General features: G+C 44.9%; 3 protein-coding genes and 1 long non-coding RNA gene across 9 annotated transcripts; all 4 read left to right on the plus strand.

The window, feature by feature from the left end:
• Positions 1 to 8,301: 8,301 nt before the first annotated feature.
• On the plus strand, positions 8,302 to 94,861 carry LOC141165837 (uncharacterized). Of its 5 annotated transcripts, none has more exons than XR_012251212.1 (4): positions 8,302 to 8,453; positions 65,342 to 65,459; positions 94,128 to 94,205; positions 94,566 to 94,861. It is a non-coding gene; the product is annotated as an uncharacterized lncRNA (long non-coding RNA). The 5 variants fall into 5 exon arrangements; XR_012251211.1 differs by having other exon boundaries at positions 8,375 to 8,528; XR_012251215.1 differs by lacking the exon at positions 8,302 to 8,453 and adding an exon at positions 46,687 to 46,710.
• A 37,089-nt stretch (positions 94,862 to 131,950) lies between these two features.
• RAB21 (RAB21, member RAS oncogene family) lies at positions 131,951 to 149,986 on the plus strand. Its single transcript, XM_073651794.1, has 7 exons — positions 131,951 to 132,289; positions 140,889 to 140,948; positions 142,802 to 142,909; positions 146,051 to 146,114; positions 147,711 to 147,765; positions 147,853 to 147,941; positions 148,717 to 149,986. The coding sequence occupies exons 1-7, from the start codon at positions 132,137 to 132,139 to the stop codon at positions 148,851 to 148,853; spliced, it is 666 nt and encodes a 221-aa protein (XP_073507895.1). The 5' UTR covers positions 131,951 to 132,136; the 3' UTR covers positions 148,854 to 149,986.
• A 5,311-nt stretch (positions 149,987 to 155,297) lies between these two features.
• Positions 155,298 to 271,681, plus strand: TBC1D15 (TBC1 domain family member 15). 2 transcript variants are annotated; one of them, XM_073651795.1, is made up of 17 exons: positions 155,298 to 155,453; positions 174,412 to 174,510; positions 176,663 to 176,737; positions 180,833 to 180,971; positions 188,057 to 188,267; positions 207,512 to 207,614; positions 214,254 to 214,451; positions 227,024 to 227,152; positions 231,514 to 231,617; positions 252,311 to 252,405; positions 255,790 to 255,906; positions 262,760 to 262,860; positions 263,661 to 263,760; positions 264,340 to 264,437; positions 264,745 to 264,861; positions 265,335 to 265,421; positions 269,737 to 271,681. In XM_073651795.1, the coding sequence occupies exons 1-17, from the start codon at positions 155,430 to 155,432 to the stop codon at positions 269,950 to 269,952; spliced, it is 2,013 nt and encodes a 670-aa protein (XP_073507896.1). In that variant the 5' UTR covers positions 155,298 to 155,429; the 3' UTR covers positions 269,953 to 271,681. The 2 variants fall into 2 exon arrangements, with proteins under 2 accessions (XP_073507896.1, XP_073507897.1); XM_073651796.1 differs by lacking the exons at positions 155,298 to 155,453; positions 174,412 to 174,510 and adding an exon at positions 176,429 to 176,494.
• A 38,474-nt stretch (positions 271,682 to 310,155) lies between these two features.
• On the plus strand, positions 310,156 to 862,642 carry TPH2 (tryptophan hydroxylase 2). Its single transcript, XM_073651797.1, has 11 exons — positions 310,156 to 310,537; positions 328,352 to 328,492; positions 368,541 to 368,724; positions 388,929 to 389,029; positions 395,436 to 395,503; positions 414,012 to 414,208; positions 417,199 to 417,334; positions 463,313 to 463,439; positions 804,632 to 804,727; positions 857,939 to 858,072; positions 858,184 to 862,642. Exons 1-11 carry the CDS (start codon positions 310,439 to 310,441, stop codon positions 858,356 to 858,358), a joined length of 1,458 nt encoding a protein of 485 aa, XP_073507898.1. The 5' UTR covers positions 310,156 to 310,438; the 3' UTR covers positions 858,359 to 862,642.
• Positions 862,643 to 1,153,433: the final 290,791 nt, after the last annotated feature.

Below are 1,153,433 nucleotides of genomic sequence, written 5' to 3' on the forward strand. Positions count from 1 at the left end.
GAATTTATCTACTGGTGTGGTGTGCACCTTGAACCCACAGTGCTATACAGAATTTTATTTTTCCCACAAAAAAATTGTTTTAGCCACAAATTTTTCATTTTCACAAGGGTAACAGGAGAAAATGGAAGTCATAATGTGTTGAGCAATTTCTACTGCGTACAGTGATACCCCATATGTGCTCAGAAACTCTTGTTTGGGCGTATGGCAGAGCTCGGAAAGGAAGGAGCGCTATCTGATTTTTGGAGTTCAACGTTTTCTGGAATAGCTTACAGATGCCATGTCACATTTGAAGAGCTGGTTCCAAAAGAGCAGAAACCCCCACAAGTGGACCCCACCTCTCAAAGAATTCCTCTAGGGGTGTATTGAGCATGTTAAACCCACAGGTATTTCACAGAATTGTATAGCATTGGGCTGTAAAAAAGAAAAATTACACCTTTTAATGAAATTATTTAGCAATGCGGTGAGCATATTGACACCACATGTGTTTCATAAAATTTTATACCATTGAGCAAAAAATGAAAAAATAATTACATTTTTACCACTTAACTGTTTTAACCCCAGATTTCACATTTTCACAAGGGGAAATAGGTTAAAATGACTGCATAATTTGTTGCACAATTTCTTTTGAACTTGCCAATACCCCATATGTGGCTGTTCAGTACGGTTTAGTCACACGGTGAGACTCGGGAGGAGAAGAGCTCTATTTGTCTTTTGGAGCGCAGATATTTCTAGAATAGTTTGCAGACTCCATTTGCAGAGCCACCAAGTGCCAAAAGAAACCTCCCTAAATTGACCCCAATTTGAAAATTACACCCCTCTGGGAATTCATCTACGGGTGTAGTAATGATTTTGACTCCATGGGTGTTTTCCAGAAACAAGTAGCAATGGACATTGCAGAGTGAAAATGCAAATATTCAATTGTAGTGCCAGTACATTGTCGTGCCCAATACATTGTACTGCCCGTATATTGTCCCCAGCTCGTGTTTCTGGAGCCACGCATCTCGTAAATTAAGTGGGTTCTTCTCGCTACAGTAATGCCAAACATGTGGAGGATAACCGGTTTAGGCACACTGTGGGGCTCAGGAGGAGGGGGCATTTGGATTTGGGAGTGCAGATTTCACTGGATTTCTTTTGGTGTGAGCCATGTCACTTTTCTAGATCCTGTGTGCTATCAGTAGTATGGACACCCCCTATATTTCTGTTAACAAATGATGGACCTACACTGTGGTAAGACAACTCACTCGGCCGCTTTCGGAAGTAGACTCAGGAACCGAGTTTTCTCTGCATGCTTTATTGTATGGCATAAAGCCCCGCCGCTCCAGCAAAAATAAACACGGCCTTACTGGCAAAACGACAAAACAAAAGATAAACAGCACAGTCCATAGGAGTGTGGGGTTTGCCCACACAGGTTGTAGCCCAGCCTTCAGCTCCTTCCTGAGCTATGGCTTCCCCAGTCTGGAGACCTTGCCTCTCCAAACACAACAACAAAAAAAAATAGTGACTGAGCATTTAAGCTTGCTCAGCCACACCCTGAGGGGAGGTATGGTGAATGACTTCCCAGCCAATCTCTATGTCATTCACACAAAACTACACCCTTCAAAATGGTGATTACACCCGCAACACATAACATGCTAGGGAAAAAGTTCTAGGTTCAGTTCACACAGGCTAACAGCCGTAGTGACACATACCTCCCCTCACATACAACACCAATGACTCTGTCACGCCACATACAAAGAATGGAAGGATCTGTAATTTTTATCGTAGGTACACTTCAACTGTCAGAGACAGAATCTAAAAAAAATCCTGAAAATCACATTGTATGATTTTTACATAATTAATTTGCATTTTACTGCATGAAATAAGTATTTGACACATTAGAAAAACAAAACTTAATATTTTGTACAGAAACCTTTATTTCAATTAGAGGTCAGACGTTTCCTGTAGTTCTTGACCAAGTTTGCAGACACTGAAGCAGGGATTTTGACCCAATCCTCCATACAGATATTCTCCAGATCTTTCAGGTTTCGGGGCTGTCACTGGGCAACATTGAGTTTTAGCCCCCTCCAAAGATTTTCTATTGTGTTCAGGTCTGGAGACTGGCTAGGCCACTCCAGGACCTTGAACTGCTTCTTACGGAGCCACTTCTTAGTTGCCCTGGCTGTGTGTTTTGGACCACTGTCATGCTGGAAAACCCAGCCACGACCCATCTTCAATGCTCTTACTGAGGGAAGGAGGTTGTTGGCCAAAATCTCGCGATACAGGACCTCATCCATCCTCCTTTCAATACTGTGCAGTCGTCCTATCCCCTTTGCAGAAAAGCATCCCCAAAGTTGGAACCAAAAAGTTCTATTTTGGTCTCATCTGACCACAAGACCTTCTCCCATGCCTCCTCTGGATCATCCAGATGGTCATTGGTGAACTTCACACAGGCCTGGACATGTGCTGGCGTGAGCAGGGGGACCTGGTGTGCCCTGCAAGATTTTAATCCATGATGGCGTAGTGTGTTACTAACGGTAATGTTTGAGACTGTGGTCCCAGCTCTCTTCAGGTCATTGATCAGGTCCTCCCGTGTAATTCTGGGCTGATTCCTGACCTTTCACAGAATTATCCTTACCCCACGAAGCAAGATCCTGCATGGAGCCCCAGACCGAGGAAGATTGACAGTCATCTTGTGTTTCTTTCATTTTCTAATAATTGTGCCAACATTTGTTGCCTTCTCAACAAGCTGCTTGCCTATTATTCTGTAGTCCATCCCAGCCTTGTGCTGGTCTACACTTGTGTCCCTGGTGTCCTTAGACAGCTTTTTGGTCTTGGCCATGGTGGAGAAGTTGGAGTGGGATTGATTGAGTGTGTGGACAGGTGTCTTTTAGCCAGGTAACGAGTTCAAACAGGTGCAATTAATACAGGTAATGAGTGCAGAGTAGGAGGGCTTCTTAAAGGAAAACTAACAGGTCTGTGAAAGCCAGAATTCTTTCTGGTTGGTAGGTGATCAAATACTTATTTCATGCAATAAAATGCAATTTAATTATGTAAAAATCATACAATGTGATTTTCTGTTTTTTATTTTTTAGATTCTGTCTCTCACAGTTGAAGTGTACCTACGATAAAAATTACAGACCTCTCCATTCTTTGTAGGTGGGAAAACTTTCAAAATCAGCAGTGTATCAAATACTTATTTTCCCCTCTGTAAGTGGACACTTGTTTTTTTGTGGGTTGAGTAGAATTTTTTATTGGTGGCATTTTGGGGTACAGAACATTTTGGGTCTCATTTATCCTGTGCTCTACGCTGACCACTTACAACGGGGTTTCCATCTAAATCTACAAAATACGTCATTTGGATGAAAACTCCGAGGGATCCATTCACTAGTGAGGTAGCAGAAATACTTTGGACTCTGTGTGGCTTCTGTTCGGCGCTATCTGGCTTTTAAGAAGTGCACAAAACTGTGGTCTGACCGCGCCCTTATGCATGCCTAAAATGACGGCCACGGCCAGACCATAGGCCAGACGGCGTCCACAGTGTCTCATTCTGCCTTATTTCAGGGAATCTTCCCCCGGGGGTTCTGTCTGAATCACAGATTTTAGAGATTTACATGTCTCTATGTGATACTCACTATTATTTTTTTGCTTTTGTAGTACACCGATGAAGGTCTATTGTGACCGAAACGTCTGTTTGTTGTTTACTACATTACTTTATTAAAAATTACTTAAAGAACCCATGAGTCTTCTGAGTGCCAGGTTGTTTTTCTATATCTATACGGGCTTGTAACCCTACCTGGGCACCACCACCACTCCAGGAGTGCGGTAGTTTTTATTTTATATAGATGATACATGCTGTCCGATCCACAGGCACTGGCTGTACGATCTCACCCAGGTATGTTTGACTCTGAAATGCTGTGATGTTTTAGAGAAAAACATGGTTTAAAAGCTGCCGGGGACCAAGCCGCACAGGTGACTAGTCGGACAGGCGGGTCCCCATCGTCTTCTGCCAATGACTGACAGATCTCTCCTTATACATGAAATTATGGAACCAGTGTCTGATACATTGAGCGCATACACTCGTCATTTCCGGTCATGTGACCGGTTTTCTCCTTACAGGACCTGAATAGCGTCATTTAACACTACTTCCGATTTTCAGGCCCCATTCCAGAACCTAGTCACACGCGTTTCCACACTACTACCACCAATGATTGGCTCCAATTATAACCTTTCACCCGCCTACCCCTTATTTAAAAGACCCCTGGTGCCTTATCCTGCCACATGCTCCTGGACAAACGGTGGATACCGCGTCCTGCGTCCTTTCAAATTCAGGTATTCTTCCTACACTGGTCTCCATACTCTTAATACTTATAGGGGCTCCATTTAATGTGCTATTTTATTCATTCCCACAGCATACAACACCTACCGGGCTACTGCCTCTGGTTATCTACTTTCATCTACGGGTATGTTTTTCTCCTTCTAGCTCCTACTATACTTAGTGCCCCTATATCCCTTATATTAATTACTCCATTTTCTCTATAGCTTGCGGCTCCGACCAGGCCATTGCCTTTAAGTACCTACCGCAAACGACGGGTACGTTTTTAATCCCCTGCCCTCACACACTATGTGCTCCTCCTTTTTTCCTCAACCCACAGCACCTACCGGGGTATTTCCTACCTCATTGTCATCACACATCCTATATTGTTCTGGACCACATCCATGATATTCTTTTATGTGTTCCCTTAGTTTACAAATTTATACATACTACGGCCCAAATGCATCACGCCTTTTTTAAAAAAACCGGTATGTCACTTTATATTTTTCCTTTCTCTCCTTACCTGATCCTCCTTCCCATCCCCTCTCCCCTGATCTTCTATTTTTTTCCCGATGTTGTATTTTCTTTATGCACATTACCCATGACCAATTGATTTTCAATCTCATTATGTCAAATCTATGTTATATGAATTGCATGTCTCTATGTGATACTCACTATCATTTTTTTGCTTTTGTAGTACACCGATGAAGGTCTATTGTGACCGAAACGTCTGTTTGTTGTTTACTACATTACTTTATTAAAAATTACTTAAAGAACCCATGAGTCTTCTGAGTGCCAGGTTGTTTTTCTATAGCATGTATCATCTGTCAGGTTCCCTTTAAACCCTTCCCGACACGGCCAATTTCCGTTTTTGAGTTTCTGCTTTTTCATCATCTTCTTCAAATACCCATAGGTTTTTTATTTTTCTGTCCACATAGACATATGAGGGCTTGTTTTTAACGGGACGAGCTGCACCTTTGAATAAAAACATTAATTTTGCCATATAATATTCTGGAAAATGGGAAAACAAATTACAAGTGTGGTGAAATTAAATAAACAAAACACAATTCTGACATTGTGGGGTAAAAATGACCAGGCAATAAAATTCTACTCATTAGTACGATTAGGGAAATACCAAACGTGTGCAGTTTTTATTCTTTTAGTAGTGCAAAAAAACAAAACAGAAATTTGTAAAATAAATAAATGAATAAATAATTTTCTTGATTGTGTCACCATTTTCTGTGACCCACAGCGCTTTCATTTTTCGGTTGATAGAGTTGTGTGAGGACTTTTTGCAGGGCAAGATGACGTTTTTATTGACATTGTTTTGAGACAGATATGATATTTTGATTGCTTCTTGCAGCATTTTATGCGGTATTGTGCCATAAAAAAACCCCACAATTTTGGCCCTTGAAATTTTTTTTGTGTTTACGGTGTTTACTGATCAGGTTAATTATTTTTATATTTTGCTAGATTTGACTTTTACATACTTTGATGATGCCACAGATATACAGTACAATTGTTTTATTTTTAGAATATCTTTATTTTTAATGGGGGCAAAAAGGGAAGATTTGAACTTATGGTTTTTGTTGATTTTTTTCATATTTTTTTTTTACTTTTTTTTTTAGAGTATTTGTTAGTCTCCTTAGGGGGACTGGAACCTGTTATCATCTCATTGCTTGTGCTATATACAGAATTACCAAAGTATTGCTGCATATAGTAAAAATCAATCTCCCCTGAAATCTGGCCACTGGCTGGGTTTCAAAGGAGCTCTGTGATGATAGGCACGGAAGTCTTCATCAGGAGCACCGATGGGCACATAGAATGAAGCACCCCCATGCTGTTAATGCTGCTGTGAGAGTTTCACTGTGGCATTTAACAGGTTAACAGTCATGGGCTGTTAGAGGCAGGTCTTGGCTGTGTGTCACAGCCATTATCTGCCAACTATGGGTCGGGCTCACCTTGTATCCATCTACAAAATAATATAAATGCGTGAATTACTGTATGGTGAACTATGTAAAAATAACATTTCAGAAACAGATTTAATTTTTATTTTTTTTTCATGCTTCCATATGAAAATTAAATAAGTGATCAAAAAGTTGTGTGTACCCAAAAATGGTACCAGTAAAAAGGACAGCTTGTCCCACAAAAAAATAGCATAGCACGACGATTATACCGAACAGTGATTGGTGTTTAAGAAAAAAAAAATGGAATTGCAGTTTGTTATTTTTGCTTCTTAAAGGGTTAATGAAAAATGATCAAGAAGTTTCACATACCAAAAAATGTCACCACTGAAAACTACAGCTTGTGACACGTTCCGGGTGACTCCCCCGGTTGTGGATCCAGAAGAATGGTCCAAAAGGCCAGTGAGAGGTGTAAGAAGCTTATTGATGGTTATAGGAAGTGATTGATTCCAGTTATTTATTCCTTAGGCTCCGTACCCACTATGCGTTTTTCAAGCGTTTTTGCTGCGGAATTTCCGCAGCAAAAACGCTTAAAAAACGCTTGGTAATACGTGCCCCATGGTCCCCAATGATAATCCGCATGTGCTGTGCGGAAAAATACGCAGCATGTCCATTAATTTTGCGGACACACAGCGTAATTGCCGCCATTGACTTGCATTGAATCGCTTAATATCCGCATGACTGCATGAGCACATGCGGATATTAAGCGATTCAATGTGCGGATGGTACCCGGGTCTGGAGAAGAGGAGACTCTCTTCCAGACCCAGGTACCATGGTACCTGTTGAAAAAAAGAATTTAAAATAAAAAATATACATTATACTCACCTTCCGATGTCCCCCTGTCTCCTCTATGGTGTGTCCGGTTTCCCCGATGTCTCGCTATGGTCTAAAAGGACCTTCCATGGCGTCACTTAGTAATATGACAGGTCACGTGACTGCTGTGCCTTTTACACCACCGCGAGCCGCCCAAGACACCGGATGCATCGGAGAGAAGACCGGGGGGCCATCAGAAGTGGAGTATAATGTTTTTTTTTTTTTTTTTTACCATTTTTATTCTTTTTTTTTTTAAACTATTACTTGGTCACACTATATAAATCCATGCTGTTTGCATGGATTTATATAGTGTGACCACGTTGTCAAGCACTTTCCAAGTGATGCTAAAATCGCCTGGAAAGCGCTTGATAACCCGCATGCGGAAACGCATGATCAAAATGCTTGACAAACGCTTCTACCTAGCTGGAAAAACTCATGTAAAATCGCACGCGTGTTTTCTGCCAGGGAGATGCAGAAAAAATCTGCAGCATTTCAGCATCGTGGACACTTAGCCTAAGGGTGTGCAACCAAATATTAAGTTGAGGGTACCAACAATTTTGTCTGGCCCGTTTTTGGGGTTTAGTGTGAAATTATGTCCAATTTGCCTTTTTCTCTCTTTTTTTTTTGTGTTCCAATACACACAAAGGAAATAAATGTGTATAACAAAACGTGTAGAATTGCAATAGTTTTCTGGGAGAAATAGCAATTTCATGGGTGCCAGCACTTTCCGCCATGACTGCATATAGAGTATATAATAAAATACTGCATATAACTAAGCCCTCCTGCAGCTCTGGTGATGGAAAACAGTGAAACCTATAGCTCTCAGAATATAACAACCCTAAAAACAAATAATTATTTTTAAAAAGTGCATTAATTCTATAAAAATACTAAGAAAATAAATACAGCTATAAACATTTGCTTTTGCAATAGTTTTACTGACCTACAGAGTAATGTAACGCTTTATGCAGCCCGATAACGAGCTGAACATTTAAAGGGAACGGGGTGACGGACGGATCACTGACTGACGGACGGATCACTGACTGACGGACGGATCACTGACTGACGGACGGATCACTGACGGGCGCCCTGTGGCCATCACAGCCGCACTCACATGATACAGGACGCAGCTGATTTCAAACATTCAAAGCAACACAAGCTCCTGTGGGCGGAGCCACCGTCACGGCTCTTTTTGAACTGTCTGCGGCCTCCATTTTGTCGAAGTCTTTTCCCTGCTGGATACGTGTAATGTAAGAAGGGAAGGTAGTGTGTGCCGAGGACACAGGAGCAACGTACAGTACTGATTCAGTGCAAAACCACAACATCACGTGATGAGAACCGCGGCGGTTTCTATGGAGACAGCCAATTAACGCGAAGCCGTTTGACAGGTGCGCGCTGAATTCAAAAAATTGCATAAACAGGAGCCGAATAGAAGAAAGGTGTACAGTGCGGAGCAGACACGGGTGAGAGCGGAGGGTAATGCGGGTATATACTAGGAGGACACGGGTGAGCGGAGGGCAATGCGGGTGTATACTAGGAGGACACGGGTGAGCGGAGGGCAATGCGGGTATATACTAGGAGGACACGGGTGAGCGGAGGCCAATGCGGGTGTACAGTGCGGAGCAGACACGGGTGAGCGGAGGGCAATGCGGGTGTATACTAGGAGGACACGGGTGAGCGGAGGGCAATGCGGGTGTATACTAGGAGGACACGGGTGAGAGCGGAGGGTAATGCGGGTGTATACTAGGAGGACACGGGTGAGCGGAGGCCAATGCGGGTGTACAGTGCGGAGCAGACACGGGTGAGCGGAGGGCAATGCGGGTGTATACTAGGAGGACACGGGTGAGAGCGGAGGGTAATGCGGGTGTATACTAGGAGGACACGGGTGAGCGGAGGGCAATGCGGGTGTACAGTGCGGAGCAGACACGGGTGAGCGGAGGGCAATGCGGGTGTATACTAGGAGGACACGGGTGAGAGCGGAGGGTAATGCGGGTGTATACTAGGAGGACACGGGTGAGAGCGGAGGGCAATGCGGGTATATACTAGGAGGACACGGGTGAGAGCGGAGGGCAATGCGGGTATATACTAGGAGGACACGGGTGAGCGGAGGCCAATGCGGGTGTATACTAGGAGGACACGGGTGAGAGCGGAGGGCAATGCGGGTATATACTAGGAGGACACGGGTGAGAGCGGAGGGTAATGCGGGTGTATACTAGGAGGACACGGGTGAGCGGAGGGCAATGCGGGTGTACAGTGCGGAGCAGACACGGGTGAGAGCGGAGGGCAATGCGGGTGTATACTAGGAGGACACGGGTGAGAGCGGAGGGTAATGCGGGTATATACTAGGAGGACACGGGTGAGCGGAGGGCAATGCGGGTGTACAGTGCGGAGCAGACACGGGTGAGCGGAGGCCAATGCGGGTGTATACTAGGAGGACACGGGTGAGAGCGGAGGGCAATGCGGGTATATACTAGGAGGACACGGGTGAGCGGAGGCCAATGCGGGTGTATACTAGGAGGACACGGGTGAGAGCGGAGGGCAATGCGGGTATATACTAGGAGGACACGGGTGAGCGGAGGCCAATGCGGGTGTATACTAGGAGGACACGGGTGAGCGGAGGCCAATGCGGGTGTACAGTGCGGAGCAGACACGGGTGAGCGGAGGGCAATGCGGGTATATACTAGGAGGACACGGGTGAGCGGAGGGCAATGCGGGTATATACTAGGAGGACACGGGTGAGCGGAGGGCAATGCGGGTATATACTAGGAGGACACGGGTGAGCGGAGGGCAATGCGGGTGTACAGTGCGGAGCAGACACGGGTGAGAGCGGAGGGTAATGCGGGTGTATACTAGGAGGACACGGGTGAGCGGAGGGCAATGCGGGTGTACAGTGCGGAGCAGACACGGGTGAGAGCGGAGGGCAATGCGGGTATATACTAGGAGGACACGGGTGAGAGCGGAGGGTAATGCGGGTGTATACTTGGAGGACACGGGTGAGCGGAGGGCAATGCGGGTATATACTAGGAGGACACGGGTGAGAGCGGAGGGTAATGCGGGTGTATACTAGGAGGACATGGGTGAGAGCGGAGGGCAATGCGGGTGTATACTAGGAGGGCAATGCGGGTGTATACTAGGAGGACACGGGTGAGAGCGGAGGGTAATGCGGGTGTATACTAGGAGGACACGGGAGAGAGCGGAGAGCAATGCGGGTATATACTAGGAGGACACGGGTGAGAGCGGAGGGCAATGCGGGTATATACTAGGAGGACACGGGTGAGAGCGGAGGGCAATGCGGGTATATACTAGGAGGACACGGGTGAGAGCGGAGGGCAATGCGGGTGTATACTAGGAGGACACGGGTGAGAGCGGAGGGCAATGCGGGTATATACTAGGAGGACACGGGTGAGAGCGGAGGGTAATGCGGGTGTATACTAGGAGGACACGGGTGAGAGCGGAGGGTAATGCGGGTGTATACTAGGAGGACACGGGTGAGAGCGGAGGGCAATGCGGGTATATACTAGGAGGACACGGGTGAGAGCGGAGGGTAATGCGGGTGTATACTAGGAGGACACGGGTGAGAGCGGAGGGTAATGCGGGTGTATACTAGGAGGACACGGGTGAGAGCGGAGGGCAATGCGGGTATATACTAGGAGGACACGGGTGAGAGCGGAGGGTAATGCGGGTATATACTAGGAGGACACGGGTGAGAGCGGAGGGCAATGCGGGTATATACTAGGAGGACACGGGTGAGAGCGGAGGGCAATGCGGGTGTATACTAGGAGGACACGGGTGAGAGCGGAGGGCAATGCGGGTATATACTAGGAGGACACGGGTGAGAGCGGAGGGTAATGCGGGTGTATACTAGGAGGACACGGGTGAGAGCGGAGGGCAATGCGGGTGTATACTAGGAGGACACGGGTGAGAGCGGACGGCAATGCGGGTGTATGCTAGGAGGACACGGGTGAGAGCGGAGGGTAATGCGGGGGTATACTAGGAGGACACAGGTGAGAGCGGAGGGTAATGCGGGTGTATACTAGGAGGACACGGGTGAGCGGAGGGCAATGCGGGTGTACAGTGCGGAGCAGACACGGGTGAGAGTGGAGGGCAATGCGGGTGTATACTAGGAGGGCAATGCGGGTGTATACTAGGAGGACACGGGTGAGAGCGGAGGGTAATGCGGGTGTATACTAGGAGGACACAGGTGAGAGCGGAGGGTAATGCGGGTGTATACTAGGAGGACTCGGGTGAGAGCGGAGGGCAATGCGGGTGTATACTAGGAGGACTCGGGTGAGCGGAGGGCAATGCGGGTGTATACTAGGAGGACACAGGTGAGAGCGGAGGGTAATGCGGGTGTATACTAGGAGGACACGGGTGAGAGCGGAGGATAATGCGGGTGTATACTAGGAGGACACGGGTGAGAGCGGAGGGCAATGCGGGTGTATACTAGGAGGACTCGGGTGAGCGGAGGGCAATGCGGGTGTATACTAGGAGGACACAGGTGAGAGCGGAGGGTAATGCGGGTGTATACTAGGAGGACACGGGTGAGAGCGGAGGGTAATGCGGGTGTATACTAGGAGGACACTGGTGAGAGCGGAGGGCAATGCGGGTGTATACTAGGAGGACACGGGTGAGAGCGGAGGGTAATGCGGGTGTATACTAGGAGGACACGGGTGAGAGAGGAGGGTAATGCGGGTGTATACTAGGAGGACACGGGTGAGAGCGGAGGGTAATGCGGGTGTATACTAGGAGGACACGGGTGAGAGAGGAGGGTAATGCGGGTGTATACTAGGAGGACACGGGTGAGAGAGGAGGGTAATGCGGGTGTATACTAGGAGAACACGGGTGAGCGGAGGGCAATGCGGGTGTATACTAGGAGGACACTGGTGAGAGCGGAGGGCAATGCGGGTGTATACTAGGAGGACACGGGTGAGAGCGGAGGGTAATGCGGGTGTATACTAGGAGGACTCGGGTGAGAGCGGAGGGTAATGCGGGTGTATACTAGGAGGACACGGGTGAGAGCGGAGGGCAATGCGGGTGTACAGTGCGGAGCAGACACGGGTGAGAGCGGAGGGTAATGAGGGTGTATACTAGGAGGACTCGGGTGAGAGCGGAGGGTAATGCGGGTGTATACTAGGAGGACACAGGTGAGAGCGGAGGGCAATGCGGGTGTATACTAGGAGGACACGGGTGAGAGCGGAGGGCAATGCGGGTGTATACTAGGAGAACACAGGTGAGAGCGGAGGGCAATGCGGGTGTATACTAGGAGGACACGGGTGAGAGCGGAGGGCAATGCGGGTGTATACTAGGAGGACACGGGTGAGAGCGGAGGGTAATGCGGGTGTATACTAGGAGGACACGGGTGAGAGCGGAGGGTAATGCGGGTGTATACTAGGAGGAGACGGGTGAGAGCGGAGGGCAATGCGGGTGTATACTAGGAGGAGACGGGTGAGAGCGGAGGGCAATGCGGGTGTATACTAGGAGGACACGGGTGAGAGCGGAGGGCAATGCGGGTGTATACTAGGAGGACACGGGTGAGAGCGGAGGGCAATGCGGGTGTATACTAGGAGGACACGGGTGAGAGCGGAGGGCAATGCTGGTGTACAGTGCGGAGCAGACACGGGTGAGAGCGGAGGGTAATGCGGGTTTATACTAGGAGGACACGGGTGAGAGCGGAGGGTAATGCGGGTGTATACTAGGAGGACACTGGTGAGAGCGGAGGGTAATGCGGGTGTATACTAGGAGGACACGGGTGAGAGCGGAGGGTAATGCGGGTGTACAGTGCGGAGCAGACACGGGTGAGAGCGGAGGGCAATGCGGGTGCATACTAGGAGGACTCGGGTGAGAGCGGAGGGTAATGCGGGTGTATACTAGGAGGACACGGGTGAGAGCGGAGGGTAATGCGGGTGTACAATGCGGAGCAGACACGGGTGAGAGCGGAGGGTAATGCGGGTGTATACTAGGAGGACACGGGTGAGAGCGGAGGGTAATGCGGGTGTATACTAGGAGGACACGGGTGAGAGCGGAGGGTAATGCGGGTGTACAGTGCGGAGCAGACACGGGTGAGAGCGGAGGGCAATGCGGGTGCATACTAGGAGGACTCGGGTGAGAGCGGAGGGCAATGCGGGTGTATACTAGGAGGACACGGGTGAGAGCGGAGGGTAATGCGGGTGTATACTAGGAGGACACGGGTGAGAGAGGAGGGTAATGCGGGTGTATACTAGGAGGACACGGGTGAGAGAGGAGGGTAATGCGGGTGTATACTAGGAGGACACGGGTGAGAGCGGAGGGCAATGCGGGTGTATACTAGGAGGACACAGGTGAGAGCGGAGGGTAATGCGGGTGTATACTAGGAGGACACGGGTGAGAGCGGAGGGCAATGCGGGTGTATACTAGGAGGACACGGGTGAGAGCGGAGGGTAATGCGGGTGTATACTAGGAGGACACGGGTGAGAGAGGAGGGTAATGCGGGTGTATACTAGGAGGACACGGGTGAGAGAGGAGGGTAATGCGGGTGTATACTAGGAGAACACGGGTGAGCGGAGGGCAATGCGGGTGTATACTAGGAGGACACTGGTGAGAGCAGAGGGCAATGCGGGTGTATACTAGGAGGACACGGGTGAGAGCGGAGGGTAATGCGGGTATATACTAGGAGGACACGGGTGAGAGCGGAGGGTAATGCGGGTGTATACTAGGAGGACACGGGTGAGAGCGGAGGGTAATGCGGGTGTATACTAGGAGGACACGGGTGAGAGCGGAGGGTAATGCGGGTGTATACTAGGAGGACACGGGTGAGAGCGGAGGGTAATGCGGGTGTATACTAGGAGGACACGGGTGAGGGCGGAGGGCAATGCGGGTATATACTAGGAGGACACGGGTGAGAGCGGAGGGTAATGCGGGTGTATACTAGGAGGACACGGGTGAGAGCGGAGGGCAATGCGGGTGTACAGTGCGGAGCAGACACGGGTGAGAGCGGAGGGTAATGAGGGTTTATACTAGGAGGACACGGGTGAGAGCGGAGGGTAATGCGGGTGTATACTAGGAGGACACGGGTGAGAGCGGAGGGTAATGCGGGTGTATACTAGGAGGACATGGGTGAGAGCGGAGGGCAATGCGGGTGTATACTAGGAGGACACGGGTGAGCGGAGGGTAATGCGGGTGTATACTAGGAGGACACGGGTGAGAGCGGAGGGTAATGCGGGTGTATACTAGGAGGACACGGGTGAGAGCGGAGGGTAATGCGGGTGTACAGTGCGGAGCAGACACGGGTGAGAGCGGAGGGCAATGCGGGTGCATACTAGGAGGACTCGGGTGAGAGCGGAGGGTAATGCGGGTGTATACTAGGAGGACACGGGTGAGAGCGGAGGGTAATGCGGGTGTACAATGCGGAGCAGACACGGGTGAGAGCGGAGGGTAATGCGGGTGTATACTAGGAGGACACGGGTGAGAGCGGAGGGTAATGCGGGTGTATACTAGGAGGACTCGGGTGAGAGCGGAGGGTAATGCGGGTGTATACTAGGAGGACACGGGTGAGAGCGGAGGGTAATGCGGGTGTACAGTGCGGAGCAGACACGGGTGAGAGCGGAGGGCAATGCGGGTGAATACTAGGAGGACTCGGGTGAGAGCGGAGGGCAATGCGGGTGTATACTAGGAGGACACGGGTGAGAGCGGAGGGTAATGCGGGTGTATACTAGGAGGACACGGGTGAGAGAGGAGGGTAATGCGGGTGTATACTAGGAGGACACGGGTGAGAGAGGAGGGTAATGCGGGTGTATACTAGGAGGACACGGGTGAGAGCGGAGGGCAATGCGGGTGTATACTAGGAGGACACAGGTGAGAGCGGAGGGTAATGCGGGTGTATACTAGGAGGACACGGGTGAGAGCGGAGGGCAATGCGGGTGTATACTAGGAGGACACGGGTGAGAGCGGAGGGTAATGCGGGTGTATACTAGGAGGACACGGGTGAGAGAGGAGGGTAATGCGGGTGTATACTAGGAGGACACGGCTGAGAGAGGAGGGTAATGCGGGTGTATACTAGGAGAACACGGGTGAGCGGAGGGCAATGCGGGTGTATACTAGGAGGACACTGGTGAGAGCGGAGGGCAATGCGGGTGTATACTAGGAGGACACGGGTGAGAGCGGAGGGTAATGCGGGTATATACTAGGAGGACACGGGTGAGAGCGGAGGGTAATGCGGGTGTATACTAGGAGGACACGGGTGAGAGCGGAGGGTAATGCGGGTGTATACTAGGAGGACACGGGTGAGAGCGGAGGGCAATGCGGGTATATACTAGGAGGACACGGGTGAGAGCGGAGGGTAATGCGGGTGTATACTAGGAGGACACGGGTGAGCGGAGGGCAATGCGGGTGTACAGTGCGGAGCAGACACGGGTGAGAGCGGAGGGCAATGCGGGTGTATACTAGGAGGACACGGGTGAGAGCGGACGGCAATGCGGGTGTATGCTAGGAGGACACGGGTGAGAGCGGAGGGTAATGCGGGGGTATACTAGGAGGACACAGGTGAGAGCGGAGGGTAATGCGGGTGTATACTAGGAGGACACGGGTGAGCGGAGGGCAATGCGGGTGTACAGTGCGGAGCAGACACGGGTGAGAGTGGATGGCAATGCGGGTGTATACTAGGAGGGCAATGCGGGTGTATACTAGGAGGACACGGGTGAGAGCGGAGGGTAATGCGGGTGTATACTAGGAGGACACAGGTGAGAGCGGAGGGTAATGCGGGTGTATACTAGGAGGACTCGGGTGAGAGCGGAGGGCAATGCGGGTGTATACTAGGAGGACTCGGGTGAGCGGAGGGCAATGCGGGTGTATACTAGGAGGACACAGGTGAGAGCGGAGGGTAATGCGGGTGTATACTAGGAGGACACGGGTGAGAGCGGAGGATAATGCGGGTGTATACTAGGAGGAACGGGTGAGAGCGGAGGGCAATGCGGGTGTATACTAGGAGGACTCGGGTGAGCGGAGGGCAATGCGGGTGTATACTAGGAGGACACAGGTGAGAGCGGAGGGTAATGCGGGTGTATACTAGGAGGACACGGGTGAGAGCGGAGGGTAATGCGGGTGTATACTAGGAGGACACGGGTGAGAGCGGAGGGCAATGCGGGTGTATACTAGGAGGACACGGGTGAGAGCGGAGGGTAATGCGGGTGTATACTAGGAGGACACGGGTGAGAGAGGAGGGTAATGCGGGTGTATACTAGGAGGACACTGGTGAGAGCGGAGGGTAATGCGGGTGTATACTAGGAGGACACGGGTGAGAGCGGAGGGTAATGCGGGTGTATACTAGGAGGACACGGGTGAGAGAGGAGGGTAATGCGGGTGTATACTAGGAGGACACGGGTGAGAGAGGAGGGTAATGCGGGTGTATACTAGGAGAACACGGGTGAGCGGAGGGCAATGCGGGTGTATACTAGGAGGACACTGGTGAGAGCGGAGGGCAATGCGGGTGTATACTAGGAGGACACGGGTGAGAGCGGAGGGTAATGCGAGTGTATACTAGGAGGACTCGGGTGAGAGCGGAGGGTAATGCGGGTGTATACTAGGAGGACACGGGTGAGAGCGGAGGGCAATGCGGGTGTACAGTGCGGAGCAGACACGGGTGAGAGCGGAGGGTAATGAGGGTGTATACTAGGAGGACTCGGGTGAGAGCGGAGGGTAATGCGGGTGTATACTAGGAGGACACAGGTGAGAGCGGAGGGCAATGCGGGTGTATACTAGGAGGACACTGGTGAGAGCGGAGGGCAATGCGGGTGTATACTAGGAGGACACGGGTGAGAGCGGAGGGTAATGCGGGTATATACTAGGAGGACACGGGTGAGAGCGGAGGGTAATGCGGGTGTATACTAGGAGGACACGGGTGAGAGCGGAGGGTAATGCGGGTGTATACTAGGAGGACACGGGTGAGAGCGGAGGGCAATGCGGGTATATACTAGGAGGACACGGGTGAGAGCGGAGGGTAATGCGGGTGTATACTAGGAGGACACGGGTGAGCGGAGGGCAATGCGGGTGTACAGTGCGGAGCAGACACGGGTGAGAGCGGAGGGCAATGCGGGTGTATACTAGGAGGACACGGGTGAGAGCGGACGGCAATGCGGGTGTATGCTAGGAGGACACGGGTGAGAGCGGAGGGTAATGCGGGGGTATACTAGGAGGACACAGGTGAGAGCGGAGGGTAATGCGGGTGTATACTAGGAGGACACGGGTGAGCTGAGGGCAATGCGGGTGTACAGTGCGGAGCAGACACGGGTGAGAGTGGAGGGCAATGCGGGTGTATACTAGGAGGGCAATGCGGGTGTATACTAGGAGGACACGGGTGAGAGCGGAGGGTAATGCGGGTGTATACTAGGAGGACACAGGTGAGAGCGGAGGGTAATGCGGGTGTATACTAGGAGGACTCGGGTGAGAGCGGAGGGCAATGCGGGTGTATACTAGGAGGACTCGGGTGAGCGGAGGGCAATGCGGGTGTATACTAGGAGGACACAGGTGAGAGCGGAGGGTAATGCGGGTGTATACTAGGAGGACACGGGTGAGAGCGGAGGATAATGCGGGTGTATACTAGGAGGACACGGGTGAGAGCGGAGGGCAATGCGGGTGTATACTAGGAGGACTCGGGTGAGCGGAGGGCAATGCGGGTGTATACTAGGAGGACACAGGTGAGAGCGGAGGGTAATGCGGGTGTATACTAGGAGGACACGGGTGAGAGCGGAGGGTAATGCGGGTGTATACTAGGAGGACACGGGTGAGAGCGGAGGGCAATGCGGGTGTATACTAGGAGGACACGGGTGAGAGCGGAGGGTAATGCGGGTGTATACTAGGAGGACACGGGTGAGAGAGGAGGGTAATGCGGGTGTATACTAGGAGGACACTGGTGAGAGCGGAGGGTAATGCGGGTGTATACTAGGAGGACACGGGTGAGAGCGGAGGGTAATGCGGGTGTATACTAGGAGGACACGGGTGAGAGAGGAGGGTAATGCGGGTGTATACTAGGAGGACACGGGTGAGAGAGGAGGGTAATGCGGGTGTATACTAGGAGAACACGGGTGAGCGGAGGGCAATGCGGGTGTATACTAGGAGGACACGGGTGAGAGCGGAGGGTAATGCGGGTGTACAGTGCGGAGCAGACACGGGTGAGAGCGGAGGGTAATGAGGGTGTATACTAGGAGGACTCGGGTGAGAGCGGAGGGTAATGCGGGTGTATACTAGGAGGACACAGGTGAGAGCGGAGGGCAATGCGGGTGTATACTAGGAGGACACGGGTGAGAGGGGAGGGCAATGCGGGTGTATACTAGGAGAACACGGGTGAGAGCGGAGGGCAATGCGGGTGTATACTAGGAGGACACGGGTGAGAGCGGAGGGCAATGCGGGTGTATACTAGGAGGACACGGGTGAGAGCGGAGGGTAATGCGGGTGTATACTAGGAGGACACGGGTGAGAGCGGAGGGTAATGCGGGTGTATACTAGGAGGAGACGGGTGAGAGCGGAGGGCAATGCGGGTGTATACTAGGAGGAGACGGGTGAGAGCGGAGGGCAATGCGGGTGTATACTAGGAGGACACGGGTGAGAGCGGAGGGCAATGCGGGTGTATACTAGGAGGACACGGGTGAGAGCGGAGGGCAATGCGGGTGTATACTAGGAGGACACGGGTGAGAGCGGAGGGCAATGCGGGTGTATACTAGGAGGACACGGGTGAGAGCGGAGGGCAATGCGGGTGTACAGTGCGGAGCAGACACGGGTGAGAGCGGAGGGTAATGCGGGTGTATACTAGGAGGACACGGGTGAGAGCGGAGGGTAATGCGGGTGTATACTAGGAGGACATGGGTGAGAGCGGAGGGCAATGCGGGTGTATACTAGGAGGACACGGGTGAGAGCGGAGGGTAATGCGGGTGTATACTAGGAGGACACGGGTGAGAGCGGAGGGTAATGCGGGTGTATACTAGGAGGACACGGGTGAGAGCGGAGGGTAATGCGGGTGTACAGTGCGGAGCAGACACGGGTGAGAGCGGAGGGCAATGCGGGTGCATACTAGGAGGACTCGGGTGAGAGCGGAGGGTAATGCGGGTGTATACTAGGAGGACACGGGTGAGAGCGGAGGGTAATGCGGGTGTACAATGCGGAGCAGACACGGGTGAGAGCGGAGGGTAATGCGGGTGTATACTAGGAGGACACGGGTGAGAGCGGAGGGTAATGCGGGTGTATACTAGGAGGACTCGGGTGAGAGCGGAGGGTAATGCGGGTGTATACTAGGAGGACACGGGTGAGAGCGGAGGGTAATGCGGGTGTACAGTGCGGAGCAGACACGGGTGAGAGCGGAGGGCAATGCGGGTGCATACTAGGAGGACTCGGGTGAGAGCGGAGGGCAATGCGGGTGTATACTAGGAGGACACGGGTGAGAGCGGAGGGTAATGCGGGTGTATACTAGGAGGACACGGGTGAGAGAGGAGGGTAATGCGGGTGTATACTAGGAGGACACGGGTGAGAGAGGAGGGTAATGCGGGTGTATACTAGGAGGACACGGGTGAGAGCGGAGGGCAATGCGGGTGTATAGTAGGAGGACACAGGTGAGAGCGGAGGGTAATGCGGGTGTATACTAGGAGGACACGGGTGAGAGCGGAGGGCAATGCGGGTGTATACTAGGAGGACACGGGTGAGAGCGGAGGGTAATGCGGGTGTATACTAGGAGGACACGGGTGAGAGAGGAGGGTAATGCGGGTGTATACTAGGAGGACACGGGTGAGAGAGGAGGGTAATGCGGGTGTATACTAGGAGAACACGGGTGAGCGGAGGGCAATGCGGGTGTATACTAGGAGGACACTGGTGAGAGCGGAGGGCAATGCGGGTGTATACTAGGAGGACACGGGTGAGAGCGGAGGGTAATGCGGGTGTATACTAGGAGGACTCGGGTGAGAGCGGAGGGTAATGCGGGTGTATACTAGGAGGACACGGGTGAGAGCGGAGGGCAATGCGGGTGTACAGTGCGGAGCAGACACGGGTGAGAGCGGAGGGTAATGAGGGTGTATACTAGGAGGACTCGGGTGAGAGCGGAGGGTAATGCGGGTGTATACTAGGAGGACACAGGTGAGAGCGGAGGGCAATGCGGGTGTATACTAGGAGGACACGGGTGAGAGCGGAGGGCAATGCGGGTGTATACTAGGAGAACACAGGTGAGAGCGGAGGGCAATGCGGGTGTATACTAGGAGGACACGGGTGAGAGCGGAGGGCAATGCGGGTGTATACTAGGAGGACACGGGTGAGAGCGGAGGGTAATGCGGGTGTATACTAGGAGGACACGGGTGAGAGCGGAGGGTAATGCGGGTGTATACTAGGAGGAGACGGGTGAGAGCGGAGGGCAATGCGGGTGTATACTAGGAGGAGACGGGTGAGAGCGGAGGGCAATGCGGGTGTATACTAGGAGGACACGGGTGAGAGCGGAGGGCAATGCGGGTGTATACTAGGAGGACACGGGTGAGAGCGGAGGGCAATGCGGGTGTATACTAGGAGGACACGGGTGAGAGCGGAGGGCAATGCTGGTGTACAGTGCGGAGCAGACACGGGTGAGAGCGGAGGGTAATGCGGGTTTATACTAGGAGGACACGGGTGAGAGCGGAGGGTAATGCGTGTGTATACTAGGAGGACACGGGTGAGAGCGGAGGGTAATGCGGGTGTATACTAGGAGGACATGGGTGAGAGCGGAGGGCAATGCGGGTGTATACTAGGAGGACACGGGTGAGCGGAGGGTAATGCGGGTGTATACTAGGAGGACACGGGTGAGAGCGGAGGGTAATGCGGGTGTATACTAGGAGGACACGGGTGAGAGCGGAGGGTAATGCGGGTGTACAGTGCGGAGCAGACACGGGTGAGAGCGGAGGGCAATGCGGGTGCATACTAGGAGGACTCGGGTGAGAGCGGAGGGTAATGCGGGTGTATACTCGGAGGACACGGGTGAGAGCGGAGGGTAATGCGGGTGTACAATGCGGAGCAGACACGGGTGAGAGCGGAGGGTAATGCGGGTGTATACTAGGAGGACACGGGTGAGAGCGGAGGGTAATGCGGGTGTATACTAGGAGGACTCGGGTGAGAGCGGAGGGTAATGCGGGTGTATACTAGGAGGACACGGGTGAGAGCGGAGGGTAATGCGGGTGTACAGTGCGGAGCAGACACGGGTGAGAGCGGAGGGCAATGCGGGTTCATACTAGGAGGACTCGGGTGAGAGCGGAGGGCAATGCGGGTGTATACTAGGAGGACACGGGTGAGAGCGGAGGGTAATGCGGGTGTATACTAGGAGGACACGGGTGAGAGAGGAGGGTAATGCGGGTGTATACTAGGAGGACACGGGTGAGAGAGGAGGGTAATGCGGGTGTATACTAGGAGGACACGGGTGAGAGCGGAGGGCAATGCGGGTGTATACTAGGAGGACACAGGTGAGAGCGGAGGGTAATGCGGGTGTATACTAGGAGGACACGGGTGAGAGCGGAGGGCAATGCGGGTGTATACTAGGAGGACACGGGTGAGAGCGGAGGGTAATGCGGGTGTATACTAGGAGGACACGGGTGAGAGAGGAGGGTAATGCGGGTGTATACTAGGAGGACACGGGTGAGAGAGGAGGGTAATGCGGGTGTATACTAGGAGAACACGGGTGAGCGGAGGGCAATGCGGGTGTATACTAGGAGGACACTGGTGAGAGCGGAGGGCAATGCGGGTGTATACTAGGAGGACACGGGTGAGAGCGGAGGGTAATGCGGGTATATACTAGGAGGACACGGGTGAGAGCGGAGGGTAATGCGGGTGTATACTAGGAGGACACGGGTGAGAGCGGAGGGTAATGCGGGTGTATACTAGGAGGACACGGGTGAGAGCGGAGGGTAATGCGGGTGTATACTAGGAGGACACGGGTGAGGGCGGAGGGCAATGCGGGTATATACTAGGAGGACACGGGTGAGAGCGGAGGGTAATGCGGGTGTATACTAGGAGGACACGGGTGAGAGCGGAGGGCAATGCGGGTGTACAGTGCGGAGCAGACACGGGTGAGAGCGGAGGGTAATGAGGGTGTATACTAGGAGGACTCGGGTGAGAGCGGAGGGTAATGCGGGTGTATACTAGGAGGACACAGGTGAGAGCGGAGGGCAATGCGGGTGTATACTAGGAGGACACGGGTGAGAGCGGAGGGCAATGCGGGTGTATACTAGGAGAACACAGGTGAGAGCGGAGGGCAATGCGGGTGTATACTAGGAGGACACGGGTGAGAGCGGAGGGCAATGCGGGTGTATACTAGGAGGACACGGGTGAGAGCGGAGGGTAATGCGGGTGTATACTAGGAGGAGACGGGTGAGAGCGGAGGGTAATGCGGGTGTATACTAGGAGGAGACGGGTGAGAGCGGAGGGCAATGCGGGTGTATACTAGGAGGAGACGGGTGAGAGCGGAGGGCAATGCGGGTGTATACTAGGAGGACACGGGTGAGAGCGGAGGGCAATGCGGGTGTATACTAGGAGGACACGGGTGAGAGCGGAGGGCAATGCGGGTGTATACTAGGAGGACACGGGTGAGAGCGGAGGGCAATGCTGGTGTACAGTGCGGAGCAGACACGGGTGAGAGCGGAGGGTAATGCGGGTTTATACTAGGAGGACACGGGTGAGAGCGGAGGGTAATGCGGGTGTATACTAGGAGGACACGGGTGAGAGCGGAGGGTAATGCGGGTGTATACTAGGAGGACATGGGTGAGAGCGGAGGGCAATGCGGGTGCATACTAGGAGGACTCGGGTGAGAGCGGAGGGTAATGCGGGTGTATACTAGGAGGACACGGGTGAGAGCGGAGGGTAATGCGGGTGTACAATGCGGAGCAGACACGGGTGAGAGCGGAGGGTAATGCGGGTGTATACTAGGAGGACACGGGTGAGAGCGGAGGGTAATGCGGGTGTATACTAGGAGGACTCGGGTGAGAGCGGAGGGTAATGCGGGTGTATACTAGGAGGACACGGGTGAGAGCGGAGGGTAATGCGGGTGTACAGTGCGGAGCAGACACGGGTGAGAGCGGAGGGCAATGCGGGTGAATACTAGGAGGACTCGGGTGAGAGCGGAGGGCAATGCGGGTGTATACTAGGAGGACACGGGTGAGAGCGGAGGGTAATGCGGGTGTATACTAGGAGGACACGGGTGAGAGAGGAGGGTAATGCGGGTGTATACTAGGAGGACACGGGTGAGAGAGGAGGGTAATGCGGGTGTATACTAGGAGGACACGGGTGAGAGCGGAGGGCAATGCGGGTGTATACTAGGAGGACACAGGTGAGAGCGGAGGGTAATGCGGGTGTATACTAGGAGGACACGGGTGAGAGCGGAGGGCAATGCGGGTGTATACTAGGAGGACACGGGTGAGAGCGGAGGGTAATGCGGGTGTATACTAGGAGGACACGGGTGAGAGAGGAGGGTAATGCGGGTGTATACTAGGAGGACACGGCTGAGAGAGGAGGGTAATGCGGGTGTATACTAGGAGAACACGGGTGAGCGGAGGGCAATGCGGGTGTATACTAGGAGGACACTGGTGAGAGCGGAGGGCAATGCGGGTGTATACTAGGAGGACACGGGTGAGAGCGGAGGGTAATGCGGGTATATACTAGGAGGACACGGGTGAGAGCGGAGGGTAATGCGGGTGTATACTAGGAGGACACGGGTGAGAGCGGAGGGTAATGCGGGTGTATACTAGGAGGACACGGGTGAGAGCGGAGGGCAATGCGGGTATATACTAGGAGGACACGGGTGAGAGCGGAGGGTAATGCGGGTGTATACTAGGAGGACACGGGTGAGCGGAGGGCAATGCGGGTGTACAGTGCGGAGCAGACACGGGTGAGAGCGGAGGGTAATGCGGGTGTATACTAGGAGGACACGGGTGAGAGCGGAGGGTAATGCGGGTGTATACTAGGAGGACATGGGTGAGAGCGGAGGGCAATGCGGGTGTATACTAGGAGGACACGGGTGAGAGCGGAGGGTAATGCGGGTGTATACTAGGAGGACACGGGTGAGAGCGGAGGGTAATGCGGGTGTATACTAGGAGGACACGGGTGAGAGCGGAGGGTAATGCGGGTGTACAGTGCGGAGCAGACACGGGTGAGAGCGGAGGGCAATGCGGGTGCATACTAGGAGGACTCGGGTGAGAGCGGAGGGTAATGCGGGTGTATACTAGGAGGACACGGGTGAGAGCGGAGGGTAATGCGGGTGTACAATGCGGAGCAGACACGGGTGAGAGCGGAGGGTAATGCGGGTGTATACTAGGAGGACACGGGTGAGAGCGGAGGGTAATGCGGGTGTATACTAGGAGGACTCGGGTGAGAGCGGAGGGTAATGCGGGTGTATACTAGGAGGACACGGGTGAGAGCGGAGGGTAATGCGGGTGTACAGTGCGGAGCAGACACGGGTGAGAGCGGAGGGCAATGCGGGTGCATACTAGGAGGACTCGGGTGAGAGCGGAGGGCAATGCGGGTGTATACTAGGAGGACACGGGTGAGAGCGGAGGGTAATGCGGGTGTATACTAGGAGGACACGGGTGAGAGAGGAGGGTAATGCGGGTGTATACTAGGAGGACACGGGTGAGAGAGGAGGGTAATGCGGGTGTATACTAGGAGGACACGGGTGAGAGCGGAGGGCAATGCGGGTGTATAGTAGGAGGACACAGGTGAGAGCGGAGGGTAATGCGGGTGTATACTAGGAGGACACGGGTGAGAGCGGAGGGCAATGCGGGTGTATACTAGGAGGACACGGGTGAGAGCGGAGGGTAATGCGGGTGTATACTAGGAGGACACGGGTGAGAGAGGAGGGTAATGCGGGTGTATACTAGGAGGACACGGGTGAGAGAGGAGGGTAATGCGGGTGTATACTAGGAGAACACGGGTGAGCGGAGGGCAATGCGGGTGTATACTAGGAGGACACTGGTGAGAGCGGAGGGCAATGCGGGTGTATACTAGGAGGACACGGGTGAGAGCGGAGGGTAATGCGGGTGTATACTAGGAGGACTCGGGTGAGAGCGGAGGGTAATGCGGGTGTATACTAGGAGGACACGGGTGAGAGCGGAGGGCAATGCGGGTGTACAGTGCGGAGCAGACACGGGTGAGAGCGGAGGGTAATGAGGGTGTATACTAGGAGGACTCGGGTGAGAGCGGAGGGTAATGCGGGTGTATACTAGGAGGACACAGGTGAGAGCGGAGGGCAATGCGGGTGTATACTAGGAGGACACGGGTGAGAGCGGAGGGCAATGCGGGTGTATACTAGGAGAACACAGGTGAGAGCGGAGGGCAATGCGGGTGTATACTAGGAGGACACGGGTGAGAGCGGAGGGCAATGCGGGTGTATACTAGGAGGACACGGGTGAGAGCGGAGGGTAATGCGGGTGTATACTAGGAGGACACGGGTGAGAGCGGAGGGTAATGCGGGTGTATACTAGGAGGAGACGGGTGAGAGCGGAGGGCAATGCGGGTGTATACTAGGAGGAGACGGGTGAGAGCGGAGGGCAATGCGGGTGTATACTAGGAGGACACGGGTGAGAGCGGAGGGCAATGCGGGTGTATACTAGGAGGACACGGGTGAGAGCGGAGGGCAATGCGGGTGTATACTAGGAGGACACGGGTGAGAGCGGAGGGCAATGCTGGTGTACAGTGCGGAGCAGACACGGGTGAGAGCGGAGGGTAATGCGGGTTTATACTAGGAGGACACGGGTGAGAGCGGAGGGTAATGCGTGTGTATACTAGGAGGACACGGGTGAGAGCGGAGGGTAATGCGGGTGTATACTAGGAGGACATGGGTGAGAGCGGAGGGCAATGCGGGTGTATACTAGGAGGACACGGGTGAGCGGAGGGTAATGCGGGTGTATACTAGGAGGACACGGGTGAGAGCGGAGGGTAATGCGGGTGTATACTAGGAGGACACGGGTGAGAGCGGAGGGTAATGCGGGTGTACAGTGCGGAGCAGACACGGGTGAGAGCGGAGGGCAATGCGGGTGCATACTAGGAGGACTCGGGTGAGAGCGGAGGGTAATGCGGGTGTATACTCGGAGGACACGGGTGAGAGCGGAGGGTAATGCGGGTGTACAATGCGGAGCAGACACGGGTGAGAGCGGAGGGTAATGCGGGTGTATACTAGGAGGACACGGGTGAGAGCGGAGGGTAATGCGGGTGTATACTAGGAGGACTCGGGTGAGAGCGGAGGGTAATGCGGGTGTATACTAGGAGGACACGGGTGAGAGCGGAGGGTAATGCGGGTGTACAGTGCGGAGCAGACACGGGTGAGAGCGGAGGGCAATGCGGGTGCATACTAGGAGGACTCGGGTGAGAGCGGAGGGCAATGCGGGTGTATACTAGGAGGACACGGGTGAGAGCGGAGGGTAATGCGGGTGTATACTAGGAGGACACGGGTGAGAGAGGAGGGTAATGCGGGTGTATACTAGGAGGACACGGGTGAGAGAGGAGGGTAATGCGGGTGTATACTAGGAGGACACGGGTGAGAGCGGAGGGCAATGCGGGTGTATACTAGGAGGACACAGGTGAGAGCGGAGGGTAATGCGGGTGTATACTAGGAGGACACGGGTGAGAGCGGAGGGCAATGCGGGTGTATACTAGGAGGACACGGGTGAGAGCGGAGGGTAATGCGGGTGTATACTAGGAGGACACGGGTGAGAGAGGAGGGTAATGCGGGTGTATACTAGGAGGACACGGGTGAGAGAGGAGGGTAATGCGGGTGTATACTAGGAGAACACGGGTGAGCGGAGGGCAATGCGGGTGTATACTAGGAGGACACTGGTGAGAGCGGAGGGCAATGCGGGTGTATACTAGGAGGACACGGGTGAGAGCGGAGGGTAATGCGGGTATATACTAGGAGGACACGGGTGAGAGCGGAGGGTAATGCGGGTGTATACTAGGAGGACACGGGTGAGAGCGGAGGGTAATGCGGGTGTATACTAGGAGGACACGGGTGAGAGCGGAGGGTAATGCGGGTGTATACTAGGAGGACACGGGTGAGGGCGGAGGGCAATGCGGGTATATACTAGGAGGACACGGGTGAGAGCGGAGGGTAATGCGGGTGTATACTAGGAGGACACGGGTGAGAGCGGAGGGCAATGCGGGTGTACAGTGCGGAGCAGACACGGGTGAGAGCGGAGGGTAATGAGGGTGTATACTAGGAGGACTCGGGTGAGAGCGGAGGGTAATGCGGGTGTATACTAGGAGGACACAGGTGAGAGCGGAGGGCAATGCGGGTGTATACTAGGAGGACACGGGTGAGAGCGGAGGGCAATGCGGGTGTATACTAGGAGAACACAGGTGAGAGCGGAGGGCAATGCGGGTGTATACTAGGAGGACACGGGTGAGAGCGGAGGGCAATGCGGGTGTATACTAGGAGGACACGGGTGAGAGCGGAGGGTAATGCGGGTGTATACTAGGAGGACACGGGTGAGAGCGGAGGGTAATGCGGGTGTATACTAGGAGGAGACGGGTGAGAGCGGAGGGCAATGCGGGTGTATACTAGGAGGAGACGGGTGAGAGCGGAGGGCAATGCGGGTGTATACTAGGAGGACACGGGTGAGAGCGGAGGGCAATGCGGGTGTATACTAGGAGGACACGGGTGAGAGCGGAGGGCAATGCGGGTGTATACTAGGAGGACACGGGTGAGAGCGGAGGGCAATGCTGGTGTACAGTGCGGAGCAGACACGGGTGAGAGCGGAGGGTAATGCGGGTTTATACTAGGAGGACACGGGTGAGAGCGGAGGGTAATGCGGGTGTATACTAGGAGGACACGGGTGAGAGCGGAGGGTAATGCGGGTGTATACTAGGAGGACATGGGTGAGAGCGGAGGGCAATGCGGGTGCATACTAGGAGGACTCGGGTGAGAGCGGAGGGTAATGCGGGTGTATACTAGGAGGACACGGGTGAGAGCGGAGGGTAATGCGGGTGTACAATGCGGAGCAGACACGGGTGAGAGCGGAGGGTAATGCGGGTGTATACTAGGAGGACACGGGTGAGAGCGGAGGGTAATGCGGGTGTATACTAGGAGGACTCGGGTGAGAGCGGAGGGTAATGCGGGTGTATACTAGGAGGACACGGGTGAGAGCGGAGGGTAATGCGGGTGTACAGTGCGGAGCAGACACGGGTGAGAGCGGAGGGCAATGCGGGTGAATACTAGGAGGACTCGGGTGAGAGCGGAGGGCAATGCGGGTGTATACTAGGAGGACACGGGTGAGAGCGGAGGGTAATGCGGGTGTATACTAGGAGGACACGGGTGAGAGAGGAGGGTAATGCGGGTGTATACTAGGAGGACACGGGTGAGAGAGGAGGGTAATGCGGGTGTATACTAGGAGGACACGGGTGAGAGCGGGGGGCAATGCGGGTGTATACTAGGAGGACACAGGTGAGAGCGGAGGGTAATGCGGGTGTATACTAGGAGGACACGGGTGAGAGCGGAGGGCAATGCGGGTGTATACTAGGAGGACACGGGTGAGAGCGGAGGGTAATGCGGGTGTATACTAGGAGGACACGGGTGAGAGAGGAGGGTAATGCGGGTGTATACTAGGAGGACACGGCTGAGAGAGGAGGGTAATGCGGGTGTATACTAGGAGAACACGGGTGAGCGGAGGGCAATGCGGGTGTATACTAGGAGGACACTGGTGAGAGCGGAGGGCAATGCGGGTGTATACTAGGAGGACACGGGTGAGAGCGGAGGGTAATGCGGGTATATACTAGGAGGACACGGGTGAGAGCGGAGGGTAATGCGGGTGTATACTAGGAGGACACGGGTGAGAGCGGAGGGTAATGCGGGTGTATACTAGGAGGACACGGGTGAGAGCGGAGGGCAATGCGGGTATATACTAGGAGGACACGGGTGAGAGCGGAGGGTAATGCGGGTGTATACTAGGAGGACACGGGTGAGAGCGGAGGGCAATGCGGGTGTACAGTGCGGAGCAGACACGGGTGAGAGCGGAGGGTAATGAGGGTGTATACTAGGAGGACTCGGGTGAGAGCGGAGGGTAATGCGGGTGTATACTAGGAGGACACAGGTGAGAGCGGAGGGCAATGCGGGTGTATACTAGGAGGACACTGGTGAGAGCGGAGGGCAATGCGGGTGTATACTAGGAGGACACGGGTGAGAGCGGAGGGTAATGCGGGTATATACTAGGAGGACACGGGTGAGAGCGGAGGGTAATGCGGGTGTATACTAGGAGGACACGGGTGAGAGCGGAGGGTAATGCGGGTGTATACTAGGAGGACACGGGTGAGAGCGGAGGGTAATGCGGGTGTATACTAGGAGGACACGGGTGAGAGCGGAGGGCAATGCGGGTATATACTAGGAGGACACGGGTGAGAGCGGAGGGTAATGCGGGTGTATACTAGGAGGACACGGGTGAGCGGAGGGCAATGCGGGTGTACAGTGCGGAGCAGACACGGGTGAGAGCGGAGGGCAATGCGGGTGTATACTAGGAGGACACGGGTGAGAGCGGACGGCAATGCGGGTGTATGCTAGGAGGACACGGGTGAGAGCGGAGGGTAATGCGGGGGTATACTAGGAGGACACAGGTGAGAGCGGAGGGTAATGCGGGTGTATACTAGGAGGACACGGGTGAGCTGAGGGCAATGCGGGTGTACAGTGCGGAGCAGACACGGGTGAGAGTGGAGGGCAATGCGGGTGTATACTAGGAGGGCAATGCGGGTGTATACTAGGAGGACACGGGTGAGAGCGGAGGGTAATGCGGGTGTATACTAGGAGGACACAGGTGAGAGCGGAGGGTAATGCGGGTGTATACTAGGAGGACTCGGGTGAGAGCGGAGGGCAATGCGGGTGTATACTAGGAGGACTCGGGTGAGCGGAGGGCAATGCGGGTGTATACTAGGAGGACACAGGTGAGAGCGGAGGGTAATGCGGGTGTATACTAGGAGGACACGGGTGAGAGCGGAGGATAATGCGGGTGTATACTAGGAGGACACGGGTGAGAGCGGAGGGCAATGCGGGTGTATACTAGGAGGACTCGGGTGAGCGGAGGGCAATGCGGGTGTATACTAGGAGGACACAGGTGAGAGCGGAGGGTAATGCGGGTGTATACTAGGAGGACACGGGTGAGAGCGGAGGGTAATGCGGGTGTATACTAGGAGGACACGGGTGAGAGCGGAGGGCAATGCGGGTGTATACTAGGAGGACACGGGTGAGAGCGGAGGGTAATGCGGGTGTATACTAGGAGGACACGGGTGAGAGAGGAGGGTAATGCGGGTGTATACTAGGAGGACACTGGTGAGAGCGGAGGGTAATGCGGGTGTATACTAGGAGGACACGGGTGAGAGCGGAGGGTAATGCGGGTGTATACTAGGAGGACACGGGTGAGAGAGGAGGGTAATGCGGGTGTATACTAGGAGGACACGGGTGAGAGAGGAGGGTAATGCGGGTGTATACTAGGAGAACACGGGTGAGCGGAGGGCAATGCGGGTGTATACTAGGAGGACACGGGTGAGAGCGGAGGGTAATGCGGGTGTACAGTGCGGAGCAGACACGGGTGAGAGCGGAGGGTAATGAGGGTGTATACTAGGAGGACTCGGGTGAGAGCGGAGGGTAATGCGGGTGTATACTAGGAGGACACAGGTGAGAGCGGAGGGCAATGCGGGTGTATACTAGGAGGACACGGGTGAGAGGGGAGGGCAATGCGGGTGTATACTAGGAGAACACGGGTGAGAGCGGAGGGCAATGCGGGTGTATACTAGGAGGACACGGGTGAGAGCGGAGGGCAATGCGGGTGTATACTAGGAGGACACGGGTGAGAGCGGAGGGTAATGCGGGTGTATACTAGGAGGACACGGGTGAGAGCGGAGGGTAATGCGGGTGTATACTAGGAGGAGACGGGTGAGAGCGGAGGGCAATGCGGGTGTATACTAGGAGGAGACGGGTGAGAGCGGAGGGCAATGCGGGTGTATACTAGGAGGACACGGGTGAGAGCGGAGGGCAATGCGGGTGTATACTAGGAGGACACGGGTGAGAGCGGAGGGCAATGCGGGTGTATACTAGGAGGACACGGGTGAGAGCGGAGGGCAATGCGGGTGTATACTAGGAGGACACGGGTGAGAGCGGAGGGCAATGCGGGTGTATACTAGGAGGACACGGGTGAGAGCGGAGGGCAATGCGGGTGTACAGTGCGGAGCAGACACGGGTGAGAGCGGAGGGTAATGCGGGTGTATACTAGGAGGACACGGGTGAGAGCGGAGGGTAATGCGGGTGTATACTAGGAGGACATGGGTGAGAGCGGAGGGCAATGCGGGTGTATACTAGGAGGACACGGGTGAGAGCGGAGGGTAATGCGGGTGTATACTAGGAGGACACGGGTGAGAGCGGAGGGTAATGCGGGTGTATACTAGGAGGACACGGGTGAGAGCGGAGGGTAATGCGGGTGTACAGTGCGGAGCAGACACGGGTGAGAGCGGAGGGCAATGCGGGTGCATACTAGGAGGACTCGGGTGAGAGCGGAGGGTAATGCGGGTGTATACTAGGAGGACACGGGTGAGAGCGGAGGGTAATGCGGGTGTACAATGCGGAGCAGACACGGGTGAGAGCGGAGGGTAATGCGGGTGTATACTAGGAGGACACGGGTGAGAGCGGAGGGTAATGCGGGTGTATACTAGGAGGACTCGGGTGAGAGCGGAGGGTAATGCGGGTGTATACTAGGAGGACACGGGTGAGCGCGGAGGGTAATGCGGGTGTACAGTGCGGAGCAGACACGGGTGAGAGCGGAGGGCAATGCGGGTGCATACTAGGAGGACTCGGGTGAGAGCGGAGGGCAATGCGGGTGTATACTAGGAGGACACGGGTGAGAGCGGAGGGTAATGCGGGTGTATACTAGGAGGACACGGGTGAGAGAGGAGGGTAATGCGGGTGTATACTAGGAGGACACGGGTGAGAGAGGAGGGTAATGCGGGTGTATACTAGGAGGACACGGGTGAGAGCGGAGGGCAATGCGGGTGTATACTAGGAGGACACGGGTGAGAGCGGAGGGTAATGCGGGTGTATACTAGGAGGACACGGGTGAGAGCGGAGGGCAATGCGGGTGTATACTAGGAGGACACGGGTGAGAGCGGAGGGTAATGCGGGTGTATACTAGGAGGACACGGGTGAGAGAGGAGGGTAATGCGGGTGTATACTAGGAGGACACGGGTGAGAGAGGAGGGTAATGCGGGTGTATACTAGGAGAACACGGGTGAGCGGAGGGCAATGCGGGTGTATACTAGGAGGACACGGGTGAGAGCGGAGGGTAATGCGGGTGTACAGTGCGGAGCAGACACGGGTGAGAGCGGAGGGTAATGAGGGTGTATACTAGGAGGACTCGGGTGAGAGCGGAGGGTAATGCGGGTGTATACTAGGAGGACACAGGTGAGAGCGGAGGGCAATGCGGGTGTATACTAGGAGGACACGGGTGAGAGGGGAGGGCAATGCGGGTGTATACTAGGAGAACACGGGTGAGAGCGGAGGGCAATGCGGGTGTATACTAGGAGGACACGGGTGAGAGCGGAGGGCAATGCGGGTGTATACTAGGAGGACACGGGTGAGAGCGGAGGGTAATGCGGGTGTATACTAGGAGGACACGGGTGAGAGCGGAGGGTAATGCGGGTGTATACTAGGAGGAGACGGGTGAGAGCGGAGGGCAATGCGGGTGTATACTAGGAGGAGACGGGTGAGAGCGGAGGGCAATGCGGGTGTATACTAGGAGGACACGGGTGAGAGCGGAGGGCAATGCGGGTGTATACTAGGAGGACACGGGTGAGAGCGGAGGGCAATGCGGGTGTATACTAGGAGGACACGGGTGAGAGCGGAGGGCAATGCGGGTGTATACTAGGAGGACACGGGTGAGAGCGGAGGGCAATGCGGGTGTATACTAGGAGGACACGGGTGAGAGCGGAGGGCAATGCGGGTGTACAGTGCGGAGCAGACACGGGTGAGAGCGGAGGGTAATGCGGGTGTATACTAGGAGGACACGGGTGAGAGCGGAGGGTAATGCGGGTGTATACTAGGAGGACATGGGTGAGAGCGGAGGGCAATGCGGGTGTATACTAGGAGGACACGGGTGAGAGCGGAGGGTAATGCGGGTGTATACTAGGAGGACACGGGTGAGAGCGGAGGGTAATGCGGGTGTATACTAGGAGGACACGGGTGAGAGCGGAGGGTAATGCGGGTGTACAGTGCGGAGCAGACACGGGTGAGAGCGGAGGGCAATGCGGGTGCATACTAGGAGGACTCGGGTGAGAGCGGAGGGTAATGCGGGTGTATACTAGGAGGACACGGGTGAGAGCGGAGGGTAATGCGGGTGTACAATGCGGAGCAGACACGGGTGAGAGCGGAGGGTAATGCGGGTGTATACTAGGAGGACACGGGTGAGAGCGGAGGGTAATGCGGGTGTATACTAGGAGGACTCGGGTGAGAGCGGAGGGTAATGCGGGTGTATACTAGGAGGACACGGGTGAGCGCGGAGGGTAATGCGGGTGTACAGTGCGGAGCAGACACGGGTGAGAGCGGAGGGCAATGCGGGTGCATACTAGGAGGACTCGGGTGAGAGCGGAGGGCAATGCGGGTGTATACTAGGAGGACACGGGTGAGAGCGGAGGGTAATGCGGGTGTATACTAGGAGGACACGGGTGAGAGAGGAGGGTAATGCGGGTGTATACTAGGAGGACACGGGTGAGAGAGGAGGGTAATGCGGGTGTATACTAGGAGGACACGGGTGAGAGCGGAGGGCAATGCGGGTGTATACTAGGAGGACACGGGTGAGAGCGGAGGGTAATGCGGGTGTATACTAGGAGGACACGGGTGAGAGCGGAGGGCAATGCGGGTGTATACTAGGAGGACACGGGTGAGAGCGGAGGGTAATGCGGGTGTATACTAGGAGGACACGGGTGAGAGAGGAGGGTAATGCGGGTGTATACTAGGAGGACACGGGTGAGAGAGGAGGGTAATGCGGGTGTATACTAGGAGAACACGGGTGAGCGGAGGGCAATGCGGGTGTATACTAGGAGGACACTGGTGAGAGCGGAGGGCAATGCGGGTGTATACTAGGAGGACACGGGTGAGAGCGGAGGGTAATGCGGGTGTATACTAGGAGGACTCGGGTGAGAGCGGAGGGTAATGCGGGTGTATACTAGGAGGACACGGGTGAGAGCGGAGGGCAATGCGGGTGTACAGTGGGGAGCAGACACGGGTGAGAGCGGAGGGTAATGAGGGTGTATACTAGGAGGACTCGGGTGAGAGCGGAGGGTAATGCGGGTGTATACTAGGAGGACACAGGTGAGAGCGGAGGGCAATGCGGGTGTATACTAGGAGGACACGGGTGAGAGCAGAGGGCAATGCGGGTGTATACTAGGAGAACACGGGTGAGAGCGGAGGGCAATGCGGGTGTATACTAGGAGGACACGGGTGAGAGCGGAGGGCAATGCGGGTGTATACTAGGAGGACACGGGTGAGAGCGGAGGGTAATGCGGGTGTATACTAGGAGGACACGGGTGAGAGCGGAGGGTAATGCGGGTGTATACTAGGAGGAGACGGGTGAGAGCGGAGGGCAATGCGGGTGTATACTAGGAGGAGACGGGTGAGAGCGGAGGGCAATGCGGGTGTATACTAGGAGGAGACGGGTGAGAGCGGAGGGCAATGCGGGTGTATACTAGGAGGACACGGGTGAGAGCGGAGGGCAATGCGGGTGTATACTAGGAGGACACGGGTGAGAGCGGAGGGCAATGCGGGTGTATACTAGGAGGACACGGGTGAGAGCGGAGGGCAATGCTGGTGTACAGTGCGGAGCAGACACGGGTGAGAGCGGAGGGCAATGCGGGTGCATACTAGGAGGACTCGGGTGAGAGCGGAGGGTAATGCGGGTGTATACTAGGAGGACACGGGTGAGAGCGGAGGGTAATGCGGGTGTACAATGCGGAGCAGACACGGGTGAGAGCGGAGGGTAATGCGGGTGTATACTAGGAGGACACGGGTGAGAGCGGAGGGCAATGCGGGTGTATACTAGGAGGACACGGGTGAGAGCGGAGGGTAATGCGGGTGTATACTAGGAGGACACGGGTGAGAGCGGAGGGCAATGCGGGTGTATACTAGGAGGACACGGGTGAGAGCGGAGGGTAATGCGGGTGTATACTAGGAGGACACGGGTGAGAGAGGAGGGTAATGCGGGTGTATACTAGGAGGACACGGGTGAGAGAGGAGGGTAATGCGGGTGTATACTAGGAGAACACGGGTGAGCGGAGGGCAATGCGGGTGTATACTAGGAGGACACTGGTGAGAGCGGAGGGCAATGCGGGTGTATACTAGGAGGACACGGGTGAGAGCGGAGGGTAATGCGGGTGTATACTAGGAGGACTCGGGTGAGAGCGGAGGGTAATGCGGGTGTATACTAGGAGGACACGGGTGAGAGCGGAGGGCAATGCGGGTGTACAGTGCGGAGCAGACACGGGTGAGAGCGGAGCGTAATGAGGGTGTATACTAGGAGGACTCGGGTGAGAGCGGAGGGTAATGCGGATGTATACTAGGAGGACACAGGTGAGAGCGGAGGGCAATGCGGGTGTATACTAGGAGAACACGGGTGAGAGCGGAGGGCAATGCGGGTGTATACTAGGAGGACACGGGTGAGAGCGGAGGGCAATGCGGGTGTATACTAGGAGGACACGGGTGAGAGCGGAGGGTAATGCGGGTGTATACTAGGAGGACGCGGGTGTATACTAGGAGGAGACGGGTGAGAGCGGAGGGCAATGCGGGTGTATACTAGGAGGAGACGGGTGAGAGCGGAGGGCAATGCGGGTGTATACTAGGAGGAGACGGGTGAGAGCGGAGGGCAATGCGGGTGTATACTAGGAGGACACGGGTGAGAGCGGAGGGCAATGCGGGTGTATACTAGGAGGACACGGGTGAGAGCGGAGGGCAATGCGGGTGTATACTAGGAGGACTCGGGTGAGAGCGGAGGGCAATGCTGGTGTACAGTGCGGAGCAGACACGGGTGAGAGCGGAGGGTAATGAGGGTGTATACTAGGAGGACTCGGGTGAGAGCGGAGGGTAATGCGGGTGTATACTAGGAGGACTCGGGTGAGAGCGGAGGGCAATGCGGGTGTATACTAGGAGGACACGGGTGAGAGCGGAGGGCAATGCGGGTGTATACTAGGAGAACACGGGTGAGAGCGGAGGGCAATGCGGGTGTATACTAGGAGGACACGGGTGAGAGCGGAGGGCAATGCGGGTGTATACTAGGAGGACACGGGTGAGAGCGGAGGGTAATGCGCGTGTATACTAGGAGGACACGGGTGAGAGCGGAGGGTAATGCGGGTGTATACTAGGAGGAGACGGGTGAGAGCGGAGGGCAATGCGGGTGTATACTAGGAGGAGACGGGTGAGAGCGGAGGGCAATGCGGGTGTATACTAGGAGGACACGGGTGAGAGCGGAGGGCAATGCGGGTGTATACTAGGAGGACACGGGTGAGAACGGAGGGCAATGCGGGTGTATACTAGGAGGACACGGGTGAGAGCGGAGGGCAATGCTGGTGTACAGTGCGGAGCAGACACGGGTGAGAGCGGAGGGTAATGCGGGTTTATACTAGGAGGACACGGGTGAGAGCGGAGGGTAATGCGTGTGTATACTAGGAGGACACGGGTGAGAGCGGAGGGTAATGCGGGTGTATACTAGGAGGACATGGGTGAGAGCGGAGGGCAATGCGGGTGTATACTAGGAGGACACGGGTGAGCGGAGGGTAATGCGGGTGTATACTAGGAGGACACGGGTGAGAGCGGAGGGTAATGCGGGTGTATACTAGGAGGACACGGGTGAGAGCGGAGGGTAATGCGGGTGTACAGTGCGGAGCAGACACGGGTGAGAGCGGAGGGCAATGCGGGTGCATACTAGGAGGACTCGGGTGAGAGCGGAGGGTAATGCGGGTGTATACTAGGAGGACACGGGTGAGAGCGGAGGGTAATGCGGGTGTACAATGCGGAGCAGACACGGGTGAGAGCGGAGGGTAATGCGGGTGTATACTAGGAGGACACGGGTGAGAGCGGAGGGTAATGCGGGTGTATACTAGGAGGACACGGGTGAGAGCGGAGGGTAATGCGGGTGTATACTAGGAGGACACGGGTGAGAGCGGAGGGTAATGCGGGTGTACAGTGCGGAGCAGACACGGGTGAGAGCGGAGGGCAATGCGGGTGTATACTAGGAGGACACGGGTGAGAGCGGAGGGTAATGCGGGTGTATACTAGGAGGACACGGGTGAGAGAGGAGGGTAATGCGGGTGTATACTAGGAGGACACGGGTGAGAGAGGAGGGTAATGCGGGTGTATACTAGGAGGACACGGGTGAGAGCGGAGGGCAATGCGGGTGTATACTAGGAGGACACAGGTGAGAGCGGAGGGTAATGCGGGTGTATACTAGGAGGACACGGGTGAGAGCGGAGGGCAATGCGGGTGTATACTAGGAGGACACGGGTGAGAGCGGAGGGTAATGCGGGTGTATACTAGGAGGACACGGGTGAGAGAGGAGGGTAATGCGGGTGTATACTAGGAGGACACGGGTGAGAGAGGAGGGTAATGCGGGTGTATACTAGGAGAACACGGGTGAGCGGAGGGCAATGCGGGTGTATACTAGGAGGACACTGGTGAGAGCGGAGGGCAATGCGGGTGTATACTAGGAGGACACGGGTGAGAGCGGAGGGTAATGCGGGTATATACTAGGAGGACACGGGTGAGAGCGGAGGGTAATGCGGGTGTATACTAGGAGGACACGGGTGAGAGCGGAGGGTAATGCGGGTGTATACTAGGAGGACACGGGTGAGAGCGGAGGGCAATGCGGGTATATACTAGGAGGACACGGGTGAGAGCGGAGGGTAATGCGGGTGTATACTAGGAGGACACGGGTGAGAGCGGAGGGCAATGCGGGTGTACAGTGCGGAGCAGACACGGGTGAGAGCGGAGGGTAATGAGGGTGTATACTAGGAGGACTCGGGTGAGAGCGGAGGGTAATGCGGGTGTATACTAGGAGGACACAGGTGAGAGCGGAGGGCAATGCGGGTGTATACTAGGAGGACACGGGTGAGAGCGGAGGGCAATGCGGGTGTATACTAGGAGAACACAGGTGAGAGCGGAGGGCAATGCGGGTGTATACTAGGAGGACACGGGTGAGAGCGGAGGGCAATGCGGGTGTATACTAGGAGGACACGGGTGAGAGCGGAGGGTAATGCGGGTGTATACTAGGAGGACACGGGTGAGAGCAGAGGGTAATGCGGGTGTATACTAGGAGGAGACGGGTGAGAGCGGAGGGCAATGCGGGTGTATACTAGGAGAACACGGGTGAGAGCGGAGGGCAATGCGGGTGTATACTAGGAGGACACGGGTGAGAGCGGAGGGCAATGCGGGTGTATACTAGGAGGACACGGGTGAGAGCGGAGGGTAATGCGGGTGTATACTAGGAGGACACGGGTGAGAGCGGAGGGTAATGCGGGTGTATACTAGGAGGAGACGGGTGAGAGCGGAGGGCAATGCGGGTGTATACTAGGAGGAGACGGGTGAGAGCGGAGGGCAATGCGGGTGTATACTAGGAGGAGACGGGTGAGAGCGGAGGGCAATGCGGGTGTATACTAGGAGGAGACGGGTGAGAGCGGAGGGCAATGCGGGTGTATACTAGGAGGAGACGGGTGAGAGCGGAGGGCAATGCGGGTGTATACTAGGAGGACACGGGTGAGAGCGGAGGGCAATGCGGGTGTATACTAGGAGGACACGGGTGAGAGCGGAGGGCAATGCGGGTGTATACTAGGAGGACACGGGTGAGAGCGGAGGGCAATGCTGGTGTACAGTGCGGAGCAGACACGGGTGAGAGCGGAGGGTAATGCGGGTGTATACTAGGAGGACTCGGGTGAGAGCGGAGGGTAATGCGGGTGTATACTAGGAGGACACGGGTGAGAGCGGAGGGCAATGCGGGTGTACAGTGCGGAGCAGACACGGGTGAGAGCGGAGGGTAATGAGGGTGTATACTAGGAGGACTCGGGTGAGAGCGGAGGGTAATGCGGGTGTATACTAGGAGGACACAGGTGAGAGCGGAGGGCAATGCGGGTGTATACTAGGAGGACACGGGTGAGAGCGGAGGGCAATGCGGGTGTATACTAGGAGAACACAGGTGAGAGCGGAGGGCAATGCGGGTGTATACTAGGAGGACACGGGTGAGAGCGGAGGGCAATGCGGGTGTATACTAGGAGGACACGGGTGAGAGCGGAGGGTAATGCGGGTGTATACTAGGAGGACACGGGTGAGAGCGGAGGGTAATGCGGGTGTATACTAGGAGGAGACGGGTGAGAGCGGAGGGCAATGCGGGTGTATACTAGGAGGAGACGGGTGAGAGCGGAGGGCAATGCGGGTGTATACTAGGAGGACACGGGTGAGAGCGGAGGGCAATGCGGGTGTATACTAGGAGGACACGGGTGAGAGCGGAGGGCAATGCGGGTGTATACTAGGAGGACACGGGTGAGAGCGGAGGGCAATGCTGGTGTACAGTGCGGAGCAGACACGGGTGAGAGCGGAGGGTAATGCGGGTTTATACTAGGAGGACACGGGTGAGAGCGGAGGGTAATGCGTGTGTATACTAGGAGGACACGGGTGAGAGCGGAGGGTAATGAGGGTGTATACTAGGAGGACATGGGTGAGAGCGGAGGGCAATGCGGGTGTATACTAGGAGGACACGGGTGAGCGGAGGGTAATGCGGGTGTATACTAGGAGGACACGGGTGAGAGCGGAGGGTAATGCGGGTGTATACTAGGAGGACACGGGTGAGAGCGGAGGGTAATGCGGGTGTACAATGCGGAGCAGACACGGGTGAGAGCGGAGGGTAATGCGGGTGTATACTAGGAGGACACGGGTGAGAGCGGAGGGTAATGCGGGTGTATACTAGGAGGACTCGGGTGAGAGCGGAGGGTAATGCGGGTGTATACTAGGAGGACACGGGTGAGAGCGGAGGGCAATGCGGGTGTACAGTGCGGAGCAGACACGGGTGAGAGCGGAGGGTAATGAGGGTGTATACTAGGAGGACTCGGGTGAGAGCGGAGGGTAATGCGGGTGTATACTAGGAGGACACAGGTGAGAGCGGAGGGCAATGCGGGTGTATACTAGGAGGACACGGGTGAGAGCGGAGGGCAATGCGGGTGTATACTAGGAGAACACAGGTGAGAGCGGAGGGCAATGCGGGTGTATACTAGGAGGACACGGGTGAGAGCGGAGGGCAATGCGGGTGTATACTAGGAGGACACGGGTGAGAGCGGAGGGTAATGCGGGTGTATACTAGGAGGACACGGGTGAGAGCGGAGGGTAATGCGGGTGTATACTAGGAGGAGACGGGTGAGAGCGGAGGGCAATGCGGGTGTATACTAGGAGGAGACGGGTGAGAGCGGAGGGCAATGCGGGTGTATACTAGGAGGACACGGGTGAGAGCGGAGGGCAATGCGGGTGTATACTAGGAGGACACGGGTGAGAGCGGAGGGCAATGTGGGTGTATACTAGGAGGACACGGGTGAGAGCGGAGGGCAATGCTGGTGTACAGTGCGGAGCAGACACGGGTGAGAGCGGAGGGTAATGCGGGTTTATACTAGGAGGACACGGGTGAGAGCGGAGGGTAATGCGTGTGTATACTAGGAGGACACGGGTGAGAGCGGAGGGTAATGCGGGTGTATACTAGGAGGACATGGGTGAGAGCGGAGGGCAATGCGGGTGTATACTAGGAGGACACGGGTGAGCGGAGTGTAATGCGGGTGTATACTAGGAGGACACGGGTGAGAGCGGAGGGTAATGCGGGTGTATACTAGGAGGACACGGGTGAGAGCGGAGGGTAATGCGGGTGTACAATGCGGAGCAGACACGGGTGAGAGCGGAGGGTAATGCGGGTGTATACTAGGAGGACACGGGTGAGAGCGGAGGGTAATGCGGGTGTATACTAGGAGGACTCGGGTGAGAGCGGAGGGTAATGCGGGTGTATACTAGGAGGACACGGGTGAGAGCAGAGGGTAATGCGGGTGTACAGTGCGGAGCAGACACGGGTGAGAGCGGAGGGCAATGCGGGTGCATACTAGGAGGACTCGGGTGAGAGCGGAGGGCAATGCGGGTGTATACTAGGAGGACACGGGTGAGAGCGGAGGGTAATGCGGGTGTATACTAGGAGGACACGGGTGAGAGAGGAGGGTAATGCGGGTGTATACTAGGAGGACACGGGTGAGAGAGGAGGGTAATGCGGGTGTATACTAGGAGGACACGGGTGAGAGAGGAGGGTAATGCGGGTGTATACTAGGAGGACACGGGTGAGAGCGGAGGGCAATGCGGGTGTATACTAGGAGGACACGGGTGAGAGCGGAGGGTAATGCGGGTGTATACTAGGAGGACACGGGTGAGAGCGGAGGGCAATGCGGGTGTATACTAGGAGGACACGGGTGAGAGCGGAGGGTAATGCGGGTGTATACTAGGAGGACACGGGTGAGAGAGGAGGGTAATGCGGGTGTATACTAGGAGGACACGGGTGAGAGAGGAGGGTAATGCGGGTGTATACTAGGAGAACACGGGTGAGCGGAGGGCAATGCGGGTGTATACTAGGAGGACACTGGTGAGAGCGGAGGGCAATGCGGGTGTATACTAGGAGGACACGGGTGAGAGCGGAGGGTAATGCGGGTATATACTAGGAGGACACGGGTGAGAGCGGAGGGTAATGCGGGTGTATACTAGGAGGACACGGGTGAGAGCGGAGGGTAATGCGGGTGTATACTAGGAGGACACGGGTGAGAGCGGAGGGCAATGCGGGTATATACTAGGAGGACACGGGTGAGAGCGGAGGGTAATGCGGGTGTATACTAAGAGGACACGGGTGAGAGCGGAGGGCAATGCGGGTGTACAGTGCGGAGCAGACACGGGTGAGAGCGGAGGGTAATGAGGGTGTATACTAGGAGGACTCGGGTGAGAGCGGAGGGTAATGAGGGTGTATACTAGGAGGACTCGGGTGAGAGCGGAGGGTAATGCGGGTGTATACTAGGAGGACACAGGTGAGAGCGGAGGGCAATGCGGGTGTATACTAGGAGGACACGGGTGAGAGCGGAGGGCAATGCGGGTGTATACTAGGAGAACACGGGTGAGAGCGGAGGGCAATGCGGGTGTATACTAGGAGGACACGGGTGAGAGCGGAGGGCAATGCGGGTGTATACTAGGAGGACACGGGTGAGAGCGGAGGGTAATGCGGGTGTATACTAGGAGGACACGGGTGAGAGCGGAGGGTAATGCGGGTGTATACTAGGAGGAGACGGGTGAGAGCGGAGGGCAATGCTGGTGTATACTAGGAGGAGACGGGTGAGAGCGGAGGGCAATGCGGGTGTATACTAGGAGGACACGGGTGAGAGCGGAGGGCAATGCGGTGTATACTAGGAGGACACGGGTGAGAGCGGAGGGCAATGCGGGTGTATACTAGGAGGACACGGGTGAGAGCGGAGGGCAATGCTGGTGTACAGTGCGGAGCAGACACGGGTGAGAGCGGAGGGTAATGCGGGTTTATACTAGGAGGACACGGGTGAGAGCGGAGGGTAATGCGGGTGTATACTAGGAGGACACGGGTGAGAGCGGAGGGTAATGCGGGTGTATACTAGGAGGACATGGGTGAGAGCGGAGGGCAATGCGGGTGTATACTAGGAGGACACGGGTGAGCGGAGGGTAATGCGGGTGTATACTAGGAGGACACTGGTGAGAGCGGAGGGTAATGCGGGTGTATACTAGGAGGACACGGGTGAGAGCGGAGGGTAATGCGGGTGTACAGTGCGGAGCAGACACGGGTGAGAGCGGAGGGCAATGCGGGTGCATACTAGGAGGACTCGGGTGAGAGCGGAGGGTAATGCGGGTGTATACTAGGAGGACACGGGTGAGAGCGGAGGGTAATGCGGGTGTACAATGCGGAGCAGACACGGGTGAGAGCGGAGGGTAATGCGGGTGTATACTAGGAGGACACGGGTGAGAGCGGAGGGTAATGCGGGTGTATACTAGGAGGACTCGGGTGAGAGCGGAGGGTAATGCGGGTGTATACTAGGAGGACACGGGTGAGAGCGGAGGGTAATGCGGGTGTACAGTGCGGAGCAGACACGGGTGAGAGCGGAGGGCAATGCGGGTGCATACTAGGAGGACTCGGGTGAGAGCGGAGGGCAATGCGGGTGTATACTAGGAGGACACGGGTGAGAGCGGAGGGTAATGCGGGTGTATACTAGGAGGACACGGGTGAGAGAGGAGGGTAATGCGGGTGTATACTAGGAGGACACGGGTGAGAGAGGAGGGTAATGCGGGTGTATACTAGGAGGACACGGGTGAGAGCGGAGGGCAATGCGGGTGTATACTAGGAGGACACAGGTGAGAGCGGAGGGTAATGCGGGTGTATACTAGGAGGACACGGGTGAGAGCGGAGGGCAATGCGGGTGTATACTAGGAGGACACGGGTGAGAGCGGAGGGTAATGCGGGTGTATACTAGGAGGACACGGGTGAGAGAGGAGGGTAATGCGGGTGTATACTAGGAGGACACGGGTGAGAGAGGAGGGTAATGCGGGTGTATACTAGGAGAACACGGGTGAGCGGAGGGCAATGCGGGTGTATACTAGGAGGACACTGGTGAGAGCGGAGGGCAATGCGGGTGTATACTAGGAGGACACGGGTGAGAGCGGAGGGTAATGCGGGTATATACTAGGAGGACACGGGTGAGAGCGGAGGGTAATGCGGGTGTATACTAGGAGGACACGGGTGAGAGCGGAGGGCAATGCGGGTATATACTAGGAGGACACGGGTGAGAGCGGAGGGTAATGCGGGTGTATACTAGGAGGACACGGGTGAGCGGAGGGCAATGCGGGTGTACAGTGCGGAGCAGACACGGGTGAGAACGGAGGGCAATGCGGGTGTATACTAGGAGGACACGGGTGAGAGCGGACGGCAATGCGGGTGTATGCTAGGAGGACACGGGTGAGAGCGGAGGGTAATGCGGGGGTATACTAGGAGGACACAGGTGAGAGCGGAGGGTAATGCGGGTGTATACTAGGAGGACACGGGTGAGCGGAGGGCAATGCGGGTGTACAGTGCGGAGCAGACACGGGTGAGAGTGGAGGGCAATGCGGGTGTATACTAGGAGGGCAATGCGGGTGTATACTAGGAGGACACGGGTGAGAGCGGAGGGTAATGCGGGTGTATACTAGGAGGACACAGGTGAGAGCGGAGGGTAATGCGGGTGTATACTAGGAGGACTCGGGTGAGAGCGGAGGGCAATGCGGGTGTATACTAGGAGGACTCGGGTGAGCGGAGGGCAATGCGGGTGTATACTAGGAGGACACAGGTGAGAGCGGAGGGTAATGCGGGTGTATACTAGGAGGACACGGGTGAGAGCGGAGGATAATGCGGGTGTATACTAGGAGGACACGGGTGAGAGCGGAGGGCAATGCGGGTGTATACTAGGAGGACTCGGGTGAGCGGAGGGCAATGCGGGTGTATACTAGGAGGACACAGGTGAGAGCGGAGGGTAATGCGGGTGTATACTAGGAGGACACGGGTGAGAGCGGAGGGTAATGCGGGTGTATACTAGGAGGACACGGGTGAGAGCGGAGGGCAATGCGGGTGTATACTAGGAGGACACGGGTGAGAGCGGAGGGTAATGCGGGTGCATACTAGGAGGACACGGGTGAGAGAGGAGGGTAATGCGGGTGTATACTAGGAGGACACTGGTGAGAGCGGAGGGCAATGCGGGTGTATACTAGGAGGACACGGGTGAGCGGAGGGTAATGCGGGTGTATACTAGGAGGACACTGGTGAGAGCGGAGGGTAATGCGGGTGTATACTAGGAGGACACGGGTGAGAGCGGAGGGTAATGCGGGTGTACAGTGCGGAGCAGACACGGGTGAGAGCGGAGGGCAATGCGGGTGCATACTAGGAGGACTCGGGTGAGAGCGGAGGGTAATGCGGGTGTATACTAGGAGGACACGGGTGAGAGCGGAGGGTAATGCGGGTGTACAATGCGGAGCAGACACGGGTGAGAGCGGAGGGTAATGCGGGTGTATACTAGGAGGACACGGGTGAGAGCGGAGGGTAATGCGGGTGTATACTAGGAGGACTCGGGTGAGAGCGGAGGGTAATGCGGGTGTATACTAGGAGGACACGGGTGAGAGCGGAGGGTAATGCGGGTGTACAGTGCGGAGCAGACACGGGTGAGAGCGGAGGGCAATGCGGGTGCATACTAGGAGGACTCGGGTGAGAGCGGAGGGCAATGCGGGTGTATACTAGGAGGACACGGGTGAGAGCGGAGGGTAATGCGGGTGTATACTAGGAGGACACGGGTGAGAGAGGAGGGTAATGCGGGTGTATACTAGGAGGACACGGGTGAGAGAGGAGGGTAATGCGGGTGTATACTAGGAGGACACGGGTGAGAGAGGAGGGTAATGCGGGTGTATACTAGGAGGACACGGGTGAGAGCGGAGGGCAATGCGGGTGTATACTAGGAGGACACGGGTGAGAGCGGAGGGTAATGCGGGTGTATACTAGGAGGACACGGGTGAGAGAGGAGGGTAATGCGGGTGTATACTAGGAGGACACGGGTGAGAGAGGAGGGTAATGCGGGTGTATACTAGGAGAACACGGGTGAGCGGAGGGCAATGCGGGTGTATACTAGGAGGACACTGGTGAGAGCGGAGGGCAATGCGGGTGTATACTAGGAGGACACGGGTGAGAGCGGAGGGTAATGCGGGTATATACTAGGAGGACACGGGTGAGAGCGGAGGGTAATGCGGGTGTATACTAGGAGGACACGGGTGAGAGCGGAGGGTAATGCGGGTGTATACTAGGAGGACACGGGTGAGAGCGGAGGGTAATGCGGGGGTATACTAGGAGGACTCGGGTGAGAGCGGAGGGTAATGCGGGTGTATACTAGGAGGACACGGGTGAGAGCGGAGGGTAATGCGGGTGTACAGTGCGGAGCAGACACGGGTGAGAGCGGAGGGCAATGCGGGTGCATACTAGGAGGACTCGGGTGAGAGCGGAGGGCAATGCGGGTGTATACTAGGAGGACACGGGTGAGAGCGGAGGGTAATGCGGGTGTATACTAGGAGGACACGGGTGAGAGAGGAGGGTAATGCGGGTGTATACTAGGAGGACACGGGTGAGAGAGGAGGGTAATGCGGGTGTATACTAGGAGGACACGGGTGAGAGAGGAGGGTAATGCGGGTGTATACTAGGAGGACACGGGTGAGAGCGGAGGGCAATGCGGGTGTATACTAGGAGGACACAGGTGAGAGCGGAGGGTAATGCGGGTGTATACTAGGAGGACACGGGTGAGAGCGGAGGGCAATGCGGGTGTATACTAGGAGGACACGGGTGAGAGCGGAGGGTAATGCGGGTGTATACTAGGAGGACACGGGTGAGAGAGGAGGGTAATGCGGGTGTATACTAGGAGGACACGGGTGAGAGAGGAGGGTAATGCGGGTGTATACTAGGAGAACACGGGTGAGCGGAGGGCAATGCGGGTGTATACTAGGAGGACACTGGTGAGAGCGGAGGGCAATGCGGGTGTATACTAGGAGGACACGGGTGAGAGCGGAGGGTAATGCGGGTATATACTAGGAGGACACGGGTGAGAGCGGAGGGTAATGCGGGTGTATACTAGGAGGACACGGGTGAGAGCGGAGGGTAATGCGGGTGTATGCTAGGAGGACACGGGTGAGAGCGGAGGGTAATGCGGGGGTATACTAGGAGGACACAGGTGAGAGCGGAGGGTAATGCGGGTGTATACTAGGAGGACACGGGTGAGCGGAGGGCAATGCGGGTGTACAGTGCGGAGCAGACACGGGTGAGAGTGGAGGGCAATGCGGGTGTATACTAGGAGGGCAATGCGGGTGTATACTAGGAGGACACGGGTGAGAGCGGAGGGTAATGCGGGTGTATACTAGGAGGACACAGGTGAGAGCGGAGGGTAATGCGGGTGTATACTAGGAGGACTCGGTTGAGAGCGGAGGGCAATGCGGGTGTATACTAGGAGGACTCGGGTGAGCGGAGGGCAATGCGGGTGTATACTAGGAGGACACAGGTGAGAGCGGAGGGTAATGCGGGTGTATACTAGGAGGACACGGGTGAGAGCGGAGGATAATGCGGGTGTATACTAGGAGGACACGGGTGAGAGCGGAGGGCAATGCGGGTGTATACTAGGAGGACTCGGGTGAGCGGAGGGCAATGCGGGTGTATACTAGGAGGACACAGGTGAGAGCGGAGGGTAATGCGGGTGTATACTAGGAGGACACGGGTGAGAGCGGAGGGTAATGCGGGTGTATACTAGGAGGACACGGGTGAGAGCGGAGGGCAATGCGGGTGTATACTAGGAGGACACGGGTGAGAGCGGAGGGTAATGCGGGTGCATACTAGGAGGACACGGGTGAGAGAGGAGGGTAATGCGGGTGTATACTAGGAGGACACTGGTGAGAGCGGAGGGTAATGCGGGTGTATACTAGGAGGACACGGGTGAGAGCGGAGGGTAATGCGGGTGTATACTAGGAGGACACGGGTGAGAGAGGAGGGTAATGCGGGTGTATACTAGGAGGACACGGGTGAGAGAGGAGGGTAATGCGGGTGTATACTAGGAGAACACGGGTGAGCGGAGGGCAATGCGGGTGTATACTAGGAGGACACTGGTGAGAGCGGAGGGCAATGCGGGTGTATACTAGGAGGACACGGGTGAGAGCGGAGGGTAATGCGGGTGTATACTAGGAGGACTCTGGTGAGAGCGGAGGGTAATGCGGGTGTATACTAGGAGGACACGGGTGAGAGCGGAGGGCAATGCGGGTGTACAGTGCGGAGCAGACACGGGTGAGAGCGGAGGGTAATGAGGGTGTATACTAGGAGGACTCGGGTGAGAGCGGAGGGTAATGCGGGTGTATACTAGGAGGACACAGGTGAGAGCGGAGGGCAATGCGGGTGTATACTAGGAGGACACGGGTGAGAGCGGAGGGCAATGCGGGTGTATACTAGGAGAACACGGGTGAGAGCGGAGGGCAATGCGGGTGTATACTAGGAGGACACGGGTGAGAGCGGAGGGCAATGCGGGTGTATACTAGGAGGACACGGGTGAGAGCGGAGGGTAATGCGGGTGTATACTAGGAGGACACGGGTGAGAGCGGAGGGTAATGCGGGTGTATACTAGGAGGAGACGGGTGAGAGCGGAGGGCAATGCGGGTGTATACTAGGAGGAGACGGGTGAGAGCGGAGGGCAATGCGGGTGTATACTAGGAGGACACGGGTGAGAGCGGAGGGCAATGCGGGTGTATACTAGGAGGACACGGGTGAGAGCGGAGGGCAATGCGGGTGTATACTAGGAGGACACGGGTGAGAGCGGAGGGCAATGCTGGTGTACAGTGCGGAGCAGACACGGGTGAGAGCGGAGGGTAATGCGGGTGTATACTAGGAGGACACGGGTGAGAGCGGAGGGTAATGCGGGTGTATACTAGGAGGACATGGGTGAGAGCGGAGGGCAATGCGGGTGTATACTAGGAGGACACGGGTGAGCGGAGGGTAATGCGGGTGTATACTAGGAGGACACGGGTGAGAGCGGAGGGTAATGCGGGTGTATACTAGGAGGACACGGGTGAGAGCGGAGGGTAATGCGGGTGTACAGTGCGGAGCAGACACGGGTGAGAGCGGAGGGCAATGCGGGTGCATACTAGGAGGACTCGGGTGAGAGCGGAGGGTAATGCGGGTGTATACTAGGAGGACACGGGTGAGAGCGGAGGGTAATGCGGGTGTACAATGCGGAGCAGACACGGGTGAGAGCGGAGGGTAATGCGGGTGTATACTAGGAGGACACGGGTGAGAGCGGAGGGTAATGCGGGTGTATACTAGGAGGACTCGGGTGAGAGCGGAGGGTAATGCGGGTGTATACTAGGAGGACACGGGTGAGAGCGGAGGGTAATGCGGGTGTACAGTGCGGAGCAGACACGGGTGAGAGCGGAGGGCAATGCGGGTGCATACTAGGAGGACTCGGGTGAGAGCGGAGGGCAATGCGGGTGTATACTAGGAGGACACGGGTGAGAGCGGGGGGTAATGCGGGTGTATACTAGGAGGACACGGGTGAGAGAGGAGGGTAATGCGGGTGTATACTAGGAGGACACGGGTGAGAGAGGAGGGTAATGCGGGTGTATACTAGGAGGACACGGGTGAGAGCGGAGGGCAATGCGGGTGTATACTAGGAGGACACAGGTGAGAGCGGAGGGTAATGCGGGTGTATACTAGGAGGACACGGGTGAGAGCGGAGGGCAATGCGGGTGTATACTAGGAGGACACGGGTGAGAGCGGAGGGTAATGCGGGTGTATACTAGGAGGACACGGGTGAGAGAGGAGGGTAATGCGGGTGTATACTAGGAGGACACGGGTGAGAGAGGAGGGTAATGCGGGTGTATACTAGGAGAACACGGGTGAGCGGAGGGCAATGCGGGTGTATACTAGGAGGACACTGGTGAGAGCGGAGGGCAATGCGGGTGTATACTAGGAGGACACGGGTGAGAGCGGAGGGTAATGCGGGTGTATACTAGGAGGACTCGGGTGAGAGCGGAGGGTAATGCGGGTGTATACTAGGAGGACACGGGTGAGAGCGGAGGGCAATGCGGGTGTACAGTGCGGAGCAGACACGGGTGAGAGCGGAGGGTAATGAGGGTGTATACTAGGAGGACTCGGGTGAGAGCGGAGGGTAATGCGGGTGTATACTAGGAGGACACAGGTGAGAGCGGAGGGCAATGCGGGTGTATACTAGGAGGACACGGGTGAGAGCGGAGGGCAATGCGGGTGTATACTAGGAGAACACGGGTGAGAGCGGAGGGCAATGCGGGTGTATACTAGGAGGACACGGGTGAGAGCGGAGGGCAATGCGGGTGTATACTAGGAGGACACGGGTGAGAGCGGAGGGTAATGCGGGTGTATACTAGGAGGAGACGGGTGAGAGCGGAGGGCAATGCGGGTGTATACTAGGAGGAGACGGGTGAGAGCGGAGGGCAATGCGGGTGTATACTAGGAGGAGACGGGTGAGAGCGGAGGGCAATGCGGGTGTATACTAGGAGGACACGGGTGAGAGCGGAGGGCAATGCGGGTGTATACTAGGAGGACACGGGTGAGAGCGGAGGGCAATGCGGGTGTATACTAGGAGGACACGGGTGAGAGCGGAGGGCAATGCGGGTGTACAGTGCGGAGCAGACACGGGTGAGAGCGGAGGGTAATGCGGGTGTATACTAGGAGGACACGGGTGAGAGCGGAGGGTAATGCGGGTGTATACTAGGAGGACATGGGTGAGAGCGGAGGGCAATGCGGGTGTATACTAGGAGGACACGGGTGAGCGGAGGGTAATGCGGGTGTATACTAGGAGGACACGGGTGAGAGCGGAGGGTAATGCGGGTGTATACTAGGAGGACACGGGTGAGAGCGGAGGGTAATGCGGGTGTACAGTGCGGAGCAGACACGGGTGAGAGCGGAGGGCAATGCGGGTGCATACTAGGAGGACTCGGGTGAGAGCGGAGGGTAATGCGGGTGTATACTAGGAGGACACGGGTGAGAGCGGAGGGTAATGCGGGTGTACAATGCGGAGCAGACACGGGTGAGAGCGGAGGGTAATGCGGGTGTATACTAGGAGGACACGGGTGAGAGCGGAGGGTAATGCGGGTGTATACTAGGAGGACTCGGGTGAGAGCGGAGGGTAATGCGGGTGTATACTAGGAGGACACGGGTGAGAGCGGAGGGTAATGCGGGTGTACAGTGCGGAGCAGACACGGGTGAGAGCGGAGGGCAATGCGGGTGCATACTAGGAGGACTCGGGTGAGAGCGGAGGGCAATGCGGGTGTATACTAGGAGGACACGGGTGAGAGCGGAGGGTAATGCGGGTGTATACTAGGAGGACACGGGTGAGAGAGGAGGGTAATGCGGGTGTATACTAGGAGGACACGGGTGAGAGAGGAGGGTAATGCGGGTGTATACTAGGAGGACACGGGTGAGAGCGGAGGGCAATGCGGGTGTATACTAGGAGGACACAGGTGAGAGCGGAGGGTAATGCGGGTGTATACTAGGAGGACACGGGTGAGAGCGGAGGGCAATGCGGGTGTATACTAGGAGGACACGGGTGAGAGCGGAGGGTAATGCGGGTGTATACTAGGAGGACACGGGTGAGAGAGGAGGGTAATGCGGGTGTATACTAGGAGGACACGGGTGAGAGAGGAGGGTAATGCGGGTGTATACTAGGAGAACACGGGTGAGCGGAGGGCAATGCGGGTGTATACTAGGAGGACACTGGTGAGAGCGGAGGGCAATGCGGGTGTATACTAGGAGGACACGGGTGAGAGCGGAGGGTAATGCGGGTGTATACTAGGAGGACTCGGGTGAGAGCGGAGGGTAATGCGGGTGTATACTAGGAGGACACGGGTGAGAGCGGAGGGCAATGCGGGTGTACAGTGCGGAGCAGACACGGGTGAGAGCGGAGGGTAATGAGGGTGTATACTAGGAGGACTCGGGTGAGAGCGGAGGGTAATGCGGGTGTATACTAGGAGGACACAGGTGAGAGCGGAGGGCAATGCGGGTGTATACTAGGAGGACACGGGTGAGAGCGGAGGGCAATGCGGGTGTATACTAGGAGAACACGGGTGAGAGCGGAGGGCAATGCGGGTGTATACTAGGAGGACACGGGTGAGAGCGGAGGGCAATGCGGGTGTATACTAGGAGGACACGGGTGAGAGCGGAGGGTAATGCGGGTGTATACTAGGAGGAGACGGGTGAGAGCGGAGGGCAATGCGGGTGTATACTAGGAGGAGACGGGTGAGAGCGGAGGGCAATGCGGGTGTATACTAGGAGGAGACGGGTGAGAGCGGAGGGCAATGCGGGTGTATACTAGGAGGACACGGGTGAGAGCGGAGGGCAATGCGGGTGTATACTAGGAGGACACGGGTGAGAGCGGAGGGCAATGCGGGTGTATACTAGGAGGACACGGGTGAGAGCGGAGGGCAATGCTGGTGTACAGTGCGGAGCAGACACGGGTGAGAGCGGAGGGTAATGCGGGTTTATACTAGGAGGACACGGGTGAGAGCGGAGGGTAATGCGGGTGTATACTAGGAGGACACTGGTGAGAGCGGAGGGTAATGCGGGTGTATACTAGGAGGACATGGGTGAGAGCGGAGGGCAATGCGGGTGTATACTAGGAGGACACGGGTGAGCGGAGGGTAATGCGGGTGTATACTAGGAGGACACGGGTGAGAGCGGAGGTTAATGCGGGTGTATACTAGGAGGACACGGGTGAGAGCGGAGGGTAATGCTTGTGTATACTAGGAGGACACGGGTGAGAGCGGAGGGTAATGCGGGTGTATACTAGGAGGACTCGGGTGAGAGCGGAGGGTAATGCTTGTGTATACTAGGAGGACACGGGTGAGAGCGGAGGGTAATGCGGGTGTATACTAGGAGGACTCAGGTGACAGCGGAGGGTAATGCGGGTGTATACTAGGAGGACACGGGTGAGAGCGGAGGGCAATGCGGGTGTATACTAGGAGGACATGGGTGAGAGCGGAGGGCAATGTGGGTGTACAATGCGGAGCAGACGCAGGTGAGAGAGGAGGGCAATGCGGGTGTATACTAGGAGGACACGGGTGTAGACTAGGAGGGCAATGCGGGTGTATACTAGGAGGACACGGGTGAGAGCGGAGGGCAATGCGGGTGTATACTAGGAGGACATGGGTGAGAGCGGAGGGCAATGCGGGTGTATACTAGGAGGACTCGGGTGAGCGGAGGGCAATGCGGGTGTATACTAGGAGGACACAGGTGAGAGCGGAGGGTAATGCGGGTGTATACTAGGAGGACACGGGTGAGAGCGGAGGGTAATGCGGGTGTATACTAGGAGGACACGGGTGAGAGCGGAGGGCAATGCGGGTGTATACTAGGAGGACACGGGTGAGAGCGGAGGGTAATGCGGGTGCATACTAGGAGGACACGGGTGAGAGAGGAGGGTAATGCGGGTGTATACTAGGAGGACACTGGTGAGAGCGGAGGGTAATGCGGGTGTATACTAGGAGGACACGGGTGAGAGCGGAGGGTAATGCGGGTGTATACTAGGAGGACACGGGTGAGAGAGGAGGGTAATGCGGGTGTATACTAGGAGGACACGGGTGAGAGAGGAGGGTAATGCGGGTGTATACTAGGAGAACACGGGTGAGCGGAGGGCAATGCGGGTGTATACTAGGAGGACACTGGTGAGAGCGGAGGGCAATGCGGGTGTATACTAGGAGGACACGGGTGAGAGCGGAGGGTAATGCGGGTGTATACTAGGAGGACTCTGGTGAGAGCGGAGGGTAATGCGGGTGTATACTAGGAGGACACGGGTGAGAGCGGAGGGCAATGCGGGTGTACAGTGCGGAGCAGACACGGGTGAGAGCGGAGGGTAATGAGGGTGTATACTAGGAGGACTCGGGTGAGAGCGGAGGGTAATGCGGGTGTATACTAGGAGGACACAGGTGAGAGCGGAGGGCAATGCGGGTGTATACTAGGAGGACACGGGTGAGAGCGGAGGGCAATGCGGGTGTATACTAGGAGAACACGGGTGAGAGCGGAGGGCAATGCGGGTGTATACTAGGAGGACACGGGTGAGAGCGGAGGGCAATGCGGGTGTATACTAGGAGGACACGGGTGAGAGCGGAGGGTAATGCGGGTGTATACTAGGAGGACACGGGTGAGAGCGGAGGGTAATGCGGGTGTATACTAGGAGGAGACGGGTGAGAGCGGAGGGCAATGCGGGTGTATACTAGGAGGAGACGGGTGAGAGCGGAGGGCAATGCGGGTGTATACTAGGAGGACACGGGTGAGAGCGGAGGGCAATGCGGGTGTATACTAGGAGGACACGGGTGAGAGCGGAGGGCAATGCGGGTGTATACTAGGAGGACACGGGTGAGAGCGGAGGGCAATGCTGGTGTACAGTGCGGAGCAGACACGGGTGAGAGCGGAGGGTAATGCGGGTGTATACTAGGAGGACACGGGTGAGAGCGGAGGGTAATGCGGGTGTATACTAGGAGGACATGGGTGAGAGCGGAGGGCAATGCGGGTGTATACTAGGAGGACACGGGTGAGCGGAGGGTAATGCGGGTGTATACTAGGAGGACACGGGTGAGAGCGGAGGGTAATGCGGGTGTATACTAGGAGGACACGGGTGAGAGCGGAGGGTAATGCGGGTGTACAGTGCGGAGCAGACACGGGTGAGAGCGGAGGGCAATGCGGGTGCATACTAGGAGGACTCGGGTGAGAGCGGAGGGTAATGCGGGTGTATACTAGGAGGACACGGGTGAGAGCGGAGGGTAATGCGGGTGTACAATGCGGAGCAGACACGGGTGAGAGCGGAGGGTAATGCGGGTGTATACTAGGAGGACACGGGTGAGAGCGGAGGGTAATGCGGGTGTATACTAGGAGGACTCGGGTGAGAGCGGAGGGTAATGCGGGTGTATACTAGGAGGACACGGGTGAGAGCGGAGGGTAATGCGGGTGTACAGTGCGGAGCAGACACGGGTGAGAGCGGAGGGCAATGCGGGTGCATACTAGGAGGACTCGGGTGAGAGCGGAGGGCAATGCGGGTGTATACTAGGAGGACACGGGTGAGAGCGGAGGGTAATGCGGGTGTATACTAGGAGGACACGGGTGAGAGAGGAGGGTAATGCGGGTGTATACTAGGAGGACACGGGTGAGAGAGGAGGGTAATGCGGGTGTATACTAGGAGGACACGGGTGAGAGCGGAGGGCAATGCGGGTGTATACTAGGAGGACACAGGTGAGAGCGGAGGGTAATGCGGGTGTATACTAGGAGGACACGGGTGAGAGCGGAGGGCAATGCGGGTGTATACTAGGAGGACACGGGTGAGAGCGGAGGGTAATGCGGGTGTATACTAGGAGGACACGGGTGAGAGAGGAGGGTAATGCGGGTGTATACTAGGAGGACACGGGTGAGAGAGGAGGGTAATGCGGGTGTATACTAGGAGAACACGGGTGAGCGGAGGGCAATGCGGGTGTATACTAGGAGGACACTGGTGAGAGCGGAGGGCAATGCGGGTGTATACTAGGAGGACACGGGTGAGAGCGGAGGGTAATGCGGGTGTATACTAGGAGGACTCGGGTGAGAGCGGAGGGTAATGCGGGTGTATACTAGGAGGACACGGGTGAGAGCGGAGGGCAATGCGGGTGTACAGTGCGGAGCAGACACGGGTGAGAGCGGAGGGTAATGAGGGTGTATACTAGGAGGACTCGGGTGAGAGCGGAGGGTAATGCGGGTGTATACTAGGAGGACACAGGTGAGAGCGGAGGGCAATGCGGGTGTATACTAGGAGGACACGGGTGAGAGCGGAGGGCAATGCGGGTGTATACTAGGAGAACACGGGTGAGAGCGGAGGGCAATGCGGGTGTATACTAGGAGGACACGGGTGAGAGCGGAGGGCAATGCGGGTGTATACTAGGAGGACACGGGTGAGAGCGGAGGGTAATGCGGGTGTATACTAGGAGGAGACGGGTGAGAGCGGAGGGCAATGCGGGTGTATACTAGGAGGAGACGGGTGAGAGCGGAGGGCAATGCGGGTGTATACTAGGAGGAGACGGGTGAGAGCGGAGGGCAATGCGGGTGTATACTAGGAGGACACGGGTGAGAGCGGAGGGCAATGCGGGTGTATACTAGGAGGACACGGGTGAGAGCGGAGGGCAATGCGGGTGTATACTAGGAGGACACGGGTGAGAGCGGAGGGCAATGCGGGTGTACAGTGCGGAGCAGACACGGGTGAGAGCGGAGGGTAATGCGGGTGTATACTAGGAGGACACGGGTGAGAGCGGAGGGTAATGCGGGTGTATACTAGGAGGACATGGGTGAGAGCGGAGGGCAATGCGGGTGTATACTAGGAGGACACGGGTGAGCGGAGGGTAATGCGGGTGTATACTAGGAGGACACGGGTGAGAGCGGAGGGTAATGCGGGTGTATACTAGGAGGACACGGGTGAGAGCGGAGGGTAATGCGGGTGTACAGTGCGGAGCAGACACGGGTGAGAGCGGAGGGCAATGCGGGTGCATACTAGGAGGACTCGGGTGAGAGCGGAGGGTAATGCGGGTGTATACTAGGAGGACACGGGTGAGAGCGGAGGGTAATGCGGGTGTACAATGCGGAGCAGACACGGGTGAGAGCGGAGGGTAATGCGGGTGTATACTAGGAGGACACGGGTGAGAGCGGAGGGTAATGCGGGTGTATACTAGGAGGACTCGGGTGAGAGCGGAGGGTAATGCGGGTGTATACTAGGAGGACACGGGTGAGAGCGGAGGGTAATGCGGGTGTACAGTGCGGAGCAGACACGGGTGAGAGCGGAGGGCAATGCGGGTGCATACTAGGAGGACTCGGGTGAGAGCGGAGGGCAATGCGGGTGTATACTAGGAGGACACGGGTGAGAGCGGAGGGTAATGCGGGTGTATACTAGGAGGACACGGGTGAGAGAGGAGGGTAATGCGGGTGTATACTAGGAGGACACGGGTGAGAGAGGAGGGTAATGCGGGTGTATACTAGGAGGACACGGGTGAGAGCGGAGGGCAATGCGGGTGTATACTAGGAGGACACAGGTGAGAGCGGAGGGTAATGCGGGTGTATACTAGGAGGACACGGGTGAGAGCGGAGGGCAATGCGGGTGTATACTAGGAGGACACGGGTGAGAGCGGAGGGTAATGCGGGTGTATACTAGGAGGACACGGGTGAGAGAGGAGGGTAATGCGGGTGTATACTAGGAGGACACGGGTGAGAGAGGAGGGTAATGCGGGTGTATACTAGGAGAACACGGGTGAGCGGAGGGCAATGCGGGTGTATACTAGGAGGACACTGGTGAGAGCGGAGGGCAATGCGGGTGTATACTAGGAGGACACGGGTGAGAGCGGAGGGTAATGCGGGTGTATACTAGGAGGACTCGGGTGAGAGCGGAGGGTAATGCGGGTGTATACTAGGAGGACACGGGTGAGAGCGGAGGGCAATGCGGGTGTACAGTGCGGAGCAGACACGGGTGAGAGCGGAGGGTAATGAGGGTGTATACTAGGAGGACTCGGGTGAGAGCGGAGGGTAATGCGGGTGTATACTAGGAGGACACAGGTGAGAGCGGAGGGCAATGCGGGTGTATACTAGGAGGACACGGGTGAGAGCGGAGGGCAATGCGGGTGTATACTAGGAGAACACGGGTGAGAGCGGAGGGCAATGCGGGTGTATACTAGGAGGACACGGGTGAGAGCGGAGGGCAATGCGGGTGTATACTAGGAGGACACGGGTGAGAGCGGAGGGTAATGCGGGTGTATACTAGGAGGAGACGGGTGAGAGCGGAGGGCAATGCGGGTGTATACTAGGAGGAGACGGGTGAGAGCGGAGGGCAATGCGGGTGTATACTAGGAGGAGACGGGTGAGAGCGGAGGGCAATGCGGGTGTATACTAGGAGGACACGGGTGAGAGCGGAGGGCAATGCGGGTGTATACTAGGAGGACACGGGTGAGAGCGGAGGGCAATGCGGGTGTATACTAGGAGGACACGGGTGAGAGCGGAGGGCAATGCGGGTGTACAGTGCGGAGCAGACACGGGTGAGAGCGGAGGGTAATGCGGGTGTATACTAGGAGGACACGGGTGAGAGCGGAGGGTAATGCGGGTGTATACTAGGAGGACATGGGTGAGAGCGGAGGGCAATGCGGGTGTATACTAGGAGGACACGGGTGAGCGGAGGGTAATGCGGGTGTATACTAGGAGGACACGGGTGAGAGCGGAGGGTAATGCGGGTGTATACTAGGAGGACACGGGTGAGAGCGGAGGGTAATGCGGGTGTACAGTGCGGAGCAGACACGGGTGAGAGCGGAGGGCAATGCGGGTGCATACTAGGAGGACTCGGGTGAGAGCGGAGGGTAATGCGGGTGTATACTAGGAGGACACGGGTGAGAGCGGAGGGTAATGCGGGTGTACAATGCGGAGCAGACACGGGTGAGAGCGGAGGGTAATGCGGGTGTATACTAGGAGGACACGGGTGAGAGCGGAGGGTAATGCGGGTGTATACTAGGAGGACTCGGGTGAGAGCGGAGGGTAATGCGGGTGTATACTAGGAGGACACGGGTGAGAGCGGAGGGTAATGCGGGTGTACAGTGCGGAGCAGACACGGGTGAGAGCGGAGGGCAATGCGGGTGCATACTAGGAGGACTCGGGTGAGAGCGGAGGGCAATGCGGGTGTATACTAGGAGGACACGGGTGAGAGCGGAGGGTAATGCGGGTGTATACTAGGAGGACACGGGTGAGAGAGGAGGGTAATGCGGGTGTATACTAGGAGGACACGGGTGAGAGAGGAGGGTAATGCGGGTGTATACTAGGAGGACACGGGTGAGAGCGGAGGGCAATGCGGGTGTATACTAGGAGGACACAGGTGAGAGCGGAGGGTAATGCGGGTGTATACTAGGAGGACACGGGTGAGAGCGGAGGGCAATGCGGGTGTATACTAGGAGGACACGGGTGAGAGCGGAGGGTAATGCGGGTGTATACTAGGAGGACACGGGTGAGAGAGGAGGGTAATGCGGGTGTATACTAGGAGGACACGGGTGAGAGAGGAGGGTAATGCGGGTGTATACTAGGAGAACACGGGTGAGCGGAGGGCAATGCGGGTGTATACTAGGAGGACACTGGTGAGAGCGGAGGGCAATGCGGGTGTATACTAGGAGGACACGGGTGAGAGCGGAGGGTAATGCGGGTGTACAGTGCGGAGCAGACACGGGTGAGAGCGGAGGGCAATGCGGGTGCATACTAGGAGGACTCGGGTGAGAGCGGAGGGCAATGCGGGTGTATACTAGGAGGACACGGGTGAGAGCGGAGGGTAATGCGGGTGTATACTAGGAGGACACGGGTGAGAGAGGAGGGTAATGCGGGTGTATACTAGGAGGACACGGGTGAGAGAGGAGGGTAATGCGGGTGTATACTAGGAGGACACGGGTGAGAGCGGAGGGCAATGCGGGTGTATACTAGGAGGACACAGGTGAGAGCGGAGGGTAATGCGGGTGTATACTAGGAGGACACGGGTGAGAGCGGAGGGCAATGCGGGTGTATACTAGGAGGACACGGGTGAGAGCGGAGGGTAATGCGGGTGTATACTAGGAGGACACGGGTGAGAGAGGAGGGTAATGCGGGTGTATACTAGGAGGACACGGGTGAGAGAGGAGGGTAATGCGGGTGTATACTAGGAGAACACGGGTGAGCGGAGGGCAATGCGGGTGTATACTAGGAGGACACTGGTGAGAGCGGAGGGCAATGCGGGTGTATACTAGGAGGACACGGGTGAGAGCGGAGGGTAATGCGGGTGTATACTAGGAGGACTCGGGTGAGAGCGGAGGGTAATGCGGGTGTATACTAGGAGGACACGGGTGAGAGCGGAGGGCAATGCGGGTGTACAGTGCGGAGCAGACACGGGTGAGAGCGGAGGGTAATGAGGGTGTATACTAGGAGGACTCGGGTGAGAGCGGAGGGTAATGCGGGTGTATACTAGGAGGACACAGGTGAGAGCGGAGGGCAATGCGGGTGTATACTAGGAGGACACGGGTGAGAGCGGAGGGCAATGCGGGTGTATACTAGGAGAACACGGGTGAGAGCGGAGGGCAATGCGGGTGTATACTAGGAGGACACGGGTGAGAGCGGAGGGCAATGCGGGTGTATACTAGGAGGACACGGGTGAGAGCGGAGGGTAATGCGGGTGTATACTAGGAGGAGACGGGTGAGAGCGGAGGGCAATGCGGGTGTATACTAGGAGGAGACGGGTGAGAGCGGAGGGCAATGCGGGTGTATACTAGGAGGAGACGGGTGAGAGCGGAGGGCAATGCGGGTGTATACTAGGAGGACACGGGTGAGAGCGGAGGGCAATGCGGGTGTATACTAGGAGGACACGGGTGAGAGCGGAGGGCAATGCGGGTGTATACTAGGAGGACACGGGTGAGAGCGGAGGGCAATGCGGGTGTACAGTGCGGAGCAGACACGGGTGAGAGCGGAGGGTAATGCGGGTGTATACTAGGAGGACACGGGTGAGAGCGGAGGGTAATGCGGGTGTATACTAGGAGGACATGGGTGAGAGCGGAGGGCAATGCGGGTGTATACTAGGAGGACACGGGTGAGCGGAGGGTAATGCGGGTGTATACTAGGAGGACACGGGTGAGAGCGGAGGGTAATGCGGGTGTATACTAGGAGGACACGGGTGAGAGCGGAGGGTAATGCGGGTGTACAGTGCGGAGCAGACACGGGTGAGAGCGGAGGGCAATGCGGGTGCATACTAGGAGGACTCGGGTGAGAGCGGAGGGTAATGCGGGTGTATACTAGGAGGACACGGGTGAGAGCGGAGGGTAATGCGGGTGTACAATGCGGAGCAGACACGGGTGAGAGCGGAGGGTAATGCGGGTGTATACTAGGAGGACACGGGTGAGAGCGGAGGGTAATGCGGGTGTATACTAGGAGGACTCGGGTGAGAGCGGAGGGTAATGCGCGTGTATACTAGGAGGACACGGGTGAGAGCGGAGGGTAATGCGGGTGTACAGTGCGGAGCAGACACGGGTGAGAGCGGAGGGTAATGCGGGTGTATACTAGGAGGACTCGGGTGAGAGCGGAGGGCAATGCGGGTGTATACTAGGAGGACACGGGTGAGAGCGGAGGGTAATGCGGGTGTATACTAGGAGGACACGGGTGAGAGAGGAGGGTAATGCGGGTGTATACTAGGAGGACACGGGTGAGAGAGGAGGGTAATGCGGGTGTATACTAGGAGGACACGGGTGAGAGCGGAGGGCAATGCGGGTGTATACTAGGAGGACACAGGTGAGAGCGGAGGGTAATGCGGGTGTATACTAGGAGGACACGGGTGAGAGCGGAGGGCAATGCGGGTGTATACTAGGAGGACACGGGTGAGAGCGGAGGGTAATGCGGGTGTATACTAGGAGGACACGGGTGAGAGAGGAGGGTAATGCGGGTGTATACTAGGAGGACACGGGTGAGAGAGGAGGGTAATGCGGGTGTATACTAGGAGAACACGGGTGAGCGGAGGGCAATGCGGGTGTATACTAGGAGGACACTGGTGAGAGCGGAGGGCAATGCGGGTGTATACTAGGAGGACACGGGTGAGAGCGGAGGGTAATGCGGGTGTATACTAGGAGGACTCGGGTGAGAGCGGAGGGTAATGCGGGTGTATACTAGGAGGACACGGGTGAGAGCGGAGGGCAATGCGGGTGTACAGTGCGGAGCAGACACGGGTGAGAGCGGAGGGTAATGAGGGTGTATACTAGGAGGACTCGGGTGAGAGCGGAGGGTAATGCGGGTGTATACTAGGAGGACACAGGTGAGAGCGGAGGGCAATGCGGGTGTATACTAGGAGGACACGGGTGAGAGCGGAGGGCAATGCGGGTGTATACTAGGAGAACACGGGTGAGAGCGGAGGGCAATGCGGGTGTATACTAGGAGGACACGGGTGAGAGCGGAGGGCAATGCGGGTGTATACTAGGAGGACACGGGTGAGAGCGGAGGGTAATGCGGGTGTATACTAGGAGGAGACGGGTGAGAGCGGAGGGCAATGCGGGTGTATACTAGGAGGAGACGGGTGAGAGCGGAGGGCAATGCGGGTGTATACTAGGAGGAGACGGGTGAGAGCGGAGGGCAATGCGGGTGTATACTAGGAGGACACGGGTGAGAGCGGAGGGCAATGCGGGTGTATACTAGGAGGACACGGGTGAGAGCGGAGGGCAATGCGGGTGTATACTAGGAGGACACGGGTGAGAGCGGAGGGCAATGCTGGTGTACAGTGCGGAGCAGACACGGGTGAGAGCGGAGGGTAATGCGGGTTTATACTAGGAGGACACGGGTGAGAGCGGAGGGTAATGCGGGTGTATACTAGGAGGACACTGGTGAGAGCGGAGGGTAATGCGGGTGTATACTAGGAGGACATGGGTGAGAGCGGAGGGCAATGCGGGTGTATACTAGGAGGACACGGGTGAGCGGAGGGTAATGCGGGTGTATACTAGGAGGACACGGGTGAGAGCGGAGGTTAATGCGGGTGTATACTAGGAGGACACGGGTGAGAGCGGAGGGTAATGCTTGTGTATACTAGGAGGACACGGGTGAGAGCGGAGGGTAATGCGGGTGTATACTAGGAGGACTCGGGTGAGAGCGGAGGGTAATGCTTGTGTATACTAGGAGGACACGGGTGAGAGCGGAGGGTAATGCGGGTGTATACTAGGAGGACTCAGGTGACAGCGGAGGGTAATGCGGGTGTATACTAGGAGGACACGGGTGAGAGCGGAGGGCAATGCGGGTGTATACTAGGAGGACATGGGTGAGAGCGGAGGGCAATGTGGGTGTACAATGCGGAGCAGACGCAGGTGAGAGAGGAGGGCAATGCGGGTGTATACTAGGAGGACACGGGTGTAGACTAGGAGGGCAATGCGGGTGTATACTAGGAGGACACGGGTGAGAGCGGAGGGCAATGCGGGTGTATACTAGGAGGACATGGGTGAGAGCGGAGGGCAATGTGGGTGTACAGTGCGGAGCAGACGCAGGTGAGAGAGGAGGGGAATGCGGGTGTATACTAGGAGGACACAGGAGAGAGCAGAGTGCAATGCGGGTGTATACCAGGAGGACACAGGAGAGAGTGGAGGGCAATGCAGGTGTATACTAGGAGGACACAGGAGAGCGGGTGCATACGAGGGGGGCTATGCGGGTGTATACGAGGAGGACGTGTGCTGTCAATGGACTCGTTAGTTCTAGACAGTTATAGGGGACGCATGTTGTCGCTCCTAAACGGGAATATCTCCTAAGGGTATGTGCACACGATCCGGACAGGCAGCGCTTTGGTCGCAGAATACTTTATGCTGTGTCTAAAGCGCTGGTTATATGAACGCAGGTGAATGTGTTATTGAACCATGCGGATTCACCGCATTGAATACATTGTACTGATCAGATTTCTCTTGCGGAGACTAGCGACTCCATAAGAGAAATTGACATGCTGCTGTCTGGAAAGATGCACCGAATGTCCGTGTCTGCTGCTGATCTGCAGAAGCACGGAGCCTCATAGTGGACATGGGATTTCTACAAATCCATCCTCTAGCCGCTGCGGGTTGGAAGCTGCATAAGCACACAGCATCAAACCCACAGCAGCTCCTGATCATGTGCACACACCCTAATACATCCCCAGATGGCGGGGGATCAGGGGCCTCAGTGTTTCTTGCAGGGTTTTGTCCCATTAGTAGTGTAGGTGGCAGCACAGTAACATGGTGTCTGCTCTACTGATATCTCAGGGATAATTTCAGCTGTAGGTTTGGCCACGACTGCGGCATAATGTTACCTGTGAATTTTACCTTACTGATAGAAAGCGTTTCATAGTGGGAAATCTACTGCAAAAATAAGTGATGGGATGTACAACCCCTGGCAAAAATTATGGAATCACCGGGCTCGGAGGATGTTCATTTAGTTGTTTAATGCTTCAGTTGTTTCCCTCTGCTTGGTCTGAAAAAAATTACCCTTAATGAGTACCACATTTGTAATCTTGATTTCTTTTGGTGTTTCTTAAAGCCCTAAAGTTGCCATTTGAAATGACTTTAGTTTTGTGCCATGTCTGTGATCTGCTTTTCTTCAACAACATTAAACAACTGAAAGAACATCGTCCGAGCCCGGTGATTCCATAATTTGTGCCAGTGGTTGTAGAAATCTGCAGTGTGCTCTTATATTTGAGGATTTTTCTCCTTCCTATGAATATGGTTTTTACACCTTGTTCGTATGTGTGGGATTGTAAACTGGTGTGGATTTGTCGTGTGGATGCATCGCAATGCCTGAACATGAACATGGCTGTACTGTTTGGCTTATATTAAAGTGAACTTGTCAGCATGGTTTTATGTAATGACCGGTCTGTAATGGCAGTAATACTGATCACATTGATGCCTTCGGTGAAGAAATCCGCTTTGTGGTTGTTCTTTAATACCTGTCACCAGGACTCGGGGCATTGCAGGAGTCACTGTAGGAATGTTTTGTAAAACGGAGTCCTAAGGCCTGGAGTCATCATAAGTGACTTTCTTTTGTCTTGTTATATTTGTTTCCATTTGTGTGCCAAGTTTTTACAGAATAGTGCACCCAGTTGATAATGTTTTTATCGTAACAGAATTTCTGAACAGCACAAAAATAAATCCATGTTCACATTGGGTTTTACTCTTTTCAGTGACTTTGTCTTAGCTTACGTCCAAAATGGGATTCTGGCATACAATGACTATAATGATGCAGACTGAGTCGGTGTGTTCTGTTGTGCATCACTTTCGGACTTGGAAGCCTAGCCAAGGCGGACAGCAAGACATGGTTTAGTACGTCTTGTTGCCTGCCTCCCAGAAGTGTATACCGTCGAAAATGATGTATGACAGAGCACCCTGATTCCTCATGTGTTATTAATCAATTGCCCAGCCGGCGCCTTTGCCCGAATCACGTTTTGTGGGGCCGCGACAGAGCCACTGAATGTAGAGTCAACGCTATTTGAACAAACCTTAAGATAGATTTTGTACTCCACAAGGATCCTAGAGTACAATCACATAGAAATTTTGCGACATTTCAATAAGTCACAAATTTATAAATTAGGCTAAAACATTGGGTTAAAGAAAACAAAAACCAAAAAAAAACCACCCAAAACCTAGTAAAGTTACCTCAGTGGTTAGCACTGAAGCCTTGCAGCGCTGGGGTCCTTGGTTCACATTCCACCAAGGACAACATCTATAAGGAGTTTGTATGTTCTCCCCGTGTTTGCGTGGGTTTCCTTCGGGTTCTCCGGTTTCCTCCCACACTCCAAAGACGGATGGGAAATCTAGATTGTGAGCCCCAATGGGGACAGTGATGATGATGATTGTAAAGTGCCGTTTAATATGATGGTGCTATATAAGCAAAGAACAACAAATAAAATAAAGGGAACCGGTCAGCTGCCCTGTCTCCCCTAAACTGCACCATGTCTATTGCGGATGGTGATTGCTGAATAAATGTAAAATCAATTGTAAACCCTGCACTCGCACTGTGTAAACCAGGGGGTGACTATAAATGAAATAGTGAAAAAGGCATGATCCAAAAAAGCAAAATTGGGACCGTTTCACTCTTGAAATAAAGGCACTAAGACCATGATAATCATGGCCCTTATTGTAACTTGTGCTTGAGTACTATTGTGATTATCAGTAATCTTGTGTATGTCATAGGTCTTCAATACAGTGTGTGAAAAATGAGTTGCAACAAAGGATTACAGGCGAAGTCTCACCCCAACCAACAGCTGCCAGTCACTCCCAGCCTAGCCAAGCGGAAACAGGTTCAGCAAAGGTACGTACAGCACACTCCGCTATGAAGTCAATCGTTAAATACAATTTTTTTGGACTCAAATTTTGCCTGGACCCTCGCATCTTTCTGCTCTCTTCCTTCATCTGCCTCCTCTTCCTTTTATTTAGCTTAGAGTCTTGATTTTGGCTGAGAGGGAACTTGTCCCTCTCCAAAAAAAACTACCTGCTGATATAGGGTTAATATGCTGGTGAAACGTTTTTAAGCCATGTCTGGCAGGGTTACTGGAGTGGCGGCTACAGGGAGAAAATGTTCTATTCTCCATGGAGCTGCTCCTTCTTATCATTGGGGCAGTGCTGGGAGTTATCAGTCACTGCTCCCTACAGTGACTGCACTGTAATCACTCACACATTGACTGCGTGCGTGCAGAGAAAGGCTGCCAAAGCAAAGGGGAATGTTTAACATGCGGTGACTAATGGCTCCATGACTTCCAATGCCTGGAAGTGAGCAGCGGCAGGGAGAATGGAACTTCATTCTTTTTTTTCCAATTAGGCTGACAGGTATGATTGGATTATTGGAAGATATTTACCTGCAGACTACCATGATAGCTGCAGGTACGTAGGTTGTTTTTTTTAAACACACAGGTATCCTTTAAGAAGTAAGGTGACGACAAAAAAGTGTGTGTGTGTGTGTGTGTGTGTGTGTGTATATATATATATATATCTCTCTGTGATGCACCAACTTTAGGGTGCATCTCCACTTTAGATGAGGGGGGGGGTTAAGGGGTTAATCATTTTAAAAACTGTAGTGGTGGTCTAAGGAAGTAGATGGGCTAATTAGCCTAACTTCAGTGGTCTTGGGTAGGAGGGGAGCATTCATATTTTAATACGTCTATACTACAGGAGAACAGTAGCAAGATGGTGAAGAGTCTTCAGTTTTTGTTGCTGGGGTATAACTAGATATGAAGGATAAAAAGCAAAATCTGACAAGGGGATGGGCATGATGTATGTGAATTACTGTAGGCTGTAATTGCTCAAGCATTGCTATATAATCCCTGTAATCCAGTGGTGTTGGGCTTCTTCCTCCATTACTTGGTCATCTAGCCCTATAAATTGTGCCTAGTGGTGGTCAAACATGTGCACTGCTGCTGAATTCACACCATTTTAAGTTTAGTGGGGTCTCTAGTCAGATCCTGTAGGCTGGTGTTCTATGTATTTAATTGGAAAGCCCCTAGAAGAGGCTGCTCCTCCATCTGGTGTGATGTTAATATGAGGGAGTGATAATGTTTTATTTACAGCAAGAATACGTGATAAAAATTGATATCCGTGTTTTATACAGTAAAGCACAGGAGTGGGGTATTGCAGAGATTGTGGTCTTGGTAAGTGTGTATTCCTGACCTATAGACCGCAGCAATACTCTGGTGCTGAGTTTCTGCTACATACAGGAACACTGGGCAGATAAAAGTCCCACAGTGACAGTAAATCAATGTGGTGTAGAAAGGTTAAATGGAGGATCGTGGCAATGTTCCTTCTAATTGGACATGTGGGCGTTGATTGCTGGGTATGCACGCTAGCAGACAGTATGTGAATAAGATGGAGATAAACTTCAGCACTCAAGTTGTATATGAGGAACATAATTTTATTCAATGAAACTGACCCATAGGCTGACAGATTAAGCCCAATGTTTTGGCCGTATAAGGCCTTTTTCAAGCTATATCTGTGCCAAAGAACAGAAAATATAATGGTGTTTTTTATAATGAAATGTATACCAAATTATTCACAAGAAATAATACATAATGAACAAAAGCAAAAACGCATAAAGATATACTGCAGTGTATGTTCATTACTTCATAATGAAGAGGATGAGGATAAAGGGAAATTTCAGCCTGATATAACCTTGTATTATGTGGATCATCCATTTAATGAAACTGTTCCAAACACCAGGCATATCTCTAGAGGACCTGTACAGGGCTGTGGAGTCGGTAAGCCAAACCACCGACGACTCCTCAATTTCCCTGACTCCGACTCCATGACAGTCTCCACAGTGCTACCTCACTACTAAGCATGTACATAAAGTGCAGCACAGATTCATCTCAACTAAAAGCCCAGATCCTTAGATCAGGAACAGAACAGACATTTATAGGACACTTCATAACTCTCCCAAATTCTAATGAAAACATTTACAGGACATACTGCATTGGACTACTGTACCCAATTTATTATATATTTCTCCAATACCCCCCCCCCCCCACGACAGCACCAAAGGAGGATGTCACCCCACCCTAATAGGGACAGGAGACACAAAGAGGTCAAATAGCCCCTCCCTCCAGTGTTTTTCCTGTCCCTATTGGGATGAAGAGGTCATCCAGGGTGCTAGGTGCCAGGCCAGACATCTACCCATACCTTCAAGTTGGGCAGCTGGGACCGAGAGGTCTTCTCCTCCTCCCTGTAAGCTGCTCCCGTCTCCTCCGGGACTCGGGACCCCCATCCCCACCGTGTCCGCACTTGCGGGTAAGGTCCGGTGGTTGTCGTGCTGGAGGCCTACTCGAGCTATCCAGCTCTTCACCCCTCTCAGGCGGCCTTCGGAGCGGCTCAGACCATCTCCATAGCGGAGGAGATGCGTGCCGGATCCTGGAAGTGACACGGACCGCTGGATCAGGTCACTTCCGGTCTGCGTTCCACCCAGGAACGCAAGAGCCTAGGAACGGCTGGAAAGTGACATGGGATGCCGGAACAGGGTCCCTGAGGTTACTTCCGGTCCGTTTAGGTCGCGCGCACACAAGGGAAAAAAAAAGGGGAGAAAACTGCAAGTGATCGCAGGTGCTCCAGCTTCCCAAGGGGGAGGAGCTTCCCCACCCCCCTCCCCAGGGGAAGGAGGGAGAGCACTGAGTCCAGTTGCCTATATAAGAGCCCTGGACAGAAGACATCTTAAGGTAGGACCTAATCCGTTTTTGTATATTATACACTGGATGGTCGAATCTATCTTCTCCATGTCTGCAGAGCCCAGCGCGATTCCAGTCCCAGTAAGTTCTGGCACTCGGGGTCCTTTCCTAGGTGCAGGTTAAAATTGATACAATTAATTACCCTTCTCCCTCTTTTTTAGGGGGACAAGGATCCTGCACCAGGAAATAAGTCTAGCCAGAAGTGTGCTATATGTGCAAAAAAGCTATCTTCAAACAAAAATTATCTATGACAAAAATGTACGGAAAAAATTATTAGGGAAGAGCAGCCGTCTTATAGACGAAATCAAGGGGATAGTCTGTCAAGAGGTTCAATCTTCATTGGCCTCCTTCTCCCGATCCACTTCTGATTCCAAAGGCTAAGAAGAGGAAGATTAACCTGGAAGAAAAAAGACTCGGACTCCCAGAACGAGAGATCCCTTCCAGAAGACCTCATAGAGGAGGGTGAACTTAGCCCAACAGAGGAAGGTCTGGGAAAATAAGAAATAATAATTTTCTGTCACCCATGACGGCACAACGAGAGAGGGGATCCGCCCTTCAAGGACAGGAAACCTTCAAGATAAAAAGGGCGGCGCCTCTCTCCGCCTCACTGGTTTCCTGTCCTTGATGGGGGACCTTCCTTCTCGTCGGCGGCGACAGCAGCAGGATCATCTTACTGGGGCCGTTCGGTTGTGGCAGGGCACAGTCTCTGCTGCGGCCGGACCCGCGGGCTCCGGAAGCGCCGCGCCGGGCGCCGACATCTGGTCTCCTCGCGTGCGGGCGTTCGCGGCACCTACACTACACCCCGCATCCCGGATGTGACGTCACGTCCTCTGACCCCCGGTGTAATTTTTTGGGGGGGGGGGTACCGGAAGCTGCGGGAACGCCGGCCGGTGATCTCCCTGGTGCAATGAGGGTACTTAAGGGTAGATCACCGGCTACGCAGGGGCGCAGTGCACCATAATGGCCTCACAGCAGCCCTTCCCACCGCATCAGCAACACGAGCAGCTGACCATGCTGCAGCTGCAGCAGCCCGAGGAGATGGAGCAGCAGCCTCAGTGCCAGAAGCGCACCCAGAAGCAGCGTCCACTGCAGAGCAGGAGCAGTGGGCATTCTGGGACACGCAGCACTCAGGATTCAAGATCCGGCCGGCATAGCTCATGTAGGATCGATGATTCCGTGGTCTCCCAAGGATAAGTGTTGGCTACCGTCCTGCCTCCCGTTCCGGTACCCTGTTTTTATCTACTGGGTGGTGAGTGAGCTACGTGAAAGTCGACATATTAATGTAGACTTTTTTTCTGTTTTGTCTCTCTCTCTCTCCCTCTCCTTCCTCCTTTATATGGTCAGGATGTCCCTAAGAATGTACGAGGAAGTCCAAGTACAGAGTATGTTCCCTGTGTGAACGGGGTCTGACTAAAGACTGGTCCAAAAAGTTATGCCAGCCATGTATTGAGGAAACAATTTCAAAGGGAACCCCAGATTTTGCTTCAAATTTAAAAACCCTTATTAGGTCTGAGGTTGAAAAATCGCTAAAATCGTTTTCCCAGGCAAAAGAAGCGTCCCAGACCCATAGAGCAAAAACCCTACCCACCTTTTCAGACTCTGAATCTGACTAAGGAATGCTGGATGACTCCACTGACTCTTCCTCTTCGGATAGCGAGGCAGGCACAGGTCATTGTTTTCCCCTAGAAAGTGTTGATAGCTTGGTAAAAGCCTTCAGGTCCACAATGGGGTTAGTTGACCAGAAGGCAAAAAAATCGGTACAGGATAGTATGTTCGGTACCTTGGATCGGAAGAAACAGAGTTTTTCCGATAAACGATAAGGTGCAGGGACTTATCAAGAAGGAGTGGGATAGGCCGGAGAAAAGGTCTTTTTCTATCCTCCTTCAAAAGGAAATATCCCTTTGATGAGGAAGATACCGCTTCCTGGCATAAAGCCCCGAAGCTGGATGTTGTGGTGTCCAAAGCTTCTAAAAAATTCTTCACTCCCTTTTTGAAGACACAGGGATGCTGAAAGATCCACTGGACCGGAAGGTAGATACCTTCCTTAAGGGTACTTGGGAGTCATCAGCGGGGGCATTGAAACCAGCCATAGCAGCAACCAGTACGGCAAGATCCCCGTTGGTTTGGTTAGACAGGTTAGAAGACCAGGTTAAGAACGAGTCACAGGACTCCATTCTATCCTCTCTACCAGTATTGAAGGAAGCTGCGGCCTTCTTATCTGACACCTCTGCGGATTCTGCCAGATTTGCGGCCCTGTCTAATGCTGGCCGTAGAGCGGTCTGGCTAAAATGTTACCCAGGGGATATACAGACAAAAGGAAAGCTATGTTCTCTTTCGTGTGAAGGAGATTTTCTTTTCGGTACCTCTCTTGTCACATGCTTTCTCAAGAATTGTGTCAACAAAAAAGGATTTCCTAAATCTTCCTTCTAGGCTTTTAAGTAGTGTTGAGCCACCCCCGTAGTGTTCGAGTTCGGTTGTCGAACACCCGTGTGTTCGTCGAACACCTTCGAACACCGTTAAAACCAATGGCAGGCAAACAAAAACACATAGAAACACATAGAAAACACCTTCAAAGGTGTCCAATAGCTGACAAACTGCTCAGAAGACACAACTAACACATGGAAAAGTGACAAGTACATATAGTCATGCGAAAAGAAAAGAGGTGGAGGAGTAAAAGGAGGGGGAGACACAGATATAGGCATGTCATGCCCTTCTAAAATCCAAAAAGTGAGAAGCCGACACGTTCAGTCCGCTCCTGCCCGTGCCACCTCCGCGTCGCCGGGTTTGTGCCAGAGCCGCGGTGAACCCTGACGGCCAGCCCCCCTCTCCCAATACTGGTGCCTGTCCGCTGGTGGGTCGAGCGAGCCCCCCTGTGGTGGAGGCAGCTCTAAGCTTTTTAATTTAAATTGTCTCTCTAATTTGAATGAATACACTTTAAATCCATTTACAAGGATCTATTGGAGGGCAAGTCTCATGCCAGCAGCCGCGTAATTCCAGCTCCAGTAGCGTCCACTAAAGCTGCTGCAGTTAAAAAGCTTTTATAAGGATCGAGCTCGGCTGTCCACCGCAAGGCATCCTACTGCCAGTCCCAGCCCCTATGCCTTGGGGTGCCTCCTGATGCTCTTCACTGAGTATCCCGTGGTCCCGAAGCATTTCCTTTGAAAAAATGAAGTGTCCAAACTACAGGTGGTGTAGCTTGCTTAACAGCCGGGATAATCCGCTGACTAGCAGACACTGCTACTAGGCACAAAGTATTTCCTGGGCTAGATGCAGTTAAAAATTTGTAATTAGATACTCTCGTTGGATGCTGAGAAAGCATTCCATAGAGTCTCCTGGCACGCCATATGATTCTCTTAAAAAGCTTGGGGTAGGGGTCTAGGGGACCCGTTTATAGCCAAAATCACGGCCCTGTATCGCAATACGTCACCTAGGCTGAAGATAAATGGAACTGTAGCACCCTGAGGGCTCGGTTGCTACAGAGGTATTGCACCTCACCCAGAGGTGTGATATCTCACTCTCAGGTAAGGATGGAGTGTGGATCAGGACCCCGACACCTGCATGCATTACACCACATTGCCGTGGGGCAGGGCAACCAATATGCCTCTGAGATGGGCACGACAGTCCCTGTCCCTGGCTGGAGTGGGGGGAGGGAACACTGAGGAAGGGGAACCCTGTAGTGCAGGAGCAGGGAGGAAGCAGTTCCTGGGTGCATTGAGAAGGGAGTATAAAAGGTGGGCACCATCTTAGTTCAGTGCAGAGAAGTCTGACCAGAAGTGGCAGGGAGCAGGGGCTCTGCATGAGCTCTGCTCCGGAGGCGGGCCTAGTAACAGAGGCCCAGGCCTGGAAGAGGGAGAAGGAAGGAAGAGGAGCGGAGAAGGCTCCAGGAACGAGGAATGAAGGGATCCCAGGGGTGCGGACGGGCGAGTTGCCACCGCACGCCCGAATCCACCTGCGTGGAGGGGTCAGGCCAAAGGGGGAGACCGGTCCCCGAAACTAGTGGAGGCAGGAAACGACCCTCAGCTAGAAACCGGAGGCAGTGACATTTTATGTGGCGCAGCCCCTCGCTACACCCGCTAGGAAGGCACCACATAGGGTCAGGGAAACTGGCGCCAAGTTTACCAAGAGTAGGCCCGAGGCAGCCGGACAGAAGGGTTGGTAAGAAAGGCCAGACAAAGGACACACAAAGGGGGTCCTGTGAAGCGCTCCAAAATTATCTGGGAGTTGTCTGAGCCCCTCACCTGGTGAGCACAGTACGACGTGGGCAGCCGTTACCTGCAGACGTGGTCTGGATAATAAGAACTGTGAGTAAAGGCCCTGAACTGCATCACTGACTCCGTGTCGTTACTGCTGCTGCCCTGCACCATCACCCCCATCCTCCGCATACACTGCCCTGAGGCTATACTCCTCCCGTGGGGAGTTATGCTACGCTCTGCTGCACCCACAACACCAGCCTCAGTGGTCTGCCCTGCAGCGGCGGTTCACTCTGACCGCAATCCACGGGTGGCGTAGTCGGACATTTAAACATCAAAACCACATAAATAGTTCCGCCACTGGTTTGACCACCCTGAGCCACGGAACCGGGTCGCCGCCACGAAGACTACAACCACCAGCATCCACCAAAAAGGGTCCGGCTCCGGGTGTCCCAAGGCCCAGGGGGTGCATCAGAACATTTTCATCACCTTTCACAATCACCAATGGGACAAGGCAGGGATGTCCTCTGTCCCCTCTCTTATACATCCTAGTGACGGAGCACCTGCTCTCATCAATTAGCCATAACCCCAATATTAGGTGGATTGAGGTGGGAGGCACCGAGTACAAGTGCTCTCTATTTGCTGATGATGTCCTAGTATATATCACTCAATCACATATATCCATCCATGCTGTTATGGCTGAAATAGATCACTTTGTTACATGGTCAAATTTTAAAATCAATGCAGCGAAGTCTGAGGCCCTCGATGTCTCCCTCCCCAAATCCATATAGGATTCCATCCAGTCCAACCTTCCCTTTGCCTGGCCCTCACAGGGTATCAAATACTTAGGAATTCCTATTCATAGAGACCTCTCCCATCTATGTTATCTTAATTTTGGGCCCTTTATTGAACAACTCCATACAGACCACGGTTGGCAAGTTAGAACTGTAAGATTCACTACGTGAACCACTGGTGTTTTGTGGAAAAGCACATGTACACTGTGTTCCAAATTATTCTGCAAAAAGTGTTTAGGAGTGATAAGGGAAGAATTTGTTTGTTTGTCAGTTAAACTCATTGATGGTGATGTGTGTCAGGGCTCTTTATATCACTGTAAGCAATTGCAGACACCTGTGCTAATTAGTTTGGCAGGTGTGTCCAATGAAAGGCAAGACTAATTAAGAAGGCTGTCTCACATTATTAAGCAGCCTACATTTTCTGCCAAAATGGGAAAGAAAAAGGATGTGTCGGCTGCTGAGAAGCAACAAATTGTGGAGTGTTTAGGTCAAGGCATGACTACAATCAACATTGTGCGATGATCAGGATGAAGTGTCTTGGTGATCAAGAAGTATGTAGCTGATTCACAGTACACACGTGTGCGTGCTGATAAGGGCAAATTGAGGACTCTTTCCTACAGGCAATTACGTCAGGTTAAAAGAGCAGCGGCAAAAAAGCCTTGTCATAGCAGCAGACAAGTTTTTGAAGCTGCTGGTGCCTCCAACGTCCCCCGAACAACAAGATGCAGGGTCCTTCAGAGGTTTGCAGCTGTGCATACGCCATCCTGTCGACCTCCTCTATCCACTTCACACAAGCAGAAACGGCTCCAGTGGGCTAAACATTACATGAAGACTGATTTCAAAACTGTTTTGTTCACGGATGAGTGCCGTACAGCGCTCGATGGTCCAGATGGATGGAGTGGAGGATGGCTGGTTGATGGACACCCCACGCAAACACGGCTAAAGCGCCAACAAGGAGGAGGTGGAGTAATGTTTTGGGCTGGAATCATGGGGAGAGAGATTGTTGGCCCCTTTAGGATCCCTGAAGGCGCTAAAGATGAACTCCATAATGTATTTGGATTTTCTCAAACAGCACTTCCTGCCATGGTTCAAGAAGAAGAACCGTGTATTTCACAGCAAGATCATTTTTTTGCATGATAATGCACCATCTCATGCTGTACATAAAACATCTGCATCTCTGGCTGATATGGGCATAAAAGGGGACAAACTTATGGTGTGACCCCCATGCTCCTCTGACCTCTACCCCATTCAGAACCTCTGGAGCATCATCAAAAGGAGTGTCTATGATGGCGGGAGGCAGTTCACATCTAAGCAACAGCTCTGGGAGGGTATTCTGTCCTCATGCAAAACAATTGAAGCAGAAACCATCCAAAACCTGACAAATTCAATGGACGAGAGAGTTCAGAAGCTCCTTTCGAACAAGGGGTCCTATGTGAAAATGTAACATCACCTAGAATAAAGTTTTGAGTTGAAAACTGTTTGATTTCAGTTTCTAATAACCTGCTAATGCTTATAATTTCAAAAATGACCATTTTTTTGGTCTTTATTAAAATGAAAAGGTTGATCGAAAAGTTTGGGGGATCTAAGAGTGTGGCAACCCAGTAGTCATGATTACTTCGAATTCTGACAATATGAGGGTCATGTTGCAGGTAGTGCAGCAAGAAGGCACTTATGTGTCTTGCGCATCTCGGAGCCCCAAAATTATTTTCCGGGCTAGATGCAGCTAAAAATTATTATTAATTTTAAATCTGGTGGAGCTTAGTATAGATGGCCTAATAGGATCAGTGCTGCACACTGCTACAAAGCCCAAATTATTTTCCAGCCAAGATACAGATAAACATGATTAGTAATTTGAAAGCTTAAAACAGTTGGTAGGGTGATTTTAACCAATCATCAAGCTTTTACTCTCCCCAGGATGACACAGGGGTAGAAAAGTCGTTTCGGATCCATGATTTGTTCATCTTTATGAACGGGAGTCTGTCTACATTATCAGTGGAAAGCCGCGTGCGCTTTTCTGTCAGCACACCACCAGCAGCGCTGAACACACGTTCAGACAGAACGCTGGCTGCGGGGCATGACAAGATCTCCAAGGCGTAAGTGGCTAGCTCCGGCCATTTATCCAGATTGGAAGCCCAAAAAAAGCAAGGGTCCAGTGACACAGTCATGGCTTCAATGTTTACTTGGAGATACTCCTGTACCATCGTCTCTAGGCGTTGACTATGTGTCAGACTTCTTGTCTCCTGTGGCCTTGCAAAGGATGGGCTAAAAAAGTGGAGAAATGATTCCGCAAAATTGATGTTACCAGCAGATACTGTGGTTCTGTTACGGTTTGAGTGCTGAACACTTGACGGTCCCACGGTTGGCAAGTTGGAACTGTGAGATTCACTACGTGCACCACTGGTGTTTTGTGGATAAGCACATGTAAGATTCTGCAACAGTCTCTGCTGATACTCCTGCATGCGTGCATCCCTTTCTATGGCAGGAATAATTTCGGCAAATTTACTTTTGTACCGGGGATCTAACAGTGTGGCAACCCAGTAGTCAGGATTATTTCTAATTCTCACAATTCGAGGGTCATGTTGCAGTTAGTGCAGCAAGAAGGCACTCATGTGTGTTGCGCATCCAGGAGCACCAAGTCCCTGTTGTGTTGGTGGCGAGGTAACAATCATGCTTCCTTCCTCTGTCCTCTCCCCCCAACCTCGCACAACAGAAATGTGATCAAGGTCTCCCTCATCTGATGAGTCTTCCATCAGTTCGTCCTCCACTTCTTCCTGGGCTCCTGCACCTTCCTCACTAGTTTGGCTGCTACCATGCGCCCTGGTAAAACCATCTCCCCCACCCTCACATGCCTGCCGCCTTGGTGCTGCCGACCGTCTGGACCTTGCAGATGTTAGCCCTTCCGCATACAACTCCTCCTCCTCTACTTCCTCCACCTCCTCTTGTGCCACCACCTGACTCCGAATTCTGTTTAACATGTGCTCCAGCATGTAAATCACCGGAATAGTCATGCTGATAATGGCATCGTCAGCACTAAACATCTTCGTCGCCATTTCAAAACTGTGCAGAAGGGTGCATAGGTCCCTGATCTGAGACCACTCCTCCAGCGTGATTTGCCCCACCTCTGGATCTCGTTGGCCCAGGCTATACGTCAGAACGTATTGCACCAGGGCTTGTCGGTGCTGCCACAGTCGCTGCAACATGTGCAGAGTTGAATTCCACCGGGTAGGCACATCGCATTTTAGCCGGTGAAGTGGCAGGCCCAACGACTTCTGTAGAGATGTAAGTCGCTGAGCTGTGGGATGCGAACGGCGGAAGTGAGCACACAGCGACCGTGCCCTCTGCAGAAGGCCATCTAGTCTGGGATAGTGGGCTAAAAATTGCTGGACAACCAGGTTCAACACGTGAGCCATACAAGGCACGTGTGTGACATTGCCCCGGCGAAGGGCCGCACCCAGGTTTGCAGCATTGTCGCACACGGCCTTCCCTGGTTTCAGGTCCAGTGGAGCAACCATTCATGAAATTGGTTCTCCAGAGCTGACCACAACTCCTCAGCTGTGTGACTCACATTTCCCAGACATTTCAATGTAAAAACCGCCTGATGACGTTGAGCCCTACTGCCAGCATAGTAAGGAGGTGTGCAGGATCCCTTCTGCGCAGTTAGAAAGCTTGTGGCATGACCAGACAGGCTTTGGGTGCAGGTGGAAGACCGAGAGGAGGTTGAGGAGGCAGAAGCAGTGGAGGAACTTTGACATAAAGAGGATTGACACACAACTCGTGGGGACGGCAAGACTTGGACAGCAACCCCTTGTCCTGCTGTCACCATAGTTACCCAGTGCCCAGTCAGCGACATGTAACGCCCCTGTCCATGCCTACTCGTCCAAGTGTCTGTGGTGAAATGCACCCTGTCACACACAGAGTTTCTCAAAGAAGCGGTGATGTTGTGTGCGACATGCTGGTGGAGCGCAGGCACACCTTTCTTTGAGAAGTAGTGCCGACTGGGCATCTGGTACTGGGGCACTGTGACGGACATAAGGTCTCGAAAATCCTCTGTGTCCACCAGGCGGAAAGGCAGCATTTCTGTAGCCAAGAGCTTGCAGATGGTGAAATTCAACCTCTTAGCTTTCTCATGGCTAGGAGGAAATGGTCTTTTACTTGTCCACATCTGAGGGACCGAGGGCTGGCTATTGTGCTTAGACGGGGTTGATAAGGGTGTCCCCGGCAAACTGCCGGTCTGTGAGGAAGATGCAGGCGGACATGTTAGGTTGCCTTGATCCAAAGGTGGTGCTATCGATGTCGGACAGCGCTCAACACCAGCTGGTGTTACCACCTCCAAAGAAAATGATGACCTGCCAATCACGCTGGCTGTTGCGGGTAAAGAGGTGGCAGGTCTGTGCCCCAAAACAGGTGTGACTGCTGTCCCCCCAGTCACAGAGGATGAAGAGGCCGCGGATGCACAAGATATGGCAGACGGTTGGCCTGGCCGGCTAGGCCGCATTGTAGCACACTGAGCTTCCCACTGCAACTTATGCTTCATGTCCATGTGCCGGTTCATGCATGAAGTACTCAAACTATGTATTTTTTCGCCTCTACTTAGCTTTTGCTGACAAATGTTACAGATAACACGAGTTGGGTCATCTTTATCGATCTGAAAAAATGCCCAGGCTATGCAAGGCTTAGCACCCATGCGACCTGAAGAGCCACCACGACTTGTGGTGAGAGGCAGAGTTGTGTTTGAGGATGCAGTTGTTGACGTGCTTCCAGTACTACGTCTCTGTCCAGGAAGGCGCAACCTGACCTCGTCGTCACTAGCATCTTCCTCCACCTCCTCTGCTGACCTCATCTCTTGGCTGACTGTGGGTTGACAGTAAGTGGGATCTCCAACCTCATCATCATCACCCTGTGCGTTATCACACCCGTCGTCCTCAGAGCCAACCTGTTCCTGTCCTGACAAAAAACTAAAGTTGTCGCTCCAATCAGGTATTTGAGTCTCATCATCGTCTTCCTCATTGTCTCCACCAACAGGAGTTACAGTTTGGGAATGAGGGTCTACATTATGGTCAGAACCTTCTGCGTCTGGTCCTGGATCCGACTCATAAAGATTCTGGGCATCAGTGCAGATCATTTCCTCGTCTGGATTCACAGAAGCGCTGGAGTCGACCTCTGATTCCCAGGCTATAGTATGAGTAAACAGCTCTGCAGACTCAACCATCTGTTCTACCTCATACTCAGACGGGCAGCTGGAGATTTGGGAGCTGTGAGGAAGCAAGTGCGATTGGGGTGACACCTTTGAGGACTGGAGTATTTGTGATGTGGAGGAGAGCCCACTTAAAGGAGCACTTGATATCCGTTGAAGCACCTGCTGTTTTTGTGCCTCATCTGGAATTTGTAGCGATTGGCGTGGCCATAAGAAAGGGATCTTATCACATTGTCCGCTAAAAGAAGTAGACATTTTAGTTTGGCTGGAAGATGGTTTTTCTTCTGCAGATGTTACTGTTGCTTTAACACCTACCCCACGGACACGACCTTTTTTCCCCTTCCCAACACGCCTATTCCCCTTTCCACCAGCAGCAGGCCTTTTTCCACTCATTTTGGTGGTTAACTAATTCACAACTCTGGAGTTGTTTGCACAAAAAAACAATGGATGGGAACCGAGCAGAGCTGAGTGGCCAAACTGTGGTATTAGGCCAAAACTATTGGCTGGGTTAGATGCAGAAAAAAATTATATTCAGTTTGCAACCTGATGGAGGTCAGTATAGATGGACTAATAGAGAAAGTCCCACACACTGCTAGAAGGCCAAATATTTTTTCAGAGCTAGATGCAGATAAAAATTATATTCAGTTTGCAACCTGATGGAGGTCAGTATAGACGGACTAATAGAATGATGCTATGCCCAAAAGATTTTACTTCACTAGGTGCAGTAAAAAAATTGGTATTCTATACACAGGTGGTATATCTTGCAACACAGATAGGCTACTCCACTGACTAACACACTCTGCAATAGGCCAAAAAGGATTAGCTTTGCTAGATTCAGCCAAATGCTGTGAAAAAAACTTGCACAGCACTGGCACAGACCTGCTTGGCAAAAACTGATAGGAACTGATGTAACCTAGTCCTGAAAAGGACTGCAATTACAATTAGTCTTTACTCCCACAATCTATCTATTTAAGAGCACAGACCTGCCTGATAAAAGTCGTAGGAAATGCTGTAACCTAGTCCTTAAAAGGACTGCAATCACAACTATTCCCTACTCCCAAGCTATCTGTAGATTTGTGCGAAAATTGGCTTGAAATTAACAAGGTATAGCGCACACAGCAACAGCGGTGCCGTCTAACACGCAGCTGCAGCAGTGAGAAAATGGTGGCGACGGGGAAAATGGCTTGGTCTTATAGGGCAAGGACATGTGACATACACTGCCAATGACACATGCCCTTGCTTGTGTGAAAAAAAGCACTTTGCTCCGTGTGTGCGCTGCTGATAGGCTGACAGATTGCACCTCCCCACTGTAAATGCGGGAAAGAGAAAAAAAAATGGAGATCTTCATTATTCCTGCAGAGATCCATCCACTGCCCCTCCCCCCACCCCGCTGTACACTCAAACTGCGTATTAACATTAATTTTCATCATTACTGAGAAAAAATCCAGTTATGATTTTGGTGCACGAGCAGTTATCGAACATCTCCTCGAACAGCCGAATTTTTCTCAAATCGTTCGTGTTCGCCGAACGGCTCGAACACCGCCCAAAACAGCTCGAATTTGAGATTGGCGAACAGTTCGAGTCGAACAACGCTCATCTCTACTTTTAAGCAGTCCTTTCGGAGGAAGAAATTTGGCCGCAGAAGGACATCCACAGAACAGTCTAGATGGGAGGATCGTTCCAGAAAAGGGGAAAGGGTTTTTATTCGGCGGACCCTCCCAGGATAGTCGCAAACCCCCAAAATGACACACTAGCCCAAGTGGGAGGGAGGCTCTCTTTCTTCCAGCCTGGGAAAGGATCTCTTCCAACAGGTGGATCCTCAAATTAATAAAATCAGCATTAAAACTGGAATTTCTGAGGAACCTGCCAGAGAGATTTATTCTGACTGCCTAAAGATCCTCTCTACCAGAACAGCGGGCACTGGAGGAAGAGATTTCAGGTCTCCTGCAAAAGAACGTCTTACTGGAGGTATCGCCACAAGAGGAAAGAAGAGGGTTCTATTCCCCCTTATTCCTTGTAAAGAAACCGGACAATTCATACAGAGTAATCATCGACTTGAAAGGCCTGAACAAATTCCTGAACATTCCATCATTCAAGATGGAAACAATAAAATCAATGATAAGCCTTCTATTTCCCGGCTGCTACATGGCAGTGTTGGACCTAAAAGATGCGTATTACCATGTGCCAATCCATCACAACCTTCAAAGATACCTCAGAGTGGCCGTAACTGTACAGGGAGTCGTCAAGCACTTCCAGTACAGAGCTCTTCCCTTTGGCCTAGCAGTAGCGCCCCTCATATTCACAAAACTTATACAGGAGGTTACGGCTCATCTCAGGGAGGAAAACAGATTTATAATCCTGTACTTGGACGACTTCCTAATAGTGGGAAAAACTCACGATCACTGCCTGGCCCAAGTGGATCAGGTGTGCACCATCTTAAAAAACTTAGGATGGTGTTTAAACCTAGAAAAATCAAAACTGATCCCGCAAACAACTCAGATCTTTTTAGGCCTTAGGCTGTGTGCCCACAATGCTTTTTTAATGCGTTTCTGCAGCGTTTTTGTAGCTGCGGAAACGCTGCAGAAACGCATTAAAAACGCATGGTAGAAGGGCAGCAATGTTCCCCAATGATAATCCGCATGTGCTGTGCACATGCTGCGGAAATTTCCGCTGCAGATTATCATTGCGGAAAAAAACGCAGCACTACCAATTATTTTGCGGAAGTGCTGCGTCTTCGCCACCATTGACTTTCATTAGATCGCATGGATTACGCATCACTGTATATGTAGATGCGTAATCCAAGCGTTCTAATGTGCGGATGGTACCCGGGTGGAGAGGAGAGTCTCATCCACACCCAGGTACCATTAAAAAATCTGTAAAAAAAGAATAAAATAAAAAATAAATGTATATTTACCTTCCGGCGGCCCGCGCAGCTCTCCTCCTCCTTGCTTCCCGGCACTTTGCAGTGGATTGAAGGACCTGCGCTGACGTCAGAGTCATGTGACGGGTCACGCGACGCTGACGTCGGCAGGTCTTTCAATCCACTGCTGCCGGCAGCTGGGACCGAGCGAAACAAGCCAGTGCGGGCCATCAGAAGGTAAGTATATATTTATTTTTTTATTTTTAACCACTCTCTCGGGTCACACTATATAAATCCATGCAGTTTGCATGGATTTATATAGTGTGACCTAGTTGTCACAAGCACTTTCCAAGTGATGCTAATCGCTTGGAAAGCGCTTGTCAATCCGCATGCGGAAATGTCAGTGAATAACGCTCCATTTCCGCATGTCCCTGGCAGGAAAACGCATGTACAATCCGCATGCGTTTTTTCTGCCAGGGAGATGCAGAAACGCTCAGGAAAAAATCCTGAGCATTTCTGCATCGTGGGCACATAGCCTTACTCTGGTTTCAGTTCGACAGGAATGCTGCCTACCCGAGCAGAAAAAAATAAAAAATAAAAAATTTAGTTTCAGCAGCCATAACAAACCCAGTAATGACTCTCGGGGAGCCATGTCTCTGCTGGGGTCTTTCACTTCCTGCATTCCAGTGGTATGCTGGGCCCAATTTCATTCAAAGGAATTACAATGGGATGTCCTAAAGAACGAAATCATCCTCCGGGGGCATCTGGAGGGCAGATTAACACTCCCTCACAATGTAATTCAGTCACTGCATTGCTTAATGACTAACACGTTCTGGACAGGCGTCCCCTGGGTTCCCCTTATTACCAGAGTAATTACTACGGATGCCAGCCCCAGGTGGTGGGGGGCGCACCTAGACTACCACCCGATACAGAGGACTTGGTCAGAGGAGGAGAGTCTGGAGTCTTCCAACATGTGGGAACTACGAGCAGTAGAGAAGGCAATCAGCTTCTTACTCCTTCTACGAGGACATCACATAAAAGTTCTGTCCGACAACCAGGTCACTGTGGCATATGTGAACCACCAGGGGGGAACTCGCTCAAAATCACTAATGCCAGTTGCGGGGAGGATATTTTCTCTAGTGGAAGGGAAAGTTCTCTTTAAAGGCCCTTCATATCAGAGGAGAGGACAACAAGAAGGCAGACTTTCTAAGTCGCAGGCCACTATTGCAGGGAGAATGGACTCTAAATCATTCAGTCTTCCGCCAGCTAGTGGCCATGTGGGGGTCTCCAGAGGTCAACCTATTTACAACTCGTCAGAACAGCAAATTAAAAAAGTTCTGCTCACTGAATCCCACGGAAAATCCTCTAGCAGTAGACGCCTTCCAGTGCAGAAGGGATTTCAGTATGGCCTATGCCTTTCCCCTAACGTGCCTAATTCCAGCAGTATTGAGGAAGATCCAGGAGGATCAGGCTCGAGTGGTCCTCATAGCCCCCTTCTGGCCCAAGAGACCATGGTTCTTTTGGCTGAAGAGCATGTCTATCACGAACCCCTGGATTCTTCCAGAGATATCCGACTTTCTTGCTCAAGGTCCTATATTCCATCCTCAGGTGAAAGGATTGCACTTAGCGGCCTGGAACTTGAGAGGTCGTTGCTAGAGCGTCAGGGTTTCTCATCGACTCTAGTTACTACTCTTCTAGGTAGTAGGAAACCAATCACTACTAAAATTTACAGTAGAATCTGGAAGAAATTCTTGTTATCTCAGGGATTCTCCCTGGGTGGGGGGCGGTTCCCGTAAAGGCCATCTTGGAATTTCTTCAAAAAGGGCTGGAAAAAGCACCCTAACCAAATCTCTGCCTTAGGGGCCTTGTATAATTATAATCTGGCTGGTAACAAATAGATTTCCAGGTTCGTGAGGGCATGCAGTAGAGCCAAACCAGCCCCTATAATAAGGGTCCCTTCTTGGGATTTAAACTTAGTGCTGAACGCGTTAACAAGTTCTCCCTTTGAGCCCCTTAGCTCAGGGTCCATAAAATTACCTAGCCTAAAAACAATACTTCTTGTGGCCTTAACATCAGCACGGAGGGTTAGTGCGTTACAGGCTTTATCTGCAGATCCACCTTTTACCTTAATTCTAGACGATAGGGTGGTTTTGAGACCAGACCCTGCTTTCCTACCTAAGATTGTATCTAAGTTTCATATGTCTCAGGAGATAGCCCTACCATCCTTCTGTCCTGAACCAAAAAATAGCAAGGAGGAAAGATTTCATACCTTGGATGTCAGGAGATGCCTTATGCATTATTTGGCATCCACAAGCTCATGGAGGAAGGATAGGGCTCTATTTGTCTCCTTTCAGGGCTCCTGAAAGGGATCAAAGGTCTCAAAAGGCACTCTATCAAGGTGGATCCCAGAAGCCATCACGATGGCCTATACGGGATCAGGCAGAGATCCTCTTAACAATCCGAAGGCCCACTCTACACGGGGCATGACTGCTTCCTGGGCAGAAAGAGCGGACGTGCCCATTGAGCAAATATGTAAGGCGGCCACATGGTCATCTCCGTCCACTTTCTATAATCGCTATAGACTTGACCTTTCTGCCTCCTCTGATCTCACATTTGGGAGAAGGGTTCTGCAGGCTGTGGTCCCTCCCTTACATACCTAGTTCTCTGTAATTCTCTCGTTGTCCTGTCATGAGTAACACTTATATTACTTACTGGTAATGTGTTTTTTTTTCGGAACCCATGACGGCACCTTTACATTCCCTCCCTATCACTATGGTGATCACCTTCCGGCTGGTGGGTATTGAAGTATTCACATGGGTGAAATTTGTTTATGGTTAATAAAATTATGTGCTCTAACCGGAGAGTCCTCTCATGCTCTGTAATCCACTGAGGCGGAGAGAGGCGCCGCCCTTTTTATCTTGAAGGTTTCCTGTCCTTGAAGGACGGATCCCCTCTCTCGTTGTGCCGTCATAGGTTCCGAAAAAAACACATTACCGGTAAGTAATATACGTGTTTCTCAGTGGAATTTATGGAAGACCTCCTCACAACGGTAAGAAGAACGATGGAGGTGGAAGAAGAGAGGCCCACTAGATCGGTCCAGGAAGAGATCTTCAGTGGTCTCCGTTCAAAGAAAAAGATGGTGTTCCCAATACATAAAAACATTCAGGACTTAATCCTGGACGAATGGGATTATTCGGAAACACGACTGAATATACCAACAGAATTAAAAGATCGGTTTCCGGTAGATGAAGAAACCTCAAAATGCTGGACCGAGATACCTAAAGTCGATATTCAGATGGCAAGAGCTAAAAAGACAACATTGCCATTCCAAGATTTGTCACAACTGAAGGATCCTCTGGACTGCAAGATGGACAGCCTGCTCAGGAAATCCTGGGAAACATCAGCAGCCCTTCTGAACACAAACGTAGTCTCCATGTGTATTGCACAATCCATGTCAAGATGGCTCAACCAACTTGATGAGCATCTGGCTATGGGCACATCCAGAGAAGAGATACAAGATTCCATACTTTTACTGCAGAAGGCCACTGACTTTCTGGCAGATGCTTCAGCGGAATCTGTGAGTAACCGCTAGGGCAGCAGTCCTATCAAACTCCACAATGCGAGCACTATGGCAAAAATCGTGGAATGGTGATGTGGCCTCCAAAATAAAACTCTGTTCTATTCCCTTCTGTGAGAATATATGTTTGGCTAGGCCCCTGACGACCTCCTGGAGAAGGCGGCTGATGAAGAGAAATCCTTGCCAGAACTCAGACACTACAAGAAGACCCACTTTCGCCCCCCCCCCCCATCCCCCCTGCCTTGGGAGCAGAATCTTCAGTACAAGGGGAAAGGGAAGTCCAATCGATGGAGCTACCCCAAAGGGGGGAAAGATAGAAATATTTTTTTTTTCTCTAAAGGACAGTGACAATAAAAGCGGTGACGCCAGAGCAGTAGGGGGACAAATCGCAAAATACCTTCCCCAATGGCGAAAGATTTGCTCCAGTCAATGGGTCTTGAAAGCAATTCAAGAAGGGGTGAAGATCGAATTTTCCTCATATCCGCCAAGGAAAGTAAGAATAACTCGTCTAACCTCCCCGAGATTAAAAACCACCCTGATGTCTGGCCTAAGAAACCTGCTATCCTTGGGAGCTATTTCACCGGTCCCAAAAACAAAGACACACAGGCCACTATTCACGCCTGTTTATGATAAAAAAAAAACCCCCAAAACAAACGGCACTTGCAGAATAATAATAAATCAATACATCATCTACCGAAGATTCAAGATGGAGTCCATCAAATCAGCAGTTCCCTTGATAGGACAAGAATATGTGATGGAAACCATCGACTTACGGGATGCATACTACCACCTCCCTATACATCCAACATACCGAAAATTTCTAAGATTTGCGGTGGTTCAAGGGGATCAGACGCTACATTTCCAATTCAACGTATTGCCGTTCGGAATATCCTCAGCACCAAGAATTTTTACCAAAATTATGTCAGAGGTAGTGGCTTCTATCAGGAAGGAGAAAATCTGCATCATTCCCTACCTCAACGACTTCTTACTAGTAGGTCCCTCGGTGGTATCACTCCAGGAAGATCGGCAAAGGACGATCCAAATCCTGACCACCCTAGGGTGGTTGATAAATCATCAAAAATCAGACCTGGTCCCTGCCACAGAAAAAACGTTCCTAGGTGTTCTATTAGACTCCGCCAGACAAACCTCCTTCCTACTAAAGGACAAGCAGATAGTTTTGAGGTCCAAGATAACAAATCTGAAGACGCGGAACAAGGTGTCCCTAAGATTTGCCATGTCAGCCCTTGGCTCCATGACAGCCTGCATCAAATCCATAGCCTGGGCTCAAGCTCACACCAGGGTGTTGCAAACCTATATTCTCGCACAGTGGGATGGATCCCCAGACTCCCTAAACAGGAAGATCATGATCCCTCATTATGTGAAGACCTCACTGTCATGGTGGCTCAGCCCAAGAAACCTAAGAACAGGGGTTCCATGGACTCAGTTCCCTCTGATAACAGTCACGGTAAACGCCAGTAAGACTGGATGGGGAGCCGTCGTCGCCCAGACCCCCTTACAAGGTACAAGAACCTAAAGTATCTCAACAAGAATATTCTTCTGGGCAGAAAGACCTCTTCGTTCCTTATCAGGTCTGCACATAAAAGGCTCAGACAACATCCAGGCCGATTTTCTGACCAGAAGGAATATCCGTCTGGGAAAATGGGAACTGAACTAAGACATTTTCCACATGCTGATCAGACGATTGGGTCGTCCGGAGGTGGACCTTTTTGCAAGACTCCAAAATACCAAGGCAGGAAAATACTTCTCCCTAGATCCAGGCGACGTATGCTTGGGGATAGATACATTTGCTCACCCGTAGCGTTTCCATCTAGCTTATGCCTTTCCCCCAATTCCATTGCTACCCAAGACCTTACAGAAAATAAGGACCGAGGAGGTCAAGATAATCTTGATAGCTCCACTTTGGCCAAAAAGGAGCTGGTTCTGTGCACTAAACAGTCTAAGCATAGAAGGACCCCTCATTCTGCCAGCAATCAAAAACCTTCTCCATCAGGGTCCAATACTCCATCCAGATCCAGAGAACCTCCATCTAGCGGCCTGACTTCTGAGTTCACAATCCTGAAAGCCAAAGGACTCAGACCGAGTAATTCATACCCTACAAAGAAGTAGGAAACAAATAACAAACTCCATATACAGCAAAATATGGACCTTCCTAACATGGTATAAACCAAATATGCCAGGTCTTTGGCATCCTGACATGACCCAGATCTTGAATTTCCTACAAGAGGGGCTGGAAAAAGGCCTTAAACCCAGCACCCTCAAGGTACAGATCGCAGCACTAAGTGCCTATTTTGACCAAAGCCTGACCGAACATCGATGGGTAAAAAGGTTCATGACAGCAGCTACTCATCTGCGTCCCAGAATAATCAGCCACGTTCCCTCCTGGGATCTTAATATCGTCCTTAAGGTCTGACACTACCACCGTTTGAACCTTTTGGCCTCAATAGAGCTGGAGAAGTTGGCTTGGAAATCAACTTTTTTTAGTAGCGATTACCACGGCCAGGAGAGTGGGAGAAATCCAGGTTTTCTCAGTGAATGACCCGTATTTGAGAATTCTGGATGATGGGATTATTCTACAACTGGACCCATCTTTCTTACCAAAAGTGGTCTCAGACTTTCACAGATCACAGGAGATAATTCTGCCCTCCTTATGTCAGAACTCAAAAAATAAAAGAGAAGAAGAATTCCATTCTTTGGACGTAAGGCGGGTCGTTCTTCACTACCTCCAAAAAACAGAGGCCTGGAGGAATGGATCAGAACCTCTTTATTCAGCCACCTGGTCAGAACAGAGGAAAGAGTCTCAACGAGTACCATTGCTAGTTGGATCAAGAAAGCAATTGTAGAATCGTATCAGATCCAAAATCTCTCACCGCCAGAGAAGCAGAAAGCGCACTCTACTAGAGCATGTCTGTCTCCTGGGCAGAGAAGGCTAACGCTTCCCTCGAGCAGATATGTAGAGCAGCTACCTGGTCCTCGGTCCATACTTTCACCAAGCATTACAAAATGAATTTTAATATCCATTAAAGACTTGGCCTTTGGGCGGAAAGTGCTTCAGGCCGTTGACCCTCCCTAAACATGAGTCTTTGGTACTCCTCCTTTGGTGCTGTCATGGGGGGGTTATTGGAGAAAATAGAATTAGACTTACCGGTAATTCGGTTTCTAATAACCCTCCCCGATAGCACAGATAATTCCCTCCCTGGCTTGGTTAGCCAAAAAATCATTTGACTTGAATAAGTATAAATATAATTTGAAGCATTCATACTTGTGTGGTCCTTTATAAAAAAAAAAACACTGGAGGGAGGGGCTATTTGACCTCTTTGTGTTTCCTGTCCCTATTAGGGTGGGGTGACATCCTCCTTTGGTGCTGTCGTGGAGGGTTATTAGAAACCGAATTACTGGTAAGGCTAATTCTATTTTTAGGAGTTGGTCCATCTTATACTGACTCCGATTCCACCAAAATGGACTCTGACTCCATGACTCCCACTCCATAGCCCTGCCTGTGTATTGCACCATAACTAAAAAAATATATAATAGGGAAAGATCCAATCTATATTGAGCATACATGTTAAACTCCTGGCCCGTAGGCTGAGTCTGGCCCGCAGGGTGATTATATTTGGCCCGCGACACCAGAACCATCACCCCTATGTGGAGCTCATTATACTGTATACTGGTTGGCCTATGACTTTATCCAAGTTTTTCATTTTGGCCCTCTGTGTGTTTGAGTTTGACATCCCTGATTAGAGGAAGCCTCTGGGATAGAGTCTCCTAAGTACTTCAAGAAAGATAGTAGCCGTAGAACAATTGTTGGACCAGGGAAGATGAGGACAGACCAGAAATAAAGTATACAGAGTATACATGCTTCCTAAATCACATGACAGCGCCAGCTTTGGCTTATGTATATGTTTGAAGACTACATCTTTTGAGCACCTACTCCACGATACAGTAGAGCGAACCTATTTGTAATGTGAGTAAGATGTTTCATACAGCTGTAGCAGAGGCGAGAGAGCCTTTAAGAGAACTCTGATATGATGCTTCAAAGATGGAGAGAGACTGCCATCTGCTGGCCAGACACAGTCAAGCGGAACAAAGATATACAGGAGAAGTTGAAGAGAGAGCAGATTTAGATGCTGGACCTGATCAGGTGACTTCCAGGAAGGAGTTCCTGGAGATAAGAGGCCAGCGCGCCAAGCCTGAGGAGTTTTTGGCGCCAAGCAGCAGAGAGGAGGAGACATGTTCTCTGCGTGCTGAGAAGCCCTGCGTGGCAGGCCTAAGCCAGAGGCCTGTGAGGTGCCACAGCCAGGCGCTGGTGGAAGAGCTCCAGATCCCTCACAGATGTGACCCGAATGCTGTGCCTGCTGAGGAGACTCGGAGCCTGCTTGCGGTGCTGAGTGAGTTCGCGGAACCTGACGTCGCCCGCCGACAGACTAGGTCTGGACCACCCTACCCAAGGCTTGAGAGATTGCCTCCAACAGCAAAGAGAGGAGTTGAGAGACGGTTGTCCCAGGAAAGTCACGCCAGTGAAAGCGGAGGAGCTGCATACGTGAACAGGGCCGTCACTTCTACTGTTCACTCACGGTACTGGGGCCAATTGGGTTTAGGTACACGGGTTGGGAGGGGAACGGTTGGGGTTAAAGAAGCTCAACGTGATCTAATTGAATTTGTCCGGAAAAGACTTTCGGCCTAGCGGGAATAACCGGTGACTCCCGCTAGGGCCATATGCAGACTTAAAGAACTCACGTGGTGTCCCACATGACTGAGGGCACCACATTACTTTGAGAGACTTCGTATTTTGCTAATATTTAAAATTACTGTTCATTACCCTTGTTGCCAATCCCTTGTTCAGAATACCTGAGATAGAGAGAGAGAGAGAGAGAGAGATATATATATATATATATATATATATATATATATATAATCTGTTTATATTCATCTCTGACTGTTCTCGCCTTGTGTCTCTGTGCGTTGCATTCCGGCACCTGCATTACACAGCCTTAAAGCCTTGCTCCAGGGGTCTGCAGGTGGAAGACGTAAGAATTTCACTGTGATGTCGAGACAGCGGACAGGATGTTAAGCTGAAAGATCTGACCCTGAAGTTGATTTGGGCTTCTCATAGCCTGGCTCTTCTCTCCTGACTGAACAACGACCTTACTAAAAAAAAATTGTCTTGTAGTCCAAAAAATACCGTCTTCTGTGTGTTATTTTTTGTAATAACAACTACCAGCAGAAGACAAGTTAGTAGTGGTTCAACAAGGTGTGTTCAATGGAAAAATATTTTCTGTACACTTTGAACCTATTAGACGAGTCCAGAAGAGTTTTTCTGTAACCAGCTCTGTTTATCCAATATGTTAAAGGGAACCTGTCATGTCGTTTTAGGCTATGTTCACACACATGTTTTTTTCTGCTGCGAATATAACTTTCCTCTAGCAGGAAAACAGCTGTTTAAAAAAAAAAAACAACGCGTATCTTTGACCACTCATTACTTCCTATGGGTGAAAATACGCAGCAAATACGCTCGTTTCTGCTGCAGAAACGCTGAAAGTGACATGCTCTAATTTCCAAATATGCAAGCAAACAAAAAGCAACATGTGTGAACAGAGAATTCTGGTTTCTCATACACTTTGCTGGTACTGCAAGACGCAGCTGAAAATGTTGTATAAAAATCTGCTGCAAAACACAACGTGTGTGAACATAGCCTTAAACTGCCCCCATTGTTGTCGGAAAGAAAATCTTCGCGTAACTGTGTAATAAACCAGGGCTGTGGAGTCGGTATAAAATTGACCAACTCCGACTCCTAAAACATATAATAAATTGGGTACAGTAGTTCAATGCAGTTTGTGGGGAATATTTTTTTCATAAGAATTTGGGTCTAGACTTTTAGCTGAGATGAATCTTAAACATGAGCCATGTATGAGGGAGTCGTGGAGTCTGTGTCATGGAAATTGAGGAATCTGATTCGGAGGTTTGGCTTACCGACTCCACAGCCTTGTAATAAACACTTAAGGTCTGTGATGCAATCTACTAATGATATTTAGTTTGTCAGGGTGACACTTTTTACTAGGTCAGTGATGGTGCTGTTCAAAACTATTCACGCTCACCGCATTCTGATTGCCGTGACTGGCCTGACGTAATGGCCTCGGCAATATCGCGCTTGCGCACTGCCCATCAGCTCCCCAGCATGCGCACTGAATCTGGGTGTACATCCCCAGCTTGTTTTCATGTGCGCATTATCTGGAGTTGCTGTGAGCCAGTGGCCACATGGTTTGTGAGCGTGCACGCTATGTGCACCACTGTCTTCCCGCTCGCTGCTGTGGAGCATGCGCACATGTGAAAACAAGCTGGAGACGTACACCCAGATTCAGTGCGCATGCCGGGGACCTGATGGACAGTGCGCAAGCATGGGATTTCTGAAGCCGGTGCTGTGATGTCAGGCCAGTCACAACAATCAATCACAATGCAGTGGGTATGAGTAATTTTGAACCGGACCATGACTAACTGAAGTGGTAAAAAGTGCCACCTGTATGACTGAAACTAAAGGTATGTGATGCAATCTACTAATGATATAAAGTGTTTTTACACATACACACGTGGTCAAAATTGTTGGTACCCCTCGTTTAATGAAAGAAAAACCCACAATGGTCACAGAAATAACTTGAATCTGACAAAAGTAATAATAAATTAAAAATCTATGAAAATGAACAAATGAAAGTCAGACATTGCTTTTCAACCCTGCTTCCTCAGAATTTAAAAAAAAAGTTAAACTCATGAAATAGGCCTGGACAGAAATGATGGTACCCTTAACTTAATATTTTGTTGAACAACCTTTTGAGGCAATCAATGCAATCAAACGATTCATGAAACTGTCAATGAGACTTCTGCACCTCTCGACAGGTATTTTGGCCCACTCCTCATGAGCAAACTGCTCCAGTTGTCTCGTGTTTGAAGGTTGCCTTTTCCAGACGGCATGTTTCAGCTCTTTCCAAAGATGCGCAATAGGTTTTAGGTCTGAGCTCATAGAAGGCCACTTCAGAATAGTCCAATGTTTTCCTCTTAGCCATTCTTGGGTGTTTTTAGCTGTGTGTTTTGGGTCATTATCCTGTTGCAAGACCCATGACCTGCGACTGAGACCAAGCTTTGACACTGGGTAGCACATTTCTATAGAATCCCTTGATAGTTGTGAGATTTCATTGTACCCTGCACAGATTCAACACGCCCTGTGCCAGATGCAGTAAAGCAGGCCCAGAACATAACAGAGCCTCCTCCATGTTTCACAGTAGGGACAGTGTTCTTTTCTTGATATGCTTAATTTTTCCATCTGTGAACATAGAGCTGATGTGCCTTGCCAAAACTTCCATTTTGTCTCCTCTGTCCATAGGACAATTTCCCAAAAGCTTTGTGGCTTGTCAACATGTAGTTTGGCAAATTCCAGTCTGGCTTTTTTATGATTTTTTTTAAACAATGGTGTTCTCCTTAGTCATCTCCCATGAAGTCTACTTTGGATTAAACGACGGATGGTACGATCTGACACTGATGTTCCTTGAGCTTGAAGTTCACCTTTAATCTCTTTAGAAGTTTTCCTGGGCTCTTTTGTTACCATTCGTATGATCTGTCTCTTTGATTTGTCATCAATTTTCCTCTTGCGACAACATCCAGGGAGGTTAGCTACAGTCCCATGAATCTTAAATTTCTGAATAATATGTGCAACTGTAGTCACAGGAACATCAAGCTGCTTGAAGATGGTCTTATAACCTTTACCTTTAACATGCTTGTCTATAATTTTCTTTCTAATTTCCTGAGACAACTCTTTCTTTGCTTTCTCTGGTCCATGTTGAGTGTGGTACACACCATGTCACCAAACAGCACAGTGAGTATCTGTAGCCCTATATACAGGCCCACTGACTGATTACAAGATTGTAGACACCTGTGATGCTAATTAGTGGACACAACTTGATTTAACATGTCCCTTTTGTCACATTATTTTCAGGGGTACCATCATTTCTGTCCAGGCCTATTTCATGAGTTTAATTTTTTTTTTAATTCTGTGGAAGCAGGGTTGAAAAGCAATGTCTGACTTTCATTTGTTCATTTTCATAGATTTTTAACTTATTATTACTTTTGTCAGATTCAAGTTATTTCTGTGACCATTGTGGGTTTTTCTTTCATTAAACGAGGGGTACCAACAATTTTGACCACGTGTGTGTATATACTGGGAGCTTTTCTTTCAGAAAACAATGCACATTGCATCACTAACACTGGGGACAGTTTAAAACACAAAGGACATCACGGGTTCCCTTTAAGAATTGGCCATCTGTCTCCTGGGATTTCTCGAGCCCTGTGTCCACCTCTAGATGTATACTGCAACATTAATTTGCTGGTGAATAGCAGTAAAACAGCTGTTGTACAACTTAAAAGGAAGAATTTAGCGAAGTTGCCAGAAAACTTGAGACACTTGCAAAAATCCTGTCATTTTAGCGCAGGATTGTCCCACTATTCAGACTTCTACTTGATGCAATACGTAACTCTGCTGTCAAGTTGTAGATGCAGTTCGATCTGTGGACAGTGTGGTATAGAGAAGCTGAGCAGGATGACATAAAAGATTATTGTAAAAACTTCAGTAACTTGCATTTTATTGAAATCTCAGGTGTGTGTGTGTGTGTGTGTGTGTGTGTGTGTGTGTGTGTGTGTGTATATATGCATAGGAGTCTAGTGGGCATCCTACTAGTGATTGACAGCTGTCACTGCATGCAGTCATACAGGGAAGACTGTAAATCACTGACTTAGACCGCCTACTGGATTTATGCAAAAAAGCACCAGGGATTTCAATGAATAAAATAAAGTTTTACTGAATTTCCCACAAAGATGTTTAGCCATCTGATCATCTTCTGCTCCAGAATGTCTTGCAGATCAGATATTGGTTTCAACATGACCGGTTCCTTTTGAAGTTGTATCAGGAACGGTGTGGAATCTCTCAAACTTGCTTTTAAATAAGTAGTTCTATGTTGAAAGCACTTGTATGTATTGCACTGCACACTGAGGGGTGTATTTTGTAGTCCATTCATCTGGATGGCCATTTTCAGATGCGAATACATGCTGTTGGAAGATGCCAAGGTCTAGCCTATAACTTGTCCTCCTTTCCTTCTAGTAATGCATTTAGAAGTCCAACAGACAGTTTAATATCTCCTTGTTCGATGCGGATATTGAAGAGCAAGAAATATGTTGGGTAAGTAACCTTTAACCCATTGAGTCCATTAGATCAGTTACCTCCAAGTGTAATGTTGCCTCATGGCTATAGGATATAGTGCAGGAATGGTCTGAGAAACTTGTATAGAATTGTTAGCAGAAATGTTGGACCATGTTTGTCCTCTTCTGCCATAAATCCCTTTTATGCAAGAGCCCATTGCTCTCCATTGAACGTTGTGGAGCATGTGAAGGCTGAGAACCTGTAAGTTCAGGATAAGTATCACCAGATCCTTGTTTGTCTCAGATGTGGGAACATGCATCTCTTAAGCATTTGGCGTGGCTTTGCCAAGTGATTAATTTAATTTACAGACCATACTAATGGACTTTTATTATTTTCTAGTGATTGTGGAATTGACACAAAACAGCAATTTCCGAAGTCTGACATAGATGGTAAAGAAAATGAAGGGTCCTGAAGATCTTGCCTGTTTTCCGCTGCTTATTGCTGTTTTGTCATGTTGTATGTTATTTGTGTATATGGCTGTCTAAGGTTAAAGTGCAGAGATTCTGCAATGCTCTCTACAGGACTGCTACATAAAAATGTGTTTATATGTTCTAGTAGTGGAAGATAAGGGACTACTTTTATTGTACAACCTTGTAAATCATTAGTCATTAAAAAATTACAAAATCTGACTTGTATATTTTTTTCTCATTGCTTATATACAGATTAGTCTCGCAGTTAGTTTCTGGTCTTGTTGGGATTACGATCTCATTTTGTTTCTTGTACCCTTGGTAAGCTTTGCAATGACCGTATCTTGTTGTTCCTGCTCATACACCTCTTTAGAAGTGTCACCAAGAGGCACAAGTTGTGGAATTATGAAAACTGCCTTCATGTTAATGATATTCAAAAATGTAAATAAGATGTTCAAAAGATATTGATTTTAGTATCACTGGTGGTGGGTGCTACACGCAGAAATGCATGCATTTACACGCTCTGGCATACTATCAAAGAAGAGATTATTAATGGTTGTATCAGGAATGTTCTAGCACGCTGAATGCTCTTGTCTGAACTATCTGTTCACAGTAATGCAAGCAACATTTGGCCTGGCTCTGTCATATGGGAAAACTGCTCCTCAGACACTTTTAATGCCCTTGGGAAAGCCTCTTCACGGTATTGCCCATGTGGTCTCCAGACTGATCTCTGGCTATCAAAGCCAAGTGGATCTTATTGCTGAAGAGGATAGATCTCTATTATAGCATCCAGTGCTGTCTTGCTTTGCACAATAATAGGCTTTGAGAAAGGTGGCATGTGATCAATGAAACGCCTGAAGCTGGACGTCTGGCTCATAGCCCAATGTTGTGCAGATGCCTTCTGATGGTTTGTGTAGACACTGACTCCTTCTGCTTGGATGTGACGTCTAATTTCACTTGCAGTACATAATGGATTAGTACGCGCATTTCTTAGAATCTGCAAAGCGTACATGGGTACTGCTATAAAGAGGCCTTCAAAAAAAGAACCTCTCTGCTCCTACTGCTACTGATTATGGTGTGGGGGTAGTGTAATGTATGTTAGGTGGGACCCCTCTGTTCTTCATTCCAGGTACACGAACAGCTTAGTGTTACATTGATTTGGTTAAGGAACCAGTGTCTTAAGAGCTGTTTTTCAACACAACACTAAGCCTCATGTTGCTTGTACTGAGCAGACAGCTCGACCTTAACTTGCTAGCATGGCCTTCAGCCTCACTCGCTCATAATTTGCATATCGTTAACATGTCTGTCGTTCTTGTGAACTCTATTTCACTTTTTTTTTTTTTTCCCCTTTTTTTGGTATTGCAATTTCAATGCAGTTTTCACATGTACCAAAGACACTTACACATGCACACCTATTATAATATGAGGCTGCGCACATGTCTGCGTAGTCACACAACCTTCCGGAAACACTGATGTCAGTACGTACCGCACACGGATGACATAAGGTATGTCTTCCCTATGCTGTCCGTGTGACACATACCGTGCATGTGTAGCTTACTGTATTAATAAATAAATTTAAAAAAAAATGATGTGGGGTCCCCACTACTCTTATGAAACCAGCAAAGGAAAACCGAGAGCTGATATTATCAGGCTCTGTCAATGGAGGCAACAACCTGGGGACGCACAAGCTGATTCATAGGAAGCTGAAGCTGACGAACCAGTCAGGATAGATGAGTTTGGTAATTGATCCAAAGTTTAAATGGGCTGCCGCAGAGAGACTTCATTCTCCAAGCCATGGTGACTTGAGTTAAAAGTTTTGGAGAGCTAACTTTCCCATCCAGGGTCATCTCTGATGGTCCCAAGGTGCTGGAGGCCTCCAGGCCTCATTGGGCACTTCCGAACATAATGTCCTTCCCTTCCACAGTAAATGCACACATTGTCACGATACCTTCGCTGTTGATCTTGTACAGAGAGTTTGGCTGGCGGGCAAATATAATGCTGGTAGATGTTGACCCATTGCTCAACGGGCCGTGCTTACCCTGGAGGGGCGTGACTAGATGCCTACCGGGTCTTCACTAGAGCCTCTGGTGGTGAGGATAGGATGGGCTGCTGGTAGATACCAGGTGCCACGCCAGGGCAATCTCCGAGACTACAGCAGCTGACCGGAGGATCAGAGGCGCGGGTATGCAGTACAGGAGGGAAAAGACAACGACTTTGTCAGGCAGTCCGAAGTCGGGGCTGGCAGCACAGGTTCAGACTACGTAGCCAAGGTCAGGAGCAGAGAGGTCAGGCAGTACGGGTACACGAGCCAAAAACAGAAGGAGCAAACACACAGCGCACAAACTGGACACTAGCTGAACAAACAGGCTAGGAACCAAGATTCGGGAAAAGTGTGGTGGGTGGAGCTGCCTGATATAAAGCCTGCTTACCCGGGATAGGGTGGGGACCCTAACCTCTGCAGGACACAGCAGGGTTAAATTCCTGCATAGACTGGCCATGCCCCCTAAGTTACACACCTACAGATGTAGCATTGCTGCAATAGGCAAAACTCAGCGAGCCTGGTTGACGTGAGTAGAAGCCACATGGTGATCATGACTAGTAGGGCGGCGCTGAGGAGGGATGCGAGATACCGCCGTGACAAAGTATATAGAGTTTCTGACTCGCCACTTTCTTCCATGGTATAAAAAGAACCGTGCCAGCTGTAGCAGAATCCTCTTCATGCATGACAATGCCACATCTCATGCTGCAAAGAATACTTCTGAGTCATCGGCTGCCTTTGGCATAAAATAGTATAGAAACTCTTGATGTGGCCACCATTCTCCCCTGACCTCAACCCTACTGAGAACCCATGGAGTTTCTTAAGGTAAAAGATCTATGTGGAAGGGAGGCAGTTCACATCAAAACAGCAGCTCTGGGAGGCTATTCTGATATCCTGCAAAGAAATTCAAGCAGAAACTATCCAAAAACTCACAAGTTCAATGGATACAAGAATTGTTAAGGTGATATAAAAAGGGGTCTTATGTTAACCTGTAGCTTGGCCTGTTAATGCTGCAAATTCACCAAATGTCCATTTTTAGTTCTTTACAACTTATAAAATGTTTGGAAACTCTGTTGTGCATAATTATTTGGAACAGAATATTCTGAGTTTTTTTATTTTTGAAAAAAATTCTATAATCATAGAGAGGTTTGTCCTATAAACTGTGATTTACACTCTAACGGTTGGTGATTTGAACATTATACTGATTCATTCTCATCGACCATTTAGGAAAATCAGAGAAAAATAACATTTTCATAATTTGGAACACGGTGTATTGATAAATATGCACCAATGTGTCCAAGCAATCACAAGACGAAGGAGTGAATCAGCCACTTATCACATGTCTGTTCTCACTACACAATTACATGTGATAGTTATTTTGTGATTTCATGCAATTTTGCATGCATAAAATCCTAAGATAAATTTATTAAAAAAAAGCATAAAACTCATCTAACTAACCCCTTCAGGCACTGTACTATACTTGTCTGTATATCACAGGCAACATTTGTTTAGTCGTTGTGCTGTACGTTAAAGAGAATTTCCGGTTTTTGAAAACCTCTGTCCCCTGGCTGCAGTTTGTTTTGCTCACAGTGCCCTGCCTGAGCCTCTGCTGCTGCTCCCTGCAATACTGAAGTCACGTTGACAGCCGATAAGCTCAGCGGTTCGGTCCAATTTGACAACACGAGCCGCTCAGAGTCACTGAGCTCAGTTATTGGCTGTCGATGTAACATCAGCATTGCAGACAATAACAGATCCTGCGAACTGCGAAGTAGACTCATCGCCGGACCCGTGGAGGATGGATATAGCAGAGATTGTTTTCTTTAATAACTCCCCACGACAGCACACATGAGGATGTAACCCCACCCTAATAGGGACAGGAAATACGAAGAGGTTTAAATAGCCCCTCCCACATCCTCCCTGCAGTGTTATTTCCTGTCCCTATGAGGGAAGAAGAGGTCATCCCCGGTGTGCTGGGCCGGTGACAGGCACTGGGGGAAAGCTACTAGTCGGGCAACGGAGGATCAAGCGGTCTTTACCTCTCCTCCTCAGGGCGCTGCTCCCGTCTCCTCCGGATTCGGGACCCCCTCCTGCAGTCCGCGCTCTCGGGCAAGGTCTGCAGGATCTTCTGACCGGAGCCCTCTCTGAGCTCTCCGGTCCATCTCCTCCTCCTCTCCCCCTCTGGATGCGCGGGCGATGCCGGCTCCCGGATGTGGAGCGCACGCTGCGGCGCTGGAAGTGACGCCGGGCGGTGGGTGATGTCACTTCCGGCAGTTTGCGTTTCACTGTGAACCCCATCAATAAACTATGGGGGAAGAAGAGCGGAATGCCGCCGGTGATCCGAAATCTTCACCTGGACACCGGGGGAGGAGCCCTCTAAACAGAGGGAGGCACTGGTTTGGTCGCCCGTAAAAGGAGCCCTGGACATGAAGACATCTACAGGTAGTACAAAACCATGTCTGTTGAAGCTTCTCGCTCTGCATCTGTAGAGCCCAACGCCAGTTTGGTCCCAGTAAGTATGGCACTGGTAGTCCATCTCCCAGATGCAGGAAATAGTGATTATAGCTCTTCTCCCCTCTCTTGTAGGGGGACAAGGAACCTGCATCTGGAGAAAAAGTTAAACCGTCACGCAGATGTCCCATCTGTACAAAAAAACTATTGTCCTCCCATAGAAAGCCCCTATGCAAGGACTGTACGGAGAAGATTATCAGGCAGGACCAACGTTCCTTAATGGAGGAGATAAAGGGGATTGTACATCAGGAGATCAAATCCTCCTTAGCTTTGGTCACTCTCCCTACGCCCTTACCTAGTCAGGGTTCTACATCTACTCCCTCAGCAGCCAAAAAGAGGAGGATTAGCCCGCCAGAGGGAGGGGAGGAAGACTCTCAAGAGGAGATATATATCTCGTAAGATCTTCCAGAGGAAAGTGAACTAAGTCTAACCCCTGATAACTCCCAACGAGAGAGATATTACTCCGCATGGCAGTAAGGAGAACTATAGAGGTTGAGGAAGAAAAAGTGCCCCAAACAGTACAGGATCAGATGTTTGGGGGGCTACGGTCCTGGAAAAAAATGGTGTTCCCTATATACCAGAGTATTAGGGACTTAGTCTTAGAGGAGTGGGAATCTCCAGAAAAGAGATTAACACTAGGACTACTGGACTCGTGACCCCGCCTAGAACTACTGAAAGGAGTCATTTTGACTCCTTGCTTGTTTTCGTTTATTTTTAGAGTTTCATTTGTGGTTATTTATTAATAATTATATTTTTTGTAATGTACTATTATTGTGAGATCCAAAAGTAATGCTTTTGATTGTTTTTTTTCTGCTTTTCTTATTTTTCTACAGAAAATAACAATAATTATAATAGACGTTTTTCAAACATTTTTTTTTATTCAAGTGCACACATATAAACAACAACTGAAGAACAAAAAGCAGAGAAAATGTAGGTGGAGGAGCATAAAAATGAAAATATGGCGCAGAATTCACCTTCTAAACATTTGGTGTTTCACATTTTAGGCATTGCCTTTGATTTATGGCAGTACATTGCCCACACAAAGACTTACCACAAGTCTTACAATTGCCGACAGATCTATTTTTCTTGCACTTTTCTTTGATCTGGCAAAATTTTGTTTGAACCATCACTTCTGAGCATGTAGAAACTTGGGACGTGGAACCCTTTTCCCTATCTGTGACATAAGGACCACTCAACTCTCTCACAAGCGTTTGCAAAAATGCCTTGCGTGACATTTTTTGGTGGGTAATCTCCTTGAATATTATCCATGCATTTATACCCGCAAAGTCTAAGGCATTTTCAAATGCATGAACAGGCCATCTCCTTGTGCATGTTCGTGTGGTATATTTTCGTGCCATCGGATCCACTACATCTACTCCATATTTTGTTTCATTGTAAAACTTTACCGTTTCTGGAGTTTTTTTAGCGGAATCAGACGCAACAACAACATCTGGATGGACGGAACTCAATATGACATTTTTGTTGGGCTTTCCTTGATATACTGTAAGTGTAAAATTGTCTTCATTTCTAAACACTTTAGTGTTGTACAATTCCTCTTTCATGGATTTTATTTCTTTAGGCACTTCTCGCCTTATCTTGTTCAGTGTTCCCACGATGGTTGTTCCTTTGCTTTTTAGCTGTTTAGCTAATTTTACTGAAGTAAAATAATTATCGGTTGTAACATTGCGACCTTTTTTCAAAAACGGGTCCAATAACTTCATTACCACATGGTCAGCTAAACGGTCCTCAGCACGGCGTGTGTCATCTTTGCCTAGATAAGGGAAGCCATTTGCCAGATATTTGCTCTCCTTATCAACAGCTAGCCAATATTTGTGGCCATATTTATCTGGTTTGGAAGTCATGTACTGCGTGAATGGACACCTAGTTTTGCTTGGGAAAAGTTGCTCATGCACCGTTATGTATGGGCCAGGTTTGTAACACGCAATACAATTTTCAATAAACCTGTCCCACACAGAAGAAAATAGAGCAAACTTGTCCGTTTGCAGTCTCTCCGATCGAGTAGATTTCTCATCAAATCTGAGAAACCTCATAATTTCAACAAAGCGGTCCCTAGACATTGTCGCTTTGCAAAACGGTATTCCCCAGTCATTACACCAAATACTGCTAATCGAGTGACGGTTCGTGCCAGATATTCCACGAGCATAGAATATCGCAATGAATGCATCTAGCTCCTCATCAGATAGAGTAAACTGTAAATTATTGTTCCTGCATGCTTCTGCAAGCGTACAGTTCTTTATATGTGTCAATATATATGAATCAAAAAATAAACGCCATGCGCTCAAAGGACTATCGATAATGATATTTCTTCTGGCGTATCCTGTAGGGCCAGGTGCTTCTCGAAGAATATTTTGGCTGTCACGCCTACCAGGCAAGTGTTCTCCAATTTCAACAGGTTTCCATTGAATACCATCCGCTGAAACTAGTATTCCTTCAGATTCGCCTTCTCTGGTGTTTGTTGTTGCATTACCTTCGCCGCCATCGTTATCTGTTGTTCTTTCATTTCTGGGACGTTTTGCTGATTTTTTCTGTCCACGACTAGGAGGATGGTCACGAGGTAACATAACTGCATGAGCCCGATCCCCAGTTGATGTGCTTGGAATATCTGGAAAAAAGTTGATGAATATTTAGAATTTTTGTTTTGTAAGGGTCCGTGCACACTGGCTGGATTAGCGGCGGAATATCCGACCGGATATTCTCACCACAATCCGGCCCGTACCTGCCCGCTCAGGTACAGAGCGGAGTTTCATACCTGAAGCTCCGCTCCGAACCCCGGGCTGGAGCCGCTGTCTGGGACGGAGCCGTGCTCGCGCGTAAGCAAGCGCTGCTCTGTCCCTGACAGCGGCTCCAGCCCGGGGTTCGGAGCGGAGCTTCAGGCATGAGCGGGCAGGTACGGCCTGTATTGTGGCAAGAATATCCAGATGGCTATTCAGCCAGAATTCTGCTAGTGTGCACAGGCCCTAACTCAGTGTGTGGAAGAACAAATAAATACACATAACTACTTACCTTCTGGATTTGTTCCTTCTGAGTCTTCATATTCACTTGATATGTTCTGAGGAATGAAATCTTCATCACTGTCAGAATCAAATACATGTTCCTGCAATTCGGATTCCGATTCATCCTCCGGTATGGATTGCAAAGTAGCCAGAATATCCTGAGGCTTTATCAAACGTCTTCTCTCCATATTCCTCACAAATTCCATAATTCTATATAGTTCCCTGCTGAAAAATATAAATGAAATGAAAACTAAAAGAAATATTAACTGTTCTGCCACCTTCAAAAGTAGGTGGGCTGAATCAGTTGACAGACAGCTAAACTATTTCATAACAATTCATACCTGTATGAGTCTTCAGAGCTCGTATGTCTGCGTCTGTTCTCTTTGTCTCTTCAGCTGAACTGAAAGTAAAGTTACTATCCAGAATACTGTCTCCTGCTAGGACCTTAGAAAAACACCACCCTTCATTAGCATAAGATAAGAGCCTAGAGTAAACAAGCTATTTTGTTCAGCATTACACAGTAATACAAGCAGGTAAAACACAAGGAAAATGTGAAAAGTTGACATGTAAATTGAACTACATCTATATGAACATCAGGGTAAATAAGACAGAGTGAAAAAATTATGCACAAAACTTTATAGCAACATTTAGTGACAAAAGGACCTCAAAATATAGTAGGGAGTCAAAATGACTCCCTTCAGTAGTTTTTGGTAAATTTTGAAAAAAACGCGCAAATTTTTCACCAAAATTATTTATTCTCACAAAATCTTTTTTCACATCATATTTGAGGAAAAGTCACCGAGTTTCAAGCCGGAATTCTGAAAAATGTAGTCACAGAAGAGAAATAAAAAACGAAAGGAGTCAAAATGACTCCATCAGTAGTTCTAGTGTTAAATACCCCTACAGAGTTAAGGGATAGATTTCCTGTAGACAATGAGACGGCAGAATGCTGGTCTGAAGTCCCAAGAGTGGATATCCAAATTGCACGAGTAGCAAAGAAAACCACACTGCCCTTTGAAAATTCCTCTCAATTAAAAGACCCCTTGGAACGCAAAAATGGAGGGACTACTCAGAAAATCCTGGGAGACCTCGGCAACACTATTAAGCACCAACGCAGTCTCTACGGGCTGTGACAGTGTCACTGGTTTTATATGTGAGGGGAGGTATGTGTCACTCAGGATGCTCTCCTGTGTGAACTAAGACCTACTTTATTTTTCTGCCAGCGTGTTATATGCTGGTAGATTTACTCTGTTAAAGGGTGTGCGGTTTTATGTGAATGGCAAAGAGGGCGGGACGCCATTCCCCCTACCTCCCCTTAGGGTGTGGCTGAGCAATGTGTTAAAGCTCAGTCCTGTTTTTTTTTCTCTGGAGTGTGGTCTGGAAAGGGAAGTTTCCAGACCGTATTGTGGAAGCTGCAGAGCTTGTTACTTGGACTGTGCAGTTTATGCTACCGAGAGCGGGCGGAATCCGCTCATCTATGGACTGAGCTAGACTTTGTTTATTGTTTTCTTTTCTCCTGCGAAACCCTGCTGGTTTTATGCCAGATAATAAACCAGCAGGAACATAACCTGAGAACGTGTGTCCTGAGTCTGCCTCCGGGAGAGCCGAGCGAGTCGTCTTGCCACAGTTGGTGTGAGAGTGCGTGCAGGATTCCAGGAACACGTGTACCTGCCACAAAGACCGGTGGATGTCCTGGGTGAAGGCTGCCAGCCTGCCAGAGAAGTCCAGCAGCATGGAGGAGCTCGTTAAGCACCTGGTCCAGGCCCAGCAGAGCATGCAGCAGCAACACCTACAGGCCCAGCAGAGCATGCAGCAGGCCCAGCAGAGCATATAGCAGCAGCACCAGGAGACGACCAAATTGTTGCTTCAGCAAATCCAGTTGCAGCAAAAGTCGCAGCAGCAGCACCAGCAGGAGGCGCAACAGCAGATACAGCTTTTGGCGGACGCCATCCAGAGCAGGGCAGCCGCCCCACCCCCAGGACCGACTGATGATTATCACGTCAGGAAGGCGGTAAGGCGGGCCATGCAGAAGATGACCCCTGGGGATGATGTAGAAGCATTTCTGACTGTTTTTGAGATGGTGGCTGATCGGGAGAGACTTCCACCAGCACAGTGGGCAGAGGTTCTGGCGCCATATTTATCGGGTGAACCCCAGAAGGCGTATTTTGACTTGGCGCTGCAAGATGCTAAGGAGTATCCCAAACTAAAGACAGAGATCTTATCAGGTCTGGGAGTAAATATGGCGGTGAGAGCCCAACAAGTTCATCACTGGGCGTATGCTAGCGACAAACCCCCTCGCTCGCAGATGTTTGACCTACTGCATCTGGTTCAGAAGTGGCTACAACCGGAGTCCTCCACTCCGGCCCAGATGGTTGAGCGGGTGGTGATTGACAGATTCATGCATTCCCTTCCCAAGCCAGTACAGACCTGGGTTGCCCAGGGTGATCCCCAGAACGCAGATGACTTCATCGGCCTGGTAGAGAGGTACCAGGTAGTCGAGAGATCTCTGGGGAAACCGGATGCAGTCACTTCTCCCTACTGGGATACCCAAAGGGGGGCGGGTTCACAACGGAAGGGGTCTAGAGCCACCACTGGGGGGCGTCCCACTCCCACTGAAGGTGCCGTTAGAACAGTTGGTAAAGATATAGTTTGCTGGCGGTGTCACAACCCTGGACATGTAGCCGCCAGGTGTCAAATATCCCCTGAGCCCATGGACTGCAGCCTAGGCAGACGGGTCTCCTATTATGCCTATCCAGCCTGTAGCGTGGACTGTCGACCCGGTGAGGGGCCGCAGGCGTGTGCAGTGTCCATTAATGGAGTAAAAGTGCTTGGGCTGTTGGATTCCGGGAGTCTGGTGACCTTGATCAGAGCATCCCTTCCCCACCAGTTGATCCCTTCCAAAACCCTGGGCGTTCGGTGCATCCATGGTGACGCCAAGGACTATCCCGTGGCCACAGTAACAGTGGGGACAGACTGTGGTGCTCAGTCCCATGAAGTCGGGGTAGTAAAGGACCTGATACATCCCGTCATATTGGGCCGTGATTTTTCCTTATTCAGGGACTTGTGGGGGAAGGGAACTGGACTAAGTAGCATGGGGAAAAGCCAGGTCCTTGAAGAAGAACCCCCGACGAAGTCGCAGATGGAGGAGTTCCCACTGTGCGTCCTTGTCGGTGATGAGGGTGAGACAGTGACCGAGGAGGCCGACCTCCCTGCGTTAGATATGTCCAGAGAGAACTTTGGGACTGCTCAAGTTCGAGACCTGACCTTAAAAGGGGCGTTCGACCAGGTTACTGTATGTAATGGGGTTGCCCAAGAGCCGGGGGCCGACACCAGATTCCCCCACTTTGCAGTGCAGGGGGAGTTGCTATATCGGGTGGCCAAACTGAGGGGCGGTGAGATAGTGGAACAGCTGTTAGTGCCGGGGCCATACAGACGGTGGGTGCTAGATATGGCCCATTCACATGTTCTGGGGGGACACCTAGGGGTCGAGAAAACTCAGGAGAGGATATTGAGAAGGTTTTATTGGCCAGGGTGTTATCGAGAAGTTCAAAACTATTGTAGGTCCTGCCCCACCTGCCAAATAACCGCTCCCTCCTCCCACTTCCGTAGCCCCTTAGTCCCACTCCCTGTGATAGAGGTTCCCTTTGAGAGGATTGCCATAGACCTCGTGGGCCCCTTAGTTAAATCAGCTCGGGGCCACCAATATATCCTGGTCGTCATGGACTACGCAACTCGGTATCCGGAAGCGGTTCCCCTAAGGAACATGTCTAGTAAAAGTATAGCCCGATAGCTGGTCCATATTTTCGCTCGGACAGGTCTACCAAAAGAGATTCTGACAGACCAAGGAACCCTCTTCATGAGCAAGGTGATGAAGGAGCTTTGCAGAGTCCTTCAGATAACTCAGCTTCGGACCTCGGTTTATCATCCACAGATGGACGGCCTAGTAGAACGCTTCAACAAGACCTTAAAGGCGATGCTCAAGAAGGTCGTTGAAAAGGATGGGCGAGACTGGGACTACCTGCTCCCATTTCTGCTTTTCTCGGTCAGAGAAGTTCCTCAAGCCTCCACTGGCTTCTCTCCATTTGAGCTCCTATATGGGCGGCATCCAAGAGGTCTCCTAGACATCGCCAAGGAAACTTGGGAGGCTGAAGTTACGCCACACCGGAGTATCATCGAACATGTCGCCCAGTTAGAGGAGAGAATGTCAAAGGTGATGCTCATCGTGAAGGAACATCTCCTCCAGGCGCAGGAAGCCCAGGCGAGGGTCTATAACCGGTCGGCGAGACTAAGACAGTTGCAGCCCGGGGACCGTGTTTTGGTGCTGATCCCTACCATCGAGAGCAAGTTCCTTGCCAAATGGCAAGGTCCATACGAGGTGGTGGAGAAAGTCAGCGAGGTTAATTATAAAGTCCACCAGCCTGGCCGAAGAAAGCCGCATCAAATATATCATATAAATTTGCTCAAGCCGTGGCGTGACCGTGAACCTGTGGAAACTCCTTGCCTGGGAGCCGCACCAGAAGGCAAGGTGGAGGAGGTCACTATTGCAGAGACTCTGTCACCGGCCCAGAAGCAACAGTGTCGAGAATTACTACAGCGGAATCGGGAGCTGTTCTCAGAGTTGCCGGGGCATACCCAGGTGGTAGAGCATGATGTGCTGACAGAGCCGCACGTACGAGTGAATCTGAAGCCGTATCGGATTCCGGAAGCACGCCGGGAGGTGATCTCGGCCGAGGTGAAGAGGATGTTAGACCTCGGAGTAATAGAGGAGTCAAAGAGTGGGTGGTCGAGCCCAATCGTCCTCGTGCCGAAACCCAATGGAGAATGGAGGTTTTGTAATGACTACCGCCGGCTGAATGAGGTATCCAAGTGTGACGCGTACCCGATGCCCCGCGTCGACGAACTCATCTAGAGGCTTGGACCGGTGAGGTACATCACCACTCTCGATCTGACGAAAGGCTACTGGCAGATCCCCATGTCCCAGATGGCTAAGGAGAAGGCGGCTTTCTCAACACCTGATGGGTGTTTTCAATACACGCGGATGCCGTTCGGACTACAGGGGGCCCCAGCCACTTTCCAGAGGGCTATGGATCGGATCCTAGCCCCACATAAGAAGTATGCTGCAGCCTACCTCGACGACATTGTGGTCTTTAGCCCAGACTGGGCTAGTCGCCTACCTAAACTACAGGCCGTTCTGGACGCGCTAAGGAAGGCAGGATTTACCATAAATCCGAGAAAGTGTGCCATCGGAAAAGAGGAGGCCAAGTACCTGGGCTATGTTGTTGGGAGTGGCGAAATAAAGCCGGAAATCAAGAAAGTGGAGGCAATTCAAACCTGGCCGCAACCACTCTCGAAGAAGCAGGTGAGAGCATTCCTGGGAATGGTGGGATACTACCGGCGGTTTATCCCGAATTTCGCCATGATTGCCGCGCCACTAACGGATCTTCTAAAAGGCACCAAATCAACCATGGTGAAATGGACGGAAGAAACAGAGACCGCGTTTCAACAGTTGAAGTTAACACTGTGCAAGCAGCCGGTCCTGGTCGCACCAGACTTCAAGAAAGAATTTGTGGTCCAGACGGACGCTTCAGAGGTTGGTCTAGGGGCTGTACATCCCATTCTCTATCTAAGCCGAAAGCTGTCCTCCTGCGAGAAGAACTACACCATAGTAGAGAAAGAGTGTTTAGCCATAAAATGGGCGGTGGATACACTGAAATATTACCTACTAGGCCGGAAGTTTAGATTAGTATCAGACCATGCCCCGTTGAGATGGTTGAGGGAGAAGAGGGGTAAAAATGCCAGGGTAACTAGATGGTTCCTAGGGCTTCAAGAGTTTAACTTTCACGTGGAGCATAGGCCCGGGAAGTTACATGGGAATGCAGATGCCCTCTCTAGGATTCCCTGCCTGGTGTCAGAAGGTGCCCAAACCCCCGGCTTTGGGCAGAGGGGGGGAATATGTGACAGTGTCAATGGTTTTATATGTGAGGGGAAGTATGTGTCACTCAGGATGCTCTCCTGTGTGAACTAAGACCTACTTTATTTTTCTGCCAGCGTGTTATATGCTGGTAGATTTACTCTGTTAAAGGGTGTGCGGTTTTATGGGAATGGCAAAGAGGGCGGGACGCCATTCCCCCTACCTCCCCTTAGGGTGTGGCTGAGCAATGTGTAAAAGCTCAGTCCTGTTTTTTTTTCTCTGGAGTGTGGTCTGGAAAGGGAAGTCTCCAGACCGTATTGGGGAAGCTGCAGAGCTTGTTACTTGGACTGTGCAGTTTATGCTACCGAGATCGGGCGGAACCCGCTCATCTATGGACTGAGCTAGACTTTGTTTATTGTTTTTTTTTTCTCCTGCGAAACCCTGCTGGTTTTATGCCAGATAATAAACCAGCAGGAACGTAACCTGAGAACGTGTGTCCTGAGTCTGCCTCCGGGAGAGCCGAGCGAGTCGTCTTGCCACAGGGCGTAGCTCGATCAATGGCTCGTTGGCTAGATCAACTGGAGGAACACCTTGTTTCAGACACTCCCAGAGAAGACATCTTGGCATCCCTAACGCTTCTACAGAAGGCTACAGGGTTTTTAGCAGATGCCTCTGCAGAATCCGTGAGAGCGGCGGCAAGAGCATCTGGGCTATCAAACTCTGTAAGTAGGGCCCTATGGTTGAAATCCTGGAAGGGCAACGTGGCATCAAAAATGAAGTTGTGTTCCATCCCCTTTAAGGGGAAATACATGTTCGGGCCAGCCCTAGATGATCTTCTACAGAAGGCCTCAGACAAGAAGAAGGCCCTCCCGGAACCTAGGAATGTGAGGAAGAGGCCTTTTCGTCCCTCCCAAGAGCAGACCCCTCAATATAGGGGTAAAGGCAAAACAGGACGATGGAGGTACCCAAAATGTAGAGGAGGCAAAAATCTTTTTCTCTCCCAAAACCAACGTCAGAACAGACCATGACGTCAGGACAGTCGGGGGCCGCATCTTGAATTTTCTCCCTCAGTGGAAAGAAATCTGCTCAGACCCATGGGTCCTGAGGGTTGTCGAGTGCGGAGTAAAAATAAATTTCTCCTCCTATCCTCCAGAGAGGATAAGGTTAACACCGCTCTCCTCTCAGAGTCATCAGGCCACCCTGATATCCGGTCTTACAGACCTATTGTCCTCAGGGGTGATATCCCTGGTTCCTACAAGAGAGATATGCACAGGACATTATTCCAGACTCTCCCTAATAAAAAAAAACAAATGGCTCACACCGTGTTATAATCAATCTAAGGCCACTGAATCAGTGTATCCACTACCAACGATTCAAGATGGAATCCATCAGGTCGACGGTCCCCCTGATAGGACAGGACCATGTCATGGCCCCAATCGACCTCCAGGATGCATATTACCACATCCCCATACATCCACTTCACAGGAGGTTCCTAAGATTCGCAGTGGCTCAGGGGGATCAAATAGTCCACTATAAATTCAATATTCTCCCATTTGGAATTTCATCAGCCCCGCAAATCTTTACAAAAGTCATGGCAGAAGTCATGGCTTATATCAGGGGTCAGAACATTTCAATTCAATAGTACCATACCTCGACGACCTGTTATTAATCGGGTCCGCAGTACCAGTACTCCGAGAACATCTACAGTTGACCACTCAGATCCTATCGTCTCTGGGCTGGTTAGTGAACCAGAAAAAATCAGAGATGGTTCCCTCAATGACAAAAACATTTCTAGGAGTACTATTGGATTCCCACAGCCAGATGTCATTCCTGCCCAAACAAAAACAGGGCATGAGAAAAGCAATAATCAATGTCCTAAGGAGCAGAAGATCAGTATCATTAAGAGACGCCATGTCGGTCCTCTGGTCTATGACATCCTGTATTCAGATGGTGGCCTGGGCTCAGGCGCATAACCAAACATTACAGACCTACATCCTTACGAATTGGGACAGATCCCCACGGTCTCTAAACAGGAGAATCCCTATACCACCACGAGTAAGGACTTCTCTATTCTGGTGGCTGAACGGAAAAAATCTGAACAGAGGAGTACCATGGATCCAGAATCTGCTGGTAACCATAAAGGTGGATGCTAGCGAAAAGGGATGGGGAGCCATGGTCTCCCAAGAGCTATTCCAGGGTATATGGACCAAAGAGGTGAGCCAACGCTCATCAAATTTCAGAGAACTAAAGGCCGTAGAGGAAGTCCTCAGAGCAGCAGAGCCTCTGGTCCAGAAATCTCACATTCAGATATTTTCAGACAATATCACCACGGTAGCCCACCTTCGTCATCAAGGGGGCACAAGATACGAAAGCTTAAAAGCAATCTCAGCAAGAATATTCTCCTGGGCCGAAGAACATCTTCTATCCTTGTCAGCTCTTCATATCAAAGGTTCAGTCAATATCCAGGCCGACTTCTTAAGCAGAACAAAGATTCATCCAGGAGAGTGGAGCCTAAACCCAGACGTCTTCCAGATGTTAGTCGAGAGATGGGGCTATCCAGAGGTAGATCTCTTCGCCGGACACCAAAACGCGAAAGTACCTCAATATTTCTCCCTGGATCCAAACGGCCCTTGCCTGGGCGTGGACGCATTTGCTTACAAATGGGAGTTCAAACTAGTGTATGCCTTTCCCCCACTACCTATCCTTTTAAAAACCTTACAGAAGATAAGGACTGAAGGGACCGGTGTAATCCTAGTGGCCCCTCGCTGGCCAAAAAGAAGTTGGTTCGGAACGTTAACCAGTCTAAGTGTGGAGGGCCCTCTAATCCTTCCTCCCATCAAGGATCTCCTTCTCCAGGGACCAATTCACCATCCGGATCCCGAGAGACTACACCTAACTGCCTGGCTTCTGAATTCCTGATATTAAAGACAAGAGGCCTCTCAGAGAAAGTCATCAAAACTCTCCAGAAGAGCAGGAAACCTGTAACGAACATCATTTACCATAAGATCTGGAAAACCTTCTTAAGGTGGTGTGCACCCACTCGCCCAGACCCTCATAGGGCTGATGTGGCTCAGATTCTAGACTTTTTACAAGAAGGTCTGGACAAAGATCTCAGACCTAGTACTCTTAAGGTCCAGGTAGCGGCGTTAAGTTCATACTTCGATCAAAGACTAGAGGAACATCAGTGGGTGAGAAGATTTATGACAGCAGCCACCCGCATCTACCCTAGAGTAACAGACCTGGTTCCCCCCTGTGACCTTAACATTGTTCTGAAAAGGTTAACCCTTCCACCCTTTGAGCCCTTATCAACCATAAGACTGGACAGGCTAACCTGGAAAACGGCTTTCCTGGTGGCAATAACTACTGCCAGAAGAGTGTGTGAACTACAGGCCCTTTTGGTCAACGAACCCTACCTGAGAATCCTGGAAGATCGTCTAATTTTCCAACTTGACCCTTCATTTCTACCTAAGGTGGTCTCAAATTTCCACAGATCTCAGGAGATAATCCTTCCATCTTTTTGTGACAACCCAAAAGACAAAAAAGAGATGGAATTCCACACTCTGGACGTTCGGAGAATAGTACTGCACTATCTTCAGGAAACAGAAGAAGGAAGGACAAGAACCTATTTGTCCATACACAAGGTCCAAACAGAGGAAAGAAAGCAGCAAAATCCACAATAGCCAACTGGATTAAGAGGGCGATTACGGAGGCTTACCAGATCCAGGATCTACCTCCTCCAGCAAAGCTCAAGGCCCATTCTACAAGGGCGATATCTGTCTCCTGGGCTGAAAAAGCCAGCACATCCATCAAACAGATTTGCAGAGCTGCCACATGGTCCTGCCACAAAAAAAAAAAAAAAGTTTCTCCTCCTTTGTAGCGCCGGCGTCCCTGCCCTCTGCTAGGCAGGGACGCTGTTCCCCTCACCTCCCTGCTCCGTGCCCGGCGTCCTCCTCCCGCTCTGCTGGCAGCGCGCGCTCCTTCCCGTCCACTGTGCTTAGGGCGCGCTCGCGCTCTCCCTCCCTCTTAAAGGGGCCGCGCGCGCCGTCCTAAGGAGTCCCCGGCCAATGGCCGGAGGACTTCACCATATATAAGGCACCTCCTCCAAAATGGAGGTGCCCGAGCAATGTTGTTGCACTGTTTACTACTCTGCTTCAGCCCTCAGGTCCCGTTGCCAGTTACCTGCCAGTTACCTGCCAGATTCCTGCCTGATTATCTGCTACCTGCCTGCTAGTCTGAGGTCCGACGGTCTGCCTTACTACTCCTGTCAGTCTGTCTAAGGACCAGTCTGCCCGCTCACCTGGGAGCGCACATCAGCCACCTGCCTGCTTGCCCGAGGTCCGACGGTCTGCCTTCCAACTCCTGTCAGTCTGTCTATGGACCAGCTTGCCCGCTCACCTGGGAGCACACACCTGCTACCTGCCTGCTAGTCTACCTGGAGGCTCCGCCGTCACGTGCTGTGACCACCTGCCTGCCCAGTGACTCCTGCTCGCTCACCTGGGAGCGCTCATCTGCTGCCTGTCTGCTAGCCTACCTGGAGGCTCTGCCGTCACGTGCTGTGACCACCCGCCTGTCCTGAGTCTTCTGCCCGCTCACCTGGGAGCGCTCATCTGCCGCCTGTCTGTTGGTCTTCCTGGAGGCTCCGCCGTCACATGCTGTGACCACCCGTTCATCCAGAGACTCTCGCCTGCTCACCTGGGAGCTCACGTCTATCATCAGCCGCCACAGGTCGTACCAACCCTTTACCTAGAGACTGCCCCGGTCACTTGCCGTGACCATCTGCCCGTTCATCCAGAGACTGCCCCGGTCACTTGCCGTGACCATCTGCCCGTTCATCCAGAGACTGCCCCGGTCACTTGCCGTGACCATCTGCCCGTTCATTCAGAGACTGCCCCGGTCACTTGCCGTGACCTCCAGCCCGTTCACTCAGAGACTGTCCCGGTCACCTGCTGTGACCTCCTGCCCGTCTTCCCTGGTCGCCACTCGCTCCCTTACAAGGACTGCCCCCTTGTATAGTAGCTCAGAGGTTCCGCCTCCCAGACCCGTTACAGTTTGCTCGGGCCATGGAACCCGGTGGCACCCAAGTTCCCTCGCTCTCGGACCTGTGTCATGAACTGTCGCGTCAAAGGTCCCAACAGGAGTCCATCCTGGGTCACCTGCGGAATGTCAATACTCGCCTGGACACTCTGACTGCTCCACCAGCAACCTCCGCCAGTGCCATGTCTCGCAATCCGGCAGCTCCGCTGCCCACTAATACCATGGTATCCTACCCCGGACCCCGGCTTTCTGCACCTCCTCGCTTCGGAGGCGACTCCGCCCAGGCTCGGGGCTTCATAAATCAGTGCACCCTGCACTTTGAACTATTGTCCCACCAGTTTAACTCCGACCGGGCCAAAATTGCATTCATCATGTCCCATCTCACCGGGGAGGCCCTGGCCTGGCTAAATCCTCTATGGGAGAGAGGAGACCCCCTGGTGTCCAACTTGCCTGCTTTTCTCACGGCTTTCCGGAAAGTCTTCGACGAACCCGGACGGAAGACCTCATCCGCATCATCACTGCTACGCCTCCGTCAGGGAAGTCTCACCGTGGGCCAATATGCCATACGGTTCCGTACCCTTGCCTCGGAGCTGGCCTGGGATAACGACGCTCTGGTATCCGTCTTCTGGGAGGGTCTGTCCGGCCGTATTAAAGATGAACTTGCCGGTCGGGACATTCCTACCACTCTCGATGACCTAATAACTCTTGCCACCCGGATTGACCTACGGTTCCAGGAGCGTGCCAAAGAGGTCACCCGTGAGAGGAGGTTACCATGTCTAGCTCCTACTTTTCAGAAACCCGTCACTCCCTCCGTCTCTACCCAGGTACACTCTCCTGAGTCTATGCAGGTTGACCAGACCAAGATGGTCAAAACCCATCAGGACTTACGCCGTGCCGAAGGGAGCTGCTTCTATTGTGGCAGTAAGGAGCACCGGATCCGTGCCTGCCCGGAGAGGTCGGGAAACGCCTGTGTCTAGGTTCGCTCAGAGAGGTCAACCTAGACAAGAATAAATCCTCTCCATCTCTGCTGCTGTCAGTCTCAATCGTCTGCGGGGAGAACCGTTATTTCGAACTAGCCCAACTTGACTCTGGAGCAGCCGGGAATCTTATTTCACAGTCCCTGGTAGAGAAATACCTTATCCCCACCAAACCTCTGGCTGTACCCTTGTCTGTTGCTGCCGTGGATGGGGGCCTCTTACCACGCCCCATCCAACTCATCACCGAATCCATTACTCTGCAGGTGGGAATGCTGCATTCTGAGAGTATCTCCTTTCATGTTCTGCCTGGACTCTCTCACGCCCTCTTGCTAGGCCTACCTTGGCTCCAGAGACATGCACCCGTGCTTGACTGGCAGACCGGAGAAGTCCTTCGCTGGGGACAGGACTGCCATAAGACCTGTCTGGTTCCCGTCCATCCCGTCCGTCCTTCTCCTACCCCAGCTAATCTACCTGGACTTCCGATTCCTTATTGGTCTTATGCTGATGTCTTTAATAAAAAGGAGGCAGAGACACTACCCCCTCATAGACCATACGACTGCCCTATCGACCTGTTACCTGGTACTACTCCTCCCCGTGGGCGTATTTATCCTTTATCCGCTGCTGAGACCCGGTCGATGTCCGAATATATTGAGGAGAATCTGGCCAGGGGATTCATCCGGAAATCTACCTCCCCGGCGGGAGCAGGCTTCTTTTTCGTCAAAAAGAAGGACGGCTCTCTCCGTCCCTGTATAGACTATAGAGGCCTTAACCAGATCACGGTGAAGAATAAGTACCCCCTTCCGCTCATTCCGGAGTTATTTGATCGTCTGAGGGGGGCTAGAATCTTCACCAAACTGGACCTCCGTGGGGCGTACAACCTGGTTCGTATCCGTCAGGGGGATGAATGGAAGACGGCATTCAACACCCGGGACGGCCACTATGAATATCTGGTAATGCCTTTTGGTCTCTGTATGGCTCCTGCCGTCTTTCAAGAGTTGGTCAATGACATCTTCCGGGACCTTCTCTACTCCTGCGTAGTGGTGTACCTGGACGACATCTTGGTCTTCTCTCCGGATCTCCAGACTCACCGGAGGGACGTTCGTCAGGTCCTGCTCAGGCTCAGGCAGAATCACCTCTTCGCTAAATACGAGAAGTGCCTCTTTGAGCAGACCTCGCTTCCGTTTTTGGGCTACATTATTTCTCAGACCGGCCTACGAATGGATCCAGAGAAACTGTCTGCCATCGAGAAATGGCCTCGACCGGAGGGGTTGAAGGCCATTCAGCGATTCCTGGGCTTCGCCAACTACTACCGCCTCTTCATACCACACTTCTCTTCCCGGACTGCCCCAATTTCCGCGCTCACCCGTAAGGGTACTAATCCCAAAGAGTGGCCGCCCGAAGCAGAGGAGGCCTTTCTTTCCCTAAAACAGGCCTTCTCTTCCGCCCCGGTGCTGCATCGCCCGGACGGCAACAAGCATTTCTTCCTGGAAGTTGACGCCTCCTCCTCTGGAGCCGGAGCGGTACTTACTCAAAAATCATCTTCCGGGAGAATGGTAACTTGTGGCTTCTTCTCCAAACTCTTCTCCTCTTCTGAGCGCAACTATTCCATAGGAGACCGAGAGTTATTGGCCATCAAACTGGCATTGGAGGAGTGGCGTTACCTACTCGAGGGGGCTCTTCACCCGGTAATAATTTACACTGACCACAAGAACTTGGCTTACCTCCAGCATGCCCAGAGACTTAACCCGCGCCAAGCCCGGTGGTCCTTGTTTTTTGCTCGCTTTGATTTTGTTCTTCATTTTCGCCCGGCTGACAAAAACGTCAAAGCAGATGCCTTGTCCCGATCCTTTCTGGTGTCCGATCTCGAGGAAGAACCTAAACATATCATCGATCCCGCCAGAGTAATGCAGGTGGCTCCCGTGAGCCTAAATCGTCTCCCTCCCGGTAAGACGTTCGTATCAGTACCTGATCGGGAGAAGATCCTACACTGGGGTCACTCGTCTAAACTAGCTGGCCATGCCGGTCAGAAAAAGACCCTCCAGCTTATTGCCCGGCACTACTGGTGGCCTACTCTGCACAAGGACGTAATAGACTTTGTTTCTGCCTGTGTGTCCTGCGCCCGCAACAAAGTCCCGAGACACCTGCCAGCCGGTCGCCTTCTTCCGCTTCCTGTGCCTGCTGCCCCCTGGCAGCATATTGCTATGGACTTCATAACTGATCTCCCCGTCTCTGCCGGTTGTACGGTCATTTGGGTGGTCGCTGACCGCTTTTCCAAGATGGCTCACTTTATTCCCCTGCCTGGTCTCCCGTCTGCACCCGAGCTGGCTAAAGACTTTATCCGCCACATCTTCCGTCTTCATGGCCTGCCCCTCCACATCGTGTCGGATCGTGGGGTACAGTTCACCTCACGTTTCTGGAGAGCCACTTGTAAACTGCTAGACGTCACCCTGGACTTCTCTTCCGCTTACCACCCACAGTCTAATGGTCAAGTGGAGCGGATCAATCAGAACCTGACCAGTTACCTCCGGCACTTCGTTAATGCCCATCATTCTGACTGGGTGGATCTCCTACCATGGGCCGAGTTCTCCTATAACAATCACGAGAGCGAATCCTCCTCCAAATCCCCGTTTTTTGTAGTCTTCGGTCAGCATCCTCGGATTCCTTTTCCTGTCTCCACCTCTGTGGACAACCCGGCTGCGGAATCTCTCGTTAGCAAATTTTCCTCCATTTGGGAGAGTACCCGATCCGCACTCCTCCAGTCGTCCGAACGGATGAAAAGACACGCTGACAAAAAACGCCTGGATCCTCCACAATTTCGTCCTGGAGATAAAGTCTGGCTCTCGTCTAAATATGTCCGACTCAAGATACCTTCTTACAAGTTAGGGCCTCGGTTCATCGGCCCTCTGGAGGTCATCAGTCAGATCAACCCGGTGGCCTATAAATTAAAACTCCCGGCCAACTTACGGATCCCTAACTCCTTCCATGTATCTCTCCTCAAACCTGTGGTACTTAACTCTTTTTCCAAGTCTACAGGTACGCCTCCTGCTCCGGTTTCTGCTGAGGACGAGTTTGAGGTAGAGAACATTCTTGCCACCAAAAGGGTAAGAGGAAAGACCTTTTTTCTAGTAGATTGGAGGGGGTTTGGTCCTGAGGAGAGAACGTGGGAGCCCCGGGAGAACATCCATGCCCCTCTTATCCTAGCTAAATTTCTGTCTGGCCTAAAAAAGGGGGGGCCTAAAGGGGGGGGTACTGTAGCGCCGGCGTCCCTGCCCTCTGCTAGGCAGGGACGCTGTTCCCCTCACCTCCCTGCTCCGTGCCCGGCGTCCTCCTCCCGCTCTGCTGGCAGCGCGCGCTCCTTCCCGTCCACTGTGCTTAGGGCGCGCGCGCTCTCCCTCCCTCTTAAAGGGGCCGCGCGCGCCGTCCTAAGGAGTCCCCGGCCAATGGCCGGAGGACTTCACCATATATAAGGCACCTCCTCCAAAATGGAGGTGCCCGAGCAATGTTGTTGCACTGTTTACTACTCTGCTTCAGCCCTCAGGTCCCGTTGCCAGTTACCTGCCAGTTACCTGCCAGATTCCTGCCTGATTATCTGCTACCTGCCTGCTAGTCTGAGGTCCGACGGTCTGCCTTACTACTCCTGTCAGTCTGTCTAAGGACCAGTCTGCCCGCTCACCTGGGAGCGCACATCAGCCACCTGCCTGCTTGCCCGAGGTCCGACGGTCTGCCTTCCAACTCCTGTCAGTCTGTCTATGGACCAGCTTGCCCGCTCACCTGGGAGCACACACCTGCTACCTGCCTGCTAGTCTACCTGGAGGCTCCGCCGTCACGTGCTGTGACCACCTGCCTGCCCAGTGACTCCTGCTCGCTCACCTGGGAGCGCTCATCTGCTGCCTGTCTGCTAGCCTACCTGGAGGCTCTGCCGTCACGTGCTGTGACCACCCGCCTGTCCTGAGTCTTCTGCCCGCTCACCTGGGAACGCTCATCTGCCGCCTGTCTGTTGGTCTTCCTGGAGGCTCCGCCGTCACATGCTGTGACCACCCGTTCATCCAGAGACTCTCGCCTGCTCACCTGGGAGCTCACGTCTATCATCAGCCGCCACAGGTCGTACCAACCCTTTACCTAGAGACTGCCCCGGTCACTTGCCGTGACCATCTGCCCGTTCATCCAGAGACTGCCCCGGTCACTTGCCGTGACCATCTGCCCGTTCATCCAGAGACTGCCCCGGTCACTTGCCGTGACCATCTGCCCGTTCATTCAGAGACTGCCCCGGTCACTTGCCGTGACCTCCAGCCCGTTCACTCAGAGACTGTCCCGGTCACCTGCTGTGACCTCCTGCCCGTCTTCCCTGGTCGCCACCCGCTCCCTTACAAGGACTGCCCCCTTGTATAGTAGCTCAGAGGTTCCGCCTCCCAGACCCGTTACATCCTTCTTCATTCTGTCAGTCTGTGAAAATCGGACTGTACCCGGATGTCAGAGTGCAGTCCGCTTTTTTTCACAGACCCATTGACTTGCATTACCGATTTTGATCTGACACTCAGATCAAATTCGGAATGTCTCTGATTTTTTTCCACAAACCACTTGGTCCGAGGAATAAATCGGACATGTGAAAACCAAGGATAGCACTCGTCCGAGATAATTATTGGTCATTTTCGCAAGGCTATACAGTAAAGCTGTAGCAATATACAAGATTTACTTGATTCACTTCCTAAAGAAATATTCTTAGAAAGCTCTTTGGTCTTGCCCATGTTGTAGAGGTTAGAGTCTGACTGATTAATTGAGTCTGTGGACAGGAGTCTTTTATACAGGTGACTATGTAAGACAGCTGTCTTTAATGCAGGTAACGAGTTGATTAGGAGCATCTAACTGGTCTGTAGGAGCCAGAACTCATAATGGTTTGTAGGGGATCAAATACTTATTTCTCACTGCAAAATGCAAATATATTTATCTAATTTATACAATGTGATTTTCTTGATTTTTTGGGGGGGATATTCTATCTCTCCATGTTAAAATTAACCTACCCTTAAAATTATAGACTGTTCATGTCTTTGTCAGTGGGCAAACTTACAAAAACAGCAAGAGATCAAATAATTATTTCCCCCCACTGTATATATATAGTTACACAATACACACACAAACTTAAGTGTATGTTATTGGGATTTTATGTGATATACCAGCACAAAGTAACAAGTATTTGTCAAGTGTAAAGGAAATGATAAAATGATACCTGCTTTTCTAAATTTTTAAAAAATATAAATCTGAAAATTGTGATGTTCATTTGTATTCAGCCCCCCTGAGTAAATACTTTGTAGGATCATCTTTCCCCTGCAATTACTACTGCAAGTCTTTTGGGGTATCTCTCTAACAGATTTGCACATCTAAAGGCTGAAATTTTTGCCCATTCTTCTTTGCAAACAAGCTCTCACTCAATGAGATTAGATGGTCAGTGTCTGTGAACAGTAATTTTCAAGTCTTGCCACAGATTCTCAATGGGATTTATGCCTGGACTTTGACTGGGTCATTCAAACACATGAATATGATTTGATCTAAGCTATCCATTTGTAGATTGTGAGCCCTCGCGGGCAGGGTCCTTGCTCCTCCTGTACCAGTCGCTGTCACATTGTGTTCAAGATTATTGTAATTGTTCTCGTATTATACCCCTTTTTCACATGTAAAGCGCCATGGAATAAATGGCGCTATAATAATAAATAATAATAATAATAATCCATTGTAGCTCAGGCAGTATGTTTAGGGTCGTCCTGTTGGAAGGTGAAGCTACCTCCCAGTCTCCAGTCTTTTGCAGCCTCTAACCGGTTCTCCTCCAGGGTTGCCCTTTATTTAGCTCTATCCATCTTCTCATCAACTCTGACCAGCTTCTGTCGCGTAGTGTCAAGGGACTGTGGGCACCTACCAGATCCCACGAGCTAGGGGTGCCCTAGTCTATCCCTGTCCCCCGGATTACTACTGAAGGTGGAGATGCTGGGTTCCTATCTATGCTCCTAACTTAACCCTTATTTGATCCCTCCCCCACGCAGAGCGGTGAGAGGCTAAAGTGTATAAGAAAACACTAACCAGGGTTAACAGGGATAAAAGAAAAGTACAATCATACAAATACACTCACAAAACAATACAGTGGGAAACAGAGGAGGTATAAGAAAGGGAAACCAAATGTGAGAGTGTCATAGAAAATACTAAAAATCTCTCTCTCCCTCCAAATCCCTCTCACTCATCCCCCCTCCCCTATATTACTCGCAAGGAACAAGAGCTCACACTCTAGCCAGTTGTGTCTATGCAAATAGCCGTGTACAAAAGAAGTGGTGAACTGAATTCTCCAGGCTAATTACCATAAAAAATGTAGCTCTTAGTAGCAGAGACCTGTGATAAATAGACACCTGAACAAATGGGCCAGAGATTGAAAGAAAGAGGAAACTGCTCATTAAGCCTCAAAGGAAATCTACCTCACCCCACACATCCCCATTTGCACATGTGTTCAATCTGCAGTCTCGCAGGCACCGACATAACATATGGAATATCGGAAGTACTATAATTCCAATTGTGATAGGACACATACTTTTAGCGGCGGGGTTAGCTAAGGAACAATACTCATATTTTTCCGTATCTGTACGCCCCGCCGGTGAGCTATAACGCAAAAGTACAAAATAATGGACAGCAGCCATGTCATGTCTGGTCTCTACAGAAAGGTAAATTCGCAATAAAAAATATGGTTTCACTTGCAAACTTCTGCGATCAACCAGCAAGAAGTTATCGCAGAAATTAGAGATTTTAATAAAACCATGAAGGTCGGAGACCAGCCCACGTGAGGTCATCACAGGGGAGTGTGGGGGCCCTTTGGCATAAAAGATCCAGCTGAAGATGGGTCCATACTCATGCCGGGAGATACATATTTTGTAAGCACGGGTCCCGTTCGATAACGGTTCATTGGAGCGCCTCCCCTCCAGCCAAACTGAATCGTCTCTGCGATCTGTCTAGTAAAGTTCTTCTGTTAATCCCTTTTTATTTTGTGTAACTGTATATTCTGTATTGTATTGTCCTCCTTTGTAAAACCTTTTGTATATTTTTTCATAAGCGCTGCCCCCCTTTGGATTAAATATAAAATTTAATAGTTTAATTGTTTCTTCTATACTGTAATCGTTCCTCCTCCGAAGCCATACGCTACCCATAAGGCGTCCAATCGGCCTGAACTGATTGATGGTGGCAGCGAATAATCTTAATTGTGTTATCATGAAGCTGGCAGTGATTGTACGGGGGCGTATACACATATTCCATGTGTTGGAATTTGGAGGTGTGTACGCCATACGGTCACTGCTCGCTTGCCAATATCTAGGTAGTGAGTAATCGGGATCGTGCGTGTGCAAAAATCCCTGACAAATTGACGGCAGCGGTGGGATATTGTATGATACCACCGGTGTTGTCTCTGACAGAGAGGATAAGGAAGAACACACAAACCAATTCCATGCAGCAATCTCCAGAAAAAACTCTCCAATTTCCAACTCCAAACATTGAACTTTCTCCCTTACCACCAAACCAGGAAGTAGTACTATCACTGGCAACTCCCAAGTGCCAGTGGCCAGCATATATACCAGAGGGAAGTGGCCAACACAGAACAGCTGAGACAATTTAGGATGGAGAGCTCCAAGAGATCAACTGAACTGATTACCCCTTGCCATGACAGCAAGGAAACCTGCACTGTGTAGTAGGATGGTGAAGCAGTTCTAATAAGTGCAGAAGTTCGTGTAACCAGATGCTGTGATCTTCTGGCCCCTCTCTGTAGCGGTATCCCCAATGTCAGCTTCCCTGTCCCTACTGACAAAAAGCATTTCCACAGTATGATGATGCTGCTGCCATCAAGTGTAATGGCGAGGATAGTGTTTTCAGGATGATGTGCAGTGTTTTCTGCCTCACATAGCTTTTTGCATTTAGCCCAAAAAGTTTTACTTTGGTCTCATCTGACCAGAACACCTTCTTCCACATACTAGCGGTGTCCCCTACATGGCTTTTTCAAACTGCAAATAGGACTTCTTATTGCTTGCTTACAAAAATGTCTTTCTTCTTTCCATTCTTCCATAAAGTCCAGATTTGTGGAGTATACGACTAAGGCCACGGCCCCACTATCAGTATTCGGTCAGTATTTTTTTTCAGGAGTGGGAATCAAAACCAGGAGTGGGTGATAAATGCAGAATTGGTGACTTGTTTCTATTACACTTTTCTTTGATTGTTCCTCACCTGGTTTTGCCTTAGGCCACAGCCCCTCTATCAGTATATTTTCTCAGGAGTAGGAGCCGAAACCATGTGAGGAACAATCAGAGAAAAGGTATAATAGAAACAAATGCACCGATTCTGCATTTATCACCCACTCCTGGATTTGTCTTCCACTTCTGAGAAAAAATACTGACCGAATACTGACCAAATACTGATAGTGGGGCCGTGGCCTAAGGCCACGTTCCCACCTTCAGTATTTGGTCAATATTTTACATCAGTATTTGTAAGCCAAAACCAGGAGTGGGTGATAAATACAGAAGTGGTGACGTGTTTTTATTATACTTTTCATCTGATTGTTCCACTCCTGGTTTTGCGTTACAAATACTGATGTCAAATACTGACCAAATACTGAAGGTGGGAACGTGGCCTAATAGTTGTCTTGCAGACAGATTCTTCCACCTGAACTGTGGATTTCCGCAGCTCCTCCAGAGTGACTATTGGCCTTTTGCTGCTTCTCTAATTAGTGCTCTCCTTGCTTGGGATGTCCGTTTAGGTGGACGACTAAGTCTTGGTAAGTTTGAAGTTGTGCCACACTCCTTCCATTTTTGGATGATGAATTGAACAGTGCTCTGAGATGTTCAGAGCTTAGGCTATTTTTTATGACCTAATCCTGCTTTAGTCATCTCCACAACTTGATCCCTCACCTGTCTGGTGTGTTTCTTGGTTTCCATGATGCTGTTTGATCCCTAATGTTCTCAAACAAACCTCTGGTTCCTTCACAGAGCAGCTGTAGTTATACTGAGAACAAATTACACACAGGATTTTATTTCGGGGTATCAGACTACAGGGGGCTGAATACAAATGCATGTCACAATTTTCAGTATTAGATTTTTAAACTATTTAGAAAACAATTGTAACGGGTCTGGGAGGCGGAACCTCTGAGCTACTATACAAGGGGGCGGTCCTTGTAAGGGAGCGGGTGGCGACCAGGGAAGACGGGCAGGCAGTCACAGCAGGTGACCGGGACAGTCTCTGAGTGAACGGGCTGGAGGTCACGGCAAGTGACCGGGGCAGTCTCTGGATGAACGGGCAGGAGGTCACGGCAAGTGACCGGGGCAGTCTCTGGATGAACGGGCAGGAGGTCACGGCAAGTGACCGGGGCAGTCTCTGGGTAAAGGGTAGGTACGACCTGTGATGGCAGAGCCTCCAGGTAGGCTAGCAGGCAGATGGTTGATGTGTGCTCCCAGGTGAGCAAGCGAGAGTCTCTGGAATGGTAGGTGGTCATAGCACGTGACGGCGGAGCCTCCAGGTAGGCTAGCAGGCAGGTAACAGGTGTGTGCACCCAGGTGAGCGGGCAGGAGTCTCTGGAATGGCAGGTGGTCACAGCACGTGACGGCGGAGCCTCCAGGTAGGCTAGCAGGCAGGTAACAGGTGTGCGCTCCCAGGTGAGCGGGCAAGCTCGTCCATAGACAGACTGACAGGAGTTGGAGGGCAGACCGTCGGACCTCAGGCTAGCAGGCAGGTAGCAGAGGAGCGCTCCCAGGTGAGCGGGCAAGCTGGTCCTTAGACAGACTGACAGGAGTCGGTAGGCAGACCGTCGGACCTCAGGCTAGCAGGCAGGTAAGTAGAATATCTGGCAGGAATCAGACAGCAAACTGGCAGGAATCTGGCAGGTAACTGGCAACGGGACCTGAGGGCTGAAGCAGAGTAGTGAACAGTGCAACAACATTGCTCGGGCACCTCCATTTTGGAGGAGGTGCCTTATATATGGTGAAGTCCTCCGGCCATTGGCCGGGGACTCCTTAGGACGGCGCGCGCGGCCCCTTTAAGAGGGAGGGAGCGCGCGCGCGCGCGCCCTAAGCACAGTGGCCGGGAAGGAGCGCGCGCTGCCAGCAGAGCGGGAGGAGGACGCCGGGCTAGGAGCAGAGAGGTGAGGGGAACAGCGTCCCTGCCTAGCAGAGGGCAGGGACGCCGGCGCTACAACAATGTATCAATTACTTTACACTTCACAAATGCTTTCTACTTTGTGTTGGTAAATGCCATAAAATAACACATAAAATACCAATGATGGGGCTGATGGAGCTGGGGAGAGCAGTGATGGGGCTGAGGAGAGCAATGATGGGGATGGTGAGGCTGGGGAGAGCAATGGTAGGGATGGGGAGAGCAGTGAAGGGGCTGGGGAGAGCAGTGGTGGGGTTGGGGAGAGCAATGGTGGGGCTGGAGACAGCAGTGATGGGGCTGGGGAGAGCAGTGATGGGGCTGGGGAGAGCAGTGATGGCGATGGTGGGGCTGGGGAGAGCAATGATGAGGATGGGGAGAGCAATGACGGGGATGATGGGGATGGGAAGAGCAATGACGGGTTGCTGGGAGAGAGAAATGATGGAGGTGCTGGGAGAGAAATGATGGAGGTCATCTCCACAACTTGATCCCTCACCTGTCTGGTGTGTTTCTTGGTTTCCATGATGCTGTTTGATCCCTAATGTTCTCAAACAAACCTCTGGTTCCTTCACAGAGCAGCTGTAGTTATACTGAGAACAAATTACACACAGGATTTTATTTCGGGGTATCAGACTACAGGGGGCTGAATACAAATGCATGTCACAATTTTCAGTATTAGATTTTTAAACTATTTAGAAAACAATGTATCAATTACTTTACACTTCACAAATGCTTTTTACTTTGTGTTGGTAAATGCCATAAAATAACACATAAAATACCAATGATGGGGCTGATGGAGCTGGGGAGAGCAGTGATGGGGCTGAGGAGAGCAATGATGGGGATGGTGAGGCTGGGGAGAGCAATGGTAGGGATGGGGAGAGCAGTGAAGGGGCTGGGGAGAGCAGTGGTGGGGTTGGGGAGAGCAATGGTGGGGCTGGAGACAGCAGTGATGGGGCTGGGGAGAGCAGTGATGGGGCTGGGGAGAGCAGTGATGGCGATGGTGGGGCTGGGGAGAGCAATGATGAGGATGGGGAGAGCAATGACGGGGATGATGGGGATGGGAAGAGCAATGACGGGTTGCTGGGAGAGAACAATGATGGGGGTGCTGGGAGAGAGAAATGATGGAGGTGCTGGGAGAGAAATGATGGAGGTGCTCAGAGAGAACAATGACGGGGGTGCTTGGAGAGAGCAATGATGGGGGTGCTGGGAGAGAACAATGACCGGGGTGCTGGGAGAGAGCAATGATGGAGGTGCTGGGAGAGAGCAATGATGGAGGTGCTGGGAGAGAGCAATGATGGGGGTGCTGGGACAGAGCAATGATGGTGATTCTGGGAGAAAGCAATGATGGGGGTGCTGGGACAGAGCGATGATGGAGGTGCTGGGACAGGGCAATGATGGGGGTGCTGGAAGAGAGCAATGATGGAGATGCTGGGAGAAAGCAATGATGGGGGTGCTGAGACAGAGCGATGATGGAGGTGCTGGGACAGAGCAATGATAGAGGTGCTGGGACAGCAATGATGGGGGTGCTGCGAGAGAGCAATGACGGGGGTGCTGGGAGAGAGCAATGATGGGTGAGCTGGGAGAGAGCAATGACGGGGGTGCTGGGAGAGAGCAATGATGGGGGTGCTGAGAGAGAGCAATGATGGGGTGCTGGGAGAGAGCAATGATGGGGGTGCTGCGAGAGAGCAATGATGGGGGTGCTGGGAGAGAGCAATGATGGGGTGCTGGGAGAGAGCAATGATGGGGTGCTGGGAGAGAGCAATGATGGGGGTGCTGGGAGAGAGCAATGATGGAAGTGCTGCGAGAGAGCAATGACGGGGGTGCTGGGAGAGAGCAATGATGGAGGTGCTGGGAGAGAGCAATGATGGGGTGCTGGGAGAGAGCAATGATGGGGGTGCTGGGAGAGAGCAATGATGGGGGTGCTGGGAGAGAGCAATGACGTGGGTGCTGGGAGAGAGCAATGATGGGGGTGCTGGGACAGAGCAATGATGGGGGTGCTGGGGCAAAGCAATGACGGGAGGTGCTGGGACAGAGCAATGATGGAGGTGCTGGGACAGAGCAATGATGGGGGTGCTGGGAGAGAGCAATGATGGGGGTGCTGGGAGAGAGCAATGATGGGGTGCTGTGAGAGAGCAATAATGGGGTGATGAGAGAGCAATGACGGGGGTGCTGGGAGAGAGCAATGATGGGGTGCTGGGAGAGAGCAATGATGGGGGTGCTGGGAGAGCGCAATGATGGGGGTGCTGGGAGAGAGCAATGATGGGGGTGCTGAGAGAGAGCAATGATGGAGGTGGTGGGAGAGAGCAATGATGGGGTGCTGGGACAGAGCAATGATGGAGGTGCTGGGACACAGCAATGATGGGGGTGCTGGGAGAGAGCAATGATGAGGGTGCTGTGAGAGAGCAATGATGGGGCGCTGGGAGAGAGCAATGATGGGGTGCTGGGAGAGAGCAATGATGGAGGTGCTGTGAGAGAGCAATGATGGGGCGCTGGGAGAGAGCAATGATGGGGTGCTGGGAGAGAGCAATGACAGGGGTGCTGGGAGAGAGCAATGACAGGGGTGCTGGGAGAGAGCAATGATGGGGGTGCTGGGAGAGAGCAATGATGGGGGTTTCACTTTGCTGGTACTGTAAAGCCTTGTATATTTTCCGTGTGCACATAGCCTTACAGTTAATTGGAGAGAGTCACAGAGACTGAATACTTTATATTATTGGGCGGCAGAGATTATAGTTAATGGGGGGCACAGTGCTGCTTATCACTTTATATTTTGATTACTAAGTGGCAAATAGTATATTAATGGTGGGGAACATATCTTTTGTCAGAGGCGCAGTGCGGGGGAGACACATGTATATATACAATATATGTGACCTTGTTATTTTCTAGGCTGGAGATCATCGTGACAAGACGAGAAGTGGATGGGAGATGTGGACATGAAGGTCTGACCAGATGGAGAAGAAGCAGCAGAAACAGAGTCTGATCATATGAGACATCAGCGGTAAGTGCCTGGATGTAAATATTATCCTGTATCTGCACTGTGTGACTTGGAGTGATAATGTTGTCTGTAAAATCCCTTAGGCTGCATTCTCACATTTGTGTGAAATGTCCGTGTGCTGCCAAATTTTTTTATCGGATGGTCCACGAATTCGTAGAGTTTTATAGATCCATTCACACATCCATGAAAATCACGGATCTGAGAATGAGATCTGTGAGGGTCAGAGAATGTCCTGTTCTGATCCGATTTTGTGGATCAGAATAGGACATGCTCAATGCGTCTGTAAAACAGGGAGCACACCGACACTGCACACAGATGCAGGAATGTAGTCGTATTATGTATAGCATACTCCCTTAGTATATAGTGTACTCACTTATGTATAGCATACTCCCTTAGTATATAGTGTATTCACTTATTATGTATAGCATACTCCCTTAGTATATAGTGTACTCACTTATTATGTATAGCGCCATCCTTAGTTATATAGTTTCATCTTTTATTATGTATAACACCCTCCCTTATTACCTACCATCCTCTCTAGCGCTAGAGGGTCACAGTTGGGGGATTATACTGTGCTGGTGTCAGCATACTTTGCCCTGGGAGTTGAGGTGGGGTACAGTAGGGTCATTATACTGCGCATGTGGAGGAATTCACCATGGGGGTATCATACTGTATTTGGGGAGGGCAGGGCCGGCTCCAGGTTTTTCTGGGCCCCGGGCGAAAGAGTCTCACTGGGCCCCTTTAACACATACCATGATTCATGATGCAGAGATACGGCGGAGAAATATATATATATAACAATGCAAAGATTTCACTTCTTACATTACATGAGTGATATCTATTGTAAATTCCACAATAGCTCAGAAACCGGTGAATCGCTCCACACAGAATACTGTCCCCCATATAACGCTCCATACAGAATACTGGCCCCCATATAAGGCCCCATACGGAATACTGGCCCCCATATAAGGCCCCATACGGAATACTGGCCCCCATATAAGGCCCCATATGGAATACTGGCCCCCATATAAGGCCCCATAAGGAATACTGGCCCCCATATAAGGCCCCATACGGAATACTGGCCCCCATATAAGGCCCCATACGGAATACTGGCCCCCATATAAGGCTCCATGCAGAATACTGGCCCCCATATAAGGCTCCATGCGGAATACTGGCCCCCATATAAGGCTCCATGCGGAATACTGGCCCCCATATAAGGCTCCATGCAGAATACTGGCCCCCATATAAGGCTCCATGCGGAATACTGGCCCCCATATAAGGCTCCATACGGAATAGTGGCCCCCATATAAGGCTCCATACGGAATACTGGCCCCCATATAAGGCTCCGTACAGAATACTGGCCCCCATATAACGCTCCATACAGGATACTGGTCCCCTTATAAAGCTCCATACAGGATACTGGCCCCCATATAACGCTCCATACAGGATATTGGTCCCCTTATAAAACTCCATACAGGATACTGGCCCCCATATAACGCTCCATACAGGATACCGGTCCCCATATAACGCTCCATACAGGATACTGATCCCCTTATAAAACTCCATACAGGATACTGGCCCCCATATAACGCTCCATACAGGATACCGGTCCCCTTATAACGCTCCATACAGGATACCGGTCCCCTTTTAACGCTCCATACAGGATACTGGTCCCCATATAATGCTGCATGCAGGCTGTTACCCCCCACATAATGCCCCATACAGGCTGTCCCCCCCTTATAATGCTCCATGCAGGCTGTTACCCCCCCCCTTATAATGCACTATGTAGGCTGTTCCCCACCTTATAATGCCCCATACAGGCTGTCCCCCCCTCTTTATAATGCCCCATGCAGGATGTCACCCCCCCTCTTTATAATGCCTCATGCAGGATGTCACCCCCCCTCTTTATAATGCCTCATGCAGGATGTCACCCCCCCTCTTTATAATGCCTCATGCAGGATGCCCCCCCCCCTTTCTTTATAATGCTCCATGGAGGATGCCACCCCCTCCCCCCCTTTCTCTTTATACTGCCCCATGCCTCCATACATTAAAAAAAAAAAAATCAAATACTCACCTCCCTTCTCCTCACCTGCTACCTGCTGCCCGCTGCCCGCTGCTCGGGTCCGAACTCCAGCGTTGTCAGCGTCTTCCCGCTCAGCACTCCCTGTGACGGCTCAGGGGAGGGCGCGGTGTAAAGACGTCACCGCGTCCTCTGACCTTAGACGTCACAGGGAGCGCAGAGCAGGAAGACAGCTGATCTGCGGAGGCACGGGGAGAGGTAAGTATCCAGCTGCCGGGGCCCTGAGCAAGCGGCGGAGAAGGGCGGGCGCTGACACCGCTCTCCTCCGCCCATAGCCCAGCAGGGTGCGCGACCACCAGTGGGCCCCTCTGCCTGCTCAGGGCCCCGGCATTTGCCCGGGTGCGCCGGGTGCTGACGCCGGCCCTGGGGGAGGGGGCACTTTTATTGGCATCACACTTTATGGGGCAATGAAAGAGGGATCTAAGACTTCAGCAGGAGGAAAATTACTATGTAAAGGCTGGAAAGTTGTGAGATCTGCTCTTCTGTGACCCTGACAATTATTCACATTTTTTTTGGGTGGTTGGAGGCGGGGCAACTAGAACTTCTTCTATGGGGCCCCATGATTCCTATGTACGCCCCTGTGTGAGAGGTATTATTGTAAAGTGGAAGTGATCAGGAGCTGCAGCAACTCATCCATGAAGTGTAGACCATGTAACGTTACAGAGCAGGTTGCTGAATGTTGAGGCGCATAGTGTATAAAAGTCACCAACGCTCTGCTGACTCAATAACTGCAGAGTCCAAACCTCCTCTGGCATTAACAGCAGCACAAAGCTGTTAGCTGGGAGCTTCATGACATCTGATGGACGAGCCTGGGTTTGGCGAGAGCCAGGAGGATGTTATCTGTCTGGCTACATTGGTGGTAGAGGAGGGATAATGCTATAGGGTTATTTTTCAGGGTTTGGCCTAGGCCCTTTAGTTCCAGCGAAAAGAAATCTGAATGCTTCAGCATACAAGACATTTTGGACAATGATATGCATTCAACTTTGTGAGTACAGTTTGGGGAAGGCCCCTTTTCTGTTCCAGCATGACTGCAATGTTCACAAACCCCTGGTAGACTGCGTTTAGTGTGGAAGAGCTTGACCGCACAGAGCCCTATCTCGAGTTCCAAGCTCCTGCAGGTGTAATGTACAGGTATCCCAAAAGCCACATTGAGCCCGATTCATCAAAGCTTTTATGCTAGCATTCTGGAGTAAAAAGGTTTGAAAAGACGCATAATTTTGGTGCAACTTGAGGCTGTGCTAAAATGTTGCAATTTTTGGCGTTCTCCGCCATTTTAATTCAGTTCAGACAGAATAGGCGGAACTGGGCTGGGACGGGGGCATTGCGACCCCCGCTCGCCAAACTCATGTCGAGTGGCGGCACTTGCTATTCCACAAATCTTATGCCAGTTGGGACCTGAGTAGGGTTTGTGGCGAGGCGCACACAGAGGTGCACGTCACTTGTCCAACGTTCCGGATTCATGAAGAGGCGTACACATCTGACTCCAGCACACCCCTGCATCAAGACTGATGTGAACAATGCTGGTCTTGATGAATCGGGCCCAAAGTGTATGTCACTTATTTTATTGCTTGCTATGGTTTTAATGATGCAAAGCCACAAGTAGATGATCTTCAGGGACATAATAGCCTCATGATCCGGGGCCTGCACAGGGTGTAGTGCGGGTAACACCTACCTGTCATGTTTCGTGTCTTCTTATAACACAGACACTACCCTCTCCACTTTCCTGGAGGGTCTGTATGTATTAGTATAGGGACTTATTGGGTCTGTGGGGGCAGTATTTGTTTACTGGCCTGGCTGGGATCAGTATTTAGGTCATTCTGGATTGTGGGAAGCCTGTCACATGTACTCTGTGATTTTAATGCCAATTTGTGGTCAGTCCTACATAAATGAGGACACACACACACATATCCCCTGAAGTTTAAAGGGGTTGTCCGGTGACGCAAGTTATCACCTTCTCTCAGGATTGGAGATAACCTAGATCATGGAGGTCTGATCCCGTTGGATTGGAGTGGCAGTGCGCATGGTCGATCGCTGCTCTATTCATTCTCTATAGGGTCGCGCTCGTATTTTTAGCAATCCCATAAGGAATAGAGCAGTGATTTATCACATCCTGCAGCTCCATTGTAACAAAAGTCCCCCGTTCTGCTGAGCGATCCCATTGATCGGACCCCAAGATCTATGCGTCATCGCTGATCGTTTTATGAGAATCTCTGGTTTTCATGTGGTAGCCCTACATACACACTGCGGGCGATGGGAACACTTTTGTATTGTGTTTCTACATTGCTGTGTGATTGGTTGCTGTCTCCATTTGACATCATGATTTTAAAGCAATGACTAGTAGTAAGCATCCTGCTGAATGAGGAGGCAGATGGAGTCTTTTTACACGTCAGGACTTTCCTACGGGGTTTTCTCATTTTCACAAGTTTCGATTCCTCTGTGCCGTGTGACAGCACGACAAGGAAAGCAGCATTCAGGAAGCTGACACCGCGCATGCGCAAAGCTTCAGCGGCAGAAATCAGACTCCCCAGTAAACAGCCTACAGAGCCACGCCCCTCCCTTGGCCCCGCCTCTGGACGACGCGGACACACCCCCACATAGCCACCTCTGGTAGCGGCGCCCCGGCACCACGTGATGAGAGCAGTGACGTAAGAGGAAGAAGTCGCCATTAGAGGGAGGCGGATAGAAGAGCCAGGAGTCGTTGGCCTGTCAGAGCCGTGTCGCTGGTCAGTGCCGCTTTCCGGGGCTGCGCTTGGCCTTCGGTATAGGCTCCTAGGTGCCCGCTTCAGTGGAGTCCATGGCGGCTGGAGGAGCAGGAGGCGGAGCTGGGGGCAGCAAGACGTACTCCTTCAAGGTGGTGCTGCTCGGAGAGGGCTGTGTGGGGAAGACGTCGCTCGTGCTGCGCTACTGCGAGAACAAGTTCAACGACAAACACATCACCACCCTGCAGGTGCGACACTGCCGTCATGGCCGCCGCCGGCTCACGCTGTGGTGACCCCGGAGGTCACCGGGTCTCTGCGCGCTGTGACGGCCCCCAGCACAGCCCGGCCTCACACGTGGGCGCGGAGGAGTCGCCGGGCAGTGGGTACTGAGTGACTTAGAGGGGTTCTCCACTACTGGACAGCTCATGACTAATCCTGGCAGGGCCTATAGACAATAACCATGGCGTCTGTCCAGTCATGTGGGCACTGCTGTCCCCCTGTCATTGTAGTGTCATGTGATCACTGCAGTCAGGGGCGGTCATGTCACCTGTAGGGGACAGCAGTGCTGACCTCATTGGCTGCAGGAGGTGAGGAGCCATTGTGCTTATATTCAGGGTGCTGAATGAAGCTGGGACTGGCCAGTGACTTGTTACTGTGATCAGATTGAGGGGGATATCAACTTTACTTTATTGGAAAAATAAACACTCAACCCCCCCCCCCCGACACACACACACACACACACACACACACACACACACACACACACACACACACACACACACACACCCCCCCCCTCCACAAAAGTAGTATGTAACAACCCAAGCTATAAAGCTAGCGTGTCACTAAGTTCTCCCAGTAAAATCTGCATTTAAAAAATATATCTAAACAAAACCCAGAAATAGTCACTTTCGCTTGAAAAAAAAAAACTTAAATGATCAAAGTCACAAAAAAGATGGAATCAAGTTATATTTCAGCCTGCAAAAAATTTTTTCATAAACTCCGTCAGCAAGAAAAACAAAAACGTTTTGAATGTAATTTAGTGAGAAGGTAAAGTATAAATAATACGTGTTTGGCATCACAGTATCCATAATGACCCAGTCCCACAAGGAGGATTTGGTGAGGGGTGTGTGGTTTTTTTTTTTTTTTTTTTTTTTTTTTTTTTTTACCCCCTTGTTACAGATTTCTGGATTTGTTAGGTTACTTGCATTTTTTTGCTATTTTGGTTTTGACTACTTTATTGCGTATTAGACCACATGCACATGTTGAGTATTTGTTCAGTATTTCACATCAGTATTTGTAAGCCAAAACCAGGAGTGGGTGATAAATACAGAAGTGATGACGTGTTTCTATTATACTTTTCCTCTGATTGTTCCACTCCTGATTATGGCTTACAAATAATGTGTGAATGTGGCTGTTTCTGCATCTACTGCAAGACTATGGGGAAATCTGATAAGATCTCCTGAAAATAAACCCCATCTTTTTGATCAAAAATACAAGACCCTGTCTTATTTTTGGAAAAACACTGTATATAAACCTTGGCATCTCATTAATCATACTGACCCACAGCATAAAGTTAATAATTACCTTGTAGCTCCCAGGCAATGACGTGAGTGTATATCTCCCCTTCTTTGTATTTTTATTTCTTAGAAGACATTTGTGGTAAAACTAGTTATGTTTTACCACAAATGCATTGAGGGGTATGGTTTCTAAAAAATGGGGATTTCCCCTGCAGCAATACTTCATGAGCTTTGCAAATACAGTTTGGCAACAGGACCATTCTGGCAGTTTCTTGAATTACTGCTAAAAATGCTAAGCTGTCTCATGGATGTGTATAGAAATGTCAACTAACATATTCTGTGTGGGGTCTGATATAACAGTATTGAAAGTTTGAAAAGTCCTCCTTTTTTTTTTTTTTTTTTTTTTTTTTATATATTCTATAACTTTTCGGCCTAAATTTGCATTAATAGTAAAATACAGTGCCACGGAAAGTGTCAGTCTTTAAGTTTTAAGCGTAAAAACCAGAATTTTGGTCTTTCTAGTTCTGATGGTTTTATCAAGATATCTAAAATGTACACACAAACTGGGTGGTATGTATGGACTCTGCAGTGTTACACCACAGCTTCCTAAGATTAAATGGTTGTCTGGTCTAAATGGGTAAGTCTGCAGTCATTGTGTGCGACTTTTATGAATCCCCCCTTGCCCCCATGTGTATGGGAGTGCTGAGTGTCATGTTGACAATGTGCCAGCCGTCTTCGAGAGAATCTAGAATTAGGCTATGTTCACACGTCGCGTTTTTGATGCTTTTTTTTTTCCGCAGGCAAAACCTGCTCTTTGGCAGTAAAGAATCAACTTCAAAAAAGCAGGTTTTGCTGAATTTTTGTCCGTGTACATATGTCTTTTGTCCATGCTGATAAAGTTTAGTGTATAAAAAAAAAAAAAAAAAAAAAAAAAAAAAAAAAAGATGATCTAATTCATCTTCCTCATGTTTCGTTACCAAAAATGCAGCAAAACCTGATACCTGCGTTTTTTGCACTACCCATTGCTTTCTATGCGTGAAAAAAAACGCTGAAAGTGGCATTTTGCAAAAAACACAGCTCTTAGACAAAACATGAAAGAAAAAACAAGCTGTGTGAGATTTCTGAAGTCTCATAGACTTTGTTGGTGCTTTAAAACGCAGCTGACAATTTGCATAAAAAGCTGCAAAAAACGCAATGTGTGAACATGGCCTTATTTGTTAAAATCAGTTTACATTCAGGCTTAATTTGTAAATGAAAACAAGCCACAAGTAAACTGATAGTCAATGAGGCAGTGAGTAATTAAAAAAAAAAAAAAAAAAAGAATAAAATAACATTTTTATTTTTATAGTATAAAAACTGAGGGAGGAAAAGGGCACCAATCACATAAAATTGACAAGTGTCAGACGTAAGACAGGAGGCATGCTACTTAAGCAATAGCAAGGATGCATGAACACCATGAAACCAAGATGAAGTATGTGAATGTATATAAATACACACTGTAAATATAGCCAGCTGTGCAAATGTTATAACCATTATCACTGGCATAATTGTGCTGGTTAACACCAGGATAGCAGCAGGACCTCCCAACGGATGCGCCCACCCTGACGCGTGTCAGATACTACTGATTTAGGGAATGTTCACATCACGTTTAACTCTATATTCAGTGGCTGCGTCGGGCCTGACTTCTGAATCCTCACAAAATGGTATTCGGGTGTATGCGCTGATGAGGTCATTGACTATAATGACGGCGTCAGTGTATTCTGTCATACATATTCAGAGGCTATCTACGCCTAGTTGAGACGGGCAGACATGCATCTTGCTGCCCACCTCCTAATATGCACATTCGGCCACAAATGATGCATGACAGGGCCGACTGTGACTCCGTCTGCATCATTATTGTCACTGGCCCCATCAGTGCACACACCCAAATCCTGTTTTCTGGGGTTTCAGACACAAGTCCCGATGAAGCCACTGAACGTAGGGTAAAACCTGATGGAAATGTAGCCTTGGGGACTTTTTTCTGCCAGGTTATGTATGAATGTAAAAAACAAAAATTGCAACATATTCAATCGGACACCATATTACAAAGGTATTTGCCTCCTTGATGTGGGGGCTATACATGCCCTCTGCCACAGAAATCTTAATCAGAGCATATCCCCTTGAAAAAGCAGCAATAGCGAAACGTGTCAGTGTGCATGGAGTGGATCCCACATTATACACAGCATGGGTAAGCAGTAACTAGATCCTTGCCAGATCTTTGGCTATAATTATCTACCTCCTTAGTTGCACTAGCTCTTCATTGTTATCTGTATACGATGGCATTTGGCTGTAATACAAGGGAGCAATATAGTGTATTGGCACATATAGGCCTAGTGGACTATAGCATCTATTGCCAATTGACTTTAATATAAGTAGTCAGTTTATTGTGTGTATGTGATGGGGTCCAGATTCCTTTCTCATGTTCCTCTTTGAATGCCTCATTCACTTATTTTAATGTCTGGTTGAAATTTAGATTTTGCTGTGTAGGTTGTTTGTGAGCACCTTAGGCACTCATTTGTAGGTTGCATTATTAGTTAATCTATTTCACATGGAAATTTATGGGGGGACCTATAACCGGTCCCCAGCTGAAAGATATATACACTGCTCAAAAAAATAAAGGGAACATTCAAATAACACATCCTAGATCTGAATGAATGAAATATTCTCATTGAATACTTTGTTCTGTACAAAGTTGAATGTGCTGACAACAAAATCACACAAAAATCATCCATGGAAATCAAATTTATTAACCAATGGAGGCCTGGATTTGGCGTTACCCCCAAAATTAAAGTGGAAAAACACCCTACAGGCTGATCCAACTTTGATGTAATGTCCTTAAAACAAGTCAAAATGAGGCTCAGTATTGTGTGTGGCCTCCACGTGCCTGTATGACCTCCCTACAATGCCTGGGCATGCTCCTGATGAGGTTGCGGAGGATCTCCTCCCACAAACCTTGCCACAGCTCGCATTGATGTGCCATCCTGGATGAGCTGCACTACCTGAGCATCTTCTGTGGGTTGTAGAAGCCTCACGCTCATGGTAGCATGAGACGGACATGTGCCCACGATGCAGAAATGCTCAGGATTTTTTCGTGAGCATTTCTGCATCTCCCTGGCAGAAAATAAAACGCATGCGGATTGTACATGTGTTTTTCCTGCCAGGGACTTGCGGAAGTGAAGCGTTCTTCACTTGCATTTCCACATGCTGGTTGACAAGTGCTTTCCAAGCAATTTTAGCATCACTTGGAAAGTGCTTGTCAACTTAGTCACACTATATAAATCCATGCAAACGGCATGGATTTATATACTGTGACCCGACAGAATGTCAAAAAATAAATGTACAGTTACTCTCCGATGGCCCCCGGTGTCTTGATTCCCGGCAGCGGTAGAGTGAAGGACCTGCCGACGTCAGCGTCGCGTGACCCGTCACATGACTGACGTCAGCGCAGGTCCTTAATTCCATCACGAACTGCTGCCAAGCAAGGAGGAGCGCACCGCGGGCCGCCAGAAGGTAAGTATTTATTTATTTTTTATTTTATTCTTCTTTTTTTTTTTTTTTTTTTTACTGTTTTCAGTGGTACTCAGGTCCGGAGGAGAGTCTCCTGTCCTCCACACCTGGGTACCATCTGCACATTTGAACGCGTGGAATGCGCATCTACATATACAGTGATGCGGAATCCATGCGTTCTAATGCAAGTCAATAGCGGGGAAAACCCAGCCACGTCCGCAAAATACGAGGGGCGATCCAAAAGTAATGATAATACTAAACACAATATAGTCAAAAAATTTTTTAGTTTTCTACATAGTCTAAGAAGTCTATACATTTAGTCCATCTCTTTTCTAAACTTAGAATTCCCTTCGAAAAAAATTCTTGATCTTGACCCTCAAAAAAATCCCCAACAGCTGTTATCACGTCGCTATTGTCGTCAAATTTCTTGCCCCGGAGGTGTTCCTTGAGCCAAGGAAAGAGAAAGAAATCACTGGGGGGTTGTTCCACCTGTTCAAAGCCCGCTTCTTGAATGGTAGCCATGGCAACTGCAGCTTTGTGAGCCGGCGCGTTATCTTGGTGAAACAGCACTCCAGCCCGCAGTTTGCCGCGCCTTTTCTCCTTGATAGCCTCCCGCAATCTTCTTATTTGTTCTGTGTAGTAGGAGCCCGTAATAGTGGCTCCCTTCTCCAAATAGTCCACCATAATAATTCCTTCAGCGTCCCAAAAAACGGATGCCATAACCTTCCCTGCTGAGCTTGACACTTTGAATTTCTTCGGCGTCGGTTCGTTGGCTCGTTTCCATGTCATCGATTGTTGTTTTGGGATCAAAGTGGTGGATCCAGGTTTCGTCCATGGTCAAAAAACGTGACAAAAAATTCTCCTTGTCTGCTTGGAACTTTTCGAGATTTGCTATTGAAATGTCAACTCGTTTCTTCTTTTGCTCGTCGGTTAACATTTTTGGCACCCAACGCGCCGAGACCTTTCTCATATGTAATTCTTTTGCAAGGATTCTTTGAATACTGCCATATGAGATCCCCGTGACCTCAGCTACATGCCTGATAGTCACTCTTCGATCAGCCAATACAACTTCTTCAACTTTTTTCACGTTTTCTTCATTGAAGGACGTGGATGGGCGTCCTTCACGATGTTCATCTTCCGTCGATGTTCTTCCCAGCTTAAATTCCTTGGCCCAGCGTGCAACTGTGGAATATGGAGGAGAAGAGTCCCCAATGTTTCCACCAAGTCGCTGTGTATGTCTTTGGTAGTCATTTTTTTCAAGCAGAGGTATTTGACAGCTCTGAGCTCGTTTTTTTTCTAGTTTGATGTTCACTCCTCGGCAGTTCCTATTCAAATGAATGTAGCTCCCGGGAATCGTGGCCTATTTAAGTGATTTTTTTTTTTTTTTTTCCCCTGGACTAGTGGGTACCTAAGAGAGAAGAAAACATTTTTATTTTAATTTCTGTGTGCAATAGAAATAACAGATTATCATTACTTTTGGATCGCCCCTCGTAATTGGTAGTGCTGTGGTTTTTTCCGCAGTGATAATCCGCAGCGGAAATTTCTGCAGCATGTGCACAGCACATGTGGATTATCATTGGGGAACATGGCAGACCTTCTACCAAGCATTTTTTAAGCGTTTCTGCAGTGTTTTTGCCGCTGCAGAAACTCTTAAATGCATCGTGGGCGCACAGCCTAACATTCAAAAGTGACCAAAACATCAGCCAGAAAGCACTGGTACTGAGATGTGGTCTGTGGTCCCCACCTGCAGAACCACTCCTTAATTGAGGGTGTCTTGATAATTTCCATCTATTGTCTATTCCATTTGCACAACAGCATGTGAAATTGATTGTCAATCGGTGTTGCTTCCTAAGTGGACAGTTTGATTTCACAGAAGTTTGATTTACTTGGAGTTATATTCTGTTTAAGTGTTCCCTTTATTTTTTTGAGCAGTATGTGTGTATGTATAATATATCTATATCTCATTCTGCAATCAGAAATCCACTGGAGAATTCCCTCACCACATGTTTTGCTCGCCGGTCACAATGCTCTTCTGCTAATAGGCATGTTAGGTTGTGGCGTTGGCTGGTCAGCAGGATGCGCAGTACATGCTATGCTAGGAGGGGTAGTCATAAGGCATTAACAAGATGTTCTGTTTGCGGCAGATATGCTTGTAATGTCATTATAGACTTGTTGGATTTCTTGATTGCTGAATTATTCGCCTGATTTGCTGCCATTTCTGCTATATTATATATATTTTTTTTTTATTGCAAAGCGGGTGGGTGCAGTGACAAGATGGTAAACACCAAGTAATAGGAATGAACTCTGAGGCTCTCAGGAACATGTGAATATCTATATCTATCACCATTTCATATTACTAGTCGGTGCCAAGCCTCCATACAGTCTGTCCAAACTGCTGCATATCAATAGAAAAAATATAAAGAGGCAGCACTCCCAAGAAATTTTTGAAAAAAAAAAAAAAAAAAAAAATGGACTTTAATGAGCCCAAAGGCGACGTTTCGGTTCACAGAACCTTTCTCAAGCAGAGTTCAAGTGCATATAGTGCAATATATATATAGTTACAAACAGTGATGCCATAATTAGAATCAATTCATACAAAAACATGATTATATAAAAAAGTGCAATAGTGCATTTCTCAAAATATCATCCAGTTACATACATAGTAAAAAAATCTTTTACAAACATATTATCATCAGTTACAGTATCCATAACTCTCATAAAGTGATAAGTGCTTTAATTGATATCACTTTATGAGAGTTATGGATACTGTAACTGATAATGTTTGTAAAAGATTTTTTTACTATGTATGTAACTGGATGATATTTTGAGAAATGCACTATTGCACTTTTTTATATAATCATGTTTTTGTATGAATTGATTCTAATTATGGCATCACTGTTTGTAACTATATATATATTGCACTATATGCACTTGAACTCTGCTTGAGAAAGGTTCTGTGAACCGAAACGTCGCCTTTGGGCTCATTAAAGTCCATTTTTTTTTTTTTTTTTTTTTTTTTTTTTATAAATTTCTTGGAGTGCTGCCTCTTTATATTTTTATATATATCTATATCTAATTCATCAATGGTCACCTGTGTATGCCTGACTATTTTTGCTACGTATTATTGGAACATGTGATTGATTGATTAATTTTTTTGAGAAGCTTCACACTTTTAATGTCAATTGGCATTAATGCTCTTATGACTGACATAACATTGTCACTATTATAGCCTGGGTCTAATTTCAGAAAATATATTGGTTGTGGTGTGATGTCTGTTTTATTCCCTAATTAAGGGTTGACCTGTCTTTGTTGAAAGTGTGAAAATTCTGTCCACAAAAAGGTTAAAGGGAGTCCGTCATCTCCAAAATTCACTTTGATTGGGCTTTTATACAGTGTTGCAGGGAAACTGGCACCTATAAGATGCATACTAACACTAGAAGTGATGCAACAAAGAGGCATAACATTGTACCAAACTTTTGGCCACACCATGGGTGCATTGAAGCCTCCTCATTTACATATGAATGAAGTTACTTTCTCAGGTACTGGTCCAGTAACCGGTACAGTGTTCCCTACAATGCTTTAGAACCCATTTAAAATGCATTTTTTGGGGGGAGGGGGGGGGGGGGGGGATGCACTCCCTTCTAGTGCCTACTGAGCTCCCAAAATGCACTGCTCCTCAGTGATCAGAAACTGACAACTTTTGGACTGAAGATGTTGATGATGTGAAAAATGCTGTTTTCTGTTGTGCATGGATTTAGGCTCAATGTTTCCCTTTTATTTCCAGGCATCCTTTCTTACAAAGAAATTAAACATTGGCGGCAAGAGGGTAAACCTTGCTATTTGGGTATGTTCCTTTTTTTTTTCTCTCCTTGTTTTCTGCAATGCACGACCTCTAAATGATGATTAGACTTGTGATCCTAGAGGGTGGGGATTTGAAACAAACTTACATGCTGGACTGCATAACTGGGAAAACATGTATTATACACAGCACCAATGAAAAAGAGGACTTGGACATAATGTGACTCTTAAACTTATTTATCCCAAAACTCCTCCTTTATTGAAATATAAATAATGCTATACAGAAATATGAAAAAAAAAAAAAAAAAAAAAAAAAACATTTGAAAGGTCACAACAGACTGGCCCTGACATGGGTAATGTCCTACCACTGGAATCTCCTCTAATCCTGTCAACTGGGTTCCAAAAGTCAGAAATGGTGGTTTAGTATGCACTCCAGTCAGTCAGAAGTGATTGGAGTGGCAGTGAAGCATGTTCATTACTGCTTCATTTTATACAAGGAATTCTGGCCCCTTTCTTGGCATCAGGCATTGTCCCTGCATACCTCAGCAATCATACATGCTGTGCATAGTTCTTATACTCCTCGCTCCCCCTCACTAAATACCTTTTTTAAAAGGCAACCAGTCATCAGAAAAATGACTATTAACTTGCAGGTGTGGGGTTAATCTGCAGGTTAATAGCATTATTATGCTGTCCGGCGCCTGCACTTAGGCGAATGCTGCAGGGAGAAAATTTCCTTTTATTCCGGTTTCAGTCACGGGGGTGCCAGTGCTGGTTCAGTCACCGCTCTGAGTATAGATAGCGGTGGCTGTAACCGTGGCCCTGACTGACTGCTGCCATTAATGCTGAGCCAGTGTCAGTCAGGGCCAGGAGCGCAGTTAGTCTGTATACTCAGAGCAGTGACTGAAACTGGAATGCTGCCGGGGAGAATAAAGTCCATTTTCTCCCAGCAGTGTTAAGCTAAGTGCAGGTGCTGGGCAGGTTAGTAAGGCTATTAAGCTGCAGATTAACCCCATATCTTCTGGTTGTCTTTTTTTTTCTGTTGACAGGTTCCTTTAACACGTTTTTAAACTGAATCTGTCAGTAGGTTTTTGCTGTGTAATCTGAGAGCACCATGATGTAGCGGCTGAGAGCCTGATTAATGATGTCACTTACTATGCTGTGTTTTATTAGCAGGAGATTATCACTACAGGACGAGCTGTATAGTGCCTCTATAGTCTATCCTACAAAACATCGGATCGCACTCGGGCCAATGTTAGTCTATGGGTGCCTCATGCCATGTGTGTTTTGCTTTTTTTTTTTTTGGAAAAATTGCAGCATGTCTGAGTTTTAGCTGATATTTGGATTGCACTCAGCCATGCAAATCACTGAGTGCGTGGAAATCATCGGACCGCGCTCGGTTGACTTTGTAGTGCAGTCTGATTTCCGTGCACTGACACAATTGAGAACTTGTTCTCCCGCTTCTTATAGTGTGCACTGATTCTCGAGTTATCCGATTCTCTCAGATGAGTTTAAGTATAGAGTATCCTTTGCGTGTTCGGCCCAGTTCTCTCGGATGAGAGAATCTATGCCCGTCTGACCCCAGCCGTAGTGATGCCTTGCTGGAATCGGGGTCTCTGTCCCTACCTCATGCTGCTGTGATTGCCTTTAATGAGCAGTTCTTCTGTATTACATGGTCCACTTCTCCTCGGTCTCCGAGTGATACAAGGTAATATAAAATGGCTTGAATTGCTCCAATACTGTGGAATGAATTATTTCTATTTCTCTCTGACAAAAGAATTGCTAACACTGGTACTTTTAACCATTGATACTGATAAGAGTACTTGGCAATAGGAAGACTGTTACTTTGTTTGTGTTGTAGCACCATCAGTGTTAATCTTGTATGTTTTTCTATTTGTGTAGGACACCGCTGGTCAAGAGCGATTCCATGCACTTGGCCCCATCTACTACAGAGACTCTAATGGAGCCATATTAGTCTATGATATTACAGACGAGGACTCCTTCCAGAAGGTATCGCCTGGCCTGTGATGGTTAAATGGGCTGTTGCACATGTACTGTACATTGCATATACTATAACTAAACTTGTCCTTTTGCCCAGGTTAGAGTATAGGATGCTTGTGCTGATTCAGCTTATACAAATGATCAGCGGCGAATGATTCACTACTTTTAATACAACACTAGTTTCTGCTTCTTAAAGGGCTTGTCCAGGCTTGGGACAAAAGTCTGCTGAATCTGACACAATTCCCTGTGTTAGTTGAAAGTCGCATATAAAGCATGCATATTTGCAGACCTGCACAGACTAGACTTGATCGGCTTCTCTCAATAGAAAGGAATTGAGAGAAGCCAGGTAAGTCTGGTAAGCATGTAAGCATGTAACTGCAAATATGTAATTTGTATACATGGGGGGAATCATGAAGTGCGTGCATTGCGTATTGTCATGATTTTGCAATCACTTAGTAACTGCAGACTTTTGTCCCAAGCCTAGACAACCCCTTTAAAGTGCCCATACACATTAAATTTGATTAAAATGTATGGTTTTGATCATTAACCCTTTCACAACGTATGGATGCGTCATAGGGCTTGTCCCGTCATTTGATGGTGCTGAGTAGTGATGAGCGAATATGAATTGTTAACCCTTTCGGCAAGCACGCTCGGGTGCTCGCCGAGTATTTACGGCATGCTCAGCATCAATGAAAGTGTCGCCGCGGCTGCATGTGTCACATCTGTTAAGACAGCTTTGACACATGCAGAGATGCCTAACAATCAGGTAATCCCTGCATTTGTCAAAGCTGTCTTAACAGATGTGACATGCAGCCGCGGCGACACTTTAATCGATGGCGAGCACCCGAGCGTGCTCTCCAAAAGGGTTAACAATTCATACTCTCTCATCACTAGTGCCGAGACCTCATCTTTTCAGGTATATGAAAGCTGATTTGATCAGTGGTCATGTGTCCCTAACAGCCGCTGGTCAAATCACTGTCCACCCAACATGTTAACAGCTTTAACCCCTTTCCAACCCTTGCCGTATTAGTACGCACATTCTTACAGCTGGCATGTGCCCGCAACAACCGCGGGTGGAATCGCGATCCACCCGCGGCTGTTAACATGTTAAATGCCGCTGTCAATCTCCGACAGCAGCATTTAACGCGCGCTTCAGGGTTGCGTGCCATAAGCCCCACCCATCGGCGACCCCATCACGTGATCGCGGGTCACCGATGGGTGGGCATGACAACCCAGGGTTTGCAGCAGACAACTGTGGTTGTTATGATCTGGTCGCTATGAGCGCCACCTAGTGGTCGGCGCTCATAGCACAGGACCATTTCTGCTGCATGCTGGGGATCTGCTCGTCCCCTGTATGTAGCAGAGGCGATCAGACAACTGCTGCTTCTAGTCTCCTATGGAGACTATTGAAGCATGCAGTAAGTGAAAAGAAAATGTTTTTAAAAATATAAAAAAAATTAAAATATAAAAGTTTAAATCACCCCCCCTTTCGCCACATTCAAAATAAAATCTAAAAAAAAAAAACCCCACATACACATTTGGTATCGCCGCGTTCAGAATCGCCCGATCAATATAAAAAAAGAATTAATCCGATCGGTGTAACGAGAAAAAAATTCTAAACGCCAGAATTATGTTTTTTGGTCGCCATAAAATGCAATAACGGGCGATCAAAACATCGGATCTACCCCAAAATGTTATCAATAAAAACGTCAGCCCGGTGCGCAAAAAATAAGCCCTCACCTAGCCCCGGATCACGAAAAATGGAGACGCTACATGTCTCGGAAAATGGCGCTATTTTTTTTTTGTTTTAACTAAATTTTGGAATTTTTTTCACCACTTAAATATAAAATAACCTATACATGTTTGGTGTCTATGAACTCGTAATGACCTGGAGAATAAGAATGGCAGGTCAGTTTTAGCATTCAGTGAACGTGGTAAAAAAAATAAACTGTGGTATTGCACTTTTTTTCAATTTTACCGCACTTGGAATTTTTTTCCTGTACACGATATGGTAAAACTAGTAATGGCGTTGAAAAGTACAACTTGTCCCGCAAAAAATAAGCCCTCACATGGCCATATTGTCCAAAAAATAAAATCGCTATGGCTCTGGGAACAAGGGGAGCAAAAAACGAAAAAGCAAAAACGACAAAACCCAAGGTTGCGAAGGGGTTAAATTCCGCTGTGAATCTGACAGCGGCATTTAACTCTCACCAGAAGCACATCACAAACTATGCCCATCTGTGCCTTTTCACGATTGCGGGGCGCCGATGGGTTGGCATGACCCAGAGCAGAGTTGTCAGTCTCTGCTGTATTATACTGTCCGGCCATAACATTGTCTGAATGCACAAGACAAGTGACTGAGCCCACCCTGCTGCCTGTCTCATTAGCATAGCATGCAATTCTGTGCATCACCTATCACTGTATACTGGATAACAACGCTCTGTGAAGATTGCTGCTGGGAGTCCATGTCTGAGCTCCGCCTGCGATGGTTAACCTGTTCAATGCCGCTGTCACCCTTTTGACAGCAGCATTTAACACCGCATGGGGCCGTGTCATTCCATGTGTCCATGTTGTGATTGCAGGTCACTGATAGTTGGCTACGACAATCAGGGATCTGCTGAAGACTTTCTGAAAATGGTATCAATAAAAATGTCTTGTCCTGCAAAAAATAAGCTCAATTAAAAACAAACAAAAAAAAAAAAACACGTTATGGATCTCTGAAAATAGCGACACAACCCAATTTTTTTTTTTTTTCTTAACCACTAAAATAAGAATAATAAAACCTGAACATGTTTTGGTATTGCTATAATTGTACTGATGAGCGGGATCTTATTGCAAGATCAGTTTTACCACAAAATGTACACTGTAAAAACAATTCCGCAAAGGGGGGGGGGGGGGGGTGTTGTGTGTCAGGATTTCTCCCTTGGAATTTTTTGCCAGAACACTGAGTGGTCAAATCAATGATGTCATTCAAAATTACAACTCATCCCACAAAAAAAAACAAGCCCTCATGTCTGTGGACATAAAAATAAGAGTTGAAGCTCAGGGAAGAAAAAAACAAAAATGCCAATTGGACCTGTCGTGAAGGGGTTAATAGCACACTCGTCAACTTTTCTTAGTTTGCTTTATTCTGATTCTTTTATTTCCTAGGTAAAAAATTGGGTGAAAGAACTGCGGAAAATGCTGGGAAATGAAATCTGTTTATGTATAGTAGGTAGGTCTCATTTTTGTACGACTATTCTTGAATCTGTGGCCTTGAGCTCATGTCCCTAATCGGGATCCACATTGCACAGACTCGGATTCCTGCCCGCAGAATCCTACTAGCCTGTGATAGTTACCACTATGGTATCCAGAATAGGATGGTGGATTGGGGTATATACAGTTGTGCTCAAAAGTTTACATACCCCGGCAGAATTTTTCCTTTCTTGGCCTTGTTTCAGAGACTATGAATGATAACAAAAAAAACTTTTTCTCCACTCATGGTTATTGGTTGGTTGAAGCCATTTATTGTCAAATTTCTGTGTTTTCTCTTTTTAAATTTTAATGACCACTAAAAACATCCAAATGACCCTGATCAAAAGTTCACATACCCTGGTGATTTTGTCCTGATAACATGCACATAATTTGACACAAATGGGTTTAAATGGCTACTAAAGGTAACATCCTCACTTGTGACCTATTTGCTTGTAATCAGTGTGTGTGCATAAAAGCTGAGTGAGTTTCTGGGATCCAGACAGCCTCTTGCATCTTTCATCCAGGCACTGACATTTCTGGATTGTGAGTCATGGGGAAAGCATAAGAATAGTCAACGGATCTACGGGAAAATGTAGGTGAACTGTATAACACAGGAAAGGGATACAAAAAAATATCCAAGGAATTGATAATGCCAGTCAGCAGCGTTCAAACTGTGATTAACAAATGGAAAATCAGGGGCTCTGTAAAAACCAAACCACGGTCAGGTAGACCAACAAAAATTTCAGCCACAACTGCCAGGAAAATTGTTCGGGATGCAAAGAAAACCCCACAAATAACATCAGCTGAAATTCAGGACTCTCTGAAAACTAGCGGTGTGGCTGTTTCAAGATGCACAATAAGGAGGCACTTGAAGAAAAATGGGCTGCATGGTCGAGTCACTAGAAAGCCATTACTGCACAAATGCCACAAAGGATCTCGCCTACAATACGCCAAACAGCACAGAGACCAGCCTCAAAACTTCTGGTACAAGGTAATTTGGAGTGATAAGACCAAAATTGAACTTTTTGGTCACAACCATAAACATTACATTTGGAGAGAGGTCAACAAGGCCTATGATGAAAGGAACACCATTCCTACAGTAAAGCACGGAGGTGGATCGCTGATGCTTTGGGGATGTGTGAGCTACAAAGGCACAGAAAATTTGGTTAAAGTTGAAGGTAAGAATGCAGCATGTTATCGGCAAATACCGGAGGCAAATTTGCACTCATCAGGCCAGAAGCTGCGCATGGGACTTACTTGGACGTTCCAACGTGACAATGATCCAAAACACAAGGCCAAGTCGACCTGTCATTGGCTACAGCAGCAAAGTGAAGGTTCTGGAGGAACGTTTTTAAGCTTGTGCCCTTGGAACCTGTGAACAGGTTATGGTAGTAGTTTGGCTATGGATTGTAGCTTAGACCCCGGCATGCCAACCTGTAGCCTGGTGACAGTCTTCATGTTCCCCCTGTCCTCTGCAGGTTCTTCCAGCTTATAATTGAGTTTAGTTACTGATTACTATATATCCACCATGCCTTGCCTTTGCAAACTTGTCATTTTTTTTTTTCTCTTGTAACAGGAAACAAATTAGATTTGGAAAAAGAAAGACACGTCTCTGTTCAAGAAGCAGAAGCGTATGGTTAATTTATTACAAGTAATCAAATACTTTGTTTTTAAATTTTTCTTTTTTTTTAAATTGCTTTTGTACTTTTTGCTTTCAGGTATGCAGAATCCGTGGGTGCAAAGCACTATCATACTTCAGCCAAGCAAAATAAGGGAATTGAAGAGTTATTCCTTGATCTCTGTAAAAGTAGGTATTCGGAGTGATTCTCCCAATAGAAGTTCTAATTTGACGACAATTGGTTGCCCCCGTCAGAAACAAGCTGCTCGTGACGGGTCGGCTAGGTAGCACTACATAGAGCCCATTCAAATAAACGCCTAAAACCTTCAGTTTGAGATGTCTTTGTGGACATTCTCTCTGCTTAATGTTGGGCCTTCCTGTTATGGAGAACAGGTCGTATTTCAATTTTAAAGCTTTGGTAAGGTTTAGTGCAAGTTGACTTGCAGGACGCTGTTCATTGGCCAGGTCAGTAATCGGTGGCCGCTAGACGTGAGCCCTGACAACCCGTATGTCCTGGCATCTGCAGCTCTTATTAGCACAATGATGACATATATAACTGTACCAAGAACCCCCACCCCACCAATCGGCAATTACCACCTTGGGTAGCAGCTTTGTACACTATTTAGTGGCCAGTGCCAAGAACTGCTGCTCTTCCCGTCTCACAGTTGGACAGGTCACCAATTTGCTCATAGGCCTGGCTCAATTGTAGCACGGGCATGTAAATCCATCCTTAGTAATAAGTCAGATACAAGGGAATCTGATAGTAACTCACATTGTAGCCACCTCTTCCCCCAACCCAAGTCTGAAAACTTTACTTTTTCTTTGCTCCTAATCGATACAAAAGATATATTTTTTTTGGAGCCAAGACTCATGGAACCATTCACCAATCCATGCTTTTTTTTTTTCTTTTTCTGTTAACCTATTTTAAAGGCTAACTATAATTTTTCCTTTTTCACTTCTATAGGAATGATAGAAACGGCACAAGTAGATGAAAGAGCCAAAGGCAACGGGCCAAGCCAATCGGGAACTGCAAGGAGAGGAGTACAGATTGTAGATGATGAACCACAGGCACAGAGTGCGGGCGGATGTTGTTCTGGATAACGTGTGAACTGAGCAGATACTTGTCCGATCAGGAAGATTGCCATATTCCAAGTCACTTATTCTTTTACCATTGGAATAACAGAATTTAACAGTGTTTAAATGAAGAAAAAATAAAATAAAAAAAGTAACAAAATCCATCAGGAAGCGGTAAACTAGCGGAGTGCGTGACCAGAGAATTGGCATTTTCTACAGCTGATAACCGAGCAATTACCAATGGCCTTTTTACATATGTTTTTCTTTAATGAAGAATAATATGCATGTAGAAGAGACCTACTTAAAGCTTCATTTATATTCTTTTTAAACCTGTTCTTTATTTAATAACTTATGTACATTGTTAGGATGGTATGCACTTTGCTGCCCTTTGTATTTTGTGGAAAACTAATTGTATTCTAAAAAGCATTCCCCAGCCCCCACGGCAAATACCAGTCAGATTTTTGCAGGGTTTGCACATGTACTAACTGTTAATTTTGGTTATACTTAATTCTGTAAAAAGATTTGGTCAATGTGCACTGTGCATTACATATTAAATATTTTATCAGCTTTTTCCTGTACAAAATATGTACTAGAGCGTTGTATGACATTGAAGCTATCAGGTTGTCTTAATACTGTTCTGCAAGTGACCTTTGTCCTGTCCTGACTACTTTACTAACTGCAGAGATTGCATACACATTGGAATATAATCCCGCTAATCAGAAAGGACCCAGAGTATAATATTACACCGGAAAACATCCATCTTGTGGAGGAGTACATAGAACCAGCACTTATTTGCTACTTATCGGTCCTCCTCCCATGTAATTGCTATTATTCGTTGTAGAATAAATCGTTTGCCTAACAATTTTTTTTTTTTTACAATAACTTAGAATTTCTTTTTTTTTTTCTTCCCCACTTTTCCAGTCACTTAACTCTCACACTGACATGTTCGAAGCTTTACAATCGGTTAAGTAGATCTAAGTGTCATGGTATTAACCTTGTGGTTCCTTGGAAAATGTCTGTTCACTTGTATGATGGCTTTCCTGCACTATATTTGTAGATAAATACAGGGGGATTGTGGGGAATAGGGGGCTACAAGTAATGTTTGACATCAATTTGTTTTAATTCACAAAGAAACAGTAAAGGTAATAGTGAAAGATCTGGATAGGAATCACTTGACTTATTTTTCGTCGTCTTGTGCCTAAGTAGAAGTGGGAAACTATCAGATGAGTCCTTTAAATATTCAGCTATCCAGAAACAAAGTTGTTTGTTCCAGTTAATATCTTCCCTATTTTCTGACATTTAGTGGGGGCACAACAAAGGGGGTGTACTATTGTGGCTCTTGACCATCTTATATTTACTAAAGGATTAGGCCAGATGACTCTTATATTTTGTACAGTGTATACATTTTTTTTATTTTCCTTCACAGAAAAGAAAGTACTGTTCATTATCTCCCCCTCTCCCCCACCCCAAAAAGCAAAACAACCAAACCTGTCCTTTCATTATTGATCTGATTTTGCAAATCAAACTTGCCATTTTGTTCCTCATTCATAGAACCATTCACTTGAATGAGCATCTGAATGCCTTTAGTTTGTGTTATCAGTCAATTTTTTTTATTTTTTTTTTTCACCTCTTAATATGAACAAAACTGATGGTGAAGAAAAACAAACAGTCACCTAGCATGGATGAAAATTGGATCCAAGACTGATTAAAATCATGAATAATTACAAAACTGGTGACTGAAGGGTGGGCCTTAGGCCATAGTCACACGAGCTTATAACATGGCCTAGTGCTCTGCGATAATACATCACATAGCACTCGGACCAGTGTTATTCTATGGGGCAGTTCCGATCTGGGATTTTCTCATGCCGATTTGGCATGAGAGAACAATCTGAGCATGCTGCGTATGCATCCGAGATTCGGATTGCACGCGCCCATACAAGTCTATGGGTGCGTGTGAAACATCAGACTGCGATGTCATCCAAGTGCAGTGCGATAACCTCGGATGCCGGTAATGGAGGATATGAAGAAATAACTTCCTTTGCCGTCGCACCTGTACTGTGATTCTCTTATGTGAGAGGATCAGAGCACTGACACTTTGCTCACGATCTCAGCAGAGAAGAAGCAGAGTGTCATTAGCATATCACATCCAATGCTAATGTGATCCTGGCCTTAGGGCAAAAAATCTTGACTTTCCTTTGTGGATATGCAGGTGTCTCAGCTTCGAGGGATTAGACCAGTTTAATAGTGCAATCTGCCGGGGTCGTCCCCCGCTCTCTCATGCGTGCAGTTGTGTGGAATCCATAAGTAGCTTACTATTCTTGATAGGTTTCAACCAATATTTTGAGGCAGGAATGCTGTTATGTGTGAAATTTCTTAAGTGTGATTGGACAGTTAAGGGTCTTTGTACATGTTTCTTGTGTTTTTTCTCTGTGCAGATTTGTCACAAAACCTGAAGGATATCCCAGTCCTAGCAAGGGCTGTGGAATCTGAGTCGGTATACAAAGGACCAACTCCTAAAATACATAATAGCCTGGGTTCGTTAGTGCAATGCAGTTTGTGCTGAATATTTTTTTGAAAGAATTTGTGAAAGTTATGAAGTGTCCTATAAATGTCTGTTCTGTTCCTGATCTAAGGATCTGGGCTTTTAGCTGAGATGAATCTGTGCTGCGCTTTATGTACATGCTGAGTAGTGAGGCCGGGCTGTGGTGTCGGAGTTATGGATAATGAGGAGTCTGAAGTTTACCTTCCTGCTTCCACAGCCCTGCTAGCCACGTGAATAAGATCCTGAAATCTCGGGCACACGTTGGCTTTTTTTTTTTTGCAGGTTTAAATCTGCAGCATGTCCATTCTTTCTGCATTTTTGCAGTAGATTTCACCTATACTAAAGAGGAAAACACATCTATCTTATGCTGCGGTTTTCCTGCCAACACATCAGTATTCACAGCAGCAGAGCCTGAACATGTGCTAAGCCTTGTGGAGGGAAATTGCCAGCTCACATGTATGGGTAGTGGAACCTCAGGGACCCCGTGTGCAGACAAGGTCAGAAAAACATGAGCTGCAGTGGATTAACTCTGTATTTAAGTTATACTAATGTGGTTCCCATTAAAACGTTTAATATGTAACCTTAAGGTGTATTTACACAATATAAAAATCTACGCGCTCTACAACCATAATTCAGCAGCAACATGTGTTAGTATTTGCTGCAGACTTTTACATAGCATTGACATCGTTGATCAAATTTCCTATCCAAAAAATCTGCAACACTTAGAAAATGCTGTAAAAGGAATAATAATGTTTCTTCTACACGAGAAGTCACTCTTGGCACAACGGAGTGAGTGTATACATTGCTGCTAGGATAGGCCGATATCTTGAGGTTGTAAAGAATTCAGAATTTGTCCCACAAGTTAGAAGAGCAAATACAATGGTAACCAGTTTCCAACCAATACTCTGAAGTGTCCCTGCTTCTAGGTACACACTGTCAGTCCTATGTAAAATGAGGATGAAAGTGCGGAGGACCACCATCTGCACAACAGTGCTCCTGTTTACTGCCTATGCAGTGCATTCACCCAGGACTTTGGCTTTGATAACCTCTCACTTGTCCTTTATTTTAGGATTTCTTTGCTGTACTGGCTCCAAATGTAGCAGCTCATCGGGGTAAGGTCTAAGGCCTCTTCAGACAGTCGCATGTCTAGGCCCATCTGCTGCTTTAAAGTTTGCCATACACATTAGATGGCTATTGGCTGAGCATTAGTTTGTTTCCCCCCAAATCTTTATACACATGACCACTTGCCTTGGTCAATTCTTCATGTGTTTTCAAAAGGAAGAGCGGAGAAAACGGCTACTAGACTCTTCTGGCCGTGGTTTCTGGCCTGAAAACAGGGCCGGATCGAAATTCTAATCTCCCAATCCTTCTCTCAATCAACATCATCTGTGGAAAGAGTCAAGAGGACCCCCTTACCCCTCACATGATTGGCTGACCTATCTGCCTTATATGGGGGTCTTTAATGATCCGTATTAAAGCGCACCTGTCAGCAAGATTGTGCTTAGTAAACCACATACACAGGCAGGTGGGCGCCGTTACTCGATAACTTTGTTGATGAAATCCGTCCAGAGGTTCTTTTATAATCTTTATTTTCAGTTCTGCCATAATGATATGCCCGTGCTTTGGGGCGGGTCTTAGGGAGGGGCTGTAACTGGTCCTCTCATCATGTATGCCTATCCCTGGCCTCTCGCAGGTCACTGCTTTCGGTGACCTGCCTACTATTTTAAATATTGCCTCTGTAATTTCTCAGCCAATTTGAAATTTACATGTCCCAAGATGGCTGCATGTGCAGTAGCATTTCTCGATTGCTGAGAGATGCTACTGCGCACGGGCGGGCACCAATTTGCTTTTGGAAAAAGAATTTGGGTGCAGCAATACAAGAAATGGTACTGTGCAAGTGCGGGCGGCAGGTGCCATATTGCTGCAGACAAGTTACTTTTTCCTGTAGCAAGATGGCGCCCGCGCTGTAGTATCTCCCGGCAACCGAAAGATGCTACTGCGCATGTGCTGGCCGTGGCCATTTTGGGACATGTAAACTTCAAATGGGCAGAGAAATTACAAAGGCAATATTTAAAATAGTAGGCAGGTCACCGAAAGCACAGTGACCTGTCAAACACCAGAGATAGAAATACATGAATACATAATGAGAGCAACAGAGCACAGACAGATCATTATATCAGAACTGAAAGTAATGATTACACAAGAACCACAGGACAGATTTCATCAACCAAGGTATCATATTAATCAGTGTAAATTGCTGGAGAGAGAAAAAAAGAGGCTAATCCTGGAGCTGGAGATCATTCGGCTTTTGTGTTACGTCAGAAAATAGATTAACAAATGACTAATTTTTGTGCAACGAGTTCAGCAAAAGTTTTGCAACTTTCTTTTCCAGCTCTGCCAACATTCTGAAACGGGGCAGAGTTTTGAGGTCGTGGTGGTATCTGAGCAATGCCCAACAGGTTTCCTAGGATTTAGGCCACAAAATGTCATCGGAGTCTGGCACATGGGCGCCAAATGATGCTCTGCCTCCTACTGGTTACATCAGACCCTTCGCCGAGCCAGGCCAGTAATGAGGAATTCCCTCTGTCCAAGGCTATGTGCCCACGTTGCATTTATGAAGCAGAAAATTTCTGCTGCATAAATGCAAGTCCTCTCCCGGAAAAACGCATGCGGAATTCCGCACGCGTTTATCGCGCATTTTTCGCGTGTTTATCACGCGTTTTCCACATGCGGAATTGCCTTGCGTTTTTTATGCATTGGACAAAGGCAATTCCGCTTGCGGAAACGCAAAATTAAATGACATGCTGCGGATTTTTGAATGCGGCATAAACGCTGCGGAAAAATCCGCAGCATGTGCATAGAACTTGCGGAATCCCATTGGGGACCATGGGGTGCGGATATACATGCGTTTTTCAAGCGTTTACGCTGCGGAAATTCCGCAGCATATACGCTTGAAAAATGCTACGTGGGCACACAGCCATAAGGTCTGTGCCGAGGCCAGGCCGTTCTCACATCCATGATTTATACCGGTACGGGTAAGTAGCCACTGGCTGGGGCCTGTCATATCCCAAACACCAGCCACCTGGGGGTCTAAAGACCCCACTACCAGATTTCGGCTTTTTGAGTTCAAATACCACAAGTTCTCTGAGCAGAAACCTCCTTGGTGCAGTTTTTCTTATCCTTATTTTTTAGTTTCTTCCTGAATGTTTTTTTTTTTTGCAGTCTTTAGATTGGACAGTGCCCAGGTTGGACTTTATTTTGTCGCCGAGGAGTTTTTAAAAATACGTTCAAGGAAAAAGGTTAAAAATCTCTTCATATGAACGGCAAAATGGAAGGAAGAGTTTTCAAAATGTTGTTAGGGGGGGGGGGGGGGATTTTGCTAAAAAAAAAAAACAACCCCAAAAAACAAAAACCCTCTGTGTGCATGCGGCCTAAGAGTGTGTTGGAACAGCAACTCATGATTTTTGGAGACTTTCTGTTCTGAAAACTCTAAAAAGACCCCTGCAGTATGAACATAACTTGTAGGGATGTCCGCCCCGGTCAGATGGGGCCGTTGGACTCACAGCTGGGCCAGGATTTGGGGGATGGGACTGTGCTTTGCACCGTACACCAGGTGTGAGGGCGCAGAACGCTGAAGAAGTCTTGAAATAGTTGGCTTAAATGGAACTTTCTGGACCACAGAACCGGCCAGTCGCTCTTGGCTGGAAACAAACGGCTACTCATGGCCACTAATGTCGGCCAGTGTTCAAACCTGCCGGATTTCAGTGTGACCACAGTCACCATCATTAGTTGCGAGCTTGGGTTGCTTGGCAACAAGTGGCTATGTTGCCTTCCATGACTGCATTCCTCCAGGCGCCACAGACAGACCGCGCGCCCCGTCCCGCCCTTCGCAATGCCCTTCTCCAGCATCACGTCAGCTGACACGCGGCCGCATCCCGTGACACATCACGTGCCCGCATGCTGACGCTGAAAGACAGCACTGCGCGTGCGCAGCTGTCTGCCGGACGTGTGTTACTGGACACGTGAGGAGCGCGACGTCATCGTAAACACTCGTAGGCAAGATGGCGGCGCCTGCCACCGGAAAGGTAACGGAAAAAGGAAGTTTAGTTGTGTCCGTGATCCCGGAAGCGCCTGCAAGCCGCACTTGTAGTGTGCATACGGAGTAATAACGGACAGATACGGGCTCTGATCCAGCTGCTTAGTAACGTGTAATACTGACTGTCCGCTTTCTACTGAGCTGTCTGTGCTGGTAGCTGTGCCATGGTGCCCGCTCTGCCAGTGTGCCCTGTAACGTGATACCGGGGTCTGTGGTGGTCTTTGTACACACTCCTGTCCTGGTAGTCTTATGTTGTGCAGTGGGAGCCAGTGCCTGACGACTGTAACATTGCTGCAGCGCCCGGCTCCATCTGTATCTCTCACCTGACGACTGTAACATTGCTGCAGCGCCCGGCTCCGTCTGTATCTCTCACCTGACTGTAACATTGCTGTAGCGCCCGGCTCCGTCTGTATCTCTCACCTGACTGTAACATTGCTGCAGCGCCCGGCTCCGTCTGTATCTCTCACCTGACTGTAACATTGCTGCAGCCCCCGGCTCCGTCTGTATCTCTCACCTGACTGCAACATTGCTGCAGCGCCCGGCTCCGTCTGTATCTCTCACCTGACTGTAACATTGCTGCAGCGCCCGGCTCCGTCTGTATCTCTCACCTGACTGTAACATTGCTGCAGCGCCTGGCTCCGTCTGTATCTCTCACCTGACTGTAACATTGCTGCAGCCCCCGGCTCCGTCTGTATCTCTCACCTGACTGTAACATTGCTGCAGCCCCCGGCTCCATCTGTATCTCTCACCTGACTGTAACATTGCTGCAGCGCCCGGCTCCGTCTGTATCTCTCACCTGACTGTAACATTGCTGCAGCCCCCGGCTCCGTCTGTATCTCTCACCTGACTGCAACATTGCTGCAGCGCCCGGCTCCGTCTGTATCTCTCACCTGACTGTAACATTGCTGCAGCGCCCGGCTCCGTCTGTATCTCTCACCTGACTGTAACATTGCTGCAGCGCCTGGCTCCGTCTGTATCTCTCACCTGACTGTAACATTGCTGCAGCCCCCGGCTCCGTCTGTATCTCTCACCTGACTGTAACATTGCTGCAGCCCCCGGCTCCATCTGTATCTCTCACCTGACTGTAACATTGCTGCAGCACCCGGCTCCGTCTGTATCTCTCACCTGACGACTGTAACATTGCTGCGGCGCCCGGCTCCGTCTGTATCTCTCACCTGACGACTGTAACATTGCTGCGGCGCCCGGCTCCGTCTGTATCTCTCACCTGACGACTGTAACATTGCTGCGGCGCCCGGCTCTGTCTGTATCTCTCACCTGACTGTAACATTGCTGCAGCGCCCGGCTCTGTCTGTATCTCTCACCTGACGACTGTAACATTGCTTCGGCGCCCGACTCTGTCTGTATCTCTCACCTGACGACTGTAACATTGCTGCAGCGCCCGGCTCCGTCTGTATCTCTCACCTGACGACTGTAACATTACTGCAGCGCCCGGCTCTGTCTGTATCTCTCACCTGACGACTGTAACATTGCTGCAGCGCCCGGCTCTGTTTGTATCTCTCACCTGACTGTAACATTGCTGCAGCGCCCCGCTCTGTCTGTATCTCTCACCTGACGACTGTAACATTGCTGCAGCTCCCGGCTCTGTCTGTATCTCTCACCTGACGACTGTGACATTGCTGCAGCGCCCGGCTCTGTCTGTATCTCTCACCTGACGACTGTGACATTGCTGCAGCGCCCGGCTCTGTCTGTATCTCTCACCTGACGACTGTAACATTGCTGCAGCGCCCGGCTCTGTCTGTATCTCTCACCTGACGACTGTAACATTGCTGCAGCGCGCGGCTCTGTCTGTATCTCTCACCTGACGACTGTAACATTGCTGCAGCGCCCGGCTCTGTCTGTATCTCTCACCTGACGACTGTAACATTGCTGCAGCGCCCGGCTCTGTCTGTATCTCTCACCTGACGACTGTAACATTGCTGCAGCGCCCGGCTCTGTCTGTATCTCTCACCTGACGACTGTAACATTGCTGCAGCGCCCGGCTCCATCTGTTTCTCTCACCTGAGAGATACAGGATTTTTTTTTAACAAGCACATTTACCACTTTAGTGTAATGAGGATGAATAGCAGAGAATACCCCTGCTATAAAATGTATATACACAGGGGTCTGTGATATCCCCTATTAACAGGCAATGTGAGTACAGTGTACTGCATACTCTCCACAAATACATACTTCTCCTGATACTGTGCTATAACTCTAAGGAAAGTTGGGGGAGCGTCAGGAGACCTCCGTACACATTAGATCTGCGGGCTCGGCTGCTTTCAATCATTCTGTCAGATGTGAGGCTGAGATCTGCACAGCGTCTTTTGATATTGATGCAGAAACGCAGCATAAAAAGGCTAGTCATAATGCATGACTGTACACGTCAAAGCTGTCAAAGAAAAACAGACCGACTGTCATCAGGCCGACCAGCCGAGCAGTTAAGACGTTCGGAGCCAGTTTACCACTTCAGGCGCTAACTTGATTATTGACTAACAGGTTTTAGGCTCCTCACCTCTCTCTGTATACTTTCCTGGCAGGCGTGCCTGGTGATAATGTTGTAAGGTGGTTGGAGAGCTGGATACTGAATGTGTAGAACTTCTTACTTAGTTTTATGGTTGATCTAGGAGTTTGCTTTTCCAAGCTTGATTGTGTATCAGTCTTCCCTTTCCTCTCTCTGTCAATTCCCTGAATATACTCCCCTTGTGGATTAGGAGCTTTAGTGCAACAGATTTTATTTTTATTGTTTGTCATTTTGATCCTTTTATATTTGTTAACAACAATAAAAATTTATTTCTATAGCGCCAACATATTCCACAGCACTTTACATTACTGAGGGGACTCGTACAGACAATATCAGACACAGTAAGGCTATGTTCACACACGTTGTGTGTTTTTATGCAGCTAAATCTGCTGACAACTTTTCTCTGGCAGGAAAATAGCTTTGTCAAAAAAGCAGTTTTTCCTGCGTTTTGCGTTTTTTTCACTGTCGTTCTGTCTCTATTTAGACATATATAAAGTTCTGTGGAAAAAGAAAATCCCATTCTATTGTGCCATCAAAAACTCTGCAAATACGCAGCAAAAAATGCAGGTGTGTTTTTTGCTGAGTATTTGCAGTTTTTTTTTCACCACCCAATACTTCCTATGGGTGAAAAAACGCTGAAAGAAGTGACATGCTCTATTTTCCAAATACGCAAGGCACAAAATACCCTGCAAACAAAAAGCAACATGTGTGAACAGAGAATTCTGGTTTCTCATACACTTTGCTGGTAATGCTAGACGCAGCTGAAAATTTGCATAAAAATATGCAGCAAAACACAACGTGTGTGGACATAGCCTTACACATAATTCTACAGATACCAAGAGGAGTGAGGGCCCTGCTCAGGAGCTTACAATCTATAAGGAAGTAGGAGTGCTACAAAAGGTAGAAAGAGCTTGTAGTATATGGTCCAGGGTACTCTGAACCTTTACCGACATTCAGGTGCTTCTCACAAAATTAGAATATCAGCAAAAAGTTAATTTATTTCAGTTCTTCAATACAAAAAGTGAAACTCGCATATTATATCGAGTCATTACAAACAGAGTGATCTATTACAAGTGTTTATTCCTGTTAATGATGATTATGGCTTACAGCCAATGAAAACACAAAAGTCATTATCTCAGTAAATTTAAAATAATTAACAAAAAACACCTGCAAAGACTTTTTAAGCCTTTAAAAAGGTCCCTTAGTCTGTTTCAGTAGGCTCCACAATCATGGGGAAGACTGCTGACTTGACAGATGTCCAGAAGGCAGTCATTGACACACTCCACAAAAAGGTCATTGCTAAAGAAGCTGGCTGTATCCAAGCACATTAACCCCTTTACCCCCAAGGGTGGTCTGCACGTTAATGACCAGGCAAATTTTTACAATACATATTATACTTCATGATACTGGTAAAATTTCTTCAATATGACTTTCGTTTATTTGTGAAAAAATCGGAAATTTGGCACAAATTTTGAAAATGTCAAAATTTTCAAACTTTTAATTTCTATGCCCTTAAATCAGAGAGATATGTCACACAAAATAGTTAATAAAAAAACATTTCCCACATGTCTACTTTACATCAGCACAATTTTGTAACAAAAAATGTTTTTGGGTTAGGAAGTTATAAGTTTAAAAGTTGACCAGCGATTTCTCATTTTTCCAACAAAATTTACAAAACCATTTTTTTAGGGACCACATCACATATGAAGTGACTTTGAGGGGCCTTTATGACTGAAAATACCCAAAATTGACACCATTCTAAAAACTGCACCCCTCAAGGTGCTCAAAACCACATTCAAGAAGTTTATTAACCCTTCAGGTGCTTCACAGCAATCTTTGGAATGTGGAAGAAAAAAATTAACATTTAACTTTTTTCACTGAAATGTTATTTAGACCCCAATTTTTTTTATTTTTGTAAGGGTAACTGGAAAATATGGACCCCAAAATTTGTTGTGCAATTTCTCCTTAGCACACCAATTACCCATATGTGGGGGAAAACCACTGTTTGGGCGCATGGTAGGGTCCGGAAGGGAAGGAGCGCCATTAGACTTTTTGAATGGAAAATTTGCTTACATAATTAGCGGACGCCATGTTGCATTTGGAGAGCCCCTGATGTGCTTACACAATGGAAACCCCCCCCACAAGCGACACCATTTTGGAAACTAGACCCCTCAGGGAACTTATCTAGATGTGTGGTGAGCATCCCGAATCCCCAGGTGCTTCTCAGAAGTTTATAACATGGAGCCGTGAAAATAAAAAAAATCTTACTTTGTCCACAAAAATAATGTTTAAGTCCCATATTTTTTATTTTCACAACGATAAGAGGAGAAAATGGACCCCAAAAACTATTGTGCAATTTCTCCTGAGTACGCCGATACCCCATATGTGGGGAAAATACACTGTTTGGGTGCTCTGCAGGGTTCAGAAGGGGAGGAGCACTGTGTGACTTTTTGAATGCAAAATTGTGTGGAATCAAGAGCGGACGCCATGTCGCATTTGGAGAGCCCCTGATGCGCTTAAATAGTGGAAACCCCCCACAAGTTACCCCATTTTGGAAACTAGACCCCTCAAGGATTTTATCTTGGGGTATAGTGAACATTTTGAACCCAGAGGTATGACACAAAAATGGATAACATTAGGTCATCATATTGAATAAGTTGTTATTAGTCTTGAGCACAAGTGCTCGCCACTTGTGTTTGCATCGGTTGCTCCGGTATGCACCATGTATCGCGAGTGCTCGAGTGACATGATCAAGTCCCCACCCCGCATGTTTCACGGTTGTTAGACACCCAAAAAAACATACGTGGATCGCTCATGCATGGCAGGCAATCCCCATGAGGTTTTTTTGGGCCGCAAAGCATATGGGGCGGAGACTCAAGCATGTCACTCGAGCACCCGCGATACTCGGTGCATACCCGAGCACCCGATGCAAGCTCAAGTAGTGAACACTTGCACTCAACACTAGTCGCCATATCGTAACTTTTTTTTCTTTTACTTTTGAAAAATCCCAACACTAACCCTAGCACAACCCTATCACAACCGTAACCCTAGCTTTTATTTTCCCATTCCCCACAACAACACCCATGGAGAGAGGGATCCGCCCCAAGGACAGGAAACCCTACAGGTTTAATATGCCGAGCCCTCTGCTATGCCTCAGTGGTTTCCTGTGCTTGAGGAAGCCCTACAGCTCCCCAGGCGCTGCCGGGGGAGTGAAGATTACCTTGAGCATTGCGGCTTTCTTGGGGGTCCGAGTGTCCGGATCCTTCTCTGGGAGATGCGCGATGCTGCTCCGGATGCCTGACGTCAGTTCCGGAGGCACGGCCTATCGTGGCAGAGTGCTTCCCCGGAACCCCTGCTGGCGTCTTGCGGGACATCGCTGGGAGCCGGACAGGGGGGGCGTCATCTGGGGGCATAGCCCGAGGGGCAGAGTGCTTCCCCAGCGAAGACCAATGGGGTTCCTGGGGGGGGTAAGGAAAAGGAAGAGGATAAAAGCCCCCCCCCCCCCCTCCTCCATTCACTGCTACAGGGTTTCAAGAATGGAGGACACAGCTCAGCCCGGAGAACCCATAGAAGCAGCCCCTCCGACCTCTGTAGTCTTGAGTCAGGTGGTGTAAGTCAGGGGTGAAACCCTGGAAAAACCTTGTTAAATGTGTCCACATTCTTTTACGCTTTGCCCTTAGGGAAGGCCTAGAAAAACTCAAGCAAAATTTAAGCACAAGGAATGTGCACTATGCAAAAGTAGATTAGATGCCACATACACTAAAAAGCTATGCAAAGATTGTATTGAGAGAACCTTTTCAGAAGAGTCCACCTCGTTGATGGATAACATGCGGTCCATGATTAGAAGCAAAATTTTAAAAGTCATTTAAAGGGTTAAAGGCAGGCGCGGCGTCAAAAGAGGCTAGCAACAACTCTAGTTCAGAAGACGTCGGGGAGGAAGGCCAGCTAGGGAGATTTGATACAAACTCCACAGCATCGTCATCCTCTTCAGATAGCGATGAAGACCCCTCTTGTTTTCCGCTTGATGAAATTAGTAGGCTGGTGAAAGCAGTTAGGGCTACCATGAAAGTGGAAGACACAAAGGAGCCCAGATCCTACAAGATCAAATGTTTGGAGGTCTAGAAAGTAGGAAAAATGTGTTTTCCACTTCACAAAACCATTTCCCAGCTGATTTAAAAAGGAATGGGGAAAACCGGACAGAAAGGCTTACATCCCCAAACTGATGAAAAGAAAATACCCTTTCTGGGCAGAGGACTCTGAAGTTTGGGATAAGGCACCCAAGATAGATGTGGCAGTCTGCAAAGTCTCCAGAAGTTACTCCCTCCCATTTGATGATGCGGGGCTCCTGAAGGACCCTCTTGATAGGAAAGTAGAGAATTTTCTAAAAAGAGCATGGGAAACAGGAGCCACAGCATTCAAGCCGAATATAGCAACAATATGCGCGGCGAGATCTTTAAGTGTGTGGCTGGCTCAGTTGCAAGACCAGATCCGGAAACAAATGCCCTAGGGACGAGCTGCTAGCATGCCTGCCAAATATAATTAAAGCAGCAGACTTTCTTGCTGATGCCGTTTGTCTGACAGCCCGAACCTGTGCCCTGTCAAATTCAGCCAGAAGAGCCCTCTGGTTAAAAAACTGGAGAAGAGACTTCAATTCAAAGCCCAGGCTTTGCGGTATTCCCTTCGAAGGAAATTACCTCTTCGGGCCCACTCTCGAGGCGATCCTGGATAATGCGGGAGACTCAAAAAAAGGGAAGAGGGGGCTGAAGCCAAAAAACTCAAAGTGGAAGGAACCAAGAAGCAAGGAGAAAACTTCCTAGGGGCATCGTTTTTTTTCCCAAAAAAATCAGGAAGACAGTGACGCCAGGTCCCAGGTAGGTGGAAGATTGACGCACTTCCTCCCTGCCTGGGAAAATATTTCCCAGAGCCCCTGGGTTATAGACACAGTATGGGAGGGGCTGAAACTGGAATTCCTTTCCACTCCTCCAGATACGTCACCAGTAGTGTTGAGCGAGTATTTTCTGTTAACCCTTTCGGCAAGTATGCTCGGGCCGAGCTCCGAGTATTTGCAGCTGCTCGGTGATATGTTTGAATCGCTCCCGTGTGCATGATTTGCGATTGTTTGACAGTTTTTTAATACATGGGAGGAATGTCTATTTCTTACACATTCCTCACATGTAATAAAGCTGTCAAACAGTTGCAAATCATGCACACGGGAGCGATTCAAACATATCACCGAGCAGCTGTAAATACTCGGAGCTCGGCCCGAGCATACTCGGAACAGAACATACTCTCTCAACACTAGTCACCAGAGACCAACCTTCTGGGTTGGTTCAATATTCCCTAGAGCTAGAGGTTATGTTCCTAATCCAAAAGGGAGCACTGGCCTATGTCCCAGAAGGGGTAGAGCGGAAGGAGTTTTATAGCCCCTTATTCCTAAGAAAAAAAACGGATCAATCCTACAGAACTCTCATAAGCCTAAAAAACCTCAACAAGTTTCTGGCACTAAAACGGTTCAAGATGGAAAACATCTATTCAGTAATAAAACTCGTGTTCCCAAAATGTCTCATGGCCACTATAGATCTCAAAGATGCCTATTACCATGTCCCCATCTTTCAAGGTCATCGAAGATTCCTAAGAGTGGCGGTCTACCTCAAAGTCCTCCTCTTTGGACTGTCCATGGCCCCAAGGGTCTTTACAAAAATAGTGGCAGAAATGTCAGCACACGTAAGGGAATCAGACAGAATTTTTATCCCTTATGTGGACGACTTTCTTGTTGTAAGAAAATCGAAGTCCGAATGCAATCAAGCGGTATCAAAAGTCTCAAAAATCTTAGCCTCCTAAGGGTGACTAATAAACTTAAAGTCCAAGTTAGACCCAAGACAAAAACAAACTTTTTTGGGAATCTGGTTGGATTCAGGGAAGCAAATGTCCTTTCTTCCGGAAGAAAAAAGGGGAAAATAAAGGCCCTAGGTTCAAAACTGATAAACAACCCATTAACTATATTAAGAAGAGCCATGTCCATCCTGGGGTCTCTAACCGCATGTATCCCAGCAGTGACTTGGTCGAGGTTCCAATTGAGATCTCTCCAGTGGGACATTCTGAGAGTAGAAGAAAGATTAAGGGGAAACTTAAGGCCCCGTCACACTTGTCGGGATCGTTGCAGCGTCGCTAACTATATGACCTGTCAGGGATCGTTGCTGCGTCGCTATGTGGTCGCTGGTGAGCTGTCAAACAGGCAGGCTCACCAACGATCAGGGGAGCAGCGACATCGTGGAAAGAATCTTTCCACGATGTCCTGCTCCTGGTTACCAGCCTGCTGCTGAAGCAGGAGCAGGCTGGTAACCATGGTAAACATCGGGTTACTAGGGGCACACGCGCACCTAGTAACCCGTTGTTTATCATGGTTACCACTCTGCTACAGTGAGCGGGAGGTTACCGCTCACTTTAGCAGGCTGGTAACCATGGTAAACAGCGGGTTACTAGAGGCACACGCGCACCTAGTAACCCGTTGTTTATCATGGTTACCACTCTGCTACAGTGAGTGGGAGGTTACCACTCACTTTAGCAGGCTTGTAACCATGATAAACAACGGGTTACTAGGTGCGCGTGTGCCCCTAGTAACCCGATGTTTATCATGGTTACCAGCCTGATCGCTGCTCCCGCTGGTCACACACTGCGATGTGTGCTGACCAGCGAGAGGGCAACGACCAAAAAATGGTCCAGGACACTTTGCAGCGATCAGCGACCTCACAGCAGGGGCCTGATCGCTTCAAAGTGTCACACATAGCGACATCGCTGGTGAGGTCGCTGTTGCGTCACCAAAACCGTGACACAGCAGCGATCTCGCTATGTGAGACGGGGGCTTTAGACCTAAAGATAGTGGTATCAAGGGATACTCTTTAACATGGTGGACAAACGAGGTAAATCTATCCCAGGGGGGGTTCAATGGGAAGTGAAAGACCCCGTAATACTCACCTCGGACGCAAGCCCCTGGGGGTGGGGGGCCCACGTAGACGGAAGTGTTCTGCAGGGGAGATGGCCACAAGACCTAATAAAGGCTTCTTCCATCAGGAAAGAATTAGCATCCGTAGGATTGGCCTTACGAAAAATCCTGCCAGTTGGCAAAAATCGACACCTAAAAATTCTCTCCGACAACAAAACAGCACTTATATAAACAAGCAGGGATGAACAAGGTCAGAAGGGCTGATGGCCGAGGCACAAAAAATTATGATGCTAGCAGAAGGGAATCTAACTTCCGTCTCGGCAGGCTATTTGAAAGGGTCAGAAAATGTAAAAGCAGATTTCCTGAGCCGTCACAGGGTAGACCTGGACGAATGGTCTTTAAACGCAGAAGTCTTCCAGAAAATAGTAGATCTCTGGGGATTTCCAAAAATAGACCTTTTTGCAAACAGATCGAACAGGAAGGTCCAGAAATTCTTTTCAATAAATCCAAAAGACCTCCCCGGGGGAGTAGACGTTCTTCTCCACGAATGGCCAGTAGGTCTTCTTTATGCTTTTCCCCCTCTAATTCCTGCGGTTCTCAGGAAAATACGCACAGAAAGGGTCGAGATAATTCTAGTGGCCCCGTTCTGGCTCAGAAGGACGTGGTTCACCTGGCTACGTCGCCTTTCAGTAGCAACTCCGTGGGTACTTCCAAGAGATTCAAACCTATCCCAGCGCCCCATTCATCACCCCGACATAAATGAAGTTACTTTAACGGCTTGGCGCTTGAGCGGCAGTTTCTGAGAAATAAGAGGTGTTCGGAAAATGTAATATCCACCCTTATTAAGTTGAGGAAAAAAACATCTATTATATATTACAGGATATGGAGTAAATTCCTGTTTTTTTTTCAGGAATAAATCCCTTAAAGAATCAGAGGGTCCCATATGTGGAGATTCTGGTATTCCTACAAAAGGGTTGGGAATTGGGGTTAAAAAAGAGCACCCTTTAAGGTACACTCTGCAGCCTTGGGGGCACTCTTCGGAGGGAACGTCGCATCCCACCCCTTGATAGTAAAATTTTACAGAGCAGTCAGTCGGTCAGAATCTGCCCCTTGTCAGAGAGCCGCTTCTTGGGACTTAAACTTGGTCCTCAGAGCCCTTACGAAGCCTCCCTTTGAGCCTTTATCAGATTGTTCTCTAAAAAATGTAACCCTTAAAATGGCCCTCCTGGTAGCCCTTACATAGAGCCAGAATCTCCCCCACCCGTCTGGCCAATCTATAATTCAGACCTTTACGCAATTCCTGACGGACAGAGTTATTCTTTCCCCAGACCCTGCCTTTCTTCCGAAAGTAGTATCCACCTTCCATAGGGCACAGGATATAGTATTACCTTCATTCTGTGAGAACCCTAAAAATGAAGGGGAAAGGGAGTACCATACCCTAGATGTCAGGAGATGTTTATTACAATATTTGGAGTCAACCAAGGGTATTAGGAAAACCACCTCCTTGTTTGTTCTCTTTAAGGGTCCCAAGAAGGGCCAGGCAGCGTCCAAGGGGTCCATAGCAAGATGGGTCAGGACAGGGATTGCGCTGGCTTACACCTCAAGGGGTTCTCCCCTCCTGATAAAATTAAAGCACATTCCACGAGGGCTGTCTCTATTTCTTGGGCAGAAAGGGCAAATGCTTCTCTGGAGCTGATTTGTAGGGCAGCCACGTGGTCTTCACCCTCCACCTTCTTCAAGCACTAAAGGGTGGATCTAGGTGTTGGTGATCTATCCTTCGGTAGGAAAGTTTTACAAGCAGTGGTCCCTCCCTAAGGGGATTCCTTTGTAATCTCTCCATGGGTGCTGTCGTGGGGAATGGGAAAAATGCTGATTACTTACCAGTAATCGGATTTTACAGAACCCACGACAGCACCCTCACTTATTCCCTCCCTTCTCACCCGCTTTATGGTGGAGGATGCACGCATAAATCACGGGGTGTCGCAAAAAAAAGGGGCATACATATGAAATGAATATACAGAAATATATGTATACCTTCTCTTATGTATTTGCCATATTTTGGCAATATTCTGCACTGAATTCTTAAGTGTGGAAGATTCCATCTATGTATGTATGTATTGTCTAAACTAACCAACGGGGTTCCTCTGATGCTCTGCATAGCAGAGGGTTCCGCCTCTTTAAACCTGTAGGGTTTCCTGTCCTTGCAGCCGATCCTTTTCTCCATCGGTGCTGTCGTGGGTTCTGGAATATCCGATTACCGGTAAGTAATCATCATTTTTTTACGCCTTTCTTCGTGCGGTATAAGTGATTAGACGACTTTATTCTTCGGGTTGGTGCAATTACAGTGATACCAGAATCATATTGGGTTTTTATGATTGACAGCTGTCACACACTAAAAGACGCTTTTTTTTTTTTTGCAAAGACTGGTTTTTGCAACTCCATATTCTGAGAGCTATAATTTTTCCATATTTCGGCTGACAGTCATGTAAGGGATTGTTTTTTGCAGGACGAGTTGACGTTATTATTGGTACCATTTTCAGGCATGTGACATTTTTTGATCGCTTTCTATTCCGATTTTTGGGAGGCAGAATAAACAAAAACCAACAATTCAGGAATCGTTTTGTTTTTTTTATGCCGGTCTGCCTGTGTTAAGATTGATAAGACAGCTTTATTCTTCGGGTCAGTATGTTTAAAGCGGTATCACATTTTTATCTTTTTTTTTTTATGTTTTGGCGCTTTTACACAATAAATGCTATTTTATAGAGAAAAAAAAATTTTTTGCATTGCTTTATTCTGAGAGCTATAACTTTTTTATTTTTCGGCTTATAGAGCTGTATGGCGGCTTGTTTTTTGTGGGACAAGATGACGTTTTCAGGGGTACCTTTTTATTCACATTTGTCGTTTTGATTGTGTTTTATTCCATTTTTTGTTTGGCGGTATGATGATAAAGTATCATTTTTTTTGCTTCGTTTTTTTTTTTATATGTACAATGATCACTAAAGGGGTGAACTAGTGGGACAGTTTTATAGGTCAGGTCGTTCTGGATGCGGCGATACCATATATCTGTACTTTTTATTTATTTACTTTTTCTGAATATTTATTCATGGGTACAATATATTTTTATTTTTTTAGGATTATTTTTTTCCATTATATATAGATATATAATATATTTTATTTATTTACAATTTTGTTTTTAATTTTTTTTTTCAATTTCTGATACTTTTTTAACTTTTACACTTTGTCCCACTATGGCACTTTAATTTTTTTCACCCAGACCGCTTGCATAGCATATAAAATGCTGCAGCAGCGTCTCTATGCTATGCAGGCTGCAGCCCTGCACACACAAGTTAGTTAGACCGCGCACTGAACGACATCGGGTCACCACGACAACCACCAGGACCCCGCACAGAAAGCGCGGGACGCCGGAGAGGCGGAAAGTATCGGCGCTTACCTCCCCTTGCCGGCTGAATGCTGCAGTCGACTTCGATCGCAGCATTTCGGGGGTTAATGTGCTGGGGTAATGTTAATGTTCTGATTGTCACAGCTGACACCCGGCACACAGCTTGTGTGCGGGCGCGATCACATTCTGCGTAATAGTACGTCCCTGGCCCAATAGACCCAGGGCACAAGGATGTACTATTACCACAAATGTCAGAAAGGGGTTAATGGAAAGTTGAGTGGAAGGAAAAAGTGTGGTAGAAAAAGGTGCACAAGCAACCGGGATAACCGCAGCCTTGAAAGGATTGTTAAGAAAAGGCCATTCAAAAATTTGGGGGAGATTCACAAGGAGTGGACTGCTGCTGGAGTCATTACTTCAAGAGCCACCACACACAGATGTGTCCAGGACATGGGCTACAAGTGTCACATCCCTTGTGTCAAGGCACTCATGACCAATAGACAACGCTAGAAGCGTCTTACCTGGGCCAAGGAGAAAAAGCCCTGGACTGTTGCTCAGTGGTCCACGGTGTTGTTTTCAGATGAAAGTAAATTTAGCATTTCATTTGGAAATCCAGGTCCCAGAGTCTGGAGGAAGAGTGGAGAGGCCACAATCCAAGCTGCTTGAGGTCTAGTGTGAAGTTTCCACAATCAGTGATGGTTTGGGGAGCCATGTCATCTGCTGGTGTAGGTCCACTGTGCTTTATCAAGACCAAAGTCAGCGCAGCAGTCTACCAGGAAATGTTAGAGCACTTGATGCTTCCCTCTGCCGACAAGCTTTTTGGAGATGGACATTTCATTCTCCAGCAGGACTTTGCACCTGTCCACACTGCCAAAAGTACCAATACCTGGTTTACAAACAACAGTATCACTGTGCTTGATTGGCCAGCAAACTCGCCTGACCTTAACCCCATAGAGAATCTATGGGGTATTGTCAAGAGGAAGATGAGACACCAGACCCAACAATGCAGACGAGCTGAAGGCTGCTATCAAAGCAACCTGGGCTTCCATAACACCTCACAGTGCTACAGGTTGATCGCCTCCATGCCACGCCACATTGATGCAGTAATTGATGCAGGAAGAAAGTACAACTTGTTCTGCAAAAAACTAACCTTCATACGGCTATGTGGACGGAAAAGTAAGAAAGTTATGGCTCTTGGAAGAAGGGGAGAAAAAAATTAAAGTGCAAAAACGGATGATCGCCCCTTCATGAAGGGGTTAAAATTATGGACATTTGTAGTTAACCAGATTGTCTGAGGTTGTAAATTCCAGGGAATTGGCACAGCATAAGAAAAGTCTTGACGACGTGGGTGGGAGATTCAGATTATGGAGGATGTTAGTTTTGGGTCATTAGGAGAACTGAGAGCCCAGATAGGGAGGAGATGTAAGGCGGTGATGAACTATGGAAAGATTAAATAAAATATAACCCAGAGGCAGCGGGCATATTAAAATAACAGGTATAGGTACTTTTAGTTATGGAGAGATTCAGTTTTAGATGGAGGGATGACATGATGTTGGAGACAGCGAACAGACAATCCCTTGTATTTTGTATTAATGTGGGGGTGATTTCAGGAGACTATGTGTATAATTGGTTTGTGTGTACAAATGGTTTGTCCACTAGGGGCAGTGTTTAGCGTAAAGAGCAGGGGGCCTAGGACTGAGTCTTGAGGAACTCTGACAGTAAGGCTTTGTGCCCACAATGCAGAAATGCTCCGGATTTTTCCTGAGCGTTTCTGCATCTCCCTGGCAGAAAAAACGCATGCGGATTATACATGTGGATTGTACATGCGGATTGTACATGCATTTTTCCTGCCAGGGACATGCGGATGTGAAGCGTTCTTCACATGCATTTCTGCATGCGGGTTGACAAGCACTTTCCAAGCGATTTTAGCTCCACTTGGAAAGTGTTTAACAACTTGGTCACATTATATAAATCCATGCAAGCGGCATGGATTTATATAGTGTGACCGAAAGAATGTTTAAAAACAAAAAATAAATCTATACTTACCTTCTGATGGCCCCCGCAGTCTTACTTCGCTCTGTCCTGGCTGCCGGTAGATCACGGTACACTGAAGGACCTGCCGATGTCAGCGTCGCGTGACCCGTCACATGACTATGACGTCAGCGCAGGTCCTCCAGTCCATTGTGATCTGCCGGCAAGAGAGGACGAGCGCAGCAGGGGCCGTCAGAAGGTAAATATAACATTTATTTTTTATTTTATTCTTTTTTTTTTTTTTTTTTTTTTTTACAGTTTCTATGGTACCCGGGTCCGGAGGAGAGTCTCCTGTCCTCCACACCTGGGTACCATCCGCACATTGGAACGCATGGAATGCGCATCTACATATACAGTGATGCGTAATCCATGCGGTCTAATGCAAGTCAATGGCCGCGAAAACGCAGCACTTCCGCAAAATAATTGGTAGTGCTGCGTTTTTTTCCGCAAAGATAATCCGCAGCGGAAATTTCCGCAGCATGTGCACAGCACATGTGGATTATGATTGGGGACCATGGCAGGCCTTCTACCATGCGTTTTTAAGCGTTTCTGTAGCGTTTTTGCCGCTGCAGAAACGCTTAAAAAACGCATCGTGGGCACACAGCCTAAGGCGAAGAAGAGACTGAAAATGATACAGTGAAGGAGTGGTCGGAGAGATAGGAGAGCGGTATCTTTGAGCCCGATAGAGCGGAGCATAGTGAGAAGGAGCCGGTGATCAACAAGTGTTGGTTGCTGCAGAGAGATCCAGGAGAATCAGCAGGAAGTAGTGACCATTACATGTACAAGCTATTATTACGAGCTCGTAGCTATTAGTAGATCATTAGAGACTTTATTAACGGCAGTTTCTGTGGAATGCAGAGTCTAGACACCAGATTGTAAAGGGTTAAGACGAGTTATCAGAGACCTAACATAATAGAGAAAGTAATCCAAGAGTTTCCAGGTGTTCAGCAGTAAATGGAAGATTAGAGTCCGTTTGTAGTTAGTAGAGTAGTTCTGGTAAAAGGTTCTTTTTTAGTATTGGGTTATGACAGCATGTTTGAAGGAGGAGGAAAAGATGAAAGACAGAGGTTACTTGTCTTAGTTAGGTGGGTAGTGACAGCCGAGGAGAGGGACTGGGGGTCACGGGTGCAGGTTGTAGGAACAAAAGGAGTGAGGAGCCTGGTAATGTCTGTGATCAGTTCAAAGGCGGAAAGTAAATGACATAAAGTGCGGGAGGCAATGGGATCCATGTGTATTAGGGAATCGGGAGATCATTCCCTATTGGATATTGTCAATTTAAATAAGTGGCCAGGTCTGAGGTTGGTGATGGGGCTTGCACTTTAGGACTGAGAAGGGAGTGAAAAGTGTCAGTCATTTTGGATTATTGGATAGTGAGGTGAGTAGTGAAGGGCAGGGTTATAGCTACAAGCAAAAATTTATAGTGGATGAAGTCTTCTGCCAAAGGTGATTCCCTCCCACCCCCACTCCCCTTAAGCATTTGGACACCCGAGAGCACAACTGGTCGAAACATGTTTGTGCCAGGGTTGCCATAGTTTGTGTCGGTGTGTTCTGCAAATATTCTGACACTAAGTGAAATACATTTCATTATTGCATATTTTGTAAATATATTCAGGATCTATGAGGGTATGTGCTCACTACGAGGAGCCGCTGCGGCCCTGACAATACAGAACAGCCACACGGCTTCTGCACTCATTATGCAAATGAGCGCCCGCAATTTTTTTTTTTTCACATGCGGACTTTCCTCATAGAGGTTAGTCTATGGGGAAAGTCCACATATGGACCCGCAAGAGAAATTGACATGCTGCGGGTCTGAAAGACGTGCCCCATGTCAGTTTCCACAGGAGCACAAAGACGCATAGTGGACATGGATTTCTAGAAATCCATCCACTATGCTGCAACATCTGAACGCTGCGGGTTTGACGCTGCATAAACACACAGCTTCATACCTGCAGCGGCTCCTGACCGTGGGCACTTACTCTTAGGTCCTTGTATAAAATGTTTAATTCAATTCTGACCGCTCTGTATAACTCGAGACCAGAAATGTGAGTGCTAAAAATTCCTCCACGACTCCTGAACTACAATCCCACCTGCACCAGGCTGGCTGTAGAAATGGCCATATGAGCTGTCTGGCTGGTAGCCGTGTGACAAGAACCGCATGCAGTTTCCCACAGGCAGCAGTGCTTTTGTAATGGTCTGTTATAGGCTTGGCCGTAGGTTTAGTGCTGTGCATGGAGCTGAAGTTGGCCCTTTTCTGTTACCTCTGTAAGGCTCTGTGCCCACGATGCAGAAATGCTCCGGATTTTTCCTGAGCATTTCTGCATCTCCCTGGCAGAAAAAATGCATGCGGATTTTAAATGCATTTTTCCTGCCAGGGAGATGTGGAAGTGAAGCGTTTTGATCATGCGATTTCGCATGTGGGTTGTCAAGCGCTTTCCAAGCGATTTTAGCATCACTTGGAAAGTGCTTGACAACTTGGTCACACTATATAAATCCATGCAACCGGCATGGATTTCATATAGTGTGACCAAGCTAGTTAAAAAAAATAATAAAAATGGTAAAAAACAACATATACTCACCTACCGATGGCCCCCGGTCTCCTTATCCGATGCGTCCGGTGTTCCCGGTGTCTCGTGATGGTCTAAAAGGACCTTCCATGACGTCATTTAGTCATGTGTCAAGACATATGCATAACAGCACTTGCGTTAATATCAAGCATTGATATACAGTGTCACAATGCACCTACACAGGCAGTCACTCCACCTTCCACATACAGGTGCATCTCACTAAATTAGAATATCATCAAAAAATTAACTTATTTCAGTTCTTCAATACAAAAAGTGAAACTCATAGATTATATAGTCATTACGAACAGTGATCTATTTCAAGTGTTTATTTCTCTTAATGTTGATGATTATGGCTTACAGCCAATGAAAACACAAGTCATTATTTCAGTAAATTACAATAATTAACAAAAAACACCTGCAAAGGCTTCCTAAGAGTTTAAAAAGGTCCCTTAGTCTGTTCCAGTAGGCTCCACAATCATGGGGAAGACTGCTGACTTGACAGATGTCCAGAAGGCAGTCATTGACACACTCCACAAGGTCCCAGAGTTCCAATTTTCATTTGGAAATCAAGGTCCCAGAGTCTGGAGGAAGAACGGAGAGGCACACAATCCAAGCTGCTTGAGGTCTAGTGTGAAGTTTCCACAATCAGTGATGGTTTGGGGAGCCATGTCTTCTGCTGGTGTAGGTCCACTGTGTTCATCAAGACTAAAGTCAGCTCAGTCGTCTACCAGGAAATTTTAGAGCACTTCATGCTTCCCTCTGACGACAAGCTCTTTGGAGATGTAAATTTCATTCTCCAGCAGGACTTGGCACCTGTCCACACTGCCAAAAGTACCAATACCTGTACAGTGTCACTGTGCTTGATTGGCCAGCAAACTCGCCTGACCTAGAATAGAATCTATGGGGTATTGTCAAGAGGAAGATGAGACACCAGACCCAACAAGGCAGACGAGCTGAAGGCTGCTATCAAAGCAACCTGGGCTTCCATAACACCTCAGCAGTGCCACAGGCTGTTCGCCTCCATGCCACGCCGCATTGATGCAGTAATTGATGCAAAAGGAGCCCCGACCAAGTATTGAGTGCATTTACTGAACATACATTTCAGTAGGCCAACATTTCAGGTTTTAAAAACATTTTTCAAGCTGTTATAAAGTATTCTAATTTACTGAGATAATGACTTGTGTTTTCATTGGTTGTAAGCCATAATCATCGTTAACAGAAATAAACACTTGAAATAGATCACTCTGTTTGTAATGACTCTATATAGTATGAGTTTCACTTTATGTAGTGAAGAACTGAAATAAATTAACTTTTTGATGATATTCTAATTTAGTGAGATGCACCTGTTACCATTATAGCCCCCGAGCATTCATACATGATATCCTTGTGACTAACCAATCGTCCAGCTTTACTGATCCAATAAACATGTCTTCAGAGGTAAAGCCGATTTATTTTTTACTAGGAAGTGAAACCTTTTATTTTACTTTGCAGGTGGTCTATGATCAGGAAGGCGTCTTTATACATTCATCATGTGGGAAATTAGAAGATCAAGACAGCCTTATTCCAGGAACCCTGCATGTTATAGAGAAGGTATTATTTTCTCAATCTGAAGTATGTAAATGGTTATTTGTGGTGGAAAGTGGTGCGTAACGTCATTGGTTTTAATGTACCGGTGTAGAACTGGAATTGCTCCAAGTGAATAATGGACTTTACTTCAGATGTGTTACTGGCTGAACATGCAAGATGGCTGCAGCCACCTTATTGACGTGCGTCGGCATAAGTGGTTTTATAAGGACGTAATGTATTTGCATTGTACATTTGCTGGAGATAAGTGCACTCATACGTGTATAATGTGTCTGATGCGGTGTGGAAGGATAAGTGTACTCATTAGTGCATAGTACATTTCTAAGGGGAACTGTCCCTCAGATTTATTATATCTGACCCCAGCCAAACTGTGTATGTATGTGCAAAATGGCCTGTAATAGGACACGGAGCAGCAGAGAGCAACATTCTTCAAGAAATAGTTTCCTACATACAGAGGGGAAAGTAAGTATTTAAGTATGCACTGTTGATTTTGCAAGTTTTCCCACCTACAAAGAATGTAGAGGTCTGTATTTTTTATCGTAGGTACACTTCACCTGTGAGAGACAGAATCATAAAAAAAAAATATATATATCACATTTATGATCTTTAAAAAATCAAATTGCATTTTATTTCATGATATGTGATCACCTACCAACCAGCGAGAATTCTGGCTCTCACAGACCTGTTAGTTTTTCTTTTAGAAGCCCTCCTACTCTGCACTCATTACCTGTATTAATTGCACCTGTTTGAACTTTTTACCTGTATAAAAGACACATGTCCAGTGTCCACACACTCAATCCGTCACACTCCAACCTCTTAACCATTACCAAGACCAAAGAGCTGTCTGAGGAAACCAGGGACAAAATTGTAGACCTGCACAAGGCTGGGATGGGCTACAGCACAATAGGCAAGCAGCTGGGTGAGAAGGCAACATCTGTTGGCGCAATTATTACTGTCAATCTTCCTCGGTCTGGGGCTCCATGCAAGATCTTACCTTGTGGGGTAAGGATGATTCTGTGAAAGGTCAGGAATCAGCCCAGAACTACAAGGGAGGACCTGGTCAATGACCTGAAGAGAGCTGGGACCACTGTCTCAAACATTACCATTAGCAATACACTGCTCCATCATGGATTAAAATCTTGCAGGGCACACCAGGTCCCCCTGCTCACGCCAGCACATGTCCAGGCCTGTGTGAAGTTCACCAATGACCATCTGGATGATCCAGAGGAGGCATGGGAGAAGGTCATGTGGTCAGATGAGACCAAAATAGAACTTTTTGGTATCAACTCCACTCACTGTGTTTGGAGGAAGAAGAATGAGTACAACCCCAAGAACACCTTCCCAACAGTGAGTCATAGTGGGGGGAAACTTCATACTTTGGTGTGCTTCTCTGCAAAGGGGACAGGGTGACTACACCATGTTGAAGGGAGGATGGATGGGGTCATGTATCGTGACATTTTGCCCAACAACCTCCTACCCTCAGTAAGAGCAATGAAGATTGGTCATGGCTGGGTCTTCCAGCATGACAATGACTCCAAACACACAGTCAGGGAAACTAAGGAGTGGCTCTGTAAGAAGCATTTCAAGGTCCTGGAGTGGCCCAGTCAGTCTCCAGGCCTGAACCCAATAGAAAATCTTTGGAGGGAGCTGAAACTCAATGTTGGCCAGTGACCGCCCCGAAACCTGAAATATCTGGAGAAGATCTGTATGAAGGAGTCGGCCAAAATCCCTGCTGCAGCGAGTGCAAACCTGGTCAAGAACTACAGGAAACGTCTGACCTCTGTAATTACAAACAAAGGTTTCTATACAAAATATGAAGTTGTTTTTCTATTGTATTAAATACTTATTTCATGCAATAAAATGCTAATTAATTATGTAAAAATCATACAATGTGATTTTCTGATTTTTTTTTTTTTTTTTTTAGATTTTTGTCTCTCACCGTTGAAGTGTACCTACGATAAAAATATTCAGACCTCTTCATTCTTTGTAGGTGGGAAAACTTGCATAATCTGCAGCATATCAAATACTAATTTTCCCCACTTTATATAGCATGTAACTTACTGACCCCCTTTAATCTATGACCTAATTGTGCACTTTGCTCATTTTAACTTCTTTGAATGTAACCTCCTACTTTTGTGGTCTTTTATTTATTTTAAAGGATATGGAAGTCATTGTAGATTGGAGACCCCTTGAAGAAACGTTGGACTCGTCTAATATACTTTGTGCTGTAAAGGTATGTTACCCTTCCAGGGAGGATCAATTCAAAAATTCGCACCTGAAGCACCGAGCTGCCAATTTTAGGCCACGGTCCCACAGAGAGGTAGCTTGGCAGATGTAGCTGTGATGTTGGCATAGCTTTCAAATTGATTAGCAAACTTTTGTTCATTGATTGCTAAGAATTGCCCGCCACTGACAATCCGTTTGAAAATTATTAACTTGTTTTCAGGCGCATTTCGGCTGCCACTCTCTTGGACCACACATTACACCGAGCGCCCAATCATGGCAGGACACTCATACTTATGCTTCCATGGGTGATGTTGTATACAGGAAAAATCCATATTTGTATTACTTGTATCTCCTAATCCATGATTTAACTGTATAACAGATCTTGACCTACGAAACCAGAAGATAGTTCAGATTTTGACGTGTATGTCAGTGTAATCCGTGTGGGCACAAAGGTGTATTCATGTGATCGCCAGCACCCAGGTAGCTGTAATTGACAAGACTGCGGCAGTTATTACACTTTTCACATACTCAAATATACCTGATTAAAAAATAAAATATTATCCTTTCCATACCCATTTTCTGAAAATAGAACCTAGCACTTCTCTGTCGACAAATTGTGTGATTAGACACACCTACTCGCCTCTAGCCCTCTACTGTACCACTATGCCATCTACCTGAGTGTGGGAGGAAGTACTGTATACCGTATATTCTTTCACCTCTCATCTTATCAGGAAAGTTGTTTAAGGAGAGAGAAAACAGGCTGTGGTCTCTTTATTTCATGCCATTACTTGCAGCCTTCCACATAACACAAAAATGGGAAGAAAAATATTTAATTCCGTTCACCAATATCAAATGAGAGCTGCGCCATGAAGGGTGCACTGATATCTGTGTGCTTGGAATTATTCGACAGGTAAAATTCTAGACTTTTCATTAGATTCCAACTAGCAACAAAAAATGTTGAAAATAAACATATAACCTGCTGTAAGTAATAGCAATAGTGCATATAAATACTGATTAGAAGTACTAAGAGGACTCCTTTTGTTACCCATTGGCCCCCCCTCATGATGCACTAGTGGTTAGCTATGGCAGCTGGGACCCTAACAATGACCCCCAATACTGCCATCTTAGGCTATGTTCCCACACGTTGTGTTTTGCAGCTTTTTTTGCTGCAGATTTTTATGCAACTTTTCAGCTGCGTTATGCAGTACCAGCAAAGTCTATGAGAAACCAGAATTCTCTTTCTCTGATCACACATCTTGTGTTTTTTTTTTTGCTTCATATTTTGTGCTTTGGTTGAGTTTTTTGGAAAATAGAGCATGTCATTTTTTTCACAGTTTTTTCACCCATAGGAAGTAATGGGTGGTGAAAAAAAGCTGAAAAAACTTAGGTACCGTATTTTTCGGGCTATAAGACGCACTTTTTTCCTCCAAAATTTTGGAGGAAAATGGGGGGTGCGTCTTATAGTCTGAATGTTGGGGGTGTGTGTATATTTGTGTGGTGTGGGGGAAGCGGTATCGGTGGAGGAGCGGGGCACAGGAGGCAGCAGCTGCCCGCTGCAGCCTACACTGTCCCCGCTGCTAAAGAAAATGAATATTCATGGGGCGTGGGGAGCACTGAATATTCATGCTCCTTAATAGCGGTATACAGTGTAGCCGCGCTGCGGCACCTGCTGCTGCCGGCTATCTCCTGTGCCCGCTGTTAAAGGGCATGAATATTCAACCTCTCTCCATGCCCATGGGCGTGGGCAGGGGGTGAATATTCATGCCCTTTAATGAGCTGGCACACGAGATAGCCCGGCAGCAGAAGCTGTGTGCCGGCTATGAAGGAGAGTGAAGTCACTGCTCCCTGCGCACACAGTCCCGGCGTGGGGAGCAGTGACTTCCGGCAGCTGATCTCTCCTTGTGAGTTGCACATGGCAATGACATCATGCGTGGCTCACATGGAGAGATCAGTGCAGGCAGACCGGACGCAGCGCTGGAGGAGAGAAGAGAGGTGAGTAGGGGTGTTTATTTTTTTTTAATGTGCAGCATGATGGGGATTAGGGGGGCCATGCATACTAGGACAGGGATTAGGGGTGCCATGCATACCAGGACAGGGATTAGGGGTGCCATGCATACCAGGACAGGGATTAGGGCTGCCATGCATACCAGGACAGGGATGAGGGGTGCCATGCATGCCAGGACAGGGATGAGGGGTGCCATGCATGCCAGGACAGGGATGAGGGGTGCCATGCATGCCAGGACAGGGATGAGGGGTGCCATGCATGCCAGGACAGGGATGAGGGGTGCCATGCATGCCAGGACAGGGATGAGGGGTGCCATGCATGCCAGGACAGGGATGAGGGGTGCCATGCATGCCAGGACAGGGATGAGGGGTGCCATGCATACCAGGACAGGGATGAGGAGTGCCAGGCATACCAGGATGGGGATGGGGACCACGTATAAAAGGAAGGGGGGGCGGGATATATACCAGGATGGGGGATATTGTCAGAATTGGGGGACATTACCCCTATACGAGTGTCAGCAGAAGACCCCCCCCCCCCCCCCCTTAAAAGTGCATCATGACCACATTTTTTGCTTAAATTTTTATTTTTTTATTTTCCTCCTCTAAAACGTAGGTGCGTCTTATGGTCCGGTGCGTCTTATAGTCCGAAAAATACGTTAAATTTTTTTGTGTTTTTGATGGTAAAATAGAATGGGGTTCCTTTTTTTCACAGAACTTTATGTACATGCATAAATAGAGACAGAAGGGCGTGAAAAAAACGCATCAAAACCTGCAGATTTGACGCATCTGATTTCCTGCCAGGGATCAGTTTTGTTGCAAATTTCTGACTGAAAAAAACCCACAACATGTGGGAACATAGCCTTACTATTCCTATTGCACTTAACTAAAGGCATGGTCTTAAAAAATACATTTCCTCGTTTTGCTGACTGGCATAATACACTGCACACAAGTATTCCAGTGTGTTATATTAGCGAATGAGCTGAATACATTTCAAGTTTCCTAGAGAGACAAAAATAAAAAGTAAAAAAAAAAAAAGTTTACAAATATATAAAAAATAAAGTAAAAAAAAAACAGAACGTTTTTCTATTTAATCCATATGGTTATTAAAAAAATATTTGATTAATTATATAAAACAATATATTAGAAACTATATTATAAGATTGTCAGCTAATTCTCCCCACTGGTAGCATTACAATGTTAGGTAACAGCACCATTGTGAAGAAGACATACTGTAGATGCCATAGGTAGATATATATGTAGTAAAAGAAAGATGCTAAATAAGCACCGTCACTCCAGTAGAATGCAGCATCAGCCCAGAGGTAAAACCTGCTATTTTATTCATACAGTGTGTTAGAAGATTACATGTTTCGGGCATCTGTTACCCTTAATCAGACCCTAGCATGGCATCCATGAAGTGCTGTGCACATATTCCCTGGTCTCAGAAATTGATCGCATATCTAAGTGATAAGGAATAAATGTCTCCTAGACATGGTTCCCAATGTCTGAGATAAGAAATCCATTCATTGCCTCTCAGAAGGAAACATGAAGTAATGTAGGTGCACTAAATGCTTACAGCATTGGAGGTGATGTATTGTTTTACCATTAGGGCTAAGCAAATAATCAGTTTAAGTCAATAAATTTGCCATTTCAAAAACATTTTAGTATTTTTATCAGAATAATGAAGTTGATGTTAGCTTCTGCCTTTTAAGTGATGCTCATATTGGGCCAAATGTGAGGCAACAGTAGTGTACGCAGTAAGATGTGGTTGGGGTCAGGGGGGTTCTTGAAGCAGTGGAAGTACAGGGACAAACATTATTAATACTCCCAGGGTGTGTCATAAATAATAAATCAATACTTACCTCCAGGACTGGCGCAGTTCCTCCAACCTCAGCGTGGTGGCCACTTTCTAGTGTAGATTATTGGGAGTCTTTTGGGCCATGGTAGACCATGCACTAAGCCAGAACAGCCTGTAAGAAATCTACTTTAAATCCAGATTTAAAATTGAAAATGGTTCTTATGGTTGAAAAAAGAAAAATCACCCATCCCATTTAATTCTTGTATAATTTCTAACCTTTTATATTGAATTTTTTTTTCCAAGGACTCGAGCTCAGTTGTACAGTGGAATCAGTCTCCAAAAGAGCGAAATATTGGAGGTGTTGAACATCAGAACAGCTACGAAGCAGATTGGGATATGATTAACACCGTGTCTTTTAAGAAGAAGCAATTTACGAACGGAGGTCTGTATGTAGATTCACATTGCATACATTAAAGGGGCAGTCCTGTTTCCTCAAATTAAATTTATACTTTTTATATTGCAAAGAAATGTGATGTTCTAAACTATATTTTGTTCCCTTGCAGGTTTTTTAATTTCTATCTCTAGTCATTGAGAGAGAAGCGGTCAGTTGGAATGAGTCATCATCATATGTTCAGGGCTGATTCTTATCCTGTGGATACCGAGAGTGACTCTTCCAATTTAATGTCAGCAGAGAACTTTTAAAGGGTTATTCTCATCTTATTAGGGCCCCGTCACACTAAGCGATGCAGCAGCGATCCGACAACGATACGACCTGTCAGGGATCGCTGCTGCATCGCTAATACATCGCTGGTGAGCTGTCAAACAGGCAGGCTCACCAGCGATCAGGGGAGCAGCGATATCGTGGAAAGAATCGTTCCACGATGTCCTGCTCCCGTTACCAGCCTGCTGCAAGCAGGAGCAGACTGGTAACTATGGTAAACATCGGGTTACTAAGTGCGCGTGTGCCCCTAGTAACCCGCTGTTTACCATGGATACCACTCTGCTACGGTGCGCGGGAGCCTCCGCGCACCGTAGCAGAGTGGTATCCATGGTAAACAGCGGGTTACTAAGTGTGCGCGTGCCCCTAGTAACCCGATATTTACCATAGTTACCAGCCAGATCGTTGGTCCCGCTGGTCACACACAGCGATGTGTGCTGGCCAGCGGGAGGCCAACGACCAAAAAATGGTCCAGGACACTTTGCAACGATCAGCGACCTCACAGCAGGGGCCTGATCGTTGCAAAGTGTCACACACAGCGACATCGCTGGTGAGGTCGCTGGTGAGTCACCAAAACCGTGACACAGCAGCGATATCGCTAGCGATATCGCTATGTGAGACGGGACCATAACACAGATAAAATTGCAAAGTACTTGTAAAAACTTGCAACTTTACAATTTACCACTTAAGAAAAATCCTTTCTGTTCTCAAGAATAGAGAGATTTTAGATTCTATTGTCTACTACTTGTTGTCAAGGTTACCCGCCACCTCTGCAATCTATCAGAGTTTGCTGGCTTCCTATATAAGGAAGCTGTATAAAGCTTTCCAGATCACTGGATCCATCCAGCTTCAGAGCGCTGGTGCTACATAGGCAAAGTTGCCTCCAAATAGAAATCACAGTAAGACTCAAATTACAGTACTTGGTACCAACAATAGACAAGAGAGCTCACAAATTTGGTATCCTATACTTGCTAATAAAATGTAACCTTTAATATATATCTTAAAATTGGACACCGTTAGATACCATAAAAACAACAAACCACATTATCAGTGCACATGAAGAAAAGAAGGGGAGTGCCTTTCCCTATTATGGCACTATCTTACCCTACCTTGCTGCGGAGGTTGGCACCCTGTATCCTGCATAATGGCGCCCCTGCTCACCGACTGCTCACCCTGCTTTCCCTATATCACCCTATAGTGATCAAAAGTTAAAGTGCAAGGTGCAAACAATAGAATTATTTCTGAACCATTAGCAAATGGTAGGGTAAAAATATATACATAAGCTGCTCTGATCAGTCCAATTTAGCAGCAGAAAAAAAGGAGACTGAAGAAATCTATGTTGGTAATGCTTTGTATCCCCAGTATATAACCAATGACAATTTCTTGTTATAGTATGAAGTACAGATTCTCTGAAGAATGATATAAGAAATATGATCATCTAGACCAATAATAGGCAAATGCATAACAGAAATTTAAATGCCAACATATTCCTTGTTAGAATGTTAAATATCAACTCTTCATAGAAAAATGCAATACTTCTTAGGGTAATGATAATCTGTACAGTGTCATAACAGGTTTGGTTAATCAAAACATGATCAGTGTAGCCTAGTCTATACAAGTACAGGCTCAGTGTCATAACAGATCTGGTTAATCAAAACATGTAGCCTAATCAATACAAATGCCAACTCGACGCGTTTCTCCTTTAATTACTACTTGAGTTATACTGTAAAAATTGCAAGGTTTTTATTTCACAGCTAAATAAGTTTTGTCTGGCTCTTATGACAGCTCACTGTGCCTTCACTGACCTGCCTCCTATTTTACCTAGCCCAGCACTATTAGATTCATAATATAAAATAGGAAGCAGGTCAGTGAGGACACAGTGAGCTGTCATAAGAGCATACAGATGAATATGTAAGCAGAGCACCAGATAGAGCGCCCCCCACAGGCCGCCCCGAGCACGAGCATATCATTATCTCCAAACTGAAATTAAAGATTACACAAGAACCACAGGACGGATTTCATCAACCAAGGTATCATATTAATCAGTGTAATGTCCCCACCTGACAGTGTATGTGGTTTACGGAGCACAATCCTGCTGACAGGTGCACTTTAATCTCATAAGTTAAGGTATTACTGTACTGCCACCTTGTACTCCATAGTAGCTCTCCTAAAACCAGTTATTGCCAGTGACTCCTGGTAATGATTGCCAGGGGTTCAATTGCAAATACAAAAAAACAGGAGAAAAGGGATCACGCATCTCTTCCTAAAGAGAATGAATTAGAGAGACAACCATTAACTAATACTCTGGCTGTGGGGTTAAGATATAATAATTGTATCCAAGATATAAATTGTGAACCTAAACCAAATGTATGAAGCACATCCCAAAGATATTGCCATTCTATACTGCCAAAAGCTTTTGCAGCATCTACTGAACAAATGGCTTCCTTCCTAAGTTTCAGAACCCATCGACATATATTTGTGTGCGTAGTGCATCTTGCAGGCATAAAGCCTGATTAATCGGTTTGTATTATGGACAGGATTACACTGGCGTATGTTAATATCAGGGGATCTTTTCCTGGTTTTAGTATGGCCTTTACAATAGCTTCTTGCATATAATTAGGTCATGTATGGAACTTAGTTGATGCCTGGAATTGCTCTAAAAGCCTCAGTTGGAGAATATTCCCAGATTTTTTTATACAATTTCACTGGTATTCTTTCTGAACCCGATTTATTGTTTGCCGTGGGAGTCCATGCCTCTAAGGCTGTGTGCCCACTATGCGTTTTTTAAGCGTTTCTGCTGCGGCAATTCCGCTGCAGAAACTCTTAAAACACGCATGGTAGAAGGTCTGCCATGTTCCCCAATGATAATCCACATGTGCTGTGCACATGCTGCGGAAATTTCCGCTGCGGATTATCATTGCGGAATAATCCGCAGCACTACCAATTAATTTTGCGGAAGCATGGCGTTTTCGCCTTCATTGACTTGCATTGGAACGCATGGAATCCGCATCACTGAATCTGTACATGCGGAATCCATGCGTTTAAATGTGCTTATGGTACCTGGGTTTGGAGAAGAGGAGACTCTCCTCCAGACCCGGGTATCATAGTGCCTGTAAAAAAAAGAATAAAGTAAAAAATAAAATACTTACCTTCTGATGGCCCCCGGTGTCCTTGTCTCGGCTTGCCGGCAGCTCGCGGTAGACTAAAGGACCTGCGCTGACGTCATTTAGTCATGTGATGGGTCACGCGACCGCTGATGTCGGCAGGTCCTTTAGTGTACCACGAGCTGCTGACAAGCAGAGACAAGGACACCGGGGGCCATCAGAAGGTAAGTATAGATTTATTTTTTACCATTCTTTCGGTCACACTATATAAATCCACGCCGGTTGCATGGATTTATATAGTGTGACCAAGTTGTCAAGCACTTTCCAAGTGATACTAAAATCGCTTGGAAAGTGCTTGACAACCCGCATGCGGAAATGCAAGTGAAGAACGCTTCACATCCGCATGTCCCTGGCAGGAAAAACGCATGTACAATCCGCATGTACAATCCGCATGCGTTTTTTCTGCCAGGGAGATGCAGAAATGCTCAGGAAAAATCCGGAGCATTTCTGCATCGTGGGCACAAAGCCTTATAGTTCCTCCTGCTATATAGGAGAGTCTTTATTTGTCTCCGGTAGAGGAGGATACACCAGATAGGCTACCCCTGCCTCATGACACAGTTTAATATGGTATAGGTGTGAATATACACTGCAATTTAATATGTATTCTTGGAAAAATCATAATAAAGCTAGTTTTAACATCTATTTCAATCTATTTTAGAGGTCAGACTCTCAAATAGTAGAGATCTATACAAGTACACTACCTCCTAGCATAATTAGAACAGACTAAGGGCCCCGTCACACTAAGCGATGCAGCAGCGATCCCGACAACGATACGACCTGTCAGGGATCGTTGCTGCATCGCTAATACATCGCTGGTGAGCTGTCAAACAGGCAGGCTCACCAGCGATCAGGGGAGCAGCGATATCGTGGAAAGAATCGTTCCACGATGTCCTGCTCCCGTTACCAGCCTGCTGCAAGCAGGAGCAGGCTGGTAACTATGGTAAACATCGGGTTACTAAGTGCGCGTGTGCCCCTAGTAACCCGCTGTTTACCATGGATACCACTCTGCTACGGTGCGCGGGAGCCTCCGTGCACCGTAGCAGAGTGGTATCCATGGTAAACAGCGGGTTACTAAGTGCGCGCGTGCCCCTAGTAACCCGATGTTTACCATAGTTACCAGCCAGATCGTTGGTCCCGCTGGTCACACACAGCGATGTGTGCTGGCCAGCGGGAGGCCAACGACCAAAAAATGGTCCAGGACACTTTGCAACGATCAGCGACCTCACAGCAGGGGCCTGATCGTTGCAAAGTGTCACACACAGCGACATCGCTGGTGAGGTCGCTGGTGAGTCACCAAAACCGTGACTCAGCAGCGATATCGCTAGCGATATCGCTATGTGAGACAGGGGCTTAAGTGGAAATAATGCCCAATCCATGGTCTCTTGAGGTTATTTGTTCTATCCCTATCTGTGTGTCTCCAGAAGACAAGTGATCAAGGGTGCTTTTCACCTTGGTTCATTACTGCAAAGCCCTTATCTGAGTCCCCAAGACCTCTAACATTCCAGCTCATAAGTGTGATTGTATTTGTTTGCTGATACTTAGGTGTCGTTGCTCTCACATATTCTATGTCACAAATATGTATAGTAAAAAGAAATCCAAAGTTGCAGCAATCTTTAGAACATGACATAAGTACCAGTATTAATCTCTGAAAATTCATTGTACATATCAGTTTCACAAAATGCAAAGTAAACCTAGAAAATTTAAAGAAGAAAAAAAACATTAAGAACACATTAGACAACCAAGTTACTTGCTTGCAACCCCATAGCAAGTGGGGGGCACAAGTCCTCCTTCAAGTAGGGCAAGACCAACACGAATAGTTCTCAAGTAGGTCTGTGAGAAAAGGTCTTTCGAAAACACCACAGAGGAGATGGTGGCTTAGTTTGTCGCAAAGTGCTGCTGCTTCTATTAGTGCCTCCCACTCTGCAAGATCGTGGTTTCTAGTAACCGGTCAGGGGCTCATTCGAGTGGTCCGACACCTCTAAAACAACACAACCAGTCCACTATACCCACAAACCCTCTGAGAGCGGGATCAGTGCATAACGTCTATCCACAGAAAGAGCAGCCTGATATGCTGGCCTATATCTGTGCCAGTCCGTACTCACTGCTGCACCTGAGCATCCTCGCCATGGTCTTACTAGCCACAAACTTTTGAGGTTGGCTTTTGTCTGTAATAGGCTGCAGAGCTCCCCTATGTGCACAATCCCGGAGGGCTTAGAGGTCCCTGTAGAGCAAGATTTGGGGGTTATTAGTCCCTAGAGCAGGATTTTTGCAGTAGCGAGTCCGTGCTGCTGCCCACTTGTCTTACTAGGCCACACCTCAAGTTTTTATATATTAACACCTGTCTGCAATGTCCCCATTTGTTACTGTGTCAGTGGGACAAATGGGGTTTAAAAATCTTATAAACAATGAATGCTGTAATAGTCTGCATGACCACAGCTTCATTCAAGCAGGGAAAGCATGATGGTTTTGGAGGAGGACAAAGCTGGTTTTACTGTGATTAACTGCCAATATTTCCCCCAGCTGTATATGTAATTAAAAGATGCATCTTAATTTCTATCCATAATAACTAATTGAGTAGAGAGAAACAGAAATAAATTAGGTAACAAACAATAGCCTTTACCTGTTGGTTAGTCTGTTAGTGTCCTCAAACTTTCTATCACATAGAAACCATTTCCTTCTTTTCTTATTCCTTTCCTGACTAGAGACCAGATCTAGCTTGTCTGTTCTCCCATTGCAGTAGAAGATTGCTGCAGCAGCAAGCGACCTCTCAGCCTGTTTCCTTATGCAGCGTTCAGATGTTACAGCATAGTGGATGGGATTTGTAGAAAACCCATGCCAACTATGCGTCTCTGTGCACCTGCGGATCACCCGTGGACATCCCATGCCCACTATGCGTCTCTGTGCACCTGCGGATCACCCGTGGACATCCCATGCCCACTATGCGTCTCTGTGCACCTGCGGATCACCGTGGACATCCCATGCCCACTATGCGTCTCTGTGCACCTGCGGATCACCCGTGGACATCCCATGCCCACTATGCGTCTCTGTGCACCTGCGGATCACCCGCGGACATCCCATGCCCACTATGCGTCTCTGTGCACCTGTGGATCACCCGTGGACATCCCATGCCCACTATGCGTCTCTGTGCACCTGCGGATCACCCGCGGACATCCCATGCCCACTATGCGTCTCTGTGCACCTGCGGATCACCCGTGGACATGCCATGCCCACTATGCGTCTCTGTGCACCCGCGGACACTGACATGTGGCGCGTCTCTCCAGACCGCAGCATGTCAATTTCTCTTATGGAGTCGCTTGTCTCTGCAAGAGAAATCTGATCAGTACAATGTATTCAATGCGGTGAATCCGCATGGTTCAATAACACATTCACCTGCGTTCATATAACGCAGCGCTTTGGACACACACAGTATACTGGGTCCAAAATGCTGCCTGTCCGGATCGTGTGCACATACCCTTTCTCTGCTTAGTGATGATAAAAAAACTAAAAAGAATGCAAAATAATAATTGTATTGTTTGATTATATTTACTGTATTTGGACATTATTTTGGCCTACTGACCTTCCACCTGACATATTACTTCATTTTTTACAAAATTCTTTGTTTTGTTTCTTCAAACTTTTTCTTAGGTGTTCAAAGTCCGATAAATATCCAGAGCAAATGGTCATTCCTCTTCTGCCTGACCGACCTCAAGTCAATTAAACAGAACAAAGAAGGCATGGGCTGGTCTTATTTTGTTTTCTGCTTGAAGGATGATGTTATCCTTCCAGCTCTCCACTTCCATCAAGGAGGAAGTGAGCTTCTGCTTGAGTGCCTTGAAAAATATGTGGTGCTGTGTGAGTAAGTATCTCATTCTGCTTCAGGTCTTTTCCTATTCTCTTTGAAACGCAAACTATATAACTATTAATAGAGCAATGACTATCAGCACAAAGTTTTCTTCTGTACTTCAAAGGTTCTCAACTTTTGATACATAAGGGCACATCTGAGTACATTAAAAAATCAACATTTAGAAGTCACGCGGGGATAATCTAATTGTGTCTGGTAAATCATTCATCAGTTCTTGCAACTTGTATGGTGTCTCCACTGCATTACTGAACAGTAAATCTGCCCAAAATGCAACCCTCTCTTCAGTTTTTCCAACCTTAAATTCCTTTGCCTAACTTTTAGCAAGGTTCGAGGATATTGAATAGTTGGTAAGAGCGGACTGGTATGCACCACTTCTGTTTTCTGTCTCGCACTTTCTTTTTTTTATATACCTAGTACCGTGGCTGTGATTACATTGTTAATACTTCTTTGTGTCGGCTGAACTAGCAGCTTCTACTCCCCATAATCTATCATTGCTCATCTAAAATATCTATTAATGCTTTGACTGAGTATGTCAGTGATTCTTTTTTTGGGTAATGGTGGTAGAAAAAAAAAAATATATATATTTTTAAGGCTTTGTACCAAGAACAGTATTAATCTCCTATCTACCGGATAGGTGATAGGTGTATAATCACTGGGGTCCCCCCACTGCTTTAATGAAGCTGCGGCCCCTCCGCATTACCAACTCCATTCATTGTCTTAGAAGATGTATGGGGCTGACAGAGTTTGTGGCACTTGGCTATTTTGGTCCATCTATAGATTTTGATTGAAGCAGTTGTGTATGTGCTCAATCACTCCATTCAACCAAGACACACAGAAACTAGTGATGAGTGAGCATGCTCGTTACTCGAGATTTATGAGCATGCTAATGTGTTTTCCGAGTATCTTCAGCGTGCTCGAATATCATGTTGGAGTCCTTCCGTATGCATGATTTGCGACTATTTGACAGCTATAATACATGTGAGGAATGCCTTTTTCTTAGGCATTCCTCACATGTATTAAAGCTGTCAAACAGTTGCAAATCATGCACACACAGTACTCAAACATAACATTCAAGCATGCCGCAAATACTCGGCGAGCACCTGAGCATGCTTGCGAAAGGGTTAACAGAAAAAGCTTGTTCATCACTAATAGAAACCTGCCAGCTTCCCCAGGTCCCCTAAACTGCCCTCATATCTTTATTCAACCCTTAATACACTTTTAAGCAAGCCCCTTTTGGTGGCTCATTGCTTTGTCTGCCACCATAAAAGCATTTTATATATCTTGTTGTGTGACGTGCTAATTAGTGGGTGACTAGTCATGGGGGTGTTTCTCTCCCCAGACTAGTCATCCCACTAATCATGTTATAGTGCCCCTCTAGACGTGAAAGACTTGACTTGCAAGAGCAGCATCACCCCCCTCTTTGCACATTTCTGCCCCCTGCGCACTGAAGCCCAGTATAAGCACACCGGGTTCATCAGCTGTTACCGCTGTCTGTCTGCTAGAGGCTCTCTCATAGAGGACCTGTGTTTGGGAGAGACAGCCAAGATAGAGGATTGCTGAACCATCACTTGGCTGACAACGATCTAATGTGTATGGTGGGTTTTAGAGTGGGACCCCCAATGATGATGATGCATTTATCATCCCCTCTTCATGATAGGTGATTTATGTTGTCACCGGCACCCACCCAAATTTATCAGTCACTTAGTGCTCTGAGAAACACTAGTGTCATATCCATAGCATCTACACATGCTGCTGCTGCCTGCTATCTAACAGGGGTCTCAAACGGCCCAGCTATACATAGCATGTGTATATATGATGTAATGATACTCCATGTCATTGATGTTTTATTCAGTAGATGTGGAAAGGACTACAGGAATGATCAGTGATATATTGATACAGCACGTTTGTAAATCAGATTGTGACTGGTGAAATAAAGCGCCTTTTCTTCCTTTTGTGCAGTGTATCATATATTGTGTTGTACTAATTCCTTTAATTGTTACTGACATTGATGTGTGTGCCCCCTACTGGGCTCTTCATGCTCATTTCTTGTATCTTCGGTACCTGTTGTTTGTTGTTCTCTCTGAATTTTCTGACATATAACGTTCCTTTTATGTTCGGTCCTTAGTAATAATTTATATTCTGTTGAAATCGGGATCAAAGTGTTGTTGTGAATGAAGTAATTCTGACAATATCAAGCAGCCGTGTCCTTACAAAACACAGACATCTGCAGGCTTTGTAGAACATCCACAATGTGACGTCGGCCGTCAGTCTTTCTTGATTGTGCTGCTCAAGGAGAGAGAATTTGAATAATCTTCAACTTCTTCCCAAATGTGTGGTGTCTCCTGGTAGAGGGATGAAGCTTGGCTTATTTCATGAGGATTAGTTGTGCGTAGAGAAGAGTTATCTTCTGTCTGTAGCGAGATGACTAAAGCCTCAATCAGACGTCTGTGAAACATGGTCGGAGTACAGACTGCAATGCACGGGCCAACTGCTGGTTTCCTTATCCAAAATTCACAGCCTCATAGACAAATATGGGAATGTCAAGTTGGGGCTTGGACACTCGCAGTCAGTCTGTGCATCACTGTCCTTACGCACTGTGAGTGAGGCTTAATCTGTTGCCCCCCTACTAATTAATCTGTCTTTAAAGGGCAGGCCTTTCCTAAAAATCTCACTTGAAGGTCATGTAAATTAAAGCTTGGGTTTATTAATTTCCAAAAAAAAAATTTTTTGTCTGTGTCGTGTGTGTCTGTGTCGTGTGTGTCTGTGTCGTGTGTGTCTGTGTCGTGTGTGTCTGTGTCGTGTGTGTCTGTGTCGTGTGTGTCTGTGTCGTGTGTGTGTCTGTGTCGTGTGTGTGTCTGTGTCGTGTGTGTGTCTGTGTCGTGTGTGTGTCTGTGTCGTGTGTGTCTATGTGTCGTGTGTGTCTATGTGTCGTGTGTGTGTGTCCCTAGCAGTGTATGTACAGACTATGGATACTCACCTACCCGATGGATGAGAGACGCGTCTGCTCCGGTCCCGCGCTTGCAGCATCTGCCGTGAAGCGATCAGCAGACTGTCAGCTGACCGGCTTGTAATCAGCTGACCGGAAGCCGGTTACAAGCCGGTTAGCTAACAGCTGATCGGCTCACCGGCAGATGCTGGAAGCGCAGGATTGGACCGGACCGGACCGGACGCCTCTCCCCTGACATCGGGTAGGTGAGTATCCATCCTGCGCCTCCGTAAAAAAGCGATGGAATTACGCAGTGTGTGAACACCGCTGCGTAATTCCATCGCTTATAATGGGCACACTAGAGAGAAAGCGCAGGACGCAGCTGCGTAAAGAATTGACATGCCAATTCTTTACGCAGCTGCGTTTTCCCGCTGCGTAAAATGACACCGTGTCTGAACGGCAAAGTGAATTTCCCATTCACTTTCCTGGCAGACACAAAGCACATTGCGTATTTTCAAAAAGCACGCGCAAAAAAGCGCGCTAAAATACGCAATGTGTGAACACAGCCTTAAAGGGGTTTTCCACTACTTTTATATTTGAAGACCTATCTTCAATATAAGATCAGTGGTGGTTCAACACCAGGAATCCCACTAATCTGCTGTTATCACCCTCGGTGGCAGGCAGCTGTAAACAGTGTGCATTGTGGAACACAACAGCCCTATTCCCTGATAATTAGCCGCTGACGAGTAATGCGGATAAGCTTTTGTTTTTTTCAGTAGTAGCTTATCTACAATACTCATCAGCCAGTAAGTGTATGGAGCTTCCATCTACCACTCTGTACACTGTTTAAATCCGGCCTGTGCAGGAAGTGATAACTGATTACGGGGGTAACGGCTGTACGAGGAAAATGGATGACACCTAGTTGGTAAAAATGACTGTGGACCAAAAACTGATGAAAACTAGACCATCATACGGCTAAAAAAAAAAAAAAAGGTCCTTTCTGCAGACACAAAAAAAATCACTGATGTGACAATGAGCCCCAAGACTGGCCAAAATCCAGGCCATATCCTGCTGTTTTCTGTATTCTGTATCCACCTGTCATCCTCCGCCTCTGAACTTCGTCTTATTTTTTTCTTAATCTTTAGTAGTCCAGTGACTTTCTATTCCTTTCTGAAGTTCCCCAGGAGGTCCGCGGCCTTTGTCTATGTCATTGAGTAGAAATATGTTTGGAAGGTCTTTGCGGCAGAAAGTTGTGCGGTGACGCCTTGCTCTTTGCATGGAAATCTTGTGTTTGATTTCCTCTCACCTCATAATGCTACCCCATGCTCCTGTTGTGTTGAAAATGAAGAGATAAAACTTATTAAAGATCCTATCTCGCACTTTAATAACACTCAAGGTAGTCCCAGAACAAGTGAAATAAGAAAATTCATTCCTTGCCCCTAGCAGAACAATTGCTGATTATATCAGTATGATTGCATTTAGTTCAAGAGAGTAATATGTGAGTGTTGGAATAGAGCTGTGCACCAGAATAAACATATTGTTTTATGCAGGCAGTCTACTGAGGCATCCTCCGCCTCTCTTATCTATCATGTCTTTGCTTTTTCTGGGGCCAGTAATATTATTAATGTTCTCTTTTCTAGCCTCCCAAAAGCTGTGATGTGCACTGTAGATTGTACGAAGGACAGGAAAACTTATAAGTTAGACCTTGTAGTTCTGGCACTGCTTTTTTAATTTATTTATTTTTTTGGACCCATCACATTAGAAATCAGAATAAAACATTTGTTTAATTGTAGAAACATAAAGAAAATTTAATATTTCTAGGATTACAGTAAGTGTTGACTGATCAGCTGTAAATACTCGGAGCTCGGCCCGAGCATACTCGGACAGAACATACTCGCTCAACCTTGGTGCCTACTTTAAAGTGAATCCGAAAATGACCTGCGCTTTAAATGTATTTTTTGTGCTATATTTATTTTTACAAATGATGGTAATTTTTCACATTAATCAATGTTTTATTAAAAGAAAAAAAAAACTTAAATTTTGCGTTTTTTTTTTTTTTTTTGGAATCTTGTTGCAAAATAGTTTTTTTTTTTTTTTTTGGAAGTTTTGGAAGAAATCTGTTTATTGCAGCCATGTATATTTTACTATGACATGCTGCGGTATTTCAGAGAAAACCTACCGTGAAAATCCGGCCAGGGTGTATGGGTTTTGCATAACTAGTATAAGGCGCCTTTCACACATCCATGTTTCCAGTACGTGTGGTGACCGTTTCCACACGTACCAGAGACACCGACACACGTACACCCATTCAAATGAATGCTATCGCCCTGCGGGGGTCCAAATGGGCTTACTAAGCGATCAATCTCCCTCTGTCAAATTCATCACATGACGCTGTTGCTACTGAAAGCGATATGAGGAGTTACAGTGCTGAGACCCGCACCATGTTCAGTGTAGGTTTTACTCTAAACAAGAGAAAACAATTTGTAAAGTAGACAGGCACCTTTGATAATGAGTCCCAAGGCAGGTCCCTGGCTCCCCCCTTCCATGGTCTCCTAGACTTACAGTTCTGTCCTTGTGTGTGATCATAGTTAGAAACCTGCCAATCAAATAGATCAGGCTAGGGGGAACCGCCGGAACCTGCCTAAGGCCTTTTTCACACGTCCGGATATTTCCGGTACTGGAAAAACCAGTACCGGAGATGTCCATGTGTGTGATACGTGTGCACAACCGTGTGCCGCATCAGTATCGCACGTACCGGAGCTTGGGAATCAGTGTACAGTTAGCGCTGTTCCCAAGCGCCAGGGGGAATGATGGTTGCTTGGCAACAGGGAGGCCTGAGAAAGACCTCCTTGTCTGCTATGTCCCTTAGCCAATCGGATCCTCTAGGGGCTGTTCCTGATTGTCTAAGTGTCAAAGTCTGACAGGGAAGATAATGCACTGACATTTTTTAGGTGTGTGGGTTTTTTTTTTTTTTTTTTTTTTTTTTTTAAAAAAAAAACAAAATCACATTTTTCATATTAAAGAAATGGTATATCTGTAAAAAAAAAAAAAAAAACACCAGAAAAAATGTCAGATATTTGGCATTGGCGCATTCGTAACGGCCCATTTTGGAAACTGTATCCGTTTTCTCCTTCCCACATGACGGCACCACGGAGAGAGGCGATCCGCCCTTCAAGGACAGGAAACCTACAGATAAAAGGGCGGTGCGTCTCTCCCGCATCAGTTGGTTTCCTGTCCTTGACGGGATCCTACAGTCCGGAGGAGGCATACCTGCGGGGTGCCAGAAGATGGACGTCGTGGGATGCCAGGCCCGGCCAGTCCGATCCAGGCAGCGGGAGTCCCCCTGCCTCGGCTGGTGCGGTGTCCTGCGGTGTTTTTTTTTTTCTACTTCCGGGTCTGCCACGTGTGCGCAAGCACGCCGGGTGCCCCCGGATGACGCGGCGCCGCAAGGCATGACTGGGTAGCCAGTCTGCACGGGCGTCCTCCCGCAGATGCGGGGGAGGAGGGGGCGTCGGGTCACTACAGGCACTGTGGGAGGGACTCCCAGTGCCTTAAAAGGCAGCAGAGGATGCCAGTAGCTGCTCATCAGAGCTCTGGCATGCTGTAAACCCCCCCCCCCCCCCCCGATGAGTGACCGAGAGCTGCCTGAGGGTCAAGAGCTGCAGCTGCAGTCGCCACCACCACCGACCCAACGATAAAAGAAGCCGGAAGAAACGGGGCACCAGGACCGTAACAGTGGAAGCGGGCGCTCCGGCAGGTCGTCGCAGCTCAGCAAGGATTCCACTTCAGCATCTTCCAGGAGGACTCCGTCTACAAAGATGGCTCCACCTCCTGAACCGGTACCCGCTCTTCCGTCTGGTTGGTAAGTGCGGTTCGTGAAAGTCCAATTTGTAACTAGGGGCCCTTGCTCTCTCTCTTTTTGTCTCCTATAGGGGAAAAAGAGTACAGGGAAAACAAAAAATAGGACTTGTGCACTATGCACTGAAGCCTTGCCCACTACTTGGGATAAGAGACTCTGCAGCTCCTGCATTGAGCAGACTATATGCAAGGGAACCCCGAGATTTGCCTCTGAGCTTAGAGACCTAATTAAATCACAGGTTGAAATCTTTTCAGGGGGGGCAAAAGGTTAAGGAAAACTAAAAACATATCCCCCGAGTCCAAATCTAGCAGTTCTGATGATGGCGGAGATTCGGACACTTCCATTTCTTCCTCCTCCTCTTCCTCCTCTATTGAGGAAACGGCCTCATCAAGGCAGTCAGGTCTACTATGGGATTAGCTGATCCCCGGCCCAAAAAATCCATCCAAGACGTAATGTTCAGCGGTCTAGAGCAAAAAAAGAGGAGATCTTTTCCACTCAACGAACATGTTCACTGTCTGATTAAGAGAGTGGAAAAGACCGGAGAGGAGGGGCTTCCTTTCCCCTAAACGAAAATACACGTTTGAAGACCCTGCATGTTCCTTTTGGGAAAAAGCACCAAAACTGGATGTTGCTATAGCCAAAGCCTCAAAGAAATACTCCCTTCCATTTGAGGACATGAATGTCTTAAAAGACCCCATGGATAAAAAGGCAGACACCTTCCTAAAGGGTTCCTGGGAAGCCGCTGGGAGGTGGTTAAAACCTGCGGCAGCTGCCACATGTACGGCCAGGTCTTTAATGGTCTGGCTCGATCAGCTTGAATCTCAACTGAGGCAGAAAACATCTAGAGGCACAATCCTTGAAGCTATCCCGGTAATGAAAGGGGCAGCGTCCTTCCTTGCTGACGCCTCTGCGGACTCCGTCAGGTTAGGTGCTAGATCGGCAGGGCTTGCTAACGCGGTTAGACGAGCCCTCTGGCTCAAATGTTGGCCCGGGGATCTACAGACCAAATCTAGATTGTGCTCCATCCCCTGTGAGGGCGAGTTTCTATTTGGGGCCGCCCTTGATGACATCTTGGATAAGGCAGGGGACAATAAGAAGCGATTCCCTATCCAATCTAACACGGCCTACAGGAAACCTTTTCGGAGTAGAAGGTTTATCCGTAGGAAACCCCCTAAAGAGCAGGATAGGTGGGAAGACAGGAGAAGGAAGACCAAAGGGTTCCTATTTAACAAACCCTCTAATGATAACAGAAAGCCCCCCCCCCACCCAATGAAGATTTGCCCCAGGTGGGGGGAAGGCTATCAAGCTTTCTCCCGGCCTGGGAGCTAATATCCAACAGCTCATGGGTTCTGAGCCTAATACAATCGGGCCTGAAACTCAATCGGGCCCAATTCCTCAAAATCCCTCAGCAAAACTTTGTTATAACCCCTGAAAGGTCTTCAAACGAGGAGCAGCAGGCCTTGGACCAGGAAATACGGGGACTGGTAAAGAAGACAGTCCTTCAGGAAGTTCCGGGGGAGGAGAAAGGCATGGGCTTCTATTCTCCATTATTTCTGAGGAAAAAAACAGATGGGACGTACAGGACAATTGTGAATCTAAAAAAGCTGGACAAACTGTTGAAGGTGGAGGCCTTCAAAATGGAAACAATAAAATCTTCAGTAAAAATGCTGTTTCCTGGTTGTTTCATTGCCGTTCTGGATTTAAAAGACGCTTATTATCACTTCCCAATACACAAAGACTACCAGATGTTCCTTAGAGTAGCAGTTCCTATGAGAGGACTGGTCAAACACTATCAATATACGGCCCTCCCATTCGGCATCGCCGTAGCCCCAAGGCTTTTCACCAAAGTTCACCTTCTTTAATCACTACCGGCTAGACTTAACCTCTTCTTCGGACCTTACTTTCGGGAGAAGGGTTCTGGAAGCTGTGGTCCCCCCTAATGAGTCACTTCTCTGTAATTCTCTCCGTGGTGCCGTCATGGGGGAAGGAGAAATACGTAGTTACTTACCGGTAACGGGATTTCTCAGAGCCCATGACGGCACCCATACATTCCCTCCCTTCACGTGTGGGTGTGCACACTTATTAGTTACTTGTAGCCACGTGGTGTGTCTGACGAGGTCTTGGATTGAAAAATTTTGTGTTACTAACCTGGTGGTCCTCTCATGCTCTGTAAACAACTGATGCGGGAGAGAGGTACCGCCCTTTTATCTGTAGGTTTCCTGTCCTTGAAGGGTGGATCCGCTCTCTCCGTGGTGCCGTCATGGGCTCTGAGAAATCCCATTACCGGTAAGTAACTACGTCTTTTATCCCCATGCAGTGAATGCTGAAAATTCATGCCATAATTGCCATTTTTGTTAATTTTGGCTCAAAAAAGTTTATATAAGAACTGATCAAGAAGTCTTATCTATTCCAAAATAGTACCAATGGAAACTACAGCTCATTATGCAAAAGACAAGTCCTAATACAGTTCTATGAACAGAAAAATGAAAGTTGGGGCTCTTCCAATATGACAACCACAGAAAATATACTATTTCCACAAAAAACAAAAAACAGAAAGTTTTCAATGTAATCGTATCAACCCTCAATTTAACATTAACATGTCAATTATCATGCACAGTGAAATCGACAGAAAATAACATTAAAGCATTTCCATATTTAAACTACTACAAAAAAATATAAATCTTTTCAAATAACCAGTGTTCAAAAAGTAGTATGTACTGATTGTACTGTAGTATCAATAAAAGCTACAGCTTGTCCTGCAAAAAAAGAGCCCTCATACCGCTCTATCTATGGAAAATAAACAGCATATGGCTGTCAGAATATGGTGTCCCAAAAAAAAAAATATATATAAATATATATATATATATTATATTATATTTTAAGTCATTTCCTGTGCAAAAGTACCAAAACCTCCCCTCCCATATATAAATTCGGTATTGCTGTGATTGTATCAAACCATAGAATAAAGATAACATGGCAATTATACTGAACGGTGATTGGCTTTCTGAAAAAAAAAAAATTAAAAATATAATAAATAAATATATATATATATTTTTTTGCCTCCCAAAAAGATAATAAAAAGCTATCAAAAAGTCACGTCTATCAAAAAAAAAAAAAAAAAAAATGGCACCACTGAAAACTACTGCTTGTCCTGCAAAACAAATAGGCCCTTATACCTCTCCTATATCGGAATTTGTGAAACGTATGGCTCTCAGAATATGGCGACCTGAAAAAAAATGATTGATTTTTTTTCTTCCAAAGACCATTAATTGTACAAAAATAATAAAGGATACATTAAAAGATAAATTTGGTATTTGCATACTCTTATTGACGCACAGAATACAGTTAACACTTTATTTATGCAGCACGGCAAATAGCATAAAAATATATAATGCAAAAAAAAAAAAAAGTTGCAAAACTTATAGTTACATAGTTACATAGTTTATAAGGCCGAAAAAAGACAAGCGTCCATCCAGTTCAGCCTATTTCTTGTGCACTGCAGCTATTCCGCAGCGTTGATCCAGGGGAAGGCAACAAAAAACCATGCGGTATAGGCCAATTTACATCATTGAGGAAAAATTCACTTCCCGACACCAATCTGGCAGTTAGATTAAATCCCTGGATTAATTAACTATCACTAAGCATAAGATGTAATTTTATTGTTCTCAAGAAAGGCGTCCAGGCCTCTCTTGAACTCTTTAAGTGAGTTGGACATCACCACTTCCTCTCCCAGAGAGTTCCAGAGTCTCACGGCTCTGACCGTAAAGAATCCCCTTCTATGCTGGTGCAGGAACCTCCTTTCCTCCAGACGCATAGTGTGCCCCCTCGTCTTTGTCACCATCCTTGGTATAAACAGGTCATGGGAGAGATCTCTGTACTGCCCCCTGATGTATTTATACATGTTTATGAGGTCTCCCCTAAGCCTTCTCTTTTCCAACGTAAATAGGCCTAATTTTGACAACCTCTCTGGGTATTCTAGTCCCTCCATTCCCTTTATTACCTTAGTCGCCCTCCTTTGTACCCTCTCTAGCTCCAATATGTCTTTCCTGAGCACCGGAGCCCAGAGCTGTGCACAATATTCTAAGTGTGGCCTTACCAGCGCTTTATACAGAGGAAGAACAATGTTCTCATCATATGCCCCTATTCCTCTTCTGATGCATGCCATGACTCTATTTGCCTTCGCAGCTGCTGCCTGACACTGGGCACTCCAATTTAATTTGCTATTAACCAAGACGCCCAGGTCCTTCTCCATGTCAGATTTCCCCAGTGGTTTCCCATTTAATATGTATGGGTGACTGTTGTTTTTCTTTCCCATGTGCATGACCTTACATTTATCGGCATTGAACCCCATTTGCCATTTTTTGGCCCAACTCCCCAATTTATCTAAATCCTCCTGAAGCTGTGCCCTATCCTCATCTGTATTAACTACTTTACAAAGTTTAGTATCATCTGCAAATATTGCTATTTTACTATGCAACCCTTCCACTAGATCATTAATAAATATATTAAATAATATAGGGCCCAAGACAGACCCTTGAGGCACCCCGCTAGTAACCCTGACACACCCTGAGCTTACCCCATTGATAACCACCCTCTGCTTTCGATCACTCAGCCAGCTATTTACCCACTTGCACACATTATCCCCCAGACCAAGCATTCTCATTTTATATACCAACCTTTTGTGTGGCACGGTATCAAACGCTTTGGAGAAGTCAAGGTATACAACATCCACTGACTCTCCCTGGTCCAGCTGTGAGCTCACCTCCTCGTAGAAGGCGATCAGGTTTGTTTGGCAGGAGCGATCCCTCATGAATCCATGTTGATATGGAGTTAGACAGTTATTATCATTAAGATATTCTACAATAGCATCTCTAAGAAATCCTTCAAACAATTTACCCACAACAGACGTTAAGCTGACTGGTCTATAGTTCCCAGGGTCACTTTTAGACCCCTTTTTGAATATTGGTACCACATTTGCTTGGCGCCAGTCTAGTGGGACAGTCCCTGTCCATAAAGAGTGCTTGAATATAAGATACAGCGGCCTGTCTATCACATTACTTAATTCTTTTAGTACCCGGGGGTGTATGTCATCTGGGCCTGGTGATTTGTCTATTTTGATATTATTTAGGCGTTTCTGAACTTCCTCCTGGGTTAGGTGGGTGATATTTAGCGGAGGGTTTACTTTATCACTCTGCATTTCCTCCGATAAATTGTTTTCTTTTGTGAAAACAGTGGAGAAGAAGCTATTGAGTAGGTTTGCTTTACCCTCATCGCCCTCTATGATTTTACCCAGGTTATTTTTCAATGGGCGAACTCCATCAGTTTTAATCCTTTTACTGTTTATATAGTTAAAGAACAGTTTGGGATTCGTTTTACTTTCCTTGGCAATTAGTCTCTCTGTCTCCTCTTTTGCTATTCTTATTTGTTTCTTACAGATTTTGTTTTTTTCCCTATAAGATATTAGCGCTTCCTCGCTGCCTTCTTGTTTAAGTTTACCGAAAGCCCTTTTTTTGTTTTTCATTGCCCTCTTGACTTCCTTATTTAGCCACATTGGCTTCCTCCTATTCCTAGCCCTTTTATTCCCATAAGGTATGTACCTTCTACAGTGACTATGTAGGACTGTTTTGAAAATTTCCCATTTTCTATCCGTGCTCCTATTACTAAAGATACTATCCCAGTCTATAAGGTGAAGGGCATCTCTTAGCTGATCAAACTTTGCCCTCCTGAAGTTCAGGGTTTTTGTGACTCCCTTGCTGGGCACCCTACTGAAGCACATGTGGAATTGTATAATGTTGTGGTCACTATTTCCCAGGTGCCCCCCGACCTGCACCTCAGTTATTCTGTCTGGCCTGTTAGTTAATATTAAGTCTAAAAGGGCCGTCCCTCTAGTTGGTTCCTGCACAAGTTGTGACAAATAATTGTCTTTGATAATTGACAGAAACCTGTTTCCTTTCTGAGATCTACAGCTTTCGGTTTCCCAGTCTGTATCGGGGTAGTTGAAGTCCCCCATAATAATCACCTCTTTATTTTTTGCTACTTCGTCTATTTGTCTCATTAATAGACTTTCCGTGGCTTCTGCTATATTTGGTGGTTTATAACAGACTCCTATGATAATTTTATTATTGTTTTTTGCCCCATGTATCTCCACCCATAAGGAATCGACCTCCTCATTTCCCTCCCATACATCCTCCCATACATCCTTCTGTTTTTGTTTATATTTTTTCCCATAAAGAGTTAAAAAAGTTTGTCAATTGCACCTCAAAATGGTGCCACTAAGAAATACAGATCCTTCGAAAAATTAATCAAACCCTTATGACTGTCGCCCCCCAAAAAATAAAGAAGTTATGGTTCATGAAACACGACCATGGAAAAGTGGAGGGGGGGGAAAAAAAAAAAAAAAAAAAAAAAAGTAAGGCAAAAACTGATGCCAAAGGGTTAAAGTTGAATTGTTTAAATACATCTATATATATAATCGTCTGTCTGTCTGAAATCCCGCGTCGTTCATTGGTCCGGCAGCGACCAATCAGCGATATGGGCCGCAAATTTAAACGCCGCTCTGCTGATTGGTCGAGGCCGCCGCCTGCGACCAGCGATTTGGGCACCAAATTTAAACTAACACGGTTCGCTGACTGGTCGCACCCAGCCGGCCACGATCAATCAGCGACTGCCGCAGCACATCCACAAATTGGCGCCGAATTTTAAACACTCAAGCCACCGTCGGGAGATCAGCGGCGACGCAGCCGACAGATGAGCGGTGCCAGCCGCTCATCTCCTGGCTGCACGCAGCACAAGTACCCTGACCGGCGGCCTCGCTCCCCGGTCCTCCCTTCACACTTGCCGTCGGGAGATCAATGCCGCTGATCTCCCGACGGTAGCCGCATGGAAGTCAGCGGCGAAGCAGCCGGGAGATGACCGGCGCTAGCCGATCATCTCCCGGCTACTCACACCGAAAGTACCCGCACATCAACGCCACTCCCCGTTCTCAGTAACACCGGTCGCTGATTGGTCGCGGGCGGCGGCTTTGGCCAATCAGCGATATGGGCGGCAAATTTAAACGCCGCTCTGCTGATTGGTCGCGACCAATCAGCAGTATTGGCGCCAAATTTAAACCCCGCTCTGCTGATTGATCGCGGTTGCTGGCCACGGCTAATCAGCATTATTGCCGCCAAATTTAAACTCGCGCTCTGCTGATTGGTCACGGCCAGCGAACGTGACCAATCAGCAGAGCAGTGTTTAAATTTGGCGCCAAAATCGCTGATTGGTCGCGGCCGGCAACCGCGACCAATCAGCAAAGCGGTGTTTAAATTTGGCGGCAATATCGGTGATTGGTCGCAGGCGGCGGCCATGACCAATCAGCAAGCCATGTTAGTGAGGACAGGAGAGCGTATAAATTTGGCGCCAAAATCGCTGATTGGTCGCGGCCAGCGAACGTGACCAATCAGCGATTTTGGCGCCAAATTTAAACACTGCTCTGCTGATTGCGCCCGGTCTGCCACATACATATTCTAGAATACCCGATGCGTTAGAATCGGGCCATCATCTAGTTTCTCTATAACGCAGGTTTTGTCTCGGAGCTTTTAGGATAGGGATATTTGGCTAATGTATAAGAGAGGACTGCTGCTTGTTGTACTGTCATGCTCATGGTGTAAATCAGCATTCCTAATGCATGCAGTGTGTAAAGTCAGTTCCTTCTCCATAGGGGTTGGCAGTCTTTATTACAAATGACACTGATGCTTCATTCATTATTCTCCTGACAATACCACAAGCAGAGTGATTAAAGATGCAAACAATTAATCCTGGCTTGTGTTCATGTCCTAATGGGGCTACCTGACACACAGCAATATGGAAGTGACAATAAATCCCTTTATATATAATTTTTTTGTAGTATTTTCGCTCAGTATTATGTGGTATCACTTCCAGATTACATCTATAAATGGAGCTTGTGTGCACCCTCCAGCAGACATGTTTATAGGAGGATATATAAGATACTGCTGACATGTACCATTGCCTAGAACACTTATTGATATAGGAACATCCACTTGGTGCCTCAATGTAACACCATGTATCTGAACACAGAGCTTATTCACAAGAAACCTTTGTAATGGATGTTTTTTGTCAGTTTTGTGTAGAATTTTCTTAGGGTATTGGGGAAGAGGAAGGGGATCCAGTCGATCAACTGTCGGTGTCAGGCTGGATAAACTTGCTCTTTTAGGTCAGACTGGATCATACATTATGTTTGTACTGTAGGGTTTCTACTCACTTGGGTGTGTCGGGAGGCAAACGAGAAACATTTTAATTTACGTGTCTGTCGGTTTATTACCTCAAAACGTTCATAAGAAAAAGAAATAAAAAACAGCCTTTAGTGCAGGCAAAACGGAAAAAAAAAAACGTCCTTTAGGCAAAGTCTCTGGTTAGCCAGTCCTGTGGGCACACAGGCTGGATATCGTCCAGTACACTGGCTCAGTCTGGAGACAACAACACACAGGAGGCCTTCTCCCTCCAAACACAGACCATGTGTCAAAGGACTCCCATTTTAATCTCTTAACCACACCCAGAGATGAGGTATGTGGGCAGTCAGGCCCGCCCATCTCTCATAGCTGACCTTAACCTGGTCCCCGATGCCCCAAGCAATACTCTTAGTGCTATGTGCACTAGAGCAACACTCCAGGATTACATCACAGAAGACAACCATCTCTGTGATACATGGCTCTCATCGACTGTGTCCTTGAGCTATCTTACAGTACCTACCCCTCTACTTTCTCATTTTCCATCCCTCTAGTGATCTTAATTGACAACTGTCTTTTTTTTAACAATTCTTTGTGAGTTTGTAATTTTAGTAGATGGAATTGGAAATGCCTTCATACATTGGTTAAAGGGAATCTGTCAGCAGGATTTCATCCCCCAAACTATTTATAGGAAAATGTAGCTCTTTCAAAGACCAGTCCATCAATACCTTTATATGGCCAGTCTGTTCCTCCGTTAATGAGAAATCTACGTTTGTATTAATATGCAAATGAGGCTGAAAAAATGACTATAAATCTGAAGGCTCTGTCACCTCAGCTCTATTCCCTGCCCAGTGGTACCGCCTCCTGCTTGACTGACAGCCTCTGTTCTGTGTGACTTCAGGCAAAGGAGCAGTTCATCAAGCAGGATGAGGCAGCACTGAGCTGGGAATAGAGCTGGAGTGACAGTCTTCTGATGTACGAATAGTTCTTCAGCTTAATTTGCCTATTAGTGCAAATGCTGATTTCTCAGAGGGAGCGAACTGACCATGTAAAGGTATTGAAAGAGCTACACGCACACTTAAATAGTTTTTTTTTTTTTGTTTGTTTCTTTTTGGCTGGTGGGGGATCCTGTTGACAGATTTAATTTTAATACTGCTGTCAATTGCTGGCTCCCATCGGCCCAATGCATCGCAGGGAACCATTTGGGATATTATGGCTGCTGGGGGAGGGAGGAATGGGTCTCCTGTGAAACACAGCCGCTCCCAGCAATCGCTTCAAAAATGCTGTATTGAGTACTGAGCTCCTGAAAAAATTGTGTGCAAAGCAGTGTATGGACTATTGAGCTCATATAGTGCTTTGCTCACTCATATAGGAGCTAGGTGCTTCTGCCTGCTAAGCAGCATGATCTAGAACATTTTTTTTGTGGTTCATTGAACGCTGAGATCTCTGGCCCCAGACCCCCACCAATCTGCAGAACATGTAAGTTTGGGAAAAGATATTTAAAAAGGATTTTTCACCAGGTCTAAATTGACCAGTTTTTCCTATTTTATTTCTCCTGCTAATCTGGGGGCATGTTTTAAAGGCTGCTCTCCATTATTACCCTTGGAGCAATTCCCCCTTTGGTAAAGACCGTAAAATTAGCACTCAATAAAAAGGCCAAAATCTCTGGAACCGTTTGATTAAATTTAAAAAAACAAAAATGATACAAAACTGAATACTCAGGGAATTAACAAAAACTGGGCACTTTTGACCAGGAGACATGTCCTCTCTTTTTATTTACAACTGTAGCTGTGCTTTAGGGCTCTTACACACATCCGGGGAGCTGGAGAGAATGACTCGTTGCAGCGAGTTGGCCCCTGCTCTGTGGTGAGCTCACTGAGTGACAGGATACCACTCGCTGCAGTGCGTCATCCTCCCCGGCTCTTTGGCATGAGCTGTCATATGGATTACAGCAAGGGACACTTAGGACAGGTGAGTATAAGGATTTTTTTTATTTTATTCTTATTTTTACATGTTTTGGACACAGCGGGAGCAGAATACTACTCTAAACATTGTCCCCTGTTGGTGCTGATCGCAGCATCGGCAGGGGACATTGATGACAGATGCCTGCAGCACCCAGCGATGGTGAAAAGCACTAGCTGTACTGCTGATTACCAGGTGCCGGTATGTGTCACATGGATGACACACGGATGTCTTCTGTGTGTCATCAGTGTGCACGTGTGTGGGACGTTTTGCGGTCCGTGCTGCGGATAAAAAACACATGTCAGCGTGTTTTGCCCACAGACACACGGTCCGTGAAAACACACTGACATGTGCACAGACCCATTCATTTGAATGGGTCTATGTGTGTCAGTGTCTCCAGTACGTGTGGAAACGGACACCACACCAGACACATGGATGTCTGAAAGACCCGCTAAGCTGTGCTGTCTAAGCCAGAGATCGAGAGGGTGGCCAATTTCACACTAGGGAGTCAAGCTTGCCCAATTTTGCCCAGAAACTTCATATAGTGTAATACTGATCTTCCACATGGTGGCACTGAGTACTTAGCATATTTAGAAATTAAATCTTTACAACAGATCTTCTGTTTTTCGTCCAGTTTTCTATCTTTTTTTTTTTTTTTTAAAGCTCTGCAAAGATTTTATTAACTACCTGACAGTGAATTTTATAAATGTGCACAGATCTCTCCTGCTAGTTCTATATGGGAAGATGGGAAGGTTTATTGCGTATACAATTATGCCTTCTGAGAGTTGTTGACTTGTTTGTTTTTGGCACATAAGAGACACTTTCAGGTTCTTACTATTCTGTGCAAACATACTTATGGCCCTAAAGTGCACTGATTTCCCTACTATCATGGAATAGATTAAACTTTTGTAGACTTGTACATGCCGTTCAATAAAATTCTATTCAAAAATGTCCCACACAATATGATTTGCATGTTTAAGAAACTGCGACTCTGTGGGTAGGACAGGTAAGTGTGTGTCTGTGTCTATACAAAAGTACATGGAGGAGCCATTGGATTCGATCTTCAACTTTAATAAAGTGCCATTGTAACTATCCATTTATCCAAGTGAATGCTGTGTATAGTTTCCACCTAATGTATAAATGTACCTATGGCTCCCAATGGCTCCTTTGACTGACTGTTTTCTGTCTTGTGATTGTTCCAGTTTGCACAAAACGAAAACCAATGTGGTGTCCTCCATGCTTTGCTAAAGCTTGTTTCAGACATCTGTGTTATTGCAGTCTGTTCGTTCTGGTTAGGAGATCTGTGGTCGGTCTGGGAATTGCGGTGTGTACACGGATGTGTAAATCTATCGTAGCCTTTTTTCCCTAAAGAATTGTACAATTGGTTGGAGGTGAAGAAACGAATTGACCACCCATACAGAGTGGGGGGAATAGGAGCAGGGAAAGTACCATACATTCCTAAGATATTAGCACTGAAAAGAGTGAGTATGACAGTCTTCTGCCATCAGTCAGGGCCAAAGTAGAGGCCTGGGATATTGTTTGCTGAAGAGAGCCTGAGCACTTAAACGGCACTGTCAAGCTTATTTTCTTGTTAATTAGACCCCTCACAATGGCCACCACAGTATGTTTCCACATCTGTTTCAGCCCACTACCCAGCTCTGTTATTGGTTTATTGGGAAAAAGTATATGACAGACTCTCTCTTAAGTGGAATCAGTCACCAAGACTTCAGCCACCAAACTACTGCACATGTGGCTCTTTTAAAGAAAAGTCCAACAATGTTTTTACATATTCCTTTATTACTGAAAAATCAGTATTTTACTTGATATGCAAATAAGGCTGTAGATCTGATGCCTTTGTCACTCCAGCTCTATTCCCCGCCCAGCTCTACCTCCTTCTATGCTGTATGACTTCAGGCAAAGGAGCAGTCAGTCAAGCAGGAGGAGGTGGCACTGGGCGGGGAGTAGAGCTGGAGTGACAGAGGCTTCAGATCTACAGCATCATTTTCATATCAATTCAAACAATGATGGCTCAGTAATGGAGAAATGGACTAGCCATGTAAAGGTATTTCTGGACTTCTTTGTAATAGAGCTGCATGTGCATATAAATAGTTTAGGGGGGTGAAATCCTGCTGCCTGATTCCGTTTTAAAGCAAGTAGCAGGTATGAATTATTTTTAGTATGTACGATTGATAAAGTAGTTTCTCAATGCTTCAGATAATTTTTGTTATGATTATCTCCGGCTAAATCTTTCTATTATTTATCATAGGTCAGAACAGGATAGCAGAATTCTTCTTGTGGACTGCCAGAACCGGAGTCTGTCCCAGTCTTTTGAAAACCTTCATGAGGAACCTACGGACACTTTACTACAGGCTAGTACACACATCTCAAATCACATATTATTATATTGTGTTTCATATGAATGTAGTCCAACTGTAAGATCTGCAATCCAAAGAATTGATATCTTGCAGTTATTAGGTTTGATTTTTCTGGGCAGAACCACGAGAGATGATTAATGGAACGCTTAAGCCGAAAATTACTGTAAGTCTGCACGAGCAAGTAAGTAGTTGTGAGGTTTTTCTATATCTTACTTTAAAAGGTTTACTGGGCATAATAAAAAGATGCGATATCCTTAGAACAGCTCATCAATATCAGGTTGGTCAGCCGTATGTAGTGGCCATTCTTGGGTACTGCAGATCAGCCGCTATTCACTTTAATAGCTAAGCTGCAGTACCCATAAATGGCCACTACATAGTGTACAAAGTTGTGCTGTTCTGCTCTTTTTTACAGTTTACTCTCATCTGGAGCAGAAAGTAGCTGATCAATGAGAGGTGACCCTTCGGATATTTAACACCTAGCCTAAGGATAGGTCAACAGTATTTTGCGCTTGGTACACCTCTTTAAGGGGACCATTGTACGGCTGTGTGCCTTTTTCTGTTGGACACTCTAAAGCAGGGATGTCAAACTCCAATACACAGAGGGCAAAATTAAAAGCTTGGACAAAGTCACAGGCCAACCTTGATGGTTATTAAAAAAAATGTCTACAATTGAGGATGTTTTTCCTTATCAAATATAACGATTAACTTTTTCATATGGAAACAAACTTAAAGGGCGTATTCCATGAACAAAGTACATTTTAGTTAATAGATTTTAGAATAAAATATTGGAATTATATGTTATGTAAGAGCAATAAAAAGCATATGGCCCAATGGTCTAATTTAAATATGTAATAACAAAGGATAAAAAACCTTGAATAATAAAGTATGATGCCAACAAAAGTGCCTCCAAACACAGTATAATACCAGGACAGTGAATTCCTCCACAGTACCCTCGACACGCACAGTATAATGACCCTAGTGTACCCCCACCTCCCTCAACACACTTGGTAAAGTATGGTGACCCCATCCCAGTATGATTCTCCCAACTGTGATCCCCACACAGCCTCCATATAGTATAATGGCCACAAAAACTGCTTCTTACAGTGTAATGGGCCCAACATAGTGCTCCATACGGCATAATGGGCCCAACATAGTGCTCCATACGGCATAATGGGCCCAACATAGTGCTCCATACGGCATAATGGGCCCAACATAGTGCTCCATACGGCATAATGGGCTCAACATAGTGCTCCATACGGCATAATGGGCTCAACAAAGTGCTCCATACGGCATATCGGGGCCTCACATTAAAAAAAATTATCACCTCTGCCCGTCCCCCCATTGCTCCAATCTCTTATTGGTGTCTTCAGATCCTCTGAACACATCAGTACAGCGGGCGCGTTGTAATGACGTCTCAGCGCAGAGGCCATGATGATGTCAGACGCAGAGGGGGAAATGATGGAAGAGGGAGCATCAGCTGGCTCCTTCCTCCATCATTGCTTTCAAGTGTAGCAGCATCTTGGATGCTGATACAATTGCAAATGTGATGCCGGGTAGGGGACCAAATATACTCTGGGGACCCGCCCTGCGTTACGGGCCAAATATACTCACCCTGCAGGCGAGCATATGACATATGTGCTCTAAAGTAAGAAAACAATAGAAAAGGGCACTAAATTGGGATACTACCAATAGGTACAGTGCCTTGAAAATACATGGAGAGCCATAATACGAGTGGTATACTTTTGGAGCTCTTGCCTCTTTATGGACATCCTAGTGGCCTAATATGTTGCCAGGCTTGTATCCTAGATGAGAGAACACATAAGAGAGTTGTTCACGTGGCATACTAACGTTATCTCATGCCACTAGCTGCTCTGGTCTTCAGATCGTAGGTGGAAAATCACAGTTACATTACGGCTGAATAAGGGGACAGTTTATGGAGCCCCAACATGATTTACCTGTTGGCAATAACTGCTTTTACTTCTCATTACTTGGAAAACACATGCGTATCAAATGTAGATTATTTCAGGAGCTGATTTTCAGCAGCATCAGACTATCTCCATGCCAGTCACATTTGGGGAATATGTGTGTTACCCGGGCTTCTGTGGCTGAAAACTTTTGATTCTCCCTCATTCTGTAATTTAATGCATACTTCAGTCATTTTTATGGATTTTTGAATATTTAAATTTTATGGACAGTTCTGTAGCCCAATCTAATGTCTAATCAGTCGAGGTCGCATGTAATATAACCAGTGCCGACAAAGAAAACTTATAAAACTAAAGCAAATAGCTTACAACCCCCACCTGAAATATAACAGACTATCAAAAAAATCTCCTTTTATTTCTTATCGTGGAGAAGAGCTGCGTAATAACAATAAATGTTCCTCCGGGGCACACTCCGCATGCTGTAGGCTACACATGGACTACTCACACTACCATGAGGGTTTCCCTGGGACTATACAATAAGTGATCAGACGACGTCAAGCATTTTACCTACAGCATGCTTTAGATACATTCACATACGGGGACCTCTGCCATGAGGTTCTTTGTAGATTTTCCTTGTCTCCGGGTGCATGTAGCCAGCCTCCTCAAAATCTGCTTTTCAAGAACTACATTTCTGCGTAAAATATATTGCAGAATCCAAGCCCACGGTTAAGATTTATTTTTTCCATAGCTGCCATTTAGTGTGCATGACTGTGACGATCTACTGTAACACCTTAAGAATTAGATAGATTCACCCCCTCCCCCTTCTTTTTGACATTGCCAAGTTGTAGATTTTTTATTACACCATTTATTTTACCATACAATGCACTGAAAAATGGTGAAACAATGCTTAAACTGTAGGATAGTTTTTCTGATTCGCTATGTCTCTTTCCTCATGTGCAGGCATTGCAGGACCTTATGTCTCCATGGTTACAACCACTGATATAGTGACAGTTGGTTAGCTAGTTTCTAGTGATTGTAACCATTGGTACCCAAGGTCCTGCAATGCCTGCACATGAGGAAAGAGACATAGCGAATCAGAAAAACTATCCTACATTTCTAATTGGCGGTATTTGCTAATATTATTATTATTATACCTACTACATATTGGGATAATATCTTGGAAATGGGAAGACCCCTTTAAATTAATCTAATCTTTTAATATATAATAATCTCAACCCAAAACACCAAGCATCTCAGTAAAACCTCATTCTACGCAGATACAGTAAGATGAAGCCACATGTGTGCGTTATTTTTCTTCTTTCGATGGGCTCCTATAGGTGACATGTGCCAGTGTACTTGCATACAGTGGCTTGCATTGGAGTCTTCTGAGCTGAGGGCTCCAGCGCTATGCGTTGTATAGATGAAAAAAAGATCTCTTTCTACCTGAAAGAATATTAAATGGGTTCTTACTCTTGATGTTTTACTCTTAGGATAGGTTGTCAATATCCGATAAGTGGAGGTCCGACACCCGGCACTCCCATTGATGAGCTGTTTTCAGCTCTGGCGATCTGATATTGATGACCTATCCTTAAGCCTAATACTCCATGACCGCATAAAAGACAGAAAGTTTCGAGAAAGTACTTACAACACCTAAATTGTTCAAACCTTTTTCAGATTTTTTTTTTAAATTTTTTTGAAGTGGTGAAATATTAAAAGCTGCAAATTTTGGTAAATCTGTGCCACCATGAATCCCTGCTATGATGCTATAGAATAGTTGAACAGTTATTGCTGTAGATATAGGTATGGGTCGTGCTCATGGGTATTAATGGTCGCTAATGATGAGCTCCTGGAGAGTTTGCACTGCAGCAGTATAAACCATTTTTAGATGGAAAAAGTCCTGTGTGCACGAGTGTGTTTTCCACTAGGCACCTGAGGCACGGGGCCTAGGGCGGCGGGTTACGGAGAACAGCACTTGCTTGCCAAATGTGTTAAAAAACAAAAAACAACTTTAAACTTCCCCCTCCTCCAACAAGTGAGCAGGAAGGCAGCGTTGGAATTTTTTGCATTCATTTGTATGTGCACGCCAATACAACTGAATACCAGAGTGCTGATACTTCTGGGATTACTTCCCGGCCTGATGTGTGCAGCGTGATGAGGTCATCTCACCACGCTGCACACATCACTCCACAGCGCCACAGAGGATGAGAGGGCCCGGGTGCGACAGCTGGGAGATGGAAAGCGCTCCCTGGAAACGGGGCTCATTATAGACACAGGGAGGTTCTTAGTATGAAGAGGGGCCATCATATGGTGGGGGCTCTGTTTGGAGCAGTGTAGTGGGGCTCAGAATGGAGAAGTGACAGTATAGGGGGCAGTCTGTTTGAAGATAGGTTAGTTTAGGGGGGCTCAGAATAGAGCGAGTTCAGTATAGGGGGCCCTGTTTAGAGATGGTTCAGTATGAGGGTGCTGTGTTTGGATCTGGGACATTATGGAGAGGACTCTGGAGAAGAGGCAGATGAGGATTGGGTAGTATGGGGGGTTCTTTTTGAATATGGGGCAGAATTTTGCAGTTCATATGGAGAAGTGGCAATATAGAGGGTGCACTTAATGGGGGGAGATGGGGCAGTATGGGGGGGCTTTGAATGGAGATGATATAGTATGGGGGGCTGCCTATGGCGATGGGACAGTGTAGGGGGGCTCTGTATGGAGATGGGGCAGTATGGAGGGGCTTTGTATGGAGATGATATACTATGGGGGGCTCTCTATGCAGATGGGGCAGTTTTGGGGGTGCTCTCTATGGATCTAGGGCAATATGGGGGGCTCCATATGGAGATGCAGCAGTAGGGGGCTGTCGGGTTCTCTCAAGTAAGCTTAAAAATAATTTCAATGCCTGAGCAAACAAATGTTTTGCTCATGCATCGGGTGATTGATAGCCTGTTTAGATAAGCCCATATTTGGTTTCTGATTATTGGTTAGTGTAATGCACCTTAAAGAGTACTAAACTTTTGGTATTTTTTTATTTTTAGGTCCATTAGTTCTGAGCAGATTTGTGGTGGTCTCAAGATTGGATGCCCCACCGATCTTCTCAGAATTAAAGGGCCTAAAACATAAAAATTCTCTCGAAAGCTTCGTACTCTAAGGTGCATTAACACTGCAACTGATATCACTCAAAATACCTGTTAGAAGAGTGCAGCTCAGGAGAGCTCAGAGCTGATCCAGTAGAAAATCCTAGTCCGGTCTCCTGAGCTGCGCTCTTATAAGAGATCTTTTAAGTGATTGGTGCGGGTCTGGGTCCTGAAAACCCCACCAATCTGCTAAGAATTAATGGGCCTAAAACATAGAAGACATCTTTCAAATGATACTCTTTAAATGTTTGAGTGCTACCCCTAGCGTCTTATCAGTACTGTGGTTCCCATCTCCTTACCATTGTTAAGGAAATACTGGGAGTAGTGGTTTCATATGATACAATTGTATTTTCTGGGAGCTAACTTGACATTGCAGTTGATTGCCATACTAAGCTTGTTGCTGTAGTCATATACTGATGAAGGTTCTGTTAATGTATTCATATACAGATGATGGTTTTGTTGATATATTTATACACTGATGGTGGTTTTGGTGATGATGTCGTGTACTAACATTGGTTCTGGTGATTTTAGTCATGTACTGATGGTGGTTCTAGTGATGGATTTCTCTCCTGTTGGTGGTTCTGGTGATGTATTTGTTTACTGTTGGTGGTTCTGGTGATGTATTTGTGTAATGGCAGTGGTTCTGGTGAAGTAGTCGTGAGCTGACAGTGGTTTAGGTGATGTAGTTGTGTACTGATGTTGGTTCTGCTGATGTAGTCATATACGGACGATGGTTCATGAACCAACAGTAATTCTGGTGATGTATTCATGTACCAACACTAATAACGGTGATGTATTCATGGAGATGTAGTAATCTTTAATTTATTAGACATGATAATGGATCATTAAAGGGGTAGTGTGTTTTGACCAAAAATACAGCCATCTGAATGAGGCCATACATGTCAGCCGAACAAGTATTTGACAGAAGTCCCCGTACGCTTTAGACAGCTGTCTGATCATTCTGCTGGTGACTTCCTTCCATATGCAGGAGCGCTCACTCTGCTGAGTGTTCTGTATGAGAGAGCCTCTGCTAGACATCTTATCACTTAGAGAACAAAAGGTTGTAAAGTTTGAAATTGGACACGTCGGATCCTTATTTTCCTAAACAATTCAGTCAGGGGCTCCCATACACATTAGACTGTTGATTTTGGCAGGTCCGACCAATTTTAATTGAGTGAATAAATTTTCTTTTAACTGCTTTGGAAACCTGAAGCTGTTAAAAGAAGCTCAAAAGGCTGAACATTGTAAGGTCATGTTTACACTGCAGTGCATGAGTTCATTTATTTTGTGCTTTTTCAGTGGGTTACGGAGTGGGACTGCCTGAAATCCATTTTGTATGCATATACCCTTTTGTCTGACTTACCAGTAGGGGGAGTAACCGCTTAAAGTGCCTAGGGCAACATGAGCGCCAAATACAGCACTGCCTGTGTGGATGTGGCGGATTTTCTGAGCACCAGAGTGTGACATAGCCAGCTGCAGAAAAATTGTAATAGAGCTTTGTATCGTAGGTGGCCTTGTATTCTATGCTGTAATAATAAAGTAACATTACCTTTAGCCTTATGTGCTTCATATTTCTCCCTTATATACAGAAATTCAAGAAGGACCCATACACTGCCACTATGGTTAACTTTTCCAAAGTCACAAATTTTCTGGTTGACACCATACGAGGCACCGATCCTTCCATCCACCGGAGACCACCTCAGGAAATAGCGGACTTCCTTAGTGATGCCATCCCTGATTTAAAAATAAATCAGCAAGAAGAGTCTGGGTTTGAAGTCATAACTCGTGTAAGTATTGATGTGTTTAATTTTTCCATAGTCCAGAAAATCCAGGAGGATGACTGTAATGCTGCCCCGAGACATGAACATAACTCCCATTCTAGAGCTGAGCATGATATTTCAGGACAATGAACTGTCGGAAAACATTCTTCATCTCTGATTTTGAGTTATTTAGCCCAGTCTCTTGCCAGGAGGCTTTACTGAGTATTGACAGCCAATTTATCTCCAGCTTCTTTGGCAATAAAACAGTCTCTTCTCTTTCCTCAACGTCTTTTCTTTTTTTTTTAACCAGCTGCAAGTTTCAGTTATTTAACTTGAGACAAATGTGTTGCATTTTTTTTACTTGATTATTTTTTCCAGATTTATGTACTTTCTAAAGAACAGAGTCGCTCGTAATATATTTATACCACGGAGGAGAAGCACTCGGTGAATTACTTTTTCTCTGTGTTTTTTTTTTCCTGTGACTTTTCTCCAATGTATTTAGTACGCTTCTGGGTTTATTTCTTCGGAAAGTAACTTCTTTATCAACAATTATAGCTCCTTCTCAATTAATGAAATAGCTAGTCTACATGGTAAATGATGAGACACTTTCTTTTTCAAGGCTCTGCGGCTGCCAGCTTTGTATTTAGTGAAGGGGATGAGGTAATTTGGGATTTGATGCCGTGAATACCTATTGTAAATAGAGTCCTAAATAGCAAGGAACTGTTCCAGGTTGTCAAGTGAGATAGTATATGTCTTTAATATCTCATCTGTTGGAGGAGGCAGTAACACTCTTCATGTTGACTGATTGCCTTGCTCTGCTGTAAATCAGATGTTAGTTTTCACTTTTGTTAAGCCTCGTCTTCTGTGTAATCTACCATTTAATAGTATCAATAAACAGAATATACAGGCATCCCGCAAAGTGATTCTGAAGGGTCTGTATAATAGGAACATTAACTGTTTATCCCTCGTTGTGCTCCACAAATTTATTGATGTCATTTTCACAAGTGATGGTTGAGCTGAATTATAAAATGATGACAACCGGGCAGAATGAAGCAACTTTCACTTTACGTATTATTCAAGTATGTCCTATCTGACCTCCTAATGTAATGGCACCAAATAATGTAATGTGCCCAAACTTAAAGCAGCTTACTTTTTTGCCTATATATAGTTAAAAATGGCGGCTACTAAAGGGAATCTGTCAGCAGGTTTTTCTATGTAATAAGAGAGCAGCACAACATACGAGCCAAGAGCCTGATTCCAGTAATGTATCACTTAATGTGTTGCAGTTTCTTTAAAATCAGTGTTTTATCAGCAAGAGATGATCAATACATTACTAGGTGTCTTGTACTTCTTAGTCATCTGCTTTGTATAATCCCGCCCCCACAAATGATTAGCAGTTTACTGTCAATGTACAGTGTACACAGAAAGCTGCCAATCAGTGGTGTGGGGGGTCATACACAGCTAAGCATTGAGCACAGCTAGATCTGCAGCAGACAAAACAGTGATTGTACAAAATGACAACATGCAGGCCAACAAGTGACACTTACAGAAATCAGGGTCTCGGCCCATACATGGCATAGTCCCCTCACATTGCACTTGTTTTGTTCTCACTTCTATTTAAGGCCGTCAGTGATAGATCCTAAATGATGCATCTTCATCTATCTTCCTTGTCTCCTGCTTGTGATGGGTTTCTCCCTGCCTGATTTTAAAAGCTGCATGCAAGGTAGATAGCCTGAAGCTGCATCAGATTTACTGGAGACTCTACATATGCCACTCACAGATAGATATTGTAAATCAGTGGAGTATTATACTTCTGCAGCTAATCATTGTATGGACTCTACTACAATATCACTGCTCCCTTATAAGAAAATACGGAAATGATATCTTCAGATGCATGGGGGGCATGAAGAGGGACAAGAGTGAAGCTGATTGCTGCCAAGGGGGATTTTTTTAAATGTTTAAGTTATCCTCAAGAGACAAACAGGTGATCATATGTTGGACTAGTGGTCAGACTGGGAAGCTGGCATGAAACAAATGACCCTGCTAGAATATTGCTGTTGGCATTATCTGGACTGGTTTTGCATAAGCATTGTGCTAGAATGCATTGGCCGCCTATACTAACCTAGTTCTCTGAGTTTTGGACTGGTGTTAGTAAATTTTTACATTATATTTCAGAATGCTAATATAGTTCAATTCACAGTCAATGGGAAAAAATAGAAACGTGAAGATTGTATTGCAAACTGCATCAGAAGGAAATGTCGGAATTTGTCGACATAAAAATTGGGGTACAAGGCTTTAGAAGATATATTAGTTTGCAATGCAGAGAAATTATTATTTCTAAAACATAATTGTACACTATAGAGTTGAATCCCGTTTCTCCGTAATGAGAATGAATTTAGAATTGTTAATGGTAACACATATGTCACTGCTACACTAGTTTCATTTAATCAAAGCAAAAAACTGTGGCACCAATTAAACAGAACACATAATTATTTACGGTGCTTCCCTTCTGTGAGCTTATATGGCAACTGCTAGGAATCACAGTGGTGCTTTGCTGAAATATATATCATGCAGTCTTTTCAAGAAAAAGCAGCCTCACCATTCCTTTAAAATAGACAGTCCTTTTATTCCAATTCTACTGGGACATCTATGTGGTAAGCAGGGGGATGCAGGGAGAGTTGTGGACTACGGCCATTTTGCGCTTGTCTGGCGCTTCAATGGGTTCACCTAAAACAATATGTCATAGGTTTGTGCTTCGTAGTCTGAAGCCTTAAAGGGGTTTTCCCACAAACTAAAGTACGTTTTAATCAGTAGATCTTGGAATAATAATAAGATCCACAATTGGATATACAGTCTTGCTCATCGTCATTGGCACCCATGAAGTTTAAGTACATAATGTGGAATATCTCCTGAAAAAGATGAATCAAGTGAAACAGTTTTTTTGTAAACTCATGTTATATACAAAAGAGCAAATGATAAACAATTTTAAAACCAAAAACAATGGGAGGGAAAAATAGAAGAACATAAACCTTGCTGTGTTACTGGTATTGGCACCCTGTACATTAATTTAGTATGGAAACACATTTTTACTCGCCTGTGGTAAATCACAAAATAGATTCTCCTGTGATTAATTGTTGGTGCCCATGTGACCTGAATTAGCCAATGAATGATGACTTCAGTGTTTTAAAAGCCACACGGTAGGCCCTGTTCCTTTGTCACAATGGTGAAGACAAAGGAGCTGTCTGAGGACATCAGAACTGCTATTATTAGCAAACACAAGACTTCCAAAGGGTATAAGGCCATCTCCAAAGACCTTGGTATCCCCCTTTCAAAGGTGCACAATGTTATTAAGAAGTTTGCCAAGCATGGAACCGTCAGGAACATCCCTGGACGTGGGGGAAAGAGAAAAATTGACAAGAGATGTCTTCAAAGGTTGGTGGGAAAAAACACCACATCAAACATCCAAAGACCTGAAGGCCAACCTTGAAGGCCTACCTGGAACAGTTTGGGGTCATGGTTTCAACAAGTACGATGCGCTGCACACTAAACCAAGCAGAACTATATGAGCGAAGGCCAAAGAAGAAACTATTGCTGAAAAAAAGACATAAAAAGGAACGACTGATGTTTGCCAAAGAGTACCTCTACAAACCACAATCCTTCTGCGAAAATATTCTGTGGACAGATGAAACAAAAATAGAGCTTTTTGGCAATACAAAGCAACAGTTTGTTTACAGACAACGCAATAAAGCTTACAAGGAAAAGAACACCTTACCAACAGTTAAGCATAGTGGAGGATCCATAATGTTGTGAGGTTGCTTTGCTGCATCTGGTACAGGAGGCCTTGACCGTATCACAGGAATTATGAAATAAGAGAATTATCAAGAGGTTTTGGAGCGAAATGTCCTACCCAGTGTAAGAAAACTTTGATTCGAAGATCATGGGTCCTCCAGCAAGACAGTGACCCAAAGCACACATCCAAAAGTTCACAAGAATGGTTGAAAAAATGGACTGTTTTAAAATTGCCAGCAATGAGTCCTGACCTCAATCCCATTGAGAGTCTTTGGGGTGGGCTGAAATCAGCCATTGGGAAAAAGAACCCTGCAAACATTAACCCCTTAATAACATCTGACGTACTAATACGCGTCTGTGCCCTGGGACTTAAGAGCCAGACCCGTATTAGTACGTCATGGCGATCGCGCGCGCACACAGGCTGTGCGGGCGCGATCGCCGCCGGGTGTCAGCTGATTGTCACAGCTGACACCCGGTACTATGTGCAGGGAGCGGTCACGCACCGCTCCCAGCACATTAACCCCCGCGATGCTGCGATCGAAGTCGATCGAAGTCGATCGCGGCATTGCGGGGGCAAGGGGAGGTGATCGCCGATACTCACCTCCTCTTCCGGCTTCCAGCGCAGTCTGCAAAGGCTTCCCGGGTGTTGCCATGACGACCCGATGTCGTCATGACAACATCCGGGTCACCAGAGAGCAGGAAGATTGCTTGGACATGCGCAGTGCATCTCCAAGCAATCTTCACACTGTGCACTTCTGACAGCCTTCATGGCATAGGGATGGTGCTCCATTCCTGTGCCATGCAGGCGATCAGAAAAAAAAAAGTGAAAGTCCCAGAGTGGGACAAAGTAATAAAGTGTATAAACTGTGTGAAAGTGGAAAAAAAAAAAAAAAAAAAATGTGCAAAAATATTATAAAAAAATAAAAAAAATAATACACCAAAAATAAAAATATAATGTACCCATCAATAAATATTATTATAAAAAAAATAAAAAAAAAACAATAAAAGTACACATATTTGGTATCGCCGCGTCCGGAACAACCTGACCTATAAAACTGTCCCACTAGTTAACCCCTTCAGTGAACACGGTAAAAAAAAAAAAAAAAAAAACAAGCAAAAAACAATGCTTTATCACCATACCGCCAAACAAAAAGTGGAATAACACGCGATCAAAAAGACGCATATAAATAAAAATGATACCGCTGAAAACGTCATCTCGTCCCGCAAAAAACAAGCCGCCATATAGCTCCATCAGCCGAAAAATAAAAAAGTTATAGCTCTCAGAATAAAGCGATACTAAAAAATATTTTTTTCTATAAAATAGCTTTTATTGTGTATAAGCGCCAAAACATAGAAAAATTATACAAATGTGGTACCGCTGTAAACGTACTGACCCGAAGAGTAAAGCTGCCTCATCAATTTTACCACACGCGGAACAGAATAAAAAAAAAAAAAAAAAAACAATTCCTGAATTGTTGGTTTTTGTTTATTCTGCCTCCCAAAAATCGGAATAGAAAGCGATCAAAAAATGTCACGTGCCTGAAAATGGCACCAATAACAACGTCAAGTCATCCCGCAAAAAACGAGCCGTCACATGACTGTCTGCCAAAATTTGGAAAAATTATAGCTCTCAAAATATGGCGATGCAAAAACTAGATTTTACAAAAAATGCGTCTTTTAGTGTGTGACAGCTGTCAGTCATAAAAACCCCATATGATTCTGGCATTGCTGTAATCACACCGACCCGAAGAATAAAGTCGTCTAATCACTTATACCGCACAAGGAACGGCGTCAAAAATAAACTCTTGAGTTAGGATTGGGCTAGGGTTAGGGCTGGGTTTGGGGCTAGGGTTGTGCTGGGGCTAGGGTTGTGCTGGGGCTAGGGTTGTGCTAGGGTTAGGGTTGTGCTAGGGTTAGGGCTGGGGTTGGGATTTTTTTCAAAAGTAAGAAAAAAAGATGACGATATGGCGACTAGTGTTGAGAGCAAGTGCTCGCTACTTGAGTTTGCATCGGGTGCTCTGGTATGCATTTAGTATCGTGGGTATTTGAGTGACATGCTCGAGTCTCTGCCCCATATGCTTCGCGGCCAAAAAACTTTACGGGGAATGCCTGCCATGCACGAGCGATCCCCGCATGTTTTTTTTTGGGTGTCTAATAACCGTGAAACATGCGGAGCAGGGACTCGAGCATGTCACTCGAGCACACGCTGTACATGGTGCATACCTGAGTACCCGATGCAAACTCAAGTAGCGAGCACTTGCGCTCAAGAATAATGAAAACTTATTCAATATGATGACCTAATGTAAACAAATAATGTGCCGTACCTCTGGGTTCAAAATGTTCACTATACACCTTAATAAAATCTTTGAGGGGTATAGTTTCCAAAATGGGGACACTTGTGGGGGAGCTCCACTGTTTAGGCACATCACGGGCTCTCCAAACGCGACATGGTGTCCGCTAACAAATTGAATGGAAAATCGGCTCAAATTGTTAGCGGACGCCATGTTGCGTTTGGAGAGCCCCTGTGTGTCCAAACATTGGAGCTCCCCCACAAGTGACCCCATTTTGGAAACTAGACCCCCCAAGGCACCTATCTAGATGCATAGTGAGCACTTAGAACCCCCAGGTGCTTCACAAATTGATTCGTAAAAATGAAAAAGTGAAAATAAAACACTTTTTCATTTTTATGAATCAATTTGTGAAGCACCTGGGGTTCCAAGTGCTCACTATGAATCTAGATAGGTGCCTTGGGGGGTCTAGTTTCCAAAATGGGGTCACTTGTGGGGGAGCTCCAATGTTTGGGCACACAGGGACTCTCTAAATGCAACATGGTATCCGCTAACAAATTGAATGGAAAATCGGCTCAAATTGTTAGCGGACACCACATTGCGTTTGGAGAGCCCCTCTGTGCCCAAACTTTGGAGCTCCCCCACAAGTGACCCCATTTTGGAAACTAGACCCCCCAAGGCACCTTTCTAGATGCATAGTGAGCACTTGGAACCCCCAGGTGCTTCACAAATTGATTCGTAAAAATGAAAAAGTGAAAAAAAAAACACTTTTTCATTTTTATGAATCAATTTGTGAAGCACCTGGGGTTCCAAGTGCTCACTATGAATCTAGATAGGTGCCTTGGGGGGTCTAGTTTCCAAAATGGGGTCACTTGTGGGGGAGCTCCAATGTTTGAGCACACAGGGACTCTCCAAATGCAACATGATATCCGCTAACAAATTGTCGGCTCAAATTGTTAGCGGATATCATGTTGCATTTGGAGAGTCCCTGTGTGCCCAAACATTGGAGCTCCTCCACAAGTGACCCCATTTTGGAAACTAGACCCCCCAAGGCACCTATCTAGATGCATAGTGAGCACTTGGAACCCCTAGGTGCTTCACAAATTAATTCGTAAAAATGAAAAAGTGTTTTTTTTTTCACTTTTTCATTATTACGAATCAATTTGTGAAGCACCTGGGGGTTCCAAGTGCTCACTATGCATCTAGAAAGGTGCCTTGGGGGGTCTAGTTTCCAAAATGGGGTCACTTGTGGGGGAGCTCCAAAGTTTGGGCACAGAGGGGCTCTCCAAACGCAATGTGGCGTCCGCTAACAATTTGAGCCGATTTTCCATTCAATTTGTTAGCGGATACCATGTTGCATTTAGAGAGTCCCTGTGTGCCCAAACATTGGAGCTCCCCCACAAGTGACCCCATTTTGGAAACTAGACCCCCCAAGGCACCTATCTAGATGCATAGTGAGCACTTGGAACCCCTAGGTGCTTCACAAATTGATTCGTAAAAATGAAAAAGTGTTTTTTTTTTCACTTTTTCATTATTACGAATCAATTTGTGAAGCACCTGGGGGTTCCAAGTGCTCACTATGCATCTAGAAAGGTGCCTTGGGGGGTCTAGTTTCCAAAATGGGGTCACTTGTGGGGGAGCTCCAAAGTTTGGGCACAGAGAAGCTCTCCAAACGCAATGTGGTGTCCGCTAACAATTTGAGCCGATTTTCCATTCAATTTGTTAGCGGATACCATGTTGCATTTAGAGAGTCCCTGTGTGCCCAAACATTGGAGCTCTCCCACAAGTGACCCCATTTTGGAAACTAGACCCCCCAAGGCACCTATCTAGATGCATAGTGAGCAGTTGGAACCCCCAGGTGCTTCACAAATTGATTCATAAAAATGAAAAAGTGTTTTTTTTTTCACTTTTTCATTGTTACGAATCAATTTGTGAAGCACCTGGGGGTTCCAAGTGCTCACTATGCATCTAGATAGGTGCCTTGGGGGGTCTAGTTTCCAAAATGGGGTCACTTGTGGGGGAGCTCCAATGTTTGGGCACACAGCAGCTCTCCAAACGCAACATGGTGTCGCTAACAATTTGAGCCAATTTTGCGTTAAATTTGTTAGCGGACACCATGTTGCATTTAGAGAGCCGCTGTGTGCCCAAATATTGGAGCTCCCCCACAAGTGACCCCATTTTGGAAACTAGACCACCCAAGGCACCTATCTAGATGCATACTGAGCACTTGGAACCCTCAGGTGCTTCACAAATTGATTCATACAAATGAAAAAGTGTTTTTTTTTTCACTTTTTCATTGTTACGAATCAATTTGTGAAGCACCTGGGGGTTCCAAGTGCTCACTATGCATCTAGATAGGTGCCTTGGGGGGTCTAGTTTCCAAAATGGGGTCACTTGTGGGGGAGCTCCAATGTTTGGGCACACAGGGACTCTCTAAATGCAACATGGTGTCCTCTAACAAATTTAACGGAAAATCGGCTCAAATTGTTAGCGACACCATGTTGCGTTTGGAGAGCCGCTGTGTGCCCAAACATTGGAGCTCCCCCACAAGTTACCCCATTTTGGAAACTAGACCCCCCAAGGCACCTATCTAGATGCATTGTGAGCACTTGGAACACTCAGGTGCTTCACAAATTGATTCATAAAAATGAAAAAGTGTTTTTTTTTTTCACTTTTTCATTGTTACGAATCAATTTGTGAAGCACCTGGGGGTTCCAAGTGCTCACTATGCATCTAGAAAGGTGCCTTGGGGGGTCTAGTTTCCAAAATGGGGTCACTTGTGGGGGAGCTCCAAAGTTTGGGCACACATGGGCTCTCCAAACACAACATGGCGTCCGCTAATTATTCAAGCAAATTTTACAATCAAAAAGTCAAATAGCGCTCCTTCCCTTCCGAGCCCTGCCGTGCGCCCAAACAGTATTTTTTCCCCAAATATTGGGTATCTGCGTGCCCAGGGGAAATTGCACAACAAATTTTGGGGTCCATTTTTTCTTGTTACCCCTGTGAAAATAAAAAAAATTGGGTCTAAATTAACATTTTTGTGAAAAAAGTTAAATGTTCATTTTTTTCTTCCACATTCAAAAAATTCCTGTGAAGCACCTGAAGGGTTAATAAAGTTCTTGAATGTGGTTTTGAGCACCTTGAGGGGTGCAGTTTTTAGAATGGTGTCACTTTTGGGTATTTTCTGTCATAAAGACCTCTCAAAGTGACTTCAAATGTGATGTGGTCCCTAAAAAAATGGTTTTGTAAATTTTGTTGGAAAAATGAGAAATCGCTGGTCAACTTTTAACCCTTATAGCTCCCTAACAAAAAAAAATTTTGGTTCCAAAATTGTGCTGATGTAAAGTAGACATGTGGGAAATGTTATTTATTAACTCTTTTGTGTGACATATCGCTCTGATTTCAGGGCTTAAAAATTCAAATTTTGAAAATTGCAAAATTTTCAAAATTTTCGCCAAATTTCCGTTTTTTTCACAAATAAACGCAAGTGATATCGAAGAAATTTTTCCACAATCATGAAGTACAATATGTCACGAAAAAACAATCTCAGAATCAGGGGGATCCGTTGAAGCGTTCGAGAGTAATTACCTCATAAAGTGACAGTGGTCAGAATTGTAAAAATTGGCCCGGTCATTAACGTGCAAACCACCCGCGGGGCTTAAGGGGTTAAAGAGCTTGAACAAACTGCAAAGGAAAAGTGAGAGAAAATTCCAGCTGAGAAGTGCAAGAAGCTTCTAGATGGCTACAAGAAACCTTTGAAGGCTGTCATCGATGCTAAAGGGTGTGCAACCAAGTATTAATTAGGGGTGCCTTTACTGCTGCACATGCTGTTTATTCTATTTCTTCTTTGAAATTGCAACATTTAAAGAAGTTGTCCAGTACTTTATTCCACCCCCCCCCCCTCAATGTATCCCCCCGGGGCACCTAAGACTTATTGTAAAAACGTCTGTTGCTGATAATGCCTGTGAGTGGCGCTATTGGTGGCCGCTCACAGGCATCACGTGACCCTGTGCTGACGTCACGACAAGTGACGTGTGACTCGGCGCTGGGGTCCCCGCGGTGGCTGCTGGGTTGTGGGCTGGGTTATCCCCGCGTCACACCCAGCATCCACCGCGCGCTTTCCCAATGAATGGGGAGAGGCAGAACGCGCAGTGGATGCCGGGTGTGACGCGGGGGGGGTAACCCCGCCCACAGCCTGGCATCCACCGTGGAACAAGGAAGATCGTGACCCCCGGCTGCTGCCAGCACTTGACATGACGTCAGCGGATGTCAGAGCCGGCTGCAGCCGGGGGTCACGTGATGCCTGTGAGTCGCCAGTGATAGCTCCGCTCACAGGCATTATCAGCAACAGAAGGTATTTACAAGAAGTCTTAGGGACCCCAGGGGGATACATGGTGGGGGGGGGATATAAAGTAGTGAACAACCCCTTTAAGTTGAACAAAAAATGTTTTGTTTTACTTTGGACCACTAATTAAAAAATCATGAGGATATAATTTTTGGTACATTTTCATTTGTTTCTGAAGATATTGTAAAATAAAAAATGAAGGGGTGCCAATAATGGTGAGCAGCACTGTATGTTACCCCTTAGTGACCACCGATACTTCTTTTTACTGACCTGCGATTGTAAGAGAGTAGCATCCCCCAGCAGGTGACAATCTTGTAGCTGTCACTTGTACACTATAGCTGACTACTTGCCCCATCAGCTATGATCAATGTTGGCACTGACCATGGTCGTTTAACTCCTTAGATGCTGCTTTCAATAGTGATTACGCAATCTAAATAGTTAGCAGAGTGTGGGGGCTCCCTCTTTAACCTCATTGGCACCCTGAGATCTTGATTGTGTGGTCCTGATGTTTGCCATGGCAGGTAACAGCCAAATAACGGCCTTAGAGTCTGCCGGCTATAGCGGCCTGTTCAGAAGTTATCAAAATTTAGGTGGTAAAAATAAACTTTTTCATTCCTGTCATGCCACTTTCCATTACTTCCTGAAAAGAACCAGAAGGGTTAATGAACTACCTGAAAGCAGTTTTGAATACGTTGACTGGTGCTTTTTTTAAAATGGTATCACTTTTGGGTGGTTTCCAACATATAGGACCCCCAAAGTCACTTCAAATCTGAACAGGTCCCTAGAAAAATAAGTTTTGTAAATTTTCTTGAAAAAATGAAAAATTACTGCTACATTTTTAAACCTTATAAAATGCTAATAAAATAAAACAACACTTTACAGATGTGCTGATGTAAGGCAGACACGAGGGAAGTGTGTATTAATGTTTTTGTGTGGTATAACTATGGTTTGAAAATTGCAATTTTTTTCAAATTTTTGTCAAATTTCTGATATTTTTATAAATGAACACAAAACAGATGAACCTGATTTTTACCATTATCATAAAGTATAATATGTCTCAAAAAATCCAATCTCAATATGACTTGGCTATGTTGAAGCATTCCAGAGTTATTACTACCTAAATTGACACTGATCAGATTTCAAAAAATTGGTCCTGTCACTAAGGGGTTAAATAAAATGTTCCTATATTGAGATAATCTTATAAATGTGCCCTTGCTGTGTACTGTGTAATGGCTGTGTCAGGAACATGGTCTGATCATACCACAGCACCTGGGCGAGGGGGTGGGAGGGGGGAGAAAAAGAATATACAGATATAATAGCCGGGGGTCGCAAATGATTCCTTCTTTGAAGTAAAAGCTCACAAAAAGAATCAGCTGTGATCCCATGCTCTAATGTCTGTATACTCTTTTGCTTCCTCTCCTGCCCAGGAGATGTGGTATGATCAGACCATGTTCCTGTACGGTCAGACACAGCCATTACACAGTACACAGCAGGGGCACATGTATAAGATTATCTCAGCACAGGAACATTTTATTTAAAAATGGTAAGTTGGTTGGTAAGTTGAAACCATGCCCCCAGACTGTTCCAGGTCGGCCTTCAGGTCTTGCCGCTGCAGAAACGCTTAAAAAATGCATAGTGGGCACACAGCCTTAGATTAAAGCAAAACTAAGTACTGTGTGAAATCTAAAAAAGAAAAAAAAAAGTTATCAATCCCCCCCCCCTCTTCATGTAAATGTTATGTTGTTTTTACATTTGTAATTGGTAAATATATCAATTACAATTTTTAATTGGAGTCTTCACGTTTTATTGGTTTTGGAACCCTTGAAGTCTGTCACGTGAAACCAGTCATACACAATTCAAATAAATGGGAAACTGAATACATTCCAATTTTGGTACAGAAAAAAAAAATCTGAATTTATGTACAATTTCTTCCTTACAAACTTACCCTTAAAGATTAGGAGGTTTATGGAGTATGCCCCTTAGGTTTGACTATTACATTTGCTGTAGGGATTAGGGCGAAATGATGGCTAATGTTAGTAGGTTTTCCAGGATTTCCAAGGAAGCCAAACTACTGGTAAGCCATAATGTGTTATATGTATGTGTGTTGTGTAGCGCACATTTCCACTGTAGTACTTTTAATTGTTGTGTAACTTTATTTTGTTACCTTTTTGCTTTAGATTGATGTTGGTACAAGGCCAGAAGTTCACAGGAGAGATCCAGTTTCAACTGCTGAATGGGACAACCATATGGATTCAGGAGGAAGAATTCATAACGTGGACCACTTAAAGCACATGATTTTCAAAGGGGTACATTTATTTTTCATCTCGCTCTTCTAAAATGAATTATTTATTTCTCTGACTGGCTAACAGGAGAGTGCATACATAGACGGCGCTTCCCTTTGAGGAGAATGACTGACAGAAGTAGGGGAAGAATCTGTAATGCATGTATTGATTGCAAACGTAACGCAAACTGGGAAGCCTTTTCTTTTTTCAAGGCACGGTGATGTTATAACTGATAAGCGCTATGAAAGGGAAATGCTTCCCGATACGTGTTAATTTTGTGATCATTGTATGGATCAAATTTTCATCTCCTTCTTTTTCGCCCTGTTCAGGTATTTTTCTTCTCTTTTCTTCAAAACTACCTTTACGCTGTAGTATTTTCTGCCAACACCATAGGGCTTTTCCCTGGAGATTGCAGTACGCATCCTTTTTAAAGTTGTTTTGGCTTTGCAATAACCCAGTAATGTGAGAGGCCAAGCAGTATTCTAGTGTTTCTCATCCATACATAATCTTAGATTTAAATTCACACCAGGCTATTATTTAGATGACTTATCGGGTCCGACCAGGATGAAACGTTTTACTTACTGGTTCTGTATGTAAAGGAGGGATGGTAGAGGAAGGGATGCAAGTGTCACAAAAAAAAATAGAGCCTTTTACAATACAGCCTTCAGTGATCCCAGAGGGCAGAAACATTAGCATTGGTATGTTATCAACCCCTCTTTTTAATCAGGGTACATGCTGTCTTATTTGGGTGCGTTGTTCCACTACATTAGATGTGCAACTGCTCATATGCTCAATCACCCCTTGGTCATAATCCTCATATAATCATTGTCTCGGTGACTGAAATGTTTAATTGAAATTGCAACAACAAAGAGCCGTAATGATGGCATATTTTTCACATTGATTAGGAAATTATTGTTAATTGATAGTAATTGCCGTAATTTCTTAGCAATCCGTTTTGAAAATTGTGAGCACGTCTGGAACATCATAGGTCGGCAACTGCAAAGGGAGCTGCCAGCAGCTGATCTTGATGATTTGTGTGCCCAAGTGCATTGTGTGGCAAAACTTTTCTGAGACAACCAATAATAACCTCATTGATTGCAGCCAAGGTGTGTAAGTTCGTGTGTTTCCAAGCATGACGCTCATACTCGATAATAATTCAAGCAAGATGTCTCGAAAAAATTGTTTTTGTCATTTGCATTCTGGGATTTCCATAAATCCATGACTATTCATTTTTGTTGTTGCATTTTAACCCCTAAGAAGTGTAGTTATAGTGAAGATTTGTGCATGTGGACATAGACCTAATTGAAATTACACTATGAGCTCCTCACAGTTCAGACACTTAGCCACAAACTCAAATTTTGATGCATATTAAAGGAAACCTGTCATCAGGGCTTTATACCCCAAGCTAAGGCCAGCTAGATAAAGACTCTGTAATACTTTTTACATCCATACCTTAACTTTAGAAATCGGAGTTTACGTTTTACAGAAAGTTATTGTCAAATTGTTATGCAAATTAGCTGCAAGTGAATTGGGCAGGCACTGCACTTCCATCTCTGCTGCCTCTCTTCCCTATTCCTTGCCCACTGCCTGTCGGTGATTGACAGGACACTCTAATCTAGTGACCTTCCTGCCCCACCCAAGAGCTAATGCATGTGCCGTTACTCACTAGGCTGGTGAATGCGCAATAAGGCCCTGATGAAGAAGACTGTTGGTTTCTTGCTCAATCTGCATAGTTCTCAGATCCCATCAGACACCCACTGTCTTCTTAACTCCTGCTCTTGTTCTCACACTGGTCGTCCAAGTGAAGAAGACGTTTAGTATCTAGCGCAATTTGCAAACTATAGAGATCGCGCCAGACACTAACATGCGCCTTCATCATAGAAGGTCGGGTGAGAGAATGAGGTTACTGAAAGAGGAGTGATATATAAATAACTGGCAAGAGACTGGTGGAGGAGGAAGATAGAGAAGGGCAACAGAGCTGTCAGATTTTCACATTACTGAGATAGGAGACAGCAGGTGCTGCTGGTAAGATTCTATGTAGGTGGGAGTTGCTGAATACTGTGCTCCGCCCACTCCCCACCTTTCGCCTACATAGAATCTTATCAGTAGTAACTGCCGTCTCCTATCTCGGTAATGTAACAATCTGTCTTCACTTAATACACTTTTTGCCTGTAAATTAAGACTTTTGAGAATGAATGATCCTGGCAGAGAAAGAAGCCGATTTCCCTGATAAGATAAATGGCAAAGTTTCATATTTTCAATTGCACTATTGAATTATGAAATAAAAATTAAAACGACGGTTACGCTATAAGGTTGATGTGCATTTGGAAAAAATGAATTGCATATTTTATTTTTTTCTTCCTTTATAGTCATTGGATTGGTTTTTAATCTTTTTAAATCTTAGTAGGTGATTTTATTTTTGTGGGAATGACAAGTTTTACATAGGGAAATGTATTGTTCGCTATGTGAATTAAATCACTGGTATTGCTTGGTATGCTGATCAGGGATTTATCTATTGACTCTGTTGTTCTTTTTTTGCAAGTCTGTTGTACCACTCTGCATGTCTATTTTTCTGACCTTAGGTCCTCGTCTACATTTAATTTCTCTGCTGCCTGTTACATTGCTGCTTACTGGGAATAGTTGCCTTTGTATCTGACAACCGCTCGTTGATTTTATATCCGATAGTGATAAAGAAATCCTAATCACTCGAGTTGGTAAATGTGTTTTTCCAAAAATCCATCTGTTCCTTTTTTCAAATACAGAATGATGTGCTTTTATTCCATCCAAAATGTCAATCGTAAACTGAGAATCCTCTTCTCATTGACCTCCTTTTATCACAAAGCACTCCTTGTAATCTCTTTACGACATGAGCTCCCTCCAATGTTGCGCTTCAGCCTTTGGATCCAAGGCAGTAATCTCTCCAAAATGCCAGCTACATCGTATTTTAGTTAAAAAGGGAATAAACATACACTTATGAAATGTGTTCTGTACTTAATAGTGTAGATTTTCATGGATTACATTGCTGAAAGATGTGTAATCATAACTGCTGTTCACTATATTTGGGATTTTGCACTATATGCCAGCAGTGGTCATATTTATCGAATTAACTGCATCAGAATTCTGGCATCATTGGCACCAAATTACTGTCTTTCATGACTTCTACCATATTTATGTGTTTTAGACACTTTTTTAACGACTTGTCCAACTAGATGACATGGTCTCACTGAAAAGAGGTGTGAATAATTGGAAATGGGACAGGGCCTAGTGTACGACATCATTTGTCAAAAGGAGAGCGCCAATATGTGGCCCACAAAGTAAGCCAGCTAATAGGAGGTGTAAAATTAGGCTAGACCACCTTAGACCTAATTCAAAAATCCGTGTGACTGTACTCTGGTCACAAATCACGGACTGGCTGCGGGTCTTATGTCCCAAACTTGACAGCCTTATATAGCATAGTGAGGAGACTTATGGACAGTCTGTGCATTGCAGTCCATACCTTAAAGGGGTACAACACTATGGGAAACTCCTTCTCAATCTGTGTATTTGCCCCACGTAAAATAATATAACTTATACTTGCCTCCGGTCTCTGCACTGTCTCTCCTGGGGCTTGCGTGACATTGTTACGTCACACAAGCCCTGCGGCCATGCAGCACAGTCTTCAGAAAAATCACTTACATCCGGAGGAAGTGAACGCTGTTGCTTTCTTGCTTCCTCTGGATGTGTGTGATAAGTTTGTTATGGAGAGATTGAAGCGGCTGCTGATTGGCCCCAGGGCTCTTGTAAAATAACAATGTCATGTGAGTCCTGGGTGAGACAGCGCCGACACTGCTGGAATGGCAACGGAGGGGAGTATAAGTGTTGTAATTTTACTTGGTGCAAACTTACGGATTGAGAAGGGGTTGTTCTAATAGTGGATAACCCCTTTAACACAGGTGTGTGAATTTGGTTTTAAAAACTATTGTCCGGTCTGAATTCATAAGTTTGCAGTCACTCTGTGTGACTGCAGACTTATGAATCCACTGTGTGCTGCGGGGATCCACCGGTTTCTGACCCGGGACCGGAGGGTATGTATGCGTTATACACACTCCCAGCCACTATGGAGCAAGGCGGTGCCCTGTCTAGGGACGCGGCCTTCCAGTGGGCAAGGCCAACTAGTCTACAGTCACACAGAGTGACTGCAAACTTATCGGTTTGGACCTGACAACCCCTTTAAAAATTTAAGAGATTTATCAAAGGACAAGAAGCATTGTGATGAGTCTGGTGCATTTTAAAACTCTAGTCTAAGTTTGCAGTGTCTAAGAATTAGACAGTAGTGATAAATGTGCCCCCGTATTTTTATAGCTGGAAGAATAATGTCTTACTGGAAATAATTCTGTTTCCTGCAGGGTCTCTGCAATGCTTTGAGAAAGGAGGCGTGGAAATATTTGCTGGGTTATTTTCCTTGGGATAGCACTAGAGAAGAACGAGCTCTGCTGCAAAAAAGAAGAGCGTAAGTAACCATACATGGGGGAAGTTTCTCATAGTAAATATACAGATTTCCATATTAAATAAATCATTCAGTGTTGCTTTTTTTTTTTTTATTTGCTTAAAAACATAATGGCTGTGATTTACTAAGCTAATGCTTCAGAATTGTGGCTTTATTTGCACCAGACAACTTGGCGTACACTACATTTTACTTGGTGTTTTAGATTTACTCTTCTGACTCGCTGGACAAGGGGCTTGGTTTGGTAGGAAGTGGTTTTGGTCTAAAATGTGACACTGCATCAAAATTTACACAAATTACAGGGGTAAAGCCAGCTAGTGAGTGATGTAAAGGTAGACAAAAGTGTCAAGTATGCACTATTTTTAATCCACCATGAGCTGCTGTTATGAGCACCATGCATTTTACTGCTGTATGTTTAAAAAGTACTTGTCAAAAAAATGTAATTAAACACTTTGTAAGGCTAAGTGCACACGATGCGTATTTGAAGCGGAAATTTCCGCTTCATTTCCGCATGTCCTTTTTCCTGGAAAACGCATGCGGAATTTGGCATGCGTTTTTCGCGCGTAATTCGCGCGTTTTGCACATGCGGAATTGCCTTGCGTTTTCTACTGCATTGTAGATGGCAATTCCGCATGCGTAAACGCACAAAGAATTGACATGCTGCGGAATTTTCCGCACAACAAAACGCTGCGGAAAATTCCGCATCGTGGGCATTACAATTGCGGAATGCCATAGGGGACCATGGCAGAAGGCTAACATGCGTAATTCATGCGTTTACGCTGCGGAATTTTCCGCACAAAATACGCATGAAATACGCATCGTGTGCACATAGCCTAAGACTCGCTGAGCTCCCTGATTCTGCTGCTCTTTTCGGTTTTTGCTCTGTCATTCCATTGAGGGGATATTCACATTTGTTGCTTTGAGAGCGCAGCATGTGAAATCTCTGCTTGGAGTCCAATTTGACATTTCTTCAGACTCTTCCCTTGGGATGTGCGCTTTCACCCCTCCCTCCCAGACACTGCCAGTCAGAGTTTGAAAGTCTATCAGTCATAGATGCTGCTGAGCGCATGCCTCGCAGAAGAGCGTCTGATGAAACACCCAGTTGGTCTGCTAGCAGAGATTTCCTGTGTGGTTGGCAGTTCGGACCAGCGGCATGGTTGCACTGCTTGCCTGAACTATACGCACTCTGCTGCGGCTGTATGTGATGGCTTTGCTTCAGCAGCATCAGTAATGCAGTTGCACTTATCTGGCTGGTTTGGGAGCGATTAGGCTAGCTTCATTGCCGTGCATACAATGTCTATGGGAAAAAGCTTGTAAGCACTGCACATGTCCAGCCATCACTGATAGACCTGTGCACTTCCCAATATTACCCATAACAAACATTAGAATATCTCTTTAAACAATGGTTTCTCAGAATAATGTGCATTTCTGTCCAGACTAAGGCTGCCGGGCTGAACGCACATCCATATGCACAGAGCGATCGTTAATACGATTGGTCTGCAAATATATTATCATTGTTCTTGGCAGGACATGACGAGTTTACACTTTATGGTATACTGCCGAGAACAATTATTTTTAAGCAAGATTACACTGCACAAGTTTTGGGAAACAATCGTTCCTAGGAATGCCATTTCCGGATTATCGGCCAGTGTAGATGGACACTAAGATTTTTTCATCTCTCTGCATCACCATGACTGGTGTACTGTACATTAAAGGGAACATGTCTCCATGTTTTTTTTTCTCATATCTGAGAGTAGCATGATGAAGGGACAGAGACCCTGATTCCAGCGATGTATCACTTGCTGGGACACTTGCTATCATTAAAATCACTGTTTTATCTGCTGCAGATCTACCAGTTATCTGATTGTAGATCTGTATAACCCCACCCCCACCACTGATTGCCAGTTTTCTGCCCATGTACAGTATGCACAGACACCTGCCAATCCTTGGTGGTAGTGGGATTATACAGAGTTCATGAATATGGAGGATTACCTGGCAGCAGTTTACTAGTCATCTAGTGATAATCTCCTGCTGATGATAAAACAGTGATTTTATTAAAAGTACCTTAAGTGACCCATTAAGTGACACATCACTGGAATCAGGGTCTCTGCCCATTATTTATACTGCTCTCAGATTAGGTGGCAAGATCCTGGTGACATTAATGTAGTCTGAAGTTGGACAGAATGCATACAGGCATTTCTTTATCCCACCATTGGGTGCTACATGAGGCCGGTCACACTTGCCGACCCCGTTCAAGGAGCTCCACTGTCTGTTCCTGGTTTTTATAACCTCTCTTTTCTTAGCTAGTCCATGCTGTATTATGGGATGGAAAGTAGTTGAGCCTGAGACGTGTCTGTACCATGTACACTTAGTGATGTGACTTCGGAGCAGTGTGACATGGGGAGGTGGGAGCTTCTGCGTCGCCGTCCTGTTCACCTTGCGCTCCGTTACCCCGCTTGATGTACATGCATTCTGCACTTGCTTCGGGGCTGTAAGCTGCCTTCTTGCTTACTGTGTTGCTCACTCTCCATTAAGCTCGTCTCTTCTGCTTATCACATCCGATTAAGCAGCCTTTACTGACTTGAAAAGATTGAGATTCTTTTCTAAATATTTTTTTCTTACATAGACAGAAAATAGCTTGAGATTAACATTAGCGGTGCTTTGGAAGTGATGGCCATTGTAAAGATGAAGCAGACAAATGCAATACTTTTCAGTGCTTTACTGTGTTTTTCCACCATTTAAAGTTGTTTTATTGGAGCGATGATGGCTGGAATAGAAAATTACATATCTGCTATCTTTCAGCCTTTTTTCTCTTGTTCTCCTGCTTCACCTGTTTATGTACCAGACTTCACATCATTCCTTACCAGACGCATTCAAATATAAAAGGTAGTTTTGTAAGGAAGGATCGAATGGCTGTCAGCAAGACTGCTCCTGAAATGACCCTGGTCATAGCAGTGTAAATAGGGGAGCAGTTCAGAGACTGGTCTTAAGGGACAAAGACCTGAAAGAGCGCCTGGTTCTAGATTTTCCATCATCACACTAGTGATTGCCATTCTTTTTTCTTAATCTTCTCTGTAAAGTTCCCCATACACATTAGACTGGGGGTCTGTGAACTTGGGCTCTGCCGACAATCTGTGTGTGGGGGGCGCCGACCAACTGATTGTTGCTGGAGAGGTCATTCCTGCATGTCTGATTTCGGACTGCCGATCGCATTGTCCTCTCGGAGATAAGCGGCCGGCTGAGGTCATAGAGAACACAGGAGCACTCGGCTGAATGTGCTGGCCTATGTATGGGAGAGCTGGATATTGGCTGAACGATTGGCCGAAGCATTATTCGTTCAGCAGCCATCTAATGTGTATTGGGGTTTTAAAAGGCTCGTCTAGGACTTTAACATTGATTGCCTATCCTAAGGACAGGTAATCAATGTCTGATCGATGGGGGTGCTACACTAGGCACCCTCATCGATCACGTGTTCCCGTTGTTGTGGGAGGCTGGAAGTGCACAGTTGAGGAGCTGCACAGCTCCATCAATACAATAGTGGCCACAACAGGGTACTGCACATCCACCCCTTTTGATTTGAATAGGTGACGGGTGTTTAGTACCCTGCCACGCGTGCGACCACTATACAGTCGACAGCTGTGCTGTGCAGCTCCTCAACTCAGCAGTTGCTACTGATATTGGGAACAGCTGATCGGCGGGGATGTCACACCCCCACTTATCAGACATTGATGACCTATCTTGAGGATAGGTCATCAATGTTAAAGTCCGTGACAACCCCTTTAAGGGCAAGTTCAGACATGGCAGGTTTGCAGTGCAGATTCTTTTGATAAATCTACAGCAGTTGTATAATACAAGCTGACAGGTTTTTTATTTGGTGGAAAGTATCTGCAGGAAAATCAGCTTGTTGTCCACCTGTAAGGCACCGACACCTCTCCATATTTCCATATACTTTACAATGAATCCTGTGTCAGTTTGGAAGACTGTAGATGGCAATACTTGGGGCATTTTTTTTCCCACCTCCACTGGCTGCTTATATTGGTAGACTTATTCCATGATCCAGTCTATATACAGTACAGACCAAAAGTTTGGACACACCTTCTCATTTAAAGATTTTTCTGTATTTTCATGGCTATGAAAATTGTACATTCTCACTGAAGGCATCAAAACTATGAATTAACACATGTGGAATTATATACTTAACAAAAAAGTGTGAAACAACTGAAAATATGTCTTATATTCTAGGTTCTTCAAAGTAGCCACCTTTTGCTTTGATGACTGCTTTGCACACTCTTGGCATTCTCTTGATGAGCTTCAAGAGGTCGTCACCGGAAATGGTTTTCACTTCACAGGTGTGCCCTGTCAGGTTTAATAAGTGGAATTTCTTGCCTTATAAATGGGGTTGGGACCATCAGTTGTGTTGTGCCGAAATCTGGTGGATAAACAGCTGATAGTCCTACTGAATAAACTGTTAGCTGCTTTTTTCTTGCTATAATACAAATTCTAAGTAAAGAAAAACGAGTGGCCATCATTACTTTAAGAAATGAAGGTCAGTCAGTGCGAAAAATTGGGCAAACTTTGAAAGTGTCCCCAAGTGCAGTTGCAAAAACCATCAAGCGATACAAAGAAACTGGCTCACATGAGGACCGCCGCAGGAAAGGAAGACCAAGAGTCACCTCTGCTTCTGAGGATAAGTTTATCCGAGTCACCAGCCTCAGAAATCGCAGGTTAACAGCAGCTCAGATTAGAGACCAGGTCAATGCCACACAGAGTTCTAGCAGCAGACACCTCTCTACAACAACTGTTAAGGGGAGACTTTGTGCAGCAGGCCTTCATGGTAAAATAGCTGCTAGGAAACCACTGCTAAGGACAGGCAACAAGCAGAAGAGACTTGTTTGGGCTAAAGAACACAAGGAATGGACATTAGACCAGTGGAAATCTGTGCTTTGGTCTGATGAGTCCAAATTTGAGATCTTTGGTTCCAACCACCGTGTCTTTGTGCGATGAAGAAAAGGTGAACGGATGGACTCTACATGCCTGGTTCCCACCGTGAAGCATGGAGGAGGAGGTGTGATGGTGCTTTGCTGGTGACACTGTTGGGGATTTATTCAAAATTGAAGGCATACTGAACCAGCATGGCTACCACAGCATCTTGCAGCGGCATGCTATTCCATCCGGTTTGCATTTAGTTGGACTGTGATGAAAGCCGGCCGGTGGGTGCAGCTCTCTGGCGCCCCCTTACCTCTCAGGTCAGTCAAGGTACTGCACCTAGAGAAAGTAGTGCCAGGAAGCTGCAACCAGCGCAGGGAACACGGTAGTGTGTTATCCCTTCAACGTCACTAAACCGTAACGTCACTACACAGCACAACTCGCTAGCGCCCTCTTAGCCTCAGGTCAGTCAAGGAACTGCACCTAGGATAAGCGGTCGCCAGGGAGACTGTCCTGTAACCTACTGGGTATCGGGGCCCTCTGTAGTGAGGGCGGTATATATATCTTCCTTGGCCGCGCCAGGAATATATATATCTGAACCTCCGACCGTCACTACCAGCCTTCCCCAATCCCCAGTTGGTATGCTGCCACCAGTCCCTATTTTAGATATACGCCCAGTCCGTGAATGGGCCTATATCGGGTCAGGAACCAACCCTGGGTAGCGTTTTTGGCTTGAGCCGAGCTCACACGGACGTGCGTTCGTTATGCAGAATAAAAGGCAGGCCCACAATTACTTGAGGTAATTGATTATAATAATACACTAGATACACGATATACAACTAAATATACACAGGTATAAGGTCAGGCTAAACTATACAACAATGGAATACAACACACAGAATCACCACAGCATATCAGTTACCGGTTTCTTGATTTTCTTGTGACGCAGGGAGAGGATTCTGCGGTCGCAGGCACGGTTCTTTGTTACAGGCTGAGGCCTACCACCGCATGGTCAAACTGCTCCTCCCCTTGGTGGCCTCAGCTGGTGCTCAGATGTTCAGCACACCACTCTTGGGTCAAAAACTGACTTGTCTCTTGTCTGTCCTGCTATCTTACCTGCCCCGTCCCGCCCACTGCTGGTGAGGTCAGCTGGCTCAGTCTCCACCCTCAGGTCTAACTTCGATCAGAAGCCCAAATTCTATGGAACCCAATAACTTCTTCTGGGATGGTCTCATGATACCCCCAGGGGTTCCCATGGATTCGGGCCGCCGTAACCGACCTTTTGATATCAATTATGATACCATACGGTCCTCAGGAATGGCTCCGCGCTATATCTTGGCTTCCAGAGCACGTACAAACGTCTACCGCGGAGGCTTGTGTGCGCAATGGCTCCGGGACGCCGTGATATTTTTTTATTGGCCCATCCCACGCAACATGCGTGTACTATTCATGTTTCTATATCTTATGCCTCCATGCTTGTGACAGACAAAGAAACTAGTCCTATGGGACAAATGGTCAGGTACAGATAGACGAAGCACCCCCCCCTGCTGGCTGTGTTTCCTCTCGAAGTCTTTGAAGCTCCTAGCATTCAAGTGTTAAGTAGGCTTCTTATCTTACAGGAGCCTGGATGGGGGGAAACTATCTAGTTGACGTTTTAACAGAAGGTCCCAAGGGTGGGGGCTGCTGAAGTGTGGCCATCCCTGGATATGATTTATCATTACCAAGATGGCGGCTACAGGTTCATCACACCTCCCCCTATACGAGGGCGCGAGGGGGTAGCACATTCCTGTGTTCCCCCGTGCGTCCTTCTGCACCCTCCCCTTGCCGGGATAACCCGTCAGCGTTACCGTGGTCACGGCCTCTTCTGTGGCGAATGGAGAAGTGGTACTGCTGGAGAGCGAGGCTCCAGCGTAGCAACCTGCCATTCGACCCAGAGACCGTGTGTAACCAGCTGAGGGGGTTGTGGTCCGTCTCCACGGTGAAATGGCTCCCGTACAAGTAGGGCTGCAGACGCTGCAGGGCCCATACAATTGCCAGGCATTCTTTTTCCACCGTGGAGTAAGCCACCTCCCGGGGCAGTAGCTTCCTGCTCAGGTACAAGACAGGATGTTCCTGGCCTGTCGTGTTGACCTGACTTAGCACAGCACCGAGGCCAAAGTCACTGGCGTCGGTCTGTACCACAAACGGCCGGTCGAAGTCGGCAGCTTGCAGTACAGGGGAGCTACTTAGGGCGGCCTTGAGTGCCCCGAAAGCTGTCTCGCAGGCGACTGTCCAGTCGACTGCGACGGGCAGCTTCTTCTTGGTGAGGTCCGTCAGGGGCTTGGCCAGGGTGCTATAGTGTGGGACGAACCTCCTATAGTACCCGGCGGTCCCCAAGAAGGACATCACCTGCTTTTTGGTCCTAGGAGTGGGCCAGGATGCGATGGCATCCACTTTCCCCGGTTCTGGCTTCAGAACCCCCCCGCCTACCCGGTGACCCAGGTAGAGGACCTCACTCATGCCCAGCTGGCACTTTTCCGGCTTGATGGTCAAGCCTGCCCGGTGGATCCGACCGAGCACCTGCCGCAGGTGCTCTAGGTGATCCTCCCAAGTGGGACTGAAGACTGCAATATCGTCCAAGTACGCAGCCGCGTACCCTTCAAGTCCCTCAAGCAGCGTATTGACCATCCGCTGAAAAGTGGCAGGGGCATTCTTCATGCCGAATGGCATCACTGTGGACTCGTACAGTCCAAAAGGGGTGATAAAGGCAGAGCGTTCCCTTGCCGCGGGGGTCAGAGGAATCTGCCAGTACCCCCGGCTCAGATCCATGATGGTCAGGTACTTAGCCCCGGCCATCCGATCGAGCAGGTCATCGATGCGTGGTATGGGGAACGCATCGGTGGCCGTTACAGCGTTGAGCCCCCGGTAGTCCACGCAGAACCGTGTAGTTCGGTCCTTCTTTGGTACGAGGACTACAGGCGAGGCCCACGCGCTGCTGGATGCCTGGATCACCCCCAGCTTCAGCATCTCGTCTATCTCTTGGCGCATGTTTCCCTGCACCTCGAAAGAGACCCGATATGCTGAACGCCGGATCGGCGGGTGATCGCCAGTGTCCACGTCGTGGACAGCCATCTCAGTCCTTCCGGGCAGGCTGCTGAACAGCCCCCGGAAGGGGTGCAGGGTGGTCCCCAGCTGGGACCGTTGGTCCTCCGTGAGCTGGTGGCCAACCCCCACATCCTCGATGGACCCACCCGCCTTGGCTTGGGTGAGCAGATCCAGGAGGGTTTCTACCTCTCCTTCCTCGGGAAGGTTGCACACTGGGTGGGCAGTCGCTTCCCGCTCATGATGAGCCTTCATCATGTTCACGTGGAAGGCCTTCCTCCTTCCACGGGCGTGATCCAGGGTGACCAGATAGGTGACGGCATTGAGTTTCTGGTGCACGAAGTAGGGACCTTCCCAGGCTGCCTGAAGCTTGTTCTGTGGTACGGGGACCAGTACCCACACCTTTTGACCCACCTGGTAGGTCCTCTCACAAGCATTCTGGTCGTACCACCGCTTCTGGTCGGCCTGGGCCTGGGCCATATTGTCCTGCACCAGCTTTGCCAAGGCCATCATCCTGTCCCGGTGGCGCACGACATACTCGATGACCGACACCTCGGGGGTGGCCAAATCCCCTTCCCATGCTTCCTTCACCAGAGCCAGGGGGCCCCGTACCCGTCGCCCGTACAGGAGCTCAAAGGGGGAGAACCCCGTTGAGGCCTGCGGAACCTCCCGGTAAGCAAATAGGAGGTGTGGGAGGTAACGCTCCCAGTCTCTCCCGTGGGAGTCGACCAACATCTTAAGCATCTGCTTTAAGGTGCCATTGAACCGCTCACACAGGCCATTAGTCTGTGGGTGATACGGGCTGGCCACCAGATGTTGCACCTGCATTTGCTTACAGAGGGACTCCATCAGCCGCGACATGAACTGGGTCCCTCGGTCGGTGAGCATTTCTTGGGGGAAACCCACTCTGGAGAAGATCTCCAGTAAGGCGGTAGCCACCTTGTCGGCCCGAATGGACGACAAAGCTACCGCTTCCGGGTACCGGGTGGCATAGTCCACTACCGTGAGTATGAAGCATTTCCCGGAGTGGCTGGGAGTGGACAGAGGTCCAATAAGATCCACAGCAACCCTCGAGAAAGGCTCTTCGATGATTGGCAGAGTTACCAGTGGGGCTTTGGGGCGCGGCCCCGCCTTCCCCACCCTCTGACAGGTGTCACACGAACGGCAGTAGGCACCCACCGCGGCTCCCATCCCAGGCCAGTAGAAATGCTGAGCTATCCTGGCCTTGGTTTTAGCGATCCCTAGGTGTCCGGCCATCGGAATCTCGTGTGCGATCCGCAACAATTCCGCCCTGAACGGATAGGGTACCACTAACTGTCGGTCCCTGGGCCACGCCTCCGGTGAACCCTGCTGGACCGTTACCCGGTACAGCCGTCCCTGGTCCCAGACCACCCGCTCGCAGTCTGACTCCATGGGAGGCTGTGCCGCCTGTTCCTTGAGAGCTTTCAGGCTGTCGTCTGCTTCCAACGCAGCCTGAAATTCCTGACTTGATGTGGCCAGAATCGACGAAACTGCCACATCCTCTGTCAGCCCCTCCGGGCATGTCACCTGGCCGCTGTCTGACCCGGCAGACACTTGGTCAGAAGTGGGGAAGCCGTCGGACCTCTGCAAGGCTCCTTGGGCTCCGGCGCTCCCACTCCTGGTGACAGCGGCTATGACCGCTGTGACCGTGGGTAGTGCCTGCTTCCCCTCTGTTTCTGACCAAGCCGCCCGATCAGGCAGGCTTCCTAGGCCTTTGGACATCTCGGATGTGGGGAACTCCTGCCCTGGGGTCTTACCTGGCGGCTCCTCTCTTGGGACACCCCCACCTCCCATGGCCTGTTCCTCCCCCTGCAGTGGGCCTATACTCAGCAGCCTGGATACCCCTGGGAGCCCTACACTGCCGGTAGCTGCCCCCCTCTCCATCCCTGAGCTTCCCTCTACAGAATCCTGCCCGCCCCCTCCCTCACCGGAGGACAAGAGGTCACGGCACGCCGGCTGAGCACCTCTGCGGGCATCCCCACACTCCCCACCTGCTTTCACTAACCCTGTTTGTGTTGTGTCTGTGCAGGTGTTACCCTCAGGTTTCACTCCCTCCTCCTCAGCAGGACACACACTACATACAACATGGTTGGCATTAGCAGCAGACAAATCAATACACTCTTGGGGGGCCGAACTTGGGGGTTCAGAGGGTACATACTGCGATACTAGACGCCCCAAGTCGGTCCCTAATAAAACATTTGCGGGAATATTTGGCGTTACTCCCACCTCCCGCATCCCCCTTCCGGCACCCCAGTCCAAATACACCATGGCAACGGGAAGTGCCGGCTCCACGCCTCCAACCCCGGAGACGGAAAGAGTCTTTCCTGGTACCAAGTCCTGGGGGGACACCACCTCAGGCCGTACCAGTGTTCGTTCAGCGCCCGTGTCCCGCAGTCCCATGACCGCAGAACGGCCTATGGTGACGGGTTGGATGTTGTCCAGGGACCTACCACCACCCCCTCCCACACACAAAACATTGGGCGCTCTCTGGGACTGGGATGGGGTCTTTTGGCGCTGGGGACACTCAGCCCTAAAGTGTCCTGGTTTGTTGCATAGATGACAACGTCTTACGTCTGGTCCTTGCCTGGAGAGGGCAACAGGGGGATACACCCCTTGTGTTCTAGGGGCCGGGGAAACAGGGGCATGACTGGGCTTACCCCCTCTCCAGGTGCTGCTGGCAGACTTCTTCAGCTCAGGCGCCCTGTTATTGGCATACTCGTCTGCCAGGGCGGCTGTAGCAGAAGCCCCTGTTGGTTTTCGGTCACGGAGGAACTGTCGGAGGTCCTCTGGGCAGTTCCACAAGAACTGCTCCGTGACGAACAGTTCCTGGACCTCCTGGCGGGTAGTAAGCGCTAGACCCGAGGTCCAGTGCTCTGCGGCTCTCAACAGCGCCCGCATATGATCGGTCCAGGTGTCCTTGGGGCCACGCAGCAGGCTCCGGAACTTCTGGCGGTACGACTCGGGAGTGAGGTTGTACTGCCGGATCAGGGCCCGCTTGATGCAGTCGTAGTTCTGTACCTCCCCGGCAGGTAAGTCCCCCAAGGCATCCAGGGACTTACCCCTCAAACGGGGGGTCAGGTATCTGGCCCACTGATCCCGGGCCAGATGGTGCTGAAGACAGGTCCGTTCAAATGCCACCAGAAAGGAGTCCAGGTCCCCATCCTTCTCCAGTAGAGGGAAGTCCTCAGCTCGGACTTTGGACGACTTGGTCTCCTGATGGGTTGGTTGCTCTAGCGGAAGCCCCCGCTGGGCCAGGTCCAGTTGGTGCTGGCGCTCCGCAGCTCGCTCTGCACGCTCCGCAGCCTCCCGGCGCTCTGCAGCTTCACGCTCCGCAGCCTCCCGGCGCTCCGCAGCTTCGCGCTCCTCCTCCGCTGCCTTCTCTGATGCTGCCAGGAGGGTTTTGTAGACGGCATCGCCATGAGACTGGAGACTTGCCATAGCCGCTTGTAAAAGGGCTTGTGATCTGGACAGGCTGGGCTGGGTAGGTGGTGGGCAGCCCACTGCGGGACCGTATACTGGGGACTGGCTCCCTGAGGTGCCCGGGCTGGACTCCTCCTCGCCATGAGTAACAATGTCCTCCCCTCCTGCCACACGGACCGTAGCATTAGCCTCCTGCAGGGTCTTGCTCCTGGTGCCGTCTGCCATCTTGGTAACCGACACCGCTGCAACCCTGAGTTTGCACACACCTTGTTATACTTTTAGCCTGACCGTCTAACGTTGGGCTGACCTTAAGACTCCAGCAGTGGAAGTTACCACTGGCAGTCTTTAGTGCCTGGGAGTAGGGGTCCCACAACACTATTATTCTGCAATCCCACCGCTCTGCCACCAATGTGATGAAAGCCGGCCGGTGGGTGCAGCTCTCTGGCGCCCCCTTACCTCTCAGGTCAGTCAAGGTACTGCACCTAGAGAAAGTAGTGCCAGGAAGCTGCAACCAGCGCAGGGAACACGGTAGTGTGTTATCCCTTCAACGTCACTAAACCGTAACGTCACTACACAGCACAACTCGCTAGCGCCCTCTTAGCCTCAGGTCAGTCAAGGAACTGCACCTAGGATAAGCGGTCGCCAGGGAGACTGTCCTGTAACCTACTGGGTATCGGGGCCCTCTGTAGTGAGGGCGGTATATATATCTTCCTTGGCCGCGCCAGGAATATATATATCTGAACCTCCGACCGTCACTACCAGCCTTCCCCAATCCCCAGTTGGTATGCTGCCACCAGTCCCTATTTTAGATATACGCCCAGTCCGTGAATGGGCCTATATCGGGTCAGGAACCAACCCTGGGTAGCGTTTTTGGCTTGAGCCGAGCTCACACGGACGTGCGTTCGTTATGCAGAATAAAAGGCAGGCCCACAATTACTTGAGGTAATTGATTATAATAATACACTAGATACACGATATACAACTAAATATACACAGGTATAAGGTCAGGCTAAACTATACAACAATGGAATACAACACACAGAATCACCACAGCATATCAGTTACCGGTTTCTTGATTTTCTTGTGACGCAGGGAGAGGATTCTGCGGTCGCAGGCACGGTTCTTTGTTACAGGCTGAGGCCTACCACCGCATGGTCAAACTGCTCCTCCCCTTGGTGGCCTCAGCTGGTGCTCAGATGTTCAGCACACCACTCTTGGGTCAAAAACTGACTTGTCTCTTGTCTGTCCTGCTATCTTACCTGCCCCGTCCCGCCCACTGCTGGTGAGGTCAGCTGGCTCAGTCTCCACCCTCAGGTCTAACTTCGATCAGAAGCCCAAATTCTATGGAACCCAATAACTTCTTCTGGGATGGTCTCATGATACCCCCAGGGGTTCCCATGGATTCGGGCCGCCGTAACCGACCTTTTGATATCAATTATGATACCATACGGTCCTCAGGAATGGCTCCGCGCTATATCTTGGCTTCCAGAGCACGTACAAACGTCTACCGCGGAGGCTTGTGTGCGCAATGGCTCCGGGACGCCGTGATATTTTTTTATTGGCCCATCCCACGCAACATGCGTGTACTATTCATGTTTCTATATCTTATGCCTCCATGCTTGTGACAGACAAAGAAACTAGTCCTATGGGACAAATGGTCAGGTACAGATAGACGAAGCACCCCCCCCTGCTGGCTGTGTTTCCTCTCGAAGTCTTTGAAGCTCCTAGCATTCAAGTGTTAAGTAGGCTTCTTATCTTACAGGAGCCTGGATGGGGGGAAACTATCTAGTTGACGTTTTAACAGAAGGTCCCAAGGGTGGGGGCTGCTGAAGTGTGGCCATCCCTGGATATGATTTATCATTACCAAGATGGCGGCTACAGGTTCATCACATGGACCATCATTTATTTTTCAACAGGACAATGACCCCAAACACACCTCCAGGCTGTGTAAGGGCTATTTGACCAAGAGGGAGAGTGATGGGGTGCTACACCAGATGACCTGGCCTCCACATTCTCCAGACCTGAACCCAATCGAGATGGTTTGAGGTGAGCTGGACCGCAGAGTGAAGGCAAAAGGGCCAACAAGTGCTAAGCATCTCTGGGAACTCCTTCAAGATTGTTGGAAGACCATTTCCGGTGACTACCTCTTGAAGCTCATCAAGAGAATGCCAAGAGTGTGCAAAGCAGTCATCAAAGCAAAAGGTGGCTACTTTGAAGAACCTAGAATATAAGACATATTTTCAGTTGTTTCACACTTTTTTGTTAAGTATATAATTTCACATGTGTTAATTCATAGTTTTGATGCCTTCAGTGTGAATGTACAATTTTCATAGTCATGAAAATACAGAAAAATCTTTAAATGTGGTGTGGCCAAACTTTTGGTGTGTACTGTATATGTATGTATGTATGTATATATGTGTATGTATGTGTATATATATATATATATATATATATATATATATATATATATATATATATATATATATATATATATATATATATATATATATATATATATAATCAAAAAAACAAACCTCTGTGCTTGAAACTTCTTTTAGAACTAGAAAGGAGTTACAGTAGTAAAAGTGGCGCTGGTAGGCTAGTCACTATGACCTGCTGTGAATTTGAGACAGTTACAATAAATTGTCGGAGGGTAAATAAACCAATAAAAGGATAAAAATTTGCGCTGGTATAGTGGACAAACTGGAGATGGACAAGTTAAAGGTTTTAACTTGTCCATCTCCAGTTTTGTCCACTATACCAGCGCAAATTTTTATCCTTTTATTGGGTTATTTAGCCTTAACTGGGATTCCCATGGAGGATCTTTTTTACCTAGGTCTCCACTATGGAAATAGGTTGTCAGGTTTCCACTGAGGAGAATTGTTGTTGTACAACAGCTGCTGAGTCTTTTGGCAACAGTCTGAATCAGGTTGAGCTTCTTTAGGCTGACCAGAGGGATCTTTTTAGGACCTACCCTCAATTGATATGGAATATTTATATGTCTTGTTTTAATTTCTTCATAGAGTTTGTTGTTAATTTGCAGGCGGGAAATATCAATAAGATGTAGTAAGTTATTCAAGAAATAGAATTCTTAATTTCTAATCTAAACCAAATATCAAAATAAGGTAAGACCTCTCCAAAGAAGATGAATCAAAACCACATTAGTGCCTGGACATTTAGGACAGTGTGAGATTGCTTCTTCCTCCAGATACTCTGAAGTGTGGGAAGAAACCATAGACATACTGATGGGGAATTTAGATTGTCATCACTGTCCCCATTAGGACTCACAATGTCTGTAAAGCACTGCGAAATATGATGGCGCTGTATAAGTAAAATAAATAAATTCACAGGAGGTTCTTTCTTCCTGTGTCAAAGCATGTATCAGAAAAGGTGGACACCAATACCAATAACTACATAATATAAGGTAGAAACCATTTACCGGTATATCTCTGTAATCCTATAGCCCCATAAATGCATATATAATGATAATATTTTCTTATTATGTAACATGAAACTCAGAAATACCATGACTGGTTCATATATTTGGAAGATACAAAATTGTGTAAATTTTCTATATGTATGGACCAATCATGATATTTCTGAGTTTTATATTATATAATTGTTTTATTGGGTCTATAGGGTCTATAGGATTTCAGCCCTTATTCCTTATACTATGTATTTCTTTATATTAGTGTCCACCTTTCCTGATATATGCTTTTTATTGTTACTGCGGTATGTCTGAGAGGACCAAAACATTGTTTTGTTTAGATTGATGTGCAATCTAAAGTGCTGTGGTTTAGGGCTCACTAGAACTTTTCACAGGTAAAACACATACCCATTATGCACTGCTCAAAATAATAAAGGGAACACTTAAACAACAGAATATAATTCCAAGTAAATCAAACTTCTGTGAAATCAAACTGTCCACTTAGGAAGCAACACTGATTGACAATCAATTTCACTTGCTGTTGTGCAAATGGAATAGACAATAGATGGAAATTATTGGCAATTATCAAGACACACTCAATTAAGGAGTGGTTCTGCAGGTGGGGACCACAGACCACATCTCAGTACCAATGCCTTCTGGCTGATGTTTTGGTCACTTTTGAATGTTGGTTGTGCTTTCACACTCATGGTAGCATGAGACGGACTCTACAACCCACAGAAGTTGCACAGTTGCTGTGTCTGTCAGAGGCTGGAGGCACTACCAGGAGACAGGCCAGTACACCAAGAGACATGGAGGGGCCGTAGGAGGGCAACAACCCAGCAGCAGGACCGCTACCTCCGCCTTTTTGCAAGAATGAACAGGAGGAGCACTGCCAGAGCCCTGCAAAATGACCTCCAGCAAGCCACAAATGTGCATGTGTCTGCACAAACGATTAGAAACCGACTCCATGAGGGTGGTAGGACAGCCCAACGTCCACAGATGGGGGTTGTTCTCACAGCCCAACACCGTGCAGGACGCTTGGCATTTGCCACAGAACACCAGGATTGGCAAAGTCGCCACTGGCGCCCTGTGCTCTTCACAGATGAAAGCAGGTTCACACTGAGTACATGTGACAGAGTCTGGAGACACCGTGGAGAGCGATCTTCTGCCTGCAATATCCTTCAGCATGACCGGTTTGGCAGTGGGTCAGCAATGGTGTAGGGTGGCATTTCTTTGGAGGGCTACACCGCCCTCCATGTGCTCGCTAGAGGTAGCCTGACTGCCATTAGGTACCGAGATGAGATCCCCAGACCCCTTGTGAGACCATATGCTTGTGCGGTTGGCCCTGGGTTCCTCCTAATGCAGGACAATGCCAGACCTCATGTGGCTGGAGTGTGTCAGCAGTTCCTGCAAGATGAAGGCATTGAAGCTATGGACTGGCCTGCCCATTCCCCCGACCTGAATCCGATTGAGCACATCTGGGACATCATGTCTCGCTCCATCCACCAACGTCACGTTGTACCACAGACTGTCCAGGAGTTGGCGGATGCTTTAGTCCAGGTCTGCGAGGAGATCCCACAGGAGACCATTCGCAACCTCATCAGGAGCATGCCCAGGAGTTGTAGGGAGGTCATACAGGCACGTGGAGGCCACACACCATACTGACCCTCGTTTTGACTTGTTTTAAGAACATTACATCAAAGTTGGATCAGCCTTTAGTGTGTTTTTCCACTTAAATTTTGGGGGTGACTCCAAATCCAGGCCTCCATTGATTAATAATTTTGATTTCCATTGATGATTTTTGTGTGATTTTTTGTTGTCAGCACATTCAACTTTGTACAGAACAAAATATTCAATGAGAATATTTCATTCTTTCTGATCTGGGATGTGTTATTGGAGTGTTCCCTTTATTTTTTTGAGCAGTGTAGTCTATGGGGCTGTTCACATGACCATGTATTTTAACGGACTAAGTGCTCTGCACAAAACACGGAGACTTATCCAATTTTAATCAGAGTTAAGGATCAAACTCGCCAATGCAAGTCTATCAGTCTGTTAAAAAATTGGATAGCACTCAGATGCCATACATTTGCAGTTTGTTTCTTACTGACTGATAACAGAAGGTTGAGAAACCTCTGGGGGTTTTTTTTTGCTTCATGCGAGAAAAATGATGGCAAATTCTGACACTTGCCAGCCACTGATGAATATCTGATCAGAAACACTGATGAAACTTGGATCATTTGTTAATGTATGATAAAATCACTGACATCTGAATGAGCCCTTAACTGTGACTGTGTTGTTTGGGAAGGATTCCCTCAGAGTGTTAAATATAAGCAATGAAATCTAAAATTTGTCCATCAATGAAGTCTAGAAAACTATAAAATATATTATTTACATTTGCAAACCTTTCAAGATTTTTTTTTCTAATGAGACAACCTCTTTAAAGAAGTTGTCCAATACTACAACCCCTGGCATAAATTATGGAATCACCGGGCTCGGAGGATCTTCATTCAGTTGTTTAATGTTGTTGAAAAAAAGCAGATCACAGACATGGCACAAAACTAAAGTCATTTCAAATGGCAACTTTAGGGCTTTAAGAAACACTAAAAGAAATCAAGATTAAAAATGTTGTACTCAGTAAGGGTAATTTTTTTCAGACCAAGCGGAGGGAAAAAATTATGCAATCACTCGATTCTGAGGAAAAAATTATGAAATCATGAAAGACAAACACACAAAAGAACACTCCAATACATCACTAGTATTTTGTTGCACTACCTCTGGCTTTAATAACAGCTTGCAGTCTCTGAGGCATGGACTTATTGAGTGACAAACAGTACTCTTCATCAATCTGGCTCCAACTTTCTCTGATTGCTGTTGCCTGATCAGCTTTGCAGGTTGGAGCCTTGTCATGGACCATTTTCTTCAACTTCCACCAAAGATTTTCAATTGGATTGAGATCCAGACTATTTGCAGGCTATGACATTGACCTTATGTGTCTTCTTTCAAGGAATGTTTTCACAGTTTTTGCTCTATGGCAGGATGCATTATCATCTTGAAAAATTATGTTGTCATACCCAAACATCCTTTTAATTGATGGGATAAGAAAACTGTCCAAATATCAATGTAAACTTGGGCATTTATTGAAGATGTGATGACTGCCATCTCCCCAGTGCCTTTACCTGACATGTTGCCCCATATCATCAATGACTGTGGAAATTTGCATGTTCTCTTCATGCAGTCATCTTTATAAATCTCATTGGAACGGCACCAAACAAAAGTTCCAGCATAATCATCTTGCCCAATGCAGATTCGCGAGTCATCACTGAATATGACTTTCATCCAGTCATCCACAGTCCACGATTGCTTTTCCTTAGCCCATTGTAACCTTGTTTTTTTCTGTTTAGGTGTTAATGATGGCTTATGTTTAACTTTTCTGTATGTAAATCCCATTTCCTTTAGGCAGTTTCTTACAGTTCGGTCACAGACATTGACTCCTGTTTCCTCCCATTCATTTTGTTGTGCATTTTCTGTTTTGGAGACATATTGCTTTAAGTTTCCGGTCTTGATGCTATGATGTCTTCCTTGGTCTATCAGTATGTTTGCCTTTAACAACCTTCCCATGTTTGTATTTGGTCCCGATTTTAGACACAGCTGACTGTGAACAACCATCATCATTTGCAACATTGAGTGATCATTTCTCTTCTTTTAAGAGTTTGATAATCCTCTCCTTTGTTTCAATTGACATCTCTCGTGTTGGAGCCTTGAGTCATGTCAGTCCACTTGGTGCAACAGCTCTCCAAGGTGTGGTCACTCCCTTTTAGATGCAGACTAACGAGCAGATCTAATTTGATGCAGGTGTTAGTTTTGGAAATGAAAATGTACAGGGTGATTGCGTAATTTTTTCCCTCTGCTTGGTCTGAAAAAAATTACCCTTAATGAGTACCACATTTTTTTATCTTGATTTCTTTTAATGTTTCTTAAAGCCATAAAGTTGCCATTTGAAATGACTTTAGTTTTGTGCCATGTCTGTGATCTGCTTTTTTTCAACAACATTAAACAACTGAATGAAGATCCTCGGAGCCCGGTGATTCCATAATTTTTGCCAGTGGTTGTATATAAAGTGCCCCCAATGTATTTAAACTGTGGAGAGAAGGGTTTTTGTAAATACATTGCTTGTTCTTTACTGCCTGTGAGCAGTGCTATTACTGACCGCTCACAGGCATCACGTGACACCCGGCTGAAGTCTGCTCTGACATCCGATGATGACACGTCAAGTTCCGGCTACAACCAGGCGTGACCCAGTGACACGCTCCCCGCTGATTGATGGGCTGTGGGTGCGGTTTCCCCGCGCATCACAGACCAGCACCCACCACGCGCTTTCTCTCTCCTGCATTCATTGGGAAAGCGCGTGGTAGATGCTGGGTGTGACTCGCGGAGAAACCCTGCCCACAGCCCGTCACTCACCAGGGAGCGCGTCACTGGGTCACGCCTGGCTGCAGCCGGAACTTGACGTGACATAAGCGGATGTCAGAGCCGGCTGCAGCCGGGGGTCACGTGATGCCTGTGAGCGGCCAGTGATAGCGCCGCTCACAGGCAATAAAGAACAAGCAAGGTATTTTACAAAAACACTTCCATCCACAGTTTAAATACATTGGGGCATTTTATATAGTAGTGGACAACCTCTTTAAGGCTAAGCTCCTCATATCTTTCCAATAGCGATGTGGGGTCCAAAACCCAAATGTTGTCAAGTTTTCAGATCCAATTTCTTAATCAACATCCATAAAAAAAATCGTTCTGTGTTGATTTGAGAGTGCATTTACACTGACTGACTATCATGAACGTGCTTTCTTAATAACGCTCGTTTCACAATTTATCTTATCGTGTAAATAGGTTGCAAATCGCCTGATTAACAAGCAAATCGATGTCTTGCGCAGCTCAAAAAATGATCATTCTCTGCAGCGTATCGTCCTGTGCAAACAGGATTCACACTATCGAGAACAATGGCAGTCTGTGTGCACTGAGCAATCTAATTCAGATCTCTAATTGCACATAGTTTACTTTAACAGTGTGTTTACACAGGCCGACCGAACGTCTGCAAGTCGCTAAAGCTTTGCTGATCAATGGTCGTTTAGTTCTGGTGCTGTCGGTGCACTAAAACAAACCCCGAGACTTATTTAGATACCATCTAACCAGGGAATTGATCTCCATAGCATTTGCTGCCTTTTTTTTTTAAACATTGATTCATTCTGCGTCACATCTTTCTCTACATTGGCAGGTGTTGGTTTATCAGTTGTAGTTTATGAATATAAAGGGTTACTCGGGCATTGCATTCACATCGTAAGTGCATGTTCTTCAGATTGTGGGTAGACGGTCCTACTCTGCATTTATGGCTCATTACATTAAATAGTTTTATTCAGCATTGGATAGAGTGATCAGATAGGGAAGAGGAGAAAGTCATTTGAAGTCAAATAAAACCCCCACTTTCTCACTTAATTCCATTAACCTTTTTTTCTCGTCATTGGTGCTGTATAACAAGGATGGGGAGTAATCTTTTTCACTTGACATTTTTATTAGGCCTGACTTCCACATTGTAATTAAAGTGCCATTTCATGGCATTGTCTATTGTTTTATTTTCAGTATCTTCAAGGAGAGAACAGTGTAAACTGATAATATGCTCTATCTTCCATAAATGTATTGAGGCCTAATGTGGTATTCTTTAGTTGAGCAACGTGTTTTGGAAATGTTATTGTTAGATATAGTCTTCAATGGCATTTCTGCAGTAATTAATTTAATTGGCGTTTCTGCAATTTTTTTTTTTCTTTTTCAGAGATGAATATTTTCGAATGAAACTCCAGTGGAAATCTGTTAGTGAGGAGCAAGAAAAGCGCAATTCAAGGCTCCGAGATTACAGAAGTTTAATAGGTATTTTCTGACATTTGACATAACAGAAATATTGTCTTTAAGACGATTGGTATGTTCATATTTTGAGTTCAATTTTACAGATTACATTTAAAGTTGAGTAACTTTCTGGATACATTAAATTACTTATTTTCCCTGAGATGCTGCCAGTATCATGAAATACTACCTGTATTATAGTCCAGAGCTGAATTTATAGTTCTGCTCCTATAAAGGAGTTGTCCGGTCTAAAATGAAAGAGTGACTGCGGACTTTTGAATCCCGCTGCTCAAGCACTGTGCGCTGCGCATATTCACTTATTTTTGTAAGCCGCGAACGGCCTCTCCCACTAGATTGTTTTTGTACGGGAGTATGTAAATTGCATACATCACCGCCATTCCTGGCTCAGAAACCGGCAAATCCACACAGTGCATGTGCTGGGGGGATTCCGTGACTGCAGTGAAAAGTCTGCAGTGTGACTGCCGTGGAAAGTCTGCAGTGTGACTGCCGTGGAAAGTCTGCAGTGTGACTGCCGTGGAAAGTCTGCAGTGTGACTGCCGTGGAAAGTCTGCAGTGTGACTGCAGATTTTCATTTTAGAAGGCACAACCCCTTTTACCGCAGCAAACATGTTTTCACACAGCCGTAAGGCATTATTGGTATACATTAGCCAATTTGCGGCATTAGATGACCGCTGACTGCTAAATCTTTTCCAATTGGCGGTCATTTAATTGCCTTTTTAGACAGCCTGGGCTTTGTGGTGCACATAGATCTGCAATGGATCGTTCAATGCACATAAGCATTGTTTTCGGCAGCACAAGTCCTGCTTACTCTTGTTGTGCAGCAGAAAAGAATATTCATCTAGCCTGTTTACATTGCAAGATAATCGTGAACCCGCTTGTCCTTGATAACCTTTCAGTGTAAATGCACCTCTTATGATAACTTTCTAGTCTGTTTTTGCCTGACTGCTTTGTTCCCTCTGTTCCTGGAATGTGGCGCTGGAACGCTCCATGGGAATGGAGTTGTGCCCATGCATTCGTCGTCTCTTAGGCTGCGTTCACACATTGCGTATTTCCCTGCGTTTTTTTACGCGCGCGTATTTTCCTGCTTTTTTTTACGCAGGTAAAAAAAGCACCTCCATTCACACACTGCGTTTTTTCCTGCGTTTTTTTACGGAGGTGCAGGAGAAAATGAAGTGTGAGGAGCATGGACACCTGTATGTAATGTAATGTAATGTATGTTTCTGTGTCGTGTGTGTGTCCCCCTAGCAGTGTATGTACAGACAGCTTCTGGCTGCAGTACATACACTGCTTTAAAAGAAAAAAACTATGGATACTCACCTATCCGATGGATGGGAGAGGTGTCCGGTCCGGTCCCGCGCTTCCAGCATCTGCCGTGAAGCGATCAGCTGACTGTCAGCTGACCGGCCGGGTACAAGCCGGTTAGCTTACAGCTGATCGCTTCACCGGCAGATGCTGGAAGCGGCGGGACCGGACCGGTCAGCTTTCCCATCCATCGGATAGGTGAGTATCCATAGTTTCTCCTGCGCCTCCATAAAAAGGCGCTGGAATTATACAGTGTGTGAACACCGCTGCGTTATTCCATCGCTTATAATGGGCACACTAGAGAGAAAGCGCAGGACGCAGCTGCGTAAAGAATTGACATGCCAATTCTTTACGCAGCTGCGCTTTCGCGCTGCGTAAATTCACACAGTGTCTGAACGGCAAAGTGAATTTCCCATTCACTTTGCTGGCAGACACAAGGCACATTGCGTATTGTGAAAAAGCGCGCGCAAAAAAGTGCGCAAAAATACGCAATGTGTGAACGCAGCCTTAGACTGCTGTAGAATGCCTAGCACCGAACTCTGAGAAAAAAATTGAAAGGGACAAAAAGCGCAATAGGGTCTTATCTGGAAAGATGGTTTGGAAAAGAATATGCACTATCGTGCTCACCTGATCTGGTAATCTCTTTTCACCATCATTCAACTGCAGCGCAGTTTAACCCATATTGTTTCCAGTGCCTATAGCACTGTTCTTTGGTATCTCCAACAGAGCTTAGACAATAATAAATTGAGCAGTGGCACTCAACAGCTAATTATCACCTATCCTAAGGATACATGATAACTTTCAATGTTAGGAGTAACTCATTAACAGCTTAGAAACACTAGAGTTTGCTAAAATGATTTGCAGGACCCTAGTGCATTGGTAAACTGTGGCCTCTAGATGTGAGCCCTGCGAACATCCTCTTACCTGCCAGTATTTCTAGCACTTTTTCTGATTAAGAAGGCCCAACATGACAGCATGCATCGCAAGGATGACGACACGGCAGGCCCACAAAGCAGAAGAGGCACCCGGGATACTGGGGGGTAGGAGACGCTTTGCAGGGCTCTGGCCCAGCAGCCATGGACAACCACTGTAGCCGCTAGATCATGGTTCTGCAAATCTTTTTGATCAACTCTACTAAACAGCCATTATACAGTCGGCAAAGTAACCTAATTATTTAAGTTTACTGTACAGCTTCTGATGTAAAAACCTACAGGCTAAGTGATAAATGCATCATTGGATTCCCCATAATCACAAGAATGTAGGTCCAGTGCCCCAGACTGAATGGAGCAGTGGTCATGCATGTGCACTACCCCTCCAATCTATGTCTGCGACTCGCTGAGAAGACTGAGTACTTACCCGTACAGCTGGATATCTACATGTAGGTGCTTCCTTCTTCCAATCATTTACCTTAAAAGCTATGGCTACCTTTGCAACAATTTTTTTTCCTTTTTGTCTCGGTGCATCTAAAATAACAAATGAAGCAACTTTAAAGATTAATGTTCTATGTGCAGATCTTAGACTCAGACACAGATCGGCATATTTTCATTTTTTTGTTATTCTAAATTGAGACCGTAGAGCTAAAAATTGTTGTGGACAGGGACGATCATAGTAGATCTTGATTCCAGGTGGGTTAACTGTTTTCTAGACCCTCATTGTTTGGATAAGATCATAATATTCATTCCAAAACCGCATCCGTGAAAACTTTGCCTTTTTTATGGTAATAAAATTCACAATTTCGACAGCCTTTTAAATATTCATATTATCCCTTTTACATTTCGCATATTGGTGCAGCTCTCCTGATTATTCAAATGTAACTCTTACACATTAAAGTGGCTTAGATCACAGAATATTTGATCAGCATTATCTGAGTATTATAAAAATACACTTATCTAGTGGACTTGAAGTAGCAGTGCCCTCGGAATGATGTGCCCTGTAATGTATTTTCCTCTATTCATCAGACGGAGCTGTCATTCCAAGCTCTCAGAAATAAGTGTGCCAATACTCTGCATTTGGAAGATATGGGTTTGCTGTAAATGAGCAGTTCATCGCTCAAATATTTAATGTCATTTCCTTTATCCGTCATGTTAGAAAAAGATGTGAACCGCACAGACAGAACAAACAAATTTTACGAAGGCCAAGATAATCCTGGATTAATTCTACTCCATGACATTTTGATGACATATTGTATGTACGATTTTGATCTTGGTAAGTGGATGTTCATTACTCTAGATAAAAATGTCTTTACTTTTAATTAACTAATATAACTTTCTCTCTGCCAGTCTGGTCTGTGTGTATTTAAAGGGCGTCTGTATCTTCCATTAGTTTTCTCTATTTATATGGTTTGTAACGTCATTTTGTGGATGTAAGAAGCAAGCTCATTTCTCATGATAGTGACTGGCACGTCTGTGACAAATGGCAGGCTTTGTCCAAACTCTGTAATCTATCACTAGTCAACAGCAAATGTGTTATTTCTATGGCTCTGAGGACAGGAGACAGAATGTTTATTTCTCACTATAGTGACAGACAACAAATGCCATCGCCAGAGAACAAAATATGATCAGAAATGATCACGCTTGTATTGACGAGTGTGAAAACTAGTATTCTTCTGGAATTGAAACCAGTTTTCTGCATTTAGCCATATAAAAAGAACATTGCTTCCATCTAATAATAGTAACGCCCCATGATAATGAATACCCAATGCCAGAATTTCTCTTTATCTTCTAAAATGTAGCTGACCGGCTACGCTGTGTAGTTTTGTGTGTGGCTTGACAAGTTCTATTCAGCCTAGATGTAATCTTCCTTTCTCAAGTGCCGCTCTTTTAGGAGTTGATCAGCCTTGTTTACAGACGGGACAATCAGACAGATAACTGTAAAATACTTTAGGCAAATGAATAAAAGTCAAGGTAATGAAAGTGTATAAAGCTTCTTGCATGCATAATTGTAGTCTAAAGCCGGCCTTACGCATGAGATCGGTGTCGAATGAACGATGCTGCGGCTGATTGTTCAGCCATCAGCCATCTTAACCTCCTCTCACATACACCGGAGCGCTCATTCGGTCGAGTGCTCCAGTCTTCTCTGTAATAGAGCTGTCTGGTGGTATCTCTCGAGATAAGCTGTCTGGGGGCTTATCTCGAGAGAATAAAAGGATCCGCAATCCAAAATCTGACATGCCAGATCCTTAACCCCCCCCCCCCCAACAACCAGTTGTCTGAGGCCCCAAATACTCATTCAACAGTTGTCTGGGCCTGGCCAATATCGGCAGGATCAGCTGACATTGATGTAATGTGTATGGAGTGCTTAAGAGTTTTTGACTTTTTGCTATATGCACAAATTCGTTCATGTGAACGTTGGGCTCTATACACTTTTTTATGATGGATGCATACCTCAATATTCGAGTTGGTGCAAATCGCCTGACAGGATCAAGTCCAGCGGTCAGATAAGTAATTTCTGGCCTCTTAACGAGAGCCCTGTGAATCACCTCCTGCTCCACGTCATGTGTTCATACACACCATCCCTACTGAGGGACCAACGTATGCAGCAACAGATATCCTTGATAAAGGCCGAAATGTTGGAAAATAATTGTATTTATACATTGGTCAGTTCAAAAATAAAATAAAACACACACACTTTCGAGAATTCTTTATTCTGCGCCGAAGGTTTTCTTTACTGGATTTTGGATATTTTTCTTTCAGAACACTACAACATATTTTTGGTTGTGTGAACCTCCTTACCTTTCTCTCTCCCTTTTGATTAGCTGGCCTGACGAAACAACATTGTTGTAGATTAAGAGCCACGCATCCTGGGATGTAGAAGATGGTTCTTTGGGCTTCCATCCAACAGCCAGAGATTACTAACCCGGCCACTTGGATTGTGTCCTGCCAATCAAATTGCACCTATTCGGCAGTGTTCCTTGGCGTACATCACTGTGTCACCAATATACAGCGTAGCATACTTTTTATGTTGTGGCCTAGTCTATTGCTCTTCAATATGGTAGCAAGAGCACTATTTGGGCTTTTGCCACTTATAATGGGACCCATGGCTATGATTCGTGTATGAATTGGGAATGTCCTGACACATAGAGCGAACTCATTGGCATAAGGAGATCTGATTAGAGTGAGGGTGGTCAATGAGTGGAACATGCTGCCACCAGAGGTGGTGAGTTCTCCTTCAATAGATGTCTGTCCAGGTTCTGTTTGAAGACTACCGTATGGCTTAGTTTAATGAATCCTGCTTTGAGCAGGGGGTTGGACACGATGACCCTGGAGGTCCCTTCCAACTCTAACATTCTATGATTCTATGAATAAAGCAAAGCTACTTTATCAGACATAACCCAACGAATTGATTGGTGCTATTATGGTACCCTCATTTGTAAACCTGTACATCCCTTTAAGATCAGCCCTAGTGTTATTAGGACCAGTTTACTCCTGTGGCATAGACGTAAAGGACTAGTGCACGAGACGTGTTCTTTACTTAGTTGTTACACTTAATTAGTGCCTAGTATAAAGCTTTAGAAGATGGAGTAGAGTAAATGTTATTCATGTTTCCTTTGATCCAATTTCCATCTGTTAATCCTTTAGGTGCTGGAGGGGGCTTATTGGCTAATTAATTTTAGGTTGTCCTGGTGAGTGTCTCAGGCCTTTCAGCAGTGGAAGTGTTAAACACCATGCTGGGATGATTTATCCAGATGCTTGTGCTGTAATGAGAAATTGATTGTTGAGATATTATCAGGATGACATTCAAATCCTCCTCTTTGTAACAAAGTGCTCGGCTGTGACGGTAATGTCTTGTATCTACTTTCTCTCTTGTTTTTTCCTCTGTTGTAGCAGAAAACATGGGTGCCAGCCCAAACAAATATAATTTACTTTCATTTGAAAGTCAGAAAAATGTAAATAAAATAATTAATCCATTTATTGCTATTATTCAGTTTGATTTTTTTCATTAATATTTTTCAGTTTGTACATAACAAATACTCAATACAATAGCTAATTATTGTCACATATAGATCCCATCTAAGATATTGTAATGATAATTGACTAACAAGAAGGAACACTAGATAGTGGACAACAGCAGAAAGGCATAACGGGAAGAATTTTTTTGACTCTTGTAATAGCTGGGTCTTTGTTAAAGGGGTTGTCCACTACTAGGACAATCCCTTCTTAAACTAAATGTTGGGCACAGGGCACCACGTGCCATTCCTCCGCATCACAGCCCCGGGATTGCGAGTGCCAGCACCGCTGGAACGGAGCCGGTCCGGGAGGTGAGTATAGGCTTTATTATTTTCTCAGGACCGAACATTTAGTTTAAGAAGGGGTAGTCCTAGTAGTGGACAACCCCTTTAAGATAAAACTTTACAAATGGAAAACCAGTTCAATTAGTAAAAAAAATATTTTTCTTGTAGATATTTTGGAATGCATTTGCAACAGCGTAATTGATGCATCACTGGATTCTGGGTCTCTTCAGCTTTCAGATTACATAGCAAAACCTGCTGACAGATTCCCTTTTAATTGCTCGGATTGTAAGGATAGAGCATCAATATTAAAGTCTCAGAAAACCTTTTTAATGGTTGTAATTCTGGATAAAATTGGAATGCGTGACCTAGAGCTTTAACCGCTTCCAAACATGTGACTTACATGTACATATGTCCCCCTCCCCTTGCTGATTTAATACATGCAGTTGGTGCCAGATGTTATTAGGCAGTGACAGAATTGTCATAATTTAGCCTCTGCATATCAGTAAAATGAATCTGTAAAAAAAAAAAACATCAAAATTATTGAAGTGTACACTTTCAGCTTGAGGGTTTTACAAAAAACATTGCTGTAACTGTTTAAGAATGACAATCATTTTTTTCAAAACGCCTCCATTTTTGCAGGCTCAAAATAATAGGACAGTTGACTAATATGCCAATTCATGGTCCTTGTGGTCCGACGTGACCTGTATCTCATTATTTCATGTCCAAATAACGGGCCTGGAGGTGATTCTAAGTCTTTCCTTTCTATCTTACCAGAAAGGTAGCCAAAGAATCTTTAAGTGGCGAAACCAATTTTTCACATTCTTAAAAAGGAAGAATGCGTAGACAAGCTCAGTGACCCCAGAAGTTCTGAGAAACCAGGGCTGTAGAGTCTGTAAACCAAACCTCCAACTCTTCAATTTTCCTGTACAACTCAGACACCACAGCCCGGCCTCACTACTGAGCGTGTACATAAAGTGCAGCACAGATTCATCTCAGCTAAAAGCCCAGATCCTTAGATCAGGAACAGAACAGACATTTATAGGACATTTCATAACTTTCCCAAATTCTTATGAAAAAATATTCCCCACAAACTGCATTGTACTAACGAACCCAATTTATTGTATTTTAGGAGTCGGTGTCGCTCCATTTTATACTGACTCTGACTCCAGTAAAATGGACACAGACTCCAAGACACCGACTCCACAGCTCTGTGAGAAACTACAGAAATCAAATAGAGGTGGAATGCAGAAAACTCTTCTTAGTTAGATGTTATAAAGGTTTTGTTTTTTTTTTTTACAAGTTCATGAAAACTCAATATCATTGTCAAAGTGGTGCTTTCATTATTCTAAATCCGGAGGTTTTACCTTTTAAAAGGAATGTCAGCAGTTTTTTTCTATGTAATCTGAAGACAGCAAGACTTTAAAGGCTGAAACACAGAATTCAGGGATGTGCTACTTGTCAAAGTGCGTGCTGTTGTTTACTAACTGTGAAGGATTTATCACTAAGAGATTAACATTGCCTGCACCTCACTGTCTATGGCCTTTTTTACACAGAGAGCCTGGTGAGGGCGGGGTTAGGTTTCTCAGCTCTGCTTCATTCTAAATCTAAAAGCTCTGATTGTGTTAGAACAGCTGCACCCAGTAATCTAAGTGATACATTGTTGGATACAGCTTCCCTTTACCTACATCATGCTGCCCTCAGATGAGGTAGCAGAATCCCGCTGACAGATTCCCATTTAAGGTTCAAATCAATGGTAACTTTCAAGAACAGAAACACTAGATTGGACATTACTAGAAAACAGGAGAGAAGCCGGGTTAAGGGCGCTGGTAAGTACACTCAGTAACACTTGCAGCGAGTAGCAAGGGGCACCATATACCCCATAGGTAGAAGAATTGAAAGTGAAATAGAATGACTACCGCGCCAGTGTACCAAGGCCAGGAGAAACCAGATGATTGGATAGTGAATAAAATAAATAAATAGTTTTTTTATAAACGGTTAAAAGACAAACACATACAGTACAGGAGTATAAATACGGGAGTCTTGATTGTTAAGGATATGGGGTAAGGATGTTATGAAGGCCCTGGTTGTAGGTTACCTACAAGTCACCTAAAGTAGTAAACTAAAAAATTCTATACATCCCTTATAGGTACCTACACACTCTGGATCCCTCAGAAGGCCTCCCCTCTATATCACACAAAAAAGTGAACCCGGGCCTTCACAACATACTTACCCTGTATCCTTAACAATCAAGACTCCCGTATTTATACTCCTGTACTGTATGTGTTTGTCTTTTAACCGTTTATAAAAAAACTATTTATTTATTTTATTCACTATCCAATCATCTTGTTTCTCCTGGCCTCGGTACACTGGCGCGGTAGTCATTTATTTCACTTTCATTACTAGAAAACAGAGTTCTGGAACAAGTTCTATGGGCAGATAAAACGAAGATTAACATATACTAGAAAGATGGGAATAGAAGTGTATGGAAAAGTGAAGGAAGGGCTCATGATCCAAAGCATAACCTCCTCTTGTGAAGGTTGTGTTATGGAAAAGGCAAATATGGCTGCCAATGGAACTGGGACCCTGATGTGACTGCAGATAGAAATAGCAGGATGAACTTTACACCTACTGTTCAAAGTTAGTAAAAGGCTTCAAAACTGATACGACAGTGTTTTGCAGTTCAGAAGGATAACCACCAAAACATTCCACAAATGCATCTTAATAGCCTCTTAACCCCTTATCGACCACTGATGCGCATTAAGGGCCTTATTCCCTCTTTGCTGTTTTAAACCTGCGATCAGGAATAAGGCTGTAGCAACCCCAGAGTCGGAAAATCTCCGGGGTAGCTGAGACCCAGGAGAACATGATCAGGACCAGATTTTCCGGTTCTCAATTAGGTGATCGCCGTTATTCACTGAATAACGGCGATCGCGGGAAAAAAAAAAACCTGTGCCCGCCATTAAATACATTTCTTTCTCTTCTGACGTGATACACATGTTAGAGGAGAGAGAAATGATGTCCCTCGATCCTCCGCCATCTCCTGGTCTTTCCTGCTCCATCCCCCAGCCCTTTTCATCCTCTTAATGAAAAAAAATGGTGGGCTCATACACAGTGCGCCCTCTGAAATCTGGTGGCTGGTACCCGGCAACAATAGGGTTCCTTTTGATCACTGTGATAGGGTCTATCACAGTGATCAAAACCAAAAAAATAGTATATCAAATCCCCCTTAGTTAGATAAAAATTATAAAATAAACAAAAAAAATGAAGGTTTTCCATTCTTTGGGGTTAGGGTTAGAGTTAGGATTGGGGTTTTTTCAAAAGTAAAAAAAAAAAAAAAAAGGACGACTAGTGTTGAGTGCAAGTGCTCGTTACTCGAGTTTGCATCGGGTGCTTGTGTCATGGCTGATAATGCTCCAGTGTGTAGGCATCTTTACTGTGGGCAAACCGAAGGCAGAAAGGCCCATAAACAGCAAAGATGACTACAGTGAAGGCCTGGCAAAGGATCTCAAGGTAACAAACTCAATATTTGGAGGTGCCCATGCGATCCAGGCTTCAAAAATATCAGTAATTCCTAAACAGATAATGCAAATTTTTCTCACTCACCTTGAATTAAAGCTGAATGTCTACACTTTATTCACATCTTGGTGTCTGTTACAAATCTATTATACTGGTGTAAAGAGGCAAATTGTTACTGTCCACATACTTGTGGACCCAACTGTATATGCTTGACCAATGGGTATGGTGGCGTTCACCTAATAATCTTATGACTCTCTTTATATTTACCTTATGTTACTATTAACATCCTTTTATGTTCTGTGCCCATCTTAGGATATGTTCAGGGGATGAGCGATTTGCTCTCACCAGTTTTGTACGTCATGGAGAATGAAGTTGATGCCTTTTGGTGCTTTGTATCGTACATGGAACAAATGGTAAATGTACAGCTAATGGTACATTTTAAAGCTTCTACATTTTTTTTTTATTTTTTAGAGGAGTTCATTTGTGTTTAATTATTAGAGTGTACCCCTTGAAAAACAGTCCATTTTTCTTCTTATTATAACCTTTAGTGCTATGTGATTTTACAAAAATAACAAACTCAGCTGGTATTCGCTCTCCCTTGGTCCAGCACTGCTCCAGTGATTGTGTATGGCCTGTACCGGTGACTTCACGTCTACAGTGCTGCAGCCCATTACTGAGCTCTGCCAATGTAGACTGAGCTCAGTGATGGACAGCAGCGCTGTAGACATGACAGCACCACTGGGAAAACTCCTTGTAAAGCCCTCAAGAAAAACTCCCCCTTGTTCTCCTGATGGCTCTTAATTTGCTGTGGGTTCACAGTATGGTGCAGGTTTAGTAGTGTTCACCTGTCAATTGATTCCCTCTATACGGGTATATAATCAAGTTTATATAGGGGCTTGGTTTAGACTTGTTGCAAATCGATTCGCAGGACTCTGTTCAGAGGTCAAGTATGTAATTTCTGGCTGCTGGACAGTAGCACTGTGAACCACCTCCTGGCATCTGAAGTCCTTATTCTGATTAACCATCCTGGCACAACATCATAAGTGCGTAATCCCACAACGATGACGTTGCGCTATGCTGGCCAATCAATAGAAGAACCATGAATGCCGGGATGTTGTAGAGCCCCTGTCCTACTGCCAAAGATTGCTGACCTGGCTACTGGGTTTGGTTTTGTGACAAACTAAAATTGCAAACTAAACTTTTTTTTTCTCAGCATCAGAATTTTGAAGAACAAATGCAGGGAATGAAGACACAGTTGGTCCAGTTGAGTACTTTGCTGCGGCTTCTGGACAGTGGCTTTTGTAGTTATCTAGGTATGTATATATCAGTGTTACTTTGTTTTGGGTTATTGGGAACCATAGAACAGTTGTGCTAAATTGGTTCTATGCCGCTATGTACACAATGACTTGAAACATATGTAGAGCTGGTGTTTTTGGTGTAGTAACACCATTCCAACAGATCTTAGATAAGATTTAGATTATGTAGATTTAATTTTCCATCTTTGAAACAGCTCAGATGCCTCATTTGGCTCATTTTACTCCTATGCACTTTGTAAGGTAAAGTCTTGGTAAATCTTCCTCTTTGAATACATCTATCCAATATTTGTAAGAGCCAATTATATTCTGATGACCCATAAAATTGCTGATATGATGTGTGGATGAGGGTGGCTGAAAATGCTTTTCCTCTTATGATTTGGATGACGCGGCTTACGTACAGAACATATGACCTCTAGGATTCCAGCAGGCAGATAAATGCTGCACCATCTATAGATCAGCGCTAACCTCTAGGGACATTTCCATTTCACCCGAATCTTAGGTTGGCTATGATTTGATCTCTAATATGCCAGCAACCTATTTTGTAAGTGATTCTGAAATAGCTTTTTTTATGTCTAGAATCTCAGGACTCTGGTTATCTATATTTCTGTTTCCGGTGGCTTCTGATACGATTTAAAAGGGAATTCAGTTTCCATGATATTCTCCGAGTGTGGGAGGTAAGCTCCGGTGGATTTGCACAGAGTATATGTAGCATGCATCAGAAAACAAACAAGTTTTATCCAAAATACGACCCTGAATTGAGTCTGTGTATGGCAAACTCAGGCTTCCCAAATGGTTAAGCGATGTGGAACTAATCATAAGCCGCTTCATTTTGTGCAAAACGCAACAGATGAAAAGGTGGAGGACCAATGATTTGCTCTCTGTCTGAGCTGCTCATTTGTATTCATAGATTTTGAATGTAAATGACTCCAGGATTCTCATCATCAAGTGAAAGGTTGTAAACTGTTTTCAACAATTTTCTAGGTAATGTGGACAGACTTGCCGTGTCAGAATTTCCATCTGCTCATTTGCTGCGCTATACTGGAGTCTGAGAAAAAGAAAATAATGGATGGGAGCTTTGGCTTCAATGAGATTCTGAAGGTATGTCAATGTTGTAATAACACGGTGTACAGTATTAAATGGAATTACAGTTTATGAATCATACCTGGGTTAAACTGCTCTAACGTCCTCTTAGTAATGTCTTTACACTGTGCTGACTCCCATTCACTGCCTCCTAATGTATGACTAACAGCACTCAGCCATCCGTCTCACTTTGCAGCTTGATACTGTATGGAGACATCTCACAAGTCATCCTAACCTTCTGCCTTGTACCCATTGCACAATTCTATTTTACAGATCTCGTTTATCTTTTTTTTTTTTTCTTCTATACTATATATCTATATTGGCGTTTTTCAATAGCTGATACCCTCCTCTGTGTTTGACTCCATTGCACCATAAATAAGGTTGTCGGTGATTCCTCTGACCCTAGTTCCGCTATGTTACATACTTGTTACACCAGGCACATAGAAGGGATTCATCTGAAAGCCACCATTAACTCTCATTTTGTTTTTTAGCACATCAATGAACTTTCCATGAAGCTCGACGTAAATGATGTTCTCTGTAAAGCGGAAGCAATCTCCTTGCAGATGATGAAATGCAAGGTATTACAATGTAGTCTGTGACCTTTACAGTTTTAACAGTGTTACAATCTCATTCTGCAGAAAGAAGGAAACTTTAACTCTCTGGAGCCACAGGGCAATTCTGTTAGTTGTTCAGTAAAGGTTAATATTATGGTTATGTGACGGTGTATCTGAACTGATGGATCAGTAGAAAATGACCTGTCGGTAATTAATTACAAAAATGACAGACTCGTGCACGAAGCATACAGATGGCAAGTATTGTACACTTGTGTCTGCTGGTGCTTATGGATAAAGATACCAACTAGAAGGTTTGGCTAGCTCTGGTATGATATGTCCGGCCTTATGCTACAAGTCTGCTGTCCCTCTGTGTCACTGCAGACTTGTCAGTTCTGACATCTCGCACACTGTGAGGTTTCTTCAGCATCATATGACCGCAAGTTTTCAATTTGCATACTTCCAGCCACATTCCGACTAGACTTGTCCATCCTCGCTCAATACACTTGCATTGAACGAGGCTGTGACAATTTAGTCAGCACGTGACTGCACATATGCAAATCACACACTTGCGCTCATGAGTATGCGCTTACAGCACCCACCGGCGAATCCATACAATATGCTTGATGTGAGGATTCACAAGTCTGCAGTCATATAGAGTGACTGCAGACTTGTACCCTAAGGCTGGACAACCCCTTTAAGTAGTCGCCTGTGTCAAGTATGTGGTTCTTCAGGGCGCTGTCAGACCTGTGTGTGGGGGATATGTTGTGCAGAAGACTACCTAGATAGTTATGTAATCCGGAAAAGGCGAAGGATTTGTTATATTTGTATCCCACAAGACTGTTCTCTACTACAGATAGTTACAGACTTTTACTGTCTTGAAACTATACTTTAAAATTACGTAATTGACTGCTCTAAGAAAGGAAAGTGCTTTTATTTAAAGCCTATAGGGAAGTTTTAATATACTTTTATTTTTTATTGAAGGGGTTTTGTTTTGGTTATATACATAAAGTCACAAAAAGGGGAGGGTGTGTTTGATGACATGATCCTTTTTGTTTTCATGCATCCACTATATAACATGATGCAAATGTGGCAGATGTATGTTCAAAAATATATGGCATCTCCTAGAATAGAGTTTTCTAGCAGACCTTTCCAGCAAATTTCCAGTGTTAAAGCACAGCTTCAAAAAATCAGGAATAACATTCAGAAGCAATGCACAAATGAGAGCCAGTAGGCCGTGCCCTCCCTTGCATGTTCCATAAAGTCATTCCTGAACTTTGAGCCATCTAATCTAATGTGTAGGGGGTGTCCTAACTTAACCCTAATGGCAGATGTGTGGGAGATAGAATCGGCCACATTGAAGTCCAAGATGACTACACTCCCTGACAGAAGTTATGTCGCTTATCCATGTTATATAAATAAAAGCTTATAACCTGACGTTAAATTCATCCATTGGTTTTATAAATTACTCTTTTGAAAGCTGAAACCCTCCCAAATTTGGTTTAGGTTAAGAAAATAAATTGGCATCAATGCTGAAATATTGATCATTTAATGAACACAGAATGGTCAGATTTTGGCAAGACAAAAGTTTTGTCGCCCACAGAAAGTAATGTGATATTCAAACAAATAATTATCTTAAAATACAAATATATGTTGCATAACATTGGTGAATGAAGTTGTGGTGCTATTATAATCATATTTAATATTTTGGGTGACTTCCATGAGCCTGGAGGACTGCATCCATGCGGTTCAACAATGATTCATACAATTTATTAATGAAGTCATCAGGAATAGCAAAGAATGCAGTCTTACATGCCTCCCAGAGTTCATCTAGATTCTTTGGTTTTGTCTTCCAAGCTTCCTCTTTCAGCCTACCCCAAGCATGCTCAATGATGTTCATGTCTGGTGACTGAGCTGGCCAGTCCTTGAGCACCTTGATCTTTTTTGCCTGGAGGAACTTTGCTGTAGAGATGGATGTATGAGATGGAGCACCATCCTGCTGCAGAATTTGACCCCTGTTATGATTTGGAATGTAAGAGGTAGCTAATACTTCTTGATATTTTAGGCTATTGATATTGTCTTCCACCTTGCAAATGTTTCGCACACCCCCATACTGAATGTAACCCCAGACCATGAATTTCCACCACCAAATGTAACTGTTTTCTGGGTGTATTTTGGATCCATACAGGCTCCAGTAGGTCTCCTGCAGTATCTGTGGCGGCTGTGGTGTAATTCTACTGAAGATTCATCAGAGAATTCCACCTTCTGACACTTTTCCAGCGTCCATCTGTTTAGCAGGCTGTGGGACTTTGCAAATGCCACACGGTTTTTTATTTGTCTTTTGTTTAGTGCTGGCTTCTGGGCACTAATTCGACCATGGAGGCCATTTTGAGACAGAATCCTACAAACTGTTCTAGTTGACACAGGGACTTGAGGTGACCAGGCCTGTTGGAGCTCTGCTGCAGTGGAAGAGGGGTTTGCTTTGGATTTTCTAACCAACAAACGTTCCTCCTGAGCAGTTGTCTTGCGGGGTCTGCCGGACCTGGGCTTGTCAAACATATCTATAGTCTCTTCAAATCTTTTTTTAATTCTTTGTACTTGACGCTGAGACACATTAAAGGTGCCAGCCACCTCTGCAGTGGATCTGGTCTAAAGCCTCTTGATAATCAAGGCTTTGTTCGCAGGGTGGATTTTTGGCATGTTGTCAGAGCTCAAGTTGCAGTTCAAGTGAAGTTCTGGGGTGCTGGGTTTCTTTTTATACACCCACTAATTAACCGATCATTTACTGATCACTGGTGAGGATGTAAACTAGGATTGGGTGCATTATATGACCAGGCGACAAAACTTTTGTCTTGCCAAAATCTGACCATTCTGTGTTCATTAAATGATCAATATTTCAGCATTGATGCCAATTTATTTTCTTAAACTAAACAAAATTTGGGAGGGTTTCAGCTTTCAAAAGAGTAATTTATAAAACTAATGGATGAATGTAACGTCAGGTTATAAGCTTTTATTTATATAACATGGATAAGCGACATAACTTCTGTCAGGGAGTGTGTCCTTCCTTGTTCTCAAAGGAGATAAGCCACCACCTGAGGTGTCTGACAGAAGCCTATTCCCCTCTCGGTTGAGACCCATTGTTCAGCTGATGGCTCTGTAAAGCCACCTTATCGTCAGCATTACTGCCCTGAGTTGGAGGGATCTGCTCTATTATGTTGACTAATCTGTGGCCTTTCTCCATTTCCGATCAAGTCACCTGACAATGTCGTTTCCTAACACACTACTGCAAATAACGACTCCTGTAATAATTTGCCTATCTATATCCTAAATATAAACTCAAGGATCATTTAATGTTAGGGGGGAATTACAACTTGCACATGGCAGATTTAGGGAGAGATGAGGTTGGAACTGATGGATCCCTTCTTAGGGAGATGACCTTAGAGGAGTCTGGCAGAACGCATGCACATTTAGAAAATGGGTGAAAACACCTTGATGGAACCATCCCTGTTTTTAAAACACCCCGAGCTCTGGTAGAGGCGCACGGCGCCTTTTAAAGGATTTGGTGTTTTTTTATTTCAGCTATGGCTTCATTAAGACACTGCAAAGTTCCAGTCTTAATAAATTAGGCACTTAGGGTTCATTTACACTCGTCAATTGTGCTGTTAAACGGCTAACACAAAAGCCGAATGGAAGTCCTTTAATAGCCTGTTTAGATAGAACGTTAATACAATCGTTCTGTGCGCATAGTGTCCTTGTTCTCAGCAGCCCATGTCCTTCTTAGGCAAGCTTAAAGATCATTTCACCCTACGAACAAATGTTTAGTTTGGTCAGTTTTGTGATTAGCCTACACTGCCGGATTATCAGATTCCTGAGCATTTTCCAGTGTGCATGCAACCTTAGTACAGCATTCATGTGCTTGTGGGTAGGGGACAGGAGAGATTGCAGTCTGCCGAACAAGTGTTTATTAAAGTGTATGGCCAATCACTGCAAAGTGTAAATGACTTGTGTTACTGACCCAGCCATATAGGAAAAAATGACTACATACCGCTTCCCATAGAAGAAGAATTACTCCTAAGATGTCCACTGACACTAGTCATCCTACAGAAAGGAAAGGAGCATATAGTCACCTGCCCTGGACACTCCATTAAGCCAAGCAGATGGATTTGACCTGTTTCTAAGCTGTCACATTTCCAGTTCTGTGGGTCTAGTGTCAGAACTAAGCAGGATGAAGAGATTTCAGCCCAGTTACAATCACCTGCTGTTCTTGAAAGTATTTGAGTATTTTGTTAAGCAAAGCATGAACGCATATACATTAATATACAGTTTGCTGTCTCTCATCTAGGATTTGCCTCCAGCAGTTTGTGAGGTGCTCGGACTTAAAGAAAGTACGTTGCCACCAGCTTTGGACCCAGCTGAAGATTGTGTTCTCAGAAAACATTACCAAAACTCCTCATCTCCGAATTGCTTAGTGCCTGCACTTCCTCCAAACGGGACTAGAAGTAACTCATGCCTGAAACGTCTGCCAAACAGTGTTCACACACCGACCTCTGCCTGGTGAAGCTGCTCTTGTCGAGAGGCTCACAGACAAAGACACTTGATTTAATACGTGATTCCGCTGTTAATTTTGGAGATTTTGGAAAACTCCGATATTTTGTCTTTGCATTAAAGCTTTTAAGAAAAGATCTAGCCCTAATGATTTGTAATTATTTTTGTAGTCAACGCTGAACCCAAATAGCTTGTCATAATCATTCCACTATATTTAAGCAAGGAATTAGAAATAATTTGGATATGGGACATGTTTATTATTTTTCAACTAGCTAACATGTCAGCTAATGCGTTGAGTAGCTTTAAATATACTAATTAATAAAATCCATTCTGAATGGACTAACGATTATTAGAGCTGCATACTTTTGTGCACAATTACTCATTGCTTCGCTCTGCATATTGGCAGAATGGAGACGTGCAAGATTTACTGTGTAGCTAGTTTATTTTTCTGCCACAAAGAGGCCTTTTTTGTTTTCTTATTAGAATTAACAGCCATCAAACAGCATCGATAACCATGGCCACATTGCAATTTCTCTTTTCCCACTATATTTATCAAATTCTGCATTATCCTGTACAAAGGGTTATCATTTATAGATAACCTAACAGCAAATAGTTATCAGACGGTCCATTATTCACAAAATCCTACAAATCTCCGTTCCGATAACTCAACTGTTCACATGATTTAAAGGGATACTCTGGACGGAACATATAGAGTCTTTGAGACAATTACTTAAGTATGGATCCTAAAGAAGTGAAAAAATGTTCATAGGATGTAAGAGAATTACAAATCTGTGGCCGTTTATTGGGGGTTAGTGCATGACACAGATTTTATAAAACCCTAAATAGATTCCCTGTGGCATTCCCCAAAACGCTTAAAAAGAAGTAATTGTGTCTTTATGGTTTTTTCCAGAGTGTCCACCAAGAAAATTAAGTGAATCGTTAAGTAAATATAACTTCATTTACCGTAATTCTTAAGGTAGAGTTAGACCCTGTGATTGGAAACCTATTAACCTGTGCCATACAGCAAGCATCCCTCTACTGAATATGGCATTTTTTAAGGCACTACAGCAGCAGGAACGACAGCCATTTCATCATCGGGGCACAGAAAGTTAATGAAATAAGGCTTAAGTAAATAAGCTGTCGGATTTCAAACTTTAGGAAAGGAAGCAATTTAATACTCGTTCTTATAATCTTGTCTGTGGTCATATCAGTTTAGTTATATCTTGAATTATTCACATAACCCCATATATTATTACTTCTGTGTGTATATATTATTTATAAAATTGTGTCGCAGAAATGAATTTCTTTAAAATATTAAGCAGAAAATAATTCTAAAACTTGATCTCAAAACCTTTTGATTGATGCTACTTTTCTGATGACTGCGGTGCATTTTGTACGGTGCTCATTTTGTGAAAGTTGATGCCCGTTCTCAGTTCCTGCTTATCCATATAACATGCAATTATTCACTAAAGGTAATCTGCTTTGATTGGAGGTTTTCCAATGCTGTGACTAAATTTCATCTTATACAGTCATTTGAATACATCATGCCTTTTGTCATGGTCAGCCTTCCGATGCATATGTCATGCTGCATGATTATTAGTTGTGTCGTACATAACTAAATCCATGTATGTATTGTATAGTGGAAATTGTAAATATCAAATCTCAAGTGTAATTATTTCAACTGTAACTTTTACAAGCAGTTTGGTACTTTGCAATAAAGTTTTTTCTTGAAAGTGTTTACAGCAAGGATTTAAGAGTGTTTTTTCCATGTGTGGCATTATCTGTTCAGAAATTGTTCTGTATGAAACCATCTTGATTATTGGAACTGAGACCTATAAAACATTGTCTCATGGAGCCTATAAAATACATGTAAATCATATTTCCAGCTTTGGTATAAATATTATGTGTGATCATTTAGAGAATTGCATGTTCTTGCACACTAACCTTTCTAATCTACTTGACACTTTTTCCATACCTGTTGTTTAAAGACTATGAACACTTAAAGACCACCTGTCACGATTTTTTTACATTATAAACAATGCCCATCACCTTTAACCTTCACGACCTATGACGTATAGGTATGTTATAGGTAGTTTCCCGGCATTTGATGCGGGCTTCAGCACATGGCACCTGATCTGATCAGCTGTCATGTGCCTCTAACTGCCGTGGGTGAAATCGCGATGCACCCGCAGCTGTTAACATGTTAAATACTGCTGTCAATCTCTGACAGCAGCATTTAACCTCATCACACCAGAAGCGCGTCACAAAACACCACCCCTCAGCGACCCTGTCACAAGATCCTGGGACGCTGATGGGTTGGCATGACAACCGGGGTCTGCAGAAGACCCCCATGCTTGTCATTTCTGATATAATATGAACGTCGGCACATGGCTGGCATTCATAGAAGATGATTATTTTTGCTACAGCACAAGCGATTAGATGATCGCAGCTTCAAGTCTCCTATGGAAACTATTGAAGCAAGTAAAAAGTAGAAAAAAAATGTTAAAATATAAAATTTCAAATCACCCCCCTTTTGCCCCATTCAAAATAATAAAAAAAAAAATCTACACATTTGGTAGCAGTGCTTTCAGAAATGTCCAATCTATGAAAATATAAAAACAATCCAATCAGTAAACGGCGTAACGAGAAAAAAAAATGAAAACGCCAGAATTACTTTTTTTTGGCCCCTCCAACGTTGCATCAAAACATCGTATCTACCCCAAAATTGTATCAATAAAAACCTCCGTTCTGTGCGCAAAAAAAAAGCCCTCACCCAGCCCCAGATCCCGAAAAATAAAGGTTCTCAGGTTCTTGGGAAAATGGCGCCATTTTTATTTTTGTTTACAAACTTTGGATTTTTTTTTCACACCTTAAATAAAAAAAGAACCTATACATGTTTGGTGTCTACAAATTCGTAATGACCTGGAGAATCATAATGGCAGTTTTAACATTGAGTGAACATTGTAAAAAAAAAATAAAAAAAATTGTGGAATTGCACTTTTTTTTTGCAATGTCACCTCACTTGGAATTTTTTTCCCGTTTTCCAGTACACAATATGGTAAAATCAATGGTGTTGTTGAAAAGTACAACTCGTCATGCAAAAAACAAGTCATCCCATGGCCATATTGACAGAAAAATAAAAAATTTATGGTTCTGGGAAGAAGGGGAGCAAACAAAAAAAAAAATGCAAATGCTCCTAAAGTCGTGAAGGGGTAAAAAACATGTAAATGGGGTTCCAAACACTCTTTATACCCTAATCGGTGACCCTACATACCTCCGAGAAAGTGTTTTATTCATGTCCTGCTCTGCATGCAAACTACGCGGTCTGGTCCGATAGGCGAATCCAGATTGCGCTCAGCACTTCCCTGTCCCTTCAGACACCGTGCCTTCTATCTTGATTTTATGTGGATCACGTCTCCTAGGTCATCAAATCAGTGCTCAAAGCCTCACACCTGCCCTGTGGAATCAGAGACCGGCAGAGCAATTCTACGTCACCGGCTCCCTGGATGTTCAGTAAGTTAATGTGAGGCGTTACCTGCGTAGGTCTCTGATTCCATGGTGTATGCGCGAGACATCGAGCACTGTGTGGATGACTTCTCCTAAGTCATCCACTTCCATCAAGAGGGGGCGCTTGAAGGGACTTGAATGGCTCTGAAGCGCGATCTGGATTCGCTCATTGGAACGGACAACACAATTTGCATGTAGCGCTGATTTCTCATTGCAAAATGCAAAAAAAAAAAATCTAATTTATACAATGTGATTTTCTTGTTTTTTGTTATTTTGAATATTCTATCTCTCAATGTTAAAATTAACCTACCCTTAAAATTATAGACTGTTCATGTCTTTGTCAGTGGGCAAACTTACAAAAACCGCAAGGGATCAAATACTTATTTCCTTCACTGTAGGTCAAATGTGGTGCCAGATTCCCTTTAAGATCTACGGGGCAGACAATCTGCTTACAGAGCTTATTTTGAATGAACAGGGGCATTACCAGTGTGAGACATGTAGATCAGGAGAACAGTCAGTCATTACATGTCTCACACTGGTAATGCCCCTTATCATTTAAAAAAAGCTCTGGAGGCTGATTCTAGGGAAGATCTGTGTCCCACCCATAGATCTTAACTGCTTGTTTTAATATTAAGAAACCTAGATTTCTCCGGAATAAAACATTGGAGCTCTGATATCAGGGCATCATTTTATTCAGCTTCCTATGACCTACATGCCCATGTAGATGGCTTAGGAGGATTGATCCTACTGACAAATTCCCTTTTATACATTTTTTTTTTATTTTTATTCATTCGCTTCCTAAATTCAAAGTTAAAGATGCACATAGCCTATACATAATACCAAAAAATATAATGCTTTGTTATACATTTACAATCACGAAAAAAAACAAACCTGCAAGAAAAGAAACGTCTTTGTCAGTATTTATATTACATACAGCTGTAGAGAGTGTCTGTTTGGAGGGGTCTTCCTACACACGCACTCATCACTCTACTAGTGATTATTAAACTATGACACACAAGAGTCTGAGCAAAGCATGGCTTGGTCTTTTAAGAGGAAAATTATCATTTTCTTGAACATGCCTTTGCTGTCTACGAACAAAGGGGGTCTGCGTGCAGACTGCCAGCACTAATGACCAATCTTGGTACTGAGACTGAGAAACTCACTTGGGACACTTAAGAAACACAGAACTAGGGGCTACGATCAATGGTAAATAACAAACTTATTCTGACAATGTAGTTGTGCCGCAGTGACATCAGACACAATGATTGAAAGTGCGTATTGACATAGGAAACTCTGATTTTTAACCAACGTGCTCCTTTGAATCTCCATGTTTATAAGATGGATTGAACTATAATTCTACTTCCTTGAGCAAGACAAAAATAATACATTATGGGGCCGTTTAATTAACTCCTTCATGCCGCTGCCAATTTCCATTTTTGCATTTCTGTTTTTTCCTTCCCTTTCTTCTCAGAGGCATAACTCTTATTTTTCTGTCCACATAGACTTGTGTTTCGTGGGACGATTTGCACTTTTGAAGGGCACCATTCATTTTACTACATAGTGTACTGGATGGAAAATGGGGAAAAAAATTCCAAGTGCGGTTAAATTGCAAAAAGAAAACGCAACACAATTCTGACATTTCCCCAAAAACATTGTTTTTACAGTATACATTTGGTGTTAAAAATGACCTTGCAGTATGAGTCTCCTCATTAATATGATGACGGCGATACCCAACATGTCCAATTTTTTAAAATTATTTTACTGATGGGGAAAAAAACTGATAAAAAAAAAAAAAAAAAATCACACGTTTGCCAAAACATTTTTTGGGGTTGTGTCGCCATTTTCCAAGACCCGTAACATTTTTATATATTTTACTCGCTTATATAGCGCCATTAATTCCGCAGCGCTTTACAGACATTATCCTCCCTGTCCCCATTGGGACTCACAATCTACATTCCCTATCAGTATGTCTTTGGGAGGAAACCGGAGAACCCGGAGGACACCCACACAAACACGGGGAGAACATACAAACTCCTTGCAGATGTTGTCCTTAGTGGGATTTGAACCCAGGACCCCAGTGCTGCAAGGCTGCAGTGGTAAACACTGAACCACCGTGCTGCCATGCACTTGTTACTGCCTTTTTATGTGGAATTGCAGCGACCCATGACAACCCATCGGTGACCTGCGATCACATTACGGGTGCGCCGATGGTTGGAGAAAATGATGCTGTTGGCGTGTGTTTAACAGGTTAATCGTGAGCTGATCACCGCTCCACCCGTGATTGTTAGCAGCAGGCCCTGCCTGTAATATATAGCCTTGACCTGCCAGGTATAGGATGGGCTCGCTGCGTGAGCCCGCTCCATACGCCCGCTTCTGACATGCACCGTGCATCTATGACGGATATCGTGAAGATGTTAAAGGAGTTACATAGGTTGAATAAAGACCTAGGTCCATCAATTTCAACCTTTCTCCACCAATTGTACATTTTTGTCACTAATTTAACTGTAACCCACAAATGTTATGTGTAGTGAGGAAATCATCCAGCCCTTTTTTTGAAAGCTGTTGTAGTGTCTGCCATCACTACCTCTTGTGGTAGAGCATTCCACAGTCTGACTGCTCTAACTGTAAAGAACCCTTTCCTGTTTAGCTGCCGGAATTGCCTTTCCTGCACCCATAATGAGTGCCCCCTGGCCCTTAGTTTGGTCTTTGGAAGGAATCAGTCATGTGCCCGTCCTTTGTACTGACCACACATGTATTTATACATATAAATGAGATCTCCTCTGAGGCGTCTTTTTTTTCTAAGCTAAACAAGGCCAACTTTTCCAACCTTTCATCATATGAGAGGCCTTCCATCCCTTGTAATAATCTAGTTTCCGCCTTTGAACTTACTTGAACTTCTGAATATCCTTTTCAAAATGTGGAGCCCAAAACTAGATCCCATATTCCAGATGTGGCCTCACCAATGATTTATAAAGGGGTAACAATACTTTGGGATCGCGGGATTTTATTTCTCTTTTTATGCATCCTAAAATCTTGTTTGCTTTTACGGCTGCTGCTTGACATTGAGTACTGCTGCTCAGCTTACTTGTAACCAGAATACCCAATATCGTAATGTCAAGATCAGATTTTAATATCCTACATAGTTTGTCAGCAAAGACTGACACTTTACTCTCAATCCCATCCACAATGTCATTAATAAAGAGGTTAAAGAGAATCAGTCCTAGCACAGATCCTGCAGCACCCCACTGCTGATATATCCCATTTAGAGAACGTACTATTTATGACGACTTTGTTTCCTGTCATTTAGCCAATTCCTTACCCCTCTGCATATAGTCGTCTCCCTTCCCCTGGGAACCCTGGGCTACAAGTCTGCAGTCACTCTATATTACTGCAGTCTTGTAAATGCACACTGTAAGGATTCTCCAGTGCCTGCAGTGGGCACAAAACTGCAAGTATGTGATTTGCATACAAGCGGGCACATGCTGACTAGACGTGCGTGACCTTTCTCAATGTAAGTGTATTGAGCAACGCTGGTCGGAATGTGGCTGGAAGTATGCATATTGCATGACCGCCTGCTCCGTGCATCGGAGAATCACTTAGTGATATCAGACTGTAGTGTAAGGACAAACCTTTTAAGGTGTTTACGTTTACATCAGAATTCTGACGACGATCACCTTAAAGGAGTGGTCTGATACCTAAAATGTCCTTTCTAACTATTTTTACAATCTAACCACGTTTGTAATTAGCTTTATTACACAATACCCTACACCTCGCCCTATGTAACTAATCCCTAAGGCTGTTTGCCCACGATGCAGCACTACCAATTATTTTGCGGAAGCGCTGCGTTTTTGCCGCCATTGACTTGCATTGGAACGCTTGTAATCCGCATCACTGGATCGGTAGATGCGCATTCCATGCGTTCCAATGTGCGGATGGTACCTGGGTCTGGAGAAGAGGAGACTCTACTCTGGACCCGGGTACCATAGAAACTGTAAAAAAAAAGAATAAAATAAAAAAGAAATATTATATTTACCTTCTGATGGCCCCCAGTGTGCTTGTCTTCCCTTGCCGGCAGTTCACGGTAGACGAAAAGGACCTGCGCTGACGTCATTTAGTCATGTGACGACAGGTCCTTCAGTGTACCGCGAGCTGCCGGCAAGCCGAGAGGCATCGAATAAAGACACCGGGGGCCATCAGATGGTAAGTATGATATTTATTTTTTATTTTTTTAACATTCTTTTATGGTCACACTATATAAATCCATGCCATTTGCATGGATTTATATAGTGTGACCAAGTTGTCAAGCACTTTTCAAGTGATGCTAAAATCGCTTGGAAATCGCTTAACAACCCGCATGTGGAAATGCATGTGAAGAACGCTTCACTTCCGCATGTCCCTGGCAGGAAAAACGCATGTACAATCCGCATGTGGAAATGCATGTGAAGAACGCTTCACTTCCGCTTGTCCCTGGCAGGAAAACGCATGAACAATCCGCATGAACAATCCGCATGTACAATCCGCATGTACAATCCGCATGCGTTTTTTCTGCCAGGGAGATGCAGAAACGCTCAGGAAAAATCCGGAGCATTTCTGCATCATGGGCACATAGCCTAAATATGTTTTTTTCTCTTCACTTCCTGTGACATTTTGTTTGTGAGGACTCTCAAATGGGACATCACAGGAGGCTGGGGCTGCACTCACTTCTCTGCAGCATCTATCGCCCCACCTGGAACAGGACATCATCAGGGGCCAGTGCTGCAGTTACTAAGGTTACTCACATCGCTGCACTCTGAAGATATCCTGGTTCCAAGACGCCGAAGGTGTGGGAGAGTTGAGTGCAGCTCCGGCTTTTGTTCCTGCCATGACAGCATCTAGCTGAAAGAAGACATTGTCAGAGGACGGAAATGGAAGCAGTGAGTGACACCAAGTGCTGCTCCACAGTTTCTACCACCGCTTTCAAACGAATCGTCATTAAGGGGTGGCACTAGTCCCTCACACAGCTTTTATAACTGACCCCCTATATTGTTAAATTGTAACAAATGGAATATGTAGAACGGAGGAATTAATCATGATAAAAATTACTCCACTAAACATGATTTAGTCTTCCTGTCTTCTATTAATTTTTCCAAGAAAGTTCTGAGCAGGCCTGTACCATACACTACTAGTGTAGCATATATAGTTGAATGCTTCGTTAATTTTTGGAAACAATGAGAAAAAAATATTTTCAGGATATTTTTGTTTTATTCAAGAGAGATGGTTATCAACCACATGTACAAAGAATGCTATGAAACTTTTTATTTTATTTATGTTTACCTTTTTGAAGGGAATCTATTAGCAGTTTCTTGCTATGTAATCTGAAAGCACCATGATGTGGAGGCAGAGACCCTGATTACAGTGATGTGTCACTTACTGAGCTGTGTGTTGTTGTTTCAATACAATCAGAGTTTTATCAGCAGAAGATTATCACTAGAGGGCTAGGTATCCAACTACACCCCAGCACTGATTAGCAGCTCTCGCTAACTATAAGGCTGTGTGCCCACGATGCGTTTTTTAAGCGTTTCCGCAGCGGCAAAAACGCTGCAGAAACGCTTAAAATACGCATGGTAGAAGGCCTGCCATGTTCCCCAATGATAATCCGCATGTGCTGTGCACATGCTGCGGAAATTTCTGCTGCGGATTATCATTGCGAAAAAAAACGCAGCACTACCAATTATTTTGCAGAAGTCCTGCGTTTTCGCCGCCATTGACTTGCATTGGAACGCATGGATTACGCATCACTGAATCTGTACATGCGGAATCCATGCGTTCCAATGTGCGGATGGTACCCGGGTGTGGAGGAGAGGAGACTCTCCTCCGGACCTGGGTACCATAGAACCTGTAAAAAAAGAATAAAATAAAAAATAAATGTTATATTTACCTTCTGGCGGCCCCCTGATGTCCTTGTCTCTGCTTGCCGGCAGATCGCGATGGACTGAAGGACCTGCGCTGACGTCATAGTCATGTGACGGGTCACGCGATGCTGACGTCGGCAGGTCCTTCAGTGTACTGTGATCTGCCTTGCAGCCGGGACGGTGAAGCAGGACTGCGGGGGCCATCAGAAGGTAAGTATAGATTTATTTTTTATTTTTTGACATTCTTTCGGTCACACTATAATATATGCCTTTTGCATGGATTTATATAGCGTGACCAAGCTGTCAAGCACTTTCCAAGTGATGCTAAAATCGCTTGGAAAGCGCTTGTCAACCCGCATGCGGAAATGCATGTGAAGAACGCTTCACATCCGCTTGTCCCTGGCAGGAAAAACGCATGTACTATCCGCGTGTACAATCCGCATGTACAATCCGCATATGTTTTTTTTGCCAGGGGAGATGTAGTAAAGTGTACACAGAAAGCTGTGTGTGAGCGGGTTATGCACAGCTCAACATCTGAGCTCTGCTAGATCTGTGGCTGAGAAAAATGATTCTATCACAAGCTCACCCAGTAAATTAAGTGATGCTTTACTGGATTCAGGGTCTCTGTCCCTACATCATGCTACTGTCAGATTCCTTATAAAATAGTCATTAGGCCATAAAGGTTTATGTTTGCAGGATATTTTTAAGATGTCCACACTGTATAAATTTGTTACAATTCTGTATATTTGACCTAACCCATGGATAGCAGACCACTTACATGGAACAGAATTATCTCTGGTGAGCAAATGATGTGGAGATGTCATCATATGTTACTAGCTATTGAACCCGTTCTATGCCCGGGTGGCGAGCATTTTTATTGGTATATGGTCTCCCATGCTGGTATGTGCTGCCCCCCTCCTGGTATTTGCGCTGCCCCATCCTGTCTCCACCATCCTATCTTGGTATGCACCCCTCACCCCCAATCTTGGAATGCGTGGCACCCCTCATCCCCAATCCTGGTATGCGTGGCACCCCTCATCCCCAATCCTGGTATGCGTGGCACCCCTCATCCCCAATCCTGGTATGCGTGGCACTCCTCATCCCCAATCCTGGTATGCGTGGTACTCCTCATCCCTATCCTGGTATGCGTGGTACCGCTCACCCCCAATCCCAGTATGCATGACACCCCTCACCCCCAATCCCGGTATGCATGGCACCCCTCACCCCCAATCCCGGTATGCATGGCACCCCTCACCCCCAATCCCGGTATGCATGGCACCCCCTACCCCCAATCCCAGTATGCATGGCACCCCTCATCCCCAATCCTGGTATGCGTGGCACTCCTCATCCCCAATCCTGGTATGCGTGGTACTCCTCATCCCTATCCTGGTATGCGTGGTACCGCTCACCCCCAATCCCGGTATGCATGGCACCCCTCACCCCCAATCCCGGTATACATGGCACCCCCTACCCCCAATCCCAGTATGCATGGCACCACTCATCCTTATCCTGGTATGCATGGTACCCCTCATCCTGTTATGCATGATGCCCCGCATTCCTATCCTGGTATGTATGGTACCCCGCATTCCTATCCTGGTATGTATGGTACCCCTCATCCCTATTCTGGTATGCATGGTCCCCTCACCCCCCAATCCTGGTATGCATGGTACCTCTCATCCTGGTATGCATGGTCCCCTCACCCCAAATCCTGGTATGTGTGGTACCCCTCACCCCCCAATACTGGTATGCATGGTCCCCTCACCCCCCCAAACCTGGTATGTGAGGCCCCCTCATCCCTTTCACGCTGCACACATACAAAAAAATAAACACTTATACTCACCTTTCTTCCCTGTGCTCCAGCGCTGCTGTGTCCTGTTCTGCCGGAGGCCGGGGGAGGAGTGCGGCGCCGGAGCACCGCGCTGTCCGGCGCCATTTTGCTGAAGACACACTGCAAATGTGTCTTCTGTAAAATGGCGCCGGATAGCGCTATGTGCATGCACCGATCCGACGCCTCACTCCTGCCCCGGTCTCCGGCGAAGAGAGGTGCTGCAGCAACGCTCTTCCCGGTCAGGTAAGTATGTGAGTATGGCGCCGGAGATCGCGGTATGCGTTCAGTGTCTACACATACCGCGATCTCCGGCGCCATACACTCCTCTTACCTGTAATGGCTGGATGCGGGTCTTCTGTCTGGAGCCAGACTGCGCGTCACGCATGCGCAGTCTATAAAGGCTTCGGACAGAGACACGCATCCCCGGTTTTATTATAGATGTTTCCCACTGATTGATCACCCTTAAGTATCATCATTATTATGCTATAGCAATAAACAGCTGACTGAGGTATAATTTCTCTAGGCAGCTAGAAAGGAGTGAGCTATAGGTCAACGTATCAAACCTGGAGCTGTAGAGAGAAGTTTTATTCCAACCAGGAGGAAGCACGGGGTGTTGCACCGTAGTGGAGGATAGTGTCAGTGGGAGGTTAGAATCTAGGAAACTTTTGGAAGAAATACTCTGTCACTCAGGAACTGTTCCTAAACATTGTTATTCCGTTTGCTATGAAACTAAAGTATGAGCCTCTGCTTTATGCAGAAGAAATGCATGCCGTTTATCAAATGTAGAAGATCTAGAATTCAAGTAAAGACTTTTTAACTTTTCAAAACAGTTGTCGGACTCCGTGATTCGTCACATGAGATTAAGGTCCTCATACCATCAACCCATTTGTGGCCTAAGAAGGGGTGAGCAGTAAACCCCCACAAAGCACACACACACACTCAGGGGTAGTGTTCCAGGGTGTTATGGACACAGAAATAACCATTGGCCAGTCTTGTCCCTTACAAATATACAACAGAGTCCTAAGTATCTCTAACAAAGTGTTCTAAGCTTTAGGGTATGCCCACATTGTTGTACACGACAGAAAAGTTTCAAGCTTTTTTTGGTCTTAAATCTAATGCAGGAATTTGAGTTTCCGCCAAGGATATTCAGCATGAATTGCAATGTGTTCTATGCAGGTTAGCCCCAATCAAAAAGGCAAATTTGTGTGCCAATATCCGTTGCAGTTTTTAGATAGCATCTGCTACATTAAGAGACAGGTCACTTATAGGAGTTTTGGAAACTGCTGTAAAAAAATCAAATCTAAGACAGCAATATAGTTTTCCAATTACAAACAATGGAACATTTTTCCTAGGATTTTTCCACATGTATTCTAATTCTGGAGCCAACAAGCATAAGCAGCAAGCATTTTGGCACCCAGGCCTTCCTCAATATGAATTAGTACTTCACTGCTCTAATGTTATCTTATGTTATACATGAGTGACGCAATGCAGAAAGAATAAAATTTGTTACCTGAAATTTTTGTTGCCTGGAGTCCAAAGGCAACACAATATGGGGTTAAAGAGACTCTGTCAGCAAAGAACAACTGTTCAAACCAAGTACAGGCACTCGGTGCATTATGGTGTGGCCAAACGTTTAACTACACCTTCCCACCTGCTTGTTTTCCGTCTATCTCCACCCTTCTCTGCATCTATCAAGCCAGAGCTGGCAATCAAAAAAGAGGGGGGAGGAGATAGAGGGAAAACAAGCAAATGGGAAAGGTGTATATAAATGATTGGCCACAGCTTTGTGCACCGAGTGTCGGTACTTAATTTGAACATTCTCTGCTGACAGCGTCCCTTTAAGGTTACTTCCCTGACACAACAGAATAGACAATGATTTAGCAGCAAGAATGACTACCACTATAAAAGGTCATGTGAATAGACTAGTCCTAAGTTAGTATGCATCAATAAAATGAATGGTGGAGGAATCCTGTGTTGGCTACGGACTGTTACCAGCAAACAAAAATTTCTGGTAACAAATTTTATTCTTTCCTGGACGTCCTATGGCAGCACAGTATGGGATTTAATAAGCAATAAAGGAGGGATGGTAACTAAGGAGCAGCTTTTTCTAACACTCTTTTGCCAAATGATGGATTTGACCACATTGCAGGTTTGTATATTTGATCCAGAGGAATATAATAATAGGAGATTGAAGGCCTTTATGCTTTTAGGAAAGAATGATAGAATTCTTCAACCAACTGGAGAGAGAAATTTTTCTGGCTTTTTGGCCCTTATTTTTCTCTTGTATCTGAAGAAAAAGATGCTTGTCCACTTTGAATTCTGAAGAATGGCGAACGTACCGTAGGTTTGAACTACCTTTTTAACATCCAACAGGTCTCACTGACCCTTCTTGCTGATAAGATGGCTAATCAAAACAAAGTTTCCCAGGATAAAAATTTTAAACTGATTTCTGATAGAGGTTCAAACGAGGGATTTGCCAGCGATAGATGATATCGGTGAAGATATTCTTCACTGTCTTGAAAAAAACATTTGCCCAAAGGATGGTGGGAAAAACAGCCATGCAATTTTGCATTTATTGCGGAAAACTGAACCTTAAGGGTATTAAGTTTGAGACCTCTCTCTATACCTTGTTGAAGAAATTGCAGAACGGAAGAAAGGGAAACCGGGACCACTAGAGTTTTTATAATTTTTCTGAGAATCCTTATTTTAGAAGAGGAGCTAGTTTATCCTTAAAGCAGACAGGTGAAGACATTCTAAGTTGAGTGACACCACTCTCCCTGGGATAGAAGTCTTTCACAATGGGCAGCTTCCAATATCTGTTTCTCAAAAAGAAGCACCATGAGCGAGAACTAGGCCCTGTGGGACCAAAAGAGATCTTGTCGTCTCTGGTCTTCCTCAAGTTCTAGGAATCATCGGAATTGGAGGAAATACGTAAACAAAAATGTTCTTCAATGACACTGACAGACCATCGAAGAGAATCCTGAGGAATCTCTTGTGTGTTGGGAGGATTGGAATATGAATGTATGCATCGGAAAGGTCTGTGTACAGTATAAAGTCGCTTTTATGGAGAAGAGCCTTGACTGAAATACTTATTTCCATTTTCAAATGAGTACTGGCTAGAAACTTGTTTAGAAACATGAGATCTATTACAAGTTTCCATTTGTTTTCTGGTTTGTTGACTTAAAAGATTCTGGAATAAATTCCCTGACAACTTTAATCCTACGGGGCCACTTCTAAGGCTCCTTTGGAGAAAATTCTAGGACCATGACCCAAACCTGCCGGTTGTGGGGCATAGTGAGATGAAATTGGTCTACAGGAGGTGAGATGAACTCTAGAGAACCCTACAGGATGATCGTGCGAACCCGCACATTATTGAAAGTTTCTAGCCAAACGGCGGCAGATCCTGCAGACTGGCCTCATAAATCTCATTTCTTTTCAAGGTAAAATTTCTTTCAAGAAAAGTTGATAGATGCAGGCTCACGTTGAGTTCTGACGTTTCTGAGCCTGTAAGATGGTCTGAAACCTCTACGACCTTTAGATAAGTTTCTTGTTTGATGAAAACTCCTGAAGCTTGACCTCCTTCAAGAGGGAAAAAAATACAAAACCTTTCTTTTCATTTAGGTTTTTTAAAATTTTAGTCACCTGTGGTGAAAACAAAAATTACAAAAATTATCTTTTGAAGGAATGTCACCAGACCTCTGTTAAATCCAGATTTCCAGTCTGAGCACATTCAAAGGAGCATCACATAAGAACTCATTAGCAGATTTCATGATAGGAATTTTAGATAATATTTCTTCCCTATCTAACCCATTTTGCAGATCACTAGTCAGATGGCTCAACCAAATGCAGATGGGCCTTTCCACAGCTTTTGAAATGGATGTGGCAGCCAAATAGGATTCCCTTCCCTTCACGACCCTTGACGTATAGGTACGTCATAAGTCGCCTCCCTCCTTTTGTTGCGGGTTCTGGTGCTGATGGCATATCTTTTCAGGCACATGACAGCTGGTTTGATCAGCTGTCATGTGCCCCTAACAGCCGCAGGTGGAATTGCAATCCACTTATGGCTGTTAACATGTTAAATGCCGCTGCCAATCTCTGACAGCGGCATTTAGCATGAGCGAGCTGGAAACGCGTCACTAACTCCACCCATCGGCGCACCTGTCATATGATCATGATGGTTGGTATCACAATCGGGGTTCTTCAGGAAACCCCCGTGCTTGTCATAGTAGATCTGCTATGAGCGCTGCCCCGTGGCTTGCGTTCATAGCAGAACATCATTTCTGCTACATATAGCAGGGCTGAAGCCCTGTAAGTGTAGCACAACGAATCAGAAGATCGCAGCTTCAAGGCTCCTATGGAGACTATTGAGGCAGGTAAAACGTGTAAAAAATGTTTTTAAAGATATTAAAAAATATAAAAGTTCAAATCACCCCCCCCCTTTGCCCCTTTCACAATAAAACAATAAAAAATATCAACCCCCCCTTTTTGCCCCTTTCACAATAAAACAATAAAAAATACACATATTTGGTATCGCTGCATTCAGAACCTCCCGATCTATGAAAATCAAAAGAATTAATCTGATCGGTAATCGGCGTAATGAAAAAAAAAATCAAAACAGCAGAATTACGTTTTTTTTGGTCGCCGCAACATTACAATAACAGGCAATCAAAACATGGTAAAAAAAATGGTAACAATAAAAACGTCAGCTCGGCACACAAAAAATAAACCCTCACCCAGCCCCAGATCCAGAAAAACGGAGATGCTATGGGTCTCGGAAAATGGTGCCATTTTTTTTTTTATACAAACATTAAAAAAAAATTTCACCACTTAAATTAAAAAAACTCGTAATGACATGGAAAATCATAATGGCAGATCAGTTTAGTGAACGTGGTAAAAAAAAAGAAAAAACACAATTGTGGAATTGCACTTTTTTGCAATTTCAAAGCACTTTGAATTTTTTTCCCGTTTTCCAATACAATATATGGTGAAATCAATGGTGTCGTTCAAAGGTACAACTTGTCCCGCAAAAAACAAGCCCTCAAATGGCCATATTGATGGAAAAATAAAAAAGTTATAGCTCTGGGGAGAAGGGGAACAAAAAATGAAATCGCAAAAATGGAAAATTCCAAGGTGGCGAAGGGGATAAAGAGTAATAGTTATTTAAATTTTTATTTCCTAAATCAATAGTATGTGTAAAAATACGCAACTTTGTAATGTATCTTATCAGAGAAATCTGCTTCTTTTTACGTCAGGACTGATCATTTTCAAAATTCTCAATTTACGGGTGAAATCTGTATTCAGTGAAGACAGACTTTCCCATTACAGAGATAGCAGATGGCAGCTGCTACTGATACCATTCTGTGTAGAGGGAGTTTGGCAGGAGAAGGGAGGAGCTAGAGGTAGAAATCCTACCTCTTCCTCCACCTCCTTTATAAACAGAATGTTATCAGTCGTAACTGGTGTCCCCTATCTCAGTAATGTAACAATCTGTCTTCATTGAAAACAGATTTTACCCGTAAATTGAGGAAGAGGACTAGAACTCTAGTGCCACCTATAGGAAGTATCAATCCTAAAAGTCAATGTTGACTCTCTACCGAGCTTTGTCACATGACTTAGGATAAAAGCCAGAACCAGAATCTCAAAGTCATGTGACAAGGCTCGTTAGAGAGTCGATATTGACTTTTAGGATTGCTACTTCCTATAGGTGGCATTAGAGTTCTAGTCCTCTTTCTCTTTGAAGAAACAATTTGCATATTTACCAGAGGAGAATTGCGGCTTAAAAGTCTCCTCACCTTGAAATGCTTAACATGTCGCTCTCCGCAATGAGTTACCCCTTGGAACCCATAAATTGAGAATTTTGAAACTGTATGATCAGTCCGGACGTAGAAAAAAGTAGATTACTCTGATAAGATGTGTTATAAAGTTGCTTGTTTTTACATGTATTATTGATTTATGGAATAAAAATTAAACTGACGGTTACTCTTTATCTAATGAGTCTGCTTTCTTGTCCATAGGATCTTTCAAAAGGGAAGAGTTATTAGAGGGAAAAATAGACTTCTTAGTCAATTTGGCCACTGCTAAGTCCACCTTTGAGGGAGCTTTCCAGTGTTCAACAAAAGAGGTATCTAATCTGTAGACAGATTTAAATCTAGCAGCAGGGTCAGATTTTTTATCTGATTTGTTACAATCCATTTCAAACCGTGGTTTCAACGAGGATTGAACTAGAACAGATCTATTTTCAGATTTAGGAAAATAATATAAGGCCTAACTTTTTGGTTTTCCCCTGATATCTTTACCTGATTCTAGTGTAGACTTGACCGACTTTAACAATTTATGTATATCCTCTTTGTGAAGCAAATAATAGTCCTCCAGAATTCCTAAGTCGGAGTCGTCAGAAGAGTCAGAATTTGAAAGATGTATGACCGAAGAAGGGACTGTGGACAGAGCATTATTTCCTGATTTATATTTCATTCCTTTGTCAGCCTTGGCCTCATTCAACATACCAAGTATTGGGAACGAAACCAGGAAAAAAACTGCTTAGCTTCAGACTGAAAGTCATCTTCTCTGTTTAAGAATATGCAACCAGAGCAGAATTCTTCTGCGCAGTCATCAGGGAGTGGTTGTTGGCAAGACGGACAAGCTCTACGTTTAGACTTTGTTTTTCTCTGCAGGGATGGGAAAACGAGATATCTGAAGCAAATAAAAGCTTTAAGTATTGGCCTTTAGAACATATAAACGCTATATATCAAAGCTTATTCTCATTACTGCTAGGAAGCTAAACCAGTCAAGGCATATGAATATGACTTAGCCCCGACTTGGATATTCTGATGCAAACAATATCCCCAACAACAGCGCCTGGTGACAAACATGGAGATTGTCATGTCCTCACATTGGCAGCCTGGCAGAGCGGAAGTGGCGTAAGCTATTCATAAACTCGCACAGGCGCAGATGAGAGTTCTGGATGCCGAAACCCTGTGCTGATTGACCCGCCCAGAGGTACACGTCACTGCGAATCTTGGGCATGCATCGTCAGCCTGTCAAGTACAGGTATTACATTCTGTTAAGGTAGATGACAGTGGATGCACTAAAATGTTGCATAGTTCAAAAATAGGGAAAGCACTCCTTGTGTAAATCTGTGGATTTAGTTTCAATCCCAGATGGTGCACTGGTCACCTGAGGAGATTGTGCACTGCAGGTGTAGCACCCTGAGGATTCGGCTGCTACAGGGGTATTGCACCTCAGCCAGAGGTGTGATATTCCACTCCCGGGTAAGGATGGAGTGTGGAACTGAGCTCAGTTAGCTGCATGCACTACACACATCCCATTTCCGGGGAACAGACCGATGGTACTCCCACTAGAGAAATGTGCAGGTACGACAGTGTCTGTTCCTGGCTGGAGTGGGAGGTGGGTGGAACATCCCAGTAGTGTAGGGGCAGATAGGGGGAGCAGCCTGGGTAAAGCTAGGAGCTCATTGGGTGCTGGTCACCTGAGCTCACACATAGAGGGAGTATATAAGGTGGGCACCATCTTAGATCAGGGTCAGTCAGTCAGTCAGCCACAGTCAGTCAGTCAGACAGTCTGTCTGAGAGCCTGAGAAGCAGAGCAGAGGAGAAGGAAGAGGGACCCAGAGGCGCAGGAAGAGGGGACCCCAAGAGCCCATAAGAGAGCTAATAGGGTGAAGGGTCGGCAACAGGGTACCGGATCCCAAGCTGGTGGAGGCCACAGCACTAATCCTCAGCCAGAGACCGGAGGTCGTGGGCAGGATCTGCCACGACCACCCACTAAATCCACCCGGAAGGCAGACCAAGAATAGGGTCAGGGAACCCAGAGACAAGGGTTTACCAACAAGAGGCCCGAGGGAGCCGGACTGAGGTGGATCCCTGGTGGGAACGGCCAGAAGAAGGGAGAGTCAGAAAGGAGCTCAGGACCACACTCCGGAGTTGCCTGGGAGTTGACCGAGTCCAGGACCTGGTGGACGCAGCACGGCTCGGGTGGTCACTGGTGTACACAGTGACCCGAGCAACACCAGTAAGTAAAACCCTGGAACTGCATTTTATGCCTCTGAGTCTCTTTGCTGCACCTTCACAACCACCATCCTCCACGGCTAACCCCCTGAGGCTATACCCCTCCCGTTGGGGGTTATACTACCCAAAGCTGCACACACACCACCAGCCTCAGCGGACCCTGCTGCAGCGGCGGCCGTAGTGACCGCAAATCAACGGGTGGCGTAGTCGACATAAAAGAACATCTAGTAACATCTATAAGGACTGCCACACACTGAGTTTGACACCCTGGGCACGGACCGGGTCACAGCCACTCGGAGACTACAACCCCCATCTGATCCGGCTCCGGGTATCCCTAACAGCACTGGCCCAGGGGGCGCGTCAACTTTGGCGTAGTCGGCAGGATAACGTGCCCGCAACAACCGGGTACTGCGTGCCTGAAGAAAAGTTCATCGTTACCTTGGGAAGAAGTCTCCCGCCGGTTCCGGAGGGTCCCCGCCAACGGACCCCATCACAGGTCGTTTCCCGCCGGTTGTCCGTCATTTGCAGCTTTTTCCCGCCATCCATGGAGTTTCCCGCCACTGGGAGACGATTCCCGCCATTTCCAAAGATTTCCCGCCTTGGAAGAGCGGACGCCATTATGGGCGTGCCAGAGGGTGGCAAAAGGCCACCTCCCATCGTGGGCCAGGTCGAAGAATGGCGCCAAAAGCGGAAACCGCGCCCACCAACAGAGACTGTGATGCTGGAAGTGTCCATCAGCGTAAGAGAACTGCCCCTGGAACTGACAATCACAAAGTTGCCCCGGGACCACCCTCGATGTGGGCGGGGACAGAACAAGAGAACAAAGATGGGTGTCGCCTGGAGCAGTCTGGAGAGAGCGCACCCGGAGACAAGAAGTCTGGAGGAGAGTCCAGAGAGAACACACCCGGAGATGGAGGGAGAGGCAGGCAGCACCGACCCAGTGGTCAGGAGCCTGTTGCAGGTCGCCACTCCAGAAGGCCTGCTGGAGATCCTGGCGCAGCTCCCCAGAGATCGGGAGCGTGCACAGACCGCGCTGGAGGGCCTAGCACGGAGGATGGCCCGGGTGCAGCAGGAAACACTGGCGGAGTGGACTCGAGAGATGGCCCAGCAAGCCGGAGCCCGCCAGCGAAGCATGCCACCCACAGTGGGGAGCAAGTCCACCTCTGAGGACGGCGAAGGAGGGACGACGGCCGGAGACGGCGCCGCGGAGGGAGCCGAAGAGATGAAGGCAGGTAATGGGGACGACAGCATCCCGTGCCCAGAAGCCGTAAACCTGCCCCAGCTCCCCGTCGCAGAGCCCGAAGCCCCACTCACCATTCCCGTAGCCGCTGCGTCATCGCTCCAAGCTAGGCCTCAAGCGGCCGGAGCCGCGGCCACGCCCCCTGCTATGTCACGTGCCTCAATCCAGAGCGCGGCCAAGCAGGAGAAGCCACCGGCCTGGTCGCAAGGCCGAGTGCCCCCGGGCGCCGCAGTACCAACAGCGCCCTCCACCTCTGCCGAGCCGCCGGCCTGGTCGAAAGGCCAGGAACACCCGGGCGCCGCCGTCTTCACGGTGCCCTTCACATTCAGGGTGCCCCAAGCCTGGTCGCAAGGCCTGGTAAACCTGGGCGCCGCTACCACCACAGCGCCCTCAACCTCTAGAGCGCCGCACCTGGGTGAAGACCTGTTCGCCCAGCATACGTGCCCGGATGGGCAGCCCTTTGTGTGGCCTCCGGAGTTCGTCAATCCCCGACTCCGGAGGGAACGGCCTCTGGATGAGCCCCTGATACCGCCTCCGGCGCCTGTCAAGATGACCCCGCTCCCGCTGGAAGAAGCGCAGTTCGAGTGGGACCCCATCGGAGGAGACCTCATGGGGTTCACTCAGGAAACAAGGGCAGCCGCAGCTGAGCGTGCGGAGTGCTGCCGCCAGCAGTTGGAAGTCTTTGACAGGGAAAGGAGAGAGAGGCGGGTCCGTGAGCAGCGGCTGCAAATACAGAGCGCTGAACAGAAGAGCCGGACCCGGAGGAACCCCCGTGCAGCTCATGGTCCCCGCACCATCGGGACTGTGATTAAGTTCAACCTGCAGCATGGGTGGGGCTTCATTAGAGACCATCATACCCCCGGCGACGTCTTTGTGACCCGCAGAGACGTAGAAAGCCATCTGCCGGAGGGACACAGAGGTCGTGACCTGTATCTAGGGGACGAGGTCACCTTCACCCGGCACAAGTGTGCCAAAGGACCCTACGCCCTCCATGTGCATCGCCTGACGGAGGAGGAGCTGCGGTGTGAGGAGGAGCAAGAGGACCCGGACGGGTCTGAAACAGAAACTGAATCCAAAGAAAGAGCAGGAGGACGCCGTCGTTGAGTACGGTAGAGAAGAGACTGTATATAGTTGCCCGTAGGGGTACCAAAAAAAACTGTTGCTGCTTAAAATATGTTCCCCGTTGGGACAAAAGAGTGAACTGTAACCGTGTGTCCCCATCCCTTAACAGGCTGAGGACTGTGAACAGCCGTCCTTAATCCCACTGGTCGAGGACTGAGAGCGGCCATATCCCTTGTATATAGTTGCGTTTTTTAAGGCGCCCCCTACTGGTTTTATAGGAAAGCCGAGTTTTTTTCAAGAAAAGACTGTCGCACTTTACCCGGTCACAAGTTGCACCGTGGCCGGAGGAACAAGAATGTTTCTAATGAGGAGTTTTATATGAAAAGTTTTATGATATATATATATTGTTTTATATGTTTATGATGTTTATGAAAAAAAAAAAAAAAATGTATGTTTTTGGATGTTTTGTTATTTTACAGCCCGAGGACGTGCTGTGATTTACCAGGGGGGAATGTAGCACCCTGAGGATTCGGCTGCTACAGGGGTATTGCACCTCAGCCAGAGGTGTGATATTCCACTCCCGGGTAAGGATGGAGTGTGGAACTGAGCTCAGTTAGCTGCATGCACTACACACATCCCATTTCCGGGGAACAGACCGATGGTACTCCCACTAGAGAAATGTGCAGGTACGACAGTGTCTGTTCCTGGCTGGAGTGGGAGGGGGGTGGAACATCCCAGTAGTGTAGGGGCAGATAGGGGGAGCAGCCTGGGTAAAGCTAGGAGCTCATTGGGTGCTGGTCACCTGAGCTCACACATAGAGGGAGTATATAAGGTGGGCACCATCAGGGTCAGTCAGTCAGTCAGCCACAGTCAGTCAGTCAGACAGTCTGTCTGAGAGCCTGAGAAGCAGAGCAGAGGAGAAGGAAGAGGGACCCAGAGGCACAGGAAGAGGGGACCCCAAGAGCCCATAAGAGAGCTAATAGGGTGAAGGGTCGGCAACAGGGTACCGGATCCCAAGCTGGTGGAGGCCACAGCACTAATCCTCAGCCAGAGACCGGAGGTCGTGGGCAGGATCTGCCACGACCACCCACTAAATCCACCCGGAAGGCAGACCAAGAATAGGGTCAGGGAACCCAGAGACAAGGGTTTACCAACAAGAGGCCCGAGGGAGCCGGACTTAGGTGGATCCCTGGTGGGAACGGCCAGAAGAAGGGAGAGTCAGAAAGGAGCTCAGGACCACACTCCGGAGTTGCCTGGGAGTTGACCGAGTCCAGGACCTGGTGGACGCAGCACGGCTCGGGTGGTCACTGCTGTACACAGTGACCCGAGCAACACCAGTAAGTAAAACCCTGGAACTGCATTTTATGCCTCTGAGTCTCTTTGCTGCACCTTCACAACCACCATCCTCCACGGCTGACCCCCTGAGGCTATACCCCTCCCGTTGGGGGTTATACTACCCAAAGCTGCACACACACCACCAGCCTCAGCGGACACTGCTGCAGCGGCGGCCGTAGTGACCGCAAATCAACGGGTGGCATAGTCGACATAAAAGAACATCTAGTAACATCTATAAGGACTGCCACACACTGAGTTTGACACCCTGGGCACGGACCGGGTCACAGCCACTCGGAGACTACAACCCCCATCTGATCCGGCTCCGGGTATCCCTAATAGCACTGGCCCAGGGGGCGCGTCACAGGCACAACACTGGAGAGGGCATGTGAGTCTACTGTAGGCAGCTGCAGCTCGGACTGCTGGTTCCTAGGCGTGTACTGCTGGAACTGGAATGAATTTTAAGAATCAGAAAAAAACTTGCGGGATATTCCGCATGCTGCCAGTGGATGTAGAATGTCCAAGGTCAGGTAGATGAAATTTTTTTTTTATTGCATTACGCGTTTCGGAGTTGTTCCAACTCCTTATAGGAACAGCTAAAAAACAGAAAAGTATTTTGTAGCAAGTTGGAAGATTTCAGAAGAAAGGTCAGACAATAGCCTTGTGCAGAGACTGCCAGCGATCAACATAATAAGTTCTCATGTCAATGCATAGTGGAAAAAAAGCCTGACCAGGGTGCCATGAAAAGCTGTAAGAACAACCCAAAACAGGCATTAGAGGGTATTCTTAGAATTCAAAGTTATCCCCTATCAATATGATAGGAGATAACGTCTTGATTGCTGGAATCCTCAGCAATCTTTAGAATGAGGCTTTTAAGGGCTGTGTGCATGCTCAATTTCCATTATATTCATAGTCTGTGGGACTGCCAGCGAAAATTGCAGTCCCATTGATTGGCACTAATCTGCTCTGCTGGATCTTGAGATCCAGTACCCAGTTCTTGGGATCACTGTGGGTTCCAGCGATCAGACCCCAGCTATGAGTAAGTTATCCCCTATTCCACAGATTGGAGAATTCTGGGAATACTGCTTTAAAATGAAATGTTATTAGATGTAGTCATAGCATACAGAGAGCGGCAGAGGACCATGGGAATGCTAATGGTGGGGAGTATTGAATTTTTTTTTTTGCTTTGGACAATTAGGTGCTTTCATTTTAGTAAAGATTCCCCACTGGATTATAGGAAAACTAATAAAATAGAGGAACAGATTTACCAATACTGTTGCAGGGTGCAGTGCAACAGGTGACTTCCACAGTGAAAATCTGCAGCATAAATGAACACATTGCACATTTGTAATCCGCACCATAGGTCAATTTTCAACGCAGCGTGGAAAAGATTTTGATATTATAGGACATACTGCATTTTCACTGTCTCTATTACACCTTAAAGGGAATCTGTCAGTAGGATCAACCCTCCTAGTTCATCTATATGGGCATGTAAGTCATAGGAAGTTGAATAAAATGATACCTTGATATCTGTCATCCAATGTTTTATTCCAGAATAATCCACATTTTTCTTAATATGTAAATTAGCTGTTAAGATTTATGGGTACGACATAGATCTCCCTGAGAATCTGCCTCCAGAGCTTATTTTAAATGTAAGGGTGCTTTATCACTGTCAATACTTTGAAGATCCGGCCTTCTCCAAGCACCTCTGCAGGTGATTGACAGGTCTCTTCTTCACATGTACATAGTGATGGATCACCTGCAACAGTGCTGGGAAGAGCATCAAAGTATATATCCTCTCCAACGCCAGAGGGTTTCAGAGAGTGATAAACCTGGCTGCAATCTATGCTCCTCGCGGTTTGTGCAGCATGAATCACCCGACAGGTTCCCTTTCTTATGAAAAAAGCAAAAAATCTACTCTTATGCCCCATTTAAAGTGAATCACTCACTACCTTTTATCATCATGCTATTAGGTGCAATTTTTTAAATTAAAGTTTTCAAATATACTGTAAGATAATAGTCAAAGAAAAATATTACTATGTTTTTCCGTTCTTTCCCATTTCTATCCTTCCATTTAACTTCCAAACCTGGACCCCACCTACCACAACTTTCCACCCAGGCTCAGTGGAGAGCATCATTTTTAAGAGTACATGAAGAGTCAGAAAAGGAATAAAAGCACAAAAAATAACTAAAGATGATATCATTTCTGGATTAGGTTTAACTTCTTTTTTCCCTTAATTTCTTAAAGGGCTCGTCCACTACAGCAATATTGATGGCCTATACATTGGATCAATATCAGATCAGTGAGGGTCCGACACCCGGCACCCTCACTGATCATCTGTTATCAGATCCAACAGTGGCTGGATGAAAACACTGAGCAGAGCTGAACCGCATAGCTCTGTACACTGTTTAGTGACCTTGTACAAGATCTGCAGAAAATACCCTACTCATATGGACAGCTGATTGATGGCGATGACAGGTATTTGTCCTAGGGCTGTAACGATCACGGTCACAAAAGGTGCCACTGGGCTTGTGCAGGAGTGGGGCCCATCAATGCCAGCCCCGTTTTTAGCTGAATGCCACTCATGCTACACAATACTTGGTACTGGTTTGCCTTTTTGGAAGCCCACCCCAAATCCTGGACCTTTCTAATTTTGAAAGCATTTACCACAACAGACACATCTGATGAATGGTACTTGCCGAAACGTTACACCTTTGCTATAGAGACTTTGGAGCAATCTATGAATATGAGATATTCTGAATGAAGCCTAATTAAGAATCTAAGCTTGCCTTTTGGTGTGCAGTTCCTTCCTTCCATTCATATAGAAAGGATAAGTCATTAATATCTAAGCAATGGACAACCCCTTTAATATTTAATAACTAGCTACTTATCACTGATGTAGACATTGATTTAAGGCACATCAGTCTGGCTGCCTGCAGACTCTAGTTTACTAAATCTATGTCTACACCTAAACTTTTTGTAGTTTTTTTTATAGAGGAAAATCTACAGCCCTTGGACTTACCCTAAAGACTATTTAGGAAATGAATTGCCACCAAATTTATAACCTATATAAATTAAAATAAGGGTCAATACAACCTAAAATATGATAGTGTCTGCTGACTATTTGACAAAAAAAAAAAAAGCATGAAAATACATGTTATCTTTCTGAATGCCAACTGATATCATTTGCACATTGTGCTGGGTTCTGATATACCAGCATCTAATATCCAGTCCTAGAGGTAGGCTAATGAAATCTTAATGAAAGAGTAGTGAATCGTCTCTGTGTCAATGTTATCACCCATCTTTTAATATATTGGGATATTTAGGCAGCAGGAATAGATAAAGACCTGTCCTCTCTTACACATCTCATTTCCGGGACTTCAGGATATTAGTTTACAACATGCTGATATTCGTCAGTACACTGGAGCGGTCATAGCTCAGGCCTGTGTTCAGCATGATATTACTATCATCATGGCGACTTTACTGGCTACATTAGTGTATATATTGCATTAAGAAATAAGGTTATTATGATTAGCATCTCCAAATTCGTTCTTCTTACTGAGATTCAATAACAACTCACTTCTTACCCTTGATGTCACTAAATACTCTATTGTGGTGTATATAGAATATGTGGGTTCAGGGTAGAATCTGACCTGCCAATGGACATTGGAAGCTTCTACCTCCCACTGGAAGCATGCACCTACGCCATATGGACAAAAGTATTGGGGGACATCTCTTCATCATTGAATTCAGGTTTTTCATTTCTGACCCATTGCCACTTTTTGGAACTAGTCCCTAGCCATGCAGTCTGCTTTTACCACCATTTGTGAAAATATGGGTCATGCCAAAGCGTTCGCTCAATTCGAGTGTCATAGTGTAATAGGATGCCACAGTTGTAATAAGTCAGTTAAACAAATTTCTTCTCTCTTAAATATTTCATTATCTGTGAGTGGTACTATTGAAAAGTGGAAGCGTTTAGGCAGGGCCGGCGTCAGCACCCGGCGCACCCGGGCAAATGCCGGGGCCCTGAGCAGGCAGAGGGGCCCACTGGCGGTCGCGCACCCCGCTGGGCTATGGGCGGAGGAGAGCGGTGTCAGCGCCCGCCCTTCTCCGCCGCTTGCTCAGGGCCCCGGCAGCTGGATACTTACCTCTCCCCGTGCCTCCGCAGATCAGCTGTCTTCCTGCTCTGCGCTCCCTGTGACGTGTCAGGTCAGAGGGCGCGGTGACGTCTTTACACCGCGCCCTCTCCTGAGCCGTCACAGGCAGCGCTGAGCGGGAAGATGCCGACAACGCTGGAGTTCGGACCCGAGCAGCGGGCAGCGGGCAGCAGGCAGCAGGTGAGGAGAAGGGAGGTGAGTATTTGATTTTTTTTTTTAATGTATGGAGGCATGGGGCAGTATAAAGAGAAAGGGGGGGTGGCATCCTCCATGGAGCATTATACAGAGGGGGGTGCATCCTGCATGGGGCATTATAAAGAGGAGGGTGACATCCTGCATGGGGCATTATAAGGAGAGGGGGGGACATCCTCCATGGAGCATTATAAAGAGAGGGGGGGGCATCCTGCATGGGGCATTATAAAGAGAGGGGGGGGGGACATCCTGCATGGGGCATTATAAAGAGGGGGGGTGATATCCTGCATGGGGCATTATAAGGTGGGGAACAGCCTGCATGGGGCATTATAAAGGGGGGGGGCAGACTGCATAGTGCATTATGTGCGGGGGAACAGCCTGCATGGAGCATTATAAGGGGGGGGCAGCCTGTATGGGGCATTATGTGGGGGGTAACAGCCTGCATGGAGCATTAAAAGGGGGGGGGCTGTATGGGGCATTATGTGGGGGGTAACAGCCTGCATGGAGCATTATATGGGGGCCAGTATCCTGTATGGAGCGTTATAAGGGGACCAGTATCCTGTATGGAGCGTTATATGGGGGCCAGTATCCTGTATGGAGCTTTATATGGGGGCCAGTATTCCGTATGGAGCCTTATATGGGGGCCAGTATTCTGTATGGAGCCTTATATAGGGGCCAGTATTCCGTATGGGGCCTTATATGGGGGCCAGTATTCCTTATATGGGGGCCAGTATTCCGTATGGGGCCTTATATGGGGGCCAGTATTCCGTATGAAGCGTTATATGGGGGCCAGTATTCCGTATGGAGCCTTATATGGGGGCCAGTATTCTGTGTGGAGCAATTCACTGGTTTCTGAGCTATTGTGGAATTTACAATAGATATTACTCATGTAATGTAAGAAGTGAAATCTTTGCATTGTACTATATATATATATATATATATATATATATATATATATATATATATATATATATATATATAGTACAATATATATATATATTTATTTCTCCGCCGTATCTCTGCATCATGAATCGTGGTATGTGTTAAAGGGGCCACTGAGACTCTTTCGCCCGGGGCCCAGAAAAACCTGGAGCCGGCCCTGCGTTTAGGATCCACAGCCACCCAGCCACAATTTGGTAGACTACATTAAAAACAGGGTTGCCGTTTGCTGGGGCTCATCATAGTGTATAAAAGTCGTCAATGCTCTGCTGACTCAGTAACTGCAGAGCCGAAACCTCCTCTGGTAATAAAGCACCACCACCACTCCAGCGTTTTTTTTATTGCAGCGCTGGAGTGGTGCTACTATTCTAAGTTTCCTGAATCTAGTCTTATACGTACCAGCCGCTGTAGTCATCTGTTCCCACGGCCACTTTAGTCAGTCTCCAGCAGTTTGTGACCTGCTGGATCGCTCTAGTGTTTGAAGGAGTGACTCTGAAGTCACAATTCCATGTAAGTCTATGAGAAGCAGAAGAAGGCTCTCATATACTTACTGTTATGCACACGCCCGGACTGACTGGCGTGTGCATGTTTAGTGATCCCACTGGACCATGAACCGGAGAGTGTCTGGAGGGGCGTAACTAAGTATCTACCCGATCCGACCAAGGTCGCACGACGGCTAACGACGTCTGTGCACCAGGGAGGAACCGAGCAGAGGGACCAGGTGCTACTCCAGGTCAGACCCCGGACACGGCTGTTGACCCACACCGGAGAATACAGGAACAGGCAGGTTAGGCTGGCACACTGACTGGTGAGTATAGGCATGCACGGCAGGTATGCAGACAGGCGGCACTGGTAAGCACGACTGGTATGCAGGAAGGGGGTACTGGCAAGCACGGCTGGAGTGCCGACAGGGAGGCACTAGTAGATTGGAGCACAGATTGGATAAGGTCCAGTACAGACTGGGACTCAGGAACAGAACCGCAGATGCGGTAGACCAGCAGAGCAGGGCGAGACCGCCGAAGCGGTGAGCAAGAGCAGAGCAGGGCGAGGCCGCTGAAGCGGTGAACAAGAGCAGAGGAACAGAACCACAGATGCGGTAGACAAGCAGAGCAGAGCGAGACCGCTGGAGCGATGAACAAGAGCAGAGCAGGGCGAGGCCGCCGAAGCGGTGAACAAGAGCAGGACGAGGCCGCCGGAGCGGTGAGCAAGAGCAGAGCAGGGCGAGACCGCCGGAGCGGTGAGCAAGAGCAGAGCAGAGCGAGACCGCTTGGAGCGGTGAGCGAAGGCAGAGCAGAGCGAGACCGCCGGAGCGGTGAGCAAGAGCAGAGCGAGACCGCTTTGAGCGGTGAGCGAAGGTAGAGCAGAGCGAGACTGCCAGAGCGGTGAGCAAGAGCAGAGCAGAGCAAGACTGCCTGGAACGGTGAGCAAAGGCAGGGCAGAGCGAGACCGCTTGGAGTGGTGAGAAAAGGCATCGCAGAGCGAGACCACCTGGAGCGGTGAGCAAAGGCAGGGCAGAGCGAGGCCGCCAGGAGCGGTGAGCAAAGGCAGAGCAGAGCGAGACCGCCTTGAGTGGTGAGCAAAGGCAGAGCAGAGCGAGACCACCTGGAGCGCTGAGCAAAGGCAGGGCAGAGCAAGACCGCCTGGAGCGGTGAGCAAAAGCAGGGCAGAGCGAGACCGCCTGGAGCGGTGAGCAAAGGCAGGGCAGAGCGAGACCGCCTGGAGCGGTGAGCAAAGGCAGGGCAGAGAAGACAGGGCTCTGTTCACACGGAACAGACTAGAAGGGAAAGGCAGAACCAGAAACCCACAAGGTACTTGCAATGAAGTAGCGAGTGGACTCTAAACTCACAAACGGGAGTACAGGGACAACGAGTAGGAGTTAGGTACGGGTTCAGACTCTGCAGAAAAAGGGAAGGTACGGACATAGAGAAAAACAGGTAACAGGCTAGGAGAGTATACAGACAAGAACAGACACAGCAGCAAGATACAGGAGCGGGTCTAGGTATGCGGCCCCTAGAAGGTGGAACGAACAGGCTAAGAGCGTGTTCAGACAGGAACAGGCAAGATACAGGAGCGGGTCTAGGTATGTGGCCCCTAGAAGGCGGAAAGAACAGGCTAGGAGCGTGTTCACACTGGCCTGGAAATACAGCCTCCAGGAAGGCGGACAGACAGCAGGCTAGGAGATAGTTCAGACAGGACCTGGCACATTCAGAGTAAAAGAGCACACTGAATCATAGAGTTGCTCAGGCACCAGCTTGTAAGAGAAGTGTTATGATCTGCTACAAGCACTAAGGAAAGACAGGAGATCTGTCCCTACAATTGAACTAAACTGGATCCCTACGATGTAACGGGGAACCTGATCCTGCGATCAGACCCGCTAAAGTCCTCGGCTAGTCTGTACGGAGACCTATAGATGCAAGGGAGGGATCCCTACAAGAACTAGGGACTGGGATAAAGTTGGACACCTCCTAGCAGAAATTGTAGCAGTAAAAGACAAACACACAACATAGAACATAGAGGTCAGAAGACCTAGCAAAACTAACAGAGAAAGGTAACAGAGTACCAAGCTAGCTCAAGAGTAGAAAATACAATGAAGTCCAGCAAGGCCAGGAGGGCGGAGCCGGATTAAATAGACAAAAATGGTCATGTGACCAGCAAACTAGAAAAAACCTAACAGGAGAGTTCTAACAGTACCCCCTCTTCTAAGAGGATCCTCCGGATCCCCTAGGACCGGGCTTATCAGGAAACCTCCTGTGAAACGCTCTGACAAGTCTGGAAGCAGAAACATCATCCGCCCTCACCCATGAGTTATCCTCGGGTCCGAAACCCTTCCAAGCAACGAGATACTGCAAATTCCCTCTATACCATCTAGAATTTAGGATGCGGGAAATTTCATATTCCCCGTCCTCCACCACCGGAGGAACAGTGGCAGAGGCGTCACCAACCGACACATCAGCTTTTTTCAACAGAGAAACATGAAACACCGGGTTAATCTTCCAGGACGTAGGAACCTCCAACCTAACAGCAGATTGGTTAACTATCTGAAGCACCTTAAAGGGCCCTACGAACTTGGGACCCAATTTTTTAGAAGGAATCCTCAATCGCAGATTCTTAGAGGACAACCAAACCATGTCACCAACAGCAAACAAAACCTCTTGCCGTTTCCTATCAAAGTACCTCTTAGATTTTTTGTTAGCCTCCTGAAGATTACCACGCACATCCGTCCAAACTCTCTCCAAATCACCGGAAAAACTCTCCTCCTCAGGCACAGCCGAAACCAATTTGGAGAATGACCCAAAAGACGGATGTCTCCCAGAACAACAAAAAAAAGGCGAACACCCAGCAGAAGAAGATGTATGGTTGTTAAGAGCAAATTCAGCAAGTGGCAGAAACTCAGACCACCCCTCTTGATTGTCTGCCACAAAACAACGCAAGAACTGCTCAACATCCTGGTTCTTCCTTTCTGTTTGGCCATTAGTCTCAGGATGATATCCGGATGAAAACGACAAATGAACTCCCAACCTGTCACAAAAGGCACGCCAAAAACGAGCCACGAACTGAGGTCCCCTATCAGAAACAATGTCAGTAGGAACACCATGTAGTCTGACAATTTCCTTGACAAAGGCCTTAGCGAGTGTCTTAGTGCAAGGCAGTTTGATGAAGGGAACCAAGTGACACATCTTGCTAAAACGGTCCACGACCACCCAGATGACCGTGAAACCTTCAGAGGGGGGAAGGTCAGTAATAAAGTCCATAGCCAGATGTGTCCAAGGTGCACTAGGAACCTCCAGAGGGCAAAGCAACCCCGCAGCAGGAGCATGCGAAGACTTGGATCTAGCACACACAGTACATTGGCGCACCCACTTAATGACTTCCTTCTGCCATCCAGGCCACCAAAAACTGCGACCCACAAGTCTCTTGGTCTCAGAAATTCCTGGATGACCTGCCAACCGAGACTCATGACACTCAACAAACAAATCTCTCCTAAAGGTCCTAGGCACAAACAACCTCCCATGGGGAGTGTTAGATGGGGCATTCTCCTGAGCTTTAAGAATCTCATCCTCCAAAACGGAGTCCAAAGCAGCAATCACAACACCTTCTTGTAAAATGCTCTCCTCTTCCTCCTCAACACCGACCATGGGAGAAAAGCTGCGAGACAAAGCATCCGCTTTAACATTCTTGGTACCCGGGATGTAAGTAACGGAAAAATTAAACCGCGAGAAAAAAAGTGCCCACCTAGCCTGACGGGCATTCAAGAGCTTGGCAGCATCAAGATAGATCAGATTTTTATGATCAGTGAAAACCTGAATGGGAAATTCAGCACCTTCCAAGAGGTGACGCCAGTGTTCAAATGCGAGTTTAATCGCCAGCAATTCCCGATTACCAATATCGTAATTAAGTTCAGTCTCAGAAAATTTTTTTGAAAAAAAGGCACAGGGATGTACTCCATCCTTGTTTTCCTGAGACAACACCGCACCGACCCCCACCGAAGAAGCATCAACCTCAACCAAAAACGGCTTAGTCACATCAGGCTGCATAAGGATGGGAGCAGAGGTGAACCTCTCCTTTAGAAACACAAAAGCTTCAATGGCCTCAGAAGTCCACTGAACCGCATTAGCACCTTTCCTGGTGAGATCGGTCAGCGGTTTGACAATAATAGAAATTTTTTTTATGAATTTTCTGCAATAATTGGCGAAACCCAAAAACCTCTGTATCGATTTCAAACCAATAGGCCTAGGCCATTCCTGCACAGCTTGAACTTTAACTGGGTCCATCTCAAAACCTTCACTGGAGATAATGTAGCCCAAAAAAACTAATTCTCTGTACAGCGAACTCACATTTCTCCAGCTTAGCAAAAAGCGAATTGTCCATTAATAACTGTAATACCTCACGTACGCTCCGCCAATGAGACTCCAGATCAGGCGAATAAATCAGAATGTCATCCAAATACACAACCACATTTTTACCGATTAAAGGTCTAAGGATGTCATTAATAAGATTCTGAAAAAATGCTGGAGCATTGGTAAGACCAAAAGGCATCACCAGATTCTCAAAATGACCCACAGGAGTGTTAAAAGCAGTCTTCCATTCATCACCCTCCTTCATGCGCAACAAATTGTATGCCCCCCGGAGATCAATTTTAGAGAACCACTTGTTCCCCACTAACTGGTTAAATAAATCAGGAATCAATGGCAGTGGGTAAGGATTGCGTACAGTAATTTTATTAATCTCACGAAAGTCCAGACAAGAACGTAAACCGCCATCTTTTTTTTTTACAAAAAAAAATCCAACAGCCACAGGAGACTTGGAAGGCCTAATGTGACCGGCGGCCAAGCTTGTCTGTATGTATTCCTCCAAAGCCTTTCTCTCAGGAATAGTAAGATTAAATAAACGACTTTTAGGAAGAGTCGCTCCAGGGACAAATTCAATGGTACAATCATAGTCTCTATGGGGAGGCAAAATTTGTGACTCCTCCTCAGAAAAAACTCTCCAAAAATCCTGAATAGGTACAGGTAATTCCCCTTTTTCCACCGCAGCAATACGTCCATTACAACACTTGTCATAACACTTAGGGCTCCAGGACTTAATTTCATTGGTAGACCAATCCAGTACAGGATTGTGCAATTTTAACCAGGGCAACCCCAATATTACTGGAGAAGGCAAATTATCCAATACCACCAAATCCAAATTCTCTTGATGAATACCATTAATAGTGAGGGGAAAATCACAGACCTTATGAGTAACACTCTTCAAGGGAGAGCCATCGACAGAAACCACAGCAATAGGGGATGACAAAGTTTTAGGTTCTAATCTAAGTTTTTCCAAGAATCCCCCATCAATCACATTCAGAGTAGAACTACAATCCACAAATACCCGAAATTAAATTAATTCATCCTGAGCAGCAGTAGTGGCAGATAGGAATACTCCCTTAGAATTTAAACAGGCAATACGTGCATGACTGACCATTTTTTTTTTTTTCATACGAAGCACACAGTTCTTAATAAAATGACCAGAATTTCCGCAATAGAAGCACAAGCCTTCAGAAAGCCTGCGGTCTTTTTCCTGAGAGCGGAGTGCCATCGCCCCAATCTCCATCGGCTCTCCATTGTCAGCACAGACCCTCTCAGGACTCGGAGCTGACATAGCAGAGGATTTGCTCTCATTAACCCTAGCACGCAGTCTCCTGTCCACCCGTATAGCTAATTGCATTGCCTCCTGCAAGTTTCCAGGTGTGGGATAAGCAATCAGTAAATCCTTAACCCTTTCACCTAGCCCTGCAAGAAACAAGCTTTTCAAAGCTGAATCGTTCCACCCCACCTGGGCAGACCACCTACGGAAGTGAGAACAATATTTTTCCACATTACCTGATCCCTGCCTCAAACGTCTCAATTCAGACTCAGCAGATGAGACACGATCAGGATCATCATACAACAAACCCAAAGCAGAAAAAAAACTATCCATTGATCTAAAGCACGGATCACTAGGTTGGAGAGAAAAAGCCCATCCCTGAGGATCCTTGCGCAAAAGTGACATTATGAACCCTATGCGCTGTGATTCATCACCAGAGGATCCGGGTCTTAAACGAAAATACAATAAACAAGCATTTTTAAAAGAAAAAAAATCTTGTTGTTCACCAAAAAATAGATCAGGCAGACGTACCTTTGGCTCCACAAAATGTGCTCCAGAACAGCTACTCACGTGTTGTTGGAGCTCGGCCACCTCCAGAGAGAGTCCCTGCAAGCGTTGAGCCAAATCTTGAACCGAGACCATGATGGAAACTGGGGGTCTTTCCTTAGAGAAATTTTTTAGGCTGTACTTACTGTTATGATCTGCTACAAGCACTAAGGAAAGACAGGAGATCTGTCCCTACAATAGAACTAAACTGGATCCCTACGATGTAACGGGGAACCTGATCCTGCGATCAGACCCGCTAAAGTCCTCGGCTAGTCTGTACGGAGACCTATAGATGCAAGGGAGGGATCCCTACAAGAACTAGGGACTGGGATAAAGTTGGACACCTCCTAGCAGAAATTGTAGCAGTAAAAGACAAACAAACAACATAGAACATAGCAAAGCTAACAGAGAAAGGTAACAGAGTACCAAGCTAGCTCAAGAGTAGAAAATACAATGAAGTCCAGCAAGGCCAGGAGGGCGGAGCCGGATTAAATAGACAAAAATGGTCATGTGACCAGCAAACTAGAAAAAACCTAACAGGAGAGTTCTAACAAGAAGCTTGTTTAAATATCCAATGACTGACAGCAATAGACTGAGGACGCATTAGGGGTGTGCCCACAGCAGCTACAAGAAACAGGAAGTGACCGGGTCGCCGCCCTAAGTAGCCAGAACAGAGGCAAGCAGACAGCATGGAAAGAAGCCAGGCTAGCAGACTGGACTGATGATCAAGTTTGCGATCTTGCATAGTGGGAGATGGTGCCCTATGCAAGAACGCCGCCAGGTATGTTACACTTACATTGAGAGCTTGTGACCGTTACTTCTAACTTTCGGTCAGTCAGAAGTTGTGGTCGGAAGACTGCGACGTGGGACCGGAGCGGCGCCGGGAAGAGCTGGAGATGGTGGCTGGTAAGTATAAGACTAGATGCAGGGAACTTACACTAGTGGCACCACTCCAGCGCTGAAATAAAAAAACAACAGTTAGAGTGGTGCTTTAACATTAGCCTAAAAATTGCAGGCTTCATCAGCAAGCACAATGCCAAGCGCCAGATGGAGTGGCGTAAAGCATGTCTTCACTGGACTCTGGAGTATTGGAAACGTGTTCTGTGGAGTGACATATCACGCTTTTTATCTGTCAGTCTAATGGACGAGTCTTTGTTTGGTGAATTCCAAGAGAACATTACCTGTTTGACTACATTGTACCAACTGTAAACTTTGGTGAGTGGTGGGTTAATACCTTGTTTCATTTTTCAGGGAATGGCCTAGGCCCTTTAGGAAATCTTAATGCTTCAGCATACAAGACATTTTAGATAATTGTATGTGTCCAACTTTGTGAGAACAGTTGGGGGAAAGCCCTTTTGTGATCCAGAATGACTGTGTCCCAGTACCTAACGCAAGGTCCATAAAGGTATGGGTAAGAGATTTTGGTGTGGAAGAACTTGACCCTCCCACCCTGACCTCAACCCAATCAAACACTGTTGGGATGAGCTAGAAAGGCGATTGCAAGCCAAATCCTCTTATTAAACATCAGTGTTTGACCTCATAAATGCTCTGCTGGATGAATGAGTGAACATTTCCGGAGACACACTCAAAATCTTGTAAAAAGCCTTCCCAGGGGATTGGAAACTGTTATAGCTGCAAAGAGCTGACCAACTGCATATTAACGCCTATGGATTTAGAATGGGATGTCATGAAAGCTAGAGTGAGTAGGTATCTCCTATTGATGGGGATAACTTTTTGTTTTTTTGGGGGGGCGGGAATAATCCTTTAAAAATCCAGACCATTGTCGTCAATCTCAAAAACCCTTTTAGGCCACGTGCACACGTTGAGTATTTGGTCATTTTTTTACCTTAATATTTGTAAGCAGAAACCAGGAGTGGGTGATAAATGCAGAAGGAATGACGTGTTCCTATTATACTTTTCCTCTGATTGCTCCACTCCTGGTTTTGGCTTACAAATACTGAGGAAAAATACTGACCAAATACTGAATGTCTGAACATGGCCTTAATCTAGATTAATAAATGGCAAATACATGGCATTTTTCTTAAAAATACCACATTTTTACAAAGGCAATTTTAGCAATCTATAATGAAATAGACAAGGCATTACATACAATGCATTTTGGTTGGTGTCAATTTTGTGACTTTTTTTTGGGTCAATGGCATTTTTTCAAAATGATGCATCTTCTGAGTACACAGTTTTACTGATGTTTTTTTTGTTTTTTTCCCATAGACTTCTTTGCAGAACTGAAAACCCGGCAAATAAAAACATGATTAGATGATATATGTTTCAGACACATACACTGCATTATGCAAATGCTATTTTTCTCAGATTTTTCTAAATGGTCGATGTAAATGAGTCAGTATAATGTTCAAATCACCAACCCTTAGAGTATAAATCACATTTTATTGGACAAATCTCCAAATGATAACATATTTTTCAAAAATAAAAAAACTCGAAATGCACTGTTCCAAATTATTATGCACAACAGAATTTCCAAACATTTTATAGGTTGTAAAGAACTCAAAATGGTCATTTGTTGAATTTGCAACATTAAGAGGCCACATTTACAGAAATCAAAAGCTTTTTCAATCCAAAACACCTTAGCAGGCCAAGTTACATGTTGACATAGGACTTCTTCTTTGATATCACCTTCACAATTCTTGCATCCATTGAACTTGTGAGTTTTTGGATAGTTTCTGCTTGAATTTCTTTGCAGGATGTCAGAATAGCCTCCCAGAGCTGCTGTTTTGATGTGAACTGTCTCCCTCCCTCATAGATCTTTTGCTTGATACTCCAAATGTTCTCAATAGGGTTGAGGTTTAGTTCAGAATGGTGGCCACATCATGAGATTCTCTCCTTTTATGCCCAAGGCAGCCAATAACTCAGAAGTATTCTTTGTAGCATGACACTGTGCATTGTCATACATGAAGATGATTTTGCCACAGATGGTGCGGTTATTCTTTTTGAACCATGGAAGAAAGTGGTCAGTCAGAAACTCTATATACTTTGCCGAGGTCATTTTCACGCCTTCATGGACTCTAAAGGGGCCTATCAACACTCTCCTAATGATTACGGTCTAAAGCAAGTCTCCACCACCTCCTTGCTGACATCGCAGCTTTGTTAGGACATGGTCGGCATCCACCAACTATCCACTACTGCATTCATCTGGACCATCCAGGGTTGCATGACATTCTATAGTAAACCAGATTGTTTTAAAATTAGTCTTCATGTTTGCCTGGGCCCACTGTAACCGTTTTTGCTTGTGAGAAATGTTTAGGTGTGACTGAATAATAGGTTTATGCACAACTGCAAGCCTTTGGAGGATCCTACACCTTGAGATTTATGGGACTCCAGAGGCACCAGCAGCTTCAAATACATGTTTGCTACTTTATAATGGTATTTTAGCAGCTGCTATCTTAATCTGATAAATTTGTCTGGCTGAAACCTTCTTCATTATGCCTTTATCTGCACGAACCTTTCTTTGCTCTGTATCAGCCACAAATCTCTTCACAGTACGATGATCACATTTAAGTTTTCATGAAATATCTAATGTTTTCATACCTTGTCCAAGGCATTGCACCATTTGATGCTTTTCAGCAGCAGAGAGATTCTATTTCTTTCCCATATTGCTTGAGACCTGTGGCCTGCGTAATAATGTGGAACGTCCTTAAGTAGTTTTCCTTTAATTGGGTTCACCTGGCAAAGTAATTATCACAGGTGTAAGATATTGATTTCAGTGATCTAAAGAGCCCTGAGACACAATACCATCCATGACTTCATTTGAAAAACAAAAAATTACATCTTTATGACACTAAATTCCGATTTGCATAATAATTTGGAACGCAGTGTATAACAAGCATCTGTGCCAATATAAACAATATTATGCTTGCAGGAGTCTTAATTTGTAGACCCCCTTCCACCCTCCCCACTGATCAGTTATTATTAGTCTGTACTAAACATAATCCAGCTGTGTTTTTCACAGATAGCACTCGTACCTGTGATAGTCTATGGGGTCATTCACATGTCTGTGTCTCTCGGTCTGCGGAAACTCACGGAGACATGTCCAATTTTGATCTGAGGGTCGGATGGGTCCATGAAAAAATCAGACCGCACTCGGATGACATCCGAGTGTGGTCCGATTTTCACGGACTGTCAGAATGGAGAAGGTAGAGAAACTCTGTTGTTTTATTTCTCCACATACGAGAAAAATGGATGAAACTCGGACCACACTCTGATCATAGTCCCTTTTTATTGTTTGTGGAAAAATCGGATGTGAGAATGAGCCCTTAAAGGGAACCTTTTAGCTGAATTATACTGCCCGAACCACGGCAGCTTGAATCAGATACCGGCTTTATTATTGCAGCCATTTATGTTTTGTACTGAAGACATACTTAAAATGGCAGCCGCTGACATTAAGTCTAGGATGACGAGTCCAAAAAGTAGGTTTCCAGCGGTTTCTTCTTGCCCTTTGCCCCTAACTGACAGGTGAAAAAAGAACACAGCAGCACTCTGTAAGGGCCAAGATATTTGCAAACACTCAGTGCATGAGAAATAAACTGCATCCTTGCTAAATAGAATATACTTACAAAAATGAAGGTTCTTAGCACATAAATTGGTCAATTCATGTATGACCATCAACCACGGCAAGGTTACCTTTCTCTGATGGGTCCCTATCCTATAGGTATTAGTATAGGTACCCATCAGAGGGAGGTCACTTTGTCGTGGTTGATGGGCATACATGAATTGACCAATTTATGGGATAAGAACCTTCATTTTTGTAAGTACATTCTATTTAGCAGTTTAGCTCTCATGCACTCAGTGTTTGCATATATATCTTGGCCCTTACAGAGTGCTGCTGTGTTCCTTTTTTTGTATGTTTTGCAGCCATTGCAGCTTGCACCTGTTCATGCTATATAGAGGTGCTGGTCAGGTTTTTTATTTTTGTTTCTTGCCTAACTGACAAGTATCTCCATATACACACACAAAGCTAACAGGCTCCCTTTAATGTCCAGTAGAACTATATGTGCATGGTGTCAGATACTCAATGGAATAAAAACTGCATGGACATTAGACATTTGATCCTAGGAAAGTTTCATAAATATCACTCAGTATTTGTATATACATCCATAATGTGTAGTATATTGGTTCTTATTACATTTAATGGGACTTGTCTGTCAGAATGTGAAAGTTTTGTACGTACAATATTAGTGGATAGATAACATCATACGCTTTATATCATCTCAAACATTGGTAGAAGGGGTTGTTGTGTAGCAGAGTGGCTATCCCCTGCATGCAGTGACCTAGTATTTTCCAGGCCAGGGCCCATCCTAATTCTTGAAGAAACCCCTGTCTTCTTCATCATGCTCCTAGCATGTGCAGCTGAAGCCAGCGTGTAAGATGTGTTCTCCTGGGAGAAAGCTGAGCTCTGTATGAATATAATGAGAAGGAGGTTTTCCACAAAAAATGCTTGGGGACGAAAGAACAATAATAGCTGCAATCTTGTGCGTCGATCAATCAGCTGATTTGCTGAGGTTCTCATATAAATATAAAGAGCAGAGTTACAGAAGAAGCTGAAGAAGTCTGTACAAGACCCAAAGAAGCCAAGTCTAACCACTGCGCCCTCTGCTGGACACTAGGACTAACTGCAAGTCAAAATGCAACCTGCAATGATGATGTTCTCCTCCAAATATTGGGCCAGGAGGGGAATGTCTCTGGATTCTGCTATGTCCACTGATTTCTTAAGCAACTCAGTAGTAAGTACAAACTAAATCATTTTAATGTGTAATTTTCTACTTGAATTACATTTTCACATTAGATTTGATTTTACAGTTACATTGTATTTTTTCCCCATAGAACATGGCTAAGAATTTTGCTCATTCTTAAATGGCTACTTATTTCTGACTTTGCACCCGAGTCTGTCCTGTCCACTCACCGAGGTATTTATCAACAGCAATATCCCATTAGTTCTAAATAGGAGCCCAAAGCTAGACTCATTGTGCAGCGGAACAAAAGTACTGCAAAACTTTGATGAATGACTTTTCCCTTTGCCACCACTTGTAGTTTCAGAGATGTATTGCTGTGTTCACTTGGGTCTGCTAGGTGCTGAGTCTACACATCAATCTTGATAATGAATACACCAGCACAACATGCCCTTCCATGAATGAAGCCTGCTGTTCTTTCAGCCAATAAAACAATATTTCTCTTCCCACCGTTTGTATTAGGACGCTTGATTTAGCATTAGTGTACAAATATCAAATTCTGCATTAATGTGAAATTCCAGGGCTGTGATTACTTTTATTGACAGGAAATGTGATTAATGCAGAATCAGCTTCATTCTTTCATTGTTAGCGTCATTTGCATTCGTTCTCCATTATCTATCGATCCGTCTGTCTACACATGATTCATTTTTCAAGTAGTCCTGAAGATATGTAAATGCAAGAACATTCAGATATATTAGTAGGGGGTTTATTTATTGCACTTTATACACTAAATTGACACTTTTGTGGGGTTGTGCACATAGATTCTGGCCCCTGACATCCCTATCATTTATTATCAGGACACTCGGTGCATCTGGCCGTTTTAAAAGAAACAGATTGAGGAAATATTTATTGATGATGTTCTTTTCAATCCAACTGCTGATACATCTAATGATACTAGTAAGGGAAGGTTTATACCTTGTTTGGCATGTACTGCCAGCTAACTAACCCATAGACGGGCATTATTTAGATATATGCCAAAACAGTGCCCTCTTAGCATGAGTTTGGGCATTAGTGTTTTTATATCTTTAGCTTATTGCTTATACGGTTTATATTGTTTAATACAAATTTGTAAAAAATAACATATACTGTCCATTATAATTTTACAGCAGATGTATGCAACTGTTTAGTTATACAGATCGATGGTGGGTGGAATGTTTTAAATCAAACATGAAGTCCAACTATAATATAGGCAGACTAAGGTCACGTTCACACGTTCAGTATTTGGTCAGTATTTTACATCAGTATTTGTAAGACAAAATCAGGAGTGGGTGATAAATACAGAAGTGATGACGTGTTTCTATTATACTTTTCCTCTGATTGTTCCACGCCTGTTTTTTTGGCTTACAAATACTGATGTAAAGAAACTCACCAAATACTGATAGTGTGACCGTGGCCTAACAGTGATCAGCTCCAGATCTGGGTCATTTGCCCATTTTATCCATTTACGCTCTGTTTAACTATTAGCTTTTGTTTGATAATAAACATAAAGTCAAAGAGAGGATTTGATATGAACACTCACCACACCCATAGTCCATCTAGTGTTTCCTGGCTTAGTGTGTATGGGTGCCAATGCTCTAGCACACCGTCCACAAATATAAAGAAAAAGAGCGGCACAGCCAAGGAATGAAATATCAAAATCTTCTTTATTGCATAACAAATAGATAAAAAACTTTTGCAATGGAAAAGGTTCTCATGATATCTGTGAAAGATCGACGCGTTTCTGGCTGAACAATAATGCCCTTACTCATAGACTCAATAGCAATATACAGACACTGGACAAACTATCCTCTTCAGAGTCCACCCCATGGTGCTTAAAATAATATGTCCTATCTCTTCATAACACAAACTTAACTACCTATGGGCAGCACGGTGGTTCAGTGGTTAGCACTGTAGCTTTGCAGCGCTGGGGTCCTGGGTTCAAATCCCACCAAGGACAACATCTGCAAGGAGTTTGTATGTTCTCCCCGTGTTTGTGTGGGTTTCCTCCGGGTTCTCCGGTTTCCTCCCACACACCAAAAACATACTGATAGGGAATGTAGATTGTGAGCCCCAATGGGGACAGTGCCTATAATGTCCGTAAAGCGCTGTGTAATTAATGGTGTTATATATAAGTGACAAAATAAATATGAAGGATGTTTTATTTTGAGGCAGAAAAATGAAAAAAATAGGAGAACATACAATCTCCATGTTGATATTGCCCCAGGCATATCAAGGCAACAGTGTTAAGTAGTAAACCATAATTTCATCCAACATCAGAGAAGTTTATTGTAAATGTAGGTATGGCACAAATGCTATATAGATAACCGCCGTAACAGAAGATAAAAAGCAGCCTAGCGTGTGCAGGATAACTTAAAGGGTTGTTCCACTGCAATATTATTAATGAGCTACCCTTTTTACAGATCTTCAATATCAGATTGTTGTGGGTTTGTCACCTAGTCAGCTGTATTCATCTCCAGCATCAGCCAGATATAAGCAGTTATGGAGTTGAACAGAACAGCTCCATCAAGTGGCGGCTGCCAGATACTGCAGATACGCTCTTAATCAGATGAATAGATATAGGAGCTGATCTGCAGTATCTGGCAACTGCCGCTAAACAGGTGACAGTGCTGTGCAGTTCAGCTCCACAAGTGCTTAAATCTGGCTGACACTGGAAGGCTATGTGCCCACCATGCAGAAATGCTGCTGATTTTTTCTGCATCTTCCTGTCAGGAAAAACGCATGTGGATTGTACATGTGGATTGTACATGTGGATTGTACATGTGGATTGTACATGTGGATTGTACATGTGGATTGTACATGTGGATTGTTCATGTGGATTGTACATGTGGATTGTTCATGTGGATTGTACATGTGGATTGTTCATGTGGATTGTTCATGTGGATTGTTCATGTGGATTGTTCATGTGGATTGTTCATGTGGATTGTTCATGTGGATTGTACATGTACATTGTTCATGTGGATTGTACATGTGGATTGTTCATGTGGATTGTACATGTGGATTGTTCATGTGGATTGTTCATGTGGATTGTTCATGTGGATTGTTCATGTGGATTGTACATGTGGATTGTACATGTGGATTGTTCATGTGGATTGTTCATGTGGATTGTACATGCGGATTGTACATGTGGATTGTTCATGTGGATTGTTCATGTGGATTGTTCATGTGGATTGTTCATGTGGATTGTTCATGTGGATTGTACATGTGGATTGTTCATGTGGATTGTTCATGTGGATTGTTCATGTGGATTGTTCATGTGGATTGTTCATGTGGATTGTTCATGTGGATTGTACATGTACATTGTTCATGTGGATTGTACATGTGGATTGTTCATGTGGATTGTACATGTGGATTGTTCATGTGGATTGTTCATGTGGATTGTTCATGTGGATTGTTCATGTGGATTGTACATGTGGATTGTACATGTGGATTGTTCATGTGGATTGTTCATGTGGATTGTACATGCGGATTGTACATGTGGATTGTTCATGTGGATTGTTCATGTGGATTGTACATGTGGATTGTTCATGTGGATTGTTCATGTGGATTGTTCATGTGGATTGTTCATGTGGATTGTTCATGTGGATTGTACATGTGGATTGTTCATGTGGATTGTTCATGTGGATTGTTCATGTGGATTGTACATGCGGATTGTACATGCGTTTTTCCTGCCAGGTAGAAGCGTTTGTCAAGCGTTCTTCACTTGCATTTCCGCATGCGGGTTGACAAGCGATTTTAGCATCACTTGGAAAAGTGCTTGACAACTTGGTGACACTATATAAATCCATGCAACCGGGATATATAGTGTGACCAAGTAATAGTTAAAAAAAATAATAAAAATGGTAAAAAAAACAACATTATACTCACCTTCTGATGGCCCGCGGTCTTCACTCTGGTGCGTCCGGTCTCTTGTACGGCTCGCGGTGGTGTAAAAGGACCTTCCATGACGTCATTTAGTCATGTGACAGGTCACGCGACCTGTCACATGACTAAATGACGCCATGGCAGGTCCTTTTACACCATCGCGAGCCACCAGGGAGCCAGGACGCATCGTACAGGAGACCAGGGGACATCAGAAGGTAAGTATAATGTATATTTTTTATTTTAATTCTTTTTTTTACAGGTACTATGGTACCCGGGTCCGGAGGAGAGTCTCCTCTTCTCCAGACCCGGGTACCATCCGCACATTGAATCGCTTAATATCCGCATGTGCACATGTAGTCATGTGGATATTAAGCGTTTCAATGCAAGTCAATGGCGGCAATTACGCTGCGTGTCCGCAAAATTAATGGACATGCTGGGTATTTTTCTGCAATGATAATCCACAGCGGAAATTTCCACAGCATATGCACAGCACATGTGGATTATCATTGGGGACCATGGGGCATGTATTACCAAGCGTTTTTTAAGCGTTTTCGCTGCGGAAATTGCGCGTCAAAAACGCTTGAAAAACGCATAGTGGACACACAGCCGAACTGTGAACAGCTGATCAGTGGGTAAGCCGGGTGTCATGCCCTCACTGATCTGATTTTGATGGCCTATCCTTGGAATAGGTCATTGAAGGGAATCTGTCTGTCAGCTGCATTCTGCTATGTAATCTGACAGCAACATGAAGTAGAGACAGCAACCCTGATTCTAGTCATACATTCTAGTGATGTATCAGTTTACTGGGTGCAGCAGTTGTGATAGAGTTTTCTCTACTGCAGATCTAGCATGGCTGTGTATAACCCGCTCACACACAGCTTTCTGTACATTGTATAGTGATAGAGAGTTGCTAGTCGGTACTGGAGGCCGGGTTGGACTAGACAGCACAAGGCCAGTTGTCCTGTAGTAATAATCTCCTGCTGATAAAACACTAATTGTATTGAAGCAGCAAAACACAGCTCAGTAAGTGACCCATCACTGTAATCGGGGTCTCTGCTTCTACAATATATAGCAAAAAACTGCTGACGGATTCCCCTTAATAATGATTGTAGTAAAACAACCTTTTACTAAATAAAACAAATGGAAAAAATGTCTGCCTGAGGTTTGACAAAGAGTTAAAAGCCCTTCATCCTGCAAATATTTGTAATGTGGAAGCCTGAACACATAGATGATATGTGCAGGGATTTATTACATCAGGAAGGACCGGCTGTATTAATAACTGTGCACTGACATTTAGTTGAAAGTTCAATGATCATCTCTGGAGTCAATTAATCATTGGAAGCAGATTCCTAATGAGCATTTAAAGGAAAGGTTTTTCTTATCATTGCTATTAAATCCTTAAGATGCTGGCAAACAACGATTTGTGCGAGGACTAACCTTTGGTATAATCATTTTACATCAGGGAATTTTACACAAATATTTGCGCACATTACTTGCAGATTTTGAAACTTTTCCTATTTTCGTTGACTTCTTTATAGCTGAATAATTGTTTCTCCCACAGATAATAATAAAAGTGAAGTATATCTGGTCTATGGAAATAGCTTGTGATGGGGTACGATGTTATAGGACATAATGGTAATTATTAGGAGGAGAGTATCAGTTTTATAGCATGTAATGACTAGAATAATAATGCATAGGAATGACATTGATTATTTGGCATTAAGCACATGTAAAATGGCTTTATACAAGGTGTACAGTTAATACAGCAGGGGCTCGTTTAAGTTAATGGATAGCTCAGAAGGAGGCAATCTGAAGAATGCTCATCTCATGACCTATTATGCTATTCATATGAGCAGAATCTATAGGAAACCTTGTTGATAATCATTATAAATTACAGGAATCCATATTAATCCTTGTAAAAATAAATAGGTCCAGGTCTCCAACTTCATGAGCCGCCGCACATAGATCAGGGGACACCCACTTCCTTTCAACCCACATACTTTTACTCTATAGTTCAAGTGCAGCAGATTGTAACAGATAGTAGTATTAGGCACAGGACCCTGCCTTTCTTGTTTCCTTAGTACAGTACATTTCCAGCATTTATAGCATTTATATCTGTTCTTCTTTGACTATCCCTACATTCACTGATCCTGTCAGCCCCAGCAATTCCCTGTCCAGTTCTGTAGTACACCCGAGATCTGTTACCTTTCCCACACATGGTTCCATATCCCTCTTCCTCTGCTCTACAAGGAAGGGGTTGAAGTGTTCGCCGATGTCATAGTACTTGTATCGAGCATTAAGCTACTGACGTTGCAGAAATGTCTGCAGGGAATTTTGTAAGGATAACTCATACTCTATCCAGGAAGCACAGTCCTGTCCCTATCACTAAGCCTTCCCCCTGTGGGCTAGTCAAACCACTTAACTATATCTGTCCTTGCAGCCTTTGCTGGGCAGATCTCCCTTACAAACACTATGCATCTTATAACAGTATGCACTAAGCATAGTACACTTAGAATGCCTATCAAACTCTATTTTGCCATATTGTCACTATCTTATCATAAACCCTAAACTATGTGCAGAAAGAGTTAATATTTCAGCTCACCTGTTTTACTGCACGGTCCATAAGCCAACATAAGTAAGTCCAAAAAAATCGACCAGCAGAAGGGCTTGCAGTAAAATCCATAGATTTATTGTTGAATTCTTTGTACAAGAGTAAAAACCACCAAGCAGTGTGCACATAAAATCACATAGGAAAGAAACACAGGTTACGCATTTCTGGCCCTTAGTCTCTGCCTGAATACAAAACATATTGCATGTACTTTTATAGGGAAATACCTAAACCACAAACAGATACCTCCCCACATAGGGTGGAGCTCTAATACTACAGGTGAACAAATCATAAAAAAAAATAAAATAAAATAAATAAAAAACAAAAAAAAACAAAACGCAAAACAAAACAATATATACACTGCTCAAAAAAATAAAGGGAACACTTAAACAACAGAATATAATTCCAAGTACATCAAACTTCTGTGAAATCTACCTGTCCACTTAGGAAGCAACACTGATTGACAATCAATTTCACTTGCTGTTGTGCAAATGGAATAGACAATAGATGGAAATTATTGGCAATTATCAAGACACCCTCAATAAAGGAGTGTTTCAGCAGGTGGGGACCACAGACCACATCTCAGTACCAATGCTTTCTGGCTGATGTTTTGGTCACTTTTGAATGTTGGTTGTGCTTTCACACTCATGGTAGCATGAGATCGACTCTACAACCCACAGAAGTTGCTCAGGTAGTGAGGAAAATGGCATCTCAACAACCATACAGAAGTAATCACACTTTTAAAAAAATTGCAAAACTTTTGGTCGCCACTGTATTATGGAGAGGGGCTGTGTGAGAAAACTTCTTCTGCATCCTCACCATAAAAATTCAGCATTAGAAGTATGCAAAAGAACATCTAAAGAAGCCTTGATGTAAACATAACACCATCTGTAAAAAAGCTGAGGTTGAAAAGAGGATGGCTTCTACAAATGGATAATGATCCTTAACGCACTTCAAAATCCACAATACACTACCTCAAAAGGCGTAAGGTGAAGGTTTTACAATGGCCCTCACAGTCCCCTGATCTGAACATCATTAAAAATCTGTGGCTAGACCTCAAAATAGCAGTGCATGCAAGACAACCCAGGAATCTCACAGAACTGGAAGAATTTTCCAAGGAAGAATGGATGAAAATCCCTCAAACAGGAATTGAAAGACTCTTGGCTGGCTACAACAAGCATTTACAAGCTATGATACCTTCAAAAATTGGGCGCTACTAGGTCCTAACCATGCAGGCTGCTCAAGCTTTTGCATTATCCCATTTTATTTTTTGGAATTTTTAAAATGTAAAATATGAAAAAATATATATATTTTGCCTAAAATACAAAAGAACTGTGTCATCTTTCACTTTAGGTCTTTTAGAGATAATTTCATCTTCAACTTACTTAACTGTTCACAATAACAGTAATTTTTACCAGGGTTGCCCAAACTTTTACATGCCACTGAACATTGTAAAAGCCACTTCCAGGTCACGTAGAGTGCAGCATGACCCAGAGGATTTGCAAAGCGATAATGTCACTGAGAAGAGAAGTACGGCGCTCGACACCGGTGACAGCAGCGGTAGATGAGTATATTAATACACTCACACTACATTCCATACATATACACACATTTAATGAATAAAAAACTTAGTGGGAGTCCTTCATTAATGATACATGTGACTACACAAAGCACTTTAGCTCCCTCTAGTGGTAACTGCAGCCAGCTATAATTTGAACATTTTGCCCTTTTCCTATGCAGGGGATTTAGAATTCTGTATCATAAGACAGAGTTCTGAGTTCTAGAAAATGATATAGAATGATCAAATGGTGTTCAAGAAAGCACACTGACTTAAAGCCTTGATCCTGAACAGGGGGAAGAGATTTATGAGAATATGTTTATTTATAGTGCTTGGCTTTATACTGGTTGATCTAAAAATTGTATGCTGCAATGGTTATAGTTACAGTTTCTGCTTGACTTAAAAGATTAGTGCCAATGGGTTCCTGTATCTTGTTTTACTTTGTTTAGCAGATAAAGAGAACAATGTAGAGATTGTACAGACAGAGAAATATTACTAGAAATATTTATACTGGAGTTCTGTTTCTGAGAGATAACTGCTGTGAATGGACCAGCTGCGTTTTCAACTAAAACATTATGTTTTAATGAACTTTTTTTACTGGCATTAACTGTGTGGTTACCACCTGTAAAATCAAGAATGGTTTTTAATTTATTCTGTTGTATATCTTCATTGTGTGTATTTTCTGTTGCTACTTGGAAATGGTTAACAAGCAGGTCACTTGCTGACAGATCATAGCTAATAAATCTTTATTATTTTCCAATCATAGCTTGTAAGAAATATATAAGCTAGTCTTTATTATTAACAAATGATTATCAAATGAATAAGGTCATCAGCAGCACCATGCTGGCTGTTTCCAAATGCACAGAAAAGTAACCACATAGCAAATGTCCATCAAAGGCGATGCAACAGTTTCACCAACCCTTGCAGGCAATTGCAATGTCAGTTCTAGGGGACGCTATTAATAAAATGGGGCATCGCAGTATCACATTAGTATGCATGAAACAGCAAGCTTTTACTTTGATTGGTTGCCATTATGGGAGAGTGGAGTATTAAAGGTCTAGATTTTGCATATCAAGCACAGCCAGGCAGGAACAATGTTATGATGTATAGATTATATGAAGGATCCCTCCATAGAGCAGATACAGTTAGGTCCAGAAATATTTGGACAGTGACACAAGTTTTGGCATTTTAGCTGTTTACCAAAACAAATTTAAGATACAGTTATATAATCAATATCGGCTTAAAGTGCAGACTCTCAGCTTTAATTTGAGGGTATTCACATCCTAATTAGGGTAAGGGTTTAGGAATTACAGCTTTTTAATATGTAGCTGCCTCTTTTTAAAGGGACAAAAAGTAATTGAACAATTATCTTAAAAGCTCTTCTATGGGCTGCAAGAGCTATTCCCTTGGTAATCCATCATCAATTAAGTAAGAAAAAGGTCTGGAGCTGATTCCAGCTGTGGCATTTGCATTTGGAAACTGTTGCTGTGAACCTACAACATACATTCAAAGGAGCTCTCAATGGATGAGAAACAGACCATCATTAGGCTCAAAAAATAAATCCATCAGGTCGATAATACAAATGTTAGGAGTGGCCAAATCAACAGTTTAGTACATTCTGCAAAAAAAGAGTGCACTGGTGAACTTGGGAACTCAAAAAGTTCTGGACTGTCAACAGTTGTAGATGACCACAGAATTCTTTCCGTGGTGGAAAAAAACGCCTTCACAGCATCCACCCAAGCAGAGAACACTCTCCTGGAAGTAGGTGTTTCAGTATCTAAGTCTACCATAAAGAGAAGACTTCATGAGAGTAAATACAGAGAGTTCACCACAAGGTGCAAATCATTAACCCGCCTTAAAAATAGAAAGGCCAGATTAGATTTTATGAAAAAATATAAAAAGAAGCCAGCCCAGTTCTGGAAAAGCATTCTTTGGGTAGATGAAACTAAGATTAACCTCTATCAGAATGATAGGAAGAAGAAAGTATGGAGAAGGTTTGGGATGGCCCATAATTCAAAGAACACCACATCCTCTATAAAACATGATGGAGGCAGTGTCATTGCATGGGTATGCATGGCTTCCAATGACACTGGGTCAGTAGTGTTTATTGATGATGTGACTGAAGACAGAAGCAGCTGGATGAATTCAAAAGTGTACAGGGCTATACCTTCTGCACAGATTCAACCAAATGCAGCAAGGTAGATTGGACGGCTCTTCACATTACAGATGGATAATGAACCAAAACATACTAAGAAAGCCACCCAGGAGTTTTTTTTAAAGAAAATACAGTGGAGGAAATAATTATTTGATCCCTTGCTGTTTTCGTAAGTTTGCCCACTGACAAAGACATGAACAGTCTATAATTTTAAGGGTAGGTTAATTTTAACATTGAGAGATAGAATATCCCCCAAAAAATCAGGAAAATCACATTGTATAAATTAGATACAATTTTTTGCATTTTGCAGTGAGAAATAAGTGTTTGATCCCTCTGGCAAACAACAATTAATACTTGGTGGCAAAACTCTTGTTGGCAAGCAGAGCAGTCAGACTTTTTTGTAGTTGATGATGAGGTTTGCGCACATGTCGGGAGGAATTTTGGTCCACTCCTCTTTGCAGATCATCTCTAAATCATTAAAATTTTGAGGCTGTCGCTTGGCAACTCGGAGCTTCAACTCACTCCATAAGTTTTCTATGGGATTAAGGTCTGGAGACTGGCTAGGCCACTCCATGACCTTACCGTGCTTGTTTTTGAGCCACTCTTTTGTTACCTTGGCTGTATGTTTTGGGTCATTGTCTTGCTGGAAGACCCAGTCACAATCCATCTTCAATGCTCTTACTGAACTTACTGAGGGAAGTAGGTTGTTGGCCAAAATCTCATGATACATGATCCCATCCATCTTCCCTTCAGTACGGTGCAGTTGACGCGCCCCCTGGGCCATGGGGTACTCGGTAGTCGGGCCGGACCTTTTCTATTGGGGTTGTCACGGTGGCAGTGACCTGGTCTGTGGCCCAGGGCGGTCAATAAAATGAAGTGAAGAGTCAATTGGGGCTATAAAGATTTGGGGATAATGTTTGTGACACCACCCGTGGTATGCGGCTATAGGGGGCCGCCGCTGCGGTGCAGATCCACTGGGGCTGATGATGTCGCAGCAGAGATAGTGCAGCTCTCCACTGGCAGAGCTAAGCCTCAGGGCAGTATATAGGACTTGATGAGGTAGATGTTGTTGGCAGGGACAGTGTAGTGCAGGGCAGATGACGCAGCAATAAATCAAGGACACAGTGGGGTGCAGTCTTTAGGCTTTACTCACAGTTCTAAGGCAGTTCCAGGTTATCACTGCAGCTGGTTATAACCAGGCACGTCGTCCTGTGTTCTCCAAGGAAGAGATCCAGCCAACTCCCAGGCAGTTCAGGTACACTTAGTCGGGATCCCCTTCTTATGTGCCTCTCTGGCCGTCTCCCTGCGCTGGCTCTCGCCCTCCTGCCCTGCGCCTCACAATCAATGTCCCAAGCCAGTGGCCTCTGGCCTTGTCGGGCGACTTACTCTCAGTCCCCTGGACCGTATGTGGCCACCTTTCCGGCGATGTAATTGTGTATTTCGGCTGCAACAGCTTGAAAATGCTGCGGCTTCCGGTTGGCTAGCTGAGCCTGGTTGTTCTCCACTAGTCTGGGGCCGGTCCCCTTCTGCGACCTGGTCCCTCCACTCGACGGCGGTCAGGTGGTTGCGGGTCCCATAGAGAGCATCCACGCTCCCATGCCCCTGAGACCCCCTCTGTCTCTTCTTCCTTCTTCTGGGCCCCTTGCTCTGGACCCCCTCCTGTCTGGACCTGTCACAAGCAGGACCTCCCTCCTGGGCTTACAGCCCTGACTGAACCCCTTCTAGAAGGTTCCCCTTCTTCTTATACCCTCTGCTAGGGTGCTCCTCTTTGCTGCTTCCTCCACCCACACCCACTACATGGTTCCCTCTCCTTTGGTCCCCCCCTCCTCCAGCCAGGGAAAGAGCTCAGCCATGACTAAGTGCATCTTGCCCCGTCTGCTAGTCTGGAGTGGTGTAGTGCTGGATGCAGGTGTGTGGGTCCCGGGTAGTGTTCCTTCCTTACCTGGGAGTGGGGTACCACACCTCTGGGTGAGGTGCAGTACCTCCGTGGCAACTGGACCCGCAGGAGCGCCACACAGTCGTCATGTCCCCTTTGCAGAAAATCACCCCCAAAGTATAATGTTTCCCACACCATGCTTCATGGTTGGGACTTAGGGTTGTATTCATCCTTCTTCTTCTTCCAAACACGGTGAGTGGAGTTAATGCCAAAGAGCTAAATTTTTGTCTCATCTGACTACAGCACCTTCTCCCAATAACTCACAGAATCATCCAGGTGCTCATTGGCAAACTTTAGACGGGCCTGCACATGTGCCTTCTTGAGCAGGGGAAAAAACAAAGGGGTGGGGTGGAGAAGCGCTGTGCTTGTGTGAACCTGTTTAATTGATAGGATACATATGCAGATACCAAATGGCTGCTCACCTTAATGGGTTGTGCAGACCGCACAACCCGGGTTTAGAGGCCTCTGGTGTTTAAAGTGTTACCGCCGCGTCCACTGTGTCTCCTCTTAAACCGCTGCCGGAGCTCCCGATCACGTGGTTCCGAGTGTAGATCACACGCGCGGTGACATCATCGCAGGTCCTAGTTGCTGAAAGTGCATCCAGTTCCCTGCAGCTCCGAGCTACAATTCCCAGTGGGAAAGATAAGACAATGTGCAAAGTATTGTGGTCAATTCGGACACTGAATTAAGCACCTGGGACAGATTACTTAAAAGAAACGAACCACTTTATTTAGACACTCTTATGCCCACGACGCGTTTCTGCAGTGGTCTGCTGCCTTCATCAGGTGGAATTCCATTGTTATTTGCTTGAGCAGGGGGACCTTGCGGGCACTGCAGGATTTTAAATCTTTAAGGCGTAATATGTTACCAATGTTTTTTTTGGTGACTGTGGTCCCAGCTGCCTTGAGATCATTAACAAGTTCCCCCCCATGTAGTTTTAGGCTGATCTCTAACCTTCCTCATGATCAAGGATACCCCACGAGGTGAGATTTTGCATGGTGCCCCAGATCGATGTCAATTGACAGTCATTTTGTATTTCTTCCATTTTTTTACTATTGCACCAACAGTTGTCTCCTTCTCACCAAGCGCCTTTCATATGGTTTTGTAGCCCATTCCAGCATTGTGCAGGTCTATAATCTTGTCCCTGACATCCTTAGAAAGCTCTTTGGTCTTGCCCATGTTGTAGAGGTTAGAGTCTGACTGATTAATTGAGTCTGTGGACAGGAGTCTTTTATACAGGTGACTATGTAAGATAGCTGTCTTTAATGCATTGATTAGGAGCATCTAACTGTTCTGTAGGAGGCAGAACTCATAATGGTTTGTAGGGGATCAAATACTTATTTCTCACTGCAAAATGCAAAAAAAATTATCTAATTTATACAATGTGATTTTCTTGATTTTTTTTTGGGATATTCTATCTCTCAATGTTAAAATTAACCTACCCTTAAAATTATAGACTGTTCATGTCTTTGTCAGTGGGCAAACTTACAAAAACAGCAAGGGATCAAATACTTATTTCCCCCACTGTAAGTTGAATATTCTGCAATGGCTGATTAAATCACCAGATCACAACCCCATCGAGCATGCATTTCACATGCTTAAGACAAAACTTAAGGCAGAAAGACTCACAAACAAGCAACAACTGAAGTCTGCTGCAGTAAAGGCCTGGCAAAGCATCACAAAGGAGGGACCCAGCATTTGGTGCCATCCATGGCTTCCAGACTTCACGCAGTCATTGCTTGCACAGGATTCTCTACAAAGTATTAAAACTGAACATTTTATTTATGATAAAGTTAATTTGTCCAATTACTTTTGAGATCCTAAAATGAGGAGTCTTTGTAGAAAAATGGTTGCAATTCCTAAATGTTTCACAGGATATTTTTGTTCAATCCCTTTAATTAAACCTGAAAGTCTACACTTCATTTGTATCTCAGTTGTTTCATTTTAAGTAAAAAATAGTGGCATGCTAACAAGCTTGGACTGGCCCACAGGAGAACAGGAGAATCCTCCAGTGGGCCCCCGTGCAAGAGTGGGCTACCACCCTCTTATACGAGCAGTACTTGGCACTATATACTTGAATCACTATGTACAGACAAAGGCAGCATCTTATTAATTTAACAATCTACCCAGTCCATTGTTATATAAGTGTGTGATTGAGGATAATGTAACATTTGCATGTAGCTGAAAAGTGGGGCCCTAGAGTTGGTTACTGGTGGGCCCATGGCGTTCCAGTCTGACACTACATGCAAAGCCCAAATCAGAAAGATTCGGTCACTGTCTGAATATTTATAATATATATTAATAATACTAATACTAATATAATAGTATATATATTTGTGTATATTATTAGGGGTCCTTCACAATCCATAATATATTAGTGAATATCCATAATGTATTCATGAAGTAGCATTCAGCAACCATATTTGTTCACTGTTTCTCTAGCATACATAGAGAAGGACTCTCTTAGGGCTTGTCCACACTTGTTTTGTGCTGCAGAAAAATCACAGCAATTACAGTACCAGCAAAGTGAATGAGATTTCTGAAATCTCATGCACATGCTGCCTATTTTTTCCTTACATATTTGAACCCTAATAGGAATGCACAGTGGAACTTGTGTAGACGAATGTTGCCATTTACTGGTCAGACACAAAAGACATGGGAACTAACGGAATAATGTAGGAACTAAAATAAGAAGATTGATTACACAGGGGGAGGAAAGAGACCAGATGCACAGGGACATATGATCTACTGTGATGCAGTTAGAAAATATAAAAACCCGTGAGGCCAAGGCAGAGAGCAAATAATCGTCCAGACTTGTATCAAGTCGGATGTGCAGTGTCAACTGATTTGGCTTATAATCGTATCTTAGATGAGGGAGAGCAGCAGGGCGAGGTCCTTAGCCCATATCAGAAGGCCTAATTGACAGAACGGAGTATTGCTGGGGAGAACAGCAGGACCAGGTCCTTAGCCTGATTGACGGAACAGAGTATTGCTCAAGAGAGCAGCAGGAAGAGGTCTTTAGCCCAAGCCAGGAGGCCTAATTGATGAAATGGAGTATTGCCCAGGAGAGCAGAAGGACAACGTTAAAGGGGTGGTCGATCAAGTGAGCTGAAGGCCAGGAAGCCTAGTTAAAGGGACAGTTAATCGAGTGAGCTGAAGGCCCGGAGGCCTAGTTAAATGGGCAGCAGATCGAGTGAGCTAAAGGCCAGGAGGCCTAGCTAAAGGGACACCGATCAAGTGAACTGAAGGTTAGAAGGCTTAGATAACGGTACGGAATGGACTTGAGCTGCGCTTTACGAGATAGAGGCTGCGGGAATAGGTCGTCAGTGCAAGGAGTTGCCTGCAGGCTACAGCGCAAGACTTGCGTCATAATGGGGAAACAGCTGACTTTTGTTAGGACCTGTTGTGTTGACCACTAAGGACAGTCTGAGAGGCTAGGTAAAGATACCTATAGTTACGACATGGACTTTGACGGATTACGGACCAATGTTTCCTTTCTAAATATCGTTTGTTGTATTATTTCGCTAACTTTGTGATTTAGTTTGTATTTAACGATTTGTGAATTGTCATTTGCCAGACATTGCATTTTTGGTTACTCGAATTGTAAATAGTTAATAATTAACAAACTTGTTCACTGTACCACTGAGTCTGCATATTCTGTGCCGAAGAATCCTTGTACCTGTTTACAGCCATTCTTGGGAGTCCTCTTCACTAAAAACATTTGTAATGAAATTGCAAGCTGCAATCATCTTTAAAGGTATTTTTTTCAATGTAGCAAGTGATGGCAATTTCTAGGATCACTTGTGTTAGCTATATCTTGGGGACGATAGTATTTCCTTGTGGAGACCTACATGAGAAGCAAGGCATTATGTATAAAGGTATGCAAAACTGGCTCTCATCCAGAATACGAAAAACTGTCTCTTTAAAGCCACCTGCAGGTAGGCACACTGTGTAAGTAAATGTCAAATCCTTGAATCTTGATGACATTGAATGATTCAAAAAGATCCCCTTTAGAGGTATGCAGGGCTGAATTTAGACAAAGTGGGGCCTGGGAAAAAGTTTAAAGTGGGGCCCAAAATGCTGACGTATTGAACCATCTCACAGAAACATTTCGGTTGTATTTACAGGCGCTGAGTTGAGGCCATTAAACAAGCGTGATCGACAATATTAAAGTCATTCGACTCTTGTTTCCCTGCCTCTTTACACCGGCTGAGGAAGAATGATGTAGACGGAACAATCACTAATAGATCATACAGTATAATATAATCAGCAGCATATCTGCAGTTTTCACCCGGCGATGTGCTGCTGAGAACAATAATTGTTGTTCTGGCATAAACAATCCAATAACTAGATGAATAAGCAGCATTTTTCTCGTTTAGTACAACAGTTTTGTAGAATAATGAAAAAGTGGCACTCACCACAAACTGCATTTTAACAGTCCTTTAATTCAGTATACATATCTGGAGGAGCGGTTGGCGGGGGGTGTGCGAGAGTGAGGAGAGACGGACTATGGCCGTTTTGCTCTACAACCAGAGCTTCAACGACTGTAGGTTGGACCCGTAGAGCGCTAGTTGTAGTGTGAAACGGCCATCGTCCGTCTCTCCTCACTCCCACATCCCCCCGCCTACAGCTCCTTTGGATATGTATGCTGGATTAAAGGACAGCTTGCGGTGAGTGCCACTTTTTCATTATTCTACAAAACTGTTGTGCTGATACTTTGTGTGAAGCACCATTGAAGACAGCTGCGGCTGACTGGTTTGTTCAATAGAAGGAAAGATACTTTAGATGCGATATAGGACTGGTGCCCATGCAGCTTCGCTTTCAGTTTAATTTTTTTGCTTGTTTAATATAATGTGCCCCATAGTCCTCCACATAGTATAATGCCACCCCATAGAGTATAATGCAGCTCCATAGAGTACATATAATATAATGCAGCCCCATAGTCCTCCAGTACTATGGCCACCACGTACTCACTGATTTTAAAAAATAAATAAATACAATACTCACCTCGCTCCCCCGCTGCTCTGGTCTCTGCAACGTGTCTCAGCAGCTCCACTGCCCGTCACAGTCCGCTACGTCAGACTTCAGACTAAGAGGGGGAATGATGGGAGAGGGAGCTTCATTGCTTCCAACTGTATCGGAAACTATGATGCTGATACAGTTAAATGCGTGATGTGGTAGGAGGGCTGGAGCCGGCACTGGGCCCCCCTGATTCACAGGCCCCATAGTGGCCACTGGCTGGGGTCCCTGAGGGAGTGGGGGCACTAGGCAAATGCCTAGTTTTCCTGCCCTAACACCGGCCATGGAGGTAAGTTCACATGTCTTTTTTTATGTGGATTTTGATGCAGAATCTGCTCCAAAAGCCAAGTCAAAGCATGCTTCAAATCCACACATAATAAGCTTCCTATTCATTTAAAAAATGCTCCATGTACAAAAACTGCTTTAAAGATGTTCACACATTTTTTTATTCAGCCTGAAAAACCCAAGTTAAACATGTGAACATACCCTAATAATGCCTTCCACCCAGCTGAACGTAATATACTACTGACTGACCGGCCGACCGGCCACCACGAAATAATGTGAACACTTTAGTGTTATGAAGATTATGGATCTGTCTTCTTGTTATTTAATATGTGCTTGTCACTGTTCAATCAGCTTATTATAATTGTTATTATTGTTCTTTTTTCCAGCGTGACAAATTGAATGCTGTGAAAATTGATGAGAACAAATGTAGCAAAACCGAACCAGCTGCTGAAATAGAAAAAACAGCGGTTGTCCTCACGTTGAAAAATGAAGTTGGAGGCTTACTACAAAGTTTAAAAATCTTTAAGGTGGGTTTCCGTCTACTGCATACTAAAGAGAAAGAAAACAATTTTCAGCTCACTGCTCACAATTAGCAATTATTATTAAATTGAGATTACAGCTAAACTATTTTAGTTTGGTACATAGCTAAAAAAGGGTTTTATTTTTTATTATTTTAGTTTTATTTCATAGCCGAATAAACTGTTACCTTAGCAATTTTGCTTTATTGCTCAAATGAACCTAAAATGAAAAATGAAGAAATATTTTGGCAAGTAAATTGATTAAAACTATCTATTTTATGTCTACAGCTGCTATGCAGACCTATGCATCTCCATGGTAACATAGTTAAAAAAACACTGTGATCTATGAACCTGTAGGCATACTCCCTCCCATCTGCCATTAAATTCATTGCAATATACTATAAATTCCCTGCCTAATAGGTTAGTATATAAAGATATTATTAAATTAAGTCCCCGTTCACACATTCAGCATTTGGTGAGTTTTATCAATTACAAACATTTTGAAAAGATGGTCAATTTTTGTGTAACTCAGTGTTGTGCAAAAATATTGCAACTTCTGGCATTTTTATGCCAGTTTCGGCCACATTTACCAAAATGGGCTGTGCTGGGAAGGAGCCAGAACGAGGCGTGGCTAAAATCGCAAGTCAATAGAGCCGGTGTCTCTTACACAGTTCTGGCGGGGCATATAGAGGCACACGCCACTGATAAGATGCGCTGAATTCATTAAGTGGTGTGCTCCTCCTAATGAATTCAGCGCATCTTATTCCTGCATGCACCTCATTAAAACTGGCGTACAATAAGCCAGTTTTAATGGATCGGGGCCTAATTGCAAAGCTCTTGGATTAGTCCTGTTAATTATAATATGTGGCATTACAATATTCAGAAGCTGGCCTTATGATTATGCTGGAATTTTTATCTAAACATTGGAGTCACTAAAAATCACTGTTAAAGGGAACCAAAGTTTGAAACCAGAAGTTTACATACACTATAAAAAGACACATATGGATGTTTTTCTCAATATTTGACATGAAATCAGAATAAACCTTTCCCGTTTAAGGTAAATTAGGATTACCATAATTTTAATATTTGCCAAATGCCAGAATAATGAGAATTTTTAAGTCATTTTTATTACTTACTGCAAAGTCAGAAGTTTACATACACCAAGATTACTATGCCTTTAAACAATTATGGACTACCCATATGATGATGTCATGTGTTTTGAAGCTTCTGATAGGTTTTTTGACAACATCTGAGTTAATTAGAGACACACCTGTGGATGTATTTTAATGCACACCTGAAACACACTTCTTCTTTGTGTAGCATTATGGGAAAGTCTAAAGAAATCAGCCAAGGAAAAGATTTGTGGACATGCACAAGTCTGGCTCATCCTTGGGTACAATTTCAAGATACCTGAAGGTGCCTCATTCATCTTTACAAACAATTATATGCAAGTACAAACAAGATGGGTATGTCCATCCATCATACCGCTCAGGAAGGAGACAGGTTCTGTATCCCAGAGATGAACGTGCTTTGGTCCAACATGTGCATATCAACGCAAAGACAAAAACAAAAGACCTTGTGAAGATGATGACGGAAGCTGGTAAGATTGTGTCAATATCCACAGTGAAACGAGTACTGTATCAACATGGGCTGAAAGACCACTCTGCCAGGAAGAAGACATTACTCCAAAAGAAACATAAAAAAGCCAGATTAATGTTTGAAAATGCACACAGGAACAAAGACCTTAATTTTTTGAGACATGTCCTGTGTAGTGTTGAGCCACCCCCGTAGTGTTCGAGTTCGGTTCAGTTCGTCGAACACCCGTGTGTTCGCCGAACTGTTCGTCGAACTGTTCGTCGAACACCTTCGAACACCGTTAAAACCAATGGCAGGCAAACAAAAACACATAGAAACACATAGAAAACACCTTCAAAGGTGTCCAAAAGCTGACAAACTGCTCAGAAGACACAACTAACACATGGAAAAGTGACAAGTACATATAGTCATGCGAAAAGAAAAGAGGTGGAGGAGTAAAAGGAGGGGGAGACACAGATATAGGCATGTCATGCCCTTCTAAAATCCAAAAAGTGAGAAGCCGACACGTTCAGTCCGCTCCTGCCCGTGCCACCTCCGTGTCGCCGGGTTTGTGCCAGAGCCGCGGTGAACCCTGACGGCCAGCCCCCCTCTCCCAATACTGGTGCCTGTCCGCTGGTGGGTCGAGCGAGCCCCCCTGTGGTGGAGGCAGCTCTAAGCTTTTTAATTTAAATTGTCTCTCTAATTTGAATGAATACACTTTAAATCCATTTACAAGGATCTATTGGAGGGCAAGTCTCATGCCAGCAGCCGCGTAATTCCAGCTCCAGTAGCGTCCACTAAAGCTGCTGCAGTTAAAAAGCTTTTATAAGGATCGAGCTCGGCTGTCCACCGCAAGGCATCCTACTGCCAGTCCCAGCCCCTATGCCTTGGGGTGCCTCCTGATGCTCTTCACTGAGTATCCCGTGGTCCCGAAGCATTTCCTTTGAAAAAATTAAGTGTCCAAACTACAGGTGGTGTAGCTTGCTTAACAACCGGGATAATCCGCTGACTAGCAGACACTGCTACTAGGCACAAAGTATTTCCTGGGCTAGATGCAGTTAAAAATTTGTAATTAGATACTCTCGTTGGATGCTGAGAAAGCATTCCATAGAGTCTCCTGGCACGCCATATATGATTCTCTTAAAAAGCTTGGGGTAGGGGTCTAGGGGACCCTTTTATAGCCAAAATCACGGCCCTGTATCACAATATGTCACCTAGGCTGAAGATAAATGGAACTGTAGCACCCTGAGGGCTCGGTTGCTACAGAGGTATTGCACTTCACCCAGAGGTGTGATATCTCACTCTCAGGTAAGGATGGAGTGTGGATCAGGACCCCGACACCTGCATGCATTACACCACATTGCCGTGGGGCAGGGCGACCAATATGCCCCTGAGATGGGCATGACAGTCACTGACCCTGGCGGGAGTGGGGGGAGGGAACACTGAGGAAGGGGAACCCTGTAGTGCAGGAGCAGGGAGGAAGCAGTTCCTGGGTGCATTGATAAGGGAGTATAAAAGGTGGGCACCATATTAGTTCAGTGCAGAGAAGTCTGAGCAGAAGTGACAGGGAGCAGGGGCTCTGCATGAGCTCTGCTCCGGAGGCGGGCCTAGTAACACAGGCCCAGGCCTGGAAGAGGGAGAAGGAAGGAAGAGGAGCGGAGAAGGCTCCAGGAACGAGGAACGAAGGGATCCCAGGGTTGCGGACGGGCGAGTCGCCACCGCACGCCCGAATCCACCTGTGTAGAGGGGTCAGGCCAAAGGGGGAGACCGGTCCCTGAAACTAGTGGAGGCGGGAAACGACCCTCAGCTAGAAACCGGAGGCTGTGACATTTTATGTGGCGCAGCCCCTCGCTACACCCGCTAGGAAGGCACCACATAGGGTCAGGGAAACTGGTGCCAAGTTTACCAAGAGGAGGCCCGAGGCAGCCGGACAGAAGCGTTGCAATATACTATAAATTCCCTGCCTAATAGGTTAGTATATAAAGATATTATTAAATTAAGTCCCCGTTCACACATTCAGCATTTGGTGAGTTTTATCAATTACAAACATTTTGAAAAGATGGTCAATTTTTGTGTAACTCAGTGTTGTGCAAAAATATTGCAACTTCTGGCATTTTTATGCCAGTTTCGGCCACATTTACCAAAATGGGCTGTGCTGGGAAGGAGCCAGAACGAGGCGTGGCTAAAATCGCAAGTCAATAGAGCCGGTGTCTCTTACACAGTTCTGGCGGGGCATATAGAGGCACACGCCACTGATAAGATGCGCTGAATTCATTAAGTGGTGTGCTCCTCCTAATGAATTCAGCGCATCTTATTCCTGCATGCACCTCATTAAAACTGGCGTACAATAAGCCAGTTTTAATGGATCGGGGCCTAATTGCAAAGCTCTTGGATTAGTCCTGTTAATTATAATATGTGGCATTACAATATTCAGAAGCTGGCCTTATGATTATGCTGGAATTTTTATCTAAACATTGGAGTCACTAAAAATCACTGTTAAAGGGAACCAAAGTTTGAAACCAGAAGTTTACATACACTATAAAAAGACACATATGGATGTTTTTCTCAATATTTGACATGAAATCAGAATAAACCTTTCCCGTTTAAGGTAAATTAGGATTACCATAATTTTAATATTTGCCAAATGCCAGAATAATGAGAATTTTTAAGTCATTTTTATTACTTACTGCAAAGTCAGAAGTTTACATACACCAAGATTACTATGCCTTTAAACAATTATGGACTACCCATATGATGATGTCATGTGTTTTGAAGCTTCTGATAGGTTTTTTGACAACATCTGAGTTAATTAGAGACACACCTGTGGATGTATTTTAATGCACACCTGAAACACACTTCTTCTTTGTGTAGCATTATGGGAAAGTCTAAAGAAATCAGCCAAGGAAAAGATTTGTGGACATGCACAAGTCTGGCTCATCCTTGGGTACAATTTCAAGATACCTGAAGGTGCCTCATTCATCTTTACAAACAATTATATGCAAGTACAAACAAGATGGGTATGTCCATCCATCATACCGCTCAGGAAGGAGACAGGTTCTGTATCCCAGAGATGAACGTGCTTTGGTCCAACATGTGCATATCAACGCAAAGACAAAAACAAAAGACCTTGTGAAGATGATGACGGAAGCTGGTAAGATTGTGTCAATATCCACAGTGAAACGAGTACTGTATCAACATGGGCTGAAAGACCACTCTGCCAGGAAGAAGACATTACTCCAAAAGAAACATAAAAAAGCCAGATTAATGTTTGAAAATGCACACAGGAACAAAGACCTTAATTTTTTGAGACATGTCCTGTGTAGTGTTGAGCCACCCCCGTAGTGTTCGAGTTCGGTTCAGTTCGTCGAACACCCGTGTGTTCGCCGAACTGTTCGTCGAACTGTTCGTCGAACACCTTCGAACACCGTTAAAACCAATGGCAGGCAAACAAAAACACATAGAAACACATAGAAAACACCTTCAAAGGTGTCCAAAAGCTGACAAACTGCTCAGAAGACACAACTAACACATGGAAAAGTGACAAGTACATATAGTCATGCGAAAAGAAAAGAGGTGGAGGAGTAAAAGGAGGGGGAGACACAGATATAGGCATGTCATGCCCTTCTAAAATCCAAAAAGTGAGAAGCCGACACGTTCAGTCCGCTCCTGCCCGTGCCACCTCCGTGTCGCCGGGTTTGTGCCAGAGCCGCGGTGAACCCTGACGGCCAGCCCCCCTCTCCCAATACTGGTGCCTGTCCGCTGGTGGGTCGAGCGAGCCCCCCTGTGGTGGAGGCAGCTCTAAGCTTTTTAATTTAAATTGTCTCTCTAATTTGAATGAATACACTTTAAATCCATTTACAAGGATCTATTGGAGGGCAAGTCTCATGCCAGCAGCCGCGTAATTCCAGCTCCAGTAGCGTCCACTAAAGCTGCTGCAGTTAAAAAGCTTTTATAAGGATCGAGCTCGGCTGTCCACCGCAAGGCATCCTACTGCCAGTCCCAGCCCCTATGCCTTGGGGTGCCTCCTGATGCTCTTCACTGAGTATCCCGTGGTCCCGAAGCATTTCCTTTGAAAAAATTAAGTGTCCAAACTACAGGTGGTGTAGCTTGCTTAACAACCGGGATAATCCGCTGACTAGCAGACACTGCTACTAGGCACAAAGTATTTCCTGGGCTAGATGCAGTTAAAAATTTGTAATTAGATACTCTCGTTGGATGCTGAGAAAGCATTCCATAGAGTCTCCTGGCACGCCATATATGATTCTCTTAAAAAGCTTGGGGTAGGGGTCTAGGGGACCCTTTTATAGCCAAAATCACGGCCCTGTATCACAATATGTCACCTAGGCTGAAGATAAATGGAACTGTAGCACCCTGAGGGCTCGGTTGCTACAGAGGTATTGCACTTCACCCAGAGGTGTGATATCTCACTCTCAGGTAAGGATGGAGTGTGGATCAGGACCCCGACACCTGCATGCATTACACCACATTGCCGTGGGGCAGGGCGACCAATATGCCCCTGAGATGGGCATGACAGTCACTGACCCTGGCGGGAGTGGGGGGAGGGAACACTGAGGAAGGGGAACCCTGTAGTGCAGGAGCAGGGAGGAAGCAGTTCCTGGGTGCATTGATAAGGGAGTATAAAAGGTGGGCACCATATTAGTTCAGTGCAGAGAAGTCTGAGCAGAAGTGACAGGGAGCAGGGGCTCTGCATGAGCTCTGCTCCGGAGGCGGGCCTAGTAACACAGGCCCAGGCCTGGAAGAGGGAGAAGGAAGGAAGAGGAGCGGAGAAGGCTCCAGGAACGAGGAACGAAGGGATCCCAGGGTTGCGGACGGGCGAGTCGCCACCGCACGCCCGAATCCACCTGCGTAGAGGGGTCAGGCCAAAGGGGGAGACCGGTCCCTGAAACTAGTGGAGGCGGGAAACGACCCTCAGCTAGAAACCGGAGGCTGTGACATTTTATGTGGCGCAGCCCCTCGCTACACCCGCTAGGAAGGCACCACATAGGGTCAGGGAAACTGGTGCCAAGTTTACCAAGAGGAGGCCCGAGGCAGCCGGACAGAAGCGTTGGTAAGAAAGGCCAGACAAAGGACACACAAAGGGGGTCCTGTGAAGTGCTCCAAAGTTATCTGGGAGTTGTCTGAGCCCCTCACCTGGTGAGCACAGTACGACGTGGGCAGCCGTTACCTGCAGACGTGGTCTGGATAATAAGAACTGTGAGTAAAGGCCCTGGACTGCATCACTGACTCCGTGTCGTTACTGCTGCTGCCCTGCACCATCACCCCCATCCTCCGCATACACTGCCCTGAGGCTATACTCCTCCCGTGGGGAGTTATGCTACGCTCTGCTGCACCCACAACACCAGCCTCAGCGGTCTGCCCTGCAGCGGCGGTTCACTCTGACCGCAATCCACGGGTGGCGTAGTCGGACATTTAAACATCAAAACCACATAAATAGTTCCGCCACTGGTTTGACCACCCTGAGACACGGAACCGGGTCGCCGCCACGAAGACTACAACCACCAGCATCCACCAAAAAGGGTCCGGCTCCGGGTGTCCCAAGGCCCAGGGGGTGCGTCAGAACATTTTCATCACCTTTCACAATCACCAATGGGACAAGGCAGGGATGTCCTCTGTCCCCTCTCTTATACATCCTAGTGACGGAGCACCTGCTCTCATCAATTCGCCATAACCCAAATATTAGGTGGATTGAGGTGGGAGGCACCGAGTACAAGTGCTCTCTATTTGCTGATGATGTCCTAGTATATATCACTCAATCACATATATCCATCCATGCTGTTATGGCTGAAATAGATCACTTTGTTACATGGTCAAATTTTAAAATCAATGCAGCGAAGTCTGAGGCCCTCGATGTCTCCCTCCCCAAATCCATATAGGATTCCATCCAGTCCAACTTTCCCTTTGCCTGGCCCTCACAGGGTATCAAATACTTAGGAATTCCTATTCATAGAGACCTCTCCCATCTATGTTATCTTAATTTTGGGCCCTTTATTGAACAACTCCATACAGACCACGGTTGGCAAGTTAGAACTGTAAGATTCACTACGTGAACCACTGGTGTTTTGTGGAAAAGCACATGTACACTGTGTTCCAAATTATTATGCAAAAAGTGTTTAGGAGTGATAAGGGAAGAATTTGTTTGTTTGTCAGTTAAACTCATTGATGGTGATGTGTGTCAGGGCTCTTTATATCACTGTAAGCAATTGCAGACACCTGTGCTAATTAGTTTGGCAGGTGTGTCCAATGAAAGGCAAGACTACTTAAGAAGGCTGTCTCACATTATTAAGCAGCCTACATTTTCTGCCAAAATGGGAAAGAAAAAGGATGTGTCGGCTGCTGAGAAGCAACAAATTGTGGAGTGTTTAGGTCAAGGCATGACTACAATCAACATTGTGCGATGATCAGGATGAAGTGTCTTGGCAATCAAGAAGTATGTAGTTGATTCACAGTACACACGTGTGCGTGCTGATAAGGGCAAATTGAGGACTCTTTCTTACAGGCAATTACGTCAGGTTAAAAGAGCAGCGGCAAAAAAGCCTTGTCATAGCAGCAGACAAGTTTTTGAAGCTGCTGGTGCCTCCAACGTCCCCCGAACAACAAGATGCAGGGTCCTTCAGAGGTTTGCAGCTGTGCATACGCCATCCTGTCGACCTCCTCTATCCACTTCACACAAGCAGAAACGGCTCCAGTGGGCCAAACATTACATGAAGACTGATTTCAAAACTGTTTTGTTCACGGATGAGTGCCGTGCAGCGCTCGATGGTCCAGATGGATGGAGTGGAGGATGGCTGGTTGATGGACACCCCACGCAAACACGGCTACAGCGCCAACAAGGAGGAGGTGGAGTAATGTTTTGGGCTGGAATCATGGGGAGAGAGATTGTCGGCCTCTTTAGGATCCCTGAAGGCGCTAAAGATGAACTCCATAATGTATGTGGATTTTCTCAAACAGCACTTCTTGCCATGGTTCAAGAAGAAGAACCGTGTATTTCACAGCAAGATCATTTTTTTGCATGATAATGCACCATCTCATGCTGCACATAAAACATCTGCATCTCTGGCTGATATGGGCATAAAAGGGGACAAACTTATGGTGTGACCCCCATGCTCCCCTGACCTCTACCCCATTCAGAACCTCTGGAGCATCATCAAAAGGAGTGTCTATGATGGCGGGAGGCAGTTCACATCTAAGCAACAGCTCTGGGAGGGTATTCTGTCCTCATGCAAAACAATTGAAGCAGAAACCATCCAAAACCTGACAAATTCAATGAACGAGAGAGTTCAGGAGCTCCTTTCGAACAAGGGGTCCTATGTGAAAATGTAACATCACCTAGAATAAAGTTTTGAGTTGAAAACTGTTTGATTTCAGTTTCTAATAACCTGCTAATGCTTATAATTTCAAAAATGACCATTTTTTTGGTCTTTATTAAAATGAAAAGGTTGATCGAAAAGTTTGGGGGATCTAAGAGTGTGGCAACCCAGTAGTCATGATTACTTCGAATTCTGACAGGTAGTGCAGCAAGAAGGCACTTATGTGTCTTGCGCATCTCGGAGCCCCAAAATTATTTTCCGGGCTAGATGCAGCTAAAAATTATTATTAATTTTAAATCTGGTGGAGCTTAGTATAGATGGCCTAATAGGATCAGTGCTGCACACTGCTACAAAGCCCAAATTATTTTCCAGTCAAGATACAGATAAACATGATTAGTAATTTTAAATCTGGTGGAGCTTATTATAGATGGCCTAATAGAATCAGTGCTGCACACTGCTACAAAGCCCAAATTATTTTCCAGCCAAGATACAGATAAACATGATTAGTAATTTGAAAGCTTAAAACGGTTGGTAGGGTGATTTTAACCAATCATCAAGCTTTTACTCTCCCCAGGATGACACAGGGGTAGAAAAGTCGTTTCGGATCCATGATTTTTTCATCTTTATGAACGTGAGTCTGTCTACATTATCAGTGGAGAGCCGCGTGCGCTTATCTGTCAGCACACCACCAGCAGCGCTGAACACACGTTCAGACAGAACGCTGGCTGCGGGGCATGACAAGATCTCCAAGGCGTAAGTGGCTAGCTCCGGCCATTTATCCAGATTGGAAGCCCAAAAAGAGCAAGGGTCCAGTGACACAGTCATGGCTTCAATGTTTACTTGGAGATACTCCTGTACCATCGTCTCTAGGCGTTGACTATGTGTCAGACTTCTTGTCTCCTGTGGCCTTGCAAAGGATGGGCTAAAAAAGTGGTGAAATGACTCCGCAAAATTGATGTTACCAGCAGATACTGTGGTTCTGTTACGGTTTGAGTGCTGAACACTTGCCGGTCCCACGGTTGGCAAGTTGGAACTGTGAGATTCACTACGTGCACCACTGGTGTTTTGTGGAAAAGCACATGTAAGATTCTGCAACAGTCTCTGCTGATACTCCTGCATGCGTGCATCCCTTTCTATGGCAGGAATAATTTCTGCAAATTTACTTTTGTACCGGGGATCTAACAGTGTGGCAACCCAGTAGTCAGGATTATTTCTAATTCTCACAATTCGAGGGTCATGTTGCAGGTAGTGCAGCAAGAAGGCACTCATGTGTGTTGCGCATCCAGGAGCACCAAGTCCCTGTTGTGTTGGTGGCGAGGTAACAATCATGCTTCCTTCCTCTGTCCTCTCCCCCAAACCTCGCACAACAGAAATGTGATCAAGGTCTCCCTCATCTGATGAGTCTTCCATCAGTTCGTCCTCCACTTCTTCCTGGGCTCCTGCACCTTCCTCACTAGTTTGGCTGCTACCATGCGCCCTGGTAAAACCATCTCCCCCACCCTCACATGCCTGCCGCCTTGGTGCTGCCGACCGTCTGGACCTTGCAGATGTTAGCCCTTCCGCATACAACTCCTCCTCCTCTACTTCCTCCACCTCCTCTTGTGCCACCACCTGACTCCGAATTCTGTTTAACATGTGCTCCAGCATGTAAATCACCGGAATAGTCATGCTGATAATGGCATCGTCAGCACTAAACATCTTCGTCGCCATTTCAAAACTGTGCAGAAGGGTGCATAGGTCCCTGATCTGAGACCACTCCTCCAGCGTGATTTGCCCCACCTCTGGATCTCGTTGGCCCAGGCTATACGTCAGAACGTATTGCACCAGGGCTTGTCGGTGCTGCCACAGTCGCTGCAACATGTGCAGAGTTGAATTCCACCGGGTAGGCACATCGCATTTTAGCCGGTGAAGTGGCAGGCCCAACGACTTCTGTAGAGATGTAAGTCGCTGAGCTGCGGGATGCGAACGGCGGAATTGAGCACACAGCGACCGTGCCCTCTGCAGAAGGCCATCTAGTCTGGGATAGTGGGCTAAAAATTGCTGGACAACCAGGTTCAACACGTGAGCCATACAAGGCACGTGTGTGACATTGCCCCGGCGAAGGGCCGCACCCAGGTTTGCAGCATTGTCGCACACGCCTTCCCTGGTTTCAGGTCCAGTGGAGACAACCATTCATGAAATTGGTTCTCCAGAGCTGACCACAGCTCCTCAGCTGTGTGACTCACATTTCCCAGACATTTCAAAGTAAAAACCGCCTGATGACGTTGAGCCCTACTGCCAGCATAGTAAGGAGGTGTGCAGGATCCCTTCTGCGCAGTTAGAAAGCTTGTGGCATGACCAGACAGGCTTTGGGTGCAGGTGGAAGACCGAGAGGAGGTTGAGGAGGCAGAAGCAGTGGAGGAACTTTGACATAAAGAGGATTGACGCACAACTCGTGGGGACGGCAAGACTTGGACAGCAGCCCCTTGTCCTGCTGTCACCATAGTTACCCAGTGCCCAGTCAGCGACATGTAACGCCCCTGTCCATGCCTACTCGTCCAAGTGTCTGTGGTGAAATGCACCCTGTCACACACAGAGTTTCTCAAAGAAGCGGTGATGTTGTGTGCGACATGCTGGTGGAGCGCAGGCACACCTTTCTTTGAGAAGTAGTGCCGACTGGGCATCTGGTACTGGGGCACTGCGACGGACATAAGGTCTCGAAAATCCTCTGTGTCCACCAGGCGGAAAGGCAGCATTTCTGTAGCCAAGAGCTTGCAGATGGTGCAATTCAACCTCTTAGCTTGCTCATGGCTAGGAGGAAATGGTCTTTTACTTGTCCACATCTGAGGGACCGAGGGCTGGCTATTGTGCTTAGACGGGGTTGATAAGGGTGTCCCCGGCAAACTGCCGGTCTGTGAGGAAGATGCAGGCGGACATGTTAGGTTGCCTTGATCCAAAGGTGGTGCTATCGATGTCGGACAGCGCTCAACACCAGCTGGTGTTACCACCTCCAAAGAAAATGATGACCTGTCAATCACGCTGGCTGTTGCGGGTAAAGAGGTGGCAGGTCTGCGCCCCAAAACAGGTGTGACTGCTGTCCCCCCAGTCACAGAGGATGAAGAGGCCGCGGATGCACAAGATATGGCAGACGGTGGTTGGCCCGGCTGGCTAGGCCGCATTGTAGCACACTGAGCTTCCCACTGCAGCTTATGCTTCATGTCCATGTGCCGGTTCATGCATGAAGTACTCAAACTATGTATTTTTTGGCCTCTACTTAGCTTTTGCTGACAAATGTTACAGATAACACGAGTTGGGTTATCTTTATCGATCTGAAAAAATGCCCAGGCTATGCAAGGCTTAGCACCCATGCGACCTGAAGAGCCACCATGACTTGTGGTGAGAGGCAGAGTTGTGTTTGAGGATTCAGTTGTTGACGTGCTTCCAGTACTACGTCTCTGTCCAGGAAGGCGCAACCTGACCTCGTCGTCACTAGCATCTTCCTCCACCTCCTCTGCTGACCTCATCTCTTGGCTGACTGTGGGTTGACAGTAAGTGGGATCTCCAACCTCATCATCATCACCCTGTGCGTTATCACACCCGTCGTCCTCAGAGCCAACCTGTTCCTGCCCTGACAAAAAACTAAAGTTGTCGCTCCAATCAGGTATTTGAGTCTCATCATCGTCTTCCTCATTGTCTCCACCAACAGGAGTTACAGTTTGGGAATGAGAGTCTACATTATGGTCAGAACCTTCTGCGTCTGGTCCTGGATCCGACTCATAAAGATTCTGGGCATCAGTGCAGATGATTTCCTCGTCTGGATTCACAGAAGCGCTGGAGTCGACCTCTGATTCCCAGGCTATAGTATGAGTAAACAGCTCTGCAGACTCAACCATCTGTTCTACCTCATACTCAGACGGGCAGCTGGAGATTTGGGAGCTGTGAGGAAGCAAGTGCGATTGGGGTGACACCTTTGAGGACTGGAGTATTTGTGATGTTGAAGTTGATGTGGAGGAGAGCCCACTTAAAGGAGCACTTGATATCCGTTGAAGCACCTGCTGTTTTTGTGCCTCATCTGGAATTTGTAGCGATTGGCGTGGCCGTAAGAAAGGGACCTTATCACATTGTCCGCTAAAAGAAGTAGACATTTTAGTTTGGCTGGAAGATGGTCTTTCTTCTGCAGATGTTACTGTTGCTTTAACACCTACCCCACGGACACAACCTTTTTTCCCCTTCCCAACACGCCTATTCCCCTTTCCACCAGCAGCAGGCCTTTTTCCACTCATTTTGGTGGTTAACTAATTCACAACTCTGGAGTTGTTTGCACAAAAAAACAATGGATGGGAACCGAGCAGAGCTGAGTGGCCAAACTGTGGTATTAGGCCAAAACTATTGGCTGGGTTAGATGCAGAAAAAAATTATATTCAATTTGCAACCTGATGGAGGTCAGTATAGATGGAGTAATAGAACAAGTCCCACACACAGCTAGAAGCCCAAATATTTTTTCAGAGGTAGATGCAGAAAAAAATTGTATTCAGTTTGCAACCTGATGGAGGTCAGCATAGATGGACTAATAGAACAAGTCCTACACACAGCTAGAAGCCCAAATATTTTTTCAGAGGTAGATGCAGAAAAAATATATATTCAGTTTGCAACCTGATGGAGGTCAGTATAGATGGACTAATAGAGAAAGTCCCACACACTGCTAGAAGGCCAAATATTTTTTCAGAGCTAGATGCAGATATAAATTATTTTTAGTTTGCAACCTGATGGAGGTCAGTATAGATGGACTAATAGAGAAAGTCCCACACACTGCTAGAAGGCCAAATATTTTTTCAGAGCTAGATGCAGAAAAAAATTATATTCAGTTTGCAACCTGATGGAGGTCAGTATAGATGGACTAATAGAACAAGTCCCACACACAGCTAGAAGGCCAAATATTTTTTCAGAGGTAGATGCAGATAAAAATTATTTTTAATTTGCAGCCTGATGGAGGTCAGTATAGATGGACTAATAGAGAAAGTCCCACACACTGCTAGAAGGCCAAATATTTTTTCAGAGCTAGATGCAGACAAAAAAATATTTTGAATTTGCAACCTGATGGAGGTCAGTATAGATGGACTAATAGAGAAAGTCCCACACACTGCTAGAAGGCCAAATATTTTTTCAGAGCTAGATGCAGATAAAAATTATTTTTAATTTGCAACCTGATGGAGGTCAGTATAGATGGACTAATAGAGAAAGTCCCACACACTGCTAGAAGGCCAAATATTTTTTCAGAGTTAGATGCAGAAAAAAATTATATTCAGTTTGCAACCTGATGGAGGTCAGTATAGATGGACTAATAGAACAAGTCCCACACACAGCTAGAAGCCCAAATATTTTTTCAGAGGTAGATGCAGAAAAAAATTATATTCAGTTTGCAACCTGATGGAGGTCTGTATAGATGGATTAATAGAACAAGTCCCACACACAGCTAGAAGCCCAAATATTTTTTCAGAGGTAGATGCAGAAAAAAATTATATTCAGTTTGCAACCTGATGGAGGTCTGTATAGATGGATTAATAGAACAATTCCCACACACAGCTAGAAGCCCAATATTTTTTCAGAGGTAGATGCAGAAAAAAAATATATTCAGTTTGCAACCTGATGGAGGTCAGTATAGATGGACTAATAGAGAAAGTCCCACACACTGCTAGAAGGCCAAATATTTTTTCAGAGCTAGATGCAGATAAAAATTATTTTGAATTTGCAACCTGATGGAGGTCAGTATAGATGGACTAATAGAGAAAGTCCCACACACTGCTAGAAGGCCAAATATTTTTTCAGAGTTAGATGCAGAAAAAAATTATATTCAGTTTGCAACCTGATGGAGGTCAGTATAGATGGACTAATAGAACAAGTCCCACACACAGCTAGAAGCCCAAATATTTTTTCAGAGGTAGATGCAGAAAAAAATTATATTCAGTTTGCAACCTGATGGAGGTCTGTATAGATGGATTAATAGAACAAGTCCCACACACAGCTAGAAGCCCAAATATTTTTTCAGAGGTAGATGCAGAAAAAAATTATATTCAGTTTGCAACCTGATGGAGGTCTGTATAGATGGATTAATAGAACAAGTCCCACACACAGCTAGAAGCCCAATATTTTTTCAGAGGTAGATGCAGAAAAAAAATATATTCAGTTTGCAACCTGATGGAGGTCAGTATAGATGGACTAATAGAGAAAGTGCCACACACTGCTAGAAGGCCAAATATTTTTTCAGAGCTAGATGCAGACAAAAAATTATTTTGAATTTGCAACCTGATGGAGGTCAGTATAGATGGACTAATAGAGAAAGTCCCACACACTGCTAGAAGGCCAAATATTTTTTCAGAGCTAGATGCAGATATAAATTATTTTTAATTTACAACCTGATGGAGGTCAGTATAGATGGACTAATAGAGAAAGTCCCACACACTGCTAGAAGGCCAAATATTTTTTCAGAGCTAGATGCAGACAAAAAATTATTTTTAATTTGCAACCTGATGGAGGTCAGTATAGATGGACTAATAGAGAAAGTCCCACACACTGCTAGAAGGCCAAATATTTTTTCAGAGCTAGATGCAGATATAAATTATTTTTAATTTGCAACCTGATGGAGGTCAGTATAGATGGACTAATAGAGAAAGTCTCACACACTGCTAGAAGGCCAAATATTTTTTCAGAGCTAGATGCAGAAAAAAATTATATTCAGTTTGCAACCTGATGGAGGTCAGTATAGATGGACTAATAGAACAAGTCCCACACACAGCTAGAAGCCCAAATATTTTTTCAGAGGTAGATGCAGAAAAAAATTATATTCAGTTTGCAACCTGATGGAGGTCTGTATAGATGGATTAATAGAACAAGTCCCACACACAGCTAGAAGCCCAATATTTTTTCAGAGGTAGATGCAGAAAAAAAATATATTCAGTTTGCAACCTGATGGAGGTCAGTATAGATGGACTAATAGAGAAAGTCCCACACACTGCTAGAAGGCCAAATATTTTTTCAGAGCTAGATGCAGACAAAAAATTATTTTGAATTTGCAACCTGATGGAGGTCAGTATAGATGGACTAATAGAGAAAGTCCCACACACTGCTAGAAGGCCAAATATTTTTTCAGAGCTAGATGCAGATATAAATTATTTTTAATTTACAACCTGATGGAGGTCAGTATAGATGGACTAATAGAGAAAGTCCCACACACTGCTAGAAGGCCAAATATTTTTTCAGAGCTAGATGCAGACAAAAAATTATTTTTAATTTGCAACCTGATGGAGGTCAGTATAGATGGACTAATAGAGAAAGTCCCACACACTGCTAGAAGGCCAAATATTTTTTCAGAGCTAGATGCAGATATAAATTATTTTTAATTTGCAACCTGATGGAGGTCAGTATAGATGGACTAATAGAGAAAGTCCCACACACTGCTAGAAGGCCAAATATTTTTTCAGAGCTAGATGCAGATATAAATTATTTTTAATTTGCAACCTGATGGAGGTCAGTATAGATGGACTAATAGAGAAAGTCTCACACACTGCTAGAAGGCCAAATATTTTTTCAGAGCTAGATGCAGAAAAAAATTATATTCAGTTTGCAACCTGATGGAGGTCAGTATAGATGGACTAATAGAACAAGTCCCACACACAGCTAGAAGCCCAAATATTTTTTCAGAGGTAGATGCAGAAAAAAATTATATTCAGTTTGCAACCTGATGGAGGTCTGTATAGATGGATTAATAGAACAAGTCCCACACACAGCTAGAAGCCCAATATTTTTTCAGAGGTAGATGCAGAAAAAAAATATATTCAGTTTGCAACCTGATGGAGGTCAGTATAGATGGACTAATAGAGAAAGTCCCACACACTGCTAGAAGGCCAAATATTTTTTCAGAGCTAGATGCAGACAAAAAATTATTTTGAATTTGCAACCTGATGGAGGTCAGTATAGATGGACTAATAGAGAAAGTCCCACACACTGCTAGAAGGCCAAATATTTTTTCAGAGCTAGATGCAGATATAAATTATTTTTAATTTACAACCTGATGGAGGTCAGTATAGATGGACTAATAGAGAAAGTCCCACACACTGCTAGAAGGCCAAATATTTTTTCAGAGCTAGATGCAGACAAAAAATTATTTTTAATTTGCAACCTGATGGAGGTCAGTATAGATGGACTAATAGAGAAAGTCCCACACACTGCTAGAAGGCCAAATATTTTTTCAGAGCTAGATGCAGATATAAATTATTTTTAATTTGCAACCTGATGGAGGTCAGTATAGATGGACTAATAGAGAAAGTCTCACACACTGCTAGAAGGCCAAATATTTTTTCAGAGCTAGATGCAGAAAAAAATTATATTCAGTTTGCAACCTGATGGAGGTCAGTATAGATGGACTAATAGAACAAGTCCCACACACAGCTAGAAGGCCAAATATTTTTTCAGAGGTAGATGCAGATAAAAATTATTTTTAATTTGCAGCCTGATGGAGGTCAGTATAGATGGACTAATAGAGAAAGTCCCACACACTGCTAGAAGGCCAAATATTTTTTCAGAGCTAGATGCAGACAAAAAATTATTTTTAATTTGCAACCTGATGGAGGTCAGTATAGATGGACTAATAGAGAAAGTCCCACACACTGCTAGAAGGCCAAATATTTTTTCAGAACTAGATGCAGAAAAAAATTATATTCAATTTGCAACCTGATGGAGGTCAGTATAGATGGACTAATAGAATGATGCTATGCCCAAAAGATTTTACTTCACTATGTGCAGTAAAAAAATTGGTATTCTATACACAGGTGGTATATCTTGCAACACAGATAGGCTACTCCACTGACTAACACACTCTGCAATAGGCCAAAAAGGATTAGCTTTGCTAGATTCAGCCAAATGCTGTGAAAAAAACTTGCACAGCACTGGCACAGACCTGCCTGGCAAAAACTGATAGGAACTCATGTAACCTAGTCCTGAAAAGGACTGCAATTACAATTAGTCTTTACTCCCACAATCTATCTATTTAAGAGCACAGACCTGCCTGATAAAAGTCGTAGGAAATGCTGTAACCTAGTCCTTAAAAGGACTGCAATCACAACTATTCCCTACTCCCAAGCTATCTGTAAATTTGTGCGAAAATTGGCTTGAAATTAACAAGGTATAGCGCACACAGCAACAGCAATGCTGTCTAACATGCAGCTGCAGCAGTGAGAAAATGGTGGCGACGGGGAAAATGGCTTGGTCTTATAGGGCAAGGACATGTGACATACACTGCCAATGACACATGCCCTTGCTTGTGTGAAAAAAAGCACTTCGCTCCGTTTGTGCGCTGCTGATAGGCTGACAGATTGCACCTCCCCACTGTAAATGCGGGAAAGAGAAAAAAAAATGGAGATCTTCATTGTTCCTGCAGAGATCCATCCCCTGCCCCTCCCCCCACCCCGCTGTACACTCAAACTGCGTATTAACATTAATTTTCATCATTACTGAGAAAAAATCCAGTTATGATTTTGGTGCACGATCTTTTATCGAACATAACCTCGAACAGCCGAATTTTTCTCAAATCGTTCGTGTTCGCCGAACGGCTCGAACACCGCCCAAAACAGCTCGAATTTGAGATTGGCGAACAGTTGGAGTCGAACAACGCTCATCTCTAGTCCTGTGGTCTGATGAAACTAAAATTGAACTTTTTGGGCATAATGATCATCGTTATGTTTGGAGGGAAAAGGGAGAAGCTTGAAAGCCTAAGAACACTATCCTATCCGTGAAACACAGGGGTGGCAGCATTATGTTGTGGGGTTGTTTTGCTGCAGGAGGGACTGATGCACTTCACAAAATAGATGGCATCATTAGAAAAGAAGATTATGTGGCAAAACTGAAGCAACATTTCAAGACATCAGCCAGGAAATTAAAGCTTGGGGGGAAAAGGGTCTTCCAAATGGACAATGACCCGAAGCATACTGCCAAAATGGTAACAAAGTGGCTTAAGGATAACAAAGTCAATGTTTTGGAGTGGCCATCACAAAGCCCTGATCTCAGTCCTATTGAAAATTTATGGGCAAAGCTGAAAAGGCAGGTGCAAGAAGGCGGCCTACAAAGCTGGATCAGTTACACCAGTTTTGTCAGGAGGAATGGGCCCAAATTCTGACCAACTATTGTGAGAATCTTGTGTAAGGATATCCCAAATGTTTAACCCAAGTCACTTAGTTTAAGGGCAATGGTGCTAAATACTAATGAAATGCATGTAAACTTTTGACTTTGCCGTAAGTAATAAAAATGCCTTAAAACATTCTCTCCCTCATTATTCTGGCATTTGGAAAATATTAAAAATTATGGTAATCCTAATTGACCTAAAATGGGAAAGGTTAATTCTGGAATGCAGTAAAAACGTCCCCAATCTAGTCAGCAGATCCATAAAAGACCTTTTATGATGGCGATTGCAACAAAAGTGGAGGCGCCGCATCGAGACCAGAGACACCCATCGGACCGGACCGCAACATCAGTAAGTATAATAAAAGGTATTTTTTAGGAACTGCAGCCTGGATTGGGGACTTTTTTTTACAGCATTCCAGAAAGCTATAAAAAAAGTCCCTAATGGTGGTGTCTGTATTTTGTATGGGAAAAACCTGATCACTGTTATGATCTGCAACATGTACTAAGGAAAGAAGGGGAAAGCTGTCCCTACAGTAAGACTAAGCTGAATCCCTACGATGTAGCGGGCTGCCTGTTCCTTGCGAACGGACCCACCTTAGTCCTCGGCTAGTCTGAACGAAGACCTATAGAGTAAAGGAAGAGCTAAGGACTGGAACAAAATTGGGACACCACCTGAACAGAGAAAGTTGTTGCAGAACACTAAAAGATAAACTGACAAAAATGTACTAGAGGTCCCAGAAAGACCAAGCGAACTGACAGAGATAGGCACCGAAGCACCTGGCTAGCAAAACAGTCAAACAACACTGAAGTCCAGCACAGCCAAAAGGGCAGAGCTGGAATATAAAGGCAGATGGTCACGTGACCGCAAAACACAAGATGGATAAAACAAACAGGAGGGTTCTAACAGTACCCCCTCTTTTATGAGGATCCTCCGGATCCTCCAGGCCCAGGCCTATCTGGAAACCTCTTGTGGAAAGCTCTAACAAGCCTACAACCAGAAACATCATCCACCCTTACCCAGAAGTTATCTTTGGGATTGAAACCCTTCCAGGAGACAAGATACTGTAATCTCCCTCTATGCCATCTAGAATTCAACATACGAGAAATTTCATATTCGCCGTCTTCCACCACAGGAGGAACTGTGACAGTGGCATCCCTATCTGAAACATCAGCCTTTTTCAATAAGGAAACATGAAACACAGGATTAATCTTCCAGGAAGTAGTGACATCCAACCTAATCGCAGACAGGTTAACAACCTGAAGCACTTTATATGGACCCACAAACTTAGGACCCAGTTTTTTAGAGGGAATCCTCAACCGCAGGTTCTTTGAGGACAACCAAACCATGTCACCCACAGTAAACAAAACCTCCTACGTTTCCTGTTAAAATACTTCTTGGACTTCTTGTTACCCTATTGAAGGTTGCAACGTACATTAGTCCAAACTCTCTCCAAATCTCCGGAAAAATTCTCCTCCTCCGGCACCGCCGACCCCAATTTAGAGAACGAGCCAAAAGATGGATGTCTCCCAGTACAACAAAAAAAAGGAGAACACCAAGCAGAGGAGGATGTATGATTGTTAAGTGCAAATTCTGCGAGAGGCAGAAACTCAGACTACACCTCCTGATTGTCCGCCACAAAACAACGCAAAAAATGTTCTACATCCTGGTACTTTCTTTCAGTCTGTCCATTAGACTCAGGATGATACCCAGACGAAAATGACAAATGGACTCCCAACCTGTCACAAAAAGCATGCCAAAAGCGAGCCACAAACTGAAGTCCTCTATCAGAAACAATATCCGTGGGAGCGCCATGAAGCTTGACAATCTCCTTAACAAACGCCTTAGCGAGTGTCTTGGCGCAGGGCAACTTAATGAATGGAACCAAATGACACATCTTACTAAAACGGTCCACGACCACCCAGAAGACAGTAAAACCCTCGGACACAGGCAAATCAGTAATAAAATCCATTGTAAGATGCGTCCAAGGCGCACTAGAAACCTCCAGAGGGCAAAGCAACCCCGCAGCAGGAGTATGTGAAGCCTTTGACCTAGCACACATCGTACATTGATGCACCCACTTGAAGACTTCTTTCTGCCATCCAGGCCACCAAAAACTGCGACTGATAAGTCTCTTAGTCTCAGAAATTCCTGGATGACCTGCCAACCGAGACTCATGACACTCCACAAACAAATCTCTCCTAAAGGTTCTAGGCATGAACAACCTCCCATGGGGAGTGTTAGATGGAGCATCAACTTGAGCTTTCAGAATCCCATTCTCCAAAACGGAGTCCAATGCCGCCACCACAACTCCTTTCTGTAAAATGCTCTCCTCCTCCTCGACACCGACCGCAGGAGAGAAATTGCGAGATAAAGCATCGGCTTTAACATTCTTAGTACCAGGGATATAGGTAACAGAAAAATGAAACTGAGAAAAAAAAAGTGCTCACCTAGCTTGACAGGCATTCAAGCGCTTGGCAGCATCCAGATAGATCAAATTCTTATGATCTGTGAAAACCTGAATAGGAAATCTAGCGCCTTCCAAAAAATGACGCCAATGTTCAAACGCGAGTTTAATAGCCAGCAACTCTCGATTTCCAACATCATAATTCAGTTCGGTTTCTGAAATTTTTTCGAAAAGAAGGCACAAGGATGTACTCCATCCCTGTTCTCCTGAGACAAAACTGCTCTGACCCCCACTGATGAAGCATCGACCTCGACCAAAAAAGGCTTGGCCTCATCAGGCTGCATAAGGATAGGGACAGAACTGAACCTCTCTTTGAGATACTTAAACGCTTCAATGGCCTCAGTAGTCCACTGGACAGTATTCGCTCCTTTCCTGGTGAGATCGGTTAGAGGCTTAACAATTAGAGAAAAATTCGTAATGAATTTCCTGTAATAACTGGCAAAACCCCAAAATCTCTGTATAGATTTCAAACCAATAGGCCACTCCTGCACAGCCTGAACTTTTACCAGGTCCACCTCAAAGCCCTCGCTGGAGACAATGTAGCCCAAAAAACTAATTTTCTGCACAGCGAACTCACATTTCTCCAGCTTAGCAAAGAGTGAATTATCACTCAATAACTGCAAAACTTCACGTACCCTCTGCCAATGGGACTCTAGATCTGGCGAATAAATCAAAATGTCATCCAAAGACACAACGACATTCTTACAGTACCAATCAAAGGTCTCAGGATGTCATTAATAAGGTTCTGAAAAAATGCAGGTGCATTGGTAAGACCAAAAGGCATCACCAGATTCTCAAAATGACCTACCAGAGTGTTAAAAGCAGTTTTCCATTCATCACCCTCCTTCGCTCGTAACAAATTGTATGCCCCCCGGAGATCAATTTTAGAGAACCACTTGGCCCCCACTAACTGGTTAAACAAGTCAGGAATTAACGGCAATGGGTAAGAATTGCGTACGGTAATCTTATTAATTTCACGAAAATCCAGACATGGACGTAAACCCCCGTCCTTTTTTTTAACAAAGAAAAATCCAACTGCCACAGGCGATTTAGAAGGTCTAATGTGACCAGCAGCCAGGCTAGTCTGTATGTGCTCCTCCAAGGCCTTTCTTTCAGGGATAGTCAGATTAAACAAGCGACTCTTGGGAAGAGTAGCTTCCGGAACAAACTCAGTGGCGCAATCATAATCCCTATGACGAGGTAAAACTTGCGACTCCTCCTCCAAAAAAACCCTCCAAAAATCTTGAATAGGTACAGGTAATTCCCCATTTTCCACAGCCGCAATGCGACCATTACAACATTTATCATAGCACTTCGGACTCCAAGACTTAATCACATTAGTAGACCAGTCCTGTAAAGGATTGTGCAGTTTTAACCAAGGCAAACCTAGAACGACCGGAGAGGGTAAATTATTTAGTACAACCAAGTCCAAAATTTCTTGGTGAAGTCCATTGATAGTGAGGGGAAATGGAGCAACCTTGTGGGTAATGCATTTCAAGGGAGTGTTATTAATTGCAATCACAGAAATAGGTGATGACAAAGGTTTGGATTTCAATTTAAGTATTTCCAAAAACCCTTTATCAATCACATTAAGTGTTGAACCACAATCCACAAATACCTGAAATTCAATCAAATTTTCCTGCAAAGTAGTACTCCCTGAAAGAAATACTCCTGCAGAGCGTAAACAAGCAATACGGGCGTACCTGACCTTTTTTTTTTTTTCTTTACTTAAACGAAGCTCACAATACTTAATCAAATGGTCAGCTTTACCACAATAAAGACACAATCCCTCAGCGAACCTCCGGTCTCTTTCCTGAGAGCGGAGTGACATCGCCCCAACCTCCATCGGTTCTTCGCCGTCTGAGCAGATTTTCTGGGGACTAGGACCTGGCATTACAGGAGTCTTTACCTCATTCTGCCTGGCCCTCAGCCTGCTATCCACAGGAACAGCTAATTGCATGGCATCCTGCAGAGTCTAAGGTGCGGGAAAAGCAATTAGCAAATCCTTAACCCTTTCACTCAGACCAGCAAAAAATAGACATTTCAGAGCAGTATCATTCTATTTAACTTCAGAAGCCCATCTTCTAAAGTGTGTGCAATAATTTTCAACATTACCTGACCCCTGATTCAAATGCCTGAGTTCTGCCTTAGCAGATGAGATTCGACCAGGATTGTCATATAATAGACCCATAGCAGAAAAAAATTCTTCTACCGACCTTAAGCATGAATCATTAGGTTGGAGAGAAAAGGCCCACCCTTGTGGTTCATTGCGCAAAAGTGACATAATAAAACCAATGCGCTGTGATTCATTTCCAGAGGACCTTCGTCTCAAACAAAAATATAACAAACAAGCATTTTTAAAGGAAAAAAAAATCTTGCTGTTTACCATAAAAAAATCAGGCAGTCCTACCTTGGGTTCCACAAAATGCGCTCCAGAACAGCTACTCACGTGTTGCTGTAGCTCGGCCACCTCCAGAGACAATCCTTGCAAGCGTTGAGCCTAATCCAGGACGGAAACCATACTGATCCCAAATTTCTTTCCTTTTAGTTTTTTGGGCTGGACTTACTGTTATGATCTGCAACATGTACTAAGGAAAGAAGGGGAAATCTGTCTCTACAGTAAGACTAAGCTCAATCCCTACGATGTAGCGACCTGCCTTAGTCCTCGGCTAGTCTGAACGAAGACCTATAGAGTAAAGGAAGGAGTCCCTAAAAGAACTAAGGACTGGAACAAAAATGGGACACCTCCTGAACAGAGAAAGTTGTTGCCGAACACAAAAAGATAAACTGACAAAAAGGTACTAGAGGTCCCAGGAGGACCAAGCGAACTGACAGAGATAGGCACCGAAGCACCTGGCTAGCAAAACAGTCAAACCACACTGAAATCCAGCACAGCCAAAAGGGCGTGCAGCCCCCTCGGTATCAATGAATCACTTTCTTTTTCTTGTTTCATTGATGAGTAAGTGCTTCTTGGATGTCTGTGGTCCCTAATATAAAACTCTGCTTGATATTCTTCATAAACACTATATAGTAGAGTACCATATCGAACCAGTGTCCAATGAACCCAAATCCCACTCTCATTATATATGATCCCATTCCCTAGTTAATCCTTTTAGTCAGAGAACCATAGAAAGATGCATTTTATTTTTAAGATTGTTTACAAATAACTAAGAATCAATAAAAATGATTGTTAATGTATTATTTCTATATGACTTGGTTGGCCATTGAGTCAGTTTTGGTATTTATTTATTTAGTTATAAAATGTATTACTCTATATGTTATCATTTCACTTTTTATTATCTGATAGGGAGAACAATAGAGTATATCATATCATATAGACAAGATATATTTGTCATTCGATTTGTGTGTAATGCATCAGCACTAAATATTATTAGTTGGTGAAGTGAAAAAATATAGGCATAAATTACATTTATGGGATCAAATAACTTAAAATTGGCATGTGCATATGTATTCGCCCATTTTGCTATGAATTCCCTAAAAAAATCTGGTGCAAGCAATTACCTATCAAAAGTCACATGATTAGTGAAAGGAAATCCACCTGTGTGCAATCTAAGTGTCACATGGTCTGTCAGTATATGCACACCTTTTCTGAAAGGCCACAGAGGCTGCAACACCATTAAGCAAGAGGCTCCACTAACCAAACAAAACCATGAAGACCAAGGAGATCTCCAAACAAGTCGGGGACAAACTTGTTGAGAAGTACAAGTCAGGGTTGGGTTATAAAAAAATATCCCAATCTTTGATGATCCCCCGGAGCACTATCAAATCCATTATTATCAAATGGAAAGAACATGGTACCACAACAAACCTGCCAAGAGCGGGCCGCCCACCAAAACTCTCAGCCCAGGTAACCCTGAAGGAGCTGCAGAGTTTCCAAGCAGAGATTGGAATATCTATACATATCAACACAATAAGCCGTACATGCCATAGAGGTGGCCTTTATGGAGGAGTTTGCAGAAAAAAAGCCTCTACTTACACACAAAAATTGTAAGGGTCTTTGAGTTTGCCAAAAGACATATGGGAGAATCCTTAAATGTATGGAGGAAGGTGCTGTGGTCAGATGAGACCAAAATTTAACTTTTTGGCCACCAGTGTAAACGCTATGTATGGTGACAAACCAATACAGCTCATCACTCTAAAAACACCGTCCCCACAGTGAGACATGGTGGTGACAGCAGCATGCTGTGGGGATGTTTTTCGGCAGCATGGACAGGGAAAATGGTCCAAGTCGAGGGAAAGATGGATAGTGCAAAATACATATTAGATATACATATTCTTGAGCAAAACCTGCTAAACAAACCTAATGCAAACCCTCAAAAAAACAGTGAAATTCCATGTTGTGAGTTAGCAAAACATGAAAAATGTCAAGAGGAAGTGAAAGATAGAGATGTCTGATGCTTTAAATTTCTATATTCTTAAAAGAGTAAAACTAGCAATACCTTAACCTAATATAAACTGCTTATCACAATAGCAGGTACTGTATATTAAAATACTGAATATACTATTCAGCGAGGGTTTGAGCTAGGATAACATTTCAGAATAAAGCATCTCATCTCATGAATACAGGGCTAAAATACCTAACTTACCATTTAAAAACTTGAGTGCAGTGAGATTTCTAAATGTTTTATATTTCATATAAAAATCTATCAAAACATTTTTTCTGTATAATTCTGGACTTTTTAAAATATCAATACAAGTTATTTTTTAAAATTACTCCAATTGGAATAGAAAGTGAAATAATTTAAGAATTTTGATTGGAGACACTCATAAAATTACTTATTCAGTGAAGACATGCAGGTCATGGAAAGTTTAATAAAATGATACCTTGATATCTGCGATGCGATGTGTTAATCCAGAGAATTCCACGTTTTTCTTATATGCAAGTGAGCTGTTCAGGAGTATGGGCCTGACACTGATCTCCCCGATAATCTGCTTCTAGAGCTTGTTTTAAATGAAAGGGGGTGTTACAAGTGTGAGACATGTAATAACTGACAATCTGCTCTCCTGCCCTACATGTCTCATATTGGTACTGCCCCTTTCATATGAAATTAAAATAAGCTCTGGAGGCAGATTCTACTGCAGATCAGTGTCCGGCCCATAGATGTTAATAGTTTTCATTTTTATTATTTAGAAACCCGTGGATTTCTCTGGAATAAGACATTGGATTGCAGATATCAATATATCACTTTATTCAGATTTCTATGACCTGCATGACCATATTGACGGCTTAGAAGGGTTAATCCTTCTGACAGATGCCTTTAAGGATTCTAAGCCTGAAACAGTCCATTTTGAATTTAAAGAGATCCTATTAACTGTTGCCCAAAATGATATCCGACGTCCAATAGGAAAGCTAAGGATGGTGAGTCATATGACAGTTACTTGTGGTAAGACTCCAAAGAAACAAAGAAGTATGTGTCTATGGAGATTGTATTACATATGTTTGGGGCACTCATTACTAGTGTTGAGCCACCCCCGTAGTGTTCGAGTTCGGTTCGGTTCGTCGAACACCCGTGTGTTCGCCGAACTGTTCGTCGAACTGTTCGTCGAACACCTTCGAACACCGTTAAAACCAATGGCAGGCAAACAAAAACACACCTTCAAAGGTGTCCAAAAGCTGACAAACTGCTCAGAAGACACAACTAACACATGGAAAAGTGACAAGTACATATAGTCATGCGAAAATAAAAGAGGTGGAGGAGTAAAAGGAGGGGGAGACACAGATATAGGCATGTCATGCCCTTCTAAAATCCAAAAAGTGAGAAGCCGACACGGCCAGTCCGCTCCTGCCCATGCCACCTCCGTGTCGCCGGGTTTGTGCCAGAGCCGCGGTGAACCCTGATGGCCAGCCCCCCTCTCCCAATACTGGTGCCTGTCCGCTGGTGGGTCGAGCGAGCCCCCCTGTGGTGGAGGCAGCTCTAAGCTTTAAAATTTAAATTGTCTCTCTAATTTGAATGAATACACTTTAAATCCATTTACAAGGATCTATTGGAGGGCAAGTCTCATGCCAGCAGCCGCGTAATTCCAGCTCCAGTAGCGTCCACTAAAGCTGCTGCAGTTAAAAAGCTTTTATAAGGATCGAGCTCGGCTGTCCACCGCAAGGCATCCTACTGCCAGTCCCAGCCCCTATGCCTTGGGGTGCCTCCTGATGCTCTTCACTGAGTATCCCATGGTCCCGAAGCATTTCCTTTGAAAAAATTAAGTGTCTAAACTACAGGTGGTGTAGCTTGCTTAACAGCCGGGATAATCCGCTGACTAGCAGACACTGCTACTAGGCACAAAGTACTTCCTGGGCTAGATGCAGTTAAAAATTTGTAATTAGATACTCTCGTTGGATGCTGAGAAAGCATTCCATAGAGTCTCCTGGCACGCCATATATGATTCTCTTAAAAAGCTTGGGGTAGGGATCTAGGGGACCCTTTTATAGCCAAAATCACGGCCCTGTATCGCAATACGTCACCTAGGCTGAAGATAAATGGAACTGTAGCACCCTGAGGGCTCGGTTGCTACAGACGTATTGCACCTCACCCAGAGGTGTGATATCTCACTCTCAGGTAAGGATGGAGTGTGGATCAGGACCCGACACCTGCATGCATTACACCACATTGCCGTGGGGCAGGGCGACCAATATGCCCCTGAGATGGGCACGACAGTCCCTGTCCCTGGCTGGAGTGGGGGGAGGGAACACTGAGGAAGGGGAACCCTGTAGTGCAGGAGCAGGGAGGAAGCAGTTCCTGGGTGCATTGAGAAGGGAGTATAAAAGGTGGGCACCATCTTAGTTCAGTGCAGAGAAGTCTGAGCAGAAGTGGCAGGGAGCAGGGGCTCTGCATGAGCTCTGCTCCGGAGGCGGGCCTAGTAACAGAGGCCCAGGCCTGGAAGAGGGAGAAGGAAGGAAGAGGAGCGGAGAAGGCTCCAGGAACGAGAAATGAAGGGATCCCAGGGGTGCGGACGGGCGAGTCGCCACCGCACGCCCGAATCCACCTGCGTGGAGGGGTCAGGCCAAAGGGGGAGACCGGTCCCCGAACTAGTGGAGGCAGGAAACGACCCTCAGCTAGAAACCGGAGGCTCTGACATTTTATGTGGCGCAGCCCCTCGCTACACCCGCTAGGAAGGCACCACATAGGGTCAGGGAAACTGGCGCCAAGTTTACCAAGAGGAGGCCTGAGGCAGCCGGACAGAAGTGTTGGTAAGAAAGGCCAGACAAAGGACACACAAAGGGGGTCCTGTGAAGTGCTCCAAAGTTATCTGGGACTTGTCTGAGCCCCTCACCTGGTGAGCACAGTACGACGTGGGCAGCCGTTACCTGCAGACGTGGTCTGGATAATAAGAACTGTGAGTAAAGGCCCTGGACTGCATCACTGACTCCGTGTCGTTACTGCTGCTGCCCTGCACCATCACCCCCATCCTCCGCATACACTGCCCTGAGGCTATACTCCTCCCGTGGGGAGTTATGCTACGCTCTGCTGCACCCACAACACCAGCCTCAGCGGTCTGCCCTGTAGCGGCGGTTCACTCTGACCGCAATCCACGGGTGGCGTAGTCGGACATTTAAACATCAAAACCACATAAATAGTTCCGCCACTGGTTTGACCGCCCTGAGCCACGGAACCGGGTCGCCGCCACGAAGACTACAACCACCAGCATCCACCAAAAAGGGTCCGGCTCCGGGTGTCCCAAGGCCCAGGGGGTGCGTCAGAACATTTTCATCACCTTTCACAATCACCAATGGGACAAGGCAGGGATGTCCTCTGTCCCCTCTCTTATACATCCTAGTAACGGAGCACCTGCTCTCATCAATTCGCCATAACCCCAATATTAGGTGGATTGAGGTGGGAGGCACCGAGTACAAGTGCTCTCTATTTGCTGATGATGTCCTAGTATATATCACTCAATCACATATATCCATCCATGCTGTTATGGCTGAAATAGATCACTTTGTTACATGGTAAAATTTTAAAATCAATGCAGCGAAGTCTGAGGCCCTCGATGTCTCCCTCCCCAAATCCATATAGGATTCCATCCAGTCCAACTTTCCCTTTGCCTGGCCCTCACAGGGTATCAAATACTTAGGAATTCCTATTCATAGAGACCTCTCCCATCTATGTTATCTTAATTTTGGGCCCTTTATTGAACAATTCCATACAGACCACGGTTGGCAAGTTAGAACTGTAAGATTCACTACGTGAACCGCTGGTGTTTTGTGGAAAAGCACATGTACACCGCGTTCCAAATTATTATGCAAAAAGTGTTTAGGAGTGATAAGGGAAGAATTTGTTTGTTTGTCAGTTAAACTCATTGATGGTGATGTGTGTCAGGGCTCTTTATATCACTGTAAGCAATTGCAGACACCTGTGCTAATTAGTTTGGCAGGTGTGTCCAATGAAAGGCAAGACTACTTAAGAAGGCTCTCTCACATTATTAAGCAGCCTATATTTTCTGCCAAAATGGGAAAGAAAAAGGATGTGTCGGCTGCTGAGAAGCAACAAATTGTGGAGTGTTTAGGTCAAGGCATGACTACAATCAACATTGTGCGATGATCAGGATGAAGTGTCTTGGCAATCAAGAAGTATGTAGCTGATTCACAGTACACACATGTGCGTGCTGATAAGGGCAAATTGAGGACTCTTTCCTACAGGCAATTACGTCAGGTTGAAAGAGCAGCGGCAAAAAAGCCTTGTCATAGCAGCAGACAAGTTTTTGAAGCTGCTTGTGCCTCCAACGTCCCCCGAACAACAAGATGCAGGGTCCTTCAGAGGTTTGCAGCTGTGCATACGCCATCCTGTCGACCTCCTCTATCCACTTCACACAAGCAGAAACGGCTCCAGTGGGCCAAACATTACATGAAGACTGATTTCAAAACTGTTTTGTTCACGGATGAGTGCCGTGCAGCGCTCGATGGTCCAGATGGATGGAGTGGAGGATGGCTGGTTGATGGACACCCCACGCAAACACGGCTACAGCGCCAACAAGGAGGAGGTGGAGTAATGTTTTGGGCTGGAATCATGGGGAGAGAGATTGTCGGCCCCTTTAGGATCCCTGAAGGCGCTAAAGATGAACTCCATAATGTATGTGGATTTTCTCAAACAGCACTTCCTGCCATGGTTCAAGAAGAAGAACCGTGTATTTCACAGCAAGATCATTTTTCTGCATGATAATGCACCATCTCATGCTGCACATAAAACATCTGCATCTCTGGCTGATATGGGCATAAAAGGGGACAAACTTATGGTGTGACCCCCATGCTCCCCTGACCTCTACCCCATTCAGAACCTTTGGAGCATCATTAAAAGGAGTGTCTATGATGGCGGGAGGCAGTTCACATCTAAGCAACAGCTCTGGGAGGGTATTCTGTCCTCATGCAAAACAATTGAAGCAGAAACCATCCAAAACCTGACAAATTCAATGGACGAGAGAGTTCAGAAGCTCCTTTCGAACAAGGGGTCCTATGTGAAAATGTAACATCACCTAGAATAAAGTTTTGAGTTGAAAACTGTTTGATTTCAGTTTCTAACAACCTGCTAATGCTTATAATTTCAAAAATGACCATTTTTTTGGTCTTTATTAAAATGAAAAGGTTGATCGAAAAGTTTGGGGGATCTAAGAGTGTGGCAACCCAGTAGTCATGATTACTTCGAATTCTGACAATATGAGGGTCATGCTGCAGGTAGTGCAGCAAGAAGGCACTTATGTGTCTTGCGCATCTCGGAGCCCCAAAATTATTTTCCGGGCTAGATGTAGCTAAAAATTATTTTTAATTTTAAATCTGGTGGAGCTTATTATAGATGGCCTAATAGGATCAGTGCTGCACACTGCTACAAAGCCCAAATTATTTTCCAGTCAAGATACAGATAAACATGATTAGTAATTTGAAAGCTTAAAACGTTTCTTAGGGTGATTTTAACCAATCATCAAGCTTTTACTCTCCCCAGGATGACACAGGGGTAGAAAAGTCGTTTCGGATCCATGATTTGTTCATCTTTATGAACGTGAGTCTGTCTACATTATCAGTGGAGAGCCGCGTGCGCTTATCTGTCAGCACACCACCAGCAGCGCTGAACACACGTTCAGACAGAACGCTGGCTGCGGGGCATGACAAGATCTCCAAGGCGTAAGTGGCTAGCTCTGGCCATTTATCCAGATTGGAAGCCCAAAAAGAGCAAGGGTCCAGTGACACAGTCGTGGCTTCAATGTTTACTTGGAGATACTCCTGTACCATCGTCTCTAGGCGTTGACTATGTGTCAGACTTCTTGTCTCCTGTGGCCTTGCAAAGGATGGGCTAAAAAAGTGGTGAAATGATTCCGCAAAATTGATGTTACCAGCAGATACTGTGGTTCTGTTACGGTTTGAGTGCTGAACACTTGACGGTCCCACGGTTGGCAAGTTGGAACTGTGAGATTCACTACGTGCACCACTGGTATTTTGTGGAAAAGCACATGTAAGATTCTGCAACAGTCTCTGCTGATACTCCTGCATGCGTGCATCCCTTTCTATGGCAGGAATAATTTCTGCAAATTTACTTTTGTACCGGGGATCTAACAGTGTGGCAACCCAGTAGTCAGGATTATTTCTAATTCTCACAATTCGAGGGTCATGTTGCAGGTAGTGCAGCAAGAAGGCACTCATGTGTGTTGCGCATCCAGGAGCACCAAGTCCCTGTTGTGTTGGTGGCGAGGTAACAATCATGCTTCCTTCCTCTGTCCTCTCCCCCCAACCTCGCACAACAGAAATGTGATCAAGGTCTCCCTCATCTGATGAGTCTTCCATCAGTTCGTCCTCCACTTCTTCCTGGGCTCCTGCACCTTCCTCACTAGTTTGGCTGCTACCATGCGCCCTGGTAAAACCATCTCCCCCACCCTCACATGCCTGCCGCCTTGGTGCTGCCGACCTTCTGGACCTTGCAGATGTTAGCCCTTCCGCATACAACTCCTCCTCCTCTACTTCCTCCACCTCCTCTTGTGCCACCACCTGACTCCGAATTCTGTTTAACATGTGCTCCAGCATGTAAATCACCGGAATAGTCATGCTGATAATGGCATCGTCAGCACTAAACATCTTCGTCGCCATTTCAAAACTGTGCAGAAGGGTGCATAGGTCCCTGATCTGAGACCACTCCTCCAGCGTAATTTGCCCCACCTCTGAATCTCGTTGGCCCAGGCTATACGTCAGAACGTATTGCACCAGGGCTTGTCGGTGCTGCCACAGTCGCTGCAACATGTGCAGAGTTGAATTCCACCGGGTAGGCACATCGCATTTTAGCCGGTGAAGTGGCAGGCCCAACGACTTCTGTAGAGATGTAAGTCGCTGAGCTGCGGGATGCGAACGGCGGAAGTGAGCACACAGCGACCGTGCCCTCTGCAGAAGGCCATCTAGTCTGGGATAGTGGGCTAAAAATTGCTGGACAACCAGGTTCAACACGTGAGCCATACAAGGCACGTGTGTGACATTGCCCCGGCGAAGGGCCACACCCAGGTTTGCAGCATTGTCGCACACGGCCTTCCCTGGTTTCAGGTCCAGTGGAGACAACCATTCATGAAATTGGTTCTCCAGAGCTGACCACAACTCCTCAGCTGTGTGACTCACATTTCCCAGACATTTCAATGTAAAAACCGCCTGATGACGTTGAGCCCTACTGCCAGCATAGTAAGGAGGTGTGCAGGATCCCTTCTGCGCAGTTAGAAAGCTTGTGGCATGACCAGACAGGCTTTGGGTGCAGGTGGAAGACCGAGAGGAGGTTGAGGAGGCAGAAGCAGTGGAGGAACTTTGACATAAAGAGGATTGACGCACAACTCGTGGGGACGGCAAGACTTGGACAGCAGCCCCTTGTCCTGCTGTCACCATAGTTACCCAGTGCCCAGTCAGCGACATGTAACGCCCCTGTCCATGCCTACTCGTCCAAGTGTCTGTGGTGAAATGCACCCTGTCACACACAGAGTTTCTCAAAGAAGCGGTGATGTTGTGTGCGACATGCTGGTGGAGCGCAGGCACACCTTTCTTTGAGAAGTAGTGCCGACTGGGCATCTGGTACTGGGGCACTGCGACGGACATAAGGTCTCGAAAATCCTCTGTGTCCACCAGGCGGAAAGGCAGCATTTCTGTAGCCAAGAGCTTGCAGATGGTGAAATTCAACCTCTTAGGTTTCTCATGGCTAGGAGGAAATGGTCTTTTACTTGTCCACATCTGAGGGACCGAGGGCTGGCTATTGTGCTTAGATGGGGTTGATAAGGGTGTCCCCGGCAAACTGCCGGTCTGTGAGGAAGATGCAGGCGGACATGTTAGGTTGCCTTCATCCAAAGGTGGTGCTATCGATGTCGGACAGCGCTCAACACCAGCTGGTGTTACCACCTCCAAAGAAAATGATGACCTGCCAATCACGCTGGCTGTTGCGGGTAAAGAGGTGGCAGGTCTGCGCCCCAAAACAGGTGTGACTGCTGTCCCCCCAGTCACAGAGGATGAAGAGGCCGCGGATGCACAAGATATGGCAGACGGTGGTTGGCCCGGCCGGCTAGGCCGCATTGTAGCACACTGAGCTTCCCACTGCAACTTATGCTTCATGTCCATGTGCCGGTTCATGCATGAAGTACTCAAACTATGTATTTTTTGGCCTCTACTTAGCTTTTGCTGACAAATGTTACAGATAACACGAGTTGGGTCATCTTTATCGATCTGAAAAAATGCCCAGGCTATGCAAGGCTTAGCACCCATGCGACCTGAAGAGCCACCACGACTTGTGGTGAGAGGCAGAGTTGTGTTTGAGGATGCAGTTGTTGACGTGCTTCCAGTACTACGTCTCTGTCCAGGAAGGCGCAACCTGACCTCGTCGTCACTAGCATCTTCCTCCACCTCCTCTGCTGACCTCATCTCTTGGCTGACTGTGGGTTGACAGTAAGTGGGATCTCCGACCTCATCATCATCACCCTGTGCGTTATCACACCCGTCGTCCTCAGAGCCAACCTGTTCCTGCCCTGACAAAAAACTAAAGTTGTCGCTCCAATCAGGTATTTGAGTCTTATCATCGTCTTCCTCATTGTCTCCACCAACAGGAGTTACAGTTTGGGAATGAGGGTCTACATTATGGTCAGAACCTTCTGCGTCTGGTCCTGGATCCGACTCATAAAGATTCTGGGCATCAGTGCAGATCATTTCCTCGTCTGGATTCACAGAAGCGCTGGAGTCGACCTCTGATTCCCAGGCTATAGTATGAGTAAACAGCTCTGCAGACTCAACCATCTGTTCTACCTCATACTCAGACGGGCAGCTGGAGATTTGGGAGCTGTGAGGAAGCAAGTGCGATTTGGGTGACACCTTTGAGGACTGGAGTATTTGTGATGTTGAAGTTGATATGGAGGAGAGCCCACTTAAAGGAGCACTTGATATCCGTTGAAGCACCTGCTGTTTTTGTGCCTCATCTGGAATTTGTAGCGATTGGCGTGGCCGTAAGAAAGGGATCTTATCACATTGTCCGCTAAAAGAAGTAGACATTTTAGTTTGGCTGGAACATGGTCTTTCTTCTGCAGATGTTACTGTTGCTTTAACACCTACCCCACGGACACAACCTTTTTTCCCCTTCCCAACACGCCTATTCCCCTTTCCACCAGCAGCAGGCCTTTTTCCACTCATTTTGGTGGTTAACTAATTCACAACTCTGGAGTTGTTTGCACAAAAAAACAATGGATGGTAACCGAGCAGAGCTGAGTGGCCAAACTGTGGTATTAGGCCAAAACTATTGGCTGGGTTAGATGCAGAAAAAAATTATTTTGAATTTGCAACCTGATGGAGGTCAGTATAGATGGACTAATAGAGAAAGTCCGACACACTACTAGAAGGCCAAATATTTTTTCAGAGGTAGATGCAGAAAAAAATATATTCAGTTTGCAACCTGATGGAGGTCAGTATAGATGGATTAATAGAACAAGACCCACACACAGCTAGAAGCCCAATATTTTTTCAGAGGTAGATGCAGAAAAAACTACATTCAGTTTGCAACCTGATGGAGGTCAGTATAGATGGACTAATAGAACAAGTCCCACACACTGCTAGAAGCCCAAATATTTTTTCAGAGGTACTGTAGATGCAGATAAAAATTAGTTTTAATTTGCAACCTGATGGAGGTCAGTATAGATGGACTAATAGAGAAAGTCCGACACACTACTAGAAGGCCAAATATTTTTTCAGAGGTAGATGCAGAAAAAAATATATTCAGTTTGCAACCTGATGGAGGTCAGTATAGATGGATTAATAGAACAAGACCCACACACAGCTAGAAGCCCAATATTTTTTCAGAGGTAGATGCAGAAAAAAATATATTCAGTTTGCAACCTGATGGAGGTCAGTATAGATGGACTAATAGAACAAGTCCCACACACTGCTAGAAGCCCAAATATTTTTTCAGAGGTACTGTAGATGCAGATAAAAATTAGTTTTAATTTGCAACCTGATGGAGGTCAGTATAGATGGACTAATAGACCAAGTCCCACACACTGCTAGAAGGCCAAATATTTTTTCAGAGGTAGATGCAGAAAAAAATATATTCAGTTTGCAACCTGATGGAGGTCAGTATAGATGGACTAATACAACAAGTCCCGCACACAGCTAGAAGCCCAAATATTTTTTCAGAGGTACTGTAGATGCAGATAAAAATTATTTTTAATTTGCAACCTGATGGAGGTCAGTATAGATGGACTAATAGAGAAAGTCCGACACACTACTAGAAGGCCAAATATTTTTTCAGAGCTAGATGCAGAAAAAAATTATATTCAGTTTGCAACCTGATGGAGGTCAGTATAGATGGATTAATAGAACAAGACCCACACACAGCTAGAAGCCCAATATTTTTTCAGAGGTAGATGCAGAAAAAAATATATTCAGTTTGCAACCTGATGGAGGTCAGTATAGATGGACTAATAGAACAAGTCCCACACACTGCTAGAAGCCCAAATATTTTTTCAGAGGTACTGTAGATGCAGATAAAAATTAGTTTTAATTTGCAACCTGATGGAGGTCAGTATAGATGGACTAATAGAATGATGCTATGCCCAAAAGATTTTACTTCACTAGGTGCAGTAAAAAAATTGGTATTCTATACACAGGTGGTATATCTTGCAACACAGATAGGCTACTCCACTGACTAACACACTCTGCAATAGGCCAAAAAGGATTAGCTTTGCTAGATTCAGCCAAATGCTGTGAAAAAAACTTGCACAGACCTGCCTGGCAAAAACTGATAGGAACTGATGTAACCTAGTCCTGAAAAGGACTGCAATTACAATTAGTCTGTACTCCCACAACCGATCTATTTAAGAGCACAGACCTCCCTGATAAAAGTCGTAGGAAATGCTGTAACCTAGTCCTTAAAAGGACTGCAATCACAATTATTCCCTACTCCCAAGCTATCTGTATATTTGTGCGAAAATTGGCTTGAAATTAACAAGGTATAGCGCACACAGCAACAGCGGTGCCGTCTAACACGCAGCTGCAGCAGTGAGAAAATAGTGGCGACGGGGAAAATGGCTTGGTCTTATAGGGCAAGGACATGTGACATACACTGCCAATGACACATGCCCTTGATTGTGTGAAAAAAAGCACTTCGCTCCGTGTGTGCGCTGCTGATAGGCTGACAGATTGCACCTCCCCACTGTAAATGCGGGAAAGAGAAAAAAAAATGGAGATCTTCATTATTCCTGCAGAGATCCATCCCCTGCCCCTCCCCCCGCCCCGCTGTACACTCAAACTGCGTATTAACATTAATTTTCATCATTACTGAGAAAAAATCCAGTTATGATTTTGGTGCACGAACAGTTATCGAACATAACCTCGAACAGCTGAATTTTTCTCAAATTGTTCGTGTTCGCCGAACGGCTCGAACACCGCCCAAAACAGCTCGAATTTGAGATTGGCGAAGAGTTCGAGTAGAACAACGCTCATCTCTACTCATTACTTCTGGCTACCCTAGTTGACACTTTTGAGGATACAATTTGTTTTTGGCTATCTGTTTCTATGATTATCTATGGTCATAAATGTATGGCTCTAATGCTCTGATGTGTGGGATCTTCTCTTAGTGATTCAGGCAGTACAGTTATTAATTTGACAGTTAAATATAGTTTCAGGATGTATTGAATAATCCATGTCTGTATTTCTATGCATGTGGAGAATTACAGAAAAAGACCTTCTTGTTTAGGCAATAGCCTGAATTTCTAATAAGTTTCAGTAGTCCTGTTGCCTGAGGCTTGTCATTTAGTAGATTGATAGCTCTGCACTTTTCCAGTAGAGCAGGTGTATAGATGAATATGGCCCCAAATGTTAGATGAGCTGAATTTGTACCTGTCTAATTAAACAAATCACCTCGATATGACCCTTCTCTTCAGTGTCTTCGATTCACGAAGCCCAATTACATCTTAATGTGGACTTTATGGTTGTAACTAACATTTAGGTTTTTTTTAATTAAAAACCAATGCAGAATTTTGTGAACATTTTGAACAGATTTTATTTCTTAACAAGCAGATAAATTTCAGTTCTAGAAAAATGTACAAATTGAACATGTCACTTTTTTAACTCTTCCTTTCATAAGAACAAATTCAAGTGATCAAAGGTTCAAGGCTCAGTTTTGCTGAGAGGGCTAAAAAATAAAGTAAAGAAATGGGCAAGAAAAGTTTTGACAAAAAAAAAAAAAAAAAAGAAAAAAAAAAAAAGAAAAAAAAGAAAATATATATATATATATATATATATATATATATACACACACACACACACACAGTACAGACCAAAAGTTTGGACACACCTCATTTAAAGATTTTTCTGTATTTTCATGACTATATAAAAATTCAAATCACCTCTATTTCCCCCCATTAAAAATAAATAAATTTAAAACATTGTAAAAATGAATTTATTTGGTATCATTACATTCTTAAAAGTCCGTTTTATCAAAATATAAAATGTATTAACCCGTATGGTAAATGCTGTAAAAGGAAAAAAAAAATCAAAATGCCAGAATTGTAGTTTTTCAGTCAGCGCGTCTTGCTAAAAAAGATGCAATAAAAATAGATTCAAATATTGTTTGTGCCCCAAATTGGTAATAAAAATGTCAACTAACCATACATAAAAACAAGCTGTCACACAGCAACATGGATGATTAAATAAAAACATCATGGATCTCTGAAAATGACGACACAAATACAATATATATATATTTTTTCTTTTTTTACAAACTTCTGATTTTTTTTTCACCATTTAAAAAAAAGAGAGAATCGGTCTGATTATATAAATCACACTCTGATCACACTCTCTTAACAGAGTTTATCATAATGTGATCCGATTCTCTTGGATGAAGAGAAGATGGAGAAAAAAATTCTCCATCTTCTCCATTCTGTCAGTCAGTGGAAATTGGACTGCACTCGGATGTCAACTGTGTGCAGGTGCATGTTATCCATGGACTCATTGAATTGCATTGACGAGAGCGATCCGAATATTGTGTCAAACTCATGCATGTTGCGATTTTTTTCCTTGGACCAGCTTGGTCTGAGGAAAAAAATCGGACATGTACATAGCCCCGTAGAATAACATTAGTCTGAGTGAAATCCAATGTTTTGTTGGAACACAGTCAGACCGAATCATACTGACCTAGAGAATCATTGGTCATTTTACCATACAATGAACACAGGGTTGATTGTTTCCACCATTTCAATTTTTTCCCTTTTTTTTCAGTACATTGTATGGTAAAATGGATGGTATCATTCAAAACTACCACTCATCCTATAAAAAAAATAAGTCCTCATACTGCTATGTTGACGAAAAATAGGTATGACTTTTGGAAGAAGGGGAGCGAAAAATGCAAACAAAAAAAAATTAACTGCGGAGGCCAGAGGTTAAAGAAATAGGACATGTAAAAGTAAATGCAAAATAGCAGTGTCTCTAAACTCTAATGGATAGGCTTCAATTGGCATTCTTTTCTTCATTTGTTTTCAGTCTCCTCATATGTATTTGCAACTTTATCCTAATTTTAAACTTTTTTTTGCATGTGAGGCTAGTTCCCAGGTGTCAATATGGCTTCACTTTCAAGTGATTTTCATGTTCTACAGCTCATAAAACATCATATCCATTCCTCTCGATCTGCAGCCGGTATGATCTGCCCTCCATAATAACTTAAATGCTTTCCTTTCTTTCTCACTTTGATCTTCATTGTGCATGATGAATCCCTTCCCTCTCTGCTATCTCAAGTAATGAGAGAAAGAAGGGGTAGAGCAGGAACAGCCAGCAGCTGGCAAAGCTCTATTGAATTTATGCCTTATTTTGCAGAACAACTGGATAGGTGAAATGGAAGGAAATGGAACAAAAATTAGTATTTAATAGATTTGTGTCAGGACATATGCAAACCAGTTAATACAAGACAAGCGCCATTAAAGAACAAAATTGCAGTTTTATGCTTCCAGTATTCATCATCGCAAGGGAAATGGCATTCATAATAAAGCAACAGGGGTGGTTATTTGTTCTCTCATATGCTCTGTCTTTTATATTTGTTTCCTCAGGAAAAATACGTGAACATTATTCACATAGAATCAAGAAAGTCCAAAAATGGCAGCTCTGAGGCAGAGGTTTACGCAGAATTTGAATGCACGAAGAAAAAAGCCCTGGAATTAAGTCATCTGTTAAAGCTTCAGCCAAATGTTATTTCCTTGAATCCTGCAGAAGTAAAATGGCGAGAAGATGAAGGCAAGGCCTCTGCTTATGCAATCACATGTTTGAGAATGATAAGGTTTTACGGATTACTTTTAATCTGAATTATTAGTAATTATTTTTTTACTTTAGCCATTAGTAGAAGGACAAACTGAACTGACATTTAGAATCAATAGACACAATGCTTTTCGATACGTTTTCCCCCCCTCAGATTTTTTTTGCAGTACCAGCAAATTGACCTGCAGATTTTAAAGAAAATGTGGCATCAGAAAGTGACCTATTATTTAAATCAGTTTTTTATGCTGAATGTATTTTTTAATACATTTAACACATTTTAAAAATTGGGATCTTTTTAGAAATTTTCTGTAATGTACCAATTTTCACATTGGCCACTAAGCTTCATATTTCCTTTTCTGTATTGAAGACTTTTCAGCAGTCTCATTATCATGCCAGACAGTATTATAATAAAAGATAGCACCTCTATATAAAGTAAATAACAGGGGTTCCTCAGAAAAAATATGTGGTTCACAATAAGTGATGGTCACAATTCACCCCCTTTGCTACCTCTTAGGCCCCCTTCACACGTCCATATTTCTGGTACATGGGGCATCCGCTTTCACACGTACTGGAGACACCTACACACGCACACCGATTATAATCTATGGGGCTGCTCACATGTCAGTGTTTTCACACAGACCGTGTGTCCTTGTGGCCCACATGTAGACATGTCCATTTTTTATCCAGCAGCACGGATGACAATACGTACCGCACACGCGCACATGGATGACATGAAGTATGACATCCGTGTGCCATCTGTGTGACACGTACCGGAATAGAATGCAGAATAGAAGTTAAAGATTTTTATGTGCTAAACATGTGCAAAGATAGAGAGATAGTTAGGTATGAAATAAATAGATTATAGCAAGAGAAATAAATAAATAGATAGATAGATAGATAGATAGATAATAGATAAAGAGATATCCATGAAATATATAATAATCCTTGCATGTGTGTGTAGCACTGAGAAGCAGGGCAGAGGAGAAGGAAGAGAGACCCAGAGGCGCAGAGGGGACCCCAAGATCCCAGAATAAGGACAAAAGGGTGAAGGGTCGGCAAAAGGGTACCAGATCCCAAGCTGGCAGAGGCTACAGCACACCTTAGCCAGGAACCGGAGGTCGTGGGCAGGATCTGCCACGACCACCCACTAAATCCACCCGGAAGGCAAACCAAGAATAGGGTCAGGGAACCCAGAGACAAGGGTTTACCAACAGGAGGCCCGAGGGAGCCGGACTTAGGTGGATCCCTGGTGGGGAAGGCCGGAGAGGAGGACAAGTCAGAAAGGGAGCTCAGGACCACACTCCGGAGTTGCCTGGGAGTTGACCGAGTCCAGGACCTGGTGGACGCAGCACGGCTTGGGTGGTCACTGCTGTACACAGTGACCCGAGCAACACCAGTAAGTAAAACCCTGGAACTGCATTTTATGCCTCTGAGTCTCCTTGCTGCACCTTCACAATCACCATCCTCCACGGCTGACCCCCTGAGGCTATACCCCTCCCGTTGGGGGTTATACTACCAAAGCTGCACACATACCAACAGCCTCAGCGGACCCTGCTGCAGCGGCGGCCTTTTGACCGCAAATCAATGGGTGGCGTAGTCGACACTAAGAACTAATAACATCTGTAGGACTGCCACACACTGAGCTTGACACCCTGGGCACGGACCGGGTCACAGCCACTCGGAGACTACAACCCCCATCTGATCCGGCTCCGGGTATCCCTAACAACATGGCCCAGGGGGCGCGTCAACTTTGGCGTAGTCGGCAGGATTACGTGCCCGCAACAACTGGGTACTGCGTGCCTGAAGAAAAGTTCACCGTTACCTTAACAAGAAGTCTCCCGCCGGTTCTGGAGGGTCCCCGCCAACGGACCCCATCACAGGTCGTTTCCCGCCGGTTGTCCGCCATTTGCAGTTTTTTCCCGCCATTTCCAAAGATTTCCCGTCTTGGAAGAGCGGACGCCATTATGGGCGTGCCAGAGGGTGGCAAAAGGCCACCTCCCATCGTGGGCCAGGTCGAAGAATGGCGCCAAAAGCGGAAACCGCGCCCACCAACAGAGACTGTGATGCTGGAAGTGTCCATCAGCGTAAGAGAACTGCCCCTGGAACTGACAATCACCAAGTTGCCCCGGGACCACCCTCAATGTGGGCGGAGACAGAACAAGAGAGCAAAGATGGGTGTCGCCTGGAGCAGTCTGGAGAGAGCGCACCCGGAGACAAGACGTCTGGAAGAGAGTCCAGAGAGAGCCTACCCGGAGATGGAGGGAGAGTCAGGCAGCACCGACCCAGTGGTCAGGAGCCTGTTGCAGGTCGCCACTCCAGAAGGCCTGCTGGAGATCCTAACACAGCTCCCCCGAGACCAGGAGTGTGCACAGACTGCGTTGGAGGGCCTCGCACGGAGGATGGCCCGGGTGCAGCGAGAGACGTTGGCGGAGTGGAGCTGAGAGATGGCCCAGCAGACCGGCACCCGTCAGCGGAGCACGCCACCTGAGACGAGGAGACAGACCGCCTCTGAGGATGGCGCAGGAGGAATGAAGGCAGGAGACGGCGCCGAGAAGGGAGCTGAACGGACGGAGGCAGGTAAAGGGGACGTCTCTACCCCGAGCCGGGAAACCGCGTGCCTGCCCCAGCTCCCCGTCGCAGAGCCCGAAATTCCCCCTGCCGTGCCCGTCGCTGCATCGTCACCGCCGCCGACTAGGCCTCAACCGGAAACCGCGGCCGCGACCCCTGTGACGTCACACGCCTCGACCTCGAGCGTGGCCAAGCAGGAAATACCACCGGCCTGGTCGCAAGGCCTAGTACCCCCGGGAGCCGCTATTCCAACAGCGCCCCCACCGGCCTGGCCGCAGGGCCGAGTAACCACGGGCGCCGCCGTTCTTACGGTGCCCTTTTCCTTTAGCGTGCCCCAAGCCTGGTCGCAAGGCCTGGTCAACCCGGGCGCCGCTACCACCACAGCGCCCATAGCACCTAAAGTACCGCACCTGGGTGAGGACCTGTTCACCCAGCATACGTGCCCGGATGGGCAGCCCTTCATATGGCCACCGGAGTTTCACCATCCCCGACTCCGGAAAGAGAGACCCCTAGATGAACCCCTGATTCCGGTTCCGAAGCCCGCAAGGAGGACCTCGCCCCCGCTGGAGGAGGCACAGTTCGAGTGGGACCCCACTGGAGAAGACCTCATGGGGTTCACTCAGGAGACTCGGGCGGCCGCAGCGGAGCGTGCAGAGTGCTGCCGGCAGCAGCTCGAGGTCTTCGAGAGGGAGCGGAGAGAGAGGCGGGTCCGGGAACAGCAAGCGCAGATAAGGAGCGCGGAGCAGAAGAGCCGGACCAGGAGGAATCCCCGTGCAGCTCATGGTCCCCCTTCCACCGGGACTGTGATAAAATTCAACATGCAGCATGGGTGGGGCTTCATTAGAGACCATCATACCCCCGGCGACGTCTTTGTGACCCGCAGAGACGTAGAAAGCCATCTGCCGGAGGGACACAGAGGTCGTGACCTGTATGTAGGGGACGAGGTCACCTTCACCCGGCACAAGTGTGCCAAAGGACCCTACGCCCTCCATGTGCATCGCCTGACGGAGGAGGAGCTGCGGTGTGAGGAGGAGCAAGAGGACCCGGACGGGTCTGAAGAATCTAAAGAAGGAGCAGGAGGACGCCGTCGTTAAAGTACGGTAAAGAGACTGTACATAGTTACCCGTCAGGGTATAAGAACTGTTCTAGTTAAAATATAGTCCCCGTTGGGACCAGCAGATTGAACTGAAACCCGTGTGTCCCTATTCCCACTGACCGAGGACTGAGAGCGGTCATTCCTCCCTAATACCTGGCCGAGGACTGAGAGCGGCCATATTTCCCTTGTATATAGTTGCGCTTCTTAAGGCGCCCCCTACTGGTTTTATAGGAAACTGTTTTCTTCCAAGAGAGACTGTCGCACTTTACCCGGTCACAAGTTGCACCGTGACCGGAGGAACCAGAAACAAGAATGTTATTTATATGAAAAGTTTATTGCTGATATATATATATGATGTTTTCTATGTTTATGTTTATGAAAAAAAAAATTGTATGTTTTGGATGTTTATATCTTACAGCCCGAGGACGTGCTGTGATTTACCAGGGGGGAATGTAGCACCCTGAGGATTCGGCTGCTACAGGGGTATTGCACCTCAACCCAGAGGTGTGATATTCCACTCCCGGGTAAGGATGGAGTGTGGAACTGAGCTCAGTTAGCTGCATGCACTACACACATCCCATTTCCGGGGAACAGACCGATGGTACTCCCACTAGAGAAATGTGCAGGTACGACAGTGTCTGTTCCTGGCTGGAGTGGGAGGGGGGTGGAACATCCCAGTAGTGTAGGGGCAGATAGGGGGAGCAGCCTGGGTAAAGCTAGGAGCTCATTGGGTGCTGGTCACCTGAGCTCACACATAGAGGGAGTATATAAGGTGGGCACCATCTTAGATCAGGGTCAGTCTGTGAGACGTCAGTCGGTTGTCAGTCAGCCAGTCAGACAGTCTGTCTGAGAGCCTGAGAAGCAGAGCAGAGGAGAAGGAAGAGAGACCCAGAGGCGCAGAGGGGACCCCAAGATCCCAGAATAAGGACAAAAGGGTGAAGGGTCGGCAAAAGGGTACCGGATCCCAAGCTGGCAGAGGCTACAGCACACCTTAGCCAGGAACCGGAGGTCGTGGGCAGGATCTGCCACGACCACCCACTAAATCCACCCGGAAGGCAAACCAAGAATAGGGTCAGGGAACCCAGAGACAAGGGTTTACCAACAGGAGGCCCGAGGGAGCCGGACTTAGGTGGATCCCTGGTGGGGAAGGCCGGAGAGGAGGACAAGTCAGAAAGGGAGCTCAGGACCACACTCCGGAGTTGCCTGGGAGTTGACCGAGTCCAGGACCTGGTGGACGCAGCACGGCTTGGGTGGTCACTGCTGTACACAGTGACCCGAGCAACACCAGTAAGTAAAACCCTGGAACTGCATTTTATGCCTCTGAGTCTCCTTGCTGCACCTTCACAATCACCATCCTCCACGGCTGACCCCCTGAGGCTATACCCCTCCCGCTGGGGGTTATACTACCAAAGCTGCACACATACCAACAGCCTCAGCGGACCCTGCTGCAGCGGCGGCCTTTTGACCGCAAATCAACGGGTGGCGTAGTCGACACTAAGAACTAATAACATCTGTAGGACTGCCACACACTGAGCTTGACACCCTGGGCACGGACCGGGTCACAGCCACTCGGAGACTACAACCCCCATCTGATCCGGCTCTGGGTATCCCTAACAACATGGCCCAGGGGGCGCGTCATGTGCCTTACTGAAGTGGGGTCCTTCCATTTTTGGTAGCTAGCAAAGGTACAGCAGACAGCTGTGAGCTGATATTATCAGGCTGGGAAGGTACATGGTTATTGGGCCCTTCCCAGCCTAACAATACCAGCCCACAACAGCCCCAGAAGTGGAGCTTCACATGAGATGCGTCAATTCTGGCACTTCACCTTCGCTCTTCTTGTCAGCTGTGAATTGTCTAAAACTACAGCTGACATCAAGCCCTGGTGTTAGTAATGGAGAGGTGTCTATCAGACACCCCCATTATTAACCCAGTGCTAAAAAGAAAAACTCACACACAAAAGTACTTTACTTAAAAAAACACTCCCCGACTCTCTTCCTAGTTCACCAATTTGTTAAAAAAAGAAAAAAGTCCCACACAGGTCTGAAGTAGTCTAGGGAATCCGACGTAGTCTACAAATGGAAATCTGAAAAACACAATAAAAAAAGGAACAAAAACAAGACACTGTCCCTCGTTCACCAATTTATTACATGAAAAAAAGTTCCCACGCAGGTCCGACGTATACAGTGTTCCCACGAAGTTCCCCGAATCTGCCATCCAGAGCCTATGGAACCTCGTTTTGAGGCTAAGTAGGCTTTAGCAGCTGCCACTCCCCGCTCACGCTGCGCTCCGTGAGACTCAGCGAGACCCGGCGATTGTGATGAGCAGTAATGTTAATGATTTCACCATGCCTGCGCTTCTCAGTGTCTGCCGCATGGCAAGCTGGATGGCAGCGTTCTGCTGCGGTCCAGCCTGTCATGTGAATGTAGCAGAGCTGAAGCCGTCCTGGAAACCATGGAAAGGTAAGGATGATGTTGCTTTATTATTTTTCTTTTATTGCAGGAGATCGTTGGCTTCAGCTGGAATGGGCGTGATGGTAAGTATGGTTTAATTTAGAACAATTAAGAATTATGTCTTTATTTCAATTAAAGGACTTTATTCTGGGTGTTTGTGTTTTTTTGTAACTTTGACTATGGGGTTAGTAATGGGGGTGTCTTATAGACGCCTCTCCATTACTAACCTGGGCTTGATGTCAGCTGGCATTATAAGCTGACATCAACCCCAACCCTATTACCCCACTGTCACTGCTACAGGGCAGTGGGAAGAGCGAGCCTAAGTGCCAGAATTGGCGCATCCTATGGATGTGCCATTTCTGGGGCGGCTGACGGCTGGTGTTTCTATCCTGGGAGGGGGCCAATATTCATGGCACCCTTCCTGGGCTATTAATATCAGCCCCCAGCTGTCTGCCTAGCCTTTGCTAGCTATTAAAATAGGGGGGACCCTACATCATTTTTTTGGGGGTCCCCAATTTTAATAGCTAGTAAAGGCTAGGTATTCAGCTGGGGGCTGATATTAGTAGCCTGGGAAGCTCTGTGGGTATTACCCCCTTCCCAGGCTTCAAACATCTGCTCCAGCCGTCTGCTTAACCTCCGCTAGAGACTAAAATTACGGGGAACCCCACGCCAATTTTATTTTAAATAAATCCTTTATTTTAACACTAAATGACAAGTACAGTAATCAACACTATCACTGTACTTCTTATAAATGTGACTCACATGTTTCTATCTATCTAATCTATCTGTGATGCTCTATTCTATAAATTGGTACCGATGCTGAATTGCCGGCCGGCTTTTTTAAAGAGACGGTGCATGAAAAGACTAATATTTTATTTTAATAAATCCTTTAGCACTAAATGACAAGTACAGTAACCAACACTGTCACTGTACTTCTTATATATGTGACTGACATGTCTCTATCTATCTAATCTATGTGTGATGCTCTATTCCTTCTTGTCTAAATTGTCGGGTACCGGTGTATGCCGCTGCTGAATTGCCGGCCGGCTTTTTTAAAGAGAGTGTCTTCTGAGCAGTGTGTCAGCTTTTGGACACCTTTGAAGGTGTTTTCTATGTGTTTCTATGTGTTCTTTTTGCCTGCCTTTAGTTTTAACGGTGTTCGACGGTGTTCGACGGCGTTCTAAGGTGTTCGATGAACAGTTCCTCGAACATCCCAGTGTTCGACGAACCGAACCGAACCCGAACACTACAGGGGTAGCTCAACACTACTAAGCAGCACCCCAATAACTTGAGGAGAATGTTTGCCACCAGTTATTGACATTGCTAGATTTTTCTTTTATTAAGGAGATGGCAGAATAACTCATTATGTTTGTGCAGACGACCATATTTTGGGTCTGAGTGTGATCCAACAAAACATCGGATCGCACTCAGACTAATGTTATAAAGTGATAAAGTAAACCCTCCGCTAAATATCACCCACCTAACCCAGGAGGAAGTTCAGAAACGCCTAAATAATATCAAAATAGACAAGTCACCAGGCCCAGATGACATACACCCCTGGGTAATAAAAGAATTAAGTAATGTGATAGACAGGCCGCTGTATCTTATATTCAAGCACTCTTTATGGACAGGGACTGTCCCACTAGACTGGCGCCAAGCAAATGCGGTACCAATATTCAAAAAGGGGTCTAAAAGTGACCCTGGGAACTATAGACCAGTCAGCTTAACGTCTGTTGTGGGTAAATTGTTTGAAGGATTTCTTAGAGATGCTATTGTAGAATATCTTAATGATAATAACTGTATAACTCCATATCAACATGGATTCATGAGGGATCGCTCCTGCCAAACAAACCTGATCGCCTTCTACGAGGAGGTGAGCTCACAGCTGGACCGGGGAGAGTCAGTGGATGTTGTATACCTTGACTTCTCCAAAGCGTTTGATACCGTGCCACACAAAAAGTTGGTATATAAAATGAGAATGCTTGGTCTGGGGGATAATGTGTGCAAGTGGGTAAATAGCTGGCTGAGTGATAGAAAGCAGAGGGTGGTTATCAATGGAGTAAGCTCAGGGTGTGTCAGGGTTACTAGCGGGGTGCCTCAAGGGTCTGTCTTGGGCCCTATATTATTTAATATATTTATTAATGATCTAGTGGAAGGGTTGCATAGTAAAATAGCAATATTTGCAGATGATACCAAACTTTGTAAAGTAGTTAATACAGATGAGGATAAGGCACAGCTACAGGAGGATTTAGATAAATTGGGGAGTTAGGCCAAAAAATGGCAAATGGGGTTCAATGCCGATAAATATAAGGTCATGCACATGGGAAAGAAAAACAGCAGTCACCCATACATATTAAATGGGAAACCGTTGGGGAAATCTGACATGGAGAAGGACCTGGGCGTCTTGGTTAATAGCAAATTAAATTGGAGTGCCCAGTGTCAGGCAGCTGCGAAGGCAAATAGAGTCATGGCATGCATCAGAAGAGGAATAGGGGCATATGATGAGAACATTGTTCTTCCTCTGTATAAAGCGCTGGTAAGGCCGCACTTAGAATATTGTGCACAGCTCTGGGCTCCGGTGCTCAGGAAAGACATATTGGAGCTAGAGAGGGTACAAAGGAGGGCGACTAAGGTAATAAAGGGAATGGAGGGACTAGAATACCCAGAGAGGTTATCAAAATTAGGCCTATTTACGTTGGAAAAGAGAAGGCTTAGGGGAGACCTCATAAACATGTATAAATACATCAGGGGGCAGTACAGAGATCTCTCCCATGACCTGTTTATACCAAGGATGGTGACAAAGACGAGGGGGCACACTATGCGTCTGGAGGAAAGGAGGTTCCTGCACCAGCATAGAAGGGGATTCTTTACGGTCAGAGCCGTGAGACTCTGGAACTCTCTGGGAGAGGAAGTGGTGATGTCCAACTCACTTAAAGAGTTCAAGAGAGGCCTGGACGCCTTTCTTGAGAACAATAAAATTACATCTTATGCTTAGTGATAGCTAATTAATCCAGGGATTTAATCTGACTGCCAGATTGGTGTCAGGAAGTGAATTTTTCCTCAATGATGTAAATTGGCCTATACCGCATGTTTTTTTGTTGCCTTCCCCTGGATCAACGCTGCGGAATAGCTGCAGTGCACAAGAAATAGGCTAAACTGGATGGACGCTTGTCTTTTTTCGACCTTATAAACTATGTAACTATGTAACTATGTGGCTGAGCCTCCAGGCTTCTGTAGGCCAGGAGACCTGCAATCTCCTGCCTTGCGGTATCTGCTGCTGGATATACAATCCCCACAGCCTCGGACTCCGGTGTTCGGTCCTCTGTATACACTGGCCAGGACGAGCTCTGCTCAGCTCAAGTCCCTGGCTTCTTGCTCCTTAGTGTCCTCAACTCCTGACACTGAACTAGACTTAGACTAGACTGGCTAACCCCACCTCCAGATCCAGTTATATAGGACAGGATCCTCCCCTTTTCTGGTCTGAAGCAGGAGGTGTTGCATGTAGTGTGTTCCTGACCAGGAAACCCCTGTTTTGCTCCCAGACATGGTATTACTACCACTGTGGCAACCAGACCCCCTGGGGTGCCACACTACTAGTAATGAGCGAGCATGCTCGCTACTGCTCGGTGCTCGCCCGAGCATCTCACCGCTCGAGATGCTCGGCGCTCACCGAGTATTTCCGGGGTTGCTCGGCGGGAGCTCGGGTCTCCTCCCTGTATGTTCGGCGCTCTTTACAGAGCCAATGAACATGAAGAGATGCCTGCCACTCACTGTAATGCCGTAGCCATGCTGGTTGTGGCATTACAGTGATTGGCTGGCCGCACAGCGTCATCAGGTCTATATCAGAACTGGCGCCGCCATGCTCGTTACAGTCTACTTTGGAATCAGGCAGAGTAGGGTGAGGTGCTGCTGAGCTAGGGAGAGATTTGCTTGTGTATTAGGTAGTGTAGGGAGAACAGTAGTTTTTTTGACACATATCCATGTCAACAAACAGTCCTTCTGAGGACTAATCCATCAGCAGAGATATAAGGCAGGCAGTGTATATAGGCAAACAGGCAGGGTATACGACACGCCCCCTGGGGCCGTGGGGTACTCGGTAGCCGGTCCGGTCCTGTATCGGGGTTGTCACAGTGGCAGTGACCCGGTCCGTGGCCCAGGGCGGTCAAATAAAGAACAGTCAATTGGGGAAATAAAGATTTGGGGATAATGTTCGTGACGCCACCCGTGGTATGCAGCTATATGGGGCCGCCGCTGCGGTGCAGATCCACTGGGGCTGATGGTGACGCAGCAAAGATGGTTCAGCTCTCCACGGGCAGAGCTAAGCTCCAGGGCAGTAAATGGAGATTTGAAAAGGTAGATGTTGTCGGCAGGGACAGTGTAGTGCAGGGCAGGTGACGCAGCAATTAAGTCAAGGACACAGCGGGGTGCAGTCTTCAGGTTTTACTCACAGTTGCTAAGTTCTCCAGGTTACAGTTACCGGTTTGTAACCACCCACGTCGTCCTGTGTCCTCCGGGGAAGTGATCCTGCCAACTCTCTGATATCTTAGGAGCAATTGAATGGGACCCCTTTCGTGTCCCTCTCCAGGTCGTCTCACTGCGCTGGCTCTCGCCCTCCTGCCCTGCGCCTCGCACACAGTGCCGAGCCAGTGGCCGCGGGCCTTGTTGGGCGATGTCCGATGTCCGGTCTGTCCCCTTGGTCCTATATGGCCACCTTTTCAGCGAATGTGTGTGGATTTTGGCTACGGCACATAAAGATACCGCAACCTCCGGTTTGCTTGCTGAGCCTTAAAGTACTCCACTAGTCTGGGGCTGGTCCCCTCCTCCGGCCTTGATCCCTCCACGGTCAGCGTGAATTCGGGCGTACAGGTGGCTTCCCGCACTTGCCGTGCCCCTAGGATCCCTTCTGTCTCTGGAGCCTTTCCCACTGCTCCTTTCTTCTCTCCTAACTCTCCTCCTGCTGGGCCCCACTCCTCACTCACCACTGAACTCCTGCTCCTGTTAGAACCTTGCTCTTAGTTTTTTTTCCTTTGCTGGTCACATGACCTTGTTGGCCTATTTAATCCTGCTCCGCCCTTCTGGCTTTGCTGGACTTCATTGTATATCTACTTTCTAGCTAGCCTGTGCTCTGTGTCTTGCTCAGCTTAGTTTGCTTGGTCTACTGACCTCTATGTTCTATATATTTTGTTTGTTCGTCTGTCTGCTACTATTTCTGTTAGGAGGTGTCCCATATTCCTCCCAGTCCTTAGTACTTGTAGGGATTCCCTCCCCACATCTATAGGTCTCCGTACAGACTAGCTTAGGACTTTAGCAGGTCTGATCGCAGGATCAGGTTCCCTGTTACATCGTAGGGATTAAGCTGAGTTCTATCGTAGGGACAGATCTCCTCTCTTTCCTTAGCTCTGGTAGCAGAACATAACAGTAAGTCCAGCCAGCAAATTCTCTAAGGAAAGATTTTTCTGTTCCATCATGGTGTCGGTTCAGGATTTGGTTCATCGCCTGCAGGGACTCTCTCTGGAGGTGGCCGAGCTCCGTCAGCACGTGAGTAACTGTCCTGGAGCACATTTCTTGGAGCCTAAGGTATGTTTGCCGGATTTATTTTTTGGTGAACACCGAGAATTTTTTTCATTCAAAAATGCTTGCTTATTGTATTTTCGTTTGAGACCTAAGTCCTCTGGGGATGAATCCCAGCGCGTAGGGTTCATAATGTCACTTTTGCGCAAAGAGCCTCAGGAGTGGGCCTTTTCTTTGCAACCTAGTGATACATGCTTCAGATCAGTGGATAGTTTTTTTTCTGCTTTGGGACTATTATATGATGATCCTGACCGTGTCGCATCAGCTGAGACTGAGTTGAGACGTTTAAAACAAGGATCAGGTAATGTGGAAAAATATTGTACTCATTTCCGTCGTTGGTCTACTCAAACAGGGTGGAACGATTCTGCTCTGAAAAGTGTATTTCTTGCTGGGCTCAGTGAAAGGGTTAAAGACCTGCTAATTGCTTATCCTACACCTGAAGATTTGCAACAGGCTATGCAATTAGCTATACGGGTGGATAGAAGACTGCGTGCAAGGGTTAATGAGAGCAAATCCTCTGCTATGTCAGTTTCTGGTTATGAGAATGTATGTACTAACAGTGGTGAACCGATGGAGATTGGATCGGTGGCACCTCGCTCTCAAGAAAAAGACCGTCGATTTTTTGAAGGCTTGTGTTTCTATTGCGGAAAATCTGGTCATTTGATTAAAGGCTGTGAGCTTCGTATGAAGAAAGAAAAAAAAATGGTCAGTCATGCCCGTATTGCCTGTTTAAATTCCAAGGGTGTATTTTTAGCTGCTTCCAGGATTGCTCAGGAAAAACTAATGGAATTTCGGGTGTTTGTCGATTGTGGGTCTACTCTGAATGTTATTGATGGGGGATTCGTGGAAAGACTCAATTTAAAACCTGAACCTTTATCATCCCCCATTGCTGTGGTTTCTGTGGATGGTTCCCCTTTGAAGAATATTACTCTCAAGGTCTGTGAATTTCCTCTCACTATTAATGGTGTTCACCATGAGAAATTGGATTTGGTAGTTTTGAATAACTTGCCTTCTCCAGTAATATTGGGATTGCCCTGGTTAAAATTTCACAATTCTGTACTGGATTGGTCTACCAGTGAAATTAAATCCTGGAGCCATAAATGTTATGACAAGTGTTGTAATGGGCGTATTGCAGCTTTGGATAGGGGAGAATTGCCTGTTCCTATTCAGGATTTTTGGAGAGTTTTTTCTGAGAAGGAATCGCAGGTTTTGCCTCCCCATAGAGACTATGATTGTTCTATTGAATTTGTCCCTGGAGCGACTCTTCCTAAAAGTCGTTTATTTAACCTTACTATTCCTGAGAGGAAGGCTTTGGAGGAATACATACAGACAAGTTTGGCCGCCGGTCACATTAGGCCCTCTAAGTCTCCTGTGGCGGTTGGATTTTTTTTTGTAAAAAAAAAGGACGGCGATTTACGTCCTTGTCTGGATTTTCGTGAGATTAACAAAATTACTGTACGCAATCCTTACCCACTGCCATTGATTCCTGATCTGTTTAACCAGTTAATGGGGGCCAAGTGGTTCTCTAAAATTGACCTTAAGGGGGCATACAATCTGTTGCGCATGAAGGAGGGTGACGAATGGAAGACTGCTTTTAACACTCCTGTGGGTCATTTTGAGAATCGGGTTATGCCTTTTGGTCTTACTAATGCTCCTGCATTTTTTCAGAATCTGATTAATGACATCCTTAGACCTTTGATCGGTAAAAATGTGGTTGTGTATTTGGATGACATTTTGATTTATTCGCCGGATCTGGAGTCTCATTGGCGGAGCGTGCGTGAGGTATTACAGTTATTAATGGACAATTCGCTTTTTGCTAAGCTGGAGAAATGTGAGTTCGCTGTACAGAGAATTAGTTTTTTGGGCTACATTATCTCCAGCAAAGGTTTTGAGATGGATCTGGTTAAGGTTCAGGCTGTGCAGGAATGGCCTAGGCCTATTGGTTTGAAATCGATACAGAGGTTTTTGGGTTTCGCCAATTACTATAGAAAATTCATAAAAAATTTTTCTAGTATTGTCAAACCTCTGACTGATCTCACCAGGAAAGGTGCTGATGCGGTTCAGTGGTCTTCTGAGGCCATTGAAGCTTTTGTGTATCTCAAGGAGAGGTTCACCTCTGCTCCCATCCTTATGCAGCCTGATGTTACTAGGCCGTTTTTGGTTGAGGTTGATGCTTCCTCTGTGGGGGTTGGCGCAGTATTGTCTCAGGATAACGGGGATGGATTACATCCCTGTGCCTTTTTTTCAAAAAAATTTTCGGAGACTGAACTGAATTACGATATTGGTAATCGGGAATTATTGGCTATTAAACTCGCATTTGAACACTGGCGCCACTTCTTGGAAGGTGCGGAATTTCCCGTTCAGGTTCTTACGGATCATAAAAATCTGATATATCTTGATGCTGCCAAGCGCCTGAATGCCCGTCAGGCTAGGTGGGCACTGTTTTTCTCGCGGTTTAATTTCTCCGTTACTTACATCCCTGGTACTAAGAATGTTAAGGCGGATGCCTTGTCTCGCAGTTTTTCTCCCATAGTCGGTGCTGAGAAAGAGGAGAACATTTTACAAGAAGGTGTTGTGATAGCTGCTTTGGACTCCGTTTTGGAAAATGAGATTCTTAAAGCACAGGAGAATGCCCCTTCTAACACTCCTCATGGGAGGTTGTTTGTGCCTGGGACCTTTAGGAGAGATTTGTTTGTTGAGTGTCACAAATCTCGGTTGGCAGGTCATCCCGGAATCTCTGAGACCAAGAGACTGGTGGGTCGCAGTTTTTGGTGGCCTGGATGGCAGAAGGAAGTCATTAAGTGGGTGCGTCAATGTACTATATGTGCTAGATCTAAGTCCTCACATACTCCTGCTGCGGGGTTGCTTTGTCCTTTGGAGGTTCCCAGTGCTCCTTGGACACATTTGGCTATGGACTTTATAACTGACCTTCCCCCCTCTGAGGGTTTTACTGTCATCTGGGTGGTCGTGGACCGTTTTAGCAAGATGTGTCACTTGGTTCCTTTCGTCAAACTGCCCTGCGCTAAAACTCTCGCTAAGGCCTTTGTCAAGGAAATTGTCAGACTTCATGGCGTTCCTACTGACATTGTTTCTGATAGGGGACCTCAGTTCGTGGCTCGTTTTTGGCGTGCCTTTTGTTATAGGTTGGGAGTTCATTTGTCGTTCTCGTCCGGATATCATCCTGAATCTAATGGCCAGACAGAAAGGAAAATCCAGGATGTTGAGCAGTTCTTGCGTTGTTTTGTGGCAGACAATCAAGAGGGGTGGTCTGAGTTTCTGCCACTTGCTGAATTTGCTCTGAACAATCATACATCTTCTTCTGCTGGTTGTTCGCCTTTTTTTTGTTGTTCTGGGAGACATCCGTCGTTTGGGTCGTTCTCCAAGTTGGGATCTGCCGTGCCTGAGGAGGAGAATTTTTCCGGTGATTTGGAGAGAGTTTGGACGGATGTGCGTGGTAATCTTCAGGAGGCCAACAGAAAATCTAAAGACTACTTTGATAGGAAACGACAGGAGGTTTTGTTCGCTGTTGGTGACATGGTTTGGTTGTCCTCTAGGAATCTGCGGTTGAGGATTCCTTCAAAGAAATTGGGTCCCAAGTTTGTAGGGCCCTTTAAGGTGCTTCAGGTTGTCAACCAATCTGCTGTTAGGTTGGAGGTTCCTACCTCCTGGAGAATTAATCCGGTATTTCATGTCTCTCTGTTGAAAAAAGCTGTTGTATCGGATTGTGACGCCTCTGCCTCTGTTCCTCCGGTGGTGGAGGACGGGGAATATGAAATTTCTCGCATCCTTAACTCTAGACGGTATAGAGGTAGTTTGCAGTATCTTGTGGCCTGGAAAGGTTTCGGTCCCGAGGATAACTCTTGGGTGAGGTCGGATGATGTTTCCGCGTCCAGACTTATCAGAGCGTTTCACAGGAGATTTCCTGATAAGCCTGGTCCTAGGGGATCCGGAGGATCCTCTTAGAAGGGGGGGTACTGTTAGAACCCTGCTCTTAGTTTTTTTTTCCTTTGCTGGTCACATGACCTTGTTAGCCTATTTAATCCTGCTCCGCCCTTCTGGCTTTGCTGGACTTCATTGTATATCTACTTTCTAGCTAGCCTGTGCTCTGTGTCTTGCTCAGCTTAGTTTGCTTGGTCTACTGACCTCTATGTTCTATATATTTTGTTTGTTCGTCTGTCTGCTACTATTTCTGTTAGGAGGTGTCCAATATTCCTCCCAGTCCTTAGTACTTGTAGGGATTCCCTCCCCACATCTATAGGTCTCCGTACAGACTAGCTTAGGACTTTAGCAGGTCTGATCGCAGGATCAGGTTCCCTGTTACATCGTAGGGATTAAGCTGAGTTCTATCGTAGGGACAGATCTCCTCTCTTTCCTTAGCTCTGGTAGCAGAACATAACAGCTCCAAGCACTGGAGTCAGGAAAATGGACCCTTCTAGATGTTTCTACCTGTCTTTTATACTCTTCCTGTCTATGCTCCCCTAAACTTCTTCCTCCACCCACCTCCTCCACTTAGTTCCACCCTCCTGACAGGGACAGGGACTGTGCTCTCCCTCAGGAGAAATCAAGTGCTCCCTCCTTACCTGAGAGTGGGGTACCACATATCTGGGTGAGATGCAGTACCTCTGTGGCAACTGGACCTGCAGGGGCGCCACATTATCCCCCCCATTAAACACAGCACATCCGCGGGCTGGAACAGAGCAAAAAAATAATTTTAAGACACAAAATTTTCAGAATGCATTCACATAGAAGAACAGCAAATAACTTTTCTTCCCTTTATGGGAGGCACTTTTCCTTGAACGTTACATATCACTATCAATATATAAAACAATATAAAACCACTTTAAGTAACATTTTGTCAAACAGAAAACATTCTATCGTTTTTTTTTCAAGTAAGTTCACCAAACTGTAGTGAGATTCTTAACAGGGTGTCCATCTCACTGATGTAAGTGCAATATGAGGGACCCGTCTGAAAACCCCCAACGTAGGCCCTGGGCGTGGCTGCAGGGCATAATTGATCCATACGTTGGACCATGTCTTCGGCCACGCCAAACGGGTTTTTGTTCAATGGTCTCATAAAATCAACAAGAAGCACCTTAAGAAGTGCTAACTTTGTACAGTAAAAGTTCTGGCTGTTCACTGTTCACAACCTATAATGTCCTTGTACCTTAACCGGGTACACAAAACAAGCAAAACTTTTTTAAACACCCAAGATTATATCAATACCCTTCCGGGTAACTATATGCAGTTTTTCAACTTTAACTAGTTTAGTTCAGTTCAGTAGTGGTGCTCCCTCTGGGGGAACATGGGTCCACCACTAGATGGCCCATCCGGGTCATCAGCCTTCGATGGCAGGGGTGCGCTCTCCTCCTCCACCACTCTATGCACATGTAGGGTGTACCACCCCCGTTCTCCGTGGTGATGGGTGTAGGTGACCCTGTCTCCAGGGTATAGATCCCGTCCTGGGTGTCCCTGCTGTAGGTGGGACTCCACATTGCGAGGATTCACGAAGAGGTCCGTGGCCACTTGAGGCTCCCGGATGAAGCCTCATCCTCCTTCCAGGTCAAACTTGACCACGGTTCCCTCGGCGCGGGGACTGGGTTTGGCAGGCTTGACTTTGCAGGCATCGGTCTTAGCCTGCATGTTGCAAGCCTCCATCGCCTCCCACCGCACTTGACGCTCCCCCCGCTCCGCTGCCAGTTTTTGGAGTTCCTGCTGGCAATACTCCTCCCTCCTAATGGCCTCTGTTTGGGTCTCCCACGGGAATCCCATTACGTCGCCTTCCGTGTTGTCCCACCTGAACTCCTCTCCTCCTTCGCAGGCAACCAGGGGTACGGGCATGGGCAATAAACAGGATCCTTGCTGGTCCTCAATCTTTGTGGACCAGTCTCAATCGGCGTGCCCGTACACCCAGCCGGGTATAGGGGCAGGTGGTTCCTCCAGGGGGACTAGGAGGGTGTCAGTGTTGTCGGCGCCCGGGGCAGCAGTGCTGTTGTTACCTTCTCTCTCGGCTGCTCCGGTACTGCGCGGTGCCTCCAGGTTCAGGACAGGCTCCTTTGGAGCAGTGGTCCTGGTGGTAGGGCTGAGCGTGGACCGCTGCCGGGCAAGCTTTACCAGCAGCTCGTCGTTCCACTGCGCGACGGCGGCCTGCTGAGCTTCCTCCATTCGCTGGCCCAGCTCCTGTACCTCGGCACGCAGGATCCCCATATCTTCCAGAGGTAGCTTGCCCAGGACCCCCTGCAGGTTAAGGGGTGAATCTTCTGGCTGCAGGCCACGGGCAGGAGTCTGGTTATTGCCTCCATCCATGGCGTCTGCCGAATGTATTCTGCCTCCACTGCCTGTGGACCCGCCCTGTCTCCAAGGTTTTTCTTTTTCCACTGCAACTTGCTGTCGGCCACACCAGGGGGCTACTCCCCCAGTTTGATGGACAAGTCTAGGTATAAGGCCGCAGGTGCATCGGACGGGCTCCGTTTTTGGCGCCATTCCGGAACCCGGCCCACTATGGGAGGTTTCTTTTCGTCCTTTATCACATACAGTACAGACCAAAAGTTTGGACACACCTTCTCATTTAAAGATTTTTCTGTATTTTCATGACTTTGAAAATTGTACATTCACACTGAAGGCATCAAAACTATGAATTAACACAAAAAAGTGTGAAACAACTGAAAATATGTCTTATATTCTAGGTTCTTAAAAGTAGCCACCTTTTGCTTTGATGACTGCTTTGCACACTCTTGGTATTCTCTTGATGAGCTTCAAGAGGTAGTCACCTGAAATTGCCTTCCAATAATTTTGAAGGAGTTCCCAGAGATGCTTAGGACTTGTTGGCCCTTTTGCCTTCACTCTGCGGTCCAGCTCACCCCAAACCATCTCGATTGGGTTCAGGTTAGGTGACTGTGGAGGCCAGGTCATCTGGCGTAGCACCCCATCACTCTCCTTCTTGGTCAAATAGCCCTTACACAGCCTGGAGGTGTGTTTGGGGTCATTGTCCTGTTGAAAAATAAATGATGGTCCAACTAAACGCAAACCGGATGGAATATCATGCCGCTGCAAGATGCTGTGGTAGCCATGCTGGTTCAGTATGCCTTCAATTTTGAATAAATACCCAACAGTATCACCAGCAAAGCACCCCCACACCATCACACCTCCTCCTCCATGCTTCATGGTGGGAACCAGGCATGTAGAGTCCATCCATTCACCTTTTCTGCGTCGCACAAAGACACGGTGGTTGGAACCAAAGATCTCAAATTTGGACTCATCAGACCAAAGCACAGATTTCCACTGGTCTAATGTCCATTCCTTGTGTTCTTTAGCCCAAACAAGTCTATTCTGCTTGTTGCCTGTTCTTAGCAGTGGTTTCCTAGCAGCTATTTTACCATGAAGGCCTGCTGCACAAAGTTTCCTCTTAACAGTTGTTGTAGATATGTGTCTGCTGCTAGAACTCTGTGTGGCATTGACCTGGTCTCTAATCTGAGCTGCTGTTAACCTGCGATTTCTGAGGCTGGTGACTCAGATAAACTTATCCTTAGAAGCAGAGGTGACTCTTGGTCTTCCTTTCCTGGGGCGGTCGTCATGTGAGCCAGTTTCTTTGTAGCGCTTGATGGTTTTTTGCAACTGCACTTGGGGACAGTTTCAAAGTTTGCCCCATTTTTCGGACTGACTGACCTTCATTTCTTAAAGTAATGATGGCCACTCGTTTTTCTTTACTTAGCTGCTTTTTTTCTTGCCATAATACAAATTCTAACAGTCTATTCAGTAGGACTATCAGCTGTGTATCCACCTGACTTCTGCACAACACAACTGATGGTCCCAACCCCATTTATAAGGCAAGAAATCCCACTTATTAAACCTGACAGGGCATACCTGTGAAGTGAAAACCATTTCCGGTGACTATATCTTGAAGCTCATCAAGAGAATGCCAAGAGTGCGCAAAGCAGTCATCAAAGCAAAAGGTAGCTACTTTGAAGAACCTAGAATATAAGACATATTTTCAGTTGTTTCACACTTTTTTGTTAAGTATATAATTCCACATGTGTTAATTCATAGTTTTGATGCCTTCGGTGTGAATGTACAATTTTCAAAGTCATGAAAATACAGAAAAATCTTTAAATGAGAAGGTGTGTCCAAACTTTTTGTTTGTACCGTATATATACAGTACATATATATATATATATATATATATATATATATATATATGTATAGATGACATATGGACTGCATACAGATGACAGTACAGATGAAAATGTATCCGTTTTTCCTGCATGAAAATCGGATGATTTTTTTATATGCCCGTGTGAACTTAGCCTGATACACAGTACCTGCCTTCTGCATTTTACAGAGGAGGATCTGTGGTTCCCAGCACTGGAGCTTGGGTAATTTTTGTTTGTAATTGAGTGGTTTTCATAGAAGAAGAGGAGGAGAATGACAGTGGAAATAATTGTCTGTGCTGGAGCTCTTCTTTTATTTCTAAACTTCATACTCTTGTTTTTTCTTTCCAGTAGAACTTGATGGAGTCCCTTGGTTTCCAAGAAAGATCTCAGAACTTGATAAATGTTCCCACCGGGTGCTTATGTACGGTACAGAATTGGATGCTGACCACCCTGTAAGTATGATATATGTGGTACATGATGATAGATGATATCATAAATACTTATAATGAACAAACAAGTCTGCAACTTAGTTTTTATTGCTTGGAGTATATGTGACTGGCAGGAGAAATACACTCAGGGCTAAATGACTCACATTATGGGCTACATATTAACTGTCATTTGAAGGAAACAGCTTTCTATTTAGGGGAGTTCTGCATATTTTTAGTTAGTTATATTCTGAGCCTAACCTGCAAACTGCACTTTTCTCATTTCTGGTTCAGCTTTTGGTAGTGCAGTTTTTATAGGTGAAACACGCATAACATATACTTGACAAAAAAAAACTACACTGCTAAATCCTGTTAATTTGTTAAAAAATTCTTCTGGTTGTGCCACATAGTTTTTGATTACATTATCGTATCATACACCCCTAGAAATCACATAATTATAATTAGTCAAGAATAAATCACTTGCATGGTATTCAAGCTGTTTCTAGTGAGTGTGGCATACTTATTATATGTCTGCAATCACAGTAGAAACATAACTTTTTTTGCCACAATGTTGGTAAATCACAGCAAAGCAACACATGCTTATTGCAAATGTGGCCATAGGGTTTATCACAGTGATCAAAAGGAACCAATAGGGAAAATTCCCTATTGTTGCTGGGTACCGGCGAGCAGACCGCGGCGGGTACACTGCGCATGTGCCTACCATTTTTTATTTTACCGGAAGATGCGATAAAAATGCATGTAAAAAAATGAAATGCAAATAACTTAATTTACATAATAGGGGCTGAAAAGCTGCATAAAATCTTGAACATCAAAAACTCGTAAGAATGGAGCCTTAAAGGGAATCTGTCATTAGGATCATTCCTCCTAAACCATCTATATGGACACATAGATTATAGAAAGAGAAATGTACTGATACATTGATATCCATGATCCGTTGACTTATTCCAGAGAAAATGCATGTTTTTATCAGTATGCCAATGAGACGTTAAGTGCTCTGGGTGTGACAGAGCACTTCCTGAGAGCCACTACCCATAAAAGGGTAGAACACTGTGCAGAAGCGAAGAGAGTGGCGATCTGCACTCTTGCGATATTTCATGAACGGAGCCTGATGACATACATACAGTGAGGGATTCATTTACATACAGAGGCATCGATAAGCTTGGAAACAAGCTAAGGAGGCAGTCTCTCTGGAAGCACTCTGTCACATTCAGACCACTTAAAGCCTCATTTGCATATTAATAAAACATGGATTTCTCTGGAATAGTATCAATTAATATATCTTTCTATGACCTATGTAGCCATATAGATTGTTTCAGAGGTTTGATTTTAATGATGAGTTAACTTTAAAGAAGTCAAGTAGACAGTGCCAGCCACACAGTGCCCCTTACAACAGTGTCAACCATGCACAGCTCTATTAGTAAATGCCTAACTCTGTTCCCATGTGGCACACCGCTCCTGCTTCTCTCAGGTATGGAATATCCATGCGAGAAGTCACTAAATTTTTAGACTGGTATCTACGACCAATACGAGAAAGGCAGCACTCTGTTTTCTGCATCAGAAGTACACTATCATTCAAAGGTTTGGGGTCACCCAGCCAATTTTGTGTTTTCCATGAAAACTCATACTTTTATTTATCAATTGAGTTGCAAAATGATTAGAAAATATAGTCCAGACATTGACAAGGTTAGAAATAATGATTTTTATTTGAAAGAATAATTTTCTCCTTCAAACTTTGCTTTCGTCAATGCTCCCTTTGCAGCAATTACAGCATTGCAGACCTTTGGCATTCTAGCTGTTAATTTGCTGAGGTAATCTTGAGAAATTTCACCCCATGCTTCCTGAAGCCCCTCCCACAAGTTGGATTGGCTTGATGGGCACTTTTTGCGTACCATACGGTCAAGCTGCTCCCACAACAGCTCAATGGGGTTGAGATCTGGTGACTGCGCTGGCCACTCCATTACAGATAGAATACCAGCTGCCTGCTTCTTCCCTAAATAGTTCATGCATAATTTGGAGGTGTGCTTTGGGTCATTGTCCTGTTGTAGGATGAAATTGGCTCCAATCAAGCGCTGTCCACAGGGTATGGCATGGCATTGCAAAATGGAGTGATAGCCTTCCTTATTCAAAATCCCATTTACCTTGTACAAATCTCCCACTTTACCAGCACCAAAGCAACCCCAGACCATCACATTACCTCCACCATGCTTGAGAGATGGTGTCACTCTTCCAGCATCTTTTCAGTTGTTCTGCGTCTCACAAATGTTTTTCTGTGTGATCCAAACACCTCAAACTTTGATTTGTCTGTCCATAAAACTTTTTTCGAATCTTCCTCTGTCCAATGTCTGTGTTCTTTTGCCCATATTAATCTTTTCCTTTTATTAGCCAGTCTCAGATATGGCTTTTTCTTTGCCACTTTGCCCTGAAGGCCAGCATCCTGGAGTCGCCTCTTCACTGTAGACGTTGACACTGGCGTTTTGCGTGTACTATTTAATGAAACTGCCAGTTGAGGAGCTGTGAGGCGTCGATATCTCAAACTTGAGACTCTAATGTACTTGTCTTGTTGCTCAGTTGTGCAGCGGGGCCTCCCAATTCTCTTTCTACTCTGGTTAGAGCCTGTTTGTGCTCTCCTCTGAAGGGAGTAGTACACACCGTTGTAGGAAATCTTCAGTTTCTTGGCAATTTCTCGTATGGAATAGCCTTCATTTCTAAGAACAAGAATACACTGTCAGGTTTCACATGAAAGTTCTCTTTTTCTGGCCATTTTGAGAGTTTCATAGAACAAACAAATGTAATGCTTCCGATTCTCAACTAGCTCAAAGGAAGGTCAATTTTATAGCTTCTCAAATCAGCCAAACCGTTTTCAGCTGGGCTAACATACTTGTGCAAGGGTTTCCTAAACATCCATTAGCCTTCTTACACAGTTAGCAAACACAATGTACCATTAAAACACTGGAGTGCTGGTTGTTGGAAATGGGCCTCTATATAAACCTATGTAGATAGTTAAAAAAAAAAACAAGACAATTGCAGCTAGAATAGTCATTTACCACATTAACAATGTATAGAGTGTATTTCTGATTCATTTAATGTTAGCTTCATTGAAAAAAGTGTGCTTTTCTTTCAAAAATAATGAAATTTCTAAATGACCCCAAACTTTTTAACGGTAGTGTATGTGCTTGAACTTTGAATCATTGGCATTCTGCATAAAACGTCCTCCATAAAATGGCAACATGGGGTGCGTAAGAAGAGAACCCCTGTCTTTATTAATCTTTAGTCAGTTAGTAGGATCATACTAAATAAGCCAAAGGACAAGCCTTGTGGTCAATGGGCAATAGAGTAATAGTGTGGATGTCATATTGTCATACCAGGGGGCTATCGGATTCTCTTTTATATCTTGTATACATGCCTTGTATACTTAGCTGTTAGATATAATCCTTGTGTGAATTAGTAATGAGACCATGTCAGACATGCAGAACATGTGATAGAAGAAACCCTGACGCACATCAAGGCTGTCGGGCATTTGACTGTTCTCTATATCTAAACAAAAGCCCAATCCTCTTCTAGTTCATGGTAATACTTGCCTTTTCCATAAATATCACATACACCAGCTTTACCGTCATCACATTTTCACCTGATCCTTCGGTCTCTAAGCATGGCTTATTATAACCCATGGCTGTGTAACACCGCAAACAATGAGCTTTGAAGGAAATGCCAGCTGTGATTTCATCCAGCTCTGCTCTGACAGGATTAGCATGAGTTAGGGCATGACATAGGTGTACAGACAATAAACCGAGAAAGTTTGTAATTCACCCGTAGAATATTGGAGCAGGAGGAAAAAAATAGAAAAGAGAAGGTGCTTTATAAATTATAGCTGTAAATGCTCAGCTCTTAAACAGCGCAGCTGGGCTCTTTACCTCATAAACCACCATAAACACCACCGAATATTTCTACCTCAGCTGACAACAAGAGTCCAGAAATTTCTTTCACAACTATTAAGATTGGCTTTCTGATGAATTATCGTCCGTCAATTGGATTGCAAAGTGCAGATTAATCAAAGAGTCATATAAATATTACTTTATAGCCCTCCGTAATTAGTATTGGGATTGCTATGATAAGCTCCACTATTTAGCTGTCTGCCATCTTTATAGATCATGGTGGATTAATGAAAGTCCAGATAAACAGTCCAACCTGTCAGCGCAGATTCTGTTTAATCAAGAATTACTTCGGACTGGTTAGACCCCTCAGGATAATACCACCAATCATTTAAACCAACATTTATTCCCTTCCCTGCTCTGCGTGGAAGATACTGGGAAACTGTATATTTACTGTCCAATTCCATTAGGCCGCTTTACAGCGGTACTTAAAAGAGCAGAATGGTTTTCTTCAATAATATACAAAGCGGAGAGATGCGTTCCCGGTGTTCAGCTTCAAACATGTCAGCACTTTGAAGTGGACTGGCTTATCGGAATTTAATTTCAGCCTCAGAGTAGCAATTTCCTTTTCATCGGCTATTTTTTTGCTGCCTGCAACATCTGGAAAATAAAAGGGGTGCAAATTAAGATTGATATCTTCCATCTTTTGTCGAATAATGAAAAGCTCATTTGTATTCGGCAAAGAACAAGAAATGTATGCAGAGCGCTGACATTTACAACGTCTCTACTTATTGTGCGTGTGTTTTATAGCACATTTTAAGCCCCTGTATGTGTTTCTTTTACAGCTCTGAAAAATGGCACCGTGTATGTGCAATACCCTTAAATAACAAAAACAGACTTTTCTCAAATTTGCTGTGATATTTCATAGTTTATAATGCAGTTAAATCACTTGACATCCTAATCTGAGGAGGCATAAAAATGTAAAGGATTCACTGGAACTGTTTTTACTTAAAGTTCTGCTTACAGAGAAATTTCCATGCCGTGTAGAAATAAAGCTTGTATTATTGTAATACCGTTGATGTTTTATAGCCCATTTACAACGATTTCTCACACTACGGGTAAGTTTACTTTAGTGTGATTTAACACAGAGATTATCAACCCTTTCCTCAAGTACATCTAAAGGACTTTCTAAGTTTGCTTAGGCATAAGTGTATTTTAACCAACGCAGACTGACTAAATAGAAAAATATCACTGACACACAAGGAATGTTGAGCTATAGAATTGAGGTAAATTGAACCATTATTTTGCATCAAAATTTTGTAAGTACTGCAAAGAAAAATCAATATGATGTAAGAAAACAAACACATTGAAGGTTCTTGTGAATTGTCCAAGGGCTATGAATCTGTCAGCAGAATGCAGACTGCTGTTTATGGATACGGTTTTAGAAGGTTTCAATAATTTCAGCAACTCTTCTGAATTGTAATATTGCTCCTCCTTGTTAACGGAATGATTCTGAGTATGTTTTTAGGCCTCATTCAGACAACTGTATATCCTGGTCTGCACAAAGACCATGATGCAAGGACTGCCTGCTGGTCTCCTGAACCAAACTTAACAGTCTTATATATTAACAACCTAAAAAGGAGACACATCAACTGTATGTGAAGGATAAAATATTCAATTTATTTCACAAATATCATAAAAACTAGGTAAAGGGAAATATGGTAGAGTGTTCAACAATAGGGGAACATAGGGGGTACAGATAAATCAAAGATATAAATATTGCACACTCCTCGAATTCCAATAGAAAAAAAATGCTAGAAAGTACAGGTAATCACCATATCAATAATAACAGTAATATGCATAAATATGTAGCCAATAGTGTAGTATAAGTAGTAAAGTGCACAGTTCTAGAAGATATATTCAATGCTATAGACTACTAAATCAAGATAATAAGATAGGTGGATAGATCAGAATGTGCAAAACCTGCAATGTAAGAATGTAAAGGGAAGAGGAGAGGTATTGACCCCTGTGCTGCCACCACTCATCCAACGCGCCTTTCGCCGATGCTTTGACGAGGAAAAACATTGTCAGACAATCCATGCAAACATGTTGAGAACATGTAAACTACATACAATTGCTTTCATTGGTCACATTTGTACATGGGACATTAAAACTGCAAGGCAACCGTCACTGGTCACACAAATACTGTGGAATTGCAATATTTTTCTATAGTTTATATACAGTATATACAAGCGTAGGTTACACACCAAATATAGTTAAAATCATAATGATTGATATCACCATGAATAATATTATTTATTATCAAAACACCATTACAACCATAGATATTATAGATTATCATGGAGTTTGCTTACAATCTTGTGTTAGTTAAGACCGTTCAACCACATTGCTCCAGTGATCTGTGATAATTTCATGGCCATTCATGCATATAGTGTATAGATAGATTTCTTTGTATATTTTCTTCCTGTAATGATTCCTTTTGTCTATTGTACTGTATTCAGCTTGGCTATTTTTCTTTAAAGGGATTTAAAGACAACGTATATCGACAAAGAAGGAAATACTTTGTGGATGTGGCCATGAGTTATAAATGGTAAGTTCCCGCCACAGTTTCCTTACATCTCTTTGATTTGTATGTACATTTATATACTCATGCTATAAATCAGTTCTTCCATATTTTTACCCAATAGTTATACAGTATATACACTCTTCAGCATTGAAATTGTAACACCAAGAAGGGAAAGTCGTTGAATTCTGAAAATCACATGATTAATAGACATGTTAATGATATGCAATTATTAAAAAATGGAAACAACATTCTCAAAAGATCTCTATTTTCTACTATCAATTATGAGCACCACGCAAATAAATACACACAGTTGCATGCTATCAATGAGGTTATTAATGGGTGTCTGAGGAATATTCTGCCATGCTGAATGAACATTGGCACGCAAATCATAAAGATCCTCTGCTGGCAGCTACCTATAGAATTACCAACCATTGACGTCCCTGATGTGCTTGATGGGAGACAAGTCTGGAGATATTTAGCATATTTAAGCCATGCTGCTCACAGTAGCATGAGCAACATGCATCCTGGCATTGTCATGTTGCAAAATGGCTCACGAGACACTTTCACATTCCTTTGTAAACGCCTCTTCATGGCTTTACCCACATCGTCTCCAGACCAATCTCCTGCTATCATTAGCTCCAAGACAAAAGCGTAGTTCATCACTGAAAAAGATAGACCTCATTTCTAGCCTCCATTGCTGTCTTGCTCTATATCAAAGGCATGAGATCAGTGGAACACCTGTAGCTGGATGTCTGTCTCATTGCCCAATGTCATGCAAACGTCTTCTTATGGATTTTGTAGACACTGTTTGACACCTTAGGCTTAGTATGCAACAGCTAATTTCAAGTATGCAACAGCTAATTTCACTTGCAGTGCACAATGGATCACTGTATGCTATTCTTTAAATCTGACAAGACCACGTTGGCAACGCCATGAAGAGGCCTTCACGAGGGAACATCATGCCGGTCCTACTCCTGGCATTTTGTTGTGGGGTAGCATAATGTACGATAGCCAGACCTCTGTAGTCTTCATCCCAGGTTACACTAACAACTCGGCGTTCCATTGATCCATAGAATTATTATTGGTCATAGAATTATTATTGGTCATAGAATTAGTGGTAAAGCCATTTCTCCAAAGTGCCCAGGAGCTGTTTTTTTAACACAGCAGCGACAGGCCACATATTGCTCTTGCTACCGTGAGCAGCCTATGGCCTGAATGTTCTATCATGGCATACAGAGTCTTCAGGCTTGTCTCCCATCAATAACATCTGGGACTTCATTGGTCTCAAATTGCAAATGGAACTGCCAGCAGTGGATTTTGATGATATGTGTGCCCAAGTGCATTCAACATGGCAGAACATTCCTCATGCAAACATGAATAACCTCATTGATGACATGCCAAGGCATGTAAGTACATGTATTTCTGCACATGGTGCTCATACTTGATACTAAATAGATCAAGATGTTTTGAAAATTTTGTTTCCATTTTTATCTTTCATATATCACCGACATCAATCCTGTTACTTTTATAATTTCGCTACTTTTATTTTTTTGGTGTATTAATTTCAATGTTGAGGAGTGTATTTATAAATTTATACAGTACTGGTCAAAAGTTTGGAATGGTTTTCATGTCATTATTGGAACTTGTACATTGTAAATTCAGACTGAAGCCAGCAAAACCACTAAGAAACACATATGACAACAAGGAGTAAAGAAACGTGTGAAACAAAGCAGAATGTGTGTTAAATCTTAGATTCCTCAAAGTACCCCCCTTTTACTATGATAATAGCTTCATTTCCCTTGGGCATGCCCTCAAGCAGCTTAATCCAGTAGTCACCTGGAGTGTTTTCCAGTGAACAGGTATGTCTTTTCAAGAGTACATTTATGTAATCACCAGGTTTCAGAAAGTGTTTGTAACCCTCAGGTAGTATTGCAGAGGCAGTGTTGGTGCAAAATTCTATACAGTGTTGAGCCCTATTCCACAACTGTTTTAAGCCAGAATATGGTAAAAAACACTCAACCTAGAAAAAAAAGAAAAGACAGTGCATTATTACTTTCATGAAGATCAGTCATTCTGGAAGGAAAATTGCTAGAACCTTAAAGGTATCCTTAAAGAAATTGTCCACTACTTTATATGAACACCCCAATGTATTTCCCCAGGGCCCAGAAGTGTTTTTGTAAATACCTTGCAGTACCTTTTCTGCCTCTGAGCGGCGCCATCGCTGGCTGCTCAGAGGCATCACATGACCCGTCACTGATGTCACGTCAAGTGAGGTGTGACGTGCTCCCGCGGTAGACTCTGGGCGGGGTTACCCCGTGCATCACACCCAGTATCCACCGCGCGTTTTCCCAGTGAATGAGGAGAGGGAGAGCGTGTGGTGGATGCCAGGTGTGACGCGTGGGGTAACCCCGCCCACAACACAGCAGCCACCGGTGGAACGCAGAAGAGGGACCCTCGGCTGCAGCCTGGACTTGTCGTGACGTCAGCGGATGTCAAAACCGGCTGCAGCCAGGGGTCACGTTATGCCTGTGAGCGGCCAGTGATAGCGCTGCTCACAGGCGGAAACGGCACCACAAGGTATTTAGAGTAACCCTTATGAGCCCTGGGGGAATGCATTTTGGGATCATATAAAGTAGTGGACAACCCCTTTAAACACAGTCATTAAAATCATACATCACAATGATGAAACTAACTATCATGAGGACCACAACAGAATATCAGCACCAAGAATTGTCTCTACTGCAGAGGATAAGTTCATTAGAGTTACCAGCCTTAGAAACTACAAATTGAAAGCACCTCAGAAGTGATACTCAGACATAAAGTAGCAGACACATCTCAACATCAACTTTCCAGAGGACACTGTGAGAAGAAGGTCTTTATAGTCGAATTGCTGCATAGACCCCAATACTGATGAGCACAATCAAGAAGAATAGACTTTTTTGATTTAAGCAACAAAAGGACCAGGCATTAAATCAGTGAAAATCTGTACTGTGTTCTGATGAGTAAACATTTAAGATTTTTGGTACCAAACACCATGTCTTTGTGAGACACAGAAAAGGTGAGTGAATGGTTTTTACATGTGTGGTGCACATCTTGAAGAATAGAGGGCGAAGTGTCATGGTATGGGGATGCTTTGCTGGTGACACATTTGATGAGATATTCCAAATTCAAGGCACACTTATACAGCATGGCTACCATAGCATTCTTCAACAACATTCTATCCCATGTGCTGCGCTAGATGACATGGCCTCCACAATCACATTTGTGATGGTTTGGGAAAAGTAGGACCACAGAGTGAAGGCAAAGCAGCCAACAAGTGCTCAGCACCTTTGGGAAATCCTTCAAGACTGTTGGAAAGTCATTCCAGGTGACCACCAAATTAATATGCTTGAGAAAATGCCAAAGGAATATAAAGCTGTCATCAGGGTAAAAGGGGGATACTTTGAGGAAGCAAAGGTTTAATACATATAGTGCTTTGTTTCATACATTTGTATTTACTCCTTGTTTCCATACATGTTCCTTAGTTGTTTTTCTGCTTTCAGTCTGAATTACAATGTGCAAATTCCAGTGAAAGGAAGGATGAAGTATTGCATGATCATGTTTGCACAAACTTTTGACCGGTACTCATATATATACAGTCATGGCCGAAACACCTGAAACCAGATAAAAAGGGGATAAGTTGACTCAATCTTTGCATTGTGTGTCTGTGTGTGCCACACTAAGCATTGAGAACAGAAAAAGGAGAAGAGAAATGTCTGAGGACTTGAGAACCAAAATTATTGAAAAATATCAACAATCTCAAGTTCATCTGCGGAGATCTTTATGATGCTTTGTCCACAGTGAGCAACATAATAAGGAACTTTACAACCCATGGCACTGTAGTTAAACTCCCTGGACATGGACGGCAGAGAAAAATTGATGAAAGGTCGTAACATAGGATTATATGGATGGTTGATAAGCAGCCCCAATCAAGTTCCAAAGAAATTCAAGCTGTCCTGCAGGGTCAGGGTGCATCAGTGTTAGCGTGAACGATCCGTCGACATTTCAGTTAAATTAAACGCTATTTCAGGAGATCCAGGAGGACCCCACTGCTGACACAGAGACATAAAAAAGCTATACTTCAGTTTGCCAAAATGCACGTAAGTCAAATCCTTATGGGAAAGCATCTTGTGGACAGATGAGACCAAGATAGAGCTTTTTGGTAAAGCACCTCATTCTACTGTTTACCAAAAATGAATGAGGCCTACAAAGACAAGAATACAGTACCTACAGTCAAATGGTGGAGGTTCAAATATGTTTGGGGGTTGTTTTTCTGTCTCTGCCACTGGGTGCCTTGATAGTGTGCAAGGCATCATGACATTTGAAGATTGCCAAACATTTTGGGTTGCAATGTAGTGTTCAGTGTCAGAAAGCTAGGTCATGGGTCTTCCAGCAGAACAATGACCCCAAACATACTTCAAGAAGCACGCAGAAATAGATGGAAACAAAAGCGCTGGAGAGTTCTGAAGTGTCCAGCAATGAGTCCAGATCTAAATCCCATTGAATACCTGTGGAGAAAATCTTAAAACTGCTGTTGGGAAAATGCATCCTATAAATATGAGAGGCCTGGAGCAATTTGCAGAAGAAGAGTGGTCCATGACTATATATATATTTGTATAATGCTTATTGTTTACAATTACCTATAAAAAGATTTGGCAAAATTTTTTTTTTTTAGGTGAATAGCACCATCTATTTACTGTAGCATACAATGACTTCATTGGAATTGATGGATTCCTAATCATTTAGAAAAAATCATGAAGAACTTGCAAATTTCCCCTAAATACAGTTATAGATACATATACAACATAGGTTGGAAGTTTTTCCAATTTTTTACATTTTAAATAGACATTTTATCTCCATATCAAATCAGGTGCTGAATATATTTACATCAGTATTTTTAACCATAAGAAAATGTACGCTTGTAAAGGCTAAGGACACCTATGATATGGATAAAATTATTTTTACATACTGTATGTTAGTGATTACCTTTAGTTAATAAAATTGCAGTATGCAATCTTCATTCCTACACTGATTTTCACACCACCTGTTATGTAGTTTAAAGCCTGTTCCAAGTTTCAGATTTTGGCAGTATCTATCCCAGTAATACATTTTGGTTGTGAGGTCTGTCTATATCTTGGGTGATGCTTCTGACATTATTAGCACATACAATACCTTGAAAAGTATTCATACCCCATAAACTTTTCCACATTTTTTCAAGTTACACCCACAAACTTAAATGTATTTTATTGTGATTTTATATAATATACTAACACAAAGTAGCAAGAATTTGTGAAGTATAAAGGAAATGATACATAGTTTTCTAATTATTTGAAAAATATAAATCTGAGAATTTTGATGTGCATTTGTTTCAGCCCCCTGTAGTCTATGTGTAGTCAGTGACCAATTGCTTCCAGGAGTCACATAATTAGTAAACTGAGTTCACCTGTGTGAAATTTATTCTCAGTATAACTACAACTATTCTGTGAAGGCCTCAGAGAATTGTTTGAGAACATTAGGGATCAAAATGCATCATGAGAACCAAGGAACACACCAGATGGGTTAGGGATAAAGTTGTGGAGAAGAGTAAAGCAGGGTTAGGTTATTAAAAATAGCCCAAGCTCTGAACATCTCACATAGCACTGTTCAATCCATCAGCCAAAAATGGAAGAAGTATGGCACAACAGCAAACCTGCAGAGGCATGGCCGTCCACCTACACTGACAACCCAAACAAGGAGAGCACTAATTAGAGAGGCAGCCAAAGGCCCATGGTCATTCTGGAGGAGCTGCAGAAGTTCACAGCTCAGTTGGAAGAATCTGTCCACAGGATAGTCATTTACTCTACAAATCTGGCCTTTATAGAAGAGTGGCAAGAATATTGCTATTTTTTAAAGAAAGCCATAAGAAGTCCCATTTGCAGTTTGCAAAAATCTATGTAGGGGACACAGCTAGAATGTGGGAGAAGGTGCTCTGGTGAGATGAGACCAAAGTAGAACTTTTGGGGCTAAATGCAAAATGCTATGTGTGGCGGAAAACTAACACTGCACATCACCCTGAAAACACCATCCCCATCGTCAAACATGGTTGTGGCAGCATCATGATGAGGTGATGCTTTTCTTCAGCAGGGACAGGGAGCTGGTCAAAGTTGATGGGAAATGGATAGAGTGAAATACGGGGCAATCCTGGAAAAAAACCTTTTAGAGGCTACAATTTTCCCGAGGGGCCATATAAGAGACCGTGACTTGTGGAGGGCTGAACCAATAGGCTGAAATTAGTTATGCTCAACATTAATATTAACATATTAATGACAATTCTAATTATTTTATATTTACATTATCAAGTAATATTGAGTCTAATTAAGTACGCTGATTTGCCCTTATATACAGCATGAGCCCCCACACAGCCTTCCTCTCTACAATGAAAAGATAGATAGTAATAGATTCATCAGGTACATTATTAACAATATCAACAGTATCCACAGGTGTTCAGTATTTATATACAGTGCCTACAAGTAGTATTCAACCCCCTGCAGATTTATCTGATTTACACATGCGGAATTAACTTGGCATTGTGACATTTGTACTGTAGATCAGCCTGGAAGTGGGAAATGCACTGCAGCAACGTTTTTTTTTTTTTTAAAACGTTAAAAGTTAATTCAGAGTGTCATTTATTATTCAACCCCTCAAACCACAAGAATTCTGTTTGGTCCCCCTAAAGTATTAAGAAGTAGTTCAGGCACCAAGAATAATGAGCTTCACATGTGTGGATTAAAGATCTCTTTTGCCAGCCTTTTCTGACTATTTAAGACCCTCCCCAAACTTGTGAACAGCACTCAGACATGGTCAACATGGGAAAGACAAAGGAGCATTCCAAGGCCATCAGAGACAAGATCGTGGAGGGTCACAAGGCTGGCAAGGGGTACAAAACCCTTTCCAAGGAGTTGGGCCTACCTGTCTCCACTGTTGGGAGCATCATCCGTAAGTGGAAGGCTTATGGAACTACTGTTAGCCTTCCACGGCCTGGACAGCCTTTGAAAGTGTCCTCCCGTGCCGAGGCCAGGCTTGTCCGAAGAGTCAAGGCTAACCCAAGGACAACAAGGAAGGAGCTCCGGGAAGATCTCATGGCAGTGGGGACATTGGTTTCAGTCAATACCATAAGTAACGTACTCCACCGCAATGGTCTCCATTCCAGACGAGCCCGTAAGGTACCTTTACTTTCAAAGCGTCATGTCAAGGCTCGTCTACAGTTTGCTCATGATCACTTGGAGGACTCTGAGACAGACTGGTTCAAGGTTCTATGGTCTGATGAGACCAAGATCGAGATCTTTGGTGCCAACCACACACGTGACGTTTGGAGACTGGATGGCACTGCATACGACCCCAAGAATACCATCCCTACAGTCAAGCATGGTGGTGGCAGCATCATGCTGTGGGGCTGTTTCTCTGCCAAGGGGCCTGGCAATCTGGTCCGCATCCATGGGAAGATGGATAGCACGGCCTACCTGGAGATTTTGGCCAAGAACCTCCGCTCCTCCATCAAGGATCTTAAGATGGGTCGTAATTTCATCTTCCAACAAGACAACGACCCAAAGCACACGCCAAGAAAACCAAGGCCTGGTTCAAGAGGGAAAAAGTCAAGGTGTTGGAGTGGCCTAGTCAGTCTCCTGACCTTAACCCAATTGAAAACTTGTGGAAGGAGCTCAAGAATAAAGTCCACATGAGACACCCAAAGAACCTAGATAACTTGGAGAAGATCTGCATGGAGGAGTGGGCCAAGATAACTCCACAGACCTGTGCTGGCCTGATCAGGTCTTATAAAAGACGATTATTAGCTGTAATTGCAAACAAGGGTTATTCCACAAAATCTTAAACATAGGGGTTGTATAATAATTGACCCACACTTTTATGTTTAAAATTTAATAAAATTCAACTGAGCAACATAACTTTTTGGTTTGTAAGATTTATGCTTCTGTTCATAAAACCTACTCTCGTTTGCAGTTTGAAGGCTCTAACTTATTTGCATCTTATCAAACCAGCTAAATCTGCAGGGGGTTGAATACTACTTGTAGGCACTGTATATATGGATGTCGATACAAGTTGTCATTCCAAGAGCAATAGATTACACAATTAGAAACAGGGAGCTTTATGAAAAAAAGCTATTATGGGTAAGGGTGCTTTCACATTGCGTTCTGTGTCGGGGCATACTTCCTAAAATTCCCCGCAAAACGGGGTCCGGACGTATGCTGTGTCGGGGGCCATAGTCCGCAATGGTGTTATGCTTGAGCGAACATTCTCTCTGCCGTCACCATTGCGGTCTATGGCCCCCGTCACAGCATACGTCCGGACCCCGTTTTGTGGGGAATTTTAGGACGTATGCCCCGACGGGGACACAACGCAATGTGAAAGCACCTTAAGGGTGCAATATTTAAATTCATTATATAGCTATGCACAATCACTTTGGACATAACTGTTAACAAATGGGTCTATTATGGCAATCACTGGGGTAGTTTTTTAGTTACCAGAGACCTGTGCTACAGTGGGGAAAAAAGTATTTAGTCAGCCACCAATTGTGCAAGTTCTCCCACTTAAAAAGATGAGAGAGGCATGTAATTTACATCATAGGTAGACCTCAACTATGAGAGACAAAATAAGAAATCAAATCCTGAAAATCACATTGGTAAAGAATTTGATTTGTAAAGAAATTTTTTTCAAATTTTGGTGGAAAATAAGTATTTGGTCAATTACAAACAAGCAAGATTTCTGGCTCTCACAGACCTGTAACTTCTTCTTTAAGAGGCTCCTCTGTCCTCCACTCATTACCCGTAGTACTGGCACCTGTTTGAGCTTGTTATCCCCACTGTATGTCTATGCTCCACTCAGCATCCCTGTCCGTTTGGGGTAGGACACATATTTCATACTCGCTGTATTGCTGGTTACTTGATCACGTGTCGCCACAGTTCTTAGTGCTTTGTCATCCTGTCTTTTGCTTTGTTATTGGTGTATTGTTTTATGATATTTCTCTTCAATAAAATATATTCATTTTTTTGTCATAAAGCTCCATGTTTCAAATTGTGTTATATAGCTTTCCTATATGCAGCATAAGTCCTCACACAGCCTCCGATATGCAGCATGAGCGCCCACACAACCTTCCAAAATACAGTGGTATGTAAAAGTTTGGGCACCCCTGGTCAAAATTACTGTTATTGTGAACAGTTAATCAAGTTGATCTCTAAAAGCCCTAAAGTTAAAGATGACACATTTCCTTTGTATTTTAGTAAAAAAAAAAAATATTGTCATTTTTTTTCATATTAAAAATTACAAAAAGGAAATGGGCAGACCCAAGAGTTTGGGCATCCTGCATGGTTAGTACCTAGTAGCACCCCCTTTTGAAAGTATCACAGCTTGTAAGCACTTTTTGTAGCTAGACAAGAGATTTTAAATTCTTGTTTGAGGGATTTCCATCAACTTGGAAAAGTTCTGTGAGATTCCTGGGTCGTCTTGCATGAACTGCTATTTTGAGGTCTAGCCACAGATTTTCAATGATGTTCAGATCAGGGGACGGTGAGGGCCATTGTAAAACCTTGAGCTTGCGCCTTTTGAGGTAGTCTATTGTGGATTTAGACGTGTGTTTAGGATCATTATCCATTTGTAGAAGCCATCCTCTTTTCAACTTCAGATTTTTTACAGATGGTGTTATGTTTGTACCAAGAGTTTGTTGAAATTTTATTGAAAACATTCTAACCTCTAGAGATCATTTCATCTTAAACTTGCTTAACTGTTCAAAATAACAATAATTTTGACCAGGGGTGCTCAATCTTTTACATGCCACTGTACAGAATGAGTTCCCACATAACCCCCTATATACAGCATGAACCTTCACACAGACCTACTATATATAGTATGAGCCCCCCCACAGCCCCCTATATACAGGATGAGACCCCACCCAGCCCCCTATATACAGGATGAACCACCACACAGACCCACTATATATAGTATGAGCCCTCACACAGCCCCTATATACAGTATGAGCCCTAACATAGCTTCCTATATTCAGTATGAGCCCCAAAATAGCCTCCAATATACAGCATGAGTGCACAAACAGCTCACTATATTTAGCATGGTCTCCCACACAGACCCTATATACAGTATGAGCCCTACATAGCCTCCAATATACAGCATGAGCCCCCAAATAGCCTCCAATACACAGTATGAGCCCAAACAAAGCCTTCTATATACAGTGTGAGCCCCACATAGCCTCCTATATAAATGTAAACATCCCAAACCCATATGTGTGTGCATTGAGTCTCAGCAGCAGTGCAATGAAATGACTTCATTGCATTTGCTGGCTCACACACTGATTGATGGAAGATGAAGCCGGCAGCTCCTCCTCCACCAATGTGTTCGCCAATGTCTGCATCGGAAGCAGATAGAGGTGACAACGGACGGCGATGGACGTGTGGAAGAGGGCTTGTTGTGTTGTGTGGGCCACTGTGTTCAGCCCCTCAGATGTCTCTGTCTGCAGGCTGGACTGAAACAGCCAGAGGCCTGGATGTGGCCCGTGGGTCGCACTTTGCCCAAGTGTGGTTTAGATAAAAGCATATTCATGCATTTGAATGGCCCAAAGTCCAGACCTAAATTCCATTGAAATCTGTGGCAGGACTTGAGAATTGTTGTTTCACAGACGCTTTCCAACCAATCTCACTGAGCTAGAGCTAATTTACAAAAATGCTCAGGGGGCAAATGCAAATACAAATGCCCATCAACATTTTGATATAGGGAAAATATATATTCTTGTACCGTGTTAGACAGTAGATAGAAAAATATTTATGTAAAAAAAGAACTGACCAGCACATCCCAAATGTGAACAGGTGCAAGCTGCAGAACTGCATAAGATATATAAAAAGAAAGCGCAGCAGCACTCCATTATGGCCAAGATACACAAAGACAATAAAAACATTTGATATAAACTAAATAGAAAAATATTTAGATTTGAGAGTCCTCAGTGGTTGCTGCCTTTTAATGGCTAAGTGAAAAGATGGTAACAAATTGCAAGCTTTCGAGACTACTCAGGCCTCTTCATCAGGCTAGTATACCACAAAATCTGAAGCGTCACATATTTATACACAATAAGACACAGAAATAATGCAATAGGTAAGACAGGTGATGGAAAGCAGAGTTACTATGGGAGAGATAAACAGTTCTATTCTTTTTTCTTTTATTGTGTGGCGATGATGATTCATCCTTGTCCTAAGTTTTTGCCCTGTCTCCCCTACATAAAGACCCCCAGCTGGACATTTGGTACATATAATTAAGTACACTATGTTAGATGTGATACAGCTGAACGTACCTGGGATCTTATAGTCCTGGTGTGAATTGGGCATCTTTATTTTGTCTGTGGTCGTTATAAAAGGACAGGTTTTACATTTTTTCTGGTTGCAAGGAAAGGTACCTGTAGCTGGAGGAGATGACAGGGGGCTTCTGACAATGATGCTACTTAGATTTGGGGGCTGCCTGAAACGCAGAAGTGGGGGGTCTGGAAATATGGATTGTAATCGGGCATCTTTTTGTAGTAAGGGTTGTAGTTTCCATGCAGCTCTCCTTAGCGCCTCCAGATTTGGATTGTAGGTGACTACTAGAGGCACCTGGTTGTTTTCTTGTTTGGTTTTGTAATGTAGGAGATGATTCCTTGATATTCTGGTGGCTCTTGTACTCTGGTTCTCAATTGTTCTTGGATGGTAGCCCTGTTTCAAAAAGGTCTTTCTGAGGCCATCAAGGTGTTTGTCTCTATCCATAGGGTTGGAACATATCCGATTGTATCTGATGGCTTGGCTGTAAACAACAGAGTTTTTTATGTGTTTTGGATGGAAACTGTCCCATTTAAGGTTTGTAGGACGGTCGATTGGTTTCCGGTACAAGGATGTCTCTATTTCATTGTTCTGTAGCTTGATGATGGTGTCCAAAAAGTTAATTTCAGTAAAGGAGTAGTTGAGTGTTAGGTTGATGGTGGGATGAAATCGATTAAAGTGTTCATGGAACGTCTTCAGCTGTTGCTCAGACCCCGTCCAGTTGATTAAAATATCGTCAATGAAACGATAGTAGGCCAGAGGCCTGATGGGACATGAGGACAAAAAGTCACTTTCAACCTTGGCCATGAAAAGATTTGCGTACTGTGGAGCCATTTTACTTCCCATCGCTGTACCAGTTTCCTGTAGATATATGTTGTTATCAAGTTCAAAGTAATTGTGGGTGAGGATGAATTCTGTAAGTTTGACCACAGAATCAGCAACAATTCCTGTATTTTCTATGAAGACATGAAATTACTGGTATTAACCCCATATCACTCAATGACGGACACTGCACGGCATGAGCGGGTGTAAGTTACTGCTCCTTGCCGTGTAGTGTCCGTCATAGCTTTGAACTGGCTCAGCGTGTAAACACGCTGTGCCAGTTCAGTGCCGACAGCTGTCTGTGACAGCTGAGTGGCACGAGAAGGGTTGCAGGGACCCATGCCATTGGTCCCTGCACCCAGATCTCTGCGATCAGTCAGTCAATCTGACTGACCGATCACAGCATGATGAAGCAGGAGACGCTGAAATTTCAGCATCTGCTGCTCTATCAGTGCCGGAGGTCAGCGCTGCCAGTGGCTGAGCTGCGGCACTAAACAGCCAGGAGCGGTGTCAGCGCCGCCCCTGGCTGTTAACCCCTTGAATTCTGCGATCGAGCACGATCGCAGCGTTCAGGAGACAGGCAGAGGGCTGGGAGCTCCCTCTGACTTCTGATCAGCGCCCCCGTGACGTCATCGCGGGGGCCCGACCGTTGCCATGGTGACCAGGGGTCGTCATGACGACCCCCAGGTCACCAAGCTATGGAAAGCTCCTGAGACCAATGCACAGCACGGTCTCAGGAGCTTTCAATATAGGTATAATGTATTGCAATGCTAGTGCATTGCAACACATTATATCTGTGAAAAAAGTGAAAAAAAAGAAAGTCCCATAGTGTGACTAAGTAAAAAAGTAAAAAAAAAAAAAAAAAAATTGTAAAAATCTAAAAAAAAATGGAAAAAAATATATATATATTAAACTAATAAATACAGATTTTTAGGTAAAAAAAACAAAAAAACCCCCAAAAAGTACACATATTTGGTATTGCCGCATCCGGAATGACCCGATCTATAAACATGTCACACTAGTTAACCCTTTCAGTGAACAGCGTAAAAAAAAAAAAAAACACACGAGAAACTGAATTTTCATCATACCACTGGAAGAAAGTGAAATAAAACGCGACAAAAAAGACGGATGAAAATAAAAATGGTACCGCTAAAAACGTCATCTTGTCCCGCAAAAAACAAGCTGTCACATGACTGTTGGCCGAAATATGGAAAAATTATAGCTCTCTAAATATGGCGATGCAAAAGTTAGTTTTTGCAAAAAAAAAAGCGTCTTTTAGTGAGTGACAGCTGTCAATCATAAAAACCCAATATGAATCTGGCATCGCTGTAATCGCACTGACCCGAAGAATAAAGTCGCCTAATCATTTTTATACTGTACGAGGAATGGCGTAAAAGATAAATAAAACCAATTCTTCACCTGCTGCAGATTTGTTTATTCTGCCTCCCAAAGATTCAGTAAGGCTCGGCTCACATTTATCCTGCGCTCTGCGCTGAGCCCTTACACCTTTCCGTGTAAATCTCTGAAATATCTGTTACCCTTGTGAAAATAAAAAAAAGTTGGTCTAAATGTAATATTTTGTGAAAAAAAGTTAAATGTTAATTTTTTTCTTCTTCATTGCTTCAGTTCCTGTGAAGCACTTTAAGGGTTAATAAACTTCTTGGATGTGGTTTTGAGTTCCTTGAGGGGTGCAGTTTTAGAGTGGTGTCACTTTTGGGTATTTTCTGTCATATAGACACTTCAAAGTCACTACAAATGTGATGTGGTCCCTAAAAAAAATGGTTTTGTATATTTTGTTGGAAAAATGAGAAATCGCTGGTCAACTTTTAACCCTTATAGCTCCCTAACAAAAAAAAAATTTGGTTCCAAAATTGTGCTGATGTAAAGTAGACATGTGGGAAATGTTATTTATTAACTATTTTGTGTGTTATATCTCTCTGATTTCAGGGCATAGCAATTCAAATTTTGAAAATTGCTAAATTTTCAACATTTTTGCCAAATTTTCATTTTTTTCACAAATAAACGCAATAGTTATCGAAGAAATTTTACCACTATCATGAAGTACAATATATCACGAAAAAACAGTCTCAGAATCAGGAAGTGACAGTGGTCAGAATTGAAAAAATTGGCCTGGTCATTAACCTACAAAGTGGCTCGGTCCTTAAGGGGTTAAAAGGTAACTTCAAATCTCAAAGAGAAAGAAGAATCTCAGAATATAAACTGATGGTGACCTTTAACACTTTCAGAGCAGGAATGAATGTGTCGCATGGATTTATGTCATTCTACATCTACTAAGGAATGTGCCCCTCACACTTGTGAGGCCATCATAACACTGGACCTAGTCACAGGTCAATAAAACCTTCACACTCCTTATCTATTAACTGCTAAAATATTTATAGCCAGAACTGTTTTCTCTTACATAATAACTCTGCTTTCCATCACCTGTCTTACCTATTGCATTTTTGTGTGTCTTATTGTGTATGAATATGTGACTCTTCAGATTTTGTGGTATACTAGCCTGATGAAGAGACCTGAGTAGTCTCGAAAGCTTGCAATTTGTTACCATCTTTTCAGTTAGCCATTAAAAGGTATCAACCACTGAGGACTCTCAAATCTAAATATTTTTCCATCAACATTTTCAAATTTATATTGTTTAAAAACTTGGAAAACCATGTATCATTTACTTTATACTTCACAAATACTTGCTACTTTGTGTTGGTATATCACAGAAAATCCCATTAAAAAACATTTAAGTTTGTTGGTGTAATATGAAAAAATGGGAAAAAAGTTCACAGGGTATGAATACTTTTTTAAGGCACTGTATATAAACATAATTTAATGTGCTTTCCTCCTTATTTATAGTATGAATTCTCTGCCATCCCTGAGACTACACACTTTCCACTGTCCTTATTGTGAATATCTTTGCACACGCAGCTCCACTCCTTGCTGTTATCTCTAAGGGCTCTTTCACATGTCTGTCTTTCGAGTACATGTGGTATCCGTTTCCACACGTACTGGAGACACTGACACATGAAAGGGTCTGTGCACATGTCAATGTGTTTTCACGGACCGTGTGTCCGTGGGCAAAACACACTGACATGTCCGTTTTTTCATGGGCCGCAAAATGTCCGTGTGTCATCCGTGTGACACGTACTGGCGCCTGGGAATCAGCGGCCCTGTTCATGTTATTCCCAGGCGCTGGTTGCTGCTGGTATCTGTTATCATTGTCCCCTGCTATTGCTACGATCGGCACCAGCAGGGGACAATGTTGACAGTTGTATTCTGCCCCACTGTGTACAGCAAGTGTATAATAAGAATAAAATAAAAAACATTATTCTCATCTATACACCTAATTCCCTGAAGCCATTGTCTCTTGTAAAAAAATAAAATAAAAACAACAATAATACTCACCTGTCCAACATATTCTCCTACGCTGTAATCCATGTGGCCGACAATTCTGCATCAACGTCTGCTGAGGCTTGAGACATTCTCCTCTGCTTCTCAGGGTGTGCGGTCAGATGGATTACAGCATGGGACACTTATTTAATCTTCAGACAGGTGAGTATCAGGATTTTTTTTATTTTATTCTTATTTTTACACTAGGAGACAGTGGGATCAGGATACTCCTCTTAACATTGTCCTCTGCTGGCGCTGATCGCAGCACTGGCAGGGGACAATGATGAGGGCAGCGTTCAGCACCCGGTGCTTGGGAACAGCACTAACTGTACCGCTGATTCCCAGGCGCCGGTACGTGTAATACTGATGCGGCACATGGGTGGCTCATGGTTGCTACATGTATCATACACACGGACATGGATATCTCTGGTACTGGTATTTCCACTGCCGGAAATACCCAGACGTGTGAAAGAGCCCTAACACTGAGAGAACAGAGAGGTTGAGCTGAGAACTGTTAGAACCAGGAACAGGAACTGACGAATTTATACATTTTGCAGAACACTGAGCAAGATAAAGGACTTAGGCTATGTACACACATTGCTTTTTTGCTGTATTTTTTTCTGCAGTCAAAACCTGATCTCTTGACAGTAGAAAAGCAGCAGCCAAAATGCAGGTTTTGCTGCCTTTTTTTACTGTTTTTCTTTCTGTGTTTTTTGCTGCCTTTTTCAGCTTTGCTCCCACTTGCAAACATAAACTATACAAGGTGTTAGGCCACCAATACAAGATATACTCTATGTGAAACCATAAAACATTTTTGGAAAAAAGAGAAAAAAAAAAGAAGATTTTTGTATCTAAAAAAATAGTGACTATTCTGAGCAAAAACAGCTGGATTATAAGCAATTGCAAATGTAAAAACAGAGGGGAAGGTTGAATTTGTAGGGCATTGTTTACTTTCACACATTGGTAGGGTATTTAATTGGTCAGGCATTGTTTACTTTAACACATATCACTAATGTAATTATTACTAATTTCATTAAATTATACTTAGAGTAAGTAAAAACAAAAGGATTGCTGTAAAAAAATAAAACATTAAAAAAGAAAAATACTAACATCCATGCTCCTGTGAGGATGGTTTATACTTGGGAAAATCACAAAAATAAATGTGTTATACATCCTGCTGTACCTGCGTTTTTTTCACCAAAAATGCTGCAAAAACTGATAGCACTTTTTTTGCTACATTTTGTTGCACTAAATCATTGCTTTCTATGGATGAAAAAACGCTGCAAAAATGTTAAAATAATTGACATGCTGCAGTTTTCAAAAATGCAGCAGTTTTCCGATTGAGTCGGGAAAACAAAACAATCATGTGCCCGAGATTTCTGAAAACTCATAGCTTTTGCTGCTTTTAATTTTCATGAAATATGCAGCAAAAACACAATGTGTGAACATAGCCTTGCAGACAGTCTGCAGCAATAAAGTGGTACAATATTTGTATTGAAGACTCTTTAGAAAGTTGCTTAACTTTGGACTTAGGAAGAAAATGAAAAAAAAAAAAAACATGCAAAAGTGAATTTAGCCTTTAAGAATTATATCTGTAAAAAAGGCAAATTTGTACCAGATTTCTTTTTTGTAACATAACAATAACTAAGGCTTGGAAGTAATATAATAGGATGTTTGTATTGTCCCTGTAATAGTCATGGCCCAGTGAATGTGCTATACCACTTTACGCACCGACAACTACTGACGTCTGGATTAATAGCATTATCCAAGGAAGAATAGGATAACACTTAAGAAAAATGAAAGATAAATGTGTCTTTTTTAATTTAGTGCTCATTAATCTTATGTGCATCAGTGTGTTGAAAGAGCAAAACCTAACAGGTTGAGAAGATATGCCTAACACAATTTTGGTACAGAATTTATAACTGGGAAGGTGACATTGTATTTTTGCACTTGCGCTGGAACATCACTTTTTATATCAAATAGCCGTGCAACTTCATTGCCTGTGACAACCAGCATAGTTCTATCTATTATTGTGCAAGAAAATGTTAGAAACTATTTGTCTACCATGGACAACAAAAAAGTTTTACATACAGTGCTCAGAATAAATGAGAACATCACCCTTGAAAAGTAAGATTTTAATCAATATCTCACTGAACACAATAACAATTTCCAAGATTTTTACAAGACTGAGTTTCATAGAACATTTTTTAACCCATAACATAAGGTTAACATAACTTTTACTACAAAATCTTCTGTTTTACTCAAATTAGCATAACTTTTACGTTACTCATTTAAAGAGAACCAGACACCTGAAACATGCGGCCCAAACTGCAGGCAGCATGTATCAGGCGCCTGCTGTATGATCTCAGCCAGGTATGTTTGACTCTGAAACACTGTGGAGAGAAAAACATACTTTAAAAGCCACTGGAGACCACTATAGACTTGTCAGACAGGCGGGTCCCCGGTGGACTCTCCAATCAAGCTTCCCTGAATTGACAGGTGTCTGCCTATGTGCAGATATAGTGCGGTCTTGGTCCCAAGTGGCTATTAAAGAATGTTTTTCTTTGAAACACCGTAGCGTTTGAGAGTTAAGCTTACCTGGATGAGATCATACAGCCAGTGTACGATACATGCTGTCTATGGATTGAGCAGCATGCATCAGGTGTCAGGTTCACTTTAAATCCCTTTTTGTGTTGAGCTTAGCAATGAAGAGGTTGGTCCTAATCAGTGACTGGCAGCTATCTCTGTATGCATGCTTACTCACAGAAGGCTGTCAATCAATGATTAGGACCACCCCATTGACAGTTTTTCCCTCCATAGTAATATATCAGGTTACTTTTAATACTATGTTTATAAAAGTTTTGGATTTCTATAGTAAAATGATGTAATGGTTTGTAGTTTGTTGTAATTCATATTTTATTATGTAAATTTAGTGGACATCCTATTCCAAGGGTGGAGTATACAGATGAAGAAATAAAGACATGGAGCACAGTGTTCAAAGAACTCACAAAACTCTACCCCACTCATGCCTGCAGAGAATATTTGAAGAACTTGCCTTTGTTAACAAAATACTGTGGCTACAGAGATGATAATGTACCACAACTGGAAGATGTTGCACATTTTTTGAAAGGTCAGCTTTAAAGCTTACTTGTACTTATTTGGAAAGATGTTCAGATCGATCCACAGAGGATCAAATTCGAGTAGAATTTTCTGAAATTCTTTTTGCGTCCTCTCCTTTCTATAGTGTGTAAGATTTTATTGTCAGCATGGTTCTCTCTCTTCCTCTCCTGTAGAGAGTTAGCTCTTATGGCCAGCAAGGTACTCTCTCTGTATAAGGTGTAAGAATTAATCACAGTGATTGAGGCAGAGAGAAGTGACCGCTGCGCCGCAGTGTCCATCACCACAGCTACACTTCTTCTATAGCACCACCTTGCAGCTTCTGTGCGCACTACCACACACCTTTGTCCCCACCATCTCTTTCACGGAATCCAGACATTATAAGGGGCGGAGATAGAAGCAGGGTGAGTGACAACAGCGCAGCCCCACAGCCTCTGTCATTAACCTGAAATGAATTGTCATCCAGTGGCAGTGCTGCTGTCACCACCACCCCCTGATCATGATTTGTTTCAGGTCAGTGACAGAAGCTGTTTGGCAGCGCTGTTGTCACTCACCTTCCTACTATCACCGCCCCCTGATGACGTCTCAATTCAGAGGTGAATGGATGAAAGCTCTGGAGTGGTGGTGACAGAAGAAGTGTGGTATGCAGTGATAGAAGCTGCGTAATTGTGGTAATTTCTCTCTGAATCCATCACCACAATTGATTGTGTGTGTCATCAAGGGACACTGTTGAAAGAAACTGTGGTAAGTGACAGCAACGCCGGCCCCTGATGACATCCTATTTCAGGAGGTGTGATAAAAGCTGCGCGGAAGTAAATACAGGTCTATCCTCCTTATGAATCCTGTTTGAGACTCCCATCAAACAAAACATCAAGGAAAGTAAAGTAAAAAAAAACAAAAAACAAATATATAAGGAGAATGGAATGAAATTGTCAAATAAAGCAAGCTACAAAAGTAGTAAGGGCTTAAAAATAGATATTTTTACAGGGCATTATGTATGACAACCCCTTTAAGTGCATCTGTTGTTATATTTGTAAAATCATTAGTACACGTGGATACATGACCCTTTGATGTCAGAAGACAGTGACCTGACCCCTTCCCACTGGTGGACACAGACAGAAAAGGAGCCCTGTGCAAGATCAATATATGGGCCCTTTGCAGCTCATCAAAATGCACAATTCTACCTGTTTTGGAGGTGGTTGTAGACCCTTACCTTTAGGGCTCCTGTCTGGCTGCACCGGTTGCACCAATTATATGTCCGCCCCTGCCCCTTCCTCATCTTTTAGCAGTCTGTAGTTTTTTGTACAGGCTTTGAATGAATGTAAAAATTCAGAAATCTCACAATTACTCCAGCCACATCCCAAATTCTGTCTAGATTAAAATAGTAGGGAAGGGACGTAGAGACTCTGCACCTTCCCTTATGCGCTCTGTCTTTGTGTGGCTGCATTCTGTAAAAGGAGTGGAGGGGAAAGAAGTGTAATAAGCACATACCTTTGGTGAAACCTGGGGAACGGCACAGGGCCATCTCCAAAGCAGATGCTATTGTGCATTATGATGCGCTATTGGACTGCAAAGGTCCCATAAACTGTTCTTACACAGGGGCCCTCTCCTGATGGTGTCCGCTCCTGGACACAATAGTATCATAGCAGGAAGTGTTTGCCCACTCGGCAATTGGAGGAGATTTGCACCTCCAAAAGGCATGCATTGCAGGGGTGAAAAGACCATAATTACAGCCGGTGTAGCCATACAGTAGCCCACTAACTGTAGTGTCTCACAGCCTTTTGGTAAGAAGCAGGGAGGGTGGTAGGGCACAAATTTGAACTCCACTAATTCACATCCACAACGTATCTCTTTGAAAAGTTTCAGCCAATGGAAAATGATTTTCTCAAAGTTTATTTGCTTACTGACTCCCTCATCCAGCTCGATGCCTATGATCCGTGTGCTTAGTGCTGTCATCTCCCAGGTTCATTCATATCTGATGTGGAATTATAATGAATGTAGCTTCTATCACGAAAATGTCACTGTTATGCTTTTATTTAACGAAACAAATGTTAAAGGACTTTCAACGTACAAATAAATGTCATTTCTAATCAGCTCCTCATTACAAAAGATTGTGCTGAAGCCTGCATTCGATCTCACAGCAGGTGGCACTGTTGCCTTGATATCTATGAGAAGAATGGACACCTTCTATCTGGCTACTAGCGGTACTGCAGGGGACAAGTCACTTTCTAGTAAATGAATGTCTGGTCCATTCATCCCATATATATGTTGTAATCAACAGAAAATGTTCAGTCCACAGTATATTACAGAACATAATCACATCCATAAAAGTGGATACTTACAGGAAAGTCAATAGGTAATGGATTGAAAAAATTGATTGAAAAATGGATGCATTTTGTACCATTTATATCCATTAATCCTCATAAAAAAAAGCTCTAGCGAGTAGACAGTTACTGATAAAACAACACAGCAATATCACATATTCTACGACAAATGAATCATTTTGTCACTTTATCTAAAAGTTTCCAGTCCCAGAAAATGGGGGCTATAGTATCAGTATCTCTTTAATTATTATTTTATTTGCCATATATCATGACAGAATGCGGTCTCTCATATTTATGTTCAGTGTGTCCTCTGTTTTTCCTTTCTTCTCTATCTTAAGATGATTTTAACTAGTGTATAGGAAATGCATGTGACCACCTATGATTTTGAGCCCAGGGGAAGGGTTTTGATATATACATTACTATTCACCACAACTTTAGGTGGCAGACATACTAAAGGGCCTCATGCTAATGGAAAAGCATAAAAGACCGGAGGGCTTTCCAGCACCGCTGGATACAAATGCATTCTACTTTTATATGCAGATGCACTGGTTGCAGGAGAACCATTTCTCAGTCCTAATCGAATAATTAAAGTGTATTAAATTCCCTGCTTTCGTATTAAATGTCTGGAATCTATTTTTCCACAACATTTCCCTTGATAAATGCTTGTCTTTTTCTATAGAAAGATCTGGATTCACAGTGCGACCTGTGGCTGGATACCTCTCCCCAAGAGACTTCTTAGCTGGGCTAGCCTATAGAGTGTTTCACTGCACTCAGTACATCAGACATGGATCAGATCCGCTCTATACACCTGAGCCGTAAGTATTTTGTGCTTCTAATTTGTAGCTCTGAAGTCAGGCTGTGAAGATTAATATGCGGCAGAGGATGCAGCACTTAAATTATAGCACATCCAATTATGCTAGGGTTCCTCTGTGCACAATACGACTAATGAACAGCATCTGTCATTTTCTATCCAAGAAAATCAATAAAGGTTGGGTTCACTTGATTATAGGAAAATACATGTTTCACATTGCTTTTCTGCATGCAGTTATTTCTTTGCACCCAAGGCAGGGCCTGTACGTCTTTACTTAGACTTGATTCTTCTCGCCAAATTATACCTAAAAGCAATTAGAAAAGAACACTCCAGTCTAGAGAGAGCCTTCGGGATTTAACATAGGTACGATTCCAAATTTAGTCTGAAATCTCATCGACTGCCACAAAGATAATGATTTGGATAAACTATCTATACGCAGTCAGCTGGAATATTTATATACATTTTGGATTATTTCCAAACCAAAAAATATTTCATTCATATAAAAATTTGAGCTGAGAAAATGCCGCCCATGACATCGACCGGAGTGATAATGCCAGTAATGGAACATCTCACAATAGATCATTAGTAGTGCTTGAGTATTAGGGCTCTGGACTCAAGGAAATAGCAGAAGACATCCCGACTTAATAAGACCATTTCATTGGAGACCTATAGCACCAGCAAACTTTCACACCCTTCTGCTTTGTCATTAGTATGGTGTAATGGTTGCCAGTAATTGTTGTTAATTAAAGCTGTTTTCTGTAAAGAGGACCTATCACCAGCGCATGGTGGCTCAGTGGTTAGCATGCTCACTTGTAGTACTTGGGTCCTGGGTTCAAATCCCACCAAGGACAACATTTGTGAGGAGTTTGTATGTTCTCCCCATGTTTGTATTGGTTTCCTCCCATACTGATAGGGAATTTAGATTGTGAGCCCCCATTGTGGACAGTGATTAAGTGCTGGGCAGTATAAGCAAATAATGATAAACAGGTCCAATGTGCACAGTTTTTGCTCCTATTTTATTCCCGCTGCTCCCCTGAGTATTCTGCTTTTTGTATTTTTTTAATCCACCTTATGTTTCCAGAGATATGAGCCTTTTATTTACTGATAATTTTCAGGGTCTATACAAGGGGACATTGCTCAGTGGGTAATAATACAGAGCAGCCTAAAGACACATTCCTAAAGAATTCTGTGAGCAACGCCCCCTTAGTAAAGACCATAAAATGTAGCACTAAATTAAAAAACTCATATATCTGGAAACATATAGCGGATTTAAAAAAAAATAAAAAAATCGGATTACTCAGCCTGATAGGAACGTGCTCTAATATAACTCAGAAACATGTGTCCCAAGAACTGTTCTTCCATCAACATGTCCCTATACATGCCTAGGGTGGGTTGCAGCCTGAAATATGTAAGGGTAGCAAATTTGGACAACGTCTCGGAGAAACTCTTTAAGTCACCATGTGGCCCCATCATCTGCAGCCTTGTGATCTGCATGTTCCTGTATGTGCAGTAAATCCTCTGTCAATAATTCTTGACATATGGGAACTACAGTGAAAACAGTGCTATAGATTACAATGATTACGCAAACATATTGTTTCTTTTAAACAGATGGGAATATTTTAGGAATTCTAACTAGAAATTAGGTGATTACCAACATGTACATTGAAGGAGACATGTTTTTTTTTCTATAAATCCTTATGGAACTGTAACTGAAGATCAAGCCATTAAATTCGTTGATCAGTTAACCAGAGATAAAGTTACATGCATGTTTTTATTAGTGATGAGTGAATATGTTCAAAATCCGATCTCCAAACTTAAGTTCGACATGAATGTGGCACATTCGGATTCGTAATCGGAAAGTTGAGCAAAATTTCTTAAATTCGGGAAAAATCTAATTTGCACGGGAACGTGATTGCGGGGCAACTACAGCGTTTTTAAAAGTTTTGCTAGCATAGTGCTTGTATATGATGAGCGGGGGGACGTCATAGATGAGTGGGGGCTGGTGATAGCTCAGAACAGGTCAGATCAGCGGTGCACTTTTTTTTTCCTATAGGCGGTAACTTTAAGTCAGGAAAGCGCGGCTAGCCAATCAGAGCGCAGGAAGCATCCACAGTGTCCAGACACAAGGGCTTCTGCAATTGGCTGCTGAAATCACATGTCCTCTCTATAAAAAAAGCGACCATGTTCCCTCAGAGCCATTAGATCCATGTTACTGCCGGTGATAGACGCTGCTATGTGTGCGCCTGTGTACTGACAGATATTAGCTAGATCGATGGGTGCTTGTGTGGAAGTCAGATAGTGTAGAAAATTCCTGTGCTGTGTACCTGTTCAATCGACCTTGTAGCACTTTTTTTTTCTTGTGCAATTACTGAGTTTCTGACAGAAAGAGCAGGGCCCATGCCGTAGAACAGTGCTGTGCACCGGCTGTATTGTGCTCCATGCAGGAGTGTACCTTCAATCTATTTTTGCACTTGCTTATGTGATAAAGCAAGCAAGCAAGCCCTTTTAGGCCACTTTTTGATTTTGTGGGGTTGAAATTCAGCTATCTGCAGAGCTTGTCAGTGCAGAGCTTCTGAGTGCAGAGCACAAAAACCTTTTTTTTTCATTTGCTGATGTGATAGTTGTCACCCAGACAATTTTGTGTTTTCCATGAAAACTCATACTTTTATTTATCAAATGAGTTGGAAAATGAATAGAAAATATAGTTCAGACATTGACAAGGTTAGAAATAATGATTTTTATTTGAAAGAATAATTTTCTCCTTCAAACTTTGCTTTCGTCAAAGAATGCTCCCTTTGCAGCAATTACAGCATTGCAGACCTTTGGCATTCTAGCTGTTAATTTGCTGAGGTAATCTTGAGAAATTTCCCCCCATGCTTCCTGAAGCCCCTCCCACAAGTTGGATTGGCTTGATGGGCACTTTTTGCTTACCATACGGTCAAGCTGCTCCCACAACAGCTCAATGGGGTTGAGATCTGGTGACTGCGCTGGCCACTCCATTACAGATAGGATACCAGCTGCCTGCTTCTTCCCTAAATAGTTCATGCATAATTTGGAGGTGTGCTTTGGGTCATTGTCCTGTTGTAGGATGAAATTGGCTCCAATCAAGCGCTGTCCACAGGGTATGACATGGCATTGTAAAATGGAGTGTTAGCCTTCCTTATTCAAAATCCCATTTACCTTGTACAAATCTCCCACTTTACCAGCACCAAAGCAACCCCAGACCATCACATTACCTCCACCATGCTTGACAGATGGCTTCAGGCACTCTTCCAGCATCTTTTCAGTTGTTCTGCGTCTCACAAATGCTCTTCTGTGTGATCCAAACACCTCAAACTTTGATTTGTCTGTCCATAAAACTTTTTTCGAATCTTCCTCTGTCCAATGTCTGTGTTCTTTTGCCCATATTAATCTTTTCCTTTTATTAGCCCGTCTCAGATATGGCTTTTTCTTTGCCACTTTGCCCTGAAGGCCAGCATCCCGGAGTCGCCTCTTCACTGTAGACGTTAACACTGGCGTTTTGAGTGTACTATTTAATGAAGCTGCCAGTTGAGGAGCTGTGAGGCGTCGATTTCTCAAACTAGAAACTCTAATGTACTTGTCTTGTTGCTCAGTTGTGCAGCGGGGCCTCCCACTTCTCTTTCTACTCTGGTTAGAGCCTGTTTGTGCTCTCCTCTGAAGGGAGTAGTACACACCGCTGTAGGAAATCTTCAGTTTCTTGGCAATTTCTCGCATGGAATAGCTTTCATTCCTAAGAACAAGACAAGACTGTCGAGTTTCGCATGAAAGTTCTCTTTTTCTGGCCATTTTGAGAGTTTCATAGAACAAACAAATGTAATGCTCCAGATTCTCAACTAGCTCAAAGGAAGGTCAATTTTATAGCTTCTCAAATCAGCCAAACCGTTTTCAACTGGGCTAACATACTTGTGCAAGGGTTTTCTAGGGTTTTCTACACATCCATTAGTGTTCTTACACAGTTAGCAAACACAATTTACCATTAAAACATTGGAGTGGTGGTTATTGGAATTGGGCCTCTATACACCTATGTAGATATTGCAATAAAAACAAGACGTTTGCAGCTAGAATAGTCATTTACCACATTAACAATGTATATCGTGTATTTCTGATTCATTTAATGTTAGCTTCATTGAAAAAAAATGTGCTTTTCTTTCAAAAATGACCCCAAACTTTTGAACAGTAAAACAAATATATATTTTTTCTGTTGGCAGGCAGAGTCCACCAAAGATTTTTTTGTGTGCTAAACGTGATACACTCTGCTAAAAGTCAACTACTATCTTAGTGCCAGTGAACCTTAACTGTTTTCAGAGTAAAAAAAAATACACGGTGCTATATGTCAGCTACTACGTTAGTGGCGGTGAACTTCAGCTGTTTTCAGAGTAAAAAAATATATTTTTTCTGTTGCTAGCCACAGTCCACCAGAGATTTTTTGTGTGGCAAACGTGATACACTCTGCTAAAAGCCACCTTCTATGTTAGTGGCGGTGAACCTCAGCTGTTTTCAGAGTCTAAAAAAATATTTTTTCTGTTGCTAGGCAGAGTCCAAAAAATATTTTTTTCTGTCGCAAACGTGTTACACTCTGCTATAAGCCACCTAGTCCTTTTAGTGGTGGTGATATTCAGCTATATTCAGAGTTTGTGCAGAGTAAAAATCTATTTTTTGCTGTTCCTAACATGATACAGCAGACTAGATCTGAGTTTGAAATAGTTTGGAGAATATCTCCTATGTTATACAGGCGTCATCCACAGTAAAAAAAAAATTTTTTTTTCGGTTCCTAATGTTATACAGCAGGGACATCTCAGTTTGAAATAGCTTGGAGAATATCTCTTATGTTATACAGGCTTCATCCACACTAAAAAAAATACTTACCGTAGTTAGTTTCGTAACGTTATACAGCAGGGACATCTGAGTTTGAAATAGTTTGGAGAATATCTTGTATGTTATACAGGCCTCATCCACACTTAAAAAATATTTTCTTCTGTTCCTAACGTTATACAGCAGGGTCTTAGGCCCTATTTTTTTTTAAATGTGAACAGTACTGATTGTGTCTCCATCTACTGGGTTGGCTGTACTGGAAGAGGTGTCGGTCATAATTACACTATTTCTACAGTAGTGAAATTGATGCCACTTTGCTGGTGTCTGCCACTAATTTTGGAAATGTGGAGAATCCTGATTGAGTCTCCATCTATTAGGTTGGCTGTAGTGGAAGAGATGTCGTTCCTAATTCTATAATTTCTACTGTACTGAAATTGATGCCACTTTTGGTGGTTTTAGGCCCTAATTTTTTGAAATGGGGAGAATCCTGATTGGGTCTCCATCTATTGGGTTGGCTGTAGTGGAAGAGTTGTCGGTCACCATTACATTAGTTCTACTCTAGTGAAATTAACTCTTTGGTGCATATATTTTTGTCACAGGGGTACACAAGATATAATCGAAATTGGTTTTCTTAGTACCATGGTATATAAAGCAGGCTATATTTCAGCTTTTAATTTTTCGGTGCTGATATTGTTCTCCATACAGGGGTACACATTAATAATGAGAGAGCAGTAAATGTGCTCAACCTAGTTGTTCGGCGGTTTCTCAAAACCTACCTAAATCTGCCAGAGCTGCTTGTGAAAGTACAACACATGTGTGCCCATTTCAGAAAGTCAGCTATAGCTTCCGTCACCCTGGCAGTGCTTCAGCAGCTTTTGCAGCTTCCAGCTCACTGACTGTTGTGCGATGTCACCACATGTTGGAAATCAACGCTGCAGATGTTGGGAAAGATTTGTGAGCAGCAGAGGGCAGTTGTAGAGTACCAGCTTCAACACGCCCATCGGCATTCAGGTCAGCCTCCGCACATAAGAGCTGATGAGTGGGCATTTGAGGACTCCACCAAGATGGTGAGCGGCGATGACGCCATAATTAACGTCACCATCCCGCTTCTCTGTCTACTGAAACGCTCAGTGCTCACAGTTAACAAGGAGGCATTGCAGGCGAAGCAAGGAACTATGCAGCCCAGCCTCATCTCAGTGCGGATTAGGTGATAATGAGGAGGAGGAGGAAGAGTACATGGACAGTCACCCTCTTGGGGAGGACAGGGATGTCTTGGCTGTCTTGGAAGTCTTGATACCCCTCTTTCAGTCTGTGGGAAAGCTGTATGAGTTTCGCTTAATGACCTTCAGTGACCTAAATCATGGCTTTGCTTATGCACGTTATTTCTCAAAACGCATTGCAGATCAGGCCATTGTCCAACTCTGTAGTGATTAAATTCAAGGCATAAAGAAAGATCTTTGTCTGTGACTAAGCATTACCGAGAAGTGTGAGCTGATGTCGGACGGACTGCCATTGCTTATGCAACAAGCTGCATTAGAGTACTTCCAGGGAGAAATGAAAGCCGGAGTAGATTCCCTCTATGCCAGTCATTTCACCGAGTTAAAGAATATGACTGTGGTGTAATACAACTCTCACCGAGGAGCAGTGTCAGACTGAAGAACATTGGGCCCACCAGAGGATTTGAATCTGCGGGATCACCTTTTTCCCCTGTTAAAGAGTCTCATAGCAGCTGCAAGGTTTGCGCTATGAACTCTCCTGAAGGAGAAGCCAGAGGACACTGGAGGAGTCTCCGGTTCTCTGGTGGACCTGTCCAACCCTGCCGAGAAGCAGCCCTGGCTAAAAAAAAGTCTGTGGGAAGGTTCCCGGACACTTTATGGCTGATGTTTTACTGTGGACTGGCTCTAGTGAGATGTACCGTACCTGGCCACATTCACTTGTCCACGTGTTTGGGGTTAGGCGGTTCTTCCCACTAAGTGCACTGGGGAGGGCACGGGTAATGTTCTGGGACCCGTGCTTGTGGAAGGTGGGTACGACACCGGGAGAAATAGTGGCGGCTGGGGACCGAGTATGGAGACCCGGCCGCTGCCATGAGGTTGTAAAAAGCTTCTGCCTCCACGAGCCTAAAAGGCAACATTTCAAGTGCAAGTAGTTGTCCAGAAATGTAGCAGTTTAGTATTGTGGCCTGTGGGTGGGTGGCTGACTGCATACTTGCGCTTGCATTGCAAGTAACAGAAAACTAAGGAGATGGATGACCTCTTCATCATCACATTCTGCAAGGTTTGAACTATGAACTCTCCTGATGGAGAAGCCAGGGCCCACCGGAGGATTATATGGGTTTTTGGTGGGCCCATCCAACCCTGCCGAGAAGCAGCCCTGGCTAAGAAAAGTCTATGTGAAGGTTCCCGGACACTCTATGGCAGCTTTTTTACTGTGGACTGGCTCCAGCAATCCATATGATTGCAATCTATCTATTGCTCCCAATTGCCCAGTGTATCCAGTTCAACTTACACTGACGTACAAAGCCATCCATAACCTTTCTTCTCCATACATCTCTGAACTAATCTCCCGATATATTCCCTTACGTAATCTCCGGTCCTCCCAAGACCTCCTTCTCTCCACACTTATTTGTTCCTCACCCAATCGCCTCCAATACTTCTACCAAATATTCCCCATCCTTTGGAATTCTGTGCCTCAACACGTCCAATCAGCCACCACATTCGGATCCTTCAGACACTACCTGAAAACCCATTTCTTCAAGACAGCCTACAGCCTGCCATTGTTCTCCCTCTGATATCTAACAATAACAAACAGGTCATGCTGGAGAAACTTGCACCTACTGCCACTCAGTATCTTCAGCTCCTTTGTGAGAAGTTGATGTTTGCTCAGCCAGTCTACCAAATAAAATTCCTAAGGTACGGAAATTGTGGATGGCTTTGCTCCTGTACTGGGTGCTAATACGAAACCATGGCGTGCCATTCACTGGATATTCCTGGCTGGTTGGAGACAAGCTCATTCCCACAGAAAAGTACCAGCAAGCTAAGGAGATGGTGGCCTCTATCATCATGAAGAAGTTTGCTCGTTGTCAAGTAGTCTGGCTTTTATACTAAAGATCCTGTTCATTTTTATAGTTTTAAGTGAGCACGCAGAGACCGTGGTTTCTGCAGCAGCACATCCAGGCTGGGATAGTAGTGGAGAAATTGCTGTACCATCAGTTTGAGGATGCGAGCCATGCAAGGCACGTGTATGAGGTTGTCCCGGCGTAGGGCCACCACCGGGTTCACACCGTTAACGTACACGGCCTTCACCTGCTCCAAGTTCAGTGGAGACAGCCATTGCTCAAACTCGGTCTGGACAGCTGTTCACAACTCTTCAGTAGTGTTGAGCGAGCATGCTCGACACTGCTCGGTACTCGCCCGAGCATCTCACTACTCGGGATGTTCGGCGAGCAGCGAGCATTTCCGGGTTACTCGGGCGGGAGCTCGGGTCTCCGCCCTGCACGTTTGGCACTCTTTACAGAGCCAATGAACATGCAGGGATTGCCAGCCAGTCACTGTAATGCCGCAGCCATGTTGTTTGTGTGCATTACAGTGATTGGCTGGCCGCACAGCGTCACCTCGAGTATTTAAAACCGGGCGCCGCCATCTTGGACACAGCCGCTCCGGATCAGACAGTGTAGGGTCAGTGCTGCAGAGCTAGGGAGAGATTTATACTGCAAAATAGTTAGTGTAGGGTCTCTAAAGGCTGCCAAATAAAACAAACAGTCCTTCTCAGGACTAATATCCATCCCAGATATCAGGCAGGCAGGCTGTATAGGAGACGCAGTGGTTATACCAACAAACACTGCATTACAGTCCTGTGTGCTCCTGCTGGTCAAATTTCTAGACTTAGCCCCAGGTCTCAGGGGCCAGGAAAAATCCTTTTTTTTTCATCTAAATCTTGTTTTTTTTTTTCCCTCAGTCAGACTGTACAAATACCCGTCTTATTAACCTTTTGTTATTCCCCCCCCCAAAAAAAAAATTGAGTGTGTCTGTGAGTGTTCAGACACAAATATATCTGTTTAAAAGAGTCTGGTTTTGGCCAGAGAACTAGAACTGTGTTTTTCCTCTTCCACGGTTCAAACCTGGGTGTTATCAACCTGCTTGCCTTTTTTCCGTAAAAAAAAAAACAGTTTGAGTGTGTCGCTGACTGTTCAGACACCAATATATCTATTTTAACAAGTCTGGTATAGTCCAGGAAATTATAACTGTGGTTTTGCAGTTCCACGGTTCAAATCTCTGTATTATCCACTTTTTTGTCTTTTTTGCATAAAAAAAAACATTTTCAGTGTCTCGCTGACTGTTCAGACACCAATATATCTGTTTAAAAGAGTCTGGTGTAGGCCAGAGAACTAGAACTGCATTTTTCCTCTTCCACGGTTCAAATCTGGGTGTTATCAACCTGCTTGCCTTTTTTCCATAAAAAAAAACAGTTTGAGTGTGTCGCTGACTGTTCAGACACAAATATATCTATTTTAACAAGTTTGGTATATACCAGGAAATTATAACTGTGGTTTTGCAGTTCCACGGTTAAAATCTCTGTTTTATCCACTTTTTTGTCTTTTTTACATAAAAAAAAACATTTTCAGTGTCTCGCTGACTGTTCAGACACCAATATATCTGTTTAAAAGAGTCTGGTGTAGGCCATAGAACTAGAACTGTGTTTTTCCTCTTCGACGGTTCAAATCTGGGTGTTATCAACCTGCTTGCCTTTTTTCCATAAAAAAAAACAGTTTGAGTGTGTCGCTGACTGTTCAGACACCAATATATCTATTTTAACAAGTCTGGTATACACCAGGAAATTATAACGGTGGTTTTGCAGTTCCACGGTTCAAATCTCCTTTTTATTACCCCTTTGCCATTGATAGTGCGCGTGTAAGCTATTTTACTTCATTTACAATGGGCAAGGCGCGTGGCAAGGACGTGGAACTGGACGTTCTGGTGATGGTGCGTGCAGAGGATGGGGCCGTGGCCAAGGTGAAAATGTGCCACAACCAACAGCCACATCTTCTCGCTCCCAGTTCTTGACCGAATTACTAGGGAAGCACACAACAGCACCACTATTGCGAACTGATCAGTGTGAACAGGTTATTAATTGGATAGCAGATAATATTTCCAATCACCTGGGCACCACCACCTCCGGTCTGTCTTCCACACGGTCAAGTGTTAGTAGCCGTGAGTCTCGACTGCATACTCCTCCTCACCCTGATGCTCCTTCCTCCCACTATGCCGAGTGTCGTCAGACAGCAACTGATCCCACAGTTGGACACTCTGAAGAGCTGTTCACTGGTTCATTTACATATTTGTGCCCCTCGCCTGCTCTGCTTGAAGTGGTGGAAGAGGAGATCCCATGTAGCGATGGCCAAATATTTGAACAGCCACGGCCACAGGAAGGCGACGCTGGCAATTTGTCACAAGAGGTGGACGATGACGAGACACAATAGCCAGGAAGTGAGGAGGAGGACCGTGGTGCGGAAGTGGAATAGGAGGAGATGGTGGATGATCTAGTAACTGACCCAACGTGGCAGGAGGACACGCAGAGCGAGGCCAGCAGCACACAGGGGGAGGGAGGCAGAGTACTCCAACAGCCAGGAAGAAGCAGTGTGGTGGCCGCAGACAGAAGGCGGGCAACCGTTCCCCGTAACACCAACACGAGGGACGTTGCCAGTACAACCGGTAGGTCTTCCAGAGTCTGGAATTTTTTTAAAGACTCTGCTGATAACCCCAAAAAGGCCATTTGTACCACCTGCCATGCCAGCATCAGCAGGGGTGACAAAACTACCAGCCTGACCACCACCAGCATGATCAGGCACATGTCAGCAAAGCACCCCACTTTGTGGGGCGAACCTCAGGGTCCACGACCAGTGTCAGCGGGTGTCACCACTGCTTCTTCAGCTGTTGTGCGTGTAAGAGAACCCCCTGTTGTGCGTGCAAGTCAATCCCCTGTCCATACTGCATGCAAAGATGCCCCCTCCTCTCAGTCTTTACTTGTTATGGCAGTTTCTCAAGAAACAGCATCAACGTCCACGTCCCACCGCAGCGTTCAATTGTCCATATCCCAGACGTTTGAACGAAAGCGCAAATTCGCAGCCAACACCCCACAGGCCACAGTCCTAAATTTGCACATTTCCCGACTGCTTGCGTTGGAAATGCTGCCTTTTAGGCTGGTGGAGACGGAATCCTTCCGCAACCTTATGTCAGTGGCCGTCCCTCGGTACTCGGTCCCCAGCCGACACTATTTTGCCCGGTGTGCAATCCCCGCACTACACAAGCACGTGTCCCAAAACATCTGCCGTGCCCTCAACAAACGCAGTTACTGGGAGAGTCCACCTGACAACGGACACGTGGACAAGTGCTTGTGGCCAGGGATGGTACATCTCCCTGATGGCACACTGGGTAAACATAGTGGAAGCCGGGACCCAGTCGGACCTTGGGGCGGAACACATCCTCCCCTCACCGAGGATTGCGGGCCCTATGTCAGTCAGAGTCAACCCCACAGTGTACAGCTCCTGCGCATCATCCTCCTCCTACTCCTCCTCATGTTCAGCCTCCATCTCAGATATCACCACATCAGTTGCAAGCTGGAAGCACTGCAGTACTGCCTCAGCCAAGTGGCAACAGGCTGTGCTGAAACTCATAAGCTTAGGTGATAAACCTCACACTGCTTGTGAGTTGTGGACAGCTGTGAAAGAGCAGGCTGATCTGTGGCTGAGACCGCTGAACCTACATCCCGGCATGGTCGTGTGTGACAATGGCCATAACCTGCTATTCCACCCGGTTTGCGTTTAGTTGGACCATCATTTATTTTTCAACAGGACAATGACCCCAAACACACCTCCAGGCTGTGTAAGGGCTATTTGACCAAGAAGGAGAGTGATGGGGTGCTACGCCAGATGACCTGGCCTCCACAGTCACCAGTCCTGAACCCAATCGAGATGGTTTGGGGTGAGCTGGACCGCAGAGTGAAGGCAAAAGGGCCAACAAGTGCTAAGCATCTCTGGGAACTCCTTCAAGATTGTTGGAAGACCATTTCCGGTGACTACCTCTTGAAGCTCATCAAGAGAATGCCAAGAGTGTACAAAGCAGTCATCAAAGCAAAAGGTGGCTACTTTGAAGAACCTAGAATATAAGACATATTTTCAGTTGTTTCACACTTTTTTGTTAAGTATATAATTCCACATGTATTAATTCATAGTTTTGATGCCTTCAGTGTGAATGTACAATTTTCATAGTCATGAAAATACAGAAAAATCTTTAAATGACAAGGTGTGTCCAAACTTTTGGTCTGTACTGTACATGCGCTTGCATTCCAAGGAACAGAAAACTAAGGATATGGATGGCCTCATGATCATGAATAATTTACTCGTTGTGTAGGAGGCCGACCACTGCTGCTGTCTGCCTTCTGAACTTTGTGTTGAAGCCTGATTGACCCAGGACCCGCAATCCTCTATGTCTGGAGGGCGTGTTGCATCCCAGTGTCCAACTGTGTCCCGGCTTCCACAATATTAACCCAGTGTGAAGGCATCAGTGAGATGGACCATCCCTGGCCACATTCACTTGTCCATGTGTTTGTGGTTAGGCTGTCCTTCAAATAGGGGCGGCTGGGGACCTTTTATGGACACCCGGCCGCCCCCTGGCGGCTGGGGACCAAGCGTGGACACCCAGCCGCCGGGCAGCTGGGGACTGAGTATGGACACCAGGCCTCCGACGCAGCCATGACGTGGTGGCCAGATTCCGCCTCCACATGCCTAAAAGGCCCAATTTCAAGTGCAAGCAAGCAAGCAGTATGGTATTGCAGCCTGGGGGTGGGTGGGTGGCAGGCTGCATACTTGCGCTTGCATTGCAAGGAATGGGGAGGTACAATTGAACACTGCCTTGGGACAAGGACTTGCATGGGGATAGTTGCAAGTCTGCATCTTCTGATGCGGCAAGGATCACTTCTGATTGACACACTTTAAGGCAGTGAACTGGGTGTCAGAGATGCTTCCAGGGGTCTTCCCCATGCTGTTCCCATGTATTTTCAGCACTGTATGCATGTGTCACACAGCACATGGCCAGATAAGATTGTAAAATGTTAAAATGACATTTCCAGGTGAATGCATTTGTCATGGTTGAAAGCAATACAAAAGTGCAAAAACGCATAAAAAATGCTACTTGTGAACATAGCCCAAGGTGTGGAGGAGTATTTTTGTTTTTGGTTATTTATTTTACCTTATACACAAGTTTTTACCCTGGAAAGGATGTTCCTTAACATATTTCACAGGAAAGCAGTTTCAGTTTCATTTTTGAACGTTTTATTGTGAGCCCGTAAAAGTGGCTTAATACCTCTGACCACGTTGTTGACAGCAGTGACCTGGGGGTCAGAAATGCTTCCTGGGGCGATCCTCATGCTGTCCCCATGTCATTTGAGCACTGTCACTATCGTTTTGGGCTCTTTTTAGGCTTTCTACAGACTGCCGGGGGTGCCGCCGCAAAAATGCTCGGGTCTCCCATAGACTAACATTGGGCTCGTTGCTCGGGTCGAGCACCCGAGTATCACGGTGAGCTCGGCCCGAGCTTCGAGCACCCGAGCATTTTAGTGCTCTCTCAACATTACTCTTCAGCTGTATGATTGCGGCTCCAAGGCATAATAATTTTAACACTGCCTGATTGCGGTGAGCCCTGGCTACACAGTACGGAGGTGGGGGGGATTCTCTCTGCACTGTTGGAACATGTGTCTCATTAAGGCAGAGGTTGAGGGTGTAGGTGGAGGCCCTAGATGCAGAAGCACGGGAGGAAGTGTTAGATACAGAGGTTTGTCCTGCAAGCCTTGGGGATTCCAACACTTTCTATCTAGTGACACCTTGGTGTCTAGTGGTTTAGTTCTCCATCCCCTGGTGTTTAGTGGTTTAGTTCTCCAACCCTAGCTGTTTAATAGGTTAGTTTTTCAACCTCTGTTGTTTTATTAGTTTAGTTCTCCAACCCCTGTTTTCTTTTAGTTTAGTTCTTCATGTTCTGGTGTGTATTTGTTTCATTCTCCAACCTTAGCTGTTTAGTAATTTAGTTCTCCATCCCCTGTTGTTTTATTATTTTAGTTCTCCAACTCCTGTTTTCTATTAGTTTAGTTCTCCATGTTCTGGTGTGTATTTGTTTCATTCTCCAACCTTAGCTGTTTAGTAGTTTAGTTTTCCAACCCCTGTTGTATATTAGTTTAGTTCTCCATGTTCTGGTGTGTATTTATTTCTTTCTCCAACCCATCAATGCCCACCCCCAGGGGTTAACGTCTGGTGACGAGTGTTTGGATACTTCTCGGACCCTACTTCAGCCAGGCCCGGATCAATGGAAATTTTTTTTTGGCATCGCTACACTTGCTTTCCCCCTCTTGAGTTTATGAAGCTTTGGATCAGACCTCTGATGACCCGGAATAGAATGTGTGAACAGCTCTGCAGACTCGCCCATCTGTGCTTCCCCACAGTTAGTTGGCCAGTTGGAGAGTTGTGACATGGGTGAAAATAAGCGTAATTGGAGTGCCACCTCTGAGGACTGTACTGTGTGTGATGTTAACGTGGAGGAAGAGGAGCAGAGGCCACGTGATGCAGCGCTTGTCATCTACTTGAGCACATGTTCTTCCCGACCCTCATCTACAAGGTGTACCACTGGGCGACTCCCAAAGAAAGTGAATGGAGTCAAGTAACAGAAGTTTTCAAAATGCTACACAATTGCTCACTGCAGCAAAACAAACCTACTTCTCATCTCTCATTTCATACGTGTCTCACAACCTTAAACAGCTATTCAGTACTTTCAAGTCCCTCCTCTGTCCACCATCTCCCCCTCTCCTCTCCTCTCATCTCAGCTGAAGACTTAGCCTCATTCTTCAAGCAGAAGACTGACAACATAGGGAAAAACTTTTGCTTAAAGTCCCAACAGCCCCTTCTCATAACGACTCAGCTCTCTTCCTCTAAAACCAGCTTTTCCGCCATCACTGAAGATCATCTTTACTCTCCAAATCACATCTCACCACCTGTGAACTTGACCCAATACCCTCCCACCTCATTCTAAACCTTACCACAGTCTTCATCGCAAGCCTAACCCTCCTCTTCAACCTGTCACTAACAACTGGCGTCTTCCCCTCATGATTCAAACATACCTCGATCACACCCATCCTCCAAAAGCCCTCCCTTGACCCATCCTATGTTTAGCTATCACCCCATCTCCCTTCTCCCCTATGCCTCCAAACTACTGGATCAACACGTCCATTTTGAATTGTCCTCTCACCTCTCCTCCTGCTCTGTCTTTCACTGCTTAGAATCAGGCTTCCGACCTCACCATTCCACTGAAACTGCCATGACTAAAGTCACCAACGACCTACTAACTGCCAAATCCAAGCAAGACTACTCTGTTCTCCTCCTCCTTGACCTGTCATCTGCCTTCGGCACAGTAGACCATAACCTATTACTACAAACTCTCATCTCTTGGCATCACTGGCATCACAGACTTGGCCCTGCATTGAATCTTTTCATACCTAACTGACAGGATATTAAGTGTCTCCCACTCACACACCACCTCCTCATCTCACCCCCTATGTGTTGGTGTCCCCCAAGGTTCAGTTCTAGGACCCATCTACACCTTTGGCCTTGGACAACTCATAGTCTCACGGCTTTCAGTATCACCTCTATGCTATGACATACAGATCTACCTCTCTGGACCTGATATCACCTCCTTACTAACTAGAATCCCACAAAGTGTGTCCTGTATTTGATCTTTCTATTCAGCTAGATTTGTAAAAATTAGCATGGATAAAACAATGCATATTCTTTCCACCAGCTCATTCATCCCCCCTCAACTGATCTATCCATCAAAGTGAATGGCTGCCCGCTCTGCCCAGTCCCGCAAACTTGACTCTGATCTGTTCTTCAAACGTCAGATCCAAGCCCTTTCCACTTGCTGCCGACTCCAACTCCAAAGTGTCTCTGGGATCCGCACATTCCTAAACCATGAATGTAGAAAAACTCCACTGCATGCCCTCATCATCTCCCGCCTCGACTACTACAAGCTGCTGCTCTGTGGACTCCCTTCTACCACTATCACACCCCTCCAATCTATTCTAAACTATGCTGGTCGATTAATTCACCTGTCACCCTGCTATTCCCAGGTTTCTCCCCTCTGTCAATCCCTGCGTAGGCTCCCTGTTGCCCAGAGACTCCAGTTGAAAATCCTAACTTTGGCATACCAAGCCATCGAAAACCCGTCTCCTCCATACATCTGTAACCTAGTCTCCGTGTACTAGTTACCTGCACGCAACCTCCCATCCTTCCAAGATCTCCTTGTCTACTTCCCTTTTATCTCTTCTTGTCACAATTGCATACAAGATTTGTCCCGTGCATCTCCGCTACTGTGTAACTCTGTACCCCAACACATCAGACTCTCGCCTACCGTGGAAACCTTGAAAAGGAAGCTGAAGACCCACTTCTTCTGACAAGCGTACAATCTGTGGTAACCCTCGCTCCAGCATACCGCTGAATGACTAGCTGTGCCCTGACCAACTGTATCCTGTTATGCACACGCCCGGGCTAAGCGGCGTGTGCGTGGGATTGGTAGTGATTCCACTGGACCGTGCCGGAGAGTGAATGCCTGGAGGGGCGTGACTAAGTATTCACCCGATCCGACCAGGGTCGCACGACGGCATACGACGCCAGTGCACCAAGGAGGAACCGAGCAGAGGGACCAGGTGCTACTCCAGGACAGACCCCGGACACGGCTGTTGACCCACACAGGGAAATACAGGAACAGGCTGGTAGGCTGGCACACAGACTGGAGGGTATAGGCAGGCACGACTGGTATGCAGGCAGGCGGGTATGCAGGCAGGGGGGTAAAGGCAAGCACAGCTAGAGTGCAGACAGGGAGGCACTAGCAGGTAGGAACACAGGCGGGATAGGACCCAGTACACACCGGGACTCAGGAACAATACAGGCAGAGGGTTACAGGCAAGCACAGCTAGAGTGCAGACAAGGCTGAGCAGGGAGGACAGGGCTCTGTTCACACGGAACAGACAGGAAGGGAAAGACAGAGCCAGATACTCACACAGTACTTGCAGAGACAACAAGCAGGAGTTAGGTACGAGTTCAGACTCTGCGGAAAAAGGAAGGGAGCGGACATAGAGGCAAAACAGGTAAAGGACAGGAGAGAGTTCAGACTGGAACTGAGTGTACGGAGGAGACCGACACTGCAGAGGGATACAGGAGCGGGTCTGGGAATACGGCCCCCAGAGAGGCGGAACGAACAGGCAAGGAGCGTGTTCAGACAGGACAGACCAGACACAGGAGCGGGTCTAGGAAATCGGCCACTAGAAGGCGGAACGAACAGGCAAGGAGCGTGTTCAGACAGGACAGACCAGACACAGGAGCGGGTCTAGGAAATCGGCCACTAAAAGGCGGAACGAACAGGCAAGGAGCGTGTTCAGACAGGACAGACCAGACACAGGAGCGGGTCTAGGAAATCGGCCACTAGAAGGCGAGAGGAACAGGCAAGGAGCGAGTACAGACAGGTCAGACAAGATACAGGAACGGGTCTAGGTAATCGGCCCCTAGAAGGCAGGAGGAACAGGCTAGGAGCGTGTTCAGACAGGACAGACAAGAGAACACAGAAAGGACTCAGTTCAGACACGGGAGCTGATACCGCAAAGCAGGAGACATACAGGACTCAGTTCAGACACGGGAACTGATAAAAAGCAGGAGACAAGAGACGGGACCTGGCACCTTCAGAGTGCAAGCACACACTGAAGGAAACACTATGCTCAGGCAGGGATAGAAGGGAGCTGCTGAGCTATATACCAAGTGACAGACAGCAATAGGCTGAGGACGCACAAGGGGTGTGACCCACAGCAGGTACAAAAGGCAGGAAGTGATCGGGCGCCGCCCTTAAGCAGCAGAAACAGACACAAACAGACAGCATGGAGGGAAGCCAGAGAGACATTCTGGACAGGAGATCAAGTGCGCCCTCTTGCACAGTGGGAGATGGACCACCATGCAAGGACGCCGCCAGGTATGTTACATATCCTCACTTATCCCTTGTAGATTGTTTGTGCACCCTTGCAGGCAAGGTCCTCTCTCCTCTTGTACCAGTTGGTGAGTCATTGACGGTGACCCCTTTTCACATGTAAAGCGCCACGGAATAAATGTCGCTGTAATAGTAATAATAATAATTATAGTATTTGTACTCTGGCTCAATTGATAGCACTTTCCAGGTGACTACCCCTAATTTGATGTGTTTTGTCAGCTTTTGGGCTCGTTTGAAGCTCGTTTGAAGGTGTTGAAGGTGGCATTCGGTAACGAATATTGCAGATTTGATGATCGTAATCCGAACCGGATATTGAAACATTCGCTCATCTTTAGTTTTAATAAACTATGTTTTGATACAGTCATGGGTTTATTGTAATGCGCTCTTTTAGACTTTTGTCGTAGAGTAAAATAGTCATTCTCTAGCAGCATGACAGTCAGTACTTGGCAATGTAAAGTTGCAAATCAGGCATCATTGGGTACACAAGAAATCAGATCAAAGCAGGAACCATCAAACTGAGCCAAAACACATGGATTGAATCCTCTTTGTAAAGACTGATGTGTGTGCTCTTGCTTAGATCTTTGATGGTGTAGACCTAGGGCAAGTAAATTATGAATAGTGTTGAGCGATACCTTCCGATATCAGGAAATATCGTATCGGATTGGATCGGACCGATACCCAAAAAGTATCGGATATCGCCGATTCCGATACCGGAAACCAATGCAAGTCAATGGGACACAAATATCGGAATGAAAATAACCCCTTTCTTTCCTTGTAGGTTAATTCTACATGAAGTAAAACAACTAAGAATAATGTAGAATGTATTACACGAAAAGCCGGCAATTCATCAGCGGCATACACCGGTACCCGACAATTTACAACAGAAAGAATAGAGCTTCACACATAGATTAGATAGATAGAAACATGTCAGTCACATATATATGAAGTACAGTGACAGTGTTGCTTACTGTACTTGTCATTTAGTGTAAAGGATTTATTTAAAAAAATAATTGTGTTTTCATGCACTGTCTCTTTAAAAAAGCCGGCCGGCAATTCAGCAGCGGTACCCGACAATTTATAACAGACAGAATAGAGCTTCACACATAGATTAGATAGATAGAAACATGTCAGTCACATATATATGAAGTACAGTGACAGTGTTGATTACTGTACTTGTCATTTAGTGTTAAAATAAAGGATTTATTTAAAAAAAAATTGGCGTGGGGTTCCCCTTAATTTTAGTCTCTAGCGGAGGTTAAGCAGACGGCTGGGGCAGATGTTTGAAGCCTGGGAAGGGGGTAATACCCACGGAGCTTCCCAGGCTACTAATATGAGCCCCCAGCTGAATACCTAGCCTTTACTAGCTATTAAAATGGGGGACCCCCTCAAAAAAATGACGTGGGGTCCCCCCTAATTTAATAGCTAGCAAAGGCTAGGCAGACAGCTGGGGGCTGATATTAATAGCCCAGGAAGGGTGCCATGAATATTGGCCCCCTCCCAGGCTAGAAACACCAGCCGTCAGCCGCCCCAGAAATGGCACATCCATAGGATGCGCCAATTCTGGCACTTAGCCTCGCTCTTCCCACTGCCCTGTAGCGTTGGCAGTGGGGTAATAGGGTTGGGGTTCATGTCAGCTTATAATGCCAGCTGACATCAAGCCCAGATTAGTAATGGAGAGGCGTCTATAAGACACCCCCATTACTAACCCCATAGTCAAAGTTAAAAAAAAAAAACACAAACACCCAGAATAAAGTCCTTTAATTGAAATAAACACACAATTCTTTATTGTTCTAAATTAAACTATACTTACCATCACGCCCATTCCAGCTGAAGCCAACGATCTCCTGCAATAAAAGAAAAATAATAAACCAACCTCATCCTTACCTTTCCATGGTTCCCAGGACAGCTTCAGCTCTGCTACATCGAGATGACAGGCTGGACCGCAGCAGAACGCTGCCATCCAGCCTGTCATCCCGCAGACACTGAGAAGCGCAGGCATGCTTGCGCTCCTCAGTGTCTCTCTGTGACGGCATCCAGATGAGCCGAGTTCTTGTCCAATGAACTCAGCTCACCTCATGCACGTCACTGACAGCGTGGGAGAATTCTCCTGCACTCAGCGCTTCAGCGTGAGAATTTTCCCACGCTGTCAGTGACGTGCATGAGGTGAGCTGAGTTCATTGGACATGACCTCACCTCATTCACGTCACTGACAGCGTGGGAAAATTCTCACGCTGAAGCGCTGAGTGCCGGAGAATTTTCCCACGCTGTCAGTGACGTGCATGAGGTGAGCCGAGTTCATTGGACATGACCTCGGCTCATCTTTATGCCGTCACAGAGAGACACTGAGGAGCGCAAGCATGCCTGCGCTTCTCAGTGTCTGCGGGATGACAGGCTGGATGGAAGCGTTCTGCTGCGGTCCAGCCTGTCATCTCGATGTAGAAGAGCTGAAGCTGTCGTGGGAACCATGGAAAGGTAAGGATGAGGTTGCTTTATTATTTTTCATTTATTGCAGGAGATCATTGGCTTCAGCTGGAATGGGCGTGATGGTAAGTATAGTTTAATTTAGAACAATAAAGAATTGTGTGTTTATTTCAATTAAAGGACTTTTTTCTGGGTGTTGTGTTTTTTTTAAATACTTTACTAGAAATTCATGGTGGTCATGTCTAATATTGGCGTGACCCCATGAATTTCGGGGTTAGGGCCAGCTGATAATGCCAAGCTGGCCTTAACCCCTTTATTACCCAGTGAGCCACCGCACCAGGGCCCTGGATGAGTTGGGTACAGCGCCAGAAGATGGCGCTTCCATGAACGCGCCATTTTCCGGGGTGGCTGCGGACTGCAATTTGCAGCGGGTGGGGCCCAGAAAGCTTGGGTCTCCCTGCGCTGCGGATTCCAGCCCCCAGCTGCCTAGATGTACCTGGCTGGACACAAAAATAGGGCGAAGCCCCACGTATTTTTTTTTTAAATTATTTCATGAAATTCATGAAATAATTAAGAAAAAAAGGGCTTCCCTATATTGTTGTGTCCAACCAGGTACAAATAGGCAGCTGGTGGTTGGGGGCAGCCCGTTCCTGCCTGCTGTACTTGGCTGGACACAAATATAGTTCGAAGCCCCACGTCAATTTTTTTAAAATTATTTCATGAAATAATTTTTTAAAAAAAGGGCTTCCCTATATTGTTGTGTCCGGCCAGGTACAAATAGGCAGCTGGTGGATGGGCGCAGCCCGTTCCTGCCTGCTGTACCTGGCTGGACACAAATATAGGGCGAAGCCCCACATCAATTTTTTTTAAATTATTTCATGAATTTCCTGAAATAATTAAAAAAAAATTGACGTGGGGCTTCGCACTATATTTGTGTCCAGCCAGGTACAGCAGGCAGGAACGGGCTGCCCCCAACCACCAGCTGCCTATTTGTACCTGGCCGGACACAACAATATAGGGAAGCCCTTTTTTTCTTTATTATTTCATGAATTTCATGAAATAATTTAAAAAAAAAATACGTGGGGCTTCGCCCTATTTGTGTGTCCAGCCAGGTACAACTAGGCAGCTGGGGGATGGAATCTGCAGCGCAGGGAGGCCCAAGCTTTCTGCCCCCCCGGTGCAAATTGCAGTCCGCAGCCACCCCAGAAAATGGCGCGTTCATAGAAGCTGGATGCTGTACGTGGCTGACATACAAAAATATGGCAAAGCCCACATCAAAGTTTTTGGGAAAAATTAATTAAAAAATAAATAATAATTTAGGGACTGCATCTTTATTAACTCCTCAAATGTCATTTAGTGTTAAAATAAAGGATTTATTTAAAAAAAAATTGGCGTGGGATCCCCCATAATTTTAGGCTCTAGCGGAGGTTAAACAGACGGCTGGGGCAGATGTTTGAAGCCTGGGAAGTGGGTAATACCCACGGAGCTTCCCAGACTACTAATATCAGCCCCCAGCTGAATATCTAGCCTTTACTAGCTATTAAAATGGGGGACCCCCCCAGAAAATGACGTGGGGTACCCCCTATTTAATAGCTAGCAAAGGCTAGGCAGACAGCTGGGGGCTGATATTAATAGCCCAGGAAGGGTGCCATGAATATTGGCCCCCTCCCAGGCTAGAAACACCAGCCGTCAGCCGCCCCAGAAATGGCGCATCCATAGGATGCGCCAATTCTGGCACTTAGCCTTGCTCTTCCACGCTGCCCTGGTGCGGTGGCAGTGAGGTAATAGGGCTGGGGTTCATGTCAGAGCCAGCTGCCATGAAGCCCAGGTTAGTAATGATGGGCGTCTATAAGACACCCCCATTACTAACCTACAAAGTGTTAAAAAGAAAAAACACACTACACCCAGAAAAAAATAATTTATTTGAAATAAAACACACCATTTTATTTCATTCTTAGTTTACTAAAAAAAAATAGTTACCTGTCCACGTTCCTGCGCTGATCTCCCATGCACAGCTGTCACATCTGGAGATAGTGACAGCTGTGCATGGCTGCTGTAAGCTCACACTGCCGGGAACACGTCCGTTCCCGGCAGCGGGAGCCACTGACTGAGGTCACCGGAGTGCATTCAGGCAGCGCAGCTCCGGAGACCTCCTTTACGGCACTGCTGTACCGTGGGAATTTCTCACGATACAGCAGGGCCGTAAAGGAGCTAACCGGAGCAGCGCTGCCTGAACTCCGGCGAACCCGCTTATGCAATGACTGGGCTGCTTTACGGCCCCGTCATTCTAGCGGCGGCAGCGGTTCAGAGCGGTCACATTCTATGTGGCTGCTCTAAACTGGAGATCTTCGTGGGACACTCGTGAACTACTACGGAGGGGTAAGGATAAGGTTGTGGTTTATTATTTTATATTTTATTACAGGAGATCGATGGCTTCGGGGAATTAGGTGTCTAGGTGAGTATAGGTGTAGTTTTTTATTTTTTACTTTATTTTAGGTGGCGATCGGCGGGGACTGGTAATGTATGAACTAATTTATTGTAGGCAACCACTGGCCACCAATGACATGTATTTAAAATTTATTGGGGACACAGTAGGGCAATTTAAATAGCAGGATCAGGCTGATGGGAACTACTGCTCCCATCGAGCTGATCCTGCTGGCACGAGTGGACGGGGGACAGACATAGGCCGATGGGAGTAGTAGTGTCACATCGGCCTATGTCTGCCTGCACGCACACACCCGCAGACACCGCACACACACCCGCACAGACACCCACACACACCAATCATGACGGGTCTGGGAGGTGAGGCTGACCTGTGCGGCTGTGGGAAAGTTCATGTGAGTTCATGCAGTCAAGCATGAACTCACATGAACCCTCTGAGGGCACCGCGGCTACTTCAATTGAACAGCTGATCGGCATCACCTGATACCTCAGCTGTTCATTTGAAATAACCGGCGGGAAAGCGCAGCACAGAACGGGAAAGCCCGTGGTGAAGTCTTTTCACTGCCGGCTTCCCCGCCCAGGTCCTTCGCTCCCCGCTCCTTGGTGCTGCGCTCCCCGCCCGGTCCTAACTTACGATCGGGATGGGAGGTGGCGAGGGGAGCGGAGGATCAGGGTGGGAGGCTGCGGGGAAGCAGTATGGGGCTGTGTGATTGTTTAAAAGCCGGCGGCTTTTTACCGCCCACCGGCTTTTAAACAATCAGGAGAATTCTCCCACGCTGAGATGGCATTCTGATGACAGGCTGGATCTCAGCTGAGCGCTGCCATCCAGCATGTCATACTTCAGAGACACTGCAGAGCGCAGGCATTATGGGAACTTCCGATTCCGGTATTCGATATTGTAAAAGTATCGGAATTAAGTATCGGAATTCCGATACCGCGAATATCGGCCGATACCCGATATTTCAGTATCGGAATGCTCAACACTAATTATGAACCTTCTCACAATAATTTAGTTTATTAGAGATTTGAACAGGTTCTATGATGCCTCCTCACTCTACTTGCTCAATCCACAGTGTTCAGTCTTCATGTGAGCGACAGTGAATTGCATGCATGCATTGCTTATGTCTGAGGCTAATCTGCTGACAGCACCTAGACCGGGGTAATAATATTTCACATTCACGTCCAGGATATCAGAATATAATACTCGTATGAAAATAGCGTTACTGTTACATTTGACATTTTCTCTCTCCTGCTACACTGTGTCTTATTTAGATTGATTGCAAGGTTGTTAAAGTCTCTCTCCTGTGAAAATAAAATTCATGTGAATGGGATGGTAATGGCAAAAGGCTTTAATAACTGCATATCAGCCAAAAAATGCTTGCTAGAGCAAAAGTGGATGCATTATAAGAAGGATTTTCCATCAGGAAGACAAATTTATCCCCAAACTGTAGTGTAACAAAGGAATCATTTGAGAGAGTTGGGTGGGGGAAATCAATATGTATTCTATCTATCTATCTATCTATCTATCTATCTATCTATCTACCTATCTTTTTATCCATTATCTAATTATTTATCAATCTATCTGCCTGTCTGGATAAGTTAGATGGTATCTAGAAGTACCTTAAAATTGATGTTCGGTTGGGTCTACTACCCATGATGAAGCTTCCAGGAGGATCACATTTTAAAGGTATAATTAAACTAATGTTAATAGTGATTTATTTTAAAGATCATCCTTTTCTTTACAAGATAGCTCCATTAGGCTCTTGTGCTCTCTACAAAGACATTTTAAGAGTGTTTCTCTGATGTAATGACTCCCATGTGGCGGAACATACCAGTATAGATCAACCACAATGTTAGCAAATGGCTAAAAGCCCTATTAGGTTTTCTGCACTAAACATCTCCATTCCAGTAAAATGGATACAATACCTCAAGTATTACATTTGTCCATTGCTTTATCTGAGAAATTACTCTTTAAATCTGGAGACTATTATGGGTCTATGACTTTACAACCGAGGGTTTACTACAATTGTACCCTTTCTAAGTAATGTACTTTTGAACTGCAGGCTGATACATTTTACCTACACGGATGCATTGTTTCAAACTATAAAATAGTGGAAAATTAGTTGTCACACACATCCCTAATTCTTGACTGGTTGATTTCTCTACATCAGTGGTTCACAGCCCTTGGCCTAGAGCAGGCGTGCACAACCTGCAGCCTGGGAGCCACATGTGGCCTGCAATACTATTCTGTGTGGTCCCAAACATGTGGATACAAAAATGCTTGTTAAAGGGGTTGTCTGGGAGTATTTTATTTTTTTACTATGGTCCTAAGAACTAACAGTTAGGTAGTTGCTATCTACCTGCCTGTTGTGCCAAAGCCGATCTCTATCGTCTCTTGTGACGATTCTGCAGCTTCTGCTGACTTTTGCTTTGTTGATGAGGTGTGACAGCTGATGTCATGCTGATTGACAAACAGCTCCTTGCTGCTTAACTGCAGGAAGTTGGCGTCAATTAGCATGACGCTGGCAGACATGCCCTGTTGACAAAGCAGCCCGAAAGAGCTGCTCTGTTGACATGAAGCATCAAAATCACCGGCAGTTAGTGACCACTCTGAGCCCGGGCCGGGTAGAACAGGCAGGCACTTAGCAACTACCTGCCTGTTAGTTCTTATTCCCATAGTAAAAAAATAAAATTGTCCCATAAAATTCCTTTACCAAAAGTGAGTAGTCACACACATTAGAGTAGTGGCAGCAGCTGAGGAGCACGGACTGGCAGTTGCTAATGGTGCACTGTGTACAGTAAATATCTGTGGTTGCTTCCTACATCAGGAGAATGGGATCTCTTGACCCATCTGACTCTCCACAAAGGAGTATGTGAATTAAGACAGGTGGCCTTCCTTGTACGTGACTCTCTCCATTGTAGCTTATGTGAGATGTGAAACATTAGGCTGTGACTCTATTGTAGAGAGCTATGTGCATTTATGACTTCTTCCTCATTTGGACCTATTCACACAGTTTTTATGAGGATTTAGAATCAGATTTTACTGCATAATCCAGATAACAATTGCTCCAAATACTCTTTGAATAAGCTTCTGATTGATTTTAATGGGAAATGCTCAAAATAGCTTGTGAAAAACAGCACTGTCTGCAATATAAGAGCTTTTTCCTACTAAAATCAATCAGAAACTTATACAAAGAGTATTTTACATGTTTTTATGTGGATTCCTGAGCAGAATCTATTTCTACATACTTGTAAAAAAAACCTCTGTGTGAAAGTGTAAGAAGATGGACATATTGCCTGCGTTTGAATAGTGATATGCATTGATGATATTTGCATGTGTAGTGATCTCTTTTGATGGTGATGAGGCTGTATTCTGTGTCCCTGTCCTAAGGGCTGATGGGGGACAATGGACTGTGCCTGCGGTGAGAAAGGGCTACCCTTACAGGGATGGACTGTGCTCTTGGGGTAAGAGCCCTTATAAAGAGGGGCCAAAGGTAACTCGGGGCACTGGTGCCAGGTTAGTAAGAGAGGACGCTCGTATGGTTGCGATTCCAGGGTCCGAAAAAGAGGACCGGTTCAGAGTCTCTCACAGGAAATGAAAAATAAATGTTCTCTGGTCTAAGTAATGTGCAAGAGAGTGGTTCAGTCTTCCACAGCATCTGGTGATATAAGTTATGTGCAGGAGGGTGTATCAATGCTACAGGTTACAGATGGCCAAGGACAACCTCATTAATGAAGGGGCAAAGGTAAGGAGATGGACATATTGCCCGCGTTTCCCCTTTGAAGAACATATGGAATGTTAATTTTGTGTAAAGTGAATAGTGATCTGTGTTGATGATGTTTGTATGTGTAGTCATATGTGCTGTTGGTAATGAGGCTATATTCTGCCCAACAGCAGGAAGTTATTAGGACAGTTAGAGTGAATGGTTGGGACTAGCCCAAAGTGGAAGGGGCTAAGCTAAAGGAGAGAGACAGTTTCCCTGGTAGTGAGGCAGATAGGGTTTGGAGTGCATCGAGAAATGACCTATGGTCCAATGTGAGCAATGCACGTTTTTGGGTGTCCCTATGTGAGAGGAGACCAAAGGGAAGGGATAGTGAGATTCAAACCAGATACGAGGAAAGTGACTGAGCGACACATTGATTTCCTGGAGAGTTTATAACTCCTGGACAGGACAGGACAGGAATGAGTATGCAGATTGTCCTGGGCGGGAGTTCCAGAGCACCAACACTAGAGAAGATAAGGACCGGCCATACTGACACCTTGAGGGGAAAGAAGACGAGTAACCGCAGGTCGAGTAAATAACTCTTACTAAGCAGGACTGTAGTGTCTAGCTGGGTGTTAGAACCCTCCTGTTTGTTTTTGTTTCTATCTTGCGTTTTGCGGTCATGTGACCACCTTCCTATATATTCCAGCTCTGCCCTTCTGGCCTTGCTGGACTTCAGTGTTGTTTTGACTGTCTCTCTAGCCAGGTGCTTTTGTGCCTATCTATCTCTAGTTTGCTTGGTCCTCTGGACCTCTAGTACTTTTGTCAGTTTATCTTTTGCTCTGCAAAAACTTCTGTTAGGAGGTGTCCCATTTTTGTCCCAGTCCTTAGTTCTTTTAGGGACCCCTCCCTTTCTCTATAGGTCTCCGTTCAGACTAGCTGAGGACGAAGGCGGGTCTGTTCACAAGGAACAGGTCGCCCGCTACAACGTAGGGACTCAGCTTAGTCTTACTGTAGGGGCAGCTCTCCCCTTCTTTCCCTAGTTTATGTTGCAGATCATAACAGTAAGTCCAGCCTAAACAAAAAAAAAAACTTTAAAGAAAGAAATCCGGGAATCAGTATGGTTTCTGTTCAAGATTTGGCTCAACGCCTGCAGGGATTGTCTCTGGAGGTGTCCGAGCTCCGGCAACACGTGAGTAGCTGTTCTGGAGCGCATTTGGTCGAACCCAAGGAAGGACTCCCTGATATTTTTTATGGTAAACAACAAGATTTTTTTTCCTTTAAAAATGCTTGTTTATTATATTTTCGTTTGAGACCAAGGTCCTCTGGGAATGAATCACAGCGCATTGGGTTTATCATGTCACTTTTGCGCAAGGAACCACAGGGGTGGGCCTTTTCTCTCCAACCTAATGATCCGTGTTTTAAGTCAGTGGAGGATTTTTTTTCTGCTATGGGGCTATTGTATGACAATCCTGATCGAGTCTCATCTGCTGAAACAGAACTGAGGCGTTTGAATCAGGGGTCAGGTGATGTTGAAAATTATTGTACACACTTCAGAAGGTGGTCCTCAGAAGTGAAATGGAATGATTCGGCGTTAAAATGTTTTTTTCTTGCTGGTCTAAGTGAAAGGGTTAAGGATCTGCTGATTGAATTTCCTGCAGCTGAGACCTTGCAAGAAGCCATGCAATTAGCTATACGTGTGGACAGGAGACTGCATGCCAGGGTTAATGATGAAAAAATTCCTGCAATGGCAGCTCCTGGTCCCCAGAGGGTCTGCTCGGACGGCGGAGAACCGATGAAGGTTGAGGCGATGTCACTCCGCTCTCAGGAAAGAGACCACAGGTTTTTCAAGGGATTGTGTTTTTATTGTGGTAAACCTGACCATTTGATTAAGAACTGTGAGCTTCGTTTAAGTAAAGAAAAAAAAAGGTCAGTTACGCCCATATTGCTTGTTTGAGCTCTAAGGGAGTATTTCTTTCAGGGAGTACCTCATTGCAGGAAGATTTGATTGAATTTCAGGTATTTGTGGATTGTGGTTCAACACTTAATGTGATTGATAAGGGATTTTTGGAAAAACTTAAATTGGAATCCAAACCTTTGTCATCACCTATTTCTGTGATTGCAATTGATAACACTCCTTTGAAATGTATTACTCACAAGGTTGCGGCATTTCCCCTCACTATCAATGGCATTCACCAAGAAGATTTGGATTTGGTGGTATTAAATAATTTACCCTCTCCAGTCGCTTTAGGTTTGCCTTGGTTAAAACTGCACAATCCTTTACTGGACTGGTCTACTAATGAGATTAAGTCTTGGAGTCCTAAGTGCTATGATAAATGTTGTAATGGTCGCATTGCGGCTGTGGAAAAAGGGGAATTACCTGTACCTATTCAGGATTTTTGGAAGGTTTTTTCAGAGGAGGAGTCGCAAGTTTTACCTCCTCATAGGGACTATGATTACACAATTGAGTTTGTTCCTGGAGCTACTCTTCCCAAGAGTCACTTATTTAATTTGACTATCCCTGAAAGAAAGGCCTTGGAGGAATACATACAGACGAGCTTGGCTGCTGGTCACATTAGACCTTCTAAGTCGCCTGTGGCCGTTGGATTTTTCTTTGTTAAAAAAAAGGACGGTGGTTTACGTCCATGTCTGGACTTTCGTGAAATTAATAAGATTACCATACACAATTCCTACCCATTGCCGTTAATTCCGGACTTGTTTAACCAGTTAGTGGGGGCCAAGTGGTTCTCTAAAATTGATCTCCGAGGGGCATACAATTTGTTACGAATGAAGGAGGGTGATGAATGGAAAACTGCTTTTAACACTCCGGTAGGTCATTTTGAGAATCTGGTGATGCCTTTTGGTCTTACCAATGCACCCGCGTTTTTTCAGAACCTTATTAATGACATCCTGAGACCTTTGATTGGTAAGAATGTGGTTGTGCATTTCGATGACATTCTGATTTATTCACCAGATCTGGAGTCCCATTGGCAGAGCGTACGTGAGGTGTTGCAGTTATTGAGTGATAATTCACTTTTTGCTAAGCTGGAGAAATGTGAGTTCGCTGTGCAGAGAATTAGTTTTTGGGCTACATTATCTCCAGCGAGGGCTTTGAGATGGACCCGGTGAAGGTTCAGGCTGTGCAGGAATGGCCTAGGCCTATTGGTTTGAAATTGATACAGAGATTTTTGGGTTTCGCCAATTATTACAGGAAATTCATTAAGAATTTTTCTATAATTGTTAAGCCGCTAACCGATCTCACCAGGAAAGGTGCGAATACTGTCCAGTGGACTACTGAGGCCATTGAAGCTTTTGTGTATCTCAAGGAGAGGTTCAATTCTGCCCCTATCCTTATGCAGCCTGATGAGACCAAGCCTTTTTTGGTCGAGGTTGATGCTTCTTCGGTGGGGGTCGGAGCAGTTTTGCCTCAGGAGAACAAGGATGGAGTACATCCCTGTGCTTTTTTTTCGAAAAATTTTTCAGAAACCGAACTTAATTACGATGTTGGTAATCGGGAATTGCTGGCTATTAAACTTGCGTTTGAACATTGGCGTCATTTCTTGGAAGGTGCTAAATTTCCTGTTCAGGTTTTCACAGATCATGAGAATTTGATCTATCTGGATGCTGCCAAACGCTTGAATGCCCGTCAAGCTAGGTGGGCACTTTTTTTTTTCTCGGTTTAATTTTTCTGTTACCTATATCCCTGGTACTAAGAATGTTAAAGCTGATGCTTTATCTCGCAGCTTTTCTCCCATGGTTGGTACCGAGGAGGAGGAGAGCATTTTACAGGAAGGAGTTGTGGTAGCAGCATTGGACTCCGTTTTGGAAGATGGGATTCTGAAAGCCCAAGAGGATGCCCCATCTAACACTCCTCATGGGAGGTTGTTTGTGCCTAGAACCTCTAGGAGAGATTTGTTTGTGGAGTATCATGAGTCTCGGTTGACAGTTCATCCAGGAATTTCTGAGACTAAGAGACTTATCAGTCACAGTTTTTGGTGGCCTGGGTGGCAGAAGGAAGTCATCAAGTGGGTGCGTCAATGTACGGTGTGTGCTAGGTCAAAGGCTTCACATACCCCTGCTGCGGGGTTGCTTTACCCTCTGGAGGTTCCTAGTGCGCCTTGGACGCATCTGGCAAAGGATTTTATTACTGACCTTCCTGTGTCCGAGGGTTTCACTGTCATCTGGGTGGTCGTGGACCGTTTTAGCAAGATGTGTCATTTGGTTCCATTCATTAAGCTACCCCGCGCTAAGACACTCGCTAAGGCATTTGTTAAGGAAATTGTCAGGCTCCATGGCGTTCCCACCGACATTGTTTCTGATAGGGGACCACAGTTTGTGGCTCGCTTTTGGCGTGCTTTTTGTGACAGGTTGGGAGTCCATTTGTCATTTTCGTCTGGTTATCATCCTGAGTCTAATGGACAGACTGAAAGAAAGAACCAGGATGTTGAACAGTTTTTGCGTTGTTTTGTGGCAGACAATCAAGAGGGGTGGTCTGAGTTTCTGCCACTCGCAGAATCTGCTCTCAACAACCATACATCCTCCTCTGCTGGGTGTTCTCCTTTTTTTTGTTGTACTGAGAGGCATCCGTCTTTTGGTTCGTTCTCCAAATTGGGGTCGGAGGTGCCGGAGGAGGAGAATTTTTCCGGTGATTTGGAGACAGTTTGGACTAATGTACGTTGTAACCTTCAAGAGGCTAACAAAAAGTCCAAGAAGTATTTTAACAGGAAACGTAAAGAGGTTTTGTTTACTGTGGATGACATGGTTTGGTTGTCCTCAAAGAATCTGCAGTTGAGGATTCCCTCTAAAAAATTGGGTCCAAAGTTTGTGGGGCCATTTAAGGTGCTTCAGGTGGTTAACCAGTCTGCTGTTAGGTTGGAGGTTCCCTCCTCCTGGAAGATTAATCCTGTGTTTCATGTTTCCTTGTTAAAAAAGGCTGATTTATCGGATAGGGAGGCCACTGTCACAGTTCCTCCGGTGGTGGAAGACGGCGAATATGAAATTTCTCGTATCCTGAATTCCAGAGAGCAGAGAGGGAGATTGCAGTATCTCGTCGCTTGGAAAGGTTTTGGCCCCGAGGATAACTCCTGGGTTAAGGCGGATGATGTCTCTGCCCCTAGACTTGTCAGAGCTTTCCACAGGAGATTTCCGGATAGGCCTGGGCTTGGAGGATCCGGAGGATCCTCATAAAAGAGGGGGTACTGTTAGAACCCTCCTGTTTGTTTTTGTTTCTATCTTGTGTTTTGCGGTCACGTGACCATCTTCCTATATATTCCCGCTCCGCCCTTCTGGCCTTGCTGGACTTCAGTGTCGTTTTGACTGTCTCTCTAGCCAGGTGCTTTTGTGCCTATCTATCTCTAGTTTGCTTGGTCCTCTGGACCTCTAGTACTTTTGTCAGTTTATCTTTTGCTCTGCAACAACTTCTGTTAGGAGGTGTCCCATTTTGTCCCAGTCCTTAGTTCTTTTAGGGACCCCTCCCTTTCTCTATAGGTCTCCGTTCAGACTAGCCGAGGACGAAGGCGGGTCTGTTCACAAGGAACAAGTCGCCCGCTACAACGAAGGGACTCAGCTTAGTCTTACTGTAGGGGCAGCTCTCCCCTTCTTTCCCTAGTTTATGTTGCAGATCATAACACTGGGTTGTGCTGAAGTAGTGCGAAACAGTGAATACAGATGACAAACAAAGAGCGTAAAGAAAAAAATGGGAAAATTGAGGACAAGCGGGTAACCGAGAAGAAGGAATCTGTGTGCGAAAAATGCTCAGAGTTGTGAAGGAAACATTCATAACAATCTGTGATATGTATTCCAGACCAAGTTCCAGTTAAGTAAAAACTTTATTTATGAATGGTTGTCTCCCTCAATGAACTGTCAAACATCTGGTCCTGGCAAACCAGCATCAATGGTTACAGGCGGACTGCACGGACATAGCGCTCTCACAGCACAAGTCCACACACCCAGCCAGGACCCCCACTTTCATGTAATGTGTCTGCGTGTAAAAGACGAGTACCTTTCCCACGGCTGCCGCCCCGCGCCATGTTACATTTATACCACTAGTGTGAATAGTTATGACATACTGGGGTTAAATAAAAATCTATGTTATACAGTAAATGAATATGAGTTATACAGTGGGTACGGAAATTATTCAGACCCCTTTACATTTTTCACTGCTTGTTTCATTGCAGCCATTTGGTAAATTCTAAAAAGTTCATTTTTTTTCTCATTAAAGTACACTCTGCACCCCATCTTGACTGAAAAAACCCCAGAAATTTAGAAATGTTTTCATATTTATTAAAAAAGAAAAACTGAAGTATCACATGGTCATAAGTATTCAGACCCTTTGCTCAGTATTCAGTAGAAGCACCCTTTTGAGCTAGTACAGCCATGAGTCTTCTTGGGAATGATGCAACAAGTTTTTCACATCTGGATTTGGGGATCCTCTGCCATTCTACCTTGCAGATCCTCTCCATTTCCGTCAGGTTGGATGGAGAACGTTGGTGGACAGCCATTTTCACGTCTCTGCAAAGATGCTCAATTGGGTTTAGGTCAGGGCTCTGGCAGGGCCAGTCAAGAATGGTCACAGAGTTGTTCTGAATCCACTCCTTTGTTATTTCAGCTGTGTGCTTAGGGTCATTTTCTTGTTGGAAGGTGAACCTTCGGCCAAGTCTGAGGTCCAGAGCACACAGGAAGAGATTTTCATCCAGAAGATCTCTGTACTTGGCCGCATTCATGTTTCCTTCAATTGCAACCAGTCGTCCTGTCCCTGCAGCTGAAAAACACCCCAATAGCATGATGCTGCCACCACTAAGTTTCACTATTGGGATTGTATTGGGCAGGTGATGAGCAGTGCCTGTTTTTCTCCACACATACCGCTTAGAATTATCACCAAAAAGTTCTATCTTCGTCTCATCACACCAGAGAATCTTATTTCTTATAGTCTGGGAGTCCTTCATGTGTTTTTGAGCAAACTCTATGCGGGCTTTCATATGTCTTCCACTGAGGAGAGGCTTCCGTCGTGATATAAAGGCCCGACTGATGGAGAGCTGCAGTGATAGTTGACTTTGTGGAACTTTCTCCTATCTCCCTACTGCATCTCTAGAGCTCAGCCACAGTGATCTTGGGGTTCTTCTTACCTCTCTCACCAAGGCTCTTTTCCCATGATTGCTCAGTTTGGCTGGATGGCCAGGTCCAGGAAGACTTCTGGTTGTCCCAAACTTTTTCCATTTAAGGATTATGGAGGCCACTGTGCTCTTAGGAACGTTGAGTAATGCGGAAATTCTTTTGTAACCTTGGCCATATCTCTGCCGTGCCACAATTCTGTCTCTGAGCTCCTTGGGCAGTTCCTTTGAGCTCATGATTCTCATTTTTGGTTTGACATGCACTGTGAGCTGTGAGGTCTTATATAGGCAGGTGTGTGCCTTTCCAAATCAAGTCCTATCAGTTTAATTAAACACAGCTGCACTCCAATCAAGGAGTAGAACCATCTCAAGGAGGATCACAAGGAAATGGACAGCATAAATATGAGTGTCGGAGCAAAGGGTCTGGATACTTATGACCATGTGATATTTCAGTTTTTCTTTTTTAATAAATATGAAAAAAAATTCTACATTTCTATTTTTTTAATCAAGATAGGATGCAGAGTGTACTTTAATGAGAAAAAAAATGAACTTTTTAGAATTTACCACATAGCTGCAATGAAACAAAGATTGAAAAATTTAAAGAGGTCTGTATACTTTCTGTACCCCCTGTAGCTACTGGTAATTGAATAAAGTGCCATGTGCAGCAAACAATTTTTTATTACATTATTTAGCTGGAAGGCTTAAAAGCTATTGCAGTGTGCATTCATGTAGTGCCACACTAGGGAGACCAAATGCAGAGGTATAATCAGGGAGAAAGTAAGGCTCAAAATATTTCCCAATGTTGCAGAGGTGGGTGTATATGAACATAAAATGCTAAGTGCTGTACTATATATCAAGTGAACACTCACCCCAGCACATCAGAGTATAAAGTCATGGATCACACTGCATATACAAAGGGGTATACAGTGGTGGCCAAAAGTATTGGCACCCCTGCAATTCTGTCAGATAATACTCAGTTTCTTCCTGAAAATTATTGCAATCACAAATTCTTTGGTATTATTATCTTCATTTAATTTGTCTTCAATGAAAAAACACAAAAAGAATTGTCCTAAAGCCAAATTGGATATAATTTCACACCAAACCTAAAAAAGGGGGTGGACAAAAGTATTGGCACTGTTTGAAAAATCATGTGATGCTTCTCTAATTCGTGTAATTAACAGCACCTGTAAATTAACTGTGGCACCTAACAGGTGTTGGCAATTACTAAATCACACTTGCAGCCAGTTAACATGGATTAAAGTTGACTCAACCTCTTTCCTGTGTCCTTGTGTGTACAACATTGAGCATGGAGAAAAGAAAGAAGACCAAAGAACTGTCTGAGGACTTGAGAAACCAAATTGTGAGGAAGCATGAGCAATCTCAAGGCTACAAGTCCATCTCCAAAGACCTGAATGTTCCTGTGTCTTCCGTACGCAGTGTCATCAAGAAGTTTAAAGCCCATGGCACTGTGGCTAACCTCCCTAGATGTGGACGGAAAAGAAAAATTGATGAGAGATTTCAACGCAAGATTGTGCGGATGGTGGATAAAGAACCTCGACTAACATCCAAACAAGTTCAAGCTGCCCTGCAGTCCAAGGGTACAACAGTGTCAACCCGTACTATCCGTCGGCGTTTGAATGAAAAGGGACTGTATGGTAGGACACTCAGGAAGACCCCACTTCTTACCCCGAGACATAAAAAAGCCAGGCTGGAGTTTGACAAAACTTACATGAGAAAGCCTAAAACGTTTTGGAAGAATGTTCTCTGGTCAGATGAGACAAAAGTAGAGCTTTTTGGGAAAAAGCATCAACATAGAGTGTACAAGAAAAAAAAAGAGGCATTCAAAGAAAAGAACACGGTCCCTACAGTCAAACATGGCGGAGGTTCCCTGATGTTTTGGGGTTGCTTTGCTGCCTCTGGCACTGGACTGCTTGACCGTGTGCATGGCATTATGAAGTCTGAAGACTACCAACAAATTTTGCAGCATAATGTAGGGCCCAGTGTGAGAAAGCTGGGTCTCCCTCAGAGGTCATGGGTCTTCCAGCAGGAGAATGACCCAAAACACACTTCCAAAAGCACTATAAAATGGTTTTAGAGAAAGCACTGGATACTTCTAAGGTGGCCAGCAATGAGTCCAGACCTGAATCACATAGAACACCTGTGGAGAGATCTCAAAATGGCAGTTTGGAGAAGGCACCCTTCAAATATCAGGGACCTGGAGCAGTTTGCCAAAGAAGAATGGTCTACAATTCCAGCAGAGCATTGTAAGAAACTCATTGATGGTTACCGGAAGCGGTTGTTCACAGCTATTTTGGCTAAAGGTTGTGCAACCAAGTATTAGCCTGAGGGTGCCAATACTTTTGTTTGGCCCATTTTTGGAGTTTTGTGTGAAATGATCAATGATTTGATTTTTGCTACATTCTCTTTTGTGTTTTTTCCTTGCAAGCAAATTAAATGAAGATAATAATACCAAAGAATTTGTGATTGCAATTATTTTCAGGAAGAAACTGAGTATTATCTGACAAAATTGCAGGGGTGCCAATACTTTTGGCCACCACTGTGTGACCAAGTACTCAGACTGGGTCAGAAGACCCCTTGACGCACGTTTCGTCCAGCCTTCATCACAAGGGGTATGGAGGTGGTAAAATTAACTGTACTGGGAGTTGATTAAAACATTAGCTTTATTGTAGGTGGTCAGAATAATTATATTGTGTGTGTATTGTTTTCCCTTTAAATAGAAAAATTAATTGTTTTGTTAAAGGGTTTTCCCACTACTGGAGAAGTCCAGCTTAAAGGGGTTGTGAGCCTTATGCTACAAGCCTGCAGTCTCTCAATGTGATTGCAGACTTGTGAATCCTCACACTTCATGCACTGCGCACCTTAAGGAAATTAGGGTGCTGGCAGTGAGACCAAGCAGTCAAGTGACAACAAGTATGCGATTTGCATACTTTCGGACAAATTCTGATTAGACTGTATCCAGCCATGCAGCGCTCGTCTTGTCGGCACGTAGCCACATGTATGCAAATCATATACTTGCAGTCATGCTCTTGGCACTGGCACCAGAGAATCCTCACAGCACGCATTGCGCACAATGTGAGGATCCACAAGTCTGCAGTCACATAGAGATTACAGACTTGTACCATAAGGCTGGACAACCCCTTTAATAAATTCATAATCCCATATAAAATAAAACCAGTCTCATTACATTTCCATTGCAGCAGTAGCGCACCATCAGCGCTAGCATTGGGCCCCCCGCCCAGCATCGTACTTTCAACTGTATTGGCATCCTGCTCCTGGATGCCGATATAGTTGAAAACAATGATGGGAGAGGGAGCCATCAGCTGACTCTCTCTCGCCCATCATTCCCCCATATCGTCTGAGCTCTGTAACGTCTCAGCGCAGAGGGCGTGGTGACATCACTACAAAGCATCCTCTGTTCTGCGCAGTGCAAAGGGTCAGAAGACATGCTGCAGAGACCAGAGCAGCAAGGGAGAGATATGTTTTTGTTTATTTGCTGTATTTTTAATGTGGGACCCATAATACTGTATGGAGGACTACATAGGACCTATAATAATGTATGGAGAATTATATGGGGTACATAATAGTGTATGGAGGACTATATGGGACCCATAATAATGTATGGGGGAGTATATGGGGCCCATAATACTGAATGGCGGACTATATGGGGCCATAATACTGTATGGAGGACTATATGTGGTCCATAATACAGTATAGTGGGCTATATGGAGCCCATAATACTGTATGGAGAAATACGTAGGGCCAATAATACTGTATTTAGGACTATGTGGGGCCCATAATACTGTATGGAGGGATATGTGGGGCCCATATTACTATATGGAGGGCTTTGTGGGGGCCATTATACAATATGGAGGGCTATGTGGGGCCATTATACTATTTGGAGAGCTATGTAGGGGCCATTATACTATTTGGAGGGCTATGTGGGGCCATTACACTATTTGGAGAGCTATGTGGGGCATTTATGCTATTTGGCGGGCAATGTGTAGGCCATTAAACTATTTGGAGGGATATGTGTGGGCCATTATACTATTTGGAGGCCTACGTGTGAGCCTTTATACTATTTGGAAGGCTATGCAAGGACCATTATATTATTTGGAGGGCTATGTGGGGGCCATTATACTATATGGAGGACTATATGGGGCCCATTATACTGTTTGCAGGACTATGTGGGGCAGTTATACTGTTTGAAGGTCTACGTAGGGGGAGCATTATACTGTTTGCAGGTATATGTGGGTGCCATTATACTGTTTGCAGGACTGTATGGGCGCAGTTATACTGTTTGCATGTCTATATGGGGCAGTTATACTGTTTGCAGGTCTATGTAGGGAAGCCATTATACTGTATGCAGGACTACATGGGGGGGGGCATTATATTGTTTTCAAGTCTATATGGGGGGGCATTATACTCTTCGTAGGGCTATGTGGGGAGCCATTATACTGCTCGAAGGTCTATGTGGGGACCATTATACTGTATGGAGGCCCATTATACTGTATGAAGGGCTGTATGGCAATCACTGTTGGGGTATCATACTGTGTTGGAGTCCCCATACTTTTCCAGGGGAGGGTTGAGGGGGAGGGGGTACAGTAGGAATATCATGTGTAGAGGGTACTATGTGTGTGTACAGGGTACTGTGGAAGAATTCACTCTGGGTATCATACTGTGTTTTGGGGGGACACTATTATTGGCATCATACTTTATGTGGGCAGTGAAAGGGAAATCTAGGGGCTTCAATAGGAGGAAAATTACTTTGTAAGGATGAAGTTGTGAGATATGCTCTTCTGTCATCCCCCCGAATGTAAGTAACTTTTTTTTTGGGAGGGGGGGGATTAGAACTTCTATGGGGCCCCATGATTTTTATGTTCGCCCCTGTGTTGCAGCAATATCAAAATACATAAAAGTACGTATAAGGCGCACATTAAAATGTACTTACATGTACCCATTTCGTTAACTCCCACAACTACAGAAACTAATTTTGTCATTTCAGTTCTGAAGAGAATTATTAATCACAGAAACCATTCATTGCTATGGGTTAGGTGCAAGGCAAATAATTGCATTAAATAAACTTATTATTTGCTCACAACACCCGGAATTAGTGTGATTCTTTTTCCGAGCAGGGAGCTCGTAGGCACCTAGACTCTTTATTCATGTGTGTGTATAATCTACATAATCAGCTCCTTGGGTGGTTATGCTTACACACAAGCTTTTGTGAAAGCAAGACAAGCTTTAAAGTATGGTTTCAGGAATGTAATTTGCTTCCTAGGTAGTAAGGGATGCAATTATATTTGCTTAGGAATATATTTGTGCCCTAACAATAAAAAGATGGATAGCAAGTTCTAATGAAACTCAAATTAAAGTCCTAATGTAAATTTCATCACTAACTAGCATAGTAACTACTGTTATTTATCGTTTTGCTTTAAATTACTGAATGCAAATTTTACAGATAGGGATACAATTAATTAATCAGGATTGTATAGGAACATTCAATGAATTGCTGGAGAATTTCTGGAAATAATTGCAGTTTAGTTTTTGTTTTGCATATATTGCAATTTGCTGTGTTGATATGGCATTCATATATCTGTTGAATGTCTTTGATTAAAAGCTTTATATGCGTTAATTGCCTTTGTATATTTAATTGGATAGTTGAAAGTGGATTGCAAAGAGCCTATATATTTGTGATTAAGTGATGTGGCATATCTTTATATATTATATGTGAGTTTCCATCAGAGCAACAGGTTTTACATAACGAATGACACATGCACGGAGAATATACAGAGCAAATCTGTATATACTGTAGTATATTTCCTCTGTCTAAATATAGCCTGGCACTGACTATTGAGTAGAATGAGTAGAAGAAAAGAAAGGGTTTTTTTTCTCCTTTTTTTATAAGAGACGGTAATATCCTCATTTGGAAGCCCAGACAGCTGCAGTTTAATGTTCCAAGTACAAGGTAGGTATCTCATAATGTATCTGGCTCATTTGATCACAAATCTGATAAGCAGCTGGTATTTTTCAATAACTTTACAGAGAAAAATAAAAGGAAAAGAGTTCTGTACAAAATAAAACCTCTTAATTACGTGTGGTTGCCTTAAACAAACAAATGCATGATCCTTGAATTGGAACTTCAGGAAAACATCAATTAAAGGGCATCTGTCAGTCTGATGCACCCTCCTAAGCCATCTATATGGGCATGCAGGTCATAGAAAGTGGAATATAATGATACCTTGATCTCTCCAATCTGATATCTTATTCCAGAGAAATTCATGTTTTTCTTCATATGTAAATTAGCTATTAAAAGAATACTCTGGGAAGGTAAAAATGTTTCTACTGTCCCTGCCCTCATAAACTATAAAGATGAGATGGCCAGTGCACTTTAATTATCTGTAGAACACTTGTAATTCCATGTGAAAGGAGCTGCTCCTCACTACTCCCCCCTCCCATCTTGTACATTACATCACACAGCAGTGTGCAGCTCCCCCCCTGTGAGTAACAGCCAGCTTGAGAAGAGAAGGCGGGGCCACACCCCTGTTCTCTGCAGAGATACAGCTATTATCAGGAGACTGGCTGATAGTAACAGCATTGAGATGTACAATGATGTAACATCCCAGATGAGAGGGGTGAGCAGTGAAAAGCAGCTGATTTCACTCCAGCCCCCTGATAATGTCAGGGAGACATTATCAGGGGGATGGTGTAACAGGAGCTGCTTTTTACTGCACTGTTCACCCCTCCTTCAAGGACATTACAGCAATATGCAGCTCCATGCTGTTACTATCAGACAGTTTCCTGATAATAGCTGTTTCCCTGAAGAGAAGAGGGGGCGTGGCCACACCCCCTCTTCTCAGGCTGGCTGTTACTAGGGGGAGCTGCACACTGGTTTGTGGCGTAATGTCTCAGATGGGAGAGGGGAGTAGTGAGGAGCAGCTCCTGTTACACGGAATTACAAGTGCTCTAAAGATAATAAAAGTGCACTGGGCATCTCATCTTTATAGTTTATGAAGGCAGAGACAGTACAATTTTTTTATCTCCCCGAAGTACCCCTTTAAGTTCTATGAACCGGACATTGATCTGCATGAGAATCTGCCTACAAAGCTTATTGTAACTCTGAGAAAAACTAATTCCATTCTGATTAAACTCTGATTGAGTCTGATTAGGATAATCAGACTGTTTTTCTTGGATGGAGAGATAACGGTTGAATGACTCTAGCGTGAATGAAAGGGGATGTTAACAGTGTGAGACATATAGATTAGCAGTGCAGTCAGTCAATACATGTCTCATGCTGGTAATGCCCCCTTTCATTTAAAATAAGCTCTTTAGATGTATGTCTCTCCCATAAATCTTAACAGCCCATCTGCATATTGATAAAAATGTAGATTTCTCTGGAGTAAGACGTTGGATTGCAGATATAAAGGTATCATTTTATTCAGCTTCCCATGGCCTGCATGCCCCTATAGATGGCTTAGGAGGGTTGATAATTCGGTCAGATTTTGTTTAAGCCCTTCGCGACATTTGATGTAAGTTTACGTCATAATTGGGAAGGGTTCCCGCAAAATCACATGGGATCTCTGCACCCGATCGTCCCCCACGGGGTTCACGGGGGCCCATGATTGTCATGGCAACCGGAGGTCACATTATGACTTCCGGGTCTGCCAGCTAAGGCAGCCTTTTTAAACCATGCCAAGCGCATGGACTAAAAGGCGTTCTGTCAGTGTAACACTGGCAAGTGTAATGCATTGCAATGCTGGTGCATCACAATACATTATATCACTGATCAGAGTAATAAAAGTTCCATAGAGTAAGTAAAAAAAAGTATTTTTTTTAAATATTAAAAAAAATATGACAAAATAAAGAACAAAAAAATGAAAAAATATATATATATTATACCAGTAAATAAGTATATTGATGTAAAAAAAAAAAATTACACATATTTGGTATCTCTGCTTCCGGAATGATCCGATCTATAAAACTCCCACACTATTTAACCCCTTCAGTGAGCACTGTAAAAAAATTAATAAAAAAACCTGACAAAAACTATGCTGTTTCATCATACTGCCAGAAAAAGTGGAACAAAGCACGATCAAAAAGCCGAATGTAAATAGAAATGGTATAGCTGAAAACGTCATCTTGTCCTTCAAAAAACAAGCCACCATACAGCTCAATCAGCAGAGAAATAAAAAAACTAAAGCTCTCAGAATATAGCGATGCAAAAACAATTATTTTTTTCTATAAAATAATTCTTATTGTGTAAAAGCGGCAAAACATAAAAAAAATATGAATGCAGTATCACTGTAATCGTACTGACCCGAAGAATAAAAAGCTGTTTTATCACTTTTACCAAATGGTGAACAGCATAAACCCCCCAAAAAACAATTCCTGAATTGCTGTTTTTTGTTAATTTTGCCTTTTAAAAATCAAAATAGAAAGTGATCAAAAAATGTTATGTGCCCGAAAATGGTACCAATAAAAATGCTAACTCGTCCCTTAAAAACAAGATCTAACATGACTGTCAGCAGAAATATAGAAAAATTATAGCTCTCAAAATATGGTGATGTAAAAACTATTTTTTGCAAAAAAAGGCTTTTTTTAGTGTGTGATAGTAGCTAGTGATGAGCGAGTATGTTTTGTTAAACCTTTCGCCGAGTATGCTCGGCCGAGCACCGAGTATTTATAGAGTGCTCGGTGATATGTTTGAATCACTCCCGTGTGCATGATTTGCGACTTTTTGACAGCTTTGATACATGTGAGGAATGTGTAAGAAGTAGACATTGCTCACATGTATCAAAGCTGTCAAAAAGTCGCAAATCATGCACACGGGAGTGATTCAAACATATCACCGAGCAGCTGTAACTACTTGGTGCTCGGCCGAGCATACTCGGCGAAAGGGTTGACAAAACATACTCACTCATCACTATTAGTAGCCAAACAGAAAAAACAAAAAAAAATATATGTATCTGTACTGACCTGATGAGTAAGGCTGTCTAATCACTTATCCCACTCAGTGAACAGCGTAAAAATAATAAATAAAAGCAATTTTTGATCTGCTCACATTTATCCTGCTCGCTACGCTGAGCGCTTACACTGGGGTTTCCATGGAAATTTCTGAAAAACCCCATGGAAGATTGCCTATACTGAGGCAGATGGAGACACTGTGGACACCGTCTGGCCTGTGATCCAGCAGTGTCCATCTTTTTTAAGTATGCATAAAAGTGCGGTCGGCCACAGTTTTGTGCACCTCTGAAAAGAAGGACTCTGTTGAACAGAGGTCAGACGGAGTCCAGAGTATCTCTGCTGCCTCATTATAGTGAATGGATCCCTCAGGGGTTTCATCTGAATCACGTCATTAGAAGATTTGGATGGAAACCCCAATGTAAAGTGCTCAGCGTAGAGCTCAGGATAAGTGTGATCCAAAATGTTATGTAAAATGTTCGTAGAAAAAAACCCTAAAATAATATAATAAGGGGCCCTTAGCAAAAAAACAACAAAAGAAAAACCCATAAAAACTGTATTTTTATCCATATAATTCTAAAGAGGTACTAGAGCACCTGAATGTAAGTAAGTAAATAAACACTGTAAACAGAGTACACTGTAAACAAGTAGAGTCATATACTGGAATAGGAAATGTGGATACCAGTTCACCCTAAGCTGTTTCCCTATCTAACCGTGGAGGTTGGCACCCTAATTAGTACCTTTTTAGAATCATATGAATAAAGATACGTTTTTTGACGTTTTTCTTTTGTTGATTTTTTTAATGTAAAATGTTCCCAATAAACGCTTCAACTCAATTCACAAAAAAGCAACTCCCCACTCATCTGTCAATTTAAATATAGGGGACTTTCACGTTACTGGTAGCAAAAAGGCTCTGGAAAAGCGTTATGGCTTCTGGCCCCCAAAAGAAATCCAGAGAATTCTGTGCTCCCAAATCCAAATTTGGTGTAAAATTTTGTGAGGCACATGTATTGTCAACATCCTCACTGCACCCTAGATGAATTAATTTTTTTTTTGGGGGGGGGATTGTTTGTAAAATGGGGTCACCTGTAGAGGGTTGTGCTGTTCTGGCACCTCAGGGACTCTGCCAATGTGGCATGGCACCCTCAAACCATTCCAGCGAAATCTGAACTCTAGTATGGTGCTTCTTCCCTTCTGAGCTTTGCATTGTGCCTCAAAAGTAGTTTTTGACCACATATGGGGTATGGTCATGATCAGGAGAAATTGCATAACAAAATTTACTGTTCATTTTCTCCTATAATCCCTTTTGAAAATTAAAAACTTGGGGCCAAATCAACATTTTACAGTTTCCACTGTTTAGGCACATAGGAACTTTGCAAATGCAACATGGTGTCCGCTATCTGCTCCATTCAATTTTGGACTCCAAAAGTCAAACGGTGCTCCTATCCTTCCTACCCTGCTGCGTGCCCAAACAGTAGTTTTCTACCACATATGGGTTATCAGTGTACTCAGGAGAAATTGCACAACAAACTATATGGTACGTTTTCTCCTGTTACCCTTGTGAAAATGAAAAATTTGGGGCAAAAGCAACATTTTTGTGGGAAAAATGTATTTTTTCATTTTCACAGCTCAACATTATAAAATTCAGTAAAGCACCTACAGGTTCAAGGTTCTCATCACACCTCTACATAAGTTCCATGAGGGGTGCAGTTTTTAAAACGGGGTCACTTATGGGAGGTTTCCACTCTTTAGGGGTATCAGGATCTCTGCAAATTTGACATGGTGTCCGCTATCTATTCCAGCCAATTTTACACTCCAAAAGTCAAATGGTGTTCCTTCCCTTCCGAGCCCTGCCGTGTACCCTAACTGTAGTTTTCCACCACATATAGGGTAACAGTGTACTCAGGAGAAATCGCACAACAAATTGTTTGGTCAATTTTCTCCTCTTACCCTAGTGAAAATGAAAAATTTGGGGCAATACCAATATTTGTGTGGGGAAAACTTAAATGTTAATTTTTTCCTTCCACATTGCTTTAATTCCTGTGAAGCACCCAAATGAATAATAAACTTCTTGAATGTGGTTTTGAGTACTTTAAGGGGTGCATTTTTTAAAAATGGTGTCACTTTTGGGTACTTTCCATGATATAGGCCCCTCTAAGTCACTTCAAATGTGATGTGGTCCCTAAAAAAAATTTGACTTTGTAAATTTTGTTGGAAAAATGAAAAATTGGTGATGAACTTTTAACCCTTATAACTTCTAATAAAAATATGTTTAAAAAATGATGCTGATGGATCAAAATTGGACATGTCTCTGATTATATGCAGACCACTTGGTCTGCAAAAATACACTCATATGTGAAACGCCCAATAGACTATAATAGATACGAGAATTTGAGCATGAAAAAATTACATTTGAATCAGCCCTAAGACTATCTCAGCTTCCCCTTAACAGTAGATAAATGTGAAAAGAAGGATTAGGTTGTTAGATTTGAACATACCCAATCCTTTCATTCTTGGGAGACAAAAGCTGCTGTAGCGTCGGCGTCCCTGCCCTCTGCTAGGCAGGGACGATGTTCCCCTCACCTCTCTGCTCCGAGTATTGAGTTTTAAGTAGCCTTGATTTTGCATTTTACTGATTGTAGAAAACATTGTTATTCCGCAGGTAGGAACCATACATTCAGGAGATGACACTCTAGTGTGTTCTATTCTCTAGAGGTCACTGTGTTTAGCCTGAGTTTCAGCTTTCGACCATTTCTTAGATAGTCTATTACTTACTGAGTTATTAACTAGGCTGAAGAATGAGAAGGAAGGAAAATTGGTTTAACCTACATATGGATTATAGCAAAAAAGGTTTTTACATGCTGATTAGAATTCTGCTTAAAAGCTATATGCATGTGATAATTACTGTTGTATGTTTTGTGCATGTATAATGCTACTACCCAGCCTAAACACACAAAATGATAAGAATGCCTTCTTCCTCTGATTTGCTCTTCTTTATTTTAGTACAAATTTAATCAAAAATGCAAAGTCTTCACAGCATGAGGAACAGTTGTAATGGTGTAATCATCTACAGATCTGTTCTTCCTTACTGTTCTTGGCTTGAGAACTCCTGAAATGAATGGTGTGAGAAATCAGCTTTAAGACGTTCAATTTAGTGTTACTCTGTCGGGCATTGTTTATGCTATAAATATAATGAATTTTAATTATGGGAAAATATTCCTCGACTATACAGTCATGAAATATTGCAACTGGGCCATGAAGTATAGGATGACAATAATTATGTGTAAAAGTTAAAAATGGACATTTGCTCTTACCCGCATGTCACTTGGCACAATGATGCATTTTAAAGCAGGCCGTCTGCTATAACAAAATGCATATGAAAACCTTATAACTAATTGCCTATTTATTTTCTCATCTTTACCAGGGACACCTGTCATGAACTTCTCGGTCATGTTCCATTGCTTGCAGATCCCAAATTTGCCCAGTTTTCCCAGGAAATTGGTCTTGCCTCACTAGGAGCATCTGATGAAGACGTCCAAAAACTGGCAACTGTAAGTTAACATAATATTTGGCATTCCATAATAATATTCAGATTTTTTTTAAAGTGTGCATTTATGGACTGCGTAAAGATTGAAGTAATATTTTGTGAAATCGGATTTTTTTTTAAATTTTAGAAATCCAAATATGCAGAGCTCCACCGTAGTACATTTATAACCCATATGTTTATGATTGACCTATTTATCAATTTATCAATGCTTACGCTAGTACTGACACATATTTACCTATTAGGCTATGTTCACATGGCAAATTCCACATAGAAAATTTAGTATGAGGCGAGTGAACAGGATCTTTCAAAAATGTGCAGAAAAATTAGCACGCATTTTAGTATATTTTACTCATAAACTATAAGTTTCCTAAACAAAATGTTATCAGGGAAGAATATAATGCTAATTTGTAGGGCTGCAAAGAAGTTTAAGTTCCCCTATGGTTGCCCTGTTATTGAGAATTGTGTGGATTGAAGAATTAAGCTTTTATTACAATGAATGAAAAGATCTACAGTTTTAGGCATTACCTGACATTGTGGGTGCACGTTCCAATCCTTTACAACTTGGATAGTAGTATTTGTCTGTTGCTTGGTGAAAAAAAATAATTTTTTTGCTTTAGTTTTTATCTGGATTTTATATACCTTCTCTCTGTAGGGTAAATTTTGATAACTCTTCTTCTCAAAACTAAGTTTTTCCACGTCTCATATTAGCTTGGTTGCACTTGATTGAATTTGCGCTACCAGTGCTTCATAATGGGGTAAAACAATACTTTCTTCTAGAAGTCATGACTTTCCAAATATAAGCTATTGGTTTTTGCTGTAGTTTACTGGCATTGCATTCTATAATTGAGTTTATTATCAAAAATTATATCAAATCCTTCTCTATCGTAGTGATCCATTCGGTGTAGAAGTAGCATGTGTTTTGTCCCAAAACGAATAACTGTACACTTATCAATACTTAACCTCATCGGCCATTTTACATCGTATTCTTGCCTATCCAGCATAGGATAGGACAGTCTATACTCTATCTCTAACCCTGTAGATTTTGTTTATTTGACTTTAAATAATTATGATATATTATTTTAGGCTCCTATAGGGCTGTTACATGTAAAATCCACAAGATTCATTGAAATATGCTCTGATTTTGTGCTTTATGCTTGAGATACACTCAGATCTTGATAAATGACTGGCATGTTATAACAGAGATGTCTGTCTGACAGTATTCAGCCTCTAAATAAAAATGTATATTACCATCTGTTTCCATTAGGTTCAGACTGAGTTTTCTGATTATATGATACATTTTGTGTTGGTGCAACAACACGTTTTTCACCTTTCGGAGAGATTGATGAGCTAGTCCCCCGACTCTCTATTATTAAGAGAAAAAGCAAGCCCATGACTTTTTGTCCCCTCATAGTGTTCTCCCGCTGCAGAGAAATAACTTATGGAAATTGGACTCTTTCTAGAAGAGAATACAACCAATTTTACAGCCAGCATTATAGAGGATTGCTGTTTACTTATGGAAACGTTGAGCTATGTCACACATGGATTTAGCAATTTGAAGCAATTGTATAAAGGGCACAGTATGTCGAATTTCGGGTAGCTTCTAGGACATAGCTTTCCATTGCATCAGAATATTAGCATTCCAGCAGCATGAAATCCCTGTGTTATTAGATAAGCTGATCGTAGACATGAACTTGTCTGCTGACTATTTATTTGTATTTGTTACAGCCTTTTTCGCATTGTGCTTGCAGTTTATGATTTTGTTCTCTCTTATAATAGAGAAAATATATTATAATAGGAGCAGATTTAATGACGCACATTTAGGAAGCCGCTCAGCCTATAACCTGTTTGGAACCCTTCAAAACTCTTTTGGAATAATTAAGTTGAGAAAAATCTAAATGAATCGCACACTACAACAGATTGGAAAAGCATAAGCAGGTATATGAGCAACAGGTTTTTTTTTATGCTGAAGCGGTAATAAAACCTTTTATCAATCTGCACTTGCCAGGCACACAGCCAATGGAACAGCGCTGCTGGAATGTTTTGCTGTATAATCTGACTATTTCCAATTCCCATTGCACAGTGTTGTATGATTTTGTAATGGTTGATTCATTCTTTATAATGTTAATGTTTGGTCTTTCTAGGACATGACAGATTTGTTTATATGGCATTTCATATTTTTTCATAATAGGAAATAGACTCGGTGATAGGTGATCTGTTGTCTGCTCTGTGCTTGTGTATATTGTCTTGGATGAAAAAAAAATGCTTTCCAAAATGGGGTTAAACAGGGATAGAAGATCCACCTCTGTCTTTTAAATATCACTTTATATACATTTTTATCTATGCAATGGGATCTAAAGGGTAACGTTTCTCCTTGTGGAGAGTGTAAGGAGACTTGTACGCCATGCAATGAAATGCACAGCATATGTCTCATTACACTGACATGCCAGGCATGTCACTCTCCACAAGGAGAAACATTACCCCTTAGATCCCAGTCAGAAGCCTCTCATACAGCCAAAATTAGATCTCATACTTTGCATTGATAAGGGGCAACACCCTGTAACAAAGTGTCTGTAAACTAAGATTCTGGTTTGGCTTGTATCCTAAGTCATGTGGCAAGACTTGTTAAAGGTTTTTTTAGGGTTGATACTTCCAACAGGTGGCAGTAGATTTCAAGTCATCTTCCTCTCTGAAGAGGCAATTTGCATATCTATGCAATAACATATGTACCTTTACATATATTTTGTGAGGGGCACAGGGTGGTAGTCGTGACGAGGGGCTACTTTTCTCCTCCCACACCCTGGCACCCCACAAATAAAAGTCCTATTCTTCATGTGGGCTGTGTGTACTAGATAACACTTACGTTTTCCTTTGAGGGCCTCATCTGATACTCTGTCCTCTTCTCAGAGGCAGGCACACAGTCAAGGTCAGACTCTTGATTCTTTAACAAAACCATTTTTCACTGTAAACGTTCAGTTCAGTTTTTGGTCTCAGATACAGCATATTGGGGTACAGCAGACACAGTTTCAGCTTTCTTCAATACCCTCTTCACTCTTAACTCTTTGTTCCCCAGGCATGATTCACCCAGTACCGCAGCTTTCCAGAATCCGGTTCTGCTTCCTATAGGGATGTCCCTGACCATTTCCCCTTTTTGTGAAGTAAGTAAGGTTGGCTCCTCCATGCCTTCTCCGGGCCATAGACCCCGGACGTTTAGGGAAGTTTCCTTGCAGTTTACCACTTCTTTTTCTCTAGTGCTGCTCCTCTGTTTCTCTGCCTCTTGCTGCATCACCGTCAACTTTCAGCCCACAGGCCCTGAACTTTTTCACTCCTCTCAGTTATCCCTCCTGCACATACATTAATGTTACAACCAACAACTACATTTCTGACTTACTGACTGGAAAAAGAAAAAACGTTGCTCTTTTCTAGCCCAAACTCCTCCCACTTTTGACTGGACCAATCACCAACTCTTCTTCAGTTGGTGGGCAAAACATCCCCGTAACTACCCTACTGCAGTCACTAAACCTTCTATATCTAAGGTGCCCCCAGCTATATCTTCCCCCTTTCTAACTTAATCCCTAAGTCCTATGCTATGCTTTATGTCTTATACACTAATAGGCCCACCACTGCCTATCTGCCCTAATGTTCCTATCTATCACTAACTAAAAACTAAACTATATCCTATTCTTTCCCTGTACACTATACATGAATAACATTATACATTGATCGCAAAACATTACATTTTAGTACAAACAGTGTTTAAAGAGGGAGAGGCATATTACTGCCCCTGTCACAGCCTTACATATCAGTGATGTCTTTGTAATATTATGCTCAAAATGGCACTTAGATGTCAGAAGCCAATGTATTAGTGGCTACTGGAAAGAAGTGGCCATGATACAACAACAGCTGTGCATATGTGTGCATTAGCCATTTTCATGATACAACTTGGCTCAATGTGACTACAGGTGTCCAGGATTCCTTTATCTATTATAAACAGGAACAGGATCCATCTTTTCACCGCACTGCATATGTGGGTATTTTATTCTGTTAAAATTGACAAACCACAACCTGTTATTACACAATGCTTACATGTGGTGCGTGGGAGTAGTTCTCTTGAACCTGTAATGCTTGATGTCTAGGTGTTTTCTATAAAAATGTTGACTATTTAGTGAAAATATTCAAGGACCCTTTTATAAGACGTATATCAAGGTTATATAGTTGGTAAACAAGAGACAGAAAAAAAATCTAAATAATGAAAAAATATGCCTTATTTGTAACTGCAATATTGTTATTTCTGGGGAAGTATTAGACCTTGCTCAACGCTCAAGAATAAAACTCTTTTCTCCAGTCTTAAGACAAGTGGTCATCTTCTGAGGGTTGCAAGGGTAGAGGTTTTCTAGCATATCAGCAATACACATAACTATCACTAATATTTCTCAGTACTGTATAGTGGGTGCTAAAAAGTAGTTCACAGTAGCATGGAGAATCCAATGTCGTTACTTGCTGGCTGTGGTATCTGTTGATTATTTGCTTTTTACTTAGTAATTATATAGTAAAGGGTTTGTACTAAGGATGCTGATTATCTCTGGCAGCCACATAAACAATGAATAGAGATGAGTTTTGCATGCTTGACTGACGCACCATTCAGAGAGGGCTTTACAGAGCTCAGTTCTCAGGATCAGTGGAGGTCCCAGCAATGCATAAGGTGAACTTGGTCCATAAATGCCATGTTACTTTAGTAAATTAAGATTGCATTGGCTCCAACAAATTTAGGATACAAAGAGTTTGTGAAGATCACAGTTTCAACATTCAAATAAAAGTATTTTTTAAAAAGAAGATAAATTCCATTTGGATAATTTAGAGCAGGAATGTCAGACTCAAATTTACAGAGGGCCAAAATTAAAAGCTTGGACAAAGTCGTGGGCCAACCTTGATATTTATTAAAAGATGTATACAATTGAGGAAGTTTTTCCTTATCAAATATAACGATGAACCTTTTCATAGGAAAACAAGCTTAAAGGGGTTGTCCCACCAATTTTAATTAATAGATCTTTGAATATTGGAATAATATAATATGTTATGTTAAAGCACTAAAAGCATATGGCTTAATGGCCTAATTTAAATAAGTAATAAAGAATGAAAAGCCTTGAATAATGCAGATAATAAAGTATGATGCCAACAAAAGTGTCCCCCACACACACTATGATACCCCTCCTGTGAATTCCTCCACAGTAGCCTCTACACGCACGGTATGATGACCTTACTGTACCCCCCCGCCTAAACCAACCCAGCAAAGTATGGTGACCCCATCACAGTATGATTCCCCAACTGTAATCACCACAGCCCGCCATACAGTATAATGGCCCCACGTAGTGTTCGATACAGTATAATGGGCCCCACATAGTGCTTCATACAGTATAATGGGCCCCACATAGTCCTCCATACAGTATAATGGCCCCACATAGTGCACCATACAGAATAATAGCCACACATAATCCTCCGTACAGTATAACGGCCCCTACATAGTCCTCCATACAGAATAATGGGCCCCACATAGTCCTCCATACAGTATAATGGCCCCATGTAGTGCTCAATACAGTATAATGGGCCCCACATAGTCCTCCATACAGAATAATGGCCCCACATAGTGCTCCATACAGTATAATGGCCCCACGTAGTGCTCGATACAGTATAATGGCCCCACATAGTGCTCGATACAGTATAATGGCCCTACGTAGTGCTCCATACAGAATAATGGTCCCGCCTGGCATTGTGGGCCAAATATACTCACCCTGAGGGCCAGATTTGGTCCGCGGGCCAGAGTTTGACATGTGTGATTTAGAGGTATGTGTTAAATAAAAACAACATACAAGACTAGCTTCACTCCACTTTTGGGGATTTTGCTTAGCGGGGTCAAACATATGCCCTAGACATAAGAAACTGTAAATCTAGACTAGTCCTGGGCAAACTGTGGCCTAAGGACCACACACGGCTCTTGACTGCTCCTTTCCAGCCCTTGTAAACATTGGCATACAGCCTGTGAGCTGGGAACTGCGATGCGGAAAGGCACTACAATCCTCCTGCCTTACATCATGCTTTCAACGGTATCTGCATCCTCAGGATAAATATATTGTTAAATACGTTAGTATCCACCATTCAGCCTGTGAGTCTGAGACTCGGCGCAGCATCCTTAGATCATGCGTGCCTAGCCTCAGTCTGTACAGCAAAGACTGGAGAAGTGGAATATGTGGGGACATCATACTGTACAGGGAGCTGTGGAGGCCATCATAATGTGTGTGAGGGTTTGTGGGACCATCATACTACGTGTGGGTGATAAATCATACTGTTTAGTAGTGTTGAACCACCCCCGTAGTGTTCGAGTTCGGTTCGGTTCGTCGAACACCCGTGTGTTCGCCGAACTGTTCGTCGAACTGTTCGTCGAACACCTTCGAACACCGTTAAAACCTAATGGCAGGCAAACAAAAACACATAGAAACACATAGAAAACACCTTCAAAGGTGTCCAAAAGCTGACAAACTGCTCAGAAGACACAACTAACACATGGAAAAGTGACAAGTACATATAGTCATGCGAAAAGAAAAGAGGTGGAGGAGTAAAAGGAGGGGGAGACACAGATATAGGCATGTCATGCCCTTCTAAAATCCAAAAAGTGAGAAGCCGACACATTCAGTCCGCTCCTGCCCTTGCCACCTCCGTGTCGCCGGGTTTGTGCCAGAGCCGCGGTGAACCCTGACGGCCAGCCCCCCTCTCCCAATACTGGTGCCTGTCCGCTGGTGGGTCGAGCGAGCCCCCCTGTGGTGGAGGCAGCTCTAAGCTTTTTAATTTAAATTGTCTCTCTAATTTGAATGAATACACTTTAAATCCATTTACAAGGATCTATTGGAGGGCAAGTCTCATGCCAGCAGCCGCGTAATTCCAGCTCCAGTAGCGTCCACTAAAGCTGCTGCAGTTAAAAAGCTTTTATAAGGATCGAGCTCGGCTGTCCACCGCAAGGCATCCTACTGCCAGTCCCAGCCCCTATGCCTTGGGATGCCTCCTGATGCTCTTCACTGAGTATCCCGTGGTCCCGAAGCATTTTCTTTGAAAAAATTAAGTGTCCAAACTACAGGTGGTGTAGCTTGCTTAACAGCCGGGATAATCCGCTGACTAGCAGACACTGCTACTAGGCACAAAGTATTTCCTGGGCTAGATGCAGTTAAAAATTTGTAATTAGATACTCTCGTTGGATGCTGAGAAAGCATTCATAGAGTCTCCTGGCACGCCATATATGATTCTCTTAAAAAGCTTGGGGTAGGGGTCTAGGGGACCCTTTTATAGCCAAAATCACGGCCCTGTATAACAATACGTCACCTAGGCTGAAGATAAATGGAACTGTAGCACCCTGAGGGCTCGGTTGCTACAGAGGTATTGCACCTCACCCAGAGGTGTGATATCTCACTCTCAGGTAAGGATGGAGTGTGGATCAGGACCCGACACCTGCATGCATTACACCACATTGCCGTGGGGCAGGGCGACCAATATGCCTCTGAGATGGGCACGACAGTCCCTGTCTCTGGCTGGAGTGGGGGGAGGGAACACTGAGGAAGGGGAACCCTGTAGTGCAGGAGCAGGGAGGAAGCAGTTCCTGGGTGCATTGAGAAGGGAGTATAAAAGGTGGGCACCATCTTAGTTCAGTGCAGAGAAGTCTGAGCAGAAGTGTCAGGGAGCAGGGGCTCTGCATGAGCTCTGCTCCGGAGGCGGGCCTAGTAACAGAGGCCCAGGCCTGGAAGAGGGAGAAGGAAGGAAGAGGAGCGGAGAAGGCTCCAGGAACGAGGAATGAAGGGATCCCAGGGGTGCGGACGGGCGAGTCGCCACCGCACGCCTGAATCCACCTGCGTGGAGGGGTCAGGCCAAAGGGGGAGACCGGTCCCTGAAACTAGTGGAGGCAGGAAACGACTCTCAGCTAGAAACCGGAGGCTGTGACATTTTATGTGGCGCAGCCCCTCGCTACACCCGCTAGGAAGGCACCACATAGGGTCAGGGAAACTGGCGCCAAGTTTACCAAGAGGAGGCCCGAGGCAGCCGGACAGAAGGGTTGGTAAGAAAGGCCAGACAAAGGACACACAAAGGGGGTCCTGTGAAGCACTCCAAAGTTATCTGGGAGTTGTCTGAGCCCCTCACCTGGTGAGCACAGTACGACGTGGGCAGCCGTTACCTGCAGACGTGGTCTGGATAATAAGAACTGTGAGTAAAGGCCCTGGACTGCATCACTGACTCCGTGTCGTTACTGCTGCTGCCCTGCACCATCACCCCCATCCTCCGCATACACTGCCCTGAGGCTATACTCCTCCCGTGGGGAGTTATGCTACGCTCTGCTGCACCCACAACACCAGCCTCAGCGGTCTGCCCTGCAGCGGCGGTTCACTCTGACCGCAATCCACGGGTGGCGTAGTCGGACATTTAAACATCAAAACCACATAAATAGTTCCGCCACTGGTTTGACCACCCTGAGCCACGGAACCGGGTCGCCGCCACGAAGACTACAACCACCAGCATCCACCAAAAAGGGTCCGGCTCCGGGTGTCCCAAGGCCCAGGGGGTGCATAAGAACATTTTCATCACCTTTCACAATCACCAATGGGACAAGGCAGGGATGTCCTCTGTCCCCTCTCTTATACATCCTAGTGACGGAGCACCTGCACTCATCAATTCGCCATAACCCCAATATTAGGTGGATTGAGGTGGGAGGCACCGAGTACAAGTGCTCTCTATTTGCTGATGATGTCCTAGTATATATCACTCAATCACATATATCCATCCATGCTGTTATGGCTGAAATAGATCACTTTGTTACATGGTCAAATTTTAAAATCAATGCAGCGAAGTCTGAGGCCCTCGATGTCTCCCTCCCCAAATCCATATAGGATTCCATCCAGTCCAACTTTCCCTTTGCCTGGCCCTCACAGGGTATCAAATACTTAGGAATTCCTATTCATAGAGACCTCTCCCATCTATGTTATCTTAATTTTGGGCCCTTTATTGAACAACTCCATACAGACCACGGTTGGCAAGTTAGAACTGTAAGATTCACTACGTGAACCACTGGTGTTTTGTGGAAAAGCACATGTACACTGTGTTCCAAATTATTATGCAAAAAGTGTTTAGGAGTGATAAGGGAAGAATTTGTTTGTTTGTCAGTTAAACTCATTGATGGTGATGTGTGTCAGGGCTCTTTATATCACTGTAAGCAATTGCAGACACCAGTGCTAATTAGTTTGGCAGGTGTGTCCAATGAAAGGCAAGACTACTTAAGAAGGCTCTCTCACATTATTCAGCAGCCTACATTTTCTGCCAAAATGGGAAAGAAAAAGGATGTGTCGGCTGCTGCGAAGCAACAAATTGTGGAGTGTTTAGGTCAAGGCATGACTACAATCAATATTGTGCGATGATCAGGATGAAGTGTCTTGGCAATCAAGAAGTATGTAGCTGATTCACAGTACACACGTGTGCGTGCTGATAAGGGCAAATTGAGGACTCTTTCCTACAGGCAATTACGTCAGGTTGAAAGAGCAGCGGCAAAAAAGCCTTGTCATAGCAGCAGACAAGTTTTTGAAGCTGCTTGTGCCTCCAACGTCCCCCGAACAACAAGATGCAGGGTCCTTCAGAGGTTTGCAGCTGTGCATACGCCATCCTGTCGACCTCCTCTATCCACTTCACACAAGCAGAAACGGCTCCAGTGGGCCAAACATTACATGAAGACTGATTTCAAAACTGTTTTGTTCACGGATGAGTGCCGTGCAGCGCTCGATGGTCCAGATGGATGGAGTGGAGGATGGCTGGTTGATGGACACCCCACGCAAACACGGCTACAGCGCCAACAAGGAGGAGGTGGAGTAATGTTTTGGGCTGGAATCATGGGGAGAGAGATTGTCGGCCCCTTTAGGATCCTTGAAGGCGCTAAAGATGAACTCCATAATGTATGTGGATTTTCTCAAACAGCACTTCCTGCCATGGTTCAAGAAGAAGAACCATGTATTTCACAGCAAGATCATTTTTCTGCATGATAATGCACCATCTCATGCTGCACATAAAACATCTGCATCTCTGGCTGATATGGGCATAAAAGGGGACAAACTTATGGTGTGACCCCCATGCTCCCCTGACCTCTACCCCATTCAGAACCTTTGGAGCATCATTAAAAGGAGTGTCTATGATGGCGGGAGGCAGTTCACATCTAAGCAACAGCTCTGGGAGGGTATTCTGTCCTCATGCAAAACAATTGAAGGAGAAACCATCCAAAACCTGACAAATTCAATGGACGAGAGAGTTCAGAAGCTCCTTTCGAACAAGGGGTCCTATGTGAAAATGTAACATCACATAGAATAAAGTTTTGAGTTGAAAACTGTTTGATTTCAGTTTCTAACAACCTGCTAATGCTTATAATTTCAAAAATGACCATTTTTTTGGTCTTTATTAAAATGAAAAGGTTGATCGAAAAGTTTGGGGGATCTAAGAGTGTGGCAACCCAGTAGTCATGATTACTTCGAATTCTGACAATATGAGGGTCATGCTGCAGGTAGTGCAGCAATAAGGCACTTATGTGTCTTGCGCATCTCGGAGCCCCAAAATTATTTTCCGGGCTAGATGCAGCTAAAAATTATTTTTAATTTTAAATCTGGTGGAGCTTATTATAGATGGCCTAATAGGATCAGTGCTGCACACTGCTACAAAGCCCAAATTATTTTCCTGTCAAGATACAGATAAACATGATTAGTAATTTGAAAGCTTAAAACGGTTGGTAGGGTGATTTTAAACAATCATCAAACTTTTACTCTCCCCAGGATGACACAGGGGTAGAAAAGTCGTTTCGGATCCATGATTTGTTCATCTTTATGAACGTGAGTCTGTCTACATTATCAGTGGAGAGCCGCGTGCGCTTATCTGTCAGCACACCACCAGCAGCGCTGAACACACGTTCAGACAGAACGCTGGCTGCGGGGCATGACAAGATCTCCAAGGCGTAAGTGGCTAGCTCCGGCCATTTATCCAGATTGGAAGCCCAAAAAGAGCAAGGGTCCAGTGACACAGTCGTGGCTTCAATGTTTACTTGGAGATACTCCTGTACCATCGTCTCTAGGTGTTGACTATGTGTCAGACTTCTTGTCTCCTGTGGCCTTGCAAAGGATGGGCTAAAAAAGTGGTGAAATGATTCCGCAAAATTGATGTTACCACCAGATACTGTGGTTCTGTTACGGTTTGAGTGCTGAACACTTGACGGTCCCACGGTTGGCAAGTTGGAACTGTGAGATTCACTACGTGCACCACTGGTATTTTGTGGAAAAGCACATGTAAGATTCTGCAACAGTCTCTGCTGATACTCCTGCATGCGTGCATCCCTTTCTATGGCAGGAATAATTTCTGCAAATTTACTTTTGTACCGGGGATCTAACAGTGTGGCAACCCAGTAGTCAGGATTATTTCTAATTCTCACAATTCGAGGGTCATGTTGCAGGTAGTGCAGCAAGAAGGCACTCATGTGTGTTGCGCATCCAGGAGCACCAAGTCCCTGTTGTGTTGGTGGCGAGGTAACAATCATGCTTCCTTTCTCTGTCCTCTCCCCCCAACCTCGCACAACAGAAATGTGATCAAGGTCTCCCTCATCTGATGAGTCTTCCATCAGTTCGTCCTCCACTTCTTCCTGGGCTCCTGCACCTTCCTCACTAGTTTGGCTGCTACCATGGGCCCTGGTAAAACCATCTCCCACACCCTCACATGCCTGCCGCCTTGGTGCTGCCGACCGTCTGGACCTTGCAGATGTTAGCCCTTCCGCATACAACTCCTCCTCCTCTACTTCCTCCACCTCCTCTTGTGCCACCACCTGACTCCGAATTCTGTTTAACATGTGCTCCAGCATGTAAATCACCGGAATAGTCATGCTGATAATGGCATCGTCAGCACTAAACATCTTCGTCGCCATTTCAAAACTGTGCAGAAGGGTGCATAGGTCCCTGATCTGAGACCACTCCTCCAGCGTGATTTGCCCCACCTCTGAATCTCGTTGGCCCAGGCTATACGTCAGAACGTATTGCACCAGGGCTTGTCGGTGCTGCCACAGTCGCTGCAACATGTGCAGAGTTGAATTCCACCGGGTAGGCACATCGCATTTTAGCCGGTGAAGTGGCAGGCCCAACGACTTCTGTAGAGATGTAAGTCGCTGAGCTGCGGGATGCGAACGGGGGAAGTGAGCACACATCGACCGTGCCCTCTGCAGAAGGCCATCTAGTCTGGGATAGTGGGCTAAAAATTGCTGGACAACCAGGTTCAACACGTGAGCCATACAAGGCACGTGTGTGACATTGCCCCGGCGAAGGGCCGCACCCAGGTTTGCAGCATTGTCGCACACGGCCTTCCCTGGTTTCAGGTCCAGTGGAGACAGCCATTCATGAAATTGGTTCTCCAGAGCTGACCACAACTCCTCAGCTGTGTGACTCACATTTCCCAGACATTTCAATGTAAAAACCGCCTGATGACGTTGAGCCCTACTGCCAGCATAGTAAGGAGGTGTGCAGGATCCCTTCTGCGCAGTTAGAAAGCTTGTGGCATGACCAGACAGGCTTTGGGTGCAGGTGGAAGACCGAGAGGAGGTTGAGGAGGCAGAAGCAGTGGAGGAACTTTGACATAAAGAGGATTGACGCACAACTTGTGGGGACAGCAAGACATGGACAGCAGCCCCTTGTCCTGCTGTCACCATAGTTACCCAGTGCCCAGTCAGCGACATGTAACGCCCCTGTCCATGCCTACTCGTCCAAGTGTCTGTGGTGAAATGCACCCTGTCACACACAGAGTTTCTCAAAGAAGCGGTGATGTTGTGTGCGACATGCTGGTGGAGCGCAGGCACACCTTTCTTTGAGAAGTAGTGCCGACTGGGCATCTGGTACTGGGGCACTGCGACGGACATAAGGTCTCGAAAATCCTCTGTGTCCACCAGGCGGAAAGGCAGCATTTCTGTAGCCAAGAGCTTGCAGATGGTGAAATTCAACCTCTTAGCTTTCTCATGGCTAGGAGGAAATGGTCTTTTACTTGTCCACATCTGAGGGACCGAGGGCTGGCTATTGTGCTTAGACGGGGTTGATAAGGGTGTCCCCGGCAAACTGCCGGTCTGTGAGGAAGATGCAGGCGGACATGTTAGGTTGCCTTGATCCAAAGGTGGTGCTATCAATGTCGGACAGCGCTCAACACCAGATGCTGTTACCACCTCCAAAGAAAATGATGACCTGCCAATCACGCTGGCTGTTGCGGGTAAAGAGGTGGCAGGTCTGCGCCCCAAAACAGGTGTGACTGCTGTCCCCCCAGTCACAGAGGATGAAGAGGCCGCGGATGCACAAGGTATGGCAGACGGTGGTTGGCCCGGCCGGCTAGGCCGCATTGTAGCACACTGAGCTTCCCACTGCAACTTATGCTTCATGTCCATGTGCCGGTTCATGCATGAAGTACTCAAACTATGTATTTTTTGGCCTCTACTTAGCTTTTGCTGACAAATGTTACAGATAACACGAGTTGGGTCATCTTTATCGATCTGAAAAAATGCCCAGGCTATGCAAGGCTTAGCACCCATGCGACCTGAAGAGCCACCACGACTTGTGGTGAGAGGCAGAGTTGTGTTTGAGGATGCAGTTGTTGACGTGCTTCCAGTACTACGTCTCTGTCCAGGAAGGCGCAACCTGACCTCGTCGTCACTAGCATCTTCCTCCACCTCCTCTGCTGACCTCATCTCTTGGCTGACTGTGGGTTGACAGTAAGTGGGATCTCCAACCTCATCATCATCACCCTGTGTGTTATCACACCCGTCGTCCTCAGAGCCAACCTGTTCCTGCCCTGACAAAAAACTAAAGTTGTCGCTCCAATCAGGTATTTGAGTCTTATCATCGTCTTCCTCATTGTCTCCACCAACAGGAGTTACAGTTTGGGAATGAGGGTCTACATTATGGTCAGAACCTTCTGCGTCTGGTCCTGGATCCGACTCATAAAGATTCTGGGCATCAGTGCAGATCATTTCCTCGTCTGGATTCACAGAAGCGCTGGAGTCGACCTCTGATTCCCAGGCTATAGTATGAGTAAACAGCTCTGCAGACTCAACCATCTGTTCTACCTCATACTCAGACGGGCAGCTGGAGATTTCGGAGCTGTGAGGAAGCAAGTGCGATTTGGGTGACACCTTTGAGGACTGGAGTATTTGTGATGTTGAAGTTGATGTGGAGGAGAGCCCACTTAAAGGAGCACTTGATATCCGTTGAAGCACCTGCTGTTTTTGTGCCTCATCTGGAATTTGTAGCGATTGGCATGGCCATAAGAAAGGGATCTTATCACATTGTCCGCTAAAAGAAGTAGACATTTTAGTTTGGCTGGAAGATGGTCTTTCTTCTGCAGATGTTACTGTTGCTTTAACACCTACCCCACGGACACAACCTTTTTTCCCCTTCCCAACACGCCTATTCCCCTTTCCACCAGCAGCAGGCCTTTTTCCACTCATTTTGGTTGTTAACTAATTCACAACTCTGGAGTTGTTTGCACAAAAAAACAATGGATGGTAACCGAGCAGAGCTGAGTGGCCAAACTGTGGTATTAGGCCAAAACTATTGGCTGGGTTAGATGCAGAAAAAAATATATTCAGTTTGCAACCTGATGGAGGTCAGTATAGATGGACTAATACAACAAGTCCCACACACAGCTAGAAGCCCAAATATTTTTTCAGAGGTACTGTAGATGCAGATAAAAATTAGTTTTAATTTGCAACCTGATGGAGGTCAGTATAGATGGACTAGTAGAGAATGTCCGACACACTGCTAGAAGGCCAAATATTTTTTCAGAGCTAGATGCAGAAAAAAATTATATTCAGTTTGCAACCTGATGGAGGTCAGTATAGATGGATTAATAGAACAAGACCCACACACAGCTAGAAGCCCAATATTTTTTCAGAGGTAGATGCAGAAAAAAATATATTCAGTTTGCAACCTGATGGAGGTCAGTATAGATGGACTAATACAACAAGTCCCACACACAGCTAGAAGCCCAATATTTTTTCAGTGGTAGATGCAGAAAAAAATATATTTAATTTGCAACCTGATGGAGGTCAGTATAGATGGACTAATACAACAAGTCCCACACACAGCTAGAAGCCCAATATTTTTTCAGAGGTAGATGCAGAAAAAAATATATTCAGTTTGCAACCTGATGGAGGTCAGTATAGATGGACTAATACAACAAGTCCCACACACAGCTAGAAGCCCAAATATTTTTTCAGAGGTACTGTAGATGCAGATAAAAAATTAGTTTTAATTTGCAACCTGATGGAGGTCAGTATAGATGGACTAATAGAGAAAGTCCGACACACTGCTAGAAGGCCAAATATTTTTTTCAGAGCTAGATGCAGAAAAAAATTATATTCAGTTTGCAACCTGATGGAGGTCAGTATAGATGGATTAATAGAACAAGACCCACACACAGCTAGAAGCCCAATATTTTTTCAGAGGTAGATGCAGAAAAAAATATATTCAGTTTGCAACCTGATGGAGTTCAGTATAGATGGACTAATACAACAAGTCCCACACACAGCTAGAAGCCCAATATTTTTTCAGAGGTAGATGCAGAAAAAAATATATTCAGTTTGCAACCTGATGGAGGTCAGTATAGATGGACTAATACAACAAGTCCCACACACAGCTAGAAGCCCAATATTTTTTCAGAGGTAGATGCAGAAAAAAATATATTCAGTTTGCAACCTGATGGAGGTCAGTATAGATGGACTAATACAACAAGTCCCACACACAGCTAGAAGCCCAATATTTTTTCAGAGGTAGATGCAGAAAAAAATATATTCAGTTTGCAACCTGATGGAGGTCAGTATAGATGGACTAATACAACAAGTCCCACACACAGCTAGAAGCCCAATATTTTTTCAGAGGTAGATGCAGAAAAAAATATATTCAGTTTGCAACCTGATGGAGGTCAGTATAGATGGACTAATACAACAAGTCCCACACACAGCTAGAAGCCCAAATATTTTTTCAGAGGTACTGTAGATGCAGATAAAAATTAGTTTTAATTTGCAACCTGATGGAGGTCAGTATAGATGGACTAATAGAGAAAGTCCGACACACTGCTAGAAGGCCAAATATTTTTTCAGAGCTAGATGCAGAAAAAAATTATATTCAGTTTGCAACCTGATGGAGGTCAGTATAGATGGATTAATAGAACAAGACCCACACACAGCTAGAAGCCCAATATTTTTTCAGAGGTAGATGCAGAAAAAAATATATTCAGTTTGCAACCTGATGGAGGTCAGTATAGATGGACTAATACAACAAGTCCCACACACAGCTAGAAGCCCAATATTTTTTCAGAGGTAGATGCAGAAAAAAATATATTCAGTTTGCAACCTGATGGAGGTCAGTATAGATGGACTAATACAACAAGTCCCACACACAGCTAGAAGCCCAAATATTTTTTCAGAGGTAGATGCAGAAAAAAATATATTCAGTTTGCAACCTGATGGAGGTCAGTATAGATGGAGTAATACAACAAGTCCCACACACAGCTAGAAGCCCAAATATTTTTTCAGAGGTACTGTAGATGCAGATAAAAATTATTTTTAATTTGCAACCTGATGGAGGTCAGTATAGATGGACTAATACAACAAGTCCCACACACAGCTAGAAGCCCAAATATTTTTTCAGAGGTACTGTAGATGCAGATAAAAATTAGTTTTAATTTGCAACCTGATGGAGGTCAGTATAGATGGACTAATAGAGAAAGTCCGACACACTGCTAGAAGGCCAAAAATTTTTTCAGAGCTAGATGCAGAAAAAAATTATATTCAGTTTGCAACCTGATGGAGGTCAGTATAGATGGATTAATAGAACAAGACCCACACACAGCTAGAAGCCCAATATTTTTTCAGAGGTAGATGCAGAAAAAAATATATTCAGTTTGCAACCTGATGGAGGTCAGTATAGATGGACTAATACAACAAGTCCCACACACAGCTAGAAGCCCAATATTTTTTCAGAGGTAGATGCAGAAAAAAATATTTTCAGTTTGCAACCTGATGGAGGTCAGTATAGATGGACTAATACAACAAGTCCCACACACAGCTAGAAGCCCAAATATTTTTTCAGAGGTAGATGCAGAAAAAAATATATTCAGTTTGCAACCTGATGGAGGTCAGTATAGATGGACTAATACAACAAGTCCCACACACAGCTAGAAGCCCAAATATTGTTTCAGAGGTACTGTAGATGCAGATAAAAATTATTTTTAATTTGCAACCTGATGGAGGTCAGTATAGATGGACTAATACAACAAGTCCCACACACAGCTAGGAGCCCAAATATTTTTTCAGAGGTACTGTAGATGCAGATAAAAATTAGTTTTAATTTGCAACCTGATGGAGGTCAGTATAGATGGACTAATAGAATGATGCTATGCCCAAAAGATTTTACTTCACTAGGTGCAGTAAAAAAATTGGTATTCTATACACAGGTGGTATATCTTGCAACACAGATAGGCTACTCCACTGACTAACACACTCTGCAATAGGCCAAAAAGGATTAGCTTTGCTAGATTCAGCCAAATGCTGTGAAAAAAACTTGCACAGCACTGGCACAGACCTGCCTGGCAAAAACTGATAGGAACTGATGTAACCTAGTCCTGAAAAGGACTCCAATTACAATTAGTCTTTACTCCCACAACCTATCTATTTAAGAGCACAGACCTCCCTGATAAAAGTCGTAGGAAATGCTGTAACCTAGTCCTTAAAAGGACTGCAATCACAACTATTCCCTACTCCCAAGCTATCTGTATATTTGTGCGAAAATTGGCTTGAAATTAACAAGGTATAGCGCACACAGCAACAGCGGTGCCGTCTAACACGCAGCTGCAGCAGTGAGAAAATGGTGGCGACGGGGAAAATGGCTTGGTCTTATAGGGCAAGGACATGTGACATACACTGCCAATGACACATGCCCTTGCTTGTGTGAAAAAAAGCACTTCGCTCCGTGTGTGCGCTGCTGATAGGCTGACAGATTGCACCTCCCCACTGCAAATGCGGGAAAGAGAAAAAAAAATGGAGATCTTCATTGTTCCTGCAGAGATCCATCCCCTGCCCCTCCCCCCACCCCGCTGTACACTCAAACTGCGTATTAACATTAATTTTCATCATTACTGAGAAAAAATCCAGTTATGATTTTGGTGCACGAACAGTTATCGAACATAACCTCGAACAGCCGAATTTTTATCAAATTGTTCGTGTTCGCCGAACGGCTCGAACACCGCCCAAAACAGCTCGAATTTGAGATTGGCGAACAGTTCGAGTAGAACAACGCTCATCTCTAGTTATGATTACTTCGAATTCTGACAATATGAGGGTCATGTTGCAGGTAGTGCAGCAAGAAGGCACTTATGTGTCTTGCGCATCTCGGAGCCCCAAAATTATTTTCCGGGCTAGATGCAGCTAAAAATTATTATTAATTTTAAATCTGGTGGAGCTTAGTATAGATGGCCTAATAGGATCAGTGCTGCACACTGCTGCAAAGCCCAAATTATTTTCCAGCCAAGATACAGATAAACATGATTAGTAATTTGAAAGCTTAAAACGGTTGGTAGGGTGATTTTAACCAATCATCAAGCTTTTACTCTCCCCAGGATGACACAGGGGTAGAAAAGTCGTTTCGGATCCATGATTTGTTCATCTTTATGAACGTGAGTCTGTCTACATTATCAGTGGAGAGCCGCGTGCGCTTATCTGTCAGCACACCACCAGCAGCGCTGAACACACGTTCAGACAGAACGCTGGCTGCGGGGCATGACAAGATCTCCAAGGCGTAAGTGGCTAGCTCCGGCCATTTATCCAGATTGGAAGCCCAAAAAGAGCAAGGGTCCAGTGACACAGTCATGGCTTCAATGTTTACTTGGAGATACTCCTGTACCATCGTCTCTAGGCGTTGACTATGTGTCAGACTTCTTGTCTCCTGTGGCCTTGCAAAGGATGGGCTAAAAAAGTGGTGAAATGATACTGCAAAATTGATGTTACCAGCAGATACTGTGGTTCTGTTACGGTTTGAGTGCTGACCACTTGACGGTCCCACGGTTGGCAAGTTGGAACTGTGAGATTCACTACGTGCACCACTGGTGTTTTGTGGAAAAGCACATGTAAGATTCTGCAACAGTCTCTGCTGATACTCCTGCATGCGTGCATCCCTTTCTATGGCAGGAATAATTTCTGCAAATTTACTTTTGTACCGGGGATCTAACAGTGTGGCAACCCAGTAGTCAGGATTATTTCTAATTCTCACAATTCGAGGGTCATGTTGCAGGTAGTGCAGCAAGAAGGCACTCATGTGTGTTGCGCATCCAGGAGCACCAAGTCCCTGTTGTGTTGGTGGCGAGGTAACAATCATGCTTCCTTCCTCTGTCCTCTCCCCCCAACCTCGCACAACAGAAATGTGATCAAGGTCTCCCTCATCTGATGAGTCTTCCATCAGTTCGTCCTCCACTTCTTCCTGGGCTCCTGCACCTTCCTCACTAGTTTGGCTGCTACCATGCGCCCTGGTAAAACCATCTCCCCCACCCTCACATGCCTGCCGCCTTGGTGCTGCCGACCGTCTGGACCTTGCAGATGTTAGCCCTTCCGCATACAACTCCTCCTCCTCTACTTCCTCCACCTCCTCTTGTGCCACCACCTGACTCCGAATTCTGTTTAACATGTGCTCCAGCATGTAAATCACCGGAATAGTCATGCTGATAATGGCATCGTCAGCACTAAACATCTTCGTCGCCATTTCAAAACTGTGCAGAAGGGTGCATAGGTCCCTGATCTGAGACCACTCCTCCAGCGTGATTTGCCCCACCTCTGGATCTCGTTGGCCCAGGCTATACGTCAGAACGTATTGCACCAGGGCTTGTCGGTGCTGCCACAGTCGCTGCAACATGTGCAGAGTTGAATTCCACCGGGTAGGCACATCGCATTTTAGCCGGTGAAGTGGCAGGCCCAACGACTTCTGTAGAGATGTAAGTCGCTGAGCTGCGGGATGCGAACGGCGGAAGTGAGCACACAGCGACCGTGCCCGCTGCAGAAGGCCATCTAGTCTGGGATAGTGGGCTAAAAATTGCTGGACAACCAGGTTCAACACGTGAGCCATACAAGGCACGTGTGTGACATTGCCCCGGTGAAGGGCAGCACCCAGGTTTGCAGCATTGTCGCACACGGCCTTCCCTGGTTTCAGGTCCAGTGGAGACAACCATTCATGAAATTGGTTCTCCAGAGCTGACCACAACTCCTCAGCTGTGTGACTCACATTTCCCAGACATTTCAAAGTAAAAACCACCTGATGACGTTGAGCCCTACTGCCAGCATAGTAAGGAGGTGTGCAGGATCCCTTCTGCGCAGTTAGAAAGCTTGTGGCATGACCAGACAGGCTTTGGGTGCAGGTGGAAGACCGAGAGGAGGTTGGGGAGGCAGAAGCAGTGGAGGAACTTTGACATAAAGAGGATTGACGCACAACTCGTGGGGACGGCAAGACTTGGACAGCAGCCCCTTGTCCTGCTGTCACCATAGTTACCCAGTGCCCAGTCAGCGACATATAACGCCCCTGTCCATGCCTACTCGTCCAAGTGTCTGTGGTGAAATGCACCCTGTCACACACAGAGTTTCTCAAAGAAGCGGTGATGTTGTGTGCGACATGCTGGTGGAGCGCAGGCACACCTTTCTTTGAGAAGTAGTGCCGACTGGGCTTCTGGTACTGGGGCACTGCCACGGACATAAGGTCTCGAAAATCCTCTGTGTCCACCAGGCAGAAAGGCAGCATTTCTGTAGCCAAGAGCTTGCAGATGTTGAAATTCAACCTCTTAGCTTTCTCATGGCTAGGAGGAAATGGTCTTTTACTTGTCCACATCTGAGGGACCGAGGGCTGGCTATTGTGCTTAGACGGGGTTGATAAGGGTGTCCCCGGCAAACTGCCGGTCTGTGAGGAAGATGCAGGCGGACATGTTAGGTTGCCTTGATCCAAAGGTGGTGCTATCGATGTCGGACAGCGCTCAACACCAGCTGGTGTTACCACCTCCAAAGAAAATGATGACCTGCCAATCACGCTGGCTGTTGCGGGTAAAGAGGTGGCAGGTCTGCGCCCCAAAACAGGTGTGACTACTGTCCCCCCAGTCACAGAGGATGAAGAGGCCGCGGATGCACAAGATATGGCAGACGGTGGTTGGCCCGGCCGGCTAGGCCGCATTGTAGCACACTGAGCTTCCCACTGCAACTTATGCTTCATGTCCATGTGCCGGTTCATGCATGAAGTACTCAAACTATGTATTTTTTGGCCTCTACTTAGCTTTTGCTGACAAATGTTACAGATAACACGAGTTGGGTCATCTTTATCGATCTGAAGAAATGCCCAGGCTATGCAAGGCTTAGCACTCATGCGACCTGAAGAGCCACCACGACTTGTGGTGAGAGGCAGAGTTGTGTTTGAGGATGCAGTTGTTGACGTGCTTCCAGTACTACGTCTCTGTCCAGGAAGGCACAACCTGACCTCGTCGTCACTAGCATCTTCCTCCACCTCCTCTGCTGACCTCATCTCTTGGCTGACTGTGGGTTGACAGTAAGTGGGATCTCCAACCTCATCATCATCACCCTGTGCGTTATCACACCCGTCGTCCTCAGAGCCAACCTGTTCCTGCCCTGACAAAAAACTAAAGTTGTCGCTCCAATCAGGTATTTGAGTCTCATCATCGTCTTCCTCATTGTCTCCACCAACAGGAGTTACAGTTTGGGAATGAGGGTCTACATTATGGTCAGAACCTTCTGCGTCTGGTCCTGGATCCGACTCATAAAGATTCTGGGCATCAGTGCAGATCATTTCCTCGTCTGGATTCACAGAAGCGCTGGAGTCGACCTCTGATTCCCAGGCTATAGTATGAGTAAACAGCTCTGCAGACTCAACCATCTGTTCTACCTCATACTCAGACGGGCAGCTGGAAATTTGGGAGCTGTGAGGAAGCAAGTGCGATTGGGGTGACACCTTTGAGGACTGGAGTATTTGTGATGTTGAAGTTGATGTGGAGGAGAGCCCACTTAAAGGAGCACTTGATATCTGTTGAAGCACCTGCTGTTTTTGTGCCTCATCTGGAATTTGTAGCGATTGGCGTGGCCGTAAGAAAGGGATCTTATCACATTGTCCGCTAAAAGAAGTAGACATTTTAGTTTGGCTGGAAGATGGTCTTTCTTCTGCAGATGTTACTGTTGCTTTAACACCTACCCCACGGACACAACCTTTTTTCCCCTTCCCAACACGCCTATTCCCCTTTCCACCAGCAGCAGGCCTTTTTCCACTCATTTTGGTGGTTAACTAATTCACAACTCTGGAGTTGTTTGCACAAAAAAACAATGGATGGGAACCGAGCAGAGCTGAGTGGCCAAACTGTGGTATTAGGCCAAAACTATTGGCTGGGTTAGATGCAGAAAAAAATTATATTCAATTTGCAACCTGATGGAGGTCAGTATAGATGGACTAATAGAACAAGTCCCACACACAGCTAGAAGCCCAAATATTTTTTCAGAGGTAGATGCAGAAAAAAATTGTATTCAGTTTGCAACCTGATGGAGGTCAGTATAGATGGACTAATAGAACAAGTCCTACACACAGCTAGAAGCCCAAATATTTTTTCAGAGGTAGATGCAGAAAAAAAATATATTCAGTTTGCAACCTGATGGAGGTCAGTATAGATGGACTAATAGAGAAAGTCCCACACACTGCGAGAAGGCCAAATATTTTTTCAGAGCTAGATGCAGACAAAAAATTATTTTTAATTTGCAACCTGATGGAGGTCAGTATAGATGGACTAATAGAGAAAGTCCCACACACTGCTAGAAGGCCAAATATTTTTTCAGAGCTAGATGCAGATAAAAATTATTTTTAATTTGCAGCCTGATGGAGGTCAGTATAGATGGACTAATAGAGAAAGTCCCACACACTGCTAGAAGGCCAAATATTTTTTCAGAGCTAGATGCAGACAAAAAATTATTTTGAATTTGCAACCTGATGGAGGTCAGTATAGATGGACTAATAGAGAAAGTCCCACACACTGCTAGAAGGCCAAATATTTTTTCAGTGCTAGATGCAGACAAAAAATTATTTTTAATTTGCAACCTGATGGAGGTCAGTATAGATGGACTAATAGAGAAAGTCCCACACACTGCTAGAAGGCCAAATATTTTTTCAGAGCTAGATGCAGACAAAAAATTATTTTTAATTTGCAACCTGATGGAGGTCAGTATAGATGGACTAATAGAGAAAGTCCCACACACTGCTAGAAGGCCAAATATTTTTTCAGAGCTAGATGCAGATAAAAATCATTTTTAATTTGCAACCTGATGGAGGTCAGTATAGATGGACTAATAGAGAAAGTCCCACACACTGCTAGAAGGCCAAATATTTTTTCAGAGCTAGATGCAGAAAAAAATTATATTCAGTTTGCAACCTGATGGAGGTCAGTATAGATGGACTAATAGAACAAGTCCCACACACAGCTAGAAGCCCAAATATTTTTTCAGAGGTAGATGCAGATAAAAATTATTTTTAATTTGCAACCTGATGGAGGTCAGTATAGATGGACTAATAGAGAAAGTCCCACACACTGCTAGAAGGCCAAATATTTTTTCAGAGCTAGATGCAGACAAAAAATTATTTTGAATTTGCAGCGTTATGGAGGTCAGTATAGATGGACTAATGGAACAAGTCCCACACACTGCTAGAAGGCCAAATATTTTTTCAGAGCTAGATGCAGAAAAAAATTATATTCAGTTTGCAACCTGATGGAGGTCAGTATAGATGGACTAATAGAACAAGTCCCACACACTGCTAGAAGCCCAAATATTTTTTCAGAGCTAGATGCAGAAAAAAATTATATTCAATTTGCAACCTGATGGAGGTCAGTGTAGATGGACTAATAGAATGATGCTATGCCCAAAAGATTTTACTTCACTAGGTGCAGTAAAAAAATTGGTATTCTATACACAGGTGGTATATCTTGCAACACAGATAGGCTACTCCACTGACTAACACACTCTGCATGAGGCCAAAAAGGATTAGCTTTGCTAGATTCAACCAAATGCTGTGAAAAAAACTTGCACAGCACTGGCACAGACCTGCCTGGCAAAAACTGATAGGAACTGATGTAACCTAGTCCTGAAAAGGACTGCAATTACAATTAGTCTTTACTCCCACAATCTATCTATTTAAGAGCACAGACCTGCCTGATAAAAGTCGTAGGAAATGCTGTAACCTAGTCCTTAAAAGGACTGCAATCACTACTATTCCCTACTCCCAAGCTATCTGTAGATTTGTGCGAAAATTGGCTTGAAATTAACAAGGTATAGCGCACACAGCAACAGCGGTGCCGTCTAACACGCAGCTGCAGCAGTGAGAAAATGGTGGCGACGGGGAAAATGGCTTGGTCTTATAGGGCAAGGACTTGTGACATACACTGCCAATGACACATGCCCTTGCTTGTGTGAAAAAAAGCACTTTGCTCCGTGTGTGCGCTGCTGATAGGCTGACAGATTAGCACCTCCCCACTGTAAATGTGGGAAAGAGAAAAAAAAATGGAGATCTTCATTATTCCTGCAGAGATCCATCCTCTGCCCCTCCCCCCACCCCGCTGTACACTCAAACTGCATATTAACATTAATTTTCATCATTACTGAGAAAAAATCCAGTTATGATTTTGGTGCACGAACAGTTATCGAACATAACCTCGAACAGCCGAATTTTTCTCAAATCGTTCGTGTTCGCCGAACGGCTCGAACACCGCCCAAAACAGCTCGAATTTGAGATTGGCGAACAGTTCGAGTCGAACAACGCTCATCTCTACTGTTTAGGGTGGATTTTGGGACATAATATAATATTTCTGGCTGTGGGAGATCATATTGTGTGTAGGCAATCTTTCTGTGTAGTGGGGTCTTGGATCCATCATACTGTGTGGGGGGAGCTGTTAAGATTCTAGGGTTGAAAAACAGGAGCAGTATGATTTACTACTTTTTATAAACTATATAAAGCAGAAAATAATATATGGCTTTGACTAGCTACTTCTGATGAGAATACATGTTACAATAAGCCCTATAGTAACACGTATTAGCAGTAGCAGATCGCCAGTATACTTAATTCTGCTCAATATTAAGCGATAACATTAATATTAATATAATAATAGTGTGTTTATAATATTAAAGGGAATGTGCCATCCAAATTTTTTTTCAGCCATGGAAAACATGTAAAGAATTAATGTTTCAAATAAAAAAAAAGATTAACTTTTTTTTATTGGAATAAAATATGAAAAATAATTTATATTGTTTTGATATTTTCCACTTTTAAACACTAGGGTTGCTGAAATTTGCCATGGTAACAGTGTAGATCTAGCTCACATTACGACTGCAGTAAATGTGGGCTGGATCTGCTCTCATGTGTCTGATGTCACTCCTCTCCTCCCCTTCTGGGCGTCTACAAAAGAATAAAGGAGGACGAAGCTTAGGATCACACTGAGGAGCCATTTTGTTGGTTACTGCAAAGTGATACTGAGATGTGGAAAGTGTCATCGAGGACCGCTGGCAGCACCGATTCTGTTAGATGGTGCTGCTCACTGTATCACACTCTGGAATTAGATACGTGGACTGTATCACGATCTGGAATTAGATACACGATCTGTATCATGTGCTGGGATTAGAGATGAGGACTGCACCACTATTAGATATTGGGACTGTATCACGCACTGGGATTACATATGCAGACTGTATAACACGCTGGGATTAGAAACATGGAATGTATAATGCTATGGAATTAGATACTTACAGTAGCTCAGATGAGTGTGTCACAAGGTGAAATTCAATACACGGATTGTATCATGCGTTGGGTTTCGATACGTATCATGAACTGGGATTAAATACGCAAACTGTATCATGCAATGGGATTAGATACACGGACTTTATAACACACTGGGATAAAATACATGGACTATCATGCACTAGGATTAGATATGCGGACTATATCACATGCTGGGATTAGATACGCGGATTGTATCACACGATGGGATTAGGTACATGGCTCAGCAGAGTGTATCACAAGCTGGGATTGGATACTTGGACTGTATTACATGCTGTGATTAGATATGTGGCGCCCCTGAGGGTTCAGTCACCACAGAGGTACTACATCTAGTGGTGCTTTACTCTCAGGTAAGGAAAGGGTACTGCCCTGGACCCCAACACCCACATTCAACACTACACTACTCCAGGCTGGCTGGAAGGGCAAGATGCGCTGTGTTCTGCTGAGCCCTGTCCCTAGCTGGAGTGGGGGGAACCAGAGTGAGGGGGAACCAGTAGTGGGTGTGGGTGGAGGACGCAGAGCAGGGGAGCACTTGAATAGTAGGTGTATAAAATAGGGAAGCCATCTTAGTGAGTGAGTTCAGTGCAGTACTGTGCAGTGCGGTAAGCAAGTGCAGAAAGAGGAGAGGAGGGGAGCAGAGTCTCTTCAGGAGTTCTGCTCTATAAGTGTGGCCTAGTAAGAGAGGCCCAGGAGGGGAGCAGAGGAGAAAGGCTCCGGCAACTGAAGGGATCCCAGGGGTACGGTGAGTGCAGGACGGCACCCGTACGCCCGAATCTGTCAAGAGTCAGAAGGATCAGGCCGCAAGAAGGGAACCGGTCCCTGGGCTAGTCGTGTTACTTCAAGTCTCGGCTAGGAAACCGGAGGCTTCTGACCTCTATGGTGCAGTTGCCATATTTGCATTCGAGTATCCAAGAAAGGTAGCCGTGTAGGATCAAGGAATTCCAGGTTACCCTGAAGGATCTGAGGACGCCATCTTGGGACTCAGTTTGTGAGGCGCTGGGCAGGAGGGAGAGACCCAGCGCTAAAAGCCGGCTGAGGAAAGGAACATAAAGAAAGGGGGTCCCGCCAAGTACTCTTGAATAGCCTGAGGGACTGCTGAACCCCTGCCTGGCAAACGCAGTGCGACGTGGGAGTGTGATACCTGAACAGTGTACCCGAGGAACCTAAAAAGAACTGTGAGTAAACTCGGAGGACTGCACCCCACTGTCTCTGTCCGTTATTGCCGCTGCGCCATCATCACTCCTGCACTACAACGCCCAGCATTCCACCTACTACATCGACACTGCCCTGGAGCTTAGCCCTACCTGTGGAGGGCTACACCAACACTGCTGCCCTAACATCAGCCCCAGAGGACCGGCTCCACAGCTGCGGCTCCCTTTTGGCCGCATACCACAGGTGACGTTACGAACTCTTTATACCAAAACCATCAATTCCCCTGTAAATAATATCCCCCTTTTTATTGACCGCCCTGGGTCACGGACCGGGTCACCGCCACTCTGACACCTCCCCTAGAAACGACCGGCCCGGCACCGAGTACCCCCCACGGCCCAGGGGGCGCGTCAGATACACAGACTTTATCATGCGTTGGGATTAGATAAATGGCTCAGCGGAGTATATCACATGCTGGGATTAGATAATGGACTATATCATGCTCTTAAAGTATATATGCAGACTGTATCACGGGCTGATATTCGATACGCAGACTGTATGACGTATTGGTATTTGATATACAAACTGTATCACGTATATAGATATTAGATACAGGGTTCAGCATAGTGTATCACACATGATGGGATTTAATGTAGACCTAAGCGGAGTATATCACTTGATGGGAATAGGTACAGTGCTCAGCAGAGAGTATCACACAGGATGGTATTAGATACATGGAGTGTATCACATAAAATTGGGTTACATACATGGATTGTAAAACACAGGATGGGGTTAGATACACAAAGTATATCACACAGGATTTGATTATTTACAGGGCTCAACATAGTGTATCACATGATTAGATTAGCTACAGGGGTCAGTCGAGTAGATAACACAGAATGTAGTTAGATATAAAGTGTTTCACACAGGATGGGATTAGATAGAGGCAGCATTACACAGGATGGGATTAGATACAGGGCTCAGCAGACCATGTGACATTGGATGGGATTAGATGCACAGCTCAGCGGACCATATTAAACATGATGGGATTTGATGCAAGGCCCAGTAGACCGTATCACACATGATGGGATTAGATGCACTGCTCAGTTGACCATGTCACACCTGATTAGATAAGAAGCATGGCTCAGTGGACCGCATCACACATGACATGGTTAGATACACGGTTCAGAGGACCCTATCACATACAGTCATGGTCGAAAGTGTTGGCAGCCTTGAAATTGTTCTAGAAAATGAAGTATTTCTTCCAGAAATTTATTGCAATTACGCGATTTGTTATACACATGTTTATTTCCTTTGTGTGTATTGGAACAACACAAAAAAACTGAAAAAAAGGCAAATTGGACATAATTTAACACAAAATCCCAAAAATGGTCCGGACAAAATTGTTGGCACCCTCAACTTAATATTTGGTTGCACACCCTTTGGAATAACTACAATCAATCGCTATTTATAACCATTATCAATCAAACAGGTTATTGTTGCATGGGCCTAAGGGCCATTGCTTTAAAAGAGAAAAGAACTTTCAATCTATGTTCCAGGGTCCCAACAGAGTGGGACCAGGATCAGTGATGGCCAGGACCAGAATCAGTACTGACCTGCAGTAGGACACTTCATTGCCCCTGGATGAAGGGAGCATTACGAGGACGACCATGTTCACAAAGGGGAGAAATATAAAGATGTGACAGAGACTGTCGTGTTCCTGCCCCTGAAGGCAACAATTGTCTAGTGTGAATACTGTCATGCATTTTTACTGCGTTTTATTGTGCTGTGTAAAATGTATAGAGTGTAATGTAAACAATGCAAAGTGTGATAGGTACTGATGCTGCTTTGTGGATAATGCAAAGATAATGCCTAAGGTAAGGAAAGTATAGGATATAAGTTAGTGCATAAGGTAGGAAATGGTTAATACTTGGTACTAGCCCACAATTTGGGGAAGCTAGAGGGACAAAAAGGGAACCACTTCCTGGTTTTCAGTAGTTAGTGAGAGTTAGTGAAACTGTTCGTTAGAGGCCAGGTGAAGTTCAAGTGGCAGTAGGCTAAAAGCACGATGGTGGCGAATCGTTCTGGCAGTATAAGGTTGTACAAAACTCCCATGGAGAGCACCAACAACCCTACCATACAGTGGAAGATGGACGTGGAACCGCGTGAGGGAAACATAGGGGATCTCGGGAATTCTGTGGTGTTGGACAGGGAATCACTAGGGCTAACAAGATCTTACACTGCTCCCTGTGTCTCATATATGAAGGATGCCTTCTCCCAACAGCAATTTTAAGACCTCTCCACAGTTGTTCAATGGGATTTTGATCCAGACTCATTGCTGGCCACTTCAGAACTCTCCAGTGCTTTGTTTCCATCCATTTCTGGGTGCTTCTTGAAGTATGTTTGGGGTCATTGTCCTGCTGAAAGACCCGTGTCCTAAGACGCAAACCCAGCTTTCTGACACTGGGCACTACATTGCGACCCAAAATCCTTCAGGCAGCAGAACAACCCAAAAACATCTTTAAACCTCCACCATATTTGACTGTATATACGGTATTCTTTTCTTTGTAGTCCTCATTCCGTTTTCGGTAAAGAATAGGATGATGTGCTTTACCAAACAGCTCTAACTTGGTCTCATCTGTCCACAAGACACTTTCCCAGAAGGATTTTTTGTTGCCCACATACATTCTGGAAAACTGCAGTCTAGCTTTTTTATGTCTCTGTGTCATTAGTCCTTCTGGGTCTCTGGCCATAGCGTTTCATTTAATTCAAATGTCGACGAATAGTTTGCACCGACACTGATGCACCTTGAGCCTGCAGGACAGCTTGAATTTCTTTGGAACTTGATTGAGGCTGCTTATCCACCATCCGGACTATTCTGTGTTGCAACCTTTCATCAATGTTTCTCTGACGTCCATGTCCAGGGAGATTAGCTACAGTGTCATGGGTTGTAAACATCTTGATTATGTTGCTCATCGTGGACAAAGGAACATCAAGATCTATGGAGATGGACTTGTAACCTTGAGGTTGTTGATATTTTTCAAAAATGTTGGTTCTCAAGTCCTCAGACAGTTCTCTTCTCCTCTTTCTGTTCTCCATGCTTAGTGTGGAACACACAAACACACAATACAAAGACTGAGTCAACTTTTCCCCTTTTTATCTGGTTTCGGGTGTAACTTTCATATTGACCACACCTGTTACTTGCCACAGGTAAGTTTGAACGAGCATCACATGCTTGAAACAAAGTTGTTTACCCACAATTTTGGAAAGGTGCCAACAATTTTGTCTGGGCCATTTTGGGGGTTTTGTGTGAAATGATGTACACTTTGCCTTTTTCCCTGTTTTTTGTGTTATTCCAATACACACAAAGGAAATAAACATGTGAATAACAAACCATGTGTAATTACAATAATTGTCTGGGAGATATATTTCATTTTCTGGAACAATTTCAAGGGTGCCGACATTTTAGGCCTTGACTGTATGATGAGACTGGATGCATTGCTCTACTCATTTAGTGTTACGACTTATTCAGATGTCTGTAATGCAGGGACGTCTGAATAAGGCTTTATTGTTGACTTCTGATTTGCTTTGCAGATGCAGCAGTAAATCCTGACGTCTGAATGAGCTGTCACACTGACTGAGCAGAGCCGAGTCAGTGTTCAAAGCACAGCAGCATGATGATTACACTGCTCTGCCCTGAACACTGCGGTAACAGCAGTGGAGAGTACATGTCAGCAGCCTGACATTGTATTACTAATGCCAGGCTACAGAGCTGTTCTCACCTCTGGAAGAAGTTACTTTTGCAGCACTCTTCTCATCATACAGAGCAGCCCTGTAGCAGTAACTTCTTCCAGTGGTGAGAACAGCTTGGTAGCCTGGTATTAGGTGTAAAATACCAGGCTGCCAACCTGGACTACCTGCCGCAGCCTGACCTGTATGCGCTGGCTCTACCATATCACTGCTCGCTGCTCCTGGTACTGCTCACTACAGAACACTGTGAGAGGTGAGTGACAGGAGGAAATTGTAGTTCAGAGCACAGCTCTGGACTACAGTAAAATGACACCCAGATCCTTGAACACCTGAGGCAGCCACAGTACAAGAGAAACGGTTGGACACCGACTGCATCTCCTATGGCCATGAGCTGCCATTTTTGCAGTGTGTTGTACCCAGACACTCATCCATCAGCAAATAAAAATTACAGTCCCCAATGGCGGCTGCATAAAAAAAATAAAGAATTGTTAAAATAGCATATGCCACTTTTGTATTAAAAATAATTGACTATATAATCACTAATTATTAATACAAAAATAAAAATCACAACATATTTGCTGAAATATTGAGCAGAATTAATTTCAGCCTATAGGTTTGGCTGTCCACAGCAGTCACAGTCTCTCACGTGGCACCTTGAGAAAATGAATTGCCCACCCCAGATTTGCATTAAAAGTTAAATGCAGCCAAGTCAATGCAACCAAGTCAATTGACTGGTGTAAAACTAGCTTAAATTCAAGAGAAATACAAAAAATTGGGGAAGTTTACAGAGAGTTAAAGGAGTTGTCCAGAATTTGTGCTATTTTTAGGATAGGTCATAAATATTAAATATGGAGATCGGGAATTAGGAGCAGAGAATACTGATTCTTTACCATTCATTCCCACCATACAACGCAGGAAACGCTCTCACAAATCACTCAATCATCTGCTCACTCTCTGTATCTTCCTTCTATTAGTCGCAGGTGATATTTCTCCCAACCCAGGACCCTCCAGTAATAATAACACTAACTCTTTCCCTGTTACATTCAGAAACCCTGCTAATCTCATTAATATTCCCTGCATATCTTCTGTCTCATTCAACTGTGCCCTTTGGAATGCACGCTCAGCTTGTAATAAACTCTCTTACATCCATGACTTTTTCCTCTCTAATTCCCTCAACCTTCTGGCTCTCACTGAAACCTGGATCCAGCAGTCGGACACCACCGCCGCTGCAGCTCTCTCCTATGGTGGCCTACATTTCTCTCATACCCCGCGACCTGACAACAGATCAGGTGGAGGTGTTGGTCTGCTTCTTTCAACAAAATGTACTTTTCAGGTTATCCCCCCTGTACCCTCCCTTATCTTCCCATCCTTTGAGGCCCACACAGTCAGACTCTACCGGCCCTTCTCCCTGCGAGTGGCGGTTGTCTATCGCCCCCCAGGTCCCCCCCGTCAATTCCTGGATCACTTTGCTGCCTGGCTTACAAATTTTCTATCCTGCGACATCCCCACGATAATCATGGGAGACTTTAACATCCCAATTGGCGATCCTCTTTCCCCATCTGCCACGCATCTTTTATCATTAACCTCCTCCTTCGGCCTCTCACAGCTTGCTAATTCTCCTACACATGAGGACGGGAACACATTGGACCTGATCTTCTCCCGGCTTTGCTCAGTACATGACTTTACTAACTCTCCCCTTCCACTCTCTGACCATAATCTTCTTTCATTCTCTGTCAAGAACTGTGACTCTACTCAAGACACTCCCACCGTCCACACTTATAGAAATTTACGCGCCATTAACACCCAGAAATTTATAAAAAGGTTGCAATCATCATTGGCCCCAATCTCCTCCCTCTCATGTCCCGAATCTGCATTGAAGCATTATAACAAAATAATGCTATGCGCCCTGGATGAAGCCGCACCTCCTACACAAAGAACAATTCGGCATAGACGGCGACAACCCTGGCACACGCCTCAAACACGTCTTCTCCAGAGGTACTCCAGGTGCGCTGAACGGCTGTGGAGAAAATCAAATCTGCCCGAAGATTTCCTCCACTATAAATTTATGCTGAAAACATATAACTCTGCCCTTCACCTCTCCAAACAAACCTACTTTAACAACCTCATCATCTCACTTTCCAATAATCCTAAACGACTCTTTGACACGTTTCATTCTCTCCTCAATCAAACAGCACAGGCCCCGACCACCGACCTCAGCGCTGACGATCTGGCTAACTATTTCAAAGAAAAAATTGACCATATCCGACAGGAAATTTTCTCCCAATCCCCAAATGTTATGCATGCTCCCCCCCGCCACATTGTATCTTGCTCATTTTCTGACTTCGAACCAGTCACGGAAGATGAAGTGATCAGGCTCCTTGCATCTTCTCGCCCTACCACCTGCACCAGCGACCCTATTCCCTCACATCTCCTTCAGTCCCTTGCTCCAGCTGTCACCTCTCACCTAACTAAAATTTTCAACCTTTCCCTCTCATCTGGTATCTTTCCCTCTTCTTTTAAACACGCCAGCATACAACCATTACTTAAAAAACCATCCCTCGACCAGAACTGCACGGCCAACTACAGACCTGTTTCCAATCTTCCCTTTATCTCTAAACTCCTGGAACGCCTGGTCCACTCCCGTCTAATCCGCTATCTCTCAGACAACTCTCTTCTTGACCCTTTACAATCTGGTTTCCGCTCTTTACATTCTACTGAAACTGCCCTCACTAAAGTCTCTAATGATCTACTAACAGCTAAATCTAATGGTCACTACTCCCTGCTGATTCTCCTGGATCTCTCTGCAGCATTTGACACTGTGGATCACCAGCTCCTCCTCACTATGCTCCGCACCATTGGCCTCAAGGACACGGTTCTCTCCTGGTTCTCCTCTTATCTCTCTGACCGCTCCTTCTCTGTGTCTTTTGCCGGCTCCTCCTCCTCCCTACTTCCTCTTACTGTCGGGGTTCCTCAAGGATCAGTCCTAGGCCCCCTTCTTTTCTCCTTATACACCGCTCCTATTGGACAAACAATCAGTAGATTCGGTTTTCAGTACCATCTCTATGCTGATGACACCCAATTATACACCTCTGCTCCGGACATCACCCCTGCATTACTACAAAAGACCAGTGATTGTCTTTCTGCTGTGTCTAACATTATGTCCTCCCTCTACCTAAAACTGAATCTGTCAAAAACTGAACTACTCGTCTTTCCTCCCTCCATTAATCTACCTGTGCCCGATATTGCCATCTCCGTTTGTGGCTCAACCATTACTCCCCAGCTACAAGCCCGCTGTCTTGGGGTCATTTTTGATTCAGATCTTTCTTTCACTCCTCACATCAAATCACTCGCTCGTTCATGTCATCTACACCTCAAAAACATCTCAAGAATCAGGACTTTTCTCACCTTTGACTCGGCAAAAACTCTTACTGTCGCTCTTATTCATTCTCGTCTTGACTATTGCAACGCTCTACTAATCGGTCTCCCTCTTACTAAACTCTCCCCTCTCCAATCCGTCCTGAACGCAGCAGCCAGGATCATATTCCTCGCCAACCGCTACTCAGATGCCTTTTCCCTGTGCCAGTCATTGCATTGGTTGCCCATCCAATATAGAGTTCGTTTTAAACTTATCACGCTTACCCACAAAGCGCTCCATGCTTCAGTACCCCCCTACATCTCCTCCCTTGTCTCAGTCTACCACCCTACACGTGCCCTCCGTTCTGCAAATGACTTGAAACTAAAATCCTCCATAATCCGAACTTCCCACTCCCGTCTCCAAGATTTCTCGCGTGCTGCGCCAATTCTCTGGAATGCACTACCCAGGACAGTTCGATTAATTCCCAATACCCACAGTTTCAAGCGAACCCTAAAAACACATTTCTTTAGACTGGCGTATCACCTAAACACACTCTGTCCATCCCAGCTTTCCCCCATATTAAAATCTTCTTCAACTTCGGGTTCAAACCAACCATGCACATAAAAGCCTCTGTCAGGACTGCACACATACTGGCTGGCGACCAGTCCATGTATTATTATTTATCCTATTCAGTATATCAAGGCTGCATTATACAATATATGTACTTTTTACCTTTTGTGTCTCCCCCACTTCCTCATAGACTGTAAGCTCGCGAGCAGGGCCCTCACTCCGTTCGATATGAGATATGCTTATTCTGTATTGTCTGTATAAGTCCCCCCTAAAATTTGTAAAGTGCTGCGGAATATGTTGGCGCTATAAAAATAAACTATTATTATTATTATTATTATAATAGTCAATACATGGTTTTAGACCATTATCTTTTTTATCATCAAAAGAGAAACTTGCCCCTATTGGTGACATGGATGCACCCTTTTTCAGACTGTCTGCTATATAATCTTTCTTGATCTGATGTTCTGGAACGGAAAGGTTATATATTTTACTCTTGGGGAGACGGGAGATCCTTGATACCTGATCAATGGGACAATCATAACCCCTATGTGGGGGTCATTTTTTAGATTTAGAGACAGAATATACATCAGGGTCTTGGTCCTGAGCAGTTTGGAATCAAAGAATCATAGAATGTTAGAGTTGGAAGGGACCTCCAGGGTCATCGTGTCCAATCCCCTTCTCAATCCAGGATTCACTAAACCATCTCAGACAGATGTCTGTCCGACCTCTGTTTGAAGACTTCCTTTGAAGGAGAACTCACCGCCTCTTGTGGCAGCCTGTTCCACTCTTTAGTCACCCTCGCTGTCAATTTTTTTTTCGAATATATAATCTGTATCTTCTCCCTTTCAGTTTCATTCCATTGCTTGTAGTGTTTCCATGTGCAAATGAGAATAAAGCTGATCCCTCCACAGTGTGACGTTCCTTCAGATATTTGTAGACAGTTATTAAGTCTCCTCTCAGTCTTCTCTTTTGCAAGCTAAACATTCATGAAGTTTAATGAAGTTGCAATTGTTCTGCAAGCTCCTGGACAAACTGGGCCTGGTTTTGCATTTAATTCACCACTGCTTGGAGAGAATTCATCATTTATTAGGCCAGTTAAATTGTTATATGAGTCTGTCAGTGTTCGCCTGGCAGCTCTAAAAATGGATATCACGAATAGACTTAGCACAAGCCATTCCATTTATCAGATCCCAGTGGTAGCACTGGCCTTCACCCTTTAACCCCTATACAGGGATCTAGGGCTGCATTTGATGTTTGCAAATAACAAGTGTTTGATGGGTCTAGCTTATTTGGAGATATGTACAGCCAAGTTTCCTCTTTTTTTTTGAGGCAATGGATAAAATAAGATTTTTCTAATCACTAGTCAGTGTATACACTAAGAAAATCTCTTGATGCATAATTGCAATAACCAGACATTTCCAAAAGAGTATTCTTTTGACATTTGTTTGGCTTCTAAAAGTCAGGATACAGTTTCCTAAACTTTTTTGAAAAGTATCATTGACTATATAGCTGTACACAAATAATAAAAAAGTATTACATAATACAGTCAATACAGTTTGGCAGGTCATTTCAAACAATACTGATGAATGGAATCGCTGAATAAGTGTAGCATCTGCCTGAGGCCATGAGCTCAAAAGGCTGCCTCTGACAGACTTGGCACAAGCCACTCCGTCAGGCAGGCTCAAGAGAAATCCCAATACCCTCTAACCCCTGTACTGGGATCTGGTTTTAGAATAGGATGCAGTGGACTGCTAACATGGAAGGACTGCCATCCAGAGAAAGGAATGGTTGTCAAGCAGGGTCAGAGCCGTTAGGTCACGCCAAGGACAAAATCAGGGTCCGTAAGAATAGTCAGAAAAATGGTCAAAACAGGAATGCACTAAACAAACCAGGAGAAGACGCACACCTAACCAGGAAACACTAAGCTATAACTGGCAGCTTCCAGAAGCAAGCTGGAAGCCTTAGTAGGGTGGGGCACTCTCCAATTGGCTGAACCAGGGAGCTGATAACTTCAGCTGGAAGCACACACACCCATGATGCCAGACTGGACAGCACTACAGGTTCTAGCTACTCTCATCTTAGTGGCTGGACAGAGCCCACCGCCCAGAGCTTCTGGTTCTGATGTTTCTATCACCTGCGCGGCCCGCAGAGTGACTACGGCAGCACCTGGCGACAGAAGCAGAAGTCGCAGGAGTAGGTTGTGGTGGAGATGAAACAATAAGGTGTCAGCCTGACAATGATGATTCCAATAACACTGTTGCATTGGGTAATAGCTACTTAAGCAGTTCCCAATAAATAGATTTATCATGAGTTCACTACCTGTTAAAGGGAATTTATCAGTAGGTTTTTGCTATTTAATCTAAGAGCACCATAATGTAGTGTAGTGGAAGAAACCCTGATTCCAGTGATGTGTCTCTTACTTGGCTGTATTTTGCTGTTTCAGTACAATTAGTGTTTTATCAGCAGTAGATTATCACTGCACAACAAGTTGCCTCGTGCATTATAATCCAACCACGACCCCAGCACTGACAAACAGCTCTCTGTCACTATACAATGTATACAGAAAGCTGCTAATCAGTGGTGTGGGCGGGGCTATACAGGGCACAACATTCTGAGCTCTGCTAGATCTGCAGTAGAGAAAACTGTGATTCTATCACAACTGCTGCACCCAAGAAACTAAGTGATATATATCGCTGGAGTCAGGGTCAGGCTACTGTCAGATTGCATAGCAGAAACCTGCTGACAGATTCCTTTTAATCGCTTCTTTAACAGCTTCATTTAGGTGACTGCTGATATAGTTGCTTGCAAAATACATAATCTACTTTTCCTTTATTCTTTATTTGCGTTTATTCTACATTTCCTACCTTGCAATGTTACAGTATATCATATAGAACTGTAACTACTTGACCTTTAAATAAGCATTTCAGTGATACCGTGTTTGCGCTTAGTTGAAAAGAGTTATCCTTCTTCTGCTTATGGACAAGACAGAAGTGGGTAAAATTTCAAGAAACAATCATGCCATAATTGAATCCGCAGTAAGGGCACCTTCCGGTGAAGTGCTGCTGCTTTGTATCATGTAATTGTTATATACATCTTTGAAGGATTAGGACACTCCTGGAAAGGACAATGGTCTCAAGCAAATTGATTTATTAATTCCTCCATAATTTCTTCCAGCGGCATGACCTCCATGAGTACAGCACCTGCTTTTCTTAGCCTGAGCCTGATTGCTTATTCTTCTCTTATAAAAATGGCCATTTTTTCCTGTTTCCATGACATTTCTCTGGTAATGCAACCGATGCCCCAAGGTCTGAAGCGGAGCTTATTTATAATCTTGCTTGCAGATATTTAACCCTAGATTTCAGCTGCTCCCGGACTGATTGCTTTTCCTGCCTATGTTTCTGCTGCTGCGGTTTTCAGATAATACATTATTTGTGTGAAATCAATATTTCTAAGGAAAGCTATGCAACATGAGACGTACATCCTATGCCTCAGAATCCTTCCTAATTTGAAAATCTCTTTTAGGCTGTAACATAGTTACTATTTTATTATTTTTATATATATTGATTTTTAATATGTTTTGTAAAAATAATTTAGCTTTAGTAGTTGTACTTTTCCCTCAGGGTTTTATTGTTTTAGCCATAAAATACTGTCAATAACTGCAATGTAACAGCTTGTGAATAGAATGTGTTTATCATTGAGATGATACCATAGTTTTATCATCTTTATTTAATAGAAGATTATATTCTCCCTGGATTTTTTTCTTTAAGCTCATAAAAAAGACTTCAAAGGATACTTTCATTTTTCTTATGTATAAATTATGAGTGTTTTACTCACATTTTTATTGCTTGTACAGAAACTGCTAGAGTCAAATTCTGATACATAGCGACTCATTCACACACAGACTTTTTGGAATGCTGCAGTTTTGTGGCAGTTTTTCATGCAGTTTTTTTTGGAAAATGTCAGTGGATTAAAAAATTTTAGAAATATAAAAGAAGGATTTTTTGTTTTGCTGTATCTGCTTCTGGCTTTGACTCAAAAATCTGCATTGAACTCTGCAATTGAGTTTTTCCCAAAAATGAGTTGTTAATGAGGTTAGGGGTTGATAAGGTAAGGCAGGAAATGTTATAGAATATATATTTTTTGCAATACTAGTTAAATCTCCCACTGCTCCAATAGTGAGGGTCTGGTCACCCTTTGATGGTATAATGTCATTTTTCAGCGACACATGACCGATGCAGGTAATCACTGACCTCAGCACTTACAGTCATTTAGGCCTGGGTCAGATGAGGTTATCAAAGATCGGCCGATTTTCATCCAGAATAATTGGACGATTTTCTTTTGTATTGTCATCCGTATTCCATCTATGTGCCATCTATGTGGCATCCATATTTTTACATTGATATTTTAAAATGTACATGAATCATGATCCAATACAATTTCCTAGGTTAATAAATGCAATGTATCCATAAAAATAGGATGCTATATGGATGATCTGTATTTGATCTGAGTTTTTTGGCGCATTCATAAAGTAGTATAAGTGAGGCTCAAATACCAAAAGATATTTTTCCCAAAAAGCCAACATGGCGCAATATCAAAGGGATACCATACCCACAGTGATGCAAAGTGGAGGCAGAATTATGCTTCAGTGCTGTTTTTAGGAAGCTGTAGCTGGGGCTTTAGTTGAGGTGGAGATAATTATGAACAGTTACAAATATCAGTCAATTTTGCAACAAACCTTCAGGTCTCTACTAAAAAGCTGATGATGAAAATAAATTTCTCTTATCAGCCCAACAACGAGTGCCTAATCACGCCTCCAAATCAACAAAAGAAAGAATGGCTTGGCCAGAAGATCACAGTTTTGAAAAGGTCATCTAGAGCCCAGACCTGAATCCAATTAAAAATCTGTGGTTTGACCTGAAGTTGCACCCAGGAGATGTCCTTGCAATCTGACAGATTTGGAGTGCAACTGCAAGGAAGATGGGGCAAAGCTTGCCCATTCTAGAAGTGCCATGCTGATAGATTCCTACCCCAAAAGATTGAATGCTTTTATAAATTCAAATGGTATTTCAACAAAGTATTAGTTTAAGGGTGTGTATATTTAAGCAACCACACTATTTTAATTATGTAACTTTTTTCAACCCGAAAAAATTTCAGCTTATTTTTCAAATTAATTGTACAGATTATCGGTGACATTAAAGGAGGGAAAAGTTCTGAAATGATTCTACCTGGTATGTTTTTTTCCATGACAAATCCTTGCATTTTATAATGGGTGTGTAGATTTTTTTATATTCACTGTACATACATCTAGAGCATATATCCAGCAGTCCATTTCTAACTGCTCCACTAAACACAATTCACAGATATGGTATGAACCTAGTCCTTGAAAAATTCTCCTAAAGTTACAACTATGTGTGCAGCGTCAATTAAAGGGGAACTATGGGGAGATAAAAAAGTATTCACATTGAAATACCTTAACACCTTTACCTCCGAAGGTGGTTTGCACGTTAATGACCAGGCCAATCTTTACAATTCTGACCACTGTCACTTTATGAGGTAATAACTATGGAATGCTTCAACAGATCCCTCTGATTCTCAGAATGTTTTTTCGTGACATCTTGTACTTCATGATAGTGATAAAATTTCTTCGATATGACTTGCGTTACTCTTTAAAAAAATTGGAAATTTGGTGAAAATGTTGTAATTTTCAAACTTTGAATTTCCATGCCCTTAAATAAGAGAGATATGTCACACAAAATAGTTAATAAATAACATTTCCCACATGTCTACTTTACATCAGCACAATTTTGGAGCCAAAATTTTTTTTTGTTAGGAAGTTATAAGGTTAAAAGTAGATCAGCGATTTCAAATTTTTCCAACAAAATATACAAAAACATTTTTTAGGGACCACATCACATTTGAAGTGACTTTGAGGGGCCTTTATAACAGAAAATACCCAAAAGTGACACCATTCAAAAAACTGCACCCCTCAAGGTGCTCAAGACCACATTCAAGAGCTTTATTAACCCTTCAGGTGCTTCACAGGAATTTTTGGATTGTGTTAGAAAACAATGAACATTCAACTTTTTATCACAAAAATGTTACTTTAGACCCAAATGTTTTTATTTTTGCAAGTTTAACAGGAAAAAATGGACCACAAAATTTGTTGTGCAATTTCTCCTGAGCATGCCAATACCCTATAAGTGGGGGAAAGCGACTATTTGGGCACACGGCAGGACTCGGAAGGGAAGGAGCGCCATTTGACTTTTTGAATGTAAAATTTGCTTGAATAATTAGCGGACGCCATGTCGCATTTCAAGAGCCCCTGATGTGCCTAAACAGTGGAAACCCCCCACAAGTGGCACCATTTTGGAAACTAGACCCCTCAGGGAACTTATCTAGATGTGTAGTGAGCACCTTGTGCTTCACAGAAGTTTAAACCTTTGAGCCGTAAAAAAAATTCACATTTTTTCCACAAAAATGTTTTTTAGCCTCCAATTTTGCATTTTCATATGGGTAACAGGAGAAATTGCACTCCATTGCATACCATTTGTTGTGCTATTTCTCCTGAGTATGCCGATACCCCATATGTGAGGGAAAACCACTGTTTGGGCGCATGACAGGGTTTGGAAGGGAAGGAGCGCCATTTGACTTTTTGAATGTAAAGTTTGCTTGATTAATTAGCAGACGCCATGTCACGTTTGGAGAGCCCCTGATGTGCCTAAACAGTGGAAACCGCCCACAACTGACCCCATTTTAGAAACTAGACTCCTCAAGGAACTTCTCTAGATGTGTGGTGAGCACCCTTAACCCTCAGGTGTTTCACAGAAGTTTATAACATGGAGCCGTGAAAATAATAACATCAAACTTTTTCCACAAAAATGTTCTTTTAGCCCCAATTTTTTTTTATTTTCACAAGGGTAAGAGGAGAAAATGGTCCCCAAAAACTGTTGTGCAATTTCAATTCCTTCTGAGTATGCCGATACCCCATATGTGGGGAAAATACACTTTTCTTGTCGCACGGCAGGGTTCAGAAGGGAAGGAGCACTGTGTGACTTTTTGAACGCAAAATTGGCTGGAATTGAGAGCGGACGCCATGTTGCATTTGGAGAACCCCTGATGCGCCTAAACAGTGGAAACCCCCCACAAGTGACCCCATTTTGGAAACTAGATCCCTCAAGGATTTTATCAAGGTGTATAGTGAATATTTTAAACCCAGAGTTACGACACAGAATTTGATAACATTAGGTCATCATATTGAATAAGTTGTCATTAGTCTTGAGCGCAAATGCTCGCTACTTGAGTTTGCATAGCGTACTTAGGTATGCACCATATATTGCAGACGCGCGAGTGACATGTTTGAGTCCCTGCCCCACATTTTTCACGGTTGTTAGACATCCAAAGAAAAACGCGGGGGCTCCGAAACATATGGGGCGGAGACTCGAGCATGTCACTCGATCACCCGTGATACTCCGACAGAGTCATGTGAGGGGTTGTTTTTTGTGGGACAAGTTGACGTTTTTCTTGGTACCATTTTCGGGCTCGTGACATTTTTTGATCACTTTCTATTACGATTTTTGGAAGGCATAATAAACAAAAACTAACAGTTCAGAAATTGTTTTTTTGTTATGCCGTTCCATGTGCGGTAAAATTGATAAGGCAACTTTATTCTTCGTGACAGTATGTTTACAACGATACTATATTTATATAGTTTTTTTATGTTTTGGCGCTTTTACACAATAAAAACGATTTTATAGAGAAAATAATTATTTTTGTATCGCTTTACTCTGAGAGCTATATGTTTTTTTATTTTTCAGCTGATGGAGCTGTATGGCAGTTTTTTTTTTGTGGGACAAGATGAAGTTTTCAGTGCTACCATTTTTTTTTTTCAACATCATTTTTATTTGATTTTCCATGACACAAATACATAACATACATCAGATCTGGTATATAGAGAGGTAAGAGTGCCCGTACACTGACTGGGTCTATAACAACTCTATTCACATATTTAATTGGTATAACAGATATAACAAACAACAAAATGAATTAGTTGACAGTATGTCTTATATCTCATTGAAGCCATCATGGATAATTAATGCATTTATATCTATGCCAGAAGTCCTGGCCCATTGATTGTTCTCCTCACCATTCTCTTCTTCATTTTAAGTTAAATGAAGTGGACCTAAGTTATTTTTGAGATCTTCTAGTATATACCATGCTGTAGATGTAAAGGTTCTACCATTTTCCTTTTGAGCGGTACAATTTTTATTTACATTCGTCTTTTTGATTGTATTTTTTTTTAGCGGTATGATGATAAAGCATAGTTTGTTTCCTTTGTTTTTTTTGAGAGTTTTATAGGTCAGGTCGTTCCGGGCGCAGCGATAACAAATATGTGTATTTTTATAGTTTTTTTTTCCCATAATAATATTTATTTATGGGTACAGTATATTTTTATTTTTTTGGATTGTGTTTTCATTTAAAAAAAAAAAAAAAATATATATATATATATATATATATATATATATATATTTACATTTTTTTTTCACTTTCTAACACTTTCTTTTACTTTTACACTTTGTCCCACTATGGTACTTTCATTTTTTGCAGGTTGATAGCTTGCATAGCATAGAGATGCAGCAGCATCCTTGTGCTATGCAGGCTGTCAGCTCTGCACTGGTACAAGTTAGATAGATCGTGCACTACGTATGATCTATCTAGCTTCCTGATGCCTGGTGACCCGGATCTCATCATGACGACATCGGGTCACCATGGCAATGATCAGGCCCCCTGATACCAGGTAAGAGGGGCGCTCTTACCTCTGCCTGCCCCAGAAATGCTGTGGTCGACTTCAATCGCAGGATTTCGGGGGTTAATGTGCCGGGAGCGGTGCGGGACCGCTCCTGGCACAGAGTACCGGGTTTCAGCTGTCAAAATCACGATTGCGCCCACCCAGCCTGTGTGCAATACTACGTACCTGGTCCATAAGGCCCAGGGCACAAAGATGTACTATTACTGACAATGTCAGTAAGGGGTTAATAAACTAAATGGCTGACATCTGTTGCGCTGTTTCCAATCATCATAATATCTACTATTTAGGCAAGGTTCATATATTCAGTATTTGGTGAGGTTTTTTACCTCCGTATTTGTAAGCCAAAACCAGGAGTGGGTGATAAATACAGAAGTGGTGACGTGTTTCTATAATACTTTTCCTCTGATTGTTCCATCCCTGATTTTGGCTTACAAATACTGATGTGAAATACTGACCAAATACTGAACATGTGAACGTGGCCTTAGTGTGACCCTGTGTCCCCAGCTTGAGGAAAGCATCCTAATCTCTGCTGCAGCAGCGGAGCAAGAGATTATACAAATCACATACTGTTCAAGCTCTGATCAGAGTGTGATCATAGTGTGATCTGATTCTCTCGTATGAGAAGATGGCTAAAAAAATGTTTCCATCTTCTCTAGTCTATTATTTCATGGAAATTGGACTGCACTCTGATGTCATCCAAGCGGAGTTTGATGGTTTTCACACACTTATTGACTTGCATGGCCGAGTGCGATCCGAATATCGGATAAAACTCAGGCAGGCAGTGATTTTTTGGCTCGGACCGGTTTGGTCCGAGTAAAATTCTGACATGTGCACAATTCCATAGAATATCATTGCTCCAAGTGCAATCCGATGTTTTGTTGGATTGCACTTGGACTTTAAATACGGCCATGTGCACGAGCCCTTAGAGTGAAAGAAGGTGTGAATTAACAAGTATAGATTCCTTTTGGAAGGGTTAGGGGGGTTAGGGGGGTTCGGACACACAAAGCATAGCCGGAATTCATCAGACATGTAGCTTGGCAGGAACAGGCCATGCACCCTGATCCATGACATAAGGTCACTGAAGGTAGGGCAAGCACTGAGGAACAGATCCAGCGTCACGCTAATTAGCAGATACTATGATGAGTGGGAAAAGCGCAATGGACATCAGTTTTTATAGTTATGTATTTCCATGTGAATACTTTTTTTGTTATCTTCCCGGATCTCCCCTTTAACTACCATCAGAAGTCACAAATGGCTTAGTCCTTGCATTATATGGTTGCACTTGGTATGCTTTTGTAGATGTATTCACATTCACAAAAGATTCTGACTCTGTCCTGTGGGTCGGCAGCTTTGTAGTGGTCAGTTCAATTACACTCATCATTTATACTACTGGGAGTTTAAGTGATTTGTGGGTTTTGTGGTTTGAAAAAACCTTTGTGTGCTATTGTGGAACCCCAGGGGTCTGGTTACCACAGTAATAGCAATATTACGTCTGTGAGCAGGTGGGAGGTCTCCTGGTCAGGAATCCTAAGCATGCCACACCTCCTGCCCAGTCCTGGGAGGGGAAGAACTTCCCCTATATAAACTGGGGCTGAGGTGGGGTTAGAAAAAGAACACAGACAGAGACAGAGACACAGTCTGGTCTGGTGTGGATCAGTTACAGGGAAAATAAGAACAGGAGCTCTGTGGGAGCAGTGATAAAAGGAGTCCGGGACTGGAAGCTGTAGAGCTCGTCCGGACTGAAGAGATCTCACCGGACACGGAGTCCGAGGCTGTGGGGACTGTTCCATACCCAGCAGCAGAAACCGACCGGCAGGGGATTTCAGGTCCTCTGGCCAAGAAACCCGAAGGCACGGTCACACGCAAGGGACCAGCACCGCCGTCGTGGAGCGGAGGCTACCAGAAGGCCCCGAGTCACCGGCCATACGGGTGAGCACCACACGGTACACTCAGGGACGTGGGCTACTTTTACCCGCTTCTAGCAAGGTAGCCAAGAAGAGTACAGTTAGTTGGGGAGGCCTACAACTCCGCCTGGCCAGGGGAGATCCTGTCTGCTCACGGACTGACCAGACCCCGACCGCTAGCCAGTACTCCCGGGAGGGTCTATCTTTGTCACCAGTAAAGACCCTGAACTACACCGCACCGTCTCTGAGTGGTTCCTGGTGCCTGCGTGCAATTCTACCATCCCCATCATCCACGTCCGCTGCCCTGAGGCCATAGCCCTCCCGTTGGGGGTTATACTACCCACGCTGCACAACTGTACCACCGGCCTCAGCGGTCTGCCCTGCAGCGGCGGTTTCGTAACCGCATTCAACGGGTGGCGTAGTCGAACAATATCACATCTGCCACTAAAAACATCGCCACTTAGTTTGACACCCTGGGCACGGACCGGGTCACCGCCACGAGGACTACCACCCCCAACGGATCCGGCTCCGGGTATTCCCCAAACATGGCCCAGGGGGCGCGTCACTATATATCGGAATATCCCATGAATTAATTGAATGTGTATGTACATTAATAGAAATCTGACTGCAGCAAGATTTTTGCTCTATAATAAATGCTAAATTGCTGTAAATTATATCATAGTTTGTAACTGCTCTTCACATGCAGGAATTGTAAATTTATCAATGATCTAGGCTTGGATTTCAAAAGGTATTCCATCTCAGAAATATATTGCATAAGCACAGGATACGCCATGAACTGTATGTTTGTTAGATGCAAGTTATAAACCTTAGACCCTCATGGATTGTACGATTGGAGGTCCTCTTATACTTGCCCCACCTATAAAAGTGGCTGCCAGCTGACATATCCAGGCTAAGAAGATAATAGAAATGTCACGGCTCACTCCATTCTGTTCTATGGGAGTTGCAGAAATAAGCACTCAAGTGTGCACAGCTGTTTCTGAGACTTATATCTGCATCTTCTCTGAGTGCGGCAGCCAGTGCCCTCCTAATAGTGCGGCAGCCAGTGCCCTCCTAATAGTGCGGCAGCCAGTGCCCTCCTAATAGTGCGGCAGCCAGTGCCCTCCTAATAGTGCGGCAGCCAGTGCCCTCCTAATAGTGCGGCAGCCAGTGCCCTCCTAATAGGGCGGCAGCCAGTGCCCTCCTAATAGTGCGGCAGCCAGTGCCCTCCTAATAGGGCGGCAGCCAGTGCCCTCCTAATAGTGCGGCAGCCAGTGCCCTCCTAATAGTGCGGCAGCCAGTGCCCTCCTAATAGGGCGGCAGCCAGTGCCCTCCTAATAGTGCGGCAGCCAGTGCCCTCCTAATAGTGCGGCAGCCAGTGCCCTCCTAATAGTGCGGCAGCCAGTGCCCTCCTAATAGGGCGGCAGCCAGTGCCCTCCTAATCAGGCACAACATCAGTATGTGTTCTGCAGTTGTCGGACATTTATGGCAATCCACGTAAATATATGCTGCCCTGCTCAATGAAGACATATATTTACTGACAATAGTAATTCCTTGTAACCCAGTAATGTAAAATGGCATAGATGTCATTGCCTGGAGGTATATCCATAAAAGGCCATACATGTACATAAAATGTATCTTTGGTGATCCTGGGCTCTAGCGCAAAAGTTGTACCCAAGCCCAAAACCTACTACTTGTGATGCCACATGTTGCTGTTTCTATTGATAATAGGCTATAGTAATCTGTATGCATTATAAAATGAAGCCATTTGAATGAGATATAGCAAATCTTCAGGATTATATTATTGTGAAAATAGAAAAGTAATTCCATCAGCTTCTCATAATCTTGCTTTCCTTATGTGGCTGGGTGGCCCATGGGCCCTAGTTATGATTGTCATGTCTAGCTAGCTTCTCTGGTCTCTGTGTTGCTTTTTAGGACATAGCTTACGCAGGGGAGATGCCACATTTTTGAAGTGCCTTGGTGTCCAGAACACATGCAGCAAAATGCACTCGATTATATGAATGTTACGAATTGTCTACATACTGTAAAGTACAATATGCGCTTTTACATGGAATGGGTTTGATGTTAGTGATAGTGACGCGCCCCCTGGGCCGTGGGTACTCGGCAGCTGGGCCTATGGATGCTGGTGGGGGATATCACGGTGGCTGGCCCGGTCCGTGACCCAGGGCGGTCAGTAAAAGGGGGAATTGTTATAGGGGATTTGGAAAGTTCGTGACACCACCTGTGGAATGCGGCAAAAGGGTGCCGCCGCTGCGGTGCAGTCCTCTGGAGCTGGTGTTACGGCAGCAGGGATAGTGTGGCTCTCCACGGGTAGAGCTAGCTCCAGGGCAGCGTGGGGGTAGATGGTGGATGCTAGGGAGAGACGGCAGGACAGTCCCGGAGGAAAGACGGACACTCACACGGGGGTAAGCTTCAGTACCTTTACTGGTGATGCTGCAGGCACGGTCCAGGGTACTCCGGACGAAGGGTGCACTTTTGGACTCTCCCCAGTGAGCGGGTATAGGGCCTCCTGATCCGTGGCTTTTCTCGTTAAGCTTCTGGCCTGCCTGGAACTGGGCCTAGCTTGGTTACTGTCTCTCTCTCCCTTGCGCCTGCTGACCTGGTGATAGGACCTTCTTTTGGAGATCACTCTCCCTGGACGTTGGGTCCTCCGTGACTCCTAGCCCTGGTACTCTAGTCAGCATTTGGCAAACCTGGGATCTGTAGTCCTCCAGGGGTTCCTGTGGTCCCTACTGGGTGTAAAGAGTCCCTGTAGGCGCGGACCCGGTGTCCGGTATACAGTCATGGCCAAAAGTATTGAGAATGAGACAAATAGTAATTTTTCCAAAGTTTACTGCATCATTTTTTGTAATGGCAATTTGCATATACTCCTGATTTTCAAAGAGTGATCAGCTTAACTGCAATTACTGTACTTGCAAAGTCAATATTTGCCCAGAAAATGAACTTTAACCCCCAAAACACATTTCAACATCATTGCAGTCCTGCCTTAAAAGGAGCAGCTAACATCGTTTTAGTGATTGATCCATTAACACAGGTGTGGGTGTTGATGAAGACAGGGCTGGCGATTAATCAGTCATGATTAAGTAAGAATGACATCACTGGACACTTTAAAAGTAGGCTGGTTCTTGGTATCATTGTTTCTCTTCAGTTAACCATGGTTATCTCTAAAGAAACACATGCAGCCATCATTGCACTGCACAAAAATGGCCTAACAGGGAAGAGTATCGCAGCTACAAAGATTGCACCTCAGTCAACAATCTATCGCATCATCAAGAACTTCAAGGAGAGAGCTTCCATTGTTGTCAAAAAGGCTCCAGGGCGCCCAAGAAAGACCAGCAAGCGCCAGGACCGTATCTTAAAACTGTTTCAGCTGCGGGATCGGACTACCAGCAGTGTCGAGCTTGCTCAGGAATGGCAGCAGGCTGGTGTGAGTGCTTCTGCATGCACTGTGAGGCGGAGACTCTTTGAGCAAGGGCTGGTTTCAAGGAGGGCAGCAAAGAAGCCACTTCTCTCCAGAAAAAACATCAGGGACCGACTGATATTCTGCAAAAGGTACAGTGAGTGGACTGCTGAGGACTGGGGCAAAGTCATTTTCTCTGATGAATCCCCTTTTCGATTGTTTGGGACATCTGGAAAACAGCTTATTCGGAGAAGAAGAGGTGAGCGATGCCACAAGTCTTGTCTCATGCCAACTGTAAAGCATCCCGAAACCATTCATGTGTGGGGTTGCTTCTCAGCCAAGGGAATCGGCTCACTCACAGTCTTGCCTAAAAACACAGCCATGAATAAAGAATGGTACCAGAATGTCCTCCAAGAGCAACTTCTCCCAACCGTCCAAGAGCAGTTTGGCGCCCAGCATTGCCTTTTCCAGCATGATGGAGCACCTTGCCATAAAGCAAAGGTGATAACTAAATGGCTCATGGAACAAAACATAGAGATTTTGGGTCCATGGCCTGGAAACTCCCCAGATCTTAATCTCATTGAGAACTTGTGGTCAATCATCAAGAGACGGGTGGACAAACAAAAACCAACAAATTCTGGCAAAATGCAAGCATTGATTACGCAAGAATGTACTGCGATCAGTCAGGATTTGGTCCAAAAGTTGATTGAGAGCATGCCAGGGAGAATTACAGAGGTCTTTAAGAAGAAGGAGCAACAATGCAAATATTGACTTGCTGCATTAACTCATTCTAACTGTCAATATAACCTATTGGTACTCATAATATGATTGCAATTATATTTCTGTATGTGATATAAACATCAGACAAACACTAATAAGAACCAGAGGCCAGCAGATCATGTGAAAATATAATTTTGGTGTCATTCTCAAAACTTTTGGCCATGACTGTATATCTCGGGGTGAGCCTGGTATGCTCCTCTGCCCCCTTGCTACTTCTTCCTTCTCCTCTCTTCCTCTTGCCTTCGGCCACACTCAGGGCCCTCACTAGGCTTCACCTTGTGCTGTAGGCCTTGGCTCGCCTAAGCATGGCAGCCAGCGTGCTGCCTCTTCGCTGCTCTCTGAGCGTCAGCACGCTCTCAGCTCACTCTGAGCTCTGTCCCTCTCTGTGTCTGAGCAGGAACTGAACTAACTACCTGCCTAACTCCACCCTCCCTATATATATCCCTATCAGGGCTCCCTCTGCTGGTCTGAGGTGGTAGGGTGGAGGTGTGTGAATGTGTGAGGGCCTCTTGTGGAGAAGTCCATCCATGCACCCTTCTGGGTTCTGTGGCACCAATGCGCAGAAGGGCGCCACATTCCCCCCTAGTAAAACTCAGTACTCCTGGACTGAAGCATTTTTCTCAGAACAGGTTAACAATAACATTTCTTCCCTTTACGGGAGGCACTGTTCTTGAACGTTACAGGTAACATTATAATACAATAATAACAATTATAAATAACATTAATTAAGTCACAGTAAGTCCCGTAACCTACTGTCCATTTCACCGATGAAAGAACATGAGGAACATGAGGGACCCGTCTGAAAACCCTTAACGTAGGCCCTGGGCGTGGCTACAGGGCATAAGTGATCCAGGTGCTGGACCACATCTTCGGCCACGCCAAACGGGTTTTTGTTCCGTGGTCACTCAAGGGGCACTCCAGGGAGTGCAACTATGTACATGAACAGTTTTTGGGCTGCTCACAGTCCTCAGCCACCGAGTCCTTTATATATACCCTTACGGGTTGCTAAATAAGCACATATATTTCAGTTTATACAATAAACATTATGCAATACCCTACTGGGTATCTATTTATACTGCAGGTATTTTTTTTACTTACTCCTTATATCTGACAGGGGTCTGGCCTTTTGTGCTACGCGATGACCTACGTAGTACTGGGATGCGTGTTGTATGGATGCTTGTGCTATTTTCCGCTCTATGTGTTGGTGGACTGCAAGACTGCCTTAACCTCTCTACGGGACTGGCAAGTATACTGGTTACTGGGCCTACTGGCTCTGCTTCAGCCAGTGATCCTTCTTGAGCAGGCTCTTCTGGGGCACTTACAGGACTTACTTGCAGTGGAGGGTCTTCTGGCTGTTGGTAGAAGTGTATCACAGGTATTATTACTGCTCAACCTAGTTGAGGCCAATCTGCTGGGAAATCTCCTAAGTCAGTATGGAGTACTTCTTCTTTAGGCTCCTCCGGTACGGTGAGAGGCACTTCCTCCTGGAGCTTCAACAGACTTGGGCACAACTTCAGATGGTCTCTCGATACCGTTGCAGTTGTTCTTCCTTCGTCTTTGCTAATTAGACAGGTTTTCCTATTGTCGAATCTGGAATTCAACACAGTGTAAGGTTCTCTTTCCCACTGGTCGTCAAGTTTGTGGTTTCTCCTTTTTCGTTTTATCACAACTTCTCCAGGTGTTAAGGATTCTGCTGGTGCACTCTTGTTGTACTGTGCTTCCTGTTTGTCTCTTACCCTATTCAGACTGTCTTCGACACAGGTCTGTAATCTCCTGTACTGCTCCTGTCGCGTCGTGTCCCAGTCTTCAGTGGACATATCTGCTTCTGGCTCTACCACTCCAAGCTCCCGGTCCATGGGCAACTTTCTGGGTCTTGCTCTCATGAGGTACGCTGGAGTACAATTGGTGGAACTCACAGGTATGTGATTGTACAGATCTACCAGGTCAGGTAGTTTGTCTGGCCACTGATTTCTCTCCTCTAGCGGTAAGGTCTTCAACAAGTCGATGACTATGTTATTCATCTTTTCACATAACCCATTGGTTTGGGGGTGGTACGGTGTAGTCCGGATCTTCTTACACCCGTACTGATGGCAGAACTCCTTGAACAATTCGGCTTCAAAGGCAGGGCCTTGATCCGTCAGCACCTGCTCCGGGTATCCATGGGGCCTGCAGAAGTACGCTTGAAACGTCTTTGCCGCAGTCTCTGCCGTCAGATCCTTGACGGGGGCGACCACCAGGAACCGGGAGTAGTGATCCACCATGGTCAAGGCATAGGAAGATCCTGACCTGCTGGATGACAGCTTGACGTGATCCAAGGCGACGATCTCCAAAGGTCGAGTTGTCTTGATGGGCTGCAGGGGTGCCTTCTGGCTGCTGTAGTCTTTTCTTCTGAGGCTACAGGGTTCACAATCCCGGCACCATCTCTCTATGGAGCTGCGCATTCCAACCCAATAAAACCCAGCAGAGTTTCTAGCTTCTTCCAGCCAAAGTGCCCCGCTTGATCGTGGTAGGCCTCCAACACCATCTGGATGTCTGTCCTGGGCACTACGATCTGCCATACCATCTCATGGGTCCTGGGGTTGACATACCTCCGGCACAGCTTCTCTCTATAGATGAACAGCCGACTTCTCTCATTCCACAGTTGCTTGGCTTGTGGAGGAGCGTCCTTCTCCAGGGAGGAACCTTCCTAGGTTATCAGTTCTTTGATACGGCTGATAACCGGGTCGCTGTCCTGGGTCTCCTTCCAACTGTGATGAGGTAAAGGGTTTAGTGTCTTACCACGGTACCTCCTGGAGGTGCGCTGTTCGTGGACCATCCCATTTCTGTGGAAGGCAGGTAGCTCAATCTCCTCCAGGTCATCCACTTCTTCTTCAGTGTCTGACTGGTGATGCATTCTGGATAGGGTATCGGTGTTGGCGTTCTTGTGGCCTGCCCGGTACTTGATGGTGAACTGATAGTTTGACAGTCGGGCCATCCAACGCTGTTCCATGGCTCCCAACTTGGCTGTCTCTAGATGCGTCAAGGGGTTGTTGTCAGTATAGGCCGTCAACTTGGTGGAGGCCAGGTATTGCTTGAATTGTTCAGTGATGGCCCAGACGAAGGCCAGTAACTCCAACTTGAAGGAGCTATAGTTTTCCGGGTCTCTCTCGGTCGGACGAAGCTTCCTGCTAGCATAGGCGATCACCTTCTCCTTGCCATACTGCTTCTGACTCAACACAGCTCCTAGTCCCTCGTTGCTGGCATCAGTGTACAGCAGGAACGGTTGGCTGTAGTCAGGGTAGGCCAGGATTTCTTCGCCAGTCAGGATCTCTTTCATCACTGCAAAGGACTCAGCCTGTTCTTCACCCCACTGGAAGGGGGGGTTCTTGCCTCTGCCTCTGTCCTACCAGGAGATCTTGCAAAGGCGCTGCTTTCTTGGTGTAGTCCTTCACAAATCTCCGGTAATACCCGACCAATCCCAGGAACTGACGTACCTCCTTGAGATTCTTCGGTTCCGGCCATTTCTGGATGGCAGTGACCTTCTCCGGGTCTGGTGCTACTCCTTCTGGACTGACGATGTGCCCCAGGTACTGAACCTTCTTTTTGAGCAGGTGGCACTTGGAAGGCTTCAATTTCATCCCATACCGGGACAATGACTCAAATACTTCCGCCAGGTGCTTCAAATGGTCCTCATACGTCTTGGAGTACACTATCACGTCATCCTGGTATAGCAGCATGGTCTCGAAGTTACGGTGTCCCAAACAGCACTCCATCAATCTCTGGAACGTTCCAGGGGCGTTGCAGAGTCCGAACGGCATACTGTTGAACTTGCAGAGTCCCATCGGGGTAGTGAAGGCCGTCTTCTCCCGGTCCTCTTCAGCAACTGCTACTTGCCAGTACCCACTAGTGAGGTCAAGGGTAGAGAAGTAATTTGCAGACTTTAGTGCAGCCAGGGATTCCTCTATACGGGGCAAAGGGTATGCATCTTTGTGTGTTATGCAATTTACCTGTCTGTAATCTACACACATCCTCATGCTTCCATCCATTTTCCTGACTAGGACCAGGGGAGCTGCCCAGGGGCTACAGCTATCTCTTATTACCCCTGCCTTCTTCATGTCATGCAACATTTCCTTCGCTTTCTGGTAGTGTGCTGGTGGTATGGGCCTGTGACGTTCTTTGATGGGTGGATGGTCACCTGTGGGTATATGTGTTATGATAGGCTACAAGCACTAAGGAAAGACAGGAGATCTGTCCCTACAATAGAACTAAGCTAGATCCCTACAATGTAACGGGGAACCTGATCCTGCGATCAGACCCACCAAAGTCCTCAGCTAGTCTGAACGAAGACCTATAGATGTGAGGGAGGGATCCCTACAAGAACTAGGGACTGGGAGAAAGATGGACACCTCCTAGCAGAAATTGTAGCAGTAAAAAGACAAACACACAACATAGAACATAAAGGTCAAAAGACCTAGCTAAACTGACTGAGAAAGGTTACAAAGCACCTGGCTAGCTTAAGAGTAGAAATTACAATGAAGTCCAGCATGGCCAGAAGGGCGGAGCAGGGTTAAATAGGCAAAAAGGTCATGTGACCAGCAAAATAGAAAAAACCTAACAGGAGAGTTCTAACAGTACCCCCTCTTCTAAGAGGATCCTCTGGATCCCCTAGGCCCAGGCTTATCCGGAAGCCTCTTGTGAAACGCTCTGACAAGTCTGGAAGCAGAAACATCATCCGCCCTCACCCATGAGTTATCCTCGGGACCGAAACCCTTCCAAGCGACGAGATACTGCAAACTCCCCCTATACCGTCTAGAATTAAGGATGCAGGAAATTTCATATTCCCTGTCCTCCACCACCGGAGGAACAGTGGCAGTGGCGTCTCTATCTGATACATCAGCTTTTTTCAATAGACAAACATGAAACACCGGATTAATCTTCCAGGAGGAAGGAACCTCCAACCTAACAGCAGATTGGTTAACTACCCGAAGCACCTTAAAGGGCCCTACAAACTTGGGACCCAATTTTTTAGAAGGAATTCTCAACCGCAGATTCTTAGAGGACAACCAAACCATGTCACCAACCGTAAACAAAACCTCTTGACGTTTCCTGTCAAAGTACCTCTTAGATTTTTTGTTAGCCTCCTGAAGATTACCACGCACATCCGTCCAAACTCTCTCCAAATCACCGGAAAAACTCTCCTCCTCAGGCACAGCCGATACCAATTTGGAGAATGACCCAAAAGATGGATGTCTCCCAGAACAACAGAAAAAAGGCGAACACCCAGCAGAAGAGGATGTATGGTTGTTAAGAGCAAATTCAGCAAGCGTCAGAAACTCAGACCACCCCTCTTGATTGTCTGCCACAAAATAACGCAAGAACTGCTCAACATCCTGATTCTTCCTTTCTGTCTGGCCATTAGGCTCAGGATGATATCCAGATGAAAACGACAAATGAACTCCCAACCTGTCACAAAAGGCACGCCAAAAACGAACCACGAACTGAGGTCCCCTATCAGAAACAATGTCAGTAGGAACACCATGGAGTCTGACAATTTCCTTGACAAAGGCCTTAGCGAGTGTCTTAGCGCAGGGCAGTTTGATGAAGGGAACCAAGTGACACATCTTGCTAAAACGGTCCACGACCACCCAGATGACCGTGAAACCCTCAGAGGAGGGAAGGTCAGTAATAAAGTCCATAGCCAGATGTGTCCAAGGTGCACTAGGAACCTCCAGAGGGCAAAGCAACCCCGCAGCAGGAGTATGAGAAGACTTAGATCTAGCACACACAGTACATTGACACACCCACTTAATGACTTCCTTCTGCCATCCAGGCCACCAAAAACTGCGACCCACAAGTCTCTTGGTCTCAGAAATTCCTGGATGACCTGCCAACCGAGACTCTTGACACTCAACAAACAAATCTCTCCTAAAGGTCCTAGGCACAAACAACCTCCCATGGGGAGTGTTAGATGGGGCATTCTCCTGTGCTTTAAGAATCTCATCTTCCAAAACGGAGTCCAATGCAGCAATCACAACACCTTCTTGTAAAATGCTCTCCTCCTCCTCAGCACCGACCATGGGAGAAACGCTGCGAGACAACGCATCAGCTTTAACATTCTTGGTACCCGGGATGTAAGTAACGGAAAAATTAAACCGCGAAAAAAAAAGTGCCCACCTAGCCTGACGGGCATTCAAGCGCTTGGCAGCATCAAGATAGATCAGATTTTTATGATCAGTGAAAACCTGAATGGGAAATTCAGCACCTTCCAAGAGATGACGCCAGTGTTCAAATGCGAGTTTAATAGCCAGCAATTCCCGATTACCAATATCGTAATTAAGTTCAGTCTCAGAAAATTTTGTTGAAAAAAAGGCACAGGGATGTACTCCATCCTTGTTTTCCTGAGACAACACCGCACCGACCCCCACAGAAGAAGCATCAACCTCAACCAAAAACGGCTTAGTCACATCAGGCTGCATAAGGATGGGGGCAGAGCTGAACCTCTCCTTTAGAAACACAAACGCTTCAATGGCCTCAGTAGTCCACTGAACTGTATTAGCACCTTTCCTGGTGAGATCGGTCAGTGGTTTAACAATAAAAGAAACATTTTTAATGAATTTTCTGTAATAATTGGCGAAACCAAAAAACCTCTGTATCGATTTCAAACCAATAGGCCTAGGCCATTCCTGCACAGCTTGAACTTTCACTGGGTCCATCTCAAAGCCCTCGCTGGAGATAATGTAGCCCAAAAAACTAATTCTCTGTACAGCGAACTCACATTTCTCTAGCTTAGCAAAAAGCGAATTGTCAATTAATAACTGTAATACCTCACGTGCGCTCCGCCAATGAGACTCCAGATCAGGCGAATAAATCAAAATGTCATCCAAATACACAACCACATTTTTGCTGATCAAAGGTCTAAGGATGTCATTAATAAGATTCTTAAAAAATGCTGGTGCATTGGTAAGACCAAAAGGCATAACCAGATTCTCAAAATGACCCACAGGAGTGTTAAAAGCAGTCTTCCATTCATCACCCTCCTTCATGCGCAACAAATTGTATGCCCCACGGAGATCAATTTTAGAGAACCACTTGGCCCCCACTAACTGGTTAAACAAATCAGGAATCAATGGCAGTGGGTAGGGATTACGTGCAGTAATTTTATTAATCTCGCGAAAGTCCAGACAAGGACGTAAACCGCCGTCCTTTTTTTTAACAAAAAAAAATCCAACAGCCACAGGTGACTTAGAGGGTCTGATATGACTGGCGGCCAAGCTCGTCTGTATGTATTCCTCCAAAGCCTTTCTCTCAGGAATAGTAAGATTAAATAAACGACTTTTAGGAAGAGTCGCTCCAGGGACAAATTCAATGGTACAATCATAGTCTCTATGGGGAGGCAAAATTTGCGACTCCTCCTCAGAAAAAACTTTCCAAAAATCCTGAATAGGTACAGGTAATTCCCCTTTATCCACAGCAGCAATGCGCCCGTTACAACACTTGTCATAACACTTCATTAGTAGACCAGTCCAGTACAGGATTGTGCAATTTTAACCAGGGTAACCCCACAATTACTGGAGAAGACAAATTATTTAATACTACCAAATCCAAATTTTCTTGGTGAATACCATTAATAGTGAGGGGAAATTCATAAACCTTGTGAGTAACACATTTCAAGGGAGAGCCATCGACAGAAACCATGGCAATAGGGGATGACAAAGGTTTGGGTTTTAATTTAAGTTTTTCCAAGAATCCCCCATCAATCACATTCAGAGTAGAACCACAATCCACAAATACCTGAAATTCAATTAATTCTTCCTGAGCTGCAGTAGTAGCAGAAAGAAATACCCCCTTAGTGTTTAAACAGGCTATACGGGCGTAACTGACCTTTTTTTTTTTTTTCTTTGTTCATACGAAGCACACAGTTCTTAATGAAATGGTCAGATTTTCCGCAATAAAAGCACAAACCTTCAGAAAACCTGCGGTCTTTTTCCTGAGAGTGGGGTGACATCGCCCCAATCTCCATCGGCTCTCCAATGTCAGTACAGACCCTCTCAAGACTAGGAGCTGACATGGCAAAGGATTTACTCTCATTAACCCTTGCACGCAGTCTCCTGTCCACCCGTATAGCTAATTGCATTGCCTTCTGCAAGTTTCCAGGTGTAGGATAAGCAATAAGCAGATCCTTAACCCTTTCACCTAGCCCAGCAAGAAACAAACTTTTCAGAGCTGAATCGTTCCACCCCACCTGAGCAGACCACAGACGGAAGTGAGTACAATAATTTTCCACATTACCTGATCCCTGTCTCAAAAGTCTCAATTCCGTCTCAGCTGATGAGACACGATCAGGATCATCATACAACAACCCCAAAGCAGAAAAAAAACTATCCACTGATCTAAAGCACGGATCACTAGGTTGGAGAGAAAAGGCCCATCCCTGAGGTTCTTTGCGCAAAAGTGACATTATGAACCCTATGCGCTGTGATTCATCACCAGAGGATCTGGGTTCAAATAAAATACAATAAACAAGCATTTTTAAAGGAAAAACAATCTTGTTGTTCACCAAAAAATAAATCAGGCAATCGTACCTTTGGCTCCACAAAATACGCTCCAGAACAGCTACTCACGTGTTGTTGGAGCTTGGCCACCTCCAGAGAGAGTCCCTGCAGGCGTTGAGCCAAATCCTGAACCGACACCATGATGGAAACTGGAGGTCTTTCCTTAGAGATATTTTTGGGCTGGACTTACTGTTATAATAGGCTACAAGCACTAAGGAAAGACAGGAGATCTGTCCCTACAATAGAACTAAGCTAGATCCCTACGATGTAACGGGGAACCTCATCCTGCGATCAGACCCACTAAAGTCCTCAGCTAGTCTGAACGAAGACCTATAGATGTGAGGGAGGGATCCCTACAAGAACTAGGGACTGGGAGAAAGATGGACACCTCCTAGCAGAAATTGTAGCAGTAAAACGACAAACACACAACATAGAACATAAAGGTCAAAAGACCTAGCTAAACTGACTGAGAAAGGTTACAAAGCACCTGGCTAGCTTAAGAGTAGAAATTACAATGAAGTCCAGCATGGCCAGAAGGGTGGAGCAGGATTAAATAGGCAAAAAGGTCATGTGACCAGCAAAATAGAAAAAACCTAACAGGAGAGTTCTAACAATATGGTTTTGTACCCCTTTAATCCTCCCGAAATCAAGTGGGTGTTTGCTGAATACTCCCTCGTATTCCTGAACCACCCTGTGTACACCTTGTTTCTGATAGACAGGAGTGGCGTCAGTCCCAACATGGAGCTGTTGACACCAATCCCCCACCTGGGTTTCCGAGTCGTTATCCTCCACTCTGTCTGGTGAGGTTAAGGACTCCACTGTGTGAATAGCGTTGTTATTTACAGTGTACAATCTGGCAACAGTGGCATATCGTGGTAATTTGACTTCATCCTCTCCATAGTTAATGAAGGAGCAGTGGGTGCTGCGAGTACTGGGGTGGCCCCACCCTGGTAACGCTGGATAGCAGTATCTGTTGTTTCCAGGGGCTGCAGCCCCTTTATAGCCATGTCCTTAAGGGTGTCAAAGGTGGCATCTGGATGATCTAAGGCCCACCACCGTACAGTTCTGCTCTCCTCCTGGGACCTCAACCCCCGGATGAACTGTTCCGTCAGCATTTTATTTTCATTTTGTATGCTGGCTGGACTAACCTGTTTCAGGGCCTGCAGGACTTTCTGTAAGCGCCAGGCGTAGTCCCGGATACTGTCCTCAGGTTTCTGGACACAGTGGTAGAACCTCTTACAGAGATCTGTCTCACTGCGGTTTTCAAACACAGTTTGCAGTCTCTTAAAGATGATGGATACTGATTCCTGGTCTGCGGCTGGCCAGGTTTCAACTTCCCGCTCTGCGGCACCAGTCAATTGTCCTAGTACAACAGCAGCTCTCTGTTTGCCAGTCATAGAGTACATATCCAGCACACCGCATATTTTTCTCTTGAATCCCCTTCGGCCACACTCAGGGCCCTTACTAGGCTTCACCTTGTGCTGTAGGCCTTGGCTCGCCTAAGCACGGCAGCCAGCGTGCTGCCTCTTCGCTGCTCTCTGAGCGTCAGCACGCTCTCAGCTCACTCTGAGCTCTGTCCCTCTCTGTGCCTGAGCAGGAACTGAACTAACTACCTGCCTAACTCCAGCCTCCCTATATATATATCCCTATCAGGGCTCCCTCTGCTGGTCTGAGGTGGTAGGGTGGAGGTGTGTGAATGTGTGAGGGCCTCTTGTGGAGAAGTCCATCCATGCACCTTTCTGGGTTATATGGCACCAATGCGCAGCAGGGTGCCACAATAGTATCTCTATTATACTCCTGGAGTTCTAGAGTGGTTAATATCTAATAACTCTTGTGGTCTAAGATTTAAAAGAAGTATCAATATACATTGTGGTAATGGGTTAATATTCCGTATCCCTGGGACCTATGGTGTTTAGGGATCCTGTCATGTAAAAAAACACTCATAACCTGCAGATATAGGTTAATCTGCAGGTTAATAGTGTTCTGAAGCTGCTCAGCGCCCGCACAGAGAATCCCGCTGCCGGGAGGAAATGAACTTTATTTCTCCTGGCAGCCTCGGGCTTTCAGTCATAGGGGTGTGACCTGTGCATCTTCAGTCACCGTTCAGTACATAGTTAGCAGCGGCTGAAACCACACCACAGCACTGACTGACAGCCAGCTCAGCATTAGAGCCGGCAGTCAGTCAGTGGTTACAGCTGCTGCTCACTATATACTGAGCTCTAACTGAAGCCGCATCTCTATGACTGAAAGCCGGAGACTGTTGGGAGGAATAAAGTTAATTTCCTCCTGGCAGCGGAGCTTTCAGTGCGGGTGCTGGGCAGCTTCAGAACACTATTAACCTGCAGATTAATCCCATATCTGAAGATTAATAGCATTTTTTTACATGACAGGTTTCCTTTATGGTACTTTTCCACTAGTCAACAGCTAGCACTAATTAACCACTGATCAGCTACTTGTTTGCTGATTGAAGGTCATTTCATAGTCTGCTGAGACAAGCAGACCACACTCCAGATGTGCACTGAATAGTAATAGCTCATGCAGTGGGCAAAGATTGCTGTTTTTCTCAGCAACACAGGAAGAAGTGCTAATGAAACGATGATCTTTTGAGAAAATCAAAAGATCATTTCAACCTATAAACAAGTATTTTGCTCATTTGTCAGGTGACTGTCAGCCTGTTTAGACTGTACAATTATCATGAATGAGTGTAAATTCACCATTAGAAATTTATTGTACTTCTATTATTCATAAATTATATTGATTAGGGTAGTGCAGGGATCAGTGATGGTTTTAGACAACAAAGTGAACCTATAATTTAATTTTATATAGTAAATGGGCCCAGAATTCTTTGAAAAGTCTGGGTTCTGTTCCTTTTAACAGATCCAAATTCCCTTGTTCCCTTCACATATCTGTAGTGTAAGATAATAAGATTTTGTATTTTAACAGCCTCCAGTTGGGGGAACTCACTTTCATAGTGATTTTGACAGCTATATTAAAGGGGTTGTCCACTACTTGGACAACCTCTTCTCAATCCGTATGTTTCCTCCTTTTAAAATAACACTTATATTCACCTCCAGTGCTGGCGCCATTCCACATATCACATACATCTGGACAAAGAGAGAGAGCAGCAGCGCTCACTTCCTCTGGATGTATGCGATTTGTCCGATGGCGGGGAGAGTAAAGTGGCCTCTGATTGACCGCAGAGTTCGCATGACGTCACATTGTTAAGAGATCGCCTGGAGAGACAGTGCCGACAATGCTGAAATGGTGCCGGCACCGGAGGTGAGTATAAGTGTTCTTATTTTAAAAGGGAGAAACATAGAGATTGAGAAGGGGTTGTCCGAGTAGTTGACAACCCCTTTATTAAATTAATAGGTACCACTAGGGGTTGCAGAAAGAATTATATCTGTAAACTGGATTTGCCATGTCAATTTGGTTACATGCCATCAACCTTGTTCTGTGACTGCATAGACCGTCTATATTTGTGGTGTTTCTTGAACAGGCATAGGATATATCTAGTAGGAGCGCACTAAGGGGGTTTGTCTTATATTTCTCAGCACTAGAAAGTGTAGAAATGGAAGCGACACTGCTTTGTGTCATAAAAAATTATTTCTCGATTTCATAATTTTATGGTACCCTATTAGCAACAGGCTCTGCACAAATAATTTCAGCCTTTGCTTTGAATATAAAATATGTTTTGTTTGTTTGGATTCAATAATTTATTGTCTGCAATTTTGCCTCACTTTTCCATATTTTTTTTTTCCTTTTGACATAAGAACGACATATGATGTTGAAATTCTTTTGCTTCCAGCAGAAAAAGGCAAATTATATATAAATCCAATACAAAACTGATATGCAGGCTTATCACATAAAAAAGCATTTGAAGCATTGTTTCACTGCTGTCGTCCTACCTAGAATTAGATTAGCTTTAATGTAACTAGATGTATCAGCCTTTTGTGCTACCGCCTTTTGGTAAGACTTATAAAAAACAGACCAGATGATGAAATAAAATAAGGAAATGGTGTGAGACAAAAGAAATTGTAAAGATGCCGAATAGGCAACTTCAGAGTAAATACTGGGACAAATGAACTGACAGATAACATGCATATTAATGAGCCTGAAAGATTTTTTTTTTTTCTAAGTTTTGAATTCATTATTAGAAGTCTTTGAAAGCTCACATGTTGAATGGAAATAATACAAATGGTTTCAGAATAGAAATAATTCCCTTGGGAAGCTGGATGTGCATTGTAAAAGGTGTTGAAAGCACATTAGCTTTATCGGAAGACTTCATAAACAGAAAATTGAGGATTTCTTCTCTACAAGCATGGGTGCTCTAATACTTTCTTTAGCAAAGGCAAATCTTTCACAACCATGGTTATTATCAAGTGATGCCACCTGCGCTTTGCAATTCACTTGAGTAACATGCAAATGTAAATATTGTTTTAATGTGCTCGTGAAAAGTTTAAGCACCGGTGAATATTCTGGTAATAGTTATCTGGGAGATTGCCGAAATTTTCCTGTTTGCTCAATCGGGCTGTGATAAAGTTAATGGTTTGTGGTCATTCCTCCAGGCACCTGTGGTTACTGTAGAACAGAAGAGAAGGTTAACTCTGCTTTTATGGTAGCTGTATGGATCGTCATCCCAAGAGACATATGTTCCACACATAATAAACTACAATTTCTTTTTTTTTTCTTCTGAAAATGTCTACAGAGACAATGTTCCCTGAAACGGAGAACATTTACTCGAACATAAAAAAAAATGTTTGTTTTGTGTTTTTCATTAAGTAGATTATATTGCGTAAAATAAAAAAGTATCCTTTCCTATTATTTATACCTTGACTCCACCCTTTTCCCATAACTGATTTCTTTCTTATCCCTTCCTTTTTTTCCCTCCCTCCATTACCCTTGATTTTAAACGTTACAATCTTCACTCCCCTTGTGAAGTTTATATTCAGATTTGGAAATGGATATGTATATGTACGTGTTGTTATTATTATCCATTATTATCCCCCCCCTTATATTGTAAAAAATCCCTCAATAAAAATAATTTAAATAAAATAAAAAAGTATCATTGATATGTAACTTCTGAGCATAAGATAATATTTTGATCATATGAACTATGTGACACAAGTCTTGGTGCTTGGTTAGGCCAAATATTCTTTTGTTATGTTCCACCCCTTCTGTAAGCATCTGAAAATATATAAAAATGCACTCCTGTTATAGTATATACACATTTGTCACTTTATTAGGTACACATGGATGAGTGATAGGAGCACTAAAAATTCCACTCGGCTCAGCTAAGAGGTGTTAAAGGGATCAAGATCTCCAAACAGGACAATTGATTATGGGAAAACATTTCCTAGTTTGAGAAGTATTCATGGTTATTTCCTGTCTTATGTCAATTGTTCAAGATGATGGTGCTGGTGTTGTACTGTAGAAAATAATTTCTGAGCATCCTTTTAAGTGAATCTGTCAATAAGATCAACCTTTCTAAACCGCATATATGAACATGGAGGTATGTCAAATGTATAACCATTTACACCTTTATGTAATCCATCTGTTGCTGCATTCCCGAATAATTAACGTTTTCATTCATATGCAAATGAGGCTTTAATTGCTTTTGGTGTGACGGTGCACTTGAAGGGAAAAAAAGGTCCAGCTCCAGGTTAAGATAAACATTAAAAAGTTGAGTCTTTATTTGTAGTCCTTTAAAAATACAAACACTTTGCAAGAAGTGGGTGGAAGGCGTCCACAAAATTCAATGCGTTTCAAACGCTAACCACGTTCTTAAGTGGCCACCCTCTACATGTATGCGTTTGTTATACACTAGGATTAAGAAAGTGGTTAGCGTTCAAAACACATTTTTTTGGGGGGGTCTCCCTTTTTGCATTAGTGTAAGTATTTTTAAAGGACTATAAAGACTCAACTTTTATCTTGATCTTGAAGCTAGACCTTTTTTTTCCCTTCAGTATACATTGATGAATACGATGCAGAGGCATGGTTCCGGGCTTTCTCATTATCTGGATCGACTGGAAAAGGGTGAGCTGGTATTTTTTGTCTGTTTCAAGTGACAGTGAACTTGACAAACCACTGCCTCCTGAGGTTTTTCCGCACCCAGGCACCAGGCAAAGAAATAAGGCTATCAAAGATGATAGAGAGGTTGGTGCTGGGTGGGAAAACATCCTTTGGAGGCAGTAGTCTTTTTAAGTGCTCTGGTATGTCCACTTAATGCCTCATTTGCATGTGGATTAAAACTCTAAATTCTCAAGACTGCTGCAACAGATAGATGCTATAAAGGTATCAACTGATTTAAATGCTTGGAGTATTTATAATGGGCATTTCCAGAAGGAAAATGTGCTCTATTACAAAGTAAATGTTGCATAAAGCTAATTACATAACTATAACAGTTCATTGTTCCTTGATCTTATTAAAGAGGTTGTCTGGTCTAAAACGATAAGTCTGTGGTGACTCTATGCGACTGCAGGATTGTGAATCCTCATATAACACATGCTGTGTGCTGTGAGGATTCTCCAGTGTCAGCGCCAAGAACAGCAGTCACGTGGCAGCAAGTATGCGATTTGCATACTCCAGGCCAGAATCCAACTAGTCTGTTTACGGCCTCACGCAATACACTTGCTTTGAGCATGTCAGAAAAAGTCTAGTTGGATTCTGACCGGGAGTATGCATTTCGCATACTTGCGGTCACTAGGGATGAGCAAAAGTTTCAATATTTGTTTCGGATTACGATTGTCAAATCTGCAACATTTGCTGATTAATTTGTCGAATATTCGTCGAACATTATCGAACACCAAAGGATTCAATGGGGGGCAAAAATAAATGCATATACAACACCTTCTAACAGGCCCGAAAACAAACAAAACACATCAAATTAGGGGTAGACACCTGGAAAGTGCCATCAATTGACCCAAAGTACAAGTACTGAAATTATTATTACTATTACAGCGATAATTATTCCGTGGCGCTTTACATGTGAAAAGAGGTCACTGTTGGTGACTCACATACTGGTACAAGAGGAGAGGACCCTACCTGCGAGGGTGCAGAAACAATACAGTAGATCAGGGTACAGCTAGTTGTGCAGCGGTATGCTGGAGTAAGGATTACTGCAGATTGTACTCTTGTCAGAAGAAGTGGATCTTCAGCTTTCTTTTCAACGTTTCCACGGTAGGCGACAGTGTGATGTGTTGGGATACAGCGTTACACAGTAGGTGAGATGCATGGGACAAATCTGCTTAGAACCTAAATCACAGTAAGCTTCCAGGAGCTCACAATTGAGTAGGTTAACCTGCACCGATTAATATGAAGGCGAAAGGCTTCTAATCACTGCAGAAGTGGGAGGAATCAGATGCTGCAGTTGCCTGGCTCATCTCTGTAACGGTAAACCTGTGACACCTTGCAATCTTCAACACAATTTTCACAAGGTAGACAGCAGAGGTGGTCGCTCTCCTAGACAACGAGTTAACTCCTTTATGATGATAGAAGCCACTATCTCCTTAGCTTGCTGCTGGTACTTTTCTGTGGGAATGAGCTTGTCTCCAACCAGCCTGGAATATTTCCAGTGAATTATGGCATGACGCCATGGTATTAGCAGTGCACCCAGTACCAGAAGCGAAGCCATCCACAATTTCCTTCTCAGGAATTTTATTTGGTAGACTGAATGGCTGCCCAAACTAAATTCTCACAAAGGAGCTGAAGACACTGAGTGGCAGTAGGTGCAAGTTTCTCCAGCATGTTAGATATCAGAGCCAGAAGAACAGACAGAGCAGCATGGTGGCTCAGTGGTTAGAACTGTTGGACCATGAGTAAGATGCAGACGGAGATGTTACGATGGATTGATAAAGTTGTGGTGTGCTCGTTTTCTGAGATCGGTCAAAAACAGCAGGCATGTTCGCTTCCATTACTGCTGACAGGCTCTCACTCAGCCTGACTGGAGCAGGTAAAGAACCGTAGGTTCTGCGGTGGGAGACCTGCGTGACAATACTTGGCACGGTAACAGAGGGTGAAGAAGCAGCAGATGTTGATGGGGTGGCTGATGGTTGCATTTTATCGCAGTGAGATTGCCAGAGTAATGTATGTTGATTGAGCATGTGAAGGTTCATGCATGCAGTAGTCATATTATTCCACTTTTTCCCTCTACTGTTTTTTTCTTGCAAAGTTTGCAGATAACGTGAGTTGGCTCATTCTTTGCAGTCTCAAAAAAGGCCCAGGCTAGGCAACCTTTGCCATCCCTGTGAGCTCCCAACCCGAGACCGCTGCTGTCCACAGCCACAGTTGTGGCTAAGGATGCAGTGCTCATCACGGTTGCATCACTCCGTGTGTGCGCTTCAGGACGCAACGTAACCTCCTCGTCTTCCTCCTCCTCCACCTTCTCACATGAGCTACTCAGCTGTGTGCCTCGGGTTCATTCCAAGTGGGATCCACAACCACCTATTCCACTACAGCCAACCCAGTAGATGGAGACTCAATCAGGAGTGTTCACGTTTCCCTAAATTAGGGCCTAACACCACCAAAGTGGCATCAATTTCACCAAAGTAGAAGTAGTTTAATGGAGACCAAAACCTCATCCACTACTGCCAACCCAATAGATGGAGACCCAATCAGAATTCTCCACATTTCCAAAAATTAGTGGTAGACACCACAGAAGTGGCATCAATTTCAGTAGATTAGAAGTAGTATAATGGGAATAAACAAAAAAAATGAGGGCCTAAAACCACCAAAAGTGGCATCAATTTCAGTACAGTAGAAATGATAGAATTAGGAACAACACCTGTTCCACTGCAGCCAACCCAGTCAACCCAGTAGATGGAGGCCCAATCAGGATTCTCCACATTTCCAAAAATTAATGGCAGAGGAGGAGGAAGAAGCAACAGGTGCATTTAATGGGGTGGCTGATGGTTGTTTGTTGAAAACCTTCATGTTTGTGTACCCCTGTGTGGAGAACAATATCTGCACCAAAAAATTAATCTTATTATTTGCCAACCCAGCAAATGGAGACCCAACCAGGATTAAAAAAATTAGGGCCTGGCACCACCGAAGTGGCATCAATTTCAGTAGATTAGAAGTAGTATAATAGGAACAGACACCTCTTTCACTACAGCCAGCCCAGCAGATGGAGACCCAATCAGGATTCTCCACATTTACAAAAATTAGTGGCAGACACCAGCGAAGAGGCATCAATTTCACTACAGTAGAAATAGTAGAATTAGGAATGACACCTCTTCCACTACAGCCAACCCAGCAGATGGAGACTCAATCAGGAGTGCATCATCCTCTCCAGACATTCACCCCATGTCAGACTTGTACTCTGTTGTGCTGGTGCACAAGCTGGTCTAAAAAATGTGTGAAAGGACTCACAGAAATTGCTTCTGACACTTACACTACTGCTAATATTTTGGCGTTCACGAATTGACGTACCGGAGGTTAGAAGTGTAGAGCTGCGATGCACTCTGTGTGCCTCTCTGCTGTCTTGGAGAAAACCTATCTTAAGGTTGTGTAAAAGCGTGTTTCGATACTTCAGCATTCGCGAGTCCCTTTCCAGGGTGGGAAGCATCTAGCAAAATTTACTCTTATAACTTGGATGTAACAGAGTGGTCAGTAGTCAGCACTATTTCGAATCATAACTATACGGGGATCATGTTGCAGATAGTGCAGCAAGAAGGCACTCATATGTCGGTCTCTTCCATGAGGTTCAAGCCCATGCTGTGTTGGTGGCTGTTCTGATGCTTGTTTCCTCCGTCCCCTGCTGCCAAACATGTACAGAGAGGGGATGATTATCCTCTTCATGTTCTGACTGTTGCTTGCCCATCACCTCTTCCTCTTCCATTTGTTCCTCGCCTCTTGCACTTTCACTAACAGTTTTTCTGGTATCACCAACCCCCCTCGATCGCAGTGAACCACCCTCCCTTGGCACCCTGAGATGTCCCCTAGTGTATGACGTTAGTAACAGAAGAAAGTATTTTTTTTATTGTGGATGAGGCCTGTATAACATATGAGATATTCTCTAAACTATTTCAAACTAAGATGTCCCCTGCTGAATAACATTAGGAACCGAACAAAATATTTTTTTTATTGTGGATGAGACCTGTATAACATATGAGATATTCTCCAAACTATTTCAAACTGAGATGTCCCCTGCTGTATATTGTTAGGAATTGAAGAAAGTATTTTTTTTACTGTGGATGAGGCATGTAGAACATAGGAGATATGCTACGAACAATTTCAGACTGAGATGTCCTCTGCTGTATCGCATTAGGAACAGAAGAAAGTATTTTTTTTACTCTGGATGAGCCCTGTATAACATAGAATATATGCTCCAAGATGTTTCAAACTCAAATCTAACCTGCTGCATCATGTTAGGAACAGTAAAAAATTTATTTTTTTAGTCTGCATAAGCTCTGCATGCAGCTGAATTTCACCGCCACTAAAAGACTAGGTGGCTTATGGCAGAGTGTAACATGTTTGTGAGAAAAAAAATTTTTTTTGGACTCTGCCTAGCAACAGAAAAATTCTATATTTTTTACTGTGCATACAGCTGAATTTCACCCACCAAAAAATGACAAACTTCATGATTCGATTTGCGAGGGTCGCGAAATAAAAAAAAACAATGCCTGGCGCCATTTCACACACTTCTGAAGTGTCAGCGAGTGGGTTAATGATGTTTTGCACAGACAAGCGGGCTTCTCCATATTTCTCTACAGCTATGACATCAAATGGTCTAGTGTAGCCAATCAGGGGGAATCTCAGACCTTCTATAAAAGACCAGGCAGGGAATCCAGCTGCCAATTTAGGAGGATTTTAATCTAGTGTGGGTACATTAGAGCCCAGCATCGAGACAGGTAGACAATCACTAAAACATGTTCTAAATACTCTAGTTAATAATATGAAGAACAACTGCAATACAATAAGAACAGTAGTCTGCGATACAAAGTTTCAACCAATAGGGAGAGAGAGATAGGTATGTGCACACGTTAAGTATTTTGTGTGCAGAAATTTCTGCACCATTTCTGCATCTCTTGGTAGGAAAACGCAGCTTCAAAAACGTATTTTTGACACGTTTTTTTGCCTGCATTTTTTCAGTGCATTCAATGGGTGAAAAACACAGGCAAATGCACAGAGAATTGACATGCTGCAGGTTATTTTCTGCACCAAATCTGCAAGTCAAAAATACTCAACGTGTGCATGACACTTGGAAAGGTAAATCACTTTCTCCCTCTCTTATTTATCAGCCAATTACTAGACCTGCAATTCGCAGTGAACAATTTCATCACAAATCTAATTTTTAAGCCAAATTCACTCAATCCCAAAAATTCAAATTTCAAATAATTTGCTCATTACTAGTCCCAGAGGTTAGACAGCACAGATCATAAAGTGATGGTATATCCTAGAAATACATGGGATTATATTATTTTCTTCTTTTTAGATTTATTCACATATCTGTCCATTCATTCATATCTTAAGAACATACAGCTAGGAATCAAACTTTTAAATGTAATTTAAGTAGTAAATGTAGATAAAAATATTTTTTTTTATAATGGATGTAGCTACTTATTGCCAATTTCAAGTGACAAGGTTCTTTTGGCTTTTTGTGCATCAGTTCTAACAACAAAGTGCTCTGTTTTTAGGGACATCCATAGAGCTGAGAATGACCCCTAGAATAAATTCTGCTGATTCCAGAGGATTCCCATCACACAGTAATGTCAACTACTACAATTAAAAAGTTATCGCTCTAAGAATACAGTGAGATAAAAATATCCCTGAAACATAAGCTATTTCCTTAGGGCCAAAATTAGCCGTGTCCTTAAAGGGTTACATTTATTCTATTGATCGTATGTAATTTCTCATTTCATAAAAATGTGCTATTCTTGAATTCTACCTCTGTCACCTTCACAACTTGTATTTGATTTCACAGCAGAACTGTAAACATTTTGCTTTTATACATTTTTATAGATTGTGCTAGATGGTGATTTGTCACACGCAGCATAACAGAATGATTTTCTGCCATGGTGATATTATATATTGTATGATGGCACTGCATGAAGAGTTTCAGAAATAATGTAAATCAATTGGATTTCATTATCATCACATGATTGTCTTTTTTTCAATAGTCTTGAACATCTCTGGCCAGTAGATTCTTCTTTATTGTATTGTTGCACATTCTTTTCACTTTTAAAGTAGTTTTACACCTGCAGCATCATAGTTCACTAAAATAAAGTACATTTGTTTTTACTTGTTCAAAATTGTGTAAAGCAGTATTTTTGAAGTTGTTCTAGTACATCATTTTGCCTATAAAATAATGTAGAAACAGACAGCACTGCCTCAAAGGGAATCTGTCACCTGGTTTTTGCTACCTCATCTGAGAGCAGCATAATGTAGGAAAAGAAACCCTGATTACAATGATGTATCACTTAGTTTACTGGGTGTAACAGTTGTGAGACAATCAGAGTTTTTAGATGTAGCATGCAGCAGAGCTCAGAAAGATAACCTCACCCACTCTAGGCTCTCTGTGTACATTGTCTATTGACAGTGAGCTGCTAATCATTGTTGGGGGCCGGGTTGGACAAGATCTCACGCAGGCACCAGTCCAGGCAGTGATAATCTCCTGCTTATAAAACACTCATTGTATGGAAACAACAGCACACAGCCTAATAAGTGACACATTGCTGAAATCTGTGTCTCATGCTGCCCTCACATTACAAAAACCTGCTGGCAGTTTCCCTTTAATTTCTCTCCTTGTGTGCGGAGTAATGCTGTAGCCTCTTATTCATTCATATAAATTCATTAAAGGGCTTGCTCACATAATCCCCTACCAGATTGCACAATTTTTAAACTGCGCTGATGTCAATCAGTGTTCCAGACAACTCAAACTCTTGGCTTGTGCTCCAAACAGGAGAGTTTCCAGTGTGGACTCAGTTATGTGTGAAAGTGGCAGGCTAACTTCTTATTTCAATAGCCAGGCCAACCTTCTTCACACATCACCCTGATGATACTTATTCCTGTGTAGAGCACAGGATCTAAAGAGGCACTTACAGGATCCTGAACTGAATGTGAATGGAGGATGTCAATGGATCTTCGCTACTTTACATGCAATAGTAAGTTATATAGAATGACATCATGAACACATTTAAAGATATTGGGTCTGATTCATCAAGACCGGCGATGTTAATGCTGTTGTTGATGAGAAGCTGTGCTGGAGTCAGACGTTCCTTTATTTTTGGAGCGCCGGATGAGTGGCATGCACTTTGCCACAAATCCTACTGCTGGAGTAAGATTTGTGAAGCAGGAAACAGCACTGCTTCTCATGAATTGTCTGTGAACAAGTACCCATCGCACCTCAGGCCCCCCCCAGTTTGTTGGACCTAGGTGAAAATGTCATGAGAATGCCAAAAGTTTCATAGTTCTTAGTGATGAGTGAGTATGTTTTGTTAACCCTTTCGCCGAGTATGCTCGGGCGAGCACCGAGTATTTACAGCTGCTCGGTGATATGGTTGAATCACTCCCGTGTGCATGATTTGCGACTGTTTGACAGCTTTATTACATGTGAGGAATGTCTATTTCTTACACATTCCTCACATGTAATAAAACTGTCAAACAGTTGCAAATTATGCACACGGGAGTGACTCAAACATATCACCGAGCAGCTGTAACTACTTGGTGCTCGGCCCGAGCATACTCGGACAGAACATACTCGCTCATCACTATTAGTTTTAACTCATCCTCCAGTTGCGCCAAAATTGTGCAACTTTTCAAAGCATTTAACACCAGTATACTGGTGTAAAAGCTTTGATGAATCGGGGCCATTGTTTCTTAAAGCGGACGTTCCAATTAAGTATTGAAAGCGGGGACTTTGTAATACGAAGTTAGTGGACACAAAAATGAAAAGCCATACATTTCAGAGTAAATGAAATAACATTATGTAGCTGATATGACAACTCCAGGGGAAGAGTGCATGTTGATGTGTAGATTTTACCTAGGTTTGTGTAAATGAATCAGCTGGGGAGTTTGGCAGCAGGCAGATGGTGGATTTCTCTGCTCCATTTAGCGACTCCAGGGTTTGGGATGATTGTAGCTAGTTACGTAACTTTACCTGCAAAGCTCAGGTGTGCTTTAAAAATCGCATAGATTACTGCAAGGAAAATATTGCATCTCTATGATATATACAGTATATATAATACAATAACTTGTTGGTAAATATAGCATGCATTACAAAGAATCTACATATATCTGATACTTTGAATAAACTTGTATTTTGAGTATTACTTAGGACATCTGATCGTTTTTTTCTTGTTTCGTTCTTTATGCTTTCAAAATCGCAGTTGGTGGCTCTGCGTACTATTGGGGTGTTAGAGGAGTATTAATAATTTAGACTCAGATATGCCTAAAGGGGTTTATAAGCCTGTCTCAGATAATGCAGATAATGCTGCTCAGCACCTATTAAAGTGAACAGGAGCTGAGCTGCTGTACCTGGGAACAGCTACTACACACCCAACGGAGCTGTGCTGTTCAGCTCCATTCAATGTTAACTTCCATCTGCCATCGGACATGACAGCATCTGATCAATCGGATATTGATAAGTTATTCTTGAGTTAGGTCATCGGTACCTTAATCCTAGAAAACCCCTATAATTCAGAAGCTGGTAAAAAGGTGGTGATTTGGCAATTTAATGAAATCTAGCTGAATCAGGAACTTCATGAAAATAACACTTCTTATTTTCTATTTTTTCTACTTTTTACACCCGAGTATATGAAGTGCGTATGTGTAATCAATAGTCACAAATCATAATTAAGGAATATAATTATTGTTAGTTAGGTTTGCTAGGCTGATTATACATTAATGGTGATAGATTGTATGGATCTGTTGCAGGAGAATCATGTTCACATAAATTATGTCTTTTGCTGCCCTGCGCTTTTGGCTAATACAAAAAATTATCAATCTCCATATTGATTTATTTACATTGCAGTGAACCTATCTGCAGTATAAGCCTGTGTTGTTTTACTCAGGTTGCACAATGCAGGTATATCTGATGATGCTTGACCTACAGTCTGTAGAGTATGAAAATTATTTTTTTTCTATGTACAAAAATTACAGTTTTCTGCACTGTGGCTTCAATTGTAATAAAAACCACAAAGCATTGACAGATTGCATGATGGATACCAGCAGCGTCCAATGGACTCTATTGACTTACAGTTGGGTCCTTTAGATTTGGTAATGGTATCTGTCATTTTGATTAGAGGAATGTAACATATAACTTACTTAAAGTGCACAATTTTGATCTGCTGCCTGTTAGGTGCCAAGTGCTTGCTGGATCAGAAATGGGTTCTGAATCATCAGTAGATTCTGTGGTCTCCCATTCTGGTTCAGCCAGGGCTGATGCTGCACAGCATCGCCATCAGTCCCAACACCTAGCCAATGCATGAGAGGTACAAGTGGTATCTCATGTATTTGTGCCTAGCAACATGAAGCACAGGCTGCGGAGAGAGACTAGGCCACTGCAGCCTAAGTCTAAAATGCATCGCACTGAGCATGTCCGTGACCTGGCGAATCATGATTGGTGGTTTGGCACCCACCTGACCCGGTGACCTGGCACCGCCTGATTGGTCACGGGTGTCGTCACCAATGGTGCGACAGTGGGGCAGGGCTTAATCTTTAAAAGGCCCGCCCACAAATATGGCGGCGCGCTCAGATCATTTGAGCTACTGTTTGTGGTGTGTGCACGCTTACTCCGGGCTCAAAGAGCCATAGCTTTAGCTAGGCAGGTAGAGGCCGGGCTCAAAGAGCCATAGCTTTAGCTAGGCAGGTAGCTTCGCCCCGCTGACTGGCTCTAACCAGGGGGTTCGCCTTACACCCGAGCTGCCTGTGAGCTAAATAGAGCGGGTTTGCTCAGTCCGGTAGCACGCCGGCTGAGTGCTCGAATACCCGGCGGGAATCACCCGCACGCTAGCGCCATCTCCTATAGCGTAGCGCCTGTACCGTAGACAGGGCTACTGCTCATAGTCCGGTCACACGTCTCCTTGCGGTTCTTGGAGAATAGTGTGAACCGCTTTAGCGCCAATCCCCATAGCGTAGCGCCTGTATCAAAGACAGGGCTACTGCTGTTCCCACGGTCGCACGTCTCCCTGCGGTTCTTGGAGATTGTGCGAACCGTCTTACCCTTCCGTGTGCTTTAACACGAAGGGCTAAGGTTTTGTTTGGTGCGTCGCCGGTCGCTCTCCCTCTGTGCAGTCAACGGAGATAGAGCGTACCGCTATACCCTGTCCAGTGTCAAGTTAACACGGAAGGGTTATCTTTAGTTGGTTGTCTTCCCTTCTCACCCGGGAAGAGTTCGGCAGCAGTCCACCAGTCTGCATCGCGGACCCCGAGGTCGGTTGCGCTCCTATTTAATAAAGTGTTTGCAACCGTCCCCCTAACAGTATCTGAGCGCCAGGGTCTTGTCGAACATGGCCGACAACCAGTTGCTGCAGCGTCATATACATCAACTGGATACCCGACTCAGGTTTCTGGAACAAACGGTCCCGGTTGCTGATACCACTGCAGTAGCTACCCAGGCGACTTCTCTAGCAGCCAGCATGATAAACTCGGCTGCCACCGCTGCAAGTGCTCCATTACCCTGCTTTGCTCTCCCGGAGAAATTTTCTGGGGACAGTAAATTTTGCAGGGGTTTTATAAATTTATGCTCCATTCACTTGGAGATGATGGAGGCACGATTTCCTTCCGAGAGAGCCAAAGTGGGTTATGTTATCTCGTTGCTCTCCCACAGGGCTCTGGAGTGGGCTACTCCACTGTGGGAGCGGAATGACCCGGTTGTGGCTAATGCAGGTCTTTTTCTTAGGACCTTAAAAAGCGTCTTTCTGGGGCCTCAGGTCACGCATGATACGGCCCTTAAGCTGCTTGCGTTGACCCAGGGTTCGGTCACCGCCAGCCATTATGCCATTCAGTTCAGAACCTTCGCGGCTGAACTGGATTGGCCGGAGCGGTCGCTGATCCCGGTGTTTTGGAGGGGGCTGGCTGGGCACGTTAAAGATGTCCTAGCTACCAGAGAGATTCCAACCTCTCTGGAAGAGTTAATTACACTTGCTAACAGAATTGATCTGCGTCATGCAGAACGCAAGTTAGAGCTGGAGCTTTCCAGACCCCGGTTTCGGTTGGCACCCGCTTTCTCTAGGCCTATCTCCAAACCCACGGTTTCTAATCCGGAGCCTGAGGCTATGGACATATCCCGGACTAAGTCTAAGTCCCCTCATTCCCGACTTACACGTCCCCTGGAGTACCCCGTTAATAAGGTCTCCAAGCAGTCAGGAAACGAGAGTGTCTAACCGCCGTTGGAGGGGGTGTGTTAGATTCAGGGGTCTCGTCCTCCAAATTACTTTATGAGGTGACGTTGTCCTTCGGAACAACCGTGGTCACAGCCAAGGCGTGGGTGGATTCTGGAGCTGATGGCAACTTTTTGTCTGCAGCATTTGCCCAGAGACATGCCATTCCTATGGACTTACTGCCTAGGCCAATGAACATCAGGGTGGTCAATGGGTCCCTGCTGGATGCAAAAATTACCCAACAGTCTGTTCCTCTCACCATGTCGTTTCCTCAGGGTCACCGGGAGGTTATCTCCTTCCTTATTATCCCCGGGAGATTAGATGAGGTGTTATTGGGCCTTCCTTGGCTACACCATCACTCTTCACACATTGACTGGTGTACAGGGAGAATTTCGTCCTGGGGTAAAGACTGTGTGCTCCAGTGTATGGTTACAGCTGCCCGAGGAGCAGTCTCTGAGCCTCCTTCTGACTTGTCCGCTCTGCCTGTGCAATACCGGAGCTTTGCGGATGTCTTTTCTAAAAAGGCTGCTGAGACTTTACCTCCCCACCGACCGTATGACTGCCCTATTGACCTGGTCCCCGGTACTGAGCCTCCTCGCGGTAGGGTCTACCCTCTGTCTGTACCCGAGACCCAGGCCATGTCTGATTATATCAAAGAGAATCTGGCTCGGGGGTTTATCAGAAAATCGGTCTCTCCTGCGGGAGCGGGGTTTTTCTTCGTTCAGAAAAAAGGGGGTGATTTGCGTCCCTGCATTGATTACAGAGGATTAAATGCCATCACCATCAAGAATAAATATCCTCTGCCCCTTATTTCTGAGCTGTTTGACAGGTTGCGAGGGGCTCATATTTTCACTAAACTGGACCTGCGAGGGGCATATAATCTGGTGCGAATCCGTGAGGGCGACGAGTGGAAAACAGCCTTTAACACTCGTGATGGCCATTACAAGTATCTCGTCATGCCTTTCGGATTATGCAATGCCCCCGCGGTTTTTCAAGATTTCGTCAACGATATCTTTCGGGATTTGCTGCTATCTTCCGTGGTAGTCTATCTTGATGATATTCTCATTTTTTCCCCGGACCTCTCCACACACCGAGCGAATGTTCGCAGGGTATTCGAGCGATTGCGAGCAAATTCCTTGTACTGTAAGCTGGAGAAGTGTCAATTTGAACGAGAGTCGTTACCGTTCCTGGGCTACATCATTTCCAGTAAGGGATTGGCTATGGATCCACAAAAGTTGGTGGCGTTACAGAACTGGCAGGAGCCCCATTCTCTTAAAGCGGTACAACGCTTCATGGGCTTTATTAACTACTGCCGGCAGTTCATACCACATTCTTCCACCCTGGTGGCTCCCTTAGCCGCTTTAACCCGAAAGGGTGCCAATCCCAAGGACTGGTCTCTGGAGACATCCGAGGCGTTCCGGGAGATTAAATCCCACTTTGCTAGAGCTCCCATTCTCCATCGCCCGGATGTGGACAAGCCGTTCTTCCTGGAGGTTGATGCCTCTTCTGTCGGAGCAGGAGCGGTTCTCTCCCAAAAGAATGAACAGAGTCGGACAAGACCATGTTTTTTCTTCTCCAAGACCTTCTCTCCAGCAGAGAGGAATTATACTATTGGTGACAAAGAATTGCTGGCCATTAAAATGGCTTTTTCAGAATGGAGGTACCTCTTGGAGGGAGCTAAGCATCCATTCGTGGTATATTCCGATCACAAAAATCTGTTATACCTACAGACGGCGCAGCGTCTTAACCCGAGGCAGGCCAGGTGGTCTCTTTTCTTTTCTCGGTTCAATTTCTCCATTCACTTCTTAAAAGGAGAGAAGAACTCTCGGACGGACGCTTTGTCCCGGTCCATGGATATGGCTGAGGATGAGGACGAGCCAAGGCTCATTGTTCCGCCTGAGTGTATGCGGACGCTGGCTCCAATGTCTCTAAATCAGGTTCCTCCCGGGAGGACGTTTGTTCCACCAAATTTACAGAACGAGGTACTGTCCAGGGCACATGCCTCTAAGATCGGAGGTCATTTTGGGGTCAAGCGTACCACAGAGCTTCTCCAACGCTCATATTGGTGGCCTCGGTTACCCCAGGACGTTAAGTAGTATGTCCAAGCATGTGTCTCCTGTGCGAGAAATAAACCATCCCGTCAGAAGCCGGCTGGTCTTCTTCATCCGTTACCCGTGGCGGATAGACCTTGGGAGCTGGTTGGGATGGATTTTATTGTGGAGTTGCCCAAGTCCCGGGGAAACACGACTATATGGGTGGTGTCTGACCATTTCTCTAAGATGGTTCACCTGGTCCCTCTGCCTAGGGTTCCTTCCTCCCGGGTTCTGGCATCTTTGTTCATTCGTCACGTTTTCCGTCTACACGGGATGCCTGATAGGATTGTCCGTGATCGGGGACCACAGTTTTCCTCCCGGTTTTGAAGAGAATTGTGTAATTTGCTTGACATTGAACTAAATCTTTCCACTGCTTATCACCCAGAGACCAATGGTCTGGTGGAACGCACTAACCAGACGCTGGTGACATACTTGCGCCATTTCGTTTCTGCCAACCAGAATGACTGGTTGATATTGCTTCCCTGGGCAGAATTGGCCTTAAACAATGCAGTGGCGGATTCCACGGGTCAGACTCCGTTTCTCCTAAATAATGGCCAACATACGCGAGTCCTGGTTCCTATGCCAGTTTCCTCTGTGGAACCTGGGGTCAGAGATTGGGCTCAGGAGGCGCGGGAGGTTTGGGATCATACCCAGGAGGCTATTTTGGCTTCCAAGAATCGGATGAGAGAGTCGGCTGACGTTCATCGTCGTCCAGCCCCCGTATTCTCCCCAGGCGACAGAGTGTGGCTCGCGGCTCGCAACATCAGGGTACGCGGGGAATCCGCTAAGTTTGCTCCCCGTTTTATTGGTCCTTTCAGAATCCTGGCCCAAATAAACCCCGTGTACCGGTTACAATTACCTCGACACATGAGGATTCACGACACCTTTCATGTGTCGCTTCTCAAGCCGGTTCGTCTGACCAAATTTTCGGAACCCCAATCTGCTCCAGACACCAGGGGTGATGATTTTGAGGTACAGGCGATTGTGGGGTCTAAGATGGTTCGGGGGAAAAAATTTTACCTCGTACACTGGAGAGGTCATGGGTCTGAGGATCGCTCCTGGGAGCCTGTGGACCACATTCATGCCCCCCTGCTCATTGAGGAATATGAGCGTCAAGTGGAGGGGGAGGTCAGAGGGGGGGATAATGTTAGGCGCCGGGCACTTGCTGGATCAGAAATGGGTTCTGAATCATCAGTGGATTCTGTGGTCTCCCATTCTGGTTCAGCCAGGGCTGATGCTGCACAGCATCACCGTCAGTCCCAACGCCTAGCCAATGCACGAGAGGTACAAGTGGTATCTCATGTATTTGTGCCTAGCAACATGAAGCACAGGTTGCGGAGAGAGACTAGGCCACTGCAGCCTAAGTCTAAAATGCATCGCACTGAGCATGTCCTTGACATGGCGGATCATGATTGGTGGTTTGGCACCCACCTGACCCGGTGACCTGGCACCGCCTGATTGGTCACGGGTGTCGTCACCAATGGTGCGACAGTGGGGCAGGGCTTAATCTTTAAAAGGCCCGCCCACAAACATGGCGGCGCGCTCAGATCATTTGAGCTAGCTGTTTGTGGTGTGCGCACGCTTACTCCGGGCTCAAAGAGCCATAGCTTTAGCTAGGCAGGTAGAGGCCGGGCTCAAAGAGCCATAGCTTTAGCTAGGCAGGTAGCTTCGCCTCGCTGACTGGCTCTAACCAGGGGGTTCGCCTTAAACCCCGAGACGCCTGTGAGCTAAATAGAGCGGGTTTGCTCAGTCCGGTAGCACGCCGGCTGAGTGCTCGAATACCCGGCGGGAATCACCCGCACGCTAGCGCCATCTCCTATAGCGTAGCGCCTGTACCGTAGACAGGGCTACTGCTCATAGTCCGGTCACACGTCTCCTTGCGGTTCTTGGAGAATAGTGTGAACCGCTTTAGCGCCAATCCCCATAGCGTAGCGCCTGTATCAAAGACAGGGCTACTGCTGTTCCCATGGTCGCACGTCTCCCTGCGGTTCTTGGAGATTGTGCGAACCATCTTACCCTTCCGTGTGCTTTAACACGAAGGGCTAAGGTTTTGTTAGGTGCGTCGCCGGTCGCTCTCCTGTCCAGTGTGAAGTTAACACGGAAGGGTTATCTTTAGTTGGTTGTCTTCCCTTCTCACCCGGGAAGAGTTCAGCAGCAGTCCACCAGGCTGCATCGTGGACCCCGGGGTCGGTTGCGTTCCTATTTAATAAAGTGTTTGCAACCGTCCCCCTAACACTGCCTGATCTAACCATATGTCATGGCGTCTTGTTCAGTGCTGTTGAACAAACATATTCAGTCATCTTGTTTGATTGACCATACAAACACACACCCTAAGGCAATGAAAAAAAATACCAAAGTTTATAAAGAGTTTGTAAAAAAGAAAAACATTTCCCAATGTATAGGCCTTCTTCAGGATCCTGCTTTTGAGTTGTTCCTGGTGCAGTAGATTAACATGATGTACAATGTCAGAGGTATCATTGTCCTGGAAATTTTTTGACAATACACTATAAAAAATTCAGACATTTCAACTGTATCTATGTCTCTAAATATTATGGAGGAGCAGTGAGCTGTCAGCTGCATTCCCCAGGCTATACCATTTCTCTTTGTAGGCCGCAGACCACCTCAGGGCTGTGGCCTATGAGGTCCCAAGGACTTGGTACAGGGCAGTGAGATGTAGTGACGTCATCATTCTCTGCTGTACTATGGGGCAAATAGCGCAGGATACAGGCTGAAAAATAATTGTAGGCTGAACTGCTATAATATCAACAGGGAGGTATTTAATAGGCCTCAAGTTTATTCTGCAGCAGGACAATGACCGCAAACATAAAGCCAATGTCATTAAGAACTATTTTTAGCGTCAAGGAGAACAAGAATTATTGGAAGTGATAATACGGACCCGACAGCGCCTTGAGCTCAATGTCATCGAGTCTGTCTGAGATTACATGAAGAGACAGAAGGATTTGTATGACCTTACAGCCACAGAAGATCAGTGGTTAGTTCTCTCAGATATTTGGAGCAACCTCTCTGCTTAGTTCCTTTAAAAACTGTGTACAAGTGTACTTAAAAGAATTGATGTTTTCATGGTGTTTTGAAGACAAAGATGGGCACACCCAATAATGATTTTGGTTAGATTTCTCTGTTATTCATTCACTTTGCATTTTTTTTCAATCTATAACAATAAACTATGAATGATTCTTTTTTTTATTCTTAGTTTGCAGCGTTTTATCCACAAAGACACAAGGATTGCCATTTTAGCTGTTTACCAAAACATATTCAAGATACAGTTATATAATCAATATGGGCTTAAAGTGCAGACTCTCTGCTTTAATTTGAGGTTATTCACATCCAAATTGGAGTAATGGTTTAGGAATTACAGTTCTTTAAAATGCAGCTGTCTCTTTTTAAAGGGATCAAAAATAAATTGGACAGATATCTTAAAAGCACTTTAATGGGCTGCATGGGCTATTCCCTTGTTAATCCATCGTCAATTAAGCAGGTATAAAGGTCTGGTGCTGATTCCAGGTGTGGCATTTGCATTTGGAAGCTTTTGCTGTGGACCCACAACATGAGGTAAAAGGAGCTCTCAATGGAAGACCACCATTAGTCTGAAAAAAGAAGAAATCCATCAGAGAGGTAGAAAAAATGTTAGGAGTGACCAAATCAACAGTTTGGTACATTCTGCAAAAAAAAAGAGTGCATTGGTAAGCTTGAGAACTCAAAAGGCCAGGATGTGCACGGAAGAAAACAATGGTGGATGAAAGCAGAATCTTTTTCATTGTGAAGAAAAACCCCTGCACAACATCCACCCAAGTGAAAAATACTCCCCAGGAAGAAGGTGTTTCAGTATCTAAGTCTACTATAAAGAGAAGACTTTATGAGAGCAAATACAGAGGGTTCATCACAAGGTGCAAACCATTAATCAGCCTTAAAAATAGAAAGGCCAGATTAGACTTTGCCAAAACACATCTAAAAATTCCAGCCCAGCTCTGCTAAAGCATTCTTTGGACAGATGAAACTAAGATCAACCTGTACCAGAGTGATAGGAAGAAGAAAGGATGGAGGAGGCTTTGAATGGCTCATGATCCAAAGCACACCTCATCCTTTGTAAAACATGGTGGAGGCAGTGTGATGGCATGGGCATGCATGGCTTCCAATGACGCTGGGTCCGATAATAGATTTCCTAAAGGAGAAAAAACAAGGCGCTATCTAAGCGTAGTAAGATTTGATCAATTAAAAGGGTGAGTATCTGTAGGAAATTGCTCACCTGATGCGGTTGTGCAAGCAGAGGCACTCCCGCTTGTAGTATGGATGAATTTGCAAAAGACTGCGGCCGACTTCGCGAAGTGCGATTGAATCCTGAGACAGGAGTATCCCACAACAAGGATGCCAAAAGGGAGAACCAGGTGATGGCGCTGTCTTTGCCACCAAGTGAGCTCAAGGTGCAGAAACTTCAGGTCACTCGTAAGTAAAAAAAAATTTTTTATTCACACTAATATGAAGCAATAAAACCTATATACACAACGTGTTTCGGCTGTTTCCAGCCTTCTTCATGTGTATGGAAAAAATGAATTTGACCCTTCTTTTATAGCCCTTTGCCAGAGTGAGAGAGGAAGGGAAGTTACAAATAGAGGAAGAGGAGGAGTGCTTCATCCTGCATTGTTCCCAGCTTTTTTCAGTTATATATATAAAAAACAAAAAAAAACATAAAAGCATAAAAATATATATAAAATAACAAACCTTTTTTGTAAGAAACATGTCAATCTGATTAACATCCCATTATCTAGAAAGCTAAAAAAAAGGTGATGATTTATAATCCTGCAGCAGCAGCATTTTTTTTAGAAAGCATTTAGAGACTCCCCCCTCCTTTTTATAAACCGATGAATCAACACTGATTTTTTAGGGTCTTTTTTTCTTCAATTTACTTGGAGCTATCATCTTTTTTACCGTTGAACCCCTTCTGAAAGTAATTTGTGGTTCTTTTGGTAAAATAGTTTTTAATATAGGGTCCTTTTGCAATAAGTACCAATATTTCTTTAAAGTGTTGCGGATATACTGATTATACTGATTACGGTTATATGCCGTAATGAAATTGTGTCTCCAAAGGTTTTTATCCTCCTTACTTTATTCTCCCTTCTTATTTTGTTTATTGAGACAATCCAATTGCGTTAAATTTACATTTTTTTGTAAAGCTGTTTCAACAATTCCCATGCGATATCTTTTTTCTTTGAACTTTTTTTCAATAATTTTTGATTGATTTATGTAATCAGATGTTAAGGTACAATTTCTCCTGATTCGGTGAAATTGACTTGATGGGATATTCTTTTTCCATTTCGGGAAATGAGCACTATTGAAGTCTAAATACCCATTTCCATCGACTGTTTCAAAGTGTGTTTTGCTCATGATGGTCTTATCAAAATGAAATAATTCCAGATCTAGATATATAATTTTGTCACTCGCTATATGAGCTGTGAATGTGAGGCCCCATTCATTGGCATTGAGACCTCTCACAAATTTTGTAGCCTCCTGTTCTGTACTGCTCCATATAATAATCAGGTCATCAATATATCTATTGATCTATTGATCAATATATATATATTTTTTTTATTATTCAATATTTTTTAACACAAAATGAACAGATGTGTATTTTTGTGTTGAAGTGATACCTTTTTAGCTTTCTAGATAATGGGATGTTATTCAGATTGACATGTTTCTTACAAAAAAGGTTTGTAATTTGTTATTTTATATATAATATTTATACGTTTTTATGTTTTTTTTTGTTTTTTTATATATATATATATATATATGAAAAAAACTGAGAATAATGCAGGATGAAGCACTCCTCCTCTTCCTCTTTTTGTAAGCATTTAAAGGTCCTGGAGTGGCCTAGCCAGTCTCCAGATCTAAACCCTATAGAAAACCTTTGGAGGGAGTTGAAAGTCCGTGTTGCCCAGCGACAGCCCCAAAACATCACTGCTCTAGAGAAGATCTGCATGGAGGAATGGGCCAACACACAAGCAACAGTGTGTGTCAACCTTGTGAAGACTTACAGAAAACGTTTGACCTCTGTCATTGCCAACAAAGGATATATAACAAAGTATTGAGATGAACTTTTGTAATTGACCAAATACTTATTTTTCACCAAAATTTTCAAAAAAATTCTTTCCAAGTCAGACAATGTGATTTTCAGGATTTCTTTTCTCATTTTGTCTCTCATAGTTGAGGTCTACCTATGATGTCAATTACAGGCCTCTCATCTTTTTAAGTGGGAGAACTTGCACAATTGGTGACTGACTAAATACTTTTTTTCCCCACTGTATGATGTAATAACTTATTCCCAAACATTTAAATAGGCCAGGAGTGTGAGCTTTTCAGTGTTGAAAAATGTATTAGAAAAGTGGCGTAAAACCATGTCACCTTGGCATTGTGTGAACCCCAGTTATTCAACAATTTAGAATGTTTATTACCATATTGTTGCTTAAAGGCAATCTGTCACCAGGTTTCATCCACCTAATCTATATCTATACTGGGCTGCTTGCTGTAATTTTGCTAAAATCACTGTTTTATCATCTGGAGATTACCACTAGAGAACTAGTAAACCTTCAGCCATAAAGTTCTCCATATTCGTGAGTTCTGTATAACCCCGCCTCCACCACTGATTGGCAGCATTATGCTTATGCACAGTATACACAGAAAGCTACCAATCATTGATGCGGGTGGGTTTATACAGAGCCCAGCATTAAGAGAACTGATAGGTCTGAAGCAGATAAAACAGGGATTCTATAAAAAATACAACACACAACCAAATAAGTGATACATTGATGGAATCATTGTCTCTATCCCTATATCATGCAGCTCTCAGATGGGGTAGCAAAAACCTATTACAGATTCCCTTTTAGACATTACTTATACTACAGGAATACTACTTTGGAAATTGTATTTCATAATATTACCAATGACATCTATAAGACAAATGCATAAAGAATATCTGTGTGTAACATTTATTGCTTCTTTCTGCTGGCTAGCTAAGATGGCTGCTTTACAAAGGAACAGCCAATGAATAGTGTACCAGAAAATATGACTTAATATCATGGATTTGACACTGTGGTAATGTGAATACATATTCAGGGTGGATAAAGATCTTAGAAGTACTGCCCGGCTTTAAAGTCCCATCTGGCAGTTCAAATCTAAATATAAATGATGAGTATGGTAAAAAGCTGTAGATACAAGGACAGCAATAGCATTTCAAAGTAACACTATGTCCATACTGATAATGTGCTTGGCTAAAATCCAGTTAATATTTATTAGCGAACCAGGGCCAGTGCTCCGGTGCCCTTGGAAAATGCGAAAAATAACAGATAAAAAATGTGGCCTTGTCTAAATAATTTATATAACTTTATCGCTAAATCAGTCAACGGCACAAAATGTAAAGCAGGAATTGCTGTGGGCTGCATAAGATAAATAAATACACGGGTGAAATATTTCCAGCCGCTTTGTGTAGTTATGATAAAAGAAGACTGGATGGCTGATTTTGAAATTTTTACTTTCATGAAGTTTAATTTTTACTTTATTACTATAAAAGTGATGTGAAATAAGGTTTACTAGTTTTACTTTCAATAAAGTATTTGTTAAATGATAAATATACCAAAGCTATTTCCAACTCGCTGTAGCAGTGTAAATATAGGGCTATTCTCCTGCAGAACCAAATCTGCAATCTGCATTGAGCATGATCATAAATTCAGCTCTTTTATTAACTGACCCCATGCTCTCATTAGAAAAGGAGTCGCTGAATTTTCCCCCAATTTTTTTCAAAATGAAGAGATGGTTATAATTTACCCACTCTAATCCTTATTTCTACTACGCAGACAGCACAGTGGTCTGTGTTCAGACAGGAAAAAATGATGTACCGGAGACAGTATGAATGTGCCTTGGATAATTTCCTGCTCCAGTCATCATTGGATCCAATCACAAACATCACCAGTCAGTTGACCTAAGAAAGGAATGTCATTGCTTCCTGTCCTGGTGGAAGACATCAGAAAAATAGAGACTAGGGTCTCTCTAGTATTATTACTATATACAGTGAAGGAAATAAGTATTTGATCCCTTGCTGTTTTTGTAAATTTATCCACTGACAAAGACATGAACAGTCTATAATTTTAAGGGTAGGTTAATTTTAACATTGAGAGATAGAATATCCCCAAAAAAATCAAGAAAATCGCATTGTATAAATTAGATAAATTTATTTGCATTTTGCAGTGAGAAATAAGTATTTGATCTCCTACAAAGCATTATGAGTTCTGGCTCCTACAGACCAGTTAGACGCTCCTTATCAACTCATTACCTACATTAAAGACAGCTGTCTTACATAGTCACCTGTATAAAAGACTCCTGTCCACAGACTCAATTAGTCAGACTCTAACCTCTACAACATGGGCAAGACCAAAGAGCTTTCTAAGGATGTCAGGGACAAGATCATAGACCTGCACAAAGCTGGAATGGGCTACAAAACCATAAGTAAGACGCTGGGTGAGAAGGAGACAACTGTTGGTGCAATAATAAGAAAATGGAAGAAATACAAAATGACTGTCAATCGACAGCGATCTGGGGCACCATGCAAAATCTCACCTCGTGGGGTATCCTTGATCATGAGGAAGGTGAGAGATCAGTCTAAAACTACACGGGGGGAACTTGTTAATGATCTTAAGGCATCTGGGACCACAGTCACCAAGAAAACCATTGGTAACATATTATGCCTTAAAGGTTTAAAATCCTGCAGTGCCCGCAAGGTCCCCCTGCTCAAGAAGGCACATGTGCAGGCCTGTCTGAAGTTTGCCAGTGAACACCTGGATGATTCTGTGAGTTATTGGGTGAAGGTGCTGTGGTCAGATGAGACAAAAATTGAGCTGTTTGGCATTACCTCAACTCTCGCCTTGTTTGGAGGAAGAGAAATACTGCCTATGATCCAAAGAACACTGTCCCCACTGTCAAGCATGGAGGTGGAAACATTATGTTTTGGGAGTGTTTCTCTGCTAAGGGCACAGGACTATTTCACCGCATCAATGGGAGAATGGATGGAGCCATGTACCGTAAAATCCTGAGTGACAACCTCCTTCACTCCGCCAGGACATTAAAAATGGGTCGCGGATGGGTCTTCCAGCAAGTCAATGACCCAAAACATACAGCCAAGGCAACAAAGGAGTGGCTCAAAGAGAAGCACATTAAGGTCATGGAGTGGCCTAGCCAGTCTCCAGACCTTAATCCCATAGAAAACTTATGGAGGGAGTTGAAGCTCCGAGTTGCCAAGCGGCAGCCTCAAAATCTGAATGATTTAGAGATGATCTGCAAAGAGGAGTGGACCAAAATTCCTCCTGACTTGTGCGCAAACCTCATCATCAACTACAAACAACGTCTGACTGCTGTGCTTGCCAACTAGGGTTTTGCCACCAAGTATTAAGTGATGTTTGCCAGAGGAATCAAATACTTATTTCTCACTGCAAAATGCAAATAAATTTATCTAATTTATGCAATGTGATTTTCTTGATTTTTTTGTATATTCTATCTCTCAATGTTAAAATTAACCTACCCTTAAAATTATAGACTGTTCATGTCTTTATCAGTGGGCAAACTTCCAAAAACAGCAAGGGATCAAATACTTATTTCCTTCACTGTATATATATATTTACAATTTCTTTTCGAAGTCAGACAACCACATAAATGATCATGTGACTCACTGTCACGTCTCCACCAGAAACTAGACACTTTCATGCCTTTTATACTAATCTATATTCATATACTTGGATGCATCTGTCCTCGACATAAAGCATTATTTAGATAAACTGAATCTGCCACCTTTGTCTGCTTGGCAGAGGTATTTTCTTGATCAATCCTTTATTTCCAATTTAATTATGGAAGCTATTGCTGCCTAGGTCCCCAGGCTGTGATGGTATTACCATTGAATTTTATATTTCATACAAAAAATATTTCCATGTGGGAGGTGATAATAGTTATCCTTCCTAAATGAGGCAAGGATCCAAAATTATGTGACTCGTACAGACCAAATTCTTTACTACAGACCAACATAAAAGGTTTTTGAGTGGTCTCATCCTTAGATGCTGTGAAGCTTTCAACTCCATTGAGTAGAGATAACTGTTTTGTATTCTCTCTAATTCCTGATTAAATTCTCAACTCAATCATACAGCCACAAACTTGCAAGGCACCTCCACCATGCATCACTGTTTCTTGCAGACACTCATTATCGTGCCACTTCTAGCCCTCAATAGCAAAAAAAACTGCTCATCATTAGAGAGTATCTGTTGCCATTTTTCTGCACCCCAGTTCTTATATTTTCATGCACAGTTGAGTCACTTGGCTTTGTTTCCATGTCATATGGTTTATGGCCTCAATTCTTCCAAGAAGACCACTTCTAGCCAGACTTCTCCAAACAGTAGATGGGTTTATCTGGGTCCAACTGGTTGCTACCATTTTTGAGCTGATGACTCTGCTGGACATCTTCTGATTTTGAAATGAAGTAAGCATGATGTGTCTTTCATCTGCTGCATCTTTCCTTGGCCAATGATCCTCAGCATTGTCCATTTATTCGTGTCCACAATGCGGAGAAATACACTCAGATACTTATCCATGTATTACAGATTTTTGGTGAAATTTGTACCAGAATCATTGCTTATATATCGCAATAAATATCTCCCAGTTATTTTAGGAAAATGCTGCGTTTTTAAGCAGCAAAAACCACTGCAGTAAGATGTTGGCTTGAAGTTAATAGGAAATAAAAACAGATGAAAAAGAATGTGTTTTAGTTTCTTTTTTATTATAATTATTTATTATTATGCTTGTTTTCACATTGCTAACATATTCTGCAGTATAATGTCTTCTCTGTCTCCAGTAGTGATCACAATCTGAATTATTTATCAATATGTCTATGGAGTGTGGGAGGAAACCCAGGCAAACACAAGAACATACAAACTCCATGAAGATGTTGTTCTTGGTGGGATTTAAACCCTAGTGCGACACAGCAACAGTGCTAACTAGTGTTGAGCGAGCACTAAAATGCTCGGGTGCTCGAAGCTCTGGCCGAGCTCGCCGTGATACTCGGGTGCTCGACCCGAGCAACGAGCCCAATGTTAGTCTATGGGAGACTCGACCATTTTTGCGGCGGCTCCCCCGGCAGTCTTTTAAAAGCCTAACAAGTGCCCTAAACGATAGTGACAGTGCTCAAATGACATGGGGACAGCATGGGGATCGCCCCAGGAAGCATTTCTGACCCCCAGGTCACTGCTGTCAACAACGTGGTCAGAGGTATTAAGCCACTTTTACAGGCTCAAAATAAAACGTTCAAAAACGAAAGTGAAAGTGCTTTCCTGTGAAATATGTTAAGGATAGTGTTGAGCGATACCTTCCGATATCAGGAAATATTGTATCGGATTGGATCGGACCGATACCCAAAAAGTATCGGATATCGCCGATTCCGATACCGGAAACCAATGCAAGTCAATGGGACACAAATATCGGAATGAAAATAAACCCTTTCTTTCCTTGTAGGTTAATTCTACATGAAGTAAAACAACTAAGAATAATGTAGAATGTATTACGCGAAAAGCCGGCAATTCATCAGCGGCATACACCGGTACCCGACAATTTACAACAGAAAGAATAGAGCTTCACACATAGATTAGTTAGATAGAAACATGTCAGTCACATATATATGAAGTACAGTGACAGTGTTGCTTACTGTACTTGTCATTTAGTGTAAAGGATTTATTTAAAAAAATAATTGTGTTTTCATGCACTGTCTCTTTAAAAAAGCCGGCCGGCAATTCAGCTGCGGTACCCGACAATTTATAACAGACAGAATAGAGCTTCACACATAGATTAGATAGATAGAAACATGTCAGTCACATATATATGAAGTACAGTGACAGTGTTGCTTACTATACTTGTCATTTAGTGTAAAGGATTTATTTAAAAATATAATAGTGTTTTCATGCACCGTCTCTTTAAAAAAGCCGGCCGGCAATTCAGCATCTGTACCCGACAATTTAGAATAGAAGGAATAGAGAATCATACATAGATTAGATAGATAGAAACATGTCAGTCACATATATATGAAGTACAGTGACAGTGTTGATTACTGTACTTGTCATTTAATGTTAAAATAAAGGATTTATTTAAAAAAAAATTGGCGTGGGGTTCCCCGTAATTTTAGTCTCTAGCGGAGGTTAAGCAGACGGCTGGGGCAGATGTTTGAAGCCTGGGAAGGGGGTAATACCCACGGAGCTTCCCAGGCTACTAATATCAGCCCCCAGCTGAATACCTAGCCTTTACTAGCTATTAAAATGGGGGACCCCCTCAAAGAAATGACGTGGGGTCCCCCCTAATTTAACAGCTAGCAAAGGCTAGGCAGACAGCTGGGGGCTGATATTAATAGCCCAGGAAGGGTGCCATGAATATTGGCCCCCTCCCAGGCTAGAAACACCAGCCGTCAGCCGCCCCAGAAATGGCGCATCCATAGGATGCGCCAACTCTGGCACTTAGCCTCGCTCTTCCCACTGCCCTGGTGCGGTGGCAGTGGGGTAATAGGGTTGGGGTTCATGTCAGCGCCAGCTGCCATGAAACCCAGGTTAGTAATGATGGGCGTCTATAAGACACCCCCATTACTAACCTACAAAGTGTTAAAAAGAAAAAACACACTACACCCAGAAAAAAATAATTTATTTGAAATAGAACACACAATTTTATTTAATTCTTAGTTTACTAAAAAAAATAGTTACCTTTCCACATTCCTGCGCTGATCTCCCATGCACAGCTGTCACATCTGGAGATGGTGACAGCTGTGCATGGCTGCTGTAAGCTCACACTGCCGGGAACACGTCCGCTCCCGGCAGCGGGAGCCACTGACTGAGGTCACCGGAGTGCATTCAGGCAGCGCAGCTCCGGAGACCTCCTTTACGGCACTGCTGTACCGTGGGAATTTCTCACGATACAGCAGGGCCGTAAAGGAGCTAACCAGAGCAGCGCTGCCTGAACTCCGGCGAACCCGCTTATGCAATGACGGGGCTGCTTTACGGCCCCATCATTCTAGCGGCGGCAGCGATTCAGAGCGGTCACATTCTATGTGGCTGCTCTAAACTGGAGATCAACGTGGGACACTCGTGGACTACTACGGAGGGGTAAGGATAAGGTTGTGATTTATTATTTTAGATTTTTTTACAGGAGATCGATGGCTTCGGGGAATTAGGTGTCTAGATGAGTATAGGTGTAGTTTTTTATTTTTTACTTTATTTTAGGTGGCGATCGGCGGGGACAGGTAATGTATGAACTAATTTATTGTAGGCAACCACTGGCCACCAATGACATGTATTTAAAATTTATTGGGGACACAGTAGGGCAATTTAAATAGCAGGATCAGGCTGATGGGAACTACTGCTCCCATCGAGCTGATCCTGCTGGCACGAGTGGACCGGGGACAGACATAGGCCGATGGGAGTAGTAGTGTCACATCGGCCTATGTTTGCCTGCACGCACACACCCGCAGACATCGCACAGACACCGCACACACTCGCAGACATCGCACAGACGCCGCACACACCCGCAGACATCGCACAGACACCACACACACTCGCAGACATCGCACAGACACCACACACACTCGCAGACATCGCACAGACACCGCAGACATCGCACAGACACCGCAGACATCGCACAGACACCACAGACATCGCACAGACACCACAGACACCGCACACACCCACAGACATCGCACAGACACCCTGCACACACTCGCAGACACCCCGCACACACTCGCAGACACACGCACAGACACCCACACACACCAATCATGACGGGCTGATCGTCTGGGAGGTGACGCTGTGCGGCCAGCCAATCACTGTAATGCCCACAAACAACATGGCTGCGGCATTACAGTGACTGGCTGGCAATCCCTGCATGTTCATTGGCTCTGTAAAGAGCACCAAACATGCAGGGCGGAGACCCGAGCTCCCGCCCGAGTAACCCGGAAATGCTCGGTGCTCGCCGAACATCCCGAGTAGCGTGATGCTCGGGCGAGTACCGAGCAGTGTCGAGCATGTTCGCTCAACACTAGTGCTAACCATTGAGTCACTATGCTGCCATATACCATTTTGATACATTTTTAAGATCCTTGATTTTTCCAATAGCAGAATGCTCTAGGTATGCTATTAAGTGTTTTTCCCATAGGCATCTCTGTTGTAAAAAATATGCATGATAACATATGTGAACTAAAAAATGTATATTTACAAGGCAGAAATTAGTCCTCTGTGCAAGCCTTAATGGCACAATGGAGACAGCGTTCTTTATTCTGAAGGATCGATATTTGCATATTCTCCATCTTCCTGCTGATTCTGCTGGTATTTAAGTCAGCTTTATATTGAAGCTGTATCCGTGGTATGTCAAATAGGAAGCCAGGTACATGACCTGTGCTAATGAGGTCAAAAGTGTATAAGACATCCATCAGCGACAATGTGACCTCATTTGGTGGACCCTAACTCCACTGACTCATCTTTCTATGTGTCTAAACAGACCTCAAATAATTTGGGGCAGAATGAGAATTCATCTAATCTCTAATTATAATCTGTCTTGGAAATAGTATACATACAAATGAGTTTTTTTTCCACCATTTTTTACTATGTGGTAAAAAAACATCATGTCAATTCTTTGGCAAAGTTTTTGTGCATAAATTGTAACAAAAAAACCACACCCAATTGCTATACCCCATATTACAATTAAAAATGCATCCAAAGCTACACTAAAAAAACGCAGCAAAAACCTTATCAAAACAACTCCAAAAGCCACATGTTTTTACAATACTACAACAATTAACACATGCCTTTTAGAAACAGTTTTTATATGGATTTTTCAGCCTGTACATACCGTAAGGGTGTATACAACATCGGCTTCAGGCGGATTCTGCCTGGAACCTGCCTGAAAAAAGTGTTAAAACCTGTCAAAAATAATGAACATGCACAGCATGCATATGTTTTACATTTTTTTACTTTTTGAGAAGCAGCCTAAAGAAAGACCTGTCCATTCATCTGGTAGCTTCTTCTTGGAAGCCGCCATTATGTTATATATAGGATTAAATGAAAAGATGCTGGTGTAAAGCCGCTGTAAAAGTTGTCCAAAAAGAAGTCAGTAAAGACACTTGAGGAAAAACTGTTTGTGTTTTCCTAAAGTGTCTTATTACGGAATAAATGATACGCCAGCATCTACAGGGTGGGCCATTTATATGGATACACCTAAATTAAATGGGAATGGTTGGTGATATCAGCTTCCTGTTTGTGGCACATTAGTATATGGGACGGGGAAAACGTTTCCAGATGGGTGGTGACCATGGTGGCCATTTTTAAATCAGCCATTTTGGATCCAACTTTATTTTTTTCAATGGGAAGAGGGTCATGTGACAAATCAAACCTATTGAGAATTTCATAAGAAAAACAATGGTGTGCTTGGTTTTAACGTAGCTTTATTCTTTCATGAGTCTTTTACAAGTTTATGACCACTTATAAAATGTGTTCAAAGTGCTGCCCATTGTGTTGGATTGTCAATGCAACCCTCTTCTCCCACTCTTGACACACTGATAGCAACACCGCAGAAGAAATGCTAGCACAAGCTTCCAGTATCCTTTGTTTCAGATGCGGCACATCTCGTATCTTCACAGCATAGACAATTGCCTTCAGATGACCCCAAATATAAAAGTCTAAGGGGGTCAGATCGGGAGACCTTGGTGGCCATTCAACTGGCCCACGACGACCAATCCACTTTCCAGGAAACTGTTCATGTAGGAATGCTGGGACCTGACACCCATAATGTGGTGGTGCACCATCTTGTTAGAAAAACTCAGGGAACTTGCCATCTTCAGTGCATAAAGAGGGCAACACATCATCATGTAGCAATTTCAGATATCCAGTGGCATTGAGGTTTCCATTGATGAAGAATGGCCCCACTATCTTTGTACCCCATATACCACACCATACCATCAAGATAAGAGATGTGCAGCATCTGAAACAACAGATACTGGAAGCCTGTGCTTGCTAGCATTTCTTCTGCGGTGTTGCTATCAGTGTGTCAAGAGTGGGAGAAGAGGGTTGCATTGACAATCCAACACAATGGGCAGCACTTTGAACACATTTTATAAGTGGTTATAAAGTTGTAAAAAACTCATGAAAGAATAAACTTAAATTAAAACCAAGCACACCATCGTTTTTCTTATGAAATTCTCAATAAGTTTGATATGTCACATGACCCTCTTCCCATTGAAAAAAAAAAAGGTGGATCCAAAATGGCCAACTTCAAAATGGCCGCCATGGTCACCACCCATCTGGAAAAGTTTCCCCCCTCCCATATACTAATGTGCCACAAACAGGAAGTTGATATCACCAACTATTCCCATTTAATTTAGGTGTATCCATATAAATGGCCCACCCTGTATAAGGCGTCATGCACACATGCCCTAAGACTTCTAAAATACTTTTCTTAAATGCCATTTCCGAGGTCCAAACAATGGACACAGCCACACAAATTGTTGTAGTAAATTGAGTCTTTCAAATCCACTTGTTAAACCCAATAGAGTATATTCTCATGTGACAGATTTGTTGAAGGGGTTTAGCAGACATTAGCATAAATTATTGTGAAAATCTATGCCAACTATGCCCAGCACAGCTAAAAATTAGACTAATTTATTGAAAATTTTTCCCAAAGTATATTACAATAAAATATATTATTCAAAGGTATACCCTACTTAATATAATAAGGTCAATAAACTTTAAGGCAGATGCAGATGGCGGTAGAGTCTCTCATCCAAGAGAATTGGGCCGATTATGCAAATAATACTCTGATTAAACTCTGATCAAAGTTTGATCAGAGTATGATCATGATGTGATACGATTATCTCGGAAGAGGAGAAGATGGGAGAAAAACATTTCTCCATTCTGTCAGTGAACGGAAATTAGACTGCACTCAAATGCAGTCCAATGTTTTCCACGCACTCATTGATAGAGATGAGCGTTGTTCGACTCGAACTGTTCGCCAATCTCAAATTCGAGCTGTTTTGGGCGGTGTTCGAGCCGTTCGGCGAACACGAACGATTTGAGAAAAATTTGGCTGTTCGAGGTTATGTTTGATAACTGTTCGTGCACCAAAATCATAACTGGATTTTTTCTCAGTAATGATGAAAATTAATGTTAATACGCAGTTTGAGTGTACAGCGGGGTGGGGGGAGGGGCAGGGGATGGATCTCTGCAGGAATAATGAAGATCTCCATTTTTTTTCTCTTTCCCGCATTTACAGTGGGGAGGTGCAATCTGTCAGCCTATCAGCAGCGCACACACGGAGCGAAGTGCTTTTTTTCACACAAGCAAGGGCATGTGTCATTGGCAGTGTATGTCACATGTCCTTGCCCTATAAGACCAAGCCATTTTCCCCGTCGCCACCATTTTCTCACTGCTGCAGCTGCATGTTAGACGGCACCGCTGTTGCTGTGTGCGCTATACCTTGTTAATTTCAAGCCAATTTTCGCACAAATCTACAGATAGCTTGGGAGTAGGGAATAGTTGTGATTGCAGTCCTTTTAAGGACTAGGTTACAGCATTTCCTACGACTTTTATCAGGCTGGTCTGTGCTCTTAAATAAATAGATTGCGGGAGTAAAGACTAATTGTAATTGCAGTCCTTTTCAGGACTAGGTTACATCAGTTCCTATCAGTTTTTGCCAGGCAGGTCTGTGCCAGTGCTGTGCAAGTTTTTTTCACAGCATTTGGCTGAATCTAGCAAAGCTAATCCTTTTTGGCCTATTGCAGAGTGTGTTAGTCAGTGAAGTAGCCTATCTGTGTTGCAAGATATACCACCTGTGTATAGAATACCAATTTTTTTACTGCACCTAGTGAAGTAAAATCTTTTGGGCATAGCATCATTCTATTAGTCCATCTATACTGACCTCCATCAGGTTGCAAATTGAATATAATTTTTTTCTGCATCTAGCTCTGAAAAAATATTTGGGCTTCTAGCTGTGTGTGGGACTTGTTCTATTAGTCCATCTATACTGACCTCCATCAGGTTGCAAACTGAATATAATTTTTTTCTGCATCTAGCTCTGAAAAAATATTTGGCCTTCTAGCAGTGTGTGGGACTTGTTCTATTAGTCCATCTATACTGACCTCCATCACGCTGCAAATTCAAAATAATTTTTTGTCTGCATCTAGCTCTTGAAAAATATTTGGCCTTCTAGCAGTGTGTGGGACTTTCTCTATTAGTCCATCTATACTGACCTCCATCAGGTTGCAAATTAAAAATAATTTTTATCTGCATCTACCTCTGAAAAAATATTTGGGCTTCTAGCTGTGTGTGGGACTTGTTCTATTAGTCCATCTATACTGACCTCCATCAGGTTGCAAACTGAATATAATTTTTTTCTGCATCTAGCTCTGAAAAAATATTTGGCCTTCTAGCAGTGTGTGGGACTTTCTCTATTAGTCCATCTATACTGACCTCCATCAGGTTGCAAATTAAAAATAATTTTTATCTGCATCTAGCTCTGAAAAAATATTTGGCCTTCTAGCAGTGTGTGGGACTTTCTCTATTAGTCCATCTATACTGACCTCCATCAGGTTGCAAATTAAAAATATTTTTTTGTCTGCATCTAGCTCTGAAAAAATATTTGGCCTTCTAGCAGTGTGTGGGACTTTCTCTATTAGTCCATCTATACTGACCTCCATCAGGTTGCAAATTCAAAATAATTTTTTGTCTGCATCTAGCTCTGAAAAAATATTTGGCCTTCTAGCAGTGTGTGGGACTTTCTCTATTAGTCCATCTATACTGACCTCCATCAGGCTGCAAATTAAAAATAATTTTTATCTGCATCTACCTCTGAAAAAATATTTGGCCTTCTAGCTGTGTGTGGGACTTGTTCTATTAGTCCATCTATACTGACCTCCATCAGGTTGCAAACTGAATATAATTTTTTTCTGCATCTAGCTCTGAAAAAATATTTGGCCTTCTAGCAGTGTGTGGGACTTTCTCTATTAGTCCATCTATACTGACCTCCATCAGGTTGCAAATTAAAAATAATTTATATCTGCATCTAGCTCTGAAAAAATATTTGGCCTTCTAGCAGTGTGTGGGACTTTCTCTATTAGTCCATCTATACTGACCTACATCAGGTTGCAAATTAAAAATAATTTTTTGTCTGCATCTAGCTCTGAAAAAATATTTGGCCTTCTAGCAGTGTGTGGGACTTTCTCTATTAGTCCATCTATACTGACCTCCATCAGGTTGCAAACTGAATATATTTTTTTTCTGCATCTACCTCTGAAAAAATATTTGGGCTTCTAGCTGTGTGTAGGACTTGTTCTATTAGTCCATCTATACTGACCTCCATCAGGTTGCAAACTGAATACAATTTTTTTCTGCATCTAGCTCTGAAAAAATATTTGAGCTTCTAGCTGTGTGTGGGACTTGTTCTATTAGTCCATCTATACTGACCTCCATCAGGTTGCAAATTGAATATAATTTTTTTCTGCATCTAACCCAGCCAATAGTTTTGGCCTAATACCACAGTTTGGCCACTCAGCTCTGCTCGGTTCCCATCCATTGTTTTTTTGTGCAAACAACTCCAGAGTTGTGAATTAGTTAACCACCAAAATGAGTGGAAAAAGGCCTGCTGCTGGTGGAAAGGGGAATAGGCGTGTTGGGAAGGGGAAAAAAGGTTGTGTCCGTGGGGTAGGTGTTAAAGCAACAGTAACATCTGCAGAAGAAAGACCATCTTCCAGCCAAACTAAAATGTCTACTTCTTTTAGCGGACAATGTGATAAGATCCCTTTCTTACGGCCACGCCAATAGCTACAAATTCCAGATGAGGCACAAAAACAGCAGGTGCTTCAATGGATATCAAGTGCTCCTTTAAGTGGGCTCTCCTCCACATCAACTTCAACATTACAAATACTCCAGTCCTCAGAGGTGTAACCCCAATCGCACTTGCTTCCTCACAGCTCCCAAATCTCCAGCTGCCCGTCTGAGTATGAGGTAGAACAGATGGTTGAGTCTGCAGAGCTGTTTACTCATACTATAGCCTGGGAATCAGAGGTCGACTCCAGCGCTTCTGTCAATCCAGACGAGGAAATGATCTGCACTGATGCCCAGAATCTTTATGAGTCGGATCCAGGACCAGACGCAGAAGGTTCTGACCATAATGTAGACCCTCATTCCCAAACTGTAACTCCTGTTGGTGGAGACAATGAGGAAGACGATGATGAGACTCAAATACCTGATTGGAGCGACAACTTTAGTTTTTTGTCAGGGCAGGAACAGGTTGGCTCTGAGGACGACGGGTGTGATAACGCACAGGGTGATGATGATGAGGTTGGAGATCCCACTTACTGTCAACCCACAGTCAGCCAAGAGCTGAGGTCAGCAGAGGAGGTGGAGGAAGATGCTAGTGACGACGAGGTCAGGTTGTGCCTTCCTGGACAGAGACGTAGTACTGGAAGCACGTCAACAACTGCATCCTCAAACACAACTCTGCCTCTCACCACAAGTCGTGGTGGCTCTTCAGGTTGCATGGGTGCTAAGCCTTGCATAGCCTGGGCATTTTTTCAGATCGATAAAGATGACCCAACTCGTGTTATCTGTAACATTTGTCAGCAAAAGCTAAGTAGAGGCCAAAAAATACATAGTTTGAGTACTTCATGCATGAACCGGCACATGGACATGAAGCATAAGTTGCAGTGGGAAGCTCAGTGTGCTACAATGCGGCCTAGCCGGCCGGGCCAACCACCGTCTGCCATATCTTGTGCATCCTCGGCCTCTTCATCCTCTGTGACTGGGGGGACAGCAGTCACACCTGTTTTGGGGCGCAGACCTGCCACCTCTTTACCCGCAACAGCCAGCGTGATTGGCAGGTCATCATTTTCTTTGGAGGTGGTAACACCAGCTGGTGTTGAGCGCTGTCCGACATCGATAGCACCACCTTTGGATCAAGGCAACCTAACATGTCCGCCTGCATCTTCCTCACAGACCGGCAGTTTGCCTAACTGTGAGGAAGACACAACCCCGTCTAAGCACAATAGCCAGCCCTCAGTCCCTCAGATGTGGACAAGTAAAAGACCATTTCCTCCTAGCCATGAGAAAGCTAAGAGGTTGAATTTCACCATCTGCAAGCTCTTGGCTACAGAAATGCTGCCTTTCCGCCTGGTGGACACAGAGGATTTTCGAGACCTTATGTCCGTCGCAGTGCCCCAGTACCAGATGCCCAGTCGGCACTACTTCTCAAAGAAAGGTGTGCCTGCGTTCCACCAGCATGTCGCACACAACATCACCGCTTCTTTGAGAAACTCTGTGTGTGACAGGGTGCATTTCACCACAGACACTTGGACGAGTAGGCATGGACAGGGGCGTTACATGTCGCTGACTGGGCACTGGGTAACTATGGTGACAGCAGGACAAGGGGCTGCTGTCCAAGTCTTGCCGTCCCCACGAGTTGTGCGTCAATCCTCTTTATGTCAAAGTTCCTCCACTGCTTCTGCCTCCTCAAGCTCCTCTCGGTCTTCCACCTGCACCCAAAGCCTGTCTGGTCATGCCACAAGCTTTCTAACTGCGCAGAAGGGATCCTGCACACCTCCTTACTATGCTGGCAGTAGGGCTCAACGTCATCAGGCGGTTTTTACTTTGAAATGTCTGGGAAATGTGAGTCACACAGCTGAGGAGTTGTGGTCAGCTCTGGAGAACCAAATTCATGAATGGTTGTCTCCACTGGACCTGAAACCAGGGAAGGCCATGTGCGACAATGCTGCAAACCTGGGTGCGGCCCTTCGCCGGGGCAATGTCACACACGTGCCTTGTATGGCTCACGTGTTGAACCTGGTTGTCCAGCAATTTTTAGCCCACTATCCCAGACTAGATGGCCTTGTGCAGAGGGCACGGTCGCTGTGTGCTCACTTCCGCCGTTCGCATCCCGCAGCTCAGCGACTTACATCTCTACAGAAGTCGTTGGGCCTGCCACTTCACCGGCTAAAATGCGATGTGCCTACCCGGTGGAATTCAACTCTGCACATGTTGCAGCGACTGTGGCAGCACCGACAAGCCCTGGTGCAATACGTTCTGACGTATAGCCTGGGCCAACGAGATCCAGAGGTGGGGCAAATCACGCTGGAGGAGTGGTCTCAGATCAGGGACCTATGCACCCTTCTGCACAGTTTTGAAATGGCGACGAAGATGTTTAGTGCTGACGATGCCATTATCAGCATGACTATTCCGGTGATTTACATGCTGGAGCACATGTTAAACAGAATTCGGAGTCAGGTGGTGGCACAAGAGGAGGTGGAGGAAGTAGAGGAGGAGGAATTGTATGCGGAAGGGCTAACATCTGCAAGGTCCAGACGGTCGGCAGCACCAAGGCGGCAGGCATGTGAGGGTGGGGGAGATGGTTTTACCAGGGCGCATGGTAGCAGCCAAACTAGTGAGGAAGGTGCAGGAGGCCAGGAAGAAGTGGAGGACGAACTGATGGAAGACTCATCAGATGAGGGAGACCTTGATCACATTTCTGTTGTGCGAGGTTGGGGGGAGAGGACAGAGGAAGGAAGCATGATTGTTACCTCGCCACCAACACAACAGGGACTTGGTGCTCCTGGATGCGCAACACACATGAGTGCCTTCTTACTGCACTACCTGCAACATGACCCTTGAATTGTGAGAATTAGAAATAATCCTGACTACTGGGTTGCCACACTGTTAGATCCCCGGTACAAAAGTAAATTTGCAGAAATTATTCCTGCCATAGAAAGGGATGCACGCATGCAGGAGTATCAGCAGAGACTGTTGCAGAATCTTACATGTGCTTTTCCACAAAACACCAGTGGTGCACGTAGTGAATCTCACAGTTCCAACTTGCCAACCGTGGGACCGTCAAGTGTTCAGCACTCAAACCGTAACAGAACCACAGTATCTGCTGGTAACATCAATTTTGCGGAATCATTTCACCACTTTTTTAGCCCATCCTTTGCAAGGCCACAGGAGACAAGAAGTCTGACACATAGTCAACGCCTAGAGACGATGGTACAGGAGTATCTCCAAGTAAACATTGAAGCCATGAGTGTGTCACTGGACCCTTGCTCTTTTTGGGCTTCCAATCTGGATAAATGGCCGGAGCTAGCCACTTACGCCTTGGAGATCTTGTCATGCCCCGCAGCCAGCGTTCTGTCTGAACGTGTGTTCAGCGCTGCTGGTGGTGTGCTGACAGATAAGCGCACGCGGCTCTCCACTGATAATGTAGACAGACTCACGTTCATAAAGATGAACAAATCATGGATCCGAAACGACTTTTCTACCCCTGTGTCATCCTGGGGACAGTAAAAGCTTGATGATTGGTTAAAATCACCCTACCAACCATTTTAAGCTTTCAAATTACTAATCATGTTTATCTGTATCTTGGCTGGAAAATAATTTGGGCTTTGTAGCAGTGTGCAGCACTGATTCTATTAGGCCATCTATAATAAGCTCCACCAGATTTAAAATTACTAATCATGTTTATCTGTATCTTGACTGGAAAATAATTTGGACTTTGTAGCAGTGTGCAGCACTGATCCTATTAGGCCATCTATACCAAGCTCCACCAGATTTAAAATTAATCATAATTTTTAGCTGCATCTAGCCCGGAAAATAATTTTGGGGCTTCGAGATGCGCATGTCACGCTGTCTCCGTATACTGGAAGTAGGGGGCCTAAGCTGACCCTAAGCTGGGGCCCTGACTAATCCCTCAACCTGGAGGTACTGTTAAAGGTACAGAGGTCCAGGCCGCCAGCGTAACCCCTACCTCCTGAAGATCCCTGCACCACAGTAATCTAGTCCTGAGAAGGACCCCGATCACAATCAAAGGGAACAAGACATAATATGCCCAAACACAATACTTAGATTGAACGAGACAGTACAAGGGAAAAACCAAAACCACCTTGCATACAAACAACTTCTCAACTACAACAGAGGGAAAACCAACGGGAAAGGAGATAAATGATAAAGCGAGGAAAGGGAAAAAACACTTCCAAATACACTTATCTCAGCAACTCCAAACACCACGATCAGCTCTGTCAGTCTGAATGAAATGCTTTCACCGACACTTCCCAAACAGACCAGCAGGTATATGAAGGAGTCTCACTACAGAAGTATTGATTGCAGCTGGGCGAGGCTGGACCTCATCTAGCCCAGAGAGAGAGAGAATTAACTCCCTCACTGCCGAGAGACACAAAGCACCAACAAGTCAGCTGCGAGAAGTCAGGCTGTGTACTCGTGACGATCTTCGTGGCAACACACCCGTGACAGTACCCCCCCTTCTACGAGGGGCCTCCGGACCCTCAGGGCCAGGTTTATCCGGGTGAGTCGTGTGGAAGGCCCAAACTAATCGGTCTGCGTTAATATCCGACGCAGGAACCCACATCCTCTCCTCAGGACCATACCCCTTCCAATGAACCAGGTACTGAAGGGACCGGCGATTAAAGCGTGAATCAATGACCCTCGATACCTGGAACTCCAAGTTACCATTGACAACCACTGGAGGGGGAGGTAAAGGTGACGGTACCACCGGCGCCACATACCTCTTAAGCAATGATCTGTGAAACACGTTGTGAATTTTAAACGTAGGGGGGAGATCAAGACGGAATGCCACCGGATTAATAATAGAACTGATTCTGTACGGCCCAATGAACCTGGGACCCAATTTCCAGGAGGGAACCTTAAGTTTAATATTCCTGGTAGACAACCATACCCGATCGTTCACACTTAGGTCCGGACCAGACACTCTCCTCCTATCAGCCATACGTTTGTATCGGTTCCCCATAGTATTCAGATTCTTCAGCACCCCTCTCCATACTGAAGCGAGTGATGAGGAAAATCGTTCCTCCTCAGGAACCCCCGAAGAGCCCCCCCTACTGAAAGTACAAAACTGGGGGTGAAAACCATATGCCCCAAAAAACGGGGACTTACCAGTGGACTCGCTCCGCCTATTATTAAGAGCAAACTCTGCCAGAGGTAAGAAAGAAGCCCAGTCCTCCTGGTTCTCTGACACAAAACACCGGAGATATGTCTCCAAGCTCTGGTTCATACGTTCCGTCTGACCATTGGTCTGAGGATGAAAAGCCGAAGAGAATGACAACTGCATCCCCCGCCGTGCACAAAACGCCTTCCAGAACTTGGACACAAACTGAGACCCCCGATCAGACACCACCTCGGAGGGTACCCCGTGAAGCCTCACAATCTCCCCAATGAACACCTGTGCAAGAGTTTTAGCATTAGGGAGAGCCGGAAGAGCGATAAAATGTGCCATCTTGCTGAACCTGTCCACTACAACGAGTATGACCGTTTTACCCGAAGACGGAGGGAGGTCCGTAATAAAGTCCATAGACAGATGAGTCCAAGGACGCTCCGGGATCTTCAAAGGTAAGAGGGCCCCAGACGGACGGGTATGTGAGGTCTTAGAGCACGCACAAACCCCACAGGACGCGACAAAAGTTACCACCTCCTTATGTAAGTTAGGCCACCAAAACCGACGCGAGAGGAGATCCACAGTTGCTTTACTCCCCGGGTGTCCTGCAAAAACAGAGTTATGGTGTGCCTCGATCACCTTTTGTCGCAACTGATCTGGAACAAACAGTCTCCCTGGAGGTCCAACAGGGGCGTCCCCCTGAGCCTCCAATACCTCCTCCTCCAGCTCAGAGCATACTGCCGAAACCACCACCCCCTCCTGAAGGATAGGAATCGGGTCGTCCGTATTCCCGGCCCCCGGGAAACTACGAGATAAGGCATCCGCCTTTACATTTTTTGACCCAGGACGATATGTAACGACAAAATTAAACCTGGTAAAAAACAAAGACCACCTAGCTTGTCTGGGATTCAGACGTTTCGCGGACTCCAGATATAGCAGGTTCTTGTGATCGGTGATGACGGTGACCGGATGAACTGCCCCCTCCAAAAAATGGCGCCACTCCTCAAAAGCTAACTTAATGGCCAAGAGTTCCCTATTGCCGACATCGTAATTCCTCTCAGCGGACGACAATTTTTTAGAGAAAAAGGCGCACGGATGCCACTTACCAGGGGACGAACCCTGTGACAATACTGCTCCCACCCCTACCTCGGAAGCGTCTACCTCTACAATGAATGGCTGAGACGCATCAGGTTGAATGAGTATGGGCGCCGAGGCAAAACATTTTTTCAAAGAGGAGAATGCTTGACAAGCCTTGTCAGACCACCTAGAAAAATCCGTCCCCTTTTTAGTCATGTCTGTGAGAGGCTTAACCATGGACGAGAAATTACGAATGAACTTCCGGTAATAATTAGCAAACCCCAGGAAACGTTGTAGTGCCTTAAGATTCTCTGGCCGATCCCACTCAAGAACTGCCCGCACTTTCCCAGGGTCCATACGAAAACCGGACGCTGAAACCAGGAAGCCTAAAAACTGGAGTTCCTGTACGGCGAACACACACTTTTCCCACTTGGCATACAGTTTATTATCCCGCAAGATCTGTAACACCTGCCTAACGTGCTCCTGATGAGACACCAGATCCGGCGAGTAAATTAAGATATCATCCAGATATATGACAACAAACTGTCCCACCAGGCGGCGAAAGATGTCATTAACAAAGTGTTGAAACACCGCCGGGGCATTAGTCAGACCGAATGGCATGACAAGGTTCTCATAATGCCCCTCCGGAGTGTTAAACGCCGTCTTCCACTCATCCCCCTCTTTCATCCTAATCAGATTGTACGCCCCCCTGAGATCCAACTTAGAGAACCATTTGGCGCCCACGATCTGATTAAAGAGATCGGGAATAAGTGGGAGCGGATACGGATCTCGGACCGTAATCCGATTAAGTTCACGGAAATCCAGGCAAGGGCGTAGGCCTCCATCTTTCTTCTTAACAAAGAAGAACCCCGCAGCCACCGGTGAAGATGAAGGTCTAATATGCCCCTTAGCCAGACTTTCTGAGATATAATCCTTCATGGCCTGCCTCTCAGGACCAGAAAGGTTATACAACCTAGCTTTAGGTAACTTGGCCTCAGGGAGCAGTTTTACAGAACAGTCATACACGCGATGAGGAGGTAGTTCCTGACACCCTTTCTCCGAGAATACATCCTCAAAGTCCGCCAGAAATGGAGGTAAGACCCAAGGAGTAACCGCACCAATGACCGTGTTCATGCAGTTTTTATTACAGAATTTACTCCATTGGCTTATCTCCCTGGTTTGCCAATTAATAACCGGGTTATGCTTAGCTAACCAAGGAAGGCCCAACACAATAGGAGTGGGAAGACCCTCCAACACGTAGCAAGACAACAGTTCTTTATGTATTGCCCCCACTTGAAGTTTTACGTCATGCACAGCTTGCAAAAAACTTCCCTGACCGAGAGGCCTGGCATCGATCGAGAATATGGGGATGGGTTTAGCCAACTCACTCAACCGCATACCTTGGACCCGGGCAAACCGAGCATCAACCAGATTAGCCCCGGCCCCACTATCCAGAAGAACAGATATCCTCTCAGTTCTCGTACCCACCACCACCTCCGCCGGTACGAGAAACTGAGACGAACCTAGGGACGAAATACCTACTCCCAGATTGCCGTCCACCACACAACCTGGGATTAACAGTTTTCCGACGACTCTTCACTCTGCAAGGGACGGGATGGACACCCCCCAATAAAATGTCCCTTTCTCCCGCAGAAGAAACACCTTCCTGCCTTATGGCGCACCACCGGTCCCCTCCCCCGAAATGATGTCCCTCCTAATTGCATAGGCTCCTCTGGACTGACCAGGGGAACCACCATATGAGGGGACCTTGTAGGAGGAGGAGTCATCACAGGGGGTAGAATTATCCCGCACCTCTCCCGAAGCCGTCTGTCCACGCGAATAGCAAGGGCCATAGCGGCTTCCAGTGACACGGGAGAGTCATACTGTGCCAACACATCCTGTAATTTGTCGGATAAACCATGACAAAACTGGCTCCTAAGAGCCGGGTCATTCCACTGGGTGTCCGTGGCCCACCTACGGAACTCCGAACAGAATTCCTCCGCCGGACGATCTCCCTGCTGGATCCTACGTAACTTAGACTCAGCAAGGGAGATCCGATCTGGGTCATCATATACGAGTCCCAGAGCAGCGAAAAACCTATCCACTGACTGGAGAGCCGGGGAACCCGGGGGAAGAGAGAACGCCCAGGATTGTGGGTCCCCTTGTAGGAGCGAGATGACAATTCCCACCCTTTGTTCTTCACTCCCCGATGACCGAGGCCGCAGCCGAAAGTACAATTTGCATGCCTCCCGGAAAACAAAAAACTTGTCCCGCCCCCCAGTGAACCTATCAGGGAGAGCTACTTTAGGTTCTGGTCCGGCTTGCTCCTGAGGATGCCAAACCTTGGACCTAACGTCCGCCAGCTCCATAGACAAACTCTGCAATTGCCGAGCTAGACCGGCTACTGGATCCATGGTAGCTGGAGAAAAACTAAGTTGGGTCGGTGAAAATGTCACGCTGTCTCCGTATACTGGAAGTAGGGGGCCTAAGCTGACCCTAAGCTGGGGCCCTGACTAATCCCTCAACCTGGAGGTACTGTTAAAGGTACAGAGGTCCAGGCCGCCAGCGTAACCCCTACCTCCTGAAGATCCCTGCACCACAGTAATCTAGTCCTGAGAAGGACCCCGATCACAACCAAAGGGAACAAGACATAATATGCCCAAACACAATACTTAGACGAACGAGACAGTACAAGGGAAAAACCAAAACCACCTTGCATACAAACAACTTCTCAACTACAACAGAGGGAAAACCAACAGGAAAGGAGATAAATGATAAAGCGAGGAAAGGGAAAAAACACTTCCAAATACACTTATCTCAGCAACTCCAAACACCACGATCAGCTCTGTCAGTCTGAATGAAATGCTTTCACCGACACTTCCCAAACAGACCAGCAGGTATATGAAGGAGTCTCACTACAGAAGTATTGATTGCAGCTGGGCGAGGCTGGACCTCATCTAGCCCAGAGAGAGAGAGAATTAACTCCCTCACTGCCGAGAGACACAAAGCACCAACAAGTCAGCTGCGAGAAGTCAGGCTGTGTACTCGTGACGATCTTCGTGGCAACACACCCGTGACAGCGCAAGACACATAAGTGCCTTCTTGCTGCACTACCTGCAACATGACCCTCATATTGTCAGAATTCGAAGTAATCATGACTACTGGGTTGCCACACTCTTAGATCCCCCAAACTTTTCGATCAGCCTTTTCATTTTAATAAAGACCAAAAAAATGGTCATTTTTGAAATTATAAGCATTAGCAGGTTATTAGAAACTGAAATCAAACAGTTTTCAACTCAAAACTTTATTCTAGGTGATGTTACATTTTCACATAGGACCCCTTGTTCGAAAGGAGCTTCTGAACTCTCTCGTCCATTGAATTTGTCAGGTTTTGGATGGTTTCTGCTTCAATTGTTTTGCATGAGGACAGAATACCCTCCCAGAGCTGTTGCTTAGATGTGAACTGCCTCCCGCCATCATAGACACTCCTTTTGATGATGCTCCAGAGGTTCTGAATGGGGTAGAGGTCAGGGGAGCATGGGGGTCACACCATAAGTTTGTCCCCTTTTATGCCCATATCAGCAAGAGATGCAGATGTTTTATGTGCAGCATGAGATGGTGCATTATCATGCAAAAAAATGATCTTGCTGTGAAATACACGGTTCTTCTTCTTGAACCATGGCAGGAAGTGCTGTTTGAGAAAATCCACATACATTATGGAGTTCATCTTTAGCGCCTTCAGGGATCCTAAAGGGGCCGACAATCTCTCTCCCCATGATTCCAGCCCAAAACATTACTCCACCTCCTCCTTGTTGGCGCTGTAGCCGTGTTTGCGTGGGGTGTCCATCAACCAGCCATCCTCCACTCCATCCATCTGGACCATCGAGCGCTGCACGGCACTCATCCGTGAACAAAACAGTTTTGAAATCAGTCTTCATGTAATGTTTGGCCCACTGGAGCCGTTTCTGCTTGTGTGAAGTGGATAGAGGAGGTCGACAGGATGGCGTATGCACAGCTGCAAACCTCTGAAGGACCCTGCATCTTGTTGTTCGGGGGACGTTGGAGGCACCAGCAGCTTCAAAAACTTGTCTGCTGCTATGACAAGGCTTTTTTGCCGCTGCTCTTTTAACCTGACGTAATTGCCTGTAGGAAAGAGTCCTCAATTTGCCCTTATCAGCACGCACACGTGTGTACTGTGAATCAGCTACATACTTCTTGATTGCCAAGACACTTCATCCTGATCATCGCACAATGTTGATTGTAGTCATGCCTTGACCTAAACACTTCACAATTTGTTGCTTCTCAGCAGCCGACACATCCTTTTTCTTTCCCATTTTGGCAGAAAATGTAGGCTGCTTAATAATGTGAGACAGCCTTCTTAAGTAGTCTTGCCTTTCATTGGACACACCTGCCAAACTAATTAGCACAGGTGTCTGCAATTGCTTACAGTGATATAAAGAGCCCTGACGCACATCACCATCAATGAGTTTAACTGACAAACAAACAAATTCTTCCCTTATCACTCCTAAACACTTTTTGCATAATAATTTGGAACACAGTGTACATGTGCTTTTCCACAAAACACCAGTGGTTCACGTAGTGAATCTTACAGTTCTAACTTGCCAACCGTGGTCTGTATGGAGTTGTTCAATAAAGGGCCCAAAATTAAGATAACATAGATGGGAGAGGTCTCTATGAATAGGAATTCCTAAGTATTTGATACCCTGTGAGGGCCAGGCAAAGGGAAAGTTGGACTGGATGGAATCCTATATGGATTTGGGGAGGGAGACATCGAGGGCCTCAGACTTCGCTGCATTGATTTTAAAATTTGACCATGTAACAAAGTGATCTATTTCAGCCATAACAGCATGGATGGATATATGTGATTGAGTGATATATACTAGGACATCATCAGCAAATAGAGAGCACTTGTACTCGGTGCCTCCCACCTCAATCCACCTAATATTGGGGTTATGGCGAATTGATGAGAGCAGGTGCTCCGTCACTAGGATGTATAAGAGAGGGGACAGAGGACATCCCTGCCTTGTCCCATTGGTGATTGTCAAAGGTGATGAAAATGTTCTGATGCACCCCCTGGGCCTTGGGACACCCGGAGCCGGACCCTTTTTGGAGGATGCTGGTGGTTGTAGTCTTCGTGGCGGTGACCCGGTTCCGTGGCTCAGGGTGGTCAAACCAGTGGCGAAACTATTTATGTGGTTTTGATGTTTAAATGTCCGACTACGCCACCCGTGGATTGCGGTCAGAGTGAACCGCCGCTGCAGGGCAGACCGCTGAGGCTGGTGTTGTGGGTGCAGCAGAGCGTAGCATAACTCCCCACGGGAGGAGTATAGCCTCAGGGCAGTGTATGCGGCGGATGGGGGTGATGGTGCAGGGCAGCAGCAGTAACGACACGGAGTCAGTGATGCAGTCCAGGGCCTTTACTCACAGTTCTTATTATCCAGACCACGTCTGCAGGTAACGGCTGCCCACGTCGTACTGTGCTCACCAGGTGAGGGGCTCAGACAACTCCCAGATAACTTTGGAGCGCTTCACAGGACCCCCTTTGTGTGTCCTTTGTCTGGCCTTTCTTACCAACCCTTCTCTCCGGCTGCCTCGGGCCTCCTCTTGGTAAACTTGGCACCAGTTTCCCTGACCCTATGTGGTGCCTTCCTAGCGGGTGTAGTGAGGGGCTGCGCCACATAAAATGTCACAGCCTCCGGTTTCTAGCTGAGGGTCGTTTCCTGCCTCCACTAGTTTCGGGGACCGGTCTCCCCCTTTGGCCTGACCCCTCCACGCAGGTGGATTCGGGCGTGCGGTGGCGACTCGCCCTTCCGCACCCCTGGGATCCCTTCATTCCTCGTTCCTGGAGCCTTCTCCGCTCCTCTTCCTTCCTTCTCCCTCTTCCAGGCCTGGGCCTCTGTTACTAGGCCCGCCTCCGGAGCAGAGCTCATGCAGAGCCCCTGCTCCCTGCCACTTCTGCTCAGACTTCTCTGCACTGAACTAAGATGGTGCCCACCTTTTATACTCCCTTCTCAATGCACCCAGGAACTGCTTCCTCCCTGCTCCTGCACTACAGGGTTCCCCTTCCTCAGTGTTCCCTCCCCCCACTCCAGCCAGGGACAGGGACTGTCATGCCCATCTCAGAGGCATATTGGTCGCCCTGCCCCACGGCAATGTGGTGTAATGCATGCAGGTGTCGGGTCCTGATCCACACTCCATCCTTACCTGAGAGTGAGATATCACACCTCTGGGTGAGGTGCAATACCTCTGTAGCAACCGAGCCCTCAGGGTGCTACAGTTCCATTTATCTTCAGCCTAGGTGACGTATTGTGATACAGGGCCGTGATTTTGGCTATTAAAGGGTCCCCTAGACCCCTACCCAAGCTTTTTAAGAGAATCATATATGGCGTGCCAGGAGACTCTATGGAATGCTTTCTCAGCATCCAACGAGAGTATCTAATTACAAATTTTTAACTGCATCTAGCCCAGGAAATACTTTGTGCCTAGTAGCAGTGTCTGCTAGTCAGCGGATTATCCCGGCTGTTAAGCAAGCTACACCACCTGTAGTTTGGACACTTAATTTTTTCAAAGGAAATGCTTCGGGACCACGGGATACTCAGTGAAGAGCATCAGGAGGCACCCCAAGGCATAGGGGCTGGGACTGGCAGTAGGATGCCTTGCAGTGGACAGCCGAGCTCGATCCTTATAAAAGCTTTTTAACTGCAGCAACTTTAGTGGACGCTACTGGAGCTGGAATTACGCGGCTGCTGGCATGAGACTTGCCCTCCAATAGATCCTTGTAAATGGATTTAAAGTGTATTCATTCAAATTAGAGAGACAATTTAAATTAAAAGGCTTAGAGCTGTCTCCACCACAGGGGGGCTCGCTCGACCCACCAGCGGACAGGCACCAGTATTGGGAGAGGGGGGCTGGCCATCAGGGATCACCGCGGCTCTGGCACAAACCCGGCGACACGGAGGTGGCACGGGCAGGAGCTTCTCACTTTTTGGATTTTAGAAGGGCATGACATGCCTATATCTGTGTCTCCCCCTCCTTTTACTCCTCCACCTCTTTTCTTTTCGCATGACTATATGTACTTGTCACTTTTCCATGTGTTAGTTGTGTCTTCTGAGCAGTTTGTCAGCTTTTGGACACCTTTGAAGGTGTTTTCTATGTGTTTCTATGTGTTTTTGTTTGCCTGCCATTGGTTTTAACGGTGTTCGAAGGTGTTCGACGAACAGTTCGACGAACAGCTCGGCGAACACACGGGTGTTCGACGAACCGAACCGAACTCGAACACTACGGGGGTGGCTCAACACTACTCATTGACTTGCATAACCGAGTGTAATCTGAATAACAGATCAAGCTAGCGCTTGCAGCGATATCGGACATCTACAAACATTGGTCCAAGTGCGATCTGATGTTCTTTCGGATCCAACTCGGACAGAAAATACGCTTGTTTGTACCTGCGATTATGTACATGAATCAGGGAACCACTTTTATCAGTGTTGAATAAGTCTAGAATTAAAGGGTGAACTATGAATTCATTCACTTCTTTCCTTCTTTCTGCCTATAAATTCCATAGTTTTGTTCATTCTATCTATTAATTCTTTCTTTAGATATTTGCTATTTACTCTTCGCTTCATGCTTCCATGAATTTGTGGAATGTGTGCTTACTTTAAAGGTTCCCAGTAATTATGGTAAATAATTATTATTTTATTGGCTCCGGTAAGCTAATACTTGAGAGGCTTTAATGACTATCTTTTGGAATAAATTGGCAAATTCTGCCTCCCTCTGACACCTTTTTTTGGCCCTGATACCGGGTAATGTAAAATGATTTATAGGTGGAATGCTAAGAAATGGATGACATAAACGTTGCTTTTCTTGACTTACTGGCAGTACAATGAAGAAAGATGCTACAGCTAAAATAGCTGACAGATGGTGGTGGGCTGTCAGCCAGGTAATGAAAGGTATTTTTCTGTGCTTGGAATGAGGGAGCTCTTTAACATTTACCGAGTTCTACGGTAGATGAAATGCTGCATCCATAAGTGCGGACTAGTGCAGAAAACTTCTCAGCTTATTGAATTAGTTCACCTATAACCACAGTTCGCTTTCAATCTCAAAACTGTTCACTTTTCCCCCAAGTGGTTTGAAGTGTTAGTGATTAATTCACAATGACAAAATAGCGCCATTAGAGGTTTGCTGGGTAGTTTGCAGCCTGTTATCAATTTTATATGGTTCATATCTTAGCTTGAACTTTTTGACCTTTATTGTGTGATATTTTCATTTCTGGCCCTCAAATTGTAGAGCAAATGATTAAGTTTGGATTGCACTAGTACTTAAAAGGTCAGAATCATTATTGATGTCCTGAGCCTGGACCTGCAGATTAACCACGCATGAAGTTTAGACAGTGCTTCGTGAAGATTGAGATTACTCAGGAGTTTTAGCAAAGCAGCTTCATGGATTTTTATTTTTATCCATGGTAAAATGGTACTCTTAGTTAAATAGGTATTTAAGAAATCTTTGGTTAGAAACAAAGATGTGTAGTTAAGCCTGCATTTTCAAATACTTTTTCTAGAACATTTTTGCAACAATTTTGGTACTTTTTAAAATTAATTTAAATAAATGTTTTTTTTGTTGTCTTTTTAACATAACAATTTATGTGATTTCTAGAATGTGAGTCCAAGACTTTTATTACAATAAAGATTTGTGATGTCAAAAACGCAACAAAACACACAACCAAAAATTAACTAACATATGCATTTATTAACAGAGGGAAAAAATGTAGATCTATTGTAGAAATATCGCAAGCTGCCTGAAAAAAAGATATACCTAGAGGAGCATGCTGAGCTTTGTAAAAAATTAGCCTGTCATTATTATTAGTGATGAGCGAGCGTTCTCATTTAACCCTTTAAACGAGCATGCTCGGGTACTCACTGAGTATTTGTGGCGGTCTCGGCATCTAGATTTGATCCGCCGCGGCTGCATGTGTTTATTAGGCAATCCCTGCATGCGTCGCTCTCATGGGTGTGTCAGAGGTGACAGACAGGCGCCCTGCAGTTGATTGCAGGATAGCTCTACGTTTGTCATTATAGACATCTTCTTAGAGGCTGTCTCTAGGACCCAGCGGCTACCTCTCTCTGGCTAATTAGCTCCCTGGCCTGGGTGTATAACTACCTGGTGTGTGTAGGAGGGAGGTGCTGACGATATTCATTTCTACTTGTGAAGCTTTAGCAAGAGCAGTACTTCGTCCTCTCTGGAGCTTGAGACCATGTGCGCATTTGTCTGGAATCGTCTAAAGCTAAGCAATTCCCCCCTGTTTGTCTACCCTTGTTGTCTATAGAGTTTAGTGGAGATTGACTAGTGCTCATCTCCTCCGTTCCCTAGCCTTAGCCATATGCCAGGGAAAGTCAGGGCAAGGCACGCATGCGTCTATTGGTGAAGAGCCCATATAGGGATGGTAGTTGAGACAGGGTGACACTAGACCAGACTAAGAGGTCTCCACTCCTTCCTTTCCCTAGTGTCTGGGCTCCATTTCCCTCTTCCCTCTGTGCTGTACTAAGTCTTTCCCACACCTTGCGTGACATTATAGCCGGCTGAGCACGTTTTGAAAAGGAAGAAAAACAAACAAAAAAAACTGACATTTTTTTTTTCTCTCTGTGTGTTTTTGGGCATGGGCCTTTTTTTTTTCCTTTCTCCCTTGGTATGGGTTCAGTTGCATAGCTTGCACAGCAGCTGCACAGGCAGTCTCTTGAGGTGAATGACCTCCACGGTGAGGTACAGCAGCATCAGTGGCTACAGGTCGCCAATATGGGGGTTTCTGCCGGTAGGCCTGCCCAGCCTGAACCCAAGGTTGCCCTCCCGGACAGGTTTTCGGGAGGTAGGGACAAGTTTTTTGTATTCAAGTAGGCCTGCAAACTGTATTTTAAGCTTTGTCCCTATTCCTCCGGAAATGAGAAGCAACGGGTTGCAATTGTGATCTCTCTACTGCAGAGCAATCCCCAATCCTGGGCGTTTTTTGATGGCAGGACACGGTTTGTCTCCAGTCTGTGGAGGGTTTTTTCAGGGCTCTGGCCCTTATCTATGATGACTCTGACCAAGTCGCCTTGGCTGAGTCTAGGCTACGTCGCCTTCTGCAGGGGAATCGGTCAGTGGAGACGTCCAGTTCTGAATTCCGTAGATGGGCAATGGATTCCAATGGAATGACTCAGCCCTTAGAAGTCAATTTTGTGAGGGGATTACTGAAAGGTTAAAAGATGCCTTGGCAGTATATGAAACCCCCCAGTCCTTGGAGGCTGCCATGTCTTTGGCCATACATCTTGATAGACACCTTTGGGATAGATGGGTGAGACCACCTTCTCTGGGGCCTTCTTGTTGGGGTTGTGTACCTCTGCCAGGGGAGCGGTCTGGGGGTGAACCAGTACTGGGGGAGGTGGAGGAACCCATGCAGTTGGCGGGTGTCTCTGCATCATACATCTCTCTGGAGATTCGCAAGAAAAAAGGCATGTTTTTTTTGTGGGAAAAAGGGACATTTTGTTGGGACCTGTCCTTCAATTCCTAAATAAAAGGAGACTAGATTAACTCTTGGTAGTCTGGAGTTGGATAAACAAGGGGTGCATTTGTGGCCAAACTGCAGTTCCTGCTTTGTCCTGACAGCAAAGATGGTGCTAGAGAGCAAAACAGAGAAAAATTCTGTGTTTGTTGACAGTGGAGCCGGAGTCAGCATGGTGGATGCTGAGTTTGTGAAAACTCATGGTCTCGCTTGCTGTGCTTTATCTGAACCTATTTCCATCTTTGCCTTTGACTCGGCACCACTTGCACAGAAAGCATTTACTCAGATTGTACATAATGTAAAACTGAGGGTGGGGTCAGTTCGTTGTGAAATAATCCCTTGTTATGTCCTGGACAATCTTCCCACACTGATTGTCTTGGCTTGTTAAACATAATCCGTTGGTGGATTGGAAAGCTGGGGAGATTACTAATGGGGAGATTACTGCCATGAGAACTGTTTAGATATTTCACTTGCTACTGTCTCTATGGAAATATTACCTGCTTTTCTGTCTGGTTTTGAGGACATTTTTCCTGAGAGGGGGTCTTAGGATTTGCCTCCTCATCATTCTTATGACTGTCCTATTAACCTGACCCCCGAAGCTAAACTACCGAAGTCCAGACTGTATAATCTTTCTGGCCCTGAGAGACAAGCCATGAAGGATTTCATTGCGGAAAGTCTGGAGAAGGGACATATCAGACCCACATCTTCGCCCGTGGCAGCAGGGTTCTTCTTTGTGAAGAAAAGGGATGGTGGTCTACGTCCTTGTTTAGATTTCCGGGAATTAAATCAAATTACCATCCGTGATCCATACCCTCTTCCTCTGATGCCTGATTTGTTCAGCCAGGTTGTAGGAGCTAATGTATTCTCCAAGTTGGATTTAAGGGGAGCCTACAGTACAGCCTGGTTAGAATTAGAGAAGGGGACGAATGAAAAACAGCGTTCAATACCCCAGAAAGACATTTCGAGAGTCTGGTTATGCCTTGTGGTATTCCAGCATTTCATAAATGACATTTTCCATCATTTGGGGAGGAGGTTTGTGGTGGTCTATCTGGACGATATTTTGGTTTACTCACCTGATTGTGAGACTCATTAGGGGCATGTCAATCAGGTGCTCCAGATATTAAGGGATAACAAACTTTATGGCAAACTATAAAAATGTGTTTTTGCTGTTCAGGAGGTGCAGTTTTTGGGGTACTTGTCATCTTCGGGTTTTCGGGTGGATCCGGAGAAGATCCGTACCGTCCTTGACTGGGAACGTCCCAAAGAACCTGAAGGCTCTACTACGTTTTCTGGGCTTTACTAATTTTTACCGGAAATTCATCCAAAATTACTCTGTTATAGTGAAACTCCTTACTGACATGACTAAGAAGGGGTCTGATTTTTCCAAATGGTTGGATGCTTGCCTCCAGGCTTTTTCTTCCTTAAAGAATCATTTTGCCACTGCACCTATACTCAGTCAACCCGATGTTTCTGAACCCTTTATTGTGGAGGTTGATGCGTCGGTTGTCGGGGTTGGGGCTGTGTTGTCTCAGGGGTCGTCCCCTGGTAAATGGCGTTGATGCGCCTTCTTTTCTAAAAAATTGTCTTCGGCTCAGAGAAATTATTATGTGGGTAATAGGGAACTTTTGGCGATCAAATTGGCGTTCGAGGAATGGCGACATTGGTTGGGAGGGCTGTCCATCCTATTACTGTTATTACTGACCATAAGAACCTGTCATATCTCCAGTCAGCTAAACACCTCAACCCTAGATAAGCCAGATGTTCCCTGTTTTTTACTAGGTTAAATTTTGTTGTCACTTTTCGTCCAGGGGTCAAAAACGTCAAGGCTGATGCTTTGTCCTGGAGCTTCCCTGGTGGTGGTGAAAATGAAAACCCTGCCCCGATATTACAGAAAGGGGTAGTCATTTTGGCACTTTATCCTGAACTGGAGGGTGAAGTGTTGGAAGCACAGGGGGATGCCCCTGCCTCCTGCCTTTTAGGAAAGTTATTTGTACCATCTAATCTGCACCGCAAAGTAATTAAGGAACATCATAACTCTGTGCTTGCTGGGCATCCAGGTAGTAAGGCAACCGCGGACCTCCTCTCTCGTCGTTTTTGGTGGCCGGGGTTGCATTGGGATGTAATTGAAGACGTAGCTGCTTGTAACATTTGCGCGCGTTCTAATGTTTCGCATACCCGTCTGTCTGGTACTCTTCTTCCGCTACCTATCCCTAGTAGACCATGGACACACTTGTCCTTGGATTTTATTACTGACCTACCGGATTCTGCAGGCAAAACAGTGGTTTTGGTGGTAGTATATAGGTTCAGTAAAATGGTTCATTTTGTCGCATTGCCCGCGCTTCCAACTTCCAAGACACTTGCTGAAGTGTTCATAAATGAGATTGTGAAGCTTCACGGGGTTCCCTCCTATGTGGTGTCAGATCGGGGGACCCAGGTTTTTTCCTAGTTCTGGAAGGCATTCTGTTCTTGACTGGGGGTGCAGATGTCATTTTCCTCTGCCTTCCACCCTCAGTCGAATGGGCAGACCGAGCGTGTCAATCAGAATTTGGAGACCTACCTCAGGCGTTTTGCTTCTGAAAATCAGGCGGATTGGGCATCCTACCTACCGCTGGCAGAATTTGCCACTAATAATCATCGTCCAGAATCCACTGGCAGGTCACCGTTCTACGGTGCATACGGTTATCACCCACAGTTTGGTACCTTTACTGGGGGAGGAGCTTCAGGAGTTGCTGAGGAGGGATGGCTTGCTTCGTCGCTCTCCTCGGTATGGCAGGGTGTGCTGAGTAATTTAAAGATCATGGGAGACAGGTATGGCTGACAGAAAACACTTGCCAGATTCGGACCTGAATGTGAATGACTTTGTGTGGTTGTCTACCAGGAATATAAGATTGAAAGTTCCTTCTTGGAAGCTGGGACCTAGATTTATTGGTCCCTGTAAAATAACCGCTATCATTAACCCAGCAGTGTTTCATCTTGAACTTCCTCAGGCCCTTGAAGTCCACAACGTGTTTCACAGGTCCTTACTTAAAAAATATGTGGAACCTCTTGAGCCCTCACCTCAACCTCCGTCCCCAGTAATGGTTGATGGTAATCTGGAGTTCCATATTTCGAGGATTGTAGATTCTCGTCTTTAACGTCGTTCTTTACAATACTTGGTGCCCTGGAAAGGCTATGGTCCAGAGGAGAGGATGTGGGTTTCATCGTCAGAGGGGAACGCTCCCAGATTGGTTCGCTCATTTCACACCTCTTTTCCTGAGAAACCCGGTCCTGAGTGTTCGGAGGCCACTCATAGAGGGGGGTACTGTCACAGATGTGTCAGAGGTGACAGACAGTCGCCCTGCAGTTGGTTGCAGGAGATCTCTACGTTTGGCATTACAGACATCTTTTTGGAGGCTGTCTGTCTCTAGGACCCAGCGGCTACCTCCCTCTGGCTAAGTAGCTTCCTGGCCTGGGTGTATAAATACCTGATGTGTCTGAGAGGGAGGTGGCGGTAATATTAATTTCTACTTGTGAAGCTTTAGCAAGAGCTGTACTTTGTCCTCTCTGGAGCTTGAGGCCGTGTGCATATTTGTCTGGAGTCATCTAAAGCTAAACAATTTCTCCCTGTTTGTCTACCCTTGTTGTCTATAGAGATTAGTGGAAATCGACTAGTGCTCATCTCCTCCCTTCCCTAGCCTTCGCCATACGCCAGGGAAAGTCAGGGCAAGGCACGCGCGTGGCGATTGGTGAAGAGCCAATATGGACAGTAGTTGAGACAGGGTGACACTAGACCAGACTAGGAGGTCTCCACTCCTCCCTTTCCCTAGTGTCTGGGCTCCCTTTCCCTCTTCCCTCTGTGTTGCAGTAAGTCTTTTCCACACCTTGCGTGACAGTCGCAGCTGTCTAACAGCCGCTACACATGCAGCCGCAGAGGATTAAAACTAGATACCGAGCATGCCGCAAATACTCGGTGAGCACCCGAGCGAGCTCATTTAAAGGGTTAAACAAGCACGCTCGCTCATCACTAATTATTATGCATTGCTTATATAGCACTATCATATTCCATTGCGCTTCACAGACATTATCATTGCTGTCTCCATTGGGGCTCATAATCTACCATATTTTGCGGATTATAAAATGCACCGGACCACAAGACACACCCCAAATTTTGGGGAGGAAAATAGAATTATTTTTTTTAATAAAATTATGGTGCGTCTTATATTCCGCTTTTACGGTAGCTTACCGGGGGCGGTGGCGGGCTCCGGGCTTTCAGAAAATGTCGAGAGTACCCACACTTACCATCCTTTTTACTGCAGTGGATTTCGGGAAAATGGCAGCTGGAGGCAGGGCATTTGCAGATAGAGATCTCAGGAGCTGCAGCATCGCCCCACTCCTGCCGCCGCCAGCTTCCTACAGCAGCAACCCTGCCCCTGGGACCCTGCTCCACCACAGCCGCCCCCCATCCACGGTAACTTACATTTGGATTATAAGACGCACACCCATATCCCCCCCAAATTTTGGGGGATAAAAGTGCATCTTATAATCCGAAAAAATACGGTATATTCTCTATCAGTGTGTTTTTGGAGTGTAGGAGGAAACTGGAGAACCCGGAGGAAATCCACGTAAACACGGGAGGAACATACAAACTCCTTGCAGATGTTGTCCTTGGTGGGATATGAGCACAGGACCCCAGTGCTGCGAAGCAACAGTGTTAACCACTGAGCCATTTTGTTGCCCGTAAACCTAACATTAAGATATAAAAAAACATAAAAAGTACTTAAAATGCGTTATTTTCGCCAAAACAATTTGCTAAAGTCGCTTTCACTGCAAGTAGCTGAGAATATGAAATATATCCAGTGTCAGGATTCTATGCTGTTGCCTGCTTGAGTGGCAATTATGTGACCACAAGTATGTGATTTGCAACTAGCAACTTTTCCTGCTTTTCTCTACTCTATTGAGAGAAGAGTATGAAAAGCTAGTCAGCACTACACTGGAACTAGCGAATGCATATTTAGATTTATTAGACCTGCTGAGGCTGATGGATGTATGGTGAAAATCCAAGTGCCAAAATGCCTGTATTATCCTGATACTGAAAATAATAATAATAATAATAATAATAATAATAATATTTCATTCTATAGCCCAGTTATAGAATAAAATACCTGATGATTCCAATGGTATTCAATCTCCACCCACCAAACCTGACAGCTGCAGCCTATGCTAAGCAGGGTGCGACCTCAGCCTCTGGAGGGACACTGAGGAGCTGTCAATCAGGCTATGTGGGTGGAGATTGAATTTAAACTTTCATACTGAATTATAAAAGGAATTTTATTTGTAATGTTTAAAGTAATTACATCAACCTCATCAGGTTTAAGAGATGTAATTAATAGTGTATGCAGTTTTCATTTTGAAATCCAGTGACAGATCAGCTTTATTATGGTCTGTCTTTCTGTCTGTGTACCTATTAATATGTTCACACAGACAGCAAGTTGAAATATAATTGATTTAGACCATAGAAGCTTATATTGGTTTGATTCCATTTTTTCTTCACTTCAGATAGGTGTTCTACAGACAGCACGATGAGTTGTGCTTTGAAATTGTGTCTCAAACTGAGTATTTCTAAAAGGTTTTAAAAAACTTATGAATGGGGACTCATTTTGGGAGGCGCGCCATTTGGTGCAGTGTAGTGTACATTTTTTAAAGAATCCATGTGTCTATTCCGTTTTTGAGGATCAGACTCAGTAGTAGTGTAACTAGAGTCCTATAAGCTATTGGCAAAATTTACTTTGCCCCCATGCCCCACTAGCATGTTGCTCAGATGCGTGGGCCACTGGTTCATGGAGTCTGTGTTAGCACCCCATAAAAAAATAATACAAATACAATTTATAAATATGATAGAAAAACACAGCAATAAGATAATTTTCTAAGTAATACGTCTAAATCAGGGATGTCAAACTCAAATACACAGAGGGCCAAAATTAAAAACATGGAAAAAGTCGCCGGCCAAACTTGATATTTTTTTTATAAAATGTCTACAATTGAGGAAGTTTTTCCTTATCATCAAATGTAAGTATGAACCTTTTCATATGGAAACAAACTTAACCCCTTAAGCCCCGCGGGTGGTTTGCACGTTAATGACCGGGCCAATTTTTACAATTCTGACCACTGTCACTTTATGAGGTAATTACTCTGGAACGCTTCAACGGATCCCCCTGATTCTGAGATTGTTTTTTCGTGACATATTGTACTTCATGATTGTGGAAAAATTTATTCGATATCACTTGCGTTTATTTGTGAAAAAAACAGAAATTTGGCAAAAATTTTGAAAATTTTGCAATTTTCAAAATTTGAATTTTTAAGCCCTGAAATCAGAGCGATATGTCACACAAAAGAGTTAATAAATAACATTTCCCACATGTCTACTTTACATCAGCACAATTTTGGAACCAAAATTTTTTTTTGTTAGGGAGCTATAAGGGTTAAAAGTTGACCAGCGATTTCTCATTTTTCCAACAAAATTTACAAAACCATTTTTTTAGGGACCACATCACATTTGAAGTCACTTGGAGAGGTCTTTTTGACAGAAAATACCCAAAAGTGACACCATTCTAAAAACTGCACCCCTCAAGGTGCTCAAAACCACATTCAAGAACTTTATTAACCCTTCAGGTGCTTCACAGGAATTTTTTGAATGTGGAAGAAAAAAATGAACATTTAACTTTTTTCACAAAAATGTTACTTTAGACCCAATTTTTTTTATTTTCACAGGGGTAACAAGAAAAAATGGACCCCAAAATTTGTTGTGCAATTTAACCTGGGCACGCAGATACCCAATATTTGGGGAAAAAACACTGTTTGGGCGCACGGCAGGGCTCGGAAGGGAAGGAGCGCCATTTGACTTTTTGATTGTAAAATTTGCTTGAATAATTAGCGGACGCCATGTTGTGTTTGGAGAGCCCCTGTGTGCCCAAACTTTGGAGCTCCCCCACAAGTGACCCCATTTTGGAAACTAGACCCCCCAAGGCACCTTTATAGATGCATAGTGAGCACTTGGAACCCCCAGGTGCTTCACAAATTGATTCGTAAAAATGAAAAAGAGAAAAAAAAAACACTTTTTCATTTTTACGAATCAATTTGTGAAGCACCTAGGGGTTCCAAGTGCTCACTATGCATCCAGATAGGTGCCTTGGGGGGTCTAGTTTCCAAAATGGGGTCACTTGTGGGGGAGCTCCAATGTTTGGACACACAGGGACTCTCTAAATACAACATGGTATCCGCTAACAAATTGAATGGAAAATCGGCTCAAATTGTTAGCGGACACCACATTGCGTTTGGAGAGCCCCTCTGTGCCCAAACTTTGGAGCTCCCCCACAAGTGACCCCATTTTGGAAACTAAACCCCCCAAGGCACCTTTCTAGATGCATAGTGAGCACTTGGAACCCCCAGGTGCTTCACAAATTGATTTGTAAAAATGAAAAAGTGAAAAAAAAAACACTTTTTCATTTTTATGAATCAATTTGTGAAACACCTGGGGTTCCAAGTGCTCACTATGCATCTAGATAGGTGCCTTGGGGGGTCTAGTTTCCAAAATGGGGTCACTTGTGGGGGAGCTCCAATGTTTGGGCACACAGGGACTCTCCAAATGCAACATGATATCCGCTAACAAATTGAGCCGATGTAACGGGTCTGGGAGGCGGAACCTCTGAGCTACTATACAAGGGGGCGATCCTTGTAAGGGAGCGGGTGGCGACCAGGGAAGACGGGCAGGCAGTCACAGCAGGTGACCAGGACAGTCTCTGAGTGAACGGGCTGGAGGTCACGGCAAGTAACCGGGGCAGTCTCTGGATGAATGGGCAGGAGGTCACGGCAAGTGACCGGGGCAGTCTCTGGGTAAAGGGTAGGTACGACCTGTGATGGCAGAGCCTCCAGGTAGGCTAGCAGGCAGATGGTAGATGTGTGCTCCCAGGTGAGCAAGCGAGAGTCTCTGGAATGGCAGGTGGTCACAGCACGTGACGGCGGAGCCTCCAGGTAGGCTAGCAGGCAGGTAACAGGAGTGCGCTCCCAGGTGAGCGGGCAGGAGTCTCTGGAATGGCAGGTGGTCACAGCACGTGACGGCGGAGCCTCCAGGTAGGCTAGCAGGCAGGTAGCAGGTGTGCGCTCCCAGGTGAGCGGGCAGGAGTCTCTGGAATGGCAGGTGGTCACAGCACGTGACGGCGGAGCCTCCAGGTAGGCTAGCAGGCAGGTAGCAGATGTGCGCTCCCAGGTGAGCGGGCAAGCTGGTCCATAGACAGACTGACAGGAGTTGGAGGGCAGACCGTCGGACCTCAGGCTAGCAGGCAGGTAGCAGAGGAGCGCTCCCAGGTGAGCGGGCAAGCTGGTCCTTAGACAGACTGACAGGAGTCGGTAGGCAGACCGTCGGACCTCAGGCTAGCAGGCAGGTAAGCAGAATATCAGGCAGGAATCAGACAGCAAACTGGCAGGAATCTGGCAGGTAACTGGCAACGGGACCTGAGGGCTGAAGCAGATTAGTGAACAGTGCAACAACATTGCTCGGGCACCTCCATTTTGGAGGAGGTGCCTTATATATGGTGAAGTCCTCCGGCCATTGGCCGGGGACTCCTTAGGACGGCGCGCGCGGCCCCTTTAAGAGGGAGGGAGCGCGCGTGCGCGCGCCCTAAGCACAGTGGCCGGGAAGGAGCGCGCGCTGCCGGCAGAGCGGGAGGAGGACGCCGGGCTCGGAGCAGAGGGGTGAGGGGAACAGCGTCCCTGCCTAGCAGAGGGCAGGGACGCCGGCGCTACAGCCGACAATTTGTTAGCGGATATCATGTTGCATTTGGAGAGTCCCTGTGTGCCCAAACATTGGAGCTCCCCCACAAGTGACCCCATTTTGGAAACTAGACCCCCCAAGGCACCTATCTAGATGCATAGTGAGCACTTGGAACCCCAGGTGTTTCACAAATTGATTCATAAAAATGAAAAAGTGTTTTTTTTTTCACTTTTTCATTTTTACGAATCAATTTGTGAAGCATCTGGGGGTTCCAAGTGCTCACTATGCATCTAGATAGGTGCCTTGGGGGGGTCTAGTTTCCAAAATGGGGTCACTTGTGGGGGAGCTCCAATGTTTGGGCTAACAAATTGAATGGAAAATCGGCTCAAATTGTTAGCGGACACCACATTGCGTTTGGAGAGCCCCTCAGTGCCCAAACTAGATAGGTGCCTTGGGGGGTCTAGTTTCCAATATGGGGTCACTTGTGGGGGAGCTCCAATGTTTGGGCACACAGGGGCTCTCCAAACGCAACATGGCGTCCGCTAACAATTTGAGCCGATTTTCCATTCAATTTGTTAGCGGACACCATGTCGCGTTTGGAGAGCCCGTGATGTGCCTAAACAGTGGAGCTCCCCCACAAGTGTCCCCATTTTGGAAACTATACCCCTCAAGGATTTTATTAAGGTGTATAGTGAACATTTTGAACCCAGAGGTACGGCACAGAATTTGTTTACATTAGGTCATCATATTGAATAAGTTGTCATTATTCTTGAGCGCAAGTGCTCGCTACTTGAGTTTGCATAGGGTACTCAGGTATGCACCATGTACAGCGTGTGCTCGAGTGACATGCTCGAGTCCCTGCTCCGCATGTTTCACGGTTATTAGACACCCAAAAAAAACATGCGGGGATCGCTCGTGCATGGCAGGCAATCCTCGTAAAGTTTTTTGGCCGCGAAGCATATGGGGCAGAGACTCGAGCATGTCACTCAAATACCCACGATACTCAATGCATACCAGAGCACCCGATGCAAACTCAAGTAGCGAGCACTTGCTCTCAACACTAGTCGCCATATCGTCATCTTTTTTTCTTTTGAAAAAAATCCCAACCCCAGCCCTAACCCTAGCACAACCCTAGCCCTAGCACAACCCTAGCCCCAGCACAACCCTAGCCCCAGCACAACCCTAGCCCCAGCACAACCCTAGCCCCAGCACAACCCTAGCCCCAAACCCAGCCCTAACCCTAGCCCAATCCTAACCCAAGAGTTTATTTTTGACGCCGTTCCTTGTGCGGTATAAGTGATTAGACGACTTTATTCTTCGGGTCGGTGTGATTACAGCAATGCCAGAATCATATGGGGTTTTTATGACTGACAGCTGTCACACACTAAAAGACGCATTTTTTGTAAAATCTAGTTTTTGCATCGCCATATTTTGAGAGCTATAATTTTTCCAGATTTTGGCAGACAGTCATGTGACGGCTCGTTTTTTGCGGGATGACTTGACGTTGTTATTAGTGCCATTTTCAGGCACGTGACATTTTTTGATCGCTTTCTATTCCGATTTTTGGGAGGAGGAATAAACAAAAACCAACAATTCAGAAATTGTTTTTTTTTATTTTTTTATTCTGTTCCGCGTGTGGTAAAATTGATGAGGTAGCTTTATTCTTCGGGTCAGTACGTTTACAGCGGTACCACATTTGTATCATTTTTCTATGTTTTGGCGCTTATACACAATAAAAGCTATTTTATAGAAAAAAATATTTTTTAGCATAGCTTTATTCTGAGAGCTATAACTTTTTTATTTTTCGGCTGATGGAGCTGTATGGCGGCTTGTTTTTTGCGGGACGAGATGTCGTTTTCAGCGGTATCATTTTTCTTTATATGCGTCTTTTTTATCGCGTGTTATTCCACTTTTTGTTTGGCAGTATGGTGATAAAGCATTGTTTTTTACTTCGTTTTTTTTTTTTTTTTTTTACCATGTTCACTGAAGGGGTTAACTAGTGGGACAGTTTTATAGGTCAGGTTGTTCCGGACGCGGCGATACCAAATATGTGTACTTTTATTTTTTTTTATTTTATTTTTTTATAATAATATTTATTGATGGGTACATTATATTTTTATTTTTGGTGTATTATTTTTTTTATTTTTTTATAATATTTTTGCACATTTTTTTTTTTTTTTCCACTTTCACACAGTTTATACACTTTATTACTTTGTCCCACTCTGGGACTTTCACTTTTTTTTTTCTGATCGCCTGCATGGCACAGGAATGAAGCACCATCCCTATGCCATGAAGGCTGTCAGAAGTGCACAGTGTGAAGATTGCTTGGAGATGCACTGCGCATGCCCAAGCAATCTTCCTGCTCTCTGGTGACCCGGATGTTGTCATGACGACATCGGGTCATCATGGCAACACCCGGGAAGCCTTTGCAGACTGCGCTGGAAGCCGGAAGAGGAGGTGAGTATCGCCGATCACCTCCCCTTGCCCCCGCAATGCCGCGATCGACTTCGATCGCAGCATCGCGGGGGTTAATGTGCTGGGAGCGGTGCAGGACCGCTCCCTGCACATAGTACCGGGTGTCAGCTGTGACAATCAGCTGACACCCGGCGGCGATCGCGCCCGCACGGCCTGTGTGCGCGCGCGATCGCCATGACGTACTAATACGGGTCTGGCTCTTAAGTCCCAGGGCACAGACGCGTATTAGTACGTCAGATGTTATTAAGGGGTTAAAGGTGTTGTCCCATGAACAAAGTACATATTAATTAATAGATCTTAAAAGTCAGATCACATGACTTGCGGGTAGGACTGGACATGGAAGTCATGGGGTCCCTTAGCACAACTTTGCAACCCTTACAAAGTAATTTTGCGCCTAGTGAAGCCCCTAGATTGCCCTTTCACTGCCCCCATAAAGTATGATGTCAACAAACTTGTCGCCCAAATATAATATGATAACCCCACAGTGAATTCCTCCAAAGTACCGTCCACATGCACGGTATGATGACCCTACCGGCAAAGTATGGTGACCCCAACACTGTATTATGCCCCTACTGTGATCCCCACACAGGCCTCCACACAGTATAGTAGCCCCATATAATCCTCCATACAGAATATTGGCCCCACATACAGTACAGACCAAAAGTTTGGGCACACCTTCTCATTTAAAGATTTTTCTTTATTTTCATAACTATGAAAATTGTACATTCTCACTGAAGACATCAAAACTATGAATTTACACATGTGGAATTATATACTTAACGAAAAAGTGTGAAACAACTGAAAATATGTCATATTCTAGGTTCTTCAAAGTAGCCACCTTTTGCTTTGATGACTGCTTTGCACACTCTTGGCATTCTCTTGATGAGCTTCAAGAGGTAGTCACCGGAAATGGTTTTCACTTCACAGGTGTGCCCTGTCAGGTTTAATAAGTGGGATTTCTTGCCTTATAAATGGGGTTGGGACTAGTGTTGAGCCACCCCCGTAGTGTTCGAGTTCGGTTCGGTTCGTCGAACACCCGTGTGTTCGCCGAACTGTTCGTCGAACACCTTCGAACACCGTTAAAACCAATGGCAGGCAAACAAACACATATAGAAACACATAGAAAACACCTTCAAAGGTGTCCAAAAGCTGACAAACTGCTCAGAAGACATAACTAACACATGGAAAAGTGACAAGTACATATAGTCATGCGAAAATAAAAGAGGTGGAGGAGTAAAAGGAGGGGGAGACACAGATATAGGCATGTCATGCCCTTCTAAAATCCAAAAAGTGAGAAGCCGACACGGCCAGTCCGCTCCTGCCCGTGCCACCTCCGTGTCGCCGGGTTTGTGCCAGAGCCGCGGTGAACCCTGATGGCCAGCCCCCCTCTCCCAATACTGGTGCCTGTCCGCTGGTGGGTCGAGCGAGCCCCCCTGTGGTGGAGGCAGCTCTAAGCTTTTTAATTTAAATTGTCTCTCTAATTTGAATGAATACACTTTAAATCCATTTACAAGGATCTATTGGAGGGCAAGTCTCATGCCAACAGCCGCGTAATTCCAGCTCCAGTAGCGTCCACTAAAGCTGCTGCAGTTAAAAAGCTTTTATAAGGATCGAGCTCGGCTGTCCACCGCAAGGCATCCTACTGCCAGTCCCAGCCCCTATGCCTTGGGGTGCCTCCTGATGCTCTTCACTGAGTATCCCGTGGTCCCGAAGCATTTCCTTTGAAAAAATGAAGTGTCCAAACTACGGTGGTGTAGCTTGCTTAACAGCCGGGATAATCCGCTGACTAGCAGACCCTGCTACTAGGCACAAAGTATTTCCTGGGCTAGATGCAGTTAAAAATTTGTAATTAGATACTCTCGTTGGATGCTGAGAAAGCATTCCATAGAGTCTCCTGGCACGCCATATATGATTCTCTTAAAAAGCTTGGGGTAGGCGTCTAGGGGACCCTTTTATAGCCAAAATCACGGCCCTGTATCGCAATACGTCACCTAGGCTGAAGATAAATGGAACTGTAGCACCCTGAGGGCTCGGTTGCTACAGAGGTATTGCACCTCACGCAGAGGTGTGATATCTCACTTTCAGGTAAGGATGTAGTGTGGATCAGGACCCGACACCTGCATGCATTACACCACATTGCCGTGGGGCAGGGCGACCAATATGCCCCTGAGATGGGCACGACAGTCCCTGTCCCTGGCTGGAGTGGGGGGAGGGAACACTGAGGAAGGGGAACCCTGTAGTGCAGGAGCAGGGAGGAAGCAGTTCCTGGGTGCATTGAGAAGGGAGTATAAAAGGTGGGCACCATCTTAGTTCAGTGCAGAGAAGTCTGAGCAGAAGTGGCAGGGAGCAGGGGCTCTGCATGAGCTCTGCTCCGGAGGCGGGCCTAGTAACAGAGGCCCAGGCCTGGAAGAGGGAGAAGGAAGGAAGAGGAGCGGAGAAGGCTCCAGGAACGAGGAATGAAGGGATCTCAGGGGTGCGGACGGGCGAGTCGCCACCGCACGCCAGAATCCACCTGCGTGGAGGGGTCAGGCCAAAGGGGGAGACCGGTCCCCGAAACTAGTGGAGGCAGGAAACGACCCTCAGCTAGAAACAGGAGGCTGTGACATTTTATGTGGCGCAGCCCCTCGCTACACCCGCTAGGAAGGCACCACATAGGGTCAGGGAAACTGGCGCCAAGTTTACCAAGAGGAGGCCCGAGGCAGCCGGACAGAAGGGTTGGTAAGAAAGGCCAGACAAAGGACACACAAAGGGGGTCCTGTGAAGCGCTCCAAAGTTATCTGGGAGTTGTCTGAGCCCCTCACCTGGTGAGCACAGTACGACGTGGGCAGCCGTTACCTGCAGACGTGGTCTGGATAATAAGAACTGTGAGTAAAGGCCCTGGACTGCATCACTGACTCCGTGTCATTACTGCTGCTGCCCTGCACCATCACCCCCATCCTCCGCATACACTGCCCTGAGGCTATACTCCTCCCGTGGGGAGTTAGGCTACGCTCTGCTGCACCCACAACACCAGCCTCAGCGGTCTGCCCTGGAGCGGCGGTTCACTCTGACCGCAATCCACGGGTGGCGTAGTCGGACATTTAAACATCAAAACCGCATAAATAGTTCCGCCACTGGTTTGACCGCCCTGAGCCACGGAACCGGGTTGCCGCCACGGAGACTACAACCACCAGCATCCACCAAAAAGGGTCCGGCTCCGGGTGTCCCAAGGCCCAGGGGGCGCGTCAGAACATTTTCATCACCTTTCACAATCACCAATGGGACAAGGCAGGGATGTTCTCTGTCCCCTCTCTTATACATCCTAGTGACGGAGCACCTGCTCTCATCAATTCGCCATAACCCCAATATTAGGTGGATTGAGGTGGGAGGCACCGAGTACAAGTGCTCTCTATTTGCTGATGATGTCCTAGTATATATCACTCAATCACATATATCCATCCATGCTGTTATGGCTGAAATAGATCACTTTGTTACATGGTCAAATTTTAAAATCAATGCAGCGAAGTCTGAGGCCCTCGATGTCTCCCTCCCCAAATCCATATAGGATTCCATCCAGTCCAACTTTCCCTTTGCCTGGCCCTCACAGGGTATCAAATACTTAGGAATTCCTATTCATAGAGACCTCTCCCATCTATGTTATCTTAATTTTGGGCCCTTTATTGAACAACTCCATACAGACCACGGTTGGCAAGTTAGAACTGTAAGATTCACTACGTGAACCACTGGTGTTTTGTGGAAAAGCACATGTACACTGTGTTCCAAATTATTATGCAAAAAGTGTTTAGGAGTGATAAGGGAAGAATTTGTTTGTTTGTCAGTTAAACTCATTGATGGTGATGTGTGTCAGGGCTCTTTATATCACTGTAAGCAATTGCAGACACCAGTGCTAATTAGTTTGGCAGGTGTGTCCAATGAAAGGCAAGACTACTTAAGAAGGCTCTCTCACATTATTCAGCAGCCTACATTTTCTGCCAAAATGGGAAAGAAAAAGGATGTGTCGGCTGCTGAGAAGCAACAAATTGTGGAGTGTTTAGGTCAAGGCATGACTACAATCAACATTGTGCGATGATCAGGATGAAGTGTCTTGGCAATCAAGAAGTATGTAGCTGATTCACAGTACACACGTGTGCGTGCTGATAAGGGCAAATTGAGGACTCTTTCCTACAGGCAATTACGTCAGGTTGAAAGAGCAGCGGCAAAAAAGCCTTGTCATAGCAGCAGACAAGTTTTTGAAGCTGCTTGTGCCTCCAACGTCCCCCGAACAACAAGATGCAGGGTCCTTCAGAGGTTTGCAGCTGTGCATACGCCATCCTGTCGACCTCCTCTATCCACTTCACACAAGCAGAAACGGCTCCAGTGGGCCAAACATTACATGAAGACTGATTTCAAAACTGTTTTGTTCACGGATGAGTGCCGTGCAGCGCTCGATGGTCCAGATGGATGGAGTGGAGGGTGGCTGGTTGATGGACACCCCACGCAAACACGGCTACAGCGCCAACAAGGAGGAGGTGGAGTAATGTTTTGGGCTGGCATCATGGGGAGAGAGATTGTCGGCCCCTTTAGGATCCCTGAAGGCGCTAAAGATGAACTCCATAATGTATGTGGATTTTCTCAGACAGCACTTCCTGCCATGGTTCAAGAAGAAGAAACGTGTATTTCACAGCAAGATCATTTTTCTGCATGATAATGCACCATCTCATGCTGCACATAAAACATCTGCATCTCTGGCTGATATGGGCATAAAAGGGGACAAACTTATGGTGTGACCCCCATGCTCCCCTGACCTCTACCCCATTCAGAACCTTTGGAGCATCATTAAAAGGAGTGTCTATGATGGCGGGAGGCAGTTCACATCTAAGCAACAGCTCTGGGAGGGTATTCTGTCCTCATGCAAAACAATTGAAGCAGAAACCATCCAAAACCTGACAAATTCAATGGACGAGAGAGTTCAGAAGCTCCTTTCGAACAAGGGGTCCTATGTGAAAATGTAACATCACCTAGAATAAAGTTTTGAGTTGAAAACTGTTTGATTTCAGTTTCTAACAACCTGCTAATGCTTATAATTTCAAAAATGACCATTTTTTTGGCCTTTATTAAAATGAAAAGGTTGATCGAAAAGTTTGGGGGATCTAAGAGTGTGGCAACCCAGTAGTCATGATTACTTCGAATTCTGACAATATGAGGGTCATGCTGCAGGTAGTGCAGCAAGAAGGCACTTATGTGTCTTGCGCATCTCGGAGCCCCAAAATTATTTTCCGCGCTAGATGCAGCTAAAAATTATTTTTAATTTTAAATCTGGTGGAGCTTATTATAGATGGCCTAATAGGATCAGTGCTGCACACTGCTACAAAGCCCAAATTATTTTCCAGTCAAGATACAGATAAACATGATTAGTAATTTGAAAGCTTAAAACGGTTGGTAGGGTGATTTTAAACAATCATCAAGCTTTTACTCTCCCCAGGATGACCCAGGGGTAGAAAAGTCGTTTCGGATCCATGATTTGTTCATCTTTATGAACGTGAGTCTGTCTACATTATCAGTGGAGAGCCGCGTGCGCTTATCTGTCAGCACACCACCAGCAGCGCTGAACACACGTTCAGACAGAACGCTGGCTGCGGGGCATGACAAGATCTCCAAGGCGTAAGTGGCTAGCTCCGGCCATTTATCCAGATTGGAAGCCCAAAAAGAGCAAGGGTCCAGTGACACAGTCGTGGCTTCAATGTTTACTTGGAGATACTCCTGTACCATCGTCTCTAGGCGTTGACTATGTGTCAGACTTCTTGTCTCCTGTGGCCTTGCAAAGGATGGGCTAAAAAAGTGGTGAAATGATTCCGCAAAATTGATGTTACCACCAGATACTGTGGTTCTGTTACGGTTTGAGTGCTGAACACTTGACGGTCCCACGGTTGGCAAGTTGGAACTGTGAGATTCACTACGTGCACCACTGGTATTTTGTGGAAAAGCACATGCAAGATTCTGCAACAGTCTCTGCTGGTACTCCTGCATGCGTGCATCCCTTTCTATGGCAGGAATAATTTCTGCAAATTTACTTTTGTACCGGGGATCTAACAGTGTGGCAACCCAGTAGTCAGGATTATTTCTAATTCTCACAATTCGAGGGTCATGTTGCAGGTAGTGCAGCAAGAAGGCACTCATGTGTGTTGCGCATCCAGGAGCACCAAGTCCCTGTTGTGTTGGTGGCGAGGTAACAATCATGCTTCCTTCCTCTGTCCTCTCCCCCCAACCTCGCACAACAGAAATGTGATCAAGGTCTCCCTCATCTGATTACACTTCCATCAGTTCGTCCTCCACTTCTTCCTGGGCTCCTGCACCTTCCTCACTAGTTTGGCTGCTACCATGCGCCCTGGTAAAACCATCTCCCCCACCCTCACATGCCTGCCGCCTTGGTGCTGCCGACCGTCTGGACCTTGCAGATGTTAGCCCTTCCGCATACAACTCCTCCTCCTCTACTTCCTCCACCTCCTCTTGTGCCACCACCTGACTCCGAATTCTGTTTAACATGTGCTCCAGCATGTAAATCACCGGAATAGTCATGCTGATAATGGCATCGTCAGCACTAAACATCTTCGTCGCCATTTCAAAACTGTGCAGAAGGGTGCATAGGTCCCTGATCTGAGACCACTCCTCCAGCGTGATTTGCCCCACCTCTGAATCTCGTTGGCCCAGGCTATACGTCAGAACGTATTGCACCAGGGCTTGTCGGTGCTGCCACAGTCGCTGCAACATGTGCAGAGTTGAATTCCACCGGGTAGGCACATCGCATTTTAGCCGGTGAAGTGGCAGGCCCAACAACTTCTGTAGAGATGTAAGTCGCTGAGCTGCGGGATGCGAACGGCGGAAGTGAGCACACAGCGACCGTGCCCTCTGCAGAAGGCCATCTAGTATGGGATAGTGGGCTAAAAATTGCTGGACAACCAGGTTCAACACGTGAGCCATACAAGGCACGTGTGTGACATTGCCCCGGCGAAGGGCCGCACCCAGGTTTGCAGCATTGTCGCACACGGCCTTCCCTGGTTTCAGGTCCAGTGGAGACAACCATTCATGAAATTGGTTCTCCAGAGCTGACCACAACTCCTTAGCTGTGTGACTCACATTTCCCAGACATTTCAATGTAAAAACCGCCTGATGACGTTGAGCCCTACTGCCAGCATAGTAAGGAGGTGTGCAGGATCCCTTCTGCGCAGTTAGAAAGCTTGCGGCATGACCAGACAGGCTTTGGGTGCAGGTGGAAGACCGAGAGGAGGTTGAGGAGGCAGAAGCAGTGGAGGAACTTTGACATAAAGAGGATTGACGCACAACTCGTGGGGACGGCAAGACTTGGACAGCAGCCCCTTGTCCTGCTGTCACCATAGTTACCCAGTGCCCAGTCAGCGACATGTAACGCCCCTGTCCATGCCTACTCGTCCAAGTGTCTGTGGTGAAATGCACCCTGTCACACACAGAGTTTCTCAAAGAAGCGGTGATGTTGTGTGCGACATGCTGGTGGAGCGCAGGCACACCTTTCTTTGAGAAGTAGTGCCGACTGGGCATCTGGTACTGGGGCACTGCGACGGACATAAGGTCTCGAAAATCCTCTGTGTCCACCAGGCGGAAAGGCAGCATTTCTGTAGCCAAGAGCTTGCAGATGGTGAAATTCAACCTCTTAGCTTTCTCATGGCTAGGAGGAAATGGTCTTTTACTTGTCCACATCTGAGGGACCGAGGGCTGGCTATTGTGCTTAGACGGGGTTGATAAGGGTGTCCCCGGCAAACTGCCGGTCTGTGAGGAAGATGCAGGCGGACATGTTAGGTTGCCTTGATCCAAAGGTGGTGCTATCGATGTCGGACAGCGCTCAACACCAGCTGCTGTTACCACCTCCAAAGAAAATGATGACCTGCCAATCACGCTGGCTGTTGCGGGTAAAGAGGTGGCAGGTCTGCGCCCCAAAACGGGTGTGACTGCTGTCCCCCCAGTCACAGAGGATGAAGAGGCCGCGGATGCACAAGATATGGCAGACGGTGGTTGGCCCGGCCGGCTAGGCCGCATTGTAGCACACTGAGCTTCCCACTGCAACTTATGCTTCATGTCCATGTGCCGGTTCATGCATGAAGTACTCAAACTATATATTTTTTGGCCTCTACTTAGCTTTTGCTGACAAATGTTACAGATAACACGAGTTGGGTCATCTTTATCGATCTGAAAAAATGCCCAGGCTATGCAAGGCTTAGCACCCATGCGACCTGAAGAGCCACCACGACTTGTGGTGAGAGGCAGAGTTGTGTTTGAGGATGCAGTTGTTGACGTGCTTCCAGTACTACGTCTCTGTCCAGGAAGGCGCAACCTGACCTCGTCGTCACTAGCATCTTCCTCCACCTCCTCTGCTGACCTCATCTCTTGGCTGACTGTGGGTTGACAGTAAGTGGGATCTCCAACCTCATCATCATCACCCTGTGTGTTATCACACCCGTCGTCCTCAGAGCCAACCTGTTCCTGCCCTGACAAAAAACTAAAGTTGTCGCTCCAATCAGGTATTTGAGTCTTATCATCGTCTTCCTCATTGTCTCCACCAACAGGAGTTACAGTTTGGGAATGAGGGTCTACATTATGGTCAGAACCTTCTGCGTCTGGTCCTGGATCCGACTCATAAAGATTCTGGGCATCAGTGCAGATCATTTCCTCGTCTGGATTCACAGAAGCGCTGGAGTCGACCTCTGATTCCCAGGCTATAGTATGAGTAAACAGCTCTGCAGACTCAACCATCTGTTCTACCTCATACTCAGACGGGCAGCTGGAGATTTGGGAGCTGTGAGGAAGCAAGTGCGATTTGGGTGACACCTTTGACGACTGGAGTATTTGTGATGTTGAAGTTGATGTGGAGGAGAGCCCACTTAAAGGAGCACTTGATATCCGTTGAAGCACCTGCTGTTTTTGTGCCTCATCTGGAATTTGTAGCGATTGGCGTGGCCGTAAGAAAGGGATCTTATCACATTGTCGGCTAAAAGAAGTAGATGACGCGCCCCCTGGGCCAGTGCTGTTTGGGGAATACCCGGAGCCGGATCAGATGGGGGTTGTAGTCTCCGAGTGGCGGCGACCCGGTCCGTGCCCAGGGTGTCAAACTCAGTGTGTGGCAGTCTTTACAGATGTTGTTAAATGTTCTTAGTGTCGACTACGCCACCCGTTGATTTGCGGTCAAAAGGCCACCGCTGCAGCAGGGTCCGCTGAGGCTGTTGGTATGTGTGCAGCTGTGGTAGTATAACCCCCAACGGGAGGGGTATAGCCTCAGGGGGTCAGATGTAGAGGATGGTGGTTGTGAAGGTGCAGGATGATCAACCAAGAAGACTCAGAGTCGGGCTGTGCAGTTCAGGGGTTTTTACTTACGGGTGTTCTTATGGTCACTCTGGCCTGAAGCGACCACCCGAGCCGTGCTGTGTCCACCAGGTCCTGGACTCGGCCAACCCCCAAGCAATTCTGGAGCGTGGTCCTGAGCTCCTGTCTGACTTTCCCTCTCTTCTGGCCGTTCTCACCAGGGATCCACTTATGTCCGGCTCCCTCGGGTCTCTTGGTGGGTACACCTCTTCTGGGTTCCCTGACCCTATACTTGGTATGCCTTCCTAGTGGATTTAGTGAGGGTCGTGGCAGATCCTGCCCACGACCTCCGGTCTCTGGCTGAGGATTAGTGGCCTCCACCAGCTTGGGATCCGGTACCCTGGGTGCCAACCCTTCACCCTGCTGTTTGTATTCTGGGGTCTTGGGGTTCCTTCTTCTTCTCTCTGGGTCCTTCTGACTCCTCTCTCTCTCTCAGACTTGGCCTTGGAGCTGGGCCCAGCCGGAACCACAACTCCCTGTCAGCCCTTCTGGATGAGCTTCTCTGCTCTGCTCCTCAGGCTAAACTCTGACAGACTGACTCACTCTACAAAAGACCCTGTCCTAAGATGGTGCCCACCTTATATACTCCCTCTATGTGTGAGCTCATGTGACCAGCACCCAATGAGCTCCTAGCATTACCCAGACTGCTCCCCCTATCTGCCCCTACACTACTGGGATGTTCCACCCCCCTCCCACTCCAGCCAGGGACAGACACTATCGTACCTGCACATATATTGGTGGGAGTACCGTCGATCTGTCCCCCGGAAATGGGATGTATGTAGTGTATGCAGCTATCTGAGCTCAGTTCCACACTCCATCCTTACCCGGGAGTGGAATACCACACCTCTGGCTTGAGGTGCAATACCCCTGTAGCAGCCGAGTCCTCAGGGTGCTACATTCCCCCCTGGTAAATCACAGCACGTCCTCGGGCTGTAAGAGAATAAAAACATCCACAAACATACAATATTTTTCCATAAAACATAAACATAGAAAACATATAAAACATTATATATATTATCAGCATAAAACTTTTTCATATAAACATTCTTGTAAACTTTCTTGTTCCTCCGGCCACGGTGCAACTTGTGACCGGGTAAAGTGCAACAGTCTCTTGTAGTAAAAAACAACAGTTTCCTATAAAACCGGTAGGGGGCGCCTTAGAAAGCGCAACTATATACAAGGGGAGGTATGGCCGCTCTCAGTCCTCGGCCAGATATCAGGAAAGGAATGACCGCTCTCAGTCCTCGGTCAGTGGGAATAGGGACACACGGGTTTCAGTTCAATTTGCTGGTCCCAACGGGGACTATATTTTAACTAGCAGCAGTAACAGTTCTTATACCCTGACGGGTAACTATGTACAGTCTCTTTACCGTACTTTAATGACAGCGTACTCCTGCTCCTCCTTCAGACCCGTCCGGATCCTCTTGCTCCTCTTCACACCGTAGCTCCTCCTCCGTCAGCCGGTGTACATGGAGGGCGTAGGGTCCTTTGGCACACTTGTGCCGGGTGAACGTGACCTCGTCCCCTACATATAGGTCACGACCTCTGTGTCCCTCCGGCAGATGGGACTCCACGTCTCTTCTGGTCACGAAGACGTCGCCGGGGGTGTGGTGATCTCTTATGAAGCCCCACCCGTGCTGCAATTGAAACTTAATCACAGTCCCGGTGGTACGGGGACCATGAGCTGCACGGGGGTCTCTCCAGGTCCTGCTCTTCTGCCCTGCGCTCTGTTCCTGCAGCCGCTGCTCACGGACCCGCCTCTCTCTCCGTTCTTGCTCGAAGACTGCCAACTGCTGGCGGCAGCACTCCGCACGCTCCGCTGCGGCTGCCCAAGTTTCCTGAGTGAACCCCATGAGGTCTCCTCCGGTGGGGTCCCACTCGAACTGCGCTTCTTCCAGCGGGAGCGGGGTCCTCTTAACGGGCTTCGGAGCCGGAATCAGGGGCTCGCACAGGGGCCTTGCTTTTTGGAGTTCCAGTTGGTAGTACTCCGGTGGCCATATAAAGGGCTGCCCATCCGGGCACGTATGCTGGGCAAATAGGTTTTCACCCAGGTGTGGCGCTGTGGATGCTGAGGGCGCGGTGGTGGTGGCGGCGCCCGGGTTCGCCAGGCCTTGCGACCAGGCCTGGGGTACCCTGAACGTAAAGGGCACCGTGAAGACGGCGGCGCCCGGGGTTACTTGGCCCAGCGACCAGGCCGGTGGCTCAGTGGAGGTAGAGGGCGCTGTTGGTACTGCGGCGCCCGGGGGTACTAGACCTTGCGACCAGGCCGGTGGTGTTTCCTGCTTTGCCGCGCTCAGGGTTGAGGCGCGTGACGTCACAGGGGTCGCGGCCGCGGCTTCTGCTTGAGGCCTTGTCTGGAGCGGTGACGATGCAGCGACGGGCACGGCAGGGGGAATTTCGGGCTCTGCGACGGGGAGCTGGGGCAGGCACGCGGTTTCTCGGCTCGGGGTAGTGACGTCCCCTTTACCTGCCTCCATCTGTTCAGCTCCCTCCTCGGCGCCGTCTCCGGCCTTCACTCCTCCTGCACCATCCTCAGAGGCGGTCTGTCTCCTCGTCTCGGGTGCCGTGCTTCGCTGGCGGGTTCCAGCCTGCTGGGCCATCTCTCTGCTCCATGCGGCCAGTACGTCCCGCTGCACTCGGGCCATCCTCTGAGCCAAGCCCTCCAGTGCGGTCCGTGCATGCTCCCGATCTCTGGGGAGCTGCGCCAGGACCTCCACCAGGCCTTCTGGGGTTGTCGCTTGCAACAGGCTCCTGACCACTGGGTCGGTGCTGCCTGCCTCTCCCTCCATCTCCGGGTACGGCTCCTCCAGACTCCTCCAGGCTGCTCCCATCTTCCCTGTTTTGTTCTGTCTCCGCCCACATTGAAGGTGGTCCCGAGGCAACTTTGTGATTGTCAGTTCCAGGGGCAGTTCTCTCACGCTGATGGACATCTCCAGCATCACAGTCTCCGTTGGTGGGGGCGGTTTCCGCTTTTGGCGCCATTCCTTGACCTGGCCCACGATGGGAGGTGACCTCTTGCCACCCTCTGGCACGCCCATAATGGCGTCCGCTCTTCCAAGGCGGGAAATCTTCTGGAAATGGCGGGAATCGTCTCCCAGTGGCGGGAAACTCCGTGGATGGCGGGAAAAAGCTGCAGTTGGCGGGCAACCGGCGGGAAACGATCCGTGATGGCGTCCCATGGCGGGGACCCTCTGGAACCGGCGGGAGACTTCTTCTTGAGGTAAATTTGAACTTTTCTTCAGGCACGCAGTACCCGGTGGTTGCGGGCACGAAATCCTGCCGACTACGCCAAAGTTGACGCGCCCCCTGGGCCAGTGCTGTTTGGGGAATACCCGGAGCCGGATCAGATGGGGGTTGTAGTCTCCGAGTGGCGGCGACCCGGTCCGTGCCCAGGGTGTCAAACTCAGTGTGTGGCAGTCTTTACAGATGTTGTTAAATGTTCTTAGTGTCGACTACGCCACCCGTTGATTTGCGGTCAAAAGGCCGCCGCTGCAGCAGGGTCCGCTGAGGCTGTTGGTATGTGTGCAGCTGTGGTAGTATAACCCCCAACGGGAGGGGTATAGCCTCAGGGGGTCAGATGTAGAGGATGGTGGTTGTGAAGGTGCAGGATGATCAAGCAAGAAGACTCAGAGTCGGGCTGTGCAGTTCAGGGGTTTTTACTTACGGGTGTTCTTATGGTCACTCTGGCCTGAAGCGACCACCCGAGCCGTGCTGTGTCCACCAGGTCCTGGACTCGGCCAACCCCCAAGCAATTCTGGAGCGTGGTCCTGAGCTCCTGTCTGACTTTCCCTCTCTTCTGGCCGTTCTCACCAGGGATCCACTTATGTCCGGCTCCCTCGGGTCTCTTGGTGGGTACACCTCTTCTGGGTTCCCTGACCCTATACTTGGTATGCCTTCCTAGTGGATTTAGTGAGGGTCGTGGCAGATCCTGCCCACGACCTCCGGTCTCTGGCTGAGGATTAGTGGCCTCCACCAGCTTGGGATCCGGTACCCAGGGTGCCAACCCTTCACCCTGCTGTTTGTATTCTGGGGTCTTGGGGTTCCTTCTTCTTCTCTCTGGGTCCTTCTGACTCCTCTCTCTCTCTCAGACTTGGCCTTGGAGCTGGGCCCAGCCGGAACCACAACTCCCTGTCAGCCCTTCTGGCTGAGCTTCTCTGCTCTGCTCCTCAGGCTAAACTCTGACAGACTGACTCACTCTACAAAAGACCCTGTCCTAAGATGGTGCCCACCTTATATACTCCTTCTATGTGTGAGCTCAGGTGACCAGCACCCAATGAGCTCCTAGCATTACCCAGACTGCTCCCCCTATCTGCCCCTACACTACTGGGATTTTCCACCCCCCTCCCACTCCAGCCAGGGACAGACACTATCGTACCTGCACATATATTGGTGGGAGTACCGTCGATCTGTCCCCCGGAAATGGGATGTATGTAGTGTATGCAGCTATCTGAGCTCAGTTCCACACTCCATCCTTACCCGGGAGTGGAATACCACACCTCTGGCTTGAGGTGCAATACCCCTGTAGCAGCCGAGTCCTCAGGGTGCTACATAGACATTTTAGTTTGGCTGGAAGATGGTCTTTCTTCTGCAGATGTTACTGTTGCTTTAACACCTACCCCACGGACACAACCTTTTTTCCCCTTCCCAACACGCCTATTCCCCTTTCCACCAGCAGCAGGCCTTTTTCCACTCATTTTGGTGGTTAACTAATTCACAACTCTGGAGTTGTTTGCACAAAAAAACAATGGATGGGAACCGAGCAGAGCTGAGTGGCCAAACTGTGGTATTAGGCCAAAAGTATTGGCTGGGTTAGATGCAGAAAAAAATATATTCAGTTTGCAACCTGATGGAGGTCAGTATAGATGGACTAATAGAGAAAGTCCGACACACTGCTACAAGGCCAAATATTTTTTCAGAGGTAGATGCAGAAAAAAATTATATTCAGTTTGCAACCTGATGGAGGTCTGTATAGATGGATTAATAGAACAAGACCCACACACAGCTAGAAGCCCAATATTTTTTCAGAGGTAGATGCAGAAAAAAATATATTCAGTTTGCAACCTGATGGAGGTCAGTATAGATGGACTAATACAAGTCCCACACACAGCTAGAAGCCCAATATTTTTTCAGAGGTAGATGCAGAAAAAAATATATTCAGTTTGCAACCTGATGGAGGTCAGTATAGATGGACTAATACAACAAGTCCCACACACAGCTAGAAGCCCAAATATTTTTTCAGAGGTACTGTAGATGCAGATAAAAATTATTTTTAATTTGCAACCTGATGGAGGTCAGTATAGATGGACTAATACAACAAGTCCCACACACAGCTAGAAGCCCAAATATTTTTTCAGAGGTACTGTAGATGCAGATAAAAATTATTTTTAATTTGCAACCTGATGGAGGTCAGTATAGATGGATTAATAGAGAAAGTCCGACACACTGCTACAAGGCCAAATATTTTTTCAGAGGTAGATGCAGAAAAAAATTATATTCAGTTTGCAACCTGATGGAGGTCTGTATAGATGGATTAATAGAACAAGACCCACACACAGCTAGAAGCCCAATATTTTTTCAGAGGTAGATGCAGAAAAAAATATATTCAGTTTGCAACCTGATGGAGGTCAGTATAGATGGACTAATACAACAAGTCCCACACATAGCTAGAAGCCCAATATTTTTTCAGAGGTAGATGCAGAAAAAAATATATTCAGTTTGCAACCTGATGGAGGTCAGTATAGATGGACTAATACAACAAGTCCCACACACAGCTAGAAGCCCAAATATTTTTTCAGAGGTACTGTAGATGCAGATAAAAATTATTTTTAATTTGCAACCTGATGGAGGTCAGTATAGATGGACTAATACAACAAGTCCCACACACAGCTAGAAGCCCAAATATTTTTTCAGAGGTACTGTTGATGCAGATAAAAATTATTTTTAATTTGCAACCTGATGGAGGTCAGTATAGATGGACTAACAGAGAAAGTCCGACACACTGCTAGAAGGCCAAATATTTTTTCAGAGCTAGATGCAGAAAAAAATTATATTCAGTTTGCAACCTGATGGAGGTCAGTATAGATGGATTAATAGAACAAGACCCACACACAGCTAGAAGCCCAATATTTTTTCAGATGTAGATGCAGAAAAAAATATATTCAGTTTGCAACCTGATGGAGGTCAGTATAGATGGACTAATACAAGTCCCACACACAGCTAGAAGCCCAAATATTTTTTCAGAGGTACTGTAGATGAGGATAAAAATTAGTTTTAATTTGCAACCTGATGGAGGTCAGTATAGATGGACTAATACAACAAGTCCCACACACAGCTAGAAGCCCAAATATTTTTTCAGAGGTAGATGCAGAAAAAAATATATTCAGTTTGCAACCTGATGGAGGTCAGTATAGATGGACTAATACAACAAGTCCCACACACAGCTAGAAGCCCAAATATTTTTTCAGAGGTACTGTAGATGCAGATACAAATTATTTTTAATTTGCAACCTGATGGAGGTCAGTATAGATGGACTAATACAACAAGTCCCACACACAGCTAGAAGCCCAAATATTTTTTCAAAGGTACTGTAGATGCAGATAAAAATTATTTTTAATTTGCAACCTGATGGAGGTCAGTATAGATGGACTAATAGAGAAAGTCCGACACACTGCTAGAAGGCCAAATATTTTTTCAGAGCTAGATGCAGAAAAAAATTATATTTAGTTTGCAACCTGATGGAGGTCAGTATAGATGGATTAATAGAACAAGACCCACACACAGCTAGAAGCCCAATATTTTTTCAGAGGTAGATGCAGAAAAAAAATATATTCAGTTTGCAACCTGATGGAGGTCAGTATAGATGGACTAATACAACAAGTCCCACACACAGCTAGAAGCCCAAATATTTTTTCAGAGGTAGATGCAGAAAAAAATATATTCAGTTTGCAACCTGATGGAGGTCAGTATAGATGGACTAATACAACAAGTCCCACACACAGCTAGAAGCCCAAATATTTTTTCAGAGGTACTGTAGATGCAGATAAAAATTATTTTTAATTTGCAACCTGATGGAGGTCAGTATAGATGGACTAATACAACAAGTCCCACACACAGCTAGAAGCCCAAATATTTTTTCAGAGGTACTGTAGATGCAGATACAAATTATTTTTAATTTGCAACCTGATGGAGGTCAGTATAGATGGACTAATAGAGAAAGTCCGACACACTGCTAGAAGGCCAAATATTTTTTCAGAGCTAGATGCAGAAAAAAATTATATTCAGTTTGCAACCTGATGGAGGTCAGTATAGATGGATTAATAGAACAAGACCCACACACAGCTAGAAGCCCAAATATTTTTTCAGAGGTAGATGCAGAAAAAAATATATTCAGTTTGCAACCTGATGGAGGTCAGTATAGATGGACTAATACAACAAGTCCCACACACAGCTAGAAGCCCAAATATTTTTTCAGAGGTACTGTAGATGCAGATAAAAATTAGTTTTAATTTGCAACCTGATGGAGGTCAGTATAGATGGACTAATAGAATGATGCTATGCCCAAAAGATTTTACTTCACTAGGTGCAGTAAAAAAATTGGTATTCTATACACAGGTGGTATATCTTGCAGCACAGATAGGCTACTCCACTGACTAACACACTCTGCAATAGGCCAAAAAGGATTAGCTTTGCTAGATTCAGCCAAATGCTGTGAAAAAAACTTGCACAGCACTGGCACAGACCTGCCTGGCAAAAACTGATAGGAACTGATGTAATCTAGTCCTGAAAAGGACTCCAATTACAATTAGTCTTTACTCCCACAACTTATCTATTTAAGAGCACAGACCTCCCTGATAAAAGTCGTAGGAAATGCTGTAACCTAGTCCTTAAAAGGACTGCAATCACAACTATACCCTACTCCCAAGCTATCTATATATTTGTGCGAAAATTGGCTTGAAATTAACAAGGTATAGCGCACACAGCAACAGCGGTGCCGTCTAACACGCAGCTGCAGCAGTGAGAAAATGGTGGCGACGGGGAAAATGGCTTGGTCTTATAGGGCAAGGACATGTGACATACACTGCCAATGACACATGCCCTTGCTTGTGTGAAAAAAAGCACTTCGCTCCGTGTGTGCGCTGTTGATAGGCTGACAGATTGCACCTCCCCACTGCAAATGCGGGAAAGAGAAAAAAAAATGGAGATCTTCATTGTTCCTGCAGAGATCCATCCCCTGCCCCTCCCCCCACCCCGCTGTACACTCAAACTGCGTATTAACATTAATTTTCATCATTACTGAGAAAAAATCCAGTTATGATTTTGGTGCACGAACAGTTATCGAACATAACCTCGAACAGCCGAATTTTTATCAAATTGTTCGTGTTCGCCGAACGGCTCGAACACCGCCCAAAACAGCTCGAATTTGAGATTGGCGAACAGTTCGAGTAGAACAACGCTCATCTCTAGTTGAGACTAGAGATGAGCGTTGTTCGACTCGAACTGTTCACCAATCTCAAATTCGAGCTGTTTTGGGCGGTGTTCGAGCCGTTCGGCGAACATGAACGATTTGAAAAAAAATTGGCTGTTCGATGTTATGTTCTATAACTGTTCGTGCACCAAAATCATAACTGGATTTTTTCTCAGTAATGCTGAAAATTAATGTTAATACGCAGTTTGAGTATACAGCGGGGTGGGGGGGAGGGGCAGGGGATGGATCTCTGCAGGAATAATGAAGATCTCCATTTTTTTTTCTCTTTCCCGCATTTACAGTGGGGAGGTGCAATCTGTCAGCCTATCAGCAGCGCACACACGGAGCGAAGTGCTTTTTTTCACACAAGCAAGGGCATGTGTCATTGGCAGTGTATGTCACATGTCCTTGCCCTATAAGACCAAGCCATTTTCCCCGTCGCCACCATTTTCTCACTGCTGCAGCTGCGTGTTAGACGGCACCGCTGTTGCTGTGTGCGCTATACCTTGTTAATTTCAAGCCAATTTTCGCACAAATCTACAGATAGCTTGGGAGTAGGGAAGAGTTGTGATTGCAGTCCTTTTAAGGACTAGGTTACATCATTTCCTATGACTTTTATCAGGCAGGTCTGTGCTCTTAAATAGATAGGTTGGGAGTAAAGGCTAATTGTAATTGCAGTCCTTTTCAGGACTAAGTTACATCAGTTCCTATCAGTTTTTGCCAGGCAGGTCTGTGCCAGTGCTGTGCAAGTTTTTTTCACAGCATTTGGCTAAATCTAGCAAAGCAAATATTTTTGGCCTATTGCAGAGTGTGTTAGTCAGTGGAGTAGCCTATCTGTGTTGCAAGCTACACCACCTGTGTATAGAATACCAATTTTTTTACTGCACCTAGTGAAGTAAAACCTTTTGGGCATAGCATCATTCTATTAGTCAATCTATACTAACCTCCACCAGGTTGCAAATTCAATATAATATTTTTCTGCATCGAGCTCTGAAAAAATATTTCGGCTTCCAGCAGTGTGTGGGACTTGTTCTATTAGTCCATCTATACTGACCTCCATCAGGTTGCAAATTCAATATAATTTTTTTCTGCATCTAGCTCTGAAAAAAAATTTCGGCTTCTAGCAGTGTGTGGGACTTGTTCTATTAGTCCATCTATACTGACCTCCATCAGGTTGCAAATTCAATATAATTTTTCTCTGCATCTAGCTCTGAAAAAATATTTTGGCTTCTAGCAGTGTGTGGGACTTGGTCTATTAGTCCATCTGTACTAACCTCCACCAGGTTGCAAATTAAAAATAATTTTTATCTGCATCTAGCTCTGAAAAAAATATTTGGGCTTCCAGCAGTGTGTGGGACTTGGTCTATTAGTCCATCTATACTGACCTCCATCAGGTTGCAAATTCAATATAATTTTTTTCTGCATCTACCTCTGAAAAAATATTTGGGCTTCTAGCAGTGTGTGGGACTAGGTCTATTAGTCCATCTATACTGACCTCCATCAGGTTGCAAATTCAATATAGTTTTTTTCTTCATCTAGCTCTTAAAAAATATTTGGGCTTCTAGCAGTGTGTGGGACTTGGTTTATTAGTCCATCTATACTAACCTCCACCAGGTTGCAAATGAAAAATAATTTTTATCTGCATCTATCTCTGAAAAAATATTTGGGCTTCTAGCAGTGTGTGGGACTTGTTCTATTAGTCCATCTAAACTTACCTCCATCAGGTTGCAAATTCAATATAATTTTTTTCTGCATCTAGCTCTGAAAAAATATTTCGGCTTCTAGCAGTGTGTGGGACTTTGTCTATTAGTCCATCTATACTGACTTCCATCAGGTTGCAAGTTCAATATAATTTTTATCTGCATCTAGCTCTGAAAAAATATTTGGGCTTCTAGCAGTGTGTGGGACTTGGTCTATTAGTCCATCTATACTAACCTCCACCAGGTTGCAAATTAAAAATAATTTTTATCTGCATCTACCTCTGAAAAAATATTTGGGCTTCTAGCAGTGTATGGAACTTGTTCTATTAGTCCATCTATACTGACCTCCATCAGGTTGCAAATTCAATATAATTTTTTTCTGCATCTAGCTCTGAAAAAATATGTGGGCTTCTAGCAGTGTGTGGGACTTGGTCTATTAGTCCGTCTATACTAACCTCCACCAGGTTGCAAATTAAAAATAATTTTTATCTGCATCTATCTCTGAAAAAATGTTTGGGCTTCTAGCTGTGTGTGGGACTTGTTCTATTAGTCCATCTATACTTACCTCCATCAGGTTGCAAATTCAATATAATTTTTTTCTGCATCTAGCTCTGAAAAAATATTTGGGTTTCTAGCAGTGTGTGGGACTTGGTCTATTAGTCCATCTATACTAACCTCCACCAGGTTGCAAATTCAATATCATTTTTATCTGCATCTAACCCAGCCAATACTTTTGGCCTAATACCACAGTTTGGCCACTCAGCTCTGCTAGGTTACCATCCATTGTTTTTTTGTGCAAACAACTCCAGAGTTGTGAATTAGTTAACCACCAAAATGAGTGGAAAAAGGCCTGCTGCTGGTGGAAAGGGGAATAGGCGTGTTGGGAAGGGGAAAAAAGGTTGTGTCCGTGGAGTAGGTATTAAAGCAACAGTAACATCTGCAGAAGAAAGACCATCTTCCAGCCAAACTAAAATGTCTACTTCTTTTAGCGGACAATGTGATAAGATCCCTTTCTTACGGCCACGCCAATTGCTACAAATTCCAGATGAGGCACAAAAACAGCAGGTGCTTCAATGGATATCAAGTGCTCCTTTAAGTGGGCTCTCCTCCACCTCAACTTCAACATCACAAATACTCCAGTCCTCAGAGGTGTCACCCCATTCACACTTGCTTCCTCACAGCTCCCAAATCTCCAGCTGCCCGTCTGAGTATGGGGTAGAACAGATGGTTGAGTCTGCAGAGCTGTTTACTCATACTATAGCCTGGGAATGAGAGGTCGGCTCCAGAGCTTCTGTGAATCCAGACGAGGAAATGATCTGCACTGATGCCCAGAATCTTTATGAGTCGGATCCAGGACCAGACGCAGAAGGTTCTGACCATAATGTAGACCCTCATTCCCAAACTGTAACTCCTGTTGGTGGAGACTATGAGGAAGACGATGATGAGACTCAAATACCTGATTGGAGCGACAACTTTAGTTTTTTGTCAGGGCAGGAACAGGTTGGCTCTGAGGACGACGGGTGTGATAACGCACAGGGTGATGATGATGAGGTTGGAGATCCCACTTACTGTCAACCCACAGTCAGCCAAGAGATGAGGTCAGCAGAGGAGGTGGAGGAGGATGTTAGTGACGACGAGGTCAGGTTGCGCCTTCCTGGACAGAGACGTAGTACTGGAAGCACGTCAACAACTGCATCCTCAAACACAACTCTGCCTCTGACCACAAGTCGTGGTGGCTCTTCAGGTCGCATGGGAGCTAAGCCTTGCATAGCCTGGGCATTTTTTCAGATCGATAAAGATGACCCAACTTGTGTTATCTGTAACATTTGTCAGCAAAAGCTAAGTAGAGGCCAAAAAATACATAGTTTGAGTACTTCATGCATGAACCGGCACATGGACATGAAGCATAAGTTGCAGTGGGAAGCTCACTGTGCTACAATGCGGCCTAGCCGGCCGGGCCAACCGCCGTCTGCCACATCTTGTGCATCCACGGCCTCTTCATACTCTGTGACTGGGGGGACAGCAGTCACACCTGTTTTGGGACGCAGACCTGCCACCTCTTTACCCGCAACAGCCAGCGTGATTGGCAGGTCATCATTTTCTTTGGAGGTGGAAACACCAGCTGGTGGTGAGCGCTGTCCGACATCGATAGCACCACCTTTGGATCAAGGCAACCTAACATGTCCGCCTGCATCTTCCTCACAGACCGGCAGTTTGCCAGGGACACCCTTCTCAACCCGTCTAAGCACAACAACCCGCCCTCGCTACCTCAGATGTGGACAAGTAAAAGACCATTTCCTCCTAGCCATGAGGTAGCTAAGAGGTTGAATTTCACCATCAGCAAGCTCTTGGCTACAGAAATGCTTCCTTTCCGCCTGGTGGACACAGAGGATTTTCGAGACCTTATGTCCGTCGCAGTGCCCCAGTACCAGATGCCCAGTCAGCACTACTTCTCAAAGACAGGTGTGCCTGCGCTCCACCAGCATGTCGCACACAACATCACCGCTTCTTTGAGAAACTCTGTGTGTGACAGGGTGCATTTCACCACAGACACTTGGACGAGTAGGCATGGACAGGGGCGTTACATGTCGCTGACTGGGCACTGGGTAACTATGGTGACAGCAGGACAAGGGGCTGCTGTCCAAGTCTTGCCGTCCCCACGAGTTGTGCGTCAATCCTCTTTATCTCAAAGTTCCTCCACTGCTTCTGCCTCCTCAACCTCCTCTCGATTCTCCACCTGCACCCAAAGCCTTTCTGGTCATGCCACAAGCTTTCTAACTGCGCAGAAGGGATCCTGCACACCTCCTTGCTATGCTGGCAGCAGGGCTCAACGTCATCAGGCGGTTTTTACTTTGAAATGTCTGGGAAATGTGAGTCACACAGCTGAGGAGTTGTGGTCAGCTCTGGAGAACCAATTTCATGAATGGTTGTCTCCACTGGACCTGAAACCAGGGAAGACTGTGTGCGACAATGCTGCAAACCTGGGTGCGGCCCTTCGCCGGGGCAATGTCACACACGTGCCTTGTATGGCTCACGTGTTGAACCTGGTTGTCCAGTAATTTTTAGCCCACTATCCCAGACTAGATGGCCTTCTGCAGAGGGCACGTTCGCTATGCGCTCACTTCCGCCGTTCGCCTCCTGCAGCTCAGCGACTTACATCTCTACAGAAGTCGTTGGGCCTGCCACTTCACCAGCTAAAATGCGATGTGCCTACCCGGTGGAATTCAACTCTGCACATGTTGCAGCGACTGTGGCAGCACCGACAAGCCCTGGTGCAATACGTTCTGACGTATAGCCTGGGCCAACGAGATCCAGAGGTGGGGCAAATCACGCTGGAGGAGTGGTCTCAGATCAGGGACCTATGCACCCTTCTGCACAGTTTTGAAATGGCGACGAAGATGTTTAGTGCTGACGATGCCATTATTAGCATGATTATTCTGGTGATTTACATGCTGGAGCACATGTTAAACAGAATTCGGAGTCAGGTGGTGGCACAAGAGGAGGTGGAGGAAGTAGAGGAGGAGGAGTTGTATGCGGAAGGGCTAACATCTGCAAGGTCCAGACTGTCGGCAGCACCAATGCGGCAGGCATGTGAGGGTGGGGGAGATGGTTATACCAAGGTGCATGGTATCAGCCAAACTAGTGAGGAAGGTGCAGGAGCCCAGGAAGAAGTGGAGGACGAACTGATGGAAGACTCATCAGATGAGGGAGACCTTGATCACATTTCTGTTGTGCGAGGTTGGGGGGAGAGGACAGAGGAAGGAAGCATGATTGTTACCTCGCCACCAGCACAACAGGGACTTGGTGCTCCTGCATGCACAAGACACATGAGTGCCTTCTTGCTGCACTACCTGCAACATGACCCTCGAATTGTGAGAATTAGAAATAATCCTGACTACTGGGTTGCCACACTGTTAGATCCCTGGTACAAAAGTAAATTTGCAGAAATTATTCCTGCCATAGAAAGGGATGCACGCATGCAGGAGTATCAGCAGAGACTGTTGCAGAACCTTACATGTGCTTTTCCACAAAACACCAGTGGTGCACGTAGTGAATCTCACAGTTCCAACTTGCCAACCGTGGGACCGTCGAGTGTTCAGCACTCAAACCATAACAGAAACACAGTAACTGCTGGTAACATCAATTTTGCGTAATCATTTCACCACTTTTTTTAGCCCATCCTTTGCAAGGCCACAGGAGACAAGAAGTCTGACACATAGTCAACGCCTAGAGACGATGGTACAGGAGTATCTCCAAGTAAACATTGAAGCCATGACTGTGTCACTGGACCCTTGCTCTTTTTGGGCTTCCAATCTGGACAAATGGCCGGAGCTCGCAACTTACGCCTTGGAGATCTTGTCATGCCCTGTAGCCAGCGTTCTGTCTGAACGTGTGTTCAGCGCTGCTGGTGGTGTGCTGACAGATAAGCGCACGCGGCTCTCCACTGATAATGTAGACAGACTTACGTTCATAAAGATGAACAAATCATAGATCCAAAACGACTTATCCGAAACGACTTTTCTACCCCTGTGTCATCCTGGGGAGAGTAAAAGCTTGATGATTTGTTAAAATCACCTCACCAACCGTTTTATTCTTTCAAATTACTAATCATGTTTATCTATATCTTGGCTGGAAAATAATTTGGGCTTTGTAGCAGTGTGCAGTACTGATTCTATTAGACCATCTATACTAAGCTCCACCAGATTTAAAATTAATAATAATTTTTAGCTGCATCTAGCCCGGAAAATAATTTTGGGGCTCCTAGATGGCCAAGACACATGAGTGCCTTCTTGCTGCACTACCTGCAACATGACCCTCAGATTCTCAGAAAGTAATCCTGACTACTGGGTTGCCACACTCTTAGATCCCCCACACTCTTCGATCAACCTTTTCATTTTAATAAAGAACAAAAAAATGGTCATTTTTGAAATTATAAGCATTAGCAGGTTATTAGAAACTGAAATCAAACAGTTTTCAACTCAAAACTTTATTCTAGGTGATGTTACATTTGCACATAGGACCCCTTGTTCGAACGGAGCTTCTGAACTGTCTCGTCCATTGAATTTGTCAGGTTTTGGATGGTTTCTGCTTGAATTGTTTTGCATGAGGACAGAATACCCTCCCAAAGCTGTTGCTTAGATGTGAACTGCCTCCCACCATCATAGACACTCCTTTTGATGATGCTCCAGAGGTTCTGAATGGGGTAGAGGTCAGGGGAGCATGGGGGTCACACCATAAGTTTGTCCCCTTTTATGCCCATATCAGCCAGAGATGCAGATGTGTTATGTGCAGCATGAGACGGTGCATTATCATGCATGAAAATGATCTTGCTGTGGAATACACGGTTCTTCTTCTTGAACCATGGCAGGAAGTGCTGTTTGAGAAACTCCACATACATTATGGAGTCCATCTTTAACCCTTCAGGGATCCTAAAGGGGCCGACAATCTCTCTCCCCATGATTCCAGCCCAAAACATTACTCCACCTCCTCCTTGTTGGCGTTGTAGCCATGTTTGCGTGGAGTGTCCATCAACCAGCCATCCTCCACTCCATCCATCTGGACCATCGAGCGTTGCACGGCACTCATCCATGAACAAAACAGTTTTGAAGTCAGTCTTCATGTATTGTTTGGCCCACTGGAGCCGTTTCTGCTTGTGTGCAGTGGATAGAGGAGGTCGACAGGATGGCTTATGCACAGCTGAAAACCTCTGAAGGACCCTTCATCTTGTTGTTCGGGGGACGTTGGAGGCACCAGCAGCTTCAAAAACTTGTCAGCTTCAAAAACTTGTCTGCTGCTATGACAAGGCTTTTTTGCCGCTGCTCTTTTAACCTGACGTAATTGCCTGTAGGAAAGAGTCCTCAATTTTCCCTTATCAGCACGCACACGTGTGTACTGTGAATCAGCTACATAATTCTTGATTGACAAGACACTTCATCCTGATCATCGCAGAATGTTGATTGTAGTCATGCCTTGACCTAAACACTCCACAATTTGTTGCTTCTCAGCAGCCGACACATCCTTTTTCTTTCCCATTTTGGCAGAAAATGTAGGCTGCTTAATAATGTGGGACAGTCTTCTTAAGTAGTTTTGCCTTTCATTGGACACAGCTGCCAAACTAATTAGCACAGGTGTCTGCAATTGCTTACAGTGATATAAAGAGCCCTAACACACATCACCATCAATGAGTTTAACTGACAAACAAAAAAATTCTTACCTTATCACTCCTAAACACTTTTTGCATAATAATTTGGAACACAGTGTACATGTGCTTTTCCACAAAACACCAGTGGTTCACGTAGTGAATCTTACAGTTCTAACTTGCCAACCGTGGTCTGTATGGAGTTGTTCAATAAAGGGCCCAAAATTAAGATAACATAGACGGGAGAGGTCTCTATGAATAGGAATTCCTAAGTATTTGATACCCTGTGAGGGCCAGTCAAAGGGAAAGTTGGACTGGATGGAATCCTGTATGGATTTGGGGAGGGAGACATCGAGGGCCTCAGACTTCGCTGCATTGATTTTAAAATTTGACCATGTAACAAAGTGATCTATTTCAGCCATAACAGCATGGATGGATATATGTGATTGAGTGATATATACTAGGACATCATCAGCAAATAGAGAGCACTTGTACTCGGTGCCTCCCACCTCAATCCACCTAATATTAGGGTTATGGCGAATTGATGAGAGCAGGTGCTACGTCACTAGGATGTATAAGAGAGGGGACAGAGGACATCCCTGCCTTGTCCCATTGGTGATTATGAAAGGTGATGAAAATGTTCTGACGAGCCCCCTGGGCCTTAGGACACCCGGAGCCGGACCCTTTTTGGTGGATGCTGGTGGTTGTAGTCTCCGTGGCGGCGACCCGGTTCCGTGGCTCAGGGCGGTCAAACCAGTGGCGGAACTATTTATGTGGTTTTGATGTTTAAATGTCCGACTACGCCACCCGTGGATTGCGGTCAGAGTGAACCACCGCTGCAGGGCAGACCGCTGAGGCTGGTGTTGTGGGTGCAGCAGAGCGTAGTATAACTCCCCACGGGAGGAGTATAGCCTCAGGGCAGTGTATGCGGAGGATGGGGGTGTTGGTGCAGGGCAGCAGCAGTAACGACACAGAGTCAGTGATGCAGTCCAGGGCCTTTACTCACAGTTCTTATTATCCAGACTACTTCTGCAGGTAACGGCTGCCCACGTCGTACTGTGCTCACCAGGTGAGGGGCTCAGACAACTCCCAGATAAATTTGGAGCGCTTCACAGGACCCCCTTTGTGTGTCCTTTGTCTGGCCTTTCTTACCAACGCTTCTGTCCGGCTGCCTCGGGCCTCCTCTTGGTAAACTTGGCGCCAGTTTCCCTGACCCTATGTGGTGCATTCCTAGCGGGTGTAGCGAGGGGCTGCGCCACATAAAATGTCACAGCCTCCGGTTTGTAGCTGTGGGTCGTTTCCCGCCTCCACTAGTTTCGGGGACCGGTCTCCCCCTTTGGCCTGACCCCTCCACGCAGGTGGATTCGGGCGTGCGGTGGCGAATCGCCCGTCCGCACCCCTGGGATCCCTTCATTCCTCATTCCTGGAGCCTTCTCCGCTCCTCTTCCTTCTTTCTACCTCTTCCAGGCCTGGGCCTGTGTTACTAGGCCCGCCTCCGGAGCAGAGCTCATGCAGAGCCCCTGCTCCCTGTCACTTCTGCTCAGACTTCTCTACACTGAACTAAGATGGTGCCCACCTTTTATACTCCCTTCTCAATGCACCCAGGAACTGCTTCCTCCCTGCTCCTGCACTACAGGGTTCCCCTTCCTCAGTGTTCCCTCCCCCCACTCCAGCCAGGGACAGGGACTGTCGTGCCCATCTCAGGGGCAAATTGGTCGCCCTGCCCCACGGCAATGTGGTGTAATGCATGCAGGTGTCGGGGTCCTGATCCACACTCCATCCTTACCTGAGAGTGAGATATCACACCTCTGGGTGAGGTGCAATACCTCTGTAGCTACCGAGCCCTCGGGGTGCTACAGTTCCATTTATCTTCAGCCTAGGTGACGTATTGCGATACAGGGCCATGATTTTGGCTATAAAAGGGTCCCCTAGACCCCTACCCCAAGCTTTTTAAGAGAATAATATATGGCGTGCCAGGAGACTCTATGGATTGCTTTCTCAGCATCCAACGAGAGTATCTAATTACAAATTTTTAACTGCATCTAGCCCAGGAAATACTTTGTGCCTAGTAGCAGTGTCTGCTAGTCAGCGGATTATCCCAGCTGTTAAGCAAGCTACACCACCTGTAGTTTGAACACTTAATTTTTTCAAAGGAAATGCTTCGGGACCCCGGGATACTCAGTGAAGAGCATCAGGAGGCACCCCAAGGCATAGGGGCTGGGACTGGCGGTAGGACGCCTTGCGGTGGACCGCCGAGCTCGATCCTTATAAAAGCTTTTTAACTGCAGCAGCTTTAGTGGACACTACTGGAGCTGGAATTACGCGGCTGCTGGCATGAGACTTGCCCTCCAATAGATCCTTGTAAAAGGATTTAAAGTGTATTCATTCAAATTAGAGAGACAATTTAAATTAAAAAGCTTAGACCTGCCTCCACCACAGGGAGGCTCGCTCGACCCACCAGCGGACAGGCACCAGTATTGGGAGAAGGGGGCTGGCCATCAGGGTCCACCGCGGCTCTGGCACAAACCCGGCGACACTGAGTTCGCACGGGCAGGAACGGACTGGCCGTGTCGGCTTCTCACTTTTTGGGTTTTAGAAGGGCATGACATGCTTATATCTGTGTCTCCCCCTCCTTTTACTCCTCCACCTCTTTTCTTTTCGCATGACTATATGTACTTGTCACTTTTCCATGTGTTAGTTATGTCTTCTGAGCAGTTTGTCAGCTTTTGGACACCTTTGAAGGTGTTTTCTATGTGTTTCTATGTGTTTTTGTTTGCCTGCCATTGGTTTTAACGGTGTTCGACTGTGTTCGACGAACAGTTCGACGAACAGTTCGGCGAACACACGGGTGTTCGACGAACCAAACCGAACTCGAACACTACGGGGGTGGCTCAACTCTAGTTGGGACCATCAGTTGTGTTGTGCAGAAGCTAGCTGGATACACAGCTGATAGTCCTACTGAATAGACTGTTAGAATTTGTATTATGGCAAGAAAAAAGCAGCTAAGTAAAGAAAAACGAGTGGCCATAATTACTTTAAGAAATGAAGGTCAGTCAGTGCGAAAAATTGGGAAAACTTTTAAAGTGTCCCCAAGCGCAGTTGCAAAAACCATCAAGCGCTACAAAGAAACTGGCTCACATGAGGACCGCCCCAGGAAAGGAAGACCGAGAGTCACCTCTGCTTCTGAGGATAAGTTTATCTGAGTCACCAGCCTCAGAAATCTCAGGTTAATAGCAGCTCAGATTAGAGACCAGGTCAATGCCACACAGAGTTCTAGCAGCAGACACATCTCTACAACAACTGTTAAGAGGAGACTTTGTGCAGCAGGCCTTCATGGTAAAATAGCTGCTAAGAAACCACTGCTAAGGACAGGCAACAAGCAGAAGAGACTTGTTTGGGCTAAAGAACACAAGGAATGGACATTAGACCAGTGGAAATCTGTGCTTTGGTCTGATGAGTCCAAATTTGAGATCTTTGGTTCCAACCACTGTGTCTTTGTGCGACGCAGAAAAGGTGAACGGATGGACTCTACATGCCTGGTTCCCACCGTGAAGCATGGAGGAGGAGGTGTGATGGTGTGGAGGTGCTTTGCTGGTGACACTGTTGGGGATTTATTCAAAATTGAAGGCATACTGAACCAGCATGGCTATCACAGCATCTTGCAGCGGTATGCTATTCCATCCGGTTTGCGTTTAGTTGGACCATCATTTATTTTTCAACAGGACAATGACCCCAAACACACCTCCAGGCTGTGTAAGGGCTATTTGACCAAGAAGGAGAGTGATGGGGTGCTCTGCCAGATGACCTGGCCTCCACAGTCACCAGACCTGAACCCAATCGAGATGGTTTGGGGTGAGCTGGACCGCAGAGTGAAGGCAAAAGGGCCAACAAGTGCTAAGCATCTCTGGGAACTCCTTCAAGATTGTTGGAAGACCATTTCCGGTGACTACCTCTTGAAGCTCATCAAGAGAATGCCAAGAGTGTGCAAAGCAGTCATCAAAGCAAAAGGTGGCTACTTTGAAGAGCCTAGAATCTAATATATATTTTCAGTTGTTTCACACTTTTTTGTTAAGTATGTAATTCCACATGTGTTAATTCATAGTTTTGATGCCTTCAGTGTGAATGTACAATTTTCATAGTCATGAAACTACAGAAAAATCTTTAAACGAGACGGTGTGCCCAAAACTTTTGGTCTTTACTGTAGTCCTCCATACAGTATAATAGTCCCCACATTTAAAAAAAATATTCACCTATCCTCATTTGCCCGCTGCTTCTGTCTCAGCAGCGAGCGACCTGAAGCTGTTCACTGCTCAGCACATCGGGCGTGAAATAGCGACGTCATCACACCCTCTGTGTTGAGATGTCAGACGCAGAGGGAGAATGATGGTGGAGGGAGCGTCAGCCGACACTACTGCTTCCATCATTGCTTTCAACTGTATTGGCATCCAGGATGCTAATACTGTTGCAAGTACGATGCAGGGGGGTATGGGATAGGGGCTGGTTCTGGCATCGTGGGCCAAATATAATCACCAGAGTTTGACATCAATGGTCTAAATAGTACTGTCATATAGTTACCGAATAACAAATATTATCGCCATACTATTATTGAACAAAGTGCACTTTACCCAGAGGTGGGATTTACATTTTTAACAACCGATTCCCTGTTTTGTTAACAAACCATGTCCATTTTAAAGCCATGCCCATTTTTAAACCATACCCATTTTCTCGCATACTTTCCTCAACCACAAATACAAATAACAGGAGTTAAAAGTAAAAGTTCTTTCCCCTCCTTTCCCTGCATGTACCTTCATGTACAGTCTCATTGCCTCTTGTCCAGTGCACATTATTGAAGTCACTGTCAGTCACTTCTTACTATGGTGAATGGTATTAAAGGATTTTCTGCAAGTTTTTAAAATTAGTACTAAAGGAACCTGCTCCATCTGACACTTCAACTGTTTGCTACACCTAATCTTGGCCTCAGCAGCCGCAGGCCAAATACTTGTGAAATACCACCAAAACATGACTAGACCATTTATTACCACCACCGCATAGTGACTGGATACTACCACATTCAAGGGAAAAATACCGTCACACCATGACCAGACCACATAATACCACCACATAGTGACCAAATACTATCACATACAAGGGATAAATACCACCACATCATGACCAGACCACATATTACTACCACATAGTGACTGAATACTACAATACTGATCATTAATAAAAACCACAATACTAATAACACTAATAATACCATCAGTGCCATTATACACAGGAGCTCTGTATATAGTGTCAGAGTACAGGTAATACAGTGATCACCAGTGACATTATACACAGGAGCTCTGTATATAGTGTCAGTGTACAGGTAATACATTGATTACCGGTGATATTATACACAGGAGCTCTGTATGTAGTGTCAGAGTACAGGTAATACAGTGATCACCAGTGACATTATACACAGGAGCTCTGTATATAGTGTCAGAGTACAGGTAATACAGTGATCACCAGTGAGTGACATTATACACAGGAGCATTGTATAAGCGTAAGTGTACATGTAATACAGTGACGTCTCTACTTGAAGTAATTCATCTTCATTTTTCCTCTTCATCCAGTGCCGACCGCTATCACTTCTTCCAGCCAGGACTTGTCTCTGCAGAAAATAACACACAGTCATCTATAGCTGATTGCTTCTAGAACACATTCCCCACTCCCCCCTGACTTCAACACTGGACCAGTTGAAGAAAAAAGTTACATATGTCATGCTGGTGTATCGTCTACCCACTGCGCCACGGGCTGGGCTTACCCTGGAGGGGCGTGACTAAACAGCTACCTGATTTTCACTAGAGCCCCTGACGGTGGAGTTATACTTGAGCTGCAGGTAGCCACCAGGTACCACTCCAGGACAGTCCCTGGTACTGCGGCAGCTAACCCCATGGGTCACGATACCAGACATGGGCTCTAAGTCACTGGCAGGACAGGATACAAAATCACGGGTATAATGGATATCGGAGTCGGTTCAGACAGTAAAGTATCAGTTAAGGACAGAATATGCCCATCCTGGGCCCCATATAATGTTGCATCCTGTTCACCATATAATGTCCTATCCTAGACCCCATATGTCTCCCATCAATTCTATAATTAATTAACCCCTTTTACCACCTTGGGTTTTTCCGTTTTTGTTTTTTGCTTCCTGTCTTCCCAGAGCCATAACTTTTTTATTTTTTGGTCAATATGGCCAAGTGAGGACTTGTTTTTTTGCAGGACGAGTTGTACTTTTGAACAACATCATTGGTTTTACCATATCATGTACTGAAAATTGGGCAAAAAAATTAAAAGTGCGGTGAAATTGCAAAAAAAATGTAATTCCATAATTGTTTTTCTTCTTTTACCATGTTCACTAAATGATAAAACTGACCAGCCATTTTAATTCTCCAGGCCATTACGAGTTGGTAGATAATGAAATAAAATCCAAAGTTTGCAAAAAAAAATAAAAAAGTTGCCATTTTCCGAGACCTGTAGCATCTCTATTTTTTGGGATCTGAGGCTGGGTGAGGGCTTATTTTTGGCGTGCCGAGCTGATGTTTTTATTGATACCATTTTGGGGTAGATACGATCTTTTGATCGCCTGTTATTGCATTTTATTGCAATATTACAGCGACCAAAAATACTTAATTCTGGCGTTTTGATTTTTTTTCTCGTTGCGAAGTTTATGGATTAATTCTATTTTTATATTGACAGATCGGGCGATTCTGAACGCGGTGATACCAAATGTGTGTATATTTGATTATATTTATTGTTTTATTTTGAATGAGGCAAAAGGGCGTGAGTTCAACTTTTATATTTTTTACATTTTTTAAAAACATTTTTTTTTAATTCTTCACTGGCTTTAATAGTCTCCATAGGAGACTAGAATCTGCGATCATCTGATCGCCTGTAGAGAAACTGCTCACTTGCTATGAGCACTGACCACTGGGCGGCGCTCATAGCATCTCGGCAATGACAACCACAAGGTTGATTCCACCCACGGTTGTTAGGGGCACATGTCAACTGTACAGATCAGCTGTCATGTGCCCGAAAACATGCGGGCTCAGCGCCGGAGCCCTCATGGAGTGCAGAGACACGACCTTGGACGTACTCATTCGTCCAAGGTCGTAAAGGGGTTCAATAAAAAAAGATTCTTCTTACCTGTCGGCAGTCCAGCAGCATCCTCTTACTGCTTCATTTGTGGCACAGAAGCGTCAGCACATGGCAGTGACGTCATACTGCCAGGCCAGTAGCTATTTTAACTACTGCGGTGCAGTAAGGGCTTCCTGCACCGCAATATGCCAACTGAATGTGCATCCAATGCCACACATTCAGTTGAAACTGGCGGGGCAGCCCCAGGAACCGGATCGAGGCACTGCTTCCTGCCGATTCAGAGAACCGGCTGCAATTTTAGCAATCTGTTCCCCCCAAACCCGTGGGAACTGGCTGAATCCCATCCCTGACTATACCAATAATACCAATATACCAATAATACTACATATAATATCACTACACCTTCACAATACTGCCACATAGTACCTGAATATTGCCACCATCCTGTTACTGAACAATACCCAATATACTAAGACCAATAATATCAGATACACGAGATAAATTCCGCCACAACATGACCAGACCACAAATTTCCACCAGATAGTGAATGAATAATCATCATGCTGATTATTAATAAAAATCATAGAAATAACACTTATACTACCCCCAAATAATGACCGTATGGTGCAGTGGTCCCAACTTTTCTTACCTGGAGAACCAATTCATCTCTAACTGAAAGTCGCTACATCCTGACCCTTCACCCCCTAACCTCGCTGGTATATCCTGCTCCCATCCCCCTCCAGGTAGCGATATTTAAAACCCTCATTATCAATGTAATGACAGGCAAGCTTTCCCACAGAAATTGCAGTATACTTATATTCAGGGATTTCCACTTCACCCCGATTTGATATTCTCGAATCAAGCACTCCCACCACACTATCACATCCAGCTTCAAACACTTCCTCTGGCTGGCAGTATCAACCTATCTCTAGATTACTATATTTAATTCATCCCTAACCCCCAAATCTAATATAAGCGCATCCAGATTTGATCTTCTGTGTAGGGCTACTCACAAAAGTCACCTAAGTCACCATCTGCAGACCTGCTGTTCATAGTCGTTTGCTGGACATGGTGCTACTGTATCAAGCTGGCATACAACCGCAAGCCACACATCATAGGCCCGCGAGCCACATGTCCCACAGTAGCCCCAAAAATAAAATACAATACAGCAGAGATGTCCCCTATGTGCCCCCATACAGTAGTAATGTTTATATCTCTTTTGTGCTCAAATATAGTAGATTTCCCAAACAATGGCAACCATACAGTAGTATTGTTCATCTATTATGTCCCCATATACCGGTAAGTGTAATGTTCCCCTTTTTGGCCTGAATATAGTAGTAATATTTCAATATTTCACTTTTTGGCCCCATACATTAATAATGTCCCCTTATATGCTCCCTATATGCTCCCTATACAGTAATAAAGTCCCCTTATGTGCCCCCCATATTGTAATTATATCTATTTATGTGACCCTCATATAGTAATAAATTCCCCCTGTATGGCCTCCATATAGTAATGTAGACTAGTTATGGCCCCTATGCCAGTAATAATATCACCCAATTCTGGCCCCCATTCAATCAATAATGTTTTCCCATTTTGGCCCCCATAAATTAATGTCTTCAATTTCAATTTCAGACCATCGTATAGTACTATTGCGCCCCCTATGTCACTTGCATTGTGCCCCAAAGTGCTCTCCTAATATTTAAAAAAACAACCTCATTTTTCCTTGCCACTGTCATGCTTCTGGATTTGAACTCTTGATCCTGTGTTTTGTGGTCTACGTCTCTTTCTGCTGAGCCACAACAGATACACCTTTTCTTTGGGTGTTTTAGTTCTGTTATCTTTGTTTCTGTCGGTTTTGGGTAACAGGTGTTTTTAATTTACTCTATTTTTCTGTCCTATCACTTTCGGGTGCAGCTTTAAACACCTTACCCTACTGGTGTTTCCTGCTGGTGATAGACTTTGTTGGATTCATTCACTTTGCTGTAGTTTGTGTTGGTTGCAGTTATTTTGTGTGTGGTTCCTTTACACCTTATAGAACTGCTACTCTAGAGATCCTAGGAGCTGCTAGGGACATTCGTGTAGGCCGCTATTGAGGGGGGGCGCCATTGCATTATCTTAGGGTGCCAACCTCCGTGGTAAGGCAGGGACAGACCAGGGTCAGATGATCTTTTCCTAATCTGAACAGAGACCTGTCAGATTTAGGTCAGGTATTTGTCTCCCTGGTTTGTACGTTCCCCATGTGAATGTGCTTTGGCAGTCAAAACAGCCCTACTCTTACTCTACAGCCATGGGCCTATCAGAGTCCCATGCAGAGCAGGTCAGCATCACGGTGCAGTCGGGCATAATGACACCATGCCAGCCTCAGATCGCAAGCCCACCTGCGAATTTGACGTTATGCCAGAGTGATCTGCTATATACAAGCATATTTTTATGTAAATGAACTTCAGCTACACCCCTTTTAAAATGACAGGTTTTTGTCATGGAAAAGAATCATACCAAGAAGAATCATTTCAGAACTTTTTCCACCTTTAATGTCACCTTTAACATCAACCATTATCTGTACAAATTCATTGAAAAACAAGCTCAAATCATTTTGAGGGGGGAAATGAAAATAACAAAAATAATGTGCATAAGTGTGAACACCGTATTTTAATTGGGGATGTGGTTGTGTTCAGAATTAACCAATCACATTTAAACTAATGCTAAATAGCAGTAAGTACACAGGTTACATTTAGGCTATGTGCCCACGATGCAGAAATGAAGCATCTAACTAGAAGGAGCTGAAACAGTTTTGCCTTGAGAAATGGGCAAAAATCCCAATGGCAAGATGTGGAAAGCACATAGAGACTTATCCAAAGCGACGTGCAGCTGTAATTGCCGCAAAAGGAGGCTCTACATAGTACTGACTTTAGGGGGTGAATAGTTGTGCACACTGCAGTTTTCAGTTATTTTGTCCTATTTGTTTTTTTCATCACAATAAAAAGAAAACCAAATGTTCACAGTTGTAGGCATGTTCTTTACAAACCCTCAAAAAATCTGTGAAATTCCAGGCTGTGAGGCATTAAAATGAAAACTGCCAGGGGTTGAATACTTTCCCAAGCCACTGTACTGGTTGTGTACTGCATGTGACAACTATCTCCTATATTCTTCATATGTCTGGCCTTTGAGGTAGCGTTGCAAGGTGGAGCCCTTTGCTTACAAAGAAAATCATCCAATTTTACTATGTTTTGCCAACATGGGAAAGCATATTATGGTTTGATAAGACCAAGTCAGCACTGCACATCAGCAAAAGAACACCATACCCATAGTGATGCATGGTGGAGGCAGCATTATGCTTTGGTGTCATTTTCCACAGTTGGAACTGGGGCTTTAGTCAAGGTGGAGAAAATTCTGAACTGTTCCAAATATCAGTCAATTTTGCATCAAAATCTTCAGGCCTCTGCTAAAAAGCTGAAAAAGAAGAGGAATTTCACCTTTCAGTATAAAAATGGCCCCACACATACCTCAAAATCAATGAAATAATGACTTCGCTAGAAGAAGATCAAAGTTTTGGAATGGCCCAGCCAGAAAACAGACCTGAATTCAATTGAAAATCTGTGGGTTGACCTTTTGAGAGCTGTACAAAGGAGATACCCTTGACAGATTTGGAGTGCAACTGCTAGGAAGAGTAGACAAAGATTGGCAATTATAGATGTGCCATGCTGATAGAATCATCCCCAAAAATGACTGAATGCTAAATTCAAGAAGCACTTAGAGTATTTCTTTAAGGTTGCGCATATTTTTGTAACCACATTATTTTAGCTTCTTATTTTTCTTTTCCATTCGAAAAGATTTCAGTTTGTGTTTCAATTTATTTATACATATTATAAGTGACATTAAAGATGGAAATATTTCTGAAATTATTCATATTGGTATAACTTTTTAATGCAAAGAAAACCTGGCATTTTAATAGGGTATGTAGAAATTTTATATCCACTGTACATGCTGAAGTGCATTAATATATTGTTGATATTGCATAGCTTCCACTCCACCCCATTCCCCCCATCCCCGTTGATGATATTTCTTTGTATTACAGTTATGACATATAATAGATAACCCTATTTATATGTAGCAAACTGTGGAAATAGCTTTTTGCTCAGCTACATCACTAATCATTTCAAATCAATAGAGACAATCCTCATTGGCAAAGGCTGAGAAATATTCTAGCTGTTTGAAATTCATTTATATAGAAATAGAATATATAATTGTTAATGTGATTCATATTAACTTTTAGGTGCTATGAATTATTTATTGGACATTTGTGTTGGTTTGTTTTTGTTTAATAAACATAAAAATTCATTCATAGAAATGGCTAGACAGAGAAACAGGGTGAAATATGTGGTAATTGCAAAAATTTTGCAAGAAGATGCTACAATTATGTGACATAAAGTCATATGACCTATGTCCTAAGCCATGTAGATGCTCTACAGCTTGTGAGACAGAGAGGGGAATCATATGCAAGGGACGGTATCTATCCCCCAGGATGCGCATAGAGGCTTATTGAACCCACTGGAGTGCATTGCAATCACAGCTACAGCAGTGATTGCAGTGAAAAATAAAAGTAAGTGTGGACTGGGTCAAGCTATTTGACCAAGTCAGATTAAGAAAACTTGATATGGGCTCTTATTTTTGGAGTGATCTACAGGATGGTAGTGGGGTGGGTCACTCCTCCCTCCAGCTCGGGTCTTACAAGTGGCTCATGGCCACAGTTTTTAATTTAAACCTGTAGGAAAGGTTTGGGTATGTCAGTGTTGGGATTGCTAGCAGCAGAGTAGGAAGCTCTGTGCACTGCAAGCCTGTGTGAAGGCTGAACATAGGCCTGAGAAGGCAATGTCACTGACGCACCCACGGGTGACACGGCGGTGCAGTCTCCCACAGCAACAGGGTTGTTTTGTACAGACTGTATTGGAGGACCTGGCTGTGATCCGGAGGATAAAGCTGCCTTTAACTGTGTGAGTTTAAGACTTTAAGTAGGACATTCTTGGGTCACTGCCTGTTAAATCGCTCTGTGTGAACACCGCCACACTACATACTCTATGACGATTTAGCATTTAACCACTACATCAAAGTTAGAAACATTGTGCAACTGCTGCTAAAAGGCAGTGTCAAAGACACTCGGGTCCTGATTCATTACCACATTTGCAGAACAAAATAGTCAGGAGAAGGAACAACTGGTCTGCGAGAGAAATTGAATCAACGTATAATAATGATCATTACTAAAAGGGAGAAAGTCCTACTAGTAAAATTGTCTCTCACTAACTGACTGCTAAAAGTTATCTTTTATTAAACCTTTAGAAACGTGAGATTTTTGAGATCATGTGAGAACAAAAAAGTTATTAAAAAATTCAATGTTTGCTAACTACTACAGTTCTGCGTGACAGCGTGGCAAATCAGGGATGTTCATGAGCGGAGCCGATTTTTTGGCGCGAACAAGCCGGAACCCCGAACACGAACCCGAATTTGAAATGCCGAACAAATTCGCTCAACACTACTAACTACCTTCATTTTACAAGTATACACTATATAGCAGTAATGCAGTTTAAATTTCACATATTCAATCTTGTGTTTTAAGTCATAAATAAGTGCCGACACATTATTATATGTCATATAATACTTACAAATGTCTTTGACCTCATACATCATCGCTTTTCACGGCTGGTGCCTTCATTGGAGACCACTTTATATTGGATGATCATTCTGTTTGTTAAGACATCATTTACAATTATCCAATTATATACGATATTTTGAATGAGGATTGTAGGCTACTTAGCAACAAGGTGACATGATAAGTGTACTGCCTTGTCGCAGCCTCATTGTTCGCTCACACAGCCGTCGATGCGCTCATGCGAGAGAATTGGGCTGATCATGGTAATGTCACTCGGATCAAACAATGTCAGAGTTTTATCCGAGTGTCAACTTAGCGTCACTTTAGTTTGATCCAATTCTCTTGCATGAGAGAATTGTATCACAGTTGCAGGGAGAAGACCGAGAACTTATTTTCTATATCTTCTCTATTCTCCATGTCCGAATGTTTCACACACACCCATAGGCTTCTATGGGTGCATATGATCCAATCATTGGATGCACTTGCGGCATGCGGCAATTGTATTCTCCTGCCGAATTGGTATGAGAAAAAAAATTGCAGATTTGCACTGCCCCATAATATAACACTGGTCCGAATGCTATCTGATATAACATCACATAGCACCCGGCCATGTTATACAAGCTTACCTTATGATGTGTCTCAGCCTACATATAGCAGATGTGATGGGTACAGGGGGGGAGGGCAAGAGAGAGAGGTCACAGGCATTGCAGGCTCTACACAAAGCAAGTAATTTTATAAACGGCATTATGTGACTTATTGTTCTCCTACAGTATACTAATCCTGTGTGGTGCCAGTGTCAGTAAATGTAAAAAACTAACTGCAGGAGACTGTCAGGATAGCACATAAAAGGTGAAGTGGTAGGAATGTTGGATAGAATAAACTGAGGGCAGGAAGGTATCCATCTTGAGACTGTGTAGGAGTTTCTAAATCAAGGGTCCCCAACCTGTAGCTCAGGAGCCACATGTGGCTCGTGGTACCATGAATTGTGGCTCGCGTCTGTCTGCCAGCTTGGTGCTTTAGCTCCAGGTCTATCAAACAGGTATGAAGAGTATATTTCAAAATTTAGAATTTTGTGAGTAGCCCTGCACAGAAGAGCTGATCTGGATGCACATATACTGGTCTTAGGGGTTTAGAGATAATTTAAGTATGGTAAGCTGAAGACCAGATGATGCTACCTGTCAGAGGAGGTGCTTGAAGCTGGATGCGACAGTGATGTGGGAGAATACTGAATGGGGGTATTGTGGGACCCCCTGGATCTTGGTATTCTGCTTCAGGGTGATTTCTGTGGAAAAGCTTTGGTTATCATTATACCCATAATGGGGTCTTTGGTTGCCACCATTGTGACGTGGGCGGGAGCTGGATGTGGCTCGTGACCCTCTCTCAGAGCTGAATGTGGCTAGCGACCCTTTCTCAGAGCTGAATGTGGCTCTCAGGGTCAGAAAGGCTGGGGACCACTGCTCTAAATAGTGCTTTCTAGGTGCAGTGGGCAGGCATTAAGGGTGGGAGTGTGTGAGCTGTGTGACAGATACAGTTCTGTCGCTTGAGAAATGTATTCCAGAGGCACAATGGGAGAGCTATGTAAAAGTTTAGACTTTAAACAATAATTACAATGATGGCTACAGGGGACTTAAAGAGAGCTAAAAAATAAGAATAAAGAAGAAAAAGAGGCTTGGGGCTCCTTTCTAGGACAGCTGATTATATATTGTTTTTTTTTCTTTTCATTTTTAAATTATTTCCAGACTGCTCATAGATGATAAACATCCCAGTGATCTGTGTTCTACTTTGCAGTGACGTTCAAAAATGTCACTGCATAGAAACACAGTTGTATGTCATCGTACAGTTGCGGAAGTGGCAATTACCAGTCAGAAAAAGCTGGACTCAATATAGAGAAAGCAGAGATAGTTACTGTCTTTAACGTCTTGATGATTGTATAGACAGCACTAAACAAGTGCTACTGTATGTACACAGCATATAGGAGGTGCTAACAGCACTCCTCCTCTGAACCTAGTGGTTATTTGATTGCTTTGTGAATGGAAGAAGCAGGAGCTGTGGGGTCCTCTAGGACCTCTTACACCATAACTGAGGCTAATATATCAGCCCCAGATACCAGGGAAATCATGACCTTTTGGGGGCGCAATATGCAAAATAAATGATAAATAAATAAATACATGAATAAAAATCAGGAGAATAAGTAAAACAAAGATGCTGCCAATCCAGCTCTTTGTTAATAGCCCCATCTCCATTGAAAAAATCTTGTGTCTGATATACAAAAATAATTGTTTCAGAAAGGGAAACAAATTTTTAAAAGTATTTCAGTGGTCCTTTGTGGGTTTTTTTTTTTAAAGAAAAAAAATTGAAAAACAGACTTATATTTCCCCACAGATATCACCCGATATTGGCAAAAAAAAAAAAAAAAAAATGAGAGTATAAAAATAACTTAAAAACTGCGCCGCACATATTACAACAAAAAGATACAAAAATTATTTGAATATCTGAAAGAGAAAAAAAATGTATACCTTTTTAAACAGTGTGTACAAGAAAATCTGAAAATGTGCCTGGTCAAGAGCAGGGTAAATGGCATAGTCCTAAACTGGATTGTAGATTGTAAGCTCTTACGAGCAGTTTCATCATTATTTTTGCTTTAATTATAGTATTATCTTTAGCTATGGTACTTATGACTGTTGTATATGAACCTCTGAATTGTAAAGTGCTGCGGAATATGTTGGCGCTATATAAATAAAGATTATTATTATTAATGTGAGTATAAAACCTCTTTAGAGTGTGTTTTCCACTACATAACAACCTCTTCTTAAAATCCTGTTGTCCTCCAAGTAAAATAAAAAATCGTCCTGCACCAGCTTCGTTCCAATGTCAGCGACGGGTCCCCTGGGGCTCGCTTGACATTGTTATGTCACATGAGCTTTTCAGCCAATTAGTTCCCTAACTGTCTGTGCTTCATCTGAGTGAAATGTCAACAAAGTAGCCCATTAGTGGCCACTGATTGGCTGCAGCATTCGCATAACATAACAATGTCATGGCACTGCCACGAAATCTGGCACCAATCCAGTTATGTCCGAATCTGGTTTCCCAGCACTCACTTGACATTGTTATGCAGGAGCATAAGGTAGGAAGTAGGTTAAGTTTTTTTTTCTTACTTTATTCGGATAATGACAGCATTTAAGAAAGGGTTATTCAAGCACTGGAGAACACCTTTAATAATTTGGAGTTGTGTTCACATACTTTTGGAAATGAAGTGTATATATTTGAGTGAATCGTTTTATCTATGCTGACTTGTTTTGTTTAAATACTTGTATTCTTCAGAACCCACTATCTCTTGGTGTGGTGCCTCTGAGTTATTCCTCCCGGAAATGTAAATTAATAAATAGGTGTTATCATTCCTCTTGTCAATGGACTGTGAGTCTACAGCATGTGACACTGCTCAATCATTGCTGTCGGACTGTGTAAGAACATCGTATTGACAAGGGGACTGTTAATTGACATTATCTTCTTCAATTCCAGGAGGAACAACTCAAGAATAATACTGAGAATAATTCACTGTTCCTCTTGGTTGTTCTGTGATTAGATTGAGTTGAATATTGGCCATTGAGGTGATAAGCATATTGTGTACATTTTCTTTGTCTTGGTAACTAAAAAGGAATCTGTCATCATGGTTTTGCTATGTAATTTAACAGCACCATGAGGTAGCGATAGAGACCCTGATTCCAGTGATATATTACTTAGTTTACTGGATGCAGCAGTTATGATAGTCACATTATTATCTGCTGCAGATCTAGCAGGGGTCAGTTGTTGAGCTCTGTATAACCCTGCCCACACCACAACTTTCTGTACATTGTATAGTGACAGAGAGCTGGTAATCAGTGCTGGGGTCGTGATTGGACTAGAAGGCATGAGGCCAATTGTTCTGTAGTGATAATCTCCTGCTGATAAAACACTGAATGTATTGAAACAGCACAACCGAGGAAATGTCACATCACTGTAATCAGGGTCTCTGTCCCTATATTATGCTGCTCTCAAATTACCTAACAACCCTTGCTGATGGATTCCCTTTAAGTCTCAAGGTGTGACCCTACTCTTCTATTCTATGCCTTTTTAGGTTAAGTCGTCACAGTAAGAATTTAGGATTTTTCCCTAACTCCCTTAAAATGTTAATCTGGGCCCAAGACAAAGGTAAACCATTGATAGTGTTCTTTTTTGACTGTCAATATAGTCTTCTAATCCTATTCAAGGAGCGGAGCTGCAATGTCAGACTAAACCCATGGATAAAAGTTTTGCTGTCTTTGGAAAAAAGAAAACCTAATTTATTTTTTTCTAATCTCACATAATAACTCAATTAAAACAAACAAAAATAAAATAAAACACTGGGAAATTTTTATTTTGTGATCATATACATGTGGATAGTGATATTGATTTTATGTAGAGTAAGAAGTCATTACTCCTCAGTGCAAGGTGAAATGTTGATTGAATATTGCTCTTGATATTCTTAAATATATTGCTTTGCAAACATCGAGCAGTTATATTGTTTTCTAATTAATCCTGATCATGAACACGCTCTTGCAACATGACTTCAATTAATAGGTCATTTCCTCCGCTGTGAAGTGGAAAATCAAACCTAGAGAATTACTAAGTACTATTCTTAGATTTTTTCTTGTAATACCCTGCCCTTTGCTTAAATAACATTGTTCTGATGATTGGACTGATTTTATGCTGTTCCAAAGGCTTTGAAAAATGCCTGCTCCGAGTACTTTGAGCTTGACTGCACTCGGTCATTATAGTGCGTACATTCTGTCATATGGGATTGTTATACATGTCTCAGCTCTGCCAGATTTCCAGTCAAACATGAACTTCTCATTTCATCTTTGCAATTTAATATTCATTCATTATATTGCACGTGTAATTAGCCTTACACATCAAATTAATTTTTTAACCAGGCTCTGCAGTAATATTGTTGCGATTAATTCCGGTCTTATGTGTTACAAAGTAATATAAAATGTCTGTTGTATACACAAAGTTATTGACATCATAAAAACTTATGTGACTCCTATATGACCCAAAATCGGAGAGGAAAAATTTGTCATAAAATGCAAAGTTACTATAGTGGCAAGTTGTATTAACCATGCTGTGTATAATAGTATGTATTCAACTAAGCATTATCCTTTTCACTGCCACAGAATACTTTAGCTTTCTATTGTCCCTCCATTTAATCAACAAATTTTATTATTTTTGCTCACACACAGACATGTTATCAAGGTGTATAAATTATGTGCGTTTTGATTTTTTATTTAAATTTTTTTTTGGCCACTTTGATGACATAGCAAGCTTTTGCTTTCAGTATAGTAGACCTGACCTGTATAATAGTATAATATAATATATAATATAGTGTATAATATAATATAATATAATAATGTAGAATAGTATAATTGCCTGACCTGAAATAACAAGCACTTTCCACCTATTGTGTCCCCCCATTTCCTTGTAGAATGTAAGCTTGCGAGCAGGGACCTCACTCCTAATGTAACTGTTTAAACTGTCTCACCTTGTATTGTCTTTATTGTTTGTACATGTCCCCGCTTAATTGTAAAGTGCTGCGGAATATGTTGGCGCTATATAAATAAAAATTATTATTATTATTATTATTAGACCTGATACATGTAGGTGTATTGTAGATTCTAAAAACCGATCCGCCAACAAAACAACCTACCTAATTTTGTGCATGTCATCCTCATACTTCAAAAACAGCTGTGATCCATGGATGAGTGAACTCTGTAAGAACTCTGAATGAGTTCCGTGATATCTGATACCAAGATATGGGCAGCAGAAACTGTAAAGCAACCTTCCACCATGGGACTGAAATGTGACCTTACATTTCTCATGTATAGTCATCGTACCTGGTGCCCCCATTTTTCTCCAGCTGTTTCCTCGACTCAGCAGTAATCCATTCCTTCTGCTTACAAGATGACCTCTGGAGTAGCATTGGGAGTGCAGTGGTAAGTCAAGCTGACACCTCCTCTGTCTTTACTATACTGTGTTATCAGCCTGGGGTTACGAACCCATCTTATATTTATTGCACTAAAAGGTGCCATGCTCCTTTTTTGTTCTTTCCATAGTCCAATTTTGTGTCATGGGATAGGAAAGGCATGGTTTACACTTACCATTGCACTCCCCACGCTATTGTAATTTTCATCTTGAATTAGGAGGAATTGAACCCTGATACGAGTAGAGGAGTCAGTTGGAAAAAGGAGGGCACCAGGTAGGGTGACTATATTTGAAATACAGTCATGGCCGAAAGCGTTGGCACCCTTGAAATTGTTCCAGAATATGAAGTATTTCTCCCAGAAAATTATTGCAATTACACATTGTGAAGAATATTGGAGAAATAATTCCATGTTGATCATTGTATCCTATTTGGCACGGGACTATAAATCCCCCTTCAGTGTGCAGTTGTAACAGAACAGCTAGCAGCAGCAGGGGGGTCAAGAGATTGTGAGTGACAGATATCACACCTAGAGCTATCTCAACTCAGAAAAAAGAACTTGCTTGCCTTGTGGATCCAAGCCATGCTGTCTCCTTGAGCAGTCAGATAGGAATTTCATATCGAGTTATGAAAATGCTATACGTCCTAGTCATACATCGAATATATTTCCGAGTTCCCCAGGACATGATAAATGTCCGTCTGGGTCTCGACCCAGTCTAGCACATAGGGATAGGAAGATACATAAAACAGCTATTCGGAAAACGATAATACGGCTGTGTTTAGTCTCCACTCGTAGCATGGGCCTGACTGGATCCAATGCCTCCCGAGGACCGCCCAGGAAGTTTTGGAGTTATCTGCCAGGGGCATGGGAAGGGTATTCAGTTTCAGCCCAATGGGGAGGAGGGGAGGTACCCTCAGGAGATATAATATAGAGCAAGGCCATGTGGCTGGCTCTCTCTCTGATGCAGCCACTTTGAACAGCAAGACAATGACCCAAAACATACAGCCAACGCAACAAAGGAGTGGCTCAAAAAGAAGCACAGTAAGGTCATGGAGTGGCCTGGCCAGTCTCCAGATCCCATAGAAAACTTATGGAGAGAGTTGAAGCTCCAAGTTGCCAAGCGACAGCCTCAAAATCTTAATGATTTAGAGATGATCTGCAAAGAGGAGCGGATCAAAATTCCTCCTGACGTGTGCGCAACCCTCATCATCAACTACAAAAAACGTCGGATTGCTGTGCTTGCCAACAAGGGTTTTGCCAACAAGTATTAAGTGTTGTTTGCCAGAGGAATCAAATATTTATTTCTCACTGCAAAATGCAAAAAAATGTATCTAATTTATACAATGTGATTTTCTTGATTTTTTTTTGCATATTCTATCTCTCAATGGTAAAATTAACTTACTCTTAAAATTATAGACTGTTCATGTCTTTGTCAGTGGGCAAACATACAAAAACAGCAAGGGATCAAATACTTATCTCCCCCACTGTATATAACATAACATGGTGGGAAGGTTTTCTAATCATATTTTACAATATTCTATCATGTTGTATTACTTTCCTTGTTTTAGAGCTGAAGTAAAAATAGATTTTTACTAATTACATTTACTGAATACATTGCAGTAATTTACTAAAACTACTTAAAGTTAAGTGTAAACTTGTAAGCCGGCAAGGGCAGGGTCCTCTTCCCTCTGTGCCAGTTTATCATTGTTAGTTTGTTTACTGTAAGTGATATCTGTATTTTGTATGTAACCCCTTCTCATGTACAGCATCATGGAATCAATGGTGCTATATAAATAAATAATAATAATAAACTTAAACTAGACAGTACCACAATGCAACACATTTATCAAGATATATCATGTAGTTTAATAAATTTGCTGCATCTTTAAATAAGTTTCATATAAGTTTACACCATTTGTTAATTAGGTTACTTTGGTCCACAAAGTTATGTCAAATTATAGCTCAATTTAGGGTAAATTTTGGAGCATGGGATCATGCATTAGTCCATACCTTCACACTGCACATATCAAGCAACATGTCTGACATGTTTTATAACCTAAAGGCATACAATACAGTTTTTCTTACAAATTAAGACACATTTCTGGTTCCGTCATAGTTGTACTGTTAGTGGCAGACAGGCAGCTGTTGAAGGGGTTGTCCGATTCTTTTAAAAAAATGGCAGTGTGTTATGGCAGTGTTTTGAATGATACATACAAGTTTTTTCTAATTACTTTGCGCTGCTGATACTGCCTGTGAGCGGCGCTATCGCTGGCCGCTCACAGGCAGCATATGACCCCTGGCTGCAGCCGGCGCTGACATCTGCTGACGTCACGACAAGTTGCGGCTGCAGACGGGGGTCCCTCTTCTGCGTTCCACTGGTGGCTGCTGGGTTGTGGGCCAGGTTATTCCCCTGCATCACACTCGGCATCCACCGCGCGCTCTCCCTGTCCTCATTCACAGGGAAAGCGTGCGGTGGATGCCGGGTGTGACGCAGGGGAATAACCCCGCTCACAACCCAGAAGCCACCGCGGGGATCCCAGAGCTGAGTCTCGCCTCACTTGTCGTGACATCAGCGAGGGGTCAAGTGCTGCCTGTGAGCGGCCACCGATAGCGCCGCTCACAGGCAGTATCAGCAGCGCAAGGTAATTAGAAAGAAACTTGTATGTATCATTAAAACACACTGCCATTTTTTTAAAAGTACCGGACAACCCCTTTAATAGGGCTTATTGCATTTACCAGATCCCAGGAGTTTCCCTGGCCTTCACTTTTTAATAACTACACAGGGATCTTGACTTACACGGATACACCTACACTTGGGACATGAAGTCAGCTGGTGACCGCTGGACCAAGCTGCTTTGAAGAAGGATATTCATGCGGGTTTGACACCAAGAGGTCATGTCAGGGACAAAATCATAAAGCAATTGGGTAGTCAAAATAAAAGCTGAGGTCAGAAAACAGGATAAACTAAGAAGCACAAGAGGAACAATAGATCAGAATTGTGACCAGGTCTAGCTGAGTTGGTCACAACAACTCTGATCTATTGCTAGAGACTGATGCCAGCTAGAGACTGCTGGGGTTTAGATAGAAAAGAGCCCTTCTCATGGCTCCCAGCAGAGAGCTAATTAAATTACTAGCTCACTGCAGCAAAACACAGGTGGATAGGAAAAGGATAACTAGTCTCAACAATCTTCTGTCTAACCAGACACATGTTGCCATCATACAGCAGTAACCGTGTTATAAGTGCGGCGCTGACTAGTCCCAGGACAGGGGTAGCAGCAGTATGGTCAGACAGGGAAATAACAGGTTCATGTAACATAGTAAATCAGCTCCATTCTGTTTATTGTGATGTCATAGCATTGATGCCTTGTCAATAACCAGAAATTATAAATTCTTCTTGCCCTCTTATATTTGTTTATTCAGAGTAAGCTACATTTTACTGTATGATTTGGTAGTAGAAATGGGGAAAGTAAGGGATACAATATTGATTTATTGTAGCATTTATAAATCATTGTGACATTCAGCAGAGTGTCGTGTCTTTATTTATACATACTGGGGAAGATTTATTAATATTGCTACAACATCCGCCATTCTCAACAAGGTTAGTATTTATAGTAAGGTCTTGAAACAATTAGGTCAGACCTGACTTGGTTTGCTGCCACTTTTCCAAAGTTTATGAAAACTTGATAACTAAGGTGACCTGTCAGTTCTCATGTCTGTTTTACTAAATAATAGTATTCCCCATAATTTGCCATTTTTTTTAGAATTCTACATAGTGCTATTATTTCTTCTAGAAATATATGAATCATTTGACAACTGGGTATTTCCCTTTTTGAATTGGGTGTGTTTTTACTTATTCATTGTCCAGTTTGTAGTGCTAAAATCAGACTGTGTAGAGACATACCCATTGACAAGGGAAAAGATAACACCAAGATGTCAATTTATTCATATATTTTTAGGTATAACAGCAAAAAAAGAAAAGATGTTCCAGAGTTCTTACTTCATAGGGAAAGTATTTGCTATAACAGAGCTGATGGCTCTTCCGTTCATCTCTCCTCTAATTTCTGATTTAGTAAATAATTTTCTCCAGAATAATACATTTCTGAATCATTTTTATCTTTGAACTCTACATTGTGCCATTCCTCCATTTTTCCTTTTAGAAATTTCTAAATAAATTGAAGACTGGTGGTTACACAAATTGTCGGTGTGTGGATACTATCTAGGAAGTGCCAATAGTATCAGACTTTGTAGGGTCGCTCTAATTTGAAAAGGGGTATTGTAACAATTGTCAGTTTATTCGTGAATTTATTTAGGAGGAATAACAGAAGAACAGTACAAGCCACATTTAAAAAATCAAACAATGATCTAGAATTGTCAGGAGAGAAGACAGATACTCTGACACTGTGTCCCTTCCATTTTTTATTGATCCCTCTGGATGTGTTGGAAATGGCTTCATAAATGGCCGGTGGCATTGAAGTGGCTTCATAAATATACAACTCTGAATTAGAGCGCCTTATGCTTTAATGAATTAATGCAAGAGAACTGATGTAGCTATGTTGTTAAATCTGCCTAATTTTGCTTTACACTGTGTGCAGAATTCTTAGGCAAGTTGTATTTTAGATTATTATTTTTATTATTGATCAACAACTATGTTCTCAATCAACCCAAAAGACTCATAAATATCCAAGCTTAATATTTAATATTTTTGGAAGTTCGAGTGTTTTTTTTTTAGATTTGGCTATCTTAGGAGGCTATCTGTTTGTGCAGCTAACTATTACTGTGCAGAATTATTAGGCAACGTAATAAAAACCAAATATAATCCCATCTCACTTGTTTATTTTCACCAGGTAAACCAATATCAGTGCACAAAATTTAGAAATAAACATTTCTGACATGCAAAAATAAAAACCCCAAAAATTAGTGATCAATATAGCCACCTTTCTTTATGATGACACTCAACAGCCTTCCATCCATAGATTCTGTCAGTTGCTTGATCTGTTTTCGATCAACATTGCGTGCAGCAGCCACCACAGCCTCCCAGACACTGTTTCGAGAGGTGTACTGTTTTCCCTCCCTGTAGATCTCACATTTTATGATGGACCACAGGTTCTCTATAGGGTTCAGATCAGGTGAACAATGGGGCCATGTCATTAATTTTTCTTCTTTTAGACCTTTACTGGCCAGCCACGCTGTGGAGTAGTTGGATGCATGTGATGGAGCATTGTCCTGCATGAAAATCATCTTTTTCTTGAACGATACCGACTTCTTCCTGTACCACTGCTTGAAGAAGTTGTCTTCCAGAAACTGGCAGTAGGTCTGGGAGTTGAGCTTCACTCCATCCTCAACCCAAAAAGGTCCAACAAGTTCATCTTTGATGATACCAGCCCATACCAGTACCCCACCTCCACCTTGCTGGCGTCTGAATCGGAGTGGAGCTCTCTGCCCTTTACTGATCCAGCCTCTGGCCCATCCATCTGGCCCATCAAGAGTCACTCTCATTTCATCAGTCCATAAAACCTTTGAAAAATCAGTCTTAAGATATTTCTTGGCCCATTCTTGACGTTTTATCTTATGTTTCTTGTTCAAAGGTGGTCGTTTTTCAGCCTTCCTTACCTTGGCCATGTCCCTGAGTATTGCACACCTTGTGCTTTTTGATACTCCAGTGACGTTGCAGCTCTGAAATATGGCAAAACTGGTGGCGAATGGCATCTTGGCAGCTTCACTCTTGATTTTCCTCAATTCATCGGCAGTTATTTTGTGCCTTTTTTGGCCAACATGCTTCTTGCGATCCTGTTGGCTATTTGCCATGAAATGTTTGATTGTTCGGTGATCACGCTTCAAAAGTTTGAAAATTTCAAGACTGCTGCATCCCTCTGCAAGACATCTCACAATTTTGGACTTTTCAGAGCCCGTCAAATCTCTCTTCTGATCCATTTTGCCAAAGGAAAGGAAGTTGCCTAATAATTAAGCACACCTTATATAGGGTGTTGATGTCATTAGTCAACACCCCTCCTCATTACAGAGATGCACATCACCAGATTTACTTAATTGGTAGTTGGCTCTCAAGCCTATGCAGCTTGGAGTAGGACAACATGTATAAAAAGTATCATGTGATCAAAATACTCATTTGCCTAATAATTCTGCACGCAGTGTATTGTGTTGACTGGATTTACACATGCCATTTTGATGCTGTTCTAGGTAGAGTTTTTGATGTCTCTTTTTTTCCAGAACTGGTTTGGATTAAAATGAAAAGAAATATAAACTCTTCCTTTATAGCTCCCCTTGTTTTGTGACCCACTATAAAGAAACAATATAAAAAACTGGATTTGTGAGTCCAGCCCAAAATAGAGAGGTGATTAATTGAGGTTCTGTCATTGCTCTACAAACATATAATAATTTGGAGAAACATCTGTATACAAATATTCTGTATTTATACATTAAAGAAGCTGAGTATGCGTATAGTCTACCATAAAGCTTCCGCCTGCAGTTATTAGCAAAAAACAATTTCTACTACCACTAGTGTTGAGCATTCCGATACTGAAATATCGGGTATCGACCGATATTTGTGGTATCGGAGTTCCGATACTGAGTTCCAATACTTTTAGAATATCGAATACCGGAATTGGAAGTTCCCAAAATGCCTGCGCTCTGCAGTGTCTCTGAAGGATGACAAGCTGGATGGCAGCGCTCAGCTTACTGTACTTGTTATTTAGTGTAAATGATTTATTAAAAAAAATAATAGTGTTTTCATGCACCGTCTCTTTAAAAAAGCCGGCCGGCAATTCAGCATCGGTACCCGACAATTTATAACCGAAAGAATAGAGAATCACACATAGATTAGATAGATAGAAACATGTCAGTCACATATATATGAAGTGCAGTGATAGTGTTGGTTACTGTACTTGTCATTTAGTGTTAAAATAAAGGATTAATTTAAAAAAAAATTGGCGTGGGGTTCCCCCTAATTTTAGTCTCTAGCGGAGGTTAAGCAGAATGCTGGGGGAGATGTTTGAAGCCTGGGAAGGGGGTAATAGCCACGGAGCTTCCCAGGCTACTAATATCAGCCCCCAGCTGAATACCTAGCCTTTACTAGCTATTAAAATGGGGGACCCCCCAAAAAATGATGTGGGGTCCCCCCTATTTTAATAGCTAGCAAAGGCTAGGCAGACAGCTGGGGGCTGATATTAATAGCCCAGGAAGTGTGCCATGAATATTGACCCCCTCCCAGGCTAGAAACACCAGCCGTCAGCCGCCCCAGAAATGGCGCATCCATAGGATGTGCCAATTCTGGCACTTAGCCTCGCTCTTCCCACTGCCCTGTAGCGGTGGCAGTGGGGTAATAGGGCTGGGGTTGATGTCAGCTTATAAAGCCCAGGTTAGTAATGGAGAGGCATCTATAAGACACCCCCATTACTAACCCCATAGTCAAAGTTAAAAAAAAACACAAACACCCAGAATAAAGTCCTTTAATTGAAATAAAGACACAATTCTTTATTGTTCTAAATTAAACGATACCTACCATCACGCCCATTCCAGCTGAAGCCAACGATCTCCTGCAATAAAAGTAAAACAATAAAGCAACATCATCCTTACCTTTCCATGGTTCCCAGGACAGCTCCAGCTCTGCTACATCGAGATGACAGGCTGGATCGCAGCCTAAAGCTGCCATCCAGTTTGCCATGCCGCAGACACTGAGAAGCACAGGCATGCTTGCGCTCCTCAGTGTCTGGCTGTGACGGCATCCAGATGAGCCGAGTTCATGTTCAATGAACTCGGCTCACCTCATGCACGTCACTGACAGCGTGGGAAAATTCTCCTGCACTCAGCGCTTCAGCGTGAGAATTCTCCCATGCTGTCAGTGACGTACATGAGGTGAGCTGAGTTCATTGGACAAGAGCTCACCTCTTGCACGTCACTGACAGCGTGGGAAAATTCTCACGCTGAAGCGCTGAGTGCAGGAGAATTCTCCCACGCTGTCAGTGACGTGCATGAGGTGAGCTGAGTTCATTGGACATGAACTCACCTCATGCACGTCACTGACAGCGTGGGAAAATTCTCACGCTGAAGTGCTGAGTGCAGGAGAATTTTCCCACGCTGTCAGTGACGTACATGAGGTGAGCTGAGTTCTTTGGACATGAGCTCACCTCATGCACGTCACTGACAGCGTGGGAAAATTCTCCTGCACTCAGCGCTTCAGCGTGAGAATTCTCCCACGCTGTCAATGACGTGCATGAGGTGAGCCGAGTTCATTGGACATGACCTCGGCTCATCTGGATGCCGTCACAGCCTGACACTGAGGAGCACAAGCATGCCTGCGCTTTTCAGTGTCTGCAGGATGACAGGCTGGATGGCAGCTTTCTGCTGCGGTCCAGCCTGTCATCTCGATGTAGCAGAGCTGGAGCTGTCCTGGGAACCATCGAAAGGTAAGGATGATGTTGCTTTATTATTTTTCTTTTATTGCAGGAGATCGTTGGCTTCAGCTGGAATGGGCGTGATGGTAAGTATGGTTTAATTTAGAACAATAAAGAATTGTGTGTTTATTAGAGATGAGCGTTGTTCGACTCGAACTGTTCGCCAATCTCAAATTCGAGCTGTTTTGGGCGGTGTTCGAGAAATTCGGCGAACACGAACGATTTGAGAAAAATTCGGCTGTTCGAGGTTATGTTCTATAGCTGTTCGTGCACCAAAATCATAACTGGATTTTTTCTCAGTAATGATGAAAATTAATGTTAATACGCAGTTTGAGTGTACAGCGGGGTGGGGGGGAGGGGCAGGGGATGGATCTCTGCAGGAATAATGAAGATCTCCATTTTTTTTTCTCTTTCCCGCATTTACAGTGGGGAGGTGCAATCTGTCAGCCTATCAGCAGCGCACACACGGAGCGAAGTGCTTTTTTTCACACAAGCAAGGGCATGTGTCATTGGCAGTGTATGTCACATGTCCTTGCCCTATAAGACCCAGCCATTTTCCCCGTCGCCACCATTTTCTCACTGCTGCAGCTGCGTGTTAGATGGCACCGCTGTTGCTGTGTGCGCTATACCTTGTTAATTTCAAGCCAATTTTCGCACAAATCTACAGATAGCTTGGGAGTAGGGAATAGTTGTGATTGCAGTCCTTTTAAGGACTAGGTTACAGCATTTCCTACGACTTTTATCAGGCTGGTCTGTGCTGTTAAATAGATAGGTTGTGGGAGTAAAGACTAATTGTAATTGCAGTCCTTTTCAGGACTAAGTTACATCAGTTCCTATCAGTTTTTGCCAGGCAGGTCTGTGCAGTGCTGTGCAAGTTTTTTTCACAGCATTTGGCTGAATCTAGCAAAGCTAATCCTTTTTGGCCTATTGCAGAGTGTGTTAGTCAGTGGAGTAGCCTATCTGTGTTGCAAGATACACCACCTGTGTATAGAATACCAATTTTTTTACTGCACCTAGTGAAGTAAAACCTTTTGGGCATAGCATCACTCTATTAGTCCATCTATACTGACCTCCATAAGGTTGCAAATTGAATATAATTTTTTTCTGCATCTAGCTCTGAAAAAATATTTGTCCTTCTAGCAGTGTGTGGGACTTGTTCTACTAGTCCATCTATACTGACCTCCATCAGGTTGCAAATTCAAAATAATTTTTTATTTGCTCTAGCTCTGAAAAAATATTTGGGCTTCTAGCAGTGTGTGGGACTTGTTCTATTAGTCCATCTATACTGACCTCCATCAGGTTGCAAATTAAAAATATTTTTTTGTCTGCATCTAGCTCTGAAAAAATATTTGGCCTTCTAGCAGTGTGTGGGACTTGTTCTATTAGTCCATCTATACTGACCTCCATCAGGTTGCAAATTAAAAATATTTTTTTGTCTGCATCTAGCTCTGAAAAAATATTTGGCCTTCTAGCAGTGTGTGGGACTTGTTCTATTAGTCCATCTATACTGACCTCCATCAGGTTGCAAATTAAAAATAATTTTTATCTGCATCTAGCTCTGAAAAAATATTTGGGCTTCTAGCAGTGTGTGGGACTTGTTCTATTAGTCCATCTATACTGACCTCCATCAGGTTGCAAATTATAAATAATTTTTATCTGCATCTAGCTCTGAAAAAATATTTGGCCTTCTAGCATTATGTGGGACTTGTTCTATTAGTCCATCTATACTGACCTCCATCAGGTTGCAAATTAAAAATAATTTTTTGTCTGCATCTATCTCTGAAAAAATATTTGTCCTTCTAGCAGTGTGTGGGACTTGTTCTACTAGTCCATCTATACTGACCTCCATCAGGTTGCAAATTGAATATAATTTTTTTCTGCATCTAGCTCTGAAAAAATATTTGTCCTTCTAGCAGTGTGTGGGACTTGTTCTACTAGTCCATCTATACTGACCTCCATCAGGTTGCAAATTGAATATAATTTTTTTCTGCATCTAACCCAGCCAATAGTTTTGGCCTAATACCACAGTTTGGCCACTCAGCTCTGCTCGGTTCCCATCTATTGTTTTTTTGTGCAAACAACTCCAGAGTTGTGAATTAGTTAACCACCAAAATGAGTGGAAAAAGGCCTGCTGCTGGTGGAAAGGGGAATAGGCGTGTTGGGAAGGGGAAAAAAGGTTGTGTCCGTGGGGTAGGTGTTAAAGCAACAGTAACATCTGCAGAAGAAAGACCATCTTCCAGCCAACCTAAAATGTCTACTTATTTTAGCGGACAATGTGATAAGATCCCTTTCTTACGGCCACGCCAATCGCTACAAATTCCAGATGAGGCACAAAAACAGCAGGTGCTTCAACGGATATCAAGTGCTCCTTTAAGTGGGCTCTCCTCCACATCAACTTCAACATCACAAATACTCCAGTCCTCAAAGGTGTCACCCCAATCGCACTTGCTTCCTCACAGCTCCCAAATCTCCAGCTGCCCGTCTGAGTATGAGGTAGAACAGATGGTTGAGTCTGCAGAGCTGTTTACTCATACTATAGCCTGGGAATCAGAGGTCGGCTCCAGCGCTTCTGTGAATCCAGACGAGGAAATGATCTGCACTGATGCCCAGAATCTTTGTGAGTCGGATCCAGGACCAGACGCTGAAGGTTCTGACCATAATGTAGACCCTCATTCCCAAACTGTAACTCCTGTTGGTGGAGACAATGAGGAAGATGATGATGAGACTCAAATACCTGATTGGAGCGACAACTTTAGTTTTTTGTCAGGGCAGGAACAGGTTGGCTCTGAGGACGACGGGTGTGATAACGCACAGGGTGATGATGATGAGGTTGGAGATCCCACTTACTCTCAACCCACAGTCAGCCAAGAGATGAGGTCAGCAGAGGAGGTGGAGGAGAATGCTAGTGATGACGAGGTCAGGTTGCGCCTTCCTGGACAGAGACGTAATACTGGAAGCACGTCAACAACTGCATCCTCAAACACAACTCTGCCTCTGACCACAAGTCGTGGTGGCTCTTCAGGTCGCATTGGTGCTAAGCCTTGCATAGCCTGGGCATTTTTTCAGATCGATAAAGATGACCCAACTCGTGTTATCTGTAACATTTGTCAGCAAAAGCTAAGTAGAGGCCAAAAAATACATAGTTTGAGTACTTCATGCATGAACCGGCACATGGACATGAAGCATAAGTTGCAGTGGGAAGCTCACTGTGCTACAATGCTGCCTAGCCGGCCGGGCCAACCACCGTCTGCCATATCTTGTGCATCCGCGGCCTCTTCATCCTCTGTGACTGGGGGGACAGTAGTCACACCTGTTTTGGGGCGCAGACCTGCCACCTCTTTACCCGCAACAGCCAGCGTGATTGGCAGGTCATCATTTTCTTTGGAGGTGGTAACACCAGCTGGTGTTGAGCGCTGTCCGACATTGATAGCACCACCTTTGGATCAAGGCAACCTAACATGTCCGCCTGCATCTTCCTCACAGACCGACAGTTTGCCGGGGACACCCTTATCAACCCCGTCCAAGCACAATAGCCAGCCCTCGGTCCCTCAGATGTGGACAATTAAAAGACCATTTCCTCCTAGCCATGAGAAAGCTAAGAGGTTGAATTTCACCATCTGCAAGCTCTTGGCTACAGAAATGCTTCCTTTCCGCCTGGTGGACACAGAGGATTTTCGAGACCTTATGTCCGTCGCAGTGCCCCAGTACCAGATGCCCAGTCGGCACTATTTCTCAAAGAATGGTGTGCCTGTGCTCCACCAGCATGTCGCACACAACATCACCGCTTCTTTGAGAAACTCTGTGTGTGACAGGGTGCATTTCACCACAGACACTTGGACGAGTAGGCATGGACAGGGGCGTTACATGTCGCTGACTGGGCACTGGGTAACTATGGTGACAGCAGGACAAGGGGCTGCTGTCCAAGTCTTGCCGTCCCCACGAGTTGTGCGTCAATCCTCTTTATCTCAAAGTTCCTCCACTGCTTCTGCCTCCTCAACCTCCTCTCGGTCCTACACCTGCACCCAAAGCCTGTCTGGTCATGCCACAAGCTTTCTAACTGCGCAGAAGGGATCCTGCACACCTCCTTAATATGCTGGCAGTAGGGCTCAACGTCATCAGGCGGTTTTTACTTTGAAATGTCTGGGAAATGTGAGTCACACAGCTGAGGAGTTGTGGTCAGCTCTGGAGAACCAATTTCATGAATGGTTGTCTCCACTGGACCTGAAACCAGGGAAGGCCGTGTGCGACAATGCTGCAAACCTGGGTGCGGCCCTTCGCCGGGGCAATGTCACACACGTGCCTTGTATGGCTCACATGTTGAACCTGGTTGTCCAGCAATTTTTAGCCCACTATCCCGGACTAGATGGCCTTCTGCAGATGGCACGGTCGCTGTGTGCTCACTTCCGCCATTCGCATCCCGCAGCTCAGCGACTTACATCTCTACAGAAGTCGTTGGGCCTGCCACTTCACCGGCTAAAATGCGATGTGCCTACCCGGTGGAATTCAACTCTGCACATGTTGCAGTGACTGTGGCAGCACCGACAAGCCCTGGTGCAATACGTTCTGACGTATAGCCTGTGCCAACGAGATCCAGAGGTGGGGCAAATCACGCTGGAGGAGTGGTCTCAGATCAGGGACCTATGCACCCTTCTGCACAGTTTTGAAATGGCGACGAAGATGTTTAGTGCTGACGATGCCATTATTAGCATGATTATTCTGGTGATTTACATGCTGGAGCACATGTTAAACAGAATTCGGAGTCAGGTGGTGGCACAAGAGGAGGTGGAGGAAGTAGAGGAGGAGGAGTTGTATGCGGAAGGGCTAACATCTGCAAGGTCCAGACTGTCGGCAGCACCAATGCGGCAGGCATGTGAGGGTGGGGGAGATGGTTATACCAAGGTGCATGGTATCAGCCAAACTAGTGAGGAAGGTGCAGGAGCCCAGGAAGAAGTGGAGGACAAACTGATGGAAGACTCATCAGATGAGGGAGACCTTGATCACATTTCTGTTGTGCGAGGTTGGGGGGAGAGGACAGAGGAAGGAAGCATGATTGTTACCTCGCCACCAGCACAACAGGGACTTGGTGCTCCTGCATGCACAAGACACATGAGTGCCTTCTTGCTGCACTACCTGCAACATGACCCTCGAATTGTGAGAATTAGAAATAATCCTGACTACTGGGTTGCCACACTGTTAGATCCCTGGTACAAAAGTAAATTTGCAGAAATTATTCCTGCCATAGAAAGGGATGCACGCATGCAGGAGTATCAGCAGAGACTGTTGCAGAACCTTACATGTGCTTTTCCACAAAACACCAGTGGTGCACGTAGTGAATCTCACAGTTCCAACTTGCCAACCGTGGGACCGTCGAGTGTTCAGCACTCAAACCATAACAGAAACACAGTAACTGCTGGTAACATCAATTTTGCGTAATCATTTCACCACTTTTTTTAGCCCATCCTTTGCAAGGCCACAGGAGACAAGAAGTCTGACACATAGTCAACGCCTAGAGACGATGGTACAGGAGTATCTCCAAGTAAACATTGAAGCCATGACTGTGTCACTGGACCCTTGCTCTTTTTGGGCTTCCAATCTGGATAAATGGCCGGAGCTAGCCACTTACGCCTTGGAGATCTTGTCATGCCCCGCAGCCAGCGTTCTGTCTGAACGTGTGTTCAGCGCTGCTGGTGGTGTGCTGACAGATAAGCGCACGCGGCTCTCCACTGATAATGTAGACAGACTCACGTTTATAAAGATGAACAAATCATGGATCCGAAACGACTTTTCTACCCCTGTGTCATCCTGGGGAGAGTAAAAGCTTGATGATTGGTTAAAATCACCTCACCAACCATTTTAAGCTTTCAAATTACTAATCATGTTTATCTGTATCTTGGCTGGAAAATTATTTGGGCTTTGTAGCAGTGTGCAGTACTGATTCTATTAGGCCATCTATACTAAGCTCCACCAGATTTAAAATTACTAATCATGTTTATCTGTATCTTGGCTGGAAAATAATTTGGGCTTTGTAGCAGTGTGCAGTACTGATTCTATTAGGCCATCTATACTAAGCGCCACCAGATTTAAAATTAATAATAATTTTTAGCTGCATCTAGCCCGGAAAATAATTTTGGGGCTCCGAGATGCGCAAGACACATAAGTGCCTTCTTGCTGCACTACCTGCAACATGACCCTCAGATTGTCAGAATTCGAAGTAATCCTGACTACTGGGTTGCCACACTCTTAGATCCCCCACACTCTTCGATCAACCTTTTCATTTTAATAAAGACCAAAAAAATGGTCATTTTTGAAATAATAAGCATTAGCAGGTTATTAGAAACTGAAATCAAACAGTTTTCAACTCAAAACTTTATTCTAGGTGATGTTACATTTGCTCATAGGACCCCTTGTTCGAAAGGAGCTTCTGAACTCTCTCGTCCATTGAATTTGTCAGGTTTTGGATGGTTTCTGCTTCAATTGTTTTGCATGAGGACAGAATACCCTCCCAGAGCTGTTGCTTAGATGTGAACTGCCTCCTGCCATCATAGACACTCCTTTTGATGATGCTCCAGAGGTTCTGAATGGGGTAGAGGTCAGGGGAGCATGGGGGTCACACCATAAGTTTGTCCCCTTTTATGCTCATATCAGCCAGAGATGCAGATGTGTTATGTGCAGCATGAGACGGTGCATGATGATGCATAAAAATGATCTTGCTGTGGAATACACGGTTCTTCTTCTTGAACCATGGCAGGAAGTGCTGTTTGAGAAACTCCACATACATTATGGAGTTCATCTTTACCCCTTCAGGGATCCTAAAGGGGCCGACAATCTCTCTCCCCATGATTCCAGCCCAAAACATTACTCCACCTCCTCCTTGTTGGCGCTGTAGCCGTGTTTGCGTGGGGTGTCCATCAACCAGCCATCCTCCACTCCATCCATCTGGACCATCGAGCGTTGCACGGCACTCATCCGTGAACAAAACAGTTTTGAAATCAGTCTTCATGTAATATTTGGTCCACTGGAGCCGTTTCTGCTTGTGTGAAGTGGATAGAGGAGGTCGACAGGATGGCGTATGCACAGCTGCAAACCTCTGAAGGACCCTGCATCTTGTTGTTCGGGGGACGTTGGAGGCACCAGCAGCTTCAAAAACTTGTCTGCTGCTATGACAAGGCTTTTTTGCCGCTGCTCTTTTAACCTGACGTAATTGCCTGTAGGAAAGAGTCCTCAATTTGCCCTTATCAGCACGCACACGTGTGTACTGTGAATCAGCTACATACTTCTTGATTGCCAAGACACTTCATCCTGATCATCGCACAATGTTGATTGTAGTCATGCCTTGATCTAAACACTTCACAATTTGTTGCTTCTCAGCAGCCGACACATCCTTTTTCTTTCCCATTTTGGCAGAAAATGTAGGCTGCTTAATAATGTGGGACAGCCTTCTTAAGTAGACTTGCCTTTCATTGGACACACCTGCCAAACTAATTAGCACAGGTGTCTGCAATTGCTTACAGTGATATAAAGAGCCCTGACACACATCACCATCAGTGAGTTTAACTGACAAACAAACAAATTCTTCCCTTATCACTCCTAAACACTTTTTGCATAATAATTTGGAACACAGTGTACATGTGCTTTTCCACAAAACACCAGTGGTTCTAACTTGCCAACCGTGGTCTGTATGGAGTTGTTCAATAAAGGGCCCAAAATTAAGATAACATAGATGGGAGAGGTCTCTATGAATAGGAATTCCTAAGTATTTGATACCCTGTGAGGGCCAGGCAAAGGGAAAGTTGGACTGGATGGAATCCTGTATGGATTTGGGGAGAGAGACATCGAGGGCCTCAGACTTCGCTGCATTGATTTTAAAATTTGACCATGTAACAAAGTGATCTATTTCAGCCATAACAGCATGGATGGATATATGTGATTGAGTGATATATACTAGGACATCATTAGCAAATAGAGAGCACTTGAACTCGGTGCCTCCCACCTCAATCCACCTAATATTGGGGTTATGGCGAATTGATGAGAGCAGGTGCTCCGTCACTAGGATGTATAAGAGAGGGGACAGAGTACATCCCTGCCTTGTCCCATTGGTGATTATGAAAGGTGATGAAAATGTTCTGACGCGCCCCCTGGGCCTTGGGACACCCGGAGCTGGACCCTTTTTGGTGGATGCTGGTGGTTGTAGTCTCCGTGGCGGCGACGCAGTTCCGTGGCTCAGGGCTGTCAAACCAGTGGCGGAACTATTTATGTGGTTTTGATGTTTAAATGTCCGACTACGCCACCCGTGGATTGCGGTCAGAGTGAACCGCCGCTGCAGGGCAGACCGCTGAGGCTGGTGTTGTGGGTGCAGCAGAGCGTAGCATAACTCCCCACGGAGGAGTATAGCCTCAGGGCAGTGTATGCGGAGGATGGGGGTGATGGTGCAGGGCAGCAGCAGTAATGACACAGAGTCAGTGATGCAGTCCAGGGCCTTTACTCACAGTTCTTATTATCCAGACCACGTCTGCAGGTAACGGCTGCCCGCGTCGTACTGTGCTCACCAGGTGAGGGGCTCAGACAACTCCCAGATAACTTTGGAGCGCTTCACAGGACCCCCTTTGTGTGTCCTTTGTCTGGCCTTTCTTACCAACCCTTCTGTCCGGCTGCCTCGGGCCTCCTCTTGGTAAACTTGGCGCCAGTTTCCCTGACCCTATGTGGTGCCTTCCTAGCGGGTGTAGCGAGGGGCTGCGCCACATAAAATGTCACAGCCTCCGGTTTCGAGCTGAGGATCGTTTCCTGCCTCCACTAGTTTCGTGGACCGGTCTCCCCCTTTGGCCTGACCCCTCCACGCAGGTGGATTCGGGCGTGCGGTGGCGACTCGCCCGTCCGCACCCCTGGGATCCCTTCGTTCCTCGTTCCTGGAGCCTTCTCCGCTCCTCTTCCTTACTTCTCCCTCTTCCAGGCCTGGGCCTCTGTTACTAGGCCCACCTCCGGAGCAGAGCTCATGCAGAGCCCCTGCTCCCTGTCACTTCTGCTCAGACTTCTCTGCACTGAATTAAGATGGTGCCCACCTTTTATACTCCCTTCTCAATGCACCCAGGAACTGCTTCCTCCCTGCTCCTGCACTACAGGGTTCCCCTTCCTCAGTGTTCCCTCCCCCCACTCCAGCCAGGGACAGGGACTGTCGTGCCCATCTCAGCGGCATATTGGTCGCCCTGCCCCACGGCAATGTGGTGTAATGCATGCAGGTGTCGGGTCCTGATCCACACTCCATCCTTACCTGAGAGTGAGATATCACACCTCTGGGTGAGGTGCAATACCTCTGTAGCAACCGAGCCCTCAGGGTGCTACAGTTCCATTTATCTTCAGCCTAGGTGACGTATTGTGATACAGGGCCGTTATTTTGGCTATAAAAGGGTCCCCTAGACCCCTACCCCAAACTTTTTAAGAGAATAATATATGGCGTGCCAGGAGACTCTATGGAATGCTTTCTCAGCATCCAACGAGAGTATCTAATTACAAATTTTTAACTGCATCTAGCCCAGGAAATACTTTGTGACTAGTAGCAGTGTCTGCTAGTCAGCGGATTATCCCGGCTGTTAAGCAAGCTACACCACCTGTAGTTTGGACACTTAATTTTTTCAAAGGAAATGCTTTGGGACCACGGGATACTCAGTGAAGAGCATCAGGAGGCACCCCAAGGCATAGGGGCTGGGACTGGCAGTAGGATGCCTTGCGGTGGACAGCCGAGCTCGATCCTTATAAAAGCTTTTTAACTGCAGCAGCTTTAGTGGACGCTACTGGAGCTGGAATTACGCGGCTGCTGGCATGAGACTTGCTCTCCAATAGATCCTTGTAAATAGATTTAAAGTGTATTCATTCAAATTAGAGAGACAATTTAAATTAAAAAGCTTAGAGCTGCCTCCACCACAGGGGGGCTCGCTCGACCCACCAGCGGACAGGCACCAGTATTGGGAGAGGGGGGCTGGCCGTCAGGGTTCACCGCGGCTCTTGCACAAACCCGGCGACACGGAGGTCACACGGGCATGAGTGGACTGGCCGTGTCGGCTTCTCACTTTTTGGATTTTAGAAGGGCATGACATGCCTATATCTGTGTCTCCCCCTCCTTTTACTCCTCCACCTCTTTTCTTTTCGCATGGCTATATGTACTTGTCACTTTTCCATGTGTTAGTTATGTCTTCTGAGCAGTTTGTCAGCTTTTGGACACCTTTGAAGGTGTTTTCTATGTGTTTCGATGTGTTTTTGTTTGCCTGCCATTGGTTTTAATGGTGTTCGAAGGTGTTCGACGAACAGTTCGGCGAACACACGGGTGTTCGACGAACCGAACCGAACTCGAACACTACAGGGGTGGCTCAACACTAGTGTTTATTTCAATTAAAGGACTTTATTCTGGGTGTTGTGTTTTTTTTAAAATACTTTACTAGAAATTCATGGCGGTCATGTCTAATATTGGCGTGACCCCATGAATTTCGGGCTTAGGGCCAGCTGATAATGCCAAGCTGGCCCTAACCCCTTTATTACCCAGTGAGCCATCGCACCAGGGCCCTGGATGAGTTGGGTACAGCGCCAGAAGATGGCGCTTCTATGAACGCGCCATTTTCCGGGGTGGCTGTGCACTGCAATTTGCAGAGGGGGGGGGGCCCCAGAAAGCTTGGGCCTCCCTGCGCTGCAGATTCCAGCCCCCAGCTGCCTAATTGTACCTGGCTGGACACAAAACTAGGGCGAAGCCCCACGTATTTTTTTTTTAATTATTTCATGAAATTCATCAAATAATTAAGAAAAAAAGGGCTTCCCTATATTGTTGTGTCCGGCCAGGTACAAATAGGCAGCTAGTGGTTGGGGGCAGCCCGTTCCTGCCTGCTGTACCTGGCTGGACACAAATATAGTGCGAAGCCCCACGTCAATTTTTTTAAAATTATTTCAGGAAATTCATGAAATAATTAAAATAAAATTGACGTGGGGCTTCGCACTATATTTGTGTCCAGTCAGCTACAGCAGGCAGGAACGGGCTGCCCCCAACCATCAGCTGCCTATTTGTACCTGCCCGGACACAACAATATAGGGAAGCCCTTTTTTTTATTATTTCATGAAATAATTAAAAAAAAATTGAAGTGGGGCTTCGCACTATATTTGTGTCCAGCCAAGTACAGCAGGCAGGAACGGGCTGCCCCCAACCACTAGCTGCCTATTTGTACCTGGCCGGACACAACAATATAGGGAAGCCCTTTTTTTTATTATTTCATGAAATAATTAAAAAAAAATTGAAGTGGGGCTTCGCACTATATTTGTGTCCAGCCAGGTACAGCAGGCAGGAACGGGCTGCCCCCAACCACTAGCTGCCTATTTGTACCTGGCCGGACACAACAATATAGGGAAGCCCTTTTTTTCTTAATTATTTCATGAAATTCATCAAATAATTAAGATAAAAAGGGCTTCCCTATATTGTTGTGTCCGGCCAGGTACAAATAGGCTGCCCCCAACCACTAACTGCCTATTTGTACCTGGCCGGACACAACAATATAGGGAAGCCCTATTTTTCTTAATTATTTCATGAATTTCATGAAATAATTAAAAAAAAAAATACGTGGGGCTTCGCCCTATTTTTGTGTCCAGCCAGGTACAACTAGGCAGCTGGGGGCTGGTATCTGCAGCGCAGGGAGGCCCAAGCTTTCTGGGCCCCACCCGCTGCAAATTGCAGTCCGCAGCCACCCCGGAAAATGGCACGTTCATAGAAGCGCCATCTTCTGGCGCTGTACCCAACTCATCCAGGGCCCTGGTGCGGTGGCTCACTGGGTAATAAAGGGGTTAGGGCCAGCTTGGCATTATCAGCTGGCCATAAGCCCGAAATTCATGGGGTCACGCCAATATTAGACATGACCGCCATGAATTTCTAGTAAAGTATTTAAAAAAAAACACAACACCCAGAATAAAGTCCTTTAATTGAAATAAACACACAATTCTTTATTGTTCTAAATTAAACCATAATTACCATCATGCCCATTCCAGCTGAAGCCAACGATCTCCTGCAATAAAAGAAAAATAATAAAGCAACATCATCCTTACCTTTCGATGGTTCCCAGGACAGCTCCAGCTCTGCTACATCGAGATGACAGGCTGGACCGCAGCAGAAAGCTGCCATCCAGCCTGTCATCCCGCAAACACTGAGAAACGCAGGCCTGCTTGCGCTCCTCAGTGTCAGGCTGTGACGGCATCCCGGTGAGCCGAGGTCATGTCCAATGAACTGACAGCGTGGGAAAATTCTCCTGCGCTCAGCGCTTCAGCAGGAGAATTCTCTCACGCTCACCGCATGCGCAGGAGAATTCTCCCAAGCTGTCAGTGACGTGCATGAGGTGAGCTGAGTTCATTGTCGGCTCATCTGGATGCCTTCACAGCCAGACACTGAGGAGCGCAAGCATGCCTGTGCTTCTCAGTGTCTGCGGGATGACAGGCTGGATGGCAGCTTTCTGCTGTGGTCCAGCCTGTCATCTCAATGTAGCAGAGCTGGAGCTGTCCTGGGAACCATGGAAAGGTAAGGATGATGTTGCTTTATTATTTTTCTTTTTTTTGCAGGAGATCGTTGGCTTCAGCTGGAATGGGCGTGATGGTAAGTATGGTTTAATTTAGAACAATAAAGAATTGTGTGTTTATTTTAATCAAAGGACTTTATTCTGGGTGTTTGTATTTTTTTTTTACTTGGACTATGGGGTTAGTAATGGGGGTGTCTTATAGACGCCTCTCCATTACAAACCTGGGCTTGATGTCAGCTGACATTATAAGCTGACATCAACCCCAACCCTATTACCCCACTGCCACCGCTACAGAGCAGTGGGAAGAGCGAGGCTAAGTGCCAGAATATTCATGGCACCCTTCCTGGGCTATTAATATCAGCCCCCAGCTGTCTGCCTAGCCTTTGCTAGCTACTAAAATAGGGGGGAACCCACGTAATTTTTTTTTTTGGGTCCCCCATTTTAACCCCTTTAGCCCCGCGGGTGGTTTGCACGTTAATGACCGGGCCAATTTTTACAATTCTGACCACTGTCACTTTATGAGGTAATTACTCTGGAACGCTTCAACGGATCCCCCTGATTCTGAGATTGTTTTTTCCTGACATATTGTACTTCATGATTGTGGAAAAATTTCTTCGATATCACTTGCGTTTATTTGTGAAAAAAATGGAAATTTGGGGAAAGTTTTGAAAATTTTGCAATTTTCAAAATTTGAATTTTTAAGCCCTGAAATCAGAGCGATATGTCACACAAAAGAGTTAATAAATAACATTTCCCACATGTCTACTTTACATCAGCACAATTTTGGAACCAAAATTTTTTTTTGTTAGGGAGCTATAAGGGTTGAAAGTTGACCAGCGATTTCTCATTTTTCCAACAAAATTTACAAAACCATTTTTTTAGGGACCACATCACATTTGAAGTCACTTGGAGAGGTCTTTTTGACAGAAAATACCCAAAAGTGACACCATTCTAAAAACTGCACCCCTCAAGGTGCTCAAAACCACATTCAAGAACTTTATTAACCCTTCAGGTGCTTCACAGGAATTTTTTGAATGTGGAAGAAAAAAATGAACATTTAACTTTTTTCACAAAAATGTTACTTTAGACCCAATTTTTTTTATTTTCACAGGGGTAACAAGATTTTGGCAGACAGTCATGTGACGGCTCGTTTTTTGCGGGATGACTTGATGTTGTTATTGGTGCCATTTTCAGGCACGTGACATTTTTTGATCGCTTTCTATTCCGATTTTTGGGAGGCAGAATAAACAAAAACCAACAATTCAGGAATTGTTTTTTTTTTTTTTTTTTTTATTCTGTTCCGCGTGTGGTAAAATTGATGAGGTAGCTTTATTCTTCGGGTCAGTACGTTTACAGCGGTACCACATTTGTATCATTTTTCAATGTTTTGGCGCTTATACACAATAAAAGCAATTTTATAGAAAAAAATATTTTTTAGCATCGCATTATTCTGAGAGCTATAACTTTTTTATTTTTCTGCTGATGGAGCTGTATGGCAGCTTGTTTTTTGTGGGACGAGATGACGTTTTCAGTGGTATCATTTTTATTTATATGCGTCTTTTTGATCGCGTGTTATTCCACTTTTTGTTTGGCGGTATGGTGATAAAGCATTGTTTTTTGCTTCTTTTTTTTTTTTTTTTACCGTGTTCACTGAAGGGGTTTACTAGTGGGACAGTTTTATAGGTCAGGTTGTTCTGGACGCGGTGATACCAAATATGTGTACTTTTATTGTTTTTTTTTTATAATAATATTTATTGATGGGTACATTATATTTTTATTTTTGGTGTATTATTTTTTTTATTTTTTTATAATATTTTTGCACATTTTTTTTTTTTCCACTTTCACACAGTTTATACACTTTATTACTTTGTCCCACTCTGGGACTTTCACTTTTTTTTTTCTGATCGCCTGCATGGCACAGGAATGAAGCACCATCCCTATGCCATGAAGGCTGTCAGAAGTTCACAGTGTGAAGATTGCTTGGAGATGCACTGCGCATGCCCAAGCAATCTTCCTGCTCTCTGGTGACCCGGATGTTGTCATGACGACATCGGGTCGTCATGGCATCACCCGGGAAGCCTTTGCAGACTGCGCTGGAAGCCGGAAGAGGAGGTGAGTATCGCCGATCACCTCCCCTTGCCCCCGCAATGCCGCGATCGACTTCGATCGCAGCAACGCGGGGGTTAATGTGCTGGGAGCGGTGCAGGACCGCTCCCTGCACATAGTACCGGGTGTCAGCTGTGACAATCAGCTGACACCCGGCGGCGATCGCTCCCGCACAGCCTGTGTGCGCGCGCGATCGCCATGACGTACTAATACGGGTCTGGCTCTTAAGTCCCAGGGCACAGACGCGTATTAGTACGTCAGATGTTATTAAGGGGTTAATAGCTAGCAAAGGCTAGGTATTCAACTGGGGGCTGATATTAGTAGCCTGGGAAGCTCCGTGGGTATTACCCCCTTCCCAGGCTTCAAACATCTGCCCCAGCTGTCTACTTAACCTCCGCTAGTGACTAAAATTACGGGGAACCCCACGCCAATTTTTTTTTTAATAAATCCTTTATTTTAACACTAAATGACAAGTACAGTAACCAACACTGTCACTGTACTTCTTATATATGTGACTGACATGTTTCTATCTATCTAATCTATGTGTGATGCTCTATCTTTCTGTTCTAAATTGTCGGGTACTGGTGTATGCCGCTGCTGAATTTCCGGCTTTTCATGTTTCACTGTGAGCACTGTTCCCATCGATTTGGGCAACCACCTCCCCCGATACATTCTACATTATTGTTAGTTGTTTTCCTTCATGTAGAATTAACCTACAAGGAAAGAAAGGGTTTATTTTCATTCCGATATTTGTGTCCCATTGACTTGCATTGGTTTACGGTATCGGAATCGGCGATATCCGATACTTTTTGAGTATCGGCCCGATCCAATCCGATCTGATATTTCCTGATATCGGAAGGTATCGCTCAACACTAACTACCACCTGAATTTGGTGCTCAGATTAGTATCAGCGCTGGTTCTGGCATAATTTTTAATACTTGGAAGCCAGTGTTTTAAAATATGTTCAAAAGTTAACGAAACTATATACAGTAGACATCCTAAGAAGGCCACCTTACAGTACATAGCTTAATACCTTTTTTAATGTTTGCATGTTTTTTTTCCAAAATGTTATTTATTCTTTTCTTGCAGCAACAAAAATGGTAATATGAAATAAAGGAATGATTAAGCAAAAGTTCTAAAATAGCAAGTATGTTAAACTATTTTTTTCATTTTTTTCTTTTCGGGCTTTTTATTGTTTGTTGAATTTCATGTGATATTATACCAGCTGAAATATTCCTTTACTATTACACAGCACAAAATTACATTCAGAATTTGTACCAATTCCTGGCATTTAGCTAAACATTTAATTACCAGTTGAATACATTAATTTTATTGCATTCATTGAGTAAGTATTTAATTGGAATACATATTTTAGGCTATACAGTTCTTGTCAGATTTGTGACTTTTAAAATAGTTAGTGATGTGTTTTGTAATGCCATCTGTTCTGTCCTAACAGCTTTTTAGACTTCTGAAATCTTCATTTTCTTTTTTGTGGAACATTACATTTGATATCTAGAAATTGCTTGCTGACTGTTTGATAACCATACAGCTAGATTAGAATGTTCTCATATTCAAGAGCATTTCTCTTACGTTAAAGACCATTAAATATTACAAATAACCAATATGTATAGGTCCTTGAGATGCCCGCTTCATTTTTTTTACTATTATAAAATAGTGAAGCACTCTAAATTATATTTTAATCTAAAATATGATTATTTTTGTCAGATAAAGCAGCAGTTATTTCTGAGAAAATTAATCAATATAGCCAATATAAAAAATGTGGCCCATGGACACGTTTAGGTATACCATAAAATAATCTAGAGACTGCAGAGAATTTAAGGAGGTAGTCCATGATTAAGAAAAATGTTTTTTTTTCTGCTCCTGGGTATGTTCAGTAGCTCAAATTTTTTATTTTGATGGAGAAGTTTGCCCATCTCTCTGTCTCTGAATCTGCTGTGGTTATAAAGGGGGCTGGCTTAACTAATAAACTGAGCTTGAATGTCAGCCCCCTTCATCAAGTTAGTTATTTTAAATTTTCTCAACAATTAAACATATTTTTCTGCATCTGGACATCCTCTCTATTAAGAAAGGGCTACAATACCAAAAGCAGTCTACGGACAAGAAAAAAACTGATTCGGAAAAAAAAGCTGGGCCTTTTCTCTAATCAAATTATTGCTAGATGTCCTACTATTTGTCTTAATAATTATTTATTGAAATAGGAGTTATGTGGCTATTAAATATATAGTAGAGAATTACAATTTTCAGATAGTGAGTATTCATTATGGTTTTTATTGATCACTAATGTGTATTAGATTCTGTGAAACATTTAGAATAAAATATAATCAGTCATTGCTAATTAGTCACTAAGCATAAGAAACTAAAGCTTTTTTCACATCACCTTTATAATCTATGTCTGAATAATATGGTTGATTAGGAAAAAGAGGGGGATCCAAGCAAATCCTGAGATGTATCCAGATGTTATGTCAAAGTATGCCAAAAAGAACATCATTTGACAGACATTTGACAATTTAACATCTGGATAATGGTTCTTGACAGTATTGAATAGTATAGTTTAGTAGGCTATTCAATACTGCATTTTTTTCTCAATAAAACCAATTGTTCATGTGACAAAATTAGGGTACAATTCAATAATGTTTTATGTACAGTTGAGCACATGTGCACCAGGTTGTACTGTATTACCCCATAAACGTAGTGTCAATGGGGCCTTCTTTCCATCATACACAGCTACAGTGGGTACGGAAAGTATTCAGACTCCTTTAAATTTTTCACTCTTTGTTTCATTGCAGCCATTTAGTAAATTCTAAAAAAGTTCCTCATTAAAGTACACTCTGCACCCAATCTTGACTGAAAAAAGACAGAAATGTAGACATTTTTGTAAATTTATTAAAAAAGAAAAACTGAAATATCACATGGTCATAAGTATTTAGACCCTTTGTTCAGACACTCATATTTAATTCACATGCTGTCCATTTCCTTGTGGTCCTCCTTGAGATGGTTCTACTCCTTCATTGGAGTCCAGCTGTGTTTAATTAAACTGATAGGACTTGATTTGGAAAGGCACACACCTGTCTATATAAGACCTCACAGCTCACAGTGCATGTCAGACCAAATGAGAATCATGAGCTCAAAGGAACTGCTCAAGGAGCTCAGAGACAGAATTGTGGCACGGCACAAATCTGGCCAAGGTTACAAAATTATTTCGACATTACTCAAGGTTCCTAAGAGCACAGTGGCCTCCATAATCCTTAAATGGAAGAAATTTGGGACCACCAGAAGTCTTCCTAGACCTGGCCATCCAGCCAAACTGAGCAATCGTGGGAGAAGGGCCTTGGTGAGAGAGGTAAAGAAGAACCCTAAGATCACTGTGGCTGAGCTCCAGAGGTGCAGTGGGGGGATGGGAGAAAGTTCCACAAAGTCAACTATCACTGCAGCCCTCCACCAGTTGGACCTTTATGGCAGAGTGGCCCGACGAAGCCTCTCCTCAGTGCAAGACATATGAAAACCCGCATATAGTTTGCTCAAAAACACAGACTATGAGAAATAAGATTCTCTGGTCTGATGAGACGAAGATGGAACTTTTTGGTGATAATTCTAAGCGATGTGTGTGGAGAAAACCAGGCACTGCTCATCACCTGCCCAATACAATCCCAACAGTGAAACATGGTGGTGGCAGCATCATGCTATGGGGGTGTTTTTCAGCTGCTGGGACAGGACAGCTAGTTGCAATTGAAGGAAACATGAATGCGGCCAAGTACAGAGATATCCTGGATGAATACCTCTTCCAGAGTGCTCTGGACCTCAGACTTTGCCGAAGGTTCACCTTCCAACAAGACAATGACCCTAAGCACACAGCTAAAATAACAAAGGAGTTGCTTCAGAACAACTCTGTGACCATTCTTGACTGGCCCAGCCAGAGCCCTGACGTAAACCCAATTGAGCATCTCTAGAGAGACCTGAAAATGGCTGTCCACCAACGTTCACCATCCAACCTGACGTAACTGGAGAGGATCTGCAAGGAAGTATGGCAGAGGATCCCCAAATCCAGGTGTGAAAAGCTTGTTGCATCATTCTCAAGAAGACTCATGGCTGTACTAGTTCAAAAGGGTGCTTCTACTCAATACTGAGCAAAGGGTCTGAATACTGATGACCATGTGATATTTCAGTTTTTCTTTTTTAATAAATTTGCAAAAATTTCTACATTTCTGTTTTTTTCAGTCAAGATGGGGTGCAGAGTGTACTTTAATGAGAAAAAAAAATGAACTTTTTAGAATTTACTAAATGGCTGCAATGAAACAAAGAGTGAAAAATTTAAAGGGGTCTGAATACTTTCTGTACCCACTGTATAGCTAATATATACTTTGGTGGAGGACGTGGCCGCCTGCTCCTTCTTCCACAAATCTGTGTGTGAGACATCATTTGTGACTATGTTATTTTATCGCGTCAGCTGTGCACTCCGGAGAGTCAGTGCATCAGAGAGTGAGTATGCATGGAATGTTTGTATGTTTTTTTTTCATGTGCATGGAATGTTTGTATGTATATAGGAAGCTATGTGGGGTTCATGCTGTATATATGAGGGTATGTGGGGCTCATACTCTATAAAGGAGGCTATATGGGGCTCATAATGTATATAGGAGGCTATATGGGGGCTCATACTGTATATAGGAGGCTATGTGGGGGCTCATACTGTATATAAGGGGCTATGTTTGGCTCATACTGTATACAAAGGGTCAATGTGGGAGCTCATACTGTATATAGGCAGCTATGGGGGGCCCATAATGTGTATATAGGGGTCTATGTGGAGATTCATACTGTTTATAGATGTCTATGTGGGGAATTATACTGTATTTATGAGGCTATGTGGGATCTTATACTGTATAAATGGCTATGTGGGGGTCTCATACTGTATATAGAGAGGCTATGTGAAGGCTCATACTGTAAATATGAGGCTCTGTGGGGACTCATATTGTTTATAGGAGGCTTTGTGGGGGCTCATATTGTATGTAAGGGGCTGTGTGTAGTCTCTTACTGTATATAGGGGGTTGTGTGTAGGCTCATATGGTATATAGAGGGATGTCAGCATACTTAATTCGTCTCAATATTAATTAATATTAATGAATATATTAATATTAATATAAAATAATTATAGTGAATATGTTAATATTAATATTGAGCAGAATTAATTTCAGCTTATTGGTTTGGCCCTCCACAACAGTCATGGTCTCTCATGTGGCCGCTTGGGAAAACTAATTGCCCACCCCTGGCCTATATGAACAGAATGATCTATTAATATTCGTTCTGTGTGAATTAGAAGCATGGCCTGCCTGTGTAAATGTTACACACCTATCATGGGTATCCTGGTCTCTGCTACCTTCTCTTGGGTACCGCTACACTTTGTTTTCCTCCACGTCGGGTTATGCAGGTTGACTGGAGTGGATCTATGTCATCACCTCCCTAGATCTATTTAACGCTTAACGCCCATTGATGCACACACCTGCGTCTTTGGATTGGGATTCAAGACTCTAGTTTGGAATACGCCACCTCCTGTGCACACTGTCCTAAGCCTGTTTCTAGCCCTGCAGCTTTGTTGACTTCACTTCTTCCATCCTGCTGCTCCCAAGATTCCTGAGGATGTCTTGTCCTTGCTACCCATGTGACATCCTGCCAGCAGCACCGAAGCCCAGGGCCTGTGTACCGACCCAGACATTGGGCTTAATGGGTCCACTTCAAAAGATGAGTCTAACAGTAAAATGCTGATTGTGTATGTAGCCAGTTGGCAGTCATTTCTAGACACTGGTCGACCAATGTGAACAAGCCCAAAAGCTGCACCTACACTGGATGATAATCAGGAATGAGCAATCCTAGGAATGATTGTGTCCCGATTATTGGCCTGTCCAAAAAAGGCTGCCAATCATTTTTTAAGCTTGCTTACAAATCATAATTCTCAACAGCACATGATCCTGTGTAAAAAGGAGATATGCTGTGGAGAACAATGATATTTTATGTGCACAAAACTAAAGTGTTAATGATTATTCTGTGCCATGGAAGGGCAGTCTAAACAGACTAAACGACTGCCAATTGGTTTACATGTAACCAATTGTCTGCGATCGGCCAGTGTATCCAAGCCCTAAATCTCACTTCATAAATATATATGACTACAATCAAATACAAAAGGCAACATAGTATTCATCAATGAATATACATTCTATTTTAAAGCCTTTATGAGACATTGCATTTACAGTGGTGTGAAAAAGTGTTTGCCCCCTTCCTGATTTCTTATTCTTTTGCATGTTTGTCACACTTAAATGTTTCAGATCACAAAACAAATTTAAATATTTGACAAAGGTAACACAAGTAAACACAAAATGCAGTTTTTAAATGAAGGTCTTTATTACAGTATTAAGGGAAAAAGAAATCCAAACCTACAGGTCTGTGTGTGAAAAGGTGATTTCCATAAATTAATTGTGGTTAATCATATCTTTGGGAAGCTGAGTTCAATTTCCCTAGCCACACACTGGCCTGATTACTGCCACACCTGTTATCAATCAAGAAATGACTTAAATAGGATCTGCCTGATAAAGTGACATCTCGCTGTGATCCAAAGAAATTCAGGAACAAATGAGAAACAAAGTAATTGAGATCTATCAATCTGGAAAAGGTAATAAAGCCATTTCTAAAGCGGGACTCCAGCGAACCACATTGAGAGCCGTTATCCACAAATGGCGAAAATATGGAACAGTGGTGAACCTTCCCTGGAGTAACCGGCCCACCAAATTTACCCCAAGAGCGCAGCGACGACTCATCCAAGAGGTAATAAAAGACCCTACAACAACATCCAAACAACTGCTGGCCTCACTTGTCTCAGTTAAGGTCAGTGTTCATAACTTCACCATAAGAAAGAGACTGGGCAAAAATGGCGTGCGTGGCAGAGTTTCAAGATTAAAACCACTGCTGAGCAAAAAGAACTTAAAGACTTTTGTGAGAATACTCTGTGGACTGACAAGACAAAAGTTGAACTTTTTGGAAGGTGTATGTCCCATTAAATCTGGCATAGAAGTAACACAGCATTTCAGAAAAGGAACAATATACCAACAGTAAAATGTGGTGGTGGTAGTGTGATGGTCTGGGGCTGTTTTGCCGCTCCAGGACCTGTAAGACTTGCTGTGTTAAATGGAACCATGATTTCTGCTGTCTACCAAAAAATCCTGAAGGAGAATGTCCAGCCATCTGTTCGTGACCTCAAGCTGAAGTGCACTTGGGTTATGCAGCAGGACAATGATCCAAAACACACCAGCAAGTCCAACTCTGAATGGCTTAAGGAAAACAAAATTAAGACTTTGGAGTGACCTAGTCAAAGTCCTGACCTAAATCTGATTGAGATGCTGTGGTTCATGCTCAGAAACCCTCCAATGTGGGTGAATTAGAACAATTTTGCAAAGATGAGTGGGCCAGAATTCTTCCAGAGCATTGTAAAAGACTGATTGCCAGTTATCGCAAATGCTTGATTGCAGTTGTTGTTGCTAATGGTGGCTCAACCAGTTATTAGGTTTAGGGGGGGCAATCAATTTTTCACACAGGGCCCTGTAGGTTTGGATTTCTTTTTCCATTAATAATAAAGACCTTCATATAAAAACTGCATTTTGTGTTTACTTGTGTTATCTTTGTCTAATATTTAACCCCTTAACAACATTAGACATACTAATACGTGTCTGTGCCCTGGGACTTAAGAGCCAGACCCGTATTAGTACGTCATCGCGATCGCGCGCGCATACAGGCTGTGCGGGCGCGATCGCCGCCGGGTGTCAGCTGATTGTCACAGCTGACACCCGGTACTATGTGCAGGCAGCGGTCCCGCACCGCTCCCCGCACATTAACCCCTGCAATGCTGCGATCAAAGTCGATCGCAGCATTGCGGTGGCAAGGGGAGGTGATGCAGATACGCACATCCTCTTCCGGCCTCCAGCGCTGTCTGCCGCGGCTTCCAGGATGTTGCCATTACGACCCGATGTCGTCATGACAACATCCGGGTCACCAGACAGCAGGAAGATTTTTTGGACATGCGCAGTGCATCTCCAAACTATCTTCTCCCTGTCCAGCGCTGACAGCTTGCATGGCACAGGGATGGTGCTGCATTCCTGTGCCATGCAGGCGATCAGAGAAAAAAAAGTGAAAGTCCCAGAGTGGGACAAAGTAAAAAAGTATAAAAACTGTCAGAAAGTGAAAAAAAAATAAAAAAAAAATTGTAAAAATATTAAATAAAAAATAAAAAAAATAATCCACCAAAAATAAAAATATAATGTACCCATCAATAAATATTATTATAAAAAAAAACAAAAAAAACCAATAAAAGTACACATATTTGGTATCGCCGCGTCCGGAACAACCTGACCTATAAAACTGTCTCACTAGTTAACCCCTTCAGTGAACACGGTAAAAAAAATAAATAAAAAACGAAGCAAAAAACAATGCTTTATCACCATACCGCCAAACAAAAAATGGAATAAAAATGGTACCGCTGAAAATGTCATCTTGTCCCGCAAAAAACAAGCCACAATACAGCTCCATCAGCTGAATAATAAAAAAGTTATAGCTCTCAGAATAAAGCTATGCTAAAAAATATTTTTTTCTATAAAATTGCTTTTATTATGTAAAAGTGCAAAACATAGAAAAACTATATAAATGTGGTACCGCTGTAAACGTACTGACCCGAAGAATAAAGCTGCCTTATCAATTTTACCACACGCGGAACAGAATAAAAAAAAAACAAAAAAAACAATTCCTGAATTGTTGTTTTTTGTTTATTCTGCCTCCCAAAAATCGGAATAGAAAGCGATCAAAAAATGTCACGTGCCTGAAAATGGCACTAATAACAATGTCAACTCATCCCGCAAAAAACAAGCTGTCACATAACTGTCTGCCAAAATCTGGAAAAATTATAGCTCTCAAAATATGGCGATGCAAAAACTAGATTTTACAAAAAATGCGTCTTTTAGTGTGTGACAGCTGTCAGTCATAAAAACCCCATATGATTCTGGTATCGCTGTAGTCTCACCGACCCGAAGAATAAGGTCGTCTAATCACTTATACCGCACGAGGAACGGCGTAAAAAATAAACTCTCGGGTTAGCGTTGGGCTAGGGTTAGGGCTGGGTTTGGGGTTAGGGTTGTGATGGGGTTGGGATTTTTTTCAAAAGTAAGAAAAAAAGATGGCGATATGGCGACTAGTGTTGAGCGAAAGTGCTCGCTACTTGAGTTTGCATCGGGTGCTCGGGTATGCATTGAGTATCATGGGTATTTGATTGACATGCTTGAGTCTCCGCCCCATATGCTTTGCGGCCAAAAAAACTTTGCACGGATTGCCTGCCATGCACGAGCGATCCCCACATGTTTCTTTTTGGGTGTCTAATAACCGTGAAACATGCGGGGCAGGGACTCGAGCATGTCACTCGAGCACACGCAGTACATGGTGCATACCTGAGTACCCGATGCAAACTCAAGTAGTGAGCACTTGCGCTCAAGACTAATGACAACTTATTCAATATGATGACCTAATGTTATCAAATTCTGTGTCGTACCTCTGGGTTCAAAATGTTCACTATACCCCTTAATAAAATCCTTGAGGGGTATAGTTTCCAAAATGGGTTCACTTGTGGGGGTGCTCCTCCGTTTGGAGAGCCCCTGATTCGTAAAAATGAAAAAGTGAAAAAAAAAACACTTTTTCATTTTTACGAATCAATTTGTGAAGCACCTGGGGGTTCCAAGTGCTCACTATGCATCTAGATAGGTGCCTTGGGGGGTCTAGTTTCCAAAATGGGGTCACTTGTGGGGGAGCTCCAATGTTTAGACACACAGGGGCTATCCAAATACAACATGGTGTCCGCTAACAATTTGAGCCGATTTTCCATTCAATTTGTTAGCGGACACCATGTTGAATTTGGAGAGTCCCTGTGTGCCTAAACATTGGAGCTCCCCCACAAGTGACCCCATTTTGGAAACTAGACCCCCCCAAGGCACCCATCTAGTTGCATAGTGAGCACTTGGAACCCCCAGGTGCTTCTCAAATTGATTCGTAAAAATGAAAAAGTGGAAAAAAAAATACTTTTTCATTTTTACGAATCAATTTGTGAAGCACCTGGGGGTTCCAAGTGCTCACTATGCATCTAGATAGGTGCCTTGGGGGGTCTAGTTTTCGAAATGGGGTCACTTGTGGGGGAGCTCCAATGTTTAGGCACATCAGGGGCTCTCCAAACGCAACATGGCGTCCGCTAATTATTCAAGCAAATTTTACAATCAAAAAGTCAAATGGCGCTCCTTCCATTCCGAGCCCTGCCGTGCGCCCAAACAGTGGTTTTTCCCCACATATGGGGTATCTGCGTGCCCAGGGGAAATTGCACAACAAATTTTGGGGTCCATTTTTTCTTGTTACCCCTGTGAAAATAAAAAAAATTGGGTCTAAAGTAACATTTTTGTGAAAAAAGTTAAATGTTCATTTTTTTCTTCCACATTCAAAAAATTCCTGTGAAGCACCTGAAGGGTTAATAAAGTTCTTGAATGTGGTTTTGAGCACCTTGAGGGGTGCAGTTTTTAGAATGTTGTCACTTTTGGGTATTTTCTGTCATAAAAACCTCTCAAAGTGACTTCAAATGTGATGTGGTCCCTAAAAAAATGGTTTTGTAAATTTTGTTGGAAAAATGAGAAATCGCTGGTCAACTTTTAACCCTTATAGCTCCCTAACAAAAAAAAAATTTTGGTTCCAAAATTGTGCTGATGTAAAGTACACATGTGGGAAATGTTATTTATTAAGTATTTTGTGTGACATATCTCTCTGATTTAAGGGCATAAAAATTCAAATTTTGAAAATTGCAAAATTTTCAACATTTTCGCAAAATTTCCATTTTTTTCACAAATAAACGCAAGTAATATCGAAGAAATTTTACCAAAATCATGAAGTACAATATGTCACGAAAAAACAATCTCAGAATCAGGGGGATTTGTTGAAGCGTTCCAGAGTAATTACCTCATAAAGTGATAGTGGTCAGAATTGTAAAAATTGGCCTGGTCATTAACGTGCAAACCACCCTCGGGGGTTAAGGGGTTAAATTTGTTTTGTGATCTGAAATATTTAAGTGTGACAAACATGCAAAAGAATAAGAAATCAGAATGGGGGAAAACACTTTTTCACACCACTGTAGGTTAGTATTCAGTCACCATCCTGCTTTATTAACCCTTTCAATAGCTGCAACTTGCATGAAAGCTGTTTTTTGTGGTGCACTGTCAAAAATGTCTTAGACTCCTGAAACATTCCTAATTCCATCTTTATTTGTGTATATTCTTCAACAGGTTTTTTTGAGTTCTCTTGATATACAACCCATGTATTTATTGCAGGTGGCATTCTTTACTAGTCACCAAGTAAGTAACATAAAAATAATTGCAGTTCATGTAGGAATTTATCAGATGTTAGACAATATTGTACATTGATACATAGTTCTGTGCTTTTTACAAATATTTGTACAATTGTATTTGCCACATTTATTTGATCCGGTGGTAGGCAGCCAAGTAGATCTCTAGATTTAGTCCCAGTAAGTATTTGGTGATATTATGCTACCAATTTTAGCGGATCTTTGAGATATAAATTTACATCCTGCTCCCAGAATGTGTGTTAGCTGTTCATCCCCAGATAACATGAGAAGATGCCTTTTAAGAAAACTGGTCAATAGGTTGTACTTTTGACTGCGCTGTATAATAGGCATCAATTTTTGATCGCAATTGTTATGTTTTTATTTGGAAGCAATAACTGTTCACAAGAATGGGTATTGGCCACCTAGTGACACGATCCAAAGTTGTTTGTATTTGATATTTTGCCTAAAAGTGATGACTTATCTATTCACATTGGTGAGATAATCCATAGTACTACTGAAGATTCTGTTCATCCGGAGATATTCACTTACAGGTAGATTCTGTAGCACGATAAGGTTAACAGCTATCCGCATGAGAAATGGAATTTCTACTAATTGGTATTCTAGATATAGTACATGTAATATTTCCTGATTCATTATTACCTGTTAGTGAAATGTCATAGAAAGGTTTTGTCAACCTCCATGTTTGGTGTGTAAATGACAAGTTACCATTATTAAATTGTTACAGTTAAGGGACATGGTCTGTGCGATATGTGAATGTATGTGTTTCCTGCTAACATCACCTGAGTTGACCGACATGTCATCCTGAATGCACCATTACACTTGCCCCTCTTGTGTGCAAAGTGGCTCAAAATCTCTACAGGATCTCTGGAATAGTGTGTGCACAATTCTTGTATCCCAGGAAGTAATTATGACCAGAGCGAAGGTAACTAAAATAATGGAGCAGAAGGTCCAAGATGACATCAAGTTTTCCACCAACACTCAAATACTTTGCATGGCAGAGCAGTGGAAAAATGTACCTGGTAGACTGTGGACATGAGAGGAAATAGAGCAGTATCCACCGTGAAGCCTCTATAACCTTTTGCAGGGATGGACTCACCAGACACTTCGACAACCTATGAGAGAGGGATAGAGAATATGGGTGATGCGCCCAGTCACAGTACCTTGAATTCTACAGAAGAGTGACCGTAGGCTTGAGCAATCTACTCTCAAATGCATTATGATAACCATAGGAGAGTAGAGTAAATACAAGATACAGGAATGAGCAAATATCCATTGAACCATTTTTTTGTTTCATGTTACAGCAAAAATGAACAGAACCGGAGCCTCTGGTCACACCAACATGTTTTGGTAATTAAAGGAAACCTGTGTCATGTGAAAAAAATGCTATTAACCTGCAGATATAGAGTTAATCTGCAGGTTAATAGCGTTCTGAACTTCCCAGTGCCTGCACTTTGAGCCCCACTATCGGGAGAAAATGAACTTTATTGCTACCAGTAGCGTTCGGCGTTCAATCACGCGGGCAGTGCCAGCCCAGGATCAATCACTGCTCTGTGTATAGAGAAAGGCGGTTGTAACCGCACCCCCGACACTGAGTGACAGCTGGCCCTAATGCTATTTCTTAACTTTTCCTTACTAACCCCATCTATATTATATGTTCATCTCATTTCTGTAAAGACAATTTGTGCCATTATGCCATATTTGTTTCCATGTTATGAATGAAAGTCTAATATATTTCCTTCATGAATAAAAATCAGCAGCAAATTAAATCCCAAATAAATCAACATGTGTAAGCATTCATTTCAATCAGCAGTTGAAAAAATATAGAAACACGCTGGGAAAACTGAAAGGCAATTAAATATTAAGGTGAAAAGTAGCATTACTAAAGCTTATAGGCTATGTACACCTTTGCACCGATTTCTTTTTTTACTGCTCATATGCTTCATGAATGCAAACTTAGTCAATTTTCTAAACGGTCTTCAGTAAAAATTTCTTACCATTTTTTTGCTGTAGAATGTCTGTAAGTTGTTCATCTAATTGAAGCATACAAAAGTACTATAGATCGGTGGGTAAAATGGCCCCATCTGCCCAATACAGATAAAAGGCAGATCAAGTAGGAAAGAGATTGTATACTTTATATTCAATTAACTTTTCCTACTTGCTCTGCCTTTTATCTGTGTTGGGCAGATGGGGCCATTTTGCCCACCAATCTATAGTACTTTTAATGTCTAAACTTTCTATGATTCATATATTATTTTATATATTGTTCAATAACATTTAAATAAAATACAAATATATTCTCAATATGTTGAGACTTGCACATTCTTTATATAGGTTTGGTTGAAATTATTGTGCATATTGGCCCTTTAACCTTCAGCTTCTAATTCCTAATATAGGATTGCTTCTTCACTTAATAAGCTGCACTGCAGATTATGACACAAATCTATAAGAGCTCTGCTTCTGCTCTTTGCTATCCTGTCTCTTCTTTCAGTGTTACAGAGAGTGACAGAGAAGAGGAAAGGTGGGTAAACAGTGTTACAGGGTCACTGGCAATGTATGTGAGGGGACATATGTGTAACGAAGGTTGCTATCTTCCGTGATGTGAAACCCAGAAATTTCTCTCCAGCATGTTAAGTGCTGAGGCGTTAAGCGGCCATGACAGGGTTGGGTTTTTTGTGAGTAGTTGTAAGAGATGGGCGGGACAGCTACTCACCATATCTCCTCCTCAAGGGTGTGGTTTGGCATTTTAAATGACCAGCCACTGAGTTTTTTTTGTTATCTGTGTGTTAGAAGCAAGGAAGTCTCCAGTCTGGAGCTCCAGTAGGAACTGAAGCTGTATCCATATGACTGTGCTATACGTTATCTTTTATTTCCCGCTATGCCAGAAAAGCCATATTAATTTTGAAGAATCCTGCTCTGGTTTATTCTGTGTTTTAAATAAACCAGAAGAACAAACATTCCTGTGTCTACCTATGTGTGCAACCGAGTGAGTCAATATACCATAGTTGGTGTTTCGAATGCGGGCAACGTTCCAGGAACATATGTAGCTGCTGACAGAGGTAAACACAGTAACGTTTCTTCTGCCGGTTTATTTAAAACATGGCATAAACTAGTGCAGGATTCTTCAAAATAAACATGGCCTTTTTGGCATAACGGGAAACAAAAGATAACGTATAACACAATCCACATGCCTGCGGTAATCCGCCCGCTCAGGGTACAACAACTTCAGCTCCCACTGGAGCTCCAGACTGGAGACTTCAATGCCTCCAATATAAAGACAGCAAAAAAACAACTCAGTAGCCAGTCATTTAACCTGCCGAACCACACCCTTGAGGTGGAGATATGGTGAGCAGCCGTCCCGCCCATCTCTTTCAACTACTCACAAAAAAAACACAAAAAACCCAACCCTGTTATGGCCGATTAACCCCTCAGCACATAACATGCTGGAGAAACGTCTGAATTTCACATCACGGAAGATAGTAACCTTAGTGACACATATCTCCTCTCTCATATATTGCCAGTGACCCGGTCACAACAGATTAAAGAGAGCGGGGAAAGCAAGCACTAATGTTCTCAGGTAGGGTGGACAAAACAGGCTGTATATAAAAAGGAAAGCATATGAAGGAAAAAGCAAAAGTTTCTGCTATATGTGAGCTTGGCAAAACATAAGCTCCCTTTAAACACAGACCTCACATCCTGCATGTACAACTGGGATGGACATATCTATAAGAGAAAAATCTAACACAATGAACAAGTTGCAAAGTGTGTATCAGAGTGTGTAAAAATGAATGCAGCAATGAAGTTGACAAGCTAAGACTATGAAAAAAAAAAATATTTTTTGCATGTCGTAAGAGTAAAAACCTTTAGTATTTCTTCCCACTGCCGGTTTGCTTTAGGTATAGTCAACTATTTTTAACAAAAATATGAGATAAACATTATATTACATTAGCATCTTCATTTATTTCAAAAGTATTTTTAATGATGATTGACATGTTGGATCATATTGCTTCCATTTAGAACGTTATTTTCGGCCTTATCTTACTTTTTTCCCTATTAATGTAACTTGATCCTTATAAGCCTTTCATTTTAATACAAAAGAAAGCCTTGACAGAAGCTTTGTTGCACTTCTATTCTGAGCCTTAACACCAGTATATCAGAGTATATCAGAGCAGAAGTCGTCAGGTAAGTAGTGGTCAGAACCCTGAATTGTAATGACACAGCTGCACATATACTTCACATGCTTATATAGCAATCTGAATTTTTTTAATGTCACACAATAAAAAATAGACGAAACTACAGGAATAAAATGCAATTTTTAATTAGAATATATGAATTTAAAACCTCACTTATTTCAGCATTACATGTGGCCATAATAGTAAAACAGCAATGACCTAAGTACACTTTATTACAATAAAGCTATGCCAGGGAGAAGAACAAGACTTATAGACATTAGTCCAGAAGTGGACTAGCAGATAGCATCTTAGAAGCTATGGAGAAGTCGCTGAAATATATTTGTGTTAGGTTCAAAAGCTAAAAAGTTCTGACTCCATATTCAACAGGGAGGCTCAAGTTAAGCAGATGCTGCAAGAACGAATTTGTCAGCTGGTGGCTGATATTTATGCTGGTAACACTCAGGCAATGCATTACATGTTGGCTTTATGTTATATTAGCACATTGCCACCTGCTAGGAGAGAGAATGGCAATATGTTTCCCTCGAACATTGTGTTGTGATGCTACATCGCTGACTCTGGAAATGGAATGATACCCACTGATTGCATTCACCAAGTGTCAACCATATCAATTCCTTAATGACATAATCACTTTTATACAAATATTGCAGATAATACAAGAGGTGGTATCTCAAATTGTTATTACATTTCTTGGTAGGTTAAATGGTCACTGTGCTTTCTGACACCTTGATCTCATTTGATAGATAATTTGATAAATTGGCAATCTCCAAATCCCTTTATTCACAAATCATGTGTTCTTACCCTTAAGGAATCACTCCAAAGGGCCAGCCCCTAGATTTTTCCCCTCTAATTTACAATCCATTGCCTGTTGCCAAGATTGATCCATCTCTAGCAGCAACGACACCAAAATAGATTACAAGAAATATGGATAGATCTTTATCGCCTGTCAAACTAAATACAGGCATGTGAGAGCGGTGGACTTGGTCACTGGAAATTGCAATGCATGCTAGGAAATTATGAACAGTAAGTTCCAGAACCTATAGTGCTGGCAGAATGTGAAAGAAGAACAGTGAGGTACTGAGAATGAGAGTAGTAACAGTACCTATACATATTAGACTAGAATGCCCCCCAAAAGCAGTTTTAACCCCTTAAAGAATGCCAATACATATTAATACGGTGTCCGTTAAGGGGCCTTATTCCTGATTGCCATTTTAAGACATCGGTAGGAAAAAAGGGAACAGGGCCCCCCCAGGGGGCATAATTCCCGCTGTTGACAGCTGTACATGGCAGCTGACACCCTGCGGTATTGGCCCAAGCCAGTTTTGGAGACGATCGGGGCCAATTAACCCATTTAAGGGATTATCTGGTCCAAATCGATAAGTCTGCAGTCACTCTGTGTGACTGCAGATCTATGAATCCCCCCAGAGCACACACTGTACGCTGCGGGGATTCACCGGTTTTTGACCCGGACCAGAGGGTATGTAGGAGTTATGCCCTCCGTTCCCAGGTCAGAAACTGGCGAATCCCCACAACGCACAGTGCGTGCACTGGGGGGATTCATAGGTCTGCAGTCACACAGAGTGACTGCAGACTTATCGATTTGGACTGGACAACCCCTTTCAATACCGCTGTCAAACGCAACAGCGGTATCTAAGTGGTTAAAAGGGAGTTTAAAGACCCCATATGGCTGGATTGACCCCCATGATTGTAATCGCGGATGCCGATCGTTACCATAATAACCTGAGGTCATCTGATGACTCCAGGGTACAGTGGCTTGTGAGATCCAGCTATAATCCAGTGGGATTTAGTGAAAAGGTGAAAAGAAATAAAATGTATAAAAAAGTAATAAAAAAACACAAAAAAGAGCACATAAATCACAAAAAATCATTTTGCCACCAAAAACGCAGCCTTTGTGATAAAGCAAAGATAAACAAAAAAAGTACACACAAATGGTATCACCATGACCCGATCTATAAAGCTGTCACGTTTATTCCGTGCGGTGAACATCGTAAAAAAAGATGAAAAAATTTGAAAATGTCACTTTTTCATCATACTGACATACAATTTTTTTTTAATAAAAAGTGATCAAAAATTCATATGAAAAAAAAAAGGGTATAAATAAAAGCGCCTAATCGTCCTGTAAAAAACAAGCCCTGGTATGGCTCAAAAATAAAAAAGTTACAGCTCTCAGAATATGACGATGCAAAAACAAATTCATTTTTGTAAAATATTGTTTTTAGTCTGTAAAAGCAGCGAAGCATAAAAAAGATGTAAATCTGGTATCGCTGTAATTGTACTGATCCGACAAACAAATCAGTCTTATCACTTTTACTACGTGATGTACCACAAAAAAAACAACTAAAAACAATAACTGAATTGCTGGTTTTTGTTCATTCTGTGTCTGAAAAATCTGAATAACAAGAGATCAAAATGACCCAAAATTATACCAAAAAAATTCTCCAACTCGTGTAAAAAATAAGCCCTCATACAGGTCTGTTCTCTAAGCAATAAAAAAGTTACAACTCTCAGAATATGGTGATGAGAAAGCAATTTTTTTTATAAAAAAGCATTTTTATTGTGTGGTAGCAAAACACCAAAAAAACTATATAAATCTGATATGGCTGTAATAGCACCGACCCAAAGAATAAAGTCGTCTTATCACTTATACCACAGTGTGAACCATGGGTTTCTGTGTAAATCACCAAAACCGCGATTCAGACAAAACCCCTGACGGAACCACTCACTTATGAGGCACATAGAGTCCCTTTGGACTCCATCTGGGCTCTGTTCCGGCGGTGTCACATCATTTTAGGCATCTTTTTAGCGCACAATTGTAGACAACTACCATTCTCTGAACGTTCTCTGAGCCTAAAAAGATGGATACCAACAGACACCAAAAGGACTCCAAAGTGTCTCCATCTGCCTCATTATGGCGGGTGGTTCCGTTGAGGGTCTGAATCGCATTTTTGTGGCATTTACACGGAAACCCCGATGTAAATGCTCAGTGTAGAACACAACATTGTGATCATAGCCTTATACTGAAAGTGATCAAAAAATGTTATGTACCCCAAAATGTTACAAATAAAACCCCTAATTTATCCCACACAAAACCAGCCCCCACTCAGCTCAGTTATGTGTCACTGGAAATATAGGGGTTCCCACGTTACTGGTAGAACAAAGACTGGGAAAGCAACACAGCTCCCACCCTCTCAAAAAAATCTAGTGAAATCTGTGCTACCAAATTCAGATGCCCCCTCCTTCTGAGCCCCACTGTGCCTAAACTACAGTAAGCTGCCACATGTTTGGCATTATTGTAGTGAGGAGGGTGCACTTAACAATTTACAGGGTGCGTGTCTCCACAATGTATGGAGGCACTACAATATTTGGGGGCACTACACTGTATGGGGGCACAATGTATTGGCACTAAACTGGCATATATGCAATTCTGCAGAAAAAAGCATGGCGTAGATGTTACAAAATAGTTACTGCAGCCATAAAATGAATTCATTGAGAGGTTCAATTTCTACAATGGGATCGCATTTGGGTTTTCTGTTCTGGCACATTTGGGGCTCCGCAAATGTCGCCCGCAAACTATTTTAGCATAAATTGCGGGATCCAGTTTCACCCATTAACCCTTGTGTAACTGATAAAGTTGCAACAAATGCAAAAAATTAATTTTTACCACTAAAATATTATATCTCCAGGTCTCAATGTTCTAAGATTTTGTTATGCACCTGTGGGTTCAAAATACTCACTTCACCCCCATAAATAAATGATAAAGGAGTGAAATTTTCCATATAGGGTCACCTGGAGGATTTCTGCTGATCAGGCACATCAGGGGCTCAGCTAATGGAGCCATAATCTGTTCAAATGGAATCTATGTTCTAAAAGCCAAGTAGCGCTCCTTCCCATCCGATCCGTGCAGTGTGCTCAAACAGTAGTGTACAACCACATATGGGATACTGCCATGTTCACTAAAATTGCATAACAAACTATTATAAATCTGGTGCTAAAACAGTATTTTAGTGGAGAAAAATTAATTTTTTGATTTCACATCTGAAGTGTTATAAAATTTTGTGAATCACATATAGGTTAAAAATTCTCAGTACACAGCTAGATGAATTCCTTGAGGGGTCTAGTTTCCAAAATGGGGTCACTGGTGAGGGGTTTCTGCTGTTTTGGCATGTGAGGGGCTCTGCAAATGCTACATGGTATCCACAATCTATTCAAACAAATTTACACTCCAAAAATCGAATAGCGCTCTTTCCATTCTGAGCCCTGCCATGTACCCAAACAGCAGTTTTTGACCACATAGGGAGTATCTTTGTATTTGGAAGAAATTGCGTAACAAATTATGGGGTCCATTGTATTCTATTATCCATTGTGAAAATTACAAATTTGGGGCTAAAACAACATTTTAGCAGAAAAATTTTTTTGTTTTCACATCCACATTTTAAGAAGTTCTGTGAAGCACCAACAGGTTCAACATGCTCAATACCCCCCTAGATGAATTCCTTGATGGGTCTAGTTTACATAATGGGGTCACTTGTGGGGGTTTCTGCTGTTTTGGTAGCTCAGGGGCTCTGCAAATGATACATGGTGTCTGCAATCTATTCCAGCCAAATTTACATTCCAAATACCAAATGTTGCTTCTTCCCTTCCGAGCCCTGCCGTGAGTCCAAACAGAACTTTTTGACTACATGTGGGGTATCGCCATGCTCAGAAGAAAGTGCGTAACAAACTGTGTGGTCCACTTTTTCATGTTATCTCTTGATAACATTTGGGGCTAAAGCAACGTTTTTGTGAAAAAAATGAAAATTTTTAATATCAAATTCTGTGTAGTACCTGTGAATTCAACATGCTCATTATACCCCTGGAAAAAAATCATTGCGGGGTGTAGTTTCCTAAATGAGGTCACTTGTGGGGTTTTTCTGCTGGTTGGGTGCCTTAGGGGCTGTGCAAATACGACATGGTGCTATCAATCTATTTCAGCCAAACGTGCTCCTTCTCTTCCGAGCCCTGCCGCTTGTCCAAACAGTTTATGACCACATGTGGGGTATCAGCGTGCTCAGAAGAAACTAGGTAACAAATTGTGGGGTCCATTTTTTTGTGCTATTCCTTGTAAAAGTGAAAAAATTTAAGGCCACTCAACATTTTAGAGTAAAAATTACAATTTATTTTTCTTTCATTCGACTTTGCATTAATTCCTGTGTAGCACCTGAAGGGTTAAACATTTTCCGACAACAGTTTTGAAGTACATAAGGGGTGCAGATTTTCAAATGGTATCACTTTTGGGGAGTTTCCAATAGGTCCCTAAAGAAACAGGTTTTGTAAATTTCTTGAAAGAATGAGAAATTGCTGCTAAACTTTAAACCCTACTAGCATCCTGACAAAATAAAATAACGTTTGAAAAATGATGCAGATGTAAAGTAGACATATGGAAAATGTTATTTATTAATTATCTTGTACCGCATGACTAACTGGTTTAAGGATATAAAGATTGAAAGTTTGAAAATTGCAAATTTTTCAAAATTTTTGGCAAAATTCTGATATTTTCACAAATAAACGCAAAACATATCAACCTAAATTTACCACTAACACTAACTACAATGTGTCCCAAAAAAATAGTCTCAGAATCAGTGGGATATGTTGAAGCATTCCAGAGTTATTGCCACATAAAGTGACACTGGTCGGATTTAAAAAACTTGGCCTCGTCATTAAGGTTAAATTGGCTCGGTCACTAAAGAGGTAAATTATTGTAGGAGATGAGAACAGCAAGACCATGCTTTTGACAGGGCAGCTAAGCTGTAAGGATTTGACAAGTAACTTCTGGCATTATTGATGCAGAAAACATTGTATCAGGAGTGCATTTATAAGTCTGTTTTTTTATAGATCTTATTACGTCTACTATATCTGGTGATAAGCTTTGCGGAAAATATGCATTTCTCAATAGCTTTATTCTTAAGATGTTCTCTTGCTGCACATGGGTATTTATCATCCCCTTTTCTTTAAACAGCATACTAATGGGAGTTTCATGGAGCGATAGTTCTTGAGGAATACTCCAGACATTTTTAGCACAGTTACATTTTTCTTTGTCATTAGATATTTTTATAGCCCCCGAGTTAGCATGCTGTATCCCTGTAGCTGCTTAAGTGGTTAGCCCTTATTATGATAAGTGTGTTACATAGGGTAGTTTCTTATGATCCTTTCGTACTGAAGTGTGCATTTTGCTGTGCGCTGCTCTATAAGTTTATTTCTCATTAAATGTTGTTACGTGGTGAAGTAATTTATTCTTTTCATGCTCAAGTGTTCAGGAAAGCTCATTGACTTTCATCCTCTGAGGCTGAGTAGTCTCTGTATTAAATGTGCTTGTTCAACATTTTGATTGTTTCCAGCTCATTTTTCTTGCTTGTTGTGCCATCATGCAACACTGGCACTTACTGTGTGATTGCAATGACAGACACATATCAAGACATGTTCAATCAATGTCACTGTTTATGGAATAAGGTATATGTAAATGATACTATGTTATGAGCACATGAAAAGAGATGAACATGAGAAGGCACCAAGGTAACACAAGATTTTACATGCAGATATTCAATAGCCGCAGATTGCCTCGTAATGTATTCCTTTCTGAGACATTTCATTATTTTATTCTCTTCTCTTTTCAATGTATGATTGTTTCCTGACCAGTAAATGTACTGGGCTAATTATATTTTCTTAACAAGTCTAGCATGTCAAGAAGACACATCCAAAAGTTAGAAAGTCTTCGAAGTAGCAATGAAGTGTGTTAGCATGACTGGTCTGAGAGGCATACACAATATTACAAATAAGTAATGATTGTAGATGGACTATCAGAAGTTTTCAACATTTGAATTATTTGTTGTCAGGGATGGGAAAAACATTAAAATGTTGAAATTTCAGTAGTTTGTCCTGTGAGGACTTGAGCAGCCACCAAAGCCATGTGTACAGAGAATGTATGGTGGCACATGGAGTCCCTGCAGTTCTGTATTATGATGTTGATGATATTCCCCATTGCACGGTATTGTCACCCTATTCTTCCCTACACGCTAGGTTTCCATGGAAGAATGCCCATGTAAGGCTAAGTTCCTAAGATGAATATTTGGTTTCTTTTTAATGTTACATATTTTTGCTGTGCATAAAACACAGTGTATAACAATTCCAGCAAAGTGAATGGGATTTATTGAAATCTCATGCCCACTGTCTTTTTTTTTTACGCAACGTAAACTGACCTGCGGAGTATTTTTCAAAAATCTGCAACATGTCAATTTCGATTGCAGATGTAAATATGAGTTTTATTAGCAGATTTTCCGTATATACTTAAAGGGAATCTGTCACGTCATTTTTAGCAACTAAACTGTCCCCAGTGTGTTGTTAGTGATGCAATGTTCAACACTACCATGTTGTTTTCAATCAAAACGGCGCTGTAATCATCTCCATAGATCACTTTGTATAGTTATATAGTACCTTCTCTTTCAGCCACAGGGGTCGCGCTTTATTTTCTTTCAGTCACAGCCCGTACACTCTGATTGATGTTCCTGGGTGCGCCGACATTACGGGAATCTGCTCTAAAATCGTACGCTTGCACAGTGACGCTCCCCGCACATATGCACTGAATCTGGGTGTATGTACCCAGCTTCATTGACAGTGTGCACATGCACCAGGGCAGCTGCAAGTCACGGGCTCTGTGATCACATGAAGCCGCTCGACACTGTGCAAGCGCGGGGAGCCGCTCAACACTACGCATGCACTGGATTTTAGGGCAGATTACCGTGACGTCGGCGCATCCCGGAACATCAATCAGAATGCGTGGCTGACAACAATATGATGAGTCCGTGACTGAAATAAAATGAAGCGCCACCCCATGATTGAAAGAGAAGGTACTATATAACTATACAACTATACAAAGTGATTTTTGCAAATGATTACAGCGCCGGTTTGATTGAAAACAACGTATTAGTTATGTGCATTAACAACACACTGGGGACAGTTTAGTTGATAAAAATTACGTGACAGGTTCCCTTTAAAAGAGATGATAAAAACATGCAGATATTATTTATTTATATAGCACCATTAATTCCAAGGTGCTGTACATGAGGAGGGGTTACATACAAAATACAGATATCACTTACAGTAAACAAACTAACAATGATAGACTGGTACAGAGGGAAGAGGACCATGCCTTTGTAGGCTTACATTCTACAGCATGATGGGGAGGGAGACAGTAGGTTGGGGGGTTGCAGTAGCTCCAGTAGTGTTGAGGTGGCAGCGTGGTCATTGCAGGTTGTAAACTTTCTTGAAGAGATGGATTTTCAGGTTCATCTGAAGGATCCGAATAATGGATGGATGGATAATCAGACGTGTTGGGGCACAGAATTCTAGAGGATGGGGGAAATTCGGGAGAAGTCTTGGAAGTGATTGGGTGAGGGTGAGGAACAAATAAGTGTGGTGGATAGAAGGAGGTCTTGGGAGGACTGGAGATTATGTGAGGGAAGACATCTGGGAGATTAGTTCGGAGATATATGGAGAAGAAAGGCTATGGATGTCTTTCTAGATCACTGTTAGTTTTGAACTGGATATGCAGCGCCCCGAGGCTTCGGCCGCTACAGAGGTACAGTTATATGAAAAAGTTTGGGCACCCCTATTAATCTTAAGCTTAATGTTTTATAAAAATTGGTGTTTTTGCAACAGCTATTTCAGTTTGATATATGTAATAACTGTTGGACACAGTAATGTTTCTGCCTTGAAATGAGGTTTATTGTATTAACAGAAAATGTGCAATCTGCATCCAAACAAAATTTTTCAGGTGCATAAGTATGGGCACCCTTATCATTTTCTTGTTTTAAATACTCCTACCTACTTTTTACTGACTTACTAAAGCACTTTTTTTGGTTTTGTAACCTCATTGAGCTTTGAACTTCATAGCCAGGTGTATGCAATCATGAGAAAAGCTACTTAAAGTGGCCACTTACAAGTTGTTCTCCTGTTTGAATCTCCTCTGAAGAGTGGCATCATGGGCTCCTCAAAACAACTGTCAAATGATCTGAAAACAAAGATTATTCAACATAGTTGTTCAGGGGAAGGATACAAAAAGCTGTCTCAGAGATTTAACCTGTCAGTTTCCTCTGTGAGGAACATAGTAAGGAAATGGAAGAACACAGGGACAGTTCTTGTTAAGGCCAGAAGTGGCAGGCCAAGAAAAACATCAGAAAGGCAGAGAAGAAAAATGGTGAGATCAGTCAAGGACAATCCTCAGACCACCTCCAGAGAGCTGCATCAACTTGCTGCAGATGGTGTCACTGTGCATCGGTCAATTATACAACGCACTTTGCACAAGGAGAAGCTGTATGGGAGAGTGATGCGAAAGAAGCCGTTTCTGCAAGCACGCCACAAACAGAGTCGACTGAGGTATGCAAAAGCACATTTGGAGAAGCCAATTTCTTTTTGGAAGAAGGTCCTGTGGACTGATGAAACCAAGATTGAGTTGTTTGGTCATACAAAAAGGCGTTATGCATGGCAGCAAAAAAACACAGCATTCCAAGAAAAACACTTGCTAGCCACAGTAAAATTTGGTGGAGGTTCCATCATGCTTTGGGGCTGTGTGGCCAATGCCGGCACCGGGAATCTTGTTAAAGTTGAGGGACGCATGGATTCCACTCAGTATCAGCAGATTCTTGACAATAATGTTCAAGAATCAGTGACAAAGTTGAAGTTACGCAGGGGATGGATCTTTCAGCAAGACAATGATCCAAAACACCGCTCAAAATCTACTCAGGCATTCATACAGAGGAACAATTACAATGTTCTGGAATGGCCATCCCAGTCCCCAGACCTGAATATCATTGAACATCTGTGGGATCATTTGAAGAGGGCTGTCCATGCTCGGCGACCATCAAACTTAACAGAACTGGAATTGTTTTGTAAAGAGGAATGGTCAAAAATACCTTCATCCAGGATCCAGGAAATCATTAAAAGCTACAGGAAGCGACTAGAGGCTGTTATTTTTGCAAAAGGAGGATCTACTAAATATTAATGTCACTTTTCTGGTGAGGTGCCGATACTTATGCACCTGTCAAATTTTGTTTGAATGCAGATTGCACATTTTCTGTTAGTACAATAAACCTCATTTCAAGGCAGAAACATTACTGTGTTCAACAGTTATTACATATATCAAACTGAAATAGCTGTTGCAAAAACACCAATTTTTATAAAACATTAAGCTTAAGATTAATAGGGGTGCCCAAACTTTTTCATATAACTGTATCTCACTTCCAGGTAAGGATGAAGTGTGGATCAGGACCCTGACGCCTGCATGCATTACACCACATTTCCGTGGGGCAGGGCGACCGATATGCTCCAAGTAGAGCATGACAGTCCCTGTCCCTGGCTGGAGTGGGGGGAGGGAACACCGAGGAAGGGGGAGCCAATGAAGGGATTTGCAAAGGGGGAAGTGGAGGAGTAATGAGGAGAGAGATGAACTAGTCAGGCAGCAGAGTTATGGATGGACTGGAGAGGTGCAAGAGTGTTAGCAGGTAGTCTGCAGAGGAGGATGTTGCAGTAGTCGAGGTGGGAGATGATGAGGGCATGCACAAGCATTTTAGTAGATTGAGGGTTGAGGAAAGGACGGAATCTGGAAATATTTGTGAGCTGGAGGCAACTGGAGGTGGCGAGAGCTTGGATGTGCGGTTTGAAGGATAGGGCAGAGTCAAGGGTTACTCCAAGGCAGCGGATTTCCGGTACAGGTGAAAGTGTGATGTCATTTATTGAGGCTAGTTTTAAGCGAATTTGTTCGGCATTTCAAATTCGGCGTAACAGCGTTGCAAATCAGGGATGTTCATGGGCGGAGCCGATTTTTTGGCGCGAACAAGCCGGAACCCCGAACACGAACCCGAATTTGAAATGCCGAACAAATTCGCTCAACACTAATTATGATAGATAGATCAAATAGGGATGATACCTGAAATGGAGGAAAGAAAATGAGTTCAGATTTGTCCACATTGAGCTTGAGGAAGCAAGAGGAGAAGAAGGGGGATATGGCTGATAGACACTCTGGGATTCTAGACAGCAGAAAGATTACGTCTGGGCCACAGAGGTAGATCTGAGGGTCATCAGCGTACAGATGTTACTGGAAGCCATGGGACTTTATGAGTTGTCCCAGGCCAAGGGTATAAATGGAGAAGAGTAGGACTACTAGGACAGAGATTTGAGGGACTCCAACAGAGAGAGGATGGGATCAGGAGGTAGTGTGTGAGAGGGAGAAGCTAAATGTGCGGTTGGAAAGGTATGGGGAGATCCAGGATAGAGCAAGGTCTTTGACGCCAAACTAAGAGAGGATGTGTAGTAGGATGCAGTGGTCAACTGTGTCGAAGGCAGAGAACAGTTCAAGAAGGAGGAGTATAGAGAATTGTCTGTCAGCTTAGGCTGTAAGTCGTTAGTAATTTTGGTAAGGGCAGTTTCAGTGGATATGCATGCTTACTGGGATTCTGCAGATGAAAATACACATGTAATCCGCACATGATTATATCAATAAAGTTTTATCAAAGCTAAGTAACAATCAGTATCCAAAATAAAGCCGTTTTATGCAAAACATGATATAAAAAGGAGACAAAAACCCCAGAAGAAAAAACATGATAAAAACATATATAAAAATGCGCTTCAAGCGAACCTATCAGCAGGATTGTGCTAAGTAAACTACATACACTGTCAGGTGGGTGCCGTTACACCGATCAAAATGAGGTAAAATGATACCTGGTTTGATGAAATCCATCATGTTGTTCTTTTTTAATTTTTATTTTCAGTTTTCAGTTTAATTATATTTTCGTGCTTTGTGGTGGGCCTGGGGTGGGGCTTTATGTGGTGCTCTGCTTACATATGCATCTGTATTTGCTTATGACAGGTCACTGATCCTTCAGTTACCTGTCTCCTATTTTTCATAAAGCATATCAATTTCATCAATTTCTAATTACAAATCACCGTTCAAAATTATGAATTGGTCAACGAGTGCATGGAAAATATCAGATAATGCACTGTGGAAGAGATGTATTCGACGACAATGCACAACACTCATCTCCAGCTGATGGTACCTTGCACTTGTCTCTATTTTAAATGCAGCTAACAGCGGTATCAATAGGGAATAGAATAGATTTTTTTTGCAGCAACAGCAGTATGCAGTATAAGGCAATAATACCTAGCTGGATTGGTGTAATACACTATCCATACTGCGATAGCTCACCCGTAAACGAATTTCAGATAAGAGAGGTAATATTGTAGAATATAGAATCGATTTGAATTATACTTTTATTGCGTATATGTTATAATACCCCCGGTGGCACTAAAAAACATTTCTGACAAAATGCAAGCGGAAAGGACCTCTAAGGCGTAGAGAGACAGTACATACCATGTGTCCAGCTTGGATACTCAATAGTTGTAAGGCACAGAGGAATCACGGAGGACGCTCGTACGGTCGCCAAGGTAGTCTTTCAGCATCTTCCAAAACTTTTCTCTCCTTGTCAGAGTAACTCGCGCATCATGGCCTTGGCACTGGGAGGGTCTGAGAAAACTGTCCCAGACCTTTGACAGCATTCCCCTGCCTCTGCTGCATCTGCTTTGTTTCTCCCTGTAGTCCTTGGTTGTACAAGACCACAGTGACCTTTGCCGCCAGCATTGTCAGATGGGATTTTTTGACATAATTCTTCAACAAGGGCCATTTGGTACTGCAACATACGAGTGGGTCTCCTATACTGTTATTGCGTATGCAGCAAGTTCAACAAGAAAAGTATGGAGGGCACCACTACACAAATAAATAAGGATCAACCCACCACATACAGTTATATGAATACACAAGAAAAGAAAAGACTGTATGCAAAGGCATGGATCACAGTACATCAATATTTATTAGGAAAAAACATATTAGCAAACCACAAGGTATTAAAAACACTTAAAAACAAGAATGTTTTCATTCTATATCAATACCATAGCAAATCATGATATGGTCAACCCTCATATATATATAAGCCAAAGAGCAAGGTATTAAGGGGTCAGTTATAACAACTACACCCCAAAGTGTCACTAATAGAGGAAAGAATGATAGGGCAGCACCAAAAAACTACAATAAGCCTGATAAAGAATATGCTGCTGACACAAAGGATTATTTAAGAAGCATAAGTGGCATGATGAAATATGGCCAAAACTACTGATAAGATAAAACATCAGTAGGGGGTCCGAGAATGATGTGCCCGAACCAATAGGTGAGCCAGAAGCTATACCTGGGAGGGCAGAAAAGCAACCAAAGACCCCACGCATATCGCTGCTATACAAGCAGCTTCATCAGGGGAGCAAGTTCAAGGGCTGAGAAAAATTAGGACGTGCTCCAATACCATTTTGAAGAGATGTAGTGGAGGGCCTCATTTAAAAAATGTTCCCATTATAAAGGAGTGGGTCTCCTATACTGTTATTGCGTATACAGTGACTGCAAGAGCTGCCAAAAATTAGGACGCATTCCAATACCCCTTTGAAGAGATGTAGAGGAGGGCCTCATTAAAAAATTGTTCCCATTATTAAGGAGTGGGACTCCTATAGTGGTAATGCCCATGCACTAAGTGCATGGGCTGAAAAACATTTACCCCTGGGGGGTATACATGAGCATACTGCATACATGAACATACAGTATAACATACAGAATGTTAGAGGTAGGCCTTGAAAAATAGTTCCTACGGGCATCATAAAAACCCTTAAAAAAATGATGTGGGTGTTTCATGATAGTCACCCTGTTGATATGATGGTGGATGATGAGGAGAAGGAGAAGGAGGAGGGTGACATAAAATAGAAAAATCATGAAGCGTATACCCATATCTGGGTGTGAAGAGGTGCGTGGGAATAGACCCCCCCCAAAAAGCCACTGAATTTGACTTTATGTTCCGCTGCTATCATCTGATGGTGTTAAGAAGTCTGGCCCAATAAAGCCCTTGTTCATTTTGATAAGAGTCAGCCTGTCATCATTTTCAGTTGACAGACGGATGCACCTATCAGTTATAATACCCCCAGCGGCACTAAAAACCTGCTGTGACAAAACACTAGCGGCAGGGTAGACTAGGACCTCCAAGGCATTGAGAGCCAGTTCATGCCACGTGTCCAGCTTGGATACCCAATAGTTATAAGGCACAGAGAAATCACGGAGGACGCTGGTACGGTCGGAAAGGTACCACTTCAGCATCTTCGAAAACTTTCCCCTCCTTGTCAGAGTATCCCGCGCATCATGGCCTGGGCGCTCTGAGGGGCTGAGAAAACTGTCCAGACCTTTGACAGAGTTCCCTGGCCTCTACTGCATCTGGTTTGTCCAAGGAACTGTGACCTCTGCCACCAGCATTGTCAGCTGGGAATTTTTTTAATAATTCTTTAACAAGGGCCTTCTGGTAGTGCAACATTTTATTAGACCTCTCCGCCATGGGAAGGAGAGATAGAAAGTTCTCCATGGAGCGTGGGTCTAAAAGTCTGACCAACCAGTAATTATTGTTGCCCAAAATGCGTACAACGTGAGGGTCATGGGAAAGGCAGCGGAACATAAAGTCAACCATGTGTGCCAGACTGCCAACTGCAGACATGTTCTCCTCCTCATCCTCCTCTTGGTCCTCCTCCTCATTCTCCCTCTCCTCAGGCCATCCATGCTGAACAGACAGTATGAATGTTCTTTGGGTAGTACCGTCTGTAATGCAGGAAAACAGCTCCTCCTCCTCTTCCTCCTCCTCATTATCACCAAATCCGCGTTGAGATGAGATGAGGCTGGGCTGTGTAGCATCGCCCTGTATAGTTCCTTGCACCATCTCATCATGCTCTGCCTGCAATGCCTCCTCTTTAAGCATTTCAGCAGACAAAGAAGCGGGATGGTAACGCTAATTATGGCGTCATCTCCGCTCACCATCTTCGTAGAGTCCTCGAGGTTTTGGAGGGCGGCACAGATGTCAGTCATCCATGCCCACTCATCTGCTCTTATGTGCGGAGGCTGACCTGAATACCGACGGGCGTGTTGAAGCTAGTACTCAACAACTGCCCTTTACTGCTCACAAATCCTTCCCAATATATGCAGCGTTGAGTTCCAACGCGTGGTGATATCACACACCAGTCAGTGAGCTGGAAGCTGCAAATGCTGCTGAAGCACAGCAAGGGCGGTGAAAGCTGTAGCTGACTTTCTGAAATGGACACACATACAGAGTACTTTCACAAGCAGCTCAGGCAGATCCGGGTAGCTTGTGAAACCGCTGAATCTCTAGGTTGAGCATATGGGCAAGGCATGGTACGTGTGCGAGGTTGCCAAGCTTCAGAGCTGCCATCAGGTTCCAGCCATTGTCACACACGACTATGCCTGGCTTTAGGTTCAGCGGTGACAGCCACAGATCTGCCTGCTCTGCTACAGCTTTCAACAACTCTGCAGCAGTGTGCGGTTTGTCACCTAGGCATATTAGCTTCAGCACAGCCTGTTGCTGCTTGGCTGAGGCAGTGCTGCAGTGCTTTCAGCTTCCAACTGATGTGGTCATTTTGGAGATGGAGGCTGAAGAGGAGGAGGAAGTGCAGGAGCTGTAAAATGTGGAGGCAACCTTGATTGACCCAGGACACACAATACTCAACGTAGGGAGGACGTGTTCCGTCCCAGGGTCTGACTGGGTCCGGGCTTCCACAATATTAACCCAGTGTGCTGTCAGAGAGGTGTACCATCCCTGGCCACAAGCACTTGTCCACATGTCCGTGGTTAGGTGGACCTTCCAAGTAACTGTGTTGTTGAGGGCATGTGGAATGTTCTGGGACATGTGCTTGTGTAAGGTGGGGATGGCACACGGGGAGAAATAGTGGTGGCTGGGGACCGAGTACTGAGGGACGGCCACTGTCATGAGATTGCAGAAAGCTTGCATCTCCACAAGCCTAATAGGCAACATTTCCAGTTTAAGCAGTTGAGAAACGTGACAGTTTAGTGTTGTGGACTGTGGGTGGTTGGCTGTGTATTTGCGCTAGCATTCAAAGGACTGGGGTAAAGACAACTGAACGCTGCGCTGGGACAAGGACGTGGACGTGGTTGCTGATGGTGATGGTTGCAAGTGTGCAACAACAGGTGCAGGGTGGGAGGCATCTTCGCCTGCATCATGGACTGAGGCTTGGTGTGCACATACAACAGGGGAAGAGGCAGTGGTATTACCTGTAGACACTCTTTCTGGACCCAGGCATTCGGCCCAACTAGTCGGGTGCTTTTCTGCCATGTGCCTGAGCATGCTGGCGGTGGTCAGGCTGGTAGTGTTGCTGCCCCTGCTGATGCTGGCATGGCAGATGTTGCAAATGGCGTTTTTTTGGGTTAACTGGACAGTCTTTAAAAAAGAGCCAGACTCGGGAAGACCTAGCAGTTGGACTGACAACTTCCCTCATACTGTTGTTTTGGGGAACAGTTGCCCGTCTTTTGTCTGCAGCCACCCCACTGCTTCTTCCTGTCTGTTGTGGTGCTACACCTCCCTCTTCCTCTGTGCTGCTGTCCTCGCTATGTATGTCAGCTTGCCAGGTTGGGTCAGTGACTTCATCGTCCACCACCTCATCTTCCACGTATGCACCCTGGGCCTCGTCCTGACTTGCTGGCAATTGTCTCATCATCATCATCATCCACCTATTGCAACAGCAATTGCACTTTCCCACCATTTTCTTCGTGTGACCATGGCTGCTCAAATATTTGGGTATCGTTCAATGCGATCTGCTCTTGTCCAGCTTGAAGCGGACCGAGCAAGAGGCCAAAATCTATAAATGGAAATGTGAACAGCTCTTCAGAATGTCCAAGTGTGGGATCATTTGTCCCTGGGTGCTCGGCATGGTGGGAGGAAGGAGGATCAGGGTGAGCAATATGTTGTCCAGACTCGCGACTATTGAGACTGGACTGTGTGAAAGATGGGGTGGTGGTGGTGGTGGCAAACTGACTGGAAGCATTATCTGCTATCCAACCAAAAACCTTTTCACACTGCTCTGACTTCAAGTGTGGTGTTCCGCGGCCCTCTAGAAATTGGGACAGGAAGGTAGGTCGACATGATGTGGGTTATTGTTGTGCTCCATTAGCAGGCACAGTTTCATCTTGTCCATGGCCTCGGCCTCTGCGTGCGCCATCAGCATCATGTCCACCTCCTCGTCCCTTGCCACGCGCCTTGCCCATTTTAAATGGAGTATAATCCTTTGCAGCTTGCAAAAAAAATCAGGATTAATACCGCAGTATTTGATCACGTCTGATGACCAATTTTTTTGCCCAGTGATGGTATAGCGATGATATTGGTCAGCTAACAAGTGTGAATATATTTTTGACACGCAAGTAGCAGACTTTAAATAAAGTATAATATTTTGAAGCTTGCAAAAACAAATCTGAATTAATACTGCAGTATTTGATCATGTCGGATGACCAATTCTATTGCCCACTGAGTGTATGCCAATGCTATTGGTCAGCGAACAAGTGTGAATATATTTTTGACACGCAAGTAGCAGACTTTAAATAGAGTATAATATTTACAGCTTGCAAAAAAAAAAAACAGGATTAACACCGCAGTATTTGATCACGTCTGTTGACCAATTCTTTTGCCCAGTGAGCGCATGCCGATGCTATTGGTCAACGAACAAGTGTGAATATATTTTTCAAACACAAGTAGAAGACTTTAAATGGACTATAATCTTTTGCAGATTGCAAAGAAGCAGGAATAATACTGCAGTAATATTTGACCACCTGAGATGATGGACACGTTTCTCTGCTTCCACAATAGAGAAATGCTATTCAAATCAACCAAATCTGGCAGTATGCTGCTAACAAGCAAATGGAGCAGTAAAAATGGTGCATTATATTGCTTTTCACCAAAATTAGCAGGATTAAGAGCAAAAAGAATATTATTAGCCCTGATATCTAGGGTTATTGATAGGAGTTTCAGCAGCAGAAAGAACGTACAATGGACCCTATTCTGTACACTACTAGCTCTCCACAAACTCTGCCTAACTAATGCTATCAGCAGGATTAATATTTTCTTCAGAATGAGCCCTTACAAAGACTGTTAGAGTAGATTTCCAATAGTGGTGTGGAATCTCTGTTTAAAATAGCTGACAATTCCCTCCCCTCGATCAGCTGCAGCTCTCCCTTCTCTGTGTCTTTGACTGGTAGACTGTGAGGAGCATAGGGTCCCGGGTAGAGATGAGCGTTGTTCTACTCGAACTGTTCGCCAATCTCAAATTCGAGCTGTTTTGGGCGGTGTTCGAGCCGTTCGGCGAACACGAACAATTTGAGAAAAATTCGGCTGTTCGAGGTTATGTTCGATAACTGTTCGTGCACCAAAATCATAACTGGATTTTTTCTCAGTAATGATGAAAATTAATGTTAATACGCAGTTTGAGTGTACAGTGGGGTGGGGGGAGGGGCAGGGGATGGATCTCTGCAGGAACAATGAAGATCTCCATTTTTTTTTCTCTTTCCCGCATTTGCAGTGGGGAGGTGCAATCTGTCAGCCTATCAGCAGCGCACACACGGAGCGAAGTGCTTTTTTTCACACAAGCAAGGGCATGTGTGATTGGCAGTGTATGTCACATGTCCTTGCCCTATAAGACCAAGCCATTTTCCCCGTCGCCACCATTTTCTCACTGCTGCAGCTGCGTGTTAGACGGCACCGCTGTTGCTGTGTGCGCTATACCTTGTTAATTTCAAGCCAATTTTCGCACAAACATACAGATAGCTTGGGAGTAGGGAATAGTTGTGATTCCAGTCCTTTTAAGGACTAGGTTACAGCATTTCCTACGACTTTTATCAGGCAGGTCTGTGCTCTTAAATAGATAGGTTGTGGGAGTAAAGACTAATTGTAATTGGAGTCCTTTTCAGGACTAGGTTACATCAGTTCCTATCAGTTTTTGCCAGGCAGGTCTGTGCCAGTGCTGTGCAAGTTTTTTTCACAGCATTTGGCTGAATCTAGCAAAGCTAATCCTTTTTGGCCTATTGCAGAGTGTGTTAGTCAGTGGAGTAGCCTATCTGTGTTGCAAGATATACGACCTGTGTATAGAATACCAATTTTTTTACTGCACCTAGTGAAGTAAAATCTTTTGGGCATAGCATCATTCTATTAGTCCATCTATACTGACCTCCATCAGGTTGCAAACTGAATCTAATTTTTTTCTGCATCTAGCTCTGAAAAAATATTTGGCCTTCTAGCAGTGTGTCGGACTTTCTCTATTAGTCCATCTATACTGACCTCCATCAGGTTGCAAATTCAAAATAATTTTTATCTGCATCTACAGTACCTCTGAAAAAATATTTGGGCTTCTAGCTGTGTGTGGGACTTGTTGTATTAGTCCATCTATACTGACCTCCATCAGGTTGCAAACTGAATATATTTTTTTCGGCATCTACCTCTGAAAAAATATTGGGCTTCTAGCTGTGTGTGGGACTTGTTGTATTAGTCCATCTATACTGACCTCCATCAGGTTGCAAACTGAATATATTTTTTTCTGCATCTACCTCTGAAAAAATATTGGGCTTCTAGCTGTGTGTGGGACTTGTTGTATTAGTCCATCTATACTGACCTCCATCAGGTTGCAAACTGAATATAATTTTTTTCTGCATCTAGCTCTGAAAAAATATTTGGCCTTCTAGTAGTGTGTCGGACTTTCTCTATTAGTCCATCTATACTGACCTCCATCAGGTTGCAAATTAAAAATAATTTTTATCTGCATCTACAGTACCTCTGAAAAAATATTTGGCCTTCTAGCAGTGTGTCGGACTTTCTCTATTAGTCCATCTATACTGACCTCCATCAGGTTGCAAATTCAAAATAATTTTTATCTGCATCTACAGTACCTCTGAAAAAATAGTTGGACTTCTAGCTGTGTGTGGGACTTGTTGTATTAGTCCATCTATACTGACCTCCATCAGGTTGCAAACTGAATATATTTTTTTCTGCATCTACCTCTGAAAAAATATTGGGCTTCTAGCTGTGTGTGGGTCTTGTTCTATTAATCCATCTATACAGACCTCCATCAGGTTGCAAACTGAATATAATTTTTTTCTGCATCTAGCTCTGAAAAAATATTTGGCCTTCTAGCAGTGTGTCGGAGTTTCTCTATTAGTCCATCTATACTGACCTCCATCAGGTTGCAAATTCAAAATAATTTTTATCTGCATCTACAGTACCTCTGAAAAAATATTTGGGCTTCTAGCTGTGTGTGGGACTTGTTGTATTAGTCCATCTATACTGACCTCCATCAGGTTGCAAACTGAATATATTTTTTTCTGCATCTACCTCTGAAAAAATATTGGGCTTCTAGCTGTGTGTGGGACTTGTTGTATTAGTCCATCTATACTGACCTCCATCAGGTTGCAAACTGAATATATTTTTTTCTGCATCTACCTCTGAAAAAATATTGGGCTTCTAGCTGTGTGTGGGACTTGTTGTATTAGTCCATCTATACTGACCTCCATCAGGTTGCAAACTGAATATATTTCTTTCTGCATCTACCTCTGAAAAAATATTGGGCTTCTAGCTGTGTGTGGGACTTGTTGTATTAGTCCATCTATACTGACCTCCATCAGGTTGCAAACTGAATATATTTTTTTCTGCATCTACCTCTGAAAAAATATTGGGCTTCTAGCTGTGTGTGGGACTTGTTGTATTAGTCCATCTATACTGACCTCCATCAGGTTGCAAACTGAATATAATTTTTTTCTGCATCTAGCTCTGAAAAAATATTTGGCCTTCTAGTAGTGTGTCGGACTTTCTCTATTAGTCCATCTATACTGACCTCCATCAGGTTGCAAATTAAAAATAATTTTTATCTGCATCTACAGTACCTCTGAAAAAATATTTGGCCTTCTAGCAGTGTGTCGGACTTTCTCTATTAGTCCATCTATACTGACCTCCATCAGGTTGCAAATTCAAAATAATTTTTATCTGCATCTACAGTACCTCTGAAAAAATTTTTGGGCTTCTAGCTGTGTGTGGGACTTGTTGTATTAGTCCATCTATACTGACCTCCATCAGGTTGCAAACTGAATATATTTTTTTCTGCATCTACCTCTGAAAAAATATTGGGCTTCTAGCTGTGTGTGGGTCTTGTTCTATTAATCCATCTATACAGACCTCCATCAGGTTGCAAACTGAATATAATTTTTTTCTGCATCTAGCTCTGAAAAAATATTTGGCCTTCTAGCAGTGTGTCGGACTTTCTCTATTAGTCCATCTATACTGACCTCCATCAGGTTGCAAATTCAAAATAATTTTTATCTGCATCTACAGTACCTCTGAAAAAATATTTGGGCTTCTAGCTGTGTGTGGGACTTGTTGTATTAGTCCATCTATACTGACCTCCATCAGGTTGCAAACTGAATATATTTTTTTCTGCATCTACCTCTGAAAAAATATTGGGCTTCTAGCTGTGTGTGGGACTTGTTGTATTAGTCCATCTATACTGACCTCCATCAGGTTGCAAACTGAATATATTTTTTTCTGCATCTACCTCTGAAAAAATATTGGGCTTCTAGCTGTGTGTGGGACTTGTTGTATTAGTCCATCTATACTGACCTCCATCAGGTTGCAAACTGAATATAATTTTTTCTGCATCTAGCTCTAAAAAAATATTTGGCCTTCTAGCAGTGTGTCGGACTTTCTCTATTAGTCCATCTATACTGACCTCCATCAGGTTGCAAATTCAAAATAATTTTTATCTGCATCTACAGTACCTCTGAAAAAATATTTGGGCTTCTAGCTGTGTGTGGGACTTGTTGTATTAGTCCATCTATACTGACCTCCATCAGGTTGCAAACTGAATATATTTTTTTCTGCATCTACCTCTGAAAAAATATTGGGCTTCTAGCTGTGTGTGGGACTTGTTGTATTAGTCCATCTATACTGACCTCCATCAGGTTGCAAACTGAATATATTTTTTTCTGCATCTACCTCTGAAAAAATATTGGGCTTCTAGCTGTGTGTGGGACTTGTTGTATTAGTCCATCTATACTGACCTCCATCAGGTTGCAAACTGAATATATTTTTTTCTGCATCTACCTCTGAAAAAATATTGGGCTTCTAGCTGTGTGTGGGACTTGTTGTATTAGTCCATCTATACTGACCTCCATCAGGTTGCAAATTGAATATAATTTTTTTCTTCATCTAACCCAGCCAATAGTTTTGGCCTAATACCACAGTTTGGCCACTCAGCTCTGCTCGGTTACCATCCATTGTTTTTTTGTGCAAACAACTCCAGAGTTGTGAATTAGTTAACCACCAAAATGAGTGGAAAAAGGCCTGCTGCTGGTGGAAAGGGGAATAGGCGTGTTGGGAAGGGGGAAAAAGGTTGTGTCCGTGGGGTAGGTGTTAAAGCAACAGTAACATCTGCAGAAGAAAGACCATCTTCCAGCCAAACTAAAATGTCTACTTCTTTTAGCGGACAATGTGATAAGATCCCTTTCTTACGGCCACGCCAATCGCTACAAATTCCAGATGAGGCACAAAAACAGCAGGTGCTTCAACGGATATCAAGTGCTCCTTTAAGTGGGCTCTCCTCCACATCAACTTCAACATCACAAATACTCCAGTCCTCAAAGGTGTCACCCAAATCGCACTTGCTTCCTCACAGCTCCCAAATCTCCAGCTGCCCGTCTGAGTATGAGGTAGAACAGATGGTTGAGTCTGCAGAGCTGTTTACTCATACTATAGCCTGGGAATCAGAGGTCGACTCCAGCGCTTCTGTGAATCCAGACGAGGAAATGATCTGCACTGATGCCCAGAATCTTTATGAGTCGGATCCAGGACCAGACGCAGAAGGTTCTGACCATAATGTAGACCCTCATTCCCAAACTGTAACTCCTGTTGGTGGAGACAATGAGGAAGACGATGATAAGACTCAAATACCTGATTGGAGCGACAACTTTAGTTTTTTGTCAGGGCAGGAACAGGTTGGCTCTGAGGACGACGGGTGTGATAACACACAGGGTGATGATGAGGTTGGAGATCCCACTTACTGTCAACCCACAGTCAGCCAAGAGATGAGGTCAGCAGAGGAGGTGGAGGAAGATGCTAGTGACGACGAGGTCAGGTTGCGCCTTCCTGGACAGAGACGTAGTACTGGAAGCACGTCAACAACTGCATCCTCAAACACAACTCTGCCTCTCACCACAAGTCGTGGTGGCTCTTCAGGTCGCATGGGTGCTAAGCCTTGCATAGCCTGGGCATTTTTTCAGATCGATAAAGATGACCCAACTCGTGTTATCTGTAACATTTGTCAGCAAAAGCTAAGTAGAGGCCAAAAAATACATAGTTTGAGTACTTCATGCATGAACCGGCACATGGACATGAAGCATAAGTTGCAGTGGGAAGCTCAGTGTGCTACAATGCGGCCTAGCCGGCCGGGCCAACCACCGTCTGCCATATCTTGTGCATCCGCGGCCTCTTCATCCTCTGTGACTGGGGGGACAGCAGTCACACCTGTTTTGGGGCGCAGACCTGCCACCTCTTTACCCGCAACAGCCAGCGTGATTGGCAGGTCATCATTTTCTTTGGAGGTGGTAACACCAGCTGGTGTTGAGCGCTGTCCGACATCGATAGCACCACCTTTGGATCAAGGCAACCTAACATGTCCGCCTGCATCTTCCTCACAGACCGGCAGTTTGCCGGGGACACCCTTATCAACCCGTCTAAGCACAATAGCCAGCCCTCGGTCCCTCAGATGTGGACAAGTAAAAGACCATTTCCTCCTAGCCATGAGAAAGCTAAGAGGTTGAATTTCACCATCTGCAAGCTCTTGGCTACAGAAATGCTGCCTTTCCGCCTGGTGGACACAGAGGATTTTCGAGACCTTATGTCCGTCGCAGTGCCCCAGTACCAGATGCCCAGTCGGCACTACTTCTCAAAGAAAGGTGTGCCTGCGCTCCACCAGCATGTCGCACACAACATCACCGCTTCTTTGAGAAACTCTGTGTGTGACAGGGTGCATTTCACCACAGACACTTGGACGAGTAGGCATGGACAGGGGCGTTACATGTCGCTGACTGGGCACTGGGTAACTATGGTGACAGCAGGACAAGGGGCTGCTGTCCAAGTCTTGCCGTCCCCACGAGTTGTGCGTCAATCCTCTTTATGTCAAAGTTCCTCCACTGCTTCTGCCTCCTCAACCTCCTCTCGGTCTTCCACCTGCACCCAAAGCCTGTCTAGTCATGCCACAAGCTTTCTAACTGCGCAGAAGGGATCCTGCACACCTCCTTACTATGCTGGCAGTAGGGCTCAACGTCATCAGGCGGTTTTTACTTTGAAATGTCTGGGAAATGTGTGTCACACAGCTGAGGAGTTGTGGTCAGCTCTGGAGAACCAATTTCATGAATGGTTGTCTCCACCGGACCTGAAACCAGGGAAGGCCGTGTGCGACAATGCTGCAAACCTGGGTGCGGCCCTTCGCCGGGGCAATGTCACACACGTGCCTTGTATGGCTCACGTGTTGAACCTGGTTGTCCAGCAATTTTTAGCCCACTATCCCAGACTAGATGGCCTTCTGCAGAGGGCATGGTCGCTGTGTGCTCACTTCCGCCGTTCGCATCCCGCAGCTCAGCGACTTACATCTCTACAGAAGTCGTTGGGCCTGCCACTTCACCGGCTAAAATGCGATGTGCCTACCCGGTGGAATTCAACTCTGCACATGTTGCAGCGACTGTGGCAGCACCGACAAGCCCTGGTGCAATACGTTCTGACGTATAGCCTGGGCCAACGAGATTCAGAGGTGGGGCAAATCACGCTGGAGGAGTGGTCTCAGATCAGGGACCTATGCATCCTTCTGCACAGTTTTGAAATGGCGACGAAGATGTTTAGTGCTGACGATGCCATTATCAGCATGACTATTCCGGTGATTTACATGCTGGAGCACATGTTAAACAGAATTCGGAGTCAGGTGGTGGTACAAGAGGAGGTGGAGGAAGTAGAGGAGGAGGAGTTGTATGCGGAAGGGCTAACATCTGCAAGGTCCAGACGGTCGGCAGCACCAAGGCGGCAGGCATGTGAGGGTGGGGGAGATGGTTTTATCAGGGCGCATGGTAGCAGCCAAACTAGTGAGGAAGGTGCAAGAGCCCAGGAAGAAGTGGAGGACGAACTGATGGAAGACTCATCAGATGAGGGAGACCTTGATCACATTTCTGTTGTGCGAGGTTGGGGGGAGAAGACAGAGGAAGGAAGCATGATTGTTACCTCGCCACCAACACAACAGGGACTTGGTGCTCCTGGATGCGCAACACACATGAGTGCCTTCTTGCTGCACTACCTGCAACATGACCCTCGAATTGTGAGAATTAGAAATAATCCTGACTACTGGGTTGCCACACTGTTAGATCCCCGGTACAAAAGTAAATTTGCAGAAATTATTCCTGCCATAGAAAGGGATGCACGCATGCAGGAGTATCAGCAGAGACTGTTGCAGAATCTTACATGTGCTTTTCCACAAAATACCAGTGGTGCACGTAGTGAATCTCAAAGTTCCAACTTGCCAACCGTGGGACCGTCAAGTGTTCAGCACTCAAACCATAACAGAACCACAGTATCTGCTGGTAACATCAATTTTGCGGAATCATTTCACCATTTTTTAGCCCATCCTTTGCAAGGCCACAGGAGACAGGAAGTCTGACACATAGTCAACGCCTAGAGACGATGGTACAGGAGTATCTCCAAGTAAACATTGAAGCCACGACTGTGTCACTGGACCCTTGCTCTTTTTGGGCTTCCAATCTGGATAAATGGCCGGAGCTAGCCACTTACGCCTTGGAGATCTTGTCATGCCCCGCAGCCAGCGTTCTGTCTGAACGTGTGTTCAGCGCTGCTGGTGGTGTGCTGACAGATAAGCGCACGCGGCTCTCCACTGATAATGTAGACAGATTCACGTTCATAAAGATGAACAAATCATGGATCCGAAACGACTTTTCTACCCCTGTGTCATCCTGGGGAGAGTAAAAGCTTGATGATTGGTTAAAATCACCATACCAACCGTTTTAAGCTTTCAAATTACTAATCATGTTTATCTGTATCTTGACTGGAAAATAATTTGGGCTTTGTAGCAGTGTGCAGCACTGATCCTATTAGGCCATCTATAATAAGCTCCACCAGATTTAAAATTAAAAATAATTTTTAGCTGCATCTAGCCCGGAAAATAATTTTGGGGCTCCGAGATGCGCAAGACACATAAGTGCCTTCTTGCTGGACTACCTGCAGCATGACCCTCATATTGTCAGAATTCGAAGTAATCATGACTACTGGGTTGCCACACTCTTAGATCCCCCAAACTTTTCGATCAACCTTTTCATTTTAATAAAGACCAAAAAAATGGTCATTTTTGAAATTATAAGCATTAGCAGGTTGTTAGAAACTGAAATCAAACAGTTTTCAACTCAAAACTTTATTGTAGGTGATGTTACATTTTCACATAGGACCCCTTGTTCGAAAGGAGCTTCTGAACTCTCTCATCCATTGAATTTGTCAGGTTTTGGATGGTTTCTGCTTCAATTGTTTTGCATGAGGACAGAATACCCTCCCAGAGCTGTTGCTTAGATGTGAACTGCCCCCCGCCATCATAGACACTCCTTTTAATGATGCTCCAAAGGTTCTGAATGGGGTAGAGGTCAGGGGAGCATGGGGGTCACACCATAAGTTTGTCCCCTTTTATGCCCATATCAGCCAGAGATGCAGATGTTTTATGTGCAGCATGAGATGGTGCATTATCATGCAGAAAAATGATCTTGCTGTGAAATACACGGTTCTTCTTCTTGAACCATGGCAGGAAGTGCTGTTTGAGAAAATCCACATACATTATGGAGTTCATCTTTAGCGCCTTCAGGGATCTTAAAGGGGCCGACAATCTCTCTCCCCATGATTCCAGCCCAAAACATTACTCCACCTCCTCCTTGTTGGCGCTGTAGCCGTGTTTGCGTGGGGTGTCCATCAACCAGCCATCCTCCACTCCATCCATCTGGACCATCGAGCGCTGCACGGCACTCATCCGTGAACAAAACAGTTTTGAAATCAGTCTTCATGTAATGTTTGGCCCACTGGAGCCGTTTCTGCTTGTGTGAAGTGGATAGAGGAGGTCGACAGGATGGCGTATGCATAGCTGCAAACCTCTGAAGGACCCTGCATCTTGTTGTTCGGGGGACGTTGGAGGCACCAGCAGCTTCAAAAACTTGTCTGCTGCTATGACAAGGCTTTCTTGCCGCTGCTCTTTTAACCTGACGTAATTGCCTGTAGGAAAGAGTCCTCAATTTGCCCTTATCAGCACGCACACGTGTGTACTGTGAATCAGCTACATACTTCTTGATTGCCAAGACACTTCATCCTGATCATCGCACAATGTTGATTGTAGTCATGCCTTGACCTAAACACTCCACAATTTGTTGCTTCTCAGCAGCCGACACATCCTTTTTCTTTCCCATTTTGGCAGAAAATGTAGGCTGCTTAATAATGTGAGAGAGCCTTCTTAAGTAGTCTTGCCTTTCATTGGACACACCTGCCAAACTAATTAGCACAGGTGTCTGCAATTGCTTACAGTGATATAAAGAGCCCTGACACACATCACCATCAATGAGTTTAACTGACAAACAAACAAATTCTTCCCTTATCACTCCTAAACACTTTTTGCATAATAATTTGGAACGCAATGTACATGTGCTTTTCCACAAAACACCAGTGGTTCACGTAGTGAATCTTACAGTTCTAACTTGCCAACCGTGGTCTGTATGGAATTGTTCAATAAAGGGCCCAAAATTAAGATAACATAGATGGGAGAGGTCTCTATGAATAGGAATTCCTAAGTATTTGATACCCTGTGAGGGCCAGGCAAAGGGAAAGTTGGACTGGATGGAATCCTATATGGATTTGAGGAGGGAGACATCGAGGGCCTCAGACTTCGCTGCATTGATTTTAAAATTTTACCATGTAACAAAGTGATCTATTTCAGCCATAACAGCAGGGATGGATATATGTGATTGAGTGATATATACTAGGACATCATCAGCAAATAGAGAGCACTTGTACTCGGTGCCTCCCACCTCAATCCACCTAATATTGGGGTTATGGCGAATTGATGAGGGCAGGTGCTCCGTCACTAGGATGTATAAGAGAGGGGACAGAGGACATCCCTGCCTTGTCCCATTGGTGATTGTGAAAGGTGATGAAAATGTTCTGACGCACCCCCTGGGCCTTGGGACACCCGGAGCCGGACCCTTTTTGGTGGATGCTGGTGGTTGTAGTCTTCGTGGCGGCGACCCGGTTCCGTGGCTCAGGGCGGTCAAACCAGTGGCGGAACTATTTATGTGGTTTTGATGTTTAAATGTCCGACTACGCCACCCGTGGATTGCGGTCAGAGTGAACCGCCGCTACAGGGCAGACCGCTGAGGCTGGTGTTGTGGGTGCAGCAGAGCGTAGCATAACTCCCCACGGGAGGAGTATAGCCTCAGGGCAGTGTATGCGGAGGATGGGGCTGATGGTGCAGGGCAGCAGCAGTAAAGACACGGAGTCAGTGATGCAGTCCAGGGCCTTTACTCACAGTTCTTATTATCCAGACCACGTCTGCATGTAACGGCTGCCCACGTCGTACTGTGCTCACCAGGTGAGGGGCTCAGACAACTCCCAGATAACTTTGGAGCACTTCACAGGACCCCCTTTGTGTGTCCTTTGTCTGGCCTTTCTTACCAACACTTCTGTCCGGCTGCCTCGGGCCTCCTCTTGGTAAACTTGGCGCCAGTTTCCCTGACCCTATGTGGTGCCTTCCTAGCGGGTGTAGCGAGGGGCTGCGCCACATAAAATGTCAGAGCCTCCGGTTTCTAGCTGAGGGTCGTTTCCTGCCTCCACTAGTTCGGGGACCGGTCTCCCCCTTTGGCCTGACCCCTCCACGCAGGTGGATTCGGGCGTGCGGTGGCGACTCGCCCGTCCGCACCCCTGGGATCCCTTCATTCCTCGTTCCTGGAGCCTTCTCCGCTCCTCTTCCTTCCTTCTCCCTCTTCCAGGCCTGGGCCTGTGTTACTAGGCCTGCCTCCGGAGCAGAGCTCATGCAGAGCCCCTGCTCCCTGCCACTTCTGCTCAGACTTCTCTGCACTGAACTAAGATGGTGCCCACCTTTTATACTCCCTACTCAATGCACCCAGGAACTGCTTCCTCCCTGCTCCTGCACTACAGGGTTCCCCTTCCTCAGTGTTCCCTCCCCCCACTCCAGCCAGGGACAGGGACTGTCGTGCCCATCTCAGTGGCATATTGGTCGCCCTGCCCCGCGGCAATGTGGTGTAATGCATGCAGGTGTCGGGTCCTGATCCACACTCCATCCTTACCTGAGAGTGAGATATCACACCTCTGGGTGAGGTGCAATACGTCTGTAGCAACCGAGCCCTCAGGGTGCTACAGTTCCATTTATCTTCAGCCTAGGTGACGTATTGCGATACAGGGCCGTGATTTTGGCTATAAAAGGGTCCCCTAGACCCCTACCCCAAGCTTTTTAAGAGAATCATATATGGCGTGCGAGGAGACTCTATGGAATGCTTTCTCAGCATCCAACGAGAGTATCTAATTACAAATTTTTAACTGCATCTAGCCCAGGAAATACTTTGTGCCTAGTAGCAGTGTCTGCTAGTCAGCGGATTATCCCGGCTGTTAAGCAAGCTACACCACCTGTAGTTTAGACACTTAATTTTTTCAAAGGAAATGCTTCGGGACCATGGGATACTTAGTGAAGAGCATCAGGAGGCACCCCAAGGCATAGGAGCTGGGACTGGCAGTAGGATGCCTTGCGGTGGACAGCCGAGCTCGATCCTTATAAAAGCTTTTTAACTGCAGCAGCTTTAGTGGACGCTACTGGAGCTGGAATTACCGCGGCTGCTGGCATGAGACTTGCCCTCCAATAGATCCTTGTAAATGGATTTAAAGTGTATTCATTCAAATTAGAGAGACAATTTAAATTAAAAAGCTTAGAGCTGCCTCCACCACAGGGGGGCTCGCTCGACCCACCAGCGGACAGGCACCAGTATTGGGAGAGGGGGGCTGGCCGTCAGGGTTCACCGCGGCTCTGGCACAAACCCGGCGACACGGAGGTGGCACGGGCAGGAGCGGACTGGCCGTGTCGGCTTCTCACTTTTTGGATTTTAGAAGGGCATGACATGCCTATATCTGTGTCTCCCTCTCCTTTTACTCCTCCACCTCTTTTATTTTCGCATGACTATATGTACTTGTCACTTTTCCATGTGTTAGTTATGTCTTCTGAGCAGTTTGTCAGCTTTTGGACACCTTTGAAGGTGTTTTCTATGTGTTTCTATGTGTTTTTGTTTGCCTGCCATTGGTTTTAACGGTGTTCGAAGGTGTTCGACGAACAGTTCGACGAACAGTTCGGCGAACACACGGGTGTTCGACGAACCGAACCGAACTCGAACACTACGGGGGTGGCTCAACACTAGTCCCGGGTCTTACATAGACACGATGATGCTATGCGACCAGCCAATCACAGAAGTGCCACAACCAACATGGCCACAGCATTACAGTGACTGTCAGACAATCCCTGCATGTTATTTGGCTGCCTAAAATGCGGCCAACATACAGGGCGGTGCCTCGAGCGCCCACCCGAGCATTTCAAAATTACTCGCTGAGCACCTGTCACGGGTGTGTCAGAGATCACAGACAGTTGCCCTCCAGTGGTTTGCAGGAGGTCTCCACGTTTGGCAATGCAGACAGCTGCCTAGATAGGAGGCTGTGTTTAGGACCCAATGACAACCTCACTTTAGTCTGGGTGTATATATACCTGGTGTGTCTAGGTGGGCGTCACCGGTTATACTCATTTCTACTTGGAACTTGCTGAAGAAGCATCACATCCTCTCTGGAGTCTTGAGATCTTGTGCCCTGTTGGAGTTCTTCTAAAGCTAAGTTATTATTTCCCTGTGTTGTCTTCCCCTTTTGTTTTTAGAGTGCTAGCGGAGGTTGACTAGTGCTCATCTCCTTCCACCCCCAGCTTTAGCCTTACGCCAGGGATAGGAGGCCGAGGCACGTGATCGGCGACAGCTGCGGTGGCTGTATAGGGATGTTAGGGGGAGACAGGGTGACGCTAGTCCAGATTAGGAAGTCACCTCTTCCCCCTTTCCCTAGTGTCTGGGCTCCCTTTTCCTTTCCTCTCTGTGTTGCACTCACACCTGGCGTAACTTTCTGTGTTGCACACCTGGCGTGACATCATAAACGGCCGAGCATGTTTTGGAAAAAAAAAAAAAAGACACAAGATTGACCTTTTTTTTCTTTGTGTGTTTTTGGGCATGCATCTTTTTTTTTCCTTTCTCCCTTTAGTATGGGATCAGTTGCAGGGCTCTCAAAGCAGTTCCGCTGTCTGTCTCTGGAGGTAGGCCTGTCCTGCCTGAACCCAAGGTTGCCCTCCCAGACAGGTTTTCAGGAGGTAGGGACAGGTTTTTTGTGTTTAAGGAGGCATACAAATTGTATTTCAAGCTTCTTCCCTACTCCTCCGGTAATGAGGAGCAACGGGTTGGTATTGTGATCTCTCTACTGCAGGGAGATCCTCAGTCGTGGGCGTTTTTGTAACAGCAGGATTTGGTTTGTCTCCAATCTGTGGAGGTTTTTTTTGGGGCCCTGGCCCTCATCTATGATGACCCTGACCGAGTCGCCCTGGCTGAGTCTAAGCTACGTCGCCTTCAGCAGGGGATTCGGTCAGTGGAAATATACAGTTCGGAATTGCATAGGTGGGTAACGGATTCCAAATGGAATGACTCAGCCCTTAAAAGTAAATTTTGTGAGGTGCTAACGGAAAGGTTGAAAGATGCCTTGGCTGTATATGATACCCCTCAGTCATTGAAGGCTGCCATGTCTTTGGATAGGCGCCTTCAGGATAGACGGGTGCGACCTCCTTCTCCGGGGCCTTCTTGACGGGGTTGTGTACCTTTGCCAAGGAAGCGGTCTGGGGGTGAACCAGTACTGGGGGAGGTGGAGGAACTTATGCAGTTAGGGGGTGTCTCTACATCATACATCTCCCCGGAGATTCGCAAGAAAAAAGGCGTATTTTTTTTTGTTGGAAGAAGGGACACTTTGTTGAGACCTGTCTTTCAATTCCTAAACAAAAAGAGACTCGATTAACTCTTGGTTGTCTGGAGTTGGATAAACAAGGGGTGCATTTGTGGCCAAACTGCAGTTCCCGTTTTGGTGGTGCTAGAGAGCAAAATCGAAAACATTTCTGTGTTTCTTGAAAGTGGAGCTGGGGTCAGCATGGTTGATGCTGAGTTTGTGAAAACTCATGGTCTTGCTTGCTGTGCTTTAGCTGAACCTATTTCCATCTTTGTCATTGACTCGACGCCACTTGCACAGAAAGCATTCACTCAGATTGTTCATAATGTGAAACTGAAGGTGCGGTCAGTTCATTGTGAAATCATTCCTTGCTGTGTTTTGGAGAATCTCCCTACTCCGATTGTTTTAGGTATCCCCTGGCTTGTTAAACATAATCCATTGGTGGATTGGCAAATCGGTGAGATTATTGAATGGGGAGATTACTGCCATGAGAACTGTCTGAATGTTTCCATTGCTGCTGTCTCTGCGGAGATACTGCCTGCTTTTCTGTCTGGTTTTGAGGACGTTTTTTCTGAGAAGGGGTGTCAGGATTTGCCTCCTCATCGTGCTTATGACTGTCCTATTAACCTGACCCCCGGAGCTAAGCTACCCAAGTCCAGACTGTATAATCTTTCTGGCCCTGAGAGATAAGCCATGAAGGATTTCATTGCGGAAAGTCTGGAGAAGGGACATATCAGACCCTCATCTTCCCCCGTGGCGGCAGGGTTCTTCTTTGTGAAGAAAAAAGATGGCCGTCTACGTCCCTGTTTAGATTTCCAGGAATTAAATCAAATTACTATCCGTGATCCATACCCTCTTCCTCTGATTCCTGATTTGTTCAGCCAGGTTGTGGGAGCTAATGTATTCTCCAAGTTGGGTTTAAGGGGAGCCTACAATCTGGTTAGAATCAGAGAAGGGGACGAATGGAAGACAGCGTTCAATACCCCGAATGGTCAGTTTGAGTTTCTGGTTATGCCTTTTGGCTTGACCAATGCACCTGCGGTATTCTAGCATTTCATAAACTATATTTTTCATAATTTGGTGGGGAGGTTTGTGGTGGTCTAGCTGGACGATATTTTGGTTTATTCACCTGATTTTGAGACCCATCAGGGGCGTGTTAAGCAGGTGCTCCAGATTTTAAGGGTTAACAAACTTTATGCCAAACTAGAGAAATGTGTTTTCACTGCTCAGTAGGTGCAGTTTTTTGGGTATTTGTTGTCATCTTCAGGTTTTTGGATGGATCCAGAGAAGATCCGTGCAATCCTTGACTGGAACGTCCCGAGAACCTGAAGGCTCTACAATGTTTTCTGGACTTTACTAATTTTTACAGGAAATTCATCTCAAATTACTCGGTGGTAGTGAAACCCCTTACTGACATGACTAAGAAGGGGTCTGATTTTTCCAACTGGTTGGAGGCTTTCCTCCAGGCTTTTTCTTCTTTAAAGAATCATTTTGTCACTACACCTATTCTCAGTCAACCTGATGTTTCTCAACCCTTTATTGTGGAGGTCGATGCTTCGGATGTCGGAGTTGGGGCTGTGTTATCTCAGGGTTTGTCCTCTGGTAAATGGCGTCCATGCGCCTTCTTTTCTAAAAAATTGTCTCCAGCTGAGAGAAATTATGACGTGGGTAATAGGAAACTTTTGGCGATCAAATTGGCGTTCGAGGAATGGCGACACTGGTTGGAGAGGGCTGTCCATCCTACTACTGTTATTACTGACCATAAGAACCTGTCATATGTCCAGTCAGCTAAACATCTCAACCCTATGCAAGCCAGATTGTCCCTGTCTTTTACTAGGTTAAATTTTGTTGTCACTTTTCGTCCAGGGGTCAAAAACGTCAAGGCTGATGCTTTGTCCCGCAGCGTCCCTGGTGGTAGTGACCATGAGAACCCTGCCCCGATATTACAGAAAGGGGTTGTTATTTTGTCTCTTTTTCCTGAACTGGAGGGTGAGGTGCTCGAGGCTCAGGGGGACGCCCCTGCCTCCTGTCCTTCAGGAAAGTTATTTGTACCACCTGATCTGCGCCATAGAGTAATCAAGGAACATCATAACTCTGTGCTTGCTGGGCATCCAGGTGGTAAGGCAACCGCGGACCTCCTCTCTCGTCTTTTTTGGTGGCCGGGGTTGCATCGGGATGTAATTGAACATGTAGCTGCTTGTAGTATTTGCATGCATTCTAAGGTGTCGCACACTCATCCGTCTGGTACTCTTCTTCCGCTACCTATCCCTAGCAGGTCATGGATACACTTGTCCATGGATTTTATTACTGTCCGATAGAGATGAGCGTTGTTCTACTCGAACTGTTCGCCAATCTCAAATTCGAGCTGTTTTGGGCGGTGTTCGAGCCGTTCGGCGAACACGAACAATTTGAGAAAAATTCGGCTGTTCGAGGTTATGTTCGATAACTGTTCGTGCACCAAAATCATAACTGGATTTTTTCTCAGTAATGATGAAAATTAATGTTAATACGCAGTTTGAGTGTACAGCGGGGTGGGGGGAGGGGCAGGGGATGGATCTCTGCAGGAACAATGAAGATCTCCATTTTTTTTTTCTCTTTCCCGCATTTACAGTGGGGAGGTGCAATCTGTCAGCCTATCAGCAGCGCACACACGGAGCGAAGTGCTTTTTTTCACACAAGCAAGGGCATGTGTCATTGGCAGTGTATGTCACATGTCCTTGCCCTATAAGACCAAGCCATTTTCCCCGTCGCCACCATTTTCTCACTGCTGCAGCTGCGTGTTAGACGGCACCGCTGTTGCTGTGTGCGCTATACCTTGTTAATTTCAAGCCAATTTTCGCACAAATCTACAGATAGCTTGGGAGTAGGGAATAGTTGTGATTGCAGTCCTTTTAAGGACTAGGTTACAGCATTTCCTACGACTTTTATCAGGCAGGTCTGTGCTCTTAAATAGATAGATTGTGGGAGTAAAGACTAATTGTAATTGGAGTCCTTTTCAGGACTAGGTTACATCAGTTCCTATCAGTTTTTGCCAGGCAGGTCTGTGCCAGTGCTGTGCAAGTTTTTTTCACAGCATTTGGCTGAATCTAGCAAAGCTAATCCTTTTTGGCCTATTGCAGAGTGTGTTAGTCAGTGGAGTAGCCTATCTGTGTTGCAAGATATACCACCTGTGTATAGAATACCAATTTTTTTACTGCACCTAGTGAAGTAAAATCTTTTGGGCATAGCATCATTCTATTAGTCCATCTATACTGACCTCCATCAGGTTGCAAATTGAATATAATTTTTTTCTGCATCTAGCTCTGAAAAAATATTGGGCTTCAAGCTGTGTGTGGGACTTCTTGTATTAGTCCATCTATACTGACCTCCATCAGGTTGCAAACTGCATATATTTTTTTCTTCATCTACCTCTGAAAAAATATTGGGCTTCTAGCTGTGTGTGGGACTTGTTCTATTAATCCATCTATACAGACCTCCATCAGGTTGCAAACTGAATATATTTTTTTCTGCATCTACCTCTGAAAAAATATTGGGCTTCTAGCTGTGTGTGGGACTTGTTGTATTAGTCCATCTATACTGACCTCCATCAGGTTGCAAACTGAATATATTTTTTTCTGCATCTACCTCTGAAAAAATATTGGGCTTCTAGCTGTGTGTGGGACTTGTTCTATTAATCCATCTATACAGACCTCCATCAGGTTGCAAACTGAATATATTTTTTTCTGCATCTACCTCTGAAAAAATATTTGGCCTTCTAGCAGTGTGTGGGACTTTCTCTATTAGTCCATCTATACTGACCTCCATCAGGTTGCAAATTAAAAATAATTTTTATCTGCATCTAGCTCTGAAAAAATATTTGGCCTTCTAGCAGTGTGTGGGACTTTCTCTATTAGTCCATCTATACTGACCTCCATCAGGTTGCAAATTAAAAATAATTTTTATCTGCATTTAGCTCTGAAAAAATATTTGGCCTTCTAGCAGTGTGTGGGACTTTCTCTATTAGTCCATCTATACTGACCTCCATCAGGTTGCAAATTGAATATAATTTTTTTCTGCATCTAACCCAGCCAATAGTTTTGGCCTAATACCACAGTTTGGCCACTCAGCTCTGCTCGGTTCCCATCCATTGTTTTTTTGTGCAAACAACTCCAGAGTTGTTAATTAGTTAACCACCAAAATGAGTGGAAAAAGGCCTGCTGCTGGTGGAAAGGGAAATAGGCGTGTTGGGAAGGGGCAAAAAGGTTGTGTCCGTGGGGTAGGTGTTAAAGCAACAGTAACATCTGCAGAAGAAAGACCATCTTGCAGCCAAACTAAAATGTCTACTTCTTTTAGCGGACAATGTGATAAGATCCCTTTCTTACGGCCACGCCAATCGCTACAAATTCCAGATGAGGCACAAAAACAGCAGGTGCTTCAACGAATATCAAGTGCTCCTTTAAGTGGGCTCTCCTCCACATCAACTTCAACATCACAAATACTCCAGTCCTTAAAGGTGTCACCCCAATCGCACTTGCTTCCTCACAGCTCCCAAATCTCCAGCTGCCCGTCTGAGTATGAGGTAGAACAGATGGTTGAGTCTGCAGAGCTGTTTACTCATACTATAGCCTGGGAATCAGAGGTCGACTCCAGCGCTTCTGTGAATCCAGACGAGGAAATGATCTGCACTGATGCCCAGAATCTTTATGAGTCGGATCCAGGACCAGACACAGAAGGTTCTGACCATAATGTAGACCCTCATTCCCAAACTGTAACTCCTGTTGGTGGAGACAATGAGGAAGACGATGATAAGACTCAAATACCTGATTGGAGCGACAACTTTAGTTTTTTGTCAGGGCAGGAACAGTTTGGCTCTGAGGACGACGGGTGTGATAACGCACAGGGTGATGATGATGAGGTTGGAGATCCCACTTACTGTCAACCCACAGTCAGCCAAGAGATGAGGTCAGCAGAGGAGGTGGAGGAAGATGCTAGTGACGACGAGGTCAGGTTGCGCCTTCCTGGACAGAGACGTAGTACTGGAAGCACGTCAACAACTGCATCCTCAAACACAACTCTGCCTCTCACCACAAGTCGTGGTGGCTCTTCAGGTCGCATGGGTGCTAAGCCTTGCATAGCCTGGGCATTTTTTCAGATCGATAAAGATGACCCAACTCGTGTTATCTGTAACATTTGTCAGCAAAAGCTAAGTAGAGGCCAAAAAATACATAGTTTGAGTACTTCATGCATGAACCGGCACATGGACATGAAGCATAAGTTGCAGTGGGAAGCTCAGTGTGCTACAATGCGGCCTAGCCGGCCGGGCCAACCACCGTCTGCCATATCTTGTGCATCCGTGGCCTCTTCATCCTCTGTGACTGGGGGGACAGCAGTCACACCTGTTTTGGGGCGCAGACCTGCCACCTCTTTACCCGCAACAGCCAGTGTGATTGGCAGGTCATCATTTTCTTTGGAGGTGGTAACACCAGCTGGTGTTGAGCGCTGTCCGACATCGATAGCACCACCTTTGGATCAAGGCAACCTAACATGTCCGTCTGCATCTTCCTCACAGACCGGCAGTTTGCCGGGGACACCCTTATCAACCCCGTCTAAGCACAATAGCCAGCCCTCGGTCCCTCAGATGTGGACAAGTAAAAGACCATTTCCTCCTAGCCATGAGAAAGCTAAGAGGTTGAATTTCATCATCTGCAAGTTCTTGGCTACAGAAATGCTGCCTTTCCGCCTGGTGGACTCAGAGGATTTTCGAGACCTTATGTCCGTCGCAGTGCCCCAGTACCAGATGCCCAGTCGGCACTACTTCTCAAAGAAAGGTGTGCCTGCGCTCCACCAGCATGTCGCACACAACATCACCGCTTCTTTGAGAAACTCTGTGTGTGACAGGGTGCATTTCACCACAGACACTTGGACGAGTAGGCATGGACAGGGACGTTACATGTCGCTGACTGGGCACTGGGTAACTATGATGACAGCAGGACAAGGGGCTGCTGTCCAAGTCTTGCCGTCCCCACGAGTTGTGCGTCAATCCTCTTTATGTCAAAGTTCCTCCACTGCTTCTGCCTCCTCAACCTCCTCTCGGTCTTCCACCTGCACCCAAAGCCTGTCTGGTCATGCCACAAGCTTTCTAACTGCGCAGAAGGGATCCTGCACACCTCCTTACTATGCTGGCAGTAGGGCTCAACGTCATCAGGCGGTTTTTACATTGAAATGTCTGGGAAATGTGAGTCACACAGCTGAGGAGTTGTGGTCAGCTCTGGAGAACCAATTTCATGAATGGTTGTCTCCACTGGACCTGAAACCAGGGAAGGCCGTGTGCGACAATGCTGCAAACCTGGGTGCGGCCCTTCGCCGGGGCAATGTCACACACGTGCCTTGTATGGCTCACGTGTTGAACCTGGTCCAGCAATTTTTAGCCCACTATCCCAGACTAGATGGCCTTCTGCAGAGGGCACGGTCGCTGTGTGCTCACTTTCGCCGTTCGCATCCCGCAGCTCAGCGACTTACATCTCTACAGAAGTCGTTGGGCCTGCCACTTCACCGGCTAAAATGCGATGTGCCTACCCGGTGGAATTCAACTCTGCACATGTTGCAGCGACTGTGGCAGCACCGACAAGCCCTGGTGCAATACGTTCTGACGTATAGCCTGGGCCAACGAGATCCAGAGGTGGGGCAAATCACGCTGGAGGAGTGGTCTCAGATCAGGGACCTATGCACCATTCTGCACAGTTTTGAAATGGCGACGAAGATGTTTAGTGCTGACGATGCCATTATCAGCATGACTATTCCGGTGATTTACATGCTGGAGCACATGTTAAACAGAATTCGGAGTCAGGTGGTGGCACAAGAGGAGGTGGAGGAAGTAGAGGAGGAGGAGTTGTATGCGGAAGGGCTAACATCTGCAAGGTCCAGACGGTCGGCAGCACCAAGGCGGCAGGCATGTGAGGGTGGGGGAGATGGTTTTACCAGGGCGCATGGTAGCAGCCAAACTAGTGAGGAAGGTGCAGGAGCCCAGGAAGAAGTGGAGGACGAACTGATGGAAGACTCATCAGATGAGGGAGACCTTGATCACATTTCTGTTGTGCGAGGTTGGGGGGAGAGGACAGAGGAAGGAAGCATGATTGTTACCTCGCCACCAACACAACAGGGACTTGGTGCTCCTGGATGCGCAACACACATGAGTGCCTTCTTGCTGCACTACCTGCAACATGACCCTCGAATTGTGAGAATTAGAAATAATCCTGACTACTGGGTTGCCACACTGTTAGATCCCCAGTACAAAAGTAAATTTGCAGAAATTATTCCTGCCATAGAAAGGGATGCACGCATGCAGGAGTATCAGCAGAGACTGTTGCAGAATCTTACATGTGCTTTTCCACAAAATACCAGTGGTGCACGTAGTGAATCTCACAGTTCCAACTTGCCAACCGTGGGACCGTCAAGTGTTCAGCACTCAAACCGTAACAGAACCACAGTATCTGCTGGTAACATCAATTTTGCGGAATCATTTCACCACTTTTTTAGCCCATCCTTTGCAAGGCCACAGGAGACAAGAAGTCTGACACATAGTCAACGCCTAGAGACGATGGTACAGGAGTATCTCCAAGTAAACATTGAAGCCACGACTGTGTCACTGGACCCTTGCTCTTTTTGGGCTTCCAATCTGGATAAATGGCCGGAGCTAACCACTTACGCCTTGGAGACCTTGTCATGCCCCGCAGCCAGCGTTCTGTCTGAACGTGTGTTCAGCGCTGCTGGTGGTGTGCTGACAGATAAGCGCACGCGGCTCTCCACTGATAATGTAGACAGACTCACGTTCATAAAGATGAACAAATCATGGATCCGAAACGACTTTTCTACCCCTGTGTCATCCTGTGGAGAGTAAAAGCTTGATGATTGGTTAAAATCACCCTACCAACCGTTTTAAGCTTTCAAATTACTAATCATGTTTATCTGTATCTTGGCTGGAAAATAATTTGGGCTTTGTAGCAGTGTGCAGCACTGATTCTATTAGGCCATCTATAATAAGCTCCACCAGATTTAAAATTACTAATCATGTTTATCTGTATCTTGACTGGAAAATAATTTGGGCTTTGTAGCAGTGTGCAGCACTGATCCTATTAGGCCATCTATACTAAAGCTTCACCAGATTTAAAATTAATAATAATTTTTAGCTGCACCTAGCCCGGAAAATAATTTTGGGGCTCCGAGATGCGCAAGACACATAAGTGCCTTCTTGCTGCACTACCTGCAGCATGACCCTCATATTGTCAGAATTCGAAGTAATCATGACTACTGGGTTGCCACACTCTTAGATCCCCCAAACTTTTCGATCAACCTTTTCATTTTACTAAAGACCAAAAAAATGGTCATTTTTGAAATTATAAGCATTAGCAGGTTGTTAGAAACTGAAATCAAACAGTTTTCAACTCAAAACTTTATTCTAGGTGATGTTACATTTTCACATAGGACCCCTTGTTCGAAAGGAGCTTCTGAACTCTCTCGTTCATTGAATTTGTCAGGTTTTGGATGGTTTCTGCTTCAATTGTTTTGCATGAGGACAGAATACCCTCCCAGAGCTGTTGCTTAGATGTGAACTGCTTCCCGCCATCATAGACACTCCTTTTAATGATGCTCCAAAGGTTCTGAATGGGGTTGAGGTCAGGGGAGCATGGGGGTCACACCATAAGTTTGTCCCCTTTTATGCCCATATCAGCCAGAGATGCAGATGTTTTATGTGCAGCATGAGATGGTGCATTATCATGCAGAAAAATGATCTTGCTGTGAAATACACGGTTCTTCTTCTTGAACCATGGCAGGAAGTGCTGTTTGAGAAAATCCACATACATTATGGAGTTCATCTTTAGCGCCTTCAGGGATCCTAAAGGGGCCAACAATCTCTCTCCCCATGATTCCAGCCCAAAACATTACTCCACCTCCTCCTTGTTGGCGCTGTAGCCGTGTTTGCGTGGGGTGTCCATCAACCAGCCATCCTCCACTCCATCCATCTGGACCATCGAGCGCTGCACGGCACTCATCCGTGAACAAAACAGTTTTGAAATCAGTCTTCATGTAATGTTTGGCCCACTGGAGCCGTTTCTGCTTGTGTGAAGTGGATAGAGGAGGTCGACAGGATGGCGTATGCACAGCTGCAAACCTCTGAAGGACCCTGCATTTTGTTGTTCGGGGGACGTTGGAGGCACAAGCAGCTTCAAAAACTTGTCTGCTGCTATGACAAGGCTTTTTTGCCGCTGCTCTTTCAACCTGACGTAATTGCCTGTAGGAAAGAGTCCACAATTTGCCCTTATCAGCACGCACACGTGTGTACTGTGAATCAGCTACATACTTCTTGATTGCCAAGACACTTCATCCTGATCATCGCACAATGTTGATTGTAGTCATGCCTTGACCTAAACACTCCACAATTTGTTGCTTCTCAGCAGCCGACACATCCTTTTTCTTTCCCATTTTGGCAGAAAATGTAGGCTGCTTAATAATTTGAGACAGCCTTCTTAAGTAGTCTTGCCTTTCATTGGACACACCTGCCAAACTAATTAGCACAGGTGTCTGCAATTGCTTACAGTGATATAAAGAGCCCTGACACACATCACCATCAATGAGTTTAACTGACAAACAAACAAATTCTTCCCTTATCACTCCTAAACACTTTTTGCATAATAATTTGGAACACAGTGTACATGTGCTTTTCCACAAAACACCAGTGGTTCACGTAGTGAATCTTACAGTTCTAACTTGCCAACCGTGGTCTGTATGGAGTTGTTCAATAAAGGGCCCAAAATTAAGATAACATAGATGGGAGAGGTCTCTATGAATAGGAATTCCTAAGTATTTGATACCCTGTGAGGGCCAGGCAAAGGGAAAGTTGGACTGGATGGAATCCTATATGGATTTGGGGAGGGAGACATCGAGGGCCTCAGACTTCGCTGCATTGATTTTAAAATTTGACCATGTAACAAAGTGATCTATTTCAGCCATAACAGCATGGATGGATATATGTGATTGAGTGATATATACTAGGACATCATCAGCAAATAGAGAGCACTTGTACTCGGTGCCTCCCACCTCAATCCACCTAATATTGGGGTTATGGCGAATTGATGAGAGCAGGTGCTCCGTCACTAGGATGTATAAGAGAGGGGACAGAGAACATCCCTGCCTTGTCCCATTGGTGATTGTGAAAGGTGATGAAAATGTTCTGACGCGCCCCCTGGGCCTTGGGACACCCGGAGCCGGACCCTTTTTGGTGGATGCTGGTGGTTGTAGTCTCCGTGGCTCAGGGCGGTCAAACCAGTGGCGGAACTATTTATGTGGTTTTGATGTTTAAATGTCCGACTACGCCACCCGTGGATTGCGGTCAGAGTGAACCGCCGCTCCAGGGCAGACCGCTGAGGCTGGTGTTGTGGGTGCAGCAGAGCGTAGCATAACTCCCCACGGGAGGAGTATAGCCTCAGGGCAGTGTATGCGGAGGATGGGGGTGATGGTGCAGGGCAGCAGCAGTAATGACACGGAGTCAGTGATGCAGTCCAGGGCCTTTACTCACAGTTCTTATTATCCAGACCACGTCTGCAGGTAACGGCTGCCCACGTCGTACTGTGCTCACCAGGTGAGGGGCTCAGACAACTCCCAGATAACTTTGGAGTGCTTCACAGGACCCCCTTTGTGTGTCCTTTGTCTGGCCTTTCTTACCAACCTTTCTGTCCGGCTGCCTCGGGCCTCCTCTTGGTAAACTTGGCGCCAGTTTCCCTGACCCTATGTGGTGCCTTCCTAGCGGGTGTAGCGAGGGGCTGCGCCACATAAAATGTCACAGCCTCCTGTTTCTAGCTGAGGGTCATTTCCTGCCTCCACTAGTTTCGGGGACCGGTCTCCCCCTTTGGCCTGACCCCTCCACGCAGGTGGATTTGGGCGTGCGGTGGCGACTCGCCCGTCCGCACCCCTGAGATACCTTCGTTCCTCGTTCCTGGAGCCTTCTCCGCTCCTCTTCCTTCCTTCTCCCTCTTCCAGGCTTGGGCCTCTGTTACTAGGCCCGCCTCCGGAGCAGAGCTCATGCAGAGCTCCTGCTCCCTGCCACTTCTGCTCAGACTTCTCTGCACTGAACTAAGATGGTGCCCACCTTTTATACTCCCTTCTCAATGCACCCAGGAACTGCTTCCTCCCTGCTCCTGCACTACAGGGTACCCCTTCCTCAGTGTTCCCTCCCCCCACTCCAGCCAGGGACAGGGACTGTCGTGCCCATCTCAGGGGCATATTGGTCGCCCTGCCCCACGGCAATGTGGTGTAATGCATGCAGGTGTCGGGTCCTGATCCACACTACATCCTTACCTGAGAGTGAGATATCACACCTCTGGGTGAGGTGCAATACCTCTGTAGCAACCGAGCCCTCAGGGTGCTACAGTTCCATTTATCTTCAGCCTAGGTGACGTATTGCGATACAGGGCCGTGATTTTGGCTATAAAAGGGTCCCCTAGACCCCTACCCCAAGCTTTTTAAGAGAATCATATATGGCGTGCCAGGAGACTCTATGGAATGCTTTCTCAGCATCCAACGATAGTATCTAATTACAAATTTTTAACTGCATCTAGCCCAGGAAATACTTTGTGCCTAGTAGCAGGGTCTGCTAGTCAGCGGATTATCCCAGCTTTTAAGCAAGCTACACCACCTGTAGTTTGGACACTTCATTTTTTCAAAGGAAATGCTTCGGGACCACGGGATACTCAGTGAAGAGCATCAGGAGGCACCCCAAGGCATAGGGGCTCGGACTGGCAGTAGGATGCCTTGCGGTGGACAGCCGAGCTCGATCCTTATCAATGCTTTTTAACTGCAGCAGCTTTAGTGGACGCTACTGGAGCTGGAATTACGTGGCTGCTGGCATGAGACTTGCCCTCCAATAGATCCTTGTAAATGGATTTAAAGTGTATTTATTCAAATTAGAGAGACAATTTAAATTAAAAAGCTTAGAGCTGCCTCCACCACAGGGGGGCTCGCTCGACCCACCAGCGGACAGGCACCAGTATTGGGAGAGGGGGGCTGGCTGTCAGGGTTCACCGCGGCTCTGGCACAAACCCGGCGACACGGAGGTGGCACGGGCAGGAGCGGACTGAACGTGTCGGCTTCTCACTTTTTGGATTTTAGAAGGGCATGACATGCCTATATCTGTGTCTCCCCCTCCTTTTACTCCTCCACCTCTTTTCTTTTCGCATGACTATATGTACTTGTCACTTTTCCATGTGTTAGTTGTGTCTTCTGAGCAGTTTGTCAGCTTTTGGACACCTTTGAAGGTGTTTTCTATGTGTTTCTATGTGTTTTTGTTTGCCTGCCATTGGTTTTAACGGTGTTCGAAGGTGTTCGACGAACAGTTCGACGAACAGTTCGGCGAACACATGGGTGTTCGACGAACCGAACCGAACTCGAACACTACGGGGGTGGCTCAACACTACTGACCGACCAGTTTCTGCAGGCAAAACTGTGGTTTTGGTAGTAGTAAATAGGTTCAGTAAAATAGTTCACTTCCTCGCTTTACCTGCCCCTCCCAATGCTAAGACACTTGCTCAGGTGTTCATAAATGAGATTGTGAAGCTTCACGGGGTGTCTGATCGGGGCACCCACTTTGTTTCCAAGTTCTGGAAGGCTTTTTGTTCTGTACTGGGGGTGCAGCTGTCCGTTTCCTCTGCCATCCACCCTCAGTCGAATGGTCAGACCGAGCGGGTCAATCAGAACTTGGAGACATACCTCGTCTCCGAAAATCAGGAGGATTGGGCATCCTACTTATCGCTGGCAGAATTTGCCATCAATAATGATTGGCAAGAATCCACTGGCCGGTCACCGTTTTTCACTGCATACGGTTATCATCCACAGTTTGGTACTTTCAATGGGGGAGGAGCTTCAGGAGTTCCTGAAGAGAAACTGTTTTCTTCAACTCTCTCCTCGGTGTGGCAGGGTGTTCTGTGTAATTTGAAGACCATGAGTGACAGGTATAAACCTATGACTGACAGAAAACGCTTGCCAGGTCCGGACCTGAATGTGAATGACTTTGTGTGGCTGTCTACCAAGAATATAAGATTGAAAGTTCCTTTTTAGACGCTGGGACCTAGGTTTATTGGTCCCTACAAAATTACCGCCGTCATTAACTCAGCAGCTTTTCTTCTTGAACTTCCTCGGGCCCGTAAGGTTCACAATGTGTTCCACAGGTCCTTACTCAAGAGGTACGTAAAATTTCTTGAGCCCTCACTTCTGCCACCTCCCCCAGTAATGGTTAATGGTAATTTGGAGTTCGAGATTTCGAGGATAGTTGATTCTCGTCTCCAACGTCGTTCTCTGCAATACTTGGTGCACTGGAAAGGCTATGGTCTGGAGGAGAGGACGTGGGTTTCAGCGTCAGAGGTGAACGCTTCCAGATTGGTTCGCTCTTTTCACACCTCTTTTCCTGAGAAACCCGGTCCTGAGTGTCCGGAGGCCACTCGTAGAGGGGAGGTACTGTCACAGTTGTGTCAGAGGTGACAGACAGTCGCCCTGCAGTGGTTTACAGGTGGTCTCTACATTTAGCAATGCAGACAGCTCCCTAGATAGGAGGCTGTGTTTAGGAACCTGCGACTACCTCTCTTTAGCCTGGGTGTATATCTACCTGGTGTGTCTAGGTGGGCGTCGCCGGTTATTCTCAATTCTAGTTGTAACTTGGCTGAAGCAGCATCACGTCCTCTCTGGAGTCTTGAGGCCGTGTGCCGAGTTCTTCTAAAGCTAAGTTATCATTTCCCTGCTTTGTCTTCCCCTTTTGTTTTTAGAGTGCTTGCGGAGGTTGTCTAGTGCTCATTAGTGTTGAGCGAGCACTAAAATGCTCAGGTGCTCGAAGCTCGGGCCGAGCTCACCGTGATACTCGGGTGCTCGACCCGAGCAACGAGCCAATGTTAGTCTACGGGAGACCCGAGCATTTTTGCGGCGGCACCCCCGGCAGTCTGTAGAAAGCCTAAAAAGTGCCCAAAACGATAGTGACAGTGCTCAAATGACATGGGGACAGCATGGGGATCGCCCCAGGAAGCATTTCTGACCCCCAGGTCACTGCTGTCAACAACGTGGTCACAGGTATTAAGCCACTATTACGGGCTCACAATAAAATGTTCAAAAACGAAACTGAAACTGTTTTCCTGTGAAATATGTTAAGGAACATCCTTTCCAGGGTAAAGACTTGTGTATAAGGTAAAATAAATAACCAAAAACAAAACTACTCCTCCACACCCTGGGCTATGTTCACAAGTAGCATTTTTTATGCGTTTTTGCACTTTTGCATTTCTTTCAACCGTGACAAATGCATTCACTGGGAAATGTCATTTTAACATTTTACAACCTTATCTGGCCATGTGCTGTGTTACACATGCATACAGTGCTGAAAAGACATGGGAATAGCATGGGGAAGACCCCTGGAAGCATCTCTGACACCCAGGTCACTGCCTAAAAGTGTGCCCATCAGAAGTGATCCTTGCCGCATCAGAAGATGCAGACTTGCAACTATCCCCGTGCAAGTCCTTGTCCCAGGGCAGTGTTCAATTGTACCTCCCCCATTCCTTACAATGCAAGCGCAAATATGCAGCCAACCACCCACCCACACGCAGGATGCAATACTATACTGCTAGCTTGCACTTGAAATGGGGCCTTTTAGTTTGGAGGAGGCCAAAGCTGGCCACTACCTCATGGCTGCGTCGGCGGCGAGGTCTCCATACTCAGTCCCCAGCCGCCACTATTTGTCCCGGGAACCTTCCCCACACTTTTCTTAGCCTGGCCTGCTTCAGGGCAGCATTGGATGAGCCCACCAGACAACCAGACTCCTCTGGTGGGCCCTGGCTTCTCCATCAGGGGATTGAGAGTGCCAAGGTGAGGAGCATGATGATGATGATGATAGAAGTTAGCATCTGCTTTGTTTTCTTGGAATGCAAGCGTAAGTGTGCAGCCTGCCACCCACCCCCAGGCTGCAATACCATACTGCTAGCTTGCTTGCACTTGAAATGAGGCCTTTTAGGCTTGTGGAGGCAGACGCCGGCCACAATGTCATGACTGCGTCGGCGGCCTGGTACCCATACTCAGTCCCCAGCCGTCCGGCGGTCGGGTGTCCACACTCGTTCCCCAGCCGCCAGGGGGCGGCCGGGTGTCCATACTCGGTCCCCAGCAACCCCTATTTGTCCCGGTGTGCCTCATACACAAGCGCGCATACCAAAACATTACCTGTGCCCTCCCCAGTGCATTTAGTGGGAAGGACAGCCTAACCACAAACACGTGGACAAGTGAATGTGGCCAGGGATGGTGCATCTGACTGACGCCTTCACACTGGGTTAATATTGTGGAAGCCGGGACACAGTTGGACACTGGGATGCAACACGCCCTCCAGACATAGAGGATTGCGGGTCCTGGGTCAATCAGGCTTCAACACAAAGTTCAGAAGGTAGACAGCAGCAGTGATCGGCCTCCTACACAACGAGTAAATTATTCATGATCATGAGGCCATCCATCTCCTTAGCTTTCTCTTCCTTGGAATGCAAGCGCATGTATGTAGTAGCGGCTAGGCCTGAGGTGGTCAGTGTTTTGGCGTATATCCTACCTCCTCCGAGGATTGCTGGTTGTTTTCCTGCTACTATCCCAGTTCTATGACTCACGTTAAAACAAAGCTTCAGGTGATGAATGATGGATGAGGTGGTGGCAAAGGAGAAAGAGCTGGAGGAACAGGGACCATTCACATCAATATCAGGCCAGTCAACCACACATGTCTTGTAGGATATGTTTCTGTACCAAAAGGAGTGGTTCGGCTACACAGTTATAGGGCATACAGTGAGTGCAATGCCTACCAAAAATTTCGAGACACTCCAATGCCCCTTGGAAGTGACATGGAGGTCAGAGGGCCTTAACTAAACCATTTTTTCCATTTATAGCAACTGGGTCTCCTGTACACTGTTGGCCTAAGCAGTGAATGGAAGGCTTTCCAAAAATTATGAGGAACTGCAATGCCCCTTGAAACAGATGTGGATTACAGCATACTAAAAACCTTTTACCCATTATTGGGGAGTGGGTCTCCCTTAGTGTTCGCCTATGCATTGAAAAGCAAAAGCTGACTAAAATTAGGAGGAAATGCAATGCCCGTTGGAAGAGTCGTGGAGGTTAGAGGTAATTAAAAACAACATTTCAATGCCCCTTGGAAGAGCTGTGGAGTTCAGAGTGGTTTAACAAGACGGTTTTAATGCCCCTTGGAAGAGACGTGGAGTTCAGAGTGGTTTCACAAGACAGTTTTAATTCCCCTTGGAAAAGACATGGAGGTCACAGTAGCTTAACAAGATGGTTTTAATGCCCCTTGGAAGGGACGCAGAGTTCAGAGTGGTTTAACAAGACGGTTTTAATGCCCCTTGGAGGAGACGTGGAGGTCACAGTAGCTTAACAAGACGGTTTTAATGCCCCTTGGAAGAGACGTGGAGTTCAGAGTGGTTTAACAAGACAGTTTTAATGCCCCTTGGAAGAGACGTGGAGTTCAGAGTGGTTTAACAAGACTGTTTTAATTCCCCTTGGAAGAGACGTGGAGGTCCCAGTGGAATAAAAAGACAATATCAAATGCCCCTTGGAAGAGTGGTGGAGGTCCCAGTGGAATAAAAAGGCAATATCAATGCCCCTTGGAAGAGTGGTGGAGGTCCCAGTGGAATAAAAAGACAATATCAATGACCCTTGGAAGAGACATGGAGGTCACAGTAGCTTAACAAGATGATTTTAATGCCCCTTGGAAGAGACTTGGAGTTCAGAGTGGTTTAACAAGACGGTTTTAATGCCCCTTGGAAGAGACGTTAAAGTCACAGCAACTTAACAAGATGGTTTTAATGCCCCTTGGGAGAGACGTGGAGTTCAGAGTGGTTTAACAAGACGGTTTTAATGCCCCTTGGAAGAGACGTGGAGGTCACAGTAGCTTAACAAGATGGTTTTAATGCCCCTTGGAGGAGACGTGGAGGTCACAGTAGCTTAACGAGACAGTTTTAATGCCCCTTAGAAGAGACGTGGAGGTCACAGTAGCTTAACAAGACGGTTTTAATGCCCCTTGGAAGAGACGTGGAGGTCACAGTACCTTAACAAGACGGTTTTAGTGCCCCTTGGAGGAGACGTGGAGGTCACAGTAGCTTACCGAGATGGTTTTAATGCCCCTTGAAAGAGACGTGGAGGTCACAGTAGCTTAACAGGACAGTTTTAATGCCCTTTGCAAGAGTGGTGGAAGTCGCAGTGGAATAAAAAGACAATATCAATGCCCCTTGGAAGAGTGGTGGAGGTCACATTAGCTTAACAAGACAGTTTTAATGCCCCTTGGAAGAGTGGTGGAGGTCGCAGTGGAATAAAAAGACAATATCAATGCCCCTTGGAAGAGTGGTGGAGGTCACAGTAGCTTAACAAGACAGTTTTAATGCCCCTTGGAAGAGACGTTGAGGTCCCAGTGGAATAAAAAGACAATATCAATGCCCCTTGGAAGAGTGGTGGATTTCCCAGTGGAATTAAAAGACAATATCAATGCCCCTTGGAAGAGTGGTGGAGGTCCCAGTGGAATAAAAAGACACTATCAATGCCCCTTGGAAGAGTGGTGGAGGTCCCAGTGGAATAAAAACATAATATCAAAGACCCTTGGAAGAGACATGGAGGTCACAGTAGCTTAACAAGACAGTTTTAATGCCCCTTGAAAGAGATGTGGAGGTCACAGTAGCTTAACAAGATGATTTTAATGCCCCTTACAAGAGCCATGCAGTACAGCATATTAAAAACATTATTCCCATTATTGGGAATTGGGTCTCCCATAGTCTGCCTATGCCTTCCAAGCGAAAGCTGCCAAAAATTAGGACAGAGGAACTTGCAATGCCCCTTACAAGAGCCATGCAGTACAGCATATTAAAAACATTATTCCCATTATTGGGGAGTGGGTCTCCCATAGTCTTTGCCTATGCCTTCCAAGCAAAAGCCGCCAAAACTTAGGAAGGAGAAACTTGCAATGCCCCTTACAAGAGCCATGCAGTACAGCATATTAAAAACATTATTCCCATTATTGGGGAGTGGGTCTCCCATAGTCTTTGCCTATGCCTTCCAAGCAAAAGCTGCCAAAAATTTGGACGGAGGAACTTGCAATGCCCCTTTCAAGAGCCATGCAGTACAGCATATTAAAAACATTATTCCCATTATTGGGGAGTGGGTCTCCCATAGCCTTTGCCTATGCCTTCCAAGCAAAAGCTGCCAAAAATTAGGATAGAGGAAATTGCAATGCCCCTTACAAGAGCCATGCAGTACAGCATATTAAAAACAATTTTCCCATTATTGCGGAGTGGGTCTCTCATAGTCTTTGCCTGTGCCTTCCAAGCAAAAGCTGCCAAAAATTAGGATGGAGGAACTTGCAATGCTGGCAACACGGACCACGAGCAAAAAACAGCCGAAATGAGGAAGCGTATACCCATGTGTCGGTGTGAAGTGGTGCATGGGAATACACCTCCCGAAATAACACAGTGGATTTCACTTTATGTTACTCTGCTGTCATTTGGTGGTGATGAGAAGTCTGGCCCAATCCAGCTCTTGTTCATTTTGATAACGGTCAGCTTGTCAGCATTGTCAGTTGACAGGCGAGTGCGCTTATCAGTTATAATTCCCTAGCTCCGATAACACGCTAGCGGCAGGGCAGGCCAGGACCTCCAAGGCATACAGAGAGAGTTCATTCCAAGTGTCCTGCTTGGATACCCAATAATTAAAAGGCACAGAGGAATCACGGAGGATGCTAGTACGGTCGGCAAGGTGCTCCCTCACCATCTTTTGAAACTTTCCATTCCTTGTGAGAGTACCCCGCGACTCAGGGCCTGTAAACTGGGCGGGTCTCAGAAAACTGTCCCAGAACGTTGACAGTGATACCCTGCCTCTGCTGGATTGGAGTTGCGTCTCTCTCGCCTGTACGCCTTGGTTGGGCAACGAACTGTGACCTCTGCCGCTAGCATGTTCAGATGGGAATTTTTTTAACAGTTCTGCAGCAAGGGCCTTTTGGATACTGCCCCATTTTTGTAGACCTCTCCACCTCAGGAATAAGAGAGTGAAAGTTCTCCTTGTAGCGGAGATCTAAAAGTGTCACCAACCAGTAATGATTGTCACCCAACATTTTGACAACACGAGGGTCACGGTTAAGGCAGCGTAACATAAAGTCAGCCATGCATGCCAGACTGGTAATGGGCAAGACTTCCGTGTCCTCACCAAGATGATGACTGACCATGCACTCCTCTTCCTCCTCCTCCCCCCTGTCCTCAGTCCACCCACGCTGAACCGGGCATGGTACGTGTGTGATCTCGACTCGCCTCAGAGCCGCCACCAGGTTACGGCCATTGTCACACACGACCATGCCTGGATGTAGGTTCAGCGGTCTCAGCCACAGATCTGCCTGCTCTTTCACAGCTGTCCACAACTCACAAGCAGTGTGAGGTTTATCACCTAAGCTTATCAGTTTCAGCACAGCCTGTTGCCGCTTGGCTGAGGCAGTACTGCAGTGCTTCCAGCTTGTAACTGATGTGGTGATATCTGAGATGGAGGCTAAACATGAGGAGGAGAATGATGCGCAGGAGCTGTACACTGGGGGGCAACTCTGACATAGGACCCGCAATCCTCGGTGTGGGGAGGATGTGTTCCGTCCCAAGGTCCGACTGGGTCCCAGCTTCCACTATGTTTACCCAGTGTGCCGTCAGGGAGATGTACCATCGCTGGCCACAAACACTTGTCCATGTGTCCGTTGTCAGGTGGACTCTCCCAGTAATTGTGTTGTTGAGGGCACGGCAGATGTTTTGGGACACGTGCTTGTGTAGTGCGGAGATAGCACACCAGGCAAATTAGTGTCGGCTGGGGACTGAGTACCGAGGGACGGCCACCGCCATAAGGTTGCGGAAGGATTCCGTCTCCACCAGCCTAAAAGGCAGAATTTCCAACGCAAGCAGTCGTGAAATGTGTGAATTTAGGACTGTGGCCTGTGGGGCGTTGGCTGCGAATTTGTGCTTTCGTTCAAAGGTCTGGGATATGAACAATTGAACACTGCGGTGGGACGTGGACGTTGATGCTGTTTCTTGAGAAACTGCCATAACAAGTGAAGACTGAGAGGAGGGGGCTTCTTTTCATGCAGCATGGACAGGGGATTGCCTTGCACGCACAACAGGGGGTTCTCTTACACGCACAACAGCGGAAGAAGCAGTGGTGACACCCGGTGACACTAGTCGTGGACCCTGGGGTTTGCCCCACAAAGTCGGGTGCTTTGCTGACATGTGCCTGATCATGCTGGTGGTGGTCAGGCTGGTAGTTTTGTTACCCCTGCTGATGCTGGCCTGGCAGGTGGTACAAATGGCCTTTTTGGGGTTATCAGCAAAGTCTTTAAAAAAATTTTAGACTCTGGAAGACCTACCGGTTGTACTGGCAACGTCCCTCATGTTGGTGTTACTGGGAATGGTTGCCCGCCTTCTGTCTGTGGCCACCACACTGCTTCTTCATGCCTGTTGGGGTACTCTGCCTCCTTCCCCCTGTGTGCTGCTGGCCTCGCTCTGCGTGTCCTCCTGCCACGTTGGGTCAGTTACTAGATCATCCACCACCTCCTCCTCTTCCACTTCTGCACCACGGTCCTCCTCCTCACTTCGTGGCAATTTTGTCTCATCAACGTCCACCTCTTGTGACAAATTGCCATTGTCGCCTTCCTGTGGCCGTGGCTGTTCAAATATTTGACCATCGCTACATGGGATCTCCTCTTCCACCACTTCAAGCGGAGCAGGCTAGGGGCCCAAATATGGAAATGGACCAGTGAATAGCTCTTCAGAGTGTCCAACTGTGGGATCAGTTGCTGTCTGACGACTCTCGGCATGGTGGGAGGAAGGAGCATCAGGGTGAGGAGGAGTATGTGGTCGAGACTCACGGCTACTAAGACTTGACCGTGGGGAAGACAGACCGGAGGTGGTGGTGCCCAGGTGACTGGAAGTATTATCTGCTATCCAATTAAAAACCTGTTCACACTGATCAGTTTGCAATAGTGGTGTTGTAGTGTGCTTCCATAGTAATTCGCTCAAGAACTGGGAGCGAGAAGATGTGGCTGTTGGTTGTGGCACATTTTCACCTTGGCCACGGCAACGTCCTCTGCACGCACCATCACCAGAACGTCCAGTTCCATGTCCCTTGCCACGCGCCTTGCCCATTGTAAATGAAGTAAAATAGCTTACACTCGCACTATCAATGGCAAAAGGGTAATAAAAAGGAGATTTGAACCGTGAAAGAGGAAAACCACAGTTCTAGTTCTCTGGCCTACACCAAAATCTTTTAAACAGATATATTTGTGTCTGAACAGTCAGCGAGACACTGAAACTGTTTTTTTTTTATGTAAAAAAGGCAAAAAGGTGGATTACACCCAGATTTGAACCCTGGAAGAGGAAACCATAGTTCAAGTTCTCTGGCCTACACCAGAATCTTTTAAACAGATATATTTGTGCCTGAACAGTCAGCGAGACACTCAAACTGTTTTTTTTATGCAAAAAGGTGGATTACACCCAGATTTGAACAGTGGAAGAGGAAAATCACAGTTCTAGTTCTCTGGCCTACACCAGAATCTTTTAAACAGATATATTTGTGTCTGAACAATCAGAGAGACACTCAAACTGTTTTTTTTATGCAAAAAGGTGGATTACACCCAGATTTGAACCATGGAAGAGGAAAACCACAGTTCTAGTTCTCTAGCCTACACCTGAATCTTTTAAACAGATATATTTGTGTCTGAACAGTCAGCGAGACACTCAACTGTTTTTTTATGCAAAAAGGTGGATTACACCCAGATTTGCACCGTGGAAGAGGAAAATCACAGTTCTAGTTCTCTGGCCTACACCAGAATCTTTTAAACAGATATATTTGTGTCTGAACAATCAGCGAGACACTCAAACTGTTTTTTTTTATGCAAAAAGGTGGATTACACCCAGATTTGAACCATGGAAGAGGAAAACCACAGTTCTAGTTCTCTAGCCTATACCTGAATCTTTTAAACAGATATATTTGTGTCTGAACAGTCAGTGAGACACTGAAACAGTTTTTTTTATGTAAAAAAGGCAAAAAGGTGGATTACACCCAGATTTGAACCATGGAAGAGGAAAACCACAGTTCTATTTCTCTGGCCTACACCAGAATCTTTTAAACAGATATATTTGTGTCTGAACAGTCAGCGAGACACTCAAACTGTTTTTTTTATGGAAAGAAAGGCAAAAAAGTGGATAATACAGAGATTCGAACCGTGGAACTGCAAAACCACAGTTCTAGTTATCCGGCCGAAACCAGACACTTTTAAACAGATATATTTGTGTCTGAACACATACAGACACACTCAATTTTTTTTCTTTAGGGGAAAAAATAGCTAAAGGTTAATAAGATGGGTATTTGTACAGTCTGACTGAGGAAAAAAGAAAAAAAGAGGATTTAGATGAATAAAAAAGGATTTTTCCTGGCCCCTGAGACCTGGAGCTAAGTCTAGCAATTTGAGCAGCGGCAGCACACAGGACTGTAATGCAGTGTTTGTTGGTATAACCACTGCATCTCCTATACAGCCTGCCTGCCTGCCTGATATCTGGGAAGGATATTAGTCCTCAGAAGGACTGTTTGATTTTGCAGGCTTTAGAGACCCTACACTACCTATTTCGCAGTATAAATCTCTCCCTAGCTTAGCAGCACTCTCCCTACACTGTCTGATCCGGAGCGACTGTGTCCAAGATGGCGGCGCCCGGTTTTAAATACTCGAGGTGACGCTGTGCGGCCAGCCAATCACTGTAATGCCCACAACCAACATGGCTGCGGCATTACAGTGACTGGCTGGCAATCCCTGCATGTTCATTGGCTCTGTAAAGAGCGCCAAACATGCAGGGCGGAGACCCGAGCTCCCGCCCGATTAACCCGAAAATGCTCGGTGCTCGCCGAACATGCCGAGTAGTGAGATGCTCGGGCGAGTAATGAGCAGTGTCAAGCATGCTCGCTCAACACCAGTGCTCATCTCCTTCCACTCCCAGCTATAGCCTTATGTCAGGGATAGTAGGGCGAGGCACGTGATTGGCGACAGCTGTGCAGGCTGTATAGGGACGTTAGGAGGAGACAGGGTGATGCTAGTCCAGATTAGGTCACCTCTTCCCCCTTTCCCTAGTGTCTGGGCTCCCTTTCCCTTCTGTGTTGCACTCACACCTGGCGTGACTCTCTGTGTTGCACACACACCTGGCGTGACAGCACCGAGCATCTCGAGCACTGTGATGCTCGGGTGAGTAACAAATAGTGGCGAGCATGATCGCTCATCACTACTGTTCACATGTTCTGTGTTATGTCACATCTTATGTCTTTCCTTGGGAAAACTTGTTGGCTGCTCTTGTAGCCTTAGGCTGGCATTATACTTGCAGTTTTTGGGGGAGTTTGTGGTCTGTTTTTTGAGTCATAGTCAGAAATGGATCCAAAAGAGAAGGGAAACAGTAAAGTAAGGACTTCTAACATAAAGTATTAAAGTAGTACTCCTTTCCTTTGTACGAGGAATAGACTTGTTAGGAGACTATGTAGAAAAATAAAAAATTTTTTGGACTATATTCATTGTGTTTAGTATTGATTATCATTACTTTTGGATCGCCCCTCGTATCTACTCATGTATTGGCTGAAAAAAAACTATTGAATACTGACACAAAATTGAATGTTTGTTTCCAGTCTAATACAATATATTAGAATATAATCATGATTTTTTTTTTCACTGATTAATCTGGACAAATATATGCACAAAACTCTCTTTAAAATTCTGTCTGAAATTGGAAGCATATTGAGTTAAAAAATGACAGAATATGGGACTATTACAGATCCATAATAAACAAATCATAGTCATGAAATAAATGAAAGTATTCGATAAATACCCGACAATTCAGCTTTAGGAACAAAGTACTGTACAATTACAGGCTACTTATGCATGTTTATAAGATGCCACTGATCACACTGCTTCCACATGTGTAGCTAGATACGAATCTGAGTTTGCACCTAAGTTATCTAAATTGATTATTTCTGATTGAGCATGGTAGCTCAGTGGTTAGCACTGCAGCCTAGCAGCTCTGGGGTCCTTGGTTGAAATCCCACCAAGGGCAACATCTGCAAGGAGTTTGTATGTTCTCCCCATGTTTGCGTGGGTTCCTCCGGTTTCCTCCCACACTCCAAAGACATACTGATAGGGAATGCAAATTGTGAGCCCCAATGGGGACAGTGCCGATAATGTCTGTAAAGCGCTGTGGAAATAAATGCCGCTATATAAGTGAGTAAATAAATCATTATAATAAAGCTTGATGTATGTGTATACAGTGAAATATTAAATCACAGCCATTATCCCTACCAAAATGTAACTGTTCAAAATGGAATGTCAGAGAAAAAGATACATCATGAAACATCCTGAAGCATTCTTTCCAAATGCACAGTAAGCCAATGAGTTGGCTTGAGAACTGAGGCTCAGATTTGTTGAATCAGCTTTATTTCAGGAATTTCGGATATTTGCATAGCTGAGATTTGGCAAGAAATGTAATTATTATTGCATTTCAAATAGAGCTCTATTCTCTGTGTTGCAATGGTATCTTACTAATTTCAAGAAAATTGTCGTTTGAATATCTATACGAATTAATAAATAAAAAAAATAGATGGTTGAAAAATTATAACATAAGGGATTTTTTGCAGTAAAATGTAAAAAAAAATGACAACATCAGATTAAACAGACAATAAGGACAACAATAATATATATAAACGGTATGTATATATGCATACAGTGAATGAAACAAGTATTTAACACGTCACTAATTTTCTAAGTAAATATATTTTTAAAGGTGATTTTAACATGAAATTGAACTCTTTGGATGCCATACAGTGGCATGTAAAAGTTTGGGCACCCCTGGTCAAAATTACTGTTTATGTGAACAGTTAAGCAAGTTGAAGATGAAATGATCTCTAAAAGTCTTAAAGTTAAAGATGACACATTTCCTTTTGTATTTTAAGCAAACAAAAAAAAATTGTTATTTTTATTCATTTTAAAAATTACAAAAAGGAAAATTGGTCAATGTTAAAGTTTGGTACCTTGCATGGTTAGTACCACCTTTTGAAAGTATCACAGCTTGTAATCGCTTTTTGCAGCCAGACAAGAGTCTTTCAATTCTTGTTTGAGGGATTTTCGTCCATTCTTCCTTGGAAAATTCTTCCAGTTCTGTGAGATTCCCGGGTCATCTTGCATGCACTGCTATTTTGAGGTCTGGCCCCAGATTTTCAAGGATGTTAAGATAATTTTTTATTATGAAAGAGGTACGAATTTATTATGAAAGATGTACGAATCTTTTGTAATTCAAATTTGTTGGCCTCCCCAAGTTTTTCCACAAGATTCGATTTGCGAATTGCAAATATTGCAAAGCTTCCAATTGCCTTGAACAATGTGTATAACACTATGTCAGGTCTTATTCTAGCATTTCTGCTGCCTGAGATGAGAATTAAATGCCTCCCCCCTCTACCCCACTAAAAGTCCAAAAGACAAACAAACAAAAAACACCAAGCGGTCAGGTGAATTGAACATTGTATCATCAAATGTATTTCTTATGATGTGCGGTTCAATCCAATCACGGGCTGCAGTGGTGTTGTGACTGCTAGAGGTTGTGAGTTAGAATCTCAGTAAAAAACACACTTCAAGTAAATCAAAGAATTATTAACTGTATAAATACTGTATGTATACTGTATACTACATGTATAGAGCATAGACAGATGTTGTGGGCTCTCCCCGTAGTTCCTGACATCACAGCAGTGTACTGACTAAGACACATGGAATTAGACTGGGACCTCCTTCCCTATCAGACAGCATCGTGCTGGATGTTTGATAGTATCCAGCTCTCAGGTGCAGGAGAATGCTATATAAGGCCTCCATCACAAGTCCGTGTTTAAACGTGTACATGAAGAAACGGTACTGGTGTCATCAGTGTGTCCGTATTTACCATCAGTGTATTTCTGATATGGTTAAAGAAAGAGTTAAATTACAAAGCTTCTACTATACTTTGCAATGTTAAACACTGATGACACACAGATGGCACATAGATGGCATCCGTGTGCTATACGTGTTTTTCACAGATCCATAGACTTATGTTGTCCGTTGCCATCGTTGTTGCTGGAAAAAACGAACATGCCTCCGTGTGTTTCTCATGGACACAAGGTCCGTGTAAAAACACAGACATGTGCATAGCAGCATAGGTTATAATGGGTACATATGGTATCCGTGTAAAAAAAAATAAATGGATGCCATATATACTGGAAACATGGACATGTTAAGGAGGCCTAACACAGTGATATTGCTTTGCTGCCATCTTCTGAGAGTTACTTTAGACAGCCTCCTCATGGCAAATGAGCCTCTGGTTTGAGCTTTCTCAGGATTGTATTCCACCCCTTTTTCAAGCTCTTTAATGTCAACACAGCCTTAGCAAAGCTAAAGTGATCCTAACTTATATGAGCATGGGAAAATGGATTTAAAAAAAAAGCACCCAAAAATTGTCCTTTTTTTAGCAACGGACAGGCAAGAGAGTATATTATATGATGGGATAGGCAAGGAGATATGCTGGCTGTGTAAGGCCAGCTCAGGCTGCCTTTTGCAACAGCAGAAACAGCACAGTATAGCTATAAAACACAATGTACAGACAGGAGACGTCTGATTATGTTTTGGCAATAACAGTGCCATCAACCACACAGTAAAGAAAATGATGGGACAGGCAAGGATATATCTGGTTGTGTAGGATCCACACTGGCAGCACTGAGAGCAGCAGCAGTAGAGTGTAGCTATAGAACACAATGTACAGGCAGGAGAAGCATGGCTGTCTATCGGTAATAGCAGTGACAATACAGAATATAATGCAGAAAGTGTTGTGATTAATCCAGCGACTGTGGGTAGTAGAATTTTTTTTAAACGTCCAGTTTATTTTGCACACATTAAAATAAAGTGCAGCATGTTGTATTTCAGCTGATCCATGACTAAGGCTTCCTATAGCTGAAAACGCGTAGGATTGTTGTTCCTAAAGTCTAGCCCTGTGGCTGCAACATGCTGCACTATATTTTAATGTGTACAAAATAAACTGGACGTTTTAAAAAAATTCTACTGCCCACAGTCGCTGGATTAATCACAACACTTTCTGCATTATCTTCAATCTGCCTCGAGCCAAAAGCTAATCCATGCGCAGGGGAGAATCCAGAACGTAGGAGGACAACAGAGATTGTGTAAGCTGAATTATTCTTATTAATATTTTTTCCATATAGAATATAATGGGACAGGTTAGGAGACATCTAGCTGTATACAGCCAGCACTAATAGCCCTGGCAGCAGCAGCACTGTATAAATATAACATGATGGATTACTTTTTTCTGTAAGGAGCAGATAGGAGTCTCCTGGTCAGATGTGGAATCAGGAAGTGAAAGCTTTGCTGAGCAGGGAACAATGATTATCTTGGTAATGCACAATTTATAACTCCCTTTTGGAAGCCATAAAAAAATCCTCCATTTTGCTTTTATAGTACAATCGTCATCCCTTTGTTTAATGCTAATGATACACCTGTCAGCCCACAAGCAAATGAGTGAATGTGCATTCAGCTTGCCATACCTGTCAGTATGATCGCGGTCTCCGTTTGTTGACTTTCTGCCCCTAGTTATGATAGTTGGCTATCATAGCCAGTGTCGGGGTCATGATCATTGTCATCAATTTCAAAATGACTGTCACCCTCCATATCCACCTACTGCTGCTCCTTGTCCCCCACATCTTGCTGCATGTGACATTGTCACTGAGGGTCCCCAACAGCCCCTGAAAGCAATGAACAAAAAGTAATTGCTGTTCTTCCTTGTTACATCGTTGTGTTTTCTCCAATATAAATATGAGGAGGTGATTTAGTTGGTGCCACAGTTGTCCTTACTAACACATTTTGTAGATGCTTCAGAGGGCCTCAGTGGGTGATATGCATTCCTCATCAGCTGTCAATGATGGATTTCAAGGTAGTCCTTGCCCCAAGATGTCAGCATCTAGGACTTGCCACCTCCATGACCACACATTTCAGAAGCAATTGCTTCATCACCTGATCCCAAGCTAACCACAGAAGAAGCAGGTCTGCACCTGTAAATTCTTTTTTTGTCAGATGTTAGCTAAGCTCTTTACTGTCAATCCTACCCCTTCCTCCTCCTTTGATGACATAGTCATCCTAATCTGGCTCCTAGGGTCCTGTGCAGCACACAATCATGATCATTATCCCTGACTCTTTTGACAGTTGTCTCAGTTTGGGAAATGTCTTGTGCTACTTGTCCCCCCACCCTGATTCCCACCTCTACCCTGAATCAAAGCACTACCACCGACAGTGTTGCTTCCACCGCAGCAGATAAAGTTACCAACACAGCCAGGCATATGAATTAATCTCCTCTGCCTAATGTCATGCCAATTAATGAACTGGAAGAAGTTGTTGTGAAATCAACTCAAGTGTTGTGGATCATGGTTTTAAGGAACAGAAAAGATAGAAATGTCTTTGACGGATTTGAAAATATTATATAAAATCCTCTGCTTTCTCCCAACGTATACACTTGCTAGAAGAAAAGGAGGCCAATTGTAACTTATGTTTGGTAATTCCAGTGCCAGGACATCTAAATGCTTGTTCCAGTGGTGGTGGTGGTGGTGCTGCTGTTTGCGGCTCCTAAATTACTATTGTCAGATGCCATAGTATGTTTTTTTTCTTTATACTACCCAGTTCATTGCCATTGTTATATGTTTTCTTTACACTATTCATTTTTCTCACTGCTTTCAACCACAGTTCTTCCCTTGCCAAATAGCAGTGACCAAGAAATGGTAGGAACACATCCAAACAACTGCAGCAAAAATAGGCAACAGTATTGGTGTGGCATGTACAAATGTCAAATTTGACTTCTAAAGTAGGTGTGCAAAAACATATTAGTTTGTAACATGTCCATTTTGTAAGGTAGATACACAAAATGTCTGAATTATTTTTCTATTCGCTTTTGTATTTCTTTTCCACATAGTTATTCCCAGAAAGAACTAAGCAAAAAATGCTAGCTACACATTAAAAAAACACAGCAGTGACAACAAGCAGCAATGGTGTCATGTGTACGGACATCAAATTAGACTAGTATGACAGGTGTGCAAGAACTCACTACTTTAGTTTGTAACAAGAACACTTTGTCGCAGACAATGATTTTAGTTATTTTTTCTTTGTGAAATATTTTTCACTTCCTTCTGCATAAAGAATTAAAAAGTGTAGTTGAAATGCAGCAGAAGCTACCAGCTGCACTACATCTTTATTATAATCATTAACACTATATTTCTCTCCCCTAACAGTTGAATCTCTGTATAATTTTAATTTATCCAGAGACTACTCTAATCTTCACTACTGATTTAAGACAGCACACATTATCTGTAGAATTTGTTTTATGGTTTTCTCTCCTTATATCTATTGCTAAGGTGTGAGCTCTGAAGTCCTGTAACTATCCAAACTTTCCCAAAATGCCTGCTGCATTCCCTACCTATGCTTTTATATAGACTATCATAGTCCTTCCAGATTTACTCTATTACACCATGTGATGTGGGATCTGCAAGGCATTATGGCAAAGTCCACCTAGCTGTACCTGACTTCACCTGAGCATTCTTTGGCTGATGCAATCTTTTGCATTAAGTAAAATGGTGGGAAACATATTTGGCAATTTGTACAAAATGAACCACAGATTAACCAGATCAAGTGAATGCCCCAAAATTCGACTCTATTGATTCTATTTGACATATCTCTATTTATTATGCTTGCTTATATATTGCAATATTTTACAACACTTTACAGACATTATTATCACTGTTCCCATTGAGTCTCACAATCCAAATTCCCTGTCAGTGTGTATTTAGGGTGTGCAAGGAAACTCAGGGAGAACATACAAACTCCATTCAGTTTGTCATTGCTAATATTTGAATACTGGACCCCAGTGCTACAAAGTGCTGCTCAAATATTATAAATATATTCAACACACTCATTCTCATGCAGAGTTTAACCATCCCTTGATTTCACTATTTTAGTCACAAATTTCATAAAATGTACTATTGCTTGCCATGCATAATTCTGTATTTTTCTAATGGTCTACCTATTTTGGGTTATATTTTCTTCAGGAATCTTGTTAAATATTTGTCATATTTCTAAGTCCTTTTAAAAACTCCATTCATATCATTGTCTTTCCTATTCTATATCATCTCTAGTAGATTGTTTTCATATATCTTATATTTATGCAATACCATATGTTTGCATAGGTAAGTAAAAAAGAAATCTATTTTAGATGTTAGGCAGCACAGTCCTCAGTCAATGGTGCAATAATATCCTCCCAAGTTAAAAAGCTGAGCATTCCTCCAAATAATATAAAAATAAAAATAGAGGCAGCCCTCCAATGTATAAGGTGAAGCTTTGTAGATTTATTCACCAAAGGTGCAACAGCGGCATTGTGTCAGCTAAAGTGTTGAATCTTTGGTGAATAAATCCTCAAAGGCTTCTCCTTACTCAGGGCAGTCTCTATTTTTGTTTTCCTCTTTTAGATGTAAAAAAAATGTCAAAAGTCATCTGTCAAGTAGGACTATATAGCCTGAAAAAAAAGACATGCACACCATAAACGTATCATTAAAAATCCCACTAGGTAATAAAAAATAATAAAGTCAGGAAATGGTGTACACAAAATATTTTGAAGAAAAGACGAGAAAATACTTTGTCCAATTTTAATAAGAAGATACAAAACAGGGGTGATGTATAAAATTATATACTATATATATATATATATATATATATATATATATATATATATATATATGTATGTATCTATCATCTGACTGGTACATACAGTACAGACCAAAAGTTTGGACACACCTCATTTAAAGATTTTTCTGTATTTTCATGACTATGAAAATTGTACATTCACACTGAAGGCATCAAAACTATGAATTAACACATGTGGAATTATATACTTAACAAAAAAGTGTGAAACAACTGAAAATATGTCTTATATTCTAGGTTCTTCAAAGTAGCCACCTTTTGCTTTGATGACTGCTTTGCACACTCTTGGCATTCTCTTGATAAGCTTCAAGAGGTAGTCACCGGAAATGGTCTTCCAACAATCTTGAAGGAGTTCCCAGAGATTCTTAGCACTTGTTGGCCCTTTTGCCTTCACTCTCCGGTCCAGCTTACCCCAAACCATCTCGATTGGGTTCAGGTCTGGTGACTGTGGAGGCCAGGTCATCTGGCGTAGCACCCCATCACTCTCCTTCTTGGTCAAATAGCCCTTACACAGCCTGGAGGTGTGTTTGGGGTCATTGTCCTTAAAAATAAATGATGGTCCAACTAAACTCAAACCGGATGGAATAGCATGCCGCTGCAAGATGCTGTGGTAGCCATGCTGGTTCAGTGTGCCTTCAATTTTGAATAAATCCCCAACAGTGTCACCAGCAAAGCACCCCCACACCATCACACCTCCTCCTCCATGCTTCACGGTGGGAACCAGGCATGTAGAGTCCACCCATTCACCTTTTCTGAGTCGCATAAAGACACGGTGGTTGGAACCAAAGATCTCAAGTTTGGACTCATCAGACCAAAGCACAGATTTCCACTGGTCTAATGTCCATTCCTTGTGTTCTTTAGCCCAAACAAGTCTCTTCTGCTTGTTGCCTGTCCTTAGCAGTGGTTTCCTAGCAGCTATTTTACCATGAAGGCCTGCTGCACAAAGTCTCCTCTTAACAGTTGTTGAAGAGATGTGTCTGCTGCTAGAACTCTGTGTGACATTGACCTGGTCTCTAATCTGAGCTGCTGTTAACCTGCGATTTCTGAGGCTCGTGACTCGTATAAACTTATCCTCAGAAGCAAAGGTGATTCTTGGTCTTTCTTTCCTGGGGCGGTCCTCATATGAGCCTGCTTCTTTGTAACTCTTGATGGTTTTTGCAACTGCACTTGGGGACACTTTCAAAGTTTTCACAATTTTTCGCACTGGCTGACCTTCATTTCTTAAAGTAATGATGGCCACTCGTTTTTCTTTACTCAGCTGTTTTTTTCTTGCCATAATACAAATTCTAACAGTCTATTCAGTAGGACTATCAGCTGTATATCCACCAGACTTCTGCACAACATAACTGATGGTCCCAACCCGATTTATAAGACAAGAAATCCCACTTATTAAACCTGACAGGGAACACCTGTGAAGTGAAAACCATTTCCGGTGACTATCTCTTGAAGCTCATCAAGAGAATGCCAAGAGTGTGCAAAGCAGTCATCAAAGCAAAAGGTGGCTACTTTGAAGAACCTAGAGTATAAGACATATTTCCTGTTGTTTCACACTTTTTTGTTAACTATATAATTCCACATGTGTTAATTCATAGTTTTGATGCCTTCAGTGTGAACGTACAACTTTCATAGTCATGAAAATACAGAAAAATCTTTAAATGAGAAGGTGTGTCCAAACTTTTGATCTGTACTGTACATTTGAGAAGAAGTATAAGGGTATATTTCTCTGCATTTTGTCTGCATGTAGTATAATGCGTTCTTTATTACCAAACAATGCTGTGTCACCTGGCAATGTTCATTATCACTTTATAAAGAAGAAAAATGGAAGAAAACATTTAGTAAAGCTGGCCATAAACAAATAGCTGTCAGCCAAACTATCATTTGGTTGGCGGCTATCTCTACCGACTCCGCTTTACTCAAGAACACTCAGCTTGGAAAATTGTCTTTGTATTCTCTTTAAGAACTGCTACCAGTGTCATCTGGCTGTGGCCTATCTCCTCGGCAAGTAAAGGAATCAGGTGATTGAATTCCAACTGTCTTATCCTTATGTCCTCCAAATAATCTGCTGAAGGATAGTTGGAAAGCCCCCAGACACGTGATGGTCAACCTATAATGCCGAAATTGGCAAGTTTAGCCAACTTTTATCTAATGTGAATAGGAGCTTTAATTCAGTTGTATTTGTTTGATCTGAAGACCATATCCTCTTTTTCTTGGTTGTCAAAAAAATCTAACTCGTTGTTTGTGTCTGTAAAATGGGTAGAAGACTTTCATACATAAATATTGACAGATTAATGACAATGATACATGACCACATATTCAACACAAGGTCAGCATTTTTAACACTTTAAGGACCAGGCGATTTTTCATATGTGCTCTTTTGTTTTTTTCCTTCCCCTTTTGCAAGAGCCAGAACTTTTTAATATTTTTTTGTCAAAATATGGAATGAGGTACCATGATACCTAGACAGCAGTGATAGAAACCTTCAGCAGGCCCCCAGGTACCATGGTAACCCATACTCATTACTTCTGTGATTTCAAGTTTTTTCTTTTATCTAGTGTTGAAATCTAATGATATTTAGACATACATATGACCTAATTTAGCAGAGATGATCAAATATTTGGAAATTCAAAATCTCCAGGTTAATCTAATTTTGATCTTCAGCGAATAGATTTGCTGTGAATAGCAACGTGAAAAGTCTCTAATTGCCCTGAAAAGATGTGTGTAACACTTTTTTTTTACATTTTTTTATTCTTTTTTATTGAGGGATTTTTTACAATATAAGGAGGGGGTTTAATTATAACAAAATGTACATGTACATATCCATTTTCAAATCTGAATATAAACTTCACAAGGGGAGTGAAGATTGTAATGTGGAAAATCAAGGGTAATGGAGGGAGGGAAAGAAAGGAAGGGATAAGAGAGAAATCAGTTATGGGAAAAGGGGGAGTAACGGTATAAAGGGAAAGTAAATAATAGCAAATAAGATCAGGTTAATAAGGGAAGGGAAACAAGAAGGAAGATTAGGGGAGAGAATGGAAAATGAAAATAAAAGGAAAGACATAGCAACAGATCATCTAAGTATTGTTAAACCATGAGTGAACAATAGAAAATATTATTCAGCAATTCTAATTTAAAAGTGTAAAATCTGACAAAGAAATACAAATATGTTTATATGAATGAGCTCTTCTTACCTGGAGGAAAAATTGTGTTCCAAGATTCCAAGAGGACCATCTGGAGTAATAGCTTACTAATAAATTATTCCTTAGGGCATGAGATAATTCAAACGAATTATGAGAAATTTTTTCGATAATCTCAGAAAGAGAAAGGGGATCTATGGATTTCCACTTTAAGGCTATGAGAGACTTTGTGGTAGCAAATATATGTAATGCAATATATCAAATTTCTTTAGGAAGTAAATTTGCATCCAGAGATAAGAGATAAAGATGTGGAAGGATTTCTTCCACAGAATTATCGAGTTCCTTCAACAGTTGAAAGATTTCTTTACAGAGCAATCTGACCTTTGGACATGTCCAAAATATATGTATGAGGTTACCTCTTTGTCCACAATTTCTCCAGCATAGGTCTGATTGCAAAAACATTAAGTCTAACGGGAGTGAAATAGCAGCGGTTCAGGATCTTAAAGTAGTTTTCATGCAGAGTAGCATTAATATTAGATTTATAAGTCAATTCCATTGCTTTTTCCCATTTTTCTAGAACAAAATGCATGTTTAAGTCTTTTTCCCATTTTATCATGTGATTTGACTTCTCAAAGGATACATCGAAGTTAAATATAGCGTATACGTTTTTAGTATTCCATACATAGTTATTTGAGATGTTACTTATGAGAGCACTTATTGCTCTCGGGAGGGATAATGGGAGAGAGAGTTTGTTTCTAATATATTTCCTAAATTAAAAAAAATGATATAATTCCTTTTGTGTAAGATTATGTGATAATCTACGTGATTGGAAATTTACTATTATGTCTAGTTTGGGGCCTATAATCAGATAAGAACAATTTGTGATCCCAAGTCTTTCCCATTTCTCAAATAGAAAGTTGGGTAGAGCTGTTTGTGTGTAACACTTTTGAGTCTTAAGGGATTCACTCTCTCTGGTAGGCATTAGGCATTTGGCCTTAGGTAGCGTTCACACAGGCAATGCAGTTTTGGTCCAAACAAATTCAGTTTTTATTGCTTTCCACAGGTTGCACAGCCCCAAAACAAACTCATAAGCATAAATCCCTAGCCTTGTCCAAACGCTAACTAAGAATAGCAGATCCTGACTACTCAAACAACTCGGCCAGTTCGGTCAAACAAAACAGTTATTGTCCATACCAAACACTTATACTTGTGGTTCTCTGCACTAGGCCTGTTCTTTAGCACCAAGACTCATCCAGTCTGGTCAGCCTTCCTGAGCTGACGGCTTATATGAACTCCTAGCCTGTTTACATGCTGAGCCATCCAGGTGAACTGATCAAAGCCTGCTGGCATTGCTGCAAGTCTCATGGGACCATGTATTATTATTATTATCCATGCCAATTCAAGATCTTGAACACAAACATAGCTTTAGTACTGTCAAAGTGACCTCACTGTTTAATCAAATTAAACCCCAATCCTCAAAAATCAAGTGATTAGAAATGCTAAGTAGGTACACATCCAAAAAGTCAGCACCTGCAACAAGGTGCTCTGTTGGTGTGGTGTGTACAGATGTAAAATTTGAATAGTAAGACACATATTTCAAGAAAAATATTTTCAACTTGCATACTTTGTGAGATAGACAGTCACAGTGAAATGTCTGGATTATGGGGAATTTAGAATTTTTAAAAACAAGAGGTAAAATTATGGTACTTGCGCTGGATGTATAAGGCGTAGGATAAAAGGCGTAAAATATATATATAAGTGACAACAATAGTTTTAAACAAATTCATAATTTTATTAAAGGGATGTTCACAATATTAGGTAAGGGAGGGGGATTTTTATAATAAAACACAATTTGTTAAAATTGAATATAAATCTGCAGTGGGAAGGACAAGCTTGGAGATGACTGCGGAGTAGCAGTAATAGTATGGCATATACTAGTAAAGTGCGTATGTTCCCAGGTGTATCCTGCGGGAAGAGGAGCGGATGAGAGTTAGATGATGGGTGATTGTCCCTAATTGAATGAATAGAAATGTGTTTACCTGGTGTGGAAGAAATAGAATTTTCAAAGATGACTGGGGTGGAAGGAGGAATGGGGCGAGCCTGGGGACAAAAACGGATATATATATACTGTAGTTGAGGGATAATAGATGAAGAAAATATATCAGAATACAACAGTAAATGCTGTGATTACCTAGAAGAAGGGGCTCTATTCTGAATGGTGTTGATAACCATAGGGTAATAATAGGGTGATCGTAACGGCAAGTCCTAGTTTAATTCGAAGTTATTCTAAGAGGAAAGATAAGGCTACAGTTATTGAACCATCAGACGAGGGGGGAAAAAGGGGGGCGGTAATAGTTACTAAGATGGTTCTACCTGTGTTTTTGTATCCTATTGTTTTCACAGTATGGAAAAAATGTGTTACTGATAACACTAAGAAAACGTAGAGGCTTGACCTGAATGGGTTTTAGATGAACCCAGTGCCTTTTGTAGAAATGCTTGATCCTCTCTCTTTGTGTGACACGATATGTCGGTGTCCCCAAAGGGAGTTAGGGATCAAATAGTTAGGCTGTCGGTGAGTAGATAGTGAGTTATCTATTATCTATATTATCTTATACATCTAGCGCAAGTACCATGATTTTACCTCTTATTTTATATTTTGACAATCTCTGGTTGGTTGTATTGCTTGCAGTAGGTGTTTTAGGCAGACCTACCAGCGCCACCACCCTCTTTTTAATTTTTAAAAACAGTTTTAACCCCTCTCCTTACAAATTGAATTGCATAAAATGTGCAAAACTCAGCCCAGCAGATGTGACAAGCGAGTATACCATCTCTGACTGAAACTGATTTCAGATATTTTTTTCTGTAACCTATACTGTGCTGCCTTGCTGCTGGTTTCTAGTGCATTAAAAATAAAGAAAAATATTAAATTGAAATTCAAATGCAGTAAGGCAAATTCCAGCTACAATATATCATTGATCAATCCCATTGAGCCTGTTACTGCTGCTGCAAGCACCTTTTCAACAGTAACTTTCTCTCCATCTATCAATGGAATATTGTTTACAGACTACTATACCCATCTTCTTCAATGTTCACTGCTTTAGGGCTTTTTTCTTATATCTATTTCTGAGCTGTGATCTCTGACATCCTCTCACTATCTTAAATCATCCTATAATGCGGCTGCCTTCCGTGCCTAGGCTTTTATAATTTTTTTGGGGAAAAATATTTGTGGTCAATTAAAGGAGCGATATGGCTAGAGAGCACACTGTGATAGATTGGTGGTGAAAAAAACTTTTTTTAAACCACTGCGCATTTCTGCAGTGGACCGCTACCTTCCTCAGGTAGGCTTTTATAATGGCTATGATAGTCCCTCCTGATTTACTGCACTATACCATGTCTATGTGATGTGATAACTTCAAGGCATTATGGTGGAACCAGAAAAGTTGTGCCTGAGGTCATGTCAGCCATCTGTAGCTGATGCAAGCTTTTGCAAGATTTAAAAAGGCGGCCGGCATTTTTTTGGCAATTCACATGGATCAAATCAGAAATTATTCAAATTCACTGGGACTTGCGAATTTCATAAAATTTGACTCAAATTTGATTGCATTGATTTGATTTCCTCATCATCTCCATAAGGCCTCATTCACATGTCTATGTTGCACGTACGTCTTGTACGTCTTGTATCCATTTTTTTTCGCAAATACAGCACGTATCCATTATAGTCTCTAGGGCTGTTCACATGTCTGTGTTTTTTCATGGACCGTGTGTCTGTGCAAAACTCACAGAGACATGTCTGTTTTTTTTTCTGGTATCACACATGAAAAGGGCAAATACAAGTCTATGGATCTGTGAAAACACATACATCATACGGATGACATCTGTGTGCCATCCAAGTGCTGTATGTATTTAACATTGCATAGTATAGGAGAAGCTTTGTAATGTATTTAATTATTCACCCATGTAAAACACTGATGACATACTAATAGTAAAAACAGACACACAGACCGGTCACCGATAACACACTGATCTAAAACACTGGAGACATTGGTACCATTGTTTCATGTACGTTTTTAAACACGGATGGGTGTATGAGTCCTAATTTAGCCAAAATGTTTTAACAGCTTTTCATTTAACAATCTTCTTGGAGAAGTTTTTTTCTTAAGTGGAAGATGCTTCCAGAAATGTTCTTTTGTGGCATTTTCTCTACATTTTCTAAGCCTAAGCATTTTTTTGTTAGCATTTTTGGTTGTTTCCTGAAGAGCTTTGTCAACATTTTTTGATAAACTTTTTTTTAGCATTTTTTGAACATTTTCCTGCCTTTTATATTTAAATATTTAAGCAATTAATAAAACACTTGTGTTTTTGATGAAGAGCAACTATCAAAATGCTCAAAAAGATGTCAGGGCATTTTCTGGGCATCTTTTTAGCCTTCACATTGACTTCTATTGTTTACTGTTTTCCTAGCTTTCGTAGCGTTTCCTAGTGTTTCCCTAGTGGAAAAAGCCTGGAAAAAAGAGACAGCACTTTTGAGCGCTTGGCATCTTTGAAAGTCTAAAAACAGCAAGAAATTTTTCCATTGAAACAAATAGGATGACTCTTTTGAGTGTCTATTGAAATCCTGCCCCAAAAACGGTGGAAAAAGACGCAGTGTGAACATACACTATACAAACAACCCCAGAGGTGAGAATCATCTCATCCAAGCAGCTTGTTTCTTCCCAATGGAGTTTGGGAACTCAATAAAATTCAACAGAATAAAAGAAAAGTCTTCCTAATTTGTCTCTTCATGCCAGTGGTACTCTGTTTTTAGTGTAATTATGTAGTTCCTTATAACTTGTAACATTCTTCACAGTAAAGCAATATTATAATTACTTTAGTAATCTAATTTTCATGGAATAGTTTACTTCTGGACGCTGGTATTATTTCAAGAAAATTAGAATGTTTTATCCAAATGCTTATGGACAGCATAGCTATTCAGCTTAATACAAAGGTATTTTTATTTTACATTTTAAGTATCTTTGTGTTTATTAGTAGTGTTTGTGTTCCACCAGTTTTTTTTTGGCTTCAGACAATCAGAATCATATAGTCTACTAAACTTGTATAAGTTAAAAAATGGTAGTCTTACTGAAATCTTCACAGACCCATTATAGGTCAATCGGATCCATTAGGATCAATTGCAAAATGGATCTAGCTTCTGTCATTTCTGAAATGAATCCTTTAATCTCTTCACAACTTTGGGATTTTCCATTTTTGCATTTTCGTTTTTTGCTCCCCTTCTTCCCAGAGCCATAACTTTTTTTATTTTTTTGGCAATATTGCTGTGTGAAGGCTTGTTTTTTGTGGGACTAGTTGTACTTTTGAACAACACCATTGGTTTCACCATATCATGTAGTGGAAAATGGGAAAAAAATTCAAAGTGAGGTGAAATTGCAAAAAAAGTACAATTCCACAATTTTTTTACAATGTTCACTAAATTCTTAAACTGACCTGCCATTATGATTATCCAAGTCATTATGAGTTTATAGATATCAAACATGTATAGGTTCTTTTTTATTTAAGCAGTGAAAAAAAATCCCAAATTTGTGAGAAAAAAAAAAAAAATGGTGCCATTTTCCAATACCTGTAGCTTCTCCATTTTTTGGGATCTGGGGCTGGATGAGGGCTTATTTTTTGTGCGCCAAGCTGACGTTTTTAGTGATACCATTTTGGGGTTGATACAATGTTTTGATTGCCTGTAATTGTATTTTATTACAAAGTTGTGTTGGCCAAAAAACGTAATTCTGGCGTTTTGATATTTTCTCTCGTTACACTGTTTATCGATTGGATTCTTTTTATATTCTGATAGATTGGGCATTTCAGAATGAGGCGATACCAAATATGTGTATTTTTGATTTTTCTATTGCTTTATTTTGAATGGGGCAAAAGGGGGGTGATTGGACTTTTATATATTTTTAAAAACTTTTTTCTACTTTTAACATGCTTCAATAGTCTTCATAGAAGACTTGAAGCTGTGATCATCTGATCACTTATGCTTCACATAGCGCCCTGCTATGTGTAGCAGAATTGATCATCTGCTGTGAATGCCGGCGATGGGGTAGCTCTCATAGCAGATCAGCAATTACAACCATAAGGGTCTCCTGCAGACCCCGGGTTGTCATGCCAACCCATCGGCGCCCCGAAATCATGTGACGGCCGCTCCAAAGGGTGGTTCTTTAGACGCGCTTCCAGCACGGCCATGTTAAATGCTGCTGTCGGAGATTGACAGTGGCATATAACATGTTAACAGCTGCGGGTAGATTGCGATTCCATCTTTGGCTGTTAGGGGCCCATGACAGCTGATCAGATCAGCTGTCATGTACCTGAAAACATGTGGGCTCAGCACCAAAGCCTGCATGGAGTACAGGGACACAACCTATTATGTACCTATATGTCATGAAGGGGTTAAGAAGTGGAGGGATTGTGTTTGCATACTGTTCATGCAATTTTTCACTGTGTGTAATTTATGGCTCTAAATTTTGCATGCATGTAAATTTGACACGTTATTTAAAAGGAATCTGCCACAAGGTTTTTGCTACCTCATTTGAGAGCAGCATAATCTAGGAAAAGAGACCCTGATTCCAACCATGTATGTTTACTGGGTGCAGAAGTTGTGACACAATCAGAGTTCTGAGATATAGCATGAAGTAGACCTCAGAGAGCTAACCAAGCCCCCACCAGGCACTCTATGTACATTGTCTATGGACAGTGAGCCGCTTATCACAGGAGGGGGTGTGGTCAGACTAGGTCTCATGCTCTTCTGTAGCAGTGTCTGGTGATAAAACCTTGATTATAAGTAAACAACACACAGTTTGATAAGTGACACATCGCTGAATTCAGTGTTTTTACCCCTACATCATGCTGTCTTCAAATTACATAGCAAAAACTTGCAGACAGATTCCCTTTAATACTTTCGAAAAATCTCCCCATATACAGGTACATCTCACTAAATTAGAATATCATCAAAAAGTTAATTTATTTCAGTTCTTTAATACAAAAAGTGACGCATATAATATATAGAGTGATTACAAACAGAGTGATCTATTTCAAGTGTTTATTAATGTTGCTGATTATGTCTTACAGCCAATGAAAACACAAAAGTAATTTTCTCAGTAAATAAGAATACTTTATAACAACAGCTTGAAAAATGTTTTTAAAATCCGAAATGTTGGCCTACTGAAATGTATGTTCAGTAAATGCACTCAATACTTGGTCGGGCTCCTTTTGCATCAATTGCTGCATCAATGCAGGGTGGCATGGAGGCGATCAGCCTGTGGCACTGCTGAGGTGTTATGGAAGCCCAGGTTGCTTTGATAGCAGCCTTCAGCTCGTCTGCATTGTTGGGTCTGGTGTCTCTCATCTTCCTCTTGACAAAGTGTGGACAGGTGCCAAGTCCTGCTGGAGAATGAAATTTCCATCTCCAAAAAGCTTGTCGGCAGAGGGAAGCATGAAGGACTCTAAAATTTCCTGGTAGACGGCTGCGCTGACTTTAGTCTTGATAAAACACAGTGGACCTACACCTGCATATGACATGGCTCCCCAAACCATCACTGATTGTGGAAACTTCAAACTAGACCTTAAGCAGCTTGGATTGTGTGCCTCTCCACTCTTCCTCCAGACTCTGGGACCTTGATTTCCAAATGAAAATTGGAACTCTGGGACCTTGTGAAGTGTGTCAATGACTGCCTTCTGGACATCTGTCAATCTGTTAATTATTTTCATTTATTGAGATAATGACGTTTGTGTTTTCATTGGCTGTAAGCCATAATCATCAAGATTAACAGAAATAAGCACTTGAAATAGATCACTCTGTTTGTAATGACTCTATATAATATATGAGTTTCACTTTTTGGATTAAAGAACTGAAATAAATTAACTTTTTGATGATATTTTAATTTAGTGAGATGCACCTGTATGTACGGTAGTAGTCAAAAGATTGGATACACCTGTTCCTGCAATGATGTTCCTTGTTCTTATTGCAATGTGCTTATTGTAAATTCAGACTGATGGCAGCAAAACCATGAGAGAACACATATGGCAACAAAGAGTAAAGAAACACCTGTGGAACAAACCAGAATATGTGTTAAACCTTAGATTCCTCAAAGTACCCACCTTTGACAGCTTTACATACCCTTAGCATTTTCTCAAGCATTTTAATTAGGTAGTCCCTTAGAATGGATTTCCAACAGTCTTTAAGAAGCTCCCAGGGGGTGATTGGGAGATTGTGAAGGCTATGTCATCTGATGCAGTATTCTATCCCTTTCTTTCTTTGTCACATAGCCTTTATGTAGTTTGTAAGTGTACTTTGGATCATTGTCTTGTTGCAACATAATTGTTAGTCCTACAAAGTGAAAACTAGATGGCATGATATGAAAGGCATGTCATTACAGAATGCTATCATAGCCATGCTGGTTAAGTGTGCATTGAATTTGAATAAATTACCATCAGTTTCACCAGCAAAGAACCCCTACATGATCTCACCTCCTCCCCTATGCTTCACAATGGGCACCACACATGTAGAAATCATCCACTCACCTTTTCTGCATATCTTAAAGACTTAATGGTTGGTACCAAAAATCTAAAATTTTGACTCATCAGACCTTTATGTTTGCCCTAAAAATGCCTCTTCTTGTTTGTGGTCCTCAGTAGTGGATACTTTGCAGCATTTTGTACATGAAGGCCTGCTTCTCGTAGTCTTCTCTAGACAGTTGATGTTGGGATGTGTCAACTACTTGACATCTGTGCACCATTTATGAGGGCTGCTATCTGAGTTTCTGACTGTTTTCTGTTTCTGAGGCTGCTAACTCTGATGAACCTATCCTTTGCAGCAGATATAATTCTAGTCCTTCTTTTCCTGCGGCAGTTCTCATAAAAATTAGCTTTATCATATCAATTGGTGGCTTTCATGACTGCTTTTGAGGACACATTCAATTTATTAGCAATTTTCCAGATTCACTGACCCTGAATGACTTAAAATAATGATGGACTATGTTTTCTCTTTCCTCGTTTGAATGTTTCTTGCCATATTCTAGCTTAGAACAGTTTGGAATAATAGAACTATGTACCAATACTGCCTCTACAAAACACACCCGTGGGGAGCTAACACTTTCTGTAAGCGATGATCTTACAAGTGATCTTTTGACAAGGCATACTTATTCATTGGAAGCCATTCCAGGTGACTCCCTGATGATGCTAATTGAGAGAACACCAAGAGAGTATAAAATTGTCCTGAGAGTAAAAGGGAGGTACTTTAGGGTTTAATACTTGCGCTAGTTTGTTTTACATGTTTTTCATTATTCCTTGTTTCCATGTGTGTCTTTTCATGGTTTTGCTATCTTCAGTCTAAATCTACAATATGCAGTTCCCAATAAGAACAATTGCATAAATAAGTGTATCAAAAATTGTGACAGGTATTATTTAAGGAAGGTATAGCCTGACATATGTAACTGTATGGCATAGTGTTGCAAGTCACGCTATGACTAGCATTTAAAAAATAATATGCTGAACATTTTTTGCAAGATCTTTGTGCTGGAAAGCATTGTTGAGAATGCTTTTTAAGGACCATGAAAAATAAGGTAGACTGAGAGATAAGTGAATTGATTTCTAAGAAATCAAATTCATTACAAATTTTGTGAAAACTCAGAAAATGTTTCTGTATTTGAATTGCACAATTTTTTTTGAGGGAAAGAAAAGGTTTATAATAACGAATCTCTTGACACTCACCTTTCTTATGCTGCCATAATCTCCTTTGCACCGCCTCTGCTCTGGTCCTCTGCTCTTCGAAGACATTGCTTCATTCCAGTGCTGAGGTCAATCTGAGATAAGCCTTATGCGGTGATGTGGGGGAGCGATGCTGGTCATGTGACCACATGAATGAAGAGGCAGAAGACCAGGACTGTGGACTTGGGAGCTGCAGCTTACATGGCTCAAGAACAAGTGAGGAAAGGTGAGTATGAAGTTGTTTATTTTTAAACCCCTTCCCTTTCCTCACAGCAATTAGGGCAATTTTGATCTGGACCAAATCGAATCTGCTGGCTGAATTCGAGCTCATCAATCCAAATCAAATTTCGGGAGATTCGCTCATCTCTATAGACTGATATATAGTTCCTGAAGATAGGCCAAAGAACACTCTTTTTCTATGTAGCGAGCTACACAATGAGAACATTTGGATAACATAAATAAAATGTCAACATAGTCCAAGTTGGTTGGCAACACATTTTGTCTTGTTTTCCATAGAGCCTCAGCTATCTTTCTGCTCTTTGTGTGGATGGGTGAGCTTGCATGTTTGAAAGGTCAATACAAGAGTGTTCTTGATGCTCCTATATCCTATTGGCTGGTCTGCAGAACAGGTTTAGGGAAAATGAAAGGCAAGAAAAAGGAAAATTAAAGGCTATTTCTCAGTGGTGGTCATTACTTCTGTCGATGAGCAGAGCACAGCACTGATGAAAAGCATGGTTTAATGTACAGAGGAGGCACAATTGCTGACATTTACCTGTGTTAGTTTCTTATTTTAGCTTCCTCTATCTCAGGAAAAGGGATTGAGATGGGACTAACTCATTAAATAATATATGACTTGTACTTTATATTTATGAAAGAAAGCAGATCGGTCCCATTGTGGTTATACGCAGACTGAACGGCAAAAAATATTTCAAGTGAAAAGGACACTGTCATCTCAAATGTATATTTTATGAATGTCATTTACAAAGATTCACTTCACATAGAAAGATCCAGAAGTTACACAGAAAAATATCCCATTATATTTTATAACATTTGACTATTTGCATGGATAACAAAGTATGCAATAATAATAAATGTGTATTTTAGTGTATGTAGAAAATCATATAATTCAGCAGAAATCTAAAAAAAAAATCTCAATTCTGTCAAGCAGACATTACTGTGACACTTTGTATTGGAAAGTGCGACATTCTTAAAGGTTGTAACAATGTATTATTTTCGCGAACCTGGACTGACAGCAAAATTATTAAGAATGGAAGAGAAAAACATCTTCCAATCATCTAACAGAGACAGAAATATAAGTAAAAGCGTCAGGAAGCTGTCACCAAAGCAGCAGCATTAGCTAAAGTTGTAAAGGTAGAAATTTGGATTAAATAAAAAAATAAGAAACTATTTAGGAACAACTAATTCTGAATTAGAAGACAATAGCATATGAAAAATATTTTTTATACTGTTAAAAAATGTTTTATTAGTTTCACAAGTCTTACTTTTTTTTTTAAATTCAGCTTTGTAGAAAATGAAAAATTCATCTATTTTTACAGAACCCAAGGGCTGTGGGTGCAATTGTTGTTGTTGTATCAACTGATAGACAAAGATATAAAGTTTAATTTAGATCTAATACTTCCAAATCTTAAATGTGCTCAGAACAGATATGACCTCTTTATGCAAAATTATTATTATTTTAAATAATGATTCCTAAGGCCCTTTTACAGTGTGATAATTGTCCAAATGTGCATTTGTAAAACTACTTGTTTTCATGGTCAGAAAACATGGCAGCTGTCATCTGACGAACAAGCAGATATTTACTTGTCTGCAAATTGCATATTTTACTGTGTGTGGCCTGAAAGAACACAATTGTCAGCAGCACAGGTCCCCTTCTAAATGGCAAGTACTGCTGACAATATGAAACTTCTATGGGGACCAAATTATCATATTATTGATTGTTCATTCTTGCAGAGTTTGCATTGGCTCATGAAGGGCCTTAATATGAGTAACGATTGATACTATGGGCAATAATCTACCCTTTTAAAGGGATCCTTATATACAGTGCATTGTGGAAGTATTTGACCCCCTTGAACTTTTCTACCTTTTGCCACATTTCTGGCTTCAGACATAAAGATATAAAATTCAAATTTTTGGGGGAAGAATCAACAACAAGTGGGACACAGTCATGAAGTGGAACGAAATTTATTGGATATTTTAAACTTTTTTAACAAATGAAAAACTGAAAAGTGGGGCGTGCAATATTATTCGGCCCCTTTACAAAGATCGCATCACTGTAAAGTTATGCACTGAATGAAACATAGTTTTGCAATAGTATAATATAGATGACGTGTCCACAGGTTATAAACTTCAGATTGGTGGTGGTGGCCTGGTAACCTCACTGATCAAGTGCCAACAGGCAATATCAAAATCGTACCTAGTGGAAAAAACACTTAAAATGTTGAAAATAGGTGACATTTATTTTTATTATTATTAGAGTATCTTTAGACTAGCTAAATCCACAGGATTGTGAAGATAACCTAAACCAAAAATCCACAGCTAAAACTCAGATTTGAACTACTGATAGGCCAGTTAATTTCCATGTGAATTATCTCTATTGTAATTCATTGAACAGAGCAATGGTTTCCATTCCAGTAAAAGGCACACTGGATTTTAAAATGTGTTGAGCATTCATTTTATCCAGAGCATTGACTGAAACAACAAAACAAGGACACATAACTGATATCTAGTAAAATTGTATATATACTAGAATTTATATTCAGTGTGATATGCACTGCTCATAGGCTCTATTTTGTGGATTTTGTTTTTAACACCTTTAGCTATCAACATTTACTGTAACACCCTCCCAGAATGACTAGATTAAAAACCAAGTAGAAAGTAACCAGAAGAGTTACATTTGATTTGTTATTTTACTTAGAGCTCTTTTGTCATAACTAGTGATGAGCGAGCATGCTCGCTACTGCTCGGTGCTTGCCCGAGCATCTCACTGATCGAGATGTTTGGCGCTCGCCGAGTATTTCCGGGGTTGATCGGCGGGAGCTCGGGTCCCCTCCCGGCATGTTTGGCATTCTTTACAGAGCCAATGAACATGCAGGGATTGCCTGCCACTCACTGTAATGCCATAGCCATGTTGGTTGTGGCATTACAGTGATTGGCTGGCCGCACAGCGTCATCAGGTCTATATCAGAACTGGCGCCCCATGCTCGTCACAGTCACTCCAGAATCAGACAGTGTAGGGAGAGGTGCTGCTGAGCTAGGGAGAGATTTGCTTTTTTCTAGTTAGTGTAGGTGTACCAAACTATAGAGTATTAGAGACACATACAGTACAGACCAAAAGTTTGGACACACCTTCTCATTTAAAGGTTTTTCTGTATTTTTATGACTATGAAAATTGTACATTCACACTGAAGGCATCAAAACTATGAATTAACACATGTGGAATTATATACTTAACAAAAAAGTGTGAAACAACTGAAAATATGTCTTATATTCTAGGTTCTTCAAAGTAGCCACCTTTTGCTTTGATGACTGCTTTGCACACTCTTGGCATTTTCTTGATGAGCTTCAAGAGGTAGTCACCGGAAATGGTTTTCACTTCACAGGTGTGCCCTCTCAGGTTTAATAAGTGGGATTTCTTGCCTTATAAATGGGGTTGGGACCATCAGTTGTGTTGTGCAGAAGTCTGGTGGATACACGGCTGATAGTCCTACTGAATAGACTGTTAGAATTTGTATTATGGCAAGAAAAAAGCAGCTAAGTAAAGAAAAATGAGTGGCCATCATTACTTTAAGAAATGAAGGTCAGTCAGTGTGAAAAATTGTGCAAACTTTGAATCTGTCCCCAATTGCAGTTGCAAAAAACATCAAGCGCTACAAAGAAACTGGCTCACATGAGGACCGCCCCAGGAAAGGAAGACCAAGAGTCACCTCTGCTTCTGAGGATAAGTTTATCCGAGTCACCAGCCTCAGAAATCGCAGGTTAACAGCAGCTCAGATTAGAGACCAGGTCAATGCCACACAGAGTTCTAGCAGCACGTCTCTTCAACCACTGTTAAGAGAAGACTTTGTGAAGCAGGCCTTCATGGTAAAATAGCTGCTAGGAAACCACTGCTAAGGACAGGCAACAAGCAGAAGAGACTTGTTTGGGCTAAAGAACACAAGGCATGGACATTAGACCAGTGGAAATCTGTGCTTTGGTCTGATAAGTCCAAATTTGAGATCTTTGGTTCCATCCACCGTGTCTTTGTGCGACGCAGAAAAGGTGAACGGATGGACTCTACATGCCTGGTTCCCACTGTGAAGCATGGAGGAGGAGGTGTGATGGTGTGGGGGGCTTTGCTGGTGACACTGTTGGGGATTTATTCAAAATTGAAGGCATACTGAACCAGCATGGCTACCACAGCATCTTGCAGCGGCATGCTATTCCATCCGGTTTGCGTTTAGTTGGACCATCATTTATTTTTCAACAGGACAATGACCCCAAACACACCTCCAGGCTGTGTAAGGGCTATCTGACCAAGAAGGAGAGTGATGGGGTGCTACGCCAGGAGACCTGGCCTCCACAGTCACCTGACCTGAACCCAATCGAGATGGTTTGGGGTGAGCTGGACCGCAGAGTGAAGGCAAACGAGCCAAGAAGTGCTAAGCATCTCTGGGAACTCCTTCAAGATTGTTGTAAGGCCATTTCTGGTGACTACCTCTTGAAGCTCATCAAGAGAATGCCAAGAGTGTGCAAAGCAGTCATCAAAGCAAAAGGTGGCTACTTTGAAGAACCTAGAATATAAGACATATTTTCAGTTGTTTCACACTTTTTTGTTAAGTATATAATTCCACATGTGTTAATTCATAGTTTTGATGCCTTCAGTGTGAATGTAAAATTTTCATAGTCATGAAAATGCAGAAAAATCTTTAAATGAGAAGGTGTGTCCAAACTTTTGGTCTGTACTGTATCCATCTCAACAAACAGTCCTTCTCGGGACTAATCCATCTGCAGAGATATCAGGCAGGCAGTGTATATAGGCAGGCAGGCAGGGTATGTAGCAGACTGCAGTGCACATAGCACAATAGGCTCCATTCCAGTTTTGTCTGCTGTTGTTGGATATTTCTAGACATAGGCCCAGGTCTCAGGGGCCAGGAATAAAATTTTTTTGGATCTTAATCCTCTTTATTTGCTTAAAAAGCAATACAGAGAACACTGTTGTTCTGCGCTATTTGCTTGTTGGCACTGCAGAATACAGCCAGGTCCTTTCCATATTACAGCGCTAAAAATCCAGCTATTTAAAACTGTGCTTTGTCAGTCACAGATCACATATACATTTTCAGAAAATACTGCCATTTCTGACCTCCATTAAAAATTTGTTTCAGTGTGTCAGTCAGTGAAGCAATTGACACCAGTTTGCTGTTCAAAATAGTTACCTACAGGCCAGGTATTTAAAACTGTGTTTTCTCCGTCACATGGATCACATATAAGTTTGCTCCATATTCAGCAGTGAGCGTGGAAGATATTGTCCTCCATTTAAAATGGGCAAGGCACGTGGCAAGGGACTGGGAACTGGACGTGATGGTGATGGTGCATGCAGAGGCCAAGGCTGTGGGCAAGCTGAAATTGTGCCACAACCCACATCTTCTCACTCGACCTTCCTGTCCCAATTAATAGGGGACCGCAGAACACCACTATTTCACAGAGGAGTGTGAAAGGGTTATTGGTTGGATAGCAGATAATTCTTCCAGTCACTTAGCCACCACCACAACCTTGTCATCCACATGGTCAAGTCTCAGTAGCCGTGAGCCTGGACCGCATATTCCTCACCCTGAACCTCCTTCCTCCCATGATGCCGAGTGCCCAGAGACAACTGATTCCACACTTGGACACTATGAAGAGCTGTTCACTTTTCCATTTATAAATTCGGGCCTCTCGTCCGGTCGACTAGCAGCGGGGCAAGAGGAGCAGCCACAGTCACACGAAGTCGACGGTAGGAAAGTGTCACAAGAGGTGGACGATGATGAGACACAATTGTCAGAAAGTCATGAGGAGGACCAGAGTGCGGAAGTGGAAGACGAGGTGGTGGATGATCTAGTAACTGACCAAACCTGGCAGGAGGACATGCAGAGCAAGAAGAGCAGCACACAGGGGGAGGGAGGCAGAGCACAACAACAGACAGGAAGAAGCAGTGTGGTGGTCGCAGAAAGAAGGCAGGCAACCGTTCCCCGTAACACCAACACGAAGGACGTTGCCAGTACAACTGTTAGGTCTTCCCGAGTCTGGTTGTTTTTTAAAAACTCTGCCGATAACCCCAAAAAGGCCATTTGCACCACCTGCCAGGCCAGCATCAGCAGGGGTGGCAAAACGACCAGCCTGACCACCACCAGCATGATCAAGCACATGGCAGCAAAGCACCTGACTTTGTGGGCCGAACCCCAGGGTCCAGGAACAGTGTCTGCGGGTGATACCACTGATTCTTCTGTTGTTGTGCATGCAAGCCAAACCCCTGTCCATGGTGCATGCGAAGATGCCTCCTGCCCTGCACCTGTCATTGCACACTCTCAAGTAGCATCATCAGGAAGCACGTCCACGTCCTTGACCGAGCGCAGCGTTCAGTTGTCCATAACCCAGTCCTAGGAATGCAAGCACAAGTACACAGCCAATACCCCACAGGCCACACTACTAAATTCCCACATTTCGCGACTGCTTGTGCTAGAAATGTTGCCTTTTAGGCTTGTGGAGACGGAAGCATTCCACAACCTGATGGCAGCGGCTGTTCCTCGGTACTCAGTCCCCATCCGCCACTATTTCTCTCAGTTTGCCATCCCCGCATTACACAAGCACGTGTCCCAAAACATTAGCCATTCCCTCAACAACGCAGTTACCGGGAAAGTCCACCTAACCACGGACACATGGACAAGTGCTTGTGGACAGGGACGGTATATCTCGCTGATGGCACACTGGGTTAACATAATGGAAGCCGGGACCCAGTCGGACCTTGGGACGGAACACATCCTCCCGACGCCAAGGTCAGTCAGGGTTGCCCCCACAGTCTACAGCTCCTGCACTTCATCCTCCTCAGCCTCCTCCTCCTCTTCAGCCTCCATCTCCAAAATGACCACATCAGTCACAAGCTGGAAGCACTGCAGCACTGCCTCGGCCAAGCGGCAACATGCTGTGTTGAAGCTAATATGCTTAGGTGACAAACCGAACAATGCTGAAGAGTTGTGGATAGTGTTGAGCCACCCCCGTAGTGTTCGAGTTCGGTTTGGTTCGTCGAACACCCGTGTGTTCGCCGAACTGTTCATCGAACTGTTCGTCGAACACCTTCGAACACCGTTAAAACCAATGGCAGGCAAACAAAAACACAGTACAGACCAAAAGTTTGGACACACCTTCTCATTTAAAGATTTTTATGTATTTTCATGACTTTGAAAATTGTACATTCACACTGAAGGCATCAAAACTATGAATTAACACATGTGGAATTATACTTAACAAAAAAGTGTGAAACAACTGAAAATATGTCTTATATTCTTGGTTCTTCAAAGTAGCCACCTTTAGCCTTGATGACTGCTTTGCACATTCTTGGCATTCTCTTGATGAGCTTCAAGATGTAGTCACCGGAAATGGTTTTCACTCCACAGGTGTGCCCTGTCAGGTTTAATAAGTGGGATTTCTTGCCTTATAAATGGGGTTGGGACCATCAGTTGTGTTGTGCAGAAGCCAGGTGGATACACAGCTGATAGTTCTACTGAATAGACTGTTAGAATTTGTATTATGGCAAGAAGAAAGCAGCTAAGTAAAGAAAAATGAGTGGCCATCATTACTTTAAGAAATGAAGGTCAGTCAGTCTGAAAAATTGGGCAAACTTTGAAAGTGTCCCCAAGTGCAGCTGCAAAAACCATCAAGCGCTACAAAGAAACTGGCTCGCATGAGGACCGCCCCAGGAAAGGAAGACCAAGAGTCACCTCTGCTTCTGAGGATATGTTTATCCGAGTCACCAGCCTCAGAAATTGCAGGTTAACAGCAGCTCAGATTAGAGACCAGGTCAATGCCACACAGAGTTCTAGCAGCAGACACATCTCTTCAACAACTGTTAAGAGGAGACTTTGTACAGCAGGCCTTCATGGTAAAATAGCTGCTAGGAAACCACTGCTAAGGACAGGAAACAAGCAGAAGAGACTTGTTTGGGCTAAAGAACACAAGGAATGGACATTAGACCAGTGGAAATCTGTGCTTTGGTCTGATGAGTCCAAATTTGAAATCTTTGGTTCCAACCACCATGTCCTTGTGCGACGCAGAAAAGGTGAACGGATGGACTCTACATGCCTGGTTCCCACCGTGAAGCATTGAGGAGGAGGTGTGATGGTGTGGGGGTGCTTTGCTGGTGACACTGTTGGGGATTTATTCAAAATTGAAGGAATACTGAACCAGCATGGCTACCACAGCATCTTGCAGCAGCATGCTATTCCATCCAGTTTGCGGTTAGTTGGACCATCATTTATTTTTCAATGACCCCAAACACACCTCCAGGATGTGTAAGGGCTATTTGACCAAGAAGGAGAGTGATGGGGTGCTACGACAGATGACCTGGACCCACAGTCACCAGACCTGAACCCAATCGAGAAGGTTTGGGGTGAGCTGGACCGCAGAGTGAAGACAAAAGGGCCAACAAGTGCTAAGCTTCTCTGGGAACTCCTTCAAGATTGTTGGAAGACCATTTCCGGTGACTACCTCTTGAAGCTCATCAAGACAATGCCAAGAGTGTGCAAAGCAGTTATCAAAGCAAAAGGTGGCTACTTTGAAGAACCTAGAATATATTTTTAATTGTTTCACACTTTTTTGTTAAGTATATAATTCCACATGTGTTAATTCATAGTTTTGATGCCTTCAGTGTGAATGTACAATTTTCATAGTCATGAAAATACAGAAAAATCTTTAAATGAGACGGTGTATCCAAACTTTTGGTCTGTACTGTAGAAACACATAGAAAACACCTTCAAAGGTGTCCAAAAGCTGACAAACTGCTCAGAAGACATAACTAACACATGGAAAAGTGACAAGTACATATAGTCATGCGAAAAGAAAAGAGGTGGAGGAGTAAAAGAAGGGGGAGACACAGATATAGGCATGTCATGCCCTTCTAAAATCCAAAAAGTGAGAAGCCGACACGGCCAGTTCGTTCCTGCCCGTGCCACCTCCGTGTCGCCGGGTTTGTGCCAGAGCCGCGGTGGACCCTGACGGCCAGCCCCCCTCTCCCAATACTGGTGCCTGTCCGCTGGTGGGTCGAGCCCCCCCGCGGCGGGGGGGGGTAACATCTGCAGAAGAAAGACCATCTTCGAGCCAAACTAAGATGTCGACTTCTTTTCGTGGACAATGTGATGCGATCCCTTTCTTACGGACACGCCCATTGCTACAAATTCCAGATGAGGCACAAAAACAGCAGGTGCTTCAGCGGATATCAAGTGCTCCTTCAAGTGGGCTCTCCTCCACCTCAATTTCAACATCACAAATACTCCAGTCCTCAGAGGTGTTACCCCAATCGCACTTGCTTCCTCACAGCTCCCAAGTCTCCAGCTGCCCGTCTGAGTATGGGGTAACACATATGGTTGAGTCTGCAGAGCTGTTTACTCATACTATAGCCTGGGAATCGGAGGTCTGCTCCAGAGCTTCTGTTAATCCAGACGAGGAAATGATCTGCACTGATGCCCAGAATCTTTATAAGTCGGATGCAGGACCAGATGAAGAAGGTTCTGAGCATAATATAGACCCTCGTTCCCAAACTGTCACTCCTGTTGGTGGAGACAATGATGAAGACGATGATGAGACTCAAATACCTGATTGGAGCGACAACTTGACTTTTCGGTCAGGGCAGGAAGAGGTTGGCTTTGAGGACGACGGGTGTGATAACACACAGGGTGATGATGACGAGGTTGGAGATCCCACTTACTGTCAACCCACAGTCAGCCAGTCGATGAGGTCAACGGAGGAGGTGGAGGAGGATGTGACTAGCCCAGGGGATGGGGATGACTCGGTACCCGGGCCTTTGCCTGGCCTTGGGGATGTCACGGTGGTCGGCTCCCTGGCCCGTACCCTGGGGTCACTCTTTAAAAGAGTGGATAATTGTTAATTTTATAAGAGTTCGTGACGCCACCTGTGGTATCTGGTGAGAAGCACCTGCGCTGCAGCAGTCCACTGAGACCCGTGATAAGGCAGCTCGATGGTATAGCTCCCCACAGGTGGAGCTAGGCCTCAGGGCAGCGTATGCAGGGGGAATGCAGGACAGGCGAGACCCAGCTGGGTCAGAACAAGAATGGGAACGGACACGGTAGTCACTTCAGTACCTTTTACTGGAGGAAATTCAGGCACATCCCGGAGCACTGTAGGGTGAAAGGTGAATATCAGGATCCTCCCCAATGAGCGGGTGTAGGGCCTCCTGTTTCTTGCCTCTGCGTAGTAAGTTTCTGACCTGCCTGGAGCTAGGCCTAACTTTGTCTCTGTCCTGCGCTGGCTGCCCTTGTGGTAGGGCCTTCTCTTGGAGTTCACGCTCCCACTATGCGGGGCCTAAGCGTCTCCTGGCTCTGTTACGTATCAGCACCTTAGCGATCCTGGGACTTGTAGTTCTCCAGGGATTCCGGTTATGCCTTACTGAATCTAGCTAGCAGGAGCCTCGTGCTCCACTGCTGAACTATTAACTGAGTTCTCTAGACTAGACTGAGCTCCACTGCAGACTGACCTCTCTTAGGCTTCTCTACTGCAGGAACTCTTCAGAGGAACTGAACTGCCTAGCTCCACCTTCCCTATTTATATCACTAACGGGCTCCCTCTGCTGGTCTGAGGTGGAAGGTGGAGATGTGTGAATGTTTATGGGGGCCTCTTGTGGAGGATTCCATCAATACACTCTTCTAGGATCTGTGATACCAAGCACAGCGGGGCGTCACAGATGCTATTGACGACGAGGTTAGGTTGCGCCTTCCTGGACAGAGACGGAGTACTGGAAGCACGTCAACAACTGCATCCTCAACCACAACTCTGCCTCTGACCACAAGTCGTAGTGGCTCTTCAGGTCGCATGGGCACTAAGCCTTGCATAGCCTGGGCATTTATTCAGAATGATAAGGATGACCCAACTCGTGTTATCTGTAATATTTGTCACCAAAAGCTAAGTAGAGGCCAAAAAATCCATAGTTTGAGTACTTCATTCATGTACCGTCACATGGATATGAAGCATAAGTTGCAGTGGGATGCTCACTGTGCTACAATGCGGCCTAGCAGGCTGGGCCAACCACCGTCTGCCCCATCTTGTGCATCTGCGGCCTCTTCATACTCTGTGACTGGGGGGACAGCAGTCACACATGTTTTTGGACGCAGACCTGCCACCTCTTTACCTGCAACAGCCAGTGTGATTGGCAGGTTGTCAGTTCATTGGCAAGTGGAAACACCTGCTGGTGTTGAGCGCTCTCTGACATCAAGAGCACCACCTTTGGATCAAGGCAACCTAATATGTCCGCCTGCATCTTCCTCACAGACCGGCAGTTTGCCGGGGACACCCTACTCAACCCCGTCTAAGCACAACAGCCAGCCCTCGGTCCCTCAGATGTGGAAAAGTAAAAGACCATTTCCTCCTAGCCATGAGAAAGCTAAGAGGTTGAATTTCACCATCTGCAAGCTCTTGGCTACAGAAATGCTGCCTTTCCGCCTGGAGGACACAGTGGATTTTCGAGACCTTATGTCCGTCGCAGTGCCCCAGTACCAGATGCCCAGTCGGCACTACTTCTCAAAGAAAGGTGTGCCTGCGCTCCACCAGCATGTCGCACACAACATCACCGCTTCTTTGAGAAACTCTGTGTGTGACAGGGTGCATTTCACCACAGACACTTGGACGAGTAGGTATGGACAGGGGCGTTACATGTCGCTGACTGGGCACTGGGTAACTATGGTGACAGCAGGACAAGGGGCTGCTGTCCAAGTCTTACCGTCCCCACGAGTTGTGCGTCAATCCTCTTTATCTCGAAGTTCCTCCACTGCTTCTGCCTCCTCAACCTCCTCTCGGTCCTCCACCTGCACCCAAAGCCTGTCTGGTAATGCCACCTGCTTTCTAACTGCGCAGAAGGAATCCTGCACACCTCCTTACTATGCTGGCAGCAGGGCTCAAGGCATCAGTGTTTACTTTGAAATGTCTGGGAAATGTGAGTCACACAGCTGAGGAGTTGTGGTCAGCTCTGGAGACCCAGTTTCATGAATGGTTGTCTCCACTGGACCTGCAACCAGGGAAGGCCGTGTGCGACAATGCTGCAAACCTGGGTGCGGCCCTTCGCCGGGGCAATGTCACACACGTGCCTTGTAAGGCTCACGTGTTGAACCTGGTTGTCCATAAATTGTTAGCCCACTATCCCGGACTAGATGGCCTTCTGCAGAGGGCACGGTCGCTGTGTGCTCACTTCCGCCGTTCGCATCCCGCAGCTCAATGACTTACATCTCTACAGAAGTCGTTGGGCCTGCCAGTTCACCGGCTGAAATGCGATGTGCCGACACAGTGGAATTCAACTCTGACCATGTTGCAGCGACTGTGGCAGCACCGACAAGCCCTGGTGCAATACTTTCTGACGTATAGCCTGGGCCAACGAGATCCAGAGGTGGGGCAAATCACGCTGCAGGAGTGGTCTCAGATCAGGGACCTATGAAGTTGACGCGCCCCCTGGGCCGTGGGGTACCCTGAGCCGGGCCGGTAGACGCTGGGGGTTGTAGTCACTGTGGCGGTGACCCGGTCCGTGATCCAGGGCGGTCAATCCAAGGGTAATTTGTATATATGGGTTTTATAATGTCCGACTACGCCACCTCTGGAGTGGGGCAAAAGGGGCCACCGCTGCGGAACAGTCCTCTGAAGCTGGTGGTTTTGCAGCAATGGTATTATTACTCACCACAGGAAGAGTGTAGCTTCAGGGCAGTGTGGGTGGATGATGGTGGTTGTAGTGCAGTGAGTCAGTAATGAACACAGAATCCGTGTGATGCAGTCCCAAGATCTTTACTCACAGTTGTTGCAGTCCAGATTACAGGTACCAGAGCAATCTCACCCGTCGTGCTGTGCGTACTCAGTGAGGGGCTCAGTCCACCCCCAGATAGCTCCGGAGTACTTAGCAGGACCCCTTTCTGTGTGTCCTTTCTCTGGCCTTCTCCCTGCACCTCACACCCAGTGACACTTCTATCCGGTATCCTCGGGCCTTGGCGGGCGACTTGTGTTCCGTCCCCTGGGTCCTATGTGGCTACCTTCTTAGTGAGACTGGTGTGGACTTTTACCTGCAGTACCGGAAATGCTGCAGCCTCCGGTTTCTAGTTGAACCTTGCTGTTTCTCCGCTAGTTGAGGGACTGGTTCCCCTTATCTGGCCTGACCCCTCTACCTCCTGGTAGCAGCGGGCATACGGGTGGCCTTCTGCACGGCCCGTAGCCCTAGGGTCCCTTCGGTTCCTGGAGCCTTCCTGCTCCCACTCCTCTCTTCTCTCCTTCAGTCCTGGGCCTCCCAGGCTAGGCCCGCCTCTGAAGCAGTCACTTTTCCTCCTCTGACTGGCTTGCTCTTTCTAAGATGGCTTCCTATTTATACTCTCCCTGTCATGTGCTCCGCTAAGCTGCTCCCCTAAGCACCCACTACATAGGACCCTCCCACCAGCTAGGGACCTGGGACTGTGCTCTCCCTTAGGAGCAATCTCGCCCTACCCCCACTGCGGGTATGTGTTGGATGCAGGTGTTAGGGTCCCGAGCCATATGCCTTCCTTACCTGAGGGTGAGATACCACACCTCTGGGTGAGATGCAGTAACTCTGTGGCGACTGAACCCTCAGGGGCGCCACACACCCTTCTGCACAGTTTTGAAATGGCGACGAAGATGTTTAGTGCTGACGACGATGCCATTATCAGCATGACTATTCCGGTGATTTAAATGCTGGAGCACACATTAAACAGAATTCAGAGTCAGGTGGTGGGACAAGAGGAGGTGGAGGAAGTAGAGGAGGAGTCGTATGCGGAAGAGATAACATCTCCAAGGTCCAGACGGTTGGCCGCACCAAGGCGGCAGGCATGGGAGGGTGGGGGAGAGGGATTAACCAGGGCGCATGGTAGCAGCCAAACTGTTGAGGAAGGTGCAGGTTCTTACCTCGCTACCAACACAACAAGGACTTGGTCCTCCTGGATGCGCAAGACACATGAGTGCCTTCTTGCTGCACTACCTGCAACATGACCCTCAGATTGTCAGAATTCGAAGTAATCCCGACTACTGGGTTGCCACGCTCTTAGATCCCCGGTACAAAAGTAAATTTGCCGAAATAATTCCTGCCATAAAAAGGGATTGACGCATGCAGGAGTATCTGCAGACGCTGTTGCAGAATCTTACATGTGCTTTTCCACAAAACACCAGTGGTGCACGTAGTGAATCTCACAGTTCTAACTTGCCAACCGTGGGACTGTCGAGTCTTCATCACTCAAACCGTAACAGTAACACAGTATCTGCTGGTAACAGCAATTTTGTGGAATCGTTTCACCACTTTTTTAGACCATCCTTTGCAAGGCCACAGGAGACAAGAAGTCTGACACATAGTCAATGCCTAGAGAGGATGGTGCAGGAGTATCTCCAAGTGAACATCGAAGCCATGACTGTGTCACTGGACCCTTGCTCATTTTGGTATTCCAATCTGGAAAAATGGCCGGAGCTCGCCACTCATGCCATGGAGATCTTGTCATGCCCTGCAGCCAGTGTTCACTCTGAACGTATGTTCAGCGCTGCTGGTGGTGTGCTGACAGATAAGCGCACGCGTCTGTCCACTGAGAATGTAGACAGACTCACGTTCATAAAGATGAACAAATCATGGATTCGCAAGGACTTTTCTACCCCTGTGTTATCCTTGGGAGACTAAAACCTTGACGATTTGGTAAAATCACCTCACCAACCGTTTTAAGCAACTGTAGGGCAATTGATGCCACTTAACCCTAGAACGCATGACCATAAAAATCTACACTTTCATATACCTGGGGCCTTTTAGGCCCGTGTGCAAATAACATGAAATAACTCAAGCTCAAATTACAAACAACTATATACATGAAGAATACCTAGAGTTTCAAAATTCTAACTAAAGTAATCTTGCAGAAAATAGAAAACAATTAACAGGGCGGGCCTGCGAGGCCCCAGGTATGCGTTCTAGGGTTAAGTGGTGTCTGTGCCACAATTTTGGGAAAAAATGGAGACTCTTTTTGGAGTTCCCTTGCTGTGTCTTACGTGACATTGGCATCATCAATTCCAGGTGGGTTGGGTCAGAGCTAGATGCAGATAAAAATTATTTTTAATTTGCAACCTGATGGAGGTCAGTATAGATGGACTAATAGAGAAAGTCCCACACACTGCTAGAAGGCCAAATATTTTTTCAGAGCTAGATGCAGATAAAAATTATTTTTCATTTGCAACCTGATGGAGGTCAGTATAGATGGACTAATAGAGAAAGTCCCACACACTGCTAGAAGGCCAAATATTTTTTCAGAGTTAAATGCAGATAAAAATTATTTTTAATTTGCAACCTGATGGAGGTCAGTATAGATGGACTAATAGAGAAAGTCCCACACACTGCTAGAAGGCCAAATATTTTTTCAGAGCTAGATGCAGAAAAAAATTATATTCAATTTGCAACCTGGTGGAGGTTAGTATAGATGGACTAATAGACCAAGTCCCACACACTGCTAGAAGGCCAAATATTTTTTCAGAGCTAGATGCAGAAAAAAATTATATTCAGTTTGCAACCTGATGGAGGTCAGTATAGATGGACTAATAGAACAAGTCCCACACACTGCTAGAAGGCCAAATATTTTTTCAGAGCTAGATGCAGATAAAAATTATTTTTAATTTGCAACCTGATGGAGGTCAGTATAGATGGACTAATAGAGAAAGTCCCACACACTGCTAGAAGGCCAAATATTTTTTCAGAGCTAGATGCAGATAAAATTATTTTTAATTTGCAACCTGATGGAGGTCAGTATAGATGGACTAATAGAGAAAGTCCCACACACTGCTAGAAGGCCAAATATTTTTTCAGAGCTAGATGCAGATAAAAATTATTTTTAATTTGCAACCTGATGGAGGTCAGTATAGATGGACTAATAGAGAAAGTCCCACACACTGCTAGAAGGCCAAATATTTTTTCAGAGCTAGATGCAGAAAAAAATTATATTCAATTTGCAACCTGATGGAGGTCAGTATAGATGGACTAATAGAACAAGTCGCACACACTGCTAGAAGGCCAAATGTTTTTTCAGAGCTAGATGCAGATAAAAATTATTTTTAATTTGCAACCTGATGGAGGTCAGTATAGATGGACTAATAGAGAAAGTCCCACACACTGCTAGAAGGCCAAATATTTTTTCAGAGCTAGATGCAGATAAAAATTATTTTTCATTTGCAACCTAATTGAGGTCAGTATAGATGGACTAATAGAGAAAGTCCCACACACTGCTAGAAGGCCAAATATTTTTTCCGAGCTAGATGCAGACAAAAAATTATTTTGAATTTGCAACCTGATGGAGGTCAGTATAGATGGACTAATAGAGAAAGTCCCACACACTGCTAGAAGGCCAAATATTTTTTCAGAGCTAGATGCAGATAAAAATTATTTTTCATTTGCAACCTGATGGAGGTCAGTATAGATGGACTAATAGAGAAAGTCCCACACACTGCTAGAAGGCCAAATATTTTTTCAGAGCTAGATGCAGACAAAAAAATATTTTTCATTTGCAACCTGATGGAGGTCAGTATAGATGGACTAATAGAGAAAGTCCCACACACTGCTAGAAGGCCAAATATTTTTTCAGAGCTAGATGCAGATAAAAATTATTTTTCATTTGCAACCTGATGGAGGTCAGTATAGATGGACTAATAGAGAAAGTCCCACACACTGCTAGAAGGCCAAATATTTTTTCAGAGCTAGATGCAGAAAAAAATTATATTCAGTTTGCAACCTGATGGAGGTCAGTATAGATGGACTAATAGAACAAGTCCCACACACAGCTAGAAGGCCAAATATTTTTTCAGAGCTAGATGCAGAAAAAAATTATATTCAATTTGCAACCTTATGGAGGTCAGTATAGATGGACTAATAGAATGATGCTATGCCCAAAAGGTTTTACTTCACTAGGTGCAGTAAAAAAATTAGTATTCTATACACAGGTGGTGTATCTTGCAACACAGATAGGCTACTCCACTGACTAACACACTCTGCAATAGGCCAAAAAGGATTAGCTTTGCTAGATTCAGCCAAATGCTGTGAAAAAAACTTGCACAGCACTGGCACAGACCTGCCTGGCAAAAAGTGATAGGAACTGATGTAACCTAGCCCTGAAAAGGACTGCAATTACAATTAGTCTTTACTCCCAACCTGTCTATTTAAGAGCACAGACCAGCCTGATAAAAGTCGAATGAAATGATATAACGTAGTCCTTAAAAGTACTGCAATCACAACTATTCCCTACTCCCAAGCTATCTGTAGATTTGTGCGAAAATTGGCTTGAAATTAACAAGGTATAGTGCACACAGCAACAGCGGTGCCGTCTAACACGCAGCTGCAGCAGTGAGAAAATGGTGGCGACGGGGAAAATGGCTGGGTCTTATAGGGCAAGGACAGGTGACATACACTGCCAATGACACATGCCCTTGCTTGTGTGAAAAAAAGCACTTCGCTCCGTGTGTGCGCTGCTGATAGGCTGACAGATTGCACCTCCCCACTGTAAATGCGGGAAAGAGAAAAAAAAATGGAGATCTTCATTATTCCTGCAGAGATCCATCCCCTGCCCCTCCCCCCGCCCCGCTGTACACTCAAACTGCGTATTAACATTAATTTTCATCATTACTGAGAAAAAATCCAGTTATGATTCTGGTGCACGAACAGTTATCGAACATAACCTCGAACAGCCGAATTTTTCTCAAATCGTTCGTGTTCGCCGAACGGCTCGAACACCGCCCAAAACAGCTCGAATTTGAGATTGGCGAACAGTTCGAGTCGAACAACGCTCATCTCTAGTTGTGGACAGCTCTGAAAGAGCAGGTAGATCTGTGGCTCACACCGCTGAACCTACAGCCAGGCATGGTCATGTGTGACAATGGCCGGAACCTGGTGGTGGCTGTGATGCGAGGTGAGCTCACACACATACCATGCCTGGCCCATGTGCTTAACCTTGTGGTTCAGCGATTTCTCAAATCCTACCCGGAGCTGCCAAATCTACTTGTCAAATTACTCTGTGTGCACATTTTAGAAACTCAACTACAGTTTCCGCCGCCGTTGCCGTGCTTCAGCAGCATTTGCAGCTTCCGGCTCACAGACTGGTGTGTGATGTCCCCACGCGTTGGAACTCTACACTGCAGATGTTGGGAAGGATTTGTGATCAGAAGAGGGCAATTGTTGAGCACCAGCATCAACAAGGACGTCGGTATTCAGTTCAGACTCCAGGAGTGGACATGGATGTCAGACACATGTATCATCCTCCAAAACTTTGAGGACTCCACCAAGATGGTGAGCGGCGATGACGCCATATTTAGCGTCACCATCCCGCTTCTCTGTCTTCTGAAATGCTCTCTGCTCATGATCAAAGAGGAGGCATGGCAGGCAGAGCACGATGAGATGGAGCAAGGAACCATACAGGGTGATTACACACAGCCCAGCCTCATCTCATCCCAATGTGGATTGGGTGACAATGAGGAAGATGAGGAGGAAGGACAGGAGCTAGTTTCATGCGCTATAGATGGTACTACCTGCCCAACTGTTATACCGTCTGTTCACCATGGATGGCCTGAGGACAGAGAGAAGGAGGAGGAGAGCATGGTCACTCGTCCTCTTGGTGAGGATATGGAAGTCTTGCCTATTAGCAGTCTGGCACACATGGCTGAGTTTATGTTACGCAGCCTTTCCCATGACCCTCGCGTTCTCAAAATTTTGGTTGACAGTCATTACTGGTTGGTGACACTTCTATACTCACCCTACAAAGAGAACTTTATATCTCTTATTCCTGAGGCGGACTGGCCAACAAAAATGGGTCTGTACCAGAAGGCCCTTGTTGCGGAACTATTAAAAAAATTCCCATCTGAAAGCGCTGGCAGCAGAGGTCATAGTTCGTTGGACAACCAAGGACTTCAGGCGAGAGAGACACAACTCCAATCCAGCAGAGGCAGGTGAACACTGTCAAAGTTATGGGAGAATTTTCTCAGCCCCTCCCATCGCAGAAGCCCTGAGGCGCGTGGTACTCTCACAAGGAGTGCAAAGTTTGGGAAGATGCTGAGGGAGTACCTTGCCGACAGTACCAATGTCCTCCATGATTCCTCTGTGCCTTATAATTATTGGGTATCCAAGGTGGAAACGTGGAATGAACTGGCTCTCTACTCCTTGGAGGTCCTGGCCTGCCCTGCCGCCAGTGTTTTATCAGAGCGGGTTTTTAGTGCTGCTGGTGGAATTATAACTGATAAGCGCATCTGAAAATGCTGACAGGCTGACTCTTATAAAAATGAGCAAGGACTGGATTGGGCCAGACTTCTCAACACCACCGAATGATAGCAGTGTAACATAAACTCAAATCCAGTGTCTTTTTTTGGGAGGTGTATTCCCATGCACCTTTTCACACCCAAACATGGGTATAGGCTTCCTGATTTTGGCTATTTGCTCTTATCCTCCTCCTTATCCTCATCCTCATCCTCCACCACCATATCACTAGGGTGACCGTGGTCCGTGATGCATCACCCACATAATTTTTTTAAAGGGTGTTTATGATGCCTGTAAAAATTTTTTTTTTACAGTGTGTTCATGTATACCCCCAAGGGATAAATGTTTGTCAGCCCATACACTTAGTGCATGGGCATTACAAGTATAGGAGACCCGCTTCTTTCTAATGGGAACATTTTTTTATGAGGCCCTCCTCCACGTCTCTTCCAAGGGGCATTGGAGTGCCTCCCAATTTTTGGCAGCCCTTGCATTCACTGCATAGGCCAACACTATGGGAGACCAATTTCCTAATAATGGGAACATTGTTTCATGAGGCTCTGTACGTTTCTTCCAAGGGGCACTGGAGTGCCTCCCAATTTTTGGCAGCCCTTGCATTCACTGCATAGGCCAACACTATGGGAGACCCTTTCCTTTCTAATGGGAATTTGTCATTACTGTGGCCCTGCTCTATGTGTCTTTAAATTCTTAGTGGGATTTTTCCTAAATTTGGTCAGATGTTGGACTCACTGCATACCCTATAACTGTATAGCAGACTCTCTCCTTTCTAATGGGAACATGTCATACTCGTTACTGTGGCCCTGCTCTATGTATCTTTAAATTCTTAGTGTGGTTTTCCCAAATTTTGGCAGTCCTTGCAGTCACAGCATGGGCATTACCACTATAGGAGACCCGCTCCTTAATAATGGGAACATTTTATTTACTGAGACCCTCCTCTATGTCTCTTCAAAGGGGTTTTGGGTTGCGTCCGAATTTTTGGCAGCCCTTGCAGTCACTGCCTATGCAATAAAGAGACCCACTCGTTAATAATGGGAACAACAAAGCATAGCCGGCTGATGGCTCTCTAACAATAGTGAGGGCCCACTGCTGGCGTTTTAAGAATAGTAAGGGCCGCCTGATGGCCCTCTAAAAATAGGCTTTGTGACTTTCAGAGTCCCTTCATCATAAATGAAACAGGATGTGTCTGATGTTGTGTCACACACCACATTGCCAGATAAGGTTGTAAAATGTTAAAAATACATTTCCCGGTGAATGCATTTGTCTTAAAAAATAACGTTAAAAATCAAACAAACAGTTGGATCTTTCTTTAGTATAAAAAACAGAGTCGCCAATGTAACCTCAATATAATCACATTGTTCAGCTACTGCACCTCCTCCTCCATCTCCGAAATGACCCCATCACTCACTGGCTGAAAGCACTGCAGCACTGCCTTAGCCAAGTGGCAACAGGTTGTGCTGAAGATAACATGCTTAATGCTTAGGTGACAAACCGCCCAGCACTGCAGAGATGTTGAAAGCTCTAACACAGCAGCCTGATCTGTGGCTCTCACCGCTGAACATACAGTCAGGCATGGTCGTAACAATGGGCAGAACCTGGTGACGGAGAAAAGACAGCCAGAGTAGATACGGTTTCCCTCTATGCAAGTCCTTTCACCGAGCTAAAGAATATGGCTGTGGTGAAATACAACTCACACTGAGAAGATGTTTCAGATTGAAAAACATTGGACCCACTAGAGGATTTAATGTAGAAACCAGGGCACACCAGAGGATTCTCTGGTGGAACCGTCCAACCCTGCCGAGAAGCAGTCCTGGCTAAGAAAAGTGTGTGGGAAGGTTCCCGGACACTCTATAGCTGTTTTTTTTTCTGAGGTGGAATCCCGCGCAAACACGGGGAGAACATACAAAAGCCTTGCAGATGTTATCCTTACTGGGATTTGAACCCAGGATCCCAGCGCTGCAAGGCTTCAGTGCTAACCACTGATCCAATGTGCTGCCATTCACCCTCTGATATCTAACCGACTGGAGAAACTTGCACCTACTGCCAACTATCTTCAGCTCGTTTGTGAGAAACTAATGTATTTGGGCAGCCACTCAGTCTACCAAATAAAATTCCTGAGAAGGAAATTGGGGATGGCTTCGCTACTGGTACTGGGGGCAGTGCTAATACCATGGCGTCGTACCATAGTTTACTGGAAATATCCCAGGGTGGTAGGAGGCAAGCAGATTCCCACAGAAAAGTACCAGCAGTAATGTTCAGAGACCCACGCTTGTAGAAGGCGGAGACAACACCGGGAGAAATAGTGGCGGCTGGGGACCGAGTATGGACACCCTGACGCCACTGGCATGAGGTTGTGAAAAGCTTCCGCCTCCATGAGCCTAAAAGGCAGCATTTCAAGTGAATGCAGCTTTAGAGGACTACCTGGGAGAAATGACAGCTGGAGTAGACATGGTTTCCCAAGTCCTTTCACCAAGCTAAAGAATAAGGCTGTGGTGAAATACAATTCAGCAAAAAAAAGCTGTGGACTGACTCCGTACTGTCCCTGGCCACATTCACTTGACCATGTGTTTGTGGTTAGGCGGTCCTTCCCAGTAAGTTCACTGCGGAGGGTACGGGTAATGTTGTGGGACCTGTGCTTGTGGAAGTTGGAGACGACACCGGGACAAATAGTGGCGGCTGGGGACTGAGTATGGATAACCGGTCACCGACGCCATGAGCCTAAAAGCCCACATTTCAAGTGCAATCAGCTGTCAAAAATTTGACAGTATAGTATTGCAGCCTGTGGGTGGGTGGCTGGCTGCATACTTGCGCTTGCATTCCAAGGAATGGGGTGGGGACAACTGAACGCTACACTGAGAAAAGGACGTGGACGGTGATTGTTGCAAGTCTGCAATGACAGGTGCATGGCGGGAGGCATATTCGCATGCGCCAAGGATCACTTATAATGGGAACACTTTTAGGCAGTGACCTGGGAGTCAGAGATGCTTTCAGGGGTCTTCTCCATGCTGTTCCCATGTCTTTTCAGCACTGTATGCATGTGTCTGATGATGTGTCACACACCACATGGCCAGATAAGGTTGTAAAATGTTAAAATGACATTTCCCAGTGAATGCATTTGTCTTGGTTGAAAGCAATGCAAAAGTGCAAAAACGCATCAAAAACGCTACGTGTGAACATAGCCCAAGGTGGGGAGGAGTATTTTTGGTTTTGGCTATTTATTTTGCCTTATATACAAGTCATTACCCTGGAAAGGATGTTCCTTAACATATTTCCCAGGAAAATCCATTTTGGATTTGTTTTTGTATGTTTTATTGTGAGTCAGTAAAAGTGGCGTAATACCTCTGACAATGTTGTTGACAGCAGTTACCTGGGAGTCAGAAATGCTTCCAGGGGTCTTCCCCATGCTGTTCCCATGTAATTTGAGCACTGTTCCCATCGATTTGGGCAATTTTTAGGCCCTCTGCAGACTGCCGGGGGGGGTGCCGCCTGAAAAATACTTGAGTTTCCCATAGACTTACATTGGGCTCGTTGCTCGGGTCGAGCACCCGAGTATTCCAATTTGCTCGACCCGAGCAACGAGTACCTGATCATTTTAGTGCTCTCTCATCACTATTGAGCATTCATTTTATCCAGAGCATTGACTGGAACAAAAAAACAAGGACACATAACTTATATCTAATAAAATTGTATATATACTAGCATTTATATTCAGTGTGATATGTACTGCTCATAGGCTCTATTTTGTGGATTTTGGTTTTAACACCTTTAGCTATCAACATTTACTGTTACACCCTCCCAGAATGTCTAGGTTAAAAACCAAGTAGAAAATAACCTGAAGAGTTACACTTGATTTGTTATTTTACTAAGAGCTCTTTTGTCATAACATACATCATCCCAATATCCATGGTTGGGTGAGATATACATTGCTTAGCCATTGTAATGAACTTGTATCTGGTTTAAAATTACCATTAAAAATGTATTTCTGCCCTGAACATTTGCACCAAAATAAAAAAACATCATGCACCACGTAGTACAGTGACATAGTGTGTGTGTAGGGAAGCAGTGGGAGTAAACAGGGGCGGTGTTGCCTGGATGCAAAATTCTTAGGGGCTGAACATTTCAAAATTCTAAAAGAAAAAAAAAGAATGTAGTTATTTTTTTTCTTTTAGAATTTTGTGCCCCTAAGAAATGGCTAATGCCAAAGATTCAAGCCAGTGCATATGCCCTGGATTTTTACCTAATGCCATAATTCTCCAGGTGAGCACTACTTTGAACTCTATTGATTTCGACATGACCCCGAAACAGATCTTATAGAGGACCTTAAGGAAGATCAGGGAGTCATAGCTCACTCTCCATCCTGTAGGTTGCTGGCGGCTTTAGGCCCACTATCTAAAGACTGTAGCGCCCTGATACAGGTGCTATACCGATGCCACTGCATTGATTTGCCTGTGCCAGCCCAATCTGTGTGCAAGGGAGAAGAGGACTCAGTCACTTGATTTAGGTAACTGTAAGCTTTATATTTTGGGGGGTAGCAAAAGGTGGCATGGAAGGGGCATTATTACTTTTCATGCGGGCACTGTAGGAGCATTAATACTTTCTCAAGGGAGGCATTAAGGAGACATTATTTGTTTTAAAAGTGCACTTATGGGGTAGTATTTGTTTAAACCAGGCACTCAGTAGGCACTAGGTTAGGGAGCACAATACTTGCCATGCCTAGGGCGCTGCCAAAACAGGCTATGCTACTAGAAAAAATAGAACCAATAAAAACTATCACAGGTCTAAAATCTGTAGCTACTTTTCTACAGACTCCCTATAACAATACTTCTTGTGATGCAATCTAGCAGTTCATTCTGCACAGTGGTGAGCTAACAGATTATACAATTCAGGCTAATTAAGATGTGGAGATTGATTTGACTCACCCCCTGGGCCATGTTGTGCAGCGTTGCGCATGCGGGGAATACCCGGAGCCGGATCCGATAGGGGTAGTAGTCCTCGTGGCGGTGACCCGGTCCGTGCCCAGGGTGTCAAACTAAGTGGCGGTGCTTGGCATAAGATGTTGTTTTGTTCGACTACGCCACCCGTTGATTGCGGCTATGAAGCCGCCGCTGCAGGGCAGACCGCTGAGGCCGGTGGTACGGTGGTGCAGCGTGGATGGTATAACCCCCAACGGGAGGGGTATAGCCTCAGGGCAGCTGGAGAGGCAGGGAGGAATGATGGTGGTAGTGGTAGTGTGGCAAAGAATCACTGAGACGTGCGGTTGCAGTTTTCACAGCTTTACTCACAGTTCTTTATCAGGTCACTTGTGCGCAGTAAGGACCACCCGAGCCGTGCTGCGCCCACCAGGTGAGGGACTCGGCTAACTCCCAGGCAATTCCGGAGCGTGGTCCAGGGCTCCCCTCTCTTCCTTTCTACTGGCCGTCCCCACCAGGGACCCACCTTTGTCCGGCTCCCTCGGGCCTTCTGGTGGTGAAACCTTTCCCGGCTCCCCTGACCCTATACGTGGTATGCCTTCCTGGTGGATATGGTGAGGGGTCGCGCCAAGGCTTAACCACGACCTCCGGTTCCTGGCTGAGGATAATTGGCCTCCACCAGTTTGGGATCCGGTACCCTGTTCTGCCAACCCTTCACCCGTTAACTCGTGGGATCTCAGGGTTCCCTCTCTTCTTGCGTCTCTGGGCCTTTCCTGGTGTTCCTGTTCCTCCTTCTTCTTCTTTCTCTCTCTCTCTGCCTCAGGCCTCCTCTCCAGGCCTGGCTCTGGAGCTGGGCCCAGACTGAGCCACAGCTCCCTGTCAGCCCTCTCTGGCTGAGCTCCTCTCCTCTTCTCCTCCTGCCTGAACTCCCTAATCCAAGATGGTGCCCACCTTTTATACTCCCTTTGACACCCGAGCCCAGGTGACCAGCACCCAATGGGCTCCTACCTATGCCCAGAGTCCCTCCCCTCTCTGCTCCTACACCACTGGGATGTTCCTCCCCCCTCCCCACTCCAGCCAGGGACAGAAGCTGTCGTACCTGCACATCTATCTGGTGGGAGTACCGTTGGTCTGTCCCCCAGAAATGGGGTGAGTGTAGTGCATGCAGCTAACTGAGCTATGTTCCACACTCCATCCTTACCCGGGAGTGGAATACCACACCTCTGGTTCGAGGTGCAATACCCCTGTAGCAGCCGAGTCCTCGGGGTGCTACATTCCCCCCTGGTAAATCACAGCACGTCCTCGGGCTGGAATAGAGCAAAACAATTAGACATACAAAAAAATTTTAAAGTGTACACTTGCATATAAGATATATCAACTTTTCAATCATCCCCTGATGGGAGGTCCTTTTCTCTTTAACGTTACTGGTCAAAACTACCGGAACTCTTTTAGCATATGACACATTATAGAACATCACAGGTAACTTTTACATTATTATACTAGCAGCATTTAAACTTTCAATATAAAACTTTTTCAAGTAAAACATTCTCATATAAAACGTTCTTCACAAACACATTCTTGATTTCTGGCCACGGTGCAACTTGTGACCAGGTAAAGTGCAACAGTCACCAATTCCGTAGTAGAAAAACAGTTCCTTATAAAACCAGTAGGGGGCACTTTAAGAAGCGCAACTATTTACAGGGTGTTGACCGCTCTCAGTCCTCGGCCAGTGGGAATAGGGAATGGCTGCTCACAGTCCTCAGCCTGATTAGGGATTAGGGCACACAGGTAACAGTTCTTTAACAGTTCCACTCTAGTCCCAACGGGGACCACACTCCAATTAGCAGCATGACAGGTACCCTTACGGGTAACTATATACAGTTTCAGTTACTGTTCATTAGTAACGATGTCCTCCTGCTCCTTCCTGAGGGTAGTCTTCAGACCCGTCCGGGTCCTCTTGGCTTTCCTCATACTGCAACTCCTCCTCAGTCAGCCGGTGTACGTGAAGGGCGTACGGTCCTTTAGCACACTGATGCCGGGTGAAGGCGACCACATCACCCGGGTAGAGGTCACGTCCGCGGTGTCCCTCCGGCAGGTGGCTCTCGACATCCCTGCGGGTGACAAAGACGTCGCTGGGAGTTCGGTGATCCCGGATAAAGCCCCAGCCATTCTCTAGCTGGAACTTTATTACGGTCCCGGTGGTGCGGGGGCCGTGGGCCGTACGGGGGTTTCGTCGGGCCCGGCGTTTCTGCTCCGCGCTTTGGGCCTGCAGCTGTTCCTCGCGGATTCGCCTCTCTCGCCGTTCTCTCCCAAAGACCTCCAGCTGTTGACGGCAGCACTCCTCACGCCGGGCTGCGGCCGCCCAGGTCTCCTTGGTGAACCCCATGAGGTCCTCACCGGTCGGATCCCATGCGAATTGGGCGTCTTCCAACGGGAGCGGAACGATTTTGGCGGGCGCCGGAGCCGGGATCAGAGGCTCACACAGGGGCCGTTCCCTCCGGAGTCGGGGGTTGATGTACTCCGGTGGCCACACGAAGGGCAGCCCGTCCGGGCTAGTATGCTGCGCGAAGAGATCTTCGCCCAGGGGCAGCACTGTGGAGGTCGAGGGCGCTGTGGGGGCAGCGGTGCCCGGAGGTACCCGGCCTTGCGACCAGGCCGGCGGCACAGTGGAGGTAGAGGGCGCTGTGGAGACCGCGGCGCCCGGGGGTACTCGGCCCTGCGACCAGGCCGGGGGAATCCTATTTGGGTCAAAGGACGGCACCGTTGAGGAAGAGGGCGCTGGAGGGGCATCAGCGCCCGGGTTCACCAGGCCCTGCGACCAGGCCGGTGGCACTTCCTGTTTTGCCGCGCTCAGGGTCAAGGGGCATGGCGCGGAAGAGGGCGTGACCGCGGCTCCTGCCGCTTGAGGCCTAGTTGGGAGTAGTGGCGGTGCGGCAACGGGCGTGGTGAGTAGGACTTCGGGCTCTGCGACGGGGAGCTGGGGCAGGCTTGCGGCTATTGGGCTCGGGGTAGTGACGTCCCCATTACCTGCTTCCATCCTTGCAGCTCCCTCCGCGGAGTCGTCTCCGGCCTTCGTCCCTCCTGCACCATCCTCAGGGGCAGACATGCCCCACGTTGCGGGAGGCGTCCTCTACTGGCGGGTTCCAGCCTGCTGGGCCATCTCCCTTCTCCATTCGGCCAGTGCTTCCTGCTGTACTCGGGCCATCTTCCGGGCCAAGGCCTCCAGCGCGGTCTGTGCACGCTCCCGATCTCTGGGGAGCTGTGCCAGGATCTCCACCAGGCCTTCTGGGGTGGCGGCCTGCAACAGGCTCCAAACCACGGGGTCGGTGCTGCTCGACTCTTCCTCCATCCCCGGGTGCGATCTGTCCAGACTCCTCCAGGCCGCACCCATCTTCTCAGCTTTATTCCCTATCCGCCCCCATTGGGAGTGGTCCCGGGGCATCTTAGTGACAGTCAGTTTCAGGGGCAGACCCCCCACTCTGATGGACATCTCCATTATTGTAGTCTCGGCTGGTGGGGGCGGTCTCTTCCTTTGGTGCCACTCTGGGGCCATGCCCACGATGGGAGGTGGTCTCTTGCCACCCTCTGGCACGCCCATAATGGCGTCCGCTCTGCCAGGGCGGGAAACCGTCTCAGATGGCGGGAATCGTCTCCTGATGGCGGGAAACTCCGCGGATGGCGGGTAAAGGCTGCAAATGGCGGGCAAACGGCGGGAAACGACTCCGGACGGCGTCCGATAGCGGGAATCCTCCGGAATTGGCGGGAGACTTCTTTTTGAGGTACATGTTAACTTTCCTTCAGGCACGCAGTACCCGGTGGTTGCGGGCACGTAATCCTGCCGACTACGCCAAAGTTGACTCACCCCCTGGGCCATGTTGTGCAGCGTTGCGCATGCGGGGAATACCCGGAGCCGGATCCGATAGGGGTAGTAGTCCTCGTGGCGGTGACCCGGTCCGTGCCCAGGGTGTCAAACTAAGTGGCGGTGCTTGGCATAAGATGTTGTTTTGTTCGACTACGCCACCCGTTGATTGCGGCTATGAAGCCGCCGCTGCAGGGCAGACCGCTGAGGCCGGTGGTACGGTGGTTCAGCGTGGATGGTATAACCTCCAACGGGAGGGGTATAGCCTCAGGGCAGCTGGAGAGGCAGGGAGGAATGATGGTGGTAGTGGTAGTGTGGCAAGGAATCACTGAGACGTGCGGTTGCAGTTTTCACAGCTTTACTCACAGTTCTTTATCAGGTCACTTGTGCGCAGTAAGGACCACCCGAGCCGTGCTGCGCCCACCAGGTGAGGGACTCGGCTAACTCCCAGGCAATTCCGGAGCATGGTCCAGGGCTCCCCTCTCTTCCTTTCTACTGGCCGTCCCCACCAGGGACCCACCTTTGTCCGGCTCCCTCGGGCCTTCTGGTGGTGAAACCTTTCCCGGCTCCCCTGACCCTATACGTGGTATGCCTTCCTGGTGGATATGGTGAGGGGTCGCGCCAAGGCTTGACCACGACCTCCGGTTCCTGGCTGAGGATAATTGGCCTCCACCAGTTTGGGATCCGGTACCCTGTTCTGCCAACCCTTCACCCGTTAACTCGTGGGATCTCAGGGTTCCCTCTCTTCTTGCGTCTCTGGGCCTTTCCTGGTGTTCCTGTTCCTCCTTCTTCTTCTTTCTCTCTCTCTCTGCCTCAGGCCTCCTCTCCAGGCCTGGCTCTGGAGCTGGGCCCAGACTGAGCCACAGCTCCCTGTCAGCCCTCTCTGGCTGAGCTCCTCTCCTCTTCTCCTCCTGCCTGAACTCCCTAATCCAAGATGGTGCCCACCTTTTATACTCCCTTTGACACCCGAGCCCAGATGACCAGCACCCAATGGGCTCCTACCTATGCCCAGAGTCCCTCCCCTCTCTGCTCCTACACCACTGGGATGTTCCTCCCCCCTCCCCACTCCAGCCAGGGACAGAAGCTGTCGTACCTGCACATCTATCTGGTGGGAGTACCGTTGGTCTGTCCCCCGGAAATGGGGTGAGTGTAGTGCATGCAGCTAACTGAGCTATGTTCCACACTCCATCCTTACCCGGGAGTGGAATACCACACCTCTGGTTCGAGGTGCAATACCCCTGTAGCAGCCGAGTCCTCGGGGTGCTACAGATGTATATGATCAAGTCAGAAGTCAAAGTTTTTTTTATAGTTCCCCTCCTTTCTCCACTATTTCTCCAACTAATTCAACTATCCTGGGAGAGCAAGTGAAGGAGGCTGAAAACAGAGTGAATCCCTGTAAAACAGGGTGAGTTGAGATGTCCGAATAATGGCAAATATATTTAAAATGTTGAGAGACACTCTATGGGGCTACAATGCCAGTGGGTTTCTTTCCTTCGCTATTTGCAGTCTTATTAAATTTCCGAGAAACAGATTTCAGCTCTGGCTAGTAACTGTCAGCTCTCTAGTGACAAAAGGCAGGATTACTAAACACTGCCCACAACCAACACCTGACAAAAAGGAGGGTTACAACTACTTTACACCTGTCCCTTAGAGCCTTCTCCAATATAGATAAAACCTTCCCATGATTTGAGCCTGAATCCACATAACCTCCTTGACCTATTTTCCTGAACTGATGTTTTCACATAATTTACTTCTGCAAAACTGAAAATGTCCCTTTCTTTGCAGCTTGGGGAACATACCACAAAGCCCAGCTGCAAGCTTTGCCCCACATCAGCAATTGAGAGTGTTTTAGCATTTTTATGCAAAGCAACAACGGCTCCTTGCCAGCTCACAATCTGCTCCTGATCCTGCTTTCCAGTCCTGATATGCAAATGCCAACTATTGCTATGTAAAGATCTAAGAGCACACCAGAAGATCCACTGTGCTGCACAGCATTCTCCTCAGACCTAGCTTCTCTCTTCCTGTGATTTTCAGCTTCACTGCTATTTCACAATATAAGCTACACCACCCTTCAGCTACTCCACACACCTCAGGTAGACAGAGTCAAAGTCCTTCTAGTCTCTTCCATGCCAACGCAGGTCAATTTAACTTTATTCAACTGCAATAGTCTCTGCCATTCTGCAGCAATACAGTGCAGCAGGCGTGGACTTGGAATACTTGAGCTTGTTTACTGGGGCTACAGATTTGCTTACGGCGGTCGCGTGACCTGTCACTTGACTAAATGATGTCATGGAAGGTCCTTTTAGACCATCGCGAGCCGTACAACAGACCGGACGCAGCGGAGAAAACACCGGGGGCCATCGGAAGGTAAGTATAATCTTTATTTTTACTATTTTTATTCTTTTTTTTAACTATTAACTTGGTCACACTATATAAATACATGCCGATTGCATGGATTTATATAGTGTGACCAAGTTGTCAAGCACTTTTCCAAGTGATGCTAAAATCGCTTGGAAAAGCGCTTGATAACCCGCATGCAGAAATGCATGCAAAAACACTTGACAAATGCTTCTACCTGGCAGGAAAAACGCATGTAAAATCCGCATGTGTTTTTCCTGCCAGGGAGATGCAGAAAAAATCTGCAGCATTTCTGCATCGTGGGCACTAATTTCACCTGGAAAGTGTTCAGCTTCAGGAATCAATGGTTCCATTCAGTGACAGTAAGCAGAGGAAGATGTACAGACTGGATCTTATGCATACATAAGGCCAAACCCAAGATTGGTAATCAAAGAAAGCAATCATTTCATTAATTGTCTCAGCGCCTTAAGCCATTGTTCTCCCAGCCACTAGTCCCATTGTGTGGATGGGGATATTAGACCCAGCAAAGCCGTCACCACAGGGGTTCTCATCTGCAGTCCCAGGTGATGGGTTCCACCTAACAAAAATACCTCCACCAATGCACAGTATGCACAGTTAGCTTTGAAGGGAGGAGGGTGTGAACATGTCTGCCCATTGAGGGAGCTGATCAAAGGGACTGAGGAAAATAAGCCAAATGTTTAGTGAGGGAGTTGGTGGAGTGACATTGAGGGGCTATGATTGATTGCTGAGGCCCTGGAGCCGATGGATGACCTATAGAGTTTTGGAGATCAGTTGCCAGCTGGGCTGGTTGTCCCTGCTATGGTTGAGGGATGTGTCGTCTGGATTTTAGGAACTTTGTTAAAGAGTGGAAGTGCTTGGACTTTGACTACAGACTATACTGTCGGGAGATATAAAATCTGTGGGCCAACCAGAAGTTGGGAGACAGTGAGTATTGCCTGGTACGGGGACAGTGGAACTACCTGCCCCAGTGAGGGGATCTTGTGGACCGGGAGGCAATGTATTTTGGCCATGTACTCGGAGTTGTTGTAAAACCATGGATGTAAGTGTAGCACCCTGAGGATTCGGCTGCTACAGGGGTATTACACCTCAAGCCAGAGGTGTGGTACTCCACTCCCGGGTAAGGATGGAGTGTGGGACTGAGCTCAGTTAGCTGCATGCACTACATACATCCCATTTCCGGGGGACAGAACGACGGTACTCCCACCAGTTTATGTGCAGGTACGACTGCGTCTGTCCCTGGCTGGAGTGGGAGGGGGGTGGAACATCCCAGTAGTGTAGGGGCAGATAGGGGGAGCAGTCTGGGTAAGGCTAGGAGCTCATTGGGTGCTGGTCACCTGAGCTCACACATAGAGGGAGTATATAAGGTGGGCACCATCTTAGAACAGGGTTCAGTTCAGGCAGAGGAGAAGAGCAGAGGAGCTCAGCCAGAAGGGCTGACAGGGAGCTGTGGCTCCGGCTGGGCCCAGCTCCAGAGCAAGGCCTGCTGAGAGAGAGAGAGAGGAGTCAGAAGGACCCAGAGAGGAAAGAAGAAAGAACCCCAAGACCCCAGAATACAGACAGAAGGGTGAAGGGTTGGCGGACCAGGGTACCGGAACCCAAGCTGGCAGAGGCCAAAACGAACCTTAACCAGGAACCGGAGGTTGTGGGCAGGATCTGCCACGACCCTCACCAAATCCACTAGAAAGGCACACCGAGCATAGGGTCAGGGAGCCCAGATGAGGCTTGACCAACAAGAGACCCGAGGGAGCCGGACATAAGTGGATCCCTGGTGGGAACGGCCAGTAGAAAGGGAAAGTCAGAAAGGAGCTCAGGACCACGCTCCAGAATTGCTTGGGGGTTGGCCGAGTCCAGGACCTGGTGGACGCAGCACGGCTCGGGTGGTCACTCAAGGCCAGAGTGACCAAAAGAACATCAGTAAGTAAAAACCCTGAACTGCACCTCCCGTCTCAGAGTCTCCTTTCTACACCACAACAACCCCCATCATTAACACCTGCTGCCCTGAGGCCATACCCCTCCCGTTGGGGGTTATATCATCACTGCTGCACATACACCACCGGCCTCAGCGGACTGCTCTGCAGCGGCGGCTTCAAAGCCGCACTCAACGGGTGGCGTAGTCGACAATCAAGTTAACATCTACTGCCATAGACTGCCACTTAGTTTGACACCCTGGGCACGGACCGGGTCACCGCCACAAGGACTACTACCCCTATCCAGATCCGGCTCCGGGTATCCCCTACAGCACTGGCCCAGGGGGCGCGTCATAAGGAATAAAAAATAGTTACATCATTAACCTGCATAGATGATTATTACAACCCACAACCTCAGATCTTCACAATTACTATATCTGCATTTCCAGATTTTGTATCTAGTCTAGGCACAATATTGTGTTTTCAAATGATTCTCCGATTCATTGTAGCTTCACCCTAATATCATGAATAAAACTGTCTAAATATAATAATACTTCATGTCAAATGCACTAAAAATTTGCACAATATGGCCCAATTTTAAAAAAAAGTATATATATATAGTCTCATCATTTTTTTATACACAATTCTTACATTTTAACTGTTTTTTGTGTATTTTACTTGTGGAAAACTTGTGGACGACTATAGAATATTTCAGAATGAAGAAATTGTGATTATTGATAACTCTGTATGTAAAGGTAATGTAGTGGATTCATATGCAAACTGATCAGAAATCTAAGAGGGGATGCATAGGAATTTATTGACTTATTTCTAAGACTGCTTACAATTACAGTCCTGCTCATAGTTATCGGCATCATGAAGTTTAAGTACATACTGTGGAATATCTCCTGAAAAAAACTAATCAAGTAAAACAGTTTTTTTGTATCGAGCACTCCTGTTAAATAAAAAAGAGCAAATGATAAACAATAATTTAAAACAAAAAACAATGGGAGGGAAAAATAAAAAACCATAAACCTTGCTGTGTCACTGCTATTGGCACCCTTTACATTAATTTAGTATGGAAACACATATTGACTCACCTGTGGTAAATCACAAAAGAGATTCACTACTGATTAATTGTCGGGGCCCATGTGACATGAATTAGCCAGTGAAGGGTAGCCACATGGTAGGCCCTGTTCCTTTGTCACAATGGTGAAGACAAAGGAGCTGTCTGAGGACATCAGAATTGCTATTGTTAGCAAACATAAGACTTCCAAAGGGTATAAGGCCATGTCCAAAGACCTTGGTATCCCAGTTTCAACTGTGTGCAATGTTATTAAGAAGTTTGCCAAGCATGGAACTGTCAAGAACCTCCCTGGACATGGGGGTAAGATGAAAATTGAAAAGAAATGTCTTCAAAGGTTGGTGCAAATGGTGGAAAAAACACCATGTAAAAAATCCAAAGACCTTAGGGCCTACCTGGGACAGTCTGGGTCATGGTTTCAACAAGTACCATATGCCACACACTAAATCAAGCAGAGCTTTATGTTTGAAGGCCAAGGAAGAAACCGTTGCTGAAGAAAAGACATAAAAAGGAATGACTTTGCCAAAGAGTACCTTGGCAAACCATAATCCTTCTGGGAAAATGTTCTATGGAGAGATTAAGCAAAAATAGAGCTTTTAGGCAATGTAAAGCAACAGTCTGTTTACAGTCGGCGCAATGAAGCTTATAAGGAAAAAAACACCTTACCAACAATTAAGCCTGATGGAGGGTCCATAATGATTCGCTGCATCTGGTACTGGAGGCCTTGACCGTATCAAGGGAATCATGAAACCAGAGAATTATCAAGAGATTTTAGAGTGAAATGTCCTATCCAGTGTAAGAAAACTTGGTGTGAGTCGAAGATCATGGGTCCTCCAGCAAGACAATAACCCAAAGTACACATCCAAAAGTACACAGAATTGGTTGAAAAAGTTGACTGTTTTAAAATAGCCAGCAATGAGTCCTGACCTCAATTCAAGAGTTTGAGAAAACTGCAAAGGAAGAGTGGGAGAAAATTCCAGCTGAGACGTGCAAGAAGCTTATAGATGGCTATAAGAAATATTTGGAGGCTGTTACCAAAGCCAAAGGGTGTGCAACCAAGAAATAATTAGGGGTGCCTATATTGCTGCACACGCTGTTTATTCTGTTTTTTCTTTGAAATTGCAACATGGAAGTTGAAAAACCATGTTTTATTGTTGTATTACTTTGGACCACTAATTAAATAATCCTGAGGATATAACTTTGGTACATTTCCAATTACTTATGAAGATATTGTAGAGTCTATGAAAAAAATGAAGGGGTGCTGATAATGGTGAGCAGCACTGTTAAATACAAGGGAGGTTGCTCTGATTTATTTCTATCCTTGAAGTATCTTTTGTTTTCACAAGTTGGCTTATCTTTACATAGAAGTTTGGTAAAATATCTTAAACAAATAAAAAGGATTTTCAGCATTAAAAAAAATTGCAACAGAGTAGGAAATGGTCTGAAATAAAGAAATAAGCATTACATAAGTGTATTCCCCACTTCTCCGGTAGCCCCTGCTGGTCCTGCAGTGATGACATTCTTTATATCATTCCCGTGCCTGCTGCAGCCAATCACTGACCTTTGTGCTGCTGCCAAACACTGGCCTCTCAGTTCACAGCAGGCACGCCATAGGACAATGTCAGGAGCAAACGCATGCTACCAAGTGAGGGAAAGTTGCAACTAGCAAGTATTGCTTATTTCAGTCCTGCCATGTCTGTGGGAAACAGCTGACATTTAACCACACATAACCATTTTATATTACACCGCTCAGACGGTTTTATGCTAGCCTACTTATTACATATATTTAGCTTTCTTTGTACCTGATTAGCTGTTCTCAGCTTGACAGTTTTTTTCCTGGCAGTTCTGTAACGTAGATGCACTAGCTGTAATTACTAAGTTTACTTTCATTTAGATAGAAGCTCCGCTTTGCCTGTCATCGCTTCGGTGGTATAATTACCTGAAACTTTGACTCGCACCGAATAAGGCACGACGAGAACGTTCATCAGGGGTCTTTTATATTTATTTGCTGATGAAATATGAAAACAAAAGAATAAATAATGATTTTAAAACTAGTGTAAATTATAAGGAACGGCAATGGGAGTGAAGAATTTAGTGTGAAGCCATAACATCATATGAGTCACACTAGATTAATAGACAAATGATGTATACATTTTAGATATGAAGGTCCAATGAAAAAAAAAATTATAATCAAGATGAAGAAATATCCTCCAGATAAAACTGTGCTGTGTCTAGTGCAGAGTATGAGAAAGTAGATCATTGTACAGGTATTTAGAAACTTAGAAAAGTAGTTAGTGTTCTGCACTGCTCCCCCTGGCCCTGCACCAGGCATAATACAGGGTATCAGGTTTGCAAAACTAAAACTAAATCAGACAGTGACATCTTAAGTATTTAAACCCTTCCCTACATGGTGATTTACTGTTTTTTACATCTCCTTCTTCCTAGAGTCGTAACTTATTACTTTTTGTACTTTTACTCTGACATAACCGTATCTGGGTTTAATTTTAGCAGGAGGAGATGTAGGTTTGAATTGCACCATTTCTTACCATTCAATGTAATGGAAAACTGTGGAAAAAAAAATCCAAGTGCGGTGAAATTGAGCAAAAAAATGCAATCCTGCAATTGATTCTTTTTATGGTGTTCATTATACAGTAAAAATGACTTGGCAACATGATTGTTCAGATTAGTACAATTCCGATAATACCAAACACGTATAGTTTTTTTTTATTAAATTAGTGACATTTTTTTAAATAATTCTTAAAAAAACGCTGCCTATGCTGCCATGTTTTTATGTTGCTTGTCTTTTGCGTGGTGAGTTGACACTTTTTCTTGATACCATTTTAAGGTAGATACATTTTGATCACTTCCTATTACATTTTTTACAGTGTTGCAGTGATCAAAAAAGCCCAGCAATTCATTTTTTTACTTTATGGCATCTATTGTTAGGGTTAATTCATTTTATATTTTGATAGATTGGACTTTTGCAGACACAGCAATACTACATGGGTTTATTTTTTTTATTATTTCTATATTTGTAAAGGGAGAAAGGGGGGATTCAAATGTTTAGATTTTTTTTATTTATTTTTTCTATATTTTTAAAAACACATTCTATTTTCCTTTATTTTTTTAGTCCCATTAGGCAACTTGAACCTAAGGGACTATATACAGTATTGAAGTATATATTAAAAATCACATTCTCCCATGAAGCCCAGCTACCTGCTGGTCTTCACAGCAGTACTGTAATAGCTGTCACAGGGGTCTTCAGCAAACTCACAGCTGCCATATCAACCCATCAGTACTCTGTAATTGCGTCATGGGGGTGCAGATGGCGGTGTGTGATGGCACTTCCCTAACCACACACATTAAATGCCATTGTCAGACAGGTTAATAGTGAGCAGAGCTTAGCTCGATCCGCTGCTGATAGAGACAGATGCTGGCTGAATAACATAGTCAGCGTCTGCTGGGAATAATGCAAGCTCAGTTCTTGAAAACGCATTAAAAAAAGGGGACCCGACATACAGTATAGTGTAAATTTACATCTTATGTTGGGAAAGGGGTTGAGGAAACAGCTCACTGTTTAAATTTAGTTCATTAGTTAGAATTAAAATGTAAAGTAGTTGTAACACTCATTCACTAAAATACATTAAAACTCCATTTGGTGCAGATACCAGTCTAATATGTCCAATAACTGTCCTGATTCTCACGCCCTGTGTAACTTGCCATTCATTCTTTTTCAGTTGGTGATTCCTCTTCTTGAGGATTCTGACAACACTGTACCTGCTGGAACTTCTGCTGTTCACTTCCCAGCATATATTGCTCTTGACATTATCCAATAGCTTGCCTGCCCTGAACTGATAGCCCCTCTTAGGGTATGTGCAAACAACATATTTTTCAGGCAGATTTGCCTGAAATTCGCCTGAAAAGCACTTAAAGATGCTAAAAAGAATGAACATATGCACTGCAATGTCAAAACAACTTGTTGTGTATATGTCTAGTCTTTTTGAGCATCTTTGAACCACTTTAGATTTTGAAATCCGTGAATCGGCTAAAAAAAAGTGACCTGATCATTCTTTAGGCGGCTTCTGCGCTAACTAGTTTATACATACAGTTAAAAAAAAAGATGCCAGCTGGTAAAGCCTTTGCAAAATGACCAGAAAGACGCCTAACAAGTAGCTTCAGGAAAAAAATGCTGGTAAGTCAGACAGAAAAGGGACACTTTGAGGTCAGCACTTTGGAGTGTTTTTAGGGATAAAATAACATAAGCATGAAAGAAAGGGATTTACCAATTACCTATTTGACCCATTGTCTATTAAATGAGATTACGCTGTCTAAAAGAATAGTAAGCATTTAATCTGATTGCAATTTTTAAATCATCAAATGAATTATAAATTTTAAAGCCTTCCCAAGAGATCCCTTTGATGGCTCACACTTCCTTACTGCTTTTCTCATCTGTTTTTTTTTTCTCCTAATCAACAATATGTATAAAGTTGCACAGTCACCTATCCATTAATTATCTGCCTGGATGTGACCATTGGCTACCTCATCCAATGGGACATGGGATCAGAGAACCAGAAAAGTGAGTCAAAATATTACTCTTTGTAATTTTTGAGGAAAATGATCCAATATCACATGTCACTGTGTGACCAAAGTATGTGAATCATTGCTTTCAGTTTCTGGTGTAACCCCCTTCCTGCAGGCATTATTACATCTAAAGCTTTTTGGTAACTATCAATTATTCCAGCACAACAGCTTGAAGGAATTTTAGCCAATTCAGCCCTAGAAAACAGCTTCAAATCTGTTAGGTTGGTGTGTTTTCTCCCATAAACTGCTCACATTAGATTCTTACACAACATTTCTCTAGTATTAAGGTAAAGACGTTGACTTGGCCATTCCAAAATGTCTGCTTTATTCTTCTTTGACCATTCTTTTGTAGAATGACTTATGTGCTTTGGGTCTTTGTCTTGCTGCGTGATCAATATTATCTTGAGATTCAGCTCATGGATAGAAATCCTAACATTTTTCTTTAGAATTTGCCCTCGTAATTCATAATTAATATTTTTCATCAATGATAATGAGTTATCATGACCCAGGTGCAGGAAAATGGGCCCAAACCATAATACTACTACCACCATGTTCAGAGATGGTATGACGTTTTATGCTGTAACACAGTGTACCTTTTTTGTTCCAAACATAATACTTCTCTTTTAAACCAAAAAGCTTTATTTTAGGCTCATCTCTCCACAAAACGTTCCAAAAGCGTTCTCACTTGTCCAGGTGATCTTTAGAAAATTGAAGACTGCCGCAAAGTTCTTATTGGAAATCAGTGGCTTTCTTTTTATAATCCAGCCACGCACATCATTGTTGTTCATTGTCCTCATGATGGTGGACTCATGAACATCAACATTAGCTAATGTAAGAGAGACCTTTAGTTGCTTAGAGGTTACCTCCGGTTCCTTTTGACCTTGCAGACTGTTATTTGCCTTGTTCATGGAGTGATCTTTGTTGGTCAACCTCTCCTGGGAATGGTAATAATGGCTTTGAATTCCCTTCATTTGTACACAATCTGTCTGATTGTTGATTGATGGAGTTCAAACTCTTTAGAAATAGTTTTATAACCTTTTACAACCTGATGAGCATCAACAACATCTCTGATGTACGTTGTAGCATTAGGTCAAATTTTGGTAGAAATATGGAAACTTCTGAATGATTCACAAACTTTCAGTCTCCACTCTATGTACACAAATACTTTTTATATATTTCCATAATGTAATATTTTTGAATATAAATATAAATGTATTTGTGCTGATCTGCCTGATTTGTGCACTGTCTAAGGCATCTTTTCCCAACCCTCATCTGACCCCCACAGATCATGTTTTCAAGATTTCCTTAGTATTGCACGGGTGATGGAATTATTATTAAGGCGTTAGAAACGGTTTTCTCACTTGTGCGATACTAAGGAAATCCTGAAAACTTGATCTGTGGGGGCTGTGAGGACTGGAGTTGGGGAACACTGTTCTAAGGCCTCTGAATGGGCGAATTCACGTTCTTTCTTCCTTAATATACACCCTTTCATTTTTTATTTTATTGTAAATAATTAAATTAAATGTACTCACAATTTAGAATCCTCCTTGTCTTGAATATACATTGTATTTCTCCAGTGCTTCCAGCATGGCATGCAAAGTTTTTTTCATTAAAAATTTCCATTTGTGTCTATAGCTGCTATGCAAATCTATATGTCTCCATGGTAACAGAGAAGAAAAAACTGTAGTTAATAATACTGGATTCTATTTCTTTCTTTTTTACCAGATGTATGTTAAGAAGAAGTAGGGACACAATAGAGGGCAATATGACTATAAGGGGAGACTCCACAAGGATTGTTTGTTGTCTGTTACCATGCAAATTGATAGAAATTGTAGACATAAAATGATTAAATATTTTATCGAATTTATCTAATTTGTCATTTAATATGCATTGGCGATATAAAAAGTGTACGTAGCCATCAAATTATCATATGCTAAATCTTACAAATAGGAATTAATGTGAGGGAAAAAATGTATTTCCAGAAAAGTTATGGACTTACTGCGAATGCTCGCTTGGGTTTAACTGTGCATATTCTCTTGCTCATATAAATAGATTTGGCTAATGTATGTATAAAAGAGAATGATGCGTCTATGGCTATATTCCTCTGATGCCTGCTTGTTATTAAAAATTGATAGTTTTGCATTTAGTTTTATTATGTTTTTTTTTCCAAGTGAGTAATAATAATTCTCATAATAGTAAAAACATTAATGCTAATGATGATGATAATAATAACAATAATAACAACAACAAGGTAACTAACAGCAGTAACTTATGTAACAAACCTTTGTTCCTAAGGTATAGTGAAAAAAAAAGCCCTGACATGTTATTCTGTTATCATATTTTACCTATATTTTACACAGTTTTGCTATATTTGTACACTAAAACCGAAATCTGCAACATTTCTGTTTAGTGAGTTGCTCTGCAGGTGGCAGTATTGGGTGCTTTTTCCCATATGCATTAAACAGAGCAAACAAACTGACAAAACCACAATGAAGAATAAATGTATTCCATCATCAAGTTTTTATTTCAAGGGGTTTGTTATGCATAACAGAGTCATAAATTAGTGCAGAAGGGAATCGTTCATTTAGTTATATAATAAGCATTATGCTTTAATACTGGATTATCATTTGTATTGTAATTTATTTAAATTGGTTTCATTTAAACAGAGTGAACAAAATGTTTTCTACAAGCACTGTACATGAAAGCAGATTTTTTTTTTCTCAAAAAGTATGCTTCTAGGTTCAGTTTTAATTTTCAATTTTACAGTGTTTAAAGGCTCTCCTCTGTAAGTTCTTATGTTATCCATTTATTCTGATTTGCATAGCAAAAGACAGGTGTAATAATAGACAAGGTTAGTGATTCCGCTGTTTTGTTCACTGTGAAATTAAGTGGTGTGTAGGAGAGAAAAAGGGATTGACTGAAGGATTGAACGGAAGAGAGAAAAATGGTGTTTTAATGTAATTTATAATTAATAGAACAAAGGTAAACTGGAGATTAATGTAAAATGTATGAATAGCATAGATGCAATAAGCTATCTCTGCTTTTATGAATATTCCTATATTGTTACCACAATGTAAACAGCCTATATGTGATCTCCATGAATTGTAGTTAGAGATCCCACTATTGGAGAGCACTCAACTCATTGTTATATTCAAAGGTGTACATATGGCTGGTGCTTACCATGTAACAGCTCTTGGATCCTTTGGCATACAGCACTGGTTGTTCTTGCCGGATGATAAAATGCTGTTTAGGCCATGGCCCCACTATCAGTATTTGGTCAGTATTCGGTCAGTATTATTTCTCAGAAGTGGGAGTCAAAACCAGGATTGGGTGATAAATGCAGAATTGGTGACTTGTTTCTATTATACCTTTTCTCTGATTGTTCCTCACGTGGTTTTGTCTCCCACTCCTGAGAAAAATACTGATCAAACACTGATCAAATACTGATAGTGGGGCCGTGGCCTTAGGTTTTTGTTGCCACAAGAAATGCATTAGTAGCAAGGAAAGGGCTATGGAATTGGACAAGTATTATTGAATGCTTCCTTTTGTGGTAAATGCAGAAAGGAACAATTATTTATCTTTGCAGGTATTTAAGGTTATGTATAGGAAAAATGGAAATCTGACCACTGTTTTTATGAGTTGTCAAAAAAGTGGGCAATGGTGAATGGTAGAAATGTGATTAAATTATAAAAGTAACACTACTTATCTGTTAATCAGATGCAATCACTGCTTTCATTGGTGTATGTCATGTGATCACTGAGGCTAGTTACTGCATCACAATATTGTTACTGCTAAATGCACAAAGATCAGTGGGGAGCAGTGGAACAGCAGATCTGGAAAGGTTGTGAATTTACAGTAAGTGGTAAGACACTTATTTTATTATTTTATTCCTAATCCCTGGCACAAATTTTTTGACAACTCAAAAAAATAATTTAAGCTAATCTAATATTAATGAACACAACATTGCATGACTAATAATTAGTGTTGAGCAAGTATGTTCTATTAACCCTTTCGCCGAGTATGCTCGGGCCGAGCTCCGAGTATTTACAGCTGCTCGGTGATATGGTTGAATCGCTCAACCATATCACCCAAACTCACATGTTTTATTACATGTGAGGAACGTGTAAGAAATAGACATTCCTCACATGTAGTAAAACTGTCAAACAGTTGCAAATCATGCACACGGGAGCGATTCAACCATATCACCGAGCAGCTATAAATACTCGGAGCTCGGCCCGAGCATACTCGGCAAAAGGGTTAATAGAACATACTCGCTCAACCCTACTAATAATGACTTTGTGTGTAAAGAGGCCATTCATATTTCTTTGATTTTGTTTGGTGTACAATGAGATAAAAATTGTTGTGCTGTTCTTACATCTCGCTTGTTTCTTATTTGTACTCCAACATTGTATCTAAGCAAAGAAAAAAAATATTTTCAAAAATAAATATTTTACTTACCTATGTTGAAAATCATGAACTTCAGATATGGATGTGTAAACTACTGGATTTTTTTCATCCTTGTTGATATATTTCATAGTCATATATATTTATTGTACAAGTTGTCCTTTGTTTTACCCATATACTGTATGTGACTTTCAGAAAGCTGGCTATATAGACATATGGTAATGCTTTAGTAATCTAGATTATGGTTACTACGTGAGCTTTCTCCAATTTTACCCAACATGACTAAAATGCTGTAATAAATATCATGGATATCATTTTTTAGGATTAAATTGTTTTTAAGACCAGTGTAGCCAAATCTTCGCAATATACATTCAGGCATATTGTAAAGCTCCTGCGTTTAGAAACTGTATCATTTGCACTTAAAAAATCAATATCCTTTATAGTACTGCGGTCCTCTTTTGTTGCAGCAGTGGCATAGGATGCCAGCATGTGGGGCAAGGCAAGAATTTTGCATCCCTTAACTTGTGAACCATTAGCACTTTTTGAGTCCTTGTAATCAGTCAAGTATTAAACCTCTTATTCACAAGGAAATATTGTAACTTGAAGAAAATACTGATGTTAATATATTGTGCGTTTTGACCTCTTAGTTTTTTTTCTGCTTTTGCTGAAAATTATAGAATTTAAAAATAAAGTTATGCATTCTAATAATTTGCATTTACTTTTTATTTTCTATTATGTTTTTGTTTGTTTTATGTAACAATTTTATTGCTTAGCCCTAATCCTATTCCTAACCCAATCCCTAAATCTATCCTTTGCCCTAAGCCTAACACTAACCATAGCCCTAAACCAAACCCTAGCTCTAAGCCTAAGTGCTAAGCCTAACTCTTATCTAATACCTAGCCCTAACACTAGCTAGGGTTAGAAAAATCATAAAAATGTAAAAGCAGCTCATAAAAGAGATGGCCACTTTCTCTTGTTAGTCCAGCTGTTCTTACAAACTGACCAGAACTGCTGTGGATGAGCATGTGACCAGACCTGTCCATCAGCTTCCTCCAATGAGAAAGCAGCTCTCCCTTTTGAGATATTTTACAAATGGAAGAGGCTGATGGACAGATCTGATCACATGTTCCTCCATTAACAGCTATTTTATGGACTGAAGTGCTGGTCAGTTTGTGAGGGAAGCTGCACTAACAAGACAAAGTGGTCAACCCCTTTAAAAATGATTGAAGACTGCATTGAATCATATACACTGTTCTTGATTCAATACTATATTCATTATCTACACATCTTTAGTTTTGGTTGTTGCTTATGCAGGGTGCTTCAGTTGATATTAGTTTGTAATAAATTGCTGCAGTCTGCGTAGGCAGTGACTAAGAAGACAGCTCACTTTCTGATCTAGTTAGCTGTCTATGCAGAGCACAAGAAACTACAATAAAGAAACTCTGAGTAATATAAATATACATAAGTAGTATCCAAAAAAACATAACCTTTAGTCAAAAATATAACAACTATGCTAACCTGAGAGTAAATTAAGTCAAATATTAGACATCATATGGAATATCTACCAAATTAGGTATGTCTGAGACTAGTGTGGTCCTATATTTTTCCTACTCAATCAATTTTATTTATGCTGAGGTTTGTATTTTTTCTATATTTTTGATTAAAAGTTATGTTTCATTGGATACTATTTATGTATATTTATATTACGAAATGGAAAGGGAAAAGAAAAAAAAACAGCTCACCGCCATGAACCATCTGGGTGTCTCCGGGATCTGTGATCAGCGCTGCTGCTTGTGCTCAGTAGACAGGTAGTAGGAAAGACGATGATCCAGCTCCACAGACTCCAATAGTAAAAACAAATGTCTTTTATTTAGAATTTTTTAAAATATCCAGATGGCGATAATGTAACTCCAGCTGGTGAAAGAACAATACTAGAAGTAAAACACAGGGGCACCAAGGAGGGGTGCGCTACCAGACGCGTTTCGAGCGAAGACCGCTCTTAAATTTGGTATGAATAAGTTCTTATTTATCTAATTTATACAATGTGATTTTCTTGATTTTTTTTTGGGATATTCTATCTCTCAATGTTAAAATTAACCTACCCTTAAAATTATAGACTGTTCATGTCTTTGTCAGTGGGCAAACTTACAAAAACAGCAAGAGATCAAATACTTATTTCCCCCACGGTATATGTATATATATATATATATATATATATATATATATACATACATATACACAGTACAGACCAAAAGTTTGGACACACCTTCTCATTTAAAGATTTTTCTGTATTTTCATGACTATGAAAATTGTACATTCACACTGAAGGCATCAAAACTATGAATTAGCACATGTGGAATTATATACTTAACAAAAAAGTGTGAAACAAGTGAAAATATATCTTATATTCTAGGTTCTTCAAAGTAGCCACCTTTTGCTTTGATGACTGCTTTGCACAATCTTGGCATAAATGCACCTGCTCTGTGATAGTCTCAGGGTTCTGTTTCAAGTGCAGAGAGCATCATGAAGACCAAGGAAGACACCAGGCAGGTCCGAGATACTGTTGTGGCGAAGTTTAAAGCCGGATTTGGATACAAAAAGATTTCCCAAGTTTTAAACATCTCAAGGAGACCTGTGCAAGCGATCATATTGAAATGGAAGGAGTATCAGACCACTGCAAATCTACAAAGACCTGGCCGTCCCTCTAAACTTTCATCTCGAACAAGGAGAAGATTGATCAGAGATGCAGCCAAAAGGCCCATGATCACTCTGGATGAACTGCAGAGATCTACAGCTGAGGTGGCAGAGTCTGTCCATAGGACAATAATCAGTCGTACACTGCACAAATCTGGCCTTTATGGAAGAGTGGCAAGAAGAAAGCCATTTCTCAAAGATATCCATAAAAAGTCTCGTTTGAAGTTTGCCACAAGCCACCTGGGAGACACACCAAACATTTGGAGGGTGCTCTGGTCAGATGAAACCAAAATCGAACTTTTTGGCCACAATGCAAAACGATATGTTTGGCGTAAAAGCAACACAGCTCATGACCCTAAAAACACCATCCCCACTGTCAAACATGGTGGTGGCAGCATCATGGTTTGGGCCTGCTTTTCTTCAGCAGGGACAGGGAAGATCGTTAAAATTGATGGGCAGATGGACGGAGCCAAATACAGGACCATTCTGGAAGAAAACCTGTAGGAGTCTGCAAAAGACCTGAGACTGGGAAGGAGATTTATCTTCCAACAAGACAATGATCCCAAACATAAAGCAAAATTTACAATGGAATGGTTCAAAAATAAACGTATCCAGGTGTTAGAATGGCCAAGTTAAAGTCCAGACCTGAATCCATTCGAGAATCTGTGGAAAGAGCTGAAAACTGCTGTTCACAAATGCCCTCCATCCAACCTTAATGAGCTCGAGCTGTTTTGCAAGGAAGAATGGGCAAGAATTTCAGCCTCTTGATGTGCAAAACTGATAGAGACATACCCCAAGCGACTTGCAGCTGTAATCGCAGCAAAAGGTGGCACTACAAAGTATTAACTCAAGGGGGCCGAATAATATTGCACGCTCCACTTTTCAGTTTTTAATTTGTTAAAAAAGTTTAAAATATCCAATAAATTTCGTTCCACTTCATGATTGTTTCCCACTTGTTGTTGACTCCTCCCCCAAAAATTTGAATTTTATATCTTTATGTTTGAAGCCAGAAATGTGGCAAAAGGTAGAAAATTTCAAGGGGGCCAAATACTTTCACAATGCACTGTATGTGTATATATATATATATATATATATATATATAATATGCAGACGTTACAGTGACCTTGGTATATGAAGGGTTTTAATAGTAAATATGCAATACAGTGGAGAAAAGAGAAATATATATTCCTATGCTGTAAACTGGTCTATAAAGCTAACGTTTTATTTGCGTGCTGTAGCCAGTTAGGCTTTTACTGAGCCTATTTTACTTCTTTGCTAATAATTTGCTTTTATCATAGAGTGCTCTTTACTTGAAATAATATGCTCCACCAATATGTCAGAAGAATTAGCAATCCATAAAAGCTTCCCTCTTTCTATTTGTGATCAGGTGATCTCACCTATTCTTATGTAGTGTAACTGTAAATGCATTGTTTCATTATTGTAAGCCAGTAAGAAGAAATCCTACTGCGCTATTGAAAAGACATCTGTTTTATTGCAGTGAGGTATTATAATTGTGCTTCGTTTGGTGCGTCACATGCCTGTCATCCATAGACGCCCATTAATTTTCAACTTCATTACAGTAATTAAGTGCTCATGATGATAAACTGAAGCTTGAGTCTACGCTTTTACATTATATTGCTACCTACTAGAAACATTTCTCTCACAATATCAGCTTATCACATAGCAACCAATGACAAAGTTACACCGGTGTCCTTTTTAATTACTACGAGTGTGAGTTTGGCACAAGTACATTATAGATATCTATACTCACTGCAGTAATGTAGCTTGCGTCGTGTTAGATTAATAGCAGGATGAAGGATCATAGGTTGTTCTATGCCATCTCCCTTGACTTCTACTGCTCTAAAGTTCCTCACTCCTCCAGAAATTTGACCTGACTTTTCAACATGTTGCCTCCCCAAGGTGTTTTATGTGTGTTAAATTTTGTGCTTGATGGATAACATTTATTTACCCTTGCACAACAATATATTTAACATTTTTGACTCCTGCTAAGGAAACTACTGATTATACACAGCAAGGCGCCAACTTAAAATTCTGCACTTAGTTCTCTTGTATTTATGCAATGTTTTCTAATCCTAGAATGTAAACTAAAAATATTGAGTGAATAACTAAATAAAAGTGAGAAAGAAAAAAAACTTTAAATGAACAGAAAAATTAAATTCCTGCATGAAATGGCTAATTCCTAAGATGGGCAAAAATGGCATTAGACAGACACTACTAACTATAAGTATGCTGCCCTTTTTTTTGGTAAAAGCTATCAAACTTGCAGCGGAGCTGCCTAATGGAGTAAACCTAGTGAACCTAGCCCTTGCAAACCTTACAATTTGCACATTTTGCAGAAAAGTGCATCTTATAACTTTTAGCTTACTTAATCTATCAGCTAGTATAGAGACCTTATTAAGACATTTTTTGGGGGTACGAGAAAAAATGGAACATTTTTCATCAGTGTGCTGCTTCCATTTTTCATCCATTTTTGGTTTGTGTGTCTATTATTAATATCAGTGTGGCAAAAGAAAAGCTTTTTCCTAGCATACCCATTAAACAGTAACAAATCAACAGTACCGATGAGCAAACCCAAACTGTAAAGTTCGGGGTGAGTACCGGACTCCTAGTGTCCGGTGTTGAACTCCGATCATGGACTTCTCACACAGATGTCCGTTTTAGTTGCTTCTATGGGGATCGGGTTTGGGTAGTGTTCTGGTACCCGAACTGAACTTAGTCGGTTGAACCCGATGAACCCACGACGTTGTGTTTTTTGTTTCTTTTTGGTATGTCATATTTTAACTCTTCCCGGGAGTGGGTTTGTGAGGCAGGCTCACAGGCTAAGCAGTAAGAAGTGATCAAAATATCATATCTATTCTTAAATGATATCAATAATCAATGTCGTCTAGCCATGCACAAAATAAAGCTTTCTCACAGCTCTTTTGACAGAAAAATGAAAATGGGGCCCCCATTTCTCTGAAAATGGAGACACAATACAAATTTATTTTCAACAAATTCACAATTTTTCTTTTCACCACTAAAGTAATAAAAATTGGACATGTTTGATATCTCTGTAATCATACTGAACTAAATACACAAGATACTGAGTCATTTTTACTACACATTGTATGTCATAAAAACAATTTCTAAAAGCAACGTCGGAATAGCATTTATTTCACTATTTCACCACACTTGGAATATTTTCACATTATCCAGTACATAATGTTGTAAAATTAATGGTGTCATTCAAAAATACAACTCGTCCTGCTATAAGCAAGCCCTCATACGTATGTGTGGATGGAGAATAAAAAATGTTATGGCTCTTGGAAGAGGGGGAGGAAAAAATGAAGATGCAAAAGGTCACTGTACCCACAAAAGAAATTGACATGTTACGGATTTAGACAACACACCGTAGATCACTTTGCAGTGCAAAAAAAAAAAGCACAGTGGACGTGTCACGTGAGATTTCTATAAATCCCATCCACTTTGCTGGAAGTGTAAGACACTGTGTTTTTTGTGCAGCCATAACATGCACCGAAAACTCCCTATGAGAACTTAACCTAATTTTGACAAGATGAGCTGACCATTTAATGTTTATAGAAGTCCAACCTTTCCTCAAGATCCAGAGCTGAACCGTAAATTGAGTACCTCTATTTAGCTTTGTTTTGTCTCCATTGTAAGTAGAATTTATGGGTGCTGTTTTTATATCCTTAAGGGCTTATGAAAAAGACCATAGAACTCAACCCCACCCGAACTCACACAAATATATAAAAAATTGTCCAAGTTTCATCCATAAAACTTGGATTTTTTTCTCATTTGTCTTTCATATGTAATCCGTTTGCAATCCATTTTTATACAGCAACAATTATTAAAAATATACAAGATTAAACTAAAAGTTTCCTATATTAAAGAATTGAAATATATCCATAAAAGTTTAATTCTATACGGTAGCTCCATATGCAATCCGATTTTTTTTGTGCACCCATAGAATTGAATGGGTGTTATCCATCTCATGGAAGAAATTAGTGCATGCTGCGATTTTTTTTCCAGTCTAAACAAATTGCTCATCTCCACTGGCTCATTGAATGAAATTGATCTAAGTGCTGTCCGTGTGCTGTCCATTATTTCATGTCGTGGAGACAAATCAGTCTATATATTTTGTACTTTAATAGTGCCCTTTTGGCTCCTATCCCTCTGTTAGTGTTCCTGATTATTGAATTTTAATTTAGGCTCCAATGAAACAGTTCCATCCTATGGACAGGAATGGTGCCAGACAGATCCCATTAACTATAATGAGGTCTGTCAGGTTTTGGTTTGAGGGATGTGTGTAATTTTACTGGAAGAAATGTTTCCATGCTATTTGTTCTTGTAGAAACTACATGTGATGGAGCCTTCTAACTTAGGCTCTGATACTAGTGTGAAGCTAACCATAAACAATTCACCAACTTGCAGACAAGCTATCATCTTTTAGTTAACTTTCAGCATGTGTCACAGACAGTGTTTGGTTTGGCTAATGGAGGGCCATGCACATTAGATAATTGTGATTGTATCCCTCTAAATTTGGCAAGATGAGCTAACGATCTATTGTACAGGGTGGGCCATTTATATGGATACACCTAAATAAAATGGGAATGGTTGGTGATATCAACTTCCTGTATGTGGCATATTAGTATATGGGAGGGGGAAAACTCTTCCAGATGGGTGGTGACCATGGAGGCCATTTTGAAGTCGGCCATTTTGGATCCAACTTTATTTTTTTCAATGGGAAGAGGGTCATGTGACACATCAAACTTATTGAGAATTTCATAAGAAAAACAATGGTGTGCTAGGTTTTAACTTAACTTTAATCTTTCATGAGTTATTTACAAGTTTCTCTTTGTTTACAGCCATTGACATGTCGCAGAGGTTAACACGTGAGGAGCGGATAGAAATTGTGTTGATGTCTGGTGAACGCAGTATCTGGGTCATTGCAGCAGATTTCAATGCAAGACACCCTACGAGACCACCCACCTGCCATGCTACAGTTAGCAAACTGCTTGCCAAATGTCATGAAACAGGTTCAGTATTGGATTTGCCAAAATGTGGATGCAAGAAAACTGTCACTAATGAAGAAACATCAGTGGCTGTCCTAGCTTCATTCAGCAAGAGCCCACAGAGTAGGACTCGCCGCATGTCACTGGAGAGTGGCATCAGTCAAACATCCTTTCGGCGGATATTAGCTACTCACTAATGGCACCCTTTACAAAATGAGGATGACCCAGATCGGCACACTGAATTTGCAGAATGGGCAAAACAAAATTTGGAACAGGACCCTCAGTTTACACAGAACATTATGTTCAGTGATGAAGCAAACTTTTTTGTGAATGAAGTTAACAAACAAAAGCACCACTATTGGTCTGACACTAACCCACAGTAGATAGACCCCTCCAAGACTGTGGGAACACAAAAATTAATGGTATAGTGTGGTATATGAGGTACAAAGATAGTGGGGCCATTCTTCATCAATGGAAACCTCAATGCCACTGGATAGCTGAAATTGATACATGATGATGTGCTGCCCTCTTTATGCACTGAAGATGGCACGTTCCCTGAGTTTTTCCAACAAGATGGCGCACCACCACATTATGGGTGTCAGGTCTGAGCATTCCTACATGAACAGTTTCCTGGAAAGTGGTTTGGTCGTCGTGGGCCAGTTGAATGGGCACCAAGGTCTCCCGATCTGACCCCCTTAGACTTTTATCTTTGGGGTAATCTGAAGGCAATTGCCTATGCTGTGAAGATACGAGACGTGCAGCATCTGAAACAACGGATACTGGAAGCCTGTGCTAGCATTTCTTCTGCGGTGTTGCTATCAGTTTGTCAAGAGTGGGAGAAGAGGGTTGCATTGACAATCCAACACAATAGACAGCACTTTAAACACATTTTAGAAGTGGTCATAAACTTGTAAATAACTCATGAAAGAATAAAGTTATGTTAAAACCAAGCACACCATTGTTTTTCTTATTAAATTCTCAATAAGTTTGATGTGTCACATGACCCTCTTCCCATTGAAAAAAATAAAGTTGGATCCAAAATGGCCAACTTCAAAATGGCCACCATGGTCATCACCCATCTGCAAAAGTTTTCCCCTTCTCATATTCTAATGTGCCACAAACAGGAAGTTGATATCACCAACCATTCCCATTTTATTTAGGTGTATCCATATAAATGGCCCACTCTGTATGTAGAAAAAGTCCAAGCGTTCCTCAGCATCCATATTTATAGGGGTTGTCCACTACTTTGACATTGATGCCCTATCCACAGGATAGGGCATCAATGTATGATCGACCGGGGTCCCACACAACTTCTTTAATTCAAAAATTGTATGGCTCTATTTAGTTTTGCTTTTTCTCCACTGCATGTAGAATATATGGCAACAGTTTTAGTATTCCTACTGGAAACGGATCAGTTGTCATTTTTTGTATTTTTTTCTAAGACTCTAAGGCCATGTGTACACGTTGAGTATTTGGTGAGTTTTTTTACCTTCAGTGTTTGCAAGCCAAAACCAGGAGTGGGTGATAAATGCAGAATTGGTGACTTGTTTCTATTATACTTTTCCTCTGATTGTTCCTCACCTGGTTTTGGCTTACAAATACTGATGTAAAATACTGAACGTGTGCACGTTGCCTTAGGGTGCACTTTGACTCCTATCCCTTGGTTAGTGGTCCTGCTTTCTTATTGGAGTTTAATTTAACCCCCAGCTAAGTCAATTGAAACCAGCAGACTCAATTATAAAAATGGTGCTAAGGAGTTAGGGTTGGGGTAGCTTTTGCACCCTTCCAGATTTTCTCCACATTTTCTAATTGTGATGTTTTGGTCAATACTAGCATATTGCGAGACTTAAACTCATGTATTGTATTTTTCAATTATCTATTTTTTTTTTAAATGAGCAACTTTACCGATGCAATGAAAAAAAAAAACAAGCTAGAGGTCTACGTAGAACCTGTTAATGTTTCACTTTATAAGGGAAAAATACTCACCTTAATATGTAAAGAGACATAAAAAATATACTTATGCAAATTTGTACTTGTATGATAAAGAATTCAAAGAACTTTCCCATCGAATTAGAACAAAACTTAATGTCTGACACCTAGAGTCTGACATTTCACAGTGATTTGTTGGAAATATGTAAAATAGGTAATTATTCAATGAAAGCAGATACTGCAAAACTGATAGGGCTGCCTTGATCTTTGTTTTATTTTTTTGTATTCCTGATATTCAGAAATTCCTGGTATTTATATAAGATTTTTTTCTGCACTAAAATAATGACATTGATTTGATGCTATAAATCCAGCAATCTGTAAAATAGGCTAATCACTTGCAAGCATTTTTTTTGCAGATTTGACTGTTCTCAGGCCAATGTTCTCCTTTTTGTTCCCAGGAGCAAAGAGCTGTGCGTAATTCGTCTGCAAAGTCAGACTTTCAAAACAAGATGTAAAGAAGCTTTGGCCACAAGTGCTAATTTCACTACTATGTAATATACTAAATAGCCAGGTATTATCCCAGTGTGTCCTCACCATGACATTTCAAGCGCTACCTGTATGTGTATGTAATGGACAAACAGTACTGTAGCGAAGGAGTGCTTCTTGTGTTAAAATAATAATTTAGGTCACGTATTGACAATCACTGCACCAGTATAATAACAACTTTCCAGCCAGAAAACATTTTGTTTCTGAATACATGTATTTGCTCCGTCTAAATAACAGTTTTTAAGTTCCATGTGCTTGCCTCACTTCATTTTACTTGTGGCTCATCTACGGTGTCTTCGGCATGAAATATCAATAATGATACCATCCTTCAAACAGACTGTAATAAATCAGAGCTGTGATCTGTACCAATCAAATCGATCTATACTGATGTGCACTGGCATTCTATTAATTAACAATAATAGGGACTTCTGCCTTCAGTCACTGCTACAATCAAACCTCTGCCATTGATGATTAAATGAGAGCAGGCATCGCTTTATTAATGAATCCCATTTAGAATTCTGCTGCTACGCAAATGAAATTGCACAGGGAAATATTAAAAAGCTTTTGAAAAATAGGCTGCACTTTGGTTGCAATATGTATCTTACTTACATATGCTGCCATGTGGGGCACAAAGCAAAATCAACCTGCGTCATTATAAAATTATTTTTCATTACAAATAGTGTACCTACCTTAATTAGCTTTTATTAGGGATTAATAATTGATTATTAATTAAGATTTGCATGTTAATTATTTACAACTGTTTATCGCTTGCCTTTCGAAACTCATTGGCTTTTCAGACCTTTACTAGTCAACCTGGTCCCATCATTGCTCTTTATATAAACTGCAGAGTAAAATGTTATATAAAAAAAACAGACCTTACCATCTTGGGGTCTATGATTGTTCCATCAAGAACTATTGGCAAATACATGTTGTAATTGAGACCATGGCATATGGAGTTTTACTGTCCCTGCATTTCTGGCTCAATTTCCCATTTAATTGTCCCACAAAATCGCAAATGACAACCTTCAGGGATGCAAGCCGGTTACCTACAATTGTCTTACAGATGTTCATTGCTATTTTGCATTTTTTTTCGAACGCATAGGATAGGTTCTTTTAAGACTTTGAAACAACATTTTCTATATAAACTAATCTGCTTTCTGGTTAGTGTATTGTATAATGTGACTTAAAGGGATTTTCCATGGTAAAGTTTGTCTATAGGTTTGCTCTTTGTAAAAATAATCTGAGCTTTATTGACTCACTACTGTTATAGCACTGCCTCTCTGCCACTGCTCCCCATGTTGACAGGTTACAGTGGTGATGACTACAGCATGTGACTGCTGCAGCCAATCACTAGATACATCAGAATCTCCGCTGAGCCCAGCGATTGGCTGCAGTAGTCATGAGGGCTCTGCTGCAGTAGCATAATGCACATCCAGCAGTGAGTGAGTAAAAATCAGTAAAGTTCAGTCTATGGAGGTAAAAAATCCCGGAAAACTTTTTTTCTTGTTCATTATTATGTAATTGAAATCTCACTATTGACTATCTTGATGGAAATAGTTTCCACCTGTTCTTAAAGAAGCTGTCTATGTTTGAGAATAATTCTTTGCTAAAAATACAGCTCTTAGGTTATCTATTGCTGAGGACCATATGTAGATTACTGAGAACATGATGGCACATATTTCATGGAGGGCCCCTACTGGTAAAATGTTGCATGACATGATAGAATAACAACTAAAACTCAAGCATCCAAAAATAAGTATGTCATTTAAAATCCACATGTAGCAAAAGTTATTGTTAAAAAAATCATCATCAGCAAGATGTGGATCCTGAACAATGGATATAAATCACATAAATCACTGAATCATTCCAGATCAATAGCAATCCTTACTCATAGCTACGGTAACCTCCCCACAAACACATTCGATTAATGCCATTTTTAACACGATGTTAAAATCGGGGTCTCTTGACTCGCGTTAGAAGAATGAAAAATTGGGTATGTTAAAGTTACTCTTGATCCTTTTCTATTCCAGGGAGATAAGCCACTGTCAGTGGTGTCTGACCACAGCTTACTCCTCTCTCCCCAGAGGATCACTGATAAAGATGTAACAGTAACTTTAATTAGATTAAGAGTTCTTATTGAACATTTTACATCAAACTATACATATTTATCAATTATAAAATTTGTCTAACTGCTGTAATTGAATTAGTACATTTGTCCCCAGTTTTCATCTGAGCTATTCTTGTTACATTAGAACATTAAAAAAATACAAAAACAATCAGATAACTAAACATACGTCTCCAGAAAATCATCAAAAAAAGAAAAATCCTATACAAAGCTGCACAGTTTTGACACCGCGTAACAAATAGGTCTGTTGAATAAAGAAAATCTTTTAACATGCCAAGCAGATGCTTCTGCTCATTTTATTTTCCCTTTATGCACAGGGCAGTGTGAATAGCCGACTTTTCCCTAGTCAGGCGGTATTACAGATCTTTTCCATCATTAACTTTGTACATTTCATAAGCTATGGAAGAGTTATTAGCTAAAACTGAGGCATCTGGAGATTTCCAGTGTAATTAAATCACCAGCCTCAGTTCTGTGTTTTTAGGTTTTGAAATAAAGTTCATCAGTAACAACGTGACTATTTCATGAACTATGTAATATAAAGTAGTCAAGGGAAGCCGAAACATATTGTTAGCAACACTGACATACAAAATTTATGATAATAAAAACTAAAAAAAAGTTAACTGTCACAAGACCCTTCAGGTCCCCTATAAATTAGAATGGGTAGCTACTAAATACTTGGGCTGGTCATGTATCTTATAGCCATTGTAATCATTGCAGGTGAAATCTGTGACCGATTGTGAAGGAAATATATAATTGTAAGGAAAACAATAAAATAACCAGTCAATGCCGCATCTACATACTGTCTCTACACACACAGGAAATAACATCTGCCTGCTCTTCTTGCAGGAACTGAAAGCAGGGGGCGTCTCCTGGGAACATACTAGAGGTGTCAAACATGGCAGCTCAGCCCCTGGAGCCTTATCTTTAAAGAGCTAGCAAATGGGTTTTTAATTAAGAAGGAATATTTCCTATTGTCTATATAAGAGAAAGGGGGGAGACACAGGTATTTGAAATGCCACAACTTAGCCAATGGTCCATTCACAAACAGCAACTTTTAAATGAGCCAATCCTGGTCATCCTGGAAATATGAGCTTAAGGTCAGGACTATAAAAAGCTGGATGGCACAAAGAGAAGGGGTTCACATGTAGGGGCTGCAGATCCTGCTTGTGATCCATAATCCATTGTCTCCTTCCCCCAAGGAAACAGAAGGACAATAGATATTTCTGCTATTTCTCCTGTTTTATTTTAAAACTGTTTTGTATATTTGTGTGTCATTTTATTTTTATCTTTTGATATCTTTTATTGTAAGCACTGTATATTTTTATATTAAAGCTTAAAATCTTTAATAAGTTTGACCCTTGTACACTCTAAAGAATCTATAACCTTTAAGAGAGGGTGTGACCTTTTTGATTCTCAGACAGTAACATATTTTGGGGACTCATCATCACCCCGTATGTTTGATGAGTGGTGGCAGCGTGAGCTTAAGTAACTGGGGTGTGCGGACTGTGTCGGGGTGTGATTTATGCTCACTTTATAGCCTTGAACAGAGGTTGAGTGCTGGGTTGAGTGTGAACAGATACATTACAGATACACAGCAGCCAACCACTTTGCCCAATTGCTCTGCCTGTGTACACAGCACAAGCTGCTGAACTCACTGATTGTCTGCAGCATTGATGTCACTGCAGCCAAGCAACAGAACACTGGACCCATAGTAATACTAAGATAGTTTTCTGAAAGGACACCCATTTAATATGATAACCCCTTTTAGCCTGGTTCTATGGAAATTAGAAGAAATATTATTAATTGCTTTTAAAGAATAGTATACAAAAAATAATGTAGCTATTATAATTTATTTTTTTTTCAGTGCTACTTTTTTACTATTGAATTCGGTCTTTGCAAACAAGATGGACAGCTACGAGCATATGGTGCAGGACTCTTATCTTCTATTGGAGAATTAAAGGTAAGACAGCAGAAGACTATAACAGACCGCGCTGCACAAACAATTTCAAAAGAGGTTTTTAGTGAACTTTTATTTTATATCAATTTTCTTTTTTATATCTGTACACAAAAAACACTGTTGCTCAATTGAAAATGTCAGCAAGCAGAGCAGATGCTCTTGAAATATTCTAATAATGTTATATATTTTTTTTGTTGCTATCATTGCTTTTCTGAATACTCATGGCATTTTGCAACACTCGAGGGATTTTCTGCAAATTTTCAAAACCACTAAAATTTACATAGCCCAACAATGTTTAATCAGTCGGGATCCAAACCTTGGGACTGATGCATTGTTATGTATAGTACAAGCGATTGCATGATCACAGCTTCAAGTCCCATAAGGGGACTAATAAATACAGTAACAAGTGAAAAAATGTTTTTAAAAATATGAAAAAAAAATAAAAATGACAAAAATTTAAATCATCCCTTTTTTGCCCCATTAAAAAAATACATATATTTGGTATCGCTGCATTTGTAAATGTCCGATCTGTCAAAATATAAAATAAATTATTCTGATCGGTAAACGGTGTAATGAGAAAAAAATCAAAATGCCAGAATTATGTTTTTTTGGCCACTGCAACATTGCAATAAAATGCAATAAGAGGCAATCAAAACATTGTCTCTACTTCAAAATGGTATCAGTAAAAACATCAGCTGAGGGTGCAAAAAACATAAACACTCACACAGCCCCAAATCCCAAAAAATGAAAAAGTTACAGGTCTCAGAAAATGGCGAAAGAAGCTAAATTGTTTTTTTTACAAATTTCCACATTTTTTCCACCACTTAAAAAAAAAAAAAAAACTATACATGTTTGGTATCTGGTAATAATACTGACCTGAAGAATCATATTGTCAGATCAGTTTTACCTTTTAGTGAACATGGTAAATAAAAAACAAAAAAATTGAGGAATTGCACTTTTTTTTGCAATACCAACGCATTTGTTTTTTTTTCCTGCTTTCCAGTGCATCAATTGATAAAATGAATAGTGTCATTCAAAAGTACAACTTGTTCTGCAAAAAAAAAGTACCTAGTAATAAAAATGTTATGTCTCTTGTAAGAATGGGAGGAAGAAATGAAAATGAAAAAGCTGAAAATAACCTTATCAGGAAGGGGTTAAACACCTGGGTTATATGGGAGGCCTTTTGACGATTTTGCACTGAGGCCCATGAGCCTCAAGTTACCACCACTGGTGACACATGATCATTCAATAAGTGTGATTAGCAGATGAATGCTTAGTATTTGAGTGAGGCATGTCAGTGTATTACTACTTTATTATAGCAAATACTAAGGCTATGTGCCCACGATACAGAAATGTTCCGGATTTTTCCTGAGCGTTTCTGCATCTCCCTGGCAGAAAAAAACGCATGGGGATTGTAAATGCATTTTTACAGCCAGGGACAAGCGGAAGTGAAGCGTTTTGATCATGCGATTTCGCATGCGGGTTGTCAAGTGCTTTCCAGCATGGATTTTATATAGTGTGACCAAGTTAGTTAAAAAAAAGAATAAAAATGGTAAAAAATAAAAAAAAAACATTATACGTACCTTCCGATGGCCCCTGGTCTCCTTATCCGATGAGTCCAGTCTCCCCGGTGTCTCGCGGTTGTGTAAAAGGACCTTCCATGACGTCATCTAGTCATGTGACAGGTCACGCGACCGCCGACGTCACATGACTAAATGACGTCATGGCAGGTCCTTTTAGACCATCGCAAGCTGCCGGGGAGCCAGGACGCACTGTACAGGAGACCGGGGGCCATCAGAAGGTAGATTATAATGTATATTTTTTATTTTATTCATTTTTTTTACAGGTACTATGGTACCCGGGTCTGGAGGAGAGTCTCCTCTTCTCCAGACCCGGGTACCATCCGCACATTGAATCGCTTAATATCCACATGTGCACATGTAGTCATGCGGATATTAAACGATTCAATCCAAGTCAATGGCAGCAAAAACGCCGCGATTACGCAAAATAATTGGTAGTGCTGCGGATTTTTCCACAATGATAATCTGCAGCGGAAATTTCCGCAGCATGTGCACAGCACATGCGGATTATCATTGGGGAACATTGCAGACATGCTGGTGCGGAAACGCTTAAAAAACGCATAGTGGGCACACAGCCTAAGAGTAATACATGCATCAACATAAGCTTGTTGTTTTGAAGAATCACTAAGTACAGTATAATCAAACTTTCAAAAATGAAAGCAGAGACTTGGTTGACATGCGCAGCTATTATACTTTGACTTTCTACTGCTTTGATACATTTAAATTCTTATGAAGAAATATTGAATAAAAAAAGAAGAATCATATCTATTGAACAGAATGTTTAAGGGCTCAGTGAAATAAACCAAAAGAAATGAAATAGACAGAGAAATAACAAAACAAAAGAATTATCTAAAAAAGCCAAAACACTTCCAAAGCTAAAAATATTAACGATATAGATACTTTAAGCGACAAAGTCTCCAGGACTTTTTCCAAAGGCGTACAATAAATATACCATGTCGCAGTTACTGCCTTAGGGGCATAGTCATAAGTGAAGTACTGGTTGAAAATCCTTGTGCCATTGCAAGCTGAAATCAGTCTAAAGTAAAGAAATAAAAAATAGCAAACCTGGTGTATTACCCCAGGAAATAAAATCATAAATTTTACATTGTGGTATTTGATCATTACAAAGTAGACAGCACCTTTCAGGTAGCCAGTAATATTGGAGATATATAGTTCATAAAGCCTAATCACCATTTTACAAGGCAACATGGCCCATTATCCAAGGAACAATATGGCACATATCACGTTTTAGTGACAAAGGTTCAACTACAGGTACTATATAATTCTGGATTAAAGAATCATTTTAACAACAATTTCCAGAGCCTTAAGATATTTGGCGTCTGCAGAAAACATCCAAGTCTAGGAAGATTTTGATATAAAAGATTTTATGTAATTCTGGTTACCTTTTCCTTTATTGTATTAACATTCAGAGTGATTTACATGCATGTGCACCACTTGTATCTGTGCACTTTCTGCTTTTATCCTTTAATGTGGTATCCTGCAGTGAGGGTTGTTTTTCTATTCCATATACAATACAAATGAAGATGGAACCATCTGCATAGTCGATCAGCTGACAGGAGACAGTTGCATACATTATGTATAATTGATGTTTTACAATGAGTTGTATACTGTTTCAGAAATATAAGTCATATGTTCTACAATTTGTCACATCTCAGACATGCACCAGTGCCAAATATTAACCCAATTAAGAATTTACAATATTTTAAATAAAGTTTCCATCCTTATAGAAATGTTCTTCTATCTTTGACATTTCTTAAATACTATGGCTAAGTTAGGAGCAATAATGTCTTGTCCCGTTGGACAGAAGAAGTATTATGGATACACAAGTTTATTCTTCAAGCATTAAAGAGCAAAAAAATATAAACTGAGTTATTATAGAATGCAACGGTTATATGCAAAATTCTCTGGGGACACAGCAGATTATAGGCCTTCACCTGCAAAGAGGTTATTCTGAGCGGATGACTACTGTATTGAAACAATCAAGTCAGTGTAAAAGACAGATTCTACATGTTTCAAAAACAGACACAAAGACCTAGTGTTGGACTGGGGTACCAAGGGCCCACCAGTGATATTGATTGTGGGGTCCACTGTTCAACAACACGCAACATTACCTGACCCTTCTTCACAAATTTTCCTGTTTCTATACAATAATAAATTGGATATCTCGTTAAATGAATGATGATATGCTGCCATTGTTTATATATGTTACATTAAGTGTGCTATACCAAACACTGCTCGTGTGGGGTGTGGGAACTTCTGCACAGAAGCCTACCAGTGAATTTTCCAATTCCCCTGTGTGACAGTTAAACCGCAAAGACCCAAGTAAAATCAGGAAATCCATGAAACAATCATAATGAAATATAGGGCCAAGGTCTGTAGAATGGCCAAATTCAGCTTAGTCTAGAACATTTCAGATTATACATCTTAGATTTAGATAAGAATTTAGCTTAATAGCTCTAAACAGTGCAAACAAAAGGCAACAACTAGAGAACTAGTTACTGTTGGATAACCCACCACTAGTATATTAACGATTTTTCTCTAATCCATAAATTGTTTTTCTACTGCAATCTTTCCCCAGTCAACTAGTCCTTTGAAGAACTAGTTATTGTTGGAAAACCCAATGCTGGCCTATTTAATGGTTACTCTCTTTATTCCATAAAATGTTTTTCTACTGTGAGCTTTCCCCTTGTCAACTAGTCCTTTGAAGAACTACCGTAGTTATTGTTGGCAAACTCAACACTAGCCTATTAACGGTTACTGTCTTTATTCCATAAACTGTTCTTCGACTGTGAGCTTTCCCCAATCAACTGGTCCTTTCGACTTTTCTAAATTGCCAACACATTAGTCTATTAAGATGCTTAATAATATGCTATTTTCACCCACATTTTCTCGTTTCAGCTCATCATCTTTATTCTTTCTCCATCTCTTTTAATTGACTTTAATTTCCAAGACCTACCTATGACATATACTTTAATAAAATTGAATTTTAAATCTTTTACTGTCTAATATACAGTATTTTCTCCCATTAGTTATTACCCAGCCTCATGACGCTGAGAGTGAATACTCCAATATCTTTGCATACTTGAATATACTTCCCTGTATCTGCAAAGGTGCTCCATATATGATGAAAGAAGTCTGATGACTGCACTTTTTACAAACTAATTCTCAGATCACAAAAGTATGCCCTTAACCATGCAAAGCAGGCGTATTTCAATTTTCTCGCTTTCCTAATCACTTTCAATTCTGAACGCTTCTTTGATATTTTTAGATCCCTTTTAGTCTTGGCACTTTATTCAACCATTCAGGCTGCTGCTGTTGGGTATTAACAAGTATAAGGATAATACTGTGCATGTGTTACAGTATATATACATTGCAGTTGCTAAATGACAGCAGTATGACTGTTCTGTATACAGACTGATGCTTTGTGGCAAAATCGTATTCCAACTGAATGCAAGAGTCTGTATATACCATATACAAAATTCTGGTAATTTTTTTGTAATTTATCCAGCTGTAACTTCACTTTGTTTGGTGTTCGGAAATGAAGCCAACACATAAATTTAAGTCAAATTCTCACTTTTAGCATTGTAACTCTTTATTTCAACCAATTTACCCTGAATACTGTGGCCGACCAGGTCTTTTCAGTTAATTATCGTAGTAAATAGCTGGTTATTAAACCATACCGCCATGAAGTTCTCATACACCCTAATTCTAGCAGCTTGGCAATTACTTGTATCATAAAAGTAACTTCTAAGAAATCACACTTCAGATCGCAGTACTGCTCCTAATACGCGGCATCCTTGGTAGTCATTAGGGTCAGGATTCAACTGCCCACACAGTGTATAAGGAGCAAGCTTGTAATCAATGGTTGGTGGTTGCAGGGATCCCACCGCTCACAAATATCAAGGACTCCACAGCGCACACAGAGCATTGAGAAATTGCCATAGCCAAAATAAACCCTAATTTTTGCCTATGGTTAGTGTTTATTTTGCCTATGACAATTTGTAAATAGATATGATTTATCCTAAGCTGACTTTTGTAACAGCTTTCAGTTGTACACAGAGCATTGAGGACTCCAACGTTGCATCTGATAAGCTGTGATTTTTGGTAACAAATTCCCTCTAAGGTCACTGAGCACTTCAGTTTGACCCAATACTACCATTGTTTGTCCATGAAGATTGTTCTTTGTGTCAGTAATTGTGGGGTTGCATCGAAATGTAAAAATGTATAGGTGTCTATGCATAGTTTCAGTAATTTAATGATCAATTTCTGTAAAGTTAAAAAAACAACAACACATTACATGATTAACATTATATTGACAATATTTTTGCACTATGTTTTTATTATGGCAATTCCCCTGGGTTACATTTTTTAAATGTACCATCTATTTTTTACATTTTATTTAGGACATCTAAATATAAAATTAGCAAAAAGGGTCGATGAAAGAAAATATCATTACAGCCAGAGAGGTAACACATTACTGAACATTATCAGCTTTGGAACACAATTAAAGTAGTTATAGGATTTGATATTAGAAAAGGAAATGCAGAGACAAGTAATACCTTAAAAGCCTTAGAACACCGTCATGTCACATAAGCAAGTAATGCCACCTATGCTCATTAGCACTTATAATTGTGGCTTTGTTGCTGCAATTAAATGGCATTTATATGATTTTACAATGTTTTAGTAGAACATAAATAGCACCTCATTTAACTTTTTTATAGTGTCCTTTTCATAATGTCTTTTTTATGCTGTGCTGAAAGATACTAAACGTGCATTGTATCCATGCAATTAAAACAAACAAGCAAACAAAAAAAGAACTAAACAAGCTTAAACGTATTGTTTTACACTTATCTATGTGAATAATTTCCTTTCAAGTTTGAGGTTCTTTACTGAGTTTTGAAGGACTTACTAAAACACCTTTAAATGTCCAAAATTATGTTATGTAATAATGTCTAATGATGTTAAAACAAAAAAAAAATAACTAAATGACAATATCCTATATTGAAATATTTTTTCGGAAATATGCTAAGGCCACCCAATGTAATTTCATATTGGATAATTATGTTTTAACACAACTTAAAGAAGACCTTTCACCACATTTTTCATGCTGAATTGGACACAATGTAATTGTTGCTGCGGAGCGGATTACATTTTTTAAATTTTTATTTTGCATCTAAGTAAAGTTTTATTTGCAATCAAATATTTGGCACCTAATGAGTTAATTGTATTTAAGTCCAAGTGGGTGTTATTAGCTATTTTTCACTGGGGGCATGTACTTATGCCTCCTTTATGACACTGACCAATCATAAGCAGGCAATATAAGCAGAAGTGTAGAAAGTCCCAGTGCAGTGGAACTGGATGTTGCATTTGATCTTCTCCTGTAGTGATGAGCGAGCACTAAAATGCTCGGGTACTCGTTGCTCGTGTCGAGCAAATTGGAATACTCGGGTGCTCGACCTGAGCAACGAGCCCAATGTAAGTCTATGGGAAACTGAAGCATTTTTCAGGCGGCTCCCCCCGGCGGTCGGCAGAGGGCCTAAAAATTGCCCAAATCGATGGGAACAGTGCTCAAATGACATGGGAACAGCATGGGGAAGACCCCTGGAAGCATTTCTGACTCCCAGGTCACTGCTGTCAACAACGTTGTCAGACTATTACGCCACTTTTACGGACTCACAATAAAACACACAAAAACTAAACCAAAATGGATTTTCCTGGGAAATATGTTAAGGAACATCCTTTCCAGGGTAATGACTTGTATATAAGGCAAAATAAATAACCAAAACCAAGAATACTCCTCCACACCTTGGGCTATGTTCACACGTTGCGTTTTTGATGCGTTTTTGCACTTTTGCATTGCTTTCAACCAAGAAAAATGCATTTACCAGGAAATGTAATTTTAACATTTTACAACCTTATCTGGCCATGTGGTGTGTGACACATCATCAGACACATGCATAGAGTGCTGAAAAGACATGGGAACAGCATGGGGAAGACCTCTGAAAGCATCTCTGACTTCCAGGTCACTGCCTAAAAGTGTGCCCATCATAAGTGATCCTTGGCGCATGCGAAGATGCCTCCCGCCATGCACCTGTCGTTGCAGACTTGCAACAATCACCGTCCACGTCCTTGTCCCACTGCATCTTTCAGTTGTCCCTACCCCATTCCTTGGAATGCAAGCGCAAATATGCAGGCAGCCAGCCATACAGGCTGCAATACTATACTGCCAAACTTTTGACAGCTGCTTGCACTTGAAATGTGGCCTATTAAGCTCGTGGAGGCAGAAGCTTTTCACAACCTCATGCTGGCGGCGGTCGGGTGTCCATACTCAGTCCCCAGCTGCCACTATATTTCCCGGTATCGCCTCCGCTTTCCACAAGCACGGGTCCCACAACATTACTCGTGCCCTCCCCAGTGCACTTACTGGGAAGGACCGCCTAACCACAAACACGTGGACAGGTGAATGTGGCCAGGGACGGTACGGAGCCAGTTCACAACTTTTTTTGCTGACAGTTGTATTTAGCTCGGTGAAAGGGCTGGCATAGAGGGAAACTGTATCAACCCTGCATGTCATTTCTCACAGGAAGTCCTGTAATACAGTTTGTTGCAGAAGCAATGGCAGCCCGTCCAACATCAACTCGCCCTTGTCGGTGGTGCATTGACACACACACACATCTTTCTTTGCGCATTTAATTTCTTGAACACGGAGTTGGACAATGGCCTGATCTGTAATGCGTTTTGAGAAATAACATGCATAAGCATAGCCTATCCACATTAAAAAAGCAGCCATAGAGTGTCCGGGAACCTTCCCCCACACTTTTCTTAGCCAGGGCTGCTTTTCATCAGGGTTGGACGGGCCCACCAGAGAACCGGAGACTCCTCCGGCGGGCCCTGGCTTCTCGTTCAGGAGAGTTCATAGTGCGAGGTGAGGCCATGATGATGATAGAGGCCACCATCTGCTTAGTTTTCTGTTACTTGGAATGCAAGTGCAAGTATGCAGCCAGCCACCCATCCACCCACAGGCTGCAACAATAAACTGCCAGATTTCTGGGCAGCTTTTTGCCCTTGAAATATCGCCTTTTAAGCTCGTGGAGGCGGAAGCTTTTCACAACCTCATGCCGGCGGCGGCCGGGTGTCCATCCTCGGTCCCCAGCCGCCACTATATTTCCCGGTATCGCCTCCACCTTCCACAAGCATGGGTCCCACAACATTACCCGTGCCCTCCCACTTACTTGGAAGGACCGCCTAACCACAAACACGTGGACATGTGAATGTGGCCAGGGACGGTACGGAGCTAGTCCATAACTTTTTTTGCTGACAGTTTTATTTAGCTCGGTGAAAGGACTGGCATAGAGGGAAACCCTATCAAGCCTTCATGTCATTTCTAACAGGAAGTCCTGTAAAACTGCTTGCACTTGAAATGTGGCCTCTTAGGCTCGTGGAGGCGGAAGCTTTTCACAACCACATGCCTCATGTCCATACTTTGTCCGCAGCCGTCACTATTTCTCCCGGTGTTTTCTCCGTCTTCTACAAGCGCGGGTCCCTGAACATTACTGCTGGTACTTTTTTGTGGGAATTTGCTTGCCTCCTACCAGCCTGGAATATTTCCAGCAAACTATGGTACGACGCCATGGTATTAGCACTGTCCCCAGTACCAGTAGCAAAGCCATCCCCAATTTCCTTCTCAGGAATTTTATTTGGTAGACTGAGTGGCTGCCCAAATACATTTTCTCACAAAGGAGCTGAAGATAGAGTGGCAGTAGGTGCAAGTTTCTCCAGCCTGTTAGATATTAGAGGGTGAACGCCAGCACATTGGATCAGTGGTTAGCACTGAAGACTTGCAGCGCCAGGATACTGGGTTCAAATCCCAGCAAGGACAACATCTGCATGGACTTTGTATGTTCTCCCCGTGTTTGCGTGGGTTTCCACCTCAGTAAAAAAGCAGCCATAGAGTGTCCGGGAACTTTTCCACACACTTTTCTTAACCAGGACTGCTTCTCGGCAGGGTTGGACGCTCCCACCAGAGAATCCTCTGGTGTGTCTTGGCTTCTACGTCACGAGAGTTCATGATAGCGCTAACTTTGCAGCTGCTATGGGGCTCTTGAGCGGGGGAGGAAGGTTAGCCCTCAGAATCAAATCCTCTGGTGGGCACAATGTTTTTCAATCTGAAACAGCTTCTCAGTGGGAGTTGTATTTCACCACAGCCATATTCTTTAGCTCGGTGAAAGGACTGGCATAGAGGGAAATCGTATCTACCCCGGCTGTCATTTCTCCGTCACCAGGTTCCGCCCATTATCATCCGCGACCATGCCTGGCTGCATGTTCAGCAGTGAGAGCCACAGATCAGGCTGCTGTGTTACAGCTTTCAACAACTCTGCAGCGCTGGGCGGTTTGTCAATTGAGCATTAAGCATGTTATCTTCAGCATAGCCTGTTGCCGCTTGGCCAAGGCAGTGCTGCAGTGCTGTCAGCTTGTGACTGATGTGGTCATTTCGGAGATGGAGGAGGAGGTGCATAAGCTGAACAATGTGGTTACATTTAGGTTAAATTGGTGACGCTGTTTTTTATACTAAAGAAAGATCCTATTGTTTAGTTTTTTTTTTAAGACAGATGCATTCACCAGGAAATGTCATTTTAACATTTTACAACCATAGCTGGCAATGTGGTGTGTGACACATCATCAGACACTTCCTTTTTTATTTATGATGGAGGGACTCTGAAAGTCATAAAGCCTATTTTTATAGGGACATCAGACGGCCCTTACTATTCTTAAAAGGCCAGTAGTTGGCCCTAGCTATTGTTAGAGAGCCATCAGCCGGCTATGCTTTGTTGTTCCCATTATTAACAAGTGGGTCTCCTATACTGTTATTGCGTATCCAGTGACTGCAAGGGCTGCCAAAAATTTGGACGCAACCCAATACCCCTTTGAAGAGACATAGAGGAGGGTCTCAGTAAAAAAATGTTCCCATTATAAAGGAGTGGGTCTCCTATAGTGGTAATGCCCATGCTGTGACGGCAGGAGCTGGCAAAATTTGGGATAAACCCCACTAAGAATTTAAAGACACACGGAGCAGGGCCACAGTAACAAGGTATGACATGTTCCCATTAGAAAGGAGAGGGTCTGCTATACAGTTATAGGGTATGCAGTGAGTCCAACGGCTGACTAATTTTAGAAAAAAACCCACTAAGAATTTAAAGACACACAGAGCAGGGCCACAGTAACAAGGTACGACATGTTCCCATTAGAAAGGAGAGAGTCTGCTTTATAGTTATAGGGTATGCAGTGAGTCCAACGGCTGACTAATTTTAGGAAAAACCCCGCTAAGAATTTAAAGACACACAGAGCAGGGCCACAGTAACAAGGTACGACATGTTCCCATTAAAAAGGAGAGAGTCTGCTTTATAGTTATAGGGTATGAAGTGAGTCCAACGGCTGACCAATTTTAGGAAAACCCCCACGAAGAATTTAAAGACACACAGAGCATGGCCACAGTAAAGACAAATTCCCATTAGAAAGGAGAGAGTCTCCCATAGTGTTGGCCTATACAGTGAATGCAAGGGCTGCCAAAAATTTGGAGGCACTTCAATGGCCCTGGGAAGAGACGTGGAGGAGGGCCTCATAAAAAATGTTCCCATTAGAAAGGAGCGGGCCTCCTATACTTGTAATACCCATGCACTAAGTGTATGGGCTGACAAACATTTACCCCTGGGGGGTATACATGAACATACTGTATCAAAATTTTTTTTTACGGGCATCATAAAAACCCTTTAAAAAAATTAGGTGGGTGTTGCATCACGGGCCACGGTCACCCTGGTGATATGGTGGTGGAGGATGAGGAGAAGGAGGAGGGCAAGAGCAAATAGCCAAAATCAGGAAGTGTATACCCATGTGTGGGTGTGAAAAGGTGCATGGGAATACACCTCTCAAGAAAAGACACTGTATTGGAGTTTATGTTACGCTGCTACCATTCGGTGGTGTTGAGAAGTCTGGCCCAATGCAGCACTTGTTCATTTTTATAAGAGTCAGCCTGTCAGCATTTTCAGTTGACAGGCGGATGTGCTTATCAGTTATAATTCCACCAGCGGCACTAAAAACCCGCTCTGATAAAACGCTGGTGGCAGGGCAGGCCAGGACCTCCAAGGCATAGAGAGCCAGTTCATTCCACGTATCCAGCTTGGATACCCAATAATTATAAGGCACAGCGGAATCACGGAGGACGTTGGTTCAGTCGGCAAGGTACACCCTCAGCATCTTCCCATACTTTGCACTCCTTGTGAGAGCACCCCGCATCTCAGGGCCTGTGCGATGGGAGGGTCTAAGAAAACTCTCCCAGAACTTTGACAGTGTTCCCCTGCCTCTGCTGGATTGAAGTTGCGTCTCTCTTGCCTGCACTCCTTGGTTGTCCAACGAAGTGATTGACCTCTGCTGCCAGCGTTTTCAGATGGGAATTTTTTTATAGTTCCGCAACAAGGGCTTTCTGGTACAGCCCCATTTTTGTAGACCTGTCCGCCTCAGGAATAAGAGATATAAAGTTCTCCTTGTAGCGTGGGTCTAGAAGTGTCACCAACCAGTAATGGCTGTCCTCCAAAATTTTGAGAACGCGAGGGTCATGGGAAAGGCAGCGTAACATAAACTCAGCCATGCGTGCCAGGCTACTAACAGGCAAGACTTCCGTGTCCTCACCAAGAGGATGACTGACCATGCTCTCCTCCTCATCCTCCTCTCTGTCCTCTGGCCATCCACGCTGAACAGACGGTATGACAGCTGTGCAGGTAGTGCCATCTATTGTGCATGAAACTAGCTCCTGTCCTTCCTCCTCCTCCTCCTCTTCCTCATTGTCACCCATCCCACGTTGGGATGAGATGAGGCTGGGCTGTGTGTAATCACCCTGTATGTTTCCTTCCTCCATCTCATCGTTGTCCGCCTGCAATGCATCCTCTTTGATCGTGAGCAGAGAGCATTTCAGAAGACAGAGAAGCGGGATGGTGACACTAATTATGGCGTCATCGCCGCTCACCATCTTGGTGGAGTCCTCAAAGTTTTGGAGGATGATACATATGTCTGACATCCATGTCCACTCCTGAGGTCTTATGTGTGGAGTCTGAACTGAATACCGACAGCCTTGTTGATGCTGGTACTCAACAACTGCCCTCTTCTGCTCACAAATCCTTCCCAACATCTTCAGTGTAGAGTTCCAACACGTGGGGACATCACACACCAGTCTGTGAGCTGGAAGCTGCAAATGCTGCTGAAATACTGCAAGGGCGGCGGAAGCTGTAGCTGACTTTCTAAAATGGGCACACAGGCGGCGTACTTTAACAAGCAGATCCGGCAGCTCCGGGTAGGATTTGAGAAACCGCTGAACCACGAGGTTAAGCACATGTACCAGGCATGGTACGTGTGTGAGCTCGCCTCGCCTCGGAGCCGCCACCAGATTCCGGCCACTGTCACACACGACCATGCCTGGCTGTAGGTTCAGCGGTGTGAGCCACAGATCTGCCTGCTCTTTCAGAGCTGTCCACAACTCTTCAGCATTGTGCGGTTTTTCACCTAAGCATATTAGTTTCCGCACAGACTGTTGCCGCTTGGCCGAGGCAGTGCTGCAGTGCTTCCAGCTTGTGACTGATGTGGTCATTTCGGAGATGGAGGCTGAAGAGGAGGAGGGGGTTGAGGAGGATGAGGTGCAGGAGCTGTAGACCGTGGGGGTAACCCTGATTGACCTAGGGCCCGCAATCCTTGGCGTTGGGAGGACGTGTTCCGTCCCAAGATCCGACTGGGTCCCGGCTTCCACTATGTTAACCCAGTGTGCCATCAGCGAGATGTACCATCCCTGCCCACAAGCACTTGTCCACATGCCCGTGGTTAGGTGGACTTTACCGGTAACTGCGTTGTTGAGAGTACGGCTAATGTTTTGGGACACGTGCTTGTGTAATGTGGGGACGGCACACCGGGAGAAATAGTGGCGGCTGGGGACCGAGGGACGGCCACCGCCATCACGTTGTGGAATGCTTCCGTCTCCATGAGCCTAAAAGGCAACAATTCGAGCGCAAGCAGTCGTGAAATGTGAGGATTTAGTAGTGTGTCCTATGGGGCGTTGGCTGCATATTTGCGCTTGCGTTCCAAGGACTGGGGTATGGACAACTGAACGCTGCGTTGGGACAAGGACATGGACGTTCTTCCTGATGCTGCTACTTTAGAGTGTGCAATGACAGGTGCAGGGCAAGAGGCATCTTTGCATGCACCATGGACATGGGATTGGCTTGCATCCACAACAGCGGAAGAAGCAATGGTGCCTCCCTCAGACACTGTTCCTGGACCCTGGGGTTCGGCCCACAAAGTCGGGTGCTTTGCTGCCATGTGCCTGATCATGCTGTTGGTGGTCAGGCTAGTCGTTTTGCCACCCCTGCTGATGATGGCCTGGCAGGTGGTGCAAATGGCCTTTTTGGGGTTATCGGCAGAGTCTTTAAAAAACAACCAGACTCGGGGAGACCTAACAGTTGTACTGGCAACTTCCTTTGTGTTGGTGTTACAGGGAACGGTTGCCTGCCTTCTGTCTGCGGCCACCACACTGCTTCTTCCTGCCTGTTGGGGTGCTCTGCCTCCCTCCCCCTGTGTGCTGCTGTCTTCGCTCTGCATGTCCTCCTGCCAGGTTGGGTCAGTTACTATATCGTCCACCACCTCGTCTTCCACTTCCACACCCTGGTCCTCCTCCTGACTTTCTGGCAATTGTGTCTCATCATCGTCCACCTCTTGTGACACTTTCCCACTGTCGCCTTCGTGTGACCGTGGCTGCTCAAATATTTGGGCATCGCTACACGCGATCTCCTCTTAACCCGCTTAAAGTGGACCGGGCGAGAGGCCTGAATCTATAAATGGAAAAGTGAACAGCTCTTCAGAGTGTCCAACCTCTACGTAAGTGACCCCATTTTACAACTACACCCCTTAATTAATTCATCTAGGCGAGCAGTCAGCATGTTGACAACACAAATGTGTCACAGCATTTTATACCATTGGGTGGTGAATAAAGAATAATTACATTTTTACCACTAAAATGTTGTTTGTGTTAGCCTAAAGTTTTTAATTTTTATAACGGCCAAGAGAAAAAAAATGGACCTCCCAGTTTGTGGTGCAATTTTTCCTGAGCATACCAATACCCTACATGTAATTGAGAACATCTTTTTGGCACAGTAGAAAACTCAGAAGAGAAGGAGCGCCATATTATATTGCAGATTTTGCTGTTATAGTTTGTGGGTGCCATGACTCATTTGCAGAGAACGTGAGGCGCCAGAACAGCAGAACTCCCCCCATAAGGGAAACCATTTTACAAACTACACTTCTCAATGAATTAATCTAAGGGTGCAGTGATTGTATTGAAACCATAGTTATGTCACAGAATTATACATCATTGGGCAGTGAAGAAAAAATTATTACATTTTTACCACCAAAAATTTGTTTCAGCCCCAGATTTTACATTTTCACATGGGGAAATGGGGAAAATGGCACCAAAATTTGTCACACAATTTCTGCTGAATGTGGCAATACCCCATATGTGGCTGTACAGTACTGCTTAGCCACACAGTGAGACTCAAAAGGGAAGGAGAGCTTTTTGACTCTTGCAGAACAAATATTCATAGAATACTTTGCAGACTCTATATACAGAGCCCCTAAGTGTCAAATCTGCCATTGTAGTGCCCTTACATTATATTGGCCAGCATGTTTTAGTGCTTGTACATTGTGCCCAGCTTATGCTTCTGGAGACATGCACCCCATAAATTAAATGGGCTCTCATCACTACAGAAATGCAAAACATGTGGATACTAAATGTGGTTGAGACACATTGTGGGGCTCAGAAGAGAGTGGGGCATTTGGATTTGGGAGCGCATATCTTGCTGGATTTCTTTCTTGGGGGGAGCCATAGCACTTTTTTCAGAGCCTTTGTGCTACCAGTAATGTGGAAGCCCTCATATTTACATTAACAGAAGACTGACCTGAGTGGGGGCTTCCTTTTTGCGGATTGAGTTGACGCTTTTAGTGGGAACATTTTGCATAACATTTTGAATCGCATTTATCCTGTGCTCCACACTGAGCACTTACATCAGGGTTTCCATCAAAATCTCTGAATGATGTGATCCAGTTGACACTCTCAACAGATTCATTCATTATAATGAGGCAGCAAAGTTACTTTGGACTCCTTCTGGCCTCTGTTTAGCGGTGTACTTCTTTTCAGATGTACACAAAACTGTGGCTGACTGTTCTTTTGTACACTCCTAAAAAGACATTTACAATGACGGACACTACCAGATCACAGGACAGAGAGAGTCTAAAGTGACTCGATCTGCTTTATAATAGGGAATCTTCCATGGGGGGGTTCTGTATGAATCTCATATTTCAGAGATGTATACGGAAATCCCAATGTAAGTGCTGAGCGTATAGTGCAGGATAATCGTAAGCCAAGCCTTACTATGATCTTTGGGAGGCAGAAAAACAAATCAACAGCAGGTCAAGAATTGTTTTTATTTCTTTTTTACACTGTTCCTCATGCTTAGATGCCCTTATTCCTCAGGTCAGTGCGATTACAGCAATAGAAGATTTACAGTGGTTTGTGAAAATATTCACCCCCCTGGCTTTTTACCTATTTTGTTACATTACAAACTGTGTTTAAATATTTTTGTAACCCGATTTGTGTGTGATGCCTCAGCACTAAATAGTCTAAGTTGGTGAAGTGAAGTGAGAAAAATATAGGCATAAATTACATTTATGGGATCTAATAATTAAAAATTGGCATGTGCATATGTAGTCACCGCTTTTCCTATGAAGCCCCTAAAATTTTCTGGTTGAAACAGTTACCTTCATAAGTCACATGCTTAGTGAAAGGAAATCCAGCTGTGTGCAATCCAAGTGTCACATGGTCTGTCAGTATATGCACACCTTTTCTGAAAGGCCACAGAGGTTGCAACACTATTAAAACAAGAGGCATCACTAACCAAACAACACCATGAATACCTTGGAAATCTCCAAACAAGTCATGGACAAAGTTGTTGAGAAGTACAAGTCAGGGTTGGGTTATAAAAAAAAATATCCCAATCTCTGATGATCCCCAAGAGCACCATCAAATCCTTTATCATCAAATAGAAAGAACATGGTACCAGAATAATCCTGACAAGAGAGGGCAGCCCACTAAAACTCTCATCCCGGGCAAGGAGGGCATTAATCAGAGAGGCAGCACAGAGACCAAAGGTAATCCTAAAGGAGCTACAGAGTTCCCAAGCAGAGACTGGAGTATCTGTCCATACGACCACAATAAGCCGTACACTCCATGGAGGTAGAGTGGGCAGAAAAAAGCCTTTACTTACACACAAAAATTGTAAGGCTCATTTTGAGTTGGCAAAGACATGCGGGAGACTTTCCAAATGTACGGATGAAGGTGCTGTAATCAGAAAAGACCAAAATTTTACTTTTTGGCCACCCAGGTAAACTCTATGTCTGGTGCCAAAGCAACACAGATCATCACCCCAAGAACACCATCCCTACATTGAAACATGATGGTGGCATCATCTTGCTGTGGGGATTTTTTTGGCAGCAGAGACAGGGAAAATTGTCCGAGCAAAACGTGTTTCAGTCTGTCAGTGATTTGAGACTAGGACAGAGGTTCACCTTCCAAAAAGACAATGACCTTAAGCATAATGCTAAAGCAACACTTGAGGTTTAAAGAAAACTTGTAAATCTTTTGGAGTGGCCTAGTCAAAGCCTAGACCTTAGTCCTATTGAGAATCTGAAGACTTGATTGCTGTTCACCAGAGAAAACCATCTAAATTGAAAGAGCTGGAGCAGTTTTGCCTTGAGGAATGGGAAAAAATCCCACTGGCAAATGTGCAAAGCTCATATTGACTTATCCAAAGCGACTTGCTGATGTAAATGCCACAAAAGTAGGCTATACAAAGTACTGACTTTAGGTGGGTGACTAATTCTGCACACTGAAGTTTTCATTTATTTTGTCCTATTTGTTGTTTGCTTTACAATAAAAAGAAAACCGAATGATCACTGTTGTAGGCATGTACTTTACATGTACTGGTGCAGACCCTCAAAAAAAAGTGAAATTCAAGGTTGTGAGGTAGTAAACACGAAAAATGTCAAGGTGGCGAATACTTTTGCAAGCCACTGTATATATTTTTTTATGTTTGGCTACTATCAAACGCTAAAAAACACTTTTGTTACATTAAAAAGTGTTTGCAATACGATATTTTTAGAGCTTTAATTTTTCTGACAGCAGAGTAAGGTGATTGTTTGTTTTTTGTGGGATGAGTTGAAGTTTTTATTGGTACCATTTTCGAGCACATAACATTGTTTGATTGCTTTCTGAATTTTTGGAGGGAAAATGAACAAAAACCAGCAAGTCAGAAACTGTTTTTTTTAATGCCGATCACCATGTGGTTAAAGGAAACCTGTCAGCAGTAATGTCCATGTTAAACTAAAGGTATGGGCAGTATGGAGCTTGCCATTGACGAGCCAAGATCTCATTCTGCGCATGCGTCAACTCCGGCGCCATTTTCCTGAAGACCACAGGAGGTCGATCTGCGCATGCGCCGGGGCCATTTTAATGAAGACTGCCACCAGCGAGAGAGCTGCCCACAGCTAAGACGACGCCAAACCCAAATTCAAATTAATGCAACAGAGGCAGCAAGGCAGAGGGGCCGTGTCTGTGCCCTCTGAGCCAAAAGCCCTATCCACAGTACCACCCACAAGTCCTGCCGAGAAGCACGAAGCACCGAAATTTAACATTAAGATTTAACGAAAACCAGGCTGCAGATTTTTAAACTAAAGGTATGTATTAAATCAGTATGACAGTGCCATACTGCCCATACCTTTAGTTTAACATGGACATTCCTGCTGACAGGTTTCCTTTAAAGTGTTAGACAGCTTTATTCTTTGGGTCAGTACGATTATTACCACATTTATATAATTTTTTTATGTTTTGCTATTTTTACACAATAAAAACAATTTTATAGGAAAAAGAATTGTTATTGCATTGCTATATTCTGAGAGCTATATATTTTTTATTTCTTCACCGACAGCTTGTTTTTTGCGGTGCAAGATGACGTGATACGTATCGGTGGATGACATGATACCATTTTTATTTATAATTGTCTTTTTGATCGTGTTTTATTCCACTTTTTTTCAGCAAGTATGATGAAAAAGAATAGTTTTTTTCCACAATTTTTTTTTACGGTGTTCATTGAAGGAAATATATAGTGTGATAGTTTTATAGATCAGGTCATTCCAGACACAGCGATACCAAATATATGTACTTTTTTGTTGTTACATAATTAATTATATGTATTTATTGGTATAATATTTTGTAATTTATTTTATTCTTTATTTTGTGATATTTTAAAAATATTTTTACATTTTTTTTGTAACTTTTTTACTTAGTCTCTCTATGGGACTTTAACTTTTATTACTCTGATCACTGGTATAATGTATTGCAATGCAGATGCATTGAAATGCATTACACCTGTCAGTGTTACACTGACAAAATGTCTTTTATACCCTACTCCAGCCATGGCTTAACAGGACACCGTAGCTGGCAGACTCCTTTCTTTGACCTCCGGTTACCATGGCTACCATTGGCAGTCCGCGATTACATTGTGGGGGTGCCAATGGGGTGGATTAGGGAGCCATCCAAATTCTGTTATTGATTTCAGCATTTAGGGGTTTAAACTGCTGGGCCATCTCTGGCTGTGAAAGCCAGAGCTCGGCTATCACTGTGCCCACACAATCGCCATGACCTAACTGTACATAATTTTACGGGAATCCCTTCCCGATCATGACATACAGTTGCACCAAATGTTGTGACGGGGGTTAAGGAACATGGAAAGTCCAGATAGCAATGGGGTCAGTAAAGTGAAACCAATGGACAGAAGAATGGAGAAAAGAGATAACTAGGCAAAGGCTAACAGGAGATGTCAATTGCATAGGTTAGGTAGAAAAATAAAATGTGGACATGATCAGGGTTTTCTTGGGTCCTGATTGATCCATTGATCCACTGAGAGTATATATAGTAGAGAAAAGATATGAAAAAAATTACCTGATTTGTTTCTCAGGTAAGCATAGAAAACCCTATCAATAATATCAAAGGAGGTTTTGGCTAGAACAACATGGCAGATATTAAGCTACAAAAAATGGTTCAAATATTATTTTCACCCAATTTTCAATTTTAAGGTAATGCTAAGCAAGTTGAAATGCTTTAAACTTGATTGTGTTTGTTATTGAGACTTATACTGTGTCTATCACATAAACTATATTGCATTTTATTAAATTGATGACAAAAGTTGACATGTAATGTATGTGATATGTATCAAATTCACAAAAATCTATCTAATATATCAAATAATGTGCAAGATAACATGAATTTACTACAGGAGTTCCCACAATCAAGTGACAATTGTGTGCAAACAAAACATCTCATCAATAAATAGTGATGACAATGGGGATCATTAATTGTTTATATGACATCAAATATTTAAGAAGCAGGTATTCATAGGTAGAGGTGAGCGAACAGGTTCGGAAAATGTTCGCAAATTTCATATTCGACACGAACATTGCACATTCAGATTCGAGATCGGACCCCCGAGGGTTGTTTCTCAAAACTGGCAAAATTCGGCCAAAGTGCGGTAAATGATCTTGTTTCCACTTGTGTTTTTTTTAGGACTTTGCCTAGGATAGTGGTGCTGTATGATGCACTGGGGGGACATGTTTGATGAGGGGAGGGCGTGGGGAGAGGTCAGAGGAGCGGCGGACTGTTATTCTTAATTTTTTTTCAGACATAAGGGCTTGTGCCGGAGTCACATGTCCCTCTCCATATAAAGAACAGACCTGTTGTTTTGGCACCATTTTGTCAGTGTAACAGTGCAGACAGGCTGTTCCTGCTGCTGCTGGATAGTGAGATAGTTAGCTAGGCAGTTGCTTGTCAGTCAGCTAGTTTAGATAGATAGGATCCTGTATGGCTGTGAAATCGACCTTCCAGCAGATTAATTGTTTTTGCTAATAGTGTGGTCCAGACAGAGACACCAGGCCACATTTCCTCATAGAACTCTGTTGTGCTGATATTGTACTCCATGCAGGAGTACACCTCTGAAACTATATTCTTTCTGCTAATACAAGGCCACATTTCTGCATAGAAAGATTTGGTGATTGTAATTTTTTTGGCCAGGCAAGAGGTCACATAAGAAAATCTAAATTTTTTTCTGCTACTATCATGCTACATAAACCAGTCCACATCTGAGCTTCTAATTCTTTTTTTCTGATCTTCTGCTCCATCCAGGAGTTCACATTAAAAAATCTAAATTTGTGTCTGATACTACTGTGCTACATAAACCAGGCCACAACTGAGCTTCTAATTTTTTTGTGCTGAGATTCTGCTCCATCCAGGGGTCCACATTCGAAAATCTCAATTTTTTCGGCTACTAGTGTGCTACATAAACCAGGCTACATCTGAGCTTTTATTTCTTTTGTGCTGATATTCTGCTCAATCCAGGAGTACACATTAGAAAATCTCAATTTGTGTCGCTAATAGGAGTGCTCCAGCCACACTATCTGAGCAGTAATTTAGTGACAGGTGACTGACAGGTCTGGGCATAGGTTTGTAAACAGCTGGTTAAAAGAGGGGAAGGGTACATCCAACATGAGTGGGAAAAAGCGAGGTTGTGGTGGAAGGGGGAATAGGTTTGTTTCCCCCCCGCATCACAACTCTCCAACCGGCCAACTGAGTGTAGGGAACCACAGATGGGCAAGTCTGCAGAGCTGTTCACACATTGTATGTCATGGGCATCAGAGGTCTGTTCCAAAGATTCGCAGACTCAAGAAGAGGAAAGCATCTGCACCGAGGCCCAAATTTTTTTCTGTTCTGACCCTCGTCACCAGATGTTAATTGCTGGGGGGAGGTGATCCTGATGAGACTCAGATACCTGAGGCACAAGCGGACTGTATTGTGTTGTCAGGGCAGGAAGAAGAGAAGGGTGACTCTTGGGGTGAGGAGTGGGAGAGCATAGAGGATGACGATGAGGTTGTAGATCCCACTTGTTGTGGACTCAAAGGCATGCAGCTGAGTAGCTCAGCAGGGGAGGTGGAGGAGGAGAAAGACGAGGAGGTTGTGGCCTCCCACACAGACACATAGTGATGCAACCACAACAAGAACCGCATCCTCAGCCACAACTGTTGCTGTAGCCAACAGCGGTCTCAGGTCTGCAGTTCGCATGGGCGGCAAGGGTTGTCTAGCCTGAGTCTTTTTTGAAACCGCAAAGGATGACCCAACTCACGTTATCTGCCAACTTTGTAAAAAATGACTCAGTAGAAGCAAAAATTGCAATAATTTGACTACAACATGCATGAACGGGCACATACGCAATAAACACTCCTTAGTCTGGGAATCTCACTGCGATAAAATGCGGACTAGTGGGCACCACCAACCATTGTACACCCCATTAACCCTAGAACGCATACCTGGGGCCTCGCAGGCCCGCCCTGTTAATTGTTTTCTATTTTCTGCAAGATTACTTTAGTTAGAATTTTGAAACTCTAGGTATTCCTCAGGTATATAGTTGTTTGTCATTTTTGTTTGAGTCATTCCATGTTATTTGCACACGGGCCTAAAAGGCCCCAGGTATGTGAAAAAGTAGATTTTTATGGTCATGTGTTCTAGGGTTAACCACATCTCTTGCTTCTTCCTCCTCAGTCACTGTGGCAAGTGTTGTCAGTCAGGTCCCCGTCCTCAGAACCTCCACTTGTTTACCCGCTCCAGTCAGGGTGAGTGAAAGCCAGTCAGCTATTACAGAACTGGACATGCCTGCTATTTTTGTTTCACCACATGTTTCTCAATCCACCATAACATCTCCGCCTGCACCTCGCTCACAAACCAGCAGTTTGTCATGTTCGGCCTACTCCACCCTCTCTCAGGACAGCAGTCAGCCCTGGGTCCCGCAGTTGTGAACACGTAACAGATTGTTTCATCTTACACATGCCAAAGCTAAGAGCTTGAACTCCACCATCTCCATTCTGTTGGCCATGGAAATGCTGCCTTTCCGCCTGGTAGATACAGACGGTTTCCGAACTGATGGCCGTCGCAGTCCCCCAGTACCAGTTGCCCAGTCACCATTACTTCTCTAAGAAAGCTGTGCCTGCACTACACCAGCATGTCGCAGACAACATCACCCATTCCTTGAAAACATCTATGTCTGCCAGAGTGCATTTCACCACAGACACCTGGACAAGCAAGCATCGCCAGGGGCGTTACATCTCGCTGACTGGGCACTGGGTGACTCTGGTGGCTGTGGGGGCAGGCAGGGAAGAGGCTGCTCCACAAGTCTTGGAATCCCTAAGACTTGCAGGACAAACCTCTGTATGTAACACTTCCTCCACTGCTTCTGCCTCCTCCTCCTCCTGCTATGGCCTCCACCTGTATCCTCAACCTCTGCCTTAATGAGAAATGCTTTCAAACAGTGCAGAAAGAATCCTTCCCACCTCCGTATTGCGCAACCAGGGGTCACCGCAATCAGGCAGTGTTAAAATTAATATGCCTTGGAAATCACACAGCTCAAGAGATGTGGACAGCTATCCAGGCCAAATTTTAGCAATGGCTGTCTCTACTGAATCTGGAGCCAGGGAAGGACATGTGCTGTAATGGTGCGAACCTGGTGGTGGCCCTACACCGGAGCTACCTCACACACATGCCTTGCATAGCTCACATCCTCAACCTGTTGGTACAGCAATTTCTCCACCACTATCCCGGCTGGGATGCGTTGCTTTAGAAAGCAGTCACTGTGTGCTCACTTCTGTAGTTTGTACTTCTGTTGCTCACACCCCGTGGGTCATCGACTTGCATCGCTACAGAGGTCTTTGGCCATACCGGTTAACTGGTTGATATTCGATGTGCCGACACAGTGGAATTCCACTCTGCACATGTTACAGCGGCTGTGGCAGCAGCGATGAGCCCTGACGCAGTATCTCATTTTGAATAGTGTGGGCCAATGCTGTACGGGCGTGGTGCAAATCACGTTTTCGAAGTGGGCACAGATTAAGGACCTCTGCACCCTTCTGCACAGTTTCAAAATGGCTACTAAGATGGTTAGTGCTAACAATGCCATCATCAGCAACACTATACCGGTCATCTACATACTGGAACACACTTTAAATAGTCTGCAGGAGGAGGTGGTGGTCCTAGAGGAAGAGGAGGAAGCAGAGGAGGATGCAGAAGGGATAACAATATCTCTAAGTTCCAGACTGTCTTCGCACAGGCAGGTGCCAAGGGAGGGTGGATTACAGCAATCAAGGAGGGCACTGGGTACCAGACAAATTGTTAAGGAAGGTGCAGGAGCCGGGGAAAAAATGGAGGAGGGCAAGGAGGAAGTCAGGAGATGAAGAGGATAATGATCCCCTCTCTGTTGTCCATGGTTGGTGGTAGGGGACAGAGGAAGCAAGTTTCAGTGTTATCCTATCACCAACACACCATGGGCTTGGACCTCATGGAAGAGCCCAACACATGAGCGTCTTCTTGCTACACTATCTGCAACATGATCCCCACATTGTTAGGATGCAAAATAGTGCTTACTACTGGGTTGCCACTTTGATATATCCTCAGTACAAGAGTAAATTTTGCCTGATGCTTGCAGCCCTGGAAAGGGACGCACGCATGCTGGAGAATCGAAACACGCTTGTAGACAACCTTAAGGCTGTGTGCCCACGATGCGCTTTTTAAGCATTTCCGCAGCGGCAAAAACGCTGCAGAAACGCTTAAAAAACGCATGGTAGAAGGCCTGCCATGTTCCCCAATGATTATCCGCATGTACTGTGCACATGCTGCAGAAATTTCCGCTGCAGATTATCATTGCGGAAAAAAACGCAGCACTACCAATTATTTTGCGGAAGCGCTGCGTTTTCGCCGCCATTGACTTGCATTAGAACGCATGTATTCTGCTTCACTAGATAAGCACATGCGGAATACATGCGTTTAATGTGCGGATGGTACCCAGGTCTAGAGGAGAGGAGACTCTCCCCTGGACCCGGGTACCATAGAAACTGTAAAAAAAAAAGAATAAAATAAAAAATAAATATTATATTTACCTTCTGATGGCCCCCGGTGCACTCGTCCTCCCTTGCCGGCAGATCGCGATGGACTGGAGGACCTGCGTTGATGTCATAGTCATGTGACGGGTCACGTGACGCTGACGTCGGCAGGTCCTTCAGTGTACCGCAATCTGCCGGCAGCCAGGACCGAGCGAAGCAAGACTCCGGGGGCCATCGGAAGGTAAGTATAGATTTATTTTTTATTTTTTGACATTCTCTCGGGTCACACTATATAAATCCATGCCGTTTGGATGGATTTATATAGTGTGACCAAGTTGACAAGCACTTTCCAAGTGATGCTAAAATCGCTTGAAAAGCGCTTGTCAGCCCGCATGTGAAATGCATGTGAAGAACGCTTCACATCTGCATGTCCCTGGCAGGAAAAATGCATGTACAATCCGCATGCGTTTTTTTCTGACAGGGAGATGCAGAAACGCTCAGGAAAAATCCGGAGCATTTCTGCATCGTGGGCACATAGCCTTAGAGTGGTTTTACCCAAGACAGCAGTGAGGCACACAGTGTGAATTGCGGTTGTACACTTCCAACCCTGGTAACATCAATTTGTCAATGCAAAACAATTAGCAGCAGCAGTGTAAGTAGCAGAAGAAATTTCTCTGAGTTGTTTCACACATTTTTTAGACCAGTCTGTGCACCAGCGCAACAAAGTACAAGTCTGACATGTAGTGAATGGTGCATGATTATCTCAAGCTCAATTTCAATGCTATCAGGGTGGGTTTAGACCCTTTTGCATTTTTGTCTTCAAAAATGGAAGAGTGGCCTGAGCTCGCCTGTCATGGCTTGGAAGTTTTGTCATGCCTGGCAGCCAGTGTTCGCAATAATTTTTTGAAATATGGAGACTGCAAGTTGGGTCTCCATCTGGTGGGTTGGCTGTAGTGGATGGGGTGTCAGTCCCCATAATACTATTTCTACTTTGGTGAAATTGATGCTACTTTTGTGGTGTTCGGCAATACATTTTTGAAATGTGGAACTCCTGGCTGGGTCTCCATCTGGCGGGTTGGCTGTAGTGAGAGGGGTGTAAGTACCCATTATACTATTTCTACTTGGGTGAAATTGATGACACTTTTGTGGTGTATGGCAATAATTTTTGGAAAGGTGGAGACTCCTAGTTGTGTCTCCATCAGGTGTGTTTCCTGTAGTGGAAGAGGTGTCAATGCCCCATTATACTATTTCTACTCTGGTGAAATTGATGCCACTATTGTGGTGTATGGCAATAATTTTTTGAAATGTGGAGACTTCAAGTTGGGTCTCCATTTGGTGTATTTCCTGTAATGAAAGGGGTGTCAGTCCCCATTATACTATTTCTACTTTGGTGAAATTGATGCTACTTTTGTGGCGTTTGGCAATAAGTTTTTGAAATGTGGAGACTCCTGGTTAGGTCTCCATCTGGTATGTTTCCTGTAGTGGGAGGGGTATCAGTACCCATTATACTATTTCTACTCTGGTGAAATTGATACCACTTTTGTTGTGTATGGCAATAATTTTTTGAAATGTGGAGACTCCTGGTTGGGTCTCCATCTGGTGGGTTGGCTGTAGTGAAAGGGGCGTCAGTCCCCATTATACTATTTCTACTTTAGTGAAATTGATGCTACTTTTGTGGTGTATGACAATAATTTCTTGAAATGTGGAGACTGCTGGTTGGGTCTCCATCTGGTGGGTTGGCTGTAGTGGAAGGTGTGTCGGTGCTCCATTATACTATTTCTACTCTGGTGAAATTGATGGCACTTTTGTGGTGTATGGCAATAATTTTTTGAAATGTGGAGACTCCAAGTTGGGTCTCTGTGACGCACACAGCCTCGCTAGACCACCCTGAGAGATTGGGGGTACTTGGAACCGGGTCAGATGTTGGGGGTTGCAGTCGTGGCCTAGGCCCGGTCCCTGCCCAGGGTCGTCACATCAAAATAAGGGCTAGGAAGGACGGTGATAATTGAGTGGATTAAATGACTACGCCACCTGTGGAGTCTGGTGATTCGCCACCAGCGCTGCGGCAGTCCTCTGAGGCGGGATGTAGTGGCAGCAGATGATGGTACTACTCCCCACAGGCGGAGCAGGGCCTCAGAGCAGAGCAGACGGATCAGGGGGGTCGTAGTGGGTGATGTGGTGTGGTGTCGCGCTGAAATAAGGGACTGGAGGCAATGGATGCAGTCTTCCAAGCTTTACTCACGTTGTTAGGTGTCAGCTGCAAGGCTTCTCCTTACTCCTCACGGCGGGCTGCGGCCACCAGTAAGGGGTTCAGCACACTCCGGGTAGTTTGGGTGCAACAATCAGGACCCCCTGCACCAGAGTGTTCCTTGACTTTCCCACTAGGTCCTCTCTTGTCCGTATGTGGTACGTGTACTAAGGCCGAGTCTCCCTCTGGACTATGCACAGAACAAGGGTACGGGTGGCGACTCCGCTCCGTCCGTTATCCGGTGGGATCCTCCAAGCCTCCGGGCTTTTCTGACTAGGACATGAAGTAGCAAAGCCAGATATCGGGGGCCGGTACCCCTATTGCGGAGCTTTACTCCTCTGCTCTCCGCCTACGGAGCTTTCTCCTCTGCTCCCCGCCTACGGAGCTTTCTTCTCTGCTCCCCGCCTACGGAGCTTTCTCCTCTGCTCCCCGCCTTGGCCTTCTTGCTTCTGGGACCCTGGCCGGGGTGGAGGTGCCAATACTCCACCGCCGATCACTCCACCCCGCTCCTCGTCTCGAGGCCTGAGACCGAGGACCGTAAGTAGTGTTGAGCCACCCCCGTAGTGTTCGGGTTCGGTTCGGTTCGTCGAACACCGGGATGTTCGAGGAACTGTTCGTCGAACTGTTCGTCGAACACCTTAGAACACCGTCGAACACCGTTAAAACCAATGGCAGGCAAACAAAAACACATAGAAACACATAGAAAACACCTTCAAAGGTGTCCAAAAGCTGACAAACTGCTCAGAAGACGCTTTCTTTAAAAAAGCCGGCCGGCAATTCAGCAGCGGCATACACCGGTACCCGACAATTTAGACAAGAAGGAATAGAGCCTCACACATAGATTAGATAGATAGAAACATGTCAGTCACATATATATGAAGTACAGTGACAGTGTTGCTTACTGTACTTGTCATTTAGTGTAAAGGATTTATTAAAAAATATAATAGTGTTTTCATGCACTGTCTCTTTAAAAAAGCCGGCCGGCAATTCAGCATCTGTACCCGACAATTTATAACAGAAAGATAGAGCATCACACATAGATTAGATAGATAGAAACATGTCAGTCACATATATTTGAAGTACAGTGACAGTGTTGCTTATTGTACTTGTCATTTAGTGTAAAGGATTTATTAAAAAAAATAATAGTGTTTTCATGCACTGTCTCTTTAAAAAAGCCGGCCGGCAATTCAGCATCTGTACCCGACAATTTATAACAGACAGAATAGAGCTTCACACATAGATTAGATAGATAGAAACATGTCAGTTACATATATATGAAGTACAGTGATAGTGTTGGTTACTGTACTTGTCATTTAGTATTAAAATAAAGGATTTATTATTAAAAAAAATTGGCGTGGGGTTCCCCTTAATTTTAGTCTCTAGCGGAGGTTAAGCAGACGGCTGGGGCAGATGTTTGAAGCCTGGGAAGGGGGTAATACCCACGGAGCTTCCCAGGCTACTAATATGAGCCCCCAGCTGAATACATAGCCTTTACTAGCTATTAAAATGGGGGACCCCCCCAAAAAAAATGACGTGGGGTCCCCCCTAATTTAATAGCTAGGGGGTGGAGTCCGCGACCAATCAGCAGAGCGTTGTTTAAATTTGGCGCCAATCTCACTGATTGGACGCGTCTGGGGTCCGCGACCAATCAGCAGAGCATTGTTTAAATTTGGCGTCAAGCTCGCTGATTGGTCGCGGCCGCTATTTAAATGTGGCGCCCAAATCGGTGATTGGTCGCGGGCAGCGTCCGCGACCAATCAGCAGAGCGGTGTTTAACTTTAGCGCCAAGATCACTGATTGGTCGCGTGCGGAGAGCGCGACCAATCAGCTAATCGTATTGGTGAGGCAGCGCCGCTGCCTGGTTGGATACTTCCGCTGCGAGAACCCGGGACATGAGCGACTGGTCGCAGCAGAAGTATCCCGACCCGCAGCGCAGCTCCCCGGTCCTCCCTTGACACCCTAGCCGCTGATGTCCCCACAGTATCCGCATGGTGTTACAAAGATCCGGACATTTGTGTTAAAAATCGCTGATTGGTCGCTGGCGCTGCCAGCGACCAATCACCGATTTGGGCGCCAAATTTAAATATCGACCGCAACCAATCACCGATCTTGGCTCCACATTTAAACACCGCTGAGCTGATTGGTCGCCGACGCTGGGCGCGACCAATCACCGATTTTGGCGCCACATTTAAATAGCGTCCGCGACCAATCAGTACAGCGGTGTTTAAATGTGGAGCCAAGATGGGTGATTGGTCGCGGCCGATATTTAAATTTGGCGCCCAAATCGGTGATTGGTCGCGAGCAGCGCCAGCGACCAATCAGCGATTTTTAACACAAATGTCCGGACCTTTGTAACACCATGCGGATACTGTGGGGAGATCAGCAGCTAGGGTGTGAAGGGAGGACCGGGGAGCGGCGCTGCGGGTCGGGATACTTCCGCTGCGAGTACCCGCTCATGTCCCGGGTTCTCGGAGCGGAAGTATCCAACCAGGCAGCGCCGCTGACATCCATGCGGCTAGGGTGTGAAGGGAGGACCGGGGAGCGGCGCTGACATCCAATTGGTCGCGGCCGCTATTTAAATGTGCCACACAAATCGGTGATTGGTCGCCGTCTTGACCGCGACCAATCACTGATCTTGCCGCCAAAGTTAAACACTACTGTGCTGATTGGTCGCGGACCAATCACCGATTTGTGCGCCAAATTTAAATATCAGCCTCATGCACGTCACTGACAACGTGGGAAAATTCTCCTGCACTCAGCGCGAGAATTCTCCCACGCTGTCAGTGACGTGCATGAGGTGAGCCGAGTTCATTGTCGGCTCATCTTTATGCCGTCACAGCGAGACACTGAGGAGCGCAAGCATGCCTGCGCTTCTCATTGTCTGCGGGATGACAGGCTGGATGGCAGCGTTCTGCTGCGGTCCAGCCTGTCATCTCGATGTAGCAGAGCTGAAGCTGTCGTGGGAACCATGGAAAGGTAAGGATGATGTTGCTTTATTATTTTTCTTTTATTGCAGGAGATCGTTGGCTTCAGCTGGAATGGGCGTGATGGTAAGTATGGTTTAATTTAGAACAATAAAGGATTGTGTCTTTATTTCAATTAAAGGACTTTATTCTGGGTGTTTGCGTTTTCTTTTAACTTTGACTATGGGGTTAGTAATGGGGGTGTCTTATAGACGCCTCTCCATTACTAACCTGGGCTTGATGTCAGCTGGCATTATAAGCTGACATCAACCCCAGCCCTATTACCCCACTGCCACCGCACCAGGGCAGCGTGGAAGAGCGAGGCTAAGTGCCAGAATTGGCGCATCCTATGAATGCGCCATTTCTGGGGCGGCTGACGGCTGGTGTTTCTAGCCTGGGAGGGGGCCAATATTCATGGCTCCCTTCCTGGGCTATTAATATCAGCCCCCAGCTGTCTGCCTAGCCTTTGCTAGCTATTAAATTAGGGGGGTCATTTTTTTGGGGGGGTCCCCCATTTTAATAGCTAGTAAAGGCTATGTATTCAGCTGGGGGCTGATATTAGTAGCCTGGGAAGCTCCGTGGGTATTACCCCCTTCCCAGGCTTCAAACATCTGCCCCAGCCGTCTGCTTAACCTCCGCTAGAGCCTAAAATTAAGGGGAACCCCACGCCAATTTTTTTAATAATAAATCCTTTATTTTAATACTAAATGACAAGTACAGTAACCAACACTATCACTGTACTTCATATATATGTGACTGACATGTTTCTATCTATCTAATCTATGTGTGAAGCTCTATTCTGTCTGTTATAAATTGTCGGGTACAGATGCTGAATTGCCGGCCGGCTTTCTTAAAGAGACGGTGCATGAAAACACTATTATTTTTTTAAATAAATCCTTTACACTAAATGACAAGTACAGTAAGCAACACTGTCACTGTACTTCATATATATGTGACTGACATGTTTCTATCTATCTAATCTATGTGTGATTCTCTATTCCTTCTATTCTAAATTGTTGGGTACAGATGCTGAATTGCCGGCCGGCTTTTTTAAAGAGACGGTGCATGAAAACACTATTATTTTTTTTAATAAATCCTTTACACTAAATGACAAGTACAGTAATCAACACTGTCACTGTACTTCATATATATGTGACTGACATGGTTCTATCTATCTAATCTATGTGTGATTCTCTATTCCTTCTATTCTAAATTGTCGGGTATCGCTGCTGAATTGCCGGCCGGCTTTTTTAAAGAGACGGTGCATGAAAACACTATTATTTTTTTTGATAAATCCTTTACGCTAAATGACAAGTACAGTAAGCAGCACTTTCACTGTACTTCGTATATATGTGGCTGACATGTTTATATCTATCTAATCTCTGTGTGAAGCTCTATTCTTTCGGTTCTAAATTGTCGGGTACCGGTGTATGCCGCTGCTGAATTGCCGGCTTTTCATGTTTCACTGTTGGCACTGTTCCCATCGATTTGGGCAATCACTGTAATGCCACAACCACCATGGCTGTGGCATTACAGTGAGTGGCAGACAATCCCTGCATGATTGGTGCTCTAAATAGCGCCAGACATGCAGGACACGCTTTTGGTGCACGAACAGTTATCGAACATAACCTCGAACAGCCGAATTTTTTGCAAATCGTTCGGGTTCGTCGAACAACTCGAACACCGCCCAAAACAGCTCGAATTTGAGATTGGCGAACAGTTCTAGTCGAACACCGCTCATCTCTAACCGTAAGCCTCCAGCCAGATGAGGCCCTGCGCTGCCTTCCAGCCGAAGACCCACAACCAAAGACCCTGAACTTAAGATGGCCGCTGGTTAAATATGAATTGGATGAGTGTAACCTAAAAGTGCGTCCTCCACCCTCTCCCACTACATGGTTCCCCCTATCTTTGGTTCCCCCCGTCTCCTCTATCCCGGCTGGGGCAGCACTATGGTGCCTGAAAGCCCCCATCAGGACAGGAGTGGTGTAGTGTTGAATGGATGGCTGAGTCCTGAGAGGTGCTCCAGCTTACCTCGGAGAGGAGATACCACACCTCGGTCTGAGGTGCAGTACCCCTGTGGCGACTGAACCCTCAGGGGCGCCACATTGCCCCCTGGTGAAACACAGCATGTCCGCGGGCTGGAAAGAGAGCAAAGCATTGGTACAGACTTTTTACATTTTTGCATAACAGTAAAACCATCTTCCGTTTATGGGAGGTACTTTCTTAAACGTTGCAAGATATATAAAATATATAAAACATTAAAAAACATTATGCACGTAGACAGTTCAGTAGAAAAATAGAAAAAGAGTCAGTTCAGCAGCGAGAGGGACCTGTCCCAAACCCTCAACGTAGGCCCTGGGGTGGCTGCAGGGCATGGAGATCCTGAGTTGGACCTCCAAGAGAGCCACTGCAGACAGGTTTTGCTTCTGAGGTCTAACGTTGGGCTTATAAAACAGATCCCCCCCCCTGGTTGTCCCGTCCACACTCCTCTCCTCCTGGGCAAGCAACCGGGGGCACTGGCAACGGCGCCAACAGGGGCCGCTGTTGGTCCTCTACTGGGGCAGATGGTCACCCCAAGAAACGTGGGATCCCCTGAACCGGGAGTCGGAAGGCATAGCAGGCTTCCGGAGGCTGTGGTGGCTTGGGCCTCAGGATCCGGGGCGAATAACTGCTCCCAGGATAGGGCCCGGGGATGGGGGTGCTGGCATGAGATCCAGGAGGGCCACGTTGCGTCCCACGCCCGGGATAGGGTTTTTCTCCTTACCTGTTCCTGGGCAACATGGTGCCTCCTGGGCTTCCTCCGCCTGGGCTGCGGCCTCTTCGACCCTCCGTATCAGGTCCTTCGTTTCTCCACAGAGGAACTCGGCCTCCTCCGTGGTCAAGTGGATCCCTTCCATTCCACGGAAGGTAGCAGCTCGTTGACCAGCGTTGGAGGGCTTGGAACGACTCTCCTCGGCGGCGTCCATCACTGTTGCAGGGTGCGGTGAGTCTGGGATTGTTGCGGTCACACCTCATTGTTGCCTTCGTCTCCTCCTCTTTTCGGGGCGGCTCCAGGGCGGCTGGCTGACGGGCACTCCCAGGGACATCCCATCGGCTTTGACGGACATTACCTTGCAGACTGTCTCTACTGAAGGGGGCGGTCTGCACTTTTGGCGCCATGAGGAAGCCTGGCCCACGATGGGAGGTGCTAAGTCGCTGTCATTTTTGCACATAATGGCGTCTGCTCTTTTTAGGCGGGCGCCACATGGAATGTGAAACGACAGTCTTTCTGTAAAGGCACACAGTACCCGGCGGCAATGGGGATCTTCTTTTCCGTTGCTGCGGCCATGCAATCCTGCCGACTACGCCAAGTTGTGACGCACACAGCCTCGCTAGCCCACCCTGAGAGATGGGGGGTACTCGGAACCGAGTCAGATGTTGGGGGTTGCAGTCGTGGCCTAGGCCCGGTCCATGCCCAGGGTCGTCACATCAAAATAAGGGCTAGGAGGGACGGTGGTAATCGAGTGGATTAAATGACTACGCCACCTGTGGAGTCTGGTGATTCGCCACCAGCGCTGCGGCAGTCCTCTGAGGCGGGATGTAGTGGCAGCAGATGATGGTACTACTCCCCACAGGCGGAGCAGGGCCTCAGGGCAGAGCAGACGGATCAGGGGGGTCGTAGTGGGTGATGTGGTGTGGTGTCGCGCTGAAATAAGGGACCGGAGGCAATGGATGCAGTCTTCCAAGCTTTACTCACGTTGTTAGGTGTCAGCTGCAAGGCTTCTCCTTACTCCTCACGGCGCGGTGCGGCCATCAGGAAGGGGTTCAGCACACTCCGGGTAGTTTGGGTGCAACAATCAGGACCCCCTGCACCAGAGTGTTCCTAGACTTTCCCACTATGTCCTTTCTTGTCCGTATGTGGTACGTGTACTAAGGCCGAGTCTCCCTCTGGACTATGCACAGAACAAGGGTACGGGTAGCGACTCCGCTCCGTCCGTTACCCGGTGGAATCCTCCAAGCCTCCGGGCTTTTCTGACTAGGACATGAAGTAGCAAAGCCAGATATCGGGGGCCGGTACCCCTATTGCGGAGCTTTTCTCCTCTGCTCCCTGCCTACGGAGATTTCTCCTCTGCTCCCCGCCTACGGAGCTTTCTCCTCTGCTCCCCACCTACGGAGCTTTCTCCTCTGCTCCCCGCCTTGGCCTTCTTGCTTCTGGGACCCTGGCCGGGGTGGACGCGCCAATACTCCACCTCCGATCACTCCACCCCGCTCCTCGTCTCGAGGCCTGAGACCGAGGACCGTAAGCCTCCAGCCAGATGAGGCCCTGCGCTGCCTTCCAGCCGAAGACCCACAACCAAAGACCCTGAACTTAAGATGGCCGCTGGTTAAATATGAATTGGATGAGTGTAACCTAAAGGTGCGTCCTCCACCCTCTCCCACTACATGGTTCCCCCTATCTTTGGTTCCCCCCATCTCCTCTATCCCGGCTGGGGCAGCACTATGGTGCCTTAAAGCCCCCCTCAGGACAGGAGTGGTGTAGTGTTGAATGGATGGCTGAGTCCTGAGAGGTGCTCCACCTTACCTCGGAGAGGAGATACCACACCTCGGTCTGAGGTGCAGTACCCCTGTGGCGACTGAACCCTCAGGGACGCCACATCTCCTTCTTGTGTGTTGCCTTTAGCAGTAGGGCTCGCAGACCGGAAGGCCTGTACCTACTTTCAGTCAACTACCTTACTATCTTTAAATTTTTCTACCAATAGTAGTCTATGAAACTGATGTTTATGCCACCTGAGTGTGGCTGAGCAGAAAAGAAGCTTGAGCTGTTGCATGAGGTATCAGGGCTCCTAGCACAAAAGGCGTACACCGATCCCTCACCCACCTCATCTTAATTTGAAGTTAAATTCAAACCTGTTAATGCTGGCCCAGACCCTGATACCTCATGCATAGCTGATGGCTGACTGCTGCTGTGCCATTATAACATTTCAACTGTGAGTCAATTGATGCCACTTTTCCTGGTGTCTGCCCCTAATTTGAATTGTTTTGGCAGCTTTTGTAACGCTTTGAAGGTGTTGTCTATGCGTTTGGTCTTGCCTCCCATTGAACGCAATGGGATTCAGATATGTTCGACAAACTGTTCAACTTACTGTTCGGCGACCATCGGGGAAAGTCATAGATCAGAACAAAATCTATCCTTGAAAGGTTCTCTCACCTCTATTTAGAGGCAAATGTGGCGCCCAGCTGCGCTTGGTAACACAGATCCTAGAGGGGTGTATTGCCGTATTTCTCCACAAGAGGCCCCCACAGCATACACACACCTCCACTTTCCACCTCAGACCACCAGAGGGAGCCCGTTAGGGATGTAAATAGGGAAGGTGGAGCTAGGCAGTTCAGTTCCTAGCCTGCTAGAGTACAGTGCAGTCGAGCCAGAGCCTAGCTGTTCCTGCAGAAAGAGTTCAGTACAGTCTATAGAGTGAGTCCAGACTAGAACTCACAGAGCTCAGGATAGAGAGCTAGGAGTGTGCCGACACTCTGAGAGCGGCAAAGAAGAGCAGCGTCCCGGCCGTTAGTGTGTGTAGCCAAGTGAGGCTACGAGAGGGGCCGAAGGCGAGTGGAAAGTGAGGAACTAAGGGGGCACAGGAGCTTAACCAGCTCACCCCGAAGGTTATACCGGACATCGGGTCCGAGAGTCTACGTGGATCTTCATGACCAGTAGAAAACAACCGGAACCCCTGGCAAACTACATGTCCCAGGATCACCAAAAGCTGATATGTACCAGGGTCAGGAATCACAGAGACCCCAGAGAATAGGGAGAGTGATCTCAAACAGAAGGCCCTATCACCAAGTCAGCAGGTGCAGAACAGAAACCAAGTTAGGCCTAGCTCCAGGCAGGTCATAAACTTACTACAGAGAGGCACGAAACAGGAGGCCCTACACCCGCTCACTGGGGAGAATCGGACGTGCACCCCTCATCCTACAGTGCTCCGGGATGTGCCTGAATTTCCATCAGTAAAAGGTACTGAAGTGACTACCGTGTCTGTCCCCGTTCTTGCTCTGACCTGGCTGCATCCCCCTCTCCGTACGCTGCCCTGAGGCCTAGCTCCACCTGTGGGGAGCTATACCATCGAGCTGCATTATCATTGGCCTCAGTGGACTGCCGCAGCGCTGGTGATTCTCACCAGAAACCACAGGTGGCGTCACGAACTTTCATAAAATTAACAAACAATCCCCTTTTAACAGCTGACCCCAGGGTAAGGGCCCGGGAGCCGACCACCGCGACATCCCTAAGGCCAGGCAAAGGCCCGGGTACCGAGTCATCCCCATCCCCCTGGGCGAGTCACAAACATTATACAAAAAAATAAATAAAGTCCTACCTCCTGCAATAGGTGATTGATTCAGGCTCTACCTAAAGTCATTTTCTGGAATAACCAGCTGCCTTGAGGAATTTCTAAACTGTAACTAAGTTTACGTACTGTACATGTGCAAGGTTGAAGTGAAAACCTATACATTTAAAAGCACATGCTCACAACATATAAGTTCATTTGCTCTAAATGCAATGTATTGTTATAAATATTCTTAAAACTAAGATGACACTATAATAATGTTTATGTGTATTCATTAACCGCTTCGCGACGCCCCACTGTATATAAACGTTGGCGCTGCCTGGGCTCTGTGCAGCGCCGACGTTTAAAAATGGTGGGTGGTCCCGCAGCGCTCAGGACCCCCAGGGTCCTGCAAGCGCTGCGGTATCGGTTCAGAGCGATAGCTCTGACATGTGGCATCATGGGGACCTGATTGGATCAGGTCCCCATGATGTTAACCTGTTCCTATCTTCTAGATGCTGCGATCCATAGCGATCGCGGCATTTAAAAGATAGTGACAGCTGGTGGTCGGCGATCGGGACCCCCCACATACCTTAGTAGCGGCGGGGATCCCGGTGCTGTGACCTCTGACATCATCGAGACCTGATTGGTTCAGGTCTCGATGATGTCAGCGTCACACCAGCCAATCAGAGAGATCACTAGGGAAGTTTGTTTTAGCAACAAACTTTCCCGGGCGATCTGGCTGATAAATACACTGTCTCTCATCCGATCTCAGTGAGAGAGCAGAGGAGAAACAGTGTGACAAGAGCTGTCAGCCTTGCCACAGTAAAAGTGAAAAAAAAAAGAAAAAAGAAAGTAAGAGTTAGGGTTAGTCAGTCCTGTCAGATCAGTCAATCCTGTCAGTCAGTCAGTCCTGTCAGATCAGTCAGTCCTGTCAGATCAGTCAGTCCTGTCAGATTTGTCAGTCAGTCAGTCCTGTCAGATCTGTCAGTCAGTCAGTCCTGTCAGATCTGTCAGTCAGTCAGTCCTGTCAGATCAGTCAGTCAGTCAGTCCTGTCAGATCAGTCAGTCCTGTCAGTCAGTCAGTCCTGTCAGATCAGTCAGTCATGTCAGTCAGTCAGTCCGGTCAGATCAGTCGAGTCAGTCCTGTCAGTCAGTCAGTCCAGTCAGTCCTGTCAGTCAGTCAGTCCTGTCATATCAGTCCAGTCAGTCCTGTCAGATCAGTCCAGTCAGTCCTGTCAGATCAGTCAGTCCTGTCAGTCAGTCCTGTCAGTCAGTCAGTCCTGTCAGATCAGTCCAGTCAGTCCTGTCAGTCAGTCAGTCCTGTCAGATCAGTCCAATCCGGTCATTCCAGTCCGGTCAGTCCAGTCCAGTCCGGTCAGTCCAGTCCTGTCCCGTCCGTTCAGTCCAGTCAAAAAATATAAAAATAAAATGGCCTGTCAGACTTATACCACAGAGGAGGTGTATACCCTGCTATGTTCTGACACTGATGACAGTGCAATCTCAGATGGAGATGTGGATTTTGAGGGCTTTAGTAGCGGCGACACTGAGAGCTCAGAAATGAGCAGTGATTCTGGTCCATCCTCAAGCCCAAGGACCAGTACAGCAATAGGGGCAAATAGCGCTAAAGGAGAAACGTCTCCAAATCAGGGAACACTGCCCAGTACAAGCGCTGTCCCTGCTACTAGTGAATTGGCGCACGCCAGTGTACAAGGGGCTTTGCCACATGATCTAGCATTTCCCAGATGGGAGGCTTCGGATTCGGCTGCTCCATTCAGCCCTGATTTCAACGCCACTCCTGATATAAATATGGAGGTGGAAGATTTTGGGCCAATTCATTTTTTTAATTTGTTTTTTACAGACAGCTTGCTAGAGCATATTGTCGTGCAAGCAAATTTATATGCGTCCCAATTCATAAGCCAGAATCCCCGATCTTACTATGCTAGGGCAAATTTATGGACACCAACTAATGTCCCGGAAATAAAAAATTTTTTAGGACTTACATTTGCCATGGGGCTTGTTAAAAAACCGAGCATTCGATCCTACTGGTCCAACCACCCTGTTCAAGCCACCCCTATGTTTTCAGTTGCTCTTACTAGGACCCGTTATGAAATGCTCATGCGGTTTTGGCATTTTAACGACAATAGTCAATGCCTGCCCAGAAATGCCCCAGAACATAACAGGTTATATAAAATTAGACCCAACATTGAAAATTTGTCAGAAAAATTCTTAAGGCTCTACACCCCAACACAAAATATTTCTATAGATGAGTCCCTTGTAAAATTCAAAGGAAGACTGCACCTCAAGCAATTTATCCCATCTAAAAGGGCAAGGTTTGGCATAAAGATCTATAAAATGTGCGAAAGTTCAACCGGATACACACCCGCTTTCCGCATATATGAGGGGAAAGATAGCCAGCTAAACCCATCAGGATGCCCTACTTATCTGGGGACATCTGGAAAAATTGTTTGGGAGCTGATAAGTCAATTTTTTCAAAAAGGCTACAATCTGTACGTGGACAATTATTACACCAGTATACCCCTATTTAAAAGTCTGGTTGAACACAACATCGGGGCTTGTGGGACCATCCGTAAAAACCATCAGGGGTTTCCACAACCATTGGTCAACCAAAAGTTTCAATAGGGGCAGTTAGGGGCTGTACGCAGCGGAGAGCTGCTTGCCCTGAAATATAGGGATAAGAGGGATATTTTTGTCCTCAGCTCGATCCACACAGATGCCACAAGGGCCACTGTAGAACTAGGATCCACCACTCCGAAGCAAAAACCTGTGTCAGTCATTGACTACAACAAACACATGGGGGGTGTGGACCTTGCAGACCAGGTTCTACAGCCATACCAGGTATCAAGAAAATCCTATACCTGGTATAAAAAGTTGGTTATTTATTTGTTTCAGGTGGCCACATACAATTCTTTTGTGTTGTACAAAAAAAGCAGGAAATTCAGATCCTTTTCTTGACTATCAAGAAAAGGTAATTGAAAATCTTGTTTTTCAAATTGTTAGCCCCGCTCATCCATTAGAATCTGAGGATGTGAAAAGACTCACTGAGCGACATTTTATTGCACTTATTCCAACAACGGAAACAAGAAGGAACCCCCAGAAAAGATGTCGTGTATGTACTAAGAGAGGAATGAGGCGTGATACCCGCTACTATTGCCCACAATGCCCATCATTGCCAGCCTTATGCGTCACTGACTGCTTTAAAATCTTCCACACAGAACCACGTTTTTAAACTGTAAAAATGTATCCCAATTTGTCATTCAAACATTTGGTTCATTTAGTGAATGACACATTCAAGTAGAGCTCACTTAATTTCCAGGGGTGGGGTTCTCCAGAATCTAAACCTTCCATTGCGTGCTTGTTTCTGGAAATCATCCATTGAGTTAAAATGGTCACTAAACCCATAGATGAATTCCCAGAGGGGTGTCATTTCCAAAATGTGGTCATTTCAGGGGGGATTCTTTAATTCTGGTACTTAGCGCCTCTGAAAAGTGCCAGAACAGCAGAATCCCCCCTGAAGTGACCCCATTTTGGAAATGACACCTTTCTGGGAATTCATCTATGGGTTTAGTGACCATTTACCTATCTACTTATTTTCCCACCACTAGATTAATTTATACAGAGGAGTAGATTGTAAAATTCAGTCACTTGTTGGGGGTTTCCTCTGTTTAGGCACCCCAGGGGCTCTCCAAATGCAACATGGCGTCCGCTATCGATCCCAGCCAAATTTCCATTCCAAAAGTCAAATGGCGCTCCTTACATTCCGAGCCATGCCGTGCGCCCAAACAATGGCTTTGCACCACATATGGGGTATCAGCGTGCTCAGGAGAAATTGCACAACACATTTTGGGGTCCATTTTTTCTGGCTGCCCTTGTGAAAATTAAAAATTTGAGGCTAAAGTAGCAGTTTTGTGTTAAAAATGTGTTTTTTTTATTTTCACACTTCAACATTATAAAATTCTGTGAAGCCCCTGGGGGTTCAATGTGCTCACCACACATCTAGATAAGTTCCTTGAGGGGTCTAGTTTCCAAAATGGGGTCACTTGTTGGGGGTTTCCTCTGTTTAGGCACCTCAGGGGCTCTCCAAATGCAACATGGCGTCCGCTATCGATTCCAGTCAAATTTCCATTCCAAAAGTCAAATGGCGCTCCTTACCTTCCGAGCCATGCCGTGCGCCCAAACAGTGGCTTTGCATCACATATGGGGTATCAGCGTGCTCAGTAGAAATTGCACAACACATTTTGGGGTCCATTTTTTCTGGCTGCCCTTGTGAAAATTAAAAATTTGAGGTTAAAGTAGCAGTTTTGTAAAAAAAAGTTAAATGTTCATTGTTTTCTTCCACATTCCAAATATTCCTGTGAAGCACCTGAAGGGTTAATAAACTTCTTGAATCTGGTTTTGAGCACCTTCAGGGGTGCAGTTTTTAGAATGGTATCACTTTTGGGTATTTTCTGTCATAAAGGCCCCTCAAAGTCACTTCAAATAAGATGTGGTCCCTAAAAAAATGTTTTTGTAAATTTTGTTGTAAAAATGAGAAATCGCTGGTCAACTTTTAACCCTTATAGCTTCCTAACAAAAAAAAATTTTGGTTCCAAAATTGTGCTGATGTGAAGTAGACATGTGGCAAATGTTATTTATTAACTATTTTGTGTGATATATCGCTCTGATTTAAGGGCATGAAAATTCAAAGTTTGAAAATTGCAAAATTTTCTAAATTTTCGCCAAATTTCCGATTTTTTCACAAATAAACGCAAGTGATATCAAAGAAATTTTATGACTATCATGAAGTACAATATGTCACGAAAAAACATTCTCAGAATCAGGGGAATGGGGAATCCGTTGAAGCGTTCAAGAGTAATTACCTCATAAAGTGACAGTGGTCAGAATTGAAAAAATTGGCCCGGTCACGAAGGCAAAAACAGGCTCTGGTGCAAAGTGGTTAAGATCCTCACCAGAGAATATTTACAAAACAATTATTCAAATACTGCAAAATTACTCTGAAGCACTACTGCATTTCACAAAAGAATAAGGTTAAAAGTGCAGTTAGATGTGGTGAGGCCAGTAGGGACTTGTCTCCTGGACTAGTTATCTCATTCTTGGCCATGATGTTAGCAATGTGTAGTTCTAAAATGCCATATCATTTCAGGAAAAAAACATAGCTGTTTAGAATACAGGCACCAGTCTCTATTTTATGCTGCTTGTGGTCTCTGTTTTATGCTGCCTGTGGTCTAGAAAACATGAATAAGCTGACTGGTTCCCTTTAAAGCATTCTCTAGAGCTTTGAGGTAATTAAAGTAGCTACAGCAATTTTCAGGAGCACATGTTTTGTGTATACTTACTCTTAAGTTTATTTTGTGACTTTTGGTAATATTGATATATGTGGAGCAACTGATTAAGCTTTGGATGAAAAGAACCTTTAACTTTCAGATTGTACTTGTCATTTTATATAGATGTGTGGGATAGCATGGAGTCACCTCAGTCTTTTCTATGTGAGCCTATTTGGTCTGATAGAACTTTCAGGGATTCAAGATCAGCGGGATTACATGTCACTAGTTGGCTCTCTTTCTGCTTGCCAGCATGTTGAGAACATCAGGTCACTAGTTGGCCCTTTTTCTGGTTGCCAGCGTGTAGAGAACACCAGGTCACTAGTTGGCTCTCTTTCTGCTTGCCAGCATATAGAGAACACCAGGTCACTAGTTGGCTCTCTTTCTGCTTGTCAGCATGTAGAGAACACTAGGTCACTAGTTGGCTCTCTTTCTTCTTGCCAGCATGTAGAGAACACCAGGTCATTGGTTGACTCTCTTTCTGCTTACCAGCATGTAGAGAACACTTGGTCATTGGTTGACTCTCTTTCTGCTTACTAGCATGTAGAGAACACCAGGTCATTTGTTGGCTCTCTTTCTGCTTGCTAGCATGTAGAGAACACCAGGTCATTGGTTGGCTCTTTTTCTGCTTGCCAGCATGTAGAGAACACCAGGGGACTAGTTGGCTCTTTTTCTGCTTGTCAGCATGTAGAGAACACCAGGGGACTAGTTGGCTCTTTTTCTGCTTGTCAGCATGTTGAGAACATCAGGTCACTTGTTGGCCCTTTTTCTGGTTGCCAGCGTGTAGAGAACACCAGGTCACTAGTTGGCTCTCTTTCTGCTTGCCAGCATATAGAGAACACCAGGTCACTAGTTGGCTCTCTTTCTGCTTGTCAGCATGTAGAGAACACTAGGTCACTAGTTGGCTCTCTTTCTTCTTGCCAGCATGTAGAGAACACCAGGTCATTGGTTGACTCTCTTTCTGCTTACCAGCATGTAGAGAACACTTAGTCATTGGTTGACTCTCTTTCTGCTTACTAGCATGTAGAGAACACCAGGTCATTTGTTGGCTCTCTTTCTGCTTGCTAGCATGTAGAGAACACCAGGTCATTGGTTGGCTCTTTTTCTGCTTGCCAGCATGTAGAGAACATCAGGGGACTAGTTGGCTCTTTTTCTGCTTGTCAGCATGTAGAGAACACCAGGGGACTAGTTGGCTCTTTTTCTGCTTGTCAGCATGTAGAGAACACCAGGGGACTAGTTGGCTCTTTTTCTGCTTTCCAGCATGTAGAGAATACCAAGTCAGTAGTTGGTTCTCTTTCTTCTTGCCAGCATGAAGTGAACACTAGGCCACAGGATACATTGTGCCATTTCTACCATACAAATTTAGGCACAACTCGGAATTACATCTAAATTTTACGACTTTTGGCTTTTTCACGCTAGTTTCTTCCAGCTCCAAATAAATGGGCAGAAATGTCCGGAAGGATGGGATGCCACTAGTGATGAGCGAGCATACTCGCTACTGCTCAGTGCTCACCCGAGCATCTCACTGCTCGAGATGCTTGGCGCTCGCCGAGTATTTCCGGGTTGCTCGGGCGGGAACTCAGGTCCCCTCCCTGCATGTTTGGCGCTCTTTAGAGAGCCAATGAACATGCAGGGATTTCCTGCCATGCACTGTAATGCCGTAGCCATGTTGGTTGTGGGCATTACAGTGATTGGCTGGCCGCACAGCGTCATCAGGTCTATATCAGACCTGGCGTCGCCATGCTCGTCACAGTCACTCCAGATCAGACAGTGTAGGGAGAGCTGCTGCTGTGTCAGGGAGAGATTTGATCGTGTATTAGGTAGTGTAGGGAGAAAAACCGTACATTACACATATCCATCTTAACAAACAGTCTTTCTGACGACTAATCCATGTGCAGATGACACGCCTCCAGAGCCGTGGGGTACTCGGCAGCCGGGCCTCTGGATGCCGGTGGGGGGTATCATGGTGGCTGACCCGGTCCGTGGCCCAGGGCGGTCAACAAAAGGGGAATTATTTATAGGGGATTTGGAAAGTTCGTGATGCCACCTATGGAATGCGGCTCAGGGGTGCCGCCGCTGCAGAGCAGTCCTCTGGAGCTGGTGGTACGGCAGCAGGGATGGTGTGGCTCTCCACAGGTAGAGCTAGATCCAAGGCAGTGTAAGGTGGTATGGGTTGCGCTGGGCGTTGTAGTGCAGGGAGGGAATGATGGCGCAGACGAAATAATGGACAGAGGCGGTGCGGTGCAGTCATCCGAGTCTTTACTCACAGTTCTTTAGTTCCTCAGGGTGCACTGTCAGCTTACAGCCTCCCGCGTCGTGCTGCATTCACCAGGCAGGGGTTCAGTGCTTCCTCAGGTAGATCAGGGGTACCTGGCAGAACCCCACTTTCACGTGTTCCTATTTAGACCGTCTTCACACTGGGTCTTTCTCCCTCCAGCCCTGCACTGCCCACTCTCAATCCCACTCGGGTGCTCTGAAGTCCCTCCTGTCCGTCGGAGTTCACAAACCTGCTTGACCCTCATGGGGATTAGAATGCGGCTTACGATCCCCCTGTCTTCTGACAGGTGCGGGGCGTATGGGTGCCTTCCTGCACTTGCCGTACCCCCTAGGATCCCTTCTTAGAAAGGAGCCTACTCCCTGCTCCCCTCCTGGGCCTCTGACACTGGGCCCTACTTGTGGAGCAGAGCTCCTACTGAGACTCTGCTCCCAGACTGTTCTTCTGAACTGTCCTCTCACTACTGTTCTGCCACCCTAAGATGGCTTCCCTATTTTACACTCCTACCAAAGTGCTCCCCCTAACTACTTCCTCCACCCACACCCACTACTGGTTCTCCCTACCTTTGTGTTCCCCCCACTCCAGCCAGGGTCAGGGCTCTGCAGAAACATACATTGCGTCTTGCCCCTCCAGACGGCCTGGAGTAGTGTAGCGTTGGATGCAGGTGTTTGGGGTTCCGGGCAGCACTCCCTCCTTTCCTGACAGAAGGAGACACCACACCTCTGGGTGAGGTGCAGTACCTCTGTGGCGACTGAACTCTCAGGAGCGTCACACATAGATATCAGGCAGGCAGGGTGTATAGGCAGGCGGTGTATATAGCAGACTGCAGTGCATATAGCACAAGAGGCTCCATTCCAATTCTGTCTTCTGCTTCTGTTAGATATTTCTATACAAAAGCCCAGGTCTCAGAGGCCAGGAATACTTTTCTTTGAATCTTAATCCTCATTATTTGCTTAAAAATCAATCCAGAGAACACTGTTTTTCTGTGCCATTTTCTTGTTTTGGGAGAGGTGCTGTTGCGTCAGGGACAGATTTGCTTGTGTATTAGGTAGTGTAGGGAGAAAAACCGTACATTACTCATATCCATCTTAACAAACAGTCCTTCTGAGGACTAATCTATCTGCAGAGATATCAGGCAGGCAGGGTGTATAGGCAGGCAGTGTATATAGCAGACTGCCGTGCATATAGCACAAGAGGCTCCATTCCAATTCTGCCTTCTGCTGCTGTTAGATATTTCTATACAAAGGCCCAGGTCTCAGGGGCCAGGAATACTTTTCTTTGGATCTTAATCCTCATTATTAACTTAAAAAGCAATCTAGAGAACACCATTTTTCTGTGCCATTTGCTTGTTGGCACTGCAGAATACAGCCAGGTCCTTTCCATATTAGAGCGCTAGAAATCCAGCTATTTAAAACTGTGTTTTCTCCGTCAAATGGATCACATATACATTGTCAGAAAATACTGCCATTTCTGGCCTCCATTAAAAATTTCCTTTAGTGTGTCATTGAAGCAATTCACCGCAGTTTGCTGTTTAAACTACTTACCTACAGGCCAGGTATTTAAAACTCTATTTTCTCTATCACACGGATCACATATAAGTTCGCTCCAAACTCAGTTATTTGTAGTGAGCTTGGAGGATACTGTCCTCCATTTAAAATGGGCAAGGCACGTGGCAAGGGTCGGGGAACTGGACGTGATGGTAATGGTGCATGCAGAGGCCGAGGACAAGGCCGTGGGCAAGCCGAAATTGTGCCACAACAAACACCAACATCTCGCCTGACCTTCCTGTCCCAATTTCTAGGGGACCGCAGCACACCACTAATGAACCCAGAGCAGTGTCAAAAGGTTGTTGGTTGGAGAGCGGATAATATTTCCAGTCACTTAGCCACCACCACAACCACCCTGTCTTCCACACGGTCAAGTCTCAGTAGCCGTGAGTCTGGACCGCATATTCCTCACCCTGATCCTCCTTCCTCCCACCATGCCGAGTGCCCAGAGACAACTGATCCCACACTTGGACACTCTGAAGAGCTGTTCACTTTTACATTTATAGATTCGGGCCTCTCGCCCGGTCCACTTGAAGCGGGGCAAGAAGAGATCGCCTGTAGCGATGCCCAAATATTTGAGCGGCCACGGTCACATGAAGGTGATGGTGGGAAAGTGTCACAAGAAGTGGACGATGATGAGGGCACAATTGCAAGAAAGTAAGGAGGAGGACCAGGTTGCGGAAGTGGAAGACGAGGTGGTGGATAATATAGTAACTGACCCAACCTGGCAGGAGGACATGCAGAGCGAGAACAGCAGCACACAGGGGGAGGGAGGAAGAGCACCCCAACAGGCAGGAAGAAGCAGTGTAGTGGCCGCAGACAGAAGGCAGGCAACCGTTTCCTGTAACACCAACACGAAGGAAGTTGCCAGTACAACTGTTAGGTCTTCCCGAGTCTGGTTGTTTTTTAAAGACTTTGCCGATAACCCCAAAAAGGCCATTTGCACCACCTGCCAGGCCAGCATCAGCAGGGGTGGCAAAACGACCAGCCTGACCACCACCAGCATAATCAGGCACATGGCAGCAAAGCACCCGACTTTGTGGGCTGAACCCCAGGGTCCAGGAACAGTGGTTGCGGGTGGCACGATTGCTTCTTCCGCTGTTGTGCTTGCAAGCCAATCCCCTGTCCATGGTGCATACGAAGACGCCTCCTGCCCTGCACCTGTCGTTGCACACTCTCAAGTAGCAGCATCAGGAAGCAAGTCCATGTCCTTGTCCCAGCGCAGCATTCAGTTGTCCATACCCCAGTCCTTGGAAAGCAAGCGCAAATATGCAGCCAACGCCCCACAGGCCACACTACCAAATTCTCACATTTCACGACTGCTTGCGCTCGAAATGTTGCCTTTTAGGCTCATGGAGACGGAAGCATTCCGCAATCTGATGGCGGCGGCCGTCCCTCGGCACTCGGTCCCCAGCCACCACTATTTCTCCCGGTGTGCCGTCCCCGCATTACACAAGCACGTGTCCCAAAACATTAGCCGTGCTCTCAACAACGCAGTTACCGGTAAAGTCCACCTTACCACGGATATGTGGACAAGTGCTTGTGGGCAGGGACAGTACATCTCGCTGACGGCACACTGGGTTAACATAGTGGAAGCCGGGACCCAGTCGGACCTTGGGACGGAACACGTCCTCCCGACGCCAAGGATTGCGGGCCCTAGGTCAATCAGGAATGCCCCCACGGTCTACAGCTCCTGCACGTCATCCTCCTCAGCCTCCTCCTCCTCTTCAGCCTCTATCTCTGAAATGACCACATCAGTCACAAGCTGGAAGCACTGCAGCACTGCCTCGGCCAAGCGGCAACAGGCTGTGCTGAAGCTAATATGCTTAAGTGAAAAAACGCACAATGCTGAAGAGTTGTGGACAGCTCAGAAAGAGCAGGCAGATCTGTGGCTCACACCGCTGAACCTACTGTCAGGCATGGTCGTGTGTGACAATGGCCGGAACCTGGTGGTGGCTCTAAGGCGAGGCGAGCTTACACACGTACCATGCCTGGCCCATGTGCTTAACTTTGTGGTTCAGCGGTTTCTCAAATCCTACCCGGAGCTGCCGGATCTGCTTGTTAAAGTACGCTGCCTGTGTGCGCATTTTAGAAAGTCAGCTACAGCTTCCGCCGCCCTTGCAGAGTTTCAGCAGCGTTTGCATCTTCCGGCTCACAGACTCGTGTGTGATGTCCCCATGCATTGTAACTCTACACTGCAGATGTTGGGAAGGATTTGTGAGCAGAAGAGGGCAGTTGTTGAGTACAAGCATCAACAAGGCCGTCGGTATTCAGTTCAGACTCCACACATAAGACCTCAGGAGTGGACATGGATGTCAGACATATGTACCATCCTCCAAAACTTTGAGGACTCCACCAAGATGGAGAGCGACGATGACGCCATAATTAGCGTCACCATCCCTCTTCTCTGTTTTCTGAAACGCTCTCTGCTCACAATCAAAGAGGATGCATTGCAGGCGGAGCACGATGAGATGGAGCAAGGAACCATACAGAGTGATTACACACAGCCAAGCCTCATCTCATCCCAACGTGGATTGGGTGACAATGAGGAAGAGGAGGAGGAGGAAGGACAGGAGCTAGTTTCATGCACTATAGACGGTACTACCTGCACAGCTGTCATGCCGTCTGTACAGCGTGGATGGCCAGAGGACAGAGAAGAGGAGGAGGTGGAGTAGAGCATGGTCAGTCATCCTCTTGGTGAGGACACGGAAGTCTCGCCTGTTAGTAGTCTGGCACACATGGCTGAGTTTATGTTACGCTGCCTTTCCCATGACCCTCGCGTTCTCAAATTTTTGGGTGACAGTCATTACTGGTTGGTGACACTTCTAGACCCACGCTGCAAGGAGAACTTTATATCTCTTATTCCTGAGGCGGACAGGTCTACAAAAATGGGGCAGTACCAGAAGGGCCTTGTTGCGTAACTATTAAAAAAATTCCCATCTGAAAAAGCTGGCGGCAGAGGGCACACTTCGTTGGACAACCAAGGAGTACAGGCGAGAAAGACACAACTTCAATCCAGCAGAGGCAGGGTAACACTGCCAAAGTTCTGGGAGAGTTTTCTCAGACCCTCCCATCGCACAGGCCCTGAGGCGCGGGGTACTCTCACAAGGAGTGCAAAGTTTGGGGAGATGGTGAGGGAGTACCTTGCCGACCATAACAACGTCCTCCGTGATTCCTCTGTGCCTTATAATTATTGGGTATCCAAGCTAGATACGTGGAATGAACTGGCTCTGTATGCCTTGGAGGTACTGGCCTTCCCTGCCGCTAGCGTTTTTTAGTGCCGCTGGTGGATTTATAACTGATAAGCGCATCCGCCTGTCAACTGAAATTGCTGACAGGCTGACTCTTATAAAAATGAACAAGGGCTGGATTGGGCCAGACTTCTCAACACCACCGAATGAAAGCAGCATAACATAAACTCAAATTCAGTGTCTTTTCTTGGGAGGTGTATTCCCATGCACCTTTTCACACCCACTCATGGGTATACGCTTCCTGATTTTGTCTATTTGCTCTTGTCCTACTCCTTCTCCTCATCCTCCACCGCCATATCACCAGGGTGACCGTGGTCCGTGATGCAACACCCACATAATTTTTTAATGGTGTTTATGATGCACGTGAAAAAAATTTTTTATACAGTATGTTCATGTATACACCCCAGGGGTAAATGTTTGTCAGTCCATACACTTAGTGCATGGGCATTACAAGTATAGGAGGCCCGCTCCTTTCTAATGGGAACATTTTTTTTATGAGGCCCTCCTCCATGTCTCTTCCAAGGGGCATTGAAGTGCCTCCAAATTTTTGGCAGCCCTTGCATTCACTGCATAGGCCAACACTATGGGAGACTCTCTCCTTTCTAATGGGAATTTATCGTTACTGTGGCCCTGCTCTATGTGTCTTTAAATTCTTAGTGGGGTTTTTCCTAAAATTGGTCAGCCGTTGGACTCACTGCATACCCTATAACTGTATAGCAGACCCTCTCCTTTCTAATGGGAACATGTCGTACTTGTTACTGTGGCCCTGCTCTATGTGTCTTTAAATTCTTAGTGGGGTTTTTCCCAAATTTTGGCAGCCCTTGCAGTCACAGCATGGGCATTATCACTATAGGAGACCCGCTCCTTTATAATGGGAACATTTTTTTTAATGAGACCCTCCTCTATGTCTCTTCAAAGGGGTGTTGGGTTGCGTCCAAATTTTTGGCAGCCCTTGCAGTCACTGGATACGCAATAACAGTATAGGAGACCCACTTGTTAATAATGGGAACAACAAAGCATAGCCGGCTGATGGCTCTCTAACAATAGCTAGGGCCTTTTAAGAATAGTAAGGGCCGTCTGATGTCCCTATAAAAATAGGCTTTATGACTTTCAGAGTCCCTCCATCATAAATAAAAATGGATGTGTCTGATGATGTGTCACACACCACATTGCCAGATAAGGTTGTAAAATGTTAAAATGACATTTCCCGGTGAATGCATTTGTCTTAAAAAATAACGTAAAATAAACAAAACAATATGATCTTTCTTTAGTATAAAAAACAGTGTCACCAATTTAACTTCAATGGAATCACATTGTTCAGCTCATGCACCTCCTCCTCCATCTCCGAAATGATCACATCAGTCACAAGCTGACAGCAGTGCAGCACTGCCTTGGCCAAGCGGCAACAGGCTGTGCTGAATATAACATGCTTAATGCTTAATTGACAAATCACCCAGCGCTGCAGAGTTGTTGAAAGCTGTAACACAGCAGCCTGATCTGTGGCTCTCACCGTTGGACATACAGCCAGGCATGGTCGTGTGTAACAATGGGCGGAACCTGGTGACGGAGAAATGACAGCTGGGGTAGATACAGTTTCCCTCTATGTCAGTCCTTTCACCGAGCTAAAGAATATTGCTGTGGTGAAATACAACTACCACTGAGAAGCTGTTTCAGGTTGAAAAACATTGTGCCCACCAGAGGATTTGATTCTGAGGGCTAACCTTTCTCACCCGCTCAAGAGCCCCATAGCAGCTGCAAAGTTAGCGCTATCATGAACTCTCCTGAGGTAGAAGCCAAGGCACACCAGAGGTTTCTCTTGTAGGACCGTCCAACCCAGCCGAGAAGCAGTTCTGGCTAAGAAAAGTGTGTGGGAAGGTTCCCGGACACTCTATGGCTGCTTTTTAAGTGAGGAGGAAACACACGCAAACAAAAACATACAAAGTCCGTGTAGATGTTGTCCTTTCTAGGATTTGAACCCAGGATCCCAGCGCTGCATGGCTGCTAACCACTGATCCAATGTGCTGCCGCTCACCCTCTAATATCTAACAGGCTGGAGAAATTTGCACCTACTGCCACTCTATCTTCAGCTCCTTTGTGAGAAAATGTATTTGGGCAGCCACTCAGTCTACCAAATAAAATTCCTGAGAAGGAAATTGGGGATGGCTTCGCTACTGGTACTGGGGGCAGTGCTAATACCATTGGGTCGTACCATAGTTTGCTGGAAATATTCCAGGCTGGTCGGAGGCAAGAAAATTCCCACAGAAAAGTACCAGCAGTAATGTTCAGGCCACATTTCAAGTGCAAGCAGATTTAGAGGACTTCCTGGGAGAAATGACACGCAGGGTAGATACGGTTTTCCTATATGCCAGTCCTTTCACCGAGCTAAATACACCTCTTAGCAAAAAAAGTTGTGGACTGGCTCCGTACCGTCCCTGGCCACATTCACCTGTCCACGTGTTTGTGGTTAGGCGGTCCTTCCCAGTAAGTGCACTGGGGAGGGCACAGGTAATGTTGTGGAACCCGTGCTTGTGGAAGGCGGAGACGATACCGGGAAATATAGTGGCGGCTGGGGACCGAGTATGAACACCCGGCCGCTGCCGGCATGAGATTGTGAAAATCCTCCGCCTCCACGAGCCTAAAAGGCCACATTTCAAGTGCAAGCAGCTGTCAAAAATTTGGCAGTATAGTATTGCAGGCTGCGCGTGGGTGGGTGGCTGCCTGCATACTTGCACTTGCATTCCAAGGAATGGGGTAGGGACAACTGAACGCTGCAGTGGGACAAGGACGTGGACGGTGATTGTTGCAACGACAGGTGCATGGCGGGAGGCATCTTCACATGCTCCAAGGATCACTTATGATGGGCACACTTTAGGCAGTGACCTGGGAGTTAGAGATGCTTCCAGAGGTCTTCACCATGCTGTTTCCATGTCTTTTTAGCACTGTATGCATGTGTCTGATGATGTGTCACACACCACATGGCCAGATAAGCTTGTAAAATGTTAAAATGACATTTCCAGGGGAATGCATTTGTCTTGGTTGAAAGCAATTCAAAAGTGCAAAAACGCATCAAAAATGCTACGTGTGAACATAGCCCAAGTTGTGGAGGAGTATTTTTGTATTTGTATTATTTATTTTGCCTTCTATACAAGTCATTATCCTGGAAAGGATGTTCCTTAACATATTTCCCAGGAAAATCCATTTTGTTTTTGTTTTTGTATGTTTTATTGTGAGTCCGTAAAGGTGGCGTAATACTCTGACCACGTTGCTGACAGCAGTGATCTGGGAGTCAGAGATGCTTCCAGGGGTCTTCCCCATGCTGTTCCCATGTCATTTGAGTACTGTTCCCATCGATTTGGGCAATTTTTAGGCCCTCTGCAGCCCGCCGGGGTGAGACGCCTGAAAAATGCTCGAGTTTCCCATAGACTTACATTGGGCTCATTGCTCTGGTCGAGCACCCGAGTATTCCAATTTGCCCGACCCGAGCAATGATTCCCCCAGCATTTTAGTGCTCGCTCATCACTAGATGCCACAGATGGTTTAATTCATGACTAGCTGTGGCGTTCTCTGATTTATGGTGTAGTGCATGGAGGTGCACGCCACTCATCAGATGCTCCTGATTCATGAATCAGGAGAGTTTGACTCCTGCACAACTCTCATCATGACCGTCATGAACAATGCTGGCCTTGATGAATTGGTCCAATTGTGCTTAGGTACCTTGCATTTTGCCCTTCTGTTTGTTTAAACTTCCTATAAGTCCTTTGGTCACTTACCCATGAAAATATACTGTTGCCAAGCACTGCTTTCCAGTTGTAACATTTCTAAATGTGATAATTCTCCTTTTATGTCCTATAGTTATAAATGGTGATTTGCATTAGTTTTCAGACAAGGAACCTTTTGAGTCGATCAAATTACATTTGGAATTAAATCAAATAAAGCATTTCAGATAAAATGTACTAAATAGAACATCTTTGTGCTTGCAGATCTTGTATAGTCCTTTTTTTCCCATAGTTATACTATTGAAAATATAGGCAATAGAAAAAAATGGTCCATTTCCAGCAGAATAGCATAATTCAATGCATTTTTATGGATGAACTTTTTAATGAAAATTGTAGCTCTCAGCAGTACCTCAGCTCAGCATACAAACAACAGTAAAACTTCTTACTGATAAAACCTGTTAATGCAATGAAAATATTTTTTTGAACCAACTGAAATCTGAATCATAATTGGAATAAGTGAACTGTAAATGATCATACCTAAAATGGATAGAAACTAGTTTGCTATGTGTGTGATGCTTAGATTCTCTTATAGTGAGTCTAGTGTACAGAGATCATGCTATACATAATTCAGTGATCCAGTGTTTAATCTAATGTTTTAAAACTTGTTAGATTGGTTTATATAATATGGGCACATTTCTATTCCCAAGTGCAACAACTACACAAGCAACACACACCATTGTTAATTAATGATAAGAGCAACTTAAATATTCAGCATCACATCTTCTAAAATGAGTTAAAATAGAGTCATCTGCTTATAAAATGTTCTTAATTCTAGAACAAGTAACTCATGTGATTTGTTTGTCTTCATTTCCTTAAGCGCTATTTTAAAAGGTGTGCTTGCTTTCTCTTTGCAGCATGCCTTGTCTGACAAAGCTACTGTGAAAACGTTTGATCCAAAGACAACTTGCTTGCAAGAATGTATTATCACTACCTTTCAGGATTTGTACTTTGTGTCAGAAAGCTTTGAAGAAGCCAAAGAAAAGATGAGGTACATTCAATTATTAGGAAAAAGAAGACAAGAAAAAAAGTAACTTTAGAAAACATTTCATCACTACTGATATGATTCTAATTAATTTCTCTCTGTCTTTAAATCCTATAGAGAGTTTGCAAAGTCAATCAACCGACCCTTCTCAGTGTATTTTAATCCCTACACACAGAGTATTGAAATCCTGAAAGACACCCGGAGTATTGAAAATGTGGTGCAAGACTTGCGGAGCGACCTAAATACTGTGTGTGATGCGTTAACAAAAATGAATAAATATTTGGGCATTTGAAAAGTAATGAAAGGGAAAATCAGATGTTTTGCCAACTAAGCTGAGTTTAGACTCCTTCAGCTTAAATTCCTGGACATAAATTCTGAGTAATGATTTTTCTCTCATTTATCTGTTTTAATATACTTAAAGGAGTCAACTATTTTTTTAATCCTTGTAAATTACTCATAAGAAAGTTACATTAACTGTATTACATCCATGCTAAGGATAGTCTGGAGCTGGGCTGGATGTTCCTTCTCTTCGTGAAGATCAGAAAGGTCCGGGAAGCTTACTGTAGATCCGGGCTACTTTAAACTGTTGGACGTTCCTCATAATGAAGCAATGAATCAGCTGACCCTTTTCTTGATGAAGTAGTCAGGACTGACTAGCAAAATAATGGCTCTACATGAATTTTGAGTGAAAATGATATATTTTAATTACCCCACAGAGCTACTATTTTTGTTAGTCAGGTAAACAAATTCAAACTGCTTCCATGAATAAGCTTGAGTGCAGTAGCAATTGATGTCTTTGTTTCCTGCCTGGTATATACTGCGAGGGAGTTGAAAAGGAAACAGGTTTCTAGGTTGGATTGGTTGTATGCTTTATTAATATAACAAATAGAAATCTAGATCTTGAGTGTTTTCGGTGAATGGATTATGTTAAGCAGAAAAAGCTTAGAATTACTGTGTGCATAGATCATGCTGTTTTAATTCTAATCAAATCCTTAACCCCTTCACGACATTCACCATACATGCCCGGCAGGTGATGACTATGTATTTTAGCCTGGACCTGCCACAAACAATCGTTGGTAGAGAAGTGCTCAGCCCACCATTATTAACCTGTTTAATGCCGCTGTCAATCTCCGACAGTGGCATTTAAAACGCACCGGCATGCGCACACGTCATTCTCTCCGGCCATCGGGTGCTGATGGAATGTCATGACAGCTGGGGGTCGGCTGAAGACCCCTGTGCCTGTAAGTACGGAACTCCTTTAAAACCCTGCCTGTGATTTTTGCTATATGCAGCCATGCTGTGGCATGCAGTCACTTGTAGGGGTGGCGCTGGTTTCTGAATGCTGGGTATCCTGACACCACGCTCTGAAAGTGTGCTCTCCTCTGTGTTGCCGGCTTGTTATTACTGATCTGAGCCAGCTACATAGAGCTCTCATTGTGATTCTGCACATCACACAATACCAGTGCACAGGGACTAGTATCACCCCTGAAATGAGTGTCACTGATGAGGCATCATTTCAGGGAGGGGGCAGGGGCTGTTACAGTGACCGCAGCCTCTATCCTCTGGTCTGATGATGCTTCGTTTAGGTATCCCAGCATGAGCTGGGATTCTCAAATGAAGCGTCATCCCACAGGAAGTAGGGAAAAAATGCAATAACAGGTAGATAATGTAGTTAGGGAATGGTAGGGAATTTTTAATAGATTTTAGCTTAGATTATGGCATCAAAAAGATAGGGATTTAGATTAAAATTTCTTTGACCTCCAGACCACCCTTAAATATATATATATTCCAGCCGCAGAACTCCATCTCTTTTTATCACAGCAAACGCTACACCCAATGTAGCTATTGTGGTCAAGTCAAATCAGCTGGAACTAATTGAAGACAATTAGTACAGAAAGCCTTTTTTCTTTCAGACCCAAGTGCAGTGATACATGGCTGTACACGCAGTTTGTCTGCAGTTCCAAACTTTAAATTCAACAATGTCTTACTCACATTAATGATATTAATAAAACGTTTGCATTCCCCATATAACTCAGTGTTATTTTTGTTAGCCCAAGTAGTGTCCCAGGCATTTTAGAATTGTACTATAGCAGGTCTTGGAAAATAATTATCAAAACTGTCTTAGAAAAAGAGACATCATTACTTATAGAAACCAATTTGAAATTGGATTCCGTTTCTCACTACCATTTAATTAGGCCTATTGGATTAAATCAGCCATTGAAAAACCCCTGAAAACACAAAACAACCCTTTAATGTTCACATTCACAGCAAATGCCCAATTTGTCATCATAGGCCTCAATAAGTATTATGTGTAAAGTTCATAACTAAGAAAGAAGAATTTATATTACCCAAGGCCCTGGGACTCTAGATAATATTTCACCTTTATTATTAGATGGAACTTGTTTTTATTAAAATACTTTGATCTTACTAGAGTCATGATTCTCTAGAAGCCTAACTTGTGGAGATAACTAGTTTATGGAAGCCTCTTTTAGGCCTTGTTCATATGTTCCGTATTTGATCAGTATTTTACATCAGTATTTGTAAGCCAAAATCAGGAGTAGAACAATCAGAGGAAAAGTATAATAGAAACACGTCACCACTTCTGTATTTATCACCCACTCCTGGTTTTGGCTTACAAATACTGGAGGTAAAAAAAGTGACCAAATATTTAATGTGTGAATGTGGCCTTAAGTAATCTAATCTATTAGAAAATGTCATTGCAATTTTGGGTGGAATTACTGTTAATATATCTAGTATATCTATACTATCAGAGAACTATACAGTATTTCTGGCTTCGTGGCAGTGTGGCAAGCCTAATGATAAAGTACTAGGAGTTTAATACATTTACCTTCTGTATAACATTCCTTTTACATCATTATTTAGTTCAGCAGTAAAAATCAAAGCAGTACTTCTAGCCGTATCCATCTCTCTCAATCAGGCTGTGAGCGAAAACAGCATGAAAGGCAATTTGAATAAAAATGCCTAGACGTATTTCTATTTGCCATCACATTAGCAAAGATGTCTCTGTTTTGTAGCAAATACCGGGAGTCCAAACAGAAACACTTGTTTTCCAGCTTGAAAACCTCATGAAATACAAGCGCAATATAGTTGTCTAATTGCTTAAACAAGTAAGTCAATGTGAAGTGCTGATCTAGTTGTTCGATATCTGTACAGATATAAGTGATTAGCCTTGTCCCGACTGTGTACAATCTTAGAACACTAAATAAAATATTTAAAAGTTTACTTTATTCAAGTTGGAATAGAACAGATTCTCTCATTTAAAAATCACACGTAAAAAATGTCTTGTGTTGGTGCGTGTAATTCATGCAGAAACATATCTTACATCTTGTTTTTTAACTTTTTCGTCAATCCGCACTTCATGTGTTTTGAATGTCTCTAAAGGAAACTAAAGGAAAAATATGCCATTTATGATTTCAAATGCCGTTTGACGGTTTCTGTTGTACATAATAATCATTCGGATAATTTATTTTTAGGTTTCATTTTGGAAGAGTATAGAGTGTATATTAAAATGATTGTCCTATTCAGAAAATTCATTTTCACATGCCCTCTTAGAGAATTTTTATTAATAGTCAAATGTTCAGGATCTTCATCTCTTAGCCAGAGTGGAGAGTGATTGCAAAAAGCATCTATCGCTCTCTATAACATATCCTGTCCTGTTCTGCATTTGATTTGAATTGGCACTGTGCTGTGCTCTATTTCTCATGTAGCTGCATTGTAAGAAAAGCGAACACATAGGGCTCATGTGGACAATCGTATTATCAGTGCAAGTGTGATCCGATGTTTTTGACCAATGTCATGCAATGGAGCACATGTCTGATTTTTTTCCTTGGACATAGTATGTTCAAGGAAAAAATCAGTGCATGCCCAAGTTTGATCTGATATTTAGATCGCGTTCGGCCATGCAAGTTGATGAGTCCATAGAAACCATCAAACTACACACAGATAACATCTAAGCGCGATCTGATTTCTGCGGATTGACACAATGGAGAAGATAGAGAAATATTTTTCTCTACCTTCTCCTCTCTACCTTCTCCTCATCCAAGAGAATCAGAGTACACTGTGATCACACTCTGATCAAGCTCTGATCAAGCTCTGATCAGAGTCTGATCAGAGTGTGATTAGCATAATTTATCAAATTTTCTTGGATGGCAAAAAATACGCTCCTAGCCTTACTGTAAGGTTTTTCTGCAGATTACAGCTGGTCACTGTGAATCCATTAGGGACACACTTTGTGAACAGCATATTGCAAGGGATCTTTCTAACAATAAGAAAACATTGAAAGCAGAGAACACTTTCACCAGGAATCTTTAACCTTCATATGTTGTACTCAGGGCCAGACAGGGACTGAAAATCAGCCCTGGCATTTGAGACAGACCTGCTATGAACTAAATGTAAATATATGTTCGTCAATTTGTGGATTGCTTCAGGTGTATATCACATTTACAGAATCCAAACTGCTGATAAAAAAAATAATCAATACAGCTATTATAATCCAGAATTTGCCAATATGTTATATTACCTGTAATATGTCAGTTACAGTTGTGCTCAAAAGTTTACATACCCCAGCAGAATTTTTACTTTCTTGGCCTTGTTTCAGAGAATATGATTGATGACAAAAAAAACTTTCTCCACTCATGGTTATTGGTTGGTTGAAGTCATTTATTATCAAACTACTGTGTTTTCTTTTTTTAAATCTTAATGACAACCAAAAACATCCAAATGACCCTGATCAAAAGTTCACATACCCCAGTTCTTAATACCATGTATTGCCCCCTCTAACATCAATGACAGCTTGAAGTCTTTTGTGGTAGTTGTGGATGAGGTTCTTTATTTTCTCAGATGGTAAAGCTGCCCATTCTTCTTGGCAAAAGAAGTTCCTGTAAATTCCAGGGCTGTCTAGCATGAACTGCACGCTTGAGATCTCCCCAGAGTGGCTCAATGATATTGAGGTCAGGAGACTGAGATGACCACTCCAGAACCTTCACTTTGTTCTGCTGTAGCAAATGACAGATCAACTTGGCCTCGTGTTTTGGATCATTGTCATGTTGGAACTTCCAAGTATGTCCCATGCGCAGCTTCTGGCCTGATGAGTGCAAATTTGCCTCCAGTATTTGCTGATAATGTGCTGCATTCATCTTTCCTTCAACTTTTACTGAGTTTCCTGTGCCTTTGTAGCTCACACATCCCCAAAACATTAGAGATCCACCTCCATGCTTTAGTGTAGGAATGGTGTTCCTTTCATCATAGGCCTTGTTGACCTCTCTCCAAATGTAACTATTATGGTTGTGGCCGAAAAGTTCAATTTTGGTCTTATCACTCCAAATTACCTTGTTCAAGAAGTTTTGAGGCCTGTCTCTGTGCTGTTTGGCGTATTGTAGGCGAGATACTTTGTGGCATTTGTGCACTAATGGCTTTCTTCTGGCGAATCGACCATGCAGCCCATTTTTATTCAAGTGCCTCCTTATTGTGCATCTTGAAACAGCCACACCGCTACTTTTCAGAGAGTCCTGAATTTCAGCTGATGTTATTTGTGGGTTTTTCTTTGCATCCCGAACAATTTTCCTGGCAGTTGTAGCTGAAATTCTTGTTGATCTACCTGACCGTGGTTTGGTTTTTACAGAACCCCTGATTTTCCATTTGGTAATCAAAGTTTGAATGCTGCTGACTGGAATTATCAATTCCTAGAATTTTTTTTGTATTCCTTTCCTGTGTTACACAGTTCAACTACCTTTTCCCGTAGATTCATTGACAATTCTTTTGCTTTCCCCATATGTCACGCCAGATGTGGGAAAGACTTAGTGCAACACAAAGGGAAAAAGGAAAGGGAGCCCAGACTCTAGGGAAAGGGGGAAGGGGAGACTTCCTAGTTTGGTCTAGTGTCACCCTGTCTCAACTACCATCCCTATATTGGCTCTTCACCAATCACCGTATGCGTGTCTCGCCCTGACTTTCCCTGGCGTATGGCTAAGGCTAGGGACGAGAAGTGATGAGCACTAGTCGATCTCCACTAAACTCTATAGACAATAAGGGTAGACAAACAGGGGGGGATTGCTTAGCTTTAGATGACTTCAGACAAATGCGTACATGTCCTCAAGCTCCAGAGAGGACGAAGTACTTCTCTTGCTAAAGCCTCACAAGTAGTAATGAATATCGCCGGCACCTCCCTCTCAGACACACCAGGTAGTTATACACCCAGACCAGAGAGCTAATTAGCCAGAGGGAGGTAGCCACTGGGTCCTAGAGACAGCCAGCCTCTAAGAAGATGTCTGTAAAGCCAAACATAGAGATCTCCTGCAATCAACTGCAGGGCGACTGTCTGTCACCTTTGATATACCCATGACACCATGACTCACAATCTAGAAACGTCAGTGGCTGGATGAAAGATGCAAGAGTCTGTATGGATCCCAGAAACTCACTCAGCTTTTATGCACACACACTGATTACAAGTAAACAGGTCACAGATGAGGATGTTACCTTTAGTAGCCATTCAAACTCATTTGTGTCAAATTCTGTGCATGTTATCAGGCCAAAATCACCAGGGTGAACTTTTGATCAGGGTCATTTGGATGTTTTTGGTTGTCATTAAGATTGAAAAAGAGAAAACACAGTAGTTTGACAATAAATGGCTTCAGCCAACCAGTAACCATGAGTAGAGAAAAAGTTTTTTTTGTTATCATTCATATTCTCTGAAACAAGGCCAAGAAAGGAAAAATTCTGCCGGGTTATGTAAACTTTTGAGCACGACTGTATATACCAGCTATAAAATCAGGTTTTGCTTCAGCTAAAAGAAGCCAAGGCTAGGCCTGCAGATATTGTTATAGATATTGTTAGAACATTCTGTAAGACTTTGTAGGATAGAATTATTCTTGAGAACTTGAGAACTAATAATTGTTACGTTTCACTTGAATTGTTGAATTATTGAATTATTCAATCTGGGCGTGCATCTAAATTTCATGGCTGCAAGCCAGAATTTTTATTTAAATACTGCACCCTTTTGAAACATGTCAGATCCCTCACTCATTTTCATAGGGATCCCATATACACCTTTTAAATCTTATCTATATGTATCTCTTTTAGCTGTAACTTTTATTTTAAAGCGCACCTGTCAGCAGGATTGTGCTCAGTAAACTACATACACTGTCAGGTGGGTGACATTATGCTGATTAAAATGATACCTTGGTTGATTAAATCCATCCTGTGGTTCTTATTTAATCTTTATTTTCAGTTTGGACATAATGCAATGCTCGTACTTCGGGGCAGCCTGTGGGGTCAGCTCTATCTGGTGCTCTGCTTGCTTATTCATCTGTATGCTCTTATGACAGCTCACTGTGCTTTCACTGACCTGGCTCCTATTTTACATAACCTCGCACTACTAGATGCATTATGTAAAATAGGAGGCAGGTGATTGAACTATCAGTGAGCTGTCATAAGAGCATACAGATGAATATGAAAGTAGAGCACCAGATAGAGCCCACCCCACAGGCCACCTCAATGTACGAGCATATCATTATCTCCAAACTGAAAGTAAAGGTTACACAAGAACCACAGGATGGATTTTATCAACCAAGCCCACCTGACATTGTATGTGGTTTACTGAGCACAATCCTGCTGACAGGTGCGCTTTAAGTAAATTTTCCTTTTATTCAAATCACCTGTAAAGACGAATGTTTTGCTTGGAATATAGATTTTCATATCACTGCTGTAAAGCCAGAATAATACTATGTGGAATTTAAGTTGCTCTACAAAAAATTTAGATTATTCTTAATGGGGGGCAGGACCATATTTGTAATAAAAAAGCAAAACTCCATGATCTTTATTACATGAAATTAAATAAGAATTGCACACGCTACCCTCTTTCATCCCCCACTCACTTGCCAAATGTGAGGTTTCTATTACAATAATGGCCCTTACTGACAGAGAAAATTATTATTATGATTTATTATTATAGGGAAATTTATTCCATGGCACTTTACATATTAAAAGGGGTAAACATAATAAAAAACAAGTACCATAATCTATAACAAAACACGTCACTGACTGATACAGGAGGAGAGAGGCCCCTGCCAGTGAGGTCTCACAGTCTACAAGGGATGGGTGAGGATACAGTAGGTGAGGGTAGAGTTTGTGGGAAGAGGAGATAAGAGGGGAGTAGAGAAGGAGATCTTGTGAGGTCAGCAGTTGCGTGCTGGTAAGTACCAGGAGACTAGGTCAAAGATGTATGGAGGAGACAGGTTGTGGATTGCTTTGTATGCTATGGTTAGAGTTTTGAACTGGAGTCTCTGAGCAATGGGGAGCAAGTGTAGGGATTGACAGAGAGGAGTGGCTGGGGAATACAGGTGGATTAGTTGGGCAGCAGAGTTTAGGATAGTTTGGAGGGGTGCGAGAGTGTTAGAAGAGAGGGCACACAGCAGCATGTTGCAGTAGTTGAAGCGGGAGATGATGAGGGCATGCACTAGTGTTTTTGCAGATTCTTGATTAAGGAATGTACAAATCCAGGAAATATTTTTCAGGTTGGAGTTGGCAGGAAGTGGAAATGGCTTTAATATGTGATTTGAAGGAGAGATCAAAGTCAAGGGTTACCCCGAGGCAGCGAGCTTGCGGGACTGGGGAGAGTGAGCAGCCATTGACTTTCATGGATAAGTCTGTTGGGGGGGATTGAGTGAGATGAGGGAAACATAATGAATTCTATTTTGTCCATGTTAAGTTTTAGAAATCTCGCAGAGTAGAAGGATGAAATAGTGACAGACATTATGTAATTCTGGTTAGTAAAGAGGTGATATCAGGTCCAGAGAGGTAGATCTGTGTGTCATCAGCATAGAGATGATACTGAAAGACGTGTGACTCTATGAGCTGTCCCAGGCCAAAGTTGTAGATGGAGAAGAGCAGGGGTCCTAGAAATGAACCTTGGGGGACACTGACAGGTAGGGGGCGAGATGAGGAGGTGGTGTGTGAGTGGAAAACGCTGAATATCCGGGCTGTTAGTTATGAGGGGATCCAAGATAGGGCCAAGTCTGTGATGCCAAGAGATGAGAGAATCTGTAGCAAGGGGGAATGGTCCATTGAGTCAAAGGCAAAGGTCAGGTCCAGGTGGAGGAGGACACAGTAGTTTTGCTTGGATTTGGCAGTTAGTAGGTCATTGGTGACTTTAGTCAGGTTCAATGGAATGATGCGGTTGGAAGCCAGATTGTAAGCAGTCAAAGAGGGAGCAGGAGGAGAGGTGGGAGGACAGTTCAAGAAGAACGTGTTGTTCCAGTAGTTTTGAAGCATAGGGGAGAAGTGATATGGTGCAACAGCCAGACACAGAGGATGAGTCAAGGGAGGGCTTTTTGAGGATGGGTGTGATCGAGGCATGTTTGAAGCAAGAGGGGAAGACACCAATTGTTAGTGATAGATTGAAGAGATGGGTTAGGGCTGTAATGAAGACTGTGGTGGGGTTTGTGATGAAGTGGGAAAAGATCGGGTCAAGTGCAAAGGTGATGAGATGTGATCTGGAGAGTAGAGAGGAAAGTTGATCTTCTGTAATGGTGGAGAAGCAGTTTTTGGAGAAGGAGGGCTAAGTAGTTATGAGGAAGGGCTGTGGGGACTGTAGATCAAAACTCTCTGATGTTATCAATCTTCTGATTGAAGAATGAGGCAAAGTCTTCAGCTTAGAAGAGAGGAGAGGGATGATGCGCTGGGAGATGGAGGAGAGAATTTAAAGTGTTGAATAGCTGTTTAAGGTTGTAAGACAGGGAGGATATTAGAGATGAGAAGTAGATTTGTTTTGCTGCAGTGAGTGTGGACTTGAAAGTGGCGAGGGACTATTTGGATGTGATGAATTGCTTATTGGAGTGGGATCTTTTCCATTACCGCTCAGCAACCCTGGAACCCTGCCTCAGATTTTTAGTCAGTCTGTTGATTGTGCAAGCGTGTGAGGGGGCGACCAATGTATGAGGGGGGCGACCAATTGAAGAGCTGCAGCTGTTGTGGTGTTGTGGTGTTATATAAAGTTTCAGCAGCAGCTGCATTGTGTAAGGAACCTATGTCTGCTGGAGGGCGAATGGACTCAAAAAGTGAGTGTAAATCAAGGTGTTTGAGATTTCTCCGAGGGTGCGCAAAATTGTGGAGTGGGTATTGTGCACCTGGAGAGGAGATGGAAGAGAATTTGAGTAAGTTTTGGTCAGACAGAGGGAGAGGTGAGTTAGAGAGGTTAGGTATGGAGCAAAGGCGGGCGAAGATGAGATCCAGTGTGTAGCCATCTTTGTGAGTGGCTGCAGAAGACCATTGAGTGAGGCCGAAGGAGGAAGTGAGACTTAGAAGCTTAGAGACAGCTGAATGGGAAGTGTCAATAGGGACATTGAAGTCACCCATGATGATAGTGGGGATGTCAGTGGAAAGGAAATTAAGTAGCCAGGTGGTAAAGTAATCAAAAAACGTGGTGGCTGGTCTTGGGGGGGTGGTAAATGATTGCCAGTTGGAGGTTGGAGGGGGAGTAGATGCGCACAGAGTGCACCTCAAAAGAAGGGAGAGTAACAGAGGGTGGCAGAGACATTTGGGTGAAGGAGCAGTTATCTGACAGGAGAAAACCAACCCCTCCACCTTGCTTGCTGCTGGGGCATGGTGTGTAAGAAAGATGGAGTCACCCATAAGAAAGTGCAGCTGGAGACACTGTGTCAGAAGGGGTGAGGCAGGTTTTGGTGATGCCGAGGAAGCAAAGTTTGTTAGTGATGAAAAGATCATGGATGTTTGAAAGTTTGTTGCAGAGTGAGCATTCCATAGAGCTCTTGTTAGAGGGACTGAGGAAGTGGGGGCAGGGTGAATAGGTATAAGGTTAGAAAGTTTGTAAAAATTTGTGATAGATCGTGGATGGGGGGTAGAAAAATGACTGTGTGGATGTGGTGAGGAGGACCAGGATTTGGAGAGATATCACCTGCAGTGAGAAGGAGCAGAGAAGGTGTTAGTAGATGTTAGCGGGAAAGGGAAAGGGCATGAGGTTGCTGTCTGTGATTGGAGACATAGGATTTTTTGTTGAGGAACAATTCTGAGGAGGAGGTGAGATGGATGGGGAGGATGGAGAGAGAGATGATCAGTTCATTCCTAGGTGTTGAGATTAGTGGAGTTAGTTGGAAATGAAGGGCTATGGGGTTGATAGTGGAAACAAACTGACATTGTTTACCGTGGCTATTTATCCAGTTACCTTCAGTTCCCTTCTGGTTCAATTCTGGTCTAATTCATTACAGTACACTTAGATGATGCACGGAACAGAGAAGTCTATGCAGACTCCTTACTCGCAATGAAAGATTTATTGAATTAAATCAAGATTTATTTTAAATCAAATGTAATTTCATAATTCATGATAGGCCTCATTTCTCCTGATTAATAGGCAATATTGGGGCCCAAGTATTACCCAAGTAATAATAATACAATACAATATGCCCCTTGAAATAATGATTTTGTACACTATACTTTGGAAGGATGGGAGATGGGATTTACATAATTATATATTGCTCCATTTAGTATATGCCAAAATGAGCTGAAGAGGTAGGAGGTTGTCTGTACGATGCTGATGTCCTGTGTCCATCAGTTACTGACTGCTAATTAAGTCTTGAATACTCTGTGCTGCTGCAGTCTGGGTGTTGTGCTTCTCAGGATGCCTGCTAATGAGATAGTATTATAGTTATTTTAAATGGCTATCCTTCCAAGCTATACGACTGTGTAACCATTTACTCACATATGTTAATTGCCTTATGATGATGCTACCTTTATTTTATGGCCTCTGTGTAATGTATCCCCAGGAAGTAAATAGTAAATGGATGTAGGCTGCCATATAATTTTTTTTACTGTGTACTGTTGTATGGTATAGCATAGTCTACTATAGTGTAATATACTTGTTTTTCAGCAGTATCTTGAGGAATACTGCCATACAGAGGCCAAAATGATGCTTTTTTGGCCTGTCTAACAGATCCCTATGATTACTTTTAGTGTATACATTTGAAGCCTTTCTGGTTTACATACTAAATGTAGGGCAACAATGTGTAAATGTAGCCTTCCAGTATTATCAATAGTGTTGAGCCACCCCCGTAGTGTTCGAGTTCGGTTCGGTTCGTCGAACACCCGTGTGTTCGCCGAACTGTTCGTCGAACACCTTCGAGCACCGTTAAAACCAATGGCAGGCAAACAAAAACACATAGAAACACATAGAAAACACCTTCAAAGGTGTCCAAAAGCTGACAAACTGCTCAGAAGACACAACTAACACATGGAAAAGTGACAAGTACATATAGTCATGCGAAAAGAAAAGAGGTGGAGGAGTAAAAGGAGGGGGAGACACAGATATAGGCATGTCATGCCCTTCTAAAATCCAAAAAGTGAGAAGCCGAGACGGCCAATCCGCTCCTGCCCGTGCCACCTCCGTGTCACCGGGTTTGTGCCAGAGCCGCGGTGAACCCTGACGGCCAGCCCCCCTCTCCCAATACTGGTGCCTGTCCGCTGGTGGGTCGAGAGAGCCCCCCTGTGGTGGAGGCAGCTCTAAGCTTTTTAATTTAAATTGTCCCTCTAATTTGAATGAATACACTTTAAATCCATTTACAAGGATCTATTGGAGGGCAAGTCTCATGCCAGCAGCCGCGTAATTCCAGCTCCAGTAGCGTCCACTAAAGCTGCTGCAGTTAAAAAGCTTTTATAAGGATCGAGCTCGGCTGTCCACCGCAAGGCATCCTAGTGCCAGTCCCAGCCCCTATGCCTTGGGGTGCCTCCTGATGCTCTTCACTAAGTATCCCGTGGTCCCGAAGCATTTCCTTTGAAAAAATTAAGTGTCCAAACTACAGGTGGTGTAGCTTGCTTAACAGCCGGGATAATCCGCTGACTAGCAGACACTGCTACTAGGCACAAAGTATTTCCTGGGCTAGATGCAGTTAAAAATTTGTAAGTAGATACTCTCGTTGGATGCTGAGAAAGCATTCCATAGAGTCTCCTGGCACGCCATATATGATTCTCTTAAAAAGCTTGGGGTAGGGGTCTAGGGGACCCTTTTATAGCCAAAATCACGGCCCTGTATCACAATACGTCACCTAGGCTGAAGATAAATGGAACTGTAGCACCGAGGGCTCGGTTGCTACAGACGTATTGCACCTCACCCAGAGGTGTGATATCTCACTCTCAGATAAGGATGGAGTGTGGATCAGGACCCGACACCTGCATGCATTACACCACATTGCCGTGGGGCAGGGTGACCAATATGCCCCTGAGATGGGCACGACAGTCCCTGTCCCTGGCTGGAGTGGGGGGAGGAAACACTGAGGAAGGGGAACCCTGCAGTGCAGGAGCAGGGAGGAAGCAGTTCCTGGGTGCATTGAGAAGGGAGTATAAAAGGTGGGCACCATCTTAGTTCAGTGCAGAGAAGTCTGAGCAGAAGTGGCAGGGAGCAGGGGCTCTGCATGAGCTCTGCTCCGGAGGCGGGCCTAGTAACAGAGGCCCAGGCCTGCAAGAGGGAGAAGGAAGGAAGAGGAGCGGAGAAGGCTCCAGGAACGAGGAATGAAGGGATCCCAGGGGTGCGGACGGGCGAGTCGCCACCGCACGCCCGAATCCACCTGCGTGGAGGGGTCAGGCCAAAGGGGGAGACCAGTCCCCGAACTAGTGGAGGCAGGAAACGATCCTCAGCTAGAAACCGGAGGCTCTGACATTTTATGTGGCGCAGCCCCTTGCTCCACCCGCTAGGAAGGCACCACATAGGGTCAGGGAAACTGGCGCCAAGTTTACCAAGAGGAGGCCCGAGGCAGCCGGACAGAAGTGTTGGTAAGAAAGGCCAGACAAAGGACACACAAAGGGGGTCCTGTGAAGCGCTCCAAAGTTATCTGGGAGTTGTCTGAGCCCCTCACCTGGTGAGCACAGTACGACGTGGGCAGCCGTTACCTGCAGACGTGGTCTGGATAATAAGAACTGTGAGTAAAGGCCCTGAACTGCATCACTGACTCCGTGTCGTTACTGCTGCTGCCCTGCACCATCACCCCCATCCTCCGCATACACTGCCCTGAGGCTATACTCCTCCCGTGGGGAGTTATGCTACGCTCTGCTGCACCCACAACACCAGCCTTAGCGGTCTGCCCTGTAGCGGCGGTTCACTCTGACCGCAATCCACGGGTGGCGTAGTCGGACATTTAAACATCAAAACCACATAAATAGTTCCGCCACTGGTTTGACCGCCCTGAGCCACGGAACCGGATCGCCGCCACGAAGACTACAACCACCAGCATCCACCAGAAAGGGTCCGGCTCCGGGTGTCCCAAGGCCCAGGGGGTGCGTCAGAACATTTTCATCACCTTTCACAATCACCAATGGGACAAGGCAGGGATGTCCTCTGTCCCCTCTCTTATACATCCTAGTGACGGAGCACCTGCTCTCATCAATTCGCCATAACCCCAATATTAGGTGGATTGAGGTGGGAGGCACCGAGTACAAGTGCTCTCTATTTGCTGATGATGTCCTAGTATATATCACTCAATCACATATATCCATCCCTGCTGTTATGGCTGAAATAGATCACTTTGTTACATGGTAAAATTTTAAAATCAATGCAGCGAAGTCTGAGGCCCTCGATGTCTCCCTCCCTAAATCCATATAGGATTCCATCCAGTCCAACTTTCCCTTTGCCTGGCCCTCACAGGGTATCAAATACTTAGGAATTCCTATTCATAGAGACCTCTCCCATCTATGTTATCTTAATTTTGGGCCCTTTATTGAACAATTCCATACAGACCACGGTTGGCAAGTTAGAACTGTAAGATTCACTACGTGAACCACTGGTGTTTTGTGGAAAAGCACATGTACACCGCGTTCCAAATTATTATGCAAAAAGTGTTTAGGAGTGATAAGGGAAGAATTTGTTTGTTTGTCAGTTAAACTCATTGATGGTGATGTGTGTCAGGGCTCTTTATATCACTGTAAGCAATTGCAGACACCTGTGCTAATTAGTTTGGCAGGTGTGTCCAATGAAAGGCAAGACTACTTAAGAAGGCTCTCTCACATTATTAAGCAGCCTACATTTTCTGCCAAAATGGGAAAGAAAAAGGATGTGTCGGCTGCTGAGAAGCAACAAATTGTGGAGTGTTTAGGTCAAGGCATGACTACAATCAACATTGTGCGATGATCAGGATGAAGTGTCTTGGCAATCAAGAAGTATGTAGCTGATTCACAGTACACACGTGTGCGTGCTGATAAGGGCAAATTGAGGACTCTTTCCTACAGGCAATTACGTCAGGTTGAAAGAGCAGCGGCAAAAAAGCCTTGTCATAGCAGCAGACAAGTTTTTGAAGCTGCTTGTGCCTCCAACGTCCCCCGAACAACAAGATGCAGGGTCCTTCAGAGGTTTGCAGCTGTGCATACGCCATCCTGTCGACCTCCTCTATCCACTTCACACAAGCAGAAACGGCTCCAGTGGGCCAAACATTACATGAAGACTGATTTCAAAACTGTTTTGTTCACGGATGAGTGCCGTGCAGCGCTCGATGGTCCAGATGAATGGAGTGGAGGATGGCTGGTTGATGGACACCCCACGCAAACACGGCTACAGCGCCAACAAGGAGGAGGTGGAGTAATGTTTTGGGCTGGAATCATGGGGAGAGAGATTGTCGGCCCCTTTTGGATCCCTGAAGGCGCTAAAGATGAACTCCATAATGTATGTGGATTTTCTCAAACAGCACTTCCTGCCATGGTTCAAGAAGAAGAACCGTGTATTTCACAGCAAGATCATTTTTCTGCATGATAATGCACCATCTCATGCTGCACATAAAACATCTGCATCTCTGGCTGATATGGGCATAAAAGGGGACAAACTTATGGTGTGACCCCCATGCTCCCCTGACCTCTACCCCATTCAGAACCTTTGGAGCATCATTAAAAGGAGTGTCTATGATGGCGGGAGGCAGTTCACATCTAAGCAACAGCTCTGGGAGGGTATTCTGTCCTCATGCAAAACAATTGAAGCAGAAACCATCCAAAACCTGACAAATTCAATGGACGAGAGAGTTCAGAAGCTCCTTTCGAACAAGGGGTCCTATGTGAAAATGTAACATCACCTAGAATAAAGTTTTGAGTTGAAAACTGTTTGATTTCAGTTTCTAACAACCTGCTAATGCTTATAATTTCAAAAATGACCATTTTTTTGGTCTTTATTAAAATGAAAAGGTTGATCGAAAAGTTTGGGGGATCTAAGAGTGTGGCAACCCAGTAGTCATGATTACTTCGAATTCTGACAATATGAGGGTCATGCTGCAGGTAGTGCAGCAAGAAGGCACTTATGTGTCTTGCGCATCTCGGAGCCCCAAAATTATTTTCCGGGCTAGATGCAGCTAAAAATTATTTTTAATTTTAAATCTGGTGAAGCTTATTATAGATGGCCTAATAGGATCAGTGCTGCACACTGCTACAAAGCCCAAATTATTTTCCAGTCAAGATACAGATAAACATGATTAGTAATTTGAAAGCTTAAAACGGTTGGTAGGGTGATTTTAACCAATCATCAAGCTTTTACTCTCCCCAGGATGACACAGGGGTAGAAAAGTCGTTTCGGATCCATGATTTGTTCATCTTTATGAACGTGAGTCTGTCTACATTATCAGTGGAGAGCCGCGTGCGCTTATCTGTCAGCACACCACCAGCAGCGCTGAACACACGTTCAGACAGAACGCTGGCTGCGGGGCATGACAAGATCTCCAAGGCGTAAGTGGCTAGCTCCGGCCATTTATCCAGATTGGAAGCCCAAAAAGAGCAAGGGTCCAGTGACACAGTCGTGGCTTCAATGTTTACTTGGAGATACTCCTGTACCATTGTCTCTAGGCGTTGACTATGTGTCAGACTTCTTGTCTCCTGTGGCCTTGCAAAGGATGGGCTAAAAAAGTGGTGAAATGATTCAGCAAAATTGATGTTACCAGCAGATACTGTGGTTCTGTTACGGTTTGAGTGCTGAACACTTGACGGTCCCACGGTTGGCAAGTTGGAACTGTGAGATTCACTACGTGCACCACTGGTATTTTGTGGAAAAGCACATGTAAGATTCTGCAACAGTCTCTGCTGATACTCCTGCATGCGTGCATCCCTTTCTATGGCAGGAATAATTTCTGCAAATTTACTTTTGTACCGGGGATCTAACAGTGTGGCAACCCAGTAGTCAGGATTATTTCTAATTCTCACAATTCGAGGGTCATGTTGCAGGTAGTGCAGCAAGAAGGCACTCATGTGTGTTGCGCATCCAGGAGCACCAAGTCCCTGTTGTGTTGGTGGCGAGGTAACAATCATGCTTCCTTCCTCTGTCCTCTCCCCCCAACCTCGCACAACAGAAATGTGATCAAGGTCTCACTCATCTGATGAGTCTTCCATCAGTTCGTCCTCCACTTCTTCCTGGGCTCCTGCACCTTCCTCACTAGTTCGGCTGCTACCATGCGCCCTGGTAAAATCATCTCCCCCACCCTCACATGCCTGCCGCCCTGGTGCTGCCGACCGTCTGGACCTTGCAGATGTTAGCCCTTCCGCATACAACTCCTCCTCCTCTACTTCCTCCACCTCCTCTTGTGCCACCACCTGACTCCGAATTCTGTTTAACATGTGCTCCAGCATGTAAATCACCGGAATAGTCATGCTGATAATGGCATCGTCAGCACTAAACATCTTCGTCGCCATTTCAAAACTGTGCAGAAGGGTGCATAGGTCCCTGATCTGAGACCACTCCTCCAGCGTGATTTGCCCCACCTCTGAATCTCGTTGGCCCAGGCTATACGTCAGAACGTATTGCACCAGGGCTTGTCGGTGCTGCCACAGTCGCTGCAACATGTGCAGAGTTGAATTCCACCGGGTAGGCACATCGCATTTTAGCCGGTGAAGTGGCAGGCCCAACGACTTCTGTAGAGATGTAAGTCGCTGAGCTGCGGGATGCGAACGGCGGAAGTGAGCACACAGCGACCGTGCCCTCTGCAGAAGGCCATCTAGTCTGGGATAGTGGGCTAAAAATTGCTGGACAACCAGGTTCAACACGTGAGCCATACAAGGCACGTGTGTGACATTGCCCCGGTGAAGGGCCGCACCCAGGTTTGCAGCATTGTCGCACACGGCCTTCCCTGGTTTCAGGTCCAGTGGAGACAACCATTCATGAAATTGGTTCTCCAGAGCTGACCACAACTCCTCAGCTGTGTGACTCACATTTCCCAGACATTTCAATGTAAAAACCGCCTGATGACGTTGAGCCCTACTGCCAGCATAGTAAGGAGGTGTGCAGGATCCCTTCTGCGCAGTTAGAAAGCTTGTGGCATGACCAGACAGGCTTTGGGTGCAGGTGGAAGACCGAGAGGAGGTTGAGGAGGCAGAAGCAGTGGAGGAAAAATGACATAAAGAGGATTGACGCACAACTCGTGGGGACGGCAAGACTTGGACAGCAGCCCCTTGTCCTGCTGTCACCATAGTTACCCAGTGCCCAGTCAGCGACATGTAACGCCCCTGTCCATGCCTACTCGTCCAAGTGTCTGTGGTGAAATGCACCCTGTCACACACAGAGTTTCTCAAAGAAGCGGTGATGTTGTGTGCGACATGCTGGTGGAGCGCAGGCACACCTTTCTTTGAGAAGTAGTGCCGACTGGGCATCTGGTACTGGGGCACTGCGACGGACATAAGGTCTCGAAAATCCTCTGTGTCCACCAGGCAGAAAGGAAGCATTTCTGTAGCCAAGAGCTTGCAGATGGTGAAATTCAACCTCTTAGCTTTCTCATGGCTAGGAGGAAATGGTCTTTTACTTGTCCACATCTGAGGGACCGAGGGCTGGCTATTGTGCTTAGACGGGGTTGATAAGGGTGTCCCCGGCAAACTGCCGGTCTGTGAGGAAGATGCAGGCGGACATGTTAGGTTGCCTTGATCCAAAGGTGGTGCTATCGATGTCGGACAGCGCTCAAGACCAGCTGGTGTTACCACCTCCAAAGAAAATGATGACCTGCCAATCATGCTGGCTGTTGCGGGTAAAGAGGTGGCAGGTCTGCGCCCCAAAACAGGTGTGACTGCTGTCCCCCCAGTCACAGAGGATGAAGAGGCCGCGGATGCACAAGATATGGCAGACGGTGGTTGGCCCGGCCGGCTAGACCGCATTGTAGCACACTGAGCTTCCCACTGCAACTTATGCTTCATGTCCATGTGCCGGTTCATGCATGAAGTACTCAAACTATGTATTTTTTGGCCTCTACTTAGCTTTTGCTGACAAATGTTACAGATAACACGAGTTGGGTCATCTTTATCGATCTGAAAAAATGCCCAGGCTATGCAAGGCTTAGCACCCATGCGACCTGAAGAGCCACCACGACTTGTGGTGAGAGGCAGAGTTGTGTTTGAGGATGCAGTTGTTGACGTGCTTCCAGTACTACGTCTCTGTCCAGGAAGGCGCAACCTGACCTCGTCGTCACTAGCATCTTCCTCCACCTCCTCTGCTGACCTCATCTCTTGGCTGACTGTGGGTTGACAGTAAGTGGGATCTCCGACCTCATCATCATCACCCTGTGCGTTATCACACCCGTCGTCCTCAGAGCCAACCTGTTCCTGCCCTGACAAAAAACTAAAGTTGTCGCTCCAATCAGGTATTTGAGTCTTATCATCGTCTTCCTCATTGTCTCCACCAACAGGAGTTACAGTTTGGGAATGAGGGTCTACATTATGGTCAGAACCTTCTGCGTCTGGTCCTGGATCCGACTCATAAAGATTCTGGGCATCAGTGCAGATCATTTCCTCGTCTGGATTCACAGAAGCGCTGGAGTCGACCTCTGATTCCCAGGCTATAGTATGAGTAAACAGCTCTGCAGACTCAACCATCTGTTCTACCTCATACTCAGACGGGCAGCTGGAGATTTGGGAGCTGTGAGGAAGCAAGTGCGATTTGGGTGACACCTTTGAGGACTGGAGTATTTGTGATGTTGAAGTTGATGTGGAGGAGAGCCCACTTAAAGGAGCACTTGATATCCGTTGAAGCACCTGCTGTTTTTGTGCCTCATCTGGAATTTGTAGCGATTGGCGTGGCCGTAAGAAAGGGATCTTATCACATTGTCCGCTAAAAGAAGTAGACATTTTAGTTTGGCTGGAAGATGGTCTTTCTTCTGCACCTACCCCACGGACACAACCTTTTTTCCCCTTCCCAACACGCCTATTCCCCTTTCCACCAGCAGCAGGCCTTTTTCCACTCATTTTGGTGGTTAACTAATTCACAACTCTGGAGTTGTTTGCACAAAAAAACAATGGATGGTAACCGAGCAGAGCTGAGTGGCCAAACTGTGGTATTAGGCCAAAACTATTGGCTGGGTTAGATGCAGAAAAAAATTATTTTTAATTTGCAACCTGATGGAGGTCAGTATAGATGGACTAATAGACCAAGTCCCACACACCGCTAGAAGCCCAAATATTTTTTCAGAGCTAGATGCAGAAATTTTTTTTATTCAATTTGCAACCTGATGGAGGTCAGTATAGATGGACTAATAGACCAAGTCCCACACACTGCTAGAAGCCCAAATATTTTTTCAGAGCTAGATGCAGAAAAAAATTATTTTTAATTTGCAACCTGATGGAGGTCAGTATAGATGGACTAATAGACCAAGTCCCACACACCGCTAGAAGCCCAAATATTTTTTCAGAGCTAGATGCAGAAAAAAATTATTTTTAATTTGCAACCTGATGGAGGTCAGTATAGAAGGACTAATAGAACAAGTCCCACACACTGCTAGAAGCCCAAATATTTTTTCAGAGCTAAATGAAGAAAAAAATTATTTTTAATTTGCAACCTGATGGAGGTCAGTATAGATGGACTAATAGACCAAGTCCCACACACTGCTAGAAGCCCAAATATTTTTTCAGAGCTAGATGCAGAAAAAAATTATATTCAGTTTGCAAATTGATGGAGGTCAGTATAGATGGACTAATAGAATGATGCTATGCCCAAAAGATTTTACTTCACTAGGTGCAGTAAAAAAATTGGTATTCTATACACAGGTGGTATATCTTGCAACACAGATAGGCTACTCCACTGACTAACACACTCTGCAATAGGCCAAAAAGGATTAGCTTTGCTAGATTCAGCCAAATGCTGTGAAAAAAACTTGCACAGCACTGGCACAGACCTGCCTGGCAAAAACTGATAGGAACTGATGTAACCTAGTCCTGAAAAGGACTCCAATTACAATTAGTCTTTACTCCCACAATCTATCTATTTAAGAGCACAGACCTGCCTGATAAAAGTCGTAGGAAATGCTGTAACCTAGTCCTTAAAAGGACTGCAATCACAACTATTCCCTACTCCCAAGCTATCTGTATATTTGTGCGAAAATTGGCTTGAAATTAACAAGGTATAGCGCACACAGCAACAGCGGTGCCGTCTAACACGCAGCTGCAGCAGTGAGAAAATGGTGGCGACGGGGAAAATGGCTTGGTCTTATAGGGCAAGGACATGTGACATACACTGCCAATTACACATGCCCTTGCTTGTGTGAAAAAAAGCACTTCGCTCCGTGTGTGCGCTGCTGATAGGCTGACAGATTGCACCTCCCCACTGCAAATGCGGGAAAGAGAAAAAAAAATGGAGATCTTCATTGTTCCTGCAGAGATCCATCCCCTGCCCCTCCCCCCGCCCCGCTGTACACTCAAACTGCGTATTAACATTAATTTTCATCATTACTGAGAAAAAATCCAGTTATGATTTTGGTGCACGAACAGTTATCGAACATAACCTCGAACAGCCGAATTTTTCTCAAATTGTTCGTGTTCGCCGACCGGCTCGAACACCGCCCAAAACAGCTCGAATTTGAGATTGGCGAACAGTTCGAGTAGAACAACGCTCATCTCTAATTATCAATAATCAGTGCAGACCATTAGTGGACGTTTTCTCTATTACCCTGGCTATGCATAACTGATTCAGGGCACATGCTGAATTACATATCTAACAGTTACATGAAGAGCTTGTCATACATGGAAAACTTGCATCCGCCAGAATGGGAGTAGCTCATACAGGCTGGCTCTCCATTCCAGGTCATAGAAGGCTTTCTACATGGCAGACCCCTTGCAGTGATTTTTTAAAGGGAATCTGTCACCAGATTTTTGCTCCTACATCTGAGGGCAGTATAATTTAGGAGCAGAGACATTCATTTCAGCAATGTGTTATTTACTGGGCTTCTAGCTTCACTTTTGATAAAATCAGAGTATAAACTCGCCCACATCACTTACAGCTTTTTGCCTATGCATTCTTGGGTGAGGTCAGGGTTAAACAGAGCTCATGAATATGGAGGCATACATGAAATACATTGCATATAAAACAGGAGGACACTTGAGTACTGTGGCAGAAGATGAATATAATTTTATTTAGGTACAAAATTCCAAGTTATAAAAAGCATATAAAAATTACAATGGCAGGGGGATAAGGCGCCTCTTGAGAAAGAACGCCGAAACGCGCGTCCGGGTGCGTTTTTACCCATTGCACTTGCTGGGGACTCCCTGCCGGGGAAGTGGGCTTCTCCTACTCCATTTATCTGTGGTGAGTCACCACACTTATGCGCCATATGGATCACTGGCCTTACTAATACCCCCTTCTCTTGATATGGGGGAATTCATATATAGGCAATGACTAAGGTTGAAGGTTCCCTGTATGCCAAATTATATCAATTGTGATTTTTACATTATGTTACCCACTCTGTGCGGGATGGATGTTATGGTATAGTGGGTAACCTCCTCCTTGGCGCCACAGACTTTATAATTTTCTATATATTAATATTGACTCACCTGTGCCTATACTGATTGTATATATACATCCACAACTTTGTACTGCCCGCTCCCCCTCGGTACTCCCCAGCCTCTGGCACTTTGCACCTTATCCCCCTGCCATTGTAATTTTTATATGCTTTTTATAACTTGGAATTTTGTACCTAAATAAAATTATATTCATCTTCTGCCACAGTACTCAAGTGTCCTCCTGTTTTATATGTATTTATTTGAGTAGGCAATACGAACTTGGTGCCTGACACTAGGTCTTGGTACTATGGTCTGCCCAGTATTGTATATTTGGCCATTTTTCTTTTTATGACATACATTGCAGCAGATTTACTAGTGCTCTAGTTATAATCTCCTGCTGATAAAACTGTAGTTTTATCAAAACTACAGCAAACAGCCCAGTAAGTGATACATTTCTGGAATCGGGGTCTCTGTCCCTATAGTATGCTGCTCTCAGATTGGAGGAAAAAGCACCTGGTGAAGGATTTACTTTAAATGACTTCTATGTGTGAAGATTTTATTTAATGTAAAACACATGAACACTCAGCTTGGCATAGAGTTTGCATGTTCTCTATGGAGAGAGAAGAATGCCACTGGATGAGAAGTCTTATCAACTGGAGAATAAAAGGGTTGGGAGTTTGAATTCCAACACTTATATTTCCACCAACATTTTAGCAAGTCTAACACACATAGTCAGCAGATCCCTTCAAAATGCTGAATTCAGCTATGGTGTATTTAAATGAGTAAATAATGGTTCAACAAGCTTGTACGAATCCTTGTTTTCAGTTATTTGTCTGTGTAAACATGTCAATTATTATCCTGCAAACGAGCAAAATGCTTGTTGATCAAGTGGCAGGATTGTTAATGTCGGCAGAAAAATCATGGAATACCGTGTATTGCATATGGGACAGAGCGATTGATAATTCTATCCAAAGCATTGTTGGTTGGCCTGAGCAAGGTGGCTGAAATGAATGACAATTAACTTGTATTTACTCAATTATTAAGGTGCATTGTTAAAGGGTTGGTGCGATACTTAAAATGTCCCTTTATAAATATTTATTTTTACACCTGAACCACTTTTGTAATTAGCTTTATTATAAAACTAGATGGTGGCCCGATTCTAATGCATCGGGTATTCTAGCATATGTCTCCCGACCCTCCTTTATAATGCCCCATGCAGGATGTCACATCCCCGCCCTCCCTTATAATGCCCCATGCAGGAAGTCACATCCCCCCTATATAATACCCCATGCAGGATGTCACATCCCCCGTATATAATACCCCATGCATATAATACGCCATGCAGGATGTCACATCCCCCATATATAATACCCCATGCAGGATGTCACATCCCCCCTATATAATGCCCCATGCAGGAAGTCACATCCTCCCTATATAATACCCCATGCAGGATGTCACATCCCCCTATAGTGCCCCATGCAGGATGTCACATCCCCCTATATAATACCCCATGCAGGATGTCACATCTCTCCATAGTGCCCCATGCAGGCTGTCACATCCCCCCTATATAATACCTCATGCAGGATGTCACATCCCCCATATATAATACCCCATGCAGGATGTCACATCCCCACTATATAATGCCCCATGCAGGAAGTCACATCCCCCCTATATAATACCCCATGCAGAATGTCACATCCCCCTATAGTGCCCCATGCAGGATGTCACATCACCCCTATATAATACCCCATGCAGGATGTCACATCACCCCTATATAATACCCCATGCAGGATGTCACATCCCCCATATATAATACCCCATGCAGGATGTCACATCCCCCCTATATAATGCCCCATGCAGGAAGTCACATCTCCCCTATATAATACCCCATGCAGGATGTCACATCCCACTTTAGTGCCCCATGCAGGATATCACATCCCCCTATATAATACCCCATGCAGGATGTCACATCTCTCCATAGTGCCCCATGCAGGCTGTCACACCCCCCCTATATAATACACCATGCAGGATGTCACATCCCCCGTATATAATACCCCATGCAGGATGTCACATCCCCACTATATAATGCCCCATGCAGGAAGTCACATCCCCCCTATATAATACCCCATGCAGGATGTCACATCCCCCAATAGTGCCCCATGCAGGATGTCACATCCCCCTATATAATACCCTATGCAGGATGTCACATCTCTCCATAGTGCCCCATGCAGGCTGTCACATCTCTCCATAGTGCCCCATGCAGGATGTCACATCTCTCCATAGTGCCCCATGCAGGATGTAACATCCGCCCTATATAATACCCCATGCAGGATGTCACATCTCTCCATAGTGCCCCATGCAGGCTGTCACATCCCCCCTATATAATACCCCATGCAGGATGTCACATCCCCCCATAGTGCCCCATGCAGGTCCCCTATGGCCCCATACAAAAAAAAAAAAAAAATCCGATACTCACCTCACTGCTTCTCTGGACTCCAGCGTAGACGGCATCTTCCCGCTGTGCGCTGTGACCACTCAGGAGAGAGCGCGGTGTAAAGACGTCACCGCGCCCTCTGACCTGAGATGTCACAGAGCATCAGCGGAAGACACAGGAGCTGCTGCGCAGGCACGGGGAGGGGTTAGGATGATGCCGGGTGACGGGGTCCTGATCGAGTGGAGGGAGGGACGGGAGGAGAGGGGAGGGGAGAGGAGGGGAGAGGAGGGGAGGGGAGGGGCGTCACACTTGTCCTCGGGAGATAAGCGGCCGTAGCTGCTGATCTTCCGACGATAGCCGCATGTAGCTCAGCGGCGCCTGCGGTCGGGGGACTTATGCTGTGAGCAGCCGGCTGCATCTCCCAGCTGCATCGCCACTGACCTCCGTGCCGCACATGAGCCACTAATGGCCGCCATGTTTTTCAAAAATGCCGCGTCGCTGATTGGCCACGGCCGGACCAATCAGAGACCCTGGATTTCCTGGACAGACAGACAGACAGACGGGATAAGACAATTATATAGATAGATTCCCTACACTTCTCCCTATCCTGCTAATCCCTAAATTTTTTTTTACTCCACATCCTGTGACCGTCTGAGTCGTCCTGTTCCAAAAGAGTTGACAGATGCTTCGGAGAAGTGAATGCAGCCCCAGGCTCCTGAGCCACCTGTGACGTCCCGTTTAAGACTACCCTCTAACTCCACAGGAAGTAAAACAAAAACACATTTAGGGATTAGATGTATAGGGAAAAGTGTAGGGTATTTTATAATAAAATAAATTACAAAAGTGCTTAGGTTGTAAAAATTGAAACAGTATTTATAAAGCACATATTAGGCATGAGATAATGCCTTTAAAATACCTAAATGCATCATTAACGGGAACCTGGCAGCTGCCTTAGCACCTGTACCGTCACCATATCTGTACTACAACCTTTTTCTACATTCTTGTTAGCCCCTTTTCGTTGCTTAGCTGAATAAATGTAAAATTACCTTTGTAGAAACTGGAGTAGCTCTGCACTGTAAATTTTTTAATGAAAAAAAGACTTAAAAGAGTGATTTTTGAGAGAAAATGCAGGCATTTTATTTAAAAGCCATCTAAAGGTATACATAGCTTTTAAGCCATTGAAAATAGTCACTGCACACTATATTAGGGCATCACTGCTTTGTATGTTGGTGAGCTGACAATGGAACCAGAGTTGTGGTCCTGTTGCGAATAGTACAACTGTTAATACTATAACTACATCAATGTCTGATGTTTTTTGTAAAATCACCGATAACATATTGATGTTACAATATTGTACCAAGTGTCAAACTCTATCCTGATTTCTCTGTACAAAAGCCATGCATCACAAAACATTCTCAAAAGCTTGCAAGTTTCATTTTTGTTCTATTAAAAATAAAAGTTATTACCATTTTCTTTTATCTTAGAAGAGTATCTAATGTTCGAAATATTAGTAGTTTGTATTTGCGTAGATTCTCCCTTCAGTTTTTATGTGCCTTTTAATGACATTGACATAAATATTGCAAATTGTGTATTGTAATGATATAGAGACTATATTAATCATAAATAAAGAAACTTTTACCATCTCAAGCCAAAGATTATTAAGTAGTTCTGCCAAATTCCAAAAGACTGTTCTGTATCCATTATAAATAATTCATACAAGAAATAGAGCAAATGTTTTTATTTCTTTCCCAAACTGAGTTTAATGTATGATTGAAAGTAATAAATGTTGACTTAAAGTTATTTACCTGATAATTTTGTGCTCTGCATTCCGAACCTCTGACTTCAAGATCACAAGTTCTTCATTAAAAAGAACAAAACACTCAGCAGACTGATATTTTTTTTTGTATTTTAACTCTTCGGTGTTAGGTGACTGGCTTAGATCTGAGAACACATGATGTGTTGTTTAGTAAGACAAAATAAGATCAGTTGGAAAGATATAAAAGATGCAACTTAAAGGGACTTCCTTCCTCCTACCTTAACCCCTTTACCCCCGAGAGTGGTTTGCACATTAATGACTGGGCCAATTTTCACAAATCTGACCGCTGCCACTTTATGAGGTAATACCTCTGGAACGCTTCAACGGATCCCGCTGATTTTGAGATTTTTTTTTCATCACATATTGTACTTCATGATAGTGGTAAAATTTCTTCTATATCACTTGCATTTATTTGTGAAAAAGATCAAAAATTTGGCAAAAATGTTAAAAATTTTGCAATTTTCAAAATTTGAATTTTTAAGCTTTTAAATCAGAGAGATATATCACACAAAATAGTTAATAAATAACATTTACCACATGTCTACCTTACATCAACACAATTTTGTAACCCAAATTTTTTTTATTAGGGAGCTATAAGGGATAAAAGTTGACCAGCGATTTCTCATTTTTACAACAAAATTTGCAAAACCATTTTCTAAGGGACCACACCACATTTGAAGTGACTTTGAGGGGCATTTATGACAGAAAATACCCAAAAGTGACACCATTCTAAAAACTGCACCCCTGAAGGTGCTCAAAACCACATTTAAGAAGTTTATTAACCCTTCAGGTGCTTCACAGGAATTTTTGGAATGGGGAACAAAAAAAATAACATTTAACTTTTTTCACAAAAATGTTACTTTAGACCCAATTTTTTTTATTTTTGCAGTGGTAACAGGAAAAAATGGACCCCAACATTTGTTGTGCAATTTCCCCTGAGGATGCAGATACCCTGGGGAAAAAACACTGTTTGGTCGCATGGCAGGGCTCAGAAGGGAAGGAGCACCATTTGACTTTTTGAATGTAAAATTTGCATGAATAATTAGTGGATGCCATGTTGCATTTGGAGAGCCCCTGATGTGCCTAAATAGTGGAAACCCCCCATAAGTGATAACATTTTCTAAACTAGACCCCTCAGGGAACTTATCTAGATGTGTGGTGAGCACCTTGAAACCCCAGGCGCTTCACAGAAGTTTATGCACCTAAATAGTGGAAACCCCCCACAATTGGCCCCATTTTGGAAACTAGACCCCCTCAAGGATTTTATCAAGGGGTAAAGTGTACATTTTGAACCCAGAGGTACAACAGAATTTGATAACATTAGGTCATCATATTGTCATTAGTCTTGAGCGCAAGTGCTCGCTACTTGAGTTTGCATCGGGTACTCGGGTATGCACCATGTATCACGGGTGCTCAAGTGACATGCTCGAGTCCCTGCTCCGCATGTTTCACGGTTGTTAGACACCCAAAAAAAATATGTGGGGATCGCTTGTGCATGGCAGGCGATCCCAGCAATGTTTTTTTGTCCGCGAAGCATATGGTGCAGAGACTCGAGCATGTCACTCGAACACTCACGATATTCAGTGCATACCCGAGCACCCGATGCAAACTCAAGTAGCGAGCACTTGCGCTCAACACTGGTCACCATATCATCATCATTTTTTTTTCTTTACTTTTGAAAAAATCCCAACCCTAACCCCCACCCTAATACAACCCCAACCCTAACCCTAGCCCAACGCTAACCCTAGCCCAACCCTAAGCCCAACCCTAACCCTAACCCCAACCCCAATCCCAACCCTAACCCTAGCCCAACCCTAACCCTAGCCCTAGCCCAACCCTAACCCTAGCTTAACCCTAACCCTAGCTCAACCTTAACCCTAGCCCAACCCTAACTCTAGCCCAACCCTAACCCCAACCCCAACCCTAGCTCAACCTTAACCCTAGCCCAACCCTAACCCTAGCCCAACCCTAACCCCAACCCCAACCCTAACCCTAGCCCAACCCTAGCCCAACCCTAACCCTAGCACAAACCTTACCCCAACCCTAATACAACCCCAACGCTAACTCTAGCCCAACCCTAACCCTAGCCCAACCTTAACCCTAGCACAACCCTAACCCTAGCACAACCCTAACCTCAACCCTAATATAACCCTAACCCTAGCACAACCCTAACCCTAGAGTTTATTTTTTTACACCGTTCCTCGTGTGGTATAAGTGATTAGATGACTTTATTCTTCAGGTCGGTGCGATTACAGTGATACCAGATTCATATCGAGTTTTTATGACTGATAGCTGTCACACATTAAAAGACTCTTTTTTTTGCAAACACTAGTTTTTGCATTGCCGTATTTTGAGAGCTATAATTTTTCCATATTTTGGCCGACAGAGTCATATGATGGTTTGTTTTTTGCGGGACAAGTTGACGTTTTTATTGGTACCATTTTCGGGAATGTGACATTTTTTGATCACTTTCTATTCCGATTTTTGGGAGGCAGAACAAACAAAAAACAGCAATTCCGGAATTGTTTTTAAGGTTTTTTTTTATGTCGCTCCGCGTGTGGTAAAATTGATAAGGCAGCTTTATTCTTCAGGTAAGTATGTTTACAGCAGTACCGCATAGTTTTTTTTTATGTTTTGGCGCTTTTACTCAATAAAACTATTTTCTAGAAAAAATTATTTTTTTGTATCGCTTTATTCTGAGAGCTATAACTTTTTTTTTTTTGGCTGATGGAGCTGTATGGTGGCTTGTTTTTTGCAGGACAAGATGACGTTTTCTGTCGTACCATTTTTATTTACATTCGTCTTTTTGATCGCATGTTATTCCATTTTTTGTTTGGCGGTATGATGATAAAGCATTGTTTATTGCTTCGTTTTTTTTTTTTTTACCGTGTTCACTAAACGGGTTAACTAGTGGGACAGTTTTATAGGTCAGGTCGTTCCGGACGCGGCAATACCAAATATGTGTACTTTTATTGGTTTATTTATTTTTTTCCATAATAAATAAATATTATGGGTTCAATATATTTTTATTTTTTGGGGATTATTTTTTTCCTTTTTTTTTTATAATTTTACAATTTTTTTTTTTTCACTTTCCTACTTTTTTTTTACTTTTACACATTGTCCCCCTAAGGGACTATCACTTTTTGCAGCCTGATCGGCTGCATGGGATAGAGAGCAGCGCTGCACACAGGGGAGACATTACTTTGGTCATTCACTGCACATGACCAAATTAACGTTCTGCCTCCTGGTGACCCGGATGTTGTCATGACGATGTGTCCACTATTCATTTTCCTTAATAGGAGGTAAGGTTCCAGATTCTATAAGACCAAGATCCAAGAAATTCCCACCGCTTGCGGCATGTTCCAATGTGGATCTCTTTGTGAAGATTGTCGCGGATGAGTTCATGTCAATTCCACGCCATGTCTCACGCGACAATCTATCCAAAGAGGAACGTGATAGGTTACATGTATTACAAAACCTAACTGATATCCTAATTAAACCTGCTGATAAAGGGGGGAATATTGTCGTTTGGCCAAAACCAATGTATGAGAAAGAGGCATATCGCCAATTAAACAATAAAATCTGTTATAAAAAATTGACCTATAATCCTCTCATCTCATACATGGCAGAGTTGAAAACCATCATTAACAGGGCTATAGCTGAGGAAGCCATCACTCAAGAATTGGCCTCGGCTCTTTTGATCACTGATCCGACTATTCCCACTCTTTATCTTTTACCTAAGATCCACAAAGATGACGCAATCCCTCCTGGATGCCCTATCATCTCGGGTAGGGGGAATTTTCTTGAGCATGTGAACAGGTGGATTGACTCCCATCTGCAGCCACTGGTGGAATGTCTGCCTTCATTTCTTAAAGACACTGGTGAGCTTCTCAAAAAGGTGGACGGACTATACATTGAAGAAGATACCATTCTAGTGACTGCAGATGTGGAGTCACTCTACACCAATATCAGGCATGTAGATGGCCTCTCCGCTGTCAGGTTCTTCCTGGGCACTTCAGCCTTACCACCTACCTTGAGATCCCTCATTTTGGAGCTATTGGAGTTCTCTCTCAATCACAATTTCTTTACTTTCAAGGGGTCCTTCTTTCTTCAGACCCAGGGGACAGCCATGGGCGCGGCCTTCATGCCCGCTTATGCTAACCTGTTCCTGGGTCTGTGGGAAAGGGACCTCTACCTGTCAGACCATGATGAGTCGATGTGCCGTGTCCTTTTTTGGACACGTTACATTGAAGACATCTTCATGATCTGGCAGGGTTCCTTTTCATCCTCACAGGTGTTCATGGACCAACTAAATGGCAATAATTCTAATATACATCTTACCTACCAGTCTAGCGCACATCATGTTGAGTTTTTCAATGTGTCGCTCACAAGGGATGAGGCTAATTGCCTACAAACCACCCTGTTCCGTAAACCCACTTCCACCAATATGTTGCTGCATGCAACATCTTCACATCCCATGCACATGCTCAGATCAATACCGGTGGGGCAGTTCCTTCGGGTCCGGAGGATCTGCTCCACTGATGCTGAATTTGAGAAACAGGCTCTAGAACTTAAAGAGAGATTCCTTGAGAGAGGATATAGTCGCCGTACAATCAAGAGGGCATATAACAGGGCTAAATCCTCGTCTAGGCATTATTTGATCTATGGCAACAAAAATAGAGGGGAGGATAAAGAAAAAGTGAGGTTTATCACCAATTTTCACTCCCAATTTCCTCGGATGAGAGAGATATTGTCTAGATCATGGCACATTCTTAGGGCAGACAATATCATATCCAAATTCATTCCGGATAAACCATCCATCACCATCAGACGATCAAATAATTTACATGATCATTTGGTGCGCTCACATTATGAGGGGTCGGCGGTGACTACATTTCTAGATACCCATACTAGGAGGAGTGGATGTGTCCCCTGTGGTTGGTGCGTTGCGTGCCCAAACGTGGAACGCTGTGACACGTTCTTTAAATCTGACGGGTCTAAAGTCTACAGGATCAATAGATTCATCACCTGTACCACTAAATATCTTATATATTTTGCCACTTGTCCATGTGGACTTATATATGTGGGCATGACTACCCGCCAGTTTAAGTTGCGTGTCCGCGAGCACGTCTTGGGTATTATCGCAGCGGCTGAACACACGGACACATCCACTCTTAAAACTTTACCTCGCCACTTTAAGACCCACCATAATTGTGATGCGTCTAAGCTTAGAATAAGGGGTATTGATTGTATAATATCCAATATACGGGGGGGTAAGGTGGGTCAAAAACTGGCTCAAATGGAATCCCGCTGGATTTGGACCCTTAATACATTGCATCCGAAGGGACTAAATGAGAGCATCAGTTATTCTCCTTTTCTCTAGTCCCCAGTCTTCTACCACAATATGACTATACACGTAACTTTTAGTCATAGTCTTATTTAAGGTGGCCATATGTAACTGAGGCCGGGTTTTAGCTTTAATTTAATATTTATTATAGCATGATTTTAATGATTTTAACTCACTGTTTCTCTTGCACATACTAGGACCTTACCTTTCTTTGGTCGTTCTCCTTCCTATAACCTGGGGGTGGTTTTTTGATCCGACCTTGTGAATAGGCTCTCTGTCAGACGTACTGCTCCTCCGGTCCATACAAGACTGCGAGGGATCATGGATTGCAGCCTGCATGGTGGAGACATTAAATAATTAGAGTTGTGAAGATGAAACTATAACTGTATCTGTATAAATATGACATCCACTATATCAAATATGAACTCAAATATAAACTCATATGACAATGCTATATAAAATGAGAAAGTTGATTGATGCTTATTTTCATGATATATTTTGATATCCTGTACTATAATGTTGTATACTTTTTAAGTTAACATATTTTTATAGCATATTTGATGTTTCCTATATAATGGATATATAAGGTATTGTTATATCTTCGCCATGAGGTATGTGTATATGAAGCACCCCTGGGCCTGTGTCGCGCAGCGTTGCGCACGCGGGAGCTTACCCGGAGCCGGATCTGTTGAGGGTTGTAGTCTCGTGGCGGTGACCCGGTCCGTGCCCAGGGAGTCAGACTAAGTGGCGCTGTATTAGCGGTAGATGTTGGACGACTACGCCACCCGTTGAATGCAGCAAAGGAGCTGCCGCTGCAGGGCAGACCGCTGAGGCCGGTGGTAGGATTGTGCAGCGTGATAGTATCACCCCCAACGGGAGGGGTATGGCCTCAGGGCAGCCGACGTGGATGATGGGGGTAGCAGGAATCACTCAGAGACGATGCGGTGTAATTCAGGGTCTTTACTGGTGATAAAGATAGACCCTCCCGGAGTACTGGCTAGCGATCGGGGCCTGGTCAGTCCTTGAGAAAATGGGATCTCCCCTGGCCAGGCGGAGTTGTAGGCCTCCCAAACTGACTGTACTCTTCTGGCTACCTTGCTAGAGGCGGGTATAAGTAGCCCACGTCCCTGAGTGTACCGTGTGGTGCTCACCCGTATGGCCGGTGACTCGGGGCCTTCTAGTGGCGTCCGCTCCACGACGGCGGTGCTGGTCCCACGCGTGTGACCGTGCCTTCGGGTTTCTTGGCCAGAGGACCTGAAATCCCCTGCCGGGCGGTTTCTGCTGCTGGGTAAAGATTAGTCCCCACAGCCTCGGACTCCGGGTCCGGTGATAGCTTCTCAGTCAGGGCGAGCTCTGCAGCTGCCAGCCCCTGACTCCTTATAGCACTGCTCCCACAGAGCTCCTGTTGTTTCTTCCTATGCTGCTTCTCTTCTCTACTTCTTCTCTACTCACTAACCCTGCCTCAGCCCTAGGTTTATATAGGGGAAGTTCTTCCCCTCCCAGGACTGGGCAGGAGGTGTGGCATGCACAGGATCCCTGACCAAGAGACCTCCCACCTGCTCTCAGACATAACATTGCTTGTTACTGTGGAAACCAGACCCCTGGGGTGCCACATTCCCCCCTAGTGAAATTTAGTACTCCGGGACTAAACATATTTTTAGAAAAACATAACAAGGTATAAACAATAATAATACAATAAGAAAAACACATAAAGATGGTTACGGCGTGTCCGCAACCGGGTGCAGTCTTTGAAGAAAACAAAGGTGTCCATTTCACCAAAACAGGGAGACGTAACCAGGTAGGGGTCTGTCCTGCCCCGAGTCCTTAACAGTCTTTTAGTCCATTCCTGGGTTACGCTCCAACCAATTGTACAAGGATTCCCGGTAAATCCACCAAGGACTCCTAAAAATAACTAGAAACACATAATTATTTACAAGTAACAGACAGGTGACCACAAATAAAACAATTTAAACACTTCAAATCCTCCAACGTGCGGGTAACTGGCCTCTAGTGGCCCTAGTGGACCTACGGAGCTGACTGTCTAGCCCTGAACTACAGGGTGTAGGAGCTGTCAAGGGTAAACTGGGCAGCTGTCTACCGGCTCTTTGGCTCACTAGGGGTACGGCAGGCTCACTATAAGCAGAGGGTTGATCCTCCTGTTCTGCTTGTGTGGAGTCTTCTGCCTCCTGGACCGGCTGCTTTTCCAGCTCTACCTGTTGCTCCGTAGGCACTTGGGATGCTGGTTGGAGGAACGTGAGGACGGGTACCACAACTGCACCATTGACTTGAGTCCAGGACCGAGGGAAGTCTCCGAGCACAGTACTAACCATATCTTCCCTTTCCTCTACGGGTCGATGGTCTTCTTGTTCCTCTTCAGGGTTCCGTAGCTGTTCAGGACACTTCTTCAGGTGATCCCGGGATACAATGGCTATGGTCTCCCCTCCGTCTTTACTGATGGTACAGACTTTCGGGTTCTCGTGGCTTGAGGGCAGTACGGTGTACGGGTCCTTCTCCCACTGGTCGTCCAACTTGTGGAGCCGTCTTTTCCTCTTCAAGACCTGCTCTCCGGGTACCAGGGGAACAGCGGGAGCATACTGGTTGTAAGTTTTCTCTTGTCTTTCCCTAGCCTGACAGAGACTTCGCTCCACGCTCTCCTGTACTTTCCGGTACTGCTGCTGCCTCTCTGTGTCCCAGTCTGCCTCTGGTGAAGTGTCCTCGGGTGTCAGGACTCCCATTTCCAGGTCAACAGGTAACTTACCAGGTCTCGCCCTCATTAGGTAAGCCGGGGTACAGTTGGTGGAACCTACCGGGATGTGGTTGTATAGGTCCACCAGATCGGGCAGCTTCTCAGGCCACAGACTGTGTTCTTCCAGGGGCAACATTTTCAGGAGATCCATTACCACCTGGTTCATTTTCTCACAAAGTCCATTAGTTTGCGGATGATAGGGTGTCGTCCTTATCTTCCGGCAGCCATACAGATTGCAGAATTCCTGGAAGACCTCCGCTTCAAAGGCAGGTCCCTGGTCCGTCAGCACTTGGTCCGGGTACCCGTGTGGGCGGCAGAAGTGCTGCTGGAAGGCTCTAGCTGCTGTTTGAGCCATTAAGTCCTTAACGGGGACGACAACCAAGAACCGGGAGTAATGATCCACAATGGTTAACGCGTAGACGTAGCCACTTCTGCTTGGGGTCAGTTTTACATGATCCAAGGCTACCAGTTCCAACGGCTGCCGGGTGACGATGGACTGCAGGGGAGTCTTCTGGCTGGCACGGTCCTTCCTTCTTAGGTTGCACGGGCCACAGTCTCTGCACCACCTCTCGATGGTTCCCCTCATGCCTACCCAGTGGAACCGCCCACGCAGCAGGAACTCCAGCTTCTTCCATCCGAAGTGTCCAGCCCCATCGTGGTATGCTTCCATCACCATGGCTGCGTCTCTCCGTGGCACCACTACTTGCCAGATTAGTTCATGCGTCCGGGAGTTAACCATTCTGCGGCACAACTTCCCCTTGTAAAGGAACAGTCGACTCTTCTCAGCCCACAGTTGCTTGGCTTCCTCCGGAGCGTTTGGGTCAAGGCGAGCCTCTGGCCGAGTCAGCATCTCCTTCACCAGCCAGACGGCAGGGTCACTGTCTTGCGTTTCCTCCCAGTTGTAGTGAGGCAAGGGGTTAAACGTAGCGGCTTGCTTACTCCTTACCCGATGGGAATACTGGATAATCCCATGACGATGGAACGCGGGGAGTTCGACTTCTTCCAGTCCCTCTGGATCTTCTCCTACGTCCGGTAGGTTTGGCATCCTGGACAGGGCGTCCGCGTTGGTATTGGAGCGTCCTGCCCGGTATTTGATTGTGAACTCGTAGTTGGACAGACGGGCCATCCATCTCTGCTCTAGGGCACCGAGTCTTGCCGTGTCCAGGTGTGTCAACGGGTTGTTATCCGTGTACACGGTGAACCGGGAAGAAGCGAGGTAGTGCTTAAAGCGTTCGGTGACTGCCCACACCACTGCCAGGAACTCTAGCTTAAATGAGCTGTAATTCTCAGGGTTTCTTTCGGTGGATCGCAGTTTTCGGCTAGCGTAAGCGATTACTCGTTCTTTACCCTGCTGGATCTGGGACAGTACGGCTCCTAGCCCGATGTTACTTGCGTCGGTGTAGAGGATAAAGGGCTGGCTGTAATCAGGGTACGCCAGGATTTCATCCCCCGTGAGGGCCATCTTCAGCTGGCGGAAGGACTCTTCTTCTAACTTCTCCCATTTGAAGGGCGGCTTCTGGTTCTTGGCCTTCCGGGACTGGCCTATCAGGAGGTCCTGCATAGGAGCTGCCTTTTTGGTGAAACCGGGGATGAATCTGCGGTAATAGCCTACCAACCCAAGGAACTGCCGCACTTCCTTTACACTGGAGGGACTTGGCCATTCCTTAATTGCGGTGATCTTATCAGGGTCGGGAGCCACTCCGTCAGCGCTCACCACGTGTCCCAGGTACTGCACCTTTGGTTTCAAGAGGTGACACTTGGAGGGTTTTACCTTTAAGCCGTAGCTTGCCAGAGCTTCGAACACTTCCGCCAGGTGTTTCAGGTGGTCCTCATACGTCTTGGAATATACGATGACATCGTCCAGGTACAGCAGGACCGTCTTGAAGTTTCTGTGGCCCAGACAGCACTCCATTAATCGTTGGAAGGTTCCTGGTGCGTTGCAGAGTCCGAACGGCATGCAGGTAAACTCGCTAAGTCCCATCGGGGTGGTGAATGCGGTCTTCTCCCGGTCCGCCTCTGCTACAGGAACCTGCCAGTGCCCACTAGTGAGATCCAAGGTAGAGAAGAAATTAGCAGATCTTAAAGCAGCCAAAGACTCCTCTATCCTTGGTAAGGGGTACGCATCCTTGTGTGTGATACGGTTGATTCTCCGGTAATCTACACACATCCTCATGGTGTTGTCTTTCTTTTTGACTAAGACTAGTGGAGCTGCCCAGGGGCTACAGCTATCCCTGATCACCCCAGCCTCCTTCATGTCTCTAAGCATCCCCTTGGCGTGTTGGTAGTGTGCAGGGGGTACGGGTCGATACCTCTCTTTTATGGGAGGATGGTCTCCCGAGGGGATGTGGTGTTCTACCCCCTTGACTCGCCCGAAGTCTAACGGGTGTTTACTAAACACTCTCTCGTACTCTTGAACCACCCGATAGACTCCCTGTTTCTGGTGTGAGGGAGTGGAGTCAGTACCCAAATGTAGTTGCTGACACCAGTCCTCCATTGTTTTCTGAGAGCCGTTACCTTCCTCCGGGGAAGATGGAGGCAAGGGTTCTACGGACTGTATGGAATCTTGATTGATGGTATACAATTTGGCTAGCGTGGCATACCGGGGCAGGTACACTTCCCTCTTCCCGATATTTATTATGCGAACGGGCACCCTCCCATGGCGTACATTGACCACCCCCCGTGCTGTCAAAATGGTGGGCCTACTGTCTGAGTAAACTGGTTCTACCATTGCCTGGTAATCTCTACCTCTCAGACCAATAGCTGCCCGGCATTAAATCATCATTTCACTTTTCGGGGGCATGGCAATAGGGAAAGGGTCACACATTCGCACGCTACCAATCTCACCACCGGAGAGTTCTAGCTGTTGCCGTCGCATCAGTGCCCGGATCTCTTTCTGGAGCACTTGCTGCTGGCCGGAGCTGGCGTTCTTGGCAACCTGCTGTAAAAGGAAAATCACCTCTGCAAGACAATTTTCAATTACATTAGTTCCTAGAGTTATCTTTGGGTGACTCTCGTGTTTGTCAATGTCTACAATGATCAGTCCCTGTGCTGCCAGTTCGACTCTACCGATTTTAATGGTCACCTCTTTAAATCCAATCTGTGGCACGGGCTGACCATTGCTGGCGATGATACTCAAGTCGTCGTCAGGGTAGCGGGTGATATCCGAGTCATTCCAGTACTGCTTGAAGAGCACGTACGGGATAGTGGTAACCTGTGACCCGGTGTCCAGTAGGGCACTCATAGGAATGCCATCCAGTACCACGGGTAAGACTGGACGTCCTCCCACATATTTGTCGCGCCAGTTCGATGGGCCTGGTGATCTTTTTCCTGGGGGTTGGCCCTCTACCCCAGGTTGTGCCAGTTTAAAAGACAGTACCTTGCCATATGTCCGGGTTGATTGCAGCGGCGGCAGATGGGTCGTCCGTCCTCGTTGTATCGGTCGCTGGGTCTTCCTCTGGCCGGTGGGGTCCTCCTTGGTCGACGCCACGGGATGTCCTCCGGTCCGGATGCCAGCTGGATCTTCCCTGGAGTGGAAACCTGTAAAGACTGCACAGTTCGGGTTAGCGCAGCAACGCTTTTAGCTAGCTCTTGGACCTGATGGTGCAGGTCTGGAGCCGGGTCATTGTTCAAAGCCTGCGCATCAGCCCCCACAGGCCCTGCCGACAAGGGCGCCGCCTCCTGGTGGTAAGTGGCAGTGGGGCGTCTGGGGGTCACAACGCCACCTGGTGCCGGTTCTCGAAGCACCCGGATGGCTCTGTCCTTGAACTGTGCAAATCCCAGATGAGGGTCCTGTAAGGCCATTGCCCTCAACTGGGTTCGGTGGGCATTGCAATATAAACCCTCTATAAATTGTTCAGTCAACAGCCTGTCCTCGTCTCCCACGCCGTCAGGGTCGGTCTGCTTAATGGCTCTCAGGGCCTCTTGTAGGTTCAGGGCATAGTCCCTTATACTCTCATGTGCCCGCTGTTTGCACCCGTAGAATCTAAGCTTGATTTCGGCTGAGGTGCGGGTATCAAAGGTGTCCCTCAGCCGGGTTAGTATCTCTGCGACAGTCCTCCTCCCAGGTGGCCAGGACTTTACCTCCCTTTGGGCTGCCCCGGTTAATTGGGCCACCAGGATGCTCGCTTTTTGCTCCTCTGTGAGGGGATACACCTGGAAGAGGCTATCCAGCTTTTCTCTAAAGTCATGCAGGGTATGTGACTCCCCTGAGTACTGGGGTAGCCAGGCTGCCCCCGGGATATAGGGCATGGTGAAAGGCATGACCGCAACAGCGGTGGCGCTGGCGGGGGTTGAAGCGGTGAAGCTCTCCTCCGTATCCGACATCCTTCTCCCCCCTAGTGGACCGTGGCCTACCTTGCGATGATCCTCTTCCGTAGGCCGCGGCTCCGCAGTGGATCGTCAGGGTTGAGGACCTTCCGTCGCGCTCCTGTGACGTCGGCGTCTGCTGGGCTCCTTCCAGGACCTTACGCAACGTCCGGACGTGAGGCGGGGCTTCAGTTCTCGCGCGCTTTCGGAGTCCACGCCCCTCTTCTTCCCGCGCGGCGTCTTCAAGATGGCGTCCAACGGCGGGAAAACTCCACGGATGGCGGGCAGAAGTCAGAAGATGGCGCCGGATGGCGGGAAAACTTCGCGGATGGCGAGAAGAAGACAGAAGATGGCGCCGGATGGTGGGAATCTTCACCACTGGTAAGTTTGAACAGTCTTTTTCAGGCACGCAGTACCCGGTGGTTGCGGGCACGAGATCCTGCCGACTACGCCAAAAGTTGAATCACACCTGGGCCTGTGTCGCGCAGCGTTGCGCACGCGGGAGCTTACCCGGAGCCGGATCTGTTGAGGGTTGTAGTCTCGTGGCGGTGACCCCGTCCGTGCCCAGGGAGTCAGACTAAGTGGCGCTGTATTAGCGGTAGATGTTGGACGACTACGCCACCCGTTGAATGCAGCGAAGGAGCTGCCGCTGCAGGGCAGACCGCTGAGGCCGGTGGTAGGATTGTGCAGCGTGATAGTATCACCCCCAACGGGAGGGGTATGGCCTCAGGGCAGCCGACGTGGATGATGGGGGTAGCAGGAATCACTCAGAGACGATGCGGTGTAATTCAGGGTCTTTACTGGTGATAAAGATAGACCCTCCCGGAGTACTGGCTAGCGATCGGGGCCTGGTCAGTCCTTGAGAAAATGGGATCTCCCCTGGCCAGGCGGAGTTGTAGGCCTCCCAAACTGACTGTACTCTTCTGGCTACCTTGCTAGAGGCGGGTATAAGTAGCCCACGTCCCTGAGTGTACCGTGTGGTGCTCACCCGTATGGCCGGTGACTCGGGGCCTTCTAGTGGCGTCCGCTCCACGACGGCGGTGCTGGTCCCACGCGTGTGACCGTGCTTTCGGGTTTCTTGGCCAGAGGACCTGAAATCCCCTGCCGGGCGGTTTCTGCTGCTGGGTAAAGATTAGTCCCCACAGCCTCGGACTCCGGGTCCGGTGATAGCTTCTCAGTCAGGGCGAGCTCTGCAGCTGCCAGCCCCTGACTCCTTATAGCACTGCTCCCACAGAGCTCCTGTTGTTTCTTCCTATGCTGCTTCTCTTCTCTACTTCTTCTCTACTCACTAACCCTGCCTCAGCCCTAGGTTTATATAGGGGAAGTTCTTCCCCTCCCAGGACTGGGCAGGAGGTGTGGCATGCACAGGATCCCTGACCAAGAGACCTCCCACCTGCTCTCAGACATAACATTGCTTGTTACTGTGGAAACCAGACCCCTGGGGTGCCACATTTACGCATATATATGTATATAGCACATACACATATTATACAGATGTGTATGATAGCATATATATGTGTACTTGGGCAATTATTGGGATAATACATCTGACCATATAGTCGGATGTTGTCCCTATTCATCTGGTCCCCTAAAGAGGACCCTTACAAACAAATAATATTATCTATATATGTGCTTACTGTCTGATATGCATATAACCTGGGATGCCAGATATGGCCGGATGGGGTATTATTAGTCTTTTACCTTCTCCACTTTTTTTACCTCACATGTCGCACTTGGTTTCTTTCCTTCCCCTCCCCCTTTTCTTCCCCCACCCCCTTTCCTCCTCTTTTGTAATTCCTTTTTTTTGCAATTCCCCTTTTTTTTGTATATCCTTCTCATATGAGGCATCATGTTATTATAGCATTGATTCCGTGTACCATGGTATAAGGTGATGAGAGGGATGTGATTGCACAAAGATAAGTTATCTTACCTAGTGAAGGAGACGATCATGTACGCGTGCGGGCTGTATGGATCGGTGCGCCTGCCGGCTCTCTGTGTCTTAGTGGCGTGCGGCGCCGGGGCTATTGGCTCGCCCTGCCATTGTCACATGACACGGACCGGCCGGCGTCCTGGTCCCCATGGTGACTCACGCGTCACTTCCGGTTCTGCGGCGCACTTGGCGCCGATAAAAGCAAGTGATAGTGAGGCAGCAAACATGCCCCCTGACGAAGGGAACCATCGAAACGCACGTCGGGGCATCCCTACTCTGCATGTGCCGACCCCAGACGGACCTCTAAACTTCTGACTATCCCCTGACTGTTCCGTGCTGAAGTTTGATATCCCTGGTACGTATACAGTAGTGACTCCAGCAAGTCACTCACAGTTATATCCAGCACGTGATAGGGAATTTGTACCCAGCACGCATAGGACAGTGTGGGCAGTTCAGCATACACGCTGTACTATGAAATTATGTATCTATATATTACCCTCTCTGTAAATTTTATAGAGAGGATAGACAATACTATTTTCTGTGTGGCGATGATCTTTTGATTATTTGGATATTTTAAATATATATACAATTTCGTACCATTTGAGTCCTGAATTGGAGTTTGCCATGTGTAGAGGGTTGTTGCGGGTTTTAATGCCTCATCAGTTTTCCGCACTGATTCCTGTATCTGTCTGATCATTTATGTATTAATAAATCTTGATATACACTATTATTTTTGCAATACTGTGGGCTCCTTTTTCGTTTTTTCTTGGTTTGGTTCGTATATTTATGGCGATGGAGTCTTATGATGTCCGTAATAGGGTTGTATTGAATATAGTAATATTTTACGTTTATAAACACTTGGTATGATATACACTACCTGCTCATGATTAGTATGTACTATATCATTTTTCTTAATAGCGGACACATTGTTAGCTGCATGATATTAAAGAGACTGAATATTCACTGCTCTCCACTACCATGGATTTGGGGAGCTGTGAATATTCATTTTCTGTACTAGCGGGCACACGTGATCGCCCAGCCGCTGCAGGAGCCAGCGGCTGCGGCTATCAGTGAAAACACAGAGTTGATCCATCTTCTTGTAAATTTGGAGATGTATTGAAAAATAGGAGAACTTTTAAAACATGCTGTTTAAAGAAAGCAACATGGCAGCTACGTGTTTCAAACGCACACGGCATTCTTTGTCTGAGCTGCAACTGAAATGACTTCACAGCTATTTAAACCACCATCCACCAAATAACATATAAGACATCACATGGTCATTGGTAAAATCATTACATATGCAAGACAATGATTAAAAACGATTTTACAAAAAACAATGCACAATCAAACACAAAATCAAGAAAACTATACTGTGTAATCCCAGGTAAGTGAAAAAAGCACCATCGAGATACACCTGCTTTACAAGTTTTTGCGATAGAAAAAAATCTCCTGTTCTCCCAGCGGTGAGTTGTTTTTGTAAAATCTTTTTAATCATTGTCTTGCATATGTAATGATTTTACCAATGACCATGTGATGTCTTATATGTGATTTCATTGGTTGGTGGGGAGTTTAAATAGCTGTACACTCATTTCAGCTGCAGCTCAGAAGAAGAACGCCGTGTGCGTTGGAAATGTGCAGCTGCCATGCTGCTTTTTTAAAATAGCATGTTGTAAAAGTTCTCCTATTTTTCAATAAATTTGCAAATTTACAAGAAGCTGGATCAACTGTTTTTTTGGTCGTAGTTACACCTGGTGCGGTGGATCCTGTGCTTCCATGCGCCTAGAGCTTAGGTGAGCTGGTTTTTCTTTTCTCTTACATTGTGGCTATCAGTGTGCCCGCTATTAAGGAAAATTAATATTCACTGCTTCCTACACCCATAGTCCCAGCGTGGGAAGCAGTGAATATTCCAGTAGCTGACTTCAGCGTGTGAGGACGCATGTCAGTGACATCATGCGCTAATTACATGCTAATGTCAGCTGCTGGCATCAGAACAGAACACCACTGGAGCAGAGAGAAGGTGGGTAGAATCCTTTATTTTTTATGTGTGTGGCATGAGGGGCCATGTATACCAGGGTGGGGATGGGTGCCATGTACACCAGGGTGAGGATAGGGGCCATGTATATCAGGATGGGGATAGTGGGCCATATATATCAGAGTGCGGATAGGTGCCATGTATACCAGGGTGGAGATGGGGCAATGTATACCAGGATTGGAATGGAGGGCCATATACTGTATATTAGGATGGGGGGGGCCATGCATACCATGTGTACCAGGATGGAGGACCATGTATACCAGGATGGGGGGCCATGTATACCAGGATGGGGGGCCATGTATACTAGGATGGGGATGGGGGCCATATATATACCAGGATGGGGGCATATATATATATACCAGGATGGGGGATATTAATACAGAATTGGAGTACATTACCCCTATAACAGTGTTAGCAACAGAATCTCCCCATAACAGAGCATCATGACCACATTTTTTGCTTCAATTTTCTTCTCTATTTTCCTCCTCTAAAACTTAGGTGCGTCTTATTGTCCGGTGCATCTTATAGTCCGAAAAATACAGTATTTGATACACTGCCGATTTTACAAGGTTTCCCATCTACAAAGAATGGAGAGGTTTGTAATTTTTATTGTAGGTACTAGTGATGGGCGAGCACTAAAATGCTTGGGTGTTCATTGTTCAGGTCGAGCACATTGGAATACTCGGGTGCTCGACCCGAGCAACGAGCCCAATGTAAGTCTATGGGAAACTCGAGCATTTTTCAGGCGGCTTTCCCCGATGGTCTGCAGAGGGCCTAAAAATTGCCCAAATCGATGTGAACAGTGCTCAAATAGCATGGGAACAGCATGGGGAAGACCCCTGGAAGCAGGTCATTGCTGTCAACAATGTTGTCAGATGTACTACGCCACTTTTACGGACTCACAATAAAACATACAAAAACGAAACCAAAATGGATTTTCCAGGGTAATGACTTGTATATAAGGTAAAATAAATAACCAAAAACAAAAATACTCCTCCACACCATAGGCTATGTTCACAAGTAGCATTTTGATGCGTTTTTTCACTTTTGTATTGCTTTCAACCGTGACAAATGCATTCACCGGAAAATGTCATTTTAACATTTTAAAATCTTATCTGGCCATGTGGTGTGTGAGACATGATCAGACACATCCTGTTTCATTTATGAAGGAGGGACTCTGAAAGTCACAAAGCCTATTTTTATAGGGCCATCAGGCAGCCTTTACTATTCTTAAAGGGCCAGCAGTCGGCCCTCACTATTCTCAGAGATCCATCAGCCGGCTATGCTTTGTTGTTCCCATTACTAAAGAGTGGGTCTCCTATACTGTTATTGCGTATGCAGTGAGTGGCAGGGCTTCCCAAAATTTGGACGCACCCCAATACCCCTTTGAAGAGGCTTAGAGGTCATAGGGCCTCCTGAACACAATGTTCCCATTTTTAGGAAATGTGTCTCCCACACTGTTTGCCTATGCAGTGAAGCAATGGCTGCCAAAAATTTGGAGGAACTCCAAAGCCCCTTGCAAGAGATGTAGAGGTCAGAGGGCCTCCTGAAAACAATGTTTCCATTATTAGGAAGTGGGTCTCCTATTGTGTTTGCCTATGCAGTGAATGCACGGTTTGCCAAAAATTGGGAGGCACTCCAATGCCCCTTGGAAGATACGTGGAGGTCAGAGGGCCTCCTGAAAACAATGTTTCCATTATTAGGAAGTGGGTCTCCCATTGTGTTTGCCTATGCAGTGAATGCAAGAGTTGCCAAAAATTGGGAGGCACTCCAATGCCCCTTGGAAGATACGTGGAGGTCAGAGGGCCTCCTGAAAACAATGTTCCCGTTATTAGGAAGTGTGTCTCCCATTGTGTTTGCCTATGCAGTGAATACAATGGTTGCCAAAAATTGGGAGGCACTCCAATGCCCCTTGGAAGATACGTGGGGGTCAGAGGGCCTCCTGAAAGCAATGTTCCCATTATTAGGAAGTGTGTCTCCCATTGTGTTTACCTATGCAGTGAATGCAAGAGTTGCCAAAAATTGGGAGGCACTCCAATGCCCCTTGGAAGATACGTAGAGGGCCTCATGAAAAAATGTTCCCATTATTAGGAAGTGGGTCTCACATAGTGTTGGCCTATGCAGTAAATGCAAGGGTTGCCAAAAATTGTGAGGCACTCCAATGCCCCTTGGAAGAGACATAGAGGGCCTCATGAAAAAATGTTCCCATTATTAGGAAGTGGGTCTCCCATAGTGTTGGCCTATGCAGTGAATGCAAGGGCTGAAAAAAAATTGGAGGAACTCCAATGCCCCTTGGAAGATACGTAGAGGGCCTCATGAAAAAATGTTCCCATTATTAGGAAGTGGGTCTCCCATTGTGTTTGCCTATGCAGTGAATGCAAGAATTGCCAAAAATTGGGAGGCACTCCAATGCCCCTTGGAAGAGACGTGGGGGAGGGCCTCATAAAAAATGTTTCCCATTAGAAAGGAGCAGGTCTCCTATACTTGTAATGCCAGTGCACTAAGTGTATCGGCTGACAAACATTTACCCCGGGGGGTATACATGTAATTTTTTTTTTTTTACGGGCATCAAAAACACCCTTTCAAAAAATTATGTGGGTGTTACATCACGGACCACGGTCACCCTGGTGATATGGTGGTGGAGGATGAGGAGAAGGAGGAGGACAAGATCAAATAGCCAAAATCAGGAAGCGTATACCCATGTGTGGGTGTGAAAAGGTGCATGGGAATACACCTCCCAAAAAAAGACACTGGATTTGAGTATATGTTACGCTGCTATCATTCGGTGGTGTTGAGAAGTCTGGCTTGGATACCCAGTAATTATAGGGCACAGAGGAATCACAGAGGACGTTGGTACGGTCAGCAAGGCACTCCCTCAGCATCTTCCCAAACTTTGAACTTCTTGTGAGAGCACCCCGTGCCTCAGGGCCTGTGTGATGGGAGGGGCTTAGAAAATTCTCCCAGAACTTTGAAAGTGTTCCCCTGCCTCTGCTGAATTGGAGTTGTGTCTCTTTTGCCTGTAGTCCTTGATTGTCCAACGAACTGTGACCTCTGCCTCCAGCATTTTAAGATGGCAATTATTTTAATAGTTCCGCAACAAGGGCATTCTAGGTACTGACCCATTTTTGTAGACCTGTCCGCCTCAGGAATAAGAGATAGAAAGCTCTCCTTGCAGCGTGGGTCTAGAATTGTCAACAACCAGTAATGACTGTCATCCAAAATTTCGAGAACGTGAGGGTCATGGAAAAGGTAGCGTAACATAAACTCAGCCATGCGTGCCAGACTGCTAACATGCAAGACTTCCTTGTCCTCACCAAGAGGACCACTGACCATGCTCTCCTCCTCCTCCTCTCTGTCCTCTGGCCATCCACGCTGAACAGACGGTATGACAGCTGTTCAGGTAGTACCGTCTATAGTGCATGAAACTAGCTCCTGTCCTTCCTCCTCCTCCTCCTCTTCCTCATTGTCACCCAATCCACGTTGGGATGAGATGAGGCTTGGCTGTGTGTAATCACCCTGTATGGTTCCTTGCTCAATCTCATTGTGCTCCGCCTGCAATGCATCCTCTTTAATTGTGAGCAGAGAACATTTCAGAAGACAGAGAAAAGGGATGGTGACGCTAATTGTGGCGTCATCGCTGCTCACCATCTTGGTGGTGTCCTCAAAGTTTTGGAGGATGGTACATATGTCTGACATCCATGTCCACTCCTGAGGTCTTATGTGTGGAGTCTGAACTGAATACCGACGGCCTTCTTGATGCTGGTACACAATAACTGCCCTGTTCTGCTCATAAATCCTTCCCAACATCTGCAGTGTAGAGTTCCAACGCGTGGGGACATTACACACCAGTCTGTGAGCCAGAAGCTACAAACGCTGCTGAAACACGGCAAAGGCGGCAGAAGCCGTAGGTGATTTTCTAAAATGGGCACACAGGCGGCGTACTTTAACAAGTAGATCCGGCAGCTCCGGGTAGGATTTGAGAAACCGCTGAACCACGAGGTTAAGCACATAGGCCAGGCATGGTATGTGTGTGAGCTATTCTTGCCTCAGAGCCACCACCAGGTTCTGGCCATTGTCACATAAGACCATGCCTGTCTGTAGGTTCAGCACTGTGAGCCACAGATCTGCCTGCTCTTTCAGAGCTATCCACAACTCTTCAGTAGAGATGAGCGTTGTTCTACTCGAACTGTTCGCCAATCTCAAATTCGAGCTGTTTTGGGCGGTGTTCGAGCCGGTCGGCGAACACGAACAATTTGAGAAAAATTCGGCTGTTCGAGGTTATGTTCGATAACTGTTCGTGCACCAAAATCATAACTGGATTTTTTCTTAGTAATGATGAAAATTAATGTTAATACGCAGTTTGAGTGTACAGCGGGGCGGGGGGAGGGGCAGGGGATGGATCTCTGCAGGAACAATGAAGATCTCCATTTTTTTTTCTCTTTCCCGCATTTGCAGTGGGGAGGTGCAATCTGTCAGCCTATCAGCAGCGCACACACGGAGCGAAGTGCTTTTTTTCACACAAGCAAGGGCATGTGTGATTGGCAGTGTATGTCACATGTCCTTGCCCTATAAGACCAAGCCATTTTCCCCGTCGCCACCATTTTCTCACTGCTGCAGCTGCGTGTTAGACGGCACCGCTGTTGCTGTGTGCGCTATACCTTGTTAATTTCAAGCCAATTTTCGCACAAATATACAGATAGCTTGGGAGTAGGGAATAGTTGTGATTGCAGTCCTTTTAAGGACTAGGTTACAGCATTTCCTACGACTTTTATCAGGCAGGTCTGTGCTCTTAAATAGATAGATTGTGGGAGTAAAGACTAATTGTAATTGGAGTCCTTTTCAGGACTAGGTTACATCAGTTCCTATCAGTTTTTGCCAGGCAGGTCTGTGCCAGTGCTGTGCAAGTTTTTTTCACAGCATTTGGCTGAATCTAGCAAAGCTAATCCTTTTTGGCCTATTGCAGAGTGTGTTAGTCAGTGGAGTAGCCTATCTGTGTTGCAAGATATACCACCTGTGTATAGAATACCAATTTTTGCATCTAGCTCTGAAAAAATATTTGGGCTTCTAGCGGTGTGTGGGACTTGGTCTATTAGTCCATCTATACTGACCTCCATCAGGTTGCAAATTAAAAATAATTTTTTTCTTCATTTATCTCTGAAAAAATATTTGGGCTTCTAGCAGCGTGTGGGACTTGTTCTATTAGTCCATCTATACTGACCTCCATCAGGTTGCAAATTAAAAATAATTTTTTTCTGCATCTAGCTCTGAAAAAATATTTGGGCTTCTAGCAGTGTGTGGGACTTGGTCTATTAGTCCATCTATACTGACCTCCATCAGGTTGCAAATTAAAAATAATTTTTTTCTTCATTTATCTCTGAAAAAATATTTGGGCTTCTAGCAGCGTGTGGGACTTGTTCTATTAGTCCATCTATACTGACCTCCATCAGGTTGCAAATTAAAAATATTTTTTTTCTGCATCTAGCTCTGAAAAAATATTTGGGCTTCTAGCAGTGTGTGGGACTTGGTCTATTAGTCCATCTATACTGACCTCCATCAGGTTGCAAATTAAAAATAATTTTTTTCTTCATTTATCTCTGAAAAAATATTTGGGCTTCTAGCAGCGTGTGGGACTTGTTCTATTAGTCCATCTATACTGACCTCCATCAGGTTGCAAATTCAAAATATTTTTTTTCTGCATCTAGCTCTGAAAAAATATTTGGGCTTCTAGCAGTGTGTGGGACTTGGTCTATTAGTCCATCTATACTGACCTCCATCAGGTTGCAAATTAAAAATAATTTTTTTCTTCATTTAGCTCTGAAAAAATATTTGGGCTTCTAGCAGTGTGTGGGACTTGTTCTATTAGTCCTTCTATACTGACGTCCAGCAGGTTGCAAATTGAATATAATTTTTTTCTGCATCTAGCTCTGAAAAAATATTTGGGCTTCTAGCGGTGTGTGGGACTTGGTCTATTAGTCCATCTATACTGACCTCCATCAGGTTGCAAATTAAAAATAATTTTTTCTGCATCTAGCTCTGAAAAAATATTTGGGCTTCTAGCAGTGTGTGGGACTTGGTCTATTAGTCCATCTATACTGACCTCCATCAGGTTGCAAATTGAATAAAAAAATTTTCTGCATCTAGCTCTGAAAAAATATTTGGGCTTCTAGCGGTGTGTGGGACTTGGTCTATTAGTCCATCTATACTGATCTCCATCAGGTTGCAAATTAAAAATAATTTTTTTCTGCATCTAGCTCTGAAAAAATATTTGGGCTTCTAGCAGTGTGTGGGACTTGGTCTATTAGTCCATCTATACTGACCTCCATCAGGTTGCAAATTAAAAATAATTTTTTTCTTCATTTAGCTCTGAAAAAATATTTGGGCTTCTAGCAGTGTGTGGGACTTGTTCTATTAGTCCTTCTATACTGACGTCCAGCAGGTTGCAAATTGAATATAATTTTTTTCTGCATCTAGCTCTGAAAAAATATTTGGGCTTCTAGCGGTGTGTGGGACTTGGTCTATTAGTCCATCTATACTGAGCTCCATCAGGTTGCAAATTAAAAATAATTTTTTTCTGCATCTAGCTCTGAAAAAATATTTGGGCTTCTAGCAGTGTGTGGGACTTGGTCTATTAGTCCATCTATACTGACCTCCATCAGGTTGCAAATTAAAAATAATTTTTTTCTGCATCTAGCTCTGAAAAAATATTTGGGCTTCTAGCAGTGTGTGGGACTTGGTCTATTAGTCCATCTATACTGACCTCCATCAGGTTGCAAATTGAATAAAAAAAATTTCTGCATCTAGCTCTGAAAAAATATTTGGGCTTCTAGCGGTGTGTGGGACTTGGTCTATTAGTCCATCTATACTGACCTCCATCAGGTTGCAAATTGAATAAAAAAAATTTCTGCATCTAGCTCTGAAAAAATATTTGGGCTTCTAGCGGTGTGTGGGACTTGGTCTATTAGTCCATCTATACTGACCTCCATCAGGTTGCAAATTAAAAATAATTTTTTTCTGCATCTAACCCAGCCAATAGTTTTGGCCTAATACCACAGTTTGGCCACTCAGCTTTGCTCGGTTACCATCCATTGTTTTTTTGTGCAAACAACTCCAGAGTTGTGAATTAGTTAACCACCAAAATGAGTGGAAAAAGGCCTGCTGCTGGTGGAAAGGGGAATAGGCGTGTTGGGAAGGGGAAAAAAGGTTGTGTCCGTGGGGTAGGTGCAGAAGAAAGACCATCTTCCAGCCAAACTAAAATGTCTACTTCTTTTAGCGGACAATGTGATAAGATCCCTTTCTTACGGCCACGCCAATCGCTACAAATTCCAGATGAGGCACAAAAACAGCAGGTGCTTCAACGGATATCAAGTGCTCCTTTAAGTGGGCTCTCCTCCACATCAACTTCAACATCACAAATACTCCAGTCCTCAAAGGTGTCACCCAAATCGCACTTGCTTCCTCACAGCTCCCAAATCTCCAGCTGCCCGTCTGAGTATGAGGTAGAACAGATGGTTGAGTCTGCAGAGCTGTTTACTCATACTATAGCCTGGGAATCAGAGGTCGACTCCAGCGCTTCTGTGAATCCAGACGAGGAAATGATCTGCACTGATGCCCAGAATCTTTATGAGTCGGATCCAGGACCAGACGCAGAAGGTTCTGACCATAATGTAGACCCTCATTCCCAAACTGTAACTCCTGTTGGTGGAGACAATGAGGAAGACGATGATAAGACTCAAATACCTGATTGGAGCGACAACTTTAGTTTTTTGTCAGGGCAGGAACAGGTTGGCTCTGAGGACGACGGGTGTGATAACGCACAGGGTGATGATGATGAGGTCGGAGATCCCACTTACTGTCAACCCACAGTCAGCCAAGAGATGAGGTCAGCAGAGGAGGTGGAGGAAGATGCTAGTGACGACGAGGTCAGGTTGCGCCTTCCTGGACAGAGACGTAGTACTGGAAGCACGTCAACAACTGCATCCTCAAACACAACTCTGCCTCTCACCACAAGTCGTGGTGGCTCTTCAGGTCGCATGGGTGCTAAGCCTTGCATAGCCTGGGCATTTTTTCAGATCGATAAAGATGACCCAACTCGTGTTATCTGTAACATTTGTCAGCAAAAGCTAAGTAGAGGCCAAAAAATACATAGTTTGAGTACTTCATGCATGAACCGGCACATGGACATGAAGCATAATTTGCAGTGGGAAGCTCAGTGTGCTACAATGCGGTCTAGCCGGCCGGGCCAACCACCGTCTGCCATATCTTGTGCATCCGCGGCCTCTTCATCCTCTGTGACTGGGGGGACAGCAGTCACACCTGTTTTGGGGCGCAGACCTGCCACCTCTTTACCCGCAACAGCCAGTGTGATTGGCAGGTCATCATTTTCTTTGGAGGTGGTAACACCAGCTGGTCTTGAGCGCTGTCCGACATCGATAGCACCACCTTTGGATCAAGGCAACCTAACATGTCCGCCTGCATCTTCCTCACAGACCGGCAGTTTGCCGGGGACACCCTTATCAACCCCGTCTAAGCACAATAGCCAGCCCTCGGTCCCTCAGATGTGGACAAGTAAAAGACCATTTCCTCCTAGCCATGAGAAAGCTAAGAGGTTGAATTTCACCATCTGCAAGCTCTTGGCTACAGAAATGCTGCCTTTCCGCCTGGTGGACACAGAGGATTTTCGAGACCTTATGTCCGTCGCAGTGCCCCAGTACCAGATGCCCAGTCGGCACTACTTCTCAAAGAAAGGTGTGCCTGCGCTCCACCAGCATGTCGCACACAACATCACCGCTTCTTTGAGAAACTCTGTGTGTGACAGGGTGCATTTCACCACAGACACTTGGACGAGTAGGCATGGACAGGGGCGTTACATGTCGCTGACTGGGCACTGGGTAACTATGGTGACAGCAGGACAAGGGGCTGCTGTCCAAGTCTTGCCGTCCCCACGAGTTGTGCGTCAATCCTCTTTATGTCATTTTTCCTCCACTGCTTCTGCCTCCTCAACCTCCTCTCGGTCTTCCACCTGCACCCAAAGCCTGTCTGGTCATGCCACAAGCTTTCTAACTGCGCAGAAGGGATCCTGCACACCTCCTTACTATGCTGGCAGTAGGGCTCAACGTCATCAGGCGGTTTTTACATTGAAATGTCTGGGAAATGTGAGTCACACAGCTGAGGAGTTGTGGTCAGCTCTGGAGAACCAATTTCATGAATGGTTGTCTCCACTGGACCTGAAACCAGGGAAGGCCGTGTGCGACAATGCTGCAAACCTGGGTGCGGCCCTTCGCCGGGGCAATGTCACACACGTGCCTTGTATGGCTCACGTGTTGAACCTGGTTGTCCAGCAATTTTTAGCCCACTATCCCAGACTAGATGGCCTTCTGCAGAGGGCACGGTCGCTGTGTGCTCACTTCCGCCGTTCGCATCCCGCAGCTCAGCGACTTACATCTCTACAGAAGTCGTTGGGCCTGCCACTTCACCGGCTAAAATGCGATGTGCCTACCCGGTGGAATTCAACTCTGCACATGTTGCAGCGACTGTGGCAGCACCGACAAGCCCTGGTGCAATACGTTCTGACGTATAGCCTGGGCCAACGAGATTCAGAGGTGGGGCAAATCACGCTGGAGGAGTGGTCTCAGATCAGGGACCTATGCACCCTTCTGCACAGTTTTGAAATGGCGACGAAGATGTTTAGTGCTGACGATGCCATTATCAGCATGACTATTCCGGTGATTTACATGCTGGAGCACATGTTAAACAGAACTCGGAGTCAGGTGGTGGCACAAGAGGAGGTGGAGGAAGTAGAGGAGGAGGAGTTGTATGCGGAAGGGCTAACATCTGCAAGGTCCAGACGGTCGGCAGCACCAAGGCGGCAGGCATGTGAGGGTGGGGGAGATGGTTTAACCAGGGCGCATGGTAGCAGCCAAACTAGTGAGGAAGGTGCAGGAGCCCAGGAAGAAGTGGAGGACGAACTGATGGAAGACTCATCAGATGAGGGAGACCTTGATCACATTTCTGTTGTGCGAGGTTGGGGGGAGAGGACAGAGGAAGGAAGCATGATTGTTACCTCGCCACCAACACAACAGGGACTTGGTGCTCCTGGATGCGCAACACACATGAGTGCCTTCTTGCTGCACTACCTGCAACATGACCCTCGAATTGTGAGAATTAGAAATAATCCTGACTACTGGGTTGCCACACTGTTAGATCCCCGGTACAAAAGTAAATTTGCAGAAATTATTCCTGCCATAGAAAGGGATGCACGCATGCAGGAGTATCAGCAGAGACTGTTGCAGAATCTTACATGTGCTTTTCCACAAAATACCAGTGGTGCACGTAGTGAATCTCACAGTTCCAACTTGCCAACCGTGGGACCGTCAAGTGTTCAGCACTCAAACCGTAACAGAACCACAGTATCTGCTGGTAACATCAATTTTGCGGAATCATTTCACCACTTTTTTAGCCCATCCTTTGCAAGGCCACAGGAGACAAGAAGTCTGACACATAGTCAACGCCTAGAGACGATGGTACAGGAGTATCTCCAAGTAAACATTGAAGCCACGACTGTGTCACTGGACCCTTGCTCTTTTTGGGCCTCCAATCTGGATAAATGGCCGGAGCTAGCCACTTACGCCTTGGAGATCTTGTCATGCCCCACAGCCAGCGTTCTGTCTGAACGTGTGTTCAGCGCTGCTGGTGGTGTGCTGACAGATAAGCGCACGCGGCTCTCCACTGATAATGTAGACAGACTCACGTTCATAAAGATGAACAAATCATGGATCCGAAACGACTTTTCTACCCCTGTGTCATCCTGGGGAGAGTAAAAGCTTGATGATTGGTTAAAATCACCCTACCAAACGTTTTAAGCTTTCAAATTACTAATCATGTTTATCTGTATCATGACTGGAAAATAATTTGGGCTTTGTAGCAGTGTGCAGCACTGATCCTATTAGGCCATCTATAATAAGCTTCACCAGATTTAAAATTAAAAATAATTTTTAGCTGCATCTAGCCCGGAAAATAATTTTGGGGCTCCGAGATGCGCAAGACACATAAGTGCCTTCTTGCTGCACTACCTGCAGCATGACCCTCATATTGTCAGAATTCGAAGTAATCATGACTACTGAGTTGCCACACTCTTAGATCCCCCAAACTTTTCGATCAACCTTTTCATTTTAATAAAGACCAAAAAAATGGTCATTTTTGAAATTATAAGCATTAGCAGGTTGTTAGAAACTGAAATCAAACAGTTTTCAACTCAAAACTTTATTCTAGGTGATGTTACATTTTCACATAGGACCCCTTGTTCGAAAGGAGCTTCTGAACTCTCTCGTCCATTGAATTTGTCAGGTTTTGGATGGTTTCTGCTTCAATTGTTTTGCATGAGGACAGAATACCCTCCCAGAGCTGTTGCTTAGATGTGAACTGCCTCCCGCCATCATAGACACTCCTTTTAATGATGCTCCAAAGGTTCTGAATGGGGTAGAGGTCAGGGGAGCATGGGGGTCACACCATAAGTTTGTCCCCTTTTATGCCCATATCAGCCAGAGATGCAGATGTTTTATGTGCAGCATGAGATGGTGCATTATCATGCAGAAAAATGATCTTGCTGTGAAATACACGGTTCTTCTTCTTGAACCATGGCAGGAAGTGCTGTTTGAGAAAATCCACATACATTATGGAGTTCATCTTTAGCGCCTTCAGGGATCCTAAAGGGGCCGACAATCTCTCTCCCCATGATTCCAGCCCAAAACATTACTCCACCTCCTCCTTGTTGGCGCTGTAGCCGTGTTTGCGTGGGGTGTCCATCAACCAGCCATCCTCCACTCCATTCATCTGGACCATCGAGCGCTGCACGGCACTCATCCGTGAACAAAACAGTTTTGAAATCAGTCTTCATGTAATGTTTGGCCCACTGGAGCCGTTTCTGCTTGTGTGAAGTGGATAGAGGAGGTCGACAGGATGGCGTATGCACAGCTGCAAACCTCTGAAGGACCCTGCATCTTGTTGTTCGGGGGACGTTGGAGGCACAAGCAGCTTCAAAAACTTGTCTGCTGCTATGACAAGGCTTTTTTGCCGCTGCTCTTTCAACCTGACGTAATTGCCTGTAGGAAAGAGTCCTCAATTTGCCCTTATCAGCACGCACACGTGTGTACTGTGAATCAGCTACATACTTCTTGATTGCCAAGACACTTCATCCTGATCATCGCACAATGTTGATTGTAGTCATGCCTTGACCTAAACACTCCACAATTTGTTGCTTCTCAGCAGCCGACACATCCTTTTTCTTTCCCATTTTGGCAGAAAATGTAGGCTGCTTAATAATGTGAGAGAGCCTTCTTAAGTAGTCTTGCCTTTCATTGGACACACCTGCCAAACTAATTAGCACAGGTGTCTGCAATTGCTTACAGTGATATAAAGAGCCCTGACACACATCACCATCAATGAGTTTAACTGACAAACAAACAAATTCTTCCCTTATCACTCCTAAACACTTTTTGCATAATAATTTGGAACGCGGTGTACATGTGCTTTTCCACAAAACACCAGTGGTTCACGTAGTGAATCTTACAGTTCTAACTTGCCAACCGTGGTCTGTATGGAATTGTTCAATAAAGGGCCCAAAATTAAGATAACATAGATGGGAGAGGTCTCTATGAATAGGAATTCCTAAGTATTTGATACCCTGTGAGGGCCAGGCAAAGGGAAAGTTGGACTGGATGGAATCCTATATGGATTTAGGGAGGGAGACATCGAGGGCCTCAGACTTCGCTGCATTGATTTTAAAATTTTACCATGTAACAAAGTGATCTATTTCAGCCATAACAGCAGGGATGGATATATGTGATTGAGTGATATATACTAGGACATCATCAGCAAATAGAGAGCACTTGTACTCGGTGCCTCCCACCTCAATCCACCTAATATTGGGGTTATGGCGAATTGATGAGAGCAGGTGCTCCGTCACTAGGATGTATAAGAGAGGGGACAGAGGACATCCCTGCCTTGTCCCATTGGTGATTGTGAAAGGTGATGAAAATGTTCTGACGCACCCCCTGGGCCTTGGGACACCCGGAGCCGGACCCTTTTTGGTGGATGCTGGTGGTTGTAGTCTTCGTGGCGGCGATCCGGTTCCGTGGCTCAGGGCGGTCAAACCAGTGGCGGAACTATTTATGTGGTTTTGATGTTTAAATGTCCGACTACGCCACCCGTGGATTGCGGTCAGAGTGAACCGCCGCTACAGGGCAGACCGCTAAGGCTGGTGTTGTGGGTGCAGCAGAGCGTAGCATAACTCCCCACGGGAGGAGTATAGCCTCAGGGCAGTGTATGCGGAGGATGGGGGTGATGGTGCAGGGCAGCAGCAGTAACGACACGGAGTCAGTGATGCAGTTCAGGGCCTTTACTCACAGTTCTTATTATCCAGACCACGTCTGCAGGTAACGGCTGCCCACGTCGTACTGTGCTCACCAGGTGAGGGGCTCAGACAACTCCCAGATAACTTTGGAGCGCTTCACAGGACCCCCTTTGTGTGTCCTTTGTCTGGCCTTTCTTACCAACACTTCTGTCCGGCTGCCTCGGGCCTCCTCTTGGTAAACTTGGCGCCAGTTTCCCTGACCCTATGTGGTGCCTTCCTAGCGGGTGGAGCAAGGGGCTGCGCCACATAAAATGTCAGAGCCTCCGGTTTCTAGCTGAGGGTCGTTTCCTGCCTCCTCTAGTTCGGGGACTGGTCTCCCCCTTTGGCCTGACCCCTCCACGCAGGTGGATTCGGGCGTGCGGTGGCGACTCGCCCGTCCGCACCCCTGGGATCCCTTCATTCCTCGTTCCTGGAGCCTTCTCCGCTCCTCTTCCTTCCTTCTCCCTCTTGCAGGCCTGGGCCTCTGTTACTAGGCCCGCCTCCGGAGCAGAGCTCATGCAGAGCCCCTGCTCCCTGCCACTTCTGCTCAGACTTCTCTGCACTGAACTAAGATGGTGCCCACCTTTTATACTCCCTTCTCAATGCACCCAGGAACTGCTTCCTCCCTGCTCCTGCACTGCAGGGTTCCCCTTCCTCAGTGTTCCCTCCCCCCACTCCAGCCAGGGACAGGGACTGTCGTGCCCATCTCAGGGGCATATTGGTCGCCCTGCCCCACGTCAATGTGGTGTAATGCATGCAGGTGTCGGGTCCTGATCCACACTCCATCCTTATCTGAGAGTGAGATATCACACCTCTGGGTGAGGTGCAATACGTCTGTAGCAACCGAGCCCTCGGTGCTACAGTTCCATTTATCTTCAGCCTAGGTGACGTATTGTGATACAGGGCCGTGATTTTGGCTATAAAAGGGTCCCCTAGACCCCTACCCCAAGCTTTTTAAGAGAATCATATATGGCGTGCCAGGAGACTCTATGGAATGCTTTCTCAGCATCCAACGAGAGTATCTACTTACAAATTTTTAACTGCATCTAGCCCAGGAAATACTTTGTGCCTAGTAGCAGTGTCTGCTAGTCAGCGGATTATCCCGGCTGTTAAGCAAGCTACACCACCTGTAGTTTGGACACTTAATTTTTTCAAAGGAAATGCTTCGGGACCACGGGATACTTAGTGAAGAGCATCAGGAGGCACCCCAAGGCATAGGGGCTGGGACTGGCACTAGGATGCCTTGCGGTGGACAGCCGAGCTCGATCCTTATAAAAGCTTTTAACTGCAGCAGCTTTAGTGGACGCTACTGGAGCTGGAATTACGCGGCTGCTGGCATGAGACTTGCCCTCCAATAGATCCTTGTAAATGGATTTAAAGTGTATTCATTCAAATTAGAGGGACAATTTAAATTAAAAAGCTTAGAGCTGCCTCCACCACAGGGGGGCTCTCTCGACCCACCAGCAGACAGGCACCAGTATTGGGAGAGGGGGGCTGGCCGTCAGGGTTCACCGCGGCTCTGGCACAAACCCGGCGACACGGAGGTGGCACGGGCAGGAGCGGACTGGCCGTCTCGGCTTCTCACTTTTTGGATTTTAGAAGGGCATGACATGCCTATATCTGTGTCTCCCCCTCCTTTTACTCCTCCACCTCTTTTCTTTTCGCATGACTATATGTACTTGTCACTTTTCCATGTGTTAGTTGTGTCTTCTGAGCAGTTTGTCAGCTTTTGGACACATTTGAAGGTGTTTTCTATGTGTTTCTATGTGTTTTTGTTTGCCTGCCATTGGTTTTAACGGTGTTCGAAGGTGTTCGACGAACAGTTCGACGAACTGTTCAGCGAACACACGGGTGTTCGACGAACCGAACCGAACTCGAACACTACGGGGGTGGCTCAACACTACTCTTCAGCATTGTGCGGTTTGTCACCTAAGCATATTAGCTTCAGCACAGCCTGTTGCCGCTTGGCCGAGGCATTGCTACAGTGCTTCCAGCTTGTGACTGATGTGGTCATTTCGGAGATGGAGACTGAAGAGGAGGAGGAGGCTGAGGAGGATAAGGTGCAGGAGCTGGAGACTATGGGGGCAACCCTGATTGACCTAGGGCCCGCAATCCTTGGCATCGGGAGGAGGTGTTCCATCCCAAGGTCCAACTGGGTCCCGGCTTCCACTATGTTAACCCAGTGTGCCGTCAGCGAGATGTACCGTCCCTGCCCACAAGCACTTGTCCACATGTCCGCGGTTAGGTGGACTTTCCCAGTAACTGCGTTGTCTAGGGCACGGCTAATGTTTTGGGACACGTGCTTCTGTAATGCGGGGACGGCACACCGAGAGAAATAGTAGCGGCAGGGGACCTAGTTCCGAGGGATGGCCGCCGCCATCAAGTTGCTGAATGCTTTAGTTTTCACGAGCCTAAAAGGCAACATTTCGAGCGCAAGCAATCGCGAAATGTGGGAATTTAGTAGTGTGGTCTGTGGGGAGTTTGCTGCGTATTTGCGCTTGCGTTCCAAGGACTGGGGTATGGACAACTGAATTCTGCGCTGGGACAAGGATGTGGATGTGCTTCCTGATGCTGCTACTTGAGAGTGTGCAACGACAGGTGCCGGGCAGGGGGCATCTTTGCATGCACCATGGACAGAGGATTGGCTTGCATGCACAACAGAGGAAGAAGCAATGGTGCCACCCGCAGACACTGTTTCTGGACCCTGGGGTTCGGCCTACAAAGTCGGGTGCTTTGCTGCCATGTGCCTGATCATGCTAGTGGTGGTCAGGCTGCTAGTTTTACCACCCCTGCTGATGCTGGCCTGGCAGGTGGTGCAAATTGCCTTTTTGGGGTTATTGGCAGAGTCTTTAAAAGACAACCAGACTTCGGAAGAACTAACAGTTGTACTGGCAACTTCCTTTGTGTTGGTGTTACAGGGAACGGTTACCTGCCTTCTTTCTGTGGCCACCACACTGCTTCTTCCTGCCTGTTGGGGTGCTCTGCCTCCCTCCCCCTATGTGCTGCTGTCCTCGCTCTGCATGTCCTCCTGCCAGGTTGGGTCAGTTACTATATCATCCACCACCTCGTCTTCCAGCTCCGCACCCTGGTCCTCCTCCTGACTTTCTGGCAATTGTGTCTCATCATCGTCCACCTCTTGTCACACTTTCCCACCGTTGCCTTCGTGTGACCGTGGCTGCTCAAATATTTGGGCATCGCTACATGCGATCTCCTCTTGCCCCGCTTTAAGTGGACCGGGCGAGAGGCCTGAATCTATAAATGGAAAAGTGAACAGCTCTTTGGAGTGTCCAAGCGTGGGATCAGTTGTCTCCAGGCACTCGGCATGATTGGAGGAAGGAGGATCAGGGTGAGGAATATGCAGTCCAGTCTCATGGCTACTGAGACTTGACCGTGTGGAAGACAGGGTGGTGATGGCAAAGTGACTGGAAGCATTATCCGCTATCCAACCAACAACCTTTTGACACTACTCTGGGTTCAGTAGTGGTGTGCTATGGTCCCCTAGGAATTGGGACAGGAAGGTCGGGCGAAAAGATGTGGGTGTTTGTTGTGGCACAATTTCAGCTTGCCCACGGCCTCGGCCTTGGCCTCTGCATGCACCATCACCATCACATCCAGTTGCCCATCCCTTGCCACGTGCCTTGCCCATTTTAAATGGAGGACAATATCTTCCACGCTCACTGCAAATGGCTGAATTTGGAGCGAAGTTATATGTGATCCGTGTGACGGAGAAACCACAGTTTTAAACAGCAGGCCTGTAGGTAACTATTTTGAACAGCAAACCAGTGTCAAAAACTTTGCTGACACATTGAAACAAATTTTTAATGGAGGCTAGAAATAGCAGTATTTTCTGAAAACGTATATGTGATCCGTGTGACGGAGAAACCACAGTTTTAAATACCTGGCCTATAGGTAACTATTTTGAACAGCAAACCGGTGTCAAAAACTTCACTGACACACTGAAACAAATTTTTAATGGAGGCCAGAAATGGCAGTATTTTCTGAAAACGTACAGTACAGACCAAAAGTTTGGACACACCTTCTCATTTAAAGATTTTTCTGTATTTTCATGACTATGAGAATTGTACATTCACACTGAAGGCATCAAAACTATGAATTAACACATGTGGAATTATATACTTAACAAAAAAGTGTGAAACAGCTGAAAATATGTCTTATATTCTTGGTTCTTTAAAGTAGCCACCTTTTGCTTTGATGACTGCTTTGCACACTCTTGGCATTCTCTTGATGAGCTTCAAGAGGTAGTCACCGGAAATGGTTTTCACTTCACAGGTGTTCCCTGTCAGGTTTAATAAGTGGAATTTCTTGCCTTATAAATGGGGTTGGGACCATCAGTTGTGTTGTGCAGAAGTCTGGTGGATACACAGCTGATAGTCCTACTGAATAATAATAATAATAATAATAGTTTTTATTTTTATAGCGCCAACATATTCCGCAGCACTTTACAAATTTTAGGGGGGACATATACAGACAATACAGAATAAGCATATCTCATATTGAAAGGAGTGAGGGCCCTGCTCGCGAGCTTACAGTCTATGAGGAAGTGGGGGAGACACAAAAGGTAAAAAGTACATATATTGTATAATGCAGCCTTGATATACTGAATAGGATAAATAATAATACATGGACTGGTCGCCAGCCAGTATGTGTGCAGTCCTGACAGAGGCTATTATGTGCTTGGTTGGTATGAACCCGAAGTTGAATTAGATTTTAATATGGGGGAAAACTGGGACGGACAGAGTGTGTTTAGGCGATACGCCAGTCTAAAGAAATGTGTTTTTAGGGTTCGCTTGAAACTGTGGGTATTGGGAATTAATCGAACTGTCCTGGGTAGTGCATTCTAAAGAATTGGCGCAGCACGCGAGAAATCTTGGAGACGGGAGTGGGAAGTTCGGATTATGGAGGATTTTAGTTTTAAGTCATTTGCAGAACGGAGGGCACATGTAGGGTGGTAGACTGAGTCAAGGGAGGAGATGTAGGGGGGTACTGAAGCATGGAGCGCTTTGTGGTTAAGAGTGATAAGTTTAAAATGAACTCCATATTGGATGGGCAACCAGTGCAATGACTGGCACAGTGAAGAGGCATCGGTGTAGCGGTTGGAGAGGAATATGATCCTGGCTGCTGCGTTCAGGACGGATTGGAGAGGGGAGAGTTTAGTAAGAGGGAGACCGATTAGTAGAGCGTTGCAATAGTCAAGATGAAAATGAATAAGAGCTACAGTAAGAGTTTTTGCTAAGTCAAAGGTGAGAAAAGTCCTGATTCTTGAGATGTTTTTGAGGTGTAAATGACATGAACGAGCGAGTGATTTGATGTGAGGAGTAGTGTTGAGCCACCCCCGTAGTGTTCGAGTTCGGTTCGGTTCGTCGAACACCCATGTGTTCGCCGAACTGTTCGTCGAACTGTTCGTCGAACACCTTCGAATACCGTTAAAACCAATGGCAGGCAAACAAAAACACATAGAAACACATAGAAAACACCTTCAAAGGTGTCCAAAAGCTGACAAACTGCTCTGAAGACACAACTAACACATGGAAAAGTGACAAGTACATATAGTCATGCGAAAAGAAAAGAGGTGGAGGAGTAAAAGGAGGGGGAGACACAGATATAGGTATGTCATGCCCTTCTAAAATCCAAAAAGTGAGAAGCCGACACGTTCAGTCCGCTCCTGCCCGTGCCACCTCCGTGTCGCCGGGCTTGTGCCAGAGCCGCGGTGAACCCTGACGGCCAGCCCCCCTCTCCCAATACTGGTGCCTGTTCGCTGGTGGGTCGAGCGAGCCCCCCTGTGGTGGAGGCAGCTCTAAGCTTTTTAATTTAAATTGTCTCTCTAATTTGAATGAATACACTTTAAATCCATTTACAAGGATCTATTGGAGGGCAAGTCTCATGCCAGCAGCAGCGTAATTCCAGCTCCAGTAGCGTCCACTAAAGCTGCTGCAGTTAAAAAGCTTTTATAAGGATCGAGCTCGGCTGTCCACCGCAAGGCATCCTACTGCCAGTTCCAGCCCCTATGCCTTGGGGTGCCTCCTGATGCTCTTCACTGAGTATCCCGTGGTCCCGAAGCATTTCCTTTGAAAAAATTAAGTGTCAAAACTACAGGTGGTGTAGCTTGCTTAACAGCCGGGATAATCCGCTGACTAGCAGACACTGCTACTAGGCACAAAGTATTTCCTGGGCTAGATGCAGTTAAAAATTTGTAATTAGATACTCTCGTTGGATGCTGAGAAAGCATTTCATAGAGTCTCCTGGCACGCCATATATGATTCTCTTAAAAAGCTTGGGGTAGGGGTCTAGGGGACCCTTTTATAGCCAAAATCACGGCCCTGTATCGCAATACGTCACCTAGGCTGAAGATAAATGGAACTGTATTACCCTGAGGGCTCGGTTGCTACAGAGGTATTGCACCTCACCCAGGGGTGTGATATCTCACTCTCAGGTAAGGATGGAGTGTGGATCAGGACCCGACACCTGCATGCATTACACCACATTGCCGTGGGGCAGGGCGACCAATATGCCCCTGAGATGGGCACGACAGTCTCTGTCCCTGGCTGGAGTGGGGGGAGGGAACACTGAGGAAGGGGAACCCTGCAGTGCAGGAGCAGGGAGGAAGCAGTTTCTGGGTGCATTGAGAAGGGAGTATAAAAGGTGGGCACCATCTTAGTTCAGTGCAGAGAAGTCTGAGCAGAAGTGGCAGGGAGCAGGGGCTCTGCATGAGCTCTGCTCCGGAGGCGGGCCTAGTAACAGAGGCCCAGGCCTGGAAGAGGGAGAAGGAAGGAAGAGGAGCGGAGAAGGCTCCAGGAACGAGGAATGAAGGGATATCAGGGGTGCGGACGGGCGAGTCGCCACCGCACTCCCGAATCCACTTGCGTGGAGGGGTCAGGCCAAAGGGGGAGACCGGTCCCCGAAACTAGTGGAGGCAGGAAACGACCCTCAGCTAGAAACCGGAGGATGTGACATTTTATGTGGCGCAGCCCCTCGCTACACCCGCTAGGAAGGCACCACATAGGGTCAGGGAAACTGGCGCCAAGTTTACCAAGAGGAGGCCCGAGGCAGCCGGACAGAAGGGTTGGTAAGAAAGGCCAGACAAAGGACACACAAAGGGGGTCCTGTGAAGCGCTCCAAAGTTATCTGGGAGTTGTCTGAGCCCCTCACCTGGTGAGCACAGTACGACGTGGGCAGCCGTTACCTGCAGACATGGTCTGGATAATAAGAACTGTGAGTAAAGGCCCTGGACTGCATCACTGACTCCGTGTCGTTACTGCTGCTGCCCTGCACCATCACCCCCATCCTCCGCATACACTGCCCTGAGGCTATACTCCTCCCGTGGGGAGTTATGCTACGCTCTGCTGCACCCACAACACCAGCCTCAGCGGTCTGCCCTGGAGCGGCGGTTCACTCTGACCGCAATCCACGGTTGGCATAGTCGGACATTTAAACAACAAAACCACATAAATAGTTCCGCCACTGGTTTGACCGCCCTGAGCCACGGAACCGGGTCGCCGCCACGGAGACTACAACCACCAGCATCCACGAAAAAGGGTCCGGCTCCGGGCGTCCCAAGGCCCAGGGGGCGCGTCAGAACATTTTCATCACCTTTCACAATCACCAATGGGACAAGGCAGGGATGTTCTCTGTCCCCTCTCTTATACATCCTAGTGACGGAGCACCTGCTCTCATCAATTCGCCATAACCCCAATATTAGGTGGATTGAGGTGGGAGGCACCGAGTACAAGTGCTCTCTATTTGCTGATGATGTCCTAGTATATATCACTCAATCACATATATCCATCCATGCTGTTATGGCTGAAATAGATCACTTTGTTACATGGTCAAATTTTAAAATCAATGCAGCGAAGTCTGAGGCCCTCGATGTCTCCCTCCCCAAATCCATATAGGATTCCATCCAGTCCAACTTTCCCTTTGCCTGGCCCTCACAGGGTATCAAATACTTAGGAATTCCTATTCATAGAGACCTCTCCCATCTATGTTATCTTAATTTTGGGCCCTTTATTGAACAACTCCATACAGACCACGGTTGGCAAGTTAGAACTGTAAGATTCATTACGTGAACCACTGGTGTTTTGTGGAAAAGCACATGTACACTGTGTTCCAAATTATTCTGCAAAAAGTGTTTAGGAGTGATAAGGGAAGAATTTGTTTGTTTGTCAGTTAAACTCATTGATGGTGATGTGTGTCAGGGCTCTTTATATCACTGTAAGCAATTGCAGACACCTGTGCTAATTAGTTTGGCAGGTGTGTCCAATGAAAGGCAAGACTACTTTAGAAGGCTGTCTCACATTATTAAGCAGCCTACATTTCCTGCCAAAATGGGAAAGAAAAAGGATGTGTCGGCTGCTGAGAAGCAACAAATTGTGGAGTGTTTAGGTCAAGGCATGACTACAATCAACATTGTGCGATGATCAGGATGAAGTGTCTTGGCAATCAAGAAGTATGTAGCTGATTCACAGTACACACGTGTGCGTGCTGATAAGGGCAAATTGAGGACTCTTTCCTACAAGCAATTACGTCAGGTTGAAAGAGCAGCGGCAAAAAAGCCTTGTCATAGCAGCAGACAAGTTTTTGAAGCTGCTGGTACCTCCAACGTCCCCCGAACAACAAGATGCAGGGTCCTTCAGAGGTTTGCAGCTGTGCATACGCCATACTGTCGACCTCCTCTATCCACTTCACACAAGCAGAAACGGCTCCAGTGGGCCAAACATTACATGAAGACTGATTTCAAAACTGTTTTGTTCACGGATGAGTGCTGTGCAGCGCTCAATGGTCCAGATGGATGGAGTGGAGGATGGCTGGTTGATGGACACCCCACGCAAACACGGCTACAGCGCCAACAAGGAGGAGGTGGAGTAATGTTTTGGGCTGGAATCATGGGGAGAGAGATTGTCGGCCCCTTTAGGATCCCTGAAGGCGCTAAAGATGAACTCCATAATGTATGTGGATTTTCTCAAACAGCTCTTCCTGCCATGGTTCAAGAAGAAGAACCATGTATTTCACAGCAAGATCATTTTTTTGCATGATAATGCACCATCTCATGCTGCACATAAAACATCTGCATCTCTGGCTGATATGGGCATAAAAGGGGACAAACTTATGGTGTGACCCCCATGCTCCCCTGACCTCTACCCCATTCAGAACCTCTGGAGCATCATCAAAAGGAGTGTCTATGATGGCGGGAGGCAGTTCACATCTAAGCAACAGCTCTGGGAGGGTATTCTGTCCTCATGCAAAACAATTGAAGCAGAAACCATCCAAAACCTGACAAATTCAATGGACGAGAGAGTTCAGAAGCTCCTTTCGAACAAGGGGTCCTATGTGAAAATGTAACATCACCTAGAAAAAAGTTTTGAGTTGAAAACTGTTTGATTTCAGTGTCTAATAACCTGCTAATGCTTATAATTTCAAAAATGACCATTTTTTTGGTCTTTATTAAAATGAAAAGGTTGATCGAAAAGTTTGGCGGATCTAAGAGTGTGGCAACCCAGTAGTCATGATTACTTCGAATTCTGACAATATGAGGGTCATGTTGCAGGTAGTGCAGCAAGAAGGCACTTATGTGTCTTGCGCATCTCGGAGCCCCAAAATTATTTTCCGGGCTAGATGCAGCTAAAAATTATTATTAATTTTAAATCTGGTGGAGCTTAGTATAGATGGCCTAATAGGATCAGTGCTGCACACTGCTACAAAGCCCAAATTATTTTCCAGCCAAGATACAGATAAACATGATTAGTAATTTTAAATCTGGTGGAGCTTATTATAGATGGCCTAATAGAATCAGTGCTGCACACTGCTACAAAGCCCAAATTATTTTCCAGCCAAGATACAGATAAACATGATTAGTAATTTGAAAGCTTAAAACGGTTGGTAGGGTGATTTTAACCAATCATCCATCTTTTACTCTCCCCAGGATGACACAGGGGTAGAAAAGTCATTTCGGATCCATGATTTGTTCATCTTTATGAACGTTCATAAAGATGAACAAATCATGGATCCGAAACGACTTTTCTACCCCTGTGTCATCCTGGGGAGAGTAAAAGATGGAGTGGAGGATGGCTGTTTGATGGACACCCCACGCAAACACGGCTACAGCCGTGTCTGTCTACATTATCAGTGGAGAGCCGCGTGCGCTTATCTGTCAGCACACCACCAGCAGCGCTGAACACACGTTCAGACAGAACTCTGGCTGCGGGGCATGACAAGATCTCCAAGGCATAAGTGGCTAGCTCCGGCCATTTATCCAGATTGGAAGCCCAAAAAGAGCAAGGGTCCAGTGACACAGTCATGGCTTCAATGTTTACTTGGAGATACTCCTGTACCATCGTCTCTAGGCGTTGACTATGTGTCAGACTTCTTGTCTCCTGTGGCCTTGCAAAGGATGGGCTAAAAAAGTGGTGAAATGATTGCGCAAAATTGATGTTACCAGCAGATACTGTGGTTCTGTTATGGTTTGAGTGCTGAACACTTGACGGTCCCACGGTTGGCAAGTTGGAACTGTGAGATTCACTACGTGCACCACTGGTGTTTTGTGGAAAAGCACATGTAAGATTCTGCAACAGTCTCTGCTGATACTCCTGCATGCGTGCATCCCTTTCTATGGCAGGAATAATTTCTGCAAATTTACTTTTGTACCGGGGATCTAACAGTGTGGCAACCCAGTAGTCAGGATTATTTCTAATTCTCCCAATTCGAGGGTCATGTTGCAGGTAGTGCAGCAAGAAGGCACTCATGTGTGTTGCGCATCCAGGAGCACCAAGTCCCTGTTGTGTTGGTGGCGAGGTAACAATCATGCTTCCTTCCTCTGTCCTCTCCCCCCAACCTCGCACAACAGAAATGTGATCAAGGTCTCCCTCATCTGATGAGTCTTCCATCAGTTCGTCCTCCACTTCTTCCTGGGCTCCTGCACCTTCCTCACTAGTTTGGCTGCTACCATGCGCCCTGGTAAAACCATCTCCCCCACCCTCACATGCCTGCCGCCTTGGTGCTGCCGACCGTCTGGACGTTGCAGATGTTAGCCCTTCCGCATACAACTCCTCCTCCTCTACTTCCTCCACCTCCTCTTGTGCCACCACCTGACTCCGAATTCTGTTTAACATGTGCTCCAGCATGTAAATCACCGGAATAGTCATGCTGATAATGGCATCGTCAGCACTAAACATCTTCGTCGCCATTTCAAAACTGTGCAGAAGGGTGCATAGGTCCCTGATCTGAGACCACTCCTCCAGCGTGATTTGCCCCACGTCTGGATCTCGTTGGCCCAGGCTATACATCAGAACGTATTGCACCAGGGCTTGTCGGTGCTGCTACAGTCGCTGCAACATGTGCAGAGTTGAATTCCACCGGGTAGGCACATCGCATTTTAGCCGGTGAAGTGGCAGGCCCAACGACTTCTGTAGAGATGTAAGTCGCTGAGCTGCGGGATGCGAACGGCGGAAGTGAGCACACAGCGACCGTGCCCTCTGCAGAAGGCCATCTAGTCTGGGATAGTGGGCTAAAAATTGCTGGACAACCAGGTTCAACACGTGAGCCATACAAGGCACGTGTGTGACATTGCCCCGGCGAAGGGCCGCACCCAGGTTTGCAGCATTGTCGCACACGGCCTTCCCTGGTTTCAGGTCCAGTGGAGACAACCATTCATGAAATTGGTTCTCCAGAGCTGACCACAACTCCTCAGCTGTGTGACTCACATTTCCCAGACATTTCAAAGTAAAAACCGCCTGATGATGTTGAGCCCTACTGCCAGCATAGTAAGGAGGTGTGCAGGATCCCTTCTGCGCAGTTAGATAGCTTGTGGCATGACCAGACAGGCTTTGGGTGCAGGTGGAAGACCGAGAGGAGGTTGAGGAGGCAGAAGCAGTGGAGGAACTTTGACATAAAGAGGATTGACGCACAGCTCGTGGGGACGGCAAGACTTGGACAGCAGCCCCTTGTCCTGCTGTCACCATAGTTACCCAGTGCCCAGTCAGCGACATGTAATGCCCCTGTCCATGCCTACTCGTCCAAGTGTCTGTGGTGAAATGCACCCTGTCACACACAGAGTTTCTCAAAGAAGCGGTGATGTTGTGTGCGACATGCTGGTGGAGCGCAGGCACACCTTTCTTTGAGAAGTAGTGCCGACTGGGCATCTGGTACTGGGGCACTGTGACGGACATAAGGTCTCGAAAATCCTCTGTGTCCACCAGGCGGAAAGGCAGCATTTCTGTAGCCAAGAGCTTGCAGATGGTGAAATTCAACCTCTTAGCTTTCTCATGGCTAGGAGGAAATGGTCTTTTACTTGTCCACATCTGAGGGACCGAGGGCTGGCTATTGTGCTTAGACGGGGTTGATAAGGGTGTCCCCGGCAAACTGCCGGTCTGTGAGGAAGATGCAGGCGGACATGTTAGGTTGCCTTGATCCAAAGGTGGTGCTATCGATGTCGGACAGCGCTCAACACCAGCTGGTGTTACCACCTCCAAAGAAAATGATGACCTGCCAATCACGCTGGCTGTTGCGGGTAAAGAGGTGGCAGGTCTGCGCCCCAAAACAGGTGTGACTGCTGTCCCCCCAGTCACAGAGGATGAAGAGGCCGCGGATGCACAAGATATGGCAGACGGTGGTTGGCCCGGCCGGCTAGGCCGCATTGTAGCACACTGAGCTTCCCACTGCAACTTATGCTTCATGTCCATGTGCCGGTTCATGCATGAAGTACTCAAACTATGTATTTTTTGGCCTCTACTTAGCTTTTGCTGACAAATGTTACAGATAACACGAGTTGGGTCATCTTTATCGATCTGAAAAAATGCCCAGGCTATGCAAGGCTTAGCACCCATGCGACCTGAAGAGCCACCACGACTTGTGGTGAGAGGCAGAGTTGTGTTTGAGGATGCAGTTGTTGACATGCTTCCAGTACTACGTCTCTGTCCAGGAAGGCGCAACCTGACCTCGTCGTCACTAGCATCTTCCTCCACCTCCTCTGCTGACCTCATCTCTTGGCTGACTGTGGGTTGACAGTAAGTGGGATCTCCAACCTCATCATCATCACCCTGTGCGTTATCACACCCGTCGTCCTCAGAGCCAACCTGTTCCTGCCCTGACAAAAAACTAAAGTTGTCGCTCCAATCAGGTATTTGAGTCTCATCATCGTCTTCCTCATTGTCTCCACCAACAGGAGTTACAGTTTGGGAATGAGGGTCTACATTATGGTCAGAACCTTCTGCGTCTGGTCCTGGATCCGACTCATAAAGATTCTGGGCATCAGTGCAGATCATTTCCTCGTCTGGATTCACAGAAGCGCTGGAGTCGACCTCTGATTCCCAGGCTATAGTATGAGTAAACAGCTCTGCAGACTCAACCATCTGTTCTACCTCATACTCAGACGGGCAGCTGGAGATTTGGGAGCTGTGAGGAAGCAAGTGCGATTGGGGTGACACCTTTGAGGACTGGAGTATCTGTGATGTTGAAGTTGATGTGGAGGAGAGCCCACTTAAAGGAGCACTTGATATCCATTGAAGCACCTGCTGTTTTTGTGCCTCATCTGGAATTTGTAGCGATTGGCGTGGCCGTAAGAAAGGGATCTTATCACATTGTCCGCTAAAAGAAGTAGACATTTTAGTTTGGCTGGAAGATGGTCTTTCTTCTGCAGATGTTACTGTTGCTTTAACACCTACCCCACGGACACAACCTTTTTTCCCCTTCCCAACACGCCTATTCCCCTTTCCACCAGCAGCAGGCCTTTTTCCACTCATTTTGGTGGTTAACTAATTCACAACTCTGGAGTTGTTTGCACAAAAAAACAATGGATGGGAACCGAGCAGAGCTGAGTGGCCAAACTGTGGTATTAGGCCAAAACTATTGGCTGGGTTAGATGCAGAAAAAATTATATTCAATTTGCAACCTGATGGAGGTCAGTATAGATGGACTAATAGAGAAAGTCCCACACACTGCTAGAAGGCCAAATATTTTTTCAGAGCTAGATGCAGAAAAAAATTATATTCAGTTTGCAACCTGATGGAGGTCTGTATAGATGGATTAATAGAACAAGTCCCACACACAGCTCGAAGCCCAATATTTTTTCAGAGGTAGATGCAGAAAAAAATATATTCAGTTTGCAACCTGATGGAGGTCAGTATAGATGGACTAATACAACAAGTCCCACACACAGCTAGAAGCCCAATATTTTTTCAGAGCTAGATGCAGAAAAAAATTATATTCAGTTTGCAACCTGATGGAGGTCTGTATAGATGGATTAATAGAACAAGTCCCACACACAGATAGAAGCCCAATATTTTTTCAGAGGTAGATGTAGAAAAAAATATATTCAGTTTGCAACCTGATGGAGGTCAGTATAGATGGACTAATACAACAAGTCCCACACACAGCTAAAAGCCCAATATTTTTTCAGAGCTAGATGCAGAAAAAAATTATATTCAATTTGCAACCTGATGGAGGTCAGTATAGATGGAGTAATAGAACAAGTCCCACACACAGCTAGAAGCCCAAATATTTTTTCAGAGGTAGATGCAGAAAAAAATTATATTCAGTTTGCAACCTGATGGAGGTCTGTATAGATGGATTAATAGAACAAGTCCCACACACAGCTACAAGCCCAATATTTTTTCAGAGGTAGATGCAGAAAAAAATATATTCAGTTTGCAACCTGATGGAGGTCAGTATAGATGGACTAATAGAGAAAGTCCCACACACTGCTAGAAGGCCAAATATTTTTTCAGAGCTAGATGCAGAAAAAAAATTATATTCAATTTGCAACCTGATGGAGGTCAGTATAGATGGACTAATAGAATGATGCTATGCCCAAAAGATTTTACTTCACTAGGTGCAGTAAAAAAATTGGTATTCTATACACAGGTGGTATATCTTTCAACACAGATAGGCTACTCCACTGACTAACACACTCTGCAATAGGCCAAAAAGGATTAGCTTTGCTAGATTCAGCCAAATGCTGTGAAAAAAACTTGCACAGCACTGGCACAGACCTGCCTGGCAAGAACTGATAGGAACTGATGTAACCTAGTCCTGAAAAGGACTCCAATTACAATTAGTCTTTACTCCCACAACCTATCTATTTAAGAGCACAGACCTGCCTGATAAAAGTCGGGAATGCTGTAACCTAGTCCTTAAAAGGACTGCAATCACAACTATTCCCTACTCCCAAGCTATCTGTAGATTTGTGCGAAAATTGGCTTGAAATTAACAAGGTATAGCGCACACAGCAACAGCGGTGCCGTCTAACACGCAGCTGCAGCAGTGAGAAAATGGTGGCGACGGGGAAAATGGCTTGGTCTTATAGGGCAAGGACATGTGACATACACTGCCAATGACACATGCCCTTGCTTGTGTGAAAAAAAGCACTTCGCTCCGTGTGTGCGCTGCTGATAGGCTGACAGATTGCACCTCCCCACTGTAAATGCGGGAAAGAGAAAAAAAAATGGAGATCTTCATTATTCCTGCAGATATCCATCCCCTGCCCCTCCCCCCACCCCGCTGTACACTCAAACTGCGTATTAACATTAATTTTCATCATTACTGAGAAAAAATCCAGTTATGATTTTGGTGCACGAACAGTTATCGAACATAACCTCGAACAGCCAAATTTTTCTCAAATCGTTCGTGTTCGCCGAACGGCTCGAACACCGCCCAAAACAGCTCGAATTTGAGATTGGCGAACAGTTCGAGTAGAACAACGCTCATCTCTAGTGAGGAGTGAAAGAAAGATCTGAATCAAAAATGACCCCAAGACAGCGCCCTTGTTGCTGGGGAGTAATGGTTGAGCCACAAACGGAAATGGCAATATTGGGCACAGGTAGGTTAGGGGAGGGAGGAAAGACGAGGAGTTCAGTTTTTGACCGGTTCAGTTTTAGGCAGAGGGAGGACATGATGTTAGACACAGCAGAAAGACAATCACTGGTCTTTTGTAGTAATGCAGGGGTGATGTCCGGAGCAGAGGTGTATAATTGGGTGTCATCAGCATAGAGATGGTACTGAAAACCAAATCTACTGATTGTTTGTCCAATAGGAGCGGTGTATAAGGAGAAAAGAAGGGGGCCTAGGACTGATCCTTGAGGAACCCCGACAGTAAGAGGAAGTAGGGAGGAGGAGGAGCCAGCAAAAGACACAGAGAAGGAGCGGTCAGAGAGATAAGAGGAGAACCAGGAGAGAACAGTGTCATTGAGGCCAATAGTGCGGAGCATAGTGAGGAGGAGCTGGTGATCCACAGTGTCGAATGCTGCAGAGAGATCCAGGAGAATCAGCAGGGAGTAGTGACCATTAGATTTAGCTGTTAGTAGATCATTAGAGACTTTAGTGAGGGCAGTTTCAGTTGAATGTAAAGAGCGGAAACCGGATTGTAAAGGGTCAAGAAGAGAGTTGTCTGAGACATAGCGGATTAGATGGGAATGAACCAAGCGTTCCAGGAGTTTAGAGATAAAGGGAAGATTGGAAACAGGTCTGTAGTTGGCCGTGCAGTTCTGTTCGAGGGATGGTTTTTTAAGTAATGGTTGTATGCTGGCGTGTTTAAAAGAAGAGGGAAAGATACCAGATGAGAGGGAAAGGTTGAAAATTTTAGTTAGGTGAGTGGTGACAGCTGGAGCAAGGGACTGAAGGAGATGTGAGGGAATAGGGTCACTGGTGCAGGTGGTAGGGCGAGAAGATGCAAGGAGCCTGATCACTTCATCTTCCGTGACTGGTTCGAAGTCAGAAAATGAGCAAGATACAATGTGGCGGGGGAGAGCATGCATAACATTTGGGGATTGGGAGAAAATTTCCTGTCGGATATGGTCAATTTTTTCTTTGAAATAATTGGCCAGATCGTCAGCGTTGATGTCGGTGGTCGGGGTCTGTGTTGTTTGATTGAGGAGAGAATGAAACGTGTCAAAGAGTCGTTTAGGATTATTGGAAAGTGAGATTATGAGGTTGTTAAAGTAGGTTTGTTTGGAGAGGTGAAGGGCAGAGTTATATGTTTTCAGCAAAAATTTATAGTGGAGGAAATCTTCGGGCAGATTTGATTTTCTCCACAGCCGTTCAGCGCACCTGGAGTACCTCTGGAGAAGACGTGTTTGAGGCGTGTGCCAGGGTTGTCGCCGTTTATGCCGAATTTTTCTTTGTGTAGGAGGTGCGGCTTCATCCAGGGCGCATAGCATTATTTTGTTATAATGCTTCAATGCAGAGTCGGGACATGAGAGGGAGGAGATTGGGGCCAATGATGACTGAAACCTTTTTATAAATTTCTGGGTGTTAATGGCGCGTAGATTTCTATAAGTGTGGACGGTGGGAGTGTCTTGAGTAGAGTCACAGTTCTTGACAGAGAATGAAAGAAGATTATGGTCAGAGAGTGGAAGGGGAGAGTTAGTAAAGTCATGTACTGAGCAAAGCCGGGAGAAGATCAGGTCCAATGTGTTCCCGTCCTCATGTGTAGGAGAATTAGCAAGCTGTGAAAGGCCGAAGGAGGAGGTTAGTGATAAAAGATGCATGGCAGATGGGGAAAGAGGATCGCCAATTGGGATGTTAAAGTCTCCCATGATTATCGTGGGGATGTGGCAGGAAAGAAAAATTGGAAGCCAGGCAGCAAAGTGATCCAGGAATTGACAGGGGTGACCTGAAGGGCGATAGACAACCGCCACTCGCAGGGAGAAGGGCCGGTAGAGTCTGACTGTGTGGGCCTCACAAGACGGGAAGATAAGGGAAGGTACACGGGGGATAACCTGAAAAGTACATTTTGTTGAAAGAAGCAGACCAACACCTCCACCTGATCTGTTGTCAGGTCGCGGAGTATGAGAGAAATGTAGGCCACCATAGGAGAGAGCTGCAGCGGCGGTGGTGTCCGACTGCTGGATCCAGGTTTCAGTGAGAGCCAGAAGGTTTAGGGAATTAGAGAGGAAAAAGTCATGGATGTCAGAGAGTTTATTACATGCTGAGTGTGCATTCCAAAGGGCACAGTTGAATGAGACAGAAGATATGCAGGGAATATTAATGAGATTAGCAGGGTTTCTGAATGTAACAGGGAAAGAGTTAGTGTTATTATTACTGGAGGGTCCTGGGTTGGGAGAAATATCACCTGCGACTAATAGAAGGAAGATACAGAGAGTGAGCATATGATTGAGTGATTTGTGAGAGCGTTTCCTGTGTTGTATGGTGGGAATGAATGGATCTGCGTGGTATAACATTGTGAAGAGAGCATGACAGCTGTACATAGGAGAAGAGAGGAGTGAGGGGTTAATATGGATGAAGTGTGCAGAGTATGTGGGAGAATGGTGAATGTGGATGATTGTAGCAGCCAGAGTATAAATGGCACAGATACAAATGGTGAATACTGTTTGACAAAAAGATGACCTGGAAGCAAGTTTGTTTAATTGTCTTGCATGTCTTACCTGTCTCCTGCCCTGTCCAACTGCCATTTTCTAACTGCCAGGGCACTTTGATAAATTATGGCACTTCGATAAAGTAAGCATAAATGCTATATGCATAAATGCCCCCGCATAAATGCTGCCCCTTAACTAAGTCTCAATATATAGGGACGTATCTGCTTAGATCTACACAGATTTAACTCGTTAACAATCAATCACTAGCTTAAAAGACAACAGGAGACCATAAAGTGCAGGGAAAAAAAAAAAAAAAAAAACAGACTAGCAAATTCGGCATCGATCATAAAATCTTAAAGTAAGTGTGATGACTGAGTGGCAGGCAATCCCTGCATGTTCATTGTCTCCTTAAAGAGTGCCAAACATGCAGGGAGGGGACCTGAGCATCCGCTCGAGCATCTCGCAAGATTCTCTGGCGAGTACCGAGTATTTGTGAGAATGCTCGCTTATCACTAGTAGGTACACTTCTACTGTGAGACACAGAATCTTAAAAAAATCCAGAAAATTAAATTGCATTTTATTGCATGAAATAAGTATTTGATCACTTACCAACCAGCATGAATTCTCTCTCTGACAGACCTGTTAGTTTTTCTATAAGAAGCCCTCCTATTCTGCACTTATTACCTGTATTAATTGCACCTGTTTGAACTTGTTACCTGTAGACACCTGCTTACACACTCAATCACACTCCAACCTCTTTACCATGGCCAAGAACAAAGAGCTGTCTAAGGACACCAGGGACAAAATTGTAGACCTGCACAAGGCTGGGATGGGCTACAGGACAATAGGCAAGCAGCTTGGTGACAAAGCAACAACTGTTAGCACAATTATTAGAAAATGGAAGAAGCACAAGATTACTGTCAATTTTACTCGGTCTGGGGCTCCGTGCAAAATTTTGCATTGTGGGATAAAGATGATTATGGAATGGTCAGGAATCAGCCCAGAACTACATGGGAGGAGCTGAGACCATAGTCTTAAACATTACTGTTAGTAACACACTACGCCATCGTGGATTAAAATTCTGCAGGGCACGCAAGGTCCCCCTACTCATGCCAGCACATGTCCAGGCCCATTTGAAGTTCGCCAATGACCATCAGGATGATCCAGAGCAGGCATGGGAGAAGGTCATGTGGTCAGATGAGACCAAAATAGAACTTTTTGGTATCAGCTCCACTTGCCATGTTTGGAGGAAGAAGAAGGATGAGTACAACCCCAAGAACACCATCCCAAATGTGAAGCATGGTGGGGGAAACATCAGACTTTGGGGGTGCTTTTCTGTAAAGGGGACAGAATGACTGCACTGTACTGAAGGGAGGACAGATGGGGTCATATATTGCAAAATTTTGTCCAACAACTCCCTTTTCTCAGTAAGAGCATTGAAGATGGGTCATGGATGAGTCTTCCAGCATGATTGACAATGACCAGAAACACACAGCCAGGGCATCTAAGGAGTGGCTCCGTCAGAAGCATTTCAAGGTCTTGCAGTGGCCTAGCCAGTCTCCTGACCTGAACCCAATAGAAAATCTTTGGAGGGAGCTGAAACTCAATGTTGCCCGGCAACAGCCCCAGAACCTGAAAGGTCTGGAGAAGGATTTTATGGAGGAGTGGGCCAAAATCCCTGCTGCAGTGTGTGTAAACTTGGTCAAAAACTACTGGAAATGTCTAACCTCTGTAACTGCAAACAAAGGTTTCCGTACCAAACATTAAAGGGGTTTTCCCACGAACAAAAGTTAATTTTAAAAATTGTCTGTGTCTGACGGTGCACGGAACATACCACAGCTCCTGGGGATCGCAGATGATTCATTTTGTGAGGTAAAATATTGTTTAAAAACAGGCAGTGAAATGTTTTACCTCACAAAATGAATCCTCTGCGATCCCCTACTGTAATGTCAGTATTGTCTTTTGCTTCCTCCCCTGCCCAGGAGCCGTGGTATGTTCCATACACGGTCAGACACAGGCAGTTTTTTAACTTTTGTTTGTGGGAAAGCTCCTTTAAGTTCTGTTTTTCTATTGTATCAAATACTTATTTCATGCAATAAAATGCAAATTAATTATGTAAAAATCATACAATGTGATTTTCTGTTTTTTATTTTTAGATTCTGTCTCTCACAGTTGAAGTGTACCTACGATAAAAATTACAGACCTCTCCATTCTTTGTAGATGGGAAAACGTGCAAAATCAGCAGTGTATCAAATACTTATTTTCCCCACTGTAAGTTGTTTAATCTATGGATGCGGTGATGCCAAATGTTTATTTTTTAGCTTTTTATAATTCTTTTTTTTTAAAGGGTAAAAGGGATGATTAAAATGATTCAAATTTTTATATTACTTAGTTTTTTAATAACTTTATTTTACTTTATTTTTTAGTCTTCTTAGTTGAATGTAACCTGCGATCATCTTATCACTTGTTCTATATCCTACAACACCATACTTTTGCTGTATATAGGGAAAATTTCAGTCTCTTATGAAGCCCAGTCTGTGGCTGTGCTTCACAGAAATACTGGCATGGTAGTCAAGTGGATCGTCTGCTGTGGCAACCCATCTGCTCATGCACACCTTAAATGACTATGTTAGGAATAGACAGCAATATTTAAGGGGCTTACAGCAGCGATCACTGTTCAGCTCTAATCGATACTGTTACAGGAAGATGCCAACTATGTACAGTAATAGCTGGCATCTGCTGGGTATTGTGCCAAATCAGCTTTTGAGCCCACCCATACACAGACAGACGACAACGAACTTACCGATATGTCGATATGGGATCAAAATACAAAGCAAATCTTAGAAAGCAAAAAAAGGATATAACTTTCTTCTGAAAATCTATATATCCCTTCACTCATTGTGCCCAATTCTCACAGAATACAAAGAAAAAAATGCGGAGTGCTTCAATCTGTCAAGTTTATAAAAAGTTTCTATATGAAAACAGCTTTCTGTCATCAAAAGAAATTTGTGCCCCAAGTGCAGTAAAATGATGCACAAACATGAAAGTACTATTTAGTACTACAGGTTCTATATGTTAGAAATTTTTTATTGAACTTGAAATGTCATACACAAGTTGCAAAATGAATTAAACTTCACATCTGCAATGTACACTAACACTGAAACTGTTTCCTATGGCAAGTGCTTGCTATTTCCCAGGAAACTGTACATGAAAAACTTAACAAATGTGCCCCACAGTGTTACTTCATCAATATGTGAAATTATGTGAAGTGTGAGAACATCAGAGAATCTCTGACTAGTAAGTGTGAAATCAAAGATGTATAATACATTAAATAATCTTAAAACTACCTGCCATGAATCTCCAAAACAGTTCTACCTTAAAAAATTTGGCTCTCCAGATAGGTGGAAAGATGAAGTTTATTATAAAGAGCAATACAGAATGGTAATAAACGTTTTGGTCAGCAAACCTTCATCAGTACACAGATTGCAATGTTGAGACCTCTAGGAGCTCAGCGCTTGTGTGATGCTGCGGCGTCCACCGCTAATAAAATGCAGGAGAGTGCTAGCGGTGGACTCCGCAGCATCACACAATCCCTTCTTGTCAGCCATATGATGTAAATGACAACATAATTATTCAGACCATGCCGCCTTCTTTCCTTTTTCCATTCTTCAGTTTTGATTCACACATTCCCCTTGCAGGCTCTTTCAGAGGTAGAAAAAGTTCAGTATAGGCACTCTGACAGGTTTGGAGCTATATTGCTTTAACTTTTTCAGCAAAATTTGGTACAGTAGATCTTTTGTTGTATTGAACTACATATAACAATCAGTATTGTGCACTTATGACCCTGTGGGCGGTTCACAGTTGTCCAAGTCCACTTTTAATAGGTATTTACCATTGCTTATAGGGAACACCCCACTAGACTCACCATTTTAAAGGTATTCTAATGCTGTATTATATAAACTGTTGACAAAGAACAGTTTTTACTTGAGTCATGTTCTGTCTCCTAAATTATATGTACCTGAGGTCAAGCAAAAAGTTTCAGATATAAAAGTGTGAAAACAGTTGCCACTTCATAAAGTCCACAGTCTCCCCCAGATATCCTGCCAGTTAACAGTTATACTGTATGTTGAAATGTAATGCCCTAATCCTATATATATATATTGACATCCACTTGCTATCTGAAGTCTGATGTCTAATATCTATATTGTATATACTGTAGCTGTTACCATTCATTGTTCAATTTGTTTTGAAAAATAAACTTTCAGACCATGCAAGTGTTTTCTCTCATAACTGACTTTTAGTTTATAGTCACAAAGTCCACAGGTTGGATATACAATTGTACATCTGAACTGGGACTCAATTTTCTGCAATTCCGACAGTTTCAAAGTGTTGACATCCAAAACCCAATACGTTGTGTCAATCAAAACTTCAATTTTTAGAAGAGCCGAGGACTCCATTAGCTCTTATGTGTACAAATCTAAGGGTATAAACATCTATATTTTTGCTATAAATCACCAAGTGACATTAATCACCCAAAGGCATTTGATTGTCATGTATATATGTAAATTTTTCCAGAATTTGCAATAACCAGACATTATGTGCATGCATTTACTTTTTTTTTACTCACAGATTTTGCAGATGCATGAAAATTATTTCCACCTTTCAGTTCCTCTACAGATGTGCTGTCATGCCCCAAATATAATGCCTCCATTCTCATACCATTAAGATGTAGATGTAATCAGTGCAGCTTGATGATTACCTATGCAAATGAATGTACAAATTAATATATTCCAGAAAAGGGTTGAATAAATAAAGGTACGAGAAGTAATGAATCGACAAATATTCATGTAGGAATGTCACCACGCACTCTAAATATTTATGTAAATTAGTATTTTTAATTACAGAGAGGTTCCACATTGAGAGATGAGGAAGATCAGGACAAATTACATAAATATTAAAATTGCTTTTGATGTACTGTCATATACATCCCAATATCCTGACAGATAAATATCTGCTATCTTAATCAGCTGATTATTAGGCTAGAAGAGAAAAGCACTAAAGGGAGGAAAAATGAGTAATGGGAAAGTTGTTTTGAAACTATAGACACAGCCTTCACCTTGCTTTAACATTATTGAAAAACAATGTATTGTATTACAGAGTGTAAATACATTGTATTAAAGGTGAATCTATCATTAGAAAATGATCTATTGTTTAAATCAGGTTTTTGTGTTTCATGCATTTTTAAAAAAATGTTGGTTATGGATTATCTTTTCATATTAAAAAAAAAAATAGTAATCTTGCAATTTTCACACTGGCCATGGGGACTTGTTTTTAGACTCATAGTTCCTGGATTACAATGACAGGTAACACATCTATACACAGCTGATAACAAAGATCCATGAATCACAACAAATGATTTCACACTTGACCCTGCTTCCCTTCTTTTCATAATTATCTTTGCACAGGCTCATCGAATACGTCAATACAAAAGTTAGGGTCCGGATCCAACTATTGTGACTATGTACATGTGTTGTTTCCTGAAACAATAGAAAGTTAAAGGAGTTGTCCAGTCAAAACCGATAAGTCTGCAGTCACTTGTATTGAGCCAAGGTCACACCCCATCTAGTGACGCAGCTGGCCTGTAGGCATGTCCGACTAGTATATGGAGAGCGAGGCTGCATACACTGGCTGGGGGTATGTATTACTCATACATCATCTTAATCAGTGTACCAGCGCCACCCTGAAAATGCCTGTTGTTTACTTAGCAAAATCCTGATGACAGGTTTCCTTTAAGCAAAAATTTCACAAATGTTTACTGCTTAAAATCACAAATTTACAAGTTAGTATTTATGTGTGACTGCAAATCCCAATTTTTTAGCTTTGTAGTCTACTTCAATTTCAATACATTTGCTTTAAAGAGCTTCAGGGAACACATACTGTAGGTCTATTGTTTATAGAAATAAAAGCTAAACCATTAATTGGATGAAAAGGGTAAATATTTATTGATAAGATGTATAGTAGAGGGACTACAAAGACACTAAACTTCACAAAGGATAATTTTCAACAGCTAAGAAATGATCCTATTAACCTAAACTGGGACAATGTCCTTGAAAATAATAGTACACAAAACAAGTGGGATTTTTTTTAATAAACATCCTGAATAGGGATGAGTGGACCAGTGAAAGTTCAGATTCTGGTACCTGACCCGAACTTTAATCTAAAGTTTGGTTTTGGTACCAGAACTTGACCCAAATTTGAACCAGAACCTGAACCACATTGAAAGCAATGGAGCTGGAAAATTAAAACGGACTTCCAGGAGAAGTCCGTGTTCGAGTTTCAGCACCAGTGATTGTCTGGTATGAACCTCAAACTTTTAAGTTCTGGTTCGCTCATCTCTAATCCTGAATAGAACCTTTGCACAATATATGGGAGTATAACAAGCTAGAAATACAGTGGCATGTACAGTAAAAGTTTGGGCAAGTTAAAGATCAAATGATCTCTAAAAGGCCTAAAATTAAAAATTAAAGATGACACATTTCATTTGTATTTTAGGCCAAAAAAATAAAATATATACAGTTGGAACAGGAAGTTTACATACACTATATAAAAAGACACATATGCATGTTTTTCTCAATATCTGACATGAAATCAGAATAAACCTTTCCCGTTTTAGGTCAATTAGGATTACCATAATTTTTAATATTTGCCAAATGCCAAATAATGAGAGAACGAGAATGTTTTAAGGCATTTTTATTACTTCTAGTTCTGTGAGATTCCTGGGTCATCTTGCATGCTCTGCTCTTTTGAGGTCTAGCCACAGATTTTCAATGATGCTCAGATCAAGGACTGTGAGGGCTATTGTAAAACTAAAACCTTCAGCTTGCACCTTTTGGAGGTAGTCTATTGTGAATTTTGATGTGTTTGGATCATAATTAGTGATGAGCGAGCACTAAAATGCTCAGGTACTCGTTGTTCGAGTCAAGCAAATTGGAATGCTTGAGTGCTTGGTCCAAGTAACGAGCCCAATGTAAGTCTATGGGAAACTCGAGCATTTTTCTGGCAGGATCCCCCCGGCGGTCAACAGAGGACCTAATAATTGCCCAAATTGATGGGAACAGTGCTCAAATGACATGGGAACAGCATGGGGAAGACCCCTGGAAGAATTTCTGACTCCCAGGTCACTGTTGTCAACAACGTTGTCAAAGGTATTACGCCACTTTTACGGACTCACAATAAAACATATAAAAACAAAACCAAAATGGATTTTCCTGGGAAATATTTTAAGGAGCATCCTTTAAAGGGTAATGACTTGTATATAAGGCAAAAAAATATACAAAAACAAAAATGCTCCTCCACACCTTGGGCTATGTTCACACGTACCATTTTTGATGCGGTTTTTGCACTTTTGCATTGCTTTCAACCAAGACAAATGCATCTACCAGGAAATGTCATTTTAACATTTTACAACCTTATCTGTCTGGCCATGTGGTGTGTGACACATCATCAGACACATCCTGTTTCATTTATGATGGAGGGACTCTGAAAGTCACAAAGCCTATTTTTATAGTGGCCCTTACTATTCATAAAGGGCCAGCAGCTGGCCCTCACTATTGTTAGAGAGCCATCAGCCGGCTATGCTTTGTTGTTTCCATTATTAACGAGTGGACCTCCTATACTGTTACTGTGTATGCAGTGACTGCAAGGGCTGCCAAAAATTTGGACGCAACCCAATACTCCTTTGAAGAGACATTGAGGAGGGTCTCATGTTCCCATTATAAAGGAGCGGGTCTCCTATAGTGGTAATGCCCATGCTGTGATTGCAATGGCTGCCAAAATTTGGGAAAAACCCCACTAACAATTTAAAGACACATATTGCTGGGCCACAGTATCCACATGTTCCTATTAGAAAGGATAGGGTCTGCTATTCAGTTATAGGGTATGCAGTGAGTCCAACGGCTACCAAAATTTAGGAAAAACCCCACTAACAATTTAAAGACACATAGAGGTGTGCCTCAGTAATGACATATTCCCATTAGAAAGGAGAGGGTCTCCAATACTGTTTGCCTATGCAGTGACTGCAATTGCTGCCAAAAATTTGGAGGTACTCCAATGCCCCTTGCAAGAGACGTAGAAGTCAGAGGGCCTCGTGAAAACAATGTTCCCATCATTAGGAAGTGTGTCTCCCATACTGTTTGCTTATGCAGTGAAAAACAGCTGCCAAAAATTTGGAGGAACTCCAATGCCCCTTGCAAGAGAAAGAGGTCGGAGGGCCTCCTGAAAACAATGTTCCCATTATTAGGAAGTGTGTCTCCCATACTGTTTGCCTATGCAGTGAAGCTACTGCTGCCAAAAATTTAGAAGAAATCCAATGCCCCTTGAAAGAGACGTAGAGGTCAGAAGGCCTCCTGAAAACAATGTTCCCATTATTAGGAAGTGTGTCTCCCATACTGTTTGAATATGCAGTGAAGCAACGGATGCCAAAACTTTGGAGGAACTCCAATGCCCCTTGCAAGAGACGTAGAAGTCGGAGGGCCTCCTGAAATAAGTGCTCCCATTATTAGGAAGTGGGTCTCCCATACTGTTTCTCTATGCAGTGAAGTAACGGCCAAAAATTTGAAGGAACTCCAATGTCCCTTGCAAGAGACATAGATATGTTGATATGGTACATATGGTGGTGATATGGTGGTGGAGGATGAGGATGCGGAGAAGGAGGAGGACAAGAGCAAATAGACAAAATCAGGAAGCGTATACCCATGTCTGGGTGCGAAGACAGAGGTGCATGGAAATAGAGTTAGACCTCCCAAAAAAAAGACACTGTATTTGAGTTTATGTTACGCTGCTAACATCAAGCGGTATTGAGAAGTCTGGCCCAATTGAGCCCTTATTCATTTTTTATAAGTCAGCCTGTCAGCATTTTCAGTTGACAGGCAGATGCGCCTATCGGTTATAATTCGACCAGCGGCACTAAAAACCCGCTCTGACAAAACGCTTGCGGCAGGCAGGCCAGGACCTCCAAGGTGTAGAGAGACAGTTCATGCCACGTGTCCATCTCAGCTGCTCAGAAGGGGTGAGAGCAGAGCACAATGTAGCAACCACCTGATGGTGGTCAAGTACAAGGACAAGAGGGATGTCTTTTTCTTGACCACCATACATGGCGATGGCAGCACCCTCAGCACTGTACGAGGTTCCACTACACAGGTTGCCAAACCAGACTGTGTAGTGGAGTACAACAAGTACATGGGGGGTTGATCTCTCTGATCAAGTCCTCCAGCCGTACAGTGCTTTGAGAAAGGCCAAGGTTTGGTACAATATTCTGGCCGTGCACATAGTACAGATGGCAATGCACAATGCTTTTCTTCTATCACAATGTGTAGGCCAGACTTCTACGTCGTACCGTCACTTCGAGGAGACAGTTATCTAATATTTGGCAGCGGTGACGGAGCGGGCCCCAGTACTTCCGGAACTGAAGGACCTCAAATTATACCAGGCCAACATTTCCCAGGGGAGATCCCTCACAACGGAAAAAAAGGTAAGTCACAAAAGAGGTGCAGAGTGTGTTATAAAAGGGGAATACGCAAGGACGCCACTTATCAATGTGACACCCGTCCTGACAAACCTGGTATGTGCATGAAAGAATGCTTCAAAAGGTACCATACTTCCATGGACTACTAAATTAATTTCTGACGTATGACAACCTGACGAACACTACACAGCTGACGTAGTGTTCGTCAGGTTGTCATATGTCAGTTGTGTAGTGTTCGTCAGGTTGTCCTACACAACTGACGTATGACACTACATTATTGAATTCAAAATTCAGCTATCACTTCAAAAAAATGGGGCACTTGTTGGCATTTCCACTGTTTAGGCATAGCAGGGGCTCTGAGAATGTGATATGACGCCCGCAGACCGTTCCATCAAAGTCTGCATTCAAAAGCGTCACTCTTTCCCTTCTGAGCCCTGACATGCGCCCAAACAGTAGTTTTCTCAAACACATGGGGTATATGCGTACTCAGGAGAAATTGCACAACAACTTTTGGGGTGCAATTTCTCATGGTACCCTTGTGAAAATATTTTTTAGCATTTTTGTGAAAAAAATGTTTTTTTTTTTTTTTTTTCACAAGTCAACATTATAATTTTCTGTGAAGCTCCTGGGGGTTCAATGGGCTCACCACACATCTAGATAAATTTATTGGGGGTCTAGCTTCCAAAAAGGGGGCACTTATTGGGCATTTCCACTGTTTAGGCACATCAGGGGCTCTGAGAACGTGACATGATGCCCGCAGACTGTTCCATCAAAGTCTGCATTCAAAAGCGGCACTCCTTCCCTTCCGAGCTCTTACATGCACCCAAACAGTAGTTCTCTCCAACACATGGGGTATCTGCGTACTCAGGAGAAATTGCACAACAACTTTTGGTGTCCAATTTCTCCTGGTACCCTCGTGAAAATAAAAATAAAAAAGATCGTTTTTGTGGGAAAAAAAATGATTTTTTTTTTCACGGCTCTACCGTGCAAAACACTTGGGGGTTCAAAGTGCTCACCACACATCTAAATAAGTTCCCTGAGGGGTCTAGTTTCCAAAATGGGGTCACTTGTGGGGGGTTTCCACTTTTTAGGCACATCAGGGGCTCTCCAAACACGACATGGGGTACGCTGTCAATTCCAGCGAGTTTTGCATCGAAAACGTCAAATGGCACTCCTTCCCTTCAAAGCCCTGCCGTGCGCCCAAACAATGGCTTTCCCCCACATATGAGGTATCAGCATACTCAGGAGAAATTGCCCAACAACTTTTAGGGTTCAATTTCTCCTAGTACCCTCGTGAAATTAAAAATATTGTGGCTAAAATATCGTTTTTGTAGAAAAAAAGTTATTTTGGCTCAACGTCATATTCTTTTGCAAAACACTTGGGGATTCAAAGTGCTCACCACACATCTGAATAAGTTCCTTAAGGGGTCTAGTTTCCAAAATGGGGTCACTTGTGGGGGGTTTGCACTGTTTAGGCACATCAGGGGCTCTCCAAACGCGACATGGGGTCCGCTGTCAATTCCAGCAAGTTTTGCATTGAAAACATCAATTGGCGCTCCTTCCCTTCCAAGCCCTGCCGTGCGCCCAAACAATGTCTTTCCCCCACATATGAGGTATCGGCATACTCAGTAGAAATTGTACAACAACTTTTTGGGTCCAATTTCTACTGGTACTCTTGTGAAAATGAAAAAATTGGGGTCTAAATTAAAATTTTTGTGAAAAAAAGTTAAATGTTCATTTTTTCCTTTCACGTTCAATTAATTGGTGTGAAGCACGTCAAGAGTTAATAAACTTTTTGAATGTGGTTCTGAGCACCTTGAGGGGTGCAGTTTTTAGAATGGTGTCACTTTTTGGTATTTTCTGTCGTAAAGGCCCCTCAAAGGCACTTCTTATGTGATGTGGTCCCTAAAAAAAATGATTTTGTAAATTTTGGTGTAAAAATGAGAAATCGCTGGTCAACTTTTAACCCTTATAGCTCCCTAACAAAAAAAAATGTTTGCTACAAAATTTTGCTGATGTAAAGTAGACATGTGGGAAATGTTATTTATTAACTATTTGTGTGATATATCTATCTGATTTAAGGGCATAAAAATTCAAAATTTGAAAATTGTGAAATTTTTCTAAATTTTCACCAAATTTCAGTTTTTTTCGCAAATAAATGCAAGTGATATTGAAAATCATGAAATACAATATGTTACGAAAATACTATCTCAGAATCAGGGGGATCCATTGAAGCGTTCCAGAGTAATTACCTCATAAAGTGACAGTGGTCAGAATTGTAAAAATTGGCCTGGTCATTAACGTGCAAAGAAAGTATGGCACGGCCTCAAAAAAGCTAAAGTAGACAAATCACTGGACTTGAATGGCACATATTTGAGGGTTTTTTAAGAGATGCTATCCTGGAGTGTCTCAATAAAATAACCTCATGACCCAACATCAACATACGTTTATAAAAGATTGGTCTTATAAAAGCTAATCTGATCAGCTTCTATGAGGAGGGAAGTTCCAGACTAGACCAGAATAAGGCTGTGGATGTCCTCTATCTGGACTTTTTAATGAAATATATTATAATAATGATAATAATTAAATATACATATAAAGAATCATGTAGCAAAAAATTCTGTGCAATAAAAAAACTTATTCAATACATCAATTGTATATAATCAAAGTTACAAAACACATAGAACATATATCTTATATATTTCCTAAATCATATTGAAAGGGAATCTGTCATGTGAAAAAAACGCTATTAACCTGCAGATGTAGAATTAATCTGCAGGTTAATAGCGCTGTAAAGCCGTGCGGCCGCCGCACTGACAGCACGGCTACTGGGAGGAAATTCAGTTGAATTCTCACGGCAGCCTCGGACTTACACTCAGAGGGGTGCAGCTTGAGCGGCTTCAGTCACCACTCAGTACATAGTGACTGTCGACTGAAACGGTACCCCGTCACTAAGTGACAGCTTGCTCTACAGTACATCAGTGCTAAGCTGGCTGTGAGTCAGTGCTGGGGCATTGTTTCAGCTGCTGCTCACTATGTACTGAGCAGTGACTGAAGCCGAGCCGGCCGCGCCTCTATGACTGATAGCCAGAGGCTTTAGGGAGAATTAAAGTTAATTTCCTCCTGGTCTCTGGTCTTTCAGTGGAGCTGCCCTACTGCTTTAGAGCACTATGAACTTGCAGTGTAACCCCATATATGCAAGTTAACAGCATTTTGTCACATGACAGGTTATATTTAACCTGAAAAATAAAGTGATGCTCTCTAATAATTTTCACAGCAAGCTATGTGAAAAAAGATAAAATATGGCAGAATTGCTTTTTTTCTTCATTTTGCCATATTAAAAATAATCATGTAGCTAAAATCCTATTTTATTTACCATGAAATGATGACTAAAAACTATGAATCATCCTATAAAAAGTGAAACCTTAAATAACCAAGTAATCTTAAAAGAATAAGTTTATGGCTGACGGAGAGGCAACAATGAAAAAATTACTTTGAAACTTAATCTTAGAAATAGCTGGGCCATAATTACAACTTGATATTAATAATTTTTGGATATGTCTTAAGCATGCATCTGGCACCAGAGACAACTGATGTTTAGTTATTGTTGGAGAAAGTTGTGGTCACTGAACGGATAAATTCCTACCCATGCTACCCATTGAAATAAATATGTGACAGAGCTCTACTTTATATTAAGAGGTCCTAAACTGAGACCGACTCTTTTACAGTCACTTAGAAAAGCTTATATTTAACTATGATCAAATTATTTTAAAGGGTTTCCAATACTGCTGGACCCCACACTGAACATGAGAAAACCTGTCCATGGCATTAAGTGCAGAGTCATAAACGCCTGAGCTTTTACCACCTATAGAGCCAACTTTGTCTAAGCTTAATAGAACTGAGACTCATCCAGTTGAAAGTCATAAAACTGGTTCAGATGTTGCGGGTGTGTAGGACGACTCGCTCAGCCACTTCCGGAAGTAGACTCAGGAACCCTGCTTTTCTTTGCAGGCTTTATTAAACAGCATAAAGCTCTGCACTCTAGCAAAATAAACACAGCCTTACTTGGCAAAACAACAAAACAAAAGATAAACTGTAGCACAGTCCATATATGTGTGTGCGGTTCCCCCACACAGGGTATGTCCAGCCTTCAGCTCCCTCCTGAGCTATGGCTGTCCAGTCTGGAGACCTTGCCTCTCCAAACACACACAAAGAGAAAAAAAAAACAGGACTGATCATTTAAACGTTGCTCAGCCACACCCCAAGGTGGAGGTATGGGGAATGACGTCCCTCCCATCTCTATGTCATTCCCCTAAAACCACGCCCTTTAAGTGAGTTAACCTCCAGCATATAACATGCTGGCAGAAAGTTTATTGGTTTCAGTTAACACAGGCTAGCAACCTGTATGACACATACTTCCCCTCATAAATCATACCAGTGACTCTGTCACACGGGTTACATGTGGTTTGAACAATTCTTTTTTTATAGCAGTGGAAATGAATTCCAAAAATGGAGTACCAATACCTTCTTGGATTCATGCCAGTGTTTAACCATAATTTAGCAATAAAATAATAATTTCTTGAGTATAAAAATTGCAACCTACTAATATATTCTGTTTCATTTATGAAAATGTGAAAATTTTGCTTCCTACTGATTATGAGCTTGGGATGTCTGTTATATATTGAGATTACTGCACTGTGGTAAACAAATCAAAGCTGATGCCAAATCTTGACTGGACAAAAGTGGTGATAATATCCTAAATGCGAGTAATTAGACCATGCACCTGAGACTCATTATGGGTATTTTTAAGTCATGCACAACATATTAAATACTATTTTATAGACAGCAGAGATCATTCACAAGAATATAGCACCTGAAATCAATGTACAATTTGTTAGTTTGCTAATGTAATTTGTCCAAGGCAATTAACCTAGCTTAAATTCTGTACTTTTCTGGGCACAGGTGCAAGTGAATAAGGATGGTATGATTGGATAAATGCATGGTGGATGAACATTTGAATTTAATTTCCTTAAAGTATCTCCATCATCAATTAATATTAACCTATTTAGGGAATGTAATGTATATATGTCACAGCCTGACCTCTAAACCTATACCATGCTACATACAGTATATGGTGCATGTTTAAGCTGGCAGCATCAACAATTTTGCAAGATATAACCCAGGTCAGATTTAAAGCGGTTATCAGGAACTTTACTTATTTTTTCCTATGGAGCTAGGAACTTACAGGCATATAGTTGCTAACTACCTGCCTGTTCTGCTTGGCGTCCATCTTTGCCTGCTCAGAAGGTCACGGACTGCTCCTAACAGAGATACTCTGGCTTCCGGTGACTTCACTTCGACAGAGCAGCTTCATATTTTCTGCTCTACTCTGTTGATGGGACGTCATTGCCAATGTCATGCTGATTGTCAGTCAGGTCCCCACTGCCTAACTCCGGGGAGCCGGCTATCAATATCAGCATGATGTTGACAGTGAGCCCTGTCAACAAAGCAGACCGGAAGAGTTGCTATGCAATGAAACAGCAGAATTGGTGGCAAGAGTGGTCCGTGACTGGTCTGAGCCGGCAGAGATTGGCGCCAGGCAGAATAGCCAGGTAGTTAGCAACTATCTGCCTGTAAGATGTTAGCCCTATAGAGAAATATTAGCAAAGTCCCAACCCCTTTAATGTGCAAAAATATTTTATTTTATTAAATATACAAATACGTATATAGGTTCATCAATTTCAACCTCTAATTCTAAAGTGTTGATCTAGATAAGTTAAAAATATCATGATGCTAATTTCCTTGTATTAAGAATTCTTTGCCTACTCTTAATATGGCAAAGAAAATAAATAAGTAAATCCCTGAGCCAAGTCTCATCTCAAAAAATCTAGTACCTGTAACCTGTAATATTATATTGTTGAGGGTATGTATGAGTTATACATACCCCCAGCCAGTCGGCGCCACCTCGGTCCATACACTTGTATAGAGCAAAGCCACGCCCCATCTAGTGGCGCAGACGGCCAGTGGGCACGTCCGACTTGAAGGTGTGGCCTCGTTCAATACCAGTGTATGGAGAGCGAGGCCACGCCCACTGGCCAGGTATGTATAACACATACATACCCTCTGTTCCCGGGTCTGAAACCGGCAAATCCCCGCAGCGCACAGTGCATGCGCTGGGGGGATTCATGAGTCTGCAGTCACACAGTGACTGCAGACTTATCACTTTTGACCAGACAAACTCTTTAATGAATCACATTATCATGTATCAGAAAGTTGCTTTGCTTTTACAGTAAAGATTTGTGATGAAGAGGACACCATCTTCCCCCTTAATATAGAGGTTTCCCCTTTCCATAATTACAGGTGTAGGGGTATACAGGCAATTAGAAAGATATCTTTATTGTCCATTTATATTTTGAACATGTACTGTAACTATATCAACCAACAGTCTTTCTTAAAAGGTGAATAACCCCAAATTTGATAATCTGACTAGGGTTTTAAGAGAATGGATTGCAAAAATCAAAACATTCTTCTCTGCTCTTTCTTAAGTTTAGCTGAAATTATAACACAAAGTCAAGATATTTTTTGCCTAAGCGGTCATGTGTGAAAACAAAACAAAAGAAAGGTGGTGAAGAAATAAAAAAATATAATACAGAATAAAAAATAAAGTCAATTTATTATCAAAAGCAACCTATTTTCATGGTATTTATCAAAGTGCCTTTTCCTGAAAGGGATATCCATGTAAAAACAATATTGAATTAACATCTCAGAAATCATTGGGTAGAAATATTTTTTAAGCACAAACAGTATCACCAAAATGTCATGCTAACCTTTAACCCCTTAGCACCTTCCCCCCACAGCCTGTTTTCACCTTCTTGACCAGGCCAATTTTTTCAATTCTGACTAGTGTCACTTTATGAGGTAATCAATCTGGAAGGCTTCAATGGATCCCAGAGATTCTGAGGATGTTTTCTCATGACATATTATACTTCATGATAGTGGTAAAATTTGTTCAATCCGACCTGCATTTCTGAAAATATCATACATTTTGTGAAAATTTTGAAAATGTTGCAATTTTCAAACTTTAAATTTTTATGCCCTTAAACCAGAGAGTTATGTCACACAAAATAGTTAATAAGTAACATTTGCTACATGTCTACATTACATGAGCACAATTTTTGAAACATATTTTTTTTATTAGGCAGTTAAAGGGGTTAAATGTTGATCAGTAGTTTCTCATTTTTCCAACAAAATTTACAAAACCATTTATTTTAGGGACCACATCACATTTGAAGTGACTTTGAGGGGCCTATATCAAAGAAAATACCCCAAAGTGCCACATTCAAGAAGTTTATTAACCCTTCTGGTGCTTCACAGGAATTAGTGCAATGTGGAAGGAAAAAATGTTACTTTAGCCCCATTCTTTTATTTTCACAAGGGTAACAAGATAAAATATACCCCCGAAATTTGTTGTGAAATTTCTCCTGAGTATGAAAATATCCCATATGTGGGGAAAAACTACTGTTTGGGTGTACGGCATGACTCGGAAGGGAAGGAGCGGCAATTGACTTTTGGAACGCAAAATTGGCTGAAGTAGATAGCGGTCTCCATGCCGTGTTTGAAAAGTCCCTGATGTGCTTAAATACTGGAAACCCCACAAAAGTGACCCCATGTTGGAAAATACACTCTCAAGGAACTTTACTAGAGGTGTGGTGAGCACCTTAAAGCCACAGGTTCTTCACAGAATTTTATATCGTTAAGCCATGAAAATATAAATTTTTCCCACAACAATGTTGCTTTAATCCCAAATATTTCATTTTCACAAGGGTAAATTGAGAAAATGGACAATACAATTTGCTGTGCAATTTCTCCTGAGTACGCCGATACCGAAAATGTGGTGGAAAACCACTGTTTGGGCACACAACAGGGCATGGAAGGGAAGTAGCAGCAATTTACTTTTGGAAAGCAAAATTGGATAAGATAGCGGATGCCATGTCACATTTGCAGAGTCCCTGATATGCCTATAGAGTTGAAACCACCCAAAAGTTACCCCATTTTCGAAACTACACTCCTCACGGAACATATCTAGAGGTGTGATGAGCACCTTGAACCCACAGGTGATTACAGAATTTTTTTGTTGTTGAGCCGTGAAAATGAAAATGTAAATTTTTCCCACAACAATGTCGCTTTAGCCCCAAATTTTCAATTTTCACAAGTGTAACAGGAGAAAATGGACCTTACAATTTGTTGTGCAATTTGTCCTGAGTATACATATACCCAATATGTGGTGGAAAAATACTGTTTGGGCAGAGGGTTTGGAAGGGAATGAGCGCAAATTGAATTCTGGAGCAAAATTTTGTTTGGAACTGACTGCAAATGCCCCTGAAATGCCACAACAGCAGAAACCTACACAAGTGACCCCATTTTGGAAGCTACATGTCTTGAGGAATTCATTTAGTGGTGTAGTGAGCATTTTTAACTGATTCACAGAATTGTATAACATTGGGCTGAGTCAATGGAAAATGACCATTTTTTCCAATAAAATGTTACTTTGGCCTCAAGTTTTCAATTTTCAAAAGGAGAAAATGGACCACAAAATATGTTACGCAATTTCTTCTGAGTGTGTCAATGCCTAATATGTGGTTGAAAACTACTTTTAAGGCACAGTGCAAAGCTCCAAGGAAACTAGCGCCATATTGCAGTGCACGTTTTATGCAATGATTTGAGGGTGCCATGTCACATTGGCAGAGCCCCTAAGGTGCCAGAACAGCAGAACCCCCAATAAGTGACCTCATTTTACAATCTACACCTCTCAATGAAATCATTTAGGGTCGCAGTGATCACATTGACAAAAAGAGTGTGTCACAGAGCCTTACACCATTGGGTGGTGAAGAAAAAATAATTACATTTTTACCACAAAAATTTTCTTTTAGCCCAAGATTTTACACAGTCGCAAGGAGAAATGGGTAAAAATGGCACAGAAATTTGTCACACAATTTCTGCTGAACGTGGCAACATTCCATATGTGGCTGTACAGTACGCTCCCTGACAGAAATTATGTCACTTATCCATGTTATGTAAATAAAAGCTTATAACTAGTGTTGAGCATTCCGATACTGAAATATCGGGTATCGGCCGATATTCGCGGTATCGGAATTCCGATACTTAATTGCGATACTTTTGCAATATCGTATACCGGAATCGGAAGTTCCCATAATGCAATGAGACATTTTCATTTTATTCAGCCAATGAGGATCCTAAGAAGTGTGGGCACATCCTGTTAGGCATGTAGGCATCTTAACTAATGGCATGGCTGTGATTGGCTGCTGAAATGATGTCATGATGCACTATAAAAGCCACCGCCGCCATTTTGAGCTCACTCTGCTGTGAATTCAGTTAGGGATAGGACGCTGTTGTTCTGAGGGACAGTTTTAGCTACCTATTTGCTCTATACTGCTTTACCCAAGCTACTTTCTAAATCACTGTGCCTTGCAGTGCTAGTGCACAGTTCCCTGTGCTGTTCACCGCTGTCTGCAAGGTCTGTGTGTGTGAGTGCAGCTCACCCTGTAGTGTGTGCTTCAGCCAAGTCTGGTTGTAGTGCACTCAGTGTGTGTCACTGCCTCATACATTGTCCTTTTTTGCCAATTCATAATTTTTCCTGATATCTCCTATTAGTGTGGTGGTTCCATCCGTATTCAGCTAAATTGGTTCCAAACACACTATATAGGAGTAGATAGAGAAATTTTTTTGGTCTTGCAGCGCTAGTGCACAGTGCTCTGCATCTGTACTGTTCACCGCTGTCTGCAAGGTCTGGTGTGTGAGTGCAGCTCACCCTGTAGTGTGTGCTTCAACCCCGTCTGGTTGTAGTGCACTCAGTGTGTGTCACTGCCTCATACATTGTCCTTTATTGCCAATTCATAATTTTTCCTGATATCTCCTATTAGTGTGGTGGTTCCATCCGTATTCAGCTAAATTGATTCCAAACACACTATATAGGAGTAGATAGAGGAGCCTTTCTGCAGCATTGGGCCCTGCAGCCCCAGCCAGATTAGTATTAGCCTATTTTTTGCAGCCTCATCTATTGCATTGTAGGTTACCTTCCTACATTGTAATAGCTACAAAAAGTTTGTGATACTATCGTTATTACATCTTTAGGCACATCCAGTGTCTTTTTGTGACAAAAAAAAACCTAAATAAAGTTCACCAAACACTCCACTTTACAGTTGTGTAGGCCACATTAGCTCATATTAAAGTCTAGTCCACACTTTATAAAATTAGTGTTTCTTATACCTGTTAGCAGCTGTTCAGGAATAAGCACACTAAGCCCTTAGTACTTTTCTGCCTATCTTTATCAGTCTACCAAGATGAAGAAGGCAGGGAGTAAGGCATGTGGTCGTGGGCGTGGGCGTGGAGTTTCTGCAGGGAGAGGACGTGAGGATTCTGTGCCTGCAGGGAGAGGACGTGGGGATTCTGTGCCTGCTGCGGGCACCAGTGACTCAGCATCCCCCAGTTTTACCAGGGAACTGTCCTTTATGCGCAGCTTTGTAGGAGCTAGCCGTACCCCACTGCTGCGCGAGGACCAAATTGAAGCCGTTGTCGGATGGATGGCAGCTAACGCATCGACTTCAATTAGTTCCAGATCCTCTCAGGTCCTGAGCACTGAAGAGCACCCATCTGTCTCTTCACCACCTGCCAAATTGCCCAGGCAGTCAGAGAGCCCTGGACAGGAGCCATCTCTACTTCTGTTCTCTGAATCTCTTGGCTTGGAAAGAGGGGGCAAGCCAAGCAGAATTCGAGAATTTGAAGAAGAGGTAGTATGCAGTGATGCGCAACCGTTTTGTCTCTCTGAATCTGAAGAGGCGGGTGGGCCAGTGCCTATGGTCAGCAGCACACCTCAGTACGCATCTGATGATGAGACTCAGGTGCCACTTTCTGGTGCGTACTGTGCTGTCGAGACTACCCAGGAGAAGCAGTTGTTTGAAGAGGGTGGTGTAGATGATGAGGTCCTTGACCCATCATGGCGTGAGGGACAGGAAGGTGGTGGGAGCAGCTATGAGGAAGAGATTCCCCGAACGGCCCAAAAAGGAGGGAGAGGGAGGGGGCAGACTTGGTTGCCTGTAGCCTCCACTTCGGCACCCATTAGGAGCATGGCTCTTCCAAAATCCAAAGCGGGCGCTCCCAAGACTTGCAGTGCCTGGTCCTTTTTTGACACAGTTGCAGATGACATTTGCTTTGTCAAATGCAAGCTGTGTAATCAGAAGGTGAAAAGTGGGAAAAGTGTCAGCAACCTCAATACCACAAATATGTGGAAACATGTGCGGACCAAGCACGTGGTGGAGTTACACAAACACACTGAAGACCTAGGCCAACCTACAGCGCCACCTACCACCTCTTCAGCTCGTGTTGCAGCCTCTTCCTCCAGCTCACACACAGCTGGTTCGGCTTCCTCACAGGATCGCCATGGAAGAATCTCTGGCACTGTTGTACAGAGACACAGTGTAATTCCACCCACAGCACCACTTTCCCAGTCATCCTCACACTCCCAGGCCAGTCTACAGCCATCGTTAGCACAGGCATGGGAGAAAAGGCGCCCATACTCGGCAAACCACCCCCGAGCACAGGCCCTGAATGCTGGCATTGCTAAACTACTGGCCCTTGAAATGCTATCATTCAGGCTGGTGGAGACTGACACATTCCGTAACTTTATGGCATTGGCAGTCCCACAATACAACGTGCCCAGCCGCTTTTATTTCAGCAGGCAAGCCGTCCCTGCCCTGCAACATCATGTGGAGGGAAAAATTAAACATGCGCTACAAAACGCCGTCAGTAGCAAGGTCCACCTGACCACTGATGCGTGGACCAGTAAGCATGGACAGGGACGATACCTTTCCTTCACTGCCCATTGGGTAAATGTTGTGGAGCCGGGTACAGATCTTGAGAGTGGCGCTGTACGTGTTCTGCCAACTCCAAGGATTGCAGGAATCCAGTCTGTACACATTGACTCCTCCTCATACTCCAGTTCCTCTGAATCAGCGCTGCAGTAGCCGTCACGGTCTACCTCCACATCGACCCGTGAACGGTTACCTGTTATGATGACCGATATGAGCACAGCCGTGGCCAAACGTCAACAGGCCGTATTAAAATTAATTTCTTTGGGGAATCGAAGCCACACAGTGCAGGAGCTCTGGAATGCCATCAAGCAGCAGAGTGATGTGTGGTTTGTGCCAGCGAATCTCCAGCCAGGCATGGTAGTGTGTGACAATGGCCGAAATCTGGTGGCAGCTCTGGGCCTAGGCAACCTCACTCACATCCCATGTCTGGCACATGTGCTCAACTTGGTCGTGCAGAGTTTTTTGAGGGACTATCCGGATCTTGATGCACTGCTTCACAAGGTCCGCATAGAGTGCGCTCACTTGCGGCGTTCCAGCAATGCAAGATCACGCATTGCAGCTCTGCAGCGCCGATTATGTCTTCCGGAACATCGCATCATATGTGACCTACCCACCAGGTGGAATTCAACGTTACATATGTTGGAGAGGTTGTGTGAGCAGCAGGCAGCAGTAATGGAGTACCAGCTGCAGCAGGCGCAAACAAGTCGCAGTGCGCGCCGTTCACACTTCACCACCACTGAGTGGGCCTCTATGAAGGACATTTGCCACGTTTTGTGTGCCTTCGATTATTCCACGCGGATGGCGAGTGCAGATGATGCACTAGTCAGCATGACTATCCCCCTTATCTGCCTGCTTGAAAAAACACTGCAAGCACTAAGGGACGAGGTTTTGGAAGAGGTGGAGGATGAGGAGTCACAAATGCCATCTGCTTCTCTACAGTCTGCGCAACGTGGTTCCTCACAAAGGCCTAGGCAGGGGACACTTTGTGAGGAGGATGAGGAGGAGTCAATGGATGAGGAAGACATCTGTCCAGAGGAGGGAGGTACAAAATGCTCTAGTAGTCAGTATCTAGAGCGAGGGTGGGGTGATGCAGAGCAGGCAGAGATCACGCCTCAAGCAGGGGACAGCGTTTCTTGGCCAGTTGGCAGTCTGCAGCACATGGTTGATTTCATGCTGCAGTGCCTGAGAAACGACCGCCGCATCGCCCACATTCTCAACACGGCTGATTATTGGGTGTCCACCCTCCTAGATCCTCGCTACCGGGACAACTTACAAAGCCTCATAACACCTTTGAACCGGGAGCGTAAAATGCGGGAGTACCAAGACGCACTGGTGCATTCCATCATGTTCTCCATTCCAACCGAGAGCAGTGCTGCTAGTGCTTTACAAAGCAGCTCAGTGCGTCGAGGCAGTGGAGGAAGCTCTGCACAAAGAGGGAGCAGAAGCAGCGCCTCAGCACAAGGCAAGACCAGTATGGCCGAAATGTGGCAAAGTTTTGTGTCCCCGCCGCCACAAATGTCTACACCATCACAGACGGCTCCAGTCAGCAGGAGGCAACGTTTCCGTCAGATGGTGACAGACTACATGTCTTGCCCTCTTAGTGTACTCCCAGACGGCTCTTCTCCCTTCAAGTTTTGGGTCTGTAAGCTGGATACATGGCCAGAGCTTAGTCAGTATGCACTGGAGGTGCTAGCTTGCCCTGCTGCTAGTGTATTATCGGAACGCGTCTTTAGTGCCGCAGGTGGTGTACTAACAGACCGTCGCATGCGACTATCCTCCGATAACGTTGACAGGCTTACTTTTCTCAAAATGAACAAGGCCTGGATCTCTCATGAATTTGCCAGTCCTCTTCCAGAATAAATAATTGGTTGGCAACAGTATCCAGGTCTCCTGTTCTGTTCATGTTTCTACCACCTGAACTGTAATCCCTGAGCTCCAACACCGCCAGTTGGCGCTCGGAAGTGCCGTCTGCACAGTCAACACTTGCTACCATGTTATTGGGGTTCAGTAACGTCAGCTGTTCCCCTGCTGTGCGGACGGCAATTTCTCCTGCTCTGTCCACATTCTCACTACTACAGATTTTAAAGTTGCTCCAATTACACCTCTGGCTCCTCTGTTTTCAGTATTATCCCTGAGCTCCAACACCGCCAGTTGGCGCTCGGAAGTGCCGTCTGCACAGTCAACACTTGCTACCATGTTATTGGGGTTCAGTAACGTCAGCTGTTCCCCTGCTGTGCGGACGGCAATTTCTCCTGCTCTGTCCACATTCTCACTACTACAGATTTTAAAGTTGCTCCAATTACACCTCTGGCTCCTCTGTTTTCAGTATTATCCCTGAGCTCCAACACCGCCAGTTGGCGCTCGGAAGTGCCGTCTGCACAGTCAACACTTGCTACCATGTTATTGGGGTTCAGTAACGTCAGCTGTTCCCCTGCTGTGCGGACGGCAATTTCTCCTGCTCTGTCCACATTCTCACTACTACAGATTTTAAAGTTGCTCCAATTACACCTCTGGCTCCTCTGTTTTCAGTATTATCCCTGAGCTCCAACACCGCCAGTTGGCGCTCGGAAGTGCCGTCTGCACAGTCAACACTTGCTACCATGTTATTGGGGTTCAGTAACGTCAGCTGTTCCCCTGCTGTGCGGACGGCAATTTCTCCTGCTCTGTCCACATTCTCACTACTACAGATTTTAAAGTTGCTCCAATTACACCTCTGGCTCCTCTGTTTTCAGTATTATCCCTGAGCTCCAACACCGCCAGTTGGCGCTTGGAAGTGCCGTCTGCACAGTCAACACTTGCTGCCGTGTTATTGGGGTTCAGTAACGTCAGCTGTTCCCCTGCTGTGCGGACGGCAATTTCTCCTGCTCTGTCCACATTCTCACTACTACAGATTTTAAAGTTGCTCCAATTACACCTCTGGCTCCTCTGTTTTCAGTATTATCCCTGAGCTCCAACACCGCCAGTTGGCGCTCGGAAGTGCCGTCTGCACAGTCAACACTTGCTGCCGTGTTATTGGGGTTCAGTAACGTCAGCTGTTCCACTGCTGTGCGGACGGCAATTTCTCCTGCTTTGTCCACATCCACTGTACTACACATTTTAAAGTTGCTCCAATTACACCTCTGGCTCCTCTGTTTTCATTCTTATCCCTGGGCTCCAGCACCGCCAGTTGGCGCTCGGAAGTGCCGTCTGCACAGTCAACACTTGCTGCGGTGTTATTGGGGTTCGGTAACGTCAGCTGTTCCCCTGCTGTGTTCACGGCAATTTCTCCTGCTCTGTCCATATTCACTGTGCTACTTATTTAAAACTTGCTCCAATTACACCTCTGGCTCCTCCGTTTTTAGTATTTACCCTGGGCTCCAATACCGCTAGTTGCTGCTCAGAAGTGCCGTCTGCACAGTCAACACTTGCTGCCGTGTTATTGGGGTTCGGTAACGTCAGCTGTTCCCTTGCTGTACGGACGGCAATTTCTCCTGCTTTGTCCACATCCACTGTACTACACATTTTAAAGTTGCTCCAATTACACCTCTGGCTCCTCTGTTTTCATTCTTATCCCTGGGCTCCAGCACCGCCAGTTGGCGCTCGGAAGTGCCGTCTGCACAGTCAACACTTGCTGCCGTGTTATTGTGGTTCAGTAACGTCAGCTGTTCCCCTGCTGTGCGGACGGCAATTTCTCCTGCTCTGTCCACATCCACTGTACTACTGATTTAAAACCTCCTCCAAATACACCTCTGGCTCCTCTGTTTTCAGTATTATCCCTGAGCTCCAACACCGCCAGTTGGCGCTCGGAAGTGCCGTCTGCACAGTCAACACTTGCTACCATGTTATTGGGGTTCAGTAACGTCAGCTGTTCCCCTGCTGTGTTCACGGCAATTTCTCCTGCTCTGTCCATATTCACTGTGCTACTTATTTAAAACTTGCTCCAATTACACCTCTGGCTCCTCCGTTTTTAGTATTTACCCTGGGCTCCAATACCGCTAGTTGCTGCTCAGAAGTGCCGTCTGCACAGTCAACACTTGCTGCCGTGTTATTGGGGTTCGGTAACATCAGCTGTTCCCCTGCTGTACGGACGGCAATTTCTCCTGCTTTGTCCACATCCACTGTACTACACATTTTAAAGTTGCTCCAATTACACCTCTGGCTCCTCTGTTTTCATTCTTATCCCTGGGCTCCAGCACCGCCAGTTGGCGCTCGGAAGTGCCGTCTGCACAGTCAACACTTGCTGCGGTGTTATTGGGGTTCGGTAACGTCAGCTGTTCCCCTGCTGTGTTCACGGCAATTTCTCCTGCTCTGTCCATATTCACTGTGCTACTTATTTAAAACTTGCTCCAATTACACCTCTGGCTCCTCCGTTTTTAGTATTTACCCTGGGCTCCAATACCGCTAGTTGCTGCTCAGAAGTGCCGCCTGCACAGTCAACGCTTGCTCCAGTGTTATTGGGGTTCAGTAACGTCAGCTGATCCCCAGCTGTGTGTCCGGCAAATTCTCCTGCTTTGTCCACATCCACTGTACTACGGATTTAAAACCTCCTCCAAATACACCTCTGGCTCCTCTGTTTTTAGTATTTACCCTGGGCTCCAGCACCGCCAGCTGGTTCTCGGCAGTTCCATTGGCTCTTGTATCTTCTGCTACCCATCCGGGTTCCAGTACCGTCAGCTGGTCCTCGGTAGTTCCATTTGCTCTTGTATCTTCTGCTACCCATCCGGGTTACAGTACCGTCAGCTGGTTCTCGGCAGTGTCTTTGGCACGGGTACTCCCTCCTGCCCAGCCTGGTTCCAGCACGCCAGCTGTTTCCGGGTAGTGTCAACGTCACTTTGCCTCCAATGCGTTGTCCTGTCGTGTTGTGGTCGGGTTAGCCGACTCTATGGTGCCTGCAGTTTAGGTGACTCCTATGTGGGCTGCGGGATCTGGCAATGAAGGCTGGTTCCATAGTGCCAATAGGACAAGCACCCCCTGTAGGACTGTGGGTTTTGGTAACTGCGGCCGGCTCGCGGCCTTGAACTTTTTTTTACATGGGTACCTTCTGCTACCCATCCGGGTTCCAGTACCGTCAGCTGGTTCTCGGCAGTGCCTTTGGATTAGGTGCCTCCTTCTCGGTATCCAAGTTCCACTAACGTCTGCTGGTCCTTGGTAGTGCTTTCTGGCACAGGTACCTCCTGCTTAGTAACTGAGTTCCAGTAACATCAGCTGGTCCTCGGTAGTTCCATTGGCTCTTGTACCTTCTGCTACCCATCCGGGTTCCAGTACCGTCAGCTGGTCCTCGGTAGTTCCATTTGCTCTTGTATCTTCTGCTACCCATCCGGGTTCCAGTACCGTCAGCTGGTTCTCGGCAGTGTCTTTGGCACGGGTACTCCCTCCTGCCCAGCCTGGTTCCAGCACGCCAGCTGTTTCCGGGTAGTGTCAACGTCACTTTGTCTCCAATGCGTTGTCCTGTCGTGTTGCGGTCGGGTTAGCCGACTCTATGGTGCCTGCAGTTTAGGTGACTCCTATGTGGGCTGCGGGATCTGGCAATGAAGGCTGGTTCCATAGTGCCAATAGGACAAGCACCCCCTGTAGGACTGTGGGTTTTGGTAACTGCGGCCGGCTCGCGGCCTTGAACTTTTTTTTACATGGGTACCTTCTGCTACCCATCCGGGTTCCAGTACCATCAGCTGGTTCTCGGCAGTGCCTTTGGATTAGGTGCCTCCTTCTCGGTATCCAAGTTCCACCAACGTCTGCTGGTCCTTGGTAGTGCTTTCTGGCACAGGTACCTCCTGCTTAGTAACCGAGTTCCAGTAACATCAGCTGGTCCTCGGTAGTTCCATTGGCTCTTGTACCTTCTGCTACCCATCCGGGTTCCAGTACCGTCAGCTGGTCCTCAGTAGTTCCTCAGCTTTCTTGTACCTTCTGCTACATTTCCAAGTTCAAGCTTTTTGAAATGGTTCTTGGTAATCACTCTGGATCTCCCTGACGAGGACCCTGAAGACGAGGACCCTGAAGACCAACCCTAAGAAGACGAGGACCCCGAAGACAATGACCCTGAAGACGAGGACCCTGAAGACCACCCCGAAGAAGACGAGGACCCTGAAGACCACCCCGAAGAAGACGAGGACCCTGAAGACCACCCCGAAGAAGACGAGGACCCCGAAGACGAGGACCCAGAAGACCAACCCGAAGAAGACGAGGACCCCGAAGACGAGGACCCCCGAAGACGACGACCCTGAAGACCACCCCGAAGAAGAACAAGAACATGACCCTGAAGAAGTTGACCAAGAAGACAAAGAAGAGAAGACAAGCACCAAGATACAGAAGAACAAGAGACATTAAACCAAGAAACAGAAATACAAGAAGCTGCAGAACAAAAAGCGGAAGAACATTAAGCAAAAGACTAAAAATCAGAGCAAAAGATAATATCTAAATTATAAGCAGAAGATGACTAAGCAGTGTATGGGGGTGAGTCCGTTCCTCCTCGTGGTGCCCCTGGAAAAGACCTGCTGCTGCAGGCCAAACTGAACGCGGACAAATCCTGTTGTAAATCTTTTGTGACGGGCAGAACCAAAGGTGTAATGTCCAACCTTTTATAGATAACAACTACAGGAATGCCTGTCACAAATAAGAATATGATGAAGAAGAAGAATATGAAGAAGATGAAGAAGTAGAATATGAAGAATGTAAAAAAAAGAATAATACGAAGAAGGTGAAGAAGAAGAAGAAGGTGAAGAAGAAGTGGATGAAAAAGATGCTGAGGATGATGAAGGAGAAAGTGTGGGAGAAGTAAAAAAGAAGGTGAAGAGCATGGAAGCAGTGAAACATAAATATCTGACAAAATATAAAAATACTTAACATAGTTAATATTTCCGTAACTCAGAACATAATAAAAAAATAGTAATTCCTGCTATTCCATTTGACTGGGCTAAACCTCTATGCCTTTATTGTCTCCCCCACCTCCCCCAATACATTCTACATTATTCTTAGTTGTTTTCCTTCATGTAGAAATAACCTACAAGGAAAGAAAGGGTTTATTTTAATTCCGATATTTATGTCCCATTGACTTGCATTGGTTTCCGGTATCGGAATCGGCGATATCCGATACTTTTTCGGTATCGGTCCGATCCAATCCGATCCGATATTTCCCGATATCGGAAGGTATCGCTCAACACTACTTATAACCTGATGTTAAATTCATCCATTGGTTTTATAAATTACTCTTTTGAAAGCTGAAACCCTCCCAAATTTGGTTTAGGTTAAGAAAATAAATTGGCACCAATGCTGAAATATTGATCATTTTGGAAATACAGAATGGTCAGATTTTGGCAAGACAAAAGTTTTGTCGCCTGGTCATATAATGCACCCAATCCTAGTTTACATCCTCACCAGTGCTCAGTAAATGATCGGTTAATTAGTGGGTGTGTATATAAAGAAACCCAGCACCCCAGACCTTCACTTGAACTTCAACTCGAGCTCTGACAACATGCCAAAAATCCACCCTGTGACCAAAGCCTTGGTTATCAAGAGGCTGAAGACCAGATCCACTGCAGAGGTGGCTGGCACCTTTAATGTGTCTCAGCGTCAAGTACAAAGAATTAAAAAAAGATTTGAAGAGACTGGAGATGTGTTTGACCAGCCCAGGTCCCGCAGACCCCGCAAGACAACTGCTCAGGAGGAACGTTTGTTGGTTAGAAAATCCAAAGCAAGTCCCTCTTCCACTGCAGCAGAGCTCCAACAGGTCTGGTCACCTCAAGTTCCTGTGTTAACTAGAATAGTTTGTAGGATTATGCTTCAAAATGGCCTCCATGGTCGAATCAGTGCCCAGAAGCCAGCACTAAACAAAAGGCAAATAAAAAACCGTGTGGCATTTGCAAAGTCCCACAGCCTGCTAAACAGATGGACGCTGGAAAAGTGGCAGAAGGTGGATTTCTCTGATGACTCTTCAGTGGAATTACACCACAGCCGCTGCAAATACTGCAGGAGACCTACTGGAGCCCGAATGGATCCAAAATACACCCAGAAAACAGTTAAATTTGGTGGTGGAAAAATCATGGTCTGGGGTTACATTCAGTATGGGGTGTGCGAAACATTTGCAAGGTGGAAGGCAATATCAATAGCCTAAAATATCAAGAAGTATTAGCTACCTCTTACATTCCAAATCATAAAAGGGGTCAAATTCTGCAGCAGGATGGTGCTCCATCTCATACATCCATCTCTACAACAAAGTTCCTCCAGGCAAAAAAGATCAAGGTGCTCAAGGACTGGCCAGCCCAGTCACCAGACATGAACATCATTGAGCATGTTTGGGGTAGGATGAAAGAGGAAGCTTGGAAGACAAAACCAAAGAATCTAGATGAACTCTGGGAGGCATGTAAGACTGCATTCTTTGCTATTCCTGATGACTTCATTAATAAATTGTATGAATCATTGTTGAACCGCATGGATGCAGTCCTTCAAGCTCATGGAAGTCACACAAAATATTAAATATGACTCTAATAGCATCACAACTTCATTCACCAATGTTCTGCAACATATATTTGTATTTTAAGATAATTATTTGTTTTAATATCACATTACTTTCTGTGGGCGACAAAACTTTTGTCTTGCCAAAATCTGACCATTCTGTGTTCATTAAATGAACAATATTTCAGCATTGATGACAATTTATTTTCTTAACCGAAACCAAATTTGGGAGGGTTTCAGCTTTCAAAAGAGTATTTAAAAAAAACAATGGATGAATTTAACATCAAGTTATAAGCTTTTATTTACATAACATGGATAAGCGACATAACTTCTGTCAGGGAGTGTACTGCTAAGCCACACTGTGATGCTTGGGAGGGAAGGAGCACTATTTGACTCTTGGAGAACAAATTAACGTAGAATAGTTTGCGGGCTCCATATACAGAGTCCCTAAGTGTCAGAAGAGCAGAATCTTCTCTCAAGTGACCCCATTTTGGAAAATTACACCCCCTCTGGGAATTTATCTACAGGTATAGTGACAATTTTGATTCTATGGATGTTTGCCAGAAACAAGCAGTAGTGAATGTTGCTGAGTGAAAATTGCAAATTTGCCATTGTACGATCCATATATTTTAGTGCCCAGTACATTGTAGTGCCCATACATTGTGCCCAACTTGTGTTTCTGGAGATATGCACCTGTAAATTAAATGGCTTTCATCACTACAGAAATGCCAAACGTGGATGCTAACTGCGGTTTAGGCACACTGTGGGGCTCAGGAGAGAGGGACATTTGGATTTGGGAGCACAGAACTCGCTGGATTTCTTTTGGGGGACGAGGAGCCATAGCTCTTTTCCAGAGCCTTTCTACCACCAGTAACACGTAAGTCCCCTATATTTCCACTGACAGATGACCAACCTGAGTGGGGGCTTGCTTTTTTTGTGGATTGAGTTGAGGCTTTTGTTAGGAACATTTTACATAACATTTGGGATTACATTTATCCTGTACTTTATGCTGAGCACTTACATTGGGGTTTCCATCCAATTCGCTGAATGACATGAATCAGATGAAACCTCCGAGGGATGAGTTGATGTTTTTATTGGCTACATTTTCAGTAACATAATGTTTTGATCGCTTTCTATTCCAATTTTTGGGAGGCAGAATGAACAAAAAACAGCAATTCAGAAATTATTATTTTTTTATGTCATTCACCATGTGGTAAAAGTTTGAGACAACTTTATTCTTTTGGTCAGTACAGCGATACCACATTTATATAGTTTTTTACGTTTTGGCGCTTTTACACACAATAAAAGCTATTTTATAGAAAAAATAATTGTATTTGCATCGCTTTTTTCTGATAGCTATATCTTTTTTCATTTTTGCGTTGATGGAGCTGTTTAATTACTTATTTTTTGCGGGACAAGGTGTCATTTTCAGCTATACCATTTTAATTTACATTTGACTTTTTTATTGCGTTTTATTCCACTTTTTGTTCAGCGGTATGATGAAAAAGAATAGTTTTTTGGCACGTTTTTTTACAGTGTTTACTGAAGGGGTTAACTAATGGGACAATTTTATAGGTCAAGTCATTCTGGAAACAGCGATACCAAATATGTGTACTTTATTTGTTTATTTTTGTTTTTACACAAATAAATGTATTTATTGGATTAATATTTTTTCATTTTTTTTGTTCTTTATTTTGTGATTTTTTTTAAATATTTTTTACATTTTTTAAAAACTTTTTTTTTACCTTGTCCCAGGATGGGACATCAACTTTCCCTGCCCTAAACACTGATATAATACTCTGCAATGCTTTGCATTGCAGGGCATTAGATCAGCTTCTCGCAGGCAGGAAGGAGGCATGTCAGCTCCTGCTCTGAGCACTTTCCCTGGGTGACCCTGCAGTCATCTTTCGGCCTGGGGTCACCATGGAGACCTTCAACACAAACCAATATTAACCCCTTTACCCCTGAGGGTGGTTTGCACGTTAATGACCGGGCCAATTTTTACAATTCTGACCACTGTCACTTTATGAGGTAATAACTCTGGAACGCTTCAACGGATTCCCCTGATTCTGGGATTATTTTTTCTGACATATTGTACTTCATGATTGTGGTAAAATTTATTTGATATGACTTGCGTTTATTTGTGAAAAAATCGGAAATTTGGCGAAAATGTTGAAAATTTCACAATTTTCAAAGTTTGAATATGCATGCCATTAAATCAGAGAGATATATAACACAAAATAGCTAATAAATAACATTTCCCACATGTCTACTTCACATCAGCCCAATTTTGGAACCAACATTTTTTTTTGTTAGGGAGCAATTTCTCATTTTTACAACAAAATTTACAAAGCCTTTTTTTTTAGGGACCACATCACATTTGAAGTCACTTTGAGGGGTCTATATGACAGAAAATACCCAAAAGTGACACCATTCTAAAAACTGCACCCCTCAAGGTGCTCAAAACCACATTCAAGAAGTTTATTAACCCTCCACGTGCTTCACAGCAATTAATCGAACGTGAAAGGAAAAAATTAACATTTACCTTTTTTTCACTAAAATTTTACATTAGACCTCAATTTTTTTATTTTCACAAGGGTAACAGGAGAAATTGAACCCTAAAAGTTGTTGTGCAATTTCTCCTGAGTATGCTGATACCCCATATGTGGGGGAAAGCCATTGTTTGGGCTCACGACAGGGCTCAGAAGGGAAGGAGCACCCTTTGACATTTTCAACTTAAAACTTGCTGGAATTGACAGCGGATGACATGTCGCGTTTGGAGAGCCCCTGATGTGCCTAAACAGTAGGAACCCTCCACAATTTGTAAATTAGACCGCTTAAGGAACTTATTTAGATGTGTGGTGAGCACTTTGAACCCCCAAGTGTTTTGCAAAAGTTCATGACGTAGGGCCGTGAAAAAACAAATATTTTTTTCCTCAAAAACAATCTTTTAGCCACAATTTTTTTATTTTCACGAGGGTAAGAGGAGAAATTTGACCCCAAAAGTTGTTGTGCAATTTCTCCTGAGTACGCTGATACCCCATATGTGGGGGAAAGCGATTGTTTGGGCGCATGGCAGAACTCGGAAGGGAAGGAGTGACGCTTTGGAATGCAGACTGATGGAATGGTCTGTGGGCGTCATGTCAGGTTTTCAGAGTCCCTGATGTGCATAAACAGTGGAAATGCCCAATAAATGCCCCCTTTTTGTAAACTGGACCCCCAATGAATTTATCTAGATGTGTGGTGAGCACCTTGAACCCCCAGGTGCTTCACAGAAAATTATAACGTTGACTCGTGAAAATAAAAAAAACTAATTTTTTCCACAAAAATGTTAAAAAAAATATTTTCACAAGGGTATCGGGAGAAAGTGGACCTCATAATCTGTTGTGAAATTTCTCCTGAGTACGCTGATATCCCATGTGTTGGAGAAAATTACTGTTTGGGCACATGTCAGTGCTCGGAAGGGAAGGAGTGACGCTTTGGAATGCAGAATATGATGGAATGGTCTGTGGGCATAATGTTACGTTTTCAGAGCCCCTGATGTGCCCATACAGTGGAAATGCCCAACAAGTGCCCCATTTTTGAAAGTGATACATGATTTGTGAATTTTATAATGTAGTGTCATACGTCAGTTGTGTAGGACAACCTGACGAACACTACACAACTGACGTATGACAACCTGACGAACACTACGTCAGTTGTGTAGTGTTCGTCAGGTTGTCATAAGTCAGAAATTTATTTAGTAGTGCATAGACGTATGGTACCTTCTGAAGCATTCTTTCATGCACAGGCCAGGTTTGTCGGGGTAGGTGTCGCATTGATAAGTGGTGTCCTTGCGTATTCCCCTTTTGTAACACACTCGGCACCTCTTTTGTGACTTACCTTTTTTTCCTGTTGGAGGGACCTGCTGGCCTGGTACAATTCAAGGTCCTTCAGTTCCGGAAGTACTGGGGCCTGCTCCATCATCACTGCCAAATATCAGGGCCTTGATAACTACCTCCTGGAAGTGAAGGTTTGATGTAGAACTCTGGCCTTCACATTGTGATAGAAGGAAAGCGTTGTGCATTGCCATCTGTACAATGTGCACGGCCAGCTTCTTGTACCACACCTTGGCCTTTCTCAAGTACGGCCGGAGGACTTGATCAGAGTGATCAACACCCCCAATGTACTTGTTGTACCCCACTACACATCTGGTTTGACAACCTGTGTAGTGGAACCTCGTACAGTGCTGAGGGTGTTGCCATCATCATGCATGGTGGCCAAGAAAAGGACATCCCTCTTGTCCTTGTACTTGATCACCGGCAGGTGGTCGCTACATTGTGCTCTGCTCTCACTCCTTCTGAGCATCTGCTCAATTAGCGTCTTTGGGAGGCCTCTCTGATTTTTCAGACAGTACCACAGGCTGTGGTACCTCACGCAGAGGGGGACTTGAAGAGAGGGACACTGGTATAAAAGTTATCCACATAGAGGTGATAACCTTTATCCAGCAGTGGGTGCACCAAATCCCACACACTTTTCACACTCACTCCCAGAACAGGGGAGCATTCAGGGGGTTCAATCCCTGAGTCCTTCCCTTCATAAACTCTAAACTTGTGAGTGTACCCTAAGGTACTCTCACAAGGTTTATACAGCTTGATTCCATACCTGGCCCTTTTACTGGGCAGCTGCTGCCGGAATCCAAGCCGCCCCTTAAAAGCAATTAGGGACTCTTCCATGAATATGTCCCTTTGGGGCACGTACACTTCAACAAACTTTTTGTTGAAGTGCTCGATGACCGGCCAAACTTTGAAAAGACGATCAAAGTTTGGGTCATCGCATGCAGGACACTGAGCATTATTCTTGTAATGAATTTGTGGATGGCCTCAAAACTAGTGATGGGCGAATGTGCTTGGTACTGCTTGGTACTCGCCTGAGCATCTCACTGCTCGAGATGCTCAGCGCTCTGCGAGTATTTCCTGGTTGTTCGAGCAGGAGCTCGGGTCCCCTCCCTGCATGTTTGGTGCTCTTTAGAGAGCCAATGAACATGCAGGGTTTGCCTGCCACACACTGTAATGCCGTAGCCATGTTGGTTGTGGCATAACAGTGATTGGCTGGCCGCACAGCATCATCAGGTGTATATAAGCTCATCAAGAGAATGCCAAGAGTGTGCAAAGCAGTCATCAAAGGAAAAGGTGGCTACTTTGAAGAACGTAGAATATAAGACATATTTTTAGTGTTGAGCGAACATGCTCGACACTGCTCGGTACTCGCCCGAGCATCACGCTACTCGGGATGTTCGGCGAGCACAGAGCATTTCCGGGTTACTCGGGCGGGAGCTCGGGTCTCCGCCCTGCATGTCTGGCGCTCTTTACAGAGCCAATGAACATGCAGGGATTGCCAGCCAGTCACTGTAATGCCGCAGCCATGTTGTTTGTGGGCATTACAGTGATTGGCTGGCCGCACAGCGTCACCTCGAGTATTTAAAACCGGGCGCTGCCATCTTGGACACAGTCGCTCCGGATCAGACAGTGTAGGGACAGCGCTGCTGATTTAGGGAGAGATATATCCTACAAAATAGTTAGTGTAGGGTCTGTAAAGGCTGCCAGATCAAACAAACAGTCCTTCTCAGGACTAATATCCATCCCAGGTATATCAGGCAGGCAGGCAGGCTGTATAGGAGACGCAGTGGTTATACCAGCAAACGCTGCATTACAGTCCTGTGTGCTGCTCCTGTTGCTGAAATTGCTGGACTTAGCTCCAGGTCCCGGGGGCCAGGAAAAATCCTTTTTTTTATCTAAATCCTCTTTTTTTTTTGTACAAATACCCATCTTATTAACCTTTTGGTGCCCCCCCCCCCCAAAAAAAAAGTGTGCCTCTGATTTTTCAGACACAAATATATCTGTTGAAAATAGTCTGGTGTAGGCCAGAGAAAAAGAAGTGTGGTTTTGCAGTTCTATGGGCCATTTGTATCTAAAAAAAACAGTTTGAGTGTGTCGCTCACTGTTCAGCCGCAAATATATATATATTTTAAAAAGCCTGGTATACACCAGTAAATTATTACTGTGCTTTTGATGTTCCACGGTAAAACATCTCTATTATCCTGTTTTTGGCATTTTTTGCTGTATAAAAATAATAAGTGTCTCCCTGATTTTTCAGACACAAATATATCTGTTGAAAATAGTCTGGTGTAGGCCAGAGAGACAGAAGTGTGCTTTTGCTGTTCCACGGAAAAAATTTCTATTATCCTGCTTTTTGCATTTTTTGCTGAAAAAAAAAAAAAAATAGTGTCTCCCTGATTTTTCAGACACAAATATATCTGTTGAAAAAAGTCTGGTGTAGGCCCAAGAAATACAAGTGTGGTTTTGCAGTTCCACGGTACAAACCTCTGTATTATCCACTTTTGGGCCATTTGTATCTAAAAAAAACAGTTTGAGTGTGTCGCTCACTGTTCAGCCGCAAATATATATATATATTTTAAAAAGCTTGGTATACACCAGTAAATTATTACTGTGGTTTTGATGTTCCACGGTAAAACATCTCTATTATCCTGTTTTTGGCATTTTTTGCTGTATAAAAATAATAATAGTGTCTCCCTGATTTTTCAGACACAAATATATCTGTTGAAAATAGTCTGGTGTAGGCCAGAGACACAGAAGTGTGCTTTTGCTGTTCCACGGTAAAAAATCTCTATTATCCTGCTTTTTGCATTTTTTGCTGTAAAAAAAAAAAAAATAGCGTCTCCCTGATTTTTCAGACACAAATACATCTGTTGAAGATAGTCTGGTGTAGGCCCGAGAAATACAAGTGTGGTTTTGCAGTTCCACGGTACAAACCTATGTATTATCCACTTTTGGGCCATTTGTATCTAAAAAAAACAGTTTGAGTGTGTCGCTCACTGTTCAGCCGCAAATATATATATATTTTAAAAAGCCTGGTATACACCAGTAAATTATTACTGTGGTTTTGATGTTCCACGGTAAAACATCTCTATTATCCTGTTTTTGGCATTTTTTGCTGTATGAAAATAATAATAGTGTCTCCCTGATTTTTCAGACACAAATATATCTGTTGAAAATAGTCTGGTGTAGGCCAGAGAGACAGAAGTGTGCTTTTGCTGTTCCACGGTAAAAAATCTCTATTATCCTGCTTTTTGCATTTTTTGCTGTAAAAAAAAAAAATAGTGTCTCCCTGATTTTTCAGACATAAATATATCTGTTGAAAATAGTCTGGTGTAGGCCCGAGAAATACAAGTGTGGTTTTGCAGTTCCACGGTACAAACCTCTGTATTATCCACTTTTGGGCCATTTGTATCTAAAAAAAACAGTTTGAGTGTGTCGCTCACTGTTCAGCCGCAAATATATATATATTTTAAAAAGCCTGGTATACACCAGTAAATTATAACTGTGGTTTTGCTGTTCCACGGTAAAAAAATCTCTATTATTCAGGTTTTGGTAGTTTTTTCCGTAAAGAAAAACAGTAGTGTCTCCTGACTGTTGTGACACAAAAATGTATCTGTTGAAAATAGTCTTGTGTAGGCCCGACATCCCAGTGTGGTTTCGTAGTTCCACGGGTCAAATCGCTGTACTATCCAGTTTTGGGCCTTTGGTATCTAAAAAAAAAGCAGTTTGAGTGTGTCGCTCACTGTTCAGCCGCAAATATCTCTATTTAAAAAGGTGTGGTATACCCCAGTAAACAATAACTGTGGCTTTCCTCTTCCACGGTTCTAATCTACTCTTTATTACCCTTTTTCCATTGATAGTGCAAGTGTAAGCTATTTTACTTCATTTACAATGGGCATGGCACGTGGCAAGGGACGTGGAAGTGGACGTTCTGGTGATGGTTCGTGCAGAGGACGGGGCCGTGGCCAAGGTGAAAATGTGCCACAACCAACAGCCACATCTTCTCGCTCCCACTTCTTGACCGAATTACTAGGGAAGCACAGAACAACACCAGTATTGAGAACTGATCAGTGTGAACAGGTTATTAATTGGATAGCAGACAATACTTCCAGTTACCTGGGCACCACCACCTCCGGTCTGTCTTCCACACGGTCAACTCTTAGTAGCCGTGAGTCTCGACCGCATACTCCTCCTCACCCTGATGCTCCTTCCTCCCACCATGCCGAGTGTCGTCAGACAGCAAGTGATCCCACACTTGGACACTCTGAAGAGCTGTTCACTGGTCCATTTCCATATTTGGGCCCCTCACCTGATACGCTTGAAGTGGTGAAAGAGGAGATCCCATGTTGCGATGCCCAAATATTTGAACAGCCACGGCCACAGGAAGTCGACGTTGGCAATCTGTCACAAGAGGTGGACGATGACGAGACACAATTGCCAGGAAGTGAGGAGGAGGATCGTGGTGCGCAAGTGGAAGAGGAGGAGGTGGTGGATGATCTAGTAACTGACCCAACGTGGAAGGAGGACATGCAGATTGAGGCCAGCAGCACACAGGGGGAGGGAGGCAGAGTACCCCAACAGGCAGGAAGAAGCAGTGTGGTGGCCGCAGACAGAAGGCAGGCAACCATTCCCCGTACCACCAACACGAGGGACGTTGCCAGTACAAGCGGTAGGTCTTCCAGAGTCAGGAATTTTTTCAAGACTCTGCTGATAACCCCAAAAAGGCCATATGTTCCACCTGCCATGCCAGCATCAGCAGGGGTGACAAAACTACCAGCCTGACCACCACCAGCATGATCAGGCACATGGCAGCAAAGCACCCGACTTTGTGGGGCGAAACTCAGGGTCCACGACCAGTGTCAGCGGGTGTCACCACTGCTTCTTCCACTGTTGTGCGTGCAATAGAACCCCCTGTTGTGTGTGCAAGGCAATCCCCTGTCCATACTGCATGTAAAGATGCCCCCTCCTCTCAGTCTTCACTTGTTATGGCAGTTTCTCCAGAAACAGCATCAACGTCCATGTCCACGTCCCACCGCAGCGTTCAATTGTCCATATCCCAGACCTTTGAACGAAAGCGGAAATTCGCAGCTAACGCCCCACAGGCCACAGTCCTAAATTCGCACATTTCACGACTGCTTGCATTGGAAATGCTGCCTTTTAGGCTGGTGGAGACGGAATCCTTCCGCAATCTTATGGCGGTGGCCGTCCCTCGGTACTCGGTCCCCAGCCGACACTATTTTGCCCGGTGTGCCATCCCCGCACTTCACAAGCACGTGTCGCAAAGCATCTGCTGTGCCCTCAACAACGCAGTTACTGGGAGAGTCCACCTGACAACGGACACGTGGACAAGTGCTTGTGGCCAGGGACGGTACATCTCTCTGACGGCACACTGGGTAAACATAGTGGAAGCCGGGACCCAGTCGAACCTTGGGACGGAACACATCCTCCCCACACCGAGGATTGCGGGCCCTATGTCAGTCAGAGTTGCCCCCACAGTGTACAGCTCCTGCGCATCCTCCTCCTCCTCCTCATGTTCAGCCTCCATCTCAGATATCACCACATCAGTTACAAGCTGGAAGCATTGCAGTACTGCCTCCGCCAAGCGGCAACAGGCTGTGCTGAAACTCATAAGCTTAGGTGATAAACCTCACACTGCTTGTGAGTTATGGACAGCTGTGAAAGAGCAGGCAGATCTGTGGCTGAGACCGCTGAACCTACATCCCGGCATGGTCGTGTGTGACAATGGCCGTAACTTGGTGGCGGCTCTGAGGCGAGGTGAGATCACACACGTACCATGCCTGGCTCATGTGCTTAACCTCATGGTTCAGCGGTTTCTTAAATCGTACCCCGAGTTGCCAGATCTGCTCGTGAAAGTACGCCGCCTGTCAGCTCATTTTCGCAAGTCGGCTACAGCTTCCGCCACCCTTGCTGTGTTGCAGCAGCGTTTGCAGCTTCCGGCACACCGACTGGTGTGTGATGTCCCCACACGTTGGAACTCTACCCTCCACATGTTGCAAAGGATTTGTGAGCAGAAGAGAGCAGTTGTGGAGTACCAGCTGCAACAAGGCCGTCGATATTCAGGTCAGACTCCACACATAAGACCTCAGGAGTGGACCTGGATGTCTGACATATTTACCATCCTGACAAACTTTGAGGAGGCCATCAAGATGGTGAGTGGTGATGACGCCATCATTAGTGTAAGCATCCCACTTGTCTGTCTTTTGCAACGCTCTCTGCAGAGAATTAAAGAGGAGGCATTGCAGCCAGAGTATGATGAGATGGATCAAGAAGCCATAAGCGGGCAATTACACACAGCCCAGCCTCATCTTATCCCAACGTGCATTGGGGGACAATGAGGGAGAGGAGGAGGAGGAGGAAGAGCAGGAGCTGCTATCATGCATTGTAGACGGTAGTACCTGTACAAGTGTCATACCGTCGGTTCAGCGTGGGTGGCCTGAGGACAGGGGGGAGGAGGAAGAGGAGGAGTAGAGCATGGTCAGTCGTCATCTTGGTGAGGACACGGAAATCTTGCCCGTTACCAGTCTGGCACGCATGGCTAACTTTATGTTACGCTGCCTTAACCGTGACCCTCGCGTTGTCAAAATGTTGGGTGACAGTCATTACTGGTTGGTGACAGTTGTAGACCCCCGCTACAAGGAGAACTTTCACTCTCTTATTCCTGAGGTGGAGAGGTCTACAAAAATGGGGCAATACCAGAAGGCCCTTGCTGCAGAACTCTTAAAAAAATTCCCATCTGAACACGCTAGCGGCAGAGGTCACAGTTCGTTGCCCAACCAAGGCGTACAGGCGAGAGAGATGCAACTCCAATCCAGCAGAGGCAGGGGAACACTGTCAACGTTCTGGGACAGTTTTCTGACACCCTCCCAGCTTACAGGCCCTGAGGCGCGGTGTACTCTCACAAGGAGTGGAAAGTTTCAAAAGATGGTGAGGGAGTACCTTGCCGATCGTACCAGCGTCCTCCGTGATTCCTCTGTGCCTTTTAATTATTGGGTATCCAAGCTGGACACTTGGAATGAACTCGCTCTGTACGCCTTGGAGGTCCTGGCCTGCCCTGCCGCTAGCGTGTTATCGGAGTGTGTTTTTAGTGCCGCTGGGGGAATTATAACTGATAAGCGCACTCGCCTGTCAACTGACAATGCTGACAAGCTGACCCTTATCAAAATGAACAAGGGCTGGATTGGGCCAGACTCCTCATCACCACCAAATGACAGCAGAGTAACATAAAGTCAAATCCACTGTGTTATTTCGGGAGGTGTATTCACATGCACCAGCTTCACACCCACACATGGGTATACGCTTCCTTGTTTCGGCTGTTTAATCTTCTTCTCCTTATCCTCAGCCTCCATCACCACTATACCACCAGGGTGCAAGCATTGCAAGTTCCTCCGTCCTTATTTTTGGCAGCTTTTGCTTGCAAGGCATAAGCAAATACTATGGGACACCCACTCCCCAATAATGGGACTTATGTTTGTAATATGCTGTACTGCATGGCTCTTGTAAGGGGCATTGCAAGTTGCTCCGTCCTAATTTTTGGCAGCTTTTGCTTGGAAAGCATAAGCAAATACCATGGGACACCCACTCCCCAATAATGGGACTTATGTTTGTAATATGCTGTACTGCATGGCTCTTGTAAGGGACATTGCAAGTTGCTCCTTCCTAATTTTTGGCAGCTTTTGCTTGGAAAGCATAAGCAAATACCATGGGACACCCACTCCCCAATAATGGGACTTATGTTTGTAATATGTTGTACTGCATGGCTCTTGTAAGGGACATTGCAAGTTGCTCCGTCCTAATTTTTGGCAGCTTTTGCTTGGAAAGCATAAGCAAATACCATGGGACACCCACTCCCCAATAATGGGACTTATGTTTGTAATATGTTGTACTGCATGGCTCTTGTAAGGGACATTGCAAGTTGCTCCTTCCTAATTTTTGGCAGCTTTTGCTTGGAAAGCATAAGCAAATACCATGGGACACCCACTCCCCAATAATGGGACTTATGTTTGTAATATGTTGTACTGCATGGCTCTTGTAAGGGGCATTGCAAGTTGCTCCGTCCTAATTTTTGGCAGCTTTTGCTGGGAAAGCATAAGCAAATACTATGGGACACCCACTCCCCAATAATGGGACTTATGTTTGTAATATGCTGTACTGCATGGCTCTTGTAAGGGGCATTGCAAGTTGCTCCGTCCTAATTTTTGGCAGCTTTGGCTGGGAAAGCATAAGCAAATACAATGGGACACCCACTCCCCAATAATGGGACTTATGTTTGTAATATGCTGTACTGCATGGCTCTTGTAAGGGGCATTGCAAGTTGCTCCGTCCTAATTTTTGGCAGCTTTTGCTTGGAAAGCATAAGCAAATACTATGGGACATCCACTCCCCAATAATGGGACTTATGTTTGTAATATGCTGTACTGCATGGCTCTTGTAAGGGGCATTGCAAGTTGCTCCATCCTAATTTTTGGCAGCTTTTGCTGGGAAAGCATAAGCAAATACTATGGGACACCCACTCCCCAATAATGGGACTTATGTTTGTAATATGCTGTACTGCATGGCTCTTGTAAGGCGTATTGCAAGTTGCTCCGTCCTAATTTTTGGCAACTTTTGCTTGGAAAGCATAAGCAAATACCATGGGACACCCACTCCCCAATAATGGGACTTATGTTTGTAATATGCTGTACTGCATGTGACGCGCCCCCTGGGCCGTGTGTACATGTGTGTGGGATACCCGGTGCTGGGTCTCTGGGGTCTGTAGTCTCCGTGGCAGTGACCCGGTCCCGTGGCTCAGGCTGGTCAAACCAGTGGTAGTCTTTCTTAGGTTTTGAGGTTAATTGTCCGACTGCGCCACCCGTGGATTGCGGTCAGGGAGTACCACCGCTGCGAGGCAGACCGCTGAGGCTGGTGTTGTGTGCGCAGCATAGAATGGGATTACTCCCCTCGGGAGGAGTATAGCCTCAGGGCAGTGAGTGTGGATGATGGGGGTGATGGTGCACGAGCGCAGCAGGAATGACTCAGAGTCTTTGCAGTGCAGTTCAGGGTCTTTACTGATGATTATAAGGTAGACCCTCCCGGGAGTACTGGCTAGCATAAGAGGCCTGGTCAGTCTGTGAGCAAGCAGGAGTTCCCCTGGCCAGGTTGAGTTGTAGGCCTCCCCGTCTGTCTGCACTCTTCCTGGCTACCTTGCTGTAAGCGGGTAGAAGTAGCCCACGTCCCTGAGTGTACCATGTAGTGCTCACCCGTATGGCTGGTGACTTGGGGCCTTCTGTTAGCCTCCGCTCCACGACGGCGGTGCTGGTCCCTTGCTTGTGACTGAGCCTCCGGGCTTCTGTGGCCAGAGGACCTGAAATCCCCTGCCGGCTGGTTTCTGCTGCTGGATATATAAGTCCTCACAGCTTCGGACTCCTGTGTCCGGTTCCTATTGTCTTCTGCCAGGGCGAGCTCTGCTCAGCTTCCAGCCCCTGGTCTTTAGCTCCTTTGTCCTACAGAGCTCCTTGCTGTTACTTTCCCTTGCTCTCACTCTGACTCTGACTGTTCTCTGACTCACTCAACCCCGCCCCAGCTCCATTTTATAAGGGCAGAATTCTCCCCTCCCAGGATTGGGGCAGGAGGCTGTTGCATGTTTAAGGGATCCTGACCAGGAAACCTCCCACTTGCTCTCCGACGTAATATTTCTATTACTGTGGTGACCAGACCCCTGGGGTGCCACACATGGCTCTTGTAAGGGGCATTGCAGTTCCTCATAATTTTTGGAAAGCCTTCCATTCAGTGCTTAGGCCACCAGTGCACGGGAGACCCAGTTGCTATAAATGGAAAAAAAGGTTTAGTTAACGCCCTCTGACATCCATGTCATTTCCAAGGGGTATTGGAGTGGCTCGAAATTTTTGGTAGGCATTGCACTCACTGTATGCCCTATAACTGTGTAGCCGAACTGCTCCTTTTGTTACAGAAACATATCCTACAAGACATCTGGTTGACTGGCCTGATATTGATGTGAATGGTCCCTGTTCCTCCTGCTCTTTCTCCTTTGCCACTACCTCATCCATCATTTATCACCTGAAGCTTTGTTTTAACGGGAGTCATAGAACTTGGATAGTAGCAGGAAAACATCCAGCAATCCTCGGAGGAGGTAGGATATGCGCCCAAACGCTGACCACCTCAGGCCTAGCCGCTACTACATACATGCGCTTGCATTACAACAAAACAAAGTAGATGCTAACTTCTATCATTCTCATCATGCTCCTAACCTTGGCACTCTCAACTCCCCTGATGGAGAATCCAGGACCCACCGGAGGAGTCTGATAGTCCGGTGGGCTCGGCCAATGCTGCCCTAATGCAGGCCAGGCTAAGAAAAGTGTGGGAAAGGTTACAGGGACAAATAGGGGTGGCTGGGGACCGAGTATGGACACCCGGCCACCCCCTGGAGGCTGGGGAGCAAGCGGGGACACCCGGCCACCAGGCGGCTGGGACTGAGTATGGATACCAGGCCGCCGACACAGCCATGGCGTGGTGGCCAGATTCTGCCTCCACATGCCTAAAAGGCCCAATTTAAAGTGCAAGCAAGCAAGCAGTATGGTATTGCAGCCTTGGGGTGGGTGGGTGGCAGGCAGCATACTTGAGCTTGTATTGCAAGGAATGGGGGAGGTACAATTGAACACTGCCCTGGGACTAGAACTTGCATGGGGATAGTTGCAAGTCTGCATCTTCTGATGCAGTAAGGATCACTTATGATGGGCACACTTTTAGACAGTGACCTGGGAGTCAGAGATGCTTCCAGGGGTCTTCCCCATGCTGTTCCCTTGTCTTTTCAGCACTTTATGCATGTGTCACACAGCACATGGCCAGATAAGGTTGTAAAATGTTAAAATGACATTTCACGGTGAATGCATTTGTCATAGTTGAAAGCAATACAAAAGTGCAAAAACGCATAAAAAATGCTACTTGTGAACATAGCCGAAGGTGTGGAGGAGTATTTTTGTTTTTGGTCATTTATTTTAACTTATACACAAGTCTTTTCCCTGGAAAGGATGTTCCTTAACTAGTGTTTAGCATTCCGATACTGAAATATCGGGTATCGGCCGATATTCGCGGTATCGGAATTCCGATACTTAATTCCGATACTTTTACAATATCGAATACCGGAATCGGAAGTTCCCTTAACCGGTTCCCGACCGCCCACTGTAGATAAACGTCGGCGCTTGCCGGGCTCTGTGCAGCGCCGACGTTTAAAAACGGTGGGTGGTCTCGCAGTGCTCAGGACCCCCAGGGTCCTGCAAGCACTGCGATTCCGGTGCAGAGCGTTAGCTCTGACAGGGTACATCATCGGGACCTGATTAGATCAGGTCCCAGTGATGTTAACCCTTTGCTGTCTTCTATATGCTGTGATCTATAGTGATCGCGGCATATAGGAGACAGCAGGAAGAGAGGGGGTCGTCTTACTTACCTCCGAAGACCTCCGTTTCGTTTGAGGACCTGGGGTTGCTATGGCAGCTGGAGGTCACATGACCGCCTCCAGCTCTGCCATATATGGTGTCCTTTCTGTCTGGCTTCAGCCTGTATGTAGCTGATACCAGACAGGAGACTCTGACTGAAACAGTCAGGGAAGATCTCATGTAATGTAATATATGTCTATTACATTACATGAGATCAGTTATCAGAAAAATAAAAATTAATGTCCCATACAGGGACTAAGTAAAAATGTAAAAAAAAGTAAAAAAAAAGTTTTTAAACTATTAAAAAAAAAAAAATCACAAAATAAATAAAAATAAATAAATAAAATATTAAACCAATAAATCCGTAAATTATTACAAAACCAAAAAAAGTACACATATTTGGTATCGCCGCGTCTGAAACAACCCGAGCTATAAAACTGTCACACTAATTAACTCCTTCTGTGCACACCGTAATAAAAATAAATAAAAAACGGAGCAAAAAAATATGCTTTTTCATCATATCGCCAAACAAAAAGTGGAAAAAATGCGATCAAAAAGGAGAATAGAAATAAAAATGGTACCGCTGAAAACGTCATCTTGTTCCGCAAAAAAAAAGCCACCATACAGCTCCATCAGCCGAAAAATAAAAAAGTTATAGCGCTCAGAATAAAGCAATGCAAAAAAAATATTTTTTTTTCTATAAAATTGTTTTATTGTGTAAAAGCGCCAAAACATAAAAAAATACAGTAAGTGTAGCATCGCTGTAAACGTACTGACCCGAAGAATAACGCTGCCTGATCACTTTTACCACACGCAGAACGGCATAAAAAAAAACTCAAAAAACAATTCCTGAAGTGTTTGTTTTTGTTAACTTTACCTCCCAAAAAACGGAATAGAAAGCGATCAAAAAATGTCACGTGCCCAAAAATGGTTCCAATAAAATTGTCAACTCGTCCCGCAAAAAACAAGCCATCACATGACTCTATCGGCCGAAATATGGAAAAATTATAGCTCTCAAAATATGGTGATGCAAAAACTAGATTTTGCAAAAAAAGCGTATTTTAGTGTGTGACAGCTGTCAGTCATAAAAACCCGATATAAATCTGGTATGTCTGTAATCGCACCGACCCGAAGAATAAAGTAATCTAATCAGTTATATCACACGAGGAACGGCATAAAAAATAAATAAAACAAATATTATTCACCTGCTACTGATTTGTTTATTATGTCTCCCAAAGATCCCAGTAAGGCTCTGCTCACATTTATCCTGTGCTCTGCGCTGAGCACTTACACCAGAGTTTCCGTGTAAATCTCTGAAATACGTGATTCAGTCAGAACCCATGATGGAAGATTCCCTGTAATGAGGCAGATATAGGCCACTGTGGATGCCGTCTAGCCTGGGATCCCACGGTGTCATTTGTTTTAGGCGTGCATAAAAGTGCGGTTGGCCACAGTTTTGTGCACTTCTGAAAAAAAGGACACCACTAAACAGAGGCCAGACGGAGTCCAGAGTAACTCTGCTGCCTCATTACAGTGAATGGATCCCGCAGGGGTTTCATCTGAATTACATCACTTGGAAAATTAGATGGAAACCCCGATGTAAGTGCTCAGCCTAGAGCGCCGGATAAATGTTACGTAAAATGTTCCCAATAAAAGCTTCAACTCAGTCCTCAAAAAAAGCTAGTCCCCACTCAAGTCCATCATCTGTTAAAAATATAAGGGACTTCCAAGTTACTGGTAGCAGAAAGGCTCTGGAAAAGCAAAATGGTCCTTGCCCCCCAAAAGAAATTCAGAAAATTTTGTGCTCCCAAATCCAAATGCCTATTCTACAATAATTTGTTCTCCAATTGTCAAATAGCGCTCCTTCCCCCTCAAATCTCACTGTATGGCTAAGTGGTACGATACAGCCACATATGGGGTATTGACACTTTTAGAAGAAATTGTGTGACACATTTCGGCACCATTTTTACCCATTGCCCTCTGTGAAAATGTAAAATCTGAGGGTAAAACATTTTTTTGTGGTAAAAATATAATTATGCTTTTTTCACTGCCCAATGGTATAAATTTAAAAATTAAAAAATGCTCACTACTTCCCTAGATGAATTCCTTGAGAGGTGTAGTTTACAAAATGGGGTCACTTGTGGGGGTTTCTGCTGTTTTGGCATGTCAGCGACTCTTCAAATGTGACATGGTGTCTGCTGCCTATCCCAGCCAACATAGCGCTTCTTTCTCTTCCGAACCCTGCCGTACACCAAAGCAGTGGTTTTCCCCCACATATGGGGTATCGGCGTACTCAGGAGAAATTGTACAATGATAATACAAAATTAGGGAATGAAAAACATTTTTTGAGGTAAAAATGTGAAAATTTTATTTTTACGGCTCAATATTATAAACTTCTGTGAAGCAGCTGGGGGTGCAAGGTGCTCACCACACATCTAGATAAGTTCCCTAAGGGGTCTAGTTTCCAAAATGGTGGCACTTGTGGGGGGTTTCCGCTGTTTAGGCACATTAGGGGCTCCCCAAATGTGACATGGCGTCCGCTAATTATTCAAACAAATTTTACATTCAAAAAGTCAAATGGCGCTCCTTCCCTTTCAAACCTTGCCATGTGCCCAAACAGTAATTTGCCTCCACATATGGGGTATCGGCGTGTTCAGGAGAAATTGCACAACAAATTTCGTGGTGCAATTTATCCTGTTACCCTTATGATAATACAAAATTAGGGAATGAAAAACATTTTTTGAGGGAAAAATGTGAAAATTTTATTTTTACGGCTCAATATTATAAACTTCTGTGAAGCAGCTGGGGGTGCAAGGTGCTCACCACACATCTAGATAAGTTCCCTAAGGGGTCTAGTTTCCAAAATGGTGGCACTTTTGGGGGGTTTCCACTGTTTAGGCACATTAGGGGCTCCCCAAATGTGACATGGCGTCCGCTAATTATTCAAACAAATTTTACATTCAAAAAGTCAAATGGCGCTCCTTCCCTTTCAAACCCTGCCATGTGCCCAAACAGTAATTTGCCTCCACATATGGGGTATCAGCGTGTTCAGGAGAAATTGCATAACAAATTTCATGGTGCAATTTATCCTATTACCCTTATGATAATGCAAAATTAAGGGATGAAAAACGGTTTTGTGGGAAAAATGTGAAAATTTTATTTTTACAGCTCAATATTATAAACTTCTGTGAAGCACCTTGGGGTTCAAGGTGCTCACCACACATCTAGATAAGTTCCCTAAGGGGTCTAGTTTCCAAAATGGTGTCACTTGTGGGGGGTTTCCACTGTTTAGGCACATCAGGAGCTCTCCAAACGCAACATGGCGTCCGCTAATTATTCAGACAAATTTTACATTCAAAAAGTCAAATGGCGCTCCTTCCTTTCCGAACCCTGCCGTGCGCCCAAACAGTGGTTTTCCCTCACATATGGGGTATCAGCACGCTCAAGAGAAATTGCACAAAAAAATTTGGGGTCCATTTTTTCATGTTACCCCTGTGAAAATAAAAAAATTGGGTCTAAAGTAACATTTTTGTGAAAAAAGTTAAATGTTAATTTTTTTCTTCCACATTCCAAAAATTCCTGTGAAGCACCTGAAGGGTTAATAAAGTTCTTGAATGTAGTTTTGAGCACCTTGAGGGGTGCAGTTTTTAGATTGGTGTCACTTTTGGGTATTTTCTGTCATAAAGACCCCTCAAAGTGACTTCAAATATGATGTGGTCCCTAAAAAAATGTTTTTGTAAATTTTGCTGGAAAAATGAGAAATCGCTGGTCAACTTTTAACCCTTATAGCTCCCTAACAAAAAAAAATTTGGGTTCCAAAATTGTGCTGATGTAAAGTAGACATGTGGGAAATATTATTTATTAACTATTTTGTGTGACATATCTCTCTGATTTAAGGGCATGAAAATTCAAAGTTTGAAAATTGCAAAATTTTCAACATTTTCGCCAAATTTCCGATTTTTTCACAAATAAACGCAAGTGATATCGAAGAAATTTTACCACTATCATGAAGTACAATATGTCACGAAAAAACAATCTCAGAATTAGGGGAATACGTTGAAGCGTTCCAGGGTAATTACTTCATAAACTGGCAGTGGTCAGAATTGAAAAAATTGTCCCGGTCACGAAGGCAAAAACAGGCTCTGGCGCGAAGTGGTTAATGCCTGCGCTCTGCAGTGTCTCTGAAGTATGACAAGCTGGATGGCAGTGCTCAGCTGAGATCCAGCCTGTCATCAGAATGCCATCCCAGCGTGGGAGAATTCTCCTGATCGTTTAAAAGCCGGCGGGCGGTAAAAAGCCGCCGGCTTTTAAACAATCACACAGCCCCATACTGCTTCCCCGCAGCCTCCCACCCCGATCCTCCGCTCCCCTCGCCACCTCCCATCCCGATCGTAAGTTAGGACCGGGCGGGGAGCGCAGCACCAAGGAGCGGGGAGCGAAGGACCCGGGCGGGGAAGCCGGCAGTGAAAAGACTTCACCGCCGGCTTTCCCGTTCTGTGCTGCGCTTTCCCGCCGGTTATTTCAAATGAACAGCTGAGGTATCAGGTGATGCTGATCAACTGTTCACTTGAAGTAGCCGCGGTGCCCTCAGAGGGTTCACGTGAGTTCATGCTTGACTGCATTGCATGAACTCACATGAACTTTCCCACGGCCGCACAGGTCAGCCTCACCTCCCAGACGATCAGCCCGTCATGATTGGTGTGTGTGGGTGTCTGTGCGTGTGTCTGCGAGTGTGTGCGGGGTGTCTGTGCGTGTGTCTGCGAGTGTGTGCGGGGTGTCTGTGCGATGTCTGCGGGTGTGTGCGATGTCTGCGGGTGTGTGCGGTGTCTGTGCGATGTGTGCGGGTGTGTGCGGGTGTGCGCGGTGTCTGTGCGATGTCTGCGGTGTCTGTGCGATGTCTGCGAGTGTGTGCGGTGTCTGTGCGATGTCTGCGAGTGTGTGCGGTGTCTGTGCGATGTCTGCGGGTGTGTGCGGTGTCTGTGCGATGTCTGCGAGTGTGTGCGGTGTCTGTGCGATGTCTGCGGGTGTGTGCGTGCAGGCAGACATAGGCCGATGTGACACTACTACTCCCATCGGCCTATGTCTGTCCCCCGTCCACTCGTGCCAGCAGGATCAGCTCGATGGGAGCAGTAGTTCCCATCAGCCTGATCCTGCTATTTAAATTGCCCTACTGTGTCCCCAATAAATTTTAAATACATATCATTGGTGGCCAGTGGTTGCCTACAATAAATTAGTTCATACATTACCTGTCCCCGCCGATCGCCACCTAAAATAAAGTAAAAAATAAAAAACTACACCTATACTCACCTAGACACCTAATTCCCCGAAGCCATCGATCTCCTGTAATAAAATATAAAATAATAAACCACAACCTTATCCTTACCCCTCCGTAGTAGTCCACGAGTGTCCCACGATGATCTCCAGTTTAGAGCAGCCACATAGAATGTGACCGCTCTGAACCGCTGCAGCCGCTAGAATGATGGGGCCGTAAAGCAGCCCCGTCATTGCATAAGTGGGTTCGCCGGAGTTCAGGCAGCGCTGCTCCGGTTAGCTCCTTTACGGCCCTGCTGTATCGTGAGAAATTCCCACGGTACAGCAGTGCCGTAAAGGAGGTCTCCGGAGCTGCGCTGCCTGAATGCACTCCGGTGACCTCAGTCAGTGGCTCCCGCTGCCGGGAGCGGACGTGTTCCCGGCAGTGTGAGCTTACAGCAGCCATGCACAGCTGTCACCATCTCCAGATGTGACAGCTGTGCATGGGAGATCCGCGCAGGAACGTGGACAGGTAACTATTTTTTTTTAGTAAACTAAGAATTAAATAAAATTGTGTGTTTTATTTCAAATAAATTATTTTTTTCTGCGTGTAGTGTGTTTTTTCTTTTTAACACTTTGTAGGTTAGTAATGGGGGTGTCTTATAGACGCCCATCATTACTAACCTGGGCTTCATGGCAGCTGGCGCTGACATGAACCCCAACCCTATTACCCCCTGCCACCGCACCAGGGCAGCGTGGAAGAGCGAGGCTAAGTGCCAGAGTTGGCGCATTATATGGATGCGCCATTTCTGGGGCGGCTGATGGCTGGTGTTTCTAGCCTGGGAGTGCGAAGCCCCACGTCAATTTTTTTTTAATTATTTCAGGAAATTCATGAAATTATTAAAAAAAAATTGATGTGGGGCTTCGCCCTATATTTGTGTCCAGCCAGGTACAGCAGGCAGGAACGGGCTGCGCCCAACCACCAGCTGCCTATTTGTACCTGGCCGGACACAACAATATAGGGAAGCCCTTTTTTTAAAAAATTATTTCATGAAATAATTTAAAAAAAATTCACGTGGGGCTTCGCACTATATTTGTGTCCAGCCAGGTACAGCAGGCAGGAACGGGCTGCGCCCAACCACCAGCTGCCTATTTGTACCTGGCCGGACACAACAATATAGGGAAGCCCTTTTTTTAAAAAATTATTTCATGAAATAATTTAAAAAAAATTGACGTGGGGCTTCGCACTATATTTGTGTCCAGCCAGGTACAGCAGGCAGGAACGGGCTGCCCCCAACCACCAGCTGCCTATTTGTACCTGGTTGGACACAACAATATAGGGAAGCCCTTTTTTCTTAATTATTTCATGAATTTCATGAAATAATTAAAAAAAAAAATACGTGGGGCTTCGCCCTATTTTTGTGTCCAGCCAGGTACAACTAGGCAGCTGGGAGCTGGAATCCGCAGTGCAGGGAGGCCCAAGCTTTCTGCCCACCCCTCCGGTGCAAATTGCAGTCCGCAGCCACCCCGGAAAATGGCGCGTTCATAGAAGCGCCATCTTCTGGCGCTGTACCCAACTCATCCAGGGCCCTGGTGCGGTGGCTCACTGGGTAATAAAGGGGTTAAGGCCAGCTTGGCATTATCAGCTGGCCATAAGCCCGAAATTCATGGGGTCACGCCAATATTAGACATGACCACCATGAATTTCTAGTAAAGTATTTAAAAAAACCACAACACCCAGAAAAAAGTCCTTTAATTGAAATAAACACACAATTCTTTATTGTTCTAAATTAAACTATAGTTACCATCACGCCCATTCCAGCTGAAGCCAACGATCTCCTGCAATAAAAGAAAAATAATAAAGCAACCTCATCCTTACCTTTCCATGGTTCCCACGACAGCTTCAGCTCTGCTACATCGAGATGACAGGCTGGACCGCAGCAGAACGCTGCCATCCAGCCTGTCATCCCACAGACACTCAGAAGCGCAGGCATGCTTGCGCTCCTCAGTGTCTCTCTGTGACGGCATAAAGATGAGCCGAGGTCATGTCCAATGAACTCGGCTCACCTCATGCACGTCACTGACAGCGTGGGAAAATTCTCCTGCACTTAGCGCTTCAGCGTGAGAATTTTCCCACGCTGTCAGTGACGTGAATGAGGTGAGGTCATGTCCAATGAACTCTGCTCACCTCATGCACTTCACTGACAGCATGGGAAAATTCTCACGCTGAAGCGCTGAGTGCAGGAGAATTCTCCCACGCTGTCAGTGACGTGCATGAGGTCATTGGACATGAACTCGGCTCATCTGGATGCCGTCACAGAGAGACACTGAGGAGCGCAAGCATGCCTGCGCTTCTCAGTGTCTGCGGGATGACAGGCTGGATGGCAGCGTTCTGCTGCGGTCCAGCCTGTCATCTCGATGTAGCAGAGCTGAAGCTGTCCTGGGAACCATGGAAAGGTAAGGATGAGGTTGCTTTATTATTTTTCTTTTATTGCAGGAGATCGTTGGCTTCAGCTGGAATGGGCGTGATGGTAAGTAGAGTTTAATTTAGAACAATAAAGAATTGTGTGTTTATTTCAATTAAAGGACTTTATTCTGGGTGTTTGTGTTTTTTTTTTAACTTTGACTATGGGGTTAGTAATGGGGGTGTCTTATAGACGCCTCTCCATTACTAACCTGGGCTTGATGTCAGCTGGCATTATAAGCTGACATCAACCCCAGCCCTATTACCCCACTGCCACCACTACAGGGCAGTGGGAAGAGCGAGGCTAAGTGCCAGAATTGGCGCATCCTATGGATGCGCCATTTCTGGGGCGGCTGACGGCTGGTGTTTCTAGCCTGGGAGGGGGCCAATATTCATGGCACCCTTCCTGGGCTATTAATATCAGCCACCAGCTGTCTGCCTAGCCTTTGCTAGCTATTAAATTAGGGGGGACCCCACGTCATTTTTTTGAGGGGGTCCCCCATTTTAATAGCTAGTAAAGGCTAGGTATTCAGCTGGGGGCTCATATTAGTAGCCTGGGAAGCTCCGTGGGTATTACCCCCTTCCCAGGCTTCAAACATCTGACCCAGCCGTCTGCTTAACCTCCGCTAGATACTAAAATTAAGGGGAACCCCACGCCAATTTTTTTTTAAATAAATCCTTTATTTTAACACTAAATGACAAGCACAGTAAGCAACACTGTCACTGTACTTCATATATATGTGACTGACATGTTTCTATCTATCTAATCTATGTGTGAAGCTCTATTCTGTCTGTTATAAATTGTCGGGTACCGCTGCTGAATTGCCGGCCTGCTTTTTTAAAGAGACAGTGCATGAAAACACAATTATTTTTTTAAATAAATCCTTTACACTAAATGACAAGTACAGTAAGCAACACTGTCACTGTACTTCGTATATATGTGACTGACATGTTTCTATCTATCTAATCTATGTGTGAAGCTCTATTCTTTCTGTTGTAAATTGTCGGGTACCGGTGTATGCTGCTGATGAATTGCCGGCTTTTCGCGTAATACATTCTACATTATTCTTAGTTGTTTTACTTCATGTAGAATAAACCTACAAGGAAAGAAAGGGTTTATTTTCATTCCGATATTTGTGTCCCATTGACTTGCATTGGTTTCCGGTATCGGAATAGGCGATATCCGATACTTTTTGGGTATCGTCCAATCCAATCCGATACGATATTTCCTGATATCGGAAGGTATCGCTCAACACTATCCTTAACATATTTCACAGGAAAAAAGTTTCACTTTCATTTTTGAACGTTTTATTGTGAGCCCGTAAAAGTGGCTTAATACCTCTGACCACGTTGTTGACAGCAGTGACCTGGGGGTCAGAAATGCTTTCTGGGGCGATCCCCATGCTGTCCCCATGTCATTTGAGCACTGTCACTATCGTTTTGGGCACTTGTTAGGCTTTTAAAAGACTGCCGGGGGTGCCACCGCAAAAATGCTCGAGTCTCCCATAGACTAACATTGGGCTCGTTGCTCGAGTATCACGGCGAGCTCGGCCCGAGCTTCGAGCACCCGAGCATTTTAGTGCTCGCTCAACACTACATAATTTCAGTTGTTTCACACTTTTTTGTTAAGTATATAATTCCACATGTGTTAATTCATAGTTTTGATGCCTTCAGTGTGAATGTACAATTTTCATAGTCATGAAAATACTGAAAAATCTTTAAATGAGAAGGTGTGTCCAAACTTTTGGTCTGTACTGTATATATATCAGAGCTAGGCAGGCAGGCAGGCAGTGTATGTGGCAGACCACAGTGTATAATACAGTACAAGAGGCTCCATTCTAGTTCTGTCTGCTGCTTCTGTTACAGATATTTCTACAAATAGCCCCAGGTATCAGGTGCCAGGGATAATTATTTTTTTGATCTTAATCCTGATTATTTAATTAAAAAGCATTCCAGAGAACATCGTTATTCTGCTCCATTTGCTTGTTGCCACAGCAGACTACAGCCAGATTCGTTCCATATTACAGCGATAAAAATCCAGAAATTTGTAGTGAACGTGGAAAATATTGGCCTCCATTAAAATTTTGTTGCAGTGTGTTAGTGAAGTTATTGACACCAGGTCGCTGTTAAAAATAGTAACCTACAGGCCAGCTATTTAAAACTGGTTTTCCATCACACGTATCACATATAAGTTTGCTCCAAATTCAGCCATTTCTGGCCTCCATGTAAATTTTGTTGCAGTGTATTAGTAAAGTTATTGACACCAGGTCACTGTGAAAAATAGTAATCTACAGGCCAGCTATTTAAAACTGTGGTTTTCCATCACACGTATCACATATCACTGCGGTTCAAATCCAGCCATTTGTAGTGAACGTGGAAAATATTGTCCTCCATTTAAAATGAGCAAGGTGCATGGCAAGGGACGGGGAAGTGGATGTGATGGTGAAGATGGTGCATGCAGAGGATGAGGCTGAGGCCGTGGGCAAGCTGAAATTGTGCCACAACAAACACCCACATCTTGTCACTCGAACTTCCTGTTCCAATTAATAAGGGACCACGGAACACCAATATTGAACAGTGTGAAAAGGTTATTGGTTGGATAGCAGATAATGCTTCCAGTCACTTAGCCACCACCACCACCCTGTCTTCCACACGGTCAAGTCTCAGTAGCCGTGAGTCTGGACTGCATATTCCTCACCCTGATCCTCCTTCCTCCCATCAGGCCGAGTGCTCAGAGACAACTGATCCCACACTTGGACACTCTGAAGAGCTGTTCACTTTTCCATTTATAGATTCGGGCCTCTCGCCCGGTCCACTTGAAGCGGGGCAAGAGGAGATCGCATATAGCGATGCTCAAATATTTGAGCAGCCACAGTCACATGAAGGTGACGGTGGGAAACTGTCACAAGAGGTGGATGTTGATGAGACACAATTACCAGAAAGTCAGGAGTAGGACCAGGGTTCGGAAGTGGAAGATGAGGTGGTGGACGATGAAGTCACTGATCCAACCTGGCAAGGTGACATGCAGAACGAGGACAGTAGCACACAGGGGGAGGGAGGTGTCGCAACACAACAGGCAAGAACATGCAGTGTGGTGGTCGCAGACAGAAGGCGGGCAACCGTTCCCCGTAACATCAACACGATGGAAGTTGCCAGTACAACTGTTACTGCCGATAACCTCAAAAAGGCCATTTGCACCACCTGCCAGGCCAGTATCAGCAGGGGTAGCAAAACTAGCAGCTTGATCACCACCAGCATGATCAAGCACATGGCAGCAAAGCACCCGACTAAGTGGGCCGAACCCCAGGGTCCAGCAATAGTGTCTGCGGGTGACACCATTGCTTGTTCCGCTGTTGTGCATGCATGCCAATCCCCTGTCCATGGCGCATGCCAAGATTCCTCCCGCCCTGCACCTGTTGTTGAACACCCTCAACTAGCACCATCAGCAAGCACGTCCACGTCGTGCTTGTCCCAGCACAGCATTCAGTTGTCCCTACCCCAGTCCTTAGAACGCAAGCTCAAAATACGCAGCTAACGCCCCACATGCCACACTACTAAATTCACACATTTTGCGAATGCTTGAGCTCGAAATGTTGCCTTTTAGGCTCGTGTAGATGGAAGCTTTCTGCAACCTGATGGCGGAGGCCGTTCCTCGGTACTCGGTCCCCAGTCGCCACTATTTCTCCCGGTGTGCCGTCCCTGCATTACATGAGCACGTGTCCCACAACATTAGCCGTGCCCTCAACAATGCAGTTACTGGGAAAGTCCACCTAACCACGGACACGTGGACAAGTGCTTGTGGGCTGGGGCGGTATATCTCACTGACGGCACACTGGGTTAACATAGTGGAAGCCAGGACCCTCCTCTTCAGCATCCATCTCCGAAATGACCACATCAGTCGCAAGCTGGAAGCACTGCAACATTTCCTTGGCCAAGTGGCAACAGGCTGTGCTGAAGCTAATATGCTTAGGCGACAAACCACACAATGCTGAATAGTTGTGGACAGCTCTGAAAAAGCAGGCAGATCTGTGGCTGACATAGCTGAACCTACAGCCAGGCATGGTCGTGTGTGACAATGGCCGGAACCTGGTGACGGTTCAGAGGTGAGGCGAGCTCACACACGTACCATGCCTTGCCCATGTGCTTAATCTTTTGGTTCAGCGGATTCTCAAAACCTACCCGGATCTGTCGTATCTGCTTGTCAAAGTATGCCGCCTGTGTGCCCATTTTCGAAAGTCAGCTCCAGCTTCCGCCGCCCTTGCCATGCTTCAGCAGCATTTGCAGCTTCTGGCTCACCGACTGTTGTGTGATGTCCCCACGTGTTGGAACTCTACATTGCAGATGTTGTGAAGGATTTATGAGCAGAAGAGGGCAGTTGTTGACTACCTGAATCAACAAGGCCGTCGGTATTCAGGTCAGACTCCACACATAGAACCTCAGGAGTGGACATGGATGTCAGACATCTGTACCATCCTCCAAAACTTTGAGGACTCCAGCAAGATGGTGAGCGGCGATGACACATAGCATGATGAGATGGAGCAAGGAACCAAACAGGGTGATTACACACAGCCCAGCCTCATCTCATCTTAACGTGGATTGGGTGACAATGAGGAAGAGGAGGAAGAGGAGGAAGAACAGGATCTACCGTAGTTTTCTGCGATATAGACGGTACTACCTGCACAACTGCCATACCATCTGTTCAGCGTGGATGGCCTAAGGACAGGGAGGAGGAAGAAGAGGAGGATGAGGAGGAGAGTCGTACTCTTGGTGATGACACAGAAGTCTTGCCTCTTTGCAGTCTGGCACAAATGGCTGAGTTTATGTTACGCTGCCTTTCCCGTGACCCTCTCGTTGTCCAAATTTTGGGTGACAGTCATTACTGGTTGGTGACACTCCTAGACCCACATTACAGGGAGAACTTTATGTTTCTTATTCCTTTGCAGGACAGGCCTAGCAAAATGGGGCAGTACGAGAAGGCCCTTGTTGCTAAATTAGTGAAAAAATTCCCATCTGATAGCGCTGGCGGCAGAGGTCACAGTTCGTTGGACAACCAAGGAGTGCAGGTGAGAGAACCACAAATGCAATCCAGCAGAGGCAGGGGAACACTGTCAAAGTTCTGGGACAGTTTTCTCAGACCCTCCCATCGCACAGGCCCTGAGGCAGGGAGTACTCTCTCAAGGAGTTCAACGTTTTGGAAGATGGTGAGGGAGTACCTTGCCGACGATACCAATGTGATTCCTCTGTGCCTTATATTATTGGGCATCCAAGCTGGAAACGTGGCATGAACTGGCTCTCTATGCCTTGGAGGTCCTGGCCTGCCCTGCCGCTAGTGTTTTGTCAGAGGGGGTTTTTAGTGCCGCCGGTGGAATTATAACCGATAGGTGCATTCGCCTGTCAACTGAAAATGCTGACAGGCTGACTCTTATAAAAATGAACAAGGGGTGGATTTGGCCAGACTTCTCAATACCACCGAATGATAGTGGCGTAACATAATCTCAAATTCAGTGTCTTTTTTTGGGGAGGTAAAACTCTACTCCCATGCACCTCTGTCTTCACACCCAGACATGGGTATACGCTTCCTGATTTTGTCTATTTCCTCTTGTCCTTCTCCTTCTCCGCATCCTCATCCTCCACCACCATATTACCACCATATGTACCATATCAACATATCTACGACTCTTCCAAGGGGCATTGGAGTGCCTCCCAATTTTTGGCAACCCTTGCATTCACAGCATAGGGAAACACTATGTGAGACACACTTCCTAATAATGAGAACATTGTTTTTAGGAGTCTCTCTGACCTCTACATCTCTTTCAAGGGGCATTAGAGTTCCTCCAAATTTTGGGCAGCCGTTGCTTCACTGCATAGGCAAACACTATGGGAGACCCACTTCTTAATAATGTGAACATTGTTTTAGGAGGCTCTCTGACCTCTACGTCTCTTGCAAGGGGCATTGGAGTGCCGCCAAATTTTTGGCAGTCCTTGCAGTCACTGCATATGCAATAACAGTATAGGAGACCCGCTCATTAATAACGGGAACAACAAAGCATAGCCAACTGCTGAACTTTTAAGAATAGTAAGGGCCGCCTGATGGCCCTATAAAAATAGGCTTTGTGACTTTCAGAGTCCCTCCATCATAAATGAAACAGGATGTGTCTGATGATGTGTCACACACCACATGGCCAGATAAGGTTGTAAAATGTTAAAATGACATTTCCCAAGGAATGCATTTGTCTTAAAAAATAACGTAAAAAAACCCCAAAAAACACAGTAGGATCTTTCTTAAGTATAAAAACCAGACTCGCTAATGTAACCTCAATGTAATCACATTGTTCAGCTCCTGCACCTCCTCCTCCAGTTCGGCCTCAATCTCCGAAAGACCACATCAGTCACAAACTGAAAGCACTGCAGCACTGCCTTGGCCAAGTGGCAACAGGCTGTGCTGAAGATAGCATGCTTAATGCTTAGGTGACAAACCACCCACTGCTGCAGATTTGTTGAAAGCTTTAACACAGCAGCCTGATCTGTGGCTCTCACCACTAAACATACAGCCAGGCATGGTTGTTTGCGACAATGGGCGGAACCTGGTGAAGCAGAAATGACAGCCGGAGTAGATACGGTTTCCCAAAAGTCAGTCCTTTCACCAAGCTAAAAAATATAGCTGTGGTGAAATACAACTCACCGACAAGCTGTGGACTGGCTCCGTACCGTCCCTGGCCACATTCACTTGACCACGTGTTTGTGAGTAGGCGGTCCATCCCAGTAAGTGCACTGGGGAGGGCACGGGTAATGTTGTGGGACCCGTGCTTGTGGAAGGCGGAGACGACACTAGGAGAAATAGTGGCAGGTGGGGACAGATTATGGACACCCGGCCACCGCCATGAGGCTGTGGACAGCTTCCGCCTCCACGAGCCTAAAAGGCCACATTTCAAGTGCAAGCAGCTGTCAAAAATATGACAGTATAGTATTGCAGCCTGTGGGTGGGTGGCTGGCTGCATACTTGCGGTTGCATTCCAAGGAATGGGGTAGGGGCAACTGAACGCTGCGCTGGGACAAGGATATGGACAGTGATTGTTGCAAGTCTGCAATGACAGGTGCATGGCGGGAGGCATCTTCGCATGCGCCAAGGATCACTTACGCTCGGCACACTTTTAGGCAGTGACCTGGGAGTCAGAGATGCTTCCAGGGGTCTTCCCCATGCTGTGCCCATGTCTTTTCAGCACCGTATGCATGTGTCTGATGATGTGTCACAGACCACATGGCCAGAAAAGGTTGTAAAATGTTAAAATGACATTTCCCAGTGAATGCATTTGTCTTGGTTGAAAGCAATTCAAAAGTGCAAAAACGCATCAAAAATGCTACGTGTGAACATAGCCCAAGGTGTGGAGGAGCATTTTTGTTTTTGGTTATTTATTTTGCCTTAAATACAAGTCATTACCCTTTAAAGGATGCTCCTTAACATATTTCCCAGGAAAATCCATTTTGGTTTCGTTTTTGTATGTTTTATTGTGAGTACGTAAATGTGGAGTAATACCTCTGACAACATTGTTGACAGTAGTGACTTAGAAATGCTTCCAGAAGTCTTCCCCATGCTGTTCCCATGTCATTTGAGCACTGTTCCCATCGATTTGGGCAATTATTAGGCCCTCTGCAGACCGTCGGGGGAAGCCGCCGGAAAAATGCTTGAGTTTTCCATAGACTTACACTGGGCTTGTTACTCGGACGGAGCACTCGAGCATTCCAATTTGCTCAACCGAAGCAATGAGTACGTGAACATTTTAGTGCTCGTTCATCACTACTAAAATCGTGTCCGGTTTATGATCATTCGGAACACTGAAGTGTTATACAAAACGTTAACACTCCCGTGTTGCCGAACTTCTGGCTTCTTCAGGATCCTTATATGAAGGACCAGGTCCCAAAATGTCAATTTCTACTGTGTCTACAGGAGACCAGTTAGAAAACGATGAAGAGGGGTTTTGTTTCAAAAATTGATGAGCATATAAATTAGTTTGGCCCACCATGAGGTTTACAAAATCCTCAGAGAAAAAGACTTTGAAAAAGTCTAGTTCTGTGAGGCTGGTGGTATCAAACTTGATTCCTGATTCCACCACGAAATCAGGAATCAATGGCTCATAATTTTTGGGGGGCGATGTCCATACGGGGTCAGTAAAGGGGGGTGCTGGTTCATCTTCTCTCCTGGGAGGACTGCGGGATGGTTCAGCAGCACCTGAGTAGGAAGAGGAGGACGACGATAAGGAATTGGAAAAATAAAGAAAGTTAGGATCCTCTCCCTCGCTGTCAGTGTCGGAGGCAAGAAAAGCGTATGCCTCCTCTGCTGAATAGCAAGTTTGGGATGAGTGGGACATTTTTATTTTATGTATGTAGTGCATGTGTGTCAGCACTTTATTTAGAGTGTGTGTGTGCGTGTCAGTGTGCTTGGTGTAAACTTTTTTTTACTGAAAAAAAGAGAAAAAAAGGAAAAACAGTAGGTGGTGCAAACAGTGAGCACGAGTGCGGATCGGTGAACTTTGTCACTGATCAACGTTCGGTGGCTGCTTGATGTGCACACGGATGTGGTACAAAGGAGGTGGGGAGTGTAAAACAGTGAACACGAGGGTGGATCAGTGATCTGCGGTCACTGATCAGCGCTCAGCCGCAGCAGGAAGCGCGAAAAAAAACCTGACAAAAGTCGAGCGATCAAGTACTGATCAAGAAATGATCAGCACTTCGTGGCAGAAAGGGGGACAGGAAGGGGGGAAGGGGTAGAGGGGGATTGGGGTGGATGAGAAGGTATCAAAAAATCCTACTTACAGTTGTCGTCTGTCAGATGTCTTCTGTAAGAAGTCTTCTGTAGCAGCAGCAGGAGTGGCGATTGCGGTGTCACAGGCTTCTGTGGCACTGCAAGGCCAGCATGGTGCACAATCCGACAGCGCGACTGCCCTCTACAAAAGAAAAAATGTTAGTGGGAAAAGAAATGTAAAGTAGCGAGCGCGAGTGCTGATTGGTAATTTGTCTCACCGATAAATGCTCGGCGGCTGCTGCATGCACGCACGTAGGTGGTGCAAAGTGTGTGGGGGGGAATGGACAGGGCCAAAAAAAGTCCTGAAAAGCAGCGAGCATGGATGTTGATCAGTGATGTACTCACTGGTCAGCGCTTGGCCACTGCAGGACGCACAAAAAAAAAACTGGGGGGAGGGAGATTGGGGTGGGAAGAGGGGTAAAAAAAGATGGGGAGAGGGGATTGGGGTGGATGAGGGGAGATCAGAGATGGACTTACCAAAGTCTTCTCTGTATTTCTTTCAGCAGCAGCAGGATCAGCAGCAGGTTCTGGAGCAGGATCCACAGCTTACTGCAGCAGCAGGAGACCGGAGCAGGAGACCCAGGACACTGAGGAGACCGGAGGAAGAGCAGCAACCGGAGCTGGTAAGAGAAAGGTCTTGTGGTGTCACAGGTGCTTCTGTGGCACAATAAGGCCCAGCACAGTGCAGATCAGTGTGTGACCACTCTGTAGAAGTCCTCACCAAGTGTGAGTAGCTGCAGGGTGGTCACAGGTTGGTGATAGGGTGGTGACAGGCAGGTCACAGGCCGGTCACCACCTGATCACCTCTTAGTCAGGCACTCTGATTGGTGCGATCAATGTCATCATCGATCGCTCCAATCAGAGCTAGCTGGGGCCTGGGCACACATCACTGTGGGTTACAGGGAGGTGACAGGCAGGTGACAAGCCGGTCACCGCTCTGTGACTGCCCAGTCACCTGTGGTCAGGCACTCTGATTGGAGCAATCGATGTCATCATCGATTTCTCCAATTAGAGCTGGCTGGGGCCTGTGCAGCATCACAGGGGGTCATGGGGTGGTGACAGGCAGGTCACAAGCTGGTCACCGCCCCGTGACCGCCCGGTCACCGCACGATCGTGCTCTGATTGGTGCGATCGATGTAATCGACGATCGCAATGATCAGAGGTGGTTAGGGAGAGGGCTGGCGTTACTAGGCAACAGTCTAGGATCGGTGCTCTTAGGAGCACCGATCCTAGGCTGCACATCACTGTTTCCAGCAATCTGATTGCCGGAAACAATGTGAAAGCTGTGATTGGCTGTTCAGAATTGAACAGCCAATCACAGCAATCATGGTTGCGGGGGATGGGGGTTGGCGGTGACACCAACCGGGATGACGGCGCCATCTATCCTGAGGTAACATGGCGCTGGAAATTTAATGCGATCCCCGCGACTTTGATCATGATACCGCATTAAACAATCTACGTACTAGTACGTCCCTGGCCCAATAGGCCCAGGGCACAAAGACGTACTATTATCACACACATCAGAAAGGGGTTAACAGTGGCCTCAAAGGGGTTGTGCAGGCATTGCTGCAGGGTGACAGCTCTTACATAGAGCTGACACCCGCATTTGATCGCGACATCGCTTGGCGTGAACCCACGCAATTGTCTAGCAGTATGTGTACATCGATTTGCGGGAACGCACCTCCCACAGTGCCGTACATATACAGCGAATGCTGTGAAGGGGTTCACAGAAACAAATGTGTAGTATAAAATAGTTAGATATTGCATGTTTTAAAATATCATTATTAAAAATAATATTACGAGCAATGTATTGCTGTTAGAATGTTGTTGAAATCCAACATATCTAAACCAACAACACATAAACTTTAACTACTAATAATATATGAGAGGACATACACTATAACATTTATAAGAAAGATCAGGAATGGATTACTTCTGATAATTATTATGATCGTTTTGACTTGCATTGTGAATATCTCTATACATACCACTATTCCATGCATGAGAGAAATGGTTAATTATATGGAAAATGTTGTTAAAGTCAAAGCAGTAAAAAAGGATTAATGCAAAAGTACTGCTCTATAAGAGATCAGATGCTGGAAAGAAGCCTAGTAACTTTATTTTGAAATGTTCAAAAATGGAAGAAAATATGACAGCTACTGCTGCTATGCCAATCAGAGAGAGTCAGTATTCGGGCCATTAGAGAAGAATTTAGCATAAACATCCTTCATTATTTTCCTATTTCTGTATGCATACATAGCTTCATGTAGACTCCTGTCCACTTCATGTAAGTATGGTGATGGAAGTTCTCTAAAGCCGGCACAGAGACCTTTCATTTCACATGACTCTGTCAGAGCTTGTTCACAAAGCAACACTTTGTTCCCTTGAGTCGATGAATTACAAAAAGTGCTATGTCCGCCCCGACATTCAGACAAAACTGTCAAGGTGTTATAATTGCTCTCCAGATCTTAGTACTAAGGTTGTGCTATATCATTCCTGTATGACATGCTACTTTTTGCATGAATAAATATATGTAGCAGTAATATAATAAATGATAGAATTACATAAAATTCGGACACAGGAAACAACATTTTTTTGTATTGTAAATGTTGCCTTTTAAATTCAACAATATAAAATCGTAGCAATTGTCCATGCCATCAATATGAAGAAGGTGACATAACACCTAACCAAATAGTCCTGTAAAAAAACCCTTTCAGACAGTAATGGGACAAATGTTACTGTAGAGGGGGAGAATTACGTACTGCCAATATAGAAATTGCCATTTCCAATTCCTCAAAGGAAACTATTGTTAGTAAATGACCTATTGTTTAAATCAAATTTTTGTGTTACATGTATTTTTAAAACTTTTTACATTTTTTTCAGATTATGATCTTTATTAAAAAAAAAGTAATCCTGCAATTTCACACTGGTCATGTTTTTAGACTCCTGCATTCGTCCTATATTTTCAGGAAAAGTTTACTATAAGGGTCCATATTATCAGAGGCAGGATTACAGGTAATACTTCTATGCACAACTGATAAAGGATCCACCAATCATGTTAGGCTATATCATAGCTTCTGCTACTCCCCTTCCCTTCACAATGATCTTTACACATGCTCATTAGACACTTCAATACAAAACATGGGGTCAGGATCTGGCTATTATGACTATGTACAAGTGTTATTTCCTGAAACAACAGGAAGTTAGGGTCTAAAAATTCCAATGTGGCCATTTTGTGCAAATTGAAAGCTTTATATTTTTTATTGTAATGCAGACTGTAATATGTAAAAAAAACACAGACAAAAATTGATTTAAAGAATACCTCATTTTCTTATGATAGTTTCCTTTTAAAGGGAATCTGTCACCAGGTTTTTGCTACCTCATCTGAGAACAGCATAGTGTAGAAAAAGAGACCCTGATTCCAGCAATGTATCACTTAGTTTACTGTGCGCAGCAGTTGTGACACAATCAGAGTTCTTAGATGTAACATGAAGAAGAGCTCAGCAAGCTAACCCCGCCCACACCACAGCTCTCTGTGTACTTTGTCTTTTGACAGTGAGCTGCTTATCAGATGAGGGGGTGTGGTCAGACAACTGCTCACATGAACATCAGTCATGGTAGTGATAATGTCCTGGAGATAAAACCTTTATTCTATAGAAACAACAGCACACAGCCTAATAAGTGACACATCGCTAAAATCTGTGTTACTGCTGCTATATCATGCTGTCTTGAGATTGCATAGCAAAAACCATGACTCTATTTCAAGTTCAATAAAAATAGGCAATTTTTGGCTCACTGTGTGTCAGAAAGCCCCCTACCCAGATAATGCATGTTTACAATTGCAGAGGTACCGCCTTATCATAGTGGTTATATAGACCCATGTGGGCACCTCAGTGGACAATACTGCTGTTATTTAATAAAAAACACTATTGAAAGTCAAAGAAAATAAATTGTCACTATGTAGTGACCATACAGTGGTAGATATGCATTCAACTATCAATCTGATCTTTTTGTTGATCTGTATATTGTCTTATACAATTGGCATGCATATATGTGCCATGTATTTATTTGTATGAGTACAGATTGACACAGTACGGCATTCATAAAGAATTTAATCTCCACATTTTCTATAATTTTTAATAAATACCAGCTTGATTTCCTTGCTCCTTCTTTTGTTGTTTGCATATTTTTACCTATTACTTGGAGCAATATGCATTCAAATTAATATGTAGGCTTTACTCCAATATCACGCAGCAGGATGGAGAAATCTAGCATTCATTAACAAGCGGGATACATATATTCCAAACATCACTTTAAGTGCTGACATTAAATAGCAAGAATTATTATTGCAGCCAGTGTGAACTCTGTACTTAAAATACAAATGCTGTGAGAATGAATAAATTGAATTTACAAAAATTCAAATTTTCTCTTCTCTGTATTGTGGAAGTGTTAGCTGGATGTAGGAAATTGGAATATTATGCGCTGGTAACGAAAAGTTCTTTTCATCTTTGTAGCTAATGGACTGAACAAAAAGTGAGCAATTTGTTTCATATCATGATTCACTAGCACTTTTACTGATAAGATTCCTATTTTCCAGTCTTGTTTCTTATTCAAGTTCATGTTTAGCAGTACACTGGAGTAATTACTGAATTGTGATGCTTATATTTTAGTAACAGGGTTGACTGAAGCCTACTAGGATAAAGATAACGTTGCTAATGTTCTGTCATAGGAGGAGGACTGTGAAATGCACAGCCGCCAGTCGACTTCCTACTATTTCATATGAGAGAGGTCTAGCTATATTAATCAGTAACCCAGAACAGAGTAATTGCTCATGCTGAAAAAGAACTCTGAGACCCAATCTTCCCAATTAAATCAGCAAAGCCTAAAGAGAGTTCTGCTTCATTTCATGAGAACTTTCTGCTTCATAGAAAAGGTATACAGTAATTGTGTCAACCTGCACATCTTTCGAAAACCATTCTGTATAAAAGTGACACGAGAAGATGCAATGCTGGCATGTTGTTGTTTATTCGCTATATTAAAGATGCATTTTTGTAATAGGTAACAAATACATAAATTGTATACATAACAATTATTTTCAGTTTTTGGTAATTAGAATATATTCTACATACAGCTTATTTGTTGCATGTCTTTTACAGTTGTTCCCATTGACATGGGAGACTAGGTAAGCCAAGGTTAAATTTTGCAATCATAGCTTTTGCAATCGGATTAAACTCTGTGGAGGTCCTTAGCAGTCAAAATCTTCAGCAAATTATTTCCTAATACATTTTTAAATTTACTAAAACAATTTGAATAAACCAATTACATTTTATTAACAGTAATCAAAGTTTACTATAATCTACAAATGGTAATTAACTAGCGTCAACCTCGGGTGTAGGCCTATATAATGGCCTCGGGTGTAGGCCTATTTAACTTCTGTGTTTCTGAAGCTTCTACTCATGAATGCTCTTATATGACCTAAAGTCGGCCACTTATCTCTCCCCTTTCTGGCCAATCACACAGTTGCTACTCCTGAGCCATTAGACGTCACCCCTTTACTACGCTTGAATTCTCGAATATACCCGCCAAGCTTGAACTTGGTCCTATCTTAAAAATAATATTCAGTAATGAGTAGGAATCCAATCAAACATGGAGCATGGCATAAGCTTAAGTCATCAAGGTTATGTGGCTTCTAAAATAATGAATTACATTTTATGAAGATATTTAAAGACTTTTGTCTTTTTTAGTTCTGTTTAGTTTGGTTTCTGAACATTTGTTCAATACAGCTGACTGGATGCTAAGCCATATGCATATCCTTTTATTTTCCTAGTATGACCTACTTGCTATTTCCTTTTTTTATTCCTGCTCCTCTGTAGAAGAAGGAACTTTTAAAAGCAAGGTAAACATCACAGTCTCAGAAATAGGTTCAAGGTCATAACGAAGCAACAATCCAAATCAATCTGAGGATTTATTCATTCATAACAGGCATCTTAACAGTAATGAAAGCACACATGTGGCCGACAGCGATATGACACTTAATTACAGAATGCAAATTTACTGAAAATCATGATAATGATAAATTAGTAGAAATAATATATTAATGCAAATTAATTAAACATGTCCAGAACTGTATAAAATACTGATTTTCAAATGTTGAATTTAGTAAAGATGCTTTTTGGTATGCATACTACAGCAATCGCTAGAAGATGAGTAAAAGCATGAATTTGCTTCACTTTATAATAATGCATTATGGCCAGTTATGAAAAGGTTATTCTTTGTATAGAATAATCATAAAAACAAAACAACTACATTTTGAGATATGTGATATGGTGGCTTTTAAATTGCTTATCTGCAGTATGATCCTTCCTATATAGAGCTTGATATACAGGTGCATCTCACTAAATTAGAATATCATCAAAAAGTTAATTTATTTCAGTTCTTCAATACAAAAAGTGAACCTCATATATTATATAGAGTCATTAAAAACAGAGTGATCTATTTCATTGTTTATTTCTGTTAATGTTGATGATTATGGCTTACAGCCAATGAAAACACATAAGTCACTATCTCAGTAAATTGGAATAATTAACAAAAAGCATATGTAAAGGCTTCCTATACAAATGCACACACACACAGTACAGTCCCTGACAGAAGTTATCCATGTTATGCTTATCCATGTTATGTAAATAAAAGCTTATAACCTGACGTTAAATTCATCCATTGGTTTTATAAATTACTCTTTTGAAAGCTGAAACCCTCCCAAATTTGGTTTGGGTTAAGAAAATAATTTGGCATCAATGCTGAAATATTGATCATTTCATGAACACAGAATGATCAGATTTTGGCAAGACAAAAGTTTTGTCGCCCACAGCAAGTAATGTGATATTCAAACAAATAATTATCTTAAAATACAAATATATGTTGCATAACAATGGTGAATGAAGTTGTGCTGTTATTAGAGTCATATTTAATATTTTGTGTGACTTCCATGAGCTTGAAGGACTGCATCCATGCGGTTCAACAATGATTCATACAATTTATTAATGAAGTCATCAGGAATAGCAGAGAATGCCGTCTTACATGCCTCCCAGAGTTCATCTAGATTCTTTGGTTTTGTCTTCCAATCTTCCTCTTTCATCCTACCTCAAACATGCTCAATGATGTTCATGTCTGGTGACAGGGCTGGACAGTCCTTGAGCACCTTGATTTTTTTTGCCTGGAGGAACTTTGTTGTTGAGATGGATGTATGAGATGGAGCACCATCCTGCTGCAGAATTTGACCCCTTTTATGATTCGGAATGTAAGAGGTAGCTAATACTTCTTGATATTTTAGGCTATTGATATTGCCTTCCACCTTGCAAATGTTTTGCACACCCCCATACTGAATGTAACCCCAGACCATGATCTTTCCACCACCAAATGTAACTGTTTTCTGGGTGTATTTTGGATCCATACGGGCTCCAGTAGGTCTCCTGCAGTATTTGCAGCGGCTGTGGTGTAATTCTACTGAAGATTCATCAGAGAAATCCACCTTCTGCCACTTTTCCAGCGTCCATCTGTTTAGCAGGCTGTGGGACTTTGCAAATGCTTTTTATTTGCCTTTTGTTTAGTGTTGGCTTCTGGGCACTGATTCGACCATGGAGGCCATTTCGAGACAGAATCCTGCAAACTGTTCTAGTTGACACAAGGACTTGAGGTGACCAGGCCTGTTGGAGCTCTGCTTCAGTGGAAGAGGGGCTTGCTTTGGATTTTCTAACCAACAAACATTCCTCCTGAGCAGTTGTCTTGCCGGGTCTGCTGGACCTGGGCTTGTCAAACACATCTCCAGTCTCTTCAAATCCTTTTTTAATTCAGCCACCTCTGCAGTGGATCTAGTCTTCAGCCTCTCGATAATCAAGGCTTTGGTCGCAGGGTGGATTTTTGGCATGTTGACAGAGCTCAAGTTGCAGTTAAAGTGAAGGTCTGGGGTGCTGGGTTTCTTTTTATACACACCCACTAATTAACCAATCATTTACTGAGCACTGGTGAGGATGTAAACTAGGAATTGGGTGCATTACATCACCAGGCGACAAAACTTTTGTCTTGCCAAAATCTGACCATTCTGTGTTCATGAAATGATCAATATTTCAGCATTGATGCCAATTTATATTCTTATCCTAAACCAAATTTGGGAGGGTTTCAGCTTTCAAAAGAGTAATTTATGGATGGATGAATTTAACATCAGTTTATAAGCTTTTATTTACATAACATGGATAATCGACATAACTTCTGTCAGGGAGTGTATATATATATTATAGTGGGATACAATCAGGTGCAATATATGCATGTAAACACCCACAGAAGTCTATGATTCCTCAAGCTAGCAGCTTGTTATACTGAATACTGAAGGATAATCCTGGTCCTGGTATCAATGTTAGACCCCTTTCACACAGCAGTGTTTCCGATACGGTAGTGTAATTTTTCACACTTACCGGAGATAATTATACACACACCTATTATAATCTATGAAGCTGCGCACATGTCTGTGTGTTCACGCTGCACTCAGCGAGACCCGGCGACTCTGATGAGCAGTGACGTCAGTACTCGGCGACTCTGATGAGAGGTGACATCAGAACGTGAACGAGGGACAGTATTTTTATTCATTTCTTTTTATGCTTTTTTAGGTTTCCATTTGTGGACTACGTTGGATTCCATGGACTATGTCGGATTCCCTGGACTACATAGTACCTGCATGTTTTTTTTTTTAAATAAATTGGTGAAACAGGGAAAGTGTGGGGGAGTGTTTATTCAAATAAAGTATTAATGGGTTTGTAATGCGGGTGTCTTATAGACACCTCTCCATTACTAACCCCAGGGCTTCATGCCAGCTGTATTTTTTGACAATTCACAGCTGACATCAACCCGAAGCCCTATGACACCGATTGCCAAAGCACCAGGGCAATCGGGATACAGCAAAAGTGAAGTGCCAGAATTGGTGCATCTAAAGTGATGCACCACTTTAGGGGCAGCTGCTGGGTGGTATTTTTACTCTATAAAAAAGAAAAGCAGCAGCAATATATTGTATTAGAGGTCAAAATACATGAATACATAGAAAATATTGAATCTAGACTGATTTGTCACTTAATGAAATACACTTACCAAATGAAGGTTTTTTGCGCATAATTTGACCAATTCATATGTGCCCATCAACCACGACAAGGTAACCTCAATCAGATGGGTAACTACTAGTGATGAGCGAGCATGCTCGCCACTGTTCGGTACTCGTCCGAGCATCTCAGTACTCGAGATGCTCGGAGCTCGCCGTGTACTTGCGCGATGCTCGGGCAGGAGCTTGGGTCCCCGTCCAGCATGTCTGGCGCTATTTAGAGCACCAATCATGCAGGGATTGTCTGCAACTCACTGTAATGCCACAGCCATGGTGGTTGTGGCATTACAGTGATTGCCCAAATCGATGGGAACAGTGCTCACAGTGAAACATGAAAAGCCGGCAATTCAGCAGCGGCATACACCGGTACCCGACAATTTAGAACAGAAAGAATAGAGCATCACAAATAGAATAGATAGATGGAAACATATCAGTCACATATATAATAAGTACAGTGACAGTGTTGGTTACTGTACTTGTCATTTACTGTTAAAGGATTTATTTAAAAAAAATAATAGTGTTTTCATGCACCGTCTCTTTAAAAAAGCCGTCCGGCAATTGATCATCGGTACCTGACAATTTAGAACAGAAAGAATAGAGCATCGCACATAGATTAGATAGATAGAAACATGTCAGTCACATATATAATAAGTACAGTGATAGTGTTGGTTACTGTACTTGTCATTTAGTGTTAAAATAAAGGATTTATTAAAAAAAAAATTGGCGTGGGGTTCCCCGTAATTTTAGTCTCTAGCGGAGGTTAAGCAAACAGCTGGGGCAGATGTTTGAAGCCTGGGAAGGGGGTAATACTCACGGAGCTTCCCAGGCTACTAATATCAGCCCCCAGCTGAATACCTAGCCTTTACTAGCTATTAAAATGGGGGACCCCCCCAAAAAATGATGTGGGGTCCCCCCTATTTTAATAGCTAGCAAAGGCTAGGCAGACAGCTGGGGGCTGATATTAATAGCCCAGGAAGGGTGCCATGAATATTGGCCCCCTCCCAGGCTAGAAACACCAGCTGTCAGCCACCCCAGAAATGACGCATCCATAGGATGCGCCAATTCTGGCACTTAGCCTCGCTTTTCCCACTGCCCTGTAGCGGTGGCAGTGGGGTAATAGGGTTGGGTTTGATGTCAGCTTATAATGCCTGCTGACATCAAGCCCAGGTTAGTAATGGAGAGGTGTCTATAAGACACCCCTATTACTAACCCCATAGTCAAAGTTAATAAAAAACACAAACACCCAGAATAAAGTCCTTTAATTGAAATAAACACACAATTCTTTAAAGTTCTAAATTAAACTCTACTTACCGTCACGCCCATTCCAGCTGAAGCCAATGATCTCCTGCAATAAAAATAAAATAATAAACCAACCTCATCCTTACCTTTCCATGGTTCCCAGGACAGCTTCAGCTCTGCTACATCGAGATGACAGGCTGGACTGCAGCAGAACGCTGCCATCCAGCTTGCCATGCCGCAGACACTGAGAAGCTTCTCAGTGAAGCTCCTCTGGGTCTCGCTGTGATGGCATCCAGATGAGCCGAGTTCATGTCCAATGAACTCAGCTCACCTCATGCACGTCACTGACAGCGTGGGAGAATTCTCCTGCGCATGCGGTGAGTGCAGGAGAATTCTCCCACGCTGGGATGGCATTGAGATGACAGGCTGGATGGCAGCTGAGTGCTGCCATCCAGCATGCCATCCTTCATAAACACTGCAGAGCACAGGCATGCTTGTGCTCTGCAGTGTTTCTGAAGGATGACATGCTGGATTGCAGCGTTCAGCTGCGATCCAGCCTGTTATCAGAATGCCATCCCAGCGTGGGAGAATTCTCCTGCTCAAGCGCTGAGCACAGGAGAATTCTCCCACGCTGGGATGGCATTGATATAACAGACTGGATCGCAGCTGAGCGCTGCCATCCAGCATGCCATCCTTCATAGACACTGCAGAGCACAAGCATGCCTGTGCTCTGCATTGAGATGACAGGCTGGATGGCAGCTGAGTGCTGCCATCCAGCATGCCATCCCTCATAAACACTGCAGAGCACAGGCATGCTTGTGCTCTGCAGTGTCTCTGAAGGATGACATGCTGGATGGCAGCGTTCAGCTGCGATCCAGCCTGTCATCAGAATGCCATCCCAGCGTGGGAGAATTCTCCCGCTCAAACGCTGAGCACAGGAGAATTCTCCCACGCTGGGATGGCATTGATATAACAGGCTGGATCGCAGCTGAGCGCTGCCATCCAGCATGCCATCCTTCATAGACACTGCAGAGCGCAGGCATGCTTGCGCTCTGCAGTGTCTATAAAGGATGGCATGCTGAATGGCAGCGCTCAGCTGCGATCCAGCCTGTCATCTCAATGCCATCCCAGCGTGGGAGAATTCTCCTGTGCTCACCGCATGCGCAGGAGAATTCTCCCACGCTGTCAGTGACGTGCATGAGGTGAGATGAGTTCATTGGACATGAACTCGGCTCATCTGGATTCCGTCATAGCGAGACACTGAGGAGCGCACGCATGCCTGCGCTTCTCAGTGTCTGCGGCATGGCAAGCTGGATGGCAGCGTTCTGCTGCGGTCCAGCCTGTCATCTCGATGTAGCAGAGCTGAAGCTGTCCTGGGAACCAAGGAAAGGTAAGGATAAGGTAGGTTGGTTTATTATTTTACTTTTATTGCAGAAGACATTGGCTTCAGCTGGAATGGGCGTGACAGTAAGTAGAGTTTAATTTAGAATATTAAAGGAATGTGTATTTATTTCAATTAAAGGACTTTATTCTGGGTGTTGTGTTTTTTAAAATATTTTACTAGAAATTCAAGGCGGTCATGTCTAATATTGGCGTGACCCCATGAATTTCGGGCTTAGGGCAAGCTGATAATACCAAGCTAGCCCTAACCCCTTTATTACCCAGTGAGTCACCACACCAGGGCCCTGGATGAGTTGGGTACAGCGCCAGAAGATGGCGCTTCTATGAACGCACCATTTTCTTGGGTGGCTGCGGACTGCAATTTGCAGCGGGGGACTGCCCAGAAAGCTTGGGCCTCCCTGCGCTGCCGATTCCAGCCCCCAGCTGCCTAGTTGTACCTGGCTAGACACAAAAATAGGGCGAAGCCCCACGTATTTTTTTTAAAATTATTTCATGAAATTCATGAAATAATAATAAAAAAAGGGCTTCCCTATATTGTTGTGTCTGGCCAGGTACAAATAGGCAGCTGGTGGTTGGGGGCAGCCCGTTCCTGCCTGCTGTACCTGGCTGGCATACAAAAATATGGTGAAGCCCACGTCAAAATTTTTGGGAAAAATTAATTAAAAAATAATAATAAAAAAAAAAACTATAGGGACTGCATCTTTATTAACCCCTCAAGTGGAGGGGTTAATAAAGATGCAGTCCCTAAATGTTTTTTTTAAATTTTTTGATGAATTTTTCACCAAAAATTTTGATGTGTCCTTCACCATATTTTTGTGTCCAGCCAGGTACAGCAGGCAGGAACGGGCTGCCCCCAACCACCAGCTGCCTATTTTTACCTGGCCGTTCACAACAATATAGGGAAGCCCTTTATTTTATTATTATTTGTATTAGAGGTCAAAATACATGAATACATAGGAAATATTGAATCTAGACTGCTTTGTCACTTAATGAAATATACTTACAAAATGAAGCTTTTTTGCCCATAATTTGGCCAATTCATGTGTGCCCATCAACCTAATTGACCTCTAATGCAATATATTGCCGCTGCATTTCTATTTTATACAGTCTTTGTAGTCATTGGCAGCAGGCATGTATTCACACTATAAGAACTGCTGGTCAGTTTTTCGCTTTATTTAACATTGGGGTTTGACAGCCTCTTTTCTGACCATGCATCCATCCCACTGCTACTGGGCCCGGCGGATGAGGGACCTGCCAACGCTAGCAAATACTTCAGCTGGATGCATGGACGCAAATTCAGCTGAAACATATTGCCGTGCACAAACCCATCAGGTCCGTGTACGGCAATACACGCTGCCAGTCAATCAGTGGTTAACAGCTGATGTCATCATGCATGTGACATTATACACAGGAGCTCTATATATAGTATTGGTGTACAGGTAATACAGTGATTACTGATGACATTATACATAGGAGCTCTGTATATAGCGTCAGTGTACAATTAATACAGGGATCACCAGTGACATTATATGCAGGAGCTCTGTATATAGTGTACAGGTAATACAGTGATCACCAGGGACATTATACACAGGAGCTCTATATATTTTGTGAGTGTACAGGTAATACAGTGATCACCAGTGACATACACAGGAGCTCTGTATGTAGTGTACAGGTAATACAGTGATCACCGGTGATGTTGACGCGCCCCTGGGCCTTCTGTGTCGTGCGGCATCGCGTGCACGGGGGCTTACCCGGAGTCGGATCAGATGGGGGTAGTAGTCTCGTGGCGGTGACCCGGTCCGTGCCCAGGGAGTCAAACTAAGTGGCGAGTCTATTAGCAGTAGATGTTGGATGACTACGCCACCCGTTGAATGCAGCTTTGGAACTGCCGCTGCAGGGCAGACCACTGAGGCCGGTGGAAGGATGGTGCAGCGGGGATGGTATAACCCCCAACGGGAGGGGTATGGCCTCAGGGCAGCCGACGTGGATGATGGGGGTAGCAGGAACCACTCAGAGACGATGCGTGTAGTTCAGGGTCTTTACTGGTGACAAAGATAGACCCTCCCGGAGTACTTGCTAGCGATCGGGGCCTGGTCAGTCCTTGAGCAGATGGGATCTCCCCTGGCCAGGCGGAGTTGTAGGCCTTCCCAGCTAACTATACTCTTCTGGCTACCTTGCTAGAGGCGGGTAAAAGTAGCCCACGTCCCTGAGTGTACCGTGTGGTGCTCACCCGTATGGCCGGTGACTCGGGGCCTTCTAATGGCTTCCGCTCCACGATGGCGGTGCTGGTCCCACGCGTGTGACCGTGCCTTCGGGTTTCTGGGCCAGAGGACCTGCAATCCCCTGCCGGTCGGTTTCTGCTGCTGGGTAAGGATTAGTCCCCACAGCCTCGGACTCCGGGTCCGGTGATAACTTCTCAGTCAGGGCGAGCTCTGCAGCTGCCAGCCCCTGACTCCTTGTAGCACTGCTCCCACAGAGCTCCTGTTGTTTCTTCCTATGCTGCTTCTCTTCTCTACTCCTGGCATGGCCCAGGAGCTGGGCCCAGCCGGAGCCACAGCTCCCTGTCAGCCCTCCTGGCTGAACTCTCCCTCTGAACTCCCTAACCCTGCCTCAGCCCCAGGTTTATATAGGGGAAGTTCTTCCCCTCCCAGGACTGGGCAGGAGGTGTGGCATGCATAGGATTCCTGACCAAGAGACCTCCCACCTGCTCTCAGACATAACATTGCTGTTACTGTGGAAACCAGACCCCTGGAGTGCCACAATATTATGCAGGAGCTCTGTATATAGTGTCAGTGTACAGGTAACACAGTAATCATCGGAGAAATTAAACAGAGGAGCTCTGTATATAGTGTAAGTGTATAGATAATAAGGTGTCAATTCATTCCTGGCTCCATGTGTCATCTCATTCCTGGCCCCATGAGTCGTCTCATTCCTGGTACCATGTATCTCGTTATTCCTGGTCCCATGTGTCTCGTCATTTCTAGTCCCATGTGTCTCGTCATTCCTGGCCCCATGTGTCATCTCGTTCCTGGCATCCGAGGACGCACTTTCAGTTGCCGAATCTTGCCCCTTGGGCCCGGTGAGCAGAAGCAAAAAGAGGGGGCCTAGTCCGGGCCCTCCCTCTTTAATTTTGCTCACTGGACCCCATACACCAGTAAGTGCAATAATGCCCGAAAGGTGGCCCGAGTGTCATCTGAGTGTGCTCCAATTCTCTTGCATGAGAGAATTGCAGCACAAGAGCGGAGAAGACCGAGAACTTAATTTCCCCATCTAGTCTATGTGAGTACATGCTTCACTTGTACCAATAGACTTGAATAGGTAAGTAAGATTCGATTATCTGATGCACTCAGAGCATGCTGTGATTGTTTTCTCATGCTGAATCGGAATGACAAGATATTCGAAGATCTGTACTACCCCATAGTACCGAGTGCTATCTGATAAAACATCGGATAGCACTCAGCCATGTTATACGGCAGTGTGTGCGTACCCTAATGAGCAGATAATGTAAGGGTAAACAGATTCTTAAAGGGGTTTTACCATGAACAAAGTACATTTTAATTAACAGATCATGGAATAAAAATAAGTTCTACAATTGGGTGAGTTAAACAAAAAATGTTTCTGTGCTGAGATCTTCTTATAAATGTGCCTCTGCTATGTACTGTGTAATGGCTGTGTCTGACCGTGCAGGAACATGGTCTGATCATACCACATCTCCTGGGCAGGGGAGGAAGCAAAAGAGTATACTGACATTACAGCATGGGATCACAGCTGATTCTTTTTGTGAGGTAACATATTTCATTGCCTGTTTTTAAGCAATGTATTACCTCACAGAACGAATCAGCTGTGATCTCCTACTATAATGTCTGTATACTCTTTTGCTTCCTCCCCTGCCCAGGAGCACTGGTATGATCAGACCATGTTCCTGCAGCCATTACACAGTGAGTTTGCATGGTGAGTGTCTGTGAACAGTAATTTTCAAATCTTGCCACAGATTCTCAATGGGATTTAGTTCTGGACTGTGACTGGGCCATTCAAACACATGAATATGCTTTTATCTAAACCATTCCATTTTAGCTCTGGCAGTATGTATAAGGCCATTGTCCTGCTGGAAGGTGAACCTGTGCCCCTGTCATAAATCTTTTACAGCCTCTAACAGATTTTCCTCCAGGATTGCCCTATATTTAGCTTGATCCATCTTCCCATCAACTCTGACCAACTTCCCTGTCTCAGCTGAAGAAAAGCATCCCAATAGCATGATGCTGATGCCACCATGTGTGATGGTGTAGATGATGTTTTTAGGGTGTTGTGCAGTGTTAGCTTTCCTATACACAACTGGTCTCATCTTACCAGAGCATCTCTGACTTGCTAGCTGTGTCCCCTAAATGACTTTTTGCAAACTGAAAACATAAGATTTTATGGATTGCTTTAAAAAAACAGCTTTCTTCTTGCCACTTTTTCATAAATGCCAGATTTGTGGAGTATGCGACTAATAGCTGTCCTGCAGACAGATTCTTCCACCTGAGCTGTGGATCTCTGCAGCTCCTCCAGAGTGACCAGCGGCCTCTTGACTGCATCTTTAATTAGTGCTCTCCTTGCTTGGAATATCAGTTTAGGTGGATAGCCATGTCTTGGTAGGTTTGCAGTTATTCCATACTCCTTTCATTTTCAGATTGTGGATAGAACAGTGCTCTGTGAGATTCTCAGAGCTATTTTTTTATAACTTAACCCTGATTTATTCTTCTCCACAATTTTATCCCTGACCTGTCTGATATGTTCCTTGGTTTTCATGATGCTGTTTGATCCCTAATGTTTTCAAACAAACCTCTGAGGCCTTCACAGAACAGCTGTAGTTAAACTGAGAATAACTTAACCTCTTAGTGACCAATAGACGTCTTTTTACTGACCTGCGATATAAGAGACTAGCGTTCACCGACAGGTGACTATCCTGTACCTGTCACCTGTACACTATAGCTGACAACTTGCTGTGTCAGCCACGACCAGTGTTGGCACCGACCATGGACGTTTAACCCCTTAGATTCTGCGGTCAATAGTGACTACAGAATCTAAATAGCAGAGTGTGGGGGCTCCCTCTTTAACCTCATTGGCACCCTGAGATCTTGATTGTGTGGTTCTGATGTTTGCCATGACAGTTCATGGCCAAATAACGGCCTTAGAGTCTTCCGGCTATAGCGGCCTGTTCAGAAGTTATCAAAATTTAGGTGGTAAAAATAAACTTTTTCATTCTTCTCATGCCACTTTCCATTACTTCATGAAAAGAACCAGAAGGGTTAATGAACTACCTGTAAGCAATTTTAAATATGTTGAGGGGTGCAGTTTTTCAAATGGTACCACTTTTGGGTGGTTTCCAACATACAGGACCCCCAAAGTCATTTCAAAACTGAACAGGTCCCTATGAAAATAATTTTTGTAAATTTCCTTGAAAAAATGAAAAATTACTGCTACATTTTGAAACCTTCTAAAATGCTAACAAAATAAAATAACACTTTACAAGTGGTGCTGATGTAAGGCAGACATGGGAGAAATGTTATTTATTAATGTTTTTGTGTGGTATGACTATTGGGATTAAAGGGATAGTCATTGAAAGTTTGAAAATTGCAATTTTTAAAACATTTTTTCAAATTTGTGATATTTTTATAAATAAACGCCAAACATATCAACCTAAATTTACCATTATTATAAAGTATCATGTGTCACAAAAAAAAAAACAGTCTCAAAATCAATGTTAAAGCATTCCAGAGTTATTACTACATAAAGTGACACTGGTCAGATTTCAAAAAATTGGTCCGGTCCCTAAGGGGTTAAAAATACACACAGGTAGACTCAATTTAATAATTATGTGAATTCTGGAGGCAATCTGTCAGTCAGGATTTTATTTAAGGATAACAGACTACAGGGGGTAGAATATAAATGCGAATCACAGTTTTCAGATTTATATTTTTTAAATAAACCATGTATCAGTTCCTTTACAATTCACAAATACTTGCTTTGTGTTGGCATATAACATAAAATCCCAATAAAATACATTTACGTTTGTGGGTGTAACATGAAAAAATGTGGGAAAGTTCACGGGGTATGAATACTTTTTCTAGGCACTATATACACTGTCACCCAAGAAATGGACACAAAATGTATATACAGACTGAGAAGCACATACATATGCCCACAAATATACTCACGCTGTGATACACATCTATTGTCCCCTTAACAACTGCCGATACACATATAAGGGACCTTATTACTTAATTGCTGTTTTGAAATGGTGATCGCGAATAAGGGAATAGATCCACCCATGGACAAAATTCTTACAGGTGACAGCTGTACATGACACCTGACATCATGCAGTATCGGACCCTGCCAGTTTTGGAGCCGATCGGGGCCGATTAATCCCTTAAATACTGCTGTCACAGCAGTATCTAAGTGGTTAAAAGGGGGTTAAAAAAAGTTATTGTAATTGTGAGTGCCAATCGTTTTCATGGTACCCTGAGGTCATCTGATTACCCCAGGGTACAATGGCCTGTGAGATTCAGCAATAAGCTGGGTCTCATAGGCACAATCAGTGAGTCCACTGACAGGACTCAGGTACTGTATTACATGAGACCAGAGACCAGTAAAAAATATAGATGTCCCACAGTGGGACTTAGTGAAAAAATGAAAAAAGTAAAATAAAATGTGTAAAAAAAAACAAAAACATAGCATAAAAAAAGCACACACAAATCACGAAAAGCCATTTCGCCACTAAAAACCCAGCATTTGTGATAAAACGAAGATAAACAAAAAATGTACACATAATTGGTATTGCCACATCTGGAATGACCTGATCTATGACACTGGCAAGTTATTTATTCCGTATGGCGAATACCATAAAAAAAAAAAAAAAATCAAAATGTCCCTATTTCATCATACTGACACAGTATGAAAAATGTAAGAAAAAGCAATCAAAAGGTCATATACTGTATATTTAAAAAAATGGTGTAAATAAGAACGCCAAATCGTCCCGAAAAAAACAAGCCCTAATTTGGCTCATTCGGGAAAAAAATAAAAAAGTTACAGCTCTCAGAATATGGTGATGCAGAAACCAATTCATTTTTATAAAATGTTGTCTTTAGTCTGTAAAAGTAGCAAAGCATAAAAAACTATGTAACTCTGGTATCGCTGTATTCGTACTGACCCAATAAATAAATTGGTCTTATCACTTTTACCGCATGGTGAACGGCGCAAAAAAAGAAATATAAAAACAATTACTGAATTGCTGGTTTTTGTTCATTCGATCTCTGAAAAAACTGACTAAAAAGCGATCAAAACATGTTATGTACCCCAAATGGTACCAAATAATCTCCAACTCATCGCGTAAAAAATAAGCCCTCATACAGCTCTGTTTGCCAAACAATAAAAAAGTTACACCTCTCAGGATATGGCAACAAAATATCTACTTTTTTTTTTAACAAAAAAGCATTTTTACTCTGTGATAGCTGCAAAACATGAAAAAAAAAACGATATAAATCTGCTATTGCTGTAATCGCACTGACCCAAAGAATAAAGCTGCCTTATCACTAATACTGCTCAGTGAACCATGCAAAAATAAAAATAAGAACTATTCTTGTAATGCTGTCTATATGTTCATTCCACCTTCCAAAAATCAGAACAAGGCTCGGCGGCTCACATTTATCCTGCACTCTCCGCTGAGCGTTTACATTGGGGATTCTGTGTAAGGCTGTGTGCCGACGATGAGGATTTAATGCGTTTCCACAGCTGCATTTCCGCTGCAAAAATGCATTAAAAATGCATGCTAATTTGTCTGCCATGTTCCCCAATGATAATCCGCATATGCTGTGCACATGCTGCGGAAATTTTCGCTGCGGAATTATCATTGCAGAAAAATCTGCAGCACTACCATTAATTTTGCAGAATCACGGTGAAATCGTTGCCATTGACTTGCAGTGAACCGCATAACATCTGCATGCATACAGTACAAGTATGCATGCGGATGTTATGCGATTCAAGGCGTGGATGGTACCCGGGTCTGGAGAAGAGGAGGCTCTCCTCCAGACCCGGGTACCATAGTACCTGTAGCTAAAAGAGAATTAAAATATAAAAAAAACATATACTTACCTTCTGATGGCCCCTTGTATGCTCCCGGCAGAACTGCTGGCTCTTCGGCTGCTCGCGGTGGTGTAAAAGGACCTTCGGCGGTCGCATGACCTGTCACATGACTAAATAACGTCATGGAAGGTCCTTTTTAGAGCACCACGAGCCGCCAAAGACACCGGACGCACCGGAGAAGGAGACCGGGAAGGTGAGTAAAATTTTTATTTTTTTTCAACATTTTTTTTCTTTTTTTTACTATTGATGCTGCATTTGCAGCATCATACTGTAACTTGGTCACACAATATACAGTCATGGCCAAAAGTATTGAGAATGAGACAAATAGTAATTTTTACAAAGTTTACTGCTTCATTTTTTGTAATGGCAATTTGCATATACTCCTGAATGTCAAAGAGTGATCAGCTTAACAGCAATTACTGTACTTGCAAAGTCAATATTAGCCCAGAAAATGAACTTTAACCCCCAAAACACTTTTCAACATCATTGCAGTCCTGCCTTAAAAGGAGCAGCTAACATCGTTTTAGTGATTGATCCATTAACACAGGTGTGGATGTTGATGAGGACAGGGCTGGCAATCAATCAGTCATGATTAAGTAAGAATGACATCACTGGACACTTTAAAAGGAGGCTGGTTCTTGGTATCATTGTTTCTCTTCAGCTAACCATGGTTATCTCTAAAGAAACACGTGCAGCCATCATTGCACTGCACAAAAATGGCCTAACAGGGAAGAGTATCGCAGCTACAAAGATTGCACCTCAGTCAACAATCTATCGCATCATCAAGAACTTCAAGGAGAGAGCTTCCATTGTTGTCAAAAAGGCTCCAGGGTGCCCAAGAAAGACCAGCAAGCGCCAGGACCGTATCTTAAAACTGTTTCAGCTGCGGGATCGGACTACCAGCAGTGCCGAGCTTGCTCAGGAATGGCAGCAGGCTGGTGTGAGTGCTTCTGCACGCACTGTGAGGCGGAGACTCTTTGAGCAAGGGCTGGTTTCAAGGAGGGAAGCAAAGAAGCCACTTCTCTCCAGAAAAAACATCAGGGACCGACTGATATTCTGCAAAAGGTACAGGGAGTGGACTGCTGAGGACTGGGGCAAAGTCATTTTCTCTGATTAATCCCCTTTTCGATTTTTTGGGACATCTGGAAAACAGCTTATTCGGAGAAGAAGAGGTGAGCGCTACCACCAGTCTTGTCTCATGCCAACTGTAAAGCATCCTGAAACCATTCATGTGTGGGGTTGCTTCTCAGCCAAGGGAATCGGCTCACTCATAGTCTTGCCTAAAAACACAGCCATGAATAAAGAATGGTACCAGAATGTCCTCCAAGAGCAACTTATCCCAACCGTCCAAGAGCAGTTTGGCGCCCAACAATGCCTTTTCCAGCATGATGGAGCACCTTGCCATAAAGCAAAGGTGATAACTAAATGGCTCATAGAACAAAACATAGAGATTTTGAGTCCATGGCCTGGAAACTCCCCAGATCTTAATCCCATTGAGAACTTGTGGTCAATCATCAAGAGACGGGTGGACAAACAAAAACCAACAAATTCTGGCAATATGCAAGCATTGATTATGCAAGAATGGACTGCTATCAGTCAGGATTTGGTCCAAAAGTTGATTGAGAGCATGCCAGGGAGAATTACAGAGGTCTTGAAGAAGAAGGGGCAACACTGCATTTGTGATCTTACTGCAGTTTCTGTCGACCTATGGGGATCACTGCATTTGTGAGAAATTGTGCAATAAATTGTGGCATCCAGTTTCACCTACTAACCCTTCTGTAACTGACAAATATGCAGCAAATACTAAAATTACATTTTTACCACTGAAAGGTTATATTTCCATGTCCTAATGTTATAAAATTCTGTGATGCATCTGTGGGTTCAAAATACTCACTACACCCACAGATGAAATCCGTAACCAATGAAATTTCCAATATGGGGTCACCTGGAGGATTTCTGCTGAATTGGCACCTCAGGGGCTCAGTTAACAGAGCCTACAATCTATTCAAACAGAATCTGTGTTCTAAAAGAAAAGTAGATCTCCTTCCCATCCGATCCCTGCCATGTGCTCAAACAGTAGTGTACAACCACATATAGAGTACTGCCATATTCGCTAAAATTGCATAACAAATTATGGGGTCCATTTTCTGTTATTACCCCTTGTAGAAATTATAAATTTGGTGCTAAAACAGTATTTTAGTGGGAAAAAATGTAATTTTTTGTTTTTACATCTAAATGTTATAAAGTTTCATGAATATTCTGTAGGTTAAAAATGCTCAGTACATCCCTGGATGAATTCCTTGAGGGGTCTAGTTTACAAAATGGGGTACTTGCGAGGGGTTTCTGCTGTTTTGACATGTTAAGAGCTATGCAATTGCGACATGTTATTTACAAGCTATTCCAAAACTCAAATAGCTCTCTTTTCTTTTTGAGCCCTGCCACATGCTCAGACAGCTGTTTTTAACCACATATGGGTTATCGCATTCAAGAAAAATTGTGTAACAAATTATGAGGTCAGTTTTTTCCCATTATTCATTGTGAAAATTACAAATTTGGGGCTAAAACAACATATTAGCAGAACAAATGTAATTTTTGTTTTCACGTCCACATTTTAAAAAGTTCTCTGAAGCACCTACCCATTTGACAAGCTAAACACTCCCTAGATGAATTACTTGATGGGTCTAGATTCTAAAATGGGGTCACTTGTGGGGGCTTTCTTCTGTTTAGGGACCTTAGAGACTGTGTAAATGAACATGGTACCCGCAATCTCTTTAAGTCAAATTTATGTTGCAAAATTCAAACATTGCTCCTTCTGTTCCGAGCCCTGCTGATTGTCCAAACAGATTGTTTTGACTTAATATGGGGTATCACCGCACTCATAAAAAAGTGGGTAACAAACTGTGTGGTTTACTTTTTGGTGTTACTTCTTGCAAAAATGAGAAATTTGGGGCTAAAGCAACATTTTTGTGAAAAAAATAAACATTTTCAATATGACAACCTAATGTTATTAAATTCTGTGTAGTAATTGTGGGTTCAAAATGCTCACTACACCCCTGGATAAAATCCTTGAGGGGTGTAGTTTCTAAAATGGGGTCACTTATGGGGGGTTTCTGCTGTTTAGTCACCTTAGGGCACTGCAAATGCGGCATGGTGCCTGCAATCTCTTTCAGTCAAATTTGTGTTCCAAATTCTAATATTTCTCTTTCACTTCTAAGCCCTGCTGTTTGTCCAAACATAACTTTTTGACTACATGTGTGGTATTGCCACGCTTATAAGAAAGTGGGTAACAAACTGTGGGGTCCACTTTACGGTGTTACTGACGCACCCCCTGGGCCATGTTGTTAGGGATACCCGGCGCCGGATCAGATGGGGGTTGTAGTCTCCGAGTGGCTGTGACCCGGTCCGTGCCCAGGGTGTCAAACTCAGTGTGCGGCAGTCCTTGTAGATGTTTTTAGTGTCGACTACGCCACCCGTTGATTTGCGGTCAAAAGGCCGCCGCTGCAGGATGGTCCGCTGAGGCCGGTGGTGTGTGTGCAGCTGTGGTAGTATAACCCCCAACGGGAGGGGTATAGCCTCAGGGGGTCAGACGTGGAGGATGGTGGTTGTGAAGGTGCAGCAAGGAGACTTAGAGGCATGAAATGCAGTTCAGGGTTTTTACTCACTGGTGTTGCTCGGGTCACTCTGTACAACAGTGACCACCCAAGCCGTGCTGCGTCCACCAGGTCCTGGACTCGGCTAACTCCCGGGCAATTCCTGAGTATGGTCCTGAGCTCCTTTCTGACTCTCCCTTCTTCTGGCCGTTCCCACCAGGGATCCACCTGTGTCCGGCTCCCTCGGGTCTCTTGGTGGTTGAACCTTCTCTGGCTTCCCTGACCCTATGCTCGGTGTGCCATTCTGGTGGATTTGGTGAGGGTCGTGGCAGATCCTGCCCACGACCTCCGGTTCCTGGCTAAGGTGTGCTTTGGCCTCTGCCAGCTTGGGATCCGGTACCCTTTTGCCGACCCTTCACCCTTATCAGTTCTCATACGGGCTCTTGGGGTCCCCTCTCGTCCTGCGCCTCTGGGTCCCTCTTCCTTCTCCTCTCCCGGAGTACTGCTGACTCGCAGACTCACTAACTGACTGACTGACCCTGTCCTAAGATGGTGCCCACCTTATATACTCCCTCTATGTTTGAGCTCAGGTGACCAGCACCCAATGAGCTCCTACATTTACCCAGACTACTCCCCCTATCTGCCCCTACACTACTGGGATGTTCCACCCCCCTCCCACTCCAGCCAGGGACAGACGCTGTCGTACCTGCACATATACTGGTGGGAGTACCGTTGTTCTGTCCCCCGGAAATGGGATGTATGTAGTGCATGCAGCCTACTAGCTCAGTTCCATACTCCATCCTTACCCGGGAGTGGAATACCACACCTCTGGGTTGAGGGGCAATACCCCTGTAGCAGCCGAATCCTCAGGGTGCTACATTCCCCCCTGGTAAATCACAGCACGTCCTCAGGCTGTAAAAGAATAAAAACATCCACAAACATACAATTTTTTTTTTTTTTTTTTCATAACATAAACATATAAAACATATAAACATTATCAGCAGCATAAACTTTTTCTTGTTCCTCCGGCCACGGTGCAAATTGTGACCAGGTAAGTGCCACAGTCTCTGGTAGAAAAAAACAACAGTTTCCTTATAAAACCGATAGGGGGCGCCTTAGAAAGCGCAACTATGTACAAGGGAATATGGCCGCTCTCAGTCCTCGGCCAGTGGGGAAAAGGAATGGCTGTTCACAGTCCTCAGCCTGTTAGGGGATAGGGACACACGGGTATTCACTTGCTGGTCCCGACGGGGACTACACTTTGGTAGCAGCAGTTTTTGTACTCACACGGGTAACTATTTACATATTCTATTTACAGTTCATCAGTGGCGGTGTGCTCTTGGCTGAGAGTAATCTTTAGACCCGTCCGGGTCCTCTTGATCCTCCTCACCCCGTAGCTCCTCCTCAGTCAGTCTATGCACATGCAGGGCATACGGGCCCTTGGCGCACTGATGCCGGGTGAAGGTGACCTCATCACCCAGGTATAGGTCACGACCTCTGTGTCCCTCCGGCAGATGACTTTCAACGTCTCTGCGGGTGACAAAGACGTCGCCGGGGGTCTTGTGGTCCCGGATGAAACCCCACCCGTGCTCCAACTGGAATTTTATTACAGTCCCGCTGGCACGGGGACCGTGGGCAGCACGGGGGTTTCTGCGGGCTCGGCTCTTCTGCTCGGCGCTCTTCACTTGGAGCCGCTCCTCGCGGACCCGCCTCTCTCGTCGCTCCTTAGCAAAAGCCTCCAACTGTTGCCGGCAGCACTCCGCACGCTGGGCTGCGGCTGCCCGGGTCTCCTCGGTGAATCCCATCAGGTCCTCACCGGTAAAGTCCCACTCGAACTGGGCTTCCTCCAACGAGAGTGGGGTGATCTTGGCGGGCGCCGGAGCCGGGATCAGGGGCTCATCCATTGGTCTTTCCTTCCGGAGTCGGGGATGGTGGTACTCCGGTGGCCACACAGGGGGCTGCCCATCCGGGCAAGTCTGCTGGGCAAACAGGTCTTCACCCAGGTGTGGCGCTGTGGACGTTGAGGGCGCGGTGGTGGTAGCGGCGCCCGGGTTCACCAGGCCTTGCGACCAGGCCTGGGGCACCCTGAAGGTGAAGGGCACCGTGAAGACGGCGGCGCCCGGGGTTACTTGGCCCAGCGACCAGGCCGGTGGCTCGGCTGTGGTATAGGGCGCTGTTGGTACTGCTGCGCCCTGGGGTACTCGGCCCTGCGACCAGGCCGGTGGCGCTTCCTGCTTGGCTGCGCTCAGGGTTGAGGCGCGTGACGTTACAGGGGGCGTGGCCGCGGCTCCGGCCGCTTGAGGCCTAGCTTGGAGCGATGACGCAGCGGCTACGGGAACGGTGAATGGGGCTTCGGGCTCTGCGACGGGGAGCTGGGGCAGGTTTACGGCTTCTGGGCACGGGATGTTGTCGTCCCCATTACCTGCCTTCATCTCTTCGGCTCCCTCCGCGGCGTCGTCTCCGGCTGTCGTCCATCCTTCGCCGTCCTCAGAGGTGGACTTGCTCCTCGCTGCGGGTGGTGTGCTTCGCTGGCGGGCTCCAGCCTGCTGGGCCATCTCTCTGGTCCACTCCGCCAGTGTTTCCTGCTGCACCCGGGCCATCCTTCGTGCTAGGCCCTCCAGCGCGGTCTGTGCACGCTCCCGATCTCCGGGGAGCTGCGCCAGGATCTCCAGCAGGCCTTCTGGAGTGGCGACCTGCAACAGGCTCCTGACCACTGGGTCGGTGCTGCCTGGCTCTCCCTCCATCTCCGGGTGTGTTCTCTCTGGACTCTCCTCCAGACTCCTCCAAGCTGCTCCCATCTTCTCTCTTTTGTTCTTGATCCGCCCATACTCAGGGCGGTCCTGGGGCAACTTTGTGATTGCCAGTCCCAGGGGCAGTTCTCTCACGCTGATGGACATATCAATCATCACAGTCTCTGCTGGTGGGGGCGGTTTCCACTTTTGGCGCCATTTTCGGTCCTGGCCCACGATGGGAGGTGTCCTCTTGCCATCCTTTGGCAAGCCTATAATGGCGTCCGCTCTGCCAAGGCGGGAAATCTTCTCAGATGGCGGGAACCGCTTCCCAATGGCGGGAAACTCTGTGGATGGCGGGAAAAGACTGCAGATGACGGGCAAATGGCGGGAACTGATCCGAGATGGCGTCCGATGGCGGGGACCCTCTGGAATTGGCGGGAGACTTCTTTTTACGGTAAATATGAACTTTTCTTTAGGCACGCAGTACCCGGTTGTTGCGGGCACGTGATCCTGCCGACTACGCCAAAGTTGACGCACCCCCTGGGCCATGTTGTTAGGGATACCCGGAGCCGGATCAGATGGGGGTTGTAGTCTCCGAGTGGCTGTGACCCGGTCCGTGCCCAGGGTGTCAAACTCAGTGTGCGGCAGTCCTTGTAGATGTTTTTAGTGTCGATTACGCCACCCGTTGATTTGCGGTCAAAAGGCCGCCGCTGCAGGATGGTCCGCTGAGGCCGGTGGTGTGTGTGCAGCTGTGGTAGTATAACCCCCAACGGGAGGGGTATAGCCTCAGGGGGTCAGACGTGGAGGATGGTGGTTGTGAAGGTGCAGCAAGGAGACTCAGAGGCATGAAATGCAGTTCAGGGTTTTTACTCACTGGTGTTGCTCGGGTCACTCTGTACAACAGTGACCACCCAAGCCGTGCTGCGTCCACCAGGTCCTGGACTCGGCCAACTCCCGGGCAATTCCTGAGTATGGTCCTGAGCTCCTTTCTGACTCTCCCTTCTTCTGGCCGTTCCCACCAGGGATCCACCTGTGTCCGGCTCCCTCGGGTCTCTTGGTGGTTGAACCTTCTCTGGCTTCCCTGACCCTATGCTCGGTGTGCCATTCTGGTGGATTTGGTGAGGGTCGTGGCAGATCCTGCCCACGACCTCCGGTTCCTGGCTAAGGTGTGCTTTGGCCTCTGCCAGCTTGGGATCCGGTACCCTTTTGCCGACCCTTCACCCTTATCAGTTCTCATACGGGCTCTTGGGGTCCCCTCTCGTCCTGCGCCTCTGGGTCCCTCTTCCTTCTCCTCTCCCGGAGTACTGCTGACTCGCAGACTCACTAACTGACTGACTGACCCTGTCCTAAGATGGTGCCCACCTTATATACTCCCTCTATGTGTGAGCTCAGGTGACCAGCACCCAATGAACTCCTACATTTACCCAGACTACTCCCCCTATCTGCCCCTACACTACTGGGATGTTCCACCCCCCTCCCACTCCAGCCAGGGACAGACGCTGTCGTACCTGCACATATACTGGTGGGAGTACCGTTGTTCTGTCCCCCGGAAATGGGATGTATGTAGTGCATGCAGCCTACTAGCTCAGTTCCATACTCCATCCTTACCCGGGAGTGGAATACCACACCTCTGGGTTGAGGTGCAATACCCCTGTAGCAGCCGAATCCTCAGGGTGCTACATTACATATTGCAAAATTTAAAAAATTAGGGCTAAAGCAACATGTTAGAGGTAAAATTTAATTTTTTTTAAATTACTCTTTGTATTAATTCCTGAGTAACACCCGAAGAGTTAAAAAAATTCCTGACAGCAGTTTTGAAATATTTGAGGGATATCATTTTTAAAATGCTATAATTTTTGGGGAGTTTTTAATATATAGGCCCCTCAAAATCTATTTAAATCTGAATAGGTCCCTAAAGAAACAGGTTTTGTAAATTTGTTGAAAAAACGAGAAATACCTGCTAAACTTTTAACCCCTCTAACATCCTAACAAAATAAAAAGAAGTTTGAAAAATAATACAGATGTAAAGTAGACATATGGAAAATGTTATTTATTAATTATTTTGTACAGCATGACTAACTGGTCTAAGGGTATAAAAATTAAAAGTTTGAAAATTGAGATTTTTTTTTTTAAACATTAACCAAAAATTGTGATATTTTCACAAATAAACACAAGCCGTATCAAACAAATTTTACCACTACCATGCAGTACAATATGTCACGAAAAAACAATCTCAGAATCACGGGAATCCGTTGAAATGTTCCAGAGCTATTACCACATGAAATGACACTGGCCAGATTTCTAAAATTTGGCCTGGTCATTATAGTCAAAATTAGCTCGGTCACTAAGGGGTTAATTAATTAAAAAAAAAATATTACACACACACATGGTGAGCTTTAATAATAAAAATGCACCAAAATTCTGTCTAAAATTGAGCCAGACATCTAGTGTACCTACCATGTGCCTCATTTAATAATGTTTTTAGACACTTTTTTGCTCCTCATTAGGCAATTTAACAAAAGTGAACAGCAATTTTTCAAAAATAAACAGAGCTCAGGCTGAATAATTAGAAAAATGCACAAAATTCATTATATGCACATGAATCATTAGTAATTAGGCGCATATTACTACAGTGCTCCCTTCATTAAGACTGGCATGCCATATAACAGTCTGAATTAATCATGGCCTTAATTTCCAGAAAGTGGGTATCACTAAGGGTGTTTTTAGAAACAACAAATTTATTAAAGGAGTGAACTTATTAAGAGAGTGCTTCTGTTTTATGTTTTTTGTTGTTGTTTTTTTTATAAAAAAGTGTTCTAAAGATTGGCGTAAACTGAGATGACAGAGTCTAAAAATGGATGATTTACTGTGAGAAAATGTATATTTTAAGACTGCCTGGTCTAAATTTATACTGTCAACCTATTACACAGAATTGGTAAACCTTGGCACAAGGTGTATTGTTCATACAAAAATGTACACATGCATGTGGACACTGTGACACTCAAACACATAGAGGCATATACACAGAGAGATATGTATGTGCAGTGCACAGGAATCCAGTACATTAGGCATTGGATGATACCTAGTGTCAGTGGTGGTGGCCGTGTCCACCTGGTGCAATGATGCAGTGGTGGGCGCATTAAGACGAATATGTATGGGTGATGCTGACATTACTGTTCTTTTGTGTTTGGATGGTCATTGGTGCTTCCCATGGTGGTATTATAGAAATGGACAGGAGATGCAGCAGTGGTGTTGTTAAAAGATATAAACTTTGCTTTTAAAGCTGCAGGAGTAGAACAGCAAATGTTGCTGTTGGTTACACATCTGGTTTTCACAGAAGCACATTTCTTCTAGATAGGTAACAGTAGCACCAACAAGCATTCCTGGGTTACAGGGTGTGCTATTCAGTATGTTCCTTCCAGGGCAGGCCTTAGACTCTGTATTTCATGCTGGAGTCCTATATTGGCACTCTTCATCTCTTTCCTCCACTCTACAGCGCTATGACACCCAAGTGAGTCTCCAAATCCCAGTTACCTTGCTAGATTTATAGATATAGTGTAGCATGGCTCTCATCATCCACTCCATCATTCCATGGGGCTTCTTCCTCTGCATCCAGTACAGCTGGTTGCAGCTTAGAGCCAGGGCAGGAAATTCTTCTTCCAGGGGTAACAACCATGACATGTGGGTGCATATGGGGATTTGGTCAGAAATCCTGCTCTACTTGGAGATATTCCCCATGCTTAGCTACATTTTCTCAAATATATCTGTTGCCTTTTCAGCCATCTTTGGAATCTGTTCCTTGCAGTTCTCTACATGCTGCACACAATCTCCAGTCTAGCTCAACAGCAAGTGACTGGAGCGTTGGTAACTTTTACTTCTTCCACCCTTCTGGAACGTAACTGTTTGATTATATCTAATGCTGGGAACGCTATAATATGTGTGGGGGTATAAGACAATTGCTGTGAGCTGTGTTCAGCGTTGGGTTTTTTCACACGTTTAGGATCTGCCAATCTGTCTTTTTTTTTTTTTTTTTTAAGAATATAGAATACAGCTTTGGAAGATTTTATCCCAGGTGCTGGACTTTCTGTCTCTAACAGCATACACAGAAGATATAATCCATCAGCACATTAAAGGCTAATCATACTTAATGTAATCTCCAACTCTGGAGTATTACATATGTACAGTTATATGAAAAAGTTTGGGCACTCCTATTAATCTTAAGCTTCATGTTTTATAAAAATTGGTGTTTTTGCAACAGCTATTTCAGTTTGATATATGTAATAACTGTTGGACACAGTAATGTTTCTGCCTTGAAATGAGGTTTATTGTACTAACAGAAAATGTGCAATCTACATTCAAACAAAATTTGACAGGTGCATAAGTATGGGCACCTTTATCATTTTCTTGTTTTAAATACTCCTACCTACTTTTTACTGACTTACTAAAGCACTTTTTTTGGTTTTGTAACCTTATTGAGCTTTGAACTTCATAGCCAGGTGTATGCAATCATGAGAAAAGCTACTTAAAGTGGCCACTTGCAAGTTGTTCTCCTGTTTGAATCTCCTCTGAAGAGTGGCATCATGGGCTCCTAAAAACAACTGTCAAATGATCTGAAAACAAAGATTATTCAACATAGTTGTTCAGGGGAAGGATACAAAAAGCTGTCTCAGAGATTTAACCTGTCAGTTTCCACTGTGAGGAACATAGTAAGGAAATGGAAGAACACAGGGACAGTTCTGGTTAAGGCCAGAAGTGGCAGGCCAAGAAAAACATCAGAAAGGCAGAGAAGAAGAATGGTGAGATCAGTCAAGGACAATCCTCAGACCACCTCCAGAGAGCTGCAGCATCAACTTGCTGCAGATGGTTTCACTGTGCATCGGTCAACTATACAACGCACTTTGCACAAGGAGAAGCTGTATGGGAGAGTGATGCGAAAGAAGCCGTTTCTGCAAGCACGCCACAAGCAGAGTCAGCTGAGGTATGCAAAAGCACATTTGGAGAAGCCAATTTCTTTTTGGAAGAAGGTCCTGTGGACTGATGAAACCAAGATTGAGTTGTTTGGTCATACAAAAAGGCGTTATGCATGGCGGCAAAAAAGCACACCATTCCAAGAAAAACACTTGCTACCCACAGTAAAATTTGGTGGAGGTTCCATCATGCTTTGGGGCTGTGTGGCCAATGCCGGCACCGGGAATCTTGTTAAAGTTGAGGGACGCATGGATTCCCCTCAGTATCAGCAGATTCTTGACAATAATGTTCAAGAATCAGTGATAAAGTTGAAGTTATGCAGGGGATGGATCTTTCAGCAAGACAATGATCCAAAACACCGCTCCAAATCTACTCAGGCATTTATGCAGAGGAACAATTACAATGTTCTGGAATGGCCATCCCAGTCCCCAGACCTGAATATCATTGAACATCTGTGGGATCATTTGAAGAGGGCTGTCCATTCTCGGCGACCATCAAACTTAACTGAACTGGAATAGCTTTGTAAAGAGGAATGGTCAAAAATACCTTCATCCAGGATCCAGGAACTCATTAAAAGCTACAGGAAGCGACTAGAGGCTGTTATTTTTGCAAAAGGAGGATCTACTAAATATTAATGTCACTTTTCTGGTGAGGTACCCATACTTATGCACCTGTCAAATTTTGTTTGAATGCAGATTGCACATTTTCTGTTAGTACAATAAACCTCATTTCAAGGCAGAAACATTACTGTGTCCAACAGTTATTACATATATCAAACTGAAATAGCTGTTGCAAAAACACCAATTTTTATAAAACATTAAGCTTAAGATTAATAGGGGTGCCCAAACTTTTTCATATAACTGTATTTACCTCTAACACCAAACTATATTCCAATCATATGCACAAAGCATGACGGATTTGCTGTAGACTTTTTTTTGCACATTCTGCTCTTTCAGGGATATTTCATGCATGCTGCAACTTTTAAATTCTGTTACACACTTTTTCTAGCATTGAATTCCTGCAATGCAATGGGTGACATTTACAGGAAACTCTTGAGAAAATTCCGATATGCAACACGTTTACGTAGATGTGCAACATACTTGCTTCAAAACTTGTTAATTATTCTTCCTTATAAAAATATTCTTCCTTATAGAAGTATACCCTAAGATAGACTTTAGGTATATGTAGCATTTATGCTTTTAAAGTTCTGAAGAAATGTGAAATGACTTGCTGGCTGTAATTTTAACTTGGCGTAATGCTTTTACATTTTGGTGACCTTAGCAATAGTGCTCTCCTTCTCCTTCAGCTTTAAAGTGCCCCCTCTCCAGCTTGTCCAAAAATTATATAAATGTGTAGGATAGAACAGTACAAGCAATGCAATTGTAGATGGTTTATTATGCAAAGACATTTCTATAGCCAGCACTCAGTGAAAATCATTGATGTTTTACTGTATCTAGATTTAGCTAGTGGTAGTTAAATGCAGACCACTTCTTGAAAATCTCCTTTATTAAATCTGGCAGTGAATAAAATCTCAAGTTCCATCATAAATATAAGTAAGCCAAAAATGTATTCCACTGTTGAAAGAACTATTAATTATATGAGCAATTAACAATAAAACATTACCTTACGGATTTGGATGCTCCATTCTAATTTTGCCATTCATGAACATAGTCATAACCAGCATCTCAAGTTACTACTTAAAATGCACCAAGAGAGCCATAACCAATTAATTTCCTTTGAAAAAAAATGGTGATTTTATAGAGCTTGAAAAATTCTTGGAAACCACTTTTAGAAGTATTTTACCTGTCATGATTCCTTGTACCACTTAGCATCTCTGCTTTTATGGGGGGAAAGTAGTGATGAGCCAACACTGCTGCTGAATGTGAGATAAGTCATTCACAATTAATAAAGTCAGATGCATTTATCAGTTATAAACACACAAGTTCTGTGTGTCGTAATATAACAGAGAAGAAATTACTGTGATTAACAGACTGTTAAAGCAAAATATTGCATGCTGTCTGATAAAGTCTACAGCTCCAATTGTACTCCAAGTTTACTTTTAAAAATTAGTAAATTAACCCAATGCAGGCAAGTTTTAATGAAACACCCACTGCAAAGTGGTTTGCATTTTCCCATCCAGTCCCCTCTATTATTCACTCTTTTGGTCTCTATTTCTTATTAACTCTTCGACTTATTGTATGCATATCTATCTGCCTCCATGTCATTTTGTCTTACTTATTGCAGTATATTGTACCAGTGATGAAACTGGTGAATGTTCTAGTCCATAGTGGGACAAAGTTGAAAAGTTAGAAAAGAAATTCTTTAGAATAAAAAGTTTAAAATATCCATTAAAAAGAACCCTTTCTTGCTTTTTAGATCTTTTATTCTGAAAAATTAGCAAAAAAAACCCAGCCACATAATTGGGTTTTGCCACATCCATAGCAATCTCAACTATAAAACTAGAACAACTTTGATTTTAAAATGTTCACCATACCCAAACATGAAATATTTCCAAAATAGGATCACTACTGGGGTCTTTACACTGTACTGGTATCTCACGGTCTTTGCAATGCATTCTTGTTCCCAAAAATCAATTGAGAAAAATCTCTCCAAAAGCCAAATGTCACTCCTTCCCTTCTGAGCCCTGCCATGTGCACAATGTATGACCATGCATGGGGTATTGCCATACTTGAGAGGAAATTATGGGGTATTTGTTTTTCATATTACCTGTTGTAAAAATAAAAAAATATAATATTTAATTTTCACAACTCAATGGTAAATGAATCTGTGAAAGACCTATAGGGTCAAAGTTCTCACTAGTATACCCCTATATGAATTCCTTGAGGGGTGTAGCTTTAAAAATGGGTCAATTTTATGGGTTATTGCGGTTTTAGCATGTCAGGGGCTCTCCAAATGCGACATGGTGGCTGCAAACTATTCTAGTAAAATCTCAAAAAGCCAAATGGTGCTCCTACTCTTCTGAGTGCCCAAACAGTGGTATTAGACTCTATATAGGGTATTGCTTTGATGAAGATAAAGAAGGTTACAGCTTATGGGGTGCTATTTTTCCCAATTATTTCTTGTGAAAATGAAAAATTTGAGGCTAAAACAACATTTCAATGGAAAATTAAATTTTTCATTTTTATTCCATGATATTTTGCATTATTTCCTGAAAAGTACCTGAAGGGTTTACTCACTGTCTAAATATTATTTTAAATACGTTAAAGGTTCCACATTTTCTAATTATTTGTGAGGGGCTTCTAATATGTAGGCACTTGTGAACTGAAAGAGCCCCTAAAAAAATAAGTTTCTGAAAGCACCACTCCAATGTTTTTTTTATTTCAGGGCTGTAGTGGTGCCACTAATCTAAATTCCCTGCCCCTAGTATTATATTCACCAGCCGCAATCTTTTGTTCTTACTGGCGCAGCTATATATGGTTTGGCTATTTGTTTTAAAGGCTTACACATGTAATTTAAAAATTGCAATATTTTGTAATCTTTTATAAATTTCATTTTTTAATATATCATAAAAATACATGATATGTAGATATGTAAGTGCATTCCACAGTTGTTACGCAAAGACATGCCAGATTTGAAAAATGGGTTTTTAAAATCCCAAGTAGGCCGCATAATTACCAGGTTAATCAACATTAAAGCAACTATATTGCCATATCTGATGTGCTACATTATTATGCTGATTTAAAGTATATGTTACTTATTTTAATTATATAGAGTCTTTGTAGTAATTACCATTTCATACAGTACTGTGCAAAAGTTTCAGGCAGGGTTGGAAAAAATGCTGCAAAGTAAGAATGCTTTCAATAATTTAAATGTTACATACTGTAGTTACATAGTTACATAGGTTGACTAAAGTCCATCAAGTTCAACCTTGCTCCCTCAATTGTACATTTTGTGACTAATAACGCACAATGTTATGTGTAGTGAGGAAATCATCTAGTCCTTTTTTTAAAAGCTGTTATAGTGTGGGCCATTACTACCTCTCTTGGTAGAGCATTCCACAGCCTGACTGCTCTGACTGTAAAGAACCCTTTCCTATTTAGCTGCCCAAATCGCCTTTCTTCCACCTGTAATGAATGAATTTGGAAGGAATAAGTCATGTGCCAGTACTTTGTATTGACCACACATATATTGGGGCATATAAATGAGATCTCCTCTGAGGCGTCTTTTTTCTAAGCTAAACATGGCCAACTTTTCCAACCTCTCATCATATGAGAGGCCTCCATCCTTTGTAATAATCTATTTGCCCGCCTTTGAACTGACTCTAACTTCTGAATATCCTTTTTAAAATGTGGAGCCCAAACTGGGTTCCATATTCTAAATGTGTCCTCACCAATGATTTATAAAGGGGTAATAGTACATTGAGATCTCGGGATTTTATCTCTCTTTTTATACATCCTAAAATCTTGTTTGCTATCTGGGCCGGGGGATTTGTCAATGTCTAATTTGCTCAGATGCAGGTGTACTTTTTTTGTGTTAAACTATCGTATTTTTCAGACTATAAGATGCACAGGACCATAAGGCGCACCTAGGTTTTAGAGGAGGAAAATAGAAAAAAAAATTTAAGCAAAAAATGTGATCATGATGCACTTTTAAGGGGAAGGAGGTCTGCTACTGACACTGGTATTGGGGTAATGTCCCCCAATACTGTTAATATCCTCCATCCTGGTATGTATGGCCCCTACTTCCTGGTATACGTGGCCCTCATCCCTATCCTGGTATTTGTGGCCCTCATCCCCATCCTGGTATACATGGCCCTCATCCCCATCCTGGTATATGCGCCCTCATCTCCATCCTGGTATGCATGGCACCCCTTGATCCCTCATCCTGGCATGCATGGAACCCCTTGATCCCTCATACTGGCATGCATGGCACCCCTTGATCCCCCATCCTGGTATGGATGGCACTCCTTGATCCCCACATCCTGGTATGCATGACACCCCTTGATCCCCCATCCTGGTATGCATGGCACCCCTTTATTCTTGTATGAATGGCACCCCTTGATCCTGCTATGCTTGGCACCCCTTGATCCTGGTATGCATGGCACCCCTTGATCCTGGTATGCAGGGCAGCCCTTGATCCTGGTACGTATCGCACCCCTTGATCCCCCATCCTGGTATGCATGGCACCCCTTGATCCCCCATCCTGGTATGCATGGCACCCCTTGATCCTGGTATGTATGTCACGCCTTGATCCTGGTATGCATGGTACCCCTTGATTCTGGTATACATGGCACCACTTAATCCTGGTATGCATGGCACCCCTTGATCCCCATGCTGGTATGCATGGCAACCCTTGATCATGGTATGCATGGCACCTCTTGATCCTGGTATGCATGGTACCCCTTGATCCTGGTATGCATGGCACCCCTTGATCCTGGTATGCATGGTACCACTTGATCATGGTACGCATGGCACCCCTTCATCCCCCATCCTGGTATGCATGCCATCCCTTGATCCCCCATCCTTGTATGCATGGTAGCCCTTGATCCTGGTATGCATGACACCCCTTAATCATGGTATGCATGGTACCCCTTGCTCCTGGTATTCATGGTACACCTTGATTTCCACATTCTGGTATGCATGGCACCCCTTGATCCCCCATCCCGGTATGTATGGCACTCCTTGATCCTCAACCTGGTATGTATGGCACCCCTTGATCCTGGTATGCATGGCACCCCTCTTTCTGGCATGCATGGCACCCCTTAATCCTGGTATGCTTGGCACCTCTCCATCCGGGTATTCATGGAACCTCTTGATTCCCCCATCCTAGTATGCATGTCACCCCTTGATTCCCCCATCTTGCTATGCATGGCACCCCTTGATCCCCCATCCTGGTATGTATGGCACCCCTTGATCCTGGTATGCTTGGCACCCCTCCCTCCATCCTGGTATGCTTGGCACCCCTTGAGTCTCCATCACGCTGCCCACAAAAAAAATTAACAATCATACCTCATCTCTCCTTCAGCGCTGCGTCCCGCTCTGCTGCCGACACTCTCACTCTGTGAGCCGCACATGGCCGGGTGCGCATGGGATCCCTGCAATGTGCGCCCTCACGCAGTGAAGTGCTGTGCCAAAATAGTCCCACACCGGGACTCAGTGTGTGGTGAGCAGTGACCATTCACTCTCTTCAATAGCGTGCACACTGTATCCGCAGCACGGCTCCTGCTGAGCTCGCCGATCAGTGTGCCCGCTATTAAAGACCATGAATATTCACTACAACCCATGAGAGTGGGTTGAAGCGAATATTCATTAGCTTTAATAGCGGGCACACAGACCGCCAGCTACAGCAGGAGCTGCGCTGCGGCTACAGTGTGCGCGCTTATTAAGGAAAATTAATATTCACTGCTCCCCACACCCATGGGCAAGGAATATTCATTTTCTTCAGCAGCGGGCACAGCGTAGGCTGCAGCAGGCAGCTGCTGCCTCCTGTGCCCTGCTCACCCTCCGCTGCCGCTCCCCAACAGACCCCCCACCACCCACAGCCAGAGAACATATGGCTATTAGGGTGCAGAGTGTACTGTAATGAGAAAAAAAAATAAACTTTTTAGAATTTACTAAATGGCTGCAATGAAGCAAAGAGTGAAAAATTTAAAGGGGTCTGAATACTTTCCATACCCACTGTATATTTGAAAGGAATCATGCTTCATGACCTTAATAGTGTATATATACTGATTTCATCTTTGTTAAATAGTATATACTCATCCACTCTGAGGCAAACACAGATGAATTCATCATTAGAGATGAGCGAACATTTCAATGTTCGGTTTGGAAATGTTCGCCGAATATTTAGACATTCGCCAAATTTATTCGTCGAATGTTCATCTAACATTTCCAAACGCCGTAGGATTCAATGGGGGGACAAAAAAAAACACATATACAACACCTTTAAATGGGCCCAAAAGCTGCCAAAAGACATTACATTAGAGGTAGACACCAGGAAAGTGCCATCAATTGACCTAGAGTACAAGTACTATAATTATTATTACTATTACAGCGACATTTATTCCATGGTGCTTTACATGTGAAAAGGGGTCACCGACTGGTACAAGAGGAGAGAGGACCCTGCCTGTGAGAGCGCACAAACAATCTACAAGGGATGGGTGAGGATACAGTAGGTCAGGGTACACCTAGTGATGCAGAGGTATGGTGGAGTGAGGGTTACCACAGATTGTACGTTTGTCAGAAGAAGTGGACCTTCAGCTTCCTTTTCAATGTTTCCACGGTAGGCAACAGTCTGATGTATTGGGGTGCAGCGTTATCACAGTAGGGGAGATGCACGGGACAAATATGCTGAGAGGTAAATCCGGGTAAGCTTTCAGGAGCTCACAACTGAGCAGATTAACCCCTGCACCAATTAATATGAAGGCGAAAGGCTTCTAATGAATGCAAGAGTGGGAGGAATAAGACGCTGCAGTCTTCTGGCTCCTCTCTGTCATGGTAAACCCGTGACACCTTGCAAGCTTCAACACAATGTTCACAAGGTAGACAGCAGCGGTGGCCGGTCTCCTATACAAAGAGATAACTCCTTTATGATGATAGAGGACAACATCTGCCACTAGTTTGTATGTTCTCCCAGTGTCCAGGTTCTCCGGGTTTCCTCCTCAGTAAAAAAGCAGCCATACAGGAGTGTTCACAGTTCAAAAAATTAGGGCCTGATACCACCATTTCCATGGCCAACAGATTGGAGGTGGTGGAGTTCGACCTCTTAGCTTTCTCAGGTGTAGGAGGAAACAATTTTTTAATTGACCACAACTGCAGGACCGAGGGCTGGCTGCAGTACTGAGAGAGGGTGGAGTACTGTGAACCGGAAAAACTGCTGGACCGTGAGTGAGGTGCAGGCGCAGATGTTACAGTAGATTGAGAAACATGGGGTGTGCTCGGTGAAACAAACACAGCAGGCATGTCTCCTTCTGTTACAGCTGAAGGGCTCTAACTCATCCTGACTGGAGCGGGTAGAGAACTGGAGGTTCTGTGGTGGGGGACCTTAGTGACAATACTTGGCACGGTAACAGAGGAGGAGGAAGAAGCAGTGGATGTGGTTGATAGGGCGGCTGATGGTTGCTGAGGCCCGCATTTTATCGCAGTGAGTTTGCCAGAGTAACGTATGTTGATTACACATGTAAAAGTTCATGTATGTAGTATTTAAATTATTGCAGTTTTTCCCTCTACTGAGTTTTTTATCGGTCTCAAAAAAGGCTCAGGCTAGGCAACCTTGTCACCCCTGCAAGCTGCAGACCCACGACCGCTGCTTGACACTGCCATGGTTGTGGGTAAGGATGCAGTGCTCCTTGTGCTTGCTTCACTTGGTGTCTACACCATAGGATGCAACATAACCACCTCATCATCCTCTTCTTCTGGCCCTGACAGCACAGTACAGTCGAGGATCAGGAAGCTGCTCGGACCCAACCTCCCCCCCTCTGTATGGAGAACAATATCTGCCCCAAACAATTTTAAGCGGAGATGTAGCCTGCTTTATATACCAATTTTGAGTTTATCATGTCTGTGTACCCCTGTGTGGAGAAGAATATCTGCCCCAAACAATATTAAGCAGAGATGTAGCCTACTTAATATACCAATTTTGCGTTTATCAGGTCTGTGTACCCCTGTATGAAGAACAATATTAGCCTCAAAGAATTTTAAGTGGAGATGTAGTCTGCTTTATATAACAATTTTGAGTTTATCAGGTCTGTGTACCCCTGTGTGGAAAAGAATATCTGCCCCAAACAATTTTAAGCGGAGATGTAGCCTCCTTTATATACCAATTTTGAGTTTATCATGTCTGTGTACTCCTGTATGGAGAAGAATATCAGCCTCAAAGAATTTTAAGCAGAGATGTAGTCTGCTTTATATACCAATTTTGAGTTTATCAGGTCTGTGTACCCCTGTATGGAGAACAATATGGAGAACAAAGAATTTTAACCTGTGATGTAGTCTGCTTTAAATGCCAATTTTGAGTTTATCAGGTCTGTGTAGCCCTGTGTGGAGAAAAATGTCTGCCCAAAAGAATTTTAAGATGAGACGTAGCCTGCTTTAGAAACCATGGTAGAAAGAAAACCAATTTCTTTTTTATCATGTGTTATCCTGTGAGAACAATATCTGCACCAAACAATTAATTTAAATTGAGTATAAGTATTATAATGGGGACCGACACCTCTGCCACTACAGCCAACCCAGCAGATGGAAACACAATCAGGACTGTTCACATTTAAAAAAATTAAGGCCTAACACCACGATTTCTGTGGTCAACAGATTGGAGATGGTGGAGTTCAACCTCTTAGCTTTGACAAATTATTTTTTTAGTGTGGATGAGGCCTGTATAACATAAGAGATATTCTCCAAACGATTTCAAACTGAGATGTCCCTGCTGTATAAGGTTAGGAAACGAACAAAGTATTTTTTTACCAACAAAAAACAAAAAGGAACGATCTAGAGGCCATACAGTAAAATTACATTAATCTTTATTATTTAATCTTTAGAATGTCCAAATACCTGTTAACCTCTGGATTGGCACTTCTCAAACGCATATATATAACCACAGACCTCACCAGGTATTCTATTTTTCCTGGCGATAACTAGAAGTGACACATATTGATTCAAATAAAAAATTATTTTATTAAATATCTCAAAATTGTTAAAAAACAGACAAGGTGCAGGAAAAAGGTACAGGAACTGTAATGTCCAATATAAAAGCGATCTTGTAAAAAAGTGAACACAAATTATTGTTCCAAATCAAGTGAAAATACATACAGTTAGGTCCATATATATTTGGACAGAGACAACATTTTTCTAATTTTGGTTCTAGACATTACCACAATGAATTTTAAACAAAACAATTCAGATGCGGTTGAAGTTCAGACTTTCAGCTTTCATTTGAGGGTATCCACATTAAAATTGGATGAAGGGTTTAGGAGTTTCAGCTCCTTAACATGTGCCACCCTGTTTTTAAAGGGACCAAAAGTAATTGGACAACTGACTTCAAGGCTATTTCATGGACAGGTGTGGGCAATCCCTTCATTATGTCATTCTCAATTAAGCAGATAAAAGGCCTGGAGTGTATTTGAGGTATAGTGCTTGCATTTGGAAGGTTTTCCTGTGAAGTAAACATGCGGTCAAAGGAGCTCTCCATGCAGGTGAAACAAGCCATCCTTAAGCTGCAAAAACAGAAAAAACCCATCCGAGAAATTGCTACAATATTAGGAGTGGCAAAATCTACACGCATGATGAGTTGCGGATGGTCTCCTGTGGGATTTCCTCCCAGACCTGGACTAAAGCATCCGCCAACTCCTGGACAGTCTGTGGTGCAATGTGACGTTGGTGGATGGAGCGAGACATGATGTCCCAGATGTGCTCAATCGGATTCAGGTCTGGGGAACGGACGAGCCAGTCCATAGCTTCAATGCCTTCATCTTGCAGGAATTGCTGACACACTCCAGCCACATGAGATCTGGCATTGTCCTGCATTAGGAGGAACCCAGGGCCAACCGCACCAGCATATGGTCTCACAAGGGGTCTGAGGATCTCATCTCGGTACCTAATAGCAGTCAGGCTACCTCTGGCGAGCACATGGAGGGCTGTGGGGCCCTCCAAAGAAATTCCACTCCACACCATTACTGACCGACTGCCAAACCGGTCATGCTGAAGGATGTTGCAGGCAGAAGATCGCTCTCCATGGCGTCTCCAGACTCTGTCACATCTGTCACATGTGCTCAGTGTGAACCTGCTTTCATCTGTGAAGAGCACAGGGCGCCAGTGGCGACTTTGCCAATTCTGGCGTACTGTGGCAAATGCCAAGCATCCTGCACGGTGTTGGGCTGTGAGCACAACCCCCATCTGTGGACATCGGGCTCTCATACCACCCTCATGGAGTTGGTTTCTAACCATTTGTGCAGACACTTGCACATTTGTGGCCTGCTGGAGGTCATTTTGCAGGGCTCTGGCAGTGCTCCTCCTGTTCCTCCTTGCACAAAGGTGGAGGTAGCGGTCCTGCTGCTGGGTTGTTGCCCTCCTACGGCCCCCTCCACGTCTCCTGGTGTACTGGCCTGTCTCCTGGTAGCACCTCCAGCCTTTGGACACTATGCTGACAGACACAGCAAACCTTCTTGCCACAGCTCGCATTGATGTGCCATCCTGGATGAGCTGCGCTACCTGAGCACTTTCTGTGGGTTGTAGAGTCCGTCTCATGCTACCACGAGTGTGAAAGCACAACCAACATTCAAAAGTGACCAAAACATCAGCCAGAAAGGATTGGTACTGAGATGTGGTCTGTGGTCCCCACCTGCAAAACCACTCCTTTATTGAGGGTGTCTTGATAATTGCCAATAATTTCCTTCTATTGTCTATTCCATTTGCGCAACAGCATATGAAATTGATTGTCAATCAGTGTTGCTTCCTAAGTGGAGAGTTTGATTTCACAGAAGTTTGATTTCACAGAAGTTATATTCTGTCGTTTAAGTGTTCCCTTTATTTTTTTGAGCAGTGTATATGGACCTAACTGCATGCATGATTAGATTTGGTATTTAGCCCAATTTCTTCAAATATCATATTCTTACACCCTATGTTTCAATGTAAGAAGGAAAAATTCCAAAAAAAGGTAGTAGAATGCTAATGTATCTGTAAATGTAAAACCATGAAATATCTCCTATTGCACACTGCCCTTTAGCCTATATGCTTGAAACACATGCCCTAAGGTATATAATGTTTTTATAAAAGCAAGACCTTCATATATGGAATCAGATTCCTGAAAATCACAGGTGCACCTAATGGTATATTAATCAAGCTAAATGCCACAGGGAATCAACTATGTGAGCATATCCTCAATGATCATGTTTTTTTAGCCTGATATCACTCAAGGTAAAGGAATATCTAACACATGTATTAAACAACAACTGGAACATAAGGTTATTTTTACCTGTTTAAGGGACGCTAAGAGGTCTAAATGGAAGCTCCTGTACTCAGCCCCGGGGCTTTACCATCCGACGGCTATACCCACGGTCATAAAATCTATTTTTTAGATCAATAGCCTGTCTCTCAAAATCCTCTGCAATCGCAAGAACTGTCCCACGTGTACGGATCGAATCATATGCTTTGGATGTGCCGAAGAGGCGTAAAGCAACATATTAGTGGATGCCACCTCTCCGTGTCTCTCTGTGCCCTCTGACGTTGGGTCATGTGGTGCACACGTGATTCTGGCGTCAGTTATCACATGATGCGGACGCCGGCTGACATCGCGGTTACCCCGGTGACGCTTGATATCGGTAAGCCTTGATTTGTATGGGTATACATATGGACCAGTGTTAGCAGTAATAACTCGCTTTACAAACGATTTACCTTACAATGACTGACCAGTATGTGGTAATATGTAACCTTACACACACTGAAGTGGTTCAATACTACCCTTAGGAGTGCCATACAATACTAAGATCAATTTACACTTGTTCACTCTTATACTTATTATATCTACTGATTCCTGTATGTGTAGGGGGAATACACATTCATATGAATTATATTTTTGCATTTACTGTTTCTATTATGTATCCACATTGCTCCGCGCCTCTATGCATAGCCTTTGTATTGTGCTCTGTTCACTTCCATGCCCTGTGATTGATTATTTTTGATACTAATAAAGATTAATGTAATTTTAATGTATGGCCTCTAGATCGTTCCTTTTTGTTTTTTGTTGGTAATGTTTTGTGCGATTGGCCATGATATACAGTCCTAATATATGGTAGGATCCTAGTATCGTAATATTGTGATATGAGATATACATTGCTCTTCCTACTACTGTTCCTATGAATTTCATCTAAAGTATTCTTTTAGTGTGGATGAGGCCTGTATACCATGCGAGATATTCTCCAAACTATTTCAAACTCTGATCTAGCCTGCTGTATCACGTTGGGAACAGCAAAAAATATATATTTTTTACTCTGCATAAGCTCTGAATACAGCTGAATTGCACCGCCACTAAAGGACTAGGTGGCTTATAGCAGAATGTAACACGTTGGTGACAGAAAAAGATATTTTTTGGACTCTGCCTAGCAACAGAAAAAATCTTTTTTTTACTCTGAAAACAGCCGAACTTTAACCCCACTAAAATAGTAGGTGGCTTTTAGCAGAGTGTATTCGGTTTGCGACACAAAACAATTGTTGGTGGACTGTGCCTAGCAACAGAAAAAAATATCTTGCACAATTGCTTTATGATGTGTTTTATGTACAGTACGTGGGAATCAAGGTGATAAAGGTGTTCTAAAGTGTTTCTCAATGCTCTATATAGAAAAGTGGCTGAGAGTCTAATAAGCATGTAACTGCAGGTAGGCAAATTGCATACTTGCTGTCAACTGAAAACATACTTGTGCTGAGAATACAGAAAAAATTTGACAGCATGCACATTGGTAAAAAAAATTTGTCTTGAGTTTGAAAAACACCTTTAAAGTTTTACGAAGTGGGACACGTCCCTATGCTGCCATCTATACATTGATGTTTTTCATTCTCTAATTGCTCTAAATGCTGCAATTTTACTCAGGGCCAACATCAGGACCTGATAAGCTTGGACAAATGTGAGGCTTAATGCATAAAGAAGATACATTGCTTATGCCAATTATCTTCTTTTTTTCATTTTTTGGTAAAAATGACAAGAAAATTAAAAAAATTAATTACAGACAAACTACAGTAAGCCACAATTTATAACTAGACCTAGTGACTTCATTGATATATATTGTAAAGCAGTTCAGTAAAAGTAGGTAAGTGTAGTAAATAACAAAAAATTAATGTGTAAACATTATACTGGAGACGAGGGGAAACCTTTTCTGGTATAGGCCCAGATATTATATGATTGATAGCAATCAAGAAAAAGCGCTCATAAAGATTTACAAAAAAAAGAACTTTGAGCCGCAGTTGAACAAAATACAACAGAACTTATTAGTTACCGTATTTTTCGGACTATAAGACACACAGGACCATAAGAACCACCTAGGTTTCAGAAGAGGAAAAGAGAAAAAAAAATGTAAGCAAAAAATGTGGTTGATGATGCACTCTTATGGGGGAGGGGGTCTGCTGCTGACACTGTTATAGGGGTAATGTACCCAAATTCTGTACTAATATCCCCATCCTGGCACATATGGTTCCCCCATCCTGATATACGTGGCCCCCATCACCATCCTGGTATACATGGCCCCCATACCTATCCTGGTATACATGGCCTCCCATCCTGGTATGCATGGCACCCCCATCCCCATCCTGATATGCATGGCATCCCCATCCCCATCCTGGTATGCATGGCATCCCCATCCCCATCCTGGTATGCATGGTCCCCCTATCCTGGTATGCTTGGCAACTCCTTCCCCATCCTGCTATAAATGGCCCCCCATCACCATCCTGGTATACATGGCCCCCCCATCCTGGTATGCATGGCACTCCAATCCCCATCCTGGTATGCATGGCACTCCCATCCCCATCCTAGTATGCATGGCACTCCATCCCTATCCTGGTATGCATGGCACCCTCATCCCCATCACACCACACACATAAAAGATATAAACGATTCTACTCACCTTCCCTCTTCTCCAGCGGCGGTCTGTTCTGATGCCAGCTGCTGATTTCAGCATGTAAGCAGCACATGAAGTCACTGCCATGCACCCCCACATGCTGAGGTCAGCTGCCGGAATATTCACTGCCATGGGTGTGGGGAGCAATGAATATTCATTCTCTTTAATAGCTGGCACACTTGATCACCCAGCAGCTGAAGGAGCAAGCGACTGTGACTAACACCGTGCACACTATTAAAAAAAATGAATATTCACTGATCTCCACAGGGAGCAGTGAATATTCACTTTCTTTAACAGTGGGCACAGTGTTAGCTGCAACAAGTGTCACCTGCCTCCAGTGACCCACTCCTTCGCTGCTCCCACTCCCTCCACACTCCCCACCATCCACAGCTGGACTATAAAGTACCGTACATTCGAACTAAAAGATGCACCCCCCACCTTCCTCCAATATTTTAGAGGAAAAAAGTGCGTCTTTAATTAAAAAAATACGGTAACTCCTTAGATAACCTGGAATAAAAACAATGAGTGTATACAGCGCAATTAATAAATAAATAGTAGTAATAGATGTAAAAATATAGGTTACATAAAATAAATGTTTTTATTAAAAAAAGTGTAAAAGCTATCCACCTAGACAAAGTGTACCCAATCAAGATGGTCTAGGTGATAGGTGCACATTCATACTCTGGCCATTAACAAACAAAACCTAGAATAAAAACAATAAGCAAAGACTTGAAGTAAATAAATAAATAGTATTAGTACATGTAAAAAACATAGGGTACATAATTGACACTTTTTTTAACAAAGCAGCATAAAAGCCATCCCATTGTGACAAGTTGTACCCAAACAGGATGGTCCCTAACTCTAAGAATTCACCTCGCTATGTGCCAGCAGGCCTCAAAATAGATGTGGGGCAAAGAATTAGATAATTGATTTCTCTTTTTTAGGCCATGTTCACATGATGTATATGAATTTTTTTGTCACAATTTTCCTAAATTGTTGTCAAATTGCTGTATTTTTACTGTGTTTTTTTGGAAAATTGTGGCAAAAAACCCTGAATCATGTGAACAAATTGTCTTAATAACATGACAAACCACAACATTCTTGTATCTTTCTTGGGATATAATACAATATCAGTAATAGTCCTCCCATCTACATTGTGTGTCATCTCTGGTGTCTTCTTAAGTGACAGAGGGAACTTTGGGCCCCCTCAGGGCCCAGGTGCAAATACTACAATACCTCTAAAGTATACATGTAAAACTCTGGCCTGTGGGCAAAATCTGGCCCGCAGGGTGGTTTTATTTGGCCCACGACACGAGAACTGCCACCCCTATGAGGGGTTATTATTCTGCATGGAGGACTATGTGAAGCCCATTATTGTGTATGGAGGACTATGTGGGGCCATTATACTGTATGAAGGACTATTGGGGCCCATTAATCTGTGTGGAGGACTATGTAGGCTCTTTATACTGTATGGAGGACTATGTGGGGCCATTATACTGTATGGAGGACTATTGGGGCCCATTATACTGTATGGAGGACTATGCGGGGCCCATTATTCTGTATGGAGGACTATGCGGGACCCATTATTCTGTATGGAGGACTATGTGGGGCCATTATACTGTATGGAGGGCTGTGTGGGGCCATTATACTGTATGGAGGGCTGTGTGGGGCCATTATTCTGTATGGAGGGCTATGTGGGGCCATTATTCTGTATGGAGGACTATGTGGGGCCCATTATACTGTATGGAGGACTATGTGGGGGCATTATATTGTATGGAGGACTATGTAGGGGCCATTATACTGTATGGAAAACTATGTGGGGCCATTATACTTTATGGAGGACTATTGGGGCACATTATTCTGTATGGAGAACTATGTAGGGCCCATTATACTGTATACTGGTTGGCCCGTGACTTTATACAAGTTTTTATTTTGGCCCTCTGTGTGTTTGAGTTTGACATCTCTGCTTTAAAGTTATTATAGCTGTAGCTCTGCACCAACATAATAGTTACATTGAGACTCGCCCAGTGACAGGTTGCGTCAAAGCTGTACATCCATTAAAAAAAAATTGCATATGAGTCAAAAAATATTATTGTATAGTGATATTTTAAAAAAGACATCCAAATAAGCTTCTTTCAAATGACATGAAAAAAAAATGAAATAATGAAAAAGAGAAGCAGATTTCTAAGTGCGTTTGCAAGTCTCAGGGATACAGAACTGCTGTTCACTTGCTGCCTTCATGTGCTTTATACCCCTACTGCTGTACTGAAATCTGTGTGGCCTTCTTTCAGGATTTCTTTGGTTGACTGCGTAGGTTTCTGCTTCATTAAGAGGCACATGATGTTACTTAGAAATCTTGGGATTAAACTCACTGAGAGCAAGAACATCCATTCAGGCTTGTTATAATTTCATAGAAAGATTCTAAACTCAGCGCAGTAGGTTTGTTACTGATTGAACATGGAAAATGTTTCAGCCTCTAAACAGCATACAGATAAATTCTTGTCAGTTTACCAAGAGGGAATCTGTAGGTGTGATACTTAATTCCCTACTGTTTTATGTCCAGACAAACTAAGCATCACGTGTCCCAGGCATCGAAGGGTTCATTTACTAAATTGTGAAGTGTTATTAGCACTAGTAATCAGCCCCATACTGCCGTTATCAAATCATCAGCCATTTACAAACCTGCTTTGATGGACTTTTTTTTTGTTTTTAAGGAACTAAAACTGTCCAAAATATAATATATGTTATACACCAGATAGAAATGTTCTGTTTCACTTAAAGGAGAATTTCAATTTTCAACAAATAAAAACAATGTAGTTTGTAATAAAAAAAAAACTTATTTAGGTTTCAAATATAATTCATGCTCTGTGGGCTTCCAGTAAAAACTCGAGTTCCACTAAACAGAGAGATGGACATACCATTGGTACAACCTGTGTAGCCGCACAGGCGCCCAAAAGGTAATGGGGCCCTTTCCACCTCCAAAGCAGTGAGCAGCTTCTGTTGTAGACATGTAAAGAGGAGTATTGTGATAAACTATTGGACCATCTGCCCCTATTTGATTGACTAAAGATCTAACTACATCAGTGGCGAGAGTTTTAATTCTCCTTATTACAGAGTTTACTTAGGCAGATTTTTTTTTATATTTCATTGGATCATGGATCTTTGAAAACATCTTATTTTTCGCATGATTTGCATTTTACAAAGGTGCAGTTTTGGGTACAAGCAACTTTTTTTTTATGAAGGAAAGAATAAAAGCCCTACAATTCTTCTTATATTTTTTATGTTACAACAGTGTGACAGCAGTGTTATAACATGAAATAAATGCCAAATATTTAAAGTTTTTTATGGTTTACTACTTTTGCGCAATAACTAACACATCATGAGCCATAGCTTTTTAATTTATCATTGATGAAGCTGCAGGTGGACATGTTTTTTTTTGCCAGACAATTCCTAATTTTTAATAAAACAATTTATATAACCTTCACTTCAATTTAATAAAATATATTTTATGGCATTATTTTTATTTATTTATGTATTTTTTTTAACTCGTGTTTAAATGTCATGCGAATTTTATTATATGGTTCATTTTGATTGCGGTGATACTATATATGTGTAATATTTGTTTTATTATGTATTTTTTAAATGCAAGTATAGCGACATTTACAGATGCAGTAAAGTGCAAAAGAAAGGAACATTATAGTACCAAATACTGTTGATTAATAGTGTAATACAGTGGTGTGGTAATTATAGTGCAGGATAAAGGATCGTTATACTGTCAGTCAGTTAACATTTATAATGTAAGAGTGTGGTACATTAAAGCGGTCAATTATAGTTTGACACTAGGCTATTCTACTTTCAAACAATAGGTCATCATAGTGTCACAGAATGACTAGATAAAGCAACAACCTGTGACCCATTAAAGTGCCAGGCTATGACCCATTATTATGCCAAAAAGTGGCAGATTAACAGTCCCAGACAATGTTTCATTGAATAGCAACATAGTATCCTGCTGTAGTGCCATTTAATGGGACCATGTAGTGCAAGAGAGTCGTCTATAATAGGGCCAGTGACATAACAAAACATAGAAAAATGGATTGCAATGGTGCAAAACTGTAACTTATTATAATGTCATTCAGGGGAACTTTAAAATTCAAAAGATTGACCCACTATGGTGTGAGACAAAAACTATTATAATCAGGGCTGATTCTAGTTTTTCTGATGTCTGAGGCAAAATTTAAAATGGCTTTAAATAAAAATACACAATTTAAAATTGTCCTGATGTAGCTAAAGTTTAAAAGGGTTATTCCAGACTTTAGTTATATTTTCGTATGGGGCTAAGAATTTACCGGTGATGACGGCAGTGACTCTCCTATTTACTTTGACCTCACATCAACAGAGCAGCTTTTTCTCTTTCAGACTGCTCTGACAACAGTGCATCACTGCCAACGTCATGCTGATTGACAGCTGGCTCCCTGTAGTTAGACAGTGGGGAGAAGAATGTAAATCAGCAAGAGATCAAATATGACGCCCTGTCGAAAGAGTAGAGTGGAAGAGAAAAATTTGTTCTATTGACGTGATGTCACGAAGAAGGAGAATATAGGTTGATGCCATGTCAAATATAGTGCAATGCGAAAAAAATAATATATACTTCTTTTTTCTGATTGGTTCATGTGTTTCTGAGGTAGCTGAGAGGACTGGAACTAGCTGCAATGAGAACTTGGTGGTTAAAAATGTAATTAAATACATTAAGTATATATATGCTGCAGGTGAAATAAGTATTGAACATGTCACCAATTTTCTAACTAAATATATTTCCAAAGGTGCTATTGACCTGAAATTCTCACCAGATGTAGGTAACAACTTATCCAATCCACACAGGCAAATAAGTCAAACCATATATATCTATAAATTAAGTTATTTGCAATAATGAGAAATGACACAGGGAAAAGTATTGAACATCTGAAGAAAGAGAGGTGAAAAAAACCTGGAAAGTCATGACACCAGCTGAAATCTATGAGTAATTAGAAGCAATCCTGCCACTTAGTGAAAAATAATATCAGCTGGTTAAACTGATGGCATATAAAATGTCTCACTATTAAGGTGCCACAAAAGAAACATCTAATAATGGGTAAAACAAGTGAGCTGTCTAAAAACCTTCACAACTTTATTGTTGCAAAACATACTAATGTCATTGAGTACAGAAGAATTTCTAACTATTGAAGGTTCCAGTGAGCACTGTTGGGGCCATAATCCAGAACTGGAAAGAACATAATTTCACTTTAAATCGGCCATGACCAGGTGCTCTCCACAAGGTCTCAGACATAGCAGTGAAAAGAATTATCAGAAGATTTATCAGAGCCACAGAAAGACCTAGAATCAGCAGGTACAATTGTTTCTAAGAAAACTATAAGTAATGCATTCAACCTCCATGGCATGTATGCACTCTCACCACACAAGACTCCATGGCTGAACAAGCAGCAAGTTCAGGCGCATTTACAGTTTGCCCAACAACATTTAGACAAGCCTGTGAAATAGTGGAAGAATATAGTCCAAAATTGAAGCCTTTGGATGCTGTAATACACACCATGTTTGGAGGCCAAAAGGCACTGCATATTACTCCAAATACACCATACCAACAGTGAAGTTTGGAGGTGGAAACATCATGATCTGGGGCTGTTTTTCAGCGTATGGCACTGGCAAACTTCATCTAATTGAAGGATGAATGAACAAATGTACTGAGACATTCTTGATAAAATCTGTTTCAATTTATCAGGATAATGAAGATGAAATTTTGTGCCATTTCAGCAAGACAATGATCACAAAACCCACAGCCAAGGAAACTCTCAATTGGTTTCAGAGAAAGTAAAGCAACTAGAATGGCCCAGCCAATCACATGATCTTAATCCAGTAGAAAATTTATGGCAGGAACTGAAGCTCAGAGTTCCTAGAAGAGACCATTTAACCTTCAGGATTTGAAGAGTGCTTGTGTGGAAGCATGGGCCAAAATCACACCTTAGTAGGGATGGGCGAACCCGAACGGTAAAGTTCGGGGTCAGTACTAGACATATAGAGTCCGTGCACGGACCTTGAACATGGACTTCTCCTGGAAGATCTTGTTACTGTTCAGGTTCGGCAGGTAGAACAAAGTTTGTTGAAAGGCTGCAGCGCAGCCAATTTACAAGTTTTCTCGGGGGTGCACTTCCGGCTCAATCACAGCCATGTCCATTAGATATGCCAATTCTGGTGCTTTGTCAAGCTCTTCCCACTTGCCCTGGTGCAGTAGCAAGTGGGGTCATTTTTTTGGGGTGGATGTCAGCTTTGTAATGTTAGCGCCAGCTGACATCAAGCCCAGGGGTTAGTAATGGAAAGGCGTCTATCAGACACCCCATTACTAACCTCGTAGTGAAAAGTAATAAATATCCAGACAGAAAAAGTCCTTTAATTGAAATAAACACTCCCAGACTGTCTTTTACCCATTTGCATTCAATGGGAGGCAAAACCAAACGCATACACAAAACATTCAAAGGGGCCCAAAAGCTGCCAAAACAGCTCAATTTAGGGACAGAAACCCGGATAAGTGGCATCAATTGACCCACAGTACAAATTTTATAATGAGAGAATGCTGGCTGCTGGGTATGATGAAACCTCCAAGGCATGACAGGCGAGCTCAGGCCACTCTTCCATTTTTGAAGACAAAATGTAAAAGGGTCCAAACCCTCCCTGATGGCATTGATTTTGAGCTTGAGATACTCCTGCACCATTCTCTTCAGTTGCTCACCATGTGTCAGACTTGTACTCTGTTGTGCTGACGGAGCTGGTCTAATAAATGTGTGAAAGGACTCACAGAAATTGCTTCTGTCACTTACGCTGCTGCTGCTAATGTTTTTGCATTGATGAATTGATGTTCCTGAGGTTGGAAGTCTAGATCTGCGATGCACACTGTGTGCCTCACTGCTGTCTTGGAGAAAACCTCTCTTAAGGTTGTCTAAAAGCGTGTTTTGATACTCCAGCATGCGCAGGTCCCTTTCCAGGGCGGGAAGCATCTGGCAAAATTTACTCTTGTAACATGGATCTAACAAATTGGCAACTCAGTAGTCAGCACTATTTTGAATCCTAACTATACGGGAATCATGTTGCAGATAGTGCAGCAAGAAGTATCGGGCTCTTCTATACATTCCAAGCCCATGGTGTGTTGGTGGCTGGGTAACACTGATGCTTGTTTCCTCTGTCCCCTCCCCCCAACAACGAACAACAGAGAGGGGATCATTATTCTCTTCATCTCCTGATTGTTGCTCACCCATCACCTCTTCCTCCTCATCCTCCTCCATTTGTTCCTTCATTAACAGCGTTTCTGGTAACTTGAGCCTCCGCTCTAATACACCCTGCCTTGGCACCTGCCTGTGTGACAACAGTGTGGAACTTAGAGACATTGTTATCCCTTCCGCATCTTCCTCTGCTTCCTCTTCTTCCTCTGGGACCACCACCTGCACCCACAGACAATTTAAAGTGTGCTCCAGCATGTAGATGACCGGAATAGTGATGCTGATGATGGCATCGTCAGCGCTAACCATATTAGCAGCCATTTCAAAAATGCAGAAGGGTGCAGAGGTACTTGCTAGGTGCCCACTCCGCAAACATGATTTGCACCATGGAAAAAAAGTGGAAAATCCAGCAACGGCAAAAATTACTAAAACATTACATTTATTTGTAGATTAAAACATGAAAAAGAAAAATGTAAAAACATGGTAGTACAATGGTCGATGTGTTTCGAGCTACACTAACTCTTAATCATGATCATGTTTTAATGATTTTTGCGGTTGCGGGATTTTCCACTTTTTTTCCATGGTTAATTTGCTCAGGAAACCAGCCTAAAGTCTCCGTGCACCGCACCCTTATTCCAGGAATTTGTCAACCCGGTGAGCTGATGTTTGTTTCATTGTGTTTTTTTTACCGTGATTTTCACCAAGTCTGTACTGTGTTGGCCCAGGCTATACAACATGAGATACTGTGTCAGGGCTCATTGCTGCTGCCACAGTCATTGCAACATGTGCAAAGTGGAATTCCACCGTGTCGTAACATCGCATATCAACCAGTTAACTGGTATGGCCGAAGACCATGCGAATGGCGGAAGTGAACACACAGCGACCATGCTTTCTGCTGCAGCTCATCCAGGCAGAGAAATTGCTGTACCACCAGGTTGAGGACGTGAGCCATGCAGGGAAAATGCATGAGGTTGCTCTAGCATAGGGCTGCCACCAGGTTAGCACTGTTATCGCACATGACCTTCCCTGGCTCCAGGTTTAGTGAAGATAGCCATTGCTCAAACTCAGCCTGGATAGCTGTACACAACTCTTGATCTGTGTGACTGTGATCTCCAAGACATATTAATTTTAAGACTGCCTGATTGCAGTGAGCCCTGGCTACGCAATACGGAGGTGGTGGGTGTTAGAACTCTCCTGTTAGGTTTTTTTTAGTTTGCTGGTCACATGACCATTTTTGCCTATTTTATCCGACTCCGCCCTTCTGGCCTTGCTGGACTTCATTGTATTTACTACTCTTGAGCTAGCTTGGTGCTCTGTTGTCGTTCTCTGTTAGTTTTGCTAGGTCTTCTGACCTCTATGCTTTTTGTTGTGTGTTTGTCTTTGACTGCTACTATTTCTGCTAGGAGGTGTCCAACTTATCCCAGTCCCTAGTTCTTGTAGGGATCCCTCCCTCACATCTATAGGTCTTCGTTCAGACTAGCCGAGGACTTTAGCGGGTCTGATCGCAGGATCAGGTTCCCCGTTACATCGTAGGGATCTAGTTTAGTTCTATTGTAGGGATAGTTCTCCTGTCTTTCCTTAGTCCCTGTAGCAGATCATAACAGTAAGTCCAGCCCTAAAAGAAAAAAAAAATTTTCTCTAAGGAAAGACCTCCAGTTTTCCATCATGGTCTCGGTTCAAGATTTGGCTCAACGCTTGCAGGGACTCTCTCTGGAGGTGGCCAAGCTCCAACAACACGTGAGTAGCTGTTCTGGAGCACATTTTGTGGAACCAAAGGTACGTCTGCCTGATTTATTTTTTGGCGAACAACAAGATTTTTTTTCTTTTAAAAATGCTTGTTTATTGTATTTTCGTTTGAGACCCGGATCCTCTGGTGATGAATCACAGCGCATAGGGTTCATAATGTCACTTTTGCGCAAAGATCCTCAGGGATGGGCCTTCTCTCTCCAACCTAGTGATCCGTGCTTTAGATCAGTGGATAGTTTTTTTTCTGCTTTGGGTTTGTTGTATGATGATCCTGATCGTGTCTCATCTGCTGAGTCTGAATTGAGACGTTTGAGGCAGGGATCAGGTAATGTGGAAAAATATTGTTCTCACTTCCGTCAGTGGTCTGCTCAGGTGGGGTGGAACGATTCAGCTTTGAAAAGCTTGTTTCTTGCAGGGCTAGGTGAAAGGGTTAAGGATTTACTGATTGCTTATCCCACACCTGGAAACTTGCAGGAGGCTATGCAATTAGCTATACGGGTGGACAGGAGACTGCGTGCAAGGGTTAATGAGAGCAAATCCTCTGCTATGTCAGCTCCGAGTCTTGAGAGGGTCTGTGCTGACAATGGAGAGCCGATGGAGATTGGGGCGATGCCACCCCGCTCTCAGGAAAAAGATTGCAGGCTTTCTGAAGGCTTGTGCTTCTATTGCGGAAATTCTGGTCATTTTATTAAGAACTGTGTGCTTCGTTTGAAGAAAGAAAAAAAAATGGTCAGTTATGCCCGTATTGCCTGTTTAAATTCTAAGGGAGTATTCCTATCTGCCACTACTGCAGCTCAGGATGAATTAATTGAATTTCGGGTATTTGTGGATTGTGGTTCTACTCTGAATGTGATTGATGGGGGATTCTTGGAAAAACTTAGATTAGAACCTAAAACTTTGTCATCCCCTATTGCTGTGGTTTCTGTTGATGGCTCTCCCTTGAAGAGTGTTACTCATAAGGTCTGTGAATTTCCCCTCACTATTAATGGTATTCACCAAGAAAATTTGGATTTGGTGGTATTGGATAATTTGCCTTCTCCAGTAATATTGGGGTTACCCTGGTTAAAATTGCACAATCCTGTACTGGATTGGTCTACCAATGAAATTAAGTCCTGGAGCCCTAAGTGTTATGACAAGTGTTGTAACGGACGTATTGCTGCTGTGGATAAAGGGGAATTGCCTGTACCTATTCAGGATTTTTGGAGAGTTTTTTCTGAGGAGGAGTCACAAATTTTGCCTCCTCATAGAGACTATGATTGTACCATTGAATTTGTCCCTGGAGCGACTCTTCCTAAAAGTCGTTTATTTAATCTTACTATTCCTGAGAGAAAGGCTTTGGAGGAATACATACAGACAAGCTTGGCCGCCGGTCACATTAGGCCTTCCAAGTCTCCTGTGGCTGTTGGATTTTTTTTTGTAAAAAAAAAAGATGGCGGTTTACGTCCTTGTCTGGACTTTCGTGAGATTAATAAAATTACTGTACGCAATCCTTACCCACTGCCATTGATTCCTGATTTATTTAACCAGTTAGTGGGTGCCAAGTGGTTCTCTAAAATTGATCTCCGGGGGGCATACAATTTGTTGCGCATGAAGGAGGGTGATGAATGGAAGACTGCTTTTAACACTCCTGTGGGTCATTTTGAGAATCTGGTGATGCCTTTTGGTCTTACCAATGCTCCAGCATTTTTTCAGAATCTTATTAATGACATCCTTAGACCTTTAATCGGCAAAAATGTGGTTGTGTATTTGGATGACATTCTGATTTATTCGCCTGATCTGGAGTCTCATTGGTGGAGCGTACGTGAGGTATTACAGTTATTAATGGACAATTCGCTTTTTGCTAAGCTGGAGAAATGTGAGTTCGCTGTACAGAGAATTAGTTTTTTGGGCTACATTATCTCCAGTGAAGGTTTTGAGATGGACCCGGTTAAAGTTCAAGCTGTGCAGGAATGGCCTAGGCCTATTGGTTTGAAATCGATACAGAGGTTTTTGGGTTTCGCCAATTATTACAGAAAATTCATAAAAATTTTTTCTATTATTGTCAAACCGCTGACCGATCTCACCAGGAAAGGTGCTAATGCGGTTCAGTGGACTTCTGAGGCCATTGAAGCTTTTGTGTTTCTAAAGGAGAGGTTCAACTCTGCTCCCATCCTTATGCAGCCTGATGTGACTAAGCCGTTTTTGGTTGAGGTTGATGCTTCTTCGGTGGGGGTCGGTGCGGTGTTGTCTCAGGAAAACAAGGATGGAGTACATCCCTGTGCCTTTTTTTCAAAAAAATTTTCTGAGACTGAACTTAATTACGATATTGGTAATCGGGAATTGCTGGCGATTAAACTTGCATTTGAACACTGGCGTCATCTCTTGGAAGGTGCTGAATTTCCCATTCAGGTTTTCACTGATCATAAAAATCTGATCTATCTTGATGCTGCCAAGCGCTTGAATGCCCGTCAGGCTAGGTGGGCACTTTTTTTCTCGCGGTTTAATTTTTCCGTTACTTACATCCCGGGTACCAAGAATGTTAAAGCGGATGCCTTGTCTCGCAGCTTTTCTCCCATGGTCGGTGTTGAGGAGGAAGAGGAGAGCATTTTACAAGAAGGTGTTGTGATTGCTGCTCTGGACTCCGTTTTGGAGGATGAGATTCTTAAAGCTCAGGAGAATGCCCCATCTAACACTCCCCATGGGAGGTTGTTTGAACCTAGGACCTTTAGGAGAGATTTGTTTGTTGAGTGTCATGAGTCTCGGTTGGCAGGTCATTCAGGAATTTCTGAGACCAAGAGACTTGTGGGTCGCAGTTTTTGGTGGCCTGGATGGCAGGAGGAAGTCATTAAGTGGGTGCGCCAATGTACTGTGTGTGCTAGATCCAAGTCTTCGCATGCTCCTGCTGCGGGGTTGCTTTGCCCTCTGGAGGTTCCTAGTGCACCTTGGACACATCTGGCTATGGACTTTATTACTGACCTTCCCCCCTCTGAAGGTTTCACGGTCATCTGGGTGGTTGTGGACCGTTTTAGCAAGATGTGTCACTTGGTTCCCTTCATCAAACTGCCTTGCGCTAAGACACTCGCTAAGGCCTTTGTCAAGGAAATTGTCAGACTACATGGTGTTCCTACTGACATTGTTTCTGATAGGGGACCTCAGTTCGTGGCTCGTTTTTGGCGTGCCTTTTGTGACAGGTTGGGAGTTCATTTGTCGTTTTCATCCGGATATCATCCTGAGTCTAATGGCCAGACAGAAAGGAAGAACCAGGATGTTGAGCAGTTCTTGCGTTGTTTTGTGGCAGACAATCAAGAGGGGTGGTCTGAGTTTCTGCCACTTGCTGAATTTGCTCTTAACAACCATACATCCTCTTCTGCTGGGTGTTCGCCTTTTTTTTGTTGTTCTGGGAGACATCCGTCTTTTGGGTCATTCTCCAAATTGGTTTCGGCTGTGCCTGAGGAGGAGAGTTTTTCCGGTGATTTGGAGAGAGTTTGGACGGATGTGCGTGGTAATCTTCAGGAGGCTAACAAAAAATCTAAGAGGTACTTTGATAGGAAACGGCAAGAGGTTTTGTTTGCTGTTGGTGACATGGCTTGGTTGTCCTCTAAGAATCTGCGATTGAGGATTCCTTCTAAAAAATTGGGTCCCAAGTTCATAGGGCCCTTTAAGGTGCTTCAGATAGTTAACCAATCTGCTGTTAGGTTGGAGGTTCCTACGTCCTGGAAGATTAACCCGGTGTTTCATGTTTCTCTGTTGAAAAAAGCTGATGTATCAGATAGAGACGCCTCTGCCACTGTTCCTCCAGTGGTGGAGGACGGGGAATATGAAATTTCCCGCATCCTAAATTCTAGACGGTATAGAGGGAGTTTGCAGTATCTCGTCGCTTGGAAGGGTTTCGGACCTGAGGATAACTCATGGGTGAGGGCGGATGATGTTTCTGCTTCCAGACTTGTCAGAGCGTTTCACAGGAGGTTTCCTGGTAAGCCTGGGCCTAGGGGATCCGGAGGATCCTCTTAGAAGAGGGGGTACTGTTAGAACTCTCCTGTTAGGTTTTTTTTAGTTTGCTGGTCACATGACCATTTTTGCCTATTTTATCCGGCTCCGCCCTTCTGGCCTTGCTGGACTTCATTGTATTTACTACTCTTGAGCTAGCTTGGTGCTCTGTTGCCGTTCTCTGTTAGTTTTGCTAGGTCTTCTGACCTCTATGCTTTTTGTTGTGTGTTTGTCTTTGACTGCTACTATTTCTGCTAGGAGGTGTCCAACTTATCCCAGTCCCTAGTTCTTGTAGGGATCCCTCCCTCACATCTATAGGTCTTCGTTCAGACTAGCCGAGGACTTTAGCGGGTCTGATCGCAGGATCAGGTTCCCCGTTACATCGTAAGGAACTAGTTTAGTTCTATTGTAGGGACAGTTCTCCTGTCTTTCCTTAGTCCCTGTAGCAGATCATAACAGTGGGGATTCACTCTGCACAGTTCCAATGCATGTCTAATTAAGGCAGAGGTTGAGGGTGCAGGAGGAGGCCCTAGAGAAGGTGAAGGATGCAGAAGCAGTGCAGGAAGTGTTAGATACAGAGGTTTGTCCACAATTCCAAGACTTGTGGAGCAGCACCTTCCCCACCTGCTTCCACAGCCACCAGAGTCACCCAGTGCCCAGTCAGCGAGATGTAATGCTCCTGGCCATGCTTAATCGTACTGGCAGACATAGATTTAGTAAGGGAATGGGTGATGTTGTCTGTGACATGCTGGTGTAGCGCAGGCACAGCTTTCTTAGAGAAGTAATGGAGACTGGGCAAATGGCACTGGGGGACTGCGATGACCATCAGCTTTTGGAAACCGCCTGTTATTATTAGGATGAAACAATCTTTTACGCGACCACATCTGCGGGACCGAGGGCTGGCTGCTGTGCTGAGAGAGGACGGAGTAGGGTAAGCGCGGCAAACTGCTGGACCGTGAGTGAGATGCAGGTGGAGATGTTATGGTGGATTGAGAAAGATGTGGAATGAAGAAAAAACAGCAGGCATGTCCACTCCCGCTACAGCTGATGGGCTCTCACTCAGCCTGACTGGAGCGGGTAAACAAGTGGAGGGCTGCGACCGGAGACCTGTGTGAGAACACTTAGCACAGTGACTGAGGAAAAAGCAGTAGATGCAGTTGATGGGGCAGCCAATGGTTGATGAGGCCCAATGGTCCGCATTTTATTGCAGTGAGATTGCCAAACTGAAGCATGTTGATCACGCATGTGACGGTAGTAGTCAAATTATTCCAATTTTTTCCTCTACTGACTGTCTTTTTGCAAAATTGGCAGATAATGTGAGTTGGCTCATCCTTTGCAGTCTCAAAAAAGGCCCAGCCTAGGAAACCTTTGCCGTCCTTGTGAGCTGCAGACCCTCAACCAATGCAGGCCACAGCCACAGTTGTGGCTGAGGATGCAGTTCTCGTCGCTGTTGCATCACTCCGTGTCTGTGCGGTATGCCACAACATAATCTCCTCATCTTCTCCTTCCTCCACCTCCTCTGCTGAGCTACTCAGCTGCGTACATCTGGGTTCACACCAAGTGGGATCTACAACCTCATTATCATCCTCTCAATTCTCCCATTCATCTCCCTGAGAGTCACACTCATCCTCTTCCTGTCCTGACAGTACAGTACAGTCTGCGTCAACTGATCAACTCCCCCCTCAGGGGTTAACGTCTGGTGATGAGAGTCAGGATTTTGCTCGGACCCTACTTTGTCCTGCCTCGGATCCAACAGAAAAAATTTTGGGCCTCGGTGCAGATGCTTTCCTACTCTTGAGTCTGTGAACCTTTGGAGCAGACCTCTGATGCCCATGGCATAGAATGTTTGAACAGCTCTGCAGACTCGCCCAGATGGGGTTCCCTACAGTAAGTTGGGCGGTTGGAGAGTTGTACTGCGGGGAGAAACAAGGGTAATTGGGTTGCCACCTCTGAGGACTGTACCGTGTGTGATGTTGAGGTGGAGGAAGAAGAGGGGAGGCCACTTGATGCAGCGCTTCTCATCCACTGCAGCACATGCTCTTTCTGGCCCTCATCTACAAGGCATACCACTGTGCGGCTGCCAAAGAAAGGGAGTGAACAAGCCCTTCCAGTAACAGAAGTTGTCAGGTGTCTTTGGATAGGATGTGACGGTGTTGGTTCACTAGTGCTTTCACTAAGTAGAAACAGAAGAAATTCGATTTTTTTTACTGTGAACGAGCTCTGGATACAGCTGAATCTTACTGCAAAAAAATTACAAGCTGAGATGTGGCCTGCTGTATGTATCACATTAGTAACAGAAGAAATTAGATTTTTTTTACTGTGGATGAGCCCTGTATACAGCTGAATCTCAGTGCAAAAAAATTACCAACTGAGATGTGGCCTGCTGTATGTATCACGATAGTAACAGAAGAAATTAGATTTTTTACTGTACATGAGGTCTGGATACAGCAGAATATATGTGGCAAAAAATTAGAAGCTGAGATGTGGCCTGCTGTATGTATCACGGTAGTAACAGAAGAAATTAGATTTTTTTACTGTAGATGAGGCTTGGATACAGCAGAATATATAAGCCAAAAAATTAGAAGCTGAGATGTGGCCTGCTGCATGTATCACGTTCGTAACAGACAAAATTAGACTTTCTTACTGTGGATGAGCTGTAGTAACAGAAGAAATTAGATTTTTTACTGTAGATGAGGCTTGGATACAGCTGAATCTCTGTGAAAAAAAATTACAAGCTGAGATGTGGCCTGCTGTATGTATTACGGTAGTAACAGAATGAATCATTTGTAATCCTGCCTGAATAAGGAGCCTATGTGCTCTGAAAGCTTGAATATATATATATTTTTTTCTGTTTTGCCAATAAAGGTATCACTCCGAGTATACTTTTGTCACTTTTGGGCATAAAAGTATTTACATCGAATTTTCTAGCTAACATGGTACCACAATATAACTTTGTAGTGTACATCATGGTAGTAAAAGAAAAAATTAGAGTTTCAAAGGTGCACTCGTGCATGGAGCACAATATAATCAGTTTACAACAGAGTTCTATGCTGAAATGTGGCCTGCTGTCTCAGTCTGGACCACACTAATAGCAAAAGCGATTGATCTGCTGGAAGCAACCGCCTAGCTAACTATCTCAATTTCTCAGTATCCAGGAGCAGCGTCAGGAGTAGAGATGAGCGAATGTTTCAATATTCGGTTTGGATTACGATCGTCGACTCCATAGGATTCAATGGGGGCAAAAAAAATGCATATACAACACCTTCAAATAGGCCCAAAAGCTGCAAAAACACATCAAATTAGGGGTAGACACCAGAAAAGTGCCATCAATTGACCCAGAGTACAAGTATTATAATTATTATTATTACAGCGACATTTATTCCGTGGCACTTTACATGTGAAAAGGGGTCATAGTCAGTGACTCACCGACTGGAGCAAGAGGAGAGAGGAAGCTGCCCGCAAGGGTGCAAAAACAATCTACTAGGGATGGGTGAGGATGCAGTAGGCCAGGCTACAGCTAGTCGTGCAGCGGTATGCTGGAGCGAGGGTTACCGCACATTGTACTCTTGTCAGAAGAAGTGGGTCTTCTTCAACTTCCTTTTCAAGGTAGACGACAGTCTTATGTGTTGGTCTACAGCGTTACACAGTAGGGGAGACGCAAGGGACAAATCTGCTGAGAGCCTAAATGAAAGTAAGCTTCCAGGATCTCACAACTGAGCAGATTAACCCCTGCACTGATTAATATGAAGGCAAAAGGCTTTTAATGATTGCAGGAGTGGGAGGAATCAGACGCTGCGGTCCTCTGGCTCCTCTCTGTCATGGTAAACCCGTGACATCTTGCAAAGTTCAAAACAATGTTCACAAGTTAGACAGTAGTAGTGGCCGGTCTTCTAGACAACGAGCTAACTCCTTTATGATGATAGAGGCCACCATGTCCTTAGCTTGCTGCTGGTACTTTTCTGTGTGAATGAGCTCGTCTCCAATCAGCTTGGAATATTTCCAGTGAATTATGGCACGCCATGTTATTAGCAGTGCACCCAATACAAGAAGCGAAGCCATCCGCAATTTTCTTCTCAGGAATTTTATTTGGTAGATTGAGTGTTATTTGGTAGACTGAATGGCTGCCCAATCATTAGTTTCTCACAAAGGAGCTAAAGATACTGGGTGGCAGTGGGTGCAAGTTTCTCCAGAATGTTAGATATCAGAGGAAGAATAGAGAGGGCAGCACGGTGGCTCAGTGGTTAGCACTGCAGCCTTGCAGCACTGGGGTCCTCACCTCGGTTCAGATCCCACCAAGGACAACATCTGCAAGTAGTTTTAATGTTCTCCCCATGTTTGCGTGGGTTTCGCACGGGTTCTCTGGTTTCCTCCCCAGTAAAAAAGCAGCCATACAGTGTCCGGGAACCTTCACACAGTCTTAGCCAGGGCTGCTTCTTGGCAGGGTTCGATGGGCCCACCAGAGAAACGGAGAATCCTCCAGTGGGCCCTGGCTTCTCCTTCAGGAGAGTTCATAGCACAAACCTTGCAGCTGCTATGGAGCTTTTGAGTGGGGGAGAAAGGTGGGCCCTCAGAATCAAATCCTCTGGTGGGTCCAATGTTCTTCAGTCTCACAGTTCTTCTCAGTGACAGTTGTATTTCACCTCAGCCATATTCTTTAGCTCGGTGAAAGGACTGGCATAGAGGGAAACCATATCTACTCCAGCTGTATCAAAGCCATGTTTTAGGTTACTGAAGGTCATCATTAAGCGAAACTCATACAGCTTTCCCACAAACTAGAAAAGGGATATCAAGACTTCCAAGACAGCCAAGACTTCCCTGTCCTCACCAAGAGGATGACTGTCCATGTTCTCCTCCTCATCATCCTCCTCATTATCACCCAATCCACATAGAGATGAGATGAGGCTGGGCTGTGTAGCATCACCCTATATAGTTCCTTGCTCCGCCTGCAATGCCTCCTCTTTAATTGTGAGCAGCGAGCATTTCAGTAGACAGAGAAGAGGGATGGTGAAGCTAATTATGGCATCATCACCGCTCACCATCTTGGTGTAGTCCTCAAAGTTTTGGAGAACGGCACAGATGTCAGACATCCATGCCCACTCATCAGCTCTTATGTGCAGAGGCTGACCTGAATTCCAACGGGCGTGTGTTGAAGCTGGTACTCAACAATTGCCCTCTGCTGCTCAGAAATCCTTCCCAACATCTGTAACGTTGATTTACAACCTGTGGTCACATCACACACCAGTAGGTGAGCTGGAAGCTGCAAATGCTGCTGAAGCCCTTCCAGGGTGGCGGAAGCTGTAGCTGACTTTCTGAAATGGGGACACATGCGGCATACTTTCACTAGCAGCTCTGGCAGATCTGGGTAGGATTTGAGAGACTGCTGAACCACTAAGTTGAGCACATTTAGTGCTCGCTCATCACTAAAGTGTACCCTTGTGTGGAGAACAATATCAGCACCAAAGAATTAAAATATGAAATGTAGCCTGCTTTATGTACCACGGCAGTAAAAATAACAATTTTGATTATATCATGTGTACACCTGTGACAATAATATCTGCACCAAAGAATTAATTTCACTAGAATAGAACTAGTATAATGGGGACCGACAAGTCTTCCACTACAGCCAACCCAGCAGATGGAGACCCAACTAGGAGTGTTCACAGTTCAAAAAATTAGGGCCTGACACCACCATTTCTGTGGCCAACAGATTGGAGATGGTGGAGTTCAACCTCTTAGCTTTGTCATGTGTAGGAGGAAACAATCTTTTACATGACTACAACTATGGGCCCGAGGGCTGGCTGCTGTGCTGAGAGAGGGCAGAGTACAGTGACAAACTAGTGGACCGTGAGTGAGATGCAGGCGGAGATGTTACGATGGATTGATAAAGTTGTGGTGTGCTTGTTTTCTGAGATTGGTCAAAAACAGCAGGCATGTCCACTTCCGTTGCAGCTGATGGACTCTCACTCAGACTGACTGGAGCAGGTAAATAACCAGAGGTTCAGTGGTGGGAGATCTGACAATATTTGGTACTTGATCTACTCAGCTGCGTGTCTCTGGGTTCACACAAAGTGGGATCTACAAACTAATCATCATCCAATGTGTTATCCCATTCCTTGACCTGAGAGTCACCCTCCTCCTCTTTTTGCCCTGACAGCACAGTACAGTCCACATAAGCCTTAGGTATCTGAGTCTCATCAGGATCACCCTCTCCGGGGTTTAACTTAACGTCTGCTGACAAGGATCAGGAAGCTGCGTGGACTCTATTTTTTTTCCCCTTTATGGAGAACAATATTTGCACCAAAGAATTTTAAGCTGAGATGTAGTCTGCTTTATATACCACGGTAGTAAGAAAAACAATTTTCAGTTCACCATGTCTGTGTACCCCTGTGTGGAGAACAATATTTGCACCAAAAAATTAATTTCGCTAGAGTATAACTATTGTAAAGGAGACCAAAACCAGAGTAGAAGTAGTTTAATGGAGACCAAAACCTCTTCCACTACAGCCAACCCAATAGATGGAGACCCAATAAGGATTCTCCACATTTTCAAAAAGTAGTGGCAGACATCAGCAAAGTGGCATCAATTTCAGAACAGTACAAATAGTAGAATTAGGAACGACACCTCTTCCACTACAGCCAACTCAATGGATGGAGACTCAATCAGGAGTGTTCACATTTCCCTAGATTAGGGCCTAACACCACCAAAGTGGCATCAATTTCACCAGAGTAGAAGTAGTTTAATGGAGACCAAAACCTCTTCCACTACAGCCAACCCAATAGATGGAGACCCAATAAGGATTCTCCACATTTTCAAAAATTAGTGGCAGACATCAGCAAAGTGGCATCAATTTCACTACAGTAGAAATAGTGTAAGTAGGACCGACACCTCTTCCAGAACTGCCAACCCAGGAGATGGAGACATAACCAGGAGTGTTACATTTCCCTAAATTAGGGTCTAACACCACCGAAGTGGTATCAATTTCACCAAGTAGAAATAGTTTAAGGGAGACCAAAAACTCTTCCACGACAGCCAATGCAATAGATGGAGACCCAATCAGGATTCTCCACATTTCCAAAAATTAGTGGCAGACACCAGCAAAGTGGCATCAATTTCACTACAGTACAAATAGTAGAATTAGGAACGACACCTCTTCCACTACAGCCAATCCAATAGATGGAGACTGAATCAGGAGTGTTCACATTTCCCTAAATTAGGGCCTAACACCACCAAAGTGGCATCAATTTCACCAGAGTAGAAGTAGTTTAATGTAGACCAAAACCTCTTCCACTACAGCCAACCCAGCAGATGGAGACACAATCAGGAGTGTTCGCATTTAAAAAATTAGGGCCTAAAACCTGCAGCTGCAGCAGCAAGAGCAGACACTGAAGCCATATCACAGATTGCAATTCCGCAAGATCAATGAAGCACACTAAAACAACATCGCCTAGTCTGTATAGTCTATGGTTGGGGTGCAAAAGTCCTTGGATATCCATGACTTGTTCATTTTGATTAAAGTTAGGCAGTCTACACTTTCATGGGACAGCTGGCTGCGCTTATCCATCAGGACACCACCAGCAGTGCTGAAGACACGTTCTGAGAGAACGCTGGCTGCCGGGCATGATAAAATCTCCAAGGCGTGACAGGCGAGCTCAGGCCATTCATCCATTTTTGAAGAACAAAATGTAAAAGGGTCCAAATCCTCCCTGATGGTATTCATATTGAGCTTTAGATACTCCTGCACTATCCTCTCCAGTCCTTCACCACCAGCTGTTGTAAAAAATGTGTGAAAGGACTCACAGAAATTGCTTCTGCAACTTACTTTGCTGCTGCTGCTAATGTTTAGGCATTGACAAACTGACGTACCAGAGGTTGAAAGACTACAGCTGCGATGCACACTGTGTGCCTCACTGCTATCTTGGAGAAAACCTCTCTTAAGGTTGCTTAAAAGCTTGTTTCGATACTCCAGCGTTAGCGGGTCCCTTTCCAGGGCAGTAAGCATCTGGCAAAATTTACTCTTGTAATGTGGATCTAACAGAGTGGCAACCCAGTAGTCATCATTATTTCGGATCCTAACTATACGGGGATCATGTTACAGGTAGTGCAACAAGAAAGCACTCATATCTCGAGCTCTTCCAGGAGGTTCAAAGACAGGCTGTAATGATGGCTGTGTAACACTGATGCTTGTTTCCTCCATTTCCTCCTGCCAACCACTTTCAACTGAGAGGGTATGATTATCCTCTTCATCTGCTGACTTTTGCTCGCAAATCACCTCTTCCTCCTCCATTTGTTCCTCGGCTGTTGCACCTTCACTAACAGTTTGTCTGTTATCACCAACACCCCTCGATCGCAGTAATCCACCGTCATTTGGCATCCGCCTGTGTGACGACATTCTGGAACTTTGAGACATTCTTATCCCTTCCGCATCCTCCTTTTCTTCTGGGACAACCACCTCATGCCACCGGCTATTTAAAGTCTGCTCTAGCATGTAGATGACTGGAATAGTGATGACTCTTTGCTGCTGCCAAAGTCACTGCAATATGTGCAGAACACAATTCCCCCATGTCGGCACATTGCATATCAACCTGGTAACTGGAATGGACAAAGACCAATGTATTTATGCAAGTCGATGACATGAGGGGTGCGAACAGCGGAAGTGAGCACACAGCTTCCGTGTTTTCTGAAGCAGCTCATCCAGGCCGGGATAGTGGAAGAGAAAATGCTGTACCATCAGGTTGAGGACGTGAGTCATGCAAGGCACATGTGTGAGCTCTCCTCGGCGTAGGGCCGCCAACAGTTCCGCATCATTATCGCACACGGCCTTCCCTGGATCAAGGTTCAGCAGAGACAGCCATTGCTCAAACTGAGCCTGAAGAGCTGTACACAACTCTTCAGCTGTATAACTGTGATCTCCAAGGCATATTAATTTGAAAACTGCCTGATTGCGGTGAACACTGACTGCGTAGTACGGAGGTGTTGTGGATTCACCCTGCACTGTTGTATCCTTAAGGCAGAGGTTAAGTGCGCAGGTGGAGGCCCTAGAGGAGGTGGAAGAGGCAGAAACAGTGGCGGAAGTGTGAAATACAGAGGTTTGTTCTGCAAGCCTTGGGGATTCCAAGATTTGTGGAGCAGCCCTTTCCCCGCCTTCCCCCTAAGCCACCAGAGTCACCCAGTGCCCAGTCAGCGAGATGTACCGCCCTTGGCCATGCTTACTCGTCCAGGTGTCTTTCGTGAAATGCACAATGGCAGACATAGATTTAGTCAAGAAATGGGTGTTGTCTGCCACATGCTTCTGTAGTGCAGGCACACTTTTCCTAGAGAAGTAATGGCGACTGGGCAACTGGTACTGGGGGACTGCGACGGCCACCAGCTTTCGGAAACGATTTGTATCTATCAGGTGGAAAGGCATCATTTCCATGGCCAACAGATTGGAGATGGTGGAGTTCAACCTCTTAGCTTTCTCATGTGTAGGATGAAACAATCTTTTACGTGACCACAACTGTGGGATCAAGAGCTAGCTGCAGTGCTGAGAGAGGACGAAGTACGGTTAACTGGACAAACTGGTGGACCGTGAGTGAGGTGCAGGCACAGATGTTACGGTGGATTGAGAAACATGAGGTGTGCTTGGTGAAGCAAGCAGAGCAGGCATATCCACTTCAGTTACAGCTGACGGGCTCTCACTCAGACTGACTGGAGCGGGTTGAGAACCGGAGGTTCTGCAGTGGGAGACATGCGTGACAATATTTGGCACGGTAACAGGAGGAGGAAGAAGCAGCGGATGAGGTTGATGGGACAGCTGATGGTGTTGAGGTCCACTGGTCTGCATTTCAGCGCAGTGAGATTCCCTGCATAACGCATGCTGTGTGCGCATGTGAAGGTTCATGCACGTAGTAGTCAAGTTATTGCAGTTTTTCCCTCTACTGAGTTTTTTCTTACAAAGTGTGCAGATAACGTGAGTTGGCTCATTCTTTGCGGTACCAAAAAAGGCCCAGGCTAGGCAACCCTTGCTGCCCCTGTGAGCTGCAGACCCACGACCGCTGCTGGCCATAGCCACAGTTGTGGCTAAGGATGCAGTGCTCCTCGTGCTTGCATCAATCCGTGTCTGCACCATAGGGTGAAACGTAACTGTTATGTTCTGCTACCAGAGCTAAGGAAAGAGAGGAGATCTGTCTCTACGATAGAACTCAGCTTGATCCCTACAATGTAACAGGGGACCTGATCCTGCGATCAGACCTGCTAAAGTCCTAAGCTAGTCTGTACGGAGACCTATAGATGTGGGGAAGGAATCCCTACAAGTACTAAGGACTGGGAGGAAAATGGGACACCTCCTAACAGAAATAGTAGCAGACAGACGAACAAACAAAATATAAAGAACACAGAGGTCCGTAGACCAAGCAAACTAACAGAGTAGATACAGAGCACAGGCTAGCTAGAAAGTAGTTATACAATGAAGTCCAGCAAAGCCAGAAGGGCGGAGCAGGATTAAATAGGCCAACAAGGTCATGTGACCAGCAAAGGAAAAAACCTAAGAGCAAGGTTCTAACAGTAACCTCCTCATATTCCTCCTTCACCTCCTCAGATGAGCTACTCTGCTGCATGACACTGGGTTCACACCAAGTAGGATCTTCAACCTCATTATCATCCAATGTGTTCTCCCATTCTTCGCCCTCAGGGTGACCCTTCTCCTCTTGTTGCCCTGTATGAGCCTCGTTCGGACCCTACTTCATCCTGCCCCGAATCCAACCTAAAAAAATTTTGGGCATCGGTGAAGATGCTTTCCTCTTCTTCTTCATTCTGGATGGATAGAATCATAGAATCATAAAATCATAGAATGGTAGAGTTGGAGGGGACCTCCTCGGTCATCTGGTCCAACTCCCTGCTCAAAGCAGGATTCACTAAATCATCTCAGACAGATATCTGTCCAGCCTCTGTTTGAAGATGTCCATTGAAGGGGAACTCACCACCTCTTGTGGCAGCCTGTTCCACTCATTGATCACCCTAACTGTCAAAAAGTTTTTTCTAATATCTAATCTGTGTCTCCTCCCATTCAGTTTCATCCCATTGCTTCTAGTCTTTCCTTGTGCAAATGAGAATAAAGATGATAGTTCTACAATGTGACAGCCCTTGAGATATTTGTAGACAGCTATTAAGTCTCCTCTCAGTTTTCTTTTTTGCAAGCTAAACATTCCCAAATCCTGTAACCGTTCCTCATAGGACATGGTTTGCAGACCGGTCACAATTCTGGTCGCTCTTCTCTGAACTTGCTCCAGTTTGTCGATGTCTTTTTTAAAATGTGGTGCCCAAAACTGGACGCAGTATTCCAGATGAGGTCTGACCAAAGAGGAGTAAAGTCCGATAATGACTTCACGTGATCTAGACTGTATGTTTCTGTTAATACATCCCAGAATTGTATTTGCCTTTTTTGCTGTTGCATCACACTGTTGACTCATGTTCAGTCTATGATCTATTAGTATACCTAAGTCTTTTTCACATGTACTGTTGCTTAGCTCTATTCCTCTCATTTTGTATATGTTTTTTTCATTTTTATTGCCCAGATGTAGTACTTTGCATTTTTCCCTGTTAAAAACCATTCTGTTAGTTACTGCCCACTGTTCCAGTTTATTTAGGTCTTTTTGAATCCTCTCTCTCTTTTCTCTAGTATTAGCTATCCCTCCTAGCTTTGTGTCATCAGCAAATTTAATCAGTTTACCCTCAATTCCTTCACCTAAATCATTGATAAAGATGTTAAACAATACAGGTCCCAGGACAGAGCCCTGTGGTACCGCACTTGAGACATTCATCCAACTGGATGTGAAGCCATTTACGACCACTCTTTGAGTCCGATCACTAAGCCAGTTATGAATCCACCTAACAGTTGCCTTGTCCATTCCATACTTGGTAATTTTTTCAATAAGGATGGTGTGAGATACTTTGTCAAATGCTTAGGTGAAGTCAAGATATACTATATCTACAGCATTTCCCTGATCCACCCAGTCAGTGATTCTGTCATAGAAGGAAATTAAGTTAGTCTGACATGACTTGTTAGTTACAAACCCATGCTGACTCTGGTTAATCACTTCATTCTTATTATACATTATAGGGCATCAATGTATAAGTAGTGGACAACCTCTTTAATAATGTCACCACCAGTCAGATGCAAGCACATTCTCACTCTCAAAGGTCAATGTGAGCTGGTTGCAGGGCTGAGCGGTAACATTTGTCACCACTCCGCAATGCAACTAGATGTAGTAGAGTTGGTGATCGCTGAAGGACATCAGCATTATGGAATATTGGCAGACAGGTGAGTATAAATTAGATTTTTTATTTTTACATTAATAAATGGGTAAAAGAGGGTTATTGTGGGGAAGTGTTTTGCTCAATTAAAGGCCTTTTTCTTTGTGCGTCTTTCTTACTTTTGATTATGGGGTTATTAATGAGGGTGTCTGATAGATGCCTCTCCATCACTAACCCCTGGGCCTGATGTTAGTGGACATAAAACAGCTGACATTAACCCCAAAAGTATTACTCCACTTGCCAACGCACCAGGGCAAGTGGGAAGAGCCGAGGCTAAGCTTAAAAATTGGCGCTTCTAATGGATGCGCCATTTCTGAGGTGGCTAAGGGCTGGTGTTTTAGTCTGGGAGGGGGTCAATATTAGAGATGAGCGTTGTTCTACTCGAACTGTTCACCAATCTCAAATTCGAGCTGTTTTGGGCGGTGTTCGAGCCGTTCGGCGAACACGAACAATTTGAGAAAAATTCGGCTGTTCGAGATTATGTTCGATAACTGTAAGTGCACCAAAATCATAACTGGATTTTTTCTCAGTAATGATGAAAATTAATGTTAATACGCAGTTTGAGTGTACAGCGGTGTGGGGGGAGGGGCAGGGGATGGATCTCTGCAGGAACAATGAAGATCTCCATTTTTTTTTTCTCTTTCCCGCATTTACAGTGGGGAGGTGCAATCTGTCAGCCTATCAGCAGCGCACACACGGAGCGAAGTGCTTTTTTTCACACAAGCAAGGGCATGTGTCATTGGCAGTGTATGTCACATGTCCTTGCCCTATAAGACCAAGCCATTTTCCCCGTCGCCACCATTTTCTCACTGCTGCAGCTGCGTGTTAGACGGCACCGCTGTTGCTGTGTGCGCTATACCTTGTTAATTTCAAGCCAATTTTCGCACAAATCTACAGATAGCTTGGGAGTAGGGAATAGTTGTGATTGCAGTCCTTTTAAGGACTAGGTTACAGCATTTCCTACGACTTTTATCAGGCAGGTCTGTGCTCTTAAATAGATAGATTGTGGGAGTAAAGACTAATTGTAATTGGAGTCCTTTTCAGGACCAGGTTACATCAGTTCCTATCAGTTTTTGCCAGGCAGGTCTGTGCCAGTGCTGTGCAAGTTTTTTTCACAGCATTTGGCTGGATCTAGCAAAGCTAATCCTTTTTGGCCTATTGCAGAGTGTGTTAGTCAGTGGAGTAGCCTATCTGTGTTGCAAGATATACCACCTGTGTATAGAATACCAATTTTTTTACTGCACCTAGTGAAGTAAAATCTTTTGGGCATAGCATCATTCTATTAGTCCATCTATACTGACCTCCATCAGGTTGCAAATTGAATATAATTTTTTTCTGCATCTAGCTCTGAAAAAATATTGGGCTTCTAGCTGTGTGTGGGACTTGTTGTATTAGTCCATCTATACTGACCTCCATCAGGTTGCAAACTGAATATATTTTTTTCTGCATCTACCTCTGAAAAAATATTGGGCTTCTAGCTGTGTGTGGGACTTGTTCTATTAATCCATCTATACAGACGTCCATCAGGTTGCAAACTGAATATATTTTTTTCTGCATCTACCTCTGAAAAAATATTGGGCTTCTAGCTGTGTGTGGGACTTGTTGTATTAGTCCATCTATACTGACCTCCATCAGGTTGCAAACTGAATATATTTTTTTCTGCATCAACCTCTGAAAAAATATTGGGCTTCTAGCTGTGTGTGGGACTTGTTCTATTAATCCATCTATACAGACCTCCATCAGGTTGCAAACTGAATATATTTTTTTCTGCATCTATCTCTGAAAAAATATGTGGCCTTCTAGCAGTGTGTGGGACTTTCTCTATTAGTCTATCTATACTGACCTCCATCAGGTTGCAAACTGAATATAATTTTTTTCTGCATCTAGCTCTGAAAAAATATTTGGCCTTCTAGCAGTGTGTGGGACTTTCTCTATTAGTCCATCTATACTGACCTCCATCAGGTTGCAAATTAAAAATAATTTTTATCTGCATCTACAGTACCTCTGAAAAAATATTTGGGCTTCTAGCTGTGTGTGGGACTTGTTCTATTAGTCCATCTATACTGACCTCCATCAGGTTGCAAATTGAATATAATTTTTATCTGCATCTAGCTCTGAAAAAATATTTGGCCTTCTAGCAGTGTGTGGGACTTTCTCTATTAGTCCATCTATACTGACCTCCATCAGGTTGCAAATTGAATATAATTTTTATCTGCATCTAGCTCTGAAAAAATATTTGGCCTTCTAGCAGTGTGTGGGACTTTCTCTATTAGTCCATCTATACTGACCTCCATCAGGTTGCAAATTGAATATAATTTTTATCTGCATCTAGCTCTGAAAAAATATTTGGTCTTCTAGCAGTGTGTGGGACTTTCTCTATTAGTCCATCTATACTGACCTCCATCAGGTTGCAAATTAAAAATAATTTTTATCTGCATCTACCTCTGAAAAAATATTTGGGCTTCTAGCTGTGTGTGGGACTTGTTCTATTACGCCATCTATACTGACCTCCATCAGGTTGCAAACTGAATATATTTTTTTCTGCATCTACCTCTGAAAAAATATTGGGCTTCTAGCTGTGTGTGGGACTTGTTGTATTAGTCCATCTATACTGACCTCCATCAGGTTGCAAATTAAAAATAATTTTTATCTGCATCTACCTCTGAAAAAATATTTGGGCTTCTAGCTGTGTGTGGGACTTGTTCTATTAATCCATCTATACAGACCTCCATCAGGTTGCAAACTGAATATAATTTTTTTCTGCATCTAGCTCTGAAAAAATATTTGGCCTTCTAGCAGTGTGTGGGACTTGTTTTATTAGTCCACCTATACTGACCTCCATCAGGTTGCAAATTCAAAATAATTTTTTGTCTGCATCTAGCTCTGAAGAAATATTTGGCCTTCTAGCAGTGTGTGGGACTTTCTCTATTAGTCCATCTATACTGACCTCCATCAGGTTGCAAACTGAATATATTTTTTTTCTGCATCTACCTCTGAAAAAATATTGGGCTTGTAGCTGTGTGTGGGACTTGTTCTATTAATCCATCTATACAGACCTCCATCAGGTTGCAAACTGAATAAAATTTTTTTCTGCATCTACCTCTGAAAAAATATTTGGGCTTCTAGCTGTGTGTGGGACTTGTTCTATTAGTCCATCTATACTGACCTCCATCAGGTTGCAAATTGAATATAATTTTTTTCTGCATCTAACCCAGCCAATAGTTTTGGCCTAATACCACAGTTTGGCCACTCAGCTCTGCTCGGTTCCCATCCATTGTTTTTTTGTGCAAACAACTCCAGAGTTGTGAATTAGTTAACCACCAAAATGAGTGGAAAAAGGCCTGCTGCTGATGGAAAGGGGAATAGGCGTGTTGGGAAGGGGAAAAAAGGTTGTGTCCGTGGGGTAGGTGTTAAAGCAACAGTAACATCTGCAGAAGAAAGACCATCTTCCAGCCAAACTAAAATGTCTACTTCTTTTAGCGGACAATGTGATAAGATCCCTTTCTTACGGCCACGCCAATCGCTACAAATTCCAGATGAGGCACAAAAACAGCAGGTGCTTCAATGGATATCAAGTGCTCCTTTAAGTGGGCTCTCCTCCACATCAACTTCAACATCACAAATACTCCAGTCCTCAAAGGTGTCACCCCAATCGCACTTGCTTCCTCACAGCTCCCAAATCTCCAGCTGCCCGTCTGAGTATGAGGTAGAACAGATGGTTGAGTCTGCAGAGCTGTTTACTCATACTATAGCCTGGGAATCAGAGGTCGACTCCAGCGCTTCTGTGAATCCAGACGAGGAAATGATCTGCACTGATGCCCAGAATCTTTATGAGTCGGATCCAGGACCAGACGCAGAAGGTTCTGACCATAATGTAGACCCTCATTCCCAAACTGTAACTCCTGTTGGTGGAGACAATGAGGAAGACGATGGTAAGACTCAAATACCTGATTGGAGCGACAACTTTAGTTTTTTGTCAGGGCAGGAACAGGTTGGCTCTGAGGACGACCGGTGTGATAACGCACAGGGTGATGATGATGAGGTTGGAGATCCCACTTACTGTCAACCCACAGTCAGCCAAGAGATGAGGTCAGCAGAGGAGGTGGAGGAAGATGCTAGTGACGACGAGGTCAGGTTGCGCCTTCCTGGACAGAGACGTAGTACTGGAAGCACATCAACAACTGCATCCTCAAACACAACTCTGCCTCTCACCACAAGTCGTGGTGGCTCTTCAGGTCGCATGGGTGCTAAGCCTTGCATAGCCTGGGCATTTTTTCAGATCGATAAAGATGACCCAACTCGTGTTATCTGTAACATTTGTCAGCAAAAGCTAAGTAGAGGCCAAAAAATACATAGTTTGAGTACTTCATGCATGAACCGGCACATGGACATGAAGCATAAGTTGCAGTGGGAAGCTCAGTGTGCTACAATGCGGCCTAGCCGGCCGGGCCAACCACCGTCTGCCATATCTTGTGCATCCGCGGCCTCTTCATCCTCTGTGACTGGGGGGACAGCAGTCACACCTGTTTTGGGGCGCAGACCTGCCACCTCTTTACCCGCAACAGCCAGCGTGATTGGCAGGTCATCATTTTCTTTGGAGGTGGTAACACCAGCTGGTGTTGAGCGCTGTCCGACATCGATAGCACCACCTTTGGATCAAGGCAACCTAACATGTCCGCCTGCATCTTCCTCACAGACCGGCAGTTTGCTGGGGACACCCTTATCAACCCCGTCTAAGCACAATAGCCAGCCCTCGGTCCCTCAGATGTGGACAAGTAAAAGACCATTTCCTCCTAGCCATGAGAAAGCTAAGAGGTTGAATTTCACCATCTGCAAGCTCTTGGCTACAGAAATGCTGCCTTTCCGCCTGGTGGACACAGAGGATTTTCGAGACCTTATGTCCGTCGCAGTGCCCCAGTACCAGATGCCCAGTCGGCACTACTTCTCAAAGAAAGGTGTGCCTGCGCTCCACCAGCATGTCGCATACAACATCACCGCTTCTTTGAGAAACTCTGTGTGTGACAGGGTGCATTTCACCACAGACACTTGGACGAGTAGGCATGGACAGGGGCGTTACATGTCGCTGACTGGGCACTGGGTAACTATGGTGACAGCAGGACAAGGGGCTGCTGTCCAAGTCTTGCCATCCCCACGAGTTGTGCGTCAATCCTCTTTATGTCAAAGTTCCTCCACTGCTTCTGCCTCCTCAACCTCCTCTCGGTCTTCCACCTGCACCCAAAGCCTGTCTGGTCATGCCACAAGCTTTCTAACTGCGCAGAAGGGATCCTGCACACCTCCTTACTATGCTGGCAGTAGGGCTCAACGTCATCAGGCGGTTTTTACATTGAAATGTCTGGGAAATGTGAGTCACACAGCTGAGGAGTTGTGGTCAGCTCTGGAGAACTAATTTCATGAATGGTTGTCTCCACTGGACCTGAAACCAGGGAAGGCCGTGTGCGACAATGCTGCAAACCTGGGTGCGGCCCTTCGCCGGGGCAATGTCACACACGTGCCTTGTATGGCTCACGTGTTGAACCTGGTTGTCCAGCAATTTTTAGCCCACTATCCCAGACTAGATGGCCTTCTGCAGAGGGCACGGTCGCTGTGTGCTCACTTCCGCCGTTCGCATCCCGCAGCTCAGCGACTTACATCTCTACAGAAGTCGTTGGGCCTGCCACATCACCGGCTAAAATGCGATGTGCCTACCCGGTGGAATTCAACTCTGCACATGTTGCAGCGACTGTGGCAGCACCGACAAGCCCTGGTGCAATACGTTCTGACGTATAGCCTGGGCCAACGAGATCCAGAGGTGGGGCAAATCACGCTGGAGGAGTGGTCTCAGATCAGGGACCTATGCACCCTTTTGCACAGTTTTGAAATGGCGACGAAGATGTTTAGTGCTGACGATGCCATTATCAGCATGACTATTCCGGTGATTTACATGCTGGAGCACATGTTAAACAGAATTCGGAGTCAGGTGGTGGCACAAGAGGAGGTGGAGGAAGTAGAGGAGGAGGAGTTGTATGCGGAAGTGCTAACATCTGCAAGGTCCAGATGGTCGGCAGCACCAAGGCGGCAGGCATGTGAGGGTGGGGGAGATGGTTTTACCAGGGCGCATGGTAGCAGCCAAACTAGTGAGGAAGGTGCAGGAGCCCAGGAAGAAGTGGAGGACGAACTGATGGAAGACTCATCAGATGAGGGAGACCTTGATCACATTTCTGTTGTGCGAGGTTGGGGGGAGAGGACAGAGGAAGGAAGCATGATTGTTACCTCGCCACCAACACAACAGGGACTTGGTGCTCCTGGATGCGCAACACACATGAGTGCCTTCTTGCTGCACTACCTGCAACATGACCCTCGAATTGTGAGAATTAGAAATAATCCTGACTACCGGGTTACCACACTGTTAGATCCCCGGTACAAAAGTAAATTTGCAGAAATTATTCCTGCCATAGAAAGGGATGCACGCATGCAGGAGTATCAGCAGAGACTGTTGCAGAATCTTACATGTGCTTTTCCACAAAACACCAGTGGTGCACGTAGTGAATCTCACAGTTCCAACTTGCCAACCGTGGGACCGTCAAGTGTTCAGCACTCAAACCATAACAGAACCACAGTATCTGCTGGTAACATCAATTTTGCACAATCATTTCACCACTTTTTTAGCCCATCCTTTGCAAGGCCACAGGAGACAAGAAGTCTGACACATAGTCAACGCCTAGAGACGATGGTACAGGAGTATCTCCAAGTAAACATTGAAGCCATGACTTTGTCACTGGACCCTTGCTCTTTTTGGGCTTCCAATCTGGATAAATGGCCGGAGCTAGCCACTTACGCCTTGGAGATCTTGTCATGCCCCGCAGCCAGCGTTCTGTCTGAACGTGTGTTCAGCGCTGCTGGTGGTGTGCTGACAGATAAGCGCACGCGGCTCTCCACTGATAATGTAGACAGACTCACGTTCATAAAGATGAACAAATCATGGATCCGAAACGACTTTCCTACCCCTGTGTCATCCTGGGGAGAGTAAAAGCTTGATGATTGGTTAAAATCACCCTACCAACCGTTTTAAGCTTTCAAATTACTAATCATGTTTATCTGTATCTTGGCTGGAAAATAATTTGGGCTTTGTAGCAGTGTGCAGCACTGATCCTATTAGGCCATCTATAATAAGCTCCACCAGATTTAAAATTACTAATCATGTTTATCTGTATCTTGACTGGAAAATAATTTGGGCTTTGTAGCAGTGTGCAGCACTGATCCTATTAGGCCATCTATACTAAAGCTTCACCAGATTTAAAATTAATAATAATTTTTAGCTGCATCTAGCCCGGAAAATAATTTTGGGGCTCCGAGATGCGCAAGACACATAAGTGCCTTCTTGCTGCACTACCTGCAGCATGACCCTCATATTGTCAGAATTCGAAGTAATCATGACTACTGGGTTGCCACACTCTTAGATCCCCCAAACTTTTCGATCAACCTTTTCATTTTAATAAAGACCAAAAAAATGGTCATTTTTGAAATTATAAGCATTAGCAGGTTGTTAGAAACTGAAATCAAACAGTTTTCAACTCAAAACTTTATTCTAGGTGATGTTACATTTTCACATAGGACCCCTTGTTCGAAAGGAGCTTCTGAACTCTCTCGTCCATTGAATTTGTCAGGTTTTGGATGGTTTCTGCTTCAATTGTTTTGCATGAGGACAGAATACCCTCCCAGAGCTGTTGCTTAGATGTGAACTGCCTCCCGCCATCATAGACACTCCTTTTAATGATGCTCCAAAGGTTCTGAATGGGGTAGAGGTCAGGGGAGCATGGGGGTCACACCATAAGTTTGTCCCCTTTTATGCCCATATCAGCCAGAGATGCAGATGTTTTATGTGCAGCATGAGATGGTGCAGTATCATGCAAAAAAATGATCTTCCTGTGAAATACACGGTTCTTCTTTTTGAACCATGGCAGGAAGTGCTGTTTGAGAAAATCCACATACATTATGGAGTTCATCTTTAGCGCCTTCAGGGATCCTAAAGGGGCCGACAATCTCTCTCCCCATGATTCCAGCCCAAAACATTACTCCACCTCCTCCTTGTTGGCGCTGTAGCCATGTTTGCGTGGGGTGTCCATCAACCAGCCATCCTCCACTCCATCCATCTGGACCATCGAGCGCTGCACGGCACTCATCCATGAACAAAACAGTTTTGAAATCAGTCTTCATGTATTGTTTGGCCCACTGGAGCCGTTTCTGCTTGTGTGAAGTGGATAGAGGAGGTCGACAGGATGGCGTATGCACAGCTGAAAACCTCTGAAGGACCCTGCATCTTGTTGTTCGGGGGACGTTGGAGGCACCAGCAGCTTCAAAAACTTGTCTGCTGCTATGACAAGGCTTTTTTGCCGCTGCTCTTTCAACCTGACGTAATTGCCTGTAGGAAAGAGTCCTCAATTTGCCCTTATCAGCACGCACACGTGTGTACTGTGAATCAGCTACATACTTCTTGATTGCCAAGACACTTCATCCTGATCATCGCACAATGTTGATTGTAGTCATGCCTTGACCTAAACACTCCACAATTTGTTGCTTCTCAGCAGCCGACACATCCTTTTTCTTTCCCATTTTGGCAGAAAATGTAGGCTGCTTAATAATGTGAGACAGCCTTCTTAAGTAGTCTTGCCTTTCATTGGACACACCTGCCAAACTAATTAGCACAGGTGTCTGCAATTGCTTACAGTGATATAAAGAGCCCTGACACACATCACCATCAATGAGTTTAACTGACAAACAAACAAATTCTTCCCTTATCACTCCTAAACACTTTTTGCATAATAATTTGGAACACAGTGTACATGTGCTTTTCCACAAAATACCAGTGGTTCACGTAGTGAATCTTACAGTTCTAACTTGCCAACCGTGGTCTGTATGGAGTTGTTCAATAAAGGGCCCAAAATTAAGATAACATAGATGGGAGAGGTCTCTATGAATAGGAATTCCTAAGTATTTGATACCCTGTGAGGGCCAGGCAAAGGGAAAGTTGGACTGGATGGAATCCTATATGGATTTGGGGAGGGAGACATCGAGGGCCTCAGACTTCGCTGCATTGATTTTAAAATTTGACCATGTAACAAAGTGATCTATTTCAGCCATAACAGCATGGATGGATATATGTGATTGAGTGATATATACTAGGACATCATCAGCAAATAGAGAGCACTTGTACTCGGTGCCTCCCACCTCAATCCACCTAATATTGGGGTTATGGCGAATTGATGTGAGCAGGTACTCCGTCACTAGGATGTATAAGAGAGGGGACAGAGAACATCCCTGCCTTGTCCCATTGGTGATTGTGAAAGGTGATGAAAATGTTCTGACGTGCCCCCTGGGCCTTGGGACACCCGGAGCCGGACCCTTTTTGGTGGATGCTGGTGGTTGTAGTCTCCGTGGCGGCGACCCGGTTCCGTGGCTCAGGGCGGTCAAACCAGTGGCGGAACTATTTATGTGGTTTTGATGTTTAAATGTCCGACTACGCCACCCGTGGATTGCGGTCAGAGTGAACCGCCGCTCCAGGGCAGACCGCTGAGGCTGGTGTTGTGGGTGCAGCAGAGCGTAGCATAACTCCCCACGTGAGGAGTATAGCCTCAGGGCAGTGTATGCGGAGGATGGGGGTGATGGTGCAGGGCAGCAGCAGTAACGACACGGAGTCAGTGATGCAGTCCAGGGCCTTTACTCACAGTTCTTATTATCCAGACCACGTCTGCAGGTAACGGCTGCCCACGTCGTACTGTGCTCACCAGGTGAGGGGCTCAGACATCTCCCAGATAACTTTGGAGCGCTTCACAGGACCCCCTTTGTGTGTCCTTTGTCTGGCCTTTCTTACCAACCCTTCTGTCCGGCTGCCTCGGGCCTCCTCTTGGTAAACTTGGCGCCAGTTTCCCTGACCCTATGTGGTGCCTTCCTAGCGGGTGTAGCGAGGGGCTGCGCCACATAAAATGTCACAGTCTCCTGTTTCTAGCTGAGGTTCGTTTCCTGCCTCCACTAGTTTCGGGGACCGATCTCCCCCTTTGGCCTGACCCCTCCACGCAGGTGGATTCGGGCGTGCGGTGGCGACCCGCCCGTCCGCACCCCTGGGATCCCTTCGTTCCTCATTCCTGGAGCCTTCTCCGCTCCTCTTCCTTCCTTCTCCCTCTTCCAGGCCTGGGCCTCTGTTACTAGGCCCGCCTCCGGAGCAGAGCTCATGCAGAGCCCCTGCTCCCTGCCACTTCTGCTCAGACTTCTCTGCACTGAACTAAGATGGTGCCCACCTTTTATACTCCCTTCTCAATGCACCCAGGAACTGCTTCCTCCCTGCTCCTGCACTACAGGGTTCCCCTTCCTCAGTGTTCCCTCCCCCCACTCCAGCCAGGGACAGGGATTGTCGTGCCCATCTCAGGGGCATATTGGTTGCCCTGCCCCACGGCAATGTGGTGTAATGCATGCAGGTGTCGGGTCCTGATCCACACTACATCCTTACCTGAAAGTGAGATATCACACCTCTGGGTGAGGTGCAATACCTCTGTAGCAACCGAGCCCTCAGGGTGCTACAGTTCCATTTATCTTCAGCCTAGGTGACGTATTGCGATACAGGGCCGTGATTTTGGCTATAAAAGGGTCCCCTAGACCCCTACCCCAAGCTTTTTAAGAGAATCATATATGGCGTGCCAGGAGACTCTATGGAATGCTTTCTCAGCATCCAACGAGAGTATCTAATTACAAATTTTTAACTGCATCTAGCCCAGGAAATACTTTGTGCCTAGTAGCAGTGTCTGCTAGTCAGCGGATTATCCCGGCTGTTAAGCAAGCTACACCACCTGTAGTTTGGACACTTAATTTTTTCAAAGGAAATGCTTCGGGACCACGGGATACTCATTGAAGAGCATCAGGAGGCACCCCAAGGCATAGGGGCTGGACTGGCAGTAGGATGCCTTGCGGTGGACAGCCGAGCTCGATCCTTATAAAAGCTTTTTAACTGCAGCAGCTTTAGTGGACGCTACTGGAGCTGGAATTACGCGGCTGCTGGCATGAGACTTGCCCTCCAATAGATCCTTGTAAATGGATTTAAAGTGTATTCATTCAAATTAGAGAGACAATTTAAATTAAAAAGCTTAGAGCTGCCTCCACCACAGGGGGGCTCGCTCGACCCACCAGCGGACAGGCACCAGTATTGGGAGAGGGGGGCTGGCCGTCAGGGTTCACCCCGGCTCTGGCACAAACCCGGCGACGCGGAGGTGGCACGGGCAGGAGCGGACTGAACGTGTCGGCTTCTCACTTTTTGGATTTTAGAAGGGCATGACATGCCTATATCTGTGTCTCCCCCTCCTTTTACTCCTCCACCTCTTTTCTTTTCGCATGACTATATGTACTTGTCACTTTTCCATGTGTTAGTTGTGTCTTCTGAGCAGTTTGTCAGCTTTTGGACACCTTTGAAGGTGTTTTCTATGTGTTTCTATGTGTTTTTGTTTGCCTGCCATTGGTTTTAATGGTGTTCGAAGGTGTTCGACGAACAGTTCGACGAACAGTTCGGCGAACACACGGGTGTTCGACGAACCGAACCGAACTCGAACACTACGGGGGTGGCTCAATACTAGTCAATATCCATGACCCCTTCCCAGCCTATTAATATATTAATATCAGCCCCACGTCATTTTTTGGGGGTCCTACCATTTTAGTAACCAGTAAAGGCTACACAGACAGCTGCAGGATGATATTACTAATCTGTCACTCAGATGATAGAGAGGGAAACACTGGATTTTTGGGCCCCCCCGTCATTTGAAGGTCCGGGTTTGAGTTCTGGTACCTGAACCAAACTTTTTTTTAAAGTTTGGCCAAACGAGACGGACCCGAACATCCATGGTTCCGACCATCCCTACACCTGAGCAATTCTACTAGTTTCTCCATATAGGAGGCGCCCTGAAGCTGTAATCATCAACAAAGGCTTTTGTACAAAGTGTTAATTACATTTCAGTAGGGGTGTCCAATACTTTTTCCCTGTGTAATTTCTCATTATTATACATAACTTAATTTATGGACATCTGTGATTTGATTTCTTTGCCTGTGTGGATTGGATGAGTTGTTACTGACATCTCGTAATAATATCATGTCAATAGCACCTTTGGAAAAATATTTAATTAGAAAATTGGTGACGTGTTCAATACTTATTTCACCCGGTGTATATATTCTAAGATGGCTGCTGGACACATCATTGAAGGGGGATATGTATCACAGAGTTGGTATCCTCAGTGATGTAAGCCCAAAGCAAGCTCCAGCATGTATAGTGCTGAGACTGTTAATAGGGTGTGGCAAGGGCAGAGTTTATGAGCAGTCAGACAGATGGGTGGGACTGGCTGTTCCCATATCCCCAACCCAAGGTATGGCAGATATAAGGAAGTCCAGCTGTGTCATTATTATAGAAAACTTAACGCAGCCCGCGTCTGACGGGCTTACCTTTTGTGTGTTGATTGGTGATGGGGATGAGGTACCATCCCCTGAGACCAATGTCTCTAAACTGGGGGTGTCTGAGGGAATTTTGGAACCACCCAACTCAGGGACCTAACTCTTAACCTCTTCATGACCTTGGACGTATACGTATGCCCAAAGTCGTGTGCCTGGATTTGCTGTGGGCTCCGGCGCTGAGCCTGCAACTTTCCCTGCACATGAGAGGTGATCTGATCAGCTGTGATTTGTCTCTACCAGCCACGGGTGGAACCCAGTAAACTGATCGCAGGATGCCAATGGGTTGTCATGACTGCCGGGTGTCTGCAGAAGACCTCGTGCCTGCCATTGTAATCTTTCTATGGATGCTGGCAGGTGGCTGGCATTCATAGGAGTTCATGATTTATGCTACACATAGCAGGGTTGAAGCACAGGCAAATATGGTCGCAGCTTCAAGTCTCCTAAGGGGACTTATGAAGTCAGGAAATTAAAAAAATAAAAAAGTTTTTAAAATTATAAAAAAAATTAAAAAACACAAAAATTCAAATCACCCCCTTTTGCCTTATTCAAAATAAAACAATAAAAAAATATAAGCATATTTGGTATTTCTGAGTTCAGAATTGTCTGATCTATCAAAATATAAAGTAAATTAATCCATTCGGCAAACAGCGTAACGAGAAAAAAATTGAAACGCCAGAATTAGGGTTTTTTGGTCGCCGCAACAATGCAATAAAATGCAATAACAGGTGATCAATACATTGTATCTACCCCCAAATGATATCAATAAAAACATCAGCTCGGCGCAAAAAAGCCCTCTACCTGCCCCAGATCCCAAAAAATGGAGATGCTGCAGATCTCAGAAAATGGCGATTTTTTTTTTCTTTCAAATTTCGGATTTTTTTTCACCACTTAAATAAATAAGAACCTATACATGTTTGGTATCTGCATACTCGTTTTGACCTGGTGAATCATATAGTTTTAGTATTTAGTGAACTTGGTAAATAAAAACCCCAAAAAACAATTGTGTCATTCAAAAGTACAACTCGCCCGCAAGACACAAGCCCTCATATGGCTATATTGACGAAAAAAATCAAAAATAATGGCTCTGGGAAGAAGTGGAGCAAAAAATGAAAGCGCAAAAATGAAAAATCGCAAGGTGGCGAAGGGGTTAAAAGAGAGTTTGAATGTAACTGTACTAAATGTGGTTTCTCAAGAGCCAATATCCTTATTTTGACATGAATGGGGAGTTATTATATCATGCCACCAAGCAGACCGGTGAGGTGATTGAATGCCAGGACCCTACAGACGCAGGGTGTTAGAAATGTCCCATATTCATGTCTTAGGTGGTCATCTAGGGGTAGACAAAACCCAGGATCGGATCCATCAGAAATTCTACTGGCCCGGCTGTCACCGATAGATATTGAATTATTGTAGGTCCTGTCCAAAATGCCAGCTAATTTCCCTGGTGGCTCATTTCTGTAGTCCCTTAGTGCTGTTACCCATTATTGAGATCCCGTTTTATTGCATATCAATGGATATAATGGGATCCCTGATCAAATCTGCCAGAGGGCATCGGTATATCCTTGATTATGCTACACGGTACCCAGAGGCAGTACAGTTAAGAAACTTCTCCACCAAGTGCATAGCCCAAGAGCTTGTCAATATCATTTCCCGAACAGGATTGCTGAAATATATCTTAACGAACCAAGGGACTCCGTTCATGTCGAAAGTCATGAGTGAGTTGTACAAATACCAGAGTTGTACAAATACCTGCAGTTCACACAATTCAGGACCTCAGTGTACCGACCGCGAAGGACAGCCTCATGGAAAGATTTAATAAAATCTTGAAGGCCATGCTAAAGATCACTGCCTCCAGGTGCAAGAGGCACAGTCAAGGGTGTATTCTGATAGCCACATTGGAGAGAAAATTTCTGGCCAATTGGCATGGCCCCTATGAAGTGGTCAAAAAGATTGGCAAGGTCAATTATAAAATCCAGAAATCTGGGAAAGGAAGCCCTACCAGGTGTACAATTTCAATCTGATCAAGCCAGGGTGAGATAGGGAATCCGTAGAAACTCTAAGTTTGGTGACTAAGTCCGAAGCTGACATGAAAGATGTCTAGGTGGCAGAAATGCTGTCACATGCCCAAAAACAGCAGTGCCAAGAATTTCTTCATCGGAACAGAGATCTGTTTTCAGAGTTGCCAGGTTGTACTCAGGTCATATAACATGAAGTCCTCATGGAGCCTTATGTCCGGGTGAATTTAAAGCAATATCGGATTCCCGAGAGGTAATCTCAAAGGAAGTAAAGCGAATGTTGAACCTAGGTGTCATTGAAGAGTCCAAGAGCTGCTGGTCCAGTACCATAGTCTTTGTGCCAAAACCAGATAGAAATTGGCGGTTCTGCAATGACTACCGGAAGCTGAATGAAGTCTTTAAATTTGACACAATGCTACGTGTCAACGATCTCATTGAAAGGCTACGGCCAACCCTGTACATTACCACTCTGGATCTCACTAAAGGGTATTTGAAGATTCCTCTATCCAAGGGTACCAAGGAGAAGACGGCTTTTTCAATGCCGGATAGTTGTTTCCAGTATGTCAGGATGCCATTTGGGTTGCAAGGTGCTCCAGCCACCTTCCAGAGAGCCATGGACCGAATCGTAGCTCCCAAAAAGAAGTATACAGAAGCCTATCTGGATAACGTCATGATCTTCAGCCAGGATTTGGAAAGTCATCTATGCAAAGTCGAGGTGAAATTTGGCACTTTAAGGAATTTGAGGTTTTCCATCAACCCGAAGAAATGTGCCATGGAGATGAAAGAATCCAAATACTTGGGCTATGTCGTAGTCAGGGGTGAGATCAAAACCCAAGTAAATAAAGTTAACGTAATACAGAATTGCCCACAAACACTCTCAAATAAACATGTCAGAGCATTTCTGGGCATTGTGGGCTACTATCGTCGGTTCATTCCTAACTCCACCATGATAGTGGCACCTCTGATGGACCTCCTTACGGGTACGAAGTAGGCTATGGCCAAGTAGTCTCTAGAAGCTGAGGCAGCATTCCATGAACTGAAGCTAGCCCTATGTAAACAGCCAGTGCTGGTGGCTCCGGACTTCTCCAAGGAGTTTGTGGTCCAGACGAATGCAGCAGATGTTGGATTAGGGTCTGTCTTGTCTCAGGAATAGAGATGAGCGTTGTTCTACTCGAACTGTTCGCCAATCTCAAATTCGAGCTGTTTTGGGCGGTGTTCGAGCCGGTCGGCGAACACGAACAATTTGAGAAAAATTCGGCTGTTCGAGGTTATGTTCGATAACTGTTCGTGCACCAAAATCATAACTGGATTTTTTCTCAGTAATGATGAAAATTAATGTTAATACGCAGTTTGAGTGTACAGCGGGGCGGGGGGAGGGGCAGGGGATGGATCTCTGCAGGAACAATGAAGATCTCCATTTTTTTTTCTCTTTCCGGCATTTGCAGTGGGGAGGTGCAATCTGTCAGCCTATCAGCAGCGCACACACGGAGCGAAGTGCTTTTTTTCACACAAACAAGGGCATGTGTGATTGGCAGTGTATGTCACATGTCCTTGCCCTATAAGACCAAGCCATTTTCCCCGTCGCCACCATTTTCTCACTGCTGCAGCTGCGTGTTAGACGGCACCGCTGTTGCTGTGTGCGCTATACCTTGTTAATTTCAAGCCAATTTTCACACAAATATACAGATAGCTTGGGAGTAGGGTATAGTTGTGATTGCAGTCCTTTTAAGGACTAGGTTACAGCATTTCCTACGACTTTTATCAGGCAGGTCTGTGCTCTTAAATAGATAGATTGTGGGAGTAAAGACTAATTGTAATTGGAGTCCTTTTCAGGACTAGGTTACATCAGTTCCTATCAGTTTTTGCCAGGCAGGTCTGTGCCAGTGCTGTGCAAGTTTTTTTCACAGCATTTGGCTGAATCTAGCAAAGCTAATCCTTTTTGGCCTATTGCAGAGTGTGTTAGTCAGTGGAGTAGCCTATCTGTGTTGCAAGATATACCACCTGTGTATAGAATACCAATTTTTTTACTGCACCTAGTGAAGTAAAATCTTTTGGGCATAGCATCATTCTATTAGTCCATCTATACTGACCTCCATCAGGTTGCAAACAGAATATAATTTTTTTCTGCATCTAGCTCTGAAAAAATATTTGGGCTTCTAGCAGTGTGTGGGACTTGGTCTATTAGTCCATCTATACTGACCTCCATCAGGTTGCAAATTAAAAATAATTTTTTTCTTCATTTAGCTCTGAAAAAATATTTGGGCTTCTAGCAGTGTGTGGGACTTGTTCTATTAGTCCTTCTATACTGACCTCCAGCAGGTTGCAAATTGAATATAATTTTTTTCTGCATCTAGCTCTGAAAAAATATTTGGGCTTCTAGCGGTGTGTGGGACTTGGTCTATTAGTCCATCTATACTGACCTCCATCAGGTTGCAAATTAAAAATAATTTTTTTCTGCATCTAGCTCTGAAAAAATATTTGGGCTTCTAGCAGTGTGTGGGACTTGGTCTATTAGTCCATCTATACTGACCTCCATCAGGTTGCAAATTAAAAATAATTTTTTTCTTCATTTATCTCTGAAAAAATATTTGGGCATCTAGCAGCGTGTGGGACTTGTTCTATTAGTCCATCTATACTGACCTCCATCAGGATGCAAATTAAAAATAATTATTTTTCTGCATCTAGCTCTGAAAAAATATTTGGGCTTCTAGCAGTGTGTGGGACTTGGTCTATTAGTCCATCTATACTGACCTCCATCAGGTTGCAAATTAAAAATATTTTTTTTCTGCATCTAGCTCTGAAAAAATATTTGGGCTTCTAGCAGTGTGTGGGACTTGGTCTATTAGTCCATCTATACTGACCTCCATCAGGTTGCAAATTGAATAAAAAAATTTTCTGCATCTAGCTCTGAAAAAATATTTGGGCTTCTAGCGGTGTGTGGGACTTGGTCTATTAGTCCATCTATACTGACCTCCATCAGGTTGCAAATTAAAAATAATTTTTTTCTGCATCTAGCTCTGAAAAAATATTTGGGCTTCTAGCAGTGTGTGGGACTTGGTCTATTAGTCCATCTATACTGACCTCCATCAGGTTGCAAATTAAAAATAATTTTTTTCTTCATTTAGCTCTGAAAAAATATTTGGGCATCTAGCAGTGTGTGGGACTTGTTCTATTAGTCCTTCTATACTGACGTCCAGCAGGTTGCAAATTGAATATAATTTTTTTCTGCATCTAGCTCTGAAAAAATATTTGGGCTTCTAGCGGTGTGTGGGACTTGGTCTATTAGTCCATCTATACTGACCTCCATCAGGTTGCAAATTAAAAATAATTTTTTTCTGCATCTAGCTCTGAAAAAATATTTGGGCTTCTAGCAGTGTGTGGGACTTGGTCTATTAGTCCATCTATACTGACCTCCATCAGGTTGCAAATTAAAAATAATTTTTTTCTGCATCTAGCTCTGAAAAAATTTTTGGGCTTCTAGCAGTGTGTGGGACTTGGTCTATTAGTCTATCTATACTGACCTCCATCAGGTTGCAAATTAAAAATAATTTTTTTCTTCATTTAGCTCTGAAAAAATATTTGGGCTTCTAGCAGTGTGTGGGACTTGTTCTATTAGTCCTTCTATACTGACCTCCAGCAGGTTGCAAATTGAATATAATTTTTTTCTGCATCTAGCTCTGAAAAAATATTTGGGCTTCTAGCGGTGTGTGGGACTTGGTCTATTAGTCCATCTATACTGACCTCCATCAGGTTGCAAATTAAAAATAATTTTTTTCTGCATCTAGCTCTGAAAAAATATTTGGGCTTCTAGCAGTGTGTGGTACTTGGTCTATTAGTCCATCTATACTGACCTCCATCAGGTTGCAAATTGAATAAAAAAAATTTCTGCATCTAGCTCTGAAAAAATATTTGGGCTTCTAGCGGTGTGTGGGACTTGGTCTATTAGTCCATCTATACTGACCTCCATCAGGTTGCAAATTAAAAATAATTTTTTTCTGCATCTAACCCAGCCAATAGTTTTGGCCTAATACCACAGTTTGGCCACTCAGCTCTGCTCGGTTACCATCCATTGTTTTTTTGTGCAAACAACTCCAGAGTTGTGAATTAGTTAACCACCAAAATGAGTGGAAAAAGGCCTGCTGCTGGTGGAAAGGGGAATAGGCGTGTTGGGAAGGGGAAAAAAGGTTGTGTCCGTGGGGTAGGTGCAGAAGAAAGACCATCTTCCAGCCAAACTAAAATGTCTACTTCTTTTAGCGGACAATGTGATAAGATCCCTTTCTTACGGCCACGCCAATCGCTACAAATTCCAGATGAGGCACAAAAACAGCAGGTGCTTCAACGGATATCAAGTGCTCCTTTAAGTGGGCTCTCCTCCACATCAACTTCAACATCACAAATACTCCAGTCCTCAAAGGTGTCACCCAAATCGCACTTGCTTCCTCACAGCTCCCAAATCTCCAGCTGCCCGTCTGAGTATGAGGTAGAACAGATGGTTGAGTCTGCAGAGCTGTTTACTCATACTATAGCCTGGGAATCAGAGGTCGACTCCAGCGCTTCTGTGAATCCAGACGAGGAAATGATCTGCACTGATGCCCAGAATCTTTATGAGTCGGATCCAGGACCAGACGCAGAAGGTTCTGACCATAATGTAGACCCTCATTCCCAAACTGTAACTCCTGTTGGTGGAGACAATGAGGAAGACGATGATAAGACTCAAATACCTGATTGGAGCGACAACTTTAGTTTTTTGTCAGGGCAGGAACAGGTTGGCTCTGAGGACGACGGGTGTGATAACGCACAGGGTGATGATGATGAGGTCGGAGATCCCACTTACTGTCAACCCACAGTCAGCCAAGAGATGAGGTCAGCAGAGGAGGTGGAGGAAGATGCTAGTGACGACGAGGTCAGGTTGCGCCTTCCTGGACAGAGACGTAGTACTGGAAGCACGTCAACAACTGCATCCTCAAACACAACTCTGCCTCTCACCACAAGTCGTGGTGGCTCTTCAGGTCGCATGGGTGCTAAGCCTTGCATAGCCTGGGCATTTTTTCAGATCGATAAAGATGACCCAACTCGTGTTATCTGTAACATTTGTCAGCAAAAGCTAAGTAGAGGCCAAAAAATACATAGTTTGAGTACTTCATGCATGAACCGGCACATGGACATGAAGCATAAGTTGCAGTGGGAAGCTCAGTGTGCTACAATGCGGTCTAGCCGGCCGGGCCAACCACCGTCTGCCATATCTTGTGCATCCGCGGCCTCTTCATCCTCTTGCTGCACTACCTGCAGCATGACCCTCATATTGTCAGAATTCGAAGTAATCATGACTACTGGGTTGCCACACTCTTAGATCCCCCAAACTTTTCGATCAACCTTTTCATTTTAATAAAGACCAAAAAAATGGTCATTTTTGAAATTATAAGCATTAGCAGGTTGTTAGAAACTGAAATCAAACAGTTTTCAACTCAAAACTTTATTCTAGGTGATGTTCCATTTTCACATAGGACCCCTTGTTCGAAAGGAGCTTCTGAACTCTCTCGTCCATTGAATTTGTCAGGTTTTGGATGGTTTCTGCTTCAATTGTTTTGCATGAGGACAGAATACCCTCCCAGAGCTGTTGCTTAGATGTGAACTGCCTCCCGCCATCATAGACACTCCTTTTAATGATGCTCCAAAGGTTCTGAATGGGGTAGAGGTCAGGGGAGCATGGGGGTCACACCATAAGTTTGTCCCCTTTTATGCCCATATCAGCCAGAGATGCAGATGTTTTATGTGCAGCATGAGATGGTGCATTATCATGCAGAAAAATGATCTTGCTGTGAAATACACGGTTCTTCTTCTTGAACCATGGCAGGAAGTGCTGTTTGAGAAAATCCACATACATTATGGAGTTCATCTTTAGCGCCTTCAGGGATCCTAAAGGGGCCGACAATCTCTCTCCCCATGATTCCAGCCCAAAACATTACTCCACCTCCTCCTTGTTGGCGCTGTAGCCGTGTTTGCGTGGGGTGTCCATCAACCAGCCATCCTCCACTCCATTCATCTGGACCATCGAGCGCTGCACGGCACTCATCCGTGAACAAAACAGTTTTGAAATCAGTCTTCATGTAATGTTTGGCCCACTGGAGCCGTTTCTGCTTGTGTGAAGTGGATAGAGGAGGTCGACAGGATGGCGTATGCACAGCTGCAAACCTCTGAAGGACCCTGCATCTTGTTGTTCGGGGGACGTTGGAGGCACAAGCAGCTTCAAAAACTTGTCTGCTGCTATGACAAGGCTTTTTTGCCGCTGCTCTTTCAACCTGACGTAAATGCCTGTAGGAAAGAGTCCTCAATTTGCCCTTATCAGCACGCACACGTGTGTACTGTGAATCAGCTACATACTTCTTGATTGCCAAGACACTTCATCCTGATCATCGCACAATGTTGATTGTAGTCATGCCTTGACCTAAACACTCCACAATTTGTTGCTTCTCAGCAGCCGACACATCCTTTTTCTTTCCCATTTTGGCAGAAAATGTAGGCTGCTTAATAATGTGAGACAGCCTTCTTAAGTAGTCTTGCCTTTCATTGGACACACCTGCCAAACTAATTAGCACAGGTGTCTGCAATTGCTTACAGTGATATAAAGAGCCCTGACACACATCACCATCAATGAGTTTAACTGACAAACAAACAAATTCTTCCCTTATCACTCCTAAACACTTTTTGCATAATAATTTGGAACGCGGTGTACATGTGCTTTTCCACAAAACACCAGTGGTTCACGTAGTGAATCTTACAGTTCTAACTTGCCAACCGTGGTCTGTATGGAATTGTTCAATAAAGGGCCCAAAATTAAGATAACATAGATGGGAGAGGTCTCTATGAATAGGAATTCCTAAGTATTTGATACCCTGTGAGGGCCAGGCAAAGGGAAAGTTGGACTGGATGGAATCCTATATGGATTTAGGGAGGGAGACATCGAGGGCCTCAGACTTCGCTGCATTGATTTTAAAATTTTACCATGTAACAAAGTGATCTATTTCAGCCATAACAGCAGGGATGGATATATGTGATTGAGTGATATATACTAGGACATCATCAGCAAATAGAGAGCACTTGTACTCGGTGCCTCCCACCTCAGTCCACCTAATATTGGGGTTATGGCGAATTGATGAGAGCAGGTGCTCCGTCACTAGGATGTATAAGAGAGGGGACAGAGGACATCCCTGCCTTGTCCCATTGGTGATTGTGAAAGGTGATGAAAATGTTCTGACGCACCCCCTGGGCCTTGGGACACCCGGAGCCGGACCCTTTTTGGTGGATGCTGGTGGTTGTAGTCTTCGTGGCGGCGATCCGGTTCCGTGGCTCAGGGCGGTCAAACCAGTGGCGGAACTATTTATGTGGTTTTGATGTTTAAATGTCCGACTACGCCACCCGTGGATTGCGGTCAGAGTGAACCGCCGCTACAGGGCAGACCGCTAAGGCTGGTGTTGTGGGTGCAGCAGAGCGTAGCATAACTCCCCACGGGAGGAGTATAGCCTCAGGGCAGTGTATGCGGAGGATGGGGGTGATGGTGCAGGGCAGCAGCAGTAACGACACGGAGTCAGTGATGCAGTTCAGGGCCTTTACTCACAGTTCTTATTATCCAGACCACGTCTGCAGGTAACGGCTGCCCACGTCGTACTGTGCTCACCAGGTGAGGGGCTCAGACAACTCCCAGATAACTTTGGAGCGCTTCACAGGACCCCCTTTGTGTGTCCTTTGTCTGGCCTTTCTTACCAACACTTCTGTCCGGCTGCCTCGGGCCTCCTCTTGGTAAACTTGGCGCCAGTTTCCCTGACCCTATGTGGTGCCTTCCTAGCGGGTGGAGCAAGGGGCTGCGCCACATAAAATGTCAGAGCCTCCGGTTTCTAGCTGAGGGTCGTTTCCTGCCTCCACTAGTTCGGGGACCGGTCTCCCCCTTTGGCCTGACCCCTCCACGCAGGTGGATTCGGGCGTGCGGTGGCGACTCGCCCGTCCGCACCCCTCGGATCCCTTCATTCCTCGTTCCTGGAGCCTTCTCCGCTCCTCTTCCTTCCTTCTCCCTCTTGCAGGCCTGGGCCTCTGTTACTAGGCCCGCCTCCGGAGCAGAGCTCATGCAGAGCCCCTGCTCCCTGCCACTTCTGCTCAGACTTCTCTGCACTGAACTAAGATGGTGCCCACCTTTTATACTCCCTTCTCAATGCACCCAGGAACTGCTTCCTCCCTGCTCCTGCACTGCAGGGTTCCCCTTCCTCAGTGTTCCCTCCCCCCACTCCAGCCAGGGACAGGGACTGTCGTGCCCATCTCAGGGGCATATTGGTCGCCCTGCCCCACGGCAATGTGGTGTAATGCATGCAGGTGTCGGGTCCTGATCCACACTCCATCCTTATCTGAGAGTGAGATATCACACCTCTGGGTGAGGTGCAATACGTCTGTAGCAACCGAGCCCTCGGTGCTACAGTTCCATTTATCTTCAGCCTAGGTGACGTATTGTGATACAGGGCCGTGATTTTGGCTATAAAAGGGTCCCCTAGACCCCTACCCCAAGCTTTTTAAGAGAATCATATATGGCGTGCCAGGAGACTCTGTGGAATGCTTTCTCAGCATCCAACGAGAGTATCTAATTACAAATTTTTAACTGCATCTAGCCCAGGAAATACTTTGTGCCTAGTAGCAGTGTCTGCTAGTCAGCGGATTATCCCGGCTGTTAAGCAAGCTACACCACCTGTAGTTTGGACACTTCATTTTTTCAAAGGAAATGCTTCGGGACCACGGGATACTCAGTGAAGAGCATCAGGAGGCACCCCAAGGCATAGGGGCTGGGACTGGCAGTAGGATGCCTTGCGGTGGACAGCCGAGCTCGATCCTTATAAAAGCTTTTTAACTGCAGCAGCTTTAGTGGACGCTACTGGAGCTGGAATTTCGCGGCTGCTGGCATGAGACTTGCCCTCCAATAGATCCTTGTAAATGGATTTAAAGTGTATTCATTCAAATTAGAGAGACAATTTAAATTAAAAAGCTTAGAGCTGCCTCCACCACAGGGGGGCTCGCTCGACCCACCAGCGGACAGGCACCAGTATTGGGAGAGGGGGGCTGGCCGTCAGGGTTCACCGCGGCTCTGGCACAAACCCGGCGGCACGGAGGTGGCACGGGCAGGAGCGGACTGAACGTGTCGGCTTCTCACTTTTTGGATTTTAGAAGGGCATGACATGCCTATATCTGTGTCTCCCCCTCCTTTTACTCCTCCACCTCTTTTCTTTTCGCATGACTATATGTACTTGTCACTTTTCCATGTGTTAGTTGTGTCTTCTGAGCAGTTTGTCAGCTTTTGGACACCTTTGAAGGTGTTTTCTATGTGTTTCTATGTGTTTTTGTTTGCCTGCCATTGGTTTTAACGGTGTTCGAAGGTGTTCGACGAACAGTTCGACGAACAGTTCGGCGAACACACGGGTGTTCGACGAACCGAACCGAACTCGAACACTACGGGGGTGGCTCAACACTACTCAGGAAGAAAAGGCCTAAGAACACCTGCTAATGTATCCGAGTCGAAAACTGTCTTCCTGCGAGAAAAACTACTCCATCTTGGAGAAGGAGTGTTTGACCATAAAGTGGGCTTTAGACTTTAATACCGATTAGGCAGGAAGTTCATCTTAGTGTCAGAGCATGCTCCACTGAGGTGGATGCGGGAGAAGAAGGGTAACAATGCCCAAGTGACCAGGTGGTTTCTAGCTCTTTAGGATTTTAGCATCCATGTAGAGCATAGGCCCGGAAAACTACATGGCAATTCTTACGCTCTGTTGAGGGTCCACTGTATGATGGCAGAAGGTGCCTTTGGGCAGATGAGAGATATGTAAGATGGCTGCTGGACACATCATTGAAGGGAGATATGTATCACAGAGGTGATTATCCTGAGTGATGTAAGCCCTGAAGCAAGCATGTATAGTGCTGAGAGTGTTAATAGGGCATGGCAAGGACTGGGTTCATGAGCAGTAAGAGAGATGGGTGGGACTGGTTGATCACATATCCCCACCCCGGGGTGTGGTATGGCAGATATAAGGAAGTTCAGCTGTATCATTATTGCACAATGTGGAGGTAAGGATACCCCCTGTGTGGTGTCTCCAGACTGAGTTTGTGTATTGGTTACTATCCAGCATGATTGAACCAGACTCTCACCCAAAGTGCCGTTATTTGGACTGTTTACTTTGTTTTTGTTTAGCGACAAGGAAAGGCTGTTTATTTCCATTGTATATGGCATAGCTTATGGCATCACTCTTAATAAACCAGCCTGGATGTTTTACCTAAACAGCTTCCCATGCCTACCTCAAACGTAGTGAGTAGAAACTTTGCAATATATATATTGTGGTAAGACGTCTCACTCGGCTGCTTCCAGAAGTAGACTCAGGACATGGTTTCCTCTGCAAGTTTACTGTAGCGGCATAAGCATTGCAGAGTCAGCAAAATAAACACGACCTTTCTGGCATAACGGCAAAACAAAAACATAAAGTATAGCACAGTCCATAAGTGAGCAGGTTCGTCCACTCTCGGTATCACAAACTGTTCAGGTAAAGTCCTTTTGTGGAGCTTTCTAGCTTCCACACACAGCCTGGAGACTTCACTCTCCAGATCACACACCAGAGAAAAAAAAAATAGGGCCTGAGCATTTAAGCTTGCTCAGCCACACCCTGAGGGGAGGTAGGGTGAATGACTTCCCACCCGATCTCTATGTCATTCACACCAAACCACTCCCTTCACAATGGTGATTACACCCCCAACATATAACATGCTGGGGAAAAATCTTAGGTTCAGTTCACACAGGCTAGCAGCCATAGTGACACATAACTCTCCTCACACATAACACCAGTGATCTTGTCACATATTCCCCCCTCTGCCCAAAGCCAGGGGTTTGGGCACCTTCAGACACCAGACAGGGAATTCTAGAGAGGGCATCAGCATTCCCGTGTAACTTCCCAGGCCTATGCTCAATGTGAAAATTAAAGTCCTATAGACCTAAGAACCATTTAGTTACCCAGGCATTTTTATCCCTCTTTTCTCTCAACCATCTCAAAGGGGCATGGTCTGATACCAGTTTAAACTTCCGGCCTAGCAGGTAGCATCTCAGTGTATCTACGGCCCATTTTATGACAAAACACTCTTTTTCTACTATCGCATAGTGTTTCTTGCAGGTCGAGAGCTTCCGGCTCAGATAGAGAATGAGATGTTCTTCCCCATTTATCTCTTGAGAGAGTACGGCTCCTAGGCCAACTTCTGAAGAGTCTGTCTGGACTAGAGATGAGCGTTGTTCTACTCGAACTGTTCGCCAATCTGAAATTCGAGCTGTTTTGGGCGGTGTTCGAGCCGTTCGGCGAACACGAACGATTTGAGAAAAATTCGGCTGTTCGAGGTTATATACATAGTTAGTAAAGCCGAATAAAGACTTGCGTCCATCAAGTTCGACCTGTTAGTTCTGTAATTGCTAAAGTTGATCCAGAGGAGGGCAAAAACCCCAAATGATTTAGCCAATCTTCACCTGAGGAAAAATTCCCTCCCGACTCTGAAACCAGCAGTCAGAATAAATCCCTGTATCAACCTACTATTTTATTCTATTTTTAAGTATATGCAGAAATCTGCCTGGTATCTAGAAATGCATCCAGTCCCCGCTTGAACTGGTTTAGTGAATCCGACATTACCGTCTCCTTACTCAGTGAATTCCATATTCTCACTGCTCTTACCGTAAAGAACCCCTTCCTATGCTGGTGCTGAAACCTTTTCTCTTCCAGTCTTAGTGAGTGCCCTCTTGTTACCGTAATATCCCTCCTTTTGAACAAATCCCGGGCAAGGTCTCTATACTGTCCCCTAACATATTTGTACACATTTATTATGTCCCCCCTCAACCTTCTCTTTTCCAGGCTGAATAGTCCTAGTTTTGCCAACCTCTCTGGGTATTGCAGTCCCTCCATTCCCCTTATTAATTTTGTTGCCCTCCTTTGTACCTTTTCAAGCTCATTTATATCCTTTCTATATATTGGGGCCCATAAATGAGCACAGTATTCCAAGTGTGGTCTGACCAGTGCTTTGTACAGTGGAAGAACAATGTTCTCATCCTTTGCAGCTATACCTCTTCTGATACATCCCATTACCCTGTTTGCCCTTACAGCAGCAGCCTGACTTTGGGCACTCCAATTTAGTTTGCTATCAATCAAGATGCCCAAGTCCTTCTCCATCTCTGAATTCCCCAATGGTTTCCCATTCAGTGAGTACTGGTGACTTCCATTTTTCCTTCCCATATGTATGACCTTACATTTCTCCTCGTTAAACCTCATTTGCCATTTAATGCTCCACCTACCCAGCTTATCCAAATCCCTCTGTAGGTCTTCACTATCCTCTTTTGTATTAATTGTTTTACATAACTTTGTGTCATCTGCAAATATTGATATTTTACTATTTATCCCGTTGACTATGTCGTTAATAAAGATATTAAATAACATTGGGCCTAGTACAGACCCCTGTGGTACCCCACTAGTGACGCTTACCCAATCTGAGTATATTCCATTTATAACCACCCTCTGCCTTCTATCCTTTAGCCAGTTAGCTACCCACTTGCAGACATTTTCCCCCAGCCCCATCATTCTCATTTTGTATACCAACCTATTATGTGGCACGCTATCGAACGCTTTTGAGAAGTCGAGATACACGACATCCACTGGTTCCCCCTGATCTACTCGAGAGCTAACCTCCTCGTAGAAGTCAATCAGGTTTGTTTGGCAGGAGCGATTCTTCATGAATCCATGTTGGTTCGGGGTTAATAGATTATTAGCATCAAGATGCTCCATGATTGCCTCATTAATAAAGCCTTCAAAAATTTTGCCCACAACGGACGTCAGACTCACCGGCCGATAGTTTCCGGTGTTACTTTTTGCTCCCTTTTTGAATATTGGCACTACATTCGCCTGTCGCCAATTAAGTGGTACAGACCCAGTCTCAACAGAGTCCTTAAATATAAGATATAACGGTCTGTCTATCACATTACTTAGTTCCCTTAGTACCCGTGGGTGTATGCCATCAGGTCCTGGTGATTTGTTTATTTTAATGTTACTGAGGCGTTTCTGTACCCCAGCTTGGGTTAGATTTGTCATACTTAGTGGAGGATTAAGTTTGTCACTTCTCATTTCGCCTGTTAGTTCTTTTTCCTTTGTGAAAGTTGACGAAAAAAATTTATTTAATAGATTAGCTTTATCCTCATCTTTCTCTATGATTTTGCCTTCATCACTTTTTATCGGTCCAATATTATTCGATTTAATCCTTTTACTATTTATATACGTAAAGAACAGTTTGGGATTTGATCTACTTTCCCTAGCAATACGTCTCTGTTTCCTCCTTTGCTATTTTTATTTGTTTTTTGCAGGTTCTCATTTTTTCCTTGTAACACATTAGTGCCTCCTTGCTGTTTTCCTGTTTTAATCTCTTGAATGCCTCTTTTTTGCTATTTAACGCCCCTTTTACGTTCTTATTCAACCATATTGGTTTCCTCTTATTTCTGGCCCTTTTATTCCCATACGGTATATACCTCTCGCACTGAGTATTCAGAATTCTTTTGAAGGTTTCCCATTTACTATTCGTATTTCCTTGATTAAGAACTTTGTCCCAGTCTATAAGTTGAAGGTTTTCTTTCAGCTGATCAAACTTCGCCCTCCTAAAGTTTAATGTTTTAGTTGTTCCCTTATTGATAACCCTACTGAAGGGCATTTTGAAATTGATAATATTATGATCGCTATTACCTAGGTGCCCCCCTATCTGTACCTCAGTTATTCTATCAGGCCTATTAGTCAATATTAAATCCAACACTGCCTTCCCTCTCGTTGGTTCCTGCACTAGTTGGGAGAGATAATTATCCTTGATATTTGTCAAGAACCTTTTTCCTTTCTGCGATCTACAGGTTTCTGTTTCCCAGTCAATATCCGGGTAGTTGAAGTCCCCCATTACAATCACCTCATTATGTTTTGCTACTTTGTCTATTTGTCCTAATAGCAGTTTCTCATTCTCCTCTGTTATATTAGGTGGCTTATAGCAGACCCCCAGTAATATTTTATTATTATTTTTTGCCCCCTCTATCTCTACCCACATGGACTCGACCCCCTCTTCTCCCTCTCCTATATCTTCCCTTAGTCTGGGCTTTAGACGTGACCTTACATATAAGCAGACTCCTCCGCCCTTCCCCTGTTTCCAGTCCCTTCTAAATAAACTATAATCTGTTAAATTTACCGCCCAGTCGTAGCTATCGTCTAGCCAAGTCTCTGTTATACCTACGATGTCATACCTCTCCTCCGATATAAGCACCCGCAGCTCATCCGCCTTATTGGTCAGGCTTCTTGCGTTGGTCAGCATGCAAGATAAAACTTTGGGGTTATTTAGCATCCTATTCTTCTCTAACGATCTAACTGTACTATCCCCACCCCCCTCTGCACCCTCATTATATTCACTTCTCCCCTTCCCCCTTGCTTGCCTCACATCCCACCTATTTCCTTGGTTTCCCCCCCCGTCTCTAGTTTAAAAACTCCTCCAACCTATTAGCCATCTTCTTCCCCAGCACCGCTGCACCCTCCCCATTGAGGTGCAGCCCGTCCCTATGGTAGAGCCTGTAGCCGACAGCGAAGTCGGCCCAGTTCTCCATGAACCCAAACCCTTCTGCCTTGCACCAACTCTTTAGCCACTTATTCACCTCCCTAACCTCCCGTTGGCACTCCTGTGTGGCTCGCGGGATTGGTAGTATTTCTGAGAAAACTACCTTGGAGGTCCTTGCCCTAAGCTTCCTACCTAGATCCCTGAAATCATTTTTAAGGACCCTCCATCTACCACTCACTTTATCATTGGTGCCAATGTGGACCATGACCGCTGGGTCTTCACCAGCCCCACCCAGTAACCTGTCAACCCGATCCGCGATGTGCCGGACTCGAGCGCCAGGGAGGCAGCACACCGTTCGGCGATCCCGGTCTTTGTGACAGATTGCCCTGTCTGTCCCCCTAATAATAGAGTCACCCACTACCAGGACCTGTCTAGCCTGCCCTACACTTCCCCCCTCCCCCTCATTACTGGAGCATACACTCCCCCGGCGGTCAGAGGATCTGTCGTGCTCCAATAATGCCGGTTCTGAACCAGCCTTCCTATACTTCTTCCCTCTATCCCTTCTGTTACCCAGCTCCCTGCCTGTTCAGCCTGCGCTTCCCCACTAAGCTCCACCCCCAGTGTTGACCCATTGAGTGTCTGCTCGGTGAGCAGCAAACTCCGTTCCATGTTGTCGATGCTCCTCAGTACCGCTATCTGAGCACTTAGATCCAGGATTTGGGCTTCCAAGTGCACGATATGTTCACATCTCTCGCAGCAGTATGGATCCCTGAGCGGTAGCTCAGGGAATGCATACATTGCGCAAGATGTACACTGCACGGCTCCGGCCAACATGGACGTCATTCTAAATATGGGGATACAGTCAGTATATATGTACAAGTACAAAACACAATTATTTATATATAGGTGTATGGACGGGGATCAATTTGGGATGTGCAAGTGTATCGATTAGATATCGGCGCGGGATCAGTTAAGTATGGACGGGGGATCAATTAAGTATCAATTAAGTATGGACGGGGGATCAGCTGAGTGGGTCAGGTGGATTAATTAAGTATGGACGGTGTGTCAATTAACTATGGACTGGGATCAATAAGTATGGATTGGGGAAATAATTAATTGTGGACTAGGGAATCAATCAATTAATTATGGACAGGGGGTTTAATTAAATAGGATGGGGGGTAAAGCAAATAAATAGGTATGGACGGTGGGTCAATTAACTAAGGACTGGGGATCAATAAGTATCAATAATATCAATAAATATGGACTGGGGAAATAATTAATTGTGGTCTGGGGAATCAATCAATTAATTATGGACAGGGGTTAATTAAATATGGTGGGGGATAAGGCAAATAGATAGGGACTGGGGATGAGTAAAAGTGGACAAGGGGAATCTATTAAATAGGACAAGGGGGATCAATCAATTATGGGCTGGGGGGGTCAATCATTTAAATGTGGTCAGGAGGATCACTTTAATATGGACGGGGGTGGTCGGGGATCAATTAAATGAGGACGGGGGGGTCAATTTAATGTGGTCAGAGGGATCAGTTAAATATGGACGGGGGTGTTCAGGGGAATCAATTTAAATATGGACGGGGTGATCAATTAAATATGGACGGGGGGGTAATCAATTAAATATGGACTAGGGAATACAATACAATTACAATACAGATACAAATACAATACAGTACAGTACACACTTGGGTTCAGTAGGGCCGCTTATCGCGGCCTCCTGCCCCTCACTCACCTCCTCTAGGGACGCTGCGCGCTATCACAGCGCGCTTGTCCCTCCGGTCGCCTCTTACCGGTCCTCCTGATCACCTCCTGGTCACCACCACCTGGCACCCTCCGCTGGCCGGCACTGCACGCTGCCACAGCGCTCTCTTGCGCTCGTCCCTCCGGTCGCCTCCTACTGGTCCTCCCGGTCCGCTCGGTCACCTCCGCCTGGCTCTCCTCCCTTCCCAGGAGCTCTCTACACACACAGCACAACTCTTGCAGCACACGGCAGTTCGATAACTGTTCATGCACCAAAATCATAACTGGATTTTTTCTCAGTAATGATGAAAATTAATGTTAATACGCAGTTTGAGTGTACAGCGGGGTGGGGGGAGGGGCAGGGGATGGATCTCTGCAGGAATAATGAAGATCTCCATTTTTTTTTCTCTTTCCCGCATTTACAGTGGGGAGGTGCAATCTGTCAGCCTATCAGCAGCGCACACATGGAGCGAAGTGCTTTTTTCACACAAGCAAGGGCATGTGTCATTGGCAGTGTATGTCACATGTCCTTGCCCTATAAGACCAAGCCATTTTCCCCGTCGCCACCATTTTCTCACTGCTGCAGCTGCGTGTTAGACGGCACCGCTGTTGCTGTGTGCGCTATACCTTGTTAATTTCAAGCCAATTTTCGCACAAATCTACAGATAGCTTGGGAGTAGGGAATAGTTGTGATTGCAGTCCTTTTAAGGACTAGGTTACAGCATTTCCTATGACTTTTATCAGGCAGGTCTGTGCTCTTAAATAGATAGATTGTGGGAGTAAAGACTAATTGTAATTGCAGTCCTTTTCAGGACTAGGTTACATCAGTTCCTATCAGTTTTTGCCAGGCAGGTCTGTGCCAGTGCTGTGCAAGTTTTTTTCACAGCATTTGTCTGAATCTAGCAAAGCTAATCCTTTTTGGCCTATTGCAGAGTGTGTTAGTCAGTGGAGTAGCCTATCTGTGTTGCAAGATATACCACCTGTGTATAGAATACCAATTTTTTTACTGCACCTAGTGAAGTAAAATCTTTTGGGCATAGCATCATTCTATTAGTCCATCTATACTGACCTCCATCAGGTTGCAAATTGAATATAATTTTTTTCTGCATCTAGCTCTGAAAAAATATTTGGGCTTCTAGCAGTGCGTGGGACTTGTTCTATTAGTCCATCTATACTGACCTCCATCAGGTTGCAAACTGAATATAATTTTTTTCTGCATCTAGCTCTGAAAAAATATTTGGCCTTCTAGCAGTGTGTGGGACTTTCTCTATTAGTCCATCTATACTGACCTCCATCAGGTTGCAAACTGAATATATTTTTTTTCTGCATCTACCTCTGAAAAAATATTGGGCTTCTAGCTGTGTGTGGGACTTGTTCTATTAATCCATCTATACAGACCTCCATCAGGTTGCAAACTGAATATAATTTTTTTCTGCATCTACCTCTGAAAAATTATTTGGGCTTCTAGCAGTGTGTGGGACTTGTTCTATTAGTCCATCTATACTGACCTCCATCAGGTTGCAAACTGAATATATTTTTTTTCTGCATCTACCTCTGAAAAAATATTGGGCTTCTAGCTGTGTGTGGGACTTGTTCTATTAATCCATCTATACAGACCTCCATCAGGTTGCAAACTGAATATAATTTTTTTCTGCATCTACCTCTGAAAAAATATTTGGGCTTCTAGCTGTGTGTGGGACTTGTTCTATTAGTCCATCTATACTGACCTCCATCAGGTTGCAAACTGAAAATAATTTTTTGTCTGCATCTAGCTCTGAAAAAATATTTGGCCTTCTAGCAGTGTGTGGGACTTTCTCTATTAGTCCATCTATACTGACCTCCATCAGGTTGCAAATTAAAAATAATTTTTATCTGCATCCAGCTCTGAAAAAATATTTGGCCTTCTAGCAGTGTGTGGGACTTTCTCTATTAGTCCATCTATACTGACCTCCATCAGGTTGCAAATTAAAAATAATTTTTATCTGCATCCAGCTCTGAAAAATATTTGGCCTTCTAGCAGTGTGTGGGACTTTCTATATTAGTCCATCTATACTGACCTCCATCAGGTTGCAAATTAAAAATAATTTTTTGTCTGCATCTAGCTCTGAAAAAAAATTTGGCCTTCTAGCAGTGTGTGGGACTTTCTCTATTAGTCCATCTATACTGACCTCCATCAGGTTGCAAACTGAATATATTTTTTTCTGCATATACCTCTGAAAAAATATTGGGCTTCTAGCTGTGTGTGGGACTTGTTCTATTAATCCATCTATACAGACCTCCATCAGGTTGCAAAATGAATATATTTTTTTTCTGCATCTACCTCTGAAAAAATATTTGGGCTTCTAGCTGTGTGTGGGACTTGTTCTATTAGTCCATCTATACTGACCTCCATCAGGTTGCAAATTAAAAATAATTTTTATCTGCATCCAGCTCTGAAAAAATATTTGGCCTTCTAGCAGTGTGTGGGACTTTCTCTATTAGTCCATCTATACTGACCTACATCAGGTTGCAAATTAAAAATAATTTTTATCTGCATCCAGCTCTGAAAAAATATTTTGCCTTCTAGCAGTGTGTGGGACTTTCTCTATTAGTCCATCTATACTGACCTCCATCAGGTTGCAAATTAAAAATAATTTTTTGTCTGCATCTAGCTCTGAAAAAATATTTGGCCTTCTAGCAGTGTGTGGGACTTTCTCTATTAGTCCATCTATACTGACCTCCATCAGGTTGCAAACTGAATATATTTTTTTTCTGCATCTACCTCTGAAAAAATATTGGGCTTCTAGCTGTGTGTGGGACTTGTTCTATTAATCCTTCTATACAGACCTCCATCAGGTTGCAAACTGAATATAATTTTTTTCTGCATCTACCTCTGAAAAAATATTTGGGCTTCTAGCTGTGTGTGGGACTTGTTCTATTAGTCCATCTATAATGACCTCCATCAGGTTGCAAACTGAAAATAATTTTTTGTCTGCATCTAGCTCTGAAAAAATATTTGGCCTTCTAGCAGTGTGTGGGACTTTCTCTATTAGTCCATCTATACTGACCTCCATCAGGTTGCAAACTGAATATATATTTTTTCTGCATCTACCTCTGAAAAAATATTGGGCTTCTAGCTGTGTGTGGGACTTGTTCTATTAATCCTTCTATACAGACCTCCATCAGGTTGCAAACTGAATATAATTTTTTTCTGCATCTACCTCTGAAAAAATATTTGGGCTTCTAGCTGTGTGTGGGACTTGTTCTATTAGTCCATCTATAATGACCTCCATCAGGTTGCAAACTGAAAATAATTTTTTGTCTGCATCTAGCTCTGAAAAAATATTTGGCCTTCTAGCAGTGTGTGGGACTTTCTCTATTAGTCCATCTATACTGACCTCCATCAGGTTGCAAACTGAATATATTTTTTTTCTGCATCTACCTCTGAAAAAATATTGGGCTTCTAGCTGTGTGTGGGACTTGTTCTATTAATCCATCTATACAGACCTCCATCAGGTTGCAAACTGAATATAATTTTTTTCTGCATCTACCTCTGAAAAAATATTTGGGCTTCTAGCTGTGTGTGGGACTTTCTCTATTAGTCCATCTATACTGACCTCCATCAGGTTGCAAATTGAATATAATTTTTTTCTGCATCTAACCCAGCCAATAGTTTTGTCCTAATATCACAGTTTGGCCACTCAGCTCTGCTCGGTTCCCATCCATTGTTTTTTTGTGCAAACAACTCCAGAGTTGTGAATTAGTTAACCACCAAAATGAGTGGAAAAAGGCCTGCTGCTGGTGGAAAGGGGAATAGGCGTGTTGGGAAGGGGAAAAAAGGTTGTGTCCATGGGGTAGGTGTTAAAGCAACAGTAACATCTGCAGAAGAAAGACCATCTTCCAGCCAAACTAAAATGTCTACTTCTTTTAGCGGACAATGTGATAAGATCCCTTTCTTACGGCCACGCCAATCGCTACAAATTCCAGATGAGGCACAAAAACAGCAGGTGCTTCAACGGATATCAAGTGCTCCTTTAAGTGGGCTCTCCTCCACATCAACTTCAACATCACAAATACTCCAGTCCTCAAAGGTGTCACCCCAATCGCACTTGCTTCCTCACAGCTCCCAAATCTCCAGCTGCCCGTCTGAGTATGAGGTAGAACAGATGGTTGAGTCTGCAGAGCTGTTTACTCATACTATAGCCTGGGAATCAGAGGTCGACTCCAGTGCTTCTGTGAATCCAGACGAGGAAATGATCTGCACTGATGCCCAGAATCTTTATGAATCGGATCCAGGACCAGACGCAGAAGGTTCTGACCATAATGTAGACCCTCATTCCCAAACTGTAACTCCTGTTGGTGGAGACAATGAGGAAGACGATGATGAGACTCAAATACCTGATTGGAGCGACAACTTTAGTTTTTTGTCAGGGCAGGAACAGGTTGGCTCTGAGGACGACAGGTGTGATAACGCACAGGGTGATGATGATGAGGTTGGAGATCCCACTTACTGTCAACCCACAGTCAGCCAAGAGATTAGGTCAGCAGAGGAGGTGGAGGAAGATGCTAGTGACGACGAGGTCAGGTTGCGCCTTCCTGGACAGTGACGTAGTACTGGAAGCACGTCAACAACTGCATCCTCAAACACAACTCTGCCTCTCACCACAAGTCGTGGTGGCTCTTCAGGTCGCATGGGTGCTAAGCCTTGCATAGCCTGGACATTTTTTCAGATCGATAAAGATGACCCAACTCGTGTTATCTGTAACATTTGTCAGCAAAAGCTAAGTAGAGGCCAAAAAATACATAGTTTGAGTACTTCATGCATGAACCAGCACATGGACATGAAGCATAAGTTGCAGTGGGAAGCTCAGTGTGCTAAAATGCGGCCTAGCCGGCCGGGCCAACCACCGTCTGCCATATCTTGTGCATCCGCGGCCTCTTCATCCTCTGTGACTGGGGGGACAGCAGTCACACCTGTTTTGGGGCGCAGACCTGCCACCTCTTTACCTGCAACAACCAGCGTGATTGGCAGGTCATCATTTTCTTTGGAGGTGGTAACACCAGCTGGTGTTGAGCGCTGTCCGACATCGATAGCACCACCTTTGGATCAAGGCAACCTAACATGTCCGCCTGCATCTTCCTCACAGACCGGCAGTTTGCCGGAGACACCCTTATCAACCCCGTCTAAGCACAATAGCCAGCCCTCGGTCCCTCAGATGTGGACAAGTAAAAGACCATTTCCTCCTAGCCATGAGAAAGCTAAGAGGTTGAATTTCACCATCTGCAAGCTCTTGGCTACAGAAATGCTGCCTTTCCGCCTGGTGGACACAGAGGATTTTCGAGACCTTATGTCCGTCGCAGTGCCCCAGTACCAGATGCCCAGTCGGCACAACTTCTCAAAGAAAGGTGTGCCTGCGCTCCACCAGCATGTCGCACACAACATCACCGCTTCTTTGAGAAACTCTGTGTGTGACAGGGTGCATTTCACCACAGACACTTGGACGAGTAGGCATGGACAGGGGCGTTACATGTCGCTGACTGGGCACTGGGTAACTATGGTGACAGCAGGACAAGGGGCTGCTGTCCAAGTCTTGCCATCCCCACGAGTTGTGCGTCAATCCTCTTTATGTCAAAGTTCCTCCACTGCTTCTGCCTCCTCAACCTCCTCTCGGTCTTCCACCTGCACCCAAAGCCTGTCTGGTCATGCCACAAGCTTTCTAACTGCGCAAAAGGGATCCTGAACACCTCCTTACTATGCTGGCAGTAGAGCTCAACGTCATCAGGCGGTTTTTACTTTGAAATGTCTGGGAAATGTGAGTCACACAGCTGAGGAGTTGTGGTCAGCTCTGGAGAACCAATTTCATGAATGGTTGTCTCCACTGGACCTGAAACCAGGGAAGGCCATGTGCAACAATGCTGCAAACCTGGGTGCGGCCCTTCGCCGGGGCAATGTCACACACGTGCCTTGTATGGCTCACGTGTTGAACCTGGTTGTCCAGCAATTTTTAGCCCACTATCCCAGACTAGATGGCCTTCTGCAGAGGGCACGGTCGCTGTGTGCTCACTTCCGCCGTTCGCATCCCGCAGCTCAGCGACTTACATCTCTACAGAAGTCGTTGGGCCTGCCACTTCACCGGCTAAAATGCGATGTGCCTACCCGGTGGAATTCAACTCTGCACATGTTGCAGCGACTGTGGCAGCACCGACAAGCCCTAGTGCAATACGTTCTGACGTATAGCCTGGGCCAACGAGATCCAGACGTGGGGCAAATCACGCTGGAGGAGTGGTCTCAGATCAGGGACCTATGCACCCTTCTGCACAGTTTAGAAATGGCGACGAAGATGTTTAGTGCTGACGATGCCATTATCAGCATGACTATTCCGGTGATTTACATGCTGGAGCACATGTTAAACAGAATTCGGAGTCAGGTGGTGGCACAAGAGGAGGTGGAGGAAGTAGAGGAGGAGGAGTTGTATGCGGAAGGGCTAACATCTGCAAGGTCCAGACGGTCGGCAGCACCAAGGCGGCAGGCATGTGAGGGTGGGGGAGATGGTTTTACCAGGGCGCATGGTAGCAGCCAAACTAGTGAGGAAGGTGCAGGAGCCCAGGAAGAAGTGGAGGACGAACTGATGGAAGACTCATCAGATGAGGGAGACCTTGATCACATTTCTGTTGTGCGAGGTTGGGGGGAGAGGACAGAGGAAGGAAGCATGATTGTTACCTCGCCACCAACACAACAGGGACTTGGTGCTCCTGGATGCGCAACACACATGAGTGCCTTCTTGCTGCACTACCTGCAACATGACCCTCGAATTGTGAGAATTAGAAATAATCCTGACTACTGGGTTGCCACACTGTTAGATCCCCGGTACAAAAGTAAATGTGCAGAAATTATTCCTGCCATAGAAAGGGATGCACGCATGCAGGAGTATCAGCAGAGACTGTTGCAGAATCTTACATGTGCTTTTCCACAAAACACCAGTGGTGCACGTAGTGAATCTCACAGTTCCAACTTGCCAACCGTGGGACAGTCAAGTGTTCAGCACTCAAACCATAACAGAACCACAGTATCTGCTGGTAACATCAATTTTGCGTAATCATTTCACCACTTTTTTAAGCCCATCCTTTGCAAGGCCACAGGAAACAAGAAGTCTGACACATAGTCAACGCCTAGAGACGATGGTACAGGAGTATCATCAAGTAAACATTGAAGCCATGACTGTGTCACTGGACCCTTGCTCTTTTTGGGCTTCCAATCTGGATAAATGGCCGGAGCTAGCCACTTACGCCTTGGAGATCTTGTCATGCCCCGCAGCCAGCGTTCTGTCTGAACGTGTGTTCAGCGCTGCTGGTGGTGTGCTGACAGATAAGCGCACGCGGCTCTCCACTGATAATGTAGACAGACTCACGTTCATAAAGATGAACAAATCATGGATCCGAAACGATTTTTCTACCCCTGTGTCATCCTGGGGAGAGTAAAAGCTTGATGATTGGTTAAAATCACCCTACCAACCGTTTTAAGCTTTTAAATTACTAATCATGTTTATCTGTATCTTGACTGGAAAATAATTTGGGCTTTGTAGCAGTGTGCAGCACTGATCCTATTAGCCCATCTATACTAAGCTCCACCAGATTTAAAATTAATAATAATTTTTAGCTGCATCTAGCCCGGAAAATAATTTTGGGGCTCCGAGATGCGCAAGACACATAAGTGCCTTCTTGCTGCACTACCTGCAACATGACCCTCATATTGTCAGAATTCGAAGTAATCATGACTACTGGGTTGCCACACTCTTAGATCCCCCAAACTTTTCGATCAACCTTTTCATTTTAAGAAAGACCAAAAAAATGGTCATTTTTGAAATTATAAGCATTAGCAGGTTATTAGAAACTGAAATCAAACAGTTTTCAACTCAAAACTTTATTCTAGGTGATGCTACATTTTCACATAGGACCCCTTGTTCGAAAGGAGCTTCTGAACTCTCTCGTCCATTGAATTTGTCAGGTTTTGGATGGTTTCTGCTTCAATTGTTTTGCATGAGGACAGAATACCCTCCCAGAGCTGTTGCTTAGATGTGAACTGCCTCCCGCCATCATAGACACTCCTTTTGATGATGCTCCAGAGGATCTGAATGGGGTAGAGGTCAGGGGAGCATGGGGGTCACACCATAAGTTTGTCCCCTTTTATGCCCATATCAGCCAGAGATGCAGATGTTTTATGTGCAGCATGAGATGGTGCATTATCATGCAAAAAAATGATCTTGCTGTGAAATACATGGTTCTTCTTCTTGAACCATGGCAGGAAGTGCTGTTTGAGAAAATCCACATACATTATGGAGTTCATCTTTAGCCCCTTCAGGGATCCTAAAGGGGCCGACAATCTCTCTCCCCATGATTCCAGCCCAAAACATTACTCCACCTCCTCCTTGTTGGCGCTGTAGCCCTGTTTGCGTGGGGTGTCCATCAACCAGCCATCCTCCACTCCATCCATCTGGACCATCGAGCGCTGCACGGCACTCATCCGTGAACAAAACAGTTTTGAAATCAGTCTTCATGTATTGTTTGGCCCACTGGAGCCGTTTCTGCTTGTGTGAAGTGGATAGAGGAGGTCGACAGGATGGCATATACACAGCTGCAAACCTCTGAAGGACCCTGCATCTTGTTGTTCGGGGGACGTTGGAGGCACCAGCAGCTTCAAAAACTTGTCTGCTGCTATGACAAGGCTTTTTTGCCGCTGCTCTTTTAACCTGACGTAATTGCCTGTAGGAAAGAGTCCTCAATTTGCCCTTATCAGCACGCACACGTGTGTACTGTGAATCAGCTACATACTTCTTGATTGCCAAGACACTTCATCCTGATCATCGCACAATGTTGATTGTAGTCATGCCTTGACCTAAACACTCCACAATTTGTTGCTTCTCAGCAGCCGACACATCCTTTTTCTTTCCCATTTTGGCAGAAAATGTAGGCTGCTTAATAATGTGAGACAGCCTTCTTAAGTAGTCTTGCCTTTCATTGGACACACCTGCCAAACTAATTAGCACAGGTGTCTGCAATTGCTTACAGTGATATAAAGAGCCCTGACACATATCACCATCAATGAGTTTAACTGACAAGCAAACAAATTCTTCCCTTATCACTCCTAAACATTTTTTGCATAATAATTTGGAACACAGTGTACATGTGCTTTTCCACAAAACACCAGTGGTTCACGTAGTGAATCTTACAGTTCTAACTTGCCAACCGTGGTCTGTATGGAGTTGTTCAATAAAGGGCCCAAAATTAAGATAACATAGATGGGAGAGGTCTCTATGAATAGGAATTCCTAAGTATTTGATACCCTGTGAGGGCCAGGCAAAGGGAAAGTTGGACTGGATGGAATCCTATATGGTTTTGGGGAGGGAGACATCGAGGGCCTCAGACTTCGCTGCATTGATTTTAAAATTTGACCATGTAACAAAGTGATCTATTTCAGCCATAACAGCATGGATGGATATATGTGATTGAGTGATATATACTAGTACATCATCAGCAAATAGAGAGCACTTGTACTCGGTGCCTCCCACCTCAATCCACCTAATATTGGGGTTATGGCGAATTGATGAGAGCAGGTGCTCCGTCACTAGGATGTATAAGAGAGGGGACAGAGGACATCCCTGCCTTGTCCCATTGGTGATTGTGAAAGGTGATGAAAATGTTCTGATGCACCCCCTGGGCCTTGGGACACCCGGAGCCGAACCCTTTTTGGTGGATGCTGGTGGTTGTAGTCTTCGTGGCGGCGACCCGGTTCCGTGGCTCAGGGTGGTCAAACCAGTGGCGGAACTATTTATGTGGTTTTGATGTTTAAATGTCCGACTACGCCACCCGTGGATTGCGATCAGAGTGAACCGCCGCTGCAGGGCAGACCGCTGAGGCTGGTGTTGTGGGTGCAGCAGAGCGTAGCATAACTCCCCACGGGAGGAGTATAGCCTCAGGGCAGTGTATGCGGAGGATGGGGGTGATGGTGCAGGGCAGCAGCAGTAACGACACGGAGTCAGTGATGCAGTCCAGGGCCGTTACTCACAGTTCTTATTATCCAGACCACGTCTGCAGGTAACGGCTGCCCACGTCGTACTGTGCTCACCAGGTGAGGGGCTCAGACAACTCCCAGATAACTTTGGAGCGCTTCACAGGACCCCCTTTGTGTGTCCTTTGTCTGGCCTTTCTTACCAACCCTTCTGTCCGGCTGCCTCGGGCCTCCTCTTGGTAAACTTGGCGCCAGTTTCCCTGACCCTATGTGCTGCCCTCCTAGCGGGTGTAGCGAGGGGCTGCGCCACATAAAATGTCACAGCCTCCGGTTTTTATCTGAGGGTCGTTTCCTGCCTCCACTAATTTCGGGGATCGGTCTCCCCCTTTGGCCTGACCCCTCCATGCAGGTGGATTCGGGCGTGCGGTGGCGACTTGCCCGTCCGCACCCCTGGGATCCCTTCGTTCCTCGTTCCTGGAGCCTTCTCCGCTCCTCTTCCTTCCTTCTCCCTCTTCCAGGCCTGGGCCTCTGTTACTAGGCCCACCTCCGGAGCAGAGCTCATGCAGAGCCCCTGCTCCCTGTCACTTCTGCTCAGACTTCTCTGCACTGAACTAAGATGGTGCCCACCTTTTATACTCCCTTCTCAATGCACCCAGGAACTGCTTCCTCCCTGCTTCTGCACTACAGGGTTCCCCTTCCTCAGTGTTCCCTCCCCCCACTCCAGCCAGGGACAGGGACTGTCGTGCCCATCTCAGGGGCATATTGGTCGCCCTGCCCCACGGCAATGTGGTGTAATGCATGCAGGTGTCGGGTCCTGATCCACACTCCATCCTTACCTGAGAGTGAGATATCACACCTCTGGGTGAGGTGCAATACCTCTGTAGCAACCGAGCCCTCAGGGTGCTACATAGTGTTGAGCCACCCCCGTAGTGTTCGAGTTCGGTTCGGTTCGTCGAACACCCGTGTGTTCGCCGAACTGTTCGTCGAACTGTTCGTCGAACACCTTCGAACACCGTTAAAACCAATGGCAGGGAAACAAAAACACATAGAAACACATAGAAAACACCTTCAAAGGTGTCCAAAAGCTGACAAACTGCTCTGAAGACACAACTAACACATGGAAAAGTGACAAGTACATATAGTCATGCGAAAAGAAAAGAGGTGGAGGAGTAAAAGGAGGGGGAGACACAGATATAGGCATGTCATGCCCTTCTAAAATCCAAAAAGTGAGAAGCCGACACGTTCAGTCCGCTCCTGCCCGTGCCACCTCCGTGTCGCCGGGTTTGTGCCAGAGCCGCGGTGAACCCTGACGGCCAGCCCCCCTCTCCCAATACTGGTGCCTGTCCACTGGTGGGTCGAGCGATACCCCCTGTGGTGGAGGCAGCTCTAAGCTTTTTAATTTAAATTGTCTCTCTAATTTGAATGAATACACTTTAAATCCATTTACAAGGATCTATTGGAGGGCAAGTCTCATGCCAGCAGCCGCGTAATTCCAGCTCCAGTAGCGTCCACTAAAGCTGCTGCAGTTAAAAAGCTTTTATAAGGATCAAGCTCGGCTGTCCACCGCAAGGCATCCTACTGCCAGTCCCAGCCCCTATGCCTTGGGGTGCCTCCTGATGCTCTTCACTGAGTATCCCGTGGTCCCGAAGCATTTCCTTTGAAAAAATTAAGTGTCCAAACTACAGGTGGTGTAGCTTGCTTAACAGCAGGGATAATCCGCTGACTAGCAGACACTGCTACTAGGCACAAAGTATTTCCTGGGCTAGATGCAGTTAAAAATTTGTAATTAGATACTCTCGTTGGATGCTGAGAAAGCATTCCATAGAGTCTCCTGGCACGCCATATATGATTCTCTTAAAAAGCTTGGGGTAGGGGTCTAGGGGACCCTTTTATAGCCAAAATCACGGCCCTGTATCGCAATACGTCACCTAGGCTGAAGATAAATGGAACTGTAGCACCCTGAGGGCTCGGTTGCTACAGAGGTATTGCACCTCACCCAGAGGTGTGATATCTCACTCTCAGGTAAGGATGGAGTGTGGATCAGGACCCGACACCTGCATGCATTACACCACATTGCCGTGGGGCAGGGCGACCAATATGCCCCTGAGATGGGCACGACAGTCCCTGTCCCTGGCTGGAGTGGGGGGAGGGAACACTGAGGAAGGGGAACTCTGTAGTGTGTAGTGCAGGAGCAGGGAGGAAGCAGTTCCTGGGTGCATTAAGAAGGGAGTATAAAAGGTGGGCACCATCTTAGTTCAGTGCAGAGAAGTCTGAGCAGAAGTGGCAGGGAGCAGGGGCTCTGCATGAGCTCTGCTCCGGAGTCGGGCCTAGTAACAGAGGCCCAGGCCTGGAAGAGGGAGAAGGAAGGAAGAGGAGCGGAGAAGGCTCCAGGAACGAGGAACGAAGGGATCCCAGGGGTGCGGACGGGCGAGTCGCCACCGCACGCCCGAATCCACCTGCGTGGAGGGGTCAGGCCAAAGGGGGAGACCGGTCCCCGAAACTAGTGGAGGCAGGAAACGACCCTCAGCTAGAAACAGGAGGCTGTGACATTTTATGTGGCGCAGCCCCTCGCTACACCCGCTAGGAAGGCACCACATAGGGTCAGGGAAACTGGCGCCAAGTTTACCAAGAGGAGGCCCGAGGCAGCCGGACAGAAGGGTTGGTAAGAAAGGCCAGACAAAGGACACACAAAGGGGGTCCTGTGAAGCGCTCCAAAGTTATCTGGGAGTTGTCTGAGCCCCTCACCTGGTGAGCACAGTACGACGTGGGCAGCCGTTACCTGCAGACGTGGTCTGGATAATAAGAACTGTGAGTAAAGGCCCTGGACTGCATCACTGACTCCGTGTCGTTACTGCTGCTGCCCTCCACCATCACCCCCATCCTCCGCATACACTGCCCTGAGGCTATACTCCTCCCGTGGGGAGTTATGCTACGCTCTGCTGCACCCACAACACCAGCCTCAGCGGTCTGCCCTGGAGCGGCGGTTCACTCTGACCGCAATCCATGGGTGGCGTAGTCGGACATTTAAACATCAAAACCACATAAATAGTTCCGCCACTGGTTTGACCGCCCTGAGCCACGGAACCGGGTCGCAGCCACGGAGACTACAACCACCAGCATCCACCAAAAAAGGGTCCGGCTCCGGGTGTCCCAAGGCCCACGGGGCGCGTCAGAACATTTTCATCACCTTTCACAGTCACCAATGGGACAAGGCAGGGATGTTCTCTGTCCCCTCTCTTATACATCCTAGTGATGGAGCACCTGCTCTCATCAATTCGCCATAACCCCAATATTAGGTGGATTGAGGTGGGAGGCACCGAGTACAAGTGCTCTCTATTTGCTGATGATGTCCTAGTATATATCACTCAATCACATATATCCATCCATGCTGTTATGGCTGAAATAGATCACTTTGTTACATGGTCAAATTTTAAAATCAATGCAGCGAAGTCTGAGGCCCTCGATGTCTCCCTCCTCCAAATCCATATAGGATTCCATCCAGTCCAACTTTCCCTTTGCCTGGCCCTCACAGGGTATCAAATACTTAGGAATTCCTATTCATAGAGACCTCTCCCATCTATGTTATCTTAATTTTGGGCCCTTTATTGAACAACTCCATACAGACCACGGTTAGCAAGTTAGAACTGTAAGATTCACTACGTTAACCACTGGTGTTTTGTGGAAAAGCACATGTACACTGTGTTCCAAATTATTATGCAAAAAATGTTTAGGAGTGATAAGGGAAGAATTTGTTTGTTTGTCAGTTAAACTCATTGATGGTGATGTGTGTCAGGGCTCTTTATATCACTGTAAGCAATTGCAGACACCTGTGCTAATTAGTTTGGCAGGTGTGTCCAATGAAAGGCAAGACTACTTAAGAAGGCTGTCTCACATTATTAAGCAGCCTACATTTTCTGCCAAAATGGGAAAGAAAAAGGATGTGTCGGCTGCTGAGAAGCAACAAATTGTGGAGTGTTTAGGTCAAGGCATGACTACAATCAACATTGTGCGATGATCAGGATGAAGTGTCTTGGCAATCAAGAAGTATGTAGCTGATTCACAGTACACACGTGTGCGTGCTGATAAGGGCAAATTGAGGACTCTTTCCTACAGGCAATTACGTCAGGTTAAAAGAGCAGTGGCAAAAAAGCCTTGTCATAGCAGCGGACAAGTTTTTGAAGCTGCTGGTGCCTCCAACGTCCCCCGAACAACAAGATGCAGGGTCCTTCAGAGGTTTGCAGCTGTGCGTACGCCATCCTGTCGACCTCCTCTATCCACTTCACACAAGCAGAAACGGCTCCAGTGGGCCAAACATTACATGAAGACTGATTTTAAAACTGTTTTGTTCACGGATGAGTGCCGTGCAGCGCTCGATGGTCCAGATGGATGGAGTGGAGGATGGCTGGTTGATGGACACCCCACGCAAACACGGCTACAGCGCCAACAAGGAGGAGGTAGAGTAATGTTTTGGGCTGGAATCATGGGGAGAGAGATTGTCGGCCCCTTTAGGATCCCTGAAGGCGCTAAAGATGAACTCCATAATGTATGTGGATTTTCTCAAACAGCACAGTAACAGAGGCCCAGGCCTGGAAGAGGGAGAAGGAAGGAAGAGGAGCGGAGAAGGCTCCAGGAACGAGGAACGAAGGGATCCCAGGGGTGCGGACGGGCGAGTCGCCACCGCACGCCCGAATCCACCTGCATGGAGGGGTCAGGCCAAAGGGGGAGACCGGTCCCCGAAACTAGTGGAGGCAGGAAACGACCCTCAGCTAGAAACAGGAGGCTGTGACATTTTATGTGGCGCAGCCCCTCGCTACACCCGCTAGGAAGGCACCACATAGGGTCAGGGAAACTGGCGCCAAGTTTACCAAGAGGAGGCCCGAGGCAGCCGGACAGAAGGGTTGGTAAGAAAGGCCAGACAAAGGACACACAAAGGGGGTCCTGTGAAGCTCTCCAAAGTTATCTGGGAGTTGTCTGAGCCCCTCACCTGGTGAGCACAGTACGACGTGGGCAGCCGTTACCTGCAGACGTGGTCTGGATAATAAGAACTGTGAGTAAAGGCCCTGGACTGCATCACTGACTCCGTGTCGTTACTGCTGCTGCCCTGCACCATCACCCCCATCCTCCGCATACACTGCCCTGAGGCTATACTCCTCCCGTGGGGAGTTATGCTACGCTCTGCTGCACCCACAACACCAGCCTCAGCGGTCTGCCCTGGAGCGGCGGTTCACTCTGACCGCAATCCACGGGTGGCGTAGTCGGACATTTAAACATCAAAACCACATAAATAGTTCCGCCACTGGTTTGACCGCCCTGAGCCACGGAACCGGGTCGCAGCCACGGAGACTACAACCACCAGCATCCACCAAAAAGGGTCCGGCTCCGGGTGTCCCAAGGCCCACGGGGCGCGTCAGAACATTTTCATCACCTTTCACAGTCACCAATGGGACAAGGCAGGGATGTTCTCTGTCCCCTCTCTTATACATCCTAGTGATGGAGCACCTGCTCTCATCAATTCGCCATAACCCCAATATTAGGTGGATTGAGGTGGGAGGCACCGAGTACAAGTGCTCTCTATTTGCTGATGATGTCCTAGTATATATCACTCAATCACATATATCCATCCATGCTGTTATGGCTGAAATAGATCACTTTGTTACATGGTCAAATTTTAAAATCAATGCAGCGAAGTCTGAGGCCCTCGATGTCTCCCTCCCCAAATCCATATAGGATTCCATCCAGTCCAACTTTCCCTTTGCCTGGCCCTCACAGGGTATCAAATACTTAGGAATTCCTATTCATAGAGACCTCTCCCATCTATGTTATCTTAATTTTGGGCCCTTTATTGAACAACTCCATACAGACCACGGTTAGCAAGTTAGAACTGTAAGATTCACTACGTTAACCACTGGTGTTTTGTGGAAAAGCACATGTACACTGTGTTCCAAATTATTATGCAAAAAATGTTTAGGAGTGATAAGGGAAGAATTTGTTTGTTTGTCAGTTAAACTCATTGATGGTGATGTGTGTCAGGGCTCTTTATATCACTGTAAGCAATTGCAGACACCTGTGCTAATTAGTTTGGCAGGTGTGTCCAATGAAAGGCAAGACTACTTAAGAAGGCTGTCTCACATTATTAAGCAGCCTACATTTTCTGCCAAAATGGGAAAGAAAAAGGATGTGTCGGCTGCTGAGAAGCAACAAATTGTGGAGTGTTTAGGTCAAGGCATGACTACAATCAACATTGTGCGATGATCAGGATGAAGTGTCTTGGCAATCAAGAAGTATGTAGCTGATTCACAGTACACACGTGTGCGTGCTGATAAGGGCAAATTGAGGACTCTTTCCTACAGGCAATTACGTCAGGTTAAAAGAGCAGTGGCAAAAAAGCCTTGTCATAGCAGCAGACAAGTTTTTGAAGCTGCTGGTGCCTCCAACGTCCCCCGAACAACAAGATGCAGGGTCCTTCAGAGGTTTGCAGCTGTGCGTACGCCATCCTGTCGACCTCCTCTATCCACTTCACACAAGCAGAAACGGCTCCAGTGGGCCAAACATTACATGAAGACTGATTTCAAAACTGTTTTGTTCACGGATGAGTGCCGTGCAGCGCTCGATGGTCCAGATGGATGGAGTGGAGGATGGCTGGTTGATGGACACCCCACGCAAACACGGCTACAGCGCCAACAAGGAGGAGGTAGAGTAATGTTTTGGGCTGGAATCATGGGGAGAGAGATTGTCGGCCCCTTTAGGATCCCTGAAGGCGCTAAAGATGAACTCCATAATGTATGTGGATTTTCTCAAACAGCACTTCCTGCCATGGTTCAAGAAGAAGAACCGTGTATTTCACAGCAAGATCATTTTTTTGCATGATAATGCACCATCTCATGCTGCACATAAAACATCTGCATCTCTGGCTGATATGGGCATAAAAGGGGACAAACTTATGGTGTGACCCCCATGCTCCCCTGACCTCTACCCCATTCAGAACCTCTGGAGCATCATCAAAAGGAGTGTCTATGATGGCGGGAGGCAGTTCACATCTAAGCAACAGCTCTGGGAGGGTATTCTGTCCTCATGCAAAACAATTGAAGCAGAAACCATCCAAAACCTGACAAATTCAATGGACGAGAGAGTTCAGAAGCTCCTTTCGAACAAGGGGTCCTATGTGAAAATGTAACATCACCTAGAATAAAGTTTTAAGTTGAAAACTGTTTGATTTCAGTTTCTAATAACCTGCTAATGCTTATAATTTCAAAAATGACCATTTTTTTGGTCTTTATTAAAATGAAAAGGTTGATCGAAAAGTTTGGGGGATCTAAGAGTGTGGCAACCCAGTAGTCATGATTACTTCGAATTCTGACAATATGAGGGTCATGTTGCAGGTAGTGCAGCAAGAAGGCACTTATGTGTCTTGCGCATCTCGGAGCCCCAAAATTATTTTCCGGGCTAGATGCAGCTAAAAATTATTATTAATTTTAAATCTGGTGGAGCTTAGTATAGATGGGCTAATAGGATCAGTGCTGCACACTGCTACAAAGCCCAAATTATTTTCCAGCCAAGATACAGATAAACATGATTAGTAATTTTAAATCTGGTGGAGCTTATTATAGATGGCCTAATAGAATCAGTGCTGCACACTGCTACAAAGCCCAAATTATTTTCCAGCCAAGATACAGATAAACATGATTAGTAATTTGAAAGCTTAAAACGGTTGGTAGGGTGATTTTAACCAATCATCCATCTTTTACTCTCCCCAGGATGACACAGGGGTAGAAAAGTCGTTTTGGATCCATGATTTGTTCATCTTTATGAACGTGAGTCTGTCTACATTATCAGTGGAGAGCCGCGTGCGCTTATCTGTCAGCACACCACCAGCAGCGCTGAACACACGTTCAGACAGAACGCTGGCTGCGGGGCATGAGAAGATCTCCAAGGCGTAAGTGGCTAGCTCCGGCCATTTATCCAGATTGGAAGCCCAAAAAGAGCAAGGGTCCAGTGACACAGTCATGGCTTCAATGTTTACTTGGAGATACTCCTGTACCATCGTCTCTAGGCGTTGACTATGTGTCAGACTTCTTGTCTCCTGTGGCCTTGCAAAGGATGGGCTAAAAAAGTGGTGAAATGATTGCGCAAAATTGATGTTACCAGCAGATACTGTGGTTCTGTTATGGTTTGAGTGCTGAACACTTGACGGTCCCACGGTTGGCAAGTTGGAACTGTGAGATTCACTACGTGCACCACTGGTGTTTTGTGGAAAAGCACATGTAAGATTCTGCAACAGTCTCTGCTGATACTCCTGCATGCGTGCATCCCTTTCTATGGCAGGATTAATTTCTGCAAATTTACTTTTGTACCGGGGATCTAACAGTGTGGCAACCCAGTAGTCAGGATTATTTCTAATTCTCACAATTCGAGGGTCATGTTGCAGGTAGTGCAGCAAGAAGGCACTCATGTGTGTTGCGCATCCAGGAGCACCAAGTCCCTGTTGTGTTGGTGGCGAGGTAACAATCATGCTTCCTTCCTCTGTCCTCTCCCCCCAACCTCGCACAACAGAAATGTGATCAAGGTCTCCCTCATCTGATGAGTCTTCCATCAGTTCGTCCTCCACTTCTTCCTGGGCTCCTGCACCTTCCTCACTAGTTTGGCTGCTACCATGCGCCCTGGTAAAACCATCTCCCCCACCCTCACATGCCTGCCGCCTTGGTGCTGCCGACCGTCTGGACCTTGCAGATGTTAGCCCTTCCGCATACAACTCCTCCTCCTCTACTTCCTCCACCTCCTCTTGTGCCACCACCTGACTCCGAATTCTGTTTAACATGTGCTCCAGCATGTAAATCACCGGAATAGTCATGCTGATAATGGCATCGTCAGCACTAAACATCTTCGTCGCCATTTCTAAACTGTGCAGAAGGGTGCATAGGTCCCTGATCTGAGACCACTCCTCCAGCGTGATTTGCCCCACGTCTGGATCTCGTTGGCCCAGGCTATACGTCAGAACGTATTGCACCAGGGCTTGTCGGTGCTGCAACAGTCGCTGCAACATGTGCAGAGTTGAATTCCACCGGGTAGGCACATCGCATTTTAGCCGGTGAAGTGGCAGGCCCAACGACTTCTGTAGAGATGTAAGTCGCTGAGCTGCGGGATGCGAACGGCGGAAGTGAGCACACAGCGACCGTGCCCTCTGCAGAAGGCCATCTAGTCTGGGATAGTGGGCTAAAAATTGCTGGACAACCAGGTTCAACACGTGAGCCATACAAGGCACGTGTGTGACATTGCCCCGGCGAAGGGCCGCACCCAGGTTTTCAGCATTGTCGCACACGGCCTTCCCTGGTTTCAGGTCCAGTGGAGACAACCATTCATGAAATTGGTTCTCCAGAGCTGACCACAACCAACTCCTCAGCTGTGTGACTCACATTTCCCAGACATTTCAAAGTAAAAAACGCCTGATGACGTTGAGCCCTACTGCCAGCATAGTAAGGAGGTGTGCAGGATCCCTTCTGCGCAGTTAGAAAGCTTGTGGCATGACCAGACAGGCTTTGGGTGCAGGTGGAAGACCGAGAGGAGGTTGAGGAGGCAGAAGCAGTGGAGGAACTTTGACATAAAGAGGATTGACGCACAACTCGTGGGGATGGCAAGACTTGGACAGAAGCCCCTTGTCCTGCTGTCACCATAGTTACCCAGTGCCCAGTCAGCGACATGTAACGCCCCTGTCCATGCCTACTCGTCCAAGTGTCTGTGGTGAAATGCACCCTGTCACACACAGAGTTTCTCAAAGAAGCGGTGATGTTGTGTGCGACATGCTGGTGGAGCGCAGGCACACCTTTCTTTGAAAAGTAGTGCCGACTGGGCATCTGGTACTGGGGCACTGCGACGGACATAAGGTCTCGAAAATCCTCTGTGTCCACCAGGCGGAAAGGCAGCATTTCTGTAGCCAAGAGCTTTCAGATGGTGAAATTCAACCTCTTAACTTTCTCATGGCTAGGAGGAAATGGTCTTTTACTTGTCCACATCTGAGGGACCGAGGGCTGGCTATTGTGCTTAGACGGGGTTGATAAGGGTGTCCCCGGCAAACTGCCGGTCTGTGAGGAAGATGCAGGCGGACATGTTAGGTTGCCTTGATCCAAAGGTGGTGCTATCGATGTCGGACGGCGCTCAACACCAGCTGGTGTTACCACCTCCAAAGAAAATGATGACCTGCCAATCACGCTGGCTGTTGCGGGTAAAGAGGTGGCAGGTCTGCGCCCCAAAACAGGTGTGACTGCTGTCCCCCCAGTCACAGAGGATGAAGAGGCCGCGGATGCACAAGATATGGCAGACGGTGGTTGGCCCGGCCGGCTAGGCCGCATTGTAGCACACTGAGCTTCCCACTGCAACTTATGCTTCATGTCCATGTGCCGGTTCATGCATGAAATACTCAAACTATGTATTTTTTGGCCTCTACTTAGCTTTTGCTGACAAATGTTACAGATAACACGAGTTGGGTCATTTTTATCGATCTGAAAAAATGCCCAGGCTATGCAAGGCTTAGCACCCATGCGACCTGAAGAGCCACCACGACTTGTGGTGAGAGGCAGAGTTGTGTTTGAGGATGCAGTTGTTGACGTGCTTCCAGTACTACGTCTCTGTCCAGGAAGGCGCAACCTGACCTCGTCGTCACTAGCATCTTCCTCCACCTCCTCTGCTGACCTCATCTCTTGGCTGACTGTGGGTTGACAGTAAGTGGGATCTCCAACCTCATCATCATCACCCTGTGCGTTATCACACCCGTCGTCCTCAGAGCCAACCTGTTCCTGCCCTGACAAAAAACTAAAGTTGTCGCTCCAATCAGGTATTTGAGTCTCATCATCGTCTTCCTCATTGTCTCCACCAACAGGAGTTACAGTTTGGGAATGAGGGTCTACATTATGGTCAGAACCTTCTGCGTCTGGTCCTGGATCCGACTCATAAAGATTCTGGGCATCAGTGCAGATCATTTCCTCGTCTGGATTCACAGAAGCGCTGGAGTCGACCTCTGATTCCCAGACTATAGTATGAGTAAACAGCGCTGCAGACTCAACCATCTGTTCTACCTCATACTGAGACGGGCAGCTGGAGATTTGGGAGCTGTGAGGAAGCAACTGCGATTGGGGTGACACCTTTGAGGACTGGAGTATTTGTGATGTTGAAGTTGATGTGGAGGAGAGCCCACTTAAAGGAGCACTTGATATCTGTTGAAGCACCTGCTGTTTTTGTGCCTCATCTGGAATTTGTAGCGATTGGCGTGGCCGTAAGAAAGGGATCTTATCACATTGTCCGCTAAAAGAAGTAGACATTTTAGTTTGGCTGGAAGATGGTCTTTCTTCTGCAGATGTTACTGTTGCTTTAACACCTACCCCATGGACACAACCTTTTTTCCCCTTCCCAACACGCCTATTCCCCTTTCCACCAGCAGCAGGCCTTTTTCCACTCATTTTGGTGGTTAACTAATTCACAACTCTGGAGTTGTTTGCACAAAAAAACAATGGATGGGAACCGAGCAGAGCTGAGTGGCCAAACTGTGGTATTAGGCCAAAACTATTGGCTGGGTTAGATGCAGAAAAAAATTATATTCAATTTGCAACCTGATGGAGGTCAGTATAGATGGACTAATAGAACAAGTCCCACACACAGCTAGAAGCCCAAATATTTTTTCAGAGGTAGATGCAGAAAAAAATATATTCAGTTTGCAACCTGATGGAGGTCAGTATAGATGGACTAATAGAGAAAGTCCCACACACTGCTAGAAGGCCAAATATTTTTTCAGAGCTAGATGCAGAAAAAAATTATATTCAGTTTGCAACCTGATGGAGGTCAGTATAGATGGACTAATAGAGAAAGTCACACACACTGCTAGAAGGCCAAATATTTTTTCAGAGCTAGATGCAGAAAAAAATTATATTCAGTTTGCAACTTGATGGAGGTCTGTATAGATGGATTAATAGAACAAGTCCCACACACAGCTAGAAGCCCAATATTTTTTTAGAGGTAGATGCAGAAAAAAATTATATTCAATTTGCAACCTGATGGAGGTCAGTATAGATGGAGTAATAGAACAAGTCCCACACACAGCTAGAAGCCCAAATATTTTTTCAGAGCTAGATGCAGATAAAAAAATTTTTTAATTTGCAACCTGATGGAGGTCAGTATAGATGGACTAATAGAGAAATTCCCACACACTGCTAGAAGGCCAAATATTTTTTCAGAGCTAGATGCAGACAAAAAATAATTTTGAATTTGCAGCGTGATGGAGGTCAGTATAGATGGACTAATAGAACAAGTCCCACACACAGCTAGAAGCCCAAATATTTTTTCAGAGGTAGATGCAGATAAAAATTATTTTTAATTTGCAACCTGATGGAGGTCAGTATAGATGGACTAATAGAGAAAGTCCCACACACTGCTAGAAGGCCAAATATTTTTTCAGAGCTAGATGCAGAAAAAAATTATATTCAGTTTGCAACCTGATGGAGGTCTGTATAGATGGATTAATAGAACAAGTCCCACACACAGCTAGAAGCCCAATATTTTTTCAGAGCTAGATGCATAAAAAAATTATATTCAGCTTGCAACCTGATGGAGGTCTGTATAGATGGATTAATAGAACAAGTCCCACACACAGCTAGAAGCCCAATATTTTTTTAGAGCTAGATGCAGAAAAAAATTATATTCAATTTGCAACCTGATGGAGGTCAGTATAGATGGAGTAATAGAACAAGTCCCACACACAGCTAGAAGCCCAAATATTTTTTCAGAGCTAGATGCAGATAAAAATTATTTTTAATTTGCAACCTGATGGAGGTCAGTATAGATGGACTAATAGAGAAAGTCCCACACACTGCTAGAAGGCCAAATATTTTTTCAGAGCTAGATGCAGACAAAAAATTATTTTGAATTTGCAGCGTGATGGAGGTCAGTATAGATGGACTAATAGAACAAGTCCCACACAAAGCTAGAAGCCCAAATATTTTTTCAGAGGTAGATGCAGATAAAAATTATTTTTAATTTGCAACCTGATGGAGGTCAGTATTGATGGACTAATAGAGAAAGTCCCACAGACTGCTAGAAGGCCAAATATTTTTTCAGAGCTAGATGCAGAAAAAAATTATATTCAGTTTGCAACCTGATGGAGGTCTGTATAGATGGATTAATAGAACAAGTCCCACACACAGCTAGAAGCCCAATATTTTTTTCAGAGCTAGATGCAGAAAAAAATTTTATTCAGTTTGCAACCTGATGGAGGTCTGTACAGATGGATTAATAGAACAAGTCCCACACACAGCTAGAAGCCCAATATTTTTTCAGAGGTAGATGCAGAAAAAAATATATTCAGTTTGCAACCTGATGGAGGTCAGTATAGATGGACTAATACAACAAGTCCCACACACAGCTAGAAGCCCAATATTTTTTCAGAGATAGATGCAGAAAAAAATTATATTCAATTTGCAACCTGATGGAGGTCAGTATAGATGGAGTAATAGAACAAGTCCCACACACAGCTAGAAGCCCAAATATTTTTTCAGAGGTAGATGCAGAAAAAAATTATATTCAGTTTGCAACCTGATGGAGGTCTGTATAGATGGATTAATAGAACAAGTCCCCCACACAGCTAGAAGCCCAATATTTTTTCAGAGGTAGATGCAGAAAAAAATATATTCAGTTTGCAACCTGATGGAAGTCAGTATAGATGGACTAATACAACAAGTCCCACACACAGCTAGAAGCCCAATATTTTTTCAGAGCTAGATGCAGAAAAAAATTATATTCAATTTGCAACCTGATGGAGGTCAGTATAGATGGAGTAATAGAACAAGTCCCACACACAGCTAGAAGCCCAAATATTTTTTCAGAGCTAGATGCAGATAAAAATTATTTTTAATTTGCAACCTGATGGAGGTCAGTATAGATGGACTAATAGAGAAAGTCCCACACACCGCTAGAAGGCCAAATATTTTTTCAGAGCTAGATGCAGACAAAAAATTATTTTGAATTTGCAGCGTGATGGAGGTCAGTATAGATGGACTAATAGAACAAGTCCCACACACAGCTAGAAGCCCAAATATTTTTTCAGAGGTAGATGCAGATAAAAATTATTTTTAATTTGCAACCTGATGGAGGTCAGTATAGATGGACTAATAGAGAAATTACCACACACTGCTAGAAGGCCAAATATTTTTTCAGAGCTAGATGCAGAAAAAAATTATATTCAGTTTGCAACCTGATGGAGGTCTGTATAGATGGATTAATAGAACAAGTCCCACACACAGCTAGAAGCCCAATATTTTTTCAGAGGTAGATGCAGAAAAAAATATATTCAGTTTGCAACCTGATGGAGGTCAGTATAGATGGACTAATACAACAAGTCCCACACACAGCTAGAAGCCCAATATTTTTTCAGAGCTAGATGCAGAAAAAAATTATATTCAATTTGCAACCTGATGGAGGTCAGTATAGATGGAGTAATAGAACAAGTCCCCCACACAGCTAGAAGCCCAAATATTTTTTCAGAGCTAGATGCAGATAAAAATTATTTTTAATTTGCAACCTGATGGAGGTCAGTATAGATGGACTAATAGAGAAAGTCCCACACACTGCTAGAAGGCCAAATATTTTTTCAGAGCTAGATGCAGAAAAAAATTATATTAAGTTTGCAACCTGATGGAGGTCTGTATAGATGGATTAATAGAACAAGTCCCACACACAGCTAGAAGCCCAATATTTTTTCAGAGGTAGATGCAGAAAAAAATATATTCAGTTTGCAACCTGATGGAGGTCAGTATAGATGGACTAATACATCAAGTCCCACACACAGCTAGAAGCCCAATATTTTTTCAGAGCTAGATGCAGAAAAAAATTATATTCAATTTGCAACCTGATGGAGGTCAGTATATATGGAGTAATAGAACAAGTCCCACACACAGCTAGAAGCCCAATATTTTTTCAGAGGTAGATGCAGAAAAAAATATATTCAGTTTGCAACCTGATGGAGGTCAGTATAGATGGACTAATAGAGAAAGTCCTACACACTGCTAGAAGGCCAAATATTTTTTCAGAGCTAGATGCAGAAAAAAATTATATTCAATTTGCAACCTGATGGAGGTCAGTATAGATGGACTTATAGAATGATGCTATGCCCAAAAGATTTTACTTCACTAGGTGCAGTAAAAAAATTGGTATTCTATACACAGGTGGTATATCTTGCAACACAGATAGGCTACTCCACTGACTAACACACTCTGCAATAGGCCAAAAAGGATTAGCTTTGCTAGATTCAGCCAAATGCTGTGAAAAAAACTTGCACAGCACTGGCACAGACCTGCCTGGCAAAAACTGATAGGAACTGATGTAACCTAGTCCTGAAAAGGACTCCAATTACAATTAGTCTTTACTCCCACAACCTATCTATTTAAGAGCACAGACCTGCCTGATAAAAGTCGTAGGAAATGCTGTAACCTAGTCCTTAAAAGGACTGCAATCACAACTATTCCCTACTCCCAAGCTATCTGTAGATTTGTGCGAAAATTGGCTTGAAATTAACAAGGTATAGCGCACACAGCAACAGCGGTGCCGTCTAACACGCAGCTGCAGCAGTGAGAAAATGGTGGCGACGGAGAAAATGGCTTGGTTTTATAGGGCAAGGACATGTGACATACACTGCCAATGACACATGCCCTTGCTTGTGTGAAAAAAAGCACTTCGCTCCGTGTGTGCGCTGCTGATAGGCTGATAGATTGCACCTCCCCACTGTAAATGCGGGAAAGAGAAAAAAAAATGGAGATCTTCATTATTCCTGCAGAGATCCATTCCCTGCCCCTCCCCCCACCCCGCTGTACACTCAAACTGCGTATTAACATTAATTTTCATCATTACTGAGAAAAAATCCAGTTATGATTTTGGTGCACGAACAGTTATCGAACATAACCTTGAACAGCCGAATTTTTCTCAAATCGTTCGTGTTCGCCGAACGGCTCGAACACCGCCCAAAACAGCTCGAATTTGAGATTGGCGAACAGTTCGAGTAGAACAACGCTCATCTCTAGTGCTACAGTTCCATTTATCTTCAGCCTAGGTGACGTATTGCGATACAGGGCCGTGATTTTGGCTATAAAAGGGTCCCCTAGACCCCTACCCCAAGCTTTTTAAGAGAATCATATATGGCGTGCCAGGAGACTCTATGGAATGCTTTCTCAGCATCCAACGAGAGTATCTAATTACAAATTTTTAACTGCATCTAGCCCAGGAAATACTTTGTGCCTAGTAGCAGTGTCTGCTAGTCAGCGGATTATCCCGGCTGTTAAGCAAGCTACACCACCTGTATTTTGGACACTTAATTTTTTCAAAGGAAATGCTTCGGGACCACGGGATACTCAGTGAAGAGCATCAGGAGGCACCCCAAGGCATAGGGGCTGGGACTGGCAGTAGGATGCCTTGCGGTGGACAGCCGAGCTCGATCCTTATAAAAGCTTTTTAACTGCAGCAGCTTTAGTGGACGCTACTGGAGCTGGAATTACGCGGCTGCTGGCATGAGACTTGCCCTCCAATAGATCCTTGTAAATGGATTTAAAGTGTATTCATTCAAATTAGAGAGACAATTTAAATTAAAAAGCCTAGAGCTGCCTCCACCACAGGGGGGCTCGCTCGACCCACCAGCGGACAGGCACCAGTATTGGGAGAGGGGGGCTGGCCGTCAGGGTTCACTGCGGCTCTGGCACAAACCCGGCGACACGGAGGTGGCACGGGCAGGAGCGGACTGAACGTGTCGGCTTCTCACTTTTTGGATTTTAGAAGGGCATGACATGCCTATATCTGTGTCTCCCCCTCCTTTTACTCCTCCACCTCTTTTCTTTTCTCATGACTATATGTACTTGTCACTTTTCCATGTGTTAGTTGTGTCTTCTGAGCAGTTTGTCAGCTTTTGGACACCTTTGAAGGTGTTTTCTATGTGTTTCTATGTGTTTTTGTTTGCCTGCCATTGGTTTTAACGGTGTTCGAAGGTGTTCGACGAACAGTTCGATGAACAGTTCGGCGAACACACGGGTGTTCGACGAACCGAACCGAACTCGAACACTACGGGGGTGGCTCAACACTAGTCTGGACCATGAATTCTTTCTCATAGTCTGGTGCGACCAGGACCGGCTGCTTACACACTGCTAGCTTCAGCTGCTGGAACGCCGTCTCTGTTTCCTCCGTCCATTTCACCATTGTTGATCTGGTGCCTTTTAGGAGATCTGTAAGTGGCGCAGGCATCATGGCAAAATTTTGGATAAACCGCCAGTAATATCCTACAATTCCCAGGAATGCTCTCACTTGCTTCTTGGAGAGCGGCATCTGCCAGTTCTGGATTGCCTCCACTTTATGTTGAGAAAGCCGTCTTCTCCTTGGCCATCTGGGACATGGGGATCTGCCGATAGCCCTTTGTCAGGTCAAGGGTGGTGATATACCTCACTGGTCCAAGCCTCTCGATGAATTTTGTCGACCCCAATACAAAGAGATGTAACAGGCCCTTGACCACACCGACCTCATGGGATTGGGCACCACAGTCTGTTCCCACCATCAATCTGGCCACTGGGTAGTTCTTGGCATCCCCATGTATGCAGCGGATGCCCACAGTTTTGGCAGGGATCAGCTGGTGGGGAAGGGTGGCAGTGATTAAGGTTATGAGACTCCCAGAGTCTAACAGTCCAAGCACCTTTACTCCATTAATGGACATGGCACACGCCTGTGGCCCCTTGCTGGGTTGACCATCCATACTGCAGACTCCTCAAATACATATTATTGACAAAGTAAAAATAAAAGTAAAATGTGCCATATATTTACAGTGCATTGTGAAAGTATTTGGCCCCCTCAAACTTTTCTACCTTTTGCCACATTTCTGGCTTCAAACATAAAGATAAAAAATTCAAATTTTTTTGGGGAAGAATCAACAACAAGTGGGACACAATCGTGAAGTGGAACGAAATTTATTGGATATTTTAATCTTTTTTAACAAATTAAAAACTGAAAAGTGGGGCGTGCAATATTATTCGGTCCCCTTGAGTTATTACTTTGTAGCGCCACCTTTTGCTGTGATTACAGCTGCAAGTCGCTTGGGGTATCGCTATCAATTTTGCACATTGAGAAGCTGAAATTCTTGCCCATTCTTCCTTGCAAAACAGCTCAAGCTCGTTGACGTTGGATGGAGGGCGTTTGTGAACAGCAGTTTTCAGCTCTTTCCACAGATTCTCGATTGGATTCAGGTCTGGACTTTGACTTGGTCATTCTAACACCTGGATACGTTTATTTTTGAACCATTCCATTGTAGATTTGGCTTTATGTTTGGGATCATTGTCTTGTTGGAAAATAAATCTCCATCCCAGTCTCAGGTCTTTTGCAGACTCCAACAGGTTTTCTTCCAGAATGGTCCTGTATTTGGCTCTGTCCATCTTCCCATCAATTTTAACCATCTTCCCTGTCCCTGCTGAAGAAAAGCAGGCCCAAACCATGATGCTGCCACCACCATGTTGGACAGTGGGGATGGTGTTTTGATGGTGATGAGCTGTGTCACTTTTACGCCAAACATATCGTTTTGCATTGTGGCCAAAAAGTTCGATTTTGGTTTCATCTGACCAGAGCACCTTATTCCACATGTTTGGTGTGTCTCCCAGGTGGCTTTTGGCAAACTTCAAACAAAACTTTTTATGGATTTCTTTGAGAAATGGCTTTCTTCTTGCCACTCTTCCATAAAGGCCAGATTTGTGCAGTGTACAACTGATTGTTGTTCTATGGACAGACTCTCCCACCTCAGCTGTAGATCTCTGCAGTTCATCCAGAGTGATCATGGGCCTTTTGGCTGCATCTCTGATCAGTCTTCTCCTTGTTCGAGATAAAAATTTAGAGGGACGGCAAGGTCTCGGTAGATTTGCAGTGGTCTGATACTCCTTCCATTTCAATATGATCGCTTGCACAGTGCTCCTTGAGATGTTTAAAACGTGGGAAATATTTTTGTATCAAAATCCGGCTTTAAACTTCGCCACAACAGTATCTCGGACCTGCCTGGTGTGTTCCTTTGTCTTCATGATGCTCTCTGCACTTGAAACATAACCATGAGACTATCACAGAGCAGGTGCATTTATACAGAGACTTGATTACAGACAGGTTGATTCTATTTATCATTACCAGTCATTTTGGACAACATTGGATCATTCAGAGATCCTCACTGAACTTCTGGAGTGAGTTTGCTGCACTGAAAGTAAAGAGGCCGAATAATATTGCACGCTCCACTTTTCAGTTTTAAATTTGTAAAAAAGATTAAAATATCCAATAAGTTTCTTTCCACTTCACGATTGTGTCCCACTTGTTGTTGATTCTTCCCCCCAAAAATTTGAATATTATATCTTTATGTTTGAAGCCAGAAATGTGGCAAAAGGTAGAAAAGTTCAAGGGGGCCAAATACTTTCACAATGCACTGTATGAACATCGTCTGCCTAGGCTGCAGTCCATTGGCTCAGGGGACATATGACACCAGGTGGCTACCTGTCCAGGGTTGTGACACTGCCAACATACCACCTCCCTCAAAGCAGTCTTTGCCGGGCCCACAGTGGGATTGGGACGACCCCCGTTTGTGACTCTAGACCCCTTTCGTGTTGTGCCCTCCCCTCTTTGGGTATCCCAGTAAGGGGAATTTACTATGTCCAGTTTCCCGAGGGAATTTTTTGACCACTTGGTACCACTCAACCAGGCCCACAAGGTCGTCCGCATTCCAAGGGTCGCCATGGGCAGCACAGGTCTGCACCAGCCAGGTTAGGGAATGGATGAACCTGTCTATCACTACGTGCTCAACCATCGGGTCAAGAAAGGAAGACTCTGGCTGAAGCCATTTCTGGACTACATGTAGCAAGTCAAATATCTGTGAGAGACAAAAAAAGGGGGTGGGGTGGAAAAGCGCAGTGCTTGTGTGAACCTGTATGGAAATAGAATATACGTGCAGATACAGTGGTCTGCTCACCTGAGTGGGTTGTGCAGACCGCACAACCCAGGTTAAACAGCTACTAGCGCTGATAGCGCTGCCACGATGCCTTCAGTGTCTCCTCTGGATTAGCAGATGGAGCTTCCAATCATGTTATTCCGGGTGGGGTCACATGAGTGATGACATCATCGCAGGTCCTACAGGTCCTGCAGCTGAAATTGTATCCAGTTCTCTGCAGCCTCCAGCCACAACTCCCAAGGGAAAAGTGAACAGTGTGCAAATTGAAGTGGTCAGTGGGGCACTAGAAACTGGATAAGGCGCTGGAAAAGGATAAAACAAACCTCTTTATTGAAGTATTAATGCCCACAATGCGTTTCTGCAGCGGTCTGCTGCCTTCATCAGGTGGAGTTATGGGAAAATGGCAGAAACAGGCACTTTTATACATAAAGCAAAGGAACTCAATGGGAGGTGCCAAGGGAGAATTTGGTACGTAACCCCTTAATCACCATTAAAAAAGAACATTACAATTTAATAACAAAGGAGACTTAAAAAAGCATTACAGGTCAATAACTACACATTATAAACTTACTATGAAGATGCAAGATGCAGACATTAGCGGCAATGCTTTAAAAATACATACATATAAAAATGCATATATAAATGAGGGTAAATAAGCATATTACATAAAAATTGGTGAGGCATATTCTGAGTATACCCCTCAGCCAGTTTTTATCCCCCCCAAAAATATATAAATATTAATAATTCATCTGCACACATTATCAATCGCTAAATTCAAACCTTTCTGATATAATGTACCCAATTTAAAAATCCAAAAATTCTCTCTCTTCATAAGATAATTAAGCCGATTTGTTACATTGTCAGGTACTTGTTCTAAAATCGTGAGTTTCAAGCTAATGGGATCTCTCTGGTGGGCAGTCAGAAAGTGCTTAGAAACACTATGCTGCACATACCCATTCTTAATATTAGAGCGATGTTTATTAAGGCAGGCCTGCATTCTTTGTATAGTTCGGCCCACGTATTGCAAACCACATCCACACTGCAACAAGTAGACCACATAGTCAAAATGACAGTCTACTTTACAGGTGATGGGGAATTGTTCACGAGTGGTTTGCGAGCAGAAGGATACTGCCCCATGATTAATGGTACTACAGCATAAACAGCCAGGAGATCTGCAAGCAAAACAACCTACTCCTTCTTGCCTTTGCCTCCCATATCTCCGTACTGAAGCTGCAGATTTCAATGTCGTGTTACTGGGCGATATGAAGGACCGTAAATTCCGATTCTTCCTATAAACAATCCTGGATTTACATGGCAAATGTTTGGACAAAAGCGGATCCCCCAACAGGACGCACCAATAACGACTTAATAGTTCCTGTATGTACACTCTAGATTTATTGAAAGTAGTCACTAAACTCCAATCTTTATATCCTGTATTCGTATGCTCACAGTTAGGGCCAGAAAATGGAGCCAGACATGATTCCTGACTGAGCCGCTTAATTTTTTTATGTGCATCCCTAATCAATTTCTTAGGATACCCCTTCCTCAAGAATCTTTTTTCAAGGACATCAGCCTCCTTTTCAAAATCTTCATCCTGCGTACAATTTTTCCGTATACGCCAATACTGGCCATACGGAATGTTCTTAATCCACCTTGGAAGATGGCCACTGTAAAATCTGAGGTAGCTATTCACATCCACGGTTTTGAAATGGGTGGATGTGAGAACCCTCCCCAAATCATCCAATTTCAAAACTAAGTCAAGAAACTGTATGGAGTCACTTGACATGGATACAGTAAACTTAAGACCCCATGGGTTATTATCCAAAATTTCAAAGAAATCCTGGGCTGATTTTTCCGTCCCGTCCCAGATAAAGAACAGATCATCGATGTAACGACGATATAATTGTATATGGCCTTGGGTTAGAGGAGAAGACGTGATGAACAAAGATTCAAAGCGTCCCATGAAGATATTTGCGTAGCTGGGAGCTACCCTCGTCCCCAATGCACAGCCCTTTATTTGCTTATAAAAATTATCTTCGAATGAGAACACATTATTATTTAATATGAATTCTATTGATTTCAAAATAAACTCTTTTTGAAAAAGGGGGATACTACCATCTTCCATTAAGTAATGGCGCACCGCTTCTGTACCTAGTTCGTGGGAGATATTACTGTAAAGAGCTGCAACGTCTGCTGTGATAAGGATACAGTTCTTCACAGACGGCAAACTTCTAACTGTGGCAATTAAAGTTGAGGAGTCTTTAAGATAGGACCCCAATTCACATACATATTTCTGAAGAAACAAGTCGATGAAGTGTGATAGATTGGACGTAATGGAATTTATCCCCGATATGATGGGGCGCCCAGGCGGATTACAAGGATCCTTGTGTAATTTAGGTAAAAAAATAAAAAATGGGGGTCCGGTAACTTGAGATATCTAAGAACCTTTTTTCATTCTTATTCAGAATGCCCTTTTCATAACCTTCCTTAATCAAATAATTATAATTAACAAAGATGGAGATAGAAGGATCAATGTCCAATTTATGGTAGTATTGGTCGTCACTAAGTATCCTAAGACCCTCACACAAGTACCAGGATCTGTCCATAATCACGACTCCTCATCCTTTATCAGCACTTTTTATTATAATGTCATTATTGTTCTTCAAAGTCTGCATTGCTTCCCTTTCACTTTTCATCAAATTCTTGGTGATTAGGGATTCCGAGGTCACGGCTATTACCTGAGATCCCTCTACCTCCTCTTCCTCCTCTACATCCACGTGTCCTCTTTTTCTTTTTGGGTGGCGCCCTGAGTGATTTTTGAATCTTTCATTGTTATTGGAGGCTTAAATGGGCCAAATAATGGTGTAGATCTCATTGCTATGTTAGCCGTATCTAACATGGGTGCAGTTAGAAACAAGGCAGAATTTTTTACCTCTAATGCTGGCGAGACCATGGTGCATGTGGTATCCACAATGGGTTCGACCAAATTAGTATTATTATCTCCTGATTCAAATAATTCCTGACTCATGTCTGGTCCTATTAACCTATTAAAGTCTTGCGAGGTTGGGTGAATTGTGAGACATGAGGAAACCTCCACAGTGTTCCTATTACTAAATGAACATTCGTGACCTGATGCCAACCCAGCACCCTGATTTGTTAAAGGTATAATGTTGGGGAAGGAGGTAATGGAGCTACTCGTACATGACATAATGATGGGTTCCATTGTGTTATGTGCAACTTCAGGTGTGTTGTTAAGCAAAACCATGGAATTATTAATATCAGAGGCAGTGATTTTTCCTGTCACTGACATTACATGCAGCAATAGTGCCCTGTGATTCCGGTATTATTGACCCTATGGGGAGCACGGACACATTGTCCAACCTCATGGAATTCCCCAAACCATCATTACAGCCAAAATCCCAGGGTGGAACAAACTGATTTGATAATGCTGCAGTCTGCATAATGACATCACTGCCTTGCATCTTATGCTGATTTAATGGTGCACCTGATGGAATGGAGAATGCAGCAGTTTTGGGTACACTTCTATTCTTTCCTAGCAAGGTATTCTTATGCTTCTCGTAATTATCCCTTTGCTCTTTAGTTTTTAAGATTCCAGACGGACCAGTAGTGGGTATTTTTGCCCGCTGTGCTACCATTTTACTTGTAGTGTCACCTTCACCTACAGTGTTACGTGCTTGGGAAGAGATCCCAAGCTGAGGAAGCGCGGAGCTTTCCATTTTATCTCTTAAATATTTATTCCCTTTTTTCTTCACAATGTCACCTTCAAACCTCAATAATCTACTTTTAAGAACGGGATCAAATTCCTGGAAGTCCCTATGACAGGAGTATAGTTCCAAATTATTCCTTCAATCACCCATCTCGCCCATAGCCTTAGCCACCAGGGTTGTTCTTTTCCTAATGAGGAGCTCCATAAGATTCATGGAGCAATCAGTGAGACATTCATCCCAATGTTTAGTGAACTCAACGTCCTGGGGAAAAGAGGATGATACTTTCACCCTTAAACCTCTGGGCGTGATTCTGTTAAGCACGTATTGTTTGAGAAACAGTATATCCAATTTATTAACAATCTCGATCTTGGATCTGTTTTCAAGCTCCAAAAATAGATCGTACATGCGTTTCTTATCTGATTCGCTCAAGGTATCCCGATGTGTGGTGCAGATCCCCTCTACATGGGGGCTATTAGGGGTGTGAATAGCTTCCAAGATGAGCCTCTCTCTCCTGGACTCCCCATGGGACAAGTAGTCCATATTGACTATCTGTGAGAGGCATAGTCACCCCTGAGCGTGCCAATATCTCTGTTTTTAATTTTGCATAATCCTGCGCATCCTGTGGGGCCAGGTCATAGTAGGCCTTTTGGGGTTCACCCATTGAATAAGGGGCCAGCACCTCTGCCCACTGCTCCGGCGGCAGTTTTTCCCACTCTGCTACCCTCTCGAAAACAGTCAGAAATGCCTCAACATCGTCCCCTGGGGTCATCTTTTGCATCGCTTGCCTTACCACCTTCCAGACGCAGGAGACATCACCTGGAGTTGGGGGAGGGGCAGTTTCTCTGGTGCGGATTTCTCTGCCAGGAGATCCATCTGCCGTTGTTGTTGTTGGAACTGCTGTATCAGAAGTTTATTTCCTGTTGCATTTGCTGCTGCTCACGATGTTGCTGTTGTAGGCTCTGCTGGCTCTGCAAATGTTGTTGGTGTTGCTGCTGCTGACTTTGAAGCAAGTGCTTAAGGAGCTCCTCCTTGCTGCAGGACATCTCTGGCTGGCTGGCGGCTTTTACCAAGGACATCCATCGGTCTCTGTGGCAGGTACATGTGTTCCTGGAATCTTGCACGCACTATCGCACCCTCTGTGGTAAGACAACTCACTCTCCTGCTTTCAGAAGTAGACTCAGGACACGGTTTCCTCTGCAGGTTTAAGCAGAGTCAGCAAAATAACCACGGCCTTTCTGGCTTAACGGCAAAACAAAAACATAAAGTATAGCACAGTCCATAAGTGAGTAGGTTCCGCCCGCTCTCGATAACGCAAACCATTTAGGCAAAGTCCTTTTGTGGAGCTCTCTAGTTTCAACACACAGCCTGGAGACTTCAGTGTCCAGATCACACACTACAGGAAAAAAAAATAGGGCCTGAGGGGAGGTAGTGTGAATGACTTCCCACCTGATCTCTAGGTCATTCACACCAAACCACTCCCTTCACAATGGTGATTACACCCCCAACATATAACATGCTGGGGAAAAATTTCAGGTTCAGTTCACACAGGCTAGCAGAAGTAGGGACACATGCCTCCCCTCACATATAACACCAGTGACCCTGTCACAATATATACAGTGGGTACGGAAGTTATTCAGACCCTTTTAAATTTTTCACTCTTTGTTTCATTGCAGCCATTTGGTAAATTCTTAAATGTTTATTTTTTCTCATTTATGTACACTCTGCACCCCATCTTGACTGAAAAAAAACAGAAATGTAGAAATTTTTGCAAATTTATTAAAAAAGAAAAACTAAAATATCACATGGTCATAAGTATTCAGACCCTTTGCTCAGTATTGAGTAGAAGCACCCTTTTGAGCTAGTACAGCCATGAGTCTTCTTGGGAATGATGCAACAAGTTTTTCACACCTGGATTTGGGGATCCTCTGCCATTCTTCCTTGCAGATCCTCTCCAGTTCCGTCAGGTTGGATGGTGAACGTTGGTGGACAGTCATTTTCAGGTCTCTCCAGAGATGCTCATTTGGGTTTAGGTCACGGCTCTGGCTGGGCCAGTCAAGAATGGTTACAGAGTTGTTCTGAAGCCACTCCTTTGTTATTTTAGCTCTGTGCTTAGAGTCATTGTCTTGTTGGAAGATGAACCTTCGGCCAAGACTGAGGTCCAGATCACTCTGGAAGAGATTTTCATCCAGGAGATCTCTGTACTTGGCTGCATTCATGTTTCCTTCAATTGCAACAAGTCGTCCTGTCCCTGCAACTCTAAAAACACCCCAATAGCATGATGCTGCCACCACCATGTTTCACTGTTGGGTTTGAATTGGGCAGATGATGAGCAGTGCCTGGTTTTCTCCACATCTCCACACATACCACTTAGAATTATCACCAAAAAGTTCTATCTTCGTCTCATCAGACCAAAGAATCTTATTTCTCATAGTCTGGGAGTCCTTCATGTGTTTTTGAGCAAAGTCTATGCGGGCTTTCATATGTCTTGCACTGAGGAGAGGCTTCCGTCAGGCCACTCTGCCATAAAGGCCCGACTTGTGGAGGGCGGCAGTGATAGTTGACTTGTGGAGCTTTCTCCCATCTCCCTACTGTATCTCTGGAGCTCAGCCACAGTGATTTTGGGGTTCTTTTTTACCTCTCTCACCAAGGCTCTTCTCTCACAATTGCTCAGTTTGGCTGTATGGCCAGGTCTAGGAAGACTTCTGGTGGTCCCAAACTTCTTCCATTTAAGGATTATGGAGGCCACTGTGCTCTTAGGAACCTTGAATAATGCAGAAATTCTTTTGTAACCTTGGGCAGATCTGTGCCTTGCCACAATTCTGTCTCTGAGATCCTTGGGCAGTTCCTTTGAGCTCATGATTCTCATTTTGTCTGACATGCATTGTGAGCTGTGAGGTTTTATATAGACAGGTGTGTGCCTTTCCAAATTAGTCCTATCAGTTTAATTAAAGACAGTTGGACTCAAAGAGGATCGCAAGGAAATGGACAAGATGTGACTTAAATATGAGTGTCTGAGCAAAGGTTCTGAATACTTATGACCATGTGATATGTCAGTTTTTCTTTTTTCATAAATTTGCAAAAATTTCTACATTTCTGTTTTTTTCAGTCAAGATGGGGTGCAGAGTGCACATTAATGAGAAAAAAAATTAACTTTTTTAAAATTTACCAAATGGCTGCTATGAAACAAAGAGTGAAAGAGTGAAAAATTTAAAGGGGTCTGAATAATTTCCGTACCCACTGTATATACAGTGTGGGCCATTTATATGGATACACTTTAATTAAATGGGAATGTTTGGTGATATCAACTTCCTGTTTGTGGCACATTAGTATATGGGAGGGGAAAAACTTTTCCAGATGGGTGGTGACCATAACAATCATTTTGAAGTCGGCCATTTTGGATCCAACTTTATTTTTTTCAAAGGGAAGAGGGTCATGTGAAACATCAAACTGAGAATTTCATAAGAAAAACAATGGTGTGCTTGGTTTTAATGTAACTTTATTCTTTCATGAGTTTTTTACAAGTTTATGACCACTTATAAAATGTGTTGGATTGTCAATACAACCCTCTTCTCCCACTCTTGACACACTGATAGCAACACCGCAGAAGAAATGCTAGTACAGGCTTCCAGCATCCGTTGTTTCAGATGCTGCACATCTCATATCTTGATGGTATGGTGTGGTATATGGGGCACAAAAATAGTGGGGCCATTCTTCATCACATCAATACATCCAAAATGGTCGACTTCAAAATGGCCGCCATGGTCACCACCCATCTGGAAAAGTTTTACCCCTCCCATATACTAATGTGCCACAAATAGTTGATATCACCAACCAATCCCGTTTAATTTAGGCATATCCATATAAATGGCCAACCCTGTATATATATATATATATATATATATATATATATATGTATATATATATATATACATATATATATATATATATATATATATATATATTTATATATATAAAAATATAGTGACGTAGGGAAGAAATAGTAGCACTCACTGGTTCTTTAAAATCCAAAGTCTTTATTTAGAGCATTAAAACTGCGGCTGGGGGTTATGTATATATACACACAGACACATGTATTTATATATATATATATATATGATAATGTGGTAGTGTCAGTCTACGCACTCTGGTTTGCCCAAAAGGCAGGTATGAGGGGTCAGAGCATCTACTTTATTTGGCTAGACAACTAATTTATAGAGTGACAATATGTCTGTGCTGCCTAGAGCGACTGTATAAGACAGAGCTTGTATGGCTTGGAGATGAACTTTGTTCTTTCCCTTTGAAGTTGTTTTTAAACCAACTAAAGATAACCCAAATATCTCCTCAAATACATATTATTGACAAAGTGAAAAAAAAACTAAAATGTGCCATATATTTACAGTGCATTGTGAAAGTATTTGGCCCCCTTGAACTTTTCTACCTTTTGCCACATTTCTGGCTTCCAACATAAAGATATAAAATTCTAATTTTTTGGGGAAGAATCAACAACAAGTGGGACATAATCGTGAAGTGGAACAAAATTTATTGGATATTTTAATCTTTTTTAACAAATTAAAAACTGAAAAGTGGGGAGTGCAAAATTATTCGGTCCCCTTGAGTTAATACTTTGTAGCGCCACCTTTTGCTGCGATAACAGCTGCAAGTCGCTTGGGGTATGTAGCTATCAGTTTTGCACATTAAGAGGCTGAAATTCTTGCCCATTCTTCCTTGCAAAACAGCTCAAGCTCGTTGACGTTGGATGGAGGGCGCTTGTGAACAGCAGTTTTCAGCTCTTTCCACAGATTCTCGATTGGATTCAGGTCTGGACTTTGACTTGGCCATTCTAACACCTGGATACATTTATTTTTGAACCATTCCATTGTAGATTTTGCTTAATATTTGGAATCATTGTCTTGTTGGAAAATAAATCTCCGTCCCAGTCTCAGGTCTTTTGCAGACTCCATCAGGTTTTCTTCCAGAATGGTCCTGTATTTGGCTCCATCCATCTTCCCATAAATTTTAACCATCTTCCCTGTCCCTGCTGTAGAAAAGCAGGCCCAAACCATGATGCTGCCACCACCATGTTGGACAGTGGGGATGGTGTTTTGAGGGTGATGAGCTGTGTCACTTTTACGCCAAACATATCGTTTTGCATTGTGGCCAAAAAGTTCGATTTTGGTTTCATCTGACCAGAGCACCTTATTCCACATGTTTGGTGTGTCTCCCAGGTGGCTTTTGGCAAATGAGACTTTTATGGATATCTTTGAGAAATGACTTTCTTTTGCCAATCTTCCATAAAGGCCAGATTTGTGCAGTGTACGACTGATTGTTGTCCTATGGACAGACTCTCCCACCTCAGCTGTAGATCTCTGCAGTTCATCCAGAGTGATCATGGGCCTTTTGGCTGCATCTCTGATCAGTCTTCTCCTTGTTTGAGATGAAAGTTTAGAGGGACGACCAGGTCTTGGTAGATTTGCAGTGGTCTGATACTCCTTCCATTTCAATATGATCGCTTGCACAGTGTTCCTTGAGAAGTTTAAAACTTGGGAAATCTTTTTGTATCAAAATCCGGCTTTAAACTTCGCCACAACAGTATCTCGGACCTGCCTGGTGTGTTCCTTTGTCTTCATGATGCTCTCTGCACTTGAAACAGAACCCTGAGACTATCACAGAGCAGGTTCATTTATACAGAGACTTGATTACATACAGGTTGATTCTATTTATCATTACCAGTTATTTAGGACAACATTGGATCATTCAGAGATCCTCACTGAACTTCTGGAGTGAGTTTGCTGCACTGAAAGTAAAGGGGCCGAATAATATTGCACGCCCCACTTTTCAGTTTTAAATTTGTTAAAAAAGATTAAAATATCCAATAAATTTGTTTCCACTTCTCGATTGTGTCCCACTTGTTGTTGATTCTTCCCCCAAAAATTAGAATTTTATATCTTTATGTTTGAAGCCAGAAATGTGGCAAAAGGTAGAAAAGTTCAAGGGGGGCCAAATACTTTCACAATGCACTGTATGTACAGTATTTTTAAATGAAATATAATATTTTAAAACAATAAGCTTTGTTAGAAATAGAACAGAGAAAGTGTGTGAGAAATACATTGGAAGCCTTGCAATAGAAGAAAAATAAACCATTCTATATTCTTTTCAAGTCCTTATTAGCTTACAATTTATTGGTGCTGAGACTTGGTAAGTATACTGCTTTTTTTTATTTATGCAGCACACTGGGGCCATGGATACGGCTTTGTCTAGTAGTGAACAACTCCTTTAATAGGTCATTTTCTGATTATGTACTCCCCTTTAACACTAGAGTTAAATTTTGCATTGTATTTACCATGTAAAATTGTATTCGATTTTATTAGATAGACAGGTAGCGATAAATGACAGTCATCTTCTCCTTCCAGTTTCAGAGTGCAGAACATGCTGACTTCTAATTGTAGGTGTCTGTCTCTCAATGTAGTTTCAGACTAATCATTCCCCCTATGCCCTACAGAAGGGAAAATTATATTCTGAAAATATGGCAGCATCAAATCTACTGTGATTTACAATTTGTAAAAAAAAAATCACACTATGATAGGAGGGCAAAGTTTAACTTTATTTAAACTAAACTGGAAAATACCTATTGTGTAAGTCTGTAGAATCATTAAAGAATAATTTTATAATTTAATTTCTGTCTCTGCCTTTGCTTGCTTTCTAATTCTACTCCACAACCTTCCTCCCCCTGCCCCTCTCTACAGAGTTTAATAAGCTTTGAAAGATGACACCTCTGTCTTACTTTGCAGAAGTCAGGTTTGATGGTGAGTCCAGGAGGTAGGAAGTTCGAGAGGAAGTACCTCATACATGGACAAAGAATTATATACCTTTAATAAAATCTATTACAAAGTTTCTTATAATCGCTTGTTCAAATGATTTATACATTTTTTAGAACAACAGTGACCATTTAAAGGTGTTGTCCCAACATATCAAGTTATCACCTATCCACAGAATATCAGAATGATTCTAAAGGCTAAGGACTCATCCCAATGGACACCACTAAATTTATTGTCAATGGTACTGCCAGAGGGAGAGCCAAGTACGGTGTTCACCTATCTCCAGCAGTCCAGTAGATAGTAAATAGAGGTGGCATGTACAGTCATATGAAAAAGTTTGGGCACCCCTATTAATCTTAAGCTTAATGTTTTATAAAAATTGGTGTTTTTGCAACAGCTATTTCAGTTTGATATATGTAATAACTGTTGGACACAGTAATGTTTCTGCCTTGAAATGAGGTTTATTGTGCTAACAGAAAATGTGCAATCTGCATTCAAACAAAATTTGACCGGTGCATAAGTATGGGCACCCTTATCATTTTCTTGTTTTAAATACTCCTGCCTACTTTTTACTGACTTACTAAAGCACTTTTTTTGGTTTTGTAACCTCATTGAGCTTTGAACTTTATAGCCAGGTGTATGCAATCATGAGAAAAGCTACTTAAAGTGGCCACTTGCAAGTTGTTCTCCTGTTTGAATCTCCTCTGAAGAGTGGCATCATGGGCTCCTCAAAACAACTGTCAAATGATCTGAAAACAAAGATTATTCAACATAGTTGTTCAGGGGAAGGATACAAAAAGCTGTCTCGGAGATTTAACCTGTCAGTTTCCACTGTGAGGAACATAGTAAGGAAATGGAAGAACATAGGGACAGTTCTTGTTAAGGCCAGAAGTGTCAGGACAAGAAAAACATCAGAAAGGCAGAGAAGAAGAATGGTGAGATCAGTCAAGGACAATCCTCAGACCACCTCCAGAGAGCTGCAGCATCAACTTGCTGCAGATGGTGTCACTGTGCATCGGTCAACTATACAACGCACTTTGCACAAGGAGAAGCTGTATGGGAGAGTGATGCGAAAGAAGCCGTTTCTGCAAGTACGCACAAACAGAGTCGGCTGAGGTATGCAAAGGCACATTTGAAGAAGCCTATTTCTTTTTGGAAGAAGGTCCTGCGGACTGATGAAACTAAGATTGAGTTGTTTGGTCATACAAAAAGGCGTTATGCATGGTGGCAAAAAAACACAGCATTCCAAGAAAAACACTTGCTACCCACAGTAAAATTTGGTGGAGGTTCCATCATGCTTTGGGGCTGTGTGGTCAATGCCGGCACTGGGAATCTTGTTAAAGTTGAGGGACGCATGGATTCCACTCAGTATCAGCAGATTCTTGGCAATAGTGTTCAAGAATCAGTGATAAAGTTGAAGTTACGCAGTGGATGGATCTTTCAGCAAGACAATGATCCAAAACACCGCTCCAAATCTACTCAGGCATTCATGCAGAGGAACAATTACAATGTTCTGGAATGGCCATCCCAGTCCCCAGACCTGAATATCATTGAACATCTGTGGGATCATTTGAAGAGGCTGTCCATGCTCGGCGACCATCAAACTTAACTGAACTGGAATTGTTTTGTAAAGAGGAATGGTCAAAAATACCTTCATCCAGGATCCAGGAACTCATTAAAAGCTACAGGAAGCGACTAGAGGCTGTTATTTTTGCAAAAGGAGGATCTACTAAATATTAATGTCACTTTTCTGGTGAGGTGCCCATACTTATGCACCTGTCAAATTTTGTTTGAATGCAGATTGCACATTTTCTGTTAGTACAATAAACCTCATTTCAAGGCAGAAACATTACTGTATCCAACAGTTATTACATATATCAAACTGAAATAGCTGTTGCAAAAACACCAATTTTTATAAATATTGAGCTTAAGATTAATAGGGGTGCCCAAACTTTTTCATATGACTGTATATGTGCAGCAATCTGTCCATTCTAAAGGGCACTTAAGAGCCCCAATCTTGAAATCTTTGAGCGTTTTAATGGTGGGACTCACAAAAATTGGTAAGTTATCACTAGTGTTGAGCGATACCTTCCGATATCGGGAAATATCGGATCGGATTGGATCGGACCGATACCGAAAAAGTATCGGATATCGCCGATTCCGATACCGGAAACCAATGCAAGTCAATAGGACAGAAATATTGGAATGAAAATAAACCCTTTCTTTCCTTGTAGGTTAATTCTACATGAAGGAAAACAACTAAGAATAATGTAGAATGTATTGGGGGAGGTGGGGGAGACAATAAAGGCATAGAGGTTTAGCCCAATCAAATGGAATAGCAGGAATTAATATTTTTTTTAAGACGTTCTGAGTTACGGAAATATTGACTATGTTAAGTATTTTTATATTTTGTCAGATATTTATGTTTCACTACTTCCATGCTCTTCACCTTCTTTTTTACTTCTCCCACACTTTCTCCTTCATCATCCTCAGCATCTCTTTCATCCACTTCTTCTTCACCTTCTTCATCTTCTTCTTCTTCACCTTCTTCGTATTATTCTTTTTTTTTCATTCTTCATATTCTACTTCTTCATATTCTTCTTTTTCATCATATTCTTATTTGTGACAGGCATTCCTGTAGTGGCTATCTATAAAAGGTTGGACATTACACCTTTCGTTCTGCCCGTCACAAAAGATTTACAACAGGATTTGTCCGCGTTCAGTTTGGCCTGCAGCAGCAGGTCTTTTCCAGGGGCACCACGAGGAGGAACGGACTCACCCCCATACACTGCTTAGTCATCTTCTGCTTATAATTTAGATATTATCTTTTGCTCTGATTTTTAGTTTTATGCTTAATGTTCTTCCGCTTTTTGTTCTGCAGCTTCTTGTATTTCTGCTTCTTGGTTTTCTGTCTCTTGTTCTTCTGTATCTTGGTGCTTGTCTTCTCTTCTTTGTCCTCTTGGTCAACTTCTTCAGGGTCAACTTCTTGGTCTTCTTCGGGGTGGTCTTCAGGGTCGTCTTCGGGGGTCCTCGTCTTCGGGGTCCTTGCCTTCTTCGGGTTGGTCTTCTGGGTCCTCGTCTTCGGGGTCCTCGTCTTCTTCGGGGTGGTCTTCAGGGTCCTCGTCTTCTTCAGGGTGGTCTTCAGGGTCCTCGTCTTCAGGATCGTCGTCTTCGGGGTCCTCATCTTCTTAGGGTTGGTCTTCAGGGTCCTCGTCTTCAGGGTCCTCGTCAGGGAGATCCAGAGTGATTACCAAGAACCATTTCAAAAAGCTTGAACTTGGAAATGTAGCAGAAGGTACAAGAAAGCTGAGGAACTACCGAGGACCAGCTGACGGTACTGGAACCCGGATGGGTAGCAGAAGGTACAAGAGCCAATGGAACTGCCGAAGACCAGCTGATGGTACTGGAACTCGGTTACTAAGCAGGAGGTACCGGTACCAGAAAGCACTACCAAGGACCAGCAGACGTTAGTGGAACTTGGATACCGAGAAGGAGGCACCTAATCCAAAGGCACTGCCGAGAACCAGCTGACGGTACTGGAACCCGGATGGGTAGCAGAAGGTACCCATGTAAAAAAAAGTTCAAGGCCGCGAGCCGGCCGCAGTTACCAAAACCCACAGTCCTACAGGGGGTGCTTGTCCTATTGGCACTATGGAACCAGCCTTCATTGCCAGATCCCGCAGCCCACGTAGGAGTCACCTAAACTGCAGGCACAATAGAGTCGGCTAACCCGACCGCAACACGACAGGACAATGCACTGGAGGCAAAGTGACGTTGACACCACCTGGAAACAGCTGGCGTGCTGGAACCAGGCTGGGCAGGAGGGAGTACCTGTGCCAAAGACACTGCCGAGAACCAGCTGACGGTACTGGAACCCGGATGGGTAGTAGAAGGTACAAGAGCAAATGGAACTGCCGAAGACCAGCTGACGGTACTGGAACTCGGTTACTAAGGAGGAGGTACCTGTGCCAGAAAGCACTACCAAGGACCAACAGATGTTGGTGGAACTTGGATACCGAGAAGGAGGCAAGTAATCCAAAGGCACTGCCGAGAACCAGCTGACGGTACTGGAACCCGGATGGGTAGCAGAAGGTACCCATGTAAAAAAAAGTTCAAGGCCGCGAGCCGGCCGCAGTTACCAAAACCCACAGTCCTACAGGGGGTGCTTGTCCTATTGGCACTATGGAACCAGCCTTCACTGCCAGATCCCGCAGCCCACATAGGAGTCACCTAAACTGCAGGCACCATAGAGTCGGCTAACCCGACCGCAACACGACAGGACAACGCATTGGAGGCAAAGTGACGTTGACACTACCCGGAAACAGCTGGCGTGCTGGAACCAGGCTGGGCAGGAGGGAGTACCCATGCCAAAGTCACTGCCGAGAACCAGCTGACGGTACTGGAACCCAGATGGGTAGTAGAAGGTACAAGAGCAAATGGAACTACCGAGGACCAGCTGACGGTACTGGAACCCGGATGGGTAGCAGAAGGTACAAGAGCCAATGGAACTGCCGAAGACCAGCTGACGGTACTGGAACTTGGTTACTAAGCAGGAGGTACCTGTGCCAGAAAGCACTACCAAGGACCAGCAGACGTTGGTGGAACTTGGATACCGAGAAGGAGGCACCTAATCCAAAGGCACTGCCGAGAACCAGCTGACGGTACTGGAACCCGGATGGGTAGTAGAAGGTACAAGAGCAAATGGAACTACCGAGAACCAGCTGGCGGTGCTGGAACCCAGGGTAAATACTAAAAACAGAGTGGAGCCAGAGGTGTAATTGGAGCAAGTTTTAAATCAGTAGTACAGTGGATGTGGACAAAGCAGGAGAATTTGCCGGACACACAGCAGGGCAACAGCTGACGTTACTGAACTCCAATAACACTGGAGCAAGCGTTGACTGTGCAGACGGCACTTCTGAGCAGCAACTAGCAGTATTTGAGCCCAGGGTAAATACTAAAAACAGAGGAGCCAGAGGTGTAATTGGAGCAACTTTAAAATCTGTAGTAGTGAGAATGTGGACAGAGCAGGAGAAATTGCCGTCCGCACAGCAGGGGAACAGCTGACGTTACTGAACCCTAATAACATGGCAGCAAGTGTTGACTGTGCAGACGGCACTTCCGAGCGCCAACTGGCGGTGTTGGAGCTCAGGGATAATACTGAAAACAGAGGAGCCAGAGGTGTATTTGGAGGAGGTTTTAAATCAGTAGTACAGTGGATGTGGACAGAGCAGGAGAAATTGCCGTCCGCACAGCAGGGGAGCAGCTGACGTTACTGAACCCCAATAACACGGCAGCAAGTGTTGTGTTGCCTGTGCAGACGGCACTTCCGAGCGCCAACTGGCGGTGTTGGAGCTCAGGGATAATACTGAAAACAGAGGAGCCAGAGGTGTAATTGGAGCAACTTTAAAATCTGTAGTAGTGAGAATGTGGACAGAGCAGGAGAAATAGCCGTCCGCACAGCAGGGGAACAGCTGACGTTACCGAACCCCAATAACATGGCAGCAAGTGTTGACTGTGCAGACGGCACTTCCGAGCGCCAACTGGCGGTGTTGGAGCTCAGGGATAATACTGAAAACAGAGGCGCCAGAGGTGTATTTGGAGGAGGTTTTAAATCAGTAGTACAGTGGATGTGGACAGAGCAGGAGAAATTGCCGTCCGCACAGCAGGGGAACAGCTGACGTTACTGAGCCCCAATAACACGGCAGCAAGTGTTGACTGTGCAGACGGCACTTCCGAGCGCCAACTGGCGGTGTTGGAGCTCAGGGATAATACTGAAAACAGAGGAGCCAGAGGTGTAATTGGAGCAACTTTAAAATCTGTAGTAGTGAGAATGTGGACAGAGCAGTAGAAATTGCCGTCCGCACAGCCGGGGAACAGCTGACGTTACTGAACCCCAATGACACGGCAGCAAGTGTTGACTGTGCAGACGGCACTTCCGAGCGCCAACTGGCGGTGTTGGAGCTCAGGGATAATACTGAAAACAGAGGAGCCAGAGGTGTAATTGGAGCAACTTTAAAATTTGTAGTAGTGAGAATGTGGACAGAGCAGGAGAAATTGCCGTCCACACAGCAGGGGAACAGCTGATGTTACTGAACCCCAATAACACGGCAGCAAGTGTTGACTGTGCAGACGGCACTTCCGAGCGCCAACTGGCGGTGTTTGAGCTCAGGGATTACAGTTCAGGTGGTAGAAACATGAACAGAACAGGAGACCTGGATACTGTTGCCAACCAATTATTTATTCTGGAAGAGGACTGGCAAATTCATGAGAGATCCAGGCCTTGTTGATTTTGAGAAAAGTAAGCCGGTCAACGTTATCGGAGGATAGTCGCATGCGACGGTCTGTTAGTACACCACCTGCGGCACTAAAGACGCGTTCCGATAATACACTAGCAGCAGGGCAAGCTAGCACCTCCAATGCATACTGACTAAGCTCTGGCCATGTATCCAGCTTACAGACCCAAAACTTGAAGGGAGAAGAGCCGTCTGGGAGTACACTAAGAGGGCAAGACATGTAGTCTCTCACCATCTGACGGAAATGTTGCCTCCTGCTGACTGGAGCCGTCTGTGATGGTGTAGACATTTGTGGCGGCGGGGACACAAAACTTTGCCACATTTCGGCCATACTGGTCTTGCCTTGTGCTGAGGCGCTGCTTCTGCTCCCTCTTTGTGCAGAGCTTCCTCCACTGCCTCGACGCACTGAGCTGCTTTGTAAAGCACTAGCAGCACTGCCCTCGGTTGGAATGGAGAACATGATGGAATGCACCAGTGCGTCTTGGTACTCCCGCATTTTACGCTCCCGGTTCAACGGTGTTATGAGGCTTTGTAAGTTGTCCCGGTAGCGAGGATCTAGGAGGGTGGACACCCAATAATCAGCCGTGTTGAGAATGTGGGCGATGCGGCGGTCGTTTCTCAGGCACTGCAGCATGAAATCAACCATGTGCTGCAGACTGCCAACTGGCCAAGAAACGCTGTCCCCTGCTTGAGGCGTGATCTCTGCCTGCTCTGCATCACCCCACCCTCGCTCTAGATACTGACTACTAGAGCATTGTGTACCTCCCTCCTCTGGACAGATGTCTTCCTCATCCATTGACTCCTCCTCATCCTCCTCACAAAGTGTCCCCTGCCTAGGCCTTTGTGAGGAACCACGTTGCGCAGACTGTAGAGAAGCAGATGGCATTTGTGACTCCTCATCCTCCACCTCTTCCAAAACCTCGTCCCTTAGTGCTTGCAGTGTTTTTTCAAGCAGGCAGTTAAGGGGGATAGTCATGCTGAGTGCACTCGCCATCCGCGTGGAATAATCGAAGGCACGCAAAAAGTGGCAAATGTCCTTCATAGAGGCCCACTCAGTGGTGGTGAAGTGTGAACGGCGCGCACTGTGACTTGTTTGCGCCTGCTGCAGCTGGTACTCCATTACTGCTGCCTGCTGCTCACACAACCTCTCCAACATATGTAACTTTGAATTCCACCTGGTGGGTAGGTCACATATGATGCGATGTTCCAGACGACGTAATCGGCGCTGCAGAGCTGCAATGCGTGATCTTGCATTGCTGGAACGCCGCAAGTGAGCGCACTCTATGCGGACCTTGTGAAGCAGTGCATCAAGATCCGGATAGTCCCTCAAAAAACTCTGCACGACCAAGTTGAGCACATGTGCCAGACATGGGATGTGAGTGAGGTTGCCTAGGCCCAGAGCTGCCACCAGATTTCGGCCATTGTCACACACTACCATGCCTGGCTGGAGATTCGCTGGCACAAACCATACGTCGCTCTGCTGCTTGATGGCATTCCAGAGCTCCTGCGCTGTGTGGCTTCGATTCCCCAAAGAAATTAATTTTAATACGGCCTGTTGACGTTTGGCCACGGCTGTGCTCATATTGGTCACCATAACAGGTAACCGTTCACGGGTCGATGTGGAGGTAGACCGTGACGGCTCCTGCAGCGCTGATTCAAAGGAACTGGAGTATGAGGAAGAGTCAATGTGTACAGACTGGATTCCTGCAATCCTTGGAGTTGGCAGAACACGTACAGCGCCACTTTCAAGATCTGTACCCGGCTCCACAACATTTACCCAATGGGCAGTGAGGGAAAGGTATCTTCCCTGTCCATGCTTACTGGTCCACGCATCGGTGGTCAGGTGGACCTTGCTACTGACGGCGTTTTGTAGCGCATGTTTAATTTTTCCCTCCACATGATGTTGCAGGGCAGGGACGGCTTGCCTGCTGAAATAAAAGCGGCTGGGCACGTTGTATTGTGGGACTGCCAATGCCATAAAGTTACGGAATGTGTCAGTCTCCACCAGCCTGAATGATAGCATTTCAAGGGCCAGTAGTTTAGCAATGCCAGCATTCAGAGCCTGTGCTCGGGGGTGGTTTGCCGAGTATGGGCGCCTTTTCTCCCATGCCTGTGCTAACGATGGCTGTAGACTGGCCTGGGAGTGTGAGGATGACTGGGAAAGTGGTGCTGTGGGTGGAATTACACTGTGTCTCTGTACAACAGTGCCAGAGATTCTTCCATGGCAATCCTGTGAGGAAGCCGAACCAGCTGTGTGTGAGCTGGAGGAAGAGGCTACAACACGAGCTGAAGAGGTGGTAGGTGGCGCTGTAGGTTGGCCTAGGTCTTCAGTGTGTTTTTGTAACTCCACCACGTGCTTGGTCCGCACATGTTTCCACATATTTGTGGTATTGAGGTTGCTGACACTTTTCCCTCTTTTCACCTTCTGATTACACAGCTTGCATTTGACAAAGCAAATGTCATCTGCAACTGTGTCAAAAAAGGACCAGGCACTGCAAGTCTTGGGAGCGCCCGCTTTGGATTTTGGAAGAGCCATGCTCCTAATGGGTGCCGAAGTGGAGGCTACAGGCAACCAAGTCTGCCCCCTCCCTCTCCCTCCTTTTTGGGCTGTTCGGGGAATCTCTTCCTCAGAGCTGCTCCCACCACCTTCCCGTCACTCACGCCATGATGGGTCAAGGGCCTCATCATCTACCCCACCCTCTTCAAACAACTGCTTCTCCTGGGTAGTCTCGACAGCACAGTACGCACCAGAAAGTGGCACCTGAGTCTCATCATCAGATGCGTACTGAGGTGTGCTGCTGACCATAGGCACTGGCCCACCCGCCTCTTCAGATTCAGAGAGACAAAACGGTTGCGCATCACTGCATACTACCTCTTCTTCAAATTCTCGAATTCTGCTTGGCTGGCCCCCTCTTTCCAAGCCAAGAGATTCAGAGAACAGAAGTAGAGATGGCTCCTGTCCAGGGCTCTCTGACTGCCTGGGCAATTTGGCAGGTGGTGAAGAGACAGATGGGTGCTCTTCAGTGCTCAGGACCTGAGAGGATCTGGAACTAATTGAAGTCAATGCGTTAGCTGCCATCCATCCGACAACGGCTTCAATTTGGTCCTCCCGCAGCAGTGGGGTACGGCTAGCTCCTACAAAGCTGCGCATAAAGGACTGTTCCCTGGTAAAACTGGGGGATGCTGAGTCACTGGTGCCCGCAGCAGGCACAGAATCCCCACGTCCTCTCCCTGCAGGCACAGAATCCTCACGTCCTCTCCCTGCAGAAACTCCACGCCCACGCCCACGACCACATGCCTTACTCCCTGCCTTCATCATCTTGGTAGACTGATAAAGATAGGCAGAAAAGTACTAAGGGCTTAGTGTGCTTATTCCTGAACAGCTGCTAACAGGTATAAGAAACACTAATTTTATAAAGTGTGGACTAGACTTTAATATGATCTAATGTGGCCTACACAACTGTAAAGTGGAGTGTTTGGTGAACTTTATTTAGGTTTTTTTTGTCACAAAAAGACACTGGATGTGCCTAAAGATGTAATAACGATAGTATCACAAACTTTTTGTAGCTTTTACAATGTAGGAAGGTAACCTACAATGCAATAGATGAGGCTACAAAAAATAGGCTAATACTAATCTGGCTGGGGCTGCAGGGCCCAATGCTGCAGAAAGGCTCCTCTAACTACTCCTATATAGTGTGTTTGGAACCAATTTAGCTGAATACGGATGGAACCACCACACTAATAGGAGAAATCAGGAAAAATTATGAATTGGCAAAAAAGGACAATGTATGAGGCAGTGACACACACTGAGTGCACTACAACCAGACGTGGTTGAAGCACACACTACAGGGTGAGCTGCACTCACACACCAGACCTTGCAGACAGCGGTGAACAGTACAGATGCAGAGCACTGTGCACTAGCGCTGCAAGACCAAAAAAATTTCTCTATCTACTCCTATATAGTGTGTTTGGAACCAATTTAGCTGAATACGGATGGAACCACCACACTAATAGGAGATATCAGGAAAAATTATGAATTGGCAAAAAAGGACAATGTATGAGGCAGTGACACACACTGAGCGCACTATAACCAGACGTGGCTGAAGCACACACTACAGGGTGAGCTGCACTCACACACAGAGACCTTGCAGAAAGCGGTGAACAGCACAGAGAACTGTGCACTAGCACTGCAAGGCACAGCGATTTATAAAGTAGCTTGGGTAAAGCAGAATAGACCAAATAGGTAGCTAAAACTGTCCCTCAGAACAACAGCGTCCTATCCCTAACTGAATTCACAGCAGAGTGAGCTCAAAATGGCGGCGGCGGCTTTTATAGTGCATCATGACATCATTTCAGCAGCCAATCACAGCCATGCCATTAGTTAAGATGCCTACATGCCTAACAGGATGTGCCCACACTTCTTAGGATCCTCATTGGCTGAATAAAATGAAAATGGCTCATTGCATTATGGGAACTTCCGATTCCGGTATACGATATTGCAAAAGTATCGGAATTAAGTATCGGAATTCCGATACCGCGAATATCGGCCGATACCCGATATTTCAGTATCGGAATGCTCAACACTAGTTATCACCTATCCTGTTGATAGTCTAAAATTCAAGAGTAGTCCAAAGCACTGTCAGAAACATTTTTTAATGCTTCACAGTGGAGCACAGATGTCCAATATAACAAATATAAAAAATGCAAATTTAATACTCTTTATTATATTAATGTCCCTTATTGTATAAAAAAAACAGAATGTAAAAAAAAATTAATGCTTACCTCCTCTGCCCCATTGCCTTTGCAACCTGTCAATTCTTTGTGCCGCCTGTCCTCATGAGTATCTTGTTTAGTTTCCTTGACTGTATGTTGGGGTTTCCAGCGCTTTCCAAAAAAGCAGGTTGAAGAGGGTGCTGCCTGTGGAGGAAGGTGAAAAGAAGCTTCATGGAGGACTGGATGACAGGCTGCAGTACAACAAAACAGGTGAGAGGTAAATATTAGAAATTATCAAACCAAATGAAATTCAAACTCGCTGGCTTCACCAAATATTCCCAAGAGAATTGATTTGCGGCAAATAAATTTGACGCAAATCACAATAATTCAAAGTGTCCAATTGACCTGAAAATAGGTTTACAACTCTTGTAGGTCTCCTGGAAGTGTATTGAACCCCTTTTGAGCTTTTTAATGCAAACACAACCTTATTAAAGTCCAAGTTACTTCAAAACATCTGCCTCAGGGAAAATGCTTTTTAGCCAGCGATAAATTACAAGCAATTTAAGAACACACTGCAGTATCAGATTTGTTAGGCTATATAAATTGTAGAAACTGTCCAAAAATGATCAATTTTGGGGGGCAGATGTATGCCTTGCTGGTATATGTACACAGGTTGTACAAACAGAAGAAGCCGTAGCTTTTTCACATGGAGTAGTGCAAAAATGATTCCTGGGGAGTTTCAAATGATATTTTCTTTGCTAAGTAAAGAAGCAAAAGCTTGCTCATAAGGTATGCAAAAACTATTGCTTTATTTAGGCTGTGTGCCCACAATGCGTTTTTTAAGCGTTTCCGCAGCGGCAAAAAAAGCTGCAGAAACGCTTAAAAAATGCATAGTAGAAGGCCTGCCATGTTCCCCAATGATAATCCGCATGCGGACATTTCCGCGTTTTTTAAGCGTTTCTGCAGCGTTTTTGCTGCTGCGGAAACGCTTAAAAACGCATTGTGGGCACACAGCATTATAGTGAAGAAGTAATGACTTCTCAACTCGTAGTGAAAAAAGTGTCCCTTTTTTGGGAATCACAACAGGCATGCTTTTATGAACGATTGCTATGAACAGTGACAGTGGCGCTGCTGTTAGCAACTCTCACGTTTTTTAGTATGGGCAGTTTTTTCGCACAGTACCATGTCCATTGCCAGTGTCATATTTTGGTTTTACATACATTTTGGATACAAGTGTAATGTTTATGTCTTTTAGCAAAGTTTGTTACCAGCCACATTTAATGAACCCTGGAAAACTATGGAATCACTCACAAATGACAGGCAGGGTTCACATGACAGCCATAAAGCCTAATGCAACACGGGCCTGCCTGTAATATCGGTGTGGCATGTTTTTGTCTCTAATTTGATACTTTAAACAGGAACAGGTGTGCAAAAACAGATCTGCATTGTCTCAATTTACTCTAATAATTTGGAATAATAATTAGGAATGCAGCATCAAATTGCAGCAACAGTCCACCATATAGTTGTGGGGTGTATGGGTTCCAAATTAGAATAATCAAACAAGTATGCAAAAAGTAAATTATATGTATAAACCTATCCAAAAAAGCAATGCTGTTTGTTAAGTACATGCATGTTAAGTAATGTGTGGCAACAGTTAGCAGTGTTGTTGTGTCACATGGTTGTCAAATTAGACTCATAAAACAATTGTAAAACCTTAACTTAAAAAAAATATATATTTATTTACCTATTTTTTTAAATTTACCCCCACCTTGATCAAAAATACTAGGTACAATGTAACCCTAAAATACTTGGTTACTAGGTGGGTATAGGCACAGAAAGTAATTTTTAGCAACACCAAGCAGTGCTGACAGTGTGCTGACAGTTGTTAAATTTGAATACTAAAACAATTATAAAACCTTAACCAGGATCTCGCTGACCATAGGAGCATACATAGTTGATAAATTGGATTATTAAACCCTGTGTCACATGATGGCAGGTCAACGATGGGTTGGCATGACAACTTGGGGTCTGCATGAGACCCCTGTGGTTGTCATTGCCCTCCCGGGTGACTCCAGCGGTCAGCGCTCATAGCCAGTGAGCATTTCTGCTACACACAGGCAATCTGATCATCGCCGTATAGCAGAGGCGATCAGATAATCTCAGCTTCTAGTCTCCCATGGAGATTATTGAAGCATGCGTAAAGTAAAAAAAATGTTTTTAAAAATATTAAATTTTTTTTTAAAAATATAAGTTTAAATCACCTCCTTTTCGCCCCATTCAAAATAAAACAATAAAAAAAATCATATATACAGATACTTGGTATCGCTGTGTTCAGAATTGCCCGATCTATCAATATATAAAAATAATTAATCCGATCAGTAAACGGCGTAATGAAAAAAGGAAAAACTCCAGAATTATGTTCTTTTTGTCGCTGCAACATTGCAATAACATGCAATAACGGGTGATAAAAACATCTTATCTACCCCAAAATGGAATCAATAAAAACTTCAGCTTGGCGCACAAAAAATAAGCCATCACCTGGCCCCAGATTCTGAAAAATGGAGACGCCACACATCTCAGAAAATGACGACTTTTTTTTTTTTTTATCACCACTTAGATAAAAATTAACCTATACATGTTTAGTATCTACAAACTCGTAGTGACCTGGAGAATCATAATGACAGGTCAGTTTTAGCATTTAGTGAACATGGTAAAAAAAAAAAACAAAAACAAAAAAAACACAACAACTGTGGAATTACACTTTTTTTTGCAATTTCACAGCACTTGGAATTTTTTTCCCATTTTCCAATGCACAATATGGTAAAACCAATGGTGTCTTTCAAAAGTACAACTTGTCCCACAAAAAATAAGCCCTCACATAGCCATCATGACCAAAGAATAAAAAAGTTATGGCTCTGGGAAGAAGGGGACTGGGGAGCAAAAAACGAAAACCCTTAATGGAAAATGGCTTGAGGGGTAAAGGGGTTAAAACAAGTATTTAAAAATGTGTCTGTTATATAAAATATTTTAATCAAATGAACTCTTGGCATTTTCCAAAAAGAATGGGGCAACAAAAGCTTCTTAGTAGTGATGAGCGAGCACTAAAATGCTCGGGTGCTCGATGCTCGGGTCGAGCACATTGGAATACTCGGGTGCTTGACCCAAGCAGCGAACCCAATGTAAGTCTATGGGAAACTCGAGCATTTTTCAGGCGGCTCCCCCAGGCAGAGGGCCTAAAAATTTCCCAAATTGATGGGAATAGTGCTCAAATGACATGGGGACAGCATGGGGACAGCATGGGGAAGACCCCTGGAAGCATTTCTGACTCCCAGGTCACTTCTGTCAACAACGTTGTCAGAGGTATTATGCCACTTTTACCGACTCACAACACAACATACCAAAACGAAACCAAAATGGATTTTCCTGGGAAATATGTTAAGAAACATCCTTTCCAGGGTAATGACTTGTAAATAAACCAAAATAAATAACCAAAAACAAAAATGCTCCTTCACACCTTGGGCTACGTTCACACGTAGCGTTTTTGATGCGTTTTTTCACTTTTGCATTGCTTTCAACCGTGACAAATGCATTTACCAGGAAATGTCATTTTAAGATTTTACAACCTTATCTAGCCATGTGGTGTGTGAGATATCATCAGACACATCATGATTCATTTATGAAGGAGGGACTCTGAAAGTCACAAAGCCTATTTTTATAGGGCCATCAGGCGGCCTTTACTATTCTTAAAGGGCCAGCAGTCGGCCCTCACTATTCTTAGAGAGCCATCAGCCGGCTATGTTTTATTGTTCCCATTACTAAAGAGTGGGTCTCCTATACTGTTATTGCATATGCAGTGAGTGGTAGGGCTGCCCAAAATTTGGACACACCCCAATACCACTTTGAAGAGACTTAGAGGAGGGCCTCCTTAAAACAATGTTCCCATTATTAGGAAATGGGTCTCTCATTGTGTTTGCCTATGCAGTGAATGCAAGGGTTGCCAAAAATTTGGAGGCACTCCAATGCCCCTTGGAAGAGATGTAGTGGGCCTCATGAAAAAATGTTCCCATTATTAGGTAGTGGGTCTCCCATAGCACTGGCCTATGCAGTGAATGCAAGGGTTGCCAAAAATTTGGAAGCACTTCAATGCCCCTTGGAAGAGAAACGTGGAGCTCTGAGGGCCTCCTGAAAACAATGTTCCCATTATTAGGAAGTGCGTCTCCCATAGTGTTGACCTATGCAGTGAATGCAAGGGTTGGCAAAAATTTGGAGGCACTTCAATGCCCTTAGAAGAGACATGGAAGTCAGAAGGCCTCCTCAAAACAATGTTTCCATTATTAGGAAGTGGGTCTTCCATAGTGCTGGCCTATGCAGTGAATGCAAGGGTTGCCAAAAAGTTAGAGGCACCCCAATGCCCCTTGGAAGAGACGTGGAGGTCAGAGGGCCTTCTCAAAACAATGTTCCCATTATTAGGAAGTGGGTCTCCCATTGTGTTTGCCTATGCAGTGAATGTAAGGGTTGCCAAAAATTGGGAGGCACTCCAATGCCCCTTAGAAGAGACGTGGAGGAGGGCCTCATAAAAAAAAGGAGCGGGCCTCCTATACTTGTAATGCCCATGCACTAAGTGTATGGGCTTACAAACATTTACCCCTGGAGCGTATACATGAATATACTGTATAAAAAATTTTTTTATGGGCATCATAAAAACCCTTTAAAAAAATTATGTGGGTGTTGCATCTCGGACCAAGGTCACCCTGGTGATATGGTGGTGAAGGATGAGGAGAAGTAGGACAAGACCAAATAGCCAAAATCACGAAGCGTATACCCATGTCTGGGTGTGAAATGGTGCATGGAAATACACCTCCCAAGAAAAGACACTGGATTTTAGTTTGTTACGCTGCTATCATTTGGTGGTGTTGAAAAGTCTGGCCCAATCCAGCCCTTGCTCATTTTTATTAATGTCAGCCTGTCAGCATTTTCAGTTGACAGGCGGATGCGCTTATCAGTTATAATTCCACCAGTGGCACTAATAACCCGCTCTGATAAAACGCTGGCGGCAGGGCAGGCCAGGACCTCCAAGGCATAAAGAGCCAGTTAATTCCACGTATCCAGCTTGGATACCTCAGGGCTTGTGCGATGGGAGGGGCTGAGAAAATTCTCCCAGAACTTTGACAGTGTTCCCCTGCCTCTGTTGGATTGAAGTTGTGTCTCTCTCGCCTGTACTCCTTGGTTGTCCAACAAAGTGT

This window comes from Phyllobates terribilis, unplaced genomic scaffold (genome assembly GCF_046119375.1).
Source record: "Phyllobates terribilis strain yellow unplaced genomic scaffold, ASM4611937v1 Scaffold_11__3_contigs__length_659146591, whole genome shotgun sequence".
Lineage (NCBI taxonomy): Eukaryota > Metazoa > Chordata > Amphibia > Anura > Dendrobatidae > Phyllobates > Phyllobates terribilis.

Excerpts from the sequence above, each read along its gene's own strand:
- RAB21 (XM_073651794.1), top strand. The coding sequence starts at position 132,137 with ATGGCGGCTGGAGGAGCAGGAGGCGGAGCTGGGGGCAGCAAGACGTAC. Across the intron at positions 142,910-146,050 it reads ACGAGGACTCCTTCCAGAAG|GTAAAAAATTGGGTGAAAGA; the intron begins GTATCGCCTGGC and ends TTTATTTCCTAG. Across the intron at positions 147,766-147,852 it reads TCTGTTCAAGAAGCAGAAGC|GTATGCAGAATCCGTGGGTG; the intron begins GTATGGTTAATT and ends TTTTGCTTTCAG.
- TPH2 (XM_073651797.1), top strand. The coding sequence starts at position 310,439 with ATGCAACCTGCAATGATGATGTTCTCCTCCAAATATTGGGCCAGGAGG. Across the intron at positions 395,504-414,011 it reads GTGGCCATGAGTTATAAATG|TGGACATCCTATTCCAAGGG; the intron begins GTAAGTTCCCGC and ends ATGTAAATTTAG. Across the intron at positions 463,440-804,631 it reads ACGTCCAAAAACTGGCAACT|TGCTACTTTTTTACTATTGA; the intron begins GTAAGTTAACAT and ends TTTTTTTTTCAG.
- TBC1D15 (XM_073651795.1), top strand. The coding sequence starts at position 155,430 with ATGGCGGCGCCTGCCACCGGAAAG. Across the intron at positions 231,618-252,310 it reads CTGCTGCAAAAAAGAAGAGC|AGATGAATATTTTCGAATGA; the intron begins GTAAGTAACCAT and ends TTTCTTTTTCAG. Across the intron at positions 263,761-264,339 it reads TGGCTTTTGTAGTTATCTAG|AATCTCAGGACTCTGGTTAT; the intron begins GTATGTATATAT and ends TTTTATGTCTAG.